General features: G+C 40.0%; 6 protein-coding genes, 1 non-coding gene and 2 pseudogenes across 12 annotated transcripts; 5 read left to right on the top strand and 4 right to left on the bottom strand.

Moving 5' to 3' along the window:
- Positions 1-28,021: 28,021 nt before the first annotated feature.
- LOC129659723 (uncharacterized) lies at positions 28,022-28,122 on the top strand (annotated as a pseudogene).
- A 130,396-nt stretch (positions 28,123-158,518) lies between these two features.
- Positions 158,519-633,471, bottom strand: DOCK4 (dedicator of cytokinesis 4). 2 transcript variants are annotated; one of them, XM_055590348.1, is made up of 52 exons: positions 631,027-631,499; positions 437,294-437,377; positions 434,886-434,926; positions 432,857-432,912; positions 428,007-428,103; positions 419,630-419,778; positions 415,602-415,686; positions 408,613-408,764; positions 386,084-386,165; positions 385,277-385,337; positions 381,137-381,269; positions 376,677-376,765; positions 354,746-354,871; positions 345,344-345,468; positions 344,212-344,374; positions 339,806-339,912; positions 318,530-318,686; positions 312,577-312,674; positions 312,386-312,469; positions 312,059-312,159; positions 309,689-309,770; positions 308,066-308,236; positions 302,757-302,949; positions 291,745-291,872; positions 288,332-288,466; positions 278,144-278,242; positions 258,361-258,455; positions 247,051-247,126; positions 244,811-244,911; positions 244,046-244,104; positions 231,553-231,701; positions 229,758-229,843; positions 224,446-224,541; positions 223,535-223,595; positions 219,199-219,292; positions 208,129-208,277; positions 205,820-205,906; positions 203,855-203,959; positions 195,160-195,301; positions 193,362-193,528; positions 189,818-189,904; positions 179,960-180,136; positions 178,914-178,997; positions 173,650-173,769; positions 173,180-173,301; positions 172,729-172,849; positions 171,637-171,718; positions 171,395-171,504; positions 168,830-168,902; positions 166,995-167,108; positions 164,259-164,320; positions 158,519-161,404 (listed from the first exon to the last, which is right to left on the bottom strand). In XM_055590348.1, the coding sequence occupies exons 1-52, from the start codon at positions 631,280-631,282 to the stop codon at positions 160,964-160,966; spliced, it is 6,114 nt and encodes a 2,037-aa protein (XP_055446323.1). In that variant the 5' UTR covers positions 631,283-631,499; the 3' UTR covers positions 158,519-160,963. The 2 variants fall into 2 exon arrangements, 1 of the variants encoding a protein (XP_055446323.1); XR_008717856.1 differs by lacking the exons at positions 158,519-161,404; positions 631,027-631,499 and adding an exon at positions 633,049-633,471 and having other exon boundaries at positions 164,181-164,320; positions 166,995-168,902.
- Positions 555,191-555,262, bottom strand: TRNAC-ACA (transfer RNA cysteine (anticodon ACA)). The gene has a single exon. It is a non-coding gene; the product is annotated as a tRNA-Cys (tRNA).
- On the top strand, positions 632,589-763,388 carry ZNF277 (zinc finger protein 277). Its single transcript, XM_055590351.1, has 13 exons — positions 632,589-632,674; positions 633,681-633,778; positions 705,405-705,606; positions 713,366-713,454; positions 713,695-713,777; positions 736,336-736,427; positions 742,647-742,757; positions 745,511-745,643; positions 755,916-755,983; positions 758,319-758,415; positions 759,995-760,037; positions 761,444-761,618; positions 763,030-763,388. The coding sequence occupies exons 1-13, from the start codon at positions 632,604-632,606 to the stop codon at positions 763,214-763,216; spliced, it is 1,449 nt and encodes a 482-aa protein (XP_055446326.1). The 5' UTR covers positions 632,589-632,603; the 3' UTR covers positions 763,217-763,388.
- A 93,660-nt stretch (positions 763,389-857,048) lies between these two features.
- LOC129659193 (uncharacterized) lies at positions 857,049-857,421 on the top strand. The gene has a single exon (XM_055590347.1). The coding sequence runs from the start codon at positions 857,263-857,265 to the stop codon at positions 857,419-857,421; it is 159 nt and encodes a 52-aa protein (XP_055446322.1). The 5' UTR covers positions 857,049-857,262.
- On the top strand, positions 857,417-882,392 carry IFRD1 (interferon related developmental regulator 1). 3 transcript variants are annotated; one of them, XM_055590342.1, is made up of 12 exons: positions 857,417-857,554; positions 862,228-862,332; positions 862,475-862,559; positions 863,285-863,409; positions 865,307-865,464; positions 868,201-868,251; positions 868,335-868,513; positions 868,602-868,710; positions 873,127-873,261; positions 877,237-877,365; positions 877,816-877,911; positions 881,634-882,392. In XM_055590342.1, exons 1-12 carry the CDS (start codon positions 857,464-857,466, stop codon positions 881,721-881,723), a joined length of 1,353 nt encoding a protein of 450 aa, XP_055446317.1. In that variant the 5' UTR covers positions 857,417-857,463; the 3' UTR covers positions 881,724-882,392. The 3 variants fall into 3 exon arrangements, with proteins under 3 accessions (XP_055446317.1, XP_055446316.1, XP_055446318.1); XM_055590341.1 differs by having other exon boundaries at positions 873,112-873,261; XM_055590343.1 differs by lacking the exon at positions 857,417-857,554 and adding an exon at positions 858,398-858,533 and having other exon boundaries at positions 873,112-873,261.
- A 4,396-nt stretch (positions 882,393-886,788) lies between these two features.
- On the top strand, positions 886,789-1,080,605 carry LSMEM1 (leucine rich single-pass membrane protein 1). Of its 3 annotated transcripts, XR_008717854.1 has the most exons (10): positions 897,350-897,670; positions 901,131-901,498; positions 935,858-935,921; positions 962,321-962,522; positions 1,018,972-1,019,219; positions 1,022,602-1,022,709; positions 1,023,785-1,024,001; positions 1,027,684-1,027,760; positions 1,070,816-1,070,910; positions 1,075,705-1,080,605. XR_008717854.1 is itself a non-coding variant. In XM_055590346.1 (4 exons), the coding sequence occupies exons 2-4, from the start codon at positions 890,545-890,547 to the stop codon at positions 896,827-896,829; spliced, it is 387 nt and encodes a 128-aa protein (XP_055446321.1). In that variant the 5' UTR covers positions 886,789-886,898; positions 890,540-890,544; the 3' UTR covers positions 896,830-897,271. The 3 variants fall into 3 exon arrangements, 1 of the variants encoding a protein (XP_055446321.1); XR_008717855.1 differs by lacking the exon at positions 1,018,972-1,019,219; XM_055590346.1 differs by lacking the exons at positions 897,350-897,670; positions 901,131-901,498; positions 935,858-935,921; ... (5 more) ...; positions 1,070,816-1,070,910; positions 1,075,705-1,080,605 and adding exons at positions 886,789-886,898; positions 890,540-890,671; positions 892,465-892,593; positions 896,699-897,271.
- On the bottom strand, positions 1,016,749-1,017,955 carry LOC129659191 (methylosome subunit pICln-like). The gene has a single exon (XM_055590345.1). The coding sequence runs from the start codon at positions 1,017,940-1,017,942 to the stop codon at positions 1,017,229-1,017,231; it is 714 nt and encodes a 237-aa protein (XP_055446320.1). The 5' UTR covers positions 1,017,943-1,017,955; the 3' UTR covers positions 1,016,749-1,017,228.
- A 30,222-nt stretch (positions 1,080,606-1,110,827) lies between the features above and the next one.
- On the bottom strand, positions 1,110,828-1,112,367 carry LOC129658338 (stress-induced-phosphoprotein 1-like; annotated as a pseudogene).
- Positions 1,112,368-1,113,757: the final 1,390 nt, after the last annotated feature.

Genomic DNA, 1,113,757 nt, shown 5'->3' with positions numbered 1-1,113,757 from the left:
TCATGGCAAATAGGTGGGGAAACAATGGAAACGGTGAGAGACTTTATTTTGGGGGGCTCCAAAATCACTGCAGATGGTGACTGCAGCCAAGAAATTAAAAGACCCTTGCTCCTTGGAAGAAAAGCTATGACAAACCTAGACAGCATATTAAAAAGCAGAGATATCATTTTGCCAACAAACGTCCATATAGTCAAAGCTATTGTTTATCCAATAGTCATGTATGGATGTGAGAATTTGACTATAAAGAAAGCTGAGTGCTGAAGAATTGATGCTTTTGAACTGTGGTGTTGGAGAAGACTCTTGAGAGTCCCTTGGACTGCAAGGAGATCCAACCAGTCAATCCTAAAGAAAATCAGTCTTGAATATTCATTGGAAGGACTGATGATGAAGCTGAAACTCCGATACTTTGGCCACCTGATGCAAAGAGCTGACTCATTGGAAAAGACCCTGATGCTGGGAAAGATTGAAGGCAGGAGGAGAAGGGGATGACAGAGGATGAGATGGCTGAATGGCATCACCGACTTGATAGACATGAGTTTGAGTAGACTCTGGGAGTTGGTGATGGACAGGGAAGCCTGGCATGCTTCAGTCCATGGGGTCACAAAGAGTCGGACATGACTAAGTGACTGAACTGAACAATCCTTCATGAAACAAATGATTTAGGCAACAATCATCAATGGATAGTCCAATGTATTAGAAATAAATCTCATATCTTAATTATTTAAAACAATATCAATTTCAAAAATCAAAGCAAGCAGACAAAATAAAAATAAAGGTGCTTATATATAATGTTAATGTGCTATAATACCCAATTTCAAGATGCTTTTAGACACACTCAACAATTCAACGGGAGTCAATGGAAAATAAAATTTTCTACATCTAGAATATTTGTTACAAAACAAAGATCAAGATCATCAGGGCAGTTTATGTTTTCTGTACTTTTGTTTATTTGTTTTGAGAATGATAACTGAAATGTTCATTTTTTAGTCAGCTTCATTGGGTGTTTATTTAGTGTTAATTTTCTCTTCTTAATTTTTTTCTATTATGAGGTAGAGATCATTATTATATGTTATTCAAATATATACTCTTTGCATTTTTTTGTCTTTTTATTAATAAATTAATTTGCTTATTTAATTTTTAGCTGCACCGGGTCTTGGTGGCTCCATGCATGGTTTCTCTGGTTTTAGCAAGCAGGGGCTGCTATTCTTTGAGGTGTGCGGGCTTCTCATTGTAATAGCTTCTCTTGTGGCTTGCAGGCTCTAGGACGCCTGGGTTCAGTAGTTGTGGTGCATGGGCTTAGTTGCTCCTTGGCATGTGTTATCTTCCCACACCAGGGATCAAACCCATTTTCCCTGTATTGACAGGTAGCTTCTTAACCACTGGGCCATCATGGAAACCCCACATTTTTTCTCTTTATTTTTACAGAAAACCTCTGAAACTTTTAGAATAATCCTGTTAGTAAAAAGTGATACACTGCTTATTATTATGGTCACTCATCATTATCTAAAAACACGTAAATACAATAAAAAATTCATAATAATTTATGATTCCTGGAATTCCTGTTTTTTCTTAATCATAAAGTTATCTGTTGGGAATTTGAAATCACTGTAAAAATGTGAATGCACAGCCTGATGGCCTTATTAACAAAGTCTTTTTTTTTTTTTTCAATGATGTAGACCTTAATCAAAATTTTTTTCTCTCTCCAACTCGTATATCCAAACCTGGTCATTGTAGGCACTCTGATGGAGGGAAATCTTGACATATACTTAAACAACCTGAGAATGTTCAGCCTTTAGAAGAAAATGGCTTAGGTGAGAATTTGATAGCTATCTTCATAAACTTCAAGGGCTGTCCTGAACAAGAGAAACTGCATTTATTCTGTTAGACTCAAGAGGATAGAATTAGGATAAATGAGAGGAGTTATAGGGAAGAAAATTTTGATTTTGTAAATATATATATATATATTTATAGAAGTTTTCTAACAACCAGAGAACTCTGAAAAGAGAACAGATTGCCTCAAGAAATAGCTATTTCCTGTCAAGGAAAAAGGCTGGACAACCATTTATGGGGGATATTATTAAAGAGACTCTTAAAAGTTTGTGATTCTTTCTGACTCTGTTATCTCATTTTATTCTCTTCATGAGATACATAAGATAAGTGTTAAAATTGTCATTTATGGTTAAGAATAATGAAATTCAGAGAGTTGTGTTGGTTAGGATACTTGGTAAATTGTAAAAGCAACTTGACCTAGCCTAAGCAAAACTGCAGGACGGTGTCAGACGGAGTGCTAATTCTGAGAACCCAAGGCTGTGCTATTGTCACCCTGCTTGTTTACCTTCTATGCAGAGTACATCATGCGAAATGCTGGGCTGGATAAATCACAAGCTGGAATCAAGAATGCTGCATGAAATACCAGTGACCTCAGATATGCAGATGATACCACAATAATGGTAGAGAAACTAAAGAGCCTCTTGATGACAGTGAAAGAGGAGAATGAAAAAGCTGGCTTAAAACTCAACATTCAAAAAACTAGGATGGTGGCATCTGGTCCCATCACTTCATGGCAAATAGATGGGGAAAAAATGGGAACAGTGAAAGACTTTATTTTCTTGCACTTGAAAATCACTGCAGACAGGGACTGCAGCCATGAAATTAAAAGATTTTTGCTCTTTGGAAGAAAAGCTATGAGAAACCTAGACAGCATGTTAAAAAGCAGAGACATCACTTTACTGACAAAGATCCTTATAATAAAGCCATGGTTTTTCCAATAGTCACGTACAGATGTGAGAGTTGGACCGTAAAGAAGGCAGAGCACTGAAGAATTGATGCTTTTGAACTGCGATGCCAGAGAAGACCCTTGAGAGTCCCTTGGAGAGCAAGGAGAGCAAACCAGTCAATCCTAAAGGAAATCAACCTGAACATTCATTGGAAGCACTGATGCTGAAGCTGACATTACAGGGTTACCTGATGCAAAGAGCCGACTCATTGAAAAAGACCCTAATGCTGGGAAAGATTGAGGGCAGGAGGAGAAGGGGGTGACAGAGAACAAGATGATTAGGTGTCATCACCAACTCAATGGACATGAGTTTGAGCAAGCTCTGGGAGTGATGAAGGACAGGGAAGCCTGGGGTGCTGCAGTCCATGGGGTCAAAGAGTCAAACACGATTTGCCAACTAAACAACGAGGGTAGTATAATGCAGCTAGGGACCAAAGCCAACAGAACTTTCTCTATGTCTCAACTCTGAGTCTCTGTATAAATTGCTTTGTTCTCTTTTTCTACAGATACATTTTCTGTGCCTCCCAGCCACATGGTAGGTAGAAATTCCACGCCTCCCTAGTTTACATCTCTGTCATTCAAGAGAACAGCCCAGAATGACTGACTGCCTCAATTATTTTGAACTTTATGGTACCAATTCATCACATTGTTCTCCCTTCTGATTCCTGTGCCAATTGATAAATAACCACAGTAAAACTGGATTGGATAATGTGACTTGAACTTGGGGCACAGATGGAGTTTTTCTGCAGCTTTCCTTTCAATTGAACTCACTTGGTAAAAGGCAGATCCTCTTGTCTGAAACTTTGAATTTGCAACAATTGATACAAACATTTTGGAATTTTTTTTCTATAATTGTTGCACCAATGACCCTAGCATCTAGTTCTCTGTGGCAGTAGTTCCAGGAGCAGCTTCCAATCTCTGGTGTTACAGTTATGACTGCAGGCCAATGACAGCAGTTACATGTTACCCAGATTCTTTCTGCCGCATGACTTTGACTGTCCTGCTATGCTCTCCTTTAGTTGTTGCTCATTTTTTCCCAAGCCCAGTTTTTCAGGTCTTCTCGGGGATTCTGTGAACATTCCTAAATTCTCGCAATAATTATTTTTTATTTTCAAATATCCCAGAGTCGTTTGTGTTGTTTACAACTAAGAACTTGCCTGTCTTACAATCAGCTATACCGATTGGTCAAACTTGTAGAGGAAACCTGATTGTCAGAGATTCACCCCATCAATGACAAGACCAATTCCCAGGAAAGAAAGGATGACCAAATACCCCCAAATAAGCATCTTTGGGCATAAATATTCAGTGAGTTGTTAAGGACGATAGAGGAGATTAATATCAGGAACCTAAAAAAAAAAAGTCTTAGCAATCACCATTTAGTTCATTCTTTTATCCCTGTTACCCTTGACTTGTAAATTAATAATTAGTAGGGGAAATTAGGGTTTTTGAATAGAAAGACCAACATAAGCAATTTTAGAGTCTCAACAGGTTACTCTTCCACCAAACTTAGAAAACAATGTAGAAGAAGGCTGAATTCAATTCGACAACTTAATTCTTTCAAACTAACTTGTCACTTAATTAAATTTTGTGTGCATCAACCCACTCCAGTGTTCTTGCCTGGAGAATCCCTGGGATGGCAGAGCCTGGTGGGCTGCCGTCTATGGGGTCGCACAGAGTTGGACACGACTGAAGCGACTTAGCAGCAGCAGCAGCAGCAGTACTAAGTCACTTCAGTCATGTCAGACTTTGGGACCCTATGGACTGTAGTCCATCAGGCTCCTCTGTTCCTGGGCAAGAATATTGGAGTGGGTTGCTGCCGGGGTCCAGCCCCGGCTGATCCAGGGTATTCGAAGCGGGGACGGCGTCGGCGACCTATTTAATTATTTATTCATCAAAGATATAAAGAGTAATAGAATGAGGATAGCTCAGTAGGAAAATTCAGTGGAGAAAAGAGGCTGAGTAGCTTGGTTTACGCGGGAGACCAATAAAACTTCAAGACAAGAAGTTTGCACCACTTACGTAGGCCGCAGGCATCCTTCCGTTCTCCCGAAGGAGAGGAGACACTGAGGCCTCCCCGGTCGGATCTTAGAAGCCCAGGCATAATTAGCAAGCATGGTGGGTTCCGCGCTCCAGATGGAGACTCAGCTGGAATTTGGGAGAGAGAGCGACATGGGGAGACCAAGTTTTGGTGAACAAGGCCCGCACTTTATTTTCCAAAGTAGTTTTTATACCTTAAGGTATGCATAGAGGATAATGGGGGAAGGGGTGGAGTCATGCAAGGACAGCAGTTCCTGGTTCTAATCTAAGCCAGGCTTTCAAACTTATCATATGCAAAAGTTCAGGTGATTGACATCATCTTCTGGCCCGGAGGCCTGTTAACATTTTAAGAAACTTATTTTTCTCTAAAGGTGATTATTCCAAAGTCAGGCACCAGCCTTCCAAAAAGCATTGGACAAAGCTGCATTTTACATTTCTATACACCCATTATATCAATCAATACACTGCCAAGGACACAGTAGGTAAGGAGTATGGAGACTTAGCAGCAAACATTGGCCCAACAAGTGAAAAACCCTTCACCAATACAATTTCTAATCAATCTTTTAACTACTCAAAGGAATCTGTGTTTAGGCAGTTTAGAACATCTCCTGCCTCTCACAGTTGGGAGGCTCTGAACAATCACATGTGGCCGGAAAAACCCATTCAGGCAGGCTAGAGGATTTCCAAAGGAGTTTGTAGGTTGAAACACTGTCACATCCAAGAATTATTAACTGGAGCTGTAAGCTAACTCTTTTTTCAGAGAGAGGTAGTGGGAGACAGCCCCCCGTAAAGTCAGAGGTGTAGGTGAAAGTACAAAGCAGAAAGTAGGCAGACTCTGGTTTTGGGGGTAGATGCTCGAGAATTTCCAGGGGGACTCCTGAGGCTCGATCCCGCCTTTGCGTATGCCGAGCCTCCTTCCTCATGACCTTTGTCATGGGCAGAGTGCCTCACGCTGGCTCCCGGCAGTGATAGAATTCCAGTTGAGCTATTACAGATCCTCACTCAATATGCAATATGCCGGCTCCCGGCAGGTTGCCATGCCCTCTTCCAGGGGGTCTTCCCAACCCAGGGATCTAACCAGTATCTCTTAGGTCTCCTGCATTGGCAGCAGCTTCTTTATCACTAGCACCACCTGGGAAGCCCCGCTTAAACTTTATTGTTTCTTTAAACTGTGTAAGCATAGCCTAAACTCTACTGTGCTAACATGGGAATAAAGAAATGAATTACTGTTTAAACACAAGTTTAATTGAAAATTGTGTTTAAAGTATTCTAATACTTTCCATCATGTAATATAAAATAAAACTGTGTGGTCTATCTATTTTTAGTGACCTATTTGATTTCTGTGAGGGAGATAATTTTTGAAATTGGGCAAAATTAAAAAGAAAGGGAAATAATGATTTGAATTATCAGTCCCAAATAAGATTTATTATTTGTATTTTCCTTATGCATAACTAAGATTACATTAAAAATTCAAAATATGAAACAAAGATTATTGAGCATAAATAATTAAAATTAATTAGAGTCTTAAACTGAGAACTCCTAGACTCCCGAGGATGTGGAGACTATTAGAAGTCTGTAAAGATTTCTCCTCTTCTTCCATTAGGAATGGCAGGAGCAGATCATAAAAAGAGTTAATGTTTAAATGCTTAAGAATGTGGGTTTCAATATTTTTGGAAACACCAAGCAGTCCTTTCTAAATTAATTGACAAGTGATTGTGTACTTGCAATACAGACTGGCTTTTTTGTGGTAATAAGCCACATAATATCTGTCTGAGAGATAAGCTATGAGAGAATTGTGAAAGAAACAGGAAGTATAATAGTAATCAAGTGTAGATTCTTGAGACAGCAATTGTATAAACTTCAGTGTTGAGAACTGATACATTTTACTCTTCACTTCATGGTTGGGAAGTATCTGTAATTCAGCTTCCAAATAAGAGAGACAAAGAGGTGTACTACACTCCTATGGAATTATATTCTGTTGAAACTTAAAGTGATCTTCGTGTATTAGTTAGCCAATGCTGAATAACAAGCCATCTTAAAACTCACTGGCTCAAAACAACAAACATATATGTCTGTTAATCTCTGTGGAATAGCTGGGGGTTGATCATCTAGTCTGGGCTCAACTGAGCTAATTCCATTCCATGTGTTTCTCATTCTCCTTGGATCACAGACAAAATAATAATAGTGTTTTTTAAAAAGTGCCACTTGAAGTCTTACTGTGCGCCAGATTTTGTGCTAGAAACACTTAAAAGTGTTACCTCTTTTACTCTTCATAAAAACATTGTGAAGGAAGTTGGATTTTTCCCACTCTTTTTTGGTTCTACAGTTCTTCCAGACTACTTTGTAGCCATTTTAGGGCCTAAAGCATTGCCCTCCACTGAAACCCAAAGATCTATGAGGAGCTTCAAGCTGTGACTAGACTCCCAGTAGACTCATCAAAGCTTAACCTAGCCTTGACCCTGGAGTCTCCATCAGTGAAAACTCCCAGAATGTTCTAGCTGCCTCTCAACCTGTCTCTGTTAAAGAAACTTAGTAAGTTGACTTTCAACGCTAGTAGCAAATTGCCTTCTATTCTACCAGAATATCCACCTCAACAGAGTGGACTCGAACTTGGTGAAGGCATACTATGTAGAAGGAAAAGTGTGAGAGGGTTGTTAACTGCTCAGGGAGAAAAAAAGAACCCACTATGAAGTAGATACTTTTTTTTTTTTTAATTTTACAGATAAAGGAACTAAAAAGAAGCTTTTTTAAGGTCATGAAATTAATGTATGATGGACTTGGAATACACAAATAGGTCTGCCTGACATCAAACTTCTTGTTCTTAACCACTCTGCTTTCTTCTGCCTCATGAAATAAATTGCTCCATTTTCAAATAGCCCTAACAATAAAAAGTTGCTCTTTTATATTCAGTGAAATTATTTTCCCTGTAACTTTAAGTTATAGATCTTAATTTGGCCCTTGAACACAGACTCATGCTGTTTTTCAGGCACTTTTACTGTATCATCTAATTTAAATAATACAGTAGAAGTGCCTGAAAAACAGCATGTGTTCAATAAAAATTAATTTAAATCATCCCCACAGTAGACGTAACAGTCATTGGTAAAATACTCATTGAGGCAGGGCCAGCACCAATTGTAGTCTCACACAGTTTGCACTTGTTCAGTTTATTCAGAAAGCTATAAGAAAATAATAACCTCCAGATATTTATATGTTTAACTCAGATAAACAGACAAACTGTTTCTACAACTTTTCCTTAATCTACTAGCTGAGTGACCTTGTCCAAAAGAGAAATGACTCCTAGATTTGATAAGCAACAGACAATTAGAATGCTTTGGCAGAGTGGAGAGGGAAAGAAGGTGAAATGACATTAAATAATGCTTCTTAAAATTAATAAATGTTTATTTGATTAATAGGTAAATATGCAATATTGACTTTCTTTATAAATGTTGACTTTATTAGTGGAAAAAATGGAATTTGTTCAAAGGTAAAACATAGCTTACATTAAAAATTTACTTAAAGCCACAAGGGGACTAAATACATAATCAGGATTGAAAAAGAGGTTGTTCAAGGATGATTTTCAAAAATGGTAAAATACAAATACAAAGTGAACATATGTTTAAGATTTTATTGAACTCATTAATTAATAAGGGCGATCTTGGGGGCCTTAGCTTGCAAAGGGCTTGAAGTGGGATTTCGGTTTCCAGCCAGAGATTGAAGTCAGGCCGCAGCAGCTAGAGTGCTGAATCCTAGCTACTAGACTAGTGACCAGAGACGAGGCTTTGGCACATCAGCTTTATAGTAACACATTCCCACAGAGATGTAAAGTAGTGAAATAAGTGTTTATTATGAGGGAAAAGAGTGTAAGTGGATAGACATACAAGCAGGCCCAGAGAGAGCCATGCCCTCCTGGTAGTTTGAATTACTTATATGGGCATTTCTTCCAGGTTTCCTTTGGTTAGTCATCTCGTTTTGCTGGTTCTCAGTCTGCATTTGGTTTATCTCTGGGTCCTCCTGTATTTGCATGGACATCTCTTAGCTAAGATGGATTCTAGTGAAGAGGCCTATGGGTAGGTTGACATCACTCCCTTTTGACCTCCAACGACCCTCTCTGGGAATCTATAGTTGGAAAGACCTCCGTGACTTCCAGAATGAGAAATATGTGGTCTCTGTCTTTTATCTGGGTGGGGCTCAGCTCCACTCTAGTTCCTGCTATTATCTTCATCTTGGAGTATCTATCCACAGGGAACAAATTCCAGCTGCTCAGTCTAGGGCCCATCTATCTCCTTCCTCAAAGGAACTAGTAAGCTATTGCAGCCAGTTCAAAAAAGAATCAAAACAGACATATGGAAGGCAATTAGGAATCCTGAAGTAAATTTGCTAATAGATGCAAAACATAGAGATTCTATGAGCACTAAATTATAATGCTGGAATCATCTTTTCTATAGACAGGAACTCAGTTATGTCTCTATGACAAATTATTAACAAGAATAATCAGTCTGTTTTCTATAATATCCTGACTTATAAAATAGCTAAATCAAAGACAGTTCAAAGCACAGGCCCCAAGAAGATCAGATAACCTAAAGGGAGAGCCAGGTGATGTCAAACATTTCATTGAAAGGACACCAAGTAATCATGTCCATTTCAAAATCTTTAACAATTTTTCCTAATGGAGTTTCCTAACAGGACATGAAGGAGAAAAATTGGGAAAATCTTGGGTTAAATGAAAATTTGCATGCATGCATGCTTAGTCATTTAGTCATATCTGACTCTTTGCAATCCCATGGATTGTAGCCTACATAGCTCCTCTGTCCATGGATTTTCCCAGGCAAGAATACTGGAGTGGGTTGCCATTTCCTACTCCAGGGGATCTTCCCAATTCATGTCTCCTGCATTGGCAGGCAGATTCTTTACCACTGCACCAACCAGGAACCCCCAAATGAAAATTTACAATGCTTGAAATATTTTATATTTTTTAAAAAGACATATGACCATTTATAAGAGATGGAATAATCCAGAAAAATCATAAAATTACTTTTTAAATTTTTCTTTGTCACATTCTTCAAATAAACCTGGTTACTCACTAAGGTCAGATGGGAACTGGAAAAAAGAGAAAGATAAGGAAATTAATAAATTCTATTCATGTACCTTCTCATTCATCTCCCACAAATTATATTTTAAAATAATAATTTATAATATTTTATATGTCTAGATGATCACTGACAAGCTGAAGCATTCCCTGATCTTGTCATGTTAAAAGATGATTGGTTGGAATTCAAAAATGGACAAAGAAAGTATTAAAATGGCCAATAGGCCCATAAAAAGATGTTTAACACCCCTAGTTATTAGGGAAATACAATTCAAAACCTCAATGAGATACTGTTTCATACCTGTTAGAATGGCTGTTATCAAAAAGCAGAAAATAACAGGTGTTGGTGTTGATGAGGTTGTAGTTCATTTGCTTAGTCATGTCCAACTCTTTGCAACCCCATGTACTGCAGCACACAAGGCTTCACTGGCCTTTACTATCTCCCAGACTTTGCTCACACTCATGTCCATTGAGTCAATGATGACATCCAACCATCTCATCCTCTGTTGCCCACTTCCCCTGCCCTAAATCTTTCCCAGCATAAGGTTCTTTTCTAATGAGTCAGTTCTTCACATCAGGCGGCCAAAGTATTTGAGTTTCAGCATCAGTCCTTCCAATGAATATTCAGGGTTGATTTTTGTTGAGGATTGACTGGTTGGATCTCCTTGCTGTCCAAGGCACTTTCAAGAGTCTTTCAAGGGACTTTCAAGAGTCTTCTCTATCACCACAGTTTGAAAGCATCAATTCTTCAGTGTTCAGCCTTCTTTATGGTTAAACTGTCAGATCTGTACATGAGTATGGAGGCTAATAAATTGAACCCTGTATGCTTTGCTGAAGGGAATAGTAAGCCACCATAGAAAACAATATAGTGATTCCTCAAAGTTAAACATATGATCCAGCCATTCTACTTCCAGGAGTATACCCAAAAGACTGGAAAGTGGGAGCTGAAACAAATACTTGCATGCCAGTGTTCACAGGAACTGTCAACTAAAGGAAAAAAGCACAATGCAAGAGTTGTGGGTTTCAGTTTTATTCAAGGACCTTACTGAGGACTATAGCCTGGGAAACAATCTCTCAGCACTGAGGTAATGATCTTAAGATTATATATATATATATATATATATATGTAATATATATATATGTAATACATGTATATATATATATACATGTACATATATATACAGGCTTCCCAAGTGGCGCTAGTGGTAAAGAGCCTGCCTGCCAATGCAAGAGACATAAGAAATGCAGGTTTGATTCCTAAATTGGGAAGATCCCCTGGAGAAAGGAATGGCAAACCACTCCAGTATTCTTGCCTGGAGAATCCCATGGACAGAGGACCTTTATGGGCTACAGACCCTACCATAGGTCGCAAAGAGTTGGACATGACTAAAGCGACTTGGTATGCACACATATATGTATTACATAGATACATGTATATATCCAGTTATATCACTTTGGTTATAGAATGCTTGCAGTCAAGCATAAATCTCAGTAAAAGCTTACTGCTTGTCATGAGGATCAGGTACTTCAGTTAATGATTTTAGTGCTGTTCTGTGTATGCAAAGAGTTAAGAATCTGAGTTCGTTAAAATTTTTTCCAGATATATCTATAACTATCTAAGGGGTCTATTTTTCCAAAGCATGGAGTGCCTTACCTGTTTTCCATCCTGAATTTCTTTTAGGGTTTACTGTCAGTCAGCTAATACAGTGGCTAATGACTTGAAATTCCTATCCTCATAGAACTGGATAGTGAGCCATATTATTTGTTTTACACTGCATTATTTACAATAGTCAAAAAATAGAAATAATCCAAGTGCCCATCAACATAAGAATTAATTAACAAAATGTGGTTTATAGGGGAGGGAAATTTTCCTTTCACCTTTGTAGTCTCTGTGGCTGGGCCTATGAATTAAACTGACAGAACAGCTCAACAGGAGAAAAACATACAAATGTTATCTAATATTTTTCCATGTACACAGGAAATATTCAAAAGGAAAATGAAGACATTAGGTTCCAAAACTTGCATACCTTTTTAGACAAAGAATGAGAAATTGTGCAGGTGTGACAAGACATAGGGCTTTGGGTCAGGGGCAAAAAATTATGGGACAGCAACTTGAAATATATGAGGGAAACTAATGGAAGTTCTTTTAATAGGTTTGTTTTATTTTAGCAGAATTTATACAGATCCATTTCAGTGTAGGCTCCCAATTTTGTGATAAAAGCATTCTTCTCTTCCTAGTACAGAGATGGCACCCCTCTAATGGGAAATTTTATGATCCGATTTTAAGTAGAAAAAGGAAGATCAGAGATCTCTTCCTGGGACTTCCCTGGTGGTCCAGTGGTTAAAGACTCCACACTTTCACTGCAGGAGACACAGGTTTGATCCCGGGTCAGGGAACTAAGATCCTGCACAACCAGTGGCGCAGCCAAAAAAAAAAAAAGGCAAAACAAAAGAGAGGGTCCTTCCTGCAGCTATTGCTTTTCTCAAGTGCTTTCAGCTCAAAATAATTAATGTGCCACAACGGCATATATTGTGGTGGCATGTTCTGTACCCTTTCAGTATGTAGATATTACAGAGGAGGAGCACTTTTCCTTCTACCCTTTTAGGGTTTTTAGCAATCTAATGAGCAAACTGACATAAGACAGAGTCACAGGAGAAAACCAGTTTAATTTTGTACATACAGGACTACTTAAAAATATAAGACCCCAAAAGGTAGTCGGGCAATAGAGGCTTATAAGCCATCCAGAGCTAAGGAATAGGATAGGGTCCTGGGTCTTCAAAGGGGAGGAAAGTGATTCCCAGGACAGTAAGAAGGGTGGATGTTTGGTGATTAGATGTTTGCCCTGCCATACAGATAGGTCATCCAAATACAAAGTTATCTTTGGTGATAGTGCTCTCTCTGAGCCAAGCCCCCTATCTAATTTCTTACAGATATTTAATAGGAAAGTTAAAAAAATTGCTTCCTAGGTTTTTGGGGCTTTAATTATCTTCAGCTCAAAATAACCCACATGCCAAAGTGATACATTTTGGGAAGGCTCATCTTGAACCCTTTCAGTACAATGAAATATCATTCAGCCTTAAAAAGTAATAAAATTCTGATACGTCATGTAATCTGGATGAACCTTTGAAACATTGTGCTAAGTAGAATAAGTGAAGTACTGTAAGATTCCACTTACATGAAGTATCTAGAATTGGCAAATGTCTAAAAAGAGAAAGAATAGAGGTTTCCAAAAACTCAGGAGTGTGGAGAATGGGGTTATTGCCTAATAATGATGTGGTTCAGGACTCACTACTCTAAAATATGGCAACTTGCCATATTGAATATGAATATTCCTTTCAAGCTGAAGGAATCTGAGGATGACATGTGTAAGAAGGACTTTCTGACCTTCCCCTGAAGCAAGTTTTAAGACCCCTATGTGAGAGGTACCATTCCTATATCTGGAGAAAAGTCTCATCTCTAAGGAGAAGGGCACTGGGAAGAATCTGAACTAACTGGCCTTGCTAGATTCCCCAAGTTTACCATACTTGGCTCACCTTTGTCCTCTCACATCTTCCCACAGCTTTTCCCTCTTCCTTACATCTGGTATGAGAACACTAAAGATTAACCATTTCTTTGGGTCTTCATTTCCTTATGAAGTCTCCCAAGTCACATAAAACTTGCATAAAATCAATTTGTATGTTCTTCTCCTATTAATCTGTCTTCGTCAGTTTAATTTTCAGACCCATCCAGGGACCCTAAGAGGGTAGAGGAAAACTTTTTTCCTCCCCTACAATAGGCACAGAGTTTCTGTTGGGGATGATGAAAAGGTTCTAGAGAGAAACAATGGTGGTAGTTGCACAATGATGTGAATGTACTTAATGCCCCTGAATTGTACATGTTTAAAAGGTTAGAATGGTAAGTTTTCAACATATATATTAGTGCACACACACCAAAGAAAATCACTAGTTGGAAGTCAAGTAGGTTTCAAAGTTCTTTCAGAGCTCCAGACATTCCAAATTGTCTTCCTTTTTTTCTTCTCATTAAGTTAAATAATTGTTAAGCATTTGTTGAGAACTTTTGTACCAAACACTGTGCTATGCACAGCAGAAAATTCAAAATAAGACATCTTTCTTTTCGTGAAATCCATCATTTAGTTTTCTTAAATTGAGATTAAGGGAAAGCTGTTCAATTTTTTATACAGTTTTGTGTTCTTTGTTGGGAAAGGCTTGTTAATAGGTGTGTGAAGGGGAAAAAATTTCTTTTACAAATAAATAATTAAACAAAGTTAAATGGATTTATTTTAAACAAGGGACTTCTTTAATATGCTAATGTGTATTTTGAATCTCCTAGACGGGGACGTAGTAAATGGCCCTCCTAAACTTATTTGATAAGGAATTCTTTGTTTTCTTGAAGTCCCATTAATTAACATCTCCCTTGTACTGTGCCTGCAGAAGCTGAGCTACAGATGTACCAGCTATGTGGGGGATTCTCTTTATGTGGGGCTCAATATGTGATGCAAGCTGTAATTATGATACAAATGTGCAGTTTATTTTATCCCTAAGTGTTCTAGCATGTGTACATGATGATTTTTAACATTTTTTAAAAATTAAAAACATAGATTAAATGTCAAATAGAGACAATAAAAGTAATTTTCTAAAGTAATTTCTTATTTCAACTGAGAGTTCTCTATCTCCTTTAGATGACTTTTAGAATTCTTTTTAAAAAGTTATTTCCATTTTGGAAAGAAAGACTTGCTAATGGAGATTTTGCAGAAAATGGGATGCTGGCTTTGTGGTCTGTAACTTTTAAACATTTTTACTTTTAGAAAAATAAAGCACCAATTCTCATTTTTTTTTTCCTTGATAAAAGTATTTCTACTAAGGTGTATTCCAATCAACAGCTATAGGACCTGTGATATTATCTATGCCTTTGGATAATTGCACTATATTTTGCAGCTCATTTAATCCATCATTTAAAATACATCTCCTTTTCCCATTATTAGACTTGGACTTCAAGTCATAACCTGCAACAGTATACTCTCATTTTCTACATATTCTCTAATTTTGTACAATTTCTTCACAATTAATCATGGTGGACCAATTTAAGTGCAATTAGTATCTGATTAAAGTCAAAGATACAGCAAATCTGAGCCCATTTCATGATTTTAATGTTGGTGCCAATTATATTTTCATTAGTAGTATCACTTTCATGTTTATAAAATATTGAGTGAATGCACTAGGATATTCAAATAATTGCATGGGCATTGCAAAGGGATTGAGATGATGAAGCTGTCAAGATCAAATATTTGGCTGTCAGGTAGAAGGCCATTGTGATGGCGTGAAATGTTTATCATTGAAGGATAAAAGTCTACACTCAGCATGGGAAAGAGGAGTTAGCTGTGTAAATGCACAGTAGATGGAAGTGCAAGTTATCTGCAAGTCGCACATTTTAAAGCTAGGGGCTTCCTGAAATAGAGCATGACAATCCTATATGGGTTCAAGGATTAAAATCCTACTGGATGACTACAGACGCCTTCATGGAGGAGGATACATTTGGGCTGGATTCTGAGGGATCAACAGGAGTCCCCCCAATTATTCCAGATGGAAGAAAGAGGCTGAGATATGGGCAAATACACAGGTGACGCTAGTGGTAAAGAACCCAATGCAGGAGACCTAAGAGACACAGGTTCAATTCCTGGGTCGGGAAGATCCCCTGTAGGAGGGCATGGCAACCCACTTCTGTATTCTTGTCTGGAGAATCCTGTGGACAGAAGAGCTTAGCTACAGAGGGCTACAGTCCATAGAGTCGCAGAGTCAGACAAGACTGCAGCAACTTATCACACAGGCAAGCACGCACTAAGAAAGTCATCTGGTGATGCCAAGGCTAGAGCGAATGAGAGATATGGAAGTAAATGAGACTAGAAAACAATAGATTAAGGCCAGATCATTAATGCTGACAATTTTAGACTTTATTCTCTAAGTAATTGGGAGCTGAGGAACGTTTCTGAGCAGAGGGCATGATCTGTGTTGCAGAACAATTACTCTGGTGGACCCACAGGGAACAGATGAGACTTGAATGAGGCAGTGGGGCTGGGAGGCTAATGAGGATGTTATAATTGTCTACCGAAAAATGATGAAGACTTGATTGAATGGAAAGGAAGCAATGAATAGGAGATTTCAAAAAGAAAATTAACTGAGCTTGGTGAGCAAATCAATTAGAAATGAATTTGTATGCAAAAAACAGAATTTCTGCTGTATAGGGCTTAACACATAGGCACTTATTTTACTCAAGAAAATGCAGGTGGCTGCAGGTGTTTGTGCAGAAGCTTGCCAATATCTGGGAAATTCTCAGTTCCCTTGGTTTCTGCCCCATGCTGCTGAACGACCCTCTGTTTCACAGCCAACTTTAGGTGTCATGGGCCAGAGGCTTTCTCACTTGTCAGCCTCAAACTGCAGTGAAAGCTGAGGAAGTTAAGGACTGGAGGGTCTTGGTTACCTAGGAGTGACCATGGTCCATAGCCAGGAGCTGATCACAATGTCTTTCTGGAAAAAGAAAAAAGTAGCATGGAACAAATAGGCAATGAATATTAGGTGGACAATTAACAGAATTTGCCACAGTGACTAATTGGATATGGGGGTTTTGAGGATTGAATTGTGTTTCCCTAAAATTTCTTTTCACCAGAACCTGAGAATATGGCTTTACTTAGAAATAGATCCTTTGCAAAAATAAATAATGTAAGGACTGTGATGAGAACTTACTAGATTAGGATGAGCCCTGTGTACAATGAGAGTGTCATTGTAAATGTCAGAGATAAAGCCAGACACTAGTTAAAGTGATAAGGACAGGCTTTAATCAGTAACAAACCATCACAATAGGGAAGAGGCTCCTTTATAAATGAATTCAACTTCAACTTGTGCAGGGGTGACTGTATTAAAGAATAAAAGAGTTGGGAAAGAGAAAGGAGAAAGGTGGGGCATTGAACAGCAGCCAGGAAGTGGAAGTTTATGAAAAGTGGGAAGCAGGGGGAGGGAGGTTTGGTCCGTGTGAAATCCATCTGCGTTTGTTGTTGTTGTTCAGTCACTCAGTTGTGTCTAACTCTTTGTGACCCCATGGACTGCAGCATGCCAGGCTTCCCTGTCATTCAACATCTTCTGGAGCTTACTGAAACTCATACCCATTGAGTGAATGATACCATCAACCATCTCAGCCTCTGTCACACCCTTCTCCTGCCTTCAGTCTTTGCCAGCATTAGTGTCTTTCCTAATGAGTCAGCTCTTCAAATAAAGTGCCAAAGTATTGGAGCTTCAGCTTCAGCATCAGTCCTTCCAATGAATATTCAGGGTTGACTGGTTTGATCTCCTTGCAGTCCAAGGGACTCTCAAGAGTCTTCTCCAACACCACAGTTCAAAAGTATCAATTCTTCGGTGCTCAGCTTTCTTTATAGTTCAACTCTCGCATCCATACATGAGTACTGGAAAAACCATAGCTTTAACTAGATGGACCTTTGTTGGCAAAGTGATGTCTCTGCTTTTTAATATGCTGTCTAGGTTGTTCATAGCTTTTCTTCCAAGGAGCAAGTGTCTTTTAACTTCATGGCTGCAGTCACCATCTGGTGTGATTTTGGAGCCCGGAAAAATAAAGTGTCTGACTGTTTCCATTGTTTCCCCATCATTTGCCATGAAGTTTCAGGACCAGATGCCATGATCTTCATTTTATGAATCTTGAGTTTTAAGCCAGCTTTTTCACTCTCCTCTCACTTTCATCAAAAAGCTCTTTACTTCCTCTTCACTTTCTGTCATAAGGATGGTGTCATCTGCATATCTGAAGCTATTGGTATGTCTCCCTGCGATCTTGATTCCAGTTTGTGATTCATCCAGCGTGGCATTTCACATTATATATACTCTGCATAAAAGTTAAATAAGCAGGGTGACAGTATACAGCCTTGACCTATTTCTTTGCCAATTTTGAACCAGTCCATTGTTCCATGCCAAGTTCTAACTGTTGCTTCTTGACCTGCATACAGATTTCTCAGGAGGCAGGTCAGGTGTTCTGGTATTCCCATCTCTTTCAGAATTTTCCAGTTTGCTGTGATCCATACAGTCAAAGGCTTTAGCGTAGTCAATGAAGCAGAAGTAGTTGTTTTTCTGGAACTCTCTTGCCTTTTCTTTGATCCAACAGACATTGGCAATTTGACCTCTGGTTTCTCTGCCTCTTCTAAATCCAGCTTGAACATCAGGAAGTTCTCAGTTCACGTACTGTTTAACCCTAGCTTAGAGAATTTTGAGCATCACTTTGCTAGCGTGTGAGATGAGTGCAATTGTGCACTAGTTTGAACATTCTTTGGCATTGTCTTTCTTTGGAATTAGAATTAAAACTGACCTCTTCCAGTCCTGTGGCCACTGCTGAGTTTTCCAAATTTGCTAACATACTGAATGCAGCACTTTCACAACATCATCTTTTAGGATTTGAAATAGCTCAGCTGGAATTCTATCACCTCGACTAGCTTTGTTTGCAGTGATGCTTCTTAAGGCCAACTTAACTTCACTTTCCAGGATACCTGGCTCTAGATGAGCCATCACACCATTGTGATTATCTGGGTCATTAAGATCTTTTTGTATAGTTCTGTGTATTCTTGCCACCACTTCTTAATATCTTCTGCTTCTGTTAGGTCCATACCATTTTTGTCCTTTATTGTGTCCATCTTTGCATGAAATATTCACTTGGAATCTCTATTTTTCTTGAAGAGATCTCTAGTCTTTCCCATTCTATTGTTTTCCTCTATCTTTCTCTGGATTTGTTAACTGTCACTTATCAGAGTTAGGCTCCTACCCTCACACAGAGATGGGAAGATAAGCCTATCATTAGGTGCTGCTGAAGCAAACAGGATGTCACCTAGAGCCAGGCATCCTGGAATGTGAAGTCAAGTGGGCCTGAGGAAGCATCACTATGAACAAAGCTAGTGGAGGTGATGGAATTCCAGTTGAGCTATTTCAAATCCTAAAAGATGACGCTGTGAAAGTGCTGCACTCAATATGCCAGCAAATTTGGAAAACTCAGCAGTGGCCACAGGACTGGAAAAGGGCAGTTTTCATTCCAATCCCAAAGAAAGGCAATGCCAAAGAATACTCAAACTACTGCACAATTGCACTCATCTCACATGCTAGGAAAGTAATGCTCAAAATTCTCCAAGCAAGTCTTCAGCAATACATGAACTGTGAACTTCCAGATGTTCAAGCTGGTTTTAGAAAAGGCAGAGGAACCAGAGATCAAATTGCCAACACCCGCTGGATCATCGAAAAAGCAAGAGAGTTCCAGAAAAACATCTATTTCTGCTTTATTGACTACATCAAAGCCTTTGACTGTGTAGATCACAATAAACTGTGGAAAATTCTGAAAGAGATGGACATACCAGACCACCTGACCTGCTCCTTGAGAAACCTGTATGCAGGTCAGGAAGCAACAGTTAGAACTGGACATGGAACAACAGACTGGTTCCAAATAGGAAAGGAGTACATCAAGGCTGTATATTGTCACCCTGCTTATTTAACTTATATGCAGAGTACATCATGAAAAACACTGGGCTAGAAGAAGCACAAGCTGGAATCAAGATTGTCAGGAGAAATATCAATAACCTCAGATATGCAGATGACACCACCCTTATGGCAGAAAGTGAAGAGGAACTAAAAAGCCTCTTGATGAAAGTGAAAGAGGAGAGTGAAAAAGTTGGCTTAAAGCTCAACATTCAGAAAACGAAGATCATGGCATCTGGGCCCATCACTTCATGGGAAATAGTTGGGGAAACAGGGGAAACAGTGGAAACAGTGTCAGACTTCTTTTTTCTGGGCTCCAAAATCACTCCAGATGGTGATTGCAGCCCTGAAATTAAAAGACGCTTGCATAGGATATATATTTAATATCCTAGATAGCATATTAAAAGCAAGAGACATTACTTTGTCAACAAAGGTCCGTCTAGTCAAGGCTATAGTTTTTCCAGTAGTCATGTATGATTGTGAGAGTTGGACTATAAAGAAGGCTGCGTACAGAACTGATGCTTTTGAACTGTGGTGTTGGAGAAGACTCTTGAGAGTCCCTTGGACTGCAAGGAGATCCGAGTAGTCCATCCTAAGGGAAATCAGTCCTGGGTGTTCATTGGAAGGGCTGATGTTGAAGCTGAAGCTCCAATACTTTGGCCACCTGATGTGAAGAGCTGACTCATTTGAAAAGACCCTGATGCTGGGAAAGGTTGAGGGCAGGAGGAGAAGGGGACAACAGAGGATGAGATGGTTGGACAAGACTCAATGGACAAGAGTTTGGGTAAACTCCGGGAGTTGGTGATGGACAAGGAGGCCTGGTAGGCTGCGGTTCAATGGGGTCGCAGAGAGTCGGACATGACTGAGCAACTGAACTGAACTGAACTGAAGCAAACAGGAAGTTCTTTGGACAGCCTTGAGTTTAGGAGGGTGGACGAGTCATCCTAGGAATTCGACCTTGAACTGTTAGAAACCACACTAGTGTTTCTTCAAGTCTTTGTGTGTAGATGGAAAAGTGAAAGTGAAAGTTGCTCAGTCCTGTGCAAGTCTTTGTGTCCCCAAGGACTACAAAGTCCATGGAATTCTCCAGGCCAGAATACTGGGAGTGGTTAGCCTTTCCCTTCTCCAGGGGAATCTTCCCAACCTAGGGATCAAACCCAGGTCTTCCACATTGCAAATGGTTTCTTTACCAGCTGAGCCACAAGGGAAACCCAAGAACACTGGAGTGGGTAGCCTATCCCTTCTCCAGCAGATCTTCCCAACCCAGGAATTGAACCAGGGCATCCTGTATTTTAAGTGGATTCTTTACCAACTGAGCTATCAGGGAAGCCCAGATGGGAAGGGAGAATGTACAAAATCAATTGCTGAGTCAGCAGTTTTAATAGACCAAGACTAAGGCCTCGTCAAGTAGAGGGCTTAGAGGAGCCTGAGCAGAGTTTGGTAAAAGGAGAGAATGGTTGTCATAAATAGAAAGTGGAAAAGGCCATGTGAAGATGAAGGCAGAGATCGGAGTTATGCTCCCCAAAATCAAAGAACACCAGGGGCCATCAGAAGAGACAAGAGGCAAAATAAAATCCTCCCCTAGAACATTTGGAAGGAGCGTGGCGCTGCCATTTTGATTTTTAATTTCTGGCCTCTTAAACTCTGAGAAAATCAGTTTCTGTTTTCTAACGACCTAGTTTGTGGCAAATTTTCCCAGCAGCTCTAGGAAACTAATATACACTTGAAGGAGAGGGAGACACTTTGAACCTTAGGAGTCTGGGAGGACATTACTACCATGGCTTGACATGTTGCCTACAAGACATCTGGGAAATATTAATAAGGAGATGAGAATAAGAATTAATAAGGAGATGGCAGGGTTTGGGATTATGGATTTAGGCTTGAAGAGTGAATAATAATGAGACTTCTGGGGAAAGAAAAGTAAATTTCATCAAACAATAGTGTACAACTTAGACCATAATTGTAGTGCTTAATTGCCCACTTCAACACAGTTGTTTCCCTCCCATTTCCAAATTCTATTTCTGTGTGGTGGGGTGGAGAGAAAGCTAGCATCGTTGAAGGTTAATGAAATCTAGCTTATAAGAACCAACAAATTTCCACAAGTTTGGAAGCAGTCATTAGCAAAGCTTTAATTTCCCATTTGCCTTAGTAGCAAATTTAGCGGCCCTTTCTAAATTTCACCATGGATTGCTATCTCTATTAGTTGTTTTTTTTTTTTTTTTTAATAAGAAAACACCACCATAGTGTTGTTGCATCCGTAGTGTTCATAATATAATTTGTTTATATTTCTAGTATTGTATTTATCCCAATGCATTGTAATTATCATTCTGTCTCCCCCTCTAAATTGTGAGTTTGTTGAGAGCAATGATCCATATTTGTATCTCAATTACCTAACACAGAATTCAGCACTTAAATAATTTGTGTAATACTTGTTGCATCTATTGCAGTAACAATAGAAGCTAAGGGCCAGGCTCTGGAGCTAGATCACCTAGGATAAATTTTGGCTCTTACATATTATCTTTGTGACCTTGAGCAGATTACTTAACCTCTCTGTGCCTCAGTTTCCTCATTGTAATCTGGAATAACAATAAGACCCTCTGCATTAAAATTGTTGTGATGATTAGTAGGTACTCCGTACATGATCAAGATCCACAAATATGGTATTAGATTATTATGTAGAATAAAGCCTTCGGACATTCCATACTGCAATCCAAAGTAGGCCTTCCTTATTTTATTATTTTTTTATATCTTCCTATTTTCTTCATGACAGTATTATAATCTTTAGTTTAACTTACTTGTCTGCTAACAAATCGCATGAAGGCAAGAACCTTGTCTGTATAGTTTTCCACCCAATCCATGCTTAACACCTCATCTGCATACAGAAGAAACTAGTAACAGTTTGTTAAAGAAGTAAAATTGATGAATGTTCCATTTCATTCAATGATCTTTGAATGATCATTGATGACTCATCTGTAATGTTTAGTTGAAATCGTTCTCACATAGCTAACATTTGTCTACTGAAAAAAAATTCACAGTCTTAAAGTTGAGAGGTCTATTTTATTCCACAGACAAAACTGAGGACTTACGCCTAGGACACAGTGTCTCAGAAACTCTAAGGGACTCTTCTGAAGGGGCAGAAACTAGGACATACAGAAGGTTTTGCAACAAAGACCAGGTAGTTGAAACATCAAAAGAAGGAAAGAAAGTGAAATCGCTCAGTCATGCCCAACTCTTTGTGACTCCATGAACCAGGTTTCTCCGTTTATGGGATTTTCAGGGTAAGAATACTGGATTGGGTTGCCATTTCCTTCTCCAGGGGATCTTCCCCACCCAGGGATCGAACCAGATCTCCTGCATTGCAGGAAACATCAAAAGATTACTGTTAATTAAAGAATACCAGATATCTTAAGTTAAGGAATTGAGTCCTTTTCTGTGTTTGGGGAGATGCAAAGTCTGGCCTTAGTGAAATCAACCCTTTGAAATGTGCCTCAGCTATCTGGGGTCAGAATCCTGTGCTCAAGTTGAAGACAGACTTCATCCTGAGTCTCTTCAGGGTATATCATCAGAGGTGGCTGCAGTGACTGACTGATAGATAGAGGTCCAAGTCCAGTCTCCGTCCTGAGCTCCCTCGGGGTGCACCATCAGGATGACTGTAATGTGATGGCTTGACGGTGGCAGCACACTTTGTTTACTGATAGTTCACACGCTGAAATTCCTTCTAACTTGAAATTCAAAGGAAAGTAATATGACAACAATAGGCCTTCAGCCAGCTCTGAGAAAGAAGGACTTCCTATTATTTCTAGGACCAACTACCTGAAAATAGGATAATATATCATTACAGGCATATGCTCATTTTATCTCCTATTTCTGCCCTTCAGGGCAGTTTTGACATTGTAATAACTAACAATAATATCATGTTTTAGAGAAAGAATGATCACTCTCTTGTGAGAAGATTCAAGACAGGTTCAGGGGAGCAAAAATTGCCACCCCAAAATGTCTTGTTGGCATACAGATTATTTCCAGCTGAAAACAATGCCCAGGAGACTCAGGAAGAAACTTTGGCTTTCTCCTGGATGCCTAGAAGAATATAGATAGAAGACTTGTTCCCGGAAGGGAGCTGTCACCATAGAAAACTATAGTGTGAACTAAGTGTACAGACTATAGTCCTCAGTAAGATCCCGAATAACACTTAACTCAAAACTCTTACATTGTATGTTTTCCTATAGTTGACACTATGCAGCTGCTACTGCTAAGTCGCTTCAGTCATGTCCGACTCTGTGAAACCCCATAGACAGAAGCCCACCAGGCTCCCCTGTCCCTGGGATTCTCCAGGCAAGAACACTGGAGTGGGTTGCCCTTTCCTTCTCCAATGCATGAAAGTGAAAAGTGAAAGGGAAGTCGCTCAGTCGTGTCCGACTCTTAGCTACCCCATGGACTACAGCCTACCAGGCTCTTCCATCCATGGGATTTTCCAGGCAAGACTACTGGAGTGGGGTGCCATTGCCTTCTCCGAACACTACGCAGGGTACCTGCCAAATATTGCAACTTACCATATTAGTTATTTTTATCTGTTGAAATTTGAAAAAAAGCCATGTAAAGGAAGGACTTTTTTACTTCCCCTGAAGCAGGTCATAAAACATTCAATGAGAAGTGCCCTCCCTATACCTGGAGGAAAGGAATATCCTAATCTCTAAAGATAGAGGGCCACAGGGAAGAATCCAAGTGCACAGTCCCTATCCCACCCCCATGGTCCTTCTTACTATACAGCTCATTCATACTCTTTATCTCATTGTGTCTTTCCAGAACTTTGCACTCTTCATCAAATCTAGCATAAAAACACTCAGGTTTAACCATTCTTTGAGTTTCCTTATGAAGCCTCTTGTGTCACATAAAACTTACATTTAATAGATTGCCATGTTTTTCTCTTGCTTATCTTCCTTTTGTTATAGGGTTTCCAACAGAGAACTTAAAAAAGTAAAGGAAAAAGATATTCTTCCTCCCCTCCACTGGAATAAAGTTTATGCGAATTTCCTTTTTTTTTAATATGATTCATATAGAGGGGAATTCAATGATGAAGAGTCAGCTGTTTTTAAAATTGATCCCTCTGTTGGGATGCTAAAAGGATTTGGAAAATAAAAACTAATAGAATCTTTACAATATTAAAAGTTTTCAAATCAAAATGCAAGCTAGTCTTATTTACCGTAAAGCCTGTCTCATTGCTTTGTTCTGCCATCCTTCTATACATTTGCCCGGAGAGGACAACAAACAAAGGATGAATATGTAAACATTTTAATCATTTCTAACTTGCCATCTGTGACAATTCATGGTACTGAAATCAGAAAGGATGGGATCACTTTTCCATTTCTTTAAGGTCACCAAGGACAGACAAGCTCAGGACATACTGTATTTGTCAGAAGCAAAAGAGATGACTAGGGAGATGGCAATGACAAATCTGTTCAAGGCTTAGCTCATTTTACTGAAGAATGTGTGTCCCCTTCTGACATTTATCAAAAGAAATTCAATTTTATAAAAAGAAGGATGTCAAATAATAGTACATAGCTAACACTCATTCTGCAGCTGTCAGAAGGCCAGATGGGGGCAAAAAGGAAAAGGGTAGATGGAAGAAAAAGTCATGCTGGCAAGAAACAGAAAGCCAAACAGGGTGAAAGGTCAGTTCTAATATGCTTACAGGCTTGAATACATTTCTAATTAAGTCACATAGTTTTGAGACCCATATTAGTGCCTACTTCACATTTTGGAACACTGTTTTTCATTTTCTACAGATACAAGGAATGACACAAAGTAAAGGTTTTGTGTCTGTGTGTGTATTTTTGTTTTTTTGTTGTTCTTGTTTTATGTTTTTTTTTTTTCTTCTACATCAGGGAAGAAAGCTAATGAAACCTGGTAAAACCCCACAGCACCAGGTACAATGAAAGATACCCCGTGGGCAGGCAATCTATATTTCTTACAGTGATGATGATGATTTTTCTTTGGCAGGAAAGGATATTATGGGTCAAAGAATAAAACCAAACGTTGAGACAGAGGTAGTAGAAAAAAAGAAGTCAGGTTAAGATCAAAGGAGGGGATTCTATTAGGAGACTAATGATGAAGCTGACAAAATACTGTAACAAGTGAGTGTTTTTACCATACTGCATAAAAATATTGGATTAAGCTACAAATTAAATCTCTTTCTCAGTAAGGGGTTTCTGCAGGACAGAAGCAATTAGGCTGCTGTCTAGTGAAGACAGGAAACTTGATTAACAGATCCAAAAAGACAGCGTAGGGAAGATGGGTTTAACACCAGGAGGTGAAACACCAACTGTTATGCAAATTGACTTTTCTCAAAATGTTGGATAATTTCAATCAAGGACTGAAATACACTTTTTTTTTTTTTTTTAAACATCACTGTTCTCTGGCCTTAAACTCTGCAATGCAATTTCTTATTAAATAACTGCTACTGATGCATGCGTCACAGTCAAATTCCTGAGGTGGGTACTGAGACACTGCAAAACATTTCACCATAAAACTGATTTTGCTTCTTTTCCAAATTTTCAAACATTCAAGGTGTTCTAGCTAAGGATGGCTGAGCAAGCAGCTTGTGGGACACTAGCTGTGAAGTGTTTGTGTCTAACCTTTTTGAGTCCCGTACTCTCTGTAAGGTACCTATTTGGTGCAGTCCAAGCCAACTTGTTCTTGTTTAGAATAAGGACTCTAAGGAGTGGCTACCATTTGGTAATGACAAAATACTTGTGTGTATTTCTCCCACAGATAAGACATTGTGCTAAAGCCAGAGACTGCTACTGCTACGGCTAAGTCGCTTCAGTCGTGTCCAACTCTGTGCGACCCCATAGACGGCAGCCCACCAGACTCTCCTGTCCCTGGGATTCTCCAGGCAAGAACACTGGAGTAGGTTGCCATTGCCTTCTCCATTGTGTGAAAGTGAAAAGTGAAAGTGAAGTCTTTCAGTCATGTCTGACATGCAGTCCCACGGACTGCAGCCTACCAGGCTCCTCCATCCATGGGATTTTCTAGGCAAGAGTACTGGAGTGGCTTGCCATTGCCTTCTCCGAAAGCCAGAGACAGGACACCAGAAATCCAGGAAACATTGTAACTATTTATTCTTCATTCTCAAATTTGTATTTACTGTCCTAGAGATTTTCAAATTCAAAGTCCTAAAAGTATGCAGAATATTTAAAAATGTATCTGTAATCAAGTATTTTTCCTTGAACAAAAATAAATCAGGCTCCGCAGCACATAAACCAGATCTTTCTATTTCTTCTTGGAAGATGTTGAGAAGAATTAAAATCATGTAGATGATCTTCTACGTGGAATTAATATAGTCATCTTCATACATATTATTACCAGCAAAGTTTTCAAGGTTTAAATTTTTTCATGAGACTGGCCACACACATTTGCATAAATCCTTTGATCCAGGGAATATGATCAAATCAACTAAATAAGTTAACATACCAACTTTTAACTCTTCACATCAAGGGTTGTCGAACTATCTCTCTGAAGTACCAGATAGTAAAAGTGTTTGCCTTTGCATTCCAGACAGCCTCTCACAAGTACTCAGCTTTGTTCTGTAGAGACACAAAAGCAGCCAGAGGACTCTGCAGAAGTAAACGGGCTTGGCTGTGTTCCAATACAGTGTTATTTACAATAACAGGCAATGAACTTTGGCCTGCAAGCCACAGTTTGCTGACTCATGCTTTATATCATTTTATCCCCTTCATTTCTTTTAATTTATCCTCTATCACGATGTCACAGCCTCGTACTGAAAATGCAGCAAAGCTGTGGCTACAGACCAATCATTGTAAACAAAGATTGCAGGGGAGGGGGAATGTGAAAATTTGTTTTAAAAATATGTACTAAATTAGTAATAGAATATACACTGAAAAACATTAGAGTTAATAGTCCTTTCCCCACCCTGCTGCTTGAGAGATCTTTCTAAAATGCAAATTTGATCTTGGAACTCTCTAGCTTAAAATGTTTTACCTGCAGCAGACAGCCAGCTCTTCAGCTTGTCACAATCATCTCATCCCATGGCTGACCCTGTTTTCCTCCCAACTTCATCTCTTGCTATGTCTTCTTCTCACATTCTGTGCTCCAGCTACACGGAGGGAATCATAATTTCCATAGTGCTATGTGCATTTTGGCCTTCCAACACATGCACTGCTATTCACTGTGCTTGAAACCTATTAACAACACTGACCTTGCTAACTCCTTGAGGACTGAACTCGGGTGTCTCAGGTGACTTTTACTCCCAGCCTGTGCTATCAGGAGGTGACTATTTCCTTGTCTATTGACCCTGATAAATATTAAATTCTTGAAAGTTGAAACTGCATTTTTAAAAGCATGATGCCTAGCAATGGAGAACAATCCATAAGTAATTATTCAATCAATCAATCAGTCAATTAAATGAGCTTTCTGGGTCCCTCCACTTCATCCTATAAATATAATTGTTCCTAACAATAAGCAATCTCTTTTCTTTAGCATACCATCTATAAATGATACACAAACAACTAATAGAGAAATGAAAAAAAATTAGTTCAAGCAGTAATTTATATCCTATAAGCAGGGGGAAGTGTTGATAAAGTCAATTTGCATGCTTGCTTTAGCAGCACATATGCTAAAATCTGAATGATACAGAGATTAGCATGGTCCCTGTGAAAGGATAACCTACATGGGAAAAGAATCTGAAAAAGAACATATATATGTATGAAGTATGATGTGTTAGTTGTTCATTCATGTCCAACTCTTTGCAGCTTCATGGACTGTAGCCTGCCAGGCTTCTCTATCCATGAAATTCTCCAGGCAAGACTACTGGTGTGGGTAGCCATTCCCTTGTCCAGGGGATCTTCCTGACCCAGGGATCAAACTTGGGTCTCCTGCATTGCAAGCAAATTCTTTACCATCTGAGCCAGCAGAGAAGCCCCAGATATATGTATATGTACAACTAAATCACTTTGTTGTACACCTGAAACTAATACAACATTGTAAATCAACTATACCTCAATATAAAATAAATTTTTTAAAACCGCTTTGCATTTACCACATAAGTAGGAATCTTTTCTCAACTGCTAATCATAAGAGAGCCAGGTTTTATATGAAGAGCAATTAAACATTTATAGGATCTACAGGAGACATGAACAGATGCTATTTAAAGACATCCAGAAGAAAAGACTACAGAAAAAATAAATTTGTGTTTCAGTGGGAAACTATGCATTAGACTTTAGCCTTTCATAATCTTTGCACTATTTTACAACTTTTATAATTGATGCACATGCACATTCTGTCTGGTCTGGAAGAGTTTCAGTTGACCTCCCTCCATTCCTTTTTGTGCTGTGCTGTGCTAAGTTGCTTCAGTTAACTTCAGATCAGTCGCTCAATCATGTCCGACTCTTTGCAACCACATGAATCACAGCACACCAGGCCTCCCTGTCCATCACCAACTCCCGGTGTTCATTCAAACTCACGTCCATCAAGTCGGTGATGCCATCCAGCTATCTCATCCTCTGTCGTCCCCTTCTCCTCCTGCCCCTTTAATCCCTCCCAGCATCAGAATCTTTTCCAATGAGTCAACTCTTTGCATGAGGTGGCCAAAGTACTAGAGTTTCAGCTTTAGCATCATTCCTTCCAAAGAACACCCAGGGCTGATCTCCTTTAGAATGGACTGGTTGGATCTCCTTGCAGTCCAAGGGACTCTCAAGAGTCTTCTCCAACACCACAGTTCAAAAGCATCAGTTCTTCGGCCAAGTTGCTTCAGTTGTGTCAAATTCTTTATGACCCCTAAGGTCAGTAGCCCGCCAGGCTGCTCTGTCCATGGGATTCTCTAGGCAAGAATACTGGAGTGGGTTGCCATGCCCTCCTCTCATTCCTTTTTACTTCATAGAAATTAGTGCCTTTTGACTTTTCCTATAAGCCAGTTACACCAACTACCTGATTCCCTCACTGAATGAGTAAAATAAAATCTTCAACACATGCTCACTTTAAAATCCTTATGAGAGTCATGATTTTACCTTTTCCAAAAAAATTATCTTTTAACAGTTTTGGAGGTTCCACTGAGATGCTCAGTGGATTTAGGCATCAGAGCCAGGAAAATTGCATAAGGAGAGAAGTGCACTCCATGGGCAACTTAGGCCCAGGTTAGTCTTCTCTTGGCTTCCAAAGGTAAACCCAAAATGGCAATAAAACTTTGCTTCCTCTGTGCTTTTCTAATTTTAAGTTGCCTCTCTACCAGTTTTACGTTTTGTGTTTGGATTTTGGGGGGTCAATACATTCTTTCCCAGTAGTTGTTAGAAATTTGACTTCATGACCTGATCATTGATGATCTCTGTAAATGAAGTAATAGTTAATAGAGAACCCAGATAACCAAGAGAAAGCAGAGAATCTGGCATGTGAGTCTTTTCTGTTTGTCTGTTTTGATACCTAATCAATTAAGAATTTTGTGTCCATTTGTGAATTTTTTATTTCTGTGTTTACTCTTGACCCATGACTAAAATTTCAGATAGATGCTATAAGCTTTCTCCCTTTCTCTTTGTATATCTGTATGTCGCTATAATTTAGAAAGGCTTTTACCTCATATGTGAGGAGCCTGATGCGCTATGGTCCATAGGGTTGCAAAGAGTCAGACACCACTGAAGTGATTTAGCATGCAAAATTCTCAGAAAATAGGGAAATTGAAGTTCTCTTACTTTCAGTGTGGCAGATTTAAAAAGTATTCAGCTCAGAAATGTTTTAAGAGTTCACTTTCAAATAATTTAGTTAATGAGACAAGTTTAATATTACTGGTTTTATTTTTTGAAAGTTATGTCATCTATGATTTGTCATTATTAAGTAAAATACATAAGTATAGATGTTTACTTTACTTGAATATGTACTACCTAATCTTAAATAGATTCACTAATTAAATAAACTTACATTACTTCTACTTAATGTTTAAGATTATGAAAAACATAAATTTGTGTTTACCCAGATTAAATTATTATTCCAATAAATTTATGTCAATAATAATTATGTTTTGTCATATGTCAGATCAAAGATAATTTCTAAGAACTGTAGGTAACTTAAAACCTTGGAACGACAGTAACTTGAGTTAATTAATGGACATTCATTGGATAATTACTATAGCAGTATCTTAAGACAGTAAGATAAAATACTGAAATACTAATTATTAATCATAATTTCAAGTTAACATCCATTTCCTTCTTATTTTTATGAATCTGTCTCTTGAGTCGGTAATGAATGTGCTCATTTTTGCCCCTTGAGAAGCAAATATAAATGATGTGTGTGGTTCTAGAAAGCTGCGTTAGGTATGTTCATGGCCTCTGCAAATGTACTACAGAATGCTGGTGTGTGACAGACAATTATTCACTCCCCAATTTTTTTCTGTGAAATAGAAGTTAGCTGCTTTGGGTAAAAGTAATAACTGCTATATGGTTTACACTATACTTAGGAGTCATAGCTTCAGAGAAATGCAGCTATGTATATACTATCATTTGGAGAGAAAAAGAGTAATTCTTTCCCAAAGGAGCTGGGCCTATGTGTTCTCCAACCCTCTCTGGGGTTCTCAAGCTTCTTGAGAACCCCAGATAATTAAAACTGTCTTTGAGATTTTCCAGAGGGCTCTTTTAAAGTCACAAAGATTTGTTCCTTCACCTTATAAAAAGAGATGTGCAATAAAAAAAATTAGGTTTATTTGATATGCTATTGTTGATGAGTTATGTAAAAAGAGCCCTCAAATCAGAAAAGATGGTTAGCCTAATCTAGGTTAAATTTGTATGAGTGTAAGCTTGTTAATACAAACACTTCAGAAATTGAAATATAAATGTGGCATTTCTGGAGATTTGCTTATTCCCTCACTGTCAATAACATATTTCCATTTATCAGAGTCCTGGTGTGACTCTGCTTACTATCAGACAACAACAATGCAGAGTTATCATATAACTTATATAAGTTATATATATCATTATATAACTCTACAACAATGTAGGGTTATAATTTTAGCTATAATTTTTTATATACCAGTTTTATTGAGATATAATTCACATTCCGGACAATTCAACCATTTAAAGTGTATAATTCAGTGGTTCTTGGTATATTATACAACCATCAACACAGTCCATTTTAAAATAATTTTATCACCTTTAAACATTGTGCTGTAGTTGTTCAGTCACTAAGTCCTGTCCAACTTTTTGCGACCTCATAGACTACAGCACAGCAGGCTTCCCTGTCCTGCACTATCTCCTGGAGTTTGCTCATACTCATGTCCATTGAATTAGTGCTATTATCTAACCATCTGATCCTCTGCCACCCCCTGCTTTTGCCCTCAATCTTTCCCATCATCAGGGTCTTTTCCAATAAGTCAGTTCTTTGCATCATGTAATCAAAGTATTGGAGCTTCAGCTTCAGCATCAGTCCTTCCAATGAATATCCAGGGTTGATTTCCTTTAGGATTGACTGGTTTCATCCCCTTGCTGTCCAATTAGGTCTCAAGAGTCTTCTCCAGCACCACAATTTGAAAGCCCATTAACAATAATTCCCCATTTGCCTGCAACTCACCAACCCAGATTTGCCTATTCTGGACATTTCATATAAATAGAATCTTATAATATGTGATCTTTTATAATTGATTTCTTCCTCTTAGTATCCATATTGTAAAATGTACCAACATTTCATTCCTTGTTATTGTCAGTTGTTACACTGTATGAATATAACACACTTTACTTATCCATTCATCAGTTTGTGGGCACTTGGTGTGGTTTTTTTATTTTTTGAATGCTGCTATAAATAGTTATAGGCTTCCCTGGTGGCTCAGATGGTAAAGTGTCTGCCTACAATGTGGGAGCCCCGGGTTTGATCCCTGGGTTGGGAAGATCCTCTGGAGTAGGAAATGGCAACCCACTCCAGTACTCTTGCCTGGAAAATCCCATGGATGGAGGAGCGTGGTAGGCTATAGTCCATGGAGTCACAAAGAGTCGGACACGACTGAGCGACTTCACTTTCACTTTTCACTTTCATGCATTGGAGAAGGAAAGGGCAACCCACTCCTGTGTTCTTTCCTGGAGAATCCCAGGGACAGCGGAGCCTGGTGGGCTGCCGTCTATGGGGTCACACAGAGTCGGACACGACCGAAGTGACTTAACAGCAACAGCAACAGCATAGATAAATATTAGAGATCCGAGTTTATATGTGGACATATGTTTTCACTTCTCTTGAATATATACCTTAAAGTAGAATTGCTAGGTTATATGGTAACTCTGTGTTTAACTGTCTTTATGATAACTGTATGTTTACCTGACAGACTGTTTTCCAGAGTGGTGGCTGTACCATTTTACATTACATACAGCTGTGTATGAGGATTCCAATTTCTCTACATCTTTGTCAATAGTTTCTGTCTTTTTGATTTTAGCCATCCTGCTGCTGCCGCTAGTCGCTTCAGTCGTGTCCGACTTTGTGCGACCCTATGGACTACAGCCTGTCAGGCTCCTCTGTCCATGGGATTCTGTCAGCAGGAGTACTAGAGTGGGTTGCCACGGTCTCCTCCAGGGGATCTTCCGGACCCAGGGATCAAACCTGGGTCTCCTGCATTGCAGGCAGATTCTTTACCCCTGAGCCACCAAGGAAGTATCACTCTGTGATTTTGATTTACGTTTGGGGTAATGATGTTGTGCATCTTTTCATCTGTTTATTGGCCGTTCTTAGATCTTTTTTTTTTTTTTTTGGCTCTTCTGGGTCTTTGTTGCTGTACGTGGGCTTTCTTTGGTTGCAGTGAGTGGTGCTGCTCTCTAGTTGCAGTGCTTTGGCTTCTCGTTGCAGTGGCTTCTTTCATTTTGGAGCATGCGCTCTAGAGGAGAAGTCAATGACACCCCACTCCAGTGCTCTTGCCTGGAAAGTCCCATGGACGGAGAAGCCTGGTGGGCTGCAGTCCATGGGGTCGCTAAGAGTCAGACACGACTGAGCAACTTCACTTTCACGCATTGGAGAAGGAAATGGCAACTCACTCCAGTGTTCTTGCCTGGAGAATCCCAGGGACGGGGGAGCCTGGTGGGCTGCCGTCTATGGGTCGCACAGAGTCGGACACGACTGAAGCAACTTAGCAGCAGCAGCATGCGCTCTAGACATGCAGGCTCAGTAATTGCTGCACACAGGCTCAGTGCTTTGGTGTACAGGCTTAGTTGCTCCATAGCAGGTAAAATCTTCCTGGATCAGGGATTGAACTCACCATATCCCATACATTAGCAGGCAGACTTGTAACCACTGGAGCACTAGGGAAGTCCTTGAGAAATCTTTTTACAAATCCTTTGCCCATTTAAAAATTTGAGATACTTATCTTTTTATTATTGAATTGTAAGATTTCTTTGTGTAGTCTAGATACAAGTTCTTTATCAGATATACGTTTTGCTAACATATTCTCCCATTCCGTGGGTTGTCTTTTCATTTTCTTAATGGTGTCCTTTGAAGCACAATTGTGATGAGGCCCAACTCACCTAATGTTTTTTGTCATGTGTATTTATGATGTTTTATCTAGGAAGCCTTTGCCTAACCCAAGGTTGCAAAGGTTTACCTCCTATATTTTGTTCCAAGAGTTTTATTGTTTTAGCTCTTATATTTAGGTCTATGTTCTATTTTGAATTAATTTTGTGTATAATATAAGAAAAGCATCCAACCTGATTGTTTTGTGTGTGGTTATTCAGTTGTTATATTTGAGAATGATGATAATTTAGTCAAGCATGACATGTATTTTTAAGCAAGTAACATTTTAGGCTTTACAAGCAAATGCTTACAAACCCTTCTGGGTACACTGGACTGACACTTTCACAGGATTCCCAGCCTTCCAGGTAAGTGTGGTAATTTACCTCCTGGTAGGCTCAAGAATCTTAGAATATTTGGGAGAACTGGAAAAGAGAGGAATTTTTCCACATTTCTAGGTAATGCAGATGAAATCTAGGAGTGAGCTCTTACTTTAGTCTCCTAATCTCAGAATAGCACATGTCAAGAAGCTTTTAAAAGTCCATTCTGAAATTACTTATGAAAACTTACATTAAAGCAGATTTCAAAAGGCCTGCAGGGTGAAGAAGTAGTCTTATTGCCTCTGTATACTACCAGGGCAAATCTACTAAGACCAATCTTATTTTTGTAATCAAGAATAATCTTTTGAGATTATTTTTGATCAAAAGGGAAAATGCTGTAGAAAAAAAGTGTGTTTCAATGTAAAACTATACCATTATATGCATATACCTTAGCTTTCTGTGTTAACACATGCCAGCCTTTCATAGTCTTTGAGCTATTTTACAACTTTTAAAAAATTGATAGATAATTATGTTCTCTTTTGTTTGATAGAGTTTCAATTGACTTCTTCTCTCAGGAAAAAAAAAACAACAACACTTTTTCCTCCATTTGCTATTCCATTCCTTTACTCTACATAGATTGGTGCCTTTTGACTTTTCTTGGAACTAATATAACATTTGCCAGGATTCCTCATCAGATGAGTAAAGTAAAATCTTTAACACATGTTCATTTGTATATCTTCATGAGAGTCATGATTTTTACTTTTTTAAAAAAATTTATCTTCTAATAATATATTTCAGAATGGGATGGAGATAAAATCAAGTAAGAGAGAAAAGGACAATCAAAATGTATAGGTTTTGAATGTGTCTTATTTGAACAGTGTATAGATAGTATGCAAAGCCTCAAGGAGGTTGACCTTTACCAAAGTGATAAAACCAGAAAATGAGGGTGACATAAAGATAAAGGATAAACAATAATTAGGGCTTCACTGGTAACCCAGCTGGTAAAGAATCCACGTGCAAAGCAGGAGACCCTGTTTTGATTCTTGGCTTGGGAAGATCCCCTGGAGAAGGGATAGGTTACTCACTCACATTTTCTTGGGCTTCCCTGGTGGCTCAGATGGTAAAGAATCTGCCTGTAATGCAGGATACCTGGGTTAGATCCCTGGGTTGGGAAGATCCCTGGAGGAGGGCATGGCAGCCCACTCCAGTATTCTTGCCTGGATAATCCCCATGGACAGAGGAGCCTGGCGGGCTACAGTCCATGGGGTCGCCAAGAGTCGGACACAAGTGACTAAGCGCAGCACAGCACAAACAATAAGTAAAGAAAAGGGTTTTTTTTTTTTCCACCAGGTTGAGACCTCTGGTAAAGATGTTACAATGACCAAAACCACATGAATGAATGTTCAATCCCATAATAGTCTCAAACTTCTAAATAAAAAAACCAAGAACTACCTTTTCTTATCTAAGAGAATGGCCAAAATTTAAAAGTGATACTGTCCAGAGCAAGTAAGGGGTGGCAGGAATAGGTTTGTTGTTGTTTAGTCGTTCAGTCATATCCGACTCTTTTGTGACCCCATGGACTGTAGCCCACCAGGCTCCTCCATCCATGGAATTCTCCAGGCAAGAATACTAGAGTGATTTGCCATTCTCTTTTCCAGGGGAATCTTCCCAGCCCAGGGATCAAATCCGGGTCTCCTGCACTGGCAGGTAGATTCTTTATCATTGAGCCACCTGGGAAGCCTAGCAGGAATAGGTACACTTCTGCTTTGTAAGTAAGTTATAAACTCTTTATGTGGCTGTTTAGTAATATTTGTTAAAAACTTGCCTGGAAAATGCCATGGACAGAGGAGGCTGGCAGGCTACAGTCCATGGGGTTGCAAAGAGCTAGACATGACTTAGAGACTGAGCATGCACACACGTACCTTTTAACCCGGCAACTCTACTTTTAGATATTTAATCAGTTAAAGACTGGCAAAAGTATATGATAATATATATTCAGGACATTTATTTCTAGTAATGTTATAATAGAAAATTTCTGGAACACTCTCCATTTCCATCAATAAGGGGTTACTTCAGAACAGAGTACATATAATAATGTAGTTTGTAAAAATTATATGGCAGAAAGTGAAGAGGAACTCAAAAGCCTCTTGATGAAAGTGAAAGTGGAGAGTGAAAAAGTTGGCTTAAAGCTCAACATTCAGAAAACGAAGATCATGGCATCCGGTCCCACCACTTCATAGGAAATAGATGGGGAAACAGTGGAAACAGTGTCAGACTTTATTTTTCTGGGCTCCAAAATCACTGCAGATGGTGACTGCAGCCATGAAATTAAGGCGCTTACTCCTTGGAAGGAAAGTTATGACCAACCTAGATAGCATATTCAAAAGCAGAGACATTACTTTGCCAACAAAGGTTCATCTAATCAAGGCTATGGTTTTTCCAGTGGTCATGTATGGATGTGAGAGTTGGACTGTGAAGAAGGCTGAGTGCCGAAGAATTGATGCTTTTGAACTGTGGTGTTGGAGAAGACTCTTGAGAGTCCCTTGGACTGCAAGGATATCCAACCAGTCCATTCTGAAGGAGATCATCCCTGGGATTTCTGTGGAAGGACTGATGCTAAAGCTGAAACTCCAGTACTTTGGCCACCTCATGCAAAGAGTTGACTCATTGGAAAAGACTCTGATGCTGGAAGGGATTGGGGGCAAGAGGAGAAGGGGACGACAGAGGATGAGATGGCTGGATGGCATCACTGACTCGATAGACGTGAGTCTGAGTGAACTCCGGGAGTTGATGATGGACAGGGAGGCCTGGCGTGCTGAGATTCATGGGGTCACAAAGAGTTGGACACGACTGAGTGACTGATCTGATCTGATCTGGTGTGTATGTATATATATATATATATATATATATATATAAAGTAGTTATCTTAGAGAGCTGCAACTAGGGAAGTCCACTACACATTTTCTGTTTATATGTTTGTATTACTTTTGTAACATCCAAAAATAATGTAGTGAAAATTTAACTGTAGGAGAATCCAAGCTTTTAAACTTGAGGCAGTATCTTTTCCGCTATTATGTAATGGACCATATCATACAAATTAGCTCATCTTTTCAATGCTTCATTGGAAGCTTATCAGCAGGAATGGGGAGGGTTGTACAACAGCTTTCTGAAATTGACCTACACGGAATGAAGAGAGGTCATCACTCTCAGAGGATTTTTCTGTGCATGTGCACAATACTCAGACTAGGATTTAATAAAGATCCATACACCCTGCCCAAACCAGTCATACCGTTTACTTTAACCAACTCCTTGTCTTTGGGCAAATAACCATGAGGAGTTTACCTAAATGATTTTGAACAACTTATGGACTATGGAATGTATGTATGTGTATGTGTATATATATGTATGTATGTGCTGTGCTCAGTCACTCAGTCGTGTCCAACTCTTTGCACCCCATGAACTGTAGCCCACCAGGCTCCTCTGTCCATGGAATTCTCTAGGCAAGAATACTGGAGTGGGTTGTCATTTCCTACTCCACATATGTGTGTGTGTATATATATATATATATATATATATATATACACACGCATATTTTTAAAATTAAAAATGACTAGTTGTCTTTTGACTGTAGTACCCAGTGAAGAACTAAGTTGCTGGAAGATGAATTAATGCCAAAAAATCTGAATATGCATTATGTAAATAATCACTTCCAAGTGAATATAATACAGATAGAATCAATATATCTTAAAAAGTTATTGGTGGAGTTAATTGATTGATTTCAAACTGCATATACTCCCAATTTCAAAACAGGCTAATTTGAAGCTGACCCTTCAGTAGATACATAACATAATATCACTTTAAGAATTTAGATCGTAAGTTACACTAAAGTGCTATAGGAAATAGATTTGGTCAGGCAACCAAACCAATGTCATGGTTCAGTAACCATAAATACCATCCAAATAATAGTAATTAACATTTACCATAGCCTCAGTGCATTGAAATTACTTCTGTCAGTTATACATCTGAGCAACCCAGTGACATAGGTTATGATTATCCTGGTTTAACAGGAGGTAACTAGGGGCACAGGATGAGAAAATGATTGATTCCAGATAATCAGTATGCAGATCAATCTTCTGGAGGACAGCTCCATATGTATTGATTTTGCAAAGCCATATTTTGGAGCCTTCTACTTATTGAAAAGAATTTTAGCGAAATAAATCAAACACAGACAGGTATAAGTCCCTCAACAAGGCTGTATATGTAAAAGAAATAACATAATAGACTTAACCAGGTTCCATTCCAAATTTGTTTGTTTGTTCAATATGTATAGTTTCCAACTGTTTTCTATTTACATTTAAGCTACAACAACAGACAATAGGAATATTGTGAAATAAAAAGCATGCAACCAGACTGTTTAAACTTCTTGTCAATGGTGGTGTGTAACTTTGTCATCTGTGGTTAATTCTCACATTGCTCAGGACTGGGCTCTGAACATAGTAACCAGTGAATCCTACTGACAGATCAAGATTACAGTAGGTCACAAAGGGATATTGGAGACTATTTCCCAGGAGGTGCTCAACAAATATTTATCTGTTGTATTATCTTCTGTGGAGGCCACAGAAGCTACGCCAATAATAGGTGGCACTTTCAGGACAATAATTCTTAAGAAAAAAAAAAGTTTCGTTTTTTTCCCCTTCATGGTTGGTTATCTAAATAGTTAAATATAGCCTCTTTTGCTATGGTACTTGTCCACCACCCTCCCCCTTAGAGAAACTGATTTCTGAATAATTTCTCTTGTACATGCATTTTAAAGGTGTGTAATTAACTGGTAACAGGTTGTTAGGTAGCTGATGAGGTGTGAACCAGTCACTAATTTGTTTTCTTTATTTACAACTTTCCTTGCACTTGAAGATGACAGCGCGGTGTTTTTCATTCCCTGCTTACTTCACCGGATTAAAAAGTGATTTGTGAAGCCATTTTTAATTCCTCAAATTCCATTAAAAAGGAATATCCAGGGGAGTCTTAATCAAGACATAATAGGCACTAAAATGTGATCACACAACAGCACTTCTAATGTGGCCCTATCAGCTAAAATGTTAAGGGATTGCCTCCAGTTAAGTGAATTCAGCCCTAACATCGACCTACAACTTCTGGAATAACCCTTATGCATTTGGCACTGGCTTTGTTGCGAATGTTTGCAGCTAACATGCTTCATTGTTTTAGAATTTATCACACGATCCACAGGGACAATTTGTTACAAAAGTATTATTATTGTATTATCACCAAAATAGTTTGCTTTTCCCTTCAAATTGCCTTGCCTTCTATTCAATATTAGATTTTTAAAAATCAGTTTGGGAAGAAATTAAAACAGAAACATAATGGAATGAGAATTGCTAAAAATACAAGGCTGAAATATTGAAAATGCAGCTAAAACAGAAATAGCTAAGTGTAGAGTCAGTAGGTAACCAAAAAAGGTAATTTGGGACCAGGGAGAATATTGTTATTCGATAACTTTGAAAATAAATAAGAATAAAAACTCTGTGCTGGCCTTTAAAAAAATATAACCAGAAAAGAAGTTATAGAATATGTGAAAACATATGTCCAAAATACCCGTAAGCCTTGGATAGACAGTTAACCAACATGCAACAAAGCATAGATGTTAGTTAAATGGTAACATTCCCTTTTTTACTTGTCAAAGCTACATCAATATTTCCATCTAGAACACTGTAACTTTCAGGATCTATTTCTAGATGCTGCTATGTCCTGGGGGCATCAACTCCAGAAGCTGCTATGGTGATCACTTTTGTATGATATCAACAGCCAATGTTTTTTGAGTTTTTGATTTATAGCAGGCATTTGTGGTTTTTTATCTTTTTTAAAAAAATTATAAAACATTTTATTTGACCAAATATATTCAAAATATCATTGGTTTAACTTATGCTAATATAAAATTATTAATAAGTTATTTTACATTGTTTTCCAACTAAATCTTTGAAATCCAATATGAGTTAACACTCATATTGTTAACTGACCTCATTTCAAGTGGACAGCAGCACAGTATTAGAGTGTCTTAGTGGCTCCCAGCAGGAGATGGTCCCCTGCCCAGCTACCTAAAACAACCCAGCTGCTCTCCTACCACATTACTTATTAATATTTTGTTCTCTTTACAGCCCTCACTAATACCTCAAATTATCTTATTTCCTTGTGTATTCTTTGTCCCTTAAGACAAGGACTCACCTTGAATGGTGCCCGGAACAGCATAGGCTCTCATAAGTGCTCAATGTACACTGTCCCATCTCCTCCAGAAGGGGACAACAGAGGATGAGATGGTTGGATGGCATCACAGACTCAGTGGACATGAGTTTGAACAAGCTCTGGGAGTTGGTGATGGACAGGGAAGCCTGGAGTGCTGCAGTCTATGGGATGGCAAGGACTTGGACACAACTGAGGGACTGAACTGAACTGAACTGTGCACTGTCCCTGACTGAATCCATGTTCGGTCAGGCCCCTGGATCCCCTTACCCCCCTGGAGCTGCTCCTTGGCACACGTGGCCCACCCCCCTCCCTTCTTTCTCCAGGTCCATTTCCAGAGTATGGATCATGGAGCTCTGTGTAGTGGAGCTCTGCCAGAAGACCTACCGTGACTTCCTGTAGGCTCTGCATTAAGTTCTTTATGGTATTAATTCATTGAATCTCCCCAGTGACCCCATGGATAGTACCTTAGGATGCTTATTTTATAGATGCAGGAACTAGGGCACAGTTTTACAGTTAAAAGTAACTTGCCTAAGGTTACAGAGTGTTGGGGAAATATAATTAAAATGAAATCTGCCGACCAAGAAAATCTTCCCATAGAGGTTAGAAGAGAAAGAAAACAGTTTTATTATCGAATAAGCATCAAACCAGAATGTGATGCACATCACAGGCAATCTGCTAACAAAGACAGAGCAGGTCTTATCTTTTTTACCCCTTTTTTGTAGTCAAACAGATACAACCATGACATACATGTTCTCAAGATAAATAATAGCTAGTCCTCAAGTAAGAGGCCTAGATAGTTTCTTTTGTGACACATAATTCATCTTAGATGTATCTAGGGATACTTAGATGTACATTGGGATGACCATCCATATTAACTAATTGATTTTATTCAAAGGAAACACAAACCTCTTATATTTTTATGACAGGAGAGTTTTGCAACTTGGAGCAAAGTGCCTAAATAAGGCATGCTTGCACCTTTCACAGAAATAAGGAGATAGTGGTGCTATCTCTCTCTTTTTTTTTAAATTTCATATTATTTTTCATTTATTGCCAAAACTTTGCACATGATGTTATCTTATATATTTATTTTCTTAAATTTTTATCGGAGTATAGTTACCTTATTATATTAGTTTCTGCTGTGCAGCAAAGTGAATCAGCTATACATATACATATATCCCCTCTTTTTTGGACTTCCTTCCCATTTAGGTCACCACAGAGCACTGGGTAGAGTTCCCTGTGCTATCCAGGAGGAACTCATTAGTTATATATCTTATACATAGTATAAATATATGTGTGAGCCTCAATTTCCTAATCCATCCCACTCCATCCCCCCCTTTTGGTGTGCTATCACTTAATATTTACATTTCACATGGATGACTCCTGGTCCTTCAGAAAGGATTACTAGATTGCAAAGCTGACAAAAAGCATCAGTTCAGTTCGGTCTCTCAGCATGTCTGACTCTTTGAGACCCCATGAATCGCAGCACTCCAGGCCTCCCTGTCCATCACCAACTCCCAGGGTTCACCCAGACTCACGTCCATCAAGTCAGTGATGCCATCCAGCCATCTCATCCTCCGTTGTCCCCTTCTCCTCCTGCCCCCAATCCCTCCCAGTATCAGAGTCTTTTCCAATGAGTCAACTCTTCGCATGAGGTGGCCAAAGTAGTTTTCAAAAAGATTTTTATATATTTCAAATAGAGGAGAAAGTACTTGTGATTAAAAGTTTTCTAAAGTAAATGCCTTAAAAAGAAGAGATGAGAAAAATTTATTATTTTTAAGTGGAAGAATTAAGTCTCTTATTTTTAATTTTTATTTGTCCTTTTAATAGCTAGTATGTAGTAGAATTAGAGGTCAAGCCCAGTTAGTGTGGTGTTAAAGTCCTTTTTTAAAATTATGTATTATACTGCCTCTATAAACTTCCTACTTGAGAGGAAATGGGCTGAGATAACTCATACATTCCTTCAATGGCTTTTTATTGAGCATCTACTATGTATTAGGCATTTTGCTAGGAATTAAGAATGTAATTATGGATAAAACAGGTGAGAGTTTTATCCTCATGAAACTTAGGTGGAGAGACCTATATTAAACAAGTAGTTTTCCAAATAAAACAAAATTATGGAAATTGAGAAGAATGAAAACTACGAGGTGTTTTGAAAGCATCTGACAGAATTTGAGCTAGCCTAGGTGGTCTGGAAGGCTGTTTAAGTTCAAAATGGAAAGTTTGATGAAGAGGAAAGGAAGACAATAAAGAGTTGATTTGAAGTTTGGAGTATTAAATAGTTTGGGAAGAATAAGATGAACAAGTAAGTATGCTCTAATCATTGAACACTTATTCTGCCAGAGTGAAACAACTCTTGATACAAAATATCATGTCCTTGTCTTTGATTGATTACACTGTTTTACAGCTTATAGAGAAAGCAGTTAAATTGTAGAAAATGAAAAAGGATAACAACACAAATGTTTCTTGTCCATAATATTGCAAGTGATTTTTTTTCATTAAAATCCAAATAAATTTTGTCTGGTAGAGTTACAGTTGATTTCCACCCAAAATATTACATTTTACTGCCCTATAAAATATCGTGTTTCCCAGGTGGTAAAAATCCGCCTGCCAATGGAAAAGAGGCAGGAATTACAGATTCAGTCCCTGGGTTGGGAAGATCCCCTAGAAAAAGGAATGGCAACCCACTCCAGTATTCCTGCCTAGGAATTCCCATGGACAGAGGAGGCTGGTGGGCTATAGAGTCCATGGGGTTGCAAAAGAGTTACACACAACTGAGTGACTGAGCACAACCACACATAGAATATTAACCAATTTGTATTTGTTGACAAGTTCATTTCAGAATTTCTGGTAGCCTCTATGTGTCTGTACTTTAAAAAAATGTTTGAGCTGGTTTTAACATCTTACTAGTTCCTTTCCCAATCAATGAGTTAAAATATTTGACATGTATTCATTGTGTATTTACACTTATAATTCTACCTTTTTGAAAATTATAATTTAGCAAGTGTTGGTGTAAAGTTTGATATCATAAATTCAGGCAAGGGCTCTTCCTGGTTTGACAATGAAAAAAATAACCTATGGAAACCACCTAACTCAGATGGAATCTGAACCCAACCAAAACCCAGACTGGGGCTCGAACCCACTGTTTTTTAGTTAAAAATCACACACTTGGTCTCAGGACTTAATGAAGCTCAGGTTATGTCTCACTACAGAAGGAATTCAGCTAGAGGCAAAATGATAGGAAGGGGATTTATTTAGAGACATACGTATTCCATAGACAGAATAACATCTGTGTCAAATAACACAGAATAACACAGAATGTCATCTGTGTCAAAAGACAAGAGTGGCCCTGGGAGAAGCACACTCTACAGACAGAGTGGGCCATCTCAGAAGGCGAGAGCCCCCAGTAAACGGGGTGGTTAGTTTTTTATGGGCTGGATAATTTTATAGGCTAATAAGTGGGACTTCCCTGGTAGCTCAGCTGGTAAAGAATCCACCTGCAATGCAGGAGACCCTAGTTCAATTCCTGGGTCGGGAAGATCCTCTGGAGAAGGGATAGGCTATCCACTCCAATATTCTTAGGCTTCCCTGGTAGCTCCAATGGTAAAGAATCCTCCTGCAATGTGGGAGAACTGGATTTGATCCCTGAGTTTGGAAGATGCCCTGGAGGAGGGCATGGCAACCCACTCCCAGTGTTCTTGCCTGGAGAATCCCCATGAACAGAGGAGCCTGGCAGGCTACAGTCCATAGGGTCACAAAGAGTCGGACATGAGACACTGAGCAACTAAGCAGGACACAGCAATGAGTGAGAATATTATTCCAACTATTTTGGAGGAGGGCTGGAGATTTCCAGGAATTGGGCCACTGACCACATTTTGCACTTTTATGTTCAGCCTTAGAACTGTCAAGTTGCTAGTGGATATGTCATTTAGCATGCTAATATATTACAGTGAGCATATAATGAGGCTCAAGGCTTATTGGGAGTCAAATCTTCCACCATCTTGTGCCTAATTGGTTCTAACCAGTTATGTCATATCCTCAACAGCTATGTCCTTCTTGAAAAGGTTGTGCCCTGCCTCCTCTCCTGTTTCACTGTGACCATATTTTCATTATACGCCTCTGTGTAGATGTCACATGAAATGTACATCAATCCTTTAACCCTCCCCCTCAAAATGCTACTCCAGGAGCTTTTTCTTTAACCCTAAAGAAATTCTAAATTTAACATGACTCAAGGCGGTGGTGGGGAGGGGGGCGAACAAATAAACCAGAAAGAAAAAAATAAGCCATACAAAAAATAAGGAGCAGACATGGTACATATCAATGTATCAGCTGGAATTCTCCAAGTTGTACCTCTGCTCTCTCTAGGAAAAGACATTTTTCTTAACTTTTTATTTTATACAGGAGCTTAGCCAATTAACAATTTTGTGATAGTTTCAGGTGAACAGCAAAGGGACTCAGCCATACATATACATGTATCTGTTCTCCCCTGAACTACTTTCCCATCCAGACCGCCACACTGAGCAGAGTTCCCTGTGCTATACAGTAGGTCCTTGTTGGTTATCCATTTTAAATCTAGCAGTGTGTACATGTCCATCCCAATCTCCCTAATATTGCTTCCCCTCATCCTTCCCCCCAGCAACCATAAATTCATTTTGTAAGTGTGTAAAGTTTGTTTCTGTTCTGTAAATAAGTTCATTTGTATCATTTTTTTTTAAGATTCTCCATGTACAGGATGTCATATGATATTTCCTCTTCTCTGTCTGACTGACTTTATTCACTGTGTCAATCTCTAGGTCCATCCAGTTCAGTTTCAATTCAGCGCTCATTCGTGTCCAACTCTTTGTGACCCCATGAACTGCAGCATGCCAGGCCTCCCTGTCCATCACCAACTCCCAGAGTCCACCCAAACCCATGTCCATTAGTTGGTGATGCCATCCAGCCATCTCATCCTCTGTCATCCCTTCCTCCTCCTGCCCTCAATCTTTCCCAGCATCAGGGTCTTTCCATCCATGTTGCTTCAAATAGCATTATTTCATTCTTTTTAATGGCTGAATAATATCCCATTGCATATATATACCACATCTTTATCTATGCTTCTGTTGATAGACATTTAGGTTGCCTTCATGGGAAAAGACACGCTTGGCTGTATCATCTGGAGAATATTGTTGTATGGGTTGTGGCAGGAGTTTTGCTTATTTTTGTTCTCTGTTGTTAGGGAAGCCTAGTCTATTGGATGGGTCTATATTCGATGGCTAACTCCACACCTCCAGGTTGATGTGAAGGTGTAGGCATTTGTCTCTTACTAAATGGAAAGTGTACCTCAAAACGTTGGCCTGCCTGTGCTATCCTAATTCTTAGCATTGAAATCAATCCTATTTTTAAAAGGTAATCTTGTTTTAAATTAAATGGATTCCACGTTGGACATACTTGAGTATAAATTCATTACTAACAAGCCCCAGTAACTTTCTTGAGGTCATGAGGCTCTTTTTCTGCCTCCACACAAGTCCTCCACCAAGGCAATCATCATGATTATTGTTCCCTTTGCCAATTTTCAATGGGGACCAGCAGTGGAAGCCAAAGATACCCCTCTCTTATCACACCCATGAAGATACATCTTTTAGGGGGGGTGTGTTTTGGATGTGATTTTTAAAAACTGTTGTCCCCCCAATCTGATATGTTTTGCCAGCAAATGAATCCCACTCTTAAGAATTTCTAATCTATAAGAATAAAACCCAAGAGAGTGGATGTATGGAACTGAGGGGGTGGAAACAGTGTGAAGAGAGGGGAGGGGGTTTAAAGATGGAGTGTTGCTCAGAGAGGGTAAGCCTGGACAGGACATCCAAACGTAGGAGGCTCGGTGGTCCCTGGAACTCGGGAGACGGAGAGCATGTGGAGAGAGAAGGCCTGTCGAGCATCCACAACCTAGTGAACCCACTTTACACTTTCAGCCTGAGCTGGCCGGGTTCATTCACGATTAGGAGAAGCATATTCTGTGGACTTACATGGAGAAGAAATCCGTGTCTTCCTGCATCTGCAAGTTTTCCTGAAAAGGAGAGTCTGTAGCCTCCTCAGACTCAGACTTCAGACTCTGAGACTTCTCAGCCTTCACAGACTGCCAGTGGGGTCAGTGGCTCAAAATAGTCTCAGCCATTTTTCTCATTAATGTGTTCTTTCAATACCATTTTCTTTTCTTATCGCCTCCTCTCTAAAAACTTTTCCAATTTACTCTTCTGAGAGAACTTTATATCTTTGTGGCTATTCGATACTGTCCTTACATGCACTTCTTATGAAATCTGTCTTGGTTTGCAGGGACTTGGAAAGAATGGGATACCTGGAGAAAAATTGCCACAAACTAAGATACAGCTCAGGACAAGAGCCCTACTTCAGTTTAGAATATGGTGCTGGACTTGTTGACAGTATCAACGATACATTTAAAATCTGCAAAACACTTTACCAACACACCCACCAGCTTTTGTCCAAATGCCAAAGAAGAAAATAACAAAATGCCTTTCACAGAAAGGCATTATAAACACGATGGCGTTCAGCCCTGTTGCCATTTATTTCAGGCTGCTCAATGTTAAACCCTATTCATCTTCTTCTAGGAAGGGGCATTAGTAAATTGCATCAAAATGATTCCAGACTATCAGTCAGACTGGTCGGCCTGAACTCTCAGAGCAGTTAGACAAGTGATCATCTGCAATGTTATGGTGGGTTCTTATTATTTATTATGTCAGCCACAGGGGGAAAAGTGCCCAGAGATTTGCATTCACAGCAGTATGTGATCACATCTCCTCTTGTATGAAGAATTTCAAGAGGAAGATGATCACCTTGAAGTGCTTGATTGTAAGAAAAAGGTGCGTGTCTGTTATTAGTCGCTCATAATTGTTTTGGGTTAATTTTCTGCTGCAGGTGTTTTTAAGCATTCTGCTTCACATTATTCCAGATGTGTAGTTTCAGATTTTAGTGGAAACAACACAATTCAAAGCACATTCAAAGTATTTTAGTGACTAGAGAGCAATTTTAAATTCTGTTTACCTATGCTTTTTAGAAATGCTAGAAAAAAAGTAATTATTCTCTGACAGACTGTTTCACATTCTGTCAAGAATGCTCAAGAAGAAAGGGCAGTTTCTTCTCATTTGTTTCTAAACAATCAAATAACGACTGTTCACTTATTTTGCTGTCTAGTCTATATATACATATTTATATACATAGTATTATGTGTGTGTGTGTGTGTGTGTGCGCGTGCATGTGCATGCTTAGTCACTTTAATTGTCTTCAGTGGATTCTTTGCGACCCTATGGACCGTAGCTTGCCAGGCTCCTCTGTTCATGGAATTCTCCAGGCAAGAATACTGGAGTTCCCATGCCCTCCTCCAAGGGATCTTCCTGACCCAAGGATTGAACAGCATTTCCTGTGTCTCCTGCATTACAGGCAGATTCTTTACCCACCGAGCCACCTGGGAAGCCCATACCCATGTGTATATATGGCTAAAAATGTGAATGCTTTTAGATATCTACCATTTCAAATGTTTAATTAACCATGTACATCATCAGATATAAATCTTACTTGTGAATATAACAAATGTCCATTATTTAGGTTCTTTAGTCTGTTGATATCTTTGCTTTATTGACTGGTTGCTACAATTTGAAGAACATTTAAGGATGTAAGGTACCTATGGATGGGAGGCAATTAAGTTTCTCCTCTCTAGTATTGCATGAACTGTTTCAGGCTACAAGAATCCCATTTGCTAGATTACCTTCTCTAATAGACTTCCCAGTACCCTAGAACCAAGGTTAGTTACATTTCAAGGAGTGAATGAGAACACTGAAGAGTATTGTTAGAAGTCTAAAAATCAATCAAGAAAGCACTCACCTATGAGTTGACAGGTTCAAAAGACATTTGAGTTCAGCCCGAGCTTGCTGGTAAGAAGCCAGTAAATTGCTCTCTTTCAAGAAGGTTATGATTTTTTTTTTCCCCAGGATAATTTGATATGGTATAGTAAATTACTCTCTATTTTAAAAAGTAGAACTCTTCAACTAAAGTTCCTTTGAGTAACAGTCTAAAAGTGAAGTTAGTGGCCTTCCAGACACCCCCTATCTACCTTCAAAGGAGGACCTGCTGTATGGACTCTGACCAGAGTTGATGAGACTCGGAGGAAATTTCTAGTAAACTGCTACATTATTCCCTTAAACTGTCAGAAAGTGAAGTCGCTCAGTTGTATCATTTGCTACCCCATGGACTGTAGGCTGCCAGGCTCCTCTATCTATGGGATTTTCCAGGCAAGAATACTGGAGTGGGCTGCCATTTCCTTCTCCAGGGGATCTTCCCAACCCAGGGATCGAACCTGGGTCTCCCACATTGTAGGCAGACGCTTTTACTGTCTGAGCCACCAGGTAAGTCCTTAAACTGTCACGGGAATCTTAAATTCAAATTCATGAAAAACCAGAGCCTGCAGAGGGCATCCTAGGAAAACTAGCAGAGGCCAGAGAAAGTGGTTTCTCTGAAACCACTCAGAGAAACCTCAGAGGTTTCTTACCAGAGCCAGTGCCCCCAAATATCTATATGTAATGTGTAACCATGAAAGGAGATAAAAGTTCACATTGTCCCTCCCTTTCCAAACCAAAACCCATTGGTCATTGATCTTCCTGTCCTTGGAATAGCTATTCCTTTCTTCCTGTCTTATTTTACATTCTAGGTCCCTGGCTTTGCTTTCTGCCTCCCTGGGCCATGCAAGTTTTCAGTTCTTTCTATTGGCTGCCCTTTGAGAGCAATGCTAGATCTTGCAAAAAAATTATATATTTTGCACCCCTTTGGGAGATACCTCCTGAATCCAAGAGATTGTTTAATATTGCCAGAAATAATCATTGCTTGTCCCAGCAGAGACCTGACAAGATATTAGAAGAGATTTAATAACTCTATAACCATGACTTAAGCCAAATTGAAAACATATTCAGAGGCTGATAGAAAAAGAAGTTTTTTGGCCATCTCCACTTAGCTGAATGAAACAAGAGGGAAACATTCCAATATAGGTTGATGAGTGTGTCAGTCCTTTAGCACCAAGGCAATAACCCAGTTCTTTGCAGTATTGAGGTCAACTGTCCTTATTGGTGGAGAAGGCAATGGCACCCCACTCCAGTACTCTCGCCTGGAAAATCCCATGGATGGAGGAGCCTGGTAGGCTGCAGTCCATGGGGTTGCTGGGAGTCGGACATGACTGAACGACTTCACTTTCACTTTTCACTTTCATGCATTGGAGAAGGAAATGGCAACCCACTCCTGTGTTCTTGCCGGGAGACTCCCAGGGATGGGGGAGCCTGGTGGGCTGCCGTCTCTGGGGTCGCACAGAGTCAGACATGACTGAAGCGACTTAGCAGCAGCAGCAGCAGCAGTCCTTATTGGGATAAAGAATCTGTCTGCCCGTGTAGGAGTTGTAAGAGATGCAGCTTCAATCCCTGGATTGGGAAGATTCCCTAGAGGAGGGCATGGCAGCCCACTCCAGTATTCTTGCCTGGAGAATTTCATGGACAGTGGAGGAGCTAGACGGGCTACAGTCCATAGGGTTGCAAAAAGTCAGACACCACTGAAGTGACTTAGCATGCGTGCACAAAGAAATCAAGGTACATCCCAGGCAGAGCTGCTTGTTGAAGGTGGCCTTGGGGAAGAGATCTCTAAGCGTTGTGGGGAAAATAAAGGCTGGTTACCCTGGAAAAGGGCTGGCTTGTGCCCCTTTTTTCTCTACAGCTATGACATTTGTGCAATGCCTTGAAGGATCAACTGGGTTATACATGGCAGACTTTTCTACTTGTCCCCAGGACTCCAAAATATGTCACCAAAGATGGAATTAAGTGGAACTAGCTGATCAGGATTTACAACTCCCTACAAATCCGGCTGGCTCTTTTTGTGCTGTCGGCTGTGTTTTGCTAAGTCAGTTTTCTGGCAGATAAGAAGCATGAGAATCTGACTACTGTGTTTGCCAACAGATTTACTGTCTTACTTTTGACCACAGGACTTACAAACATCCTCCAGGCCAGAGAAATGGCAAACACAGCATGAATCATAAAGCACAGCATCAATGCAGGCCCTCCCCATAGTCTTGTGTATCCCACTTTACATAATAGCATGTTTTAAAAAGTCTGAAGACAGCAACACTCTTGTAAATCAAATCATACTCTGCTATTGACTTTCTGTTTTATAAGATATACATTCCTACACAGCATAAATCTTGACTTCAAAAACATTGTGAAAAATTCATATTTTTAGCTGAAAAATAAAATTTTATAATGAGAGAATAGCATTAGATAGTTAAATATGATTTAAATATAATTGCTATACCTAATGAAAAAGTGGTTATTGTCAGTGAAGAACAGAACACTGCTGCTGCTGCTGCTGCTGCGTCACTTCAATCGTGTCCGACTCTGTGTGACCCCATAGACGGCAGCCCACCAGGCTCCCCCATCCCTGGGATTCTCCAGGCAAGAACACTGGAGTGGGTTGCCCTTTCCTTCTCCAATGCATGAAAGTGAAAAGTGAAAGCGAAGATGCCCAGTCGTATCCGACTCTCAGCGACCCCATGGACTGCAGCCTACCAGGCTCCTCCATCCATGGGATTTTCCAGGCAAGAGTACTGGAGTGAATAGAACACTAAGCATTTTTAAAAGTTCTCAAAGAACAATTTTTCAAAGTGTACACTTGTCTGTTTTTAAAAATAGGTTAGTTTCCTTCCAGTAACCTTTAAACTACAAGTAATAATGGCCAACAATAAAAATCTCAAACCAAACAAAATGACAGATAGCTCCCAACCTCCAGTAGCATTTGCTGTGTGCAAAGCACCATATTAAGAGATCTACAAGGATTATCTAATTTTATCCTCACAGCAACTGACTGTTATTATTACTACTGGTGAAGATGTCTTAGATATACAGAGGTATGAATGTGAACTATTAATTAGTTGCTCTGCAGTTGTTCTCAGAGTATATTGCTCAGACTGCCTGTGCCAGAATCATTTGCAGTGAAGTGAAGTTGCTCAGTCATGTCCAGCTCTTTGCAACCCCATGGACTGTAGCCTACCAGGCTTCTCTGTCCATGGGATTTTCCAGGCAAGAGTACCAGAGTGGGTTGCTATTTCCTTCTCCAGGGGATCTTTCCGACCCATAATCATTTGAAACCCTTGATAAAATTTTATTTTTTTAGACTCCCAACATACAGAGATTTGACTTCAGAGGTTTGAGGTGGGAATCTGGAATTTGCTTTTTAAGAAGTACTTCAGGTGATTCTGGTGCACAATAAAGTTTGAGAATCACTTGAGAATATTCATTGTTTTTAATTGGGATATAATTGCTTTACAATGTTGTATAACTCTCTTGATTTACAGTGAAGGTGAATCAGCCATATGCATACATATATTCCCTCCCTCTTGGACTGCCCTCCCACCCTGCCCCCATCCCACCTCTCTAGGTCATCACAGACCACAGAGCTGAGCTTTCTGTGCGTTACAGCAAGTTCCAACTAGCTGTCTATTTCACGCATGGTAGTGTATTTATGGGTCTTCTCTGGTAGCTCAGCTGGTAAAGAATCTGCCTGCAATGCAGGAGACCCCGGTTCAATTCTGGGTTGGGAAGATCCCCTGGAGAAGGCATAAGCTACCCACTCCAGTATTCTTGCCTGAAGAATCCCCATGGACAGGACAGCCTGGCGGGCTACAGTCCATGAGGTCACAAAAGCACAACACAGCACAGTGTACATATGTTAATTCCATTCTCACAGTTTGCTGAACCCTCCTGCCCTGCCACCCTGTCCACAGATGAACTTATTTCCAAGACAGGAATAGAGAATATTCATTTTCAATGTAATTTTCATACCTACTTTTAATACAGGGACATATAAAAAAGGAAAAATGACACATAACACTACTCTTGTTATAAAAATTAAAATGTGCATTAAAAATTCCAGCAAAATAGAAAATTAGAGGTAATATATCCCTCTTTGCCACACTCTTCATCACCAGCACCCCTCCAAAACACATAAATACTCCTGATCCTCCAAATAGCCATATCAAGTTTCTTGTTAATCTCCAGAAAAATGTTGCCATATATATGTGTATCCTTTATATTATGCCCAGAAACTGAATCATACTATGTTTTCTGTTCTCCATCTTTTTAATATATAACTCAAACTCTCTATAGAGCATATAAAGTTCTACTTCATTCTTTTAAACTGCTGCACAGTATTTCATTACTATATGCATTAAGGTTTAACACATTTTATCTATTTAATACATTTTATCTATCTATCTATTTTATTATTGCAAACAACATTGTCTGAATATTATAGATGATACATATTTATATAATGTTGACTGTGTTGTCTCTTTCAAACTGTAAATCTGGTATTAAAATTACCCAGGTAGAGACTTCTATGTTTTCAAAGCTTTAGATTCCTCTTTTAATCTCATTTCTGCTAGAGTGAAAATAAACAATTTTAGCAAGGATTGTTGTTGTTCAGTCACTGAGTCCAACTCTTCGCGACCCCATGGACTGCAGCATGCCAGGTTTCCCTGACCTTCACTATCATCAGAGTTTGTGCAAACTTTATGATACCATCCAACCATCTCTTCCTCTGTTGCCCCCTTCTCCTGCCCTCTGTCTTTACCAGAATCAGAGTCTTTTGCAATGAATCAGCTCTTCATACCAGGTGACCTAAGTATTGGAACTTCACTTTCAGCAACAGTCCTTCCTATAAATATTCAGGGTTGATTTCCTTTAGGATTGACTGGTTTGATCTCCTTGCTGTCCAAGGGGCTCTCTAGCGTCTTCAGCACCACAGTTTGAAAGCATCAGTTCTTTGGCACTCAGCCTTCTTTATGGTCCAACTCTCACATCTGTACATGACTGCTGGAAAAACCATTGCTTTGACTATATGGACCTTTGTTGGCCAAGTGATATCTCTGCTTTTTAATATGCTATCTAGGTTTGTCATAGCTTTCCTCCAAGAAGCCAGTGTCTTTTAATTTCATGGCTGCAGTCACCATCTGCAGTGATTTTTGAGCCCAAGAAAATAAAATCTGCCACTGCTTCCATTTTTCCCCATCTATTTGCCATGAAGTGATGGAACTAGATGCCGTGATCTTAGTTTTTTGAATGCTGAGTTTTAAGCCAGCTTGTTTACTCTCCTCTTTCACCTTCATCAAGAGGCTTTTTAGTTCCTCTTTGTTTTCTGCCATAAAGGTGGAGTCATCTGCCTATCTTAAGTTGTTGATATTTCTGCCAGCAATCTTGGTTCCAGCTTGGATTCATATAGCCTGGCATTTCATGTGATGTACTCTGCATATAAGTTAAATAAGCTGCTTGACAATACACAAGCAAAGATGGTTCATGTTAAAGAAGTTAGTGTTTTATTTGAGTGATTTATTTAAAGTTAATTACACTTAATTGTAGAAACACATAATCCAACATAGTCACAAATGTGTTTATGTAGAAACTCATAACAGGGCCACAAATGCAAAAGAAAGAATCAAGTAAATTGGAATATGGCAAAATGGAAGAAAACAGAGCTAACTCTTATTAAAACTATAAGACTACAGGATTAAAAAAGCTCCAGAAAGGAAAACTTAAGTCAGTAACATTATGAAGAGTAAGACTATTTAAGCAGTACTGATGGTTTCAAACATACATAATAACTAGTGAAAGATAAATGTATTCATTTGTTCATTCATTCATTTATTCAATAAACATTTGTTGTTAAGCACTGTGCAGAGTTTGAGGCTATTCAGTGGGAAAGATAGAGGTCCTACCCTCAAAGAGTTTAATGTCTATGGAAATACAGATACAAAAAAAAAAAATCAATTGCTTTTTTTAAAAAATGAAAAAACAGTGTTCCTTAGAAAATCAATGATGTTTTCAGAGGAGGGATTTCCACATGGCATACAGGAAGAAACATGTATAGTCATTAAGGATTATAACAGCAGGGCAGTTAAAAATCAAAGTATACTTCTGAATAACCAACAAACCACAGAAGAAATCAAAAAAGAAATCAAAACATGCATAGAAACGACTGAAAATGAAAACACAACAACCCAAAACCTATGGGGTTTCAGTAAAACCAGTGCTAAGGGGAAGGTTCATAGCAATACAAGCCTACCTCGAGAAACAGGGGAGAAATCAAATAAATAACCTAACTGTACACCTAAAGCAACTAAAAAAAGAAGAAATGAAGCACCCCAGGGTTAGTAGAAGGAAAGAAATCATAAAAATTAGGGCAGAAATAAATGTTCAGTTCAGTTCAGTCGCTCAGTCATGTCTGACTCTTTGCAACCCCATGAACTGCAGCACGCCAGGCCTCCCTGTCCATCACCAACTCCTGGAGTCCACCCAAACCCATGTCCATCAAATTGGTGATGCCATCCAACCATCTCATCCTCTGTCATCCCCTTTGCCTCCTGCCCTCAATCTTTCCCAGCATCAGGGTCTTTTCAAATGAGTCAGCTCTTCGCATCAGGTGGCCAAAGTATTGGAATTTCAGCTTCAACATCAGTCCTTCCAATGAACACCCAGGACTGATCTCCTTTCAGTTCAGTTCTGTTCAGTCGCTCAGTTGTGTCCGACTCTTTGTGACCCCATGAATCGCAGCATGCCAGGCCTCCCTGTCCATCACCAACTCCCAGAGTTCACTCAGACTCATGTCCATCGAGTCAGTGATGCCATCCAGCCATCTCATCCTCTGTCGTCCCCTTCTCCTCCTGCCCCCAATCCCTCCCAGCATCAGAGTCTTTTCCAATGAGTCAACTCTTCGCATGAGGTGGCCAAAGTATTGGAGTTTCAGCTTTAGCATCATTCCTTCCAAAGAACACATGAAATAAATGAAATAGAAACAAAGGAGACCATAGCTAAAATCAGCAAAGCTAAAAGCTGGTTCTTTGAGAAGATAAATAAAATAGACAAACCATTAGCCAGACTCATCAAGAAAAAAGGGAAAAGAATCAAATCAACAAAATTAGAAATGAAAATGGAGAAATCACAATAGACAACACAGAAATACAAAAGACCATAAGAGACTACTATCAACAATTATGCCAATAAAATGGACAACTTGGAAGAAATGGACAAATTCTTTAAAAAAGTATAACTTTCCAAAACCAAACCAGGAAGAAATAGAAAATATTAACAGACCCATCAAAAGCACAGAAATAGAAACTGTAATCAAAAATCTTCCAACAAACAAAAGCCCAGGGCCAGATGGTTTCACAGCTGAATTCTACCAAAAATTTAGAGAAGAGCTACCACCTATCTTACGCTCTTTCAGAAAATTGCTGAGGAAGGTAAACTTCCAAACACATTCTATGAGGCTACCATCACCCTAGTACCAAAACCAGGCAAAATGCCACAAAAAAAAAAAAAAAAAAAAAAAAAAAAAGAAAGAAAGAAAGAAAGAAAACTACAGGTCAATATCACTGATGAACATAGATGCAAAAATACTCAACAAAATTCTAGCAAACAGAATCCAACAACATATTTAAAAAGATCATACATCATAACCAAGTGGGCTTTATCACAGGGATGTAAGTATTCTTCAACATTTGCAAATTAATCAATGTGATACACCACATTAACAAATGAAAGATAAAAAACATGATTATCTTAATAGATGCAGAGAAAGCCTTTGACAAAATTCAACATCCATTTATGATAAAAAAAAAAAAAACCCTCCAGAAAGCAGGCATAGAAGGAACATATCTCAACATAATAAAGCCATATATGATAAACCCACAGCAAACATTATCCTCAATAGTGAAAAATTGAAAGCATTTCCCCTAAAGGAACAAGACAAGGGAAACCCTTGGAAAGCCCACTCTCATCACTACTATTCAACACAGTCTTGGAAGTTTTACCTACAGCAGTCAGAGAAGATAAAGAAATAAAAGGAATCCAGATTGGAAAAGAAGTAAAACTCTCACTGTTTGCAGATGACATGATCTTCTACATAGAAAACCCTAAAGATACCATCAGAAAATTACTAGAGCTAATCAATGAATAGCTAAATAGGAAAAGAAGTACGTCAAGGCTGTATATTGTCACCCTGCTTATTTAACTTATATGCAGAGTACATTATGAAAAATCTGGGCTGGAAGAAGCACAAGCTGGAATCAAGATTGCTGGGAGAAATATCAATAACCTCAGATATGCAGATGACACCACCCTTATGGCAGAAAGTGAAGAGGAACTCAAAAGCCTCTTGATGAAAGTGAAAGTGGAGAGTGAAAAGGTTGGCTTAAAGCTCAACATTCAGAAAACAAAGATCATGATATCTGGTCCCATCACTTCATGGGAAATAGATGGAGAAACAGTGGAAACAGTGTCAGACTTTATTTTTTGGGCTCCAAAATCACTGCAGATGGTGATTACAGCCATGAAATTAAAAGATGCTTACTCCTTGGAAGGAAAGTTGTGACCAACCTAGATAGCATATTCAAAAGCAGAGACTTTACTTTGCCAACAAAGGTTCGTCTAGTCAAGGCTATGGTTTTTCCTGTGGTCAGGTATGGATGTGAGAGTTGGATTGTGAAGAAGGCTGAGTGCCGAAGAATTGATGCTTTTGAACTGTGGTGTTGGAGAAGACTCTTGAGAGTCCCTTGGACTGCAAGGAGAACCAACCAGTCCATTCTGAAGGAGATCAGCCCTGGGATTTCTTTGGAAGGAATGATGTTAAAGCTGAAACTCCAGTACTTTGGCCACCTCATGCGAAGAGTTGACTCATTGGAAAAGACTCTGATGCTGGGAGGGATTGGGGGCAGGAGGAGAAGAGGACGACAGAGGATGAGATGGCTGGATGGCCTCACCGACTTGATGGGCCTGAGTCTGAGTGAACTCTGGGAGTTGGTGATGGACAGGGAGGCCTGGCTTGCTGCAATTCATGGGGTCGCAAAGAGTCAGACATGACTGAGCGAATGAACTGAACTGAACTGAATCAATGCATATAGTAAAGTTGCAGGATAAAAAATTAATATACAGAATTCCCTTGCATTCTTATACACTAACAATGAGAAAACAGAAAGAGAAACCAAGGAAACAATCCCATTCACCATTGCAATGAAAAGAATAAAATACTTAGGAATAAATCTACCTAAAGAAACAAAAGACCTATATATAGAAACTATAAAACACTGATGATAGAAATCAAAGATGACACAAATAGATGGAGAAATATACCATGTTCATGGATCAGAAGAATCAATATAGTGAAAATGAGTATACTACCAAAAGCAATCTATAGATTCAATGCAATCCCTATCAAGCTACCAACGGTATTTTTCAGAGAACTAGAACAAATAATTTCACAATTTGTATGGAAATACCAAAAGCCTCAAATAGCCAAAGCAATCTTGAGAAAGAAGAACGGAACTGGAGGAATTGACCTGCCTGACTTCAGACTATACTACAAAGCTACAGTCATCAAGACAGTATGGTACTGGCACAAAGACAGAAATACAGATGAATGGATCAAAATAGGAAACACGGAGGTAAATCCATGCACCTATGAACACCTTTTCTTTGACAAACAGGCAAAAATATACAATGGAGAAAAGACAATCTCTTTCACAAGTGGTGCTGGAAAAACTGATCAACCGCCTGTAAAAGAATGAAACTAGAACACTTTCTAACACCATACACAAAAATAAACTCAAAATGGATTAAAGATCTAAATGTAAGACCAGAAACTATAAAACTCCCAGAGGAAAATATTGGCAAAACACTCACTGACATAAATCACAGCAAGATCCTCTATGACCCACCTCCCATAGTAATGGAAATAAAAGAAAAAATAAACAAATTAAACTTAAAAGCTTTTGCACAGCGAAGGATACTATAAGCAAGGGGGAAAGACAGCCTTCAGAATGGGAGAAAATAATAACAAATGAAGCAACTGACAAAGAATTAATCTCAAAAATAAACCAGCAACTCCTGCAGCTCAATTCCAGAAAAATAAACGATGTAATAAAAAAATGGGCCAAAGAACTAAACAGACATTTCTGCAAAGAAGACATGCAGATGGCTAACAAACACATGAAAAGATGCTCAACATCACTCATTATCAGAGAAATGCAAATCAAAACCACAGGGAGGTACCATCTCACACCGGTCAGAATGGCGGCTATCAAAAAGTCTACAAACAATAAATGCTGGAGAGGGTTCAGAGAAAAAGGAGCCCTCTTACACTTTTGGTGGGAATGCAAACTAGTACAGCCACTATGGAGAACAGTGTGGAGATTCCTTAAAAAACTGGAAATAGAACTGCCATACAACCCAGCAATCCAACTGCTGAGCATACACACTGAGGAAACCAGAATTGAAAGAGACATATGTAACCCAATGTTCATCATAGCACTGTTTACAATAGCTAGGACACAGAAGCAACCTAGATGTCCATCGGCTGACGAATGGATAAGAAAGCTGTGGTACGTATACACAATGGAATATGACTCAGCTATTTAAAAGAGCACATTTGAATGTGCTCTTTTATACAGTGCAAAGTAAGTCAGAAAGAAAAACACCAATACAGTATAGTAATGCATATATATGTAATTTAGAAAGATGGTAATGATGACCCTATATGTGAGACAGTGAACAAGACACAGATATAAAGAACAGACTTTTGGACTCTGTTGGGAGAAGACAAGGGTGGGATGATTTGAGAGAATAACACTGAAACATGTATTTTACCATATGTGAAATAAATCACCAATTCAAATTTGATGCATGAAACAGGGCACTCAAAGCTGGTGCACTGGGACAACACAGTGGGATTGAATAGGGATGGAGGTGGGAGGGGAGTTCGGGATAGGGGACACATGTACACCCATAGCTGATTCATGTCAATGTATGGCAAAACCCACCACAATTTAGTAAAGTAATTAGCCTCCAATTAAAATAAATAAATTAATTTTAAAAATAAATAAAAAGAAATTAAGTTTTAGAAAATTCTATTCATCCTTTTAAAGCCAAACTGAAATGCCACCAGCATTACAAAGCCTTCTCCAATACAGCAGCCAAAATAAACCCTCCTCTAACATTCATGGACAGGGCAGTGTAGTTGGAGGTATGGTGGAGTGTGTTGATCTATATCTGTGTCTTGGTCACCGACACTGACTTCACATATAGGTTTAAACATCTGACCACTTCTTTGTGTTTTTATGTAGCCATGCCAGAACTTTTACATATTGATATACTTTTTCCTCACTTACTTTCCTTTTATTTATATTTTTTCTTACTATTGGGCCATTGTGTTAAAAGTTTAAGAATTTCGTGTATAAATAGGTTATATTATCCATAAGTTTTCAATGTATGCAGGGGATATTACATATTCTTTTTTATTAGGTTGGTGCAAATGTAATTGATGTTTCAGACTGTGGATTTTGCATCATTATCCAGTGAACCAGTGAAGTTGCTCAGTTGTGTCTGACTCTTTGCGATCCCATGGATTATAGCCTACCAAGGCTCCCCCATCCATGGAATTTTCCAGGCAAGACTACTGGAGTGGGTTGCCATTTCTTTCTCCAGGGGATCTTCCTGACCCAGGAATCAAACCCAGGTCTCCTGCATTGCAGGCAGACGCTTTACCATCTGAGCCACTAAGCTCAAACACATCTGTATTAATCAAAACAAGAACCATTACAATCAACACATTTTTGCCAATGAGAAATAAATTTATTTATTCTTGTAGCATGAAAATCTGTGCTTTTGGATGTGATGAACTCTTGGAAAGCATTTTCTGCCTCCTGCTGGTTGTGGAACCATTATTCCTGCAAAAAGTTGTTGAGATGCTTGAAGAACTGGTAGTGGATTGGCTAGCGATCAGGTGAATATGGAGGATGAGGCAAAATTTTGTAGTCCAATTCCTTCAATTTTGAAGCGTTGGTTGTGTGATGTGTGGTCAGGCATTGTTGTGGAGAAGACTTGGGCCCTTTTTGTTGACCAATGCCAGCTGCAGATGTAGTTTTCAATGATTTGCTGAGCATATTTCTCAAATATAATGGTCTCATCGAGATTCAGAAAGCAGTAGTGGATCACACTGGCAGCAGACCACCAAACAGTGGCCGTGACCATTGTTGGGTGCAAGTTTGGCTTTGGACAGTGCTTTGGAGTGTCTTCTCAGTCCAACTGCTGAGCTGGTCATCACTTTTTGTCACAAGTAACTATCTGATTGAGAAATGATTTGTGCAGAAAAAGAGAAATGACACTTCAAATGGATGACTTTTTTTGGTTTTCAGTCAGCTCATGAGGTACCCACTTATCAGGCTTTTTTATCTTTCCAATTTGCTTCACATCATAGAGGACAAGAGAATGATAGACGTTGAGTTCTTTGGCAACTTCTTGTGTAACAGGATAAGCTTTGATGATCCTCTCAGTTGGTTGATGTCAACTTTTGATGGCCAACTACTAGGCTCCTCACCTTCAAAGTTTTCATTTCCTTTGCAGAACTTCTTGAACCACCTCTGCCCTGTACATTTGTTATCAGTTCCTGGATGAAATGCATTGTTGATGCTGTGAGTTGTCTTCACTGCTTTATGACCCATTTTGAACTCAAGAAAATAATTTGAATTTGCTTTTTGTCTAATATCATTTCCATAGTCTAAAATAAATATAAAATAAACGGCAAATAACAAGTCATTAGCATTAAAATGATGTATAATATAAGCACATTTATTAAGAATTGTATTCCAATATCAAATGACAAATTTCAACAATGTAAAACTGCAACTACTTTTGCACTAACCAGGAGGAAAAGGGGACAACAGAGGATGAGATGGCTGGATGGCATCACCGACTGGATGAACGTGAGTTTGGGTGAACTCCGGGAGATGGTGATGGACAGGGAGGCCTGGCGTGCTGCGGTTCATGGGGTCACAAAGAGTCGGACATGACTGAGCAAGTGAACTGAACTGAACTGAACATTGTAAAAAGAATGTGTTGGGTCCTGATAAAGCTGAGAACATCTGAAAGAGATTCTGAAAAGATCTGTTCTGCTTTCATTAACTTCTAGTTCAAAGAATGATACTACCAGATACCATTTGCCCAAGCCAGAAATTGTGGCAACATCATTAAATTCCTCCTTCTCCCTGTCTCTCAATCTGATCAGTTGTTAAGACTTACTGGTTCCATCTCCATACCTAACGTCACAATTGCTGTAGCTCATCAGAGTCTCCTTATCTGTGAATGAGATTATTTCAATTCCACCCAATTTCCTGAAGATCTGATTATGCAACATTCTCATTGAAAATCCTTGGCTGTTCCCTATTGCACATAGTATAAATACTCAGCTCCTGAGTGTGACAAGTAAGACCTTTCATGATCTAATAGCACCTTCCTACCTAGTGTCATCTCCTATCTAGTCTCATCTCCTCTCACTCCTACAGTTCTCTCCTTGAACTTTCCACTTCAGCAGTATGAACTACATTTTGATTTTTTTCCCTTTGTAAGTATTTTATTTTTAAAAAATGTATCTTAATTGGAGAATACTTACTTTACAATATTGTGGTGGTTTTTGCCATACATTCACATGAATCAGCCATGGGTATACATGTGTTCCCCATCCCGACCCTCCCTCCCACCTCCCTCACCATCCATTCCCTCAGAGTCATCCCAGTGCACCAACCCTGGGCACCCTGTCTCATGCATCTAACCTGGACTGGTGATCTATTTCACATATGATAATATACATGTTTCAATGCTATTCGCTCAAATCATCCCACCCTCGCCTTCTCCCACATAGTCCAAAAGTCTGTTCTTTATATTTGTGTCTCTTTGGCTGTTTTGCATATAGAGTCATCATTACCATCTTTCTAAATTCCATATATATGCACTGCCTCTTGAGAAACCTATATGCAGGTCAGGAAGCAACAGTTAGAACTGGACATGGAACAACAGACTGGTTCCAAATAGGAAAAGGAGTATGTCAAGGCTGTATATTGTCACCCTGCTTATTTAACTTATATGCAGAATACATCATGAGAAATGCTGGGCTGGAAGAAGCACAAGCTGGAATCAAGATTGCCAGGAGAAATATCAATAACCTCAGACATGCAGGTGACACCACCCTTATGGCAGAAAGTGAAGAGGAACTAAAAAGCCTCTTGATGAAAGTGAAAGAGGAGAGTGAAAAAGTTGGCTTAAAGCTCAACATTCAGAAAACGAAGATCATGGCATCCGGTTCCATCACTTCATAGGAAATAGATGGGGAAACAGTGGAAACAGTGTCAGACTTTATTTTTTTGGGTTCCAAGATCACTGCAGATGGTGATTGCAGCCATGAAATTAAAATATGCTTACTCCTTGGAAGGAAAGTTATGACCAACCTAGATAGCATATTCAAAAGCAGAGACATTACTTTTCCAACAAAGGTCCATCTAGTCAAGGCTATGGTTTTTCCAGTAGTCATATATGGATCTGAGAGTTGGACTGTGAAGAAAGCTGAGCGCTGAAGAATTGATGCTTTTGAATTGTGGTGTTGGAGAAGACTCTTGAGAGGAAGGAGATCCAACCAGTCCATTCTAAAGGATATCAGTCTTGGGTGTTCTTTGGAAGGAATGATGCTAAAGCTGAAACTCCAGTACTTTGGCCACCTCATGTGAAGAGTTGACTCATTGGAAAAGACCCTGATGCTGGGAGGGATTAGGGGCAGGAGGAAAAGGGGACGACAGAGGATGAGATGCTTGATGGCATCACCGACTCAATGGATGAGAGTTTGAGTGAACTCTGGGAGTCAGTGATGGACAGGGAGGCCTGGCGTGCTGCGATTCATGGGGTCTCAAAGAGTCGGACATGACTGAGCGACTGAACTGACTAACTAATGCGTTAATATACTGTATTGGTGTTTTTCTTTCTGATTTACTTTGCTCTGTATAATAGGCTCCAGTTTCATCCACCTCATTAGAACTGATTCAAATGCATTCTTTTTAATAGCTGAGTAATATTCCATTGTGTATATGTACCACGGCTTTCTATCCATTTGTCAGCCGATGGGATATTAAAGTCTCCCACTACTATTGTGTTACTGTTAATTTATCCTTTCATACTTGTTAGCATTTGCTTTACATATTGAAGTGCTCCTATGTTGGGTGCATATGTATTTATAATTGTTATATCTTCTTCATGGATTGATCCTTTGATCATTATGTAGCATCCTTTATATCTTTTCATTGCCTTTATGTTCATCTATTTTATCTGATATGAGTATTGCTACTCCTGCTTTCTTTTGGTCTCCATTTGCATGAAATATCTTTTTTAAGCCCTTCACTTTCAGTCTGTATGTGTCCCTTGGTTTGAGGTGGGTCTGTTTTAGACAGCATATTTAGGGGTCTTGTTTTTGTATCCATTCAGCCAGTCTTTGTCTTTTGGTTGGGGCATTCAACCCATTTACATTTAAGGTAATTACTAATAAGTATGATCCCATTGCCATTTACTTTGTTGTTTGGGTTCAAGTTTATAAACCTTTTCTTTATTTCTTGTCTAGAGAAGATCCTTTGGCATTTGTTGAAGAGCTGGTCTGGTGGTGCTGAATTCTCTCAGCCTTTGGTTGTCTGTAAAGCTTTTGATTTCTCCTTCATATTTGAATGAGATCCTTGCTGGGTATAGTAATATGGGTTGTAGGTTTTTCCCTTTCATCACTTTAAGTATGTCCTGCCATTCCCGTCTGGCCTGAAGAGTTTCTATTGAAAGATCAACTATTATCCTTATGGGGATCCCCTTGTGTGTTATTTGCTGCTTTTAATATTTGCTCTTTGTGTTTGATCTTCCTTAGTTAGTTTGATTAATATGTGTCTAGGGGTGTTTCACCTTGGGTTTATCCTGTTTGGGACTCTCTGGGTTTTTTGGACTTGGGTGGCTATTTCCTTCCCCATTTTAGGGAAGTTTTCAACTATTATTTCCTCAAGTATTTTCTCATGCCCTTTCTTTTTGTCTTTTTCTTCTGGGACTTCTATGATTCAAATGTTGGGGCATTTAAAATTGTCCCAGATGTATCTGAGGTTGTCCTTATTTCTTTTAATTCTTTTTTCTTTTTTCCTGTCTGCTTCATTTATTTCCACCATTCTATCTTCCACCTCACTTATCCTGTCTTCTGCCTCAGTTATTCTACTGTTGGTTCCCTCAGCTTTTCTACTGTTGGTACAATAACTAAAGTTATTGCATTATTCATTATTGATTGACTCGTCTTTATTTCTTCTCGATCCTTGTTAAACATTTCTTGCATCTTCTCAATCCTTGTCTCTAGTCTATTTATCTGTAACTCCATTTTGTTTTTAAGATTTTGGAACATCTTTACTACCATTATTTTGAATTATTTTTCAGGTAGACTCCCTATCTCTTCCTCTTTGGTTTGGTTTGGTGGGCATTTATCATGTTTCATTACCTGCTGAATATTTCTCTACCTTTTCATTTTGTTTAGATTGCTGTGTTTGGGGTGCCCTTTCTGTAGGCTGGAAGTTTGTGGTTCCTTTTTATTGTGGAGCCTGCTCCCTGTGGGTGGGGTTGGACTAGTGACTTGTCAAGGTTTCCTGGTTAGGGGTGCTTGCATCTGTGTTCTGGTGGGTGGAGCTGGGTCTCTTCTGTCTGAAGTGCAATGAGTTGTCCAGTAGTGGGTTTTGGGGTGTTTATGGGTTTGGCATGTCTTTGGGTAGCCTATCTTTTAATGCTCAGGGCCATGTTCCTGCTTTGCTGGAGAATTATCATGGTATGTCTCGCTCTGGAACTTCTTGGCTCTTGGGTGGAGCTTGGGTTCAGTATAGATATGGAGGCTTTTGGATGAGCTCTTCTCTATTAATGTTCCCTGGAGTCAGGAGTTCTCTGATGTTCTCAGGTTTTGAAGTTAAGTCTCCTGCCTCTGGCTTTCAGTCTTATTGTTACAGTAGCCTCAAGATTTCTCCATCCATACAGCACAGGTGATAAAACATCTAGGTTAATGGTGAAACAACTCTCCACAGTGAGGGACACCCAGAGAGGTTCACAGAGTTACATGGAGAAGAGATGAGAGAGGAGGGGGATAGAGGTGACCAGGAAGAGAAGAGGGTGAGTCAAAAGAGGAGAGAGCAGTCTAGCCAGTAATCAGTTTCCTAAGTGTTCTCCACAGCCTGGAACACCCAGAGAGATTCACAGAGTTATGTAGAGAAGAGAAGGGGGAGGGAGGAGATAGAGGTGACCTGGGAGAGAAAGTGAAAAGTGAAAGTGAAGTCACTCAGTCATGTCCAACTCTTTGTGATCCCATGGACTGTAGCCTATCAGGCTTCTCTGTCCATGGGATTTTCCAGGCAAGAGTACTGGAGTGGGTTGCCATTTCCTTCTCCAGGGGATCTTCCCAACTCAGGTATTGAACCTAGGTCTCCTGCATTGCAGGCAGACACTTTACCCTCTGAGCCACCAGGGAATCCCTGGGGGAGAAGAGGGAGAGTCAAAATGAGAGACAGCAATCAAGCTAGTAGTCTCACCCCTAAGTGAAAATGGGTACTGAACATTAGATTCTTAAAGGTACAAAATTGATAACAAATACAAAAAGCAAAGATTAAAAATCTAGAATAGAGGTTAGACTCTCAAAAATACAACATTAAAATACAAAACAAAATCAATCACAAAAATTATAATATATATATGAAAATTGCTTTAAAAATAGGGTCTTTCTTTTTCAAGGTAATGCTGCTGCTGCTGCTAAGTCGCTTCAGTCACGTCCGACTCTGTGCAACCCCATAGACGGCAGCCCACCGGGCTCCCCCATCCCTGGGATTCTCCAGGCAAGAACACTGGAGTAGGTTGCCATTGCTTTCTCCATTTCAAGGTAATATTAGGTTATAAAAATGAAAATTAAAGGAGTAATAAAGAACTAAATTTTTAAAAAATTAAAAAGTAACAATAGTAAAAATGTATCTAGGAATTTCTCTGGAGCTGTTGTGGGCAGTGTGGGGTCAGTTCAATTTCAGATATTTCCTTGTTCCGGCTTGTACTTGTTCTCAAGATCTATAGGTCCCCTCTAATGCTTAGTCAATGTAAACTACAGGGTTTTAATCTGTTGCACCTGTCACTTCCAGAGCGATTCCCTCTTTGTTTATTTTGGCTTCCTCTGTTTGCACGTCTCTTCAGTGTCTAATTTCTGCCCTGACACAAGCGGGCGAAGGTGGTCACTTATTTAGGATCACTTGTTTAGTTGTGTTGTGTGGAGGGAGGGACACTGCAAACAAATATCGCTGCCATGTGGGGAGTGCTCCTGGTATATGGCCCACACTGGGTTTGCCCCAGCTCGCTGGTGTGTGCTTTCCAGGTCAACACTGCTCAGGTGCTCTGCAGGAGCACCATCCAGGGTGGGCCCTGCATTTCATGCACTTCCCAGGTCTAAGCCACTCAGGTTCAGGTTCTCAGGTACTCCACAAGGGCACAGACTCGGTCAGGCATGCAGTTTTTGCCCTTCCCAGGTCTGAGCAGTTCAGGTGACCAGGTGCTTGGCGAGTGCACTGTCCCGGTGGACCGTGTGTCTTAATCACCTCCCCGGTCCTGGCTGCTCGGTTTCCTGGGTGCGCTGTGACAGCACCGTCTCAGCTCTGCCATGTGTCTCCTCTGGGAAGCTGACCTCAGGCTGCTACCTCCTGGCAGATGTCAACTGTCCAGGATCCCAGGAAGATGTGGTTAGCATCTGGGAGCCTGCTCACAGTTTGGTGGAGAATGCTGGTCTAGGGTTGAGATTGCAGCAACCGCTTGCCTTCAGCTTCTGGCTGTCGCTCGCCTGCCTCTCTGCCTCCGGCGCGGGGGAAGGGCCAGTATGTAGCCGGTTAGCTCTCCTTCGGTATTCACTCAATCCTTTGTTCTGTGAGCGGGCCAGGCTGCGCATTAGATCCTTTCACAGGAAACGTTCTCTCTCTCTTTTTTTCCCCTCTCTGGCGATCCCACAGTTTGGGTTGCTATCTCATGTTATCTCCCTCGGATTGTCCTCAGGGCATTCAGACCAGGTCCTTACCCTAAGCACCAATGTTGCAGCCGCGCCTCCCTGCTCAGCCTCCCCTGGCTGGTGTCAGAAGCAAGCATCTGGGCTGCTCCTCTGCTGGCAGTTGCGATTAGGTGCGTATTCTGTGGTTTGTTTGTTTTTTTCTCTCAGTTATGTTGCCCCCTGAGATTCCAAACTCCCCACAAACCCACCTGTGAGAGTGTTTCCTCCTTCACGACTCTCTCCCCAGGGTGGGTTTTCAGCCCTAACTTTTTTGTCTATGTTTTTGTCTTTTATATTTTGTACTACCTCCTTCTGAAGAGAATGGGCTGCCTTTCTGGGTGCTGGTGTCCTTCGTGAGCATTCAGAAGTTGTTTTGTGGAAGTTGCTCAGCATTCAAATGATTTTTTGATGAATTTGTGGGGGAGAAAGTGGTCTCCCAACCTGTTTCTCTGCCATCATGGGACTGCCCTCTGAACAGAATTTTGAAATAAATAAATAGAAGAAGAAGAAGAAAAGAGCATTCCCAATACAGAGAAGAGTACAAAGAAGGCATGAAAGAGGAGAATACAGGATGATCTTTGGCTTTGAAGGCTGAGTGACAAATTGATACTTTCAAATTATAGTGCTAGAGAAGACTCTTCAGAGTTCCTTGGACAGCAAAGTGACCAAACCAGTCAATCCTAAAGGAAATCAACTCTGAATATTCGTTGGAAGGACTAATCCTGAAGATGAAGCTCCAATACTTTGGCCACCTGATGTGAAGAGATGAATCACTGGAAAAGACTGTGATGCTGGGGAAAATGAAAGGCAAAAGAAGGGGGCAGCAAGGGATGACATGGTTGGATGGCATCACTGACTCAATGGACATGAATTTGAGCAAACTCCAGGAGATAGTGAAGGACAGGGAAGCCTGGCAAGCTGCGGTCCATGGGGTCACAAAGAGTTGGACACAACTGAGCAACTGAACAAAAACAACAATGACAGAAACCCCACAGAGCTGGTTTATGAAGCTGCAGAGTATGTTCTGGTCAGTTCAAAGCATTTAGACTCTAATAATCTCGGTCAAACTTTATCTTGCTTTGGTAAGTTATTTGCATTAGTCAGCAGCTTGAATAATTTTATTTTCCCATAAATATTGAACAGATCATCTTTAAGCTAGCCCCTGCCCAAATGATCTCAAATTCCAAAGTGCTGAAGTATAAATTAATGAGATTTTATTGTCCAAATTGATAAAGTTACATTAAAGAGAGTTTGAAGGTAATGAGTGAATATAAAAATAGATTTATTGTCTTTTCATATAATGTCAGGCTTGAAAGGATCAAATGAGGTATTTCGTACTTTTTCTTCTGGATAGTAATTCTGAGAAGTGGACATTTATGACCTCTGCTGCAATGATGTCAAGAAAAGAGAAAACAAAACAAACAAACAACAACAACAACAACAAAACAGGTAGGGGATAAGTAAAAGCTTGAGAGAAGAGAATAAATTCTGTTAAATTACTTCCTAAGAGGGCCCATGTTAACATTCTATCATTTAAATCATAGTTTCCTTTTTAAAATATAAAGATGTACTACATAATAATACCTAACAGTTCTAAGACATTTGTTAATTATCCTTACTAGAAGACAATAAAATATAAATTCCATTCAGGCAATATTCTTCTCAGAATAATTAACGTCTCTCTTTTTTTATTATTTTATGTTATTTTTTGCCTGAAATGTCCCATTAGGCTTTCAAAGCCTTACCCACCTTGTCTTCAGACATTCATTTGGCTAAGGAGTCAGCCGACAGAAAACAGGAATAGAACCCTCAGCCTAGTTCCACACATTTTAAGTCTCATAAATAATTGAGATAAATGGATGGTTGCTAGGCTGCAGTTGATTTCATCCTATCCCATTATAATGTAATTTAGGTTTGTTTAGGCTTTTTTTTTTTCTTTTCCTTTTTTGTAATCCTTCAGGAGCAAAGATTTTGGTGATTGAACTGCTATACATGATAGTACCTATTCTAAGGCAAAGGCTTTGAGGTGTTTCATGTCATTTCTTCTCATATCTCTGAGAAAAGAATGTAAAGAAATCCAGTGCTAGCCCCAGCAATGACAAAGTTAAAGAGAATGAGAATGTTGTTGCTGTTCAGTCACTAAATCATGTCCGACTCTTTGCAACCCCAAACTCCTCTGTCCGTGGGATTTCCCAGGTAAGAATACTGGAGTGTGTTGCCATTTCCTTCTCCAGGAGATCTTCCTGATGCAGAGACCAAACCCAGGTCTCCTGCTTTGGCAGGTATTCTTTACCACTGAGCCACCAGGGAAGCCCTGAAACTTGTTCTCCTTGGTCCCAGAGTGACTTTTAACTTCAAGACACTCAGAGCTGAGGGCCCCAAACTCAGTTAAATCAGCTCCTCAGGTGGAAATCAATACATGAAGGGAGTCAAACCTGAAACATGGTAGCACCATGTACTTCAGCCCAGGAACATCAGGTAGGTTCTAATTTTAGATGGCAACTCTGATTGGTGGTAGGTATATAGAGCAGGGGCCTGCAAACTATGTCCAACAAACCACTGGACTACAGCCCATAGGCCAGATCCAGCCAGCCACCCATTGCTTGTAAATGTTTTGTTGAAACACAGCCATGTTCATTCATTCCTTATTGTCTGTGACTGTTTTCACCCTACAGGGACAGAGCTGAGTAGTTACAACAAAAACTGCATGGTAAGAAAAGCCTGAAATATATACTGTCTAGTTTGTTACAGAAAATGTTTGGTGATTCCTGGTCTGGAGTATTATGTTGGGAAGACTGCTGTCTGGAGTATTATGCTGGGAAGGCCTCAACTAGTCCTAGAAGGAAAGAATGCTAAGATTGATTTTTTCTGTCTGCTATGTTCATGGGGGAGGAGTGCCATATATTTTATCAAGCCTGCCCTGTGCCCTGCCCAGAAGGCAGAATATCATGATGGGAGGCATGAGATGGAAAAGAATAGTGCTGTGCTAAGTCACTTCAGTTGTATCCAACTCTTTGCTACCCTGTGGACTGTAGCCCACCAGGCTCCTCTGTCCATGGGATTCTCCAGGCTAGAATACTGGAGTGGGTTGCCATGCCCTCCTCCAGGCGATGTCCCAACCCAGGGATCAAACCTGCCTCTCTTATGTCTCCTGCATTGGCAGACAGGTTCTTTACCACTAGTGTCTCCCAGGAAGCCCATGGAGAAGAGTTGCTTCGGCATCAAATCCAGAGCCTAATGATCTCCACCTGAAATAGGAGGATATTGAATAATAAGTCAGAAGACTTGGTAGCAAGGAAGCAGGAAGTGGTGTCAGGAAAAAGATGACTCCTCATGGGGATGATAGAAAACTTAGAAAATCAAGCCTATCGTTCAAAATATAAGTGCACTGAGTTTAGTTTTCTATACTATGGATTGAATTATACTTCTTGGTGATACAGAAAATTTGGAGGAAATCTCTCTGAGTTTATTTAGGGAAAGGAAACAAAGCAGAGTGATAAGAATTCACCTTGCTTGAAAAAGCATGACTGCCTCCTTCCCGTGTGCCATCTTTCACAAGCACACACACACTCACACCCTTAGTCCTCCTCATCTCACAAAGCTGGCTGATTTCATTCAAATAAGGACACTTTGCCCTGAGATTCTGCAGTCAGAAGTGGAATATAAAGACAACCATTCTCTAGTGGCCAGTACTTATTTGTTTGAAATGACCTTAAACATAAAAAGCCTCTTGATGAAGGTGAAAGAGGAGAGTGAAGAAGCTGGCTTAAAACTCAACATTCACAAAACTAAGATCATGGCATCCAGTCCCATCACTTCATGGCAAATAGATGGGGAAACAGTGGAAACAGTGGCAGACTTTATTTTCTTGGGCTCCAAAATCACTGTGGATGGTGACTGCAGCCATGAAATTAAAAGATGCTTCCTCCTTGGAAGAAGAGCCTTGACAAACCTAGACAATGTATTAAAAAGCAGAGACATCACTTGGCTGACAAAGGGCCATATAGTCAAAGCTATGGTTTTTCCAGCAGTCATGTACAGATGTGAGAGTTGGACAGGACCATAAAGAAGCCTGAACTCCAAAGAACTGATGCTTTTGAACCACAGTGCCACAGTCCATGGGGTCGCAAAGAGTTGGACATGAGTTATTGACTAAACAATAACAATCAACAATAGGACTTGTGAATGGACAAAAGGAATCTTTTCACTACTCCTGGGTCTGAAGGGCTTATTTCTGTACTGCATAGAGTCAGAATAGAAATCTGACAGTCTAAAAGTGTCTGAAGATTTTTAAAACATTGTATTAGGGATGCTTGCAGTTGACATGCAAAAACTTCCGGTAAGATACAAACAATCTATTGATTGGCAAATTAATAAATAAGAGGTGTTGGATAGTCACCTACATATCTTTAGGAAGCAACCAGGAAAGTAAGTTTAATTTCTTTCTTTGACACATTGACAAAGGAAGAGTAATAGATATCATATATCTAGACTTCAGTGAGGCTTTTGCTACCATATCACCTGACATTTCTTTTCAACAAGCTGGTAATACATAGCTTGGCTCACAGTGTTGTCAAGTGGCTGAAGAGTTGCAATCAAAGAGGAGCTATCAGTGACTTCTTGTCATCCTGAGGACATTTATCAAGTAGTGTCCATCCATAAGGGTTAGTTGAGAGCCAGAGTCATCCACAGGGTGATGGAAGGGAACATAAGTTCAATAAATTTGCTGATAACACCAATCTGGAGCAGGCTTTTACACCTGGCAAGAGAGGAACAGTTTTCAATGACCTTGATTAAGTCGGGCTGGTAGAATGGAACAATCTCAAAGCCAGGATGCCAGGCCAAGACACAGTGGGCAGATTTTCTATGCAGGAGGGTTTATGGCATGTTGCAGTAAATGGCAGCACTGTTTTGTTTCCAAAATTTTCTAAGGCACTATAATTAATTAACAACTCTCCATGATGCCAAGTGGTTTAGAGCTACTTTTATTGTACTAGTTTTCTAATGGGCAAAATGGAAACTCAAAGACATGTCTCACCATATTCTTTATTTTTAATGTATATACTTTTAATTGAAGGATAATTGCTTTACAATATTGCATTGGCTTCTGCCATACATACATCAACATGAATCTCACCATATTCTTTTAAAATTTAATTAACTCCTAGAAAATGCCTGACAGATTTGTTGTTGTTGTTGTTTAGTCACTAAGTTATGTCAGAGTCTTTGTGACTCCATGGACTGTAGCCCAGCAGGCTCCTCTGTCCATGGGATTTCCCAGGCAAGAATACTGGACTGGTTGCCATTTCCTTCTCCAGGGAATCCTCCCAACCCAGGGATAGAAGCCACATCTCCTGCATTGTCAGGTGGATTATTTACCACTGAGCCACCAGGGAGATATTGGATGCAAGATGTTAGTTTCCCTCTTCCTCCTTGTTTTCCTATCCTTGTTAGTGTATAACCAGCAGCGGGAAGGGAAAGCTTAGAATTGATACAGAAAAGTTAAAAAGGATCTTCCTAGAAACATAAATACTGGCACTGAACCTAAAAATGCCCTCTGGTGTCCCCTTAACACTATCTTAACCATCAAGTAGAATACTTTTTCAAAGATTATTCAAAATTATATGAGTAGTTGTAAGAATTTTAAGACATTTACCTTCAGCGGTTATAGGAATCAGAGAATTATTGCTTGTTTTGCTTTATGGATCTTACAAAAACTTAGTATCGTTCATATAGTGGATACTCAACAGGTACTTGTTTTATGTTCCTTGTAAGTTGTCAGAGAAATTATTTTTTAAAAATCAGTGAGTGAGTGAGTGAAGTCGCTCAGTCTTGTCTGACTCTTTGCGACCCCATGGACTGTAGCCCACCAGGCTCCTCCGTCCATGGGATTCTCCAGGCAAGAATATTGGAGTGGGTTGCCATTTCCTTCTCCATGCTGCTTCATCACTTCAGTTGTGCCCGACTCTGTGCGACCCCATAGACGGCAGCCCACCAGGCTCCCCCATCCCTGGGATTTTCCAGGCAAGAACACTGGAGTGGGTTGCCATTTCCTTCTCCAGTGCATGAAAGTGAAAAGTGAAAGTGAAGTCGCTCAGTCGTGTCTGACTCTGAGCGACCCCATGGACTGCAGCCCACCAAGCTCCTCCATCCATGGGATTGTCCAGGCAAGAGTACTGGAGTGGGGTGCCAGTGCCTTCTCTGTCCTTCTCCATGGTACCCCATAAATATTGGCTTTCATCAGCCTCAGTAGCTGTAAAGTGGGGATCATTAGGTATCTACTTTCTAGGGCTACAAAGAGGACTTACAAGAAATAACACTTTTAATGAGATGATGTGGTTACCATCAATGAAAACCAGTGCTTAATAGTAATTCCAAAGCAGGTGTTCCTAATACCTTTGGGGATTAGACTTTTCTTTGAGAATGGAGGACTGGTAACAAGAGCCAGTGTGGTACCTAGAACACAGTTTTACTCATAAATTATTTTTGTCCATTTAAAAATTTATTTTATTCAAGTATAGTTGATTTACAGTGCTGTGTTAACTTCTATTGCACAACAAAGTGATACAGTTATACATATATATATATACACACTCTTTTTTTGTATTATTTTCCATTATGGTTTGTCATAGGATGTTGAATGTAGTTACCTGTGTTATATAGTGGAACTTGTTGTTTATACATTCTCTATATAGTAGTTTTCATCTGCTAACCCCAAACTCCCACTCCATCCCTCCCCGCAGATCTCCTCTGCCTCAACAACTGCATCTATTCTCTATGTGAGTCCGTTTTTAAATAACTTCATTTGTGTCATATTTCAGATTTCACATATAAGTGGTATTATATGGTGCTTGTCTTTCTCTTTTTGACTTTCTTCACTTAGGATGATAATCTCAAGGTCCATCCATGTTGCTGGAAATGGCATTATTTCATTGTTTTTTTATGGCTGAGCAGTATTCCATTGTATGTATGTGCCACGTGTCTATCCATTCATCTGTCAACAAACATTTAGGTTGTTTCCATGCCTTGGCTATCATGAATCATGCTGCTATATTTCAATCTTTATTGCTATAAAAAGATAGCCTGCTTGAATTTCATAAAGACAGATCAGTGGCACACCACTTAGATTTCCAGGGCAGAATGAACTTATCTTTGGTCAATATCTGTATTAAATGACAGTCGTGCTTGAAGGCTCAGCCGTTACTAGAGCAAAATTATTAGCCATCAGGAAGGGACTGCTAACAGGACCACTCATAAGTTCTTACCTAGGCTGAGATAGAAATTTAAGATTGTATTCCCATTAATAATGATTCTGAACAGACCCTGGTGCCTGTAGCAGTGGAAGGGCAGCAGGCTAGGCAGTGAGAAAGCTGGAAGATGTTCTTGGCCAACTTTTTTCCAAAATAAACTCAAAGATGTTCTGTTATAAACACCTTCTTCTTGTGGAGGATAAGATAGTCTGCTGCTTCCAATTCCTTAAATTAAACTGAAGAAAATAGAGAACCACTGTCAAAAAAGAAAGTTTCTGGCATTTAACATCTCTTCCCCCGTCTTCACTCTCTGCCTATTGCTTTTACATTATGAAATAAACTGGCCAGTCAAAAGAGAGTCTCCCCACTCTCCAAACCTCAAAACTGAAGAGTCATCTAAGTTTTTATCTATACTCTTCTCCTCTAAGTCATTCTTGAATAGACTCTGATTAGGTTTTTCTTTTCTCTACTATACTCAAGCTCCTGTTAGCAGGACTCTGATAAACCTCCACATTGGTAAATCCAGTCACTAAGTCTCAGTCCTCATTACATTTGACCTGTCTGTTGATCATGTTCTTTATTTGGAACACTTCCTTCACTTGTCCTCCAAGACCTCACTTTCTATGGCTTTTTCTTCTACATCACTGGCTGCTCCTTCTTAGTCTCTTTACCTTGACACAGCTCCTCTTCTGACCTTTAAATCCTGGAGTGTCCCAAGACTTTGATCTCAGACTTCTCCTTGTTTCTATGTTTACCCTCTGGAGTATTTCATCCAATCTCATGAACTTGATAAACCACCTCAGTTCAGTTCAGTTCAGTCGCTCAGTCATGTCCGACTCTTTGCGACCCCATGAATCACAGCGCTCCAGACCTCCCTGTCCATCACCAACTCCCGGAGTTCACTCAGACTCACGTCCATCGAGTCAGTGATGCCATCCAGCCATCTCATCCTCTGTCATCCCCTTCTCCTCCTGTCCCCGATCCCTCCCAGCATCAGAGTCTTTTCCAATGAGTCAACTCTTCGTATGATGTGGCCAAAGTATTGGAGTTTCAGCTTTAGCATCATTTCTTCCAAAGAAATCCCAGAGCTGATCTCCTTCAGAATGGACTGGTTGGATCTCCTTGCAGCCCAAGAGACTCTCAAGAGTCCACTAACAATTCCTGAATACATACCTTGGGCAGAGATCTCACCCCTGAATTCCACACTAAAATATCTAGCTGCTTTCTTGACCTTTCTGCTTAATTGTCTGATTGACACCTCAAGTGCAACATGTCCAAAACCAGTTCCTTAATTCACTCCCCTGTGTACACCCTCCATTTTTCCTCTCCCAGATTTTTTCATCTGAATAAAGTCAATTCCATTCTTCTACTTGTTCAAGACAAGAAACATGGGTCATCCTTGACTCCCCTCTTTCTTTTTCTGTTCTTCCAGCTCCACTTTTGAAAGATATCTAACTCTACTGTTCCATTAACCTTCATTTCCTGGTAGGATTATTGCTCTTCCACCATTTCTCTCCCTAACCTTTGCATGTACTGCCGGGGTCCAGCCCCAGCTGAGCCAGGGTATTCGAAGGAGAGACGGCATAGGCGAGGGTCAGGAAACAACTGCTTAATTAAACTTTAATTAAGGATATAAAGAGTAATAGAATAAGGATAGCTCAGTGAGGAAATTCAGTGGAGAAAAGAGGCTGAAATAAGGATAGCTCAGTGAGGAAATTCAGTGGAGAAAAGAGGCTGAGTAGCTTGGTTTACACGGGAGACCAATAAAACTTCAAGACAAGAAGTTTGCACCACTTACGTAGGCCGCAGGCGTCCTTCCGTTCTCCCGAAGGAGAGGAGACACTGAGGCCTTCCAGGTCGGATCTTAGAAGCCCAGGCATAATTAGCAAGCATGGTGGGTTCCGCGCTCCAGATGGAGACTCAGCCAGAATTTGGGAGAGAGAGTGATATGGGGAGACCAAGTTTCAGTGAACAAGGCCCGCACTTTATTTTCCAAAGTAGTTTTTATACCTTAAGTTATGCATAGAGGATAATGGGGGAAGGGGTAGAGTCATGCAGCAAGCCAGGCTTTCTTCCTGCAAACTTATCATATGCAAAAGTTCAGGTGATTGACATCATCTTCTGGCCCGGAGGCCTGTTAACATTTTAAGAAACTTATTTTTCTCTAAAGGTGATTATTCCAAAGTCAGGCACCAGCCTCCAAAAAAGCATTGGACAAAGCTGCATTTTACATTTCTATACACCCATTATATCAATCAATACACTGCCAAGGACACAGTAGGTAAGGAGTATGGAGACTTAGCAGCAAATATTGGCCCAACAAGTGAAAAACCCTTCACCAATACAATTTCTAATCAATCTTTTAACTACTCAAAGGAATCTGTGTTTAGGCAGTTTAGAACATCTCCTGCCTCTCACAGTTGGGAGGCTCTGAACAATCACATGTGGCCGGAAAAACCCATTCAGGCAGGCTAGAGGATTTCCAAAGGAGTTTGTAGGTTGAAACACTGTCACATCCAAGAATTATTAACTGGAGCTGTAAGCTAACTCTTTTTTCAGAGAGAGGTAGTACAAGTCAGAGGTGTAGGTGAAAGCACAAAGCAGAAAGTAGGCAGACTCTGGTTTGGGGTGTAGATGCTCGAGAATTTCCAGGGGGACTCCTGAGGCTCGATCCCACCTTTGCATATGCCGAGCCTCCTTCCTCATGACCTTTGTCATGGGCGGAGTTCCTCACGCTGGCTCCCAGCAGTGATAGAATTCCAGTTGAGCTATTCCAGATCCTGAAAGATGATGCTGTGGAAAGTGCTGCACTCAATATGCAATATGCACTCAATATGCAATATGCACTCAATATGCAATATGCTGGCTCCCGGCAATGTACTCTATATACACACACACTCTAGTCTCTAGAGGAGCCTAAGGGAGCCTGCTAAAGCTTAAGTTCGATTATGCAAAGCTTCTGCTCACAACCTTCCCTTTGTTTTCCACTTCCTTCCAAACAAAATCTTTAGTCTTCTTTATGACCTCCAAGGCCCTCCATGGTCAAGTCCTGGGAACTCCTGGCTTCATCTCCTACCATGCTCCCCTGCTCACTCCTCTTCAGACCCACTGCCTTCCTTGTGTTTCCCTAATTCCCTTTCTGCCCCACAGCCCTTTCCTTTGGTGCTTTCTGTGCTGGGATCTTCTCCCCCTCATGACTCTCTTTCACTTCATTTAGATTTCTGCTAAAACGTCACTTACTCCAAACACTTGATATAAAATCCCTCAGACTCACCTTATCTCCTCACTCTCCACCCTAAAGCAGGGTGACCATTTTAGCTTAATTCTTTGCATTTATCATCACCTGACTAATATAAATTTGTCTCCTTCTATCTCCTTCCACTAGGATATGAACTCCATGAAAGCAAGGATTTGGGCCTCTTTATCCTTTACTTTGTGGCTTCCTGGGTGGCTCAGTGGTAAAGAATCTGCCTGCCAATGCAGGAGACATATGTTTGATCCTTGGATTGGAAAGATCCCCTGGAGAAGGAAATGGCAACCTACTTTAGTATTCTTGGCTGGAAAATCCCGTGGACAGAGTAGCCTGGAGGCTACAATCCATGGAATCGCAAAGAGTTGGACATGACTTAGTGACTAAATAGTAACAACAACATCTTCCATTTTATCCTCAACATTTAGAACAGTGCTTTGCATGAAATAGGTATTGTCACATAAGTACTGCCTAGGACAGTTACTCATAGCTACAACCTGTGCTTCAGGAGATTGAACTGAAACTAGGACCAGTTGGGATACTTTAAAAAAATAATTCTATAACACTCAAATTTGTCTTTAGAATAATTCTGCAAAATAAGTGTGAATTCTTGGCCAAGACTTTTATTGTGGGTGTTACTTCTATTAAGACATAAAAAAATGGCTTTGGTAGTATATTCATTAGGGTTATCCAAAAAACAGAACCAACAGATCTGTGTGTGTGTGTATGTGTGTGTGTGTGTGTGTAGAGAGAGAGAGACTTATTTTAAGGAATTGGCTCATATGATTGTGGAAGCTTGGCAAAGTAGGCTGGAAACTGAGGGAAGAGTTGTAGTTTGTGTTTCAAGGCAGTCTGCTGGCACAATTTTTTCTTTCTCAGGGGCGATCAGGCTTTGTTTTATTAAGGCTCGATTTTTTGTTGAGGCCTTCCCACATTACAGAGGGCAATGTGCTTTACCCAAAGTCCACCAGCTTTATTGTTAATCCCACACCCAGACACACACACACACACACAAAACTTTCACAGAAATATTTGACCAAAATCTAGGCCCAGCAAGTTGACATCACAGCTCTATAAAATTAGACCTCAGAGGTAAGTTATTTCATATATATATATATATACATTGGCTTTGCCTCCTTTGTCTCTTCAATTATCTATAGGCTCCCTGGGCACATTGATTTTCAGGAGAGCAGGTGATTGATAGATGAATACAGCTCTCTTAACAGATTGACACCAGTAGCTCCAATTTCATATTTCTATTTGTTCACATGGATCCCTGATAAACTGTAATTCAGGCATCAGCTGAGGTCATCCTGCCCTTTCAGATTTAAATAAAATTGGTCTAAGTCTCTTTGTTCTGCCCTGTGGGAAAGCTAATGCTTTCCCTAGTATTTTCACGAAGGTCTTAGAGCTCACATCTCTATGGATGCATCTGCTCTGAGTTCTCATTTCTGCTAACCTCTCAGTGTCACTTTTGTCTGGCCCCCATCCTCGCCTCTTCTCCACTTTTCTCTGCTAAGTGCTGACCCAGATGTGGATGATAGCCCCATTTCCTTCTTGAGAAAAGCACATAGATGGGGAACTAGTCTTTATCAAAGATTTGGGGAAAGGGTGGTTAAACCCCAACAAGGCAAGCAACTTTAAATCTACACAGCTCTAGCATCCAGCATAGCTTTCTCCTCTTTTATCTCCTACCCCCATCTTTGCTTCTTTCCATTCTCTGCTTTCCCTCACCACCAAATTTCTATTATTTCTTATAGATCACACCCTCAGGGGGCCTTATCTTCCCTCTGAGAGTGCTCTTTCAGTGTGTAGTCTTAAGTCAACAACAGCAACACTGCTTAAGGGCCGGGGCCAGCTGTTAAATGAGTTTTTCCATCTATATTTGAAAAGGTGACATGGAAAGTTCCAAATCCAAATCTACTTCTGTCTCTGAACTTGGATCTTCATGCACCAAAATACTAAAGACTTCCTGCAGTTCTTTTGCAATTTTATCCTTCCCCTGATTCTGCAATAAGCATTACCTTTTAAAAATTGAATGTGCTTTGCAGAATTCTACCTTTATACGCTTATAAGCAGATCATGGTGTAGACTCTTTGTAAACTGAGAAGTAGTTAATGTATCTGAGCTGATTTATAGACAGACTTTTATTACAGTTATTACCTATTCTACTATAATAGTTCTCTGCTTACATTATTTAAATCATTCTATATCCAGAATACTAGAAAGCAGAGTCTCAGTATTGAATTAGAAAATTTCAGAAACATCAAATTATAAAGTAAAGATGTTTGAATTTAAACATGCCTCAGTAAGTAAGTGCTCACTGTTTGGGTACCTCCAGCAGTATCACTAGCAATTGTTTATCAGTAAATCCCAAGACCTTAGTCTAATAGTTGCTCAAAATAGCTCTTTCTCATTGGAGTAAAAAGTGCATTGTGTAAAGTTAAAAATGGTGGAACATCTGGATCCAGGTGGAACTTTCAGTTTCTCAGAGAATCCATTCCCTTTATTTTGGCAAAAAAAAAAAAAAAAAGCATTTAAGTGTTTGTGCACCAAACACTGTGTTAAGATATATATGAATTAAATAATTCACTTGTCATCACCACCCCACGAGGTAACTATTTTTATCTATATTTCAGATATGAAAATACTGAGGTTTGAGAAAATTTAGTGACTTGTCCAAGATCATGAGATGCTGCCACCCTCAGGTGTATCAGAGAAGTGTGGTACACCCAAACCAGGTAATGGGGGCTAGTTTAATGAAGGATCTGCTTGTTGAGGTGTGGGCAGGGACAGGCAGAATCAGTGATGGGAAAGATGACCACCCCAAGGCCTCCAAGGCCGAGGGCAGGGAGCACTCCCTGCAACCAGGAGAGACCCGCAGCCACAGGAGAGGGGGTATCTGATAGACGCTGTCATCTTAGGGAGAGGAAAGCAGATACTGCCACATTGAGGCCCAAAAGAGCGAACACTGACAGAGTATACTCTGAACTCTTCAAGCCCTCTGATCTGCTAGTCACTAGCAGATAATGCATCCTTTTGTTCAAACTCAACCCTAAGGTAGAGGGCAAAGGCACCTGTGAGGTACAGCTCATAAAGGTGAAACTTTTTTAAGAGTAGAAATGTAATGAATGTAAACCCTTCTTCCTCTTGGATTGCGCATCATGACTTTCTCAACACATGATCTAAAAATCCCCAGGTTGTACTGTTGAGAGAAGGTCTACAGCTTTGTCACCAAGGCAACGGGGCATTCATCAGGCTGTGTGTGATTTGGAGTGTAAATCTCTAACAGTAACAGCTGATGAGAGTAGACAGCAGTCATCCTGTAAGCTCTCGATTACCTGTGTTTTGGTAAAACAGGAGCACTAGGAGACTGTGTTATGTTCTTTAAACTGAATGCTGTGTCCCCACTTCATGCTTTGAAATCTTAACCTCCAGTGTGATGATAATCAGAGGTGGGGCCTTTGGGAGGTAAGTAGCTATGAGGGTGAAGTCCTCACGAATGGGGTTAATAACCTTATGAAAAGATAGGAGAGAGCGTGCTTCTTCTATGAGAAATTGGCAGTCTGAAACCCAGGAGAGGGCTCTCACTAGAATTTGTCCAAGCTGGCACAGTTATCTCAGACTTTTAGCCTTCAGATAACTGTGAAATCCTAGCTTGGCATGCTTCTGTACAGAGGCCTGTGGTCAGCAGCATAAATGCCCCCTAAAGATGCCCACATCTTACTCCCAAACCTGTGAATGTTTCTCACATGGCAATAGGGACTCAGCAGGTATGATTAACGTTAAGGACCTGGAGGTGTGGAGATTAGTCCGAGTTATCCATGTGAGGCCAATGTACTTGACCAAGTCTTTAAAAGCAGAGAAACATGCTCAGCTGTGGGAAACCAGAGAAATAGCAGTAGAAGGGTGTCTTGAATCACTCTTGCTGGTTTGAAAAATGGAGGGAGGAGGCCGGGAGCTGAGGAACATGGGAAGACACTGGAAAAGGTAAGATAAGAAATTCTATTCCCGAGCCCCCTCTTGCCAGCACCTTGATTTTAGCCCAGTGACAATTATTTCAGATTTATGGTCTACAGAACTGTAAGATAGTTAAGTTTGCACTGTTTTAAGTGGCTATGGTTGGTTGTTAGGCCAGAAATAGAAAAGTAATACAAGGCCCTTTATCTTTTTGTTTTGGTTTAGGAAATAAGCTTCTCGGTACATACATTTCTGGATGTGTGTTGACTGACGCCAAGGTGTTCAAAAGCTCCACACGTTAATCTTTAAGCATCGATTGGAAATATTCAAATTCTAGGGTAGAAGCTGTTTTCAATTGCATACCAGCATCACTTGAGAGTAGGTTGATGATTCACACTGTTGTTGTTGTTTTTTTTTTTAATATCTGCCTCATCATTAGAAAATGTTTCATTTTGTGTGTAAGACAATCAGGGAGGGTAGTCTTTGAGAAATGGTCCCAGAACTAAGAGCCTAACTCCTGGCCACAGGTAAATAGAAGAACCAAACTCCAAAAAAAAAAAAAACCAACTGAACCTCAAGGTCGTTGATATACAGCACGTCATTTGAGCACCAAAGTCATTGCTGGGTTGCACACACTCATGTCTATGGGTGTTCAATCTGTGTTCACCATAGAGGTAATCATCTGATGAATGTGTGCGCTTAGTCGCTCAGTCGTGTCTGACTCTTGGCGGCTCCATGGACTGTAGCCCACCAGGCTCCTTTGTCCATGGAATTCTCTAGGCAAGAATACTGGAGTGGGTTGCCATTTCCTTCTTCAGGGAATCTTCCTGACTGAGGGATTGAACCCAGGTCTCCCGCATTGCAGGCGGTCTGCCACATTGCAGGCAGATTCTTTACCGCCGAACTACCAGGGAAGCCAATAAAACGCTGCTGCTGCTAAGTCGCTTCAGTCGTGTCCAACTCTGTGAGACCCCATAGACGGCAGCCCACCAGGCTCCCCTGTCCCTGGGAGTCTCCAGGCAAGAATACTGGAGTGAGTTGCCGTTTCCTTCTCCAATGCATGAAAGTGAAAAGTGAAAATGAAGTTGCTCAGTCGTGTGAGTCTTTGCGACCCCATGGACTGCAGCCTACCAGGCTCCTCTGTCCATGGGATTCTCCAGGCAAAAGTACTAGAGTGGGTTGCCATTGCCTACTCCAAATAAAACGCTAGTGCTCCTCAGATACCAGAATATTCTAATTGTTTTATGGAGCCACATGGGAAGTGTAAAGTGAGCTGTTTAAGCCTAAGACACCAGTGTCTGAGAGGTAAAACAGGTAAGAGGTTTGGGAAGGCCTGAATTATCCAGGTATGAACCTCAGTTTTTCTTGTTTTGATGTATACATGAATGTAACCCTCAGACCTTCCAGTGTACTGAGGGTAGGAGCCAAGAGAAGCTCATTCTAGTGTTGCAGCAACTACAGGATCTCCAAAGCACAATTCACACCACAGAACAAAGCTTATTTCCAGATTCTTCCTTCCTATTCGCAGGTGACACCACCTGAAAGGATGAGAGTCTGCTTTGATATTAGGCTCCCTTTGTTGTTGTTGCTTCAGACTTGATTTCTGAGTTTGAAGTTCAAGGGTTTTAGATGAAAAGAATTTTCAGGTTCATTAAGGGGTAGAGGGAGGGTCACGACACAGGAGCACCTGTTTCTAATCTAACAGAGGGGCTGCACGCTGAGGGGCTGATTAGACAAAGGCCAGGGAAAGAAAACAAAAAAATTGGCTGTAGTGGGATGGGGGATCCAAGTTTCACTGTGGTTGACAACTGTTTGTTTCAGGTTTGTAATCAGTTTCCCAAGGGAGAAAGAAGTGTTTCACTCTTCCCCCAAGATTGTTGTATACCCATCAGGGCCAAAAGGAGGATCCTGCAGAGAGACAGAGCAAGGACACACAACGTCACTCTCTGTACCTTTGTATCTGGCTGTTCTTCCGTATCCTATATCATATCCTTTAAACCCGTAAATGTAAGCAAGTGTCTCCCTGAGTTCTGTGAATCATTATAGCAAATTATTGAATCTGAGAATGAAGTTGTGAGGATCACCGATTGGTAGGTGAGTTGAATAGTATGCAGGCTCCCAGGTGGTGCAGTGGTAAGGAATCCACCTGGAATTCAGGAATTCCCAGATTCGATCCCTGGGTTGGGAAGATCCCCTGGAGAAGGAAATGGCAATCCACTCCAGTATTCTTGCCTGGAGATCTCATGGACAGAGGAGCCTGGCAGGCTACAGTACATGGGGTTGCAAAAGAATTGGACATGATTTAGTGACTAAACAGCAACAATCTAAATGGAATCACACAAAGTAAACCGGTTAAGATGGGCTTTTTTCCATTAGCATAGTGATCTTGATGTCCATCTAGGTTTTTGCATGTATCGCTAGTTCATGCCTTATTACTGAGTAGCATTCCATTGTATGGATCTAACATTTTGTTTGACTGTTACCTCTTGAAATTGTATTCTGAGTTATTACCGTTTTGGCGCTATTAAAAATACTGTTGTGAACACTGATGTACAGGCTTTTGCATGAAATAAGTTTTTGTTATTCTGGGATAAATGCCAAGAGTGTTATTGCTGTGAAATTTACTCTTTGATTCAATTCAATGTCTAAATCACAAAAACACAGAATTTAAATAAAAAAAAAAAAACCACTTCAGTTTCTGCAAAAAGATATGATTATTTAATTTCTTTTACAAACAAGTTTTTCTCCAGGTTTATTGAGGTATATTTCACAAGTGAAATAAGGCTTTTAAAGTGAACAATGTGAGGAATTGATGTATCTGATAAATGTATACACTGCGAAAGAATTCCTCCATCAGGTCAATTAATACATCCCTCAATACACATATTTACTTTGTTGAAAATATTTAAGTTCTTCTCTCTTCATGAAGTTCAATTAAATAATACAGTGTTAATGACTATAGTCACCACGTGATACATTACAGCCTCAGACCTTATTTATTTTATAGCTATATAACTGAAAATTTGTACCCATTTGCAAACCTCTGCCTATTTCTCCCATCCACCAACCCCTGGCAAGCACTTTTATACTGTAAACTTGAGTTTGACTTTCTTTGAGATTTCATAAATGTGACCCCATTTGGCATTCTTTGCCTGGTCTATTTCACTTTGTGTAATAGCCACCAGCTTTGTCTATGATGTCACAAATGAGAGGATTTCTTTTTATAACTGAATAATATTCAGCTATTATATATGTAAATATGTGTATATTCACATATATGTATATACACGTACATACATATATGTGTGCCACATTTTCTTGATTCATTTGTCAGTTGCCATGGACTAAGGTGGTTTCCATACCTTGTCTATTGTGAATAATGCTGCTATGAACATGGACGTGCAGATAGCTTTTTGAGATGATTTCACTTCCTTGGGATATATACCCAGAAATGGAATTGCTGGGATCATACAGCAGTTCTAGATAAAATTTCTTTAGGAAACTCCATACTGTTTTCCATAATGACTGTACTAGTTTACATTCCTACCAACAGTGTACAAGGGCTTCCTTTTCTCTACAGCCTGGCTTTATCATTTTTTGATAATTGACAGCCTAACAGGTATAAGGGGATGTCACCTTGGTTTTATTCTGCATTTCCTTGATAATTAGCAACGTTGAGCACTTTTTCATGTACCTATTGGCTACCTGTATATTTTCTTTAGAAAAATGTCTATTCAGATCCTTTGTCCATTTTTACATTGAATTACTTGACTTTTTACTATTGAACTGTATTCCTTACACATTTTGGATGTTAACTCCTTATCAGATATGTGGTTTGAATTTTTTATTGATGTATAACCCTTGAGAGTCCCTTGGACTGCAAGGAGATCCAACCAGTCCATTCTGAAGATCAGCCCTGGGATTTCTTTGGAAGGAATGATGCTAAAGCTGAAACTCCAGTACTTTGGCCACCTGATGCGAAGAGTTGACTCATTGGAAAAGACTCTGATGCTGGGAGGGATTGGGGGCAGGAGGAGAAGGGGATGACAGAGGATGAGATGGCTGAATGGCATCACTGACTTGATGGACGTGAGTCTGGGTGAACTCCGGGAGTTGGTGATGAACAGGGAGGCCTGGCATGCTGCGATTCATGGGGTTGCAAAGAGTCGGACACGACTGAGCTGATCTGATCTGATCTGATAATTGCTTTACAATATTGTGTTTGTTTCTGCTGTACAATGAAATGAATCAGTTATATGTATACAAACATCCCCTCTCTCTTGGGTCTCCATCCTACCCCATCCCCCATACTACTCACTGGGGTCACCACAGAGCATTGAGTAGAGTTTCCTGTGCCATACAGCATATTCCCACTGGTGTCTGTTTTAACTATTCTATGCCAATCCCAATATCCCCATTCATCCCCCTTCTCCCCCAACCTGTGTCCACATATCTGTTCTCTGTCTGCCTCTCTGTTGCTGCCCTGCAAATAAATTTATCTGTACCATTTTTTAGATTCCACATATATGTGCTAATATACAATATTTGTTTTTCTCTTTCTGACTTACTCCACACTGTATCACAGTCTCTAGGTCCATCCACTCTCTACAAAAGACCCAATCTCATTCCTTTTAATGGCTGAGTAATATTCCATTGTGTATACGTACCACATCTTTATACATTCATCTGTCAGTGGACATTTAGATTGCTTCCATGTCCTGGCTACTGTAAATACTGCTGCAGTGAACATTGGGGTGCATGTGTCTTTTTGAATTAGGATTTTCTTTGGCTGTATACCCAGTAGAGGAATTGCTGTGTCATATGTTCTATTTTTAGATTTTTTAGGGAACCACCATACCATTTTCCATAGAGTCTGTCAGTGTACATTCCTACCAACAGTGCAAGAGGGTCCCCTTTTCTCCATACACTCTCCAGTATTTATTGTTTGTAGATTTTTTGATGGCGGCCATTCTGACCATGCAAGGTGATACCTCTTTGTAGTTTTTTTTTTTTTCTCTTTGTAGTTTTTTAAAAATTATTTTAATTGGAGGCTAATTACTTTACAATATTGTAGTGGTTTTTGCCAAACATCAACATGAATCAGCCACGGGTGCACATGTGTTCCCCATCCAGAACCCCCATCCCATCCCCCAGGGTCATCCCAGTGCACCAGCCCTGAGCACTCTGTCTCCTGCATCAAACCTGGACCGGCGATCTGCTTCACATATGATAATATACCCGTTTCAACGCTACCCTCTCAGATCATCCCACCCTCACCTTCTTCCACAGAGCCCAAGACTGTTCTTTACATCTGTCTCTTTTGCTGTCTCACATATAGGGTCATCGTTACCATCTTTCTAATTTCCATATTGCATTTCTCTAACGATTAATGATGTTGAGCATCTTTTTATGTGTTTGTTGACCATCTGTATATGTCTTCTTTGGAGAAATGTCTATTTAGGTCTTCTGCCCATTTTTCATTGGGTTGTTTGTTTTTTTGGATATTCGGTTACATGAGCTGTTTGTATTATTTTGGAGATTAATCTTTATTATTTGCTTTGTTTGCAAATATTTTCTCCCATTCTGAGGGTTGTCTTCTCGTCTTACTTATGGTTTCTTTTGCTATGCAAAAGCTTTTAAGTATAATTAGGTCTGTTTGTTTTATTTCTGTTTTTATTTTCTTTAGAAGGTGGGTCAAAAAAGATTTTGATTCAATTTATGTCAAAAAGTGTTCTTACTGTGTTTTTCTGAGTTTTATAGTGTCTGGTCTTACATTCAGGTCTTTAATCCATTTTGAATTTATTTTTGTGTATGGTGTTAGGGAGTTTTGTAATTTCTTTCTTTTACCTTAGCTGTCCAATAACCCTTAATGAAGAGGTTTTCTCCATTGTACATTCTCACCTTCTCTGTTATAGATTAGTTGGTCATATGTGCATAGGTTTATCTCTGGGTTTGCTATTGAAAATATTTTCTTCCATTTCTTGGTCGTATGTTCATTTTGTTGATGGTTTCCTTTGCTGGGCAGAAACTTTTAAATCTGATGTAGTCCTACTTTGGTGATTTTGCTTTTGTAGACTTTGCTTTTTTTTTAACTTTTTTCTACTTTTGGCTGTGCTGGGTCTTTTTTGTGGTGTGAGGGCTTCTTGTTGCAGTGTTGTTGAGGAGCACAGGCTCGAGACACATGGGCATCCGTTGTGGCACACAAGCTTCAGTTGTTGTAGCACACTGGCTCAGCAGTTGCAGCTCACGGGCTCTAGGATGTGAGCTCAGTGGTTTGTGGCACATGGGCTCTGTTGCTCCATAGCACATGGAATATTCTGGAACTAGGGATTGAATCTGTGCACCCTGCATTGGCAGGTGGATTCTTATCCACTGCGCCACTAAGGAAGCCCTGACCATCTATACCTGCGGTTATTTCTGGGCTCTCTATCCTATTCCATTGGTCTGTGTGTCGGTTTTGATGCCAGTACTATGCTGTTTTGATCACTGTGTGTGTGTTAGTCACTCAGTTGTGTCTGACTCTTTGCAACTCCGTGGACTGTTACCCACCAGGTTCCTCCGTCCATAGGATTCTCCAGGCAAGAATACTGGAGAACTGTGTAGCTATTCCCTTCTCCAAGGGGTCCTCCCGACCCCGGGACGGAACCCGGGTCTCCCACATTACACGCAAACGCTTTACCATCTGAGCCACCACCACGGTAGCTTTGTCAAGTAGAAATCAAGGTGTGATACCTTTAGCTTTGTTCCTCATTCTCAGTATTCCTCCAGCTATTTTGATTCTTTTGTGATTCCATACAAGTTTTAGAATTGTTTTGTTTATTTCTGTGAAAAATACCGATGGAATTTTGATAGCAATTGCATTGAATCTGTAGCTGGCTTTGAGTATATGGACATTTTAGCACTATTAATTATTCCACTCCACCAGCACAGAACATCTTTTCATTTACTTTTGTCTTCCTCAATTTCTTTCATCATTTATAATTTTCATAGCACAGATATTTTACCTCTTTGGTTAAATTTATTCATAGGTATTGTTTTGGATGCTACTGTAAATGGAATTGTTTTCTTCTCTTTCTGTTCGGTGGTGGTATATAGAATTGCAAGTGATGTTAAATTGATGTGGTGTTCAGCAATTTTATTAAATTGATTAGTTCTGACAGGTTTTTTTGGCATTGTCTTTTGAGTTTTCTGATTAAATCTCATGTAATCTGCAAATAGAGACAATTTTACTTTTTCTTTTCCCATTTGAGTGCCTTTTATTTCCTTATCTTGCCTAATTGCTCTGGCTGAGACTCCCAGTGCTATACTGAATAAAAGTGATGAGAGTGGTTACCTTGACCTTGTTACTTGTCTTGAAAGTTTTCAGCATTTTATCATTAAGTATAATGTTAGCCATGGATTGATATACGGTCTTTACTATGTTGTATTAAGTTCCTCTATACCCAGTTTATTGAGAGTTTTTATCATCAGTGAATGTTAAATTTTGTCAAATGCTTTTTCTGCATCTATTGAGAGGATTATATGACTTTTGTCCTTTGTTATGTTGATATGATATATCACATTTATTGATTTTCAGATGCTGAGTCATCCTTGCATTCTCCGGAATAAATCATGGTGTATGGTTCTTTTAATGTATTGTTGAATTCAGCTCACCAGTATTTGTTGAGGATTTTTGCATGGTCAAATGTGACCAGAGCTTCCACTTGAAAACAAAGTTAGGAATAGGTGTGCATGATACATCTAGGGTAGGTATATTTAAATTTCAAGTATTAATTATTTTTTAAAAATTAGGCCTGACACTTTTTACATTTGTCCTAGGGTCAAGTTAGCAATGATATTTGTTTTAAAATCATGCGCCACAGTAAAAAAAAAAAAAAAGTGATGGTAAGATACTTTTTAGCTTTCCCTTTCACAATTTTTGCTATATATGTGAAAGTAGCTCTTTAAAACAACTCAGAGTTTAAACATAATTTATAAAGCTCTAAATCACTACTATAAACTGGATAACATTATTGCTTGTCATGAGTAAAATATAAATGCAAATAAAGACTGTTGTTAAATTCCAGCTGGTTACCATTACTTCCCAATTTTTTTTTTTGGTTGTTGGAGATATTATCAGTACCAGAAAGATTTTAAAGATTTAATAACACCAAACTGAGACTTGGTGAAAATTAAAAGAATTTTGAATATTAAGAAAACTGAAAAAGAATAGAAAAAACATTTCCTTATAATAGTTCAACATATACATAATGCAGTTGCTGTGGTACCACCTAAAACCACCAGAAGTATCAAACAGCTGTGAAGCAACTAATATTGCATATCTTCCTCCACTAAGATTCATGTAGAAAATCTGACTTATGAGAAGATTTAGCTATGGAATAGGAGTAAAAAAATTCTTTATTTCACTAAAAGCTAACCTAGATAACATCTTTGGGATCATCCCAGTTGATCTGTTTTGCAGTATTTCTGCAAACATTTGTATTGTGTATCTCTTGATCCGTTGACCTAGATCTTACCACAGCATCTGCCTTCTACTCTTAAAAGCTAAGTTCATCCTTTGCAAAACTTCTTTGGCTCAATAAGATATCTAAGTACCCAAGCCTGGAGCATCATCCTGGGGGTGGCGAGCAAAACCTGAGGTGTGCACTAGGTGATGCTCCCAGGATTACACATCAGCAGGAACACACCTTGACCTCAAAGGTGAGAAGAGATCCAAACCCAGGCAGTCCTTCCCTACCACTGGCCAATGTGTCAAGCCAACAACCAGGTACTTGCAACATGAGAAAGATGGAAATCACAAGGCATCATGACAAGTGCAAAAACTTTCAAAGCTTTGAACAGCAGACTTTTGTAAGAATTGATCACATTGTCATTACCCTGCAGGGAAAGCTTGGCAGATTCACCTCATTCCTGATGAGCCCTGCAGTTGCTCCCCAAGGTACATTAACCAGGGCTGCAGGTAGCAATCACTTGAGGACTTTTAAATGCCCACAGCCAGCCTCATTCCTAAGTACTGTGTTTTAATTGGTGTGTAGTAGTTACAGATGTATTTACAAAGAGCTCCCCAAGTGGTTGTGAGGTGCAGTCAGAGTTGAGAGCCAAGAAGACCTCCTCCTCAGCAGACAGTGTCCACCCGTGGAACTTGAGCAGCAGTCAAGGACCCTGGACTGGATGAGGGATGGGAGGGTGAAGCAGGCACCTCCAGGGTTAGATGCCAAGACTGTGCTGGTGGTTGCAGCAGGCCAGCTGTGCTGTCTACCGGGAAATAGGCAGCCTAGATTTCTGGGCCAGAGGTTATCACTGTAATAACTGGTAAAATAACATTAGAAAGAAAATGGCTTTTAAAAATTCCTGTGAAAAGTTTACCTTAGGTTAATAAATTAAAGATCTATTTGTTTAACTTGAAGCATCTTGATCTCTGCAGTTCACATCTCATGACTGGAACGAGTCATCGGTTTACCTAGTTAGTACCATCTTTTCTTCATTTTTTCAATGTGCCTAGTTTTTTTTGTGATTTTGTTTATTTTCTTTCTTTGTTTTTTAATATTTTATCTGAAGTATAGTTGATTTACAATATGTGTTAGTATTAGGTGTACAGCAAAGAGATTTCAGATATATATATCCTTTTTCTGACTTTTTTCTACATATAGGTTATTACCTACAGGTAGATTCTTGTTTAATTGCCTGTTGCTTTAAGCTAAGGTTATATGTGGACTTTTGAAGGTGGGATGAGATCCATGTTATCTAGAAGCAGACACTTCTCCAGCTATACTCTGTAATTTCTCATTTTCAAATGGCTGGTTACATAAAGTGGTGCTACTCAAACAGTATTTATGAATGAAACAGGGTAGGTAGAACATTGAATTTCAGCTGATTTCAAACATTTATTTAATAAAAAAGTATCATTTATTCAGATTCATAGGTTAAAAATAAGTAAAATGACTTGATAGAGTCACCCCCATCTTCCTTTGTTAGTGCCAGCAGAGGCATCATAGTGTCATTTGAAATTCTGGCAGGATCTGCACATCCTCTCCTCCCACAGGTTAGAGCTCCATGTGCTGATTCTGAGTGACAGGAACAAATGTCATTCCAATCACCCTCTCTGCAGGAGGAGGACTCCTGGGTGTGATGCTGGTCTTCTCCCTTGCTGGGGTATTGCAAAGCTTAATTAATGTTTGCAAAACACTTGGAGGACCTTCTATAGAAATCACTATGTAACTGCAAAAAATTACTGTGAGGGAAAATGCTAGTAAAATTTACTGGGAGAGGAAGGGAGTTTAACTGGTAAATCTTATGCTTTGCTTTGAAAATTATGTCAGACAGAAGCAAATCGATTTTATAAGCACCCAGGAATAAAGGGAGTTATCAAGAATAGTGGTCTATAAATTCAAGGTATTAAGTGTCATGGCTCAGTTTAATTTTGTTTAAATTCATAATATTAGTACAAACCTAACCACCTCCATTAAAACCATTTGTTACAGAGATTAAGATCTGCTGTTTATTTGTTCTGTCTCCTAAAAGAGCCCTTGTGCATGAAGATCTTTAGTTTTCTGTGAAGCTGAACCAGGAAACACACCCCAACCACCAAGATCATAATTGGATTTACTTTGAGGTCTTCCCTTCTCCACATATCTTTTGAATGCCTGTCAGTGCTGCCTATTTGTGTTTGATTACTTCTTGGGAAACTTCAGCAACATCATAAGCATTTTATTAGTTTTTTTGGAAACAGAACATCTGAGCTGAACTTGTTTATCTAGTAACACAATTTCATAACCATATAACTCGTAGTGGTTTCTCTACCTCCTGCCCCACCTCCCCCCCAACCCCGTCCAGTCTGTCTTATGGTATGAGGTTAAGTACGAGGTTAATCTTATCTATTGATTCTCATTTCAGGGCTTTATGGATTAAATAGAATAATTATTTGAGCTAATTCATAGAAGCCAAGGTTTGCAAACCCTTGTTACTGTGTGGCTCAGGGCTTGAATGGCCAGATGCTGAGCAGCCAAATTCAGAACTGTGCTTTCTCGTGGGTCCAAAGCCAAGTCAGCTTACACCCCAACCTGCAGGAGCTACAGTCTAGGTCCCAAGGGCTATCCCTTGTCCAGGCTGTGAGACAACACCCCAACTGTTAGGACAGCAGATGGGCTGCTGCAGCAATGCAGGATTTACCAACATCTTTCTTTACCCAGGAAGAGCTGCTGATCCAAGACATTGCTAGAATGGATTGGAAGCTGTGACCAGGAATGAAATGGAGGGGACTGAAAAGATTAAGGTTCTCCAAGAGAACAGGCAAAAATATGGTAATGATTTAGTTAGGTCTCAGGTATGAACAAGTCTCAAGGTAAGAGGTAGGAACTGGACCCCTGGTCGTCAAACTAAGGCATGATGCTTGGACTGGGATCCAGAGAACACAGGGATGACGTCAAAGATGAAAGTGTTGCCAAACTGAACTTCATTCTGCTTGCCTGCCTCATTGTGAAGCTGATTTATGTACACCAGGTTATAGTGGAGGAAACTACAGTGTTTGCTGCAGGTACCAAGCAAGGAGAATAGCAGCTCATATTCAAAAGACCCAAGCTCTTTGGCCTTCAAGGAAGGCTTTTTAAAGGTAACCTTAGGGCTGAGGGGTACATGGTTGGTGGTGAAGCAACAGAGTGGTATTCCAGGAATCTTGATAATCAACCTTCTGGTTCCAACCAGTCTGGGGTTTATGTTTGTGGTCAGCATGTAGCCACCATCCTCCACCTGGGCCACTGTCTTAGTTTCTCAGAACAACTCAAAGATATGAGTCAGATTGTTGGGTATGTTCTTTGAGGAAAGCTAGGATTGTCTTCTTGCTGATCTAGTATAATTACTTCTCTTGAGAAAAAGGTTAATCATAAACTCTGTAGGGAGTTCAGTTTTAGAGGGAACTCAGGCTTCCCCTGTGGCTTAGCTGGTAAAGAATCCATCTGCAATGTGGGAGACCTGGGTTCAATCCCTGGGTTGGGAAGATCCCCTGGAGAAGGGAAATGTCACCCACTCCAGTATTCTGGCCTGGAGAATTCCATGGACTGTATAATTCATGGGGTTGCAAAGAGTCAGACACAACTGAGTGACTTTCACTTTCTTTTCAGTTTCAAAAGCAAGGAACAGGGTACAGAGGCAAGTTTTTCTCAGAGGGCAAGTGGCGACAGCTGACTTGTGTATACCATTGTTCTACAGCACTCATCTGATCAGGTCTCACTTCTGCTTACGAACCTTGAGTACCTCTGTTCCCGGTGAATTTGGGTTCTTGATGTCTCATCACAGCAACAGTTCAGTGAGAGAGAAAGTTATAGGTAAGAAGTGGATTTATTTAAAGAGAAACACACACCACAAGCATACTGTGGGCCATCTTACAAGGTGAGAGAGAGGCCCAAAATATGGTATGGTTAATTTTTATGGGCTAAGTAATTTTACAGGCTAATTAGTGGGTGAATTATTCCAATTATTTTGGGGAAGGGGTGGAGATTTCCAGGAATTGGGCCACCATCCATTTTATGGTCTTTGGTTGGCCTTGGAACTGTCATGGTGCTTGTGGGTGTGTCATTTAGCATACTAATGTATTACAGTTAGTGTATAATGAGTTTCAAGGTCCACCGGAGGTCAAATCTTCCACTATCTTGAATCTAATTGGTTCCAAGCAGTTTTTGTTATGTCCTTTGGATATGTCATTCTTTTAAAGGTTGAATCCTGCACCCTTCCCTCTTGATTATCCTCTTTATCTAATCCTTTTAAGGATTAGATAGGATCTATCTTTATCCTTTTATCTAATAATTATCCCTATTATCTTGATTATCTTCACCTTGATTATCCTCTGTGGTACAACCAGGACTTCAAATCTGACAATCCTGACTTTATCATGGCTTCCCAGGTGGTGCAATGGTAAAAAAAAAAGTCTGCCTGCCAATGCAGGAGATGTGATTCAATCCCTAGGTCAGGAAGATTCTCTGGAGAAGGAAATGGCAACCAATTCCAGTGGGCTTCCCTCATAGCTCAGTTGATAAAGAATCCACCTGCAATGCAGGAGATCCTGGTTTGATTCCTGGGTCAGGAAGATCCCCTGGAGAAGGTAAGGCTACCCACTCCAGTATTCTGGCCTGGAGAATTCCATGGGCTGTATAGTCCATGGGGTCGCAAAGAGTCAGGCACGCCTGAGCAACTTTCACTTTCACCAGTTGTCTTGCCTGGACAATTCCATAGACAGAAGAGCCTGATGGGCTACAGTCCATGGGGTCACAAAGGGTTGGACATGACTGAGTGCATACATGCACACACACACACACACACCACATATGCTACAAGACGCAGCAGTGGTAGAGAAACCAGCCTTCTATTCTTGTGATCCCTCTGTGCTCTGAGAAAAGACTCACTGAGGGACCAGCCTGACCTTGCCTGTTCCCAGATAAGACCCACCATTCCTCAGTGACTTGCCTGTTTTATAAAACCTTCAGTTTTCTTCCTTTCTGAGACTGTCCTCATTAATGAATGTTCTCTCTAATGCAGTTGCCTGAATAAATCATTTCCTTAACTGCTGGATGCATTTTCTTTCACAAGTCCAAACTCCTTAGAAGTTCCCAGAAGGCCCTTCATAGTCCAAGTCCAGACTCCCCTTTTGCTACTTTTCCAACAAGCCTAATCTCCAGCTCCATAGTCTACTTGCATCTGACTATTAGCACCATGTTCTCCTGGGTCTCTCTGCATAAGCTACACCATCTGTGCAGAACTCCTTGCCCACCTCATCTTCCAGCTAGTCCCATAGCATTGCTTAGGACTGAAATGAGCTCTTCCCTTCTTTTGGAAATCTTCCTCGACCCCCTCCACAACTCAGTATTTTGTTTACCTACATCAGAGTACTTACCACACTATTTTGGGCATACTGGGTTACAAGTCCTCCATTTACTTACCTTAAAATGGATAAAACACTATTAGACTCAGATATGTAGTGGCTGATGAGAAACAACTCTGTAAATGTTTGCTGGAAAAAAATCTGCCTGATTAATGATCACAGGTTTAAAGTGGACTGGCTATGACAGTAACCACCTCTGTGCTGTTTATGTGAGAATGAGCATTTCTGCTGCTCTGATTTGATTGACTTCTCACCCAGATGAGAAACCCTAATTAAATGTCAAAAGGGACTAACTTGCAAAGCATGAATTGTCTTTTAATTAAAGGGAGGAAACAATTGAATTAAATGACCTGATAATTATTTAAAGTGACCATGCTGAATCTTGAGACTCATCCTCAACCCTGGATTAGAGCTGGGGGGCAGGCATTATAATGTCAAAAGCAGGGTCGCATGAAGGAAACCTTGGACTACCTGAATGAGAAGGTCCTTCCCTACATTCTTGTCTCTTTTACCTTCTTTCTCCTTCATATTTTAGTTTACTCCTTGCCAAATTATAGTCATTACCACAGAGGATGTACTGTAAAAATTTCTTCCATTCTTATGTCCCATTAATATTTTTTGTGGCTCGTGTCTTTTCTTAATGCACACAAAAGGCAAATTTGAGGTGACTACCTTAAACTAACCAATATTACTTGTCGTGAGCCAAAAGTCACCCCCAAAATATATAACATATCCTAGGTTTCTAGCCTGCCAAGAAATCTGCTCCACCCTGATAGAGCAGAAAAATTCAAATAGGGCCCCTCCCTAGGGTCCTGACTGCCTCTAGAGATTTCTCCCCTTGATTATCTTCTTTGGATGTGGTGAAAGGTTGTGTTTTGAAATTATCATTCAGATCCTATCTAAAGCCAGGTAGCTAACAAGTCTGGGGAAGCAGTAAAGAATCTGCCTACCTGTGCAGGAGACTCGGGTTTGATCTCTGGGTTGGGAAGATCTCCTAGAGAAGGAAATGTCAACCCACTCCAATATTCTTGCCTGGGAAATCCTATGGAGAGGAACCTGTTGGCCCACAGTCCAAGGAGTCCCAAAAGTCAGAAATGACTTAGCAACTAAAACAACTAACAAGTCTCCATTTTAAGGCAAGGCAAGAAAAATTTAAACATAAAATTTTTCTGTTTTGACCTCTGCCCTCACCCCCAGTATGCATTGGGCATCTGCATTATGTGCTAACCAGACAGACCTTCTCAGTAGTAGAAATATCTGCTTAACCATGAACATCAGTTTTTTCTCCTTCTGGGGCCAATTCCTTAGGAGATAACATTCCTTTTTTAATTATGTAAGGGGTTAATGATGACCCACCACTCGCACTGCATGTGCAGACACCTTTGAACTCTATGTGCAATGCTAATATATCATTCCCCTTCAGTTCAGTTGCTCCATCATGTCTGACTCTTTGTGACCCCTTGAACTGCAGCACACCAGGCCTTCCTGTCCATCACTGACTCCCAGAGTCCACCCAAACCTATGTCCATTGTGTTGGTAATGCCATCCAACAGTCTCATCCTCTTTCGTCCTCTTCTCCTGCCCTCAATCTTTCCCAGCATCAAGATCTTTTCAAATGAGTCAGCTCTTCGCATCAGGTGGCCAAAGTATTGGAGTTTCAGCCTCAGCATCACTCCCTCCAATGAACACCTAGGACTGATCTCCTTTAGGAGGGACTGGTTGGATCTCCTTGTAGTTCAAGGGACTCTCTTTTTTTTTTTTTTTAATTTAATTTTATTTTTTAACTTTACAATATTGTATTGGTTTTGTCATATATCAAAATGAATCTGCCACAGGTATACATGTGTTCCCCACCCTGAACCCTCCTCCCTCCCCATACCATCCCTCTGGGTCGTCCCAGTGCACCAGCCCCAAGCATCCAGTATCGTGCATCGAACCTGGACTGGCGACTCATTTCATATATGATATTATATATATTTCAATGCCATTCTCCCAAATCATCCCACCCTCTCCTTCTCCCACAGAGTCCAAAAGACTGTTCTATACATCAGTGTCTCTTTTGCTGTCTCATATACACGGTTCAGAGAAGGCAATGGCACCCCACTCCAGTACTTTTGCCTAGAAAATCCCATGGACGGAGGAACCTGGTAGGCTGCAGTCCATGGGGTCGCTAGAGTCGGACACGACTGAGCGACTTCACTTTCACTTTTCACTTTCATGCATTGGAGAAGGAAATGGCAACCCACTCCAGTGTTCTTGCCTAGAGAATCCCAGGGATGGGAGGCCTGGTGGGCTGCCGTCTGTGGGGTCACACAGAGTCGGACATGACTGAAGTGACACAGCAGCAGCAGCAGCAGCAGCATACATGGTTATTGTTACCATCTTTCTAAATTCCATATGCATGCGTTAGTATACTGTATTGGTGTTTTTCTTCCTGGCTTACTTCACTCTGTATAATAGGCTCCAGTTTCATCCACCTCATTAGAACTGATTCAAATGTATTCTTTGTAATGGCTGAGTAATACTCCATTGTATATATGTACCACTGCTTTCTTATCCATTCATCTGCTGATGGACATCTAGGTTGCTTCCATGTCCTGGCTATTATAAACAGTGCTGCGATGAACATAGGGGTACATGTGTCTCTTTCTATTCTGGTTTCCTCAGTGTGTATGCCCAGGAGTGGGATTGCTGGATCATAAGGCAGTTCTATTTCCAGTTTTTTAAGGAATCTCCACACTGTTCTCCATAGTGGCTGTACTAGTTTGCATTCCCACCAACAGTGTAAGAGGGTTCCCTTTTCTCTGCACCCTCTCCAGCATTAAGTACTTGTAGACTTTTGGATCGCAGCCATTCTGACTGGCACGAAATGGTACCTCATAGTGGTTTTGATTTGCATTTCTCTGATAATGAGTGATGTTGAGCATCTTTTCATGTGTTTGTTAGCCATCTGTATGTCTTCTTTGGAGAAATGTCTATTTAGTTCTTTGGCCCATTTTTTGATTGGGTCATATATTTTTCTGGAGTTGAGCTATAGGAGTTGCTTGTATATTTTTGAGATTAGTTGTTTGTCAGTTGCTTCATTTGCTATTATTTTCTCCCATTCTGAAGGCTGCCTTTTCACCTTGCTTATAGTTTCCTTTGTTGTGCAGAAGCTTTTAAGATTAATTAGGTCCCATTTGTTTATTTTTGCTTTTATTTCCAATATTCTGGGAGGTGGGTCATAGAGGATCCTGCTGTGATGTATGTCAGAGAGTGTTTTGCGTATGTTCTCCTCTAGGAGTTTTATAATTTCTGGTCTTATGTTTAGATCTTTAATCCATTTTGAGTTTATTTTTATGTATGGTGTTAGAAAGTGTTCTAGTTTCATTCTTTAACAAGTGGTTGACCAGTTTTCCCAGCACCACTTGTTAAAGAGATTGTCTTTAATCCATTGTATATTCTTGCCTCCTTTGTCAAAGATAAGGAGTCCATATGTGTGTGGATTTATCTCTGGGCTTTCTATTTTGTTCCATTGATCTATATTTCTGTCTTTGTGCCAGTACCATACTGTCTTGATGACTGTGGCTTTGTAGTAGAGCATGAAGTCAGGCAGGTTGATTCCTCCAGTTCCATTCTTCTTTCTCAAGATAGCTTTGGCTATTCGAGGTTTTTTGTATTTCCATACAAATTGTGAAATTATTTGTTCTAGCTCTGTGAAGAATACCGTTGGTAGCTCGATAGGGATTGCATTGAATCTATAAATTGCTTTGGGTAGTATACTCATTTTCAATATATTGATTCTTCCGATCCATGAACATGGTATATTTCTCCATCTATTAGTGTCCTCTTTGATTTCTTTCACCAGTGTTTTATATATATAGGTTTATATATATATAGTTTTCTATATATGCTATGCTATGCTAAGTCGCTTCAGTCGCGTCCGACTCTGTGCAACCCCATAGACGGCAGCCCACCAGGCTCTGCTGTCCCTGGGATTCTCCAAGCAAGAATACTGGAGTGGGTTGCCATTTCCTTCTCCAATGCATGAAAGTGAAAAGTGAAAGTGAAGTCGCTCAGTCGTGTCCGACTCTTAGCGACCCCATGGACTGCAGCCTACCAGGCTCCTCCGTGCATGGGATTTTCCAGGCAAGAGTACTGGAGTGGGATGCCATTGCCTTCTCCATTTCTATATATAGGAATATATCTACCTAAAGAAACTAAAGACCTTTCTATATATAGGTCTTTAGTTTCTTTAGGTAGATATATTCCTAAGTATTTTATTCTTTCCGTTGCAATGGTGAATGGAATTGTTTCCTTAATTTCTCTTTCTGTTTTCTCATTATTAGTGTATAGGAATGCAAGGGATTTCTGTGTGTTGATTTTATATCCTGCAACTTTACTATAGTCATTGATTAGTTCTAGTAATTTTCTGGTGGATTCTTTAGGGTTTTCTATGTAGAGGATCATGTCATCTGCAAACAGTGAGAGTTTTACTTCTTTTCCAATTTGGATTCCTTTTATTTCTTTTTCTGCTCTGATTGCTGTGGCCAAAACTTCCAAAACTATGTTGAATACTAATGGTGAAAGTGGACACCCTTGTCTTGTTCCTGACTTTAGAGGAAATGCTTTCAATTTTTCACCATTGAGGATAATGTTTGCTGTGGGTTTGTCATATGTAGCTTTTATTATGTTGAGGTATGTTCCTTCTATTCCTGCTTTCTGGAGAGTTTTTATCATAAATGGATGTTGAATTTTGTCAAAGGCTTTCTCTGCATCTATTGAGATAATCATATGGTTTTTAATTTTCAATTTGTTAATGTGGTGTATTACGTTGATTGATTTGCAGATATTGAAGAATCCTTGCATCCCTGGGATAAAGCCCACTTGGTCATGGTGTATGATATTTTTAATGTGTTGTTGAATTCTGATTGCTAGAATTTTGTTAAGGATTTTTGCATCTATGTTCATCAGTGATATTGGCCTGTAGTTTTCTTTTTTTGTGGGATCTTTGTCAGGTTTTGGTATTAGGGTGATGGTGGCCTCCTAGAATGAGTTTGGAAGTTTACCTTCTTCTGCAATTTTCTGGAAGAGTTTGAGTAGGATAGGCATTAGCTCTTCTCTAAATTTTTGGTAGAATTCAGCTGTGAAGCCGTCTGGACCTGGGCTTTTGTTTGCTGGAAGATTTTTGATTACAGTTTCAATTTCCGTGCTTGTGATGGGTCTGTTAAGATTTTCTATTTCTTCCTGGTCGAGTTTTGGAAAGTTGTACTTTTTTAAGAATTTGTCCATTTCTTCCACGTTGTCCATTTTATTGGCATATAATTGCTGATAGTAGTCTCTTATGATCCTTTGTATTTCTGTGTTGTCTGTTGTGATCTCTCCATTTTCATTTCTGATTTTATTGATTTGACTTTTCTCCCTTTGTTTCTTGATGAGTCTGGCTGATGGTTTGTCAATTTTATTTATCCTTTCAAAGAACCAGCTTTTGGCTTTGTTGATTTTTGCTATGGTCTCTTTTGTTTCTTTTGCATTTATTTCTGTCCTAATTTTTAAGATTTCTTTCCTTCTACTAACTCTGGGGTTCTTCATTTCTTCCTTTTCTAGTTGCTTTAGGTGTAGAGTTAGGTTATTTATTTGACTTTTTTCTTGTTTCTTGAGGTATGCCTGTATTGCTATGAACTTTCCCCTTAGGACTGCTTTTACTGTATCCCACAGGTTTTAGGTTGTTGTGTTTTCATTTTCATTCGTTTCTATGCAAATTTTGATTTCTTTTTTGATTTCTTCTGTGATTTGTTGGTTATTCAGCAGCGTGTTGTTCAGCCTCCATATGTTGGGATTTTTAATAGTTTTTCTCCTGTAATTGAGATCTATTCTTACTGCATTGTGGTCAGAAAAGATGCTTGGAATGATTTCAATTTTTCTGAATTTACCAAGGCTAGATTTATGGCCCAGGATGTGATCTATCCTGGAGAAGGTTCCATGTGCGCTTGAGAAAAAGGTGAAATTCATTGTTTTGGGATGAAATGTCCTATAGATATCAATTAGGTCTAACTGGTCTATTGTATCATTTAAAGTTTGTGTTTCCTTGTTAATTTTCTGTTTAGTTGATCTTTCCATAGGTGTGAGTGGGGTATTAAAGTCTCCCACTATTATTGTGTTATTGTTAATTTCTCCTTCCATACTTGTTAGCATTTGTCTTACATATTGCGGTGCTCCCGTGTTGGGTGCATATATATTTATAATTGTTATATCTTCTTCTTGGATTGATCCTTTGATCATTATGTAGTGACCATCTTTGTCTCTTTTCACAGCCTTTGTTTTAAAGTCTATTTTATCTGATATGAGTATTGCTACTCCTGCTTTCTTTTGGTCCCTATTTGCATGGAAAATCTTTTTCCAGCCCTTCACTTTCGGTCTGTATGTGTCCCCTGTTTTGAGGTGGGTCTCTTGTAGACAACATATGTAGGGGTCTTGTTTTTGTATCCATTCGGCCAGTCTTTGTCTTTTGGTTGGGGCATTCAACCCATTTACGTTTAAGGTAATTATTGATAAGTATGATCCCGTTGCCATTTACTTTATTGTTTTGGGTTCGAATTTATACACCATTTTTGTGTTTCCTGTCTAGAGAATATCCTTTAGTATTTGTTGGAGAGCTGGTTTGGTGGTGCTGAATTCTCTGAGCTTTTGCTTGTCTGTAAAGCTTTGGATTTCTCCTTCATATTTGAATGAGATCCTTGCTGGGTTCAATAATCTGGGCTGTAGGTTATTTTCTTTCATCACTTTAAGTATGTCTTGCCATTCCCTCCTGGCTTGAAGAGTTTCTATTGAAAGATCAGCTGTTATTCTTATGGGAATTCCCTTGTGTGTTATTTGTTGTTTTCCCCTTTCTGCTTTTAATATTTGTTCTTTGTGTTTGATCTTTGTTAATTTGATTAATATGTGTCTTGGGGTGTTTCGCCTTGGGTTTATCCTGTTTGGGACTCTCTGGGTTCTTGGACTTGGGTGATTATTTCCTTCCCCATTTTAGGGAAGTTTTCAACTATTATCTCCTCAAGTATTTTTTCATGGTCTTTCTTTTTGTCGTCTTCTTCTGGGACCCCTATGATTAGAATGTTGTAACATTTAATATTGTCCTGGAGGTCTCTGAGATTGTCCTCATTTCTTTTAATTCGTTTTTCTTTTTTCCTCTCTGATTCATTTATTTCTACCATTCTATCTTCTAATTCACTAATCCTATCTTCTGCCTCTGTTATTCTACTATTTGTTGCCTCCAGAGTGTTTTTTATCTCATTTATTGCATTATTCATTATATATTGATTCTTTTTTATTTCTTCTAGGTCCTTGTTAAAACTTTTCTTGCATCTTCTCAATCCTTGCCTCCAGGCTATTTATCTGTGATTCCACTTTGATTTCAAGATTTTGGATCAATTTCACTATCATTATTTGGAATTCTTTATCAGGTAGATTCCCTATCTCTTCCTCTTTTGTTTGGTTTGGTGGGCATTTATCCTGTTCCTTTACCTGCTGGGTATTCCTCTGTCTCTTCATCTTGTTTAAATTGCTGAGTTTGGGGTGTCCTTTCTGTATTCTGGCAGTTTGTGGAGTTCTCTTTATTGTGGCGTTTCCTCACTGTGTGTGGGTTTGTACAAGTGGCTTGTCAAGGTTTCTTGGTTAGGGAAGCTTGTGTCAGTGTTCCGGTGGGTGGAGCTGTATTTCTTCTCTCTGGAGTGCAATGAAGTGTCCATTAATGAGTTATGAGATGTCTGTGGTTTGGGGGTGACTTTGGGCAGCCTGTATCTTGGAGCTCAGGGCTGTGTTCCTGTGTTGCTGGAGAATTTGCTTGGTATGTCTTGCCCTGGAACTTGTTGGCCCTTGTGTGGTGCTTGGTTTCAGTGTCAGTATGAAGACGTTTGATGAGCTTCTGTCAATTAATGTTCCCTGGAGTCAGGAGTTCCCTGGAGTCAGGGTTTGGACTTAAGCCTCCTACTTCCAGTTATCGGTCTTATTTTTACAGTAGTTTCAAAACTTCTCCTTCTATACAGCACCATTGATAAAACATCTAGGTTAAAGATGAAAAGTTTCTCCACCGTGAGGGTCACCCAGAGAGGTTCACAGCGTTACATGGAGAAGAGAAGAGGGAGGAGGGAGTTAGAGGTGACCCAAATGAGATGAGGTGGAATCAATAGAGGAGAGAGTGAGCTAGCCAGTAATCACTTCCTTATGTGCACTCCACAACTGGACTGCTCAGAGATGTTCACGGTTATACAGAGAAGAGAAGGAGGAGGAAGGAGACAGAGGTGGCCAGGAGGATAAAAGGGGGGAATGAAAAGGAGGGAGGCAGATCCAGCCAGTAATCAGTTCCCTAAGTGTTCTCCACTGTCCGGAACCCACAGAAATTCAGAGTTGGGTAGAGTAGAGAGGGGTTAGGGAGGAGACACAGGCGACCTGGTGGAGAAAAAGGAGAGTCCAAAGTGGGAGACAGCAGTCAAGCCAGTAATCTCACTCCCTAGTAAAAAATGGGTCCTGAAGATTGGGTTCTTAAAGGTACAAAATTGGTAACAAATACATAAAGGCAAAAATTAAAAATCTAGAGTAGAGTTTGGAATTTCAAAAATACAATGTTAAAGAAAAGAAGGAAAAAAAAACAAAAACAAAAACAAGGTCGCAAAAATTATAAAAAATATATATATGAAGTTTGCATTAAAAAAATAGGGTTTTTTTTTTTTTGCAAAGTAATAGTAGGTTATAAAAGTGAAAATTAAAGGAGTAATAGAGGACTTAAAATTTTTTTTAAATTAAAAAAATAAAGAATGATCCTAAAAATAGTAAAAATATATCTAGGACTTTCTCTGGTTTTGTTGTGGGTATTGTGGGGTCAGTTCATTTTCGGCTAGTTCCTTGGTCCGACTTATATTTCTCAAGATCTATAGGCCCCTTCCTATGAAGTTGGTACTAACCACAGGGTTTTAATCTATTGCCTGTAGCTTCCAAGGCGGTTCCCTCTGTTATAGCTTCTTCTGTTTGCTGGTCTCTTCAGTGTCTGGTTTCCACCCTGACACAAAGGGGATGGTGGTGGACACTTTTTTTTTTTTTTTTTAGGCTCACTTGTTCAGTCGCGCTGTGGGGAGGGAGGGACGCTGCAAACAAATAACACTGGCGTGCGCTCGCAGTGCCTCAGCCACACTGGGTCTGCCCCACTCACGGCACGTGTAGCCTCCCTGCCCACACTGCTCAGGCTCTAGGTTGCTCCACCAGGAACCATCCGTGGCTGGCCCTGGACTTCTTGCAGCTCCCAGGTCTAAGCCGCTCAGGTTCAGGCACTCAGGTAGTCCTCAGAGGCGCAGACTTGGTTGGGCCTGCGTTTTGTGCCCTTCCCAGGTCCGAGCAGCTCAGGTGATGAGGTGTTTGGCGAGCGCGGTTGCTGCGACTTATCGCCTCCCCGCAGCTCGGTTATCTAGGTGTACAACCGGTGCACCTTCTCAGGCGGATGTTGACCGTCCAGACCCCCAAGAAGTTTTAGTTAGCAAAGAAGCCTGCTTACAGTTTTGTAGATAATGTCTCTCTGGGGCTGCGATTGCCCCTTTCCGGCTCTGGCTGCCTGTCACCAGAGGGGGATGGTCTGCAGCCGGCTATCTCTGTTTAGTCCTTTGTTCCGTGCGCAGGCCTGGCGGTGTCTTCGGTTAGGGCTGGCTTTTCGCGTAGTAGATATCCCACAGTCTGGTTTGCTAGCCCAAATTATTTCGCTCAGATAGCGCTCGGGGTATTCAGGCCAGATCCTTACTCTAAGCGATGCAGCCCGCGCCGCGCCGCGCCTCCCTGCCCAGCCCCCACTTGCTAGTGGCATATGCAGGCGTGTGCGCTGCTTCTCCACTGGGGGAGTTACCGTAGGGCTCGTAATCTGCGGGTTTTAATTGTTTATTTATTTTTCCTCCCTGTTATGTTGCCCTCTGTGCTTCCAAGGCTCCACACAGATTCGGCAGTGAGAAGGTTTCCTGGTGTTTGGAAACTTCTCTTTTTTAAGACTCCCTTCCTGGGATGGAGCTCTGTCCCTCCCTCTTCTGTCTCTTGTTTTGTCTTTTATATTTTTTCCTACCTCCTTTCGAAGACATGGGTTGCTTTTCTGGGTGCCTGATGTCCTCTGCCAGCATTCAGAAGTTGTGGAATTTACTCGGCGTTTAAATGTTCTTTTGATGAATTTGTGGGCAAGAAAGTGTTCTCCCCGTCCTATTTCTCCACTATCTTAGCTCCTCCCCCCAAGGGACTCTCAAGAGTCTTCTCCAACACCACAGTTCAAAAGCATCAATTCTTCGGCACTCAGCTTTCTTTATAGTCCAACTCTTACATCCATACATGACCACTGGAAAAACCATAGCCTTGACTAGACGGACCTTTGTTGGCAAAATAATGTCTCTGCTTTTGAATATGCTATCTAGGTTGGTTATAACTTTCCTTCCAAGGAGTAAGCGTCTTTTAATTTCATGGCTGCAGTCACCATCCACAGTGATTTTGAAGCCCAGAAAAATAAAGTCAGCCACTGTTTCCCCATCTATTGCCCATGAAGTGATGGGACTGGATGCCATGATCTTCGTTTTGTGAATGTTGAGCTTTAAGCCAACTTTTTCACTCTCCTCTTTCACTTTCATCAAGAGGCTTTTGAGTTCCTCTTCACTTTCTGCCATAAGTGTGGTGTCATCTGCATATCTGAGGTTATTGATATTTCTCCTGGCAATCTTGATTCCAGCTTGTGCTTCTTCCAGCCCAGCATTTCTCATGATGAACTCTGCATATAAGTTAAATAAATAGGGTGACAATATACAGCCTTGACGTACTCCTTTTCCTATTTGGAACCAGTCTGTTGTTCCATGTCCAGTTCTAACTGTTGCTTCCTGACCTGCATATAGGTTTCTCAAGAGGCAGGTCAGGTGGTCTGGTATTCCCATCTCTTTCAGAATTTTCCACAGTTTATTGTGATCCACACAGTCAAAGGCTTTGGCATAGTCAATAAAGCAGAAATAGATGTTTTTCTGGAACTCTCTTGCTTTTTTGATGATCCAGCGAGATGGCAATTGATTTAGAACAGACTGGTCAGATGACTTAGGGCAGGCGTGGCATGGTGGGGAGGAGACTGAGTCTCACCTAATGGAAGTTCTTAGCTTAAATACTTGATTATGACTTACTTGTGTTACTAACTTCATTACCTGTATTCTGCCTACTTTACCAGATTGTTTCTTCTAGATTTGTCTGTGCTGGGTCTTCATTGCTGCATAGACTTTTCTCTAGTTCCATCAAGTGGGGGCTACTGTCTAGTTGCAGTGCATGAGCTTCTCCTTGAAGTGGCTTCTCCCATCACAGAACACAGGCTCTAGAGTGTGCAAGCTCCAGTAGTTGTGGCACTTATTGCTCCCGAGCTCCAGAGCGCAGGCTCAATAGTTGTGGAGATGGGCTTAGTTGCTCTGCAGCATGTGGAATCTTCCCAGATCAGGGATCGAACCGGTATCTCCTGCATTGGCAGGCATATTCTTTACCACTGAGCCACCAGGGAAGCCCTAGATCATTTCTTGAATTACTAAACATGTGACTGAAACTCGGATCAAATTAATGATTAGGTGACTTGAAACAATTGACCAACTATGTAGTTCTATTAGATCAATGATTGTAATAGTGTAACTCTAGATATGGGAGGAAGCAGCTAAAGGGAACCACTTCTTGGACCATAACAGACTAATAAGACAAGTGGTCAAAAGGCTTTTGGCTACTCTTAACAGAGTCTAGTACATTAATAGCTAATTGAGGCGCCTATCAGTGAAATCCTTGCCTGATGTGGGAATGAGCATTCCCAGCACTGTGGGACAAATTAGTCATGAAATGCCTCCCAAATTTTGGTTGGATAAAAAGGGAAAGGGTTGTGGCATAATGTTGCCCACAATTCAGTTCTACAAGAACCAAGCCATTAGCCACTTAGCCACTGTAGTCATTGACCTACATCACATCCTGCAAGGAATTCAGGGCAAAGATCAGGATGAAGCACTCTGTGCTCTAGGAAAATTGGAAGAATGGGGCTTCAGATAGTCAGATGTTTTCAGAAGCTACTTTTAATGAATTTGAATTCTTGTATCTTCAGTTCAGTTCAGTCGCTCAGTCGTGTCCGACTCTTTGCAGCCCCATGAATCGCAGCACACCAGGCATCCCTGTCCATCACCAACTCCCGGAGTTCACTGAGACCCACATCCATTGAGTCAGTGATGCCATCCAGCCATCTCATCCTCTGCCGTCCCCATCTCCTCCTGCCCCCAATCCATCCCAGCATCAGAGTCTTTTCCAGTGAGTCAACTCTTCGCATGAGGTGGCCAAAGTACTGGAGTTTCAGCTTCAGCATCATTCCCTCCAAAGAAATCCCAGGGCTGATCTCCTTCAGAATGGACTGGTGGGATCTCCTTGCCTGTATCTTAGAAACCACTAATCCTTTAGGGTATCTATTTCTAACGGCTTACAGCAACCTTCTACTGAAACGTGTACTTCATTGGCTGTCCTCCTTTGCCAAAATCACATATATACTGACCTCCCCCTTTGCCTTTTCAGTTCAGTTCTCAGAACTCTGAGAGACTGTCTTCCAGGTTATAACCTTTAGTTTGGCTTGAATAAAAATGCCCATTTTTTTCTTGATATCAACTATTAATTTTTATTGACACCATTGGTCATGCACCACTACTGATATGTGTACCACACTTTGGATTATATCGCTGGAGTTTTCAGCATTGAAACAGATAACAACCTTGTTGCTATCTGTGTCAAGTAGGAATTCCTGATTGTTTTTCATTTTTGTGCCTGGAACAATTTTGATTAATATCTTCCCTATTGTACTTTCCAACACTTTTAACTACTTCATCTGTGTTGCTCTGGCCCCTCCTTGTGCGCGCATGCTCAGTAACTTCAGCCGTTTCTGACTCTGTGTGACCCCATGGACTCCTCTGTCCATGAGATACTCTGGGCAAGAATACTGGAGCTGGTTTCCACGCCCAGATCTTCCCAACCCAGAGATCGATCCCACATCTCTCGCGTCTCCTATACTGGCAGGTGCGCTTGTTACCACTAGCACCACCTAGGAAGTGGGCCCTTCTTCATGTCCCTTTAAAACTCATGCTGTTAGAGTTTGGAGCTGACATTTGTTGTTGTTTAGTCACTAAGTCGGAGAAGGCAATGGCACCCCACTCCAGTACTCTTGCCTGGAAAATCCCACAGACAGAGGAGCTTGGTGGGCTGCAGTCCATGGGGTTGCTAAGAGTCAGACACAACTAAGCAACTTCACTTTCACTTTTCACTTTCATGCACTGGAGAAGGAAATGGCAACCCACTCCAGTGTTCTTGCCTGGAGAATCCCAGGGACAGGAGCCTGGTGGGCTGCCATCTATGGGGTCACACAGAGTTGGACATGACTGAAGTGACTTAGCAGCAGCAGTCGCTAAGTCATGTCAATGAGCAAGTGCCTATTTTAAGGTAATTTACATGGTATATCTCTATTAATCTTCATAACAAACTTGAGAAATAAGTCTCATCCCTGTTCTAGAGATGCTGTGAAAATTCGGCTGTCCTATATAGAGCTAAGGATTTAACTGGCCCCGTTGGTTCACCCCTACTGGTGCTGCCTTGAGAATGAGTTGGAATTTTTTCAGTAGTCACCTCATGGCTGAGGATCACAGTCTTCAAGGACCATGGCCTTGAAGTTTCTGCTTGCTATATTCCAGGTGATAAAATCAAATCAGTATGCCCCTAGCTATTTTTCATTTTGGGATCACTATGACCATTTCATTCAGAGATGGCAGATAGGTTTCATCTGAATGTCAATGTTAAAACACAAGCAGAAGCTCTGCATTGGAACAGTTTCAAGGTTTCTCAGGAAAAGAATTAATTAGAAATATCTTCCATGGGTTCTGGAGCAGGGCGTGGCAGCACAAGTACCATGCATTTGTGATGCTTGCTGTAATCTTTTCTGGAAATACATCTGTGCTCAGTTGTTCCCAGTTGGCATTTGCATGCTATTTCCACAGTTTATTTATAATATAAAGTTGCTTTTTGGTTTCATATTATTTATTGGGCCACCCAAGTTTTAAAATTTAAATTCAATTTTGTGAAGGTGCTGACAAACCTTATTATTTCTCTCTTTACATAACCCAGTATTATCTACCTACCTAAGGTGATACAACATAAACTAATACAAATACCTAAGAGGGAGCAGCAATATGCCACCCCCTAAAAAAAAGTGCCACTTTTGACATATGGACTGTTTTGAGCTAAAGGCAATTAAGACCCAGCAAACTCAAGAAAAGTCTCTCTGCCTCTCTCAGTTGCCTAAAAGAATTTGTATAGAGGGCCTGGACCAGGACAAGCGTAACTTTTTTGTCAGAAGACCCCTCTGCAGACTTCCCTGGTTGTCCAGTGGTTAAGATTCTGAGCTTCCACTGCATGGTTTGGTCCCTGGTCAGGGAACTAAGATCCCAAATGCAACAGAAAAATAAAGATTTATTTATTTATTTTTAAAGAGAAAGCCTCACCTGCATGTCATGTCATACAGCTGTTTCCCTCACATCTGCTCTGGACATCTGCCTGTGATTTGCCTTCCTTTCCTTTGAAGCCCCAGGCTCCTCTCCCATCCTTTAGCTCAGATGAACATGAGCATCAGTTGCCTGGCTGACTTTGAATCTGATGTTTTGATAGGACTCCAGGATGTTCAAATTTTATTTTTCTTCTGTGAATCCATCTTATGTTGGTTTAATGATTAAGCCAGCCAAAGAATATAGAGGGTGTTGGAAGGAAGAAATTTTCCTCTGCCCTTCTAGGTTCTTCTTGCTGATATGAATTAAATAGATGTGAGGCAAATTAACAGGAAAAAAAACAAACTGAAGCTTAATAACATGTTTACATGGGAGAGACTCACGATAACTGAGTAATTCAGCAAAACCGCTAAAGCTCTCACTTTGAATATCACCCTTAGCTATAGACGAAGGGCTTCCCAAGCAGCGGAGTGTTAAAGAACCCGCCTGCCAATGCAGGAGACACAAGAGATGTGGGTTTGATCCCTGAGTCAGGAAGATCCCTTGGAGTAGGAAATGGCAACCCACTCCAGTATTCTTGCCTAGAAAATTTCACAGAGAAATCTGACAGACTACAGTCCATGGTGCCTCAGAGTCAGACACAACTGAGCAACTAAGCACACACAGCTATGGACAAGGGATGTTGAACATGGGTAGTCAGTCAGAGAAGTTACCAGGAAAAGCACAGTTAATAAGGGTAAATTTGTTATGCAGGTTTAAGTCCTGGCCTTCTCCATCTTTAAGCTCCTAATGAGACACCCTTACAAATGGAGATTTCTCATATGAGTGTAATTGTTTCTTATAAAACAGTAACTCCTACACGGTTATCAGTTTATCCTATGTCTGCTTATTTCTTAGAAAATAACCAGCTTAAAATATGCCAAAGAAATATTTTGGAATGGCAAATTTTGCTCCCCTATGAATGGAAAAAGGGAAGGTTTTCCTGCTTTACATGCATCATGGAAACAGCCACTAGAATTGTCTGTCTCCGTGAGATTTTATAATCTGCTAAAAATAAATTTCACAAAGTATATATTAGGATTTGTCAATTTTTGTAATTGTGATTCCTAAATCCAAAATTGTTTACCTCTGAATTAAACAAGTCTGAAACCTACATGCATGTCTGGAAGCAACAGTTAGAACTGGACATGGAACTACAGACTGGTTCCAAATAGGAAAAGGAGTATGTCAAGGCTGTATATTGTCACCCTGCTTATTTAACTTATACGCAGAGTACATCATGAGAAATGCTGGGCTGGAAGAAGCACAAGTTGGAATCAAGATTGCCGGGAGAAATAGCAATACCCTCAGATATGCAGATGACACCACTCTTATGGCAGAAAGTGAAGAGGAACTAAAAAGCCTCTGGATGAAAGTGAAAGAGGAGAGTGAAAAAGTTGGCTTAAAGCTCAATATTCAGAAAACGAAGATTATGGCATCTGGTCCCATCACTTCATGGGAAATAGATGGGGAAACAGTGGAAATATTGTCAGACTTCATTTTTTGGGGCTCCAAAATCACTGCGGATGGTGATTGCAGCCATGAAATTAAAACACGCTTACTCCTTGGAAGGAAAGTTATAACCAACCTAGATAGCATATTCAAAAGCAGAGACATTACCTTGCCAACAAAGGTCTGTCTAGTCAGGCTATGGTTTTTCCAATAGTCATGTATGGATGTGAGAGTTGGACTGTGAAGAAAGCTGAGCGCCGAAGAATTGATGCTTTTGAACTGTGGTGTTGGAGAAGACTCTTGAGAGTCCCTTGGACTGCAAGGAGATCCAACCAGTCCATTCTAAAGGAGATCAGTCCTGGGTGGTCTTTGGAAGGAATGATGCTAAAGCTGAAACTCCAGTACTTTGGCCACCTCATGCGAAGAGTTGACTCATTGGAAAAGACTCTGATGCTGGGAGGGATTGGGGGCAGGAGGAAAAGGGGACGACAGAGGATAAGATTGCTGGATGGCATCACCAACTCGATGGACGTGAGTCTGAGTGAACTTTGGGACTTGGTGATGGACAGGCCTGGCGTGCTGCAATTCGTGGGGTCACAAAGAGTCGGACACGACTGAGCAACTGAACTGAAAATAAAATGGATTACATAATTCATTTCTGATTTCATAGATCAAGTTTTTTCCATTTGAAGAGCAGTTTAAGTGTTCAAAAACAACTTTGGTTGTTTAACAAGAGATTTACCATTTAAATTGTTAACTTGGATTCAATAAAAGTGATTTTGAAAATTTATGGTTTTTAAGGTACCAAACTATCATTTTTCTTTCTTTATATACTTAAGGAGACCTCAGATAACTAGTTGGCAAATAGATTTCCAATGAGTATCTGAAAAGGTCATATTTTCTAATATTCAGACAAAATTCTTTTCCCTGATATAATTGTTGATATAAGCAAGGAATATGTATGGCAGAAAGGGAGTGGAAACATACACTTATTATTATGGCTAAATTTAAAACTGGTAGCTTGTGTTCTAGAGAAGGGAAGGCATAGGTGATTTTTCCCTATAAAAACTCTTACTCATAATTTAAGAGAATGAAGTTCTAAGAAGTATTTCATCTTTGAGTTATTCATAATTAGAATATTCTAAGCTTAGAATTTGCATACTGATTCGTAGTAAAAAGAAAAAAAAAAAAGTTGGTCCTGAAAACTAAAATTACCTGCTCTGAATTAGAGTATTTTCTGGGAGAGTTTTGCCTCTCTATTCCCCCAACCAAAGGCAGATGAAATAAGAGCAAGCAGAGTCATATGGCAGTCTCAAGAGAAAATTCATTTTAATTGCATTGATCTTACTTCATAAGGTTAAATACAATTGTTCCCCAAGTTATATATCATTTTTATTGAGGTTAATGTTGAGTCAAGATCTAATTTCAGCAGCTCCTTAAAGTTATTTGAACTATTTCCTCCAGCTACATGATGATACTTATTGTTCATTTGAAATTCCAATCCACGACATCTTATTCCATTCATGTGTAGTTGGATACGCTTTTGTGTTTCGAAATAAGAGTATGTGCTAGTCAAGCAAAGAAACTGAAGAGGACTTCAATTTCTGAACTATGGTCAAATTGATAACATAAAATAAGTTTGTGGTGGTTTAGAAAGCTTTTACAATCTGGCCTCACGTTGTTTGACACTGTTCCCACTAAGAGGGGACGTCTATACCCCTCTCATGGAATTTGGGTAGGTTTTGAAGATTTCAACAACAGAGTTCAGCAGAAGTAACACTGAATGCTCCATGAAAACTACAAAACTTGTTTGCTGGCAAACTGGTTGTGGTTGTTGTTCATTCCCTCAATCATGTCCAACTCTGCTATCCCATGGATTACAGTACACCAGTCTTCCCTGTCTTTCACTATCTCCCAGAATTTACTCAGATCCATGTCCATTGAGTTGATGATGCCATCCAACCATCTCATCTGTCACCCCCTTTTCCTGCCCTCAGTCTTCCCCAGCATCAGGGTCTTTTCCAGTGACCCAGGTCTTCGCCTCAGGTGGTCAAAGTATTGGAGTTTCAGGTTCAGTATCAGTCCTTCCAAGGTATATTCAGTGCTGATTTCCTTGAGGATTGACTGGTTTGATCTCCATGCTGTCCAAGGGACTCTCAACAGTCTTCACCAGCATCACAATTCAAAAACATTAATTCATTGACGCTTAGCCTTCTTTATGGTCCAACTCTCACATCTGTACATGACTACTGGAAAAACCATAGCTTTGACTATTCAGACCTTTGTCAGCCAAGTGATGTCTCTGTTTTTTAATATGCTGTCTAGGTTTGTCATAGCTTTTCTTCCAAGGAGGAAGTGTCTTTTAATTTCATGGCTACAGTCACCATCCACAGTGATTTTGGAGCCCAAGAAAATAAAGTGTCACTATTTCCATTTTTCCCCACATCTATTTGCTATGAAGTGATGGGACTGGATGCCATGATCTTAGTTTTTTAAATGTTGAGTTTTAAGCCAGCTTTTTCACTCTTATCTTCATCAAGAGGCTCTTGAGCTCCTCTTAGGTTTCTGCCATTAGGGTGGTATCTGCATATCTGAGGTTATTGATATTTCTCACAGCAGCAGTGTTGATTCCAGCTTGATCTTCATCCAGCCCAGCATTTCACATGATGTACTCTGTATATAAGTTAAATAAGTAGGGTGACAGTATACAGCCTTGGCATACTCCTTTCCCAATTTTGAACCAGTCTGTCATTCCATGTCCAGTTCTAATGTTGCTTCTTGACCTGCATACAGGTTTCTTAGCATGCAGGTAAGGTGGTCTGGTATTTCCATCTCTTTCAGAATTTTTCCACAGAGATTCCTTAAAAAACTGGAAATAGAACTGCCATATGACCCAGCAATCCCACTGCTGGGCATACACATCGAGGAAACCAGAATTGAAAGAGACACGTGTACCCCAATATTCATCACAGCACTGTTTATAATAGCCAGGACATGGAAGCAACCTATATGTCCATCAGCAGACGAATGGATAAAAAAGCTGTGCTATATATACACAATGGAGTATTACTCAGCCATTAAAAAGAATACATTTGAATCAGTTCTAATGAGGTGGATGAAACTGGAGCCTATTATACAGAATGAAGTAAGCCAGAAAGAAAAACACCAGTGCAGTATACTAACACATATATATAGAATTTAGAAAGATGATAACGATAACCCTGTATGCGAGACAGCAAAAGAGACACAGATGTATAGAACAGTCGTTTGGACTCTGTGGGAGAGAGTGAGGGTGTGATGATTTGGGAGTATGGCATTGAAATGTGTATAATATCATATGTGAAACAAATCGCCAGTCCAGGTTCAATGCATGATACCGGATGCTCAGGGCTGGTGCACTGGGATGACCCAGAGGGATGGTATGGGGAGGGAGGAGGGAGGGGGGTTCAGGATGGGGAACACATGTACACCTGTGGCAGATTCATGTTGATGTATGGCAAAACCAATACAATATTGTAAAGTAATTAGCCTCCAATTAAATAAATTTATATCAAAAAAAAAAAAAAGAATTTTCCACAGCTTGCTGTGATCCACACAAAGGCTTTAGAGTAGTCAATGAAGCAGATGTTTTTTCTGGAACTCTCACTTTTTCTATGATCCACTGGATGTTGGCAATTTGATCTCTGCTTGCTCTGCCTTTTCTAAACTCAGATTGTACATCTGAAGTTCTCAGTTCACACACTGCTGAAGCCTAGCTTGAAGGATTTTGAACATTACCTTGCTAGCACGTGAAAGAAGCACAATTGTCTGGTAGTTTGAACATTCTTTGGCACTGCCTTTCTTTGGGATTGGCATGAAAACTGACTTTTTCCAGTCCTGTGGCAACTGCTGGATTTTCCAAATTTGCCAACATATTGAGTGCAGCCTTTTAACAGCATCATCTTTTAGAATTTTAAATAGCTCACCTAGAATTCCATCACCTCCACTAGCTTTGTTTATATTAATGCTTCCTAAGGCTCACTTGACTTTACACTCCAGGATGTCTGGCTCTAGGTGAGTGATTACACCATCCTGGTTATCCTGTTCATGAAGAACTTTTTTATGCAATTCTTCTCTGCATTCTCAACACCTCTTCTTAGTCTCTTCTGCCTCTGTTATGTCCTTTATTGTGCCCATCCTTACATGAAATATTCCCTTGATATCTCTAGTTTTCTTGAAGAGATCTCTAGTCTTTCCCATTCTCTTATTTTCCTCTACTTCTTTGAATTGTTCATTGGGACTCTGAATTCTGTTGGGTATATCTTCCCTTTCTCCCCTGCTTTTTGCTTCTCTTCTTTCCTCAGCTATTTGTAAAGCCTCTTCAGACAAACACTTTTCCTTCTTGCATTTCTTTTTCTTTGGGATGGTTTTGGTTGCTGCCTCCCATACAATGTTACAAACCTCTGTCCATAGTTCTTCAGGCACTCTGTCTACCAGATCTAGTTCCTTGAATCTATTCATCACCTCCACTGTATAATCATAAGGGATTTGATTTAGATCATACCTGAATGGCCTAGTGGTTTTCCCTACTTTCTTCAATTTTAGTCTAAATTTTGTAATAAGTTCATGATCTGAGCCACAGTCGACTCCTGGTCTTGTTTTTGCTGACTGTATAGAACTTCTCGATCTTTGGCTGCAAAGAATATAATCAATCTAATTTTGGTATTAACCATTTGGAGATGTCTGTGTGTAGAGTCACCTCTTGTGTTGTTGGAAAAGGGTGTTTGCAGTGACCAATGTATCCTCTTGACAAAACTATTAGCCTTTGTCCTGCTCCATTCTGTACTCCAAGGCCAAACTTGCCTATTATTCCAGGTATCTCTTGACTTCCTACTTCTATATTCCAATCCCCTATGATAAAAGGATGTATTTTTTTGGTGTCTGTTTTAGAAGATCTTGCAGGTCTTAGAACTGTTCAACTTCAGCTTCTTTGGCATTAGTGGTTGGAGCATAGACTTGGATTACTGTGATGTTGAATGGTTTGCCTTGGAAAGGAAGAGAGATCATTCTGTCATTTTTGAGATTGTACCCAAGTACTGCATTTCAGACTCTTGCTGTTTATGAGGGCTACTCCATTTCTTCTAAGGGATTCTTGCCCACAGTAGTAGATATAATGATCATTGAATTAAATTCCCCCATTCCCATCCATGGCTATTTTAGTTCACTGATTCCTAAGATGTTGATGTTCCCTCTTGCCATCTCCTGCTTGACTATGTCCAATTTACCTTGATTCATGGAGCTAACATTTCAAGTTCCTATGCAATATTAATTACTCTTTACAGCATTGGATGTTACTTTCACCATCAGACATATCCACAGCTTAGCCTCATTTCTGCTTTGGTCCAGCTGCTTCATTATTTCTGGAGCTATTAGTCATTGCCCTCTGGTCTTTCCCAGTAGCATATTGGACACCTTCCAACCTGGGGGGGCTCATCTTCTGGTGTCATATCTTTTTATCTTTTCATATTGTTCATGGGGTTCTCTCGGCAAGAATACTATAGTGGTTTTCCCGTTCCCTCCTCCAGTAGACCATGTTTTGTTAGAACTCTACACTATGACCTGTCCATCTTGGGTGGTCCTGCACGGCATGACTCATGGCTTCGTTGAGTTATGCAAGCCCCGGTGCCACAAGGTTGTGATCCATTAAGTGGCTTATTTATTAGTTCCCCTCTTTTTGATCAAGAGTATCACAGTAATTCTAGACTTGTCATACCTTGATATGTTTGCTATATAGGGGGCAGTTAGCATGTCTCTTTAGTTCACAGGTTTTTAAATCAGGAGAAGTCATATCCTAGGAACTACACCCCGGGAGTCTCATCTACATCCAGACCTGATTTTGATAGCTAGACCTCAAACCTAAACTTGTAAAATCATGGGACTTTTGGGAGTTCTTGATAGAGAGTGAGTATGTTTTGTATGTCGTAAGAATTAAAGTATATTTACATATGTAAATATTTACATATTTATGGCCACTGGGTCAATTGTAGAGGTTGAAAAGCTTAGACACAAATTCTTTGACACTGTTCTCTTTAAATGGTGAGGTGCTGTAGACTCCCCCAATCCACGAGCACCATTATCTTTTCATTTCTTGCGTCGTCTTCAGTTTCTTTCATTAATGTCTTAACATTTTTGGCGTATAGATCTTTCACCTAGTTGGTTAAATTTATTCCTAAGTATTTTGCTATTTTTGATGCAGTTGTAAGGGGAGTTGCTTTGTTTTTTTTCTTCTTTGGATAATTTATTGTTAATTAAAGAAATATAACTTATTTTTGTATACTGATTTTTTTAAAAACAATTTATGTGTTTTTGGCTGTGTGGGCTTAGTTGCTGCGAGGCATGTGGGATCTTCTAGACCAGGGATTAAACCCATGTCCTCTGCATTGGCAGGTGGATTCTTAACCATTGAACCACCAGGGAATCCCTGTATATTGATTTTGAAATCTTTAAGTTTACTGAATTTGATTATGAGTTCTAACAGTTTTTTTGGTGGAAGTTTTAGGATTTTCTATAAAAGATTATTTCATATGCAAATAGAGAAATTGTACTTCTTCCTGATTACTTGCATGCCTTTTCTTTCTGTTTTTTGGCTGCAGGGGTTGATTGTTCTGGGTGGAACTTCCAGCACTGTTCTGAAAGCTTTTAAGATTTTGCTATTGAGCATAGTGTTTTAACCATAGAGCATCTGGTATAATGTAGGCTTCTCACATATAGCCTTTGTTATGTTGAAGTGGGCTTCCTGGTGGCTCAGAAAGTAAAGAATCTGCCTACAATGCAGGAGACCTGGATTCAGTTCCTGGGTTGGGAAGATCCCTGGAGAAGGGAATAACTACCCACTCCTGTTGAAGCATGTTCTTTGTAGACCCAGTTTGAGAGTTTTTATCATGAATCGATGTTTACTTTTGTTAAATGCCTTTTCTTAATCTATTGAGGTGATTGTGCTTTTTATTTTTCATTCTGTTAAGTGATATACCTCGCTGATTGATTTGCACATGTTGAACCATCCTTGTATCCCAGGGGTGAATCCCACTTGATCACAGTATATAATTATTTTAATGGGCTGTTGATTTTGGTTTACTAGTATTCTGACAAGAACTTTTTTGGTCTATATTAATCAGAAATATTGGCCTATAGTTTTCTTTTCTTGCAGTGTTCTTATCTGGCTTTAGTATCAGGGTAATGCCAGCCGCATAAAATGAGTTTGGGAGTGTTCCCTCCTCTTGCATTTTTTTTTCTTTTTCTTTTGGTGTGATTTGGGAGAAATTGGATTTAATTCTTCTAAAATTGTTGGATATAATTCACCAATGAAAAAATTTGTCCTGAGTGTCCTTTTATGACTAGTTTATTTCATTTAGCATGATATCCTCAGTTTGGTTCAAATCATAGCATATGACAATATTTCCTTTTTTAATGTAATTACATATAATTTCCATTTTATGTAAAAACCACATGATTCCACTTATATGGGGTATCTAAAACAGTTGAAATTGGAGAAACAGAAAATAGAATTGTGATTGCAAGGGGCTGAGGGAAGGAGGATATGGGAAGTTGCTGTTCAGTGAGTTTAGAATTTCAGGCACATAAGATGAAAATTTGGCCTTGGAGTATGGAATGAAGCAGGGCAAAGCCTAATAGGGTTTTGCCAAAAAAATGCACTGGTCATAGCAAACACCCTCTTCCAACAACACAAGAGAAGACTCTACACATGGACATCACCAGATGGTCAACACCAAAATCAGATTGATTATATTCTTTGCAGCCAAAGATGGAGAAGCTCTATACAGTCAGCAAAAACAAGACAGGGAGCTGACTGTGGCTCAGATCATGAACTCCTTATTGCCAAATTCAGACTTAAATTGAAGAAAGTAGGGAAAACCACTAGACCATTCAGGTATGACCTAAATCGAATCCCTTATGATTATACAGTGGAAGTGAGAAATAGATTTAAGGGACTAGATCTGATAGACAGAGTGCCTGATGAACTATGGACAGAGGTTCATGACACTGTACAGGAGACAGGGATCAAGACCATCCCCATGGAAAATAAATGCAAAAAAGCAAAATGACTGTCTGAGGAGGCTTACAAATAGCTGTGAAAAGAAGAGAAGTGAAAAGCAAAGGAGAAAAGGAAAGATATAAGCATCTGAATGTAGAGTTCCAAAGAATAGCAAGGAGAGATAAGAAAGCCTTCCTCAGTGATCAATGCAAAGAAATAGAGGAAAACAACAGAATGGGAAACACTAGAGATCTCTTCAAGAAAATTAGAGATACCAAGGGAACATTTCATGCAAGATGGGCTCATTATTTATTATTATTATATTGGACAGAAACGGTATGGACCTAACAGAAGCAGAAGATATTAAGAAGAGGTGGCAAGAATACACAGAAAAACTGTACTAAAAAGAGCTTCATGACCCAGATAATCAGGATGGTGTGATCACTCACTTAGAGCCAGACATCCTGGAATGTGAAGTCAAGTGGGCCTTAGAAAGCATTACTATGAACAAAGCTAGGGGAGGTGATGGAATTCCAGTGGAGCTATTTCAAATCGTGGAAGATGTTGCTGTGAAAGTGCTGCACTCAATATGCCAGCAAATTTGGAAAACTCAGCAGTGGCCACAGGACTGGAAAATGTCAATTTTCACTCCAACCCCAAAGAAAGGCAATGCCAAAAAATGCTCAAACTACCGCACAATTGCACTCATCTCACATGCTAGGAAAGTAATGCTCCAAATTCTCCAAGCCAAGCTTCAGCAATATGTGAACTGTGAACTTCCAGATGTTCAAGCTGGTTTTAGAAAAGGCAGAGGAACCAGAGATCAAATTGCCAACATCCGCTGGATCATGGAAAAAGCAAGAGAGTTCCAGAAAAACATCTATTTCTGCTTTATTGACTACGCCAGAGCTTTTGACTGTGTGGATCACAATAAACTGTGGAAAATTCTGAAAGAGATGGGAATACCAGACAACTTGGCCTGCCTCTTGAGAAACCTATATGCAGGTCAGGAAGCAACAGTTAGAACTGGACATGGAACAACAGACTGGTTCCAAATAGGGAAAGGAGTACGTCAAGGCTGTATATTGTCACCCTGCTTATTTAACTTACATGCAGAGTACATCATGAGAAATGCTGGGCTGGAAGAACCACAAGCTGGAATCAAGATTGCCGGGAAAAATGTCAATAACTTCAGATATGTAGATGACACCACCCTTATGGCTGAAAGTGAAGAGGAACAAAAGAACCTCTTGATGAAAGTGGAAGTGGGGAGTGAAAAAGTTGGCTTAAAGCTCAGCATTCAGAAAACAAAGATCATGGCATCTGGTCCCATCACTTCATGGGAAATAGATGGGGAAACAGTGGCTGACTTTATTTTGGGGGGCTCCAAAATCACTGCAGATGGTGATTGCAGCCATGAAATTAAAAGATGCTTACTCCTTGGAAGGAAAGTTATGACCAACCTAGATAGCATATTCAAAAGCAGAGATATTACCTTGCCAACAAAGATCCATCTAGTCAAGGCTATGGTTTTCCCAGTGGTCATGTATGGATGTGAGAGTTGGACTGTGAAGAAATCTGAGTGCCAAAGAATTGATGCTTTTGAACTGTGGTGTTGGAGAAGACTCTTGAGAGTCCCTTGGACTGCAAGGAGATCCAACCAGTCCATTCTAAAGGAGATCAGTCCTGGGTGTTCATTGGAAGGACTAATGTTGAAGCTGAAACTCCAGTACTTTGGCCACCTGATGCGAAGAGTTGACTCATTGGAAAAGACCTTGATGCTGGGAAGGATTGGGGGCAGGAGAAGAAGGGGACGACAGAGGATGAGAGGGCTGGATGGCATCACCAACTCTATGGACATGAGTTTGAGTGAACTCTGGGAGTTGGTGATGGACAGGGAGGCCTGGCGTGCTGCGATTCATGGGGTCACAAAGAGTCGGACACGACTGAACAACTAAAGTGAACTGAACTGAAGATTAAAAAGTTCTACAGGTCTGTTGTGCAACATTGAGCTTATAGTTAATATTCTGTACTCTTAACAAATTTTTAAGAGTAGATCTCATGTATTTTTACCACAATAAAAATAAACACATTATTAAATCATATCAGTACATTAAAAAATCGTTAAGACACTCTAAGGTGTTTATATGTCTGGAGTCCAGTTTTTTGTAGATAATGGTCTCAAAATGTGCCCAACTGTATATGTATAACCCTCACAGAGCTTACAGGAACCTCACTTTGGTTCTGAGCACACTGTGGAGGAGATAACTGCTAGAGCTTATCTCAGAGTATTAAGGGGTCCTGGATCCATCGCCCACAGAATGTTTGGAGGAATGTATAATCTGGCACCAACCAGACTAAGATGTATTTAAACACATGAAGAGTTGTCTTTGGGCACAGAGACACTTGTTTCCTAAAGAATCAGTGGGCTAAGATTCAGCAAAAAAGCCTTCAGTTCAGTTGCTCAGTTGTGTCCAACTCTTTGCGACCCCATGAATCGCAGCACGCCAGGCCTTCCTGTCCATTACCAACTCCCGGAGTTCACTCAGACTCACGTCCATCGAGTTGGTGATGCCATCCAGCCATCTCATCCTCTGTCGTCCCCTTTTCCTCCTGCCCTCAATCCCTCCCAGCATCAGGGTCTTTTCCAATGAGTCAACTCTTCACATGAGGCGGCCAAAGTACTGGAGTTTCAGCTTTAGCATCATTCCATCCAAAGAAGTGCCCCAAAACTTCTCAATAAGAGAATACAATGTTTCATGAGGGGGTGAGATGAGCCAAGTAGCAGCTGTGTGGCCATCTGCTAGGAAAATCATAGGAAAGTCCCTTCCTGGTCTGAAACTCATTGACTCAGTGACAACACTTATCAATTACATTAACAAATTATTCTGTGTTAAGCACTGAAGTTTCAACAAGGACTCCCTCTATTTATTCTCTACTATGTGATGAATATTAGCTGTGACTCAGAACTTGGTAAAAAATGTCAAAACCTTCTTTAGAGACCTCTATGCACATTGACATGGTGCCCTGACACTCTGGCTTTCTGGCCTCTGCAGTTGGGGCCATGTAACCTCCTGCTTGGAGAACTGGGCTCTTGTGTCTGTGAATCAAAAAAATAAAAATTATTGCAAACCAGCATAGGAACCATGTAGAATTTCTCTTAAATTATAGCAGAGCTGTCTCACAAAATCCAAGGCAGGGAGTGTAGTCAAGTCTGAGGGAATCCAGACTGGGAGAGCCATCAGCAGCCATTCTGTTTCTCTCCAAGGCTTTGTCTGTCTCGCTGTATATCTCAATCTCTGGCCATGTGGTCCTTTTATACCTGTAATCAGCCCACTAGCTTCATGCTTCTGTCTGCAGATGAGTTATCTTAGCCTTTCCACATACAGTGCTGCCTCAAAGGTCTATATGCAGGCTTAAAGCCATGTCCAGATTTCTAAACTTCTGACAAAGGGTTTTGATTGGCTGAGCTTGGTCAGGTGTCCATACCTGCTCTGGATGCTCATCAGTGTGTGGTATATATGTGGTCTGGGGTTTGTCTCTATAGATAGAAGTTAGATCTCAGAGAATACAGCAGTTAATGAACAGAGCAGATACCTAAATGATAGGTTTTATCACAGTACTTGGTACATAGTAACTGCTAAATAAATGTTAAATTTAGATTAACTACATAGGATATAATTACAATTTTATAGACAACAAAAAAGTTGACCTGAGATAGGGATTCTGTATGGAGTGAACTAGGCTCATATATTAACTATGTAACTGGAAATTTATGGAATTCAAATTTGTGTCTCAGTCATAGAGAAGATTTATGGTTGCCAAGGTGGGGAAGGTTGGATCAGGAGCTTGGAGTTAGCAGATACAAACTAGTATATACATGCGTGTGTTGGTGTGTATGTGCTAAGTCACTTCAGTCATGTCCAACTCTTTGCAGCCCTATGGACTGTAGCCCGCCCTCTGTCCATGGGATTCTCCAGGCAATAATACTGGAGTGGGATGCCATACCCTTCTCCAGGGGATTTTCCCGACCCAAGGATTGAACCCACATCACTTGTGGCTCCTGCATTGCAGGCAGATTCTTTATCACTGAGTCACTGGGGGAAGTATATACGTCGGTTGGATAAACAACAAGTTCCTACTGTATAGCATAGAAAACCATATTCAATATCCTGTGATAAACTGTAATGGAAAAGAATATGCAAAAGAATGTGTATATATGTATATAATTGAATCACTTTGCTGTACAGCAGAAGTTAGCACAACACTGTAAATCAACTACACGTCAATGAAAAAAAACTGTCTAGCGAAGTTTCAATTTATAATATCACAGACTTCCAAGGTCACTATTAACAAGTCAAGTTTGTGATTTTTAAACTCGGTAATGTCAGAGATCTATTATAATTTTCTCCTAAATATCCCACTTATAGAACAGAAAAAGTCAAGAGTTCAATATGCAGTTCCTAATATATAACATTAATTTTTGGTTAAATATGATAGAGCTAAGCTACTTCCTTGAATGTTTCAAGTTTGTTCCCACATAATGACCAAAAAAATATAGTTTAAAAGCAAGAAGAAGAATTGCTGAGTATATTATATTTTTGAAGTCATTTTTGGAAAGTATTAGATAAACTTCAATATTTTACTTAAAATCATCTATCACTTCTCAGTGAAATTTTCATTGGGAATATCAAAACTATCCCAATGGGGTTAAAACAGGCCCAGAGGCTGAGAAATTTGCTTTACAATAAAATATAATCTACAGAGCTTGAAGGTCTGAGTTGATGTGATTCTCTTTTTATATGACAAAGCCAATTATAGGCATATCTACTTCCTGCTTGCTGAGAGATAATTTAAGCTAACATTATTTCATATAATATTATTTGGGAACTAAATACTTTATTTCTTAGGTAAGTAAAACTGTATTTGACTTCAAAGGGAGTTTCGCCCATCTTAGAAACTGGATCATGTTTCTAGGCATATTACCCTTATATGATCTCCTGTTTCTTTCTTCTTTTTAGTTCCTTGATGTCTGAAAATTCTGGTGGATGGTGTATTAATGGATAGGTGCAACTCCCATGTTAGTTTGTATTAATGTCTCTCCACTTTGTCACAACTGCCTAGTTTTTAAGAAAAAATTTGTTGGTGTACTCCTGAAAAAATGGACATCGTAATAGATATAATTAAAAAATATACCAATATGTATTTAAAATATTAGGGTATGTGTTACATAAGCAACTATAAAGTCCACAGCATTGGCAGAATGAACAGGAAAAAAATGCATATATTCTGGTTTTGCTCTATTGCACTAATAAATTACTTTTGAAATGCATGTAAGAGGGTAGAGAAGCCATACCAAAGGGTTGAATTTCACCAGAACTGATGAAATGCATTTCTTTGGCTCTTGGAATTCCTTTCAAATGAAAATTCTTAATCAGTCTTCCTTGCTTCTTTGAAGAGAGACCAGGTATCAAGCTTTCTCTCTTAGCAAGTAAGGTTAATTTTACTCAATAGATTTAATGCAAATTGATATTTTAGGTGAAGGTATCTAAAATAAAGGTCAAGACAATGCCCCAAACTGAATTTGGTTTCAAAGGGCAAATAGAAATTCCAGACTCATTTGTTTTCATCAATATTTTGCTGTACCCACAATGCATATCAAAATCAAATTCAGTCCCAACAGAGAAGTTTGACCATAGCTCTCTGATTTATAATGGTACCTGACTGTAAAATCAAAATATATCCATATGACAAGCATTTTCCATCCCATCCCATCCCCCTCCCTGCTGTCAGGCATCACTTCACTCCTGTTGGGGGGATGTAATGCCAAGCTCTGTTATTTGAGTTGTTTTCTTAATTAATTGAGATTATGTGATCATAACAAAGATTTGGCAGCAGTGGCTAGAACAGACTTATTAATGAGGATCCATTATGACCAGGTGGACTTTTTGACAGCTGATTTTTACCTGACAATGTGTATAAAGCCTTTAATTAGATAAATATAGCTAACAAGCTGACCTCACCATCTGCTGTCATTTCTCTTCCTGGGTAGAGCATTTCATCCATTGCCTATGAAATGTTAACCCTTTTCAGTGGAGGCCCTTTCAAACAGCCCTGCACAGACCTTACAATTTATCTCTCAGTATAGTCTGTGGTTCCATACGTCTCAACCTGTTTATGGCCGCCTAACCAGAAAACAATTTTCCAAAATCAGTTGGTGGAAATCTAAACAATTCCCTTCTAGCTCCAAAACCAAGGGAGTAAATGAAGCCCCTTTCTCTTTTATCCAGTCAATAAATCACTGCACATCAAAGAATTCTGAGGCTTGAAGTGCTTTCTTTGTTGCGGTGGCTGATGATAGGGTATAATAACGGCAGTGAGACAAGTAAACAGGCAGAGTAGTAGTCCTGTCGTGCCCAATTTGAATCCTTTTCAGGACTGAGCTGTTCCTTTCCTCAGCCACTAGGAGTTGGGGAGAGTTGACTCACAGATGTGTCCTCTCCCTTTCCCCAGGAACTGCACTTGGTCAAAGGGAAATGCCTCGCACTGTTACATAACCTCTGCTCCAGAGTTCTCAGTGGGATTAGGTCAGGGTCTTTGGCAGGAGCATCTTTGTTCAACTTCTCCCTCTGTCTAATCTTGCTTTCTTTACTCCTTACTACTGTGTTCCTGAGTTCCTCAATAAAATCCTGTACCAAAATCTCTTTCTCAGAGGTTGTTTCCTGGACACTCAAGTTATAGCACCCAGTTAGGTCACAAGACCTTGCTTGCAGACAAATGTTGGACTTGGACCATTCTGATTTTGTTTGCCATAAGACTTTCTCCACATTTCTTTGTCTCTTTCCTGTGGGCAGGAGGGATTGTGTCTTTATTGTATGTTTCATTATGGACACACAGTGGTGATGGCTGCATGTTATCTGGATTCACATATATTCTCAATGCATCACTCATCCCAGGTACAAGTTAAGGATTTCAAGGGCACAAATCGACTTTGGAATGCCTCCTGTTTACAGCTTGCCCATTTCTATGGAGCATCCCTTTATTTCCTCCCTCAAATGATCATCCACTCGAACTCCTAGCAGCTCTCCTAAGCTATAGTTTTGCTCCCAATATAATGTGTGTACTTTGTGTACTTAAGGGTTCAGTTTTGGGGTGAAACTAAACCTAAGATGCTTCTAAGATATTCAAGAAGAGATTTCAAGTAAGCTATTTGATCAAGCAGTAGTGAAATTGGAGAAGGAATGATGTTAGCCTAACAGCACTGTATGAAACCGTGGGGATGGGGAGAGGATTTTCTAGGGGGAGAGGAAGGAGAGAGAAGAGAACTTATGATGAGCTTGAAAACTCATTCTTGAGGGCCTGGCAGAGGGTGAAAGGAATGAAAAGGCGACTGAGAAAAAGGAGCTTCACAGAGAAAACTAGGAGGGTGTGGTATTCTGGGAGCCAGAGTACTTCAAGAGGGCTGGTGTGGTCAACTGAGGGTCTTTTAAGCAACAACTTTATTGAGAAATAATTCACATACCATGAAGTTTACACTTTTAAAGTATATAGCTCAGTGACTTAAGCATCTATTGTTTGTTGTTTTAGTCACTAAGTTCTGTCCGACTCATTTGCAACCCCATGGACCCCACCAGACTCCTCTGTCCATGGGATTTCCCAAGTAAGGATCCTGGAATGGGTTGCCATTTCCTTCTCTAGGGGATCTTTCCAACCTGAGGATCAAACTCGTGTCTCCTACAGGCGGGCAGATTCTTTGCCACTGAGCCTCCTGGGAAACCCTAACCATCTATTGCCACTAATTCCAGAATAGTTGGTCCCCTTAAAACCTGAATGGGCCTAATCTGGATATTCTATGTCAGGGGAATCATAAATTATGTTGTCATTTGTGATTAGCTTCATGCACATATGTTTTCAAGATTCATCAAGTTGTGTAGCATTATTAATACCTTATTCTTGTTTATTGCCAAATAATATTTTATCATATAAATATACCACACTTTGTTTATCTGTTATTCATCAGTTGATGAACATTTGAGTTGTTTGACTTTTTGGCTATTATGAATAATGCTGCTAGGATCATTTATATAGAAGTTTTTGTGTGCATATGTCTTCAGATCTCTCGCATATATTTGGAAGTGGAATTGCTAAGTCATACAGTAGCTCTAGTTTAACTCTTTGAGGAATGGCTAGATTGTTTTCCAAAATGGTTTCACTATTTTATATTATAGTATTTTACTCTCTTCAGCAGAAATGAATGAGGGCCCCAATTTCTCCACATTCTCATCAGCATTTGTCATTGTCCATCATTTTGATTATGGCTTTTCTAGTCTATGTGAAGGTTTGATTTGCATTTCTCTGAGGATTATGGATGTTGGGTATCTTTACATGCGCTAATTGGTCAATTGTCAGTTTTCTTTGGAGAAATCCTGTGCTAGATTTTTTTTTAAGTCTTTATTGAATTTGTTACAATACTGCTTCTTTTTATGTTTGGGTTTTTTTGGCCAAGAGGCACGTGGGATCTTACCTCCCTGATCAGGGATAGAACCCACACTCCTTGTTTAGTTCAGTTCAGTCACTCAGTCGTGTCTGACTCTTTGCAGCATGCCAGGCTTGCCTGTCCATCACCAACTCCCAGAGCTTACTAAAACTCATGTCCATTGAGTCGGGGATACCATCCAACTATCTCACCCTCTGTCGTCCCCTTCTCCTCCCACCTTCAATCTTTACCAGCATCAGGGTCTTTTCCAATGAGTCAGTTCTTCACATCAGGTGGCCAGAGTACTGGAGTTTCAGCTTCAGCATCAGTCCTTCCAATGAATATTCAGGGCTAATTTCCTTTAGGATGGATGTGTTGGATCTCCTTGCTGTCCAAGGGACTCTCAAGAGTCTTCTCCACAGTTCTTCACTGTGCTTCTTCACCACAGTTCAAAAGCATCAATTCTTCAGCACTCAGCTTTCTTTATAGTCCAATTCTCACATCCATACATGACTACTGAGAAAACCATAGCTTTGACTAGATGGACCTATGTCGGCAAAGTAATGTCTCTGCTTTTTAATATGCTGTTTAGGTTAGTCATAGCTTTCCTTCCAAAGAGTAAGCATCTTTTAACTTCATGGCTGCAGTCACCATCTGCAATGATTTTGGAGCCCAAGAAAATAAAGTCTGCCACTGTTTCCCCATCTATTTGCCATGAAGTGATGAGACTGGATGCCATGATCTTAGTTTTCTGAATGTTGAGCTTTAAGCAAACTTTTTCACTCTCCTCTTTCACTTTCATCAAGAAGCTCTTTAGTTCTTTTTGCTTTCTGCCATAAGGGTGGTGTCATCTGCATATCTGAGGTTATTGATATTTTTCCCGGCAATCTTGATTCCAGCTTGTGCTTCTTCCAGTCCAGCACTTCTCATGATGTACTCTGCATATAAGTTAAATAAGCAGGGTGTCAATATACAGCCTTGACATACTCCTTTCCCGATTTGGAACCACTCCTTGTACTGAAAGGCAGAGTCTTAACTAGTGTACCACCAGGGACATCCCCTTTGCTAGATTTTTAATTGGAGTATCTGTCTCTTATAATTGAGTTGTAAGAATTCTTTATATATTCTGGATACAAGTCCCTTACCAAACATATGATTTGCAAATATTTTCTCTCATTCTGTGGGCTGTCTTTTCACTTTCTTAGTGATGCCCTTTGAAGCATAAAGTTTTTAATTTTGATAAAGTCCAAGTTTATTTTTATTTTTTTATTTTTTTTTAAATTTTATTTTATTTTTAGACTTTACATAACTGTATTAGTTTTGCCAAATTCAAGTTTATTTTTAATTTAGATGCTCCCGCTTTAAGTGTCATGGTCAACTGTATTTTGCCTGCTGGGAGAGATCAGGTAAAGTGAAGACAAAGAAATATCCACAGGTTTGGCAACAAAGAAGTCATTTGTGACCTTGGAGGGTTTGTAAAATGTTGTGGTTGGGCTCCTGAACTAAATTGTGAGGGACAATGGAGAACTCCTAAGGCAACTCATTGTCTTGAAGTCCATGGGGTATAAGAGGAAACAGTCTCCACTTGAGAGAGCTGCAACTTACAAGGGAGACATCTCAAAGGTATCACTTTTCAGTTAAGACAGGAAGTTAAAGGAATGTTCAGGAAAGAGATTAAAAACATTGTTTATCAGTACTGGGAAGTTAGAGAACACAGGGACGGGTTGGGGACTGGGGTGTGATTAGTAGATTGGGCCACTTGAGAGGAAGTCTGAACTGAATTCTAAATTGATCCTTTGTCTTTACATCACTAGAGCAAGACTCAAAATCCTGAGGTGATCTATCCAGGCCTCTTTCTGCTGGGGAGCATAAAGAGATAAGGTCTACCACTGTTGGCTTATATGATGGAAAATTGAACACTGCCTCCTACCAATACTACCCACAGTGGAGGCATCCTCCAGTTGGGAATGGAGATTGGTTTCTAGGTTGTTATTTCTCTCCAAACAGAAAATACACTACATAAACTTGTTCAATTTTTTGTATCTACTTTAAAAGAATGTTTTAGATAACATCTTCTTGACTAAGTGACAGATTCAATATCAAGTCAAATTCACATAGAAATATCTGCTTTGCCGTCACTTTTAACTATATGTTTGGTCTAGATGGTTTGAGGTATGAATTAAATCTGCCTAGATTTTGAGGGGAGAATGTAATCTTCAAAAGTATTTTTAAGGCATCATATATTCCTGGAGTTAAAGTATTTTCAACCCATGCACACACACTTAAAAAGACTCATTGAAAATAATCTTTCCTGTATATGTAAAAATATGCTAAGCATCTGCTTTGATTTATCCCATTCTACCTATGGCTGCTTGCTGCAGTATAAAAATCCAACAAGAAGCCTTTGGCAAACACAATTTAATTTTACTGACACACTTTCATCAATTCTCTAATTTAAATTCTACATGTGTTAGTTAGGGTTTAGTCTAAGCTGCTTAAATTCTGTGGATTAAGTTTGATTTTTTTTCCCCTTTCTCCCCACATAATAATCTAAATGTTCAAGGATGGGTAAATGGCTCTACTCCATGGCTAGTAATCTTTGCTTTCAGCGTGTGGTTTCCATCTCCAGGCCCAAGGCCCCTGCTATAGTTCATCCCATTTCCAACTGACAGTAAGGAGGAAAGGCTGTGGACCAGGGCAAACAGCTTGTATTTTTTTTTTTAATTAATTTATTTATTTTAATTGGAGGCTAATTATTTTACAATATTGTAGTGGTTTTTGCCATACATTGACATGAATCAGCCATGGGTGAATATTTGTCCTCCATCCTGAAGCCCCCTCCCACCTCCCTTCCCATCCCATCCCTCAGGGTCGTCCCAGTGCACCATCCCTGAGCGCCCTGTCTCATGCATCAAACCTGGACTGGCGATCTATTTCACATAGGGTAATACACATGTTTCAACAGCTTGTCTTTACATTAGAGTTGCCTCAGAATTTGCATACATCATTTATGATCATATCCCATTGGCCTGAATTTAGTCACATGGCCACTCCTGGTTGAAAAGAAGGCTGGGAAAAGTCTTTGCCATGAGTTCAGCTAAAACAAACAAGTTCTAGCCCTCAAGGAAGAAGGAAAAAATGGATACTAGTTTAGCAATGTCCACCAAATCAGGGGACAGCTAAAGTGTGAGAGTTTACCAGTTTTTTTCACAGCTCAATCTGTTGCAATAAAGCGCAGAGAGGAATGTCTTGTTGAACAAGAAACCTCTTCCTGTCTGTTCTTTAGAGGGAAAAAGCAATTAAACATTAGAGTCGAGAGCATGGGAACTATCTTGGTTAAAAACTCAAGCTTTGTTGTGTATTGGTTTTGAGACTTTGAGTAAATAATTTTGCTCTTCTGTGCTTTATTTTCTCATACGGATAATGGTGATGAAACATGCTTGGCACAGTGTCCAGGTTGTAGAAAGCATTCAATTTATATTAGTTTGTATTTTAGCAGCCACTAGGGGTAATTAATTGCTTTTAAGCTAACATTTATTGTTATTAAAACATCCTGAAATTGTTTGTATTAATATGCACATTTATGAACATGTATTAGGCTCCTAATAATTGGTAAATGAATGGATAATAAGTCAGTAAGGCCAGGAAACAGGTCAAAGTAATGACAGGGCTTTCTTTTGAGTCTGTCTTCTGAACAGACTCAGGGAGTGTGGTCTGGTTGTAATTGATAAGGAAAATAGGAGTCTTTAATTCTTTCCAGCCGCTGCCTTGTCTGATTAACACCATGATTTATGACTGTAGTTCCATGGGGGTAAAAATGATCTCAGCATTTAAGCTCGTAATTCCAAATGTGACACAGATGACCTGGACACCACTCACAGCAGAAAATAGGAAAGTAGCTTAATGTAAAGTCCAGTCTTTGAGGCCTTTTGTGGCTATCTTTGCTACTCAGGATCCACTCAGGCCTGACGGGCCCAACAACCTGTTTTGTTTTTTTAAAAAAAGCAGTATTTTTATTTTATTTATTTTTGACTGTACTGGGTCTTCATTGCTACACTCAGGCTTTCTCCAGTTGTGGCAAGCAGGGCTACTCTCTAGTTGCAGCACACGAGCTTCTCATTTTGGTGGTTTCTCTTGTTGCATAGCACAGGCTCTAAAGCATGGGCTCAGTAGTTGTGATGCACAGGCTTAACTACCTTGAGGCATGTGGAATCTTCCCAAATCAGGGATCAAACCCATGTCTCCTTCATTGGCAGGTGGACTCTTAACCACTGAACCACCAGGGAAGTCCCCACCACCTGGTTTTAATGCATATGTGTGGTTGACCAGATGTTGTTGGAATCATTATATCTGACGGCGTTCCCAAGGCACTAAAATGATGCCTATTTTTTTCATTTGTTTTAAAATAAGGAAACAAAAATTTTCATCTTTTTGTTGCTATTTCTAGTAGAATATCAACATTTGGGGGAGTCATATTTGAAGTGATGACTAGTCAGTGAAAAAGTGCTGGAGCATGAAGAATAGCTCAAGAAAAGATGGTACAGGGAACGTCCAAATTGCCACCTAGAAGCTAAAAATACGGATGAAGGGGCTCATTTAGGACAAGTTCATGAAGAACAATATCTCTGAGGTTGCATCTCCATGGGTTTGAGTCAATAAATGTTCATTTAATTCACTGTCAGTTCCTCGGAGATAGAAGTGTTGGGAAACTTGGCTCCTTTCTACCGAAGAAGAGTTTTTGAGTAATATCAAACAGGGATCTTGGAGTCCAAAGCTTCTTGTGATGAATCTATTGAGGTGTTATAATGAAACCTCCCAAATGTAGGTTAAAGTCTAGAGAAGGCTATTTTACAGTGTGGGTCAATGAGTGAACCAGGAAACTCCACCTCATCCCCTCTTCACCCCCTTGCTTGAGCTTGCCTGCTAAGTTTCTTTAGTCATGTCCAACTCTTTGTGACCCTGTGGATTGTAGCCCACCAGGCTTCTCTGCCCATGGGATTCTCTGAGCAAGAGTACTGGAGTGGGTTGCCATCTCCTCCTCCAGGGGATCTTCCTGAATCAGGGATGGAACCCACATCTCCTATATCTCATGCACTGGCAGGCAGATTCTTTACCATGAGCCATCTGGGAGGCCCCCCTCACCCCTACCCTGCAGAAATTGAGTCTATAGAACAGGAGGAATAATTCAGTGTTTTGACTAATGGAAAATAAAACATCTCTCAAGACATGAGCTGGATAGTAAATGGCAACTCACTCCAGTATTCTTGCCTGGAGAATTCCATGGAGAGAGGAGCCTGGTAGGCTACAGTCAATGGGTTGCAAAGAGTCAGACATGACTGAGTGACTAACACTTCACAACACAAAGACATAAGCAATAGTATATTGGGGGTAGAAATTTATATTAGCCTACAAATAATAAAGTATTCCAAAGAAGAATGCATCAGTGACTATTAGACCAATCTACATAAACATTAGGATTATATTCTGTGCTGTATTTTGATTTTTACTTTCATTTTCCTTTAACATCAACCACTCACTTCCACTGTAGCCTATGGACTGCTGATCCCCCAGAACTTCTCTGAAATAATCCCCAATACCCTACTCTTGACCCAACACTTCTCCTTCCAGCTCTCACTCATTCCAACATCTCTTCTTTGGCTTTATCCAAACCTCTAGTCACATTCCTCCAAGTCTGTTCAGATCAGATCAGATCAGATCAGTCGCATCAGTCGTGTCCAACTCTTTGCAACCCCATGAATTGCAGCATGCCAGGCCTCCCTGTCCATCACCAACTCCTGGAGTTCACTCAGACTCATGTCCATTGAGTCAGTGATGCCATCCAGCCATCTCATCCTCTGTCGTCCCCTTCTCCTCTTGCCCCCAATCCCTCCCAGCATCAGAGTCTTTTCCAATGAGTCAACTCTTCGCATCAGGTGGCCAAAGTACTGGAGTTTCAGCTTTAGCATCATTCCTTCCAAAGAAATCCCAGGGCTCATCTCCTTCAGAATGGACTGGTTGGATCTCCCTGCAGTCCAAGGGACTCTCAAGAGTCTTCTCCAACACCACACTTCAAAAGCATAAATTCTTCTGTGCTCAGCCTTCTTCACAGTCCAACTCTCACATCCATACATGACCACTGGAAAAACCATAGCCTTGACTAGACGAACCTTTGTTGGCAAAGTAATGTCTCTGCTTTTCAATATGCTATCTAGGTTGGTCATAACTTTCCTTCCAAGGAGTAAGCGTCTTTTAATTTCATGGCTGCAGTCACCATCTGCAGTGATTTTGGAGCCCAGAAAAATAAAGTCTGACACCGTTTCCACTGTTTCCCCATCCATTTCCCATGAAGTGATGGGACCGGATGCCATGATCTTTGTTTTCTGAATGTTGAGCTTTAAGCAAACTTTTTCACTCTCCACTTTCACCTTCATCAAGGGGCTTTTTAGTTCCTCTTCACTTTCTGCCATAAAGGTGGTCATCTGCATATCTGAGGGTATTGCTATTTCTCCCGGCAATCTTGATTCCAGCTTGTGTTTCTTCCAGTCCAGCGTTTCTCATGATGTACTCTGCATATAAGTTAAATAAACAGGGTGACAATATACAGCCTGGACATACTTCTTTTCCTATTTGGAACCAGTCTGTTGTTCCAAGTCTTTTAGACCCTCACAAATTTTACTCCCTTCCCTGTATGACCCAACCTAGTTGATCCATTGCTTTATGTGTGTCTTTGGTCTTTCATGCCCCACTTTACCCCATAGTTCAACTCTGATGAACTAATATGAAGGCAACTTTCATCTGCCCTCCTGGGAGTTAGGCCTTGAGCACTAAGTACTCCTGGAGAAAGTTACAAAATTGCACCAACTGATGCCATCACAAAATCATGATTTCTAATCTCAGCAGGCCCTCCACTACCTGATAATTCTTATATATGTTTAGTAACACACATATAAGTGTTTAGTGATGTCCTTTCTCTCAGCAAATAATTCTCCTTCTGCTACATGGATAAAACAGGACCACTAGTAGTGAGTTCTATAAATTCTTACTACATCTCTTTAAAAAACAAAACTGTTCGAGTCATCATCAAGAGTCTGAAATGAAGAGGCATCCCCCTCTTTACCTACTCTCTGAGTCCCTTCATATCTTCAAAAACATCTCCACCTACCCTATGTGTGTATGTATCAGGGGCTCAGTCAAGTCCATCTCTTTGTGACCCCATAGACTGTGGCCCGCCAGGCTCCTCTGTCCATGGAATTCTCCAGGCAAGAATACTGGAGTGGATTGCCTTTCCCTTCTCCAGGGCATCTTCCCAACCCAGGGACTGAACCTGGGTCTCCCGCATTGCAGGCAGATTCTTTACTGTCTGAGCCATTTGGGAAGCCTATCTTATAGGTCAGCTTCCCTACAGGTGACCTACCCTATAGGTCAACTATTTCTCTCCCAGATGCATCCTATTATTTCTGTTACAGATAGAATTTTGTCCTTCCTGTTTCTCCACTTTTCTGGCTTTAGTGAGATTGCCCTTACTGAAAACCCCAAAAGGAGCCCCTAGCTGGTCTTTCTGCCTCCTCCATTCTTTGCTTCTCCCAGTCTGTCCTCCTCAACTCTGTAAACTGGCACAACAATCTTTCTAAAACATAGATCTGAACATGCTTTTGTCCTGCTTAAAATCTGTTAGAGGCTCCTTTAAACCACTAGAAAAAAGTCCAAGATGCCTGGCATGGCAAACCATGCTTTTTGTAACTTTGTCCTTGCCCACCTCTTTAGCTCCATTTCTCTACGCTCAGTTTATTTCTAGGTGTTCCTAAAATTAGAGCCCACTTACCATCCCCGGAACACTCTTGCTTGCTCCCAGGTCTCTGCTTGTGCAAATTTCTCCCCCTGGAATGTCTTTTCCCTGCCATGTCATTCTTGGTAGTTTTTCAAGTCTTTGAATAAGGGAGCCCAACTCTGTGTTCTCTTCTGTCCCAGTTTACCCCAGAACCCCTCACTCTAAGTTAAATGCCTGAACACTACCATAACAGCCTCCTCATAATTCTTTTATAATCCTTATCATGCCTTATTTTTTATTCATCATTTTAGCTAGTTATGTTTTATAGAAGTAAATTAACCATAGATAAATTGAAAATAGATATAAGAAAAAAAGGAAAACCCAAACCTAAAATTCTTCTACCAAGATTTAGTCAATATTAAATTTTGGGCATACACCTAGACTATATTTCTAAGTGTTATATATAAATAATTATTTGATAATGGGTTTATATAGAGTATTATACTTGAAAACTTTTTTTCTATGATAAAGATTTTGAGTTAGCAGTGCTGTAAATATATTACAATGTCAGAAATATACATACATATCATAATTTTAATAGCTGCAGAGAATTAGTGTATACATATTTTATTAAAGCTATTCTGTACTGTTAGCCATTTAGAATATCTCAGATTCTTTATTATGATCAGTGTTATTCATTGAATATCTCAGTATTTTTTCTTATCAGTGTTGTTTATGATCATAGTTTTTTATTATGATCAGTATGATTATACTGATAAATATATACTATAAATACTATATATATGCTATAAATATAGTATAAATATATACTATAAATATTTGTGTACATTTATGATAAGGGCATTTTCTTAAACTTTTAGAAGTTTAATTTCTGGATGAAGGAGAATTTTAGAGTGTGCTGGTAATTATTTGTCCAATAGCAGAATCACCGTGTGTTTAAGTATTGGTATATTTCTCTTCCTTCCCATCAGGGTAGAGACTCCTACAAGCTAGAAACAGTTTTGTTATTTTCTTTGTCCCCAGGACCACACTTGGACGTATCACTGCCTCACATTGAACATGTCAGATTCATGTCATCAGGCTGATTACCTTTGTCTAGGAATAAGGAAACACAACACAGATCAGGATCATCAGCCCCAGACAAGCTTAATTCCAGTGTTTTCATGAAAATAAATCAAACCCAACAGCAAGAGAAACAGGGTATTTGAACCTATGCTTTTTGTTTATTCTTAATTTTTTATTTTATACTGGAGTATAGCTGATTAACAATGTTGTGACCGTTACATGTGCACAGCAAAGTCATTCAGCCATACACATCCATGTATCCATTCTCCTCCAAATGCCTCTCCCATCCAGGCTGCCACATAACATTGAGCAGAGTTCCAGGTGCTATACAGTAGGTCCTTGTTGGTTATCCATTTTAAATATAGCAGTGTGTACATGTTGATCTCAAACTCCCTAACTATCTCTTCCCCTCAACCCTTCCCCATGGTAACCATAAGTTCTGGAGCTATGTTTTGAATGGGATGTATATCACGTAAAGTCTGCATTTATGGGCTGTGTCACTCATTTGGTGATTAATCACTTGTTCATGCTCTTCATGGCACTTCTTGTGATTTTTTTTTTTTACTAGTTAATATAAATACCTCCACTTTTTTCTTAATAAATTCCTGTAAAATGGGTATGATTATACTTTCTTGTATGTCTAGAAGTTTGTGCTCTTAGTAGGCCCTCAGTAAATATTTTTAATCACCCCAATAAATCTAATCTTGACCATGAAACTGCTAGGGGGAAGGGAGGGACATGGGCCCCATTCTGCTAATGTTTTCCATCCCTCATAAAGGACCAAGTGAAAAAATGAACTGCTGCATATTAAGTGGCTTCAGTCATGTCCGACTCTGCGACCCTATGGACCAAATCCACCAGACTCCTCTGTCTATGGGATTGTCCAGGCAAGAATGCTGGAGCGGGTTGCCAAGCTCTCCTTTAGGGCATCTTTCCAACCCAGCTATCAACCAAATCTCTTACATCTCCTGCATTGGCAGGCGAGTTCTTTACCACCTGGGAAGCCCTAACTGCCTTCCACACTCATTAAATATAGCTGGAGGTGCTCTCTACTCCGGAGAAGGCACTGGCAACCCACTCCAGTACTCTTGCCTGGAAACTCCCATGGATGGAGGAGCCTGTAGGCTGCAGTCCATGAGGGTCGGACACGACTGAGCGACTTCACTTTCACTTTTCACTTTCATGCATTGGAGAAGGCAATGGCAACCCACTCCAGTGTTCTTGCCTGGAGAATCCCAGGGACAGGGGAGCCTGGTGGGCTGCCATCTATGGGGTCGCACAGAGTTGGACACGACTGACGTGACTTAGCAGCTCCCTACTCAGTGTCATTCATGGGTGGTAATGAGTGGATGATCTTGCCTGAGACAGCTGGTTGGCATTGCTAAGAGTCATATAGGAGGTCAAGGACCATTTCAACGTTCAAATAAATGCATACTTTCTGTTGCCACCCAGCCTCCACCCTTCAGCCTATTAGTTTTTTTAGCACTATGTTCTTAATATTTTATGCATCTGACTTGAACAAATTTTCTGAATAACAGTCTTCCACCAGTTTAAGGAATATAAGAATGTTCTTTCAAAGGCAGTAGCAGGAATATGGGAGAAAAACGAAATCAGTCTCTGGCAGCTATTACCCACTCACCAGGTTGCTGCTGCTGCTGCTAAATCGCTTCAGTCGTGTCCAACTCTGTGCGACCCCATAGACGGCAGCCCACCAGGCTCCGCCGTCCCTGGGATTCTCCAGGTAAGAACACTGGAGTGGGTTGCCATTTCCTTCTCCAGTGCATCAAAGTGAAGTCACTCAGTCGCGACCCCATGGACTTCAGCCCACCAGGCTCCTCCGTCCATGGGATTTTCCAGGCAAGAGTACTGGAGTGGGTTGCCATTGCCTTCTCCACTCACCAGGTTACTCAACTACTTTTGACTGGGATTCTGTAGCAGTCAAGCATTCAGGGTTCAAAATGAACCCCAGGCTTAGCCTAGAAAGGCTTTGAAATCACAGCTAAACATGATGAAATAGAGAGGAAGGAGTAAACCAGGTTGAAACTTACTACATGACATAAAATTAGTATTAAGAAACTACATCTCATTAAATATGTGAGGCTAAAGTGATAACTAATCAGCTCATTTCTGTACATTTTGACTCTATTTTTTAATTTTTAAAATTGAAGTATAGTTGATTTACAATGTTGTGTTAATCTCTGCTATACGGTAAAGTGATTCTGTTATATATACATTCTTTAAATATTCTTTTCCATTTTGATTTATCTTCAGATATTGAATATAGTTTTCTATGCTATACAGTAGTACCTTGTTTATCCATTCTATAATAAAAGCTTACATCTGCTAACCCTGTCATCTCACTCCATGCCCTCCCTCCTCCTTGGCAACTATCAGCCTGTTCTCTGTGTCTGTGATTCTGTTTCTGTTTCATAGATAGGTTCATTTGTGTCCTATTTTATATTCCACATAAAAGTGATTATCATATGGTATTTATCTTTCTCTTTCTGACTACACTTAGAATGATAATCTCTAGTTCATCCTTTAGACTCTTGGATTAGGAGAATTAAAGGTAGTTTCTGCATCTGTCCCATCTTTTTTTCATCAAGAGTAATGGAATCTCCAGGCCCTGGGCTCCTACCTACACCCAGGTGATGCTCCATTCAGAGAGCTGGGCTTCTGAGAGAGTCAGTTCCTAGGCAGGTTGTTAAGAAGTCTGGGGTCCTCAAGGAGGAGAAAGGGGTCTGGAATTGTCAAGGAGGAGAAAAGGACAAACATCTTTTTTTCCCTCTACTTTCCTTAGTCTTAGTCACATAAAACATTTCACTCTTTAAGCCTGGATATGATGATTACACAACAAGCAACTCATTTTAAACTCTGTACTAAGGATTATATAACAACAATGTATCCTACTTGAGGACAGTTTCTCCTTCCTGAAAACCTTCTGGCTAATCCTGTTATTTTAAAATGCAAATTATGGGAGTGGGTCTAGTAAGATCCTTGAGACATTCTTTTAATTTACTGTAATAACTAATTGAAAAAGTACATAACTCCCTTGCTAACACTAGCAAGGGGGGCATTCTCTGTCCCCCTTCTGATGTCTATGTCAGAAGCTTTCTCTGTCCCTTTTTATACTTTAATAAAACTCTGCTATACAAAATCTCTTGAGTGATCAAGCCTGGTCTCTGGTCCCCAGGTTAAATCATCATCTTTAGAGATCACAAATCCTACACTGTTCATCATAAACTATCACTTTGACCTCCACTCCTCTTATCCTGCTCCCCAGCCTTTGAGGTTTCATGAAGCAGCACAATGGGAAAATGGGGAACAGGAACAAGGGTATTAACTTTTAGTTGTGCAAGTAAAGATATTGGGGGAAAACTCCTCATCTACCACCACTAACAGTTCAAAAACAGAACACTGGAGCACCCTAGATAAAGGTCACACAAAGGAAGGTTTTTCCCAAGTTACAACAATTGGACATTTAAGCCAATATACTGATATCATGGGGCTTCCCAGGTGGTGCAGTAGTAAAGAATGCACCTGCCAATGCCGGAAATGCGGGAGACGCCAGTTCGGTCCCTGGGTCTGGAAGATCCCCTGGAGGAAGACATGGCAGCCCACTCCAGTATTCTCACCTGGAGAATTCCATGGACAGAGGAGCCCGGTGGGCTGCAGTCCATGAGGTTGCAAAGAGTCGACTGAGCACATATGTTATCGATATAATATTGTTCTTATTTTTTTCATTTTACAAAAACTGTGAAAACTTTATCATGGAAAAACAATAGAATTTGAGAAACTCCGTTAGCCCACACCTGCATGCCTGCCACTTTTCCCAGCCATAATCCTCAACATGCTCTCTTTCAGTTTCCAGTCTGCAGTTCTCTCCTGCTCCCCTCCCCAGGTACTTTGCCTCCTCTGCTTACACTCATCCATTTTCTTAATCCCATGGAGCACTGATTCCATTGTGGGCCAGTACCCATTTTCTTGCCTCTTACCTCTATTTCTGCCCAGTTCTCTCCTTTAAATTACGTTCCAGATGCCCTGATTACACTCCATTTCCAGGGGTTCCCAGCATTACTGAGTAGGAGGAATCAGTCTACCTCACTCAATTCCAGGAGACTGAAGAACTTGACCAGATCCAGGCCTGGGGCTGCTCCTGCTTCTCCTGGTCCCAGTGGATTTTCCCACTTCTAGATAATACTCTAAGTTAGTTGTTCCTTGGCCTTCTTTTCTAATTCTTTGAAACTTTATGTGTGTGTGTGTGTGTATATATATATATATATATATATATATACACGCACATACACACACATTGTTTTGTTCAGTCACTCAATTGTGTCCAAAACTTTGTGACCCCATGGATGGCAGCTTGCCAGGCTTCCCTGTCCTTCACCACCTCCTGGAGTTTGCTCAGACTCATGTCCATTGAGTCGATGATACCATCCAACCATCTCATCCTTTGTCGTCCCCTTCTCCTGCTGCCTTCAATCTTTCTCAGCATCAGGGTCTTTTCTAATGAGTCAGCTCTTCGCCTCAGGTGGCCAAAGTATTGGAGCTTCAGCATCCAGGGTATGAATATTCAGGGTTGATTTCCTTGAGGATTGTCTGGTTTGATCTCCTGTCTGTTTAAGGGACTCTTAGAGAGTCTTCTCCAACACCGCAGTTGGAAGGCATCAATTCTTCAGCACTCAGCTTTTTTTATTGTCTAGCTCTCACATCTGTACATGACTACTGGGAAAACCATAGCTTTGACTAGATGGACCTATGAGGCAAAGTAATGCCTCTGCTTTTTAATATGCTGTGTAAGTTTGTCATAGCTTTTCTTCCAAGGAGCAAGTGTCTTTTAATTTCATGGCTGCAGTCACCGTCCACCGTGATTTTGGAGCCTAAGAAAATAAAGTCTGTCACTGTTTCCATTGTTTCCCCATCTATTTGCCATGAAGAGATGGGACCAGATGCCATGATATTCATTTTTGAATGCTGAGTTTTAAGCCAGCTTTTTCACTTTCCTCTTTTACCTTCATCAAGAGACTCTTTAATTCCTCTTCACTTTCTGCCATAAGGGTGGTGTTATCTGCCTATCTTGTAAAACTATGTGTTCATAAATTTAAAAAATTTAAAGTAAATACATCTTGTCACCCATAATTTCACTTCTTAAAACAACTATTACTATTATCACTTTGGTATATTTTTTAAAGTATGCAACTTTAAAAACACTGGTATAATCATAGTTTGCATATACATTATATTTTTCTTTTATATTGGAGTATAGCTAACAATGTTGTGTTAGTCTTACATGTACAGTAGAGTGATTCAGTTATACATATACATGTATCTATTCTTTATCAAATTCTCTTCCCATTTAGGTTATGAGAGTATTGAGCAGAGTTCCCTGTGCTATACAATAGATCCTTATTGGTTTTCTATTTTAAATATAGCAGTGTGTACATGTCAATCCCAAACTCTCAATCTATCCCTTCCCCACAACTAATCCCTGCTGGTAACCTTAAATTCATTCACTAAGCCTGAGTCTGTTTCTATTTTGTAAATAAGTTCATTTGTATCATTTTTTTTTGAAGATTCTGCTTTTAAGTGATACCACATGGTATTTGTCTTCCTCTGTCTGACTTTTTTTTTTAGTATGATAATCTCTAGGTCCATTCATATTTCTGGAAATAGCATTATTTCCTTCTTTTAAATTACATATTCCACCGTATATGTGTACTGCATGTTCTTTATCCATTCTTCTGTCCATTGATATTTAGGTTGTTTCCATGTCTGGGCTATTTTAAACAGTAGTGCTGCTATGAACCCTGGAGTTATGCATCATTATGAATTAGAGTTTGCTCTGGATATATGCCCAGGACTAGGATTGCTGGGTCATCTGGCAGTCTATTTTTAGTTTTCTAAGGCGTCTCCATACTGTTCTCCATGGTGGCTGTACCAATTTACATTCCCAGCAACAGTGTAGAAGAGTTCCCTTTTCTCCAAAAAAGAATTCTCTTTTTTCCAGATTTTATTATTTGTAGACTTTTTGATGATATCCACTCTGACTGATATGAGGTGATATCTCATTGTAGTTTTGATTTGCATCTCTGTAATAATGAGAGAGATTGAGCATCTTTTCATACAATTGTTGGCCATCTGTATGACTTCTCTGGAGAAATGTCTATGTAGGTCCCATAGGTCTTCTGCCCATTTTTTGATTGGGTTGTTTGGGGTATTTTTTTGATATTGAGCTACATGAGCAATTTGTAAATTTTGTCAATCACATTGATTGCAAATATTTTCTTACATTCTGAGGGCTGTCTTTTCATTTTGTTTATGGTTTCCTTTGTTGTGCAAAAGCTGTTGATTTTAATTAGGTTCCATTTGTTTATTTTTATTTCTATTTCCATTACTCTAGGAGATGGATGGAAAAAGATAGGCTGTGATTTATGTCAGAGTGTTCTGCTTATATTGTTCTCTAGAATTTCATAGTATTCAGTAGTACATTTAGGTCTTTAATCTAGTTTGAGTTTATTTTTGATATGGTGTTAAAGTATGTTCTACTTTCTTCTTTTACATATAGTTGTCCAGTTATCTCAGCACCATTTAGTGAAGAGACTGTCTTTTCTCTATTATATAGTCTTGCCTTCTTTGTTGTAGTTTAATGGGCCGTAGGTGAATGGGTTTATTTCTAGGCTTTCTATCCTTTCCCAATTGATCTATATTTCTGTTTTTGTGCCAGTACCATACTGTTTTGATGATTGTAGCTTTACTGTATAGTGTGAAGTCATGGAACCTGATTCCTCCAGTTCTATTTTCTTTGTTAAGATTACTTTGATTATTCAAGGTCTTTTGTGTTTCCATACAAATTTTAAGAATTTTTTTTGTTGTTGTTCTCTGAAAAATGCCATTGATAATTTGATAGGAATTGCATTGAATCTGTAGATCGCCTTGGGTAGTACAGTCATTTTGACAATACTGATTCTTCAGCCCAAGAACATAGTATATCTTTCTGTTTGCGTCATCTCCAATTTCTTTCATCAGCATCTCATAGTTTTTGGAGTACAGGTCTTTTGCTTCATTAGGTAAATTTATTCCTAAGTATTTTCCTCTTTTTGATGCAATGGTAAATGGGGTTGTTTTTTAAATTTATCTTTCTGATCTTTCATTGGTAGTTTATAGAAATCCAGCAGACTTCTGGGTATTCATTTTGTATTCTGCAACTTAACCAAAGTCATTAATGAGGTCTAGTAGTTTTCTGGTAGCATCTTAGGATTTTCTGTGTATGTGTGCGTGCCAAGTCATTTCAGTCTAGTTCAACTCTTTGCGACCCTATGAACTGTAGCCCACCGGGCTCCTCAGTCTATGGGATTCTCCAGGCAAAGATACTGGAGTGGATTGCCATGCCCTTCTCCAGGAGATCTTCCTGACGCGGGGATCAAACCCACATCTGTTACATCTCCTTCATTGCCAAGTGGGTTCATTACCACTAGCACCACCTGGGAAGCCCCTTTCTATGTATCAGTTGCTCAGTCATGTCTGACTCTTTGCAACCCCATGAATCACAGCACCCCAGGCCTCCCTTCTGGCACCAACTCCCGGAGTTCACTCAAACTCATGTCCATCGAGTTGGTGATGCCATCCAGCCATCTCATCCTCTGTCGTCCCCTTCTCCTCCTGCCCCCAATCCCTCCCAGCATCAGAGTCTTTTCCAATGAGTCAACTCTTCACATGAGGTGGCCAAAGTACTGGAGTTTCAGCTTTAGCATCATTCCTTCAAAAAAACACCCAGGACTGATCTTCTTTAGAATGGACTGGACTCTCAAGAGTCTTCTCCAACACCACAGTTCAAAAGCATCAATTCTTCAGCACACAGCTTTCTTCACAGTCCAAGTCTCACATCTATATATGACTACTGGAAAAACCATAGCCTTGACTAGATGGACCTTTGTTGGTAAAGTAATGTCTCTGCTTTTGAATATGCTATCTAGGTTGGTCATAACTTTCCTACCAGGGAGTAAGCATCTTTTAATTTAATGGCTGCAATCAGCATCTGCAGTTATTTTGGAGCACAAAAAAATAAAGTCTGACTCTGTTTCCTGTAATTTACAAACAGTGACAATTTTATTTCTTATTTTCCAATTTGATTTTCTTGTATTTTTATTCTCTGATTGTCATGGCTAGGACTTCCAAAACTATGCTGAATAAAAGTGGCAAGAGTGGAATCCATGTCTTGTTCCTGATCTTAGAGAAAATGCTTTCAGCTTTTCCACCATTGAGTATGATATTAACTGTGGGTTTGTCATATATGTCCTTTATTATGTTGAGGTGTGTTCCCTTTATGCTCACTTCCTGGAGAGTTTTTATCATAAATGGGTGTGGAACTTTGTCAGACAGTTTTTCTGTGTTTATTGAGATGATCACATGGTTTTTATTCTTGAATTTGTTAATATCGTGTGTCACACTGATTGATTTGAAGATATTAAAAAATATTTGCCTCCCTGGGATAAACCCCACTTGATCATGAAGTATGATCCTTTTCATGTATTGCTGGGTTCAGTTTTCTAGAATTTTGTTGATGATTTTTGCATCTGTGTTCTTTAGTGATATTGGCCTATAGCTTTCTTTCTTTCTTTTTTGTGTGATATCTTTGTTTTTGGTGTCAAAAATGATGGTGGCCTCATAGAATGAGTCTGGGAATATTCTTTCCTCAGGAGTTTTCTGGAATAGTTTCAGAAGGATATACATGAACTCTTCTCTAAATGTTTGATAGAATTCACCTGGGAAGCCATTTGAATCTCAACTTATGTTTATTGTGATTTTTAAAATCAGTTTCATTTTCAGTGCTTCTGATTGGTTTGTTCATATTTTCTAAGTCTTCCGGGTTCAGTTTTGGGAGATTGTGCCTTTCTAAGAATTAGTCCATTCCTTCTAGTTTGTCTATTTTATTGGCATATACTTGCTTGTAGTAGTCTCTTATGATCCTTTGTATTCTGTAGTGTCCTCTGTAACTTTTTTCTCATTTCTAATTTTATTGACTTGAGCCCTCTCCCTCTTTTTCTTGATGAGTCTGGCTAAAGGCTTATCAATTTTGATAATCTTTTAAAGAATCTCCCTGCAATGTGGGAGAACTGGGTTTGATTCCTAGGTTGGGAACATTCCCTGGAGAAGGGAATGGCTACCCACTACACTATTTCTACCTGGAGAATTCTATGGACAGAGGAGTCTAATGAGCTATAGTCCATGGGGTAACAGTTGGATGTGATTAATACTTTTTCAAAGAACAAGCTTTTAGTTTCATTGATCTTTTCTATTGTTTACTTCATTTCTATTTATTTCTGTTCTGATCCTTATGATTTCTTTCCTTCTGCTAACTTGGGTTTTACTTTCTTTCTCTGGTTGCTTTAGGTATAAGGTTAGGTTGTTTGAGATTTTTCTTTCTGAAATAAGATTGTATTGCTATAAACTTCTCTCAGAACTATTTTTGCTGTATGCCATAGGATTTAGATCTTGGTGCTTTCATTTGTCTGTAGATATTTTTTACTTATTCTTTGATTTCTTCAGTGATTGGTTTCTCACTAGCATATTGTTTAGCCTCCATGTGTTTGTATATGTGTGTGTGTGTGTGTGTGTGTGTTTTCCCAGTTTTTTTGCTGATATTTGGTTTCTAATATCTCAAGTGTTGTGGTTGGAAAAGATGCTTGATATAATTTCAATTTTCTCTAATTTACTGAGGCTCACTCTGTGGCCCAGCAAAGACCCTGGAGAATGTTACATGTGCACTTGAGAAGATAGTGTATTCTGCTGCTTTTGGATAGAATGCCCTATAAATAGCAATTAAGTTCATCTGGTCTAACGTGTCATTTAAGGCTTGTGTTTCCTTACTGATTTTCTGTCTGGATGATCTCTCCACTGATGAAAATAGGGTGTTAAAATTTCTCCACTTTTATTGTGTTACTGTTGATTTCTCCCTTTATGGCTATTAGTATTTGCCTTATATTGAAGTGGTTCTATGTTGGATGCATATACATTTAAAATTGTTCTATCTTCTTTTTAAAAACTTCTAATTTTTTATTTGGATGCACCAGGTCTTAGTTGCAGTATGCAGGGTCTTCGATCTTCATTGAGGCATGCAGGATTTTTTAGTTGCAACATTGGACTTTCAGGTGCAGCATGTGGGATCTAGTTTCTCTACCAGGGATGGAACCAAGTCCCCTTGCACTGAGTGCAGAGTCTTAGCCACTGGACCACCAGGGAAGTCCCATTATATGATTACATCTTGGATTGATCTCTTGATCATTATGTAGTGTTCTTCTTTATCTCATCTTTTTAAAATCTATTTTATCTGCTATGAGTATTGCTACTCCAGCTTTCTTTTGATTTCCATTTGCACAGAATACATTTTCACATCCCCTCACTTTTAGTTGATATGTGCCCCTAGATCTGAAGTTGGTTTGGTATAGATAGCACATGTCCGGGTCTTGCTTTTGTGTCCATTCAGCCAGTCTATATCTTTTAATTGGAGCATTTAATCTGTTTACATTTAAAGTAGTTATAGATATGTATTTTTATTGCCATTTTTGTAATGGTTTTGAAGTGTCTTTTCTTCCCTTCCTCCTTTGATCTATTTTCTCATGATTTGATGACTAATTTTAGTGTTGTCTTTGGATTCCTTTTTCTTTTTTGTGTGTATATCTATCGTAGACTTTTGGTTTGCCTCAAGGTTTTAATATAGCAGTCTAGATATAAACAAGATTGTTTTTGCTTGCTGGTCTTTTAATTTCAAATGCATTTCCAATATCCTGTATTTATGTTCTTCTTATCTCAAAAATTGCTGGCTTTGATATAATATTTGTGTGCAGATGATTTCCTACTTTTACTGTATGTTTGCCTTTACTGGTAAGCTTTTCCATTCGTAATTTTCTTATTTTTAGTTGTGGCTTTTTCTTTACAGAAGTTCCTTGAGCATTGGTTGTAAAGCTGGTCTGGTGGTGCTGAATTCTCTTAGCCTTTACTTATCTGTAAAGCTTTTGCTTTCTCCTTTGAATCTGAATGGGAGCCTTGCTGGGTAGAATATTCTTGGTTGTAGTTTTTCCCCTTTCATCACTTTGAATATTTCACGCCACTCCCTTTTGGCCTGTAGAATTTCTGCTGAGAAATCAGCTGATAATCTTATGGGAGTTGCCTTGAATGTCATTTCTTGCTTTTCCCTTATTGCTTATGACATTTAATCTTTAATTTTTCTTAATTTCATTATGTGTCTTGTGATTTTTCTCCTTGGGTTTATACTGCCTGGGACTCTGTGCTGTTTTGGACTTGGATGACTGTTGCCTTTCCCATGTTAGGAAAGTTTTCAGTTATTCTCTCTTCAAATATCTTCTCAAGTCCTTCCTCTTCCTATTCTTCTTCTGAGACCCATATAATGTGAATGTTGGTGTACATTTAATGTTGTCCCAAGGTCTCTTAGACTGTCCTCATTTCTTTCATTCTTTTTTTTCTATTCTGCCCCACAGCGATGATTGCCACTATTCTGTCTTCAGTTCACTCATCCATTTTCCTGCCTCAGTTATTCTGGTATTGATACTGTATAGTGTACTTTCCATTTCAGTTATTGTATTGTTCATCTCAGTAACTTCTTTAGTTGTTCTATGTCATTGTTATACATGTCTTGTATCGTCTCAATCTGTGCCTCCATTCTTTTTCTGAGATCTTGGATCTTCATTACTCTGAATTCCTTTTGAGATAGATCACCTATCTCAACCTAGCTGTTCTTGGAGAAGGAAATGGCAACCCACTCCAGTATTCTTGCCTGGAAAATCCCATGCACCGAGGAGCCTGGTAGTCTACAGTCCATGGGGTCACAAAGAGTCGGACATGACTAAGCGAATTTGTATTGTATTGTATTGTTCTTCTAGAGTTTTATCTAGTTCCTTCATCTGGGATATACTCCACTAATATCTCATTTTATCAGACTTTCTGTGACTGTGGTTACTGTTCTGCAGGCCACACAATTATAGTTCTTTGTGCTTCCTCTGTCTGCCCCTTAGTGGATGAGGCTGTCTAAGAGGCTTGTGCAAGTTTTCTGGTGGGAGGGACTGGTACCTGCCTACTCATGAGTGGAGGTGGGTCTTGTTCCACTGGGGGGCAGGATTGCATCAAGAGGTGCATTTATCAGGCAGTTGTTTACTGCAGCCTGTCTGCTGATGGGGGGGCTGTGTTCCCACCCTATTGGTTGTTTGTCCTGAGGCATCCCAGCACTGGAGCCTACAGGCTGTTTTTGTTGTCCAGTCGCTCAGTCATGTCTGACTCTTTGTGACCCCATAGAATGCAGCATGCCAGGTTTCCCTGTCCTTTACCATCTCTTGGAGCTTGCTCATGTCCATTGAGTTGGTGATGCCATCCAGCCATCTCATCCTTTGTCATCCCCTTCTCCTTCTGTACTTTGGCCACCTGATATGAAGAACTGACTTCTTGGAAAAGACCCTGTTGCTGGGAAAGATTGAAGGCAGAAGGAGAAGGGGATGACAGAGGGATGAGGTGGTTGGATGGCATCACCAACTCGATGGACATGAGTTTGAGCAAACTCCAGCAGTCAGTGATGGACAGGGAATCCTGGCATGCTGCAGTCTATGGGTCACAAAGAGTTGGACATAACTGAGTAACTGAACTAAACTCTCCTCCTGTCTTCATCTTCCCCAGCATCAGGGTCTTTTTTTTTATGATTCAGCTCTTTGCATCAGGTGGACCAAGTATTGGAGCTACAGCATCAGTCCTTCCAATGGATATTCAGGGTTGATTTCATTTAGGATTGATTGGTTAATCCTCTTGCAGTCCAAGGGACTCTCAGGAATCTTCTCCAATACCCCAGTTCAAAAGCATCAGTTCTTTGGCACTCAACCTTCTTTATGGTCCAACTCTCAGATCCATACATGACTACTGGAAAAACCATAGCTTTGACTAGATGAACCTTGTCAGTAAAGTAATGTCTCTGCTTTTTAATATGCTGTCTAGGTCGGTAATAATTTTTCTTCTAAGGAGCAAACATCTTTTAATTTTGTAGCTGCAGTCACCAGCTGCAGTGATTATGGAGCCCAAGAAAATAAAGTCTGTCACTGTTTCCATTGTTTCCCCATCTATTTGCCATGAAGTGATGGGACCAGATGCAATGATCTTAGTTTTTTGAATGTTGACTTTTAAGCCAGGTTTTCCCTCTCCTCTTTCACCTTCATCAGGAGGCTCTTTAGTTCCTCTTCACTTTCTGCCATAGCATGGAATTATCTGCGTATCTGAGGTTATTGATATTTCTCCCAGCAATCTTGATTCCAGCTTGTGCTTCATCCAGCCTAGCATTTCACATAATGTACTCTGCATACAAGTTAAATAAGCTGGGTGACAATATACAGCCTTGACACACTCCTTTTCCAATTTGGAACCAGTCTGTTGTTTTATGTCTGATTCTATCTGTTGCGTCTTGATCTGTATACAGGTTTCACAGGAGGCAGGTAAGGTGGTCTGGTGTTCCCATCTCTTGAAGAATTTTCCACAGTTTGTTGTAATCGATACAGTACAAGTCTTTAGTGTAGTCAATGAAGCAGGAATAGATGCATTTTTGGAATTCCCTTGTTTTTTCTATGATCCAACAGATGTTGGCAATTTGATCTCAGGTTCTTCTGCCTTTTCTAATTCCATGTTGATCATCTTGAAGTTCTTGGCTCATGTACTATTGAAGCCTAGCATGGAGAATTTGAGCATTACTTTGCTAGCATGTGAAATGAGTGCAACTGTGCAGTAGTTTGAACATTCTTTGGCAGTGCCTTTCTTTGGGATTGGAATGAAAATTGAACTTTTGCAGTCCTGTGACCACTGCTGAGTTTTCCAAATTTGCTGGCATACTGGGTGCAGAACTTTGTGATCTGGGATTTGATTTAGGTCATTCCTGAATGGCCTAATGGTTTTCCCTACTTTCTTCAATTTAAGTCTGAATTTGGCAATAAGAAGTTCATGATCTGAGCCACAGTCAGCTCCAGGTCTTGTTTTTGCTGACTGTATAGAGCTTCTTTATCTTTGGTGCCAAAAATAAAATCAGTCTGATTCTGATTTCATTATTGATCATCTGGTGATGTCCATGTGTAGGGTCATCTCTTGTGTTGTTGGAAGAGGGTGTTTGCTATTTCCAGTACATTCTCTTGGCAAAACTCTGTTGGCCTTTGCCATGCTTAATTTTTGTACACCACAGTTAAACTTGCCTGCTACTCCAGGTATCTCTCTTGGCTTCCTACTTTTGCATCTAGTCCCCTATGATGAAAAAAACATCTTTTTTTTGGTGTTCTGGAAGGTCTTGTAGATCTTCCTAGAACCGTTCAACTTCAGCTTCTTCAGCATTACTGGTTGCGGCATAGACTTGGATTACTGTGATGTTGAATGGTTTGCCTTGGAAATTAACAGAGATGATTCTGTTGTTTTTGAGACTGCATCCAAGTACTGCATTTTGGACTCTTTTGTTGACTATGAGGGCCACTTCATTTCTTCTAAGGGATTCTTGCCCACAGTAGTAGAAATAATGGTCATCTGAATTAAATTCCCCCATTCCTGTCCATGTCCATTTTAGTTCACTGATTCCTACGATGTTGATGTTCACTCTTGCCATCTCCTGCTTGACCATGTCTAATTTACCTTGATTCATGGACCTAACATTTCAGGTTCCTATGCAATACTGTTCTTTATAGCATCAGACTTGACTTTTACCACCAGACACATCCACAGCTGGGCGTTGTTTCAGCTTTGGCTCAGCCTCTTCATTCCTTCTGGAATTATTTCTCCACTCTTCTCCAGTAGCATATTGGGCACTACCAACCTGGGAAGTTCATCTTTCAGTGTCCTATCTTTTTGCCTTTTCATACTGTTCATGAGGTTCTCAAGGCAAGAATACTGAAGTGGTTTGACATTCTCTTCTCCAGTGGACCACATTTTGTCAAAACTCTCCACCATGACCCATCCATCTTGGGCAGCCCCATATGGCATGGCTCATAGTTTCACTGAGCTAGACAAGGCTGTGATCCATGTGATCAGTTGATTAGTTTTCTGTGATTGCTGTTTTCATTCTGTCTGCCCTCTGATGGATAAGAATAAGAAGCTTGTGGAAGCTTCTTGATGGGAGGGACTGATTTTGGGGAAAACAGGATCTTGCTCTGGTGAGTGAGGGCATGCTCAGTAAATCTTTCATCCAATTTTCTGCTGATGGGTTGGGCTGTGTTCCCTCCCTATAGTTTGGCCTGAGGCCAAACAGTGGTCGGGGTAATAGCTATAGTGGACACCACCTTCAAATGCTTATGCCAGTATGTCACGGCTGACATGTTGTAGAGGACTGTTGTAGTCAGTGCCCCTGACCCTGAAGCAGGCCACTGTCAACTCACACCTTCACCAGAGAGTCCAGGACTCAACCGGCAAGTCTGGCTCTGTCTCTTTTAGGGTCACTGCTCCTTTCCCCCGGGTCCTGGTGTGCACAAGGTTTTGTTGTGCCCTTCAAGAGTCTGTTTCCCCAGTCCTGTGGAAGTTCTGTAATCAAATCCCACTGGCTTTCAAAGTCAAATTCCCTAGGGGTTCTCAGTCCCTTTGACTGATCCCCAGGTTGGGAAGTCTGCTGTGGGCCCTAGAAGTTTTGCAGCAGCAGGGACATATCTTGGTGAGACAGGCTGTTGGGCGGGGCCGTGTTTGGTGAGAAAACAGCAGCCTCCAGGAGTGCTCATGCCACCTTCAAATGGACTTGCCAGAACTTGCCAGACCTTTCCAGAACTGCCACTGCCAGTGTACTTGTCCATATATTGAGCCACCACTGCCCCTTCCTCTGTAGGAGAGCTCGCAGTATTAGCAGATATGTCTGATCCAATCTCTTGTGCAGTCACTTGCTTTTTTCCTTGGGTCCTGGTCTGCACAAGATTCTGTGTGTGTCCTCCAAGAGTGGAGTTTCTGTTTCACCTAGTCCTGTGGAATTCCTGCAATTAAACCTCACTGGTCTTCAAAATTAGGTTCTCTGGGGACTCCTCATCTAGTTGCCTGGGAAGCCTGATGTGGGAGGCAGAACTTTCACTCCTCTGGTAGAACTTCTGCGGTATAACTGTTTTCCAGTTTATAGTTGCCACCTAGAATGTATGGAACTTGATCTTACTGTGATTGTGCCCCTCCTGCCTTCTCTTGTGGCTTCTTCTTTGGCTTTGGATGTAAGGTATCCTTTTTTTTTTTTCTGAAGGCTCCAGCATTTTTGTTGTTGGTGGTGGTTGGTGGTTATTTAGCAGTTTGTTGTGATTTTGGTGTTTGTGTTAGAAGAAATCACTCACGTTCTTTTAGTTTGCCATCTTGTCTCCTCTACCTCACCACCAATGTGCATATACTTTAAATCTTTTTTTCCTGCACTTTAAACACTATTAGTTTTAACCTCCTTGTTGTGCTTGTGTGCTTATTTGCTCAGTTATGTCCAACTCTTTGTGACCTCATGGTGTGTAGCCCACAACACTCCTCTGTCCGTGGAATTTTCTAGGCAAGAATACTTAAGCGGATTGCCATTTCTTACTCCAGGGGATCATCCCAACTCAGGGATTGAACCCAGGTCTTCTGCATTGCAGGCAGATTCTTTATCTTCTGAGCCACCTGGGAAGCCTTTCTTCCTTGTTACCTGACCTCAAATACATGTTTTAAAATAGCATATACCATTCTTTTGATTATATTTTATGTAACCATCTCCTTTAAAGTCCTAGAAATGACATTTCTAGGACTTTAATTTTTTGCCTGTTGCTTCTCCATATAACCATATTGCATTTTGAATTATTATTTTCTCATACATTTCCAGTAATGAATTATGGTTCAAAGGACATGATCATTTTTTAGATTTTGGATCTATTCTACCAAATTGCATTTCAAAAAGGTTATGCTTGGGATTTGGGGGAGAATGCTGCTACTGCTAAGTCACCAGTTGTGTCTGACTCTGTGCGACCCCATAGACGGCAGCCCATCAGGCTCCCCAGTCCCTGGGAATCTCCAGGCAAGAACACTGGAGTCGGTTGCCATTTCCTTCTCCAGTGCATGAAAGTGAAAAGTGAAAGTAAAGTAGCTCAGTTGTGTCCGACTCTTAGCGACCTCATGGACTGCAGCCCACCAGGCTCCTCCGTCCATGGGATTTTCCAGGCAAGAGTACTGGAGTGGGAAGCCATTGCCTTCTCCACTATTGTGGGGGAGAATGGATACATGTATATGTATGGCTGAGTCTCTTCTCTGTTCACCTGCAAGTATAACAACATTCTTAATCAGCTATACCCCAATACAAAATAAAAAGTTTAAATAAAATTACCAAAAAAAAGTTATCCTAATTTAGTGCCACTAACTATATCATTGAGGACAACTTGTCACCATAGTCTTCCCAGAACTGGGTGCTATTATTTTATACATATAGCTAATTTCATAAGCAACAAATGTTACTTCATTGTTTCCATTTTTCTTTGATTAGTAGTTCAGTTAATTATTTTACCATATGTTTATGGTTCATCTTTTGTAAATGATCTATTTATTTGCCTGTTGGCATATTTTCTCCTCTCCTTTCTAATACCTCTTAACAGTCTTAGTACTTTTTAAAATCAATTTAGATGAATTCTTTACAAGGATATTAATACTGTCATATTTGGATAAAATTTTTTTTTAGTCTGTTTGCTCTTACATCTTGGCTATATTTTTCTTTGACTTATATAAGTTTTGAAATTTAATGCCAACTTATAAATTCTTAAGCTCAGACAGTTGCCTGACCAAGGAGAAAAAAAAAAAGAGGGGAAAGTTATCTGAAGTTGGTAAACATTTACTTATATTTGTTCTTATCTTCAGACCTAGTCATCAAGATCAGTTGCTTTAAGTAGATCAAAGGTCAGATTCCCCTCACTTCCTCATCGATAAAGAAAGATTCAGAGGGAGATGAAGTGGGATCAACTCAAGGGTAGAAAACTTAATCCCAATGAAGGGGTTTCTTCCTTTTCTGGTTTTGCAACAAAGATTTGGATGAGTTGTGGGTGGTGAGGCAAGAGGTTGAGGTATAGTGAGGGAATGAACAATGGCTGTACCAGGAGACCCTCTGCCAAATTTCATTTCAGGCTTGAAGTTCTAATGCTCACCATTTTTTACCTTAAAAAAAAATTATTTGTTAATAACCTAATTTTCTCCCTCTTGAAGGGAAATAACATGGGACTGCTGGCTGTTGTTCCCAAGTCAGTCACACTAAGACCTGAGTGTTTTCTCGGGATGAGAAAATTCATGTTGTTGACGTGAAAGGAACTTGTGAACTGTTGATGTGTGCAGTGTTCTTTTCAGACATGCCTAAAAATTTTATCTATTGGCTGCTTCACGCTGCTACTAAAAAACAAGGAGGACTCAGCCCCTTAAAAATAATTGCAAATGACTTAGTGGACAGGCTTAAGTCATGATTGGAATTACAATGTTTGTATTACTGCCAATCGCTTCTCCCAGAGGAGTTTTATATGGGTCCAAACTCGTCCCCTTTACTCCCTATAACCTGTCGCACCCATGCTTTTGAAGTAGAAATCTTCTGGCAAGCTCTATATGTGTTTCTCAAAGAGTTCCAAATCCAGGTCTGCTTTGAATTTGGAAGGAAAAAAAAAAACAAGAGAAGTGAAGCCAGTGTGGTGAACATTGTAGAAACCATTTAAAAAAAAAATCTCTTAAAATAGGCAAATAGTTGTTTAAACCACTGTGAAAAACAGGAATGTCCTGCAGCCATTATTTCACTCTACAGAAGGCATTATTTTCAAGTTATTTCTTAATTTTTGCTTTTATATCTAGATTTAAAAAACATCTTAAATTGCTACTTTTTGATTGTCTTTAAATTTTAGGCATTTCTGATTGACATCCCTATATGAGAGAATTTGTTATTCTCCACATACATGTCATGGCCGATTAGTTCAGTTGGTTAGAGCGTGGTGCTAATAACGCCAAGGTTGCGGGTTTGATCCCCCTGCAGGTCAGGGGAACTTTTCCTTCTTACCACTCAAGGTGGTTACACATTTAGGTTTCCCTGATAGCTCAGTTGGTAAAGAATCCGTCTGCAATGCAGGAGACCTTGGTTTGATCCCTGGGTTGGGAAGATCTGCTGAAGAAGGGATAGGCTACCGACTCCAGTATTCTTGGGCTTCCCTTGTGGCTCAGCTGGTAAAGAATCTGCATGCAATGCAGGAAGAACCCACCTGCAATGTGGGAGACCTGGGTTTGATCCCTGGGTTGGGAAGAGCCCCTGGAGAAGGGAAAGGCTACCCACTCCAGTATTCTGGCTTGGAGAATTCCATGGACTGTATAGTCCATGGGATTGCAAAGAGTCAGAGACGACTGAACAAGTTTGGCTCACTTTCACCACATACACACATCTTCCTTACCCTCATCTTTCCAATATAATTTGGAGTTACAATTTTACATTTCCAAGACTATGTAAATATGCAGAGGTGACTCCTTGGTATACTATAATTACATTTACTTATTTAAACATTTTTCTGTCCTCTCTGGAGTTTTTCCTTTCCCTTTGACTTGCATAGATTTCTAGGTACTTCTCTCAACCACCCCTCAACTGTCTTACAAAAGTTTCATCTCCTGTCAGTAAGTTGAAACACATCCAGCATTTCATCAGCCTCATCTTCTTGGGACATTTCACATGGCTGTTCAGTGTCCTCACTTCTAGGTCTTTGGCTTCTTCACTGGTTGTGAATGATGCAGGGGGGCAGGGTGGGGGGAGGTGCAAGGGTGGGGCGGTAAACTGGATAAGAGATGGTACTTGTGTTCAGAATGTTGGGGATTTTCTAGTATTCCATATAAATAGAGGATCTAAAGTGCCTTCTCTGGGATGAAGTATTTTCAGTAGGTGATATACTTAAGTGTTAGTGCCTGTTACTCTAATTTTGTCTTCTCTCTCCTTTTCTTTATAGTTATCAACTTCCTTATACACAATTCTGTAAAATACTTAATTAGTGGAGTAATATTTTCTCAAATTTTAGGTAAAGCAGCAATATTTTCTTCCCACATAGCAAAAAATAATGGCATTGCTATCCAACCTTGGAAAAATATTGCTGGTGGCATTAAAATTGTTACAATACTTTTGAGAAATAATTTGCCAATATGCAAGATAACAACAAAAATCATCCTTCCCTTGCCTTTGCAATTTTAGTCTTGGATTCCATGTTAAGGAATTAATCTAAAACATGGAAAAAGCTGTATGTGCCAATGGTATTATTTGCATTGGTGAAAAACTGGAAATAATATCACGTCCATTAATAGGGGAATGGCTAAGTAAATGGTGGGAATATATACTTTGCTTTTTATGTACATGTAAAAATATGAAAATACTTACTGTACGGTAACATTAAACAACAACAACAAACTGAGTAGTCTGTCCAGTACCCTGTGACTATGACTCTGTTAAACATACACGTTGAAAAATGAAACCATCTACTCCATACCATTTACATGAACATGACCTCCATATTCCAGCATTTGCTGGTATAACTTTACTCTTCCAGGAGTCTTTTTGCCGGGTAAATAACTTTATTTTTACGATGTAATTTGTCAATAGACTCATCAAGTTGTCAATAGAAATTATCAACTAACAGTTATGTCCTAAGACTGCTGTTTCTTACCAATCCTCAATAATTATATCGTGATCTGTACCCAGTCTTAAGCCCTGCTCCTTCAAAAGATCTACCTTAAACAAAACTCCAGAATTTCAGTAAAATCTGATCTTGCCCTTGCCCTTCTGAGATACTGCCAAAGCTCTGTTGAAGTGACGGTCTCTGTTATTTCAGTGGGCAGTGAACTCAGCCCTGTATTGTCGATAAATTACGTTGTGATACTTATGTTGGGATACATAATTATATAATTATGTTGGGGAACCAGAACTTAATGTAGGGAAAGTGTGTAATATATGCATAGAGAAAAGACAAAAGGAATATGTAAAAATAAGTTATACTAGGGGACTGTCAAATTTTCAAGTTTTTTTTTAATGGTATTATGTAATGAGGACAAGGTTTATTTCAGTTAATAACTAAGAAGACATTCTGGTAGAGCTATCTTTTAATGTGTAAAGATCAAATAAGGGCAAAGCTGTGTAACTTGTTATTTTCTTTGTTGTATTTTGTAGAACAATCAATATTAATCCAGAGAGAAGACTACTAGAGAAAGAAGCTATTCTTATTGTAATTAAGCTTGTAGAATCAAAACACTTGTGGATTCAGTGGTGATGAAAATGTTCCCCAAATGCTCTAAAATCACTTAATGTTGAGAAATAATCAGGAAGACATTGACAATGACCTTTAAGTGAGTTTTGGTACTTAATGCAACAGAGGCTTTAGCCAGTGGTTTGCTTAGCACTGAGTGACATAAATGTTGTAAATCTAACACAGCATAGATACAGCTCACAAAATTAAAAGCCAGGCTTTATTAGCAAATTTGGTAGTCCATGGACTTTGCAGTGTTAAATATATTTCCTGTCATTTTACGAACATCAGGGAGAAAGCAGGCATGCAGATAGTTTGTGCAGCTGGCAAAAGCAGCACTCAACTATTTCTTTTGTACATTTGGCAGTTATTTACACAGCTTCTGTTCAAGTAAGGATATGCTTATGACTGGAATAAAGACAGAAATACCAAGATTAATCAGGTACTTTTATTTAATATTTACCGTTCGCAGCAACCAACATGAACATCTGGGCTAACAGAATCTCTTGAAATGTTCTGCTATATAGCTGCTTCAGAAATACACGCACATGATCGACTGTTCATTGCCCCAATTTTGTTTTTTTTAAAAATGGATTCAAGAGCAAATAACACTGATTTACACTGTGCCCAAGCACTAGTCAAGAAATCTATTAAATTACAGAAGAAAAGGAAATCAGAGCTTTGTTATCTTAAGCATGTCACCTTATTTAAATGGAAGGAAGGCTTTACTTCTTTAAAGCAACAGAAATATGTATCTTCCTATATATATAGATATATATATATATACTTAAGGATGTGATTACAAACACAAAGTGTTATCATCAAAAGCAAAAGCTAGTTCAAGACATTTTCAATTGAAAAACTTGAAAGATACAAAGCTAAAATTCATGTTCCTTTTCTCTATTAAGAATACTTTCACTAAACATAAATATTTTAACATATATTAATTTTTCTGACATTCAAAACTGTAGTCAATATGGCAGAATTATTGTTAAAAGCACATATGTACAAATATTCTTTTTCCATACATAAAGTATTTGGCATAATTATAACAATCATACTGCATCCACAACAGTTTGCTTTTATTTTTAATTTTTTTTACATGTAATGGTATCTCTTATTAAAATTAACCAGTTATGTACAAAAATACTTGAACATTTATTATAGAAAACCTCTATAACCAGTCTCAACAGCATATACCTGCTGAATGGTTTCGAAGGGAATATAAAAAAGTGGTCACTGCCTTCTGGGTAAGCTATCAACAAAAACAAACACAGCTAAACTAAAATGAGCTTCCCAACAAAAGAGGGAAAATATTCAACAGTATGATTTAAAATACGGTTCATATCTATTGTCAGTTGAGTGTTATAAACAGTCAGTAAAGAAAACAAGATACAAAATACATTACTACATACAAGGTGCTTTTCTCTCTTCACACGCCTATGACTGCGGCATTAGCATCCCTGTCTAGATCTAAGATGCTACGTTCAAGCTAGAGCAGTCTACAGCCATCCTCCTCCAACAAAAGGACAACAGGATTAGTTCAGAAGACAAGCCCCACTGGTAACAATGGAGTTGTGAGGAATTTCTTATTTTGTGCAGGACTGAAAGTTAATGCCCTTGCCTTTTGAAAGTCCTTTTGCCATTTAATCATGCTAATATATTTTCTCTACTTTTTTTCTTCATTTACTCTATCGATTTAATACTGTCCTGTATTGATTCCTGAATTCTTGTTAATGGGACACATTAATTTGTGCCTACTTATTACACGAACATCTCTTCTTCAATGACAAATTGGGTAGCGGAAATTATCTAAGGAAGCACAAGATTCAAGTAAACATTTCTCCTGGGGTCTTTTGCTTCATCAACCTGATTGGAACTCTGGAAGTAAATTGCACCTTGAAAAGAAATACAGTAGATATCATGGTGTCAGGGTACTAAACGGTTTACCAACCAACTGGTAGAGTAGCTTCTGAAGAATGTAGACAGCAGTCAAGGTCAAAAGCAACCTTAAAGACGTATCTTTCAAGAACAAAACCGCTTCCAGTTCCAATCCTTGCAACTCCTTTAGTGTGTATCTCACTAGCCTGCTTTAACTTTTAATTATGGTGATATGCATTCATTTGTCTGTTGATAGAAAGAGTCAGAAATCTCACCTTATTTACAGAAGTCTTCTAAAGTATGGACCACTGCCTCAGGATGTGCACTGACTTAATAAGCTTTCATGAAGTATCAAGTATTCAGTAAAAAGTATACAACATTATCACGCCTCGTATTGTTCGACAATATTTTACTGGTTGAGATTAAACTATGTAAAAAAAAAGTGAACATAAAAAGATACAAAAGAAGGCTTTATCACTATTTATCACTTTCAAACGAGAAACGGTGTAATGAAATTCAGCCATACTTGGGACATCTGGCGTTGGGGATCAGTAACTTTTAATATTGTGCAACATTCTATTAAGCGAGTTTAAATTCCATTCATCTAAAGACAAATCTGAGTTAAGTTATTAAAGTGCCTACACTAAAGATGTCTTTTCACCATACCTCTTAATGTCTTGTAAACGGCAAAGAATGCGTCGCAGGGAAATAGAAAAGGGACTTATAACTGGGAGACTTTTCGGGGCAGGGGCCTGGGCCGCGGGCCGGGGTCCGTCCTCCTGGTCCCGTTCTCCAGGTGGCCCGACCGCGCCGCCAGGGGCTTGGGGGGCAAGGCGGGCGGCTCGGCGGTGACGGGGATGGAGAGGCTGTGAGGTAGCGGCACGGGGCGCCGCAGAGTCCGCTCGTACACGCTGTACGGCGGCGGCGTCTTGCTCTCCTTGCGCACCGGCTCCTCCGACCCGCCGCCGTAGCCCGGCCCCGACCCCATCGGCGCCACAGACGGTTCATTCACCTGATTTTCGAAGCCTGAGGTCTCTGATGTGCTACACCGGCTGAGGGACGAAATCCCACTGCTGTAGCTGCCCGACAGCACGGGGGAGTTGGAGATGAGTCCTGGGGAGTGGTACTCCACGGGAGAGGGGGTGAAGGACTGCACGGAGCCCTGTGCGGAGGGGAAACGGCAGAGTGTTCAGCGAAAGGGTGATGAGCTCTGCTGTGTCCCCCATCAAAACCCAGAGTCTGAAGCCTCTCTCCTACACCCTTGGGGAAGGCATGGCAGGCCCTGCCCTGGAGACTTCTGAGCTCCTGCCAGACTCAAAAGCTTAAGTCTCGGGTTGGCAGCCCTCAGGCTATGTAGCCTGAGAGACCAGACGTTTCATCTGCAGTGTTTTTAAAAGCCTCAGTTGTTAATTTTGTAAAATAGGACGGTTTCCCACCAAATGTGCATTTCTTTAAGCACTGGAAGTTCTAACAACAGGGCTCACTTGCTCTTTCGGTAGAGAAGCTCTTGTTGCTGAGCAGGAGCTGGCCCTTTAGATGGGGCCTGAATCCGCCCGTTACCCACCGTTACCACATCACACAGAGGCCTCATTTGTTAACTGTCTCTTCTCACTGGCAGCAAGATCTGTACTTCCCTTTGGGCTTCCCTGGTGGCTGAGAGGGTAAAGAATCTGCCTGCAATGCAGGAGACCTGGGTTCCATCTCCGGGTGGGCAAGAGCCCCTGGAGAAGGAAGTGGCAACCCACTCCAGTACTCTTGCCTGGGAAATCCCATGGACAGAGGAGCCTGGCGGGCTACAGTCCATGGAATGACAAGAGAGTCAGACACGGCTGAGTGACACATACACACACATTCTCTCTCCCGCCTCTTTCTCCCTCTCCCCTAACAGCGCTCTGTGAACAGAGGGTTCTACTGGGAGATACTGCATCCTATGTACTCCTTGAGTCCATTCAGAGCCTATTAGCTCATTAAAGTCTGACAATAACGGAACCTCAACGATTTTGTTCAGCCCAGTGTTTGCTAAACTTATTTCACCACAGACCCTTTTTTTTTTTTTTCCCCTCATTTATCACATAATGGCCTATAAAACCAAGAAATGTTATCCTAGACTAATTTTACCTTGGTCTCTCTTTTTAAACACGAGAATTCTGGTAGACACAAATCCTTTCATTTATCAGGAGCCTCAGATCAAGAATGGCCAATTAAAAGATCCAAATTCACTGGTGTTTTTTGTTAAAAGTTAGACCTCAAGTGCAAAATAGGGCAGGTAAGCTGAGTCTTCTCCACGGGTTAATTCCCTCATTTAATTGCTGAAAAACACTCTTAAAATTGACTTTTCTGCATTCTAAGCACAGCAAGAGAAGGGGACGATGGAGGATGAGATGGTTGGATGGCATCACCGACTTGATGGACATGAGTTTGAGCAAGCTTTGGGAGTTGTAGATGGACAAGGAAGCCTGGCGTGCTGCAGTCCATGGGGTTGCAGAGTCAGACACAACTGAGTGAGTGAACCGAACTGAAGCACAGCAAAGCCAGTAACTTGGTAGCACTACGCCCTCTAATGTCACCAGAGTTACAACACAATGTTTCATCTTTTCAAAGCCTGATTTGTAGATACTGCTACAAGGCTACCTATGGCCAGCAAGAACACAGGCAGGTCTGTGGAAAAAAGAGTATATACCACTTTGCTAACTATTTGGTGGCTACTTGAATGTTTTCAACTCTTTGATCCTATTATTAAAAAATAATTCCTAATTTTATCTGATTACTAATTTGCAAATCAAGTTAAAAAATGCATATGTGAATCCCATAGCAACATGTGGGGTTCTTTGCTAGTAAGGGGAAATGTAACAATGTGGAAACACCATGTTGCTTTGTTTCCATCACATTAAGATAACAGTCTGTGGCTCCCAGGGTGAATGCGGTCTCATGCACTTTATGCTTAACAGCTGCATGGCAGTATGACAACCAAACCAGCAGATAATTTGCACCCACTAGCAAATTGTGACATCAGAAATGTCGGCAATGCAAATCACGCTTAAAAAATTTTTTTTTTGCAATTTTCTCCACTGCAAGGCGGGTGGGGGAGGGGAGGTTTCCTTCCAGAGTCTCCATTTCTACCAGCAACAATCCTGAGTACCACAGATGCACAGGATCACAATCTGCCCCTATGTGTTTGCAGAAGCTGATTTCTCTTTTTCTTTTACATTAGTTAGAAATGTCTCATCAACAAAAAGGAAACAGAGCATGCACATCCTAAATCATTCAGGTACAAATCATTCTTTCCGCAGTCGCAGTCACTTCATATTTAAGCCTCTGGTGTAGCAGCTCTGAACACCTACCTCTGAATGCACCAATAATCCTTGCAGCCAGCCTGATTCAATTTGGATAGAGACTAAATATTATTCTTTACCTTCATGAGGAATTTTGTATGTTTAAGAGATGTTAACTAGCCTATGTCTTCATATTAAATGTCTGACCTTTAAAGCTCTCCAGTTTGTTTCCCCGAGATTTTAAAATTCATTTTACTGTCTTGTTTTTCATGATCAAGTATGTATCTCTACTGTAAATGAAAGCCTTGCTATAATATCTTAAAAGAGAAAAAGTTGGGTTTGGCCTTTTCAAAATGAGTGAGACTGATGAAAAAGGCACTTGAGAATATTTAGTAGATCTTGATTATTTTATAACTTAAGTGTTTGTTTTTGATGTGCCTTAAACTAAAAGATAAGGCTGAAAATGTCGTAGAAGATACCTAGGGACCATTTCTTTCTCATTCAGTGTATATTCTCACTCTAGTTTGTACATTCTCATTGCCACCATTTGGAGAAAAAGGCTACTAATGTGAAATGAAATGGCAGACTCCCCAAAGGGAAAGTCTAATGTTTTCTTGCCCATCTTCCTCTCCCCCTTCTATGTTCTCTGCCTGGTCTTTGTAGATGAAAGCACCTCATTGATGTAACAGAGGAAAAAGTAGCAAGGAGCCAATTTCTAGCTCCCATCTAAACAAGAGCCTGTACCTTCAGTGGAGATCGCCCAGCAGGCGAGGGGGATACTGACGCCGTGTGTCTTGCTGGTGAAGCTGTGAAGAGAGAGAGAGATCATTTCAGTTCAGAAAACCAGATAGCTGACTACCTGAAAAAGCCCTCTGTGTGTACAAACCCATACGGATGATCCAGTGCACAAGGATCTAGGCAAGGGGGAGGGGCGTGGGTGGAGAGTCTAAATGGTGCCCACCCAAAATGGATTCCCCACAAAGAATGGCAGCTCCAAGACATGGGTAATCAGGGAAAAGTCACCAGAGCATGCATGATGGTTTAACCAGCTGACTGGTCCAGTGTCCTTTCCACTTCCTCAAAGCCCAGATGCTTCTCTGCCCCTTGGTCTATTTCAAAAGGTGCTTTTACGCATGAGGTGCCAGGGAGCAGGCTTTGGGCTGAGCAAGAATGGAAAGACCCAGGTCACCCAGACAGCTCAGAATAGGTCCCTGGGAATGTACTGACATCAGTCTCCCCTTTCGCCACCCCCACTCCCCGCAATATTCCTGAAATTGACAGAAAACCCTTGGCCACATCCATATAAAAGGTAAGAAGTTTTCCATTTTTCTCCCAAATGTCTGTACTTGGGTCTTCCTTTATCTCTAGGAGGTGATACCCTATGGATGTCATCATTAAGGTAAGAAGAACCCTCTCTTTGTTTCTCCACCAGATTTTCAAGCCCTACACCTGGGACAAGGCCAGTGTGATGACACTGCTGTGTGTGCACTTGCGGACCAAATCCGGCTCTCTAAAGCGTGACCACACATGCCACAGCCAGCCATGACACTGTCAACCCGTGAGTATAAGACCAATTTCCCAGGTCTGCCTACAGAGTTTTCAGCGGGCTCAGGGGTTGCTGCTGCAACCCCTGCCATCCTCCCAGCTGCCAACCTCCCAGCTGTCACAGTGGGGTTTGCAGCTGATAAGAAAACTACAGAAAGGCCGAAGGGGAGAGAGACAGTTACAGATCCCGCCAACAGTGACCACACGGGATGACATGAGGGCAGACCATGACAGCAATCAGTGCAGAAGGGAAAGCAGCACTGCCAGGGTAACTGGGGAGAGCTACGGCCACCTGCGTGCTCTGGGTCTAAGGGACTAGGGAGAGTGGCTGGGCCCGCCCTCGGGGTTGTGCAGATCCATTGTGCGTGCCAGGGCACGCTGTCAGCACGTGCCATGTTCCATCGCCAGTTAGTGCTCCTAGCCCATCAGTTGTGGGGGTCGAGTATAGCATAAGAGCATGGACGTCTAGAGAAGCACAGCTTGATTGGGAAATGGTATCTTTATTGTCTGGGACCCTCTTCCTCTCAACTTAGGCATTCCCTGACTCCATCACTGTGGACTACCCAGCAGCCCCTGCACCCACTGCATGTTTAGAGTGATGTTTCTCCGGAAAAGACCTAAAATAGTTCTATCCCTGTCCTTGCCTACAAGGTAGAATTAGCCTAGGAACCTAAATACCATGAATATTATTGTCCCTTAGAAAACACTTTTCAAGTCTCCAACTTTATGGACACAACCGGGTTTAAACTGGAGGTCGCCTCAATGTACAAACATCATGAATAAAACACCAAGCACTGGTTGGTGAGTTTTAAACTTCCATGGTCACACTGACCTAGCAATGCATATTATCAAGTAAGGCTACAGTTATTTCTTGTTCTGTTTGAAGGTCTCACATGTTTTTCCAAATCTACTGGCAACTTCTAGCTTTGGAAAGTAAAAAACAAACTGGGTAGCACACAGTTTATTTTAAAGAGAGTCATTTTTCTTTTTTCGGTAAAAAAAAAAAAAAAAAAAAAAGGCAGCTAGAAAGATGTTAAAATGCAGCAAACGAAACATGGATGATCCATCCAGAAAAATCCATGAAAAACACAGCGTCATATTTTCTCATGCCTTTAGGCTAGTTGTATTTGTAAAGCTTCAAGACGACTCTAAATATAGGCGAAGTGTTGGAAAAGCTCTCGCCATCAACAGGATACAGTTAGTAAAGTGCAACAGCCTCCCTTAAAAACTGCCCTCATATGCAGGTCATCCAGCAATGGCTTGTTCAAGAGGAAAGGAGGCCCATTACTGTTATAAACTCAGAAAGGAAGTTTCTTGAGAATAATTTTCAGTGGTTCTCAAAATTTAGAAAGGTTTGGTAAAACACAGATTCTAGAGCTTTGGCCCAGATAATTCTGATTCAGCCGGTCTGCTGCTTAAACCACCTCCCTAGGAGATGCAGAGCCTTGAATGAAGCCTTATGAGAAAGATGACCGTGGAATACAGTCTTGTCTAAGCAGTAGGTGCAAGGTACTGGTTAGTTGTTCTCCACAAGCCTACCCAAATCACAGTCAATCCTATTCAGGGACAACCTGAAGCTGGGGCATCAGTCCTGCAGAAAGTGGCTGGAGTTAGCAGAGGTTGATAAGAATGAGGTGATTCAAGCGAAGGATAGAGAAAATGCTAGTGGTTCAGCAAGGTTAGGGTGCCCCCCCCCCCAATTCTGAGGATGATACCTAGGAGAAGAATGTTCTACAGTTTAGGAATGGTGCCCTCGTGGACTTAGTGTAACAAGAGTTGAGGAAAAAGAGGGAACATAGCAGATGAATTCTGTAGCTACTACTAAGGTTTTTACCTTGGACACACCAAATGCCTACCTTTCTGAGGAATTCAGGTCGGAGTAGTCAATAAAAGTTATTTTTATAAAAATTACTGTTAAATGCTTCAAATACCCACCAGTCTGTGTGGGTCGTGGAGGGACGGGGGGAGAGATAAGCTTCCCACCATCTGCCATGTTCTTGGCTTCCTTCCCACTGTCCAGGCTCCAGCTGCTAGGGGTGGGGTTCACAGCTGGAAGGGAATAACACAGCTAAAATCACATGGTCTACGTCACCCTGCGAGCACTCAATCTTAGAAGTCAGAAATATCCAGAATGAAAACATCAGCTGGATTACAAATAATAAGGAAACTTCCTAAATGCGAACCCTTTATTTAATTGCCCATCTCACAATTATAGTTGACATTTCATTGAGTGATAGCATGTCTCTCTTTTTCCCTCAAGCAGTCAGAACTACACATCTTGACAAAAGAGTGTAGAAACTTGAGATTTACAAATATGTTTAGATGCTGGGTAACAGATGGAAGATGTAGTCATTCGACTATTTTAAAACGTGATTTTTAGTGGAATTTTCTGGGCAAATAGCACCCTAAAAGGGGGAAGGCATGGACGCTAATATCTCCACTGCCTGGCAGAATTACTGGCAAGGAATAGCCATACCACACCATCCTGCTGGCCCTTGTTCCTCAAGTCAAAGGGCTACAGTGGAGAACGTCCTAAAAAAATAATTTGGAATGCTGACAGTTTCATTCCTTTTTTGTAATCTACCTGCTCCACACTTCAGTAAGATGCTGAAATATGGAACAACCCCCTTAGGAACAAGGGCAAGACATACAAGGTTATAAATAGCTGCTCTGAGGGGAGGTTTACAAAATCAAGCCTTTAGAGAGCCAGTCTCTTGCTCACTGAGCAGACACTGCCACCTGGTGGACATAGCCAGAATTTCAACATTCCATGATTATATTACCACTTTAATTGGATGGAACCACCACTTGTAAAAAACATTTCTTCTGGTCCTTTAAAAGGTGCTTTGTGGGTTTTCTTTGGTAGAAGAGGTGAGAAAACGATCACAATTCTAAGTTATCCAGACAAAGATCAATATTTGACTTGTAGCTGTAAAGCAAAATGTGTGTTTTAAAATAATTTAGGCTACAGTCTTGCTGATTCCTATCTCCCGAGGAAAGTTTTAATGTATTGGTGTACTCAAATGACAGTGCAGTCGAGATCTTAATGGGGACAATTAAAATGCACTTTACAGAGATATGTCATTAGTGACTTAATTTGCTGGCTCGGGGACTGCTCTGATTTTTGAGGCTGACTCCGGAAGGTGAACGAGTGCCTTGCTGTTAGCCCCCATCCCCCTAGCTGAGGAAGTCACAATTAATCCGCTCTTCTTCCTCGGCTGTGTTGCACAGACCCATGCTAATTGGCTATTAACTGCTATGCATATGTTGGTTTCTCATTTTCCATGTGACCTTGCAGCAGAGCACACTCCATTATGCACTGGGTCGCAAATTTTCAGTAGCATCTGAGTCACCCATGAGCAACAGATGAGCTGACTGAATGAGCTTGCTAAGGCAGACACAAAGTGGGACCGAGGATCCATCTGGGAAGGTGCTTACTTTCCTCACATTGAACAAGTAGCCTAATTGGCCACTTTGTTTCAGGTAGCACAGGGATTGCCTCCCTGACTCACTGAATGACACCAAAAGTCATTAAACAGGAGTCCCTACCTTGCTCAGATTCTGCTGTTAAATCCTACAAGAAAACAGTTTGTGAAGAATGTATTAGAAATAACTGTCTTCCATCTATCCCCTAAAGACAAGATCAGTCCTGACCATTAAAGGTCTGCACATCTGCCTTCCACAGGGACACAGGGGCGGCTGGAGGAAATGAAGCCAGAACACACTGTTACACATTCCACGACTGCCGCAGACGCTGGCTTCATACCCACCTTTCTCAGGAGCAGAAAGATTGGGGTCACTGCGTGGCAAGGCTCCATCTCCAATGTGATTAAACAGCAGCCTCTGGAAAGGCACAAGAATCTATTTTTATGAGATCTTCTAGAAAACGAGATGATTATTTTATTACCAAATGGTGTATGCTAGTGCTCAGTCATGTCCGACTCTCTGCGACCCTCTGGACCCACCAGGCTCTTCTGTTCATGGAATTTTCCAGGCAAGAATGCTGGAGTGTGTTACCATTCCCTACTCCAGGGAGTCTTCCCAACCCAGGGATCTAACCCTCAGCTCTTGTGTCTCCTGCATTGGCAGGTGGGTTCTTTACTTCTAGTGACACCTGGGAAGTCCTTACTGAACCTTTTGTTTTTAAAAAATGTTTCATATGCCAAAATAAGCCATATAAAACATTACTGGCTTAACATTGTTGATGATTGGCTTATCATTACTGAATTATTGTTCAATAATGACTCAATTATATTTAAGGGAAAAAAAGGAGAAGACCCTTAGGTGTTAAACAGTGTTTCTAAATGGTGTTTTAAAAGTCGATGCTGCTAAGTCACTTCAGTCGTGTCCGACGCTGTGCGACCCCATAGATGGCAGACCACCAGGCTCCCCCGTCCCTGGGATTCTCCAGGCAAGAACACTGGAGTGGGTTGCCATTTCCTTCTCCAATGCATGAAAGTGAAAAGTGAAAGGGAAGTTGCTCAGTCGTGTCCAACTCTTAGCGACCCCATGGACTGCGGCCCAGCAGGCTCCTCTGTCCATGGGATTTTCCAGGCAAGAGTACTGGAGTGGGGTGCCATTGCCTTCTCCGTTAAAAGTCTATATAGGATTTCAAATATTGGGTTGGCCAAAAAGTTCATTTGGGTTTTTCCATACCATCCTCAAATGAACTTTTTGGCCAACCCAATACAACTGGCAAATAAATTTTTCTAACAAAATATGGAAAAAATAAACAATAAGTAGCAGTTAAGCTACAGTGCTCTTTATAAATACAAATGCTAGACTGGCAATATAAAATGTAAGTAAGAAAGAAGAAATATTAGCTCAAAAAATCTCTAGTCAATGAACTTTACATTTTAAATCCTAGATTAGGTTAAAACATATGAAATGGTTATAGTATGTTGCAATTTTTAACCCACAAAAATGCCAGTTTTACATAGTTCTACCTAATATATTAAACAAAAGGCACCAAGTCCTCAAAAGTAGATACACCAGAGGAATGTGTATTATGGAAATTTTGGCAACACACACTGCTTCAAATTTTACCAAAAGCAGAAAACTTGAGAGGCTAATGAGGAAGTCTTTCAGAGTCCCCCACGCTGGTGACCTGCTCTCCAGGAGCAGAGGGAACAAACTGAAAGTCGTGACAAGGGGAAATTAAACCAGTCAGGTGGTTCAGGAAAATGCACTCGGGTACAGTTTCTACAACACGTCAGTGCTGTGCGGATGGGGTATCCTGGAACTTTTGGGAAGATCACACAATCAGCAAAGAGAAACCAATCCAGACAAATCCCCCTCATTCTCATCCATTTCCAGATGCAACTACAGCCTTCTGCCAGGATGGTGTGAAAAAACAGAAAATGAGCTGGAGGATAAACAACGATTATTCTCTGCTCCTGAGTTATCCACAAATAATCAATAAAATGCAAGGCTCCATAGGCATCTTTACCTTTGAAACCCCGCCTCAAAGTGCTTAAAGGGCCGAGAGGGTCAAAACGTTGGCCCTGTAGTCGCTGAGGCTGAGAGAGATCACTGCAGAGCAGGTCTGAGTTGGGTGGAGAGGGCTGCGGGGAGGCCCCAGGGTTTAGCCACTCCCTCCTCAGTGCATTTAAGAACAGCAGATGCAAAAAGACACGCTCTTCACTCTTGGATACCTCGGTAAGCCATCCGTGGCAGCCATGCTTCTCCTCAAGGATCTTTGGCTAATGTAAGAAGTTCCTTCAAATTTCTGCTACAGACACAGGCAAGCAGACCCAGGTGGTGCCAGTGGTAAAGAACCTGCCTGCCAATGCAGGAGGCGTAAGAGATACGAGTTCAAACCCTGGGTTGGGAAGATTCCCTGGAGGAGGGCATGGTAACCCACTCCAGTATTCTTGCCTAGAGAATCCCACAGACAGAGGAGCCTGGTGGGCTCCTGTCCATGGGATCACAAAGAATCAGACATGACTGAAGCGACCTAACAAGAAGTACAAGGAGTTCCTCCAAATTTCTGCTACAGACACATGCAGACAGACACCCCCACCCCTAACTCATTCACCCATGACCTCTCTTAATGTTCAAGTGGCAGCAACAAAATAGATAGAAGTGGGAAAAATCATTTCCCAATTCTCTCTCAGCTTTACTGCTCAGGCAACCACCAGGTATCCACGTCAGATTTGACAGTTCACACAGAAATTCCTAACAACAGGCTTGGGGCCGAGGTGGACTTCATCCAGCTGGACTTGTCAACACGGCCCATCTGGTGGTCTCTGGCAGCTACCATGACTTTCTGCAGCCCTGTAAGTAACATCCAGACTTTTCCTTGTTTCCTAGAATTTCCATCCCACAAACACTACCTGAGAAGGTTCTACAGGTGTCGGATAGATGGCACTGCATGGCCGCTCTCTCGGGGACAGGCAAGAGTTTTCTCTGGAATGTTTGTGTTTGTCAGACAACAAAGGAGAAGCTGAGAAGAGATGGAAAGAGAGGCTCGTCAGGGTGGGGGTGAGCTGGGATCATTTGGAGGAGAAAGCCTGAGCCTACGGGAGGCTGGAAGGTCCTCTGGGCACCCTCAGTCACCCCACACCTTGGCACTGACCTCTGGCACTCGAGGGAGCAGAACTTGTCACATTAGGCGAGGCGGAGTGAGTAGAACTCAAGCTTGAGGTAGATGGACTTGGCTGGAAAACACAAGAGCTGTTATCAGACAGGGCTTAAAGGCTGCAGACTACACTGATACATTTGAAACAAAATCACTTTTTTTTTTTTTTCAAAGTAGCAAAAAAAAAAAAAAAAAAAAGCCCATTAAGAATTACGGAAAAATCTCACTAACTCAGACCAGTAAGGATGCCTGTCTGAATTAATTTTAAAAACTGAGATTTTTTGACACCTGCCAAAGGAATGCCTTTGTGTTCAATTCAGCTCCATACAGCCTATGACTAAAGACCAGTCAGCAGCGGCTCCCTGACTAAAGCACGAGCAGAAAGGCTCCCAGCCTCCGGCAGGTAAACAGGTGAGTGCCTCTAAACGGCAGAGAACATGCCTGTGCTTTTTCTCCAACGTATGTTCAACGCGTGAATTTGGCAATATGTATTATGCCCCCTTTCCAAAGACAGAGGTGAGGAAAATTTCAGCTGAGTCTTACCGAGTGATTATCGATGTCCTATTAGCTGTATCTAAACACAAATTTTTGTTGCAAGAGTTACACTGACATTTAAATCCCTAAAAACCTCTATTTTTCTTTAGTAAACAGTTTTTTATCATGGGAAATTTCCAACATATGCCTAAGTAGAGAAATCTTAGAATGGGCCCCTAAACCATATCTTCTTAAAGAAAAGAACAAAACACTTAGCAACGCTAAGAGGTAGCTGGTCGGTGGTGACAAGCTCCAGGACACCCGACTGAAGACCTGACTCAGAGGCAGAGCTCCAAGTTCCCCTCGTAGGGCCTGGCCAGGCTTGCCCACCGCTGGCTCAGGTCTTCCTCGAGTGGCTGGGGCAGCTTTGAGAGAATCAGCTTTGCAGACTCCAGGGACCAATAAAGCAATACAGGTGTGTAAAGGTTTGTCCTTAGGTCAAATTCTCGCTCGTAGGTCTGTTCCTAAGCACAGCAGAGTGAATGGAAACACTCATGATTGAGACAGAAAGGGAATAAACAGGACCAGACAAAAAGAAAACAGCTGATCAAGTACCTGCATGTTAAAGACTTCATCAGAGCTTTCTGATTGCCCTGTAATATTGCTTACTTCAGCAGACGCTTGTGAGGACAATGAGGAGGAAGAGTATCGGTTGACAGCTGGGTAACTTAATGGGCTGTTTTCAGGGAGAAAAAGACATGGTCGTTAACTCAGTCTCTACATTGCACTTTATCACATGCTGGCATGGTATAAAAACCAAAGGGAAAAAAATATATATACATCCCATTTTGTCGCCTCCCATTTGCCTCAATGTGATCAAACGTCTGAGTTTATTTCTCATGCTGTTGCTGTTTTACCAGTGGCAGATGTCTGCAGCTGCCTCTAGGGTTACTTATTTCATTAAGAAACCGCGTATTTGACAAATTGTGCCATAAAGAACGAGAGAATCGTTCCGGATCATCTTGTGGGAATGCCAAATTGTCAGATAATTCAGAATATGACTTACCTGCGTCGAGGAATTACCCTGGTACCATCTGGGCTCATGGAAGCAGGTGCTGAGTTTCTACACACACGAGGGCTTCCATTAGGAAAATGGACTGGACTGGCTTGTATACAAGCGGAGAATTCCTAAACAGGTAGTAAAGAAAATATTTCAGAATTGTAATGGTAAGGGCAGAATCACTCAAGAGGTGCTATGCTATACTAGTGCATTCTGATGGTCATAAAACCTTTATATAGGCGCTTAGGAATGTAAGTCATTAAGCCTTCCCTCATTTACTTTTTTGTTTTCATGAAAGTTAAGTGTGGCAAACCGAAGTCAGTGCAATTTTAATATTTGAGGGCTCTCGGGTAAAATTTTGGTGCAGTTTGGCAGACACACCAAAAGATGTCACTGTTGTATATTTCATGGTCCCTCTAACAAAAAGCAAATGGTAGAGGTCAGACTGCCCCCTGGTGGACCCTTTATGTACATACCTGGATCCCCAAGCTGGACTTCATCACAAAGAACTGGTCGACCAGCTTCTTGTGAAGAGGTCTCATATCCTGAGGCACAAACTTCTCGTGCACAGCCAAGCCAAATTCCAAAATCTGTGCCTTGAGAGTAACAGAAGGAAAAAAATCCACATCAGTGAGTACCGCCTTAAGTGCCTGCTGGGGATTCAAGCATGGTGCCCTGCATTTTGCATACATTACTGTTAACCTCCCCATCTGACAAGATAGGAGCAATCCTTAGTTTACTGCGGAGGACACTGAGGATCAGAAAATTCTGCATGCGCAGATGTAGCAAATGGACTTGTGGACACAGTTGGGGCAGGAGAGGATGGGATGGGTTGAGAGGGTAGCATTGACATACATTATAATGCCCTGTGTAAACAGCTAGCTAGTGGGGAGTGCTCTATAACACAGGGAGCTCAGCTCAGTGCTCTGTAATGACCTAGAGGGCTGGGAGGGAGAATCAAGTGGGAGGGGACATATGTGCACATATGGCAGATTCACGCTGCTGTAACTAACACAACACTGTAAAGCAATTAAACATAATTTTAAAAAAGAAAAAAAAATTCTGCATGTACTAAAGGACAAATGGGAATCTGAACTTAAGTCTGATTCCGAGTTAACTGTCCTACTACCCCAAGTTTCTTTCCCATGTATTTTCAATCCATAACAACAACCATATTAAACAGTTAAGCGTCCCTTTGGCCCCTTCCTGCACTTCTCAGGAGGGGGCAAAGGATGGGGGCTCCCTGTTAGTAGGGTCAGATGGTTCTCCCCTTAGTGATAAAGAACCTGCCAGCCAATGCAGGAGATATAAGAGACACAGGTTCAATCCCTGGCTCGGGACGATCCCCTGGAGGAGGGCATGGCAATCCACTCCAGTATTCTTGCCTGGAGAATCCCATGGACAGAGGAGCCAGTCGGACATGACTGAAGTGACTTAGCATGCACCACGTGGCACTCCCCAAGAGACCTCTTTTCTGGATGGCACTCTCGGCCATGTTCCCCTTCTCTGTCCCATGGGTTCCTCTGTCCCTACCCCTCCCTCTCTCAGATTTTCAGAACCTGTCAGGGAGGAAGGAACAAATGAGAGGGTATTCTGTAACAGTTGCTATGCTGCTTGTTTTTGTTAAAAAATATTATTCTTGTTCACTTATTATAATGCAAAAAAGAACAGTTCCTATTTTCAAAAAAGGTTTCCTGCTCTGAGAACCTAAACCGAGATGAATGTAAACATTCACATTTCCTTTGTACAGCTAGGTCAAAAGTGCTTAATTCCTTTGATGGGAGTAGCAGACATCTTTTACATTTAAAAAAATGCCCCACGCTACAGTGGTCAAAAGGACAAATTTCAGAGGCTGAGAGGAAAACAAATCACACATCACTACTAGACGGTCCTTTATCTTTAAAGCCCATGATGGTTCAAGTTTGAAAGCTTCAGGCCAGACATGAGTGGCTCGGCGGCAGTGAGAGCATCCAGTACCTTCCTAAGGGTCAGAATTGTGACAACTTTGCCTGTAATATTTGCATAAGGATAAAAACACCTTGAAATAAATGTCAAGTGAAGGATGTCTGAGGCACAAAGGGCAAGCCCGGTCTCTGTGGGGAGGGAAGAAGGATGGATTTGAGTCTAAGGGCAGAGCCCTCGGTCCTCTGCATCTTGGACACTGGCTGCGAAGGGCCCGGCCTTTTGTCCAGGTAATGCTGCAGGTTGGATTCTCCTGGAGGTAGGCTTCGGCATGGACATTGGGATGTTTGTTGGGGAGTATCCCTGGGATCACTGCCTGTAGGAGGGAGGGGCAGAGCGGGACTTGACCAAAAAGGAAACCGAACCTGCATGGCATCCTGAAAGCCTTTGCTGACCCCAAGGCAGCTCTGGATCTTGAATGATCTGTCACGGTTGCACTGTGTGTGCAACTGGCCAGGCTGGGCCTCTCCTTCCCGGTTACTGGATGCAGGTCATCCAGGAAGGTAGGGATATTAGGCTAGGTGACACTCTGCAGCAGAGGCAATGCTGGAGGATCTGAGAGGCTAAGGTGTCTTCCAGCAGGTCCTTTCTGGAAGGAGCCCTGGGGCTGTGCACCTCCAAGTCTACTAGACAGATCTCTGAACCACTTCCCAGAGGATCATCCCTCTCCAGCCCTGCAAAGACATGTAACTCGCCCAAGGTCACAAGGCTATAATGTGCACGACTTGATAGGATCTAATGCTTCCTAGGCCACAGCTCTTTCCACAGGGTCCCATGATGCAGACAAAAAACAAAGCTTCCTCAATCTTTTTCTTGAGAGACTTCTTCAGTCAGTTCAGTCACTCAGTTGTGTCTGACTCTTTGTGACCCCATGAACTGCAGGACGCCAGGCCTCCCTGTCCATCACCAACTCCCAGAGCCTACTCAAACTCATGTCCCTTGAGTTGGTGATGCCATCCAATCATCTCATCCTTTGTCGTCCCCTTCTCCTCCTGCCTTTAATCTTTCCCAGCATCAGGGTCTTTTCAAATGAGTCAGTCTGGACTGATTTTCTTTTGGATGAACTGGTTGGATCTCCTTGCAGTCCAAGGGACTCTCAAGAGTCTTCTTCAACACCACAGTTCAAAAGCTCAGCTTTCTTTATAGTCCAACTCTCACATCCATACATGACTACTGGAAAAACCATAGCTTTGACTATATAGACCTATGCCAGCAAAGTAATGTCTCTGTTTTTTAATATGCTGTCTAGGTTGGTCATAGCTTTTCTTCCAAGGAGTAAATGTCTTTTCATTTCATGGCTGAAGTCACCATCTGCAGTGACTTTCAAGCCCAAGAAAATAAAGTCTGCCACTATTTCCATTGTTTCCCCATCTATTTGCCATGAAGTGATGGGACCAGATGCCATGATCTTCATTTTCTGAATGTTGAGCTTTAAGCCGACTTTTTCACTCTCCTCTTTCACTTTCATCAAGAGGCTCTTTAATTCTTCACTTTCTGCCATAAGGGTGGTATCATCTGCATATCTGAGGTTATTGATATTTCTCCCAGCTTGTGCTTCATCCAGCCTGGCATTTAGCATGATGTACTTTGCATATAAGTTAAATAAGCAGGGTGACAATATACAACCTTGACTTACTGCTTTTCCTATTTGGAACCAGTCTGTTCCATGTCCAGTTCTAACTGTTGCTTCTTCACCTGCATACAGATTTCTCAAGAGGCAGATCAGGTGGTCTGATATTCTGATCTGTTTAAAAATTTTCCACAGTTTGTTGTGATCCACATAGTCAAAGGCTTTGGCATGGTCAATAAAGCAGAAGTAGATATTTTTCTGGATCAGATCAGTCGCTCAGTCATGTCTGACTCTGTGACCCCCATGAATCGCAGCACGCCAGGCCTCCCTGCCCATCACTAACTCCCGGAGTTCACTGAGACTCACGTCCATTAAGTCAGTGATGCCATCCAGCCATCTCATCCTCTGTCGTCCCCTTCTCCTCCTGCCCCCAATCCCTCCCAGGATCAGAGTCTTTTCCAATGAGTCAACTCTTCGCATGAGGTGGCCAAAGTACTGGAGTTTCAGCTTCAGCATCATTCCTTCCAAAGAAATCCCAGGGCTGATCTCCTTCAGAATGGACTGGTGGGATCTCCTTGCAGTCCAAGGGACTCTCAAGAGTGTTCTTCAACACCACAGTTCAAAAGCATCAATTCTTCAGCTTTTTCTGGAACTCTTTTGCTTTTTCGATAATCCAACGGATGTTGGCAATTTGATCTCTGGTTCCTCTGCCTTTTCTAAATCCAGCTTGAACATCTGGAAGTTCACATTCATGTATTGTTGAAGCCTGTCTTGGAGAATTTTGAGCATTACTTTACTAATGTGTGAGATGAGTGCAATTGTGTGGTAGTTTGAGCATTCTTTAGCATTGCCTTTCTTAGGGATTGGAATGAAAACTGATCTTTTCCAGTCCTGTGGCCACTGCTGAGTTTTCCAAATTTGCTGGAATATTGAGAGGCTTTCTAACCCTTTTGATTTTAACTTGAGGGAAAGAGTTCAGTCAGACTGAATACAGCAGGTAAGAATCCTGGGGTGAGACAAACCATTCACAAGAGAATTAAAAATCAACAAAGGCTAAAGGCATTCCATAATCCTAAGTACTTGATGACCTAAGATGCTCACTTCATTTCAAGCATCTACATCAACCCTAGGGCCACAATGAGGATTTAACTTTTCCTCTATTTCCTTGCAGGTCAGCTTCAAGTAATCCCTCTTTTCCAGAAGCTGTCCAACTGACTCTTCCACCCACGGTCCTGGTCCACGGCCACTTCTCTCCCTTCAGTATCAATTTTGTGGACTAAGCCTACAGAGCATAAAATACGGACTAAAACCAGATACAGCCTCATCATTTCCTAGTCCATGCTTTGTTTCCTAGAACATACTTTATTAATTTGGCATCATCAAATGGAAAGAAATGCTTCTGTCACATTTTATCATATGTATTCCATTTTTCATAGATATAAAATGTTTCCTATTCATTTCCTATTGAACCCAGCCTCTCCACCATAATATCTCCCATAATGTATCTCATGTTTGAAAATGGTTTTCAAACCATTTTCAGGCCAGGAGCTATCAACAGGGGAAGAGAAAGCAACAGATTATTTACCCTAGTTCTTCATATTTGATGGAACCAAAGAAATAAAAGCCAACTGTGCTTCTGTAGAATTGAAGATGATGAGACTGTATCTAGTTCTGTCTATGTCATATGATCTACAGGCTTTGTCTACACAGTGTGATACTGTTTTAAAGCAAAGGGTATTATTGATTGCCCACTTCCTTAGTCTAACATTTAAGTACGAATCTCATTCATTCATTTACTGAATCATTCATGTTAAGTTGGCCTGAACTTATATGATCCCAAAATCTTGAGTGAAAAGTTGGCATCAAGTCTTTGGGGACAGAGCATTCAAAGAATGTTCCAAGGGGTGACGTTTGCTATAAGGGGCTGCCATAGTCTATTAATTTTTTTGTTCCCCCCACTCCTACCCCACATCTAGGTGGGAAGAAAAAGTAGAAATTAGCAAGTCAGGATATATCACAACTGAATCTGTAACCGGTGACTGCTAGATCACTGACATATGGGGCTGGCCAAAAAAGGTTTTTTGACACAGCTTATGGAACAATACGGACAAACATTTTGGCCAACCCAGAGAAAACCATGTAGATGGGACCCTGGGCAGGCAAGCACATGTGTGCATGGAAGAGGGAGAAGACTTCTGCCCCCCTTACCTGCTCAAGCATCAGCTCTCTTAACCGTGCAATTTTCTCTCCATCTTCAGGGTGACTTAAGATATATTCTTTGACAAAGAATGCCTGGTAAGAAGAAGGAAAGTTTACTTCAAGAGGGTTACAAAGGAAGTAGAAGACACACTTATTATTTCTAAGGCTTCTTTAAAGAAATGACTCCATTATCCACCACTTTTGGGGGTTGGATGGAATGATTCAAAGTATGGCAGCTGGTCAGAGGGAATATAAGGAGGTGATTGTTAACAGGAAATCAGAGATTGCATGAACTTTGTATCTTTGGTAAAACAGATAGCAAATCTAAATCCATAAGCTTTTATGACATCATGTTGTTGTTCAGTCGCTCAGTCGTGTCTGACTCTCTGTGACTCCATGGAATGCAGCACGCCAGGCCTCCCTGTCCTTTACTGTCTCCCAGACTTTGCCCAAGTTGTGCTAAAGAATGTTCAAACTACCGGACAATTGAGCTCACTTCCCATGCTAGTAAGGTTATGTTCAAAATCCTTCAAGCTAAGTTTCAGCAGTACTTGAATCAAGAACCTCCAGATTTACAAGCTGGGTTTAACAAAGGAAGAGAAACCAGAGATCAGATTGCCAACATTTGTTGGATCATAGAGAAAGCAAGGGAATTCCAGAAAAACATCTGCTTATGACATGCTATCTTAAAATAAATTGCCTAAAGACTCAGAATGATCAAATAAGATTAGATTCTTTTATGTCCAAGAATCACTCTTTACTCAGGGAAATGGGTTTAGGTAGCCATTTATTAAACAATTGTGATATCTTCACTACTTTTATTCAAGAAAACACACACACACACACTTTTAACCTCAAAATATCACCTTCTGGGAAACACAGTCAGTGTGCATCCCCAGTGATTATACATTTGCTCTATTAAGCAAAGAAATCTGGTTGTATTGATTGTAGCCCTATGTCAGCAGGCTGATGTATGTGCATATCTTGATAAAAGACTTCTGAAAACTTAAGAAATCACAAATGTAAACTTTCACACAACAATACCAAATCCTTACCTCTTGATACCTGGAAACTCCACCATTAACCGCAGCATCTATAACTCCATTCAGGCACATGGTTAGGGGATTAATATTCTGCATCTGTCTTGTCTGACACTGACTAATCAGAGTCTTCAGCTGCTGATTCTTATTCTCCAGCACTTCAATGGCATTTTCCAGAGGACTCATTTCTACCTGAGAACAAATGAGCATAAATATATATTGGATTTTGTGACATTGAAGAAGAAAGACAAAGTAGATAATCCACATTCTGAATTATCTGTGCTCCCCTCAATATCTCTACCAGGGGCCATCAGTATAGAACAGACAAGGATATAGAAGACAAATAAGCTGTTTGTAAGCCCTGGGAAGAGAAGGTGATTATATTCACTGTCTGAAATGTGGTTCGAATAATCAGCAATCACCGATTATACATTAGCACTAAAACAGTTAATTTAATCCTTGAAACAAAATTCAAGCCTATGTATTTTACAATTTATTTTTTATTTTCTTTTGAAGGCTAAATATTCAAGGACCCTTCATATTCTTAGCATCTTTCTAGATACTTAATGCAAAGTACCACAGGAGATAACAAATGCATTTACAGATCCTCTGATGTCAAGGAGATTTCAGCCCAGTTGGGAAGATGGGACATATGCCTATATGGACCCCACATGCATACATAACAGCACCATAAGGTGGCACAGGATGGCACACAGTTGTGAGTTATAGAAAATAAGATAATCAGATATGCCGCAGGATCTATTTGTTCCAGGAGAGCCAAATAGAGTCATAGCGACTTTTCCATTCTGAGTTTTAATGGGAGACTCATTGTGAAAATGATGATACTGCTCTTCAAAGGTACAGCACTGTGACTGATACTGACATTGACATGCTCTTTGAAGAGAAGGTCTGCCAAGCTCTCATCTGTATAATAATCTAAGCTTAAGGATTATTAAGGAAGGGAAATTATTATCGGTTAAGGAAATAGTTTCTAAAGGTCACCTGAATCATCTTAAACCAACACTGAAAAGTACTAGAATGATTTGACTATGTCAAAATTCAGAATGTACATTTATCAAAAGACATTATGTAAGAGGACAGATAAACCAGAAAGTAGGAGAAGATATTTGTAACATGTAAAAATCATCAGTCTATGTCCAGAATATATAAAGAACTCTTATAAGCCATTTAGAGAAAGGCAAACAGCCCACTTAAATATGGACAAAAAACAAGCCATTTTATGAAGGAAGAAACCCAAATGACCAATAGACATAAGAAAAGTGTCAAACTGCATTTTTGATCTAAGAAGTGAAAACTAACAGCACACTGATATACTACTAAGCACTCAGCAGAACGGCAAAATAAGTATGACAGTAGCAAATGAAGTGAGAATGTGAGGAACTGAGTCTCTTAACTCCTGCTGTTGAATGTTCAAATCGGTTTCATCACTTTGGGATTATTTATTAAAGATGAAGATATCTATATATTTTGTGAGCCAGAAATTCTACTCCTAGGCATATATCTGAGGAGAAGTGGAGTAGAAGATCTGTATACATGTGTACTAGGAAACATGTACAAAATATTCATACTCATCTCCAAAACCTGTACATTCATCAAAAAAAGAATGCATAAACGTATGGAGGTATACAATGGAATAGTACACAACAGTGAAAACAAGTCACGTGTAATAACGTGGACTAATCTTGTAAATAATACTGACAGATGCAGTTATGCTAGAATATATACAGAATCACATTATTCCACAGGTGTACTTCTTTTTATTGTACTTTGCTGTACTGTGCTTCACAGATACTGTGTTTTTCATAAACTGAAACCCTCCATTGAGTCAGTCTATTGGGATCATTTTTTTCAACAGCATTTGCTCACTTCATGCTCTGTGCCACACTTTGTTAATTCTCACAATATTTTACACTTTTTCATTACTGTATTTGTCATGGTGATCTGTGATCAGTGGTCTTTGATGTTACTATTATAACTGATGTGGCATTTTTTTAGGAATAAAGTTCACATTCTTGAAGGTATACACTTTTTTAAGACAACGCTATTACATACTTAATACACTATAGTATAATGTGAACATCACTTTTACATACACTGGGACATCAACTAATCCGTGTGACTTGCTTTATTGTGGTAGTCTGAAGCTGAACTTGCACCATCTCCAGGATATGCCTTATAAAGTTTTAAACCACGTAAACTAAACTGACTTGTTTAAAGAGACATATATAGGTAATAAACAAAGCAAGAGAATGGGCACCATAAAAGCTATGATATGGGAGGGAGCGGTACACGAGGCCAGCAGGGTGCTACTGCCAATATGCCGTTTCTGAGCGGCGGTAAACAGGGTTTTATTTTCCAATTATTTATGACATTAAACTTTGAGATTACAAACGCTAACTCACAAAGAAGTCTGAGAGTTCTGATGAACTGAAAGTTAAAAAGTCAACAAAACCTCTTGGAAACAGAAAGTAGAACAGTGGTTGCCAGATGCTGGGGGATGGGGGAAAAGGGAAATGGCTGTTCAATGGATATTGCACAACAATGTGCATATAGTTAATACCACTGTATTATACATTTAAAAACAGTTATGATGGTGACTTGTATGTATTTTTGATCACAATTTTTAAAAAATTCATGCTTACCCTTTAAATGTTAGTAATATGAAGACATTTTACAAGTAAGCAAAATAAAATACAGTAAATACAGACAAACAATAACCTAGGAAAATACTTCCAACATATATTTCAGATGAATTATCAATATATCTCAAATACTGATGAAAACTATACAAAGAATATAATCAGTGCATTCACCAAAAAGTGAGTTAATATACGAAAACATACCATCTTCACCAGCACTCAACAAATGCCAAAAAAAGCCAACCCTACTGTGACCACTTTTGGCCTAATATCTGGAAATTTTAAAATAATATACAGCACTCTGTGTTGAGAATGGTTATTCCCAAGAACAGTTATCTCCTCCAGACAGGGCATAAATTGATACATGCCATTGCTGATCCATGAGTCACTATTACTGATTATATGTTGCTGAAATAATTCTAAGGTGACGGTTAAAGAAGTGCATAAAGAATACTGCGTAGAAATGTTTATCAATAAATTATTTTCCATTGGTCCCAGATTGTGATCTTTAATTACTATCCACCACTGTAAAGAATCAGGAATCATAGGAGAAATGGTCGCTTTCAGGTCTGGGGCAAGATTGCACAAGTGAGTCTGGACTACCCAGACAGCAAGGAAGGCTTGTTAAAGCAGCTGGGCTGGCCGGCTGTCAATTCACTCTCCTTACTGGAGGGATGTCCTTGGGGAACAGGAAAGAAAGCAGGTGACTGAAACTTCAATATAGACTAACTTGTCAATTAAAGCTTCAATATAGACTAAGAGGAAGAGATGGTATCTATGGAATGCCCCTAGCAGAAGTCCCCAGCTACAAGATTGCTTACAGTAAATAAACCCAGAGTCCCTCAGGCATGCTTCACTAGAGAATGTCCCAGAGCAGTTTGACAACTCTCTGGAGTATAAATTGGAATGTTTCACAATTTAAATTTTATGATTCAAATGTGCCCTCTGTATGAGGAACTCTGTGAACTTCCCTTAGAGACTATGTCTCCAGATCTGAATTATTAGTGATACGGGAAAGAAGGACATGGAGGACAAAACTTGAGGTCTCAGATATCTCGCTGCTTCACCCCAGCCTCTTAACTGCCTAAAAGTTGTCAGTAAAGTTTGATGCTGATTCCTATGCTTGATTTGACAACTGGCCTGTGTATTACCTCAGTGACAAAGACAACTTGGATACTGTCAAAAGGACTGAAGAGCCAACCTGAAAATGCTTTCAATGGGCAAAATGGAACAATGTGAAAAGTAATGAGTAATAATTGCAGTGGATTGAAACAAAACAAATATGTTTAAATCCATGATGCTAAACAAAACTATCAAAATAAAACCCTCTTTGGTCACATTTATAGGGTGTTGTAAGTACTCTTGCCTGGAGAATCCCATGGACGGAGGAGCCTGGTAGGCTGTAGTCCATGGGGTCGCTAAGAGTTGGACACGACTGAGCGGCTTCACTTTCACTTTTCACTTTCCTTCATTGGAGAAGGAAATGGCCTCCCACTCCAGTGTTCTTGCCTAGAGAATCCCGGGGATGGGGGAGCCTGGTGGGCTGCTGTCTATGGGTTCGCACAGAGTCGGACATGAGTGAAGTGACTTAGAAGTAGTAGTAGTGGGTGTTAAGTCGCTTCAGTCATGTCCAACTCTCTATGACCCTAAGGACTGTAGCCCACCAGGTTCCTCTGTCCACGGGATTCTCCAAGCAAGAATACTGGAGCGGGTTGCCATGCCCTCCTCCAGGGGATCTTCCTGATCCAGGGATTGAATCCACATCTCTTATGTCCTCTGCATTGACAAGCAGGTTCTTAACCACTGGTGCCACCTGGGAAGCCCTTATAGGGTGTTAGGAAACCAAATTATTATTTTGAAAATTGGTAAATCAAAGGAAAGAAAAAAGTATTAGACTTCCTTTCCCATACCTTAGGGTAATCAGATTGTCGATGAAGGGATATTTCTCTTTATAGAAGTATTCTAATCAATAAATGAAAGAATGATAAAATATCACCCTTTTGTAACCTCTACTAGATTCCTGGACAGGGGCAATGATCAGTGCTGCTTGCCAACCACAGCATATAACACCTGAGAAGTAGTCTTGCAAAAAATAAAAAACAAAAAAACATTTTATTAAGCTTTTAGATCTAGCTGTCAATTTACCAAAAAATATAGGAACAAAGAAACATTAAGTGATCTCACTGATTCATAGTCTGCAAAATCCAGACTCAAGGAAACACTTCAGGATAAACAACCTGATTTCTTCAACAAAAGAGCTGCAAGGAAAAAATAATTTGGGGGAACCTATAGATCAAATGAGATCTAGGAGGTATTTCAACCAATGTGAATATGTGGCCCTTATCTGGGTCCAGGTTCAAAAAACAAATGACAAAAACAAACAAAAACCTATAAAATTAGAGAATTGTGAATAAATTGGATATTTTATGGTCAAGGAATTACTGTTAAAATTTTTAGATGGAAAATGTAAAGACAATAATGGTACTGTGTTTATGTTTCTGATAAATACACAGACTGAAATATTCTTATATAGTGTCTAGGACTGATTTCCAAACAATCCAGTGTAAAAGGGAATGGAGGGAGTTGTAGACACAAAATCGGCCTTTTTGATAACTGTTGAAGTAAAATAATGGGTAACTAGGTTTATTATATCTTGTCTCTATTTTTACATGACATAACTTTAGTTTTAAAAAGGAGACTGGCTGCTGTGTACAGAAGTGGCTGCAGCAGGGGGAGGCCAGAAAGGCAGAAGCAGGTGACCTCTTAGGAAACTACTCAGAAATCAGGCACTAGATGTATGGCAAAAACCACCACAATGTCCAAGAGTAATTAGCCTCCAATTAAAATAAATTAAAAAAAGGAATCAGGCACTGGATGTATGGCAAAAACCACCACAATGTCCAAGAGTAATTAGCCTCCAATTAAAATAAATTAAAAAAAGGAATCAGGCACTGGATGTATGGCAAAAACCACCACAATGTCCAAGAGTAATTAGCCTCCAATTAAAATAAATTAAAAAAAGAAATCAGGCACTGGATGTATGGCAAAAACCACCACAATGTCCAAAAGTAATTAGCCTCCAATTAAATAAATTTAAAAAAGAAATCAGGTACCACTGGATATATGGCAAAACCACCACAATGTCCTAAAGTAATTAGCCTCCAATTAAAATAAATAAATTTAAAAAAGAAATCAGGCACTGGATGTATGGCAGAACTCACCGCAATGTCCTAAAGTAATTAGCCTCCAATTAAAATAAATAAATTAAAAAGAGAAATCAGGCACTGGATGTATGGCAAAACCCACCATAATATCCTAAAGTAATTAGCCTCCTATTAAAATAAATAAATTTAAAAAAGAAATCAGGCACTGGATGTATGGCAAAACCACCACAATGTCCTAAAGTAATTAGCCTCCAATTAAAATAAATAAATTTAAAAAAGAAATCAGGCACTGGATGTATGGCAAAAACCACCATAATATCCTAAAGTAATTAGCCTCCAATTAAAATAAATTAAAATTTAAAAAGAGATCAGGCAGTAGATGGCGCTATCAGAAGGGAGATGAGCAAGGCTCAGATGCTGGGTAATTTGGAAAGTACCTAGAGCCACACAACTTTCTGATGGATCTGATGTGAAGTATGATAACATTCTCTCTCAGTGGGTAAAGAATCCACCTGCAGTGCAGGAGACACAGGTGGGTTCAATCCCTGGTGGAGGAAAATGACAACCCATTCCAGTATTCTTGAAAAATCCCAAGGACAGAGGAGCCTGGAGGGCCACAGTCCCTGAGGTCACAGTCAGATACAGCTGAGCGACTAAGCACACACATGATAATATTGGGGCTTCCCAGGTGGCACTCGTGGTAAAGAACGCTCCTGTCAGTGCAGGAGTCATAGGAGATGCAAGTTTGACCCCTGGGTGGGGAAGATCCCTTGGAGGAGAGCATGGCAACCTATTTCAGTACTCATGCCTGGAGAATCCCATGGACAGAAGAGCCTGGCAGGCTATAGTACATAGGATCACAAAGAGTCAGATATGACTGAAGCGACTTAGCGTAGCACACAGCACATAAGAATACTGTCATTATCGTTAAGGCTTAGAAATACCATTATTTGTGCACTCTATTTTATAGCTTTTTCACCATGTTTAAAATGTTTTAAATAAGCTTATTTTTAATCAAAAATATTTTGTTTTAAAAACAATTACTGAGGAAACAGTAGTTCAAAGAGGCTTATCATCTTTGAAAGAATGGGATAATATGTTCAATAATGTTCCGGGGTTATGATTTACAGAATAAAGGCCCATTATCTCATCTGAAATCTTTGCTGCCAGATGTTTCAGAACTCAGAATTTTTCTGACTTCAGAAGGTAACATAGCACATATAGTATATTACACCATCCTCAGGCAGGGTCTGAAGACGTTTCCTTTAATCAAATGTGTTAATATTTCTGTAGTAAAGTATATGAGTAGTCAAACTAAGTGAGATAAAGATCATAAATGGTCTTAGATTGGGTTAGGTATATTAACTGAATTTTGGAGCCAAACTTATAAACACATCTTTTGGTATTCAGAATCTTTTAGAGTTTGGTATGGTCCAAAAGGAATTTTAATTCACTGTGGCACATATGTCTTGAGTGCCCCAATCATCAGGACCTTCTACACTGGCAATTAAAGCAGGAAATCAACAACATGAATAGAAGGTGGGGATATGCCAGGCAGCAGAAATAAGAGAAAGACACGAGGTTGTCAGAAGTGGGCTGTGTTCAGGAAAAAAACAGCCCAGTTGGATTTGTTCTGTTCGACAGAGTCTAAGATTGCATATTCTAATAAAGTAGGCAGCTGCTGTTTGAAAGGCTGTGTTTAGTAACTCTCCCTTAATCACTATCAGCATGCTGCTTTTTATTAGTGGGCTGTGTGTGTGTGTGTGTGTGTGTGTGTGTGTGTATAATATTTCTAAGGTTAGGAACACTGGTAAGACTTCACAGAATTTACCTCTCTGGGTAGTAAGTAGCTGACAAGGCTCTCTGAATCATTAATGCAGCAAGGATGACTAAGAACATTCCTGTGGTTTGGGCCCATGCCATTCAGCAGGAAGCAAAACATTAAGACTTTCTGAGCAATGAACTCAGCAGCCTCTTCCACAGGAGGCCACAGGGTCCACCACGGAAGCAACCAACTCTGTGGACCTTTGATTCAGACTTGACAAGAACACACCCACACTGGTGTAATCTGCTGAATGGAGTGCAGTTTGTTAAGAGAGCTGTATGAATTTTTTAGCCTTGCAAAATGAAAATGCCATTAAACCCCTAGTGTGATTGAACAGAATAAGCTGAGGGTCGTTTCAATGCTTAGAGACTGCAGGTAGGACAAGCCATTCTTGGAAGACAATTTGGGTGGGATCTGCTCTTATGGATTCACTGACAGTGTGGGCTTGTTACCTAAAAAAGGAAGGGGCTACATTACATCTTCACAATTGGCACATTTTTCCATCAGGACTGTGGCAAAGGGCTGGCCCCTGACATAATGGATATGCCAGGGGTGGGAGGGGGGATTCTTGGGGGCATAGGTCTGTGGCTGACAGCAAGGGGCTGGGGCCTTGATAACCGTTGGGGAGGGGTTCTCACTCCAGACATGGCTGCCTTCCACAAATACTCTCTCCCTTCCCACAGCAGGGGGAATGTTTTACAACCAAGGCTCTTGGGTTCTGCAAGGAGATCCAACCAGTCCCTCCTAAAGGAAATCAGTCCTGAATATTCATTGGAAGGACTGCTGTTAAAGCTGAAACTCCAATAGTTTGGCCACCTGATGGGAAGAACTGACTCATTAGAAAAGACCCTGATGCTCAGAAAGATTGAAGGTGGGAGAAGAAGGGGACGACAGAGGATGAGATGTTTGGATGTATCACTGACTCAACGGACATGAGTTTGAGTAAATTCTGGGCATTGGTGATGGACAGGGAGGCCTGGCATGCTGCAATCCATGGGGTCACAAGGAGTCAGACACGGCTGAGTGATTGAGCTGAACTGAACTGCTCTTTGGCTGCTGGGATTTCCACATTCTCAATGACACCCACTGATCGCCCCACTGGTGCTCAGGGAGAACAGCACAGCGGCACCCTTCTACTGTGGACGGGTACAGCGTGGACCTACTGTGTTTCAGATACTGTGCTGGGCTTGACACTGGCCTCACACCGCTTATAAGGCTACAAGGAAAAAATATACCTAGCTTTGGAGTCAGAAAAATCTGGGTTTGAGTTTATGCTTTTTCAGTACCTTGCTATGGGATCTGTGGCAAAGGCTTTTAACCTCTTGTCAAAACTTGTGAAAAGAGGGGTAAGAATATGTACCTTGGACACAGAGAAATGAGAACCACAGCATACTGTTGGTGGGAATGTAAATTGGTTCAGTCACCTTAGACAATAGGATGGAAGTTCCTCAAAAAACTAAAAACAGAATTACCATGTAATCCAGCAATCCTATTCCTGGCTATACAGCAAAAAAAAATGAAAATACTAATTCAAAAAGATACACGCACCTCAATGTTCATAGCAGCATTCTGTACAACAGCCAAGATATGCAAACAACCTAAGTGTCCATCCACAGATAAATGGATAGAGAAGATAGAGGTGATGTATATAATTGCGTATATATACACACACAATGGAATATTACTCAGCCATAGAAAAGAATTAAATTGTATTATTTGCAACAATGTAGATGAACCTAGAGGGTATTATACTTAGTGAAATAAGTCAAAGAAAGATAAACACTCTTTGTTATCACTTACATGTGAAATCCAAAAATAAATGCAAATAACAAAACAAAAATGAATACATACCTTGTAGCTTTGACATGGTGATCAAATAAGATAATGTAGATAACTTTCTCCCACTGAAGATAAACACTGAAGGTCTCATAGCTAGAGTGGTTAGGGGAGCTGGAATTCCAGTTTCTCTAACTCAAGGGCCTAAGGTGTTGACATGCTGCATTCAGAGCTATTTTGGAGGGATCACTCGGGCTGGCTGGGCTAGGCCAATGGGTCCCCTTCCAGCTTTCATCATAGCCGTCAACATCACAAACTTCACTAACTTACTAGGAGTGTTTCCAGGAACTTGGAGTCCAAAGCAGAAGCAGTGAATACATGGCCTGACTCCAGGTGAACAACTGTGCTGAGCAAGTATCAATACTTGAGAGTAAGCTCTGATCCTTACCACTTCACGCTTCTCCACTTCAAACCAGCGGGAGATTCCAGGTAAACTCTGCACCAAGTAGAGTGATGTTCTTTCCACCCAGAGACTCTATGAAATGCAAAACAAATTAATTTGTTACCAAGTTCCCAAGTTACCTTCTTTCCAGTTACTGAGCAATGACTAATGTTTGCCATTCAATTTTACCAAGTTTTCAGTCTTTGTCAGCTTTTCTTTAGTATTCATTGCAGTCCTTCAGCAATCTCCTTGCACTCAGGAAGCTATCTCAGTAAGACATGCTATTTCATTGTATATAATCTGAAACTTTTTTCTGTGCAGAATACATGATATACTTCAGACAATAATCTTAAAAATGTAAAAACAGGTCATCACATTCTTTCCTTTTTCTCTAAATTTCTAATTTAAAGTTTCTCCACTCCTCAAGGGGGTCTAGCCATTTTTACTTGGAATGGAATATAGTATCGGCTAATCATGAGATTAGACAGAATCCTCAAGAAGGAAAGGGCTTTAGGAATCTCATAGCCTAATCTTTCTGTATTAAAGATGAAAGACATTAGCCCTCCAAAAGGCATGTGTACTGTGCTTAGCCTTGTCTGACTCTTTGTGACCCTATGGGCTGTAGCCCATCAGGCACCTCTGTCCATGGGGATTCTCCAGGCAAGAATACTGAAGTGGGTAGCCTAGTTTCCAGTGGATCTTCCTGACCCACAAATCGAACTGGGGTCTCCTGCATTATAGGCAGATTCTTTACTAGCTGAGCTACCAGGGAAGCCCAAGAGGCATGTGACCTGCTCAAAGCTACATTCTCATCACCTGTACTGCCAGCCCCAGGACCCCTGCACTAGAATGTCTGGCTCCCCCATGGCTACAGTTACTGTGCCATCTGCACTGCTGTGATCCAGGAGGATCTGTACTTAGAGCTGGGCCTCCCTCTGACCAGGATGAGCACCCCCATGACACATGAAATCACAGGTGCCTTTGGTAAGAGCTGCTGTTGACAATAGGTCTCTCTTTCGTCAGCAGGCTTCTGCATTTCTGCTTCATGTTTCCTGGTTAAACAAAGCGTATTCCCATGTGTAGTAAACCTGACAAAGTTCCCGAAACTCTGCCATTCAACAACAACAACAACAACAACAAATCAAAGGATTTCTCTGTGCCGGCCAAGATCTAATGAGATGAATATGGCAGCAGCCCTGTGACAGGTGGCTAGAGCACTCTGCTGGTGATGAGGGGCGAAGCAGATCAAGAAGGGCTCAGGGGGCTTCCCTGGCGTCTCAGTGGAAAAGAATCTGCCTGCCAATGCAGGAGACATAGGTTCGATCCCTGATCCGGGAAGATGCCACATGCTGAGGAGCAACTTATCATGTGTGCGACAACTCTTCAGCCTGTGTTCCAGAGCTGGGGAACCCCAACTACTGAGCCCACATGCTCTAGACTGTGTTCTGCAACAAGAGAAGCCACCGCAATGAGAAGCCTGAGCACCACAACTAGAGAGTAGCCCCGCTTGCTGCAATTAGAGAAAAGCCTGAGTGGCAATGAAGACCCAGCATAGATTTTAAAAAAAAGAAGAAGGGCTCAGGGAGAAGAGAGAGGAACAGTCCAGGTGCTGGGGGAAAACAGGAGGAAGCAGGCACACAAGGCATCCTGTGGGAGGAGGATTGTGCTGCACGGAGGAGGCGACACGTGAGTGGAATTTTGAAGAGTGAGTAGGAGTTTGCCAGGCGGAGAGCGGGGGAGGCGGTGCAGGCAGCAGGAAGCAGAGACGCAAGCGGCTTGTGAAAGGGCATGGCAGGAGATGGAGGGAGGGCTCCGTGCTGCCAGAGCTGATAGAGTGGGTGAGTGGGCTGCAGCAGAGATGAGGCTTCTGAAAGGGCAGCTTGGAGACAGATGCTGAGGGCTGTGAGCACAGGAAAAAGGAGCCAGATTTATTATTTTTTTTAAGGAGGGTTGCTACACCATTGATAAATATTTAAAGTGATGGCCAAAAGGAAATGTGGTGCAGCAGAAAAAGCAATGGAGAAGGCATCAGAAGATGTGCATTCTAGTGCAGGGTCTGGGGTATTGAGAATGCCGTTCTGAGCAAGTCACCTGCCTGATTCTGGGCGACCTTGGACTTTCTATCTACTGGAAATTTGCAATGAAAACTATATTATACACTAATGATCTTTAACCAGTTTTGGAAGGCAGAAAGAAAAATTATCCAGAGGGATTAGAAAATGGTCATGGACCTTTTCAGTAACATCATAGCGTTATTTTCCAGTGGTTTCCTGGCCTTGAGGTTTAACCCATCAATGTCCTTGACCAAAGGACTGCTTTGCTCGGTCTCATCGTAACACTGCAAAACTACCCAGCTTTCCCTCTGATCACTTGGCTGTGAGTGATTCTGGAGTTACTGTGAGGAGCACCAGGGACTGAAACTTAGGCAGGAATGACAAGCGAGTTCTCATCAATCACAGCTGATAGTATTAGAAGAACATTTCCCAGCTTCCCTGATAGCTCACTTGGTAAATGCGATGCAGGAGACCCCGGTTCGATTCCGGGGTCAGGAAGATCCCCTGGAGAAGGGATAGGCTACCCACCCCAGTATTTTGGGGTTTTCCTGGTGGCTCAGCTGGTAAAGAATCCGCCTGCAATGTGGGAGACCTGGGTTCAATCCCTGGGTTGGGAAGATCCCCTGGAGAAGGGAAAGACTACCCATTCTAGTATTCTGGCCTGGAGAATTCCATGGACTGTATAGTCCATGGGGTTGCAAAGAGTCGGACATGCTGAGTGACTTTCACTTCACTGCAATGAAAGAAGCTAAGCCCAGTCATCCAGGATCCTACATTTATTTTACATTTTTTTGCTTGGAGGGAGATACTGGGGATCTGTATGGTCTCACTTTGTCACTGTTATCAAGGGAAGGGCAGATTATAATTTATCTGTGGAACAATTTCACCCCTTTCCCCCAGTAGGGCTGTGAGAAACCTTGCTCTTTCTGGCTGAGAGAACTAGCAAGGCTTATCAGAACTGAGGATGGAAAACTCAACCCATGCAAAGAATCTATGGTTGGTCCTCTCAGATGTCTGAGTTACACATCATTCTATTGAGAAAAAGCAGCAAAAGATAGCACAGTCTCTCTCACTGGGCCAGGAGCCTCCCCAGTGGTTCTATCTCAGAATCACCTGTTCCTTCAGTATCCTTTACTCATGCCAGTCTCCCGTATCTGAGAATAAATACCTGAGGTTCCCACAGTTGGTTCAACATGAATGAATGGAGGACTGAGCTGAACCCTGAGATCTCAAAAACTGGACAGATGACCACTGCCATTAGAGTCATCATAAACTTCAGGGCCTCCTCTGTGACCCAAGGAGTCAGAATTCCCAGGCCAAGAAATCTGCTTGGTTAGAAAACAACTCATGTCACCCTGATAAGTGGTAGAGTTTAAGAATAATTAGACCACCTTCTAGTTGTATCACCTGACTCTGTCTTGAGTAAATACTTAACAAGCATCTTGATTAAAAAAAGCTATTTGAGGAAACCATGTACCATAAGAATTGCTCAGTACCTTGAATTCATTCTCTTTATCTTTCGTGCCTTTGTGAAATGGTCTGTCGTAGCGGAATTTCCAGATGTGATTCACTTTATAGAAACTTTTGATGTTGTCTGGAACACCTTCTCTCTGAAGGACCTCCTGGCTTTCTGGGATGGGAGTCACGGCGTATATCTGCAAATCTAGGATTCAAGAGTCAAGGAGGGAACCTGATTTGGCAGACTCCCTGGGGCATCTGGCTTGACCTGAGCTATGGCAGAAAGAAAGGGATGGTGAATAAGCGAGTGTTTCTACTGGGGTAAAATCAAAACTGCCAAGAAGGTACCAAGAACTCAGTTCATAGCAAATCACTTCTCAAACTACTCACTTCTCAAAGCCTTAAATAAATCACTTCTCAAAGCCTTAAACTAGCTTCACATAGGTCATTTTGACAAAGTACCAGTTTGAAATTTCTATTTCCTGTGAATTCATTTATCATAGATTTTTTTTGGGGAGTGGGGGTAGGTTTGAATGGCTTGGATCCTAGGTACTAAGGATTGTATTCATTTTAACCCTTGTTTATGAGGCTCTGATCTTTAGTGCATGTATGGTCCTTTTAAAATGTGTTTGTAAAATAATGTATAAATACCTATACAACCAAAGACAGCAACCAGTACTGATAGTAACTCATATGTTCCCTGTCTCTAGCCTTCGCACATTTGAGGTATCCACTCTCCCAAACCTTGTATTGCATAAGCAGAGTGTTTAGTTATAGTTGGTATTTTTGAAAACTACATTAAAGGGGTATTATATTTACTTATAAATTTACCATCTTTTCTTCTCATTCAAAGAAAGATAGCAAAATCTTTTCCCTTAAGTAATTGCTTGCTTCTGGTACATTTAAGTTTCTACATTGGAATGGTATCCATAATTTTCAGGGGGGAATTTCTGATCTTCTTAAAATTGTCAATTTCAGGAAGAAAGAACAATTCATAAAGGAGTGCTGGAGGGAAGTTCCTTTGTCTCTAATGCCTGTGTAATTTCAGTTGAGTTGTTTATGTTTGTACAATGGGAGTGTCAATTACACGACAATTGTTAAATGCTGTCCGGAATGCCATGGCTAAGAGTCCCTGAAAGATACAGGGCTACCTCTTCTTCTTCCCTTCCATCCAGAATAAAAATATCAAGGGAAAACTGGGTAAGTGATATATGTCAATAAACATAATGCTATCATTTCCTTGAACTGAAGTAGTTTCTACAGGGTGTGTGTGTGCGTGTGCGCACATGGGCACACTCAGTTGCATCTGACTCTTTGAGACCCCATGGACTGTAACCCAATAGGCTCCTCGGTCCATGGAATTCCCTGGGCAAGAATACTTGAGTGGGTTGCCATTTCCTTCTCTAGGGGATCTTCCCGATTCAGGAATTGAACCCACGTCTCATGCAGTGGCAGGTGGATTCTTTACCAATGAGCCACCTGGGAAGCCCATTTCTACAGGGGATGCCAGAGGAAAATTATTCTGGGGGAAATCCCTAAAAACGAACTTTAAAAGCAGGGTTGAGATATAGAAAAGCTGCAACTAAAAGGAAAAAAAAAATTCTCTTAACAGAATCCTTAAGGGATTTCTTTTCATTATGTCTCATGACATTATGAGAATATCTAGCATAATTCTGTTTGGAAGGAGCTAAGCTAAAATTAAGATGATGAGAAAGAAGGAGAATGAGAACAGGGCTACTGACAAGGGGCCAGTGCTTGAAGCACCTGAACAGAAACACTCTGCAGCCAAAGGCCAGCGGGACCTAGTCAGAATCTGGCCTTTCTAGGTGTGGATACACTGAGCTTCTGCCTGGAAGATGGTCTCATCGGGTTGGTTGGCATGCTGCATGGCGATGGCGTGGGGGAACTCGTTCAGCATTCTCTGCTGGAAGGCCTCCAGTCTTTCATAGTCATGCCCTCGACACACAAACTCTTTATTCTGGAGGTAAAATCAGAAAAAGAAACGTTAGGATGGTGTAATTGAGTGCAATCACTACAGAGAGAAGCCAAAATATGCAACACTGGCAGTAACTAAGCATAGGCCCAACATCAATAGAATATAACCAAAAAAACCACACTGGAACAGTCTAGAGAATTTGTATGAATATTAAAAATAGAGGGCAAAGGTCAGAAGCATCACTCTCTATTGCTTCTAGTAAGTTCCACAGCATGCCTCACTCTTCCAGGTTCACCTGCATGAGGTGCAAAGGGGTGTCTGATTCTCAGAGCACCAAAGTACAAAACAAAGCAATCGTGTTCCCTCCAAATGTTAGTGAACACATGTTACAGAGTATTTTAAAAACTGTATAACAAAGTTAAGTGGGCAAATTCTCAATTTGGAAGAAAGCAAAGTAAGCACAATCCCTAAAAATACATTTTATGCATCCTTTCTATAAAGATCACAGAGATCGGTCTTAACCCTTTCACTCCTCGATCCTCCCATGGAGAGGAAGGCCAAGCCGCCTGCACGCCAGCTCTCAGCAGGGCTGCTGCCGCAAGCATCCCTGCCACCCCTGACTCCGCTCAGCGTCCTGTAGCCAGGACCTCTGTTAACTGACTAAAGCCAAGATTGGGGACTTTTAAGGTCTTGCTAAATGTTGGACAAATTTTTGTCTGTTTCTGGTTTGTTTTTACAATACATGTAAATATTCTGTTAGTTAGGACTCTCTCATTCAGGTAAAAAAGGTGAAGGTTATCCTTGATGGAGGCCACAGAGCTGGCAGAATGGGGACCTTCTCAACAAGTACCTTCACGATCTGGTTATCGATGTGGAACAACTGTTCCTGACAGTTTAAAAGAAAGTATTAGTCACTCAGTCATGTCCTACTCTATGCGAACCCATGGACTGTAGCCCGCCAGCCTCCTGTATTCTCACCTGGAATTCTTCAGGTGAGACTACAGAAATGGGTTGCCATTCCCTTCCCAGGGGGTATTCCTGGCCCAGGGATCGAACCCAAATCCAGTGCAGGAGGATTCTTGACTGTCATGAGCCACCAGGGAAGTTTAATGATAGTCTAATGATAATGAAATTATAATTGTTAAGCACAGCCAGCACATACCTTATTTAACCCAAAGAAACTTGAGAGGCTGTCCCCTGCCCCCATTTTGTAGCTGGGAACTGAGGATCAAGATCATTACATACTTTGTCCACATGTATGAGATTTAAGCTCAGGTCTGAGTCCAAGGCCTTAGCTCCCACTGTTCTGAACGTGGCCTGGTACGTAGAAAAACTCCTAAGAGCTACAGAGACCAAGAAATATTGTGGGATAAGATGCCCTGAAGATCTTTAAGGAGTAAAGTGCTTCGTGGTCTGGGGAGTTAAGGCCCAATGATCTCAGCAGTTCTCAGCTCTGGGAGGTTTCTGTGATTGCACCAAATGCACTGAGGAAGCACTCTGGGCCAGAGTGAGGAAGTTAGAAACCACTCTGGGAAAGGGGCTCAGGGTTGCAGCTGAGAAAAAGCAGCTGCAGGCAGAGGAACCAAGCAGCAGAACTGAGCTCTGAGAACCTGCCACAATGCCCCACAAGCCACTCAATAAACCAATAAACCCCTGAAAAACACAAGCTTAAGACAGACTCCTTAGGAATCAGGATTGCCCTCCCCACAAACAATCCTATATTTAAAATTTCTTGATTGAAGTCATACCTTCTGATGCTTTGTTATTTTATTTTGCTCAAAATATATTCAACAAGGACCTACTGTATAGCAAAGGGAACTCTACTCACTACTCTGTAATAACCTATATGGGAAGAAAATCTAAAAAAGAATAGATACATGTATCAGTTCAGTTCAGTTGCTCAGTCATGTCAACTCTTTGCGACCCCATGGACTGCAGCATGCCAGGCCTCCCTGTCCATCACCAACTCCCGGAGTTTACTCAAACTCATGTCCATTGAGTCGGTGATGCCATCCAACATCTCATCCTCTGTCGTCTCCTTCTCCTCCCGCCTTCAATCTTACCCATTTCAGGGTCTTTTCAAAAGAGTCAGCTCTTTACATCAGGCGGCCAAAGTATTAGAGTTTTAGCTTCAACATCAGTCCTTCCAATGAACACCCAGGACTGATCTCCTTTAGGATGGACTGGTTTGATCTCCTTGCAGTCCAAGAGACTCTCAAGAGTCTTCTCCAACACCACAGTTCAAAAGCATCAATTCTTTGGTGCTCAGCTTTCTTTATAGTCCAACTCGGAGAAAGACTGGCCAAAGAGGCCTTGTGATTGCCAGCCTCATCCATACATGACTACTGGAAAACCATAGCTTTGACTAGACGGATTGTTGGCAAAGTAACGTCTCTGCTTTTTAATATGCTGTCTAGGTTAGCCATAGTTTTTCTTCCAAGGAGCAAGCACCTTTTAATTTCATGGCTGCAGTCACCATCTGCAGTGATTTTGGAGCCCCCCAAAATAAAGTCTGTCACTGTTTCCATTGTTTCCCCATCTATTTGCCATGAAATGATGGGACCAGATGCCATGATCTTTGTTTTCTGAATGCTGAGTTTTAAGTCAACTTTTTGACTCCCTTGTTTCACTTTCATCAAGAGGTTCTTTAGTTCTTTGCTTTCTGCCATAAGGGTGGTGTCATCTGCATATCTGAGGTTATTGATATTTCTCCCAGCAATCTTGATTCCAGCTTCTCCTTCATCCAGCCCAGCATTTCTCATGATGTACTCTGCATATAAGTTAAATAAGCAGGGTGACAATATACAGCCTTGATGTACTCCTTTTCCTATTTGGAACCAGTCTGTTGTTTCATGTCTAGCTCTAACTGTTGCTTCCTGACCTGCATGCAGATTTCTCAAGAGGCAGGTCAGGTTGTCTGGTATTCCTATCTCTTTCAGAATTTTCCACAGTTTGTTGTGATCCACACAAAGGCTTTGGCATAGTCAATAAAGCAGAAGTAGATGTTTTTCTGCTGTCTATGGGGTCGCACAGAGTTGGACATGACTGAAGTGACTTAGCAGCAGATGTTTTTCTAGAACTCTTGTGCTTTTTTGATGATCCAGCAGATGTTGGCAATTTGATCTCTGCTTCCTCTGCCTTTTCTAAATCCAGCTTGAACATCTGGATGTTCACGGTTCACATACTGTTGAAGCCTGGCTTGGAGAATTTTGAACATTACTTTACAGCGTGTGAGATGAGTGCAATTGTGCCGTAGTTTGAGCATTCTTTGGCATTGCCTTTCTTTGGGATTGGAATGAAAACTGACCCTTTCCCGTCCTGTGGCCACCACTGAGTTTTCCAAATTTGCTGGCATATTGAGTGCAGCACTTTCACAGTATCATCTTTCAGGATTTGAAACAGCTCAACTGGAATTCCATCACCTCCACTAGTTTTGTTTGTAGTGATGCTTCTTAACACCCACTTGACTTTGCATTCCAGGATGTCTGGCTATAGGTGAGTGATCACATCATTGTGATTATCTGGCTTGTGTAGATCTTTTTTGCATAGTTCTTCAGTGTATTCTTGCCACCTCTTCTTAATATCTTCTGTTTCAGTTAGGCCCATACCATTTCTTTCCTTTATTGAGCCCATCTTTGCATGAAATATTCCCTTGGTATCTCTAATTTTCTTGAAGAGATCTCTGCTGCTGCTGCTGCTAAGTCGCTTCAGTCATGTCTGACTCTGTGTGACCCCATAGACGGGCAGCCCACCAGGCTCCGCCGTCCCTGGGATTCTCCAGGCAAGAACACTGGAGTGGGTTGCCATTTCCTTCTCCAATACATGAAAGTAAAAAGTAAAAGTGAAGTCACTCAGTCGTGTCTGACTCTTAGCGACCCCATGGACTGCAGCCTACCAGGCTCCTCTGTCCATGGGATTTTCCAGGCAAGAATACTGGAGTTGTGTAAAGAGATCTCTAGTCTTTCCCATTCCATTGTTTTCCTCTATTTCTTTGCACTGATCACTGAGGAAGGCTTTCTTATCTCTCCTTGCTATTCTCTGAAACTCTGCATTCAAATGGGTATATCTTTCCTTTTCTTCTTTGCCTTTCACGTCTCTTCTTTTCTCAGCTATTTGTAAGGCCTCCTCAGACAGCCATCTTGCCTTTTTGCATTTCTTTTTCTTGGGGATGGTCTTGATCACTGCCTCCTGTACAATATCATGAACCTCTGTCCATAGTTCTTCAAGCACTCTGTCTATCAGATCTAATCCCTTGAATCTATTTCTCATTTCCATTGTATAACCGTAAGGGATTTGATTTAGGTCATACCTGAATGGTCTAGTGGTTTTTCCTTACTTTCTTCAATTTAAGTCTGAATTTGGCAATAAGGAGTTCATGATCTGAGCCACAGATACATGTATACATGTAACTGAGTTGCTTTGCTGTATACCTGACACTAACACAACATTGTAAATCAACTACACTCAATATAAAATAAAAAAATTTAAATATAAATTTCCTTGATAAAATAATACATATCTTCTTGCATATTACTGAAGTCCCCAAATAAGTATCTGAAAACTGAAACAGTTCTAAAGCAATGCTTATATGTCACAACAGTTTGTAAAATTAGGGGAATGCCTCTAAGTGTAAGGTCATTCAAAGGTAGTAAGAAATCATTTTGGAATAAACATAAATTTGGGGACTAATATTTGAGTTATGGAGAAATAAAAAGGAGATAAGCTTTCTTTCCATCAATTATTTTTTAAAACCATAGTTTTGAGATATAGTTCACAAGCCATAAAATTTACCCTTTTATAGTATGCAATTCAGTTGTTTTTGGTATATTCACAGAGTTGTGCAACTATCAGCATTATATAATTTTCATTACTGCAAAAAGAAATTTGTACCCATTAGCAGTCATTCCCCGGTTCCCCCTCCCCTTGGCACCTGGCTAATCTACTTTCGGTTTCCATGGATTTACCTATTCTGGACATTTCATATAAATGGAATTGCATAACATGTGGCTGTTTGTAACTGGCTTCTTTCACTTAACATAATATTATCAAGGTTCACTCATTTTGTAGCATTATCAGTACTTCATTCCTTTCTTATTGCTGAATATTCTATTGTATAGCTATGCCATATTTTGTGTATCCATTCATCAGTGGATGGACATTTGGACTGTTTCTACTTTTAGGCAATTGTGCATAATGCTGCTGTGCACACTCATGTACATGTCTTTGTGTGGCTCTGGATGCTGGGAAAGATTGAGGGCAAGAGAAGGGGGCAACAGACAATGAGATGGTTGTATGACATCACTGACTCAACAGACATGGGTTTGAACAAACTTCAGGAGTTGTTGAAGGACAGGGAAGCATAGCATGCTGCAGTCCATGGGGTCACAAACAGTTGGACAGGACTTAGTGACTGAACAACAATTTGTTAATAGTTAATTTTTAAAATTGTCTTTCTTTAAAAAGGAAATATATACCTATGGGATAAAAAATTCCCAAATAGTATAAGCATACAATAAAAAGTAAATATCTTTCCCATTCTTGACCTCAATCATCCTCCTCAGACAAATCACTATTCAAAGATATTTTATGCATTTAAACACTGTCAATAAAGAACTCATTTTCCATGAGGGTAAAAAAAAGCTACCTCAATAACACAAACATATCAATTTATTTGAGCTTTAAAAATTCTCTGGAAATTGATCACACAGTGAAAGGAAATTTTTAAAGTTGATATTTGTTTTTAAATCAAAGAACAGACTAGATAGAACCTGATCTCTTAAAAAGTCTAGTCCTGTGATTCCAAAGGGTGCAGTGCCATTTAGAAACCAACAGAGGGTGACGCTTCTCTTTCATTTAGAAGGAAATGCCATTTATTTCTAGAAAAGCTGTTTTCAAAAGGAAGATGATATATTTATTGGTCTATACCAATTGATACATTAACAAAATTCATTTTATTAGCTGATACATCTCCTAATTTGCCAAATTTCCTTTAAAATTATGGCTCCTAAACTACTTCTGACTTTTAAAAATCTTCACACTTTTAATTACCACTAATCACACATACATGATAGAGTTCTAGGGTACTTTATAATACACTTGTTAGCTGAATTCAGAATTTGATCAGGGCTACAATACAACTTTTATGGGCTGCTTTCTCTATTAAAAATATTAAAAATCATACTGTATGACTCATTTGGTATAAAGACAAATAATATCAATAATAACCTAATGTACAATATACACCATTAAATAACAATCTAGTGTAGAGTATACACTATGGGATTCCCTGATGGCTCAACAGATAAAGAATCTGTCTGCAATGCAGGAGATGCAGGAGACGCAGGTTCAATCCCTGGGTTGAGAAGATCTCCTGGAGGAGGAAATGGCAACCTACTCCAGTATTCTTGTCTGAAAAATTCCATGGACAGAGGAGCCTGGCAGGCTACAGTCCAGACTAGATAGAACTGTCCATGGGGTCGCAAACAATTGGGCATGATAGTGTGCACTCATACCCATAATATACACTATAATATGTATTTTAACATTTTCTTTAAGCTGAAAGTTCACTGCTTTCTTCTGATTTTTAAAAGAAAACAGTTTTATGAACCATCTAAGAATATTATGGTCCCTAAGCACTGTATCTACTGTGCATAATGGATCAGGTAGCCCATTCCATTCTGTTTTATGGAATAAAACAGAATCATTGCATTATTTTGAACCAAGAGAGGAAGGGGTGGTCTGCAGCATGAGAATCATGTCTGGGCCCTACTGTGGGGTCTCCAGCCCTCTGCGCTGCTCACAGCTCCAGAATGTCCCTCCTTCTCCTCAGAACTTGGACCCAGACCCTGCACTCTGCAGGAGGTGGCTGATGACAGCCCAGGACCAGTGTGTCCACTTTCAAGACACAGTCTTTCAAATTCAGCAAGTGTTCTGAATTTGCCAGTAGTTTTGATTTGGAATCAAGTTTTTCTCTGTCTGCAGGAAGGTCCATCTGCAGAGCCGACAATGTATGTGGATCCTCCTTAACTCAGCAAAGAGATTTTATACCTAGGTCTGTAGTACCCAAATACATGGTTATTTCAATCAGTTAGATGACTGATTTGTTATTTGAGCATTTGTTTTATGCGATACTAAGTGAATCTTTGCCTATGGTGTTTAGGTATTTTATACATACATACACACACACATACACACACATATATCTTCATTCTGAAAGGCAGATACATTAACGATTATTAAAGAAGCAATGAAGTCAAATGTTTCTCCTCTCTGTCCTCCTTCAAGTACCCCCATCCTGTATCTATTCATAGGTACCAACAGCTGCTACTGCTGCTAAATCACTTCAGTCCTATCTGACTCTGTGTGACCCCATAGACGGCAGCCCATCAGGCTCCCCCGTCCCTGGGATTCTCCAGGCAAGAACACTGGAGTGGGTTGCCATTTCCTTCTCCAATGCATGGAAGTGAAAAGTGAAAGTGAAATCGCTCAGTCGTGTCCGACCCTCAGCAATCCCATGGACTGCAGCCTTCCAGACTCCTCAGTCCATGGGATTTTCCAGGCAAAAGTACTGGAGTGGGGTGCCATTGCCTTCTCCGACCAACAGCTAAAGGAAGATATTTAAGATTTAAAGTTTGTAATGAATTCACTCCATGTTACAAATTATTCCTGTCACTCCTCCTTAGTTGATGGAAAAGGTGCATTCTCGTCCTTACCAATGCTTTTGAAAGTGAAAGTGAAGTCGCTCAGTGTGTCCGACTCTTTGCGACCCCATGGACTGTAGCCTCCCAGGCTCCTCTGTCCATGGGATTTTCCAGGCAATAGTCCTGGAACGGATTGCCATTTCCTTCTCCAGGGGATTTTCCCAACCCAGGGATCAAACCCGGGTCTCCCACATTGTAGGCAGACGCTTTACCGTCTGAGCCACCACACTAATTTTAGGTGAGTATAAATGAGATGTTACAAACTGAAATGTTACGTAAGTTATTTCAGCACATAAGAGACCTGGCCGAATGCGAACAATGGTAAGAATGGAGTCAAATATTTTATTATCTGGTAGGTACCTTGGAAAGTCTCGAAAATTTCCCTTTGTAGAAATAGTTTCTACTAGCAATAAGTTGAATCTCTTTGCTGGGTGGCATTTATCTTTTCAAAGTCAGCTAGGACAAACAATGGTCCTCTGGAGCCTGGAGGCAGAGTTTCCACAAGATGTGAAACTATCGTGTTTTCTGCGGTCTGCAACTCCCAGGCCCTATAGCACCCGCCATTTTTCTCTAAGACTCACTCTATGGAAATTGCAGGCTGAACAGAAGAAATGCTACCAATTATACAAGGGAAACAACTGTAATTGCCAAAGATTGCTCCTAGAATATAATAAGCTTTGAAATGTAGGAAGAAAATTCAACTGATTGTTTGAAATCTTGGGAAATTATTCAGAACAAGGCATTCTATATGAGTATGATGTTTGCAAACTAAAAAGAGAATCTCATGATGTTATTACCTGCCTTAAAAGGAAAATATGTCATTCATATCTTAGTTTGCTTGATTGGGATATCTATATTGGAAGCATGAAAGCAAATCAAGTAGTATATTACTTACTCTCAAGAAAAATGGAAACTTTTTCCCATAAAATCCAACTCTGAAGAACTCTGGTTCAAGACGTTGCTGGTCCATAATTTTGTCATACAAAGAGGCCTCCATCATCTAGCAAAGAACAGGGGGCGTTTTAATCATTTTATCTCATCTTTTAGCTCCACCACTTTATAGAAGAGGCTATTTCTTCTATTAAAATAAAGAGAATGTCACTTTAGTTCCATTTGCAGAAAAGAAGGTTGACTCCTTTTCTATGCTTTAAGGCAGAGATCAGCAAACTTACTCTGTAAATGGCCAGACAATAAATATTTCAGACCTTACAAGTCACCTAGTCCCTGTCATAACTACTCAATTCTTTGAGGTCCATAGGCTTCAGTTTCCTGACCTCTTCTTTAAAGGATCGAGTATATTACTACATGTTCTCACCAGAGGAAATGATTTCTATGCACATAGTCTATCAAAATATTTTCTTCACAATAAAAATTAACATGAACTCTTAAAGGCAAAATCTTTCTGGAGAATTCTTGTACTCACCTAAGCATTCAGTTCTCCTAGGTCATGGTAATTCAGGACATCTGGAAGATGTAACCTTGTACAGGTTGAACGGGGATAAACCAACAAACCAAACGGGGCCCATAGTGCAAGTGTTGTGGGGGCTGAAGGCTGTTAAGTGTCTTTGATGAGGTTGGAAGCATGAAGTACATAAAGATTATGGTTTTCCATTCATGGTATTATCATCCCCAGGGTTTCCAGAGAAAGACTAATATTGCAATTGAAAATATCTCCCCTTTCTCCGCCCCCAGTAACAGCACCCAAAAGAGCACTTGGCATGAAGTGCAAAGCTTTGAGTTTATAAAAATCTTAGTGACTATGGCACCCAAGGGCCCTCACAGGTAAACACTGTAACCTCGCTTCTGTTCCGGGGACAGGATGCAAAGAGAAGCACAGGGACATTTTTATATGAAACTGCAGTGCCTGCCAAAGCCAGCATGATGGGCTGAAGTTAAAACAAGGCTTTTCCTCCTTGGTTTTCCTGTTAGGAGAAATATCGATGAACTCCTGACATGAAATAGTACACTCAAAGTACAGGGCTGGCTCCTGCCAGAGGAAGAAGTTATTTGTGGTATAAGGGATACTGGGTTGTTAAAGGTTTATGAGTATTATCTCTTATATTACTACCTTGGAATGAAAAGGCAATATCATAATTTTTGAAAATATATATGTATGTACATATGTATATATAATCTGATGATCCTGTTTTAGAAGCCCTGAAGAGCTTAAATGTAACAAGATGATACAAAATGTTTGACCTGACAAGAATAAGGATGTGGAGTACCAGAGGGACTTGCTTGAACCTTCAAGAAGAGAAGGTGCTGAATTGGCCAAAGTTCATTTGAGTTTTTCTATGATGCTTCGCAAGAACCCAAGCGAACTTTTTGGCTACCTCAATATAAAAGATTTGGATTAGGGACACAGAATATTAAACTCCTTGAGCTCTTGGGTACTAAGACCTTGGTTTCAGTTTTAGCAAATAAAAACATTTCTGAAGCTAAAAAGATTTGATACCTTCAGAAGTTAACCCCCAAATCTTTCAAAATGCGTCAGCTAGCCATTTCTCCTATTTTACTGCATGATTATGGGACTAAGGATGGAATATTACTGAGATTTGTGTGTGAGTGACAAGCTCTTCCAACAAAAAGTATTAATCCTGGGTTAAATGTTATATTTCAGATGTAGTGTTTAGAATAGATCAACAGCTTATGTTTTGCATATTAATCAAAAGCATCACACAGGTCAACATGCTATTTCTCTGGATAAATAGAGGAGTATGCTTCAGAGGAAAGGTATCTTTCAAAAGCTTTCTACAAGACACATCAAGACGATCACAAAGTTGACTTCCTAGCACCATGTGGGGAAGTTAATCTACAAAAGGATTCCATAACCTGATTAGGATGCATGCAGGTACCTTACCCTCATCTTGCTCAGGTTTCTGTAATCATAGTAACTCTCGTACTGCTCTGCAATCTTCCGGCACAAGATGATGCCATTCTCCCAACACTGCGGACAAATGAATAACATAAATGTTAACAATCTCATGGCATTTACTAATTTCCACCCAGAGGTCAAGAGGGGACCGCTCTCAGATGATCAAGCCTTACTTCTTAACCTTTAAAACTGACCCTTAATAGTACCACTGCAATTTTAAGCATGAAAATAGCATGTAATTAACAGGTTCATTATTTAAAATATTTAGAGAGTTGAAAGTGATAACCTACAAATCATTAACATATGGTGCAAAAACAACATTTCCTGGTATCATCTCAAAACTATTATCCTGAAGATGTGGTGTACACACACACACATATACACTACAATATTAGTCAACCATCAAAAAGAATGGAATAATGCCATTTGTAGCAACATGGGTGGACCTAAAGACTATCATGCTAAGTGAAGTAAGTCAAGGAAAGAGAAACACCATATGATATCACTTATATGGAATCTAAAATACAACCCATATCAACACATCTATGAGACAAAAACATACTCACAGACATGGAAAACAGACATGTGGTTGCCAAGCAGGGGTGGGGAAGGAATGGATGGATGGATTGGGAGTTTGGGATTAACGGATGCAAACTAGTATATATAGGATGAATAAACAACAAGGTCCTATTGTGTGACACAGGGAACTATATCCAACATCCTGTGACAAGCCGAAATGGAAAAGAATATGAAAAAGAATATATATATGTACAGATGAGTCACTTTGCTGCACAGAAGAAATTAACACAACATTGTAAATCACTACACTTCAATAAAATGAAAAAAAAAAGTAATAATTTATAGTTAAAAATAAACAAAACGATCATGCTGAAATAACTGCAATTCCACAATGGCCAAGGAGATGAATGAGCAGCCCCTCAGGGCTGGGATATGCGGAACTGCCACTGACCCCTAAGGTCCAATTATCCACAGCTGGCTCAGTGGATTCCTTGTTGGCCCAAGCGTACTTGTAAACTGCAAGGGTCTAAGCCAGCTGGTTACTCTCAGCAGAAATGCAGAACTTCTTTGATCTAGCTCAGGTGTCTGCGAATTTTCCCACCAAACAGTAAATGCCTTAGGTGTTGTGGGCCATACAACCTTTGTCACCACTGCCATTAAACTATGAAAACATCCGCAGACACGCATGAGCTTGGCTGTGTTACAATAAAACTTTATTGACAACTGAAATATGAATTTCATATAATTTTCACAGGCCAAATACCATTCTTCTTTTTAGTTCTTTTGAGCATTTAAAAATGTAAAAGTGAGTCTTAGTTTGCGGGCTGAACTGAAACAGGCAGTGAACTGTTTGACCCATGGGCCATAGTCTCCAAGTCCTCATAAAGCACAGACTCCTGGGAATGGGCCAAGAGAGGTTCTGTAACAGCTTATCTTACAGGTGGAAAGTTTACTGCAGGAGGACACAGCGGCATTTCTTTGCTATTAACGTAATGAACGGTATGTCAGTGTAGTTAGATAAATAATAGAAGAGGATAGGAAAGAAGCAATTCCCTTGCATCAAATTTTTAGGAGTACCCAATTATGTTTTATAAAAGAATGACAGCCACTGGGTGTATTTTCATTTCCTGTTTAACCTTGGAACTTTGAAAGATATATTTAAATCTAAGACATGTATCACCAAAGCATACAAGTGTTCAAATCAACTGGGGTCAGATTCACGTTTTTTTTCAAGAGCATTGCAAACCCCTGAAGAGGGAGCAGGTGGCAGGGAGGTGACATGCTGAATTGCTTTATTAGCTCAGGGAGGTTTTCAATACCCCATGGCAACTCTGAGTATATGACGGGATGTCATAAAATTCTGTAAATAAATTTGGTTTCATTTATTTCATCTTAAAAAAAGTGGACTGGGACAGATTACTATGTGCCCATTTGGGGAGGTAGGGGAGGTGTGATAGTGGTTTTTCAGATAATAAAATGCCTGGATGTTGAAACCTCTAGATGAGGGTCTCTCAAGATGGGATTCAAGTTCATACACACTGGAATTTTCTGGAGTCCTTATTAAAATCGCAGAACCCCCTGGTGCAAGCCAGACCTACTTAATCAGAATTTGCAGGAGTGGGGCCTGGGAATCTTAATTTCAGTCAACTCTCAGGAGTTAATGCACACTGAAAATTTGAGGGCCCCTGCTTGAAGAGGTGGCCATCAATGAACTAGAAATAAAGGAGATGTGACAGTCACCTTGGGAAAGGACACAGGTGACTGGGGCTACTTACCTTGCCTCTGTCAAAGTTCTGGATGATGGCGAGGTGCAGGTGCTCCTTGCGCTGCCATTCCGTTTGCATGGGGTAGGTCAGGAATTCCCGGAGGGGCCGGTCAGACCATTCCAGCAGCTCATCATATAACAACAGCGTATATGCAGCCTCTGAAAGATAAGCGGGAAGGTGATGATCGAGACAGGACCCCAGTGCAGCTGGTTCAGGACAAGCTGGATTAAGTATTTTTTTTCTGAATTTCACGATACTGAAGAACACATGTCCAGGACACATGCAACGGAAGGTGAATGAATGAGAAGCACCCTGGGAGATGGAATTACTGGAAACTTGTGTTTGATCTTTTGGTTCTCTTTATTTTCTCTTTCTCTCCTTCCCGTCTATTCCCACACCCCCCCTACTGTTCATATGTACTGGCATAATAAAAATGTTAAGGATAGCTCTGTAGCTGGTTCAAAATGTAGGGGAGACATGCTTTCGTTTGCTACATAGGTTCACTGGTAAATCCCTTAGCAGGGGACTATGGGTAGTTTCCATAGGGCATGCTTTGTTGTTGTTCAGTCACTTAGTCATCTTCAACCCTTTGTGACCACATGGACTGCAGCACGCCAGGCTTCCCTGTCCTTCACCATCTCCTGGTGTTTGCTCACATTCATGTTCATTGAATCGGTGATGCCATCCAACCATCTCGTTCTCTGTCACCCCCTTCTCCTCCTGCCATCAATCTTTCCCAGCATCAGATTCTTTTCCAGTGAGTCAGCTCTTCACATCAGATGGCCAAAGTACTGAAGCTTCAACATCAGTCCTTCCAATGAATACTCAGGATTAATTTCCTTTAGGATTGACTGGTTTGATCTCCTTGCTGTCCAAGGGACTCTCAAGAGTCTTCTCCAACTCTACAGTTTAAAAGCATCAATTCTTCAATGCTCAGCCTTCTACATGGTCCAACTCTTACTTCCATACATGACTACTGGAAAAACCATAGCTTTGACTATATGGATCTTTGTTGGCAAAAAAGGGCATGCTTAAGAAACAAAAAATGATAGCTCAATTCTCTTGGCTAATAAAAGGCTGAAAAATGTGAAAGTGATACTGCAAGTCCCCTATATACAAATGAGTTCTGTTCTGCGAGTGTGTTCTTAAGTGTTATTTGTTCCTAAGTCCACAAAGTTAGCCTAGGTACCCAACAAACACAATCAGCTTTATAGTGCTGTATTGTAATAGGTTTATAATACTTTTCACACAAATAATACATTAAAAAAACACAAAAAAATAAAGAAAACATCTTTAAAGTGCAGTACCTTGAAAGTACAGTAGTATGGTACAACAGCTGGCACACAGGGGCTGGCATCGAGTGAACAGGCAAGAAGAGTTACTCACTGGAGAAGGGAGAGGAGGTGGGACATGGCAGAACTGAAGGATAGTCAGCAATAGGAGACGGAGGGCAAGCTGCCATTTCACTCACGTTGACATTGATGGAACACATGTTCACATCTTTGAAAGTTCGTATGTAGGGGACTTATTGTATATGTGTGTGGGGGTATCACAGTACAGACAGAATTTAGAAGGGGAAAAGCTAGAGAAGAGTTCAGAGAAGAAAACCTTTTAAAATCTATTAATAGCCAACAGAGAAAGGACCAGAAAGGGTAAAAGTATTGGATAAGAAGAGTGTGTATGTGTGTGTGTGTGAGAGAGAGAGAACAAACTGTGTGGGCTATGTACTCTGACACCCCCTCTGGCTGGCCCCACAAATCCTCAGTGATGGTTACTAAAGTCATGACATGTTTGGTGGAGGGGGAATTTCCTGGGGAAACATGTAAAGGGATGACATTCTATACATGTGTATAGAAACGGTGACCCACAGGCTTAAGCATGGTTGACAGGTAATGTATTTAATAGGATACTTGCCATTCTGCAGGTCCCTTCTTTTCCTGAACCATAAATATGGCCAAATACATCAAGAATGGGAACCAGAATTCACTGTCCCTGATGAAAGACTATAATAATTTTTTTCACCTGACACTATAACAGCCAACTTACTTACTAAACTGAATAAAATGATAAAACCCTTATGTTAGGTATCCATTTACCTACCATCTCCACACATGTCTGAAAAGACACAGTAGTAACTTTTATTTATTTATTTTTCTTTTTTTTCTTTTCTACTGATTTTATTTATTTTTATTTATTTTCTTTTATATAACTTTACAATATTGTATTGGTTTTGCCATATATCAAAATGAATCTGCCACAGGTATACATGTGTTCCCCAGCCTGAACCCTCCTCCCTCCTCCCTCCTCATACCATCCCTCTGGGTCATCCCAGTGCACCAGCCCCAAGCATCCAGTATCGTGCATCAAACCTGGACTGGTGACTCGTTTCATATATGATATTATACATATTTCAATGCCATTCTCCCAAATCATCCCACCCTCTCCCTCTCCCACAGAGTCCAAAAGACTGTTCTATACATCAGTGTCTCTTTTGCTGTCTCATACACAGGGTTATTGTTACCATCTTTCTAAATTCCATATATATGTGTTAGTATACTGTATTGGTGTTTTTCTTTCTGGCTTACTTCACTCTGTATAATAGGCTCCAGTTTCATCCACCTCATTAGAACTGATTCAAATGTATTCTTTGTAATGGCTGAGTAATACTCCACTGTGTATATGTACCACTGCTTTCTTATCCACTCATCTGCTGATGGACATCTAGGTTGCTTCCATGTCCTGGCTATTATAAACAGTGCTGCGATGAACATTGGGGTACATGTGTCTCTTTCTATTCTGGTTTCCTCAGTGTGTATGCCCAGGAGTGGGATTGCTGGATCATAAGGCAGTTCTATTTCCAGTTTTTTAAGGAATCTCCATACTGTTCTCCATAGTGGCTGTACTAGTCTGCATTCCCACCAACAGTGTAAGAGGGTTCCCTTTTCTCCACACCCTCTCCAGCATTTATTGCTTATAGACTTTTGGATCGCAGCCATTCTGACTGGCATGAAATCGTACCTCATAGTGGTTTTGATTTGCATTTCTCTGATAATGAGTGATGTTGAGCATCTTTTCATGTGTTTGTTAGCCATCTGTATGTCTTCTTTGGAGAAATGTCTATTTAGTTCTTTGGCCCATTTTTTGATTGGGTCATTTATTTTTCTGGAGTTGAGCTGTAGGAGTTGCTTGTATATTTTTGAGATTAGTTGTTTGTCTGTTGCTTCATTTGCTATTATTTTCTCCCATTCTGAAGGCTGTCTTTTCACCTTGCTTATAGTTTCCTTTGTTGTGCAGAAGCTTTTAAGTTTAATTAGGTCCCATTTGTTTATTTTTGCTTTTATTTCCAATATTCTGGGAGGTGGGTCATAGAGGATCCTGCTGTGATGTATGTCGGAGAGTGTTTTGCCTATGTTCTCCTCTAGGAGTTTTATAATTTCTGGTCTTACATTTAGATCTTTAATCCATTTTGAGTTTCTTTTTGTGTATGGTGTTAGAAAGTGCTCTAGTTTCATTCTTTTACAAGTGGTTGACCAGATTTCCCAGCACCACTTGTTAAAGAGATTGTCTTTAATCCATTGTATATTCTTGCCTCCTTTGTCAAAGATAAGGTGTCCATATGTGCGTGGATTTATCTCTGGGCTTTCTATTTTGTTCCATTGATCTATATTTCTGTCTTTGTGCCAGTACCATACTGTCTTGATGACTGTGGCTTTGTAGTAGAGCCTGAAGTCAGGCAGGTTGATTCCTCCAGTTCCATTCTTCTTTCTCAAGATCGCTTTGGCTATTCGAGGTTTTTTGTATTTCCATACAAATTGTGGAATTATTTGTTCTAGCTCTGTGAAGTATACTGTTGGTAGCTTGATAGGGATTGCATTGAATCTATAAATTGCTTTGGGTAGTACACTCATTTTCACTATATTGATTCTTCCAATCCATGAAAAGACACAGTAGTAACTTTTAATACAATATCCATAAATGGTAATTCTTTTTCTTCACTTATTTGCTTTAAGGATAACTACACATATGGCTCCTAAGTAACATGTTACGTTCCAGTACTATAAGAAAGGCCTGGGTCCCCATCACTATTCTCTTGTCTTTTAAGTGTAGAAGTCCTGTAAGGCACAGGTTCTGGCTGTGTTTTCCTCTTTAATTACCTTTGGTGAGCTCAACCTAGTAACTTCAATGATTGCAGCAAAACTTTTCATCACCCACCAGCAGTCTCTTATTCCCCAGCATTCAGTGTGCAAGCTGTTACTAACACAAGTTTTCTTTAATGCAAATGATCACATTGCTCCCATGATTAAAACTAGTCAATGATTCTCAGTAACTATTAACAATAGAATGAATTTGGACTTCCTAAAGTGACACAGAACGCTGCCCATGATCTGGTCCGTCCACTCACATTTCCCTAATGTCCCCACTTATGACGGGTAAGACGGAGACTGCTACTGTGAGCCTGCTACTGTCTCCCTAAAAAGCTTCCAGCCCCTTGACCCCATCATCACTTTTGCTGAATGCAACATGATGCATCCTGATCCAGAGGCGGCTGCCTGTCAGGGACACAGGTGCCTTCCACTACATGGACACAGGCCCTTTCCTGGGGTGAGATGGACGGAGCGAATGTCTGCTGGAGGGTGTCAATTAATCGGTGGATGTAGAAGCAGCCAAATCTGCCATGATGTGGGTTGCCATGGAAGACTGCTTCACAGGGTTAGACAGATGATGATGATAACAAGATCATCAGAGCTGTGCTATATCTGAACAGCGTCCTCATTTTCCCTGAGGCCTCCTGAGATCACTTCCTAATCTTTAATTACCCACATACCCTTATAATGACAAGCATCTAAGAAAACCCCAAGGGCATCTTTGTTTTTCTGTCCACTCTCGCTCCTGTCACCTGAACAAACTAAGATTCCTCTCCCTTATCACACCAACTGACACCTGGGGTCCTTCACAGCCTGTTCCTTCAAGCCTTTAGCTGCTGAATAATTCCTATTTTCTCTTAATGACACAGCTCCAAAATGATCATCTTTGCCTCTCAGATTTTTCTTGTATCTCCCTGAGCTTTCAAAAAATATCCTTGAGACTAACCATGACACAGTGTAAAGGTGGAATAGTGAGTGGGGAGGCCAGAGGGAACCCCTTCCCACATCTCAGCTGCCCACAGGGAGGGACCGAAAAGGCAATGAAGGTGAAATTTACACAGAGAGAAAGTCGAGTGGTGGTGCCAGAGATGAGGGGAGGGGAAAATGGGAAGTTACTGTTTAATGTGTACAGGGTTTCAGATTGGGTGGATGAGAAGGTTCTGGAGACAGATGGTGGGGATGGTGGCCCAACAACATGGATGCACTTAATGGCCACTGAAGTGCACACTGAAAAATGGGTAAGATGGCAAATTTTATGTTATGTACATTTTACCACAATAAATAAAGTGAAAAAAGTGGGGAGTAATGAAGTGTTTCTAATCTTGTAAACTGCTGTTCAAGTAACGTTTGCCCTGGGAACGTCCAAGGGATGGCGGGAAGGTCGGGTGTGGGTGACCTGCCCCTGAGAAGGGCGGGAAAAGAAGTAACCACTGGTGGGCTTTTTTGTACAGTTCTTCTGTGTATTCTTGCCACCTAATCTCTTCTGCTTCTGTTAGGTCCTTGCTGTTTCTGTCATTTACTGTATACATCTTTGCATGAAATGTTCCCTTGGTATCTCCAATTTTCTTCAGGAGATCTCTAGTCTTTCCCATTCTATTGTTTTCCTCTATTTCTTTGCATTATTCACTTAAGAAGGTTTTCTTATCTCTCCTTGCTATTCCCTGGATCTCTGCATGGCAGAAAGCGAAGAGAAACTAAAGAGCCTGTTGATGAAGGTGAAAGAGGAGAGGGAAAAGGCTGGCTTAAAACTCAACATTCAAATAACTAAGATCAAAGCATCCGGTCCCATCACTTCATGGTACAGAGATGGGGAAAAAGTGGAAACAGTGACAGATTTTATGTTCTTGGGCTCCAAAACCACTGCAGATGGAGACTGTAGCCATGAAATTAAAACATGCTTGCTCCTTGGATGAAAAGCTATGACATCCAAGACATCCAAAACCTAGACAGTGTGTTAAAAAGCAGAGACATCACTTTGCTGACAAGGGTCCATTTAGTCAAAGCTATGGTTTTTCCAGTAGTCATGTATGGATGTGACAGTTGGACCATACAGAAGGCTGAGTATCAAAGAATCGATGCTTTCAAACTGTGGTGCTGGAGAAGACTCTTGAGAGTCCCTTGGACAGCAAGGAGATCAAACCAGTCAATCTTAAAGGAAATCAACCCTGAATATTCACTGGAAGGACTGATGCTGAAACTGAAGCTTCAATACTTTGGCCATCAGATGTGAAGAGGTGACTCACTGGGAAAGAACCTCATGCTGGGAAAGATTGATGGCAGGAGGAGAAGGCAGTGGACAGACGATGAGATAGTTGGATGGCATCATCAACTCAATGGACATGAATTTTGAGCAAACTCCAGGAGACAACGAAAAATAGGGAAGCCTGGCGTGCTTCAGTCCATGGGGTCTCAAAGAGTCAGACATGACTTAGTGAATGAACAACAACTGGTAGGCCAGCAGAGCAAGCTGACAGATGACCGAAGGGTGATGTGGGGAGGTGTGAAAACAAGTTACACCTGGAACAGAATTTGATTCCAGAAGATAACAATGTATATCAAGGGTAAACGGTGTGTGTGAAGGAAACTGCAGAAAATTTTCATTAAAGGAAACGTATGCCTCTGAGGTGTCAGCAACAGACTACTGAGGTTTCTGGAACACATCAGCATATCGAAGATGTTTTATCACAATATGTGCATGTTTATTCCTATGTATCTTTAGAAGACTGCATTGCATACTAAAAAGAGAAAGATGACTCACATCCAAAATTACAAACAATGTTTTTAAAAGTGTTTATAATTTTGAACAAAAGGCCATCATCACATAATTAAATATATGGGCCATCTCATTCCATCATTTTGAGAATTGTACAGGGAAGGTATCAATATGAAGAAAGAAGTAACACAGGATAAATGTGGAGATGAATCGTGCAATGGAGGGCATTGTCACAGAGGGCTGGAAAGGATTAAGCCATAAGAAACAAATCCTGTAAAGACAGAAGTTTTTCCATCAATTCCACTTTCTCCAAGACCCACAAAAATGAGGACAGAGGAGAAATGAGCAAAAAGTTATATGGGAAAAGAACTTATTTCTTATGACTCTGGGGAATATAAAAACTCCAAGCTCAGTAAATAAATTAAAAAAAAAAAAAGATTTACACGTTTTCAAAATATAAGGTGACAGATTTGGAGTTTCAGAAAACCAAAATATATCTGTTACATATCTGCAAGAGCTTGTCCTCACTTCCCTCTCTCATTTCTTCTTTTTTTTTTTTAATGGGCTTCAAAATAAAGCAAGTCTACTAGATTGTTTTCACAGATTTAAAAAAAACAGGTTCACCATTTTCCTAATATTAGCTACAAACTACTTTAAAATGACTACTTAAACTTCTAGACAACAGAGTCAGCTAAAAAAGTCTTAGTTTATTTAATCAAAACTATCAGGACATCTGTGTGAAGAGATACCGGGGCTTCCTTGGTGATTAAGGAATTAACAATATTAAAGGAGAAAAATCTGCTCTTGGGGTGTTAAAATCTGAATGCATTCTTAGTAATGCATTTATTTAAATCTCACAGCACTAGGCATTAATCTAAGAACTGAGAAGACTAAGGAGAAAATATCATCTCTGTCCTCAAGGAATTTACCTTCAACTAAAGATCTCTCAACCTACCTACCTCCCTACTTATCAACACACACACACACATTTGTTATATAACTATGAATAAAATGATATGATAAGTACTTGAATGGAAATCTGAAAAAACTGCAATGGGAAAAGAGTAGAAAACATTAATTCAGCCCAAAGCTGGGGGTGCGAGCTCATGGAGTTGGTGAGGGAGAGAGAAGGAAGATAAAGACTTCATGGAAAAGATGATATAGGAGCTGGCTCTGAAGGATAAGAAGAAGGAACACAGTATTAGAGGTAAACAAGAATACATTAGGCTGAATGGACAGGTGTTGTTTCAATTATGATGGGCCTTGAATAAAGACTTTGAGCTTTACTTTGCAGAAGTCATGAATTGACAGAGTTACATCCAGAGAAGGGGGTGACAAAGTTTTCTCAAAGGATCAGACAGTCAATAATTTAGGCTTATAGGACATACAGTCTTTGTTGCAACTACTCAACTATGCCATTTGAGTGCTATAGCAACCATATACAATATGTAATTAAGTGGGTGTGGCTGGAGTTTCAATAAAACATTCTTTAAAAAATCAAATGACAGGGCTGCAGGTTGAAGTTTACTGATCCCTGCTCTAGAGAATAACTCGGGATAGTTAAGAAGCAGTCCAAGAGAGATACGATGAAGGCCTGATTGAGGCAGTGAAATTGGAAACAATAAGAGAGGATATGGCTTTCATTTTTAGGAAGCAGAACCAATAGCACCTCATGAATGAGAGGTATCAAAGGTATCATAAAGGTCTCCAGTCTGAGTCAAGAACTGGGAACTTTTAACAAGTGGTGCTCTTAGCTGATATAGTGGAACCGTAGCTAAAGGCATGCTTAAATCCTGGGAACATGAGCATCACTTCAGAAAGTGTTCCTTTACTCTTTCAAAGCTGGGGGAGGAACCAAGATTCAGGAGTTCCTTGGAAGAACAGTGTGCCAAAAGACTAAGATTTGTAATTTCGAGATCCAATTAAAGGGGTTTCATTCTGGTTAAGATGTAGTATGCACATTTTAGTTGTATTTTTCTCACTGATTCACCTAAAAACCCAAGACAGAATGTATAAAGCAACTATTGGAGAATTCTGAAAAGTAAATGAGAAGGCAGACAGAACAGGAAAATCAATACTTAAAGGAGGATGACAGAGTGGTGAGCTCCTTGTTTTTACTTTTTTTGCCTTTTGTATCTCCAGGCTTAGCCTTCTCTGTTTCCTGTAACTTCAAATGGAAAACAGACAGAAAAAGCTCCTTTAGTCAGAGAACTGGGAGAAGCACCTTCTGTGGGATGGGTACTTTCTATTCTTCTGGTCCACTCTGAGTCCCAGGAACAAAGCTGCAAACCCGCACTGTGGCATCAGGGGCAGTCACGGTGGGGCAGTAGTGGCTTCCTCTTTTCTCTTTTCTTTCACTGCTTTCCCTCTACCAGGGAGGCTGACTCATAGTAGCTCATAGTATGGAGGATCAAGTCTTGGCTCTGAGTACTCGGGCTCTGATTAAGCAAGAGTCTCAGGAAAAGGAGCCCTTGGGAGATGGTAAGAGTGAGAAAGATCAGAGAGAACAAGGAGATGGAGAAAGGAATTTTTAAATTATGTGTATGTCTTCCTGGGCTCACCCTTAAGCTGTACATGTATAGAATGAATCAGAATCAACCTAACAAAGATTCTGATAAATGAACTATGGTAGAGATAACTGCCCATGTCCCAGGCTCTCCCCAGGTGGCACACAAGCAGGAAAGACCACAAAAGTGTAGCAAAGGCTTTGAAAACTAAACTGACCTTCAAAAGGTAACTCAGGACTTTAGGTCTGAACTTAGCTGGATTGATTTTTTGAATATTTTAAGAAAACCCAGAATCTCACAATATTTAAAATGTCTGGGATACAATCCAAAATTACTTGACATTCAGAGAACCAGGAACACTAAATAAATCTCAAAGGGAAAAAGCAATTAACAGATGCCAACTCTAAGATGATTCAGTTTTTGAAATTATAGGCAAATACTATGAAACAGCTATTATAACCGTGTTACTTGAAGTAAAAGTGAACACTCGTGAAATGAGAAAATACAAATTTTTGCAAAACCACTGAAGCTATTAAAAATAGCTAAATAAACTTAGACAAATAATAAAAAAGTAAAAAAATTAAAACTTCACTGGAAGACCTCAGTAGTTGAATGGAAATGATAAAGAAGAGCCAATGGACTTGAAAATAGATAAATGGAAATTATCCAATCTGAAAAACAGAAAGAATAAAAAAATTGAAACAAAAAACCCCAAAACAGCACCCCAGGAAATTATAGAACAATACCAAATGGTCTAACATCCATAAAACTGGAGTCCCAAAACAGAGAATCAGTGCAGAAAATATATTTGAAGAAATAATGCCTGAAAGTTTCCCAAATTTGGTGAAAGAAATGTTGAGAGATCCAAGAGGCTCAGCAAACCCAACCAGGATAGATTTAAAAAAAACACCATGCCAATATATATACCATAATTGAAGTGCTGAAAACCAAAGACAGAGTCTTAAAGGCAACCAGAGAAAATTACACATTACCTCCAGGGAACAATTGAAATGACTACAGCTCTCACCAAAAACAATGGAGGCCAGAAGAAAATAAAGTTTTAAAGTACTGATACAAAGACACTGTCCAACTGTATCCAGCAAACATTTCCTTCAGGGATGAAGGTAAAATAAAGATGAAGGACAACTAAGAGTTCTTCACTACTAGATCTGTTCTAAAAGAAATACTGTAACAAGTTCTGGAGGTTGAATGAAAATGTTAACAGAGGAAAACTGAGAATTTCATGAGTGAACAAAGAGCAACAGGAATGGTAAATATCTGAGTAAATATAATAGATAATTTTTATCCTCTTAAATTCTTTAAAATAGGTATGACTTAAAAATTATGACATTACCTGATGGAATTTTTCAATGTACATACATATATGCTTATGACTATTACAATGTACAGTGGGGAGGTTGTAAAGTTCCTATATTTAACTTGAAGTGGTGAAATACTAACTCTAAATAGACTGTGAAAAGCTAGTTGTGTATTTTATAAACCACTCAAAAACCAAGCCCAAAACCAACCCCTAAAAAACTATGCCGAGATATAGTAAAGAAAAAACAACATATATATTCCAGTTCTAAATTCCAATTTTAAAAGGAGAAATGGTTGAGTCTTTGGCTGTAGTTTAAAAGACAGAGGAATTATTATGTTTAATATAACAGTGACCAGCCCACTTCCCCCAACCCAAGTCAAAAGACAAAATTACCTGTGAAATTCTGTGCTTTGACGTGCAGATCATAGAGTTTGTGGATGTAGCGTATATACATCTCTTCCTTGTTCAGTTCAGTCTTATAGAAGTTCTAAGAGAAAAAAAAAGAGTACAACTATGGATAATTTCTCAACGGTTAGGTTGGCAAGTATGTACCCTTTACTCTGCTTGAACTTTCATGTCTTGAACCAAGAAAATAGACAAATTTTTCTATATAAATGTCTTACAAAATTAAGTAAGGGACACAGTTATATATATATATATATATTTTTTTTTTTTTTTTTACATTTCTTTCCTTTTATTTTGGCTGTGCCGCATGGCATGTGGAATCTTAGTCCCCTGACTAAGGATAGAACCCACACACCCTGCATTGTTAGGGCAGTCTCAACCTTTGGACTGCCAGTCAAGTGCAAAACACAGTTATATATCTTTAATTCAACACTGTCTGTATTAAAAATTACCTATCAACAACTAGATAGGCTGGTAACTCCTGGGGCGATGTTATTACCACTGATTCACATTTCTTTTGCTACTGTCTATTGTTTTTTGGTTAAGTTTAACTGCCAATGAACTAGTCTAAAAATTCAACTAAAATATTAAAAAGATGTAAGATATTAACCTATTTATTACATTTGATCACCGATAGTCAAAGGATAGTTTCTTTCATCTTAAAATTATTTTATGGTGAATTAAAGGTTTCCAGTTTATGACTACAACATAAAGGGATTTGTAAGAGATTTTATTTCAAATTATTGTTACAAGGGTATGCTTACTGAAAATATTTGGTTTATGAAAACAAAGTATCTGGATCTTATTTAAACTTCTCTAAAATGTTTTAACATTCATCATCAAAAACTCAACTTTGACTTAACTGAACACATTATGTTGTCATTTTAAATGTTTACTTTACAGGCCTCCACATCTATTTCTTTATCATATTAGAAAGTATGTTAGTCCTCACTGAACTTAGTAAACATAGGAGTAAAAGTGTAAGAAGTTGGAATCCAGCAAAAGCGTGATGCTGTGAGGCTCTGTATAAGGCTCTTTGAGCGAGCAGATCACTGCAGATATTATGAAATCTCTGCTTCCAGCCATCTGAACTACTATCATTACTATCGCTATTATTTTGACAGATGCTACTTGGTGTGTAGAATGAAAAATGAATAGTGATGGGGAGACAAATCTGTTGACTTGAAGGAGTAACAGGTTTTTCTAGGGTGAAAGTCCAGGAATTTTAAACATTTTTAAAGTTGATTAGCTAGAGAGGGCTTTGGTTACGGACCAAACTAGCCAGTGTGGCTGCTTAACTGTACTTGGGCATGAAGCCTGAGGGCCTCCTGTCAATGTACTTTGTGGCCACTATCTAATAGGTATCCATTCTTCCATATGAGGACTCATCTAACTTCAAGAAGCTGACATGTAGTTGAACGCATTATAAAAAGATATTTCTTCCAGTTTATACCATTATCCTTCCCCTTTCCTCTTGTGTCCTATATACCTTGGGTGGCACTAATCTTGAGTGGCTTCCCAGGTGGCACTAATGGTAAAGAACCCACCTGCCAATGCAGGAGACATAATAGACCTGGGTTCAGTTCTTGGGTTGGAAAGATCTCCAAGAAGAGGGCACAGCACCCTACTCCAGTATTCTTGCCTGGAGAATCCCATGGACAGAGGAGTTGGTAGGCTACAGTGTCCTGTAGATCTTAGCATTCTTTAAAAAGCTAGTAAACAATGCTCTTCACATCTCTCTTATTATAATCAAAATAATTTTAATCATCAAGAATTATTGTACCATAAACATAAATCTAACCACTCAATAGCAGACCTTTACATTATTAAGCAATGTTTTTTTTCCAATAGCTTTCTGGTAAGAAGCAAATTTCTTTGGGAACAAAATAAGTGATCATTCTGTAAATAAATAATAGGTCTTTAAAAAAAAAGAAGAAAGAAAGAAAAATCTCTCAGTCAGCAGATGAGTCGCTTTCATGTATGTCTGGCAAAACTAGTGACAGAGAGAACAAAACAATAATTGATTTCCTAGTTTTAGTCATGTCAAAGATTACACATTTTTACCAGTCTAATAGTACCGTTTAACTCAGAGCTTGTAGAGAAAGTCAGAGTTCCCCTGAAGACAATCTGGAATTGATCTTTCCAAAGAGTTAAGAAAAATCTCCAGGAGGAAGTGAGTGATTAAAGAGAAGCATATTGCAGCTAGAAAACATCAAAAAACTTTCCATATGGAGTATAAGCTAAAAAGATCAGCTTCAGAGTTATATATTCGGTCCTTTAATAATAAGTATTCCTGTGCTAGTTGAAATTAAAACAGTGTTCAAAGTGTTAGCATTTCCCATAAGGACTATTCTTGATCAGTGCAAAACTAACAAGCTAGATTCTTTGTCTCATGTGAACACTGATGGGGGCCACTGATTTTATTGTCTCTGGCTTATTCCTACTGGGAAACTCGAGTAAACACGTTTAGGTCAGAGTATTCAGTCTTTCATCCAAGGAAATGATATCTTCTGTTTATACCAGTTGAGGAAATGGACCCAGAGTCTACATTTAAGAGTGTACCTCTCAAGGTCACAGAGGGCGCTGTGAAAGCAGATGGAGACAATGGAAGATGAGTCCTTCATGAAAAGGTAAAGGCTTTCCTTTGAGGTTATTTATGAGATTTCAGGCTTGGCGCTGGGGGAGAGCCAGGATTAAGGAGACAGACTGAGAAGACCTGAAGATTATACAGCACTTGGCTTTTTTCCTCAAATATTGACGTACAAGCAGAGACATGGAAGGAGATCAGGCTGAGGACCTTGACCATGGCCAAAGGCTGGCAAACAGTGGGGAAAGCACAGAAAGGAAATTTAGAAGTGGGAATGACTGTGCTCAAGGTTAGACATTAAGTGCTAAGGGGAGAGGTAATGGGCTGACCCCATGAGCTTGGCCTGACGGCCTGCAGGTTACTATTGGGTCTGATGATAAAAATTATGGAAGAAACTGCATAAAAAAAATTATGGAAGATACTGCATAAAAAATTATGGAAGAAACTAGCTTGGCCTGATAGCCTGCAGGTTACTAGTGGATCTGATGATAAAAATTATGGAGAAACTGCATAACAAGAGGTGGCCTGACAAAAGATGCTCAGGTCTCACTATTTTTAGCAACTGGTATCAGAGGTGGGATGTAACAATTAAATGCAAAAATGAGAAGGAAGTGGTGGGTGTGGTTAAAAAAAAAGGATAAAGTCATATACTCAGAGATGAACAGTATAGCGAGAAAAGAAATTAAGGAAAAAGATAGTCCTAAGAAAGTAAAAATTCTGAGCTCTGAAGAGGGACTGTAAGGGGGAATAAACAAAACAAACAAAACAAATCTGTAATCAATGAGCTAAGACAAGACAGAATCAGGTTGGGGAAAAAACAAAATTTTAAGGTGCAGGCAAATAGAGAACAAAAAGGCATGGATGTAAGAGACTCGTGGATCAGAGTAAGAATTAGAATTGATTGTGCAAATACTTAGGATAGATGATGAGGTGTATCTATTCTGCAAAATAAGAAAAAGGAACCATGATATACACAAATTTAGAACCAGAAGCAGTCACAGAGTATTGTATTTTAAATGTGATCAATGTAAATTATTAAAAGCATCAATTTATCCTACACCAAAATTTGAAAAAGGAATGTAAACGTATAGTCCTTCTTTTGCTCTGTAGTGAGAATACCATTCTATTTGATAATTAGTTATGAGAACTTTCAGGGTAAACTTTGTGTTCCCAGAACTGTTCTGCTATAGCCTATTATCCTTACGATATTGATTTTTGTTTTCCAAAATTTCTTGTTTGGATGAGAAACTATATGGTTATCCCAGTTATAGTCCAAACCTTAACCACAGATGGCTTTAATTTGCAAAGAAGCTATAGAGTGAAAATATGTGCGTTAAACAGGAAACTGTCATTTGTTCAGAAAGGAACATTGATGTTTATTAAAATCTAGAATAAATATAAGCAGGGTAGAAAGGAACTGTTTACACAGAATTGAAAAGACCTTTTTCCAGGGACATCATCTTTTTTTCCTAGGAGAGCAACAAAGGACTCCAGGGCAGAAAAACAATACAACAGGGAGAAGCTGGCATCACTGTGGGATCTTACAGTGGGTACTTTCTGCAACACTCGGGAGCTGAGAATTCTCTAGCATTTAATTCAAACTAAAGCAAAGAACACTTCTAAACTCTTCTAAGAAACATTCAGACACACTGCAGTGGAAAAACAAACAAAATACAGTATTTCTAAGAAAAAGCAAACATTAGAATGCAAGGAGGAAAAGGGAAATCATTGACTAACCAGGAGGCTCACGGTGCAGCCAATCTTTTTGCCATCTACCTCGCCCATTTTCATGCAGTCCCTAAAAACAAGAAGAAAGAGTCAGAATTCAGAACTTCCTTCCTAAGGGCAAACACAGTTTGTTCTTTTAGGGGAAAGAAAGAAACTGTCAGAGACTAGAGGCTATTTGCAAGTTGCTTTGGATCAAGGAGGCCAGAGCCCCAAGAGGCTTGGGTTGAGAGGGCTGGTCAGACCCTCCCTGAGCACCAACGTGGCTGTAGATTTCACTTCCAGGTGGGCTGTGCCCTCTCTCAATAGAGAGGGGCTAAGGAAGAGGAGTTATGGTGTAAAAGTAAACAGTAAAAGTAACAGTAAAATGTGTGTCATAACACACCTTTTACTGGGCTGAAAAGGAGCCGGTAAGCCTGGCCATCAGCAGTAACAGTGAGGCTTTTTTTCTTAAAATACCATGCATTTAAGTGGGACGACCTGCTTCAACAGTTTAGATCACTTCAAAATCAAAAAATCATGTCTCTGAAAGGTAACGGTGTGAGTTTCATTCCCTCTCTCCTTCTATAATAAATCAGCATGGTTATACAATTCTGTTACACCACCGTTACACTAAAATGAATGGGTCTATTGGTTCTAATGGGTGAGTTTCAAAAACAGCAACAAAAGATTTCTTTAATAACAGGACTCTTTCAATTTACTAAAACTTTAAAAGAACTGCTGAAGAACCCAGAACAAAACATTAAAAAGGGAAAAACAAACAAAGAAGAAACTGAGCTAGCTAGTTAAAAGTCTGCTATTTTACTGCACAAGGTTCCATGGTCTGATTATCAGTTCTTTGAGTGATTAACTCAAGTGCAACTGTATTCTGACTCTTCGACTTCCTAACTGGAGCGCAGTGTATCTGAGAAACAGGGGCTTACCTGTAATCTAACAACCTCTCCATCAGCCGAGTTACAGTGGCGATTAAGGAAACGCCACTTTCTCTCCATGTTTCCCGCTCAATTTTCTTTAGTAGACTGGAAAAGAAAGAATCCAGGGCATTTTCAACATTTATTTTTATCAGTCACCATGACAACCATTTTACTTTCATCAGTACCTTAAATGCCTTAGCAACCACCGCAACATCTCACAAGTAGCACAATGCAAACAATGTCTTACCTAGGATAGGGACCAAAGAGTGGAATTCTAATCCAGGAAGCATTGACAAAGCAAATTGATTTTCAGATTATCCAAGTCATCAAATACGAACACATGCATATAAATCATACTTTCAAAATATGCAAGCCCCTCACAGCTCAAAGACATTGTTTCTTAGCTTCTCTCTTCCACTAATATTAGAGGCTTGTGCCTCCCCACAACAAACAACACTGAGAAAAGCAAAAACAGGAGTGCCTCAAAGTTTACTTTTAAGTAAGATCTTGCTTTAGTCACACAAAAATGTTTTCCTACCTCTCGGTGGAATGCATCTTCATCCAAGCAATTTTACTGCAATGCAACTGCTACAGGAAAATCCTTGTACAGACGGTATGACGTTTTGCGTTTTTTTCCTTTCACTTAACATTTGCCCACTCAATACATATTGTACTATCTGTGCACTCACTCAACAGTTTCATTCATTTTGTCATTAATCACCGAGGATTTTCTATGTGGTTGTTACAGCAGATTGATGACAAGTACCGAACCACATCTCTCCTCCTACATTTTCCCCCTAATCTTAAGCACCTTGGAGCAGAGGCACTGCTATGTCAACACAAAACAATAACAATCATAATCATTAGGATCTCTTTTTACTTTCACTCCCACCTCTAGGCAAATTAACCATATACTTGGCAAAAGCCCTTTAAGATTGAACTTTCCCCAAAAGAAAAAAAGAAAGAACATAGGCATAACAACATGAGGCTACTCTGTCCTCCTAATGATGATTATTTCTAAAATCTTGTTTCCCTCTTATCCTAGTTTCACGAATAACAGAGAGAGAAGACATTTTTTTTTTCACAAGTACCATCTCAGACTAGCCTGTACTGTGCTTAGTAGGAAAAGAAGATAATTTGTCAAAGTTTTCTTTTTTTTTTTTGGTCTTTGGGTATGTTCTCTCTCAATTGTCCTTCCTGCTCCCCCCACCTTCTTTTTGCCATTGCCATTCCAATGCCCAGTCTTCTGTCTTGGCTCCTCATCTGGTGCCTAGGCATCCCTGATCATTTGTTTTTCTGGCTTATTCTGAACTGCTTCCTAAACTAAGGAGGGAGAGGAAGGGAGAGGGAACACAGGAAGGGATGGAGCCTGCCCTGACTAATCCCCCAGGGAAAAGTCCCCTACTTTGTTCTAAATGCGTTTTCTTAAAAAAAAAAAAAAAAAAAAAAACCTCTGAAAAGCACCTGTTTCAAGCTTAAATGCCAAATTGGTATTGAACCAAGTACGCAAATGAAACTCTGCCTGCCAAAGCAAGGCAGGATGATGGAGAAATCTTCCCAAGTGACAGCCCACACCTCATATACTTTAGAGGCTGAAAAACACAGAACTCAAGTTAAGTAATAATTCTAAAAATAAATGGGAGACTTCTTTTATAGGCATGAGCTTCACTAACTTGCATAGCCTCTGGATGCAGTCAGAAATCAGAGCTACAGAATCCTCTTGTGAAAAGAAGCACAGCTCTGCAGAGCCTGCTGCCTTGACTAACCTGAGACTCAAATTATCAGGACCAAGCCTAGAACCCAATTCATCTGCTTTCTTGCCCAGGATTATTCCTTTTGTGGGGAAGCTGGCCCTCCAAGCTTACTTGATACACCTGGACAAGGAGAGGCTATCAGGCAAGAAGAGTCTAGATAACATGGGTGACACTGGTCTATAATTTGGTCTATAATCATGCCAGTGTGTCCATGCTGAGTACACAGGGAACTCATCTAGTAACAGTGAAAGTTTTCTACTTTTCTTTTTTTAGGCAAGAAGATGATGAATGGTTGCTACATAAACTAATGCACTAACTTTACATACATGTCACAAGAGCATAAATGATGCATCATTTCTTTATAACTTTTTTAAACCATTTAAAAAAACTGAAGTACAGTTAATTTACAATGTTGTTAGTTTCAAGGGTACAGAAAAATGATTCAGATACGTATATATACATATATATCTCCCTTTTTTTCTTTTCTATTATAGATTATTACAAGATATTGAATATAGCTCTCTGTGCTATACAATAGGTCCTTGCTGTTTATATATAGAAGTTCGTCTATGTTAATCCCAAACTCCTAATTTATCTCCCCACTACTCGCTTCCTGGCTCCAAGGTGACTTTTTATTGCTAATGATAGGCAATTGGACTCCATGACAATGAGAAGCAACATAAATAACATCCTGCAGGACTATATACTTGCTCATTAGGCTTTTCCCCTCTGACAGAATGAAGGGTACAGAATTTGACCCTCAGTCTACATTTCTCTGTCTCGTAATAGGATTGTGTGGAGGCCAATGCTTTATATACATAGGTAGCTCAGATGGTAAAGCATCTGCCTGCAATGTAGGAGACCTGGGTTTGATCCCTGGGTCAGGAAGATCCCCTGGAGAAGAGAATGGCAACCTACTCCAGTATTCTTGCGTGGAGAATGCCAAGGACAGAGGAGCCTGGCGGGCTACAGTCTACGGGGTCGCAAAGAGTCGGACACGACTGAGCAACTTTCACTTCACTTCTTCACTTCAAATATGTGTGTGTGTGTGTGTGTGTGTATACAAAGCTCTATGAAATGATTTGGAGCCTTACTGAATTATTCAGAGCAACATACAATAAAGCACAGTGGAGGACTGAGGTGGAGGGTACATCTTCGGGAAATCCCCTTTATAAGTCCCGAGGCTGTCGGTGCTCTCACTGTGTGCTCCAACAGCACAGTCACTGATGCACCCTCAGCCTCAGAAGACCACCAAGCACAGGGAGATGCTCAATAAATGAGGCTGAATGAGTCAATGAAGTGGATGCTGGGAAGCAGAACTTCATTCTGATGCCTTATTCTGCATATCTCATGGGCAACAATGATCCACAATTTCAGCATTATCAAAACCAATAAATCCTGACTCTCATTTATTTCAAAAAGATGTAGTATGGGAAAATGAGGATAACATGAGGGTCAGGGAAAGATGAGTTCTTAGGAAGGACTGTACTATATAAATTTACAGTTTCATTCTAAGGAGGCTATTTTGGCAAGCATATACCGCATTTTCAGGAAGCGGTGAGCTACTTTCAGCTTCTGAACAAATTTTAAGAAGTTTTAGACATGAATTACAGACAGAAAATGAAAATCTGTACCACAATGGCATGTGTTCCCAATTCATAATGTGTGCAATGACACAGTGTGATTACCCTAATTCTTTGTGATTTCTATTGCCAAAAAAGCATTTTATTGTTTCCTGAAATATAGTTGGATTTTCCCTTTCTTTTCTGAGCCCAGGTAGTAATGACATTTAATTATCACTTTAGATTTTATTTATTCTCATGCTGATCATAAAAGTATGAAAGAGAAACATTTATAGTAAGATTTCTAGTGATATGCTAAAAAATCAAGAAAAGAATAAAAATCTCCAGTGAATGAATCAGGGACCTTAAAATAGTCCTAATTATAGAGGCTTAATATTTTAATTATTGGTTTGATTTTAATGTCAAGGTACATCTTCTATTTCAAGGCCATATTTACACACAAGCAGTCCAAATTGCATGCTCTCAGGCCTTTATTAAAGTAGATAAGAGGCACTACAGAGCTATGTGAGTGCTTATTAATCTTGTGAATTTATTATAAATAATTAATCACAAATCTCAAGAGATTCATTTCACCGAGTGCTTTCTCATTTTAGTTCTTTGTTCAAACCAAAGACTAGTAACGGAATTGAGAGTGGTTTTCAAAAGTAATTTATTATACTGGATGAGGTTTTAATCAGAATTCTTGCTAAACTCCAGCTGTCATGAAAGACAGATGCTTTGTACACTAGAATGAATGAGGGCTTGATGAATAATTATTAAAAGTTCCAGTTTAATTACAGTATCAGAAGAAAATGCCATTGTTCAGGATTCAGTACAAAGAATATATTTTATCAGGTACCACCACCACAAGAGATCTGTATACTCCTTCTTGGCTTTTCCCTTCAATATAATTTTCTTAAAAGCGTCAAGAATGATTTTAAATCAGGCAAGTTTAAATCTATCAACCATTAATAATACTTTTCAACCCTATATATTAATATATCTACTGCTCTAAATTTATGATCATAAACGAATTACAGAGTTTTCTATCTGGCTATCAGTGCTAAAGCAGTAGTATTTAGTTTTAGATTTACTTGGTTGTAAATACAAGGAAAAGCATATTTTGTAATAGAAAAATATATTGCTAAATTGTTTCTGCACTTCTGAAAGACCTGCAAACATTTCCCAAGCACAATGAGCTGGTTCTTCCTTCAAAAAGAAGCACTTCATAAGTATAAAAGGTTAGACAATGACTAAGAGCCTTAGAAAGCTGTAGAGAAAACAAGTGCTAGAATTAAAATCCTAAAGCACTGAAACCTTCTTATGTATTGTCTGTGGCCATTTTACACAGTGAATGACTACTCAGTACAGGCACTTCATCCTGGGACAGTGATCACAGTCTTACCTTAGTAAGGAAACCTCAAGTCTCCTTACAACACTCCATTACTTCTTTATCCTCCTTACAAATCCTAATCACAGAATCTACTAGAAATTATTTGCTTCTGTGATATTCTAGTAAGAAACATTTAGGAAGCAATTAATAATGCTGAATGAGCAATAAGTATTGCTGAATTAAATCAAGCGCTGAAGAACAGATGCCAACTAGGTTAATTTTCCTACCAGCGAATCAGCCAAGGACATCTTGGAAAGCATTGCACACAAACACAACAATCACACCTCTATTTTGTTTTCCTCTCCCACTATCTACCCAATTGAAAATAATTATCTTGCAGCCCCAATTTTAAAATAATTAGTCATGAAAAGAGTCAGATTTGTTATGTAACACTTGTAACCTGTCCTAATCAGAGATTAACACAAGGAGATATGTCTAATCATCAGCATAATAAGATCCATTCACCAGAGTTAAGCAATGATCCTTTATTTCACACTCCACAAAGACAAAGCACTCTGGGGAGACCCAAGCTGTCTTTGCAGCTCTCAGCTGCTTAGCACTGACACCCAAATCCCCCAAAAAGAATCAACTGGAGATACACATGTTACTCACATACTGTTGAAGAGCTCACGGTAGGTTTCATCACCTTTGCCTTCGGACATCAGGCTGTCCAGTTTGTCAATGAGCTTGGCTTCCACCTGAAACAGACCCAAATGTTACTCCTTTTCTTTCCTTCTCACGAGAAGGATTTTCTAGGCACATGGAAACATATTTATTTCTGCAAGGGAAAAAGCCACAGTAAATTTAGTGAATTTATCAGCTGTGGTTAACCGAAGACACCCTTTTGGAATTCTAGGGGGCCAATTTAGATGCAGGAACATGACTTCAAACTCCCGGTGGGGTAGTGTGTGCTGCCGCGAAAGACTTCTATTTGTTGATTCAAACACAAATGCCTGCAGCCCAGCTTAAATGTTTGAATTCTTTTTTTAGGAGCTGTAAAAACTGGCAAGTCTTTTTTGTTTTTTGCAAATCATGATACACACACACACACACACACACACACATACATACATATAAGAACATCAGCAAACTACTATATCCACAAACATTCAGTTAAATCTTTGATGTGTTTTGTATCTATTTTCTTTCTCAAAACAGTTTGAGGTTGCACTAAATCTTTGCTGAAGTTGAGAATTTGTCCTAACCATGTACAGATGGTATTCTAAGTCAGCAATCGGCAGCATGAGACAGAAAGGACATATTTCCTGAAAACTGTAGTCAAAACATTTATATTTTCAAGAACATAAATCCTTTAGGACTTCAGTATCAGGAAGGCAGAAATAAATATCCCATCATCTCTTGGAGACAGCAGAGGGGACAGAAAAGGAAGAATTTCTGCAAGGCCAGAGAGTTAACAACTAGGGGTATGGAGGGATATCTGACTTTGTCAAAGGACTGAGCACAATTATTTCCTTTGAATCAAATTTCAATAAATGGGTAAAGAGATAAGGGAAGAGAAGTGGGTTTTCCCCAATATAATTTTTAAATAGGCTTTCATTCACGTATTGACACTCCTGAAAATAAATGAAGGTCTTGATACAGATGAAATGCCATGCTTGTTCTGTGTATGCATCCAGCTTGTTCGTACAGTTGACAATCATTTCTAAGACTTGAGAAGGACTCATAGGGAGAAGCAAGAAGCTTCCTTAATGCAGCAGAGTGCATACAGGTGAGTGCCATGATGGTGTGAATAGCTGGCCTGCTGTCTCCAATAGGAGTGACTTGCCCTGGCAAAGGCAGTTGATTTCTGCTATGAGATCTGGTTTTGGAATAAGAACAAGTGTCTTTCCAAAACTGGAGCCTGTGTCAAAGAGATCCTGTGTCAAAGAGAAATGATAGGCTCATGCTCATATTCTTGGAATTTCCTTTACAACAATTTTGACTGCTTTTCTCTTTAAATTAATTCTCAGCACTTCAAGCAAAGAGCAATAAAACATACTGTGCATCAAATGTTCAAAGCTAAGCCATTCACCAAATACAATGTGCAGACAATTGAGAGGTCAGCAATTTTAGGAATCATTAACCTTCTGATTCCTCTGTGTTGTGTCCAGCTGGGAGCAAATAAAGTTTCTGCTAGCTCTTAAACACAGACCTAGAAAATCACAGGATTTTTTTTTTTTTTTTTTTAGCTGAAAGGGAATGAAATGTTTTTTCCAGGGCTTCTCAGAGATTCAGGGAGACACAGTCCCAGAATGGTGTCCGAGGCTATGTATTCAGCTTGGAAGTAGGCAGCCTAGGTTGAAATCTGGTTCAGAGCTCATTCCTCAACTCGGAGCATCTCTGAGACACCACACTCACCTCTGAGGGAACTGAGACTTCTGACTGCTCTGAGAGCACATCCACCTACCTGTTTAAAATTGCCGCTCCGCCTCTGCTCCCAGTCCATCATATCGTGGAAAATAGGAATCATGACATTGCGGAGATCTGGCTGGGGTATCAAGGTTACTTCCAGGAAGGGGCCAATCAGGGCAGGAATGAAATGAAGCTTGTGCTCTCCTAAAATGAATGAAATATTTACCTTTCTGTAGATTTAGTTTTGGAGAAGGAAATGGCAACCCACTCCAGTGTTCTTGCCTGGAGAATCCCAGGGACGGGGGAGCCTGGTGGGCTGCCATCTATGGGGTCACACAGAGTCGGACACGACTGAAGTGACTTAGCAGCAGCAGCAGATTTAGTTTTAATAAGATTTCAGAAAATCATTGTTATACAACTTATTTAAAACTTGTGTCACAAGAACACGATCGATTATAGTTGTCTCAAGCAAGAAAATATTTCTCTAAGCAGCTATACAAACAGATTTCCATGTGTTAGTATTTCTGCATCATTTTTAATTAAAAAAAAAACAAACCTAGGGATTTACCTTTTCACAGTTTACAAAAAGCCGTAAGATACAATTAAATATTATATAAATCATCAGGAATTGGTTGTGTATACTACTGCACATTCACACATTAAAATTCTTATGCAGTTATTAAAAATGAGGTTGAAGAAAAACACAGATGAAGTTTTTCAATATAATTAATTGTAAAAGCAAAGTACCACACAGTATGCAAAGGTGTAAAGTTTAAAAATAAAATAAAATTAAAAAAAAAAAATAAATAAAAAAAAGAATATATATATATATATATATGATAGTCTACAAGGTTATATCCCCTAATAGTAAGCACATTGGTTATCTCTGGGTGATAATATTACTGGTGACTTTTATATATGAAAAAGGTGGTTCCTATCTTCATTATGTAATTTGTCTTCCTTCTTTACATAATAAACATAACAGCCTAAGTAAAATATAAACATTGGCCCAAACAACAACAAACAGAACAATTTTCTGAAAAGACTACAGTGTAATAATAGTGAATTCAAAATGGTATTTAGCAAGTCCTGAAGAGTATACTGTGGACTCTGTGGGAGAGGGAGAGGGTGGGATGATTTGGCAGAATGGCATTGAAACATGTATAATATCATATATGAAACGAGTCGCCAGTCCCGGTTCGATGCACTATACTGGATGCTTGGGGCTGGTGCACTGGGACGACCCAGAAGGATGGTATGGGGAGGGAGGAGGGAGGAGGGTTCAGGATGGGGAACACGTGTATACCTGTGGCGGATTCATGCTTATATATGGCAAAACCAACACAATATTGTAAAGTTAAAAAAAAAAAGTATACTGTGGATAATTCAGAGCAAAGGAAAGTGGAGGGTGGGGTGGACACAGATGATTTTGTCTAGCACATATGTGTTGAGTTCAGTCTATTACCCTAGTCATCCATGTTAAATCTCAGAGAGTTTCTATTTTTATAATAAACTGCACATTATGGAAAATGTACAATGCACATTTCATGCATGCACATTACATGCACAGCCTTTTGCATCATGGACGAAAGCATACGATACTGGGAGGCTGAGCAGAAGAGAGCTGGCTTCATGAAAAAGGATCATTTCCCTCTTATTAATTTTTCCATCTTTGATCTTTTTTTGTAAGTGTTGAATACACACAAAATCTTGCTGTTCAGACTTACTTGCCAATTTTGGAATTAAATATCTTCACATTAATTATCATTTTCTCTATTTTGTTTCTGTAGCAGAAGGCCTGAAGGTGAACACAGACTTGAACAGACATAAATCCAGGATGCAAACATACAATTTAAACTTGTACTGACTTTAGAGGGATTTTTAAAGGAAGGAGAACATGAAGAAGAGAATTTGGAAAGAAAAGGAAAATGATGGATGGGCAAACCCAAGTAGGTGTTGTGAAGTCACTGTTTTTTGTGACTGCAAACGCCTTGGGATATTTCTGACGTCTTCAGAAAGTGGTTCTCATCCTTTGTACTCAACATGGGATGATAACAGGATACAACTGTCAGGCCCCTCTGTATCTGAAAGTCCCTGTACATCAGTGATGCCACATGGTCCTTTCCTCTTTTCTTCATGTTCCATTGAAAGTAACTTCACAGTTTCTTATCATCTCTAAATTACTTATATATCAAGGCATCCATTACATGTGAGGAGGAAATGTGGCTTGTAATTCTTTTTGCTTTCCTAACTTTATTCTTGACCTGGGTAATATTTTATCTTTTCCAAGGAACTACTTAGTTTTCCTCTTCAGAGCAAGAACATGTCCCTCTTATTCATCAAAAGAAATGTCATTATTAATCTGCCCTTGTATATTTTCCTCCAAAAGAATGAATACTTCCAAGACCAACAAACTCAGTGTGGCAGAATATACAAAAACATCAATTCATGGTCTTCTCCCTGCACTTTCCCCATCCTCCCAACATACTCATTTAGAGCAGGTAACTAGCAGCCAGCATTTGCAATTCCTTTCTGTAGTTATTTTTGTCAGGGCAGAATGCAGAGCAACCTGAACTCAATCACTCTTCCTGTCATTTGCAAAAGTCTAAACCCACTCACTGCTTCTTCAAGATGTTCTGGCAAGCGAGGGGAAGAAAGAGAAAAGAGGAAAGGAGATTTCTGCAGAGATGAAGGCTGGCAAGTCTTGAGATCAGCCAGCCTTACTCTTATCTCTGCCCCTGCCCCAGGAAATGGCTGCAGGGCTTCAGAGTCTAGCCACAGGTGCTCTGCTTCTGTAGAGCCACGGACTGAAGGGACTCTGTACACAGGACAAGGGCCACCCTGGCATGTGACTAATAACCAAGAGGACCTTTCTGCTTCCTTGACACTGTGTAAGACACCAATCCTTTGCACACTTTTGGGGTGTGCATGGGGTGAGGGGGATGAGTGAAGCAGCAAATATAGAATAAAATGAAAACTCCTGCCAGCCAGATAGTCCTCCCACAGCTGCTATGGTGGAATGATATTCAGAACTGCTCCATTACAGAATTTTTATTTTTAATCTTCCCTGAGCCTGCCATCCTTTGACCTCCTAGCAAAGAACATCATTAGCATGCACTTAGTTTATTTACCACTATTTCTTTGAGCATCCATGAATCTTTTTAAAAACTCTCTTCCATTTATAGGCATTTTACAACACAATTTTCTCTTTTAAAATTCTCTGACTATGAAAAATCTCAAATGTACACAGAATTACAAAGAACAGTAAGATAAATCCCCACATCCCCATCATCTAGCTTCAATAATTATCAATTTTTTTTTTGCCAATTTTGTTTCACTTATCAACCCAACTATTTTTTCACTGGGAAATTTTAAACCACGTCAGAGACATCATAACATTCTACTTGTATAAACATCAGTTAGCATCTTTCACAGGCAGGTCATTTTATAAATACAGGACCACAATACCTTTATTACATCTTTAAAAAAGGCAGACAGTAATTCTTCAAATTAATCTAAAACCAGTCTATATTAAAAATTTCCAGATTGTCTTAAAACATGTAATTTACAGTTGGCTTCTTTCAATCACAATCCAAACAAAATACATATAGTATTTTGTAGCCTGATTTTCTATGACAGTAGAGAAACCATGTTGTTGTTTAGTTGCTAAGTTGTGTCCAACTCTTTTGTGACCCTATGAACTGTAGCCTGCTAGGCTCCTTTGTCCATGGGATTTCTCAGGCAAGAATATTGGAGTCATTTCCTAGGACTTTCCTGATAGTTCAGTTGGTAGAGAATCTGCCTGCAATGCGGGAGACATTGGTTCAATTTCTGGTTTGGGAAGATCCGCTGGAGAAGGGATAGGCTACCCACTCCAGTATTCTTGGTCTTCCCTTGTGGCTCAGCTGGTAAAGAATCTGCTTGCAATGTAGGAGACCTGGGTTCGATCCCTGGAAGTGAAAGGCTACTCGTTCCAGTATTCTGGCCTGGAATTTCACGGACTATAGTCCATGGAGTCACAGAGTGGACATGACTGAGTGACTTTCACTTTCTCCAGGGGGGTCTTCCCCACCCAGGGACTGACCCTGTGTCGTCTGCATTGGAAGGCAGATCCTTTACCACTGAGCAACCAGGGAAGCCATACCCACATTTAAATTATTGTGCAGACTGTATGAGGCTAGCCTTCTTTACTGAGAACACACTCCGGAAACAAAGAATCTGTGCAACTGTACAAGTTTTCTACCACAGAAAATTTTACTCTTGCCCAATCCACCATGCAAAATCTTGAGCTATGTATAGCAGCAGGAAAATAAACTTCACTTAGATTATTTCTTTTTAAATCACAGATTTAGTATACTTTTCCCATCTCTAATTGTCAGCCACATGGTCTTGTTTTGAAGTATTTAGGGCACCTGCTAGTTGGGCTGCTGGAGTTGTATATTTATGCACACATAGCAGCCTGTTAGGGAAGTATTGATTTTTCTACAGCAGTTACAAGACGCTGTGTTTGCAAATGTGGAAGAGGAGCCCACTTTATATTTAGTAAGGATATTAGTTCAACTAAAAATAGAAAGAAAAAACTTAACCTTGCAGCATGATGAATGGCAAAGGTGGGACACAGCAGCAGAGAATAACCTCTTTCTTTGTAGACTACTCTTGCAAGTATAGGTACAAATAAATAAAATTGAGGGGATTTGATGCTTTGCTCACTTTCACTTTTTATGGAGGTAACACTGGCTTATAAATTTTATAAATTTCATGTGTACAACACTATATTTTGACTTCTGTATACACTACAGCATGCTCATTACCAAAAATTTAGTTTCCATCCATCATCGAACGGTTGACCACTTTACTTATTTCACCCTCTTCTATCTCCTTTCAGAGGCCAGATGGAAGAAGCAAGACCTACAGCTCCACACCCTCCAGAATGAAAACCACAATCACAGAAAGCTAACCAAAATGATCATATGGATGACAGCTTTGTGTAACTCAATGAAGCTATGAGCCATGCAGGTCCACCCAAGACAGACATGTCATGGTGGAGAGTTCTGACAAAACGTGGTCCGCTGGAGAAGGGAATGGCAAATCACTCAAGTATTCTTGTTTCAAGAACCCCATGAACAGTATGAAAAGGCAAAATGATATGATACTAGAAGATGAGCCCACCAGGTCAGTAGATGTCCAATATGCTACTGGAGAAGAGTGGAGAAATAGCTTCAGAAAGAATGAAAAGCCTGGCCCAAAGTGGAAATGATGCTCAGCTGTGGATGTGTCTGGTAGTGAAAGTAAAGTCCAATGCTGTAAAGAACAGTATTGGATAGGAACCTGAAATGTTAGGCCCATGAATCAAGGTAAACTGGACGTGAGACGGCATTCAAGCAGGAGATGGCATTTTAGGAATCAGTGAACTAAAATGGATGGGAATGAGTGAATTTAATTCAGATGACCATAATATCTTCTAGTGAGCAAGAATCCCTTAGAAAAGGAGTAGCCCTCATAGTCAACCTAAGAGTAGAAAATTCAGTACTTGGGAGCAATCGCAAAAAAGACAGAATAATCTTAGTTCATTTCCAAGGCAAATATCACAGCAACCCAAGTCTATGCCCCAACTACCAATGCCGAAGAAGCTGAAGCTGTAGTTCTTCTTCTTAGTTCTATGAAGAACTAAGATCTTCTATAACACAAAAAAGAGATGTTCTTTTAATCACAGGGGACTCAAATGCAAAAGTAGGAAGTAAAGAGATGTCTGGAGTAACAGGCAAGTTTCACCTTGGAGTACAAAATGAAGCAGGGTAAAGGTTAACAGAGGTTGCCAAGATAACACACTGGTCATAGCAAATACCCTTTTTCAACAACACAAGAGATGACTCTACACATGGACATCACCAGATGGTCAATATGGAAATGAGATTGATGACATTCTTTGCAGCTGAAGATGGAGAAGCTCTCTACAGTCAAAAACAAGACCTGAAGCTGACTGTGGCTCAGGTCATGAGCTCCTTATTGCCAAATTCAGGCTTAAATTGAAGTAGGGAAACCGACTAGGCCATTCAGGTATGACCTAAATCAAATCCCTTATGATTTTACAGTGCAGTTGAAAACCAGATTCAAGAGATTAGATCTAGTAGACAAAGTGCCTGAAGAACTATAGAAAGAGGTTAGTAACACTGTATAGGAGGTGGTGACCCAAAAGCATCCCAAAGGAAAAGAATTGCAAGAAGGCAAAATAGTTGTTTGAAGAGATCTTTTAAATAGCTGAGAAAAGAAGAGAAGTGAAAGGCAAAGGAGAAAGGGAAAGATATACACAACTGAATGCAGAGTTCCAGAGAATAGCAAGGAGAGATAAGAAAGCCTTCCTAAGTGAACAATGCAAGAAGTAGAGGAAAACAATAGAATGGGAAAGATTAGAGTATTGTTCAAGAAAATTGGAGATATCAAGGGAACATTTCATGCAAGGATAGGCACAATAAAGGACAGAAATGGCAAGGATCTAACAGAAGCAGAAGAAATTAAGAAGTGGCAAGAATACACAGAAGAACTGTACATAAAGGTCTTAATGATCTGGATAACCATGATGGTGTGGTCAGTCACCTTGAGCCAGACATCCTGGAGTTGTGAAGTCAAGCGGACCTTAGGAAGCATTACTAAGAAATGAGCTAGTGGAGGTGATGAAATTCCAGCTGAGCTATTTCAAAATCCCAAAAGATGATGATGCTGTGAAAGTGCTATACTCAATATATCAGCAAATTTGGAAAACCCAGCAGTGGCCACAGGACTGGAAAAAGTCAGTTTTCATTCCAATCCCAAAGGGCAATGCCAAAGAATATTCAAACTACTATACAATTGCACTCCTTTCACATGCTAGTAAGGTAATGTTCAAAATCCTTCAAGCTAGACTTCAGCAGTACGTGAACCAAGAACTTCCAGATGTACAAGCTGGATTTAGAAAAGGCAGAGGAACCAGAGATCAAATTGCCAACATCCATTGGATCATAAACATCGCAGAAAATTCTAGGAAAATATCTACTTCTGCTTCATTGACTATGGTAAAGCCTTTGTGTAGATTACAACAAACTGTGGAAAATTCTTAAAGAGATGGGAATACCAGACCACCTTACCTGCCTCCTGAGAAATCTGTATGCAGGTCAAGAAGCAACAGTTAGAATCGGACATGGAACAATGAATTGGTTCAAAACTGGGAAAGGAGTACATCAAGGCTATATATTGTTACTGTGCTTATTTAACTTACAGACAGAGTACATCATGCAAAATGCCAGGCCGGGTAAAGCACAAGCTGGAATCAAGATTGCTGAGAAAAATATCAACAACCTCACATATGCAGATGATAGCACTTAAATGGCAGAAAGTGAAGAGGAACTAAAGAGCCTCTTGATGAGGGTGAAAGAGGAGAGTGAAATGCTGGCTTGCAACTCAACATTCAAAAAACTAAGATCATGGCATCCAGGCCCATTGCTTCATGACAAATATTAATAAAAGGGGAAAAAGTGGAAGCAGTGACAGATTTTATTTTTTTGGGCTCCAGAATCACTGCAGATGGTGACTGAAGCCATGAAATTAAAAGACGCTCTGTGGAAGAAAAGCTATGATAAAACTAGACAGCATATTAAAAAGCAGAGACATCACTTTGCCGACAAAGGTCCATATAGTCAAAGCTATAATTTTTCCAATTGTTATGTACGGATGTGAGAGTTGGACCATAAAGAAGGCTGAGGGTCGAAGAATTTGATGCTTTCAAACTGTGATGCTGGAAAAGACTCTTGAGGGTCCCTTGGACAGCAAGGGGATTAAGCCATTCAGTCCTAAAGGAAATCAACCCTGAATATTCATTGGAATATTCACTGAAGCTGAAGCTCCAATACTCTGGCCACCTGATGCAAAGAGCCGACTCAATGAAAAAGACCATGATGCTGGGAAAGATTGATGGAAGGAAGAGAAGGTGGTGACAGAGGATGAGATGGCTGGATGGCATCACCGACTCAATGGACATGGGTTTGAGCAAACTCCAGGAGAATGTGAAAGATAAGGCAGCCTGGTGTGCTGCAGTCCATGGGGTCTCAAAGAGTTGTACATGACTTAGGGATGGAACAACAATAGCAACTTCCCTTCCCATCTGGTAGCCACTAATCCATTCTCTACATGCTTATTTTGTTTCACTTTGTTTGTTCATTTATTTACTTTTAATATTCTTCATGAGTGAAATCATATGGTAAGTGTCATTGCCTGATTTATTTCACTTAGCATAATACCCTCTCAGTTTCAGTTTCAGTGAAAGTCACTCAGTTGTGTCCGACTCTTTGTTGACACCATGGACTATACAGTCCATGGAATTTTCCATGCTAGAATACTGGAGTGGATAGCCATTCCCTTCTTGAGGGGTTCTTCCCAAAGCAGAGATTGAACCCAGGTCTCCTGCATTGCAGGCGTATTCTTTACCATCTGAGCCATCACGGACACCCATAATACCCTCTGGGTTGTCAAAAATGACAATATTTCACCTTTCCTATGACAGAGTAGTATTCTGTTGTATCAATCTCTTGACCCATTCATCTGTTAATAGAGAGTTAGGTTGTTTCCATATCTTGGCTACAATAAAAAATGCTGCAATGAATATAGAGGTGCATATATCTGTACAAATTAATTTTTTGGTACTCTTTGGATATCCAGAAGTGGAATTGCTTGGTCACATGGTAGATCTAATCTTAATTTTTTGAGGACTCTCCATACTTTTTCCATAGTGGCTGCACCAGTTTACCAAATTTATCAATTTATCAATGTAAATTGGTGCAGCCACTACAGAAAATTACCACCAACAGTATATGATGGTTCCACTTCTTTCACATCCTGTTCAGTACTATTACTTCTTATCTTTTTGATAACAGCCATTCTAATGGGCATGAGATCATATCTCATTGTGGTTTTGATTGACATTTCCCTAATAATTAGTGATGTTAAACATCTTTTCATGTGCCTGCTGGCCATCTGCACGTCTCCTTTGAAAATATGTCTATTCAGATTCTCTGCTCATTTTTTAATCATTTGTTGTGGTTGAGTTGTATGAGTGCTAAGTTGCTCAGTCGTTTCCAACTCTTTGTGACCCCATGGATTGTAGCCCGCCAGGCTCCTCTGTCCCTGGAATTCTCCAGGAAGAATACTACAGTGGGGTAGCCACCCCCTTTTCCAGGGGATCTTCCCGACCCAGGGATCAAACCTGTGTCTCCTGCATTGGCAGGGCAGATTCTTTATCACTGTGCCACCTGGGATGCCCCATATATTTGGATAATAACCTCTTACAGCACCCCACTCCAGTATGCTTGCCTGGAAAATCCCATGGATGGAGGGGCCTGGTGGGCTGAAGTCCATGGGGTTGCTAGGAATCAGACATGATGGAGCGACTTCACTTTATTTTTTCACTTTCATACATTGGAGAAGGAAATGGCAACCTACTCCAGTGTTCTTGCCTGGAGAATCCCAGGGACGGGGGAGCCTGGTGGGCTGCTGTCTATGGGGTCGCACAGAGTTGGACACGACTGAAGTGACTTAGCAGCAGCAGCAGCATTGGATATATGATTTGCAAATATCTTCTCCCATTCAGTAGGTAGTTTGTTGTTTTGTTGATTGTTTCCTTTGCTGTGCAGACATTTCTAAGTTTTATTTAATCCCATTTGTTTATATTTGCTTTTGTTTCCCTTGCCTAAGTAGACATACTCTGGACGATATTGCTAAGACTGATATAAAAGACTGTACTGACTATGTTTTCTTTTTAGAGTTTTATAGTTTCAGATCTTACATTCAAGTCTTTAATCCATTTTAAATTTTTGTGTATGGTATAAAATGAAAACCTTTAATTATCTGAATAAATTCTCCTTTAGCAAGAAAAACATTCAATATTATACATTTTTAGGCAATCCAAATTCTAATGTATATTGATATTCTTAAGTAACATGCTGACTTAAGCCATATGAGGGGTGTTAAAATAGTACCCTGAATACTTAATTTTTCTTAACATTTTTGTAAAAATATACGTTGGAAAAGAGGTTTTCACATTTCTAAACAGTCTCCAATTCCAGTGGTTGTATGGCAGCAATGACCTTTAAAATTCACCTCATGTTTTGGAAGGCTGACCACAACTCTAGGGAAATAATGCAGAAACTAAAGAATGAAGTGAAAATGTACACACACCTTATACTTGAACTATGTTATGCTGGGAATTTGCACTTGATTATAATGAGCCTTTTGTAACAGAGCGCTAGAGCTAGACTTTAGGGTTGGAAAAACAAAGAAAGGCTAGAGTGCTGTCTACAGCAGTGCTTTTCAATCTTTAGCCAAGTGCCTAAGAATCTCCTGGAGAACTTGGAAAAACTCAAGACTGTTGTGCCTCCTCTCAGGGGTTCTCAGAGACTTTGTTTCAGTGGTCTTGAGAGGAGCCAAAGAATCTGCATTTCTTACAAGCTTCCAGGTGATGCTGTTTACTGAGTGCCCTTGTGGTTGTTTAGTTGCTAAGTTGTGACTCTTTGCAATCCCATGCACTGCAGCCTACCAGGCTCCACTGCCCATGAGATTCTCTAGACAAGAATACTGGAGTGGACTGCCATTTCCTTCCCCTGGGTATCTTCCCAACCCAGGGATTGAACCCACATTTCCTGTTTGGCAGTGGGGATTCTTTATCACTGAGCCACCTGGGACCACTGTTCTAAAGAGCACTGACATCATAATACATGGGGATCAGCATGCTTTAGAGATTTTTTTTACATTGTTCAGGTTTCTGAGGAGAACAAAACCCAGAGAGGTAGACATACTTTTGTTAAAGACAAAATAGAGGAGAAAAGTTTATGAAGCAAACAATGACATCTTTAATGCAACAAAAGGTGCCAGTTTTATTTAGCAGGTCATGGGCCTAAGGGCACAGGTATGCAGGCTTAGAGAAAGCTTTGTGTGGAAATAACCACACATGGCTGTGCTAAGATTTATCTAGAAGATGTTAGCCTGCCATTCTCTCACATTCTGTTAACTCAAGTGAACCTGTACAGGTCTTATCATTTGAGCTCTGACTAGAGCTTAAGCCACAACTGTATTTCAATGTAGCCTTCTTTGGAAAACTCTTTGCTAAATTAATGCCAAAAGCAATAGGGACATTCCAAGGGTCTTGATCTGTTTTTGAAAAGCAAAGACACAAAGAATCCATGAAACATGAAGACTGAGAGGAGGTGTTCTTCATATAAGACAAATTGAGGTTATTTTTCAGTTGAATCTAAACATATTTCATGGGCTTCTCTGGCTGGTTTTAGATAGTTGGAGGTTGCTTTCAAGTGGTAACTTGTTTTTTTTTTTTTTCCCCCTGAAATTATCAGTTAGCATCGAACACTGGGCTCAATTATATATAACAAGGTTTCTTCAAATTGCCCTGTATGTATTCTACATTTGAGAGGTATCTTGGTCAAAAATCACTTCTGTAACATGAATTGAAGTAAAATGATAAGGGTTCTATTTCCAGTTACAGAAAACAAATTTTGTGATTTTCAAGTTGTGTTTGGATAAGTCCAAGAGAAAATACACTTTCAGGTCATTATATATTCAATTCAAATAGGTCCATCACTTTAATAAATCACAAGGAAGAATTACAATAGTAAATGAATGCTATGAACTCAGGGCTTCCTGGATGGCTCAGCGGTAAAGAATGCCTGCAATGCAGGAGATGTGGGTTCAATCCCTGGGTGGGGAAGATCCCCTGGAGTAGGAAATGGCAACCCACTCCAGTATTCCTGCCTGAAAAATCTCAGGGACAGAGGGGCCTGGTGGGCTACAGTCCAAAGGGTGGAAAAGAATGGGACACAACTGAGCAACTAAGCAGAGCAGAGCTATAAACATGCATATTAACATGTCGAATTAAGTAAGTTATGACTTTCTATAAAGAAACCCAATGCCAATGAGATTTTAAAACAATGTTTCTTCTAAATATTATTCTTTTTTATGCAACCAGATCTGTGTCATCAGTTTGCTGGATAATATGCTCTATCTGCTGTGGCAGATTAACAAAACTGGATCTAATCGTTTCTTAGCAACTACAGATGCTTTAAAATCCTTTGGCTATAGTTTTTATGATATAGGTCATTGGTTTCAAGATTTTAAGAGTACAGATGCTCAAGTCAATGTTTCATGAAGCTTATTTTAAATTCATTATGATTCACAGCCTCAATTCAGAGTTCTAGAGATTCTGAGTTGCTATAATTCCAAATTCTGAAAGGTTAGCTCATTGCAGGTCGTACTGGAATAATGCTAGATTATAAAATTTGTCATTCAATGAAACACACAAAAGAAAGGTGATTTTTCAGATAGATACCAATTTAAAGAATCAGTTGTAGCCTTATTCAATGCCAAAGTGTCACTTAGTCTCTCTAGACTTCTTTATTGATTCAGACATTTGGTTTCAAATGCTGTCAGTGGTAAACTGTCCATCTTCATTTGTTTCCTTACAAGAACAGTGATAAGCTATAAAACAGGAGGTGGCTTCTGTTTTCACCACTTACCTAGGTTTTGCCACATGCTGAAAATTTCACAACCCATTGTTACCCGCATGTCACCATATCTGAAATAGAACAAAAATCAAACCTGATACAAAGGCTCCAGAAAAAAGAAGTTATCTGTGTATTTTTAGGATGCAATGTATCATTCTGAATTAAAAGATAACATGTTCTTAATTGAAAATGTTTAATGTACACATCTTCTACTGAGGTATAACTGACATAATATCATATTGCCTTTAGGTACACAACATAACAATTTGAATATTTGTATATATTGCAAAATTGTCACCACAGTAAGTCCAGTTAATATCCATACCATAACTAGTTACAATGTTTTTTCTTTTGATGAAAACTTTCAAGATGCACTTTCAATATGCAATGCAGTATTATTAACTAGAATCACAGTGTTGTATGTACATTATATCCATTCATTTTATAACTGCAAATTTTTACAATGTATTAATACATGTCTTGATGCCTCTAATTCAAATTCACATATTAACCCTTGAGTGAAACATATTTGTCTCATAAGTTTTGGCTCCTATAGTATTTTTGAATCCTGAAAGACTGAGGACAAAGATTTCTAAATAAGCTCAAAATAGTGAAATTCCCAGAAAAGTTGCTTGTTATCCTCTTGGTCATTGCCCCTCCACTTTGATTTCTAGTTATGGAGATCAGATTTATTAATCACTCAAACTGAAATACTTTTTAAAAGGCACAACATTTGATTTGCCTCATATTCTTACCCAATTATACACTGGTACTTACTTTTCTAATACCTTTTTCTTTTTGGAAGGTGTAAACATCTCTAACTGCAGACACAACTGGTTTATAAAAATGACCGCAAGGTAAAAGTAGGAATCCCAGATCTACAATGAGAATGACATATTTAAATACTATGGGGTTACAAAAATATTTACAGGCGAAGTGACAAGATATCTTGGATTTGCTTCAAAAGCGCTAAGTGGATGGGGGGAGAGTTGCAATAAGATGGGCCATGAGTTGATAGTAGCTGTACCTGGGTATGTGTACATGAGGGATTCATCATACTATTCTCTTTACTTCTATACATCTGTGAAATTTCCTATAACAAAGAAGCAAACAAACTAGATACTATTTTTATATTATCCCAACTTGCTGTATCCCAAGTTTCCTGGGCTCTCTGGTAAATGCTAAGTGGTAGATACTTCATTTCTCTCATAACATGTCTGTCTGCCTCCAAGGAGGCTGAGGCATAAGCTGGATACCTTTATTTCAGTGTGATTTCATTTTGGAACCCTTTTTAATGTAGGACTCAAAAAAAAAAAGAAAGAAAGATACATACACTCTTTTGGATATGCTAATTGATTTAAATTCAGAGAGTACATAAAAATTCCCCACCCAGACAAATCTTCTAAGTTCTCTTACACCAAAAATGCATTAGAAAGAGATCAAAATAAAATTTCCAGAAATAAATGTAACCAAAAACATGGAGGACATAGGGAAAGAAATGACTTTTCTATTAACATCATGTAAAATTAAAGATTAATATGAGAAACATTATAAAGAATTAATATATTTTATATATAAAGAGTGTTCACAAATTAAAAAGAATATAAAACTCTAAGTATCATGATGAACAAAAGAACAGATATCTCACAATATATGAATTTTAGTCAATAATTAGTCAATAACTAATATAGTTAATGATTAATAACCAATGAATAATTAATAACATAACTAGTGAGAAATGTGGGCTTCCCCTTGGCTCAGATGGTAAAGAATCTGCCTGCAATACAAGAGACCAGGGTTCTATCCCTGGGTTGGGAAGGTCCCCTGGAGAAGGAAATGGCAACCCACTCCAGTATCCTTCCCTGGAAAATCCCATGGACAGAGGAACCTGGCAGGCTACAGTCCATGAGGTGGCAAAGAGTCAGACATGACTGAGCGACTTTACTTCATCTCAGTGAGAAATGTAAATAGAGCAAAAAATTGTTCCCCTTATCAAATTGCCCCCCAAAATGGTCTCCTCTAGTACTGGTGTACACCTAGGCAATCAAATATAATTGTTACAACCTTTAACTCAACATTTTCCTTTATAAATATTTATCCAAAGAAACAATTAGGAATATAAGTCAAATTTTATTTTGTAAGAAATACATAAAAAGAGCAATTTATGAGAATAAAACAGTAGAAACAAACTGAATATTAAAAAGTAATGTGGTGATTATGAAATTTTGATATTTTATTATAAAGTATAAAGCCATTTATTATGCAACCATTAAAATTCCACTGGTTTCTACTATGCTTTTTGTATTTTCTAGTTCTCTGATAAGGAAATTTTATTGAATGTTTAGTATAAAAGATGTTATTTTTAAAAGAATGGGAAATTAAGATGTCGAAAACATAAAACACCACTAAGAAGGGAAACCAGGATAGGCACTGCCCATCTTTATTTACCATTTTTCATTCTCTATTTAAAAAATGGTATACGGAGAATTCTTAGAGACCCCGGCATATCATATTACATTACAAACTTACAGAGAGATCTGCCCTAAAGAATCTTACTAATTTTTCATTTTTTTTCTTTTCACTAGTTCATTCTAAAATATAAGAAGATACAGATCTAAAGGAACTAACCAGTTTACTTTGTAAATATGCTCTTTACATAAACTCTATTTTAAAAGATGCTTTAAAACATTATGCACTAAGTTCTTTTTGTCTTGCAGGGGATTAAAAAGAAAAAATCAAAATTTACAGTAACAGTAAAGCACATTCTTTCCTCTTAAGCACTATGATTTCGACCAGGTTGATGAACATAGTTATAGACCTAACTTATTCGCAAAAAGAATGAAGAACTCTTAACATTATTCATAATTGAAACTAATATGCTCCAAGATTAATTTGAGGTAGCCAGAATAACTTTATTTTCTTATTACTAAGAGAAAGAAAATTCATGAGGAAATTTCTTGAGGGACAATGTAAAACCTTTTAGCTCAAGCAAGATAGTCATCTAAATGGATACTGACCTTATAATCAAAGTTTTCATTTAAGAAGTTCTTCCGAAGTGCATCTGACAGGTACAGAACTGTTGTAATAATGACGCTAGTGATAAAAAAGAATACATTTTAAGTTGAAAACTTCACATTAGTGAAAACCATTTATTAGGCAAGAATAAAGTAATTAAGACAAAAGAAAACCTCTTCAGTAAACCTGTGGAACAATATTAGATAATTCATATTAGAAATAAAAAAGAGGACACCTAGAAAAAAAAGTAAAAGAATCTATCACTGAAATGATATGCAGAAAAATCTATAAATTCATATGACTCAGAATTATATTGTCTTGATGTTTTACAATATTTAAATTTCTAAACAAAGCAAAAACTTTTTAATAAATTTACAATAGTCTATATTTTATTAACATGGAAGAAAGTATAAAAACTTATAAAATACAGCAAAAGAGAGAGAGCCCAAAGATGAAATGGGCAGGCTAAAGCAATGGATTATATTGAGTATTTATTTGACCATCTTCTCTCTGCTCTCCCCTATTTAAGGTGTTAGTGGGCATGTAAGAGCTATGGGAGTCAGATTCTCTCTCCATGGTGACAAGATTGCCACTAAAGAAACCATTACAGACTGTGAAATTGTCTATATCCTAGTACTAAGCTGTGTGAAACTGACAGTGTTATAGCAGTTTAGAGAAAGGGGCATCTCTGGGCTGGAGAATTAGGGAAAGCTGGTAAGAGAGGCCACATACAGTCATCTGTATCCTGCTAGGGAGATTAAAAAAGGATTTAGTAAGCTTCCTTGGTCAACTCTTGAGTTAAGCAATTTGTTCAAAATCTGCTCCTTTTTATGGCTACAAGAACATATGTTCAAAACTGAATGCAATTCCAATTGGCTCATTTAATATCAGATAACAGCATTTATTGAAACAAGATAGGTCACTCCCCAAACCACCAGAAAGGAAGCGCCAATTTATAAATGATTGATATTTAAAATCTCTTTGGCCTTTCCTAAGATGCATGCATAAAGAAGTCTTTGTGATGTGATGAGGCCCTAGTTCTCATTACAGGACTTGTAATTGAAGGATGTAATGTATGACCCTAGGTAAAATAACATAAAACAAAACAAAACACCTCATCAACCTCACACCTTGGTCATCCTACTGGTAAAATAGAGATTAAAAGAATATTTACTCATTAGAAGAATATTTATAGTTTTTGAAGAACATAAATGTTCATTATTGCAATCTATTGGAAAAGTCACTATTATAGTCTCCCTGTGGGGCAGGAGATGAATAACGAGGCTAAGGAATGGATAGTTGAATATGGAAGCTCAAGTTAACAACTTATTGACAGAGATATTAATACATCTTCTGTCACCTGTTATTGACTGGAGATGTTTCAGCATTCACTTACATAACAAATTGCTGGCCACAGGCATTAGTTTCTGCCAAAACCCCCAGTCAATAATGTGTTAAGAAGAAGAAAGAGAAGAAAGCCACCATTTTCTTGGGTACTTGCTCCACCATGAGCCAGCACTGTGTTACATTCACGTGCCTTTTAATATGTCATTTACCCCTTCCAATGAACCATCCTATGAAAGTCAAGCATAGGTAAAGCCTATGAGATTGAGAAGTCCTATGGTTTCTTCTATCGCCCAAATGGCAGATATCAACAGTGAATTCCACATCAAAGAGACAAATCACATATATCAGAACAGTATAAAGTGACAACTGTCTATAGACACTGATGAAATCCATGCTGGTAACTGATTAAGTTTCTAAAGTAGTTCATTCAAATCTTGCTATATAAAACTAAAGCTTAATTATCAGAAAATGGAACGCTATCAGGCAAGAAACGGGCTCCTTGTCCAGCACCTATTGCATTGTTGGGCTTCTAAGTTGAAAGAAGAAAATTTTGCATCCTTAACAAAAGTTTTCCTTCAATAGTCAACGAAGAAACATACACAGAACCACGATACGTTTTGAGTTTCACATCAAAACGACCTTCTGGCCCGCAACTCTAGCTTGGACTGTTGTTCAGAACCAGTAACCTCTAGTGTTAGTAAAACATGACATATCTGAGATTTGGATTATTGGGCCCAATGCTGTGGAAAGGAGCCAACAAACTCAATCTTCCAAGTGTGATGATTCCTTGGCAAAGACTACTCATTTGTAATTTATATGCCAGATCCCAAACACATGAACAAAATCCACAGCTTCTTGAACAGCACTTGCTGGTAAACAAGGAGTCTCTCTGGCTTTATGAAGAACCTGTGAGCCTCAAGCTGACGGCTTACTGGAATCACTGGGGAGCTTTAAAAAACACAGATGTCTGGATCACACCTCAGAGATTTAATAATTGGACTGGGGTGCAATGTGGACCTCAGGATCAGTAAAGCTCCCAGGTGATTCCTATGTACACCCAGAGCTGAGAACCACTGCTCTAGACAAACCTTTTTAAAAGTTAGACAAACTTCCATAGGTACCTGGTGATCAGTTAAGATGTATATCATGATTCAGCAGGCTTGGGATAGGGCTAAAGTTCTGCATTTCTTACAAGCTCCAGGAAATGTTCACACTGTTGATTCACAATCCAACTTTTGAAGAGCAAGGCTCTGGAGAGGTCCAAGTCAGAAACACATTCCAAACAACACTGCTTTACATTCTCCTGCCTTTGAGAATTTTAGGCCAATGACTGCCGTGGCTCTTTAACAGGACATTCATCCTTGCTCTACACTGAACATCTCATCCTCTTACCAAGGGTGCTTTATCATCAGGCATAAGAAGTACAGGGCACAGGCCTTTTCAGGGGCTTTGGAAAGTACTGCATATGTTTGTTAGTCACTCAGTCATGTTCGACTCTGTGCAACCACATGTATTGTAGCCTGCCAGACTTCTCTGTCCATGAGATTTTCCAGGTAAGAATACTGGAGTGGGTTGCCATTTCCTTCTCCAGGGGATCTTCCCGACCCAGGGATCGAACCTGGGTCTCTTGCATTGCAGGAAGATTCTTTACAGTCTCAGTCATCAGGGAAGCCTGGCAATTTATTACATAAATTTATTACATAAATTGCCAATACTTTAAAAAACAAAATGTAAAAACTGCTTTTCATTTTGGCACGCGGCAGGTGGTATGATGAGGGATAAGACCTTCAAAAATATGACTTCCCAGGGCTAAAAAGATCTTAAAATGACTATTTCAATTGCTTTTCATTTATGCTTATAATATTCAGCCCAAGTCACAGAGGCAGCTCCCAGAGCTTTTTATGCCTCAGCACTAAGACAGTTTCCTGGCATACAGGCCCTCAATCAGCTAAAAAGGCACATATATATTATGGCTCCTTCACTGTGGTGGAAACCTGTAGTGTTTAAGGATTTTTCTTTACTTGTTCTAATTTACCCAAAACCATGTGGCTCCTTTGGTTTTATTCTTTTACTCATGACTCAGTTTCTGAATATGTGGACTTTACAAATTTCAGGGCTCCAATTCAATAGCCAAGAAAGGTTTGCAATCTGTTACTACAAATGGTCAAAATACTGGTGTCTGCCATAGTAATGCAACCATAAGGATCACTTTTGACAACCCTAATCTATGGCACAGCATGATAAATGTATACATAAAAGAGAAACTAGCAGACAGGAAAGCAAAGCTCTTTCTTCAAGTTTTCCAGCTGCCACCTCATTTCTGGCATTTGAAAGTATTTTTATGCAATGCCATCCTCCCTAGAGAAACCTCATCCTATAAACTGTCCTTTTGAAAACTACTTTAACCTGATAATCTGCTCAAGCAAAAGCCCATCTCCATAAATTATAAATGGACTGAATATTTTGGATTCCAATATCCAGTTTTTGGATAAATTGGGCATCAACAAGGTTAAGGTCTGTGCACTGAAAAACTAAGGAGATCTAAACTTGGAGGATGACAAATTCCCTATAAGCTGGAGGGTTAAGAGGGCAGATCAAAATCCTGGATGGCCATCAGGGAAACTGACCTAAGCTGCTGCTGCTGCTGCTGCTGCTAAGTCGCTTCAGTCATGTCCGACTCTGTGAGACCCCAGAGACGGCAGCCCACCAGGCTCCTTTGTCCCTGGGATTCTCCAGGCAAGAGTACTGGAGTTAGCTGCCATTGCCTTATCCGTGGCCTAAGCTAGTGGTCCTCAAATGTCAGTACATGAGGAGTACCTGAAAGATACATGAGGCCTTAGGGTCTCACCAGAGGCTATGGCTTGGCAAGATCACGCCAGGGCTCAGCCACGTGATTCTGATGCACATGATCATTCATTTTGAGGTCTGGTGTTAGAGATGGAAAAGAAGATGATGAGAGCTGGAACTTGGTGAGCAATGATATTTGGGAAATTAGTCTATGGTAAACACTGCATCACCAAGGGCCTAGCCCAGTAAGTGTTTGCTGAATGACTGTAGTTTCAAACCAGTATTTAAATCTATGGTTTGTGATAATTATTTGCTGTACTAGGTATTTCTAAAGTGTAAGCCTTGTAGAACTTTTTATACTTTTCTATAGCTATTTTTTTTAAATAAACTTTTTCTAAGAACAGTTTTAGGCTTACAGAATTATTGCAAAGATAATACAGAGAGTTTCTGTATACGTCATACCCAGTTTCCCTTATTATTAACATCTATTATTGGTATGGTACATTTATCACTGTAAAGGAATCAATACTGTTTCTATGCATATTTTGAAGACGAGACTGAGATTAAGACAGGCAAAGTTGATGGTGAAAGCCACTCCAAGTGGAGGTCACAGAATAAGCCAAAACAGGAAGGCAGGAAAAGAAGTGATTCTGCTTTTAGTCAGGGAGGTATGCAGTGCGGGTGAGGTCAAAAGAACCAACAAAGATTCTTGAAATGGAAGGATTTTTAAAATCCCATGACCTTCTCCTCTGGGCAGTGTTGGTACAAAATCACTCATGTGGCAACAGCCTCAGTTTTTGTTTGTTTGTTTGTTTGGCCTATTAGACTTAGATCCTAATGAACTCTTGCCTTTCCTCATGTATTCATTCTACCAACTCCTCACACCTCACCAGGAGATGGGGACAATTATTTTGTAAATATTTGCTTTAACTCTGGAAGTATGGCATATTTCTCTTAGTAATATAGTTTTTGGTAAAAATCACTATCTTCCCCACGCCCCACCACAGTAAAGTTTTTAAAGATAATGACCCTAATAGAAAAACCCCACCGTCAACAAAAAGCAATAGTGATTATTTTTCAATGGGTCTTCAACAGACGATGGGCTTCCCTGGTGGCTCAGATGATAAAGAATCTGCCTGCAAGGCAGGAGACCCTGGCTCAATCCCTGGGTTGGGAAGAACATCTGGAGAAGGGAATGGTTACCTTCTCCAGTATTCTTGCCTGGAAAATTCCATGGACAGAGGAGCCTGGCAGACCTCAGGCTTCCCTGGTGGCTCAGATGGTAAAGAATTTGCCTGCAATGCAGGAGATCTGGTTCAATCCCCAGGTGGGGAAGATCCCCTGGAAAAGGGAATGGTAACCACTTCAGTATTCTTGCTTGGAAAATTCCATGGACAGAGGAGGCTGAAGGGCTGCAGTCCACGGGGTTGAAAAAGAGTTGGTCATGACCGAGGGACTAACACTTTCAAGTTTTCACTTTCAAAAGATCATCTACTCTAACATAAAACTTTTCATAGTCAGTGTCACATACTTTGTCTTCCTTCCTGTTACAACGGATCAACACTCCTAGCTAAAGCCAAGCTTCCTGGTGGGTACTTTATCAGTGCTATCCTAAGTGTGGTGAGCTTCCTTCATTGAGAACGTCTCACCACAAAAAACAATGTCAATGGAACTAAACTGTATGCTTAGGCAGCTGACCTAATTTCCACTGCAAGTTGACAGCAGACAGCGCTACCTTCAGGAAAGGTGTTCTCAGACAGGCATGATGAGAAATCCTGTACATGATCCCACCCCTACTGGCTTACCCAAGGACACTGTTTCTTCACTTAGGCCTGTTTTCTTTAGCACTATCAATATTTCTTTTTTCTGTGCCCTTCCTATCTGTAAACCAACATGCATAATATTCCATATTCAGAAATGAATCTTAGCATTCATATCTCCTTCCAGATATAGCCACATTTCTCTGCTCCTTCTTACAGCAAAATCTTCTAAAGAGCTGATAATTATTGCTTTCATTTTTTCAATTCCCATCTGCTCTCGAATTCACTCTGATGACTTTCATCTCTACCACTCCACTGAAACAGCACTTGTCAAGGTCACCAGTATCTGCATCCCACTGCCAAAACCCAGGGATAGTTGTCAGTCTTCATCCTCCAACCTCCCAGAAGCTCTTTACCACCTTCCTTTATGAAATATTTTCCTCGTATGGTTGATATTATGCCCTTCTGGTTCTCATCTTACATCATAGGCTACTCCTTTTCCATCTCTGTTGCTAGTGGCTTCCAAACATCTTGACCTTGGAAGGTGGGCATGTCGCAGGCCCCAGTCTTAAGTAGGCTTCTCTTTTCAATCTGTAGTTTCCTCTAGAGAGCTCTGATTCAGTTTGATGACTTCAAATACTACCCAATGCCAAGGACCTCAAATGTATTAGCATGTCACTGGTCTTAACTTCTCTGAGCTCCATATAAGCATGTCCAGCCTCTTCTCTTACATCTCCACTTCGGTATCTAACAGCATCTCAAATTTCTGCTCAATAAAGGATCCCTCACCTCTCCCATTCCTCTCTGTATCTTCCATTTAAGTGAATGTTACCACCATTTGTCCTTCTGTTGAGGCCACAATTCTAAGAGCCATCTTCAAACTTTTTTCTCTCCTGCCCACATTCAGCCATCTGCAAGTCTTGTCATCTGTTTTCAAACAGGGGCTCTGTATTAACCCAGGGAGGTGGGGTGGGGAGGGAGATAGGGGGGAGTTTCAAAAGGGAGGGGATATATGTATAACTATGGCTGATTCATGTTGAGGTTTGACAGAAAACAACAAAATTCTGTAAAGCAATTATCCTTCAATAAACAAATAAATAAATAATTAAAAAAAAATTTTGACCTTCCCACTACCTTCACTGCAATCCACCTGTTCAAGTCATCATCATATCTTACCCAGATTGCTGTATTAAGCTCCTAACTGGTCTTTCCTGGTTTCTCCCTTGTCTCTTTACCCCCTAATATCTGGACCTTGTCTTCTTCCAACCTCATTTTTACTGGTTCCTTCCCTCCTGGCATTTCCTCCACACAGTCTTCCAGATCCTTGAATGTGCCATCTGATCATGCTATTCCTGCTGATAAGAAGCCTTCCTTTGCTGTCTACCTATTAACTCCTGCTACAGATTTCAGCTCGTTTCACTCCTTCATAAAAACGCCTCCTATTCCAGTCCAGAACAAAGTTCCTTTTACAGCCCCCCTCTCAGAACTGTGCTTTTTATCATGATGACATTTATTTTACAGATTAGGCACTAGAAAATATTTACTCAATGAAGGAGTCAGTGAAGGAATGGATGACCTTCCCTAAGACTCTGATTCCATAAATCACTTATTTGCTATATATGTCTCATTTGAACATAAACTGGTGAAGGTAAATCAGCTAAACAATTCAGTGTTTGGTGGGAAAACACATACACACACACACAAAAGTAAATGTTTGAAGCCAACATGCAGAGAAGATAAACAAAATAAGGGTCTGAAATTTTAACTGCAGGGCTAGGGAATTTTTACTTTCCTCACTAAGCAAATCTTGAAAATATGTATAAAGCTGTGACTTTATTTTTGTACTGTATTTTGCAATGTGTATGGAAGAGGGTGGAGAGAAGCCTGTCTCAAAGTGTCCTGTATTTTTGGTACTCAATTTTCATCTTCCTTATGTTCCTTCTTTCTCAGATTGAGCAGTTGTCCTCATGTGAAACATCTACCAAGAACTTACAGTGGCCAGGCACAATTAAGCTTTGCAGGCAAGCAGAAGTCAACTTTCTTATCCTTGGGAAATTCAGCCTGAACACACAACGTGAGACATTCAGGTAGAAAAAAACAAAAGACCATACTAACAGCCAGGTATTTATAAGTCATGGCTTTTGGTAGGACCTCACATAATGCAGAGAAGCTCCAGGATTTGGGACAGGACAGTTTAAAGATAGCATTTAACTGCCTTGAAAACACTGGAAGAAAGGACCAACATATAAAAGAACACATACTTTGTGGGATGAGCTATTCAGTTGAGTTCAAGCCTAGGCGATGGTGACTTCTGGGCCAGTTACCAGCAATTTGACATGTATCAAGCATGCAAGTGGGTAGTAAAAGTGGAAGTTTAGGTGAAAATGCCTCTTTGAGGGGCACTTCTCAAATATTTCTCTAAGAAAGTTAGTGTCATGGAAGAAAAGGTGGTCAACTTCAGGGACCTAGATCTGGCTTCTGAAACTTGCTTCTATACAATTTAACAAAGTAAAACCTTTTAATTTCTGGTGTGGGCTCTTTAACATATTTAAAATATCTTTCAGAGATTTATTTCTCTATCAGTACAATTGATGTTTATATTTTTTAACAGATAAGACACAAATAGCTGAAGGTTTATTTCTGAACGTTCAGTTCAGTTGCTCAGTCATGTCCAACTCTTTGCGAGCCCATGGACTGCAGCACGCCAGGACTCCCTGTCCATCGCCATCTCCTGGAGTTCACTCAAACTCATGTCCATTGAGTTGGTGATGCCATCCAACCATCTCATCCTCTGTTATTCCCTTCTCCTCCCACCTTCAATCTTTCCCAGCATCAGGGTCTTTTCAAATGAGTCAGTTCTTCGTATCAGGTGGACAAAGTATTGGAGTTTCAGCGTCAGCATCAGTCCTTCCAATGAATATTCAGGACTGACTTCCTTTAGGATGGACTGGTTGGATCTCCTTGCAGTCCAAGGGACTCTCAAGAGTCTTCACCAACACCACAGTTCAAAAGCATCAATTCTTCAGTGCTCAGCTTTATAGTCCAACTCTCACATCCATACATGACTACTGGAAAAACCACTATCACACAAGAAAGATCCCACATGCTTTCAAGGTTTGAATGGGAAATGACTATGACAGTTAAATGAGGAGAGGAGAGGAAACTGAACAGCAGAAATTAGGGGGTCTATTCCAACTTGGCAGGTGGTTCACAGGCTGTGGAGTCCTGTCTATGAATTAGGTTGGATATACCACAGCCAGACATCACCAGGGGAAAAGTAGTGCCAGATTCCTATCAGCACTGACTTGGGTGTCAATGGAATGATGGTACTGCATTCAGCAAAGTCTTACGACCTTTTTCTTAGACTTGCTATGGCACTAATCTTTGGTTTAAACACATTACACAGAGCTCATCTCTAACAGAACCATGCTCCTATTTAGCTACCATTATGGATGGCAATCTTGAACATTATAAGTTTACTCAAAAACAGAATCTGACTTCTAAGTCTGCTCCCCACTCACATGACCATAAAGTCTTGCCAAGTGTAGTAGAGATTTTTAGGTGGCGGCTGAGTGAGATGGCATTTCCTATCATAAGCCACATGATTGTCATGGTTTTCAGAAGCTCAACCACCACCTTTGTACAAAAGAAACAAAATGTTAAATTCACTTTCAGTCTGAATGTCTGCCACTGGAAATTCTAATTCAAGTCAAAATATCCCTGTGCACACAGGGCAGGCAGGATGACCAAACAATGATGCTGTATGATGATGATGTCAACAGCACAGACCCCTTCCTGTGCTGGCTCCCTGGACCACTCAACACCCTCTCCAGGTACCCAGAATACTTGCTGTTTGGTTATGAGGCCAGAAACATGACCAGTGGTTCCCACTTAAACCTGTAGCATCTGGACATCCAGATGAAGAGATATTTGATTCTACTCACAGATATCAAACTAAATATGCTAAACTCTAAAGAGAGCTATTTCAGGATTCTCAATTAGTCTTCAAAATGGAAAAGCTGTTTCTGTACTTATGTAAAATATAATATGCCATATTATACAATTTGTTACTTCACAAAGTTTTTAACACAGCATTTTCACACCTCCTCGTCTCTAAATGTGTACTGCAGCAGAAGCCACATTAGGCATCTCTAATCAACATCAAACCCTATCTTCCTGGGGCTCTTACCTTCATCATATTTGGGTACCTGGGAAGGACAAATGGTGTTTTTGACCCATGAACAGATACCTGAGGAAGCCAACCTTCACCCTGAGCATGAGAGTTTAGGGGATGGAAGAAGAGGAGGAAGGAGAGGCAGGCAAATGTGGACTGGAAGGAAAGGATGCTTATGAAATAGGGTAAATTATAAGTGTGGAGATAAAGATCAAGCCACTTTCCTAAAAACAAAGAAACAAAACAAACAAACAAAAAAACCCCACTTCATCTTCATTTCAAATCCTGAGATAATAGAAGCCAAATGTGTGAGAGCAGATAAACCCATGACGCTGTGCCCTCCAGGAATAGCTCCTGGAATAGAAGGCCGTTCTGACCATCCCTTACTCTCCTTCCCTGGTTCCTACTCATTCAACTATTGACCTCAGGTCATTTTACTTTTCCCCCCAATATGCTTAATATAAGCTAATTTTGTCAACATCAGTAACTCCCCAAATGTCTCTATCTCTTCCTGAACTTCCTTCAGAGCACTATTTTCAGCCTTCTGTTGGTCACATCACTCAGGTGTGTAAAAGGAACTTCAATCTTCACCTGCCTAATTCAGGGATCCTATTTTATTCCCCAGTGCTCAGCACATGGGAGATGCTGAGTGTATTCTCTGAGTTCAAATGAGTTAAGAAAGATCAGAAATGACTCAAGGGTCCAGAAACAAAGCTGGTATTAAATAACCTGTGGTACATCTAGTCAATGGAATATCATACAGCTACAAAAGAAAAAGAAACCATAAATGAATGAGGGACTTTCTACATATTGATTTGGAAAGATTGCCAGGATTTTTATGTAAAAGAAAGATTTGCAGGATAATTCATTTATTCTGCTACCTGCTAAGCTCTGCATAAAGGAACAGTGGAAGGACATGCAAGAAACAAATAAAAGTGGTTATTGCAGGCTGGGAGTAGGGGTAAATAAAGTAGGTGGGAGAGGGACTTCTCAAGGCATACTCTGTTACACAGTTTGATTTTTGAGCTGTGTTAACATACTACCTATTTAAAACAAATAGTAATGATTAGGAAAAGCAAGCAAGCAAAGAAACAAAACAAGTGAGACAAGTTGACTCAGAAGCAAAGAAAAAGAACTCCAGGATTTGGAGGTTTCAAATTTGAGATAAAAGTGAATGTATCATTTCATATTCTCCTCTTCCCATATTCAATGAGTTGCAATTATCATCAATGTAAATGTCTTACTTGTTAGCCACCAAGCGCATGACAGTCCAGTCCTTTGGAAACATCTCTGGGCGTATCAATATTCGGAACACAGTAAATATCTGCAGCAGGAAATCCTTGGGTAAGGAGGAAAGAGACCATTTTACTGAGTTACTGTAATTGTTCACACACACACACACACACACACACAGAGCTATTGTTACCATTTCTAAAGCACTTACAGGGAAAGGAGCCATACTCAATACTTTACCCAGGAGAAAAAATCATCTTTCCCATTCTCAGTGCCCACTTGATTTGCTACCCTTCCCAAACGTTCCTCCTTTCTCTTTCTCATGCATAGTGGAAATGACGCTTTGTTTTTCTCCATAAGCTCTAAACATTTAGGTTTGAGAAATAAAACAGAAAACTACTAACAGATTAGCAGGGAAATGTATTTTCTTTCTTCTATTATAGTGTCCTAAACTTCAGAACTTTTCAGTTCAAGGGAGTTGCAAAGGGTCTTAGTTCAATTATGCTTTCCTTTAAGTGGGTGTTAGAATTTAGAAAGCTATGCTCATTGAAAAGCATCTTAGGCAAAAACCCATGTTTCTTAAAGGGCATTCTAAAAATGCAGGATTAATGGGACGCATGCAGGTTTATAGAATCTGAAGGTCCTAGGAAGAATAAATAGAGAGAGGGGTGTGTATGAAGCTGAGCCCAGTGACAAGTCCTTAGAAACTAAGAGTATGTCAAGGTATTCTTCACAAAGATGCCATACTAGGGGGCACTGGTATTTATGGAGATGGTATCTTTAAGCCGAGCACCTGGAAACACTCTTGACAAAAAGCTATTGTCAGACATAGAAATATAATTTCTTAAAACATTGTAAGAAACAGACCCAAAGTGCTGGAGCACATTATACTTAATAAGAACTCAAGAAGCTAACACACTGCAGGTAATGAGTGAAATGGAGCTTGCCCTACTCAAAAAGAGACAGGCTCAATCTAATTACGATTTAGATTTGTTAACTAGAAAACTTAGAGATAGTTTTGTAACTTAATTACTGTTAGGAAAATATATTTCACAATTTCACTGAAGGTAACAGTATGGTGTTGCTCAGAAAAACACCCCAAATATAAGAGTTTTACTTATCAAACCTAACAACACATTAGGTTAAACATGTAAGCCACTTGAAATTAAGATTATCATTGTCACCCATACCATCAGTAGACAGAAAGATCCTAAAAAGCTAGAAACACGTGGGAGCTGTGTGTGTGTGTTTACATATTCTAACAGCTTTCATCAAACCCATAAATATTTTGACAAGGATTTAATTTAGCTTCTTTGGCATCAGCACACATACACTGATGTGTAGTCCATGCCATATGGAAACATGCCCACTAGGTCATCTGTCTTTAAATGGTGAGACAGACCCTTCCTGTGTTGGCAGAATTACCACAGTTTCCCAAACATATTCTCCTTCAGGTCAGATAATTCTGGGCAACTCCCATTCTAGCCCTCCGTTGGGATAGGGGTCATTAGCACACCAAAACTGTGAGAAGCTCTTTTTAATGCATTTCTAAAACTTTTTTCAGTTTTCCTGTTGATTCTTCTGCGTTTTGCAGACACGAACACATATAACCCTTGCAAAAACTGTTTGCATTTACCTTTCGAAGTGCTATACCTCACTTTACTTTTCTGTCTTGATGTATTTGCTTAGATAGATATTTAAGAAAAATCCTGAAGGTGGGGAGTCACTTGTTTTTCATAGTTTACAAGTACTTTCGTTGGGAGAATGAAATGGCAGCCCACTCCAGTATTCTTGCCTGGAGAATCCCATGGACTGAGGATTCAGGTGGACTATAGTCCATCGGGTCACAAGGAGTCAGATACTACTGAAGCAACTTAGCACACATGCGCTTGTGTGTGTGTGCGTGCACCCTCAGTTGCTAAGTCGTGACTGACTGTGACCCCATGAACTGTAGCCCAAATGGCTCCTCTCTCCATGGACTTTTCCAGGCAAAAAAACTGGAGTGGATTACCATTTCCTTCTCTAGTGGATCTTCCTGACCCAGGGATTGAATCCACATCTCTTGTTGCATCTCCTGTATTGGCAGGTGGAATCTTTACCACTGTAGGTTCAAAAATGCTGATGTTTCATCTTTTCTCCTCTAATCATTAAACAGAATTGGAAATTGGAGGCAGCACCCCTCACAGTAGGGAATAGGAAAGAGGGATGTCTGTTGCACAGAGGAAAAAAGAATGGCTGAATAATTGGCTACAGGAGGCAAGATATCTATCTTCAGGGCTAGGAAATTTGACTGCTGTTTTGTAGTGCAGGGGACAAAGACTAAGTTATTCCAGGTGTAGGACTGGTGACATACAACCTGTTTCTGTACCATCTTATTTTCCTATTCCCATTTATCTCATAAAATAAAAGGTGTGGCAGCATGGGGCCTTGGGCCAGAGCCTACAAACTGACATCAACCTTTATTTCCCTGAAGAAAACCTCTCACTACCTCAAGTAGCTTTTTAAGCTTCATCTACCTTTGTGGAACCAAACACATTCATTTGTAGAAATCTTATAATGAAAAATAAAAGAACATTATACTGATATCAGAAAATCTAGATTTTAATCCTGCCTCTGTCATTAACAAACTCAATGACCTAGATAATTTATTTAACCTCTCTGGAGCTGAACTCTGAGGCTTTATAATGCGAGGGATTGGGCTTTCCTGGTGACTCAGATGGTAAAATGGAGAAGGAAATGGCAACCCACTTCAGTATTCTTGCCTAGATAATCCGGTGGACAGGGGAGCCTGGTGGGCTGCTGTACATGGGGTTGCACAGGGTTGGAAATGACTGAAGCAACTTAGCATGCATGCATGCATTGGAGAAGGAAATGGCAGCCCACTCCAGTGTTTTTGCTTGGAGAATCCCAGGGACTGCGGAGCCTGATGGGCTGCTGTCTATGGGGTTGCACAGAGTCGGACACGACTGAAGCAACTTAGCAGCAGCAGCAGAGGGTAAAAAAAAAATCTGCCTGCAATGCATGACCCGGTTCAATCCCTGGATTGGGAAGATCCTCTGGAGAAGGGAATGGCTACCCACTCTAGTATTCTTGTCTGGAGAATTCCATGGACAGAGGAGCATAGTAGACGACAGTCCATGGAGTCTCAAAGAGTCAGACATGATTGAGTGACTAACACTTTAAAGTCTCTTGTAGTTAGAAGAGAATAAAAATAATTAACACGGTCACTCATCTATTCATGCAGCATGCAAAACTTTTTATATTTCTGAACTGTAGGTTAATGTCTCACTGGATGGTAACACAAGCACATTCACTGTGGTACTTACACGGGTTCAGCAAGTATTCTTGTCAATTGCCTTGTCACAGGTTACATTTCAAAATCAGTTTCAATATTTTAAAGCACCAAGACCTGAATGTGAGGCTCAACATCCCATCGCTCTCCAAATGCAAGGGTATTTCCTTGTCTGTTCTAAGGACTTTTCACTAAACAAGAATGTCTGCACAGATAAGTGAAGTTATTTTGTGCATATGAACAATGAGTAACAGGTTCTTTTTAATATTTAAAAAAAGAACACTGTTGCAATCATACTCTGGTTTGGATAGCACACAGAAATAAGTGTTTCATATGCCATTATTTTAAAATTGGCAGCCTGGCAGCAGTTTATTTTTTGTTTGTTAACTTCAAATAGCACAACATAGTTATTTAATTGCATTGCTGGTTATTATTCAAATAAGGGATCAAAATTTAAAAAAAATAGGGAGGTGTTATTTCACAGCAATAGTTGTTTTTTTTTTTTTTTTTTTTTTTTTGCAGTGCAAGAGGTTCAAAGAAGAAGGTTCAGGTGAAAACCTTCACAAACAATAAAAAGTCTCAAATTCAAATAGAAAAGAAAGCAGAAGTAATTGCTATGGTGTTAGATAATCATTAACATTTATTCATTCATAAATATTGGGTGCTTTGATATGTGCTAGGCACTGTAAAAGAGGCTGGGGACACCTAGTGGGATAAAATATATTCTTTCATTTATTCATGCAAGAATATGTACACAGTACCTGCAACAGGCCACACCACAATGAGTGAGCTGAACGTGACCTCTGCCTTCCTCAAACTCAGTTTTGTGGGAGAGATGAGTGCTCATCTATTTAAGGATGTGCTACAAACTAGGATAAATCTGTGGGCCAGCTATTTCACTGCTTCCCTGATAGCTCAGATGGTAGATGACAGTCCATGGAGTCTCAAAGAGTTAGACATGTCTGAGTGACTAACAATTTAAAGTCTATTGTAGTTAGAAAAGACTAAAAATAATTAATATGGTCATTAATTGCAGTGACCATATTGCAAGTCATTACAATTGACCTGCATTGCAGACTTGCAATGCGAAGAACTGGGTTCAATCCCTGGGTCAGGAATATCCCCTAGAGAAGGAAATGGCAACCCACTCCAGTATTCTTGCCTGGAAAATCCCATGGACGGAGGAGCTTGGCAGGCTACACTCCATGGGGTCCCAAAGAGTCTAACAGGACTGAGAGACTAACACTTTCACAGGTATTTCACGCCAAGGAAAGGGAACCTCCCAGCCCCAGAGGCAAAACAGAACACAAGCTCACCCAGGCTGCAAAAGGAAGTGCTCAGAAATGGGGCGGGTAGGTGTATCAGTTCAGTTCAGTTGCTCAGTAATGTCCGACTCTTTGCAACCCCCATGGACTGCAGCACGCAAGGCCTCCATGTCCATCACCAACTCCCAGAGTTGACTCAAACTCATGTCCATTGAGTTGGTAATGCCATCCAACCATCTCATCCTCTGTCGTTCCCTTCTCCTCCCGCCTTCAATCTTTCCCAGCATCAAGGTCTTTTCTAATGAGTCAGTTCTTCGTATCAGGTGGACAAAGTATTGGAGTTTCAGCTGCAGCATCAGTCCTTCCAATGAATATTCAGGACTGATCTCCTTTAGGATAGACGGGTTGGACCTCACTGCTGTCCAAGGGACTCTCAAAAGTCTTCTCCAACACCACAGTTCAAAAGCATCAATTCTTCGGTGCTCAGCTTTCTTTATAGTCCAACTATCACATCCATACATGACCACTGGAAAAACCATAGCTTTGGCTAGATGGACCTTTGTTGGCGAAGGAATGTCTTTGCTTTTTAATATGCTATTTAGGTTGGTCATAACTTTTTTTCCAAGGAGCAAGCATCTTTTAATTTCATGGCTGCAGTCACCATCTGCAGTGATTCTGGAGCCCAAAAAAATAAAATCTGTCACTGTTTCCACTGTTTCCCCATCTATTTGCCATGAAGTGATGGGGCCAGGTGCCATGATCTTAGTTTTTTGAATGCTGAGTTTTAAGCCAACTTTTTCACTCTCCTCTTTTACTTTCATCAGGAGGCTCTATAGTTCTCTTTCTGCCATAAGGGTGGTGTCATCTGCATATCTGAGACTATTGATATTTCTCCCGGCAATCTTGATTCCAGCTTGTGCTTCTTCCAGTCCAGCATATCTCATGATGTACTCTGCATATAAGTTAAGTAAGCAGGGTGACAATACTTGACATACTCCTTTCCCGATTTGGAACCAGTCTGTTGTTCCATGTCCAATTCTAACTGTTGCTTCTTCACCTGCATACAGATTTCTCAGGAGGCAGGTCAGGTGGTCTGATATTCCCATCTCTCGAAGAATTTTCCACAGTTTGTTGTGATCCACATAGTCAAAGGCTTTGGCATAGTCAATAAAGCAGAAGTAGATGGTTTTCTGGAACTCTTGTGCTTTTTCAATGATCCAACGGATGTTGGCAGTTTGATCTCTGCTTCCTCTGCCTTTTTTAAATCCAGCTTGAACATCTGGAAGTTCACGGTTCACATACTGTTGAAGCCTGGCTTGGAGAATTTTGAGCCTTACTTTACTAGAGTGTGAGATAAGTGCAATTGTGTGGTAATTTGAACATTCTTTGGCATCACCTTTGGGATTGGAATGAAAACTGACCTTTTCCAATCCTGTGGCCACTGCTGAGTTTTCCAAATTTGCTGGCATATTGAGTATAGCACTTTCACAGCATCATCTTTTAGGATTTGAAATGGCTCAACTGGAATAAGAAAAAGGTTGTACAGCTTTCTTTGTAGTGATGCTTCCTAAGGCCCACTTGACTTTGCATTCCAGGATGTCTGGCTATAGGTGAGTGATCACACCATCATGATTATCTGGGTCCTGAAGACCTTTTTTGTATAGTTCTTCTGTGTATTCTTGCCACCTCCTATTAATATCTTCTGCTTCTGTTAGGTCCATACCATTTCCGTCATTTATTGAGCCCATCTTTGCATGAAAAGTTCCCTTGATATCTCTAATTTTCTTGAAGAGATCTCTAGTCTTTCCCATTCTATTGTTTTCCTCTATTTCTTTGCATTGATCACTGAGGAAGGCTTTCTTATCTCTCCTTGCTATTCTTTGGAACTCTGCAATCAAATGGGTATATCTTTCCTTTTCTCCTTTGCCTTTTGCTTCTCTTCTTTTCATAGCTATTTGTAAGCCCTCCTCAGATAATCATTTTGCCTTTTTTGCATTTCTTTTTCTTGGGGATTATCTTGATCCCTACCTCCTGTAGAAGGTTCCAAACCTCCTCCATCCATAGTTCTTTAGGCACTCTATCAGATCTAATCCCTCGAATGAATCTACTTGTCACTTCCACTGTATAGTCATAAGAGATTTGACTTAGATCTCTCATTAGATCTGAATGGTCTGGTGGTTTTCCCTACTTTCTTCAACTTAAGTCTGAATTTGGCAATAAGGAGTTCATGATCTGAGGCACAGTCAGCTCCCAGCTTTGTTTTTGCTGACTATATAGAGCTTCTCCATCTTTGGCTGCAAAGAATATAATTAATCTGATTTCAGTATTGATCATCTGATGATGTCCATGTGTAGAGTCTTCTCTTGTGTTGTTGGAAGAGAGTGTTTGCTATATCCAGTGTGTTCTCTTGGCAAAACTCTGTTAGCCTTTGCCCTGCTTCATTCTGTACTCCAAGACCAAATTAGTCTGTTACTCCAGATATTTCCTGACTTCCTACTTTTGCATACCAGTCCCCTATAATGAAAAGGACATCTTTTTTGGTGTTAGTTCTAGAAGGTCTTGTAGGTCTTCCCAGAAGCATTCAACTTTAGCTTCTTCAGCATTATTGGTCAGGGCATAGACTTGGATTACTGTGTTATTGAATGGTTTGTCTTGGAAATGAACAGAGATCATTCTGCCGTTTCTGAGATTGCATCCAAGTACTGCATTTTGGACTCTTTTGTTGACTATGATGGCTACTCCATTTCTTCTAAGGGATTCTTGCCCACAGTAGTAGATATAATGGTAGGTGGGTAGAAATACATAAAAGATGGATAGATAAACAGGATACTAACAATAACTATGGACCAAAGATAAATAAGCAAATAAAAAGACAAATGAATTGCCTACCTTTTCCCTGGTAAGCAGTTTGGAAATTCACCCTGAAGACAATGTAGAGACACTGAGGGACTTTATACATACATGTAAGAAGATCACACTCCTGTTTCATAAAGATTTTCTGACTACAATATACAACACAATGTTTTGTGTTTAAATATACGATGGTATCAGAACAACACAAGATAGAAATCAGTTGTATATGAAACAGAATTGGTGAGGCACAGAAGAAGGCCTTTGGAGATCATGAAACCTCAGTTAAGAAATCTGGGGGAAAAGGCCTCACGAGGTACTGGACAGCCTGGGACACTGTCTCCTCATGTAAATGGGACAGTGCCTTCTATGTACACATTGCTGACAAAGGTCCGTATAGTGAAAGCTATGGCTTTTCCAGTAGTCACATACGGATGTGAGAGCTGGACCATAAAGAAGGCTGAGCACTGAAGAACTGATGCTTTCGAAATGTGGTTCTGGAGAAGACTCTTGAGAGTCCCTTGGACAGCAGGGAGATCAAACCAGTCAATCCTAAAGGAAATCAACCCTGAATATTCATTAGAAGGACTGAGGCTGAAGCTCCAATGCTTTGGCCAGCTCTTGCAAAGAGCCCTGATGCTGGAAAAGACTGAAGGCAAAAGGAGAAAAGAGTGGCAGAGGATAAGATGGTTAGATAGCATCAGTGACTCAATGGAAATGAATTTGAGTAATTTCTCTCCAGAAGACAGTGAAGGACATGGGAGCCTGGTGCACTGCTGTCCGTGGGCTAACAGAGTTAGACACAACTCAGTGCCTGGACAATAACAACATGATTCGACTATAGTCAAATGTTATTTTAAAAATATGCCACAGATTTCAAACATGTGACACCGTTGATTCAGGGTCTGAACTCAATTAAAGAGTGTTAATCAAAATTATCACATTGAAATTTATATCCTTACAATTTACTAAGTAGATTATGCAAAAATAACTTCCAAATGGTCCTCAAGCTTCAAGAACTATACAATTTTTTTTGTAATAAAATAAAGACTATAAGTTGAAATAACTTCATGGAAAAAGATGGCTTCTGAAGCATTCAGACATTTATTATGAGGGTTGATTCACTCAATAAAGATTTAATGCTTAGGACACAGAGTCCTTACACTCAGAGAGCTCATAGTCATCAAAAATACAAGAAAACAAATGTACATGTTCTCACAGAGAGGGACTGTGGTCTGTGAAGCCTTCATTTTTAAAAAGTGACATCTGGGGCTTCCCTGGTGGCTCAGTGGTAAAGAATCACCTGCCAGTGCAGGAGACGTGGGTTTGATCCCTAATTCGGGACGACCCCACATGCTACAGAGCAACTAAGCCCATGCCCCACAGCTACAACTATTCAGCCTATGCTCTAGAACCCGGGAACTACAACTACTGAGCCCACAGTGCCCTAGAGCCCGTGCTCCACAAGAGACGCCACTGCACTGAGAAGCCCGCACACCGCAGCTGGAGAGGAGGCCCCGCTCACTGCAAGTAGAGAAAAAGCCCACACAGCAATGAAGACCCAGCACACTGTAAACTAAATTTTTTTTTTTTAATGACTCCTGAGCCAGATTTAAAGCAGAAGGTGAAACAGGAATTTAAAATTATCTATACAGTTTATGATGAATATACAAGTAATCACAGTAATCTTAAGTGACAGCAATGAAAGGTGTTTGGGAAGGGATGGAGGACAGTGAGGGTGGAAGGAAGATTGAGAATAAGGAAGATGATCAGGAGACTGGGTTTTGTCCTGCAGATAATGTTAAGGCCTCAGAATTTTATAGATGGCTTGAGACTTGATCAGATATGACTGTTGGAAGCTGCTGCTGTTGCTAAGTCACTTCAGTTGTGTCCGACTCTGTGCGACCCCATAGACGGCAGCCCACCAGGCTCCCCTGTCCCTGGGATTCTCCAGGCAAGAACACTGGAGTGGGTTGCCATTTCCTTCTCCAATGCATGAAAGTGAAAAGTGAAAGTGAAGTCACTCAGTCATGTCCGACTCTTTGCGACCCCATGGACAGCAGCCCACCAGGCTCCTCTGTCCATGGGACTTTCCAGGCAAGAGTACTGGAGTGGGGTGCCATTGCCTTCTCCAATGTTGGAGGCTAGTGGGCTAATATAAGGGAGACAATGAAAGGTAATAATAGTACTGTATCTAACTTTCAGAACATGTATACTCTCAAGCTTAGGGCAAGATCCTCACAGCTCTATATGAAAAGTCATAATCAACAAAAAACAGGAGTTTTACTGCTCTCTATATACATAAAATGTCAGGGATATGGACAAAACTTTAGCCCCAGTAGAAGGTGGGTGTATTACAAAGGGTGGGTTATAATATAACATTACTGACTACAGAAGGAAAAAACTCTAATCACTGCTTACTTTTTGCTTTTGTTCATTTCTAAAATAATGGCAGGTTCCAGAGAAGGAAAGAAACAATACAGAGGCACAGCACCGAGGGCCACGCTCCTGCACACTTCAGCTGACCTTGACTCACACACAAGGGCCCGAAGACCAGGGAGAAGAAACAGCCTACTGTTCACGATGCTAGAAGCGACTCCGAGTCACTCTGCCAACACCCAAGCTCTCCAAGCAAGAATGGAGTTCAAACACACGAGGCTTAGCAGATACTTGAGAACTACATACTTTCAACAATCATTTTGATTTACAGACTCACAGGGAACGGCTAGGCCAAATCTCTCTTTGAACTGATAAGAAGAAGAAAAAAAAATAATGAACAACCAAAACAGTAATTTGAAAATCTCAGTATATAATTTGTCAGCACCAAATAAGATTTAGAATGTGTATATCCCATGATCCAACAGTTCAAATTCCAGAAATTCATTCTACAGCAATAAGGGTGAAAGTCAATGGAGATCTATGTATTGACATTAAGATATACATGGCAGGATCCCTTCTTTATATTAATATATACATGTGTATATTTTTGATAGAAGGTAGTTATTTCATTTTTTAAATCTTTTTATTGTAGTTAATTTACAATGTCATGTTAGTTTCAGGTGTGCATTGTATATACATACCACAACTTTATGCATTCCTCCATTGATAGACATTTAGGTTGCTTCCATAACTTGACTATTGTAAATAGTGCGGCTATGAAATTGGAGTGCATTGTAGCTTTTCAAATTAGAATTTTGTCTAGATACATGGCCAGGATTAAGATTACAGGACAATATGGTAGCTCTGTTTTTAGTTTTGTAAGGAATCTATACTGTTCTCCATAATAGCGTTCCAATTTACATTCCCATGAAGGATTCTTTCTAATGGAAAAAGTCATAAACATACTGAATGCTCACCAAAAGGGGAATAATTAAGTGTGGAACATTATGTAATGATATTCAGAAAAATGAATGTTGCAGTGGGCTATATAATGTCCATGATACATTATTGTGTGAAGAGAAGTGCAACCCATATGGATAATATGATCCATAGGCATGTGGATGCAGCAAAGAAAACAGTCTACGAAGATACACCCTGAGGATGTCGCTAGAGGACAGAAATGGTATGGACCAAACAGAAGCAGAAGATATTAAGAAGAGATGGCAAGAATACACAGAAGAACTGTACAAAAAAGAGCTTCACGACCCAGAAAATCACGATGGTGTGATCACTGACCTAGAGCCAGACATCCTGGAATGTGAAGTCAAGTGGGCCTTATAAAGCAGCACTACAAACAAAGCTAGTGGAGGTGATGGAATTCCAGTTGAGCTATTCCAAATCCTGAAAGATGATGCTGTGAAAGTGCTGCACTCAATATGCCAGCAAATTTGGAAAACTCAGCAGTGGCCACAGGACTGGAAAAGGTCAGTTTTCATTCCAATCCCAAAGAAAGGCAATGCCAAAGAATGCTCAAACTACTGCACAATTGCACTCATCTCACACGCTAGTAAAGTAATGCTCAAAAATCTCCAAGCCAGGCTTCAGCAATATGTGAACCGTGAACTTCCAGATGTTCAAGCTGGTTTTAGAAAAGGCAGAGGAACCAGAGATCAAATTGCCAACATCCGCTGGATCATGGAAAAAGCAAGAGAGTTCCAGAAAAGCATCTATTTCTGCTTTATTGACTATGCCAAAGAGTTTGACTGTGTGGATCACAAGAAACTGTGGAAAATTCTGAAAGAGATGGGAATACCAGACCACCTGATCTGCCTCTTGAGAAATTTGTATGCAGGTCAGGAAGCAACAGTTAGAACTGGACATGGAACAACAGACTGGTTCCAAATAGGAAAAGGAGTATGTCAAGTCTGTATATTGTCACCCTGTTTATTTAACTTCTATGCAGAGTACATCGTGAGAAACGCTGGACTGGAAGAAACACAAGCTGGAATCAAGATTGCCAGGAGAAATATCAATCACCTCAGATATGCAGATGACACCACCCTTATGGCAGAAAGTGAAGAGGAACTCGAAAGCCTCTTGATGAAAGTAAAAGTGGAGAGTGAAAAAGTTGGCTTAAAGCTCAACATTCAGAAAACGAAGATCATGGCCTCCGGTCCCATCACTTCATGGGAAATAGATTGGGAAACAGTGGAAACAGTGTCAGACTTTATTTTTCTGGGCTCCAAAATCACTGCAGATGGTGACTGCAGCCATGAAATTAAAAGAGGCTTACTCCTTGGAAGGAAAGTTATGACCAACCTAGATAGCATATTCAAAAGCAGAGACATTACTTTGCCAAAAAAGGTTCGTCTAGTCAAGGCTATGGTTTTTCCTGTGGTCATGTATGGATGTGAGAGTTGGACTGTGAAGAAGGCTGAGCGCCGAAGAATTGATGCTTTTGAACTGTGGTGTTGGAGAAGACCCTTGAGAGTCCCTTGGACTGCAAGGAGATCCAACCAGTCCATTCTGAAGGAGATGAGCCTTGGGATTTCTTTGGAAGGAATAATGCTAAAGCTGAAACTCCAGTACTTTGGCCACCTCATGCGAAGAGTTGACTCATTGGAAAAGACTCTGATGCTGGGAGGGATTGGGGGCAGGAGGAGAAGGGGACGACAGAGGATGAGATGGCTGGATGGCATCACTGACTCGATGGACGTGAGTCTGGGTGAACTCCGGGAATTGATGATAGACAGGGAGGCCTGGCATTCTGCGATTCATGGGGTCGCAAAGAGTGGACACGACTGAGCGACTGATCTGATCTGATCTGATCTTTGTTAACAGTAGTTACCTCTGGGGATTAGAATACATATGTGTGAAGGAAAAGAAGATATATGCTTTATTATTTTAAACTGGTAGGGTTATTGGGATTTTCAGTGTCTAATTCCAGTATCAGCTATGATTTTTCATTAATCACTCTAGAAAGTTAGCAGAGAGATCACTTTGTTGACAAAGGTCCGTATAGTCAAAACTATGGTTTTCCATTAGTCATGTATGGATGTGAGAGGTGGACCATAAAGAAAGCTGAGTGCTAAAGAATTGATGGTTTTGAACTGTGGTGTTGGAGAAGACTCTTGAAAGTCCCTTGCACTGAAAGGAGATCAAACCAGTCAATCCTAAAGGAAATCAGTCCTGAAGATTCATTGGAAGGACTGATGCTGAAGCTCTAATACTTTGGCTACCTGATGTGAAGAGCAGACTCACTGGAAAAGACCCTGATGCTGGGAAAAATTGAGGGCAAGAGGAGAAAGGGGCAACAGAGGATAAGATGGTGGGATGGCATCATTGACTCAATAGACATGAGTTTTAGCAAACTCAGGGAGATAGTGATAGAGAAGCCTCGCATGCCACAGTTAATGGGGTTGCAAAGAGTTGGACATGACTTAGAGACCGAACAACAACCATGAGGCTTTATCTTTCCTTACTGATACTCCTTATTTATTCAATTTCTAACCTAACCAAAAAAAAATCTCCCCAAACTCTCCCTCTGCTACTTTGGTGTTTTCAGACACCTGCAATTCACGACTAGAACTAGCTCATTTCTTTTAAAGAGGTGATAAAGGAAAAGGTTATACAATTTTAGATCAAAGATTTTGAGTTATGAAAGTATGGGGGAAAGTTGAGTTTTGCTGACTAAGCCAAGAGCTGGGACATTAATAGAATTCCTAGCCCTCCCAGTTACTTGGGAATGAAACAGTATCAATCTTCACTGCAGGGGTTGAGGAAATGAGACTCTGCAAGCAAAGAATTTAGCACTGCATCTGGTTCATGGCTGTGAGGGTGAGGGTGAGGTAAGGAGGGACTCCATAACTATTAGCCATCATCACTGTTGTTTATATTAATACATATCACACACATTTATAACTGAGTGATTTAGATGCGCTAATAACATAAAGGCATTAATAGAGATTGTTTTATTAGCCTTGATATCCCAGACATCTAGTCAAGGTGCTCAACGAACATTTATTGAGTCAATTGACTGACACAATAAAGTGATAATAGTACCTGCCTTGGAGAAGGCAATGGCACCCCACTCCAGTACTCTTGCCTGGAAAATCCCATGGATGGAGGAGCCTGGTGGGCTGCAGTCCATGGCGTCGCCAAGAGTCGGACACGACTGAGCGACTTCACTTTCACTTTTCACTTTCATGCACTGGAGAAGGCAATGGCACTCCACTCCAGTACTCTTGCCTGGAAAATCCCATGGATGGAGGAGCCTGCTGGGCTACAGTCCATGGGGTCACACAGAGTCGCACACGACTGAAGCAACTTAGCAGCAGCAGCAGTGCCTACCTCATGGGGTTCTTTTCTGGATTAAATGAGTCAGTGCTAATCAACCTCTTAGAACAGTGCTGTGTATGTATTGAGTTGGCAAAAAAGTTTGCTCAGGTTTCCATAAGATTCAGTTCCATGAGACTAAATGTTTGCTTTTTGAGGTCCTCAGTTCCTTTATGAGAATACAAAGCCCACCGTCCTCTTAAGACTTTTGGTTTGAGGATCCATTTGGCAGCAAAACCAAACTACTTAGAAGGTCTTTATGTATTCCACCTAAAGTGAATATTTTGTTTAGCTGCAGAAACACTGAGGTGTTTAATTATTCAGTGGACCCTTGACATTATGGGTTTGGGCAGTGCAGATTCACTTATACAGATTTTTTTCAATAGTTCAGTTCAATTCAGTTCTGTGCAGCTGCTCAGTCAGGTCCGACTCTTTGCGAGCCCACAGATTCCAGCACGCCAGGCTTCCTTGTCCATCACCAACTCCCAGAACTTGCTCAAACTCATGTCCATTGAGTTGGTGATGCCATCCAACCACCTCATCCTCTGTTGTCCCCGTCTCCTCCCACCTTCAGTCTTTCCCAGCATCAGGGTCTTTTCAAATGAGTCAGTTCTTTGCATCAGGTGGCCAAAGTGTTGGAGTTTCAGCTTTTCAATAGTAAATACCCCAATACTGCACAATCGTAGCTGGTTGAATCAGTGTATGTGGAGCTATAGATACAGAGGAAACACAGGTAGGAACCACATATACAGAGGACTGACCATAGGTTCCATGTGGGTTTTCAATTGCACATTGTTCAAGGGTCAAACTGTAGTTGCTACTGCTAGTACTCCTGGAGATGCTATAGGTGATACTACCCAGTACATGTGCCACATTATCTTATGGAATAGCAAACATTCTGATTTCTGCAATACATGTGGTATGAGGACTCTAGTTAAGGGACTGTGGACCACTGCAATCATCTTTGGAAAGTCTTGTAACATAGGTTTCAGTAGCATGAATATAAATATCTGACTTTGAAGAAAATTGAGAACATGAAAAACGTATATGCTAAAAGGTGGCATCTGAATTTTTAAAATACAGATGAAAACCAGATGACTAATTAGCCTTTCATAAGATAAATGCCTCCAGCCTGCCTTCACTCTAGTTATTTCCCTTCCAGTCTTACATTGGGCAAGGCGTAAGATTAATTAGGTCCCTCCTGCTGCTTTCATTAGGGACTTTCCCTGGTGAATTAGCACCTTTTTATTTTTATGTCTCCCTTTCTACCAGCTCTGATTATTAATATTTCAACATGTTTAAGCTTTCTCCATGACAAATATTCCTATAATAGCCCAAGTTCTCCTTCAGTAGACACCTTATACTCCTCTTGAAATACAGTTTACATCCGCTACATCTTTTTCTTTTTTAATCCCTCAGTCTATGACACTTTGGCTTTCCACTCTTACCAATGCATTGAAAATGCTCATCAAGTTTACCAAATATCCAATAATTCCATAGTGCATCCAGATTGGTCTTTCTTAATATAAATGTGACCACGTCTGTCCCTTTTTAAAACCCTCCATAGTTTTCCAATGTCTTCATAATAAAGTCTATGTATATTCAGAGAGGCTTATGTTTTACAACTCTCTTCTAAACTTCACAGTCAGTCCATCAATTCACAGATGCTGCCTGAATACCGACAATGTGTTAGGCAAGTTCTGAGCTTGAGGATATAGCAGTGAATCAGCAATAGTTTCAGACATCAAGAAGCTTATATAACCTAGAGCTAGGAGTTGGGATATATATAAACAAAAATATTCCAGATGCTAGTAACTATTAATAATGGTAGAATGGCAGATGTGGTATATCAGGATATCTGGGTAACATTACAGCTGAAAGAAGGGGGTGGCAGAGGATGAGATGCTTAGATAGGCATCACCAACTCAATGGACATGAATCTGAGCAAACTCCAGGAGAGAGTGAAGGACAGAGGAGCCTGGTGTGCTGCAGCCCATTGGGTCACAAAGAGTCAGACACAGCTTCGCCACTGAGCAACAACATAGTTGAGAGAGCTGAATGTCTTAGCCAAACATGGCCAGCGCACTCCTACTCAGTTTTCAGCCAAGACTTCCTTTGGCAAGTTTTCCTCTAGCCTTGAGTTTGGGCTGGCTGCAATTCCTAGATGCTCCGAAGCACTGTGTGTTAACTCTATGTCTTCACCACTCTCATTTGCCTATGTCACTGCCATTACCTGTTTGATTCCACCCCCAGCAGGAACTGGCCTTTTTATTGCTGGTTACATAACAACACTGATAGCATTTGGTATGCCTGAATTGCTCAATCTATATTTCCTAAAGGACAGATGAAGTAATATCAGTAATTAATTTTCCTGATCTTAGAGTCCAGTTTTGTTTTGTTTTTAGGGCCAACTATTTTGAAGAGGGACATTTGTCTTGTGAAAAAGTATGTGGCTGACCAAAGGAAAAGTCACATGAAACATTCCACTCATTATTTTCATTTGCTTTATTATTGTTAACATGAATATTAAAGCATAAAACTCAATACCTAGATTAAACAATTCATTTTTGGCTTATGCTTTTCCACTTTTTTTTTTTAATTCCTAGGCTCTGTGAAAATACATAATCTTTTCCTATGTGAATTTTGAAATACGAAGTTATAAACTTCGTAAAACCTAGTGATTCCTCAGCTGTGTTAAATATTCAACTTGTGATGATAGTTCATAACTGCACAATTATTTTCCTTTTTAATCACATGGATTTCTGTATGTAGAGTAGATAAGCTCTAAGATCCATCTATCCATTTTAAATTATAACCTCAAGATTAAATATTAATACAAGCATGAAAAACATGATATTTTCAGGCTTGGACATATGCTAATCAACTGTCAAATAGATTATACCTGCCCAAATCTATTCTTTGTTTCATATGACTCAGCTTGTAAACTGATCCAAGGTAACTGAAAAATTCATCTGAGATCATACAACTTTTAAAAGTCAAACAGAAGTGATCCTTATGCACTGTCTATATTGAAACTATAAATATTGCTCTAAGACACCATTGTTCAGTCACTAAGTCATGTCCAACTATCTGTGACCCCATGGACTGCAGCATGTCACGCTTCCCTGTTCTTCACTGAGTTTGCTCAAACTCATGTTCAATGAATCAGTGATACCATCCATTCATCTCATCCTCTATTGCATCCTTCTCCTCTTGCCCTCAATCTTTCCTAGCATCGGGGTCTTTTACAATGAGTCGGCTCTTTGCATCAGGTGGCCAAAGTTTTGAAGCTTCAACTTCAGCACCAGTCCTTCCAATGAGTATTCAGGACTGATTTCCTTTAGGATTCACTAGTTTGATCTCCCTGCTGTCCAAGGGACTCTCAAGAGTCTTCTCCAGCATCACAGTTCAGAAGCATCAATTCTTCAGCGCTCAGTCTTTTTTATGGTCCAACTTTCACATCTATACATGACTACTGGAAAAACCATAGCTTTGACTATATGGACCTTTGTCGGCAGTGATCTCTCTATTCTTTAATACACTGTCTAGGTTTGCCATAGTTTTTCTTCCAAGGAGCAAGCATCTTTTAATTTCATGGCTGCGGTCCCTATCTGCAGTGATTCTGGTGCCCCAAAATATGAACCCTGACACTGCTTCCACTTTTTCCCTATCCATTGACACCATGAAGGCTTTTAATCATGGAATTCTTACAGTTTAACTATATCCACTGTCTTATAATTTTTCATCCCTCAGTGACAGAGACAGAGGAGGGAAATTAAATAGCTTGGGAATCTCACTAGAGGATTAAAGACAAACAGAATTTTAAGAGGGTTTGTGAGACTGTTATAGGCTAATCACTCAAAAAAAGACAGTAACCTAGCAACAATCTATACCACCTTTAAGGAAGATCAGGTGCATTCAAGTGAAAGACACACTCGACTTGTGAACAAGTCGTGATAGTTAAAACACAAGACAATAGATACGTTACACGAAGTCAGGAAGTTAATGGTCTTTGAAGAGCAGCATTTCTGTATGTAGTCAAGACAGGAATACAGGTGAAAGGGGAAAGAAACTATTTGAAAAAGGATATTATACCAAAATCTGAGATGAATTACTATAATTTAGTATATGTTAACACCCTTTTGCTGGAGAAGGCAATGGCAACCCGCTCCAGTACTCTTGCCTGGAAAATACCATGGACTGAGGAGCCTGGTAGGCTGCAGTCCCTGGGGTCACTGTGAGTCGGACACGACTGAGTGGCTTCGCTTTCACTTTTCACTTTCCTGCATTGGAGAAGGAAATGGCAACCCACTCCAGTATTCTTGCCTGGAGAATCCCAGGGACAGTGGAGCCTGGTGGGCTGCCATCTATGGGGTCACACAGAGTCGGACATGACTGAAGCGACTTAGCAGCAGCAGCAGCAACACCCTTTTGCTAATCTACATGTGACTTAAATAGTGCCATGACAGTCTCAGACCACACGGGGTTCAAAGGCAGAACTGATGATGTAAAACCTTTATATCTACCCCCAAACGAGGAAGAAGGTAGTCTTTTCCCCACTTTTTCTTTGATTACAAAAAATGAGCCCTCTTTGTTCTCGGGGTTGCACTCTTGCTGGCCCACTTGTATCTTTCACAAGCGTCTTACGCTAATGAACTCACTGTTTGCCTATCACTTCGCCTCTTGCTGAATTCTTTCTGTGACAAAACAAAAGAACCTGAGCTTCAGTAAGTTCAGGTGAGAAGGTGAGCAGTTTCAATAGGAAAGACGGGTTTTGAGTCCCCTCCTAAGTCAAAGATTGTGGGTTCAAGTCCCATCTGAGAAGGAGGGTGGTTTCACCAGCACTAGAGAAACCCTTCCATTTTGATGGCGTATGTATAAAGCTGTCTGGAAACTGAAGCAATGGTAGAGAAATAAACATAATTAATGACAGATCATTCCTATGACTGAGGACAATCAACTTCTAAGATTTTAGTGAACAAAGGAAGCATTGTTGTTGTTTAGTTGCCATCTGTATACAACTCTTTGTGACCCCATGGACTGCAGCACACCAGGAAGCCTTAAAGGAAGGAAGCATTAAGGTTCCCTAAATCTTAGCAAAGATCAGACTTTTACAAACCAGACATCAATATTTCCTATTTAATGTTAGGCTGTCAGAGTAGCATAGCATAGTGATTAGACTACAGCCTATAGAGAATATCAAATATAAACTCTGCCTCCCTAGTCAGAATGTCGTAGCCAGAATTTCTCACTGTGGCTTTAGCAGGATGAAATCAGCTAAAATACATTCTCCCTTATTTTATATTAAGGTTATTTCTATTAAGATAATATATCCTCCTTTATTTTCTATTAAGGCAACATTACCACTACTAGACAGTCTATTTGATTTTGTCTCATTAGTTTTGCTACTCTATTTCTAGGTTACTTTATTGGACTTTGATGATAGGTGTTTCAAACCTTATATGCTTATCCAAAATAAGAGTTAATTTCTTGGCTTGGGTACAGAAATCTTAAAGAGTCAATTTACAGAAGAGCAAATCTGTGGATAAATCTGATAAACAGAATTTAATGGAATCAGATAAAGCAATGGTCAAAAAATTATCTGAATGATGATAAATAAGAAAAAGAGAAACTAAAAAGACATACTAAAGAACACCGTATAATGTCACTTACCCTTAGTTCTTCTTTTGTATTGAAACTATCAAGAAGCTGCTGATAATGTCTATCTGTCATTTGCCGTAATAGGGACAGGAGACAAGCAACAAACTCCCCCTAATGAAAAAAAAGATCAAGCATATTTTTTTAGCAAGACATAAAACAACATCAACAACTTACTTTCAACTCTCAAAGTGCTCTCAAATAGAACACTTAAAGAAAAAAACCCACTATGATCCAAATTTACCCCATGATATTGTCTTAATCTAAATTAACCATGATATTACAGTCAAAATTTCTCCCTGTGATGATGATCATTTACTTGGTACACAAGCATTTTATAATTTAGAGAGAGAGAGTGTGTGTGTGTGTGTTTAACTTAGGTGGAAGCTTTTCAGTAGGGCAGTAACTACATACACTTAAAGAAGGTGAGGCAATGAGGCCTCTGACTATTTATTAAGCATTTACTGTGCCTTGGTTCATTGTATCATTTAAGCCTCTTAATCAGTGCTATAAGGTAGGGAATATAATACTAATTTCTCTTTCTTTTTTTTAATTGAAGTATAGTTGATTACAATGTTGTGTTAATTTCTGCTGTACAGCACAGGGAATACTAATTGAAAGAAAGTAAAATATAGGTTTGGTGGGCTAAAAAGAAATTGGCAGAATTGGAGTTATTTCCAGCTTTTTATACTCCAAGCCCTTCCTATAACTTCCTGCTCAATATTTGAACTCCTATGATCTTCTCCAGCTCTTTAGAGGGCCTATCAGCTAACTTGCTGGGTGTAGAGAAAGCCATACACTGCATAATGTTGGTTTCAATCTCCTTTTAAGACCAGTTAATTTTTAAAAATTTTATTGAAATATAGTTGATTTACAATGTATTAACTTCTGTTGTACAGCAAAGTGATTGTTATATATGCCCTTTTTCATATTATTTTCCATTATGGCTTATCACAGGATATTGAAGATAGACCACTGTGCTATACAGGAGGACAATTTGTTTTTCCATCCTGTATATACTAGTTTGTACCCACTAACCCCAAATTCCCAATCCATCCCCCCCCCTTTTACCCCCACTTCCCTCATCAACCACAAGTCTAAGAACAGTTAAAGTTAATTGTGATTCTTTTGTGCTTGGGTGCTATGCAACTGACTCCTATAAAATCCAAATCTTAAAAATTAATAATGAAAAGGAAAAAAAATGTATAGCATCCATAGATTTGAGGAGTTATAAAATTGTTATCAGGCTTTCCTGGTGACTCAGAGGGAAAAGAATCTGCCCACCAAAGCAGGAGACACAGGAGATGTGGGTGGGTTAGATCCCTTGGTTAGGAAGATCCACTGGAGAAGGAAATGGCAACACACTCCAGCACTCTTGCCTGGAAAATCCAATGGGCAGAGGAGATCAGAGGGCTTCAGTCCATGGGGTCACAAAGAGTCAGACACAACTGAGTGTCTGAGCACACATACACACACACAAAATCATTATTGCTGACGCATTTCTAACTTAAAATATTGGTTTTCAATGAAACTTTTGCTCAGCAAAGAATTTACCTACTTTTAAGTACAATAGGAAAAGGAGTAAGTCAAGGCTGTATATTGTCACCCTGCTTATTTAACTTGTATGCAGAGTACATCATGAGAAACACAGGGCTGGAAGAAGCACAAGCTGGAATCAAGACTGCCGGGAGAAATATCAATAACCTCAGATATGCAGATGACACCACCCTTATGGCAGAAAGTGAAGAGGAACTCATAAGCCTCTTGATGAAAGTGAAAGAGGAGAGTGAAAAAGTTGGCTTAAAGCTCAACATTCAGAAAATGAAGATCATGGCATCTGGTCCCATGACTTCATGGCAAATAGATGGGGAAAGAGTGGAAACAGTGTCAGACTTTTTTTGGGGGGGCTCCCAAATCACTGCAGATGGTGATTGCGGCCATGAAATTAAAAGACGCTTACTCCTTGGAAGGAAAGTTATGACCAACCTAGATAGAATATTCAAAAGCAGAGACATTACTTTGCCAACAAAGGTCCGTCTAGTCAAGGCTATGGTTTTTCCAGTGGTCATGTATGGATGTGAGAGTTGGACTGTGAAGAAAGCTGAGCACCAAACAATTGATGCTTTTGAACTGTAGTGTTGGAGAAGACTCTTGAGAGTCCCTTGGACTGCAAGAAGATACAACCAGTCCATCCCAAAGGAGATCAGTCCTGGGTGTTCTTTGGAAGGACTGATGCTAAAGCTGAAATTCCAATGCTTTGTCCACCTGATATGAAGAACTAACTCATTAGAAAAGACCCTGAAGCTGGGAAAGATTGAAGGTGGGAGGAGAAGGGGATGACAGAGGATGAAATGGCTGGATGGCATCACCGACTCGATGGACATGAGTTTGAGTAAACTCCGGGAGTTGGTGATGGACAGGGAGGCCTGGCGTGCTGCGATTCATGGGGTCTCAAAGAGTCGGACACGACTGCACAACTGAACTGAACTTAACTGAAGTACATTTAAAACAGTATAAGCACAATAAGAGAGGTAACCAGTGGTAAGTGAATGTGGATTTAGAGAAATGCAGTTTAATTGGGAATTGGATTATTTGAGTTTTCATGGGAAAATATTATAGACTCATATGTACAACTTGAGACTAAAAGCTCAGAGAAGTGGGATTTACCAATAGCAGTAGCTAAGTCAAGACAGTCAAAGCCACCAGGCTATGGGAGGCCCAAGGATGCTACTTTACGGCCATGTTAGTGGTAAAGAATCCACCTGCCAATGCAGGTGATGCAAGAGATGCAGTTTAATCCCTGGGTTGGGAAGATCCCCTGGAGGAGGATATGGCAACCCACTCCAGTATTCTTAACTGGAAAATTCCATGGATGGAGGAGCCTAGTGGACTATAGACCACTGGCTTGCAAGAGTCAGACATGACTGAGAGACTGAGTGCATGCACACACACACACACGTGTGCATGCGCGCACACACACACACACACACAGTATCAAGAGATGCAAGTTGACTCCTTGCATGTGTATAATAATTTGCAACACACAGATATGACAAATTAATATTTCTACACATTTTTTAGGACAAATATTTAAGAGCTCACCAGTATGGGCTAGCAGAAATACTCTCTAAGCTCAATATATTACTTTGTTAATGTCTGCACTTTTTAGCTGCTTTTATGTCTCAACCTGAAAACACAAATCTATTTTTCATTCAATTTTTGAAAACACAAATCTATTTTTCATTCAGTTTTTCATTTTCGGTTTTTCTACACCTTAACCACACTATCTCCAATGTATCTATGAGATTAACATTCTTAGACTATTTATTTCAACATACATTCTGTCTATGAATAGTGATATATCTTAAGTGACATTATTTTTAATGATTTTAGTAAATCATAAAAATTACTCAAAAATGAGAAGATTTTCATTAAATCTTTACAGTCACTGTACTAAGAGAATCTCTCTCTGAATCTGTATTATTGACTATTTATCTCTGTCACATCTGGTTTAGGCCCAATGCAAACAACTTGTCATGCTAATCTCTCATCCTGGCACATTTAAGACATGTTGTCAATTCCAATATCTACCTTACAATGTCATTTTATTTATTCACTTCATCAGTTTAGGAACATTTAACCCTGTTAAAAGGCAGAGATGTCCAATATTTCACTGACATATTTTTCACCTGTAATTTTAAAAGACTTTAAGTGTCTGCATGAAAGCTGTAGACTCATAATTTGTTAAAAATAAAAAATTACTGTCGGCCAAGGTTCAATTCATATTAATGTTGGAATTTAAGTAAAAATCACCTTTAGCAAGAACTCCACGCCACAGAGGTTGCATGCATATTACAACTAGATTGAGTATAATGGCCATTTCCACTAATACCTGGGAATACGGTTAGTAGATGGCTATAAGGTCTTCAAGAAACCTTCCATTATATATACCCAAATTTCCCCCAGAATTCGCCTTATAGAATTCTGTCTTCTTCTTCCCTCAAACACAGTCCATAGCACACAAAAACTTTAGACAAATGTAGAGCTATGCCTTAGACATGGCTCCTGCTGAACTGAGTCACACTCACTATGAATGGTGCTGAACAGAACTATGTACACAGATGCCTTTACCAACTGGAAGGAACTCTGGAGTCCAATAGATGCGGGGGTGAACACATGGCCATATATGCCTCTTTATAAAATCTGCTTCCATGTACAATGAGACGTTTGAAAGGAACTGATTACAATGGTGCTCTGCCCTCCCCCAACTCCCCTCAACTAGTGAGAGTATTTTAAAGCTTAAACAGCAGTTGGTAGAAGAACAAGAAGTACAACCCATTTAGGTGGTAAAAATAAGGCTACTGTTATCTGGAATTGTGACAGGAGTGGAAGCCAGTCGCCCTGTTGGTGTTACCAGGAGACAGGGTGACAGATGTGGCACTGACAGAGAGCTGAAACACGTCACCATGACACACGGTGGCCCGGCTTTTACCCACAGCATGTCCGCTTATAGTGGGCACTTTTTCTGTAAAGACAGAAAGGTGCTCAGGGTAGGACTGCCATGGAAAAACTCCCTATTCAGAGAGCCTGTTCTCTAATTCAGAAAGAGGAAGAAATTAGGTCTTCAGTGCCCAGAGAAATAACCTTGCCAATGATCAGAACCTATTTCTCACCTTAGAATTAGTTAAAAAGTAAGTAGATCTTTTAGGGGCTTTCCTGGTGGCTCAGCAGTAAAAATCTGCCTGCCCATGCAGTAGATGCAGATTCAATCCCTGGGCCAGGAAAATCCCCTGGAGAAGGAAACAGCAACCCATTACGGTATTCTTGCCTGGGAAATCCCAAGGACAGAGGACCTGGAGGGCTACAGTCCATTGGGTCATGAGTTGGACACGACTTAGCAACTAAACAGCAATAATAAACAACAATAAAGCAGCTCTTAAAGGAAACTGCCTTCAGCAGGAAGCCCCTTTTCCTTGTCACTTGAGCAGAGATACACTATAACTAACTTTTAAACCAGGCACCCTCATGTTCTACTCATCCCCAGCCCAATACAGCTTTCAAATCTTTTAATCACACAATACTTTGCCTAACTTGTCCATTCTTTCTGTAGATCAAAGAAGTAGAAATGAAGAATAAGTAATGAGCAAATGACCAGATCTCTTCTCTAGCTTTCCCTTCAGTAATCTGAACAAAATGTGTGATTGAACTGTATGAACAAGATAACATCTAGAGGACGATCACAAGGGTTGGACAAGTCTGCACACAGTTGAAGAATGGTGGTGATTCTGACACCCTATCTCCATGATGAACTGAGGTTACTTCCTTGTTTCTTTTAAAAGCTTTTGTTGCTGAGCAGAATCTTTGGAGGTGGTTTTGGGGAATGCTGAGTTCACCATCTCCCCAGATGGCTGGCATTTTGATTAAAGGCATCTTTCTTTTCTACCATTTGTGAATGTGTAATTGATCTTGTAAACGGGAAGCAGCCGAACTTGATTCATTCAATAACAACAACAACATAGGTATTACTTCTACAATAATAATAATATTAGGGACTGGTGTTGCTACTACAATTACTAATGGCTAAAATGTACTGATAGTGCTTAAACACTTCTATAGATTTGATGAAACCCTCAAACTCACGTTGAGATAAGTACAATTACTTTCTCTATTTTAAAGGCAATTAAACAGAAGTTTGCCCAGAGCATGCACAGCTAATCAAAGGGCAGAGTAGGATTCAGACCAGGTCTGCTTGGGGATTCAAAAAAAAAAAAAAAAAAAACTATCTTGAAGCATAAAATCTATAAATCCAAGATACCAAACTATTTAAATGCATATTCCTTGCAAACTTCATCCCATATACCCAGAGTTTGGTTTGGTACATGGCAAGGGCCACAAAACAGCTATGTGTGGGAAGGGTTTCACTTTATGTGATTTTCCTAAAATTGTAGCAAACCGGACAAACCCCCTGTCTGCCCAAACCCACCCATGAGCATCACTCACTGCTTTCTCAAGTCTCTTAATTTGCACTGATTATTATACTGTGAGGAGTTCCCAGGTGACTCAGTGGTAAAGAATGCACCTGCCAAGGAGGAGACATGGGTTCGATCCCTGGGTGGGGAAGATCCCCTGGAGGAGGAAATGGCAACCCACTCCAGTATTCTTTCTGGGGAAATCCTATGCACAAAGGAGCCTAGAGGGCTACAGTCCAAGGGGTTGCAAAGAGTCAGAAACAACTGAGCAACTAAACTACAGCATTACGCTGTGAAGACCTACAGGTCATGCATGGCCCAGAAAAATTTGACAGCTTCAACCCTGTTGATAGATACAAAGCAGTTTGACAAAGAGTTTTAGCTTTTGATCTTGGGCAGTCTTTGACCACATGGAGCATTTCCTGTGATTTTGTTTGCTCGGCTATTATAATTTTAGGACTGTGTTGGAGCTGTATTGCCAGGAAGCAGTTGAAATGTCACCAGCAAAACCAAAACGAAGGAGACTTTCTTCTGCTTTGGGGAAGTTGGAGTATATATGCTTTTTCCAATTCCATCTGCCAAGTACAACAAAAACCCCTCCATTATATATAAAACAAACAAGATGACTCTGGAAAGTGGAAAGAGAACAGGCCTGCTAGAGACCTCAGACCCAAGAAAGGACAGGGTGCTGCGTTCTCTGGGTTTTCTTTTTGCCTCCTATATCCTGCTCCTGGAGTTGAAGAAGCTGGCCTCCTTGAAATAACAGTAATTGCAACAATCTCCCTAACTACCCCCGCTACCCTCGCCTCTGCTCGGCATCTCCCAGAAAGCTTGCTCTCTTAAGCCAAAGCACCAGGAAAGGGTAAGTTTAACAAGACAAAACTTTTAGCAGTCACTTCTCCTATAGCTCAACATCACAAAAATCTGGCTGTTTTCAAACCTGCAAGAGCCAAATGGGGAGTCCAGATTTCCCTCTTTACAAGGCTGTGATGGGATACCCCAACATCTGTCTCCAGAACGGAGAGTCAAACAGGGGGCAGGTATTTTCATGACCACTCGTCTGTGTCAGTGAAGCCAAGGTAAGGAGCCTGGATTTCTGCCTCCAACTGCCCATCGTGAGTTGGCATCCTAACCCTTTCCTTGCTAAGTAGTGTCACATAAAGCCATGTGAAACAGAAGGTTTAAATAAGATCCAGAGTCTTATAATACAAAAATGTCCAGATTTCAACTGAAGATCACTCATCATACAAAAACCCAAGAAGATCTCAAACTGAATGAAAAACGACAAGAGATGTCAACACTGAGATAATAGAGATGTTAAAATTATCTGACACAATGAATATAAAAATCAACTCAAAATGGTTCACAGAGTTTAATGTGACATATAAAACTATAATACTTTTAGCAAAAGAGAAAAAAAACCTAGGAGATAACCTTCAGAATATAGGGCTAGACAAAAAGAGTTCTTAAACTTGACATCAAAAGCATGATCCATCAAAGGAAAAACTGATAAACTGGACTTCATCAAAATTAAAAACTTTTGCTCTACAACAAAAAGACCCTGTTAAAACGATGAAAAAACAAGCTACACAGTGGGATAAAATATTTGTAAATGACATATTCAACCAAGGACAGCAATCCAATTAGAAAAAGGAGAAAAGACATAAAAAGACATTCCACTGAAAGCAATATATAGATGGCAAAAAAGTATGTGAAAAGATGTTTGGCCTCATTAATCACTAGGGAAATGCAAGTCAAAACCACGATAAGATACCACTACCCACCTATCAGAGTGTCCCCATCCTTCCCCACTCCCCAAAGTGACAACACTAAATGCTTATGAGGTTCTGAGAAATTGGGTCATTCATTATACACTGCATATATGAGAATGTGAAGTTATACACCCATTATGGAAATAGGTAAGGCCATTTATTAAACACCAAAATAGGCTACTACCATACAATCCAGCAACCATACTCCTGGGAGTATTTATCCTAGAGAAATGAAGAAGTATGCTTACATAAAAACTTGCATGCAAATGTCTATAGTAGCTTTGTTAGTAACAGCCAAATTCTGGAAACAACCATGATGGCTTTTGGTATAGCATATCTATAGCACATCCACACCATGAAAACGACTGAGTAAGAAAAAGGAACAGATATATAGATTTATATATATGTGTATATACACATACACATTGACCTGGATGAATTTCTAGAGGATTAAGCTGAGTTAAAAAAAAAAAAAAAAAAGCCAATCACAAAAGTTATGTACTGTATGGTTCTACTTGTATAACATTCTTTTTAAAATTTTTTTAAAAATCATAGTCTATTTATAATGTTGTACCAATTCTCTGTTGTACAGCAAAGTGACTCAAGTACAGCATTCTTAAAATGACAAAGTAACAAGAAAAGGAGAACAAATTTTGTGGTTGACAGGCTTAAGGAGGAGGTGAAGATGGGAGAGAATTGAGTTTGGCTATAAAAGGGCAAGATAGGGGATTCTTGGGGTGATGGAATCTTCTGCATCTTGACTGCATTACTGTCGATATCCTAGTTGTGATACTGTGCTATAGTTCTGAAAGACGTTACTATTAGGGAAACTGGAAAAAAGGTACATGGAATATCTGTATTATTTTTCACAATTGCATGTGACTCAAATTATCACAAAATAAAAATTTCAAAAAAACATGAGAAGACAGAACAAAAAAATTCAAAACAAACTCCCGCAAACTTTCAAACCCACAATGATCTCCAGTGGTTTTAAGAAAAAACAACATATTTTGAGCATTTACCATGGACCAAAGAGTTGCCAAATATACAAAGCTGACCCTATGAGGTAGGTGGCATTTTACACATGAAATTCCACCAGATCATGAGAAATTAATAGCTTGCTCTTCTTTTCTTTAATGAGGTAGTACAACTATTACATATATTAGGAAGTTTTTTCATACAATCTTTAACCTTTGTTTGTTAAAAGAAATTGAGTAACTTTACTTTCCAAACCCAGAGCTTGGCAGGAAGAACAAGGTAAATCTCAGCTCTGAAAGCAGAGAAAATAAAATGCAATACAAGATGGCCATCCTTAAGGCATTCAACCCTGGCAGGACAGCCAGGGTGGGCTTTCTTTTTTGTTGTTGTTTGTTGTTTAGTCCCTAAGTCCTGCCCAACTCTTTTGCGACACCATGGTCTGTACCCCACTCTGTCCATGGGACTTCCCAGATAAGAATACCGCAGTGGGTTGCCGTTTCCTCCTCCAGGGGATCTTCCTGACCCAGGAATTGAACCTGCACCTCCTGGATTGCCAGGTGGGGTTTTTACTACTGAGACACCTGGGAAACCCTCTATTTCTTTAAGTAAAAGAAAAAAATATTATCTTCATCAGGAGCTAGGCAAACATTTTATGATAGTGGTTCTAAGTGCACGATTTGTAAAAATAATAGCAAAAGGCCGTCATTTTGGTTAATAACCATGAAAACTATAGCATCCACTCCCTTTTCTGCAAGTGGTGTTTAGAAGAATGTTCTGAATCAGACCTTAAAAAAAAAAAAGCCCACACTGGTCAACTGAATGTGAGTTTCAAATGTGAAAATTTATGTACCCATCCATCCACCTATATCTCTCTCTCTCTACACACACACATATAAATATATATACAAATAAACTATCACATAAATTATGGCTTAATATTTATAACTCATGTTACATTAGATCCATAAAATAGTGGAGCTTGAAGATATCTCAAAATCACCAAGTCAAACTTCCACAATTTATAGCTGAGGAAACTGAACTCCCCCACCAACCTGCCACCAAATTAAGATCCTTACTAGCCATAGCGAAAAATTCACAATCAAAACTTAGGACCCTTGACTGCTATTGGTCTGTTTCACTGTTCTAACTTTCTCAAGCAATTTGATGAGTGAAAAGAGAATGGATAGTTATCAAGGAGACTGAGGATAAAGAGCCACAGATTAACTTGAATTGGGCAAAATGGGGGAAAAAAAAACTGGGCCAATTTGGGCTTTCTGCAATTAGAAATATCTTAATCCAAGATCTTTTAACAAATATGCATCTTATTCCCATCCCCTGGTAAAACGAAGGTAAACTTACATACATTTGAAATGAACACAGATCATCTCCCAAATTCAGATTCCCCAGATTCTTACAGCAACCCACCCTCAAAGCAACTGAGGCTTTAACAACCACAACTCTGCAGTTTTACGCCATGGCCTTACCGTGACATCCTGGAACTGAAGCCTCATGGTGGAGCCAGATGGCTGCGGACGACTGGTGATCTCCAAGATGGTTCTCAGCAGGATGTCCAGCAGGCTGGCCACTATCACATCTATTTCCTCCAGCACAGATTTTTCCTAAAGGAAAAAGAAATAATGTGCTCAGGAAATTGTGGCCTAAAACAAGAGTCCTAACAAAGGACTTGAGCTCGTCAGTCCTGGACCTCCCCTAATTTATCTATGTGAATGACCTTTCACAGAAAACAAAAGGCACAGAGATATTAACACCTTACCCAAGAGTATGTGACTCCGCAGTGCAGTGGGAACCTGGGATGCAAGTAAAAAGGTGGGGTGATGGTCTGGAACATACCCCAAACTAATTCGGAATACCAGCTATGCCACTAACATGGTGTGTGTCCCTCTGTGAGTTAAGTTTGCCTCTCTGGGCCTGACAGTTCACTAAACATCCCTCTTGGTTTTAAGGGTTTGTAATCCTTTGATTTCAGATTGTGTTTACATTTATTCTTCTCATCACTGGAGTTGCATGGGTCATTTTCCAAAACTCCTAAGTGTAAATGACTATTCCTATAAAGTGATTTTTCAGTTCAGTTCAGTCGCTCAGTCGTGTCCGACTCTTTGCGACTCCATGGATTGCAGCACGCCAGGCCTCCTTGTCCATCACTAACTCCCGGAGTTCACTCAAACTCATGTCCATCGAGTCAGTGATGCCATCCAGCCATCTCATCCTCTGTCATCCCCTTCTCCCACCTTCAATCTTTCCAGTATCAGGGTCTTTTCAAATGAATCAGTTCTTCACATCAGGTGGCCAAAGTACTGGAGTTTCAGCTTTAGCATCAGTCCTTCCAAAGAACACCCAAGACTGATCTCCTTTAGAATGGACTGGTTGGATCTCCTTGCAGTCCAAAGGACTCTCAAGAGTCTTCTCCAACACCACAGTTCAAAAGCATCAATTGTTTGGTGCTCAGCTTTCTTCACAGTCCAACTCTCACATCCATACATGACCACTGGAAAAACCATAGCCTTGACTAGATGGACCTTTGTTGGCAAAGTAATGTCTCTGCTTTTGAATATGCTATCTAGGTTCCTTCCAAGGAGTAAGCGTCTTTTAATTTCATGGCGGCAGTCACCATCTGCAGTGATTTTGGAGCCCCCCAAAATAAAGTCAGCCACTGTTTCCACTGTTTCCCCATCTATTTCCCAAGAATGTAAAGATTAGCAAACAGCATTCAGTCTGAATGAATAATGTTAGTTACAGACTGGACTTAATGTTAGTGGCCGTGGTGGGACTGCTCTCCCAAAGCAAAATGAATACTATCTAAGCCCCAGAACTTGAGAGAGAGCAAAATTTGAGTTCTTATTATACCTGCACCAGACAAAGGACTATGGTGACAAATGCTTTGTGTAGCAAGAAGATTACTTTTGAAAAGAAAACTTTTAGAAAGTATGAGTTTGAAGGACCCTTTTGGCTGGGATTTTATGATAAACTTTCTTACACTGGAAAGAAAACTACTAAAGATTCCCCCCCAAAACAGAGTTTCTGCTCTGACTTCCTTATCAGATAAGTGCAAAAATTGACCAAAACTTCAACAATGGAATGGGAGGAAAAAAAATCATCTCTACTAACACCTGACATTTTTGGTTTTCTGCAGTAACCTTTTAAACTTACTTCTCACTCTCAGCAATGAGAGTTAGCAAAAACATTCTCACTAGGCATGGTATGCTGCTGCTGCTGCTAAGTCGCTTCAGTCGTGTCCGACTCTGTGCGACCCCATAGACGGCAGCCCACCAGGCTCCCCCGTCCCTGGGATTCTGCAGGCAAGAATACTGGAGTGGGTTGCCATTTCCTTCTCCAATGCATGAAAGTGAAAAGTCAAAGTGAAATCGCTCAGTCGTGTCCGACTCTTAGCGACCCCATGGACTGCAGCCTACCAGGCTTCTCCATCCATAGGATTTTCCAGGCAAGAGTACTGGAGTGGGGTGCCATATAGCTGTACTTTAATGAATTGGGTGTGTAAAAAGCAATGGTCCCTCCTATGCAGGTATCTCACACCATACTTTCAGACACAGAGTTTCTGGCCTTTTTCTCTCAAGGGCCAACTCTGTTCCCACCAAAGAACCGATGCTTTTGAAATGCAGTGCTGAAGAAGACTCTTAAGAGTCCTTTGGACAGCAAGGAGATCAAACTAGTCAACCTAAAGGAAATCAACCCTGAATACTCATTGGAAGGACTGACGCTAAAGCTGAAGCTCCAATACTTTGGCCACCTGATGCAAAGAGCCAACTCATTGGAAAAGACCCCGATGCTGGGAAAGATTGAAGGCAGGAGGAGAAGAGGGTGACAGAGGATGAGACTGTTAGATAAGCATCACTGACTCAATGGACATGAGTCTGAGCAAACTCCGGACAATGGTGAAGGACAGAGGAGCCTGGTGTGCTGCAGTCCATGGGGTCACAAAGAGTTGGACATGATTTAGTAACTGAGCAACAACAACTGTTTCCACACTACTGGAGTCCTATGTCCAAGACTTCTACTGGAAGCACATGCCAGCTGACTGCGGAGCTCTTCAGAAGGTGATCGTAACTCCGAGGGAACAAAAATGGGGAAACGATAGCATGCTAGTAAGTGGGAGGCAGAGAAACAGGGATCCCAACATTCACTGCCAATCCTGCTTTGTAGAAGTTGTTACGGATGAGGCTGTGCAGTAAACAGGTGCAAACTGATGGAACTAAACTAGGACATCCTTCACACATGGACTTCACACCAGACCTCTGAACCATGAGCATGCAGGGGGTTATCCCCGTTTATAAGCAAGCATGCAATTTTTCTGTTGACACTGCATCGTCTAATACAAACTGCAATTCCTCAAGAGTCAGGAACATTGACAGGAATTCCCAGAGCCATGACAATGAAGTGATCAGTAACGGTTGTGATGCAAGATACCACCAGGCCCATGGGCCTCTCTTTAGCTTTCACTATCTGCACAGGGCTTGGCCCAAGGCCTGTGGCCGAGCTCTGACCATCATCATCCAGTCTTTCACTGAATGGGCCCAAACAGACTGTCTTTGCAAGCAATAATTTATTCCTGCCACAGAGCATTTATCAAGATTAAAGACACATGTGGGAGGATTTGAGATTTCTAATTTTTCTCATTGGGTATTCAGTTCTTTCTTGAAATACAAGTTTAAGACATGCAGGTTATTTGGGGCTACAGCCATCCTACAAGGTTAAAAAAAAAAAAATTCCTTTAGAAGAAAAGTAAAAAGTCCAACACAGATGGACATGAAAGCAAGAGTCTCAAAGGATGATTCTTTGGTGTGCTTTCTCAGAAGACTTAACATTTTCTTTCCAGAAGCCATCTGATGGGCACTATATCCTATCACCTGTGTTTACTTACTGAGCTGTTTTTCTTGATGAGACAAAATACGTTGCTAAGGATCCGTGCACACATGATCAGGTCCTTCTGCTCTTGCAAGTGCATGTGGAGGTGATGTAACACGACAGGTAAGAGAATGTACCGGGAATCTGGAGGGAGAAGAAGTATTAGTGTCATATTTAACAGGCCCACGCAAACCTCATGCAAATCCTTATCTACTCTTTAATTTTAATTGCTAAATTATTAACACATATAGTTAGAAAAGTACTCGTTCTACAAAGTTGATACTGAAAAACAGTAGTCGCTTCTCCAACCCATGACTACTGGCCTTTCACTCTTTTATTGAAACAGGTTTTGTTTGTTTGTTTGTTTATTTGTTTTTACTACCAAATACCTAAATAGCATGCTTTTCTTGCTATCTCCAGACTTTTCATTGAGATGGATCATCGACTCACTTCCTATTATGGTAGATGAGAATTTAGTTTTTTGTTTTGTTTTTTAACTTCTTTTTCTTCTCTCCAGCCTCTTAAAAGAGTTATATCACAATTTCTGGCTAAATTAACACTTTTCATTTCCTGCTATTCTGATTTCCAACCCTTTCTCCATGATCAGATTTTTGTTATATTTTTGTTTTTCTTCCTGAAAGCTTTCAGGAAATTATTCCTTGTAATTCAAAACTTCGCGATCATATACTTTGTCATGGCTCTTAAAATCTATAAACTCTTTAGTTCTGGGAACTTGCCTTGAATTATTTCTAGTATTATTTCCTTCCTGCTACTGCTAGTTCTTCTCTCCTCTGTCTGGAACTTTGACTACATTCATGTCATGAATATCTTAAACTATCTTCTACTTTTCTTGAATATTTTTTCATATTTTTGATCTCTAACTTGTCATAAGTATTTGAAATAGTAAGGTGATAAGTAATCTAAAAATTGACTTATATGCAGTATATATTCCAATATTTTGAAAAAGTAACAGTGAATATGCCTATTTTCCTGAAGGTTTATTTTTCAATGTGATGTCATTAACACAAAATTATTGCCTATCTTGGGCCCATAATGGGAATTTTATTTATAGGATGTGCCCACTTGCAAATACCCCAGCCCACCTTGCTTGGTTTTCTAAAAGATGTCATCTGTGAAACAATTCAAATGAATTAATTTTGGTTTATAAAAATCCATGTGTCTTATAGACAGCTTGCATAAGCTATAATCCCACCTTACTCATTCAAGGGAAAATGGATAAGCTAAATAACTCTATACCTATTAAAGAAACTCAACTTGCTATTAGGAGCATACAAGGAAAATTCCAGACCCAGGTAGCTTCTATGAGTTCTATGAAGCAATACGTAGAAGAAAGCATATCAAATCTACATAAATCCTCCCAGAAAATAGAACAGGGAATACAATTAACTCATTTTATGAGGCCAGCATTATCTATGCCAAAATCAGTCAAAGACATTTTAAGACAAAACTACAGATTTGCTATCTCTCATCAACATAGATGCAAAAATTCTTATAAAATTTTAGCATAACACACATACAGTGATTAAATAGGTTTATCCTGGGAATGAACGATCGTTTTAACATTTGAAAGTCAATCAATCAATGTGATCCACTATATTAGCAGATGTATGAAATGTGAAAAATTCAGCATCCATAAATGATAAAAGGTGATAATTAAAGAATAATAGATAGTTTTCTCAAGTTTAGATAAAGGGCCTTGATGAAATACCTACTGTTAGCTAACATAATAGTAAAAGATTGAATGCTTTGTCTTTAAGATCAAAAATAAAGCAAGGAAGGCCAATTTCACCAATTCAACACTGCACTGGATTCCTAGCCAGTATAATAAGGTATATCCATAAGGGAAAAAATGTATGATCCTGTATGCTAATAAAAATTTTAAGTATTCACAATTCGGAAAGCGCCTTTATTGGTGTTTGCCTGACTTCTCTTGTTGTCTTCTTGATTTCTTTCAGTAGTGAGGTTGGCAGTTATATTTCTTTTAATGCCTGCCACCGGGCTACCAACACAGTGAGGTGCGGCCTGAGGTTTACCATCAAAACAAACCACATAAGTCACAGTCATGCTTCACTTTCAGAAAATGAACACAAAGGGTTAAAATCCAGTAGAACTCATTGCAGGCTTCGTTGCAACAGGAAGCCTTACCAGGGAACTTCATTGAAACTGAAAGTGAAAGTCACTCTGTTCTGTCAGACTCTTTGCGATCCCATGGACTGTACTCCAAGCCGAAATACTGGAGTGGGTAGCCTTTCCCTTCTCCAGCTGATCTTCCCGATACAGGAATGGAACCGGGGTCTCCTGCATTGCAGGCGGATTCCTTACCAGTTGAGTCACCATGGAAGCCCAAGAATACTGGAATGGGTAGCCTATTCCTTCTCCCGGGGATCTTCTCAACCCAGGAATCAAGCCAAGGTCTCCTGCATTGCAGGTGGATTCTTTACCAGCTGAGCTACCAGGGAAGCCCAATACTTATTAATAAAACAATTACTTGACAAAAAGAACCAAGAAAAGGAAACTGAAAGCTTAAATGACAGGAGTCACTGCCTAGTGATGCTTAATTAGAAAGGAAGATAAAGCTTGTCTGATATGTTCCTGCAGCCAGTGGGATTTGATTTCTAAAAATTCAATTTGCAATCAACTGTTAAGGAAATCTCTACTGCCAAAATGTAAGGCAGACAAATAATTGGTGTGTGGTGCCTGTGAAAATAAATGTATGAGTTGCCTGAAGATTTGCTGCTTCTCCATTACTAGGGCAATATTACCAATGCACATGATAGAATCGAGGGGTAAATGCCAAACGAACTGACTGGTTAAAATGCTAATTCTTACCTTTAAAACAAAACTCCTGGAGTCATCAAGAAGGCTCAAAGGAAAAAAGAAAAAGGCTCAAAGGAAAAACAAAACCCAGACTTGAACATACAGTAAGTTTCTAAACAGTAGAATCTGTTATGCAGGTTCTGTCCTTGAAAGGGTCAAAACACTGAGATTCAGATTCTCAGATAAAGCTCACTGTATGGTGTGTCTTTTTATTTTGTCTGTACACACTTGAAGAGATAAGCCAGCTCCCATTAGCAATTTCCAATAGGTGTGGGGCTAGGAAGAGGAAGCAGCAGCTAAGAAATGCTGATAAACTTCCTCCTTGATGTTAATTTCCAGGAAAGTTCTCATCTTTGTTCCTCTAGCAGCAAAGCTTTAGACAATCATCCTTGTAGTCCTCTGTCCCCAAGTGAATGAGGGCTGTGAGTCCTTTAGGGGCATGCAGGGTTTCCAGCCACTCTCCACCAACTGTCTCAGTACAGGCTGGACACCAGCACGACACCCAAGCAGCTGCTCCATGGCAGCCTCAGGACGCGGAGATGGTACCCCAGGTGGGCAAGGGGTCCGGCTGTGGCACAGCTCTGAATGGAGCAGAGCTGCTGGCTGCAGGGAAGCACCAGCAGAACAAAAAGCCCTGAAATCAGAGCTGGTTTAGGCCTTTGTGATCCAAGATACCAGGAAATGAACTGCTAATGTCACAGACATCAACAGAACCTGCAAACAAGCCCTTCAGTCACTGGTGGACAGAAAACGCTCAGAATGGACAGGACTGATGATGATTTAGGGGCTTCCTGTCATGCACACAAAGTCAGTACCACACAGGTAGACAACAGCCCAGGGCTAGGGATGATCTCTGTGTGGCCCAGGTTTCTTATAGAGTGGTTTCAATCTCCCACCCTTAAAGCAAAATATTAAGGAATGCAGAGGAACCAGAGATCAAACACCAGCATACGCTGGATCATGGAGAAAGCAGGGGAGTTAAAGAAAAACATCTACTGCTGCTTCATGACTATGCTAAAGCCTTTGAGTGTGTAGATCACAACCAACTGTGGAAAATTCTTAAAAAGACGGGAGTTACTAGACCACCTTACCTGTCTCCTGAGAAATGTGTATACAAGTCAAGAAGCAAGTTAGAACCTGGCACAGAACAACTGACTGGTTCAAAATTATGAAAGGAATATGACAAGGCTGTATATTGTCACCCTGCTTATTTAACTCATATGTAGAGCACATCATGAGAAATGCTGGACTGGATGAAGCACAAGCTGGAATCAAGATGGCCAGAAGAAATATCAATGACCTACATGCAGATGATACCACTCTAATGGCAGAAAGTGAAGAGCAACTAAAGAACCTCTTGATGAAGGTGAAAGAGGAGAGTGGAAAAGCTGGCTTAAAACTCAACATTCAGAAAATTAAGATCACTGCATCCACTCTCATCACTTCATGGCAAACAGAAGGGGAAAAGCGGGGAAGCAGTGACAGATTTTCTCTTCCTGGGCTCCCAAATCACTGTAGACAGTGACTGCAGCCATGAAATTAAGACACTTGCCCCTTGAAAGAAAAGCTATGACAAACCTAGACAGCATATTAAAAAACAGAGACATTACTTTGCTGACAAAGCTGTTTTTTCCAGTAGTCATGTATGGATATGTGAGTGCTGAAGAATTGATACTTTTGAACTGTGGTGTTGGAGAAGACTCTTGAGAATCCCTTGGACTGCAAGGAGATTAAACCAGTCATTCCTAAAGGAAATCAGTCCTGAATATTCACTGGAAAGACGGATGCTGAAGCTGAAACTCTAATAATTTAGCCACCTGATGCAAAGAACTGCCTCATTTGAAAAGATCCTGATGCTGGGAAAGATTGAAGGAAGGATGAGAAGGGGATGACAGAGGATGAGATGGTTGGATGGCATCACTGACTAAATGGATATGAGTTTGAGTAAACTCCAGGAGCTGGTGATGGACCGGCCTGGCGTGCTGCAGTCCATGGGGTCGCAAAGAGTTGGACACGACTGAGCGACTGAACAACAATTCCTGCTCCATCCTGATCCTGGTCATGACCTAGTACATAGCATTCATGAAGCATCTATCAAGTGTCTATTATGCACTGGGCACTGTTATGGAAGCTAGAGATAAAACTGTCTTCAAGATAAATAGAACCCATGTTATTTTAGGCTCTTCTTCTGGGATGAGGGGGGGAGAGACAGACTTGAAACAACTAAATCACCAATTCTTCAGTTATTACAGATGCATTAGGTTATCCAAGAAGTAAAAAGCCAAACAATGAGACTGATGATGGGATGGGTGAGGCAGATAAGAGATTTCTTGAGAAAATGAGAGTTCAACTGAATCCTGAAGGGTAAAGATGGGTCAACTTGGTTCAGAAAGGAACAGGAGAAAGTCGGTTCCAAGTAGAGTGAAGTAACACTGAGACGGGACCAGGCAGGTGGGCAGGGCACTATCATTGTACTTTGAGGGGAAAAAGAGCATTCTTCATTCTTGCAACTCCATGCATCTTTACAAGGCCTGTCTGCTACAGTGTAAGCTGTGGTTAATAGAAAAGTTGTGAGCAAGTGGCATTTTCTAATGTGAAAGAAATTTAATTACAGTGCAAGAAAAGTCAATACTCAACTAGGCTTTACCTAAAGTTCAAAGAAAAGCTACAGGCACTCATCAATTGTAGTAAGATTTTATTCTTCAAGTCGTCAAATTAATAGATATACCATCACACATCCTTTTTTTATATTGTGGCCTAAAATGAGGGGGTAGGATGGACAGGTAGAGGCATTCGTTCCCAGAATAAACTTTAAAAACAGTCTTATGGGGACTTTCCTGTGGTGGTACAGTTGGCTAAAACTCCACGGTCTCAGTGCAGGAGGCCCAAGTTTGATCCCTGCTCAGGGAACTAGATCTCACATGCCACAACTGAGACCCAGTGCAGCCAAATATTAAAAATAACAACAACAAAGATGTCCTTAAAAAACAGTCTTATAGTCCACCTTCCTCCCTTTCTCCTTTACTTTTTCACTGCAGCCATCAAGTCCACAAAAGAGCTAATAGGGAACTGGGGAGTTTCTGGCAAAAGGAAAAAACAATGACTTCGGGGTACTTTCTTACGAAATCCCTGAGATGCCTGGCTTTTCAGTCTGTGGGAATAGGAGGTAGCACCAGCACGTTTCTCATCATTACACGCTCCATGCATTTATGCTCACCTCTATTATCTACACTGTGGTTTGCCTGAGAAACTGCTCAATTACCCCGAAGTAAAAACATGTATGACCTTATCTTAGCAAGCAAATAGCTCGGGAATGACCGCAGACCTCTGCTGAACAAGTCAAGCACCAAGCGATGGGGCCCAGTGAAAATGGAGACAAAACCACAGTCCCCCAGAGCCTGCCCTGTGGTCTGAGAAGACTCAACATCCACCTTCTCACTCCCACAGCTTCACCTGCCTCTCAGCCCCCATTCTCCATGCTTCTGCCTCCCCCTGCCTCAACCTCCATCCTTCAAATCTGCTCTTTACTCATGGCAAGCTGTCTTCTCCAACATCACTGAGACCTTTTCCTGGCCTTCAAAAAACAGGAAGAATAGAATTGTGGGGAGAAAAGGAAAAGTGAGCAGCTCAACTTTTATACCTTAAATAAGCCTGCCTGGACCCCGGATGATTTAGATGTGGAACAACAAGCTGCTTAAATTTCAAATCTGAGCGAAGTCTTTCAGGTCTGATCAGCTACCCTAGACTCTCACCTTGCGGGACTCTACCTGGCTGTAGAATGTCTCCAGCCCTGAGGCTGCCCCTGCCCCTTAACTCAAGATGGCCTGAACCTTCCTACCACGTTTTTGTTGTTCCCTTCTGTGGTGTTGACCTTGTATGCCCCTCTTTGCCTTCTGTGAGTGTTAATTTCTAAGGTAAGCTCAACTGGAAGTATTCTGCAGCCATACTGCTTCCTTTGCATATCTCCTCCACTTTTTTTCTCTTTGGGGTTTGCACTGGTTAATTTTATATGTCAATTTGTGCCATGGGAGCTCAGGTATTTGGTTAAATGCTATCTTTGGTGTGCCAGTGCATTTCTGGATAGGAATTATGTGTGATGTAGGCTAAGTAAAGCAGGCTGTCCTCCCCAACATGGGTGGGCCTCACCTAATCCGTTGAAGCTCTGAATACAAGAAAAGGTGGAGTAAAGAAGAGTTTACTCTCTCTGCCTGTCATTCAGGTGAGATATCCACCTTTTCCTGCCTTCAGATTTAGACTGGAATTTATACAAACACCTCTCCTGGTTTTTAGGCCTTGGAACTCAGACTGGAACTATGTCACCTACTTTGAATCTCCAGCTTGCTAACTGCAGATTTTGGGACTTCTCAGCCTCCATAAACACATAAGACAATTCCTTACAATAAATCTACACACACACACACACACACACACACACACACACACACACTATTTTTTCTCTGGAGAAGCCTAATATAGGATTCTAGTACAAAGAAAATTTTCAGAACTTTCTATCTCTCCTAAGGAGCTTGTAACATGTACAGTCTTGTTCTCCAAAATATTTTGAAATCTATTTTCTTAAAGCATGGGCTGACTGTACTCTGTACGCCTTTCTGGCTAAAATGAATGCCCCAGAAAATGAGATCACTTTCTCAGATCCTTCTCACTTCTCTATCACTAACCAGTTCATCTTTGTTGATCAGAATTCAGCTCAGAGTAGCAATTATCTCTGCCATACTCAGTGTTCTGAGCAATGCACCTGTCATTAAGGCCATCAAGAATTAAATACTTTGTCTTCAGCTGAATACATAGCCAGTTGATACCGTGTAATGTACTTATCCCTATTTTATTTTCTCCGTTCAGATTTATAATTTTAATCAGCAAAGTGTCATTTGTAACTTCCATCTGGCCAAGATGTGTGTACTCATATAACTGTAGGACTTCATGTTCCATTTATTTTACTTCGAACAAGTAAATAAAATTCAGACTCCTGAGTGTTTTTGCCTTTCATATATGGAGCTACCATCACACTGCTTTTAAACTGTTCGTTTTACCCCTATGTAGTAGGCAGAATAAATTGTTCCCCTCAAAGACATCTACATCTTAATTCTCAGAACCTGTAAATATGTTATGTGAATAGATTATGTTAAAGAGATTTTTCGGAAATGATTAAAATAAGGATGCTGAGCTGGGGAGATTATCCTGAATTATCTAGGTGGGACCCATGTAAACATAGAGGTCCTTACAAGTGAAAGCAGCTAGACAGAGTCAGAGATGTGAAGATGCTAGACTGCTGGCTTTAAAGATGAAGGAGGCAGGAATGTAGGCAGCCTCTAGAAGCTGTCAGAGGCAAGAAAACAAATTATTCCCTAGACACTACACAAAGGAATGTTGCTCCATCCACACCCTGATTTTAGGCCAGTGAGAAGCCTTTTGGACTTCTGCCCTACAGAAATGTAACATAAGAAATTTGAGTTACATTAATCCACTAAGTTTGTAGTAATCGCTGTGGTACCAGCAGGAAACTAACAGGTCAAAGTTTATCTAAAACATGAATCTGATTTCACCATAGTTTGGTGATGCTCTTCATGGTTTTTCCTTGTTGTTGTTGTTATGGTTCCTGGGTAATTTTTTTTTTTACCACTAGTGCCACCTGGGAAGCTCAGCGAGTCACTAAACAGCAAGCTAATCCCATCTTTCTGGGGGCAATGATGGAAGTCAGGCCTCTTACTAGCATCTGTGCGTGTGCCTCAGTGTGTTCCATTGATCAGGAGTCACTTTGTTTCTCAGAAGTTTATGTTTCCCATAATTACCCTCCACGAGGAGTGTCCCACAGAACAAGTGAAGCAGGCTTCCCCCCCCCCCCCCCCCACCTTCCACATCACTAAGCCCCAGCACTGGCTCCAAGTCTCTCCTCTAGGTCACGAGCACAGCCCTTTCAGGGTCCACGTTCCCTGGGTCTCTTGAGTCCTTCTATTCTGGCCCCAGTAAACAATCTCACCACCTCCCACAGAGACCCAGTATGGTTTCTCTACCACCTCTTGGGCATCAGTAATCAACAGGGAACTGAGTCCACAGACAGAACACATCTCCCAGGGGCAATAACGAACAAAAATAATTTCCTTACATTTAGAAATGGTTTTCATTTATCTATGTTGCTCTTTTTGTGTCAGACTTTAACTCAACAAAGAATCATCTAGCCAGTAAGAGAGAAATATGGTAAAAATCACCAATTCCTCTGACAGAATAAACTCTTCTTAGTTTGGTAATTGATATTGACAGAATTGATATTCTAGTCAAATTTGGATGTCTAGTTGGGACCATCATCCTTTCTACTTCATACCGCCTATTCTTCGCCCTCAGTTCAGTTCAGTTCAGTTGCTCAGTCGTGTCTGACTCTTTGAGACCCCATGAATTGCAGCTCGCCAGGCCTCCCTGTCCATCACCAACACCCGGAGTTCACTCAAACTCATGTCCATCGAGTCGTGATGCCATCCAGCCATCTCATCCTCTGTCGTCCCCTTCTCCTCCTGCCCCCAATCCCTCCCAGCATCAGAGTCTTTTCCAATGAGTCAACTCTTCGCATGAGGTGGCCAAAGGACTGGAGTTTCAGCTTTATCATCATTCCTTCCAAAGAACACCCAGGGCTGATCTCCTTTAGAATGGACTCAAGGAAGCCCTAATCATTGCAGCAGAACCCTAGGGCTCTGAGGGGGACAGTCTGAAAACTACTATAAGAAGCATCTTTCTTTCCAGGATGAGATGTGTTTTCATGGGGAGAAATCAGAAGGCTGAAGCCTCTTTCACACTGAAACATTGTTATCTCAGAAAAAATTCAGAAACATACTAACAGTCTATCAACAGGAGAAAAGGTAAATTAACCACGATATACAAATATTCATTGGACTACTATATAACAGTAAAAAAGAACAAGAGCTATATCTAATAGCATGGAAGAATTAAAAAGTGCCATATTAATCAAAAAGAAGCACTCTACAGAATGACATTCAATATAGTATTATATAAAAACTAAAGGATGAAAAAATTTTGAAAAGGTAAAAAATGGCATTTTTTATAGCTACAGAATAAAGGCATAGAAAACAGAACCGAATCTGATAGTGGAAACATATATGAAGGAAGTGAGTATATACAAGAGGGCCTATTTCTATAATGACAAATCTCTTAAAAGATCTAAAGTAAATATCTCCCATTGTTGAGATTTATTATGTTCTAGTCTAGTTTCTATGTTTAAAGCATTTCACAATAAAATAATGTAAAAAAGGTTTCTTAACTATATTTTAGAACTATTTCAAAAATACAACACACACATACATGTATTCATGGGAAAAGAGATTTCTCAAAAATAATTTTTAAAAGTTTTTGATTCAGTGATAATGATGGAAACTTTTTAAAATAAAATTTAAAATGAGACTGGCATTTTATTATTAAAAAAAAAAACAAAAACTAGAGGAAAACAAGATGTGCTTCCCTCATAGCTCAGTCAGTAAAGCATCTGCCTGCAATGCAGGAGACTCGGGTTCGATTCCTGGGTCGGGAAGATCCCCTGGAGAAAGAAATGGCAACCCAGTCCAGTAAATTCTTGCCTGGAAAATCCCATGGACAGAGGAGGCTGGAAGGCTACCATCCATGGGGTTGCAAAAGTCAGACACAACTTAGTGACTAAACCAAAAAAAATTATGACAAAATCAACTTAGCAAGTAGTCACTTGCTATTAGGATAAAATATATAAAAAATGACAACACACTGAAACTTTCACCCAGTTTCAGAACACAAATTGATGGAAAACTTTGAAGGACAAATGAGATAAACAAACAAGGATTATAGCAGGTTCCTGTAAGCATCTCTGAAAAGAAAAATTTTCAATTTTGTTGAACGTTAAAAGAAAAAAAAATCTACAGCAAGGAAAAAAGCATGCCCTACACTAAAACTTGTTGTGATCTGAATTAACAATTTAATTATTAGGATTTTCATTCTTTCCAGAAATGAAGTTTTAAGAGCCATACTTTTGTGTCTGACTATTTGATAAACTTATTCTCCCATCCAAATACACAATGCTTCTGAGAAAGAAGTTTTTAGTTTCCTTTTTGAATTGCTTCTGCTGACCTATGACTAGAAAATGTAAGTAATGGCTTTCTAGAGACACTGTTTCATCTGAGAGACCCAACACCTTACCTGGGTTGGTATAGAGCTGGCTTTCCACGGTCTTGCCAATGCACTGCAGTTTAACGGCCTGCAGGGCGTCATCCACGTGCACGATGGTCGGCAGACTGCCCAGGGTGTCCTGGACCAAGTTGGCCACCTCCCGGACGTCAAAGAGCTTCAACAGCTCCGAATACACAGCTGGGAAGGAGCTCAGAAACACAGCCTTTAAAAGAAGAAATTTAAGTCAATTCCCAGATATGCCCTGAAAAGTCAGCTATAAAAATGTCAGTGAGTTTAAGACTGTGACAAATATTTTTAAATGGTAGGAAATAGAATGTCAAACGCTTCTGCTACCTAAATCTAAAAAGACTAAAAGGGCAAAATTTAGGGGAAAAAGGTATACCAAAACGGAGCAATTTTTCAAAATATGCAAAGGTACAACATAGTAAAAACTGGGAAATCCTGTAAAACCACTGACATTAGCAAAGTGATGGACAAAACCCCCACAGATTCAGCAGAAGGCAGCGTGATCAAATGGAAGGAATACTCAGCCAAGACCTGGATTGTAATTATTTATGTTTCAATCTTTTTGGAGAAGGTTTCTGAAGTGCTCATTTAAATCTCATTTACCTTTAAGAAGCCAAACACATTAATTCCCTAAAACACGCAATTTATGATTAAAGAAAAAACATAGGACATCAGAAAGCATCAGAAGACCTAGATTATATGTAGGACTAGCTTGACTTTTAATCAATTCTGTGACCTTGGGCAAGTCATTTTAATCCCCTAGGTTTCAGCTTCATCACTTGTAAAATGCCAAGATCATTAGAATAATCCCTCAGGTTACTTCAAGATCTAATGAAAATCCAAAACTGTGTGTATTAAGAACAATATTGTTTACACAAATGAAGAAACCTGATCATTATTTTTTTAAAGAAAAAAAAAAAATAGATGCTAACTTCAAACCCTGAAGGGCATACTTTAAAAATTGGGCTAAGACTGTACATCAAAACAAACTCAGCCTTTTGAAATTCCACAAAAAGAGGGCAGTGGAAAGAAAAATTGATCAACCGCCTGGTGGAGGAAGAGGCACATGTTTCTAATATGCTGAGATTCAATGGCTGTCGGATTTACCAATGAGATCTGACACCAGCAGAAAGTGGGTCAAGTCTACATATGCTGATGATTCAAGCACAGAATCAAATTCAAATTTGTGGACTTTGGTATCTACCTATATAACAGCAGCAGAAATATGTTGAAGAGCCGAGACCTGTTTCTGATGTCAGAACCATCAGAATGCTCAAGGTGCTAGGGTCAACAGCTATGTTCTCCCTTTGATTTTTAAAAATTATAGATCTACTTGAATGCTTTTAAAATTAATAACCTGATATTTTTTGGTAAAGACTATATTTATATAACCTTCATTTTACTCTGCAAAGAACTGAGTCATAAGATGAAGTTTAAAAAAATTAAATGAGGCCAGCTTTCTGATCACTAAAAAGTCACCTAACTTGATGTTCCTCATAAATCCCTTAATGTATGTGTCAATTCTTTATTTATACCTCTTTATTTCAAAAAGATATTTGTGCCTGCAGTGTAAGATGCAATTATTAAAAAGGATAAATAAAAAAGGACCTTGTGATGAGGGCAGAAAGATATTTGCACAGGTATCTAAGCTAAAGATTTTTACTGCAAATAAAAACACGATATTGTTTTGATCTTCCTGGTATCCAAGACAAAAAGAGAAAAGATAATTAATAGGAATTTGCGGCAGGGTCTCAGGGCTCAATGCCTTCCACCATTCTTCTTTTCTTGGGGTTCCCAGGGTAGAGAGCTGTCCTTGGAATGGACTACAGACAGCTGAGTTAGCCTTCTGTCCTGCTCCCAAGGACAGAATTATTAGCAGGCTGGGCTTAGGCCAGGATGACCAAATGAACCACCTAGCAGTGAAGCAACTTAGCAGCAGCAGCAGCAGCAGTATCAGCTCTACAGAGCAGCTGTCTACTGATCCAACTGGAAGGATTGCTGGGATGGCCTATTCTGCCTCCAGGAGACAGATTTTGCTGAGTTGTAACTCACATGGAAAAAATCCAAAATGGAGCAAGGAAACTGGGATTTTTGTGTTTAAGGCAAGAATCCGGACCAATGGCTATCCTTGGCTCTGGACACAGTAGGCAGAATTCCAAGATGATCTCCAAGAAATTTGTCCCCTGATGTTGTTCCCACGCAGAAGTGTTCTCTGACACGTGGGGGAACTCAGAGATCTGAAGCATGAGAAAGATTTGATAAACTGTGCCTGGCTTTGAGGATCGGAGGGGCCATGCACCAAGGAATGTGAGTGGTCTCCAGGAGCTAAGAGCACCCAGCTCCTTCTCCACCTCTGGTTGACAGCCAGCAAGGAAATGGGACTCTCACCCATAAGGAAACTGATTCCTGTCCAAAGTCTGAAAGATCAAGAAGGTGAATTCCTCCCGAGAGCCTCCAGATAAGCCATCAAAGCCAATCCCCTGCTTTTGGCTACAGGAGACCCTAAGCCAAAAATCGGACCATGTCTTTTTGATCTACAGAATCTGACCTGATAAATGGGTGTCACCTAACACCATCATGGTCATTTATTGTGCAGTGACAGTAACCTAACATATTGGATCAATCAGATTAGTGACACCTTCCATCTTAGAAGAGACAGCTATGAAAGTGTGGGGTCAAAGGGGGACTTGGAATGGGAAAAAGTGTTTAAAATTCTCCTTCCTCCCAAAATATAGAGGGAGGAAGGAGAATTCCTCTTTGCTTAATGAAGAAAACTAGCCACTTCTTTATATAAATTTTCTCTTAGCATCAAACTAAAAAACTATGTACACATTTTATATATTATCTCCTGATAAAAAGCTAACAGTCAAAAAATAAGAATCAAATATGATTCTTTGAAGGTGCGAAAGTTTCACTATTTAAAAAAAAAATATTTTAATTTTTCTTTGGCCATGCCCCAAGGCTTTTGGGATCTTACTTCCCCAAACCAGGGATACAACCTACACCCCCTGCATTGGAAGGTGAAGTCTTAACCATTGCACATCCAGGGAAGTCCCATTCGCTTCACTATCCTGATGGAGGGGTAGAATTTAGAGAATCAAGAGCAGTTGGAGGTTAAATATAGAAAAGGAAGCTGCTCTATATCATGGCTGCACCTCAGAGCCCAAATCTCTCAGAGAGACGGCTAGGATTCAGTGTAACGTAACTAAGGTAAAAGAATGTTTCTCTAACTTTAAAGAAGGAAAAAAATCTCAGGAGTCCATAGCAAGACATTCTTATTTGAGAAACCATGACTTAAGGTTACTCTTGAGAGTAGGAGAATATTTTTCAGTTGTGAATTAGGTACGTTGTATCCTTGATAGAGGTTTTTCTTTTTTTTTTTTAAAGAAAAATCTCAAAATGAAAACTGAAATTTTTAACAGTTTTTATAAAAGTAGTGAACTTCTGAGAATTTTGATCTAAAGGAAAATATGGTTAGCCTGTTGGAATATCCTTTTCAAATATCACCAGCTGATAAGTAAGGTTTGATTAGTTGGCAACTTGACATTGAGATCTCTGGCAAGTCTCCTAAAGTTCAGTGATTGTACCATTGACAAGAGAAGCCAAAATGATATTAAAAGAGCCTGTATCCTTACCCAGGGGCTTCCCCGGTGGCTCAGTGGTAAAAGAATCCACCTGCAATTCAGGAGACGCAGGTTTGATCCCTGCGTTGGGAAGATCCCCTGGAGAAGGAAATGGTAACCCACTCCAGTATTTTTGCCTGGAAAATCCCATGGACAGAGCAGCCTGGTAGGCTATAGTCTGTGGGGTCGCAGAAGACTCGGACATGACTTAGTGACTAAACAACAACATCCTTACCCAGATGGAAGGTAAGTCCACCTCTGCAAAGAAGAAAGTAACAAGAACAGCTCCCAAATAGTCAGAAAAACACGGCATTGTTATTGGAGGGGGGTTGTACATTTCTAGTGTTTTGCCTTTATATATAATGCCTTCCAAATGGCAAAAGACACCAAATTACAACAATACTCCTAGGGATCTAATCTCCCAATATCCCGTTTTGTATCCAAATTCACAGTGATTGTAAGTCTCAAGTCTCCAGGGGAGTGTAATAAGGAAGTTGCTTCTCCATCTGACAGGTTTTTAAATCAAGTTATTAAAATTAAACAGGTACAAGAAGTATTAAGAAAGTGTAGAGAAAGATATTCAGAAAGATCTCTCAGCACAATGACCTCTCAGCACACTATTTGAAAAGTAGATAGATCCTGTTCTTAAACAAAACCTGAGAGCTACTCCTGGTAATATACTTTGGCAGCAACCGCTGAGCACTGGTGATAGAAAATAACTCCCAGGATGATTAGGGCCAACTGAAAACAAAACAACATGCAGTTTAGCCGAGACCAGGACAATGAGCCTCAAGTGCATGGATTAAAATAGAGTACGTGGGAATTCTCTGGTGGTCCAGTGGTTAGGACTCACCAGTCTCATTCCTGGGAATGGGTTCCATCCCTGGTTGGGGAACTGCTCACACAGTGTACCAAAAGAAAAAAAAAAGGCAGGCTTGGGGAAAACAACTGCAGCAGATTGCTGCTTTTGTTGCTCAAAGCAACACTCTCTGTGACCCCACGGACTGCAGCACATCAGGCTTCTCTGTCCTCCACTATCTTCTGGAGTTTGCTCAAACTCATGTCCATTGAGCCAGTGATGCCATCCAACCATCTCATCCTCTGTCGCCCCCTTCTCCTCCTGCCCTCTGCTGCTGCTAAGTTGCTTCAGTCGTGTCCGACTCTGTGTGACCCCATAGACAGCAGCCAACTAGGCTCCCCCGTCCCTGGGATTCTCCAGGCAAGAACACTGAAGTGGGTTGCCATTTCCTTCTCCCCCTCCTGCCCTCAGTCTTGCCCAAATCAGGGTCTTTTCCAATGAGTCTGCTCTTCACATCAGGTGGCCAAAAGACTGGAGCTTCAGCATCAGTCCTTCCAGTAGCAGACTAGCTAGAGAAAAATTCCTCGCCACAGGTGACATTGACAGGGTGTCTCCAATCATCAGCGTGAGTTCTAGAGACTGGAATGGAGGCCGATGCAAAACCCCATTCAGGGTGACAACAGTCCAAAGAAAGACATTACCACCTTTTGCTCTGCTGGTGCTAGAAGCTGGGGGGCTTTTTAAAAGGCTATTCCAAGTCAGTTAAGCTACAAATATAACCTGGAGCTATAAAATGCTGATGGAGAAAACATTCACTTAGGCGGCTAGGTAAAAATAAATGAATTGGACTCATTTTTTCCTCTATTCAGCAGAGATGAAAAAACAATTACCTGTGATTGAGATAATGCTCCAGATCCTTTGCTTTCTTGTGAAAGAAAAAAACGAACTGACATGAGCAGTTCCTGAATGCAGCAGCGAAATTCCTCCTCATTCTGTCCTCCGGTGGCAAGGGAAAACAGCCTTCGAGACTGAACAATATACTTAAAAATATATTCTTGGGCCTTAAAACAAAATTTTTAAAATGTTAGTTTCAAAGAAAATCAAAGGTATTTATTAACAATGACACTACACAAAACTATAGTATATCATTAGACTTTTAAATTACTGATTGAAGTACTAAGGCCCTGTGCAATTTTTGAATAGTATTTACTCATAGCAAAAGAGCTGTTTTTCTCTAATACCTAATGAGAGGAAAAGTATAGATAATTTTTAAATTCTATCTAATTCTTAAAGAGGTATGAACGTTAAATGTTTTTGATCCTCAGATGATTTTTTTTTAAATATAATTAACAAAGATATGGTGGTCTGTTTTTCAAAAATAATTCTGCTTTGCTGGTAGGTTCTCTCGCCACTTGCATTTTACCTTCAATCAGCCCCAAATGACAAGTTTATAATGAGCAAAATGCTTGTTTTTTAGAATGTACACCTATTTACTTTTATCTACTGACATCAAATACTATGTACTCAATTACAGAAATCAAAAGGCTGCCAAGGCTGTTACTGCACAATCCTCTTAAGAATCTATTGACAGATGGGAGGTAGGAGAGGGGTTCAGGATGTGGGAGAGGGGTTCAGGATGTGGGGGACACATGCATATCTGTGGCCGATTCATGATGATGTATGGCAAAAACCATCAAAATATTGCAAAGTAATTGCCCTCCAATTAAAATCAATTAATTAATTTAAAAAAGAATCTATTGGTAGATTCTTTACAAACATGTTGCAAGAAAGGTATCAACATCTTCATATATACAGAGCTTGTAGGGCCCAGAGATATGTGCAGTGTGAACCATGAGACACTGTAAAACCTTAGGTTTCCTCATTATGATTCCTGCTAAGCCATCCTCCAGGCAAGAATACTGGATTAGATTGCCATGCCCTCCTCCAGGGGATCTTCCCAACCAAGGGATTGAAGCCAGGTCTCCCACATTGCAGGTGGATTCTTTGCCATCTGAGCCACCAGGGAAGCCCACGAATACTGGAGTGGGTAACCTATCCCTTCTTCAGGGGATCTTCCCAATCCAGGAATTGAACTGGGGTCTCCTGCATTGCAGATGGATTCTTTACCAGCAGACCTACCAGGGAAGCCCTTAAAATGTAAGACAAATGGTTCTCAGATGGTCTCTGTCAGTGGTAGAAGCAAGAACAGGGAACTTCTAAGCTTAACTGCTCATCTGCAGTCTTGTCTTCTCCACCCTTCCTTCTAGATTTCAAGTGTTCAGAGCCTGGAGGACTAAGGATTTAATGCTAGGGAGGTTCCAGTGAGTCTGGCAAAGTTCTTTTCAAATCTCATCATCTCTGGAGCAGCCACAAACTGATTAAGATCACTGAATTGGAATGTCAGTGATTAATAATCAGCGATTACTGCCTGTGTTGAGGAAACCAATTTGCTTAGGCATCACCACGCAGCAGCACTGTTGGGCTACGATGTGCTATCCACAGCGTGTCATTACCTTCAGCACCTCCTGGATGTGCTCTTGTCTCTCCGCTTCTGTGATCCGGTCCACATACCACTTGAGTACTTTGATGAGATCTCTAAAATACAGGGGAAATGTGCAGAAGGTACAGTTGGTCTCATTCTCAATTAGAAGCCAACAAATCACATGCTTATTTTTATCACAAGGAGGCATTTTCCATCAGTTCTCACGTTTCTGTCAAACTGTTATATTATGATAATTTTACAAAGTCTGCATATCACCATCATTACCCCTTTTTTGAAGCTGAAGAGAGAAACAACATTTCCTCCCAGCGAGATTCCTTTCAATCTGGACATATTCCATGAGTCCTGCCGCTTCTGGCCATGCTTCCAACGGGTGAACACAAATATCAGAAGAAAGGCCAGGGGAGTGTCTGAATCTGACTGCCATGGTCAATCTCGGACAACTGCTAATTAGGATTTCCTCCCCAGTGAAATCCTAATTTGGATAAAATATTTAGCTGGAGGCAAAAGAAGGTGTGGGGAAGGATGAAGATACCACCTCCTCATTTCAAATCACACCCCATGGACTTAACAAGCCAATTCTCTGACCTGTGGGAAGAATGAGGCTTACCATCAGAGCATGTCCTAGTAATTTCCAGAAAAGCCAAGTTTTATTTTTTCCAAGTAATTTCTAGAAGTTTTATTGTTTTAAAAAACAAAAATGGAATTAACCTCCATGTCTCAAATTCTCAAGATTGCAGTCACGTGACCTTTAACACTGGCCAGTTTTTGGTGTCTAGAAAACAGGAATTTTTAAAAATTTTCTCTGTCCGAGGAGAACTCATGGTTGTTCCAGTCAGTATATGCTGATGGGAACACTACTTTTGAGGATGAGTGGTCATGATTCTGGCCCAAGAAGATTCCATGGGCCTTATTTGTCTTATTAGAACTGATTAGCTGCATTCCTGGCTAATCTGAAGTTTAGACATTACACCACTATTTTCTAGTTTCCAGAGACAGTGTCACTTGGAACAGTGACCCCTCACACCAGGCCCAAACCGTTAGGTCAAGGGCAAAACTATCCTTGCTCAAACATTTCACCCTCTGAAAAGCTCATGTTGGTAGAAGGTCAAGTCTTGCAAAAATGACTCCATTCACTTAAACATCAGAGGTGTAAATCTTACCAGGCTACGGAAGCAAACAACCAAAGGAACTGGATGAAATGCTTACCTGGTTACCTACTATCTTTTATACAGCACACAGATGGGGGAAAAGGGCAAAGCCCTGATTCCATGCTCCTTTAACACACTTCTGGGAATAGACGACTGCGTGCACATGCCCAAAGGTGAGATAAGTTTTTATCTTATACATATAAGATAATATAATAACATATAAGATAAAAACATTGGCAGCTGCTGTATAACATAGGGAGCTCAGCTCAGTGCTCTGTGATGACCTGGGGTGGGATGGGGGGTGGTGGTGGGAGGCTAGGGAGAGGATTTATGTATACATATAGCTGATTCACATTGTTGTACAGCAGAAACGAATACAACATTGAAAAGCAATTATCCCCTAATTTAAAAAAAAAACAATTATAAACTAAAAAAAACTGGCAGAATAGCAATAACAGCAGTGGAATGGGGAGATGGAACTTTGGGGTACATTTCAGGGCTGTATTTAAGCAGGCCCATGACCAGGAAGATGTCACCCATAGGACAGAAAGAGAGGATTTGTTATCTTCTAGGCTACATGTAGGCAGGTACCAGCTACAGCATGTCATTATTCATTCACTTTTAGTCTTGCTTATCTTATCTGAGTGGATAAGAAAGGAGCAGCGGTTAAAATGGCAGCTGGTAACAAAGGATAGAGTCTAATAACTGAACCCCTTGCATCCATGGGCCAGCTCTTCATACGATCAGCACAAAGCTTAGTGTCTGGCATGCAGGAGGCACTCAATAAATATTAACAAATGAATGAACAAAGGACTTTAAAATGGTATGATGGCAAAGGCTGTTTTCCCATTATATTTCTTTCTTAAAGACATCTAGAATTACCAAGGAGTGTGATGATTAAATGGGGCTCTTGACTGTCAAAATGAAATAACTAGGTATTTTAGACTACAGAAGATCAAGTGAAACAGAGGCAAAAAGAAAACATTATATTTTAGGTTTCAGGACTAGAACTCAGGAAGTTCTCCCCCCAACCCAACCTTTTAAAATCAAAATAAGTTTCAGCCATCAAAAAAAGATGTGTGAAAAAGGAAGATACTGTCTCAAGAGACACTTGAGTAGCTGTGCTTCATTTCTTCCTACATTCTCTTTTAAATTTTCCTATATAGCTGGTTCTGCTTTAAAAAGTTCAAAAGAAACTGTTTCTAAACCAACTACAAGATAAAGGACCTTACCTGTATGCAAGTGCCCCAGCAAAATGACTCTCAATGTAAGTGTCCATTACAGGTTTAAAATGATGAAATTTGCTATCTTGCAGCAAATTGATTATGTGAACCTAAAACAAAACAAAACAGAATTTTACAAAACTGAATGCAAACCAAGACTTTTTTGGCAGGGGGAGTGGGACGGTTTCTTTTGTTTGTTTGTTTGTTTGTTTGGTTTTGATTTGGGAAGGTTTCCTTTCAAGTGAGCTCATTCTATTAAGTGCACATTCCTAAAACAGTCTTATGAAAGTCAAGATTTAAAGACAAAATTAAGGTATAAAGTTAATTTAAACTCACCAATGAATCAAACACTTTAGACCCATATTTTTGGGAATTTTCATCTAAAATTCCAAATAAGGTATCCAGTGTATCTTGCAGAAACTGTTAGATAAAGAAGTAAAAGCATAAATAAAATATCCTCTGTCTTTCCCCTCTAAGTATTCTTTATCCCACAAATTTCTAAGAGAAGGATAACAGGATGCATTTACCTTTACTATCTCGGAGCCATCAATTTCTTTTAATTTAGAGAGACAGCCTGTGATCTTGTCTGGGTGGGTTCTCCATTTCAAAAGATCAAGCATATCACCTGTCCAAACAGAAAAGGAAGATTAGTTGCCTTGATAGAGAACAGGCTCTCACAGGAAAGCGTTCTAACTGGTAAACAGTGAATTCTTAAATATGTTGCCACGTGGTCACCCAAACTGCAGGCTCCCCCAGACTCCAACTAACCCTCTAAGATGGCTTTTATTACAGTGTGTTCTCTTTTTCCCTTCCCAGTGCTCTTGACTGACAAACTCTTGCTTATCCTTCAGTTCTCAGGCTACTTGTATTTGCCCAAAGACTGTAAACTCCAAGAGAAAAAAACCACATTGAGCTCGGCCCTAACTTAGTGCTAGCACTGGAACAGAGCAGGCACACAGCAGGCAGTTGGTAAGTACTGGCTGGAGAATTTTCTGCCTCCTCCAATTAAACTGGGAGATTCTTGAGGGCTGGGAACCCACTTGATTCACTTTTCTGCTCCCAAGTCATAGCACTCTGCCAAGTAACCAATTCCATTTGGCAATGAAGGTCTTCTTGACAATGTGACCCAAACCTGGCATGACTAGAAGGTTCCTGCACAATGATGCCAAGCCATGCCATGCCAAGTTGCTTCAATCGGGTCTGACTCTTTGCAACACTATTGACTGCAGCCCACCAGGCTCCTCTGGCCATGGAATTCTCTAGGCTAGAATACTGGATTGGGTTGTCATGCCCTCCTCCAGAAGATCTTCCTGACCCAGAGATCGAACCTGTTTCTCCTGCATTGGCAGATGGGTTTTAACCACTGAGACACCTGGGAAACCATACAGTGATGACAAGTCCAGTCAACTGTGAGACCAGCAAATGAGCCCTTGGACCTGACAGGGCCAATTCCTAGACTCTGTGACCATCTTCCACCCTAGACTCTGGGCAAGAGCAGGTCTCAGCTCTTCAATTCCCTTTTCTTTCTGACCTGACAACATGTGAGCCCTGTGTCCAGCAGAGTCCTCAGGGAACCTCCTCACTGGTGAGGGAATAAATCATTTCCTCCTCCTTCCTGGGCAGAAGCTCCTGCACATGGTGCCCATCTTCACTGGTCTCCAAAGGGAACAAGGAGTCAGTGGCATTGGAGGCCAATGACAGCAGTAACAACTGACAAGGCTCACGGAAGCAGGACGTGCCCAGGGCAGGGGAACCTGGCAGGGCTATTCTCCTGGTGCCAGTGGGGCTGAGACACTAGAGAAGCCAGGAGAGGTTTTCTGCTTCAAAGCACTTGTTTCAGGCGAAACTTGAATGGGACTTGCCAAGAAGCAAGAAAGACAAAAAAAAAAAAAGCAAACACCAAACACAATAACAAATAATCCAAAAAAATCAAGGAAGTAGTTATGATGAGAAAGAAAACATGACATAGTAAATAAAGATCCCTAGGTCAGGAAGATCCCTTGGAGAAGGAAATGGCTATCCACTCCAGTACCCTTGGCCTGTAGAATCCTATGCACAGAGGAGCCTGGTGGGCTGCAGTCCATAGCATTGGAAACAATGGAGCATCTAACACACACAGTAAATAAAGAGAAAAAACATAAGACTCTCAAGAGGAAATAGAAGCAACTTCCACCAAAGCCAATTTCAAAGGAAAAACCACAAAGGAACCAAAAGTAGGAAACTTAGCACTAAATAGGAACGTTTTTCTATAACAAATAGGGGGAAGAGGAGGAGGAGGATTTAGACTTAGAAAAATGAGGGAATTTTTCAAAAACTGACATTGAAAAAGAAATTTATGATTATTTTCCTAGCAGAAAACCCTGAAAATGTTGAACATTCACATCTAACTCAGACGCCCTGGAGGTATGATTGAAACATTTTAAAATATGATTGGTTATATTTAGATGAGAGATTCTATAGGGTGAGACCAGCTGACCAAAGAAAGTTCTCCAGGATTCTCCTGGTCTGCCTGCTGGCCCGCTCGGACTTCCCACATCTAGCTTCAGGGTGCCTGCCACCTTCTCTGGCAGCCCCTCTTTTACAATTTGCGCTACCATTTACTTCCCACTCCCCCTCCCATCCAGCTCTGTCCCCTCCTTCTCTCTCTCTGCCCTTTAGAATGAGGTCTTTGCAGGAGCGTTCAATGTGAGGGGTGGACCCTGTGCAGAGGAAGAAGGAGGCTCTACAGGCTGCAAAGTGGCATCAGTAGAGGACAAGGAATAGGACTGTCATCAGCAGAGCCGGATAGCAGATGACAGCGGTCTGGGATGGGGCTCTTCATCTTTCCTGCAAGAAGTCTGAGGAATTGTTAGACTGCTCCCATTGGAGCCAAAAGGAGAATAATGTGTTATACTTTGTCCATCTGGACACAATTAATCATGTATGCCATGTACTCAGAATCAAGTCAAAATTATCATCTCTTAGGTCTTTATTTTAGCCATTTGAAGATACATCAGTTGCAAATTTGCAGCTAGGACCTATTACTGAAAATGAGAATTTTATACATTCCATTCAACTATCATTTAAGTGTGTACTGACTGTATGCCTGATCTGCCAAGAGCTATAAAATAGGTGGATGACCTGACCCCTATTTTTTTTTTTAAACCACAATCTCAGGAAGAGACTGAAGAAACTACCCATTACTGAGGGGAGAAGGGGATATGGAGCAGTCGGTATTGGCACAAATGTTAGACTGAATTTAAGCATTGTTTTCATTTTTTCTTAATGTTTTAAAAAGTTCTTTTTAACAGTCCAAGAAAGCTAACAAACAAGTAAAGTGATTCCTTTTCTGATCCCCATTTTTAAGAAACTTAAAATATTTCCTTGATCTGGCAATCACAGACGTCCAGTCCAGCCAGTGCATTAGCCTCATTATGCTATCTAAGAATGACACTGGAACACACAGAACGTGTGTAGACAGACACACTTTAGAAATCCTGAAATGCAAATCTGCTCTAGGAAACTGTCCTAGAGACCACATCACTTACTAAATGCCCAATTGTAATGGAAATGGGATTTGTATATTTTCCAAGTCGAGTAAAATGAATACAAAAAAAATTTAATTCCAATTTGGAAGTGGATTACTTCTACACAGAGACATGTGTCTAGCATGAAAATTTCAGAAAAAAGAACTTCCTTCCTTCCTTTGTCCCATGTCTTTAAACACACTATTCATTTCCTGCCTCATTTTGAGCTGTCCAACATTGACAAGGTTAATCAAAGTCACAATGGTAATTAAGCACTTATTAGTCTTCAATAATGTGTCAAGCGTTGCTTTCTATATAGCGAGATGTTTAATGACTTCGTGAATAGTTTATTTACTTGAAAAATGTTCTCTGCTTTTACAGAGCAGCAGCTTCTAGTTATCAGGATTTGTTTCCCTCTGTCTTATGTTCACATTTCTGTCTAATAGCCTAAACCCTAGAACTAGAAATAATTAAGCAGGCAGGGCCAAATGTTTTCATGGCAGAGAATCTATTGTTAGGTTTATATCTTTGGAAGAATAATGGCCCCCAAAGATGTCCATATTCTAACCCATGGATTTATCTTAACTGACAAAAGAGTTTTACAGGTGTGATTAAGTTAAAGATTTTTTAAATGGGGTATTATCCTGGATGATTTGGTGGAAGCACTCTCATCACAGGGGCCTTAAAAGATGGAAGATGATCAGAGTCAGAAAGATCGAATATGCTTTGTTGCTGTCTTAGAAGATGGAGAAAGGGGCCTGTAGCCAGGGAATACAGGTGCTTCCTAGGAGCTAGAAAAGGTAAATAAAGGGATTCCCTCCTAGAGATTTCAAGAGGGAATGTGGCCCTGCTGACACCTTGATTTTAGCCCGGGAATAAGACTGCAGACTTTCTACCTCCAAAATTATAAGATAATAAATTATTGTTGTTTTAAGCCAATAAGTTTATAGTAATTACTACAGCAGTAACTGACAACTAATACTGGCTGAAAATAATCTAATGGAGGCAGAGAGTTAAATACGAATCAGATTCTTTAGAGACACACAACTCATCCATGGATTCATCCAGGATGAATGAAAATAACACCTAAGGGAGTCAAAAACGTTGATTTTATTATTTTCACAACCTCTATGGGGTTAGACTCTTCTCACACAAAAAAAATGCCTGAGACTTGGTAAATGCTGTTTAGTCATAACAGAATTCTGTCAATGAAGGTTTTATTTAAGTAAGATGATTAACCATTGAATACTGATAGTCTGATGTAATAACTTAATTTGGCAATAGCTACCTTCAATCAAACTTACTAAAAATAAACTACATAGTTTATTTTTAGAAATATGTCTCCAAAAATACCTCTGGAAGGGGATAAATGAAACCCAATATAAATGTAAAAAAAATAATTTGCCAAGGTCCTATATAAATACAGTAGCACTGTTTGACAAATTGGATGGTATCATTAAAAGTGGTCATTATAATAACGCCAAAATTTGCTTCTTTTCTCATTCCACGTTCTGAGAAAAGATATGTATTTCTTACTATATGGCACAGAAGAAAGAACTAATAACACTTTAAAAAGTTTAAGCACAGGAGCATTTTTTTTGCCTAACAATACAGAGCCCTGATTTACTATGATTTGGCTTCAGATTTTTGACTTTACATGGGTACAAAAGTGATATGATATCATTTAGAAACTATACTTCAATTTTTGAGTTCAGATATTTTCCTGGGTTAGCTACATGCAGTACAACAGCCTCCTATGATGCTGAGCATCGAGCCTCAGATGCCAGACAGCCAAGTGATCATAAAGGTAAAGAAGCAATATGGTTATTAATACAACCATTCTGTTTTTCACTCTCAGTACAGTATCCAATAAGTTATGCGAGACATTCAACATTTTATTATAAAATAGGCTCTGTGTTAGAGAATTTTGCCCAGGTGGAAGCTACTGTAAGTGTTCTGAGCTTGTTTAGTGTAGGCTGGGCCAAGCTGTATGACACAGAAGAAAGAACTTCTTTTCTTAGATGTTTTGTGGTCGTGGTGGTATGTGCACGCTCAGTCATGTCTGACTCTTTGCAACCCTATGGACTGTAGCCCACCAGGTTCCTCTGTCCATGGAATTCTCCAGGCAAGAATACTAGAGTGAGTTGCCAGTTCCTGCTACAAGGGATCTTCCTGATTCAGGGATCGAACCTGCATCTTCAGCATTGCAGACAGATTCTTCGCCGTCTGAGCCACCTGGGAAGCCTCATGATGCTTTGTAGGTTAGGTGTAATAAATGCATATTCTACTTATCTTATTCAAGTTACCATGGGCTTATCAAAAGAATGTAACCCAATCCTAAAGTCAAGGAAGAGACATACCTTATTATAAAGTGATTGTCTTCAACAGAATGAGACTAATTTTATTATATGGCATTCAGGATGCTTTCCAGAAGCCTTACATGGCAACCATGAAGAATTCAAAAATATTTAATTTACTTCCTTCATTACAGACAATGCTTTCAGAACAATTTGCCAAGGAGAAGAGCTTGCTTTCTTAATCATAACTTTCTAAACAATCACTGACATAAAAAGTAATGCTAGAATAGAAAAGTAATATCCATCTAATTAAACAGAAAACAGCATTTACTCTGAAGCCTGCAATTAACACAGTTTATGAAGCAAGAGAGATTAAGGTGGTGGTAATCTTTGCCTTTTTTTTTTTTAAGCAGCTGGGTTTTGATGGTTTATTTGAGGACTTGAGTATTGGGTTCCAGTACCAGGATACTTCTGTAGTCCTTAAACTATACACATTTAGCTGTTCGTTGGGTCACAATTACTTTTATTTTATTAAAAACCACAAACAGAAGGATCAACAACAATTTTTCTAGTGCAAAGTTCTTAAATATAAAACTGATGTTTACAGAATATCCAACTAAAATTCACATGAGTACTTAAATACAGGGGCTTTCAAATAAACCAGTATTATACATTACCGTTTTGTGTGAGTTTTGTGGAACAGAGAAAAGATGTTATCCAAAAAGACTCCTTTGTGGCCTTCATGGCTTGATTATTATTCCCAAGGAGAATGCCCTTGGAAAAAGGAAGTTTGAGGTAGCGGGTAGTATCCTGAAGATTTGTGTTTTCTTCACACTGTAAAAAAATATTTTAAAAAATGGAAGGGGGAGAGGTAAGAGACCTCTTGAGAATTATTAAGCATAATATCCATTTCTAGTTTTTAAGAACTGGGAAATATTCCAAATATCATTACAAACAGAATTTGGCTTTTAAGTAAAATGCAACAAAAATGTCTAAGAGGAATAACTCACTTATTTTGGACGCAGACCCATTTGGGTTTGAATTCTATCTCTGTTACTTCCCACACAAGTAACTGTATCAAGTTATTCAGCCTCTTATGATTTCCGTTTTCTATCTCTATGACCTCACTGTGCTGCCAAACAAATTAGATTACATGAGGCCTTTACATAGAGTCTGATACATTGGAAGTGCTCAAGAAATCATACTGCAGTGACCATAGCATATTTAAAAATCTTTTAACTGGAGGATAATTGCTTTACAATGTCGGGTTGGTTTCTGTCATACAATGCGAATCAACCATAACTATATATATACATATATATCTACACACACACATATCCCCCATCTTGAGTCTCCCTCCCACCACCACCCCTCATCCCACAACCATAGCATTTTAAAAAAGTGCTTAAATTATTCCCACATCTCCTCTGAGGTAGATATTAAACAACTCCTTACTTTGAAAACAGGCAATTAAAGGACTCTGTATTTCATGATAATCTAATAATCCTACTATGGTGAGAAATCCCTACAGAAAATGTCAGCAACAAATGTAAAAGAAATTATAGGTTTTAAAAATACAGTTTCATATTCCTAGTGTAATTCTTTCTTTAGTCGAGGGTTGTCGCTAAATGCTAAAATCAGCAGGAAAATTGTTGATGAGCAAATGAACATTCAACGCTATCACACAGATTCCCTCCTACTGACAAGGGGACAAATATAACTGCACGTCGGGGGATTGGGCTGTCGGCCCTCTGATGCAGGGCAACGAAAACAACACATCATCCTCGCAATGCATTCCTCCCAAAGCTGTGGAGCCTGAATGGGTGACACCGACAGATTCAGCTTCTACTTCACAGAAAATACAAAGGACAGAGCAACATGCCGAATGCTATGGGGAAGCAACCAGACAAACCCAGAAGGTGGCACTTTCTGTAGGATGCCCGTCTTTGACTCCCCAAGTCAAGTTTTGTGGGGTAAAAAAAACAGGATTACTCTAGATTAAATAATACTTAAGAGATATATAAGAGCCAGATATAATATAATGGCCCTGGATTTGGACAAACTTGCTGAAAAGGATTTTCTTTTGGAATTGATACATTGACTAAGTTCTAGATGAGATAAAAAAAATTAATGATTGGAAAAGTCATTAACTGGCAAAAGTAAATAAAAAAATAATAAGGTCCTATTGTATAGCACAGGAAACTATATTCAATATCTTGCAATAAACCATAATGGAAAAGAATATTAAAAAAAGCATGTCTATTACATGTGTATCACTGAGTTACTTTGCTGTATAGCAGAGATTGGCACAACATTGTAAATAAACTATACCTCAATAAAAAAATAAAAAATACATATAATGAAGCAATCGAGATATCCTTCATAATACATGAATAGATAAATGTAGTACATCCAGAAACCAGAAGACCATTTCAGTGCTAAAAATAAATGAGCTACCAAGCCATAAAAAGACATGGAGGAAACAATGCATATCACTAAGTGAAAGAAGCCAATCTGAAAAGTCTACAAACTCCATGATTCCAACTATGTAATATTCTAGCAAGTGCAGAACTATGAAGACAGTTAAAAAAAAAAAAAAAAATTAGTGGTTTCCAGAGGTTGGGAGTAGGAGAAAGGATGAACAGACAGACCACAGAAGATTTTTCTAGGGCAGTATGATATTATGATGATAGATACATGTCACTATACATTTGTCCAAATCCACAGAATACACAAAAACAAGAGTGAAACCTAGGGTTTCCCTGGTAGCTCAGTGGTATAGAATCCATCTGCCAAAGCAGGAGACATGGGTTCGATCCCTGATCTGGGAAGATCCCACATGCTGTGGAGCAATTAAGCCCGTGTGCCACAACAACTGAGCCTGTGTTCTAGCGCCCGGGAGCCACAACTACTGAGCCCACGTGCCGCCCGGGAGCCACAACTACTGAGCCCACGTGCCTCAGCCACTGAAGCCTGTGCGCCCTAGAGCCTGTGCTCTGCAACAAGAGAAGCCACCATGATGGGAAGCCTGAGCATAACTAGAGAATGTCCCTCACTCTCTGTGAGTAGAGAAAAGCCTGCACAGCAACAAAGACCCAGCACAGCCAAAAATCAAGAAAAATAAAATTATACATAAAAAAAGAGTGAACCCTAGTAAACTAAGGGCTTTGGGTAATGATGATGTGTCAATGCAGATTCAACCTTGGTTAAAATAAATATGCACCATTCTGGTGAATGATGCTGACAATGGAGGAAGCTACACATATGCCGGGGCAGAGGGTGGAAGGGAAGTCTCTATCCTTTACTCTCAACTTTATTGTATACTAAGCTACTCTTTTAAAAGTCTACTAAAATAAATAACATCATCTGGGTAAAAAAAAGTTCATACAGAAGAACCTCCAGAAAGATATACCCTAAGGGGTAACATCATCATATACCCTAATAGTTAACATCATCTGAGCAATCAGAATATGGTGTTTTTATTTTTGTTTATCTATATACTGTTTCTGTAATGAAGGTGACTTTAAATTAAAATTTTGAGAAAAATATATTGCAACAGATATAGAATCAGTATAGCTTACCTTATTTTGAACTAAATAAGTTTAGTTATGCTAAACTTAGTATTTAGTTTAACTAAATAACTAAATTTAGGAACTTTATTGTTTTTAATGTATATATTTATTTTTAAGGCTAGTGTCTTGGGAACAGGTAGGAAATTAAGCGCAGAACCCCTTTGGTATTCTAGGCTAATCTGTGTGATTTATAAACATTTTTAAATACTAAATCTTTAAGAAAGACAACTCTAATAAGCTTAGAGAAACAAAATCAGAATATTACAAGATGTTCTTCCCGGCATACCTGCCCAGTAACAGGAGGACCGATAAACACAAGAAACTCTCTTCTCACGTTATGGCTCCAAATGCTTTGGCAAGATATTTCATTTAGACAGAAGAATGCATATATAGTTTAGACATAATTATAACGTGAACACTTCAGATGCTTTCCTGAATAAAAAGTGCTTAGCAATGTAAAGTTCTGGAGCCTGGGGTCACCATCCCCTCTCCTCAGTCTTGTTCTGGTATCAGGGCTTGGAGCACAGCATCCTACACTGGCCCTATTTTTTTCTGCCTGGATCTTGTTTGTAGGGTCAGTAACACGCTCTGGTCCCATCTCCAGCGTGACCTGTATTCTGTATGTTGAACCACTCCTTCCTATTAAAACTGAAGCTTCATACAAACCCAGTCCAGACACCATCCAGTTATTTCCAGGTTTCTTCCCCAGCAGCTGGAGCGTGCCCTGGTCTGGTATGCTCTATCTGTGTACAGAAATCCTAAACTATAGATTACTTTCTTATCCCCATCCCCACAAATGACTGCCTGGTTCTTGAAGACTTCTGGAAACCTCTTAGAATGTCTGCTTGCTGAACCCCTGTAGCTCAACCTGCAGTCAAGGATCAACCACTTCTGTGATTGAAGATGCGCTGGCCGTGTTCTGCCCATAGGGGGCACTGTGAATAGACACCGTGGCTGCCTTTACAGGGGGCAGTCACTGTGGCCAGGTGAGCACCACCTATTATAGTTCACTGCACTTCTCCCCCAGCCTAGGGGCAAGACCTCAGCATTGGAGTCTCTCTGATTTCGAGCTGTGACATCTTGATACCTTCTTACAGCTGAACTCTATCACCCTTACTCAACACAAAATACAGTAGCTAATACAAACATTACTCTGGATACAGAAGTTAAGGCCTTCCTTCCACCAATAATACCAGTGTGTTTTTTGTTATGTGTTGGGTGTATGTTGGTGCTGGTGTGGGGAGGAAGTGGGGAGGATGGGCAGGAATTCTACCTATTAATTTAGTAAAGAAAAGTACATAATAACTCTTTGGTCTCTATGAACTTTTTGCTTTAGTATTTACTGTATTATAATATTTACTAATACTAGGTGTTCAAAATAGATTTTTTTTTTTTTTTTTGGTCCAATAGGAGTCAAAATCATATGTTAGGTATGGGGTTAGAGTTTAAATCTATTTCCAAAGAACTTAAGTGGCCTGCAGAGAAAATCTCACAGCCTGCCTTTTCTTGTCCTCTGAGGTTTTCAGCATGCATCCTCAACATATCACACAGCACTAGAGATTTTAAAGGCAATCCAAGCAACCATCATTCTGTTGATGTTGTTCAGTTGCTAAGTCATGTGCTAAGTTGTGTCTGACTCTTTGCGACCCCATGGTCTGCATTTACATTTATTTACATGCATTTGCCATCATTTACAAAGGCTTACTAAATGTCAGGCTAAGCACTCTGCATGTGTTTTTTTTACTCTGATAATAATCCTATGAGGCAGAACATCATAACCTGAGGAGCTTATGTGATTTGCTCAATATTACAATGTTAGTAAGAATCAGAGCCAAGATGTGAACCAAAGTTCATGCTCACAACTACTATACAAAATAGCAGTCGTGACTACAGTGACTCTTCCACTGTTGTTTTAACCAGGTTTTGAGTTTTGCTGTAACAAATTTAAAATTAACACATAACATATTGAATGGTAGGTATGGTTAAGAAAGATCACCCCCAAGATTTCATTTTTCACACACACAAAGTATGTTTGTGGGAAACACCCTGGGAAAGAGCTTAGAGTGGTCTTTGGAGCTGAAATACTTTCATACCTAACAAGCCTATGAGTCCTACAGTGAAATGGCTGGTCTGTGTTCTGAAACCACCCAGGGAGCAAAAGGGATCATGTGATCTGGATGCAGTGGGGAGGAGAAGTACATAGGAGCAGAGAAGGCATGTCACGGGAGCCTAGGAACACAACAGATGAGTCAGAGATAATTTGTTCATTCACTGGATGAAACAGAAAAAAAATGAGACTGAAGAGCAGTGAAGACTAGAAACAGGTTCCAGAAGATAGGCCTGTAGGGCACGGCAGATGTTGCAAAGGGTTAGGCCAAAAAGGTTGTCCATACTCTCTAGAGGAAATGCTCAGCTCACCAGCAGAAGCCAGGGAGTAAGAAAGAGTCAGCCGTGAATTTCTCGAGCATTCTTCTGCCAAGTTAGGAGAAGAGTCTGGACTGTGAGGAGGAGTCTGAACAAGGGTACGGATGGGAGAGAATAAATGGGTAGGAGCAATCTTCCCCCAGGTGAAGGGCTAAAAGTCAAGGAAGTCACAGAAATGAAGCTGGTAAAGTACAGCATGGAAATATCAGTGCAAAAGAGTTGTGGCTGGATGTCTGAATGCCTGTGAATCTGAATAGTAAAAAACTGCAGCTTTGCACAAAACTACATCACTGTGTTTTTTGATGGATGGTTTTGTCACCACAGTAAAACGCAGTTACATCCCTAAACCAATGAGTAGTTAAATACAGATCACTTGCATTCTGGGGAATACCCGTAATGCAACTATTTTTGTTTTAGCACAGGGATGATTTTTTTTCATTAAATCCAGTGTGGGCACGGAACAAGGCAACATGGATATTAGAATAAGAAGAAATATCCCCCCCTCCTCTTGCAGCAGACACAGACAAGCAAAAGTCTTGCTGGTATTATGTCAGATGGGGGAGACAGACAGAGAGATGTGGGAACGATTAATTGAGCCATTTTTCTAGGAGAGACAAGGCCAAATGACTACAACCCCCTGAGGTTGCACCTGGATAATGGGAACAAAACAATGTCACTGTCACAGAAAAGGACAATTCTGTGTTTGCTTTGATAGGGTGGGATCTGTGCAAGTCATTGTAAAATGGCATGAAGTTAATTTATTACAAATTAGAGAAGAGGGAGATGAAAGCCAGCCTGCTGCTTTACTTGAGATTGAAATCAGATCTGACAGGAGAGATGGACTCCCTAGATTACTAAAGAAGAGTTATAACAAGGGCTCTGTGGCAGCAGTAGTAGCCTCTGTCTTCTTTGAGATGATACAGCCTGGCTCACAATCTATTTCTTTGCCCAGAATTAAAATCAGTTGGTGGAGCAATGAATTGTGCATCACACCCCAGGCCACTTTTTGCCCAGTCTTGAGCACAAGAAAGAGATGCAGTGGTCAGCCACCGACAGTCATCCAGAAAAGTGATAGGTGCAAAAATGCAAGCTATATAATTGAGAGAAAAAAACAAGAAATTTCTTCAGATATTAACTGGTACAGAGATTCATAGTATATTAATAAAATTAAGGGGCCTGTAAGTTTCAGGATGTAGAGAATTAAATTAAAAGCTATAGTAAGTTAGACAATCCATTTGAAACTACTGCCAGTTAATTGAACCAGATTTATCAACAGCTGTGGCAGAAAAACAACTTCTTCTGGGGATCCTTTCAACATGACTCATCATTCTTAATGTCAGTATTAAACATGTATTAAAATTCTACTATTTGAGTCTTTTAATTCAGTATAAAGAATGTAACATGGAAGTAAAAACTGTACCTGTACATGAGGGCATTACATGTCTGACCTCTGCACTCATTTGTTAAGACTGATGACAAAGCAGCAGTAAAGACCCCTGGATTTTAGCTCCACCAGGGAAGTAGAGAAAACTCTGTGGGGGGAAAAGGCTATTTGACTTCAGTCATAAAGACTAAGAGGCTTGCCAGGCAAGGGACAGAAAGACAGGTTATACAGAAGAAACAAAACATATAAAGACACTGGGGGAGAAAAACACATATATAAGATGATGAAGATATGGCAACTAAATGCAATGTGGGTTCTAGACTGGATCCAAGAAGAGAAAAATAAAAGTACTGGAAAAATGTGTAACATCCAAATAAGTTTTGTGTTAACAGTATTCTACTGAGGTTAATTTAGTTTCAATAAATGTTCTGTGGTTATGTAAGATGCTAACATAAGGAGAAGTTGGGTGAAGGGTATATGGGAATTTTCTGTACTATTTTTGAAACTCTTATCTAACTGAAAAAACAACTGTTTTAAAAAAATACAGGTGTAGCCAGACAACTATATGTAGTTGAGTGTGGCTAAATGATGTGATTTTTTTTTTTAGGACCAAAAAAGCCTTGGGACTACTCTGAACTTCTTAAAGGAGGAAAACTCGGGCTGATTCTGATATCTGTCTCTGGTTCAAATTTCTTAAAGAACCACCAAGGAGGAGGCAGTGACTGGTCATGAAACCAAGTGTTTAGATGGTGAGGTAAAGTGTGAGCAGTCAAGAAAAACTGAAGGTTTCAATTCACCACAGGAGAGGATGGAGATGGAATAAAAAAATTCAGTTCTGGACAAGCCAAGTTAAGAGGTATCTCTGGCAGATCCCACTGAAGATGCTCAGTAGGCTGGTAAAAGCCCTGAACTACAAACCCAGATCTGGACATCATCAGCAGAGACATAGCAAATTAACCCACAGAAGTGGGTGAGATGGTTCCAGAGTGTAGAAGACACAGATAGAGTCCAAAGATTAGATCCATGATAACACCAACATTTAAGATGCAGATAAGATGCACACTAGTATATACAGGAAGGATAAACAACAAAGTCCTACTGTATAGCACAGGGAACTATACTCAACATACTGTGATAAGACATAATGGAAAAGAATATGAAAAAGAAGATATATGTGTATAGCTGAGTCATTTTGCAGTATAGCAGTAATTAACACAATGTTTCTAAGTTAACTATACTTCACTAGGGGATTCCCAGATGGCACTAGTGGTAAGAATCCATCTACCAATGCAGGAGACAAGAGACAGAGGTTCATCCCTGAGACACAAGAGATGCAGGTTCGATCCCTGGGGTGGCAAGATCTTCTGCAGCAGGGAATGGCAACCTACTGCGTTATTCTTGCATGGGAAATTTCATGCAAAGAGCCTGGCAGGCTACAGTTAATGGGGCCACAAAGAGTTGGACATGACTGAGTGACTGAGCACATGCAACAAAAACATACTTTACTAAATAATTTTTTTTTTTTAATACAGATAAGAGAGAAGAGTACTCAAAGGAGTAGAAGGATCAGACTCAGGAGAACACTGTCAGACCACGAAATGTGGGATTTTCAAGAAGGGCAATCAATAGTATTACACATCATAGGGAAGTCAAGTAAGGGAAGATTTAGGAAGTGTCTAGAAGGTTGGCCAGTGTAGGTGCTAGTGACCTTGAGGGGAAAACTTCATTTGAGCTTCGAGGACAGAAAGTAGCCCAAGGGACAAATGGGATGGAGGGAAGTAGAGACAGTGAGTGAAGACCAGCCTTTCCTGCAGGTGGCTTACATGGGACAGGAAGAAACAGTGTGGTAGCTATTACAATGTAGTTTGTCTTTAAAGAAAAAGGGCTAGTAGAAGGAAAGAAATTATAAAAATTAGGGTAGAAATAAATGCAAAAGAAACAAAAGAGACCATAGCAAAAATCAACAAAGCTAAAAGCTGGTTCTTTGAAAAGATAAATAAAATTGACAAACCATTAGCCAGACTCATCAAGAAACAAAGGGAAAAGAATCAAATCAACAAAATTAGAAATGAAAATGGAGAAATCACAACAGACAACACAGAAATACAAAGGATAAGAGACTACTATCAGCAACTATATGCCAATAAAATGGACAACTTAGAAGAAACAGACAAATTTTTAGAAAAGTATAACTTTCCAAAACTGAACCAGGAAGAAATAGAATATCTTAACAGACCCATCACAAGCACAGAAATCGAAACTGTAATCAGAAATCTTTCAGCAAACAAAAGCCCAGGACCAGAGGGCTTCACAGCTGAATTCTACCCAAAATTTAGAGAAGAGTAAACACCTATCCTACTCAAACTCTTCCGGAAAATTGCAGAGGAAGGTAAACTGCCAAACTCATTCTATGAGGCCACCATCACCCTAATACCTAAACCTGACAAAGATGCCACAAAAAAAGAAAACTACAGGCCAATATCACTGATGAACATAGATGCAAAAATCCTTAACAACATTCTAGCAATCAGAATCCAACAACACATTAAAAAGATCACACACCATGGCCAAGTGGGCTTTATCCCAGGGATGCAAGGATTCTTCAATATCCGCAAATCAATCAATGTAATACACCACACACATTAACAAATTGAAAGATAAAAAACATGATTATCTCAATAGATGCAGAGAAGGTCTTTGACAAAATTCAACATCCATTTATGATAAAAACCCTCCAGAAAGCAGGAATAGAAAGAACATACTTCAACATAATAAAAGCTATATATGACAAACCCACAGCAAACATTATTCTCAATGGTGAAAAATTGAAAGCATTTCCCCTAATTTCAGGAACAAAAAAAGGGTGCCCACTCCCACCACTACTATTCAACATAGTTTTGGAAGCTTTAGCCACAGCAATCAGAGAAGAAAAAGAAATAAAAGGAATCCAGATTTGAAAAGAAGTAGTAAAACTCTCACCGTTTGCAGATGACATGATCCTCTACATAGAAAACCCTAAAGACTCCACCAGAAAATTACTAGAGCTAATCAATGAATATAGTAAAGTTGCAGAATATAAAATTAACACACAGAAATCCCTTGCATACCTATACACTAACAATGAGAAAACAGAAAGAGAAATTAAGGAAACAATCCCATTCACCATTGCAATGAGAAGAATAAAATACTTAGGAGTAAATCTACCTAAAGAAACAATAGACCTATATATAGAAAACTATAAAACACTGATGAAAGAAATCAAAGAGGACACAAATAGATGGAGAAATATACCATGTTCATGAATTGGAAGAATCAATATAGTGAAAATGAGTATACCACCTAAAGGAATCTATAGATTCAATGCAATCCCTATCAAGCTACCAACAGTATTTTTCAGAGAACTAGAACAAATAATTTCACAATTTGTAAGGAGATATAAAAAAACCTCGAATAGTCAAAGTAATATTGAGAAAGAAGAATGGAACTGGAGGAATCAACCTGCCTGACTTCATGCTCTACTATAAAGCCACAGTCGTCAAGACAGCATGGTACTGGCACAAAGACAGAAATATAGATCAATGGAACAAAATAGAAAGCCCAGAGATAAATCCATGCACCTATGGACACCTTATCTTTGACAAAGGAGGCAAGAATATACACTGGAAAAAAGACAATCTCTTTAACAAGTGGTGCTGGGAAAACTAGTCAACCACTTGTAAAAGAATGAAACTAGAACACTTTCTAACACTATACACAAAAATAAACTCAAAATGGATTAAAAATCTAAATGTAAGACCAGAAACTATAAAACTCCTAGAGGAAAACATAGGCAAAACACTCTGACAAAAATCACAGCAGGATCCTCTATGACCCACCTCCCAGAGTAATGGAAATAAAAGCAAAAATAAACAAATGGGACCTAATTAAACCTAAAAGCTTTTGCACAACGAAAGAAAATATAAGCAAGGTGAAAAGACAGCCTTCAGAATGGGAGAAAATAATAGCAAACAAAGCAAGTGAAAAAGAATTAATCTCAAAAATATACAAGCAACTCCTGCAGCTCAATTCCAGAAAAATAAATGACCAAATCAAAAAATGGGACAAAGACCTAAACAGACATTTCTCCAAAGAAGACATACAGATGGAAAAAACTGGAAATAGAACTGCCATATGACCCAGCAATCCCACTGCTGGGCATACACACTGAGGAAACCAGAATTGAAAGAGACACGTGTACCCCAATGTTCATCGCAGCACTGTTTATAATAGCCAGGACATGGAAGCAACCTAGATGTCCATCGGCAGATGAATGGATAAGCTCTGGTACATATGCACAATGGTATATTACTCACCCATTAAAAAGAATACATTTGAATCAGTTCTAATGAGGTAGATGAAACTGGAGGCTATTATACAGAGTGAAATAAGTCAGAACGAAAAACACCAATACAGTATACTAATGCATATATATATGGAATTTAGAAAGATGGTAACGATGACCCTATATGTGAGACAGCAAAAGAGACACAGATATATAGAACAGTCTTTTGGACTCTGTGGGAGAAGATGAGGATGGGATGATTTGAGAGACCAGCACTGAAACATGTATGTTATCATATGTGAAACAGATTGCCAGTCCAGGTTCGATGCATGAGACAAGGTGCTCAGGGCTGGTGCACTGGGATCACCCTGAGGGATGGGATGGAGAGGGAGGTGGGAGGGGGTTCAGGATGGGTGACACGTGTACAACCATGGCTGATTCATGTCAATGTATGGCAAAACCCACTACAATATTGTAAAGTTATTAGCCTCCAATTAAAATAAATAAAAGAAAAAGGCTTTAGAGTGTTAAAAATCTGATAACACTGCCAGAAGAGAGGAAACAAGAGGGAATGCTAACAGAAGCAAGCTAAGGGGAGCCAGGAGAAGAGGAAGATCCTGAGAGAAGCAGGTGGAAGCATTAGCCTTGAAGGGAAGGAGTCTTGCCCCACCCCTGAGACAGGAAGCAGGAAGGAAAGGAAGGAGGCAGATAAGTGTGCAGGTGGCAGAGGAGAGAACACATGGATTTAAGGAAGTTCCTGTCTGATGGTTTATGTTTTCTCTGTTAAGGACAGGGGAAGTAGTGAGGCAGGCAGAATGGTAAAGTCTTGTCAGTAGTTGTTATGAGGATTAAGAAGGGAACTATGGACAGAGGTTTGTAACCCCATACAGGAGTGGGTGACCAAACCATCCCCAAGGAAAAGACATGCAAGAAGACAAAGTGGTTGTCTAAGGAAGCTTTACAAATAGCTAAGGAAAAAAGAGAAACAAAAGTCAAGGGACAGAGGGAAAGATATGCCCAAATGAATGCAGAGTTCCAGAGAATAGCAAGGAGAGATAAGAAAGACTTCTTAAATGAACAATGCAAAGAAATAGAAGAAAACAATAGAATGGGAAAGACTAGAGATCTCTTCAAGAAAATTGGAGACAACAAGGGAACATGTCATGCAAGGATGAGCATGATAAAGGACAGAAACAGCAAGGACCTAACAGAAGCAGAAGCGATTAAGAAGAGGTGGCAAGAATACACAGAAGAACTATACAAAAAAGTCTTAATGACCCAGATAATTTTGATAGTATGGTCACTCAAATAGAACCAGACATCCTGGAGTGTGAGGTCAAGTAGGCCTTAGGAAGCATTACTCTGAACAAGTTAGTGGAGGGGATGGATTTCCAGCTAAGCTACTTCAAATCCTAAAAGATGATGCCATTAAAGTGTTGCACTCAACATATCAGCAAATTTGGAAAACCCATCAGTGGCCACAGGACTGGAAAAGGTCGGTTTTCATTCCAGTTCCAAAGAAGGGCAGTGCTAAAGAATGTTCAAACTACTGTACAACTGCACTCATTTCATATACTAGCAAAGTAATGCTCAAAATCCTTCAAGCTAGGCTTCAACAGTATGTGCACTGAGAACTTCCAGGTATACAAGCTGGATTTAGAAAAGGCAGAGGAAGCAGAGATCAAATTGCCAACATTAGTTGGATCACAGAAAAAGCATCTACTTCTGCTTCACTGACTATGCTAAAGCCTTTGACTGTGTGGATCACAACAAACTGCAGAAAAATTCTTAAAGAGATGGGAATACCAGACCACCTTACCTGTCTCCTGAGAAATCTGTATGCAGGTCAAGACACAAACTTAGAACTAGATGTAGAACAACAGACTGGTTCAAAACTGGGAAAGGAGTACATCGAGGCTGTATATTGTCACTCTGCATCATATGAAATGCCAGGTTGGATAAATCATAAGGTGCAATCAAGATTGCTGGGAGAAATATCAATAACCTCAGACATGCAGATGATATCACTTCACTGGCAGAAAGTGAAGAGGAACTAAAGATCCTCTCGATGAAGGTAAAGGAGGAGAGTGAAAAAGCTGACTTGAAACTCAACATTCAAAAAACTAAGATTATGGCATCTGGTGCCATCACTTCATGGCAAACCGAAAGGGAAAAAGTGGAAGCAGTGACAGATTTGGTTTTCTTGGGCTCCAAATCACTTCGGACAGTGACTGCAGCCATGAAATGAAAAGACACTTGCTCCCTGAAAGGAAAGCTATGACAAACCTAGAGAGCATATTAAAAAAGCACAGACATCTCTGCTGACATAAAGAGTTGGACCATAAAGAAGGCTCAGTGCTGAAGAATTGATGCCTTCAAAATAGGGTATTGGAGCAGACTCTTGAGAGTCCCTTAGACAGCAAGGAGATCAAACCAGTCAATCCTAAAGGAAATCAACCCTGAATAATCACTGGAAGGACTGTTGCTAAAGCTGAAGTTCCATTACTTTGGCCACCTGATGCGAAGAGCCAACTCATTGGAAAACGCTCTGAGGCTGGGAAAAGACTGAAGGCAAAAGGAGAAGAGGGCGACAGAGGATGAGATGGTTAGATAGCATCACGGAATCAATGGAATTTGAGCAAACTCTGGGAGATAGTGGAGGACAGAGGAGCCTGGTGTGCTCAATCTATGTGGTCACAAAGATTTGGACATGATTTAGTGACTGAACAACAGAGACAGTAACCAGGACAGGTAGAAAGTTGCCATGTTGTATGGAATAAGCCTTATAGAGAGAGGGCATGGAAACTCTACAAAAGGATGGAGAATGGTATCTTTACATGCACTGGGGCATTTAAAGAGATCTAGAGTCAGGAGACTGAACATGAGGCTTCAGAAGAGGAGCTTTCTCTACTTCAGAGGCCACACAGGAAGCTCTCTCATCAGGAGAGCCAGAGATCAGCAAAGGCAGAGATTTTAAAAGATTGTGTAATAGTATTAATTACTGAGAATGAAAGCACTTGCTGCCCATTACATTAGTAGCCTTCAGGGCTGAGACCAAGTCCACTTATTAAGTTATCTTAGCTTTTTTTCCTTTCTTTTTCTTTGCCTGATTTAGTTTGTGCTGGACTGTGTTAGTCGCTCAGTCATGTCCGACTCTTTGCCACTCCACGGACTATAGCCTGCCAGGCTTCTCTGTCCACGGAATACTCCAGGCAAGAATACTGGAGTAGATTGCCATTCCCTTCTCCAGAGGAACTTCCCAACCCAGAGATCAAACCCTGGTCTCCTGCCTTGCAGGCAGATTCTTTACCATTTGAGCTACAGGGAAGTCTGGTTTGGCTTACTTTTATGCTAAATTTACCAGGCTATTTACATTTTAATTTAATTTTGCAGGTGTATGCTACCTAATTTCTCTCATAGTCTGTAACAAAACAAGGGTCATGTGACCAGTGCTCCTATGCCTAAGCCCAGGGGGGACAGATATGTTTTGTGCTTGTCTAAGATTTATTGCTCATGATTATGGGGTGTCCTCGTGGGGTTCCCTTGTGACTCAGCTGGTAAAGAATCTGCCTGCAATGCAGGAGACCTGGGTTCAATCCCTGGGTTGGAAAGATTCCATGGAGAAGGGAAAGGCTACTTGCCGGGAGCCAGCACGGGAGTCCCTGCCCATAACAAGGTTATGTGGGAGAGTTCTGGTGGGCAAGGCGAGCCAGAATTCAAGGGGTGCCCCTCTGGGCCTGCCTGAGCGTCTACCCCAAAACCAGAGTCTGCCTGCTTTACTGCTTTGTGCTCTCACCTATACCTCTGACTTTATGGGGGGCTGTCCCCCACCACCATCTCCCTCTCTGAAAAAGAGTTAACTTACAGCTCCAGTTAATAAAGTTCCTGGGCACAACAAGAGTGTTTTAGTTCACAAACCCCTCAGATGGCTCTCTAACTTGCCTGACAGGTTTACCCGGACTCCTACAGCTATGCATACGATTGTTTACAGTCTCCCAACCACGAGAGGCACAGGAAGCTTAAGATATTCAAATAGTATAGAGCCTCTCGGAGAGTTAGAAATTGTCAGAATAGAACTAGTAGAATATTTCATTGTTGAGCCAATGCTTGCTGCCAAGTTTCCACATCCCCTGTATTGTATCCTTGGAAGTGTATTAATTAATATAGTTGGTATGTAGAAAAAATAAGTAGTGGCCTTGGTGTTAACAACTTTAGACCCTTAAGGTAATAAATTCTTTCCTTTGTTGTAAACCCACTGCACCTCTGCCCTATAGGAATGCAACTTTAACACCTTCAGAGGATGGTGCCAAACTTTAAAATAATTACTCTTAGAGAAAATAAGTCTTATGGTTGACAAACCTTTGTTAGAGTCATAAAATGTTAGCAGGCCTTCTGGCCAGAAGATGATGTAAATCACCTAAACCATTTGTATATGATACGTTTGCAGAAAAGAAACCCTGGTTTCGATAAGGATCAAAGACTGCTGACTTTGCATGATTTCACACCCCCTATTATCCTCTATGTGCAACTTAGGGTATAAAAGCCCCTGTTGAAAATAACGGAGAATAAAGCTATGGGCCTTGCTCACTGAAGCTTGGTCTCCCCATGTCATTCTTTCTCTCACCTCCTGGCTGAATTCCCATCTGGAGTGTGGAGGCTCGTCAAGCCTACTAATCTTGACTGGACTTCTAAGATCTGACCAGGGAGGCCTTAGTGTCTCCTCTCCTTCAGGAGAACAGGAGGACGCCTGCGTCTCCTACGTAGGCCTACGTAGGTGACACAAACTCCTTGTCTTGGAGTTTTATTGGTTTTCCACGTAAACCAAATTATTCAGCCTCTTTTCTCCACTGAATTTTCTCACTGAGCTATCCCTATTTAACCACTCTTTATATCTCTAATTAATACTTAATTAAGCTATCGCTATTCTAATCGCTGACGCCGTCATCTTGAGGGAATCCCTGGATCCAACCGGGGCTGGGCCCCGGCAGCTACTCATTCCAGTATCCTGGCCTGGAGAATTCCTTGGACTGTGTCATCCAGGGGGTTGCAAAGAGTTGGACATGACTGAGCGACTTTCACTTACAGGGGTGTCTCTTTTAGAATTGTTGGAGAAGTATGTAGAGTTTTCTGCACAGCAAGATGGGTGGCAAACCTATCAGTCTATTAAATTTTTCAGCCTCCTGTCATTTTTTCATTTTACTTATAAATACAAACATCATATAGGAAAGGATAAGTGGAAAGTAACTCAATCTGAGAAATTCACCTCAAAGATGGTAACTAGTGCAGAGAGGCTGTGCTGGACTTCTAGGGACCAGGTGGGAAACTGGAGTATAGCACAAGAAACTGAAACATTGCAGGGAAAAAACGAGACACAAAGCATTTATGAACAAATTTCTAGGGAGCAAAAGTGATGAATTCATCAAAGACTCTTGCAATCTAGGCCATACATTAAACTAATCCCTTTCCAACCAGGATACATGATCATGCTCTATTTAGCTGATTTCTTATCTGGCCCTTCTCTTGCTCAGAAGCAATAAATCCCACCCTAAGGAATCAGATTCTCTACTAAGTAAATCCCCAGTCTGGCTGAGTTGGGTCACTTGAGTCATAGTGGTGTTAATCAACATAATGAATTTGCAAACCCAATTTCTTTAAAAGTAGACTATATTATTACTTGTTTATCTATACATACAAACTAGACCCAAGAGTATTTAAGCATGTACTTCAAAGAAATAAAAATCCTTCACTAGAATAGTTAAGAATGGAAACTTGAGTACAGTTAATAAACTTCCTACCCTTTTTTGGACCTTCATATTATTATCCTTAACAGACTTGACTCTTGGAAAATGAATTTTCTTAAGCTTATTATTTCAATCTCTTTTCTTAACTTTGCTTTCCAGCAGGTAGCTGGCAATGAGTAGCCAAAAATATCTCTACAAATTTAAGGAAGACAACAAACCTAGAAGAATGCAGCAAAATAACAAAACTTAGCAAGACTAAATGCTGTTACAATCAACTTAGGAAGTCCAAAGACAAGTTTTGGACTTAGCCATCAACTACTTGGAGATATGACTGATGTCCTCAGAGGTGAAAAGGGGCCCTGGAAGCACAAAATCTTTAATGATGACTAATCAAGTTCTTTCACTTCCCTTTCTAAAGCTATAATATTTGGATTTTTGTAGATTTCAGAGGTTATCTCCATGGAGTACCACTGCAAACATACTATCAATTATGTAAAGGTGAAAATGACTCTGAAAGGGAGCTTTGCCCTCAGAATTCTTTAGCTCCTGCCCTAAAGGATGAGTCCAGGTTCTTGCCAGACCACTGACTGATAACAACTTTGTCACAATGATTTCCTTAAAACACACTCAGAAGTCCAGTCACTGTCACAAGGGGAAATTATTATCATAATTTTAGGCCCAAATTAGGCTATTAAACAATTTTCAACATACCACTTTTTTTTTTTTTTCCTTAGTTCACTGCAGAAATGAATCTTCTAAACCAGAACCTTACATGAGGAGGAAAGTAGATTTTATATATCCTACTATGAGGGATTCCCTGGTGGCTCAGATGGTAAAGAGTCTGCCTGCAATGTGGGAGACTGGGTTTGATCCCTGGGTTGGGAAGATCCCCTGGAGAAGGAAATAGCAACCCACTCTGGGAAAATCCCATGGACAGAGAAGCCTAGCAGGCTACAGTCCATATGATCTTATAAATAAATCAGTTTTAAACTTTATGTAGCTAAATTTATACATTTGGGGTGTACCTAATTTCTAACATTGAAGAGGCATCATGAGAAAGGCCCTCCTTCCCTTAACTTTCTAAAAATGTTCATTCATATTATAAAGGCTCTTACAGTTTTATTTTTTACATTTAATTGGAATTTGCTTTGGTATAAGAAGCAAGGCAGGAATCCAGAGTTTAACTTTTCCCTGCAGCACCTATTGTGGCCATCTCAATTATCTCAACATCACTTATTAAATGGACTATTTTTTTACCCAGTAATTTGAAATCTATTCCTCTTCTTAGCTTCCTTTTTTGTTCAAATTTTTAAATTAATAAATTCAAGCCTGTAATTGTCAGTAGGCTGTGAGACTGCCCATCATGGCAGAGGAAGAATAACATTATGCTCACAATATCATTTTATAATCATAACCCACAAGTGCCCTTAAGTAGAAATTGAACTTCTTGGCTCAGTACTATGAAAAAGAAAACCATGGCATCAACTAGATGAAAAACAAAAGATGTTATGCTTGGCAGGTATTCCAGTTCTCTTTAAGCAACACTGAATAATCCTAATCATAAGACTCAGTTACTTAGGGTTGTTCTGCAGAGCTAATGCTTCCTCATGGGTCTACACAACGTAGGCCTGCCCCGCATGAGATGATCTACAGATACCATCCTGAGCCTCCTTTGTGATGGAGGGAGATCACTGGGAAGAGCTGCTCTTTACACTGTTGATGCTCAAATAAATTTTCTTACGCTTTCTGTATCAGAATTCTGTGTATTCATTGAAAATTTGTTTAAGGGCTTGAGATGATTCAAAGCTCCACTTTTGAGAAAAATGGTGGTTCTGTCCAAGGCATCCTGACAGACCCCAGGTAATGGAGTAGAATGAGCCTATGCCTGGGAACCAATACCAGTTGGATGCTAAATGCTCACACGGAGAAGCAAGCCTTGCTACCTGTCCTCCCGGCATTTTAAGCACATTGGTATCTCTAATCAGCAACTAAGAGTCTTAATATTATTTATACTTCTTTAGAGGAAGTCAACCCAGACTTGACTGGAAAGTTAGTACCTGCCACCCAAAAATACCCTCCAATCCACAGGTGAGATAGCCTACATTGTGAAATGTCATGTACGCTCAGTCGTGCCTGACTCTCTTCGATCCCGTGGACTGTATGTAGCTCACCAGGCTCCTCTGTCCATGGGATTTTCCAGGCAAGAATACTAGAGTGGGTTGCCATTTCCTCCTCCAGGGGATTTTCCCGACCCAGGGATCAAACCCACGTTTCTTGCATCTCCTATATTTGTGGGTGGATCCTTTACCACTGTGCCACTTGGGAAGCCTTGTGACATGTCATAAAGAAGTGATTTATTCTTCTAAATATTATTAGGAAGTTAATAATTACCTTAGCCCTGCCTTTTCTGTGTGAAGATTTAATGGTACACAGAGTCAAGATCACAAACATTCACATCAAGTGCCACTTATGTCTTTTGGAAAACTGTAGCTGAAGACACAGCCTGTTATATTACCCATCTCACATAAAGGGGCCGCAGACCTTTATTTATATAAATAGATCATCTCACATGTCTAGTGCATTTAGCTCCTCTGTGTGCCTCAGTGTTACTCTACTTGAAAATATTTATTCTCTGTATTTTAACATCACAAATTCCTTTAAGTCACTTTTGAAGTCTACAGAATGTATGTGTCAGAAATGGCGGCACTTTAATGGTCTTATTCACCACTATATTCCCAGTTGCTAGAAGAATGTCTGCCCCATGGTCTGTGGTAGTCAATGTGCTGAACAAACAACCAGAAAATAAATGATTCAAGAAATATGCACATACATACCAATGCACAAACAAAAATTACCCAGTGTCTTATGCATGAACACTCATTTTACCAGCAATAATCCAAATGTAAAGAAAGTCTCTGTCATATCCTTCCTTCACTCAGTGTATCTTCACTGCACATCTGCCACATGCCAGAACCCCTCTGACTCAGCTGCTGCTCCTGAAGGGCTCCTAAACCTACCATGGTGAGTTGAGGGGTCATCAGACAACCATCTGACAACGTAATGAGGACAATGGTAAGAGATTTGTGCAGATACCTGGAGAACTCATGGATGGGCACATAGTCAGCTGGGAACACAGAGAGTAGGAACTAGGGTGTGGGGACTGTTTTCCCAAGGTTCTGGCCCAGGTGAGGAGGAGCCAACTGTTGGGAGACAGGGGAAGCATGACTGCAGGAATGTCAAGTGGAGCTGGGGGGAACCAGCAGGCAGGAAGTGACTGGAGCATTAGGTAGAGGACTGGAAATGGGATGATGTGAGGCATAAGGGCGGAGAAGGCAATGGCAACCCACTCCAGTACTCTTGCCTGGAAAATCCCATGGATGGAGGAGCCTTGTAGGCTGCAGTCCATAGGGTCGCTAAGGGTCAGACACGACTGAGCGACTTCACTTTCACTTTTCACTCTCACACATTGGAGAAGGAAATGGCAACCCACTCCAGTGTTCTTGACTGGAGATGGGGGAGCCTGGTGGGCTGCCGTCTACACAGAGTCGGACATGACTGAAGCGACTTAGCAGCAGCAGCAGAGGCATAAGGGAGAAGGCAGTCCGACATACCTGAAAGCCTGCCATTTCCACTGTTGGCAATGGGAAGCTTTTCCATGGGTTGAAGTCAGGCAGGGGCCTGGTAAGATTTGCACCTTAGACAGGTCACCCTAATGGCTGACTGGAAAATGGACTAAAGGGAGAGAAGGCCCAGGGAGGCAGGACTAGTGAGCCCAGGTGAGAGCTGACAAGAGCCTGGAAGAGTGTGTGGTTACAGAAATGGAGAAATGCAAAGGAGAAAGATTTTGGAGAAAATCATATACTTTAGTGCTTGATTTCATAGTTGCAACTGCTTCTGTTCTATATTTCATTATTACTAGTATTCTCTGATAATTCCTAAGGATCTCTTGTTAGGTGAATTTTCTTTTTATTGCCTACTACACTATATTTTTTTCCCCAAATCTTTGCATGCCAATTCTTATGGCAAAAAATAGAGTAACAACCACTGAAGTTGTCATAACAAGGAACAGCTACTTACTTCTCCCTTGCTTTGTGAGAGCAGCAAATAAGACAAACAGAAAGGTGACCTTGCAAAATCTGCTTCTGGGGTACACAGATAAGAAAGCAAGTACTGGGAATATTTTAAAAATATTAATATATTAAAATATTAAAAACCTTATTTGTAAGGTTTATCTAATCCTATCACAGCCATGGATAGGATTTCAAGGTCACCCTATAGACTTAACCAAATACCGTTATTTCAATTAAGTTTAAAAAAAATCTTTAAAATACGTGTCAGAATATGATAGAATCTAGAGATACTACTCTCAAAAATGCACTCTCTCTGCCAGCAATCATCCAAAAGAGTATCTTTGCAGTCTGTTTCTTCTCTTTTCCAGAGTGAGGATAAGACTGTGAGTTAGTACTTCTGCCCTGTTTTTCACAACTACCCCAACCTCTGACTGATGTTACCTTATGCACAATGAGCTCATGTGTGCCATCTGGAAGTGTCCTACCATCTTCCTGCATCAGGGGAACAAAGGAGAATCCAAACAATTTCTTCTCTCCTTTCTCCTTTGCTGTAGAAGGGGGGAAAAAAAAAAGAATCAGTTATTTCAGTGTATGCTTACACACTGTGTTCAGACACACAGATTTGGCGACATGAGTGATCATGAAGAAATAGAACACTGCCCACCCCTCACCCCACACACACATCCGCACCCTTTATACAATGAAGAGCAGCTCTTATGATGGGACTTCTGTCTACAGTGGCCACCCTCTAACCCCATAGTCCTGCCTCATAACCATAAGTTATATTCCTTGACTAATTTTCTTCAAGGGATTCACTATTTGAAATTATGTGTTTTGTTTGTTTGTTTTTTGAAGTTGTAGATTTCCTGTTTCTTCTCCTCACAACCCAACCTCCACCCCTTCTCATAAGCACCACAGAGGGCAAGATACTTGTCTGCTTTATTTTACTCTATGCTTGGTATCTCAAAGAATGCCAAGAACATAGTAGGTTCCCAACAAATGTATGGAACATAAATGAATGAGTGAATGAATGAACTCTCCCTACAGCCACATGTATAAACAGAGACCTCTGAAAGCCACCTCCTTGGAATCAGGCACACAGACAAACACAAACTGCAATCAATAGTTGATAAGAGCTTACTGCGGTAGTATTTGTATGCCAGAAATGAGGCAATGAGGTTTTCCGATGAAAACCCAACTGAATTACAATGGCTAGAACAAGGGTCATTGGCAACTGTTTACAGATAAGGAAACTGAGAGGTCTATCACAATGTTACCTGCTCCAGACCTCTTGTGTGCCATTCTAGTACTTTCCACCCAGCTTCAGCTTCTCCAAAAATGAAGACCGTAAGAAAGAGAATCTGGTTTGCTCAACTGGACTCTGCCCTTGTATTTAGACGTGCAGAGGAGTTGCAGGCTGGCAGCCGTCATGCGCTGGCCTGTTATTCTTGCCTACACAACTGCGGAAGTGGTGGTTTTACTTGACAGAAAAATCCAGCTTTGGGATACAGTAAGCCCCATGCTAGAGGAGTCAGATATGGAAATCCTGAGGATCGGACAAGAGACTCTAATAATAAACACATTATCCCCTTCCAATTGTTTCTGGCATTTAACCACAGGGATGTGGAACCCTGTGCACAGAGTAATTTTAGCTGGCTGGCTTAGGTTCCTAGCATGAGGGCAGCCCTGAATTGTGATTACAGTGAAGGATTTTCTTTTTAAATCATTAATTTCAAGCCTAGAGAGAAAATGGGGAAATACCAACAGTCTTCAAACAAAAGTCACAGCAAAGATCTCTGGAAAGAGATTTATAAGTCAGTGAGTGTGCTGGGTATGGAACTTGTGATTTAGAGGGCAAGACTTATTTAGAAATAATTTCTTAAGTTGCTTTGACTGTCTTTTTGGTGTGGTTTTCGGTATTCAATTTGGAAAGATAAAAAAAAAATTCCAAGATGCATAAAATTAGCAAAGGTAAGGAACAAAGCAATAGCTTCCCTAAATTTGCCCTTGGTTATAAAATAAAAATAAATACCAAGTAAAGTTTAAAGTACATAGCCTTTTTTCCTAAGCTATTAGATCAGGATTAATGAACTAAATAGACTATTATGTATAATATGTATAATACAATCCCCTTTTATTAATAAAACCCCTGAATCTATGGATTCCACCTCTTGACTTTGCAATATGTTTCTTCTTGTAGCTCAACTTGAACAATTCTGCCCCCTGGGACCTCCAATATATCAACTCACCACTCCTTACCCCTTCACTCCCACCTCCCATTTCTATGGCCCATCATTCTAATCACCTCAGTGAAAATACCCTCAACACTCCCCCTTCCACATGTCCACTCATAACACTATACCTTGGCAGAATCCAATTTGTGGCTTATTCTATGCCTAACTTAAGCTTAATTAACACACACTAATAGTACTTTGGCCACCTCATGCAAAGAGTTGACTCATTGGAAAAGACTCTGATGCTGGGAGGGATTGGGGGCAGGAGGAAAAGGGGACGGCAGAGGATGAGATGGCTGGATGGCATCACTGACTCGATGGACGTGAGTCTGAGTGAACTCCTGGAGTTGGTGATGGACAGGGAGGCCTGGCGTGCTGCGATTCATGGGGTTGCAAAGAGTTGGACACGACTAAGCGACTGAACTGAACTGAACTACAAAAGCATCCTGGGACAGGCAAACTTTCGTTTACCTAATCGGCAGACTCCTCTACTTTTCTGGACAATAATTTCATCCATTCTCCTTGTCTCTCAAGCCTCTAATACCCTGATACTTTCACTTTCAGCTCATGGAGAGAGAACTCCTTCACACCCTCGCATCCACCTATCACTCACCTGCATCTGCCCTCCTAGCCCGGAACTGCCCACGCTCCCACCCAAGGCTAATTTTTATCCTTGAGTCCTAGGTCCTGTGCTCCTTCCCCAACTCAAGAACACTGCTCCTACAGGTGTCCCCACTCTCTACATCATCAGGTTTTCTTCTCTACTGAATTATCTCTCCCAAACAAACATACTTTAAAAGTTCCATTTAAAAAAACAAACAACAGCAAAAACTTCCTATGACCTACTTGTTCTATAGCAACTATCTCACATCTCTGCTCACCAGTATTTCTTATAGCAAAGCTTCTTAAAAGATCTGTCTGTACTCACTGCCTGTCCTTCCTTTTCTCCATCTTACTCTTTGACTCCAGTCAGCTTTCAACTCCACAAATCCAAGAGAACCACCTGTCAGGTTCAATGACTTCCATGATGCCAAATCAGGAGATCATTTCTTGGTCCTTATTTTATTTATCACTGGCACCTGACACATGATCAATCCCCTTATGAAAAGCTTTCTTCATTTAGTCTCCTAGGTTCTATTTTTCCTTGATTCTCCTTCAATCTCACTGGCTATTCCTTTTTAATCTACTTAATGATTACTTCTCACTCTCCCCAAATCTAAATGTGTCAATGACCCAAGGATCCATCCTTGGACTTCCCTTTGCTATCTAAACTTTTTACGTAGACATCTCGTCCAGTCTCCTGGCTTTGAAAACCGTGGATATCTGTGATATGCTGGAGCTAACCTGTACTGGTTCACAAGAACTGACAATATGTATCTTCCCTCAACTACAAGATCAGTGATGTCATGTTGGCAGCTTGAAATTGACCATGGTGGGAGTATTTACCCCATGGAAATCAGCAAATGCTATAATTTAGGGCTTCCCCTCCCCTCTCCATCACTCTGAGTGCTGGTTAAATATTTACAGCACACCAATGAACTACATGTTCTCATTATCAAGTTTAAGTCTCCAGCTTGGATCTCATTCAACTGTCTACTTGATGTCTTGAATATCTAATAGACTTCTCAGACTTAGCATATTTAAAATGGAATGTTTGATTTTTTCTCTCCAAACAGATTCTTCCTGTTGTCTTCCCCACTTCATTAAATGACCCCTTCACTCTGAGACCAAAATCTTGAGATCAACCTTGAATTTTCTCCTCCCTTCACATCCAATCTGTCAATAAATCTGTATAAAAGAATCAAACCACTTAAATCTCGTACTTGGAATTCTGCAAAAGACTCCTGAATGGCTTTTCTGTTCCCATCTGGCCCACCTACAATCTATCATCCATACAGTGGGCAGACTTAACTTCAATCTAAAACCTCTAATGCTTCTTTATCACTCCAAATAAAGTCCAAAGTCCTCCTTCCCATGACCTAAAACACAACAGAGGATCTGGTTCTGCTGCTCCCTCTCTGGTTCTCATGTCCAACTCTCTCACTTGCTCATTCTGGCCTCCTTGCTATTCCTGTAAAGTGCCAATCATGTTTGAGAATGCACAGTGATATAGATATATACAAATCAAATATGAATCTGAGCCAATCAGAGGCTTTCCTGGTAACTTCACATGCCTAGGAAAGTTCCCGAGGGTTCCCTTGAGCTGTCTAAGGGCTGGATCAGCTCCTGGCTGAAAAGACAGCACATGGGTCAGGGGTGCCTAAGACCACACAAGCCTGTCAGGCCTTTAATAATGCATCTCCTCTTTCTGTGTAGTCTTCCTAGGCTGTAAAAGTGATGAATTGATTTTTATGAAAGTGAACATCTTAAAAAAAACCTTGTAGATTTCTACAGCTACTTTGTTTCCTCCTTCTTTTTCATCTCTTTCCATAGAGGTTATGGGTTTTTTGAGAATGGCACCATTTACCTCCCAGGATTCCATTCACCTCCATTTCTTTCTCATGGAGGTCTCTGGTTTGTGACACACTTTCTACAGACTATGCCACACTGTTGTTTCAGCTTAGTAAGCAGTACCCAACATAACAAGGCCACGGAGACACTCCATCCACTTACTGGAACAATGCCGAAACTCGAAGCGGATGTGTGCACCCCTGAATTTATCCACGGGGATAGGAAGTTTCAGCAGCTCGGACCACCTGGGGCTGTTGTTATGATAAAGCACAAAGGAGTGGTACTCGCTAGCCGGTGGCTCTCCAGAGCCGAAGGATATAAAATCCTGACAAAGGAAACATGCAGGTTAAAGACAGCTTCATTTCAAGATGATTTTGGAAGGAGCAGAACAATTGCTTTGCTGTGTCTGTGTGCTCCCAAAACAGCACTTAATGTGAAATTACTTCCTCAGTCCTCTTCGGGGCTGTTCTGCACCTGCTTCTGCGGGCAGGCTGTGTTTGGTTCATCCTGAGGCTGGTCTCCCAGGGCCTAATTGCTCAAAGGTGGACCTCGGTGACACATGCTAGCTGAGCAACTGCGTGCCCAACTTGGAGTCAACTACAAAGCAAAATTCTCAACCAGCCACAGCCAAAAGCCTTCTGTGCCTTCCTATAAAACTCAGTAAGCCCCGGGGCTCCCATGAAATACTTCTTCCACAAAGGAATCTGATATGATCACCCCGATTAGCAATACTCTAATCTCCACGTCCTATTTTGGTCATAATGAAAATATGTAGGATTAAATATGGGCTCAGACACTAAAGAATGCCTGCAATATGGGAAACCTGGGTTCAATCCCTGGCTAGGGAAGATCTCCTGGAGAAGGAGATGGCCACCCATTCCAGTATTCTTGCCTGGAGAATCCCATGGACAGAAGAGCCTGGAGAGCTACAGTCCATGGGGTCGCAAAGAGTCAGACATGACTGAGCAACTAAAAAAAAAACCCAACTCCACAAAGAAAAAGTATACCTCTCCAAAACTATAACAGATGAAAGGGAAAAAAATGAAATGGGATAAAAATGCAGAATTTAAGGAGTAGCTGCTATGAGGATGTTTTTGACATGATTAATTAAACAAACTGAAAGCTTATTTCCCATCTTTTCATGATTAAAAACAAACAAACAAATTACATGGGGGTGGAGAAGAAAAATAAGATTGAAAATACTGCAAATCATAAGTTAACTGACTGCACTAAAGATGAACCCAAGGCAAGGATGTGAAATTGTTTTACCAAAAAGAATTCAGCATTAACGTACCTTCAGGGTCTGGCCACTACTCTCTACAATGAACATCGTAACTTCCACGTTTCTGGCCACACTTTTTCCTCCTTTCTCAAATTCTCCCCTTTCTATAGTGATATATAAATCATTCCGCATTTCACCTAGCAGAAGAAGAAAATTGAAACGGCATTATATATATAGTAGGAAGTATAATAGAGTGCTCTATCAAGGAAAAGTTTAGTTCATAAAAAATAGTGTTAGAGCATACAACATACAATATTTATACTTCTATAATAAGATCCTCACCCTTACTGCCAACATCCAAGGAAAGCCAAGGCCAGCCTCTGCTAGCTTGAAATTAGCAATACTGAAAACATACATTTAGAAGGGAAATAAAGGACCTGGGTAGAAAGGTGCTGTTCAGTTTTACCATTTTTCAACATTTCCTTCATTTCATTTATGAGGTGTGATTACAGAATGACAGCTGAGCAGGGGTGGTTCAAAGCAACTAGTCTCAATACTTTATAGTCAAGGCACTTACAGAAGAAGAAATACTTAAGTGGAAGAAAATGATAGGACTGCAAAGGGTACAGTTACAATTTCAATCTTCTAAATTTCATGGACGAAATGATCTCACCCCTGGAAGAATCCAGATTAGTGCTTTACAAACACAGATGTAGAATAATTCAGTCATACAGAGACATTTGGCTTAATATTTCTTGCCATCAAGCTATAAAACAAATGAGAAAGGCCCTGGATTCAAACTGACTTAGTCTATGTACACATATATCATCTATTGTTTTTTCTCCATTGGCTATTTATGAAACTTGAATGCTTTTTCATTTTGCCCCTTTCTTACTACTGCAAGGAAAAAAAAAATAGAAATTGTATGCCAACTGGCAAAGAGAGGCAAACACGCTTGACAACCTGCTTTTATTTCTCCTGTAAGAATTAAATTAGGGGTAGGCAATAAGTGGATACGGACATGAGAAGTAAGTCAACAACGTGTGACTAGAAAGTTTTTGAAGGTAAATACTGGCGAGGTCAGCAAGGTTGAATGTACTTTTACTTAACACCGCTTCCAAACATTTGAACACTCAAAAGCAATACTGCTTTGTTCTAATTAAAAAAAAAAAACACCTCTCCTTAAGAAAGCAAATCACCAGAAGGAACAATAACCATACAAATGTACCCACATTTGGGAAATTTATCAAACTTCTGACCAAAATGTATATAAGAAAGTACCCGAGCTTTCAAAACTATGGGGGAATACCAGTGTGCGTGGCCACCTTCCTCCACAAAGGGGGACTTTTAATAGAGCATCATTTGCAAATGACCTTGCCTGACCAGGAAACAGATGGGCCACAAAAGGGAGACACTGAGTAAGTTCTAAAAAAGATGAAATCTCACGCCCTCTTTAGAAAGTGTATGTAAGGAATACATTAATGGAAACAACTGATACAGTGGTCTCTGTCTTATGAATTTCTTAGTTCTCTCATGTAGCTCCTACAACCAACTTGAGAAGGCAATGAACTTGGAACTCCAGGAGAAAAGCAACATATTTCAACACACACATTTGCATGCTCTGAAAGTTTTCTGGTTTAACCATCTCAATTTTTTTAAAAAATTAGGAAATTATCCCACAAATTTCACAAATTCTCTACAGTTTTATAACCTGATTCATTTAATTACTATATATTTATCATTAAGTTTCTATATATTTATATATATATATATATTCATACATACACACATACATTCTCAACACTATTTATTTTAACAATTCCAATGCAGAATATAAGCTCACAAACTATGTCTTCCAAATTCACCAGTTTCAACTCAAAACAGGCCTGCAGTGCTAATGGTCTGCACATGTGCTATTTCAACAACTGTCTGAGGGGAAATTCTTGACAATACTGTTCCCATGAACAGATTTGCCAGGTAAAAAAACAATACAAAAATCAAGGTACTTTAGAACACACACCCCCCACACAGCAGTAGGAAAATTCCTTTGCTTCTGGAGTAGGTGACATATGAGTGGTTGAGGTGACACACAGCCTATAGAACACACACTGATTAACGGGAAGTGTAGCTACAGGGGCTTTTACCTTAGAAATTTCTCATAATGAGTGATCAGCCTGTCCAAACCACATGGGGATTAACTGTCCTGGAAATGAAGAGTAAGTGCTTCTTGGGAGGGGGACTTCCAACACTCATCTATTGGCAGGGCCAGTAATTCTGGCTTAAGCAAAGTGGAGGGAGGGAGGTCTGCAAGACAACCTGTTTCTCGCTGTGTGCAGGCTGGGCCCTGCAGAGCAACAGGGATGGAGGGAGAGTAAAATACCACCAGGGCCGCGAAATTCTTTCTCCATGTATTCATTTAGCAAATAGACTGTGAGCACCTACTATGTGTCAGATGTTATCTTAAGTCCAGCAGACTCAGTAATGGACAAAGCAAAAATGCCTTCGCAGCAGAGCTTAGAGTCTAGTAGGAAAAGATTTTGAACAAAGAAGTAAAACACAGAGCACCCTGAATAATGCTAAGAGCTATGGATCAAAGTGAGACAGAGAAGGGGACAGGGTGCTGAATGAGGCAGAGAGGCTGTCCCATGAGAGAAGCCCTCACTAAGAGGATGAGACATCTGTGGAAACGAGGCTGTCTTTCCAAAGGGAGGTTTCATATGGCCTTCGCTTCCCAAATGGACCCCTGCAGCTGGGTTAGCTTATAACTGAGCTGGATTCTTCTCTCTTTTCTGAGTTCAAATAAGCCTAAAGAATGTAGGGTCTCGGGAAGACTGGAATAAGGAGATCTGGATTCCAACTTTCCCTGCCACTGTCTCCTGTCTGTGACATTAGTCTAGACAGAGCAAGATAAACCTTGGGCCTCACGTGTCTGTGTCACTCAAGTGGGAGGTGGTAAAGGCAGGGGTAGGGGTGGGAGAGCCAGTAGCAGGGACAAGACTGCTTTGTTATGTTTCCTTTTCTGTAGAATTTCTAGAATACAACACATTCATAAATAAAAACACCTTACACACACATTGTACTTTTCTGTTCTTTAACTGCCACTGTCCCTGAAACCCTCTTTATCTTCCCCCAAACTTTTTTTAAAATTTTTATTTCGCAAAGTTTTTAGACTAAAGTAAGATTTCTCTGAAAAGAGAAAACATGACAAGAACATTTCTCTTGGATGACATTCTACATGCGTCCACCCCCCTCAGGAATCCATAGCTTGCTGTGTTCTAATACTGCAAGGTGCCATGTTTTGCCAAAATATGTCGAAGGATAAAGTTGAAACAAGTGTTAATTAAAGTCAATACACTTGAGGTTGACTCTAGAGAAAGCCAACCTAAAGGAAACTAATAAGCCCAAATGATGTTAAGAAAGCAAATCCTGGGTAATTAAGAGAGAAATCATAAGGTGGGTATGAAATGGAGTCATAGCACCAATCATGAAAAGCTACTTGCCTGACAATGTTTATTAACACCTTGCACCTCTTAAATTTATTCCTCTGTAAATTTGACGTGCTTGACACTTTCCTCTGTTTCACAGGCCCTGTTTCACTGGGAAGCCTTCAAAATATCACTGTAGATGAGATAAAGATAAGGCCACAGAAGTAGGAACAAATTCAAAAAGAGTTCAGTAACTACAATCAAATGGGGTTGATTTGTGGCTTATCCTCAATGGGCAACAGGCTTTTATCAGTTCTGTAAACCTGGATTCTGTCCTATGAATGCCTTGGATAAAGTCACAGAGGACAAGCTCATCACATCAAGTAAAACATTGTCCCCAGCCATAGGCGCTAGTCCAGTGCCTCTTCTGTGCTAGAAAATTGTCACTTTTGAAGCTGGAAAATAAAAGTTTCCATACTTCTTAAAAACAAAAGACTATATGTAAATGACTATAGGATTTTTGTGAACTTAGATTATGATGATGGTGCTTAGTAGTAGATAGACAGACAGTAGTCAGGTACTTTGCCAAGTGCTGTAAGTAGAATATCTCATTAAATCCACACATAAACCTTATAACAAGGTCCTATTATTTCCATTTCACAGATGAGGAAACCGAAGTACAGAGATTAAGAAACATGTCCAATGTATTACCAGTATCTCTGTTTACCCATGAAAATGTAATTCAACAGGTAAGAACATTCATCAAATAAGCTAGCGTAATTCAGCCTTTGCCTCCAAAAGACCAATGCCCTAAATAAGGGAGATTTAGTCCCACCCTAATTGGCCAGACCAGTTGTCAAGCAATGATTTCATTTCTAGGAATGAGACAGAACATGTATGCTTCAGACCATAAACAACACAGAGAAGGCACTCATCAGTGGAGAGATGAGGGTGACAAGAAGTTAACTGAACTTTGAAATGTTGAGGTTACAAGCAGAAAAACTCAACCCAGTGGACAGAAGGTAAAAGGAAACTAGTTCAACATGAAAAGTCATTTGGAGAGATGACATGAGATGTGATGATGTGATCTTGGCCATTTAAGTACTCAAGTACAGCCAGGAAACCATCCCCTAGGACCCGAGGAAGAAATTCATGCACTGGACATGTAGCTGAGCTGGATGGCCCTTTGCGTGTGTAGCAGGCACTTCCTTACCTCCCCAAAGATGTCCAGGTCCTAATCCCATGAACCTGTGAATATGTTACCTTACATGACAAAAGGGGTTTTACAGACATGATTAAGTTGAGACTCTTATGATGGGAAAATTTTCTTTGATTATGAGAATGGGCTCAATTTAATTTCAAAAATCCTTATAAGAGGGAGGCAAAAAGTCAGAGTCAGAGAAGGAGATACGATGAGAGAATTGGACGTTGAATGATGTGGGGCCATGAGCCAAGGAGTACAGGCCACCTCCAGGAGCTAGAAAAGGCAAGGAAATGGATTCTCCTTCAGAATCATCAGAAGAAATACAGCCCTGCTGATTCTGGGATATTAGCCCAGAGAGACCCGTGCAAATTTCTCACCCCCAGAACTGTAGTCCATTTGCATTGTTTTAAGCCACTCCATTTGTGCTGATCTGTTACAGCAGCCATAGGAAATGAATACAATATGCCATGCACACTTAAACTTCCATCACCTCAGGACATCTTCAAGGAGGGGACAGAGCAAGGGGCAAGGGCAAGCTTCCCAGGTAATTGAAATCAAAGCAAACCACATACAAGGAAAATTTATGCATGGGATGAAAAATTAACTTTGGATTTCTCACATAGAGTACGCTTGAGTAAAACATACCTGGTGCTCTTGTTTCTGTTTTATTTTAAAAGAGTACTCTGAGATGTTGAACTTTTGAGGGGGTAGATTTTTAATTTTTTTTTAATTTAAATTTATTTATTTTAATTGGAGGCTAATTAGTTTACAATATTGGAGGCTAATTAATTGTTTTTGATGACTATCAAACAAGCACTGGCAAATGAGCAACAGCAGTCATGAGGGGCTTTCCAGGCAGTGGTGCAGAGAAAAAGGAGCAGGAACAGGGTGCCCTTTACACTCTAGGACCACACATGCATCTCTGATAGTAGCAGTTGGGGAAAGTCCTACACCCACAGGCAGTGGGGCATGTCAGCTTCCTAATCTGGGGGCACCAGGTCTCTCCTTGGTCACTGTGGCATTCGTTGTTTAAGAGACCACCATACCCTTGGTAAGGGCATGATCAGGGGGTTCAGATTTAAACAGGCCAGTTGCAACTGTGTGATGTAGAGGTCCATGACTTGGCCTGGGGGGTGGTGAATTTTAGTTAGATTTAGGATATATTTTTTAGAGAAGACCAAGTCAAGTAGGTTCCTACCTCTTTCTCTAAAAGAATGATTATTTGAGGCAATTCCATCTGGTGATGTACATATCTCTTCCAGTAAGTGGTAAATAATACTAATAATATATATATATATATATATTTAAAAGAATAAAACTATATATCTTCTTAAATGGGAGGCAAATATACCTACAACATTTTTCATTCCCCAGTCTTATAAATCATTATCTAGTCAACTTTGACCAAATAGAAGCTTGACTTACCTGAACTATTGCCTAAAAAACAAAAAGGAGGCTTACTTTTGAAGACACTTGGAAAATAAACTTAAATCTTGAAATCACTATCACAGCTACTATTGCTAGCAACCATTTGAAACATAGGCTCTGTTAATAATTTTTAGCAAGGTCTTCTAGTCTCCAAATCTCAACCCTTCATGGCCCCATCATTCTACGACTTCCCCATAATTCCTTGTAGGATTAGGAACTTTAAAGATGTATTAAAAGTGAATGCATTGGAAGGTATTAATTAGAGTGGCTCAGTAGCAATGCAAGAGACACAGGAGATGTGGGTTTGATCCCTAGGTCAGGAAGATCCCCTGGAGGAGGAAATGGCAACCCACTCCAGTATTCTTGCCTGAAGAAGCTCATGGACAGAAGAGCCAGGTGGGCTACAGTCCATGGGGTCGCAAAGAGTTGGATGCAACTGAGCCACTGAGCACACACACACAACAAACAGGGACAGTTTTACTGGTTGATATGTGAGAATCCATGGACAGAGGAGCCTGCTGGGCTACAGTCCATGGGGTTGCAAAGAGTTGGACATGACTAAGCGACTAACACACACACACACACACACACACACACACACACACGAGAATGAGTCTCCAGGAGAGTGTGTACAGGTAGGGAAGATAAAGTATGGAGACCAGGATGACTCCATAAACTCAGAATAAGAGTGGACCCTTACAGTGGGAGGAGGGCATGGCCTGATCGCCCATGACATGCCTGACACATCAGCCGACTTTGTTCCAAAATGTCTGGTGGGTGGAAAATTACTCCTTCCTGATATTCAGCAAAGGTTCAAGCTCTGCTTGTACAGTCTGTTAAGACATTTAGGGCTTGGCTATTCAATCCTGTAATCACTGCCACACGTGGCAACTGAATCCTTGAAATGGGACTTGGCTGAAAAGAGAGATGTGCTGTAAAGTACAACAGTTACCAGCCTTCAAAGACTTAAGTTGAAATAGTGTAAAACAACTCATTACAAAATATTTATATGGACTATCTATTAAAAGGATATTTTGGATGCATTGTGTTAAATAAAATATACTGTTAAAATTAATTTCATCTCTTTCTTCCTACCTTTTTTTCAAGTGGTTACTGGAAAAGTTAAAGGTACATTTGTGGCTTGTATTGTATTTCTATTGGAGAGCACTGATTGAAACATTTTCAGCGCCCTCCCTCTCATAAGCTCAGAGACCAGACCATGGAACTTTCTGCAGGGTTATTTAGTTTGTAGGTGGCAGTAATGGAGCTTCACAGAGGGAAAATTTTCTTCTTTGGAAGTTCGGTAGGGCTAAGAAATAAAGTGCTGAATGACTGACCCTTAGTAACAGAGGACTTCGTGACAAGGCAAAAACAGAGGGGCAGGTTGCCTCTTTATACCAGATGACATTCCAGAGATCAACCCGTGTAAAAGACAGACTAAGAGATGAATCTCTATTTCCATGTTTTTCCCATTCCCAAAAGAGTTTGGCATTGATGACATTCTGTGACCCTCAAGAAAAGTTGTGTGTATGTTCCCATTAGTGTCCGGACCACAGATAATTCATTCTGCAGAAAGGCAGTGACTAAGTTAATGAAGGTCCTGTAGGTATAAACACATGCCTCACCCATCCTGACCTCTATCAGAACACAAATTAACCCTGGAGGACAAGTCTAGAGAAAGGGAAAAAAAAAAAAAAATCACATTAGCAGACTGTCAGTACAACACTGGGATCAGAAATGCTGTTCATATACGTTTTTCTCATGGAAAACTCAGCTCAAATTTTCATCAAAGCCACGAGTGAGAGAGTGTAAATTAATCAGCAAGTCATAATTCTGAAAATAAAGAAAAACAAAACAACGACTGTTATGTTTGCCAATGTAAAACATTCCATTGAGTTGTAAAGTTGCTTTCTTTTCAGCTGTTTAAGTTTATACACACATCTCTCCTTTCTTCATCCAATTTGTAAGACTCAGAAGCCAAAGAAGAAGAAAAAAATGGAAGAAAAAGAAAGTGCTTTAAAAAAAATCTCTTGCAGTCTCAGGCACTACAGACATGTGTCTGGGAAGATTGAGTCCCTGGTCAGCATCACGTGGTGCAGGGAAGGGAAAGAAGCAAGCCTGATTCCACAGTAAGTTCATTTCCATCATTAAAGCCAGACAAGAGCTGCGTGAGCACAGCACATCCCAGACAATTATTCAGCCAGTGAAGTGTCATGTTGCTTAATATTTTTTCCATTTCTCAATGATACTGCTCGGAGACCAAGCTGAGGAATTCTTCCAGCAGCTGGCTGCATTCTGTTCTAAAATATGTTTTTTATATTCGATTTACCCATCAATTTGCTTCCCAGTGGGATGAAATTTTTTTCTTTTCTGCTGAAGAGGAAATACTAGCTATTTATAGCAACTGAAGGAAATAATGAATGGTTCCAAGAGCCAATGGATAACATGCCATCAAGTAAACAGTGCTATAAACAGTCATTTTTGACAATAGTAACAGGAGATGCTCAGGCAGAGTGGGTCTTTAAGCTGGGTCAGGTCATCTCAGGAAACTTCCCAGGCTGTTCTCTTAGCCCTCCCTGCGTGAGTGATTTCCATCAGGAGATCAAATGTCATAGCGATCAATGCCGGTCAGTTTCTGCAACATGTTAGGTCTTTATGGATAACAAGCCCACCACTAACTCTTACAGCTGTAACAGGGGCCTCGTCTGAAGCAATATTCATGGTTCGCTTTTTACACATGGGATTTAAACAGCGACTTAAAGGATCTTGTTTCTAAAAATATTGTCAACAATTTGAGACTGTTTGGTTTTTCTATTTTTTTGCTCGGTTGTGTAGGGTAGAATGCAGAACCCTACGAAAGACTATTACTTGGCATTTACTTTGATAGTGTGAGTATCCTTAATCTCTACCCTTTTCACTCGGAAACACTTTTTGGGATTTTCCTTTGGAGTCTCCTTTGGTTGCTAATATAGATCTGATGTACATATACAAATAGAACTAAAAATACATATGGTATTTGCATACGGCTGCTTAGTACATACATATATACTTCTGGTGGAAAATCCTCCAAGAAAGGCTAACCATTGCTTAATAAATGTTCTTATCAAAACTTGTAAGGATTTCCCCTAAGTGACTTCAATAATACTTCCCACCAAAGGGTAAAATATTTTCTGAATTCAACTTCAGTTTTCCTTCTTATTATGGTCATAATGAAAAGCAGGCATGGCCCCCACAAGTTATCCATCCTGATGTGAAAAAAATGTAAAGATTAAAAAAAAAAAGAATTAAGTATTTCAATTTATTCTTTAGCACAGCCCATTTGAACTCTTTGAAGCTGACAGTTTGAAAACTTTCTCAAGTGCCAAAAGGAGACAAAACAGCCATATTTCATCATGTGGTTCATTCTGAGTCACTTACCAGGCATAATAATATTAGAAAAACCCAACTTCCTGGTGATGGATACTCCATGAGAAAATACTGATGAGTATTCCCTTCTGATTTGTTCAATGTCTCCATGCAAGAGTTGTAAAGAAACAGCTAAACCTAAATTAAATGAGACCAGAATTAAAAACAGAAGGATAGAAATAGCATGAACAGAAACTGAAATTGTTTCAACAAGTCCAAATCTATGGTATCATTGTTTTAAACTAAAGATTAACATTTAGACAAAATTAACAGAGTCTATAAGACAAATATCTAGAGAACACTTTTCCAACTTGACCACCTTAGTTTATCCACTTATAAAGAAGGTCCCTAGAAGCTGGAAAAAACTTGAACAGAACACTAAGAAGAGGAAGTTTGGCTGCTAGTCCCAACACCCACTTCTCCATTCCCTGCCTGACAGAAACACCCTTGCACCAAACTCATCCTTGCAAATGGCAGGGGCATTTCAGCCCTGGAAGACACTGAACTTAAAATGGGAGTTCTAATTTCTTAAAAACTCTATAAAGTCTGTAAATAATTTCTTATCAAATATCATATAGATGAGCACAAATCTAAAGACATTAAAATTCAAGGATTTTAAGGATATCCATAGAGCTGTTTCTTTCTTTTCTTTTTTTTTTTTAAGTAAGAAAGGTCATTAAAATGAAACCAACATTGTATTCTTAATATTATATATGGTACAAACTAATAATCACATTATTTTCCACCAAGCATATATAACAAAATGCAGGCCATTTAGATAAACAAAAGGAAATTTAGTCAGTAAAACGGTAAAAATTATTTTTTTTGTTACCCCAATTATAGTGACATGACCACAGTAGAATATATTCAAGACACTGAATGACACATTTTTCATACCTCATTTTTCCAAACCTCAGGCAAGAGCTAGAGAAAAAAAAATTAATGTCTTATCTTTTTTAATGTTTCCCTATTTTCAACATGCTGCTTCTCTTTTAGTTCCCTATTCCTTTTTCCATCTATTATTTTTAAACTAAGAAAAAAAAGTCCATCACTTACATTAGTGATAGAAAATGAAACCAGTCAAAGGTGACTTATATTTAAAAAAAAACTTTCAAGCATCATTAACCTGAACTCAAAATGAATGTGGATGATGGAATCAAGAGGATGATCAAACCGTACTCTAAAAATCCTCCATCTACATTCTGATCACCTTTTTCACTCAATAACACCCTTACTATTGTGCCACTTGTCATTCCCAATTCCTAACACACAGCACTACAAAGCTAATTGCCAACATACACCATAAGCCTGGCAACAATCAGGCTGGGATGAAACAAATGTAAGATATTTGCCATTCATCTAGATTAGGATCTTTCTTTCACTCCCCTTCAGCAATAAGAAGCAACAATAAAAGCAGTGCTCTGTTGGAAAAGCATTATGCTCAGAGAGAAGATGAAGCCTTTCCTGGGGTGCAAGCCAAACCAGGATGAGGCATACCGAAGGGGCAGTGACATAAGCAAAGAAGGCCAGGATGCGGCTGCGTCACCGTGTCTTCTGGTGTGTGGATCTAATAGAATGTTGGTGTTGGAAAGTTGCTTTGAGAATTAGATTAAATCTGGCAGGCACTCAGGAACTTTAATTAAATCTTCATCTTATTTTTACCTAACTATCTTTTAGCTCACTCCCCACCCTCACCCCACATGAGCTGGGTGACTGAGGCGATAAAATGGAGGCACATCAGCCCTCTGAAAGCCACATGGACTGAAGCAGGGGAGAATGAGCAGCCTGGATGGTTTGATGGTGACAACTTTGATGTGGTACCATTGGCTCCTTTTAAAACCCAGAGGCAGGCGAACGAAGATAAACTAACAGATGTTATAATCCATCTGTCTCAGCAGCTATTTCTTCTTGACTCACGCTCTCCACTACCCCCACCTCATTACTGGTGTCTCTGTTCTCCTCCTACTTCTGTCCTTTTGCCTTCAAAACATTCACCCACACTGTCACCATCATCATGAACATCATCAGGGTCTGGTATTTGTACAATAGCAGTGTGTGCCAGATAGGGTATGTAATAACAGTCCCTCCTGCTGGGTAGAACACTGTTGCAGTCCTGGGGTACTATCAGCAATGCTTTCAAATAGAGAATCACATGCACTAAATCCCTGAGGTCCTGTGATGTTTTGCAAGAGCAGGTCATTTTATTAGAAATTCTCATCAAAGGACCTGATCAGAGATACTAGCAACCTTATATGGTATGTATAAAGTAAGAAGAGAAAAGAGAAAAGAACTAAACAATAATGAAAAACAGATCCTGCAATTCAGGATAGAGGTTGTAGGAAGGGAAAGTGACCAGGATTCTTGTTTGGCTCTACTGGAGCCAGAATTCATTTAACCATCAGTGAATTTATATATATATATATATATATATATATATATAGTTCCCAGGTGGCTCAGTGGTAAAGAATCTGCCTGCAATGCAGGAGCCACAGGAAATGCAGGTTCTATCCCTGGGCTGGGAAGATCCTCTGGAGGAGGACATGGCAACCCACTCCACTATCCCTGCCTGGAGAATCCCATGGACAGAGGAGTCTGGTGGGCTACAGTTCAAGGGTTGCAAAGAGTTGGACACAACTGATGAGACTTAGCACTCCTATGTCTGTGTGAGAGTGTGTGTGTGTGTGTGCTGAAAGGATAGACAATGAGAAAATAAAGGCATTCAATCAATGTGAATGTTAAAGACAATTGAACATAGGAAATAGAGAAAAAATATGTTTTCACGTAAGACATAGATGTAAGCATGAACAAAAAAAAATGCCTCAATGTTCTCCAGACAGCCAGAGTCATAGAGATGAGAGAATGCAAGAGGATAGAGAGGATCCACGTAGGAGACAATGAACAGAAAGGAGCCAATGAGGCAATGAGGAAGTGAGGAGGGAAAATAAATAGTATGGAGAAAAATAGTACAAAATAGTATGGAGGAAAAAAGAAAACCAGACATTCTAGAGTTGGATGCATTCTAACATTTGGTTAGAAGATATAGCAGTCTGAAGGTTTAGAAAGACACAGATGAAAGCCCAGGATAATGATTTCATTTGTTTGGCCAATTGATATCAATTTGCAGGGAGGGCAAGGTATTGTTGAAGTGACCCAATTTCTTCAGTATGAAGAACTCACAGAGAATTAAGAACTAGGAAGGTCAGGTGGGCCAAGAGCTTGACCACAGTGTACTTGGCTCTTCCCAAATAATCTATTTAATTTCCATAAAAAATCACAACGCATAACAAATAAACTTCAAAGAGTGGGAAGTCAAAGAAACATGATATAATAGTGAATCCACAAGGACCAGCCCACCAAGAGCCATAGCAATATTATTTATTTTTCAATCAGGGAAACTCCTGATCCTGTTCTTCTAGTGGTTCTTAATTATGCTGACTACAATGAACAGGTTGGACAAATGACTCACTAGATAATAAGAAATTCTGTATTAACATAAAGAAAATATTCTTCACTATAAAGGGGAGACTTATCAAATATTCACCTATTCTGATGACCTGAGGATTCATCCTCTTCTTTCAGAAGAGTAGCTCCAGATGTAAGGCATGTTCACAGAGCAGTATTTTCTTCCTATTCTCTTTCTTATTAGATCACTTTACTATCCTCACCTTACCCCTCTCTCTAGAGCTTCAGATCAGATCAGATCAGTCGCTCAGTCATGTCCAACTCTTTGCGACCCCATGCATCGCAGCACGCCAGGCCTCCCTGTCCATCACCAACTCCCGGAGTTCACTCAGACTCACGTCCATTGAGTCAGTGATGCCATCCAGCCATCTCATCCCCTGTTGTCCCCTTCTCCTCCTGCCCCCAATCCCTCCCAGCGTCAGAGTCTTTTCCAATGAGTCAACTCTTCGCATGAGGTGGCCAAAGTACTGGAGTTTCAGCTTTAGCATCATTCCTTCCAAAGAAATCCCAGGGCTGATCTCCTTCAGAATGGACTGGTTGGATCTCCTTGCAGTCCAAGAGACTCTCAAGAGTCTTCTCCAACACCACAGTTCAAAACCATCAGTTCTTTGGTGCTCAACTTTCTTTATAGTCCAACTCTCACATCCATACATGACTATTGGATAAACGGTAGCTTTGACTAGACAGACCTTTGTTGGCAAAGTAATGTCTGATTTTTAATATGCTGTCTAGGTTGGTCACAGCTTTTCTTCCAAGGAACAAGTGCCTTTTAATGTCATGGCTGCAGTCACCATCTACAATGATTTTGGAGCCCAAGAAAATAAAATCTGTCACTGTTTCCATTGTTTCTCCATCTATTTGCCATGGAGTGATGGGAACAGATGCCGTAATCTTAGTATTTTTAATGTTGAGTTGTAAGCCAGCTTTTTCACTCTCCTTTTTCACTTTCATCAAGAGGCTCTTTAGTTCCTCTTGATTAGATTAGAGATGCTTAATATTTTTTGATGAATGGATTAAAAAACTCTCCCTGTTCATTGCTTCCTATTTTCTTTTTCATTATGAACCCATTTTTCTACCTTTTATTTAGTCTTTTCCTGATAGTTTATTATCTAAACTTCTAGCAAACATGGTTTAGGGAATACACAAGTGATGCTTAGAAATGAGTCCTCTAATACTGGGCTTGAAAGAACTGTTCTCTGTTTTAAAAAGGTGATGAGAGGAGATGATTCCCCAATGAGACAGAAAAATCTAAGCTTAAACCAATGAATTTAAATTAACTCAGCAGTTTGGAAAAATCCATAGCAATGAAATCCAGGGTAAGTACCCAGTCCCAGGGGAGGAGCCTGAAAAAAGGAAATGTATAATCGTCCCACACTATCATGTTCACTCCCACAGTTCATGGGATTCCTGTGAATAAAGCAACACCCACTGAAAATGGGCCACAGTAAAATGACAACAGCAACCATCCATCATAAAATAATCAGCAATGAGGGAAAGGGAGCAGATATAACAAATCATGTCTTGACTTCCATGGAATACTTAAAACTTAAACTTCCAAATGTCAGGACCTATGTACACACCCTTCCTTCCTGTGGGAGCACCGACTGGAGTGTTTACCCCTCCAGTTTGGACCTCCCTGGCACCCAACTCCAGTACTCTTGCCTGGAGAATCCCATGGACGGAGAAGCCTGGTGGGCTGCAGTCCATGGGGTCGCTAAGGGTGGGACACGACTGAGCGGCTTCACTTTCACTTTTATGCATTGGAGGAGGAAATGGCAACCCACTCCAGTGTTCTTGCCTGGAGAATCCCAGGGACAGGGGAGCCTGGTGGCCTGTCATCTATGGGGTTGCACGGAGTCAGACACGACTGAAGCAACTTAGCAGCAGCAGCATACAAGTCATCAGGGCTTCCCTCATAGCTCAGTTGGTAAAGAATCTGCCTGCAATGCAGGAGACCAGGGTTCGATTCCTGAGTCCAGGAGATCCTCTGGAGAAGGAAATGGCAACCCACTCCAGAACTCTCACCTGGAGAATCCCATGGACAGAGGAGCCTGGCAGGCTACAGTCCATGGGATCGCAAGAGTCCGATACAACTTAGCCACTGAACCACCAGTACCACCATACAAGTCAGCAAGACGTCTCTTCCTTTCTCTGAAGCTTTGTTTTCTATTTCTTACCACATTTTGGTTATAATTTATTCATCATTTTTATGTGTTTGTAGTTGAAGAGAAAATTACAAAAGGCAGTCTACCATGTTTCAAAAGCCAATTTATTTAAAAATCTTTGCAATCCCTATTGTCTCCCAATAACACAAGCAGTCTGTGAAGAATATAGACTAGTGTGCCTTCAATGCACAATTAAATTGTAAATGGGTAAGTTAATTAAGCGAGCAAAAATTTACTCTATTTATATAGTATTTAAGAACTAGCAATCTCACAAATATTTAATTCAAAGACTGCCCTTTGCTTCAAAAAATTTACAAATGTGCCAAATTAAAGTATGAAATAAAATCATAATAGATTAAGTAACTGACTTAAAAGATGCAACAAGTACGTGACACCACACAATTACATTTTTCTTTTTAATTCTGATTTTCTATACAAGCACAGAAGAAAAATGGTAGCATATTAAAGTATATTTTCTGCAAATACATATGCTAAAAACATCTGAGCTAAGAATAGATATGATAATAGTGCAAAAATATCATCACAAGTGGGGTATCCAAAGATCACATTACAAACCCAAACTAATAACAAACAAATTTCTGAAGTGACCTATAGGGGAGGAAACGAAGAACATAGTTGGCATATATCTATTAATCCTGAGTCATTTAATTTTCTCACTTAGAAATCTCATGAAGTTTTATGATCAAACTGAAATGGTCTTTTCTTTTCATTTTCAGCATTTAAAAACATCCACATGCTAAGAGAAGGCGAAAAAACTTGCTTCATTTACTTTTTCTCGAAATAAAGTGTGGCAAAGAGAGAACCATGAATTAGGTTTTTATCTCAATACAGCCAGAATACTGTAAAATTAAAAGAAACTCATTTTGGAGGATAAGACTAATTGAACAAGCTTAAAAGATTTGAAAAAAAAATATCATCATATATAACATAGCAAAATCTAAATGAAAGAAGGCAGGGAATAATTTATCAAAGGAGGTGTCTTATTTATTTATTTTTTTTTAGAATGGAGTAAAGAGAAGACATAAAATACAGCAGGGAGTTGTGAGCAAAGACAGAAAAACATAGAATGGGTAAAAGAAATGTCTTTGCCTGGTTTTGTTTTGAAATCACTAAGGTCTTCTGGTTCCTAGCAAAATTACTGAAGGCTATATCACTAGTTGAGAAACCCATATGCACATCAGGAAGCAACAGTTAGAACTGGACATGGAACAACAGACTGGTTCCAAATAGGAAAAAGAGTACGTCAAGGCTGTATATTGTCACCCTGTTTATTTAACTTATATGCAGAGTACATCAGGAGAAATGCTGGGCTGGAAGAAGCACAAGCTGGAATCAAGATTGCTGGAGAAATATCAATAACCTCAGATATGCAGATGACACCACCCTTATGGCAGAAAGTGAAGAGCAACTAAAAAGCCTCTTGATTAAAGTGAAAGAGAAGAGTGAAAAAGTTGGCTTAAAGCTCAACATTCAGAAAACGAAGATCATGGCATCTGGTCCCATCACTTCATGGGAAGTAGATGGGCAAACAGTGGAAACAGTGGCTGGCTTTATTTTTTGAGGCTCCAAAATCACTGCAGATGGTGATTGCAGTCATGAAATTAAAAGACGCTTACTCCTTGGAAGGAAAGTTATGACCAACCTAGATAGCATATTCAAAAGCAGAGACATTACTTTGCCAACAGAGGTTCGTCTAGTCAAGGCTATGGTTTTTCCTGTGGTCATGTGTGGATGTGAGAGTTGGACTATAAAGAAAGCTGAGTGCCGAAGAATTGATGCTTTTGAACTGTGGTGTTGGAGAAGACTCTTGAGAATCCCTTGGACTGCAAGGAGATCCAACCAGTCCATTCTGAAGGAGATCAGTCCTGGGTGTTCTTTGGAAGGAATGATGCTAAAGCTGAAACTCCAGTACTTTGGCCACCTCATGCAAAGAGTTGACTCATTGGAAAAGACTCTGATGCTGGGAGGGATTGGGGGCAGGAGGAGAAGGGGACGACAGAGGATGAGATGTCCATCGGCATCACCGACTTGATGGACCTGAGTTTGGATGAACTCCGGGAGTTGGTGATGGACAGGGAGGCCTGGAGTGCTGCAATTCATGGGGTTACAGAGTCGAACACGACTGAGCAACTGAACTGAAGTGATATCAATAGTTCAATTTCTAATACTGTCATAAAGGCATACATTTCTGAGGTATGAACATTTACAGTACCATAACTCTATGTGGCTACTTATTCCAAAATCCAAAGAAGGGTATATTGGGTTGAAGGTGGAATGTAGGGGGAGACATGAAAGAGAGGCTGGGCCAGAGACTGAAAGCCTGCCTTACAAACTGCACAGGAAGGAGTTAAGCTGGCATCACAAGTGATGAACTGATAAAACTTGAAATGGGAAATGAGATACAGAACAAGTTTTTATATGACAAAGAGGATTCTGGCAGTACAACAAAAGAAGACTTGGCAGGATACAAATTATGGCTAAATTTAACAGTCTAGGTGAGAACTAAGGAGAGATTAAAATTAATATCATTGGTTATCACAGAGGATAGGCATGAACGTCAACGATTGTTTTGAGCACACAGAGACTGTGAAAGTAAACCTATATCTGAAACCAGTTTCTTCCACTCAGTCTCCAATTTCTTCTTTTTTCCACTCTTATGAATTAATACTGCAATCCTGAATCTACAGGTTTCAAACTTTTCAAAAATCTCTTGACATCTGTCTTTAATGTCTTCAATAACCTGTCCCAGGTTTTATTCCAAAATGACCATCCAAGCTGCTGTTTATCTTGTTAATGCGGCAAAATTCATCAAAAATCTCATATTCTTCCTTAATAATCCCATTTCTAAGGCTTTATTTTAAAGTCATATTCTGAAATACAGGAGATGTTCTTCACATTATTACTTACAAATGTGAAAAAACTTGAAACCATTTGAGTCCAACAAGCAGGGTTGGATACTGAAATTAGGGCCTTAAATCTCAAAGCTAGAAAAGATAATGCAACCTCCTTAGAGTTCAGTAAATTATTTTTTATTTTTAATGTTTTCCTATTTGGTACTAGGAAACCAAAGAAACAAACTTAAGGCAAACATCTGATAACTGTGTCTTTGATTCATTTATGAAATAGATGCTATTTGTTAGTCATTAAAGAATTGGGCATTTTAAAATTTAACTAGATTAAAAAAAAATTTTAAGTAATACATGCATATGTCAAACTGTACTAAACGTTCTGTTATGGAAGGAAATGTACTTCCTTACCTCAATTACTGAGTTCTGTTTACTAGAATTAATCCATGTTTAACAACTTCTTGAGTATCCTACCATAATTTTTCTTTTTTAACTGTGATAATTGTCATAAAGCAATCAAACCAGAAGTTGAGATAAAAATAATAAAAGATAAATGGTTTTAGAAGTCATTTCTGAAAGAGTAACATTCAAGCTTGGAAAGAGAAACAAATAGCAATGCAAAAAATGGGGAGACAGTGCTCCAGACAGAGGAAAGAGCATGTGTAAAGATCCTGCAACAGAAAAGAGCTTGGGGTGATGGAGAAGATGGAAGAAGGCCACTGTGTCTGAGCAGAGTCAAATGAGGCTGCAGGGGAGACCAGAAGATAAGCAGCAGTCATGGAAGCCATGATTCATTACTTTTATTCTAAATGCAACAAGGGGATGCCTCCTGGTGGCTGAGATGGCAGTCTACCTGCAATACAGGAGACTGGGGTTCAGTCCCTGGGTCCAGAAGATCCTCTGGAGAAGGAAATGGCTACTCACTCCAGTCTTTTTGCCTGGGAAATCCCATGGACAGAAGAGCCTGGTGGGCTCAAAGAGTCAGACATGACTGAGCGACTAACACTTAACACAAATGCAACAAGAAGTCATCGGAGAATTTTAAATAAAGGAAACATGATTCAATTTGTGTTTTAAGAAAGTATTCTTAGTGTTGTCTGGAAAATGGGATCAGAAAGAGGAAGAGTAAAACTGAGGAGTCATTGAGCTTCCTGGACGTGAACATCAGCTTTTTATCAAATCTGTAAAGTTTTTTGTCAATATTTATTTTTAATATGTTTTCTGCTCCTTTCTCTCTCTCCTTTCCTTTTGGTACTCTCATTTTATATGTTGGTGAGCTTGGTGGAATTTTTCTGAGGTTCTGTTCCTTTTCTTTCAGTCTTTTCTGAGGAAAAAAAATTTCCCCCCAATGTCCACAGTTTTCAAGAGTTCCTATAGGTTTAAATTTCTGCAGAGTGTTTCAAATAAAGCCATTTTCTTTCAGGAGAGCTTCTTTTTATAAACTGCCTCTTCCCTGGGCCAAATCTATGATCCACTGCTCCAGAACTGGAGGTGGGTACAGCAGTCCATTCTTTAGAGTGACACCCCTGCTTTATGTGGCGAAAGCTAGGCTGGAGCAGTAACCTCTGGTCTCCTTGTGTGGAATCTCCAGCCAATGAGTGAGCTGGAGCAAGGGCAATTGATGCCTCAGTATTCTCAACTCTCTGTGTCTGGGACAGAGCCTCTGCCTTAGAGTGGCAGCCAGATGGTAGTAGGGAGACCCCAACCTCTGAGCCACTTCTGCCAGGAATGTAGCCTGTGCAACTCACAATTAATGGAGGTGAGAGACACTGGAGGCTTTCACTTCTTGATAAGATACAGTATCCCTTGACTGAGAGCTGAAAGGAGCAGCAGTCCTACCCTCTTGGCCACAAAGCACCCAGAGCAGAACTTCCATCATGATGAGTAAGGCCAGGTGGAAGGGAAGAAGTCTACCGTAACACAAGCGGCACAATCTCTCTCTGTTCTCACCAAGATTTAATATTATTCTTTTTTTTTAAGCAATTCTTATTGGAGTATAGTTACTTTACAATGTTGTATTAGTTTTTGCTGTACAGCAAATTGAACCAAGAGATATACATATAGTATATCTATCAGAGTAAAACTGATGAGTCATTGAGCTTCCTGGATGTGAACATCAGCTTTTTATCATAGATATACTATACGTATATCTACATCTCCTCTTTTCTGGATTTCCTTACCATTTAGGTCACCACAGAGCACTGTGTAGTTCCCTGAGCTCTATAGTAAGTTCCAGTATTTTATACATAGTATCAATAGTGTATATATGTCAATTCCAATCTCCCAATTCATCCCACACCCCCTTCTTTCCTTGGTATTCATACATTTGTTCTCTACATCTGTATCTCTATTTTAGCTTTGCAAATAAGTTCATCTGTACCATTTCTGGATTCCACTTTTAAGTGATGTTATAGGATATTAATTTTTCTATTTCTGATTTACTTCACTCTGTATCTGAGTCTCTAGGTTCAGCCATGTCTCTGCAAATGGCACAGTTTTGCTCCTTTTTATGGATGAGTAATATTCTGTTGTGTATACGTACCACATCTTCTTTATCTGTTTCTCTGTTGATGGACATTTAGGTTGCTTCCTTGTCCTGGCTATTGTAAATAGTGCTGCAGTGAGTACTGGGGCGCATGTATCGTTTTGAATGATGGTTTTCTCCCGGTATACGCCCAGGGGTGGGATTGCTGGGTCATATGGTAACTCTATTTTTAGTTTTTTAAGGAAACTCCAAACTGTTCTCCATAGTGGATGTTATCAGTTTATATTCCTACCAACAGTGTAACAGGGTACCTTTCAAAATCCATACCCTCTCCAGCAATTTTTGTTTGTAGATTTTTTTTGTTAATGGCCATTCTTACTGGTATTTTGATTTGCATTTATCTAATACTTAGTGATGTTGAGCATCTTTTCATATGCTTTTTGGCCATCTGCATGTTTCCTTTGGAGAAGTGTCTAGGTCTTCCATCCACTTTTAACTGGGTTGTTTATTTTTTTGATATTGAGCTGCATGTGTTGTTTGTGTCTTTTAAAAATTAATTTCTTGTTAGTTGCTTCATTTAAAAGTATTTTCTCATATTCTGAGGGTTTTCACCTTGTTTATAGTTTCCTTTGTTGTGTAAAAGCTTTTAAGTTTAATTATGTCCCATTTGTTTACTTTTGTTTTAATTTTTTAAATTAAGTATTAAATTTTATTCTTCAGTAAGTATTTCTTCATTTGCTGTATGTGCTCAAGAAAATTTTCAGACTTTAATGCTTTTTTAAAAATATGATTATTACTAGTTATAGTTTGGAGTGAGTCCATGCAGCGCCTTATGCTGCCATTCTGGGGCAAGACTCTGAAAACATTATTTCTTGACAGTACTTGCATACTTTGTGTTTGGTAGGCAGGGGCCAAAGGGTAAAATCTAATTGTCAGGATTTCTCAACATGAATGATAATTACTAACATCATCTGGTGTCAGAAAAACTTCCTAAAGGTGATTATCATTAGATCCTTCCATAAATTCACCTTCAGTAAAATCTATTAATTTCTGAAATCCTAAGACCTCATTATTATCAGAGCAAGAATTTTCACTTCTATTCCCTTCTTTGTGCTTAATTTACAAAATCCATCATCTGAGTTTTGCTTTGGATCCTACAGTATTTTATGTTGTGTCTATAAGTTAGTAAATTGACTTTTAAAATAAAACACCAGAAGCATAACTTTCAGGGATACATCCTGGTTGCATCAAGCAGTAAAACCCTGACAGGATCCGGCGAGGTGTTCACACAGCTAAGTCAGCCACAGAGTCTCAGGACCTCTGGAACACAGGGAAGAAAGGAAGCCAAATGTCTGCTAGGAGTGGTGTCCCGTGAGGCAACACTGTTGGAAAGTGAGTCAGCTGAGGAAAACCAAGAAGCATTAGGAGGAGATTAGAGTGTAGAAATGGACCAGGTTCAGTTCAGTCGCTCAGTCATGTCTGACTTTGTGACCCCGTGGACTGCAGCACGCCAGGCCTCCCTGTCCATCACCAACTCCTGGAGTTAACTCAAACTCATGTCCATTGAGTTGGTGATGCCATCCAACCATTGCATCCTCTGTCACCCCCTTCTCCTCCTGCCTTCAATCCCTCCTAGCATCAGGGTCTTTTCAAATGAGTCCGTTCTTCACATGAGGTGGCCAAAGTATTAGAGTTTCAGCCTCAGCATCAGTCCTTCCAATGAATATTCAGGACAGATTTCCTTTAGGATGGATTGGTTGTATCTCCTCACAGTCCAAGGGACTCTCAAGAGTCTTCTCCAACACCACAGTTCAAAAGCATCAATTCTTTGGCATTCAGCTTTCTTTATAGTCCAACTCTCACATCCATACCGGACCACTGGATAAACCATAGCTTGGACAAGGTTAGATGAAGAATTAAAATGGGAGCCATGACAGCACTGCAGGCCCTCTGAAATGTGTGTTCACTGCATGACTGAGGACGCTGAGCTGCTCAAAGCCTCCCACCAGCAAGACCACATTACCCGAAGGACACATATTCTTTAATGTTTCCATACTGAAAACTAGACACTTATGTCTTTAATGCTGCAAAGCTCAAATCTCCTCTTTCAGATACACTTTCAAAGCCATATAAAGTAAACAATAAAAAAAAAAAATCACTCCTCTTTCTAAAGGGTCATATCTTGATTTCTGACTTTCAGCTTGTATTATTCAATTTGTGAATAAGGAAGCTAACAGCAATAGGTATAAACTGTCTGATGAAATAAAAATTCGTATTTCAAGGCAAGACAAGAAAATTTTAAATATAAAATTTTTCTATGCCTTTTTGGGCCTTTCTCCCCTCCTGCATGCCTTGTGCATCTGTATTACAATGTATTAATCAAACCTCCCCAATGGCAGAAACACCTGATCAACCATAAATTAGATCAGTTTTTCTTCTTGCAGTGCCAGTCATGTAACTCCTTGGAAGATAACATTCTTAATCCTGTAATCCTTCTTAATCCTGTAAGGTACCAACCACTCACCTTATATGTCAACTTTATGTACAGTGCCAATATACCATTTCTTTTAAAGACAGCAACTGGTGCAGAACAGACCACTCAGATAATCTGGGCTGAACCTAATTGAAATTCTTAGTGTAAATACTCACTTATGACCTGATTAATGTTACTAGCTATACTACTTGTTGGGCCTCCCAGGTAGCTCAGTGGGTAAAGAATCTGCCTGCAATGCAGGAGACACAGGAGACTAGGGTTCGATCCCTGAGTTGGGAAGAACCCCTGGAGAAGGGCATGGCAACCCACTCCAGTGTTCTTGCCTGGAGAATCCCACGGACAGAGGAGCCTGGCGGACTACAGTCCATAGGGTTGCAAAGTCAGACACGACTGAAGCGACTGAGCACACATACAACTTGTATTTTCCCTATTTTACAGGATTATTATTTCTTGATCACCAAGTGGATGACTGAGCTAATAATTAGGAGACTTGAAACAACTGACCAAATATATAATCCCATTAAGACCAATGATTTTAAGAGTATAATCTAGATACCAGAACAAACAACAAGAAGGAACCATTCCCTAGAGCATAAGAGAGTAATAAGGCAGGTGGCTGAGAAGTTTTGGTTACTGTGAACAGGACTTAGTCCAGAAATAGCACACTGAGTGGCCCAATAACAAAAGCCTTGCCTGTCCTGGGAATGAGCATTCCTAGCTCAATAGGACAAATTGGTCATAAAATGCCTCCAAAACCTTGCTCAAAATTAAGACTGAAAGGGAAAAAAATAAAGCATGGTACCCATCATCCAGTTACATAAGAATCAAGTCACTGCAACTCTTGACTTACAGTACAGGGCAAAGATCAGGATGAGGTACTTGTGCTCGGGGAAGACTGGCAGAACTGGTCCTCACAGATTATTTTCAGGAGAAAATTTTGTGAACCCAGTTTCCTGCATCTTCCCATACTTAGAAAAGCACCAATAACTAAGGTATCTATACCTCAAGAGTGGCAGTAACCTTCTACCAAGATGTTTGATTGCATATACCCCTTTGTCTAGATCACATGTACACTGTTCCCTCCATCCCCCAACCTTTACTTCTTCAGACAGGTCTCAGAGCTCTATGAGAGATGGTCTCCTGGGTTACAATTCTCCGGTTGGCCCAAAGAAAATTTTCCATTTTTTTGGTAGTATGACATAGTCTGTTTCTTTAATTTATTATTAATTAGAAGATCATTATTTTATAATATTGTGCTTGTTTCTGCCATACAACATCATCATTTCTCTTTTAGATTACTATGAATTAATTTTTTGTTGACATATTTTAAGTCTGGTGTGTGTGTGTTAGTCGCTCAGTCGTGTCTGACTCTTTGTGAACCCATGGACTGTAGCCCACCAGGCTCCTCTGTCCATTGGATTCTCCAGGCAAGAATACTGGAGTGGGTAGCCATTTCCTTCTCCAGGATTTAAGTCGTAAAGGATGCAACTCTAAAGGAGGAGGAACAACAGGCTGACCTTCAAAAAATCATTACCCTGATATATCTGCATAGTAACACTATCCATTGGGATGCTGACTTCCTAACAGGTAAAAGGTATGAGAAATATGGGTACAAAATCTCGTGATTTTAACTGCTAGCCCACAGATCTGCTATTTCCAAGTATTGGGAAGGCTTTTATGTTTTTCTTAAAGAAGTGGTTAGCCCATGGCTAACAGTTATTGAGAAAATATGATTGAAATAACACATAATAAGTCATGGAATGTCAAACTAAGGCATATAAGCAACATCTGGAATTGTTTAGTTTCATCAAGTCTTAACCAGAAAAGAAATTTATTGACCAGAAATGAAAGACAAAGACCATTGGCATATAGTGGAAGCTATAATTGTAGGAGTGGATGAGACTATTCAGAGGGAATTAACATTTTTTAACAAAGAACTTTCACCTTAAAGTTTCCATACTTATTTTTAAAGGCAAACACTGAGGATTAGGTTAACGGATAAAAGGTTGTTTATCTGCTTTGTATTGTAACTATTACTACTTATTTGTAATTTTTTCAAAGCACACAGTAAGCCACTGGATAAAAACAACTTTTTAAAAGTATATATACAGCATGGCATAAATGAGTGTATGTAATATCTGATGTATTTAATTTATTGAAATACTTGTTATAAACTACATTTTTTTCTATGTTGTGTATTTTTTCCTATGCAGTAAAGAAGGTAAGATGGTTGGATGGCATCATTGATTCAATGGACATGAGTTTAAGCAAACTCTAGAAAATAGAGAAGGACAGGGAAGCCTGGCATGCTGCAGTTCATGGGGTTGCAAATTTGGACATGACTGAGTGACTGAACAGAAATATCTAAATTGGCAAAATATAAGTAATTTAGAGAATAAAACAAAGCTCTAATCACTACTTCCATTACCTTATAATTTGAGTTTGTGTTTTTTTTTAAGTACTACATGAAGTTTTACAAATACCTTCAGTAGGTAGGTTTGGTCACTAAGTCATGTCCTACTCCTGTGACCCCATGGACTGTAGTCCGCCAGGCTCCTCTATCCGTGGGATTCTCCAGGCAAGAATACTGGAGTGGGTTGCCATACCCTTCTCCAGGGGATCTTCCTGACAGGCATCCTGCACTGCAGGCAGACTCTTTACCAACTAAGCCACCAGAGAAGCATATTTTAATATATTTTGAACTCTATCTTTTTTCTTCACTGTCATGAAAAGAAAATGGCTTAAAGGAAACTAAAAAGATATGACAACTGCATGCAATACAGCCTGAGTTCCTTTTGTTATAAAGGACATTGAGAAAATTGTCAAAATCTGAATAAGATCTACAGATTAGGTAAGACAATTGTATCAATGTTCACTTTCTGATTTTGATTACTGTACTGTGGTTATGTTGCCATGTTCTGCGTAAGTAGAGATAAATAGGAACAATTCCTATAATTTGTTCTGAAACAGTTCAGGTGGGAAAAAACATATGTAAGTGTGATATATATGCATGTACATATACATGTATATGTGTGTATGTATAAACATCACGGGCATTAATTCAATCCTTAAGAATTACACCAATTCAGTAATAGCAAATTACTATCTATAGAGAGAGACTATATAAGATACACACAAATATATATATATATATATAACACACAAATATATATATATGAATAAAGTGCCTGTGTGTGTGCATGTGTAACGAGAAATAAAGCAAGAGAAGGATAATGCAAATATAGCGAAATGTTAAACTTTGAGAAGTTACATATTTGTTGCACTATTCTTAAAACTTTTCTGAAAGCAAAATTATTTCAAAGCTAAAAACTCAAAAAGAATAAAAATAAAGTATGATTTAATACTTGTGTGTGTGAGCTCAGTAATGTCTGACTCTCTGTGAACTTAACGGGCTGTATAATGCCAGGCTCCTCTACCCATGGAATAGTCCCAGAAAGAATAGTGGAGTGGGTTGCCATTTCCTCCTCCAAGGGATCGTTTAGACCCAGGGATCGAACCTAGGTCTCTCTAATCTCCTGCATTACAGGCAGATTCTTTTACCCCTGAGCCCCCAGGGGTGCCTTCGTCTAATAATTAGGAAATTCCAAAAGTGAGCCAAAAGGTCATATACTATATGTCTAGCCAATAGGTGGTGCCAATGAGTACCAGTTTTCTTTAAACAATATTAGAAAGCAAAGTTTCTAAGTGCAGTATTCAAAAGTCAGGAGTACTGACACAATCTTTAAGAATTACACCAGTTCAATACTATTGAATTAAACAACTACCTGTCTATGTGAGGACAGGATGCTCAACTCCCCCAGATACAGTCTAACTCTCTCAAAAGCCTCCTTTCACCTCAGTTAAATGAAGAACACCATTTACTTCCTGCACAGAATTAAAGTGCCCTCCTTGTACAAGTAAGTGGGCTTCTTATCTAGGTAATTCTGAAGGAGTTTCACCTTCTGTGGGGATTAAAATGTATAACCGGCAGGAATGCAATCACAGTGCTCATCTGGCTAAGGCAAAAAGCAGATTGTAAAACTGACCTGATTAGCAAATACGATTTCTTCTAGTTGTTAAGTTACATGTACAAACTACAGGAAATAGGATTTCATAAACACATAGATAATATGAAAAGATTCTGACTTTTCTCTTAGGACATACTGAACAGGAGCCAAGGACTTTTACACAAGTTATTTCAAATAATAGAACTGAATGTGTCTCAGGAAATCATATTGGCTCAGTCTTATTTCACATTCCTAGAATTCAACTGCTAATGTCTATCAGAGGTGACGTTAAGAATAACCATTTGCTCAACAAACTTCAACCAGGCTAATTCTAATGACTATTTTTAGAAGTTCAAATTCTCACAATATGATTTTTGGATTTAAAAATTCTCGCAGAGTACAACTTTGGAAATTTTGAATTACTACAATGAACTAAATCTAACCATACAGACATGTTAATTCAATTACATTTTTACCTTTAAAAGTTAAATGGATCACCTGAGATTTTCTTCCAGTTTCTAAACCCAATAAAGATAGTGGTTAATGTACCTTAGCAACACAGGTCTTAGGTTAGAGGGGGAGAAAAAACCTAGTTATCTAGACAACTCCTTTTACCTACTAAATAGACAAGATTACAACTCCAAAAGATAGAAGCACATCAATGAAGCATAAAAGGCCTGAAAATTAGGTGGTAGAATTTGATTCTAAAACTAATTTCAAAGTTATTCTTTTTTTCTCTTTTTAGTATAATGACCAAGGAACAGCAGGAGGAAAGCAGGGACTAAAACAACACTTTATTGAGTGAATGTAATTCTCTTGAAAACATTTGACTGCACTGCTTCCATTTAATCAACTACTTCATGGTCCAAGGAGAAAAAGTCAACATTTCACTGTGATAATTTAATCATGAGGCATCCCAATTTCCAACTTCAATTTCCTATACTCTTGTTTCCCTCTTAAGTACGCTATCAGATGCCTCCCTTTCAATAGTAAAGCCAAACAGCTCCTAAAACTTTATCCATTATTTTTATAATTGCCTTCCCTCAAGACAGGTGACAATAGAACAATGTTTCACTCTCCAAGAAGAGCGGAAACTTAAATGGAAAGAAAGAGTAAAGAGTTCATTTACTAATTTTTAAAAGTTTCTGTCTGAGCTTTTTCTCTCTGCAGCAGTATTTTGGCATGACAAGGCTTAGGGCTGGGATTGCCTTTGCTGTGAGAGAGCTAGAAGGGACCAGAAGGAGACCAAAGGAATAGAAGGTGAATTGATGCTGGCTGGGTACAGCTGGCTGGGACTCAGGCTTGAAAGGAAGGGGAAGGAGAGGAGTGGGCTGTAAGGATAGGAGGGTAGGCAGGGCTTTGCAGCAAAAGCCAAGCCTGAAGAGTATATATTCAGCTATCTAGGAATCTCAGCATCAAGACAGGAGGCAAAATGCAGGATTGATTCTGCCAAAGCAGAGAAACCCTGCTAGGCAGGGTTGTATGGTAAAATGGTTTCTTTTACTCTTTCCAAAGATGCAACAAGTAGTTTTTCATTTCCGTACAATGGATGTAAACACAACAGGTAACACCCACTGAGCATCACTTCAGTCAGGACAATGATAAATTCAAAGGATCCAACAACAGAAGAATTGTAAGGCACACTGGAAAGAGCAAAGACCTGGGAGTTGACAAGGAGTTTGGAAACAAGTATATTGGAACAGATCAACACACTTTGCTTAGTCAACACTGCATCTGTGATCGTAAGGAGGGAAGGGACTACATGGGAAAAATCAGGTCAGGGTTAGTTTTATATTTCTTTATTCACATAGGAGGAAAATGCAAGCAAATTAAAAGTAATGGGACTCTGGGAGAGAAAGAAAAAGATACACAATGGCTACAAACTTCTCCACCCAAAGTTAGTGGGCAGAAGCAAAGGAGTAAGGCATAATGAATGTGAGGCATCAAAAGAGCTCAAAAAGGAAATTCTTTAAATCGAGTCTAGAGCAGCACTGCCTAATAGAACTATGAATATGAGCCACCTATGGGGCTAGTAACCACTTAAAAAATAGAAACAAAATTAACTTTTGTAATATACTATGTTTAGACCAATATATCCACAATGTTACCTTTGAACATATAATCAATGTAAAAATTATTAAAGGGCTGTTTCATATTCATTATATATGTATCAAGTCTTCAAAATCAAGTATGTATTTTACAAGCACTACACACTTTAATGACATCCCCAGTGGCTCAGCAGTAAAGAAATCGCCTGCAGTGCAGGAGACCCAGGAGACACGGGTTCAATCCCTGGGTCAGGAAGATCCCCTGGAGAAGGAAACGGCAACCCAATCCAGTATTCTTGGTACAAAAATCTCATGGACACAGGAGCCTGGCGGGCTACAGTCCATAGGGTCGCAAAGAGTCGGACACAACTAATCGACTGAGCATGCATGCTCACACTTCAATCCCAGTGCTATACCAACCTCATGTCTAAGGCTCAATAGCCACAGGTGGCTGGTACCTATCAAGGTGGACAGCACAGGTACAAAATATATTTAATGATAAACAATAATCCATGGCATCAAGAAATACCAAAAAGTCTGTCACAAGTAATGAATTTGGTTAGAAGTTTGTCAATGAATTTGGCAAGAAAAGTTTTAAAAAAAACACTAGGCCTACCATCTTACTGAAAGTACATTTAAAATAAATCGCTTGGTCTTTACACAATAAGTGCTATTTCAATTCTTTCACAGAAAAATTGAAGACAAGTGTACACAGCAGTTTCTGAGGTATTCTTCTTATTTCAAGTTATATTCATGACTAAAATCTCCTGGTCCTTCAGAGACCTTTAATAGCAAGTGCAAGTATTTTGTTTATTTAGTGGTAGATGGAAGATTTTGTGCGGATCAAAGGAAGCCAAGTTCCCTCCTTTGCTCTTGGGAAACTGAAGAGAAAACTGACCTCACCATTCATTACAGACTGAAGTGCTGCCACATGAATTAGCTGTGAATATTTATGGCTCTCAAGTGACCAAACCACAGAGATTCTGTCTGCAGTTACTTTGTGGGTTGTTTTGGGCTGGCGATGTGGGATCGTCATATGCAAAGGGTCCTCTGTTCATGGGATTCTCCAGGCAAGAATACTGCAGTGGGTAACCGTTCCCTTCCCCAAGGGATCTTCCCGACCCAGGGATCAAACCCTGCAGGGTCTCCTGCACTGTAGACAGATTCTTTATTGTCTGAGCAACAGTAGAATCTGCCTGCAATGCGAGAGACCTATGTTCGATCCCGGGATCAGGATGATCCCCTGGAGAAAGGAATGGCAACCCACTCTAGTAATCTTGCCTGGACAATTTCATGGACACAGGAGCCTGGTGGGCTACAGTCCATGGGATTGCAAAGAATTGGACACAACTGAGTGACTAACGTTTTCACTTGGCCTGGTGAGATGTACACAGGTCTGAAGAAAAGGTGGTCTAAATTTAAATTCAGGTTCTTTTAATTGCCAGGCAAGTTGGACTATAACACAACCATCTATATTCAGGGTACTTTAAAGATCAGCCATAAAAAGCAATGCATTCAGTTCAAATACCAGTTGATTTAGAAGTTTATTTAATTAAAGCACACAACTTCATAGTTTATTCTGCTTCAACGTGGGTTTGAAGGTGGGACAGGAATAATATTCACCATGTTTTTGTATAACTGATCAAACTTAAAGATGTCATTCAATATAGTATACAACCTACATATGCTATAGTGTAAGTCTAGTATATTACTGGTGTAAGAGTATGCGCCACCTGATATATGCTTCTCTGGTAGCTCAGCTGGTAAATAATCTGCCTGCAATGCAGGAGACCCTGGTTCGATTCCTGGATTGGGAAGATCCCCTGGAGAAAGTAAACATTACCCACTTCAGTATTCTGGGCTGGAGAATTCCATGAACTGTACAGTCCATGGGGTCTCAAAGAGTCGGACACAACTGAGTGATTTAAACCACTCAGTGATTTAAACTACTTGTATTATATATAATTTATAATGCTATATTATATTACAGTTCCTGCCGGATGGCATGTATATGCTTTTCTCTATATAATACTACAGCTATAGGCAGAGAAGCATGTTTTTCTTGGACCTTATTGACAAAAATTTCTGTTCATCAAACCCATTCCACACAACTGTCATGAATCGACGCATATTTGTCATTTGGTTTTCAGCAATCAGCAACAACCTGGAGATCCCAAGACTAGAGAAAAAACTCAGATACTCTACCTTGACTCAAACCAGAAAAGAATATATCTTTTAGAGTTATAGCTATAAACCTATCATAGAATAAGGAGATATACCAGCATGTTGACCGAGCACTTTTAGGGAATGAGTAGAGAGAAAAACAAAGGGCTGAAAATTTTCTTCTTTACAGACAAATAAAACAAAGCAACCGAAATGAAAAGTGTAGGGAGTCAGACAGACCCATATACTCACCTGCATTGGAGCCAGTCAAATTATAACGCGCATTCAACTTCTTGATGATATTCTCGTGGATTTGGTACCACTCACTCTCTGTATTACACCTGTGAAATCATGGCCACTCTGTTAAGCTTTGATGACGCATGAGGTGACTTTCCTACACACCTGCCCCTTTTCATATAACCACTATAATGTACTTCCTTAAACCTCCCTGCAGTTCTCAACACAGAGAACATGGCTTGGCTTAGCTGCCCCAAGATAGGCAGGAATGACCGTATCTGGTAATGCATGACCAACTACTTCATGAAGTGGCTGAGATGAACAATTCAGGTTATGAGAAGCTCAGAGAACAATGCATGCAGTGGAAGGAAGTACAGGCTAAGATCCTGACTCCCTGGATTTGGATCCTCACTGTTAACTGAGCTATGTTCTTTGGGTGAGTTACTTATTCTGTGCCTTGATCTGTTCGTTTGTGAAATGGGGGTAATATACTAGAACACTGAACAAGCTTGGGTTTAGGATAATCCCTGCATAAAGTAAACGCTCAGTAAATGTTATTTCTCGTTATTGAATCTCCACCTATTATATCATGACCAAGTTGGCTAGCATCAAAATGCAACTGAGGTTAACACAACTTGCACTGGCAAAAACCTGGTGGGATTTACTGAAGGGTAATTAAGGTAACTCTTCCAGACTTTCTACTTCTAGGCCAAAAGGCGTTTCTCCATCTCTCACTCTGACAGCCATCTGACCTTAGTCTTTCAGCTCTTGTCTTTCACCAGCTCATGCTAGAGTTCACCTAGGAGACTCTGAAGATTCTTGAGAACTGGATCTGGGCTGGTAGATACCTGTGTTCCCCTCAGTACTTTGAACACTGTAGGTGCTTAAAGAAAATACTGGCTACATGAATGACTGAATGGATATCCCTCTGACTCTTACTCCTGATGATTTGTTATATCTGGGTCTGCTCTATTCTTACTGCTGAGACTGCCCCAGTTAGGCTGGGGAGACCCTCCCTCATCTGAATGCGTTTGTAAATTCACTACTATCTTTCACTAGCAACAAAGGCTCCCTCCCAAGGGTCCTGACAATCAAAGATTCTATAACTATCAATCAAAATATTCCACCCTATAGTGACTTCCTCCTTGTGATCTCATCTGTAGCCAATAATTCACAATGTGCTTACATATTTATTTATTTCACCGCCATAAGCTTTTCCAGGATGAACTGGATGGAGGTTATTTTTGAACCAGTTAATGGTAGGATAGCAAATAAGAGCACTGACACTGCTGCTGCTGCTGCTGCTAAGTCGCTTCAGTCGTGTCTGACTCTGTGCGACCCCATAGACGGCAGCCCACCCGTCCCTGGGATTCTCCAGGCAAGAACATTGGAGTGAGTTGCCATTTCCTTCTCCAATGCATGAAAAGTGAAAAGTGAAAGTGAAGTCGCTCAGTCGTGTCCGACTCTTAGCGACCCCATGGACTGCAGCCTACCAGGCTCCTCCGTCCATGGGATTTTCCAGGCAGGAGTACTGGAGTGGGGTGCCATTGCCTTCTCCACACTGACACTGAGAAGGCTGGAAAATTAAGGTGAAATAAAACCATTCCACTTGTCCAGCTGTAAGATACCAAATTGCCACTTAGTAGCCCTTGCTCCTAGTTTTCTTAGTTCAGCTCAGTGGGGAAGGAAGAAAGATAGCTTGCTTCCTATTAAATAGTTAAGGGACTCTAGAATTCATGCTTTTAACCTACAAAACTCCAAATAAAATAAAAGCTCCTAAAGTATGTGACTGAAGTATCTTCCAGGCTCAGACGAGGTATTTCTTGCTATTCTCTGTTTGAGTTCCAGTTTGGTCTAAGGATTTGGTCACCTTAACAAATAGAAATTTCTTCCAAATTGTTTCTAACAGTCACTCCTCTAAAATGTTTTAATAAAGTCTAGCTTCTTTTTCATCTACAATAACTGTTTTGACTGCCTAGCTTTCATCCTGGAATGGATTCATAAACTGCTGATCTGTAATTTTTAAGGGATCTCTCTTGCATCAAGAATAACCCCAAACCTTATTTGATATTTATGAAAAAACAGACAATAACTACAAAAAGCAGTACAACTTAATTTTAGGAGAATGAGTATCTCCCACAGAACTGGAATTCATGGGTCTTCCTTGGCTGGTTGCATAATCAAGAGGGATGCAAGCAACTCCAGGTCCCCCAGTTTTCCCACTGACAAGATAAATCTAACATTTCCTATGCATACCTAGAAAGATCACTCAAAGAAACAAAGAGATTGCATTTGTGAGAAATTTTAGTTTTTCTTAAAAAGCAAGGTCACCTAACAGCATCATTGTCACATCACTAGACGGTGGTGTGAAATAACACCCTGAAACGTACGACCTGGTAACATGAGAGCTCAGGTTCTGAGTTAGGCAGTGCTGACTTCACAGCTGGTTCCTGTTCTGATTAGTCAGGTGATTTGGGGTGCTATTTAGCCTCTCTGTCCCCTTATGTGGAAAACAAAGCCAACAGCATCTGCTTCATGAGTTTGTCATGAAAATAAAGTGACATGACACATGCAAAGTGCTTATTAACATGGTTCCTTGCACACAGTAAGCACAAAGTAAATGGTGGCTATTATCATTAGTATTGTTGCAATTAAACTATGTTTCACAATCACCAGTAAAATTTAGAAAGGGGATTATACTGGATTTAAGCTCTACCATGGTATGGCAGGCATCACTGACTCGATGGACATGAGTTTGAGTGAACTCTGGGGGTTGGTAATGGACAGGGAGGCCTGGCGTGCTGCAATTCATGGGGTCGCAAAGAGTCAGACACGACTGAATGACTGAACTGAACTGACTGAACTGATGGGATAAAAGAGCAGCATGCTTTACTACCCAGTAGTATTACCAAAAGTTTTCAAGTTTAATATCAAGGTCACAGATTTTATCACTCTTAATAGAGACAAAGAGAGTTTCTAGTCCTAAACCACAGCCTGTAAGTGAATCTTTGTCAACTGATCAGCAAACATGTGGTGCAGGTCCCAGGGCCTCTGGGTAGAAGATGGATAAATCCAAGAAATCCTGCAGCTGTTGTCCAAAAAGCAACCTGAGGTATACATCCCACAGGTAGTGGGCCACGTGGGTCCCCTCTGCATATGGAAAAACCATTGGCACACACTGCAACAGCCGGAACAGATAACAAAAGCAAGCTCACTCACAGAGGAGGTCAGCAGTGTGGTCGTCAAATCAGGAATGCGGATCCCAGATCCCCCATCCCCCAGTGCATCTGCTCTGAGGATGTCACTGTGCGTCATCCCTCCATTGTCAGAACTGTGGGCAGGTGCTCAGGGAAGGGCAATCGAAAACCATGTGCCTTTTTAAAAACTTAGGATGTGGAGTACATTAAGTGGATTTTCTTCGTGGAATGTTCAAACTGAACTGTATCTGCTGCCACTGACCCTCAAAAGATGCATAAACCACGTTCTGAGGATCTTATTTGGAAATAGGGTTTTTACACAGATAATCAAGTTAAAATTAGGCTGTTTAGGGTGGGTCCTAACCCAGTATAACTAACTAGGCCCATATAAAAAGGGGAAATGTGGTTACAGAAACAGATACACACACCTGGAGAAAGTCATGTATGATGAAGGCATACATCAGGTCATGCATCTACAGGACATCAGAAACCGGGAGAGAGAAGCAGGGAACAGAATCCCCCTCACAGCCCTCAGAAAGAATCAGCATAGCCAACACTGTGATCTGGGAACTGTGGCTTCCATTACAGTGAGACCATAAATGTCTGTGGCTTAAGCCTCCCTGTTTATGGTGCTTTGTTAGGGAAGGCCACAAATGGGCTTCCCTGGTGACTCAGTCAGTAAAGAATCCTCCTGCTATGCAGGAGACCTGGGTTCCATCTTTGAGAAGATCCCCTGAAGGAGGAAATGGCAACCCACTCCAGTATTCTTGCCTGGGAAATCTCATGGACAGAGGACCCTGGCAGAATGTAGTCCATGGGGTTGCAAAGCATCAGATATGACTTAGCGACGAAGCCACCACATAATAAACTAATAATACATAAAGTAAGAGGGGAATCACCCAATCCGAACTTCCTTTTTCTTAATTATAATTAATTTATGTTAAAAACTATTTCCATTTTCCAAGAACAAATGAACTTTCTGAGGGTAAAGATATAACAGGTTTTAAATTCTTGGGAGGTATTCTATGCAGGGGATGGTCCATCCAGTGGGTAAGCTATCTATTCTTTTTGGTTCTCAATTTCATAATCCTCCAAAAGGCAAATGACGATTTGTAGGCTCAATTGTAGTAGGCCTAGAGATGATTAAGTTTTTGAGGAATGGCTTAAACTCTGTGCATCCCTGGCTCTTCCATTACCCACAGAAAGCAGGATTCACCACATAAGATCCCCATGTACCCCCATGCCCACCCCAGCCCACATCATGTGCAAGCTTCTTACATGTACACTTTCAGGATGAGGTCATCTTTCGTCTCTCCAGTCAGCAGGTCAGCAATGCTAAGAACTGCACAGCCAAAGGGTCGCCGGTACTGGACACTGCAGGCATTCTTTTTTTCTCCTGCCCCCATTCGACCTGTTCAATTAAAAAGCACACCTCGTTCAAGGAGCCATTTGATTAATCCAGCTTAAGACGAGACACATACAGCTCTAACATAAGCCATATGAAATGTAACGGGTGGTGTAAAGACACAGATTTGGAGCAACCGTTGCCTCCGTTCTGAACTCTCCCCTCAGACCACATAGTTGTGTGACCCTGGGCATGCAGTGCAAACTCTGGCCATTGGCTGTTACCTATAAAACATGAAGACTGAAGCTGAGCCCAGGTGTGGGTACCCTTCCCGAAGCATTCATGAAGGCACCCCAGGAGAATCGCATCCAAAAAGGCAGTAGGGGTGCCTATTTCATTTTCTACTTGTAAGATTCTCCATATTTCAAAAAGTGATTTCAAACATTTCACCTCTGAAAAGAAGTGATTTGAGATTACCTGACGGTATAGCAAGTAAGCACAGGTGAGCAAATGAGCATGTTTTCCCAACTCAGTACGCAGGCTGAGATCTCCAGGGATCCTTTTTTATCTCTGACATGGTTTCTACTTGTTTAAATTGTTAGGCATTTCAAAATCTGTGGTTGAGATACTGTTTTAATTTATTGTTGCATTTAATTACCAACGGGTTATTTTGAAAACTGAAAGCAAAAAGCACACTGGAGCTGTAACATAACAAGCTAACGTGAGGAGAAATAATGAAAAAAGTCTGCCAGTCTGTTTCCAGATGCTAGGGAACAGATCTGTACGTTGTTTCCATCTGACTGAAGTCCTCCTACAGCATGTCTGCATGGCTCTAGTACTTTCCAAATCCAATGCTAAATAGAAAAATAGGAAGGAATGGCAGTATTCAATTTGGCTTTCATTCTTCAGTAATAAAGGAAAATTGCCCCTCTGATATATCAACTTCAGAGTAATATTTATAAATAGAAGCTGGAATACCACTTAATGGTGGTAAAAACCACAGGAAAAAAAAAACAAAAAAAAGAAGAGGACTTCCGAAATAATGAAAAGGATTTTTCCCTTTTGAAGTCCCTTTTCAATAATTAATGTGTGACAGCCTTGAAATGTACTTTCTTGGATGATGTTTCATTTTTATTGATATATTACTAATATATTGATTAACAGGCCTAAGGATAATAAGAATGCTGATTTACAATGAAATCATGTACTAGACTCAACACTATAAAGAGAGTTGAGAGGACTCCTCTGAGATCAGGGGCCGGTGTTTACTATGTGACATGCATGGGTTTGGAGAGTCATTAGGTATTACCATATAGGTACAGGGTTTCCCAGGTGGTGCAGTGGTAAAGAATTCACCTGCTAATGTAGGAGACGCAAGAAATGTGGGTACGATCCCTGGGTCGGAAAGATCCCCAGGAGGAGGAAATGGCAACCCACTCCAGTATTCTTGCCTGGAGACTCCCATGGGCAGAGGAGCCTGGCGGGCTGCAGTCCATGGGGTTGCAGAGTCAGCTACAACTGAGAGCACATACAGGCAGCACAGGGGCTCACGTAGGTACAGGCTTATTAGCAGGGTGAGTACGTAAACCTGACTACTGGGAATTCAAGAATAGTAAGCAAAGCAAGGACAATAAATGTAATGCAGGCTGTAGTAGGACTAACAATTATTAGGGCAAAGGTTGTTCCTCCAATTACATGAATTAGGAGGTGTCCAGCTGTAATATTAGCTGTTAGCTGTTAGTCATATAGCTAGGGCTTCTGGTTGGGTAATATGCAAATAGTTTCAATAATTACAAATATACTGGTAAGAGGAATGGGTATTCCCTATGGTAGAAAATACATTAGAGATGCTTAAGTTTTATGGTGAAAGCCTATAATGATTGTTCATGATAAAAAAGGGATAAATATACCTAAAATTATGAAAACTTGTGTAGTGGGTATAAACAAATGTGGTAAAAGACCAGCTAAGTTTGTTGGGCTGATAAATAAGCAATATAAGTATTTCTGTTCAGGCCTGCCCTTTATAGTTATGAATGGCCATTATCTGTTTTGTTGCAAGTTGAACCAATCATTGCTAAATAGAAATCATGCAGTTATTTATGAATCTAGTGTGGGGAAACTATTTATCTTTATTTCCTCCCCTTCTTTCCGATCAAAGACGAGGCCTCAAATTCCAGGGCAGGTGCTGTTACTCCAGCTCTCGGCAGCCAGTGCAGGTCAGTGTGCCCTTTTCTTATTAAGTCTATACAAGGAATAATCTAGAAAAAGTTCTTACTCTTTCTAGAATAATTTTTCTACTTGCCCCTGATAGACAAGGATCTTCCACTCCTTTATTTCACTGAAGCAGATTAAATCTTAACTTTTCTGAGTTTCTTACCTTCATTATTACTGGACTGATCATCAGGCAAGTTTTTGCAGTAATGTCAATATAGAATTAATTCGATCAAAGCTTAGGGAAGGAAGGTAGGTAATTTAGGATTCAACATTCATTCTGATGACTTAATGATCATAAATAGCTTAGTAAAATATACAGCCACTAATCAAATGCCAGGTATTTGAAAGGCAGCCCAGTGATGGGTAATATTATGCAGTCGTTTCCTCAGCGGTATCCTGGGAGTGAAGGACAGAGATACCCAGCCCATGGGCAAGCAAGACATGTGATCATTTTCTACCACCAAAAGCCTGTAGATACTTTTCTAAAAGTTCTGAAAGCTAAAGTGGTTTACTTTTTATCTCAACCTTGTAGAAGATTATGTTCAAATTGTATCCATGTTTACATGAAGATATCCAAAATCACATTTTACATTAACAATTGCTGTGACAAATTTGAATAAATTTTTTAAAGACCAAAAAGAATTCCATAAACTGCACCCCTGCCATCCTGGGCACAAACAGAGGCTCTATCTCATAAACACACAGAAACATACATTACAACTTTGCCAGTTTTAAAGACTTTTTCCAATTTCTACACCCCATACTCATGTATAAAAAGAAAATTAAAACAAAACCAAAGACAGTTTACTTATTTATTTATTTCTACTGCCCCTCAAATATGAAAAGAAGATAAAATTAAATGGGTTTTTCAGAACAGACTTTTATGAGGAAAAAATGCTTAGAAAATCTTTGTTGAAACAACGTTTTATAGTCTCTCTCAATGCAAAATGGGGTCATCGTGTGTATAAAATAAAAAACCATAAAAAAAAAAAATCACCATGCGGGACTGCATGGTGAGATATCACTATTCTGCAGAAGTTTTCCTCAGCAAGTCGTGTAACAGTGAGGAAGGAGAAGCCAGTTCTCAGTATCAGTTGGTTAGCTTTCCTAGAGAAATGACTTAGGTTCCACCATGTATTTCCTCTGCCATAAAATGCCTGCTTTTAGAGGTCTTACATGCGTAAACCTAGTGACCATATTTTGGCTTTGATATGCAAGGGCATCATAGAACACTGAAAGTGTGTTCTGCAAGAGGTTAGTAAGTGTTACATTATATAAGTGTTTCCACAGTCAAATCAAATCTGGAGAGAGCTAGGGTCAATAAAGTTAGAGAAGCAATTTTATTCTTCCCTGTAGGATTTCTCAAAACTCTTTAATAAGCTGATGAAATTATACAAGTAAAAAATACATATACAGCATTCAATTTTCCATAGTCTTTTTCTTCTAGCACCTTGTGTAATAATGTTCTGCAGCCTTCCACACTTTGGGAAATGCCAGTTGGTGTAAAGTTTTCATAAATGTGTAGAAAATCCAGCTCCTAAAAGTTTAATGTATGCTGTTAACAGAAATTAGAATTTGAGTAGACAAATACCAAGTGTATGAATCCAATATTTTTAGAAAGTCCAATAAAACAAAATGAAATGCAGCAAACTAACTAATGACTTATATGGAGAGAGAACAAACTCTATTTATGGCGGTGTGAGAGTCTGGGGAGACCAGAATCCCAAATTCTGCGAATATGGGATTCAGATCTTGCTTGGACTTCTTTTTGATCCAGACAGCACATAAATCACAAGTACACAGAAACCTCTCGGCAATTCTCCCCGTCATGCTCCTATCACACCACGTGTCACACCTACCGATTCGGATGATGTGCACAGTGATATAGATGTCCTTTCTGAGCTCGCTGCTACCCAAATCCTACCAAAAAACAAAGTCTGGTCATTGTAGAACTCATCCTTTAGGCAGAAACACTTGAAGGGATAGCACATTGTTTTAACAAATAACAGAAGAAAGACAAATATGAGCATTCTTGGATTTTTTGGAGCAGAAGCACATAATTCAAATCCTGTTCTAAAAATACCACTGTGATCAACTTTACTGTAAGCCTACAGATGTCAAATAAGACTTAAAAAAGAAAACCCATCCTTTTTTCAGTCTTCAGCTCACTCATTCTTTAAATATTTCTTAAATACATACTAAATACCACGTGCCACTCTGAGCCCTGTCACACTGGGCTTCAGCCATAAAGAACAGGCTCTCATACACACTGAAGGGACAAAGGTGTGACTGTGAAAGCTGGCATTCAGATTTCAGGGCATTATTGTAATTTACACTCTTCCCTGGTGGCTCAGACAGCAAACAATCTCCCGCAATGCAGGAGATCCGGGTTTGATCCTTGTGTCTGGAGGATCCCCTGGAGGAGCAAATGGCAACCTACTCCAGTATTCTTGCCTAGGAAATCCCATGGACAGTGGAGCCTGACAGGCAAAGAGTCAGACACCACTGAGCAACTAACACTTTCATACCACTTTCACTGTAATTTGTGTGTTATTTACAAAGTTTCAGCAAATCTACTATGTTCTCTCATAATAACTTACGTCTCTTAAATAAGATAAAGTACTTAAGAAAGAATCTGCCTCCTTGATAAAACAAGATCCACTTACCACGAAGAGAGAGCAGTGTCGTTCTGGTTTATCTGGGGCTTTGGGAAGCCCGTTTCTATTTAGCCTCAAGAAAAATCTCTCGCTACAAGAGAAAAGAAGTTGAATATTTTTAGAATTAATTAATATTTAAGGACTCATCACCTTTCTAGCTGCTCTTTGTCCTAAAGGTTAAACTCAAAATTTTTTAGGCTTTTCACTGATATCAAAACTGTGTATACAAATTAGAAGAGTACCCAAGACAGTAAACATTTGCTTCACTTCTGACAAAGCTGGCAAAGCAGAATGTGCAAAAGCAGAAAACATACATATGCAAACAAACAAAAAAATTAACTTTTATAAAGTTTCCATATCCATGAAATCATCACTATTACTTTAAAAAGTAGGAACAAGGACACTAAAAGGAAAAAATCTGACTTAACATGTTCTGTGTATTTGTACCTAAGATTATTTTTCATGCTTTGCATCACAGTATTTACTTCACATCATACATGAACATTATTCCGAGTGCTAACAATCCATTAGAAGGCTTAGTATTTTATGCTCTTATAAACCTAATCCAAAACACAAAAAGAGAGACCAGGTAGTGAAACCTGAATATTCTTTGGTCCACAAAGGAATAGAAGACCTCACAATGCCTGCAGAACTTGCAATTCAAATTGCAGCAACACCTGGATTTAAATACAAATAATGCTGCTGATCAGCCACTAATTCAAGTCATTTCAAGGTAATGTGTTACAATATTTATATTAAAAAATAAAATAAAATAAGTATCACCTCTGCCCCCACATTAGTGTATCAGCTACCACAAGCTTCTGAATTTTAATATCCTGGTGCCCAGTATAGAATCAAATGGCTGGCTGCCTCAGGCAGAGAACACACAGCTAAAATCTCCAAAATGTGAAATTAGCAAATGGCTAGCCTTGGTCAGTAGCTTCCTTCAGTCTAGGGGTCAAGCAGAGAAAGGGAGAGTAAGGCATTAGGAAGGCTCAGACCCTTCCAAGTCTCCATGCATATTCATCACTTGGTTCTTGCCATAAATAATGGCGCTGTCTTCCAAACTCTCCCTTCTCCCCATAGGGGGAGAAATGAGAACCATAATCAGATCTCTAAGGAAGCATATGGTTTTAAATTTATGGCTGTTTTGGAACATTTTTATTCTTTTGCCATCTAAATCAAGGCAGATATATTTAACAGATTCAACTACCTGGCTCACCCTGCCCTTTTTTAATGCCTATCCCTGATCTTCCACACAACAAAGGGCAAGCAATACACATGTCTATGGGGTCACTTCCTGCACCTATTACCTATCTGTTATTCCACAGAGCAGTGGCTGATGAGATCTGATGAGGAAAATATAACTTGCTGCAAGGATTCTCAAATGAAGCATACAAAGTTCCCATATAATTCTGAGGCAGAGGCTGGAAATGACAGATTCTACCAAGACTGCAGAGTTAAATTAATCTTATTCAATTGTCATTTACTATAATTCATAGCAAAGGACTGCAAGCTCACCTCAGAGTGGAAGAATATTCACTATTATTTCAAATTTAAGATGTACTAAAAGGAAATGTACAAAAATTCATCTTGGGGAAACATGAATTACACTTTAAAATAATCATACACTAGGTAATACTATTTCTTTAAGAAAATACTATTGTCTATTTGAGAATGGGCACTCTGCTAAGGACTTTACATGGATTAACCCCTTTTATCCTCGCAATGCCCTTGGGAAGTTGGTACTCTTATTATGTCATTTTATAGTTGGGAAAACTAAGAAATAGTAAATAGTTTTGTCCAAGATCACAGAGCTGATGTGTGACTGAGTAGGAATTCTATGCCACATAATACCTACCTTCATTTGAATGCTATAAAATAAATTCTTTCTCTGCTTCATAGAATAACTGAGCATATTTACAGAACATTGAGATACAGAAGAAGTCATTTATCTGTAAGGGACACCCACTGACTCAGTGAAGCCTGGTCCTAACTCTCTCCATACTCTTTCTGGGCTAAACTTGATTTAGTAGGTTTCAAAGCCATCCCTGGTTTAAAGTGTTCTTTCGTAATTTTTTTAATGAAGTATTCTTAGAAAAGTGATTTTGGAAATACATTTTACTAAACAAATGTGAAGCTTCAGAAAGATTTAAGTATTTGGTTTTAGTTGGTCAAAACTCTTGAAGTTTAAGACCAATATTTGGTTTTGCTTCTTGGTCAGCATCTACTGACGTATTTATTGATTATAATTTAGCCCAAAATGAAAGCAGTGTGATCATTTTCCCCTCTTCTGATTATAGGCAGCATGCTCTATTCTATATTTTTGAGGTGCATTTATGTTTGAGACTCCTCTTTATCCAGACGAAAACATTTGAAACAAATGTCACTTTATCTTCTGAAGGATCAGTCAAAATGATAAATAACAATAATATTAATTACAAAAGTCAATACAGCATTCCAGATATTGAGACCTTAACTTTAATGTTGATATAAAATACTATTTTATATCCACAAATTTTATCAATATTTTGGTGAAATGTTTTCTAAAGCATTCCATTTCAGGGATTCCTTTTGCCCTGTCACTATTTTAATTTCACTAGTCTAGACAGAATCCTGATTATGCAAGTATTATATCATATCCTGTTTCAGAAAGAATATCAATATTTACTAAGCCATATCCCTTAACTTAAGCATGCCTTCAGTCTAAAAATAGACTGAAGATGGGTAATACGGAGAAAAAAGTCATGTGCAATTTTCTTAAAACACAGACTTCTAAGAGGGGGAAAAACTCTCTTATGGTCAATTAAACAAAATCTTTTTTATTCATCTGGTGACAAGTTGTTGGTATACAAATTCAATTTCTTTCAGCTTTGGTGATAAAGCAACCACTTAATTGGCAAATGGTTTCAGAAGAAAAAAAAAGAACTATAGCAACACATTTCAGAATCTTTGAATTACAAATAAATACCTACCCACATGCTCACCAGGTGGTATTAGTGTTAAAGAACCTGTCACCCATCTGCAAGAGACGTGGGTTCAGTCTTTGGGTCCGGAATATCCCCTGGAGGAGGGCATAGTAACTCTCTCCAGTTTTCTTGCCTGGAGAATCCCATGGACACAGTTCAGTTCAGTTCAGTCACTCAGTCGTGTCCGACTCTGCGACCCCATGAATCGCAGCATGCCAGGCCTCCCTATCCATCACCAACTCCCGGAGTTCACCCAGACTCACGTCCATCGAGTCAGTGACGCCATCCAGCCATCTCATCCTCTGTCGTCCCCTTCTCCTCCTGCCCCCAATCCCTCCCAGCATCAGAGTCTTTCCCAATGAGTCAACTCTTCACATGAGGTGGCCAAAGTACTGGAGTTTCAGCTTTAGCATCATTCCTTCCAAAGAAATCCCAGGGCTCATCTCCTTCAGAATGGAACGGTTGGACCTCCTTGCAGTCCAAGGGACTCTCAAGAGTCTTCTCCAACACCACAGTTCAAAAGCATGAATTCTTTGGTGCTCAGCTTTCTTCACAGTCCAACTCTCACATCCATGCATGACCACAGGAAAAACCATAGCCTTGGCTAGATGGACCTTTGTTGGCAAAGTAATGTCTCTGTTTTTGAATATGCTATCTAGGTTGGTCATAACTTTCCTTCCAAGGAGTAAGTGTCTTTTAATTTCATGGCTGCAGTCACTATCTGCAGTGATTTTGGAGCCCAAAAAAATAAAGTCTGACACTGTTTCCACTGTTTCCCCATGGACACAGGAGGTGACAAAGAGTCAGACAGGACTGAGTGATAAACACTTTCACGCTTTCACACACTCACACACATTTGGAGAATGCCAATATGCTGCCTTTAAGGCCAGGGAAGAAACTAAATAAGTCAATGACATTCCACCATGGCACATCTTCTAAAATTCTCTCAAAAACTTTTGTGGCCACCCACAAAGATATTTTCAACTTTCAACCATTGAGTCAAAGAGTGGCAACTCTGATCAGAAAACAAAATTAGTCTTTGTCAATTTAAAAAGTGTCCTATTACCAGCCTGGAAGAGAAGGGGAGGTTGGGAGAGAATGGATACATGTATATGTATGGCTGAGTCCCTTTGCTGTCTACCTGCAACTACCACAATATTGTTAATTGGCTATACTCCAAGAAAATAAAAAGTTTAAAAACAAAGCAAAAAAAGTGTTCTATTATAAGATGTGCATACTTACTATTTCCATTCCCAGATATCAGCTAATGATTTGGTACCTTCTAGATATTTAAAGACAGAACAAATACAATCTTTTAGGAAAAAAATACGAATTATTGGGTAGCAACGTTCGCTGTCTTCCATATAACATCTTTTACACTTCATGGCAGCGAAATACATGAAATTCTCCAGGGACATATCAATCAATGGCACCTTACCATCAGATGTGAGAGTCACCTAATTAACTTCAAGACCACTCTAGATTTTAGTCCATGCCATGTAACTCTGTCCACCATGCACATTCTAGGTCTTTATTATAACAACTATATTGTAATGGAAGTATCTATGGTGACATATTTTCACATGGGAATGCCTCCTTCGTCATCATCAAACAATGAATTAGCACATAGAACACTTTCAGCAACACTGAAGAAATGGGATTTGATATTATTACCAGCAGAGAAAAATCATCATTTGACTTCCCCTTACAGTGCTGTGTGCTCCCAGAGGAAATTTCACTGCCAGAGAAATTTAGTGTCCACCTGAATTCCTTGTGTGAGTCATTATGAATCATTGTGTGATAAATCAACAAGAGTAAATTGTGTCTTTGGAAATAAAGAATGAAAAATCACAATTATTTCTTATTTATAACGTGCCTTCTTCTAAAAAGGATTTGAGAAAACCAAGATAGTGAAGTAACGGTGGGCACATTCATTCCCAGATATCCCGGGAAAAATAGTACAACTCAAAATACACCCCATCCTGGTGTACATACCCTTCCTTTACACAGATTTTTCTCTAAGTTTCACAATCACCCTATAAGGGAGGAGCCCCTCCCATCCCCATTTTACAAATGAGAAAGCTGGAGCTTGGAGATAATGGGTAAGTTGGCCAAAGTTGCACGGTCAGTCAAGGGTGGAGCCAGGAAATTAATTTCCAGGGTCTGATTCCAAAGTCTCAGGTCTTAACCACAAAGCTATCTTCAATAAGAACAGAACACCTCATAACAGACACAAAAAGAGCAAGTCTAACCATATCATGTGAACCCAGGGTTTTTATTGTGAATATGTACAATAAAATAAAAAAATAATTATTAAAAAACGCATGAAGCCAGACAAAAATAAAGCAAGCCACAAACTTATCTGTGTTTAGGGAGTTTATTTCAACAGCATAGTTGGTAGAAAAGTTCTTACCAATGATGCAAATAACGTGGGTGGCACAGTAGAGATCTGAAGACCCTAATGGCTTCTCTTCTCAGCAGGATAAGATGCTCCTATCTTCCCACTCCTCCTTCTAACACACAGAAGCAGCTGTCCTTCTAATGGCCCTACCTAGGGTCTTGGAGGCCTTCTGGACAGATGTGGGAGGGTCCTCCCAGCTTTCTGAGTCATCATATCAAGTGGCTCTCCGATACAGCATTCCTAGGACAATCATTTGATTTCATAGAGCAATGTACCCATAGTTAGGGATGACCAGCATCAAGGACATTTTTGTATTTCTCTATATGGATTTTTGTTTATAACTCTATAGGTCCCCTCTCATAAGAAGCAATGTACCTAGAGTTAGGAATGCCTAGTAGTTAAATGTTTGTGAAAGTTACACAATGTATAGCTACCTAGTGGTTTAATGTTTGTGAAAGTTACACAACATATACTTTATCCAGTAATTTATGATGATAATATATTGAGGTTGAAGTCTGATTAATCCACAAAAATTGCAAAGAATACTTTCAAAATCATTTTGGACAGTTAAAACACTGAAATAAATTGATGTTCTCCAAAAGCAACAGTAACAAAAGAGAGAAAACTTGGATGGTTGTGTTCTGGTACACAAACTGGAAAAAGAACTATCTGGTTCTGTTGTGCTTATACTTTATAGAGGGCTTCCCTGGTGACTCAGCAGTAGAGAATCCACCTGCGATGCAGGAGACACAGGTGTCATTCCTGGGTCGGGAAGAGCCCTGGAGGAGGTCACAGCAGTGCACTCCAGTATTCTTGCCTGGAGAATCCCATGGACAGAGGTGCCTGCCAGGCTACAGTCCATGGGGTTGCACAGAGTCAGATACAACTGAAGCAACTTAGCACACAGGCATGCATATTTTATAAAACAGCTGTACCAAAAAAATACCCCATGTAGCATCTTTGAAAGAACCAAGTTCCTTATCTTAAATGTAACTGTGCTGTGTGTGAGGAAAATTACTATTTATTGTACACTGAGTAGTCATGCAGGGAGATGCGCCAAGAGCCAAGGAGGAAACATTCAGAGCAAGAAGATGGAAGGAGAAGAGGAAGGGGAAAGGCTCTGCTGAGTTGACTCTAGGGCCTCTCCCCAAAAGGCCATGGTATACGATAGATGTTGATCTCCGTGCTTCTATTTCACTGTTTATCCGGCATTTTCTCAAATGCTTTCTGATTGACTAATATTGTAAGCTGCTTCCAATAACCTGCACAGGAAACTGTTACTATGTTCTTTCCTAGGACAATGGCAAAGGACAACCCAAGGAGCATTCTAAATAGTCACAGTACCAGAAGCTGGTACTGTCACTGACCAGGCAAGATACTCTAGCAAAGTGAGGGGAAAGTGCGCTAGCTGCCCTGGGGTGGCCACTGGACCAAAAGTTTCAGTGTTCACCATGGCACAGAAGAAGGGACTCTCGTCCAGGCCATCTGGTAACATGGGTGTGCACAACATTCCCCTGGGGAGCTGTAGAAAGCCCAGGTCCCAGCCTAGGGATCCTGACTTACTGTACTATGGATGTAAAAGCTCCTTGAATGTTTAAAAGCACAGTCACAGTTAACGGCCACAGTTTTGACCCAAATGCTTAAGCCCTAATGAGTCAGAATTGCTGACTGTCCTTTATGACCATCACATACACCAGGAAACAGGCAACACATGCCTGATATGTTCAGGTCAATGACTTCTCCCCTTTCATCTCCCAACATATGACGGATGCAAACAAAGTGTTTCCTTGTCAATAAATAAAACCTCAAGCAAGTCTTCCTAGAAAAAGCTATTAATATGCTTTCTAATTTTAAAAGTAAAGCAACACATGGGTCAGAGCTCTTCTGACTAAAGGGAAATGAAACAAGAAGCATCACTGATACCAGGATTTCCACAGTAGTTTACGTAAAGAGCAGACAGATTCTGAGTTTTCTTTTTTAATATTACTGTTCAAACCCAGATTCACTTGACAAATATTTGAAGTTGAAGGACTAAGCAATTAACTAAAAGGATGCTTTGTAAGGACAATAAAGGATTTTGCTTTAGTTAAACAATGAAAGGGAAGATAATTTTTTAAACTACAGCCAATGCTGAACATCAAGCTGATTCTTTCTTACTACTTAGAATGACTTAAAACCATTTCATGTTTTTGTTTTTGTTTTTGTTTTTCCAGAGTATAAAGCTAGTTGAATCAGAACTCTTTTTAGGAAGGTAAAACTCAAAAAAGGAGTGCAGTTTAAAGTTACAAATAAGTGATGTACAGACCAGCTGCAGACCAGTATACAGACCAATGAATGAAAGAAAAGATTTGGATCAACTGTTGATTGGACAAAACCCATAATGGCAATAAGTTCTAAAAAGTTGATGTTCTAAAAATCCCATTGTTGAATTCAAGTAAAATCCTTAGAAACAGTTTAACTGTGCAACTGAGCAACTCAGGAAAATACTTGCTTGTGTCTATCTCTAGAGAACTCATTAAGAATTTCACTAGAAAAAAGTTCCTCAGAGAGGTAACTAAAAGTAGGTGATGAGGCGATCTGGTCAACAGAACCAGGGACTGTGAAATAAGAAAGCCTGTTTATAGGCAGAATGTCTTATGCTTATTCCTGGAATTTTCATTAATTTGATTATGGTAAACACTGTATCTGTGACATTTCGTGAGGGAGGAATTGCTCTGATTTATATACAGTAATTATTTTGACCTTTCTAACAATGGTTCTTTGTTAGGCAAAGTATCTATAATAAGGAATCTTGAAAGTAAAGCAAACCTGAGCTCTTTATAACTACTCTGGGTTGAAGCATGCAGTTCTTTGCAAAGGTAAAGGAAACCTTTATGAAAACAGAATAAATAATGAAAATCCAAGTAATTCAAGCCCTGCAAAATCAGTAAGTAAAATGTCTTTCATACATCTATCATCTCAAAAATATGTCCTAAGTTTTAAAATGAAATAAGCCAAAATCAAATGTCCCTTTCAACAGCTCACTGATACTGACAGATTCTTTATATTCATTACAACTTTAAAAAATGAAAATGTATGGTGGTCACCAAAGGAGAAAGGAATAGGGGAGGGGGGGATAAATTAGGAGTATAGGATTAACAGATGTATACCACTATATATAAAAATAGATAAATAATAAAGATTTGCTACAAAGCACAGGGAACTATAATAATCTATAATGGAAAAGAATCTGAGAAAAATATATGTATGTCTATAACGGAATAAATTTGCTGTACATCTGAAACTAATACAATGTTGTAAATCAACTACAATCAAAAAATTATCAACTATACTTCATCATTAAATACTATTTATTAACTAGATGATGCATGCAATAGGACTTTCTAAAGGTCAAACGCTTTTTCTTTTTAACCAGGGAGCTACAAGGCCTCTACATTGATATGCAAATATTCATGTGTATGAGAATAAGTACATTATTTTCTGAAGAGCTCTTCAGTGTTCATAAGTTGGAAAATGCATTGAGAAGTTTAGGAAGCACTGCTCTAGACACCACAAGTATTTTTTGTAAAATGAAAACAGCATATTGATTACCATGGACAGAGAAACTCTAGCGTTTAAAAATAATTCTTGACTTCAAGCTTAATAGTCTTTCGAAGAACAACAGAATGTAAGTTTTGGGAGGGCAAGAATTTTTAAATTTTTTATTCATTGATGTGTCCCCAGTGTCCAGATCAGTGCCTGGCTCTGAGAAGGAGACCAGTAGTTGTTTGCTGAATGAATGAAGATCAGTGATTCAACAACAATAGCAGGTAATCTCTGATGCTCAACAGAAATAAAAAGATGCAGTCTCTGTTTAGCTTTTTTGTCAACGATCTCCAAATGGAAGTACTTAGGAGAAGATAATACACAGATTTTCCTCAGTTTATAGGGTTATGTCCTGATAAACCCACTCAGCTTCAACAGAGTACTATAGCTCACATGGCTAGCTCAGGGAAAGATCAAAATCCCAAGTACAGTTTCCAGTGAATGTTCATTGCTTTAACGTTCATCACTGTAAAGTCAAAAAAACCCTATTGAAACACTGTAAGTCGAGGACAGTCTATAAACTTATCTGCCAGCTTTTATTTACTTTTTTTTTTTAGAACAGATTTTGCAAATGCTCCCATAGAGACATATCTAAGAGCAAAGCTCTGATTCACACAAGCGCGCATGAAAGAAAACGATCGACTTTTCTGATGCACTCAACCTTGAGTTCTCTCTCTTATCAAGAAGCACATCCTCACTGCAATGGAAGGAAAACAGCAAAAATTAAGACAATAACGACATGATCTTTTCATACTTTGCCTCAACAATAGTGAGAGATTTGTAAATTACTTTCAATGGCAACCCACTCCAGTATCCTTCCCTGGAAAATCTCATGGACTGAGGATGGAGGAGCCTGGTGGGCTGCAGTCCATTAGGTTACAGAGTCGGGCACGACTGAGTGTCTAACACATTAACTGCATTAAGGCCCAGCCTGTGTAGGGCATTCTGCAAGGTTCTGGGAACAGAAAGATAACAAGAGGGTATCCTTACCTTCAAAAAAGGAACTAACTAGGGCCATATCATGAACAATTCTATTGTTGGTGTTGAATCACTTACAAAACAAATGTCAGTGAAGAGCAAAGAAGTCCTGGCAAGGTGGGTTGCTCTGTGTAAGCATGATTTAGTTGGTAGCGAATTTAGGGAAACTAAATTAATCTGAATTCCCTCTAGGCAGCAGACACAGGGCAGAGGAGGAAAGACACAGCTGATCAGAATCCTGGTGAAAAGAATACCAATCTGGTCATCCTTTAAAACACAGGAATGTGGGTTAAATCTGATCAATTTCTAAAACATTGCACAAAGTACCATGAGTCAAATAGGCTGCACAGTGTCTGGAGCTAAAGGGAATGAGAAAGTCAGTCTAAACCCACTTAGTCTATGAGTTTTCAGTTTTCTACCCCTTAAAATTCCAGTCACTTTTTCTTATAATAACATAATAATTTACAATTTCAGAAATAACTGGAATTGTGTGGCTCTTAAAATGCTACAGAGAAAAACAGTGGATCACTTGTTCTTGCAGCATGAACATAGTTATTTGTTTCTTTTAATTTACATCCTCCTCCTGGCTCATTTCTGAAAATCTCTCCTATTAACATCATTATACCTCTAAAGCAATACTTTTTTGTATGCAACATAATGTAACCAAAGAATCTGATTAACTTCGAAGTGACAACAATCTCAATTTTTGTGCACCTGCTGGAAGAATCAAATGATGGAAAAGATGTGGGAGAGTGGAAAGCACTCATGCCTTTAAACAGGAGGCCCGAGGGAAGGTCACTGTGGGGTCAGTGATGTACAGACACCCACAGAGAAATCTGTGCCAGCTCGTCTAGACACAGCAGGAAGCATGCTGGGCCGTATGGAATGGTTGATGTTGCCACAATCCAAAGAGGACCTCTGAACGCCTTCTTCTATTTCTGTTCTCAGTCATGCTCCCTGCATGCATGGCCAGTCAGAAAATTTCCCCTCCATTACTGCTTTACTTTGGAGAGGTTACAATTTCCAGTTAATTTTATAACACAAAACTATAAAAAGAGATCTACACCAACCCTCCTTCTACATTCCAAACAACAAATGCTCCTAATTTATGTAAAAACATAGATGCTGAATTTGTGTGATCACACTATAGTAAGTTGTAAATGAGGTATGAAATGAGAAATTCTAGCACAGTGCTCGAAGAATTAAAAAATCACATGTGCTCTCTTAACTGTGTTATGTACTATAATATAGACACAAAAACATTAGCATTTTTTCTAAGAGTGGACTAAATAACTATTCTCTCCAACAGCTGTAAGGCCTTGAAAAAATTTTCCAGTACATAAGTCTTTTCAAAAGAAGCCTGAGTTCTTTAATTTTCTCTCAAAAATGAAAGACTTTTAGATCATGTCAGCCTCTGAAGAGACCAACTGGAAGTTATGGTTGTAATTTCTTTAATTCTCTCCTCATTATGCTAGATTCCCATTCTCAGTTTTATCCAAATGTGATGTGTCAGGCTCCAGCTCTACCACCTGATAGCTCTTTCCTGAGCACACCTGGCAAAAAGTAGCTAACTCGGGAGCCAGGAGTCACCACCAATTTCAGACATCTCTCTTGCAGGGGCCTTCCTGAACTCGGCAAGTATTCATCAGTAACTCACTTCCTATCACATTTTTGCTCAAAGGCCACTGACCTTGTTTGTGCAATTCACTTTCAGCCCTGAACTCCCTTTCCTTCTCTTTTCTGCTCTCCAACAGCAGCTCATTTTGTTCCTCCACTTTTCTTATAAAAGGTCAAGGCCACAGACCCATGCCCTCTTTTCCATTTCAACATCTGAAACCCATTTCACTGCCCTCCCTTCCTCCCACATTAGTAGAAGCAGCAACCTTCCTCTTTCTCAAAATAAATTTCTTCACGTGTGTCCTGCATCCCTTCTGCCATCTGCTCCAGAAGTCACCAGTGAGTCTCCAGCAGCGTCTCATGCTACTGGCATCCCACTGCTACTTCTATGACTGTAAGACAAGTGAATGAATGAACAAGGACGTGGCGAGAGGTAACATGCTATTCACGTACCTGTAGAAAGTCCTCACCTTTGGGAGGACAAACCTCTATTATTATTATTTTTAAAATTTATTTTATTGAAATACAATTGATTTATGATGTGTTAATTTCTGCTGTATAAGCAAAGTGCTAGGTTATCCATATATATATGTATATATATACATACATTCTTTTTCATATTCTTTTCCACTATGCTTTATCACAGTATACTGAATTTAGTTCCCTGTGCTATACAGGAGGACCTTGTTGTTTTGGACAAACCTCTATTAATTCAGAGTTTCTGGGAACCTGGTCCTTATATAGACATAGGATTTTGCTTAAGCACATAAGGTATTTCCTCTCACAGAACATTCATCTTCTAAAAGTCGCCTATTTTCTTGTATATATGAGTCAGACTTTACACTTTAAAGACAATATTACTATAATATATTTGTTACTATAATACTGAATGTCCTAGACCTTCAGAAAACATTCCTGTTAAGTTCTGCCAAATACAATATCAAAAATATTATTGTCAGTTCATAGGAACCCAGGAATATTATTCCAAGCAGAATGGAATCCAAGCCATGTATGGGGTTAACGGCTAGATCAGATTAATACATCTATCATCTTTCAAAGAAACTGAAAAAAAGGACTGCCTTCAATGCTTTACTGTTTGTATGCATAAAAAATTGATAATTTTAAGGAGGTAATTCATTGATCAAACACACTATATGCTAAAAGGTAAACCAAGCACCCACAGATCTTATATCATAGGAAATTTACACCATTCAATTCTGCCACACTGCTCCACCTATTTCTCTTTGTTCCTTCTTTCTTTACTCTCCTTCTTTCTCCCTTTCTTCCTTCTCCCTTTTTTCTTTCTTTTTTTTCTGTTGTTAAAGTATTTAAAAAAAAAAATCATATCCCTGGATGCCATTCCACATGTTTACTAGTCTCTCTAAATCTTACGCAACTATAATAACATACACCTTAAAAATTAATAATAATTCCTTAAAATATATGACTTCTTTAAGAATTCAAGACCAAATACCACATATCATTTCTGGTTATGTTAAAGTGCATTTCCTAGCTTTTTGTTTTGTTTTACATCATCATCATCATAGCTTATAATTACTGACCAATGACCCAGTATCAAGCATTAGTCTAAGAAAAGTATATGCATTAACTCATGTAATCCTAAAACAATTCCATGAGATAAGTACTATTCTTATCCTCACTAGCAGACAAATAACAGCCATAAGAGACATGAACTCATTCGCTGAGGCTGATGGAGCTACTGAATGACAGTGGTGGGTCCTCTGACTATAGAGTCTGACCGTTTATGTACTACAGAACGGTACCTATAAGACATGATATACATCTTGAGTATGGAGAGTATTTCAGATATATTTCATGATCCAGAATTGGGTCATGTAAAAAAAAAAAATCTGCGAGCTACGACATGGAAGCAACCTAGATGTTCATCAACAGATGAGTGGATAAAGAAGTTATGGTGTGTGTGTGTGTGTGTGTGTGTGTGTGTGTGTGTATAATGGAATATTACTCAGCCATAAAACGGAAAGCATTTGAGTCAATTCTAGTGAGGTGGATGAAACTAGGGCCTATTAAGCAGAATGAAATTAGAAAGAGAAAAAGAAATATCATACATTAACACACACATATATATATCAGAGAAGGCAATGGCAGCCCACTCTAGTACTCTTGCCTGGAAAACCCCATGGACAGAGGAGCCTGGTAGGCTGTAGTCCATAGGGTCGCTAAGAGTAGGACATGACTGAGGGACTTCACTTTCACTTTTCACTTTCATGCACTGGAGAAGAAAATGGCAACCTACTCCAGTATTCTTGCCTGGAGAATCCCAGGGACAGGGGAGCCTGGTCGGCTGCCGTTTATGGGGTCGCACAGAGTTGGACACGACTGAAGCAACATAGCAGCAGCAGCAGCAACACATATATATGGAATCTAGAAAGATGGTACTGATGAACCTATTTGCAGGGCAGCAATGCAGACGCAGACATAGAGAAGACTTGTGGACATAGCTGGGGAAGGAGAGGGTTGGGACAAATTGAGAGAGTAGCATGGAAACATATACATTTAACAGATAGCAAGTGGGGAATTTGCTGTATGACTCAGGGATCTCAAACCAGTGCTCTGTGTCAAACTAGAGGGGTGGGGTGGGAGGTAGGAGGGAGGCTCAAGAGGATGGGGACATATCTACCTCTAGGCTGTTGATGTACGGCAGAAAACAACACCATAGTGTAAAGCAATTATCCTCCAATTAAAAATAAAAGAAATCTGTGCCTCACCAATAATATTCACCACTTTTTCTTAAATGACAGACTTGAGTACACCAAAAAAGAAGTTAGTTTTAGGCAATATAAAATTCATACAAAAATGAAGCATTTAATGAAAATGGAGAGGTTAACTGTGTGATGGTAGAAAAAAACATAAAACTTCAGTCAAGTAAGTGAGTAAGGCACCAGCGAGAAAGTCAACTTTATTTGAACTTAATTACTATGAAAAGACTTTTTGTATTTAATCACCAGGATAAGGCTTTTTTAGAAGCACTACTCTGCTGCTATTTTCTCAAATAAAAGCCCACGCCAGCAGTTTGCACAGACAAGCAGAACTATAATAAGCTGAGAACCCATTGGCGGCACTTAGTAGTAGGAATGTTAGTTGCTCAGTTGTGCCCAACTCTCTGCAATCCCATGGAGAGGAGCCTGCGAGGCTCCTCTCCATGGGATTCTGCAGACAAGATTAGTAGAGTGGGTTGCCCTTCTCTAGGGGATCTTCCCAACCCAGGGATCAAACCTAGGTCTCCTACATTGAGGACGGATTCTTCACCACCTGAGCCACGAGGGAAGCCCTGGTGGCACTTAGGTCATATTAAATATATTCTCTGATAAGAATGAAATACAGTAACTGATGAGCCCTAAAACTTAGAATACAGCAGTAACCAAAGTAGCAAAACTTATATGGGAAATAGTCAACAAAAGGACTATATCATTTTCACTGGCCCATGTAACTTACACTCTGTTGTAGATTAACTGACATATTAATGTGTAAATAGGGCTTCCCTGGTGGCTCAGATGGGCAAAGTCAACTGAAAGCCTTCTGAAAGGATTCATCATTCAAGAGGCCATTAAGAACACTTGTGCTTCATGGGAAGACGTCCAAATCACATTAACAGGAGCTTGGAAGAAGTTGATCCAATCCTTATGGGTGAGTTTGAGGAATTCAGAACCTCAGTGGAGACAGTAATTGTACATGTGGTAGCAATAGCAAGAGAAATGGAATTAGAAGTGGAGCCTGAAGATGTGACTAAATTGCCACAATCTCACATTTAAACCTTGAATGGATGAGAAGTTGCTTCTTAAGGATGAGCAAAAGTGGTTTCTTGAGATGAAATCCACTTCTGATGAAGATGCTGTGAAGATGGTTGAAATGATAACAAAGGATCTAGAATATGATATAAATGTAGTTGATAAGGAGGAGTTTGAAAGGGTTGACTCCCATTTTGGAAAGAAGCTCTGCTGTGGGTAAAAGGCTATAAAACAGCATTGCATGCTGTAGAGAGATCAATCATGTAAAAAAAGAGAGTCAACAAATAGAGCAAATTTCACTGCTGTCTTAGCTGAAGAAATTGCCACAGCCACCCAAGCCTTCACTAACCACCATCCAGATCAATCAGGAGCCATCAATATCAAAGCAAGATAGTTCAGTTCAGTCGGTCAGTCCTGTCCAACTCTTTTGTGACCCCATGAATCGCAGCATGCCAGGCCTCCCTGTCCATCACCAACTCCCGGAGTTCACTCAGACTCATGTCCATCGAGTCAGTGATGCCATCCAATCATCTCATCCTCTGTCGTCCCCTTCTCCTCCTGCCCCCAATCCCTCCCAGCATCAGAGTCTTTTCCAATGAGTCAATTCTTCGCATGAGGTGGCCAAAGTACTGGAGTTTCAGCTTTAGCATCATTCCTTCCAAAGAAATCCCAGGGCTGATCTCCTTCAGAATGGACTGGTTGGATCTCCTTGCAGTCCAAGGGACTCTCAAGAGTCTTCTCCAACACCACAGTTCAAAAGCATCAATTCTTCGGCGCTCAGCTTTCTTCACAGTCCAACTCTCACTTCCATACATGACCACAGGAAAAACCATAGCCTTGACTAGACGGACCTTTGTTGGCAAAGTAATGTCTTTGCTTCTTAATATGCTATCTAGGTTCATCATAACTTTCCTTCCAAGGAAAGTCTTTTAATTTCATGGCTGCAATCACCATCTGCAGTGATTTTGGAGCCCCAAAAAATAAAGTCTGACACTGTTTCCACTCTTTCCCCATCTACTTCCCATGAAGTGATGGGACCAGATGCCATGATCTTCGTTTTCTGAATGTTGAGCTTTAAGCCAACTTTTTCACTCTCCTCTTTCACTTTCAACAAGAGGCTTTTTAGTTCCTCTTCACTTTCTGCCATAAGGGTGGTGTCATCTGCATATCTGAGGTTATTGATATTTCTCCCGGCAATCTTGATTCCAGCTTGTGCTTCTTCCAGCCCAGCGTTTCTCATGATGTACTCTGCATAGAAGTTAAATAAGCAGGGTGACAATATACAGCCTTGACGTACTCCTTTTCCTATTTGGGACCAGTCTGTTGTTCCATGTCCAGTTCTAACTGTTGCTTCCTGACCTGCATACAGGTTTCTCAAGAGGCAGGTCAGGTGGTCTGCGATTCCCATCTCTTTCAGAATTTTCCACAGTTTATTGTGATCCACACAGTCAAAGGCTTTGGCATAGTCAATAAAGCAGAAATAGATGTTTTTCTGGAACTCTCTAGCTTTTTCCATGATCTAGCGGATGTTGGCAATTTGATCTCTGGTTCCTCTGCCTTTTCTAAAACCAGCTTGAACATCTGGAAGTTCACAGTTCACATATTGCTGAAGCCTGGCTTGGAGAATTTTGAGCATTACTTTACTAGCGTGTGAGATGAGTGCAATTGTGTGGTAGTTTGAGCATTCTTTGGCATTGCCTTTCTTTGGGATTGGAATGAAAACTGACCTTTTCCAGTCCTGTGGCCACTGCTGGGTTTTCCAAATTTGCTTGCATATTGAGTGTAGCACTTTCACAGCATCATCTTTCACGAGAGTTGGACTGTGAAGAAGGCTGAGTGCCGAAGAATTGATACTTTTGAACTGTGGTGTTGGAGAAGACTCTTGAGAGTCCCTTGGACTGCAAGGAGATCCAACCAGAGGGCAGACTTTGGGGCCACATGGCTGGCCTGCCACTCTGCTTCACCTCTTACCAGTTTGGTAAACTCAGGCAAGTTTCCTGACCTTTCTGTGCCTGACTTCCTCACCTATACAATGAGTGCATACAATATATTTCAAGTATTTAAAACAAATTCTGGCAGACGTGCTTAATAAAATGCTGGCTGTTTGATTCTTAGAGGAAAGAAGTTAAATGAATAAATTCTAGCCAGTTGTCTGCCTTATGAAAGGAATAAACGTATTTCTTTGCTAATCAAACCTCTACGGGCTTTGTACATGTTGGACACAACTGAGCGACTTCACTTTCACTTTTCACTTTCCTGTATTGGAAAAGGAAATGGAAACCCACTCCAGTGTTCTTGCCTGGAGAATCCCAGGGACGGGGGAGCCTGGTGGGCTGCCGTCTATGGGGTCGCACAGAGTTGGACACGACTGAAGCGACATAGCAGCAGCAGCAGCATTCCCTGAATTATACCACCTTTTGCCTACTAAATTTCATTGTTTGGATTGGACTTCAAATGCTGAAAAAGAAAGAAAAATCATGATCCAGTCTCTTCAGCAAATAAATTATAAGCAATCTAAAAGAGAGAGAGGGCAAGGAAACTACATATGAAAGGTGACCCGTGAAACTTATCAACCATGCAATGGGTGGACTTTATTTGGGTCTCATGAATTACAAATTCCTTATTTAGAATCAGTAAAACAATAATCATCGGTCAATAGCAGAACAGAATACTGACCAAAAACAGATATTTGATGATGTTAAGGGAATATTTATTTGGGGGTGTGGCAGGGAAAGACAGTGAAGCCTGGTGTGCTGCAGTCAATGAGGTTGCAAAGGGTCGGACATGACTTAGTGACTGAACGACAAGAATTTTTTTAGAGTTTTTTCTTTTTTTTTTCAGATAGGTGTACCCTGAAATATTTACATATGAAAATTTGATCTCAGGGATTTGCCTCTGTATAAGCTGGGAGCAAAGAGGAGGACTGGAAAAGTATGTGCTGAGTCGATCACTGTTGTCACTGGTGGTGGGTCTGTCTGTGAAGCTTTATAACACTATTCTACTTTTTAATACATCTGAAATTTTTGAACGTAAGAAGTTTTAAAAAAAAAGTATGAGTTGCTCTTCAAATTCTCACACATCCATTGCTTTCTCTAAACCTCATCTGTTATAGGTGATAGTGATGTTATTTACCTCATTGTTTCTAAGATTACATGCCAGAGCACACTGGAGGGTTTATCTTACAGCCTGCCACGTGGTAAACCTGCAAATGTAACTCAAGGAAGTGAGAAGCAGTTATAATCTCTGTATGTATGCAAATCAAGAAAGGAAAAAAATATACTGTTATACTTGAAGGAGAAAAACTGCTAACGAGAAAAAAATAACCCACACATCTCACACTGCATTCACTGTTGGGCATAAGAAGAAATACAACAATGCCTCAAATATCTTATTTTGGCTTTACACTACCTTTTTCTGAGAAGATGCAACTATTTTGCAATGCTCAGCTCTGCCAGGAGCAATGAAGGAAACAAGACTTGTCACCAGTTTCAAGATGAAGAACAAGACAGAGGTTAAGTGAAAGGGTCAGGGTAGCAGCATTCAACTGCAGAGACAAGAATCAAGCCTGTCCTCAGATCTGTGCATCCCAAGGTCTCTTCAAAAGGTAAGTATGAATCCAAGCTACTCATAGCAAGGTTTTGAACACTCCCTAAAAGAATAATCACCACCATCTGAAACCTCAGAAAGTTAAGAAAAGAAATCTGAGATCCTTCCAAACACCTAGTAATTATGTGTTTTCATTCTTCCTCATTCTTTTGTCAATCAGCTTCATAGAGATGATGAGTTTGAGAGCTGAGAGCCCATGGCCAAACTCATCAAGTGGAAGCAGGAGAGAGAGATTCAGGCTTGATTTCTCCTAGGGTCATTCTATATCATGTGTGTCACAGAGGGAAATGGAGGCTAGAGAGAGAGGGGAAGCAGGAGGGGAGTGGTAGAGGGAGGAAGGGGTAAGATGGAGAGAGGGGAAGCCTGGAGGGTGGAGGAGGGAGTCAGGCACAAATATAGCCCAATCACATCACAGGCCCAGCTCCCGGGCAGAACCTATGAACCACTGAAACAGTATTTTGGAAATTCTGCATCCAGGTTTTTTTCTTGCTTTCACCAAGTAAACAGGAATAAAAGAGGAGGAACTCTGTCAATCAAAGCCTGAAGGAACATTTCAGAAAATCTCAAAATGTTTATAACAAGACAAAACTGAAAGACAAGCTAATATTAATCTTCAGATCAGATCAGTCGCTCAGTCGTGTCCGACTTTTTGCGACCGCATGAATCGCAGCACGCCAGGCCTCCCTGTCCATCACCAACTCCCGGAGTTCACTCAGACTCATGTCCATTGAGTCAGTGACGCCATCCAGCCATCTCATCCTCTGTCGTCCCCTTCTCCTCCTGCCCCCAATCCCTCCCAGCATCAGAGTCTTTTCCAATGAGTCAACTCTTCGCATGAGGTGGCCAAAGTACTGGAGTTTCAGCTTTAGCATCATTCCTTCCAAAGAAATCCCAGGGCTGATCTCCTTCAGAATGGACTGGTTGGATCTCCTTGCAGTCCAAGGGACTCTCAAGAGTCTTCTCCAACACCACAGTTCAAAAGCATCAATTCTTCGGCGCTCAGCTTTCTTCACAGTCCAACTCTCACATCCATACATGACCACTGGAAAAACCATAGCCTTGACTAGATGGACCTTTGTTGGCAAAGTAATGTCTCTGCTTTTGAATATGCTATCTAGGTTCATCATAACTTTCCTTCCAAGGAGTAAGCGTCTTTTAATTTCATGGCTGCAGTCACCATCTGCAGTGATTTTGGAGCCCAGAAAAATAAAGCCTGACACTGTTTCCACTGTTTCCCCATCTATTTCCCATGAAGTGATGGGACCAGATGCCATGATCTTCGTTTACTGAATGTTGAGCTTTAAGCCAACTTTTTCACTCTCCACTTTCACCTTCATCAAGAGGCTTTTGAGTTCCTCTTCACTTTCTGCCATAAGGGTGGTGTCATCTGCATATCTGAGGTTATTGATATTTCTCCTGGCAATCTTGATTCCAGCTTGTGCTTCTTCCAGCCCAGCATTTCTCATGATGTACTCTGCATAGAAGTTAAATAAACAGGGTGAAAATATACAGCCTTGACGTACTCCTTTTCCTATTTGGGACCAGTCTGTTGTTCCATGTCCAGTTCTAACTGTTGCTTCCTGACCTGCATACAAATTTCTCAAGAGGCAGATCAGGTGGTCTGGTATTCCCAACTCTTTCAGAATTTTCCACAGTGTATTGTGATTCACACAGTCAAAGGCTTTGGCATAGTCAATCAGGCAGAAATAGATGTTTTTCTGGAATTCTCTTGCTTTTTCCATGATCCAGCGGATGTTGGCAATTTGATCTCTGGTTCCTCTGCCTTTTCTAAAACCAGCTTGAACATCTGGAAGTTCACGGTTCACATATTGCTGAAGCCTGGCTTGGAGAATTTTGAGCATTACTTTACTAGCGTGTGAGATGAGTGCAATTGTGCGGTAGTTTGAGCATTCTTTGGCATTGCCTTTCTTTGGGACTGGAATGAAAACTGACCTTTTCCAGTCCTGTGGCCACTGCTGGGTTTTCCAAATTTGGGGGCATATTGATTGCAGCACTTTCACAGCATCATCTTTCAGGATTTGGAATAGCTCAACTGGAATTCTATCACCTCCACTAGCTTTGTTCGTAGTGATGCTTTCTAAGGCCCTCTTGACTTCACATGAAAATATTAATCTTAGGTCAATGCCTTTTGAAAATTACTGGCAAAGGGGAATGTATATTCCTCAAAAACTTTAGCTGAATGGGAATGAGCAAAAGCGTGACCTCCTTTCTCCATTTTACATTCCATACAGTTCATTAAATATTTTTAGAGACCATACATGACACAGACAATGTTACAAAGCCATTGGTTAAATTACACTACCTGGAAACCAAGCTTTCTAATACACTTCAATGTGTAAGCAGGTATTATCTCTAAGGAATCTTTCACACCTCTAAAGTCAGTGCTAACCTGTAACATGGATCCTTTTTTCAGGCCTTTATCTTCCCTTTTTAGTGGTGTTGATTTGGGAAGGGGAAAGGGTCTTTTAACTCACTGACTCATTTCCTGCAACAGTGTATAAAGTAGATTTGAAACTGTATTCCCATCATTACTTCCACACCTCATAAATCTTGCACTTGCTGTATAAACCAACACCTTTAAGCTATATGGACACAGTTCACTGTTAGGAAGTAGAAAGTATACTTTCTAGCAGGCAATGAATAACATATAACCTAATTCAAAGATTTTATGGCTATAATTGCATTAAAAATAAACTTCACATAGATTTCCTTAAAAAAAGATTTTCTTTTTACCAGAAAAGAAATACTCCAGGATTAGTTTGTGTTTATAAAATAATATGCAGCTCATTGTTGCCTAAAACTGTCAACACTTATTTTAGTATTATTTTTTAAAGTGTGGTACAGTTGGATCTTTATGTGTGATTTGTGGTATAATTTTAATTCTAATTTCAAATTAAAATTTTTTCATGTAAAAGATGGTGTGGATTGTGCTCAACTTTAACACTAAAAAATTTTTACACATAAAGAAGTCTCAAAAAAGGTTAAGACTTCTGGATAACAACCAAAACATCCATTGTAAGTTTTTCTTAAATACTGAAAACTTGCCATAAGAGAACTACAACAGGTAAAACAGAGAAAGAAAAAAGTGTATGTGAAAACTGTTTATTATTTCCTACCTCTGAAACTCTAATGGAAAGGTTTCCAAGTATTTAGTTTTGCCTCAATATCATTTGATGTAAACAGTGTAAGAATAATTTAACTGTTTACTGAAAATTTGAAAAATACAATGTATTGACCTTGAGATGCAAATGAACTTCAGGGTTTAGAGATATTATGTCTTTTTTTGCATTATCAACACAAAACAACTCAAATAACAGACCTGCTATCAATGACATATTTTCATTTAATAATAATTATGGTCCTATGGCCTTTTTGAGTTTTTCAAAACAAACCTTTTCATGCCTCATCTCATTTAATTTTCAGGGAAACCTCTAGAAGGAAGGCAGCTTAGAAATTCATAAAGTTCTAGAGATGAGACAATAGGCTGATAGAGTAAAAGTGTATAAGGTCACACATCCCAAAGTTTGCCAGATGCAAATACCCACCACTCCACCATTAAGAAATTCAAGTCATACCTCCACATGCATTTACCTGATCGGCCGATTCTCTTTACTGTCAAACAGTGAAAAGATGACCTCAAGCTCCTCTCCCAGGTTGGAACACATGAGACTCTTCATCTGCACAAAGAGATGGTGACTGCTGGCCTGCACTGGGGTATCTTTCTTCCGATGTCGATGCTCCATCTGCATGACACCCACCCAAAAACAAGATCAGCGTGGACCGAGGGAAACAACAGACCCCAACAAACTAGTTAGCTATGGTGTGATCATAACGTCCTGTGCTATTTTTTTGGCAGTGGATTTGGTATCCAGTTGGATGTTAAATTCCCAATTTTCTTTCAATGTCTACTGAAGTCTGCAGACCATCAAGAATCCTGCTTTAAGAAGATTTGTTTCTTAATTATTAACATTAAAATGATACCAACTCACAGACAGCATGAAATGCAAAGGATTCTACTGGTCCCTTGTCAACTCCCAGAGTGAGAACAAATTATTGGTCATCTTTTAAAACATCAGACTAAATTAAAACTCTAACTGATCATTTCACTGATGGGAGCTAAACAATGTAGCTATGATTTCCCTTTTCTCATAATTAACAGTTCTTTTATTTTATTTTTTTTAATTTTATTTATTTTTTTTAAATTTTATTTTATTTTTAAACTTTACATAACTGTTTAAATTATACTAAGTTTTGGTAGTTTTCCAAGACAGGCAGTGGCAAATGATATTCAATCATTAAAATAGAAAATGCTTCTAACCTGATGTGGAGATACAGGGAGGCAGACCTACAAAACTCAGTGAGTGTCTAAAGGCAGGAATAGTCTCTGTGTCCATCTCTAGTTTCTCTTTTAATACAGCTAGCCTGGGCTACACATGAGAGGTGGGACCAGAAGTAAGAGTTCCCACATGCTAAGGAAGGAAAGGAATCACCCAGGGTTCCAGGGGTGAGAACATGGAAATGATCATTTATTAGCATGTTTGTTATGTGTCTATAACATGCCCAGCACTGGGAATGCGATGATGGGTAAACACAGAAATAGCCTATGCCCTTGTGGAGCTTTTCTACTAGGGGCAACACCTATCAACAAAACTGTCCCACACGCAGATAGAAAACTGCAACTATGATGAATGGAGGATCTGACTTGTGTCTGAGCAGTCAGAGAAGGCATCTTGGGAAAGCAACACTTTAACTAAGAGCTAAAGGGTGAGAAGGAATTATGAACCATCTAGATAGTGCTTCTCAAATTACCTGCAGTCAAGGACCAGGCTGTTTTCCCCTCTAATCTACTGCAGGTTAATATTTTCATAAAATACAATCAAAATGTCATGGCAATGTCAAAACGTCATAAAGACTTCTGTACATTTACTCACCATTTTTCTACTTGGATCAGTTACACACAGTTCATGATTCAGCCAGCTCTTGGACCACACTGAGCAGAACTGGCCCAGGGTGAGAGCACAGGGAAAACATATAGAAAGGCGGTGTACTAACAGAACAGCTGCTAAGACCGGGACGATTACTGCTTTCATAACAGACTACTAAAGAGGGCACTTCTTGTGGATCACTTGACAATTGAAAGAAAGGAAGGAAGAGAAAAAGAAAGAGGGAAAGAAAAAGCTTGGTGCTTAACTCCAAAGGAGTCATATCTTTGCTTGAAGTTAAGGTACAAAACTCTATGTCTACCTCAGCCACCTTTTAATGTTTCTAAGTATAGTTCAAAAACTAATGACTAACTAACCAAGATTTGAATGCAAAAAATGCTATTTACATTTACAGTTATAAATGCAACAACATAAAATCACCAGAATTTTTTTTATGCTTTTATCATTTAATCTGAACCACTTGAAAAGTAAGTAGCTTAAAAAATGCAATTAATATATCTATAATTGTTGTGCACTCAACAGGTACACTGAGCACGCCTCTGTAAAAGTGAGGAGTAAGTGCATTTTCTTTTAAAGTGGAAGTCAACATTGTGGTATGTGTTGGCCATAATTACCAGAAAAAGCTTCCTGGAGAGAAAAAGAGCGTAATTCTTTTTTCTATGATGGTTGCTCTATTTTTCACTTTAAATATTCTTTATAACAGAGCAAAGGAAGCATCATACATTCATAAAACTCCATCTCTTTAGTTTCTCAAGTAGTTTTTATTTTCTGAAATTGCTAATTTATTTACTGATTTACTTAAAAGTTCAGGGTAACAAAGCACCAACTTCTATGAAGAAATGAGTAACTACTAAAGGTTAGAGCTGGAAAAACAGATATAAGAACTAGGAGATGTCTGGTCTTCACTTCAAACAGTGCAAAGTTCCCAGCATCCATCATGACATTCACTAAACACTGAACGGAAGAATTAGCTCCCTTACTCATGCAGAGAATCCAATATATCTAGATCAGTGCTTCTCAACCTTGGCTGCACTTTAGAATCACCAAGAGAGCTTTTAAAAAATACTTATGTCCAGGTCTTATCCCAGAACAATTAAATTAGAATTTCCAGGGGGTGGGGGTCCAGAGAGGAGAAGTTTTAAAAGCTCCCCAGGTGATTCTAATGTGCAGTGAGGGCTGAGAATCACTGATTGAGATCACGCGAAGAGAGACCCAAATCCTAGCAGATTGAAAAATGTATTGTTACAGCTTTTGTATAATTACTGCCTTGAAACATTTGGTCTCTGAAATTACCTCTCTTCCCTCACCTATAATGTTTCCAAGCCTGAGATGGATTTGAACTTGAGTAGGTTATGAGGACTTGTTTATCTTTTTGGTAATTTACTACTTTGGGGAAGTGCTAAATATATCTCTGTGAAGATATTATTGCAACAGCAAAATGAAAAAGGTAAGTCCATACTTCAAGAGCTATGATTTGATAGTTATAACACACAGACAAAGCTCTGTCTCTGAAATAGACAAATCTATCCCTGAAATAATTTATGGTTACAAAGGCACTTAGCAGTTACTCTAAATGTACTTACATTTTAACTAGACCTTTGGGGAAAGAAAGAGATGTATTCCAAAGACTTAATAAAGTGATACAAATTTTTGATCCTCACCAATGCATCAATTACTGGGTGAACTGTCTGTATATACCAGGGTTCTTATCTTCAGCACTACTGATAATTGGGGCTGGTTCTTTCTGTGTTGTGAGAGCTTTGTGGGATGTCTACCATCTTCTGGCATGTACCCACCAGATGCCAGTAGCACCTCTCCTGACCCCCTGCTCCACACCATCCCCAATTGTGACAATCAAAACTTGTCTACAGACATTGCCAAATGTACTCTATGTTCGATAACCAGTGGCCTACCCACTAAGGATCACACAGCAAGCTGCTAACGTGATCTTACAAAAACAAAGAAAGTTTCCTAAAAAGATTCTCCTTATGCACAAATTAACTAGAGAATCTGGCCAATAAGGTCCTCTTTATGTGCCGAAGGATCGAGCTCTGGTCATTGGCAGTAAACCAAGTGGACATATGTTAACACTGTGAGGCTTAGCACATTTCACTGCTTAGATGAACACAATTAGGTGAGAAAGATCTGCTAACAAGGCTATCAAAAAACCGAAAACAAGACTTTCTTTTTTTTTCTAATGATGCAATATGGAGTTAGTAAGATGCAAATACCTGTGTTTCAAATATGACATGGCAAAGATAGAGCAAAAGAAGAGAAGTAGCAACAATTAATCCAACATCCTGTGTTGGGGCATTTTACCTCCATGACAGGATCCTTGATGCATGAGTGACGATAAATCACTACCCCACCCCCAGCCACACAGGATTTGGTGGTGGTGCCTGCCCACTCTCCTAGGTGAAGCAGCACGGTCAGTCATGTTTACATAGAGAAAAGGGCCAGTGCTACAGGCAACCTGATTACTGCTGTGCCAGGACATAAACAGGAACTCGAAGCTGCCGTAGAGAAAAAACATGTCCTTCTGAAGTTTATAATTATTTGAGGTTTCCTGGAGTATTGTCTTTACTTAAACAGTAAAATGCAAAGGAGGGGGAGAATCCCAATTTCATTTAAAATCACAATGTTTCTGACAAATGAAGACTGTGGACTAAGTTCTGAGCTATAAAAAAAAAAAAAAAATCCTTATCATCTGGCAGTCATCACAGCCCAGATGAGACCCCAGAATCCCATCAACATAACACTCCCAGCAGCCACAACTAAGAAATTGGAATGTCCAAAGAGACGAAATAAATTTCTCATCCTATAGATGACAGTAAGTAAAAAGCAGATAGATAAAATTACATACATACAAAATCAAACTTGGGAAAATAAAACATATTTTTGTCAGATACTGTTAGTCGGTTATCAAATATCTGACATCCCTAACTATATATGGGGATGTGATCATGCCCTAGCCAAAGAAATATAACGGCAAGTATTGTGTGGGGTTTCCAAAAGGGCTCATAAAGTAGCTGAGTCAACTGAAAGAAATCATTCTCCTTCCTACTGTTGGAGAGCAATGTAACAGCTAGAGTTCTTGCAGCCATGTTGTACTATGAAGCATCCTGGATAAAGGATCCTTTTTTTGCTTCTGACATCATGAATCCACAAACAAGCCCAAGACCTGCTGCCTGGGCTTGTATACTGTCAAAGAGAAATACATTTCTATCATGTCTAAGCTTTTATTATTTATTTCATTGAACGCAGTCAAATCTAATTTTAAGAAGTAGCATAGTAAAATTCACTCAGTCATGTCTGACTCTCTGTGACCCCATGGCCTATACAGTCCATGGAATTCTCTTCTCCAGGAGATCTTCCCAGTCCAGGGATCAATCCCAGCCTTGTGCATTGCAGGCTGATTCTTGACTAGCTGAGCCACCAGGGAAGCCCAAGAATACTGGAGTGGGTAGCCTATCCCTTCTCCAGTGGATCTTCCCAACCCAGGAATAGAACCGGGGTCTCCTGCAATGCAGGTGGGTTCTTTACCAGCTGAGCTACCAGGGAAGCCCCAAAGACACAGCATGTAAGGTAATAATTATTCTTGCCACCATGCCTCTCTAACAAGGATGAAATAAAGATGAGAAAAGAATGAAGACTGACTGAATGCTTAGGTGCTTTGCAAATATTATCTAACAAGGAAAGGCAGTTCACATGCATGTCTTATTTAATCTCCCAAACAAACATGATATCAGAATGATTTCTCCATTTAATAAACAAAGAAACTGAAGCGCTGAAACATTGAGCAATAAGTCCAAGATCAGAGAGCTGGTAGAAGGAAGAGATGAAATTCAAATCTAGTTTTTTTGATCTACAGCCATGGTCTTCTCATAATATCATAATGACTTCAAAACCATTAAGTGATTGCTTATTGAGTGCAAAGCACTGTACGAGATGATTTCAGACTTAACAAAGGGAGGTAAGACATGGTGCTCACTCTGAAGAAACTTCAGATTGATTGAGAAATTAAAACAAAAGTGAGAGACAAAATTTGATACCCAATAGTTAAATAAACTATAATAAAAATATCCCATTAGAGGATGTATCTGACAAATTCTAGTGATTTTGTTATACACACACACACACACACACACACACAAGCTAAGAGTTAGTGATGACTTTAAACTTTACTTTTAATCATCTCTGCCCTCCTCCCTCCAACCACTGTTTAACTGTGTTTTTGCTCTGTGCTTGACACTCCACTTAGCACTAATATCACAGAGGGGTGCAGCATGAAACACCACTCTCAAGAAGCTCAGTGTAAAGGAAATTATACACAGAAAAAGAATTTATTCCAACTGACATAATGAGCATTAAATAGTATGAACATATTGATGACAAAGGAAAAAAAACTGAATGTGGTATTAAAAATCACTTTCTCAAATCAGTCATATGCATACTGGATTTATGAATTATTTTTTTTTCATGTTTTTCAGATAATCTCAGGTCAAGAATAATCTGCGATTCTATGAAGAATATTATAAATTTGGGAAGTTATCTCCAAAGAGGCAGGATCTTCCAAAAAAGGAGTCTACTGTTGATCACAGTCATTCCTCCTTGGAACATTATGGAAAGATACAGCAGTAACTAGAGCAAAGCAGAATTACACCTGGGATGATGACTGAATGTCTTTCCAGACACAATTTTCTTTGATTTGAGGTTTTAAAAGAGCTTAGTGAATAACAGGGACTTCCCTGGTGGCTCAGTTGGTAAAGAACCCATCTGCAATGAATAAGACCCAGGTCTGATCCCTGGGTCAGGAAGACCATAGAGAGGAAATAGCAACCCATTCCAGTATTCTTACCTGGGACATCCCATGGACAGAGGAGCCCTGGCAGACTACAGAGCCTGGGGTTGCAAGAGTGAAAGATTACAGCGACTGAAACATCACCCCCCAGGGAATAACAAGAGATTAGGTAAACTGTATACAAATATTAAGAATAGGAGGCAAAATACAAGACAGATGGATCATTCAGGGAACCTAGATGCCAAGTAAATAACTAGACTGTAACCTATCATGTAACTAGGTAAAAACTCAAGTCATGGGTGATGTCATGGTGGGCGATATGACCAAATATCTTATGATTAGTAATAAGCTTCAGTACTTAGAAATGGTCTTGGAGTGATGGGGGCTAAGACCAGCATTTGGAGACCAAGGAGGAGACACTTTCAGGAGTCTGTGCATGTAGTGATAAGACGGGAGAGAAGGGAGCTAACACGCTGATGAGCACTAACTGGAAACACAACAATGTCTTGATACACGACAGACAAATACACAACTTGTGAGCATTTCACTAGTCCAGGCAAAGTACAAAGATTTAGGAAAAGAACTTAAAACTTCTTTGGCTTTACTTCCTAGTGCCTGGGAGTTGAGGGCTCAGTAGGAATGTCAGGTAATTCTGAGACAGGTAAATTATCTCAGTTTTGTACTTGGGGCAGGGTCACCTCAGCTCTCAATTCTCTTTACTTGCTCCAAATTAAACCTGGAACATCCTGTTCTTACAAAATCAAGCGAGTATGAAAAGTGTCATGGAAACCACAAAATTAGCAGTGAGACTGCGAGGCACAAATCCCTATACCTACCAATCGGTAGAGCTCAGTAATGCTGATGTCCTCTGGATCCACCATCGCATACTCTTTCCTAGGCACCAGGTCCAGTCCCAGTTGTCTAGAGAACAAATTGCAAATGTTTGGAAGAAAAGTCACCTCAACAGAATATATTTAAAATAATTATCTTTACTGTATCACTCTAAAAAAAATTCAATACATCACCCTTTGTGCTTCTCTCAGCCAAACTTTTTACCTTATATTAACCCTTTATGGTGCTCGGACTAAGTAAGGAGGCTGAACACTGGGTATAACTTGAGAAACAGAAGATTACAAAGGCAAGGAAACAAGGATGGGGAGGGGATGGGCCGGCCCTCTTGGTGCAGCGCTTTTGGCACTGGGGGCCTTGGTTCTACAGAGTGGGGAGCCTTTAGCACCCTGCAAACTATTACCACAGAAACCCTTCCTCATTGTGCTGGCCTGGAAACTAGACATAGACATCATTTTGTTCTAGATCACAGAGTTGAGGAGAGGGAAGCCTGGCCTTGAGGATTTGACCTGGCAGCAGGGGTTGGTTTTATGTTAACACAGTCACTGAACTGCTCTGGGACATCAGGAAGGAAGAATGAATTGATTCTCCCTCCACTGTCATCATCACAGGAAAGTCAGAGGACAGCACAGGGCTCTATGGAGAATGGAGAAGCTGCCATTGTTGTAACTCTGTTTGAGGCTTTCAGGCAAGAACACTTCTTCTGAAGGCTCTGATAGGGAATGAGATGACTATCTCCTCCTCCTCCCAAGCTTCCTCCACTTTTTTTTTCCCCTTTAAGTAAGAAAACTATATTTAAAGGAATACAGTAAATGCACAATCTGTAAACTGTAAGACATTTTAAATAAGTTGTCAAAGAAAGCAAAATCAGACCTCTGAAAATTCATGAATTTGATGATCTAAATAAATTATATTGCTCATTTTTATACATCCCATGTTTTACCAACTTACCATAAATTAGCCATAGAATTGCCCAAAGCATAAGCTGGAACTTACATGAGTCAAAACTGAGCCATGATTGAGTCATAATTAATGTTTTCCCCTCTTTTCCCTTCCTTATGTCATTATCTTCCTTCCTAAAACTGAAAAAGTATCATCTTCTTGCCTGCTCTGTATTTCTAAGCTATTTTTGATAAGCTAACTTCATCCAACTTTCTTCCTATTTACAAACTAGTCTTTTAAAGGAGGACTGGCATGATGACTAAGAGCCAACATGATTCAGAGAACCAAGTTTTTTTCAAAACAAAAAGGAAAAACATTCAAAAACATTCAAAACATGAAAGATGGCCAGCCTAGGTCATGGTCAAACAGTCTTCAAATCTACCCCTCAAAGGGCCACCCCATCACACACAGTGAGACTGGAGGCTCCCTGCACATGGCTGGAATATCCCATCTCTCAGAAAGTGCTCCGTGCTGTGAATCACAGTGGTCTGGAGTGGACGGGGCCTTAGATCTCTTCTGGCTCAACTTATTCCTTTGACAAGCGACAAGCGAAGAAACTGAAGTCAAGGAGGGCTCAGGAATTTGCCTCACATCTTAAAAGAGAGTTCCCAGTTCAGTGTCTTGCTGTATTCCACCCCTGCCCTTGATTCCCCACAAGGAATGAATCTCCCTGAGATTAATGAATTAGGGCTGCTCTCTTGACTGTCTATAAAAGGATGAATGGCATAGCTCACTCGGCAAAATAAGAGAAGGACTCTGGACAAGATAGAGGTTTAAAATGTGTTATATACTTCACTCCTGTAGTATATGTCTTAGCAGGAATCAAAACTGCCTTCTGATAAAGTGATGTCCTACACTTAAAGGAAGCATTACTCTTGATTCCAAATTGGTTTTTCCAGATTCAGTAAGGGGCAAAATCATCTGTTGTATCTTCTTTACTGCCTTCTTCTTTCCTATCAGCTTTTCTTTTTTTCTGTTGCTCTAAGATGCTCTGATCAACACAGGATCACAATAAACTGTGTGGATCACATTAAATTGTGGAAAATTCTGAAACAGATGGGAATACCAGACCACCTGATCTGCCTCTTGAGAAACCTGTAAGCAGGTTAGAAAGCAACAGTTAGAACTGGACATCGAACAACAACTGGTTCCAAATAGGAAAAGGAGTACGTCAAGGCTATATATTGTCACCCTGCTTATTTAACTTATATGCAGAGTACATCATGAGAAACACTGGGCTGGAAGAAGCACAAGCTGGAATCAAGATTGCCGGGAGAAATATCAATGACCTCAGATATGCAGATGACACCACTCTTATGGCAGAAAGTGAAGAGGAACTAAAGAGCCTGCTGATGAAAGTGAAAGAGGAGAGTGAAAAAGTTGGCTTAAAGCTCAACATTCAGAAAACTGAATCATGGCATCACGATTCTGGTCCCATCACTTCATGGGAAATAGATGGGGAAACAGTGGAAAGAGTGTCAGACTTTATTTTTTGGGGCTCCAAAATCACTGCAGATGGTGAATGCAGCCATGAAATGAAAAAACACTTACTCCTTGGAAGGAAAGTTTTGACCAACCTAGACAGCATATTAAAAAGACGAGACATTACTTTGTCAATAAAAGTCCATCTAGTCAAGGCTATGGTTTTTCCAGTGGTCATGTATGGATGTGAGAGCTGGACTATAAAGAAAGCTGAGCGCCGAAGAATTGGTGCTTTTGAACTCTGGTGTTGGAGAAGACTCTTGAGAGTCTCTTGGACTGCAGGGAGATCCAACCAGTCCATCCTAAAGGAGATCAGTCCTGGGTGTTCATTGGGAGGACTGATGTTGAAGCTGAAACTCCAGTATTTTGGCCATCTCATGCGAAGAGTTGACTCATTGGAAAAGACCCTGATGCTGGGAGGGATTGGGTGCAGGAGGAGAAGGGGACGACAGAGGATGAGATGGCTGGATGGCATCACCGACTGGATGGATATGGGTTTGTGTAAACTCCAGGAGTTGGTGATGGACAGGGAGGCCTGGCTTGCTGCGGTTCATGGGGTCGCAAAGAGTCGGACACGACTGAGCAACTGAACTGAAGATGCTCTGAAGGTCCAAACAGTGAATGGGGACTTGGGGAGAGAGGGAGGCCATGACCTTATAGGATACCGAGGGACCACTTATCTTCCTACACTTGAGCCCACATAAGCCTAACATCATAGTCTAAGTTGGCTTATTCTAATTTCTCACCAATATATTAACATTCATATTTAGCACAATATCAGCCTCGGTCACTGCTTTAAGTGACTAGATTTTGTATTTAAAGTACTTGGTTAGTATTTTAGATTAGTCAGTTATGTCTTTTTTCTTTTTTTTTAAGAGCAAATCCTGGTCAAGATCAGCTTTTTATCAAGTTTTCCCAAGCAGCTCCTCAAAAGACACTAACATATATGCACAGGCAGAATTGGGGCAGTAAGGAAAGCCACCCCTCACCCTTTCCCCACCACCACCCAGGATACCTGTCCCTAAGACTTTTAACAGAAGCTATCTCCCTCCACATAACATCAACAATCTATTACCACAACAGCAAAGAGGGATGTATTTAGAAAGAAAAACACATGTCAAACCTAAAGCCTTTTTGAAACAAGATGTACTCTCAGTGTGGAGAAAGAAATGGCAATCCACTCCAGTATTCTTGCCTGGAAAAGTCCATGGACAGGGAAGCCTGGTGGGCTTCAGTCCATGGGGTTGCAAAGAGTCGGACACGACTGAGCACACAGTAGTAGAACTCTCAGTGGAAGTCACGTATCTGACTGACCCCAGAGAACATTTTGTATTTCCTGAGCACATGCACACTGTCAGACCACACAGGGCAGTTGAGAACTGACAACATCCTGGGACCCACACCAGCCCTAGAAGATGCGGTTGTCAGCTCTATCACTGACAGTCTGCACTAAGCCCCCCAAAGGAGAAAACTGGAAAAGCTTCCTCTGGTGTTTTCCAGAGATACAAGCACACGGTGGCTCACACCTCTGTTGCAGTCACACCCTCATGTGCACCCACCGGAGCTCATCCCTGCGGTGGCGGGTACTCACTCGTTGCCCCAGTCCAGGCGGGCGGTGATGTGGCGCTTCACGTCCTTCATCCGGTCATGGGTGAGGTGCCCCACCAACACCTGCCGCCGCAGATCCAGGATTTCATTCATGATATGCCACAGGCGGTGGAAGAGATCACCTTCGTTTCTCTAGGAAACACGCAAATGCGGAGATTCAGTGGTCAGACACCGGACACAGGGTAACCACAGAGGAGCAGAGGGCGAGGCCCGTTTACCCTCTATGTGCTGGGCCCTCTGAAGACAGACTTTGCATTAACTCTCACTTCCCTACACCCTTTCATCCTGTTTCACAATGCTGCTCTCCTGCTCAAGAATCCAAATCCAACTTCGCTTCTCAGGCTCCCCAAAGCACACATCATGTCACAAGATCCTGATGACATCTCCACACCTGAGTTTGGCCTGATCTCTGACTTTACATTCTCTACTTCCCTTTCCACCTCAAATCCTCTCTTTCTTTGCTGCTGCTAAGTCACTTCAGTCGTGTCCGACTCTGTGCGACCCCATAGATGGCAGCCCACCAGGCTCCCCTGTCCCTGGGATTCTCCAAGCAAGAACACCAGAGTGGGTTGCCATTTCCTTCTCCAATGCATGAAAGTAAAAAGTGAAAGTGAAATCGCTCAGTTGTGTCCGACTCCTGTGTCCAGTTGTGACCCCCTGGACTGCAGCCTACCAGGCTCCCCCGTCCATGGGATTTTCCAGGCAAGAGTACTGGAGTGGGGTGCAATTGCCTTCTCCGTCTCTTTCTTTAGCTTCATCCAATTCTACTGTCCTTCAAGGCTACAGCTGACTTCCACCTGCCTCAGGAAATCGTCCCTGACAGCTCTTGCTCACATGCTTTTCTCCCTTCTCTGAAGTATGGCTGCATGTAATGAAAGCCAATTCAAAGGAAAATCTTATTTTTGAATTACTTCTTGTGTGTTGGTCTTGATGCTTTACTCTTTCCCATCAGAAGCTGGGTACATAAAGGACTCTAACGCTCGTTCATTGATAAATCTTCACTGTTACCATCTGGCCAGTATTTAGACTTTAAAAAAATGTTTTCTTTCTTACTTATTAAATTTTCGTGTAAATTCAAGCTAACCTCTTGTGAAATTCATTAAGCGAGGACGATTAGTTGGAAAGATTGGTTCAACTCCTGGCTTCAAATCTTGGTTTTCCCACTTAACTAGTTTTATAGGCTTTGAGTATGGCTTTTGTCATCTGTGAAACACGCACATGGAAGGTTATTAGAGATAACATTTGTGAAGAGAGCCAGATAAGACAGTGATTAAGAGCACAGACTTGAAACACGAACTACCTCACTCTGCATTCTAATTTGGCCCTTCACTGGCTAAAAACCTGTGGCAATGTATCAACCTCATGGAGCTTGTTTTCCTATCTGCAGAGTGGCTATCATAGGACTTATCTCATAGGCTTGTTATGAAGATTGATGACTTCATATATTAAAACTCTGAGAACGACGTTTGACCCACAATAAATACCATGTAAGTATCAGGTGTTACTAGTGGTGTTATCATTACACTTTTGATCCAGAATAAACTTATAAACTTAAATCCAGATCCTTTTATAAATACTGAATCTTTATCAAAATCTAGGTGTATGTCTCTTACCCACAGATATTTAGGGTAAGCCTTTGGTAAGTATTTCACCTTTCATTAACTCTTCATCTTTCTTAAGCAGAAGCTATGCTTTCACTTTCTATGAAAACTATTAATAGGCTATATGAATAATGGTATGAAAATATTGAGATTATCATTTACCAGAAGTCCTCTACAGAGATAAGCTGCCAAAAATATAAAATTCTGTCTAATCATAAAATTCTTTTTTTTTTTTTATTATTTTACAATATTGTATTGGTTTTGCCATACATCAACATGCATCCGCCACGGGTGTACACGTGTTCCCCATCCTGAACCCCGCTCCCACCTCCCTCCCCATTTCATCCCTCTGGGTCATAACATTCTTTAGGGAAAAAAAAAAAAAGTGGAGATGGATCTTCTGCTTCATTGATGCTTGGTGACTGGAAGTGTTTTGGGGAACTGAGTAGGTTAGACAATGTGCCAGTTGAGCAAGAAACATTCTCCATGACACCATCCCTGATCCTCTGAGCTAGACATAATCTTGCTCTCAATTCCTATAGCACTCTCTTGAGCCTGTTCTTCTACGACCTCTCACTTTTTCCTCATGTTATACACTCCCATACAAGTCATTACAAGAGTGCTATAATGCAATACTACTGTAAGTCACTTGTCAATGCCTGTGTTCTTCACCTGATGTGAGCTCCAACCACAGTGGCTGAGACTGCCCTGTGTAGTCCCAGCAGCTGGAGAATGAAGGAATAAACACCTTGATTTAAAGGAGCTTTGGGCTTCCCTGGTGGCTCAGAGGTTAAAGCGTCTGCCTGCAATGCAGGAGACCTAAGTTCGATCCCTGGGTCGGGAAGATCTCCTGGAGGAGGAAATGGCAACCCACTCCAGTATTCTTGTCGGGAGAATCCCATGGACAGAGGAGCTTGGTTGGCTATAGTCCAAGGGGTTACAAAGAGTTGGACATGACTGAGCAACTAACAGTTTCACTTCCTTTCTTTTTTTTTTAAATTTTATTTTATTTTTAAACTTTACAAAATTGTATTAGTTTTGCCAAATATCAAAATGAATCCACCACAGGTATACCTGTGTTCCCCATCCTGAACCCTCCTCCCTCCTCCCTCCCCATTCCATCCCTCTGGGTCGTCCCAGTGCACCAGCCCCAAGCATCCAGTATCATGCATTGAACCTGGACTGGCAACTCGTTTCATACATGATATTTTACATGTTTCAATGCCATTCTCCCAAATCTCCCCACCCTCTCCCTCTCCCACAGAGTCCAAAAGACTGTTCTATACATCAGTGTCTCTTTTGCTGTCTCGTACACAGGGTTATTGTTACCATCTTTCTAAATTCCATATATATGCGTTAGTATACTGTATTGGTGTTTTTCTTTCTGGCTTACTTCACTCTGTATAATAGGCTCCAGTTTCATCCACCTCATTAGAACTGATTCCAATGTATTTCTTTTTAATGGCTGAGTAATATTCCATTGTGTATATGTACCATAGCTTTCTTATCCATTCATCTGCTGATGGACATCTAGGTTGCTTCCATGTCCTGGCTATTATAAACAGTGCTGCGATGAACGTTAGGTTACACGTGTCTCTTTCCCTTCTGGTTTCCTCAGTGTGTATGCCCAGCAGTGGGACTGCTGGATCATAAGGCAGTTCTATTTCCAGTCTTTTAAGGAATCTCCACACTGTTCTCCATAGTGGCTGTACTAGTTTGCATTCCCACCAACAGTGTGAGAGGGTTCCCTTTTCTCCACACCCTCTCCAGCATTTATTGCTTGTAGACTTTTGGATCGCAGCCATTCTGACTGGCGTGAAATGGTACCTCATAGTGGTTTTGATTTGCATTTCCCTGATAATGAGTGATGTTGAACATCTTTTCATGTGTTTGTTAGCCATCTGTATGTTTTCTTTGGTGAAATGTCTATTTAGTTCTTTCGCCCATACACAGACACATAAATCAGATCAGATCAGTTGCTCAGTTGTGTCCAACTCTTTGCGACCCCATGAATCACAGCACGCCAGGCCTCCCTGTCCATCACGAACTCCTGGAGTCCACTGAGACTCACGTCCATCGAGACGGTGATGCCATCCAGCCATCTCATCCTCTGTTGTCCCCTTCTCCTCCTGCCCTCAATCCCTCCCAGCATCAGAGTCTTTTCCAATGAGTCAACTCTTCCCATGAGGTGGCCAAAGTACTGGAGTTTCAGCTTCAGCATCATTCCTTCCAAAGAAATCCCAGGGCTGATCTCCTTCAGAATGGACTGGTTGGATCGCCTTGCAGTCCAAGGGACTCTCAAGAGTCTTCTCCAACACCACAGTTCAAAAGCATCAATTCTTCGGTGCTCAGCCTTCTTCATAGTCCAACTCTCACATCCATACATGACCACAGGAAAAACCATAGCCTTGACTAGACGGACCTTTGTTGGCAAAATAATGTCTCTGCTTTTGAATATGCTATCTAGGTTGGTCATAACTTGTCTTCCAAGGAGTAAGCGTCTTTTAATTTCATGGCTGCAGTCACCATCTGTAGTGATTTTGGAGCCCAGAAAAATAAAGTCTGACACTGTTTCCACTGTTTCCCCATCTATTTCCCATGAAGTGGTGGGACCGGATGCCATGATCTTCGTTTTCTGAATGTTGAGCTTTAAGCCCACTTTTTCACTCTCCACTTTCACTTTCATCAAGAGGCTTTTGAGTTCCTCTTCACTTTCTGCCATAAGGGTGGTGTCATCTGCATATCTGAGGTTATTGATATTTCTCCCGGCAATCTTGACTCCAGTTTGTGTTTCTTCCAGTCCAGCGTTTCTCACGATGTACTCTGCATAGAAGTTAAATAAACAGGGTGACAATATACAGCCTTGACATACTCCTTTTCCTATTTGGAACCAGTCTGTTGTTTCATGTCCAGTTCTAACTGTTGCTTCCTGACCTGCATACAAATTTCAAAAGAGGCAGATCAGGTGGTCTGGTATTCCCATCTCTTTTAGAATTTTTCACAGTTTATTGTGATCCACACAGTCAAAGGCTTTGGCATAGTCAATAAAGCAGAAATAGATGTTTTTCTGGAACTCTCTTGCTTTTTCTATGATCCAGCAGATGTTGGCAATTTGATCTCTGGTTCCTCTGCCTTTTCTAAAACCAGCTTGAACATCAGGAAGTTCATGGTTCTCATATTGCTGAAGCCTGGCTTGGAGAATTTTGAGCATTACTTTACTAGCGTGTGAGATGAGTGCAATTGTGCGGTAGTTGGAGCATTCTTTGGCATTGCCTTTCTTTGGGATTGGAATGAAAACTGACCTTTTCCAGTCCTGTGGCCACTGCTGAGTTTTCCAAATTTGCTGGCATATTGAGTGCAGCACTTTCACAGCATCATCTTTCAGGATTTGGAATAGCTCAACTGCAATTCTATCACCTCCACTAGCTTTGTTCGTAGTGATGCTTTCTAAGGCCCACTTGACTTCACATTCCAGGATGTCTGGCTCTAGGTCAGTGATCACACCATCGTGATTATCTGGGTCGTGAAGATCTTTTTTGTACAGTTCTTCTGTGTATTCTTGCTGTCTCTTCTTAATATCTTCTGCTTCTGTTAGGTCCATACTTCAATTAAAAGTTAATTCAAAAATTGAAACTCAAAAGAAACTTGAGGAACTCCATGGGCAGAAGGAAGAGTCCACTCAAGTAGTCAAAGAAATTACTTACCTAAGGAAGATATAATACAAGCCAAATCTCATGTGGCAGGGAGACAGCCAACTCCTGCTTAACATGAACACCAACCATCATGTGAAGGGCACCTGTCTTGCTTTTGGGGAAGTTGTTCTGATGTTGTCCAGAGGGATGGGCTTGATTTCCTAATAATGTCACCTCTAGCACTTAAGTTCAAGAGCACATTGAGCTGAGAAGAAGTTGGATTTACAAAAAGAAAAACCAGTCGGTCTGCTCTCCCTTTCAGAAAGGGGTAGCCAGAACAGTGACATACTGCAGCACCCTCCCCACTAATGCACAAAAACAGTACGTAACTCTTTTGATAGCTAGTCAGAAAATGATGCCTCTTTAAAAACTAGATGTTAAAAAAATGGATAGTTATGAAAACTTCAGGAAACATGAAAAATGCTTTTAATTTAATGTTCAATGAAAGAGGCAGGGTACAATATTAAACACTTAAAATAGAAAAATACATGAACATTTTTACAATATATCAGAAAACTTCTGCAGCATTTATCTACAAAAAATGAACTGTAAGTATTTTAGCGTTGTAGAGAATGAGCAAGTTCTGATTTGCCTCAAGATGGAAATAATATAAATTTTGGAGCAGCAGACAATTTACAGCCAGGTTTTCCTACTTAGCTTGTGACCGTAGATAGATTATCTCTGATGAGATTTGAGAATAAAAACTACCTGGTAAAGATGCATGGAAGAGAGCTGTGCAATACCCTGCCGAAGGCCTGCACAAAGGTACTTGGGAGAAGATGACCTGTATTTCACCTACGGTTTTAGTTGTTACTGCTATTTTATTAAGTGATACTTTAAAGGACATTATTTAGACCATAATCAATGTACTGAAAAAAGCAAATAGCACTTCTTGAGCATCTACCATGTGTTTTTTTTTTAATCCTAAATGTTCTACGTTATATTAAGATAAAGTATATCTCATATTCTGGTTACCACTGACAACATATGAGTAGTTCATCAAACACCTTCCAGTGGAGACGCTAGGTGCCTTAAAGCTGTTAGGGAAGACCATGGACAGCATCCTGATACACTTATGCATGATGAACTTGAACCAAAACATTGAACAAAAACATTTATATTAAGAAAAGAAAAACCAAAAGGTCCAACAGACCCAAGCCAGCCAAATTCTCAAGGTTAAAAATCTAGTATCTCCAGGTTAAATTTTATATTTGTTCCTAAGAGAACTATTATTCTAGTCTTCAAAGAAACTTTGAAATAATCATTTATTTCCATCACTCAGGATGGTAGAAGGTGAGGAAGTTACTCTAAGAGCTTACAACATGTAGATTTTCAAGCCAATCAAGTAGTCCCCAAAATAGATGCTCGCAGCCTCAAAAGCAGGTAAAAATAGCTAGATAAGGCAGAATCAAGAGGAATTCAACTTTGATCCTCACTAGCAGCTACATAAAAGGGAAAGTGCTCATGCTTTAGCTCAATTAATGGTTCATACTTACACGGTCATTATCTTTATGGTGGGTATTTAGGATGCAGCGATTTGCACATTTCAGTTTTAATTTTCATCTTAATGTCGTGCAATATTAAGTGAAATAATACTTGGATTTTATTCTTTCCAAGACAAATGTTTAAAATCTAAGAAGGAGATCTGCATTTCCTTTGTACTCTCCCAGCCCAGAGCCCGAGTTCAGTTATCCTGACAGTGCATTTACTGCACCCCAGCAAAGCCTAGATGCCACATTTCATCTAAGATCATCTTGTGGATTTTAGTAGTGAGCCCTAAAGCCACCAGCTCCGGGAGGGCATGGTCAGAGAAATCCAACATCAAATGGGTTTTTATTAGTGATTTTAAAGATTTTCTTGCCTCAATGAAATATTCTATTGCATTTTCTATGGAGCAGAAAATAAAAATGGTCATTCTTTGTCCATGTCCCTCACTAATTTGGATTCTTCTCTTTGACAGTCTATTTCAAATCATGTTGTCAGCATAAGTACACCTTTGTATTTTGAGCACATCCCTTCAAATGATTAAGCTGTTCTCTAAATTCCTTTGAAAATCAAAGAAGAAATAAACTCATCTTTCCCCAAACATCACCCCCAATTCCCCAGACAGTGGATCAGTGAGGATGCTAGATTTACATGTGAATCCCAGCTTAGTCATAGTCATTTTTCAACTGCTTGGCCTCCAGTAAGTACTTCACTCTCATTTTCTTCATTTGTAAGCTAGGGATGATCATAGTCTTTATTTCCTTGAGTGGTTGTAAGGCTTAAATAAGATATTACATATAGAATAGTTCTTACAGGATTTGCAACACAGAAGGTTCTCAGTAAGTATAATATGTAAATAGGTACGTGTTTGTGTGAGTGCTAAGTTGCTTCAGTCGTGTTCGACTCTTTGTGACCCTATGAACTGCCAGGCTCCTCTGTCCATGGAATTCTTTAGGCAAGAATACTGGAGTAGATTGCCACGCCCTCCTCCAGGGGATCTTTCTGACACAGGGATCGAACCTGCAACTTTTATGTCTCCTGCACTGGCAAGCAGGTTCTTTACCACTAGCACCACCTGGAAAGCCATATATATACGTATATACCCAAAACACTGACTCCTTTTTTTCCCAAGAAACATTCCTTTCTCTTGTAGTTCTAGAATCTTCTCATTGATTCTAAATAGACTATCATTTTTAGTATACCTGAGCAATGTACAGAGAATTAGAATATAATTGAATGTCATCATTATGAAAATTATATTGAAAAATAAGCTTCTCTGTGACAATTAAAATTATTCAGAAAGCCTAAATCTAGGTTCCATGTAAATTATCCTATTTGATTAGATGCCAGGAAAGTAATTTTTTACTTTCGTGCAGCTTGAAAAAGAACTTACAAAATCCATGCTGGATGGACACAGGGATAAAAATCAGACTATGTTGTATTAAGCTCTCTATCCCTGATTCCCAAAGGAGTGGGAGTGACTTACAGCAGGTGCTCAGATAGTAGTTGACACTCACCCCTGTTAGGTATTTCTTGAAACAATTCTCTACTGAAAAAATGATGCCATTAAAAAGTTACGTACCACATAGAGTTGTTTCCACATAGTTCCCCAGTCTCTTAATGTTGATGTCATTTCTGTGATCACAGAGTCTTCAGTGGGAATAACCATTTCAAATTGTCTGTGAAATTGAACAACAAGTATATATGCAAATGACATAGACAGTAATCTTCTTTTAAATATTCTAAAAGACCAACTAGGAGAGGAAGCTGCCTAGTTATTTTTGGTTCTGCAAACAGAAACCAGGATCTGAATATGAACTCGTGTGAGGAATGTGATGTGCGTTATGGCAGGACAACAGCAGAATGGCCAGCCACTTCCCCTGGATCAAAGTTTAAGCAGTGTGGTGGAGCGACACTACCAGCGAGGTTGTGCGCCAGGCACAGTTGGATCTCTGAACAGCCACTCACTTAAATTCTCCAAGCCCAAAAGTCCTTGTATGTAACCTGAGGTTACCAGGCCATCTAGACTGTGAGATGGCTCTTGCCTTCCAAGCGCTATGGCCATTGGGCTCAAAGAAAGTGAAAGGCTCATTCAATGATCAGGATATGATGGCTGCAAACATCCAAACTCACTCAGTATTATAAACAACTCGACACTGAGGTACTGACTGAATACTCACTTGATCTCATTAACACCTCATTTTTATTACTTCCAAACAGGACCATGAAAAATGATTACTGGTATCAGTAATGTTGTCACGCATCTCAGAAGTTATAAAGGATTTAAGACATCACAGGTATTTGAATATCCATTGCAGAATGCTCCTCTCCATGATTAGGGCAATATATTCCTTCTATTTCTTTTCTATGTGTCAGAAACTATACTTGGAAAATAGTCATACCAATATTAGCAGGGTATCTATGGTGGTCCTGATGTTGAGAATATATATAAGGAGATGGAGAGAAAAAACCAGATTGAATTTGTCTTCTGCATCCTATCTTTGACATACAATAATCTTTATTTTTTCCTCTCTCATTTCTTTTTTCTAAATTCTTCATTTTTGTGCAGGTTAAAATGGGTAAGTGCCTTTAATTCTACTTCCCAAAAGAATGCTAATTGACTTTACTGAGGGGGATTATCTTCTTCATTTGAGTATCTTTTTCTAAGGACAATATTCAGTGTTCAGTGGACACTGAACCAGGTTATGCAGATGATTAAGGGAAATTTTTATTTCTTATCATGAGGCTATTAACTGTTATGTGTTCCTTCTTGATGTTAAGTCCAAAGTGTACATAATTGTCTTTTGTAAAGTTTTCTCGGCAAGTATGGAAATTAAAATCTTGCCTTGATTTCTTCACCAACAAAGCCTCATTTCATACTGCTGCTAAAATACCCTATGAATATTTTACTTCTTTCTAGAGCTTAAACATAGCTGAAGATGTAAAACCAGAAATAAAAGTAAACAGTAATATATGAACTTTGACATATACAGAACCTTTTATCAAGTCTACATAATTGACATTTTCAAATAGTAGTGCATTTATTTTGCTTTTCAAGCAGCTGTTGCAATTTAAATGATGAGTATTTGGAGACAGACATTATAAAATGATAGAATGCAAAGTCTGGGCAGGAACAATGAATTCCCAAGAAAACTCAACAACCTACTTAACATTTAAAAACTGACATGACCACAGCAAGAATTAAACAACAAAGAAGTGACCTCACCATTCACAAACTATAATTAAAGGACCCCCCACCCCGCACCCCCATCAGTTTTGCACTGCTCTGAGACCCAGGAAAGAATATAAAGGCAATTTAGTCTGTGGGAAGTTGGTCTGGGGTTTGCTCAACCAAAATGTACATTTTTAAGAAGCACAAAATTGCCATTTTAGGTGAGGCAGCTGTTTCCTCTTAATTATACCAAAATCAACATTCAAACGGTCTGGCATAAGTAGCTGCCCCTGAAATTATATTCTGTTGAGTTATTCTGAGATGTACATTGCAGTTATTTCGTCCTGGTGGGCCATCAGTCTGCTAATCCCCTTAAAATAAGACAGGCAACATCAAAAGCCTAAAGAGATTGCTCTCTTGGAAAGCAATCATCTGGCAATACGTGTTCTCGAATGTTTTCAGGTTAAAGTTTTTCTTCCAGTTAACGTCCTAGAACCTAAAGTCTCCATCAATTCTAACTTTTTTTTATTTAAGAAAATAAACTTTGGTTCTATCCTGAAGTTCTCTTGCTGTATAATGCTTATCATGCCCTGTGTCAGGCGTCGAACCTACACCAAGTCTTAAACTAACAGGACCAAATTTTGAGACAATATTATCCATCTTTAAACTTCCTCAGAATCAAGGGAGCCAGATATTCACCAGTTACTGACTAGGACAAACAAACAAGGTACTTATTTCAATTAAAACTATGTCCCACCACAACACATTTTCAGAGAGAGAGAACTTAAACTACACGAGTGATGCTTGACATCATCTTTGCTAGCATGCTGTCTATTTTCTCTTCCTCAGTCTGCATGTAGGATGGGAGAAGGGTGGCTCTCTGCTCTGGAGGGTTTTTGGGATCGGGGTTGGGTTTGGGGCAAAGGCAGCAAAGAGACTGGCTGCGGGGGTTGGCCCAGGTGGATCCTTTAAGGGACAGGGTAGGAAGACCCAGATCACTAGGCCAGAAAGGTCAGAATAAAGAGTAAGCGTGTGTTTTCTGGACGGTCCCTTGGTTTACTTGAGGAGGGCTGGATAGACACTGGTTGGAGAACTCCAAAAGGACTGATAACTCTGCTTGACTCATTTCTGGTGGGTTATATCTGCACAACATTTCTGAAGGACACACATTTATTAAAAGAGTAATAGTAGTGGCAATTATTAGTATTAGAAATATATTTTCAATCTAATATTTTAAGTACTTTAACTTTTTTTAAAAATTTTAAAATACTTAATATTTTAAGTATTTAACTACTACTATCAAAAAAGGTCTTAATGACTGGGATAACCATGACAGTATCATCACTCACCTAAAGTCAGACATCCTGGAATGTGAAGTCAAGTGGGCCTTAGGAAGTATTACTACAAGCAAAGCTAGTAGAGATGATAGAATTCCAGTTGAGCTATTTCAAATCCTAAAAGATGATGCTGTTAGAGTGCTGCACTTAATATGTTAGCAAATTTGGAAAACTCAGCAGTAGCCACAGGACTGGAAATGGTCAGTTTTCATTCAAAACCAAAAGAAGGGCAGTGGCAAAGAATGTTCAAACTACCAGACAATTGCACTTATTTTACATGCTAGTAAGGTTATACTCAAAATCCTTCAAGCTAGCCTTCAGTATTATGTGCATTGAGAACTTCCAGATGTACAAGATCAGTTTAGAAAAGGCAGAGGAACAAGAGATCAAATTGTCAACATTCATTGGATCACAGAGAAAGCAAGGGAATTCCAGAAAAACATCTTCTGCCTCACTGATTACACTAAAGCCTTTGACTGTGTGGATCACAGCAAACTGTGGAAAATTCTTCAAGAGATGGGAATACCAGACCACCTTACCTGTCTCCTGAGAAACCTATATGCAGGTCAAGAAGCAACAGTTAGAACCCGACACGGAAAAATGGACTGGTTCAAAATTGGGAAAAGAGTACGTTAAGGATGTATATTGTCACCCTGCTTGTTTAACTTATATGCAAGCGAAATGCCAGGCTGGATGAGTCACAAGCTGGAATCAAGCCTGCCAGGAGAAATATCAACAACCTCAGATATGTAGATGATACCATTCTAATGGAAGAAAGTGAGGAGGAACTAAAGAGTTTCTTGATAAGAGTGAAAGAGGAGAATGAAAACTCTGGCCTAAAACTCAACACTGGTCCATCACTTCATGGCAAATAGATGTGGAAAAACTGCAAACAGTGACAGATTATATTTTGGGGGCTCCAAAATCACAGCAGACAGTGACTGGACCCAATAAAAGATGCTTGATCCTTGGAAGGAAAGTTGTGACAAACTTAGACAGTGTATTAAAAAGCAGAGATGTCACTTTGCCAACAGAAGTCAAAGCTGTGGTTTTTCCAGTAGTGATGTATGGTTGTGAGAGCTGGACCATAAAGAAAACTGAGCATTGAAGAACTGATGCTTTGGAATTGTGGTGATGGAGAAGACTCTTGAGAGTCCCTTGGACTACAAGGAGATCAGACCAGTCAATCTTAAGGGAAATCAACCCTGAATATTCATTGGAAGGACTGATGCTGAAGTTCAGCATCAGCTGAAGCTCCAATACTTTGGCTACTTGATGCCAAGAGACGACTCATGGGAAAAGACCCTAATTCTGGGCGAGATTGAAGACAAAAGGAGAAGGGGTTGGCAGAGGATGAGATGGTTGGATAGCATCACCCACTCAATGGACATGAATTTGAGCAAACTCTGGGAGATTGTGGGAGACAGAGGAGCCTGGTGTGCTGCAGTTCATGGGGTTGCAAAGAGTCAGACAGGACTTAGCGACTGAACAATAACAATAACACACAAGGACATGTTTTTAAGCCCAATTAGGAAAATAATGGCAGACTCAGCTACTTATGATCAGTAGTGAATCTAGGAAATTCCTGGGTTGAGATATGACTCAGCATCTGATGGCTATGACTGCTTGCTTCCCTACACAACAGGAAACCAAGAAGAACCAACTCCTTTTGTTTAAGATTAGGTAGATTCCACAATTTCCAGGCAATGAGAGACCTCCAGTGCCCTAGATTGTACTGCTGTCCAACATACAGATGTGGTTCTTTCATTTTCTCCACAAACTGCCTTAATGTCATCTGTCTTTTATCTAACAACACAAACAATGCCAAGAATTGATTCATTTTTTCAAGACAATAAGTCTTTCAAATTCCAAAATAGGCAATGATTGTGTGAAAACTCTCCATCAATAAAATTTATTTCTTACCCTTTGTTCTTTACACAGGCATTTTTCAAGTGAACGTAGCTGGAAGGAAATATACCCTGAAAGAGAAAATGTGAAGGTTATGTCTATTACAGCAGAAAAAATTTCATAAGTCATATATATAAAATATCACCACACAACCATAACAATAACAGGAAGATGAAATCTCTAACACATTCTCTAGGTGAAATCTATTGTAGCTTAGAACCAGTCATTTTATTTTGAATATTTATCAGTTTACAAATTTAGAGATACTTTAAAATAAATATAATCAAAACATTAAATCCCAGTCAAAAATATATTCTATATATAACAGAAATTATTTTTATTTTCAAGAGTTCTATATGGAAAGCATTTTAAATAAATTTTTTTAATATTGCAGTTTTGAAAAAAGGGGTTTTAGTTTGCTTCTTTTGGTTGTAGTTCTTTTTCTTCTCTTCAAACTACTCATGTGTCTATTTGAAAATACATACTAAAAAAATACCACTACTACGAATTTAGAAACAGTATGTATATTACATGTTTAGGAATGATCCTTAATGAAAACATAGCAGCAAAGCATCCCCGGGCTGCCATTCTGATGGAACAAAAATTAAACAAAAGAAGACAAGCCAGCTTAAAGCTCTTTATTGTAGGGAAAGGCTAGGGCAAGGAAATGGTTCCTTTGTTCTAAATGAGAAATTGAAAAAAAAATTAAAAAAAGAGCAATTTTATTATCCATTAAATGACAATATTCTCTGAATGATTTTTTATGTACAATTAAATGGAAAATTCAATTAAATATTTAGGAAAAACAAATGTCATTTGAATACATTATCACCACTGTGGGTCCAAGGATAACATAAAATTTAACTAGCAAGCTCTGTATATACAACAGTAGTAAATAGGCATAGGTTTAAAAAAAAAAACAAAAAAAAAACACCATTTTTTTCCTTTGGAATTTAAATTTACCTCAATATGGTAGGAACAGCAAATTACAGTAATTATTGGAATTAACAAGAAGTCAGAAATTGAAGTTCTTTAGAAGAGAAATAGAAGCAAAAAATCTTAACACTTTTTAAAGTATGTTCTAAATGAAAAATATTGAAGTTACATATGCATGTGCCTGCAGATGTCCAAAAATAACTTTAAATGAGAGCTAAAGTATAGACTCTCCTTTAGAATGACCTAAAATAAATGAAATAAATTAATTAACACAGTTGGATGATCCAGGAAAACAGGTATACTGAAACAGAAATGCAGGCAAAATAGATTAGATAACTTATATTTTGGAAATAAGAAATGACACATTTTCTTATCTACAATCCTTAGAAAACCAGAATTAAACCAAAAAATGAACATGGCATGTAAGAAAATATTAGTGAATGTGGGTAGCATGGGTAAAGATGGGAAGATAGGAATAAAGTTGAAAAATATAGAAGTAAGGATTAGTGTTAACATCATAAACTACACAAAGGAAAGGTAAAAGAAAATTCATATTACTTCATACTATAATTCCTTAGGATTTATATAAATATGTAACTGATAATGAGTCAGGTTTTGTCTGGAATGGTAAGAAAGATGGACTCTTTATAATTTGATTTTCCCACATTTCACCTCCTCACACCTAAAGGGACTCAGAACATACCTAAAATAAACCACTCTCCACATTAACTTTTACAAATGATATCACAGAAAACAAAGATTAAATACCTCTGTTCATTATTTCTTTTGGAATATATATTTCTGCTGCCTGAATTTTAATTTAGCTCTCTGCAAAACTCACACTTCAAAAAGATTTTGTTTATATATAATGAGCTTATTAAGGTCTTCTCAGTATAAATTTCAAGAGCTAAACAGGATTATCATTTGAATAGTGTGTCTTAAGTATAATCCAAGTTCAAAGGAATTTCCAAAATTATGAAAATCTGTATTGCCATTTAGTATTTCAACTAAGAGTCCCAACTGTAATTTCAATTGTATAATGAAATAAAGTAAATTAACTGTTTTTCTTAAAAATCCCATAATTACAGTTAAAAGCAATTATTTTTACCTTGATATTTGGGTTTTTTAAGGCAAATCCTCTGTACCAGCCTGTGGAGAAATAATCATGGTCATATTTCAATAATTACAAGACTTTGAAGAAATGATTAGAAATCAATGTATCCTTTGCTGACAGAATTTTACCTTACATGAAGATATTCTAGGTATAAACATGTGGGAGTTGGAAGTAGGCTAGACTATAAAAGTCAAGTGACTACAAGTTTAAGTCTTCTATCAATAAAATCATTTAAAAATTGTATTGGAAATATACATAAAAAATACAAACATGCATAATGGAAGTAAAGGTTTGGGAATCAGAGTACTGGGCTTAAATTCTGGTTTTACTATCAATAAGTATTAGCTGTTGAATCTTGGGCAAGTTAAGTGACCTCTCTGAGCTTAGTTTCATTCCATTTTATAAAATGTCACACTATATCTCAAAGAAATTTAAGAATCTACACAAGATTTAATATAGTTCCAAACTGTCTTTGCCTGAATACAAAGCCCTGACTCTACCACCAAAGACCAGTGCTTAGCCAGCAATTCTGTACTGAGCTCACACATCGTCTACCATCTTGGGTAAGGATCAGTCTGATAGCATAAGAAGAAAGAAACCAGGTCTCATCCACTTAGAGCATTAATGGCATGCTTTCATCCAGACAATGTCCCATTAACTGACTCACCATAATTTTTATTCGCAGAATGTCTATTACTTAACCTCCAAAGTGACTCAATCAGTTTTACAGCACCGTCCTTAAGGGGGAACATAACTTTTTAGAGTTTAAAACAATTACAGGGTATACATATATATATGAATTTATATAGCTAATATACGTGTGCTGTGTGTGTGCTCAGTTGGTTAGTTGTGTCTGACTCTTTGTGACCCCATGGACTGTAGCCTTCCAGATTCCTCTGTTCATGGAATTTTCCAAGAAAGAATACTTGAGTGGGTTACCATTTTTCACTCCAGGAAGCTAATATACAGCCTCCTATAAATGTATTCTTTTCAACTTATTGTTTCTTCAACTATAGTAACCATTTTGCTTATTAGAAGAAAGTATTTTATCATAAAACCAATGTTCTATTGAATTGAATCTTTTTGATTAATTGAACTTTTAGAAAGAAGTATTTGAGTTTTGTATTTAAATATTTTTGTTCCTCATAAGTTTTCTTAAAAAAACATTTTATAAAACATCATTTTATAATCAGCCTGGAAAAAGTAGAATGAATTAAGAATTGCAATCTCTATAATGTCAGGATTTATTAGATTTCTCAAAGACCTCCACCCAAGAAATATATCTATTCTTAAACAATTATTTTAACAGTAACCAAAACTTCTTGAGAATTGCAGAAATGTCACAGTGAGGTTCCTGTCCAACTACACCATACAGAAAGGTTTTTACATTACAAAACAGCTCCCATTAGCTGAGACGCATATTTTCACCTATTCATAACAGATTTTATATTTATCTGTAAACGAAGTGGAAACAGACAAACTATATCTGGCAATGACAGAGAAAAATCTTATATTTTTAAATATATCAGTGACACTGGACAAAATAAATGTCCATGTATTACCACCATTTAATGACAGGCTCTAAATAAAAGTAATAGTTCTATTTGGGAAAACACGATTTTATCAATAATGAACCTTAATATGATAGAGTCTTACCATATTATAAATTCCTAATAAGGACAATGTATTGAGAGGAAAACCATATCTTTGGATATGCTGATGGGACTTTACAATATGGCCATTTCGTTAAGAAAAAAAAGAGTAGTCATTTTATCTGGGATCTTTTTAAGGACTAGCATTTAAGGATGTTTTGTTACAAGGAACAGAAGCATTTGAGAACATAGTAGGTTGATTTAATGAGGTACCTCTTATATAAATTAATCATACAAGTTCACTTAACATTTCAAATGGAGTAAATAATTTCAGTCCAAATTTGGGGGAGGTGCGGAGGAAGAGGTTACAGAACTAGAGCAGAGTTGGCCAGGGCAGGAGTCCCACCCCAAGGAATCTGGTTACCCAACTTTGGTTAAAGCATTTCTGCTCTGGACCTCTGTTTCCTTCTGTCCTGGGGAGCCCACCAGACACTTGACATTCCAGGAAAGGCCTTCGAGTTTGGCCCTGAGTCATGAACTCTCATAAATTCAACAGTCTCAATTGCATCTAGCGAATATAAATAAATAATATTAGGAAAAAATATAATCAGCTTAAAAATACCAAACAATGTTTTCCCATAAGCCAAACATTGAACATGCAAGAAAATAGTTTTGTAAAAAATGGTTCACTGTGACTAAGGGGAAAATCCTAGAGATTAATAGAAGTATGAAAAGAATCTGTAAATTTTATGAGCTGCCCAATACTGAGGAGATTGTTTACCCAACTGCAATCAATACTAGTCTACTTACCATCACACTTCTCCAGGATCTGAACTGTATCTCCAATTTCTAATGACAGACCATATGGCACAGTTCCTCGAAAACTGGCAATGACTGTAAGAAACGACACAGAATATATGGAGATAGTCATGTCAGTTATGGCCAGTTATATTGCTTACTATTGCATGTTACTGATCAGGAAAAACGAACGTGAGCAGGAAATACACACTGATAGTTGGAACTGGCTGTCATATTTTAACGTGACACGTTTTGGAAGAAAACCAAAGTTTACATACTTTGCTAACTGTTTGGTCAAACAAGTGCTATTAACACAAATTTCAAAGTCGTGATAGTTACTAAGATAGTAGACAAAATATCAACATCACCAATAACATACGTAAGCAAAGATACTGCCTGAAGAGCTGCGCCAGGAGTGTCCCTCTACCTCACTGCTACAATCACTCCCCATTCAGAAGCCCATCCCATGGTAGTGACTCAATAAATATGTGTTCAATAATAGATGAGGACTATATGTCTTACTTATTAATAAGCTTGGTTGACCTTTCTGCTATGCTGTCTTCGGGATATTTCTTTTCCATACACCGTAAGGTCCTCAAGAGAAGGGACTGTGTCCTCACTACTCACTGCTCACTACTGTGCCCTCAGGGTCTAGCCCAGCACACGGTGTTAAAGCAGTCTTCTTCTCCGTAGTAATCAATGGTAATGATTACTTCTCTCCCCTGGGTCTAAACACATGGCCAAAATGACAATTCCCACATGCCTTAGCTCTCAGATAATTTGAACTGGGGGAAAAGGGGGCACACAGGGAGGAGTCACCGTTTAGCCTTACCTAATGTTTACAGACTGACTGGTTTCTGAAACACGGTGCGGGGCTGGCAGGACTAGGATATAATACCAGAGATTAACCATCCCTAGGCTGCAGTCCATGGGGTCGCTGAGGGTCGGACACGACTGAGCGACTTCACTTTCACTTTTCACTTTCATGTATTGGAGAAGGAAATGGGAACCCACTCCAGTGTTCTTGCCTGGAGAATCCCAGGGATGGGGGAGCCTGGTGGGCTGCCTTCTATGGGGTCGCACAGAGTTGGACACGACTGAAGTGACTTAGCAGCAGCAGCAGCAGGCAATTTGAGGGGTTAAAAGAGAATGAAGGACAGAGATTTTTCCCAAGAAATTAACACCTGAGTCATAAGAGAGACAAGGCTAGAAAATAAAGAAAAGGACCTCAACACACAGAAAGAGAAGATCCATTTCCTATTAAATATTTCACATGCTGAAATCATCTTGCAAGTCACATCCAAAAAATGATAGTAGATGCTTCGACTGCCTGATTTTTAAAAGCTCCCAACTTTGGAAGTGAATTTTATCATTCTCTCTCTTTCAGATCGAATCTTTCAGTGAGATTTAGAAACAACACCAATCCCCCAAATAAATTATTGTTACTGCTATGAATGTATTTTAAAAGCCTGGAGGAACACATGAATCTGTCAAAAATCAAAACATGTCAATAAGTAATGGGCTTTCAGAGAAGTCTAAAGCCATTTTATGATCTTAAAACAAAATTAGCAGTAGCAATCAAAACACAGGACAGAAAACAGATAAAAATAACTACACAGTAACCAAGTTAAAACATTTTAGATAAGCACTAATCCATGATGTCATTTTCTAACTATAACCATAAATACCCTATGACCTCATGTTGATAGCCTCAACAGTGTTTGCTTGAAAAATAATCAAAGGTCTGTATCTTGACAGATTACTTCAAATAACTTTCAGGGACCTCTTCTTAAAAGGAATCAACAACCAAATAGACAGTAGATTGAGTACAATTTAAGACTCCAAGGCAAACTTACCCTCAGAATTGCCTTTTTACACTCATGAAGTTACCTTAACCTCTCACAACCCTAGAGGTTCAACCCTGCACTACTGATGCTTCTCTTAGAGGTCTAAGTGTGTGGGTGCCCTCACTCAGCTCTGGGTATAGCTCTGACCACTCACGAATGCCCATGTTAACTCCCAGGCAGCCAGGAATACCTCCCCTACGGCTGGTGGCTCTCTCCTGCCCCATCACCTTCTTGAACATGGCGGTCCCACTCACTAGCTTCCTTCTTCACCACCCCTCCAGGCCTCAGCCCTTCACCTCACTGCTCTGAAACTGCTCTCTCCCCACTGTCACTACCTTCACATCACCTTTCAGGAGGCCATCCTCTCTTCCACTACTTCTCTCATACCTTCCAGCCTTCTACTGTAGATCTACTTTCTTAGCCCTCTTTTTAAAAATTTACTTATTTTCGATTGGAGGATAATTGCTTTACAATATTGTGTTGGTTTACGCCATACATCAGCATGAATCAGCCATAGGTATATATATGTGCCTTCCCTCTTGAACCTTCCTCCTACCTTCCTCCCCATCCCTTCCCTCTATGCGGTCACACAGCAAATTTTCACTATCTATTTTACCTAAGATAATGTATATTTTCCATGTTACTCTCTTAATTCGTCCCACCCTGTCCTTCCCCTACAGCATCTACAAGTCTCTTCTCTATGTCTGCATCTTTACTGCAGCCCTGCTAAAAGGTTCATCAATACCATCTTTCTATACTTCATATATATGCATTAATATCCGAGTTAACTTTCTTCTTAAATGTTGATGTCAAACAGGCTAGGTGTAGGGACTTCCCTGGCGGTCCAGTGGTTAAGACTTCAAGATTGAACTGCAGGGAACACGAGTTCCATCCCTGGTTGGAGAACTAAGACCCCACATGCTGAGTGGCCAAAAACAGACAAACAAAAAGGCTGGGTGTAGGAAAAGAACATCAAACTTGGTATCATGAGATGTGGGTTTGATTATTAGCTGTGTGATTCGGTGCAAGATACTAATCTCTCAGAGTCTCCATTACCTCGTCAGGAAAATGGGGTCAATGATAAAGAAACTGCAAAAGGTAGTAAAGGATTAAATAAGGCTTCTCAGAGCAGACTTTCTTGATATACATCCTCTCACCCCAATTCCATATGCTCATAGCACTATATACCACTTAACCAGCCTCCCTGATTTGTGCAAGTTTTGGAAGGATGTCTCCTGCAACAGACTGAAAATTCCATGCATATAAGGACTAGGTTGGTTTCAGTTCCCAGTTGTCTATATAACTCAGTATAGAGCCTGGCACACAAATTGCGCTCAGTAAATAATCACTGAGGGAATGAATGAGGGCAGAGCCATTACTGTTAAGAGTTCTGGTCTTAGGCAGTCAGGTTCCTTTATTATGGGCAATTCTATTTTAAGAGGGCACACAAAATTCTAAGAACCAAACTATATTACCTGTGAAAACTCATTCTTTCACAGAAAATGTTTAACATTGGGATGACAGGTTGTCTGGGTCATAACTGTGCATCATCTCATTTCTTACCCAAGGAGCCTATGTGGGTGAATTCTGACTTTACTCTTCACCTATATAATATCTGATAACTATTAAAGGTGAGCTATTATGTTCTTCAGTCTCATTGAGCTTCAGATGCCTCCGCTATAAAAGAAGGAGTTGAACAAGGTGAACTGAAAGGTCCCTGCCAGCCTGCAATTCTGAGTCTGGAAGAAGTCTTTCAGCTCAGCACTGACAGGGTATAATATATAACTGAAGCACTCTGTCCCCAAACCAGCCTTGCTTCAGTTTTAGTCACTGCCTGAGTTCTGAAAGAATGGACATTGGTCCCCACCGTCTGATAAAGCAGAAGGGAAGGTCTGCTCTCAGCATCTCCTACAAAGTCCTTTACCACTGCGCTCCCGTTACTTTCCAGGCTCCCATCCCACCTACCTCTCCACACAATGCCCTCCAAACTACCATATCCAAATCTTCATCAAGCTCTTTCATGCAGAAGTCAGTGCCTTTATGCGTATTATCCCCCTTGGGGGCAGTTGCCTTCCCCACCTCTTCCACAAAGGGAACTACAAAGTAGCCTGAGTTGAAGGTATAGCTCTAAGGTTATTTCCTGATGCTACCCTTTCTCTTTCCCCATCCTTGGACCCAAATGAAATCAATTATTCTTTTATCTATGCTCCAAGGGTACTATGACCATATCTTAAATAGCGCAAGGTATTACATACACTTGACTTATCTTTGTCTTTCTACTTGAAAACTTGAATTGTTTTGAATTCATCTTCCATACACCAGCATAGGATTATGTTAGTGCATGAACAGAGAATGAATAAACACGTGGAATGAATGAATGAAGCCATTGAAAAATGGTACCCAAGTTTTAACAGAGCCAGAGAATGTCAAGGGCACCTCTCATAACTTAAAACGTCAGAAATATATTAAACCATATATCGTATTGGAGAGTAACACTTTTTTAAGATATAGTTCAAAGCAGGACTTTGATCTTTACCTTCTAAAATGGCTAGCCATTTCCAGTCTTTTAATTACACAAGTAATTCCACCTTGCAATGTACTAAGCTCATGAATGGATGGATAAATGCTATTCTATTTATGCTTCAGGTTATGCAATTGAAAGGGGAAGGCAGTTCTAGGCCAAAGAGCAAAAGATTTGAAAATATGATTGACTCATGTTTACTAATGGTAGCATATAGGGTATCATAAAGGAAGGAAAACTGGTTTCACAAAGCAAAGATTCAAAGAAAACTCAGTTATTCATGAAATCTCAATCTGCATTTCTATCAAATGCACTTGAAACATATGGAATGCTTAGATTCCTCTCTGGATACAACTTTTCAAGTAAGCCCCCAAATCCTCCAAGCATTTTTGCATGAAACAAGTCTACAGTTGAAAATTCATCTTGCCACCAGTTGTTATAAAGTAGCCTCAAATGAAAGTCTTCTCATCCTATATTTCCAGGGGCATCCCAATAATATTTGGGTTTACTGAACATGACCACATACTGTCTTGATTCCCTTGTTTATTTTCTTATAAATTGAAAAAGAGCTACAGAAAAGATCATAGAGAATGAATGCTTCATGGAGCTGGAAATACAAAGGTTCAATGCTATTGTTTCAGTCCTAAGGATCCTGAGAGTACAGTTTTAAACAGACATAAAAACTACTGTACGGTATTGTTTTCATCTCTGCCCATCTGCGACTATGCAGAAATTTATTTGGATTAATAAACATGTATATAAACATAGCTTATGTTCCAGTCTTTTAAAATTATATGTGGGGAATTCCTTGGCAGTACAACAGCACTCCATGCTTCTAATGCATGGGGCACAGGTTCGATCCCTGGTCAGGGAACTAAGATCCTGCATGCCACGTAGTATGGCCAACCCACACCCCTCCCCCGAAAAAAACTAGCTAAAATTATGTGTGTAAACTGAAAGTGTTAATTAAATGTATAGCTTAAGCATCTTGAAAATCAGAAACAGTTGCCTCTTACCACATATTATTCCTTTACATAATATCAGTTTAGTATCTAGTGACTTTACTAAAAATTAAATGGTTTTGAAAAGCATCCTATCTATAACTCACCAGTGTTTTCTATGAAGACAGTGAAGAAAAGCAAAATCGTGCTGTGAAGCAGGAACTTATTTCTCAGTTTCAGTGACATTGCTTGCTCTTGTAAAGAACAAATTCATACTTTAAAACTTTTAAACTTAGTATGGAGCAATTCAATCACAGAGTTGTGACTTTTAAAAGCAAAAACAGAAACCAATTATAAAAACTACTAGGAGACAATCATGAAGCTCTACATCACAGATGATACCATATTCATCATCATGATCAAAATAATATTGATGATGATGCTACACACCACAATTCAAGTCAAGCCTGGCAAACGCTGCCCTTGCCCTTTATGGGTTGACAATCTAAGATGAATGGAACATAATGTGGGGAAAAAAAATAATGAAATATTTTGTTCTTTGTGACACAAAGGAAGTAAACTCATCCCTCAAAGTCAAAGTTTTGGCTTCCTCTTTCTGATAAAAGGATTTCCAACTCAGAAACAGGTTGTGGTCTGAAAGGTCACTTGGAAGTTATTTACAACACAGAACACGATGGATGCTATTGTTCTCGAGTTCTGAGACTATCCCATGGAATCCCATTTAACACAAAATAAATGAAACTCCTGTTTTTCACAACAGAAATGAGCTATGACTGCACCAGAAATTAAATAAACATTTTTATGGGAGTAGCTGTAAAATTCTGAATGCTGGTACTTGAAGCATGTCAACAACAGTGAGAAGACAGTGACAAAAGCAGGGCTTTGTAAAGGAACTCGGAGGACATTTACAACCAGGTCTTTCCATGTTCACGTGCATTTCATACTGTATTTCACTCTGGTTTGTCACCAATGTATATCGACATTCAGGTTTATCAGCTTTATGAGTATCATTGTGTGTGTTTGGGGCACACACAAATGGAAAAAAGCGGGGAGGAAAGGGTAGAATTTCTGAAGGGTCAGAAGATTTTTTTTTTGGATAAGAGCTGGAGGACACAGTGAAAAGGGAAAGAGGATTAAGCAGAACTAAATTCTTTTTCAGGGATTTTACTTCATAACGTAGGAAACAGCGGAAGAAGAGGACAAGGGGTCATCACCTCTGCACATGCACAAAATTCTCCTGTAGGGAAAGATAAAATATGATGGGGAAATCCAAGTTAATAGTCTTATCAAAGACACCACCTTATTTTTTAAAGAGCTGTCTGGATAGGCCTTGAGGGAAGATGAAATAGAAGTCATCTGGAGATTTCCATTGGTATGATCACAAGTGCAGGATAGAACTGTCTTTGTCCTGTAGCGCCTTAACATCTTCCCCCTCCATGAGATGAAGTTAAGAGCAAAGGGGTCATTTCTACCTTCAAGGGACTCCCAGCTGGCCATCAGTATGACAGCAGGGCCATGGGAGCAGGCGGTCTAGAAAGACTGGAAAAAAATTTCAAAGGAAATGTGGGAGGGGGAAATGGGATGCCTGCTCCTGAATATGGCTTTGATACTGAAAATGAACTCCATAGGAAAATCAAAGGAAGCCTCACTATGCTCCATCTTCTCGTCCTCATAATTGCCATGCATTTGAGATCAGTTCCATTCTGTCTATGCAGGCAGGCCTGTGGGGCAGACATATGCACATCGACCAACAGGACTCCATTCTTATGCCACAGGTACCATGGTCAGGCCTTCAGACAGGTCACAGGACTCTCTCGGGCCTGACTTTGAAAAATCAGAAGTGCATGGAATAAAATGTATTCATTTCTGACATTTGACAAGTGCTACTTGAAAATACACTGCTGTCCTTGACTGTTAAGAGGACATTTCTACCAACTGCAGAACTCCATTCTGCTTGAACCACTGCCCTCTGGACTCCAGGAAAACATAAAGTAAGGTCGTGGGTTCGGCCACACCAAGACTCCTCTTCAGAGATGGATGGCATTTTCTCCCAGCTGCAGAGAGCATGCGTGCGGGCGGTCAAGGGGCAGCCTTCTACGGTTGCCTCAGCTGAAAAGAGTGACTTGCCTGAGGCCATGTCCTCTTCCCAGGTGGCCTGCGCCCAGTGACTATGAGGGCCAGGCCCCCCTGCTGCAACTCTGAAGGGCCGCTCCAGCTGAAGCTGACAAAGGCTGTCCCTGGGCCAGCATCACGGGTCATGTGCTCTCTCTGCCCAGTTGTACTTCTCCCCTGTTCCTTCCACTGGTGTGACACCCAAGAACACTCTCTGATACACACCCTGCAAGCTCATCTCTGCATCTCAGAGTCTGCTTTCTGGGGAGGCCAACCTGCTCCAAGCTTACAGTGTCCTGTGTTCAGAACTGACTTCTTGCCAGATTCATTTTCAAGGGAGAAGGAAAGCAGCCTTGTTGAAATACTATCTGGTGGTTTTGCTAAGTTCTTTGTTTATTATTTCTGATCTTCTATGATGGGGGTGTTTCTATTCCCATTTTAGAGATAGAGAAGAGGAAAGAGGCCAACAAGGGAACGAATGAACATCAGGAGGCACTGCTCCACACAAAGATTTATTTGAAGACACTGTCACTGTGGCAGGAAAGGAACCCGTTTTTATTCCCCAAAGAGTCATAAACATACTCTTCCCCTTGGTTTTAATGTTGCAAAGGCACTTTCCTAAGTGGCTACAAGAACAACCGAAGGTCAAACAGTAAAATTCTGAACTGATGACTGCATCCACCCATCAGTACTTCTAAAAACAACTTTCAGATGATAGAAAAGGTTATGGTTTTGGTCAGCTGCCAGTCAAAAGGAGCATCTTGGAAAACACAGAGTTTAAACTATTATCTCAGAAGTATCTTAGCCCCAAGGAAAAGGAGACAATATTGAAAGCTCACAGTACTGCTTTTTTGGGGGGGCGGGGGTGGGGGGAGCGCAATATGGGTAATCTTAGGAGCTGACCAGGGATTGAATCTGTTCCCCTTGCACTGGAAGTGCAGAGTCTTGACCCCTGGATCACCAGGGAGGTCCCCTAAGGGGACAATGCTGAATAGGGAAATGAAGGACCTGGGTTTAGCTCTACTACTTACGAATCATGCAGTCTTGAGTCCTACTATGTGCAGGCAGAAGGACATTACCTGCCCAGACTAGCTCCCAGAAATGTCATGAGGATCAAACAAATGTATGAGAACTGGATTTGTAATCCTATAAATGTAAGTAAATACAGGCTATTCTTTTTTTCATAGTCCCTGTTAACTGGAAGCTTGGAGACTAGTTCTGAATCTGTAACAGACAAAAATAACATTTCCGTTCACAATCATTAAATCAAAAAGCCTTGCTTCGTTTTGTGATTACAGATTCTCAGAAACCACTATTAACAAGTTAAACTTGGAAAGATTCAGGTTCAACTGCTTCAGAGGGGAAAGAGGGCTGGTACTATTGCTTTTTCTGATAAAACAGGAAAGCATCTTTGGCAAATGAGACAGATTAAAAAAAAAAAAAAAGTAACAGAGTTAAGATTTTCCTAAAGTGCTGAAGCAGAGACAGGAAGGGAAGAAGATTCAGCTTTTAATACACACTCTGCCAAACAGTTCATTATTTGTCCTAGGAATACCAGACAGCATCAGGAGTAAAAATTACAATGCAGACTTCATGCCACAGAAAATAATAACTGCTTTCCCCACACTCCAAGGGAAAAGTTTTCACTAAGAAGTAAAATATCATTTCCCAAGCCGACATATTAAATCTATCACCAAATATTTGGTTTTAAAAAATATATATATAAAATGTATAGACATGTATATAAATAGTTACATAAAATATATTTCCTTTCCCAATGTGAGATGGTTAATGCTAAAATTATACCCTTTAAGAGAATTTTTGAAACATACAATTTTCAACACTTTTTTTTATACTTAATATTTTGCTGTAAGGGAAGAAAAAAAAACAAAACTCTGTTACATCTTTCTGTGCTCTGTTCTGATTTCTCTTTCCAAGTGCTACTCAAAGTCACAAAATGGCACATAAGAACTCAAGTGGTACATCTGGGCCTAGCCATCTAGCCATCTCACCCTCTCCCCCTGCACCAGAGGGACTCACAGGTCACCCCCAAATGTGTGTGCTTAGTCGCTCAGTTTGTGGCCAACTCTTTGTGACCGCATGGACTGTAGCCCACTAGGGTCCTCTGTTCAGGAGAATTCTCCAGGCAAGAATACTGGAGTAAGTTGCCATGCCCTCCTCCAGGCAATTTTCCCAACCAGGGATTGAACCCAGGTCTCCTGCATTGCAGGTGAATTCTTTACCAGCTGAGCTACCTCCAAATGGGGAGAGGTCAATATGTTCTCACAGTCTCTTCTAATGTTCTCTCCCACTTAACAGTCAGTTCTGTCTCATTTGGTTATTTGTCTGGCTCACACAATAAAGCACTCTAAATTTTTCTTCCACTGCTGCTGCTGCTGCTAAGTCGCTTCAGTCGTGTCCGACTCTGTGTGACCCCATAGACAGCAGCCCACCTGGCTCCCCCGTCCCTGGGATTCTCCAGGCAAGAACACTGGAGTGGGTTGCCATTTCCTTCTCCAATGCATGAAAGTGAAAAGTGAAAGTGAAGTCGCTCAGTCGTATCCGACTCTTCGTGACCCCATGGACTGCAGCCCACAAGGCTCCTCCGCCCATGGGATTTTCCAGGCAGGAGTGCTGGAGTGGGGTGCCATTGTTTTCTTCCACAGGATTTTCTTTTTTCAACTTGAATTTGACTTCCATTCCCAATACTCACCTCTCAAGAGGTCCACTGGGATATTACCTGCAAACCATGTAACTTCCACCAGAAGAGAACCAATCCCATGTTCTTATACTTTATTACTCCCTCTTCTCCTTTGATGAATAAGCCAATTTCCAATTTTGAACAAACACTAGTTCTGACTTGTTTTGACCACTGAAAACAAGTCAAAAGCAATTTCTCTAGAAAATGGGAAGCCAGTGAACAGGTCAACGGAGAAAAGGAACAAAGTTCACAGTTCTCTAAGAATCTAGTGCCTCCATACTTTTCTAATCTCAGCCTTTACAAACCAGAGTCAACAGTCACACTGAACCTCTTAGCTGGGTCTTAGCAAGTGCTGTAAATGCTTTTCACTATAGTCAGGATCCCCTTTTGCCTGTTTCCAACAGATTTTCTTCAAATCACCTCCAGCCTCCTTGACTCCATGGTACCCCTCCCATTTACATCTCTCTAACACTTGAGAAACCTCTATGCAGGTCAGGAAGCAACAGTTAGAACTGGACATGGAACAACACACTGGTTCCAAATAGGAAAAGGAGGACGTCAAGGCTGTATATTGTCACCCTGCTTATTTAACTTCTATGCAGAGTACATCATGAGAAACGCTGGGCTGGAAGAAGCACAAGCTGGAATCAAGATTGCTGGGAGAAATATCAATAACCTCAGATATGCAGATGACACCACCCTTATGGCAGAAAGTGAAGAGGAACTCAAAAGCCTCTTGATGAAAGTGAAAGAGGAGAGTGAAAAAGTTGGCTTAAAGCTCAACATTCAGAAAACGAAGATCATGGCATCTGGTCCCATCACTTCATGGGAAATAGATGGGGAAAGAGTGGAAACAGTGTCAGACTTTATCTTTTTGGGCTCCAAAATCACTGCAGATGGTGACTGCAGCCATGAAATTAAAAGACGCTTACTCCTTGGAAGACAAGTTATGACCAACCCAGATAGCATATTCAAAAGCAGAGACATTATTTTGCCAACAAAGGTCCATCTAGTCAAGGCTCTGGTTTTTCCAGTAGTCATGTATGGATGTGAGAGTTGGACTGTGAAGAAAGCTGAGTGCCGAAGAATTGATGCTTTTGAACTGTGGTGTTGGAGAAGACTCTTGAGAGTCCCTTGGACTGCAAGGAGATCCAACCAGTCCATTCTGAAGGAGATCAGTCCTGGGTGTTCTTTGGAAGGACTGATGCTAAAGCTGAAACTCCAGAACTTTGGCCACCTCATGCGAAGAGTTGACTCATTGGGAAAGACTCTGATGCTGGGATGAATTGGGGGCAGGAGGAGAAGGGGACGACAGAAGATGAGATGGCTGGATGGCATCACCGACTCAATGCACATTAATCTGAGTGAACTCCGGGAGTTGGTGATGGACAGGGAGGCCTGGAGTGCTGCAATTCATGGGGTCACAAAGAGTCAGACATGACTGAGTAACTGAACTGAACTGACTAAACACTTAACTATATCCAGCATCTCTAGGTTTGAGATCCCCTTAAGTTCCCAACACCACCAAGTGGCTACTCAATAAACACTGATCAAAGTAACATGTGTACAGTTTACTCCTTCATTCACCTTCTATGTGCCAGCACTGTGGCTGGTACTGGAAAGACAATGGTGAAGGAAACACTTTACATCTGCTTCCCTTGTGGTTCAGATGGTAAAGAATCTGCCTGCAATGAGGGAGAGCTGGCTTCGATCCTTGGGTTGTGAAGATCCACTGGAGGAGGGAAAGGCTACCCACTCCAGTATTCTGGCCTGGGAGAATTCCATGGACTGTATAGCCCATGGGGTCACAAAGAGTCAGACACGACTGAGCGACTTTCACTTCACTTCACCTAGTTCACAAGTTACGAGAAAGAATGTTTTCCACATCTTTTCGTTCCTAAAAAATTCAACACTGAATTTTATATTTCCAGTGATTTTTTAATTGTAAAATTGTTTTTATACAAAACCAGCACATTTATAATTCTATCATTCTTGTGTGGGAGAAAAAATTAAGTCTATTGTCCATTTTCTTAACTTTCAATTTTTAAATTGCAGATTTATATTAAAAAAAAAAAACCTATGAAAAGGGACAACCCAGAGGGATGGTATGGGGAGGGAGGAGGGAGGAGGGTTCAGGATGGGGAACACATGTATACCTGTGGCGGATTCATTTGGATATTGGGCAAAACCAATACAATATTGTAAAGTTTAAAAATAAAATAAAATTAAAAAAAAAAAACTATGAAAATAGTATAAAATTGATTCAGCCTTCACTTAGTTTCAGAAAATGTTAAGATAGTAAATAAAGCACACTTGCCAAACCCAGGGCTTCCCTCATAGCTCAGTTCGTAAAGAATCTGCCTGCAATGCAGGAGACCCCAGTTTGATTCCTGGGTTGGGAAGATCCCCTGGAGAAGGCATAGGCTACCCACTCCAGTATTCTTGGGCTTCCCTTGTGGCTCAGCTGGTAAAAGAATCTGCCTGCAATGCAGGAGACCTGGGTTTGATCCCTGGGTTGGGAAGATCCCCTGGAGAAGGGAAAGGCTACCCACTCCATTATTCTGGCCTAGAGAATTCCATGGGCTGTATAGTTCGTGGGGTCGCAAAGAGCTGAACACGAGTAAGTGCCTTTCACTTTCACTTTCTTCCACTTGCCAAAACCAAGAAATTAATGTTGATATAATATTCTTAACTATCTTACAGCTTGTATGCAGATTTTACCAACTGTCCGACCAATGTCCTTTGGTTAAGGGTTCAATCTTGGATTCCACATTACATTCAGTTGCTTTATTTCTTTAGTATTCTCTCATTTGACAGGTTCTCAGTCTTTGTCTTTCATGACCTTGATGCTTTCCAGAATACTGTCCAATTATTTTGCAGAAAGTCTCTGAATTTAGTTTTGTCCGATGTTTCCTCCTGATTAAGTGTAGGATATGTAATTTTGGCAAGAATACCACAGAAGTGATGCTGTGTATCTGCTCGGTGTACCTTATCAGAAGATGTACGATGGCAATGTGCCTCATTGCTGGTGATGTTAACCTCGATCACTTGGTTAAGGTGGTTTCTCCACTGTAGAGTTACTACTTTTTTCTTTGCAGTTAACTATAGTGTCTTGTGGGGACATACTTTAAGACTATGCAAATATACCATTTTTTTTCCATCATATTTTATAGCATCCATTGATGATTCTTGCCTGGAACCCTAGCAAATTTAACTCTGGTGATTTTTCATAGGGTTATCCAGACACAACTGGTTTATTTCAATTGCAGGTAAAACCTATAATGGGTCCTTGTTGAAGCTGGCACAATATCCTGACTTCAGCCACGATGCCTTGATTTCCTAAGCAGAAAGCGTAGAACTAACACCACTATCACCACAGGTATTCTTGACATGACCTACTCATCGTATCAAAAAAATCTCAACTATAACATTTCATTCATTTCAGAAAATGAACAGAATTAACATTTTTGCTGAATTTTCAGTATACTACTTGGTCTCCTTAAGTACTTCTTTCTTAACCAAAGAATGGATATGTGCATTTGGTAAAAGATAGCTTTTGAACTAGTTCAGCCAATATTTTCAAGAAAGATTGAATGGGCTTGTCACTAACTATAATCATTCACAGGTTTGAATTAAGCTTTTCAGTCTTTACTTATAGGTCACTGATAGGGAATTGTGGGAAAATCTTCAATTTCTTTTATTTCAGTGAGAGAATCTAGTCTTCTGTGATGGCTAATTTTATGTGTCAACTTGACTGGGACATAGGGTGCCCAGATAAAGCATTATTTCTGGGTGTGCCTGTGAGGGTGTTTCTGGAAGAGATGAGCATTTGAATAGGTGGACTGAGTAAAGTAGACTGCCTTTCCCAAGATGGGTAAACATCACCCAACCTGCTAGAGGGCCTGCATACAACAAAAAGGTAGGAGGAGGAACTGGATCTCTCTGCTTGTTTGAGCTGGGACCTCAAACTTTTCTCATCCTGCCTAGGACTTAAGTCATTGGCCCTCCAGTTCTCACAACGACATCACTGGCTTTCCTGGGTCTCTGCTGCTATAATCATGAGATAATTCTTTATAGGAAGTCATATACATACATAAATATATCCATATACATATGCACATGTATATGTATGTATCTGTATATATGTATGTATCTTATAGGCACTTCCCTGGTGGCTCAGATGGTAAAGAATCTGTCTGCAATGCAGGAGACACAGGTTTGATCCCTGGATCAGGAAGATCCCCTAGAGAAGAGAATGCCTACCCACTCCAGAATTCTTGCCTGGAAAATTCCATGGACAGAGGAGCCTGGAAGGCTACAGTTCATGGGTTTGCAACAGGGTCGGACACAATTGAGTGACTAAACAATATCACATATGTATTCTCTGGAGAATCCTGACCTAATACACCCTCCTAATGACTCTGTACAATAATACTGATTTTACACTAAAGTCTTAGGTTCCCAACAGTTCCTTAAGTTATTGATTCTGGGATACTACATTAGAACTGATTATAAAAATCTTACTTAAACTAAGACATTGACTACAAACCAGAATGTCTAACTTATAAGTGATTTGTGTTTCAAAAATTTTATAAAATTGGTTATTTAAAATGAATGGATTCTCAAGCTACCATGTAATAGTCTATTTGATTGATGAAGCAACTGAAACAATCATTCCACATGCAATGAAACTTCAGGGATGGGAGGGGTTTATAATCCGGGAGACACACTATGTGCAGAGGTGGAGAGGTACTGGTTAATGTGGAGAGAGAGGGTATACTCTTAATTCCTTCCCAGTACCATAATGCTCATCCTGGACTCCTATAAAACCCCATGCATGGGGAGCAGTACCATACTTCAATTCTGCGGTGACCTGGTGATCCATCTACACCCCTCAGCTCCCTCAATACAGACTATAATTATGAATCCATCTTGGCCTTCCTTCATTATTTCCTTTTCTCCAGGGAAACACAGCTGTATTAGAATATCTCACTCAACCTCTCTCCCATCCCTATCCACAGGGCAGACCCAGTAGCCATCTGACCAGTGAAACAGGAAGGAGTGAACATCCAAGTCCTCTGGAATCTGGCAAGAGCCCAGCCCAATCATTCTTTAGACTCAGAGTATTAGAACTGAAAGGACTTTACAGGAGTAATGACATCATTATATATGTGGTATTTGTAAACCTGGTACTCATGTGGCTTATATTATCCAGGAAATTCACTGAACCCTGCTATTTCTACTTTATAAATTCTCCATGAAATCTTTCTGCTTCCCCTCAATGACTATTTTTAAAATTAAAAGATATTAAGAAAAGAAATGCTGCCCATTTATCATTGAGATTTTAATGATAAGCCAAAACTCATGAAACTGTAATAGCCAAATCAGGGAACCAGGATAAAAACAACATTACCGACTCAGCACTTATCAATTATAAATGAACTTTTAAATCCTTCCTTGGGGTTTTTAGAGGGTGTCATGTTCTCTGGGGATCATGCCCTCTGATCTTTGACTCTTCCAATTTTATGAACTAATGAAGCAGTTGCTTCCCACGTCTTTCTTCTCACTGTAAATTTCAGCTAACTATTGGTCCCAGGTGTTGTCTACAGTAATTGAAATCTGCACTCTTTGTTAGCAAATTGATGTGCTATTGAAAAGAAACTTAAAAACTACCTACCCCCTTAAACAGACTTCTTTTTTTTTTTTTTTTTTAATACAGATTCAAAATCACTGTGCTTGGTCAAAATCTTTGTAATTATTTGTCCTTTCTTCCCTCTACAATGAAAGTTGCCAAGAAAATTTGATACGTTTTCCAAACTATCTTCAAAAACAGACAACAGGTCTGGTGTTAGGGCCAAACCCAGACATTCATTTCACAATATGTTAATTGGGAACAATCCATCTATTGCGATTCTTTGGTTTGAAGGATAATTCTGCATTTGTTTTTATTTTTCTGAGCACCACTGGAGGTGACTGAGTCTGCTCGTGAACTAAATCTGACAATGTGAATGCCCTTGAGGTTACGTACAAAGTGAGTGACTTTAATATTCCAGCCAACACAGACTGAAATAACAAATGCCCAAAGATGATAAGATTAAAAAAAGAAAAACATTTCAAACAACATAGAAATTTCTATTTTTTGAAAGATAACTCTAATTCCCCAAAATAACCTCAATATAAAAAAATTAAATTGAAAATGTGATGGATTCTTCCACAGGTATGTGGGAATTTGAGGATAATTCCATTTAACAAAGAAAAATGAGGAGGTCAAATTCCTAAGCTTACTAGAGAAGTATATCTACATGAAATATACATATTAGAAAGTATGGCTATTTCTTCTTTTATTCATGACTATAATTAAAAGTATCTTATTTTAGAACTTCTGGGAATAGTCATATGTTATGTTTTATAAAGCATTGACAATTTACTGAAAGTTTCACTATTACTAATAAATGTAGGTGAGTGTAATGATTCTTAAAGTTAAAAAGCTATATATTGCATTTTCATTTATATAAATGAATAATTTAGCTATTTCTAATATAAATACATTGCTCTAAAGCTGATCAGGACCCTCATAGGCTATCAAGACACCAATAATAATATGCTTAAAAATCTTGAATCTATCAACTTCTTATAAAATTCAAATACAAAAGTATAAATGAATAAATAAATGTTCCTGCCATCTCTCTTAACTCTAGTTCTGACAGCTGAGTGAAATATTAGCAAAAGATACTTTTTCAAAGATTTTTCAATCATTGAGTTTTAAGGTCTTTGTGTTCCAAATATTTGTGCATTTAAACATTTTCAGTGAATCCAGAGTAGTATGTCTACCTAAAAGAAAACCCAGTTTAAGAAATTCTACACTTTTCTGTGAGTTCTTCCTAAAAACATTCACAACAAGGTCAACTTTTTTTGTTTATTTGTATATATAGGAGAAATTTGTAGTTCTAAATTATTTCATGCCACGAAATTTCAATTTACAATTAGAACTACACAGTTAAAAATAATAAACCTTACAGGGAAAAACTTCCCTACACTGTATTTGAAGCTGTGTGACAGATGTCTTAGGTTTCCTCAATCATCTCATCCCTGCCACCTGCCCCAATTCTGACAGACACTTATAGTAAGCAAATAGAACATATTAACCAAAATCTCATCAAAATAGGTAAAGTGGATCTTTTCTTACCTCCATCAAGCTAATATTTTCATTCTTTGCCATAAGATGGAAACTTTTTTAGTTCCTGACACGTGCAGAAAAAATAAATCATCCTGTCAGTTTCCCAAAGACTAGTGAGGTCCTGCTAGAAGTAACATATGTCAAGTTACTTAATGTGCATGCATCTCAAAGCCCCAAGGTGAAAAAGTTCAGCTTCATACAATTCCCCAGATATGGCAGGTCCTCCTGTTTGTTAAGAAACAAAAAACCATCTCTGATGCCCTTCATTTAGTCTGCAGCTTGCACCTACTGGCCTTATGAAAAACAAACATCTGATTTACATTTGTTTCTTGGAAAATGAATACATATCAATCATTTATGGAAAACGAGTCTTTGGCTTAAATGATCAAACCTGCGGTATCCCAAATCCAAGGGCCTTATAACATCATATGGCATAGAAATGGGTTTTGTTTTCTATGCCAAAGAACCACTGGTAGCCCACAAGTAAAAACTTTAAAAATGTAATGAACAGGCAAAAGCTGGGCAGGAGGGTTAGGGAGCTAGAAATAATGACAGGGTGTGGTAGCTTCTAATCACAACGGCCTGGCTCAAGGTGAACATTCTCTCTGGAGATCAGTTCCTAAAGACTTTCAGGATCTACACAATAGTGTATGTAGTTTAAAATTCTTAAGGAATTCGCTGGTTTCCCAGTGGTTAGGACTCCTCCACACTCTCACTATCGAGCATCCAGGTTCAATCCCTGGCTGGGGAATTAAAATTCCACATGTCATGCTGGGCAGCTAAAAGGGAAAACTATAAAAAGAGTTTACATAGTGAAACTAAAAAAAAAAAAAAAAATCCTGTGAGCTGCAACTAACACCCAATGCAGCCATATAAATAAATAAATATTTTAAAATAATAAAATTGAAAGTAAAAAAATAAAACTTGCCATCGACTCATATAATCAAAAAGAGAACTTTCCTCACTCTGTATTTCTGCTCTCTCTACTCTCCACTCCTGCTACTCAAACAGAATACTGTCATTGATAAGTTTCAACATCCAGGAATCTGGGAGGGTGGTTCTTGGATTTACCAGCCCACACTGGATTCTCTAGCCGAACAATATGTTTACATATTATCATTTGTATTTTTCTTTCCCAGTAATTTCCTTTTTTTCCTTCCCAGTAATTTCCTGTGCTCCTTAGCCCTCCTCCCACCGAGGCAGCTGAATTGTTTCTTGGGGACAACAAAACAAAGGAGACATGCTCTGTCTTCCACTTCCCAAACAGACATGGCTCATTTCCCAGTCAATAGTTGTGAAAGTCAAGGCTTCCGTTTGCCAAGGCTTTCATTAACAAGGGCCTGGCTTTACTGGGAGAAGTGTACTCTAAATTCCTAAGGCTGTCCTTTAAATATCTAAATTAGAATCTAGAGATCTCAGAGTTCTGCTATAAACCACAGAGCATGAAAGATGCAGGATGGTTTCCCAATATGGAAGGAGAAAATCTCTACCAATCTAGGAAGGGAGAGAAGGGGGAGAGGGAAGAAAGAGGTATTTGGGGTGTTGTACACAAGCATAGCTCCTGCTTGGTATCCAGGACCCAGGAATGGGGAAAAAGGTTGAATAGATTCCCTGATGAAATCTGGAAATTGCAAAGCAAAGTGGTCTGTGTTCCCTGCTCTGTGGTACTTTGCAAAGGTACCACAATAAGAACACTAACCAAAGTATAACAGAAATGATAGCTGCTATGAGTTGGATCTAAATACGGTAACCTTCCTCCCTCCCCTCAAAACGATCTCTCCCAGTTCAGAGGACAGTAGCAGGCAACTGAGAACACAAAATCACATTCCTGCCAGGAATCCAGAGTCAAAAGCCCAGAGTCTGCATTGAATGAAGTCTGCAAACTGAGGCCTGAAGGGTCCACAGCATCTGCTAGACCTAAGGTGGAGGCTTAGTGAGGATGGGAAATGGCCCATCACCATGTCCCCCCCCTGGCCCAGCCCTGACCCATCACCATGTCCCAAACATGGATGGTACACAGAGGGCAAGGGCCAATACCCAAAGTCACTGTAATTTTTCTCCTCTAAATTATTTTGGCCCAGAAATCAGCCCTTTTGATTTAGCATGAAAGAAAATCAATCAGCTGCTAGAATGAGTATCATGAGCTTCAGAGTATGGACTTCAGCAAACCTCTCCTGTTAGTTCAAAATATCCCTTGTTAGTTCTTGGCCATATGGTATAAAGGTGTGGTAAACCCCAGAAACATGGGATCTTATAGACACCTAAGACAAGACACCTGTCTTCAAAGTGCCTATACCTCGGTAAAGAAAAAGGGCAGATACAAATGAAAAATAGGTAAAAAAGCAATCCTGTCAATCCTTTGACCAGCTTATTAGAAAAAGAAAGAAGGAGTGTGTGAATATCATACATGGTTCTCTGGTATAAACTGAATTAAAAAAAAAAACTCCCTAGGCTACTTGGCAGTTCAGGAGGAAGTGTAATATCTTCCATCAGGCAAGTTACACTGATCCAACTCTGTGAGTCTGAGTGGCAGCTTAAGCATTTTTATCATCTGCAAAGGATCTCATCATCATTTCCATAAATTCACCCACATCTACTCAGTAAGCTACTTTCCCTGCATCTTTTCACAGCTTCTTTAAAATCTGTGTCTTTTCATTGACTTACTGCACAGACTGCTCTGGTCTAAAACTTCCTTGAACAATTCTAGAACCGTTCCTATCTGCCAAACACAGCTATGCAAAAATGGACCACAGCTCTTCTTCACAGGTGTACTGCCAAGCACCTTCTCCCTGATTTCCTAGTTTAAATAAGCCAGTTGGTCCCCACCACCCACAGACTACAGGGTGGGCATCTGGAACAGTCTTCAGAAAGCCTAACATCATGTTCAGGGCATATAAAATGTGGTTTTTATAAAATATTCACTTGATTATTTAAGCTAATTAATATCAAAAAGGTAAACTGAGAAAGACCACATGTTAACAGCAGGAATGCAATTTCCTTGGTGCTAGTCTGTATCATGATGATGTGAGAAACACCTAGAATGGAAAGTTTTACCCTTCCCTCTCCACATGCAATCTCCTTTATCCCCACCTGGGTTTCCCCCAGAGGAAGCTATGGTATGAGCTTAGAATCAGTAAATATTTATTAAAGATCTACCATAGACTGAGCACTGCTCTCCGTACTGAGCCAGGAAAAAGTAAAAGTGAAAGTCACTCCGTTGTGTCTGACTCTTTGCGACCCTATGGATTATACAGTCCACGGAATTCCCCAGGCCAGAATACTGGAGTGGGTAGCCTTTCCCTTCTCCAGGGGATCTTCCCAACCCAGGTCTTCCACACTGCAAGAAGCTTCTTTACCAGCTGAGCCACAAGGGTAGCCCTTCCCTCAACTGAGCCAGCAGCATCCACAAATGCACTGTAATGACTCCTCTCAGCAATTCTCTGCAATAGCTACTTCTATCTCTTCCTCATAGAGGAGGAAGGCTGGGCTTAGACAAGGGAAGTCATTTGCTTAAGGTCACAAAGCTCGAAAGTGGTACCTAGGAGAGTTCAAACCTCAGTTGGCTAATGGATGTCCCAGCTGCAATTACTGTTGCTTGAGTGGAGAACAGGTACCACAGCCATGGTGAAGAACACCATTGGACTTCTGCATAGATGAGGCTGTATACTGTCACCCTGCTTATTTAACTTATATGCAGAGTACATCATGAGAAACGCTGGGCTGATGAAGCACAAGATGGAATCAAGATTGCCGGGAGAAGTATCAATAATCTCAGATATGCAGATGACGCCACCTTTATGGCAGAAAGCAAAGAAGAACCAAAGAGCCTCTTGGTGAAAGTGAAAGAGGAGAGTCAAAAAGTTAGCTTAAAACTCTACATTCAGAAAACGAAGATCATGGCATCTGGTCCCATCACTTCATAGCAAATAGATGGGGAAACAATGGAAACAGTGAGAGACTATTTGTTTGGGCTCCAAAATGACTGCAGATTGTGACTACAGCCATGAAATTAAAAGACGCTTACTCCTTGGAAGAAAAGCTATGGCCAACCTAGACAGCATATTAAAAAGCAGAGACATCACTTTGCCAGCAAAGGTCCATCTAGTCAAAGCTATGGTTTTTCTAGTAGTCATGTATGGATGTGAGAGTTGGACCATAAAGAAAGCTGAGCACTGAAGAACTGTTGCTTTTGAACCATGGTGTTGGAGAAGACTTGAGAGTCCCTTGGCCTGGAAGGAGATAGAACCAGTCAGTCATAAAGGAAATCAGTCCTGAATATATTTATTGGAAGTACTGATGCTAAAGCTGACACTCCAGTACTTTGGCCACCTGATGTGAAGAACCGACTCATTGGAAAAGACCCTGATGCTGGGAAAGATTGAAGGTGGGAGAAGGGGACAACAGAGGATGAGATGGTTGGATGGAACCACCAATGTGATGGACATGAGTTTAAGTAGGCTCCGGGAGCTGGTAATGGACAGAGAAGCCTAGCATGCTGTAGTCCATGGGGTTGCAAAGAGTTGGACACAACTCAGCTATTGAACTGAACTGATAGATGAGCTCAAATCCTATTTCTGCTACTTATTCACCAAATGCCCTCATCAAGCTATCTTTCTTACTGTGCCTTGGTTTCCTCAAAAAGTGAGGTGATAACAGTATCTGCCTCACAGGGTCATATGTCTGTGGAGAACAGGGAAGGACTCAGCACAGTGACCAGTATACATGTGCAGTCAGTACCTGTGAGCTGTGACCATTTACCCTTCTACCACCATGACTACCATCCCCTGGCTAGTAGTAACACCAAGGAATGTTTCCTTGATAAAATACTTCCAGTACGTCCTTCATTTCCCACCTGTGATTTACTGGCTATAATTTTCTATTAAAAATAAGCACACTAAGTTAAAGGTCCATAAATTGTCCCAGAAATAAAGTACAACTTCTAATCTCAGGGAAGCCTTTTCTAAGGAGCCATCCTAATGGGACTTCCAGAGTTACTGCAAGAAGTGAGGAAGGCATGTGGAAGTAGCAACCCAGAAGCTGACAGGTACTATGACACAGTGTTAAGTTTCTGCAGGGCACATGGCAAAGGCCTCTGTTTCCCACCTAAAGATTTGGCATCGACTCCCATTCAGGTTGTAAAGAGCATCGAAGAAAATCAGGCAAGGATACGGGGCAAAGCTGCATTTCGCACTCATCCAGATACATCACCTGCTTCTCACGGGTCAAAAATCTCAGTAACAAAACTATTTAGATAACATCATGCCTTCTCATTCCAATAACAGAGATTTTAGGTTATTGTGCTTACTATTTTTAAAATCAGTAACTGCAAAGGCTTTTTTCTCCCCCTAAACTTTGTCCTTCGAATCAAACTAGAATTTTCCTAGAATACTAATGAGAGAGAGATGGGCATTTTGTACTCCATCCCCTTAAAGATGGTTGTGTGCATTATGTCTGCAACTTGAAAATCTACAAAGAAAATCCTCAACTTGTCAATTCATTATATGCCTTTGAGGAATTAACAAAAATAAGTCTCAAAGACAGGCTTATTCTTTAATTTACATTCTAGTTCTTTTCATGTCATTACAAAATAAAACTTTGATATTTAGTGTTGCTAGCTGCTAGCCAGGAGACCAAGTGATACCAACACATAAAAATATTTCTTTTCTTTGGTTTGTTAGCCATGTGCTGGTCAATAGATTTCCCTCTTAAGCTGCTTTGCTTATGCCCTTCAGAGTCAAGAAAATATTTATCATGTACACTTTGGTTCATCTTCAAGAAAGATTGCTTATGTGCATGTCTTTTAGAAGACATGATCAAGGATACAATGCTTTCAATGTTCTAATTTTAAAAAAGCTTCATAAAAATAATCAATTTGCCCTAAAAACTTAATAAGTATATAATTCACATGTTTCCAGAGACCTTTGTCGGCCTCCTGGCTTTATACATCATCTAAAGGCTAATGATTCCCACACTGATCTATCTACATGGGACCTTCTGGAATACCAGATTATTATATTCAACTTTCTGCTTGGTTTCTCCATTAAACTGAACTCTTCATCTCTCCTTCCCACATGACCTAGCTCCACACTCCAAAGCCTGTTCTACTCTCAGCCATCCATCTCAGGAAATAGGACTGCCATCTCCCAGCTGCTCAAGCTCAAACCTAAAAGTCATCCTTGTCTCTCTTCTCTTACACCCTTTAACCAACCCATCAACAAATCCTGTCCTCTACTTATAAAGCATATATCGAGCATGGTCACTTGTTACCCTCTCTAACAATAACTACCATCATCTCTAACCTGAATTATTACATTCAGTCTCCTAAAACCCTCACAGCTTCCAAAACCTTGACTTTCAAATAGTGAATTCACCACATTGCAGCCAGACTGATTTTTCTAAAACTGAAGATAGATCATGCCATGTCTCTGTGCAAAATAAACACAACCTCTTCCTCGACTGTCCATTGACATTGGTTATTTTCATCTATTTTGCTCTTCTGATCGGTGCTGCCATCAAGACCTGTATTTTTAGCCATGCATAATGTCAAATTAGCAAAGTGATACAAAATCTTTCACAAAATTAGCAAAGTGATACAACTCCTTCCTTAGTATTTCATGCTACTAAACACATTTACAAAATAACCAAATTTCCAAGTTTAGAAACTTGGTTTACATAACACAGCTGGTCACTGAGAAAGCACTAATCAACAGAAATACAGAAGATCAACCTTAAGTACTCACTGATGATAGTACAGATGTCTTCCAAATGCTGACACAGCCAAATCCTCGACATTCACTCAGCACCACCCATATGTTGGCACTGTGCTGGGGGCGAGGGAGCCAGCCAAGTTTTGTTTTTGTTGTTGTTTTTTTTTTTTAAAGCTGCTGTTTCTACCTTACCCTCACTGAGTTCCCTAAGCTCTCACAGAGCTTCCAATTCAGCTCTATTCTATGCACATGAACTCATCACCAGCTCAGAGACACCCTGGGCGAAGACAAGGATGAAAAACAGATCCAGCTTCTGATCTAAATTGTGGATGGTAGCCACACACTGTTTAGAGCTGTTTTGAATACGTCTTGGCCTTTCTGTCTCAGTTCTAACTGCTGAGTTATCAGACCAGCCAAGGAGAGGACAACCTACTCTCCCAGGACGATCCACTCCTTTTTCGGCCATCCTTATGCTCCCTTCTGCCTCAGTACCTCAGACGCTGCCCCCATTCCAGTGACAGTGTAATCTATCCCCAGCTGAGCTAATCAGGTCTCTCGCCCACAAAACCCTTCGATGACCTCCCTGTAACTGCCAAGATAACATTCTCATCCTCAGTGACCTGGCCCCACTGCCTACCTTACTTGAGGACCTCCTCTCTCATCATCCTTTATCTTCCATCAGTTCCTTGTAGTTCTGCTCACTCATGGTGCTGTTTCTTAACTCTTACTGGCTCATGTGGGCCCTGGTGCTGGGAACAGCCTTCAGCTTTTCACTGCCTGTTTCATTCTAAATCATTTCAAATTCAGCAGAGTGTTACCTCCACCCAGGCAGCCTCCCCTGCCCACTCCTGTACACAGGCAGAGCTATCTCCTCATTTGCTTAGGCTTGACAACCAAATAGGTGACTGCACAGACAAGAAATGGATTCCCATCTTCCTAGAATGCTGTGAAAACATACTACTTTTCCAAGAGCGAAAGCACTTTGTTGGCAGAGTCCAGGCCAGAGGGTGTGTCCAAAGGATCAATCAGTGTATGTCTGAAAACTTCTACCCCACTGTTCCTAACACAGACCAATTTCATCTCACTAGTAGGGGCTCAGCATTTCTTGGCTGCATTGCAATTGCCTGATTATACCTTTAAAAGATCTAGTTAACCTCTTCTTTTAAAGAATCAGCACATGGCTGAAATCAAGCGGGAACAATTTTAACCCAGAAGGAAAGCTTTCTGCAAGAACCTGGATCAAGTGAAATGAAAACTTGGAGAAGAATGAACATCTCTAATGACCCTCTGCACAGCGAGTCACAGCAGCACTCTGAGTCTAATTGCCTCCCCAGGCTCCTTTAGTCCATTTCTCTCTCAGCATGGACAACACACATTTCACACTGAATCATACCACAACTCTAATCATTTAAAAATAATAATGCTAGAGCTAGCATTTTCCGACTGACTACCCAAAATGTAAATCAGATACCGAGCCAGGCTGTTCCGGCGATATTATGATACAAAGGTATGGATACATTCTGAGTTTTTCCTCCTTTCTCTAAGCACCCAGCTCCTTTCAGCTGCCCTTGAAGGATCTGTCACTGAGCTCAGAAATGTTTCTTCTCATTCCTTAGTTCTGTGTCCCATCACTGTACCCACAAGATTCAAACCAAATCCGGTAACTTAATCGTGAATGCACAACTACAGAAAGGCTAACCAGTTGCTCCTGGGGGCAGAGGCACTTCAACCATAACCTCTCAGCTGAAGGACACCCACCTACTCTCCCATTTGACCACATCTGACTTCCTGGGCACCCACAGGAGCCTTTTGGACCTCTCAAATTATGTAGCATAGGACCTCTTCTTTCATAGGGAGTTCTGGATATAAATCTGCTCTGTCAAAATGAAAATCCTAAGCAGCCTTAAGGGTCAAGAATGGGGAAATATAGTTCATAAAATGTCACCATTTATTTTCCTCCCAGGACAAATGGTTAGTGCTGGCAACATCTCCTGCGAAGTCAAACTGACATTGGATGAGAACACTTATTAACCCCTGAACTTCCATGCTAATGTGATGGACAAAACTTGTCACTTGGGTTTGGATAATCTAAAATGTCAGCCAGCAGTCACTCTTGAACTTAGGTGGAAATTCATTAGTTCTAACAGACAGCAGTGTTAATGAAGACGGTAACTGTATTCAATGGGTGGTTTATTTGCCAGTGTCCATGGAAAGAGATACTCTGATGGATGAATTTGATCCCATGGAATCCTTGGAAGTACAAGAGTAAACTACTGAAGCATTACAGAAGAAATTATTTGTGGTATGGTTGAACCTAAACAGGATCACAAGTCATTGTTTCTCTAAACATGTCTGACAATTAAATAGCCATAATATTTCAAAAAAGATCCAAATGTCTAAAGCACCGAAAAATATAACTTTCTGGTTCAAAACAACTATTTGGTTTCTTAATATAAGCAAACCAGTTAAGTGTGCAAACCACTACATCTGTAGGAAAAACTGTACTGAGAGCAAAGTCAAGAACTTTGCTACTGGTGTGCTGTGTCTCTCATTTAAATGCTGGTTTCACATTCATAGTGATCAACCCAAAGTACCTGCACCCTGGTTTTATAGAAAGCAGATATGATGCCCTTTAAACCTAAACTAGCAGTTGGGCATGCAACAGCAAGTTCTACAGTATCTATTTCCTAAGGAAAACACACATCAAGATGGTGAAGAGGCCGGCCTGAAAGCTCAGGTTGGGTGTGAACAGCAAATCTTCACATCTGCAATACACATATCCCACTGTACAAACACAATCACCATCCAAAGTCAACCACAGAGAAAACACTTGGCAGTGCTAATGCTGCCTCAACTAATACAGCTAAGTAATGGATTCACACTTCCAAGTGTATCTAAACCACAATGAAATTACAAAAATAATGAAACAGTAAGATAGGAAAAGGAGTATGTCAAGGCTGTATATTGTCACCCTGCTTATTGAACTTATACGCAGAGTACATCATGAGAAACGCTGGGCTGGAAGAAGCACAAGCTGGAATCAAGATTGCCAGGAGAAATATCAACAACCTCAGATATGCAGATGACACCATCCTTATGGCAGAAAGTGAAGAACTAAAGAACCTCTTGATGAAAGTGAAAGAGGAGAGTAAAAAAGTTGGCTTAAAGCTCAACATTCAGGAAACGAAGATCATGGCATCTGGTCCCATGACTTCATGGCAAATAGATGGGGAAACAGTGGAAACAGTGTCAGACTTTATTTTTCTGGGCTCCAAAATCACTGCAGATGGTGACTGCAGCCATGAAATTAAAAGACGCTTACTTCTTGGAAGGAAAGTTATGACCAGCCTAGATAGCATATTCAAAAGCAGAGACATTACTTTGCCAACAAAGGTCCGTCTAGTCAAGGCTATGGTTTTTTCAGTGGTCATGTATGGATGTGAGAGTTGGACTATAAAGAAAGCTGAGTGCTGAAGAATTGATGCTTTTGAACTGTGGTGTTGGAGAAGACTCTTGAGAGTCCCTTGGACTGCAAGGAGATCCAACCAGTCCATCCTAAAGGAGATCAGTCCTGGGTGTTCACTGGAAGGACTGATGTGGAAGCTGAAACTCCAATACTTTGGCCACCTCATGCAAAGAGCTGACTCATTGGAAAAGACCCTGATGCTGGGAAAGACTGAGGGCAGGAGGAGAAGGGGATGACAGAGGATGAGATGGTTGGATGGCATCACCGACTCAATGGACATGAGTTTGGGTAAACTCCGGGAGTTGGTGATGGACAGGGCGGCCTGGAGTGCTGCAGTCCATGGGTTCTGCACAACTGAGAGAGTCGGACACGACTGAGCGACTGAACTGAGCTGAACTATAGATGCAAGATGGCTGGAGGGAACACACTTGCACCACGTGAGCCTCAATTTTTCTAATCACTCTACATGGCACCTGTAGTTTAAAGGGGATAACTCCGCCCAGCCCACCAACGAACCGAAATTAACAGATTCTTTGCTCCGACTTTAGCAAGAGCTGATGAGAAAGAATATCTTTCATTCTTTTAGGGACTTGGAGCTCTAAGAGTCGTGAAAGGCTAGAGCCACATGGAAAGAGCTGCTAGAAACATAAGTGTTGCTAGAGGGATGAAGAGAGCTCTGATGATACAGTGACCTCCTGGATCTAGTAGTTGCTGTTACAAAAGTTAGCACTTAAGATTTCTCAGTTTAATGAATGTTTTTTAAGTTCATTTGGGGGTTTGATGCTTTGTAACTAAGAGTACTGGGCATATACCATGGCAAATACTCAGAGAGGGATGCAATGAGAGACAAGGGATGGAGTTTTATAAGGCAGAAGTCACTGATGTGTATTCTCTTATGACTTAAAGTTCATCATGGTAAACCATGATGTGTCAGTGCCCTTCATTTAGTGCCACTATACCAGAATAGAGTGGAGGGGGAAAGAGCAGGACTATAGAATGAGTAGCAGAGGCACTATACAACCATGGTCATTACTAATAACAACTAGGCTACAAAATCAGAGCTACCAGCAACCATGAAAAAGCACGATACTGGATCCATGGATGCTGAAACAGGAGCTGGTTCAGATCCTGTCTTAGTCAGTTTGGGCTGCTCTACCAAAGTGCCATAGGGACTGGGTGGCTTATAAGCAATAGAAATTTACTTCTCACAGTTCTGGAGGCTGAAAGTCTGAGATCAGAGTGTTAGAATTATCTTCCTGGTTTGCAGATGGCCAACCTCTCACTGAATCCTTACATGGTGAAAAGATAGTCAGCTAGCTCTGGGAATAAGGGCACTAATCTCATTCATGAGGATTCCACTGTCATGACCTAATTACCTCCCAAAGGCCTCAACCTCGAAATATCATCATACTGGGGTTAGATTTCACCAGACAAGTTTGGAGGGAACACAAAGATTCAGCAAGTAAGATCCCCAGCAAGTAAGGTTAGCCTTCAACTCAATTCATTGTTGACTCAACTAAGACATCCTCCATTCAGTCAGTCAATGGATTCCCTTTCTCGTCTGCTTCTCTTCAATGCAGCTGGAGTATCACTCTCCCGCCTCCTTAAGGTTAGATGCCAGAGAGTTTTTTCTTCCTTTAGGAAACCTTAATTCCATTCTCTACTTCAGTTCTCTTCCCTTGTCCTTCTCTCCCTGCCTCCCTCCCTCTCTTCATTCTCTCTCATCTATCCTTCTTCACATCAGCTTTATTTTGTCAAAGATTAAATCTTCTTACAAACTTCTCAAAAAAGAAAACCAGGCCCGGTTTTTTTATAAGCTTTCAGAGTGTGTCCTGCTTTCTAAGCTTTAATCATGTTGGAACCTCTTACTTCACTCCTCACCCTCCTCCTTTCCCTCTCTTGAGCTGTAACTCATGGACTGACTTTGTTTCAAAGAGAATTTGCTATGTGTGGTTCATCATTTCCAGCCTCTTCAAATTAATCTCATTGCTACAGGGTGATTTCCTGCTTTACTCCAAGAACATTTTTTTAAACCATTAGATTAACCCTTGAAAAATACAGACTTCTGAGTAAAAATGCTGACAAACCAAAATTAAAGTGAGGTGAACACATCATTAAAATGTCTCCAGTCAAAATACCAAAAGACACATGCAGGGTACATTAGAAACTCAACTCAACCATATCAAATGATATTGCTTCCTGAGAGGCAAAACACAAAGCATGTCTACCAAAAAAAGAAGGCAGTGGGTTTGCATGACAAGCCTGGCCATTATCTCCATAGGAACAAGGCTGGAAAACACAAAGCACAATTGCTGAATCCACTGCAGTCTGCAGCATGCAACTCACCAGAATTTTTAATCTTGTCAGAAGACCCTTAAGTAGGTCACAGCAAGCTTAAAAAATTTTGACAGCAAACAAAGTGTGATGGGTGACAATGTGTACATCATCTTGAAGGGAAAGTCAGTATTTTGTTATTCAGACCAAACCTCAGCAACATTAAAATTATTAAATATTTAGGAAGAGCATGTACAAAAATATCTACTCCAACAGAAACTGAAAGACTATTACACTGTCTTAAACTAAAATATTTGCTAACTAATTAGGCTTAAAGTGCTGTTTACCTAAAATTGGAAATTCTAAGTGAATGGCTAGAAACATCAAATACAATTAAGAAGTGACCTATGCAAGTGAGTTGATTAAATAAAACTAAATCTTTAATTTCTTACTAGGGTGACATCTCATGTAATTACTGTCCTTGGCACTTTCATGTCTGGGGCTGCTTGCTTTGTTCTTTTATAAAAATTTTTATTGGAGTATAGTTGCTTTAGAATGTTGTGTTAGTTTCCACCATACAGCAAAGTGAAGCAGCTATACATATAGTCCCTCTTTTTTGGATTCTTAAAAATGGCTTTTTGCTGTTTTGGTATTCATCGCAAGGCACCAAAGCATTGAGAAAGACCTGACTTAATCTGAATTCCTCCCTACGTGATCCTGTGTTGCAGCTGAATTCCTCTGAGCTATGTGAATACCATATAAAATAGTAAATAAGGAAGTGGCTGAAAGGCAGACTAGATTTCATCCCATTGCACTGTGACCCTACCTTAGTTACTTTTGTCTCATTTCACCCTCATGTAGCACACTCATCTAAAAAGGGAAGATGGATAGGGAAGGGAGGAAAAACAATGTCCAGTCATCCCTCAGTACCTGTGGGGGACTGGTCCCAGGACTTCTTGCAAATACCAAAACTTGAGGATGCTCAAATCCCTTCTGTAAAGTGGAGTAGTCCAGCTGACCATCTGTATCCACGGCAGGTTGAATCCACAGATGTGGAAGCCATGGATATAGAGGGTCTACTGCATCGCCTTTTATTTGTAGCATCAAATTAACATTTAAGTATTAACTAATTTTCTCCAACATACTTTTACTTTCCATAAGAAGAATACATTCCAACTTCTGAGACGAATTTTTTTTTATTACAACATCCTGAGTTAATAAAACACTCATTTATTTAGCTAACAAATGTAAATAAAATAAAACTCACTGGAATCACCTCTGACTTCAATCACTAAATGTATCTTTTTTCAGCTATAAGAAATCTGAACAAATAATCCAATGAGACATAAAGGTATATTTTGCCTTTTAATTTTAATTTTTAATTAAAATAATTGCAAATGTTTCTGAAAAGTTCAATATAAAGTAAATAACTCCAAAAGAAATACAGTATCCTAACAGACAGATAAAAGAGAATTTAAAAATAGGCCAAACTCCTTTACCTTTCTAGACTAGAAAAAAATTTGCTAACAAAAGCAAATATAAAAAAATGACTATTTCTCTTGTTAGCTATTGTTTGAAACCTGAATGTGCTAAGTCGCTTCAGCCGTATCCGACTCTTCGCAATCCTATCTGCTTGTAGCCCACGAGGCTCCTCTGTCCACGGGATTCTCCAAGCAAGAATACAGGAGTGGGTTGCCATTTCCTACTCCAGGGGATCTTCCCGACCCAGGGATCAAACCTGAGTCTTCTGCACTGCAGGGAAGTTCTTTACCATCTGAGCTATCAGCAAAGCCCCAACAGGAAGATGAAAAAGCCTAAAACTTCAAATTTATAAATGGAGTTTCAATGCTCCCAACCCCATCCCTTAAAACAAAAGAAAGCCAGACAAAAAAACCCTCTTTGGGAGGGTAGAGGTAAATGTCTTTTATTCTGAAGGCACATACTATGTCCTACTAACAAGTTTGGCATTTTCAAGGTGTGCCTTAAAATTCTTCCTGAAATTTGCCTATAATGCTTTCTCATCTTCATTCAAAACTTCAAACCTTCCCCTCTTTCAGGCTGTATCACTGCAGCATTATTCTCCTGACCTTATCAGAAGTCCCCAAGATTGGGCTTCTCTTTCAACTCTACCAGTTATGACTATTGGATCAACTTTAGAGGATACACATTTCTTTAAGCAGTTCTGCAAACAACATGGACAGAGACCCAGTGCTAGATTACAAAGTACATACTCATTGTGCCAAGTAACACAGTCCTTGGAAATATGAATCACTACTTCACTATTGGGAGATAATCTTCTTTATACTTTTAAAGAAATAATCTTAGGAGAACAAGGAAGCTCAACTTAAAACCTGTATCAGCATTAATGTTTCAGTGTTAAATATAGTGCTCAGTCTGGAAATATCCCTAGAAATATAAGTCTTAAATGATAGCATCTCAATGGACAAATCCTGCAATAAAGGAGACCATTTTCAATTCATGGGCTAATCTAGTATGCTTTTGATTGGATTTTGGTTACAAGCCCTCTCTCAAAGCTCTATTTTTTATTTAAGTGCCTAATATTTCCTCCTGCATACATGTATGGGAAAGAGAAAGCAAGAGAGATCCATGTTTGTTTTTTGGTGAGGGAGAAGAGAATGAGCAAAGAGAGAATCTATAATGATGAATCATTTGACCAGCTTTACTTTATAATGAACTGGGTAAAATGTTAGTCACTCAGTTGTATCTGACTCTTTGCAGCCCCATGGACTGTAGACCACCAGGCTCCTCTGTCCATGGAATTCTCCAGGCAAGAACACTCGAGTGGATTGCCATTACCTTCTCCAGGGATCGAACCCAGGTCTCCTGCAATGCAGGCAGATTCTTTACCGTCTGAACCACCAGAGAAGCCCGAACTGGGTAACAGCAGTAGAATCAAACAGGATTACTGAATCTATTTCCTCAAAGGGCTAAGTGGAAATTTTAAAATATCTTTTTAAAGTAACTAAACAAGGAAAGGAAATGATGCATGTGCCTGCCATCTTTTGAAAAGTGCAGCTGAGAGATGGAGCAAGACTCTGAGCACTGCATCCAGCATGGCCCTGAGTCCTGTTCGCATATTCTGCCTCAGAAGTGGTGTTGAGGAAAAGAATAATCTGATGAAACTCGGAACATTCTTACTCAAATGCTCTCAATTGGCGAGAAGCTGACTTGGAATTAGAAGTCTTAAAGGAAAAAAAAAAATCCATGAAACTAGAGTCCTGTACTTCGTCAAGTGCCCCAGGCTAGCCACATCCCAGGATTCTAAGGAGAACTGGGGTCAAGCTGAACCAGCTGCAGCTACATGGAGTGGACAGGGGCCTAGAATATTTAAAAATTAGTGGAAAAGAAAGTTGATCCAGATAGGGTGACCAACCTTCCTTGAGACTGAGAGGGTTTCCTGGGACATGTGACTTACAGTGTGAAATTGGGGAAAGTCCTGGAGACAGCATGATGGTTAGTCATACTAGATCCAGGTCCTCCAGCAAAGACTGTACTCATCTCCAGGGGCATTCTCCTCACTCTTCCACCCTTGGGTTATGAGTACTGCAGTGAAACTGACAGCAAGCCCTCAAACTGGAGGCAGGGATTTAGAAGATAATTTAGTCCCAGGCAAAGTAGAAACAAGATCAAGTAAATTCACTTCTATTTGATCAGAACAAACAGATGATGTGGAAAGTGGCCTCTATCATGCATGAGTGACAAGAAATAAGAACGATTATAAAACTCTGCTAAAACAAAAATGCAAAAAACGGATCCAGCATGGGAACAACAGATGTGGAACTAAGACTGTAAGGAACATAACCCTAGAAACAGACAACTCTCAGTGAGTGTTTTGCATTCTATTAAAAACTTCCTAAGACTATGAATTCTATAAAACAAGGACTCAAAGACTAGAAGAATCAAAGACAGAACAAAAGTTGAAAATGAAAGGAAAATTATCGATATACAGAAATGCACACAAAACCACAGTATTATGTACTTAATAAACCAATTAGAAACATCAAGGAGAAGAAGAGAAGAAAAGCCAACTAATGGCCCAGAGTAAAGGTTAGAGATAATCACACTGAATGAGGCAAAACAAAGGAATAAAGGGACCTAGAGAGGAGGTGATACATGGAGACTCTAGGTAAGAAAATTAAGGATGATTGTTGTTCCTGAAGTAACACACACAGGAAAGAGAAAAGAAGGGTTTGTATTTAAAAAGTAGAGGCTTACAACACACTCGCCCCAAAGCTCTTCAAATAAAGAACTGAAACTGTAAATCAAAAGGACATTCTTAGGCCAGGGAAAATTTATACACAGTAAAAAAAAAAAAAAAAAATCAAGCAATAGCTTCAGTTATTGAATATAAGAATTAAACATTTTTCAGATACCAAGTATGAAAAAACCAAGTCATCTACTAGAGGGAGAAAGAAAACAAAACTAGGCTGACTACAGACATCATCACAGTAATATTCAATGTCGAAGACAGTGTAGTGTCTAAAGACAGGCCATGTCTTAACCGAGGAAGCTGAAGAATATTAGATCCAGCTAATTGACAGTTCAAGTATAAAAGCAAATGGCAAACATTTGAAAACTCAAGAAACAGGATATCCATGTGTCTTCCTTTAGAATAAACAAACCCAAAAAACTGCTTGACCATAAAATCTGGATAAACAAGAGATGAATCCAAATAAAGAATTCAGAAATGGAAAAACTGTGGCAAAAGGACCCATGGTTCTATTTAAATATAGAACTAAGACTAAACAACTAGGGCATTATGATTGCAAATCAGAGTATGAATGTTGTGAAGCCTGAAAAAAGCAAAACTAATATAAGCAACATAAGGGCAGGTGGGAGGAAGAATAAGTTTGTTAATTCCTCTTGTTTCTGAGCAGAAAGACAATCCATAACAGCTCAGAGGTTTAAATTGAGTTTGTTTTTTCAAACGTTTAAGTTGAGACTTAATTATATACAATAAAGTATACAGCTCTTAGGTGTATAGTTTGATGGGTTTTGACAAATATATACATTCATTTAACCAATATCCCAATTATCATAAAGAATACTGACATCATCCTAGAAACTTCCTTTCTAGTCTATACTCCATTCATCTTATAGCAACCCCTCTTCTAATTTCTATCACGAGAAACAGTTGTACATGTTCTAGGACATAATATAAATGGGTTTATAGAATATGTACTCTTTCGCGTCTGTCTTCTTGGCTCAACACAATGTCTATGAGTCATTCATGTTGTTGCATCTTAACTATGAATGAATGTGAAATGACTATTCTTGCATGAATCTTTTTGTGGACATGGGGTTTCATTTGGGGGAGAAAATTACAGTGGAATTACCAGATCCTCAGATAGAGGTATATTTAATTTTATAAGAAATACTTTCCCATAGGGTCTATACCATGTCACATTCCTAAGAATGTAAGAATAAAGAATCCCAGCTGTTCCACATCCCCGTATCTGTGAAAGTGAAAGTGTTAGTTGCTCAGTCATGTCCGACTTTTTGCATTCCCATCCATCATGATCTCCATCCATGGAATTCTCCAGGCAAGAATACTGGAGTGGGTTGCCATTCCCTTTTCCAGGGGATCCTCCCAACCCCGGGATCGAACCCAGGTCTCCTGCACTGCAAGGCAAATTCTTTACTGTCTGAGCCACCAGGGAAGTCCATGTCCCCATATAAACTTTGTATTTTCTGTATTTTTTATTTCAGCCACTCTAATGGTGCACAGTGGTAAGACTATGATGGCTCCAATCTCCTAATGGTCCTTCTTAACTCTTTGAATTACCTTGGACGCATTATCTTAGATATTAATGATTTTTAAATAAAGAAACTTAATCAGAAGTTCAAAAATTCCTCATTTCATTTCATTGAATATAATGCTTTAACTTTTAAAATAACATGTACACACACTATTATAAAATTATTTGTGCCCGTCTACCTATATCCAGTCATTCATCCTTCTATTTATAAATTTTCAGATGCTGACATTCCCCAAATGATAACAGTTTATTTCTGGCAGGTAAGACTTCGAGGTGATTTGTAACTGTCTTCTTTATATTTTTCTATATTTCTTGAATTTTAGGAAAATGAGCACATCTCCTATTTTAGAAAAATTGTAAAGCTGTTTTCTGTTTTAGTGGGGACTGGACACCATATAAAGTCACATAGAGGAAGATACGGATATGAAATCTAAATATTTTTGAAAAAATAATTAACAAACATATCAACAGGTCATCTCTATTCTGAGGACTTTGATTCTTCAAAAACTTTGTAAAGAGGAGCAAAAGGAGAGGCCTAGTAGTGATGAATACTAATGTCATCTTGCCACAAAAATGAATGAGGACTGAAGATCAACAGGTCAAGCGAGGTCGAGAACAAACAGCTTGGAAGTGGCAGAACCGTCACACCAGTGCCATGGCTGGCTGGGGAGCTTCAGCTGCACTCAGCACAGGGTACACCCTACACCGTCACTGAGTATGTGTCCTGAAAATCAACACCAGTAGGACCATGCTTCTCCCCCAGCTGGCAAAGTAACAGAAATATAAAATCCAAGTAGAAGTGGATAATCCTCAATCAGAGGTGTAAGTCAAACCCTGTCTGGTTATATGGATAGGACCTAACTTTTAGCTAGAGCTAACCAGCTAGAGCTGATTTCAACCCTTGCTCCTTAATTATCAGCTCTAATGTTTTGTGACTATGAAGAGGATCATGTCTGTTTCACTCAGTAGAAACTTATTAGAAAACCAGCATATTGGACCGAAGTCACTACCTTCTGGACCAAAGAACTGATGCATGAAGTTCACTCACACAGAGGTGTTCACATGACTTAAGATGGGTCCTTGGCTTCTGAGCAATGGTTTAGTCTCTTCACAACAGAGTAAATAACAGGAAAGGGATTTAAACGAGGGAGTCAGAACACAAAAGTAGGAGTGTTTACATTCACATACCATAATATATTGTACGATTTCAGGCTTAGTGAATATCCAAGCTTCCCCAGAATCATCATCCATATTTAAACACAGACTTCAAATGCATTCCACTCTTAAGAATAAGTGATGTTAGAATTATCTCCAGCTCTTACATTATTATTTCACTGGAAATATATTTACTGATTACCCACAGTGTGAGGAACCCTGCCACAATGCCTGCTGATAAAGCTGAATTATCAAGCACTTACTGTGCAATGAAGAAAACTGAAGGTTATAGAGGATTTCATTTGGGAGCCTTAGAAATGCATAAATCTAGTTATAAGCTATTATCCATTTCTTTTTTTCTTTATTTCTTCTTCTTAAGTAATTGCCTACTTGAAATCTTCTGGCTTTTATATTATTATACCTATCTTTTTAAAAAAAAAAAAAAAAAAAGGCTTGATTGTCACTGTTGAGTAAAAATCTAGTTAGCCTCGCAAAGAGATGACTGGACTTGCTGGATTTCACATCTGTGGGTGAAAGGAGACTTCAAACCTACGTTTTCTCACTCTCAATCGTGTGCTCTTTCCACTAACCATTTAGTCCTAGTTATCATCAACATCTTACTTTGGCCACATGTCATTCATGTTTTCCAAAAAACTGCACCGGCCTGGGGCAGCAGAGATCTAGACATGAAGGCACTCCAGATGACAGGGTGTTAAGACAACTGGTTTCCACAACCCCTTCTTGTCTGATGCCTGTGGGCTTCAGGGACATTCCCAACTGCAAAGGTCTCATCTTGGGATAATTGGGAAGCTTCTAGAAAGTGGCACTTGAAGAGGTTTCATCATCTGAATATTTTAATCTATCCTTAAAGTAACTCTGAAAAGATGGATATCGGAAGCAAAGCTTTCTCTTTCTGAAGGATTCCCCAATTTCCAAAGAGCTGAAGACCTGCCCTAGGGCAACCTCTGCACAGACCTGTGGACTAGATCAGATGTCTCCTGTTTCACCTGCACTGTGTTTTCAAACAATTATGACTACTATCAAAATTTGAGAATTAGGAGTCTTTCATAAATAAATTAATTTTAGCTTTTCTTGAAAAATGAGAAAATCCAGTTAATCAGAGTCCTTATTTCCCATACTAACAATGTAATTTGATTTAAATAAAAGCTGGCCTCTTTAGATGAGAAAACAGCTTCTGAATATCCCTAGTACTTACCCCTGGCCATATCTACTCATGCCTGGCACCAATAAACATTTGAATTTTCAGTCTCCACTACAAATCAAGTGCATTCCACTGGTAACTGCCTTATTCATTCTGCATATATTTTCATTAATAAAATGTGAATGACTCAGGCACAGCCTCAAGCCATCTTATATGTAGCTCACTGGTTGGGAAAATAAAGACTCTTCACATATGTATGCTGACCCAATTTAAAACTGGGTCAAAATACTTTACAGAGAAAATTTAATCAATATGAAAGAACAATAAGTGATTAAGTGGAAATCCTTCAACAGGATTCTCAAATGATCAAGATTAAATCTCTAGCTTCCATATTATCAAATCTTATCTACTGATTAGAATACTAAATAGAAAGGCTTTCATACTGAATGACAAAAATATGGGAAATGATGCCACAGGTAGACTCTGCACTTTTGCTTTAAAATGTCCAATAATAGGGGTTCGATGAAATAATTCATAATGTCCACACAGAAGGATACTAGCATTAAGAATGATGTTATACAGAAGGAAATTTAACTACATGAAAAACTGACCAAGATGTTGATAGCTTATGGTGAACAGTGTTGGATTCATGATCTCCGAAGATTTAGCTTCTTCAGGACCAGGGACCAGGCTTGATCACTCAAGAGCTTTTGTGTAGCAGAGTTTTATTAAAGTGAAAAGGGACAGAGAACGTTTCTGACACAGACATCAGAAGGCGGACAGAGGGTGCCTCCCCTGCTAGTTTTGGAGGCTGTTTTAAGTCTGTTAGAAAGTTATTAATCAGTGAGACACCTCAAGGCTTGAAGGAGTTTCACCAGGCCCCCTCCCACAATATGCATTGTTGAAATAGGATGGCATGAGGTGTGTCATCCCCCAGCCATAAACAACTGATATGAATACTCGTTTGTTGAGTTATTATTAGCCCAAGGTTTGAGAAAAGGAAAAAAGTTAGCTTAGCAATCATTTTGAAGAAAGGCAAATTCCAAAGCACATACAGTTTCACTAACCTAGCTTAAGAAAAACATTTCCATAAGAAAAACGCATTGGTTAGCTCAAGGTTTGAGAAAAGTTAAGTTCAGGTGGAACCAGGTGTCATCACAGCAACACAGAATTTTAAGAGACACTTGCAGCCTGTTTCCTCCGTTTGGAGACCCCTGGCCTTCCTGCCGTATCATTGTATCATTCAATGAAAGGATCACATTCTAAAATAGTATGTTTAGTGTAACTCCTTTTAAAAAATGTATAAATTATACATACATGCATTAAGAATGTACAGTTATATATATGAGACTCTATAAACATGCAATTAAAAAGACAGAAAGTACATATAATGTCTAAAGTAGTTATCTCTGGGTGACGGACTTGGAAGTAATTATTGTTTTTCGATTTTTTTTTTTTTTACATTTTTAACAATAACTAAATATTATTCTTTAGTAAGGCAGTGATAAACATACCAGTTCAGACTGAGATGCAGCCCTAAGTTGAAACCATTAGTTGAGGCATCTTATGAACTATTTTCCTTGGGTTTAACAGGAAAACAGTGATGAACACTGCTAATAAAAATCCTTCCAGAGTTTCTAGTACCCATCTATTGTGACAGGAAGGTCACAGAATGCCCAATTATTATCTCTCAGGAGAGGTAAGGTCGTGAGGTGTAGCTGTCAAAGTAGATAAGAATACACAAGTATAGGAGTTAAAAAATATATTTCCCCTGACCTCAAGGTAATGGGGAAGAAAAGAAAATGAGGTCATAGTGTATTTCCATATTAGTCAGCATTCTTCTATCCAATCACAATCTTGAACAAATTTTACGTATCAAAATATGATATAACTCAATGAACAGACAAATTTCAGATGAAAGCAGGGTCACCAACAAATCCACCATTCAATGGATAATGAACAATTTTGAAAATGATTGCAGTTAATTACTTTGACTCATAAAACTACTATATAACAACAGACCTGGGCATAAAACCTCCAGTCTTCAAATTGTAAACTTGATACTGTTTCTACTCTATCACTCTGCCTGTTGGTTCATCTCACCATAAGGTTAACACAGGACTATAGAGACTTTTCAGTTAGGGTTCCTGTGCTGCTATTAACTCTTATTTTGGCAAATACACTCCATTTGTAAGTTTCCTTTAAGGAGAAAACTGACATGATATCCATGATCCCTCCAGCCCTAGAATTCTATGATTTGACAGCAGACAGAACATATTTGCTTGGGCCCCAGACTGACCCTTTTTACTTCTGGAGAGTCAAGCGGTACACGCATTGGTTTAACAGCACCAGTCTGTGGGTTTATAGGGGTGCAGCTGTCAAAGTAAATGTTCTCCAGTCCATAACAGGATGAAAGTCCATAACCAGCTGCAAGGTGATAAAGAGTGATCATCTCCGAGGATGTTAACTTATCATTTTAGTGACTCCCCAACTCTGCTCACTGGAACAGATATCACTGCAGTCCAGAGTAGTCAACGATGGGGAGATATTATTCTCATGCTTTATGTGCCTTGGGACAGGAAGATCAGGCCAATATATGAAGAAGGATACTGGACTACAGACCAGAAAGAATCAGGCAGTTAGCAAACATGACTGGTAAAACTCATATCCAAGACAGCAAAGACTAATAAAATCTATAGTTATATGAGAAAAGACTAGGCCAGTATGTGCTGAGTGATAATTCCTTGAATATCACATGACAAGAATTAGAGCTAATACATCAGGGGTGGGGAGGGGAAGGTAGTAGATAATGCACATGCCACACAAAATTACATCTTTGCTGTTCAACTGCTTGCTATAGGAATAACCGATTATCCATGGGCAATAATAACTCTATTCACTCACCTTACCTGACAATCAGCATGTCAGGCAAAAGAGGAAAATAAACAGACATCATTACCTACCCAATGAAACAGAAAGAGACTTTCACATGTCTTGACCAAAATGATGTCATTAAATCTCTTTTATAATCAAAAAGAACCTAATCAATAATCTCATCATTCCCTCTGAAAAACTTAACACTTTCACTAACAATCATAATCAATTCTTCTACATTGAAGAGACTGCTATAAATCAATTCTTAACCACAAAGGATGGGAGCCTTAAAAACAGGAGCTTACTTGTTTTGATCCATATACAATGATGCATTGATAACATAAAAACACACCAGTGAGAAATTACAGTGTAGATAACCAAGACATTGTTTAAAATGCTAAAGGCTAGATTAAGATCTCTATTAAAAAGAAATCCATAAAAGCCATCAATGGAGAGAATAAGGTATCACAGAATCATGAATCTTTAATGAAGAGGCAGATAAGCCACTCTCACAGAATACAGTCAATTAAAAGAACAAAATGATGCAAAAGAGCAGAGTTTGTTTCCAACTAATTACCAGCACCAGGAGATTCAAATGTCAGCAAGAGAACAAACTTGGATAGAAAGGATATGAGAATATCTGACTGCAATAGGGTTTATATGTAGTATTTGAATATTCCCAGATACCTAGCCAATTCTGGGTCTCCCAGAAGTTGTAGTGAAAGTGCTTAGCTTCCACTCTAAAATTAGTTATTATTATTACTGCTGCTGCAGCTTCACTTGAATAGCACTAACAATCTAAAAGATATTGTTTGAAGTGCTATATATATATATATATATACCTTGTCAATTAATCTTCCCATTTACTCTATGAGGTAAGTACTATTATCGATCACATTTACAGATATGGAAATTGAAGTGCAAAGAAACTAGGTTATTTATCTAAGGTCACACACAGGGTGAGTGAGAGATCCAGGATTAGAACCGTAGGAAATTTGCTCCAGAATCTGCGCTCTTCAACACTGCCCAACACCTCTGCTACCATCCTCAGCTTTTATGTTAGTGGAGCTCCACCTATTCTATTACTACGGCAACATGGATGGTGAGCTGTGCACTGAGATGGAAGTAGTACTGATGATGGGTTGAGTGACATGGCTGCCACCAACATCCTGTGTGTCCTTGGGCATCGCATTCTACTTTTCCAGCTTTAAAGTCTTCATTTGAAAAAAATATGTTCTGTGTTAGATAATGCTAAATATTATTTCTTTACTGCTCAGAAATATACATGAATTTTGTTTCTTCTCCTTTCATTATAATATGCCATAAGACATTTATACCTCTTAGCTCCAACTCCTCCCTTCACTTTACATCCATATAGTCAAGTACCTACTTGATATCTGCATTTATGTCTAACCTGTGTATTAAACATACCAGGTCCAAAATCACATTCTTTCTTCCTACCCCCTCCTCCAAAACCCCTCATTCCATCCTAGTTTCAAACTCTATACTAAACAGAATTCTATCAGCTGTAAAGACCAAAAACATTAGAACCATCCTTGATTCCTTTCCTTTTCCACACCCTACAACCAACCCTTCGGCAAACCCAAGTATGCGTCCTTCTAAATATATCCTGAATTCTACAGAATTCTATCAGCTGTAAAGACCAAAAACATTAGAACCATCCTTGATTCCTTTCCTTTTCCACACCCTACAACCAACCCTTCGGCAAACCCAAGTATGCGTCCTTCTAAATATATCCTGAAGTCTTAAACTGACCACTCTCACAACATAACTAACCCCACCTGAGCCAGAGCTTGCGGTACTCTCTCACCTGGACTAGTGTTTCAATAGCGTCTCATGGCCCCCCACCACCCGCAAAGCTCCTTCCCTTGTTTCACAGGACAGCAATCGGCCAGATTCCTTCTAACACCCAAGTTCCTCAGATCTCTCCTATACACTGAATCCTTCCCATCTCACTCACATTCTTCCCACCACGGTAATAAAAGTCAGGTGATCTGGCTCCTCCCCCTACCCCTTCTCTGGGCGGAGCGAACTTTGCGCCATTCTCCCCTGCTCATTCCACCGGCCACTCCACTCTCTCTGTGATTCTACAATCCATGTCAAGCACACGTTCTTTTTCTAGTTTTTATACTGCCTCTGTCTAGAACACTTTCCTCACATGACTGCATGATTATGTTAATTTTTTTAAGGTTTCTGCTCAAATGTCATTTTACAAAAAAGACTTTCCTAACCAGTGGACAATATAGACCTTTCCCTTTGTTAAGAACTATCTCTTTACATTAATTCACTTTTATAGCATTTACTAAATAACCCCATCCCAGCAACCCCTCATTGTTACCTCCATGAGACAGGGAATTGTTTCCTGCTATGAACACACAGACTGTGATAGTATCTGACAAACAGCAGATTCTCAATACATACTTATTAAACAAACAAACAAACCAGTAAGTGATTATTACAACGTGGTATAACAATCATTTGACACTAAACGTCCTTGGCTGAGGACTAGGATTAAGTCTTTTTATCCATATGGACCCAAAACTCAGCACTTACCTGAAAGATAATAATTGCTCAGTAATATCTGTCAAACAAGCAAGGGCATTTTCCTCCTGAAACATATGAACTCCTTTCTATGACATGTTAAGGGGTTTCTGTCATAGTTCAGTCGGTAAAGAATCTGCCAGCAATGCAGGAGACCTGGGTTCGATTCCTGGGTGGGGAAGATTCTCTCGGGAAGGAAATGGCAACCCACTCCAGTATTCCTGGAGAATCCCATAGACAGAGGAACCTGGCAGGCTATACTCCATGGGATGGCAAGAGTCAGACACGACTTAGTGACTAAACCACCACCACCACATGACATGTTAATAACTAGTAGATTTAAAAGCCATGCCCCTAAATCTGATAGGCTGGTGAAAGTTTGCCATTTTGTTCAAGACAGCACTGTTGACTCCCTCCCACACACACAAAAAATCCTAACATATATCAAAGGTACTGCCCTTAAGAAGGATATCATTTAAAAGATGAGAGAATATATGTCAACTGCCATTTGGCACAAAAAAATATATATTAAAATGTATGCTTCATGATGTGAAGAAAAATAATAGTACATTTTCATGGAACAAAAAGCAAGCAAATTCCCCTTAGCTATCATTTATCATTCATAAGTTTATATTCATGGCATATTGAACAACTGCTTAGGGAAATCATTGCTCAGTACCCTGTTTCTTGCATAACAACTGTATTTAACAAAAAAACGGACAAACTTGTCAACAGAAAACCTGCATCTGATTTGAGCTTTTTTCTTTGCTGGATATATGTCTAATTTGTTAGATTCTGGGAGCTTTTATTAGTACTAGTGGAAAAAGTAATCCTGGCCAATCATACCTTAAAATTGACACAAGACAATATAAAAGGCAATAATCAATCAAACCCATGTAAGCAATCATCATCTGTACAACCTTTGAATTAACAAAAAGAACATCCATCAGGGAGCAATGGATACCAGTTAGCCTTTGTTCAAACCCGGGGCTCGTGCCAAAGAACCAAGTTTCTCGTTTGTCCCAGCTAGAGATATTTGAGAAAATTCAGACAGTAGAAAAAATCAATTCAGGGAAATTGTACCCTTGTAATAAAGGATGCATGCATGCATGTATGCTAAGTCGCTTCAGTCATGTCTGACTCTTTGCGACCCTATGGACTGTAGCCTGCCAGGCTCCTATTGAACCCACACCTCTTATGTGTCTTGTATTGGCAGGCAAGTTCTTTACCACTAATGCCACCTGGGAAGCCCCATAATAAAGGATAAGGGCCAGGAATAAAGAAGTAAAAAACAAGGGAAAGGAAAATAGTCTCCCAGAAAGCTGACAAATGGGAAAAGAAAAAAAAAAATCCTTCAGTGAAAATTTACATCTAATACTTCAGTCTCCAACTGAGATGGAGTAATAGGAACTAGATATAATCTTCTACCTGAAACAACCAAAAAACTGAATAAAATCTATGTAACAATAGTTTTTAATACAATGGACATGAGACATCAAAGGACAGTGATCCCTGAGAGATGAGACACACATGGGGTTTCCCAGTTTTCTGCCCTGAAAGACAGTCCAGGCCATAGAGCCCTGAGAGGAAGCCCGGATGGAGTCCAGCAGACTCCTTGAGTTGAGGAAATAGAGTTGGGGGTCTGGGAGATCAAGGAAGCTTACAGAAGAAGAGAGGACAGAGTTACAAAGAGAAAGAACTGCACAGGTCTGCAGAAGGTCTACCTCGAGTACTTAGGAGAAGACCGATCAGTGCAGGCATGTGAGGAAACCACATGAGTGTGGGGCGGGGCAGGAATCACCCTGAGGGATTAGAAGAAATAGCGTCTGGAACTCACACAAGACCTGTTCCCAACAGTCAGACTGGAAATCCTCATAATTCATGGGATATTAAGTACAGAAGGGTTTTGCCTCAGTATTGGGACCAAATATTTACACACCTAACAACTGATCTTCAAAATGAATCTAAGTCAGATGGGCTGGAAAGAGGATGGGCTTGGAGACTTAGAGACTTAAATCTGAATATTAGTCATACCACTGCTAATTTTATGATCCAGGGCAAGTGATTAAAACCCCTCATGAGCATCATTACTTTATCTATACTAATGACAACCTCAAACCGACCTATTTTAAGGATTTAGGAGGATTTGTCTCAACACTTAGCATGTCTGATAAAGAGCAGGATCTCAGAACTGGTTGTTCTCACTTCCTTTTGCAAAATCTATTGTAGCATTCCTTCTAAAATAAGAGATTCGCCATCATAAACAAAATCTGGCATTTTCTCCCAGAATTTAAAGAAGATTTTCTCCTAAAAGTCTTTAAAGTATTGGTCATCTTTGGATCAGTCTTGTTTTGTTTAAATTTTATGGGCAGCCTCCTGCTGAGATAAGAGGCAAGTGGACCAGTAGGGGGTAGCTGTGTTCCCATAAATGCCAAAGTCACTGGATTTATTCCCTGACTTGAAATGAACTGTTCCCTGGTGGCTCAGACAATGAAAAATCTGCCTGCAATTCAGAAAACCTGGGTTCAATCCCTGGGCCAGGAAGATCCCCTGGAGTAAGAAATGGCTACCCACTCCATTATTCTTGCCTGGAGAATCCCATGGACAGAGGAGCCTGGTGGGCTATAGTCCATGGGGTCACAGAGTCCAACATGACTGAAGTGAGTTAGCACGTCATCTGCATAGGTTATAGAACATTATACTTATGCAGAAAAAAATACTTTTCAGTATTGAATTCAAATTTTTCTTCCACATTGTCAAACAACTATCTATGTAGAAAATGAAAAGTAGCCATTATTATCAATGACTTACAAAAGTAGTCATGATAGTCCTTTCTTAAACAAAAGTCAAATAAATTCACTGGGAAGTTATTTAAAAAAAAAAACCAACAACAGATAGCTCCAGCTTCTAGTGCAAATTTCCTCTTTTACCATTAACTTTCACAATAAGGACACTGCTGATTGAAATAAACTCTGATTTTTCACTGATTTAAAGTCTACATAAGATTTCAACTCATCAACACAAATTATGATTGCCAAATATTACTAAAATGCAAATTCTGAACCAAAAATATCTATGGGCTGTTTTATGTTTAGCTCAGTATTTCACAATTAATAATTTCTGATTCAGTAATATACAGATGAATCAGTGATTTGTGAAAATTCTTTGCAGCTTTGCAATATGGCCTCAGTTCAGTTCAGTTCAGTTGCTCAGTCGTGTCCGACTCCTTGCGACCCCATGAATCGCAGCACGCCAGGCCTCCCTGTCCATCACCAATTCCCGGAGTCTACTCAAACTCATGTCCATCGAGTCAGTGATGCCATCCAGCCATCTCATCCTCTGTCGTCCCCTTCTCCTCCTGCCCCGGGTATTAATTCTAAGAGTAAAATACAGCCATTGCTCAATTTTTTTTTTTTTTTAAGACAGTATCAGGTACACATATTAGTGCTATATAATACTACATACAATACTAACCTCACACTAATATCAACTGCTAGTACGATAAAAAAAAAATAAGGTTTAGGGAGTTGTGGCAATGGAATAGAAAAATGAGGGTGGACAGGGATTGTAATGAAAAGTTTCAGGAATGTGTTGGGAATTCGTCAAGGCTTTGGGGGTGGAAGGTTAAAAAACTCTCAGAGAGGATGTGGTACAACATTTCAGCAGCAGGATTTATTCATATGATGGAGAGAAAATTTAGTGGCACCAGATTACAAAAAACCTTGAAGTTTCTGCATACACATTGGTTATACTTTTCAGGTAGGGAAGTATCCATGACACTAAATTACAGATTCTTTTCAAATGACCTCTTTTATTGAGGAAAAGAGGAGCCAGGAAGAGTGAAGGAGGAATTAGGAGATGAATAAGTAGGCTCAACACCTTCTGCTGTTAATTTCTGAAATAAGAGATCTAAAAATGATCGCATTTTCAGAGAAGCCATTAATAGGTCAGAAAAAGATCAGAGAAAAGAATGATATTTTGCAACAATAAAAAGTTTAATTTGCACCTGGCTGCAAATATTTTTTCAATAAAAATTTGAGAATATGAAGGAGAGAACCTCTAGAGTTGTTCAAATGATACTGTATTATTATGTGAGATGATTTGATAGCATTATGAAAAATATTAAGGCATTTTTCAAAAAGGCAAAAAAAGAAAATGCTTATATCTTCCCAAGGTTATTCCAATTTATTTTTCAGAAGCCTCGCTTTTAATTAAAACCTTAAAAAGGTCAATCTAGATAGCTCCCTATATATTCATATCTGTATTTATGGGTCTATGTTCATATTTATCTTTATGTATATATACAGAAGGAAATGGCAACCCACTCCAGTATCCTAGCCTGAAGAATTCCATGGATGGAGGAGCCTGGTAGGCTATAGTCCACGGGGGTCACAAAGAGTTGGACACGACTGAACTATTTCACTTTCATATATACAGACTTTTAATTTTATTCAAGTATAATTGATCTACAAGGTTAATTTCTGCTTTATAGCAAAGTGATTCAGTTACACACATATATGAGACAGGTAATTTTTTATAAATAAGTACCTGCTCAGTCACTAAATCATGTCTGATTCTTTGTGACCCCATGGACTGTACCTCTCCTGGCTCCTCTGTTCATGGAATTTTCCAGGCAAGACTATATGTATGTATGTATATGCTAAGTCACTTCAGTTGTGTCTGACTCCTTGAGACCCGATGGACCATAGCCCACCAGGCTATTCTGTCCATGGGATTCTCCAGGCAAGAATACTGAAAGGGGTTGCCATCCCTCCTAAAGGGGATCTTCCCAACCCAGGGATTGAGCTCACATTTCCTATGTCTCCTGCATTGGCAAGTGGGTTCTTTACCACTAGCACCACCTGGGAAACCACTTAGATGTGTGTGTGTGTGTGTATACATATATACATAATACATATATTTAAGCTATCTTTTAACATCCAGATTTCAACACTCCTCTTAGAGAAAACTCTATAAATATGTGTTGCATTCAGTAGAATTTTAAACTTTCAACATTCTTTCCTATTCCCCCCCTTTTTCCTCCTTTTGGGGCATATATGGTATTACAGATTCCCATGCTAGATTTCTTTGAAACCAATTACAAAGTTACGTTATTTCCATACTGGATCATCAGGCCTGTGTTGGGTTAGAGTTGTTTCCAAACATATCAATTTACCATCTGTATCTCCACTTTCTGTCATGATGCCCTACACCCAGCCCCAGACTATTACATAACAAGTTCTGCTGTTTCCCACTCACCCACCAGCAATAATGGCTATAGCATCCTCACAGCAGCCACTAGACTTTGAACACCTACTCCCTCCCACCACTCCCGTTTAGTATGTCCATTTAGTGATTCCACACTCCTCTCTGATATTATTAAGCTCTTTGCTCTTCTTCTCACTCTCATGTTACAGTTTTACAAACTAAAGCTCAATGAAAGTTGCATAATTTATACCACATATAAGGCTCGTCTGTTTTAGAATCACTTAATAGAACGCACACATATGATTCCAATTTCTTGCTCTGCTTTCCATATCACCAAACTGACAGTTTAAAGGCCAAGAGAAAAGCCAGTTAAATACTATAGTCTCCTCCACCCCGAGTTTATTCATCTAAATTATTATTATTTCCAAGGACTCATATATAAAAGAGATTCAATTCTCTTTATTCAAAACCTGGAGCTAATAAAAGCACTCATTCTTACTGGCCAGCCATCATTCTGGAGAGGCAATAGCAGTCCATAAACCTTACTAATTATAGTACAATATTTGGCCACATGCAAGACCCCAGGGTGCTATTTATATTCTACTCCTCAGATCAAGTTCAAGGGTTTGAAGTTCAAGGGAAGGGCAAGCAAGGTGGCACACTCAGACTTCACTGCTACAGACCATATCACAAAGCAAGTAAGCACACCCCTGTTCACCTTATGACTTGACACATGTGCATATCTTTAAAGGGGTTTTTCTGTAAGGGAAAAAAATTATTCGACTTATTTCCTCCCTACTCCAATCTCTTGTTTTTCAAAAGTTTAAGAAGTAACTCTGCCCTCTCTCATGAGAAAGCCCCAATAATTAGTACAACCCAAGGGGGCATCCAGCTTAATTGCAAAGTGACACAGACATTGCAACAACAACCAAAAAAGGCTCTTTCCAAACACTTGACAATACTCAATTTATGCTATAAAATAGGAGGATTTGTCTCCATGGCTTATTTAGAATTTCACTTGCTTTCTCTCCCAATGGTATGTGTGCAATAACTAGATCTTGCAAAACCAGTTAGGTCTGTCAGAACCTGAAGGAGAGAGGTCCCAGGGAAAGGAAATGTAAGCTATATCATCATCACCACACCATGAATCAATCCCTCAGGCTGGAACCTGACCCAAACACCTGGGGAAAAGAGGAGTAATGAAAGATGAATCGCAAGTGAAGAGGAGAGCTGGTCAGGAGGAGGCAATGGTGGCTAGAGGGGCCAACCACAGCTGTGCAGGAGCTCAGCCTGGAAGCTTCTCCAGATCCTCCTGTGTGTGAGGTCTCAAGGCCTCTTAGGAAGCACTCCTGCAATGGGACCAATGAACAAATTAAAGCATTCAGGAAGGGGACATTCAGAACTACCTCCATTTCTGGGCCAGGCAGCAAAATAATGACTCCTGCATCCTGTTTGGGACTACAAAACCTTTAATTCCTCAGATAAGACTCATTTAATATCACTTTCCAATTTCAAAATAACGAACTCTATCATTACACACCTTGATAAATCTCCATTTGTCCCTACCACAACTGACCTCAATTTCCAGAGAACACAATCTTCATTCTCCAAGTAATCCCAGCATGAAACCCCTGATCAAAAACCACACAGAAGTCAGGACTGTATTAACTGTTAACTTAGAAAGAGAACCTGGATGTTCTTTTCTAAACTAGCCTCTGAACTTGACAACAGATCTACAAAATAAAGAAATAAAGATGATTTATTTACCATTTCTTACAGAGAAAAAAGATTTTTTATGTAACATCAGATTTACCTGTCTCTACTCTCAAAGCAAGTCTAAATCATTCACTGCATTTTGAATTCACTTACATTTATTTAGAACTTTCCTTCCAAATATATTAAGGTTGATTTTTGAATAACAATAAAATAGGGCATATTTTTAGAGCCCTTGTACTTATTCCAAAAGAGATTAAAGTAATTTAAGCTATAGACACACACACAATATAATGGGAATTTAAAATTTAACTTGTTTAATGCAAAAATAAAATGTAAATTAAATATGGAGCAAAGGAAAATAAAGGCAAGAAAGCAAGATAAAGCCAGGAGTAGGCCTGGTGTCAAGAATGTATCCCATGCATTTCCATACACTGCAAGATACAACAGATGGAACTGAACACCATACCAGGCTCAACACAAAAGACGGAGCTGGTGCTAAGCTCTTCCTAAAGGAAGGCAAAGAGGGAAATGGGATCACTGATAAGAATCTCGGGATCCAGGAGAGAAAAACGAAGAGACAGCAAAGGAGAAGTACAGAGAGATCTGATACTAAGATTAGACAGAAGTCTTTCCTAATTATCGTGAGTCAAACTGTGCTCTGCTAGCTCTGCCTGGGAGCGAGGAAGGGGCAGGTGGGAAAGGAACGAGGCAGGTGAGGGCAGATGAGTTCCCAGTCCTTCAATGCTGCTGCCCCAAGAAGAGCAGCTCTGGGTGTTTTTACATAATTGGCCTTTGTGCAAGAAGTTATTGATGGGAGGAAGAAGTTAGGTGGCTCTACTTTAAATAATAAATTTACAACCGCTGATAGAGTCAGGTGCACAAGATGAGCCACTGGGGAACAGGAGAACAAATGAGGATTTCTGTGTGTGTATATACTATATATGTATATATAATATATAATTTTTTTACCTTAAAAATAAAGGACCTTAAAAAACTAGGAAGAGAATTATAATATGACCCAACAATCCCACTACTGGACATATACCCTGAGAAAACCATAACTGAAAGAGATACATGTACCCCAATGTTCGTTGCAGCATTTTTTTACAATAGCTAGGACATGAAAGCAACCTAGATGTCCATCAACAGATGAATGGATAACGAAGTCGTGGTACATATATACAACAGAATATTACTCAGCTATAAAAAAAAAAAAGAACTCATTCGAGTCAGTCCTAATGAGGTGGATGAACCTAAAGCCTATTATATACAGAGTGAAGGAAGTCAGAGAGACAAATATTGCATACGAACACATGTGTATGGAATCTAGAAAGATGGTGCTGATGAACCTATTTGCAGGGCAGAAATGGAGACACAGGCACAGAAAACAGACTTGTGGACAGAGTGGTAGAAGAAGGTGGGATTAACTGAGAGAATAGTATGGAAATATACACACTACTATATGTAAAATAGAAACCAAGCGGGAATTTGCTCTGTGACACAGGAAGCTCAACCCAGTATTCTGTGACAACCTAGAAGGCTGGGATAGGGTGGGAAATGGGAGGGGGGTTCAGGAGAGAGGGGTCATGTGTATACCTGTGGCTGATTCATGTCGACACATGGCAGAAATCAACACAATGCTGTAAAGCAATTACCCTCCAATTAAAAAAAAATGTAATCCCAAAATAAAAATAAAGGAAGCTCTCCTAAAGTCTCATATTTGAGCTTTCCCTGGTGCATTCCCTAAATCACATGCTACTGGAACTGTGAGGTGTGGCATGAAAAAAGGGGGTTCGCCCAGAGGAAAGAATCCACACAGTTTTTTGTTCCCAGCATATGGTGAAAACTGCAATGCACCTGGGCCTGGCTAAGCAGATTTATAAATAAGATTACATCAGTTGAACTGAACTCATTTACAAATGTGCAAGTGGCTTAAAAAGATTCCTGCAAAGAAAACATGGATTAAGGTTAGCACTAATATAAGCACATGCAAACAGACAGAAAATGGTAAAAATGGACCTTTCTACGGATTTAGCTTAATCAGCCATATGTTATAGGTAGAAATTGAAGATCCAATCAGATCTGAACATAAGAAGGCAAAATCAGATTATGTAACACAGGCTGGAATCAGTATTTATAAACTAACCTTCAAATATCTATATCAAAAGAAGTAAGCTTAGGTTAAAAATAATGAAGCATATTTAACTGCATTGCTATCACTAAAATTATATGAATTTGTTACCTGATTAAAAAGACTTTATAATATTGATAATAAATAACACAGTTTATCTTATGTGTTTTTGGAAGAGCTTTATGCTCTGCTTAATAAGAATATATAGTACATAGGTATAATTTGTAAATTAAAACACATATCCTGTGAGTGTAGACACCAATTTTCTATTAGTGGAATTTCACTAATATAGGAGATACTGTATGAATTATATTCAACAGAAATGTTTGAACAGTGTTTGGATAGATCCTTGAAGAGAAATAAGTCCGGTAGCAGTGACAGCACCTTATCTTTGCATTCCCCCTTTTTATTCCTCTATCTTCACCTCTGCCATGGCAAATGTTATTTTACAATATATGGTCTAGGCAATTTCTTTGTTTTTAATAAATCATTAAAACCTCTGTTATAAGGAACAGCAAGCATCACCTCCTCTCCTGCTGGAGGTTTCAAAAGCAGTATGAAGTGATAACAATGTTATATGCCTAAATTATTTTCGTAGTATGAATTACCCTAGCCTAATTCACATTAAATTTCATTTGTGACCTTTCATCTAAGCCACGCTGCTTGATTAGAATCTCTGGTATGTCTTTCCAACCCTTTCAAATGGTTGCTATCCTGAATGGGGTTCCATAAACTAAATTTGTCACCTGATCCCTGTTTCATTAACTCAATCATGAACACATTCAATATTGAGTCCCTTGGGCAAAGCCCTCATGTAACCAGTTCTCAGAGCTTCAGTCAGGCAAGAGCCTTGATTATAGGCTTGTCTGCTGTCTCAGAGGAAACAGGGACAGATAATAAGCACAAAGACAACAGAGTAAAGCAGGAGAGAAGAACGGGAGAGAGGAGAAAAGGAAAAAAGTGAACTCTAGAAGTAGGCTCCATGGGGATACACTGACAAAAGTCAAAGCCTGATTCCTCTTCCTTTTCTCACATCTCTGAGGCTCCCACTATAAAACTGGGAAATGAGAGTGAGGAGCTCTGGTTCAGACAGGAGAGAAAGCTCTTCCTAAGTCATAGGTTAAAACTGAAAGAAAACCTTATTTGGGTTAAAGATGAAAATCTAACCTGAGGCCATCAGGGGTTCCTTATCTACTGTGGCCTAAATTTCAGAATCTGAAATTTAGATTCAGAAGTTGGACCTTCTTCAGAACCACTCATGGCATTCTTAGGCAAATCAAATCACAATAATATTCTTATATACATGTGACAATTTCACAGTCACAAAATTATACTACATTTCAGAATTTTTTCACTTCAGTGAAAACCATCCTGACCAAACTTAGGAGCCTATTCTCTTTCACATATCAAGTCAAGATGTGATGATAACAAGCATCTTGCATTTACCTTCAATTTCATTTAACAGCAAAAGTGATATACAATTATTTTATCAACTCATGATATAATTGATCAAAGAGAATTCTAGACATGCAGCCCTGACTAACCAACCCTGTTTCCTTAAAGAAGTGTCCACACTGGATTTATCAGCAATAGCCCACTAAAGCAAGACTTTTTTGATTAATATAAAAATTAATTTAAGATAAACATGGACATAGCCAAAGAAAAAGGATGAAAGCCATGGGATGCAGATACAGTTACAGAGATGAGGATATGAACACTTTTGCATGGCTGTGTCCAAAACTTGGAGAAATCCTCCTTTTCAGACACTTGGATTTACAATACTAAACTCCCCTGCAGTGCAGTGCAGCCAACCACTCGCAACTGCTGCTGTCAAGGTCTACGCCAACTCAGAAGAAGAAAGAGAATGTATTTAAGAAGTTAATAAACTTTTTTCTTGAAAATTAAAATGAAGAATTTAACTTTTAAGAGAAAGCCTTAGAAAAATTCTTGGTTGTAACAGAAAGAATTAAGATCATTTCCAAGGTGGTGACTAAAAGGAGCACCACATTCAACTCAGCAGCTTCACAGGCTTGACATCAAGCCCACTAGCAGGTTTCACCGTTAGGCAGAGAGAAAACACACGTGCCAAGCACTGCCAACTCCACCAGAGAGACGACTTCATCTCCAACTCCTTTAAGGAGAATTCCAGAGAAAAAGAATAAAAGAGTTTTCCTCCTTGATTTTTAATCCATTTAGAGGTTAAATGTACGACCTAAAAGGAAAAGAATGGCCCGAATTCACAAGATTATGAGGTCATTGAGATGATAATCTCTTATGTCCCACTTTACCACTTGTTCTCTCTTTTGCGTTCCTTCATTTCACACACAGAGATACTTTCCAATATAAAAGGGAAAGGATGGAGTTAAAAACTGCTCACCTCCCCCAACCCATCTGTGCATGACTTTCCTACAAAGACAAGATCACACACATGTAGATCACCATTTCCAATAATCACCACTTTGGGTGGATGTGTACAGGCCCTGGAGAGAAGGGATCCCTGTGCACCCTCTGAAAAGCAGCTGCATGCTGTCCCAGCTGGCTTCCCCAGCACCCGGAGGACTGCAGACATGGGTCACACCAACAGGCAGTGGTAGAATTAAGCCTCAGAGACATTCACAGTCACAGGGACTGAGAGCCACACTAGAAAAGCCTGTCCCAAAGTGCCAGGCTTCTGGTTCACGAGGTAGCTCAAGACAGATGCCCAGAAGCCAGGATGCAGACAAGGCTTTTCCTTCAACGGAGCTTACTTAGCCCTGAGCCTGCTACACACCAGCCTTGCTATCACCTGCAATCAATCCCACTATCCCTATTCACTATCCCATCCTTCCGCGTGATACAGAACGGGGGGTCAGCACACACAGCAAAGTCTTTCTAAGTTCTCTCTGGCCACTTAAAATGTCTTCAAGATAAACACACCAAAGTCTTGCTTGAAAAAGAATCATCAGTGTAACTGTGATTTGTAGTAGCCTTTCCCAAATTTTATTTTGTGGAAATAACTTCTCTGGGAAAATGTTAATAATGTTACACACACACACAAGTGTATACGGTTTTTTTTAATGTTAAGAGATTCTTTTGCTGGAGAGCTTCCCAGTGTCTTTGTTATGATAATTTTCACTGGGAATTTCCCAGGGAAGAATAAAGTGGTGATAGTGGCCGTGATGGAAATGTTTACTGAGTGCTTCAACAAAAGCCAGAGCAGCAGCATCTAATTTTTTTTTTTTTTAATTTTTTTTAACATAAATTAGCTTATTTAATTCTCAAAACACACCTATGAGTAAGTAAAATTGTACAGTATAAAGACAAGGAAACAGACTCAGAGAGATCATCATAACACAGCTAGGAAGGAGCAGATCAGAAATCTGAATCCAGATCTGGCTGAAGAGTACTGCTTGCCATCCATCCATCCATCCATTCATTCATTCACACAGTGAGCTAGGAAGTATTTACTATTAGTAAATATTAGTTAGGATACTCCTGATATGTATTTCTCTCCAATAATAACGTTGATAATTATGACATCTATCCTCCTACCAACCTCATATTTTTGTAAATGTCCAACTTGCATGAAAAAGCTTGAAAAAAAAGACTCAATGAATATCCACTCCTCCTGTGAAATTTACTTTGTGTAAAGCAAAGTAAGTTTCAAAGAGGAAAAGAACATAAGGAAATCATGGAAGTGGGAAAATGCATTATAAACATTCATAAGACTTTCTGAAGGGGCAGTTCTGTCTCCAATAAAAGCAAGGCTAATTTTTCAAATCTTATATTTTATACCAAAGTAAAGGCAGTTGTCAATACGTGAATGAATATTCAGCTCCTTAAACAGCACCTCTTTATGAATATATTGTCAGGATCATTAAGATGTGCTAATATACCTTTATTGCTGCTCTATCCCCAGCACCAAAAATGGTGATAGCTCGAGCTGACATTAAACAATTCTATTTGAAAACGAGTGCATAAACAGAAGTATACATCCTGTGAGTTTTACTGTGTCCTCCCTGATGGGACCACAGTGCTCATCATCTTGACCTCATGCATATACTCAGGTTCAGCTGGACATTTCCACACAGATGCTCTCCCTTCCTCCCTTCCCACCAAGGACAGAGAAGTTATAAGCAGAAAACTCAGTAATAATGAGAGTCCACCTCAAAGTCACAAAGTATGAAAAATTCCCCAGTTTAAAATAAATCACCATTAAGCAAAAACATCTACAATACCTTCCACTCTGACCAAACTGGAAGAAAACTCTCTTGAAACTGAAAGCTATGGTTCTGAAAGGCCTGGAGAATACTTAGCCTACATTTACTACCTGCCAGCCTTTCTCCACAACCTCCTATCCCCCTTCACTCCTGCAGGATACAATCATAAACATGAAAAGCATTTTAACCAATGGGATGCTTAAGATCTCTTCACCTCTTATCTTCTACTTGATGCTCTTTTTATCTCACTTGCACCCTCCCAAAGATGAATAGACAATGAATACAGACTCTGCTTGTGTTCTACAGTTTTGCCAGGGTAGGATTGGGAGACTTACATTACAATGTGAGCATATCTTGATTTGTTTGTTTTGGCCACGCCACATGGCTTACGGGATCTTAGTTCCCTGATCAGGGATCAAACCTGGGTCCCAGCAGTGAAAGTGCCGAGTCCTAACCACTGGACTGCCATGGAATTCCCATTGTAAGCAGAAAAGAGGATAGTGAGAAGGACATTAGTGGGCATCTAAACTCTTGTTCTTTCCTGTTTTTTCCCCAAAGAGGAAGGGGCTATCTTTGACAGTTCCCCATCCTGTGAATCCTCCCTTGTGAACAGAAGGTGTAGCCATGAGAACAGGCTCTGTCACTCACACGTGAGATTTGATTCGGCAGTGAACTATGTGAGAGAAGAGCCAGGCCCAGGACACCCTCAGTGCTGGGACAGGTGATGCAGAGGTGTGAGGACAGGAGTCACACGTGTAGCAGCTTCACGGGTCGCGGCAGAGGTGGTGTGGTTAGGAGGCTGGCGGCAATGGCAGCTCGCTCGTCAGGCTAGTCCCGTGGGGTGGTTCTAGGAAATGTTCATGGAAATGTAGCCTGGAGCGTGTTTCTGCATCTTTTCAGAGAGTCTGTAAGCCAGCTAATATCCCATAACAAATCCCATTTAAACCAGCTGGGGCGGATTCTATTATCTGCATCAGAGAACTCTAGCAGATGCAGAACTCTGTGCAAATGAAAGGTTTTGAAGCTGCAAAATATCCCGGTAAGTGGAGCAAAAATTTCATAAGCCAGTTCCACACCACTTAGCACAGCTCCATCGACATGAGAGGTTGTAAGGACACTAAGCCAGTCTCTCTTTTGCTTATGGTTCTTTCAATCCAAAAAGTAATACAGCTTTCTCTCTTGGTGAGAAAACAGGTGTTTTGTCTTGTTAGACAGCTCCTATTATGATGGGGGACTGTCAAGTACAAGAAGGCAGCTCGTATGGGCTGAACTGTCACAAAATAGAGCTTCTGGCCAAAGATCAAAAAAAAAAAAAGAACATTAAAAGGTCCATGGCACTCCCACGTGATAAAACTTCAGGTGTCCAACTTCTGTTCAAGGACAGAACAAACATAAACAGTGGCCATTCACATCTGACACTGAAAGCAAATGGCCCAGAAGGTCACTCTGGTTGTTTCCAGACGGTAAGTTCATGGGTGATTTCATACCCTTTCCTTTTACCTCTCTTTTAAAAAATGTTACACAATGAATATTATTACATTTATAATCAGGAAAACTAATCATATTAGTTAAGAAATAATCCTATTCCTAGAATCGAACTGGAAAGTACCATGACACCAAGTAAACAAAACACACTGGCAGTCCAATGTCAAGGGCCTGCCAAGGAAGGCCATGGAGACAGTGCATCCGACTCGCTGAAGGGCTGGCCAGAGCAATGCCAGGCATCCTAAGAGGGGTAGGGGGCAGGAGCGTGGGTATGAGTTAGCTGGGGAGGTGTTCCCAGAGGAGGTTCAACTTCAGCTAAGTTGTAAAGGAATGGAAAATATACTGGGCAAAAAAAGTAAGTCTCGTACATGCTCATGGAGTGATAACTGGAGGGCTAAAAAAAAAAAAAAGAAAGAAAAAAAATGTGTAAATGACATGGTAAAGCACTGGGCCTGCTGCTTGCTGCAGAGAGGCATTCATTTCTTGCAGGAAACAGGCAGGGACCGGTTTCCTGCCGGCCCTCCTAGAGTTGATAGCTTTGACTGGCCTCTAGCACCTACACGGAAGAGGAAACTCCCCAGAGCAGCAGAGAGGTACAAAACATGCCTTCAAAGGCCGGCCTTTGAAATCCCCAGGAACTCTGACATCCTTGTCATGTGACTGCCACGGAGAGCCACAGCAGACACCTATCAGATGAAGTCTGGCTATCTGCTGGCAGGCGCAGCTTCTTTATTTACATTTTTTGTGGAAGATACTGAATGACTTTACAGGGTGACCACATTCCATCTCGCCTATTACTCACTGTGCTTAGAGTATTCATCTCAAAGCAGGTATGTAATTATATAGAGAGTCAAGAAAATTATGCATGGCCACACAATAGGGAAAGGGAAAATGGATTGAAGGAAAATATAATAAACACCAGATCACTTAGTTCCTGCATAGTAAGTGGTTCCTATTTGTTTCATTGCTACTGGGAATGGTACTAAGAAGACTAGGCTGTTGTGTTCACAACCTAGCATTACCAGTTAGTAACAGACGTGTAACTTCGCTCCAAACAAGCCCTCGAGGTCAGTTTCTTCAACTATAAAATAGAAAAAATGTCTTATATCCCTCATCAGTTCACTGAAATGATCAAATGATTGATTCTAAAGGATCCTGTAATGGTTCTGAAGGTTCTCTTTTTCTAGACTGTTCTGGATCAGAAGAGGTAAATTAATACAGTGATTTAGAGCACTGGCTTTGGGTGTAAATTCCAGCTCCATCCCTCTGGGTATGTGAATGTGGACAAGTTATTAACCTCTCTCTAAGCCTCAGTTTCCTCATCTGTAAGACAGAGATAATAATATCTATCCCATAGGTTTATTATGAAATTTAAAAAAAATAATACACACAAAGTGTTTAGCACAGTTTCAGACACATTACAAATACAAATTATTATAAATAATGATAACTTTTGTCTTGAGCAAGGATCAGCCTATTATGTAACCTAAAGAAAAGCATGCCATCCCATATTGAAACTTTCAGTAATCTCCCCACTGGCTGGAGGGAGTCTCACCTTTCTAGAGACAGAGGTGGTATCCTATTCATTTCTATATCCCTGGGCATCTCCCACAGGGCCCTGCACTTGGGGGCTGTCCACACTTGCATTCAATTAATGGTCCCAAATCCTTCTTGTGGATCCAGAGACCCTCTGATAGGAAGTGGGATCTCTGTCTCACTGGATTACCCCCAAGTGGTTCACCAGGGAATCACTTCTTTAACGAGCTACCATGAAAGTACCCAAGTGAAACAGTTCAAAACAACAAAAAAGAGCAATATTAATGAATGATCTCATTAGGATGATTTCCCAACTTTCATCTCTCATCCTTCCATGTTAACAAATTAGCCTCCTTCAGAGTAGTAATAAATGTGCCTGCCACTTAAAACGCACTGTGAGAGCCTTGAATTAACACTGACTGGCTATTCTGAGCACCCAAATGATTACCTGTTGCCTGACATGAGTACTGCCAGACAGCGAATAAAACAAACAATGACCTTAGGTCACCGGCTGGATGCAGCCTCAATGCTTTTCTTCTAAGACTCAATGCTTTTCTTCTGAGAAGAATAAGTTAACTTTGGCCCTGTAGGCTAAATATAACTCTCACACCTTTGCTCTTCTCATTTGGCAGTCATATGATCAACAGTAAGAGTAACTTCTTTAAATCTCAATTCTGCCTCTTGTTGGAAGATTTCGAGAAAAGGGCTTAAGTTCTCCAATTCTCAGTTTGCTTATTTATTTATGCTGCTGCTGCTGCTAAGTCACTTGAGTCGTGTCCGACTCTGTGCGACCCCATAGAGGGCAGCCACCAGGCTCCCCGTCCCTGGGATTCTTCAGGCAAGAACACTGGAGTGGTTTGCCATTTCCTTCTTCAATAATATTGGAGAAGGAAATGGCAACCATATTTATTTATAATAGGGAGGAAATAGGACCTACCAGTCTCCTAAGAAGAGAAGAGCGAGCTACCTATCTCTCCTTCCATCTCGTGAAGACACAGCAAGAAAAGCCCCCTCCAAGATCCCTGACCATGCCAGCACCCAGATCTCAGACTACCAGCCTCCAGAACTGATAGAAATAAATGCTTATTGCTTAAGCCATCAGTCTACGGTCATTTGTTACAGCAGCCCAGACTAAGACATGACTATTGTTGGCAGTCGTGGTGGTGGAAGAGAAGGATGTGCCAAGATAGACATGGTTGGGGTCACAGCACAGATGAAGAGCACCCAGTTCACTGGGGGGACACAAAAAAGACTTCCTGGAAAAGGAAGGTATCGCCGATTCAATGGACATGAACTTGGGAAAACTCCGGGAGATGGTGAGGGACAGGGAGGCTTGGTGTGCTGCAGTCCATGGGGCCACAAAGAGTCAGGCATGACTTGGCAACTGAACAACAAAAAGAGAAGTAGTCAAACAGACAGAGACGAGGGAACATGAAAGATGTCAAACCGAAGATGGCATTTGCCCACAGGTTCATTTTACTCTGAAGATTGGGAGAGGATGTAGCTGGATGGTCCACACTTGGGTGAATTTTTCTTTGAGCAGCAGCCACTGCTCATCTTAGGCAGGAAAGTGCTTAGAGTGAAGCACTGGAGCAGAAGATGCTTCATTCTACAGAATTTCTTGCAAACAAATCAGTGTTTGGGGTTACATGACAGACAGAAAGACAATTTGTTTTACAAAGCTATTCTGCTTTCTAAAATAATAGCGTGGGTGATAATATGATTTTACCACAGCCCACAGTAGGACTCTCCTCCCAAAAATCTGACATTTTTATTCATGTCTGACACGGGCATCTTACACCATCTTTTTTTTTTTTTTTCCTCCTCTTCTTAACCATTATTACTTAGTTCTCCTTCATTTTATCTTCCTCCCAACTAGCAGTTTTAAGTATTTTTGGATGAGGAACTTCTACCTTTTGTATTAATATTTTCCACAACCCCTGCCTGGCAGAGTGTACTACACATGTGAGAAGGATCAATAAGTGCTAACTAAAAGAAGAATTTTTTTAGCATCCTTATTAAGGATAGTTTGAAATTTCAATGACTCTACCAGATTTAAGTTATAAATCTTTATGGCTCCACCACCTGAAGGCAAGAACACTTTTTTTAATTATAGTTCTATTACTTCTCTAACTGGAATGAACTCAAGAATGATTCTATTTCAATAGGAATGTTATATAAACTGACAAAGTGTTACATTCTCAGAGCAGTCTTCAATCTTTGCAAAGGAATGCAAGTATAATCCTCTTAAATATTTTCTAACCTTTGAATTTATTATTATTCACAATTACCTGCCAAATACTTACCTTCTTACTTGCGTGTCCTTGCCCTTAGCATGGAAAATTAAAAAGTACACTAGCTTTACAAAAATGTACCAGGAGCAATATTCAACACTGTTAGAAATAAAGCTGGAAGGAAACTGCCATCTGAGCCTTGTCAAAGAAAGAGGAGCCTTATTTGACATTTTCAGTTAAAAAGATTAGACTGATGAAACCCCAAATTACTCCTCTTTTTATATGTTTAAGATTTTAGTGGAATTTTCTTGACTCTCTTAAATTCATGTGAAATACATACCCCTTCATCCTGCTGAACTCACTTTTCTAAAAACTGTTGGGAAAATTCATCCCTGAGTCATAACCTGCTAAATGACATAGAGACTAGGAACCCACAATACCTTCAGGTCTTTTTCTCAATGGCTCTAACCAAAGAGCTCCCATTTCCAGTTGGAAAGCTCTAATAAACCTTAACAGTTATATGAACTCAGAAAGTACAAAGTGCTCACAGATTTACTATCTCTTTAGAAATTCTCCTGTGTTACAAAAGAAAGAAAGAAAAAAAGAAAGAAACTATCCATGACCAGATTATCAGCTTGCAAAATAAAATAACAGGCAGGCAGTCAACAATTTGCATTTCACTGAATCTCTACTGAACACGCCCGCAACCAAATACGGATGCTAGGCCCTTGTGATCCAGGTTCACTTATCAGAAACCTTAGCATAAGACATATCATGTGATTCAGTATGTTTCCAGGCTTCGCCAACGTGGATTAAATATCAAGTATTACTAACCTTCCCAACAGATAAGGATCAATGTTAATATCTCTGCACCAACATGTAAGAATATCATATCAACAATTTAGATTAGGTTTTACTGTCAAATAAGTAGATGGAGATTTTACAGGGATTTGGGGATGACAGGTAAATGATACACTAGTAATACTCCTGTATCAAGAAGCTCATGGTCAGGTAAAGATGACAATAGTTATTTATCCCTTGAGTCAGTTAAAAGCCATTACCCATTAGCTCCAAGTTCACCCGTCTATGCTCTGTTCTGGGATGCTAGGTTCAGCAAACCCCATTTCTGCTTTGCCAGATGCTGGCTCTTCTGCCTTCCACAGGGACATCCTGGGAGACTAGAAGACTGGGGAGGGAGAAGGGACACACTTCTTTTGGTGGGTGGATGTTCCCATGTGACCTCCTGTCTGTTGGCAGTTCCTGTGATTATCATCCAGGCAACACTTCTTCCCCTGGGCAATGGCCAGTCCCTCCAGCAGCACTGGGATCCAGTTGGCTGGATTCCACACATCAGCAGAGCAAGCCACAGCCAGAGATCGCAGCAGAAGCTAGCTCCATGCTGGATCCTGGCCCACAGGGACTCTCAAGCCAGGGCACCACCTTCACCTCAGGTTGGTTTCAGTTCTGCTGTTGTTGCTGTTCGGTCACTCAGACATGTCCGACTCTTTGCGACACCATGGACTGTAGCACGCCAGGCTTCTCTGTCCCTCACCATCTCCCAGAGTTCGCCCAAGTTCATGTCCAGTGAATCGGTGATGCCATCCAACCATCTCATCCTCTGTTGGCCTCTTCTCCTTCTGCTTTCAGTCTTTCCCAGCTTCAAGGTCTCTTCCAATGAATGGGCTATAGGGCCCTACAATTCTGTAGGGTCCTTCTTCAAGCTTCTAAGTTTCAGTAACCTAACCTCTTCTTGCCACTAGCCCCCCACCCCACCCAGAAGTTTCTCAGGTAACACAGTTATACAAGTTAACAATCCTTTATATTAAAGTATCTCTGTTCAGGTAATTAGTGTGGTTACTGTAGCTGATTGGACTCCTGCTGACATGCAACCCCAGAGGTGCTATAATAAATCTGGAAACGCAGATTATGAAACAAAATATTGTAACAGTGGGGCCAGGGAAATAGTCTGAAGAGCTAATTGTTGAACTAGAACCTTACAAGACAAGAAGGAATTCACCCAGTAGAAAATGGGGGAAGGGACATTCTGATAGAACAGAAGCAACCACACAGCAAAGGCAGAGCCTTTGTGAGCAGGGCTCACAGAATTTTTGCAGGGGAGGGGAAGGAGGCAAAGGTGGAGAGAGACCTTTTGCTTGTGCTCAGAAATGTTTGCTGGAGACAACAGAGAGTTGTCGGAGACTCACATGCAGTTTCCTGCTGTTTGGCACAGTGCTGATGGTAGTGTAGAGGGCAGCTTGCAGGGGAGTGCAGCACAGAAGAGAACTCGGAGATCAGTTAGACAGCTTAATGCTAAGATAGTCTCTCCTCTAAAAATGCATATAATTTAGCAGGAAATTCAGACACAGCTCATTAAATACTATAATTAAATATAACTAGATCCCAAATATTGAGCCATACTCATTGGCAGCAAACAATGGAATTTTAGTCCACTTCAAAAAGTGGTGTGACAACTTTAATTTCTGAACTAAAGATTTTCATCAAAAAGTACTTCCACATAGATCCAACCCCCCTCCCACATACACACAAAACCACGATGAAACTTGTGATTATGCAAATATTAGTGGGGCTAAACTTTGCCTTAATTAAGGAAGGAAGAGAGGGAGGAAAGGAGAATAGTTCCCTAGAAAAACAAACACATGGTATAATGGGAATAAATTCTTCCAGTCCAAAAGAAGCACCCAAATAAATGCAGTGACTACCGATCTCTTAATTTTCTTTGTACTCTTGTAGCACTTACAATTTTAATACAATTATCATTGACTTGTTTCCTTGCATTATCTGTTATTTTATATTCTCTCAAATGGTAACCCATTCCAGTATTCTTGCCTGGAAAATCCCATGGACCGAGAAGCCTGGTAGGCTACAGGCCACGGGGTCACAAAGTGTGGGACACGACTGAGTGACTTCACTTTCACTCTCAAGTTAGATCATAAAGTTACTTTGTCAACAGAAAGAATCACATGTGACATTTTTGCTATATTCTCCTAGAGTCTTTCACAGTGAATAAAAAGTCCTAAAGTATTTTTTGTTGATATGTATACTAAACATATTTTCAGATATAGGTTTAAAGAACTCTTTAACAAGTGGAATGTGAAATTATGTTTTTAGAATAATTCTCAGCAGTTTGAATAGTGTGATTTATTTACTTTTGCATTCCCTGGAAACAAGCATAACTTTTTGCTCATAGTAGGCATGCAATAAATATTTTCTGATTTGAGTTGTCTGAGAGTCAAGGGTCATTAAAATATTTTGAAATCTAATTCTTCATTAGTTTAGGATCTGGCCAACCAGAGTTAACAATGACAAACTGAATTTGGCAAAAATAGTTAAAATTTTTGGAACTCATTTTCATATTAAATAGGTTATTTAAAAGAAAAAAACAGATAAGGAAAGCTTAGGACACATTGGCACACTCCCACAGATTATTTGATGATCAAAGACATCTGGCTTCTTTGATTATTTATGGAATTCTACCCTAAGTATCACTTGATAACTCCAAAATATGTTTTGCAATATTTGGACACTCTCCAGGCGGCTGGTTTAATTTACATTTCCCCAAACACTCATCCTATTAGGAAGCTTGATTATTATTTCTTTATGGTTACAATTAAGTCCTAAATTCTAAGCAAAGTGTGTTCAGAGTTTTATGAAACAAAATGAAATTTTTAAAATTTCATTTTTAATTTAAAATTGAAATTAAGCTTTGAGCCACTCAGTTTGTCATTAAATCTCATTTTTCTTTGTATGATGTAGAGAAGAACTAAGCTTTACATAGAATTTCACTTTTTCAGGAAAAAATACTACATTTAATCAAGATATAATTAAATACACTAGTTCTTAAAGATTGACAAGTACAAGTATTATTTCCAACAGCATACAACAAAACAGTATAGGTAGGAGATTCTTTTCTCCAAGAGATCTGTTAAACATAAACGTCAAGGTGATTATGGTAAGTAGACTACTTAGACATGTTTACTTTTATTCAATGTGATGCCAAATGAGAAAAAGGCAGAAAAAAGTCAGTAGGACTAGGAAAGAGCAATTGAATGCCAACCAATATTCAACAGATGAGGTTAATGTCTGTCAGTAGTCAGAAGTTAGAAATTCAAACACAGTATACTTTTCTGACCAAAGTAACCTTTGGAATAAATCTTTTCCTCATCCCCAACATGAATGATTACAGAATAAATTAAATTATACAAAAAGGAAAATGCTACAAGTTAGCCAAATATCCTACTAGCCAAAAAAAATGCAACATATTTGGCTCCCTATGAACATTCAGAACAAAAATGCAATAGTATTCACATCTACACAGTGGGAAAAATAAACCACATAAAAGGAAACCAAATTAGAACATGCTTTATTTTTTACTTCTTATAGTATAAAAATATTTTAGAAGTTCCCTGGCAGTCTAGTAGTTAGGACTCCACACTTCAAATACTAGGGACACAGGTTCAATCCCTAGTTGGGAAACTAAGATCCCACAGGTTGTAGGGTACAGTCAAAAAGAAAAAAAAAAAAATTTTTTAATGTTTATAGAAGACAGCAAGTCTTTTTGATAATAATTGTGTACAAAACAGAAAATTATAAATTTTAAAGTACATGGTAATGCCATGTACTTAAGAATGATGGAATAAGTATTTTGAAAAAGTCTTTCACTAATAAATCATTTATAAGCATTCTATAATGAGTTGCAGTACCATGTATTATGAAATCTTACTTTAAACCATGGTATGTAACAGACGGCCTTGGAAAGAGCGCTGATCATTGATATATAGATATAGATATAGATTTCTGTATATGTTGTTGTCGTTGTTGTTCAGTCCCTAAGTGATGTCTGACTCTGCAATGCTGTGGACTGCAGCACACCAGGCTCCTCTGTTCTCCACTATCTCCTGGAGCTTGCTCAAATTCATGTTCACTGAGTTAGCTGTGCTATCTAAATATTTTTTAATATGCAGTTTTGTCTAAAATAATATGGCAACATTTTATGCTGAATGTTGATACTAGAAAGCGTGAAGTAATATTTATAATTTTCTGCAAAGTTTTCTCAAATTCTTATAAAACACTATTCATTTTAATACTCTGGGGAAGTAAACACTATAATCAGTAAACTTAAAGGGTAAAGGGTAGCAAAGAAATGTCAAAGCAGTCCCAGAAGAAGAATAAACATCAATTATGCTGTGGTAACCCACTCCAGTGTTCTTGCCTGGAGAATCCCAGGGATGGGGGAGCCTGGTGGGCTGCCATCTGTGGGGTCGCACAGAGTCGGACATGACTAAAGCGACTTAGCAGCAGCAGCAGCAGGTATTCATGACAAGTACAAGGCAAAGTGAGTAAAATTCTGACTACTTTATTTATTGAACATTTTCATAGATGCTACACTTTATTGATAAAGCTGGCAAATATATAAAATTGTTCTCTACTAAATGGGTGTTGGTAGATGGATTAATTGAAAATATATACATTTATCAAATTCTTTTTAGAATTTTAGGGTTATCAGTGTATGAAAATAATTTTGTCTCCTTTTTTTAATTAAGTGACAATTAATTGACACCTAAGTTAGAACTTTCCTTAAACAAAAAGTGCCTTTTATTTCACATTCTACCCTACTTTTCTCAATATATTCTGCCCCCAGCTACAACTCACACCACTTGTTCAGTCACTCAGCCAAGTCCAACTCTTTTACAACCCCATGAACTATAGCCCATCAGGCTCCTCTATCCATGGAATTTCCCAGCAAGGATACTACAATGGGTTGCCATTTCCTTCAGGGGATATTCCCTACCGAGGAATTGAACCCTTGTCTTCTTCATTGGCAGGCAGGTTCTTCAGTGCTGAGCCACTAAGGAAGCCCATCTAATACCACTAGAGATGTCCTATTTCCTTACATGAAACAGAAATAGCCTATAATCGCCCAGAAAAATACTTTTTCCTATTATTAACTCTCCAACACTTTGATTACTATGAGTAAAGTACTATGAGTAACAGTTTCATTATTTTGTGAGAACCTTTACAGCTGCAAATAGGGCACAGAATGACATAGTGATTTCAGGATAGCATATCTGACTAGACTGGATTGATGGCTATTATGAAAGGAAAGTGATTTATTATGAGTTTGTGAGACTATAAGGGAGAAAAATGCTGTAACACAGCTCCAACCTTCTTCCCCAAAGACAATAGAGTCAAACAGAACAGATACACTGATGTCACTCTTTAGGATGTCTACATAAGCTGGCTGGAAAGACAGGCAGAGACTACAGGTGGTCTAGGTGAGGAAGAGCTCAGAGGAGCTCATGCATCTTACACGTCCTTTCCCTTGAAATCTGGGTCTCTGTTCTAAACATGTATCATTACTACCATTGTGTATATTACAAAGGATTACACAAGATGGTATCAGGGGCTCCTCTGATGGCTCAGCAGTAAAGAATCTGTCTGCCAATGCAGGAGATACAGGTTCGATCCCCGATGCGGGAGGATCACACTTGCTGCAGAACAAAGCCTGTGTGCACAAGCACCACAACTAGAGAGAAACCCCGGCTCGCCGACTAGAGGAAAGCCCACAGAGCAGTGACGACCCCGCACAGCCAAAAATAAATAAATAAATAAATAATTTAAAGATGATGTCAGGCAGGAAGGATGAGGTACAACAAAGTATTTCCTAACAATTATACAAATAAGTGTACAAACTGAGGGAGACTTGCCTTACTTGCATTTTGTGTAGATAGAGATCCTAGAAGTTTTACCTGACTAAAAGTTCAGTCTGTGTCATGTGGAAGTGCATTTGCCACAAAAAAAAACAAACAATCTCCCATAATGCTGGGGCCACTATCTGAACTCCAGCATTCTGTACAGAGGCGATTAAAACCCCCGCTGTACTCTGCCTGTAAGTTATATTACATGCGAACTAGATTTTAAAATTTTGGCCATAACATATTCAAGGGCACTGGCAAACTGCAGCAAGCCTAGAGCTGAGGAAAAACAGAAAGGAGTCTAGAGACATTGTCCTACAAGGTATGACAGAAGTAAATGAAAACTCAAAGACCATAAAAGAGAAAATAATTCAAGAGTTGACAGAGAGATGTGGCCTTGGTTAAGCCAATTAACATCTTTGCGCTTTAGTTACCAATCTGTAAGACAGAAATCACAAAAGCACCTATTTCACAAGGCTGTTGTGAAGATTAAATAAACTAAAACAAACACTAGAATAGTAGCTTGCACATAATTCATCTCATTAATATAGTGCCATCATTAATAACATCATCTTCATTTTTTTCTATAACCTCCAGAGGGCAGAATTAGTAGCAATGGGGAAACATTAAAGGAAAACAAATATTGACTGGATATTAGCCATAAATCCTGCTTTGCTGTTTTGAGGATTCCATTCCATCTCTTCAATTTAATTTAATCAAGTTGCAGTCACTTCAGCTTTTAAATGCCCATGCCTCCTTGGTTATCTAAGTTAAATTTCTATCAGAAGAACTAAATTTAGATAAATTGCTTCTATAAAGATTATTTACATTTCAAACAATACTCTAACTTATCTAGTAATTAAATATAGATCATTAAACATTTTTTAAAAGTTGGATTTGCATATAAAATACAGAGTGAAAGTCATTCAATCGTGTCCAACTCTTTATGACCCTAGGGACTATACAGTCCATGGAATTTGTCCAGCCAGAATACTGGAGTGGGTAAATGTTCCCTTCTCCAGGGGATCTTACCAACCCAGGGATCAAACCCAGGTCTCCCACATTGCAGGCAGATTTTTACCAGCTGAACAACAAGGGAAGCCCATAAAATACAGAATGCTCAAATAATTATGAATTTCATAAGAATGAAAAATATGTTTTTAGTATAAGAAGGTCCTGCAAATTCCATGAACACACTTTAGCTTAAAAAAATTTTAAATAAAAAATTTCATCATATAACTGAAATTAAAATTTAACTGGGTGATTTGTACATTTATTTGCTAAATCTGGCAAAGGTTTCAAAGGGTCAATGTTAACAAAACTCAGTCACTGAAAAAAAAATTTTTTTACCAAGTTTTTTGAAGATCCTTTAACAATTTAGATGTTTTCTAACATGGATAGGGAAACATTATGTATTTACCACTTTGTGTTTAACACTATTTAGGAAAAATTTCCTTCCTGACACATCCTTTAGTCATATCTCAGATTTCCGGTGCGAGCTGAAATTGCTCAAGAGGAGGGTAGGATCAGCCATCTACTTGTGGCAACTTGCAAGAACATCACTTCCCACTTGGCTATAGGAATACAGACCTTGTGGTCAATTTCTGTTTTCACCTCCGTTAGACAAAGATAACACAGTTCCTCTGCTACAACTATATTTACACAAACAACGTACCCAAATATTTGAAAATGACCATTGTCAAAGAACACAGCTTCTATCATCTTCCTCAGGCTCTATCAATAGAGCAGTAACAAAAGTGCTGAGACGTGAAAGGGAGTGGGGTACTGTAAAAAGCCTACAAAAGAAGAAGTGAAACAGGAAGAAGGAACCCCAACTCAGAAGAATGCAAGTCCAGAGGATAATTCAAGGAAGCAGTGAGGTTTGGAGGAGCCAGGCAGAATGTGGGCAAGCTGTATTTATATGACTCAGTTTCGATTTGACTGCTGCTTCTCAAAGTTGTAGGGAACAAACTAGACAGTCCATACAAATTATTCTGCACACTACAAAATCTTTAGGACACGCTGCTCATCATGGTCACGAATCAAGATGACTTGAACCCAGGGCTCAAAGTGAGGGTAGATGTCTAAGAAGTCTGAGAGGGAAAGTGCCCACAGAATTCCTGCAGGACAGACCAGGTAGACAAAGAACATGGCAAGAATGACCTGCAAGTGGGACTCTTCCTGGTAGTTCCCTTGAAGGAAGCTATTATATCTTCATACATTCATGGTCTTTGATATTTATTTGTATCTATTTTATCAGCTCCCTCAAATGTTTTACAAATTGTAATAGGAAGAAAAAACAAAAGACAAAATCTTTGTAGTTCCAAATTCCTAACACAGTACTCCACACACAGCTGACGTTTAATACACGTCTATTAAATTAAACGATTAACCGTCATTCCCTTTAGAGGACTAAGAAAGATGGTAACTAAACTTGAGACTCAAGAATGAAAAGAGGGAAAACTACATGAAGTACCATAATTCAAAAGGTCAAGACCAAAGGAAGCGGATCACAGGGTAATGGGGCACATGGCATCGTGCTCATGGGTGCATCCTCAAAGCGGGCATAGACTTGAGTTAGTGCTTCTTACCAGCTACGTGACAAACTGCTGATCCTCTCTGCACCTCCAAACCCTGGGTGCGTCCAATGGATGTTGGAGGAATACTTACCAAAGAGTTGTGGGAATTAATGAGATTCCTGACACATGTAGAGTCCTTAGCACAGTGCCCAGCATGGAATAAACCCACAATAAATGTTAAGAGAAATAGTAATAAAATATTTAAAAAGGAAAACCTTTTTAAAAACCTTTGTCATGCCTGGGATGAGAGAAAATCTATGTCAAGAGAACCATGCCTTGTGGGATCCTGAATACATGATATTTTACCCTGAAATTCTCATAAATCATGATGTCAACGGTGGTTGTAACAGCCATCACTACATCCTCATCTGTGGATCTGGAAGAACCCTCGAGGTAGGGTTTGGTTAATTCCACAGGAGAGTCCTGGACAGAAGAATGGCTAGAAACAGGGGCAGTGGTTTCTGTGGTACAAAATCTACCTTAAAAAAAAATTTTTTTTTTTCTTATCTCTACCGAGGGATGACAAGATTGCAAATCCCTCAGCAGGCTGGGATTTCCCATCAAGTCCAGCATCAAAGTAGTTTATTACAAAATTCTTTTTTCTTCCTATAAGAAACTGAAAGGCCAAAGGAGACTGTATTGTTAAATTAAACCCTTAGCTAACATACACAGGGAGGCACTTGTGGAAGTGGCAACTCCACTTCCCTCTCCCACTTAGAATACATAACATTTACTACATTTAAGGCTTTACACACACATACACACACACACACACACACACACACACAAGTCAGAGAGGATTCAAAGGGAGAGAAAAATACTAGCCACCAACTACTGAGACATTTCATATCACACATTACTATGATGTTGGCAGTGCTTTCCTTGTGCCTGAAAAATACACAATCTTGTAAACATGGTAAAATCCTACCCATGTGATTTAGTTAAAAATAAACCTTGAATTAAGAAAATATGATTTACTGTGGAACATATTTAAGTAAAAAATTCTACTACTTTTAATTCATTATGGAGACTGTGAATTTAAAGTCCTTTCGGTCTGCTTTGTGAACAGATTAAGCACATTGAAAATTAGCACTAATTATAATTAGCATTGATCATACCTCCAAATAAATGTTCTAATTTTTATAATGTACTTTTTTAAAGTAGGTTCAAAACATTAATTTTTTTTTTAAATGCCTTTCTCCACTGATTGCACTAAGGTAAAGTAAATTTCAATGCATCGTAGGCAAAATGATTAGAAATCAGGAGAATTTTGAACTAATAGGATTTTAAAATAGTTGAAAATAACTTTATTTGCTATTTGATTGCTACCACAATTCTTCAAGCTTTCACTTTGATCATCTCCACTGGCTATACTTACAAGCACCCAGAGACTAGGCAATTTGCCCCTGCTGTTCTGTGAGTTGGTTGAAAATATAAGATTAGAACCTGAAAGTCTAGAGTTACTAGTATAGTGCATGACCCAGTTACTATAAGAAAATGAATTAACTTCTGTTTCCTAGCAGTTTACTTTTACATATTGAGTTACCCTCTTACTCCCAGAAGTCAAATTTCTGGCAACATCAAGGATTCTTTTTAGAACAAATTGTATACAGAAAAGTAAAGGAAAAGTTTGCCAAGTACCCAAAACAGCCATGAAAATGCTTCACTTCCCAGGAGAAGGCCTGAAATCCTCATACAGAATTTATTTATCCTTACCTAAAAATGTTTCTTAAAAGACTTGTTTATCTGTGGTTCAAAATAAGCAGGTTGAAAGTAGTACTGATGTCTGAGCAACTAAAGGTACAAATAATAATTGTACATAAAGTAAAGCCATGTTAGATAATCATATCAATGACTCTGGTTAGTATGATCAAATACATTGGTGTTTAGCAAACTCTTTCCTTTCCCACATTTATGAAAGAGGTGTACTTCTCTGTGTTGCTGATGTTAGGTTCAGTATGTGACCTACTTTGACCAATGGAATGGAATCAGATGGATACAAGAAGAGACTTGAAATGTGCTTGCACCCTTGGACTAGCTCCATTGTATCTCTTCCATCACTGTAAGAAAAGTTTTCCTTGGTTTGCTGCCCCTACATACTGGACCCCATAACCAAGCCCAATCCACAGTGAGAATGCAAGGTCAGATAGGCTTGCAATATAACCTACTAGAAAAATCCCTAGCCAATCCCTCAGCATCTGGGGAAATGAGAATGAATGAAAATCATTTTAAGCCATTGAGTTGTGGGATTATTTGTTACACAGCAATAGCTGTCTGATGCAGACATAAAGAAAACTTTAAGAGATGTTTCAACTGTCTCTGCTTAAGGCAGTTACATTTTTAGTAAAATTTTTATCAGGAGCTATTAAAGTATTTTTAAAGTTTAGCATTTGAAGAGAGTAACTTTCAACTGAATGGAAAATTCATTTATATGAAAGCATCCCCAAGCCACTACTTAACAACATAATACATAGTTCTTATGAGCTGTGTGTCCAGAAAAAGAAAACGAGCACTTTCTTTAAATAAAGTCTGCTTAGCTTTGCTGAACTGTTGTCCTGGATCCAGAGTTATTATACTTCCATCTGAGATTTCACACTGATGGTAAGAAATAGTCACATGATGCTGTGGACTGAGTAAACAAATCAACCACACAGGAAACTTCAAGGCCTGCATAGTGAAAATGAAAGAAAACCCTTGCTTTCTCAAAAAATCCTGTTTCACAACTGCACGGCATGAAGTAAAAAATTGAGACGTAATGCCAGAATCCCATGGATATGACTTGCTGCCATTTTGATGTTACCAACCACTTACTGGGCATTTCCTGTGCATGGCAGGCCTTTGTACTGGGTGTTTTACTGTTATTACTTCAAGTAAATCATACAGCCACTCTAAGAGGTCTGTATTATTACCATCAGCACTTTAGAGAACTGGAAAAACAGAAATGTAGAGTATGAATAACGTGACCAAGCTGTAGAGCCAGGAAGTGGTCAGGGGATTTGGAGCCAGTATGTCTTACTACAGACCAGTGCCCTTACTCATACCCTGTTGTATGAGAAAACAGTTCCAGAATCATTTTAACATCAGAACCTGCCATAGAAATCTTACCACAAAGCTACCTTCCAACCTTTCTCCTCAAAAAGAAGATCTAACACAGTGACATCTAGAGAAGTACTTGATTGCTCCCTCTCAACCCCCAAATGCCTACTTGTTGTCAGATACTCAACATGCCTACAGATATATTTCCAGCACCCTTTAGAAATCAGTAAACAGGATAAGATTTGATCCATTCTTGATCAAAGATTGATAAGATTGTGTCAAAAAGACACAGGGGTCAAAGTGGCCTAAGGCAGGGCAATTTGAAGAAAAAGAATAATGACTGCAGTAGATAACCAAGGTCTAAAAATGTATGAGTTCATAATAATACTTACAGGAAAGATTTCATTTCTCTTTACTACAGGTTGCAAGGATACAAATTTATTACCCTCCAAATTTATAAACATGGAAAAAGAATCAAGCATTTATCTTGTCTCTTTTGTGCAAACTGTATGTCAAGGTATTCAAACAGGGGGAAATCCTTTTTATATGAGAATTCAGTCAATAAATGTAGAAGACATGACAGATTTAGAAAAATCAGCATTATCTAATTTCAAAGAGAAAGAATGGATCTAGGCAATGATTATCAATGGATACTACATTCAACCAATACATTGGCCACTTGATGCGAAGAGCTGACTCATTTGAAAAGACCCTGATGCTGTGAAAGATTGAGGGCAGGAGGAGAAGGGGACAACAGAGGATGAGATGGTTGGATGGCATCACCGACTCAATGGACACGAGTTTGGGTAAACTCCAGGAGTTGGTGATGGACAGGGAGGCCTGGTGTGCTGCAGTCCATGGGATCGCAAAGAGTCGGACATGACTGAGCGACTGAACTGAACTGAACATTCATCAGGTGAGAGGAGAATCAAGCTGACACCTCCTGATTGAGTAACCCTGAGTAAAGCCAATGAAGGAGGGACAGTCAGACAGCAAGTTCTTGTTGAAGGAAGGTAAAGGCACACAGCACCAATTATGAGATATTTTTCCCAAAGTAAACAAACAAGGCTGAATCTAATCACATCTCTAGGCCTAATATTCAATTTACAGCAAATACAGGTTATAGAGGAACCAGTGAAAGATTGACACACCATGAGAAAGCCACCAGCTAAATCCGCAATATGGACATCTGAATCTACACATGAGCTCATTTTGAAATTATTTATTTCAGATCAGGACTTGAACACATGTGCTGGGACTTGAACTCAGCCAAATCCTTGCTTGGGACTCTAACCAATGTGGCTGGGACTCAAGCCCAGTCAAAACCCATGGTCTTCCTCCAATTGAGATCAAAGATCTGGTTTCAGAACCTAATGAAGCTCAGGTTCTTGATGTCTCATCGCGGAAAGAATTCAGTGCGAGACAAAGTGATAGGTAAGAAGTGGATTTATTCAGAGAGAAACATTCCCCACAGAGTATGGGCCATCACAGAGGGCTACAGCAGTGGCCCTAAAATGTGGTGTGGTAAGTTTTTATTTTTATGGGCTGGGTAATTTCATAGGCTAATGAGTGGGAGGATTATTCCAACTATTTTGGGGAAAGAGTGCAGATTTCCAGCAATTGGGCCACTGCCCACTTTCTGGTCTTTTGAAGGTGCCTTGGAACTGTCATTGTGCCTCTGGGTGTGTCATTTAGCTTGTTGATTGAGGATCAAAGTCTAGTTCAAGTTCACTTGTCTGCACCTTGGACCTATTTGATTCTAATTGGTTTATGGCATGTCCTTGAGTTATGTCACTCTTTCAAAGTGACATATGCCCTGCCCTCTTCCTTCCTGTTTCAATTTTGCCAATAAGTCAAAAGTAGGAGGGGGAAAAACCAGAATAGCTGGGAAAGAAGGACAATAATAAAACAAAAGATTTAAGAGACCAAATAATCACTTCAAAATGTAGACTCTGTTCAGATCCTGATTTGAGAGAGAGGTAAGGGAGCAAACTATAAAAGCATATCCCTTCTCAGGCAGCATTAGTGGTAAAGAACCCACCTGCCAATTCAGAGACATAAGAGACACAAGATCCCTGGGTTGGGAAGAATCACTGGAGGAGGTATTCTTGCCTGGAGAATCCCATGGACAGAGGCAGGCTACAGTCCATGGGGTTGCAGAGTCAGACATGCAAAAAAACTGAAAAAACTGAAAAAACTTAGCATGTACACATAGGCTGACTCTTATATTAATCCTTGGTATTAATATTCATTTTATTAGGTATGATGAAATAATAATTACTTTTTAAAAAAACAATCCTCAGTTAGAAGTACACACTGAAGACTTTTGAGGTAAAATGACATAATATCTAAGATTTGCCTTAAAGTACTCCAGAAACAGGAAAAATAAAAGGACATGATGTCATGTTATATAAGATGTAAGATTAGCAAACTGTAGCTAATCCTTGAAGTTCAGAAAATACATGAAGATATATTATACTACTACTTCAAATTGTTATGCTAAAATAATGCATAAAAGGAAAAAAAACAACGAACACATGACAACTAAAACTCTTTTAGTTCTAGGGACTGTTAGTCATGTTTCACTTAATGTTTACTTGCCTCTCTGGTCTTATTCTTTGTCTTCAAAATTATCAGTTTAGTTCAGCCACTCAGTCATGTCTGACTCTTTGCAACACCATGGACTGCAGCATACCAGGCTACCCATCCGTCACCAACTCCCAGAGCTTACTCAAACTCATGTCCATCGAGTCGGTGACACCATCCAACCATCTCATCCTCTGTCATCCCCTTCTCCTTCTGCCTTCAATTTTCCCCAGCATCAGGGTCTTCCAAGGAGTCAGTTCTTTGCATCATCAGGTTGCCAAAGTATTGGAGTTTCAGCTTCAGCATCAGTCCTTCCAATGAATATTCAGGACTGATTTCCTTTAGGATGGACTGGTTGGATCTCCCTGCAGTCCAAGGGACTCTCAAGAGTCTTCTCCAACACCACAGTTCAAAAGCATTAATTCTTCGGCGCTCAGCTTTCTTTATAGTTCAACTCTCACATCCATACATGACTACTGGAAAAACCATAGTTTTGACTAGACAGACCTTTGTTGGCAAAGGAATGTCTCTGCTTTTTAATATGCTGTCTGGGTTGGTCATAGCTTCTCTTCCAAGGAGCAGGCATCTTTTAATTTCATGGCTGCAGTCGCCATCTGCAATGATTTTGGAGCCCCCAAAAATAAAGTCTCTCATTGTTTCCATTGTTTCCTCATCTATTTGCCATGAAGTGATGGGACTGGATGCCATGATCTAGGTTTTTTGAATGTTGACTTTTAGGCCAGCTTTTACACTCTCCTCTTTCACTTTCATCAAGAGGCTCATCAGTTCCTTTTCATTTTCTACCATAAGGGTGGTGTCATCTGCATATCTGAGGCTATTGATATTTCTCCCAGCAATCTTGATTCCAGCTTGTGCTTCATCCAGCCTGGCATTTTGCATGATGTACTCTTGCTTGCTTGCTAAGTGACTTCAGTCGTGTCCGACTCTGTGCAACCCCATGGACTGCAGCCTACCAGGCTCCTCCATCCATGGGATTTTCCAGGCAAGAGAACTGGAGTGGGGTGTCATTGCCTTCTCCACATATAAGTTAAATAAGCAGGGTGACAATGTACAGCCTTGACGTACTCCTTTCCCGATTTGAAACCGTCTGTTGTTACATTTCCAGTTCTAACTGCTGCTTCTTGACCTGCATACAGATTTTGCAGGAGAAATTTTCAAAATTTTATATAATTTTTTATAATTATAAAAATTATAAATTTTATAATTTTCAAAAGTATAGTTTTGTATTAAATAACTAAGTTTGAGAGAAGTGTTTCCTCAAACAAGAGTCAGTGAAACAAAAATTAAAAAGAAATAGAACTGAGAGCATGAAAATTCATTCACTTAATAAATATTTGAGTCCCTATTTGACTTCTCATGAGTCCAGGGGGAAATCTGTGGAAGAGACATAGGTTCCTCTCGTTAAAATAGTGGTTGCTAAAAATCTGGCAAATATCAGCTGCTCCCTTAGGGTCAGGAATAAGGATGTGGTAATAGATGCAATTTCCTAAATCAACTTTATAAAACTTAACTCCAGGGTCATATCAAACTGATTCTGACAGGGATTTATGCTGAGCCCAGGCCATTCTGCACCAGCTCATTAAATGTTAACTGTGAATCAAGTGTGTGCGAGCAACCTAAGAAGCTCAGTCATCTCTGACTCTGCGATTACACAGACTGTAGCCCACCAGGCTCCTCTGTCCATAGGATTCTCCAGGCAAGAATACTGGAGTGGTTGCCATTTCTTCCTCAAAGGGATCTTATTGACCTGGGGATCAAATCTGGGTCTCCTGCATTGGTAGGTGGATTCTTTACCACTGCATCACCTGGGAAGTCCTTGAACAAAGCACATGCAGAGCTAAATAGTATCCAAAGACCAGAATGGGGATTTATCACAGTTCACATGGTCAGGAGTACCAGGGAGAGGAAAGCAAAAATGCTCAGGAAGACTGGAACATTCCACCATTACCACCACTGCCTCCACCCCCAGAGGAAAAAACAATTCAAGACAGACAGGATTTCAATGAGGAACACTGTATGCTAAACCCAGAGCAAGAAGGAAGAAGAGTCAGAAAAACAAAGAGGAAATTCTTCGGATTATCAGTTCTACATTTTGTGGTGCAGACAAGACAGCTGACCACACCAGGGCTGTGGTAAAGGATTCCATGTTTGACATTTCAAGATGCCAGTTTAGACCACTTTAGTCTCCAACATTAATCTCTCTTTTTCGATGGCAGAGTTCATTCAGTGTCCTACACTGAAGGATCATGTTAACTGCGGCAGGATAACCTCCTATTAACAGCACACATTTGGAGCCGGATGGCTTGAGACTGTATCCTAGCTTTGCCACCTAGTTGCTCTCTGACCTTAGAAAACTTCCTTAACCTCGCTAAGCCTGTTTCCTCATCTATAAAATGGAAATAACACTAGTACCTAGGGTGTGACATTTAAGGTCTGATTAAATAACATGTTTAAAGAGCTTACAGTAAGTGCTTGTTATTATACAGTGTCTATGTAAAAGACACTCTAGATTTTGAAGATTTGATTCTTAAAAAAAAGAATGTAGAGTATCTAAATTTTTATGTGTTTACATATAGAAATAATATTTTGAACATATGGGGTTAAATAAAATAGTATCAGAATTAATTTCACTTTTACTTCTATCACTTTTTAAACTTTTTAGTGTAGCTACTAAGACATTTAAAATAATATATGTGACTGGCATTCTACTGGACAGGACTGCTCTAGAAGGTTGATCTTTGAAACCAGAGATCCATCATCTCTCCCCCTATCCAGAGCTGCAAATTAGGTTTACGAATATCTGTGTATATATGGTCAATAACATAATCTCCACACATTCCACAGTCCTGTAAAGAACAATGATTTCCTTAGGTCTTTCTTCACCAAGAGAAGGCTCTGCCCATCTATAAGCCTTCGGCTGACAATGTACATGCTCCTGAGATCTGAAATGAATGCTGGTCCCTAACTGACACCTAGGATCTTTCCTGCACCTTCCGAAGGCATCAAGAGTTGAAAAGCATTAAGCCTATAAAGTCCATTTCATAAGCTTGTTATCTTTTTCTGAGTATCATCAGAGCAACCTAACCAGCCTTATCTCCCTACTCCCCATTTGCTTACATCAGCAAGCCATTCTATCCTAGGTGGGATGCTCACAATGACTTACAGAAAAACCAAATCTGAGCATTTCGCAAGCAAACTGCCAAAGCAGGGGTCCCCAGCTTCCGGGATCTAATGCCTGATGATCTGAGGTGAAGCTGATGTAATAATAATATAAATAAAGTGCACAATAAGTGGAAAGTGCTTGAATCATCCTGAACCCATCTCCCCCTCCCCCAGGCCATAGAAAAACTGTCTTCCTCGAAACTTGTCCCTGGTGCCGAAAAGGCTGGGACTGATATACTAGAGGTTTCTGGGTATATCCTTCTAGAGTCAGGCCCACTCTCAGCTCTGCTCTCTAACACCCTACATCTTCACCAAGGCTGCTTGTGCAGTAACTTTGTTTAATCAATGAAGATGCCAGGGACTGCCATGAATTATTTTTTACCTGACTAACATACTGCAAATATTCTTATTCTGCCTCATGCTCATCTACCATGGAAGATGTGGGCTACAGCGGTCTGTCACATGCAAGGAAATAAATGAACATTCACTGAGGGCTTATCACGTATAAAACACTATTCTGAGTTATCACATTTTATTTTTCAGTCCCCTCAACAACTCTCTGAGATATGTTTACTTACACTTTCCCACAGATGAAGATGTTAAAATTCAATTATATGCCCACAAAACAGCTCCCTATAGCTCTGACTTGTGCATACTTTTGCTGTTAAAGATCAGAGACCTCTAGCCAAGGAAGCGACAGCCTGTCTCCACCTGAACAGGAAGAACCTGGGCTCTGGCTTGTCCTTGGACCTGCACAAGGACTTCAGCCCCAAGCATCCAGTGTCTTCAAAGCAACATGATGAAAGCACTCAGGTGAAAAACACTTTCTCCAAAGGCTACTGCAGTGTGAGACAACTAAAGATGGCCTGGCCTCAAAGAGATGGAGATTTGCATTAAACTTCCCTTCCTTTTCTTTTTTAACATGCCTGGCAGGCAGCAGTAGATCAGAAAGCCATAATCACGATTCCAGTTTTGAAACCGCACTGTCCTCCTTCCCCAAGAAGATGGAATAAAACACACAGCCAGCAGGCTCTGGGTACCAGTAAATTACACCCCACACCTCTGGATGTCAGAGGGGTGTTGCTCTCAGCAGGCATGTGGGAGAAGTGGGGACAGAATGCTGAAATCTGTACCAGCCCAGAAACTGAAGGTGCCCTAAGGAATCAGACCCCAGTTTAACAACAAAAGATTTACCTTTTCTATCCTTCACATATCGGTGTCATTATGGAAGATTTCACATACTGGTGTCATTATGAAAGATTTGAACACATATGGAGATAATTATATCAGGAAGCAGAAAAGAAAGTAGCCCAAACGCAGTGGAGGGGTGTCACAGAATTCTTAAAGAGGCAGACAGTTCCCCTGCGGCTTGAAAGAATACAAGTGGGCACATTATTAACCAGAAATCGTCTAATGGTCACCTGATCACAAATAAACATGAAGGCATTCTTGTCCTGTGTGCTGTCTCTCAATGCCCCTTCTATTTCCTATTACCCCACAAATCGCTATTCTTATTAATGCTATAATTAATTCTCTCTGGGCAACAAACCTGTTAAAAATATCATTTAAGCTGGTCTGCAAACCATCATTAATATTCTCATCACAAAAATACCTATGACTTAATACTACAGCCAGAATTAAAAGTCATCACGTGTTTCAAAAAGGGAAAAAGACAATTATATTAATATTCTCTCTGAAGTTAGTGATGACTGTGCCCCTGATTGATTCATGTGGGCCAACAATTCTAAGAAGCAGGACCCTTTTCTCTGCTTTAACACATTCCTGCAGTAGAGTGGGCAGTCAGCAAAGATGTGGTTTCTTTTAAATGAGAGATGCTTTATAAGCAAAATTACCTTTCTATAAGGAAACTCTTATTACTATATCATTTCAAAGATTAGTGCAAAAGATCCAGTGATTTTGATCCTTATTTTTAAGAAACAGAATGCCCCATACCCCATCTAATATGCAATTAACTTTATAAAACTTGCCTTTAAAAAATTCTATTGAAATATGAGGTTAAGGAATTGAGCCATCAGGATTATTGGTTCTTATAAAAAAAAATAGTGACAGTCTATGATATAGGAAAAATAAAAGGAAAAAACTGTTGAAAATGGTTATTTTTAAAATCTAGAAACTGTAAATTTAGTTTCTATCTTGAAAAAACATACTGAGCCTAGATATAAGACCATTTGATTTACCTGGAGCAGGCAGAAAAATGTACTTAAAGTGACAGATGATTAGAAAATATTTATATTATAATGAACATTAATAGGACTTTTCAAAAGCACATTCATGCCATCTTTCTCTCAAAAATATTGTAATTTATTTAATTCCACCAAGATAATAAACTTCTTTCTTCAAAAATATTGGTCTATCATAGGTTAAACTAACAGCCATCACAAGGGGAAAAAATGCAGTTATATCAGATCAGGGCTCAGGGATCAGCCACAGGGAATTCTCTCTGTGACATGGTGGCAAGCTATACAAATGAAAAGGGAATATGAGAAACAGAGCTGAAACACAGCTTTGTAAATTACACCAGCTTGGTTGTGACTAACTTAACAGAAAGAAATACGACAACTATCTATAAAAATAAAAAATACATGTAGGGATTAAAAATATATACATTATATACATTATATACTATATACATATAATTATATACATTATATACTATATACATTATAATTATATACATTAAAAACTATATACATTATAATAATAGAAATTATCTTATATACATTATATTTAATAGAAAATGACAAAAGCAGAACCAAAAAAGTTATAAAATTGAAAACTGATCAACTCTTAAGGCTTATATTTCAATGATTATAATAGAGACTATCATTAATTTTTAAAAATTTTCCCCTTTAACTCCTTTCTTAATTTTAAATTTATTATTTAATTGAAAGATAATTTCTTTACAGAATTGTGTTGGTTTCTGCCAAACATCAACATGAATCAGCCATAGGTATCACTAATTTTTGAATAGCAATAAAATGACTTACAATCCTGAAAAAAAAATTTCTCTATTTTACTTACCATTGATCAGCCTTTCAAATGTAGAGTGCTAAATTAGGCTTTTTTATTTTATACAGAACATGGACAAGCTGGAGTCAAAGAAAGGCAATATACTGTGTTGAGAGGGTAATGCTGAATCATGGAGACACGGATAAAGACATTCAGTTGCTGCTGCTGCTGCTAAGTCGCTTCAGTCGTGTCCGACTCTGTGCGACCCCATAGACGGCAGCCCACCAGGCTCCCCCGTCCCTGGGATTCTCCAGGCAAGAACACTGGAGTGGGTTGCCATTTCCTTCTCCACATTCAGTTGCTAAAAGAAAATAAAAGACTTGAAAAGGAAGAAATAGGGAATGGTTGTTCAATTGTTGTAAGAAATACTTAGTTTAGATTTACTTGAAAATCAAAGGAGAAATGGTGAACAGGACATAAAAGGAAGTTAAATCCCAAAGTTTTAATCTATTAAAGAGGCAATATGTAATTAAGTGTCCCATGACATTTCTTAAAGTTGTTTAACTCTATGAATCCTATGGACAGAGAATTCAGCAAACATTTCATAGAAGTCTTCTTTCTCCTATTGGTTATAGTGATAACTCTCTCAAAGAATGGTTTCATTCTTTCCAAAACATGTATGCTGATTTGAAACTCTTTCATAAAAGTTAACTGAGGTAGAGGAACAAAAATAAAAGCAAAAAATCTTAAGAAACAATAAAACATTTCAACAAATTCCCTTAAGAACACTGAATAAGCAAGTTTCATGAATTTAGGTGTATCCAGAACTGAAAAAGCATGGGTATAATTAGGCCTTTCTGAAGCAAATTCTACAATTATATAAAATTGTGTGTGGGCTATATTTTTAGGCCATTCCTTTACTAATCATGTATCATGAACCAATTTTATTTTCTTCTCTCAACTGATAATGTGGCTCTCAAGAAGTTGAGATCAGGTCTCACTAATCTCTCTGTCAAAATACAAAGCATTGCCTGACATCCAGCTGGTGTTCAAAAAACGTTTCTTCAGCCAAAATGAATTCTCATACCTTTGAATTCCACACAGGAGCCACGACAGTGTTAAATGTCAGTGAGGTGCTCTACAGTGAGTGAGATATGGTTCTGGCCAAACTCAAAGACCAAGATGTAGCTGACTAGTAAATATCCCAGTGAGAAGAACAGAAAAACACAAGCCAAGCCAGCATGACATAGGCAACTGGATGTTCCAGCTTTGGACCACAAGGTACAGCCCTGAGAAATATAGGAACAGAGAGTCAACTGGTTGCAACAGAGAAGTAAACCGTCTGTGTAAAAGAGGCATAGTAGCAGGGGTTTAGGGGCAAGATTCAGTCATTAAGGGGTCTATCTATAAAAAGCAGGGCACCAATACAGAATAAATGCAATGCATATCTGACAGAACATACCAAGGCAGGGTATAGGAATGAACACAGGACCTGGTAACCACAGCTAAAGCCAACTCTCATTCAAAGGAAAAAAAGAAGCAGCTTACTCAATAGAACCCAAGTGAGCCAATCAAAAGAAAACAAGTGGTAGAAGAATACTGGTCCTAAGTCATTAAAATGAGGGTTTTTAGATTCTGAGGGCTAGGAAAAGGGTTATTCTCAGATCCAGGGAAAGTCTAAACATACTAAAATGTTTTAAAAGCTCTAGGGTTAGGGACTTTCCTGGTGATCCAGTGGCTAAGACTCCAGGTTCCCAACGCAGAGGGCCTGGGTTCTATCCCTGGTCAGGGAACTAGATCCCAAATGCTGCAACTACGACCCGATGCAGCCAAATGAATAAATAAATAAAGCTCTAGGTTAATGTGCAAAATAGAGAGCAGTGGGAAGCACAGGAAGTGCAGCTCAGTGCTCTGTGATGACCTAGATGAGTGGGACGGGGGTTGGTGGGAGAGAGGCACATGAGGGAGGGGACATATGTCTATTTCTAGCTGAACCATGTTGTTTACAGCAGAAAGTAACACAACATTTTAAGGCAATTATCTTCCAGTTAAAATTTTAAAATTTTTTTTAAATTTAAAAGAAAAATAAGCTCTAGATAAAGGGATGAGGATTCAGGTTGTTTCATAAGCCTTCTGTAGACTAAACTTATGTTTTGAACATTTTTTAAAATATCAACATGGTACACTTAGCCACACATATTTCTGGAGATTTATAGAAGTGAACATATAAACAGAACTCTTAAGAAGTTGTGGGTCTATAAATTCAAGGCCAACTGGTATTCCCTAAATTGAGAACAACGTATTAATAATATTCCTGTCATTAGGCCAAGATGCAGAAGGGACTGCTAAATGTCAGAATGCCAGACTAACTCACAGTTCTAACAGAGTTAGGACACCAGAGGTTTGCCCATAGGAAGCTGAAAAGTTTTGGTGACAAAGGATTCCACAGTGTATTAGAGCATGGAAATTTTGTTATATAATCAGAGCTTTAAATACGCCATACAAATAATACACTCTTTGAGGAAATGCTTTCCTTCTCTTCTGCCTTTATCTCAAGTGGTTTCATCCTGCACAATGATCAGACACTGCTCACATGTAAGTAAATACCAAAATTAAAAGTCATAAGTGCTAAGGACTTCCTTCATGGTCCAGTGGCTAAGACTTCACACTCCCATTGCAGGGGCCCAGGTTCGATCCCTGGTCAGGGACTTAGATCCCACATGCTGCAAATAAGACCCAGCACAGCCAAATAAATAAAAATAAAAGTAAAAAGTAAATACTTTTTATAAGTCATAAGTGCTAAAAAATGCAAAGATAATCCACATTCCTCTACTCATATTCTCTAAAATATAAACTACCACTAAAGGAGATTTTATTTCTTATTCTATAAATTATATAATTTTATAGTTAAATTATATAATTTCCTTTAGCAGTGAATAGTTTAATATATACATAATACAATGTGAAAAAAGATCTAGACCCAAATTAACATATACTGAACTTTAAATAATCCAAGAAATATTTGTACAACACTAAAAAGTGCAGAACAAATTTAAATTTCTAAAACTTGCTATCACTATGTACAATCTAGAATGGCAAATAAAAGTCCACATAAATAGCAGACATTTGCCCTGATAACCACGTCTGTAGTAGGATCCTCCACACACAAGCCTCTCTTTAATAAGAGCCCCTTATTCTCTTTAACAGGAAGAAAAAGTTTATTGTATTCCTAAACACAATTGATAATTTGTATTTACTTGTTTGTTTACTCATCCAATGCCTGTCTCCAGGACTTCACTGTCTGTTCCATGAGGTCAGGGAAGGTGACAGTTCTGTTTACCACTAAGCAACTATCCTAGCACGTGGTAGGTATTCATTAAAATTGATAGATTGATTGGCTGAATCTGTGAGTAAACACTACTTTCTTTTAGGTTGACAGATCTTATATAGACACAGCAATCAGAAAAACGTGCCTTTCAAATCAACCAAGTACAAAGAAACCCCATAATGTGTATGCACAAGAAAAGTAACAGATACAATTAAATAGACAACTAGCTAGATGTGGACACAACAGCAGATAAAACTACTCCCTCACCCACATTTACAAATATATTTAGAGGAATTGAGTACATTAATATATTCCTAGTGACATAACTGTTGGCAAGACTTAAAAATCAATGAAAAAATAATGAACAGGTTTTGTTTCTGTAGATTTATTATAAAAATTAAATACTGATAAATATTTGCAAACAAGGACTCCAAATAGTATTTTATCCTTTTAATTCTAGGTTATTATAATTTTACAATCAGATCTTTATTTTTAGACTCCATGGAATAGTATAACAAAAATAAACTCTGGCAGTGAAAATGAGTCGTGTTTCAAACCTACATATGCCAGCTATCATACCTCCTTCCAACTGTGAATAAGGAATATTACATTATGCATGAAGTATTTAATAGAATGTTTTGATATAGTTACAATTCAGGTATTGTTAACTATGTAAAGCACTTGTTAGAAGTATGAGGGTCTCCAGGGAAGTGAACGTGGTGTGTTTTATGGAAGGATCGGATGAAGGAACACACAAAGTGAAAAGATTTCACTTTCGGCATCACTTCTAAAGATGAGAACTATTAAGTCAGCAATCCACCAAAAAGAAAAAAAAATCTACTAAGAATTAACAAGCAATTTTATCACAAGCAGACAGTGCCTAGGTATAAATTCAGCTCCATTATCCCATCCCAATGTAATATCATGTTGATTTACTATATATTTCACATGCTAGTTAGAAATTCATCTATAAAATAGATCTCAAAATGTCTTTTGAATTAAGACAATGATGACCCTACCTACGTCATAGCTCTGGTCTCCAGAGGGGTGAAATATGTGCTATCAAGTAGGAAGGCTTGATTTTTGCATGCGGTTGCTTAGCATCAAGTACTTTTATGTCAAAAGACAAATGGCACCAATAAAACAGCTTATTTCAAAGGCTACCAATCAGCCCTAGAAAAGTCATGACCCACTGCCAACTTCCTGGAGCAATTCTCAGTTGAATTTGATATTTATTGTTGTTATGATTCTCCACACAATGAATCCCTCAGAACCCCTGTCCCTTGGTAAATTTAACTCCAATACTTCACTTTCCAGCTATAACTTTTTTTCCTTTCACCTACTGGTAAATCTACTCATTTTCCTTTTGTCTTCAAATAGAACTGCAGTTCATTCCTGAACGTCTACATTTTATGCCCACTGACTAATTTCTCCTAATCTTGTGTGTGTATGTGTGCATGTGTGTGCGCACATGCATGTGCACGCACGCGCACGCAGTGGGCTGCTGATGCTCTGGAGGTCTTTTCTCAGACTCACATCCTCCACCACCTCCCCCAACAGAACAGATCTGTCTTTCTCCTCGCAACCTCCCCAACAGTTCTTGTCCTACTTCCCAATTCTGAATGCTCCTCGTTCTGCAACTGATATATCTGTACCCCACTGCCAGTCTGAGTTTCTGAGGACAGGATATATACTCAACCACAACACCTAATTAATAGCAGGTCTCAGTAAGAGCAAGATTGTGAGCAAGTGGCTGAGACACTGAGAAGTAGGTGAGAAAGAAAGAGAAGCTAGAAACATTGCAAGTTCTGAAAGCAGGCACAGCACAGCGGTTAAGAAGAAAAACTCCAGAACAAACTGCCAAGGTTCAAATCCCAGCCCAGCCATCTTCTAGTCCTCAGGAAAAGTACCTAGCCAGTGAATGTCACGAGGAATACCTGAGTTAATATACGTTAAACACTTACAAAAGTGCCTTTAAGGATTTTAAACATGCTACATGCTGGAAATTAACACAGTGGATTAGCCCTTTAAGAATTCTAGTTTCCCTAAGCTAATAAAATCTTTTAAGTTATTAGTAAAAATCACAAGTTCAAAAATTTTTTACAGGTTTCTTATTGAAAGGAAGCAAACCCACAGATGCTTAGACCTCTGCCTCTGGTAATGCCGATTCGTGCACTCCTGAGTTCACACGTGAAAACCAAGAAGTCACTTAAAATATAAACAAAATTAACTCCAGTTACATGAAACACTCCATTTTTTAAACTTATCAATTATACTCATTTTCTCCACACTACTATAGAACAATAACACATCATTAGCTTTTCTAATTCTCAGATTGGTGGCGGTGGTGGTGGTTTAGTCGCTAAGTCGTGTCCGACTCTTGCGACCCCATGCACTGTAGCCTGCCAGGCCCCTCTGTTCATGGGATTCTCCAGGCAAGAACACTGCAGTATGTTGCCATTTCCTTCTCCAGGGCATCTTCCTGACCCAGGAATCGAACCAGGGTCTCCTGCATTGCAGACAGATTCTTTACCAACTGAGCTACAAGCCCCCCATATTTGGGGAGCAAATGGGAAGTAAAGAACAAGGTGGAATTTTTCTAACAAGACTAAGATGCAAAAGTACTGAAAAATGAATGGGAACTTGAGTCCAGAGAAGTCAAAAATCACAAATTCAAATCTCCTTCCCACCTGTTGAATCTCAGCCCCAGACCCCTGAGAGGCAATAAGAAAGCCCAAAGGACCACCTCATAAACTGGGCAGGCACGTGTGCTCAGTCACTCAGTTGTGTCTGTTTGCAAGCCCATGAATTGTAGCCTGCCAGGCTCCTCTCACCATGGACTTCTCCAAGCAATAAGACTGGGGTGGGTCATCATGCTTTCTCCAGAGGATCTTTCCAACTCGGGGATTAAACCTACGTCTCCTACGTTGCAGGTGTATTCTTTACCCATTGAGTCACCGCCTGGTCAGAAGACTTATTTAGTCAAGGGAATCAGAGCTGCAGAATATTTGATTATGGCCCTTAGTCTTGGTGTACGATAAATTGATGAAAAACAGTCTGTCTACAGGATTTTTTTTAAAAAAGGATAAACTCATGAGTGCTCTTGTCCTAAGAACAGCCCTAAACAATCATTCCCTTCTTCTTTTTTCTTTTAGATATAAGCTTATTTTATTTTTTGGCCACTCTGTGCACATTCAGGATCTTAACTCCTTGACCAGGGATCAAACCTGTGCCCCCTACAATGGAAGCTGAGTCAACCACTGCCACTGAGTCAACCACTAAGAAAGTCCCAGTTCCCTTGATCTGAGACCAAGGACGCAGTCCTGCTTATCCCTGTGGGACAGGACACAAGGCCAACTTCTCAGAGGTAGACCCATCTTATTAGCCTGAGCTTTAGGACAAGACAAGGAGAATACACCCAAGTTCCTATGCCCCAACTGCAACTCTCTTCTCCCTTCTGAGGCCAGTGCTTCAGGGAAGGCTCTTTAGAAAGTCTAGGTCTGAATCTTTTCCTGGTACTGTGGCCATTAGAGAACACAGGGTAGGTGGGTTAATGCCTTCTCAGTCTTATAATGGTACTTTCATAACTGATGTGTTATTGCTACTGTGTGTTCTGGGATATGAATCATAACACACAGCAATTATTACTGAATTACTTTCAAGTACACCACTGAAACAGAATGCCTCATTAACCAGCCCTGCTCTCTCCATCAGCAAACTAATCATTTAAAGAGGGAGGGCACTCTAAGACGAAGGGGGGGGGAAACGCCCAACTCAGAACCTTTACAGCTTCTTTGCACGTAATTGTAGACCAAGACTTGTGAAGCCTAGCTCTCTGATTGCAAAGGAAGCACCAAATCTCAAAATTATCCTTGGCTGCTAACAAACCCAGAGAATCAGTCATCAGAAGGAATCTGCTTTATCCTTCCTTCCCATATTGGACACCATGATGTAGAATGGACAGGTAGAAAATACCATTTTTTAGGAGAAAAATATCCAAATCACCTCCGTATTTTAAATTTGTGCTAAAGAATATAGTAAGAATATTAAAAGTATAAGGCAGAAAGGTTCAAAGTGCTTATAATCTGGGACAGGTGAGAGGAAAAATGGAAGAATAGACTAAAAAGTAAATTTGGAAAAAATATAAGATACTGTATGATTAACCCAATGTGAAATGGTGTGATATATCAATAATAAGCAGTAAAGGGAATCAACCAAGCATGAGATCAGTAATGTATGGAGGATGATAGTTTCAAGAATAATAATTATGACACAAGAAAAAGGTTAAAGCCTCATTTTAGGTGATTATCTAGAGAGTATTAGTTTAATAATCTACTGGTATCATTAAAGAAATAAGAAAAGACCATCAGAAACATGTCAGAGACCATATTGAGGAATATTGAGGATGTCATTCTGTGTTTGTATCTTGGAAGAAAAACTCCTAATCCCTGTTATCTAGTAAAATGATCTGAAACACGCTCAAGTTAACACACAGTTGACAGATCCTGTTAATCTTCCTTATTTACCAGTTTTTAGTTATTTTCAACTTTTCTCTAAATAAACAATGGAAAATTATAACAAAAAACATAGCAATCATTTTAAGGAAACAAATTTAAAAATTAGTGTGAAAATCTAAAACTCTCCTAAAATAAAGAAGTAGACATAAAGCATGAGGAAAGCTGAGTAATGAGTACACGGGACTTCTCTATATTGTTTTCAAAACTTCTTACAAGTGAATAATTATACAAATATAATTTTTTTTTTAATCAGGAGAACAAAATCAAAATCCAAACATGATAATTATATGAGTTGACCTGAGTAACCATGATGAAGTTTCAAATTTGGTTCTAAGCTTCTTTGAAGCAAAGGCATAAAACCTGCAAACATTAAGAGAAATTCCTTATAAGAATCTTTATGGCTACATGAAGGATGGGAAGGCACATAATGGGCAACGGACTCCACAGCAGATTCCACTGGGTGGCTCCTCATTGATTATTCACTGGTCTGAATGATTATGCTGTCCCTCCCCTGTCCCCTGTAAATTCATACCTTGGATCCTAACTCCCAGCATAACTGTATTAAGAGATGACTAGGTCATGAGAGCAAAGCCCTAATGGCTGGGATTGCACATGTGAGTGCTAAGTCCCTTCAGTCGTGTCGGACTCTTTGTGACTCCATGGACAGTAGACTTCCAGATTCCTCTGTCCATGGATTTTCCGGGCAAGAATACTGGAGTGGGTTGCCATGCCCTCCTCCAGGGGAATCTTCCCAACCCAGGGATCGAACCCATGTCTTCTGCAACTCCAGCGTTGGCAGGCAGGTTCTTTACCACTAGCGCCACCTGGGAAGCCCAATGACTGGGATTAGTGCCCTTATAAAAGAAGTCTGAGAAAGCACACCTGCCTCCTTCCACATTGTGAAGACACAGCGAGAAGAGGGTCTTTTATTATCCAGAAAGTGGGCCTTGATCAGACATCCAATCTGCCAGCACCTTAATCATGGATCTCCCAGCCTCCAGAACTGTAAGCAATTAATGTCTGTTGTTTATAAACCATCCCATTTGTGGGATTTTTGTAATAGCAGCCTGATCAGACTAAGACATGTATACAGCCTTCAGCAAGAGAAGAGAGCAGCATGACATTCAGGTTCAGCTCAGGGAGGTGGCAATGCAATCTACAGGGACCTGGTAACTTGGGGCATGAATGGATACAAGTCTTCAGGCAAACCTGAACCTAAAAGCCCCCTCCTCCAGATAAAAGCTGTCAGAAAGGCTGAGGGCACACTCTAATCTGCACCCAGAGATTGATATTTCAAACCTCTGATGAGGACAACTCTATAAACATACAGAAGATCAGACTAGCAGAAAGCAGAGCAGGACCTTGCAAATCAAATTGAGAAACTGAACCAGACCTTTCCAAACAAAGCATGCACCCAGAGGTGGAGTGCTGAGGAGGCTGTGGGCTAAACAAGACATTTTCTTGCACAGCAGCAAAGATTCTCCCCTGACACACAGAGACGTATTTGACATCCCCCACACATTGGAGAACGGCAGAAATGCTTTGAACCTTATGGATTTTTCAAATGGGAATAACCACTTTCTTAACATAACCAATGATAACTTCAGAAATATTCCTAAGGAACATCTAATTCTGAGTAGCTAGGCTTGCTGATGAATCCTTTGATGTCACCAGCCCCAGAAAGCTGAGTGAATTGGCTTGTTACACCCAAGCATTATTTAACATTTGCCAATCGAACACAGAGAATGACTGCCAAAGGCAATGAAGATTCATGTGTGGATTTAAAAGGTAGATGTATTAAGTTCTGTCTTGACCTCTATTTTCACCTTGAGTTTATAAGACTGAAAGAAGGTATATAAGTATTACTTAAGTCTGAAGGAAGAAGAGTAACATAGCATTCTGGCAATGTTTAGTTTTTATAAATTACTTGGCAACATTCAGCTAAATCCATCAAGAAACTTTAAGTACCCTGTTTTGGCCATAGATCATTTCCATGAAAGTATAATAATAACATTAAATTTCTGAAGACTTTATTTAATTAAATTTAAATCCAGCAGATCCTTATTGACTATTTATTATGTATGAGGCATTATATTAAAATTCAGTAAGTCCATTTGTACAAGGCCCTACCTTAGACTTCAAATCCCTCACAATTTAACCAGGGAAAGGAAAGAGGAGAAGACATGTAATGTATAAGGAGTCACTGTTTTGGACTGAACTGTTCCCACCCCCCCACCCCCACCACCAAATTCATATACTGAAGTTCTAAGCCCAGGACTTTAGAATATGGCTGTATTTGGAGACAAGGCCTTCAGGAGGTCAATTAAAGTTAAATGAGGTCATGTGTGGGGTACCCTACCCAACCTGACTGGTGTCCTTCTGAGAGGAGGAAGACATCCCAGGATGCAAGGGAGATGCATTCACAGCAAAAGTGACCACGTGAGGACACAAAGGGAACTCTGCAAGTCAGAGGAACAGGCTTCAGGAGAAATCAACCCTGCTGACACCCTTGATCTGGGACTTCTGGCCTCCAGAACTGTGAGAAAATAAATTTATGTAGTTTAAGTCACCCAGCGTGTGGTATTCAGTTATGGTCACTCTAGCAGACTAACAGAGCCACTCTGAAGGGGGAGGTAATGATACATACCGTAAGAGGAAAGTGAACTTTTACTTAACTAAAGGAATCAGGAGAGGCTTCATGGAAGCTCATGGGATGGATGGGTGAAATTATGAAACATAAAGGGGCGGGAAGCGTGGGGGGAAAAGAGTCACTCCAGGAATAAACCATGATTCCAGGGTAGCAAAGAGGCCATTTAGAAAGCGGCCAGTTGCCCAGTTTGGTGACATTCTAATTTCCTGTGGGCAAGGAAGTGAGACCCTATTAAAGGCATACTTTAGCAAAGGGCTTTGAATGTCAGCATGAGGAATGTATTCTAAATTTGGTAGAGGCAGGGCTGCACATATAAGAAATAAACTGTCGATTATATAGCCCTAAGTGCAACAGGAAGGATTATTTCTGAATATGAAGAAGAGTCTTATATACAGCAGTGAAGTTAATAAAGTTTCTCAGTTTTTCTTTTTCAAAACATACACGCACTAAACTTTCAAGTTTAAATTTATTACAAATAGTCTAAAATTAGAGTAATACAAACATTTCTGGGATTACATCCTTAGATAGACATTGATATTATTTCACTGCAAGCTCATCTGAATTCTGAAGAGCTTGCAAAAATAAATGTTACTCTCTAAAAAAGGATACTAACCCGAAGACTAAATACATATTCATTACATAATCTGTTAGGTGTCACACACAACACTGGAGTGATACATATTTTTCTAGGAAACTGAATAGAAAAAAAAAATGACTGAACTAAATAAACCCGTCATGAGAAGCATGCTAAGTTTGATAGTACAAGGAGACACACTCCTCCTGGATTGAAATTTTCACCTCAATTAAGAAATGAGAAGGTGTAATACTTTACACCATTAACTGAACTATTTATTATCACACCATTGAGGATACTCTTAGATCACTCTCCTGGCAATGAGACATTTATTTATACTCCCTTAATTTGCCGACTCCAGTGAAACTCAGATAATTAAAAGGGTAGTTAAGACTCAGGTCATTAGAAGAACATTGGCCAAACACAAGAAGTTTCCGGTGGTACCAAAACAAACTAAAAACCCACTTCAGGAGCTGACCTTTCCTCATATCCTTTCTATTTATTACAGACAAATATCAAAATACCCATACGGTTGCATTCCAGTGGGAGGAGAAACCCAACAACTGCTAAATCGCATCCATGGATATGGATGCTATAATCCCACTTCATAGGGATTTAAGCTCGTAGAATGTAGGGAAATTCAATCTGCAGCAAATAACACCAGCCACCTTTTCTCTGCATGCTGCCAGGAACCAGGGATGTAAAGTTAACCAACCTCTTCCAGTATCTGGCCCACTTTTATTTATTGGAGGAGGAGAAAAGGAGAAAGAAAAAAAAAAAAAACCAATCATTATACCATTTCTAATAACTGATGTGAGAAGAAAGGGCTTTGCTATTCTTCAGGGATCTCTCTCAGAAAGAGAAGTTTCCTTCACTGAGGAGAAAGAAATGACCTCCCTTCCACATGGTAACACTGCACTGGCATGGCCAGGAGGCTGTGGCTCCTCACGTGCAGCAAAGGGACAGACGCAGTGCCCAAGGACGCTGTGGCACGGGCTCCCAAATGCCCTCTCGGGCCCCTCCCCAAGCAACACACACACACACACACACACACACACACACACACACGTGAACAACAGGGGACTCCTTGCCAACTTCCAAACAGACAAGATGAAAGATCTTTGCTGATCAGGTTTCCTTCCTCCAGGTAGGATTAAGGAGGAGGCAACATTGAGGTGGCAAGCCACTGGCCAATTCAATTCCTCCATAGTCCCAAATGAGACCCAGAGAACGAAAAAAAAAAAATATATGGTAAGCTTAAAATATAAAAAGCAAGACTGTTCTCTTGAAGAAAATGCTATATAAAGTCAGGCAATGCAACTCTCACACAACCAGCTTTCATTACAGAAACTTCTGGGCTACCTGCTCTCTCAAGGTAAAACTATTGAACTAAAAATAAGATTGTATTGATTTTTAGGGATATTGTATCTCAGAAGAAAAGGAAAGTCCTCAGGTGTTAAGAAACTTTAGAGGGAGGCTGGTTATGGAACAAAAGCTACACATTTGTGAGCGACCAAGGTGCATTTCTATATATAGCAATATTTTTCTGTTAAGCTGCAGTAAAAATCATCTTTGAATGCAGTATTTGTATCCAAAAGCAAAGTCATTTGCAGATGGGTGCCCAGAAAAGTCAAAGGATGGCAAAATGTGAAAACGAGCCTCCAAATCTCTTGAAGCATTTTTTTTTCATCAAACTGTAATATATTAACTTAACAGATTTCTTTCCAATAAAGGCTTAAAAAAAAATCAAATACCAGAAAACCTTGTCTTAAAACACTGTTAACATTTGTAGAACTCCATTAGGATTAAAATAAAATTCTAAGGCAAAGAGTATTTCATAAAATTGTGCAGAGGGATGTGCCTCTCTCCACCTACACGCCTCACTCTGCGGATTGAATTCATAGTGATACAGGTCTGCTACCCACCCATCCAGCTCAGAGCTTGAGGCTTCAAAGACAGGACTAGATAATTGTATTTCAAGAAACTAAATAAAATAGGATATGAAATATTTATGTGTTATTACCCCTGTATCTCCTACCCCTGTAGGAGAAGGCGGCAGCAGAGAATGAGATAGTTGGATGGCATCACCAACTCATTGGATATGAGTTTGAGCAAACTCCAGGAGATAGTGAAAGACAGGGAAACCTGGTGTGCTGCAGGTTGCACAGAGTTGAACACGACTTAGGGGCTGAACAGCAACAACCCCTGTATCAGGTCCCAGACACTGGGCCTTTCTAGGGAAGAGCGACGTGGCAGACAGATCTTCAGGCTACCTCCATCAGCAGACGAAGCAGAGCAAAGGCTGAATCTGGCAAGCGTCATGCATAGTGGGGTCATCCAGAAATCTCTCAGCTAAGACAGCAGTCCTGTTTGCAGAGGCAACCTGGTCCCTGGTTGGGTGACTTGCTGATTATAGCCTTTTCAGATCAGGCACTCCCCATTCCCATCCTTTAGACACTCTCACAACAGACCCAAAATCCATGCTCAGGGAAATCGGACATGTATTCAGCTGGAGGGTGCTCGCAGTTCACATGCTGCAGGAGGAGCCTGTCCTCTAGAGTCCATGCAACTCCCCTTCCACAGTGAAATGCAGCTGTCTGCGTCTTCCCCATTCAGAATGCACCTGAACCTCAGCAAGGAGAAGTCCCACGTATGTCCCATCTATTGCTCTCCTCCAAGCTCCCCTCACCTTTCCAATACCCACACTCAGGTCTTCACACAGCAGAGCGCTGGATGTGCAGGTGACTCACATGAGAAAAGGGTGCAGCCTTTTCTGAAAAGCACCCACAACAGGTAGCATCACCTGGGCTCAAGAAGAGTTGGCCCTTTCAGCTCTTCACATCTGGACTCTTGGTCCTGCCTCAGCAGCTAGTTCTTGACAGCATTCAAATACACCAGATGACACTGAGGAAGGGATGCAAACTTCCTAGGGAAGAATGGACCCACTTCAAGGGTTCCAGATAGTCTAGGAAGGTCTTGAGGTGTGAGCAGTGAACACGCAGACATTCCCTTGTGAGGTTCCAGGGAGAATGGATACACATGTATCTATGGCTGAGTCCCTTCACTGTTCACCTGAAACTATCACAATATTGTTAATCAGCTATACGCCAACACAAAACAAAAAGTTAAAAAAAAAAAAGACACTCCCTTATGTGGGGAGGGGATAAGGGATTGCTTTAGCTCCAAGTATTTCTGCCTGCCTGTCCTCAGGCCATAAGTGGGACTCCTGGTCTCAAAGCTGTTTACATCAGGCTGAGAAAAACACTGTAATTATACAAACTGGTGAAAATCATTAATTTACATTGACATCAGTTACTATACATAGAACTTCTGCCTGTGTGGGGCATTTTTGCTAGTCATTTGTTATCTTGTTTTAATTCCAACTAGTAATTTCTATTTTATATAGTTAGACATCTTCTGCAACTTTCCACTGAATAGTTTTTAATGTTTATGAAGTTTTTATTCATAAAACTTGTCACTCCATAACACTTCAGTTACCATCCTTGGCTTTTGCTCTCAGAATGCCTGTAACTAGGACCCTGAACTGCAGAGGTCCTGCTTCTACGTGTAAGGGTTAGGGCTGAAATTTCTGTACTGGACAGGGTATGACCTGCCTGTCTAACCTCGGATCACTAGCTATTTTAATTAAGTATAGACTTCTTCAATGGCACCCCACTCCAGTACACTTGCCTGGAAAAGCCCATGGATGGAGGAGCCTGGTGGGCTGCCCTCCATGGGGTTGCTACGAGTCGGACACGACTGAGCAACTTCACTTTCACTTTTCACTTTCCTGCATTGGAAAAGGAAATGGCAACCCACTCCAGTGTTCTTGCCTGGAGAATCCCAGGGACGGGGGAGCCTGGTAGGCTGCCGTCTATGGGGTCGCGCAGAGTCGGACACGACTGAAGTGACTTAGCAGTGGCATAGACTTCTTCATTCATAAAGAAAAGATGAGTAGTCTACATGGTTTACATAATCCTCAGAAGAGTCTCCAAGGGCCTCTACGTTGCTCCTCAGCCTCAACGCGGAAAAGGATTTTTCCACATTCATCAAGAAGATTCCTCCATGTAAACTGTGAGTGACTGGATTTTGCTAAAGATTTCACAGAGAGAGGTGCCAGAGTGTTTATACCCACACAACCACACCAAGCCTTGTAGGCAGAGCTCGTCTCAAAATTTTCTTTTCAGCCTCTGGACGCCAGTCTACGGTCTCATCGCCTTTCCATGAGAGGTCTTTGATCCTCATTGGCTTTTGTGCCCCCTTGGGGACATTTTCAGGGACCTTTCCATCTCTCCCATTTTCCTATACAGAAAAACTTGGTTCTAATCCAGTTTCTACCTCTTATCTTGTACCCTTCACCTAGCACTTAACACCGTCTTCGAGGACATAACGGGCTATCGCTGTGAGAGAGCTGATTCTATGCTCAGCAAACCACAGACTTCCCACAACTAGGATCCTTGAAAGGCGGAGATGTTATTACCAAAAGGAAAATTAAAAATTACAACTACTGAATATCCAATAAAAAACCAAGCTTGCAAATTAAAAAACAAAAAGCAAAAAATTATGTCAGAGGCTATGGTGAAAGAAGACATGATTAGGGAATTCCTGAGGTAAAGTGGGGTGCGGGCCACTTTGAGCAATTTATAATCCAGAGAGCTCTGTCCTGAGTTCTCAAATACACGGACTAGTACCTGAGACCAGGAAGACAGGTCCCAAGTGAGCAGAAGCACCAGAAGAACTGGGGCCCTGGTGAAAACAGCTGTACAGAGAAGGCAGCTAGGCAAAATCCAGTGGCTCTCACAATGAGGTCAGGAGCCCCAAGTGCGCTAACTTTTGGAACCATACAAGACTTCTTAAAAAAGCAACAGAAAAGAAAATCATGATTATTAAGAAAAGGGGAAAAAAAAAACTTGGGAAAATGAATTTCTCTGTATCATAATGCCTTCCCCAAACAGAAAAGCTTCATTAAGTTTAGCTTCATGTCAAAAGATCTGATAAAGGATTAAGACAATTTTATATCAGGATCCAGCCAAAAGCAGAATATCATTCTCCTTTAGCCTCCCTGCCTCCCCACCAGCTCCCTTGGTTGACTCTTATTTCTCATTAAAAGGACTAATGCTAAGTCCATCAGGTCAAAACATCTGTGCAGTTTTTTTGGCTTTTTGACTGATCATGCCTCATGCAAGGGCCAAATCCTGCAAATTTGACCTACCTCATAATGCTCTTCGAATGAAGGCATGAATACATGAGCCATCTCAGTTAAGCCCTCATGACAGATTCACTCCCAATGACTAATACTGGAAAATCTTGGTTCACTTAAGAGAAACAGAGCTTCCAAATGCTGATACATCTCATCATACAATAGCAAGATATCACAACTCTCATCAGAAAAGTTTTAAAGTATTGGTACACAAGTGTGCACTGGCAGATAAAAATCTTTGAAATTCTCATTTTTGCTCAAGAGGGCAAATTGTCTCATTGGCAGTAACTGCTGTCTTGAAGTGACAGACCCATGTCGTTCACTTCCAAGAAGATGTCTGCCAAATACTCAAGACTGCATGACTACAATATGTTGATTTGTCTTCCACGTAAAAAGGCTGTTTCCTGGGGGGGGAAAGCAGCCAGTACAGTCTTCAGCTCAAACATTTGAGTGAATGCTTTTCCTCCTCAAGACAACCAATATTGTCTGCATGCAGCAGAAGTGCTTTAGGAGTGCTTCCTCTATTGCTGCACGGACTATTAAAAAGATGTGAACCTGAGGTTTGAGATTTTTACTGCTCCATCAAGGATATTCTTAAGTGAAACTGAAACCTCTTCTGTAGGTGCACAGAAATGAAAAAGAAAAATGAAGACTACAGCTCGGTGCCATGGCCTTGATTTGTGCTAAGGCACCAAAAGTTTTCCTGGCATGGCTTTTGCACCTGACAGTATAAATGTCAAATCCAGTTAAAAAGGCAAATAACATCTTAGTATGATGAAAATAGCTTTGTCTTGGCAGACCCTCCCCCAGAAAAGTCCCCCTGCAGATTTCACCTTTCAAATGCATTCCTTACAGGTCTTCCTGTCTCTAGTGAGTTATACAGCAGATCATTTTTATCTCAAAATGCTGCCACAGTCACCTATCTAAAGCACAGATATCTCTTCCTCCCTTCTACATCAAAATCATCTGAGTCCTTCCCACTGACAACAAAACTAACTGCAGATTCCCACATGTACATGAAAGATATCCAATGAGGTTGTTTAAGCTGCTTTTCCTGCCTGACTCCTCCATCTCTTGCATTTATATCCTCTTGTCTAGTCAAACAAAACTTACGTTCTTCCCAGCTGGGCATTTATTTGCTTCTTTAATTTCCTCTGCCCAGAACGCAGCTGTCAATATCCCACTGTTACTTAAACCTGTGGTCCTCACCTCCGCTGCATGTGAGAATCCCACGGGAGATTCAGCGAGTCTGATTTAATTTGAATAGGGCCAGGCCTGAGGATAGGTGCTTTTTAGAGCTTCCTAGGTGACATCCAGTTGAGATCCAATGAGTCCACCTTATATGCTAGTGCCTGAAAGGAAAGTGTTTCAGATTCCTCCAGAAGCACAGGTGCACTTTTGGGGGGATACCTGAAGCCATCTGTTGTCATCTCCTCTGTAGAGCATCTCATTTCTGTCTTGTAATCTAGCTCTTGTTCTGTTTATCTCACCTCCCTGCTAAGCTGCACAATCCTTTGAGACAGCACCTCACCGCACTCCTTGCTGTGTCCCCTGCAGTGACGAGCACAGAGCTCTGCCCAGGACACAGATTCAAGACATAAAGTTTACCATTTTCACTATTTTAAAGCATGCAATTCAGTAGCACAAAGTATAATCACAATGCTGTTGCACCATCACCACTCTCTAGTTCCAGAATGTTCTCCTCACCCCAAATGGAAACCCCACCTCCATTAGCAATCATTCCCCATAACCCTATCTCTCCCAGCCCCTGGCAACCACTCATTTGCTGTCTCTATGGATTATATATAGATAGAGTATGGAAGCCAACGTGTGTTTATCTATATACAGTTGACCTTTGAACAACATGAGTTTGAACTGTACTGGTCCACTTACATGTAGATTTTTTTTTCAGTAGTAAATACAATACTACACGACCACTGGCAGTTGAATCCACAGATGAGGAGCCTTGGATACAGAGGCACCACAGATACAAAGGACCAACTATAAATTCTATGTGGATTTTCGACTATGTGCAAGGTTGGAGCCCCAACTCCCACATGATTCAAAGGTAAATTGTGTATTTTATGTATCTTCATATGTGTATGAAGTGTGTGTGTGCATGAGCACTCAGTCGAGTCTGACTCTGTGTGACCCCATGGACTGTAGCCCACCAGGCTCCTCTGTCCATGGAATTCTCCAGACAAGAATACTGGAGTGGGTTGCCATTTCCTTCTCTAGGGGATCTTTCCAACACAGGGATCAAACCTTGTCTCTTTGGTCTTCTGCACTGGCAGGCAGGTTCTTTACCAGCTGAGCCACCAGGGAAGCCCATATCTCCATATGATATATGATAAATATATACAAGCATTGATGTTATATATCAGAGTTCCCACAGCCTTCCTTCCATCACTTCACAGTGACTCCCACACTGTAGCTCTCTGAAGCCCACCTTCACAATCAAACTTCAGGTCTTTGCAGTGCCATATTTTTGCAGTAATTATGTATGTCTTAACTGCTCAACATGTGCAAAACATACTCCCATTTTTATTTGGTTCCTATCTTTATTAAAAAAAAAAAGTGTCATTGATTACATTTTTGCATGTTGGGTCCCAACTTTCCCCATAAGTGCTGTGGGTTTTGTTATGCAATTTTGTGCAGCATGGTGATTTGTTAAAATTCAAGAGTTGCATTATAGAAGAACTGACTGGATGACTTTTAATTCCAAGTAGAAGCTTGGGTCAAAGACCAAGCTTTCATGACCTGCATCTTCCTTTGAGTCAATCCTGGATATACAAACAAAGATGTCAATGCACTCATTAAAAGCCTCTCTCCATTCAACTCTCTTTGAAACTTATTCTCACACCATCGTAAGTATAATAGGAATGGCCTTCTACTCCACAGTCAGAAAAATCCATGCAAGATTTCCTGCACAAGATGCGGTGCTGTTGTGTAAGAAAACTCTCTTTGCACTTACCAAATCATCCCCATTTTCCACAAAAATCTCTGCTTGCCAATTTCTTGTTTACAAATGAACGATACCAGAACCACAGACACAAAATTTAAAACATCGTTTCTCTGAAAATCCCTGGAGCTTACTTATACTATACTCAATTTTCTCCATCTTAAAGTTTAAAGAATTTATGGGAATTATTGAGTAAGTTATTGTCACAATGAAAAAGACTGAACTGAACTACTTCAAGTGAAAATCAGAGATGCAAGATGACAATCAGAGATTTCAGATTAATTTGGGAAGCCCATTTTGGCCTCTTACTGTACCCAAATATTCCACTTAGTTGAAATTAATTAATACTTCACCTAAAAGTAAAGTAGGACTTCCCTGGTAGTCCAGAGATTAAGACTCCTGCTCCCACTGCAGGGGCTGAAAGTTTGATCCCTGGTTAGGGAACTAAGATCCCACGTGCTGCACAGCCAACAAAAAAAGGTAGAGTAAAAAATACTCATTGGCTCTACATTATATATATCGCAATAATTGCCCCCAAAGCTGTCCTCCTAGACTTTATAGTCGGGTGGCCACTAGAACTTCACTGCTTACTGTGATTCCCCCTCCTACGTCCCCCTTCTCTGTAATACAGCCTGTGGGGCTAAAACTATCTTCTCTCACTCCTCGAAACCCAGTCCAGGGACTATCTTCAACCTATGAATCAAACAGGCCTATTTGGAAAACACAGAAAGTGGCAAGGAGGGAAGGAAGCTCTGGCAATTGTCACTCTTCTACTCCACCCCTCCTGCTACTTCCCAAACTACATCTGCTGGGTACATGGAGCCACAGCCCAACTGCTTCAATGTCTACCCAGTAGATGCATGGAATCTTCATTTCCCCCTCAATGTTGAGGTGTCTTTCCTCCGAAATCTAAATGTTCAGTGTCCACAGATAGCTCTTATATGTCTTCATCTTTTTCTAATGACCTTGTGCATCTTAAAATGAGATTAATGGACTTCCCTGGTGTTCCAGTGGTTATAACCCTGTGCTTCCGATGCAAGAGGTGCAGTTTGACTCCTGGTCAGGGAACTAAGATTCCACATGCAGAGAAGTGCAGCTAAGGAAATAAAAACAAATTGTAAGAATTAAAAAAAAAAAAAAAAAAGAGTTCTCATATCTTTTCCTTTGGGAGATTTGGTTGTGTTGTTTCGAAATTCCCCAGTGATCCACTGGTTAAGACTCCAAGCTCCCAGTGCAGGGGGCATGGGTTTGATCCCTGGTCAGGGAACTAAGATCACACATGCCACTTGGTACAGTCCAAATGAGAGAGAGACAGAGACAGGTTGGGGCCAGAGCTAGTCACTCTTATTAGTTGCCTGTTTCCAACCATTCCAATTCCAATATAGAAACATCCATAGACAACAGACAAGGAGTTAATGTCAGTCCATCAAGGCCCCAGTACAGGAGACAGGAATATCCACTTCAAGACAAGAAGTGGAAACCATTGCAGAAAAGCAGAGGAGAAAAAAAGTCAGAGGAAGACAGGGCACTGAATGAAGGGCAGAATCCCAAAGGCTTTGCCAGAAGCCCCCTCCCCACCACCGCCAAGCCCAGGCAGTGGGTGGAGGGGTGCAGGAGAGGTTAGAAATGCCTGCCCTGTGGAGTGAACAGTCCCTAGCCCTCCAAAGTGAAAAAACCAGCACTGTTTCAGGATCTCACTAGGGTTTTAAGATCTACGGTGCTATTGACACTAGGATGCCTCAGACACATCAAGGTTGGCCCACGAACCTAATACTGATCAGAACACAGATTACTATTATTATCTATAGTAATGTGTGTGCCAACTCCATTCAACTGCATCCTAAATGAATTTTGGAAACACAGCACTTTCATGAAGAAGCAGTCAGGGTGCTGACAAAGCGTGGGCTCTCAAGTCAGACAGCATGTGCGGTGTCGAGCTCCACGCTCTGTGGCCTTGGTCTCAGGCAGTCAGCCCACAAACGCTGCATCAGTGAACTAGCAGCACTCACAGATTGAGCCCTACTGTACGCCAGACACCATGCTAGGTATTTTATGTATGTTCTATCCTCGTAATAACACTGCAAGATTCAGTAACTTGTCCAACATCACAAATGTAGAAAATGGCAAAGCTGAGATTTGAACCTAGGGCAGCCCGACTGCAAATCTCATGCCTCCTTCCTGTCTCAAATAGCATTTCTACATTATATATGATAGATTATATTTCTACATTATATATGATAAGTATGTATGATAGATATCATGATATATGACATATGATACTCGTCTGTCAGTGAAGAGTCTCTAACTTTCAAGCAGTCTTCGTCCTTCTGGGGGCAGGAGCAGAACTTCCTCCTGTGATTAGATCCGATGAGGTCCCCTCTGGGTTCGGCTGAGCACAGAGTCCTAGCACTGCTTAAAGAGGTCCACTCATACTCTCCACTGATAAAACATTTAGTGATATTTCCTACAAATCCATAGGGACAGCAGTTCTTTTCGACCGCTTCATGCTCTCACAGTTACAAACCTCTTGGCATTAGGTTCGATTCCCTTGAACTTTCAGAGCCTTCTCACTTCTATTATCTCATCAGCCTTGTCAAGGAACCCCCAACCACTCCGCAACATAAGAGAGAACAACATCACAGTTTGAAGACCTTCACTGTTCACAAATTATATTGCATTTGCACATTTCAGGAGAGAATAACTCCAGGCAGGAAGACTCACAGACCAATATGTAGGTACTTCAGTCTGTGAGTCCCCTCTTAATGGCTGCCTTTCATTCCTCCACATGAGGCATGCGGTTTTGACCCCATCCATCCACTGAGACTGTTCTCATCAAAGTCACTGATGATGTTCTGGTGCAAAATGATAACTGAACTTATTTAATATAGAGAAAGTTACCTTGTATCTGAATATATAGTATAAAAATTCTCCAACACAACTATACTTCGATCAGTTTCTCCATCAACTTCTTTTAGTATACGATTTACACTTATTCTTGAGTGTGAAAAATGCAGCAAATAATATTAATTAAATTGTTTTGTTGGATATTGTCACGTTTGACTCTTTCTTGCTACTGCTAACAGATCCTATCTTTTTATTTTTAATTTTGATAGGTCATATTTGTCTAATTGTGGCAAAAAACACAATGGAAAATTGACGATCTTTAATCATTTTTATTCATATTGTTGTGAAGTAGGCCTCCAGGACTTTTCATCCTGCAAATCTGAAACTCTATACCCAGTAGAGAGCAAATCCTCATTCCCTCTTCCTACCCTCTGCCCCCTGGAAACCACAATTCTACTTTCCAGTTCTATGAATTTCATTACTTAAGAGTTGAGTCATTATGTTTTAAGACTGTATCTTACAAATAGTATTTAGTTGAATATTTTAAAACCCAATCTGAGTCTTCACCTTCTAGTGTTTAGCCCAAATATATTTACTGAAACGACAGATATGTTTGCATTTATTTTTTATATTTTATTGAATTCTTTTTGTGTGTTTCTGTGCTATGTACTTTATCTTCCACTTCATTATAAAGACTAGGTTTTTGCCTGCTTTCATCTATTTTAGTATTTTGGAAGTTGAACTCTATTTTTATTTTACTGGTGGCTATCTTTAAGTTCTCAAATACATCTAAATCCTTTATTCCTCTGATGATGAAATCAAGAGCAAGATCTCTTGCCATTCTCTCACAGGCAGGGATAGGAAATTTACCATCATCATCAACAGAGTGGCCTGAAGGGATGGGCTTTGTAAAAAAGTACCACAAACAAACTTTTGGCCAAAAGGCAAAATAAAGGTCTAGTTACTAAACTTAGTTTCCATTAATCATTTCCATAATTCAAGCATCTGGAGTTTTAGCTATTAAAATAGGAAACCTCTTATCCGTATATAGAAAAGGAAATAATTTAATACATTATTCCACCAACCGTATCAACTATTTAATAAATTGTCTACCATTTACCTGAGAAATATTAATGGCAAACTGTACATTCTTAATCAAGCATGGCCTTGAACTATCTTCTTACTATGTCCTTCTGTTAGAACTCAAGTCACACAAACTAATTTTCATTCTTGCCTAAATCAGCTGTAACAGGAAGGAAGTGAAGTGACAGTCGCTTGGTCGTGTCCAATTCGTTTCAACTCCATGGACTACATAGTCCATGGAATTCTAAAGGCCAGAATACTGGGGTGGGTAGCCGTTCCCGTCTCCAGGGGATCTTCCCAACACAGGGATCGAACCCAGGTCTCCCAGATTGCAGGCGGATTCTTTACCATCTGAGCCTCAACGAAAGCCCAATAGGGAAGAAAAATCTGCTTCAAAACTAAAGAATATATTCTAAATTCTGATGGAAGGACTCATATCTATATAGAAGGAATTTGTCTAGAAGTAACAGAAGGGGCATCCACAGTTAAGTGGCATCCCTACTCCTCTGTCCTGTACTAATTATAATCAGGACTTTACCATAAGAATAGGGTATTCATTTTCCTGATCATGGAGAAAACATTCTAGATGATATCAAAACATAACATTCCCTGTAATTTAGTTTTATGTGTAACAATCAGATAAGTGAGAGAAGTGGTTAACCTGGACACATTTTGTCATTTTCATTTAAATAAGAAATGAATTAGCTGCTGTAGTCCACCTGTGACCTTTCAGTCACATTAAAGGACACTCCACCAGAGTGACCCTTCTTTTGGCCAAGGTCCAAACCCCAGCTCTATTTCTCTTTTCTCCAGTTTAACAGAGGGAAGATCATAGTTTGAAAACAAAATAACAATAAAAGAAGGAAGGTCTAGCTGGCCACGTGACTTGGGAAACCTCATTTCTCATTTTAAAAATGAGAATAATATCACCAACTACTTCATAAAATCATTTTAAGGCTAAAATAAAATAATGTATTATCAACCACCTAGCATGGTGCCTGGCCTCTAACAGGTATTCATTAAATATTGTTTCTCAAAAAAAATAAACCCTTGGTCAATTTCCTTGTTTATAAAGACAAATCCACATTCATTAAGGCAATACATTCATAGATATATTCCATGTATAGTTTACATTCTTTTTATTAAAATCACTTCCCTAAATATAACCTTGATGTACTCCTTTCCTGATTTGGAACCAGTCTGTTCTTCCACGTCCAGTTCTAACTGTTGCTTCTTGACCTGCATACAGATTTCTCAGGAGGCAGGTTGGGTGGTCTGGTATTCCCATATCTTGACGAATTTTCTACAGTTTGTGGTGATCCACACAGTCAAAGGCTTTGGAGTAGTCAATAAAGCAGAAGTAGATGTTTTTCTGGAACTCCTGTGCTTTTTAGATGATCCAACAGGTGTTGGCAATTTGATCTCTGGTTCCTCTGCATATCCTAAATCCAACTTGAACATCTAGAAGTTCAAGTTCACGTACTGTTGAAGAATAGCTTGGAGAATTTTGAGTGTAACTTTGTTAGCGTGTGAGATGAGTGCCACTGTGCAGTAGTTTGAGCATTCTTTGGCATTGCCTTTCTTTGGGATTGAGATGAAAACTGACCTTTCCCAGTCCTGTGGCCACTGCTGAGTTTTCCAAATTTGCTGGCATATTGAGGGCAGCATTTTCACAGCATCATCTTCTAGGATTTGAAATAGCTCAACTGGAATTCCATCACCTCTACTAGCTTTGTTCATAGTGATGCTTCTTAAGGCCCACTTGACTTTGTATTCCAGGATGTCTGGCTCTAGGTCAGTGATCACACCATCGTGGTTATCTGGGTCATGAAGATCTTTTTTGTATAGTTCTTCTGTGTATTCTTGCCACCTCTTCTTAATATCTTCTGTTTCTGTTAGGTCCATACCATTTCTGTCCTTTATTGTGCCCATCTTTTCATGAAATGTTCCCTTGGTATCTCTAATTTTCTTGAAGAGATCTCTAGTCTTTCCCATTCTATTGTTTTCCTCTATTTCTTTGCATTGAATGCTGAGGAAGGCTTTCTTATCTCTTTGCTATTCTTTGGAACTCTGCATTCAAATGGGTTTATCTTTCCTTTTCTCCTTTGCCTTTTGCTTCTCTTTTTTTCTCAGCTATTTGTAAGGCCTCCTCAGAAAATCATTTTGCCTCATTGCATTTCTTTTTCTTGTGGATGGTCTTGATCAGTGCCTCCTGTACAATGTCATGAGTCTCTGTTTATAGTTCTTCAGGCAGTCTGTCTATCAGATCTAATCCCTTGGATGTATTTGTCACTTCCACTGTGTAATCATAAGGGATTTGATAGGTCATACCTGAATGGTCTAGTGGTTTTCCCTACTTTCTTCAATTTAAGTCTGAATTTGGCAATAAGGAGTTCATGATTTGAGCCACAGTCAGCTCCCGGTCTTGTTTTTGCTCACTGTATATAGCTTCTCCATCTTTGGCTGCAAAGAATATAATCAATCTAATTTCAGTATTGACCATCTGGTGATGTCCATGTGTAGTTTCTCTTGTGTTGTTGGAAGAGGGTGTTTACTGTGACCAGTGCATTCTCTTGGCAAAACTCTGTTAGCCTTTGACCTGCTTCATTTTGTACTCCAAGGCCAAATGTGCCTATTACTCCAGGTATCTCTTGACTTCCAACTTTTGCATTCCCGTCCCCTATATTGAAAAGGACATCTCTTTTGGGTGTTAGTTTTAGAAGGTCTTGTAGGACTTCATAGAACCTTTCAACTTCAGCTTCCTCACCATTACTGGTCAGGGCATAGACTTGGATTACTGTGATACTGAATAGTTTGCCTTGGAAATGAACAGAGATCATTCTGTCATTTTTGAGACTGCATCCAAGTACTGGATTTCAGACTCTTGTTTACTATTATGGCTACTCCATTTCTTCTAAGGGATTCTTGCCCACAGTAGTAGATATAATGGTCACCTGAGTTAAATTCACTCATTCCAGTCCATTTTAATTCACTGATTCCTAAAATGTCAATGTTCACTCTTGCCATTTCCTGTTTGACCACTTCTAATTTGCCTTGGTTAATGGACCTAACTTTCCAGGTTCCTAAGCAATTTTGCTCTTTATAGCATCAGGCTTTATTTCCATCACCAGTCCCATCCACAACTGGGTACTGTCTTTGCTTTGGCTCTGTCTCTTCATTCTTTCTGGAGTTATTTCTCCACTGATCTCCAGTAGCATATTGGGCTCCTACTGACCTGGGGAGTTCATCTTTCAGTGTCTCGTCTTTTTGCCTTTTCATGCTGTTCATAGGGTTCTCAAGGCAAGAATACTGAAGTGGTTTGCCATTCCCTTCTCCAGGGGACCACGTTTTGTCAGAATCCACCATGACCGGTCTGTCTTGGGTGGCCCGACAAGGCATGGCTCATAGTTTCATTGAGTTAGACAAGGCTGTGGTCCATGTGATCAGTTTGGCTAGTTTTCTGTGATTGTGGTTTTCATTCCGTCTGCCCTCTAATGGATGAGGACTCGATGGATAAGAACCAACTCGATGGACATGAGTTTGAATAAGCTCTGGGAGTTGGTGATGGACAGGGTGGACACGACTGAGCAACTTAACTGAACTGAAATACAACCTGTTGAATCTTTTAAAAGATAGGCTCCACTTCAACCTATTAGTGTACTAACAAGTGATAAGAAATGAATTGACATAGATGAAATATTCATATAAAAAATGAGTTTCACTTCCCAAGTATAAAAAGCTCTTACAGAAATTTCCTATGTGAGCATAGCCCGAAAGCACTGAGTTAAACCAGGTCTCCCTGTAAAAACAATTAACCTAAAAGCCCACAGCTCCACCAAGTTTGAAATTAAAAACAAGCCTGAATTATACATTTTAAAGGTTATGTGCCTGATGAAGAGATGGGTGAGTTCACTCTCAGGTGATTGTAATATCTAGTACTTTCTACAATATCTTTATGATCTAAATTACAGTGTGCGGGGAAAATCATATGCTTTAGAAACAATGCCTCCCTGCCTCCCCCCGCAACAGGATGACCCAAAGCCTTCTCTATCATGTCATTTAGAGCAATTATCCTGCCTCTCAAAAATCCAAACCAGCTATTTAAAAAATACTAAGGTTAGTTGGATTCCTTCTTTCTGAAATGTGAGGTGATCTTGTGTGTGTGGTTGCTTCCACTGACCTCTATACAAAGCTTAAGAGTACTTCCTAGTGGAGCTGGCTCCTAATGAATGCAGCGAGTGTACCTGCCACTTCAGCTACACAACATGGTGCAGAAAATTGTATTTGAAAAAGCAGCTGATGCCAACAAAGAGGTATAGGTTAATGATGAGCGCACTAGAGACAGACTGTCTAGGTTCAAATTCCAGCTTCCCAAGACATGTGCCTGTGACCTTTGTCAAGTTCACTAATTTCTCTATGCCTCAGTTTCCTTTATCTGAAACTAAGTATTATAAGAATACCTAGCCATGGATTTGCTGTAAAGTTTAAATGAGACAGGTAATCCCCACTCATCAAGCATGGCATCACACTCAATATGTTATCAATAAACAGAAGGCTCATCACACTATTCTGATTATAAAGAATTATCAATGAATTTTTGTCTCTTCTGGAAAACTAGAGCTACTGAAAATATTAGCTATTTCTAATCACCATAAAAACTAATCCAAAAGGCACCCAAATCCTCAAAGACACAGAATCTCTGAGCACCTACCATAATCCAGAAAAACAGCCTATTATCGTGCTAAATCCTCCCAATAGGCCAGTGAATTAGGTATTATCATCTCCAAATTAAAGATGAAGCTAAAACTCAGATAAATAATCACAGCTAAAATGGAGGAAGAGCTGTGAGTTAAACACCATCTCCTTCACTCCCATATCTATATCCACACATGAGATCAGGTTGTTCCCCTTGGTGTCTGATACTAACATACCTCACTGAACGTGTGCCAATGAAAACACTGAAGAACGGCAACAAAATAAACCAATATTGCATAACCAATAAGTATGTGCACATGTATCTTTGTTAAGAAAGCCTAAACTATGGCTCATTTATTTAAAGCAACATTCAATTAGACAAATAGCACCATAAACACAAAATTTAGGTAGTCTCTTAATATGTCTCGGCAAGGGAAGATCCAGTACCATCTTCCTCCAGTCTTACAAGATTCAGAATCCCGTACTCAGATGTTTTCTCAGTGTTCCATTACTAGCACCTTGAAAACTGAGCCCTCTCAGACATTGCTAGTGAAAATTTAAAATGGTTGAGTCACTGTGGAAAGCAGTTAGACAGTTTCTTATAAAACTCAATATGCATTTACAATATGACCTAGCGACTATACTCTTGAGCATTTATCCCAGAGAAATAAAATTTGTGTGCACACAAAAACTTGTATATGAACACTCATTGCACCTTTATTCATTATAGCCCCTAACTAGAAACAACCCGACTGTTCTTCAAGGGATGAATACTTAAACAAACTCAGATACAACCATACTACAGATCAGTACTGTTCAATAAATAGGGATGAACTTATTGATACATGCAACAATTTGTGTGGACCTTAAGGCATTATTCGTAGTTTAAAAAAAAGCCGATCTCAAAAAGTCATATACAGTATAATTTTAATTAGATACCATCTTCAAAATGACTAAATTATAGAGATGGAGAACAGAAAAGTAGTTACCAGAGGCCAGGAACAGTGGAGTGATCGGTGAATGTATAAAGGAATAGCTTAGGGAAGGTCCTTTATGGTGATAAACAGTTCATATTATGATTATGGAGATGGTGACATGAATCTATGCATAGGATTAAACTGCACAGAAATACATACATATATACACACTAGAGCATGTACAGACTGAACAAGGCACGTGCCAATGTCCATGTTCTGGTGTCGATACTGTATGACAGCTACAAAAGATGTCATCATTGAGGGAGATGGGTGAGGGGAACACAGGCCTCTTCACGTACCAGTAACTTTCAATGAGTCCATAATTATAATTAATTCCAGAGTAAAAGTAAAAAAACAAAAAACCAAGCAGTTTTTTAGCTTATCCTTATATGGAACCTTCTAAACAGCCTGAGCAACAATCTTCCCTTCATGAGGCTGCGATTGTTCCAAAACTCTTAACACTAGCAGCAGCCTGGAGACTAGAATCCATGTCAACTAACTCACCATCCAATTCTCCATCACAGCTTTTATAAGGGAAGACAATGAAAACACAAATGTATTAACACAGCCATCACAGTAATACTGTTAGTTACTCAGTTGTGTCTGACTCTTTGCAACCCTATGGACTGTAGCCCTCCAGGCTCCTCTGTGCATGGAATTCTCCAGGCAAGAATACTGGAGTGGGTAGCCATTCCCTTCTCCAGGGGATCTTCCCAACCCAAATATCGAACCTGGGTCTCCTGAATTGCAGGAAGATTCTTTACTGTATGAGCCACCAGGGAAGCCCAACATAGCCATAGGCTCTGGCTTTCAGTAATGCCATTCCCTCAGTGTCCAATGCTTGGGAATCTTCACCAAAGGAACAAGGCCATGAATACATCTAGACTTGGAAGCAATCGACTCTGCCTGAAAAGGTCAGGAGAGACTTCTTCCAAGATGGGAAACTGGAGCTGAGTTTGAAGGTTAAGAAGAACGTCACCTGGCAGAACTGGAAAGAAAGAGCATTCCAGGAAGTGACAGGCCTGGGACAACACCTCAGATTTAGAAGGCTGCAAGGAAGGGGGAAGAGGGTGTGACAAAGGTGCAACGTAGCCGTGGGAAGAAAGGGGCAGAAGGTCTTAAAAGCCCATAGTGCCGTGTTATGAGCAGAAAGTTTTCAAGTTCAAGGTTACATATCCACCATAAACCACTGAGGACAGGAGGTCTCTTAACACTTCTCTTTTATTTTGTTTAAGATACTTACATAATACTTCTTTTCCTCACATGTGTATTTTCTGCTAGTTAATATAAACAAGATATCATGGTTCTAACAATTCTCCCAATAATTATGATAATGTGATGCTTTGTCAGTTTGTCTTCTGACTAAGCAAAGCAAGTAGATTCTTTTGGGGAAGTAAAATTAAGCCAAGGAGGAAAGATATCAAAATCACCACCCCAAATTATGCACTAAAGCTAATCTCATTAACATATTCCATGCATGTTTATTTTTAATCCAATCTTACCTTTTCTCAAAGCTTGTTTATTCTCTAAAAATAAATATAAGCTATGTTTTAAGTTAGTAAACTGGAAAAAAATAAAATGTTCAGGGGGTGAGTAAAAATACAGAGGAATCCTGCCACAAGGAACCCATAATTCTTGATTTAAATTTAACAGCTTTGTTCACTGTGGCAGTAAAGTATTAACGGCATTGCAAAGTTGAATTCACATGGGCAGTAATTCACAATCTCTGGAACAGAGTCTTTATTTTATGTCAAGTCATTACATCAGTAAAAGTTACCAAAAATAAACCCATTTGACTTTCAGCATTTTAGACAATAAATAGAGTCTTTTCTCCCAATGTCAAGTTAGCTTTGAAATATGCAGGCTTATTAACAGTGAAAATCTCCATGACATCAAAGAAATGGTACACCCTATCTCATAAATATATCTCATAACTAACAAATATGATTCTGTTTGTGAGGTGTCTTCTGTTCTTTGAATTAACCTAAAACCCCAAGTATGAAATACACGCTTTGTGCCGAATGAGGTCAGCTCTATGTTCAGCACTTTAGATTGTTTTCAAATGTGCTTTGGCCCAGAATGGATCAATCACTCTGCAATGACCATAGCATAGGGTACACAAAGTTGTGGGATACCCCATCTACCTGGGGAGGGCAGAAGGAGGCAAGCAATTCTAGGGGATACAAGGATGCCACTTAAAGGTCAAACATCAGGGTGGGTCATTCACCTACAAGAAGTACTTAATGCACCAGCCCCCACCCCCCAGCTTATAAGAAAGGAAGGAACCAACTACCTTCACATCTAATAAACCATGGACTTAATTAGGAATAAGTCTTATTCCTTTTGTGCTTCCCTCGTGGCTCAAACAGTAAAGAATCTGCATGCAATGCAGGAGACTTGGGTTCGATCCCTGGGTCAGGAAGATTCCCTGGAGAAGGGAATGGCTACCCACTCCAGTATTCCTGCCTGGAGAATCCCATAGACAGAGGATCCTGTCAAGCTACAGTCCATGGGGTCACATAGTTGGACTCATCTGAACAACTAACAGCTGGAGTCTTATGTCTTTTCATGTTCTCAGTCCCTACAATGCTGCTCAATATGCTTTTGGACTAAATGAGTGACTGAATGGATGCATTGGTGCAATGCAAAAAACAGTTAAAAGATGGTACAATGCATTATTAACTCACTTATTTTTTTGTTATAAAAATTTATCAGGTGCTTGTTATGAGCCAAACCGCATGCCAGCTAATAAGAAAGAGACAATAGGAGACAGCAGATAGATGACAGCAGGGAAAAAATAGGACCAAACAGAGAAGAAAGGGAAAAGGATTAAGGCTGGTCCTAACAAATGTCATGATTTCAAACTGATACACTGGTTCCGGGACAGAAGGAGATACTTTTAAAATTCTGTCCCTGGAAAGAGATTGATGTCCTGTGGGGAGAATAGGCAATGTCTAAAGGCCGAAGACTAACTCACATACAACAGGCCTTCATCATCACTGTGAGGCTGAAAGCTTTAAAAATCTCATTTCAGAAGTATTTATTAATCCTGCACAAAAGCTCAGATGAAAGGGATGTGGGGAGGGGGCCTGGCAGTTTCTCAGAATCAGTGGATTCTCGTGGTGTCTGGTTTAAGACTCTCACTTAGATAGGATCCCTTACCCCATGTAAATTGGCCCCCTACTTCAGAGCCAGGGGTCATTTTCTCTGTGGTCAGTTTGTCTTAACCACAGGGATTCTTAAAGAGGCTTAAGCCACACAATTTCAAAGGCACGGTTTTGCTTCAATTTCGGTTTTGCTTCAAATTTGGTTCAACACAGTCAAAGAACAGATTACCATCCCAAAAGGATTTTGAGCTATCATGAACAAAAGAATGGAACTTAACCAGGAAAAACCTGGGGGGAAAACAGGACATTTGGTCATCCCAGCCTGGTGGCAGCTCGCACAAAGGATGCAACGTTAAAAATAGAATCAACAAACATTCACGTGGAGATGGTATCTAGAAACAGGACAAAGACTGATGGCATCCCTCCCCTGAAAGGACCTTGAAGGAGGAAGCTAGAGACACAGGCATGCATGCACACAGCAAGACATTTGGAGAAATGTTTCAGAGATAAAAAAAAAAAAAAAAAAAAAAGCCCTTGGTTTTGCTATTTCACCTACATTCAATATCCCTGGTTACAGAGTAGGAGGGAGCATGGGACAAAGAGAGGTTATTAAAGGATAAATAGACTATTCTCTGGTCTCAGGGACATTTACTCCTGGTTTATACTGCTCTTTGGGCACTTGGCCCCACAGTTTGCAGACCCATTCTCCTTGCAGGGTTCATTAAGCACAGAGGCCCATACAAACCAGTCCTTTTTCTCTATCAGAAGTTCTGAATTTCACTCCCAAGTTTCAACTGACAATGGATGGAAGTGAAATGGATGAATTCAGACATTTAGTATTCAGGTTCCCTAGGATTTAGAATCCCAAATTTCAGAATCACCACATACCCTTAAATCTCAAAAGAATCATCGACATCTCTAATACTGATATACCCCTGAGATTTAATCTTCTTTCTGTTAAATGGTAAAGTAATTAGAATAGGAAAAAGGAGTCCAGAATGGAGGAGGCTAAAAGACAAGGAAGGGAAAAGCCCGTGAAAATAGAACAAAGGAGGGTCTGAGGACCGGAGTGAGGACCTCAGGTAGAACAAACAGCACTCCTGGCTCCTCTTCTTCTATGCTTTTTCCTCCCCCTGGGCCTGCCCTATGTAAATTGGGCTAGCCAGGAGTGCTGTTTGTTCCACCCGAGGTCCTCACTCCAGTCCTCGGACCTTCTTTTGTTCTATTTTCATGGGCTTTTCCCTTCCTTGTCTTTTAGCCACCACCATTCAGGACTCCTTTTCCCTATTCTACCTACCTAACAATTCCAACCTAATTCCCATAATACAGACATAGGTCACACCTCTTTCTATCTGAAGTGTTGCAGGAGGGTGAGGATGATACAGCCCTGTGTGTACCTGTGGGAGCCAGTGAGCCTCCAACACACAGGAGCATGTCTAGAAAGAAACCAGAATAGAAGCCGGGACTGATGGAGGCAGAACATCATCTTATCATTCCATGAATGTTTATGTCATGAGTCTTCTCAAACTTCCTCAAATAAATAAGCCAGGTTTTCTTGTTTAATCTTTTAATTGGGCCTTTATTTTACATCTCTTTGCCTGAATGAAGGATACTCTAAAAAGGCTGCCTGAATATACACTTATAAAGGACAAAGACTGCTTTTTTTGGAAAAGCACTATATACAAGCAGGTGTTTATTACTCTGAATCGGTGGTTCTTGAACTGTGAGTTGTGTCTCATTTACGGTTCCTAAAATGGCTCGTGAAATTGACTTTTTGAATGGAATAAAATGCAAGGGAATGAAATAGAATGGAAAGGAAAATATTAGAATGTATCACATAATGTCAGGCTATTATTTGGTGAAACTTTTACTATAGTGCTGACCCAAGACTTAGTTTTTAAAATAAAAAACAACTACTTTGGATGATGTCAAACTGCTCTTGCATTTTGAAAAATATAACGTACTATTGATAGGATTCACATTACTCTGAATTTCTCACTCCATTACAATGCTTCAGAATCATTTCAGCTATAATTAGACAAGTCTCAAATCCTTCACAGTTTAGTCTCAAGATAAAGAAAACTAATAAACTGGGTTGCGGCTTTACAACCACATTCCTGTCCCTGAGGCATGGACCAGCAAATGGAAGAAGGTGTAAATCCACCATCCAAACCATCAAGATCCTGTATCTCTTAAAGCAATCTGTTCCAAAGACATGGCATCCTGACCCCATGAACTGTGGGACAGACCCAATGAACCACAGAAGGGTTTTTACTAATATTTTTAAATGACTTAAAAAAATTATAATAGATAAAATATCTAAGACCAGAAAAATAAAGTAAGTGTACTCTAAATACTCTAAAATAAGTATATCAAGTATGTTTCAAAAATCTCCATGTGTATTATGTTTTTAGTAAGAAAAATGCCTGACCTATGATTCAATCAGGCATCTCTGAATATCAGTAATATTTCATGATAAAAAAAATTTACTTCCATAATTTTCTTAATCAGTATTTATCCTTGATTGCTGCAAAACTTATTTCATCCTTATAACATACATACACAAATAAACTTTAAATAAAAATACAATATTTAATAAATTCCTTTCTGTATAATTCACTCTTTCTACATCTTTAAATCAACTTTGCTTTAATGAAGGCATAATTATTCTAATTGGAGCTCTTTAAATTGATCCTTTTACATTGCTAAATTAAAAGTCAGTGTATTTTTCAAGTAAGTATGATTCAAGCTTATTGATAAAGGTCATGGACTAAACATTTAAAGTCATTTAAAAATCGCTAAAAGCATGCAAGTAAAAGGCTTATTATTAGCTACTTAAGCTTTTCCTTCCTCTCCTTCTTTACGTTTTTGTCAGAACTAGGGCATTAAGATATCCCTATCTATCTATCCATACATCTCTCCATCTAGCAATTAATCCTCTTTCTTTCTTTATACTTCCCTAAAGTGAAGTGAAGTCACGCAGTCGTGTCCGACTCTTTGCGACCCCATGGACTATAGCCCACCAGGCTCCTCAGTCCATGGGATTTTCCAGGCATGAATACTGGAGTGGGTTGCCATTTCGTTCTCCAGGGGATCTTCCCAACCCAGGGATCGAACCTGGGTCTCCTGCATTGTAGGCAGACGCTTTACCATCTGAGCTACCAGGGAAGCACACATACTTCCCTGACATAGTACCATATATACAGTAGGTACTGGAGAAAAAAATTTCTGAATTGAAAGATTGTAAAAGACATTAAAATTATTCTAACATTAATTACAGCCTAACTTATTTATTAATTTTATCCCCTAAAGCAAGTTCTTTCTACCTCTACAACCTATCCTCTTTAATCAATAGGAAGCCATCAATCCAAGCATTGACTATTATATCCTCTCAATTGACAGCTTGCTGCCTTGATTAAGCTGCATGAAGACTATTATTCAAGGAATTCAAGAGCATAGAAAAAAGAAATTCAACCATCAGAAATATTACAAACAAAAAACCCTTCTAACTCTCTTTTCTAAATGTTCTATAAAATTCCAGTCATTCCTCTCATCAAAAAAGTAAATCACTCCAGAATAATGGAAAACTGAATTTTGTTGTTTTCCCAGGAATATCTGAAAGACCAGTTGAAAAGACCAACGGGTACAGAAAATAATGTAAAACATCAACTATCCCTATCAATTCCCTTCCACATTCATCTTAATTACAGGCAATCTTCCCCCAAATAATCATCTAAATCTACAGCCGAAAGGAGAAAACCAAGTGTTAGACAGCAGTTAAAAGTAATCATATTTTTCTCTTGTGTCATACACCATTGCCACAGGTATAAAGCGGAATTATTCTGACCAATTTCCAAAGATGTCACTGTAAATTAAACATACTCACAAAAGTTTTTATCTCATTGTGGTTTCAAATCAATAGTTTACAAAATTTCAAAGTTCTGAAGAAACTGAGAACAGAATAAATAAAACCTGTTTTATGTTATACATTAAAAAAAATATATATATAGAAACTATGAAGAATAGCAACACAGAAAAAGCCATTATCTACTTGTAGATTTTTCTTTGTGGTTTATTTCACGTCTCCAATCCCAGGCTGGCTTGTAAATCACTCAGCCTAAAATCATGGCACAATTCCCACTCCCACAGACAAGTACAATGCACTGAGGGAACACAAAATAATTTTTATTAGTTTAATCCAGACACTTATGAAAAGATAAGCCTGCTATGAAATGCCGTAGTAATTTATTCACTTATTCACATATGCATGTAACACCAGCTATGTGTCGAGCCCTCTGCTGGAGGATGACGTGGGGGAGGAGATGTGCCTCCACCCCTCCAAGTTTATAATCAGGTGGTAGAAAAAGGACCAGATACAAATAACCAGAGGTCAAGGTCAAATGATGTAAATAGCACTACAATGAAATGAACAAGATTCTCTAGGAGGCAAGAAGGGGCCAATTATCCCCCGTTTATGTGATCAGGCAGGTTTTTTTTTTTTTGCAGTAGAACACATTTAGAATGGGTTTTTAAGGATGAAGAGGATTTTGAAAAGCAGAGATGGATGGATAATTTGAAAAATGAGAAGAGAATGCTGACACTCCTCAGAGGCCTGGTATATATGCTAACACCAGGCTCTGAGCTTGTATGTATGGTATCTCATAATCCTATTTCAATGGGGAAGGACAACAGGATTCAGTTACAGGATCTGAGAAGAAGCAAAAAGGCAGGCAAGGTGAGATGAATAATAAGTAAAGAATATCTCCAGTGTTAATAAGCCAAAAAGTCTGAACTTCAGCAGAAAGAAAAATGGAACTCAGTACTTCAGTTCCCTCATCTGTATAATGGGCCTAACAGCTATACCTGCCTTGCAGGCTTTTCATATGATCAGTGCATGGAATAACATACATAAAATCTTTTATACAGTGTTTGGCACATAATCAACACTCAGTTCAGTGTTAGCCACCAGCATCATTTACCCCTAGACTAAATAATTTCCTCCCTACCATCATCCTCCAAATCACATGGTTTCTAAGACACTTGCCCACTTCTTGGTCTACTCCAACCTGCCAACATCCTCCTAAGATATGGTTTATCCAAAAAGTAACCAACATACTCTCAGTAGTTTGGCTGGAATATGATACGGAAGGACAATTACTGCCTGTACTCTCAACAATGAATAGAGAGAACAGGCTATGGTCCCTTTGATAGAACTAATGTAGAATGACCAGGAGAAAATCTGCAGATGAAATGTTACAATTTAAACATTCAGGTAACACGCGTAGAGATCAAGAATGAATACTACAAGGGCAGAATACCATAAAGACAGAGGCCATGAGTGGTCACTGACTCCAAATAGCTCAGAGAAACTCATTATATGTCCAGATTCTGAGAGAAGCCACTCGAAGCATTCCTGGCCATACCCGGCTCCACCAAAACTGCCTACCCTACGCTGGCAGCAGCAGCAGCTCCTGTAACCAACCGATACACATTCAAAACCAGGGCCTCAGGGATTCAGAAAACAACCGCAAATGGCAATGGAGTCTAGTTACCTCTAATTAACAAAGAAGCTACCTCTTGCATGTAAAGTAGGAAGCATGAAAATAACCCCCAAAAGGTGTGATTCCTTTGAATAAAACCATTATGAGCCCCCAAAGCAAGGCAGTCTGTCACAGGAAAAAAGAGGTACTACTTCCAGTGATCCCAATAATCCCAATAGAAGTAACCATTAATCCCAATAGCAGGCACTCCCATCATTTCTTTATGCAACACTGTCATCAGAAGTATCGTTTTTGAAATATTAAGGACAACCTGTGGTAAGACCCAGCTTAGGAAAAGGACAGAGCTAAGTTAACCTTAAAATATGGGAGAAGGCAATTTCATTTTATCTAACCTAAAATGAGAGGGAAAAGGAAAACTATCAAATTAAATTCAGCAGCAGGCTGATAATTCTGTAGCCTGGTGTGACAAAACGGTACGTGCTTTACAGGTTAACAGTGATAATTAAAAGTTTTCGGGGGGAGGGTGTGTGGAATCAAAGCCATACAATTAAGAGAACCAATAAAGATATGCTGAAAGGATAGTCAAGTCATTGATGAGGAGGAACAAAGAAATAGCAGAGTCAGGTGGCTTGAAGAGAGAAGAGACACCGCTGAGAGAGCAATTGATGGCTAGACCATGCAGCTCACCACGGAATAAAGAGAGGATGTTAGTTACGGGAAAAGTAAGAATCAAGGGACTGTGAGAGTTTCCAACAAGGCTCCAACCAAACTTAAAAGTTTCTCCCAAGGAACAGTTTACAGAGCAAGGAAAATTTTTAGAGTATCTCTAGGTTTTAGTTACTGTCCCATTCAACCTCCTTGGGGTTAAGTAGAGGAAGACACGGCCCAAGTGACCTGCCTAAAGGCTGCCAAGTTAAGGTACTACCTGAGCAGAGATTGGACATCCAGCTCCCAAATCCAAATTCACTGCCCTTCCTTCCTAATGACCTTGTCCAAGAATAAAAATTAATACAGCTAGAATTCTCTTAAGAAAAAATCAAAGCTAATCTTCATGGTTCTAATGAAGGATACAAGTAGAAGATTAGTTGGAATAACAACCCAGTCACTTCAAGGCTCTATGATCTGCCCTTAAACAGGAAGCTCTAAAAAGGAGAAATATTGGCACCTCTACTGGTCACCTGTAAGATACTGTCCTTCATGCCAAGCAGCCACTGTCCAGATTGCACCCAGAGCCCACGATCTCAGCTCTTATATGCTTGCTCCTCAGCATGTTAGTATGTCCCACACAGAACATACTCTTTGAGATTAAAGCTCTGAGGCTGAACTCCTGGGGTTTTTGCATCATTCCTGAAGATTATTTTTGGATCTTCTAGCCAGTCTATTTTTTCTCAGAAATAAAACATAAATATTCAGGATTTTAAGTTGTCATAAATTAGCACAAAACACACAGAAATAGAGTCTTAGGGCTTTATTCAAACTCCCTATTCACCTATTCTCCACAAATGAAAAACTAAGCTTAGAATCATCCTGACTGATGCTTTACAAGAAATAGTAATGCAGAGACAGACATACATGGAAGATTGTTTTTGCCTTGTGTTTCAGCTTCTCCTTAGCAGCTGCGGAAAATCTCTAGGAAACAAAGAAGGTTTTGAGAGGATTCCCTTTGAGTTCTGCTGGCAGCCTTCCAATGCACAAAGCCACACAGAGGCTAACAATAGAGACAGGTATTCAGAACCTGCATTAATACCTGACCTGAAGCAGGAACAGCACACACCTATACACCTGGTTTACAGGAGGCTCTACAACTGGTGTAGAAATCTAGTTCTTCTTACACATCCTGTCTTCCTCCAAAACTCCTCTAAGCATCTGCAATAGTCTCTACCCTGAATGCCAGAGCCAGTACTGACAAACCCAGGATCTCCATTACACCCTGCCTGGAGGAAGCATCCTGCGTCATTGATCACAGCATTCAGCCTCTTAGATCCCAACTCAGACACAGCAGCTTTATTTGCAAAGCTCAAGGTTCTCAGAGTTTTTTACGTTCAGCTCCTCCAAAAGAATCCTAAATGCCACCACTATCCTTTACTATAAAGAACAGAAAAAAGGCTATAGGTACCACATAGATATCATAAGATTGCTCCAAAAAACATAAACTGGGATGGTTTGTTTCATGTGTCCACTTGGTTAAGCTATGGTATCCAGTTATCCAATCAAATACTAATCTAATCAAAACTAACTGCTCTGAAGATATTTTATGGATATGGTGACACCTATAACATGCTGACTTTAAGACAATTATTCTAGATCATGTGGGTGGGGCCTCATCCAACCATTAGGAAGGCCTTAACAAAAACACTGAGGTCCTGAAGAAATTCTGCCTCGAGACTTGCAGCATTAATTCTCGTCCAAGGGTTTCCTTATATATATAGAGAGATAACATAAATACAAACACAGATATAAAAATCTCCTACCAGTTCAAGTTCTCTGGAAAGCCCCATTGCTGATATATAATCCAGTTCCGTATTTGTATCACTGCAAACCCATTCAAATCAATTGTAAACTCAAATGTTGATGGGAGGCCAAGGAGGTAACATCACTGGGAAGAAGTGAGTGGTAGACATCAGATAGCAATACACAGGCTGCCTTAGTGCCCGGAAGACATGAGGAAGTTGCTGGGAATTGCACTGAACGGTGGATACGTCTACCTACAGGAGACGGCAGTGCTGCCAGGCTGCAATGGGGAATCAGTGCCAGTATATGTTCCATTTGTTAAAGAGAAGCCAGAAATCCGTACTTTTAAAAGTTAACCCCCCACCCCAATCAAATTTAAAGCATCCTATAATCCAATCCTTCAGAGATCAAATAAAACAAGTCTGTGACCCAGAAGAGAGAGAAGGAAAACTGGCTCTACAGATTCTACATACATTAATTCATTCAGTCTTGAAAACATTGTCATAAGCAGGTACTCAGTTCAGTTCATTTCAGTCGCTCAGTCATGTCCGACTCTTTGAGACCCCATGAATCGCAGCACCCCAGGCCTCCCTGTCCATCACCAACTCCCGGAGTTCACTCAAACTCATGTCCATCGAGTCGGTGATGCCATCCAGCCATCTCATCCTCTGTCGTCCCCTTCTCTTCCTGCCCCCAATCCCTCCCAGCATCAGAGTCTTTTCCAATGAATCAACTCTTCGCATGAGGTGGCCAAAGTACTGGAGTTTCAGCTTTAGCATCAGTCCTTCCAATCAACACCCAGGACTGATCTCCTTTAGAATGGACTGGTTGAATCTCCTGTACTACTATTATGCTATTTTTGCAGATGAGGAAAGTGAAGCATGGTCACATGATTAATAAGTGGGGCGGCCAGGATGTCAATTCTGGCAGAAGCCACAGACAATTTTGCTTACCTTTTGTCTACAGTTCTCATCCTGAAGAGCTTGAAACTCTGACTTTTCATTTCTGGATGTTATAATAGGCTCATAAGGACAGCCATAGAAACTTTACAGGTGGAGAAAATGTGACACAGAAAACTAAAGACGTATTGAAGGGTTCACCCAAGTAGTCAAGCCAATAATTCAATAGATGCCTCTCTCCTCTGCCTTTCAACTCAGAAGGTACACCATTCTCAGGGAAGCTAATCACTATTGCATTTCTAATGAATGGCCTGGCTGGGCTTTTGTATTATTATAATTTACCAAGTTTTAAATTAAACATTTTAGTCACCGAGAAACAGTCAGTAGAAAACATAGTAACCCCAGAGTGTCCACCACTTAGTTTAAAAAATTAAATGCCACAAGTACACAAGAAAGCTCACCAGTATTTTTTTAACCACTTACAGAAGAAACCAGAATCCGAATTTTGTATCATCTACTTGTATGTGGCAGTGTTGACACTATTACTTCACATGCAAGTACAGAATGCAATACTACTTTGCATGCTTTCAAGCCTGAAGAAAATGGCACCATAAGGTATATATACTCTTCGGCAACTTGTTTTTATTTTCTCACTGTGATGCATTTGACATTTATTTCTCTCTATACTGTGTAACATTCCATTGTATGACAATAACACAGGTTATATATCCATTTGTTTGTTATTAGATATCTAGTTCACATTACGCACAAGGCAACAAAACACGTTCTTACACGTGTCTTCTTGTGGACAAGAGGTGACAATCTACTACGGTCATGAGTCAGATACATTAGGGATTCTGTATAATTTAGCAATTCTCCTGTAATTCTAAAATTAATTCAAAATAAAGTTTTGCTTTGTTTTTTTTAAGAACATTTTCTTGAGGCCACTCAAAGGAATCCTTCCATATGACTGCAAAGCTTTATGTTAAATATCAAACACAGATGAGGCCTCCACAGTCAGTGGGCACAAAGAGGCTGCCTCCTCAGCACCCAAGCCCAGAAATGTCACAATCCACCATGTGAACGTTCTAAGCAGCCGCTTAGAACGCCTCAAATATCTGAGCTTACATACGGTCAAGTATGTTAAGTAAAATCAAAGCAATTCCTTGCATATTTATGAACCAAGACAGGAAGAAGCTATTTAAATTGAAAAGATAGCAAAGACTCACTAGAGTCAAAAAGCCTCTCAAGCTATAGCACCTCTCTATATGTTATGACTTGTCTTTTTCGTAGGGTAAAACTGAATCTAAGATTTAATTCTATGCATTCGAGGCACATCTAAAAGTTTGAGGCCCCTTAAAGTATGAAACAGGAAAAAAACTCTCTGAGTTCAAACATTTCTTCCTTCTCTTCTTATTCTTTCCAAGAGGGCAGATTCCTTGTGCTATGAGAAAATCGTGTTTACGTAAAGGTTCCGAGTGTGGGACTGACAAGAGCTAATGCACCAAATCCAAGCCCAGCCGCCTCCCCTAGGAAGCCTGCCAGGACTAACCTCATCCGAACCACATCACTCAGCTCCCCTTCTCTCCCTTCGGACTTGCACATTTTCTTTGGCCTCAATCACTTAGCACTTGTGGATGTTTTGATTGGGATCATCCGTAAGTTCCTGTTATGTTGTTTTGTCTTCCTACATAGATTGTAAACTTCTTGAGGCATTATGTCAGTACACCAACAAGGGCAATTGCCAAAATATAGCAGAAAGAAGCTGAACTGGAAACTAGGAGAATGTTTAGTTTCCAGTAAGATCTCTGCAGCCACAGCCTAAGGATGTTATCATCTTTGGGGAGATTTAGATCCTTCAAACTCTTTCTTCAGTTTCTGAGACTATTGCTTCCCATTAGATTCTATTTATAGATCATCCATTCATTTCACTTTCTTCTACTGACAGTTTATTACATGCAAGATACAGGAGCCCTGGGAGATTTAATCTTTGCCAATAAGAAACAAATGATTTTACTTTGCTACCTCCCCAAATATAAGTAGCTCACTATTAACCAAAGATTACTTAATAAATGTTCATTCAAGCATCCAAGTGATGAAGCCAGTGGCTGGGGAATAACAAAGCTCAGCAGATCCTTTATCTAAAGGGTGTTTTCTCTATCTAGCCTCCTCAATCGTGGCCCACACTTGGGAACAGTTTGACATTTTAGCACCATATGGCTCAGCGAGGATCCAAAGGCCACACTAAAACCTGCCAGGCCGCCTGGCATTTCCCACACTTGCCCATGCGGGCGGCAGCAGGCACCCAGCTCACAGCTGCAGCCTGAGTCAGGTCTGGGGGCACTGGGGGGCCCTAGCAGATGCCAGGTCAGCAACAGCCAGAGCAGCAGCCACAGAGTTTTGTGGTTCAGCACCACAATGCCAAAACTCATAATCTAATGCCCATTTGCCCAGATTTCTGGCACAGCTGTGAAAATACCCTGGTGGTTTTGGAACCATGTGTCTTTTTGTCAGAGGAATCTCATAATCGCACCCTATGCCAGAATGCCATCTCTCTGAAGCACACCACGGTACACTCACTCTCCAAGAGATGCTTGCCAATATCAAGGAACCTACTGGGACTATCAGGATAGACAAAGAACCAAGATGTGAAGAGGGTTCCCACCCCATAACAACCTCCTTTTCTGAAAGCCTGAGCTTCATCATCAGAGATTTGTTTCCTACTAGATTATAAAACACCTTTTGCTTGTTAAAATTTCAAAAAGTGCTATACTTTGTAAGTTATAAATTCAGACCTCTTCTTGTGCCTCTGTAAGAGCAGCTTGCTCTGTGATGAAACAATATTTATGTTGTGAGAAGGAGCCATGTAGGAGCCAAGGCAGGGATGGGGCACCTCGCAGGGGATCAAGGTTGTAGGTGTCAGAGGGGAGGGAAGGAGCAGCAGGAAAACAGTACAGGAAAGGGCGGGTGTAAACGGAAGACTCTACTCAAGGGTTGTAATGAGGGTGTTTTATAAACCTAAGTGTTAAGGATCAGGCTGTGATCAAGGAACCATGTTCCTAGGCAATGCTTTGCTCTAACTGGCCATGTCTCATTATTCCAGGCCTTAAAATCTCTCTTAAACAACACACACAGGCACATATACATGCACTAATAAACTCCTATCCTAGACCTGAGATTGGTTCAGCTCACATAAAACCGACTACATGCAAGCATATGCTTTTCAGGAAAAGGGCCTCAGGGCTTGCGATACTGCAATATTATATATTAAGAGATACAACAGAAGTCTTCTCGGTTTATAGTACCAAAACTGGCTATTCAGAGGATGAGAAATTCCAGAGAGACTTAGCATTCCTTACTTAGTAACAGCTAATCTATATAAAAAACTAACACAGTCATTAAACAAGATTTTTGTACTTCTTCAGGCTCACCTAATTTCATCCTTCTCTCTAGTAAGCTCTGCATTCTACTAGACACACATGCACTCCAGGGATGATTTTAGAAACATGATTTGCATGGAAATGTTTATTTTCATCTGACTTAGACTCTAAAGTCAGAAGTCTAGGTCACAGCAGCCAAGTCAAAAAATTAAAACAAAGCAAAGGAGGGGCATGAGAGCAAGTATACAAAAATAAGACAATCTATTATTTGACATCATTCAAAAGCAGAGACATTACTTTGCCAACAAAGGTCCGTCTAGTCAAGGCTATGGTTTTTCCTGTGGTCATGTATGGATGTGAGAGTTGGACTGTGAAGAAGGCTGAGTGCCGAAGAATTGATGCTTTTGAACTGTGGTGTTGGAGAAGACTCTTGAGAGTCCCTTGGACTGCAAGGAGATCCAACCAGTCCATTCTGAAAGAGATTAGCCCTGGGATTTCTTTGGAGGGAATGATGCTGAAGCTAAAACTCCAGTACTTTGGCCACCTCATGCGAAGAGCTGACTCATTGGAAAAGACTCTGATGCTGGGAGGGATTGGGGGCAGGAGGAGAAGGGGACGCCAGAGGATGAGATGGCTGGATGGCATCACTGACTCGATGGACTTGAGTCTGAGTGAACTCCGGGAGTTGGTGATGTACAGGGAGGCCTGGCGTGCTGAGATTCATGGGGTCGCAAAGAGTCAGACATGACTGAGCGACTAAACTGAACTGAACTGAAGTTCTTTTAAACTGCATACTTCATTAGAACATGCTCAAATGTTTATTTCCAATATAGAAAGTGAAATAACTGGAAGATACAATATTCTAACAGGATAAAACATGGTCCCCATAGTGAGTGGCCCATGTAACAAATCTGAAGATCTGACATCTAAAGTCACAATGTGGCAGTATTTATCAAACACTAACAACATCCATCAGTTTTTGCAGCAGGAACCCAAGGTGACATTACAGAGGAACTCAGCTTTGGGAAGCAGCTGGATATTAAATGCTTTGCAAGAAAGATTTTGTAAAATCAGCCCTTTCTATGGCTGGCACAAGGAGGAGTTTTGAAATCTCCAACACAGAGCTACAGAAGACCCCAGAGCTTGGTCATCCTACAAGGGTTTACCAAGCCCTTCCTTAACCAAGAGCCAAAAGTTGATCCCTTTCCTTTTTGGCTACCCCAACTTCAGGAGTGCCAAACAAAAGGCAGGAATTTCAAGATCTGAACCTGGACTCTGCTATTACTAGAATAAACATTTTTTAATTCCCCAGAATTAATTTTTATGCATAACCATTTATAGATACATCAATCAGTACATGCATGTCACTTTACATTCTGGCCTCATCCACTTGACCAGTAACTTTTATCTTTTGGCTTCACAAAGACTCGACATTCTTATTGTTACTGGAGATTCTGCCTAAAAATACGTTCTTTTGGAATGACTTTCTACCCATTTCCATGCCCAACACTTCCAAACACCCTCAAAGGTAAAAGTCATCAGTTTGCCTATTAGGCTGCAGTCCATGGGGTCGCTAGAGTCGGACACGACTGAGCCACTTCACTTTCACTTTTCACTTTCATGCATTGGAGAAGGAAATGGCAACCCACTCCAGTGTTCTTGCCTGGAGAATCCCAGGGACGGGGAAGCCTGATGGGCTGCCATCTATGGGGTAGCACAGAGTCGGACACGACTGAAGCGACTTAGCAGCAGCAGCAGTATAAAATCTGACAAAAACACATCAGCTAAACAATGTGAACTAAAATAAGGGAGTTATCTGGGAGGTAAGGGAGACTTCACAGAAAAGCCTTGAGTCACAGAAGCTCTAAACTGAATTTAACTACTTGTAGTTACAGGTGAAGAATCCACCCTTAACTACACAGGAACAGTCCCCAGGAGCAAATGTGGATTTGGACAAGGAGAAGTTTCCATCAGGAGTCGACTGGAAGGCCTTAGTTTAATTACCTCTCCATCTTCTCATTCCACCCAGCTTCTTACTTTCCCACCTCATCTCACAGCCCCCACCAGCTCTCCTCTCGGGCCTCCTACCATCCCTTTGCACAAGCACACTCTCACTCTCCCTCCTCCGCACTCCCATGGCTAAATGTGCTCTGCTTGCTGTGTCTTGCTTTCAGCATCCAGCTTTCCAATGAACTGTCATGAATCAACATCTTTCACTAGAAATTTCTGTAGACAGTACTGTCCTATAGCAGCAGAAGAGCTAACTGAAGTCTGCTCTTTTAAGACACATAAACCGCAGACAAAACCAAAGAAGCTTCGTCGCCAGAGTCAAGAATACAGAACAGATTCTAGCGATGCAATTGATGCTGAACTTCTCAAAAGTCTGTCTCTCTGCTCTCCAGAGTGCAGGCAGAGGGGTGCGGTGCAGAAAAAAACAGAAGCATGGCAAAGAATCAGAACCAACAGAGAGCAGGGTTCCTACCTTTGTTTGCCCTAGAACTCTTTGGCAATCTGGTGAAGTCTAGAGATCACTTCTCAGAATAATCTTTTTAAAAGCATAAAAACATAGGACTTAAAAAGGAACACAACTGCACTGAAAGACAGTGATAAAATTATTTTACAAAAGCAAATTCTGATACAGCTGCCTTCTTGCTTCTCTATTACAACACTGACTATCAGGATGTAGTGGCATATTTCATAAGTACTATAATTCAAAGGCTAAATGCTACTGTGATTTGTTGCCTACATTCATATTTAAAAGGAAATGCTAGATTTCACTTGGGGATTAGAGAAAATGAAGAATTTTTTTCTTTTCCCATCCAGGTTTAGAGAGTCAGAATTCTATCCATGGGCTCCCTGGTTAAGAGCCCCTGCCACAGTTAATTCTTCCCAGATCCTAACTTAAAGAATGACCTCCAAGTTCATGTCGATGCAAATCCAATGCCACATTCAATTCAGCCACAATTTGGCACACAACCACTGGACAAAAAGATGGAACATTAGCTCCAGTGTTGTGTGAATACAGTGGAGCCCCTGGAGCCCTGAAGTGCGATTCCTGGGAACTAAAGTGGACGATTCTGGCCACTGAGTATGCTGGTCCTTCCTTCAACAGGTAGGTGCACCATTTCCCTTATTCCTAGACATTAATTTTGAACTTTCCAACTGAAGATACATAAACACATCTATGTGGACTCTTGTATCACTGTTTCCTAGTCAAAGACAATAGCATCTTTTTAACTGAAACATTAAGTAAAAGCTTTATGGGGGGGGGGGCGGGCAAGGGGAATGCAATATTAAGTACATCCATGGATCTTGAGATGCATACAGTTTCCAGACATTACAGTATAGTGGGAGGGGTAGAATGCCTCAGACTTAGAACTGAATAAAAAAAGACTGTAAGTGATTTTGTTATTCTGAGTATGCCAAATAGTTGTGCTTAGGCTGAAGATACTTGAGAAGTGAAATGTTACATAAAGTCTCAAAGTATTAGGCAACAGATTTTATGAATTCATGGAATCTATTTAACCAATGCTTATTCATATTTTAGTCTTATACAGAAATATGCCAACCAATCAGCTCAGCAAATACCCATTATTATCATTTTCAGTATTTAATATTTAAAAGAAGCTTATATAATGCCAGGTATTATTCTAAACACTTCATAAACATTAACACAATTAATTTTCAAGACAAGCCTATGAGATGGTAGATAACATCCCCATCTTACAGATGAAGAAACTGAGGCACACAGAGGTTGAATGATTGGCTCAGATTCATACAGCTACTAGGGCTTCCCAAGTGGCCCAGTGGTAAAGAATCCGCCTGCCAAAGCAAGGAGACACAAGAGTCACAGGTTTGATCCCAGAGTCGGGAAGATCCCCTGGAAGAGGAAATGGCAGCCCACTCCAGTATTCCTCGCTGGAAAATCCCACTGGACAGAAGAGCCTGGAGGGCTACGGCCCCCTTGGCTGCAAAGAGTCGGAAACGACTGAGCACACATGCGCACATGCAGCTACTAAGTTGCAGAACTCTGTTTGAACCCAGGCAGTATGGCTGCAGGATCCACAGTCTCAACTATGCTCCATGGCTTTGTCTTGCTCAATTCCTGATTACTGGAACAACATCTTCTCATTTCTTTTTCTCACATTTTATGAAGTGCTATTTGCTAACACATCTCTTTCTGGCATGTGGATAAAGAGACTCCCCATGGAAATTTTTCATGCCAGTCAACAGGGACTTTTGATTCTTTAACATCTGTGGAGTAAACGATGGTGCAGCTATAGGATCAGTCCCAGGCTCTGGAAGACAGAGTCATTGCCATCCCTTTGTCATTACCAATTCTTAGTTTCCCACTTGAATATATCACTATTTCTATGCTCAAGCATTGAGCCCACAGGCTGATATAAGTCCAGGACTAAGGAAAAAAATGCAGAACAATCATGTTTTCAGTAATTGGGCCTTTCAGAGTACCGATTCAGAGCACACATGATAACTTTCCTGTTATCACTCACATGCCAACATGGGTCTGATAACTTCTCTATGTATGAAAATACAGGGTCTTAAAAGCTTCCCATGTAGGTCAGCTGGTAAAGAATACACCTGCAATGCAGGAGACCCCAGTTTGATTCCTGGGTCTGAAAGATCCACTGGAGAAGGGATAGTCTACCCACTCCAGCATTCTTGGGCTTCCCTCATGGCTCAGCTGGTAAAGAATCCACCTGCAATGCGGGAGACCTGGGTTTGATCCCTGGGTTGGGAAGATTCCTTGGAGAAGGTAACAGCTACTGGAGAAGGCCAGTATTCTGGCCTGGAGAAGTCCATGGACTGTACAGTCCATGGGGTCATAAAGAGTCGGACATGACTGAGCAACTTTCACTTTCAAAGCTTCTATAGAAAAGAAAACATCTTACAAAGAAAATTAGAAGAAAAGAACATTATAAAAAGTATACAGAGCTTTCTATTTTGCAGAAAATAAGACTATCAAAGAACAGAACTTCCTTCATCAACAGGAGAACCGAAGTTCACATACACTCAGAACAGAAGGTTCATCTCATATTCGAAGATATCATTTCTGAAGTTCCTGTTTCCTGGATTCAGTGTATCTGGAAGAAGGATGAAAAATATTGGTACAGAAAACAGAAATAGAATAGAATTTGGCCAAGCCACCAGATCTGCTTGGCAAGTACCCAAAGACATAAGACATGCCCTAAGGGCAGCCCCCAGAGATGTCTGGGTCAGGTTCAGCGGCATGTGCTGGGTGCATCTTCCGGGAGAACGGGAAGAGGCAGTGGCTGCTGACACTCAACTGCGCATTGCCGGTGGGCCAAGTGCTGCACATGCGCACTATCTAATTCTCTCAAAAGCGCCGCTGTCCACCACTTACAAAACAAACAGCTGATTTCTTAATTTGCCTAAAATAACAAAACTAGTTAAGAGCCTACGCCTGGATTTGAACCTAAGTGGGAATCCAAAGCTTTCAAATACTTCCTTGCCCGAGGAATTTCTACTCCTAAGATTGGAAGACTACCTTTTTAATCAAGCATCTCCCAAAATGACCACAGCATATTGTAATTGCAGTGATAAGTGCATAAAACCATGCAAATGTTTTATTATAGTTGGCAGAAATATCAAAGAACAAATTACCCAACAACCAGGTAGTTTATAGGTAAATAGTTCCAATGTTCTCAATTATCTTTATTTCAAGAATGAGTCTTTTTTAATAGATACACAAAACAAACTTATAGTTACCAGAGGGGATAGTGGGGGTGGGCATGGGGGGTGGGTAGGGAATAAAATACGAGTTTGGGATTAACATACATACACTGCTGCTGCTGCTTCTAAGTCGCTTCAGTTGTGTCCGACTCTGTGCAACCCCATAGACGGCAGCCCACCAGGCTCCCCCATCCCTGGGATCAAATAAACAACAAGGACCTACTATATGGTGAGCCATATGCAATGTCTTATAATAACCTATAGTGGAAAAAAATCGGAGTCACTTTGTTGTACACCTGAAAATAACACAACATTATAAATTAATTTCATTTTTTTAATTGTTCAAAACAGAATGAGTCTTTCCGAGAAGTGTAAATCAAACCAATGAGATATCACCTCACACCTGTCAGAATGGCTATTATCAAAAATTCTACAAAAAACAAATGCTGGAGAGGATGTGGGGAAAAAAAGGAAGCTCTCAAGCACTGTTGGTAAGAATGTAAACTGGTGCAGGCACTATGTAAAATAGCATGGACATTCCTCAAACTAAAAACAGAACTATCACAGGACCCAGCAATTCAACTCCTGGGTATATATCTGGAAAAAACAAAAACCCTAATTGAAAAAGATATAACATCCCAATATTCATAGAAGCACTATTTGCAACATATAGAAGCAACCCAAGTGCCCAACAACAGACAAATAGAGTAAGATGTGGTATAGTAATACAGTGGAATACTACTCAGCCATAAAAAAGAATGAAATACTGTCCTCGAAGCAACATAGATGGACCTAGAGAACATTATGCTTAGTGTAACAAATCAGACAAATCTGAGTATCATTTATATGTGGAATATAAAGAAATACAAATGAATGTATGTGTAAAGCAGAAACAGACTCAGAGGGATAGAAAACAGACCTGCTGTTACCAAAAGGGAGAGGGAAGCAAGGAGGGACAAATTAGGGGTATGGGATTAATAGATACACACTATGATATATAAAACAGATAAGCAGCAAGGGTATTCTGTATATACAGTGCAGAGAATTATAGCAGTTATCTAATAAAAGCCTGTAACAGAGTATAGGAAGAAAGAAAAGGGAGGAAGGGACAAAGAAAAGGAAGAATTTTTCTTCATCAATACTAGTTCCAGGTTTTTGAGTTCCCAACTGTCAGCCTCCACCCCATCCTTAGAGATCAGCCCTCATAGAGTCCTGTACTGAACCATTTCCTTCAAAAAAGAAACAAAGCCGAGTATTTCAGTAGCAAGTCAGTCCCCCTCCCACATGGAAATCTCCTGATGTAGCCTCATTTTCACTCACAGACCTTCCCCACTTTCCCATCATCTGTTCAGCTCAGCAACTGCTCATCCCTTGAGTCTAGTTTCTGATACACCTCCAAGTTCTCTGCTCTGGCATGTCTCATGGCCCTCAGCAGCAGCGTGACTTAACAAACCCCATCCCCAACCTCCCCAGGGCCTTCAAAGTCCACCCTGGGACCAACAGTACCTTCTCGGGGCTTCCATATGTTCAGATGCCAATTCCTAGTCACCTCCTTCTAAAACATTAGTAAGACTAACACCATCTTCACAACGTAATTACAACACGTCGCCTGGCACCAGCCAGACTGGGGATGCTGAAAACCTTAAGAAAGCATATCTTCAAGATTGGTCTTCCAGAGTTATCAAGTGGAGACTGGGAAACCAGTCCTATATCTAAAGAAATATAAAGTGGCACTCAACTACACAGGGAGTAACTTAATTCTGGGTACTTTTCTTATACCTTGGAGACAGTTCCTAGGAGAGATGATGCAACAGCCATGTCTGAAGCAGTTTTACAACAGTCAAGATCTGCACTTAGAGCCAGGTCAGCTGAGTAGCTGAAGCCTGGGGCTGTGGTATATGAACCTGAGCAAGTGGCCCATACTCAGCAGCCACGTTAATTTCTTGCAGGCTCAGTTTCCTCACAGGTACAATGGCAACAATAATAATACCTACCTTATAGGACAACAGTGAGCAAATAAAATAACGCATGTTAGGTACTTGACACATCACTTACTGCGCTCATCGCCAAATTGTGTCCAACTCTTCGGGATGCCATGAAATGAAGACCACCAGGTTCCTCTGTCCATAGGATTCTCCGCAAGAATACTGGAGTGGGTTATCATTGCCTTCTCCAGGGGATCTTCCCAACCCAAGGATCAAATCCCCGTCTCCTGCATTGGCAGGTAGATTCTTTACCACTGAGCCACCAAGGAAGCCCCTATTACTTACTAGCAGTAGTTTTTTTTTTTTTTTTTTTTAAAGAGTAACTCAGTAGCATACACACTTCACCACAACTTTCACACAGCCAGGGTAAGAGACGGTTGCAAGACTGATTTAACTTTTAGTTAAATGGGAAAGCAGGCACATTCGAGACGCAGATGGACACCCCTGTGTGTGGAGCTCTTCATCAACACACACCTCTGAGTTATGCACAGTAGTGGAGCATCTTTTCCCAAATCTCACTTTTATGTTGAGGTTAAATTCAGCAAACATAAGCTTCTTTTATTGTGGGCCTCTAAATGCTTCTCTCACAGAGAGCTCTGCTATTTTTGCTTTTATCAAATGCATATCTTTTTTCAATAAGAGAAAAGTTCAAAAAACTGCAGACATGTGGTTGAACATAAAGGTTTCTATGACCCAACCACCTACACAAATTTGATCATGAAGAAAAGAACTTGTGTGTGGCTGTAGATTGAGCTTGATAAGAAGAAAGCAGTCACACACAAATGCAGATTGTAGAATACTTTTAACTACAGCAAAAACTGCTGCTGATTTATTACAAAACAAACTCCAACTAATTTCAGCTAATATGCAATAAGCTGATGCCTAGTTGAATTTGAGACAGAGGGAAAAACTAGAATCCATTCAGAGATGTACAAATGAATGCTATTTTTACAAATGCTCTATTTACCTAAAGGCACATGTTCAACTTTAAGTTTAGAAGACCTCAAGAAAAAAATAACTCTTCCATTTACTATGTAAGTAACAATCTCAGAAAATGGACAATTAGACCATTGCATGACAGAGAATATTAGCATTTAACAAACTCGTCTAAAAATATAAGCACTAAATACTTTTAGCACAGCTGGCTTCTGAAGACTTCAATATTAACAAACAGACTTAATATTCTTGATTTACTACAGATTTTTTCCATCAAGTGAAATAGTCATGAGGATGATAATTGGGCCCACATGCCTCCCAAGGACACAGTTCTGTGGTGTGATGGGGAGAAAGTCACAGAGCCCCACAGGACAGCCGTGCATACTGCAAGTCTTAGCCTGCAGTATTGGAAAGATTTTGTTTCCGCAATTCAACTAAAAATAAACAAATGGGGGTATGCACAGTCTCAGTGTCCCCATCACAGATTTTAAACCAGAAAAAACTCACCAGTTACTCAAAACGTACCAAAGATTGACTCTTAAGAGTATTTTTACAGTTTACATCCATCAAGCTGAAGGACATATCTTGAATAGCAAAAAATGAAACCATTAACATTTATTCAAACTAAGGTGCTATGAGAGTAAATGTATAGTCTATGATGTAAAGAGAATGTAAACATATTTTTATGTTAAGTCATTTCAATAACATGTCACCAATAGGATCAGTGTTCACACAGGATACTGGTGTCAGTTTCAACAGTAATTCAAGGACTACAGTTTGGAATGGAAGATGGGAAATATCTATATAAAGTAATCTTTATACATGAACATTATTTTACAATAAATTGCGTTTACATTTTCAGGATTTTGCATAATAAATTCTCGCATTATGCTTGTGCTACCACCAATATGTGGCTTCCCTGGTGGCTGAGCAGTGAAGAATCCGCCTGCCGATGCAAGAGACGCAGGTTCAATCCCTGGGGGAGGAAGATCCCCTGGACATGGAAACAGCAACCCACTCAGTATTCTTGGAGAAGGCAATGGCACCCCACTTCAGTACTCTTGACTGGGAAATCCCATGGATGGAGGAGCCTGGTAGGCTGCAGTCCACGGGGTCGCGAAGAGTCTGACACGACTGAGTGACTTCACTTTTACTTTTCACTTTCCTGCACTGGAGAAGGAAACGGCAATCCACTCCAGTATGCTTGCCTGGAGAATCCCAGGAACGGGAGCCTGGTGGGCCACTGTCTCTGGGGTCACACAGAGTCGGACACGACTGACGTGACTTAGCAGCAGCATTTTTGCCTGGGAAATCCCATGGACAGAGGAGCCTGGCGGGCTACAGTCTTTAGGGCTGCAAAGAGCTGGACACGACTAACCGACTAAACGGCAAGAACAATCACCACTATGTACTGTCTTGTTGAGCTTTTAAGGAATTCTCTGTACAACACAGGAAAAATAGTGTGAATCAATAAAATGAGACCATTTCAAAATTACATTTAATGAAAAGGCAGAAAAAAATTTTTAAACCATAGAGCTAGTTTTTAGCAAAACTTTGGACACATAAACAGGCAACACTAAATTTAGATCAGCATCCACCAGTTGCTGAATTTTTATTTGTTTCAGATTGTAAGTTAAAGCTCCTAAGAAGGGAGATGATTCCTACACTGAGAAGTCAGAAATAACCAAAATAGATGATAGTCATTTGTAAGTTATACTATAAAAATGAATAGGCAATTACCAACTTATCAATGTATGTTATCAGCTGTGTAAAATTTACCTCTGAGTTTTTCAGAGCATCTCCAGATTCTAGCAAATATTGGGGTGGCCAAAAAATTCTTCCAGGTTTTTCTGGAAACAGTTATAGGAAAACCCAAGTGAAATTTTTGGCCAACCCAGTATGTTTCTCCTTCAGCTAAACCATATTATGGGTTAATTTAGTTTGGTGGACCATTCTGGGAACAAATCCATTATTTATAACATTATTTCAACTGGAAAATTAATTGCCAGTTCCAATATAGAATGTGGGATATGTGTGAAGGACACATTGTCCTCGCAAAATAAAGAGATCACCCTCCAATTTCTACCAACTGCAGTTACTGAATCAACAAGTGATGTGCACAAGGCATCATACGAGGTACTTTGGGGGACCAAAAGCAATAATATTTCAGTAGAATCAGCCTTCAGTTTAAAAGCTAGCAATAATAAAAACAAACCATTGAGACAGAGGTGACAAACTTCCTGTCAAAATACTCTAATGACGTAGCAAATTTTTAATATTGTTTTAGGTGAAAAAAAATAAGTAATCTTTAAATGACACCATACCCAGAGAAACTGTAGGTTTGAAAGTTACAAACATCACTAATCAAGACCGTGCTACCTTCCCAGCTAAGAGCAACATCTCCATTCTGCTTAGATCTTGTTTGAATGACTCCTTTTTCTTTGCCCTGGGTTTCTGAAATAAAGAATACTGTGAAATTCTACAATGATGTTCTACATTTGTCACAACATCCTTCTAGGCCTTACCAGTGAAAGTATTAGATAACTTCTCCCTTTCATGAATAAAGATGGCAGCTGATACACAGAGTACTGTCTACTACATATCAAGACAACTGTTCTCTGCTATAGATGTGCTAAGACGGAGACTGGTATTTATTCCTCCATGAGATAAAGACTCTCTCATTTCCCAGGAAGGCTGGCTCAGAGTGAACAAGTTCATAAAGTGAAGACAGCTCATGGAGTCCATGGCATCAGGACTCCTCCTCCCCAAACAAAGCATTTTTCATCACATCATCATTATCACTATTGACCCTCTCTCAAGAACAAGGTCTGTCATTGAAAGTGCACACCAGAGACGTGAAACAAGCGTGCCCTTAAGGAGAGCTGGGCCTCATGCAAAACCTTGATGTTCTTTAGATTCAAAAAGGATTTAGAAAAAAAGGATACAAGACACAATGCCACACTGACATTTGGAAAAAACCGGTAATTTCCCAAGGACTACCATCATTTCATTTGAGATTCCAATGATTCTGACAAGCAAGGCAGACATTACTATCCCAATTTATTGATGAAGAAACAGATAAGGAAACTGATAAACTTCAGAAGGTTAAATGACTTCTCAGAGATCCACAGTAAAGCATTTTTTCTTTTATAGGACACTGTCTCAGTCGTTAAAATGATGTTTTTTACTGAACTACTTTAAAAAACCATAATAATAAAATATATACACATTAGGTTAAAAACTCCTTTTATGTATCCCCTTCCCCAAAAAGTCCTTTAAAAAGTCTATTTTCCCTGTGCCATAAAAATTTCCTGAGGAGAATGCTAAGGATTTTGGTATTCATCAGAATATATTCTAAATTTCAATTCTGACTAATTTCTCCCCATTCTGGTTTATCCTTCTCCAAATGAATTAAGACCTTGTGGTAAGGAAATATTAAACAGATGTAAAAGAATAATTTGTAGCTGGGAGATACATCTTGGCACTTACCAGGCAAAGAAACAAATCATTACTCTTCTATGCCTGACCTATTCAAGATAACAAATGCTCTTTGGGTAATATTCCACATATACTAGTATCATGATTCTGCTGCAATCACCAACCAATGGGTTATGCAAGCCCTCTCCTCTCTTCAGTCAAGAGGCTCTAGACTGTGGACAATGTGGATTGTTGTTGCTGTTTAGTCACTCAGTGGTGTCCAACTCTTTTGGGACGCCTTGGACCATAGCCCTCTAGGCTCCCCTCTCCATGGGATTTCCCAGGCAAGAAAACTGAAGTGGGTTGCCATTTCTTCCTCCAAGGGATCTTCCTGACCCAGGGATCAGACCTGCATCTCCCGCATTGCAGGCAGATTCTTAACCACAGAGCTACCTGGAAAGCCCAGACTATGGGGATTGCAGAGTTCAAAAAGATAGGAGAGTGCATGAGTGGCTAAGAGTAAGTAGAACTCAAGAGTTCCAATAGTATTTCTAGGTGTATTAGTAATGCTACCAACGAAGATAGTGGATGGGCACTTTAAAGAACTCTTCCAGAAGCAGCTTCCGGGCCAGCCCTGTCCAACAGGACTTCCTGCAACAGGGACGTGCTCTATATCTGCACTATCCCATGTGGTACTCTCGAGCAACACATGACTACTAAACACTTGAAATATGACTGCTGCTGCTGCTGCTAAGTCACGTCAGTCGTGTCCGACTCTGTGCGACCCCAGAGATGGCAGCCCACCAGGCTCCCCCATCCCTGGGATTCTCCAGGCAAGAACACTGGAGTGGGTTGCCATTTCCTTCTCCAATGCAGGAAAGTGAAAGGTGAAAGTGAAGTCATTCAGTCGTGTCCGACTTTTAGCGACCCCATGGACTGCAGCCTACCAGGCTCCTCCATCCATGGGATTTTCCAGGCAAGAGTAGTGGAGTGGGGTGCCATTGCCTTCTCCACTAGTGCAGCAGAAAAATACATTTTCAATTTTACATAAATTTACTTAAATCTAAAGACCAACATATAAACAGCCCAAGTCGAGAGCAATGACATTTCTCCACGCAGGAACCTCAGCACAGTTTGTTTCACAGAACTCAGACCGCAAGGCACCTGGGTGTAATGAAAACAGCATGGGATTTGGAAGCTGACAGACTAGGGTCCGTAACAAGCTGTAAGTTTACTTAATATTGAGTCTCAGCTCCTATATATCTATGGTGCAGATCTCAACATCCATTTCTCAGGATGAGTGAGAGGGAAGGGCTTCCCTCCCACTAAGTCTAGCACACAAAATAGTCTGTAAAACAATAGTCCCTCTCCCCTACCATTCTACCCTATCTCCTTAATCCAAAAGAACTGTACACTTGGAACCTACCAGGCAATTATGAGCTAGAATTTCATGAGCAATCAGAAAAAAAAAAAAAAGAAAAAAACACCTGAGCTTCTTAGAAGTAAGGTAAGGAAGGAAAAAGAAAATCACACCTGGCTAACATTTTTTAACTTGGCAAAAAATTTTACAGCAACAAAGAATTATAAACTGTACTCAGTTTTCAATATTTGGTTAATTATAAGTGTACTTTATTTATGGGCTGGAAAGCTAAAGCATGTTCCTCTCTTATCTCACAAAGCATAACATTCTATAACAGAAATGATAAAAACCACATAATGTTGTTTCAACATTACTTTATATGATACAGTGTTCACAAGAAGCAGATTGGAAATTCCCTCATATCCGTGTAAAGGGATGAGCTATCCAGCATTTCTCTAGTGTTAAATGTTTGAATGATTGTAAAGTGGATAGAGTTCAAGAGGAACTACTGATATCCTTAACTGTATACCTGATCTTAGTGATTATTAAATGGAGAAGGCAATGGCATCCCACTCCAGTGCTCTTGGCTGGAAAATCCCATGGACGGAGGAGCCTGGTAGGCTGCAGTCCATGGGGTCGCTAAGAGTCATACACGACTTCACTTTCACTTTCACTTTTCACTTTCCTGCATTGGAGAAGGAAATGGCAACCCACTCCAGTGTTCTTGCCTGGAGAATCCCAGGGACAGGGGAGCCTGGTGGGCTGCTGTCTCTGGGGTCGCACAGAGTTGGACACGACTGAAGCGACTTAGCAGCAGCAGCAGCAGCGATTATTAAAAGACTATTTATACACACAAACATTATTCACAATATTCCATGTGGTTTTATTTGCAATGAATAATGTGGACAACAACTTTAGCATTACTTTCCAGTGGAATTATGTAAGTAAGCAGAGACACATTCATTCAATGGAATTTCATGTAGTCATGAAGAGTTTATAATGAGAGGTGTATAGTATAATAAATAAGATTATAAAATTCCATACAGCATGTCTTGCCATGCTGTCATTCCAGTCGTGTCTGACTCTTTGTGGCCCCATGGACTGTAGCCCACCAAGCTCCTCTGTCCATGGGATTTTTCAGGCAAGAATAGTGGAGTGGGTTGCCATGCCCTCCTCCAGGGGATCTTCCCAACCCAGGGAACAAACCCACATATTCTGCATTCCAGGCAGATTTCTTACTACTGAGCCACTGGAGGAGCCCATATACAGCATAATTCTTTAAATTAAAAATATATATGGAAAATTAAATTTAAATTAAATTAAAAATATATACAGAAAGGTGAAGAAATTAATATTAATAAAATTAATAATAATAATAGAAATTAATAATAATAAAAATAACAGTTTCATTAAAAGTTGGAGCAACATATAATTTTCCCCTCACACTTCTCTCCTGTCTTCCTAGATTTCAGTAATGAGTATGTATGACTTTGAGGGTGGGTGGTGGGGCACAAACGCTTTTAAAGTTATTCACTGTGTTGGAGCCCGAATCATCTCTGTTTCCCATCATTTGAAAGCAGTTCACTATATGGGGGAAAGACAAGAGCTCAAACCACAATACCTCAAATGTTTTTTGGCCACCGGCAGCCTGGCAACCAGGCAACAAGAGTGATTACAGAGTGCTCAGCCCACACCCTCCCTGTGGCCACCACTGGCGACAGCATCTTCTCCTCCGTGCCCTGAATGATGGCATAGCAGGTTCTGCACAAGCTGCTGGCTTGCTCCCCAGAGATAGGAACATTTTAAGGGGGAAGAAATAGCCTCCAGTAGCAACGACACACCTAAGTAACCTGCTTGAAAGGTCTTCATAGGGTCCCAAACTTTCTTTTTAAATGAGCTCTGTGGTCTAATCATTTTTGGAATAACTATTTGGAGGAAAACCACGGCAACAGCTCAGAGAATGGAGCTGCTAACCCAGACTGGGTTGCTGAGGAATACCTGGTTATGGAACTTACATGTAAACAGAAGTTAAACAGGCAAAGAAAGGGTGGGGTGTTCCAGATGGAGGAACAGTTACGAGATGTCACAGGACTCTCAAAACCAGGGGAGTAGCTTCAGCTAAAGCTAAGGTCCAAGGCATGTGCTGAAAAGCCTAAGAGGGGAACCTGGAAATGCAGACACTGTCTAGGTCATGAGAACATCCTGCATGTCAGTTTCATGAATTTGGAGATGATCCTATCCAATTAGTGACTGATTTGAAAGGGTGTGATGATTTGCAGCTAAGAACTATCCCATCCCTTTGCTGCAGTCAGGAGGATGAACTGGGTGAGTGGAGAGCCTGCTGAGAGGCAGGACATGTTGGTTGTGACTGCAATAGTTTAAGAAAGAGATAAGCCTTAAGCTAAACAAACAAATGTGGGGATAAGAAAAGAAGGGCAGATTTCAGAGATATCTCAATAGTAGAATCCACAGGATTTGATGAACTGATAGAAGAGGAGGAGGGAGAAAGGAAGGAATTCAAGTCCATAGTATTCCTAACTAAGCTCCTCTGTGCCACAAACTGCTTTTCTAGTGTGGTAAGGCCAAGCAATGCTTCTCAGAATGTTTTTAAGTGCATGAAATAAAACACACAGAATTAAAAGAAACTAATAACATCTTAGGAAGCATTATTACAAACAAAGCTAATGAAGGTAATGGAATTCCAGCTGAGCTATTTGAAATTCTAAAAGTTGATGCTGTTAAAGTGCTACACTCAATATGCCAGCAAATTTAGAAAACTCAGCAATGGCCACAGGACTGGAAAATGTCAGTTTTCATTCCAATCCCAAAGAATGGCACTGCCAAAGAATATTCAAACTATGGCACAACTGCGCTTATTTCACATGCTAGCAAGGTCATGCTCAAAATCCTTTAAGTTAGGCTTCAACAATATGGGAACTGAGAACTTTCAGATGTACAAGCTGGATTTAGAAAAGGCAGAGTAATCAGAGATTAAATTGCCGATATCTGCTGGATCATAAAAAACAAGACAATTTCAGAAAAACATCTACTTGTCTTCATTGACTACACTAAAGCCTTTGACTGTGTGGATCACAACAAACTGTGGAAAATTCTTAAAAGAGATGGAAATATCAGACCATCTTACCTGCCTCCTGAGAAACCTGTATGCACATCAGGAAGCAACAGTTAGAACCAGACATGGAACAACAGACTGGTTCCAAATTGGGAAAGGAGTACATCAAGGCTGTATAGTGTCACCCTGCTTATTTAACTTATATGTAGAGTATATCACATGAAATGCCAGGCTGGATGGATCACAAGCTAGAATTAAGATTGACAGGAGAAATATCAATAACCTCAGATATGCAGATGACACCACCCTTATGGCAGAAAGCAAAGAGAAACCAAAGAGCCCTTGATGAATGTGAAAGAGGAGAGTGAAAAAGCTGGCTTAAAACTCAACATTCAGAAAACTAAGATCACAGCATCCAGTTTCATCACTTCATGGCAAACAGATGGGGAAAAAATAGAAACAGTGGCAGATTTTATTTCCTTGGGCTCCAAATCACTGTGGATGGTGACTGCCACCATGAAATTAAAAGATGCTTGCTCCTAGGAAGAAAAGTTATGACAAACCTAGTCAGTGTTATTAAAAAGTAAAGACATTACTTTGCCAACAAAGGTCCATCTAGTCAAGGCTACGGTTTTTCCAGTAGTCATGCACGGATGTGAGAGTTGGCCCATAAAGAAAGCTGAGTGCCGAAGAATTGATGCTTTTGAACTGTGGTGTTGGAGAAGACTCTTGAGTGTTCCTTGGACTGCAAGGAGATCCAACCAGTCCATCCTAAAGGAAATCAGTCCTGAATATTCATTGGAAGGACTGATGCCAAAGCTGAAGCTCCAATACTTTGGTGACCTGATGTGAAGAGCAGACTCATCAGAAAAGACCCTAGAAAGACTCATTAGACCCTAACAGACTCATTAAAAAGATGCTACGAAAGACTGAGGGCAGAAGAGGCAGACAGAGGATGAGATGGATGGATGGCATCACTGACTCATTGGACATCGAGTTTGAGCAATCTCCAGGGGACAGGGAAGGACAAGGAAGCCCAGCATGCTGCAGTCTATGGGGTAGCAAAGAGTTGGACACGACTTAGTGACTGAACAACAATAATACCAAAATACATTTCTCCCCATGGAAGCCCTAAGAGCCTATGGCTTTCAACCTTTAGTTCATCTCAGAATCACTAGGAAGGCTTGTTTAAACAGTTGTTGTTGCTCCTCTGTCTGTGGGATTTTCCAGGCAAAAACAGTGGAATGGGTTGCCATTTCCTTCTCCAGGGGATCGTCTGGACCCAGGGATCAAACCCACATGTCCTGCATTGGCAGGCGGGTTCTTTGCCACTGAGCCACCCGAGAAGCCCAGAACAGACTGCTGACTAAATAAGATACAAGGGTATAGTGTACAACACAGGAAACATAGCCAATATTTTATAACTATAAATGGATATACCTTTTAAAAATTGTGAACTACTAGTCTGTATACTTGTTTGAGTACGCACGCACACACACTTGAAAATTATAAAATATCATACATCAACTACATCTCAATTAAGAAATAAAACAGATTTCCAGACCCCCACCTCCAAGTTTCCATGATGCTGATGATGCTGGTCTGGGGAACACACTTAGAAACCATTTACCAGGGTGTTACCCAGCTTTCTGGCTAGAAACATAAGGGGACTAGTACCACTGATATGCTTGCTTCCTTCTCCATCCCCAGAGCCTACAGCTTGGTGTACGTGCATGCTATGTCGCTAAGGACGTGCAATCATGTCCGAGTCTTTGCGACCCCATGGAGGTGTAGCCTGCCTAGCTCCCCTGTCCATGGGATTCTCCAGGCAAGAATCCTGGAGTGGCTGCCACTGTATGAATTCAATAAGTACTCTGTGAACAAATGAAGCAGCAATACAGATATAATAGTGAATTTAGTGCTTAATATTTGGCTAGGTTATAGCTTCATTTTTTTTAATGCTTTTTCTGTAATCCTTGGAAGTCCTGAAGACAATGGATTACACTGTTTTGATCCAATTTACAAGTCTTGATTCAAGTCCTTACAAGAATCAGAAAATGACCTTCAAGTTGCCAGTTATATTCCTCTATATATAAGATAAATACTTACAGGCATGCATTTACATTTTAAAATATTACTTGGGCAATTGGTAAAAATGCTGAATCCTCTTCATTCATATACAAGGAATCTCTCTCTTATTAAGGCATACAGTGTCAAACACTGAAAATTTCAAAGAAACTATCAGTTTTTAATAAACTCAGCACAGTTCAAAGAATTGTCCATAGAGAGATTTTAGGGAATCTTTTGTAATAAATAACTAAAAACTATTTTCACTTAGCATTTCAATAGTTTAGTTATAACTGGATGTTTCTCTAGCTCCTGACAGTGCTTTAAAAAATCTTTTCTTTCCATAATATTTTCAGTATTCCTGCTCCATTCTCATTTACTATAACCACAGTGTAAAGTTTACACTAAAGGTAAGATTTAGCACAGATTCCCCTAAGTTACTATAAGCCAACTAAAAGAACCCAACTATTGAAGTCCACACGTATTCAGGAGGCCTGCCCGGCACTGGTTGCTATGGAGATTGCAAAAGCCAAAGAGAAAGCCAAATTTAGCTCTGGGAGTAGCCTTACCAAATCCCTTTGGTATTCTACCTATGGGGATATCTCCACAAACACATCCATCTCAGAAATATGTTATCTTCCCTTGGAAAGAAGCACTGGGACCTTTCCAAGTCCACTTGTGTGTTTTAAGTTGCTTCAGTTGTATCCAACTCTATGGACTGTAGCTGCCAGACTCCTCTGGCCATGTGATTCCCTAGGCGAGAATACTGCACTGGAGTGCCTTGTCCTCCTTCAGGGCATCTTCTGGACGGAAGGATTGAACCTACTTCTGTTAAGTCTCCTGCACTGGCAGGCAGGTTCTTTATCATTAGCACCACCTGGGAAGCCCTTCCAGGCCCACACCATTATACAAATTATACAGCCCCACCCCCATCACTTGCCTGGAGTTGTGTTATTTTTTTCCTTCATAATCCGGCTCAAACCTGAATTTCTTTGCCCCTAGCTCCCATCACCCCTGTTCACCGGTCTGTCAGGCAGGCCTCTATAGCTGTCCCTCATCTTTCTCCCCCTCCCCAGAAGCTGCCTGCTGCACTCCCACCACAAAGCCTTTACCACATTACCCTCTCTTCCTCAGACACATTCCTGCCCCAAGCAAGATTCTAGATCTGGCAACAGAGGTCCTCTGTCATTTGATCCCAACCTGAGTTCCCGACTAAGTTCCTTCCTGCTTCTCCAAACAAACTCTTCACTCCAGCCAAATTGTTCTGCTTCCTCTGATCAAAACACGCCTTTTGGCACTTCAAGTAAGAAAAAAACAAGAATATTTATGCTGGGAAATTACCGCACAGTCATTACGTCAATGTGGTAAATAAGAATACTGGTTTGCTTATTAATCTAGAATACATGCTCACAGCACACACCTGGAGGGTGGAGACCCTGAAAGGGTGACACGATCATGACTTGTGAGGGATTCCTGTCTGAGCTTCAGTGCTAGAATCATGTAAGCCAAGGGTGTCTTCTTCAACAGTAATGAGAGCAACAGCTCTTAGTAAGCCAACACCCTGTGCCTGGTATTTAAATCACATGGCAACCCTGAGAAGTAGGGAGAAGGCAAGAAGTATCAACCCCATTTTAAGAGGCAGAAACAGAGGTTTTAAAAATAACAGGTAGCCCATTAAAGATCACACCACTCCAGGGTAGGATGGGCTTCATACTCAGGTCTGTGACTTAAAAGAAAACTTATCAGAGTTACACTGGGTGGGAGAGTTTCTGGTGATTTTTATGTTTTTGATAGTTTCCTGTCAAATTTTCAAATTTTATACAATAAACTTTCATTATCTTTTAGAATCTAAAAAAAAAAAAAATGCCATTTGCTTCCATGTTTCTTTTGCTCGGTTTCCTCTCTGACAATGATACCCTGCATCTAGGGAAGTCTTACTCATCTACTGAGATACAGCACATGTATGACCCCTGCTACCCCAGGAGCCTTCCTTATCCCAATAAACAATCCCCTCCCCACTTTCTACAGACTAAACTGTCACTATTTCAGATAACTGTACATACTCTTCTTGGAGTGACTGTAAGCTTCTGCACGATTGTGTATCACACTTCCCAACACCTGCCCATCTGTCCACCACAGCACACTTGCACTCAGAGCAATGCTCCATAAATAACCTGACTTCGGGGACCATGTCTCTGGGTCTCAGTACATCTGCAAACTAGGCTCCTATGGTACCTCTCTAAGGGCTTTTGAATACCAAATGAGATAACAAAATGTTTCTTTGGAAAACACTCTATAAGTTGAATGCAAAGGACAACACCACTGGGGAGACAAAGGTGCTTTCACAAAATATCAGAGACCCAAACAAGGCAGCAGGCTCTCAAGCTTGATGGTATCGGATGCCACAGGAATTCCAAGACAGCAAGGACTGCTCCAGGCACCAGAGGATTCCCGAGGAAAGTCTTCCCTAGAGAGGAGGCTCTGAGGCCAGCCCTGAGGGAGGTGCAGGATCTCTATTAACAAACAGAAGAGGAGCAGCTAAGACGGAGGAAGCCTACAAAGCCTGCCCAGTCTCCCTGAAAGATCTTCATCTCCTAGAAAGTCACCAAGAATCTGTACTCAGCAGTCAGAGGTTACCTGGAAATCTTGGGGAAAGTGCTGGGTGGTCTCCTTCAACAGGCACCACTCCTTCCCCAGCGAGAGGTCAGCGGACACCGTAGAAAAGGAAACACAATGTTCCTTCAGCGGGAACAACGATAAATTTGTTAAACCTTAGCATTCTATACACTTATCTTTGTAAATGACTAGTACTTGGCCATGGTTTCCATTAAAGGATAAATTTGTTAAACTTTAGCATTCTATACACTTATCTTTCTAAATGACTAGTACTTGGCCATGGTCTCTATTAAAGCACCTATCATCCCATTCCTGCGTTCCACAACTTTTTCCTGAGAATGCAGGCTTAGCAAATATTTTCATGGGCTAACATGGACTCTGGATTCTATGAAGCAGGACCTCAGGCCCACCATCAGAATCACCACTGTGATCCTGCGATTCCTCTGACATAGGCATGTAACTAATATTTGCAGGGGGGACAGAAAGAATTTCCAACTAAAGTGAGTCATAGGATTTTAACAATTAAAAAATAGCTTTGAAAGCAGATGTACAGAAAAGGCCAACCAGTGTCAAATTTCCTTTTTTTTCCTTTCCTGTTTTGTCTACCAAGTGATAGCTAGTCTCCAAAAGTACCCCATACAGAAATATTTCTAGAATATTTGTGTAACATGCTTATCACTACTAATAAAAATTTAACATATGAGAAGGCTAAGAAAACACTCCTGTGGACTACTGAATTTGCTGTACTTGTTTAGAAAACTGACACATATGTCTGCTGCAGAATCCTAAACAAAAGAAACCAGTTTCTTGCACTTTACCACGTAACCTGGTGGCGAACAGCACAAAACAGTCTGGGCACACAGTAACAGGAAGGAAAGCTAAATACATCTTTCATGCCCAGCATGGAAAATCTAATGGAGGGCTACATTTCCGATAAATTCTAATTAGACAAGAAAGGGAAATAAAAGGATTCTGCTTTGATCCTGGGATCTGTCTTAATCTTAGCATCAACCTGTATAACAAGAAAGCAGCTTATTAATTCTGCATTCCTATTTCACACAGCAAAGCCTTTTAGGGTAAAACAAAATGCAGTCCATGTTGACTGTCTAGAAAGACTGGGTTAATTTATGTGATGTTAGGGATGCCTTATTTATGGAAAGGAGGTAGGTTAAGCTCTCCGGGGGATAACAACTTCAGCTCTGGAAGGGTCTCTCTGGACCACTTAAGCAGTATCAATAGTTCACTTACGACATTTACACATCTTGGTTAATGTGGCATAACAAAACTGGAGGGACTTTGTGCCAAACTGATTTTTTCCTCTGTGACTGTAAGAAACGGATGACAAAAGCCTTCATCCTGAGCATGCTAACTAAAGAGTATAGTATACTGAACTCATAGTTGCTACGCCCACCCAGATTGGTTTCAACTCTCCTCTTAAGATTGGGAGAGTGGAAAGAGGATACATCATTTCTACTGTAGTGGTTAAAAAGTGCATTGAAAAAAAGGCTTATTTTCCATCATACTATATGTAATAAAGTTTGGCTAAAAATTATGATTAATTTTTTTATTTTTATTTTTTTTACTGCATCACAATTTTTATTTTGCATGTTCCCAAAGAGAGTAAGTAACTCTAAATAGGGTGAAACCTTATGTATCTGGCATCAAGAGAGTAGAGCTCTAGAGGAGTGGTTTCCTGAATAACAAACACTCTGCCATTCACTTGCCTGGAGTGGAAGTGTCTCTCCTGCCAGCACTCTTCCCCTCGGCCTCCCCTCCTCCATTCGGCCTGGCCTGGCTGGACTGTCACTCATGGTATCCAGGCCTCCTGGTAGCATGTGATCCAAACTGGATCAATCACAGCCAACAACTCCTGGACAGAGTGGCACATCAAGAAGTAGGCATGAGACGGAAACAGTATCTGCACTCTTTCACTTAATTTTGTGTAGAGTCATTGAGAGGAAAAGGGTTTGTTTTCTCTTTTATCTAAAAACCCCAACCTTGTAGATCTGGAGCAAAACCAACAGAAAGAACCCTAAGAAATTCCACTTAACCTTCTGGGTACTGCTTTGCCCCCAAGTCAGCCAGGCCTTTGAATGACTCTTTACATGATCAATATTTTCCAGATGGGTTTTTAGGACTTGCAACTAAAAGAATTGCAATTCAATGTCCAGACTTTATCTGATTTAAAGTTTACCTGATATTACAGGAAAACTTCCCAAAATAAGCTGCATGCTTCTTAGTTTAAGGAAGTAAGCCATAGTATACATAATTTAACCTTTTCTTATTGATCTAGTCAGTTAAATGGTAATGTATGTTCTCAAGCTCTACTGAATTATCCAGGTATACCTGATTTCACTAACTAGGTCAATACTGCTTTGTATCAGATTTCTGGGTATATTACATTTTAAGCAACATAACACTGCCTGAGTGAGTGGGGACCAGATGTGAATCTGTCCTCCCTTGCAGTTGCCTCTACTGCCACAACCCAAGACAACAGACCATGCACAGACCAGAAACCATTTACTAAAGGAGAATAAATTAAGACATGCCAAGCTAGTTGTGAATGACTAATCACACCCCGTCCTTAGTCACACATGGGACAGAGCTTCACAAGTTACAAGACAGACAAACAATAAGATGGGGAGGTGGGGAGAAGCAGGAAGTACATGCTACACAAATACAGCCACTCTCACAAAGCCCAGCCCCATGCTCCTCATTCTGCCCTGCCCCCCAACCCCATTCCACTGTTTCTCTATGCACAACACACACCACCACACCACTGCCCAGACTAGGCTTAATTTCTCAACTTCCCAAGGATAACTTCCCAGAATTGGTCTAGCTCTTCTTTTTGAGCTAGATGGACATCCTGCTAACGTCACCCAAATTCAGCTGATGGATGGTAGTCTCTGATTTGTGTGTCCATTCTGGACACAATTAGAGGTAGCCAAAGAAATTCTTTTTACTTACTACTTCATTGTTTATTTAATAATTTATTTGACTTCCCTGGTGGCTCAGATGGTAAAGCATCTGCCTACAGGGCGGGAGACCCAGGTTTGGTCCCTGGGTCAGAAGATCCCCTGGAGAAGGAAATAGCAACCCACTCCAGTACTCTTGCCTGGAAAATCCCACGGATGGAGAAGCCTGGTAGGCTACAGTCCATAGGGTTGCAACGAGTTGGACATGACTGAGCGACTTCACTTTCTTTAACAAACATTAACATAGAATTTAGCAGAAATAAGGCATACTTTTCTAAGCACTTTACACATATTCATTAATTTAGTACTCATAATAAACCAATGAGGGAAGTACAATTATTTTCCCATTGTGCAGATGAGAAAACTGAGGCATACAGAATAACTGCCCCAAGTTTGAAAATAAGTAAGTGGATCTGAGATGAGGCTGTCTTGGGAGAAGAATCTATACTGTTAATCACTATGTCACAGAAATTTTCAAAATGAGGACTGCATGAAGCTGGGCATGCACATATTCCAAATGACTTTAATATACATTCATCTACCCATTCATCATTCATTCAAATGTTCTGAGCATCTATTATGTGCAAGACACATTTTAGTCTCTGAGGAGATAATAATGAACAAAACACACAAAGACCTTGCCTTGAGGAGTTTATATCTGATCCTATTAAGATTTCCCTGCTCATCTTTATCACTTACAAAGCAAACAGTGTTTTTATACATAATTTTATTCTTGTTATATAGTCTATATATTGCCATATTAATAGTACTCATCTGATAGACTTTATAAAAACTGAATAACAATAATCAGAGCTATTGCTCTTTAACCTATCTGGATCACTTATTCACTCTGTGTCAGGAACTGTACTAAACATGCATTCTTTCATTTGTACATATACCTCAAGCCTATGTGCTCTATCTAAAGTTCAAAGATGGATATCTCATCTACCCAATCTTGCAATGGTCCTGAGAGCTTATATTATGCTCATTATTTACAACTGAAATTTTCAAAACCCTTCCATAGCATTAAGCGTGTCCCACAGTGTGTTAAGGGCATTGCATGTCTTACTTCATTTAATATTCATGGCCATCCTGAGGTGGATACTATTACTCCTTTATACAGATGAGGAAGCGAAGGCTCAAAAACCTAGTAAGTGGCAAAGCCATAATACAAACCAGGTTCTGCTTGAGCTCCACTACAGACTATTGGAAGAATATTACCCATTGTGACAGACACATTATTACAACCTCACAGGATAAAGAAGTATCTGTAAAGAAGTAAAGAAATCTTTATCTTTCTAAACACTAACATCAGTATAAACTGCCTAATTAATAATAAATACTAATACTAATGATTAGAGATTAATTCGTAGAAATGCAAAAAAGCAAAATGGATGTCTGAGGAGGCCTTACAAATAACTGTGAAAAGAAGAGAAGCGAAAAGCAAAGGAGAAAAGGAAAGATATATCCATCTGAATATAGAAGGAGTTCCAAAGAATAGCAAGGAGGGATAAGAAAACCTTCCTCAGTGATCAATGCAAAGAAATAGAGGAAAACATTAGAATGGGAAAGACTAGAGCTCTCTTCATGAAAATTAGGGATACCAAGGGAAGAGTTCGTGCAAAGATGGGCTCAATAAAGGATGGAAATGGTATGGGCCTAACAGAAGCAGAAGATATTAAGAAGAAGTGGCAAGATAACAAAGAAGAATTATACAAGAAAGATCTTCATGACCCAGATAATGAGTGTGATAATCATCAGTGTGAGTGTGATCACTCACTCAGAGCCAGACATCCTGGAATGCAAAGTCAAGTGGACCTTAGGAAGCATCACTACAAACAAAGCTAGTGGAGGTGATGGAACTCCAGTTGATCTATTTAAAATCCTAAAAGATGATGCTGTGAAAGTGCCGACCTCAATATGCCAGCAAATTTGGAAAACTCAGCAATGACCACAGGACTGGGAAAGGTCAGTTTTCATTCCAATCCCAAAGAAAGGCAATGCCAAAGAATGCTCAAACTATCGCACAATTGCACTCATCTCACACGCTAGTAAAGTAATGCTCAAAATTCTCCAAGCCAGGCTTCAGCAATACATGAACCATGAACTACCAGATGTTCAAGCTGGTTTAAGAAAAAAGCAGAGGAACCAGAGATGAAATTGCCAGCATCCACTGGATCATCAAAAAAGCAAGAGAGTTCTAGAGAAACATCTATTTCTGCTTTATTGACTATGCCAAAGCTTTTGACTGTGTGGATCACAATAAACTGTGGAAAATTCTGAAAGAGATGAGAATACTAGACCATCTGAGCTGCCTCTCAGAAATCTATAAGCAGGTCAGGAAGCAACAGTTAGAACTGGACATGGAAAAACAGACTGGTTCCAAACAGGAAAAGGAGTACATCAAGGCTGTATATTGTCACCCTGCTTATTTAACTTATATGCTGAGTACATCATGAGAAACACTGGGCTGGAAGAAGCACAAGCTGGAATAAAGACTGCCGGGAGAAATATCAATAACCTCAGATATGCAGATACCACCACCCTTATGGCAGACAGTGAAGAAGAACTAAAGAGCCTCTTAATGAAAATGAGAGTCAAAAAGTTTGCTTAAAGCTCAACATTCAGAAAACTAAGATCATGGCATCCAGTCCCATCACTTCATGGCAAATCGATGTGGAAACAGTGGCAGACTTTATTTTGGGGGGCTCCAAAATCACTGCTGGAATCAAGATTGCTGGGAGAGATATCAATAACCTCAGATATGCAGATGACACCACCCTTATGGCAGAAAGTGAAGAGGAACTCAAAAGCCTCTTGATGAAAGTGAAAGAGGAGAGTGAAAAAGTGGGCTTAAAGCTCAACATTCAGAAAACTAAGATCATGACATCTGGTCCCATCATTTCATGGGACATAGATGGGGAAACAGTGGAAACAGCATCAGACTTTATTTTTGGAGGCTCCAAAATCACTGCAGATGGTGATTGCAACTATGAAATTAAAAGACGCTTACTCCTTGGAAGGAAAGTTATGACCAACCTAGATAGCATATTCAAAAAAAGAGACATTACTTTGCCAACAAAGGTCCGTCGAGTCAAGGCTATGATTTTTCCAGTGGTCATGTATGGATGTGAGAGTTGGACTGTGAAGAAAGCTGAGCCCCGAAGAATTGATGCTTTTGAACTGTGGTGCTGGAGAAGACTCTTGAGAGTCCCTTGAACTGCAAGGAGATCCAACCAGTCCATCCTAAAGGAGACCAGTCCTGGGTGTTCATTGGAAGGACTCATGCTGAGGCTGAAACTCCAATACTTTGGCCACCACATGAGAACACTTGACTCATTGGAAAAGACCCTGATGCTGGGAGGGATTGGGGGCAGGAGGAGAAGGGGACGACAGAGGATGAGATGGCTGGATGGCATCACTGACTCGATGCACAGGAGTTTGGGTGAACTCCGGGAGTTGGTGATGGACAGGGAGGCCTGGCATGCTGCGATTCATGGGGTCGCAAAGAGTGGGACACGACTGAGTGACTGAACTGAACTGAAAATCACTGCAAATGATGACTGCAGCCATGAAATTAAAAGACGCTTGCTCCTTGGAAGAAAAATTATGACCAACCTAGATAGCATATTAAAAAGCAGAGACATTACTTTGCCAACAAAGGTCCATCTAGTCAAGGCTATGGTTTTTCCAGTAGCCATGTATGGATGTGAGAGTTGGACTATAAAGAAAGCTGAGCGCCAAAGAATTGATGCTTTTGAACTGTGGTGTTGCAGAAGACTCTTGAAAGTCCCTTGGACTGCAAGGAGATCCAACCAGTCCATCGTAAAGAAAATCAGTCCTGAATATTCATTGGAAGGACTTATGTTGAAGCTGAAACTCCAATACTTTGGCCACCTGATGCGAAGAGCTGACTCATTTGAAAAAACCCTGATGCTGGGAAAAATTGAAGGCTGGAGGAGAAGGGGACAACAGAGGATGAGACGGTTGGATGGAATCACTCACTCAGTGGACATGAGTTTGAGTAAACTCCAGGAGCTGGTGATGGACATGGAGGCCTGGTGTGCTGCAGTCCATGGGGTGGCCAAGAGTTGGACATGACTGAGTGTCTGAACTGAACTGAATATTAATATTAAGCAGACCATTAATTTGGACTTCAATCTATGAATAGAAACAAAAATTGTCCACTATATGGTCTATAAAGTGGATTGCTTTCTTTGGGTGACAAATTCCAGTATGAGATTATACATAATAATGAGTAATTATTAATGTAACATAATGGAGAGGATATAGATAAAATGGAACTCTCCCACACTGTTGGTGGGCTGTAAATCAGTGCAACGACTGTGGGAAACAGTGTACAGGCTTCTCAAAAAATTAAAAATGGACTGCCATATAATCCAGCAATTCCACTCCTGGCAATATATCTGGAAAAAAGAAACAAAAACACTAATTCAAAACCATAATGTTCCTAATGTTCATAACAGCATTATTTACAATTGCCAAGATATGAAAACAACACAAGTGTCCTCAGTAGATTATTAATAAATAAAGATGTGGTACATATATACAATGGAATATTACTCAGCCATAAAAAGAATGAGATTTTGCCATTTGCAACCACATGGATGAACTTGAAGTGAAATAAGTCAGCAAAAGACAAATACTATATATTACTTATATGTGGAATCTATACAACTAGCAAATATAACAAAAAAGAAGCAGACTCACAGATAGAATGAACGAGTGGTTACCTGTGAGGAGAGGTAAGGGGGAAGGGCAATACAGGGGTACAGGATTAAGAGGTACAAGCTATTAGGTATAAAATGAGCTACAACAACAAACTGTGCAACACAGGAAATACAGCCAATACTTTAACTATAAGTAGAGTATAACCTTTAAAAATTATAAATCACTCTACAGTACACCTGTTAAGTTGCATAATATTATATAGCAACTATACACCAATTTTTAAAAATTCTTCTGTTTTCAATAAAGGCAATAGCAATGAAAATCATTAAATATTTAAAGTAATTTGTTTTAGGTCCTAATAGCTGTTTGGAAGAATAAATTCTGATAATTATAAATGTTTCAATTCTCATTAATGAAATCCACTGCATATTTATTGAGGCAGGGGTAAGAGAGATATATGTGAAAGGATGTATAATTTTCAAGGTTCCCATCAGACACATCTCCAGTAGTTCTCAACTACAAAAGAATTCATCAGTGGACAAAATTTCTTTCAGTCAAATGGCCTATAGCTGGACCAATGTGCTGGGGTCTCAATTAAGAGTTGTTATTCTTTAGGAAACAAAACCAGGAACAGTGATCAACCTTTTACTTCCCTTTTCCAAGTTCTTCCAAGGAATTTTTTTGGAAACTGATGTTGATGCCAGAAGAAGAACAAACAACATACATTTGCAAGTGAAACAGAAAAACAGAAGCAGGTGGTCAAGTAGCTAAACCGGCAACGCATCTAGCCAGAGCTGGATGGCCTGAATTCAGCCTTGACTGAGGTCACCAGCGACTGCCCAATGCACAGCTGCACAGCGGCCAGTCCTTCCTGTACAAGAAAATGCTTGTGAAAGACAAGAAAAGAGATGTCCAAGAAAATACACATGAACACAGAATCTGTTAGTGCCATATGACCATTAGAAAATCAGCCCACTGGTTTACAATGCTCATGGCTACAAGAGGAACAGCAAAGATACCAAAAACTTTTGGTGGAGATGGGTCATGTATATTCAGAGAATGTAAGGTATCAATCATCAAAACTGTCCATCTCTCCACCCCTCACTCTTGGTGATCATCCTTTATAAAGTTCATGGTTCATTTTACATGCTCTAGGACTCTGTACTGTTAAGTTAATCACCGGTTCACACGTAAACGTGAGAAATTTCACTACCCACTCTAGGCCTTGATTGTTTTTTCAGGAAAAAAAAAAAAGACATACAACTGACCTCTGAACAATAGGAATTCAAACTTTACAGGTTCACTTCTATGCAGATTTTTTTTCAACTGTAAATACTACAGTACTATATGATCTGCAGTTGGTTAAATCAGAGAATTTGGAATGGTGGATACAGAGGAACAATTATAAGTTACCTTTGGATTTTCTATTGCACAGAAGGTTGTCATGCCTACCTCCCGCATGGTCCAAGGGCCAACTGTACTAGGCTAAATAATCTCTAAGGCTTGTTCAAGCCTTTTCATTTCATCATTATAAAATTAAAACATCTTGACTTTCTTCTATGCCACCAAATTCTTCACCAGCTCCTGTCCTCTTCACTCTCCATGACTCTAGATAACAACTGTCCTACATGTTAAAACCTGTTGACTAAGATGCATAATACAGTCATGATCGGGGTTCACTCAAATTAAAATCTGAAGACCATACCACACTTCTTAATCACTGAATTCATCACACATTACATATTCTGGCAGAAAAACTCTATTCTTCACGAGTATTTGAAAATAATCTCTGTTTGGAAGAAAAGCTATCTGGCATTTGCTAGTAAAAGAAAAAATCAAGTATTAATCAAGTTTTAAATATAACATCTTTGATCCGTCTTAGGAAAAGTCCCCAAAGTAGCTCATCATTTTTGGACAAACTGCCAGCTCATATACAAAATGTTCCTCTATAAACCCAGTTAAGTAATACAAGGAATTAGGGAAGGTAAGCGCTGACCATGGCTGATGAAAAAAATAATTTTTAATTCTACTTGCAGCTCTATTTGTAAACCACTGAAGAAGAAAATCAGGTACATCTGTGTCCCCGTTTGGGTCAGAAGTCCATGAAAATCTGCAAGTTAAGCATGGTGATCTGAAAAGAACCCAGCAGCCTGGGTGGTCCTTCGTAGGAAGATACCTACACACACATTTATGTTATCACTATCACTCTGAAGCCACAGTTTTCTAAGTAAAATAGTTGCAACACAACTTGAAGGATGAAATTTTATACACTGAAATTAAGATGCCTCTTAGGAAAAGCTCATTTAAGTCTCTGAAGGATTAAAGGGAGAATTTTACGACCCAAATATTTGATCTTTTAGAAGAAGCACTTTCTATGGGGGAAGATTATCAACTCTTCTGTGGTTGACTCCACGAAGAAATTTGTGAAAAATATGACAATAGCTAAGGGACATAGAATTAGGCAAGTAAGTCTAAATGATGCATGTGTGGACCATTCAAGGCCTTTCCCTTATAGCCTTGGATGAGAGACTTTTGGCCCCTATTCCAAAGTACCAATCAAGACTGGGAAAAGCAGAAATTTTTATTTCTCAACTGCATAATGGTCATAGCTGATAAGACAGCAAGCAGATAGAACACCTCTGTGCTTCACCAGCTGAAATGTAAGGAACTGACAGGTGCCTGCACTGGGTGGGCTTACCTGTAACAGGCACCCAGGAGAGGTTATATTAATCTTAACAGGTGAGCAACTCAACTAGATGCCATGAAGTCTATTAGCACTTTCTTCCTAAAGCAGAGGTTCTTAGTTCTCTAAGGCCACTGATTAATATACAATCACTATTAGTTCAATTATTACAGTCTCCATCTTCATACGCAAAGCCCACAGCAAACTGCAAGGAAGAAGTGCTGCAAAAAGCAACAAAGAAAATTACAAGTGATAATCCAATAACAAAACAGGAAAGGAGTAAAGTAAAAGAGCAAGGAAAACATTCAAAAATCATGTATTTGGGTTACTTATTATAGTAACAAACGCTGCAGAACAAGAATTGCTTTCATAAATAATCATGACCTTGATTAGTTACACAAAAGGTCAAGCTACATTCAAAATGTCTAAGAGGGAAAGGATAATTAACATGTTTTACAAAAATTTTCTTAAGAAATATTTTTAATTAGGGTGCTAAAGGGAAAACCTTAGGTATCCAGAAAGTCTGATAAAATGCTTTAACCTAAGAAATGTTAAAGCCCACAGCTCCCTATGAATAATTATCAAGATATTGAGACATGCAGAAATGTTGTCAGCTATTGCCTCAGAGGACAGAATACTCAGAAGCAGTACCATATGTGCTAAAAAGGGTGTTTTTCCAGCACAATGCTCCAGTCAATTCCACCTTTCAACCACTGCCATGCATTTCAAATGTGATTTATCAATGTGAGAAATCTCTATTGTCACAGAACCAAAAAAAAAGGCTAAAGTGACATGAACATGGATTTGACCCACTTTCACTAAATACCCACACCCCCAGGGGCTTCCCCAGCAGTCTAGTGGTTAAGATTCTGCCTTCCACTGCAGAGGGTGTGGGTTCAATCCCTGGTCAGGGAACTAAGGTCACACACGCAGGACACAGCCAAAAATAAATAAATAAAAATTATTAAAAATAAAAAAAAATACCCTCATTGCCACACTCTACTTTCTAATTCTAAATGTTAGAAAGCTTTCACAAACAGTCCTGATCCTCCTTCACAGCCACTATTTTAGGATCATGCTTCAATGGCATAAGCTTCCACATTTCATATAACATTGGCAAAGCTGAATGGCTCACTTCTGATATTAATTTTCCCTTTAAATGGAAAAATAATCTAGTTCCTCTAAGAAATAACTAATGAATACCATTTAAATTTGCTTGAGAGAACAGACTAGCTATTGAAAAGAAAAACTAAGTCAGTGATGGCAATGAGAAAGTATTCTGACCATGTCATATTTTATTTCACTAAATATCCATAAAAACAAGTGTTTTTTTTTCTTTTTATACTTAATAGGTATTTTCTTTATCTTTAATAATAGACTGTTTGATAACATGGAAAATCACATAATGTTAAAAAGATGTAAGTTATAAAGCACAATAATGTCAAAAAACACAATGAACAGACCACAAGATCCAGGATCTGGAGCTTTATCAAAACTCTGCATCCATCCAGGTATACCTCTCCCAGATCCCTGCCTCCTAAGATGATTCATTCACATCCACATAGAAATGTTCCTGTATTATCATATTCGGAAAATACACTACCAAATGGGCTTCCCAGGTGGTGCTGGGGTAAAGAACCTGCCTGCTGCCAAGGCAAGATACCTAAGAGACTTGGGTCCAATCCTTGGGTCGGGAAGAAATCCTGGAGGAGGGCATGGCAACCCACTCCAGTATTCATGTCTGGAGAATCCCATGGACAGAGGAACCTGGTGGGCTAGAGTTCACTGGGCTGCAAAGAGTCAGACATGACTGAAGCAACTTAGCATGCACACCCACATACTACCCTGCTTTATTCACTTGCTTGGCTGTCATGAAAAAATACCACAGACTGTATGCACGCCTTAAAATACAGAAACTTATTTTCTCACAGTTCTGAATGCTGGAAGTCCAAGGTCAACACAGTTAGTGGGAAGAGCTGGGTTCCTCTAAGGCCTCTCTCTTTGGCTTGCAGACAGCCACCTTCTTACTGGATCTTCACATACTGTCCCTCTGTGCACACAAGCTACTGGAGTCACTCTGTATATCCCAATTTCCTTTTCTAACAAGGACACCAAGCAGACCGGATTACTACCCACTCTAAGGCTTCATTTAAATTAACCATCTCTTTCAAGGCCCTATCTCCAAAGACAGTTACATGCTGAGGTACTGGGAATTAGGGCTTCAACATATAAACTTGGCGGTGGGGTGTGCAGGGTGGGGACACAATTCATCCCATTGTTGTTGTTGCTTAGTTTGCTAAGTCATGTCTGACTTTTTTTTTTTCATGTCTAACTTTTTGCAGTCCCATGGGCTGCAGCATGCCAGGCTTGCCTGTCCTTCACTGTTTCCCAGAGTTTGCTCAAACTCATGTTCATTGAGTAGGTGATGCTATATCCAACCATCTCATCCTCTGTCATGCCTTTTTCCTCCTCCTTCATTCCTGTTATCACTGACCAAATGAAATTCAAAGCAAATATTCCAATACGTTTCTGGTGCTGTGTATCTCAGGATTCTTCATAGCCGTGTAAGGAAATAGTCCATCTAGAAAGCCAATATTCATTTAGCCACAAGAAAGGCCCTCAAAAACGAGAAATACTTCCAGAATAATAAAAATGTATCTCGTCTTTGTGGGCTTACTATAGTGTGCCAGCCTCTCTCTTCTGGTCCTACAGTAGTTCCCTGTAAGAAGAGAATTTTGACCAAATCACTTGAGATCTATCCTCTATCTCTGACAGAAACAAACCTTTAGAAGCATACAATCTCAAATAAAGGCCAGATAATGCCATTTCCAGCATATGAAGAGAACAAGTGACTTTTAGTTACTGTTAGTGTTAGAGGTAAAAATCAGGACAATTGCTCCTTCCAAAGCCAGACTATACAAATCAACTAAAATTACAGTAATTCACATTTTCAAGTGTTTATTTTCTGCAACAGAGATAAATTCATTAGCTTGCACTCTATTGTTAAGTAGAAGAACCATACTACCAAAAAGTACATATTACACAATCCTGTTACTAGAAAGACTATATCAAATACAAAAATAAAAAATATAAAATACATGAAGGATAGACTTTAAAAAATAACAGTAAGTTAGTCCTGGTAGTGAGAATATATATAAATTTCGATTCCTTTTCTTGACTTTTTGATAGCTCCACATTTTCAACCAGGAAGTATAAAATCTTATTTTTTGCTATGGATGTGCTGGTAAAAGTGACAGTCTACTGTCCTGAAGGACCCTCATGGGCAGACCTTAGCCACAGTCTCAGGTCCAAACAAAATCAAGAAAGAAGGAACTAGAAGAAGCTTAATCACCTCCTGTGACTGTTTCATGACAACAAGTCTGATCAGATGGATATTTATCATTTCACTGATACCAAAGACATCTGGCATGTCAACAGCTCAAAGGCCAACCAATGATTACCCAGAATCCAATGTAATCCCTCTGACATTCTATACATTTACCTGATTAATTTAGTGTCGGATTTTTATGGGATTTCTGTTCAAAAACCAGGGAGGAAACAAACCGCTAAAAAGCATTATCTCCCTTGTGCACTGGGTAAGAAAGAAACAGTCAAAGACATGATGTCCCCCCTCCTCAATTTATAATTACTTTTCCATGTTTCCACACAACGGTTTTAAGTCAAGGAAAGGAGGGAAATGTCACTTCTGGACAATAGCCCTTGTTGTACTAAATTATTTTCCATGGTCTCTTTCTAAAGACAGCTGTTTTGTAGGTAGCAGGTCCTCTTATCCTGGTTCCCTAAGGAATCATCTCCTAAAGAGATTAATAACAGAGCCAGCCAGAAGAGGCTCTGAAGCCTGCACTGCTCTTTTAAAGACAGGCAGCACTCAGTTCAAAAGGGTTCCACTGGGATCCAGTCTGGCTTTCCAGATAGTTATTAGTTGGGCAATATTTAGGAATCACCGGCTCCCAAAAGCTACCACACACACTGAATACACCACAAAGACCTACCAGAGACCCAGGTCATGGCTGTATCAGCCAAGAGAAAGCCTGGAAATTCCTGAGGACAGGCGCTGGCCCAGCACAATGCCACAGCAAGACATTTTCACTAGAAATTCCAAGTGGAAAATGGCCTCCAAGAAAGTTACCTAAGCAAATGTTACATCCAATAATACCGTGACCAAAGTAAGTCTAGAAGAGAGCAAGCAGGTATCTGTGCAAGCTGACAGCAGGGGGACTGGGCCTCCAGGAGCAAGAATGGCAGGTAACTCACAGGACATCTCAGAGAGGACGGCTCTGGCCTTCCCAGCACAGGCTATCCCCTCCACTGTGCCTTTACCCACCTCCCCTCCTCTACACCAATTCCCTCCCCATTCGTCAACCCTGTTCTGCTCTGCTCTGGCCTGCCAGGTTTGGTGTGGAGCATGGCCAGGACCATGTCATCTGCAGACTCTCAATCTTGACCATCAGAAGTCCCTCCACTTTTCAGTTGGCTAGGAGAGACTGTGAGATCCCATCAGATGTTAGTATATGGCCCGAGATGGTCCCTATCGTCTAAGAACGTCTAAGAACATGTGGCAGAAACTGCCACATGTGCACACATTGAATGGAAGAGACTGCGATGGTCCTTGAATCACACTCTGCCTTTCCTAGCTTGATCTGTTCTCCCCCAGTGACCTTAAAGACACACAAACTCCTCCAAATCACTGCTTAAGGGTCAGCTGCGGGCATTCCATCACAGAAAGGTACGTGTGTGCCGCCTTGCACACAATCACAAACTCACCGACTTTTACTTCTAGTATAAGGACCCCCAAAACTTTCTCTTTACCATCACACCATATAATCACACACAGAGACACATACAGACATATCCATATATATACGAAAGACAGCTTGATTTTAAGGAATAAAGGTAGGCTCTTAAATAATACAATAATAATAATTATCATTACTAGTTTAATTTAAAGTTCTCACCACCTCTTCAGGATAGTAAACAATGCTTCTCCCGGTACCTTTCTTCATGTGACCCCAGAGGGCTTCAGAGATGCGTAACATCTCCTGATTTTAAGGCTCTGTCACTTTCATATTGTATTAATATTCTAGGATGACAAGCACCTAGTTCTCACTAGATCTCAGTGTTTTCCAGAAAGTTTTTGCTTGCCTGTCTGCTAAAAGAACTACAACCACGTTTCCCCTTGCACACATTTAAATTGACACCTAAGTTTTTTCGTCTGAAATTTCAACAGTTTGAAAGAATTAAATTTCCAATGCATCATACAATGCATCTGAAAATTAAGTATGATTCTTTAAAATGTATCCAACTTAAAACACCAGAGCCATTTGATGTCTATTATTATTCATATACAAACTGAAAAGCTCTTGTATAGCAAAACTTTTCATTGTTCCTTATTCCCTTTGAATTTATATGTCCATTCCAGTATCCTCAAAGAATTTTATCTTAACATAAAATATTTCTAACATTTGAAGATTTTGTTAGTCATTCTATCAAATATCTCTGCAAATTAAGGATGTATAATATGTATATGCATAATTTACAGAAAATGTCATATATATGTAAATCTTATGATCTCAAGAAACTTTAAAAATTTACATATAAATATTTTATGGTCACAGGATCTTTAAATTTCCATACATAAAAATGTAAACATGAGTATCTAAATTTCCTGTAACCATAAGAGGCTCATTTTTTCACCTGAATTGATGTGCATTATTTATTAGTTATATACAACTAATACCATAAACATTACAATTTTATAAATGATTATTAAAATACAAATCAGTTATTAGAAATGCATCAATTAATGAGATGAGTTACTTCTTCCAGTTAAATTAAGCATCTATAGACGAATATGGCTAACATGAGACAAAATTCAGCATAAATTTTATTCCTATCTGCCTCTTCCTCTTTTTTAATATAAAAGCTGAGAAAATTTGTTTACACAAATAACTACATGGAAATTCAAATTTGTCATGATAATTTTCCTCAATAGTTTGAATTGCTTCTGGGACATAGGCCAAAAATAATCTCTGGGTGATCTATCATCAAAATTTTTTTTAATGATCAACTGACAACTCAATTAAGTCCTTTTTCAATTTATGGAAAATAAAGGATTGGACACCACCTGAATTGCAAAAGTATTTGTTATCCTGTCATTAGAGTCGTTAATTTTCATCAACACCAACACCACTACTTCTTCAATCATCCCTTTGTCTGAAATTCAGGAGTCTGGAACTCAGAGTCAGAGGACTGCCTGGTAAGACTAGAGATGTGAGAGACTGGCCAGAGACAGAAGACTTATTTGAGAAGGGAGTGGGAGGAAAAGGAGACTACAAGTACTACAAGAACATTTATAAAAGGTGAGATCTAAAAACAGATTCCCTGAAGTCCACTCACACTCATCACCACATCATACTCATCACAAGTCTATAGGTCCGTGAACCCCTGTCTGAAGATCTCCTCTGACCCTGCTATGTTCTGTTTTGTTCTGATTTCATGGATAACACAGGGTTGGGAGTCTTGTCCTTCCCTCCTACAGTAATCCAATTCTGTCTGTCACCTCTCATTTTACCCTCCCATTACTAACAATACAAAAATTTCAATTTCCGTTTATTAGGAAAAAAAAACAAAACTCATACAAACAATGCAAAATCAGTCTCTTACAAACAAAGATTTGGCTTTTTCAGAATCAAAACAGAAAAATCTGTATTGTGCACAAACCTGCCAATTACTGTATTTTAATTATAGCCCTTTTTACCCCCCTGGAGTCTTCTAACCACCAAGTCCTGCTCAGTAACAATGTTGTAGCTGCCTCATTATAGTAAGCTGTCTCCTGAGTATCTACTTCTTTAACCAAATACATTTGCTCTGAAAGCACAGTGCTCACTGCTGATGCTACACTTAAGACAAAAGCAAGTTTAGTGACTTGTTTGTGTTTAATGAAATTACTGCACAGATGCTGATCATCTAAGTGTGAGAAGCGTGATATACCACTCTGCATCAAGACCTTGGGTAAGGTCATCCTTTTGGGACCTAGGTTATAGAAACAGTGAGGTAGGATAAGGGTGGAAGGGAAAAGAATTTTCTTGCCAACCAACTTCTAATTCCAGTCAGACGATTCACAGCCAATTAAGCTTCAGGGCACACAATTACAGCAGACCAAGTAGTTAGGCAGAGAAACTGGGAATCTGTGTTGTCCCTAAAACGTGGTGCCTGTCTTGCAGTTATAGACATCAGCCACAATCAGGACACACTGGGGAATGTGTCACGAGTTTATGCTCAGTTATCACACAACCCAGAGTGCAAATTACTGTACCTGTGTGTCCTTGGTCAAGCAACCCTTCCAAATCTCATACAGCTCTCCTGAAATATGTGTCTGTGTGTTCAGTTATTAAATTAAATCCAACTCTATGACCCCATGGACTACAGCCCACCAGGCTGCTCTGTCCATGGGATTCTCCAGGCAAGAATACTGGAGTGGGTTGCCATTTCCTCCTCAAGGGGATCTTCCCCACCCAGGGAATGAACCCACATCTCCTGCACTACAGGCGTATTCTTTACCACTGAGCACCGGGGCTCCCCCTCCTGAAATATAGCGATGATATTAACAGCACCTACTTCACAAGGTTATTGTGAGAAGCAGACAAGCTAATAATCCACTTAAAAGCACTTAACCCAGTACATGACAAATGGAATTGTTCCTTATACCAGTAGCTATTGTTATTAATGAAAATACTCCTACACATGTGCAAACCAATTTCTCTTAAAATCAATTCCTAGATGATATGTCAAGTACAATATGGGAATACTGATTTTTTCCCACAGAAATTTGAAATAAGCCTTTTCATAAGGTTAAAAAAAAAAAAAAAAAAAAGAGTTGCCCTTTGGGGGAAATCCAAATCAACATGACATGTGAAGTGAAGTGAAGTCACTCAGTCGTGTCCGACTCTGCGACCCCATGGACTACAGCCTACCAGGCTCCTCCGTCCATGGAATTTTCCAGGCAAGAATACTGGAGTGGGTTGCCATTTCCTTCTCCAGGGGATCTTCCCGACTCAGGGATTGAACCCGGGTCCCCCGCATTGCAGGCAGATGCTTTATCATCTGAGCCACCAGGTAAGCCCATGACATGAGGTATGCTTAAAATAAAAAACACCTGCTTTGCAGAAATGCTGTTCTTCATGCTGTGGGGGCACCAAGGGCAGTCTCTTGGGCATGACTGGCCACCAGCCGTCACCTGCTTAGCATAAGCTGTATACAACACATCCTATGACATTCATCCCCTGGTACTTTCAATCATGGTAAAACAGCTGTGGGACCATGGTCAACCCAATAAACAAACTGTTTTCAATGACCACTATCAGGATTAGGACAATCTCAAAATGCTTATTGATACCAGAAGCATTCTCTCATTCCTAAGATCTTCCTGACGGCTGTTTCTGGTCTCCTTCTTCTTTATCATAGCTACAGATGAAATCAACACAGTGTTATAGTGGTACTAGTACTAAAACTTGCAGTGTTTTCACTGTAAGCTGTAAGGAGGAGTCTGGCCACATCACTTGCCTATGTACTTATGAAGTGAAGCGTAAGGTGTACCTTTCTGCTTACTTAACTGTGAATGGTCCTAAGTCATTCTAGAATATAAATAAAGAGCTTTCCCAGAAGAGAGTTAAGGAGGGGAGAAGATGAGACATTAGCAAGGGAATGAGGGCGCTGTGAGAGAATTCAGCGGCCTCAGTGCCCTGATCTCCCAGCCGCACGTATTCAAAAGATGCACGTAACAAAACTTTTCAACTTCTCTGCTTCTAGCCTCCACAATTTAGCCAGAAACAGAAACATCTTCCAGAAGGAAGTGCAGAGAAACACTAGGAAAAGAGCTGAATTGGGAATACACCTTCTCCTCCTATCAGTCTGCAAGCACCAGACACACACACCACACACACGAGTCCCAGCCTACAAAGCAGCTGCCTGAACTACAAAGACAGAGCCATCATTTTGTTGCTGCTAGCAGCTAGTCATGTGGAAATGACTGGTTTGCATGCTTTGAAAAAAAGTGAGGCAAAGAATAAAAATAATATTTTTATCCATCACACTTCCCTTCAATGGTCCCTTTCATTCTCAGTTCAGAAGCACAGAAGAGTTCGAACACAGAATATATGTGCAAAGGACTGTAGGCTACTAAACTAGGGGTTTGTGTAAGATCTCACTACACATACCAATTCACAAGAAATAAGGACAATATTTATTATAAAGGTTACCTGTAAGATGCAGCAACTTCAGACATAAAATGAACCTATGATGATTAAAAAAAAAAAGAAGAAAAAAAATTTGAATTGTGTGTGCCTGTAGCCAACTTCTCAAAAGTGAAAAGTACCCAAAAAGTTAGAATGCTTATTTAGGAATAGAAATAGACACAGAGGTGACCACAAGAGAAAAGATTCTATGTAAACTCTCTAAAAACCCTCCCTTATAGATATTGAGCAATACAGGGTTAATGTACCATTATTCATTACAGAGTTTCAGCAAAACACCCAACACAAAGAGTTTTCTTTTAAACCAAGATACAAACATAAAAAACCTGAAATGAAGATGCTTGGCACTCAAAGAATCCCTTCAAGAACACAACTGCTTCAAAAGGAACTTTTTCTAGAATCACTATTTGATTTTTAACTGACACAAACAAGGGAACCTTGAAACCCTTTCTTCCCCATCTTACAGATACCTAGCTTAATTAGCAATATGGAAACAAAACTGGCAGTTCTACCGTCTAGATTTAGGAGATTAGGACAGCTTTATTGAAAAGCCTCAAAATCAGGAATGTGCCAATGAAACAGGTATCTGAAATGTGTGATGAATATTAAACTTACACTGGTATCACTTTAGCTTAAGCATAAACACTTTCAATTTAGACTCTTCCCATTATTCGCACTTCTGGTAAGTAGTTAGGAAAGTGACAAGCTGTCAATCCAGTTTTAAAAGGCAAGGGGAGGGGCACAAATCAGTTTCTTGTTCTGTAGCAAGTTCAAAAGTCTAAATTTAAAAGAATATGACTAGCAAACAAAATTCCAAAATGAAAACTAAAATTTGAGAACTTGAAGGTCAACCTGAGCAGCTGTCAGCATGACAGACCCGGAGTTCATTAGGCAGAAAATGGACCAGACGAGAAACAGCACCCACTGAGCCCAAGGCTGGGCAGCACAGAACACAGCAAGGAAGAACCCAGCTTAGCCAACCCTGAACCCCCTGGTGGCTACCAAACCTCTTCCTTCTCAAATCAACTCAAACGATCAGAGACCTAGAGGCACAGCACGCTCTGATACACAAAATCCCCTTCTTTCTTCAGCAAACAATCTAGTACCCCATAGAACACAATCTGGGATCCGTCCAGCATATCAGAAAAAAATTCTGCTCTTCCAGGCTTGAGATTTAAAGTGAGCTGATCCTGTGAGGCCAAAGATTTCCAAAAGGGAATCTGAGGGCATGTAGTTAAAGGCGCTGGTCTTTCCTTAGAAAACGCTCAGAGAAGAAAAGAGACGGAGATAAAAACACAAGCTGGAGAGACACTTACGGAGCTTTCTCAATTCCACGATGACAGAGTAAGCTTCCTGCCAGTTTGTGTGAGACACTGCCTCAATCATGACATCCTTCTTTCAAGTAGCTGGGGTCCCCACAGTGCCACCCAGGACTTTGTGGCTTCTCACTGCTTCTCTGCTTTCAAGGGAGGGGCTGGCAAAGGGGGCTGAAGTACAGACTCCCTAATCGATAACTGCCTTGCCCTAGTCTAGGAAGCATTCCCTGGCTGTGAAGCTGCAAAGGTGGTTTTCCTAAAGTAGGTGAAAATGATATGTTATAGCTGCACTTTAAAAGAATGGAAGATATTTCTTAATAACACAGGGAGTTTCTGTATAACTTACACTTAACTATTCTTGAGCAAGTGAATCCTACATGACAGGGTAAGCTAAAAGATCACCAAAGTCAAACATGACTGATTTTGCTCACCTGGTGTACTGACATCACTTTTATAGACTAATATAATACTAGTGATAATATCCAATGTCAGCACGGGAAAAGCAAAGCAGGTTGGTGGAAATATAAATGGTAGAGGTTGGGGGGAATATAATTTGTCAAGATAAATTATAAAAAGTTTTAAATGTGCGTCCCTTTTGACAAAGCAATTATACTTCCAAGAATATTTTCTACAGAGATATTCATATATGTATAACTACATGAGTGCATATAGTTGCATATTAATATAAAAGCAGACTCTTTGAGGCAGTATTGTTTAGAAGAACATAGTCCAGGAAACCACAAAAAGAGGTTTAAATTATCACACAATCCGAATGTGGAGTGAAAGTGTTAATTGCTCAGTCGTGTCCAGATCTTTGCAACCCCATGGACTGTAGCCTGCCAGGCTGTTTTGTGCAAGGAATTCTCCAGGCAAGAATATTGGAGTGGGTAGCCATTCCCTTTTCCAGGGGATCTTCCCAACCCAGGGATCAAACCCAGGTCTCCTGCACTGCAGGCAAATTCTTTACTGTCTGAACCACCAGGGAAGCCCAGTATGGAACAGTATGCAACTATTAAAAAGACTCACAATTAACTATTATTATTATTGTGAATTAATTATTCCCAATAACCAAGGTATGAAAACAACTAAAATGTACATTGAGCGATGAATGGAAAGGAAAAGTGGTATATGCATACAACGAACATTCAGTCTTAAAAAAGGAAGAAATCCCTGCCATTTGTAACTGTAATATGGATGGACCTAGAAGACATTATGCTAAATGAAATAAGTCAGACACAGAAAGAAATACCCTGCATGATTTCATTTATATTTTGGATCTAAAATATTCAAACACGTAGAGCAAAGAGTAGAACGGTGGTTTCCAGGGACTAAACAAAAGAAAGAATGGGGAAACAGGAAGCATGATTACAGGGTTGAAATGAATGGGAACCTCTACCTTTGTATCACCAACGTTTGGCACTTTTTGAATTTGATACCATATGTTGTCAAATATATTTAAGAGCATGCATTATGGAGCCATGCCACCTGGCTTCAAATACCAATTTTATACCCTTGTTCTGAATAATCTTAGACAAGTTACCTGATCTCTGTGCCTCAGTTTCTTGAGCTAAAAAATGTTACGAACAGCACACATCCCATAGGTTGTTCTCACACACAAACAATGCTTATAACAGTATAGGCACATAGTGAGCCTCAAATTTAAGGATTATAGTTATGATTATTATAAATTTTAAAATATATTAGTTTATAAAACAGCTAGATTTATAATGTATACTTACATGAACAGAGATGATCTTTTTTAAGCCACAGAAAATAATGAGATCACATTTTTTAAAATATACACACCAATAGAACAGAAAAGGATCTGATGCTCCACCCCAAACCATTAGCAATGATAGCTTCTAAAAAGGAAAGCAGAGAAAAAGGTCAAGGGAGACTTCAGCTTCATAATTTACATTCTTCAGTACTATTAAACTTGTAATCATAAGCAGGTGAGAGAAACAAAATTTAGATCTCACAGAGCATCAAAACCTCATTCCATTAAGGCAACTAAAGGAGCAGATATATGTATATGTATGTATATACACTCACAGTATCCCTTTCATCCACTGGAGAAATAGAGGAAGCCGGTCAAACCAATGGAGATCAAAATGTCAGCTTTTGACATTTACGACCACAGGGAAGGATACAATTGAGTGTGTAGACCTTTGGCTCACTACCAAGGCAGAGCAAACAAGACCTAGAACAGCAGACGCAGACCACAATGAGAACACAACTGTGCCCTCTGGGGTTGTGCAACAGGACCACCAATGGACTACACAATGGCCTCGTTCAAATGAGCAAAAGGAACTGCTTGGGTCCCAGCACAGCCGGCAGGGCCCAGCGGAGCACTGGCTGGCTTCCAAATGCCACTTGCCCCCATTATGCAGTACACAAACCACCTTACTCTACACAGGACCCGGCTGACACTCCCCTAGATTGAGTTTAGGTCAGGAACATGCAGGCCTCCAGCAACATCACTAAGCTCACAAACCAGAAGGCAGATCCCCCAGGGACAGGAAGGATTGAGCCAGGGCACTCTGGTCCCCAGGCTCACACTGGCCGACCAACTGCCAATCAAACCAGGCAGGGAAGGAAGGAGAGAAGGGGCAAAGAAGGAAGAGACTGTTATATTAGTGGAGTTCTCCACTTGGGAACAGGAAGAAAATAAGTGCTTGCTCTTAACAAATATACTGGCAACATAAGGTATTAGAATTTTATAAATCAGAATAGCAATTAAACATGGAAACTAGAAACAGCATAAGAAATTTCAAACATAAAAGAGTAATGGAACAAGTATTCCAGACCCTACTAATAACCTACAAGCTGTGGACTTTGACTTTTGTGTCTTAAGAAACAGTAGACATATTCACTGACTTGTGACCTCATGAGATGAAGCCTATGAGGGCTTTGCAAAGAGTAAGTACATCATAGGCATTTGAGACAGGAGAGTTCTTTCTTCTAAAGGCTTGTACCATCCCTGGCCCTGTCCAGTGAAAGTCACCAGGACTTCTCAAATACTTGTCAAAAACAACACATTTCCAAACACCCTTGGGAGTAGGGGTAGTGGATGAGTGTTGAGAGTCACTGATCTAAACTGGAATAAGGCAACATGTCAGCTACATGTTGCAGTTTTAAGATGATGATAATTTATATAGAAGTCGCCTATGTGTAGCTCCCCAGTCATTCCACACACACCTTTAGCTTCTTTGCCTTTACTTATACCATTTCCTTATTTAGGGAAGTCTTCCCATATTTCTTCTTCCCCCTTACCTCCTACAATTCCTTCAACTCTATTCAGATACCACCTTCTCCAGGACACTTGCCTGCCCTGACAGAAGCGGCCCTTCCCCTGGACATACCTGCCTCTCCCAGGACCACAATCAGTGATCACTTCTCTGCCTTGTCCATGCAGATTTGAGCCCCTTGGAGTTCGCTGTTCATCTCTGGAATCACAGCACAGTGCACACGTCTAGTGCGTGTACCTAACACATATTGAATGGAGAAGTCAATTTCCTGGGGTCCAAAATCCCTCCCCTCTTCCATGTTAATACAGCACCAGCACAGCACCTGGCAAAAGAAGACCTTGTAAATCAGTGACTATCCCAAGAATATAGTTAATTGGGTGACCATCACTTGCTAATACATCGGGGCAGGATCAGGCTATTTCAAACCTTCCTTCCCTCCCTCCCTCCCTGCATCATCAGTGGGCACTTTCTGTGGGTGCTGCTCGAGGCAATTTCTTCACAGTGCAATGTACTTTCCACCACAGCCTCATACAGGAGCATTATGCAGGAAACACTAGCATCTGGGCTAACGCCAACTGATTCGAGGTTTAATAAAGCATGTGCTCCAGCTTGTCTCTCATTTCTCCCTTTCTCTTTTTTTTTTTCTTTTTTTTTTTTGGAGACAAAAGGTGCAAGCTACTATCTTTGTTTTGGCTCATTCCAGGCAATATGTCACTGACCCTTCTTATCTACACCCAGCTGATTCTTGGAGATTAGCTGGTGATTCCTTCCTGATAGTAGATCTCTGTTCCTATGGTCACATGCCTTGGACACTGGCTCCTGGAACTGTGAGCCAAGTCTTTCCCAAGGGACCTTTAGAAGTCTTTCTTCTTCAGAAACACCTGGGTGACCCCTACACCACCCCCTTGGGCCTTGTGGAGGGTCTTGAGAGAAGCAGATATGGATGGTATCATAAGCAATTACTTTAACTAGTGCGGACTTCCATCTTGAACACAGGGTCATTCGTCCATAATAATGTTTGTAAAGGCCTTTATGATGTACACAGCTTCACAAGAATGATCTCACCTGATCATGATAATTACCCCATGAATAAGCAAGGATGGTATTACTACCCTTGTTTACAGAGCAAGACACTAAACCTTCCCATTAGTTTCCCTTAAAAGGACCCTTAACACGCTATTTTTTTTTTTTTAAACGACATGGACCGTAAAAATGATAAAGAATCCATTTGCATACTCAGTCATGTCCAGCACTTTGCAATTCCATGGACTGTAGCCCACCAGGCTCCTCTGCCCATGGGACTTTTCAGGCAAGAATACTGGAGTGGGTTGCCATCTCCTCCTCCAGGGGATCTTCCCAACTCAGGGATCGAATCTGTCTCCTGCGTCTTCCACCTAGGCAGGCGGATTCTTTACCACTGAGCCACCTAGCAAGCCCACAGAATCTATGACTGCTACTGCTAAGTCACTTCAGTCGTGTCCGACTCTGTGAGACCCCCTAGACAGCAGCCCACTAGGCTCCTCTGTCCCTGGGATTCTCCAGGCAAGAATACTGGAGTGGGTTGCCATTTCCTTCTCCAGCGCATGAAAGTGAAAAGTGAAAGAAAAGTCGCTCAGTCATGCCCAACTCTTCGCGACCCCATGGACTGCAGCCCACTAGGGTCCTCCGTCCATGGGATTTTCCAGGCAAGAGTACTGGAGTGGGGTGCCATTGCCTTCTCTGAAACAGGTCACCAATAATACTGTACTACAGAGTAGGCAGGATATACATCACTTGCAGCATGGTGCTGAGGTTGGTCTGTGGATGCAGCAGCAAAGTACAGGCTTCACGCTGGTGTTTTCATCTAAAGATGGTGGCCACTCATCAAGATCTGGTTGGATCTACTGTCTGGACACACATATGCACAAAGCATGTGGTAGATGGTCAAAATTACACAGAGGTGGAAAATAAGTATTCAGAGAAATAAACTGAGATAGTTCTTCAAATGAACAGTAAGTAGATCTGGGCTGTCTTGACCAATGAAATTTGATTTATGCTCCACTGGTCACTTCATCTGCTGTGCCTTCACCATCTCATTCTTAAAAGAGGAGTAGCTCTCTCCTAGCCGCCTTATAGGAGGATAAAAAGATCTAAAAGGACAAGTGAGAAAGCACTGTAAATAGTTAAAAGCCCCACAAAAATAAAACAGGCTATTACTATTTTATACACAGGGAAGTTAGGATGTAAGCAGTCAAGTCACATTCTATCAGGCCCAAAGAATTCACAAGGGAATCCAAACATGGGTCACCCTCAGACAGCTATCTGGGGTAAAAGTCACTTGAAATGAAAGAGGCGCTCAGCCTGACTGCAATACTTGCACAATGATTTATAATTAGTTTCCCCTCATACTGCCCAGATCCCCCTGACCCAACCCAAAGGTCCAGCAGGTCTCCACTGTTATGCACTTCTACTTTCCTAATCTGCCTTTCCCGCATTATGACGGCACAGTCCTAAACTGCCTTTCTTAGGTGGTACCTAGTCTTTTACACATCCCCTGGCAAATGGCGACTACCACAAGGTGGGAGATTACCTGCCACCATTGGCAGCAGTTGAGGGAAGGGGTCACTTTGATGCAGGGGCCATCTAACCTGCGCACTTAGGGATGCTCCAACCCCAGGCTCCTGCAAACACTCCCTAAGTGTCTGAGTCTCAGTCCACACTTCTGTTGAGCCCTGTGACAGTGATGGGCTGAGTTGGGCTGGAGAAGCTCTCTAGGACATCAAGGGAGCTCTCAAGGGGAACTGATGGTCAAGGGCCCAATCCAATGCAAAGATTTCAAAGTCACAAGCTGTCCAACCATTAGCCTTAGCTCTGTGTCAGTAGCCACCTACACCCCTTTATCCCAAGGGACCTGCCTGTTGCAAAAAAAAAAAAAGTACAATTAAATGCTGCAATAATAACTACGCCTTTTGTCAACAGTTTAACTTGAGGGTAATTGACACCCTCCAGTCCCACACTACCACCCCCAACACAAAACAAAACAAATGAGCAAAAAGACCTGACTGGAGAGACACTAACACTATGGAAAAGGCATGACAGCAAATTACAGTTCCATACCTCTTTTGAGATCGTGGGCTGGTTCTGTCACATTTCTGTGCCTCAGTTTCTCATTTATAAAAAAAAAAAAAAACAATAATAACAGCATCCACATCATGCACTTGTCAGGAGCATGAAATAAAATATCATGCAGACAACCTGGGCAGGGTGCCTGATACAATGTTCACTATTATTATAACAGCAAGGTACCGCCTGTAATCAACTATATCATCACAAAATATTGTTGCATCAACAATTTGACACCAAATTAACATTAGTATTTGAGGAGGAAATATAAATATAAGAAATGTCCCATGGTGCTTAATGAGACACTCAAAAAAAAAAAAGGAAGTTTGCAGTATTTGAACATGATGTTCACCAAATATATCATAATAATTTTCCCTCTTGGAGATATTAAAGACACCAAAATGGTTAGTACCTTCTTTAAAGTACAGCAAGAATTCTGTGAAGGGGGAGAGAAACTCCAGGGACATATAGAAGAAGCTGCTTACATTAGAGAAACAGAAATCTTCCAGCAAAAATGCTATTATTGTATTAAAAAGGAGGGGGGGAGGAAGGCAGAGGGTCTCTAATTACACTTTTTTTTAACAGATACTAATGTTTGTTTCTCTTTTTTAAAAAAGCTAATACAAGTTAATATTGATGCCTAAAGAAAAAAGTTATATTTTTAAAAGCTAAACATGAGACAAACTAGCATTTGTCAATTACCCTTTTCTTTTAAATCCTGTTTAAAATGTGCAATGTGCAATTGCCCAAGTAAATTTTAAGTATGCCAAAACACTGAGAAATTACAAAACTCAATACCAAAATAATTCATGTGTTACAACCATAATTACTTCTATACTAAGAAAATTATTATCCTCATAAGAAAATTCTGGCAAATTGCTTCAAACATTGCCCTTCTGAGTGCATCTAGGAGGAATAAAAGGAAAATTCAGAATTCAGTCATTTTGATGTCCCCATGCCTAAGAAGACGTTGTCTATGTCAATTGGCTACATGCAGTCATTTTAAATGTCTGTGTAACAGTCACATTTCCTTGGTTTGGGAGGTCTTTCCTCCCCTCCCCCATTTTCATTTTCACAGATGTTTCCGCGGAATACAAAACAAAGGAACGCTTTCTTCTTCTGTTTCTGTGCCCTCTGCCTTTTTGTAAGTCTTTGTCTGATCTACTGCAGAGAGCTACGGCCAGAAAGGAAATGGGAAGAGAAAGTGGGGGAAGGAGGGTTTGGTTCTGCCCTCAGAAGCCACCATTTCTCAGGTGGAAAATAAGACTGTCATGCCACGATGACATTTTGCCTTGTGTCACAATGATTAATAGTCCTAATTTTTTCCAATTAGGGAAGTAATCGCAACCAGTCGGTGGAATCTGACCAATTTTACATAGTGTGATCTTTGAGTGCTATAATTTCAATGTAGAATAAGATCTAAGGTGATTCTTTTCCTTTTGACAGCTAAGTGTAATATTGTATTTCCATCCCCGAGTTCCTTTTTCATATCTAAAAAAGAAAAGAAGCTTTTCAGAAATAAATTATTTCCAAATCTGACCTCCTTCACCAATCTGCTCTCTATGAATTGGTACACTGCAATTCAAAAAGGGAGTATGCAGTTTAGTATATTCAAATGAGTATGTTAATAAACCTGGCAATGCCTTAGTAGGGACAGAAAGACTTAGGGGAATAGAGTGCTTTTATATGATACTTATAAGCACTTGCCAAATTCACAGGACCAAATTCCACAGAGAACTGCCCAAGAGCATAAAAAAACCACAAGGCTGCACAGACAGTAAATTGTCTGGCAGAAGAGACCACTACAAAGAGTAAGTATCTCATATACTTCACCTTCAGTTACCTAAACACAAACCAAAACATTTCAGATACAGAATATTCCAGACAGTTCCACTGATATCTCGTCAAATGACGGGCCAAGAAAATGAACTTACAATGAATTTCAAGCAAACTTGAAAACCACCTCATCCAATTCTATAATTTTAGAGGCCCGAAGAGAGAAATGCTTTCCTACGGTTCAGACAACTATTATGAAGGAACCAAAATTAGAACCCTAAGCTCTTACTTCCATAAGACAAACTTATAAGTACATAATTTATAGCGTGATGGTATCAAATGGTTTTTCAGACATGCAGAGCTTTATTACATCAATACAAATGGTGCAAACTGTGCCACATGGCAAATGTGCTCTGGAAAATGCAATAGTTCCACGACAATTCCTAACCCCAAACCAGATTTCTCTCTACCACCAATCAAAGCAGAAAGAGGTGAGCTCATCAGGAGAATTCTGACAGGAGTTATGAAGCCTGTTGTAACTGAAATTTACCTGTAATACTCCAGTCTCATGTCAAGGCATTCTGCTGTGTCAATGGTTTTCAAATTTTGGTTTTCAGAGTAAAGTTTTCCTGTTTTTGTTTTTTTTTTTTTCTTTAAATGAGCTCTTAAATAGAACCTCAACAGCTAACATCAATAAAATCAGCATTTTATCATAATAAGTTTATATTTTCAAATATTTATCTGCTCAGTAGGGCTCTCCAGGTGGCGCAGTTGGTAATGAATCCACCTGCCAATGCAGGAGACACAAGAGACACAGATTTGATCCCTGGGTCGGGAAGATACCCTGGAGTAGGAAACAGCAACCCCCTCCAGTGTTCCTGCCTGGAAAATTTCATAGACAGAGGAGCCTGGTGGGCTACAGTCGATGGGACCACAAAGGGTTGGACATGACTGAGCACGCATGCACAAACACACATCAAATCAGTCAGTGAGGACACTGATCAGGGTTCCTATGAGCCCATATCACTCCACTATGCAGATCAGAAAGAGGACATCGCTCCTTCCCAGCTGAGACTTTCCCAAACCCAGACACCTTGTACAGGGCACATCCTGCAATACAACACATGGGACATGACAGATGGCTTCTAATAAAAAGTTCTAATGAATAAGGCTTATCCCATGAAGACAAAAATTTTAAATAGGAAGTTATAAATGATAACTGTAGTCTCTCTCTTCAACATGCCACATATCTCTATATTTCGTTTCTGTTGCACAGTAGAGTGAAAAATGATGTTTCTTGCCAATGGCTAGTTGCATATTTGATAGCAGTTTTGTTTCTGTCTTTTGATAGTAGCTTGCCTTGCCTTGCAATCTCAGGATGCTCTTATTCTGAAAAAGCAGAGGTGGGAAATTTTTGTTGCAAAGTTGAATCACTTAGCAGTTAGAAAAGCACCCCAAACTTGGAAGAAGCACTAAGAATGTCTAAGATACACAGTTCACCAGAGAATTGTCTACAGTTGACTGGAACATGGTGACCAGAGCATGTAAAAAACAGATATGCCTGAGCATCTTCTGGTATTTAAGTGTAATCCAAGCCATGTTACCATGACAACTGGACTTATAAACACTCTTGAAAATTTAGACTTGTCCATACTGACTCAAAGGTTTCCCTGATGGCTTAGATGGTAAAGACTCTCCTGCAATGCAGGATCCTTGGGTTAGGAAGATCCCCTGGAGAAGGAAATGGCAACCCACTCCAGTAATCTTGCCTGGAGAATTCCATTGACAAAGGAGCCTGGAAGGCTACAGTCCATGGGGTTGCAAAGAATCAGGCATGACTGAGCAACTATCACTCACATAGTGACTCAAATAAAATTTATTTTTATAATTTATCATAAATTACAATTTATTACAGTAAGAACAGAAAATACAACAGGAAGAAAAATCCAGTCCTATCTTCATGGAGTTCATGGTTAGAAGTAGGTTTCTTTATGAAATAGCACTCACAACTTTCTGGTTTTTATTCTCCATCTGGATTTTTGGATGGCAATTTTATATGGTCACAGAACAAACAGAACTATGCCGGCCCCATGCTTCAGAATTTCTATAGGTAATTTTAAATACTTTTGACAAATTCTGTCACTTCTCTGGCAGTTACTTATCTCCTCTGGATCAGCCCTGTAGGATGTAGGGGGCAGGCCATGATTAGCCTATTTGACCTCTTTTCCTCAGAGCCTTGTTTATACACTCTGGACAACCTGACAGATAAACTCAGCAAGAAACTACAACACGCTGAGCTTAGTTTTCTCCCTCCTCCAAGGAACTCACTGGCTACGGTCTCAAGGACTGTGTCCCCATTACATTCACAGGTTGAAATCCTAATGGCCAATGTGATGGTATTAGAAGGCAAGGCCTTTGGGAGGTGCTTAGGTCATAAAGACCCTGTCCTTGTGAATGGGATTAGTGCTCTTGTAAAAGAGACCCCAGAGAGCTCCCTGATCCCTTCCACCATGTGAGGAGACATTGAGAAGTCCGCAAGCCCAAAGAGGGCCTTCGCCAGAACCCGGCCAGGTGAGCACCCTGACTGTAGATTCCCAGGCTTGAGAACTATGAAAAATCAATTGCTGGTGTTTATAAGCCACCCAGTCAGCAGTATTTTGCTGGAGCAGCCTGAATGGACTAGAAAACCATTTATTCATTGATTCACCACTTACTGAGCCTGCTAAAAGCTGCTGCTGCTGCTGCTAAGTCACTTCAGTTGTGTCCGACTCTGTGCGACCCCATAGATGGCAGCCCACCAGGCCCCGCCGTCCCTGGGATTCTCCAGGCAAGAACATTGGAGTGGCTCTGTGCTACCCCCCAGGGAATCAAATGGACAGAACAGCACCGAGGGCTTCCCCAGCCTGTAGCAGGGGTAGATGGCTTCAAACGATAGTAACAAGAGCCCTGGAAGAGGGCTCACAGATGTGGAATAAAGAACGGTTTTCATTTCTGCCAGAAGGAGTCAGATGTAGGAGCTTTTAGAGAAGAGACACCCCAGTTAGGTTTTCCAGGTAAAGATCCGAAGGAGGATGGACCAGCCAGGCTGAGTGCAAGCCAACTGCAGAGACCAAGAGTCCAGACGCAGCTCGGCACCTCCGAAAATCTCTACCTAGTTCCCTAGCATGGAGCTCAGGGTGCAGGAGAAAGAAATGCCCAGTACAGGACTGGACAGCAGCTGGGGGTCAGTTCAGGAAGGGCCTGACGCACATTTGACTTTGGACTCTATCCTGACTGCACAGGAAACATTACAGGTATTTGTTTTTGTGTTTCCAAATGAAGTACAACAAATTTGGCCTAGAGAAAAGATCATTCGCGGTTAAAATGCAAGGCATGTGCTAGAGAAAGAAGGGACTACAAGTAGGCGACAAATGAGGAGGCTATGGCAGTAGTCCACACAAGGGGTGCCTACCCAGCACACCCAGCTTACTCATGGCATTTGATCCTCAGCCCAGCAGGACGAGGCTTCTCTGAGCGTGGATGGGGCCCAGGTCCATGCAAGGCAAGAGCTTCCCATATCAGAACCACCAGCCTCAAAGACTAGGGTTTCCATGGCTGTTCCAATCAATGCTGATCAGCCCTCCCTCCCAGCTAGCTCTCTTTCTTCGAGTCCCACCATCACTGAGAACTTGCATTTTACTCCAGAGTTCTTCCTTGGTCCTGGTTACACTTGGCCAAGGTCCATCCTCACTCACAGATGCACACTTTTACTTCCTTCCTATCATGCAGCCTTGTTTGGTGCTTGGCTCTTGGCCCCCATATTTTCCCCAAACCTTCTGGTACCCAGCCATTTCCTGATCCACTGCAAGGCCCCTCCAGCACAACTGGGATCCACATGCCCCACCCACAGGCAGGCAGCACAGCAGTACATGAGGGGCTGACCATGACCACCAGAGGCTAAGGCTGAAGTGAAAAGACAATGCAGATACTTACTTCATATAATACTGGAAGCCAGCATCTTATACAACAAGTAAGGTATAGTGAGCAATTTCTTCATCACTGTCCACAGAACCCAAAGCCAGGGGCTAGCCCTCCAGATTCTGACCACAGGCCTCTCTGCGAGAGGCCACAGGCTTCAGACTTGGACTATGTATCCAAATTTCAGTCAGTCACCTTGAACAAATACTTGCCCCTCTAGGTTTGCTAAGGCTTCAGTGTGCATACATGGCACCAATCACACAGGCCTAACCGCTGGAAAACTTGCATCTTGAGGCTGGATTTTCCTTTGCCTACCCACTCTTCCTGGTAACACAGATGATGCAGAATCCACCTGCAATGCAGGAGACCTGGGTTTGATCCCTGGGTTGGGAAGATCCCCTGGAGAAGAACATGGCAACCCACTCCGGTATTCTGGCCTGGAGAATTCCATGGACAGAGGAGCCTGGCAGGCTACAGCCCATGGGGTCACAAAGAGTCGGACAAGACTGAGTGACTAAGCTGGACACAGTACCCACTCTTAGTTAATACTGAATCCATCTTCCTTCCTCTGCCCAGTCTTAGAAGGAAATCACAAAAAAAGACAACCCATTGTCCAAGATACTTAACATTGTTTAGGTGACAAGAATGAGTCCAAGGTTGGGGGGAGGGGAAAGTGGAAATTACCCAGTAGGAAGAGGAAGAAGGTTTTCCAGCTATTTAAAGTACAGCTCCACTCAGGTGTTTATACTGGACAGTCTCAGCAGCTGGTGACTCATTGTGTAGGGAGTATCTTAAAATGAACCTTCTATTCTTCTGGATAAGTTCTGAGTTATCCAGGATATGAGACACTCCCTCCTCGGGGCTATTTCCTAAGGCTCACAAGTGAATAGCATCACCATTTTGAGTCCTTATCTTCCTTTTAAAGCTTGAGGGAAAATATCTCTTAAGCTTCACACTAATTTCTCTCTGATATATTTATATACTGCCTTACTAAGCCCACCTGGGGCTTCCCAGGTGGTCCTAGTGATAAAGAATCAGCCTGCCAGTGCAAAAGATGCAAGAGACGTGGGATCAATCCCTGAGTTGAGAAGATCCCCTGGAATAGGAAATGGCAAGGCACTCAAGTATTTATGCATGGAAAATTCCATGGACAGAGGAGCCTGGAAGGCTACAGTCCATGGGGTCGCAAAGAGTTGGACACGAATGAGTGACTGAGCATGGAGCATTACCAAGTAAATAATAAAAAAAAGATAACACCTACCTTGAAAAAAATGTTTTATGAAAACTAAATAGAAAACCAAGAAATATTTCTTGCTTCGTCATTTGTCCAGGGACTCAGTTCTATACCTATTCATATGCCCCCATAAAGTTAGCACAATGCCTTATAGACAGCACGCACACACAATAAATTTTTCCATCAATGTGTCACAGGATATGCCTTTATATTTATCATCACTAAAGAAAAAAAAAATGTGACAAACTCTTAACAGGATGTAGTATCTGCAATCAGGAAACACATACTTAAGGACAGAAAATGGAAAAAAAAAATTATCTAATATTATTTATTCCCTTTAGGGACTTGGTATGTACTATATCCAGGCAGGCCTTTCAAAAACAAAGTACACTTGAAGTGATGTCTCCAACCAAATTTCAATATAGTAAAACTTCAACAACCTGTTCTAAGTGCTAACCCAGACAGTTAAACTTATTGACCTGAGTTTTTCATAAATAATTATAGCAGGGAGAAATGACTCATTTCAAGACCCTACTTTTACTGGTTTCTTTGAAAGAACCCAAGGTGATTTAATGACTTAAGATGCTATGAGCAACTCTACATAAATGCCATTATTCAAATAAACACATTCCTGCAGTTACTGGTAGATAAACATCATCAAAAAGTGACTCAATTAACTCTGTGCTTCCAAGGGCAGACTAAGGGAGTTAGACCTCAGACCACAGAAAAGGGCTACAGCGATGACATGTCTTACACAGAGGTCCAGGATTCTGCTTCTATTTTCTTTGTTCCCTCTTCCTACAGTGCCTAAAACTGCTCTAAGCCATTCTATTAGCTCAGGCTGCCATAGTAAGATACCATAACCTGGGTGGCTCAACAGCAAAAATTTATTTTCTCGCAGTTGTGGAGGCTGTAAGTCCTAGATCAAGGTCCAGCCTGGTCAATTTCTGGTGAGGGCTCTTTCTCTGGCTCACAGATAGTCTCCTTCTTACTATTTCCTCACATGCTTTTTCTTAGGTACATGCATGCTTGAATTCCTGGAGAGAGCTAGCAAGCTCTCTAGGGTCTCTTTTTATAATGACAGTGATCCAATTAGAACAGGGCTCCACCCTCATGATTCATTCAACCTTAATTACATCCTTTCTTCACATACAACCAGGCTGGGTGTTAGAGTTTCAACATAAGAATTCTGGAGAGACACAAATATTCAAACCTAGACAGCATATTAAAAAGCAGAGACATTACTTTGCCTACAAAGGTCCGTATAGTCAAAGCTATGGTTTTCCAGCAGTCATGTATGGATGTGAGAGCTGGACAATAAAAAAGGCTGAGGGCCGAAGAACTGATGCCTTCAAACTGCGATGCTGGAGAAGACTATTGAGAGTCCCTTGGACTGCAAGGAGATCAAACCAGTCAATCCTAAAGGAAATCAATCCTGAATATTTATTGGAAGGACTGATGCTGAAGTTGAAGCTCCAATACTTTGGCCACCTGATGTGAAGAGCCAACTCACTGGAAAAGACCCTGATGCTAGGAAAGATTGAGGGCAGGAGGAGAAGGGGACGGCAGAAGACAGGATGGCTGGATGGCATCACCAACTCATGGACATGAGTTTGAGCAAACTCTAGGAGACGGTGAAGGACAGGAAGCCTGGCATGATGCAGTCCATGGGGTCACAAAGAGTCGGACACGACTGAGCGATTGAACAACAAACATCTAGTCCATAACACCCATAAAGAAGCAATTATCCCCCATAATGGCTAAATAAAACCTCTTCAAGTTCTTGACCCTCTACATTGATCAATTTCTCTTGCATAAATTATCCCAAGACTCACATTCTCACTGGAGAGAGTTTATAGGACAATGGTAAGTGAGCAGTGATATCAACATTCATCTTCTAAACAAACACTTCTTGGAAAGAACAGTATTTTTTATCTTGGACGAATTTGTTTGAAGCTCTTTCTCAAAGAGGAATTGGGGCTCTTTTCCAAAATTTGTATCCCACAGCCATCTGATAACACCATTCTGTGAGTACTGGGAAAAGAACAAAGCGGCGACATCACAAGTAATCAAGCAGGTTATAGCAAGGAAAGCCATTTGGAAACTTTTTTTTTTCCCCCACTTTGAAACAGAAAAATTTTCAGACATTAAGTGACAAACTAAATTCAGGCCTTCCAGACTCAATTTCCACCAATCTAACCTCTAATCCTGAGAGGAAAACTCTATATAGGAAATAATGCTCAGCTTATAAAAGAGTTTATATAATTATTTCTGATTACAAAAGAAATTCATGTTAACTTTTAAATTATTAAAAAGTAGAAAGTCTAAAAAAAAAAATGCCACCCCTCAATGGTAACAATTGGTTGTAATAACACTGCAATATGTAACTTTGTATCCCAATTCTTCACTTCTTGAATTTTCTCATTTTAAAACTAATTAGCATATTTTTTATATAATTTATACATAATATTTCCTCTTCTAACTTGAGGCCAAGAACGTAAATGGTTGGTTTTCTGAATCAATTTATATAAACTATGAATGGGAATATTAAATGAAATGTAGGATGCAATTAATACAAATATGATTTTCCTGGGAGAAAAAATTGAGGAAGGGGCTAAGGGCTAACTTTTACCCTTATGCGAAGTTTTTATAGGAACCCTCATACCTTGTTGTTAGTGTTCATCATCCACATTTCTGGAGAAAACTCTCAGACATTTTTCTTCTTTTGGCTCTTTACAGAACTGCTTATGCATGTTTGGATTTTCTTATTTCGTTGAGAGCCTGGCTAAACCCTGAGCTTATTATGGAAGCCCCCCCAGATCTTCAACCCATTCTGGACATCCTTCGAGAAAGGCCAAGGCTTCCTCCTCTTCCCAAGATAGTAAGTACTGTTTTCTCCAGGACCTGCGTTAGGGCTATTTTTAGTTGCCTCACACAAATTCAGGCTTCTCAGGTGGCTCAGCGGTAAAGAATCCACCTGCAGTGCAAAAGACACAGGAAGACACAGGTTCGATCCCTGGGTGAGGAAGATCCCCTGGAGGAAGAAACGGGAACCCACTCCAGTACTCTTGCCTGGGAAATCCCAAGGACATAGGAGCCTGGCAGGCTATAGTCTGTGGGTGGCAAAACAGTAGGGCACTACTGAGCGACTAAACAACAACAACATACAAATATATGCCCACGGCCCCGAACACGTTCACCCCTGGTGACCAAGGCAGAGATGATCTTTTACATTCTGGAGAAAAAAAACACCTAATCTCTGCATTTCTGCTTAAAGATTTCAGGGAGACATGTTTAGAGAAATAACTTTCCTGTAGTCCAGTGGTTAAGACTCTACACTTCCAAAGCAGGGGTAACAAGTTTGAATCCTCGTCAGGAAACTAAGATCCCAAATGCTGTGCAGCACAGCCAAAAAAACAAAACAATAATAGATTACCTTTATTTTAAAAATGCCCAATTAACACTAACATAAAATGGAACAATAAATTGCTTGGTTTAAGAAAACAGTTCACAACTTGGGGGAGGAATGGTTATCAAATTCACCCAAGAAGACATGCAAATTTCATAACCAGAAGGGTTCTCACCAGCCTCGATCCCACTAACTTCCCCTTTCTGGCACACACACAGGGGTCATGAATGGGGGTGGAAAACAAATACACATGTGTGACTGGCAATTTCCCAAAGCCTTCTATGTCAATGTTATGCTTTCTCTCTTCTTCCCCAGCTGAGAAGCAGCCATGTTTTAGTTCATTACAGAGTGACAGATGCCTGTTTCTGGATTTAGTTGCTTTTCTTCTTCAATAGGACACAAATGTGATCCTGACTGATGCAACCTGAGTCTTGAACCTTCCTGCGATACCAAAGCCAGGGCTAAACATAAAGGAGTATGTTCAGTCCCACTTACAAGTCTTCCTTCCTGGAAGAGGTGCACAGCTCCAATCCAAGTTCTCAGTGATAAGCCATCCTGTACCATGAAAAACTGTTGGTTGCTAAGTCGTGTCCAACTCTTTGCAACTCCACAGACTGCCAGGTTCCTCTGTCCCTGGAATTCTCCAGGCATTGCAGGCAAATTCTTTACCATCTGAGCCACCAGGGAAGCCCTCCATCCTGTACCATGTGTGAAAGTATAGTCGTTCAGCCGTGGCTGACTCTTTGCAACCCTATGGACTGTAGCCCACCAGGCTCCTCTATCCATGGAATTCTCCAGGCAAGAGTACTGGAGTGGGTAGCCATTCCCTTCTCCAGAGGATCTTCCTGACCCCAGGGATCGAACCCAGGTCTTATGCATTGTAAGTGGATTCTTTATGGTCTGAGCCACCAAGGAAACTGCACCATGGTTTACAGCAATTAAGATGAGATTATCTCTTATTCCATTACTTCTTCCTCTGTACCCAACAGACTGCAAGCAAAACTATCGATATAATATCCAGCATGCTTTGTTGCTTCAGTACTTCATAGGTGCCCATGAAATCACACTTTGTATGAAGGCCACAGTATACCTGTCAAAGCCAGAACGATGTTCTCAAAGACTCTTTCCACCCACCCACCTTCCTGTCCCAGCTGTTTCTACACATGGTCATCTCTCATACAAAGATGAGATGGAATGAGAGGGACTAGAGATACCTCAGGTGGTGAAGGACACACTCCATGTTGAAGGTATTGACCTGGCCTCAAACTTGGTGATGGTAGAGAGGAGCAATGGGTCTTCCTGCCCAGGTCACTGAGGTCCCTGAAGCTTCTCTGTTAAGGAGGGAAAGCAGAGGGAAGCCACCAACTGGTTTTCACAACGTAGTTGCACCTGCCTTGGAGAAACTGCTCCTGAATTTGGCAGTTGGTTTTCTGTCAGACTTCATTTCTAATATCATTAATGTCTGCCTCTTTGTGTACATCTATCAGTATTTCAGTGGGAGGTTATGACAGGCTACATTAGGAAAAAGGAACATAAAGCTATCTTAAGCTGGAATCCCTCAGTTCAAATCACATATTTTTTTCAGGAGTACAGTGATGTAACTTTAAGAATTCTAAATCTGACCTTGTGGTTCCTAAGATATATTACATATTTACCACACACACATACACACACAGTCTGTAGGCACAAATACAGTGCTTTGGGTATCTGAGCATTTTCCCATTTCCAGATGTGTGTATACACTTAGATGCTGTTTGAGGGATATATAAATCATGTTTGTTGAAATACTGTTTGTGGTTTCTGTTTTTCAACATCCTGCTGGGGAAATCTCACAAACATGCAAAATCTGGCATGAGACATTTGCTTCAGAAAGAACTGTCAGAGAAACAGAAGTAACTTATGCCTTAACCAGGCAATGCACCAATGGGAAGCAAGAAAAAACCATGAAATCTAGCTTCCTACCAACTCAACGTGACAGCTAATCGTTCTTATTTTACAGTCCCCAGATATCCGTATTAATAAAGTGCTTCAAGATGACTGCTCTTGGAAAATTCAGGCTCTATCACTTTAAAACTTAGACAAGCAGACTACTTAATCAAAATCAATACAATTAATAAAGTGGAACGCTTCCGTTATCACACCTAAATCAAATGACTCTCTAATCATGCTCTTTAGTCTATAACCTCTCTCCTATTCCTGTCTATGCAGATATCGCCACCTGAATGTTTGATGGGGATGGCCAAGTCTAGGAAGCCAAACAAAATTTTTAATCCTATGCTATAAACCAGCCCCATCTGCAAAAACGTCTCTTTTGTTGAATGGCACCTATGTTCAGCCGGGGCTTCCCTGGTGGCTCAGTGGTAAAGAACTCATCTGCCAATGCAGGAGACTCAGGTTCAATCCCTGGGTCGGGAAGATACCCTGGAGAAAGAAATGGCAAGTTGCCCACTTCAGTATTCTTGCCTGGGAAACTCGATGGACCCAGGAGCCTGGCGGGTTATAGTTCACTGGGTCACATGAGAGTTGGACACAACTTGGCAACTAAACAACAACAATCTATGTTCCCCAACTTGTCCAAGCCAGAAATCAGGAAGACATCCGAAACTTCTTCCTGCCCCTAACTCCTCACATTCAATGATACGCCCTATTTTTCCATCTTCCAAACATCTTAGATTTATCCACATTCCACCATGGAGGACTGCTCACCTGGTTCAGGAACTTATCTCTTAACCTCATCTACTGCAATAATCTTTCTTAGATCACCTTTATGTCACCTCCATCATCCAGAAGCAACAATGTGCATGCTTTAAAGGTGCATAATGTTCATATTTCCAACCAGGAGGAATTTTTCAAAAAAGAATTTGATGGTAATCTTTATATTCTAACAATTCTCACCTGTGCTTAATTGTTGACTACATCTTCTCTATATGCTACACATTAACTACCATCTTCTCTATAATGCTATGCATTTTATGGAATTTCAATCACTATCCTTGTTTCATTTATTTTGTCACCTGACACTAGGTACATGGAATGTATTTTTTTTTTTTAAACATGGACCATTTTGAAAATTGTTACTGAATTTGTTGAAATATTGTTTATGTTTTGGCTGCAAGGCATGTGGGATCTTTGCTCCCTGACCAGGGATGGAACCTGTATCCCCAGGATAGGAAGGCTAGGTCTTAACCCCTGCACTGCCTGAGAGGTCTCCTGGAATGTATTTTAGAAATAGCATTATTTATGGAAGTCTTTCATTTTATGACTATAAGTATTCTGCTGTGCTGATAATCAAAAGTGATTCAACTATTCCTATATTGGAACTGATATTGTTTCACAGACCACATGGCAAAGAATAACTGTGCATAAAGTGTTTTGCCACTATTGATTTTTTTTTCATGTAGACCTTGAGGGGTGGAATTACTGATTCAAACTCCTGTTTTTGACCATCATGTTAGGCAACACAGCAGAGTGGCTAAGAAAGCACACGCTAAGACTTTTGAGGTTCCAATCCTAGTTCCACCACTTCCTGCATGACCTTAGACAACTTACTTAACCTCTCTATGACTCAGTTTCCTGTAAAATGAATGAAAACTGAACCTTCTCTTATGGAGCTGTCACGAGGATTAGACAGAAAACGCATGAAAAGCTCTCAGAACAAAGCTTGGTGAAAAGCAAGTGCTCCACAAAGCCTATTTTACATATTTATACACACACACACACACACACACACACACATATACATACACCTTCATTTCCAAAAGGATTACGTTAATATTTAACACAACCAGTAGGATACTGCATATCAGTTTTACTGCAACTCTGTCACCAAAAGGCATTAACACTATTTTTGGTAATTCTTACTTAGTAAATATCCAGTGTATCTTAGCACACATTTTTTTTTAAATGCCAAAGAGTAAAACAGTTGTTCCTTAAGTACATTTATAGTGCTTAAATAAAAATAGCTTGGGGGACATTACTTATTTATTCTTTAGTACTCTGACCAAATAAGCTTACCAGTTTATGTTTTTAAGAAAACAAGTTACATGAGTTGCCTTGTTTCTTCTAATAATGATCAGCAATACATAAAAGGATGGAAAAGAATGATGTGGGTGACCCTTCAATTGGCAAGAAATTAATAGCTCATTAGATTCATTCTTCTGCTATAGTGGCCAGAGATCATTGTCAAAGGAAATTATATATATAAAAATCCAAAATTGGTCATTATGCAGTTGATCCCAGCCCTTGTCAAAAAGACCCTAGCAGAAAGACACACATAACCTGAAAGAAACAATTTATGCAATGTATGTGATGGTTTTGGATACTTGTTCCATAGTTAATGAGAAATATTATATAAAAAGACAAACTTTGATTTATATTAGAAGAAAAAAGTATGATTAAAGTCTAAGTTTAAATACAAATACATATTTGTCAAAAAACAACAACATAATGAATGAACTTAACTAGAAACCCAACAAGGCCTAAATTCCAGTGCTTCCTGTATCACAAATGAGGTAACTAGGGCAGTGCTATTCAAACTATCAGTGAGGACCCACTGAGTCATTAAGTAAAGTAAGTGACAATCTTTTTAAGTTTATAAATAAATTTATTTTATGCGGCATACCTGACATACAACATTCTATTAGTTTCAGGTGTACAACATAATGATTTGGGTGCTGTATGTATTTTTTAAATGAAAAAGAACAGGAGGTCACAGAAAGTATGAATAAATACTGTTTCACTTATATGTGTGTAGGGTGGTCCTGGGTGGTGCTGGTGTCAGGAAATGAAATGAATTTCCTATTATGGATGACAGTTAAACAATATCAAAATTCAAGAGTATCTCATTTTACTATGCTTCACAGATACTGCATTTTTTACAAATTGAAAGTGTGTAGCAACAACCTTGCATTGTCAGATGATGGCTTGCGATTTCTCTTTTTATTTATTTATTTATTTGTTGTTTTTCTTTTTAAATTAAGGCATATACCTAGTTTTTAAAACATAACACTATTGCACTCTTAAAAGACTACAATATAGTGTAAACATAACCTATTTGCACTAGGAAACCAAAAAATTTGTGTGATTCACTCTATCATGATAATTTGCTTCATTGCAATGGTCTAGAACCAAAACTGCAATATCTCAAACGCATGCCTGTAAGTCATTTAATCTCTGTGAAGTTGTTTCCTCATCTCTTAAATGGAAAGTATTCTACCTCAGAGAGTAGATTCAAATAAAATAATTTCACATCTTTTTAACTATAAAACATTGCATTAATATGTTAAGGTTATAGCATTATGGCTGGGTTCCTTAGAGTTAGTTTAATGCTTCTCTGCTGTATAAGTTCACAACATAAAATCACTATGCTAGAACTTAGACATACTGTATCAAAGATAATTCTGCAAATGTAGTCTCCTGAAAAAAATGGAGCTAGAGACAGGAAATCCTTAAGTTTTTGGAAATTGTTATAATCTCCGTTGTAGTTCTGACTATACAGCCTCTGGGGAAAAAAATAAGACTAAAGAAGAAAGGCAGTATCTCAGTGTCACTGTGGGGCCTTATGAAAGAATCATCACTTATGAGAATGACCAAAAGGGGGATATGTTTACAGGCTGTTCCCAGAGGAGGCCAGATCATGAATGTAAGCTGCCATCTCACTGTCTGCACAGTCCTTCAGTGATACTTTACTTGCAGGTATAAATCACTGCTCTTTGCTTCCCACTGAAAGTTTAGAATCCTGTGCCAGTCTCTAAATGCCACAAACAATTCCAGGCAGCACATCTTTATCTAGCTACACATGTTATCTGCACACATCATGGTACCACAAGATAAGAAACATCTCTCAAGACTGCCAGCTAACAAAATTGAAAACAGCTAAGACCAAAGGTACACCCCCTCATAACTCTTCCACACAGGCTACCAATAAAGCACGCTTCTGAAGGAAAAGACATTCTAAAGATCCTGAGTAAATAAGAGATGGTACCTCTCCCCATAAAAATAGAAAGGACTTTTAAAAGGAACAGAATTCCTACTTTACTATTGTTTAGTTACTAAGTCATGACCAACTCTTTTGTGACCCCATGGACTGTAGCCCACCAGGCTCCTCTGGGATTTCCAGGCAAGAATACTGGAGTGGGTTGCCATTTCCTTCTCTAGGGGATCTTCCCAACCCAGGGATCAAACCCACATCTGCTGCTTGGCAGGTAGATTCTTTACCACTGAGCCAACTAGGAAGCCTGAATTCCTACTTAGATGATTTTAAAAACCACTTTAGGATAAGCTGAAGACAGGAATGTTTGTGAAGACTCAGTGATATGGGTATGATGACACTTCATTTTTTAAATGATATCTGTGACCTTCAGATCAGTTTGTTCTGAGTTTTGTTTCCTGTAAGCCTTAGGGATTTTTTTGCACTGATCAATCCAGCCAACATTACCCCTCTAAGCCTAACCGGGTTCACAAATGTAAAACATCTGGCCCGGTTGAGAGGCTCAGTTTGTAGCTCACAAAGGCTCACGGGCTCACCTGGGAATGCTGCACGCATGCCTGCTGAGCAAATGAATGTAGAAACAGATCTGCAATGGCCCTAACTTTCTCTGTGACTAATTCCCATCACTTTAAGGGAGGAGGGGACGGGGACTGTGACAGATGAGGATGTATAGAAGGCAGATAGTGTGAGGAAAGTTGTCAGGCGGTGATCAAGAATGTTTTAGTCACTGCCCATGGAGTTCCTCCTAGAGAGAGAGAATCAAACAGCCTGAATCAGCTTGGTTCTGGCAGCCTGCCAGGTAGCTTTTGCTTACCTGTGATCTTAGTTGAAAACCATGTGGGATGTGTCACAGCAAAAGTGCCTTTCTCATAACAATCTCAACACAATGGAAATATCTTCCTAACCAAAGGACACACTTGTTTGGAAGAACTCCACCGAATTAATACTGAGAAGAACCTTGGATATTCTTCGACTGTGTGTTGAGACCCTGGAAGGTTAGGTGACTTACCTTAGGTCACACAACTGGCAGCAAGCACTGTCTTGACTAAGACCAAGAGCTAAACAGACTCTCCCAAGATAAAATATGTCTACAATTGTGCCTATTAACACGCTTTCAAAGAGACAAGGTTCCTTACTACTCAGAACTTTAGTTAAATCACTATACCTGTCTACTACCCTAGAACACTTAGATATATGACTAAGTATGCATTGTTTTAAGACCATTCATCAATTAAATGGATGGGATAGTGCCCACACATCAGGTTTGAAAAGGAATTCCTATCTCTGATACATCTTACTACAGGTATGAAATTTAAGTAATTTTATCCATATTTATAGTATGTTGCTTGAGACTGAAACAATAATATATAAAGATACACAATTCTCTCATAAATAATGAGAGATACGTATGTTAGAAATATACAATGTGCATGGAAACTTCAAGCATTCAAACTTACAAAGACAGATTTATATCAAAGAATAAGGAAATTGATTTACTACTACACCTGATATCAGCAAAACATCTGTGCCCATAAAATAAATTTGAGTACTTATAAAAAACTAGAAAGAAAAGCACATACAGTAACCAAGTTTATAAAAAAAAAACAAAAACAAAAACGTAGAGCATGTGTGTTTTAGTTGTTCAGTATAAGCAGCTACAAATAGTCCTTTATGTGGTGAGAAATAAAGTCCACATAAGAATCCCTGCAAAATTTTCACCACACACACACATGTAACAGATGGAGTCTAAAAACCAGCTAAGCATTTCATAAGCCAAATGCTCAAAAATTAATAATATAAGGTGGTAACAATCCTGTATTATATTGCATACATGAGCACAACAGATCCCCACCCTCTGCTTTCACCTCTCATCTCATCCCACCTTTCTCCAAACGTGTGCTCACCCATCTACATCCCCTACTCTGCAACCAAATCACAACCACCCAAAGGCGAGGTGTCTGCTGCAGCCCAAAACACTTGACTGATAACATCCGGTTTGCCATTCCAGGAAATCCCAGAGCGTGTTTTAATCCTCTGCCCACAGCTTGCAAAAGAAAAACGAGAGAGGATCTAATCGATACCAGCACCCCAGCTGTGACCTGGCACATAAAGAAATCAAGAAAATAAATCCCATCCATAATCTGTATAATTTAACACTTGGAAGAAAGCAACATCTGGGATCAACTCCAAGCGGGACAGTGCTTCTGGCCATGTCTGTGCTTCCTGCACTGAGTGCTAAGCCGGTGACAAGGGGACACTCCACGTCCTCAACACTTCAGCAAAAACAATGTCTCCTCCTAATTAGAAGTAATCTACACCCAAAAATGAGGCAGGTGAAGAGAAGGAAACATCTACTCCTTGCCAGTTGAGCACCTGATAAAGGCTCCCCTTACATTTCAAAGACAGGGAAAACTGGAACTCCTTCCCAAAGGTGGGTCCTGGGCAAACTATTGTCTTGCTGACCAGTCGAAATCCAAAATGAAAGCTCATATAATACAGGGGAATGACTTTGTTTAATCATACAGCCCTTTCAGGACACTCCAAAGTCCTATCCCCAGATGAAGTTGGGGGGGGGGGGAATCCTCTGTAATTATGACTCCCTCGAAAGGCTTTCCAGATTTTTTAAATTACAGGAAAATGAACATAAGCAGATACCTACATATCATCTAAATCACTAGATCTACACCCAATTTTTAAAAAAGTAAACCAATAACCAGGACAGGGCATTATAGGAAACTATATATTATGTTTCCTTAATACTATATATTAAGTATTATATCATAATACTTTCTCTGTCAAACCTTCTGAGAGGTTACAATTGCATTTGGCTGCTTCAGGCTTGTCAGAGAGCCTTCCTTTTTAATAGTCGCAACCTAAAAGGATTAACTGTCAAGGGGCGACCCAGCTGAAATCAAACAACAAAAACGAGAACTGTAATCCGCCTGAAATGGGAGGAGGGAAAGGAAGGGAGACTCCTGTATTCATCCGTCAATATTAATGTCCTTTGTTGTTCACCTTTACACAGAACAGCGAGCGCTACCCTGCTCCTTTTCCTCCTAAAGGAAAAGGATAGTGTCAGGGTAGTCTTTCCTAAAAGCTGTCTCGTTGCCTCGAAGATCCAAGCTTTCGGAGTCTCTCTCCCCATTAACACTCCACAGCTGTCCTCCAGCACCACCCCCACCATGAGCAGAGAGGGTGGTCAGAAGTAAAAACATTGCTGAAATACCCGTTCCCCTCCAAAGACCAAAGAGCAGAGCGGCGCAGATGTTGAAATTTACTAACCCCCGCCCCACCGCCTCTCCGAGCGCGCACACACACACCGGGTAACCCGGGATGGGAGGGAGGAGGAAGGCTCGGGCCGGACTGTCAGAGCGGCTCTTCTGAGGACGGTGCCACATTCCGCACTCCGGGAATGTGGAAGGCAGAGGGAAGGTTCTGCGCCTCCCTTCTGTTTTGGGGATGTTCTCTCTCCGCGACTGTTGTCTCCCTCTCCACCCTGGGAAGTCGTTGCAGCCCTTGCCATCTTTAAGGTAAAGGAGAAGGAGGGAGAGGAAAGCCGTCCGTTCTCTTCTTCCAACTTGACACACACACGCCCGGTAGCCACTCCAAACTCCGCAGGCAGAGCCCGCAGCAGGCGGGCTGGCCGCGCGCTCCCTGCAGCCGTCCCGGCGCTCCCTCCGGGAGCCCGTGCCTAGAGCTCCCATCCGGCGTTGAGGGGCGAGACCCCGACGCGCAACCCTCTGCCAGGAGGTGGCTGAGCAAAGCCCCTAACCCGCAGCGCGATGCCAGAATTAGGCATTTGCAGCCGGGCTGAGAAAGAGGGGCACGGGGGCAAGGACGCGAAATTCGCACTCGCTCGGACTAGGACAAGAGCAGAATAAAAGTTCGCCCCGCGGAGACTCACCCACGCCGTATTTCTCGTGCTCCGTAGGTATCCACATGGCTAAACAGGGGTCCGGGGTCTTCAGGCTTTGTAATCCCCGCGCCCCTTCTCCGGCTCACAACAATGCACAGCTCCCGAGTAGTGGCTGCAGCGCTGGAGCCCCGCGGCTCCGCGCGGGCTGCGGTCGCTGGGCAGGGTCTGCGCTGTAGGCTCCCGAGCCCAGCGTTGACACCGCGCGGCCGAGGCTGCGCCGCCCGCCGCTCTCCCGGCGGTGGCTGCTCAGAGTCCTCCGACGCGCTCCCGGGAACCCGGAGGCGCAGTCATTGTTCTGATTCACTGAACTAAGCGAACACGCCGGGGCACTCTCCGGCGCACCCCCGCCCGTCAGCGCCTCTTCTAGCCCTCCCTGCCGAGCGCCCCGCAGCACGCTGGGAACTGTAGTTCTGCAACAGCTCCATCCCGGAAGGAGGAGGGGAGTTAGCTGCTAGGGGCGGGACTACGTTCCGCTCGCCACGTTCTATTGGTCCAGATCGTGACGGCACGGAGTGGGCGTGGAGGAAGAGCCGCGTCAGTGGGGAATTCGCTTCCAATCGCGTTTCCATTGGTTCCGCGCCTGTTCTGCGGCCCTCTTTTTTTTTTTTTTTTTTCCTCAGCCGAGTAATGGCTGCTCCCAAGACCCAGGGGGCTGCTACCCAAGGGGAGGAGGACAGTGATAGCAACCGTGGTGGAGCCGGAGGTGTCAGTCATGAGGGTGAGTACGGTGCCTCTGAGGTGCAAATGGTTTTTTGTCTTCGTTTCTTTCCAACCTGGAATACAGCTGACTGCTGGACGGACCTCAGCTCCGTCCAGCCACTTGCGCGCGAAGGGGCCACGGGTGGGGCCCCGCGGGACAGGAGGGGGTGAGAGGAAGCTACTTACTGGAGACTGTCTGGAAGGGAAGAGAAAATGGGATGAAATGGCCTTATCCGCAGCCAGGGAAGTTCCCTGGGTTCTGTCCTACGTTTGGAGCTCCCACCTTTACTCTCGCTGCCGAGTGGGCGTGGGTCAAGGTTTGCGCGTGTGTGATTGTAACTCTGGAATTAGCTGTCTTCTTTCCTCGCCAGTAGTCTACCCTCGCCTCGGTTTGCTTGGTTTGGCCTCGGGAGATAGGTTTTATTTGGGTTCGGGCGGATTATCATTTGCAGACTGGTTGGTCACTCTACAGATATTTCTCAGTTGTTGGCTGGAGCAGCCTCTGAAGGGAAAGTCTGTATGACTCTCACAGCTTCTTCCCCTGTCAACTGCCCCGGGCGTTCTCTAGGATTGAACGTAGAGCCTGGAAGATCTTCCCAAACTCTGGGTCCTTAGAGCAATAGGAAAGGAAATGGTAATTTGTAGTCATGGCTTCAAAGAAAGTCATCACAGCTACTTTGGCTTTGCTTGACTTTCCGGTTGTCTTCTGACCCAGTATAGAGAGCAAAAATAAAACTTTGAAAGCTACGGAAGAGGTTATCTTTAGAATCCCTAGCCCTTTTCTTTTGTTCTTCTATCCATCTATCATCTATCCATTTATCAATGAGTCCTATCCGACTCTTTGCATCCCCATGGACTGCAGCACTCGGGGCTTCCCTGTCTTTCACTGTTTGCCTGAGTTTGCTCAAACACATGTCCATTGAGTCATTGATGCCATCCAACCATCTCATACTTTGTCGCCCCCTTCTCCTCATGCCCTCGGTCTTTCCCAGCATTAGGGGCTTTTGCAGTGAGTCAGCTCTTTGCATCAGGTGACCGAAGTATTGGAACTTCAGCATCAGTCCTTCCAATGAATATTTTGGGTTGATTTCCTTTAGGATTGACTGGTTTGATCTGCTTGCAGTCCAAGGGACTCTCAAGGGTCTTCTCCAGTTCCACAGTTTGAAAGTATCAATTCTTTGACCCTCAGCCTTCTTTATGCTCACATCCATACATGACTACTGGAAAAACCATAGACAGACCTTTGTCAGTAAAGTGATGTCTCTGCTTTTTAATACACTGTCTAGTTTGTCATAGTTGTATCCTTATAGTCTGTGTATCACCAACATGTGTATCCCTTCTCTTTTGGTCTGATACATAATTTTTAACATAGCTAGTTATCTTTTTCCTTTTGATTTTTTTTTTTGTTTGTTTGTTTGGCCACACCGTGCAGCTTGCAGGGGCTTAGTTCCTTGACCAGGGACCCAGTCTAGGTCTGCTGCAGTGGAAACTCTGCCCTCTGCAGAGTCTTATCCACTGGACTGCCAGGGAAGTCTGTTGATGTTTTTTCAGTTAGGTCAGTTTATTTCTCTTCCTAGTTTCTTGTCTTGTCACACCAAAAACTAAGAGTGCTAGACTAAAGGGTACAGAATAACAGACAAGTTACAGTTCAGTTTGGCTCAAGCAGACAGATCTTTTATTAGACAGACACTCCTAAAACATGGGAGCAGACTGACTCCAAGGGAGCTCTCCTCTTCCTTCCTGTTGATCCTGTTTGATGTCCCACTTTTATACTTCCATGCTCTTCCTTTTGCCTATGGTGTGTGCAAAGTAGAACTTGTACCCACCACCAGTCCATGAACGGGAATACAAATGGGCATATACTCAAGGCAGATTGACAATTGTAAGTTATGTAACAGCAGGCTATGTTGTTTATGTCTTCTCACAATTCAGTCTGTTATGATTAGATGTAGAATGTTCATGAGCCCTTACTGGGCTCCTAAGTGCCTAAGGTTACTTGGAGAAGCCCCTTGTTTATTTTGTATCCACTCACTGTGTGCCTAGGGCACATGAGCAAGAGTTGAAAAGTCTCTGGTTATTTTGTAGCATATCTATGAGCTCCAGCTTGCATCCCTTTCAGCCAGGCCTCCCCTGTTGCTCATGTCCAACTTCCTAACATAACAAATGTGGTTTGAGGCTTAAATTTGGTTCTTCATCCTTGTCATTGTTTTTTTGTTGTTGTTGTTAATTTTTTGGTTTGTGCTTTCATGGTTAAATTGACATTTAGTCTTAAATTTTTGTCTTAGCACAGAGTTAGTGCTACTTCTTCCCACTTCAATGAAACCCCTAGTTCTGAAATTATTTCAGTACCTCTTTGGAGAAATTTTTAGTAAGCTCCATTCTTAAATATTGTATTATATTCATACCCTAAACAGTTCATTTTGGGATATGCCACATAGTCAACTCTTATCTTTGGAGAAGGCAATGGCACACCACTCCAGTACTCTTGCCTGGAGAATCCCATGGACAGAGGAGCCTGGTAGGCTGCGATCCATGGGGTCACTGAGGGTCAGACATGACTGAGCAGCTTCACTTTCACTTTCCACTTTCATGCATTGGAGAAGGAAATGGCAACCCACTCCAGTGTTCTTGCCTGGAGAATCCCAGGGATGGGGGAGCCTGGTGGGCTGCCATCTCTGGGGTTGCACAGGGTTGGACACAACTGAAGCGACTTAGCAGCAGCCCTTATCTTATAGTAACATACTAAAGATTTTCCAGATTCTCAAAGTTCCAAAAGGCTACCTGTTTAACATTTGAAGGTGGAATCTTTGGTAAATTTATCTCACAAAGTAACTCATAAAAAAGAAAATTGGGTATGCCTTTCAAAAGCATTGTGTGACTTTTAAGTACATTAGTCTTTTTAAAATTATAAAACTTTTAATCATCAAGAGTTCAAACCATTCAGAGGTGTGTAAGGTAAAAAAATCAAAGTTCCTGCACCATACACAGTCTCAGTCCCAAAGTAACAATTCTTGGGGGTTTGGTAAGTATTCTTTTCAATAAATTTTATGTATGACACGCATCTGTATGGTTTTGATTTCTTTTGAATAAAAAAGGATCATTCAGTGTAAGCTTAAAGATCTGCCACCTTCTTTCTTCCAGTGTTCTATTATAGACATTCTTCCGTGTCAATACATCTGCTGCTTCACTGTTTTTAAGAACTGTGCCCGTAGTATTCCATGATATGAATGCACCATATGTTAACCATTCCTCTGTTAATGAACATGTAAGTGTAGCTTTAGTTTTTCACTAATGTAGTGAACAGCTCTACATACGTATCCACTGTCCACTGGATGTGTGTGTGTGTGTGTGTGTATATATATATATATATATATATATATATATATTGAGAAATTAGGTCAAAGGTGACACATGTTTATAATTGTGATAGATGTCAGATTTTCCCCTTCAATGGTGAGTAGACATTCCCACCAGTAATAATATGAGTATCCTTTTCTCCCAGGGATGGGGGGAGCCTGGTGGGGTGCCGTCTATGGGGTCCCACAGAGTCGGACACGACCAAAGTGACTTAGCAGCAGCATCCTTTTCTCCAGATCCTTACAAAACTGTGATGACCATCATTAATTCAGGATCAATGTTTAGATGACTATTAGAGTGAATTGAGTATCTGATGGAAAGCGTAATTTTCAGTTCAGTTCAGTCGCTCAGTCGTGTCTGACTCTTTGCAACCCCATGAATTGCAGCACGCCAGGCCTCCCTGTCCATCACCAACTCCTGGAGTTCACTCAGACTCACATCCATCGAGTCAGTGATGCCATCCAGCCATCTCATCCTCTGTCGTCCCCTTCTCCTCCTGCCCCCAATCCCTCCCAGCATCAGAGTCTTTTCCAATGAGTCAACTCTTCACATGAGGTGGCCAAAGTACTGGAGTTTCAGCTTTAGCATCATTCCTTCCAAAGAAATCCCAGGGCTGATCTCCTTCAGAATGGACTGGTTGGATCTCCTTGCAGTCCAAGGGACTCTCAAGAGTCTTCTCCAACACCACAGTTCAAAAGCATCAATTCTTCGGTGCTCAGCCTTCTTCACAGTCCAACTCTCACATCCATACATGACCACTGGAAAAACCATAGCCTTGACTAGACGAACCTTTGTTGGCAAAGTCATGTCTCTGCTTTTGAATATGCTATCTAGTTTGGTCATAACTTTCCTTCCAAGGAGTAAGCGTCTTTTAATTTCATGGCTGCACTCACCATCTGCAGTGATTTTGGAGCCCCCAAAAATAAAGTCTGACACTGTTTCCACTGTTTCCCCATCTATTTCCCATGAAGTGATGGGACCAGATGCCATGATCTTCGTTTTCTGAATGTTGAGCTTTAAGCCAACTTTTTCACTCTCCACTTTCACTTTTATCAAGAGGCTTTTGAGTTCCTCTTCACTTTCTGCCATAAGGGTGGTGTCATCTGCATATCTGAGGTTATTGATATTTCTCCCGGCAATCTTGATTCCAGCTTGTGCTTCTTCCAGCCCAGCGTTTCTCATGATGTACTCTGCATATAAGTTAAATGAGCAGGGTGACAGTATACAGCCTTGACGTACTCCTTTTCCTATTTGGAACCAGTGTGTTGTTCCATGTCCAGTTCTAACTGTTGCTTCCTGACCTGCATACAGATTTTAGATTCCAGTTTATTTTCAACGAAAGTATTGAGCAGTGAATTTGCTATCTGTACCAGAAAAGAATTCTTCACCCTGATTCAGAACTGCCCAGTAGTCCTACTAATGGTTGGTTTTTAGGTCATAAAGTAAAGCTGTCATTAAAAATTCCTTTGATAACCCATGTATCATGTGACTTTATCCACATTCTTTTCAAAGTCTATGAAGTGTCATACAAATTTTGGGTGAAACTACAGATGTTAAAAGTATGCATATTCATATTTTTTGTTAAGCAGCCAGTTCGGTTATCAATTATGTCTTTCCCTGTAAAAATCTTTAATTTCTTGAAAACTGTCTCTTGTAAGAGGTTTCCCTCTAATTCTAATTAAAATGTCAATCTGTGTGTTTAATATTCTGGGGCAGAAGGGACTATGGAGTCTTTTTATAGAAACCCTAGCAATTGTGCAAGATTTCTGCTGGACTGAGTCGCTTTGTGGTGTGCAGGCAGGTGTGACACCTTCCACACCTTCTGTGTGCCAGACTCCATCTTCCTTCAGGGAATCCTCTGATCGTACACACCACCACCTTCCAAACATTCAAACAGTGACTAGGACTTCATGTTTTTCCCTAAAACTGGGAACAGATAATAAATAGACTCAACATTTGTCACATTTGGGGAGGTTACTGGGGAAATTTTTCTAATGGTGGTGATTTCTTCTGACAGTTAAACTGTGCTTTCATATTGTAGCATTCTGATAGAGTCAACTTTTTTCCCTACAAATGCATGCCCAGGAGATGATGATCAGGATAATGCTTCTTTGGACTTACGATGCATATCCCCCAAGCTCCAAACTTTGCTTTTGGGACCAAAACCATGTCTTTTGTTTTTGTCTGCTTGACCCTGTTCTTGTCACCTTGTCAGTGTTTAATAAATGTTTGACCAGAACTGAATTCTAGCCTGGATGATTGCAAAACCTTCATATTGATCTCACTGATTCTTGATTTTGCTGTTCTTAATCCACCTTCCAAAACTCAAATGTATTCATGGATCTTCACTTCACATCTTCAGTGTAACTCTAACGCATTGCATTTAAGGTTCTTAATCCACGCTTCCAGCCTCATCGTCAGACACCCTGCTTCCCTTCCCAAATCTCCATTATCACACTTAACATATAATTATTTGTTGGCAATTTTGTCTACACCAGTAGACTGTGAACTTCTTGAGGGTAAGAGGTGTCTTATTTTATTTTTATACATCCAGTGCTTAATCAGAACTGTGTGTAGTAAACATTCTATAGCAATTTGATGATTAGAATCTGTTTGAAATTCATCCAAAGTGCTTAAAATGACTGCTGTTTTAAGCAGAGGAATTGAAGAAGAATAAAAAACTGTAGATGTTGTGTGCTTGTGAAAGTTATACATACTAATTGGAAAGTGTAGAATATCATCATGAAGTGTCAACTTGGTCAGAGATAATCACAGTTAGCATTTTGGCATAGTTTTTCAGTCTTTTTTTAGGTGAAGGGTTAGTTTTTAGATAATGATTAAATTTTTGAAAGCATGCTTCGGATCTCTCCTTTATAACCTTGAACTCATAACTGAGTGAACTACTACACAAACCTTGAAATCTGTCTTCCAGTATCTGTGTGGCTGTTACCCAGTTTTCCACAGGTTGTCATCTTTCAGAATTAAGGCTTAAGTCCAGTCTCATATATTTGACATGACAGTGGAAGGAAGACTAGAGCCTATCTTGGAAAAACTGTATTTAAATTTCAATTCTGACATTTAGTAGCTGTGTATGGTAGATTTATTGCACATTTGCTACATTTATGAAAACATAGCTGTAATACCTACCTTGCAGAGTTTGTGATTATTTCATTGAATTTTATATTTATGAAAGACTGATATACTTCCTTTTATAAGTTGGAAATCAGTAAACATCAGTTGAATTTAAAGATATGCCTAATTGAACTGTAAAACTGCCTATTCTGATTCACTTAGAAGCAATCCAAATTATGGTGTAACCAAGGGGAAGCTTAGGAATGTAGTGGTGATAACTGCTTAGGCTGCCCATGCATTCTTAGGGCTTGTCAGAGTGTCTGTTGGTGCTCTGTACTGGTATTGCAACTATGTGCTCTGAAGGCCTTTTGTATTATCTTCTATACCCTTTCTCAGCTCTGCCCAGTGCTGCCCCCTCATACCCAGCTCCCAGCTCTTCACACATACACCACCCACATTTAGACTCATGGGCAAGAAGCTCAAATAACCTTACTTACACAGATGGCCTGGAAAGTACAGGCCAGAGGGTGTGAAGGAAGAAAAAGAATTATAGCTGCTAGGTTTGATGTAAGGTTCTGAAGGGGCCTTCTTTAGAACATCCTTTGTTTTCCTTTAAAATGTACATAGGACCCAACTTGTAGGATATTAAGAGGAGATATTATAATAATGATAATGCTGATGGTAGCTAACATTTGTTGAGCAGTCATTGTGCCAAGTACTGTTTCAAATGCTTTTGGAGATCTTATTTTGTCTCACAGCATCCCTGGGATAGATATTCATATTATCCCCTTTTTATTTACAAAGGAGGAAACTGGTGCAAAGAGCAACTGGCACAAGGTCACACAGTAACTGAAAGAGAACTTTTAGTCCAATTACTATTAGAAAGATGTCTCATACTAACTAAATTCCACTGGATGAGGTCTGAAACAGACTTTCCTGAAACATAAATTTGTTCTAAAGCTTGTGTTACTATAGAAAAGCAACATAGTATGAGTTCAGTTCAGTTCAGTCCAGTCCCATCCGACTCTCTGCAACCCCACAAACCGCAGCACGCCAGGCCTTCGTGTCCATCACCAATTCCCGGAGTCTACCCAAACCCATGTCCATCGAGTCGGTAATGCCATCCAACCATCTTATCCTCTGTCGTCCCCTTCTCATCCTGCCCTCAATCTTTCCCAGCATTAGGGTCTTTTCAAATGAGTCAGTTCTTTGCATCAGGTGGCCGAAGTACTGGCGTTTCAGCTTCAACATCAGTCCTTCCAATGAACACTCAGGACTGATCTCCTTTAGGATAGACTGGTTGGATCTCCTTGCAGTCCAAGGGACTCTCAAGAGTCTTCTCCAACACCACAGTTCAAAAGCATCAATTCTTTGGTGCTCAGCTTTCTTTATAGTTCAATTCTCACATCCATACGTGACCACTGGAAAAACCATAGCCTTGACTAGACGGACCTTTGTTGGCAGAGTAATGTCTCTGCTTTTTAATATGCTGTCTAGGTTGGTCATAACAACTTAGGATCAAATCCTGGTTACTTAACCAGCCACAGGCAAGTTAAACGGCCTCTGATCTTCAGTTTCTCACCTATGAACAATGGGTGCTAATCATGTCTGTCTTGCTGGAATAGTAAAACAGTTAATGAAATGATGGGTATAATTCCTGGTCTTCAATAAATGGTGACTTTTATTTCAGTCATAGGTTCAGGAACACCTCCAGCATGTGTGCCAGTGGTGGTACAGGTGCTGATTTTGAGTGCTACAATTTTAATGTCTCTTTTTCATTTTATGACCAGGTTTCTAGTAAGGAATTTGGTCAGTCCTTGTAGTATCAGACACTGAGTTAATCTACACTTCTTATTATACTGACATAGATATTGCATTCATGCAGAAGAATAGCTCCAGCCTTCACAACACATACACATATACAACCCAGCTTGAAACACTGAAGATGATATTGACCAGACTGATAATAAAAATCATATTAATACTTTCTTGATGCTCATCACTGTTTGATACCTGAAAACTCTTTCCTCTCCAGTCGGAAAGATGAGCTGAAGGAAAAGTCTTTCCCTAAAGGACTTTCTGCCAGGGTTCAAAGAGTTCATTTAAAAGGGAAGCGAGCAGAGGTAAAGAGAATCAGTTAATGTATGCCAAAAACTATAAAATAAAACTGATTCTGTAAAAAATAAAATAGAAAAATAAAAATCATACTTTGTTCTATACATAAATTCATGAGCATTTAATAAGAAGTGTACCTAAACTGTCCTTCCAGCCATTGAATCTTTAAATACCTCTATTAACTGTTCATGGGGAACTTGGCCACAAACTGGGGTTCAGTTTTGCTGTGATTTATTTAATAAACTTATGAGACCTAATGGATTGTCATTTCACTGACAGTGCCTTGAAGAATTGCCATCTCTTGCTGAAACAAGTGTGTTGTATTGACTTCATTGACCCAAGGGTGAGCAGGGCAGCTTTTTCCAGAAGTGATGGATTTGACTGATCAGTCTTCTGCCTTTCTTTACATCTCAGCCAATGGTCTTTGTGACCAGTGTCATTTATGTGTAAAATAGCCAACTGGAATTGGGTGCTATCTTCAGGAACCAAGCAAAGTTTCTAGTATTAAACAGGACTTAAACCTTTGCTTCATCAAGAGTACAGAGGGAGATTAGGGGGGTTCAACAATAAATGGTAGAATATTTTAAGTATTAATAATATAATCTAATATGGGATAATTTGGGGCTTTCTTTATGTGTAATATATTTAAATTAATACATTGAGTAAAAATATGTGGAAGGAAAACCTGGATTAAGAGTTAGAAATCTGGGCTTTGATCCTAAATTTGCTGCTTTGTCACAGTGTGAACTTGGGGGGAAAAAATCATTTAACCTCTCTGAGCCTCAATCTCATAAAAATGCTGCAGGTTAATTACCTTACTGATATTATTGGAAGGTTGAGTGAGGCATTATATGTGAAAGCACTCTGTAAGCTTTGATACACTATGAAGATAGAGATGAATGATGTTGATGAAGATACATCACAAGAGGCAATTGTGAGTCTTTGGAATTGGATAAGCTGGATTCCAAAGTATTTGTGAATTAAAACCTGTGTGACCTTTAACAAGTCATGTGACCTCCCTGTTAATCATCACAACTGCTGCTACTACTGCTGCAGTCTGGAGGTAGAACTTTAAAATGATTACAGGCTAATTAACATTAGAGTTTGAATCAAGATGTATCCCTGATTTTATTATAATGCCTTTGAGGACAGGGACTGTCACGTATAGCTTTGAATCACCTCATCTTCTGGGACAGTGCTGTGGTGTGATGGCATTTGCTGTTGGATGGGTTGTGACTGTTGGTCAGCTCCATGTTTGGTGCTGTATGGCGGCACAAATGAAGAAGAACCCCTGGCCTTATCTTTGAGGATGTTTCAGTGCAGTAGGTGGGGCTCTACATTCATATTTTACCAGAGCTAATTGGAAAGTCCTTTCTGTTTCCATATTGTACTCTGGGAAGAATTGGAAACATTTGAATCTGCAATTTGTATTCATTGACTGAGGAGCTGAGCAGAATAAAGCTTTTGAACGCGGTTATTTTTAAAAGAAAGGAAATGCATGCTCCATCTCCTGGTTTCCCTAACACTGTCCTTATTTCGTGGTTTTTTTTTCCTAAACTGAAAGATGAACCCTCCCCCAAGTAATTACTGAGGCCCTGCCTTTAACAATTTTTTTAGTGGTTTTATTCAAAACTTCAATTTGTTTTTTAAGAGAAGGACTTCAGAATTGTAATTGTGATTATTTATTTAACACAGTCTTTCTGTTATGTAACAAGCTGCTATTGACCAGTAATAGCCAATTAGAAAAGAAAATAATCTTGTACCACAAATCGTAATTACCATTATAAAGCAAATAATAGCAGGAACTGTTGCTGAACAGTAACATAACATCAATCAAGCTATCTTTGCTAAAGCACCATACAACTAATTTTCACAAATGGAGGAGGGAAGAGGAAAGTGAAAAAGAGTCTGAAAGCTTATTGGAAGTGCTTACATACTAGTTGATGGATGACTTTTGAAAGCTTTATAAATATGCATCCTCATGAAGGAAAGTAATGCTGTAATCTACTGGGACTTTGAGTTATTTTTCCAGCATCAGTGATCATAGACTATATTGTTTGGTGGTGAGTTCACAAGGAGTCAAAAGATCTGGGTTTTAATCCCTCTTCTGCTTCTGACTGGCTCTGTGGTTTTAGAGAAGTTATTTGCACTCATATTTAAGATTTCCTGGTATGTAAATGGGGGAATTCTTTACGTTAGCATTCTTTGAACTGATCATCCGTACATCCACAAAAGAAAGAGAAGGTAGACTTAACATCTAGGGAGCCTAATTATACATTAATTCTAGAGTCTGTGTAGAAAGAATATATATATATATATATATATATATATATATATATATATGGATTTTCCCTTAGGAATTAGATACACATTAGTTGCACATGTTGATGTTACTAATCAAATGTATCAAGTTAGAAAATTGGTGCAGAGCCACAGGCAACAGGTAACTTCTAGAGTCTCTTAATCCAAGAGATTATGGATGGATCATTATGACATGTCTCATCTTACCCCATCCCCTCTCCTTTCCATATTTTAATAAATGATGCAAATCTGAAAGGGCTTTGATAGAACTGAGAATTAGTTCATTCAAAAAATTGTATTAAGCATCTACTGTGTGCAAGCTTCTGTATTTTAGATGTGGTAGAATACAAAGATAGAAAGAAGATAAGTCTTGCAGTCCAGGGTTTTATGGCCTAATAGGGAAGATAATGAGGCATAAGTACCTGTATTACAAAGTAGAAAGTGTTAAGGACCATCAGAGTGATCAGGATAGAGTTAAGCAAGAAAGAGATTGTACCCAGCAGGTGGTGCTGGGCCTTGAAGTTGAGTAGGATTTGAACATGCAGAAATAAGGCAAGGCATCCTAGGCTTAGGCAAAGGGAGGGAACAGTGAAAAACTAAAGGCATCTGCATCAGGTAACAACTCATTTCATTTTGCCCCGGGAAAATGTTAGGTAAATGGAACAGTGAAAAGAGTTTTGAACAGTTTGAAGCAGATGATGTGGTTTCAAATGTTAGATCCTTACTCAGCAGACTTGAGGAAAGGAAATGGTAAGATCAAACTTTAATCAGATAAAGATGTACTGAAGAGGGAAAGTTGAGTCAGGAGGCATGGTATGTGCCAGAGAGAGAGATGCTGAAGACAAGGGTGTGTGTTCAGTCGTGTCTGGCTCTTTGCAGCCCCATGGACTGTAACCTGCCAGGTTCCTCTGTCCATGGAATTTTCCAGATAAGAATACTGGAATGGGTTGCCATTACTAGACTTTAATTATATGCTCTCTTTAATAAAGTCAGGTGATCCATCAGTCCTGTAAGGAAATTCCTGAGATTTGAAAGACATTCCAGGACAAAGCAGGCTGTGTATGGAGATTCTTTCTTTGACAGGTTGGGGTTTGCTTGGGCTGTATCATAAGGAAGTTCTGGAGAGGGTAGACAGAGAACTCCATAATGATGACAAAACAGGCATCAGAGTACAGACAGGTAGAAAGTCTGGTATCTGGTAGTGTTAAAGAAAACCAGAGCTGGACAGTAAAGTAGTAAAAAACAGATTTTATTCAGCAGTTATTGGAATGGAAGGGAAGAGACCACAGTATAGAACTGGACTCAATTCTTAGTTTAAAGAAAGGTAGGGATTTTTAGACAAGGAACAGGTTTGGTAGGATAGGTGATAGAAAATTACTAATAGGAAACATTAGGGCCATTCTGGTGTAATGGAGCAAAGGGTCCATGCACCTGTGGTGCAGAAAGCCAAACTCTTGAACAGCAAGAGTTTGCAGCAAAGTCAGGATTTATCTCCGGGCTCCAAGCAAGAGAAACAAGCCTCAGAAACGCTCCAACTTGGTCTTGGAGTTAGGGGTTTTTTAAAGGGGAAGAAGAAAGAAGCTGGTTGTGACATTTCTGTGACATTTATTAATCGTAGTTTTGGGAGATAGGATGTCTCTGGTTTACAGTTCTCTGGCCAGGTGATTCATGGCTCCGGGGGTCTGTTAGCTCATCTTGCCCTGGGGAAAGAACCTGAGTTTGTATGTTAATGACAATATCAACAACAGCAATTTTAGTCACCTGACTCTGGTTGTTTAGTGTTCAGTTAGCACAGGATTGAGGTCAGAGGGGACACAAAAGGGAATCAGTTTTCAGATAGAGAGGTTAATCATAAACTCAGCAGGGCAACTGCATTTTAGGAGGACACAGTTTCACCGGTTATGCAGACTCAACAAGATTCTTGCCACGGGCCTGTCAGGGTAGTAAGGTATCACCTGAAGGATAGTAGAGACAGAGGAACCCCATCAGAGATGGAGAATGGGGGATTCTCTCCAGACTGACTTACCAGGATTCTTGCTAAAACCTGTCTATGCAGGTCTAGCATGGCCTGATCAAGACAAAGATTCAAAAGAACCTGACTATAAAGTTTGGTCAAGAAGAGAGTCTTTGTTAGTAACAGGAACACACCCACAAGAAAACTGGACTTGAGAGAGACAGGATTCAAGTCAGTTAAAAAGCCTTAGAGAAACAGGTTTAGAGGGACACTTATTCTGGGTGACGTATCAAATCAGACAGTTTACAGAATCAGGACAGCAGGTTCAAGGCTCAGTTACTAACTAAAAAAGGTATACAAGTTGAGGCTTCGTTCTAAGAAATTAGTCACATGCCCAGTGACTAGCATCCCAGACCCAGATGGAGATGAAGCCAAAAAGACTGAGTTGGTTTAGAGCCATTGGCTCAAGGTGGTCCCTGCTGGAGCAGAGCCAAACTGTTGGTGTAGGGCCCCTGCCATGCTGACTGGCAGTGCCGGCGGGGCCCTAGCTCCAGGCAGCTCATTACAGTTGCCCATCTGGCCACTGAACTCCTAACCCTGCACTCATTAATCCTGAATAATCAGCCAGTTGTAATATAATTCTCAAGTATAAGGTGATAATAGCCTTTCTTTTTCATGACCCCTGGAGTACATGGGTATTTGATGCCACAGAGAAAGATTCCTGTTTTGGATCTTTTTCCTTTTGAAACATCTTAAGAGTTTTTTGACAAAACAGATGAAAATTCTATTGTTAATAAGGTATTTTTAAGTATCAGTTGTTATTGTTGTTTCCATAAATAGAGCGCAGTTTGGTTTTACTTTCATTTAATGAAACTCAGAGTACATCCAACCATATAGATTTACATGTTCTTAGAGTCTAAATGAATTTAAAAATGAATTAAACCTGTAAGTAATGGACAAAAAAGAACTTCATTTCTTTGACATCATACTTTGAGATACATTCATAGAAAATTGTGTTCTTGTTTTGGTTCATCTGTGTGATAGAAGTAGGTAGGACTGATGTGAATTTAGTATGCTATCTATGTTTTTAGGGATAATATTTCAGGACTCCATTGATTTCTAAGGTGGAAAAAGTATTTTAGCCAAAGAGACTTTCATGTGCAAATACTGAGTTAAATAGAATCTCAAAGCATTCTTCAGGACTTTTTAGCCTACAAATTTTTGTGGCTGTTAAAGAGGTAAATGTTACATTACAGTTTCCCAAATATTTAACTGCACTATCTTTTTCTCAAATAGCACCTATTAACATTTAATGAAACCCTAGTGTTCCGTGGAATTGGATTTGGCAAATGCTAATCAGGGTCATCTCCTCCATAAACTGATCATATTTATTGAGAGCTTAGACACCCTCAGTAGTTCCATCTGTAAACATCTTCAAGAAGAGATTGTTCACCCTGTTTCTATAATAACAGCTATAACCATTGTTGTTCATTTTATAGCTTTCTTGTTTTACTTCAGGCCCTTAGTGGAGAAGAAATAAGTGTAGAGTGTTAAACACAGGGTAAAAACAGTAAATACAGCTATTTGTTCTATCTCAGAGAGATGTGACATCCTCTAAGGAGCATTCCTCCCCGCCATCCCCACCACCCCACCCCACCCCCATATTCAGAAAGCCAAAAATCTTTTGAAAACGTTCCAGGAAGCATTGAAATAAATATTTGTATAAACAAAACCTACCCACTTTAGCACAATATGAGAACTTCTCAAATTTTCTTTTGTTTATTTTAGTGTCCTACTCTTAGTATATTTGAATTAAGATTTGAATATTGAGCGATATTAAAGGAAATTGTTCCTAAGTAACCAATCTCTGATCTACTGTTCCAGAGCACTCAAGCCTATGCTTTTTATTAAACCAGGTAACCATAGCTATTTAATGCATTATTTAAGGTTATAAAATTTTAATTTACATTCTCCTATCAAGTTTCATCAACTTCAAGAATGTAGGTTGGTTGCAGTTTTCTTCATTGCCTGTGTTTGGCATCATTGTCAGAAATGTCAGAGTTTCTGAATTACTGTTTATAATGAAATGATGAATCCAGACATCTCTTTGATGTAAAAATCCACAGCTAGTGTGATGCAGAGGAATTTTTTATTGAAAGTTTTTTTTTTTAACAACTTAGAAATGATTCATGGGGCCATTGTTATTCACTTCTAGTTAGCAGTATTCAGAGCCAACTGGCAAGTCTCCATTTCCTCAGGATTCTCACTTTTAAATGTGGTTTCAAAGTAAACTGATTTAGGCAAGCAGTGTGTAAGTGAAACAACTGGATTGCTCTTTTGTCACCTTTTCTAAAAATTATGTGTTTGCTGGCCTTTTTGATAGTATATTAATCAGATTCTGAATTCACCTTATTTATAGATATCAAAAATTATTAGAATGTTATCAATATTTGCTGATCTTCGGACCCTTCTGTGAAATGCACACATACTTGTGGAAACTCAAACACATTTTCATATACTTATGGGCAACATTTTTTATGTTATATCCTTCATAAGTTACACTTCATAAATATTATAATCCTCATTATAAATATATACCTCCTCCGTTTCTCTTTCTGGGCTATTCATACTCATTTTTCAAATCTTAGCTGAAGTGTCACTTTTTATGTGAAGCTTTTCTTGAACCATAGTGTGAATTAGCTAGACACTTCTTTGTAGCTTTAATCATATTACACTTTATAATTATCTAGGAGAATCCCATTACCTGCTTGTAGAGAGAAAAATTTTAATGCTAGTAGTTCCATTGATATATATTATGTTCATTTTCAAGGGCTGCCTGTAACAGATCACACAAACAGGGTGGTTGAAAGCAGCAGAAGTTGATTCTGTCTCAGTTCTGCAGGCCAGAAGGCAAAAATCAAAACGTCAGCAGTGTCACACTCCCTCTTCTCTAGAGGAGAAGCCATTCCTTGCCTCTCTCAGCTTCTGATGGCACAGGGCATTCCTCGACTTGTGGCAGCATAGCTGCAGTGCCTGCCTCCGTCTTTAGCCTGTCTGAGAGGTCAGGTAGGCTTCACGAGGAGGTGTGACATAGAGGCAGGGGTCTTTGCCGGGTGGGGTGGGTCTTCTTAATAGTGGAAGCTGCATGAGAAAAGGCATGGAGAACCCATACACCTGCATATTATCAAAGCCTGAGATAACACGGTAGAGGAGGAGACAAGGCTAGAAAGGGCACAATGGCTGTATTAAAAAGGAGTTTCTGGGCCATGCAAAAGAACTTGGGTTAACTCCTACATGATGAGGAGTGCTTTAAGGGTGACAAACATGAATCAGATTTTCTGGAGAGGAATAGCCTTGGGACAGTTCTAATGTAAAGATGAATACAGACTTCAGAGGCTCTTGTGAGACTAGCACATTCCTCGTGTAGTCCATACTGGGTGCCGAGCTAAGTGTGCTTGTGCATGCTGCTCAGTTGTGTCCTAGTCGTTGTGACTCCATGGACTGTAGCCCTCCAGGCTCCTCTGTCCTTGGGATTTCTCAGGCAAGAATATTGGAGTGGGTTGCCATTTCCTTCTCCAGAAGATCTTCCCTCTCCAAGGATTGACCCTGCATTTCCTACGTGGGCAGGTGGATTCTTTACCACTGAGCCACCAAATAAGTCTCTCTAAACCATCAAGATTGCTGGGAGAAATATCAATAACCTCAGATATGCAGATGACACCACCCTTATGGCAGAAAGTGAAGAGGAACTCAAAAGCCTCTTGATGAAAGTGAAAGTGGAGAGTGAAAAAGTTGGCTTAAAGCTCAACATTCAGAAAACAAAGATCATGGCATCTGGTCCCATCACTTCATGGGAAATAGATGGGGAAACAGCGGAAACAGTGTCAGACTTTATTTTTCTGGGCTCCAAAATCACTGCAGATGGTGAGTGCAGCCATGAAATTAAAAGATGCTTACTCCTTGGAAGGAAAGTTATGACCGACCTAGATAGCATATTCAAAAGCAGAGATATTACTTTGCCAACAGAGGTCCATCTAGTCAAGGCTATGGTTTTTCCAGTGGTCATGTATGGATGTGAGAGTTGGACTATGAAGAAAGCTGAGCGCTGAAGAATTGATGCTTTTGAACTGTGGTGTTGGAGAAGACTCTTGAGTGTCCCTTGGACTGCAAGGAGATCCACCCAGTCCATCCTATAGGAGACCAGTCCTGGGTGTTCATTGGAAGGACTGATGCTGAGGCTGAAACTCCAATACTTTGGCCACCTCATGAGAACACTTGACTCATTGGAAAAGACCCTGATGCTGGGAGGGATTGGGCAGGAGGAGAAGGGGACGACAGAGGATTAGATGGCTGGATGGCATCACCGACTCAATGGACATGAGTTTGGGTGGACTCCAGGAGTTAGTGATGGACAGGGAGGCCTGGCGTGCAGCGATTCATGGGGTTGCAGAGTCGGACACAACTGAGCGACTGAACTGAAACCATCATATAACCTTCCAGTCACAAACCAGCTATAATTTCTCTCCGCCTATAGGAAAAATCCCAAAATGAAAGAATATTTTTATTCAGGACTCCTCATGGCCTGGCCCCACTAATTTAATATGCTGCTTCTCAACCATGGGGATAGCTGTGAGTTTTCTTTTTCTCCCTTGTTTGTAACCACATTTCAGGTGTGAGTCCCACATTAGATGATTAAGAGGCAGAGATGGAAGAGTAAAGCCTGCTCATGAAGCACTCACTAGACTCTGTCATATGGAAATCTACACTTTTAAATTGTATTTTCTAGATGAAAGTATATTTTTGAAGTTGTGTTTTTATTATTTCTATGATTTTTTTCTTTTCTCAGAAAAGTAGATATATTTTCCATAATTAAAAATGAGCATATACCCCTGAAATTTTTGCTTTGATCCATGTCAAGTTTTGCCAAATACTCCTAATTAAGCTCCAGAGTTTTATACAGATTGTCTAAGAATTTTCAACCAAGACCTCACATCATTTGAGAGAGAAGATGATTATGTATCTTAAAAATTGTGCCTGTGTGTGTATATGTAAAAAAAAAAAAATGTTGATGTGTTAATTGGAATGAAGTTTAGTCTGATTAACCCGAATGGGGAAATGCTACTTTGTTGCTGTAAATTTTCTCTTATTGAAAACTTACATACATATGTAATGCAAATCCTTAGCTCTGATTTAGCACAGCTGATAAGTCCAAAGTCATCCTTTCAGAGGTATTTAGTCTTCTACTGTAATACTTCTTTTTAGTGATAAGCTGCATTTTGTGTGTGTGTGTGTGTGTGTGTGAGAGAGAGAGAGAGTAATCCAGTTACTTCTGAAGTGTCTAATGAATGCCATCTGTTCCTAAAGATAGACTGCAATTTTTCATATTGCTTTTTTGTGCTTCCATTTCCACATTCCCCTGTTTTTCCATTTTGATAATTTATTGTTGTAGAGATTACTTCATTGTCCATAAATGTCCTTTACTGTTTTTAACATGAACGACATCTTTTTTTATTTCTGAAGTAAGGAAACATCAGCATGGTACTGTTTTATATCGTGTATTAGGATCAAGTCACCTGTAAGACTTTACTAATTAAAAGAATCTTTTGGTTGATCTTTTGGCTTATCTTATGTATTCCTTCTTAATATCAGTTGCATTTGCTTGAAATCAGTAATTTGTGGGAGAGGAGTTTAATCTTCTATTTCAGAAAAACAGACAAGATAGTAGTTTCCACTTCATTAAGAGAGAAGATTGGTATCAATTTAAAATATTCTGCTATTTTCTCTAATTCTCTTAGTGAAAATGGAGTAGTATCCAGGGACTGACACCCCCTTCACCTAAAAAAGGGTTTTTTCCCCCTTAAACTATAGTGTTTTCAAAGCCTTTGTCCCATAAATGTAGTATATTAAAGACTAGGTAGATTATTTTAGAAGTGAATAATGAGATCTGGGGAATCAAGATAGAGATTTCAAGTCAATATAATTGGAATTAAAGTCTCAGGGGAAGACAACATGAACTGAAGGAAAAAGGAACAAGGTATCAACTAGACAATAGAAGAAACTTTGTGAAATCAAATAAGATATGTTTCTTTGGAGAATAAGAACAAAGCATCCTGTCTGGAATAGTTTATAGATTAACACGTAAATTCATGTAGGATGATGTTCTGAATTTTCAAGTGTTCCTCTGCAGTACCTACTTTAAGTTGATTTGCCTTCTTTGAATTAATTTGAAAGCCAGATTACAAATAAAGTATTGAGAATTGAGCCCACTTCTCTGAAGTTACTGTAAGTGTAGACATATGTGTGCACAAATGATCCACAGCTAGTTGATGATAGTCTAGGCATTGTAAGGGATGGGTAAGAGTTGAAACTGCTTGCTGTCTGGCATATCCTCTCCTCAAGATCCCCTTGAGTCCTGAATCTGAGTAATAATAGCAGTTTTGTTGTTAGAGAGGTTGTGTATCATATGCTTTATGCAGTGTCCAAAGCAAGAGTCTAGTGATGCATTTCTTACCCCATCATCCTCACAACACTAAATTTTTGGCTGTAGCCATTGGAGTACCATGTAATCTTGAGAGTGATGGCGGGTGGTTCCAAAACCTAAGGTTACTTTTCCCTTCCATTATCGCTGCATATTTTGAGAAATTTTGTCATCTTCATACCAGTCTAACCTTAACTCATAGTCTCTTTGCCTAGAATCTCTTTTCCCTGACATTCTACTTTATGTTGTGTAGTCAATAAGTTGTGTCTGACTCTTTGCGACCCTATGGACTATAGCCCACCAAGGTCCTCTGTCCATGGGATTTTCCAGGCAAAAATACTGGAGTAGGTTGACATTTCCTCCTCCAGGGGATCTTCCCTACCCAGGAATCAAACCCAAGTCTCCTACCTTGCAGGTGGATTCTTTACTGCTGAACCACCTAGGAATCCCTTTCTGCTTTATAACCCTACTTATTCCTCAAGGCCAGTTTAGATAGCACCTTCACCTTTTCAATGAAATGTTCCTGTTGACTGCTTGCCACTGCACAAAAGGTAACCCAGCATTTTCTTTTCTTAGTGTTTTATTTCCAGCATCAGTTTCTGATTTCAGCTCCCATTTTGGGATTGTGACTTTAATACATTCTGCTCCAGTATTTTATGTTCAGATGCTCAGTCAGTGATATCAGCATTACACCTGACATAACACTGGCCACTTGGATGGTATTAGACATGTGTCTCCTGTATGTTCAGGTCTGAAGCTGAGGCACCATTGAATTCATCTTCTTTCTCCTGCCTTTTACTATTGGAAGCTACTGTCCTTGCAGAGTCAGGGCACTGAGTGTCCTCCACAGTCCTCCCCATGTTGTTAGCAGGTCATATTTTCCGGAACATCATTCCATGCTTGATTTCGTTGTATCACTTCAGCTACATTTAGAAGATAAGCAAGTTACTGAGTAAAAATTGCAAGTCATACTTTTAGCAAGCAGTGCTGTCATTGGAACCCCCAAATCTGTTTACTCTTAGTGCATTACCATTCAGTTCAGTTCAGTTCAGTTCAGTCTCTCAGTCATGTCCGACTCTTCGCAACCCCATGAATCACAGCTCGCCAGGCCTCCCTGTCCATCACCAACTCCCGGAGTTCACCCATTATACCAAAACATATATTCTCTCATGTTATCATTTTAATATCTCTGTTTGAATGGATAGCATTTTTAGGTAATTTCTGTGTATGGTACAAAGAAGTGGCCCAGCTTTTTCCTTTTGCATGTGGACATCCAGGCGTTCCAGCACCATTTGTTGAAAAGACTGTTGTTTCCCCAACTGAATTATCTTGGCATCCTTGTCAAAAATCAGTTGATTATAAATTCTGAGGATAAATTTATGAACTCTCAGTTCTCTTCCATTGACCTGTATTGATCTTTTTTTATGCTAGTACCACCCTGTCTTAATTACTGTAGCCTTTTAGAAAGTTTTGAAATCAATTAAATGTGAGACACTCAACTTTGTTTTTCTGTTTCAAGATTTTTTTAACTTACCTGTTGATTTTTTAGCATTTGAGAGCAAAAGAATGACAGATACCAGCAGTGGTAACCCTTTGTTTTACCATAAAATAATCTCTTGAAATCTCTTCATAATGGGCTATTTTCAGGTGCTGTTCTTTAATTACACTAGACCCAGGTAATAATTTGGGGTAGATGGTGTCTGAGCCTTTCTGGGCTTTAGTTTCTTCTTATTAGATATTGAGTCCATTAGACAGTCTTGCATCCCCCGGTAGTCTTTCAAAATGTAGGGTCGATAATTTCTTACTTCCTTCTGTAGTGAATAGGTAAATAAAATATAGATAAGAAAGAGGATTTCCTGGGAGTCAGTATTATTGGAGCACCCAGGTTGTACAATTGAAGTAAGTATTAGAATGAAAAGCTTAAATGGTTTGAGTGCTTTGGTAAATAGCTTTTTTGATCCTGAAAATTCTACATATCTTTTCACTAACAATCACTGACTTTCCATGTTTAAAATTAAGCACAGTCTAATAGTTTAAACTAGAACCCAAATGACACTTTTAGAAACATTTATACTATAAAACCCTGGTAGCTTAGATGGTAAAGCAGCATCTCCCTATAATGTGGGAGACCCGGGTTCGATCCCTGGGTCAGGAACATACCCTGGAGAAAGAAACGGCAACCCACTCCAGTATTCATGTGTGGAAAATCCCATGGACCGAGGAGCCTGGTAGGCTATAATCCATGGGGTCGCAAAGAGTCAGACACGACTGAACGACTTCTGTGTGTGTGTATACTATAAAAGGAGGTCTGTCTGTGCAAATAAGATATAGTTCCTGTGACAGTGAATGCATTATTAAACCTGATTAAAACATATATTTATATTTCTTTGTCACCTATATTTCTCATAACAGGCATTCTTCTAGGCTCAGTGTAACCTATTGAGGTTTGAAGTCGTTTTTTTCTGTTGTAATTTTAGATCATGATATACCTTTCTTCATCAGGTTGGTATATTCTGGTACAGGTGACTTTAACTTCTTTAGAATTAAAACAAAACTTATTAGATATGAATTTTTATATAGAGAGAGGTACATTTTCTTTAACCAGATGGTTTTTAAAAGTAAATATTAAATATTCTGTAATATATCTTTCTGATAAGATACCTGAAAATGTCTATGTTTATGAAGTCAGTTAGATGCCTAATTGTATTAACTATCTAGGTTAAAATTTATGGTCTTGTGATCAGTTGATATGTTTCTTAAAACATTAATTTACATTTTCTCCATGCATTAAATATAATTTTTATAATTTAGTAGTTTAAGGCATAATAATATAGAATTATTTGTGTGATTAGAAAAAATTTTCAAAAGGCAGTTATGACCAGTTGAACTGTAATGTGTTGTATACACTGCTAATCTAAGAAAAGAAGCACAAATTCTGTTATTTTATTTCACTTTGAATACCTGGTTACTGGCATACAGGAGCTCAGATTATGTCCATTGAACATTTATTTCTGTTTACAATGTTCAAAAAAATTCTTTTTCTCAATCATGTTCTTTTTAACTAACTTTCTGTTCAGGAACTTAATTCCTCTTCTTAGCTTTCTGATGGGTTTGTGACTACTTTTCTCCCAGTCATTTTTCCTCATAGTTTCTTCAGGTCCTCATTTTCTCTTTTCAGTTGTCCCTTCACATCCACCCCAAGCCACTGACAGCTGTTAACTCATACATTGCTTTGGGATCCACAGCTCTGAGGTCTAGTGCAGCTGGGTGAAGATGAGAAAGACTGTGAGCTAAAGTTTCAACCAACCTTTTCACACGGGTTGAAAGTGAAAGAAGGAAAAGTAAAGAAGGAAGAACAGGCAGAGGAAAGGAAGTGAAGAACAACGTGGGCTCTTTGTGGTTGTGACCTCTTAGACCTTGTCCTGATGTTCTTTCCATACCATTCCAAGGGAGATGCTCCATTCACAGTTGGTTTGCTATGATTGCCATAATACAGTACCAACTGGATACCTTAAACAGGAGAAATTTGTCATCTCAAAGTTCTGGAAGGTTCTAGGACCCACAACAGATTTCCCAACCTGGCGATCCAGCAGAGGGACTGAGAACCCCCAGGGAATTTGACTTTGGAGGGCAGTGGATTTGATTAGAGAACTTCCACAGAACTGGGGAAACAGACTCTTGGAGGGCACAAACAAAACCTTGTGCGCACCAGGAGCCAGGAGAAAGGAGCAGTGTCCCCACAAGAGACTGAGCCAGACTTGCCTGTGTCTGTCCAAGAGTCTCCAGCAAAGGTGTGGGTTGACAGTGGCCTGCTGTGGGGTCAGGGCATTGAATACAACAGTGCAGTCATAAATCCTTTTGAAGGAGATCTCCATTACTGTCATTACACCTACCATAGTTTGGCCCCTGGCCAAACAACAGGAAGGGAACACAGCCACACACATCAACAGAAAATTGGATTAAAGATTTACTGAGCATCCCTGCCCTCTCCCCTCCCCTCCCCCCCACCTCAGAAACAAACCCAGATTCCCCCACAGTCACTCTCTCCCATCAGGAAACTTCCATAAGCCTCTTATCCTTCTCCATCAGAGGGCAGACAGAATGAAAACCACAGTCACAGTAAAGTAACCAAGCTGATCACATGGATCACAACCTTGCCTAACTCAATGAAACTATGAGCCATGCCATGTAGGGCCACCCAAGACAGACGGGTCATGGTGGAGAGTTCTGACAAAACGTGGTCCACTGGAGAAGGAAATGGCAAACCACTTCAGTACCCTTTCTTTCAGAACCCCATGAACAGTAAGAAAAGGCAAAAAGATATGACACTAAAAGATGAACTCCCCAGGTCGGTTAGGTGCATAATATGCTATGGGAGAAGAGTGGAGAAATAACTCCAGAAAGAATAACAAGACGGAGCCAAAGTAAAAAGAACACTCAGTGGTGGATGTGACTGGTGATGGAAGTAAAGTCTAATGCTGTGAAGAACAATAATGCATAGGTACCTGGAATGTTAAGTCCATGAATCAAGGTAAATTGGAAGTGGTCAAGCGGATGGAAAGAGGGAACATCGAGATTTTAGGAAGCAGTGAACTAAAATGGACCAGAATGGGCAAATTTAACTCAGATGACCATTTTATCTACTACTGTGGGCAAGGATCCCTTAGAAGAAATGGAGTAGCCATCATGGTGAACAAGAGTCCAAAATGCAGAACTTGGGCACAATCTCAAAAATGACAGAATGACCTCTGTTCGTTTCCTAGGTAAACTATTCAGTATCACAGTAATCCAAGCCTGTGCCCTAACCACTAGTGCCGAAGAAGCTGAAGTTGAGTGGTTCTATGATGACCTAGAAGACCTGCTACAACTAACACCAAAAAAGATGTCATTCTTATCATAGTGGACAGGAATGCATAAGTAGGAAGTCAAGAGATACCTGGAAAAACAGATAACTTTGGCCTTGGAGTGCAAAATGAAGCAGAGCAAAGGTTAACAGAGTTTGCTAAGAGAATGCAGTGGTTATAGCAAACACCCTCTTCTAACAATACAAGAGACGACTCTACACATGGACGTCACCAGATGGTCAATACTGAAATCAGATTGATTCTATTCTTTGCAGCCAAAGATGGAGAAGCTCTACACAGTCAGCAAAAATAAGACCACAAGCTGACTGTGGCTCAGACCATGAACTCCTTAATGCCAAATTCAGACTAAAATTTAAGAAAGTAGGGAAAACCACTAGACCACTTAGGTATGACCTAAATCAAATCCCTTACGATTATACAGTGGAAGTGAGAAATAGATTCAGTGGGTTATATCTGATAGACAGAGTTCCTGAAGAACTATAGATGGAGGTTTCTGACATGGTACAGGAGGCAGTGATCAAGACCATACCCAAGAAAAAGAAATGCAGCAAGGCAAAATGGTTGTCTAAAGAGGCCTTACAAATAGCTGAGAAAAGAAGAGAAGCAAAAGGCGAAGGAGAAAAGGAAAGATATACCCATCTGAATTCAGAGTTCCAAAGAATAGCAAAGAGATAAGAAAGCCTTTCTCAGTGATCAGTGCAAAGAAATAGAGGAAAACAATAGAATGGGAAAGACTAGAGATCTCTTCAAGAAAATTAGAGATACCAAGGGAACATTTCATGCAAAGATGGGTACAGTAAAGGACAGAAATTGTATGGACCCAACAGAAGCAGAAGATATTAAGAAGAGGTGGCAAGAATACACAGAAGAACTATACAAAAAAGATCTTCATGACCCAGATAATAACAAAGGTATGATCACTCACCTTTAGCCAGACATCCTGGATTGCCAAGTCAAGTAGGCCTTAGGAAGCATCACTATGAACGAAGCTAGTGGAGGTGATGGAATTCCAGTTGAGCTCTTTCAAATCCCAAAAGATGATGCTGTGACAGTGCTACACTCAATATGCAGCAAATTTGGAAAACTCAGCAGTGGCCACAGGACTGGGAAAGGTCAGTTTTCATTCCAATCCCAAAGGGAGGCAATCCCAAAGAATGCTCAAACTGTTGCACTCATCTCACACGCTAGCAAAGTAATGCTGAAAATTCTCCAGGCGAAGCTTCAGCAGTATGTGAACTGTGAACTTCCAGATGTTCAAGGTGAATTTAGAAAAGGCAGAGAAACCAGAGATCAAATTGCCAACATCTGCTGGATCATAGGAAAAGCAAGAGAGTTCCAGAAAAATATCTGCTTTTGCTTTATTGACTACGCCAAAACCTTTGACTGTGCGGATCACAACAATTAGGAAAATTTTTCGGGAGAATGGAATACCAGACCACCTTACCTGCCTCCTGAGAAATTTCTATGCAGGTCAAGAAGCAACATTAGAACCAGACATGGAACAACGGACTGGTTCCAAATTGGGAAAGGAGTATGTCAAGGCTGTATATTGTCACCCTGCTTATTTAACTTATATGCAGAGTACATCATATAAAATGCTGGGCTGGATGAAGCACAAGCCAGAATCAAGGTTGCAGGGAGAAATATCAGTAACCTCAGATATGCATGTGACACCACCCTTATGACAGAAAGCCATAAGAAGAATTAAAGAGTCTCTTTATGATAGTGAAAGGGGGGAGTGGAAAAGGTGGTTTAAAACTTTCAACTTAAAAAATTCAAAAACTAAGGTCATGGCATCCAGTCCCATCACTTCATGGCAAATAGATGGGGAAACAATGGAAACAGTGACAGACTATTTTCTTGGGCTCCAAAATCACTGCAGATAGTGATTGCAGCAATGAAATGTCCCTTTGAAAGAAAAGCTATGACCAACCTCGACAGCATAGTAAAAAGAAGAGACATTACTTTACTGACAAAGGTTCTTCTAGTCAAAGATATGTTTTTTCCAATAGTCACTTATGGGTGTGAGAGTTGGATCATAAAGAAAGCTGAGCACTGAAGAGTTGATGCTTTTGACCTGTAGTGTTGGAGAAGAGTCTTGAGTGTCCCTTGGACTGCAAGGAGATCCAACCAGTCAATCGTAAAGAAATCAGTCCTGAATATTCATTCATTGGAAGGACTGATTCTGAAGCTCCAGTACTTTAGCCAGCTGATGTGAAGAACTGACTCATTGAAAAAGTCCCTGATGCTGGGAAAGATTGAAGGCGGGAGGAGAAAGGGACAACAGAGGATGAGATGGTTGGATGGCATCACCAGCTCGATGGACAAGAGTTTGAGCAAGCTCCAGGAGTTGGTGATGGACAGGGAAGCCTGGCATGCTGCAGCCCATGGGGTCTTACTGGCCATCTTTTCATTCCTTGGCTTGTAGGTACATCATCTGTGCCATCACCTTCACATTGTATTCTGTGTTTGTGTGTGGCTTTCTCTGTGTCCAAATATCCCATTTCTATAAGGATACCTGTCATGTTGGGATTATGACCTCTAATGACTCATTTGAACTTAATTCTGAAAGACTCTTTTCAAATAAGGTCAGATTCTGAACTATACTAGGGACTAGGACTTAAATGTGTCTTTTTGAGAGAACACAATTCAACCCATAACTTTGGACATCTTATAAGTTCCATGCCCAGAACATCCTACATCAAGACACTCACCTTCTTTGATAAGCAGTTTCCACAATGGAAGGAGGTTCAGGGCAAGTATCATTAGGAAATCAGTGACCCTTGGGATTTCCCTGGTGGTCCAGTGGTTAAGAATCCACCCTCAGGCTGGGGATGTTGGTTTAATCCCTAGTGGGGGAACTAAGATCCCATATGCTGTGAGGCAACTAGACCCATGTGCTACAATTAGAGAAGCCCAAACACCACAGCAAAGACCCAGCACAGCCAAAAAATAAAATTAGTGGACCCTGATTGTTTATGCATCATAGTTTGCCTGTGGTTTAAAAGGACGTTTACAGTAGAATGTTAGGCTTCACTCAGTTTTAGCAAACAAAAATGCCAGTCTCCATGGAAGTTTCTCCCCCGTTTTCTGTTTCAAATTTTAGTTCTTTGATTTTAGAAACGAATTTAGACTACTAAATTCTTAATTATGTTTGTACAACAAAGAACCAAGATTTATCATATCTCAAATTTGATGTTGAATGCCTAGTAACGTAGACTTCAAATAAACCTCCTCTTGGAACTTCTCTATTACAGCATCTCATGTGAAGACTTCAAGATATCATATTCACCTCCGTGAACGTTCCTTGTCAAAATACCTGCCTGTCACCTCCCTTCACAAGACACCACTCAGTAGACCATCTTGGGCTTTACCTGTTTAGAGTCCTGCTCTCCTCTCTAACTTCCTCAAGGACAAAATCAATGTTCATTCATTGTTCTGTTCCCAATAATTAGCCCAGTTCCTGAAACATTCTGTGTAGGTGCTTCAGAAGTACTCTTTAGTTGATTTGCTTCTCTGTGCACTCACTCACCAATTCTGCAAACCTGAAATGCTGAATATCTTTAGTGTCTTACTGGATCTCATGGTCAGGATGTTATTCATATTGACACTATACTTAAATGAAAAGGCCTAAACACTTTTGAGGAGTATGCTTCATCATTACTTTTCAGATAAGAAAACAGAGCTGGAAAGTTTCAAATGTTTTGTCTGAGGTCATTGGCAGAGAACATTGCAGGTCCCTAGATTCTAGGCTTGTTATCCCACCTGACTTCAGGAAACAGGCAGTTAGAGACACTCTGGGCATATATATACATATGAGAGTGTGTGCATGCTCAGTCATGTCTGACTCTTTGTGACCCCATGGACTGTAGCCCTCCAGGCTCCTCTGTCCATGAGATTTCCCAGGCAAGAATACTGGAGTGGATTGCCATTTCCTCCTCCAGGGAATCTTCCTGACCCAGGGATCAAACCTGTTTCTCTTGTGCCCCCTGCACTGGCAGGTGGATTCTTTACCACTGAGCCACCTGGGAAGCCCCTAGGTATGTGTAATGTACTCTTTTGCCAGGAAAGAGTTTTTTTTTTCTCTTCTCAGTGACTCAAGAAAACCACAGCTCTACTCCTGTACTAGACACAGGAACAGTACCATGCTGTCCTGCTCTCTTCATTCACCCTTTTAGGAAATGCTTAAAGAACAGCAGGGCCCTATGGTGACAAAGACACTTTATTCTCAGCTCAGTGTTCCACTTGGCAGCCTTGTCTTTCTTCTCCTTAATTGCAATAAGCTAACCTCTTGCATCTCAAATGTCGTCGTAATCCAAAGGAAATAACCAAAGTGAATGTTTTGTTGTACATTCCTTAACTAATGAGGTAAGAGAAACATAAGGAATGGGTCTTAGCAGTGCATGTAGTTTAGGAAAATGTAGTAATTTGTATTTTTGTGCATCAGTGTACAAAAATTTTTGTAAACCCAAAAGGCATGAATAGAGTTAGTAAGTATATGTCCCAAAACTGATCCAGTGCCACAAATTGCTAATTTAGGTGGCTTGATTTAATAGGCGTTGAAAAACCTCCATTCCACAAAAATCTCTCTTCTTTTCTGCTGATATTTAAAACATCATGTCTTTATCAGTCCATTGCTTTGCATTATACCCTACCTTCTGTGAAGCATTGATTTTAAAAATCTGACATATTCATTGCAGAGAGGCAAAACATCGTGTCACTCACCTCAGTAGAGGTCAGCTCAGCATGAATTTTACCAGTTCATTTACAAAATGAATTTTAAAATGAGTCAGTCAACAAAATGGACTCCTTTTGCTCATTGCTGAGCTGAGCACACTGGGGAAAAAAACTTATTGTAAGGAGCTTCCGGTATAATTTATGAGACAAAACATATATACATGAAACAAAAATGCCAGTAATAATATTTTATTGAATAACAAATGATTTGGTACATTAGAGAGATGTGTTTCTCAAACTTTATCCTTAAGCAGTAGAACTATTTTCCAAATTATCTTACACAAAATCCCAATATATAAAACCTCTGAAAGTTGGGCTTCTTTAGTTAGAGAGAGTTGGAGGAAGCCAAAGGAGCCATCTGCTCCAGGTGTCTTTCATCCCTGAAGGGATTCCTTGGCATCTAAGGCATTTGGGATCACAAAAGTCATTAAATTTAAGACTTCCCTGGTGGCTCAGTGGTGAAGAATCTGCCTGCCAGTGCAGGAAACATGGGGTCAATCCCTGATTTGGGAAGATCCCACATGCCACAGAGCATCTAAGCCTGTACACCACAACTATTGGGCCTGTGCTCTAGAGCCCGCAGGCACAACTGCTGAGCTCATGCGCCACAACTACTGAAGCCCTTGCGCCCTCGACCCCATGTTCTACAGCAAGAGAAGCCACTGCTGCAGAAGGCCTCATCCTGCAGCTAGAGAGTAGGCCCAGATGCCCAGAACCAAAGAAAAGTACATGCAGCAACGAAGACCCAGCACAGCCAAAAATAAATAAATAAATAATGTTTTTTTTTTGTTTTTTTTTAAAGAAATCATTAAATTTAGCACACAAACATGGGGTGAGTTGACAAGAAGGGAAAATACACTCTGGGTCTGACAAGGAGCGGAAAATCCCAAGTAGGAATTCCTCCTCAAGTTGTTGTAAAAAAAAGACATAGTCAGTATGATGGACAGTGAGAAAAAAACTGGGTTAAGGTAGATAGGTAGACATTAGGTCTAAGCTGAAAAGGCAGGCATAAAAGTTGAGATTTGTTGAGAAAGAAAATAGGGAGGCACTAGAACTTAATCTCAGAGAAGGCGATGGCACCCCACTCCAATACTCTCGCCTGGAAAATCTCGTGGACGGAGAAGCCCGGTGAGCAGTCCATGGGGTCGCGAAGAGTCGGGCACGACTGAGCGACTTCACTTTCACTTTTCACTTTCATGCATTGGAGAAGGAAATGGCAACCCACTCCAATGTTCTTGCCTGGAGAATCCCAGGGACAGAGGAGCCTAGTGGGCTGCCGTCTATGGGGTTGCACAGTCGGACACGACTGAAGTGACGCAGCAGCAGCAGCAGGGCTTAATCTTAGGAACTGATGAAATGAAAGCAGACTTGAAGAGGGAAGATTGGTAGCAGGTGCAAGATGGTTTAGAAACCGAATTGATTCTTATTCTCAAGTTATTCCTTCCTCTCTGTCTCAAGTTCTTCTTCCTCTCTTCCTCTTAGTTTCATTAGTTGAGAAACTGCAAGCAGCCCATCCACCTATCCTCCCCGCTTCTCCATCCACAGAGTATGTGTGGTCCCTGCCTGAGCCTTCTGTTTCCCATTCTGTGCAAAGGTGAATCTAACTGAGCAGAATGTGCATCCTTTCCACATAGCCCCTAGCCTTGGGGTCATCATGCCTAACCGATGCCCAGTAAACCCCATAATGCCACTTTCCTTTCCTCTTTAGATTTTATTTCCTTCCCTGAATTCTGCATCTTCTGAAATCGGAAAGATTTGTATGTGAATCTTTATAGATCTCCTTATTAAAGGAGAATTTATACCTTAATTTACATAAGTGCAGGAAAATGGGCGATATGACTTGACTGTTTTCTCAGAAATGTTTTTTTTTTTAATTCAACAATTCCCTCTTTTCATTTTCTTGTGTACTGATGATTCCTCGCCAGTTGGTCCCCATAGCAACACTGGATAATGCTAATGAAACTGCAACATCTTAAGCTCTCTCCCACAGAGCATCTCTGTTAAAATAGCCATGAAACACGGTTGCATTTATTATTTTCTTTGCTTAAAAGAAATTGCTATTTTGGAATCTTTCCCATGATCAAGGCTTAACTTGCTAAACTTTCTGGCTTGAATTGGAGCCTCTGATTTAGAGAAGATTTTTTGAAGGTGATAAACCACAATTGGAATACCACTTCCTCCCCGCCACATTCATGCCCCATGTTGGTGTATGGTGGTGGTTCTCAAAATGTGTTTCCCCAGCAGCAGCAGCATCTGGGCATGTGTTAGAAATGCAAATCACTTGCCACATACCTTTTGAATCAGCTACTCACGATGGAGCCCAGTGCTCTGTTTTTATATATAATAGTTTATTTACTATTTATTTGGCTGTGCTGGACCTTCATTGCTGCGAGGGCTTGTGACAAGTGTCTAGTTGTGACAAGTGAGGGCCTCACTCTAGTTGCAGTTTGGGGGCTTTTCATTGCTGTGGCTTCTCTTGTTGCAGAACACAGCCTCTGGGCCTCATGGGCTCAGTAGTTGCAGTTCCTGGGCTCTAGAGCATAGGCTTAATAGTTTGTGGCACATGGGCTTCATTGCTCCTCAGCTTGTTGGATCTTCCTGGAACAGGGATCGATCCCATGTCTCCTGCTTCGGCAGGTGGATTCTTTACCACTGAGCCACCAGGAACCCCTAATACTGTTTTAAGAAGTCCTCCAAGTGATTTGGATGCACACTGAAGTTTGAGAACCACTGGTGTAAAGTATAAATAGAACTGTAGTAGGCAACAGCATCACATCCAGTTTGCTGGATTTTGCTAACACAGTTAGAAATTATTTTACTTTTTGTTTCTTATAGCACCCAAATTTGTTTATACTATGAAACATTGGCTGAATATCAATTTTTGTTAAGATAAAATATGACAGTGGAGAGTGTAATTGATTTTAGCTCCTGAAAATAAATGTTTTGTGATCCTTATTTATCCATTATTAACAGGCATTTTAAAAAGCTAATTAATTGCCAGTAAGTCTATGACAATAGGTAATGGCTCAGACCATAAAAGCATGTGGTGGTTTTTGTTTTTTGTTTCTGTTCCTTATGTGAAGATGCTGACACATATCTTCCTTTTTGAAAGGAGTGCAATTGATCCTTGAACAACACCATGGTTAGGAACTCTGACCCTCCACACAGCTGTAAATATGAATATAACCAAATTCACAACTCCACATCTGCAAATTCAACCAACTGCAGATTACATAGTGCTGTAGTATTTACTATGGAAAAAATCCACATATAAGTGGACCTGTACAGGTCAAACTCGTGCTGTTCCAGGGTCAACTGTATCTTAAATAGTGCCTTTTCTGCTTATACTAATTCATCCTTTATATGCAGAAACACACCAAAAGCAGGCAGTAAAATCAAGAATCTTTGGGAGGCATGATTTAGAGAACAAAAGGTAGAAATCAGATGGAACAGAGAAGTGCAAAAAGGACAAGTTTATTTTGTTATATAAAGTTTTAAGAGGCAAAAAAACCTCAAAATATAGATATCCAGGCAGAAGTTTGAGCTGGAGACAGGCACTCTGAAAGTTAAGGTATTTTAAGCTGATGGTTATCACAGAGCTGAACCATTTGTATACCAGGATGTTGGAATGAGACCTGAGGAAGTTGTACTTGTTGGTGATTAGGTCCAGTCTAAAAGCCAGACTGTCAGGCATTAAAAAGTGAGCCAAACGGGGTTCAGAAACCAAGATAAGTAAGATTCCCCTGGTTGGGAATCCAGAGGTTGATCCAACCAAACATTACAAACAGAGGGATTCTTAACAGCACCTGGCACTTGCTCCTTCCTCTTGATCACCACTGTCCTAATTCAAACCCTCTCTGTATCTCACCAAGACTGTTGCTATTGCTTCCATATTGGGGTCAGATCCCTGAGTATTAATAATATTCATCAGAATTCATTCATCATATTCATTAGTCAATTCAGTTGCTCAGTCGCATCCAATACTTTGCAACTGCAGCACGCCGCTTCCCTGTCCATCACCAACTCCCAGAGCTTGCTCAGATTCATGGCCATCAAGCTGGTGATGCCATCCAACCATCTCATCCTCTCTCTGCCCCTTCTCCTGCCTTCAGTCTTTCCCAGCATCAGGGTCTTCTCCAGTGAGTTAGTTCTTCACATCAGGTAGCCAAAGTATTGGCACTTCAGCATCAGTCCTTCCAGTGGATGAATATTCAGGACTGATTTCCTTTAAGATTGACTGGTTTGATCTCCTTGCAGTCCAGGGGACTCTCAAGACTCTTCTCCAACACCACAGATCAAAAACATTGATTCTTCAGTGCTCAGCCTTTTTTATGGTCCAGCTCTCACATCCATAAATGACTACTGGAAAAACCATAGCTTTGACTAGACGGACTTTTATCAGTAATGTCTCTGCTTGTTAGTATGCTGTCTAAGTTTGTCATAGCTTTTCTTCCAAGGAGCAAGCGTCTTTTAATTTCATGGCTGAAGTCACCATCTGCAATGATTTTAGAACCCAAGAAAATAAAATCTGTCACTGTTTCCATTGTTTTTCCATCTATTTGCCATGAAGCGATGGGACCGGATGTCATGATCTTCATTTTTTGACTGTTGAGTTTTAAGCCAGGTTTTTCAGTCTCTTCTTTCACTTTCATCAAGAGGCTCTTTAGTTCTTCTTCACTATCTGCCATAAAGGTCGTGTCATCTGCATTATCTGAGGTTATTGATATTTCCCCCAGCAATCTTGATTCTGGCTTATGCTTCACCCAGCCCGGCATTTTGCATGATGTAATCTGCATATAAGTTAAATAAACAGGGTGACAATATAGAGCCTTGATGTACTCCTTTGCCAACTTTGAACCAGTCCATTGTTCCATGTCTGGTTCTAACTGTTGCTTCTTGGCCTGCATAAGGTTTCTCAGGAGGCAGGTAAGGTGGTCTGCTACTCCAATCTCTTTAAGAATTTTCCACAGTTGTTGTGATCCACACAGTCAAAGGCTTTAGTGTAGTCCATGAAGCAGAAATGGATGTTTTTCTGAAATTCTCTTGCCTTTTCTGTGATCCAACAAATAGTAATATTCATAGTCCCCTGAATATCCTGTCTCTGCCTTTCTTACTCCTCGAAGTGCCTATGGCCACCATGTTCTCTCCAGCTAGGTGCGCTTCTCTCTGTTACTCATATTTGCCCTTAAGCTCTTAGTTCAAACAATGAACTTCTTCAACTTTGATTGACAGACTTAGGTGCTCTTTGTACCCTGTATTTTTCCCTGTACTTATACTTACCATTATTTATAACAGATGCACACATTTTGTAATTGTGTCTCTGCTTGTACTTTGGTAGCTGGATCCATGCTTTCATCTCTCTAATCCTTTCTCTTGGCTTGGTGTCTAGACTGTAGATTTTCAATAAATATTTTTGAAGTAAATAAGAGATTTTTACCTACTATAGGCATGGCAAACAGATTTTGGATTTTCTGAAATAATTCTAATTTGAAGTTTTTTTGTCCTTTTCTGTCAACTAGTCCAACTCCAGCTGTTTCAGTAACCCCAGATTTATCTCCTAAATGTCTTACATGCAGATATCACAAAAATCCTTTAAATAAAATTACATTATACCAGGGATCTGGAAAGATGGAAGAAATGGAAGTATATATTAGGCATTTAAGAAAATCTCCAGGGAAGTCAGTCCATTAGTGAAATCTGAAAGTGGGAGTTTAGAATAGGATGTTTCTTCTGTGCTTTTTTGAGGTGTTTAATTAATATAATTCTTGGACTGAATTGGTCAAGCCTTATAGAAAACCGCTTCTGTTCTTTCCTGTCATTGCATTTCCATGTTATTCCAAAATTCAAAGTACTAAGGGAATGTGGTTGGAATTGAGAAATAAAAAGAAATTCCAGATTCTTTCCATGGGTAACAGATTGTAGTGCCCTTTAATTTACCAACAGCATCTCAGAAAACAATATGATGTTTTGTTTAAGAATCTTTGCCAGATTTCTGAAGATTATTATGTTGAGTATTTTTCCAAAGGGCTTGCATATATCACTGACTGCAAACATCATGTCTTGATGGCTGTCAACAATAAACACTCATATTTTTACCTACTAATTCCATTCAGATATTTCTAAATAGCTTTCCTTGTTTTGTTTTTTTGTTGCCATAGTTATTCTTGCTTCAGCCTCTTTGATGATCATTCAGTTAATCAAATGAATACTCACTTAGCATCTACTGTATGCTGGGCACTGGGCTGGGGGATGGAACCAGTTTTAAAGTGGGAGAAATAGACTTTAGTGGCATTTCGTCTCTCCATATCATAATTTGTGGCTTCAGATCTTTGGTGAAGAGAACTGGGTATAAAATAAGTATGTATAGCAGAACCCAGGCCACAAATTCGGTGAAATTCAAGGGGCCGCCAGATAACAGAAATGATGGAAGCGGGTAGAAAATATCACTCTAAATTACTGCTGTCTTCAGCATGATTTTGGAGTAATAGGGAATGGTGAAGATCATGGCAGGTGGGAACGTGCCTCCCCTACCTGAGGAAGCAGCCGTCCAGATCTGAATTACTGACATGTGGAAATGGACTCCCAGTGTTGTCAGCATCTGAAATTATTATATTTAATGTGTAATGTACTCTTTCAGTTTTAATGGTGGTAGCTAACTGATACTAAAATACTGTACATATCAAGTAAAATATATCAGATGGGTAGATTTGGCATGAGGCTGTTAGTGTATAGACTCTGAGAATCTGAGCTTCCTGTGAATAAACTGCATGAATTTTAACATCTAATTTGAATACACAGCAGCCTTTTTTCCCCCCCTTCCTTGTTAGAATTACCAGATTAAGCAAATGAAGATAAAGGTTGCTGACCAGTTTTATTTTCAGTTCAGATAACCAACTGATAACATTTTTATTATGTACCCCAAACATTACTTAGCATATACTCGGCAATATCATGCAGTATTTGGAACATACTTATATTAAATCAGTATTCGTTGTATATCTGAAATTTGAATTTAACTGGGCATTCTGTATTTTATCTGACAACCCTATTCTTACTGCTGTCTCCTGTTTTGAATTTAAATTTGCCAGATAAATGACCTATTGGTGAAATATTTAATCATTTTTCCTATTCATTAATAATTAAATAATTAAATTTTTAATTTTTATTAAATGATGACTCAGTGTAAGCTGGGCATACCTTCAAATAGGAATGGGGTTTTTTTGTTTCTTTGTATTGTTTTTAAATCTGGCTGTCTAATGGGGAAACCTTCTTATTTAGCTGTTATATTTAAACTTCTAAAAATGTTTTTTATAACGTTTTACTGTTTTGGCACAAAAATAGTAATTCTTTCTGTAGTTCCAGTGAATATTTTTATCTATTTTTATCCCCATGTTACCAGCTTGCCTTTATGACCTTAAAAAAAAAAAGAAAGAAAAACAAGCTATATCTTTGTAAATGTCCTTTCCATGTTAGCACATTGATTTTTATTTTAATCTTTGAAAAGCTAAGTTCTGAGCACTTTGCTTCAGTAGTATTCTCCCTGATGCCCACATCACTTTGCAATGCTTTTGTACTTTTTGAGATTCTCCTATTCTTCCCTTCGTGATATTAACCATCTGTATTAATGAGATAATAAACCAGGCTTGTTGCTAATGAATTGATTCATTCAACTGCTAGATTTAATTAGAAAGACATTTAGCATGCCAGCAGATGTTCTGGTTTTGTTTAATTGTCCCCAAATACAATAAAATAAAATACAATGAATTTTTTTGCTTTTGCCTAAATTAAGCCAAATTAAGATTTGTTATTCTATCATGTATTATAAGGGACTAAATGATGGAGTTTTGTTACCATTGTATTCCAAATATCAGAAGGAAAATCAGTTTCCTTCTAAAAAACACTCACCTAACTCTAATTAGCACAAGAGTAAAGTTGAGGAGTGAAGAATATCTGGACCCTCAAAACTGTATAAAAGAAACTAAGCCAGAGATACATCCCAAAGTTATTTTTTCCCCCAGTACTTTGATAGGGGGTGTATCTTCTAAATTATTAACCATTAAAAAAGTTACTTAAGGACTATAATTCTGGAGACACTATCTAGTGAAGTTTTTTAATTGCTTGCTTTTCATAGTTTTGTGTGCAATCTTCAGTGAGACTTTTATTTTTAAAAAAGAGAAAAAGGAAAAGGCAACGTTTTAGGAGAGATTTTGTTGTTCAGGGCTTTTATTAGAGAAATTGGCAGTGAAAGTTTTGAATATGTTAGTGCATGCCCAAAATCTCAGACAAACCGAGCAGTCCTCACTTTGGGCCTTCAGCCTCTAGCATGCCCTTCCTAGAAAAGAAATTAAAGGATTCTATGCAGTATCCCAGATATCAAGTCAATCAGTCAGTTCAGTCGCTCAGTCGTGTCCGACTCCTTGCGACCCCATGAACTGCAGCACACCAGGCTTCCCTATCCATCACCAACTCCCGGAGTTCAGCCAAACCCATGTCCATTGAGTCCGTGATCCCATCCAGCCATCTCTTCCTCTGTCGTCCCCTTCTCCTGCCCTCAGTCTTTCCCAGCATCAGGGTCTTTTCAAATGAGTCAGCTCTTCCCATGAGGTGGCCAAAGTATTAGAGTTTCAGTTTCAACATCAGTCCTTCCAATGAACACCCAGGACTGATCTTTAGGATGAACTGGTTGGATCTCCTTGTAGTCCAGGGGACTCTCAAGAGTCTTCTCCAACACCACAGTTCAAAAGCATCAATTGTTCAGTGCTCAGCTTTCTTTATAGATGCTGTGAATTAAGCATTACTCAGACACAGGGTAAATTACAAATATATTAGGGGAAAAAAAATCTTAAAGTACCAAATGATAAGTTCATTTGTCTTGGGCACATAGGGGCATAAAGGCTTGCCATGGTAGTTAAAGAGAAAGAGGAAGAAGACAAGAGTAATTCCTTTCACCCTTCTAGCTTAGCTTTCTTTGCTTCTATTTTTTGTTTGGTAGTCCTTTTTGTTTAAAAATATGTATATTTTTAAAATTAAGGATCATAGTATGAATATGGGTTTGTTCAGTTTCTTCCTGAGTATTTTCCCATCCCACTAAATCTCTCAAAACACATTTTTTGATGACTTGCTTTGTTTCTGTAATTCATTTAGTCATTCTCTTATTGTTGGACATTAGGTTGGTTTTTTTTTTTCTATCATTAAAACCAAAAGGTATTCTTTAGTAAACCTTCCAATCCTGCTTTTACACAGCTGTTATTTCTAGGAAGCAGTTAGCCTTAGTTCAGTTCAGTTCAGTCACTCAGTTGTCTCTGACTCTTTGCGACCCTATGAATCGCAGCACGCCAGGCCTCCCTGTCCATCACCAACTCCCGGAGTTCACTCAAACTCACATCCTTCGAGTCGGTGATGCCATCCAGCCATCTCATCCTCTGTCGTCCCCTTCTCCTCCTGCCCCCAATCCCTCCCAGCATCAGGGTCTTTTCCAATGAATCAACTCTTCACATGAGGTGGCCAAAGTATTGGAGTTTCAGCTTTAGCATCAGTCCTTCCAAAGAACAACCAGGAGTGATCTCCTTTAGGATGGAATGGTTGGATCTCCTTGCAGTCCAAGGGACTCTCAAGAGTCTTCTCCAACACCACAGTTTAAAAGCATCAATTCTTCGGCACTCAGCTTTCTTCACAGTCCAACTCTCATATCCATACATGACTACTGGAAAAACCATAGCCTTGACTCGACGGACCTTTGTTGGCAAAGTAATGTGTCTGCTTTTGCATATGCTCTCTAGGTTGGTCATAACTTTCCTTCCAAGGAGTAAGCGTCTTTTAATTTCATGGCTGCAGTCACCATCTGCAGTGATTTTGGAGCCCCAAAAAAATAAAGTCTGACACTGTTTCCACTGTTTCCCCATCTGTTTCCCATAGAAGTGATAGGACCAGATGCCATGATCTTCGTTTTCTGAATGTTGAGCTTTAAGCCAACTTTTTCACTGTCCTCTTTAACTTTAATCAGAGGCTTTTGAGTTCCTCTTCACTTTCTGCCATAAGGGTGGTGTCATCTGCGTATCTGAGGTTATTAATATTTCTCCCGGCAATCTTGATTCCAGCTTGTGCTTCTTCCAGCCCAGCATTTCTCATGATGTACTCTGCATATAAGTTAAATAAGCAGGGTGACAATATACAGCCTTGACGTACTCCTTTTCCTATTTGGAACCAGTCTGTTGTTCCATGTGCAGTTCTAACTGTTGCTTTCTGACCTGCATATAGGCTTCTCAAGAGGCATGTCAGGTGATCTGGTATTCCCGTCTCTTTCAGAATTTTCCACAGTTGATTGTGATCCACACAGTCAAAGGCTTTGGCATAGTCAATAAAGCAGAAATAGATGTTTTTCTGGAACTCTCTTGCTTTTTCCATGATCCAGCGGATGTTGGCAATTTGATCTCTGGCTCCTCTGCCTTTTCTAAAACCAGCTTGAACATCTGGAAGTTCACGGTTCACGTACTGCTGAAGCCTGGCTTGGAGAATTTTGAGCATTACTTTACTAGCGTGTGAGATGAGTGCAATTGTGCGGTAGTTTGAGCATTCTTTGGCACTGCCTTTCTTTGGGATTGGAATGAAAACTGACCTTTTCCAGTCCTGTGGCCACTGCTGAGTTTTCCAAATTTACTGTCATGTTGAGTGCAGCACTTTCACAGCATTGTGTGCTGGTTAAATTTTAATATTCACATTACATTTCAGAGTGTAAGGAATGCAATAGTTTTCAAAAACTAGGGCAAGAAGAGAATGAAATCAGGGTTGGCTAGGCAGAGAGCAAAGGTTATGGAACAGAAAGTTGTGCCTTCTGGTTGCTGTACCATCCCAACCTCTGTGATGAATAGTTAGAGCATAGATGATTGCCTTTTTCTTCATCTGAGGTTTACTTCTTACAGATTTGCAGTATTTTTCTTTTAGTTTTAACTGTTCTTCCAAGGACTTGGTAGGATTGTTAATATCATTCACATACAACCATGGAAGCGTATGTGAGAAATGGATTAGGCCCTGTGATGGTAGGCTGCCATAACCCCTAATAACAGTCTCTACGCAGAACTTGCCTCAGTGTTTCTCCTACATAGAAGGTTGCTCAGGCAGATTGAGATAATTCCAACCAGTATAAAACTTGAGGCATTAAGTAGCTTCATGAATTTTGAGTGTCTTTCTGGGAACAGCATTAGAGTATTTGAATTCCATGCTGAGCCTCCCCTATATATATTATGGTGTTGTCTGCTTCAGCCAGGTACTTGGGTGGTTGGAATGAAGGTTCAGCTTTGACATTTGCCTTCAAAAGTAGTCATAATGTACCTGGAGACCAACTGTATCTCATTTCACAATTCATGAAGTCTGTTTTGGGCTTCCCTGGTGGCTCAGTCCTCTTGAGAGAAGATGAGCAGCACTGGGCCCACTCACCCCTCCCTTTTTTGTTCCCCACTTTGGTTATGTGTTGTTACTTTCAGAATTGCACTTTTTTCACCTTGTCATAGTAGCTGCCAAAGTGTGTTTTTATACACATGGGGTTCTATAGCACTGGCTTCCTGGGGCAGAGGAAAGAAAGAAATGTGTGTTGTACAAAATAAGTATGTTCATATGTTTAATAAAATAGTTCTATTATTGGAAAAAAAAAAAAGAATCCACCTGCAATCCCGGAGACCAGTATTGGATCCCTGGGTTGCAGAGATCCCCTGGAGAAGGGAACAGTTTCCCTCATAGCTCAACCGGTAAAGAATCTGCCTGCAATGCAGGAGACCCTGGTTCGATTCCTGGGCTGGGAAGATCCTCTGGAGAAGGAAATGGCCACCCACTCCAGTATTCTCACCTGGAGAATCCCATGAACAGAGAAGCCTGGCAGGCTGCAGTCCATGGGATCACAAGAGTCTGACATGACTTAGCGACTAAACCACCACCACCCACTCCAGTATTCTGTCCTGGAGAATTCTGTGGACAGAGGAGCCTGGTGGGCTACGGTCCATGGGGTCGCAGAGTCAGACACGACTGAGTGACTTTCACTTTCACTTTACTTTCAAAGTCTCTTTTACCTAAGAGCCAACAATTAGGTTTTCTGCTTATTAAAAACAAACAAACAAAAAAATGAGAGGATGCTAAATAAATTTGCTAAATTCCGTAAAGAGTTAATGAATGGCATTTTATATGCCTAGCTGTGTCTACTTTTTTATTGTATTTTTGACTTTTCAGATCGAGAATGGTGATTATATTTAACCCTTGAACAGCAGGGTTTTGAACAAGGAGAATCTATTTACACCTGGATTTTTTCCCGTAGATACAGTAGTACTGCATGATCCACAGTGGCTGCTGTTGCTGTGGAACCACAGAGGAGTGCCTGCTGTAAGGTTAATGCGGATTTTCAGCTGCAAGGAGCTTGGTGCTCCCCACCCCTGCCTTGTTCCAGGGTCAACTGTACTTCATTTGGACCCTGATTTCATGCTTTTTCTGGGAGAAAAGAATGATAATTTGTATGGAAGGTGGAAACAAAAATCTCATTTTCTAGTGTTAACCTCTCCCCTAATTTATTTTTGTGCTTCTTGTATGAATTTTACCAGTAACATTTGGTCCCAAATCCTTACATTCTTTAACCTTCATGGTCCCTTTAGAATTGTGTTTTTATGAGTTTCTTCGTAATCTGCTCTCCATTAAAAGACACCAGTGGTCATTTGTTTAATCCTCTTGAATATCAAAGCCTTTAGTCAAAGCTTTTGTGTCATTGTGTTTGCTATTACTTGAATATTCTGTAATAAAAGACTTTCTTAAAGCAAGGTGACCTGAACTACACTTTGTTCCAAATAAAGTTATTTCATTTTTAGGTAACATCCTTTGACTTATACCAAGGCAATAAACATTTTTAAAATCTACTTAGTTTTTTAAGCACTGTGGTGGTAGAGTCTTATCCTCTACTAAACATTTATTCTTTTGTTCAGGGTCTTGTAGCATATGAGTACCAAGGGTGTATTCATTTCCTGTAGAATTTGGTGTTCTCTAATCATATTTCTCTACAATGAATCCTGTACACTGCTTTCAGCCTCGGTTGAGTTCAGTTGCTCAGTCGTGCCTGACTCTTTGCAACCCTATAGACTGCAGCACACCAGGCTTCCCTGTCCATCGCTGACTCCCGGAGCTTGCTTTCAGCCTGCCTGCATTTAATAGCTCTCCTCCTTCCAACAATCTGCCCCTTTAGTTTTCCGGCCTTAGTAGATTTTATCTCTCTAAATGTTCTGTCTTCCAAATTACTGAGATGTTTTAAAAAGCAATTGAATTTAAAAAGATTGTTATTGAGCCATGTGTATAGACTGCTTGCCCACGTTTATGGATTGTAAAATGGTCAAGCTACTGGCCAGGAATTTTCAGCTTTATATTAAAGCTCAGAAAGAAAGCCAAGGGGAGAACAGTATAGGGAATGTTGTCATTAAAAAGAGAACTTTGGAGTTAAAGTTCCCATGGCAGATATTATTTTTAGTTTCAATTTTTTGGGTTTTTTTCCTTTTTGTCTATTTGCCTTAAATATTTTTTATCTATGAAAAAATTACTTCATGTGATTTATTTTCTGCACTAATATGTTAAAAGCTTAATAAGTTAATTAAAAAGCTTAATGAGTTAATTATATTAATAAGCATCATTTAATGACATAAAAAATTTGTTCCATGGAATTATCTCTCAATGTTTTGTAAACAATATAGATGATTGTCTGTTTTTAAAAATATACTTTGTCTTATTACTACAAAAGTATGCTGTTATTCATATTTAGAAACTCTTCAAAGCTTGTTATTTTAAGTTTGTTTCAGTTAAAAATATGGATACTGTTGCTTGTAAATGTTGATGACTAGTACTGCCTAACTTCAATAGGGACTTTGCCATTCACGGTGTCCATAAAAAGATAATAAAAATAGAAAGGAGCAATAATAAGCCATTATATGCTGTATTTAAATAACAATATTTCTATGGTCATGAAAGGAAAGAGGGTGTCGAGCTCTCTCCATTATAGTCCAAATATTAGGATATTTGTTCAAGGAAAGTATAATGACTCCAAGGTAAGGTTCTGGAATCGGACTGCCTGGCTTCCAATCCTCTGCATAACCCTTTGGTCAAGGAGGTCATTACTTAATCTCTGAATCTAAAAGCTGGATTTATTGTTGCTGGTCTTGAAAGGCATAGTCTTTCTGACAAAGCAGAGTGCTGATCATATTTTGGGTTTGGGGAACCATGGTGATCAGAGACTGTTGGACTCTCAGAAGCAGTACTGGAGGGGGTGTTGGTAGACCTTTAGCTACAGCAGTAGAGACATCGAATGAGGCTGCTGCCTGTTAAGTAATTTTCAGAAGTATGGTAATGGATTGAGTTGTCACTGACCCATTCGGAGGAGTTTAAAACTGTGATTCTCTTACTAAAAAAAATAAATAAATAATAATAAGACTGCCTTGCTTATAGAACATTTTCTGATAATTATATCAGAGATTGTGTATGAACTTCCTAGCCTAATGCCTAATAGAAACAACCCATCATCTTCATCAATCTGGCCTTAAAGAGAATAAAGGCCTTAAACTATAAAAGCCCAGCTTTAGACCATTAGATCGTCATATTGGGGCAGTGCAGCACCTCTAATTTGCCTCATTCCCCAGAGTTGCATAGTACATGATGTTCATTTTCATTTTTATGTGTGCTTAATACACGACTTTACACTGTCAGCATTTTATGCAGTGTTTATTTCACCTTTAAACAGATATCATTTGCTTTCTACACTAGCAGGCTTTTTGTGGATTTGGTTTTAGATGATTCTAGTCCTAACTACTCTTAGAGAAAAACTGAATTACTTTTCTAATCCAAACATTGTTATGACACAGCAAGCTCTCCCCACCTTCCTCTCTAGTCTAATTTTTTAAACTATATGTCTTGCTTACACCTTAATGGATCCTCCAAAGCAATGTAAGCATTTCACTAGAAGATTTTGTGGTGTCAGGTCAGTAGGCCTTTGGTTCTTAAATTGCATCACCTGTTAAAACAGGTTGCTTGTTAAAACACAGGTCTCTGGCCCCCATCCCTAGAATTTCTGATTCAGTAGGTCTTGGACGGGAGCCCAATGATTTGCATTTCTAGCAAGTTTTCAGGTGATGCTGATGCTCCTAGTCCAGGACCACACTTCGAGAACTAATGCTCTAGGCATTGGTACATGATTGGTCCTTAGACCCCAGTTACCACTGGTCATAAACACAAGATTGTTTATACCAGCCACTCAAACTCAGTGATTTAACTTGTGTTAAGTAATTATTTATAATAACTTTAGATCAGTTGAAAGCGGTAATTGCTCTTGGTTAGTGGCTAACAATCAATGAAAGTATTGCAGAAATGTCTTCAGGCTTGAGAGAATGGGACAAAGGCAGAAATAATTTTTTTTAAGCAAATTTTTTAGTAAGATTAAAAAAAAAAAAAAAACAACCAGCAACCCTGACTTTAGTAAAATGCAGGGTGCTTCCTCTGGGCCCTAGCTGGAGTCCAGTTGAGAGAAACATTTGAGGAAAGGCTGTATCTGTAAGCAGGAATAAGTCACCCTTATAATATGGCCCTACCTGTGGGGCCATGTTTCCCTAGAGAGGAAACAGCTAGAGATTGTTGACTGTCTTTCCTGACTCTCTTCATATCAGAATAAAAGAAAGGAATCAAGTTTATGTTCAGAGTCAAGCAGTATGATGTCTAATTCCCTCTGCTGATGTCACCTTTTATTAGCTAGGGACCATAGTACTCTTGCCTGGCAAATCCCATGGATGGAGGAGCCTGGTAGGCTGCAGTCCATGGGGTCGCTAGGAGTCGGACGCGACTGAGCGACTTCACTTTCATGCATTGGAGAAGGAAATGGCAACCCACTCCAGTGTTCTTGCCTGGAGAATCCCAGGGATGGAAGAGCCTGGTGGGCTGTCGTCTCTGGGGTCGCACAGAGTCGGACACGACTGAAGCGACTTAACAGCAGCATACTTTCTTTGCCAACTCCTTAATAAAAGATATAAATGATCCACACTAAAATATTGGTACCCTTTGACCTAGAAATTCTGCTTCTCATTAATAATTTTTATTAATCCTAAGAAAATTATTGTTTTAAAAAGGACAGGGATTTAGTTACACTTATATTCACTGATTTTTTTTTTTATAATAGCAAGAAATCTGTGAACTGTTATGTTCCAAGGTTAGAATACCCTTGTTATTCTAAGTGATTTTATACAAGACTATTTAGTGGTATGGAAAGTTCCTTACGGCATATTAAGTGGAGGAAAAAAACATGTATGAGGAAAGTATTTTGGGGATTTTTACAATTAGGGTTAGGGTTAAGGTTATATGCTGAGATATATATTAAGAAAAATCATTATAATGTTAATTGTGCTTATTTCTGAATGGTTTTGCTTAAATGTTCTACAGTGTACTCATTTTTGTTGTCTGGAAATTTTGTTTTAGAAATATATATGACAAACTATTTTAGTGAGAATTTTAATCAAAATATTACACCAGTCAATGAAGAAGTAAATAAAATAGCTGAGAGTACTTTCTTACATTTTGTTTTGAATAAGAAGGAAAGGTGAAAGTTGCAGAACAATTCTGGATGCTTCTCTGTAGGGAAGAAAGCTCAGCTTTGTCAGAGCAGAGAGTGCAGAATGAAGCTTCTGGAGGCAATCATGTTGTTGACTCTGCTCTGTCAGCCTTTAAATGGTAAAAACAAATGGAAACTGTGAGTAGTATTGTCATCTTACTACAGGGAAAGGCAACTCTGCCTATTATCAACATTTCTGCATTTATTTTTTTAATTCTTAAGATGACAGTATAGTTACTATCTGGCCAGTGGATCACTAACAATGGTCCAGGCTTATCATTGGCTATAAAATCACAAACCAAGAAATGATGACTTTTTTGGACAGTGGGTAAGAGTTACAGTAACTTCTGAAATATCCAGTAAGATATTTGAAGACCTCACCAGCGTATTATAACAAACTGACTTTTGAAAATAATTATAAGGCTTAGGTTTGTTGAGCACTAAAAACCCCATTGAAAGCTCTAAAGTTTTACTGTACTCCTAAAACAATTGCTTACCAGAAATAGCAGTGCCAATAATGTGTTTTGTAAAATATCCCTTGGCTATTTATAGGTATAGGTCTTCTCTTCGGGAACTATTGATGTCACACATATGTTCGATTTTGAAGAACTCATTCTTATAATCCCTTAATACACCAGAACAGTGTATTTATCTTAATAAATGTAGAACTCGATAAATGTAGAACTCTTTAATATCAATGAACTTTCTACACTTTATTTTTTTTAATAAGAATTTCTTCAACCCAATGGCTTTCATCTGGATGAGTGGTTTACAAAGCTTCCCAAATTATTATAACACTATCCCCTTCCCCCGCTGTAAAGTACACGTTTGGAACACAGCAGAAGTGACAGCTGGTAGTGAAATTCAGAGTGAAGCACCTTTCTGCTCTGTGATAGATTGCTTTGACCACTGCTATATCCTCTTATAGTCGTAAGTATATTGGATGTGTTAAACAGAATTATTATCCCATTAACTTATTTTATACAACCCAAATAACTTATTTTGCCTTTTCTGTTTTAATTAGTAGGTATTGTGCATGATCAATATTCAGTATTCAGTGGAGTGCTGGGACTTGGAAAACCTCATGTCTTTTGATGCTGTTCAGTTCAGTTCATTCTCTCAGTCGTGTCTGACTTTCTTTGTTACCCCATGGACTGCAGCACTCCAGGCCTCCCTATCCATCACCGATTCCCAGAGCTTGCTCAAACTCATGTCCATAGAGTTGGTGATGGCATCCAACCATCTCATTCTCTGTCATCCACTTCTCCTGCCTTCAATCTTTCCCAGCATCAGGGTCTTTTCCAAACAGTCAGTTCTTCGCATCAGGTGGCCAAAGTATTGGAGATTCAGCTTTAGCATCAGTCCTTCCAATTTGATGCTGATCTTATCTTTATTGATTTTATCAATCAAATATTTCCCTATCGTGTTTTAAGTCTTATTTCATATGTGCTTTAAAGCTTTATAGAGTCAGATCTGAGAACGAAAAGAGGTTGAGGAATGGAGGGAAGAGAGCAAGGGCAATGAACAGCCCTTTTAATAATTGCTAACATGTGACTTGGTTTGCTGGCTGTTTGCAGTGTTTTTGTTTTTGTTTTTTAATCTCTTGCCTGCTTCCAAAAGATCTCTTCATTTTTTTTTCCCCCTTTCCTGTTTTTCCATTCTTTTTTGTAGTGAAGCTCTCACTGGTAGGGAATATCTGCTGACTGGAAGAGGACTAGGAGGTCTGAGTCATCAGATCTGAGAAGCATAGGGGGAAACAGGGTGTTCTCTACTATTGATGTCTCATTCCACGAAGGGATCTGAGGCCACTGCATTTTCAAAATAATAGTGGTGGCAGCTTGTTCCATTGGAGACCTTACCCAAGATTTCCCAGCATGCTCCCTCTGATAATTGAAATTCTCAAGCAAGTGGAGCTCAGCATCTCCTTTCATGGAGAAAGCTGAAGTTTTGTTAACTCTGGCTCAATGTAAGACCCATCCAAATGATTCTGAATGGTTTTGAGTGGATTTCTGAAAAGTCTAAGGTACCTCATGACAATTTGGTATGAAGGTGAGTTTATCTGTATGGTCCTTAAGGATTTACAGTGTGTTTCTTTTCTGTCTTTTTCTGTTGTTTTTGTATAGAGTTTTATCCCACATAGAATCATGTGGTGAAAACTTGAAATTTGAAGTAATTTTATAACACAGGAATTACAAAGAGTAATTTATAGAACATTGCTTCTGAACTTTCTTTTTTTTTTTTGCATGTCCAAATTAAAATCCATAGTGGATTTTGTGGAATGATGTAGCTTCAGATCAAAGTAAATCATACCAAAACTAGGGGTGGGCTGCAATTTTGTCAGTATATATAACTCTTTCCATGGGTTGCTTATTTTGAATTGCCGTCAGTTTTTTAAAGGTAATTATTGTATATCTATTTCAGGTGGTTTAGATAAACATTTAGTGAGGTTTCATTGATTTGCCACTTAATGACTTCAAATGCATGGTCACTTGAGCACTTTGTTTTAATCTAGATTTCTTGAGAGGTTTCTTCACTTTTAAGACTCTGCACCTCTTTGATATTCCATGTGTCAGTGCCCTGAATCTTACAGACTGGGACTCTTGAGTGACACCTGCTGTCTTTCTCTATCTAGTATTTTTCCCTCAGAATGGCAATTTTATATCTAGATTTGGGGGGAATAAATCCATTCCAGTAAAATTAGTTATAAAGCTTGTCCTGGTAAGACAAGTACTATTTTGTCACTATTCTGCAGAATAAAACTGGAACTGCACTGGGGAAGGACAAAGCCTCCTTATTGACTTGGCTATAACGTGATGCAGAAACTGTTATGATGGCCAGTCACTTGACATAATGAGCATTGGCCTCTACAAGAAGGCTTGTTGTAATACTTTACTAGGGAGACAAGATTTAAAGTAGAAAAAAGCTTTTAGGTCACAGTTTTCTTATCCCTAAAGTGGAGTTTTGATTCTACGTCCTCACTAGCTATAAGCTGAGATGTGCTATAGCAGAAGCACTTTTTCTCTGTGTGGAGTAATATGATTCCCTAGCCCACGGGTCCTTTTATTAAGGGTTTTTCTAAAAGCTGAGCTATATTGTCACTAGATGCCCTCCTCTGTCCCAGTGTGAAATAGTGACAGTCGCTCAGTTGTGTCCAACTCTTTGCAACCCCATGGACTATACATATACAGTCCAAGGAATTCTCCAGACCAGAATACTGGAGTTGGTAGCCTTTCCCTTATCTAGGGGATCTTCCCAACCCAGGGGTCAAACCCAGGTCTCCCGCATTGCAGGTGGATGCCCTACCAGCTGAGCCAGGAGGGAAGCCCTAAAAATACTTTGTTATGTACAAGCAACAAAGGTGCTTCTACTGTAGTAACCTTATATGCATTCCTGAAAAACTTTGCATTCTACTGAAGCATGCAGTACAAATAGCCTTTGTTGGGGGTGGAGGCTTGGAGATAAGGGTAAGGATAGATGACTCAAAACCAACAGAACTTTGTAAACCAGAGCAGTCCTAATAAAAAGAGCAGCATGGTTAAGTCTCCACTGGGTTTACATTCAGAATCACAGTCCAGTTAATTCTGTCATTGAACATGGGAATTCGCACTGCCTCCTTCAAACTGCAGCTCCTTGGAGACATTTGCTCCTAAAGAAGATCAATTTTATCAAAATTAAATATGCGACTCAGTGTGTAGACATCTATCAATCAGGTATTTTGTTTTAAGACTTTTTTTAAGAACAGTTTGAGATTCACAGCAAAATCAAGAGGTACAGAGGTTTCTCATATACTCCTTACCCCAATACACGAATAGCTTTTCCCATTATCAACATTATTCACCAGAATGGTACTTTTTTTTTTTTTTAACCAAGTATGAACGTACATTGGGGACTTCCCTGGTGACTCAGATGGTAAAGCGTCTGCGTATAGTGCGGGAGACCCGAGTTCAATCCCTGGGTCGGGAAGATCTCCTGGAGAAGGAAATGGCAACCCACTGTAGTATTCTTGCCTGGAAAATCCCATGGATGGTGGAACCTGATAGGCTGCAGTCCATGGGGTCTCTCAAAGCCCATTGTTTATTTTGGACTACATAGTTCACCCTTGGTGTTGTACATTCTAAGGGTTTGGACAAATGTGTAATGGCATATATCCACTATTATAATATCATACAGAGTATTTTCACTGCTCTAAAAATCATCTCAGTTCAGTTCGGTTCAGTCGCTCAGTCGTCTCCATGAATCGCAGCATGCCAGGCCTCCCTGTCCATCACCAACTCCCGGAGTTCACTCAGACTCACGTCCATCGAGTCAGTGATGCCATCCAGCCATCTCCTCCTCTGTCGTCCCCTTCTCCTCCTGCCCCCAATCCCTCCCAGCATCAGAGTCTTCCTATGTTCTACATAATCATCTGTTCCCACCCCCATCCCAGCTACCACTGATCTTTTCATGGTCTCCATAGTTTTGCCTTTCCAAAATGTCATGTAGTTAGAATCATACACTATGCAGCATTTTTAGATTGGCTTCTTTCACTTACTCATATGCATTTAAGATTGTTTCGTGTATTTTTATGTCTCGATAGCTCATTTATTTTTTAGTGCTGAATAATATTCCGTTTTCTGGATTGTACAAAGATTGATTTATCCACTTGCCTACTGAAGGACATCTTGGTTGCTTCCAAGTTTTAGCGATTATGCTTAAAGCTGCTGTAAACTGTGCAGATTTTGGTGTGGACATCAGTTTTCAACTCCTTTGGATAAACACCAAGCAATACGATTGCTGGATTGTGTGGTAAAGTATGTTTAGTTTTGTAAGAAACTGTCACACAGTCTTCCAAACTAACCATAGCATTTGGTGTTCCAGCCAGCAATGAATGAGAGTTCCTGCTGCTCCATATCCTCACCAGCATTTGGTGTGTTCATTGTCTTGGCCATTCTAATAGCTGTATAGTGGAATCTTGTTTTAATTTGCATTTACCTGGAACCATATGATATAGAGCATCTCTTCACATGCTTATTTGCCTTCTGTATATCTTCTTTGATGTCTGTTAATGTCTTCAGCCTCATATAATATTGTGAATTAACTATACTTCAATGAAAAAATTAAATGAAAAAGTAATAAAAATCCTCAGCCCATTTTCTAACCAGGCTGTTTGTTATCTTGTTCAGTTATAAGAGTTTTTGTATATTTTTGGATAACAGTCCTTTATCAGGTATATCTTTTTCAAATCTTTTCTCCTAGTCTGTGGCTCAGCTTCAGCTTCTTATTTTATTGATACTGTCTTTTTCAGATTGGAAGTTTTTAATTTTAATGAAGTTCAGCTTATCAGTTATCTTTCATGGATCCTTTCTTTAGTGTTGTCTCTAAAAAGGCATTATAATGGTCATCAAGGTTTTCTCCTCCGTTATTATTGACTTTAAAATGAGCAACATAAAAGCTGTAAGTCTGGTTTATTCAGTTTCTTACTAAGGACTGTTGCCCGGAAGACAGCCTCTCAGCTCTGAGAAACCTTTCCAAAGAGGTAAACAAGGACATATATTTATGATTTTGGCAAAGGTGATATATACAACTAAGCACTCCTCTTGGTAGAAGGTTGCTGCTAATCATGAGGTGTAGATATATTAGTTAATGGTTTTAGTGCTTTTCTAAGTATAGGAAGATACGAGAATCCAGGTTCATTTAAAAAAACTTTCTCCTGAAAATATCTCACTATCTGAAGGCCTGTTCTGACAGTTTTCCCAGAACAGAGTGCCTTTTTCCTGATCTCCCTGAACTCCTTTCAGGGTGTGTTGAAAGTTAGCAACCATGGTGGCTAATTACTCAGTCCTTATAGAGCTGGATAGCCAGTGGCATCTTTAGTTAGCATTGTTGTCTAAGAGTTTTACAATTTTGTGTTTTGCAATTAGATCTTTGATCCATTTTAAGTTAAATTTTTTCAAGGTTGTAAGGTCTGTGCCTAGTTTCTTTCTGGTTTTTTGTTGTTTTTTTTGTTTTTGTTTTTTTTTTTTTTTTTGGCCTGTGAATGTCCATTTGTTCCATACCATTTGTTGAAAATATTCTCTTTGTCAGTCAGGTGTTTTTTAAATACAGGAAGAAAAGTCATTGCACCTTGCTCATCTGCATTATCAGCTACCTTGAATAGCTTGACTTAATGGAAAGAGTAGCAGTCTTGAAGCCCCTGCTTGCTATAAGGAAGAACTTAACTAGAATTCTCAGGAGTTTTGTTAAAGATTGTTATATATTGCTCAGACTTTCTTTAAATAATGAGAAAGCATGCTGTGAGTTCTTCAAATCATTATTTTGCTGGGAAAAAAATACACATGAGCTAATACAACTTTTGTGTTAAGCTGACATTATTCTTCAGTTTATCCAATGTGTATGAGCAGGTTTCCCCCATCCCTGTAGCTCAAATGGTAGAGAATCTGACTGCAATGCAGGAGACCAGGGTTCGATCCCTGGGTGGGGAAGATCCTCTGGAGAAGGGAATGGCAAGTCACTCCAGTATTCTTGCCTGGAGAATCCCATAGACAGAGGAGCCTGTCGGGCTACAGTGTTTGGGGTTGCTAAGAGTTGGACACCACTGAGTGACTAACACACACATGAGCAGGTTTATATTAAAGAAACATATTGTAATGACTTTAATTTGATTACCTTTCATAAATACAGTACTTTCTTTCTTTGTGCTCTTGTGCTTCGTCAGTCAGTAGTGTCCGACTCTTTGCGACCCCATGGGCTGTAGCCTGCCAGGCTATGTCCATGGGGATTCTCCAGACATGAATACTGGAGTGGGTTGCCATGCCCTCCTCCAGGGAATCTTCCCAACCCAAAGATCGAACCCACGTCTCCTGCATTGCAGGCGGATTCTTTACCATCTGAGCAGCCAAGGAAGCCCTTTCTCTCTTTAGTCAGCTTATTATCTACAAAATATAATTTTATCTATCACAAAATAGCCCTTCTAAAACCTATAGAAAAGATGTTGTTTTTCTAAAAACCAGAAATCATTTTTTAATCTTCCTCCATAAAATGTCTGTCATTTTACTCTTATACTAAATTATGAAGTCATAGAATTGATCATAACAGGTTTTCCTTATAACAGTACTTTGTGGATGTACATAAAACATGTCCCACTTACCATAGAGTGATTGCGTTAGAATGTCTGTGTGAAAAACAGCATGTTCCCAAAGCTCCCTAGGTGAGTTATAGGTACTGTCAGGTTTGAGAATCACTACCTGAAAATAGAAATAGTTAAAGGTATTTATTAAGTATCATTTTTAGTAAAGTTGCATTTGGACATCACAAGGAAGCCAGCACTAGTCAGATTAACTGCTGGCAAAAGTCTGTATTTGCTGTTGCATGAGTAATTTGCAACATGTACAACCTTATGTTGACTACCTTCCACCTATTTTAGAGATACAAAATTTATATCATTTTTTGAATTAATTTTTGTAATTATGAGGTAAACCATGGGAAAATAGTACTATATTGAAATTCTAAGACTAAAATCTGTTGTGTGTTTTATTGTCCAGCAGTTTTTTATTTCCCCTTTTTTTGTATTGGAAGTCAAGTGATTTTTGTGATACAGTCACATTAGAGAAGATTATTTTGTATTGTGGAGGTAGGATTATACTAAACTGCACTGAAGATACAAGAGCGGTTGTCAGTAGACAAGTAAATTAAGAATTATTTCCTTTAATTGTCCTGAAATAAAATGATCGGATCTCAAGTGTTTTGCTGAAGCTTTTTAAGAGACTACTCATAAGTATGTTGTTCTAAAAGCAGCAGCTCCAGATAAGGTGTAGAAAAAGGATTTGTTAAAGACCTCAGAGTAAGACTAAACAACTACCCAAGCAGGCTGGCGAGTGACTGGAGCCAAGAAATGCATGCAGGGCTTCGGCATTTCACTTGGTGGATACAGGCTGCCTTGGCATTACGCTTCGTTCTTTTCTCTCCTCTGGTTCTTTGGACATTCTAGGTTGTGTGAGATGTATCTGAACATGACCAGCCTCCCTGGTGGAAAAGATACGAGTTCCTTGAAGGCACAGCCGCTCTTCATTTGCTCCCCAGCATCTAGCACAGCCTTTTGCCTGAAAGTGGGCTTGAGGGAAAAATTACTTTCTAGAAAAATATTTTTATAAAACTGAATGATACAGTGACTATCAGCTAAGACTTTGCCTAACTTTTGGAAAGTTTCTATTTCAATATCAGGGCTTTAGAGGCAATCTGTTATTATTTTTTATCCTCATATTCTTCAGAGCCTCATTATTACAGAGCTGCTTTATTGCTTAGAAGGCTGTTATAAAGAGGTCTTTTACTATTTCTACAATTAAAATCTGTCAGACGGAATCTCAGCTGATTTATCCAGTGTCAAATAATCTAGTAAGTACTACCATAGCCAAGGTCCACTGTATTAATAATAGATTTTCTTCTAAAGGAGTTAGAATAAATTAGTAGTTGTTACCTTTAACAGATCACCCAAAGATCAAAAAAGAATTAACAGATTTTCTTAGTTTTACAGTTTGTCATTGTATTTAGTATTAAAAATAGCAAAGTTGCTTGTCAAAAGAGCAGAGAACATATTCAGTTAACATGTTCTTTTCTCCACATGAAAAATCCATTCAGCACACGTACTGATTTGAAACTACTGCTTGTCTTTATTCTACATTATTAATATGTTTGGGACATAAGCCAAATAAAGAAATGTATCCGTAGAACTGTTAACAACACATTTCATTAAGTGAAAGGAAAAAACCTTAATTTTTTTCAGGGAAATAATTGACATCTGATATATACATACATATATATGTATATAAGAGTGAAGAAGTAAAATGTTCTAAAACAAGAATTTGAATCAGTGGTATGTGGTGCTTTTGAGAAGTTCCTATTTCTTAATGTACTTTTCTCTGCCTAAAAATATTTTTAGCTTGTTCTGTAAACAAAACTATTTATTGTACTAACAAATTATTTATATTGATGAATTAAGACACCAGACATTAAAATTAAAAGATGACATAGCTCTTTAATTTTTTAAATAGAAATATATTAGTTCCATAACTCAGAAAAAAGTATAATTCTATCAAAAACACTAATTATACTTGATAAAGAAATATCAGATAGGTATTTACAATTTTCAAGTTGCCAACCCGTTTCATTAAAATATTGACTAGAATATTAATTCCAAGGTAATTGCCTGTCAAATCAAATCAGTTAAATTAGGTTAAACCCAACTTCTGTGGATGCACTGTGAAATCTCCACTGGACACTACTTGTTTAGAAAGCATAAGGTAGGCAGATAACCATCAGGTGTTTATGAGTCAGAATTTACCCTTCCTTCTTTTCCATCTTTTCCCTCCATGTGTGCATGCTACCTGCTAAGTCGCTTCAGTGGTGTGACTCTGCGACCCTATGGACTGTAGCCAGCCAGGCTTCTCTGTCCATGGGATTCTCCAGGCAAGAATACTGGAGTGGACTGCCATGACCATCTCCAAGGGATCTCCCTGACCCAGGGATTGAACACATGTCTCCTGCGGCCCCTGCACTGCAGGCAGATTCTTTACCGCTTCAGTAAATAAGAGTATTCACCAGTTAGCTTTGTTTCTCCGTTCATGCCAAAAAGTCTTGTTTATCAGTGTCTTTTGTTATATTGGTCTTCTGTCAGGATCATCAGCATTGTTTGAAATAGGTTATCCTGGTTAACTAAGTTTTCCATTAACTGAGGTGAAATTTTTAATACCTTTTTTATTTCCAGATTTATAGTCCCAAATCCCCCATGTCTGCCTCTTGCCTACTACTGCCTTCTACTGGTGGGAGGGAGATAAACTTGAAGACATAATTCCTATTTGTTGCATTACTTAGAATGAAATACACACACACCAGAGCCTTGAATTCTACTTACACACACATATGCACATACACACCAGAGCCTTGAATTCTACTTACACACACATATGCACACACACACACACCAGAGCCTTGAATTCTACTTACACACACACATGCACACACACACAGCCTTGAATTCTACTTGGAATCCCAGCACTTCTATCAGATAAAAACTTATAGTAGTTTATATTGAAATACTCCAAGGTGTCTTTGATGGTATACAGTCAGAGCAGTAGAGGATGTGAGATATCAGTGATATGAGGTAGCATTTAAAGTAATAACACAGAGTATGGTTTTTTAACCTTTCATTCCAACTCCTTTTGGATTTGAAATCTCTCCTTGCCAATAAAGTTTAGCATTAGAGAAAATATTTCTGTTGAAATGAATATACTTAACCATATGTGTTTTAAAGTACATTTTTAACAGTAGAAATCTTGTCTGGCTTAAAATCTACAAATAATCATTTATCATATTAATAAGAAAGGATTTATTTTTATCCATTTACTTTCTCTTCCTAGGATCTATTTCCCTCTGAAATGTCACGAACTTATATTTCAAACAGCTGTTGCTTTCACATTATTGTTACTACTGCATTATTAAAGTAGACACTACTAATTCCTCTTTATGGAATGGATTAAGATAAGAATGAATCATGTATAAACCAGGCAAGTAATCGATCGCCAAGAAAGCCGCCTGAGAAAGGAGACTTAATCACAGTTCACCATGAAGTAGTTCTGAAAGTACAAATTTGTATCATGAAAATGAGGCACCAGCCAACATTTTGGATTCTGCACAGCCTTCATATTACAGGAATGCAAAGGAGCTTAATATCATCTCATGAGTTGTAATCTGAGCAGGAAATCAAGCCATTTCTGCAGCCACTAATCTACTACATGGTACAAGTCTTTTTGCCCCTTTGGTTAAGTTTATTCCTACATATTGTGTTCTTTTTTGATGCTATTATAAATTGAATTGCTTGATTTTCCTTTTCAGAAAATTCATTGCTGGTATATAGAAGAAACACAACTGATTTTTGTATGTTGATTATGTGTCCTGCAACTTTGCTGAATTTGTTTATTAGTTCTAAGCAATTTTTTCTGTGTGAGTAACCTTTATAATATTCTACATTCAAGATTATGTAATCTGCAAACATCACTTCTTTTCTTATTTGGATGCCATTTTTGTTTCTTGTTTGTTTCTGACCTAGTTTCTAGGACTTCCAGTATTATATTAAATATAAATGTCAAGAGTGGGCATCCTTAATTTGTTCCTCATCTTAGCGTGAAAGCATTCAGTTTTCACAATGATTATATATGATGTTCACTATGAGCTTTTTATATATGGCCTTTATTATGTTAAGGTAATCATCTTTTTTTTTAAAGGTAAGCTCCTTTTTTTTCTAGTTTATTGAGTTTTTATCATGAAAGGATGTTGAATTCTGTCAGTGCTTTTTTTCGTCTATTGAGATGGTCCTGTGATTCAGAGCTTTCGTTCTGTTAATGTGGTATATACCACACTGATTGATTTTCATATGCTTAACCATTCTTGCATCCCAAGGATAAATTCCATTCAGTTATAATGTGTGATCCTTTTAATGTCCTCTTGAATTTGGCTTGCTAGTATTTTGTTGGGAATTTTTGCATCTTTACACATTAAGGATATTAGGCTGTAGTTTTCTTGTAGTGTCTTTGTCTAGCTTTGGTATCAAAGTAATGCTGACCTCATAAAATGAGTTTGGAAGTGTTCCTTCCTCTTCAGTATTTTGGAGAAGTTTGAAGATTGGCACTAATTCTTTAAGTGTTTTATAGAATTCTTCTGTGAAGCCAAAAGGAACACCTGAGCTTTTCTTTGTTTTTCCTTACCAATTCAATCTCCTTATAGTTATAGATTTTCTGCTTCTTTGTGATTAAGTTTTGGTACATTGTATGTTTCTAGGAATGTATTCATTTCTTCTAGGTTATCCAATTTGTTGGAGTATAATTATTCATGGTACCCTCGAATGATCCTTTGTATTTCTGTGTTATCAGTTATAGTATCTCCCTCTTTCATTCCTAATTTTGAGTTTATCTTTTCAAAACACCAACTCTTAATTTTGTTGACTTTTTTCTATACTTTTTCCTATTCTCTTAATCTCTATTCTCTATTTCATTTATTTCATTATTTCACTCATTTATTTCCCTTCTGTCCACTTGAAGCTTGGTTTGTTCTTCTTTGACTAGTTCCTTGAATTACAGTTTGTTAATGTGAGATCTTCCTTTTAACATACATGTTTACCAATATAAACTTCCCTGTAAATACTGGTTTTGCTGCATCCCACAAATGTTTGTATCTTCTGTTTTCATTTTGTTAGGACTTGCTTTGTGACCTAGTACATTATGTTGCTTCCCTGATTAAAGACTTTCAGGATCTACTCACAACTTTCAAATTAAATATAAATCTTTGGCTTGGTATTAAGGTTCATCAGCACGTGATCTGCCTACTTTTACAGCCTTTTTTTAATGAGACTCGAGCACTAATTGAACTATTTGGACTTTTAAACAACCTATGTGTACTTGCTGAAATTCTTTACCTTGGAATCCTCTATGAAGACACCCCTTTATTTCTCCAGATTTATTTTTTCATCCCTATCCTTAGCCCTTGATGTATATGATCAACCTCACTTATAATTGTTGTATAGTTGTCTCATATTTTCTTCTAGACTAACAACTTTTCATGGTAGGGGTCTTTACTAAAGACCTTTGTGTTTCTTAGACAATCTAGAATATGCCTTATGCATAATAGGCATTCAATTTTTAAATGGTAAGTTTAATCAAAATTTTTTATCTCAGGTAGCAAGACTTAGTGACTGAGTTAAAATGAGCTTGCTTTACTTCTTTCTTAATTTTATCTGTCACAGTCACATTTAGGAACTCATCAGATAGCATATTTTTATTTAAGAAATTTTCAGTGTTAAAGATTGGGGTAAATAAATGCATTCGTAATCTCTCATTCTTTTGTATATTTTCTTTCAAACCTTGCAGTTGTGTTTGAATGTATGTACATGTATGCTTGTATATGTGTGAGGAATTGTTTGCAATTTATTGTGGATTAGGCTCTTTTCAGATAATATCAAACATGTTTGTCAATATCTCTCCATTGTTTTCATAATTGCCAGTCAGCAAATTCATAGTGTTATGCGGCACAGATTTGCCATGTATTATGGAACAATTTCCATTTGCATGACATTTAGGTTGTTTCTATTACTTTACTTTATAGATGATGCTATAATAAAGTTTTCATAGCTTTTTGCCTGTTAAATTAGCTCCTTAAATTTTCAAGTATGGATTTATTAGATTTCAGGGTTGAATGTGCTGTTAACTTTTTCATACCAGAGGACGGATCAGACCTTCCACCGGTATCGATGTGTCTACTAATCCAGCGCAGCCTCATCAGCTGTCCCGGTGTGCTGCTGAGGCTATGCGACAGTGACGGTTTACATCTGTCCCCACACACACTCCCACTCTTAGTAGGAGTTTAGTAAATTGATCTTTTAAATATTGGGCCTCATTACTTTACAAAATGAATTATTAGCCCCAGGGTAGTTAAATAAATATCTTAATTATACCCTTATTCTGAGCTTTATAGATTAATTATAGTTAAATCCTAGACCCCATCTTTGCAGTTTTCCAAATGCATCTGCAGGGGAGCCACTCGTGGAAATCAAAGAACTGACTTGTTTAGAAGTAGAAGGCCATTTTGTAGTGTAATTTTACTTCAAGAATTTAGAAATCAATAAACCTTGGAGTTTAATTTTTTCAGAATAAAATCAACACATAACCAATGAATTGATTAGGCATTTAAATCCTCTGGAAAGACATGGTTTCTTCAGATCAAAAGCTTAGAGAACAAGCCTGAAAATATTGTCCAGGCTTGTTAAAATATGTAAGTAAACTATAATCAAAGGCTTCCCAGGTGGCTAAGACAGTTCATAAACTGCCTGCAAATGTAGGAGACATGGGTTCAACCGCTGGGTCAGAAAGATTCCCTGGAGGAGGAAATAGCAACTCACCCCAGTATTCTTACCTGGACAGTATTCTTGTCCATGTAAATCCCATGGACAGAGGAGCCTGGCAGGCTACAGTCCATGAGGTTGCAAAAGAGTTGAACACAGCTGAGTGACTGAGCATGCATGTAAGCTATAATCAAATAAATTACACTAATATCTATAAAGAACAAATGTAAAGAAAATGTTTACATAGGAAACTAGGAGTTTATAGCATTTTCAGAATTAAAACAGCAAACGCAAAAAAAAATACCTATCTCAATATTCCAGTTTTTATGTCCTTCTGGAACACCCCCAAAAGATGTCCTTTTCATTATAGGGGACGGGAATGCAAAAGTAGGAAGTCAAGAAATACCTGGAGTAACAGGCAAATTGGGCCTTGAAGTACAGAATAAAGCAGGTCAAAGGCTAAAAAAGTTTTGCCAAGAGAAAGTGAAAGTGAAATTGCTCAGTAGTGTTCGACTCTTTGCAACCCCGTGCATGGACTGTAGCCTGCCAGGCTCCCCCATCCATGGGATTCTCCAGGCAAGAATACTGGAGTGGGTTGCCATTTCCTTCTCCAGGGGATCTTCCCGATCCAGGGATCGAACCCAGGTCTCCCGCATTGCAGGCAGATGCTTTAACCTCTGAGCCAAGAGAATGCGCTGGTAATAGTAAACACCCTCTTCCAACAACACAAGAGAAGACTCTACACATGGACATCACCTGATGGTCAATACTGAAATCAGATTGATTATATTCTTTGCAGCCAAAGATGGAGAAGCTCTCTACAGTCAACAAAAACAAGACCAGGAGCTGACTGTGGCTCAGATCATGAATGCCTTATTGCCAAATTCAGACTTAAATTGAAGAAAGTGGGGAAAACCACTAGACCATGCAGGTATGACCTATCAAATCTGTTCTGATTATACAGTGGGAGTGAGAAATAGATTTAAGGGATTAGATCTGATAGACAGTGCCTGAAGGACTATGGACGGAGGTTCATGACATTGTACGGGAGGCAGCAATCAAGACCATCCCCAAGAAAAAGAACTGCAAAAAGGCAAAATGGTTGTCTGAGGAGGCTTTATAAATAGCTGCGAAAAGAAGAGAAGCGAAAGGCAAAGGTGAAAAGGAAAGATACACCCATTTGCATGCAGAGTTCCAAAGAATAGCAAGGACAGATAAGAAGGCCTTCCTCAGTGATCAATGCAAAGAAATACACGAAAACAATAGAAAGGGGAAGACTAGAGATCTCTTCAAGAAAATTAGAGATACCAAGGGAACATTTCATGCAAAGATGGGTACAATAAAGGACAGAAATGGTATGGACCTAATAGAAGCAGAAGACATTAAGAAGAGGTGGCAAGAATACACAGAACTATACAAAAAAGATCTTCATGATCCAGATAATCACAATGGTGTGATCACTGACCTAGAGCCAGACATCCTGGAATGTGAAGTCAAGTGGGCCTTAGGAAGCATCACTATGAACAAAGCTGGTAGAGGTGATGGAATTCCAGTTGAGCTATTTCAAATCCTAAAAGATGATGCTGTGAAAGTGCTGCACTCAATATGCCAGCAAATTTGGAGAACTCACCAGTGGCCACAGGACCGGGAAAGGTCAATTTTCATTCCAATCCCAAAGAAAGGCAATGCCAAAGAGTGCCCAAACTACCACACAATTGCACTCATCGCACACACTAATAAAGTAATGCTCAAAATTCTCCAAGCCAGGCTTCAACAGTACGTGAACCCTGAACTTCCAGATGTTCCAGCTGGTTTTAGAAAAAAGCAGAGGAACCAGAGATCAAATTGCCAACATCTGCTGGATCATCAAAAAAACAAGAGAGTTCCAGATAAATATCTATTTCTGCTTTATTGACTATGCCAAAGCCTTTGAGTGTATGGATTACAATAAACTGTGGAAAATTCTGAAAGAAATGGGAATACCAGATCACCTGACGTGCCTCTTGAGAAGCCTATATGCACGTCAGGAAGCAACAGTTAGAACTGGACATGGAACAACAGACTGGTTCCAAATAGGAAAAGGAGTACATCAAGGCTGTATATTGTCACCCTGCTTATTTAACTTATATACAGAGTACATCATGAGAAATGCTGGACTAGAAGAAACACAAACTGGAATCAAAATTGCTGGAGAAATATCAATAAGCTCAGATATGCAGATGACACCACCCTTATGGCAGAAAGTGAAGAAGAACTAAAAAGCCTTTTGATGAAAGAGGAGAATGAAAAAGTTGGCTTAAAGCTCAACATTCAGAAAACTAAGATCATGGCATCCGGTCCCATCATTTCATGGCAGATAGATGGGGAAACAATGGAAATGGTGACAGACTTTATTTTGGGGGGGCTCCAAAATCACTGCAGATGGTGACTGCAGCCATAAAATTAAAAGATGCTTACTTCTTGAAAGAAAAGTTACAACCAACCTAGATAGCATATTAAAAAGCAGAGACATTACTTTGCCAACAAAGGTCCATCAAAGTCATGTGTGGATGTGAGAGTTGGACTATAAAGAAAGCTGAGCGCCAAAGAATTGATGCTTTTGAACTGTGGTGTTAGAGAAGACGATTGAGAGTCCCTTCAGCTGCAAGGAGATCCAGCCCATCCATCCTAAATGAAATCAGTCCTGAATATTCATTGGAAGGACTGATGCTGAAGCTCCAATACTTTTACCACCTGATGTGAAGAACTGATTCATTGGTAAAGACCCTGATGCTGGGAAAGATTGAAGGTGGGAGCAGAAGGGGACGACAGAGGATGAGATGGTTGGATGGCATCACCGACTCAATGGACATGAGTTTGAGTAAACTCCGGGAGTTTGTAATGGACAGGGATGCCTGGCGTCCTGCAGTCTGCAGGGTTGCAGAGAGTCAGACACAACTAAGTGACTCAACTGAACTGAACTGATCAATTAATTAGATGATCATATGAGAGTAGGAACTAAACCAGTTTTATCTGGACTGAGTATATCACCAAATTACTGCTTTTTTTGTTTTGTTTTCAGTTTCACTAATAGTGTGGTGATACTGGAGCTTCCCTGGTGGCTGAGATAGATAGTAAAGAAGCTGCCTGCAATGCAGGAGACCTGGGTTCAATCTCTGGGTCAGGAAAATCCCCTGGCGAAGGGCGTGACTACTTAGAGTTTGCAAAAGCAGGTTGCAGGGATTTCTTAAAGGGGAAATGATATGTGGGGTATACTGCAGGTCCTTACAAAGGAATGCTGGAAAAGTTATCAATTTACTTGGGCTTTTTTTCTCTCATTAGACTTAAGGCTGACAGAAACCTCAGTCATCTTATTTTTTCTTCCAAGTACCAGCAGCCAACTGTTTGTTTGGCAGTAATGATATATTGTAAAGTATAGGACTACCCCTCCTAGCACTTAGGTATGTTGTAAATTCGTGACTGCTTTGTTCCCTGGATAGAACCTTGCCACTCAAAGTGTGGTTTATGGATGGATGAGTGGGCTGACATCATCTGGGAACTGAGACATGCAGAATTTTAAGCCTATCTGCCTCCTGGTTCTACTTTGTTAATTCATGTCCTCCAAGAAGCACACACCAAGATGGGATTTGACATCTTAAGAGATGTGTTAGGGAAGACGCCAAAGGGAAAAAGGAGAAGTAGGTCTGACCTGTGTGAAGGAAAGAGCTAAGGGAGGATTGTGTAGGATCTAAGAGTTTAGCACAGTACTAAGCAATTTTCTGGCAAGCCAAGGGAGAGTCCTCCAGCCAGTGTTAGAACTAGTAAGGCAGAAGTTCCATCTCTCACAGGAATGAGTCTGCCTTCCTATTTGTGCTGCCTCCAGTCATTTACTGAGAGCACTGTATGGAAAGCTCTGCTTCAGTGGAAGTGGGATTTCAGAGCACAGCACTGAGACCTTCTTTCAATTACGGTCATAGCAGCCAGAGATCTCATTGGCACGTTTCCCTGGCCATGACACCTTCTGAATCAGGTGCATCAACAAAACCTCCAGGTGACTATGTGCACATTAAACTTTGAGAAGCACTATTCTAGAATAATAATTTGACACTTTGAGGATGTTACCCACAGTCAATAAAATTGTTTATGATCGGCATAGCATCTCCTCAAAAATGCAGTTCTTTGGGGATAGTATTTTTCACAGTTCATTTGAACAGAGTTGCTGTTCAAAGTGAGAACTAGAGCAGATAATTTGTTGTTAATTTGTAACAAATGTGTGAAGCCAATTTGGGGCCAAAGCAGAATTTCCAAGATGCTTTGCCTGCTTGCTGAAGGGAGCTAGATACAATTTACTTCCTCTGGCCTTTTAGAGTTTAAGGTTCTTGTAACAAAGAATTATATATTTCTGCTTCTGTTCTCTTTTTACCACTTGGTAAGATATAAATATGATTCTTATGGTGTTAGGAAAATCTTATTGAGTTGCCTCTGCTGATACAGGGCTTAGTATTTGAGGGGCTCACTTCTATCATACTAATTTACATAAACTATTTACTTTTTTTTTTACAATTTGAATTACTAATTTACATGAAAAATCAAGAGTACTTTTTAAATCACTAATTAAAGATAAAATACTTTTACTACACTCAATAGTATTTTTGGTGATCTTGGAATTCAGTGTAATTTTTATGTCATTATTTATTAATTAGTAGTGGGCTGTTGCCCCAAGGGCCACACAGCACTGAAGATCTGGCTATAAATAAAGTTGGACTACTCTCAATCTTGGGCAGAGAAAGTTCCTCTAAAGACAGACAGCCACAGGTGTTCCCTAAAATAGAATTTACCTAGAAACTGAGTTAAAGGTGTAAGAACCTCTGGTCCACTATCAGCAAACACTTGTCAAATGTAATCTATGTTTCAGGCACTGTATAATTACAACAGAGACCTGGAAATCAGTAAGACTTAGTCCTCGACCTTGAAGAATTCACAGAGTATCCTAGTGGCAGAAATATACCTGAAAACAATTAATTACAGCAGAGATATTTGCTGTTGTTGAGCATAGAGAGATGGAATAGGTCAAGCAGCTGGGGAGCTGGCAGACACAAAGAATGGTACAAATGCATCACATGAGAAACTAGTAAGGGCTGTCTTTGTGCACCAGGCCTGTCAGGAATATCTAAAATTCTGAGCAGATCACCTGAGCTATCTAAAACTTAACTTATTACCATCCCTCTCACAAAATAGGGCTTCCCTGGTGGCTCAACTGGTAAAGAATCCACCTGCAATGCGGGAGACCTGGGTTCCATCCCTGGGTTGGGAAGATCCCCTAGAGAAGGGAAAGGCTAGCCACTCCAGTATTCTGGCCTGGAGAATTCCATGGACTGTATAGTCCACGGGGTCACAAAGAGTCGGACACGACTGAGCGACTTTCACTTTTCAGTAAATAAAAATCCTGCTTCTTTACATGTATTCATAGAATTGTGACTGGTACCCCTATTCATATAGCCTTTTCCGACAGAAACCTGAGAGGCTTCCTCATGTCCTTCTGCTTTACTCCCTGTGGCCAACATTACTCAGGAACTCTCAGTTTAATCTTCAGAGCCTCTTCTCTGTTCCTCCCTTCTGAGCACTGCCAACACTGCTGCCTCAGACAAGCTCTTAAACTTGAACATCTGCAGTAGTCTTCCCACTGGTTAGTCTCCCCCATCTTCAGACATGACCTCTTTCCAATCCATTCTCCCCTTATCAGTTTAAAACAGGAGTGGCCCTTCTTCCTGTAGGAAAAGGCCTAAACGCCTTAAGGAGTTAGGTATAGGTTGAGAGATCAAAAAAAGATCTTAATGACCCAGATAACCACAGTGGTGTGATCACTCACCTAGAGCCAGACATCCTGGAGTGTGAAATCAAATGGGCCTTAAGAAGCATCACTATGAACAGAGCTAGTGGAGGTGATGGAATTCCAGCTGAGCTATTTCAAATCCTGAAAGATGATGCTGTGCAAGTGCTGCCCTCAATATGCCAGCAAATTTGGAAAACTCACCAGTGGCCACAGGACTGGGAAAGGTCAGTTTTCATTCGAATCCCAAAGAAGGGCAATGCCAAGGAATGTTCAAACTATTGCACAATTGCACTTATTTCACATGCTAGCAAGGTCATGCTCAAAATTCTCCAAGTCAGGCTTCAGCAATACATGAACCAAGAACTTCCAGATGTTCAAGCTGGATTTAGAAAAGGCAGGGGAACCAGAGATCAAATTGCCAACATCCATTGGATCATAGAAAAAGCCAACACATTAGAAAAGACCCTGATGCTGGGAAAGATAGAAGGCAGGAGCAGAAGGGGATGAGAGAGGATGAGATGATTGGGTGGCATCACCAACTCAATGGACATGAGTTTCAGCAAGCTCCAGGAGATGGTGAAGGACAGGGAAACCTAGACGTGCTGCAGTCCATGGGGTCACAGAGTCAGATGCAACAGAACAACATGGGTTGAGAGTGCTACTAATGCTTGAGGGCCAAACTGCTTGGATTCAAATCCTGGCTCTACCGTTTACTAGCTGTCTAGGGCAAGTCACTTAGCCTCTCAGTGACTAAGTTTCCTCAACTGTAGTATAGATGTAGAAACTGACTCTCTGTCATAGGATTATTGAGGGGGTTAAATGACTCAATACTGTACCTGTAAAGTGCTTAAGAGTGCCTGGCATGAAGTCAATACACTGCTTGATGGTGGGTACTCATGGTAGGATAATAGTACACAGAGAACGTGCCAGGTAAATAAAGATGACCAGTACTCCCCTTGTCTTCCAGAGACTAACAATCTGAAGGCAAACAAATTAGGTCTTATGATCAATGTTGTCAGAATTTGAGCACAATCCTAAATGATCAGGGAATAAGGAGAAATTTATTAACTCTTGTAATCTAAAATTGTTCTGTTAAGTTTTTTTTGTTTTCCGGATACATAGTAAGTCAACTTCCCAAATACAACTTCAGTTCAGTTCAGTTCAGTCGCTCAGTCATGTCTGACTCTTTGTGACCCCGTGAATCGCAGCACGCCAGGCCTCCCTGTTCATCACCAACTCCCAGAGTTCCCTCAGACTCACGTCCATCGAGTCAGTGAAGCCATCCAGCCATCTCATCCTCTGTTGTCCCCTTCTCCTCCTGCCCCCAATCCTTCCCAGCATCAGAGTCTTTTCCAATGAGTCAACTCTTCGCATGAGGTGGCCAAAGTACTGGAGTTTCAGCTTTAGCATCATTCCTTCCAAAGAACACCCAGGACTGATCTTCTTTAGAATGGAGTGTCTCTCAAACCACACGTTCCTCATACATAAAATTTGAAGACTCATGATTTTGTTCCTGTATACACTTACAGTGACAATAAGCAACTGGTTCTAGTACGTGTGAACATTTAGGTCCAATAGTTTGAAAAAAAGAGAAACTGGCATTGAACGCATATACAAAAGGGAAGACACATGATCCACAGACGAATAGTAGAGAGTTTGCAGTAAAGCCTCAGGAAGTAATAACAGTGGTAGAGCTACCGCTGTAGTTATCTGTAGTTAACTGTAGAGATGACTGGTTGAAAAAGATCCTGATGCTGGGAAAGACTGAAGGCAGAAGGAGAAGGAGACGACAGAGGATGAGATGGTCGGATAGCATCACCGACTCGATGGACATGAGTTTGAGCAAGCTCTGGGAGTTGGTGATGGACAGGGAAACCTGGCATGCTGCAGTCCATGGGGCCATGAAGAGTCGGACCAGACTGAGCAACCGGATTGAACTGAGTGATAACTGTACCCACTGGTTTTTGAAGTGTGTGGGCTGCTGAGGTTTGAGAGTTGCTGGTGAAAGTGATATGAGGGAGATTGCAGGACACTGGGAGAATATATGTAAATTCAGTATGTCTTATAAGTACATATGAATTCAAAACTGAACACAGAGTTTAAAGAAGAAATACAGATTGAGGAATTGCCTTTTGATGTTAGAGGCAGAAGAATATACTGTTTGAATTTGGGTTCAAATTACTAGTTCAGTTCAGTCGCTCAGTCGTGTCTGACTCTTTGTGACCACATGGACTGCAGCACGCCAGGCATCCCTGTCCCTCACAAACTCCTGGAGTTTACTCAAACTCATGTCCATTGAGTCAGTGATGCCATCCAACCATCTAATCCTCTGTCGTCCCCTTCTCCTTCTGCCCTCAATCTTTCCCAGGATCAGGGTCTTTTCCAGTGAGTCAGCTCTTCACATCAGGCGGCCAAAGTATTGGAGTTTCAGCTTCAACATCAGTCCTTCCAATGAACACTCAGGACTGATCTTTAGGATGTACTGGTGGGATCTCCTTGTAGTCCAACGGACTCTCAAGAGTCTTCTTCAACACCACAGTTCAAAAGCATCAATTCTTCGGCACTCAGCTTTCTTTATAGTCCAACTCTCACATCCATATGTAACTACTGGAATAACCATAGCTTTGACTAGATGAACCTTTGTTGGCAAAGTAATGTCTCTACTTTTTAATATGCTGTCTTGGTTGGTCGTAGCTTTCCTTCCAAAAAGCAAGCATCTTTTAATTTCATGGCTGAAGTCACCATCTGCAGTGATTTTGGAGCCCAAAAAAATAAAGTCTGCCACTGTTTCCATTGTTTCCCCATCTATTTGCCACGAAGTGATGGGACTGGATGCCATGATCTTCGTTTTCTGAATTTTGAGCTTTAAGCCAACTTTTTTACTCTCCTCTTTCACTTTCATCAAGAGGTTCTTCAGTTCTTTGCTTTCTCCCATAAGGATGGTGTCATCAGCGTATCTGAGGTTATTGGTATTTCTCCAGCAATCTTGATTCCAGCTTGTGCTTCATCCAGCCCAGTGTTTCTCATGATGTACTCTGCATATAAGTTAAATAAGCACAGTGACCATATACAGCCTTGACGTACTCCTTTTCCTATTTGGAACCAGTGTGTTGTTCCATGTCCAGTTCTAACTGTGCTTCCTGACCTGCATACAGATTTCTCAAGAGGCAGGTCAGATGGTCTGGTATTCCCATCTCTTCAAGAATTTTCCACAGTTTATTGTGATCCACACAGTTAAAGGTTTTGGCACAATCAGTAAAATGGAAGTAGATGTTTTTTCTGAAACTCTCTTGCTTTTTTGCTGATCCAGCAGATGATGGCAATTTGATCTTTGGTTCCTCTGCCTTTTTAAAACCAGCTTGAACATCTGGAAGTTCATGGCTCACATATTGCTGAAGCCTGACTTGGAGAATTTTGAGCATTAGTGTACTAGCATCTGAGATGAGTGCAATTGTGCGGTAGTTTGAGCATTCTTTGGCATTGCCTTTCTTTGGGATTCGAATGAAAACTGACCTTTCCCAGTCCTGTGGCCACTGGTGAGTTTTCCAAATTTGCTGGCATATTGAGGGCAGCACTTGCACAGCATCATCTTTCAGGATTTGAAATAGCTCAGCTGGAATTCCATCACCTCCACTAGCTCTGTTCATAGTGATGCTTCTTAAGGCCCATTTGATTTCACACTCCAGGATGTCTGGCTCTAGGTGAGTGATCACACCACTGTGGTTATCTGGGTCATTAAGATCTTTTTTTGATCTCTCAACCTATACCTAACTCCTTAAGGCGTTTAGGCCTTTTCCTACAGGAAGAAGGGCCACTCCTGTTTTAAACTGATAAGGGGAGAATGGATTGGAAAGAGGTCATGTCTGAAGATGGGGGAGACTAACCAGTGGGAAGACTACTGCAGATGTTCAAGTTTAAGAGCTTGTCTGAGGCAGCAGTGTTGGCAGTGCTCAGAAGGGAGGAACAGAGAAGAGGCTCTGAAGATTAAACTGAGAGTTCCTGAGTAATGTTGGCCACAGGGAGTAAAGCAGAAGGACATGAGGAAGCCTCTCAGGTTTCTGTCGGAAAAGGCTGTATGAATAGGGGTACCAGTCACAATTCTATGAATACATGTAAAGAATGCATGTACAGTTCTTCTGTGTAATCTTGCCACGTCTTCTTAATATCTTCTGCTTCTGTTGGGTCTATACTATTTCTGTCCTTGATGGAGCCCATGTTTGCATGAAATGTTCCCTTGGTATCTCTGATTTTCTTGAAGAGATCCCTAGTCTTTCCCATTGTGTTGTTTCCTCTATTTCTTCGCATTGATCGCTGAAGAAGGCTTTCTTATCTCTTCTTGCTATTCTTTGGAACTCTGCATTCAAATGGGTATATCTTTCCTTTTCTCCTTTGCTTTTCACTTGTCCTTTTCACAGCTATTTGTAAGGCTTAGACCATTTACTAACACTGTGATTTGGGGAAATTATTTAATTTTTTAAGTCTGAGTTCTCATCTGAAAGATGGGGGTTGTGATAATACTAATCCAAAAAGGAAGTTAGGATTGTGAAAGTTCTCTAAACACTTTGCTGGTAATTTACAAATAGCAAACATCTAGTAAGGTTAGTTCTTGCTGTTGGTGGTGATTATTAATAAATTGTTTCTTTTCTTCCATTAAGATAAGTGAATTTACAGATATTTCAGTCAAATTTAGGAGAAGAGCCTCTTCCTAGATGGCAGGTTATTGTCTACTTAGAATATGCTGCCTTTTGTTATCTTATTCTAGGGAACGTAAAATATAGTAGAGTTTCATAAGCATATCCCTATCTCTTTCCTCACCTATTTTTCACGTGCAGGTTTAAGTTCCTACAGAATTTAACATGTAACTGAAAAATATATCCTACAACTAAAGAGCTATAGAATTCCAGAAATCCTTGATTTCATTACCTAATTTATGAATGTAATAATTGGTAACATGCCAGTTTTACTAATAATGCTTTTAAAGGGCTGAAACATTTTTCATATTCTCCCTATTGTCATATGTACCCTGTTTTCTCTTTCTTGATATTTAATAATTTTATGTAACTAAAATAAACAGTTTGATTTAGTATCCTCTATTATGAGTGATGTGTTAGAGGACATTCCTTACAGGACACTTTCCCGAAGCTCACTTAAACTCCTCAGTCCCATGCTCCTATAAGTGCTGTACATTCCCTGCTTCCCTCCCTCCCTGCCTCCTCTTCTCTCTCCCTCCCTATCTCCCCATCTCTCTCTTTCCCTCTCTCTCTCTCTATCCTTTTAACTTTTCTGCCCTTTAGCCTTGATGGTAAGAATAGTATCATGCAGCATCAAACAGGAAACAGCCAGCACTCAGTATATTCAGCTAGGTTTTGTTGAGTGAGTGAATGAATGCTGCCCTCTTGCATCATTTATCCAGTTCTGAGACCGGGGTCAGCAGTGTACCAGTAACTGATCAATTAGTTATTCATTTAAAAAGGCATTTAGGAAAAAGGTAAAGTAAAATAAAAAATAAATAAAATTTAACGTAGAATTAAATAGTAACCTAATTCCAGAGACTGCTGTCTGTGAAACAGCTGTCTTTCTAAAGTCTAAAGCTGTCTTTCTAAAGCCCTTCTTCAAATGCCAAATGCCTTCCACTAGTTACCTGGTTGCTAACTACTCAGTAGCGTGCCTACAGTGACAGGTTCAGTCTAGAAGACTGAAGAGAAATCGTGATAAAACTCTCTAATTCAAGGCCCTTAATTCAGAGCTGTAGCTCTTAAACACCTCAACTCTTAAAGATTCTGTAGGTGATGTTAGGGAAAGGAATAATGTAGACATGAAAAAGGTTCATCATGTATGTCTAGTGATTGAGCATTCATCTCTTTGTTCACAAGAACTTGAATTATGATATACAACTGTGTAATAAGCAAATGATAGACATAAATCAAATCACAAATTGCCACCTGGGCCACCCAGCACATGCTGTGTCAACCCAATGTGAGACTTACCTTCTTCTCACTTGACAGATAATCAGAGACAGGAAAAAGTTTGCAGGTGCAACAGGAAGCAGCTAAAAAGATTGTCCTGGCATCACCTGTAGCCTCAGTATATACCATTTACCTCCCAGTGTCATGACTCTCGGCCATAGGTCACATTTGAGACTTAGAACCTTAACCCAGTGTGCTGCAGCCTACCCCTCAAGTCCCCCTAGAGTTGCTGCCATTGGCCACTGTCCAAGAATGAGGTTGCACAGCTGTCCTGACAAATGAGTTTCCCCCATTCAAGCCAGCAAATGGAGAGTTTGAGCTGCTTTGTAATACTCCTTGCCTCTGGGTTGCAGAAGCTGTTTAACATGTAATAAAGTGTCTTGCTCTCTGGTACTGTGTATTTTCTTTTAGAAATTATGTAAACATCTTTAGGATCCTTTTAATGCAGGAGGCGAGAAATCATCCATCTAAAGGGAGTTGATTTCAGCTTTTTTCCTCTTTCTTTTTGTCTCTCCCAGACACTAAGGATTATATCCTGGAGCCGCTTTCTCTGCCAGAAAGTCCAGGTGGCACCACCAGCTTAGAAGGTTCTCCATCTGTGCCTTGTATTTTCTGTGAAGAACATTTTCCTGTGGTTGAACAAGACAAACTTCTGAAACACATGATTATTGAACATAAGATTGTCATAGCTGATGTCAAGTTGGTTGCTGATTTCCGAAGGTAAATTTTGTTTTCATCCATAGAAGAATTAGGTCTACTAACTTAATTATTCCTGTAAAAATATGAAAATTCATACTCTTTTTCAGGTTTCAACTTAGCCTTTTTTCAACTTTGAGCTTATTTGCATTCTTGAGCAAGTTGTATTTGAAAATGTTACATACTGTTGTATTTCTACAAATTCTGGAAGAAGATCAACTTTCTAAAGGGTTGATAATACTCCCTGTACCACATCTCATGAAATTTTTGGCATTGTTGGTCTCTATCAGAATGATGTCCTTTTTATATTTCAGGATACACACATTCTCCAGCTAAGTGAGTTCTTCCTGACAGCCCAGAATAAACTTGGTAAAAAAAACAAAAAAAAATTTTTTTAAGCCACCCAAAGGGAGGTTTGGGGGAAAGGGGATCTTGAATCTTAAGTGTTATGATAAAGTTGAAAATCAGAAAAAGACTGAGTCTTTCAACAACCCATAGGGGTATAAGGGTATAAAAGGAGACAGCAGCTAAGATCAGTGACTGAGGTGCTTAGAGGAAGAGGGTGAGGAAGATGAAGAGAAGATAGGTGTGAGTGGTTGAATAACTGCCAACACTGGACATGGTGAGAAATGTAGGAACCTAACCTGTATAGCTGGATCCTGAAGTGAGCTAGACTCACTAATTCTAGACCGATTCTCAGAAGTGATTGTCTAAGAGACATGCCTTCTCTGAAGCAGGTATAATGGAGTAGTTATGTGTAGGTCATTATTAGTTGAAAACACCTTGCAAACAATATGGTGGTAGTTAACTAGCTTAGTATAGTTACTGAAAGCACACATTTTGGTGTATCTGGTAAAGTCCCATTTTGAGATGTTCTGCATCTCAAACATTAGAATAGCCTAATTCTATTAGAATTAGGCTACAGAGCATTAGAGTAGCCCAGATATTGTAATATCCTTGCATCTAAATATCTGATATCCTTCTGATATCATCTGATATCAGATATCCTTCATACCCAATAAATAGTAGCCAACTTTTTAAGTATATTTTGATTACAAAAGATATATTTGAAGTCTTAGTTTTCTGCAACTAGAGCTTAAGTTTTCAATAGGCATTTGTTGCTGACCTGAAGATCTAATTATGGTTTGTAAAATTTGTTTTGAGAAATTTTCATTTCAGATTCTAAGTACTCTAAACTTCTAGAGTAACAGTTTGTTTTTTAAGGACAAATAACCACAGTGCCCACAGGGGTAATATTAGCTATTCTGTAGCCCTTTTGTTCTTCTCAACTGCGTAGCACCTTTTCTGAATGTCTGCTGTGTGCCTCCTGTGTGGTGGCTGCTTTTATCCACTTAGCATTGCCACTCAGCATTTAAGTAGACTTGGGGCTGTATGCTTAGGGGGCATAGAAAGTTATATGAACAATATATGTCACCAGCTCCTAGAATGAGCTTTTTTTTTTTTTTTGGCCACACCATGAAACACTTGGAATCTTTGTTCCCTGACTAGAGGTCAAACCTGGGCCCCCTGCAGTGGGAGCATACAGTCCTAACCACTAAACCAGCAAGGAATTTCCTAGAATAAGCTGATTTTTACAAGCTTTACAAGCTTTTACAGTGGAAAAAAAGTGCTTCTCATTTTCATCCATTGTTCTTTGTTTTCAATTAAAATATTTTTATGTGTATGTATGTATGTATGTATATACGTGTGTGTGTGTGTATGTGTTTTGGGAGTTTTCTCTTACATGATACAAAGTTGCTGCTGCTGCTAAGTCGCTTCAGTCGAGTCCTACTCTGTGCAACCCCAGAGACGGCAGCCCACCAGGCTTCCCCGTCCCTGGGATTTTCCAGGCAGGAACACTGGAGTGGGTTGCCATTTCCTTCTCCAATGCATAAAAGTGAAAAGTGAAAGTGAAGTCGCTCAGTCGTGTCCGACTCTAGCGACCCCATGGACTGCAGCCCACATGTAGTCAGATCTGTTGATTTTGTTTTAGACACTTCTTAAGCTAGAGAGCTTTGAATTGTTTACTTATTCAAATAACCATTGATAGGAGTATCAGCTAAGTAATGCTTTTCTAAATTTTGTATCACTTGGCTTTTCTTTGATGTAAAACTATATTTCTTTACTCTTTTGTGTGATATAAATGCAAATTCTCCCTCAGAAATTGCAGAAAAATGTGATGATCAGTGATAATTGAGTAATGCTGAATTTTTCTTTCTTTTCTAAAATCTGTAAGGAATGTCTGAATCAGAGTTTGTATTTTATCCTTTGTACTTAATGTAAGATAGCTGAGTGGCTATATTTGTTCTAATCAATCTCTCTTTTTATCATTGTTGTCAATCTTATCTGTATGTGGGCAGGAAAATCAAATTATTTGCTAGGTCTCAGGGCTTAAGAGTTGATAATCAAATGTTATGATCAATCACATTCTAAATGCAACTATGTAATAAAATGGATGCTTTAATTAAAAAGAAAAAGATGCTTGTCTGATAGAAGTGCTTTCTAAATAAAATATGTAGTTAGCATGTACTTTAAATTTGGAAATCTAGATTTTCCTTGTCAATTATCCTAATTAAATTAGTTGCATTCTCAGGAAGTAAAAACATGATTAATTCAAACTGACCAGGAATGTATATGAATAAACTTTAATACCTTTTAAAATATTCAGTCTCCTTTAGGTACTACCTGCCTATTGTTTAAGTAAACTAAAAATTCCTCTCCAAAACAGTACAAGCATTGACTACTATGATCAGAATTAAACTGGAATCTTTTCAGCATTATATGACTTTTTCTTAACAGTTATTGAGGGGAGGAAGGGACAGTGAGAAGTTCAATTGGCATGAATTAATTCACTCAGAACTGCTTTATAGGTTGAATAATTATTATATGTAATAATTATTATATATGCTTCTCAGAGAAGAGTTGTTGCTTCTGAGTACAATAAGTAATAAAGATGATAAATAGATAAGAGATGCATTTACCTCATCCTTTGTAAGAAATAAGCTCTAAAGTTTCATGTGGAATATATTTAACATTTTCTTTATTGGAACAAAGTAACAGTAAAACTTTCCAAGAGCAAATAAACAAAATCTCTCCTTTGATCCATTTATTAACAAAGCTATTTATATAAGCTATTTGCTAGCTTTATTCAGTAGATAAAATTTTTCCAGAAGAAAAATGTTAACTCCTAATTCTTTGCTCCTTTCTATATTAGATTCCACTCATTCCATGCTACTTAATTAACAGCTATATCTCAAATCTTTATGCTTCTGTCAGTATCACACCAGTTACAATGGGGAGTTGGACAGGGAAGATGGTATTACTACAAAGATTTCTGGTTAGACATGATTAAAATTCTTTGAAAGAAAGTATTTGCTGATGACCAAATAATTACTTTTATGGCTTTTTAATAAAATATGAAATGCTGTGACAACTATCCTCCAAATAAAGGGTTCATACCACATATTATTTCTTGGCTTCCTTTATGTATTGGGTGGCTGCAACTGTAGCTTAACTAAAGAAGTAGGAAAAAAATGAAGAAGTATTAAATGATTTCTTAACATGGAACAATATGTTTTAGTGGGTAGAAAAAAATGCCACAAATGCATGTGTTGAACATCTGCTATCTTTAAGACATGTCTCGGTTGAAGACAATTTATCTGAATGTTGTTACCAACCACAGGAAAATGGATATATTGACACTTCTTAATTCTGTGGTAAACTAAAAGTACTATTATGTGAAAACTGTGATTCATCTTAAATCTAGACTTAGGTCAAAATTTGTTGTAGTTCAGAGCTGTTCATTTAGTATACCATAAGGTATGATAATGTATTTAATTTACATGGTAGTTTATGATAATATTTCACTTTTGTAGCATGGCTTTTTTCATTTGATGTTGGTGTCGCCCAACCTTTGATCAGGAGGAGACCACTCAAATGACAACTTTGTGTCTATTGGACTGACCTCTTACCTGCATTATTCTCTTTTCCTCAGAACTGCCTAACAACATCTCAGAGATGTTTCTAGAGATGGTGTCTAAAAAACATCCTTTCCAGAATTCATAACTACTTGTTCATGGAGCAATAAAATAACTTTTAATGAATGGAAAGGCCTCTAGACTGTGAGCATATAACATTTTCTCTCCCTTCACCCCATGGGAAGCCTTAACAATTTGAGGAGCATAACTGAGGTTCTGTCAGACAGGCTCTCTCCATGATTTTAAGTCAGCTGCTGTTAGTTATCATGTCCCTTGTGCCTACCACATTGAGGTAAACAGTGATACAAAGCAAATGTGTGACGTGAGGCTTCTCTTAAAAGACCATGGAGAATAGGAGTGAACATGGAAGTCCTTGGAGACTCAGAGCCATTGACTTTTGGGATCAGGACTTCAGAAGAATTAGTGCCACTGTAGGGTCTCTCTTGAGGTCTTCCCTGGTGGCTCAGTGGGTAAAGAATCTGCCTGCAGTGCAGGAGACCAGGGTTCAGTCCCTGGGTTCAGAAGATCCCCTGGAGAAGGAAATGGCAGCTCACTCCAGTATTCTTGCCTGGAGAATCTCTTGGATAGAAGAGCCTGGTGGGCTACAGTCCATGGGGTCGTGAGGAGTCAGACACAGCTGAGTGACTTTCACTTCATTTCAGTCTGTCTTGCCTAGTCAAGCAGTTCCAATTTCACAGCCCCAAACAGCTGGTGGTGTCAGCTTTCAGTACCTACACAGGAGGTTAGGAGCAGTTCAGATCAAGAGCTGCTTTTAGGTAGTATGCTTTTCAGAAAGGGAAGACCTTCCCCCTCCCTTCAGACTTCATTTCTGTACTTTGGTTTTGCCCTGTCAAAAACTTTTTCCACGGGCTTTAAGGAAGTTGAGTCTCTCCATGGTCTCTGAGGAAATTCTTCAACTATCCATTACAACTATTCATATAAACCTAGAGGCTTTCTCCTGCTTTCTTGTTCTGAGGTTCTTATGTAGATTGGCCCTCAAGTGACAAGAGAGTCATGATGTTGTAGAAGACTTAAGATTTGGAGACAACAGATCCCAATTGGAAAGGTCACGGTTGTGTGACCTTGGGCGGGTAGGGTCTCAGTAACAGTAGCAGCTCATAGTTCTCATCCTCTGATCACTCTCCTCTTCCCCCACCTCAGGCACCTTGTGTGTGCCTTCTGACACTACTAATACAACTGTTGTAACTTGCTCATTGTTTGGTGAAACGTTATCATTGTTTTTGTTGTTGTTTTGGATGCCAGGATTTCTTTGGAATAAACAAATTCTTTATTACTCTAGTTTTATCTAAATATGTTATTTTTCCTTATAATAATAGCTGCCATTTATTAAACACCCAGAAGGTGGGTGCTGTTTTACATGTATCATCCTATTTAATTATCAACAATCCATTTTGCAAATGAGTAAGCCAAGTTTCAGAAGTTTTAAAAAACCTTTCAGTTCAGACTCATATCTCTAAAGGCAAAGGCCCTGCTTCTCTATTCACTGCTGCCTGCGGGGCTGGTGTAATCAGTTAATAAAACATCAACTGTGAGGGTTTGACCATAGGTTTAATCTGAAAAGCTAAACTACTTCTAGCTCACGATTTGTGCAGGTAAGAGACTCTTATTGTGTTGACTGTGTTACAGAATTGGTCAATGACAGTTCACAGGACAGTCTCATCACTAGTATCTGCTCTTATCTAGTCATCAGCTTCATGCAGATATCATTGCCTTTTAACAAACTGTAGGCTAATGGGCTGGTGACTATTCTGTTTTCCCCAGAGGATATCATCCACTTCAGTGGAATAGTAATCAAGAGTGATGAACCTCTCCTTGATGTATTCTAGTGGTAGCCATGAGGGAGCTCCAGATAAAACATGACTCTTCTATTTTTTTAAGTCAGTTATCTCAGCACCTGGTCCTGCTGTATGAATTTGATTAGTCATGAAAATAGATGTCTGTGTATTTCAGTTTGGAAGAACGATCTATCTTCTATTCTTGACATCTCTAATGGACGTTCTCTTGTGGTCCTTCATCCATGTCACCACTCTGCAATAGAAAATATACTAAGGGAAGAATAAGAAAAGTGTCTGGGAATGTCCCTTTTATTCTCTTAAGTCTTCTCTTGCCTTTTATTTCTCTTTCCCCTGGAGAGGGAAAAAAGGCAACTAGTGGGAAATGGAAAGGAGGAAAATGAGAGGAACTATGTAGGATAACTGGGAAGTGGAAGGTTGCTGAAGCTGGCCAGGATGGCAAAGGAAACAATATGTCTGCCTTTTATAGGTGCTTTTCCTCTTTCTGGGTACTTCAATGGATCTGAAAGGCTTTCTGCTCTGATACTTCTAATGTGGAGGCCAGTAAGCTAGCCATAGTGTCGTAGTTCATTATTTATACTATTTATGGTTTGAGGATGAGCTGGAGCCTAAGATACATCATTTTCAGATCTCTTAAAATAAGGTCTAGCACTGTTTTATAAGGAAAGGGTTCTCCCCCTTCTTACCCATCCAGGTTGACAGCATGGTTATACATGAATGAACTAAAGCATGTGGTTCCGTTGTTACACATTATTCTTTTACTTCTTTTACTTGTATATTCTATTCATGGTATTGTCATCCATTTATATTTTATATAAGCTCATGTCATGGTTCTCTCTTTCTCTCAGACCTCTCTCCCAGCACATGTTTTTTCTAATATATAATGTATGTCCTTTCTATAGGGGACTGTAGGTTTGGGAAATTAAGGACAGAATAAAAAAGAGCTGAAATACTAGGGGTTGGAGACTACTTAGAGAACTTAGAGGAATCTTTAGATACTCTTCTATCTCTTTAAAACATTTAGTGGGGACCTACTGTATGCAGAACACCACTTAGTGCTGTATCAGGCCATTTAAATGCATTCTTTCTGTGTACTTTATCTGTTTCACTAAGTTCCATCTCTTTCACAGGTTTTGGTTCTTTGTTGTAAGGTTCTTTTTTTTATCCATCGACCATGTATTCTGATAGTCAACTATATACTCAACCTTTTCATCTCCTTTCTCCTCCATGAAGGAGATCACATTCTCTTCTTTGTATAATTTGATAAATGGGATTGCAATTGTCAGTGTAAATCTTTTTAGGTAAATGGAAAGATGAACAGTTTGTTGAATCCTGTTATCTTTCTCCCTCTTTCATCAAATAACACAGGTCTGGGTATTATGCTTTGCTTTTAAATTTAGCCAGTATCCTTCTTCTAACTCAGCTCATTAGATACAGGAATTGTAAGCTTGGCTATTTTTCAAAAAGGTAAATTTCCCTCCTTTCAGATTCAGCATGGGCAATATGGAATTGTTCTATCTTGTTAGATAGATACTGAATTTAGACAGACCTTTTGTTGCATTGTCATCATGATCTCTTCTTTTGATGTATAAGGTAAACACCTAACTTTCAGTTTATTGGAAAATGTGTGATGAAGCCTTTTTAATCATTGTTGCATTTTAAATTCACATAAACATAGATGTGATTTTCAAAAAAAAACTTCATTATTACATAAAAGTAATTCATTTTAGTTTTCCCGTATATCTGTTTATTGAATTTGCAGATGGTAAAATGTAATCATTTTCATGCCCTTACAGGGTAATGTTATTTCATTAAATATTTCATGGTTCTACAGTGCTCTGCTGCCTTTCTATTTGCACATTTTCTAGCAGTTTTCAGTCAACATTTGATTTGTTGCTTTAAGATAATTAAATGTTCTTATAAAATCCTATCATTCTCAAGTAAGTAGTTCATTGCCTCTTCTCACTGTTCTTTCTTTATGATTGTTCTAAGGTACATTTTATATTGGAGGAAAAGGTTCACTGAACAGCCCATTACAGATTTTTGTAGTGTGATAAGAATCAATTCTACAGCTCCATCTGGTAAGTGTACATCTTGACTACCATCTTTCCCCTGCAATCCAAAAATTCAAATGAATAATCTTTCTTTAGTTGTAATTCTCTAAAATAATAGCTAAAATTAAATTGTTCTGTTTATATATTCTAATAACTTCAATGAAGCTAAAACAGAACTATATCCCAGAAGGATTTTTTTTAAGAAATAAAAATTTTTTTTAAAGTAAAAAATAACATTTCTCATTTATTTTTCTCATATCTCAACAGAAGAACAAGACAATTATTTTTTGTTATGTGATGTTTTACCAGAAGATAGAATTCTTAGAGAAGAACTTCAAAAGCAGAGACTGGTAAGTAGTAAGAATTATTTTAAACAATGAAGAGTATGTTGGAAATACAGAATCATTTTTGTTATTGTTCTTTTTGTTTTTATTTTGGAAACTTTCAAACATACACAAAAAAGGAGATAATGCATAAAGATCTTAAAACAGAAAAAGTGTACACTTGATTGAAGATTAAAGCATTTCATGTTAAAAATGCAGAGAGAATTTTTGGCTTTGTTTTGCTTCCTGGATTATCTCTAAAATAACAACAGAGCTTACACATTTTAGTGTAATTTTAGTTGCCTGACACATGCTAGGGTTCAGCAGTCATGGAAAAATGCCCTCAGCTAAAATTGAGTTGAATTGATTAACTTTTTTTCTCCCACTGGAATGTGCTATGCAAGAGCACTTCTTTTATTCCTCTTTATGAATTAAGCATATAGTTTGATGGTAATACCCTTTCTCATTTTCAGCCTTAACAATAAGTACACTAATTTGAAAATCTCAGTATCTTTTCAAAAGATAACAGCATATACAATTGTGAAAATTTTCATTTTCAGAAGTTGAATAGAAATTGATTAATTTTTTGAAGCTACTAATTTTATTTAAAAGTATCCAATTTTCCATTATTTATCAGTAAATCTCAACTATTACTTGAAAATGACTGGCTCTTTTTTTCTTTTTTTAGTATTTACTGAAGTGTTTCCTGTATCTTTGGACTTGGGTAGATATGTTGTAAGAGAAAGTTATGATTTCAGTATTTCTGCTAAATCCTCAAGAGATCTAAGAGGAAAATAATTTCTGTCTACTAAAGTCATAAGATTTGAGAAAGTCCCCTGAAGCATATTATATTTTGTAAACATCCCAGCTGTTTATTTCTCCCATAAGCAGAGATGGTATTGTTGGATATTGATTTATATATACGAAAAATTATGCATTTTTTTTTCTAAAGATAAAATACAATCACACTGTGCATTTTGAAATTCAATAATAACAAATTTTTTTCTTTGGATTTATAGCAAACCCTATATAAAGTCAATGAGTTAATACAAGAGTGAAGATGAATAGGGAGGAATAATTTCCGAAAACATTAAATTACAGCACTTGATACAAAGACAGATAACCATCTGTACCATAAAAATTTACATGCCACAAGACACTCACTTTAATTTTAAATATGCAGTAAAACACATTTATTAAAAAAAACCATCAACATTAACTTTTTTATAAACCAGTGACTCAGAGGAATACTTATTAAAACTTACTAAAAATCAGTAAATATTGCAACTGAGGTAAAAATTTATAAGTAAACAAAACTATCATTTATAAGGGCCGAAGGTAAACCGAAGGGCAGACAACACTTTCTGACGACTCTGTCTACTTCTTGATGTTCTGAAGCAGTTTCAATAAATGGGACTCAATAACCTGTTGAACACTTCTGTAGCCCAGGGCTACAGCTAGATCCATAGAATCTATAACATTCTTTATATATCTACTTCATATACCATTCACAAATCAAGGTTGTTCCCTGTACTTCTGACCAACTGGCTGTAAACCTCTATAAAATGGTTCTCACGACCACCCACCTTCCTTGGTTTTGGTTCACAGAACTCAGGAAGCTAGTTTACTCACTAGATTACTGGTAATGATACAAAGCATGCTAATGAATGTGGACTGACATCCAGATGAAAAGATACTTAGGGAGATACCAAAGAAGCTCTGTCCCCATGAAATCTGAGGCCCACCAAAGCAGCATGTCCAGGTGGCTCAGTGGTAAAGAATCTGCCTGCAGTTCAGGAGATGTGAGTCCAATCCCTGGGTCAGGAAGATCCCCTGGAGAAACTGGCAACTCATGCCTGCATTCTTGCAGGAAAATCTCGTGGACAGAGGAGCCTGATGGGCTGCAGTCCTTGTGGTGGCAAAATGCTGGACATTACTGAGCGACTGAGCATGCACACGTGCAAGGCAGCATGCAGGCATGTTCTGATTCATCAGCCTGGAGGCTCTCTGAACCAAGTCCTTTTGGGTTTTTATGGTAGGCTTCCCAGGTAGTGCTTGGGTTTTTATAAAAACCTCATTAAATACTAGGCGTGATTGATTAAATCATTGGCCATTGAGGGCTATGAAGTTCCAACCTTCAAAATCACATGGTAGGCCTTCATCCTTAAGTTGCCTATGTGCTCTCCAAAAGTCAGTTCATTAACATAACAAGAAACACTATAGCTCTCAACACTTAGGAAACTCCCAGCATTTTAGGAGCTAAGTGCCAGAAGTGGGGACTAAAGCCAAATACATATTTCTTATGACAAATCACAACATCCCTTCTTTTTAGCAACTTTATACTCTGACAAATTGGTAAATTTGATGAAAGTGAGCATTATGGCAGCTTAAAAGAGAAAAAATGATGAAGTCAATTCATACATACTTGCATATTCACTGAATTCCAACTTAACTAGATGTTTATACAAGGTGTAATTCATGTCATAAGAGAGTGTAGAATCTAGAGAAATAAAGGCAAATGTGTTATCTCAGGAATGGAGATAATGATAGAACATAGGGCTTGTGAAGATGAAGTGAGATAATGCATGTAATATACTTACCACAGTACCTGTTAGGTAGAAAGCGCTCAGTAAATGTTGCCTATAGTACAAATAACAATAATACTGGGACTTCCCTGGAGCTCCAGTGGTTAAGACTTCATGCTCCCAATGCAGGGGGCATGGGTTTGATCCCTGGTGGGGGAACTAAGGTCCCACATGCCTCACAGCATCGGTGTGGCCAAAAAAAAAAAAAAAAATACAATAATATTGTGTCTTAACAGTGAGATTGATTTGGATATTTGAAGAGTTGTAGAAAAAGAAGGAAAATGCATGTGGATCTATACTGTTGTTGTTCAGCCGCTCCATCATGTCTGACTCTTTGCAGCCCCATGGACTGCAACACACCAGGCTTCCCGGTCCTTCCCTGTCTCCTGGAGTTTGCTCAGACTTATGTCCATTGAGTCAGTGATGCCATCCAACCATCTCATACCGTTGCCCCCTTTTCCTTCTACTGTCAGTCTTTCCCAGCATCAGGGTCTTTTCAGTGAGTTGACTCTGCATCAGGTGGCCAAAGTATTGGAACTTCAGTTTCAGCATCAATCCTTCCAATAAATATTCATTGTTGATTTCCTTTAGGATTGACTAGTTTGATCCCCTTGCTGACCAAGGGATTCTCAAGAGTATTCTCTAGCACCACAGTTTGAAAGCATCAGTTCTTTGGCACTCAACCTTTTCTATGGTCTAGCTCTCACATCCATACATGACTACTGGAAAAACCAAAGCTTGACTATATAGACCTTTGTTGGCAAAGTGATGTTTCTGCTTTTTAATACTCTTTCTAGGTTTGTCATAACTTTTCTTCCAAGGAGCAAGTGTCTTTTAATTCTATGGCTGCAGTTACTGTCTGCAGTGATTTTGGAGCCCAAGAAAATAAAGTCTGTCACTTTGGAAATTGGCAGTGACAACAGGATGTCTTTTAGGTATAACAAGCTCTACAAATCAGTAACAGACATTTCCAGAAAGAAACCCAAATGATCAAATGAAAACTTTCAACCAAAGCAATAATACACCTTTTTCCTTCTATCAAGTTAACAAGATTTGAGAAGAGTAACAGTAAATGGTGGTAAGGATGTTAAAAGACAAGCACTTTTTTAACCACTTTAAATAGTGTGCATTGGTATACTATACCTGAAAGGTGCTTAAATGTAGTTTAAACCCATTAACTTGCTTTATGGTAATGGGTATATAATCCATTCTGTATTTGAATGATCTCAACTCAGTGTCAGTAGGGTCTCAAGTCCGTGAGAGAGGACCCTCAAACCAGAGCGGCATTTGCCCTCCTGATTTGCGTTAGTGATGACTTGCATTGGTATCATTCATCTGTGCTCTCTCATTTGGAACTCTAAAGAAAGGATTTAGTGTAAATACCTTTGTATGATTTGCTCTTAGTTCAAAATGGCTTTGTAATTTCTTTGAGGCAGGAATTATGTCTTGTATTTAAATATCCTTCAGTAATACTCACTATACTGCTAAGTTCATGTTAGTATTTTTTACAAACTTCATTTTTTTTTTAAATTGTTTCTGAACAAGTAACAGAGGTATATAGAGTCTAAATGATCCACCTTTTTCCATTTGCTTCTAGACCTCACTGGTTCCTTGTGACATTTATAAGATTTGTCTGTGTTCCTAGGTTTGTTTGGTTTTTTTTAAGGGCTTGACTCCTACTTTACATTTATTTGAACTTTTTCATGTACACTCTGAAGGGAGAATGACAGAACTAGGAAAGATTCTTGAAGGTTTGAATAGCTTGTACCCCTTCCTCCCTTTAGCTTCCTTCTTTAAAAATATTCCCTTGATCTCATCATTCTATCTTAATCTCTTCCAGTAATCCTTTCCCCTCTTTTGTTTTAAATGGGTAAGTTTTCCAAGGTCCCTGTATGCAGGCTTATAAATACCACTGCTATGTTGATGGCTTAAATTTTGGTGCTGCCACAGAAATAGGCGGTCAGAGTCAATATCCATTGATTGAGTTCATCTCCAGCTTTCTTGCTGGCTTACCTCTAAATGCCAATTCTAACTTCCGATTTGTTGAACTTTTCCATATGAATCAATGGTACCTTAATTTTAATGTGCCTAAAACTGACTTTGTTTTTATCTAAACCAGAATTTGCAGTTTGCTTGTTTTCCTCTTCTTACATAATGGTACCACCATTTCCCTGGTCACTCAGTTTGGAAATTTCTGAAATTATCTTTAACTCATTTGCACACCTCAGTCATTTGTCAAGTCCTGTCAGTTCCAACTCTGAGTCCTGTATCCATACTTTTCTTTGTGCTCCTGGTGCCTTTTATGTTACCTTGTAAATGGAATCACCTCTCTAATCAATTGGCATTGCCTTTAGAAGTTTAATATTAAAACACATAGTAGATCACTTTATCCTCCTAAAACTTGCAGTAGTCTTTTTCACCTACATATTCTTAAGCTTTTCTGGGCTCAAACTACATTTCCAGTATCTTTCTCCAGTTTTTTTTTTGTTTCATTTACCCAGGGTCCAGTTTATTCATTCATTTATTTAATATTTATCTTGCACCAGACCCCGTTCCAAATGCTGTTGACACAGCAGTGGGTGAGATAAGCCACAGCCCCTACTCTTTTAGAGACTGCACTCTAGTGAAAACACTCATATCTCACAGTTACTTGTATGTTAGGTGCTTTCAGGAATATGCTTCATCAATCAGGAATGCCAGCCCCACCTGTGTAAATAACATACCCCTCAAGACATTGCTCAAATACCACACTTTCCACAAAAACTTCCTGATGCTGCCAGTCAGAATTAATAACCTTTTCTAAACTCTATTAATAACAGTATTTTACTTGGCTTTTCAATTATAGTTATTTAAAAACCTTTCTTCCCTACTGGATTAGATGCCTCTTTAATGGTTGAAACTGTCAGGTTCAGTTTTATATTTTCTCTGAGCCTTGTTCATAAAGTATTAACTTAAGTTTGATCCTGAAGTATTGGTGTGGTATTTCTATAGTGCCATATATTCAGATCTCCTGGATTAAAGGAAGAGAGGTAAAATAGCTGAGGCAGACATACTTAATCATGGCATACACTTTTCACTTAAGCATAAAAAAAAATAATACTAGTATTTTTACATTTGCCCACAGTAGAAGATAAATGACACTCATAAGTTCTCAGGGCAAGATATAACTTTTAATTAAATTGGGATGAGGGGAAACATCCATTTAGCTGCATCAAAGTGGATTTTTTTTTTTTTTTTTTGTCGCTATTATAAATGTCAGCCTGAGAGGTCATTCATGACAACTATAAATATTTTATGAAAAATTTAATCTATATAACAATTTGTTCCTCTGGAGAGAAACAGTTTTTTTGTTGTGGTTGTTTTTAATGCTACTTCATATATCCCACCTCCCCCACCCCACAGTAAAACAGCAAAATGAAATTATATATCCCCACTAAAATTTTTCTCCCTTGTGCCACTTTTCATTATAGATTTCAGAGATTTTTAATAAAGCATCAAATTATATCAGTGACTTTAAAGTAAAATATATTTTTACCTTTCTTGCATAATTCCTAGCTTTGTAGCATAAATTTTATAATTGCATCTAGAGTAACTTTCCCAAATATAAGATGTTTCCCATTGACTATAACATTATTATTAACAATGCAACAGAGATGAAGTTAGCTTGAGTGCCCTTTGAGTGATATTAACCTTTATTTTAGTTAATGTTTTCATTTAGGAAACAAATATAAGCACAGTCTGAAACAATACTAAACTGAATCCTAAAGTTTACCACTTTGAACTTCAACAAGAACTTAAAATTTACATGGCAATTTGTACATCCATTGGCTCTGTGAGATCACTAAGGCAATACCATAATCTCTGTTTAGATGGAAAAACAAGTTTGAAGATACGAGGAGATGTGCTCAAGGCCTCAGTTCTGTTCTGTATTAAGTAGGAATGAAAGAGCTCAAGCTCCTGTTTTCCAACCCCAAGCACCATTCTTTACCAGGATCCTTTATCAAATTGGAACTTCCTTCTATAAGCAAATGTAACATTTTAAAAATAGCCAGTTTTTAGAATTAATAAAAGTGGATGAACAGGGAAATAAATAGTAGTATTCTGTTTCCATTGCTAAGATTTTTTTTCATCTAATTTCTTGTTATCTTAGGTCAGTGGTAAATAGAAATTCTAATTTCTTTCAGCATAAGCTACTTATGGCCTTCCCCAGTGGCCCAGCAGTAAAGAGTGTGCCTGCAATGCAGGAGACTCAAGTTCAGTCCCTGGGTCAGGAAGATCCCTGGAGGAAGGCATGGCAACCCACTCTTATATTCTTACCTGGAGAATCCCATGGACAGAGGAGCCTGGCGGGCTACAGTCCACAAGGTCAAAAAGAGTCAGACATGACTGAAGTGACTGAGCACAAGCAAAAAGCTGCTTATATTTTCTTTTAAAACTCGAAGATAATGTGTTTTTTAAATTTCTTCTATCTTAGGGTATACCTGACCCTGAGTTTAGCCAGTAAAATACTTTCTTAGGTAGATAATACTATACTGATTCAGGCTGATAGCCTCTCTCTTCTTTAGTGTAAAGGCAAGTACGTATTTCACAGTTTCCCATAGCACCTTTCAATTGTTTTGAAGTCTGTCTTTTCTTGCCTAGGTAGGGTAGAGTCCCTTATATCTTTAATGCAAATAGAAATTAAGAAACTTCTCTAGCAGTCCAGTGGCTATGACTTCACCTTCCAGTGCAGAGGGTCTGGGTTCATTCCCTAGTTAGGCAGCTAAGATCCCATACACCTCATGGCCAAAAATCCAAAACAGAAAACAGAAATAATATTGTAACAGATTAATTAAAAATCTTTTAAACGAAAGTTTCATTAAGAAATGTAGTTAATCCAAGTAGTATATACAATAAGAAATAAAGTCTTGAATTTTTAAGCGATTTAATTAATTAAGAAAAAAAAATTGGGCTTTTCTAGGTCTCATGTGTTTAACTCTTGCAATTTTTTGTTCTGTAGTTCAACTTCACTTTTTTTTCATTGTGATGATCTGTTCCATGTAAATGGTTCCATGTAAAAGCTGTATAATTTTTTTTCTCTTCTAGTTAGTTTTTTAAAGATGTTCTCACTGTCCTGTCTCTTCCCTACTCTTCAAAAGCCACCTCATGGAGATTCAAAGTAGGAGAAAAATACTGACAGTGTGTCCTGTGTACCAAACAGATGGTTATTGCCTTCATCTTTGCAGTTTCAAAAAGGGTGGGAGGTACTGATATCTTTCAAAAAGGTGACATATTAGTCAGATCAGATCTCATGGATTTGGAGGAGTGTGTATCATCATCCAGTTAAGAAATTTTTCCCTGGCTTTTTTGTTTTACTGTCTTCATTTAGTCATTGACGTGCATTTTCTTAATCATTTAAAACATCTTGATATTGCCATAAACTTAACTTTTCACCATCTCAAAATGCAGAGAACACTGGATTTTTACATTTAAGAAACTGTATTGTTTCTTTGATAATCCTTGTTTTAATGCAGTTATTCCTGCCTTTACCTGCAGAGATGTGTTTTTAAGTATATTGCATGAGTTACACTGCTAACATAAACTCTAATGCTTACATCATCAGATTCTGGCAGGCAGGTTAGTCTTTCCCAGGGTTATCTAGCAATTTTTGACACTTAAGAGAGCAATTCTTTGGTAAAAAGTAGCTTTTTACTTTACCCCAGGTCAGAGAGTTTCTAAAATATTTAAGTTACAGGCAGATTCTGTCCTGAAAGTGGTTGAAACAGGACATCAATATCATATATAAAATTTGTCCATGTTTCCATTTTACTTTGTTATGTACTTGTCCCCTAATCCTTATATTATTAATGTTACTGAGCTTTTTATACTTTAATTTTCCCATTTTGAGAGTTAGATAAAATAAAGGGTATGATAGAAAAAAAATATGCTTTTACTATAAGTCTTTGAGTACTCATGTGTCCAGTTCACATAACTCTAGTATTAAAACTTGCCGATACTTTCAAATTTATTTAAAATAAAAATCCAGCCTCCTTACCAAGATCTCAAAGGGTGGTACCTGTTTCCCTCACCCACTCTCTTTGCTCACTGTGTCCCATCACTCTGGCCATGTCTCTGTTCCTCAGATACAGGAAGCTCCAGCCAGCACCACTTACTATTTATTCTACTTGGATTGCTCTTCTCTAAAATCTCATGGCTTTTCTGAAGGGAAAGGAAGAGATTTTGGAGATGGTTGTATCCGAGATAAGCTTTTAAAATGGATCTATAGGTTAATGAATGCCTTTGGAATGCTTCTGGAACATAAAGATATTTAGAGTAATTCAAATGGATGACTGGAGTGATTTAAGAAAAATTGCCTTCTGTGGATCATTGATTTAGCTACCAGTTACAGTGTGGATACTAAAAACTTATGTTGACTGGTTAATTTACTGAAGTCTTTTTTCAGTGGGTAGGAAAAATTTAAACCTATTCTGAATTTGAAATTATGAACAAGAAGAAGTCATAGGTTGCAATGCCCAGTGTAAAACCAAATGTTTAGTTAACTTTTAAGAAATCTTGGCTGAATAAATGGCCTGTGTTTTAGCCAGTTGAAGTGTCCATGTCACCTGTTTTCACCAAAAAATAGATCTATCCATGTTATTTTCAAATCGTTTACTCTGGTTGGTATGGGGGATGAAGAATAAGAAGTAGGCAGCAGACTTCTTTGATTGCTTTCTTTATTACCAGCAATGGCTGACATACCATTCTTCATACCTTGATGTCTCATACCATTCTTCATACCTTGATGTCTGTTCCCCAAAGGAGTGCCAATCCAGAATCCCCAGTGCGGTGCTTGGAAGTAGCAAATGTTCCCACTCTTTAAGAGCAAAGGCTTCTCAGGGTTCCATATGTGTATCAGGGGCTTTGTCATTTGGTATGCCATCTGGGTTTTGGTATTGGAAACAAGTTACTTCAGAAGAAAGCTAGTGACTCATTTGTATTAACAGTACAGACCTTTTTCTGCATCTGCCTAAAAAGAATTTTTATTAGTTTTCTTTTAAGCCTCCATTTTGTTGACCATCTACTGCTTCATTTTTTACCCTGAACTTCAATCAGTAGCTGAAAGCATAAACAAATTCTAAACTGTTCCAGGATTTATTCTTCTTCAAGGTATCTCCTCCTCAAAGATTCCCAAACACTCATGTTTTATCCATTTTTATGGATAAATATTTTATCCAAATGTTTTATCCATTTTTCTTGTGAGGATCTTTCATAATCCCAGCATGTAAGCAAAAAGTGAATATACTGTGGACCTTTACTGGGCCCTGGTGTGCACAATGGGCTGAGGCTGGTGCTGCAGATCTCCTCCATCTGCCTTCTTTCCTTGCTGTTCCATCAGCTTCTGGCTACACCTGCCCCAATTTTAAAAAGACAGACCTTCATCTCTGTAAATTTTAAGCATTGTAAGTTTTTTTTATTTTATATTTAAATCCTTTTATACCAACATACATGCCTATAACTTTCTTGAATGTTCTAAGAAAAATGCACTGTCAGACTTGCTTAAAAACTTCCAAGTTAGAATCTTCTGGGTCTGACTTTATATCCAGCTCTTATACCACAAAACACTCTTGTACACTCAGAAAGAACTCAGTAATACTCTAGTTTTACTTCTTAGTATCCCTTCCCCTATCTGCCAGCAGTGCAGACCTCTGCTTTGTATCAGTGTGGTACAGCGGTCCCTCCCCCAGCCAGCAGCTAAAGAACTGATGGAAACTAGCAAGGTCCCAGGAAGCAAGCAGATTTGAAAACAAAGGCCAGAAGTGGAGTTTTAATAAAGTATTCAGACAGTAATTTGAATAGAGCATTTATGTGACAAAAACAGAACTGTTAAGCAACAGGGAACTAAACATTTTTCATACAAAGTTAAAAGCACATTGTATTTTCTTCCTGACTACTTGCCCAATCCTCATCTCTTCAAGAGAGACAAGCTTCATCTAAATTATTTCATCTGATTGATGATTGTCATTTAGAACTTTATTGCTACTTCTGTTTCAGGTATTCCTTTGAAAAAGGTGTATGGATTCATTAAATATTCTAATATATTATCTGCAGATTATAAGGTAAAATCAAGCATGTTATCTGCAGATACTTTTTAAGTTGACTTGTCTTTATACTTAGAAATGTCTCTTAATAGTAGGCTTCCCTGGTGACTCAGATGGTAAAGAATCTGCCTGCAATGCAGAAGACTCATGTTTGATCCCTGGGTTGGGAAGATCCCCTGGAGAAGGAAATGGCAAACCACTCCAGTATTCTTGCCTGGAGAATTCCATGGACAGAGGAGCCTGGCAAGCTATAATCCATGGGGGCACAAACAGTCAAACATGACTGAGTGACTATCACACCATGGAAGGGCCATTGTTCATGTGTCTTTGCCCTACTGCCAGGGTTTCTCCTGAGATCTTGATGGAAGCCTGTGGAAAAGACCTGGATCCCCTTGTGTCCAGGACTCCCAGGGCTCTTTAAAATTTCAGCTCTTTTCTTCTTTCTTGCCCTTTTCATCTCTTGTTCTGCCAAAGGTGAAATAGTTCCTGTATCCCTGCCTCTCTTCAGAGAGTTTGTCACCTTTTGGAATTCAGTTTGTTTGGTTGCCTTTTGACTTCAGCTTTCTTGGAGTCAAAGTAAGTTGTGCAGGGTTTTTGTTTAGGGTTTGTCTTTTTTTTTTTTTTAATCCAACTTTCTTTCATTGTAAGGATGTTCTCTTGTGGCTTTCCTCATCCTAAGCAGAGTGAAATTCTTCCTCCCTCTGCAGTATTCTTGCCTGGAGAACCCCAGGGACGGGGAAGCCTGGTGGGCTGCCGTCTATGGGGTCGCACAGAGTCGGACACGACTGAAGCGACTTAGCAGCAGCAGCAGCTGCTTTATTTTAATTAATATCTAAGTGATTCAGTTCAGTTCACTTCAGTTGCTCAGTCGTGTCGACTCTGCGATCCCATGGACTGCAGTACACTAGGCTTCCCTGTCCATCACTAACTCCCAGAACCTACTCAAACTCATGTCCATCACATCAGTGGTGCCATCCAACCATCTCATCCTCTGTCATCCCCTTCTCCTCCCTCCTTCAATCTTTTTCAGCATCATGGTCTTTTCCAGTGAGTCGGTTCTTCGCATCAGGTGGTCAAAGTATTGGAGTTTCAGCTTCAGCATCAGTCCTTCCAATGAATGTTCAGGACTGATTTCCTTTAGGATTGACTGGTTTGATCTTCTTGCAGTAAGGGACTCTCCACTGTCTTCTGCAACACCACAGTGCAAAAGTATCAATTCTAAGTGATTAAATGCCACTTTTGGTTAAAGTAGATGCTTCTCCTTTTTCATAGAATTCAGAAAGATATGCACACATATGTATTTGTCTACTAAAAGAGACAATTGGCCTTACTAACTAGTTGTCATGAATAAATTCCAAAACCTATTATTGTTTAATATCTAATCTTGGCCTTTTGACATAGTTATCAGTGAATATTAGATTAGTAAATTACTATGTTTAATGTACCTTGGTATACATTTTGCTGGAAGTTTGTCATTGGAGGATGTGCCAACAAATTATGTCACTCATTGGCAGGTGTTCTTTGGGTACATTCCTGACAGCCCCCAACTTACCCCCCCACCAAAATCAGGGCTGGGCAACTGGTGACACCTTCTTTAAACTTTAATCTGTGTTAAACATTGTGACCATGATAAATGAAGTACAACTTTGGAAGCTAGTAGTTGGTATTGGGGGGTGAGATGGGGAATAAAAATGATTTTTTTAGGGGACTCTTTTTTTATCTAGTGTGTGGCTGTCTCCTTGAGTCATTTTTGACAAAGAATTAAATGACTTCCCACTGTCAACTCCTGTTCATGTTTAGGACTCTGCAGCTTTTATAAGACAGAGTCAACTCAGATGTCTCCCAGTTGCCTTCTAAGGCCAGTGGCTGTGCATCCAAGTCAGAGCTTAGAAAAACAACAGTCAAGCTACTTGACTGGAAGGACAAAGTTGAGAATATTATCAACCAATATTTATAAAAGCCATGTTCAGGGAAAATTTTTTTGAGGAAGGTCACAGTTTTTCTAGGAAGTCTTAAACTGTCAACCTCCATTCAGAAGGAAACAGCTATCTATTGTACCCCTCTGCATTGCTACCCCTCTGCATTGCTCTCACTAAGTTTCGGGATATGCTTTGGCATGAGAGCTGGCTTTGGAGAATCAATATGAGACACAGTCTATCTTGTTTGGTCTATTTGTTCTAAGTATATGGACTTCACTGTAGCTCAAAAGGTAGAAGAACCTGCCTGTGATGCAGGAGACCAGGGTTCAGTCTCTGGGTTGGGAAGTTCTTCTGGAGAAGGGAATGGCAATCCATTCCAGTATTCTTGCCTGGGGATTTCCATGGACAGAGAAGGCTGGTGGGCTACAGTCCATGGGGTCACAAAGAGTCAGACACGACTGAGCGACTAACACACACACACATTCTAAGTATATTGCCCATTCTATCACATAATATACTTACTATTAATGGCTTCTGACTTCCCAGAGTTAGGCCAGACTTCACAAGACTATCCTTTCTTCAAACAGCAGCCACAATTGCGGGGTCCGTAAGCTGCCTTCACTTCTGACCAGCTGACTGCAAATTCAAGAGGTTCCCACTATGCCCCCTCAGGTTCATTAGTGTGCTATAATAACTCACAAAGCTCAGAAAAGCGTACATTTATGATTACAGATTTTATTGTAGAAATAAGTCCAAATCAGAACCAGCCAGAGAGAGATATAGGATGAGGTCTGGGAGAACCCAAAACACAAAGCTTTCATCATCCCCAGGGATGTATTGCTCTTCTGATGCATCAGTGTATAGCAATGCACACAGTATTATATTATAACAATACACACTCAGGAAACCTTACCTGAGCTTTGGTGTCTAGAGTTTTTGCTGAAACTCCATTAAGTTTGATTGATTGACTCACTGACCACATGATTGAACTCAAACTCCCATTCCCCTCCCCTTCCTGAAGTCAGGCTGATGTCCTGTGGTTCAAACCCTAGCCAACTGACCACATGTTGGTCTTTGAACATGGCAGTCCCCATCCTGGAGCTGTCTCATTAGCGTAAACTATCAGGTGATGTCAAAAGGCCCACGAGGAGTAACAAAGACACTCCAAACACTCAAGGAATTCCAGGGCTTTATAGGTTGTCGCCTAGGAACAGGGGACAAAGCCAGCAAAATTCTTTGTTACATGAACTCCTGTCCAACTGTTTCCCTTTTCTAAGAAAGCCAATAGCCAAATTTGAAGCCCCTAGAGGTTTGAATGTGTGGATGTACATTTATATTTCTTCTTTTTTTTATCTTCAATTTGTGTGTCCATCCACCCTAATTTTTTCTTTCTTCCTTTACTAATTTTCTACTATGTTGTTTTATAACCACTTGAAATACTTAAGAAAACAAGATGGAGGTGTAAATTAAATAATCCCAGATACCTCAGAGATAATCCATGGTTCTAGAAATGGAAAGCAGGAGGAATAAGGAGTTCTGCTGCCTTTCTGTGGAGCCTTTGGGCCGCTGTTCTAACTTTGGTAGGGAGATTTGTGGTGTTCTGTATGGGAGGAGCGCAGCTAGGCCCCTGGACTGAGAATTCCTAGCAGGTTCTGACATGCTGCTGCCTCTAAGCTGGTTGGGAGGGAACCTTAGAAGTGTGCTCTTTTCTCTCATAGTCACTTGTGTAGCCATTCAGCCAGGAAACTATTACGAATCTAATATATCAGTATCTATGAAATGTTTTCGATATCGTATGAATAACATTAACCTTAGTTTTACTTCCTTATGTTAATACAAGCTGTTTCCATTGGATTTGTCATTTAAGCATCAGTTTTTTCTTTCCTGTATATAAATACTTAACCTAAATGGACATTTTCTAAATTGCTTTTTCCCAAATTGGCTGATTTTTATAATGTCCAAAGTAACTCACAAATTTCATTTTCTACCTACATGTCAGTCCCCTATGACTATGTTGCATGCCATCTGCTATGTCTGCCGTTTCATTGATGTTTCCTCTTATTCAGGTTATGAATAAAGATGCAACACTATGTGCTGACCCCTTTGCTACCATTCTTGACATTTTAAACCAATTACACAAACATACAGCTTGTTATTATGACTCTTTGCTTAATACATCAGTTGATGTTGTATTCTTACAACTATGATTCTTATCCAAGCCTATTTTGTAATGAAAATTTTATCTGATTTCATCAGCCACTTTGAGCAGTTCAAACAGATAACATCTGTGACATTCTCTTCATCCCTCTATTCTATAAATCCATGAATAAAATCTAGTATATCTACCTAGTATGGGACTTTTTTAGAAAAAATAAAAGCACAAAAATGGTGGCTTGGATGTGCCATCAAAGATGTCATAGAAAGCATCTTTGTGATGCTTTCTATGGATTGTCTCCAAAAATTATATTTTTGTTTGTAAATGACTTCAAACGTAGCTATCATTAATCCTAACCAATACCAATCTTACCAAAGGAAGAAAGGAAAAAAGGAAGGAAGGGCAGGAGGAAAGGGGAAAAAAAGAAAAAAAGTTGTTCTTATTTGTCACAAGTGTCTTCCACTGAGTTTCTTCCTCACTAATACTTCATCAGCAGTGCTCAACATGTATGCTACAGAATAAAGAAATACAGAATCCTTAAAGCTCTGTATTCTTTTATCTCATCATACCAAGTTAGCAGCAATGGAAATAAGGGTGGAGGGGCATAGTGGTGACGTGGCTGTCTTTCACCTAGATTTTTGCTAATCATTCAAGAGGTCTGTGTAAGTAGAGCTCACTGGAAGCTGAGCACTTCCATTCAACAGTATTGTCCATATACTTTAGAAGACCATTATTAGAGTTGGGAAAAACTTCCCTTTTCCAGACAGCAGAGTCGAGGTACCAGGCTGTTTAGTTATTTTGTGGTTTATGATTCAGAGGGTGGGGGAATTGGGTGGGGAGAGGGGGATTTGGAGGCAGAGCACCTAACAAACAAGTGAAATGTGTGAACCTAGGAAGGTCTTGGTGGGAGCTGGGGAAGAGATGAGCAGTTAAAGACATACTTGAGGCAGTTGAAGAATCTAAGTATTACCCAGGTGTTAGGCACTTTGTTTGGAATTGTTGATTTTCTTAGATACAATGATAGTAGCACTGTGGTTGTATATAGGAGAATGCCCTTATTTTCACTAGAAGAATGCTGAAGTATTTAGGAGAGAAGTGTTGTGAAGTCTGCAGCTTTGTTGCTTTCAAATGGTTCAGCAAAGCAAGAGGTGTTTAGTGCTAAATATATATGTGTGTATGGTGTGTGGGAGGGGAGGAGAGAGAGAGAAGCTGTGGCAAAATGTGAACAGTTATTGAGTATAGATACTGGTGATGGACAGAGGGGCCTGACATGCTGCGGTTCATGGGGTTGCAAAGACTCGGACACAACTGAGCAACTGAACTGAACTGAACTGATTTGGTATACAGATGTGCATTGTACTAGTCTTTCAACTTTCCTGCTTGTGAAATTTTTCACAATTAAAAAAATAAGTAAAAGAGACAGTGACCGAGTTACCTGACTTGAGTAGCTTCCAAGTTTACTATTTGGTGTTCTTGACATAACTGTCAGCAGAGCCAATTTCAACAAATAAATAACTGTCTCCTTAATTTGCTGAATTGATTACAAGATGAGGAAAGCTATTATAGACATAATAGTTATGGAATTAAAATAATTTCTTTTTCATCTTCACATGATTTATGTATAAGTAAAATTTGATTACGGAGAAGGCAATGGCACCCTACTCCAGTACTCTTGCCTGGAAAATCCCACGGACGGAGGAGCCTGGTAGGCTGCAGTCCATGGGGTTGCTAACAGTCGGACACGAATGAGCGACTTCACTTTCACTTTTCACTTTCATGCATTGGAGAAGGAAATGGCAACCCACTCCAGTGTTCTTACCTGGAGAATCCCAGGGGCGGGGGAGCCTGGTGGGCTTCCATCTATGGGGTCGCACAGAGTCGGACACGATTGAAGCGACTTAGCGGCAGCAGCAGCAGCAGCAAAATTTGATTAAAAGTATATCAATATATATTTGGTGTATATATTAAGAAATAATAATTTCCTATTTGTTTAATAATATACAGACAGACAATTCATAGAGTAGGCTTTATTAGAGTGGATAAGAGGGAAAGCATGTTGCCATTATTTTATTTCTTAATATATTTAAAGAATAAAACAAAAACAATTACATTCTACTTCAGTATACTTAGATTCTGTAATTGTTGGATTTATCATTCTAGTTCATTTCCATATCTTGACTTGCATCTCCTGTTTTTCTCAAAAAGTCATCTTAGTGACAAACATGTAATTATGCTTTTCAGATATATACTTATTAAAGGGCTTCCCTGTGTTTTGCTGAGAGTTTTCACTTTCTTTGTAGGTTCAAAGGATTTGTTAACAAAATAAGTCACTCATTATTTACAAATAAATAATACCAATATTTATTAGAGAATTATCTAGCTTACTTTCAATATACTAACATTAAAAGAAAAAAGGGAATAGAAACAACAGAGGATATATATCACGGAGTTGGGTGTTGACCAACATCCAGACTTAAGTGGGTGCAGCACGGAAATCCTGTGCTACAGCACACCTGGAGTCCCAGTTGGGAAAGGGTCCCAAGCACTGCATCCGCTCTGTGGGTGAAACTTCAGAAGTTTGGGGTTCCCGGTTGTAATCTCAGGATGCAAACTGATAATATCATCAATCTGTGAGCAAATTGCAGCTCTTGTTTCATTATAATGCTATTTGCTCTATCCTGTAAAACTTGAGTGTTAAGCCTGGGGCTTGGTTGGCCAAACCCCCTCCAGGGGCTCAACAGTCCCAAGATTTGTCCCATATCTTATCTATGGTGCCGCAAGGCTTACACTCACATCAGGGCATTGTCCAGGCAGCTTAGAAGCAAGGTCAGAGGCCTGCTGTGCTTTGTCTCTTAAGACTAAACAAGCCATGATCTTAGTTTTCTGAATGTTGAGCTTTAAGCCAACTTTTTCACTCTTCTCTTTCACTTTCATCAAGAGGTTCTTTAGTTCTTCTTCACTTTCTGCCATAAGTGTGATTTCATATGCGTTTCTGAGGTTTTTGATATTTCTCCCGGCAATCTTGATTCCAGCTTGTGTTTCTTCCAGTCCAGCGTTTCTCATGATGTACTCTGCATATAAGTTAAATAAATAGAGGGACAATATACAGCCTTGACGTACTCCTTTTCCTATTTGGAATCAGTCTGTTGTTCCATGTCCATTTCTAACTATTGCTTTCTGACCTGCATAGAGATTTCTCAGGAGGCAGGTCAGGGGGTTTGGTATTCCCATCTCTTTCAGAATTTTCCATAGTTAATTGTGATCTACGCAGTCAAAGGCTTTGGCTTAGTCAATAAAGCAGCAGCAGATGTTTTTCTGGAACTCTCTTGCTTTTTCAATGATCCAGCGGATGTTGGCAATTTGATCTCTGGTTCCTCTGCCTTTTCTAAAACCAGCTTGAACATCTGGAAGTTCACGGTTCACGTGCTGTTGAAGCCTGGCTTGGAGAATTTTGAGCATTACTTTACTCTGTGTGAGATGAGTGCAATTGTGCGGTAGTTTGAGCATTCTTTGGCACGGCCCTTCTTTGGAATTGGAATGAAAACTGACCTTTTCCAGTCTTGTGGCCACTGGTGAGTTTTCCAAATTTGCTGGCATATTGAGTGCAGTAGTTTCATAGCATCATCTTTTAGGATTTGGAATGGCTCAACTGGAATTCCATCACCTCCACTAGTTTTGTTCGTAGTGATGCACCTAAGGCTCACTTGACTTCACATTCCAGAATGTCTGGCTCTAGATGAGTGATCACACCATCATAATTATCTGGGTTAAAATAAACTGGGTACACAGTTTTTCTGTGTTCTTGCCACCTCTTTATAGCCTATATGAAATGCTAATAAGAACTGGCATAAGAAGTGCCAGTCTTTTATGAGTAAGAGATAATCAAGTGTTTTATGAACTCCTCTCCTTTGAGAATTTTATTTTGATTTTCAAGAGAGTATTCAGATCTGTAGTGTGTTTGTTGTTGCACCAGGGGTATAAACTTAGTTATCTTGTGTTTTTAAGACTCTATTGTAATAAGTTGTGCATAAAGGAGCTCATATTCTGTTAGTAGAGATGGTTGGAAGCTCAAGGATGCAAATAGAACAGAGCAGTTTTAGCTACTTGCCATTAAAAAGTGGCTTCTTGCTTTACTGCCCTGTCTATTCCATGCTCCTTCTAATTCACCAAAATGCAAATGAGGCTCTCCTAAGAGGAGTCTTGCCTGGAAAATCCCATGGACGGAGGAGCCTGGTAGGCTGCAGTCCATGGGGTCGCTAAGAGTCGGATACAACTGAGCGACTTAACTTTCACTGTTCACTTTAATGCACTGGAGAAGGAAATGGCAACCCACTCCAGTGTTCTTGCCTTGAGAATCCCAGGGACGGGGGAGCCTGGTGGGCTACCGTCTGTGGGGTCGCACAGAGTCAGACATGACTGAAGCGACTTAGCAGCAGCAGCAGCAAGAAGAAGTTACACACAGCTTCAGGTGTCTACCCTTAGGTTGTATCAATTAGGGTCAACTGATAAAACTTAAATTTGGCCAGAGTAAACTGTAGATGGCTTGGTATCACTGTGGTTTAAACTCAGAAATGTGTTATGTTTGTGCTAATCAAAACCAGGGAAATGTTCAGTAAGATATTTCTTTAGCCAACTTTGGGTTATATTATCACCAGCCTGAGAAATAAGAGCCAGAATGATGATTTTAATAAATGTGTACTGGTCTCATAGTCCAAAAACAGGAGCAGGCCAAGAAAGTATTGCTCAGCCTTACTGCACGGTGTTTAAAGTGATCTTTATCAAGAGCATTATCTGTTGGTTTTTTGTTTTGCTGCTAACATAGTTGTAAATATAGGGCTCTGAGATGTGTTTTCTCTCTTTTAGTTAAGCTATACATGTTTATCAAGGTTCGCTTTTCCTTTAATTTGACTTTTACTGTCACTTTCAGTTTTTATGTAAGATTCACTTAAAAAGCAATAATTAAAATTTTCTGATACATCAACTTTACTCCCTTTGTTTCTTTTGCTTTTACCTATCCACCTGCCACCAACAGAAAGCCCTAAGCTTCATGAAGTAAAAAGTGTTCTTTTATATTTGCTGTGTGCCTGTAGTGTTGAGCAGGGTCTCTCCATTCTGTATGTCAAGAGTTCCAACATACTGAGTCCAGTGCTATGACTTCTAGAATCTCCATTAAGCTTCACAGCCCCTGGAACTCCCCTATCAGGCCTCACAGAGTCTTCTCCTATACATTGGTTGTGGTGGTGGTTTAGTCACTCACTTGTGTCCAACCCTTTCGATCCCATGGACTATAGCCCACCAGGTTTCTCTGCTCATGAATTTCCCAGGCAGGATACTGGAGTGGGTTACTGTTTCCTTCTCCAGGGGCTCTTCCCAACCCCAGGATCAAACCCATGTCTCCTGCATTGCAGCAGATCCTTTACCACTGAGCCACCAGGGATTACCCCTATATGTACAGAGCTCAGTATTTGGACAAAGATACAAAGAATCCCAGTCCAGGTTTCTTGAGCTCCTCTAAAGCTTCTTCTCTCTAGTACCTTGTCCCACAAATTTCTCTTGCTTTTAAAGTATGCTAAATGCCAGTCTTTTTTTTTTCTTCTTTTCTTTTTTCTTCTCCACCAACTGAGGTAGACACATACCCTTCATTTGGGTTTAACTTCCCTTTGTTGTGATTTGGAAAATACTACCCAACAGAAAACTGGCAATGTATTATTTATTTTTACTCATCCATCAAAGTGCTATTATCCATTTTCTGAAAACAGATACAATATATGAAGCAACTTGTTTTATAATAGTTTACAGAGGAAGGGGAAGTCCAGTATCCATTATTTTCATCATGACTGAAAGCAGAAGTTGATTAAATTGATTTTTTTTTTCTTCAGTGGATTAATATTTCTAAATGTTTGGTGATAGATTTCCAGAAGTACCAATGAAATTTATTAAGCTTCTAGATACTAGCTCCTTTTTAGGCTGTCCTACAAATATTTATAGAATCAGTAATGGACTTTATGAAGTTCCTATTTTGAGCTTCATGTTACAAGAGTAGCTGGAGAGTAGTATGCAGATGTAAAATAAGAACAGCATAAAACACTCTCTTTTAATTTCAAAGAGTTTTCTTATCCATTCAGAAAATAAAGCAAGCAAAAGAGATGATGGTAAAGCAATTTACCAATCATAGGGGAAGTGAGGTCAGATGAGCTCCTTAGTTACCAGGAGACCAGTAAAGGGGCACGCCCCTCACTATCCCTTTGATAACAACAATCACTAGCTGGGGCCTGAGGCTTGTGTGTAGGAATGTGTTATGTGTTGTTATTATTCAGTCACTCAGTCATATCCCACACTTTGCGACCCCCATGGACTGCAGCACGCTAGGCTTCCCTGTCCTTCACTACCTCCCAGAGCTTGCTCAAACTCATGTGCATTGAGTCGGTGATACCATCCAACCATCTCATCCTCTGTCACCCACTTCTCCTGCCTTCAATCTTTCCCAACATCAGGGTCTTTTCAAATGAATGGGCTCTTCACATCAGGTGGCCAAAGTGTTGGAGCTTCAGCATCAGTCCTTCCAATGAATATTCAGTGTTGATTTCCTTTAGGATTTGACTTGTTTGATCTCCTTTTAGTCCAAGAGACTCTCAAGAGTCTTCTCCAACACCACAGTTCAAAAGCATCAATTCTTCGGCACTCAGCCTTCTTTATGGTCCGTCTTGTACATAAGATAGAGGTGAAGCAGGGACTGGTTAGGCAGGGGATGTACAGAGAGCAGGAGAACAGCCATCTTGAGTGGCCTGACCATACATGTGTGCAATCTGAATTCTTTACACAAATTTCTGATCTTATCCTGTAAACAATGCTGTGAGGTAGTATTTTCATCTTAAATTGAGAAAACTAAGTATTATAGAGGTTAAATAAAATATCAAGTACAAGTGAGTTGTAATTGTTGTTCAGTCGCTAAGTGGTGTCCAACTCCTTGCAACCCCATGGGGTACAGCACATCAGGCTTCAAATCTAGTTCTGTTCAATGTTTCAGAGTCTGAACTCTTTAACTATTGTACTGTAGTTCAGAGCTGACTACATGGCAGAAATAGGAATCAGCTTGGATCTTAAAGAACAGTTAATATTTATAAGAATGAAAAAGCAAAGAGAAATAAAATCACCTCAAGGAAAAGCAATGTATAGAACCACCTTGACTAGAATAGGATGTTACTGGTGCATATTTTAAATTATATGAATTGGAAAGTAACAAGATAATTATACATGAAAATAATTCTTTTTTTTTTTTTTATGAAAATAATTCTAAGAGTTTTTTCTTCCTGCCAAAGAGAGGGTGAATATGGTAGAAAAAAGGATTAAAATCAGGCAGACCCTCTAGGAGACTTACTCATAGTAATCTCATAATGACTGACTAAAGATTGGATTCAGGGTGATGGCATTGGGATTGGTGGAGAGAAGTAACATGAAAGACAGATCAAGTAAAAAACATTGATCAGAACTTGATTACAAACTAAACTGAGAATTTCAGAAAGGAGCACATTTTTACCTTTGGAAGAGAGTGAGATTGGGAGATGACTGATAAAGATAGGAGAAAGGACAAAGTCGGGAAAGGATGGTAAGACCCTGTTGACTTTGTTTCCTGCATAGCTATCCAAATACTATGTTGTCCGGCATTTAACTGTATGGACTTGAAATTTAGGTACCAGAACAGGAATGCAGAAATTTGAAATATCATCAGTGTTCATTTACTTCCTTTGTGCCTCTCTCCAGTTTCCTCCCAACCAGACCATGACATTTTTCACTAGCTAGCTATGCATTTATTATAGATAACATAATGTATCTGTTTTTCCTTTACAGAAAGAAATTCTGGAGCAACAGCAACAAGAACGAAATGATAACAGCTTTCATGGCATTTGTATGTTTTGCAATGAGGAGTTCCTCGGAAACAGGTAGCTGTTGTATATGTATGTAAATGTTACTGTTTTTCATCTGAAAACTTATCAAAATGCTGACAGTGGGTGTTTTAATCTTATATAGATTAAGTTACATGCATTGGCTCAGTCCCCTTTCATATATCCACAGTAATTTTTTTTTAAATGTACCAAACATCAAAGATGGAATGTAGTTGCTCTAAGCAAAGTAGGGGAATAAATTTTTTTAAAAGCCAGAAATAGATTTCTGCTTAATGTTGTAGGGCTTTTTAAAATCCGTTGACAGGCCAAGACCATGTGCAACAGATGTGCCCTTCTGTATTAACTTGTAAACTCTAAACCTTCAGCAGCTTTTGGTGTTTTATTTTTAAACATTAAAAATGATAAAGATCTAAGGGGGAAAATAAATGGGGAATTGGTAATTCTGTCACCAACCCCAACTAGCCTAAAACCAACTGATTATACTCTGATTCAGTTCTAAAACTAATCACATAGAGTTAGCATCAGACTCCACTGGAGAAGGGATAGGCTACTCACTCCAGTATTCTTGGGCTTCCCTTGTGGCTCAGGTGGTAAAGAATCCGCCTGCAATGCATGAGACCTGGGTTCGATCCCTGGGTTGGGAAGATCCCCTAGAGAAGGAAAAGGCTACCCACTCCAGTATTCTCGCCTGGAGAATTCCATGGACTATATACTCCATGGGGTTGCAAAGAGTTGGACACAACTGAGCGACTTTCACTTCACTTCACTTCACTGTGGGTTTAAGGGCATCATCCCCTACAATACTGCCCCCTCTTTAGATACCACACAAGTTCAGAAATTCCCTTGGACAGCTGCACTTTTGACCAACTGGCTACAAATTCAGGGATTTCCACCAATAATTTGCTTAGGTTCATTAATTCACTAGAATGATTCACAAAACTCAGAAAAGTGTTAGCCATAAAAGATACAGATCAGGAACAGTCAGATTAAGAGACACATAGAGCTGGATCTGGATGGGTCCTAAACACAGAACTTCTGTGCCTTCTCAAAGAATCAGAATCTATCACCTCCTGGCACGTCAACCAAGAATCTTCACTGAGTTTTGGTATCCAGAATTTTTACATGCTTCATTATGTGAGCATACTTAATTTAATTATGGAACTTAGTCTCTAGACCCTCTCTCCTCTCTGGAGGTCAGGGTGGCTCTGGGTCCCTAAACTTTGATCACTTAGTTATTTAGTCTTTACGGCAATTAACCCCTGTTCTGAAACATTCTAGAAGCCTACCACAAGTTACTTTATTGGTATAACAAATTCCAAGGGTTTTTGGAGTTCAGTGCCTGGAACCAAAGACAAAGACCAGACAAATTTCTTTTTATACAACAGTAATATTTACAAGTGTACATTAAATACAAGTCATGAAGTTGTAACCTCTAGGAAATGGGAATAGTTTTAATGACAACATAGAGTGGACAATCATTCTGCTGCCCACTTGAAGGAAAGCAGTCTTTAGTTTAAAAAAAAATGGCTAAGCACAGTATCCGACATTGTTGTCTGAAAAACATTGAAAAGGAGAGGGTAACTATTTGTTTGAATTTAGAAAAGGGTTTGGATGAAGCATCAATGTTGAAAACACCAGTTATGAAGATTTGATACTCATATAGATCAGTTAGCATAGAGGAAAACCTATGCCAAGGCCAGTCATTATGCTTTTAACACTGTCTATTTCAAAGAGATTTATGGGGATGGCAGTGAGGACCAGCTATCTATCAAAAAGTTTACCAAGCACTGCTACTTCCTTTTAACATGTTATTTCTGATTTAACATTAAGACTATGATTAACCCAGTGAGGAGCCATGTGACTATTATTAGGAATCTCTAGTATTAAAAATCTACAAATATTTTTGTTTTCTATAGCTTAAGTTTTTTTGATAAATGTAGATACTGACATGATTTGAAATATATATCCATATATTAAACTCAGGGATACATGGGTATCAGGATATAATGAGTGAAAGTTTGATAGAGAAAGGCAGTCAGCCTGTTGCAGAGACAGAAGTTTGCTTTATCTTGCACCATACAACTGAGTGCATGTGCATGCGTGGGTGCTCACTCTTCTCCGACTCTTTGCAACCCCATGGACTGTAGCCTGCCAGGCTCCTCTGTCCATGGAATTTACCAGGCAAGAATACTGGAGTGGGCTGCCATTTCCTACTCCAGGGGATCTTCCCAACCCAGGGATCAAACCTGCGTCTCCTGCGTCTTCTCCATCGGTAGGCAGATTCTTTATCACTGCACCACTTGTCACAGCTTTAACCAATGATAAAGAAAAGCAATGTCTTATTTTTATAAAATATCCCCTTTCCTTCTGCAGCTCTTGTTTATGAAAAGTCTGTTTATAATGAAAGATCAACAATATAACCTGATTCCAGCTATGCATGATATTAGCAATGTTTGGGGATTATATTTGTGTTCTTCCAGCCTGGGCATAAAAACAATAGAAAAACATATGGCGTGGATAATGGTCAAGGATAGAAAAATGAGGACATTCTTGCTATCCTGTGTTAATGTTTATTGTAGTGTCATTACTGATGAGATGGGATTTACTTACACCGTTTTTCTGTTTATTTATTAAGTTTTTAAAAATTTCTTTCCTCCATTACTGCCTTCTTTTTTGGTGAGTAGACATTTTCTAGGGCACCATTTCAATTCCCTTGTTACTTTTACCTTATTTTTTGAGTAATTTTCTAGTGGTCTACTCACGATCCACTATAATTCACTGGAGATTACAACTGACATTTTAACTTAAAACAGTTGAACTCAGATTAATACCAGTGTAATTTCAACAAAACACAGAAAAATTTGCTCCAAAATGGCTTGCTCCTCCCCCGCTCCTTTGTGCTATTATTGTCACATAAATTACATCTTTATACATAATAAGCTGATTCACATGTCTTTAAAATTTTTGTTTCATGCAGTTATTTTTATATCAGATATGGGAAGAAAAGATTTATAAGCAAAAATTCATTTACACTGCCTTTTATATTTGACTATGTGACTACCTTTACCGGTGCTTATTTTTTTAATGTATATTTGAATTACTATCTAGCATTATTTTATTTTATCCCAAAGGATTTGTTTTAGTTTCATATTGGGCAAGTCCTTTAACAATGAATTTGCTCAGGTTTTCTTATCTGGGAATGTCTTGATTTCATCTTCATTTTTTCTCTTGGTATGGGTCTCTAATTTATTCTACATGAAGTTTATCGGGCTTCTTCAATGTTTCAGTTAATGTTTTCCATCAAATTTGGGGAATTTTTAGCTGTTATTTCTTCAAATATTATTTCTGCCCCTATCCTTTTTGCTTTTGGGGAATCCTATTATACATAGATTGGTAGATGTAATAATCTCTGAAGCTCAATTTAATTTTCGGCATTGTTTCTTCTTCTGTTCTGCAGACTGAAAAATCTCAGTTGATCTTCAAGTTCATTGATTCTTTGTTCTCCAGTTCAAATTTTCTTTTGCGCCCTTCTAGTGAATTTTTCATTTCAGTTACTATACATTTCATCTCCAGAATTTGTATGTTTTGTTGAATTTCTATCTTTTTATTAGTATTCCCATTTTGGTAAGGGTATCCTTCTTATACCTTTTTTTGATTATTTAGTCATGGTTTTCTTTAGTTCTTTGCACATATTTTTATAATCGAATTTATCTTATGATCTTTGTCTGTTATGTCCAACATTTGGGCTTACTCAGAAATAGTGACAGTTTCTATTGACTACTTTCTTTTCATATGGTAGGCCATAGTTTCTTTTCTTTGCATGTCTTGTTTGTTGAAAACTCAACATTTTAAATAATGTGATAACTACAGAAATTAAATTTGTCCCCTACCCAAACAGAATTTTTGTTGTTGCTATTTGTGTATTTAGTGAGTTTCCTGAACTAATTCTCTAAAGCATGTATTCTTTGTCAAGTATGGCTGCTGAACATACCTACTCAGCTCAGTGTTCAATAATGATATGGCAGCGAGCCTTGAGAAAACATATCTTCTTTCCTTTGCCAAGGAGTTCTGTGTTTGGCTTGGGACCTATCTTCAGTGCTCCATCAGTTTACAGCTCTGCCTTAACCTTCACTTCCTGCTTGTATAGAGTCTCAGAGTCAGTCACCGGTGAGAGATTAGGGTCTTCTCAGGGATTTCTTTGGGATACACACAGCCCTGCACATGTGTGTTTCTAGATCCTTAGAAGTCAATCCCCTATAATCATCTCATTCCCCAGATTTTCCTTTTAAGTTTTGTGACCAACCTTTCATTTATCCCAATTGATACTGCTTCAGGCAAACTGCATTGTTTAACTATGTAGGGAAACCTTTATTCCTACAGTGAAACAAGGGAGAAATATTTGAGAAAGGAAAAATGCATTGGCTTAGCTCCCGTCTCCTAACTTATGGACCCTAGATATCAAGCCTTTAGGTCCCAGAGAAATTGAGAGCGGTAATCTCCCATAAGTACATTCAGTACAACTCTTAAAAGTGAGAGATCCTAATGCCACACGGACTAGGGTGAAGTAATTCTTAATCCTCCTAATCCATTCATAGGCCTTGAACCAGCTGTTAATGATTGCTGAATCCTTCCAGGTACAATATAGGGTCTGGATCTAGAGGCACTGAACTCTGCCCCAGCACAGCCTTGAGGTTAGGGGAAGCTCTCCAACCGTCTGCCTCACAGCCTGCCACTCACCCATCCCAATCCCTGCAAGAGGACCCCACCTCTGCTTCTGCCTGGACCCTTCCACAGCCTGGGCTTCATGCCTGGAACCCCTGGAAAAGTCCAGCTCTGTCTGGGCTGTCCCTGGGGGATCCCCTTACAGGCCCAAAAGGTACTATGGAGTAGTCCAGCACATGCTAGTTTTATTCAAATTTGTCTACAATACTTAAGTGGTTGGACAAATGGACATATGAACTATGAGATTCATAAATGCGTCTATTATATAGTAAAGAAAAAAGTCAAATATTTTCATGAAGGTGGATGCTATATTTCACTTTCTGAAGAGAAAAAAAAAAAAAACAAAAAAACAATGAAAGCAATTTGGGGCCAGCTCCAGTACTCTCGCCTGGAAAATCCCATGGACGGAGGAGCCTGGTGGGCTGCAGTCCATGAGGTCGCGGAGAGTTGGACACAACTGAGCAACTTCACTTTCACTTTTCACTTTCACGCATTGGAGAAGCAAATGGCAACCCACTCCAGAGTTCTTGCCTGGAGAATCCTGGGGACGGGGGAGCCTGGTGGGCTGCCGTCCATGGGGTCGCACAGAGTCGGACACGACTGAAGCGCCTTAGCAGCAGCAGCAGCATGGGTCTAAACAAGTTAGAAAAAATAAACTGTGTAATGTCACTGTACATAGTCTGTCATTGGTATGTGTACTAATAAGTCCCCCAAAACTGTCACCTTTGTTTTATGAACTAAATTTGTGGCAAACACCCAAAGTATATAGTTTACACATAAGATTTTTTCTGTGTAAAAGTTACATTATATTACATAAATTAAAATTTTCCTTCTATACATGCACGGACCAAAAAGATGGTCATTGTGTATGCAAGTTATCATAACCCTTACATGAAATTAGATATGTGAACTGTGGATTCCAGTTTTGCATCCAATGATAAGCTAACTAAATGTCTGTGATCCTGGGTTATATTTATTTATATATTTCTCTTGAGCAGTTGTTTCTTCCTCATTAATTGAAAGAGTAGGCAAAGCACATTTATTTAATAGTTTAAAGGACAGATACTCAGTTCACCAGTAGAGTATAATCCTGCTCAGTGGCAGATTGTGGAACAAATTTGGACTCCCTTTAAAGAACTGATATGCTTACGTGCATATTATAACACAGACTTCCCTGGTGGCTCAGTGGTAAAAAATACACCTGCCAATGCAGGAGACACAGGTTCCATCCCTGAGTTGGGAGGATTCCCTTTAGAAGGAAATGCCAACCCACTCTGGTATTCTTGTCTGGAAAATCCCATGGACCGAGGATCCTGGTGGGCTACAGTCCATGGGAATAGCAAAGAGTCAGACGTAACTTAGCGACCAAACTTCATAAGGTATTAACTCTTTTGTAGCCCAAATGTGTGTCGCCATGTTTAACCTTTGCTTGTCTTCTAATTAGTATTGTTATCATTATATAAATGATACTCCTGACCTGATTTGTTCCTAGATGAGTTATAAATAATGCAGATTGCTCAAATTTCTTCCTAGATCTGTTCTTTTGAACCACATGGCCAGAGAACATGCTTTCAACATTGGATTGCCAGACAACATTGTAAACTGCAATGAATTTCTGTGTACATTACAGAAAAAGCTTGACAAGTAAGTACATTTTTATGAAACACAACCTAAAGCTATCTTAATCTTGGACTCCACTGTGAATTTTTAAAAATTAATAGTCACAAAGTAGTTAAAGAAATAGAATTTTCTCATTTCTCATATTGGAGGAGTTCACATTTTGTATTACAGTCTTTATTTTGTGTAGATCATATTGCCTTTTAGTCGCCTTTAAATATAAATGTCATATGTAGCAAACAATGTATATACCACTGTAAGGTATGTTATATAGGGTATGAAATATATACTTACCAGCATAAGAAAGAGAATGTTATTATGTCCCTTGAGTCTCCCTTTGTTCTCTTCCTCATTAGTATCTCCCTGAGTAACTACTATTCTTCACTTTGGATTCCTAATTTCTATACTTCTCTCTATAATTATTCTACACATTTAGTAAAGTCAAATCCCTAGATACTATTCAACTTTAGGTGAAACATAGCATCCTGCTTGTATTTTTTTAACTTTAGTGTTAATTTACATTTATATATCATAACACTCCACTTTTCTTGAGGTTATATTCTGGCTGTTTAACTTGTAGAAATAGAATAAAATTCTCTACATTACCAAAATGTCTTTCAAAAATCTGTTCACTCTTCTTTTTAAGAAAGGGCTCAAGATTTTACTCTCAAACCCTAGTTTTATTCACTTAAATATAGTACTAATGAATATGGTGTCTCAGCCCACATTTGGAGCAATAACATTGAGCAAGAAATACCCATTCTAAAATTCTAAATTCAAATTCTGGTATCAACAGTACATTAAAACAAGTCTCTTCACTCTTTTAATGAATGATCCTTCATTTATAAAATAATACCAGGTGTGTTCTCTAGCAAGACTAGCAGTAATCAATATCCTTAATTTATTTCCCATAAATTGTTTACTATAAAAGAATATAGTTACTTCTGTGGCATAAAAAATAATTGAGATGTTGTTTGGTAAAGATGGAAAAGAATTCAAAAATAGCAACAGAAACTTATTTAAGTCATTTTGTTGTCAAACCCAAGTTCATGTGCTCAACACACAGTGAGACCAAGCAAACCAAAACATCAGTTTAACACAGAAAGGTTTATTGCAAGGGCCACACAAGGAAAACAGGTGGCTCATGCTCAGAAGACCAGAACTCCCTAATGGGTTTCAGGGAAGCAATTTTTTTATTTATTTAGTTTTTAATTGAAGGATAATTGCTTTACAGAATTTTGTTGGTTTCTGCCAAACATCAGTCACAGGTATATGTATGTCCCCTCCCTCTTGAACCCTCCTCCTATCTCCTTCCCCAGCCCAGCCCTCTAGATAGTCACAGAGCCCCTGTTTGAGTTCCCTGAGTCATATTGCAAATTCCCCCTGGCTCTCTATTTCACATATGGTAATATAAGTTTCCATGTGACTCTCTCCATACATTTCACCTTCTCCTTCCTTCTCCCTCCCACCACCCCATGTCCATAAATCTGTTCTCTGTGTTTGATCAGCTTATGTACAATTCTCTGATTGATTGATGTTGAGGTAACAGGGCAGTGTCACAAGGGTTAACATTATCAATCCTCAGGTTCCAGTAGATCTGGAGCCCACATGCACATGGTCATCAGGAACTTCAAGAAGGAACTAAAGATTGCATGACTGCCATATGGCTGATTTACTATTCAAATTCATGCAAGTTCTCCTGACCCAACTGCTGTTTTTGTCACTACATGTTCCTATCTTGTCAGCCATTAATTCTTGAGATGGACTTTTGTGACTCAGAGAAGGCCTGGAAGGCTGCAACTTTTCTGCAGGCAAGAGGCAGGCAGAGGACATGGTGGAATGGTAGTGTCCTGGGAATGCCCCATAGTGTCCTGCTTGGTTATAATTTTAGTGTTTTTATGAATTCTTTGTGACTAGAAAGTAGAACTCTTATGACTGTTGGGTAAAAGTTCCAGGCAGTATCAACTTAGTTCAGCTTAGTATGAGAAAAGACATTGCTAGTAATCTGTTTGAAATTGGTCATTACGTCCTCATTAGGTAATGATTCCCAGTTAAGGGAAATACTCTAGCAGAAGGAACATGTGAATGATAAGATAATAAAAGTAGTGCTTACTGTGTGCCATGAATATGCTAGATATTTTATTCATATATATATAAATAAAGCGTGGTTTAAATGTGTTCATATATTGTTCATATTTTGTGTAAATTATTCTCATGGTTATGAATTTATATGTATACATTGTCATAAGTATTCTCTAAAATGTAGGTGTTATCTTCAGGTTAGAGATCAGAAAATGAGTGGTAACAGAGATAACAAGTAACTTGACCAAGTCCCACAGCTGGAGTTAGGAGTTAGACCCTGCAAACCAGGTCACAGGATTTGCCAAATCACAGACTACTCATTACACTCAGTGGAAGCAACCAGTGCTAGGTATCATTATAATTATTTGAAGAACATACCTTCATTTTCATTTTTAGAATAGATAATTCCATTAGTAAAGCACCAAAATCACTTTGGGTAATTGATATCTTTATCTTAGTTTTAACTAAATAGCCAAGTTGGTCAGTATAGCCAACTACAAAATAAACCACAACACACATCCTCTAAAGCCAAATGAATAAAGTGAGAGGGATTCCAAAAAGGATATTACATCCCATTTGAAAACTCTATGAGACCTAAAAAATGAGTAAATTTTAAGACCCAGTAATAATAATAAAGGTCTACTGCAACAGCTATTCAAGGGTCTTATTTAATCTCGGTGTTTGTGTCTGTCTTGTAGCTTGCAGTGCTTGTATTGTGAGAAGACCTTCAGGGACAAAAATACACTTAAAGATCATATGAGGAAAAAACAGCATCGTCGGATCAATCCTAAGAACAGAGAATATGACCGATTTTATGTCATCAATTATTTGGTAAAGCTTTCTTTTCTGTTCATAATTTAAAATTTGATTGCCTGTCTACAAACATCAAATGTGGCTGAGGAATACTTTCAAGCAATGGTTAGTTTACAAAAGGTAACGTGATTTGATTTGTCTCTGATTTGCCAGGTGTTTATATAGTAAAAGGTTGTGTCTCTAGAACTCATAGGGATCTTGCTCAAATAAATAAATGTAAAACATCTGGATAGCCACACATTGCCCCCCATTTACTGTCTGTTACCTTGAGCACAGGGACTTCTATATTCTATATACTGTTGTATTCTGTATACTATATGTATGTATGTATGTTAGTTGCTTAGTCGTGTCTGACTCTTTGCAACCCCATAGACTGTAGCCCACCAGGCCCCTCCGTCCATGGGATTCGCCAGGCAAGAACACTGGAGTGGGTTTCCATTTCCTTCTCCAAAAGGAACTATAGAAAGAAAGAAAGTGAAGTCACTCAGTCGTGTCCAGCTCTTTGCGACCCCATGGACTGTACCCTACCATGCTCCCCCATCCATGGAATTTACCAGGCAAGAGTACTGGAGTGGGTTGGCATTTCCTTCTCCAGTATACTATATATTTCTGTATATATTAATGCAGGGACTTCTATATTCTTTTCTAAAAACATTGTTGTCTGGGTGTGCTGGGTGCTGTGCTAGATAATCGTTTATAGTCTCTTCACTCATTCCCTTTTCCCCCATTAAAATATCTTCGCCTTTCTTTCCCACAAAAAAAAAAAAAAAAAAATATATATATATATATATATATAAAACTAGTAGGATGGATTGATGGGGTTATCATGTCAAGGATTTTAAATATTTTGTAAACTCTCCTTGCCCAGAAACCTCTGTACCATTTACTGGCCTCTGGAGATTACAGTCCTTTTTGTGTAAGGAGAGGTATTCAGTTGGAGGCGAATTTCCTTCTCTTTAGGTGCATTTGGAAATTTAAAAAGAGATTTTTGATTGACACACTGACTGGAGAGTGCTACCGGTCCTGCCCCCAGTCTGCTGATCTTTATTTTACATATACATAGCAAAGGAAGGAAACTCTTGTGGGAAGAGAGACCCTTTCCAGGGGCCCAAGAGTGGGCTCTTGTCTAACACTTGGAAATGAACTGTCCAAGGAGATTCTTGTGCTGACAAAGCAAGAGACTTTATTAAGAAGGGGCACCAGGGGGAGAGCAGCAAAGGGAACCCAGGAGAACTGCTCTGCCACATGGCTCACAGTTTCAGGTTTTATGGTAAGTGGTTTAGTTTCCTGGTTGTCTGTGGCCAATCATTTTGATTCATGGTTATTCCTGGTGGCGCGCACATCTCTCAGCTCAAATGGATTTCAGCAGGAAGGATTCTGGGAAGTTAGTAGGACATATGGACTGGCATCTCCTCTCTCCTTTTGACCTTTCCTGAATTCTCCCAGTTGGTGGTAACTTGTTAGTTCCGCATTACTTCCCAGGACCTCCTGTTGTATGATAACTCATGCAAAGTGGTTGTTACCGTGCCTGTCTAGGATTGGCAGTTTCAGTCAGTGGTTCTCTAACAAAACTACTCATGACAAGAGAAGGAGTTAAGTAATTCTGCATTGGAATTGAAAGAAAGATGAGGAGTTCCAGTTCTGACAGCTTTCTAAAGCAAATAGAAAGTGTTTTTTGCTCTTAATTTGAAAGAATTTTTATCCAAGTCCATTGGCCACAAAAGGCATAATTGATAATAATGAGCCATTTTATCTATTGGACAGAAAGCATATTCTGAATTATGTTGGAAGTCTCTGCTTTAGGATAAAATTTTTGGCTGTTCTAACTAATCCTTAGCATATTAAAATAAAATTCCCCTTGAGAAATAAGTTTAGCATGTGTTTAAAGATTGTCTCTGAAAGGTTGCCGTGGTTTGCTACAAATGTTTTACAACCAACTAAAAGTAAAGGCACCCTTTGAGTCTTTCAATCTTCTCGTGAAACCACTCAGTCATGAATTCCTAGAGCAAACGCTACTTCAGGGCCCAGCCCAATCCAACAGGGAATGGGCTTCAGTGTTAGCTCTAAGAAATATTCAGCTACTGCAGGAAGCCATGGAAGCAATTTAATGTACTTCCTTTTGGGGCTCTTTTAAGCTAATAGTCAAGAGCTTAGGATTAGCAGAACATTGTATATAGCTGGAGGTGTTTATCTTTTAGAGGAGACTTCAGAGAAACTGCTCACTCAGATTCTGCTGGCACTTTTAGAAAAGTTCGATACGGGCATCAAATAGTGCGACTGTGAAAACTGGAATTATCCGTGAGGACCAGCTGGCTCTAGATGAGTGTGCTGGATTGTACTGCCCACGGAGAGCCCAGATTTCATGTGGGATGAATCGTGGCTTGAAAGAAGTACTTCAAGAGAATGTAAAGGCTTTAATAACATATAAAATGAAAATTAAATCACTTCGGGGTAATATTGATAGATTTTTTTTAAGGCTTTTGGTGGGGGGGTGTTAACTTTTTATTTTGTATTGGGGAATAACTGGTTAACAATGTTGTCATAGTTTCAGGTGGACAGCAAAGAGACTCAGCTGTACGTTGTATATACATATCCATTCTCCCTGGTTTGGTTTTAATTAGCAGCTTTTTAGTACCTACTATGTGCCAGGTACAGGCTTCCCAGGTGGTGCTAGTAAAGAGGTAAAGAACCCTCTTGCAAATGCAGGAGACGTAAGCGATCCAGGTTCAGTCCTGGAGTCAGGAAAATCCCCTAGAGGAGGGCTTGGCAACCCACTCCAGTATTCTTGCTTGGAGAATTCTACTGACAGAGGAGCCTGGCGGGGCTGAGTCCCATAGGATCGCAAAGAGTAGGATGTGACTGAAGCAACTTAGCACTCATGCACAGATGTGCCAGGTACTGTCTTAGGTATTTGTATTAAGTCCTTTACTCTTAACCACACCCCTGTGACACAGGTTTTGTCATTATCCTCTTTTATAGATTAGGTAACTAGAGCATAGAGAAGTTGAGTAATTTTCCCAGCGTCACATAGCTAAAGCTTTCTGCATCAGTTTCCTTCCATTTTTCCTCAGTTTTTACAATTAAAATAGTACCAGTACCCACCTCTTATACTTTGGGTTGGTTTGGGGATTTGGTCAGTTAATGGTGATAAATTCTTAATGATCTACACACATACACACCCTTTGCCTATTATTTTTTATACCAAAGTAGAAGATGACCCATGGTCAAGGTAAAGCTGACTTTAATCAGTTCCTTAAGGGCTCTAACCCACAACCCTAGCCATCTTAGCTCCTATGCTTTTCCACTGAAGCCAAAAACAATAAAGTGTTTTGTTTCTGGATTTTTTTATTTTGTTTGTTTTTTTCCTTCTTTGACCACACTACACAGCTTATGGGATCTTAGTTCCCCAACCAAGGATTGAACCCATACCCTCGGCAATGAAAGCTTGGAGTCCTAACCACTGAACTTCCAGGGAAGCCATAGGAAAGATTTGTTTTAAAAAACTTAAAAAGTGTTGTGATGCCTTGTTGTTGTTGCTCAGTCACTCAGTTGTGTCCGACTCTTTGCAACCCCATGGACTGCAGCATGCCAGGCTTCCCGGTCCTTCACTATCTCCCAGAATTTGCTCAAACTCATGTCCATTTAGTCAGTGATGCCATCCCACCATCTCATCCTTTGTCATCCCCGTATCCTCCGTCATCCCCGTATTCTCCTTCCCCCAATCTTTCTCAGCATCAAAGTCTTTCCCAGTGAGTCAGCTCTTTGTATCAGGTGGCCAAAGTATTGGAGTTTCAGCTTCAGCATCAGTCCTTCCAATGAATATTCAGGGTTGATTTCCTTTAGGATTGACTGGTTTGATCTCTTTGCTGTCCAAGGGACTCTCAAGAGTCTTCTCCAGCACCACAGTTTGAAATCATTATTAATTCTTCAACACTCAGCCTTCTTTGTGGTCCAACTCTCATGACCACTGGAAAATCCATAGCTTTGACTATATGGACCTTTGTCAGCAAAGTGATGTCTCTGCTTTCTAATACACTGTCTAGGTTTGTCATAGCTTGGAAATGATTTAAACTTAGCTTTGGAAAGAATTGAAAAAGCTAATAACATCTCTAAAGATGTACCAGTGCCTTAAGCTAGAGGAGTGCTTATCAGAAGTATCAATCTTAACAGTGTTCTTGGAATATTATAAATCAAGGTATAAAAAATATGTAGGCTAAACAGATTTTTTAAAACTGTTCCAAATATTAATAGTGTATAGTTAGAGAAAAATGAGGGCCAATGGTTTTTCATTTTAGTTTTCTTTTAGACTTCATTAATGAAAATACTTATTATCAAGACTAAACTATTCTAAAAGTTTAATTAAACAGTAAATACATTGTTTGTTTTTTCTTAAGGACTTTAAAGAGCAAGACAATTTTTTTATTGTTATTTTATAAATTTTTGGCTGCACTACCCAGCTTGCAAAATCTTAGTTCCCCAACAAGGGATCAAACTCAGGCCCTCAGCAGTGGAAGCTCATAGTCCTAAACACTAGACCACCAGGGAGTTCCTGCTTTATTTTTTTTAAGGATTAAAAAGAAGAAAAACAGAAATGAGAGACATTCATCGTTTATTTCTCTGAGGGAAAAAGCTGATATGAGTGCGTGGATGTGGGCAAAAGATTGAATTATTGTTTTAGTAGCTAGTGTCTGCACATCCATTTCTCACATCCTCTTTCTTTCAGAAGAAATTTCATTGACTTCATACATTCTATAAATGTTTGAGTGCTTTCCAGGTACCAGATGCTGGTGGAACAGAAAGAAAAATATGGCAGAACAGCTACTACTTTCAAGGAACTTAGAGATTGGTGTGAGAACCAGATGTGTAAGCGCATTAATTTCAACACTTTGTAATGGTGTGTACAGAATTAATGTTTTGACCTCTCCTGTAGTAGATCTATGTGGTAATTGAGTCATGCACCCACAGTGTCCCACTTTGGAACAGAATTTTCAGACCAGCAGTAATGGAAGCATCCAGGGTATTCCTGGCAAGATACACTCTGAGAGTCATAAAAGGTGGGAGATCAATAAACGATGTCCTGATCCCTGGTCAGGACAAAGAGGCTGTTAAGGGTCCCTTTTGGGCTCAGTAAATTGATAGATTCCATCTACTTTCTTGGGAGAAATAATTTGCCTGTTTAATAACTCATATCAGTTTTTTAATACTGATAGACTTGCAAATAAAATATATTAAAGGTCTTTTGCATAATCTAAATTATCTGCTTAGAGTTTGTGCTTTGTTTTCTCACAAACAGAAGGGTTCAATGGATTGGGGGGTGGGGGGGGGGGGAACAGCTGAAGGGACAAGGTCCCAGGCAGTTTCACGTTCAAATACTCTTGCCTCAGAGGGCAGCAGACTGCTTGACATGATCTTCAAGGCTTCAGCTACATGTTCTGTAGGTGCTCATGGCTCAAGGCCTGAGCTTTACTAAAGGGAAGTATTTTTGCAGTGGCATAGAAAAGAAATGCAAAAAAGCAAAATGGCTGTCTGGGGAGGCCTTACAAATAGCTGTGAAAAGAAGAGAAGCGAAAAGCAAAGGAGAAAAGGAAAGATATAAACATCTGAATGCAGAGTTCCAAAGAATAGCAAGAAGAGATAAGAAAGCCTGCTTCAGCGATCAATGCAAAGAAATAGAGGAAAACAACAGAATGGGAAAGACTAGGGATCTCTTAAAGAAAATCAGAGATACCAAAGGAACATTTCATGCAAAGATGAGCTCGATAAAGGACAGAAATGGTATGGACCTAACAGAAGCAGAAGATATTAAGAAGAGATGGCAAGAATACACAGAAGAACTGTACAAAAAAGATCTTCACGACCCAGATAATCACGATGGTGTGATCACTGACCTAGAGCCAGACATCCTGGAATGTGAAGTCAAGTGGGCCTTAGAAAGCATCACTACGAACAAAGCTAGTGCAGGTGATGGAATTCCAGTTGAGCTATTTATTCCAAATCCTGAAAGATGATGCTGTGAAAGTGCTGCACTCAATATGCCAGCAAATTTGGAAAACTCAGCAGTGGCCACAGGACTGGAAAAGGTCAGTTTTCATTCCAATCCCAAAGAAAGGCAATGCCAAAGAATGCTCAAACTACTGCACAATTGCACTCATCTCACACGCTAGTAAAGTAATGCTCAAAATTCTCCAAGCCAGGCTTCAGCAATATGTAAACCATGAACTTCCAGATGCTCAAGCTGGTTTTAGAAAAGGCAGAGGAACCAGAGATCAAATTGCCAACATCTGCTGGATCATGGAAAAAGCAAGAGAGTTCCATAAAAACATCTATTTCTGCTTTATTGACTATGCCAAAGCCTTTGACTGTGTGGATCACAATAAACTGTGGAAAATTCTGAAAGAGATGGGAATACCAGAGCACCTGACCTGCCTCTTGAGAAATTTGTATGCAGGTCAGGAAGCAACGGTTAGAACTGGACATGGAACAAGAGACTGGTTCCAAATAGGAAAAGGAGTTTGTCAAGGCTGTATATTGTCACCCTGTTTATTTAACTTCTATGCAGAGTACCTCATGAGAAACACTGGACTGGAAGAAACACAAACTGGAATCAAGGTTGCTGGGAGAAATATCAATAACCTCAGATATGCAGATGACATCACCCTTATGGCAGAAAAGTGAAGAGGAACTCAAAAGCCTCTTGATGAAAGTGAAAGTGGAGAGTGAAAAAGTTGGCTTAAAGCTCAACATTCAGAAAACGAAGATCATGGCATCCGGTCCCACCACTTCATGGGAAATAGATGGGGAAACAGTGGAAACAGTGTCAGACTTTATTTTTCTGAGCTCCAAAATCACTGCAGATAGTGACTGCAGCCATGAAATTAAAAGACGCTTACTCCTTGGAAGGAAAGTTATGACCAACCTAGATAGCATATTGAAAAGCAGAGACATTACTTTGCCAACAAAGGTTCATCTAGTCAAGGCTATAGTTTTTCCTGTGGTCATGTATGGATGTGAGAGTTGGACTGTGAAGAAGGCTGAGCGCCGAAGAATTGATGCTTTTGATCTGTGGTGTTGGAGAAGACTCTTGAGAGTCCCTTGGACTGCAAGGACATCCAACCAGTCCATTCTGAAGGAGATCAGCCCTGGGATTTCTTTGGAAGGAATGATGCTAAAGCTGAAACTCCAGTACTTTGGCCACCTCATGCGAAGAGTTGATTCATTGGAAAAGACTCTGATGCTGGGAGGGATTGGGGGCAGGAGGAGAAGGGGATGACAGAGGATGAGATGGCTGGATGGCATCACTGACTCGATGGATGTGAGTCTGAGTGAACTCCGGGAGTTGGTGATGGACAGGGAGGCCTGGTGTGCTGTGATTCATGGGGTCGCAAAGAGTCGGACACGACTGATCGACTGATCTGATTGTCATTTTTTTGATTTAAATTTTTTTAGTTTTAAAATATACAAACCCATCTGTAACAAAAAATTGTTGTTGTTTAGTCACTGAGTCCTGTCCAACTCTTTGTGACCCCATGGACTGTAGCCCACCAGGCTTCTCTGTCCATGGGATTTCCCAGGCAGGAATACTGGGATGGATTGCCATTTCCTTCTCCAGGGGATCTTCCCAACCCAGGGATCAAACTCATGTCTCCTGCATTGGCAGGCAGATTCTTTACTGTTGAGCCACCAGGGAAGCCCCAACAAAAGTAGGTTCTTAACCTATTTTTCAGTTTTGTTATAATTCTCTCTACTGTAATTATTTACATTTAAAACACTGTATGTGTTTCTGATGGATTTTTTTGTGTGTAAGCATATGTAAGTCTGTGAGTTTCAGGGATGAAAGGGTGCTGGGTGAAAGGGACCTTTTTCCCCACTCTCTCATTGATCATAAGCCATCTGATGCAGAGGTTTGAGGAGGTGTTCTGAACATCTATACTGACATGCCTTCCCAACTTTGTTTTTTTGTGTGTGTGTGTGTTCTTCTCTTTCCTGATATGATTCATTAGTAGGCATAGTGTCTTAATCAGAGACTAAATTTTTTTTTCTCTCTTTGTGTCTTGTTCTTATAATAAATCATACATTTAACTGTACCAAGGCAGAGCACTCTAGGAAAGTCACATTCAAATCACTTGTTTCCTATTATACTAATGAACACAGAGTTCCATTTTGTTCTCAAGCGGTAAATGGTTAGTGCTGTATTGCCTAGATAAATCCCTGTGTTGTGCTTAATACTGAGAAAGCTGTAAAGTAATGCTTTGACTTTGGAAGTTTGACAGTGAAAGATATTTTTCATCATTTTGGGCTCAAAACATTTATTGATAAGTAACATTTGCATTGTTGAATGGTAATACCCCAAATGACCCATCCTTGAGTAATATCTTGCAGCAGTGGCCTTCAGTCTGTGTCCACAGAGACCAACCAATGCATAAAAGATTTAATTCATCACCAAAAATTCCATCTAATAAGAATCCTGTTGGCAATGGTGAGGCCATTCTTATTGTTCATAATGATGCTTAGACACTTCATGACGACTCTGGGAAGTCCATTATGGAGTCCAAATTAACTGTCTCTAATGACGTTATGGTAAATCTCTGTGTGTCTGAGTTTATGCATCATTTAGCTGATAGATAATGACAGCTGCAAAACCTCTCATTAAGTTGATGAATGATAGATGTTCTTTTTTCTCTAAATCATAATGGCTCTTGTAGTCCTTTGTGTTTAGTTAAATGAATACCTTCCTTAAGAAAATGTTTCTAACTGAGAGTAAATTCTGGTAATGTTTTTCTAAATAAAGGATATAAAACAGGGATATCTGTATTATATCAGGTGAGGTTGGACTTGACAGTTACCATAGTTTAACTGCTTGGAAAAGTGCCCAGTAATATTTCTCTGTATCCCTCTTTAATGCAGTGTCTGGTTTTGCACGGCACAGTGGGAAGATTGAGTAGAGAGAGAAGAAAGGCCAAGAGAAAGAAAGAAATGACTCAAGGGAGAAAAGAGACATGGTTGGGCCAAAAGAAAGCATTCCTGCTCATCACTGCATTAAGTTTTGCTGAAACTATGACTAAATTTGTCTGACATAGCCCTGCAAAGTGGAACTCATCCATGAACTGTAAGAGATAAAAGGGATTTGAGTATATATTTGAGTACCAACTATTACTTGGTACCATGTGATTTTTATACATTAACTATTTACTCAACATGCACAAAACTTTTGAAGTAAGATCTAAATTGGCATCACATTTTTTAGATGTTTTCAGTTACAGTTCAACTCAAAAAGATAATTTCTAGTACCCACTGTGTGCCCGACTCTGGAAATATAACAGTGAACAAAACCCATGTCTTCACAGACATTCTAGTGCAGAAGACAGAAAATAAGAAATCAGATCCGCAAAATGATTTCAGGGTATGATCAATGCTTTGAAGAAAAATAAAGCGTCCTAGCAGAATAAAAAGTAACTTGAAAGAGGGGTGTTTTAGACAGTGTTCAGAAAAAGCAGTGGTAACGTTCAGGATGATGGAACCACATCAGGATATGTGAGGCGAACGATGCCAACAAGTGTAGAAGTAACCAGGTGGAAGTCGGCTTGCTGTGTTCAAGCAGGAACCAAAGAGTGGTCTGACCAGAGCCAGCTAAGCATGAGGAAAAAGTGCTGGAACACAGTGATAGAGAGGGAGCCTGGCAGACCATGGAGGCCTTATAAGCCATGGGAAGACCTCTGCATTTTGTTTTGAGTATGAGAAGCCCTGGGAGGGGTTAGACAAACAGTGAGGTACCCTGTAGAAAGTTCACTGTGGCTGCTGTCTGGGAAATAGACTTTTGGGAACCTCAAATAGAAACAGAGTCCAGCTAGGAGAGTCTCTCTCAAAAGATATTAGTGGTTTTTCTAAAAGATCCCTAAGAGATTCCTGTGTACATCCAGGGCTGAGAAATGCTAATTTACATTTAACAGAAAAGAATCTGACTGAAAGGTTATCTCTGCTTCTCTGAAAAAGAAAAGCATATTAAAATGTTATTAAACATTATTACATGCTTTTCAAATGTTTGATTTAGGATATATCTGAAATCCTAACCATTTAGGATATATCCTAAATCCTAAACTTTGAGTTAGAATATATCATTTCTTACCCTGAAATAACAGCTTTACTATATTCTGCTTTTATTGTTTTAAAACCATTTGCGTTTAGGTACTGTCTTGTTTTGTTTTGAGTTCAGTGTCTACTTTCTCTTTCCTCTCCCCTCTTCCCCCTTCACCTCCCCTCTTTATCTCTAATCCCTCTGTTCTTCCTTCAAAGGAACTTGGAAAATCGTGGGAAGAAGTTCAACTAGAAGATGATCGGGAGTTGCTAGAGCATCAAGAAGAGTAAGACTTATTATTGATGGTACTTAATCACAGTATTTTAAGAGAAGGAAAATATTTATTTTGATTTTAAGTTACCATTCTGAAAAGATAGAATAAAAAGAAAGAGAACCCTTTCTGTAAGCCATGCGTCCTTTCATGTAATATAGCCAAAACTTGAAATCAAAATAACTTTTGATACTTCATACCAGTCAGAATGGCCATCATCAAAAAGCCTGCAAATAATAAACACTGAAGAAAATGTGGAGAAAAGGGTACCCTACTACACTTTTGATGAGAATGTAAATTGGTACAGCTACTATGGAGAACATTATGTAGGTTCCTTAAAAAACTAAAAGTAGAGCTAGCATATGATCCAGCAATCCCTCTCATGCACATATGTCTGGAAAAGATGAAAACTCTAACTTGAAAATATACATGTACCCCAATGTTCATAGCGGCACTATTTACAGTAACGAAAAGATGGAAGCAACGTAAATGTCCTTGGACAGATGAATGGATAAAGAAGATACGGTATACAAACAGTGGAATATTACTCAATCATAAAAAAGAATGATATAATGATATGCCATTTGCAACAACATAGATGGACTGAGAGATTATTATACTAAATAAAGTAAGTCAGAGAAAAACAGATACCACTTGATATCACTTATATGTGGAATCTAAAGGTATGATACAAAATGAATTTATTTACAAAATAAAAATAAACTAACAGACATAGAAAACAAATTTATCTTTACTAAATGGGAAAGGGGGTGATAAATTTAGGAGTTTGCTATTAATAGATATACACTCCCATATACAAAATAGATAAACAACAAGGTTCTACTGTATAACATGGGAGATTGTAGACAATATCTTGTAATAGCCTTTAATGGAAAAGAATCTGATTAAAAAAACAGATTTTTTATCAAATATTTTATTAAAAACATATGCTTATTAAATGATTTTATATATATATATATACACAAATATATACATATATAACTGAATATATACATATAACTGAATCACTTTGCTACATAGCTGAAACTAACACAACATTGTAAATCAACTATGCTGCTGCTGCTGTCATTTCAGTCGTGTCTGACTCTGTGTGACCCCATAGACGGCAGCCCACCAGGCTCCCCCATCCCTGGGATTCTCCAGGCCAGAACACTGGAGTGGGTTGCCATTTCCTTCTCCAATGCATGAAAGTGAAAAGTGAAAGTGAAGTCGCTCAGTCGTGTCCGACCCTCAGCGACCCCATGGACTGCAGCCTTCCAGGCTCCTCCATCCATGGGATTTTCCAGGCAAGAGTACTGGAGTGGGGTGCCATTGACTATACTTCAATAAAATTAATGATAATATCAAAATAAGTTTGACATAATTAAAACAACTGTTATTCCAACTAAATAGCGTTTTGCTACTACAACTGATCGTTGAACACACAGGTAATATATAATTCAGAAAAAATATACTCCAGAATTCTTTACTCGTTAGTCCATTGATCCCTAGACCTTAAACTGATATGATATTTGAACTCTCCATGCTCCTTACTGTTGGAAAAGAGAACATAACAACTAAATTGAGGTTAACTTTGTTCTGTGTTCATCCCATTGATGACTAACTTAAAACATTCACAGCTTCTTTGCTTGAAATTATAAGCTCGAGAAGTATTCTTTTCAACCTAAAAGGATTCCCCGTTATTCATCTTCCTCTCACTCAAAGCTGTTCAGCCTTTTGTCTCTCCTGGGATTTTGCTTCTCCTGGTTTAGCAGTGACAAGAAGTTGACAGTATCTCAAAAAATAAATGCAAGGAAGGGAGAAAGTGGTAAAAAGGCCCTGTATGCTTTTTGATATCTGCCATCAAATTTAACACTTGCCCCATTTAAAATGATCTGTATTTCCCACATGAAAGGTACAAGGTTGCCTTTTTAAAATACGCCATTTTTCATGCAGAAACACACTCTGGGCACTGACTGCACCTCACAGCACGCGCACTTAGTGGCTGCAGTTAATGAGAGCATCCCATCTCCTGATACGTCTTCTCTGCAAATTAAAGCTGGCTGTCTCAGAAAGACATGGTGCTGATTTTGTAGTGAAATAGCTGCTCAGAAAGAGAGGCAAATATAAGAAAATAGAGCAGCACCTGTTTGCTATTTATATTAATTCCATGGTGCTACTTTGAATTTCAAAAATTGTATCAAAAAGTCATAATATAATATGACAGTCTTTACAGAAATGCCAGAGTTGAAAGAGACTGGCAGGGTTTCTTAGGGAGCAGAAAGTAATACCAGGTCATTGTTCAGTATATCCTTGAAGCTCCATGTTTGCCATTTTATTTTTAACACAGTGACTGGTCTGATTGGGAAGAACACCCTGTGTCTGCTGTCTGCCTATTTTGTGAAAAGCAAGCAGAAACAATTGAGAAATTATGTGTCCACATGGAGGTGAGATACTTTGATTCATTTGACATTTGTTTTGTTGTTCCGACAGGGAGAAGTTGATGATTACGGCAACCTCATCATCTTATACCTTTGTCTCTTGATTATTTTCCCCTTCCTTAAAGTGCTGTAAGCAAAATGGGAGTCAAGGAGGGTCCATCAAACAGAAGCAGAACTAGGGGCAGTTAAGTGGAATTCACTGAACCTGGGTGAACTGTTAGTTTGGTATTTCACAGACCACTGATGCCATCCCACATCTGAGATGTTTACGAGATAGTTCTGCCTTAACCTGTAGGATCTGCAACCACAATTAACAATACCCGGGATGTGGACAGGTTCTGAGTCTTTTTCCCGGTGCTTTCCGTGCTGGTGAACAAGGAGAGCAGGAAAAGAGAAAGTTGCCTTTTACAGAGCCCTTGGGAGGGATGGAGGTGGAGAGGGCACAGGGTGTGGTTTTACAACTCCCTCAGTTACCAGGATTTGAAGAGAAGAAATTTGAGGACATTACCAGTTTGTGTTTTCTCTTCTGCGTGCTATTCTTTTGTTATATTGGGAGCTGAGTTGAGTATAATAGAAAAATATTGCTGGATTATTCTGATGTGCCCTCTCTCCCATCCCCCTCACTCAGCTCTGCAGCAGTGGAGCAGACTCTCCTGTTTGACCCACCTTCATTCTCATTCATAAAAACTGTTCTTAGTTCAGTAAAACTAGGACCTGGAAGGTGTTCAAAAGGCTATGGGCATTTACGCAAGAGGAAGGAGAATCATTTTGTCTGAAGCAGGTTGTCACTAGTACGTATGTATAGTTTCCAGTCTTAAATATCCTAATCTCATAATATCCTAGTCTCTTTGAATTGAAAGGTGCCTTAGTCCCTCTATCCTGTGTAAGAATTCCCTTTGCAGGATCCTTGACTGGTGTCCTCAACCTCTGCTGAGTCACTTTCAGTGATAACATATCATGGAATTCTTAATTATCCTGCCTGTGGTGCTACACAGAATGCCTTCACAGAGAGTTAGATGGTCTTTATTCTCTGTAAGCTTGTAAGTTGAAGCATTTACCCAGATGGGCGATTGCAGGAATGGAACAGAATAAAAATAAGCTTGTGCATCGTAAAAGTCAAAAGACATGTAATTTGTGGGAAGATATGAGTGAGGAGAAACTTGCAGGTTTAAACACCATATTTGACAGTATAAAAGGAAAAGCAGAATATTTAAAATTACCTATCTACTTGTGAAGCAAAGGACCTATAGTCATAATTCTAGTCCAGACACAGAGTATAGTAGGGCTACATTTACCTAGAGACTGAGGACTCTTGTCAGACTGCAGAGTGCATACAGAGTAAATGATAAAAACTGGAGATACAAGCTGTGAACAACTAAAATGTTTTAATTGATTGACATGACTTGTTTGGACTGTGCTATATAAAGCAATTAGATGTAGATTTTGAAGACTTTGAAAACAGATGATGAACTGAGATTGAGTTCTGCAGTGTTCAAACTCCTGTGAATAAGCTGTCTGTTTATACTTTCATCCTGAAAGATTAAATAATGTATATGCTCACAGATACATTCATTCCTTTTTTTAGGATGCACATGAATTTGATCTCCTCAAAATAAAGTCAGAACTTGGTAAGTTTGATTCGGAAATTGTTTTCCATGATACTGCTTTTTTTCATACACTATCCTGTGAACGATGCCTGTGTTCTGCAGTTGTGATTGGAGAGTGTACAAGCCAAAATGTGTCTCTCCACAGATGGTCTCAATGGGACTGCCTGAAACAGTGATTCACAGTCTGAACTATAATATTCAAATATGGTTTTGATTTATAGGTTTTTTTCCTACATATATGATGTCAAATAAAACAGGGCTTCCCAGGTGGCGCTAGTGGTAAGAACCTGCTTATCGGTGCAGGAGACATAAAGAGACGTGACTTCAATCCCTGGGTCCGGAAAATCCCCTGGAGGAGGGCTTACAAGTTAATGATTAATTTCTATCGTAAAGTGTAGGGGGCTAGTGGAAAAAAGCATGGATTTTGAAGTCAGACTGGAGTTCACAGTCCAGCTCCAGCACTTACTAGCTGTGTGACATTGGGCCTCAGCTCAGCAGAATGTTATAGAGAATGTATAGTGTATGAAAGACACCTACTGCCCTGCTTGGTAGTGTAGCTTGAGTGTTTATTATAGATGTACTCAAGTAGATCACCATGATAGAAAAATTAGTGTCATGAAGACGTAAAGTACTGACTTGCTAATATATCCAAGACCATAAAAAGCTCAATGCTGCTGCTGCTGCTGCTGCTAAGTCACTTCAGTCGTGTCCGACTCTGTGTGACCCCAGAGATGGCAGCCCACCAGGCTCCCCGGTCACTGGGATTCTCCAGGCAAGAACACTGGAGTGGGTTGCCATTTCTTTCTCCAATGCAGGAAAGTGAAAAGTGAAAGTGAAGTCACTCCGTCGTGTCCAACCCTCAGCGACCCCATGGACTGCAGCCTACCAGGCTCCTCCATCCATGAGATTTTCCAGGCAAGAGTACTGGAGTGGGGTGCCATTGCCTTCTCCGAAAAAGCTCAATGCCCACCCCTCAACTCACCAGCTACTTTCCTAGACTCTTGAAAGTGTTACTTTACTTTATTGCTCTTATACACATGTATATGTGTTGTGTATGTAATAGGTTAATAGTCAAGAACATGGGCTGTGGAGCAAACAGCCTGGTGTCAAATCCTGGCTCTACCACTTACTGGCTATGCAGCCTTGGACAGCTTCCTGATGTATAATGTGGATATGGTAACACCTATGTGGTAGGGTGTTATGGAGATTAAATGTATTAATGCATGAAAAGTGATTAGAGCAGTGCCTGGTACATAAGCGCTATATAAGTACTGGCTGTTATTATTTTCTGTCTGTGCTTTAAATCTGCACTGCCTCTTCAGGTTGGTTAATAAAGAGAAGTGATTCTTTAAAAAAAAAAAAAATTTCAACAGTGTAAAAATGGGTCTGACCAGTTGTCTGATGATTCTGTATACTATCATTTTCAGGATTAAATTTCTATCAGCAAGTGAAATTGGTCAATTTCATTCGGAGGCAGATTCACCAGTGTAGATGCTATGGCTGCCATGAGAAGTTCAGGTCCAAAGCAGACTTAAGGACTCATATGGAAGAAGCGAAACATACTGCGCTGCTTCCTGAAAAACAGATATGGGATCAACCACAGTGAGTTCTGCTCAACCAGACATATATTTCTTTGCTCCTTCTCCATTTTTTCATCCATTTATTTAATTCCTTTAAAATTAAAGATAAATGCAAGTCTATTGTAAAAAGTAAAAATCTTCAAAAACCTTGGTTTTAAAATAATCTCCCTGTTACAGATGTAATCAACTACTTCAAATTTTATGGTGTAGTGATATGGATAGCTATAGATAGATATAGAAATATAGATTTTTAAGTTATATTTTGTTAAGAAAGTATTTTAAAGCATCTTCTATATCCACTACACATCTATTGCATCATTTTTAATGGTTGCCAAATATTCCATTGTATGGATGTTACCCTAATTTGCTAGATGTTTAGGATTTTTATGTTTTGCTCTTCTAAATAGATGCATATGCCTACATTTTTGCACACTTACATAATTATTTCATTTAGATAAACTCATCTACTAGGGCTACTACTAGGGCTTTTGATGCATGTTTTGCATCCTGGTGCTTTTAAAAACATCAAGCATTTGTTCTTCTAGTATGTACCTGTTGAGATGGTCGCAGACTCCCAGGTATCCTTTGCCAGTCTCACCTTCTGAGACAGTTCTCTAATCACTCTGGATAATCTCAGTTGAGGGAACCTCTGGGAGGTTGTGGGGTTCCAGCTCCAGAGAGATTCCTCTATTCTCTAAATCAGAGCCCCCAGGAGTCTAGGCAAAAAGCTCTAGTTTTTCCTCTTTAGAAAATTCCAGATTTATGAGAGGCAGAGTCAGCCCTGGACTAACCTGAGACCCAGTTCCTATAATTCTTCTTATACAAGTCAAAACCTTTATATTTCAGAACTAACTCCACAGTGTGTCCAGAGAAGGAACCAGAGTAATAGACTTAAAATTCTATAGATGTTTTTAATTTTTTTAATTTATAATGAAGAAAATAGTGATGATTAGATTGGGGGGAGGCGGGGGACTCCACACATGGAAACAATTGTTTTTATTGGATATTTGAAGGAGTAGTGTGTGAAAGAGTAACTGTATTTGAACTTTGCTATCCCTAGGGGAGAACTGAAACCTTTGAATAGAAATGAGAGGAATATCGTTTTTAGCTTTATATAAGGAGGTTTAAATTGATAGTTAGAGCTGCCTAATAGTAGAGTAGGCTGCCTTTTAAGATAGTATCTTGTTATGTTAAATATCAAGCAAAGGCTGAAATGCCAGCTAACAAAGATACTAGTAAGACTGATGTCAGCCAATAAAGGTCAAAGTAAAATTAATTCAGAAGTTCTCTCCTTTACAGCCTTTGCAAAATGTAGTTGAAACTGTTGGCAAAGAAACCCAGCAAAATTGTAGTACCGTGTACATTCAACTGCTGAGAAATTTTCTAGATAATCTATAGTTTTGGTTGTTCAGTCTATTTGTGGTTGTTTTCAGGTATTACTTTCCAACTTATGAAAATGACACTCTGCTATGTACACTGTCTGACAGTGAAAGTGACCTGACAGCTCAGGAACAAAATGGAAATATTGCCATCATTAGTGAAGATACATCTAAACTGCATGCTTTGAAACAAAGCAGCATTTTGAACCAGTTGCTACTACATGAGTCCTTGAAAAACTAGAAGAAACTGCCACAGAAGCAATGTTTCATGTTTTCTCCTGTGAGACAGACACGAAAGAATACTTTAAAGTTGAACGTCAGCAAAGGATTAGTCCTTGGTAAAATAAAACTTTTAAAAAATGATTTTTTTCCACAAGTAAAGTAGAAACTAAATAAAATGAAGGCTTTTTGTATTTGGGCTCTGAAGTTTTATTATGTAATCATTGTAACTCATATTTATCTATAATAAGGAAGACATATAAATCAAAAAGAAATGAAATGTTCCAATTATTTATACACCTGATTTCAACCAGCAGTTTCAGTCTCTTCCCCACAGACTTTCTTCATCCAACAAGTCACAAAATTTGACGGATGTGTACTTTTTGTACTCCACTGGGTCAGCTGTAAATGTAGTGACCAGCAGAGGAGCCACAGAAGAGAGGAACAGTGGGCAAAGTCCTGGACAATGCACATGCTGGACACTATTTTGGAATAATCAAGATCTGACTATATTACTATTATTGCTTTCCACTTAGAGTTACTAAACTGAAACTCCTTAAAAATGGACTTCAAGACAACTTCACTTTCCCCTACAGTGTGTACATGGCTAACAGATAAGTATCATTTTTTTATAAACATGACCACAATACCATTATAACATTTAAATAAAATTAACAATAACTTCCTAATATCATATGTTTTCCATTGCCCCTAGTTGAAAAGTGTGTTTCGTCTCCTGCATCTAGTGCTGTCAGTCTGATGCACCATTATAAAGTTCACCATTAAACCATTTTAGTGTCCATTGGTATATATTATCTAGAATATTTTTTTAGGGCTTGCAAAATGGTAATTTTCTAATTCCATCATTTCTTTACCAGTGGGTTCTTTACAATGTGGGTGCTCGAGAGCACTGGAATCTGAAGTTCTAGTTTTCTTTTTTAATTTATTTTTTAATTGGAGGAAAATTGCTTTACAATATTGTGTTGGTTTCTACCATACAGCAACTCAAATCAGCCATAATTATACATACATCCCCTCTCTCGGGAGCCTCCCTCCCCTTCCCCCACCCCTCTAGGTTATCACAGAGCACCAAACTGATAGCAGCTTCCTACCAGCTATCCATTTTACACATGATCGTGTATAATATGTCAGTGCTACTTTTTCCATTTTCCCACCCTCTCCTTCCCCCACTGTGTCTACGAGTCCATTCTCTACATCTGTGTCTCCATGCTGAAGTTCTAGTTTTCAGTTATTAATGCCAACTTATGTAGGCATTCCCCCAAGACTAATCTTGAAGTTGTATGGTATGACTGTGCAGAATCTCAAGACTAATCTCCCACCATGTGATCCAAAATTGACTAGAATTGTAAATTATATGAACTCTGGCCAAGGCCCCGTGTAGGCACCCATAACAAGGCTTTTCATTGAAAATCAGCAAACAATAAATAGAAGCCCTTATTGAACGAAAAAACTATCTAAGTTAAAGACACAGGTTGTTTTAAATAAAACAAAAGTCAGGCTTCTCTGGTGGTCCAGTGGTTAAGAATTCTCCATGTAATGCAAGGGACACCAGTTCAATCCCTAGTCCCAGAAGATCCCACATGCAGTGGAACAACTAAGCCCATGGGCCACAACTACTGAGCCTGCACTCTAAAGCCTGCAAATTGCATCCACCGAGCCCACATCCTGCAGCTACTTAAGCAAGAGCGCCTAGAACCTGTGCTCTGAAACAAGACAAGCCACTGCAGTGAGAAGCCCGTGCACCACGATAAAGAAGAGCCCCCACTCGCCACAACTAGAGAAAGCCCGCGCGCAGCAACAAAGACCCAGCACAGCCACAAAATTAATAAATAAATCTTTTTAAAAAAGAAAAAAGGTCAAGAAGGTAATTATCCTGTGCCTGGAAACTTGGGTCTCTAGAAACCAGATTTGTTTGTGAAATCAAGGAATGTCTGGAGTGTTCCTAGAATGTGCTTCAGTCTCAGGACAGGAACAATGACAGGATGAGAACAAATAAATGAAGGATAATTTGGCTTTAGAAGGAGAAACCTTTTTTGGAGATAAAGTTGAGATCTTACAGAACAGATTCAATACACATTAACAGAAAAGTGAAATTGAAGGACAGACCATCAATGTCTGTCCTGTACTTGAAGGGACACTATACTGTACTTGAAGTTTCATTCATTTAAGAGGTTATTTCTTAAATTGGTAGATATTTGGTGGGACCATCTGGAACATAAGGACAGAAACAATTAACTTAGTTCCAAGGAAATTGAATAAGAATATAAGCAAAGTCTCAGTGAACTGTACCAACTGTCCCAGAGGGAGCACGGAGCACAGATATAGGCCACTACTGGGCAGAGTGCTCTATTAGAGCTACGCAGAGCATCCTTGGAAAGAACCCCTAGGGAACTGTGCCTTCAAGACTGGACAGTGGTGCCAAATGTACCTGAACGTCTGGACCATTTGAGAGGAGAACAGCGGGCCAATGCAAGTAAACTATTCACGGGATTATTAAAGGAGTTTCCAGATGTCACTATAATTATACATGGCCTTAGTGCTGCCTGTGCCCAGAGGGAGCACACCTGAGAAATTTTGAGAATTAAGACTCTAAATGAAGGCAACGAGAAAGGTGAAACATAGTAGGAGAGAGTGACCAGGACAATGATAAATGAAATACAACCCTGAATTGGCATTAGCCCAGTCAAAAAATCCATGCTGAATATCTAACTTGGAAAAGTGAGAGTGCCCAAGGTTTTTTTGAACAATGATTGCCTTTGAGCAGACCAGAATCTAGTAACTTATCTCTCAGAACAGAAGACTCCATTAGACAAAATCTAGGTTAGAAAGGTAACACTGTCTGGGCCAGAAAGGAGACTTAAGTTTTCTAAAAAATAAAAGGGAAGCATCAGATCCAACAAATACTATTAACCTATATGTGTTAGGGAAGGAAAGGGATCAACCTAAGAAATAAGTTGTACTGTGACAAACTCAGCTGTTCCTCCTAGAAAGCTGTAGTGAGGAAATCAAGCACTAGGACATATCCACTATTGCTGGAAAAGGCAGAGCAGAGAGGAATACTGCTGGAGGCCTGGACCAGTCAAAAGCAGGGGAAGTTCTGGTGTGCTGAGGAGGCTGGCCAGAGGTATGTGTCCTCACCACCGCTCTTAGTCTGGTAGTCCAGTTCCCTCTAGTATTTATTTATTTGTAGTCATAATACTTCCCTGGTAGCTCAGATGGTAAACAATCTATCTGCAATGAGGGAGACCTGGGTTTGATCCCTGTTAGATCCAAGTAAGATCTCCTGGAAAAGTGAATGGCAACCCTCTCCAGTATGCTTGCTTGCCTGGAGAATTCTGTGCACAGAGGAGCCTGGTGAGCTACAGAGTTGCAAAGAGTTGGACACAACTAAGCTACGTGGACAAAGGAGCCTGGCAAGCTGCAGGGACACAGAGAGTCAGACACAACTAAGTGACTTTCACTTTCCTTTTCACTTCACAATAATAGTAATGTTTGGTTGGATACATGGCTGCCTAGAATGAAGACTGCATTTCTCAGCCTCTCTTGCAATACAGAGTATTGGCATCCTTGTTCTATTGTATTTTGCTATATTAGACTTCTCTGATGGCTCAGACAGTAAAGTGTCTGCCTATGATGTGGGAGACCTGGGTTCGATCCCTGGGTTGGGAAGATCCCCTGGAGAAGGAAATGGCAACCCACTCCAGTACTTTTGCCTGGAGAATCCTATGGATGGATAAGCCTGATAGGCTACAGTCCATGGGGTTGCAAAGAGTTGGACACGACTGAGTGACTTCACTTACTGCATTTATCAAATACTGCATTTTCTACAAATTGATGTTCATGGCAGTCCTGCATCAATCAAGTTTATCAGCTCCATTTGTCCAACAGCATTTGCTCACTTCATGTCTCTCCCATTTTGGTAATGCTCACAGTATTTCAAACTTTTTCATTATTATTGTACTTGTTATGGTGATCTGTGATCATTGATCTTTGATGTTTCTGTTGTCATTGTTTTGGGATGCCATGAGCACACCAAAACAGCCCATCTCTCTCTTCAGGCCTCCCTATTCCCTTTTACACAATGTTGAACATAGGCCAATGAGTAGCCCTCTAGTGGCCTCTAAGTGTTCAAGTAAGAGTCACATGTCTCTCACTTTAAATCAAAAACTAGAAATTATTAAGCTTAGTGAGGAAGGCACTTTGGAAGGTGAAATAGAAAAGCTAGGCCTGCTAAACAGCCAAATTGTGACCACAAAGGAAAAGTTCTTGAAGGAGATGAAAAGTGCTACTCCAGTGAACACATGCATGATAAGGCAGAACAGCCTTACTGCTGATACACGGAAAATTTTAATGGTCTGGATAGAAGATCAAACAAGCCACAATATTCCATGAAGCTAAAGCCTGATCCACATCAAGGCCCTAACTCTCTTCAGTTCTCTGAAAACTTGAGAGAGGAGAGGAACGTGCAGATGAGAAGTTTGAAACTGCCAGAGGGGGTGGTTGATGAAGTTTAAAGAAAGAAGCCATCTTCATCACATCAAAGTGCAAGGTGAAGCAGCGAGTGCTGATGTAGAAGCTGCTGCAAGGTATCCAGAAGATCTAGCTAAGATAATTTACCAAGGTGACTATTCCAAACAACCGATTTGAGTGTAGACAGAGCAGCCTTGTATTGGAAGAAGATGGTATCCAGGACTTTCATAGCTGGATGACAGATGTCAATGCTTGGCTTCAGGCCTTCAAAGAACAAATTGACTCTCCTGTTTGGGCTAATGCATCAGGTGACTTTAAGTTAAAGCCGGTGCACATTTACCATTCTGAAAATTGTGGGGTTCTTAAGAATTATGTGAAGTCTACTCTACCTGTGCTCTGTAAATGGAACAAAAAGCCTGTGTGACAGCGCAACTGTTTTACAACATGTTTGACTGAGTATTTTGAGCCCACTCTTTAGATCTGCCTAGAAATAAAGATTCCTTTCAAAATATTAGTGTTTATTGACAATACACCTGGTCACCTGAGAGCTCTGATGGAGATGTGCAACCGGATCAGTGTTTGATGTCTGCTAACCCAGTATGCATTCTGCAGCCCATAGATCAGAGTCATTTCAAGTCTAATTTTTAATAAATGCATTTTCTAAGACTCTAGCTGCTAAAGATAGTGATTCTTCTAATGGATCTGGGCAAAGCCAGTTGAATCCTTCTGGAAGGAATTCAACATTCTAGATACCACTAAGAGTATTTGTGATTTCTGGGAAGAGGTCAAAGTATCAACATTAACAGGAGATTGAGAGAAGATTCCAATCCTCGTGGATGACTAAGGAGTTCAGGACTTCAGTGGAGGAGATAACTGCATATGTGGTAGAAATAGCAACATAACTAGAATTGGAAGTGGAGCCTGAAGATGTGACTGAACTGCCACAACCTCATATAAAACATGAATGGAAGAGAAGTTGCTCCTTAAGGATGAGCAATGAAAGTTGTATCTTGAGATAGAGTCTGTTCCTGGTGCAAATTCTGTGAAGATTGTTGAAATGACAACAGAGGATTTAGAATATTACATAAACTTAGTTCATAAAGCAGCAGCAGGGCTCAAGTGGATTGACTCCAATTTTGAAATAAATTCTATGTAATAGGTTAATTCTATGGATAAAATGCTATCTATGGAGTTGCACAGAGTCGGACACGACTGAAGCGACTTAGCAGCAGCAAACAGCATTTTATGCTGCAGAGACAGCATTCGTGAAAGGAGGAGTCAGTCATGAGTCAAACTTCATTGTCCTATTTCAAGCCAGCCCAACTTTAAACAGCCATCACCCTAATCAGTCAGTACCGTCAATATCAAGGTAAGACCTTCCACCAGCAAAAAGATTATGACTCACAGATGATGGTTAGCATTTTTTAGCAGTATTTTTAAATATCTGAAACTAATCCTAATACACCTAGAAATTCAAGCTGCAGAAATGTCAACAACAGCTTTAGGTCAGGAGCCTGCTGAGGACATTTTCCAGCTGAAACAAACTACAGGGAATGAAGGAAAAGCTCCCCTTACATGGGAGGCTTCACACGCCCAAGTGATTCCACAGCAAAAGGCAACGGTAGGAGCCACTGTGTCATTATTTAAAGCCCAGATTCCATGGATCAGGGAATGTTGGGGACAAAGGGTTGAAAGGGGAAATGGAAGTTAAGGGGTGTTAAGAGTCAAGGTGGGAAAGAAAGATCTCACAACAGACTCATGAGTGGCCTTCCCATCATTGCTATTTCTAAACTTTGCAAGAATGCAAAAATTATGGGGAATAAAATAAAATCTTCTTTACCCTCTTAGGTTCTCTGGCTGGGTCTGCACAATAGTCTGATAACAGACATATTAAAATGAGAAAAGACCTACAAGTTTCTTTGATGTTACAGGTTTTACATGATGAGGGAGTTTCCCAGAAAGAGAAAACTCACAAAGAAACAGCTTAAACTTGGAGGTTTTATATCATTTGAACAAAAGGTTACATTTAAAAAGTGTCAAGGGTGCATGGCTAGCTCAGTCAGTAGGGCATGATACTCTTAGAAATGCGAAGACAAATGGAAAGGACTTGGGAGCTTCTAGGGGCAGCAAACTGTAGGAAGGCAAATATATGGGAAACCAATGGTAGCTAACTAACCTAGTTAGTAAGGTTCGCTTGTGTAGACTCATGGGGCCAGCCTGTCTCCTGTATTACTGGAAGTTGTCATTCTTTTTCTGGTATGGACAGTGAGGGGCTGGCACTGGGATGGGGAAACCTTCACATAGAAATTTGTGATACCGTTTTTCACAAGATAGGAGACAGCAAAGAGCTCATATTGTGCCTGCTTTTGCTCAGTTGCCTTCAGCTCAAAATAATCTTTATGCCAGAGGGCATATATTGGGATGGTGTATTCTGACCTCCTACAGTCTCATATGTCATCCTGAGAGAAATATCTGTTGATTCTTCCCATGGGATTGGCAAAATATGTTGCCAGCTTTAACTTCTTGAGGGAGTTTCCTCCCAGTTCAGTTTGTTTACAGATCAAGGATTTCAGATAACTTACACAGATGGACTAGCATCCTGTGAAGCCCAAATCAAGATGACACTGAGTCTCATTTATGAAAAGTGCAAAGTTCTGGAAGCATCACTTTGTCTTGATAACTACTTGAAGGTCTTGGTATTGATTTTTTTCCTATTGTTTCATTTTGTTGGTGTTGAGTGCTTTGATGATACTCCTTAAAAAGTGAGGTATAATGTAAATGTGGTGTTTAACTTCTGAGATTCTGAAAAAAGCCACACTGGTGGTTCTAATGAGACCCTGTCCAAGCTGCTGAAAGAACCACATATATGAAGAAACCCTCTGGTTCACAATGAGCAGAATTAGGGACTTCTCTGGCAGTCCAGTGGTTAAGACTTCAATTCCACTGTGGAGGGCACGGGTTTGAACCCTGATTGGGGAACTAAGATCCTACATGCTGCCTGGCACAACCGGGGGCAGGGAGGGGGGGTGGCAGGCAAGAATTAGAAACTGGGAAGGATGAATTTTAGGCTAATGCCTTTTAGCTTTAACTCAAGCAGAAAAGAGAATCTAATCTTAGAACTCTGATTTCTCCCTGGGAAATTCACAGTGGTAGAGGGGTTGTATTTAAATTGGGAACATCAGTATTTTACTGGAATGCATGCATGCATGCTAAGTCACTTCAGTTGTATCCGACTCTGTGTGACCCCATAGATGGCAGCCCACCAGGCTCCCCTGTCCCTGGGATTCTCCAGGCAAGAACACTGGAGTGGGTTGCCATTGCCTTCTCCAATGCATGAAAGTGAAAAGTGAAAGTGAAGTCACTCAGTCATGCCTGACTTTTCGAGACCCCATGGACCGTAGCCTATCAGGCTCCTCCGTCCATGGGATTTTCCAGGCAAGAGTACTGGAGTGCGTTGCCATTGCCTTCTCCATGTTACTGGAGTATTTTCTCCTAAAACATCTTTATAATGTTATGTAATCTCCTGGCAGAACCTCTGATAGACTGTCCTAAACAACATCAGTTCAGTTCAGCCACTCAGTCGTGTCTGACTCTTTGCGACCCCATGAATCGCAGCACGCCAGGTCTCCCTGTCCATCACCGACTCCTGGAGTTCACTCGAACTGTTAGATATAATTCAGAATGAGAAGTGAAATGGGGAACTTTCAACTGGGTTCAGCATGGCCTATGATTACTTCAGTCACTAAATTGCCTTTTTGGGGCTATAGCTACACTTTTCACCACCAGGACCAGGAGAACACACAAAGAAAGTGTAGTGGCCATTTGGGTGGAAAGGGTGGGGGTATGCTTATGGTGGGGGCTACACTGTCATCATATTAAAAGATGATCTCCTGCAGGGGAGCCAGTCACATTCTCAGTCGGCCCAGAGTGTAATGGTTAAACCCAGGGAGCTAAGAGGATAAAAACCTGAGGAATGTTGGAAGGAGGGAACTCCTTTCCCCTAGCATCTTGTTTCTATGAGGAAAGGAATCCATTACAATAACATTCTGGGTTTCTTTCTGGCCCCACTCATTCCTATAAGGGAGGAATGAATTTTCTAACGGGAAATTTGGAGAATAGGAGCTCGGCATGTGTGACGCAGCCCCTTCCTCCTCCTTTTTCTCTTTGGGATCTGTCTCTGCAGAGAAAACACATCCTGTTCTGCTCCTCCTTTCTGCAGACTTCAGAGTAGCAGGCTCTGCCAGGGCAGTTGGAGTCCTTCAGCTGTCCAACACTATGACCTTGTGCATAAGACTGCCCAACTTTGGGGTTCAATGTTAGAAAACTCACTTGCCTACAGCTGTAAGCCATGTTTTTGAATATCATCTTTATTAGCAATAATGGTGATATTTCATCTCCACCTGCTTAACTCATGTTTCAGCTGGCTCTTCTGTAAGGTACAGTCTCTCAGCAAATGGTAGGTGTGGCCAGGATTACTAGAAAACTACCTCTCAGAGAATTAGCACTAAATACACTAAGTCCCAGCAATCAGGAGACAAAGTAGACTTAGTTCCATTCAGGACTAAGGCTGAGCATTAAACCCCTGGAATGCTGGCTGCATGTATACTTTTTGAAAAGCCTTTGGAACTAAAGTCTTAGGCTAAGTCCCACCAGAAACAGACCTTAAGAATTTGAGGACAGGTGGTCAATTTGAGAGGTAAACCCAGGAAATACCAGTTCAGGAAGTGAAAAATAAAATGGAAGCAACACAAAACAGTGCATTAATGAAGTTTCTGCTATGGGAACAGGGCTTAGCCTTACTGAGTACCTCTGAGAAATTGCATAGAACACTTGTTAGAGTTGCCTCCCACCTACCAGCACCACCAAGGGGCAAAAAGCTGGGGATATTTGTCCACCAACTCCACTGGTCATAGGCTGAGCCTTGCACATAGGTCTGGTGCCCTCAGGAGACTGGAGAACACCCTCACCCAAAGTCTGAAGAAGCTGTAATACAAAAGGGCCTGAACAGTAACTGCTACAACTACAGATGCTGTATTATCACAAAAGAAAGTGTTTTGTGTAGACCTTAGCAGTCCTCACAGCTTCTCCATATTGACCTTCAAAACAGTGTTGTGAGGTATCTAGTCAGGAACTTGGATCCTAAACAGGAGTAAAAAGAGGTCAAGATAACTGAAGATCAGAGAGATGGAGCGAAGCACAACAAAGAAATCCATGACAAAATAATATATGGAAATTCAAAATGAGACAAAGCCAAGTTCCGAACTTCTTTAATGAATGAAGGAGTAGGAATTGTTTTTGAGAGGATGGAGTCGGACTTGAATGAGAACAAGAGTAAATACTTTGCTGAATTTATATGTAGAATTAACATACCAGTCCACCTCTATCAAGGGCATAAAATCGCAGCTATTGTTTGCTTAGTCTGCAAAAATAGCCACCCTACATCCTTGAAGTTTAATTCAACTATTTCTGTGTGCTTTAGACGATGGATAGCTAAAGGATTAAACCAGGAGCTGTAGTTGAACTTTTATGCCTTATAATTGATACTTTGAAAAGCTAAAGCACGTTCAATTCCTGAGGATAGCAATTTGCAGGATTGAATGGCATTGCAAGCGTGTTAATTCAAACTGAAAACATTCAGCTAAATTAATATTAATCTCACAGTGTTCTAATATTCAAGTGAAGCTGTGTCCTTTGGGCTTGTAAAATTAGACTACAAAAAAACATTTTTGAGGATATTTTCAGTAACTTGGATACACGGTGAGCACACAGTTTTACTAAATCAAACTAGTAAAACCATATAGATTATGATTTTTGAAAACATTAGAAGAATAAAAGAATGTGCTGTGGTAAATTGTAAACAGTAAAAAAAAAAAAGAGAAAGTGAAAGACAAATCAAAAAATAAAAATCATTAATTGCTTACTCTCACAAAAGGCAACTCACTTCAATGCCTCTGTTGCTGACTACAAAGATGAAGTCCAAACCAGTAGCCATGCCATTGGGATTGACCCCAGCCCTAGCTTCAAGGGATTCCTGCTTGGGGTAAGAATGTCACTGCAGAGATTGGGTTGTGCAGAGAGGGGCATAGCAAAGGCCTGCCCATCATGACTGGTGCAGGTTGACACAGAGTGAAGGTGAGGAGTTCTGTTATGCTGCTTAGGGAAGCTAGACCATCCCTTTCCTTTTGTTAAAAAGACACCTGTACCCTGGTTGCTGCCAAAACCACCTTTCAACCTTGAGAGAAACTAGCCCAAAGACTCTCAAGAGAAGGGCGAAGAAGAGAATTCCTGAGAAATTAAACCAGACCCCTCACCTCAAGGTCCCCTGGACTTTTCAGTTCCTTGGGTCAATAAATCCTCTTTGTTATTTAAATCCTCAAAGTAGATTTTCTATTTCATACAGAGAAAGCTTCCCATCAAACGTGGAGGCAAGTCAACTTCTTACACGATCTCCAAAGCCCTCAAGAGTTTCACCTCCACCCTCCTTTCATGTCACTCTCCTGTGCCCGCTACTCTCCAGGCAACCGGGCCTCCTGTTCACTGAACCGACATCGCTTTTCCTACTTTGGTGTTGTCAGCTCGTATTCTCTCCATCTGTATGCTGTTGCCCCAGCTCTTTAACATTAGTGTCTCCTCAACATTCCACCCTCACTTTGACCTGCCGCACCTCCTGGCCCAGCCCACTTTCTATCCCTGCACTAACTTGTCTGAGGCCAGTGCGGTTTCAGCAACCCCATAAGAGAAGCAGAGGGGGACAGTCACACTGTGAGTTGGAAATAGTCTTGGGTGCAACAGGCAAATATTGTATTTGATCTCCTTCCACTGTCACCTCTTGGAAGAAATTATACAGTAGATTTGTGGGGATATCAAGTTTTTCTAGACTTCCCTGGTGGCTCAGCAGTAAAGAATCCTCCTGCCAATGCAGGAGACATGGATTCCCTTGGAGAAGAGAATGGAAACCTACTCCAGTATTCTTGCCTGGAGAATCCCATGGACAGAGGAGCCTGGTGGGCTACAGCCCATAGGGTAGCAAAGAGTCAGACATGACTGAGTGACTAAACAAGTTTTTCTGGATTTAAAATGGAATACAAGAGGCTGCTCCCCAGGAGACTAAAGCCGGACTGCACTTTGCTGCTGGCTATGTGGGTGGAGAAGGTCTCAGGCTGAGAGCTGGTGGAGGTAGGGCACAAAGAGAAGGTGAGAGGAGAGACAGCAGCAAGACAGTAAAGATGAGGGAAGCTGCAGGGGTCAGAGAGGGCAGACTGTCCAGTGCAGAGAGAGTTGAAGAGGACTCTGAGGATATTTTGATGAACAATGCAAGCTGTCTTCCTTAAAAACATTCCTTGGGAAACAGAAAATAGCTTAGAGGTCACCAGGGGTTGCGAAGGGGGAATGGGAGTTACTGTTTGACGATTATAGAGTTTCTGTTCAGTGTAAGGGAAAAGTTCTAGAAATAGACTGTGGTGGTGTTGCACAACATGTGAATTTAATTAATGCCATTTAAAATGTCAAAATGGTCAATTGCATGTTAGGCATATTTTACCAGTTTTCCAAAAAAATACCAAAAAAGAATAAATTTTAAAAAAAAGAAAGAAAAACTAGCTAATTGTGTAAAAGATGAACTGGAGTAGGTCCGGCTTACGAAGGAGCATAGCAAATTAATCTGATCGGAAGGTGACGAGAACTTCAATTAGGATAGTGAAAGTCAGAGAGAAAGGTTGAAAATGGAATGGTCAGGATCAAATGCGTCTGGTTTTGGACCCTGCTGAGTTTGGGGGTGTGTGGTGGATACTGCCCAACTCCCTGCTTCAGGACTAAGGGCTGCCCTGAGTGCAGGTTGATAAGAGCCCACAGCTGCAGCTCTTCTGGGCATCGTCGTTGGCCAAATGGTGTTGTATTATACAAGGGGTAGTGGAAACTTGGGAGGAAATGGTTTCTACCAGAAGGAGGGAGTGGTGGACAAAGAAGGCAATCTGCAAGTCTCCTTTGGATTTGGCAGCATGGAAGTCCGTGGTGAGTTTGGAAGGAGGAGTTTGTGCAGAAGGACAAGGTCTGGATCACAGCAGGATGGAGGCCACGTGGGAGGCAACAAGGATGAGCTGGGCCTGCATCTGGAAGGAAGGGTAGGAATTAGGGGCAGGGAAAGACCTGCCAGGCAGGAAAACAGTGTGAGCCAGGGAACCTAGGCTGGGGAATCACTCAGGTTAAGTAGAGGAAGTCAGGGGAAGGCAGGAGGGATGGCTAGAGAGGTGGGTAATACCAGACATGGCTATGGGGTTTTAGCAGAATTAACCAGGCTGTCTCCACACATATGCCTGAGTTCCAGAAACTGTCCTCTGGTGGGCACTGGGCATTCTCTCCCTAGCGTGACCCTGACCATTCATGCCGGATGAATGTTTGACTACAGTCCCTTGGACTCCATGTTTATGAATGCAGGCATAATACATTTTCTGAAGTGAAAGAGTTTATTTCTGTTGTGTGTGTGTGTGCATGCTCAGTTGCATCTGACTCTTATGACACCATGGACTGTAGCCTGCCAGGCTCCTCTGGAATTTTTCAGGTAAGAATACTGGAGTGGGTTGCCATTTCCTACTCCAAGGGATCTTCCCAACCCAGGGATCGAACCTCCATCTCTATGTCTCCTGCATTGGCAGGCAAATTCTTTACCGCTGTACCACCTCAGGAAGCATTTAATACATCTACCAAATTGCATCCATTACAGCTTCTGCCACTGTAAATTTTCTTTTGTGACCATTGTTTTTATCAAATCTAATTACCCTTAACAAATATTTACAGACCTAAATTTTATCAAGGCAATTTGGTCTTTTTGAAAATCTCTAACAAATTGTACAATGTGACATTTTAACCATCATCAGTTCTATTTTGAGATTATTCTCTCTAATAAAATTCATTAAGACTAGGAAAAGAATATTCCTTGATGAAAATTTGTTGTCAAGGCTTCTGGAGTTGATCTGTTTTCTTTTTGGATGTACCAGGCAAAACCTGGACCCAAGAAAGCCTCATGGTAGTCCAGTTACAAAGGGATAAAAGAAATTTCAGCGTGATACTTAATATTTCCTGTTATCAATGAAATTCCAAGGCACTAATTAAAGAGTTCTTTTAACTCTCCATGCCCCTGCCTTACAATCAATGAATGATTTAAGCCCTGGCGAGAATCTGGCTTATTAATTTAAAAGATAGCTTTCATCTTTGTACATTCTTCTTTCCCTCAGAAAATGACAATATAGTTATTTAAATCTCCCTTGAAACCAATGACAATATTAATCATGTTTTTTAAATGCCTTGGTTAGTGAAATTCTTTCAGTAGCATGTTATTACCCCAGCCATTGAAGTAACCTGGGTTAAATTATAAAAGCAAGCTCTCACCATGGTACATATAATAAGCAGACTTACTTTTAACAAGTGCCCTAGCGGTTTTGAGTCCAAAAGCCTATGAACCAGGCTTTGTAAACACAGCATATTATTAGTAGAGGCTCTTGAGTCAGAAGATCCTGGGTTCAAATCTTGCCTCTGACATCGATCAGCCGCAGAACCTTTAAAAAGTGAACTTTAACTTCTCACAGCTGCAATTTTCTCCTTTGTGAGATGGGCATCTTACAAATAACAATGGCTATCTCGTAAGTTTGTAAGCTGGTGCTTAGCACCATAATAATAATGGCTGCCTCATAAGTTTGTAAGATCATGCTTAGCACATAGGAAAGGTTTAATAAATATTAACTTTTGTTATGATGGATTTATTCCTAAATCCTGTGGGAGGCACCAGGAAAGTTCCTAAGGGTGTGGTGGCCATCGCCCTGTGGCGTTTGTCATCCCTCTTACAAAGAGCCTTTGTCTGAGCACAGCCCCTCCCATTTATCACTCCCTCCTTTGTGTTGTCTTTCTCAAATTCTTTTCCTCTTCAAAGCTGTCCTTGATGTTCTTTCTAACTTGATTTCATCAATATAAAAATACTCACAGACATGGGCACTCATGATACTACTACTCTCTGTACTTATGAATATGTTAGAACTTTTCCCTAAGAAAAAATGTTTTAAAAATCATTATTCATTTGGGCTGCTCCACACACACCTTCCCTAAGGATGGTTCTGACTAATATCACATGAAATGTACACCTGGGCAATAAATTTCAGGCACCATCTCTGGAACTCCTACCACGTGTGAATCACTGGAGAGCTGCTACCACAGCAACACGTACAGGTGTAAGGCTTAGTCATGGCCCTAGCATGGTCCTCTGTGAAGAGCATCAACCATCCCAGTACATACAATGCTAATTTGTCACAGCTGTGGGAGTTGGTTTTTCCAGGCAGACTGTGATCTCACTGCTGGGATAATCCAGTTGTCAAAGCCCTGTCTGGGGACCTGGGGCTCTGGAGCCAAATCTCTAACTCCCATCAAGATTCCCCACAGACAAAACTAGATTACAGAAATAAGGTAAAAGAATGGAGATAGATGATAATGATAATAATATTCATTATTAGTAGTGGGAAAGAAATTTAAAGCACTGCCTGAATTTCCACAGCTCAGTATCAACATTTTGTAAAAAGGTGCAAGATCACTGCCTCCACTTTCTTATGTGTATTTCAGAAATAATAGAACCTATCTCATATGGGTGTCACAAGAAGTAAATAAGGTTGTATTTCTAAAGTGCATCCCCTAATTCCCACAAAATATCAATGGCATTTTTTGCATAAATGGAAAAACTCTATCATAAAATGTATATGGAATCTCAAGCAACCCAAATAGCCAAAGTAATCTTGGAAAAGAACAAGATTGGAGATCTCACACTTCCTGATTTCAGGCCATATCACAAAATTATGGTAATCAAAGCAGTGTGGTGGTAGCATAAAGACACACAGGTGTTAGCTCATAAATCATAGAGTTTCCACCATGTAGGAGGCATTTAATAAATGTGCTATCATCATCTTCATCATCATGAATCCTGGTTATAATTACCCATTTTTCTCTCAGCCTCCTCCTCCATATTCTGAATATTGATGTCAGTCATTTAATTCAGATTCCTTCCTTTACTTCTTTATAGACTGAGTTTGCCAAGTTTTGACTAAGTATAAGGAGAAATGTGACTTAGGTAGGGATTAAATGAGGAAGAACAGGTTCCAGTCTCATTACGCCACAAGGAGTCAACCTGACAGAATCTTCTCTACCTTCCAGGGTTTTGATGGAGGTGAAAGAGGAGTGAAAAAGCTGACTGAAAACTCAACATTCAAAAAGCTAAGATAATTGCATCCAGTCCCACCCCTTCATGGCAAATGGGTGGGGAAAAAATGGAAGCAGTGACAAACATTATTTTCTTGGGCTCCAGATTCACTGCAGATGATGACTGTAGCCATGAAATTAAAAGTTGCTTGCTCCTTGGAAGGAAAGCTATGACAAACCTAAAGAATGCATTAAAAAGCAGAGACATCACTTTGCCAACAAAAGTCTGTATAGTCAAAACTATAGTTTTTCCAGTAATCATGTATGGATGTGAGAGTTGAACTATAAAGAAGGCTGAGCATCAAAGAATTGATGCTTTCAAACTGTAGTGCTGGAGAAGATGCTTGAGAGTCTTTTGAGCTACAAGGAGATCAAACCAGTCAATCCTAAAGGATTGAATATTCACTGGAAGCTCTGATGCTGAAGCTGAAGCTCCAATACTTTGGCCACCTGATCCGAAGACCTGGCTTATTGGAAAAGACCTGGATGCTGGGAAGGACTGAGGGCAAGAGGAGAAAAGGGGGCGTCAGAGGATAAGATGGTTGGATGACATCATTGACACAATGGACAGGAGTTTGAGCAAACTCCAGGAGATAGTGAAAGACGGGAAGCCTGGCATGCTGCAGTCCATGGGGTCACAGAGTCAGACAGCCAGTCAGTCAGTTCAGTCACTCGGTTGTGTCCGACTCTTTGTGAGTTGGACAAGTATTAGAGCTTCAGCTTCAGCTTCAGTCCTTCCAATGAATATTCAGGACTGATTTCCTTTAGGATTGACTGGTTGGATCTCCTTGCAGTCCAAGGGACTCTCAAGAGTTTTCTCCAACACCACAGTTCAAAAACATGAATTCTTCAGCACTCAGCTTTCTCTATGGTCCAACTCTCAAATCCATCCCTAACTACTGGAAAAACCAAAGCTTTGACTAGACAGACCTTTGTTGGCAAAGTAAGGGGTCTGCTCTTTAATACAAATAAGCAACTGAACAACAACAAAAGGGTTCTGAGTAGAAATAAAGGAGCTGTCTTTGTCCCACAACTGGCAGTTACTGGATGCTGGTCAGCAAGTCTAAAGGCAAAGCCATAGCTCACACAAAGCCAACTATGGAACCTTGGGCCCTGTTAATAACTTACACAGAATCTTCAGTGTATGTATGGCCAAATGGTATTTGTATTCTTGAATGCCACACTGCTGGGTACATTCTCAATATCTGACAGCACAGAGTCTAAAACAAACAGTCTAAAGGAGAATTTCATTGTGTAGGTAATTTCAGAGCATCCTTGAGGTCAAGAAATAAAATGTTGGCCAGATAGCTCAGAGGTCAAGATCTGGGCAAGTGTTTTTCACTGCCTCCAGCTACAACTACTCCTGGTGTTCAGAAAGGCTTAACAAGAATCAGGACAATTTCTGAGTGTTTACCAGCAGGTGCCAGAATTGTGAGTTGACATTCTCTTAGAGCAACATTTTTTTTTAATTACGGGATAGTTGGTTTACAATATTGTGTCAGTTTCAGGGGTACAGCACAGAGAGCAACATTATTTGGTGTCCTGGGTGGAAGCTGTTTTCTTTTTTCTTCCCTGAAATAATAGCTACAATTTAAATATCATCAACGGTAATGATCAAATTTGAGTTTCATTTTATGTTGCAAAATTTGTTAGTCCCAGCTTACTCTACTCATGCCATTGTAAATCTACTACTGCTGACTTTTATTTAAAGGTCTTTGTGTGGGAGATGGTTTTTCTTCAACTCTATTTGTTACCAGGAGATAATTATATATTCATCAACCTATACACAGGTATAACTCTTACACACACAGTCAAGGAAGGACTGTCAGGCGTCCTTCTCCATCACATGCTGTGCATTCCATCACAGGTGGATTCTATCAGAGTTTCCCTTCTCTTGTGTCTCAAGCACCACCAAGGCAGTTGGTGACTGCTCTCACACTCACACACTACAGCAGGGAGCTGTCACCTTACTGGGTACCTGGATCCTTGGCATTTGCAGCTGTATACTGGGGACCCCAGGGCAACCTGAGCTTTCCAATGAATTTACATAATAAAGGGAGAGTTTTCTGTTTTCCCAGGAATTGGGTCATAATGAAAATCAGGCCACTAGTGTCCCCGCCTCATACCTTCCATGGAATTGTGGGTTGATAAGCATTTAGGCACCAGCCGCAGGCGTGCACACCTCGGGACTTCAGTGCACATGAATTCAGGATGTCTGAGAGAACACGAAACATCAGGGACTGGGTCTGTGCTACAGTCTCAATTGGAGATTAGGAACCTGGGGTCCCTGAACTTTCCCCAGTGGCTCTCTGAATATGAATGGGAAAAATGATATCTTTATTGCCATTAACCTTAGTCATAAAGTCAAATTTAGTACTTCCTTCCACTGTGAATATAGGCAACAAATCACAGTAGAATTAGCAGTGCTTTTGAGCATAGAAATCACAGGTACATTCATATCACATCCAGCTGTCACAGACATCTCAAAATGCCATTTACATTCATTACTAATTCAATAGTTACTTTACCCACCACTGGATCTTGTTGTTGAATGCATTCATAATGATGCACATATATTACAGTATATTAACTTTCATTAGTATTTTTATGACTACATTTAACATATGTGGTTTCCTCTGTATGTAATTTTATTTGCAGTGTGTCTCCAGGTGTCCAGAAAACTCTGGAAGAAGACTGGCCCCTGGAAGAAATGATCAGTAGCCCAAGGACTTCTGGTCACAGCACTGTGCAGAGATCTTCCAGTGTTCTTCAGAAGGCCATCCTGTCTCCATGAGTCATAACCAGGGCTGTTGTTCCCAGTACATCAGTGAGCATCAGGAAAATATTAAATGCTCCTTAACTGGTTAGTGAATAGGCACTGGTCTGAGCTCTCCGAGTGCCCTTCCACCTCTCCAGACACCCTGGCTGCAGGAATCCCTGGTGAGTACTAAAGCGGAACAGCCTTTGAACCAGCTAAGTCTTCTGCTGCCTGAGGTCGTCCTGCATTTCCCCCCCACCCCATCCACCTCCCACCATTACTGCCAGAGCTATCAGACTCCAACCCTCCTGGAAGAGGGACTGTTATCTTGCAGGGAAACAAGCCCAGTACCCACCTGACCACCCCAAGGCTGCAGCGTCCTGCTTGCCTTGCCTTTTGCACGGCCTCTTTGGGCCCATAGTGTTGAAGTATTTTGACTATCCTCCTAGTCACAGTCACACTCCCCTGCCCCTACATCTCTGCCACTTTCACAAGGGAGATATGAATTTGTACTTGCTGACATGTTGTGTGAAGGGCCCCAAGGTCCCACTTCTCTATATTTTTCTAAAAATTCTACCACTGGATGAACCCAATGAAATTCACAAGAACGACAGTGTTGCACTGGAAAAGACCCTGACGCCGGGAAAGATTGAAGGCAAAGGGAGAAGGAGGCAGCCGAGGATGAGATGGTTAGATAGCATCACTGACTCAATGGAAATGAATTTGAGCAAATTCCAGGAGATAGTGAAGGACGGGGGAGCCTGGTGTGCTGCAGTCCATGAGGTTGCAAAGAATCAGACAATAGCAATGTTGCCCGGAAGGGGAGGCAGCTTGTAGGGGAGGCAGCTCACAGGTGCTCTGCCTCTACCCTGTCCGCTGTCATTCACTGAACTAAACCCTGAACTGGGGCTCAAGCCCTGTGTGGTCCTTGGAGGACTGAGGCCCCAGCGTTCTCCTTGGCTCTGAGCATATATCTACAGCTGACCTTCACTAAGATCTAGACTCAGATTTCTGAGTGAAAATGGCTAAATAGCAGCTCTCCATTACCACCTATGGGGCTTCCCAGGTGGTGCAGTGGTAACGGATTCGTCTGCCAATGCAGGAGAGGCAAGAGACATGGGTTTGATCCCTGGTTGGGAAGATCCCTGAAGTAGGAAATGGCAACCCACTCCAATATTCTTGCTGCCTGGAGAATTCCATGGACATGGACAGAGGAGCCTGGCGGACTGCGGTCCACGGTGTTGCAAAAAGCCAGACACAGTTGAGCACAAGCACCTGACCACCACCTATATGACACCTCACACACCAAAATAAGGGCCTTTTCCTAACTCACAGCTCTCACATAGGTAGGTAGATAGCTTCATTATTGCTTTAAAGTAAGGAAATTAACACAAAACTTTGGAAATTTCTCTACTGATCCAAGAATGTCCCATTCAAACATTTTGTTCACAGGCTGGTATATTATTTCAGACCCTAAATGGTGAACAATGCCTTTTGGATGTGCGGATCTCTGTGGTGAGCTGCTGAGCTGTTGCTAAGGCAGCCTGGCTTGAGTGTCAGCTGGGAGTGGCTTTCCGGCTGCTCCAGTGGGCTGGGCACTCAAAGTCAAAATAGCTGAGTGGATTTTCTCTCTGTCGTTTCCAAGCTGCGTGCCCCTGGGGAACCACTTGGGTTTCCAAGCCTCAGCTATGTATCTAACCCAAAGTTGGTGTGGGGTTTAAAGGAATGTAAAAGGCCCAGCCCATGGCTAGCATATAATAAAGACTCAGTCATTTGTTATTTTTGTTATCTTGGACTGAACCAAGGGGTTGCATGCAGCCAACAGTCTGTTTGGAAGGGTAGAGGGAGGGCTCAACTTTGTTATTATATCATTGTTGCCTGAAATTCTTCATTATAGAGGCATTCTTGAGGCTAATAACTTTTTTAAAATGCAAATAGCTCTAGGGTTTACTTCATTAAGCAATTAGCTGTCACTGTCACTGAAAGGATATGTGTGATTGGGACAAAAATATAACCTGCGATTGTCCACAGCTTCCCCTCCTCTGAAGACTGGCAGTGAATGAGGTGAAATATGCTTTCAAAGAGAGAGAGGATGAGGGGGAGGGGCAGGTCCATAGTCCTGGATCCCCAGGGGTTCCTGCCAGGTAGGCCTGAAGTCTGGGGCCCACTTTCCACTGTGCAGCCTGAGGAGGAAGAAAGTGCTTTGGGGAAGCACTAAAAAGAGAAAACTTGAGGCAGTTAAAGTTTAGAAGAAAGTTGGTGGGAGAAGGGGGACAGGGACTGTGATGTACCACTGCTGTGGTCGACATAATTCGTATTCCAGGTCAGGTGCTCCAGGAGCAGGACTAAGATGGAGTCTGCGCTATGAAGACTAACCAGTCGGTACATCTGGGAAAAGCGTAAAAAGGTCTTTCATTTGATGATTATTTTGCACCCTAGAGATTGGGACCCCATCCTGTCAGAGTAATGCCAATGACCATACTTCAGCTGTGCCCTCAACCGACCGTTTTGAGGCTTTCTTGTGTGGGCAACTTCTGAGAGATGTGGAATGTGCTGCAGCCTGCGGAGCCCATGGTCCTGGGCCCACTCTTGCTCTTCTGCTGGGACGTGGTCCCACAGTCTGATGTGATGTTGTATGGGATCTCATACCAGTGGATCAAACACTCTGTAAGCCCTTAAGATAGTGGTCATGACTGAGGCCTACAGATGGAAAAGGCAAATCTGTATCCAAAATACGTGTATATTCTTGAAGTGCTGGTTTGTCTAGGTTTGAGGGGGCCCAGTATAGTCAATTCTTTACAAGTTGGCCACTTGGTCTCTTCAAGGAATGGTGTCATATTGGGGGCTGGCTCATTGCTGGTCTCTGTTCAACAATGGTAATTATTAGCCTTAGGCCCTTCTCTTTCCACTCAAAAGGGGTGACCAGTACAAAGATTTATCTTGCTAAGTGAGAGTCCATACTTCTGGCCCTTGAAGCACCTCCATCTTTGCCTCTGTGGCCAGAAGGGCTTCTCACATCACAGCCTGAACCTGCTCTAGAGCCCTTTCCCGTTTTGCAGTCCTCAAAATCCAGCAGCCAATCACCTCACTCGGTACATGAGCCATGAAACTATCATTAGCTGTAGAAAACAACAGCTTCAGAATCCAGACAGGCCTACCAGGCATTGTGCATCCTTCTTCATGGTAGATGGTAAAAGATGCATAATTTGTCTTTCCCCTAGAAGGGGATTACAGCATAACCCTGACCACTGAGCTATAAATGTAGCAGGCCCCTATATATTCAGAGTTTTATCTCCCATCTCCTGGAACATCTGTGAAGGTATTACCAAGGCCTCTAGCCTGTTGGTCACCTCTTGCTTGTCTGGCCTAATCAACATAATGCCCATAATGTAATTCGTAATTGTCATGTTCTGAGGAATACCAGGATAGTACAGAGATCTCCTATAATATATCTATGTAATATATACAAAAGAGGGCAGAAGTTTACATAGCTCTAGGGTAAAACTAAAAATGTATATTGTCCATTTGATATGAATGTGAACTGTTTTTGACACGCCCCCCCCCTTTTTAACAACAACAAAAAATCCCTAACTTTATTTAGCCTGGTATTTCCCAAACCTAGTGGCTCATGGAAACTTCTGCATACTTTGTGGGATAGTCCACAGGACACCAGTTTGGGAAGTGCTATGGGGTAAGGTTCTGAAAGTGGAGGAAGGGGTCTCCAGGAGAAGCTAAGTGGCAGGATTGAGCCACGGCAAGATTCCAGTGCCAAGAGAGGAGGAAAGGAAGCAGCTGAAATGCCGGGGCTAAGGGCCCCAGAGCATAAGGAAAAGGCAAACGGGAGAGAGCAAGGGCAGGGTGGATAGAGAAGGGCAAGGAGCTGTTTGGATGCAGAGAGGAGAAAGGAGGTAGCGGCAACTCTGAGCATTCACATCTGGGGAGAGAGGAAAGGAGAGAGAAAAAAGGGGGTGAGGAGCAGAGGATATCCCTCACTCTGCACATTAATTTGTGAATGAGGGGGTCTAAAACCTGTGGCTTTCCCAAGTGGGAGCTGATCACCTTTCTTGGCTGTGATAGAAAAGTCATTCACCATGTCAAGACCACAGGACATATTCCTGAGGCCATGTTACTTTCTTAAGCAAAGATAGTGGCTGTAATTTAGGCTCCTATGTGGTCGTGCTTGTTGTGGTCTAGCAGGAGTCAGCAAACCTGAGCCTGAGAGTCACATCTGCCTGTTTTGTATATTAAATTTATTTTATTTAAAAAATATATTACTGTGTTTTTTGGGAATCCAGCCACATTTACAAATTGTCTATAGTTGCTTTCATTCTGCTGCTGCTAAGTCGCTTCAGTCATGTCCGACTCTGTGCGACCCCATAGACGGCAGCCCACCAGGCTCCCCTGTCCCTGAGATTCTCAAGGCAAGAACACTGGAGTGGGTTGCCATTTCCTTCTCCAATGCATGAAAGTGAAAAGTGAAAGCGAAGTCGTTCAGTCTGTCCGACTCCTGGCGACCCCATGGACTGCAGCCTACCAGGCTCCTCCATCCATGGGATTTTCCAGGCAAGAGTACTGGAGTGGGTTGCCATTTCCTTCTCCAATGCATGAAAGTGAAAAGTGAAAGCGAAGTCGCTCAGTCTGTCCGACTCCTAGCGACCCCATGGACTGCAGCCTACCAGGCTCCTCCATCCATGGGATTTTCCAGGCAAGAGTACTGGAGTGGGGTGCCATTGCCTTCTCTGGCTTTCATGCTACAACAGTAGAATTGAGTAATTGAAACAGGAATTCTATGACCAGCAAAATCTAAATGTTTATTATCCTTATCTTTATGGAGAAAGTTCATTGACCCCTGGTCTACAGTATCTTCCAGGCTCCATCTTGTTTCTTCAGTGCCTGGATTAGCAAATTAGATGGAGATATTTTGGGAACCACCACCCCTGCATCTTTTTTATCGTTAAGAGTGACACTAATCTCTACTTTTTCTCCCAGGATGCAGAATCACTGTCTTTAAGGGAGAAGGGGTTCAAGAGCCTTCCACATGGCCTTTCCCATGACAGCTCTTAACCCTGCAGGCCGAGGACTTGATGTGGGAGTTACACCAATTGCCAAGTATGTCGATCTAATTGTACATTAGGTGAGAGGGGAACAGAGCACAGGGTGGGTTCATGGACACAGTAGGCCACCAAGCCAGGACTTGGCTAGGATTTCATCTGTTATCTAGGCTTCATATCATGTCTCTGAACCAGGGGCCTGTGGTGATGCTTCAAATCTCTGGATAAGCATCTCCGCAAATCTTGTTCCAGCAGTCCTTGAAATGTCCAGGAATTCCCCTTTGCAGTTATCTGAGCAAATGCCACATGATACCTTGAAGGGGGAAAGGTTTCTGTATTGTCTTCTCAGGTGGGGAGCTGGAGGGGTGATAGCTACTAATAGTGTAGGTGAACAGCTTCTCTAAGTCTGCAGGCTCAGCAAGTTCAGAGGAGTCTGAAAGTCAAAAGCTCAGGGACCTTGATTGGATATTAAAGCCTCCTGAATTTGGCCCTTGGCTTTCTCCACCCTCCTAGAGATGAGAGCTTCTTCATATACACTTAAAGAAGCCCTCTGGCTTCCATTCCTAGCTTTCGGTTGCCTCTTACTGTCCTTCAATGTTCATTATCTTTCTGTAGCGCATCACTGACTCGTAGCTATCACTAGCGATCACATCAATACTCTTATCCATGTACCTGCTCTTTTCTCCGTACATCTCAAATGCCTGATAAATCATTCTAGCTGGTACCTTCCCTTCTACCCGTACATGCTCCCAATTCACCACAGGTGAAAGTTTTAACAGTTAGGCCATCACCTTACCCCAGAGCTGTGTTCCTCCTACCAGTAACGTGTCCTCACCACCTGCCCGAGGTAACTGATAACTGCTCCAGAACCCCATCTTATTGCCTACTTTGTCGGACTACTCCTGGTACAAACTCATATAGCTTGGGTTCTCTGGAACTGGATGCTGAGATGGGTGTAAGATGTTTATTAGGAATCAACACCTGTGAAGGGAGGATGAAGGAAACAGTATTGGGCAGAGATTGAAGCTGAACTATAATGCAGACTCAACAGAGCTTTGGCCAGTTTGGCAAGGAACTGTGGAGCGAATGTTCTCTGCCAGACCAGAATGAATGTGCCTTTAAATCTCCAATTTGCTCAGTCAGAGAACGTGGGCTGCCTTGGAAAGGGAGAGAACTCAGGAGAAGCAGCTCCTTGCAGCTGACTGCACCACATGTTCCTCCTTCTACTCCCAGCTGGGAGGAAAGTCCTTCCTTCCTTCAGAGGGGTTTGGACCATGTGTCTGTGTGTCTACCCCAACTCCTTTTTTGAGAAATCAAGGAAAGAACTTGAGTTATTGTAAAATGATGTTTGGGGTTGTTAATCTGCATTTCTTGAGTGTGGCACCCCTCAGAGACTTCAAGGATAAAGCATAATGGCTGAGGAATTATGAAAGAATCAGTGCTCTAGAGTTTGGGCAACAGCAGTTTGTAGGAATGAAGAGAGACATTGCCTGGGAAAGGCACTGGGTTCTTGACAGAAGACCCAGTTAGGAAGGAGAGGGAATAAAAGGGAATAGGAGGATCCAGGAGTCAGAATCTGCCTATCTTACAAGAGTGTCTTGTGTTAAAAAAAAAAAAACAAACAGATAAAAACAAGGGTGAATGAGGGTGGGGAGCAATGGGAACCCTCATATATTGCTGATGGGCTGTAAAATGGTATAGTTGCTTTGGGAAAGAGTGTGCATTTCTTCAAAAGGTTAAATATAGAAATAATGAATGACCCCAAAATTCCCCTCTGTGTCAAACCCAAGGGAAATGAAAATGTTATGTCCACACAAAAAATTGCACATGACTGTTTATAGCAGCATTGTTAATAATAGTCAAAAAATGGAAACAACCCAGATGTCAATCAGTTGCTGAATGGATAAACAGAATGTGATATGCATTAGAACATTTTTCAGTGATCAAAAGGAGTTAAGTACGGATACATGCTACAGTGTGGATGAACCTTGAAGACATCATGCAAAGTGAAAGAAGCCAGTCACAAAAGACCACATATTCCATGATTGTGTTTATATGAAATGTCCAGAAGAGGAAATCTATGGAAACAGAGAGGAGATAAGTGGTTTCCAGGAGATGAGGGAAAGAGAAATAAGAAGAGGCTGTTATCGGGTACAAGGTTTCTTTTGGGGTGATGAAAATGTTCTAAAATTCATTTTGGCAGTTTCACAATTCTGAGAAAATACTAAAAACCATTGAGTTGTGTGCTTTAAATGGGTAAATCATGTGGTATGTGAATTATTTCTCAATAAAGCTTTAAAATAAGGAAAGATTTCAGTCAAAAAAAGATAGCTTTGCATTGACCGACCAGAGCTGTCTCTGAAAGGTGTTGCTGGTTGTGAGAATGTGGTATATTTTATATCAGTTTTTAGGTTTGGATTTCTAAGATTATTCTTCCAACATTCGACATTTTTTGAAGGTAAGCATCAGGAATTTGAGCAAACGGTTGCAGAGGTTAGTGGTGTCTGACAGATGTTTGTGATTGTGGCATTTGCAGCCAAGCTTCCCATGGGCATGAGGAGAAACTTTCCTATATACCGTAGCCAAGGATTGTGCAGCTCCCTAACACCAGAGACACCTGAGATAATCCATTCCCCTACCCATCCGCCCATCCATTTATTCACCCACCTACCCACCTACCCATCCATCTGCCCACCAATCCATCCATTCATCCATCCATCCACCCATTCATCCATTCAGTTACTAGTACCTACTGTGTGTTAGACTGTGTGTAATTATTGGAAACACAGTGAAGAATCCTGTAGTTACCAACTTTATCCTTAAGCTTAGAGTATAGTGGTAAGGAAAGCAGATAAACAGATCATTGCAATACAGTCTACTTCACATGCTGTAAGAGGTGAACATAGGAGTTATGAATAAAAATAGGTCCACCTTGATAATCAGCCCTCTCAGTGCTCACCTTATACAATCATCTTCCTATACAGATGAACTCCTTTAACTTTCCCTTTTCCTCTTACTCCTTAATAACCATTTCCCCTTACTTTAAGATATATCCTGTTAGTGAGAAATCAGAGTATCAAATTTTAACTGTATATATTAATAAAGTACTCTTGGGATGTTATAATTTTGTATCAAATCCTTGCTGATATAAATAGATGACTGTAGTGTCAAAATCACAGTCACATGGATGTTCTGGAAATATTGTAGCAAGAAGTCCAAGTTTATTGAAATAATTGGATTAATTGCCTTCCCTTCTGTGGCTTGGGGTTTTTCTCCCCCTAACAGCTCTCTTTAGAGAAAGTTTTATCGTCTAGCTCTCTGCATCTGTCTCTATCTGTCTTAGATGGCTGGTATGGGTTTTCCTACATGCTTCTGATGGTTCTGTGAAATTGTTTGCCATTACGTCCTCAGCTCTGTCGTGGTTTGAGATACTTTGAAAGAAGAGTGGTTCATTGCTGACTGCATTTTGTTGACCACATCCTCACTTGTGTCAATTTACTTCAGAGTTCCTTTTTTACCATCTTATCAGTCTTGAGATTTTAAGTTTTATGGACACTTTGCCATAATTTATTTTGATGTATATTGTCTCCCAATTTTTTAAAAAATTTATTTATCATTTATTTATTTTTGGCTGCACTGGCTTTTTGTTGCTGCAGGCAGGCTGTCTCTACTCATGGTGAGCAGGCTTCTCATTGCTGCAGCATCTCCTGTTGCAGAGCATAGGCTCTAGGGCCCTCAGGCTTGGTAGCTGTGGTACTCGGGCTTAGTTGCCCCAAGGCATGTGGAATCTTGCCCAACTAGGGATCAAACCCTGGGTCCCCTGCATTGACAGGTGAATTCTTAACCACTAGACCACCAGGGAAGTCCTTTAGTTTCCCAACTTAGAAGAAACCAGTGGTAGTCATACTTCAGAAAGATCTGGGCAAATTCTGAGATTTTGAGTCCTTTGAAGTAGGGCACTGAAGGAGGTGTGCTATTTCTAGTTTTCTTTGTAATATCTCAGCATTGAAAATCCAAAAATGAAAAGAATTTTAAAAATACTATATAGATATAAATGGGGCTTCCCCAGTGGCTCAGCAGTGAAGAATCCACCTGCAATGCAAGAACCACAGGAGACATGGGTTTGATCCCTGGGTCACAAAGATTCCCCTGGAGGACGGCATGGAAACCCACTCCAGTACTCCTGCCTGGAGAATCCCCATGGACAGAGGAGCCTGGCAGGCTACAGTCCATAGGGTCACAAAGAGTCGGGCATGACTTAAGTTACTTAGCTCGCATATAGATATAAATATCACTTTGAGAGATGATTAAAAGGGCAACTGAGTGCTATTGATTTATCAGTCTGTCAGTTAGTTCAGTCGCTCAGTCACGTCCGACTCTTTGTGATCCCATGGACTGCAGCACACCAGGCTTCCATGTCCATCACCAACTCCCAGAGCCTACTCAAACTCATGTCCATTGAGTCAGTGATGCCATACAACCATCTCATCCTCTGTCATCCTCTTCTCCTCCCGCCCTCAATCTTTCCCAGCAACAGGGTCTTTTCCAAATGAGTCGGTTCTTCACGTCAGGTGGCAAAAGTATTGGAGTTTCAGTGTTAACATCAGTCCTTCCAATGAATATTCAGGACTGATTTCCTTTAGGATGGACTGGTTGGATCTCCTTGCAGTCCAAGAGACTCTCAAGAGTCTTCTCCAGCACCACAGTTCAAAAGCATCAATTTTTCGGCACTGAGCTTCCTTTATAGTCCAACACATGACTACTGGAAAAACCATCGCTTTGACTAGATGGACCTTTGTTGGTAAAGTAATGTCTCTGCTTTTTAATATGCTGTCTAGGTTGGCCATAGCTTTTATTCCAAGGAGCAAGCATCTTTTAATTTCATGGCTGCGGTCACCATCTGCAGTGATTTTGGAGCCCCAAAAATAAAGTCTCTCACTGTTTCCATTGTTTCCCCATCTGTTTGCTGTAAAGTGATGGGACCAGATGCCATGATCTTAGTTTTTTGAATCTTGAGCTTTAAGCCAACTACTCTCCTCTTTCACTTTTATCAAGAGGCTCTTTAGTTCTTCTTTGCTTTCTGCCATAAAAGTGGTGTCATCTGAGTATCTGAGGTTATTGATATTTCTCCCTGCAATCTTGATTCCAGGTTGTGTGTGCTTCACCCAGCCTGGCATTTCACATGATGTACTCTGCATTAATAGAACAAATGTAAATATTTCATAATAATTTTTACAATAAGGATGCTTTTATAATGCTTGAATATGATATCTAAATTTCAGTGTGTTTCCAATCTAAGTATTGCTTTAAAAATTATCGACAGTTCCAGTGTTTCAGCCTCAGCAGGGCAGTTTCCTCAAACTGAAACTAATTAAGGAAAAAACTTTAATTACTCAATAATGATTTACTAATTTAACACACTGTCTATAGAACTAAAAATATGCAAAAATCTTGATTACAACTACATTAGTGGTTTTATTGAAATGAAGGCCAAAAAAAAGTGTGACGTAAATACAAAACACATTGTGTATTATGTACATCATTATCGTATTACTCTTCAAACATCACGAAACCATCAATGGACCACCCTTATTTATCTTTTTTGGTCATTAAGAAACTTATTTTTCAAGGTAGGAGAAGAGAACATATTTTATTTAACAGTTTGTTAGTTTGATTTATGGCTTCTATATCGTGTATGGCCCTACCCTCAACAAGCCTGATCTCTTTGTGTAACTTCTACGTGTTTTGACTTAAGAGTCTGTGGGCCTCCATTTCTGCTCTTGGCCCAGATTCCACAAATGCTTGAGGGAAACCTACCCCACCCCCTATTTCTTAGGGAAAAAAACAACACAATGTTCATGACTTTAACTTTTTTTTTTTTTTTTTTTTTTTTTAGAAAAGGGCAGGGACTTCCCTGGCAGCCCAGTGGTTAAGACTTCACACTTCCAGTGCAGGGGTCTTGGTGTTCCATCTCTGGATGGGACACTAAGACCCCACTTGCTGTGGAGCACAGCCAAAAAATGTTAAAAGTGAAAAAAAAAGAACAGCTCAAACATTGAAAAAATCTACCTCTCCCATCCACCTCATTCCTACCTCTGCCTGCAAACCCTTTCCTGCATAACCATGTTTTTTAATTTCTTGTATTTTGTACACAAATAAAATCATATGTAAATATGGCTTCTTATCTGCTCCCCAAGTGTTAGCATGCTATGTACATCACTCTTTTCCTACTTAATATTGAAGACATGTTGGAAATCTTTCCATATTAGCATACAGGGAAGTTTCTCAATCTCTGTAAACAGCTGTATAGCATCCATTAGTTGAATGTACTGCATATTACTATTTAGTCCCATGTTAATAAGGACATTTGATTTATTTCATAACTGTTACTATGATAAACAAAACTACATTGAGTAAACTTCTACACTTACCATTTTTGCTTGTTTGTCTGCAAGTAAATCTGTGGGAAAAGAATGACAGGAAGTGGGATCGCAGCGTTAAGAGGAACAGCAGTGTTTCTCTATAGTGACCTTAGAGGTGAGTGAGTTCTTCATTGTTCAAGAGTGTCGTTCTTCTGGTAGCATGGTCACCATTGCCATTCTTTCTCTACTAAATGCCAGCAACACCCTCTCATCTCAGAGGTTAGCTGGCGTGTGCCTTCTCACCTTTCTGACTTTCTCTGAGCAGCTATCTACCAAATGTGTCCATGGAACATTTATAGGGAATTGAGCTATGATATATCCTTTTAATAAAATATCATTTGTCCTATTAAACCTTCTTGTATGCTAGGCCCTGTTCTGAGTACTTTAAATTTAATATGCCTTTGATCTTCATAACACTCCTATGAGATAGACAGTGTTGTTACATTTCACAGATGTAACCAAAACTATAGTTACAGTAGTTGATTGAACAGTGCATGAAATATGTAACATCTTGATCTCATACTTAGATATTACTGATTATAATCCAGTATAGTCAGCTCTTTTAAATTATCCATTATTACTATTTATTTGGGGAGAAGGAAATGGCAACACACTCCAGTACTCTTGCCTGGAAAATTCCATGGATGGAGGAGCCTGGTAGGCTACAGTCTATGGGGTCGCAAAGAGTTGGACACGACTGAACAACTTCACTTTCTTTCTTTCTATAGTTCCTTTTGGAGAAGGAAATGGCAACCCACTCTAGTGTTCTTGCCTGTAGACTCCCATGGACAGAGGGGCCTGCTGGGGCTGTGGTCTATCGGGTTGCAGAGAGTCGGACACGACTAAGCAACTAACACACGCTATTTATTTGGGCCAGAAGAAAGCATCCTCTGAGGTTTTTGGCTCTATGCCTAAACATTTTAGTGTGGATGATAAAATTATGCCAAATTCTATAGTAATATATATATATATATATATGTATGTACAGACACATATATGTGCACACACACATATTTTTAAGGATTTCCTCCTTGTATGAGGCAAATGTTCTACTTTATCAACCTGTTAGTGAAACTGTTCATTTTGGTAGGAAAACATGAAGTACATGAGGTTTAATAAGTAGTTTCTAGAAAGCCGTATGGCTGTTGTTGTGTAACTGTTACTACAAGATTGTTATTGCTCAATTAGCTCACTGCAGAGGAGTCTTCTGCTGAGACTGCCATGGATGGCTGTCTGCATTGGATGGTTTGTCTCCTTAGCTGTAGGAGGAACCCAGCAGTTCCCTCTGAGGGCTCACCTTGGGGACGTTGCTGTACTATGCTCTAAGGAAGCATCTCAGGTGTGATTAATCTCTTTTAGACTGGTTGAAAATGAATTTCCATAGCCTAATTTGGAAAAAGAAAACACCTTTTTTCTTGTTGATAACCTCAGAAACAACTCTTAAATATGCAGAAGTATAACCACTTTCTTGAGTAGTTTGAAACCTGGTGAAAAAATCCCTTTTGATGGTAGCTCTCTCTCATTCAAGCAACCCCTCTCTTGTCTTTTGCCTCAGACCCAGCCCTTAGTTTTGTGTTTGCTGCTGCTGCTGCTAAGTTGCTTCAGTCGTGTCCAACTCTGTGCGACCCCATGGACTGCAGCCTACCAGGCTTCTCCGTCCATGGGATTCTCCAGGCAAGAACACTGGAGTGAGTTGTTCAGCACAGTTCTATAATAGCTATTTCTTGCTATTTGCCTTGGTATACAGTATTGAGCTTTCTTACCTTTTTCCCAGCACTAATACACTGTAATTTATTTAGTTTATGTTTAAGATAACACTTATTTGCTTTGTAAAACCCAATTATAAAAATAAAAGGTACTCAGAATAAAAAACATGGGGACCAAAGACTCAAAGACTCAAAAATACAAATCACCTCTACTCCCTCCAAGAGATGCCTGTTGTTCACATAGGAACATGAGCTGTGATTGAATTATACATAGCTGTACTTGACATTTTTTAATTAACATAATGCTCTTTTACTGCTTCTCTTTGGAAAATACATTTAAAAATAGAGAAAAGTTTCAGACACCTTGAAAGTTCTGAAGAGTGATAACATGTTTGAGGAGCAAGTACTTTTTCAGTTAGTTTCCTAATTAAACATTTTGCTTTCTTCATTAAGGCCCTTGTTCAAGCAGCAGAAAACTAACTCTTGCTAAATTAAGCAAAAGATGTTCTACCAGAAGAATATAGCAGTCTCATGAGATTGAAGAGAAGCTGAAGAACAAGACTTTTTTTTTTAGCCAGACTGTGCGGCATGCAGGATCTTAGTTCCCTGACCAGATATGGAATCCACACCCCCTGCTGTAGAAGTGCAGTTTTAACCACTGGACTGCCAGGAAAGTCCCCAACAGGGCTTATAAAAAACAGGGATTTGGCAGTCCTGGCCTGGCCTTCCTTACTTGTTTGCCCATCTTTCCTCAAAAATCAAAGTACCATGAGAAAGTGTTTTTTTTTCTTTTGTTTTCTTTCACTGAATTTAAGTCATATAAAACTAGTTGGGAGAATTCCCGAGGTCCAGTGGTGAGTCTTGTAGCTTTTGCTGTCAGGCCCTGGGTTTATTCCCTGACTGGGGAACTAAGATCCCTCAAGCCCTGTGGTACAGCCAAAAGAAAAGAAAAGGAAAAAAAAAAAAAACAAAAAAACAACCCTCAAAACTAGCTGGCCTTGGTGATAGACTGACTATGGGTGGGGATGGAAAGGAGTCAGGAATGACCTCCAGGTTTCTGGCTTCCATAAATATATTGCTAATGGAGGATGAAAGAAGACCAGGCTGGCTGTATCTTAAGAGGGGTTAGATGCATGGCTTGGTTGGGGACATGCTGAATTTGAAGTGCCTTGAGACATCAAAAGATGTGAAGTAGGCAACTGGATACATGGGTTGTGCCACCGCTTTTCTATCTGCATCTCCAGCCTCCTTTCCACGCTGCCTGCTGTCCTGGGAGGCTCACCTGCAGCAAACAAGTCCCTTTGCTTTTGGCTTTAGGTTGGGTTAGTTCAATGGGGAGAAATTGCAGAGGATCAAAGGAGGAAAAGGAGTGAGGCAGGTCTTTATTTTCCTGGTTCTTCCCTGCAGAGTTGCCGGCTGACTGCAACCCTGAACCAAATGTCATTGCTCTTCTCAGACAGCCTCACCCACCAAGCCCTTTCTCTCTAGGGTCCAGTAGTGCTCTTGCTTGTTTCAGAATACTGTGCTACTTCCAGTAATTTTCCTATGTTCTGTCCACCTACTCAAATTGCACCAATCTGAGGGTGCAATTTGAGTGATACTCTCATTTCCAGGGTCCTGGCTGATACATATGTTGTTATTTATTTACTAAGTTGTGTTCAACTCTTTGTGATCCCATGGACTGCAGTATACCAGGCTTCCCTGTCCTTTATGATCTGCTGGTGTTTGCTCAAATTCATGTCCATTGAGTCAGTGATGCCATCTAACCAACTCATCCTCTTTTGCCCCCTCTCCTTTTGCCTTCAATCTTTCCCAGCATCCGGGTCTTTTCCAATGAGTCAGGTCTTCGCATCAGGTGGCCAAAGTACTGGGGCTTCAGCTTTAGCATCAGTCCTTCCAATGAATATTCAGGGTTGATTTCCTTTAGGATTGACTGCTTTGATCTCCTTCTAGTTCAAAGGACTCTGACACTTCTTCTCTAGCACCACAGTTCAAAAGCATCTGTTCTTTGGCACTCAGCCTTCTTTATGGTTCAATTCTTATATTCATACATGACTACTGGAAAAACCATAGCTTTGATTATATGGACTTTGTTGGCAAAACGATGTCTCTGCTTTTTAATACATTCTCTAGGTTTGTCATAGTTTTCCTTCCAAGGATCAAGCAGTTTTTAATTTCATGGCTTCAGTCACCATCTGCAGCAATTTTGGAGACCAATAAAATAAAATCTGTTACTGGTTCCACTTTTCCCCCATCTGTTTCCCATGAAGTGATGGGACCAGATGCCATGATCTTGGTTTTTTGAATGTTGAGATTTAAGCCAGCTTTTTCATTCTCCTCTTGCACCTTCATCAAGAGGCTCTTTAGTTCCTCTTTACTTTCTGCCATTAGGGTGGTATCATGTGCATATCAGAGGTTGTTGATATTTCTCCCAGCAGTCTTGATTTCAGCTTGTGAATCATCCAACCTGGCATTTCACATGATGTACTCTGCATATAAATTAAATAAACAGAGTGACAGTGTACAGCCTTGTTGCACTCCTTTCCCAATTTGGAACCAGTCAGTTGTTCCACGTCTGGTTCTAACTGTTGCTTCTTAACCTACATACAGGTTTCTTAGGAGACAGGTAAGGTGGTCTGGTACACCAATTTCTTTAAGAACTTTCCACAATTTGTTGTGGTCCACATAGTCAAAGGCTTTAGTGTAGTCAATGAAGCAGAAGTAGCTGTTTTTCTAATATTCCCTTGCTTTCTCCATGATACAACTAATGTTAGCAATTTGATCTCTGGTCCCTCTGTCTTTTCTAAACCCAGGTTGTACATCTGGGTTGTACTGCTGAAGCCTAGCTTGAAGAATTTTGAGCATAACCTTGCTAGCATGTGGTGTTTCCCCAGTGGCTCAGCCGTAAAGAATCCACCTGCAATGCAGGAGACACAGGTTCGATCCCTGGGTTGGGAAGATCCCCCGGAGAAGGAAATGGTAACCCACTCCAGTATTCTTGCCTGGGAAATCCTATGGACTGAGGAGCCTGGCAGGCTACAGTTCATATTGTAGGTCTTCACAGAACCAGTCAACTTCAGCTTCTTCGGGATCGGTGGTTGGGGCATAGACTTGGATCACTGTGATGTTGAATGGTTTGCCTTGGAAACAAACTGAGATCTGTCATTTCTGAGGTTGCACCCAAGTACTGCATTTCAGATTCTTTTGTTGACTGCAAGGGCTACTCCATTTCTTCTAAGGGATTATTGCCCACAGTAGTAGATATAATGGCTTTCTGAATTAAATTTGCCCGTTCCCATCCATTTTAGTTCATTGATTCCTAAGATGTCAATATTCAGTCTTGTCATCTCCTGCTTGACTTCATCCAATTTACCTTGATTCATGGATCTAACATTCCAGGTTCCTATGCAATATTGTTCTTTATAGCATCAGACTTTATTTCACCACCAGACACATCCACAACTGAGTGTTGTTTCTGCTTTTGCCCAGCTGCTTCATTCTTTCTGGAGCTGTTAGTAAATGCCCTCTGCTCTTCCCCAGAAGCATCTTGGACACCTTCCAACCTGGGGGGCTCATCTTCTAGTGTTATACCTTTTTGCCTTTTCATACAGTTCATGGGATTCTCCAGGCAAGAATACTGGTTTGCCATTTTCTCCTCCAGTTGACCACGTTTTGTCAGAACTCTTCACTATGACCCATCTGTCTTGGGTGGCCCTGCATGATGGCTCATAGCCTCATTGAGTTACACACATCCCTTCACCATGACAAACAAGGCTGTGATCCATGAAGGGAAATAGATGTGTACAGAACTCACAGCACAGGTGTAAGGCTGGAGATGTATTTTGTGAATCACCCGTTTTTAAAAATAACAGAAACTGATGTGGATTACATTAAATTCTTTTGTGGGGAAGTGTAGTCAAGAAGTGGAGAGTGTTTAGGACTGAGCTTTAAGAAATTCTGTCTTGCCTCTCACTGAAACAGGGCAGTGGAAAGAAGAACCTGATGAACAGAGACTCCAGGGACCACCCTGGGAGGGAGGCACCAAGTCTTGACCATCCACTGTGGCATCACACAGCAAAAGAGAAGAAATTCACTAAAGGGAAGTCAGAATGACATTAAAATGGTAGAATGAATGCTTGGAGGCTGGATGCAACACACCTATATACACCTATACAACCGTTATGCAAACATACCTACATAAGTTTATTGAAATGGAATACACATATTTTTGCTCTGTCAACAAGATTAATTCTGTTGTGTGAGTGGCAGAAAATCCAAAATGGTAATAATATAAACAAGATAATTTATTACTCTATTATGTAAACAAAGTTTGGAGGTAACTCAGGGCTGTTTTAGATAGTATTCATGGTGTAGGGATCAAGCTTCCTTTATCTTGTGATTCCACCATCCTCCTAGTACAAGTTCTACCTCATGGTTCAGGATGGCTACTTGTGGTTCAGTCGTCTTGTCTGCGTTCTAGTCAGCAGGACATTTTTCAGATATTGCACACAACACATGTCTCATTGGCCAGAACTTGGATATATGACCATATCTACTGGTGAGCTACTGAGAAATAACTTTGCTTCAAATGACCATGTGCCTAGCTTAAAACCAAGAGTTCTAATATAAATCAAGTAGGCTGGGACTTCCCTGGTAGTACAGTGGATACGAATCTGCCTGCCAACCCTGGGGACACAGTTTCCATCCCTGGTCTGGGAAGATTCCACATGCCATGGAGCATGCATCACACCCACTGAGCCTGCGTGCTGCCACTACTGAAACCTGTGTACCTAGAGCCTGTGCTCCACAACAGGGGAAGCCGCCGCAGTGAGAAGCCAGTGACTGCAAGGAGAAGTGGCCCCTGCTGGCCACAAGTAGAGAAAGCCCACACAGAGCAGCAAAAACCCAGTGAAACCAAAAATAAAATAATAAATAAATAAATGATTTTTTTAAAAAAGGAAATGGAGAATGGAAATTGGAACACTAGTGGTCTTTGCCAAACATGTTATTATACAATGTATTTTCATTTTCATTCAAAAATTGTCCCACTTTTGATGACTCTTGCCAGCTATAGTTATTGTATAATATTCTTCCATGTAGGTACTATGTCTTCTAATCCAAAACACCCATGAAAAACATTAGATAACATCAAGGATCCAATATATGGCTAGTACAGCTTAAGAAGATTTTTTAAACTAACTTGGCTTGTCCACATATCTTACTACATTAGCTGTAGTAGTGAACATCTTTCAGCTAAGTGCAGCCTGGCTGCAAAAGCATGCCTCCTGAAGCTAGTTCTGACTGTAGAATTTTTAAATTCATGGGCACATTTTACACCCTGCTTTAGGCAGATGTTAACATGCACATGTTACCCCTGGCTACACATCAGTTTCTAGACAGGAATAAACTACCCATTGCTTCTTTTTCTAGGAGGCATATGATGCTGTGGTGAATGGGGCCATAAATTTCTGCAGGAGATGGAAATCCCACAGTAAGCACTCATTACCATGTCTTTGGACTGCCTTTTCCCATAACAAATATGGTCAATTTTGTTTATGGGGATGGTAGGGAAGGTAGTCATTGGCTCAAAGAATTTGGCTCTTTAAGTCAGAGTAAAGCAAACAACAATTTTCTTATGCAATGTGGAATAGAAACTGTTTCAAAGTCCAGCCAAGTGTAGATTGGGAAGGTAATAAGGTAGCAAGATTTTTCTCATTACAGTGGGTCTATTTACTTCTTATGTAGGCATTTCATGGCTTAAGGGATCAACAACAATCTGTGTCAAATTGTCTTCAAATTCTAGAGTTATCAAACCCTGTCTTGCTGCTGCTGCTGCTGCTAAGTCACTTCAGTCGTGTCCGACTCTGTGCAACCCCAGAGACGGCAGCCCACCAGGCTCCCCTGTCCTTGGAATTCTCCAGGCAAGAACACTGGAGTGGGTTGCCATTTCCTTCTCCAATGCATGAAAGTGAAAAGTGAAAGTGAAGTCGCTCAGTCGTGTCCGACTCTAGCAACCCCATGGACTACAGCCTACCAGGCTCCTCCATCCATGGGATTTTCCAGGCAAGAGTACTGGAGTGGGGTGCCAACATGGCAAAGAATGTAGCATGGTGAAAGAGGCTTGTAATAAAAACAGTATTTAGTACATAAGAATTCTGGTAAGAAGCAAATGAAACTATGAATGACAAATACCATTATCAACTTTAGACTGCTCCACCAGTATTATTTTAATCATCTTCTTGTGTCATGGCTCCAGCCCCAATGTTATTATTTAGCCAGCAGGAGTTAACATGTATTAGTCTGATATAATTATTAGGTCCCAGAGAGTTCTAGGTTATTAGTCCCAAAGGTGCTATCTTAACCAGATGGCCAAAAGGTTGTGTGCAGCTCTGTTCAGTGGGAGAATTGGTGAGTCATCATGTAATTCTACCCGTTTGTGTGGGTAGAAAGTTGTTTAATTTGAACCTAGCATCAGCAATTACAGATATCTCTGGAACATTTTTAAAAGAACCTAATAATTCTCTAAGATTATAAAACAGTAACAAAAGTTGGATAATACCAGTGTTACTTTGGTTCCTGGTAAGTTCTGTCTTCTTACAACTTTGCTCATTGGTGACAATAGTTGAATAGATTATGGAGCCTAATTATTATTGACTTTGTATCTCCATGTAATAGCTTGCCACATGCTGACTTGCTAACCAATCCATGATAATACCATTGTACACAGAGTAACAAGTAGAATGATTTCCCCATATGTTACGTAGAAAGGATCTTCAGAATTTTTTTATGAATAAAACAGTGAAACTGCTGATAACTGTCTTAGTTATCTTCTGTTGTATAATAAGTCACCCCAATCCTAAGAGACTTCAAAGTATTCTTGTGGGTCAGGAATCCGAGCATAGCATGGTTGCTTGCCTCCAGGTCTGTCAGGAGTTTACAATCAACTGTCAGCTGGGGTTGTGATCTCATCTAACAGCTCAGCTGGGGGTAGTGCTGGGGTCCACCCTAAAGCTCACTCACGTGGTCATCGGCAGGCCTGAGTCACCTGTCATTAGGGCCTTTCCATGGGGCTGCCTCATGACATGGAAACTGGCTTTTCATGGGGCCAATGAGAGAGAGAGAGAACCAGAAGCTAGTCTTTTATAATTTAATCCCCAGAGTAGCATGTTATCCCTTCTGCCATATTTCATTCATTAGAAGTGAGCCAATAAATCCAGTCCATAGCACTGGGAGGGAGTAAACAAGGGCATGAATATTAGCTAGTGGGAATCATTAGGGATTATCATAGAGGCTTCTTACAACAATGGCATTGGAGTTTTATAATTTTGAAATAATTATTTGGCAGATGGTCTTCAGTTTAATAAATTATTTTGTTTTTACATAGTAGCTAATGTTGAATATTTGTTAATGAAGTGAGGTTAGATATCTGCTGATAATTTCCTAGAATGTGCTTAATGTCAGCTCAAGTTTTATGATCTACTTGGAGGCACTGAGCCTGTAAAATCTACATAGTAGTTTTTATAGGTTCATTACAGTTCATCTAGTAAATTCTCTTTCAGTAAATTAATTAGTAAACTAATTTCTATGCCTCCCATTTTGTAATATTTATTTTTTTAATTGAAGGATAATTGCTTTACAGAATTGTGTTGGTTTCTGCCAAACATTAACATGAATCAGCCTTAGGTATACATATGTCCCCTCCCTCTGGAACCTCCCTCCCACCTGCCTCCCCATCCCACCCTCTATGTTGTTACAGAGCCCAGGTTTGAGTTCCCTGAGTCATATAGCAAATTCCTATTGTATGCCTCCCATTTTTTAAAAACTAATGAGCAGAAAGTATATTTTACATGGTAAGAATTTGGGTTATTGTATATTTGACATGACTGGGCTAAATGTTACTCATGATTTCTAAACATAAAACAAATGTGTGTGTGTGTGTGTGTGTGTGTGTGTGCATTCATGACTTGAATCTCTAGGTGCTTATATCAATTAGCAGAAGATACATTATGATAAAATCAACCAATATCATTTTCTTTTTGCCTGAAGAACTTTATTTAATATTTCTTTTAATACAGGTCCTCTAGCAATGAATTTTCTCAGTTTTTATTTATCTAATGTTTTCTTTGAGTAAAGCATTCTAGCATGACAATTTTCTTTCAGTATTTTAAAGATATTGTACCAGACTCTTCTGGCCTGCATGGTTTCTGATGAAAAGTTTGCTGTCATTCTTATCTTTGTTCTCTGTACATAGTGTTTCAAATTTTTCTGGCATTTTTTTAAATGTATATTCTGCCTGGAGTTTGTTGAGATGTTCAGATCTGTGGACTATAGTTCTCATCAAATTTGGAAAAATTTTGGCCATTATATCTTCAAATATCTCTCCTCCCCCTTCCTTCTGAAACTCCAACTACACGTTCATTGGACTCCTTGATGTTGCTGACAGTCACTGATACTCTGTGTGTGCACAAGTATGTTTATCTTTTTTATCTCTGATTCATGGATAAGTTTTCTATTGCTGTATAACAAACGACCACCAACTTTGAGGCCTAAAATAACACTGACTTATTAACTCACAGTTCTGTAGGTCAGAAGTCTGGCATAGTATATGTCTGGATTCTTTGCTCAAGATCTCACATGATTGAAATCAAGGTGTTAACTGGGGATGAGGTTCTCATCTGAGGCTAGCATCCTCTTCCAAGCTCACCGGTTGTTGACACAATTCATTTTCTTGGGGCTGTAGAATTGAGGTCCCCATTTCCTTGCTGCTTCTCCGCTCATTGCTGGTCTTTGCAAGTGGAGGCTGCCCACATTCCTTACCACATAGGCTTCTCCATTGTCAAGCCAGCAGTAGTACTTTGGATATTTCTCCTGCTTTTGATCCCTTACTTCCTCTTTGTGACTATCCAGAGAAGCTCTATGCTTTCAAAGGCCTCTCATCCTCAGGTCAGACCCACCTGGATGATCTCTCTTTTTTTAACATCATCTGTATCCTCATGCTTAGTCACTCAGCCGTGTGTAACTCTTTATGACCCCAGGGACTACATCCCACCAGGCTCCTCTGTCCATGGGATTCCCCAGGCAAGAATACTGGAATGGGTTGCCATTTTCTACTCCAGGGGTTCTTCCCAATCCAGGGATTGAACCTGCATCTCCTGCACTGGCAGACAGATTCTTTACTGCTGAGCCTCCTGGGAAGCCCCATCTGTATCCTAGAATATAACAATCACCAGAGTGGAATCCATAATATTCATTGTCTTGTGGATTATATTACATGCACATACACAAGACACAAAATCTTTGGGAACAGTTTAGAATTCTGCCTAGCACAGATAGTTTTACTGCTGTTTCTTCAACTTTAGTTATCTTGTCTTCTGCAGCATCATTCTTGTAATCAATCTCATTTAGTATATGTTCCAATCAGACATTGTATTTTTTATCTCTAAAAGCACCACTTAGGTCATTTAAAAATCTTCCATTTCTTTCCTTGTAATGGTCATGGTTTCCTCTACCTTCTTGATAAGAGACCACATTTATAAAAACTGTTTCAGCATCTTTGCTAATTCCACCATTTTCTTCATTTCTGGCTCCATAGTTTTTTAATAAAAATTTCTCTTGGTTATAGATAATATTGCATGCTTCTTTGCATGCATGGTGATTTATGGTTAGATATTGGACACTGCGAATTTTACATTTTTGAATGTTTGGTTATACTGTATATTTTAAATTGTGTTGGATTTTGTTTTGGCACACAGTTAAGTTACTTGGAGTCAGTTGGATTCTTTCAACTTTTTGCCTTTAAGCTTTGTCAGGGCAAATCCAGATTTGCTTTCAGTCAGGAAATAACTTAGCCTTCCTGCTAAGGTGGTACACTCTTGATGATTCTTCTTAATGCCCTATGTATGAAAAACTTTTCCACTCAGGCTTGTACAGCAGAAACCATTCCTAGCTCTGTGAGAGCACAGGGAATTGTTATGCCCTCTCATTTTCAGTGGGTCTTTTCCTTGCCTTGGGTAATTTCCTTTCACACAAGAGGACAGTAGAACTCACCCAAATACTTGAGGGTATTTGTAGAGTTCCAGAGCTCTCTCTTTCTCAGCAACTCCCTTCTTTCTGGTAATTTGTCTTGAAAATTCTACTTGCCTTGGCCAATATCTGCTTTTCAGCTCAAGAAGACTTCTGGGGTCTGTTTGGGTTCCCGTTTTTACTTTTTTCTGTACTGCAGCCTGGAAATTACCTCCAGGTAGTATGGTACAATTGTACGGCTGACCTTGTTTATTTCCTTTCTTTCAGAGGTCATGGATCTGCTCTGCCTGTTCTCCAATGTGTGAAAATAGTTGTTTCATATATTTTTTCCATTTTTTCTACCTATTTAAGATGAGAGAATAAATATGGTCCCTGTTATTCCATCTTGGCTTGTAGTGGAATATTTATGATGAAACCAAAATAAATATAGAATTTTACTTTTAAGAACTTTTAGAGTATAGCATGATCTTCATTTTAGGTCTAATTGAACTGTAATTAGTCTGCCTTTCAAATATAAAGCCTGGACTAAGTATTAGGATGCAGTTGCTTCTCTGTGTCTTGAATAGTGAGTTCACATAGGAAGAAGGTATTCAGGAGGTTTTTGAAAGAGTAGGAGAATGTTAAGAAGAACATGGAAGAAGATACAGTGTCAAGGAAACTGTTGGATTGGCTGGGTTCTTTGATTCAGCAAGTATTCCCTGAACAAACATTTTTGTGGAGTCCCTCTTATCCTGGCTTTCCCACCGGCTGGAGCAAGCCAAGGATCAAGTGCAGCCCTGTATGGCTAGGACCTTTGGACTCCCAGGTGCTTCCTCTCTATGTGCTCAGGAACAGCTGTGACTGCCTCCCTCTTTTCGTCCTTTGGATGCCATTGTTAAAAGTCAGCACCATCCTTAGATCCAGGCGAGATGGTTTTCTGTCCTGAGCCCTGTGCTTTCAACATCTGTATTTCACAGATACAGAAAACATAAGTTTATTAAAAACACACAATATCCTGTCACTGGGATCCAGAGCTCAGCTCTGATGTAGTACTGTGTGTAACATCATACATCTACTCTCATGCTATTCAGGACCCAGGGAAACACTTATCCACAACTCGTGCCCAGAGTGCTTTTAGGCAACAGGTGATGGCATCTGGGTGTCCTGAGAGTCTGTGTTTGATTATAGTAGATGTTAGAGATCAGTGCTGCTTTGGCATGAGGATTTGAGTAGCAGAGATGTGTAGTAAAGAGAAGACAGATTAACTGTTGAGTACCTCCTCTCAGATAACTTGAATGTAATAGGTTCTCGCACAGGGAAATATCATTTTCCAGTTGTGCTGAGTGCTCATGTCCTTGCTTTTCCTCATGTTCCAATCTGTGGTTCCAGAGCATAGTTTACAGCAATTGCATATGGTAGCCAAGAAATAGTTTGCAGGATTTATTCGTATTGTTTTAAAATTTGTTTATATGTAGGCCTAAATGTAACATGAGTAAAATGCAATGCCAGTTCTTTACACTGTTGACTAAATGGTTACTAAACACTAGAACATTGTGCCAGTTTGAGTCTTGCAGGAAGCAAATGCCAATTCAGAGTCGGGAGTGCAAGAGATTTATTTGGGGAGATGCCTGTGGAAGGCACAGGGAAGAGGGAGCAGGAGTGGGCAGGAAAAGCCTTTGGACCACCAAGTAGATCTAATACCTGTGAAAGGAGACAGGAAAATAAGGAAATTTGGGTAGAAAGTCTCAGACTTCAGTACAGCTCAGAGAAAATCTTGACCAGCCCAATAAAAAGTAAATTTTAGTTTTACCTGAGCCCTTGTTCCTAGTGGACTTGCCTGGTGGCTCAGATGGTAAAGCATCTGCCTACAATGTGGGAGACCCGGATTCAATCCCTGGGTCAGGAAGGTCCCCTGGAAAAGGAAATGGCACCCCACTCCAGTACTCCTGTCTGGAAAATCCCATGGACAGAAGAGCCTGGTAGGCTACAGTCCATGGGGTCGCTAAGAGTCGGATACGACTGAGCGACTTTCTTTCTTTTGTTCCTACAAACATTAAGATCTGTGGAGTTTCCATTTCTCTCAGAGCTAAACCTCTTTGCCTGGCCTGTTTTTTTATGCCCACTTTGTTGTTTCAGAAATCTGATTCTTAACTTTAACTTGTCCCAATTCATTTAAAATGTGCCAGAGCCCCTTATCCTGGCCCAGGCTGTGTCAGATGGATAGAAGGAGGGGCAAAATGGGAGGAATCAAATCTCATGGCAGTGGGGGCGGGGGTGGCGGGAAGAATGAAAAGACTGGTAGTATTTGGTGTAAATTTTGCCAAGATTGAAACTAGGAAGGAAGAGTGAATGTTATAAGGCAGGAAAAACATATTGTCTTCAGAGAAATTGAACACTGAACTTAATGACAGCCCACAACTGATATAGTGAACTTTTTATCTTAAAGAGAAAAGTAGTGTAACGGAGAAGGAAATGGCAGCCCACTCCAGTGTTCTTGCCTGGAGAATCCCAGGGACGGGGGAGCCTGGTGGGCTGACGTCTATGGGGGTCACACAGAGTCGGACACGACTGAAGTGACTTAGCAGCACTTAGCAGCAGTGTAACGGATCCACTCTTAAGACACATTTGCAAGTGTTGTTTTAAGGTGTCAAACAAATCAGTGCATGCTAAAAAATATTAATAAGAAACCTTGAGCTCATTCTCAAGATTTGCGTCAAATTAGACCCACCTGGCTCTGTTACTGTTTTCAAAAGGCTAAATGCTTGGCAGACAGTCTAGGTATTTGCGGAAATTTTAGAATTGCATATATTAGAGCAAACTGGTTGTCTCCAGAAAGTGGCTCTTATTGGGAGCACTGAATTACTATGTTACTGTGCGAATGAATACAAAATAATGGGTGCAGCATCCAGATGGCAGCCCTTACAAACTGTTTGCCTTTGGAATAGTCACTTGACCTCTCTGTGCCTTGGATTCCTCATCCGTAGCAGAGGGATAATGATAGCCTTATCTCCTTTAGACTACGGTGATGATGAAATGAAATTATACATGTGAATAAAACACTAGAATGGGCCCTGGCACCTACCAACCTTTCAATAAGTATTGTTTATAATGATTGTTTCTTTATCCATCTGTATTTGCTCCCTTCCATGGATTAATTATACTTCTAAGCTAAGCTGGCTGCCTTGCAATATGTGTTCATTAGAAGAGTGTTGAGTGGATCCGTTCAAACTTATCACCTCTACAAATTACTAAAATAAAACAGCTCGAGGATCCTGTGATAATAGCAGTAGATCACCCTTGCAGCAAAAGATGAGGTGGACGAGAGTGCATCGTGCATTTAAATCACTGCCATCAATCCACCACAGAAGTTTTGAAATGATTCTTCTAAAGGGCATAAAAAAAAAGTTTCTTTTTCATGCCTGTTCTTGACATATGCTACAGATGCTATGAAAAACAAGGACAAGAAGTGGGAGGTAAGAGTTCTTAGATGAGATTTAAGATATTACTTGCCAAAGAGTTTTGGTCTGGATTTCTTATATTTCAAAATTGTGTTCCACAGGTCTCCATAGCGACATCTTGAAGTCGACTGAGTGGCTGATGAGAAAAACACATGGTTCTCTCTGACACTCTAGGGCCTCCGCTCTGCTACTATCCACCATTCACCCCCAAAAACCAAGGAGCCACGGGACCAGAAATCTATATATTCCTTTGGAATTCTCAATTGGTAATAGCAACAGGGAATATGGGAATTTGCAGGCCTTGAAAGTAACTTGAAATCATTAAATCGAATTCTTTTTGACCTGGTTAGATTTGCTAAGATTTCTTTCTTCCATTCTGGCTGACCTCACTATGGATTAGAAACCATAATCTCTCCCATTTTTCCCCAGGATTCAATTCTGAATATTTTTCCTTCTTGAGGTGCAGACCTTGGAGGACTAGACTTAAGATATGCAAGTCCATCCTTGCTAGCTTCTCAGCCCACCTTTGAGTTCCATGTCTGAAGAATTATTCTCTCCTCAACACTGGACATTTCAAGGGAGAGGGAGCTTGCCAGGAGGGAATGGCCTCATCCATTATGTCTGAGGATAACCCTCTCTCTGAGAAGACAGCTTGGGGGAGCACAAAGGTTCCTAAGACAAATTTCACCGCCTCCAACACTCACAGAGGGTGGTGTGCCATTTGGAAACACTGCCACCGTGAGACAGGCCTCAGCTCTGAAAATGCAACTCTTCAGTCTCTTCCAGGCTCAGCATCCTGGGTTCCATCCACTTGCTCATTTATCAAGGCTTGGAATTTTCTCCCTCTTCTCTTCACAATTCTTAAATTGCTTTGGGGCCACTTGCCTCTAAAAGTGAGGCCTCTGGAATGAAATCCTTGACTCCAGGTGTGTTGTGACAGAGCCAGGTAGATAAATGATAACCAGTGAGGCAGATTATTTCAGCTCAGGAAGCTTGCAGAGAAATCCTAGACTATAGACTATATTCAGTAAGTACTTTTGTCTGTTCTTAGGATGGTTAAGGTGTCCAGGCAACCATTTTCATCTTCCTGCTTTGAAGTTCCAGGAAGAACTTGACTCACCTACTATAAGCCTCTCACATTTCTTTTTCTCTATCCTGGCTGCGCTGGGTCTTAGCTGTGGTGCTAAGTTATGGGCTCTTAGTTGCCACATGTGGGTTCTTAGTTGCAGCATGCAGAGCCTAGTTCCCTGACCAGAGATTGAACCCGGGCCCCCTGCATTGGAAACACTAGCCTCTCTTATTAAAAAATTTCCCCATCTCCCCCAAATCCTGCGTAAGAATCCAAACACTTTGTGCTATAGGAAAACTGACAGAACTGGCCCCCAGGTAATAAGATATTTTCAGGAGAAATTTTTTATGAACCTGGATTCTTACATCTTCCTATACTTAGAAAAGCACTAAAGCATTCAAAAGAAATCTGTTTCTCATGACTAGTAACAACATTCTGCTGAGATACATGCTTGGTTGCACATACCCTCTTCACCAAAATCACATTTATACCAACCTCCCCCCTTGTTATTGGAATATAGTTGATTTACAATGCTGTATAAGTTTCAGGTGTATGACAAAGTGATTCATTTATAACATACATATTTATATATGCATTCCTTTTCAGATTCTTCTCCTGTAAAGGTTATTACAGAATATAGAATAGAGTTCCCTCTGCTATACACTAGGTTCTTGTTGTTTATCTGTTTTATATATAGTAGTGTGTATATCTTAATCCCAAGCTCCTACTAATGTATTCCTTCTCCCAATAGTAATTTTTCATTGACCTATACTCTTAATATTTTTCTAATTTTCTGCAAGTATGCCAAATTTCAGTAGACAAGTCTGTTTGAACATTTATCTTGCATTGACAGTGACAACTTCAGTGGAGTTGTTGCTCAGCTACAACCTCTGACAAGCTTAGGAATCCACACACGCATGTGGGGAGTGTCATTAGCCACACGAGGACATGCCACATGGTTTCTGTAAAGCCGTGGTGAGCGTACTTATGTGACCTAGGGGTTCATTTGCAATCACCATTAACCAAAATAATGAGGCCACGTCTGCATACCCTGGAGGGTCTAACAGAAGAGTTAGAGGTTTTAAAGGGCTGCAAGTGAAAGAATTCCAGCTGCTAAAAGGCTTATGATTTGATAATGAGAATGCAGGGGTATTTGTAGGGTTTTTTTTGTTTGTTTGTTTTGTAACTTCAGACTCGTTAGGGTTTTTAGAGCCAAGATGTATATGAACTCTTTTGTTGAAATCAAAAAGAGTCAGTTGGACTGAAAAGTAAGCTAGGTGACTGCAGGGCACTTCAGTCACCTATAGAAATAGGTACTTTTGTGTATATATACTCATGTTTGCCTTATGGCTTAAATACCAAGGATAGTGACAAATAGGTAAGACCATTTATATCTTGCCCCTCATTATCACTCAAATCACTCCCTGGTAGAAAGTGTCTTACTCAAACAGAAACAAAAACTTCCCTTTGGGGATATGATTCTGTGTTTCTAGGTATTAGCAATGGTCTCATCAATTGTCCTATAAATCCTTTAGCCCATCTTGACTATTCTGGGTACCAGTGGCAGTACCATGCTTTGATTGAATATCTCTGCCTTAACCTAGAATACTTCTTTATCTCATTTGGATGACCGTGAAGGTCACGCCATGTCCTTGCTGTCTTTGGGTGTTTCCTTTTAAAGAAAGATGGTTAGAGAAGGTGACCTTCTGATACACTCCTCATGGTTTAACATGAGGCACCCTAGCTGTTTTCTGTGAAATAAGCAACTTTCCCAAACAATGACACTTACTCATCATTAAGGCTTTCACAGGGAGGTAAAAGCACCCTTTCAAGTTAAAAATAGGTTAACCAAATTTGCCGACTGCTCATTTTAGTGTACTGTATTACTGTGCAATTTGAAAGGTAGACAGTCTCGTGGCTTACAGCAAAGAATTTGCTTGAAGGTTACAGATTTTTTGATGGGTTATAAATGGGATTTCACTCACAGGGGCAAATCTCTCTTGTAATCCTGAAGGCATTATTTTTTAAAACTGCACAGTTACTTTATGCACAATAGTTTTGACATTTTATCAGCATGCAATTAAAATCCCTTTGTCTAAGGTTCTGGCTCTCAACTCTTGAATAGATAGGAGCCAGAATGAACTGTGTTACGCGTTTCAGAAAGAAGAAAGAAATTAATCTGACAACTGGTGCGGTTCCATCCTCAGAAGGGAGTGAGCAGCGCAGTGCTGCTCTCTGTCGGGCCGCTGTGGAAACATACAGGATGCATTTTGTTTGTCCGCCAAGAAAGTCTTCCCAAGGAAGTGTCTCCAGTCACTTCCCTGGGAATAGGCTGGCTGATTATTCAACACAGAGACTTTTCTTTCAGCCAAAGGGCAAGAGAAACCCAGTAAGCTAAGTAATAGAGCAGAAAACAAAATATCTTAAAACTCCTCTGCTGGGAACTGAATGCTTCTATCTCCCCAAATTCATATGTTGAAGCCCTAATCCCCAGTGTGATGGTATATGGAATGGAGTCACTGGCAAATAATTAGCTTATGAAGGCACAGCCCTTGTGAATGGGATTAGTGCCTTTATGAAACAACTGCTCTCACCTATATTGTAAATCAGCTGTTTGTTTCATGCATGTATGCTCAGTCATGTCTGACTCTTTGCAACTCCTTGGACTGTATAGCCTTCCAGGCCCCTCTGTCCATGGGATTTTCCTGGCAAGAATACTGGAGTGGGTAGCCATTCTGTTCTCCAGGTGATTTTCCCGATGAAGGGATCAAACCCAGGTCTCCTGCGTTGGCCGGCAGGTTCTTTACCACTGAGCCACATGGGAATCCCCAAATCAACTATATTCCAATATAAAATAAAAATTCTTTTTACATGTTCTTTTTGCATGGATTTAAATGATCACGAGATTTTTCTCCTTTATTCTGTTAATGTGGTGTAGCACATTTATTGATTTGTAATTGTTGATTCATCATTGCATCCTAGTGATAAGCCACACTTTGTCATGGAGTATGATCCTTTTATAATGCTGTTGAATTAGGTTTGTAAGTATTTTGTTGAGGATTTCTCATTCAGTTGGTACTGTGATCTTAGACTTCCCAGCCTCTAGAACTGTTAGAAATAAACGTGATCTGGTCCTGGCCAATGAAATATAAGAGCAAGTCAAGGGATGGGGGAAGTGTTTTTCCTCCCTGAGAAGAACAAGAGATGCAGGAGAAGAAAGCTACATTTGCCTTTTCATCCCTCCCTGCTTATAGAGCTGGTATGTGAGGCTGGTCTGCCTGGGACCTGGCAGACATCTGGAGACAAGCAGGTTTTAATTCTCTGGATGAAACCACTGAACTGCCAACCACCCTGGAAAAGCATTTCTGAACTTCTTGTTCCTTATGGTTTAAGCTCCCTTTGGTTGACTCTTCTGTTCATTAGCACTGAGTATGTTTCAGCCAATACAGATGGTCTAAAGTATGGGCAGGAGATAATGCTTCCGTACTCCACAGCCTACAGGAGTATTGGAACTAGCTGACCTACCTTCTGTTAATTGTCTTCGTTGCTACATTGATTGTTCAATGACCTAAGAGCCCCAAGGATCATGGCTCAGTAAGACTCAGGAATGTGTAGAAGCAGGCTGTATCTCCAAGCTGAAGCTGACTTCTGAAATGTGGTTTGAACAGCACCAAAATCCTCCACTCAGCATATAAAATAAAATAAAATGAATGTCCTTATATCCTGCTTTCAGGTTTGAAAGTCTATTGGTAGAGATTTATTTTCTCAGGGTCTTGTCTTCATGCTGCTGCTGCTGCTGCTAAGTCGCTTTAGTCATGTCCAACTCTGTGTGACCCCATAGACGGCAGCCCACCAGGCTCCACCGTCCCTGGGATTCTCCAGGCAAGAACACTAGAGTGGGTTGCCATTTCCTTCTCCAATGCATAAAAGTGAAAAGTGAAAGTGAAGTTGCTCAGTCGTGTCCGACTCTTTGTGACCCCATGGACTGCAGCCTACCAAGCTCCTCCATCCATGGGATTTTCCAGGCAAGAGTACTGGAGTGGGTTGCCATTGCCTACTCCGTTGTCTTCATGAGTCTTTTCTTAAATTACACATTTTCCTGTACAGAGACTAGTATCTTACACTCTTATTAGCTCACATGTTAACTGAGATGGGGAAACAGAAGGCAGGGACAAAATGAACAGTATTTTAGGATCTATGAGTTGGTTAGGATCTTTGAGATCACCTGCTCCCATACTTTTCCTTTCATAGATGAAAAATTATGTGGACCAGAGAGGTTCGGTGGTTTACCCAGTTAATCTCCACCTTAGAGCCAGAACCCTGGTTTCTAGGCTTCCAGTCTGGGGGATTTTATACTCTCCTGCCATCCTCAAATTAACTGTGTGAATGGCACACTGGCACATTTTAAACACCTGGAGGAACTTTGCTGCAATTTCTATATGTGGGTCTGGAGTCTGTGGGTTTAAAACTTCATTTGAATAGGAAAGATTGTTTTTGCAGCATGAGAAGAGCTGATGGACCCTGGAGGGAGCAGACATGTAGCCGGTGGCCTCAAGAGTTTGCTGAGGTCCAAGCCTGCTCTTGCTCTCTATCTACTGGAAAGGGCAGTTCTCACTAGTTGTGCCTCCATTTTTACTTAGCTGGTAGATTAAACAGGTTTGTTTTTAATAAACAACCCATTTAACATTTTGACATTTGTTAGCCCATTTTACCAAACATGTTGTATTGACAATAGCATTAAGTTCTTCAGAGATATCTGTTTCTGAGACTTATCATATTAATCACTGCTATGTATGTTTATTGAAGTTTTAGAGCCTTTATGGGATCTTCAGACAAGAGTGTTTCTCAAAATGTTAGGTCATATTATTCAGACATATTCTTATATTTTTGTCAAGCATTTAAGGATCTATAAAGAAATGCATGTACCATTTAAAGAAAGTGTGATTTTCAATTTTAAAACAGCAAGAATTTGTTGAAACATCAACAGTAATCAATCTCTGCTTTAGACATGCAGTTTTTAAATATATTATTTTTCAAAATGGCTACATTTGTGATTATTTTTGTTGTTTGCTTTTGCAAAGACATACCTATCTACAGTCCTTCAATTCCTAACATTTATAAAACCATAAATTCTGGAACAATTTCTGTGTTCTCTTGCCCTCTGCTGGCTAAATTGAGACGTTTTTTGGAAACACATCCATCAGATACCTTATGATCACCAATGTACACCCTCTGACCTGTTCAGTTTTAGGTCCATTTGGCAAAAGTCTCCTTAATCTTTATGCCAGAGGTAAGAATCTACCTTGAGGCTCCATTTCTCATCAAGATACCCATGACCTGATGGTTCCAGCTCAGGACACATGTCCATTCTCAACCATCTTTCTTATTTACCTCTGCATCCTTTGATTAGCACCTTATTGTATACTGGACTATTCCTGACTTGTCTCTACTGCATAATTTAACAGATATATCAGTGTGTAAATATAAGCTGTATCATTCTGTCTTGGTTATTAATTGCTTGGTGTTTGTCTTGTTTTCTGAGTGTGACTGTCAGTTCTCTAGGCCTTCATCCCCATCAACTGAATTTAGAAGAGGCCTCAGTCATGGAAATCAAGCCTTCACACATACCCTAGACTTGCCTGGAGTGATGCAGGAACCCTCATTCTGGCTGTGACCTGCCTTCCTGGGCATCCCCCAGTCTCCTTGCACTGGTCAAGATGGACCACGCACACTTGGGTAAGATCAGCCCTTTCCTGGAGAGCTCAGTGGAGGAGCGTGAACCGGCTCACCATCTTAGACCTGATTCCCCCCTCTCTCCTGCTGGTGGTGAACCCCAGCTAATATTATTTAGGTTCTTACGTTCTGCTACCCTGCTACTCTCTCTTCTTTTCTACCCAGTTCTCACAAGTCTGATGTTCTGGGGTAAACTCTGAGAGACTGCTACTCTGGATTTCTACTTTCCTATTTACATCTAAATTAAAATTTGCATTATTCTGTCTCCTAGTTATTCTGAAGGTACAAGCTTTTCTCTCTCTCTGTATTAATCTGTATCTTTTTTTCCCCCAGCAGGAGGGTATGTGAGTAGGTTTGAATTTGGGTGGCTGGCATTATTTTCCTATGGGAAAGCTGCAGAAGTTCTCTTTTGATTTCTTCTTTTTTGTTGCGTGTGGTTTTCTCGGTGAGCTGAGTGAGAATAGGGGAGGAGAGAAAGAGAGAGTGTGAATAGCTGTCTAGAGGAGCAGGAGGCTGAAAGGCAGGACAGTGTGACTGCCCATGAGCACAAAGGTACCACTTGAGGTTTGTGGTAATAAATGTAAAGTAAGACCAGTCAGTATGATCATGGGCTTTTCTCCAACCACGTTCAGTTCAGCTGCATCCTGTTGTGGTTTTGCCAAATGAGTACAAAGAAATGTGCAAACAGATAGGAGGAAAACTTCAAAGCTCTCCTGTGAAGGACAAAAGTAGAGTTGAACAAACAGGGAGACACACCATGTTCTCGGATCAAACAGCACAGTGTCAGATGCCAGTTCTCCTCAAGCTAATATGAACATTTATGATGACTCTGTTAAAAGTGACCTTTCCCCACTTACCCCCCCACACTGGAATCAGAAAAGCTGATTTCGAACAAGAAAACTCAGGAAAATTCTGAAAAAAAAGAAAAGCACACTGGACAAAAGATATGAACAATCTGTTCAAAAAAGGGAAAAAAAAACAAAAAACAGAAAATGTCCCGTATGTATCTAAACAGCTGCTTAATCTTGCTTGTATTAACAGAAAATTGAATTATAACTGTTTTAAAATATAAATGCTCACCTGACTGGCAAAACTCAAAACATTTGATAGTACCCTCTGTGGGTGAGGCTGTGGAGAAACAGGCATTCTCATAATTGCTGGGAGTCCAAAATGGTCCACCCTCTATGGAAAGTAATTGGGACGGCAGAGCCTGCTGGGCTGCCGTCTATGGGGTCGCACAGAGTCGGACACGGCTGAAGTGACTTAGCGGCAATACAGCTGCACATGCATTTGCCTGTTGACTTAGCAGTTCTATTTTTAAGAATCCCTATAAATTCATGACTAGTGCAGAGACTTGTTCATTCTGACATTGTTTATAATTGCAAAAGATTATAAACAATCCAAATATCCACCAATAGAGAACTCATTACATAAAAAATAGAAAAGCTGTTTAAAAAAATGGCTCTATATTTAGGAGCTTGCTTTTGCAAGATTCAGCACCAAGATTAGATAAGTAAATAACAGGTATAGAGCCCTACCTTTTGTATAAGGAAATAAAAATGTTTGCTTATTTTTGCCCAAAACAAAGGTCATGGAATAAATCAAAAATTAGTAGATAAGAAAGAAAAGAAAACAGTAGATGGCTCTCAGAAAGTTAGTAAATATGATTTCCTAGAAGGAGCAGGAGAAAAGGACAAAGAAGACAGAGGAGGAAGTTACACTTCTCTAAATATAGTGAACAGTGGAAACAGCTTACAAATGTTAAAACTAATAATAAAACAAAAGAGGAAAATAAAAGTAAACCCTAACATTGAAAATAAATAAATTTCATGTGAATAACTGATTGAAGGACCATGTATGTTTCCTTGTTGAGCGTCCACTTGTGAGCTTTCCTGGTAAGGCTTCCTCTTCATACTCTAACCATGGAAAGCTGTGGAATTTGTACAGCTTGCCTCAATTTACTGGTTGCTTTCTGTTGTCTATCTTTTCCTACTGAATAGTCAGCTCCATTGGGTGGGGGTTGGTATTTGTTTTGTTCACTGATGATCCAAACAGCTCACACAGTGTCTGGCATATGGTAAGAACTCAATAAATATTTGTTGAATGAATTAAGCACTTTGTGGGCAATGAAGCCATTTCTTTCTCTCACTCTCTTTTTTAAAAAAATTGAAGTTTAATAAAGACCTAGGGTATAGCACAGGGAACTCTAGGAGTATTGTGAAATGGCCTATATGGGAAAAGAATCTAAAAAAGAGTGGATATATTTATATGTATCACTGACTTACTTTGCTGTACACCTGAAACTAAGATAACATTGTAAATCAACTATATTCCAACTTTTTAAAGACAAAGAATTTAAAAAATTTTTAAGTAAAAGCATAGAAAATTGAAGTATAGATACTTTATAGTGTTGTATTAGTTTCAGGTATACAGCAAAGTGATTCAGTTTGTGTGTGTGTATATATATATGTATTCTTTATATATATGTATTTTTTCAGATTCTTTTCCATTATAGGATAAGATATCAAATATAATTTCTTGTGTTTTACAGTAGTTCCTTATTTCCCCTCTGTTTTATATATAGTAGTCAGTTCAGTCACTCAGTCGTGTCCAACTCTTTGCGACCCCATGAATCGCAGCACACCAGGCCTCCCTGTCCATCACCAACTCCCGGAGTTCACTCAAACTCATGTCCATCGAGTTGGTGGTGCCATCCAGCCATCTCATCCTCTGTCGTCCCCTTCTCCTCCTGCCCCCAATCCCTCCCAGCAACAGAGTCTTTTCCAATGAGCCAACTCTTCGCATGAGGTGGCCAAATTATTGGAGTTTCAGCTTTAGCATCAGTCCTTCCAATGAACACCCAGGACTGATCTCTTTTAGGATGGACTGGTTGGATCTCCTTGCAGTCCAAGGGACTCTCAAGAGTCTTCTCCAACACCACAGTTCAAAAGCATCAATTCTTCGGCACTCAGCTTTCTTCACAGTCCAACTCTCACATCCATACATGACCACTGGAAAAACCATAGCCTTGACTAGATGGACCTTTGTTGGCAAAGAAATGTCTCTGCTTTTTAATATGCTGTCTATGTTGGTCATAACTTTCCTTCCAAGGAGTAAGCGTCTTTTAATTTCATGGCTGCAATCACCATCTGTAGTGATTCTGGAGCCCAAAAAAATAAAGTCTGACACTGTTTCCACTGTTTCCCCATCTATTTGCCATGAAGTGATGGGACCAGATGCCATGATCTTAGTTTTCTGAATGTTGAGCTTTAAGCCAACTTTTTCACTATTCTCTTTCACTTTCATCAAGAGGCCTTTTAGTTCCTCTTCACTTTCTGCCATAAGGGTGGTGTCACCTGCATATCTGAGGTTATTGATATTTCCCCAGGCAATCTTGATTCCAGCTTGTGCTTCTTCCAGCCCAGCATTTCTCATGATGTACTCTTCATATACGTTAAATAAGCAGGGTGACAATATACAGCCTTGACGTACTCCTTTCCCGATTGGGAACCAGTCTGTTGTTCCAGGTCCAATTCTAACTGTTGTTTCTTAACCTGCATACAGGTTTCTCAAGAGGCAGGTCAGGTGGTCTGGTATTCCCATCTGTTTTAGAATTTTCCACAGTTTATTGTGATCCACACAGTCAAAGGCTTTGCATAATCAATAAAGCAGAAATAGATGTTTTTCTGGAACTCTCTTGCTTTTTCAGTGATCCAGTGGATGCTGGCAATTTGATCTCTGGTTCCTCTACCTTTTCTAAAACCAGCTTGAACATCAGGAAGTTCACGGTTCACGTATTGCTGAAGACTGACTTGGAGAATTTTGAGCATTACTTCACTGGCATGTCAGATGAGTGCAATTGTGCGGTAGTTGGAGCATTCTTTGGCATTGCTTTTCTTTGGGATTGGAATGAAAACTGACCTTTTCCAGTCCCGTGGCCACTGCTGAGTTTTCCAAATTTGCTGGCATATTGAGTGCAGCACTTACCCAGCATCATCTTTCAGGATTTGAAATAGCTCAACTGGTATTCCATCACCTCCACTAGCTTTGTTCATAGTGATGCTTCCTAAGGCCCACTTGACTTCACATTCCAGGATGTCTGGCTCAAGGTCAGTGATCACCCCATCGTGATCATCTGGGTCATGAAGATCTTTTTTGTACAGTTCTTCTGTGTATTCTTGCCACTTCTTCTTAATATCTTCTGCTTCTGTTAGGTCCATACCATTTCTGTTCTTTATCGAGCCCATCTTTGCATGAAATGTTCCCTTGGTATCTCTAATTTTCTTGATGAGATCTCTAGTCTTTCCCATTCTATTGTTTTCCTCTATTTCTTTGCATTGACCACTAAGGAAGGCTTTCTTATGTCTTCTTGCTATTCTTTGGAACTCTGCATTCAGATGCTTATATCTTTCCTTTTCTACTTTGCTTTTCACTTTTCTTCTTTCACAGCTATATGTAAGGCCTCCTTAGATAGCCATTTTGCTTTTTTGCATTTGTTTTCCATGAGGATGGTCTTGCTCCCTGTCTCCTGTACAATGTCATGAGCCTCTGTCCATAGTTCATCAGGCACTTTGTCTATCAGATCTAGTCCCTTAAATCTATTTCTCACTTCCACTGTATAATCATAAGGGATTTGATTTAGGTCATACCTGAATGGTCTAGTGGTTTTCCCTACTTGCTTCAATTTAAGTCTGAATTTGGCAATAAGGAGTTCATGATCTGAGCCACAGTCAGCTCCCGGTCTTGGTTTTGCTGACTGTATAGAGCTTCTCCATCTTTGGCTGCAAAGAATATAATCAATCTGATTTCGGTGTTGACCATCTGGTGATGTCCATGTGTAGAGTCTTCTCTTGTGTTGTTGGAAGAGGGTGTTTGCTATGACCAGTGAATTCTGTTGGCAAAACTCTATTAGTCTTTGCCCTGCTTCATTCTGTACTCCAAGGCCAAATTTGCCTGTTACTCCGGGTGTTTCTTGACTTCCTATTTTTGCATTCCAGTCCTCTATAATGAAAAGGACATCTTTTTTGGGTGTTAGTTCTAATAGGTCTTGTAGGTCTTCACAGAACCGTTCAACTTCAGCTTCTTCAGTGTTACTGGTTGGGGCATAGGCTTGGATTACCATATTGAATGGTTTGCCTTGGAAATGAACAGAGATCATTCTGTCGTGTTTGAGATTGGATCCAAGTACTGCATTTTGGACTCTTTGGTTGACCATGATGGCTACTCCATTTCTTCTAAGGGATTCCCACGCTGGCTGCGACAGACTGCGCAGAAGCATGGCCGAGAGGAGCTACCCCTCGCTCAAGGTCAGGGGCGGCAATCGAGAATGCCAGGCTGCGATGGCACAGGAGCGGCCTAGAGGAGCTACCCCACATCCCAGGTCAGGGGCAGCAGCTGAGACTACCTACCCCATGTCCGAGTTCAGGGGCGGCAGCCGAGATGAGCTACCCCACGCCCGAGGTCAGGGGTGGCGGCCAAGAGGAGCGACCCCACGTCCAAGGAGTGGTGGCTGCGGGGGCACAGGAGGGCCAAGAGGAGCTACTCCATGTTCAATGTCAGGAGGGGTGGCTGTGAGGAGATGGCCCTCCTCCAAGGTAAGGAGCAGCGGCTGCGCTTTGCTGGAACAGCCCTGAAGAGATACCCCACGTCCAAGGTAAGAGAAACCCAAGTAAGATGGTAGGTGTTGCAAGAGGGCATCAGAGGGCAGACACACTGAAACCATAATCACAGAAAACTAGCCAATCTGATCACACGGACCATAGCCTTGTCTAACTCAATGAAACTAAGCCATGCCCGTGGGGCAACCCAAGATGAGCGGGTCATGGTGGAGAGGTCTGACAGAATGTGGTCCACAGGAGAAGGGAATGGCAATTCCCTTGAGTATTCTTGCCTTGAGAACCCCATGAACAGTATATAGTAGTATGTATATATTAATCCAAGACTCCTAATTTATTCCCCACCCCCCAGCTATCCCCTTTGGTAACCACAAGTTTGTTTTCTACGTCTGTAAGTCTATTTCTGTTTTGTAAATAAGTTCATTTAAATCATTTTTTAATATTGCACATATTAGTGATATCATATGATATTTGTCTTTCTCTGTATGACTTCACTTAATAAGATAATCTCTAGGTCCATCCATGCTGCTGCAAATGAAAGAAGCTGTTTCTTGGATGTTCTTTCTTTAATGCTCCAAAGCTAGTAGCAGGCTAGTACAGGAATTGCTAAATAAATATTTTTGTCTGAGCCCAGATGATTTTAGCATATTTCTGTCTCCAACTATACTTCTGTCCTCATTGTTGTTATTCATGTCTGGCCAATAGCCCAGGACCCCATCACTGGGGCTTTATCTGCAGCTGGCAGTCCCTAGCAGCCACGACATTGCCCAGCTTCGTGCTGTGTGACTGTGGCCCAAACTGCTAACGATTTACTCTTTCTCCTTTTGTGTACAAGCTTCCAGCTGAGCTGCTTTGCAGATATTTCAGAAGTATGTCTCCAATTCTTTCTAGTCAGCTTTAATGACCGGCAGTGAATGTTTGGGATTTAGAAATGTCTCTCTTTTTCAAATGGCATTATACAAATGAAGAAATTTCTTTCAGTAGGTCATATTCCATAATAAGCTCGATAGATCAAACTCTCACTAAGAATAGCATCAACCTTCCTACATTCCTCTCATCATTTCATTCTCTCTGTAAAATTCACTAGCAGGCTTCAGTTTGGAGTCCACTTCTTAGAAAATTTTGCTCTGGGAGTGATTTGAACTAACTTGGATTTGAATTAATTTATCTTCTTGGGGCTCAGTTTCCACAATTTCAGCAACACCTATGTTTCCAAGTTGCTGGAAATGCAAGCAAATATTTATGTCAGTCTTCTAGCACAGCGCCTGTTCTTGGCTGAAGAGTGTTGTTAATAAAAACAGGCCTCCTATTCCCACTAAAGATTGTAGGAAAAAGGGATTGGAAGGAAATATCAGTATATCAAAATGTGGACAGTTATTACTGTGGGGTGTTGAGATTATTGTGCTTTTTATCTTGGCGATTTAAACTTTCCTGGGCTTGTCATATCTTGTTAAATGATTATATAGTAGTTTTATAATCAGAAAATGTTAATAAAATGATCATTTTTATAACCTTTAACAGTTAACATTTTTTTCTCTTTCCATTTTTTATAATCAGAAAATGTTAATAAAATGATCATTTTTATAACCTTTAACAGTTAAAATTTTTTTCTCTTTCCATGATTCTGTCCCATTTCTCAATAATTCACAACAAAAAATCCAACTAACTAAATGAATTCATGTTGGTTCATTTCATTAACAACCAAAAGAATTGATATGAACACACCAACCAGGACCCGAAGAAAAATCAGCCTGCAAACAAATGTGAATAAGAATGAAAACTGAGGACTTGATCTTTGGCACAAGTGTTGGAGTAAATCAGAACTTGTAGGACCTAGTGAGCAGATGACAAGTCTTTACTAGGTTGGTGCAAATGTAATTGCAGTTTTGAACTGTGAATTTTAAATCATTATAACTAGGCTCAAACACATCTTTATTAATCAAATTAGGAACCAATGCAGTCAACACATTTTTGCCAACAAGAAATAAGTTTGTTTATTCCTGTAGTGTAAAAATCTATGCTTTGGGATTCAGTGAACTCTTGGAAAGCATTTTTTTTCCTCCTGCTGATTGTGGAAGCATTTTACCTGCAAAAAGTTGTGAAGATGTTTGAAGAAGTGGTAGTTGGATGGCAAGAGCTTGGGTGAATACGGCAGATGAGGCAAAATTTTGTAGCCCAATTCGTCCAACTTTTGAAGCATTGGTTATGTGATGTGTGGTCAGGCACGTCGTGGAGAAGAATTGGGCCCTTTCTGTTGACCAACGCCAGCTGCAGGTCTCGCAGTTTTTGATACCTTCTGTTGAGCATGCTTCTCAGATGCAATGGTTTTGCTGGGATTCAGAAAGCTGTAGTGGATCAGACAGGCAGCAGACCACCAAACAGGGACCATGACCTTTTTTTTGGTACAAGTTTGGCCTTGGGAAGTGCTTTGGAGCTTCTTGTTGGTCCAACCACTTAGCTGGTCATCGCTTTTCACCACAAGTCACAATCTGATTGAGAAATGGTTTGTTGTTGTAAGAGAAGATGACATTTCAAAAAGATGATTTTTTTTTATTGTCAGTCAGCTCCTGAGGCACCCACTTATCAAGCTTTTTCACCTTTCCAACTTGCTCCAAATGCCAAATGACCATAGAATGGTCAACATGGAGTTCTTCAGTGACTTTTCATATAGTTTTAAGAGAATCATATATTTTTAAACAGAATCAGCTTCAGTGATCCTCTCAGTTGTCAATTCCCAATGGTAAGCCACTGTGCTCCTCATTTTCAAGGCTCTTGTCTCCTTTGCAAAACTTCTTGAACCACCACTGCACTACATGTTTGTTCACAGTTGCTGGGCCAAATGCATTGATGTCGCGAGTTGTCTCTGCTGCTTTATGATTCATTTTGAGCTTGAATAAGAAAATTGCTCAAATTTGCCTTTTGTCTAACATCATTTCCTATTCATTGGAAGGACTGATGCTGAAGCTGAAACTCCAATATGCAAAGAACTGACTCACTGGAAAAGACCCTGATGCTGGAAAAGATTGAAGGCAGGAGGAGAAGGGGATGACAGAGGATGAGATGGTTGGATGGCATCACTGACTCGATGGACATGAGTTGGAGTAAGCTCTGGGAGTTGGTGATGGACAGGGAAGCCTGGCATGCTGCAGTCCATGGGGTCGCAAAGAGTCAGACATGGCTGAGTGACTGAACTGAACTGATTTCCCTAGTCTAAATAAATATAAAATAAACAGCAAGTAATAAGTCATCAGCAAAAGAAAAAAAAACATAAAGTAAGAAATGTGCATTAAAATGATGTATAACATAACCACATTTATTTAAAAATGTATTCTTGTAGCAAATGGCAAAGTTCAACAATGCAAAACCATGATTACTTTCGCACCAAAATAATATTTCTTTATTTATGGCTGTGCTGGGTCTTCATTGCTGTGCAGGCTCTTCTCTAGTTGAGGCAAATGGGGGCAGTCCTCTAGTTGTGATGTGCAGGCTTCTCATTGCAGTGGCTTCTCCTGTGGAGCATGGCCTCTAGGGAGCATGGACTTAAGTAGCGCAGCACGGGCTCAGCAGTTGCAGCTTCTGAGCTTCAGAGCACAGGTTCAGTAGCTGTGGCTCATGGGTGTACATGACCCATGGCATGTGGGATCCTTCCAGACCAGGGATCAAACCCATGTCCCCTGCATTGGCAGGCAGATTCTTTACCAGTGGGCCACCAGGGAAGCCTGTAAGTTTTTTAAAGTGCTGGCTAACAGAGTGGCCTCCATGAGCCAGAGAGTAGAATTGGGGGTGCATGTCTCCTGTGGAGAGCTGCACCCTCTCTCTTTGCTGGGAAGGGATCCTCTTCAGTGGCCCTTCTGTAGGGTCATGCATGGAGCAGCCAGGCTGGAAGCCCTCCCCCTTGCTACAGCCACCCTTGGTGGTCAGTTTGGAGAAAGATGTCATGACCAGGTTGTGCATATCCCCACAACCAGATGGCTGTGTTTGCATCACTGGGTGGGGGGAGGTGGCTGAGGCTACTTATCAGAGATTGGAACTCAAGAGGGAAGGAAGTGGCTGAATTGGTGGCTGCTGCTCTTTGGACTGCCGGCCACTCCCACCTCCTGTCACTTGCAGGGCCTGTGGTCAGGGTTGCAAGAGGAGCAGTGGGGACAGAGGAGGCCTTTGTGACCACTCAGACCTTGTGCATGAGACTTTGAACCACTCCACATTTCACAACTGAGGAAATAGGAAGTGAGGGCTTAGAAGGGAGTGTGGGGCTGGCAGCTGTACACTCAGGACTTCAAAGGGCAGGTATTTTTGTCAACACAGGTTCTCCGGTTAGTGAAGATGCTGAAATGCATTTCCTGTGTGGCTCTATTTTAATAGGGTGTTGATCAGCTCGCTAACTCTGGACATTTGCAGCCTGATTCAGAGGTTTGCAGCCTGAAAATCAGAACCAACCATTCATCTCACAGTCCTACTGCATAAAACAAGGGTCAATTAGTTACCAACACTGATATTTATTATAGGAGAATTTATAACAGAGAAGAGATGACAAGCCACCTCCATAACTCTGGCAGCACCCTCAGACTGCACAGATCAGATTAGGAAATTCATCATAGAAATAGATGAGTAGTTGCACTCATCTATCTTCTGCAAAACACATCTAATTTTTTCCCTTTCCTTCATTTTCATCCATTTCCACTATGAGCAAGTTTTTAAATTTGTTTCCCCCTTTCCCCATTCAGCTCTTTTTAAAAAAGAACCTGAACAATGTTCCCAGGAAGAAAGCACCTTTCTCTGCCCAGAGCCTCCCCTGATTAGCAGGTGGAAAATCCCAGGTAAGAGCACCAGCACATTTGGCTGTAGCTCAAGAACTGAGGTTGGGAAGTTCATGCCCATGAAAGGAAAATAACCAGTTGGATCAGTGGGCAAGAGATGAGAACATAAATAGACCTGAGACAAAGAAAAGGTCAGCTGTAAGTGGGTCAGGAGATCAGAGTGGACAAGTAGGCTCTGGAAGGGACTGCCATAGAGAATTTCAGTTCCCACCTCACCCTGGGGGCTGGATGACTCAGCATTTCCTATTATTACTATTATTAAGGCCAACCTCAGAGGCCCTAGCAAGGCTGACTGCTGTTAAAACTGGACTGTTCTCCTTCTGGCCTCTGGTTCATTCTAGGTAAATGTAGTAGAAGGCTGATCCAGAAGGGCTGTGTAATTCATCCTGATGTTTAATGCTCTTTTATTCTTTTTTTTTTTTTTTTAAATCTTCACTCAATAGCCCGAACTGGTCAGGGTTTGCGTGGGCTGACATCAGCTGCTTTATCTGGTCACATTGTCACCTAACGCTGCTAAGTCACTTCAGTCGTGTCTGACTCTGTGTGACCCCATAGATGGCAGCCCACCAGGCTCCCCTGTCCCTGGGATTCTCCAGGCAAGAACACTGGGTTCTCCAGGCAAGGGGTGGGTTGCCATTTCCTTCTCCAATGCATGAAAGTGAAAAGTGAAAGTGAAGTCGCTCAGTCGTGTCCGACTCTTAGCGACCCCATGGACTGCAGCCTACCAGGCTCCTCCGTCCATGGGATTTTCCAGGCAAGAGTACTGGAGTGGGGTGCCATTGCCTTCTCCAAATAAGTAACCTTTATTCGTGATTGCCAGGTGCTGACATTTCATGAAGACTTGACAGAAACATCCCTTTTAATTCTCAGAAGCAGGCCACAAGGTAGGTGTTATTATCTGCATTTGCAGATGAGAAAGCTGAGACTTAGAGATGTTCATTGCTCAAGGACTCAGAGTCCAACTTGAGCCTTTTCACTTAAGTCTGTGCCCTTCACCTGTACCCTCTACCGCCTGGCAGAGATTAGAAATGGTTTACTGAGCTTAAACACAAATCAGAGGGTGATCCTGGGCAGGAAGCGTGGAGAAAATGAAAAGCACACAGCAGGCCAGAAATGTGACAAGAAGAGAAGGATAGAGGGAGGGAAGCACGTGCTACTGGTGGAAAATCAGGGTGGGAAAACCACTGCTCCTTTGTGGGCACATAAGGTCCTCCCTAGAGGTTTGTTTAGCTTGCTAACATGTCTTCAAGATGGACAGGTTCTGTTATCTTCACTTTTCATGTATGTGTTCCATGGACTTATTACCTAGACGATCGCTATTCTTCCAGCCACCAAGGGACTGATGTGTATTCAGTGTGACTGGAGAGGCATCTCTCATACTGTCACTCCATCTCCTACCCTCCCTGGAAATTTCACTCTTCAAGTAACTGGGTCAGGCTGAAGAGGCTGGGCATTGTCTTCAGAAGGTTATTGTTGAAATGTACATTTTTCCTTCAAAGTCAAGCTCCGTGAAAGCAAGGATTTTGTCTTGCTTGCCTTACATCCCTAGGAACGTAGAAAATGATCTTTATAAATGGAATTAAGAATGTATAAATAAATGAATGAAAGACATGTACAGGAGGCAGAGTGCCCCTGAAAGCCTTTGCTGATCCATTCACTTTGCAAAGTAGAAAATGGGGAGGAATGGGTTGCAGGGAACATGTTAAGGGGAGGTGTGGTGGGGTAGGATTAGGGATGGGAAACTGGATCTTGGGGCCTTAGGGCAGGAGACATTGGAGAGCTGGTGGGAAGTGTCACGTCCCCAACCCACCTCCTCTCCACTTCAATATCAAGGCCTCTGTACTGTCCTCTCCCCTTTCCTGCATTTTCAGGAACAGAGTCTCAATTTACCAAAGCTTAAATCATTAGTTTTAATTCTTCTCCAGCATTTTTATGAGCATAGATATTCCTCCTTCAAGAAAAACAAAACAAAGATGAAACCTGGTTTCACTCTGTAGTTCTTTCTAAGACATCACCCTAAGAAAACCATTGACATCATATCATTCTTCTCCTCAAAAGCTTTGTCATCTTGTCAACAGCCTTTTGCCAAATTAACATTTTTACCTTGAGGCTACCTTTTACCTCCTTTCTCGGAAATGCTCTCCAAATGTTTATAGTTTCAAACATCCCTGTCTGCCAAAGGGGGCTTTGGCCCCTTATGACCTACCTACTGTAGAGCTGCTTTCGTTGCAATTACAGTTGGCCCTTGAACAACATGGGGGTTAACCCATATACAACTTATGGTCAGCTCTCCATCCTCAACTTCTCAGCATCTGCATATTCAACCAACCACTGACAGGGTGGCACTGCAGTGTTTACTACTGAAAAATACCCTGTATAAGTGGACCCACACAGCTCAGTCCCAGTGTTCAAGGGCCAACTGTATCCTGTTGAACTTTGTTTACTAGCAATCTCCTTGCTTTATTTTTATACCAGTTGTGGCTTTTCTATCTTAAATATGTGTGCGATCTCTGACTTGGCGCTTCAGTGGTGACTGGTGTTGGGACTGTCTCATACCCACAGAAAGCCTCTGGTATAAGCAGACATCACTGTATATATTATGGCCCTGGTGTACAGCCAACATGTGATGACACTTTAAAATTCTGATTTTTGATACTATTAAGTCAAAGACAGTTTGTATTTTAGAATGTTCATTCTGGGCTATAAAGCCTTGCACGTTAGTTATTCAGTCGTCCCAATATCTGGAATATGACATTCTGTCAACTGCAGTCACAGAGCTGTCCCGGACCATCCTCTCATCTGAAAGAAGAGTTGTCATTTTTTGCTGCATTGCCGCCTGATGAATGGCTTTGCAGGATTGTTCTGCTATCTGAGCAGCTCCTACTCCAGGTATGAAAAATCTAATTTCACTCCCTAAGCCTTTTTCCCATAATGTCCCTTCTGCTTCAACAGATTCCACTCAGACACATTAAAATGGGACTCATAATATCGATTTATTATCTTAGCAATCTCAGTAAACAGGGCAGTCTCATTGTTTTTTTTTTTCTTCAGAGATAAGGCAGGCCTAGCATCTTCCTTAAAAGAACATACTGTATGGCCTCATGTTACAAAAATTGTAGCTTGGTTCAAATTCCCACTGATAGTCCTTCAGTTTTTCTTGTAAGGAGATAACTTATTATGGAGAAATGGTGTTACATAAATAAAATAAAGCTAGAATGTTAATATTAGGAGACAGTTCTGAACTTGGAAGCACAGTGCTGATGTTACATACTGAATTTTTCTTATCTCCTCCTTCTCAGCATCTTCATACTACTTCTCTCTGTCTCTCTGTTACATGTTGGCAGATACAAATTGAAGGTGTGATGCAGCTGATAGCACCTGCAGAAGTCGAGGGCCTTCTCTTGGATAAAGAGATTTGGGTCTGCCCATCGTAATTCCACAATAGGAATTTTGAACCAAACAAAAAATTCTGATTCTAAGTGACATAGAATGGATGCAACCTAGGGCTGCAGGACTTGGGAGCCCAATTCTTTTTTGGGAAAATACTGTTTGTTATATTGTGATTCTCTTCTGTAGCCCTAGCCTTCTTATCTTTGAGGCTTTGTATATGGATGGTCGGAGTAAATTAAGCAGGAAGTGAAGTCTGGTAGCAGCCTAGGAAGGTAGTTATGAGACGAGAGAGGTGACCTGCTGAGAGCTGAGCCTGGCTTCCTGCTGCTCCCTGAGAACAGACAGTGGCCAGTGCAGAGGTGGGAGCAGGCAAGTAGTCCTCAAGGATTCTCAGAGGTACCTGGAAGAATAACCTGGAAAAAGATAAACTTCCTTTTTGTTAAACGTGGCATGAGCTCTGACCTTATTGGCCTTGGAAGACTAGCAAGGTCTCTGAGCTCTGACTTGCCCAGAATAAACCCTGCTGAACCCATGTCCAGGAATGGGGCCATTTCCCACCTCCCTTCCACACACCCACTCACTCCTAGCTGCCTTTCATGCCATTTCTGTCTCTTCCGATGGGGACTGCCCAAGTGAGAGGAGAAACCTTGAAGTATATTATATAAAGGGAGCAAGGAGAGTGTCAAAGACTCATGTCGAAGACTCATCTGTTTGCAGCTTGGTACCCCCAGAAGTGGCCCTGGGCACTGGAAGCCTGATGTCTGAAATCGAGGGTTCTCCCAGCATCCTGTTTCATACAGGTCAGCACCATGTTTCTCAGCTAATTGATACAGACACCTCTGCCCCACCCCCCACCCCCTGCCATCACCCGGAGGCCAGTATGAGTGGAAGGGCTATTTCTCAGAGCTCCTTCAACTCAGTGTTTTACATCATTATTCCTTGAGATGGAGGGAACTTGTTAGGTTCATTTCTTTCTTTCGTCGTTCTTTCTTCTCCTCTTCTTCCCACCTTCTCTCTGCCCTCCCTTCTTTCCTTCCTGCATCCTTGGTCCTAGGAAGTTTTCTGCCCAGTATCTTTCAAGCAATGTTGCTGCTCCTCCCAGTGCCCTGTGTACCCTGCAGTGGCTAGAAACGCTCCCACCATTAAAGACTTAAGAAGCATACAAGGAGTCAAGGAAGCTCAAGTCTAGGCCTCAAGGTTACTGCTTAGATCTTTTTGCCTAGAAACGATTATATGAAGACATAAAACGTTTTAACTCTATGTCCTACTATTTATTTTGAATTAAAAATCTCAATATATAGATATGTGAAATTCATGTTGATAACTCAGCATAACAGCCTTGGACTTTTCCCTCCTCTTTGATCAGTAGTACTCTGATATGGTTTATGGAGTCTGCTTTCCTACCGTGGAGAACAAGGATGATGTGTGTTGATTTGGAATGCTTAGGTGAGATCACCTGGGAGCCAAGTTACAGATGACGTGTAATCATTTATCTTTAGACTCCCAGCTTTGATTTATCTGTCCTCCACCCATTCCTCATCTTGCACTAATGGGATTGTAGTATCCAGGGCAGTAGAAAATGCCCTTGTCCTGACATCCACACTTTGTGTTTCTATACTATCTGTATTTGTGACAGAAGTCATTGAGGCTATCTCCTTTTGCCTAAATATTAATAGGTAGGAGCAGAAAGGTCCCAGTTATGAAAGCAGTATTTGGAAAAAAAGACTGATTCTGTTCATTATGCTCTTTTTGGAATCTCTCTTTTTTAGCAGAGGTGGTGGGTGGGGCAGGGGTGGTGGTGGTGGGGGGGAACCTGTGCTGCACAGCATGTGGGATCTTATTTCACCAACCAGTGATTGAACCTGTTCCCTCTGCAGTGGAAGTGCGGAGTCTCAACCACTGGACTGCCAGGGAATTCCCTGGAACCTCTTTTTGACATGGAAATTCCCATCATCTGTGATCTCAGATTCTTGGAAAGCAAGCATGGCCATGTTCTGTCGCTGACATAGATGCATTTGTTCCTAAATATTTTATCCATTTTGGTGTTTTCCACATCCTTAGTGCTCCATAAATAGTTATTAAACACATGATTCTTGCTGCCAGTATCAGTGTTGCTTTGGAGATATTAGTTTAATAGTAGAAGGTATTAGTCATTGGCCGGTCATACAACCTCCTCTTACAATGTCCTCTTATTGCCTCTTCCTGTAATTACATGATAAATACATGGGTGTGGGTGTTCATAGCATTGTTTTTTGCTCATAGCATTTTAAAAAATGATTTTATTTATTTATCTTTGGCTGTTCTGGGTCTTCGTTGGTGTGCGGGCTTTTCTCTAGTAGTGATAAGTGGGGCTACTTGTTGCCGTGGCTTCTCGTGTGTGGAGCATGCGCTTTAGAGCATGAGGGCTTCGGTACTTGCGGTTCCTGGGCTCCGGAGGACAGGCTCAACAGCTGCCGCGCACAGGCTTAGCTGCTTTGAGGCATGTGGGATCTTCCTGGATCAGGGATCAAACTGGTGTCTCCTGCATTGGCAGGCAGATTCTTTACCACTGAGATACCTGGAAAGCCTGCTCATAGCATTTTTAATCCAATTTTTTCATATCCATTTGAGAATCAAAAGTCAGTTATTGTGGCCTACTTTTTACCAGGCACCGCAACCATGACTAGCACTTTATATATACATTCTTTGTAACTTTTACAGTAGTGTTGTAAGGAATGACCTTCATTTTTTCATTCATTCGTTGGTCCATTCAGCAAATGCTAGCTTCTGTGTTAGAAGGTAAAGACATCAGTCAATGAGACAGAAAAAAAAAAAAAAAATCTAACATTCACAATGCTTTGAAACTGAAACTTAGAGAAGTGGCTTGTAGTTAGGGGACACACCAAACGACAAGCTGGGATTTGAATCTGTCCAGTCCCAAAACTCTTGCTGCCTCCAAAAAATAGTGTTAGTCGGTTACAAAGAACCCAAGAGCCAGTCATTCACAGCTTCATTTGTTTTCAAGCCTTCAGACCAATCTCATATGTTCAGTGTCATTATCTCCACTTCACAGGTGAGGAAATAGGACTTGGAGATGCTGAATAACTTACTCATAATCTTGCAGACAGACGGTTCCTGGGCCATGCTGCTTCTATTTGTCCTCTCTGCTGCCTGTGTAGCAGAGAAGGTTCACAGGCCCTGCCCAGCAGGAGTTTGCAGGACAGCAGAGCATTACAACACAAAGTAGAATGGAATAAGGCCACAAGAAGAGTATAAACAAAGGGCTGTGGGATTGAGCAGGGGTTATTTTAGTCTAAGGAGTACTTGAAAACAGAGGACAAGGAAAAGCGCTCTGTTTACAATTTACAAGGTATCATATTTCAAGCAGGAAATAACATAGTATTCTAAGTAAAAACATAATAAATAGGAGTTAGAATTATTTTACTTCTCTTTTTTGCCTAGTAAGTGTATTCATTATATAAAATTTATTGAGTGGCTGACTGGGTATAGTACTGTAAGAACAATTCATTTTCAGAGATGTTAAATTGCTAAAATAATGTGGATCTTAAAATCAATTCATTTTATTTATTTTTTTTAGTAAGAGTATGTCTTGGTCTGTGTTCAGATGTTTTAAGTAGAGAAAGTAGAGAAGGGTCATAACATATTTCACTTTCACTGGGGTCCCAGCAGGGCTGTGTACAGTTGTATGATTTGTGTACTACACAAAGGTACGCAGCTGGATAAAGAGGGTACTGAAATCTAGTCTGCATTTCCTGTGCCCAGCAATGCTCCCCAACACAAGACTGCCTCCTTCCCAAAAGGAAGGTGCCTTTTAAAATTTTGTACGAGTAAGAAAAGATTGTTTATGGGTTTGCAGTGACCCTGGGTCCCACAGCAAGAGCAATAATAATGGTAAGGTAGCACCCAGGGTTGAAGGTGCTTAATATGATGTTTTTTTATCTTCCTACTGTAGACTTTAAAATACCATAGGAGTTTATTACATTCTAAATTAAATTTAAGATTAACTTAGTAATTAAGTAATAACCAAAAACATTGTAAAATCTGTTAATGAAAAATTTTATTGATTCCATGTTATTACATAAAACCAAATTGTAATGTGGGATAAAATGAAACAACTTTAATTCTCAACTACATAATATTTTTGCATGTAATTTCAGAGATTTCACAGACCATCTAAAGCCCATTTTGGACCACAGATTAGCATACCTATATTATGGTACTGAATGATTCAAAAAGAATTGACAATATAGTGTGTTTATGGTATTTGTTTATAGCAAATATAAACCTGTAGTTGAAACCTAATACTTTCCCTATGGCTAAACACTCAAGACGTCACCACAGTATGTATATTTACTGGTTACTGAGTCATCCATTTTGGAAGTGTTTAATTCTTTTTGAAACCCTCTTCTCATTTAACAACTTCCTCAGAGAAAGTGCCTAGATTTGGGTGCTATTGTGCCATGAATACATACTTATTGTGGCTCACGTTGCAAGGTGCCTTTTATAGGCTGGATTAATGGTGAACAGAGTAATTTGAATTTATTGGATGACAATAATTTTACTTTAGATTTCAATAAGTGATGGTGGTATTACCTCCCCACTCCAGCACTCCCTCAAAATCAGATCCACAGATCCAGAGTGTCTCTGAAAGGTTCAGAGTTGTCATAGTGACCATGAAATTACGAGCAACTCCAGGGCTCATTCTCATAGAAAGGGAAGTTTCCCAGGACAATGAGTCATTATTGAAGCCGAGAATGCCTCTAAATGGCTCCCTTATTAGACCAGTCAGTGTGAGACTGTAGAACATCCATCTGGCAGTGTGGTTATCATCACTAGCCAGAGGCTGGCTTCCACATCACAGACTATGTCATGAAACTGTCATGTTAAGTGTTTATTTTCCTGGCCAAATGTCATTTTTAAGAACTATTTCATCAAAGAGTTTGCTGAAAGGAGACTGACTTGGGATTTTTATCATAAGCCAGATGAAATCTGCTGTGGGTGGATGGGGTACATGTGTGTTAAGTCACTTCAGTCGCATCCAACTCTTTAAGACCCTATGGACCATAGCCTGCCAGGCTCCTCTGTCCATGGGATTCTTCAGGCAAGAAAACTGAAGTGGGTTGCATGCCTTCCTTTAGGGGATCTTCTCAACCCAGGGATCAAACCTGAGTCTCCTGCATTAGCAGGCAGATACTTTACCACTGAGCTAGCAAAGAAGCCCAGTTTAGAAACTAGCTTTTTATAAAGTTTCAATTGGTTTTTATTAATATGAACATTCATATTTAAATGTGCCACTGATTTTGAAATGTTTATATATTTTGTGCGTGCGTGGTCTGTTGTGTCCAACTCTTTGCGACCCCATGGACTGTAGCCCACCAGGTTCCTTGGTCCATGTGATTTCCCAGGCAAGAATACTGGAGTGGATTGCCATCCCCTTCTCCAGGGGATCTTCCCAAGCCAGGGCTCAATCTCCTGCATTGGCAGGTGATTTCTTTAACACTGAGCCTTCTGGGAATCCCTTTATTTATTTTACTCTCTATCAATATTTTTCTTTTTAAAGGTATCAAATAACGATGACTGATTAGACCCATTTTCTTAAATTTTTCCTTTGTCAAAAATGGGAATATTTATTCAAAGAAGACATGACTGCTAGGTGCAGGAAATGCAGTATGAGATGAGCAGGGCACATGGCAAGCATTTTGCTTCCCTGCCTGGAACAGCAGGGATAACGTGACTGCAGGAGGGGATTTTTATGTTGGAGATATTCACTATTGATGAATCAGCGGGTGGCTATTTTCCTTACCTTATACATTGAGGATCCAAATGTGTTTGTTGAAATTTTACTCATTCACAAAGTATTCAGTGAGTGTGTCGTCTGTGTCAGTCATAGAATTGGGTGGTTGGGATACGAAGATAAATAGGAGTCTCTGTGTGCTGAGTCCTAGGTCATCCATGCTTCCAGTACAGGCAAAGGTTGATGTGAGAACATGAAGAAGGCAAGAATCAGTTTTAGCTACAGGGTGGCTGTGAAGTCTGAAAATGAAGATATATTATTAAATAAAAAAAAGATATATTATTTCATCCTGAATGGTAATATAAGTTCAATTCAGTTCAGTTGCTCAGTCGGGTCTGCTCTTTGTGACCCCATGGACTGCAGCATGCCAGGCCTCCCTGTCCATCACCAACTCCTGGAGTTTACTTAACTCATGACTATTGAGTCAGTGATGCCATCCAACCATCTCATCCAATTTTTTCATTCTTCTTTCACTTTCGTAAAGAGGCTCTTTAGTTCTTCACTTTCTGCCATAAGGGTGGTATCATCTGCATTTCTGAGATTATTGATATTTCTCCTGGCAATCTTGATTCCAGCTTGTGCTTCTTCCAGCCCAGCATTTCTCATGATGTACTCTGCATAGAAGTTAAATAGCAGGGTGATAATATACAGCCTTGACGTACTCCTTTTCCTATTTGGAACCCGGCTGTTGTTCCATGTCCAGTTCTACCTGTTGCTTCCTGACCTGCATGCAGATTTCTCAAGAGGCAGATCAGGTGGTCTGGTATTCCCATCTCTTTCAGAATTTTCCAGTTTATTGTGATCCACACAGTTAAAGGCTTTGGCATAGTCAATACAGCAGAAATAGATGTTTTTTTCTGGAACTCTCTTGCTTTTTTGATGATTCAGAGGATGTTGGCAATTTGATCTCTGGTTCCTCTGCCTTTTCTAAAGCCAGCTTGTACATCTGAAAGTTCATGGTTCATGTACTGTTGAAGCCTGGCTTGGAGAATTTTGAGCATTACTTTACTAGCGTGTCAGATGAGTGCAATTGTGCGGTAGTTTGAGCATTCTTTGGCATTGCCTTTCTTTGGGATTGGAATGAAAACTGACCTTTTCCAGTCCTGTGGCCACTGCTGAGTTTTCCAAATTTGCTGCCATATTGAGGGCAGCATTTCACAGTATCATCTTCCAGGATTTGAAATAGCTCAACTGGAATTCCATCACCTCCACTAGCTTTGTTCGTAGTGATGCTTTCTAAGGCCCACTTGACTTCACATTCCAGGATGTCTGGCTCTAGGTGAGTGATCACACCATCATGATTATCTGGGTCATGAAGATCTTTTTTGTACAGTACTTCTGTGTATTCTTACCACCTCTTCTTAATATCTTCTGCATCTGTTAGGTCCATACCATTTCTGTCCTTTATCGAGCCCATCTTTGCATGCAGTGTTCTGTTGGTATCTCTAATTTTCTTGAAAAGATCTCTAGTCTTTCCCATTCCATTGTTTTCCTCTATTTCTTTGCACTGATCGCTGAGGAAGGCTTTCTTATCTCTCCTTGCTATTCTTTGGAATTCTGCATTCAGATGGGTATATCTTTCCTTTTCTCCTTTGCTTTTTGCTACTCTTCTTTTCAAAGCTATTTTTAAGGCCTCCCCAGACAACCATTTTTCTTTTTTTGTATTTCTTTTTCTTGGGGATGGTCTTGCTCCCTGACTCCTGTACAATGTCACGAACCTCTGTCCATAGTTCATCAGGCACTCTGTCTATCGGATCTAGTCTCTTAAATCTCTTTCTCACTTCCACTCTATAATCATAGGGGATTTGATTTAGGTCATACCTGAATGGTCTAGTGGTTTTTCCTGCTGCTGCTGCTGCTGCTAAGTCACTTCAGTCATGTCTGACTCTGTGCGACCCCATAGACGGCAGCCCACCAGGCTCCTCTGTCCCTGGGATTCTCCAGGCAAGAACACTGAAGTGGGTTGCCATTTCCTTCTCCAATTCATGAAAGTTAAAAGTGAAAGTGAAGTCACTCAGTCATGTCTGACTCTTCGCGACCCCATGGACTGCAGTCTACTAGGTTCCTCCGTCCATGGGATTTTCCAGGCAAGAGTACTGGAGTGGGTTGCCATTGCCTTCTCCTGTGGTTTTCCCTACTTTCTTCAATTTAAGTCTGAATTTGGCAATAAGAAGTTCATGATATGAGCCACAGTCAGCTCCCAGTCTTATTTTTGCTGATTGTATAGAGCTTCTCCTTTGCATCTTTGGCTGCAAAGAATATAATCAATCTGAATTCGGTGTTGACCATCTGGTGATGTCCATGTGTAGAGTCTTCTTTTGTGTTGTTGGAAGATGGTGTTTGCTATGACCAGTGCATTCTCTTGGCAAAACTCTATTAGCCTTTGCCCTGCTTCATTCTGTACTCCAAGGCCAAATTTGCCTGTTACTCCAGTTGTTTCTTGACTTCCTGCTTTTGCATTCCAGTCCCCTATAATGAAAAGGACATCTTTTTTTATGTGTTAGTTCTAGAAGGTCTTGTAGGACTTCATAGAACTGTTCAACTTCAGCTTCTTCAGCATTACTGGTTGGGACATAGTCTTAGATTACTGTGATATTGAATGGTTTGCCTTGGAAATGAACAGACATCATGCTGTCATGTTTGAGATTGGATTCCAAGTACTGCATTTTGGACTCTTTTGTTGACTATGATGGCTACTCCATTTCTTCTAAGGGAATTTTGCCCACAGTAGTAGATATAATGGTCATCTGAGTTAAATTCACCTATTCCAGTCCATTTTAGTTCTCTGATTCCTAAAATGTTGATGTTCACTCTTCCCATCTCTTGTTTGACCACTTCCAATTTGCCTTGATTCATGGACCTAACAATCCAGGTTCCTATGCAATATTACTCTTTATATCTGTGGACCTTGCTTCTATCACCAGTCACATCCACAACTGGGTGTTGTTTTTGCTTTGGCTCTGTCTCTTCATTCTTTCTGGAGTTGTTTCTCCACTGATCTCCAGTAGCATATTGGGCACCTACCAGCCTGGGGAGTTCATCTTTCAGTGTCCTATCTTTTTGCCTTTTCATACTGTTCATGGGGTTCTCAAGGCAAGAATACTGAAGTGGTTTTCCATTCCCTTCTCCAGTGGACCACATTTTGTCAGAACTCTCCACCATGACCCATCTGTCTTGGGTGGCCCTACAAGGCATGGCTCATAGTTTCATTGAGTTAGACAAGGCTGTGGTCCATGTGATTAGATTGGTTAGTTTCCTGTGATTGTGGTTTTCAGTCTGTCTGCCCTCTGATGGAGAAGGATAAGAGGCTTATGGAAGCTTCCTGATGGGATAGACTGACTCAGGGGGAAACTGGGTCTTGTTCTGATGGGAGGAGCCTGCTCATTAAATCTTTAATCCAGTTTTCTGTTGATGGGTGGAGCTGTTTTCCCTCCCTGCTATCTACCTGGGGCCAAACTATGGTGGATGAAGATAATGAAGATAATGGTGACCTCCCTGAAAAGATCCCATGCATGTACTGCTACACTCAGTGCCCCCAACCCTGCAGCAGGCCACCACTGACCCACACCTCTGCCAGAGACTCCCAGACACCCACAGGAAAGTCTGTGGAGTCATTGCTCCTTTCTCCTGGGTCCTGGTGCACAAGGTTCTATAATACAAACAGACCATTTATTATGTATTTGCCTGTGTTTTCAGACGTGCTGGCTATCTGTAAGAAGGTCAGGAAAGACTTTAAAGAAAAGATAGTTGACTAGGGTCTTGAATATCAAAAGTTCACTGGGTTTGGGGAAAGGGATTGGGAAGACATTCATGGTTGAAGGAAAAGTGTATTTGGGGGAACTGTGAATGATCTTGTTTTGCTGGAGTGTAGAAGATGAGACAGAATACATGGGTAGGAGGCAGATTTCAGAGGTTTTGGAAACCATTCTAAAGAGTATGGATTTTACACTACAGGCAGGCAGGAGCCAGTGAAGGGTGACAAGCCAGGCAGTAACATGGTTGTTCAATCAAAAAGTATTTATGGCATGTCCACTACTTTTTAGACCAGTGCCAGGTGCTGTGCTACAAGGATGAATTAGATACAAGAAACTCAAAATGTATTAAAGAAAACTATAAGCAAGTTAGTGCAATGGAAGTCATGGATTTACTGAAATGATATCATTATTATTATATTTATTGGGGTTTCCCTTGTGGCTCAGCTGGTGAAGAATCTGCCTGCAATGTGGGAGACCTGGGTTCAATCCCTGGGTTGTGAAGATACCCTGGTGAAGGGAAAGGCTACCCACTCCAGTATTCTGGCCTGGACTTTCACTTTCACTTACTAAGTTCCAGGCTTGTACTGAGTGCTAAAATGTATTGTCTGATTTAATTTTCCCAATAACCCCCAAAACACTAAGGCTTAGTGCTATTTTATAGAAACTGAAGCACAGAAATTTGGTATAATTTGCCTCAGGTAAGTGGTGGAGCCAGGGTTCAAATCCTAATGGTCTGACTCCAGAAAATGCCCTTTTTACCACTAAGGGCTATGCTGCCTCCCCATGACAGAAACCTCTCTGATTTCTAAGAGTACTAGGGGCCACATGAGCCATTCTGCAGAAACAGAAGTAGGATCTGGAAAATCTTCATGAAGATAGTGATGGGATTTCTCTTATGGAAGATCACTCTGTCCACTTGGAGCTGAGCAAGACCAGCAGCAAGAAGGTGATTTAGGAGGTGGGTTAACAGTTGGCAGTTATCAGTGAGAATGAGGGTAGGCTTCTCACTTGGATATCAAGGTGGATAGTGGAGCCCTTAACCATGATTTATAATGCCAAAGGAGAAACAGGTGTCAGGTAGGGGCAGAGTAGGTGTGTACATTTTTAATTTGTTGAATATGTGGAGTTTGTGGGGGCGGTAAATGTCAGTAAAAGTCAGTGACTGGATACACAGTATTAGAATTTAGAAGAAATATCAAAGCTAGATATTACATTGGGTGTCATCTTTGAAGATTTAAAAACTAACAAATTTGTTAATTGATGGTATCTAATGAATCCCAGGGATGGGGGAGCCTGGTAGACTGCCGTCTATGGGGTCGCACAGAGTCGGACATGACTGAAGCGACTTAGCAGCAGCAGCAGCAGTGTCAAATCAGAGCTATTGATTCTATCTAAAAAATTGGGGCAAATATAACAAATGGATAATATCACTAAAAAGTAAACAGTAGAGCTGGAAAAATGTGCCACCCCATTTTAAAGAAAACATGTAGGCAGGTCTTCTAGCTTCTGATGTGAAAAAAAATGGTATTGTAGCTCTGTGCATACCTTTGGGCGAGGAACACCAGGGATGGGGAGAAGCTGGATTAAGATATAAGAGGTAGAACCTCAGAGAACAAGAGTAGGGAAAGAACATTACTGAATGTTGCCTTAAGCAGAGGGAGAGCACAAAAGTATAAAAGATGTTGGTTTGCTTCCTATTTTGAGAGCTTATTGATCAGCCTGAGGCTTCTTAAAATGCATGCTGAAAACCAGAACTAGGAGACAAAAGGCAAATTTGCATGGATGCATGAATGGAAATAATTTGAGACTAGAAGATACCCCCTATATAAAAAGTCTGGGCTATTGAAATCAGGCCAACAAAAAAAATAATCTTGAAAGAAATTACAGTTATAACCTATATGTTTAGAATTAAATTAACCCTATTATCATGTGGATAGAGTACATTTTATTCCTTTGGTCTTTAGAATATAGAGAGGGCATCATTGCCCATCCATCATGGCAGTCCTTGTTTAGAAGGAAGACTACGATTCATGAATCATCAACCTAAGCATAATGAAAGTTAGCTACCTGGGATACCAGTGACAGAAAAATTGATTCCTCCCATTGAAAGATGTTTCAGTTACAAAAATTCTGATGCCAATTAGCAATAGCAACAAATGACCCTATTAAGAACATTAAGGGAAATACAAACTCTTAATGAGGAATGCCAAAGATGGAGAAAGAAAAGGATACTGGGGGGAAAAGCCCATAAAACACTTGTACATGATAATGGTGGGGGTGGAGGAAAGGAAATTCTCCAAAGAAAGTTTTAACAGGGTGTTCTTGGACAGAATTCTGTGGAGGCGGCATGAAGTGGGCAGTGGCACTGTGTTGGTACATTCTCTGAACAAAACAGCAGATGACAGGAGTGAGGATTTCAAAGACATTTTCTCTCTTAAAGCATATGGGAGTTTTAAGGGTTGTAGGGGAAGAGTTGGGGGATTATTTTTATTCAACTCACTTTTAAACACATATAAGAATGTTAGAAATTGCCAAATGCTACCATCTTTTTAAGGGGATGATTAGATATAACATATCAGTTGGGATACTTTCAGCCCCAAGTCACAGAAATCTCCCGTTAAAATTGACTGAAATATTGAGGGACTTTATTATCTCACATAATGTGTGGTATAGGGGTGGTAGGTGGTGCCAGTTGCTGAGTGATTTGGTGAATGATTCAAAAATCTCATACAGGTTCTCTCAGGGAACTCAGACTGGGGCTTTGTAACTAGAGTGGTGGGATAGTGATGGAGACAGGAGGGAAGTTTAAGAGGGAGGGGACACAGGTATACCTATGGCTGATTCATGTTGGTGTTTGGCAGAAACCAACACAATACTGTGAAGCAGTCATCCTTCAGTTAAAAATAAATAAACTTATTTTTAAAAAGTCTCACAGGTTCTTTAATCCTTTCCTTTGGCCATTCCTTGGGGCTTCCCGGGTAGCTCAGTTGGTAAAGAATCTGCCTGCAATGCAGGAGACCCTGGTTTGATTCCTGGGTCGGGAAGATCCGCTGGAGAAGGGATAGGCTACCCACTCCAGTATTTTTGGGCTTCCCTGGTGGCTCAGCTGGTAAAGAATCTGCCTGCAATGGGGGAGACCTAGGTTCGATCCCTGGGTTGGGAAGATCCCCTGGAGAAGGGAAAGGCTACCCACTCTAGTATTGTGGCCTGTAGAACTCCATGGACTGTACAGTCACAAAGAGTCGGACACAACTGAGCGACTTTCACTTTTGCCATTCCTGGATGTTAACTTTCTATGCCCTCATGGTCACAAATGACAGCATTCAAAGAAAGAGAAAACCATCTTTGCATTTGCATTTCTCTTGGAAAATCCTTCTGTAAAACCCCTCACCACTTAGACCTCACTGACTAGAATTATGTCTAAGTGTCTAAGACTAAACCAACCATTTGTAAGAGGAATCAATCACGGGATCAATGATGACCCAACTCCTGGGGCTGAGGCCGGGTTCAGCCTTTCCTGAAGCACCTGGCTACTCACAGTAGGTGGGCAGTCTGGACAAAACTGGACTTTTGTGAATGTGGGAGGGTCACCTAGTTTTGGGATAGGCAATCAATGATGTCTCGTACAAAGTAATTGCAAAAGCCTTTCTTGAATGGAATGAAAAAATATTAAATGTTTCTTATTAATAAAGTTTGGTCTTTTAGTTTGTGTTCAGTGGCCAGTTTTGTCTTATTTTTGGTAAAATAATTAAAATGATAATTTTAGATTTAATATTATTTCAGTGTGATAAACCTAGTATGGTCAGTTTAGTTTGGCTTAAGTTTTTTAAAATAGCTTTTCAGAATTCTTTTGGCTGGATTGGTTCACAGTAAATATCACTGATGATGAATGAAATTTGGCAGTTCACTCATTCTCCATAATTTAGAAAAATGCTAACATGCCTCCAAAGTGTTGGAGAATCTGTTCCTACTTCCTACTGCTTTTCATCTGAGACTAAAAGATAGGCTTTGCAAATCCCACTTGCCACTACCTGGACAGTTTCCTGGATTTCCCAGAGACACTAGACTCAAGAAAACAGGAGGAGTGCCAAGAAGAATTATCAGTTACTCTGGCTTGTAACTGACTAGACCTAACTTAAGCAAAAAGAAAGAGTTTATATTTTAACAGTTCAGGGTTGTATCTTGGAACCCAGAGCAGGAATTCAGTTGAGTCTTTGGAAGTTCTGCTGTCTAGAAGTGGAGGACCACTGGGAGCTGGGCTGTTCGATCTCTTGTCTCTACTTCTTGTTATAATCCTACTTCATTCTTTTCTTTCTGCAAATGCTTTAATGTTTTTTCATGTCTGTAGTGGGCAGATGAGAGTCACTTTTTACTGCTTGATATGACTTCACCTCTGCTTAAAAGACTAGTTCAGACCTTCAGTGTCTCTCAGTTCTGATTCAACTGTGGCTTAGATGAAGCATCTCATTCAAGGTCACCCAACTAGGAAGCAGTAGAAAAGGCATTTTGACTGTAGGTCTGTTTGGATCTAAAACTTGGTGACCTTACAACAAAATATGCGAGCACTAGTGAGATTTTGGGGAACAGTGCTTGATAGCTTGTTGACTCCATCCATTTGTGTTTAGAGATGAACCTGATTTGGGGGCTTGGTACAGTTGTTCTTCTCACTGCCTCTGTCAACTCCAAGCCAAAAGAGCTTCCCTTCCCATCATTAGAGGAGTCACTTCTTTCTTTGACTTAACACAAAAGAGTATCTCATCATTACAGAGTAGCTGACAGTTTCCAAAGACCACATAATAATCTCCTTTTATTTTACAACAGTCCAGTGATGTAGTATTCTGGAATTATTTACTCCCACTTACAGATAAGGAAATGGAGGCTCACAGAGGCAAGGTGATTTGCTGTAGTAGAAAGACTGAATTCCCTAGGGAGTTGGACTAGTTGCTTAGAAGACGGAGCTCCTTGGTCATGTCCCTGGGGGACCCAAGTGGGCAGAGAGGGCAGGACAGCCACCGGTCACCTGGTGCTGAGCTCTCTTGCTAGACTGGGGACCCATGAGGCCAGATACTTTGTTCTCACTCACCTCTTAGTTCTCAGGTTCTAGCACAGTATTTGGTACCTAGCAGATTCTTGATGTGGAGAAGGCAATGGCACCCCACTCCAGTACTCTTGCCTGGAAAATCCCATGGACGGAGGAGCCTGGTAGGCTGCAGTCCATGGGGTTGCTAAGGGTCGGACACGACTGAGCGACTTCACTTTCACTTTTCACTTTCACGCATTGGAGAAGGAAATGGCAACCCACTCCAGTGTTCTTGCCTGGAGAATCCCAGGGATGGGGGAGCCTGGTGGGCTGCCGTCTATGGGGTCGCACAGAGTCGGACACGACTGAAGTGACTTAGCAGTAGCAGTAGCAGCAGATTCTTGATGAATGTTTGTTGAAGGAATATGAGACTTTTCTAAAAATGATTAACTATTCAATATTTGAATGAACTGCCTTGAAAAGTTCGGTGATTCCTAGCACTGGCAGAGTTTAAGATGGATAAATATCTGCTTGCTAATTTTTAAAAACTTTTTTATTTTGTGTTGGGGTATAGCTGATTAACAATGTTATGATAGTTTAAGGTGAACAGCAAAGGGATTCAGCCATACATATCCATGTATCCATCTCCCCCAAATGCCCCTCCCACTCAGGCTGCCACATAACACTGAGCAGAGTTCCATGTGCTATACAGTAGGTCCCTGTTGGTTATCCACTTTAAATATCGCATTGTGTACACGTTCATCCCAAACTCCCTAACTATCCCTTCCCCTCTGTCTTTCCTCCTAGCAACCATAAGTTCGTTTTCTAAGTCTGTGAGTCTGTTTCTCTTTTGCAAATAAGTTCATTTGTATCATTTCTTTTTAGATTCCATATGGAAGGGATGTAATACAGTATTTCTCTTTCTCTGTGTGACTTACTTCACTCAGTATGACAATTACTAGGTCCATTAATTTTGCTACAGATGTCATTAATTCATTCTTTTCAATATCTAAGCAATATGCTGCTGCTGCTGCTGCTAAGTCGCTTCAGTCGTGTCCGACTCTGTGCGACCCCATAGACGGCAGCCCACCAGGCTCCCCCGTCCCTGGGATTCTCTAAGCAATATTCCATTGTATAAATGTACCACATCTTCTTCATCCATTCTCTGTCAGTAGATATTTAGATTGCTTCCATGTCTTGGCTGTTGTAAACATTGTTGCAATGAATACTGGGGTGCATGTATCTTTTTGGATCATGTTTTTCTCCAGATATATGTCCTGGAGTGGGATCACAGGGTCATACAGTGGCTCTATTTTTAGTTTTCTAAGGAACTTCTATACTGTTCTCATAGTGGTCTGTTTGCTAATTTTCAGTTCAGTTCAGTTCAGTCCCTCAGTTGTGTCCGACTCTGCGACCCCATGAATCACAGCACTCCAGGACTCCCTGTCCATCAACAACTCCCGGAGTTTACCCAAACTCATGTGCCTCAAGTTGGTGATGCCATCCAGCCATCTCATCCTCCATCGTCCCCTTCTCCTCCTGCCCCCAATCCCTCCCAGCATCAGGGTCTTTTCCAATGAGTCAACTCTTCGCATGAGGTGGCCTAAGTATTGGAGTTTCAGCTTTAGCATCAGTCCTTCCAAAGAAATCCCAGGACTAATCTCCTTTAGGATGGACTGGTTGGATCTCCTTCCAGTCCAAGGGACTCTCAAGAGTCTTCTCCAACACCACAGTTCAAAAGCATCAATTCTTCAGCACTCAGCTTTCTTCACAGTCCAATCCTCACATCCATACATGACTACTGGAAAAACCATAGCCTTGACTAGATGGACCTTTGTTGGCAAAGTAATGTCTCTGCTTTTCAATATGCCATCTAGGTTGATCATAACTTTCCTTCCAAGGAGTAAGCGTCTTTTAATTTCATGGTTGCAATCACCATCTGCAGTGATTTTGGAGCCCCAAAAAATAAAGTCTGACAGTGTTTCCACTGTTTCCCCATCTATTTCCCATGAAGTGATGGCACCAGATGTCGTGATCTTCATTTTCTGAATGTTGAGCTTTAAGCCAACTTTTTCACTCTTCTCTTTCACTTTCATCAAGAGGCTTTTAGTTCCTCTTCGCTTTCTGCCATAAGGGTGGTGTCACCTGCATATCTGAGGTTATTGATATTTCTCCCGGCAAACTTGATTCCAGCTTGTGCTTCTTCCAGCCCAGCATTTCTCATGATGTACTCTGCATATAAGTTAAATAAGCAGGAGAAAAGGAAACATATAAGTATCTGAATGCAGAGTTCCAAAGAATAGCAAGGAGAGATAAGAAAGCCTTCCTCAGCGATCAGTGCAAAGAAATAGAGGAAAACAACAGAATGGGAAAGACTAGAGATCTCGTCAAGAAAATTAGAGATACCAACGGAACATTGCATGCAAAGATGGGCTCGATAAAGGACAGAAATGGTATGGACCTAATAGAAGCAGAAGACATTAAGAAGAGGTGGCAAGAATACACAGAAGAACTGTACAAAAAAGATCTTCACGACCAAGATAATCACGACAGTGTATCACTCACCTAGAGCCAGACATCCTGGAATGTGAAGTCAAGTGGGCCTTATAAAGCATCACTATGAACAAAGCTAGTGGAGGTGATGGAATTCCAGTTGAGCTGTTTCAAATCCTGAAAGATGATGCTGTGAAAGTGCTGCACTCAATATGCCAGCAAATTTGGAAAACTCAGCAGTGGCCACAGGACTGGAAAAGGTCAGTTTTCATTCCAATCCCAAAGAAAGGCAATGCCAAAGAATGCTCAAACTACCGCACAATTGCACCCATCTGACACGCTAGTAAAGTAATGCTCAAAATTCTCCAAGTCAGTCTTCAGCAGTACATGAAGCAAGAACTTCCAGGTGTTCAAGCTGGTTTTAGAAAAGGCAGAGGAACCAGAGATCAAATTGCCAACATCTGCTGGATCATCGAAAAAACAAGAGAGTTCCAGAAAAACTTTACTGATTTATTGACTATGCCAAAGCCTTTGACTGTGTGGATCACAATAAACTGTGGAAAATTTTGAAAGAGATGGGAATACCAGACCACCTGACCTGCCTCTTGAGAAACCTATATGCAGGTCAGGAAGCAACAGTTAGAACTGGACATGGAACAAAAGCCGGGTTCCAAATAGGAAAAGGAGTATGTCAAGGCTGTATACTGCTAATTTTAAAGGCTAACATTTATTGAGCATTTATTACGTGCTGGGCACTGGGTTAAGTGTTCTACATGTATCATTTCATGTATTCCTCACTCCATTCCCCTGAAACAGTTTCTATTATTAAACAAAGGCATAGTGAAGTGAAATGACTTGCTCAGGAATCCATTGCAAGTTGTGTGGCCAGGGTTTGAAACCCTGAAAGACTAGTTAGAGATCTGAATCTTAGTCATGTTGTCCAAGTGTTTCTAGATGAGACAGGACTTCGAAGTAGATCACCTCTTAAATCTTTTTCAACCTGGAGATTCTCTGATATTTTGGCCAGAAGGTTGGTGCTACCACATACAGGGAAAGCAGAGAAGGAGAACTGGTTGTATAAGGATAGAGGGATTGGTAAAGGGCAAATTGATTTTGATTTTTTTGGTATGAATGTCAGAGGATATCCAAATGAAAAAGTCCAACAGTATCTTTATCTTGAAAGAAAAGATAATTCATATGTGTGCTGTTGCCATGAAAAGCTCTTCAAGTACAAGATATCATAAAAATTACTGCCTTGTTGTACATATGATGTTACTTATAGCTCACAGTACTCCTCTAACACAGCCTTACACTGTATTATGGATAATACCATAGCTTTGAGAGATAAGCAACAGTATCTTTTTAGAAAAAGACAATTGAACTTACTCTTACTGTCCTTTATTTGTCAGACATTTCATTAAATTGAAATGCAATTTCAGAACTGAAAGCCATAAAGAAATGTCTCCAGAATAAGAAAAAAGGCAAATAAAATATATTTTAAAGCTTCAGAGTCCTAACTAAATTTGCCACGGTATCCTTTCTTCCTTTCTTAAAACAAACAGGGACCTCAAATTTAGCATGTTGCATTATCACCATTCCTAGCAACAAAACAAAACTTATAAACATTTAAGAAAGTAATGTAACCTAAAACATAACAATGAAAATTCAACCTAGAGGGGTGGGATGGGAAGGGAGAGGGGAGGGAGGTTCAAAAGGGAAGGGATATATATATATACCTATGGCTGACTCATGTTGAGGTTTGACAGAAAACAACAAAATTCTGTAAAGCAATTATCCTTCAATTAAAAAATAAATAAAAATTTAAAAATTATTTGATTGAAAAATATTGCTCTTTGACAATATAATTCTGCCACAGCCTTAGAAATATCAGAAAAATATAAATCTACTGAATAATCATCAGGCAGTCAGAAACTCTAGAGACTGAGAGACACTATAAAAAAGTAAGAAGGCAAGCTTTTGTCCAGATGGACCTGTGCTAGCAGGACTGCACACGTAGCCCGCGACTCCTAGGAACGTGCAGTCAGGTTCCTGTGTAACCAAGGCCAGCCAGGGGTAGCCTTGGAGTCACATGGGCCTGGGTTTCAATCACAGACTCACTGTTTATTAATAGTACGCCCTTGGGGAAGTTTCAAAACTTGTCTAAGCCCATTTCTTCATCCACAAAATAGAAAGACTAATCTTTCCTTCCAGGGGGTGTTGTAAGAAGTACATGACATGACATGTGTGAAAAGAACCTAGAATGAAGTGTTCTTAACACACACACACACAAGGGCGAGAGAAAACTTTTGGAGGTGATATGATAGATATGTTTTATGGCATTGATTAGCTGATGGTTTCACAGGTACATACTTATATCCAAATTCATCAAATTGTATACATTAAACATGTACAGCTTAAAAAAAAAACTTTTTATTTTGTATTGGAGTATAAGCAGTTAACAAATACAACCCACTCCAGTATTCTTGCCTGGAGAATCCCATGGACTGGTGGGCTACTGTCCACAGGGTCACAAAGCGTCAGACACGACTGAAGTGACTTAGCATAGGCAGTTAACAATGCTGTGATCGTTTCAGGCGAACAGGGAAGGAACTCAGCCATACATACACATGTACCTATTTTCCCCTGAACCCCCCTCCCATCCAGGCTGCTACATAACATTGAGCAGAGTTCCATGTGCTATACAATAGGTCCTTGTTGGTTATCCATTTTCAATATAGCAATGTGTAACATATACAGCTTTTTATATGTCAATTATACCTCAATAGTGGTTTAAAGAAAAAACAATAACCCTAAATAACACTAGCGACAGAACCGACTTTTGGTAATTGTTCGGTCTCATCCTTTCCCCCACCTTAATTTCTTTGCCTTTAAGAAACTAAGATGTAGAGGAAATTGACTCTCTCATTGAATTAAACAATTAGTGTCTATCAGGCATACTGTGTACAGGTATACAGGTTGTTCCCTGCTAAGGTGAGGAGGGTGAATTCCAGTCCATTAGCACTCATCAAGCTGGGTGCCGGGGCCTCTCTTTCTAATTTGCAAAAAGGTGCTACATGTGTTTGTAAAGCCCCAGCATCTGATTCAGAGAGAATGAATTTGAACTATGCCCACTTTGTGACTGATGGGAAATGGACAAGTAATCAAGGGTTACGATACCTATAATTATAATGTTACTACAGGGAAGGTACTATAGAACACAGAAAAGAGACATTTAAATAAGATGGCATGAAGCATGGAGTATTCAGAATCTGTGACTTAAAGGATGGTGGCGGGGAGCACAGATTGTGGAGAATGTTCCAGGCAGAGCAGTGACATTGAATTATTTATCCATTTATTCATTCAGTAAATACAAATTGTATAGCTACCAAGTTCCAGTACTGAACTTGAAGAAAAAAACAGTAAATAAAAGAAAAACTCCTTCCTCAAAATCCTAACATTCTGGTGGAGCAGAAGGATGATGGTGATTGAACTAGAAAAATAATAGGTAGTGGAGCCCTGCTTTAGGAGAAGAACGCAGGCCAGGCAGGGGGTGGTGTTGGTGGCGGTGGGTTGGGTTGGTTTGGGCCCCTCTCTATTCTCATGTGGAGAGGGGCAGGCATAGTCAGGGAGGCATCAATTTAAGCTGAGGTTTAAATGGCAACTGTAGGAAGCTCGTGAGATAATCGTATCAGGCAGAGGGAGAAGCGGCTACAAGTCTTAAAGTTAGTTGCTCAGTTGTGTCTGACTCTTTGCGACCCCATGGACTATAGCTCACCAGGCTCCTCTGTCCATGGAATTCTCTAGGCAAGAATACTGGAGCGGGTAGCCATTCTCTTCTCTAGGGGATCTTCCCAGCCCAGGGATCAAACTGGGTCTCCTGCATTGCAGGCAGATTCTTTACTGTCTGAGCCACCAGGGAAGCCTGTTACAAGTCTTAAGGGGGGGTGAACTCTGTTTTCAGTTGGCAAAGAAGACACTTGAGGTGTGTCTGAAGTGGCATGGGAGAGAAGAGGCTCAGGAGACGAGACAGAGAGGTAGGCCAGTACCAGACCTGTGTGAGCATGGTGACCTCACAGACCTGCGAGGCGTCCCATATGGGAGGAGGGAAAGGTCTGTGTTATTAGGGGAGGACAGGTGGGTTGGGAGAAACAGGCAGGAACCAGATGATGACAAGTCTTAGCTGGAGAATCTGGGAGGCATTTTTTTCCGCTTAAAGCTATGCAAAGAATTCCAAGAAAGCCATGACTAGTCAGTCAAAGAAATCCTTCCATGTTTGTCTTTCATACCAAGACTTGAATACCAAGTCTTATTTGTGTTCCTTCCAAATCCTCAATGTATAGACCCCATGAGAAGTTAGTAAGTAAAGTAAAGTCGCTCAGTTGTGTCCGACTCTTTGCGACCCCATGAACTGTAGCCTATCAGGCTCCTCCGTCCATGGGATTTTCCAGGCCAGAGTGCTGGAGTGGACTGCCATTGCCTTCTCCAGGGGATCTTCCCGACCCAGGAATCGAACCCGGGTCTCCCGCATTGCAGACAGACGCTTTACCCTCTGAGCCACCTGGGAAGCCCAATATGAGAAGTTAGAAGCCTTCTCAAGTGTGACCACACATTCAGATTAATGTAAAATTTATTTTTGCAATATGATGGTGACAACTGTTAGGAGAAATGTTAAACTGGGTAGGTTGTGTTTTTTAGGAAGATTCATCTTCCTCTGATTTCAAGAAGAAGAAATACATAAGGTCAAGTTGGTAACAAATAGGTAATATTTATTTATTAGAATATTTCCTCTTATATCCGTGATCTTCATTCTCATCAACAAAACCTCAGATTTGATTATCAACGAGCTTAACTAAAAATCTTGTCTTCTAGACTCCCGTGTGAGTTGGAGTCATATTTGACTAAAGTGTAATTGTCGAGATACAGGCTGAAGTCCCTGCAGAGGCAGAGTCTGGCTGGGAGAAAGCCTTTTTGTTCTGTTCCCCTTTCTTCCTGGTATTTGTATTTATTTTGCGACTTACTTGATATGGTTTGGAGTCTTATAATTTCTTCAAATATGTTGCAAAACCAATACATTGAGTTAAGGACCACTGTTTTATAAGGTCTATGGGTACATTTTTCAGGTACTTGTACTGATTTGGAACTAACTGTGGATGTAAAAAGATAGTAAGATGATTTTATCAAAAATACCTCATAGGCTTCATTATACTGAAAGTGACGTCCCATGTATGTAATGTTTCTGCTGTTTCTTGACCCAGAAAAATCTAGTCAACAGGTATTTCTCAAACATTCATTTAACACATACTATCTGTAATTACAAAGATGGCATGACAGACAGATGATGAAAACAAGGTTCTCATTTTTAGGGAGTTAATTTCACGAGATGACAGATGTGTTTACAAATAAATGTAAAACAAGTATGTATATGATGTGGTAGGCCATGACTAGGCTTGCCCAAGAAAAGCCTCTAAGTGGATGTGAATGGATGCAGATGAAAGGGGTGTGCCCCAAATGCAGGCAAAGCGCAAGCTTCAAGGCTTGGAACTGGGACATGAAACCTGGGTGATCTGGCTCAAAGAGTAGCAAAATCATTGCTTTATGAATAGAATGAGTTGTTTCTGAAGGATGAAGAGCCTGGGGTTATGGAAGGTATAGTTCTATGATCCTCCAGTCTGGGGTCATCTCACTCAATGTGGGCCAACGCCACTGGGCTTCAGATGCACAGCCATCAGTCGGAGCTGTGTCCACCAACTTGCATCCTTATCAGGTTTACTTGCTGCTTCAGGATTAAACAAAGTAAAAGCAACCCTGAAATGTTGCCCTTTGAATAGGATGTGTGGCCTGTGGGGATATAATAAGTGCCATAGGTGCATTACAGACAGTTTTAAAGAGTTTTAAGAGTTGTGAGGAAAAAGAAACATTTCTGGTTGGAGGCTTCATGAAGGAAGTAGAATTTTTTTCTTTTTTAAATATTATTGAAGTATAGTTGATTTATAATATTGCATTAATTTCTGCTGTAGAGCAAAGTGATTCAGTTTTACATATATATACTCTTTTTCATATTCTTTTCCATTATGATTTATCACAGGATATTGAATATAGTTCCCTGTGCTATACAGCCAGACCTTCTTGTTATCCATTCTTTTTTTTTTTTTTTTTTAATTTTTTTTTTTTAGGTTCTTTTTTTTTTAATTTAATTTTATTTTTTAACTTTACAATATTGTATTGGTTTTGCCATGTATCAAAATGAATCCGCCACAGGTATACATGTGTTCCCCATCCTGAACCCTCCTCCCTCCTCCCTCCCCATACCATCCCTCTGGGTCATTCCAGTGCACCAGCCCCAAGCAGCCAGTATCGTGCATCGAACCTAGACTGGCGACTCGTTTCATATATGATATTATACATGTTTCAATGCCATTCTCCCAAATCATCCCACCCTCTCCCTCTCCCACAGAGTCCAAAAGACTGTTCTATACATCAATGTCTCTTTTGCTGTCTCGTACACAGGGTTATTGTTACCATCTTTCTAAATTCCATATATATGCGTTAGTATACTGTATTGGTGTTTTTCTTTCTGGCTTACTTCACTCTGTATAATAGGCTCCAGTTTCATCCACCTCATTAGAACTGATTCCAATGTATTCTTTTTAATGGCTGAGTAATACTCCATTGTGTATATGTACCACTGCTTTCTTATCCATTCATCTGCTGATGGACATCTAGGTTGCTTCCATGTCCTGGCTATTATAAACAGTGCTGCGATGAACACTGGGGTACACATGTCTCTTTCGGTTCTGGTTTCCTCAGTGTGTATGCCCAGCAGTGGGATTGCTGGGTCATAAGCAGTTCTATTTCCAGTTTTTTAAGGAATCTCCACACTGTTCTCCATAGTGGCTGAACTAGTTTGCATTCCCACCAACAGTGTAAGAGGGTTCCCTTTTCTCCACACCCTCTCCAGCATTTATTGCTTGTAGACTTTTGGATTGTAGCCATTCTGATGGGCGTGAAATGGTACCTCATAGTGGTTTTGATTTGCATTTCTCTGATAATGAGTGATGTTGAGCATCTTTTCATGTGTTTGTTAGCCATCTGTATGTCTTCTTTGGAGAAATGTCTATTTAGTTCTTTGGCCCATTTTTTGATTGGGTCATTTATTTTTCTGGAATTGAGCTGTAGGAGTTGCTTGTATATTTTTGAGATTAGTTGTTTGTCAGTTGCTTCATTTGCTATTATTTTCTCCCATTCTGAAGGCTGTCTTTTCACCTTGCTTATAATCAGAAATCTTCCAGCAAACAAAAGCCCAGGTCCAGACGGCTTCACAGCTGAATTCTACCAAAAATTTAGAGAAGAGCTAACACCTACTCAAACTCTTCCAGAAAATTGCAGAGGAAGGTAAACTTCCAAACTCATTCTATGAGGCCACCATCACCCTAATACCAAAACCTGACAAAGATCCCACAAAAAAAGAAAACTACAGGCCAATATCACTGATGAACATAGATGCAAAAATCCTTAACAAAATTCTAGCAATCAGAATCCAACAACACATTAAAAAGATCATACACCAGGACCAAGTGGGCTTTATCCCAGGGATGCAAGGATTCTTCAATATGCGCAAATCAATCAGTGTAATACACCACATTAACAAATTGAAAAATAAAAACCATATGATTATCTCAATAAATGTAGAGAAAGCCTTTGACAAAATTCAACATCCATTTATGATAAAAACTCTCCAGAAAGCAGGAATAGAAGGAACATACCTCAACATAATAAAAGCTATATATGACAAACCCACAGCACACATTACCCTCCATGGTGAAAAATTGAAAGCATTTCCCCTAAAGTCAGGAACAAGACAAGGGTGCCCACTTTCACCATTACTATTAAACATAGTTTTGGAAGTTTTGGCCACAGCAATCAGAGCAGAAAAAGAAATAAAAAGAATCCAAATTGGAAAATAAGAAGTAAAACTCTCACTGTTTGCAGATGACATGATCCTCTACATAGAAAACCCTAAAGACTCCACCAGAAAATTACTAGAACTAATCAATGATTATAGTAAAGTTGCAGGATGTAAAATCAACACACAGAAATCCCTTGCATTCCTATACACTAATAATGAGAAAATAGAAAGAGAAATTAAGGAAACAATTCCATTCACCATTGCAACAAAAAGAATAAAATACTTAGGAATATATCTACCTAAAGAAACTAAAGACCTATATATAGAAAACTATAAAACACTGGTGAAAGAAATCAAAGAGGACACTAATAGATGGAGAAATATATACCATGTTCATGGATTGGAAGAATCAATATAGTGAAAATGAGTATACTGCCCAAAGCAATTTATAGATTCAATGCAATCCCTATCAAGCTACCAACGGTATTCTTCACAGAGCTAGAACAAATAATTTCACAATTTGTATGGAAATACAAAAAACCTCGAATAGCCAAAGCGATCTTGAGAAAGAAGAATGGAACTGGAGGAATCAACCTGCCTGACTTCAGGCTCTACTACAAAGCCACAGTCATCAAGACAGTATGGTACTGGCACAAAGACAGAAATATAGATCAATGGAACAAAAAAGAAGGCCCAGAGATAAATCCATGCACTTATGGACACCTTATCTTTGACAAAGGAGGCAAGAATATACAATGGATTAAAGACAATCTCTTTAACAAGTGGTGCTGGGAAAACTGGTCAACCACTTGTAAAAGAATGAAACTAGAACACTTTATAACACCATACACAAAAATAAACTCAAAATGGATTAAAGATCTAAACTTATGACCAGAAACTATGAAACTCCTAGAGGAGAACATAGGCAAAACACTCTCCGACATACATCACAGCAGGATCCTCTATGACCCACCTCCTAGAATATTGGAAATAAAAGCAAAAATAAACAAATGGGACCTAATAAAACTTAAAAGCTTCTGCACAACAAAGGAAATTATAAGCTAGGTGAAAAATTTTATTTTGTATTGGAGTATAGTTGATTTACAATGTTGTTAGTTTAAGGTGTATAGTGAAGTGATTCAGTTATATATATATGCATATATCTATTCTTTTTTAGAGTACTGAATACAGTTATTATAGAATATTGAGTAGAGTTCCCTGTGCTATACAATCAGTCCTTGTTGACTATTTTATATTTAATAGTGTCTATATGTTAATCCCAAACTCCTAATTTATTCACTGTCTGCCTTTCCCCTTTGGTAACCGTAAATTTGTTTTCTAAGTCTGTGAGTCTGTTTCTGGTTTGTAAATAGGTTCATTTGTATTGTATTTTAGATTTCACATAGAAGTGGTATCCTATATTTGTCTTTCTCTAACAGAAGGAAATAGAATTTGAACTAAATCTTGAAAGATGAATAACATTCTAAGGTGAAGGTGGGAGGAAGAGCATTACAAGAACACTGGACAATGAATGATCAAATGGAGGTAGGAGAATAGAGCTGTGTACTGGAAATGAGGAGCAGGGCAGTGTGGTTGAAGTACAAGGCATGTACCAGGAAGCAGTGAAATATGGGCTGCAGAGGGAGTCCAGACCAGGGGAAGAGGACTGGCATTTAATATATTGGTTATGGGAACCAAAAATGTTTTTGAGCAACTACTAAACCATGTGAATTAGTAAAATAGGGAAGATATCAATAAATGTGGCAACATTATCATGCATGAGATAGCATAATTCCATGCTGCTGCTGCTAAGTTGCTTCAGTCGTGTCCGACTCTGTGCGACCCTACAGACGGCTGCCCACCAGGCTCCCCCTAATGCCATGAGATCCTTTAAAATACCCAAGCACCAACTGAGGTCATGTGTGATTGGAGAAGAGCTTATGAATTCAGGAGTTTTATGGAAAAACTGATTGTTTTAGGGAAACCAGGTTTCAATTTGGGCATATTGGAGGATAGCATTAATTGTGAACACATAAAAGGAAGACAGGGAGAGGGAAACGCAGTATTCTAGAAGCTGGATTGAGTGCATATGGAACATTCAGGTGCAAATATGCTACATGCCATTCAAAAGAAAATAAGAGAAGCAGCTCAGGAGAGAGGTGAATGGGGGATGAGTCACCTACATTGAAGTGAGTCAGTGAGTTCGGTCTGTCATAAGCATAATATATGAACTCAATAACAGGTTCTAAATATGTAACAAATGTAACAAGGAAGACAGATCTTAGACTCACCTTGGAAAATAAAACAAAAAAACGCTGAGATTATTGGTATTTATAGCTCATGTTTGTTTTACCAGCTGTTAAATTCCCCAAACCCAATACTTATCCCAGACTGACCTCCTAACTGGCAGGAAGAATTGTCAAAGGACAAATTCTTTCATCGAAATCTGAGTCGCCAGATCTTTCTAGTCTAGACTAGGAGAAATACAAGAACTACACGACTAAGATTGTCAATGTGCCTTGTGCTCGGTGGTGTCCGACTCTGTGATCCCATGGGCTGTAACCTGCCAGGGTCCTCTCTCGATCGGATTTTCCAGGCAAGAATACTGGAGTTGGTCACCATTTCTTTCTCCAGGGATCTTCCCCACCTAGGGATCAAACCCAAGTCTCTGTCTTCTGCGTTGCAGGAAAGAAGGGAAGGGAAGCCCCAGCAGATTAAAGCACATCTTTTTGAAGGTGAGGGGAGGCACATAGCCCTGAACCACAATTCAGTTATAGATACTGATGATCGCTAAACTAATTCAACTACTAAAACCACAGAAATGTTCCCAAAGAGGGGATTCTGTGCCAGGGCAGAGGCCGCAAGCAAGGGAAACGTTAAAGAGAAGAACGCGAGTCTCGAGTCAGACCAGTGACGCGGATTGCGTAGCTCCCACTTGGAAGCTGGCTGTCATCATGTGGCATACCCGCAGCATTGCTCACCGCCGGCGGCCACCTCCGTCAATTCCAACGCTGGGCCGCCAGCAGGCAGTGGAAGAGTCACGAGAAAGGAAGCATGTGCGCAGAGAAGCCAGTTGGGAGGAGCTGGGAGGCGGCTCCACGGGGCCGACTACGTATCCCATAATTCAGCACACAACGAAGACCGGCTCCCCGGGCGCCGCTGGAAGACTTGCGGCATGGGCTCTGTGGTGAGCATCTTTGGCCCGCCCGAAGTCGGCCTTTGGTGGGGAGACCTATGGGGATTGGCTAGTGAGAGTTCGAGTCCCGCCCACGGATGGTGACGACAGGCGGCGGTCCTACTACTTAAGGCGTCGTGGCCTCGCCCGCCCCGCCTTAGCTCCCGCGCTAGAGAGAAACATGTATCGTTTCCGATCACAGTTCTTCACGGGGATTTCTGCTGCCGCCATTGCCCACTCTTACCCGCGCCGCTTCTCGCCTCTGTTGTTAGCCGAAGACTCGCCTCTCAGCCGCCCGTCGCACAGACGCACGAGTAAAAAGTGCAGCTCCATCGGCTGATCCTCGATAAGCTAGAGTTTAGGCGGCACCGGGCGTCCCACGATGCCGAAGAATAAGAAGCGGAACACTTCCCACCGCGGTGGCAGTGGTGGCGGCGGTTCAGGGGCAGCTGCAGCGACGGCGGCGACAGCAGGTAAGAAAGTATCCCCGCCGCCGGCATCCCAGATACCGGCCGGGTTGGCGAGTCGCTTAGCCTTGGGCACCCTGGGAGTTGTAGTTCTATGCCTCTAGACGTATGCGTTGGCGGGGCGCCTGGCGTGGCCGGCGGACTACGCTTCCCAGCGTGCCCTGGGAGCCGAACCTCGCGCGATTTGGATCTGGCGTGCGAACCGAACTCTTGGGCACCGGCCGCGGGGCAGGGAGAGGGGCAGATGGGTTCTTGCGCCTGAGAATGGGTCGGGGTTGGGGGTGACTGGGAGCTGGGCGGGAGAGGAAGTGTTTTCAGAGACTGGTACTGGCTCTCTAGAGCTCTCTTTGACAGAGGGTGGTGCTGAGCTCGGAGTTGTGTCCATGCTGTCACTGGTCACCTTTGACCACTCGGCTCCAACATGGAGTTCTCGGGAATGCCAAACGTCCGGCGGGTTTGGACCGGCTCTTGCGTCACGCGGCCTGGGCTTTGGGCGGTGGAGCCGGGGTGACGCAGAGGAGCCCATGTGGCATCCAATTCGGCTGCCTTTCTGTGCATCCCACGTGTGCACCTGGCCCGGCCGAGGCGCCAGAGGCTGGGATCCACTGTCCCAGCGTAGACTCTGCTCCTACCTCTATCTGGCACCCGCACAAATCCCGAGCCCCCAGCTCTCGGGCGACCTGTCGAAGCCAGCTCCTACTCCCGGGGGCAGAAACTGCGTGCTCCTTTGTGCTGTATTTTGTAGGTTCTCCGCTGGGAGCCCGGAATAGGCGGGAGTGGTGAGGAGCTCAGATTGCAGTTAGCCAAAAGTTTAGTTAGGTTTTTTTTTTTATTATTCCTCATTGCAAAGTCGAAACTTTTCCTGGATGGGTAGGTGCTTAACTGAATTAATGATTTTTTAGTCCTAACTATACGGCTAAGAAAAAATGACTTCAAGCAAAAACTCCAACGAGACACACCATGCTGAAAGCTAGTGTTAAACCCGGTAAAGTCATCTCACTTAATAATTGCTTTATTGAAACTTTGAAATTAAAATAACCTCAGATGTTATCACATCGAATCTATTAGCCATATATATTTGTGAATACTATTGCTACTTTAACCCTCAGAATGATAGGCCTTTGTTCTTTAGCAAATAAATAGGCCAGTCTTTTTTTAAAGAATTGGCAACTGATATTTAAAAAGCAAGACGAAAGCTTGCTATCATGTATTAAATATTTAATAATTGACCGTAGAAATGAATTATTATAGATGCAGCCCCCCTCTTTTTATATCTTTATTTTGATTGAATGCTTGCTTTCGGTGCTCATGAAGTTCATTCTTGATCAAAATATAAAATACATCTAGTTGCTCTGTGTGAATTGATACCTCTTTACCTTTCTGCTTCGTCTTCTCGTCAGAAGTAAACATTTAAATTCTGTCTAGAAAGTCCGTATTAATTTTGATTCTTCAAGTTTACCTTTTGTTGAAACAAACACAGAGATGGAGCAAGCTAAAGTCATTTTGAAAATGGTAATGGCCTCCTTGATTCGCTAAGGAACATGTATTCCCTTCTGAAGCTTCCTGTCCAGCCTCCTTCCTTCCTGGTACTTAGAGAATAATCTCAGAAGGCAGTGGGGGGTTGCCTTTCAAATTTTACTTCGAAATTCTCATTTGTGACTTTTCAGCAGCAGGAAAACAATTCTTTGATAGTTTATAAAACTATACATGCTTTGACTATCTTTGGACATTTACACTAGAACTTGTTAGCTGTGCTTGCCTCTGATTGGGGCTTGGGGGTGAGATTTACTTTTTGAAAAGGTTAAGTTGGTTCCACCTGAATATTACTTACTCAAATAAATAATAGTTGAGTAGAAGAGATGGAAAATTTTCACAAACTTGTACTTAAAAGTCTCTTACCTTACTGGTATTTTTAAATATCATCTGTAGAAGAAATGGGATTCATATGATATCTTCACAGGTACAACCAAGAAATAACCAACTTCTGTCTATCGTTTTAGATTTCCCATTTAAATACTTTTTAAGTTAGTGGAGGGGGTCCAGGAAGCTAATAAAATTGACCTGTTGTTCAAGTGTGTGTGTTTTTCATAGCACTTATTTTGAAGAGAGCATTTTTAGGAAAGAACAAAACCTTGTTAGTAAGAAAGCCCTTTAAGAAGTAAGGACTTAATGTGTCTAAAGGGCCACCTCATCAATGGTACTTAAGAACACAAGGTTGGTAAGTGTGACCTATATATTAGATACTCTTACAGGGTTTTTTCCCCTTGATTTTTTTTTTTTTTTAATAATCTCTTTCCCCTTGAACTTTGGGAAATCATTGAAACTTAGAGAAGGGAGCTGAATAACACCTGGATAGGAAACTCTTTTTGACAGTTTAAAAATAGGCTGAATGTGAAAAATAAAAGATGATTTGTGAATAAATATTAGTAGAAGTTAAGCAGATGACTCAACTATTGCCATGACTTCAGATCATGAAAACACATGAAGACAGATCCAAAAATAGAATATGATGTCATAGGTCTTTGTTTATTTGTTTGTTCTTTCCTAAGCACTATGATTAGGAAGTTTTGGTGTCTTGGGTTCATTGCTTATTCTTTATACTTCACTTCTTTGATTGGCACACTTTATTCTCTTTTGGAAAGCAAGCAGATTTGAAGGCTACTTGCTTCCTGTGTTGATTTAAAAATCTGCTAAAGCCTCATCTCTGTTTTGATTTTTTAAAGTTATAAAAAAGACAGCAACAGGCTTAATTATACTCAGAATTTTTGAGAAGCCTTTCTTGCTGCTGCTGCTGCTAAGTCGCTTCAGTCGTGTCCGACTCTGTGCGACCCCATAGACAGCAGCCCACCAGGCTCCCCCGTCCCTGGGATTCTCTAGGCAAGAACACTGGAGTGGGTTGCCATTTCCTTCTCCAATGCATGAAAGTAACAAGTGAAAGTGAAGTCACTCAGTCGTATCAGACTCTTAGCGACCCCATGGACTGCAGCCTACTAGGCTCCTCCGTCCATGGATTTTTCAGGCAAGTACTGGAGTCGGGTGCCATTGCCTTCTCCGAAGCCTTTCTTAAGATGTATTAAATGATACAGATTTCTTGAACATAGGGACCTAAGAGATATTTAGTGCAATCTTTGATTGGAACTTGGAGTTAAATCAGGTGACTCATGGTCACTTTTAGGGTGGAATTGGGGACTTCTTTTAACTCCATACTCAGTGTAATTGATGACAATAATCTTTCTATTAATATGAAATTCCCACAAAACAAAAATAATTAGAAATTACAGTGACTAGGAATATAGATTTATTCCTTAGATTAATGAAATTGAGAGGAAGATTCTGGTTTAAAAAAAGATTTTAATTTTTTAATAACAGCACTGATATTTTAAAACTTTTGGGTATATTAGAACATTTCTTTTGAACGTGATTTGTCTAACAGGCTTTTTATGCTATATCAAATACTGAAACGTCTTTTTAAGGTCTTAAAATTCGACTCTTAATTGACCAAAAATACACAAACTTTGCAAGAGCACTATCTATCTTCCCAAGGGAGTGACTAGGAACAAATGTTAACGTGTGCACCCATCATAGTAGGAAAGTCATCATCCAGCTTAGTCACTAGTCACTACAGTAAAGTAGGTTTTTAAAATACTGTAGTCATTTCTGAAATTAGCATGTGAAAAAAGTCAAGTCTTGAACATTGCTCAAAGTCTTCAAAGCAGATTCCCAATTTTAAGCACACCATGCTTACAATTTATCAGCTTGCACCTTGCCTATAATTTTTTACTTGCAAACATGAGACAACTCTGTTAAGAGGACTCTTGAATAGATGCTTTCTCCAGTGGACTTGGCCCTGTGAAGTCCACCATAGAGTGCTGGTAAGGAGGGCCTCTGTGCAGTGCTTTAGGACCATTTCATAGTCCTGCCTCTTAAGAGATTTGTATGCTAGTTTGAAAGACTTCTCAGCTCTTCTGTCTTCCATAACTTGGGAACAAAAATCCTGTAGCTCGCTGCACTGGGTATCATGTAGATAGTCCATCAGAGCTCTTAGTATTTTCTTACACATCTTACCAACGCTGTAGCTCTTTAGTGATCAGTCACTTCATCCAGTTGCTGTCATTATTTTCTGTGCCATGTTGGATCCACTTGTCAGCATCTAAAACTTCTATCTTAAACTTTTTGGTCCTCTCAATTCAAATTGTCTTACTTAAAACTACCATCCCACAACTCCTCAAATTTCACTTTGTATTAAGACATGTGTAACCTAAAAACTAACCCATTCACCAGTTAATGTTATTCTCATTGGAAAATACATTTGTCTTATTTTTATGTTGATCTATTTTTATCATCTTCATGATTTGAAGTAATTGGGAAGTAGTTTTTTTATCCATAATGCTGTTTTTTTGTTGTTTTTTTTTTAGCAAAAATGGTCACATACTAGATGATTGATATATTTCTGCAGTTGATGTATATTGTAAATAGTTGGTGCTCTGAAATAATACATAGTAGGTGAATTGACTTATATTAGGAATATTTAAGTGTGTTCTTTTGTGAAAAAAATTCTCTCTTAGTAAGTTTGGGTTTTTATTGCTGGCTTGTTTTTAAGTAAGTTTTAAAATTCCCAAGTTAAGTATTTGCATATATGACAACAAAATCATTTACCTCCACTCTCTTTTACCTACTAGGTGGCCAGCATCGAAATGTTCAACCTTTCAGTGATGAAGATGCATCGATTGAAACAATGAGCCATTGCAGCGGTTACAGCGATCCTTCCAGTTTTGCTGAAGATGGTATGAGTTTTCAGTTTAGATTTGCGACGTTAGATAAAAGGATGTTTTAGGTCCAGGAATTCTTGTAGCTAAGTATTCTATTACTTTTCCCTATCTGCTTTTTTCTGTTTAAAGTACAGTGGTTGGTTTTATTATTCCTTAGGGCCAGAAGTCCTTGATGAGGAAGGAACTCAAGAAGACTTAGAGTATAAGTTGAAGGGATTCATTGACCTGACCCTGGATAAGAGGTGGGAATTACTGGAAGCTCTTTTCATTCTGGGTGATTTTGATCAGCCACCTTTTATATAAAATATGTGCAGTTATTTCTTTGAGCATTATGTTTTCCTAAAACTTGATTTGTTTACTTTGGATATTTTAGTTTTTTGTGCTTTTGGGCTTTTAATGTAGATAGGAACATGCCACTAGAATTTAGATTAATAGATTAGTTGTTGTTCTAGAATAAGAGCACATATCTGTGTTTGATAATTGTCGTGTATTTGTTGAATTAAAAGTTAATCTTCAACTAGAAAGGATAACTATTGAGAAATACTAAAGCCAGATTGTTTTCTTACTTAACAGTAACTCTGGAACCAAATTGAAACAAATGGAATTAAAAACCCCAGAAGATGCAAACAGGATCTCTGGACTTTTGTACTGTTAAAAAAAAAATACATGTTTACTTGAATATGTAATGTAGAAGAACATGCCTTATACGCTGAAACTATGAAGTACTATGTGGCCATTTAATGTTGTGGTTATTAAGTGAATAAGCATAAAAATGCTATGATATGTAGTAGGGTGAGTTGTAGATGAAAATTAAACTATTATTTGAAAAGTGATGTGAACGTGAAAATTATATGTTAAAAAATCTATAAATAGAAAAAATTTAGAGGAAATTAGGCTTTTACAAGTCTCATTGACTGATGGTACACTCCAGCTGTATCTTCTTTCTCTTATATTTTCTTTTAAATAGTGCGAAAACAAGGCAGGCAGCCCTTGAAGGTATTAAAAATGCACTGGCTTCAAAGATGCTCTATGAATTTATTCTGGAAAGAAGAATGACTTTAACTGATAGCATTGAGCGCTGCCTGAAAAAAGGTAATGTCCTTACTTTACACAGTCACAGAACCTAAAAGGAATTTTCTACCTTCTGTGCAGTAACATTTGTTAATAGCACTAAAAGTCTGGTTCACTCTTGTAACCTTGTACGTGACAGGGAATATATCAGTCTTGTTAGAAATGAAAATCAAACTTGTTAGCTTTTGAAACTAGTTTCAAAATGTAAAAATGTAGTAAGCATTTGAAATTAGGAAAGATTGGGGTGGATTGTCAACTTTAGTTGTATTAAAAGAGGTGTTTGCCATTCTCTTGTACATAACAAAGGCTTGAAAACTGTGTCAAATGTCAACAAAAAGAATTATTTAAAAACCCATCCTACTTCATTTTTCTAAAATTAAAACAGTATCATAATTATCTACCTCATTTTCTTATTTAAAACATTGATCATACTTTCAGTTACATCATTTCAGAATATCCCTTGGAATATTTGAATTCTTGAACTTTGTCATAGAGATTCTAGAATTCATAGTAGGATCTCTATGATGAAAGAACTTTTGAGAATAAAGAGAGACCTTAAAGATTAAGTCTAGTATTATCAAAGACTTTCAATTTTAGAAAATGCCAGAATTCAAAAGATTTGGGGATACCAGCTTAATTATTTTGCCAAGTAAGAACATTTGTCTTTATTCTCATTTTCCCTCAGGTGAAAGCTTTGTCAAGAATGGGTGTTTGGAAACCTTTGGTCTAATCTACCACTCACTGTGCAGAGAAATGAAAGGCCTAGGAAAAGCGAGACTGGTCTAAAGTTATATAACTTGTTATTGGTATAGTTGATAGCAGAGCCAACTTCTTTGAGATACTACAATGGCTTTGTTAAAAGTATTTATATTGAAACTGTATCCTATAAGGTAGTTGGACTAGACGTATTAAAATTTCTTTACAACCTGCATAGACATTTATCAAATAATAATTTAAATTCAAAATTTATGCAAACCCTTTGGTGTGTACAGTTCTCAAGAGAGTTAATTTACACTTACCTTTATATTAACATGCTTCCCTGGTGGCTCAGACAGTAAAGAATCTGCCTGCCATGCAGGAGACCCAGGTTTGATCCCTGGTCAGGAAGATCCCCTGGAGAAGGAAATGGCAACCCACTTCAGTGTTCTTGCCTAGGAAATCCTATGGATGGAGGAGCCTGGCAGGTACACTCCATTGGGTTGCAAAGAGTCAGACACAACTGAGTGACTTCATTCACTCACTCAAACACTTATATTAATGTATTTGTATAGTTTTAAAGACTCTGTTATTTATAGTTGGCTGTGCCATGCACCTTATGGGACTTTAGTTCCCCGACGAAAGATCGAACGAAAAAAGCCCTCTACACTGAGAATGTGGAGTCCTAACCACTGTACCACCAGGGAATTCCCAAGAATACCTGTTTTTAAACCCTTGCTTATTTAAAACAATATTGGTGGAGGAAAGTCCTGAAGATTTAGTTTACCTCATGGGCTGTGTACATCTGAAATGCTTGACAAGTTATTTCAAGGGTTATTTGTGCACTATTCTGTGAGTTCATGAAGGACTTAGAAAGTCAGATTAGCTTGAAATGCATTATTTTGCTGACCTGTTACAGTACTGTTCTTTAAAATAGGTGTTAATTTCCATTTTACAGATGAGGAAGTGTTTTGAGAATAAGAGTAATTGGTTGAAGGTCATTTGGCTAGTATGTGATAGATCTAGGATTCAAGTGTGGCCTGCTTCCAGAGCTTGAGCTCTTTAACCTCACTAGATTTATAGGTCATGCCAAAGCCTTGAGCATACTTTGAGTTTCATAATTGGTAGATGCTATTTTGAAATAGAACAAATTTGGGAAATTGCTGCCTTAAGAAGTCTACTGAAAATGATTTGTCATAATTGCTGATGACTTCTTTTATAGGTAAAGGTGATGAGCAGCGTGCAGCTGCAGCATTAGCATCTGTTCTTTGTATTCAGTTGGGCCCTGGAATTGAAAGTGAAGAGGTTTTAAAGACTCTTGGACCAATTCTGAAGAAAATAATTTGTGATGGAACAGCTAGTATCCAGGCCAGGCAAACTGTAAGTACAGAATTTTTAAATTATAGATCTATCTAGGCATGATACTCAGACCTTGTGATAATCGAGGAAAATAGCATCTTCAAAAATATAGAAGGTTTTTATTATCATTTTATTCTCATTTGTTTTTTAGTGAGCAGACTCAATATGACAGTTCTTTTCTTAAATTTTCTGTTTCTCAATAGAACATCCCTTATAGAGCAGTCCTTATGAAAGAGCTGAGTGCTGTAGTTACATGGGTGGATTTGGTTGATGTAGGGAAAGCTGACTTTTGAAATATTCATCTGATTTGGGGGGTTTGGAAAAGCTTTCATTTTCTAATTGATATTTACCACTTACATACGTAAGATTGTGAATTTTGGTGGAGTTGGTTGTTGGTTTCTGTTATGCTAAATAAGCGATTTAAATGATCACACAAAGCATCTTTTGCTTTATCACAAAAATATGAGGTAGTCTTAGTGGATTTAGGAAGTGGATTTGAATCTTAATGGGTATTAAGAATCTTACGAGCCTTAATAGGTCATAAGAATTTATTGTTAGTGAATTTGAGTCTTAAGCTGTTTTTCTAGCAAGAGAACCAGTTTGTTGAAAACTTTTTAATACTAATTATTAGCCTCCTCTTTAATGTTACTTAAGGTAAACGATGGGCTCTCCTGGTGGCTCAGTGGTAAAGAACGCACCTGCAATGCAGGAGCCGCCGGAGACTTGGGTACTTTCCTGGGTTGGGAAGAACCCCTGGAGGAGGGCATGGCAACCCACTCCAGTATCCTTGCCTAGAGACTCCCATGGACAGAGGAGCCTGGTGGGCTACACCCCACAGGATCGCAGAGTCAGACACAACTGAAGCAACTTAGCATGCATGCACCCAAGGTAAATGACATTACTGTTTCTATCAGGTAAACCCTGACGTCTTAGTGGCTTAATAAAAGTTTATTTTTTGTACATATCAGTGCCCAGTCAGGTCAGCAAGGTCCCTCGGCATGTCCATCTTGCAGCTCTGCCCTGCGTCTAGGTTCTTCTCAAGTGGCAGCCGTGGTAGTGAGACGAGGAAAGCTGGAGGACAGAGGCAGGTCACTTTGGCTGAGAGTTCCTTGCTTTACCAACTGTATATATAGATGCTGGGAGGAGTCTAGAGGAAAAGGAGTCGGAGTTTGGTAACTTTATAGGAATCTCTGCCCCCCAGTAGTTCTTTACCTTTCTGTTCTTCCTTTTCGGCTAGTTTCTTGCAGCTTTAAAACTGCCCAGGAGTATTAGGGGCATTTGAAATGTTTGACAGAAAACACTATTGATTAGGTATTTGGGGCGATCACTTAGTTTTGGTTGCATGTGAGTTGTTGTGGTTATCCAAGGCACTGTCTTCATCCTTCTCACTCTTGCTGTGAATATAAAAAAAGCAAAATTCTGGCATTCTTCTGCATATTAGTAGAAGGAATCTTTATTAAATGAAGGCAGTCCTACTTTTTTTCTCTTAGGAGATGTGTCCTGGCTTCTGCTGCTTACTTAGGAGAGGATTACATATTGAAATTTTCTTTTACTGAGAATAATGCTTCAGCTACTTTCGAATTTTAACAGTGTCTAATTTTTACAATAACTTAATGAGAATAAAAGAGTGGCAACAAACAGATTAATATTACAAGTGTCCTCATAGTACTGAAACAGAACTAGCTGAAATTGGAGGCATGTGAATGATGCCTTTAAAGACTTACACCTTAGTGGTACTTGGAACAACATGAGGGCATTTTAGTGATAACGTATGGAGAAAAGGGAATTGAAGAGTAATAAAGCCTTATAAATTTCAAATTCTGCTTTTAAATAATTAGCACAAGTGTTCTGAGAATTAATGGCTCCTATAATGTTAGAAGTAGATTATATATAAATATACTGAGTCTGTTTTATTAGGTAGGTTTTACCTTGGAAATCTTGGATGTCTTGTTGTTCACTCGCTCAGTTGTTTCCAGCTCTTTGTGACCCCATGGACCGCAGCACGCCAGGTTTCCCTTCACCATCTCCCAGAGTTTGCTCAGATCGATTGATGTCCATTGAGTCAGTGATCTTATCTAACCTTTTCATCCTCTACCGCCCTCTTCTCCTTTTGCCTTCAATCCTTCCTAATATCAGGGTATTTTCCAATGAGTCGGCTCTTTGCATCAGGTGGCCAAAGTATTGGAGCTTCAACTTCAGCATCAGTCCTTCCAATGAATACTCAGGGTTGATTTCCTTTAGGAATCACTGATTTGATCTCCTTGCAGTCCAAGGGACTCTCAAGAGTCTTCTCCAGCGCCACAGTTTGAAGGCATCAGTTCTTCTGTGCTCTCAAATCTGTATATAACTGCTGGAAAAACCATAGCTTTGACAATACGGACTTTTGTCGGCAAAGTGATGCCTCTGCTTTTTAATATGCTGTCTAGGTTTATCTTAACTTTTCTTCTAAAGAGTAAGCATCTTTGGAGTTGGCTTGAAATGATCTGCTGGATTAATGAAGGAAGACCCAAGAAAAATGGAGTAACTTTGCTAAAGTTGAACTCTTAAGTTTACTAGCAGACCTTACTGGGTTTTAGCTGAAGCCCACTTCCCTTAACTCTTAACCCTGTTTTTTCCTTCTTTTTATACTATACTTGGGACCTAACATAGTCATGTAGCTGATAAGTTTTTCACGTTGAATTTATAAAAGCAGGAATATGTAAAATTAATAAGAAAATGGCAAAAATTAATGTCTGATTTATTTTTTGCTTTTTTTAGTGTGCAACTTGCTTTGGTGTTTGCTGTTTTATTGCCACAGATGACATTACTGTAAGTAGAGAGCCTTTTGAATCCAGTTATTTGCACATTTCTCATTTAAGATGGCACTCTTATTTCCTGCTCTTATGCATTAGGAGCTGTATTCAACTCTGCAGTGTTTGGAAAATATCTTCACCAAGTCCTATCTCAAAGAGAAAGACACTAATGTTATCTGTAGCACCCCTAATACAGCACTTCATATCAGCTCGCTTCTCGCGTGGACATTATTACTGACCATATGCCCAATCAATGAAGTGAAGAAAAAGCTTGAGGTGTATGTATTTTTTGTTCTTATTTTATAAAAACAAGAGTTATTGATATAATTGGTTGTGTTCACATAGTAATGACTGGCTGTTCTCCAGGCATTTCCATAAACTTCCAAGTCTCCTTTCTTCTGATGATGTAAACATGAGAATAGCTGCTGGTGAATCTTTGGCACTTCTGTTTGAATTGGCCAGAGGAATGGAGAGTGTAAGTATCTGATGGGTGAAAATGCCACAAGAACCATTATTCTGTCATTACCCTCACAATTAAGAATTGGATGATAACTCAAGAGCATGGCCCACTTGAGAACCTAATGATTGGTTGTCCCGCTTCTTGGCAGTGATGATGTAATACTTAATAAGAGCATAAACCAATAGTGGTTGGTTGGTAGAGCAGTATTTGAGTGTAGTTCATTATACTTAATCATTGCTGCCTACAGAACTGAAGTTTAAGTACACTCTTATTACTCATGGAGAGTTGTCCTGTATAATCTTTTGGATCTGCTTGGATTTCTCAGACCTGAGACACATTAAGGTAATTCAGGCACTTATAATAAATGTCAGACAAATGGATGAAATACGATGTCATTGTAGGTTTGGGATTAAGTCAGATGAGTTTAGTTACCATCATGTTTAACTTTTCTAAGCCAAGTGTGTTATTTGTTCAGTCCTATTCGACTCTTTGTGATCCTATGGAATGTAGCCTGCCAGGCTCCTCTGTCCATGGGATTCTCCAGGCAAGGGTTGCCATTTCCTTCTCCAGGGGACCTTCCTTACCCAGGGATGGAATCTTGGTCTCCCACATTGCAGGCAGATTCTTTACTGTCTGAGCCACCAGGGAAGTCCTTTCTAAGCCAAAGATGAAAATAAACATGTCCCTTTAGCCTGGGACATGTGCTTTGTAGTTTTCTACCGCTGGCCACTCATGGTTGCTTTTTTTCTTTTCTTTTTTTTTAAATACCATAATTTTGCTTTTGGAGGTATTTGAGTTTGTGGTAGGTGACCAAGAGATGATCCACCATCCTGGTGGTATTCCAAGTTTAGCACTGAAAAGTCCTATGTCCTGAAGCCTTTATCTTAGGCTAGCTCTATGGAACAGTTGGTCACCCTGGTTTGTGACCTCTGTTGTGAATCTTGGGTTACTTCCTAGCTGCTTTTCAATTTAAGGAGAAAGATGATTTTTTGGAATGATGCTTTTCTGCAGTTAAAGAAGTTAACAGTGGATAATTCTAAATAAGATTAATACATGTTTTGAGTTGCCTTGGTTTTTCACATTCCATTCTTGGCCTGTGTTTGGCTGCCCCCCACCCACCCTCCTTATTTTGAAAGATAGCTGGTATGAATGAAAAGTAAGTTATTCACACTTCAGTAGCAAATGAGTCTCCATATGTGAGAAATTGGACTCAAGTTTAGCAATCAATTTAATTTTATTGAACTAGTTAATAACTTCTTAACCTCAAGGCACAGAAGCCGGATGTCCTAGTTTTTAACCTTGTATTCCTCTACTGACTAGAAATGGTAATTTCTTTTCTTTTTCCTTTGAAATGCATCCTAAAAGTGAACTAATGATGCAGTTTAAATTATATATGTTGAATTTGTTTAAATTTGCATAAATGTAAATAGTATTGCCACCTGCATATCTTACCTTCTCTGACTTAATAAGTCATATGTGATAATCAAGAGCAGTCACTCAAACATGTTTAATTTGACCAAATCCTTGTCAAAGACAAAAATGAACTGTGTTATAAAACAGAACTTAAGTGTTTTGTTTGCTATTTTTGTTAAGTAAGTTTTGTGTTTGTTTATTTTAAAAAATATTCATTTATTTATTTGGCTGCCTTGGGTCTTAGTTTTGGTGGGTAGGCTCGTCGTTGCAGTGGGCGGGCTTCTCTAGTTGTGGCAGGTGGGCTGCAGGGGGCGCAGGCTCAGTTGTGGTGCACCAGCTAGTTGCCCTGCAGCATGTGGGCTCTTCACTGACAAGAGATTGAAGCCACCCCCCGACATTGGCAGGCGAATTCTTACCCACGGGACCACCTTGGAAGTCCTATTCTTACCTTTAAAGTGGAGGTGGTAACAGTTAACACCTCACAAGTTGTTGGAACAGGTGCCAAGTACATACAGTGTGCACAGAAGTGTCACTCAGTCATGTCCCGCAGCTTGGACTGTATGCATGGGGCTGCATGGAGCCCGCCAGGCTCCTCTGTTCTTGGGATTTTCCCGGCAAGAATCCTGGAGTGGGTAGCCATTCCATGAGTTGTTGGAACATGTGCCAAGTACAGTGTAAGTGGTAGCTATTCCTGCACTGTTAGCTGAATTGCATATCACCTCCCCCTTGCTAGTAGTCTGCTGCTGCTGCTGCTGCTAAGTCGCTTCAGTCGTGTCCGACTCTAGTAGTAGCCTTTTTGGTGCTCTCTAGTGCAACTTAAACTAAGAGAAGGACTATTTAGTGGGTTAAATTATAGGTCTGAGGGCCACGTGATAAACTAATTCTGGAAATTGTACCAAAATACAGTATTCTCAGACCATCCCTAATTCTCCCTGTTCCATCTTCCACCTAAGCTGACAGGGGCAGTGCTTCAGGACAGAGACACAGTGGAAATAAAATCTGAGGACTCAAAACACATTTCCCAGGCCTTAAATCATATGCTTTTCACTTCTTGATTTTTATAGGATAACCGGCTCATGTAAAAATGTCTCCATACCCTGACAAAGACATTCTGCCTCAATTAGCAGGAGTGAAAAGAATAAAAGTCTTTGTAGTTGAGTAGTCAGATAAAACCATTCTGGAAATAGTAATCAGCGCTTTGCAGTGAAGTGGGGAGGGATCAAACTCTGTTTTAATGTTAGGCTTCCCTATGTTTATTTCTTAACACTTAGTACAGCTTATTTCATTTGGTTTACAATCAGTGCTCCGATGACTACTATATAGAAAATACTAGTGTAGGGCATGATTTTTGTGACCATCAGCATCTCATCTTGTGTACTTGAACTCAAGTTTTCTGTGGTTTCATTTCATTTTAATTCCACTCAACTTTTGAAACCATTTTAACTTATCACAGCTGTTATTTTAGTATGAAATAATTATCTTTAGACCTGTTGAAGCATTTAAATTGTTATACTGAAACAGGCTGTATAAAAGAACTATAGCATAATGGATATTTATGTACTGTGTTTTATGTATTTTTAGAATATATAAATATATGTTACTTAGGCCTTTCAATAAACTTACGAGATATGGGTGGTATTAACTATCCCCTTTTTATATCAGATTCCTCTGATTAAAAAAATGTCTGCTGGGAGATAAGATTCTTGAGAACCACTGGCAGTGATTCCCAGTTCTTAGAACAAATTACAGTAATGCATAGTCTGGTTAATTTTTGGTGTATTCTCCCATATATATATTTAAATCTTCCATACTTTTTTTTTTTTTTGAGAATAGTACAAAAGAACTAATAGCCTGTGAAATAAGTAGGAAACTGTTAGTCCCTAAAATGTACTTGTTTCTACAAGTAAAACAATTCTTATTTTGTTATGATGGAATCAAATTTAGTGAAATATAAATACAGACATCAACATAACATTGAACTGTTTTAATAATAGCTTTTCAGTTTTGGTAACCATTTTTCTAGATGAAAGTCTTGTTAACAGGTGTCATTTCCAGCTAATTCAGCCATAGGAAGTTGAATTAGAAGATGAAAGAAAACATTCGTTAGAACAGTTAAGAATATACAATCTCTAAAATACTGATAATAAGAAAATACTTGCGTACTTAAAAGAATATCTCTGTTGATTCCAAGCTTATTTTCCATGAGTGTAATAATCTTTTTCATTTTAGGCATTTACAGAAATTACATCTGTACCTTTTGACATGGAACAATTAATAAATATATACAGTACAAAGTGAAGAATGCCCGAAATAAGAGTTTTCTTGTTTTAATAGAATAAGTTAAATGATTGTTACCACTAATGCAAAGAAGGTTAATGACTAGAGCTGGAGATGTCTCACCTCCTGTCTGCTTTAGTTTTGGTCAACTAAATAACTCTGAATCATTGCTTAGTTTTTAATGTGGTTGTAAAATTTAATTAGAGACTAAAAACACCCAAAATAGACTTCTGAAAAGTATAGCCATTTAAACTGTAATAAAGAAGCCTATAGTCAACTTAAGATCATAGCAAATAGTAATATATTTTGTGGCTTCCCTCCAAAAGGGATTAAAATATTTTTCTTTCTGAAATAATTTAATCACTTGAGTTGTGCACCTGATGTAAATACTTGGTTGCTTATTTGAAATGTGGCCAGTAAATTAGAAATTAGGAGCTTTAAAAAGCATTACTAATAGCTTTGCTCTTTTGGTATAAAGAAATTTGGAGTTCTGGGAATACGTGCCTTGGGGTCTGGGGAACCAGAGGGTAGAAACTATATTGATTTATGTGTATCTGACTGTCACTGAACTTGGAAGTCCCAGTAACATCTTGAATACAGTTGGAACACAGTAAGTGTTGGTTGAGTGTATCTGGATACACTTAGAAGAGGAATGTTCATTATTTGGTAGTAGTGTATCATCTTGTAGACAGTATTTCTGGATTAAATTTTTGCCTGTTAATAAAGTATTTTTCTGACCAGGACTTTTTTTATGAAGACATGGAGTCTTTAACTCAGATGCTTAGGACTTTGGCTACAGATGGAAATAAGCACCGGGCCAAGGTAGACAAGAGAAAGCAGCGGTCAGTGTTCAGAGACATCCTGAGGGCGGTGGAGGTAGGCTTCTTAATGCTTTAATAGTTAATTAATTCTTTTGAAATTAGATTGTTTTAAGCCAGACTTGTCAGTTGGGTGATTTTGCTGGTTGAACTTCACCTTTGAGCTAAATAATTTCCTCATTTTAAGACTGAGCAGGTTTTTAACAACAAAAATGAAAAAAATTTCTTTTTAAACAAAGGAAAAATTAATTCTGATGTTATGAAGGCTTTTTTTTTTTTTTTCTTTTGTTGTTGTTGAAAAAGATAAAAAAGATTCATAGTGATAGAAATGTACTTCACTTTGGCGTACTTGCCATCATTCAAGACCTGGTGCTTATCATTAGCACATAGATACTTAGTATTGTATGAATAATGAATTTTTTTTGTAAATAGTAAATTATTGCCTATCCTTCAGTACCTTTAAGCAGAGACCTTTGTGAGCTTCTTGGGAAAGCTAGGTGCTGAAAGCTGAAATAACAAAACCCAGCATATCATTTTCTGATGCTTGAATCCTTTCTGTAGACCTCTAACCTGCTTTAGCCTACCTGGCAAATAAATTGATTTAGAAACCTTTAGGGCTTATAGTGTATGGTTAAGGATAAGTTTCTTCGATAAATGTTAATAGGGAATTTCTTTCAAGAATATTAGTAAAGAGTCATTCAGTGTAACGTGTATGAAATTTTAGAATGGGAACTTAAAAGAAAATACTAAAGCCCCACTCAGATCCAATTTTCAAGTGTTCCAATGATTCTTACGTAGTCTGCTTAAGAACTACTCTCTTCATTTTAATTTACATTAAAAAAAGTAAAACCTAGGGTATAAATTAGTATACAGGTCCTCTGTGATCTAAATTTTTGGTTAATGTTAATACTAATTACTTTATAATAATATTTTATGTTAACTCAGATAATACTTTATGTTTACTCAGGATGTTATTTAAAAAACAAAATGAGAAAAAAAAAAAAAAAAAATCCTGACTCGAACAGAGATACATACATACTAAGCATCTTGTTGGTCTTATAATCAGTGTGGTAAAATCCCCAAATAAGTGATTTTCTTGAGTGGAATTTAGAAATAAACTATTCCTGTATTTAGATCCTGTAGCCTCCAAAAGATAAAATAATGACATGTTGTAGATTTTCTGGATTATAACTGATTTCAGATTTTCTGTCTTTTTGGGTCCTCTCTGGGTAACAGATGTTAAGGCCGGTAGGATCCCACAGACCCTGTTGACAGGTCCCTCAGCCCAGGCTGGTCATGGTAGAAAGTACTGACTCTCCTGAGAAAGATACATGTGAAATCTCAATGTGAACCAGTTTTAACAGGCTTCTTGTCTCCTCCCTCTGCCCCCCACCCCCTCTTCTATCAATGGAAATGAAAGCCCTGCGTTTGCCTCATATTCTGTCCTCTGGTGACCTCCCTCCCAGGCCTTTCCCACCCTCTCTTCTTCATCTCAGAATTTCTGTTCCTTCTTTGCCCTTTGATTGGTTCCCTATTCCTGCAGCTCAGCTTCAGTCTACGTGCATGTCTCAGAGCCTTGCTCAGTGATCTTGTCTCTTTTCTTATATTGAAACCCAGCTTTCTTTGAGGGACTCTGCTTCCTTGTTGGATCTTGTTCAGTTGCTATAGAGAATGGTCCATTTGGGGTGTGGTTGTTTTGCCACGCCATTTCTTTTCATCCAAAACCCATTTTGAAGTTCATGTATTAAATTGGTAAACATTTGATATATTGGTACTTTGACATACAGTTTTGTTGTTTTGGTCCCAGTGTAGGTCTTTAAACAGTACAATTATCTTTTTAAGGAAAAATGGGGACCAGGGGAATAGTTAAAAAACAGGAAGTAGCAAAGCTGGAGTCTGGACGCACTGCACTGTGCTGTCTTTGAGGGCCAAACACTGCGGGTAGGTCCAGAGAGGGAATGGAAAGTGTCAATGAGATTTGTCACTTAGGAGGTCATTCAGTTCAGTCGCTCAGTCGTGTCCAACTCTTTGCGACCCCATGAACCGCAGCACACCAGGCCTCCCTGTCCATCACCATCTCCTGAGGTTCACTCAAACTCATGTCCATTGAGACGGTGATGCCATCCAACCATCTCATCCTCTATCGTCCCCTTCTCCTCCTGTCCTCAATCTTTCCCAGCATCAGGGTCTTTTCCAATGAGTCAGCTCTTCGCATCAGGTGGCCAAAGTATTGGAGTTTCAGCTTCAGCATCAGTCCTTCCAATGAACACCCAGGACTGATCTCCTTTAGGATGGACTGGTTGGATCTCCTTGCAGTCCAAGGGACTCTCAAGAGTCTTCTCCCAACACCACAGTGACCTTTATAAGACCAGCTTCAATAGAATGATGGGAGAAAAACCAGACTGAAGTGGATTGAAAAGTGAATGGCAGGTGAAAAAGTGGAGATAGTGTGTCTTGACTTAAAAAACATGGCTGTGATGGGAAGAAGAGAGCTGATTACTGGATTGTAGCAGGGTTTGCTGTTTTAAATGCTAGAGACAGTTTATGGGAAAAGGAATCAATGGAGAAAGGAGCCTTTGAAAATAAAGTGCAAGATTTGTGGTATGAGGCGTTGAAAGAATAATGATTAGTCTTGAACTGGGGAGGAGGGCCTGTGATTTAAGAGAGACGAATAGGTAAGGATACACATGATTATAGGGAGTTCTTTCCTGGTGTCTCTGTTTTCTGAAATAAGAAATGCTGAAATAATAGAATCATACTGTTTTGTTGTTGTTGTTTTGAGCTGTTGTAACAGCCCAAGCACTGTATATGCTTCACAAAACATGCTTATACCTCTAATAGTTCTATGTGGTAGACGTATAGATAGCCTTTACAGGCAAGGGAACAGACCCAAACAGGTTAAATTACTTGCCAAAGTCACAAGCCAGGGAGTGGCATATCCATGTGAATCTAGCATTCACATTCTTTTTTTATTACATAAGATCCTGTGTCTGCTGAGAGAGGTGGGGACTAAATAGACGTGGGGAAGGCAATTGGATAGGTCCTGCCCAGTCAGATCCCATCGCTTTGTTTCTCCTGTCTCTGTGGAAATCACTTCCTCCCTTCCTGGGTGTGTGTGTGTACTCAAGTCACTCAGTCATGTCTGACCCATAGACTGTAGCCCTCTAGATTCCTGTCCGCAGAATTTCCCAGGCAAGGATACTGGAGTGGGTTGCCATTTCCTCCAGGGGCTCTTCCCAGCAGGGGTGGAAACCATGTCTCTTGAGTCTCCTGCATTGGCAGGTGGGTTCTCTACCACTGCACCACGTGGGTTACTCTTCCTTACTCATGATTTATTAAAATATAGAGCAGCTATTTTGTTTTTGTCTCAAGTTCTGTCAGTATTCTGGATTTCTTCTCTGCTCATTTGGAAAACCCTATTCTGTATTTGTTCCTGTTTCCATTTCACTTCCACCACTACCTCTTCTTGCCCCATGGTTATACTTTAGAAATTGTCTTCTGGCAAAATTATTCCATTTCTTCCATTTCTGAAATCATAAATGTTATCTCATTTTCTTAATAAGAATCTTCAAAGGCCCTCTGAACCCTCTAGTTGCTTCTCCTCCTTTTTGGTTGGTCTGTTAGTTAACACCATTTGTCTTTACTTCCTTTCCTAGATTTCTGCTTCCCTAATTTCACCACTGTCTTGTGGGGGCATCTTGTCTTTCTGACTTGTCCTATAACCCTCCCTACCCCAATCCTAAACCATACACGTATCTGACTTTTCCAGCAAGTTTGTTGAGTGCTTTTGAAATGAAAAAACATTCACAACAAGGTAGTTTTGCCATGTCTACAGCAGCTAGACAAATTCTGCACTCTTTATGTAGGATAGTACTTCTACTTTCTAGTCTGTTCATATTTCAGGGATGGAGGTATTGGTTTAAACCATACTATTCATTCCAACATGTATATGTATATTTAGAAATTGTGTTTATGTAGGATTTCTTTAAATCATCTTGGTTCCTCTTAACATTTTTATTCTTCTATTGACCAGGAACGGGATTTTCCAACAGAAACTGTTAAATTTGGTCCTGAAAGGATGTATATTGATTGCTGGGTCAAAAAACATACATATGACACCTTTAAGGAGATTCTTGGATCAGGAATGCAGTACCACTTACAGGTGAGTGGGTGACATCCTTTCTGTGTGTTTGCTTTTAAATTAGAGAGTAGTTTTGGATCTACCTCACTTCACTGCTTTTGAAATTAGTTTGAATATACAGACTGTTTTCAGTATATGTTATGCACAATGGCAAATTTATTTTTGAAAGTTGAGGTGAATACATATGAAACTGTCCTTTTTGTTTTTGTATAGTGTAAGCTTGGTGGGGCATCTCTTTGACTGTTGGAGCACTATTGACATCTCTGTAGGAAAGCAACTAGTTTGACATAGCTTTCTTGAATTCAGGGCATTGGAAAACAGTTTGGTCTTATGAGAAACAGAAAGAAAACAAGTGACATACATTCATATTTATAAACTCCACATAACTTCTGTTAACCAGAATTCAGTTTATGTAGTAAAAAAAAGAAAACTGATGTTTAATACTGAGCCTTATTGCCTCTTTTATTTCAGTCAAATGAATTCCTTCGCAATGTATTTGAACTTGGACCCCCAGTGATGCTTGATGCTGCTGCATTGAAGACAATGAAGATTTCTCGATTTGAAAGGGTAGGTTTGGTTTTTGTTTTCAAGAGAACTGAATGCACGGAAGTGGAGACAAAGCTTTGATTCTGCCAGGTGACAGGCATTTAGCTATGTTTGTAAACTATTTAGTTCTCCATGGTGTTTCAGACAGAGCTGGACTAGTAAGTATAGAAGAAACGTTAGTCCATTTAGAGTATGGAGGGTTAAGAAGAGAAATTTTTATCCATAATCCTATTAACATAGAAACTATTTTCATTTTTTATTTCCCTTTGTTCTGTGAAGTTTATGTATTTAAGGATAAATACTGACAAAAGTGCTTCTTTCATATCTGATGACTGAGCCTAAACTTAGTACCAGATTCATTTTACAGATGAGGAGAACAAATGTGCTTAGAGAGTTTATAACATTAAATAGTGATTAATATTATTTGGCTTCCCCAGTGGCTCAGCAATAAAGAATCTGTCTGCAATGCAGGAGACCTGCATTCAATCCTTGGGAGGGGAAGGTCCCTTGGAGAAGGGAATGGCTACCCACTCCAGTATTCTTGCCTGGAGAATTTCATAACATTTCAAAAATCCTTATTATTATTTTTACTAAGATAAAATTCACATAACATAAAATATAGTGTACAGTTCAGTGGTATTGAATACACTACAGTGTTGCACAACCATCACCGCTATCTAGTTTCCAAACATTTTCGTCACCTCAAAAAGGAAACTGAGGTTCATTAAATGTTCACTGTCTGTTCACCTCTTCTTTCCCCGCAGCTGCTGATAAGCAGTCACTAATGTGCATTCTTTCTCTATGGATTTACCTGTTGTGGGTATTTCACAGACAGAGAGTCATATAACGTGACCTTTTGTGACTTTTTTTTTTCCACTTAGCATGGTGTTGCCAAGGTTCATCCACGTTGTAGGGTGGTCAGTACTTTAGTCCTTTTTGTGTCCGAATAATCCTCCGTTGTATGGATACACCACATGTTTATCTCTTTGTTAGTTTGTGGACATTTGGCTTGTTTCCACTTTTGATCCTTTTAAATCGTGCTTTTTTTGAACATAAACTTACAAGTTTTTATTAGTGCACCTGTTTTCAGTTCTTCTAGGAGCAGAGTTGCTCAGTCATGTGTAATTCTGTTAACTTTTTGAGGAACCACCAAACTGTTTTCTACAATGACTGCAGTGCGTTTTACCTTCCCACTAGCAATATGAGAGTTCAAATTTTGACATCCTTACTAATACCTTTTTTTGTTTTTAATTTTCCTTTTAAGTTTTAGCCATCCTAGTGGATGTGAATTGTTTTATTGTATGTTTATAAAATCTTTATATTTAATCACTTTGATGGACATATAATTGATTGTTGGGCATTTTAAAACTTTCTAATAAATACTAATATTTTTACATTTATTTCTCTTTTGGATTATTTCTTGGATAAAGTCCTTGCATGGAACGATAGAGCTTGATTATGATTTTTGAGATGTATTGCCAAATTACCTTCCAAAATTATTCTACTATTTTTAATTATTTTCAGTGTTGAATGAATGCCTGTAGCTATTAAACACATATTTGACAATATTGGTTTTATTATTTAAAAAATTTTCTTGACATTTTACGTTTGGTTATTTTTTTCATACAGAATCGTCATGTGTTAATCTTCTCCCTCATTCTTTGTGTCTTTTAAACATATAAAGTATATCTAAAGTCAAATTAGAAATATAGATCAATGGAACAAAATAGAAAGCCCAGAGATAAATCCACGCACATATGGACACCTTATCTTCGACAAAGGAGGCAAGAATATACAATGGATTAAAGACAATCTCTTTAACAAGTGGTGCTGGGAAATCTGGTCAACCACTTGTAAAAGAATGAAACTAGAACACTTTCTAACACCATACACAAAAATAAACTCAAAATGGATTAAAGATCTCAACGTAAGACCAGAAACTATAAAACTCCTAGAGGAGAACATAGGCAAAACACTCTCTGACATACATCACAGCAGGATCCTCTATGACCCACCTCCCAGAATATTGGAAATAAAAGCAAAAATAAACAAATGGGACCTAATTAACCTTAAAAGCTTCTGCACATCAAAGGAAACTATTAGCAAGGTGAAAAGACAGCCTTCAGAATGGGAGAAGATAATAGCAAATGAAGCAACTGACAAACAACTAATCTCGAGAATATACAAGCAACTCCTACAGCTCAACTCCAGAAAAATAAATGACCCAATCAAAAAATGGGCCAAAGAACTAAATAGACATTTCTCCAAAGAAGACATAAAGATGGCTAACAAACACATGAAAAGATGCTCAACATCACTCATTATCAGAGAAATGCAAATCAAAACCACTATGAGGTACCATTTCACACCAGTCAGAATGGCTGCAATCCAAAAGTCTACAAGTAATAAATGCTGGAGAGGGTGTGGAGAAAAGGGAACCCTCTTCCACTGTTGGTGGGAATGCAAACTAGTGCAGCCACTATGGAGAACAGTGTGGAGATTCCTTAAAAAACTGGAAATAGACATGCCTTATGATCCAGCAATCCCACTGCTGGGCATACACACTGAGAAAACCAGAAGGGAAAGAGACACGAGTACCCCAATGTTCATCGCAGCACTGTTTATAATAGCCAGGACATGGAAGCAACCTAGATGTCCATCAGCAGATGAATGGATAAGAAAGCTGTGGTACATATACACAATGGAGTATTATTCAGCCATTAAAAAGAATACATTTGAATCAGTTCTAATGAGGTGGATGAAACTGGAGCCTATTATACAGAGTGAAGTAAGCCAGAAAGAAAAACACCAATACAGTATACTAACGCATATATATGGAATTTAGAAAGATGGTAACAATAACCCTGTGTACGAGACAGCAAAAGAGACACTGATGTATAGAACAGTCTTATGGACTCTGTGGGAGAGGGAGAGGGTGGGAAGATTTGGGAGAATGGCATTGAAACATGTAAATATCATGTATGAAATGAGTTGCCAGTCCAGGTTCGATGCACGATACTGGATGCTTGGGGCTGGTGCACTGGGACGACCCAGAGGGATGGAATGGGGAGGGAGGAGGGAGGAGGGTTCAGGATGGGGAACACATGTATACCTGTGGCGGATTCATTTTGATATTTGGCAAATCTAATACAGTTATGTAAAGTTTAAAAATAAAATAAAATTAAAAAAAAAAAAAAAAAATAAAGTCAAATTAGTTCATTTCTTTCCTTTCAGTCCATGGCAACCCCACGGACTGTAGCCTGCCAGGCTCCTCTGTCCATGGGATTTCCCGGGCAAGAATACTGGAGTGAGATGCCATTCATTTCCTTCTCAGGAGATCATCCCAACCCAGGAACTGAACCCCGGTCTCCTGTATTGCAGGCAGATTCTTGATACCACTGAGGCACCAGGGATGTATATATGTAGTTTTAGTAGTACTTCAGTGCTTATAAGCAAGTTAGTTCCCTGTTCCTTCCTTTCTCATTTCTCAGGATTTCATTTCAGCCTTTAGTTTTTTCCTAGCACTTTGGTTTCAGATTTCTAAGTAAAATGCTTATACAGCTATTTCTTTATTTGAGAGGTAAGGATTTCTGCCTTTTTAGTTCTCCCCCCACCCCTTTTTTTTTTTTTGCTAAATCAGCATCATTGTTTACATTATAGTCACATTATAATCTTTTTTCTTACTTTATAAGAATATCTAAAACTTTATTGGCTCACACATATTTTCCTCTTTTCCATTTCAGCATTTATATAATTCTGCAGCCTTCAAAGCTCGAACAAAAGCTCGAAGCAAATGTCGTGATAAAAGAGCAGATGTTGGAGAATTCTTCTAGATTTTTAGCATTTGAAGACCACTTTCTATTTCCCCTTTTTTTTTTCTTTGTAATTTCTAATGTATTTAATCTCTAGAGACAGTTTTTATCTTGGTCAACAGATAGCTTTTGTAGTAGGGGTTATATTATAATTTAATGTATATAGTATTGCAGATGGTAAGTCCTGTTTATTGAATATTCTTTGTATATATAATCACTAAACATAAAGTGTTTGTAATGTTTGGTCATTTTCTATTTATGAAAAAAGCAAACATAAGGTTTTTCACTTGATTTCATAATGAGAAAAACTGTTAGCCAAAATTAAATTTCTTATGCTGTGATTATCAGAAATACTGATTATAATGATATAGATACACAAAGTTTTTAACTTAAGATCTTACACAGATGAGTTCAGGATACAATTTTGGGAGCTAGATCTGGAAAAGCTGCTGTTATTTTCAATTTTAAGTGGAACCTAATAATTTTGTCACTAGGATCAACAAAAGGAATTATACCATGTGGCCATACAGCTGGACTTACAGGCCAATCAGTCCATCCGTTGTTCATGATGAATTAATGTAAGCCAGAAAAGTTGCTAACCTTGACCACTGAGGGCAGTAACACTAATTTTATCTGCTGTGTAAGACCTTGTGCTCTTTATTTTGAAATAAAGATCTTTTCACACTAAAAGTGCTTCTTTTCTAATAGAAGAAACATTTATGAGTTTATATATAGAGTTCAAAATGATAAAGTGGGGTATGGAGAGTAAAACAGAACTTCCTCTTGTATATTTGGAAACATGAAAATAAATGAAAAAAATGTAGCCGTATATCGTTGACATTCCAGCTGCTTTTAAGACCATTGTTTCTTGGTTGCCCCATGAGGTGCTTTTTTTTTGACTTTATGGGAAGTTGTAGGCATTTTGACAATGCACTAGGATTTTTTATTATAAAACTTTATGTTAAAATGACATTGCACATGGGGTACACAGTAATAAGAGGGGTGGAAGAAGCATGAAAATAAGGACCAAAATCCACAGGTATTTTTTCTAAACTAGTCTTCCTCTGCCACATCTTCAACCCCTCCTGGAAGGTCTGATGCGCCCCCTATTCGCTGCCTCATGGAGCTGTTGCTGCTGCTGGGAGGGTGAGTTCCAGCCCTCAGATATAATGCAATGGAAAACAAACTTGGAATCTCAAACCTGGGGTTGCATGTTGTCTCCTCTTTATATTCCAAGTAGTTTAGGACCATGGAGAAGAGATTGTAAGTAGTATTTTTTCTAAATTTTCAATTTACTATATACATATTTTAGAATATTAATGAATTTTTATTAAAGCAATGTTATGGGGGTGGTGTAGTCACTAGTTGTGTCTGACTCTTGGCGACCCAACAGACTGTAGCCTGCCAGGCTCCTCTGTCCATGGGATTTCCCGGGCAAGAATACTGGAGTGAGATGCCATTCATTTCCTTCTCAGGAGATCATCCCAACCCAGGAACTGAACCCTGGTCTCCTGCATTGCAGGCGGATTCTTGATAGCACTGAGGTACCAGGGATGTGTATATATAGTTTTAGTAGTACTTCAGTGCTTATAAGCAAGTTAGTTCCCTGCTCCTTCCTTTCTCATTTCTCAGGATTTCATTTCAGCCTTTAGTTTTTTCCTAGCACTTTGGTTTCAAATTTCTAAGTAAAATGCTTATACAGCTATTTCTTTATTTGAGAGGTAAGGATTTCTGCCTTTTTACTTCTCCCCCCCAACCCCTTTTTTCTTTTTTGCTAAATCATCATCATTGTTTACATTATAGTCACCTTATTTTCTATTCATTTCTGAACTGGATGGTTTCCTGTGCTTACATTACCAATCTCATAGGACATCTTGTCTTGGTTTTATACACACATCATTTAACTCTTCCAGAACAGTTCCAATAAGTTTGTAAAACTCTTTAATCTCTTTGTCACATGGTCAAAGCCCAAAAGGATATTGAATTCCTTGTTGTTTCAGTCTAGACTACTTTCTCTCATCTGAGTGTACAGCTGTTGCTTGAGACTCCATCCTGGGATCTGTTTTCCACTCAAGTTGGATTCCACATCTCCTAGACCCCATGTCTTTGCTATTAGATTACTTCCCTGTTAAAATGGAATGAGTGAAACTTCTGGGAATGAGTGTATGGGAAGTTGATTATGTTGAAACTTCATGTGTCTAACAGGTACTTTGGCTTGGTATATAAAATTCTAGGTAGAAAACCAAACTTGGGATTTTGAAGGCATTGCTCTACTCTAATTAAAAGTGTTGCCACAATGTCTGATGTAGTTTCACTTTCTGATTTATTTTGTTTTGTTTTGTTCTTTGAATCTCTGTCTCTGCTGTAAAAATGTTTGGTACTGTGTTTTGGTAGACTGGCGATCTGGGAAATACTAAGTTCTTGACACTACCCTCCCATCCTCCACATAGATGCATGTACATTGTCCATGATCTGGAACTCCCATGAAATGTTAGAGTTGCTGGATGGAGCCTCTGGCCTTACTTCTTTTTCTTTCTGGGAGAGATTGTAACAGTTTTCAAATCTTGCTGTTGCATTATATTTTTAGCTAACATGAAACTACCTGCCTGTATTTAGCTGTGTGCTTCACTGTTGCCTTCAGTTCCTGAGCCTGCTTGAATTCTGTAGGATCCATCACTTACTCAGCAGTGATGGTCCTGTGACTGTCTGCTAAGGTACGTACCAATTACTCTCTCCTTCCTATATTCAATACATTTGCTGAAATCTTGCTCAGTATCGTTACCTCCTATGTTTATTATTATGTCTCTATAACTTTTATTCTGCCTTTTTTACTGGAGTTTTGGGAGGAAGAAGAGGTAAGCAGGTATTAAATTTATAGATGGGTGCCTTTTCATGAAATTGATGGGTAGTTGCTAGGCAGGATAACAGGGGATTCAATGTGAAAGTGCTTGAGTTTTCTTCAGAGCAGTAAGAATGGTGTATGATAGACCAATTTATTCCTTGATACTGGTTAACCTTGCTGGCTTTCAGGAATTTAAAATGGTCCCTGCCTAGTAAGTTCTTTGAGGTTTAGTCATTCATTTTGAATCAGTTGGCATCTTTGACAAGTCTTTGATAGCATATGCTTTAATTTCCTGGGAATGAGATATAATATTTGAAAGAAAAACCCAGAAATAGTTGAAAATATCCCCCAATTGATCAGTTCTTGTGAAAATACCTGTTTTCTTCTTTTGACTCAAAACTCTTCAGGATGTGACCTTTTAGATACGTAGCCGATAAAATGAAGTAGATTGTCTTGTTTTGCTCTTAAGTGGTTCTCCAGAAGTCTACCTGGTCACACAGCATAAAAAACCTCATCCCCCTCTCTGGTGTAAAATATGGTTGAATCCAGACTTTGGTGTGAGGAACTGTTAATTTCCATTTTCCTCATCCTTAAGGGCAAAAGGGGGTGACTCATACTTCAAGGGTTAGGTTTACAGGAGAGAGAAAAACACATAGTCAGTGTTCATACGGAGAAGGTAATGGCACCCCACTCCAGTACTCTTGCCTGGAAAATGCCATGGACAGAGGAGCCTGGTAGGCTGCAGTTCATGGGGTCGCTAAGAGTTGGGCACGACTGAGCAACTTCCCCTTCACTCTTCACTTTCATGCATTGGAGAAGGAAATGACAACCCACTCCAGTGTTCTTGCCTGGAGAATCCCAGGGACAGAGGAGCCTAGTGGGCTGCCGTCTATGGGTCGCACAGAGTCAGACACGACTGAAGCGACTTAGCAGCAGCAGCAGTGTTCAAAATAAGCCTTTTTTTCTTTAAAGAATAGATGGTTTAAAACAGATCGCGTAGTTGGGAGATTAAAGCTGAACATGATGATTAAAATAGCAAACATTCTTATTTTTTGAAGAAATTTTGCATAAGTTTTAATGCATTATGTGCTTTGGAGAAAAAAGTTACTAGTTACAGTCTTTCTTCATGAATTGGTCCTCAGTTATAGACGAAACTTTAAAAGGTGACATTCCTTTTAAAAGGAGAGTGAGGTCTATAATTTTGTAGAGCAAACATTTTCTAATTGATGTGCTCAAGGCTGAATTAATGTCTGTCTCAGTCCAGTTAGTTCAGTTGCTCAGTTGTGTCCAGCTCTTTGCGACCCCATGAACTGCAGCACGGGAGGCTTCCCTGTCCATCGCCAACTCCTGGAGCTTGCTCAAACTAATGTACATTGAGTCAGTGATGCCATCCAACCATCTCATCCTCTGTTGTCCCCTTCTCCTCCTGCCTTCAAACTTTCCCAGCATCATGGTCTTTTCCAGTGAGTCAGTTCTTCACATCAAGTGGCCAAAGTATTGGAGCTTCGGCTTCGGCTTCAGCATCAGTCCTTCCAGTGAATATTCAGGACTGATTTCCTTTAGGATTGAGTGGCTTGATCTTGCAGTCCAAGGGACTCTCAAGAGTCTCCTCCAACACCACAGTTCAAAAGCATCAATTCCTTGGTGCTCAGCGTTCTTTATGGTTCATCTCTCGCATCCATACAGGACTGCCGGAAAAACCATAGCTTTGATTAGACAGACCTTTGTTGGCAAAGTAATGTCTGTCTAGTCATGGCAATAGAGAGTAGGATTATAAAGGGTTATATATCTGTTTACCACTTAATCATTAGTATCCTGCCAGGCTAGTCAGTCTGGGGTGGTGGGCCTGTGGTATTGTCTCACCACAGCTGCTTTTCTGTACCAGAGGGCACATGCTCCTTGACATGTGAGAGGGAACCACATCAGAGGCTGACATTCCTGAGAAAGGAGGATGTGTTAAAGACTCACAGAATAAAGCCTTTGAAAACAGAAAAGTTGATGAGGTGAAGTGCTTCTACCACCGGCAGTGGGGACAGTGGGTCAGTAGCCATGTAATCTCCCACGCACCATCCCCTTTTGTAGCTGCTGGAAGCCCTGGAGTCCTCTGACCTGCTCTCATCCTGGTTAGACTTGTCACAACCTTATTCTCTTCCTGTTGACTGTCGTCCTCTGATTGGTCTGGAGTCTTGTGTGGTTAGCTGTCAGTGGCAGCTCCAGCCTGCTTCCCCATATTTATACATCGGAACTCCCCGTGACAGAATGCAGGAGCTGTGTCAGGTTCCATATCAGCCAAATAAGGACATAAACCTCGGTCCAGTAAGAACCTCATCAGTTACCAATTAAATCAAGGCATGGTAGGGGTTTTTTTTTTCTTTTTTTCTTTTTAAAGGATAGTTTCAGTAATATATTTATTTAAACCTTAGACATTATCGGAAAAAATCAATATTTGGAATCTTAACTGCTTGGCTAAATTAACACTGGATATAGACCAACAGTTTCACGCTGGGGTTTATGGGCCTTCTAGGAGCACCCCTGTGCTGAAGGAAGGCAAAGAACTACAGAATTTCTAGAAAGTCGTATAGTTGCTTCTGAGTATTTCCCCCCCCCCCCCCCGGCAACCCAGCAGTCAAAGCTCAAGGTTTTTGTAAGTAATTTGCATGCTGTTACTCTCAAGAGACTGAATTCTGATTCTTGAGGTTGAGATGTCTTTTGTTGCGTGTGCTGTGTGCTTTTCTAACTTGTGATAGAAATGAGTTAGACTTGATTTTAAAAATTACTTGCTGAATGTGAAGAGGCACTGACTCTAAAATGGAATTAAAGAACAAATTACCATGACTCACTCAATAAAGCTTCTATTAGCTTTGAATTAAGCTCTATTATAACAATTCTGATTTTGTAGCAAGCAATACCCATGTGAGTTATTTCTGTGGTATGATACCAAGCACCTTTGGGAAAAAGTAAAGAGCAAAGCAAACTTTCATAAACAATTACATTGGTCAGAATGTTTATTAGTAGGCAGTTAAAGAATTCTTAAAAGACAAAAAGAACCAGCTGTTAGCATTGATCTAAATTGGAGAAAAATGAAATTACTTACATGTTTGCACTCAAGGTATTAATATTAAAAAGGTTCTGGGAAACAGGTGCAGCTTTGCAGATTTGCACAGCACAGTCAAGAAGGAGGGTTAAGTTAGAGAAGGGCAGAATTTAGTAACACTCTGGCTTTTCCAGCCGTGCTGGTTGTTCTCAGATGCCCCTCATACGGGAATGCCAAAGATAGCAACAACTGGGTGTCAAACAGCTGTGGGTCCTGGTCTGAGGGCCATGTGATCTTGTATCCATTTACTCATAGGGTCATTTGCTGACTCTTACCGGCCAGGAATCACTCCCCAACTTGGTTTTCTCACTGGCTCTTTATTTGCCATTTGAATGTTGCACTTAATTTAAAAATGCATTGAAATAGCATCTATAGTATTTACATTGTGACTTTACCCAAATGATTATTCCTTTCAGAGCACTTTTCATTCTAAGTTGTTTGTTATCTTAGTGATTTTGGATTTGATGTTGCATTGAATTACTTAAGTTGACAGCAAGGCTAGTAATTTGAAGATTTTATTAGCTGCATGGCTCTTAAGTCAGTTTTTGTGGCTATGATTTTCTAGCTAGTCTTCTACTTTGTAAATGCTGATTAAGCCTCAGTATGAGATTTAAGCAATGGCAGTTACATTCCTAAAGGGGAAGCTAAGGCTCAAGGATGGCAAGTCAGATCCAAAAATGAAGCATGTGTCAGCTACCAAGCCTAAAATAGAAGCCATGTTTAAATGATCCTGTGATGTGACACAACCTTTATGCTTCATTCAATATTAGTGTTTGGGATAGCAAAGTGTAAAGTGATGATAAAATATAAAACCTTTTTAAAAGAGTAGTTTAGAAATTTGTAACCATGCATCAGTCAACACTTTTGGTTTTATCTATGAAAGAATAAGATTTGATTGATCTCTTAGGCCCTTCTGCTCTATATGCTGTCTTGCTGTCTTTTTTAAAATTTCTGGTCACTCAGAGTCATTCCCTTCAGAATGCTCCATGAAGTATATTTGGAATTCAGTATATCTAAAGTGCTTCAGTAGTATCTTATCTAAAATATTCAGGGAGTTAGTTGTTCTTGTTAATTAAAATTTCGGAATAACTGAAATGCCCTTTTAGTTTTAGACTGTAAAAATTAACTAGTCCATAACTTTACAAGCTCACTGCTTTTCTTAGCTAGGGTTCTGGTGGCATTTTTTTTACAAGTACTAATAGGTTTTTAGGTATTACTAGGAAATTGATGGGTTTTAATGTTTTTAGAATTTGTTTATTAAATGACTGATTACCATTTACCATTTCTGAGTTTTGTTTCTCCTAACTCGAATCATATTTCTCTTTATTTGGTAGCTGGGTATTAAACAAGATTTTTAAAATGTTAAGAGGAAGTCAATAGTGTGTTGCCATATATAGGCAGACATGAAGCTTATTGCATTGCTTTTACTAAAGTTCGGATGGATATGAGGATTTTTAACCTCAGTTTTATGTTAGTGTTTTTATTATTAACAGCTTCAAATTCTTTTGGAAATAGTGAGATTTAAATCCTAGATAAAATATTTTAGGTATTGGCTTCTAAACTTGGCACTGGACATTTGAAGAATAGAATGGGTACTTAGCCTACAGAGTGCTCAGTTGAGGAAATCAAAGAAGTAAGCAAATAAATGTGATGAAGTAGTACAGATGTTATGATGGAAGAATGTACAGCATCCAGCAAGGACAAAGGAAAGACAGGTTGGAGGTGACATTTGAGCTGAGTCTTCACAAAGGATTAGGGAAGGTGGTAGAGAAGAAAGGTCACACAGGGAAGGGGCAGTGATCTCAGAAGCCAGAGGCCTGCTTCCAGCTCGGCACCTGGCTAACGTGTGATCTTGGGCATTTACCTTCTGAACTTCAGTTTCCTCATTTGTGGAAAGACAAGGGGCTAAATGAGAGCATGTCTAAAATCCTCTCTCAATCAAAACATCACACATCATTATTAGACTCATTTTATGAAAAGAGATAATTGTGAAAGAGAAAGCTTTGATAGCAATTGAAATTTGTCTTCCTAGAACCTTCTTTTCATGTAATTAAAATGCCACAAGTTCTCTGTTGTGCTAGAGAGACAACTTAAAATGAGAACTTTTCGATCTGTTCTGATTTTTTCAGTGTAGCTCTAACTTATGCTGTCATTAGAGAATATTACCTTAAATGTAAACCACAATTTCAGAATTACTATGTAAGTGGCCAAAATCTAAGAGAGCTCGGGGGAGGAGACCTCAGAGGTCCTGAAGTTTAGCCTCCAACAGCTTCAGGATTTCTCTCTGTATCATCTCAGTTTGCTAAGATTTTGTCTTGAGGTCTCAGAGCCAGTGTGTAATGACTAAAGAATACATTTAAGATATGAACTTCTAGCATATTGAGGGAGAATATAAAAAGTATAGTTTTGTATTAAAAGCCTATTCTATTAGAATAGCTCACAATATTTTCTTCTTTTAGAATCTTTATGGCCACAGGCTTGCTTGGCATAATTTTGTCTTTTTATGTGTTTAAGCATAGTCTTCTTGCACAAAGGATTTGAGAAGTCTCACCAGAATATGAAATATTTAAAAATCAATTACAAAATTAAAGAAAAACCCAGGTAAAATATAGACAAAATTGAGAAATCTGAGCAGGAGGAAGGAGCATGTTCTGATAAGCAGGGTATTATAGCATTAAAATTGTGGCACACACTTGACTCTGAGCTCCCTGGTAAGCAAAGCAAAAAGAAGAGTTACAGTGTCATCCCCCAAAGGAAAAGCTAACTTTTCTAGTCCTTCTTCATCTGGCAGTCATATGTGTCGGTGGGTCTTCATGTGCTGGCCCAGCTTCCTGTGGGCTGTGATATGAAGGCCAGCTCCCCGCCCAGCCTCTCTGGTTTAACGGCAGTGTTTTCTTCCAGGGACAATGAAACGTTCTTCCCAGGACAGTGGCTCTCGCAGCATTCCTGAAGATAGAAAGCTTTATATTGTGGATTCCATAAATGATCTGAACAAACTAAACCTCTGTCCTGCCGGATCACAGCAGCTGTTCCGTACGTGTGCCCTCCCAGGCTTGGCGGCCAGTCCTGGCTTCTAGGTCACCTAAAAATAGCCAGCGCTGAGCTGGGCCTGTGGGTTTGGTGGGGGTGGGGTGGGCATTAGAGTTGCTATTTAGTATTAGGCAATGTTTGCTTTTGCTCTCTGAATACTTGCCAGGCTTATGGGCTTTCCTGGCTCTTAAGCAGGATTCGAACTCTAATCTTCAAAAGTTCTGAGACGTTTCCTCTGGAGTTTCTCTCCCTGGGAAGGAGTGGAGGCTGTGAGATGGCCTCCCAGAGGCTAATTCATGCTGCTTGGCTGCTTCTGTGCCCTCTGGTGACCACAGCCAGGTCACTGAGTGTGCCCACTCTCCTAGACAGGTCTGACTTCATAGCAGATTGCTGAGAAAATGTTCCACACTTTTATCTAGTATAACAAAGATCATTCATGTTCTGTTGGGCAGAAAAGTCATCTTCATCTTTTTAAATTTACAAATCTCCTCAATGAACACGTTAGAAGAGGGGGAAAATGAAACAAAAATATGCTAAATACTAAATGCTACATGTGTATCTTGTCCCTTAAATATTATAAATGAGTTCTATCAGGTTATTTGAGCCCCATCTTTTCTAGTTTAAATGCTGACCTTCCAACTCAGAGGATAAACGTCTACTTGTTGATGTTTCACATGTACTCGAAACTTGTACTGTCCCAATTTTATGTCTATTATTTCTCTTCTGTATCCTTTTTGAATGCTTGTTTCTCTCTCTCATTCATTCAGAATTTCACCGGTTTTTACTACAGTTGGTCTTAATAAAGGTTGGTGTTTGAGTGCCAGCTTATGCCTTGGCTGTGATTAGGAAGGAAAAGCTGTGGAGGGTGTGAGGCAGGATGTCTTTATAAAGTATGGGACCTCTGCCCCCATCTCTCCGTAATCAAGTAGCAGAGGGTGTGGGGCTGATACATAGTAGGAGAAAATACAGAAGGTAATTCAAGGGTCTTCATGATCCTGAGTTTCTATATTTATTTTGCAATTTAATTTGGGTGTTATTAAGCAAATAGACCTTACAAAGCAGCGACCAAATGCAGGCAGTTCACGGTTTGGGTGAGCCAAGCTTGTTGCATTCTCAGTTCAACCGCAAAGCATTGAAGAGAATCTTGCTTTCAGATCATGTCCATCCTGAAAACAACTTTAAGAAACCAAGTACATCAGGCTCATTTTGATGTTGTTGTGTAATAGATGTAGGAATAGCTGGTTATTTTAATAGGAAATAAAGTTTTCTGGGAGATACCTCAGAATGCTTAGACTTTCCCTCAGAGTTAGTGACCCGTTGCCAGCTGTGTTGTATTCTAGGGTCGCTTTAGGGAAAAGGGCAATAGAGCCTCTGTCACTCCGAATCCTTCTTTACACCACCCCACCCCCGCCCCATGCAAAAGAAAAATCCATGTCCGGCTACATCAGTGTTAACATGATTGTCAAAGAATTTTCCAAACAGGAGTTATAGAGACAGCTTGACCAGGCTTGTTCTTTGAATATACTAATATAAAAGAAGGTGAAAAATTCTCAAAGAGCACTCGTGCAAAGACATTTCTAAAGCATAAGTCTCTTTTCAGAGTGATCAGAGGGATAAGGGGTGTATCCCTTACTCACATCTTTTTTTTTTTCTCTTTAATTTTATTGGAGTATAGTTGATTTACAATGTTGTATCATCTTACATCTCTAACACTGGGGGACTGTAAAGTTCACTGATAGCCTGTATGCTGAGGAGTCCTGTTTTTTTTGTTGTTGTTGTTATTTGTTTCACATCAGCTCTAGAGGAGAAAGTCCAGGACGTCAGCACTGATTCAGGAAATGGAAGCCACAGTCTGTTTTTGGTGGGGCTGATCATCGTGCTGATTATCAGCCTGGCACTGGTTTCCTTTGTGATATTTCTGATAGGTAGGTACCATTGACACTCTTTTCATCACTGCTTTGCCCTTACTTGACAGCTGGTTGTTTAGCTTTGCTTCCATAAGGAGGCCGTGCTTCCTGGCATCCAGTACTGCCACTGGAGGACGAGAGGGCACGGATGCCCAGGGCACCCTGCCGCTCTGGGTGGGTCACTGGCGCACACAGAAACCCTCCATGGCAGAAGTTCACAGACTTGGATATTGTTTCTGTACCACTTTAATTTCTCACCCAGAGTCCCTAGCTGCTAATGGTAGGCAGCTTATCCTAGTTAATTCTGGGTTTTCTTATTCCAAGACACAGTTTCTGCATGAATTTGGCCTGTAACTTTCAGTCACCCTCCCAGTTTTCCTTACTTCTCTGAAATCGGTTAGAAGCATCAGCTGGGCTTGTGCAAGGGCCCAGAGGCAGGGCTGGGCTGTGAGGTGATCACTTGTCCATTGCATGACACTGTCTGGGCTGGTGTCTCGCCTGCCCTTGTCCTGGGCCCTGCATGTCCACCTTTGAGTGGTGGCATATGCTTCCCCACACGGCTCCTCGGCCAAGAGATCCCCCGAAGTCTCAGTGCCACTCTCTTCTCTGCCTCGGGTTGGGGATGGGTGCTGTCCACTCAGTGCTGCCCTCTCCTTATGCGTGTTGCCCCGTCAGGGGAGCCCCCCGTGTTCTCTCTGAGCAGTCCCCTGTAGACCACCATCTGGAGTTACTTCAGTTCTCTCCCGCACCCACTAAGAGTGGAAGAGCCTGAGAGGAGGGAGTGATCCTTGATACCCTTTTGCCTGCATCCACCACACTCTTTTCTTCTGCCCTGCAGGCCTTGTAGCCTTCACAAAGCCTAAGTGAGAAGTGGATTCCATGTGTTTGAAATGCCTCTAATTCAAGTTCACTCAGGATTAGTGGAGGTAGCAGTGGTGGTGATGGGAGGTGGGCAGAGGGCATGACTCTCACAGCTTCTAACCCTTTTCCTCCCCAAAACTTCATCTCCCATCCAGCTTAAAGCTCTATCTCTGTTCTAGGTTTCAGAGCTGGCATGAAGGGTGATGTAATTTAATTGCTTCTCTGTCACCTTGCTAATGCCCTTTTGCCCTTAGAAGCTACAGTGTGAACTATCCTGACAATAACGGTGCCCTTGGATCTGATTATTCTATGGAGGAGGGTTGGCCCTGAACCTGCTGGGCTGGAAAGAGGGTGTGGATTACTCTTCAGAAATGTTATACCTCAAAAGTGGATGCTGCAAATATCATCCCACCTCACTGTCTGGGGAAATGACTGAGTTAAACTAGTGGGAAAATGCTATACAGGGCTCCAGTACTCTTGCCTGGAAAATCCCGTGGATGGAAGAGCCTGGAAGGCTGCAGTCCATGGGGTCACTGAGGGTTGGACACGACTGAGCGACTTCACTTTCACTTTTCACTTTCATGCGTTGGAGAAGGAAATGGCAACCCACTCCAGTGTTCTTGCCTGGAGAATCCCAGGGATGGGGGAGCCTGGTGGGCTGCCGTCTATGGGGTCACACAGAGTCGGACACGACTGAAGTGACTTAGCAGCAGCAGCTATACAGGGAAGCAGCCCAGAGGGACTGCTCTCTTTTGTGGGAAAAGACTAAGGGTAATAATAATTTAAAATGTGATGTATTGGGTTCTCACTGTCTCCCAGGCACGATGGTAAACATTCATGTCTGCTCACTACCTCATAACAATTCTATTGTGTGGGACCTGTTGTTATCTGGTTTTATCAATGCTGAAACTAAAGTTTGGAGAGATTAACTACTGTGCTGAAGGTCCACAGACGAGGGCGCCTAATCCGGGCTCAGAGACACCCCTGCCTGACATCAAATGCCATGTTCTTTATTACCATCTTGTACCCTCTTCTACGAATAGGATTTATTTTATGTTTGCTTCTAGGGTTTTATATTGAGGGCAAAGTCATATCAAGAAACAGAAAGAAGATGTGAATAAAGAAGAATGTCTTTTTATTGGACAATTACTCTGTGCCAGATGCATTAAATTCATTATCTTAAATCTTTACCCTTCAAGGTAGTGTCTAATATTTCTATTTTACTGGTGAAAGGTGAAAGCCCAGAGAGTTTAACCCTCCCTGTTTATTCAGCTAATCCGAGGCAGGACTGGGATTCATACTCTGGCCCATCTGCCTCCAGAACTCCTGGCACTCCACTGCCTTTTGTAGTAATAATAAGAGGCTTCCAGTGGTTTGCAGATAAACTTTAGCCCAACCTAAGACCAGAGTTGGCACGTGCTTGCATGCTTAGTTACTCAGTTGTGTCTGATTCTTTGCGACCCCATGAACTGTAGCCTGCCAGGCTCCTCTGTCCATGGGGATTCTTAAGGCAAGAACATTGGAGTGTGTTGCCATGCCCTCCTCCAGGGGATCTTCCCAACCCAGAGATCAAACCCAGGTCTCCCGCATTGCAGGTGGATTCTTTACCATCTGAAGCAACAGGGAAGCCCTGTTGGCACTGCTGCTGCTGCTAAGTCGCTTCAGTCGTGTCCCACTCTGCAACCCCATAGATGGCAGCCCACCAGGCTCCCCCGTCCCTGGGATTCTCCAGGCAAGAACACTGGAGTGGGTTGCCATTTCCTTCTCCAATCCTGTTGGCATAGGCCCCTGTAAATGAACTTGGCCTGTGCTCATCTTTGAAGAGGAAACCTTTCTGCTCTCACTGGGATTTGGTACAGATTTGTATCATTTTAACTCAAGTGTGAGAACTTATATCTGGCATTTTTATGCAAGAGAAATAGGCTATTTTACACTGATTACATTGATTAAACTATTGGACCTTGTGTTTTTGTCACAATCTCTGTTTTAAAGAGGAATACCAGACAGCAAGGGTAGATTACCCAGGATGCCTACCTGCCTCTGTAGTTTTACAGGGGCCAAGCAGTGTTAGACACTAGGCCTGTGGGATGTGATTAAGTATTGCCTTCATTTAAAAAAGGGTTCTATGGTCTAGTAAGTTTTAGAATTGCTAGGTTAGTAATACTCAAGGTATTTTATTTTACTTTTTGTGAATTTCCAAAATGCAAGTCAGTATATGATTTTTCTCTAATGTTTTTGCATATAGAATCCTTTTTCTCTTTTTGAATTTAATTTGGAGCTAATATATTGTGGAACAGACTTAATCCAACATGCCTGCTACTCCCTTTTGCGTTTAACTCATATAGAAGGTTCCAGAGAGGGGAAAGGATGTCACGTGCTGTGGATTTACTTGTTTCACACTTTTCTCCAGGAGCGAGTGGTATTGCTTCTGTCTGGCTCTGCACCAACACACCCATGTTCTAGAGCACAGTTCATCCAAACATAATTTGCAGACACAGAGGGGCGGCGGCTTCTGGGCAGCAGCTTGTCCCGGGGCTGGAGGCTGCAGCTCTGATGCCTCCCGCAGTAGTTGCTGGGTAAACTCGCTGCCGTGTCACCACCTGCATTAGTTCCTGAAAGTATCCTGGAAAACACTTGCCTGAAATGGAAATGGTACGGAGTCCATGTATTACATACTGATTTTGTGCTGCCTTTCTTGGAAATTTTAACTGCCAGGTAGGCCTCAGAGTGCTCCAGTCCCTGGCTTACTCAATACCCAGGGATTCTCTTTATTTTGGAAATATGGTCTCTCTGCTCTCAGAGTAGCTGGGGAGAATTACTATTATACATTCATTATGGACTGGTAATTTAGAACCAGGAGACCTATGGGTTGGAACCCAAAATATCTCACCCCCAAATGATGAGGGAAAAACCTTTGCTGAGAACGGGTCTCAGAATGAGACAACATAACAATCCCTTCTCCGGGGATAATCAGACACTGGCAGTTTTCCTGTGGTTGTTCATGCAATGTCTTTCTCAGCCAAAATCTGAGCAGAGCTGCCAAAGGTAGTCGAGTCTGGCACAAAAGGGTTGTAAAAATAATTCACTTCATAGAAAACTTCAGCAGTTTCTCTCCCGGGCCTCTGGGCTGCATGGGCTATTGGAGCAGAGGATTTGCTACGAGGGCATCTCAGCTCCCAGCTGAACACCCCCATGGGCTCTGATGAGTCTCGATGGAACACACTGGAAACCAGCATAACACTGTCTATTTTTCACTTTTAAGTTCAAACCGAAAACAAGATGGAAGATGTGTCAAGACGGCTAGCAGCTGAAGGAAAGGACATCGATGATCTTAAGAAAATCAACAGCATCATCGTAAAGCGACTCAACCAGCTGGACTCAGAACAGAGCTAAAGAAATGAATCGTCCAAGAGCAACTGCTAACACCTGAGCTTCTCACGGTCCAGGGAGGGTGTAGGGATTAAGAACCACCAAGGGTATTTGTGGGTCTTGAAAGGCTGAGTTTCAATTACAGGGATGGGAGCAACCCCAAGGCAAGGGGGCCTGGGGGCAGCTGCCAGAAAGGGGCTCGTTTTGTGGGAGTGCCCTTCAGCTTTCATGGGCTCAAGGGTGGCAGGCATGGGGCAGAAACAACAGTAAGCGAGAAAGGGCATTTGGCTCTGCATGTGCAGCTTTTACCAAAGGAGATTTGTCACCAAAATAAGGTCACAGTGGCCAGTAAAGTTCATGGCCTCATGTATCTTTATGAACTCTGGGGAAAGCCTAAGGGATTCGTTGAATTGTTTGTATTCAAGGGGATCAGGTGATGATTCTTTCCAATAAAAGAGATTCTGCTCAGGTGATTATACTTGACTCTTACTTCTTCAGGGATGGGGGATGGATCGACTCAGAGCTATCTGCCTACAGGTATTTGTTGATAGTAGTTAAGTGCATATGGTAGAGTGGGGACCACAAGAGAGAGCCTGAGTTATTCAAATAATGTTTATTGAGCTGTTGCTTTTTGCAAACCACTGTATTCTACAGAAGTTTACATTCAATTGGGGAACAAAGGAGATACGTAGTTATATAGAGATATATAAGCTTTTTGACTTTCTGACAGGAAAAAAAATCCTTCAGCAACCTGCTGATTAATTGTGCAGAAATCTGCTGGGTTTATAGGTTATAGGTTTATTAAATTGCAGTGAGAAATTGTATATTTGGAATATTTGGAACCTGCCTTGTTTCAGCACAAAAGGTAAGGCACAGAGTTTGTGAAATTAGACATGCTTCAATATGAGTTTGAAAGCACGAATCTTAGAAAATGTTTACTATAAATACATTGTGTAAGTCTGTTGTGTGAAATGTATTATTGTTCTATCATTTTGGGTTCATTAAAAACATTTGAGTTTATTCTAAAGTTATATACATACATAAAAACACATTTTATGACAGTAAATAATTAATGAAAAAAACACAAGATGTTTCACCTATTCATTTTTACACTCAACTTTTTTTTAAAGTTAACTTTTTAATGTATTTAATTAATTATTTTTTATTGAAGGATAATTACTTTACAATATTGTATTGGTTTCTCCCATACATCAACATGAATTAGCCATAGGTATATGTATGTCCCTTCCCTCTTGAATCTCTCTCCCACTCAAAAACATTTGTACTGCATAGTTATTTTTTTTAAATTGATGTCGTGCAGGATATTTTAAAACTCTGAAATTTGTGTTTATTGGAAAATTGTTATTGACCTGCTGATGTGGTGTGGCGAAATTATTTGTCAAGAATTGTTTTGACATTGTGTCGGGGCAACAGATGAGCTGATGCAGCAACTCTCTAAAAACAGCCATTTTTCTTTGAACTCATTTGTTCTTGTAATGCTTTTTTCCTCCCTTTCTACCTACACAGTGGATATTTTGTGCTCAGTAATAAATGATCTTTATGGTAAGAAATGTATGATTTTTATAATGTGAAGTAGGATAGTGTCTGATGAATCATTTCATCCATCTCTTTGGATCCATCCTGTTGGATCTGCATTGTCCTGCCTGTATGGTGTCTATGGAGCCGTAGTCATCACACAGCCTGGGGCACTCCAGGCAGCCCGCTCCAGGTATTTGGATTCACAGACTCACAACTTCTATTGATGGTGTTTTATGTTTTAAAATACTGCTGGCTACATGTAGTCTTCTTTTTTGCAACACAAGGATTTAAATTTGCTATTAAAGCTATTATTGGAGCAACTGGAATAATCTGAATAGGGTCTGTAGGCTAGATAATGGTATTATATCAGTGTTAATTCCCCGATTTAATAATCATATCATGGTTATATGAGAATCTTTGTTTTTAGAAAACACACATGTATGCATTTTAGGATAAAGTGACATTATGTCTTCAAAAATGGTTCATAAAATAAAAGTGTGAAAAAAAAAGAAAATAAAAGTGTGTGTGTGTGTGTGTGTATAAAGGCACTATTGTAAATGTTAACATTTGGAAAATTTTTATTTAATAAAATCATGCAGCAACCTAGATGTCCATTGACAGATGAACAGATAAAAAGATCACATATATATAATGGAATATTACTTAGCCATAAAAAGGAATGAATTTGCATCAGTTCCAGTGAAGAGGATAAAACTAGAGCTTGTTATAAAGAGTGAAGTCAGTCAGAAGGAGAAAAACAGATATCATGTAATAATGCACATATATGGAATATAGAAAAAATGGTATGATTAACCTATTTGTAGGTCAGCAATAGAGACACAAGGGCTTCCTGGTGGCTCAGATGGTAAAGAATCTGCCTGCAATGTAGGACATCGGGGTTCAATCCCTGGGTCAGGAAGACCCCCTGGAGAAGGGAATGGCAACCCACTCCAGTATTCTTGCCTAGAGAATTCCATGGACAGAGGAGCCTTGCAGGTTGTATAGTCCAAGGGGTTGCAAAGAGTCAGACATGACTGAACTAACACTTCCAATAGAGACACAAACAGAACAGACTTGTGGGCATAGTGGGGGAAGGAGCAGGTGGGATGAATTGAGAGAGTAGCACCGAAACATATACCTTACCATATGTAAAGTAGGTAGCCAGCAGGAATTTGCTGTATGACGCAGGGAGCTCAACCTGGTGCTCTGTGGCAACCTAGAGGGGTAGGATGGGGTGGGAGGTGGGAGGGAGGGAACATATGTATACCTATGGCCAATTCATGTTCATGTATGGCAGAAACCAACACAACACTGTAAAGCAATTATCCTCCAACTGAAAATTTTAAAAAATCATGCATTTTTTCCTTTAAAAAAATAGCTGATGTATAATTGACATATAAATTTGTATATATTTAAGGTCTATAGTGATGTTTTGATTTATGTATACATTGTTAAATGGTCACATAATTAAGCTAATTGACATATTCATCACCTCTGCATATATTTGTATGAATGTGTGTGCTGTGTATGGAAAGATCTAAGATCTATACTCCTAGAAAATTTCAAGTATACAACACAGTACTGCTAAACTGTTGTCACTATACCGGACATTAGGTCTTGAGAACTTGTTCATCTTGCATAGCAACCTTCATAGCTTTTGGTTACAAGTAGCCTCTTGGCAGTCAGATCTGGTGGTTGAGACACGGGCTGGGGAACCCAACTGTCTGATTTGTCCTGGTGCTACCATTTACTGCGGCTCTGGGGAAACTAACCTCTTTTCCTCTTTCATCAGTAAAGTTGGATAATTATAAAATCTACTGTTACTATTGTGAGTCTTAAAAGAAATGATAAATGGCTTACAACAGTGTCAAAAACAAAGTACTCAATAAATGCTGGTTTTTATTGTCATTATTATTGTTAATGTTAACAGTAGTAGATGTATAAGAGAAATAACTAAATTTAACATTTCCTGATGGGGCCTTAGGGCTAAATGTTTTTCTGCTGCACATCCTGATCTAATCTGACTGGGGTGGTGGAGTAAGAGCTTTTTGGCAAAACAACTTAAGCTAATTTACAAATTCTTGTTGTTCAGTCGTTAAGTCGTGTCCAACTTTTTGTGATCCAGTGGACAATCCAGCATGCCAGGCTCCCCATCCTTCACTGTGTCCAGGAGTTTACTCAGATTCGTGTCCGTTTAGTCAGTGATGCCAGCCAACCATCTCATCCCCTTCTCCTCCTGCCCTCAATCTCTCCCAGCATCAGGGTCTTTGCCAATGAGTAGGCTCTTTGCATCAGGTCGTCATAGTATTGGAGCTTCAGCATCAGTCCTTCCAATGAATATTCAGGGTTGATTTCCTTTAGGATTGACTGGTTTCACCTCCTTGCAGTCACAGGGACACTCTAAAGTCTTCTGCAGCTCCTTAATTCCAAATCCTCAATTCTTTGGCACTCAGCCTTCTTTTTCCAAGCCTTCAGTTTATAAGAGGGGGGTCAATATAAGACAGAGGATTGGTTGTTTCCTAAATGATCTAGTCTGAAGAACAAAAGGATTTGCATTTGCCTCCCTGAGTGGAGCAGGGAGCCTACTCATTGGCCAGGAGTTATCTGTCTGTCCTGGATTAATGCTTGCCCATGAAGTACAGTGGCAGGAGGGAGCCAGGACAGGAAAGGAAGGCAAAGGAGTAGAAAAAGAAATAGAAGGGACTGTGTTTTGTATGTTTTTTTGGACTTTGTATATGTTCACAAGAGGCTCAGAAAAAGATGATTTTTTTTTTTTTTCCTGGCAGTGGGCTCTGTCTGCATGCCCTTCCTGGTGTTACTGTGATGGAAGGATTACCATGTCTTCTGACCCCAGGGCCAATGCACTGCCTCATCCATCGTGAGGCCCCTAGGAGAGCCTTGCTGTAGCTCCTCAGATGGTTCTGATTGGCAACCACCTGTGGGTGAGCCGGGCCCAGCCCCACACACCACGCCCTGCTGTGACACCTGGAGACCATTGGGGTGTGGAACAGCCTGGAAGGAGGAGGTTCCAGCTTCACAGTGTGGTTGCCGGCCGCAATTTAGGGAACACGGGCCCTTCTCTCTCCTGGAAAGACTAGGGTCATCTGGCCAGAACTCTACCAGTGAACTCCAGTCTCCAAAGCAAGGCTCTTGGGTAAGAACAAGAAAACCAGGAGAGTTAAAATAACACAAAATAATAGCTTTTCTTCTTTTTTTCTAACAGCAGTCTGTGATGGAAAAGAGAACAATTTTGGTGTGTGTGACATTTGGACTGAGGCATCTTGGGGAATTATACTGCACAAACCATTGTATTATAACCCATTTTTATGTCTTAGAATGAGAATTTTAATGGAAACAAGATCTCTCTGAGTATAAAATAATTTTATTCCTGCTTAAAATAATGACCCCATTTAAATTCAGTAGAGGATGAGCAAAAGAAACAGATCATCAGAAAAGATTAGTAATCTATCCCCTCTGTGAATGAATTTGCCCGGAAGAAGCTGTGAAAAGGAGAAAGAATTCTAGGACTATGAACTATCTTTCAACAGAGTCAGGAAATATATTTTCTTTTAAAGAGGAAATTAAAAATATTCTTATTGGAATCCATATGTCTACTTACTCTCATTTGGTGAAGATAAAAACTTCCCAGTAAATTTTTTTTATAGGGGAAAACTTACTGAAATATAATTTTGCTTTGCAGGAAAATGAAAGGATTAAAAAAAAAAAACAGTGAAAAGCAGCTCAGAACAAACTTAATTCCCTCTAGTGAGCAAGCATTGGGCGTATACGTGGTGCCCACCTGTGTGGGCTGACACTGCAGAGGATTTAAGGGTCTAGGGCATCATCCTGCCTCCAAATGGGTTTCTGATCTGGTTGTGCAAATAAAATGTGTAAGAAACCAGTCATGATCTGTTACCATGACAGGAAAAAGCAGATCTGTGGCTGTCCAACGATCACCTGGGAGACCTAAACCCAGGTTCTTGGATCCTACTCTCCATGATTCTGACTTAGCAGGCAGGGGTTGGGATTGGGGATTCATGGTTTTACAAAGCTGCTGTGATGAGTCTGATGTGCAGTTTGGTAGAGTGGCTGGACAAATGATGGATTCAGTATAAGCTTGTGTTTGGATTCTGTATCTATGCATAAGTTACAGTGAGGTCTTCACCTCTCTTGACTCTGTTCCTGACTTTAGAGAATTTTGTCTGTAAAGTGGGAGTGTTTTGCTGCTGGTGAGAACCAGGAAGTTGATAAAGTCTTTCAGGCTCTGTTGTTTATTAAGTCACTAATAAGTTGTATATAAATAGGGGGACCGTCTGATCATCTGTGGTTATTAGTTTTAATCCCTAGGGAACACTATTAGTCTCTTGTCAAGGACCCGTAAAAGTCTTCAGAAGAACCCTCCATTTCTTCCTGCACATAGCTTTTCTCTTTCCTCTCCCTTCCTCTCTCCTTTCTCAATGTGCTTGGCTGAGGCTCCACTTTAAGGGGCTGTTCACTTGTCTGGGGGGCCAATGGATGGCTATTCTAATAGCAGAAGATGTGAATGAGAACCTGGGAATACTGAAGGGTGAGGAGTCTGTCGGAGGAAGCCAGACAAGGGGTCTGCTCCACTTTCTGTCCCAGGAGAGCAGACAATAATTATTTTTGCAGTAGAAGCTTTGCAGTATCATGACCTGGGGGCTTCCTTGGAACATGAGACACACAGGTCTGGCCAGGCTGGTCGACTTTCCGGCACTTTGTCTTTTTCACAGGTTGAAAAAATTGTGATCAATCTTGATCTCAAGACACAGATTTCGGTTTTGTTTTTAGGAAAAGTGATGCTGCTCAGGGTCCTTAGAATCCCCCTGCCCTGACCCCAGTTACATCAGAATATGCCTCGTGGTCGTTTGGAATGGGACCTTCCTATCTTGTGTATTTTCATCTGAAGACGTTTTATGGGTTCTTGGACAGAATATTGACGTTTCCTGGGTACTGAGAATCACATCTAGAAATGGTCACCCTCCTCTTTGATATAACAGCTTTAAGTGACTCGGAGTTTGTGGGATTAAAAAAAATCAATACCAAATAGTCAGTAGTCACCTGGAACCAATGAGTGATGGGCGGTGAAGTGAGTCCAGTGATTAGTTCAGTCTTCAGCACCCGAGGAGCAAAACTGTTGCGACAGACAGGGGCTCGATCAGCTATTAGGCGTTGAGGTGCAACTCTTTAAACTGCAAGGATTAAAAACCTATCCAATTTAGTTGCATTTTCTGTTTTTTTAAGAGTTCATTTGGATACAACTTGTGTTACCTCTAAATTTCTCACCAAGAGAAATTAAACTGCACGTAGTGAAAGTGGAAAGTGAAAGAAGTCGCTCAGTCGTGTCTGACTCTTAGCAATCCCATGGACTGCAGCTTACCAGGCTCCTCCATCCATGGGATTTTCCGGGCAACAGTACTGGAGTGGGGTGCCATTGCCTTCTCCCGAGGAAGGTGACATTATTGATCAAAAACAGAGAAATTTTAAATTTTGTTCTTTCTCTTCTTTACTTCAAGGTTGGTCTTGCCAGTAAAGTATGTAGGGATTTTTCTGTAGACAATTGCTTTTAGGCCAGGAATGTGGGGCTTCCCAAATGGCAGAGTGGTAAAGAATCTGCCTGCTAATATAGGAGACACAAAGATGCAAATTCAATCCCTGGGTCAAGAAGATCCCCTGGAGTAGGGAATGGCAACCTACTCCAGTATTCTTGTGTGGAAAATTCCATGGATAGAGGGGGCTGAGGGACTACAGTCCATGGGGTCGCAAAGAGTTGGACATGACTGAGCATGCACTTGCCTCGTGGGGAGTAGGATATAAAGGTTAATAAGGGCAGAAAAGGCCCCTTTGGAGTGATGTACATATCCCACCTGTCAGGCTGTGGCACCTTAAATTTTCCTGGATGGCAAATGCTGCCTGTGTCTCCTCCACACATAAAGAATAAATGGACTGTGGAAACAGAAGTCATGATCCTAATTTCTCTTTGTTTCTTGGCCTCCTCTGATTCTCACATCCTCTTTTAAGTTGTGAAACATGATTCATTCTTCATGCATGAATCCTCAAAGAAATGGATTGTAACAAGCTTATTCCATGAGGAATATCCTTCCTGAATGTGGAATACTGCTGCTACAGAACATTTATTGTCTGATGAAAAAACAGGGCAGGTCAAACAATCAAAAAACAAGTTAATAATTGAATTACGGTTTCTTGAATGCTAAAAATGTTTAATGTTTCATGCCCCGAAGTGGTTTCAAATATTGCCACCAAAAGGCTAAGTTAGAATTCTATTCCACATCCTCCTCACTGATCCCACCCAACTTAGCAAACTTCTTTAATATTGATGAGATGGGGTCAACTTCTGAATTACTGTAAATCCATTTAGGGACTCAAAAACAGTTTCTTATAGACTCAAAATATAGTGATGGAAAAGACATTAGCTAGCCTTTGAGGTACATTCCAGGACCTATTTTTAAACTTCATTTAGAACAAATGACAGAAAACCCAGGTTCTTTCCAGAATACTTGTGGTAGTCACAAAGGAATCATTCATAATTGTTTCCTCATGCCCTCAGTGAAAGCTAGAGGGCATGAGCCTAGAACTTCATGTGACCCTCTCAGATTTTGCCTTGTCATTGTGTATTTGTGCTTTACCTTTTGCATGATGTTCACATCTGGGCATCCCCAGGCTATAACTGATGGCTCAGTAATGGGAATTTGTGTAACTGGATTAAGCTAGGATGGGTTTCCAGGCTGCCTGCATTGCCTCAACTTGCAACAGAGCCAAGTGGTGTGGACTAAAAGGAGAGGAGGGACATCTGGTGGCAGTTGGTTATTTCGGAGGAAGGAGGACAATTTGAAGGAAGAAAGAAGGCAAGAGTTAAAATACAGTGTGTGATGCTGAAGGGAGAGTGAATGGTTGCATCAGACATAGGACAGCTGGGGGCCACACCTGGGAGAAACAGCCACCCAGCCAGGGGGCCACCTTCATGGTGGTGAAGACGGTGGGCTTTGGAATTGAAGGACTTGCCTTTGAATCTGGACCTGTTGCTCACGAGCTGTGTGACACTGGCTGAATTACTTACCTTTTCTGAGCCTTGGCCTCATCATCTATAAAATGAGAAAAATACCTGTCTTGCAGTGTTGCCGTGATGGACAGAATGACACCTAGCGCTTGTTAAGAACTTAGTTAATGAGAGTGGCCATTCCTTTTCTTATTCACATAAAGAAGGTGAGTAGGGTTTGAGCTAAGGGAGAGATTTTCTGCTGATTCTAGTGACAGTCTGGTAGTTCTTTTGGATTTGGAGAAATTCCTTGGAAGGAGCCTCTCTGACCCCACTTTTAGGAAGGTCCACACAAGGTAACCGATTGCCAGGCGTCTGATGGGAAGTATCTTCCTATGAAACAACAGGAATTTATTAAGTTCTAGTGTCTTTTCACCATGCAGACATACTGCCCTCCTGGAACTTATCCCTAAGAGGGGAGACAAGATTACCACACAGAGGCAAAACAAGAGATAAGGCATGGTTAGGTTTCCAATTTTGTGGCCCAGAGACTAAGAGCTGGAAAAATTCAGAGGAAGGAAGGCATCCTCCTGGGCAGACAATAGGCTGGCCATCACTCCTGGGAAAGTCTCCATTCCCTGGAAGGTTGGGATGGTTGGTCATTCTACCTTCAGAGAGAAGGTTGATGCCATTTGGAAGATTTCTCCAGATGGCCACCTTTTCTCTCTATAGACCTACCTATGCTGCTGCTGCTGAGTCACTTCAGTCGTGTCTGACTCTGTGCAACCCACCTATGACCTCACCCCAACTATGACTTCTTCTCAAGACTCAGGTCAAGGTGAACTGAACTTCTATCTTTGATCCCAATCTCTTTTCCTAACCTGGGACCATGCTCTGATTAGTCAATCTGTCCCCTTCCACTAGCTCATTCTTTTCCTGTAGATACTCGTTTGAGACCCATTCACAGAGATCTTTCTCCCTTTACGCCTACTGGCCACTATCTTTTGTTCTTACTCTCCTTGTCTAGACTTCTCAAAATGACAGCCTACACTCACTGTCTCTTATTGTTTAACCTCCCATCCATTCCTCAAAGCATGGTGCAATCTGACACTTGCACCTGTCCACTGAAACTGTCCTTGTTAAGGTTATAACGGATGGCCTCATTGCTAGATCCCATGACCATTTCTCAAACTTGTTCTTTTTTCCCCAATAAATTTATTTATTTTTGGCTGCACTGGATCTTTGTTGCTGCACATGGACTTTTTCTAGTTGCAGCAAACAGGAGGTACTCTCTAGCTGTGGTTCATGGGCTTCTCATTGTGGGGGGTTCTCTTGTCATGCAGCATAGGCTCCAGGGTGCGCAGGGTCAGTAGTTGTAGTGCTGGGCTTAGCTGCCCTGCAGCATGTGGAATCTTCTCAGACCACTGATCAAACCCATGTCTCCTGCATCAGCAGGTGGAGTCTTAACCAGTGGACCACCAGGGAAGTCCTCAGACTTCTTCACAAATCTTTTTGTTGCGTTTGACATTGTTGATCATTCACTTCGTGAAACTCCTCACCCCCTTGACCTCTGGGTCAGCACTCTCCTGGGTTCCTTCTGTACTTCTAGGGTTTCTCTTCTATTTCTTCCTAGTGCCCCTCTTGCTCTACCTGCCTCTTTATTGTTGCTGTTCCTGCTCTTCTGGATTACTTCATTTTATGTTATCGAATGCCTTTTTTTATTTATAGATGAAATTCTTCATCTATTTCTTCAATCTAGATCTTTCTACTGTGCTTCAGGTATAGAGTTAATTACCTGTTCAGTATCCAGACTTAGATAAACTCAACATATCCCATATAAAACTAATCGCCTTTCCCCATGAAATTTACTCTTCTTGTATCCCCTGGCTTAGCTGGGAGCATCACCATCTACAAAACAGAACCTGAGGGCCACCTCTGCTCCCTTTTCCTTACTTACCATACACAATTTAGCCATCAAGGTTTTTTTATTTTACCTTCTATTAATAAATCATTTCTCACATCCATTCTTTCCTCCCCCTACCCCCGCCCCCAGCTGTGCCCTACTTAGGCTCATTACTGTTTGTCTGAATGATCACAACACCTTCCTAACTGGTTTCTCAGACTCAAGGTTGGTTTGTTTCAAGTTCTCATTTGGCAAGGTCATTAGAATAATCTTTCTAAAAATGTAAGTCCATATTCTCCCTGGTAAAAAATCTGTGCTGCTGTTGCTGCTAAGTCACTTCAGTCATGTCCGACTCTGTGCGACCCCATAGACGGCAGCCCACCAGGCTCTCCTGTCCCTGGGATTCTCCAGGCAAGAACACTGGAGTGGGTTGCCATTTCCTTCTCCAATGCATGAAGGTGAAAAGTGAAAGCGAAGTCGCTCAGCTGTGTCCGACTCTTAGCAACCCCATGGACAGCAGCCCACCAGGCTACTCCATCCATGGGATTTTCCAGGCAAGAGTACTGGAGTGGGGTGCCATTGCCTTATCCTGCAGTGGGTCCTTGCTCATAGCATGTCATTTCCGCTGCAATGTCTTCATTCATGGTGTCCCTTCTGTTTGGGGGGACCTTTTCTAATCCCTCCCTCTCAACACCTCTTCTTTAGATATTCAGACTCTTCTCAGACAGAGTCTCTAAAACATTTTTGGATTTATTACCTCAGGGAGACTTACCCTAAAATTTTCAGGCATCAGAAAGACTTGGAGTTGGGCACACTAGATTATTATCTTGGGTCTGCTTCCTGATAGCTGTGTGGCTTTGGGAAGGGAGCTTAACCTCTCTCCACCTTAGTTCTCTTTATAAAAGTGAGAATGAAAAAAAAAGTGAGAATGATAATCATCAACCTAATGGTATGTTTGAAGAGAAATAACATGCTTGTGAAGCACTTAGCATAGCCCTCGGCTCATAGTCAGTTTTACCAGGACTCTAATCACCATGGCAATAGAAACCATGTCTTAAAAAAAAAAAAAAAAAACAGTTAAGGCAAAAAGAAAATTTATTGACTCACAGAACCTGGGTCTCAAGGACAACTACAACTAGGAATTCACAAACCATCAGAGCCATCCTACTCCTTTCTCGATCCTCTGTCTTCTGTGTGTTGGCTTTATTCTTTTTAATTTTTTTTATTCGCCTACAGATTTATCCTTCCAGATACAAGAACCATGGCACCAGCAACTTCTGGTTTAATGTGAATGTCTTTCTTATTCATCCATGAATCTTTAGTGCCTGACAGTGTCTGGCAACAGAAGGAGACTTTCTGAATAAATGAATAAAGAAACCTCAGCTATTAGGGATGTATTTATGTACATATGTCTTTCTTACAATTTTCTGCTTGTTCATAATATTTTGGGATAAAAAGTCTATCGTTCTCCTAGGCCTTGAAAGCCCACTCTCCTGTTTAATAGTGGTAGCTCTTTACTCATCAAAGGCAGATTGTGGATTCTGCAAGAAGAAAGGTGGTATAATATGGAAAGATTTGAGTTGTCAGTTGAACAAAGAAAGACTTTATTAACATGGAGTGTTAATGTCAGCCTCTAAGGAGGAATCCACTGCTTGGTGGACTCTGACCAGGCTGAGTCAGAGGCTGTCAAGTCATGTCTTCTTTATTTTATTTTTTTTTAATTTTATTTTATTTTTAAACTTTACATAACTGTATTAGTTTTGCCAAATATCAAAATGAATCCGCCACAGGTATACCTGTGTTCCCCATCCTGAACCCTCCTCCCTTCTCCCTCCGCATTCCATCCCTCTGGGTCGTCCCAGTGCACCAGCCCCAAGCATCCAGTATCGTGCATCGAACCTGGACTGGCAACTCATTTCATACATGATAAACATGTGCCTGCTGTCCTGGGGCGGGATAACTGTGGGAAGCTCAGTTGTCAGGGAAGACAGGAAGGGGATCTTGCAGAGAAAGGAGGTGAGTGGATTGCCTTTGTTATTGCTTTAGTCTCTGCAGATTTGTCTGTTACTTCAGACGTGAGGGAAAAAAGACACTTTGCCAATAGTGGTAAAGTTCTTTACACTGAATTTATTGCAGGATCAACAAATTTGTGGGTGTCTGGTGCAAAATGGAAAGACAGGCCCCTTGTCTGTAAATTACTAAGAATTTCAAGAAGGCAACAGTAGAGCATTAAACCAAGCCCAGGGTTCTGTGCAAATGCATAGGGTGCCTTGCATTTGCTCCAGTATTCTTGCCTGTAAAATTCTATGGACAGAGGAGCCTGGTGGGCTACAGTCCATTGGGCTGCAAAGAGTGAGACACCACCGAACATTTAGAGTGGTTCTCCAAAGCTCATCTGAGAGATTAGAAATAAGAGACATTATGGATCTATAGCCTATGGTATTACTTATGTTATTCTCTTTAGTTACTGGTTTATATATTCTATTTTATTTTTATTTTGGACTTCCTGACATCCCCTGCAAAGCTATGATCTATATCAGAGATATAATCTGTCCCCTGCAATTTGCTCTCTTTTGCTTCCTTTTTAGGAAGTTAGGTATACATGAAAATATACTAAAGTTGAGTACTCCCATCGAACTGTCTGCCTTGCATTTCCCCCGCAAGATCAGGAGAAGAATGCTTGCTTTTCCATGAAGGGATTTAAAGGTACAGAAGACAAAAATATAGTTGTGTGTATTTTTATATAAAAAATTCATTTAAAAAGCACATGAATTTTACTAGTTCAGTGTGTCAGATGCTTCTGCTTAGGCCAAAAGGGAATTTCTTTGAAGGACATTGGTTAATGAGAAGAAGTCTGAGAAAAAATTGGCAACAAGCCTTCAGAAATGAGAGATGGAACTTCTGCTTCTGATCAAGACTGAGTAACTGGGAATGGATTCTAGAGTGTGAAATATGAACGTGCAAGATGAATGAGGAAACAGGACACTCTATTTCATGGTGCAGGAATCCCAAGGTGAACCAATCAAATGCTGGGTGATATGCAAGCACTGGAATATTCTAGCAGATAAGCAGACAAAGCATAATACATACCAGGCAGGATGTTGGAATACCAGCAGTATTATTCTTGTGTCCCTATTGACAGAAGTTTTTTTTCTTCTACCCTGTCTGTAGTCATCTTGGGCTGGGGCCAGTGATGGCATGAACTAAAACTAAGATAACATCTGGAAGATGAAAGCAATTGTGGAAAAGTGTAAAGATCTTATTTTTCTTTCAAGGTCAATTCATGTTGATCTCATGTTGGAATAGACTGAGGTCTCCCAGGAAAATTTCATTTTTTTCCTTCCTCTTCTCTTTCTCTGCTCCATTGCCTTAGCCAGATCTTCGGTCTATAATTTCTGTGGCAAGTTTTCTGCCTTCAACACAATTTCCTGTGATAGAGTAGTCAAGCTAAATGAAGCATCAGGAAATTCATACCTATGAATAAGCAGAATTGCTGTGTGTTCATTGTAAACAACCTCAAAATCTATTGAAAGAAGGGGATCCTGCTTCACAGACTTCAAGGTGAAGGTTACATTTTTTCTGAGTTTGATTGACTCCCAGAGACAGATGTGGATGTGAGTTTGTCTTGCTCATCATGTGCAGGAGATTAAACCTGTGCCTCCTGTCACCTGCTTGTGCCTATATCGTGATGTCATCAATGCTAAACACAAAAATGGAAAAAAGTCCTCACAGTGGATGGAGATCTCCGCATTTCCCAGTGACTGCTTCCCACCTAAGAGGTGGTAACACGGCTGAAATCTCTGAGGCCAAAATATACACAATCTTTCATTGCTTAAAGGTGGTGTTTTAGCAGCTCATTCCCTTAAAACCTACATATGTAACCAAAGGCAAACAGCTCCTGCATTCTGAATTCTAAAAAGGATCTAGAGTGAAGGATGGAGATTTTTTCCACTAGGTGGTAGGATTTTGCCATGGTCCTAAGTCTCAATGTGGAGAGGAGGGAAAGTAATTTGAAATTAAGAAGAGTTGAGTCAAGATAGAAAGTGACAGTAATAATGACACGACACACAGATTGAATAGATTTTTCTTTCTTGGCACAAACAGAGAAAATTACTCCTAATGCTATTCTTGAATTAAGCAAAAATAACACAATTAAATGATTCTAAAATTTCAGAATAAAACTGGGACTTTAAAGTTCACTCTTATGGTGTCTTAGTTTGTAGTTTATACTCTTTAATACCCATTGAATTATTTTCCTTTTTTTTTTAAAATTGAAGTATAGTTGATTCCTAATGTTGTGTTGGCCTCTGGTATACAGCTAAGTGATTCAGTTTTATATATAAGATTATGTATGCATAATATAAATATACTGGGCTTCCTCAATGGCTCAGTGGGTAAAGAATCTGCCTTCAGTGCATTAGCTGCAGGAGATGAGGGTTTGATCCCTTGGTTGGGAAGATCCCCTGGAGAAGGGCATGGCAACCCACTCTAGTACTCTTGCCTGGAAAATCCCATGGACAGAGGATCCTGGCCATAAGATCACCGAGTTGGACATGACTGAAACTACTGAGCACATATAAATATATGTAATATATGAAGCATTATATATATAAAACTATATATATATTTTATACTATATACATACATAAAACTATATATACATAAAATATATGTAATATATAAATGGTTATATATATAACTATATTATATAAATATATTTTTCATATTCTTTTCCATTATGGTTTATTACACCTGTTGAACTTTATATCGTGTGTGTGTTTTACATATTAAAAAAATCAGTAAAAATTTGAGTCTTTTAATTTTTTAACCATCTTTAATGTTTTCAGGACTTCAGTCCTCTCCAGTGGTTGAGTGTCTTTTAGCAAGTATGTCCCTCCAGCATTTGCCAGAATTTGTTGTTTTATTAACAATGTCTTTTTTATATTAGTGCTTCTGAGAATGAAAACTCAGAAGACTGGAGAGAGAAAAATCTCAAAAGATAAAATTATTTACATCAAAACAGTTTTCATTGATTATCTAGTTTCTTTCTAAGGAAATCATTTGTCTGATTATTTAATGCTATTATATTGATAACAATAATTATTGTGCATCCCACAAAATATGCTTCTAAACTATCACTCCTAGTACTAATTAGGAAATAAGGTTAGATAATATTCCATGTTTTTGAAGTTTTTGCTTGGCCAAGGACTTTAAGTGTTTATATTTCCATCCGGTTTCTCTGAATAAAATCTTGTCTCCTTCAGTTCAGTTCAGTCTCTCAGTCGTGTCCAACTCTTTGCGACCCCGTGAATCGCAGCACACCAGGCCTCCCTGTCCATTGCCAACTCCCGGAATTCACTCAGACTCAAGTCCATCGAGTCAGTGATGCCATCCAGCCATCTCATCCTCTGTCGTCCCCTTCTCCTCTTGCCCCAATCCCTCCCAGCATCAGAGTCTTTTCCAATGAGTCAACTCTTCACATGAGGTGGCCAAAGTGCTGGAGTTTCAGCTTTAGCATCATTCCTTCCAAAGAACACCCAGGACTGATCTCCTTTAGAATGGACTGGTTGGATCTCCTTGCAGTCCAAGGGACTCTCAAGAGTCTTCTCCAGCACCACACTTCAAAACCATCAATTCTTCGGTGCTCAGCTTTCTTCACAGTCCAACTCTCACATCCATACACGACCACAGGAAAAACCATAGCCTTGACTAGACGGACCTTTGTTGGCAAAGTAATGTCTCTGCTTTTGAATATGCTATCTAGGTTGGTCATAACTTTCCTTCCAAAGAGTAAGCATCTTTTAATTTCATGGCTGCAATCACCATCTGTCTCCTTAGAAAAACTCTCTTAATTTTCCATATCCAGTAAATGAGGGTTTTCCTAGTGGCTCAGGTGGTAAAGAATCTGCCTGCAATGTGGGAGACCTGGGTTCGATCCTTGGGTTGGGAAGATCCCCTGAAGAAGGGAAGGGCTACCCACTCCAATATTTTGGCCTGGAGAATTTCATGGACTGCATGCTGCTGCTGCTGCTAAGTCAAATATTTCAGTCATGTCCAACTCTGTGCGACCCCATAGATGGCAGCCCACCAGACTCTTGTCCCTGGGATTCTCCAGGCAAGAACACTGGAGTGGGTTGCCATGTCCTTCTCCAATGCATGAAAGTGAAAAGTGAAAGTGAAGTTGCTCAGTCATGTCCAACTCTTAGTGACCTCATGGACTGCAGCCTACCAGGCTCCTCCGTTCATGGGATTTTCCAGGCAAGAGCACTGGAGTGGGGTGCCATTGCCTTCTCCATGGACTGCATAGATTAGATTAAATTAGATTAAATAAGGTTAGATAATATTCCATGTTTTTAAAGTTTTTACTTGGCCAAGGAGTTAAAGTGTTTATATTTCCATAATTAATAATTAATCTTTAATTTTCCATATCCAGTAAGTGAATCTTCCTGATCCTATCATCATTGCCCTGTGTGACACCCTGGCCCTTCTCCTTGGATCTTTTGAGAAGCATAAAAGACTCTCTTGAAAACAGGATTCAGTTCTCACCTCAGTAGTTTTGGGTCAGGCTCTATGATTAATTATTAATTTTAGGCCTTAAATAAAGTTTGGCTAGATATTGTTTCTTTGAATCCTTTTGTAGTCTAAACTCATAGTGTAATTTACCATCCAGAACATACTCCTGACCTTTTGGCCTTTCTGCTATCTGGATCTTTCTTCCAGGGCAGAACTTGCTTTCCTTTCATGAAAAATTCACAAATTGAAAGCTATTTTTGTAGTGGAATGGGGCTTGGTCTCTTGTTAACCCTCTCATTGATTTGAGGTACTTCGCTTCATACAGTAAAATGACACATCTGACTCACTGGGTGTGTGCTCTGGACTTTTTGTCCCGTTGTATGCTGTTTTCAGAAGGTCTGCTTGTGCTCTTGTGGCACTCTTTCATGGGTTATTTGTTGAAAAATTATTATTGCTTGCCTTTTTTTTTTGTTAGACACTGCATAGAGTGCTGAGGAGATATAGATACCTAATGTAGTCTCTGACTTCACAGATAATATCTAGCATAGGGTACAGAGGAGTGAGTTGACAATGATAACAGAGTACAAAAAGTTAGAATGGGAAGGGTGCAAGATGTCACAGGAGTCCAGAGAATGGGAGTCTAATCCGTACTTGGATGGCCAGGAAAGTGTATCAGCTACTTGCTGGGTAACAAACTGGACGAAAACTTAGAGGCACAATGCCACCATTTTGTTACACTCATAGAATTCGGTGTTCAGGAATTTGGGAAGAGCACAGTGGGATCAATTCTCTGTTTCACAATATCTGAGACCTCAGCCAAGAAGACTCAAATGGTGGGGGTAACTTGATGGCTGAGGGCTGGAATCATTGGTGTTTTCACTCACGTGTTGGCACCTGAGCAGAGGGTATCAACTGGAACATCTGAATATGGCACATTATATTATCTGAGGGCCCCAGATCAACAAATCAGGAAGGACATTTCAAGGGTCTAGAGATCACCTCCCAGGAGCCAACGACAAAGGCCAGACCTCTATTTTGGGTGAGGTTAATTCTTCATTACGCATTGGGTTTCTGCGTAGGGTTCGTGGAGGGAAAGTATGTCTGGTGATTGAGAAAACAGAGGTGGTCTTGTAAGAAATAGAGCTAGGAAGTGGATAAGGTTGGGAGATGAGAACAGAACAGAGGAGCATGTTCCTGAATTGCGCTTTTGTGTCTGGCACAGTCCCACATCCAAGAACATTAATTGACTTCAGAATGGCCGTGGTGGTGGAGCTGGCAACCCTGTCCCAGCAGCATGGGAGGTGGTCAGTGGCTAAGGTGGGAAGTGCAGATGGTTTCAAGGCCCCAAAGACAGACAGTGATGGAGTTTCTGGGGCACCTATATCCACATCTTACCCTGCCCAGCAAGTCTCAGATTAGGAAAATGACCTCTGAATAGCCCTCCTACCAGGCACTTTGGGGGCAATTGCTCTTCATAAATGTCTCCAGTAACAAACCTAATCTTTATGCAGAACATAGGGTATACAGATCTCAAACTGGCTTCTCTCGATAACTTCCAAATAAATGTTCATTTTCCTAGCAGACCCATAACACTTCCTGTTCACAACAACACTTACTTTATTCGAGTCCAAATTTGCCTTTGATTTTTCTTTGTAAAGATATTTTGGGGATGAACAGAGCTAAAAAGCTTTCCCTGGGTATGCTTCTGCTTTCAACCAAGAGAAAAATTCCCAAGACCCCTGGGCCCTCTCGACTACAGAGTCTTTGAATTGCCATTGCTTTTGCCTGGAGCCTTCCTGATGATGGCAGCAAAGCTGTAAATTAAGGAAGAGCCAAAGCCAGGAATTTTAGTGGGGCTCTGCAAAGCTCTGTGCAAATGTTCCTGGAGCTTGGAAAACACACACAAGTTCTCAGGTAACAGGCTGGGCTGCTGCAGGAGCCCAGAGGCTTCTCCTCTCCTTCCCTTGTGGGGGTGGGGAGGTGGGTGTAGGGTAAGGGGGTAGGGGGATGGAGGGAACAAAGCATCGAGTCCCTCATTCTCCTGAGAGATTGCAAAGCTCCCTGACTGTCTTCCATCCTTGCAGGGCTGGGCTGTCTATGTGTCTCTCTGAGTGTGGAAAGGAGATGAGCCCCCAGTATGTGCTGTTTCTCAGAATTTCCCACACTCTTAACAGAGTCTAAAGTTGGGAGGAAGGGACCTATTGGGGTCCCTTCCAGAGGCCAGTCTCTCTGACACACTATCCAGCTGACCAGCCACTATTAATTTCCTCACAGTTCTCTGCCAAGGGTACCACCTTCCCATGTCCCCTCAGCTCTTCTCCCAGAATTACCTGTATGCAAATCTAATCAATAGGTCTTAGTGAGGCAGAGACCAGATTGGTAACTGTATCTGTATCACAAAGCCTAGAAGAGAGGTGCAGCCTTATCTGGCATATGGGGTGACAACCTTCCCTTCATGCATCTATTTGCCTCCACTTGTGCAACAAGGAGCCCCATAGGATGCTGTCCTTGAGCCTTGTTTATTTGAGAGAAACTGACAGCTGTGTTCTTAGTGAGTGGCATCACCTGGGGCTAGATCTTTCACTGACAAGTCAGTGGAGTGGCTTCACTGCCTGATTGTCATGAGCTTCATACAGAACAGAAAGGGACTGCTTCCTCCAAATAGAGAGTTGCTGGCAGGCAAAAATGGGAACCATCTACTGCTGTTGATTGATAGCAAGATGTTAGGTAAAGAGTGGAAGAGCTTCTCTCACTATAATTCTGTGCACTGTGGCGCTTGATCCAACCCGTATCTTGGATGCTGCTTCTGAAATGGGTTGGGGGAGACCCCCAAAGGCTGAACTGGTGATGAAATGGTGAAGGGACGGTGACCTGGCTTCCTTCTGTGGGTTTGCAGATGAATTATTGGGTCCTCTGTTCTGCCTTTCCCTGCGAGTGTCTGGAAACACTGGTGTAGGGCAGGGCAGCAGTGGAGCCCAGTGACTTTCTCCTGTGAACTGTCACCCACACAGACCTCCCTTGTCTTGCACATGCTGCTTCCATCCAGGGTGTGGAGAAGGAGTTCCTCCTTGGGGCAATGAGGAGACACTGGATTAATCTGACTCATTGCGTTTTTAAAGGCTTATTTTTATCAGTTGTGGGTGAGATGGAGTCAGAAGGTAGTTGATGTGGTTTAGGTTTGAGTGGTAACCAGCCTCCTATTTCCATTCATGATGATCAAATGTGGATGGGTTTTGGGGGAGAAGGTAGGACGAGAGCGGGCTTACAGAAAGGAGGGGAGGGCCCGCAATGGGAGGTGGCTCCAGGCAGAACACCTAGAGAGCAGGGAAGATTTATAGCCATAGGTGCACAAAGTCAACAGACAGGGCAAGGAGGAAAAGACATCTTCCCAGAAGGAAAGGCTGTGGGTGGAGATGGATGGAGATGCGTAAAGGAAAGAAGGCTCAATGGAGGATTTGCAAGTCAAGAGTGATTTAATAAAACAGCCATATAGAAAAAGGGATTTGAAGAGAATTGTGATATTTGTGAATCAGCCATTCAGATAAATAATTTTAGCTGTCATGGTAGAAAATGTGCATTAGTTTATGGGGTGTACAAAGTAAAATCTAGGATGCAAAGATTAGAGATGGATGTCCCCTGTCACCTGTACTTTGATAATCTGATTCTGTAGCCCCTTAACAGAAGCTAACTTACATTTCTTCTATGTTTACTATGGGCCAGGCATGAGGCTAACCATGTGACTAGGATTATCTCATTTAATCCTCATAACAAACCTATGGACAGGCACTATCTAAGCAATGTTTAAAAAATAATTTTATTTATTTATTTATTTTGGACTGTGCTGGATCTTCATTGCTGCTTGAGCTTTTCTCTTGTTGCAGTGAGTGGGGGCAACTCTCTAGGTGTTATGCACAGGCTTCTCACTGTTGTGACTTCTCTTGTTGTAGAACGTGGGCTCTAGAGCATGCGGGCCCCCGTAGTTGCAGCATGTGGGCTCCAGAGCACAGGCTCAGTAGTTTCGGTGCACAGGCTTAGGTGATCCATGGCACGTGGGATCTTCCTGAACCTGGGATCGAACCTGTGTCTCCTGCATTGGTAGGCGGATTCTTTACCACTGAGCCACCAGGGAACCCTTAAACAGTTTATAGTTGGAGGAACAGGCTTAAGGAGCTGGCCAATTGTGTGAAATCACAGGACTGGGTTTTGGAGCGCAGTGGCTGGATTCCAGGGCCAGGGGATAGAACCCTCTCACGCACTCCCACCTGCCTCCTTGGCCCAGTGTATGTTTCCTCGGGCTGCCATCACAAAGGACACATCCTGGGTGACTTAGAAGAGCAGAAGTTTATTGTTTCACAGTTTAGAGAACAGAACTCTGGGGTGAAGTTGTCAGCAGGCCCACGGTCTCTCTGAAGGTGCTCAGGAAGGATCAGTTCGGGCCTCTCTCCTCGTTTCTGGTAGTGTCCTGGCTTGAGTAGTGTAACTCACATCTTCACAAGGCATCCTTCCAGTGCCTGTCTCTTCACATGGTGTACTTTTATGAGGACATCAGTCCTACGGGATCAGGGACCCCCCCTCCACCCTCCACCAGGATGACTTCATCTGGACTAGTTGCACTTGTAACAATCCTAGTTCCAAATCAGATCATATCCTGAGGCACTGGGGGGTTAGGATGTCAACACATGGATTTGGGGGAGGAAGGGGACACAATTCAACCCTTAGCAACACCCAGGGAGCCACGGACAGGGGTCCTGCCTCCAGGCAGTCCTCTCGGCCTATTCCTGCTTCTGCCTGGGCCTCTGGCAAGGTCGCCTGTGCCGAAGGGGCGTCCCTCTGGCTCCATTGCTGGCTCTGGGGCTCAGCTGTGGCACGTACGCTGTCACCATGGGCTTGGCTGGATAGGCTGGAGTCGTTGCCAGGGGCACATTTGTTCTTCCCCTGCCAGCTGCATCTTTCTCATCACCACTGTGTCTTGCCGACCTGCTGGCAAACCTCCTGCTCATCTTTGTTCTCTGTTTCTGTCCATTGTCTGCAAAATAGACTCCAAGCCTCCAAATGTATGCTTGTGTGTCTGCAATGTCCATGTAATTGTTTAATAGGTTCTTTTGGAAAATGACTTCATCCCAGTTGCAGGTGCCCTGTGATCCATCTCCCTCTTTCTGCCTCTGGCCTTAAAAATTGGTCTCCCCCCTACCTGCTACAACTCCATGGAGGGACATGTAAACAGCATACCTGCTTGGGGGGTCCCACAGTCTTTGAGAATGAAATTATCAGCATTCTTTCTCTGTCTTTGACTGACTTTAAGAGTGGAGGCCTGTTGATCTAATTTCCTGGCTGGTTTCTATGCAGCAGCATATTGGATAGAAAACTGTGATTTGAATGACTCTATTAACTCCCCAGAAAAGCCAGCCTCATTGTTTTCCCTCATCTTTTCGATTTGGAAGTCTGCAGAGGACACATACAGTCACATTCCCCTTTCCTGTAGAATGTTCCAATCAGCAGCCAGCATAATGAAATCCAATTAATGTGTTAGGCTGTTGTGATTCTAAAAATATTTCACATCCCCTGGAGGGGCTGCGGAAATTGGAGGAATCAAGGTATTATAGCAAACTCATAATTTGCAGAGAGGTTCTTCAATCATTCTGAAGGTGGTAAATTTGTTCTTGAGAAAAAAAAAATAGATCACCTCTTCAAAATGAGGCTGTCCCTGAGATCCTGTTGATGATCCTTTCTTCAGACGCCGGCCCTTGCATGCAATGTAGTGATCCCTTGGTTTGGATATGTATGAATTATTAAGGTCAGTTAATTAACACATTTTTCTTCTGCTGAAGTAATTAGACGAATAGAGCTCTTGCCCTCTTTTCTGGCTTCACTGGCAATTGCTCAGGGCTGAACAGAGGCAGTAAACATATTGCCACACGGATGTTAACCAGAGAAGTAATTTTTTGGTTTTCATGTGATTTCTGAAGCATCTTCCCTGCAATCTAAGGCAGCTTCCACCTGGGGAGCGAAGCAGGAGGGCTGTGGGGAGCTGGAGGGGAGAGAGGGGGTGAGGAACAGGCAGCAAGTCTTCACACAAGGCTGCTGGAGAGCATCTTCTAGATGCCCGCTATTCACATGTCATTCTGCCCAATTTTAGGCTTTGCATCTTATAAATTTGTGCTTCCCTCACGAAGGCTCTGTATCATTTCTCCAAAGGTTATTCTCCAGTGTGAAGAGTTATTACAACTGCATGTATTAATATTCCAAGGTCATTTTCTTTCTGTTCCCAGTGTAGACACAGAGTTCATAGTTGCCAGAAATTAGAATTTGGTATGTGCAAAGTGATTTTTTTCCTGCCATTTGTGTTTTCTGATTTTCTAGGTCATTGGTTCCCAAGACTGGCTCTGCATGAGAATCATCTGGGGAGCATAATAAAGGGCAGTTTCCCAGCCTTTGACTCATGTTCCTGGTCTCACAGTCTCTGTGGACAGGGCCTGGAAATCTGGATTTAAAAAAATCTCTCAGAGTGGGACTTGCTTGGCAGTCCAGTGGTTAAGAGTCTGAGCTTCTACTGCAAGGAGCCCGAGTTCAATACCTAGGCAGGGGGCTAAGATCCCACATGCCGCATGGCATGGCCAAAAATAAATGAATAAAGTGTATACAGTTCAAGGGCTTAAAAAAAAATATCTCCCAGGGTGAGGCTGATTCTCAGACAAAGTCTAGGAACCACTGTTCTTTGTAATCATGTAAATGACAAAACAGCATCTCTCCTGTTCTCTGCTGACATTCTTCTGGTCAGGGCTGATCTCCAGTCTAGGAAGGCCCCTTGATCCCCGGGCAAACATGCAAAGTGGCTTGGTCTGTGGGTGTTACAGGTCTTCGTTTGCACCACTTGACCTTTTTTTTTTTCCTTCTATGGCTTCTGCCCACCAAGACAACCAGAATTTTATGGAAATTATCTGCTGTGAGAAGGCTGATTGACTGAGATCACGACCATAGAGAAGAAGGATAAGACATAGTTTCCAACCACCAGCCTTCCCACAGCATCAGTTTCCTCACCTGCAAAATCGATTTAATAATAGCAACCCCATGTGACTGTGAGGGAGAAACTAGTTGATGTATATGAGAGTCCTCAGTAGATTTTAAAAACACTGTATCATAGAAGCTGGTGATGATAATTTAGCCAAACTGTGATTGAGGCAAGGGAGCAGAATGGAGGCTGGACAAGAGAGGAGGCAGACACTGTGCTGTCTTAGGGTACATCAAGGGGACCAGTGGCATCATGCCTGGGCCATGGTATACAGTCCGTAAGTAAGTGTTTCCTTGCAATCATCGTCTTGCTGAGGATTTATGAGGTTTTTTGATAATTTCCCCCATCTTTTATACTTCATGGTCATTTTTGCTGAGTTTATCAATATTTTGCCTTCAAAAATATTGTGCATGCAGGGGAAGGTCCCCCGTGGTGTGATTCACCCTAGCTTCACACCTCCCAGAATGGCCCCAAAGACAGGTCTATGTGTGGGGGTGATGAGGGAAGGGCTGGTCACTAAGACCAACCTTAGGAACTTGGAGATTATTTGCACAGACTTGCTAGGGCTCCCAAGAAAAATGTGAAGTGAGAATTATGACTGGTGGTAGGGCTCAGAGACTGTAAAGGTTAGAATTCACGATAAAAGCTGTGATTGAAGACGTACCCAGCTTTGGGAGCTCTTGAAGACAGCAGAGTTGAAGCTAGGGCTCTGTAAGTGGGATACTGGGTCACGCTTGTTGTCAGGCAGGAGAATATCAGATTCCAAGGGCTTTGTATGCATTACCTCATTTAAGTCTTAAAACAGCTCTGGAGCAAATAAGAGGAGCATATTATAAGGGGAGCATAATCTTTTATCTGTAATTCTGAAACCCCAAAATCTTCGAAAGTTTTTTTTAGTAACACATTTGAATGTGAAACTGACCTGAAATCTTTTGACAGGAAAACCTGACTTGAACTTATGTGAAGCTATTTATAGTTTTGACTTATCCCAATCAGTGTGAATATTCATATGTTTTGCTGTAGAAATATTAATGGATTTGATTACAGGGAACTGCGTCAGACCTTGCTGTTTGTGTTGGATAAAATATGATAAGGGCAATGTGTTACTGTCCTGTAATCCAGAAAATCTAACTTCTGGAAACACATCTGACTCTACTCTGAGTTTGGGAGAAGGGATTTACATTCCATTCTCTGCTTCTATAGAAAAACTAAAGCTCAGAGAGGTGAAGTAATTTGTCTGGGGTCCCAGAGCGCCTCCATTGAGAGCCATGGTTTCCAACATAGGTCTGTTTCGAGCTGTTCTGCTAAAAACTGCTGTTTCTGCTTGGTTTTAAATCATGTCCCCTGAATCTCTCCTTTTTGTTACCCTGGTTTTGTGAGTAGGCCCCAGGAGGAGGGGTGTGTGTGTGTGTGTGTGTGTGTCTATGAGTGTGGTGGGGACTGGAGTCAAGTTGTCTCCCTTCATTACTCACATTGATTCACTCTCCACTCCAGAAACACTTTATGTTAATCCTAAAACGGAAGTCTGATAATATTACTCATCTGCCTAAAATCTTTCAGTGCTGCTGGAGAACCCAGTTCAAACACCTTAGAATGGGATGTAAAATCCTCTCTGAACTGGCACTCGCCTGACTGTAGCAGCGGTGCTTAAGAGTGCGGACTTGACTGGATTGGGATGTGAAAGCCTCCTTTGCTACTGCCTAGGTGTGAGTGACTTTGGGCACGCTGCTTATTTGCCTCAATTTTTTTTTTTTTTGGTCTGCAAAATAATGGAAATGGAATCATCTACCACCTGAGGCTGTGTGAGGAGTGAATGAAAAGCAATGTAAACTATTTAGTATACACGATAAGCACTCAGGTGATCTTAGCTGTTATTATTACTGCTTCCCCAGCCTTTAAAAAATATTGCCTGGCTTTATAGAGATATTATTGACACATAACAATGTGAAAGTTTAAGATGTACAATGTGTTGATTTGATCTCTTGAAACTTTTCTCTCGCTGCCTTCTTCCTCTCCCACCAACTCCATGTCTTGACTCTTCCCCCAGAACATGGAAGACCACGGCTACCTCCTTGTTTTCACTAACGCTTTTTCCTTTGTCCTATTGCTTATTGGCATGTCAACCATCTGTTCATATTTTACGACTCAGCTCAAGGGACATCCCCTTGAAGATTTTCTGAACTTGCCCTCCTCCTCCCTATCCTTTGGGCCTCCCTGTCACTACATTTGTATTTCATGGCCACCTACAATGTTTAAAGTTCTTCTTGGTGTGCTGATTTGTCTTTCTCTGAATTTTAAGGACCTTGAGAACAAGTTCTATAAATATATCCCCAGTCCCTGGCAGAGTCTAACACAAGTCACGTAATCAATGTGTGTGGGTAAATGCTATGGAGATAATTCTTCTCCATTTGGTAGGAATTTCTGCTTTGGATGCTATTTACAAGTAGTGGAACCCACTCTTACTAATTTGAACTGAAAAGGAATTTATTAAAAGATATGAGGTAGCTCACAGGATTTCCAAGAAGCCAGAGACTGGGACTGGGATTTTTTAAGCCAGGAACAAGATGTAAGCTATGTCAGTTCATTGTTCTGGGGTACGTCTTCTTGCCATGCTGGTCCTGACCCTGAGCATGCACACTACCTCTAGCTCATCCCCACTGCTGCCTCTGTAAGTTGACCGTCTCTCTTGCCACCCTCCCTGATCCTCACCAGCAGGTGGTCATGGAGAACCCAGGTGTTGACTTCTAATTGTGTTGCTTTCTTCCAAGTTGAAATCTCCATGGATGCACCTGATGGGTGGAGCGTAGGTCACATGCTTATCCATAGCCTGCAAGGGAGGCTGGTGAGGGGAAGACATCTAATTTGAGAAAGCCTGGGTTCATTTACTGGGTATGACCACCACAGAAAGGGATTTGGAAGATGCTGAGGGGCCAGAATGTCTCATGTAGAAAGAATGGCGTTGACAGCCAGAATTTACACCAGTGGCGGAGGAGTGGTGGGCGAACTAGGTTGTGAGTAAGAAGGTTTCCTGGGCAGCAGAAGGAGAATTTTCATAGACTTGGAGTGGGAAACTCCCAAGACTCTGTGGGGAAAATGAGGAAGACATTTGAGCTAAAAGTTCTAGATCCTGGCTTTTCCCACCTGTGTTCATCACTGCCTGCTCGCCATCAAGACTGATGTCTGGAGGAGTGAGGATCATGTTCATGCATCACAACTGCTCTTCTGTCTGAATTGTTAACTGTGAGTCATTCATTGGTAGCAAAAGAAAAACAAAAGAAGGAATTATTTCTTGTCGAAGTCACTGCTGTTCAACAAATGTTCTGTATCTGCGTTGTCCACTGGCCACACATGGATAGCACTTGAAAGGTGGCTAATGTGACATAGGAACTGAAATTTTATGTTAATCAATTTCTTTAATTTAAACGTAAATAGACACAGGTGGCTAATGGTGACCTTGTTGGATAGTGCACATCTAGATGATTTGACCTGTTTAGGAAGGCAAGAGGTTTCACTTTTTTTAATATGGAAAAAGTATTTTCATAACAATTGCTACTTCTTGAAAAGTAAAACCTTTATTGATAAAAGTGTTTCATAGCATGTTGACTTAGCAACAAACAAATGGTAAAATACTAGATTTAATCCTCAGTAGTGATTCCTTACTTGAAGCTTTGTTAAACTAAGACTCTAAAAGCTAGAGTTGGCAATAACAGTATTTTCCTAGTAAATCACTTTGGAAAACGCTATTATTTGCTAAAACTAGAAAAGAGTCAATAGTTAGGACTCCCCACCGCTGCCTCTGTAAGTTGATGGTCTCTCTTGCCACCCTACCTGATCCTCACCAGCAGGTAGTCATGGAGAACCCAGGTGTTGACTTCTAATTGTGTTGCTTTCTTCCAAGTTGAAATCTCCATGGATGCACCTGATGGGTGGAGTGTAGGTCACATGCCTATCCACAGTCTGCAAGGGAGGCTGGCGAGGGGAAGACATCAACATGCTACGGAACAATAAAGGTTTTACTTGCCAAGAAGTAGCAATTGTTACAAAAATACTTTTTCCATATTAAAAAAAGTGAAACCTCCCCTGTAAGTCAACTTACAGAGGCAGTGCACATGCTCAGGCCATATATAAGAGCCACTTTGGTGGACTTGTGATAACACAGACTCCAGGGTCGTACCCCAAAGTCTGAGATTCTGTGGGTCTCAGGTGGGACAAGAATTGATGATTCTAGCAAGTTCTCAGGTGATGCTTCTGCTGCTGGGCTGGGGCAACATTTCAAGGACCTCTGACTTAGGAAACTCTCTGTTCAACAATAAAATTAAACCAAGTTTTGCATTGTAGGGCATTTCTGAATCTTTCATCTACACATGTTACTCTGGTACTCTGAAGCTCCTAGGGGAACTATGTATGCAGCACATCGCACGCTGATTTGTTCATAAAACCCTTTTCTCACTGAGTATCCCATAGGCTAGAGTTGGAAAAACACAATTCTATGAAATTCTGTTTAGTTAAACATAAAGCTTAGTTTCCCATTCTTCTGCTTTGTCTATGCAGTCACAGAAAAGTTATTCCCCGGGGCTCAAATCTGAGATGGCTTTTCTTTTCTATCTGTCCTCTCCTCACAGGAGGGCTCATCTAGGGCCATGGTTTTAATGGCAGAGGGACACCCAATTTGACATCTCCACCCAGTCTCTCCTCTGAACTCTACAGACTGTATCTGCTGCCTACCTGGCATTTTCATCTGAAACAGAGCACATACTGAGCTGAGCTCATGTTTATAGCTCCCCACTGATCCAATCTGACTCTTCTCCTGGTTTCCCCTTCTCAGTAAATGGTATCACCATCTGCCACATGTACTATCATCAAATTCATTGGCAAGATCTGTCATTTCTGCAAAAATAAAGGTGTATGTAAGAGTATATGCATATGCACTTACATATACATGAACACTGCCATAATACATATCTGTATATAAATATACACACTCGTGTATATATATATATATATATTTATATTTGTATCTCCTTTTATCTGTCGATAATGCTACATGCTAGTTCAAGATAGGAGCCATCTTCAATTATATCATCACATTCTTTTTTTAAAAAATATGATTTTCTGGGCCATGCCATCCTGGAGGTTAAAGTGGGGTTAAAATATAAGAGAAGATAGAAAAGTATTTCTTCAACTTTGCTCCCATCTGTAATTGTGGAAACTCAAATGGTCCTTAGGTCTTTCCAGCTGGTTCAGGAAGATGATGAAATGTTTTGCGTGTGCTCAGGAGCTGGTCCTCTTTGTCAGCCTGCCCACTCTTCCTCCTGTTGGTGTGGTGGGATTGCCCATCAACCAGAGAGGAGCCCAGATGCAGGTCATTCTCCTACTTCTCCATCCCAGGGAGAGGGGAGTTCCACACTGTGCCCAGCCTGCTCGCTCTCTCTGCTCTATTGAGCTCCATCTACATTCCTCTGAAGTGGGATAGGAAAGGATACTGAACTCCTCCATATTCTCCATCTAATTGGAAATTCAGTGAAATAGGTCAGATTCAGTAGGTCTGGGGTAAGTGTAAGGATCTATGCTGTCTTCATGGTAGGTAGAAGCCATTTGAATTTCCTTCCCTCTGGGATTTTTGCCTAGGAGAAAACACAACCCAAAGACCAGCTCTTTCTTTCCAATTTTGTTAAAACCTAAACTCACTGAAGAGCTGGTCTGGTAGCTGACTCTGGTCCCAGCATGATTTCTTGTGAAATATTTGAAACAGCTTTCTATTTCTTCTCAATTTTCTTGCAGCTCTCTCTTTAAATTAGATTTCTTGTTCAAAAATTTCTTGCTTGCCTGGCATATAATTGGTGGGACACCATGTACCTCCCTAATACCCTCATTATCATTAGTGACTGTTATTAATTAATTGTTTCCAAAAAGAATCCTTCAGAAAGCTTTGCTTCTTGGCAAGTACTATACATTGCTTTCAGAATTATATCAGTTATTTTAAGAACCATTTATAGTCCATTTGGCTATGATTTATTATATAATGCTATTTATTCAATTTAAATTTCAGCACAGTGTAATAATCATTGTATTTCAAAAATATGGATATATGGATGTTTGCTTCTCTTTATATAAGTAGGTAAAAGGATAATCAGTCTTTTCTTCTCTAGAAGTGACATAAAGGAAAAATGTAATCTCTCTCCTCATGTTAGTATTTTGGGAAATGGTTTGGAAATCAGAGTTATTTAAATATTAGATGCAAATGTGCATTTTTATGAACATTTCTCCATTTAAATGTTTAAAACATTTCTCTCCACTTAAATGTTCAAAAATTCTCATTATATCTCTTCAAAAATAATGATTAGAGGAAAAAGAATCCACTGTTTAGGACAAAAACAACTTAGAAACTTATCAATTTTTCCTGTTATCATGAAGCTAATTTGAATAATTTTTTTAAACAGTTCATTAACTGATCTAAAACTCCCATTCAACTGAGGGACTGACATCACCTGTGTATTCATTAAAGTTGAAATGGTTGTGATTATGTCAGCTTCTTTTTTCTCTCCTGGAGATAGCTCTTTCTCCCCTGTGGGGCACAGATCTGTGCCTGATATTCAATTGCATTAGTGGTAGGGAGCAGTGATGCTTCTGAATTCACAGAAGACTGAGTGCTGAAATTGCCTTCTGTCCCTTCTCTTCCCCACTTGATTTTCCTGTGAACTGTTCATCACATTCTACCCCAATCCTGTGATTCACAGCATTTAAACAAGTCTTCTTGCTGTCTAGCTTCCCCCTTTAAAGAACATGGCTGTTTTTCTTCTTTTCTTTATTCTAAGTTAAGTTGCCTCTGAAATTCAGAGTTTTCTTGCAGGAGACAGTTTTTCTCCCAGGAAACAATTTTTACCTGCAGGGAGCACTTTGTACATCAAATAGAAGTAGACTCCTTTGGGATACCTGCTCACAATAACCACCCACCTTACCTTCATGTGGAAACTGTCTCCCAGTCCACAGGGGTGGCCCCCAGGAGCCAGGCTGATACCAAGTCTTGACTACCTCCTCTAGCATAGGGGTTAACACTTGACCCAACCTGAGTCTACTGTGGTCGCTCTCCTCAGAAAGTGAGAGTGGGATTCATCTCTGTGAGTGAGCAGAATTTCATCTCTGTGAGTGACTTCCCAGCCTCCAGAACTGTGAGAAATAAATCTGTGGCCACCTAGTTTTATGGTGTGTTGTTAGAGCAGCCTGAATGGACCAGGACACAGGGCAATAGCAGAGCACAGAGGTACCTGAGGAAATGAGGCAGGCCTTTAGAGCCTGGGTTTGGAACTGGCACACTTTAACATCAGCTTCATTTTGCTTTCCTAATAAGTCAAGGGTTGAACCCAACATTAAGATGTAGATAAATATACTCTGCCTCTTGGTAGAACTATAAGTCATAAGGCACGTTGCATGAATATGAGGCCTGAGGGATGAGTGGTGGCTAAGGAGAAGGATCAAAGCCAATGATATAATCTATTACACACATGAACTTCGGGTTTATCTGTGGGGTGACGCATGTACCCCTATGTGGGCTAGAAAATAGATAGAATGCATTTGCCCTCTAGGGCAAAGCAGGATACAAAGGACAAAGCAGATACAAAGAATCAGAAAGAAGGGATAGAGAGCTCTGATGACTTCCCTGTTACCTATTCCAGGTCCTTTTTTTTTTAAGTTGAAGAACAGTTGCTGTATAATATACTATATGTTACAGGTTTGCAATACAGTGACTTGCAATTTTGAAAGTTCGGCTTCAGCATCAGTCCTACCAATGAATATTCAGGGTTGGTTTCCTTTAGGATTGACTTCGAAAATGGAAAAGCAAAGAGGGAATTGTCTATAGATGGAAGAGAGAAGGGCAGAGCTTCTTGCAGCCAGACAGTCATTTTACCACATAGGGAGGTAAAAGATCAGTGTGGAGTGGATGAGGATTACGTGCAAGTCCACCCAGGACTGACTGACTGCACTCAGGCTTGCTCCAGAGTGTTCTTTTTTTTTTTTTTTAAACTTGACTGTACTGTGGGATTTTAGTTCGCCTACCAGGGGTCAAACCCATGCCCTGTGTATTGGTAGAGTCGAGTCTTAACCACTGGACTGCCAGGGAAATCCCCCAGAATGTTTTTTATCCATCTCATCCAGTTCCCTCAGGGCCCATTTGCTCTCCAAAGTTTCAGCTCTAAAGTAACTGGCTTGAATGATAGTGGGGGCTCAACTCTTAATGGGAAAGAAATAGATCCTGAGGCCTCTCTCCCATCACCCAAGGGAATGTTTGGCTAGCTGTATTTCAAAGAGCTGTCTATACTTGGCTTCTTGAAACTCTGTCTTCCTGGCCCTCTGTGGCCACACAGCTGCTTTCCTTTATGCCTCTCAGGCTTCTCCTCCTCAGTCTCCTCTGCTAGTGGGTGTCTCAGGCCTTGGTCTGAGGCCATTCTCTCTTTAATCCATAGCCTGTCATCCATGCCTATAGCACTGAACACTGGAGTAAGATGTCTATGTCCATGTTCTGTATTTCATTGCCTACTTTCAGATCACCATTCAGCACCTCAACTTTAACATATCCCCAATTGGACTCATCATCTTTATCCTCAAACTTGCTCCTTTGAGTGAGTAAATGATTGAATTATGGCTTTCTGTGGACAGTGCTGTAATCAGAACTGGATCTAATGGTGAAAGTGTTAGGTAAAATTCAGGCTGTTAGGTAATGTAGGGTAGTCTGTATCTTATAAACGAAACTGTGATTTATTTAAAAATCTCTCTCTCTGCCTCATATTGTAGACTCAGCAGAGAGGAAAATTCCCCTGTTGCCCCATTTTCTATTTTCCCAAGAAGGAGAGCTCCTCCGAGTGTGGTAAGGGAGAGGGCGAGTGAACTATCTTTGTGTGTGTGTGTGTGTATGTTTTAAAGGGGCTTCCTTGGTAGCTCAGATGGTAAGGAACTTGCCTGCCAATGCAGGAGATCTGGGTTCAATCCCTGGGTCCAGAAGATCCCCTGGGGAAAGGAATGGCAACCCACTCCTGTATTCCTGCCTGGAGAATCCCCATGGAACAGAGCGCCTTAGAAAGAGGAGACTTTTCAAAGGGTGGTGAAGCAGGAGAACTCACCTTGGAGACAAATCAAGACAGATTTTTGTGTGGGAAGGTCGAGATCCTGGAGGTTGAAGAGTTGAAATGGCCAGTGGTCTACCATCTACCTGCCTTCCTGATGGAGAAGGGAAATGGAGGCATTTCTAGTTCTGTTGGAGGAAAATGTCTGGGACTGTGGGAGGACTATTGTCACCTGGTGAGCCTGCAAGGCCTTAAAAAGGTCCTGGAGAGGGCTCACCAGGAAGTACTTGGCCATGGACTGTGGAGAAGGTTTCCTTGGCCGAACTTGGGATGGTGGGAGTGGAGTTGCCATGGAAACCATGGCTGCAGGCACTACCCACAGGGACTGAGAATCAGACCTCCCTCCTCATTTTTCTAGATCTTGTAAGGTCTGGGATTCCTGTATGATCCTAGGAGATGGTATCCTTCAAAATCCACAAATACCTAATTTCTTTTCAGTCTTGTTGAGTAAGGAGGAGGAGTGGGCTTGAATCACATCTATTTTGAAATATTGCTTTTGGAGGGTTGGGAGGCATTTCATTTCTATTGCATTTGTGATGACATCAGATCACCCCACAAGACTGTCTTCTGTGTTTCTGGTTGGACCCAGGCAACACATCCCTCATCACTGAAAGAACCAAGGACTCAAGCATACAGAATGCAAACTGGCCATAAAAAAAAAAAAAAAAAAAAAAAAAAACACTTAAAAATACTTCAGTGTCATTCTAAAGGAGAGCCTTAAATTATGTTCATTAAATGCTAACATTATTTTCTAAGTATTTGTCATTTAGTAAATTTGTGGTTTCTGTCTGGGAAACAAGCATGGTAAAAAAAGAAGAAAATTGTTCTTTTGTTCCCCCTTTTTTGGTCTGAAATCAGGACTATTTATTGGAAACACATTTGAAGCATTATCTATAATATATTGAGAGTCTCCTTTGCCAAGGCACTGTGGCATCTGCCTGAAAACCATGATAAACAATGTGGGGTAGGGGTTGGGAAATGCAGAGACAGAGACAAAGAAGTCTTGCAGATCCCTGGACTGAAATTACTGAACTAAAATAACAGGAAATCTGTTCACAAGAGGCATTTCAAACACTGTGGAAGGGTTATCATTCCTATATTGTGGCGACAAGGAATCTAGCAAAGCAATCTAGCTCTTGGCCTTAGGGCTGCCAGGCCAGGATATTTTACATGCTGGTTGCCATGTTTCTGTGGCTCAACACCAGCCCAGGGGAGGGCCTGCAGACTGAGACTGAGCCTGTAGCCCAGGTCATTGGTGGAGGAAAAGGGTCAGATTCTAGACTGAATGAAAATGAGATCATATGCAAAATCCCTCCATTAGTCAGACACTTGCTAGATTATAGTTCATCTATTTTTGGTCAGAGCTCTTTAGTAAAATAGGGTAGAAAGCAAAGAGTTTTGAAGAGACTAAGATGATCAAGAGATAGAAAGTACAGAGAGTCCTCATTAACCATCGACCCAGACCCTTATTTCTGTTCAAAATTTACCAAGTAGAGGTATATATATATATCTTACGGGCTTCCCAGGAGGTGCTAGTGGTAAAGAACCTGCCTGCCAGTGCAGGAGACATAAGAGACATGGGTTCAATCCCTGGGTCAGGAAGATCCCCTGGAGAAGGGCGTGGCAACCCACTCCAGTATTCTTGCCTGGAGAATCCCATGGACAGAGGAGCCTGGTGGGCTATAGTGCATGGGGTTGCAAAAAGTCGGACATGAAAAAGCAGCTAAGCACACATGCTCGCAGAGGTATCTTACAGATTTTATGTTTCTATTAAGATGGATTTTGGCAATATCGACTTAGCAATTAGGATAATTGCTGCTTGTGTCAATTTGGCCTTTACTAGAGTCAACAAGAAAGAGTTATTGAAATATTTTAAAGAAAATCACCATGCTTTTACATAATTATTCTGCTTTTGGCTTAATGTAATATTACAGATGTGTTTGAAGCCCTCTTTGCACCTTTTGCAATTTTACTCCTTTTTCTTTTCCAAAGCTAAGCCATTATCTTGAAATGTGTGTGTTTTTCTGCCTGAACTACTTTAAAAACATATATTGTATTTGTATCTATAAACATTACAATTATTTTGTTTGTAAACTTGAAATAAATGATATAGTGTAAAATCATGTCCTACATATTATTTAACTCAATAGCAGATTTTTATTAGTAGCTCACTCCAGTACTCTTGCCTGGAAAATCCCATGGACAGAGGAGCCTGGTAGGCTGCAATCCATGGGGTCACTGAGGGTCAGACATGACTGAGAGACTTCACTTTCACTTTTCACTTTCATGCATTGGAGAAGGAAATGGCAACCCACTCCAGTGTTCTTGCCTGGAGAATCCCAGGGATGGGGGAGCCTGATGGGCTGCCGTCTATGGGGTCGCACAGAGTCGGACACGACTGAAGTGACTTCGCAGCAGCAGCAGCAGTTATTGAGATATAATTCACATGCCATGCAATATTCACCCAATGGCATAAACAATGTCATGGTTTCTAGTATATTCAAAGATATATGGAGCCATCGCCATGATTTTTAGGACATGAATATTTTCATCATCTGAAAAAAAAGAAAACCTGTGCCCATTAGCTATTGCCACCCCATTTTCCTCTCTTCTGTCCTTCTCGGAATCCTAAGCAATCATTCACATGTTTTATGTCTCTTAGATTTCCCCATTATGGACATTTTATGGGAATGAATTCATACAATATTTGGTCTTTTGTGACTGGTTTCTTTCACTTAGCATAATGTTTCCAAGATACATCATATTGTACAATATATCAATACTTAGATCCTTTTTTATAGACGACTAATAGGTCAGGAAGCAACAGTTAGAACTGGACATGGAACAACAGACTGGTTCCAAATAGGAAAAGGAGTACTTCAAGGCTGTGTATTGTCACCCTGCTTATTTAACTTATATGCAGAGTACATCATGAGAAACGCTGGGCTGGAAGAAGCACAAGCTGGAATCAAGATTGCCGGGAGAAATATCAATAACCTCAGATATGCAGATGACACCACCCTTATGGCAGAAAGTGAAGAGGAACTCAAAAGCCTCTTGATGAAAGTAAAAGTGGAGAGTGAAAAAGTTGGCTTAAAGCTCAACATTCAGAAAACGAAGATCATGGCATCCGGTCCCATCACTTCATGGGAAATAGATGGGGAAACAGTGGAAACAGTGTCAGACTTTATTTTTGGGGGGTCCAAAATCACTGCAGATGGTGACTGCAGCCATGAAATTAAAAGACACTCTTTGGAAGGAAAGCTATGACCAACCTAGATAGCATATTGAAAAGCAGAGACATTACTTTGCCAACAAAGGTTCATCTAGTCAAGGCTATGGTTTTTCCTGTGGTCATGTATGGATGTGAGAGTTGGACTGTGAAGAAGGCTGAGCGCCGAAGAATTGATGCTTTTGAACTGTGGTGTTGGAGAAGACTCTTGAGAGTCCCTTGGACTGCAAGGAGATCCAACCAGTCCATTCTGAAGGAGATCAGCCCTGGGATTTCTTTGGAAGGAATGATGCTAAAGCTGAAACTCCAGTACTTTGGCCACCTCATGTGAAGAGTTGACTTATTGGAAAAGACTCTGATGCTGGGAGGGATTGGGGGCAGGAGGAGAAGGGGACGACAGAGGATGAGATGGCTGGATGGCATCTCTGACTCGATGGATGTGAGTCAGAGTGAACTCCAGGAGTTAGTGATGGACAGGGAGGCCTGGTGTGCTGCGATTCATGGGGTTGCAAAGAGTCGGACACGACTGAGGGACTGAACTGAACTGAATATTAGTTTCTGTGGATAAATCACATTTTGTTTGTCCCTTCATCCTTGATAAACGTTTGAGTTGTTTCCGCCTTTAGGCTGTTGTAAATAATGCTGTTATAAACATTTATGAACAGTTTTTGGTGTGGACATATGTTTTCTTTCTCTTGGGTATATACCTAGGAGTGGAATTTCTGGTTCATAGGGTAACTTCACATTTAATCATTTTGAGGAACTTATAAACCATTTTCCAGGGTCTGTGCCATTTTACATTCCCATCCATAGTGTATGAGAGTTCTTATTCTCCAAGTGCTTGTTAACACTTGTTATTATCTCACTTTTTAAAGGCTAGACGTTCTAGTGGGTACTCTTTATGTATTCTGGATATAAGTCCCTTATAAAATATATAATTTGCAAATATTTCCTCGCATTCTGTGAATTGTCCTCTCACTTTCTTCATGGTATCCTTTGAAGAACATTCTTGATGAGAAAGTTGCTCAGTCATGTCCGACTCTTTGCGACCCCATAGACTGTAGCCCCCCCAGGCTCCTCCATCCATGGGATTCTCCAGGCAAGAATACTGGAGTGGGTTGCCCTTTCTTTTTCTTATGCTTTTGGTGTCATATCTAAGAATCTACTGCATAATTCAAGGTTGCGAAGATTTACCTCTGTATTTTCTTCTAAGAGTTTATGGTCTCATATTTTTGTTTTTGATCCACTTTGAATTAATTTTTGTATTTTGTGTGAGGTAAGGGTCCAATTTCATTCTTGTATATGTGGTTATCCAGTTGTCTCAGCATCCTTTGCTGAGAAGACCATTATTTTCCTATTGAATGATCTTGGCACCCTTGTCAAAAATCAGTTGGCTCTCTCTCTCTCTATATATATATATATTTCTGAACTTTGAATTCTATTCCACCAATCTATAAGTATATCCTTGTACTAGAACCATACAAAGATTCATTCTTTGCTGTTGGTTTCTGATAGACTACTTTAGAATTAAAGCTGTTCCAGAGCAGTGATTCTTATCCTGGCTGCACCCTGGATACCCTAGGGGAAGTTTTATAAAAATACTGATGCCTGGTTCCAACCCCTGGAAATTCTGGTTTAATTTGTCTGGGATGTAGCCTGGGCACTGGGACTCTTAAAAACTCCCCTGATGCTTCTAATGTGAAGTCAAAATTGAGAACTACTATTCGTGATTAATGCCTATATTTATTGGCCAAAAGTCTCTATTAGTGATGGGTGACAGAATACAAGTTTAAGTAGCTTAGGAAAAATAAAGAGGAAGACCTCCCTGCGGTCCAGTGCTTAAGACTCTGAGCTTCCACTGCAGGGTATATGGGTTTGATCCTCGATTGGGAAACTAAGGTCCCTGCATGACACATCCACCACCCCCAGAAAAAAGAGGAGAAAGATTTACAAGTTTATAAGATCATGGCAGTTGCAGAGCTAGGAATAATTGCAGTCATTCTCTACCACAGCAGTAAGCCCTCTCCAGAGACTCGTGGGAAGCTCTGAGCTCATCTTGTAATAGCTTCCAGTGATGAGAGTGTCTTTTTCCTGATAGCTCCAGCAGGGGAAATCTCCAAGAAAGGCCCTGTTTGCTTGACTTGGGTACCCGTCCTTCTCTGGACCAATCTTTGTGGCCCACATATGGGCAGGTGATTGGGAGGAGGGCTTGTTGGACAAACAGAGAGTAATTTAGACTTTGGTTAACTTTAACTTTCTTGAATATATTCATAAATCTGATAGTAAGAACAAGTCTCTAAGAGTCACAAGAGAGATGTAAAGGCATTCTTAAATATTGTGTTAAATTATGTTACTCATTTAATAAAATTCATAATTTGGTTTTCCTTGGCAAGTTGCCTAAGCTTCAGTAAAAAGATACTAGGAGGAGGGAAGGATTATTGCTGAAGCTAATATGCTGAAAGTGATACCAAGGGAGGAGAAAGGTAAGTTATCTTGTAAAAGTTCAGCAACTTTTCCTGTTTAGCTAAGGGGTAAACAGTCCTTGAGGAAAGCCCCAGCAAGAAATAGCTATAAAAAACAACTTTCAAAACTTGGAGGGGAAAGCATGGGAAGGATAATAGGAAAGCTTTGGAATCAGACAGTAGATGTCAATTCTTAATAAAGATATATGCTTGATGTTAAATAAATTAATCTTTCTAAATCTCAGTTTCTCTATCTGCAGAATGGAGATGGTGCCTAGTGTATAGGATCATTGAGGAAGTTCAGTATTACGCATCAGGCATACAGTAAGTGCACAATAAATGTTACCACTTACCATTTCCATCCTTTCCCATAATAAATAATGATCATAATGATGATGATGTGTTTATAAGCAAGGTTGTATTACATCTAGTGTACCGTGTATCGAGACGGTAGGCAAATTTTCATGAGGTTGACAAAAAGATGGCTCAGATTAAAGGTTTAGTTCCTAAAGTAGTAAACTTTATCTAGAAATTTCCCTTATACAAATAAGACATTGCTCTACTACTATAACATAAAGGAATTTGGGGGTGTCAAATTTATACTCCCAACAAAATGTAGTCTCTAACTTATTTGTTAACAGACAGACGGTTTGTCAACCTTCCATGCTTTCTAAGTTTTCCCACTGACCTGAAGCTGCTTTGGGCCAGCTGCTGAACAGTGGGATCAACTCTTCTCTGCTTCAGGGAATCCGTGAGCCTTCTGGCTGACCCAAGATATAAGTGCAGAGAAGGACATCTGTATCCTGAGCCATTGCTATGATGGAGGCTTCCAAGAAGCTGCACACCAGAGGCGCTCTTGGATACTTGGGCCTGAGGTCCTAGAGAAGGACCTCACACCTTGTTCATTTCTAGACAAAACCTCACTTGGGTTGATCTGATCAGGTCTTTCTCAAACTCTCCCTTTTCTCCTGTCCATTGTCTCCTTCTGGTTTCCTTGCAAGCTCTCTGGACTTCCTTCTCACCACCCCACCTCCTTTCCTGCATGCCGTGTGTTTCTCTTGGTTCTCTCCTACTCATTTACGCTGATGGCGTCAACTACCAATTATGTGTGACCACTCACAAATCTATGTTTCTAGACCTCAACCCCTCTCTTGACTAGTTTTCACATATGCAACATTTGTATGCTTCCCACTGGCTGTCTCCCAAGCACCTCTAACTCAGCATCTTTTTCATCTTTGCTTCCTCTCACCCAAACCTGTATTTCCAGTACAGTGAAAGGCATGTCTATTTACTGGTCATGTAACCCGGAAACCTGGAAAGTCATCCCTCTCCCTGTTTCCATCCAATGTAATGAATAATACTAGTAGCTGATATTTCTGCTAGTATTACTAAACCAGAATTATTAATAATACAGAGCCATAATTCCCTGGATCCAGAGTCCTGCTTTTATTTTCTTTTCTATAACTGCCAGCCAGTTTTCAGGTCTTACTGACTTTACCTGGATAACTATATTTTAGATCCTTCTTCTTAATGTCTGACACATTTGGCCTGTCCTTTCTATCCCACTCTTAATGCCTTAATCCAGTCCTCTAAATGGTCTCTCTGCTCTGTTTTATCTTCTTTCAACCCTCTCCACATTGTAGCAAGATCTGAACCCCTTTATGAGACTGACTGCAAATCAAGTAAGCCTTTGGCATTTACCCCCCTGAATTAGACTGCTCCTTTATACACTCTCAAATCAGTGTCTCATGCAATACTTTACTCGTCTTCTCTTTCATTCTACAACCCCAGTATGATGAACATTTTAATTCATTGTTTTATATGGTTCAGATGGTAAAGAATCTGCCTGTAATGCAGGAAACTAGGGTTCTGATCCCTGGGTTGGAAAGATGCCCTAGAGAAGGAAATGGCAACCCACTCCAGTATTCTGGCCTGGAGAATCCCATCGACAGAGGAGCCTGGCAAGCTTCAGTCCGTGGGGTCATAAAGAGCTGGAGATGACTGTCAATTTTAAGCAATTGACACAGTAGTTCATCAGCTGTTCTTTCAGAGCTCAGCCTCACCATATTTAGTATTCACAGAGGGTTCATTTCAGCTTTCCTCAGTACCTTGTTGAGTTCCTCCCAGCTGCAGCTCTCATTGACAGAGATAAGTGCTGTGGTGTCAGGGAATAGGTGAAAAATGGTCCCATAGTCTCTATCGACACAGGGATTGACATGCTACATTACCATGGGAAGGAGGACTCAGTTGAGAGCTTTGGAAGAGCTGGTGCTAAGTACAGACAGGCTGATTTTCAAGTAGAAATGTGTGCTGTATATGTGAATCTTCCCCACGGAGCTATCATGGTTAATTAAGAACAGGGTCATAAGATCCTCGATAACCAATAATAAGCTATGCTGTTTGGCAAACTGAGGTAAACAGACTCCTTTCTTTAGAAAAAATTAAGATGAACAAAAGTTTGCCAGAATTTGTTAATTTGCTACAATGTGGAGTGACTTTTAATGAGCTATAAAAACCCATTGCCGCTGCTGCTGCTGCTAAGTCGCTTCAGTCGTGTCCGATTCTGTGCGACCGCATAGACGGCAGCCCACCAGGCTCCCCCGTCCCTGGGATTCTCCAGGCAAGAACACTGAAGTGGGTTGCCATTTCCTTTTCCAATGCATGAAAGTAAAAAGTGAAAGTGAAGTCGCTCAGTCGTGTCTGACTCTTCGTGACCCCATGGACTGCAGCCTACCAGGCTCCTCTGTCCATGGGATTTTCCAGGCAAGAGTACTGGAGTGGGGTGCCATCGCCTTCTGCGATAAAAACCCATTATATGTTACCAATTATTTTCTAGAGGATTTATGGAATGTTTAGGATCTTAGAAACTAGACTATTTGAGTAATTAACAAAGACTACAAAATTCAAAAAGTAACAAAAAAAATGTATATTATAAAAATTATCTCTTCCCCAGAGGTAAACCTGTTAACAGTTTCTTGTGTTTTCAGAGATAGTCTATCATAGGATAAATTTGAAAGATTTTTTAAATCAAAACAAGCATATCCATTTCTCTAATACCTAATGGGTTGCCTGGTTTTTAATAGGTATTCTATAAATGCTGATTAAAGGAAACTGTTTCTGAGTAATGGTTTAGTAAATTTCATGAAAGTATTTTTTTTTCAAGTTAAAATTTCCCTTTGGTCATCACATAACAAAAACAACACAAAATTAAGCAATGATATGACAAAGTGAAAAAGAGATGTGTACAATCTGAATTGCTTTATTACAAACCAAAAGCTAACATCATATTCAACAATGAAAGGTTTGAGATAGCAGGAACAAGACAAGGAGGCCCACCCTCACCACTCTAATTCAACACAGTAATGGAACTCCTAGCCAGAACAATGAGGTTAAAAAATAAAAAAGGTTTCAAAGTCATCCAAATCAAAAAGGAAAAAGTAAAATTGTCTCTCTTTGCAGATGATATAATCCTTCTTGTTATTGTTATTTTTGATTGCACTGAGTCTTGGTTGCTATGTGGAGTTTCTCTAGTTGCGGTGCACGGGCTGGCTTCTCTCGCGGAGCACAGGCTCTAGGCACGTGGGCTTCAGTAGCTGCGGCACACATTGTTCCAAATGGCCAGCAGGCACACAAAAAGATGTTCAACATCACTGATTATCAGGCAAATGCAAACAAAACCACAATGAGGTATTACTTCACACCTGTTAGAATGGCTGTCATAAAAAAGACAAGAGATAACAGGTGTTGGTGAGGATGTGGAGAAAAGAGAACCCTTGTACACTGTTGGTGGGAATGTAAGTTGATGTGGCTACTATGGAAAACAATATGGAGGTTCCTCAAAAAATTAAAAGTAGAGCTGCTGTTATGATTCAGCAATCCCACTTCTGGGTATATATTTGAAGGAAGTGAAACTACTCTCTTGAATAGATATCTCCACTCCTATGTTCATTGCAGCATTACTTAAAATAGGCAAGACATAAAAGCAACCTAAGTGTCTAATGATGAATGAATGGGTAAAGAAAATGCAATGTGTGCACGCACACACACACCCCCATACACTATGGAATAATAGCCACAAAAAAGAAGAAAACCCTCCTTTTTTGTGACTATGGGTAGTTTTTATGGACATTTTATTAAGTGAAATAAATCAGAGAAAGACAAATACTAATTGATATTACTTATAGTGGACTCTAAAAAGACAAACTTATAGAAATAAAAAGTAGAATGGTGGTTGCCAGGGTTGGGTTCAGATGAGTGGGAAATGGCAACCCACTCCAGTACTCTTGCCTGGAAAATCCCATGGACGGAGGGGCCTGGTGGGCTGCAGTCCATGGGGTCGCTAGGAGTCAGACACGACTGAGCGACTTTACTTTCACTTTTCACTGTCATGAATTGGAGAAGGAAATGGCAACCCACTCCAGTGTTCTTGCCTGGAGAATCCCAGGGACGGGGGAGCCTGGTGGGCTGCCGTCTATGGGGTTGCACAGAGTCGGACATGACTGACGTGACTTAGCAGCAGCGTCATAGTGGACTCTAAAAAGACAAACTTATAGAAATAAAAAGTAGAATGGTGGTTTCCAGGGTTGGGTTCAGATGAGTGGGAGAAAGGGGAATCTTGGCCAAAAGGTACAAACTTCCAGCTATAAAATAAATAGATTTGGGGGCGCTAATGAATAGCATGGTGACTATAATTAGTGATACTCTGTCATATACTTGGAAGTTGTTAAGACTTAGACATTAAATATTATCACCACACACACACACACACACACACACACACACACAATTATTTGAGGTGATGGGTGTGTTAACTGATCTTATTTGGGGATCATTTAACAACATGTATCTGTATCCAGTTGTCACATTGTACACCTTAAATTTATGTGTGTTATATATCAATAATATCTCAGTAAGGCTGAAACAAATACCTTTCAGAGGAGTCAAAGACTTTAACGTAAAAAATAAAACAATGGAAGTCACAGAAGAAAACATGAGAGAGAACTTCCTGGGGAATAGGAAGTGAAGGAGGCTTTTTTCACCATAGATTTTTTTATACTTTATGGATGTTGTACATGTATATGTATTACCTAGTCAAATGTTTTCTAATAAAATGAAATAATTAAGAGAGTTCAGAAATAGAACTCTCCTAGTTCTGTTAGTATACTCTTAGATTTCTCTGGGATTTCTTGATCATATGGTAGTTTTATTCCTAGCTTTTTATAGAAATCTCCACATAGTTCTCCATAGTGGATGTATTAATATACATTCCCACCAACTGCGTGAGAGGGCTCCCTTTTTTTCATATCCCCTCCGGCATTTATTGTTTGTAGATTTTTTGATGATCACCATTCTGACCAGTGTAAGGTGATACCTCATTGTAGTAACTGTCTTAATTCTAATAGTATATAAATAGAAATATTGTATACATTCAAGTGATTTTTGACAAGCATGCTAATGTAATTCAGTGTTGGAAAGAAAAGATGTCTTTCAACAAATGCTACAGCTATTGAATATCCATATGGAAAAATAGTAGAGTCCATCCTAATCTCAAACCATATAACATTTTATTAAATTTTCGTTTACAATTGGAAGATAATTGCTTTACAATGTGTTGGTTTACGCCATACACCAATGTGAATCAGCCATAGGATACATATGTCCCCTCCCTCTTGAAGCTCCTTCCCACCCATGACCCCATCCCACCCCTCTAGGTTGTCGCAGAGCACTGAGCTGAGCTCCTTGGTTATATGGCAACTTCCCACCAGCTATCTATTTCACATATGCTAATGTGTATGTTTCAGTGCTATCCTCTCAATTTGTCTCATCCTCTCCTTCCCCCACTGTGTCCAGTCTGTTCTCCATGTCTGAGTATTCCTCCCCTGCAAATAGGTTCATCAGTACCATTTTCTGGATTCCCTATCCATGCGTTATTTTTATACAATACTTTTTCTCTCTTTCTGACTGACTTCACTCTGTATGATAGGCTCTAGGCTCATCCACCTCACTAGAACTGACTCAAATTCATTCCTTTTTATGGCTGAGTAATATTCCATTGTATATATGTACCACGACTTCTTTATCCACTCATCTGTTGATGGGCATCTAGGTTGCTTCCATGTCCTAGCTATTGGAAATAGTGTTTCAATAACATTGGGGTACATGTGTCTTTTTCAGTTATGGTTTTCTCAGGGTATATACCCAGTAGTGGGATTGCTAAATCATATGGTAGTTTTATTCCTAGCTTTTTAAAGAAATCTCCACATAGTTCTCCATAGTGGATGTATCAATTTACCTTCCCACAAACTGTGTGAGAGGGTTCCATTTTCTCTACATCCTCTCCAGCATTTACTGTTTGTAGATTTTTTGATGTTGGCCATTCTGACCAGTGTGAGGTGATTCCTTTTTGTAGTTTTGATTTGCATTTCTCTAATAATCAGCACTGTTGAACTTTTTTTTCATGTTTGTTGGCCTTCTGTATGCCTTTTTTGGAGAAATATCCATTTAGGTCTTCTGTCCATTAAAAAAAAAATATTTATTTGGTTGCACCAGCTCTTAGTCGTGGCACGTGGGATTTAGTTCCCTGACCAGGGATCAACCTGGGCCTGCTGCATTGGGAGTGCAGAGTCTTAGCCACTGGACCACCCGGAAAGTCCCCTTCTGACCAGTTTTTTGATTGGGTTGTTTGTTTTTCTGATATTGAACTGCATGAGCTGCTTGTATACATATAAAATTTCTGACACAGGTTGATGATAGTCCTAAACGTAAGAGCTAAAACTATAAGCTTCCAAAGGAAAACATAGAAGGAAATATTTATGACCATACATTAGTCAAAGATTTGTAAAAGTGAAGGTTGCTCAGTCGTGTCTGACTCTTTGCAACCTCACGGAATATACAGTCCATGGAATTCTCCAGGCCAGAATACTGGAGTGGATAGCTTTTCCCTTCTCCAGGGAATCTTCCCAACCCAGGGATCGAACCCAGGTCTCCCACATTGCAGGCGGATTCTTTACCAGCTGAGCCACAAGGGAAGTCCAAAGATTTCTAAGGCAGGACACAAAAAACATGAAGAAAAAATCGATAAATTTAAATCCATTACATTTAAACCTGCATGTATTGAGCAAGTCATCTCTTCTCTCAGCTCCCAAACTGCTCCTCCAGTCCCGGTTTTGTAATAATGAAGCTGCCAACTAAACATTTCTTTGCCAGTTAGTGTAATGCCAGGCTTTGTCAGTAGAGGGCACTAAAGTAACATTGCAAGATGATAGCAACATGAACTTTTTGGGGTGATGGAAATGCTGGGCGCTAAAATGGTTGTCCAGCATCCCATGCAGCTGTTTAAGATTTAAACTAGTTAAAATGAAAGTTACTAATTCAGTTCCTCAGTCCCAAAGCCATTTCAAGTGCCCAATAGCCAGTGTGGTCAATGACTACCAAATTGAACGGGTACAGAACATTTTCATCATCACAAAAAATTCTGTTTGATAGCACTGCTCTGTATCTTCATTGTGTTGAATGGTACACCACTGTATACATTAATCAAAATGCATCAAACTGTACACTCAGAGTTAGTTTTATGTAAATGACACTTCAACAAAAATTACTGTTTGAATAAAAAGGTGTTAGTGTGTTAGTCTAGGGTTTTAGTCATTTTTATCAGTGAAATTGTACTATTAAATAAAAGTCTTACAAACATCAATGTTGCCGCTCACCCCTCTTTTTTTGTTTTTGTTTTGCTTTTTTTTGAGCCAGGAGCAAGCAATGCTACAGTCTTCAGTTAACATTTATTCTGCATTTCCATTTTTAAACCAGATTTTCAATTCTTATCTTACTTTAGAAAATTAAAAGCATATCCTTTGGAGAGTCAAACAATTTCATAACCATTTTTTCAATGCTATTCATAAAGTTTGATGTCCTATGAGAGCTGCCAACAATTTAAATCTTTCTCTAAGATGGTTTAAGCAATTATTAAAAAATTATTTGATGCATGAAATAAAATATTCCTATCTAGCTCGATTCCCAGATGTTAGATGATTGCCTTTTCCAGAAAAATGAATTGCTTTTGAGTGACAAAAACCATGGAAATAACTCGATGGAGGGGCTGAGGTATGTTTTGTTCAACAAATTGTATCTTGAGCACCTGAACAGAACCTGGCACTCAGTAAGTTTCTGGTGAATGATTGATTTGGGTGGATGAATGAATTCGGGTACTGGGGGAAATCTGTAATTAGTTATAGACTTTGAGACATGGTATACACCACAAGCAAAGAACAGAAGAGAACTGGAGTAATGCATAGCTACTATTTTTTAACTGAACACCTCCCCCAAATTTCTTTTGACTGAGTACCTGGGCAAATTTCCTGATTTCAAATCCATTTCCTAAAGCAAAGGGCAAGCTGGATGGCACATTTTAGGCATTTAAAATAGCAAATACCAGCTTTTGTGCGTCTATATACTTTAAACATTTAAAACAGGCAATTGAACTCCTACCTCAGGGACTTCTATCCAGCTACCTGCCTAGGCCTTCCTTTGCTATCCCCCAGAGATGAAGTCAATGTACTTCAATCCACTCTCTCCTGGTCTTACTTTTGTATCTGAGTGATAAGAACTGCTCCTTTCCTCAGACACCACTGATAGAAACCAGGGAGTCTCTAGAGGAAGATCTCTCTTTCCCACCTTCTAGAGCCAATCAGTTGCCAGCACTTGCTAATCCATTGTAAACTGGAATGTCTCTAGTTGTGTCCAGAAGTATCATTGGGGGTAGATAAAGACTGGAAGAACAGACTGGAAAGTTGGAATTGACGGTAACTGGGAAGTGGAGGCTCTCATAGGGTGCATTCTCAGAAAGTGGCCCCCATTTTCCTGCAGTAGTTGTTAAAATTATAATGAAAATTGCTTAGAAGAAACAATGTGAAGGGAAGACTCTAATATAGAGAAAGTAGTTGGAGCAATGGTAACATTTTCACTTGTTATCTTTTCTAAGCAGCCAATGACAGAGACAGATTCATTCTTTGTTAAATCCTTTGTCTCTAGTCCCACTTCTATTTTAGTTCTTTTCACATCTTGATATCAGTGTCATCCTCATAAAATCAAATTTTTAATTCTTCCCTACTTACAAACCTTTAATGGTACTCTTTGATAACCAGTAGGATGGCTAGAATCAAAAAGACCAATAATAGCAAGTGTTGACAAGGGTGTGGAAAATCATACACCACTGGTAGGATTATAAAATGGTACATCACTTTGGGACTAATCTGGCTCCCTTGAATCATTAAATGTGAGTTACCATATAACCCAGCAATCCCACACTAGGGTATATACTCAAGAGAAATGAAAACTTATGTCCACAAAGAAACTTGTACACAAATGCCTATAGTTGAATTACTCGTAATAGCCAAAAGGTAGGAACAACCCAAATATCCATCAAAGGATGAATGGATGATAAAAATATAGTATATCCATATAACAAATATTATTTAGTTATAAAAAGTATGAACTACATGATACATGTTACAACAAGGGTGAACCCTGAAAATATTATGCTAAGTGAAAAAAGCCAATTACAGAAGACCACATATTACATGATTCCATTCTTATTAGATGTCCAGAATAGGCAAATCTATAGAGACAAAAAGAAGATTAGTGGCTGCTTAGGACTAGTGGATGGAGAAGGAAATGGCAACCCACTCCAGTATTCTTGCCTGGAGAATCCCATGGACGGAGGAGCTTGGCAGGCTACAGTCCATGGGGTTGCAAAGAATCGGACATGATGGAGCGACTAAACCACCACAGGACTAGTGGAGAGCATGGAGTATGATGATTGACAGCTAAAACTTGTGGGTATTTTTTTTTTTTTGAGATAATGAAAATATTCTAAAATTTTGAGTTGCATGCACTTGTGAGTATATTAAAAATCAGTGAGCTGTACATTTTAAATAGATGAATCATATGGTATATGAATTGTATCTCAATAAAGCTACTAGAATAAACACATCTAAAAATCTTTTGTGTTCTACATAGTAAAGCACAAATTGATCAGTTCTGCATTCTGTGCAGGGCTGGCTTCATGCTCAGAAATCCTCAGAAATATTCCATCACTGGGCTCCACCATCATGTAATCAGTCCTGACGGACTCTGTTTCATCCACATACAGTCCCTGGATGTTCCAGACCTCTCCCAGTGTTCAATTAACTCTTGTTGATGCTGCGTCCTCTGCTCGGAATGTCTTTCCCAATTGCCCTTTCTTTCTGAGTCCTGCCAAACAAATGCCTACTTATCTTCCAGGTCTATTCACTGGTCACCTCCATTTCAATACCTCTACCCAACCTTCCTAGGCTGAATTGATGTCTCTGTCTTTTGTGCTCCACTCTGCACCTTGTACAGAAGTGTCTCCCAGCATCTCTGGAACTTGTTTCTCATGTGTTTCTTTCTCCCTGTTTAGACTGTGAGTTTTTCATTGGCAAAGATATTGCCATTTTGTTTTTCCTCCACAACTTCTTGCTGCTTGACTCTGTTTGACATCTGCTGGCTCATCTCTGCCACATACTAAAACTGAAGCTTAAGAGGAAAGATCAGAGCTCTATCTTGGTTTATTTCACACCCTTCCCCTGCTGCTCTGTGGTTCTGTGTATTCTGGTAGCTGCAGATAGCCTCCTTCCAGATTATCTGTCCAAATGATGAATCTGACTCTGAGCTCTGGCCCCTGCCAACAAGCTTTTGGCTATGCTGTGCATGCACCCTGTCTGGTCCCTTTGGACTTGCACCTCTGGAAGTTGACTGCAGAACTGTGTACTGGATTGTGAACCTTGCTGGGTTTCTCCAGTTCAACTAGATAGCCCACACTACCAACTGTGTTTTGATTTTAAACTGAAGGGACCAAGAGCTGTGGGCACTGCCGAAGCTATCCCAACCCAGCTCCTGGTTCTGTGTTCCTAATCAGCCTTATCTTATGTTAGTTATGTCTTGGCACATTTTCCTCTAATCCTAACTGCAACTTCTACTGGCACAGTTTTTCTGATCCTTTCTCTTTCTTTTTTAAAAAATAATATTCTAAGTATTTTTTAGAAAATTGAAGTATAGTTGATTTAGAATATTGTACTGATTCCTGTTACATAGCAAAGTGATTTAGCAATATATGGGTTTACTTGTAGCTCAGTTGGTCAAGAATCTGCCTGCAATGCAGGAGACCTGGGTTCGATTCCTGGGTCAGGAAGATCCTCTGGAGAAGGAAATGGCAACCCATTCCAGTACTCTTGGCTGGAGAACCCATGGACAGAGGAGCCTGGCAGGCTACAATCTATGATGTTGCAAGAATTGAACACGACTGTGCAACTAAGCACAGCACATACATCAGTTCAGTTCAGTTCATTCATTCAGTCATGTCCAACTCTTTGCAACCCCATGAATTGCAGCACACCAGGCCTCCCTGTCCATCACCATCTCCCAGAGTTCACTCAAACTCATGTCCATCGAGTTGGTGATGCCATCCAGCCATCTCATCCTCTGATGTCCCCTTCTCCTCCTGCCCCCAATCCCTCCCAGCATCAGAGTCTTTTCCAATGAGTCAACTCTTCGCATGAGGTGGCCAAAGTACTGGAGTTTCAGCTTTAGCATCATTCCTTCCAAAGAAATCCCAGGGCTGATCTCCTTCAGAATGGACTGGTTGGATCTCCTTGCACTCCAAGGGATTCTCAAGAGTCTTCTCCAACACCACAGTTCAAAAGCACCAATTCTTCGGCGCTCAGCTTTCTTTGCAGTCCAACTCTCACATCCATACATGACCACCTGGAAAACCATAGCCTTGACCAGACCCACCTTTGTTGGCATACATATGTTATGTTTTTTATGTTCTTTTCCATTGTGGTTTATCACATAGTTCCCTGTGCTATACAGTAGGACCTTGTTATTTATCCATTCTGTAGAAACAAACCCAACCCTCCAACTAACCCCAAATTCCAGCTTCATCCCTCTCCCAGCCCTTTCCCCCTTGGTAACCACAGTCTATTTTTTATGTCTGTGAGTCTGTTTCATAGATAGGCTCATTTGTGTCATATTTTAGATTCTACATATAAGTGATATCATATGGTATTTGTCTCTTTATGACTTACTTCACTTAGTATGATGATCTCTAATTCCATCCATGTTGCTGTAAATAACATTATTTTGTTCTTTTTTGTGACTGAGTAGTATTCCTTTGTATATATGTACTTCATCTTCTTTATTCATTCATCTATCAACGGACAGTTACGTTATTTCTGTGTCTCGGCTATTGTGAATGGTGCTGCTATGAAGGTAGGGGTGCGTGTATCTTTTTGAATTATAGTTTTGTCCAGATATATGCCCAGGAGTGGGATTGTTGGATTGAGTGGCAACTTTAAATTTAGTTTTTTGGGAACCTCCATAATGTTTTCCATATTGGATGTATCAACTTACATTCCCACCAACAGTGTAGGAGAATTCCTTTTTATCCACACCTTCTCCAGCATTTGTTATTTGTGAACTTTTAAATGATGGCCATTCTGACCTGTGTGAAGTAATACCTCATTGTAGTTTTGATTTGCATTTCTCTAATTTAGTAATGTTGAGCATCTTTTCATGTGCCTCTTGGCCATCTGTATGTCTTCTCTGGAGAAATTTCTATTTGGTTCTGCCCATTTCTTGGTTCAGTTGTTTGTTTGTTTTTGTTATTGAGTTGTATGAGCTGTTCGTATATTTAGGAGATTAAGCCCTTGTCTGTTGCATCATTTGCAAATATTTTATCCCAGTCTGTAGGTTGTCTTTTCATTTTGTTACAGTTAACCTTACTGTGCAAAAGTTTGTAAGTTTGATTAGGTCCCATTTGTTTATTTTTGATTTTATTTCTATTGCCTTGGAACATGGACCAAAGAAAACATTAGTATGATTTATGTCAGAGAGTTTTGCCTATGTTCTTATTTAGAAGTCTTATGTGTCATGTCTTATATTTAAGTCTTTAAGCTATTTTGAGTTTATTTTTGTGTATAGTGTGAGGGTGTGTTCTAACTTCATTGATTTACATGCAGCTGTCCAACTTTCCCAACCATCCTTGCTGAAGAGACTTTTTCCTCACTGTATAATTTTGCCTCTTTTGTAAAAGATTAGTTGCTGTAGATGTGTGGGTTTATTTCTGGGCTCTTCATTCTGTTCCATTGATTCATATGTCTGTTTTTGCATCAATATCACACTCTTTTGATTACTGTAGCTTTGTAGTGTTGTCTGAAGTCTGGGAAAGTTGTGCCTCCTGCTTTGTTCTTTTTCCTCAGGATAGATTTGACAATTCTGTGACACCTCCTCTTTCTCTGCCTTACAAAAGTGTCCTGTATTTATACCAGGTGCATATGATTGCATCAAATAGACTGTGCTGTGATTATTGTCTGTCGCCTGTCTCCCTCTCCCACTAAGTATAGTCTAGAGCTTGTCAACAATTTTTTCTATTTTGACACATTTCATTTACTGGCATACCCACCATGGATTTATTCAGATAAATTGTAACTCCACCCCTTCTATTAAGATATACAGGAATGTATATCATGATGCCAGTAAATGAATACAAAATGATTATAGGGATAACTGAATCCATTCTCATCTTTTAAAGTAAATATTTCACAAACTTTAGTACTTTGTTATTAATAGAAAATCATTTGTGCTAGCCTTCTGAGGTGGCTGCACTATTCCAATGTGCTATGGGTGCCTCTGGGTAGGACCATGGGTAACTGAGAGCTGAAGCTACATCACAGGTGTCTCTGAAAACGCAGCCCCTAGCACACTTCTGGATTACAGCAGGTGTCCAGTGCATAGTTGTTAATTTGTCATTGGTTGATGAATTATAAAGTAAAATTAATTTTTAAATAATTCCCTGGGTTTTCTTAAAAACAAAAAGGAGACTAAGGGTATAGCTGTCTTTATGTCCAGCTGTTTAAAGGCAGCTTCTAAGGCCAAAGTTCTTTAGAATTGGGTTTTCTTTCACAATAAGGCCCTGAAAGAGATTGCTATTCAGGAGAAGTAGTAAACAACATAGTTAATGAGTTGGTTCACTCCAGGCATGTTATTACTTTTACACACTGGTGAGTGATTTCGAGACTATAATTATGGGTGTTTTTTGGGTATCCATATAGAATCCATTATGTGAATTCGTAAATCTACTTCATATTCTTTTGGTCAGATGCTCATGTAATAATACTTCTAGGGTATGATTACTTCAAGGAGCTCACAATCACAAATAGCACAGTAGAAATAGCTTCTGTCTAAGAGAACGTGATGCTAATACTGTGTTCTTTACTATTTAATGTGTGGTTTTATCCTAGTCACTTTGCTTTGCTGAGGCTTTAAAATGGGAGTTAAGTGAATAGTCTCTAATCTCTTCACTCATTCTAAAATTCTTGAGTGTAACAAGTGTTGATAAGACTTTAGAAAGTACATGGACAGATTGCTTCCCTACAAAATGAGAAAAAACAATTGTAAAGTTTAGTCAAAATCTTTACATATCCTTCCAAGGTGAAAAGACTGGTGCCTTAGCCCATGAATCACAGGAGACACTGGGCTCCCTGTCCATTTCTAAAAAAAAATGGATACCTAGCCTGGGGTTGGGAAAACAAGGTAATCACTGGAAGGATCCCTAATTTGCCACATGACTCGTACTCATGGATTGTGTCTTGGAGTGGCTCCATAATTAGAGCCAGACAAGATCCTTCAGGGAGTATAGTAGTGTTTGGATTGGAGTTTAGGATTTATGAATCTGTAGGCATCCTCACCAGGCTGTGAGATGTGTGAGAGGGCAGTCTGTCTAACTTGAAAGATTGATGTGATGGGAACTGGAGTCCAAGTGAAAGATGCATCTTTGAGGGCAGAGAGACATACCTTCTATTGTAACATGAAGAAGAATGGAGAAACAAGTATTGAAACAGGTAGGTTTCACATATGGAGGTGAGGATATGAGGGCATTCCCATCTAATAATGTAGGTTTTCTCATGAAGTGTAAGTCAAGGTCATCAAGCAAGAATGAAAAGGGAAGGTGGGGTAGGAGGTTTTTTGAGAGGGAAGGAGATATGAAATGATTGTGTTAGAGAGTGAGAAAGTGAGCTTACTAAGGAAACACTGTAGACATTCCAGTATGTGTTGCCTGCCCATGTGAGATGAGTGTTCATGAATTTAAATGATGTGCTTTTGCATCATCAAGATACAGGAAAAGTGGATATTCAGGTTCAACCATGGTTTTGTTAGGACAGTACAGTCAAAGGCAAGAGCATACAGGGACTGATAGTCTTGATGATTACCAAAAGAGATAGTTGAAGATAGAAGATGGGTAGGTTAGTAACAGACAGAAGGTCAAGACTGAAAATTGTAGCAGTGGAGGAGATTGTTAATAGAATAAGTGAGCTCAGAGAAATAGAAGGTGGGAGCTAGAAGTGGCATGTTGAAACATTATGGAAGGACTCACGATATGGTCATAGGAATGGCTGACTGAGATGCTATGAAAGAAAACGTCCCTGGAATTGAGGTGGTTGAGAAACTGAGACACTGAGATGTATGATGGGTGATCTGTGTGGATGATGTCATCACTTTAAGAATGATGATGGAAGTTGTGAAGATAAGGAAGAGCCCAGTCTAAGATCTCTGTTGTAATCCTGTCAAAGAAGGAGAGAAGTAACTGGAGATAACATGATGGTAGCACTGAGAAGGTAGAACAGTTATTGCTGGCTGGATGAGCTTCAAAGCCAAAAAGGAAGGGGGAATGATTTGAGGTTATATTGGGAAGCATGGAGTATGATCTACCTTCCAACCCTTTTGTATGTGCAATGTGAGAGGGAAATAAATAGCCTCTACTTGAGAAAGCAATGCTGTTAGGAGGTGACCTGGTTTCATTTAGGGCGAAGAGAAGGAATGTTCAGAAAAGACATTGAAGATAACAGTGTTTACTGATGAGGAATTTTGAAGAATTCAAAAGCAGCATTTGGAAGGGAAGATGGAGTGGTGTGGTGGATCAGATTCAGGGATGTATTGAGAGAGGGGAAAGTTGATGATGGTGGAAGAGTATTGAACTTCTAAAAGGGCAGAGATAGAGTCAGGGATGAGAAGTCTCTACCCTGAGAGGGCCCAAGGGTCTCAACACTTATCTCAGTGACAAGACATCTTGGGAACCTTACCTTTATGTACTTTCTATATTGAATTGTGGGGACTTTTAGGTAAAAGTAGGAGTAAAGCAAGCCTCTGGGGCATGAACTTATTTTCAAGTTATAATTATGAACTTGTGGTTCAGGTGGAACTTGTTTCATAAATGTACTGGTAGAAACCCTTAGAGTTCAGAAAGTGATAAGGCATTGGCAGTAGGATACTATCTAATAACATACAATAATTGATTAAATGAAAAAATCACTTTTTTTTTTTTTCTCTCCACTGTAAGTTCTTTACCTGGTTTAGATTTTTGAGAGGGAGAATCCATAACTTTCACTAAATTCTCAAAGTGGTCTTTGGACCTCCAAAAGATTACCAACCACTGATCTACATGATCAATCAAACATCAAACATTAGGTGAGTTTCTTTTTCTCTGAATTAATTGAAATTCACACTGGATTTACTAAGTTTTTGTTATCACTTGGACACAAATAATTAATCTTTGGTTTACATATTTGAGTTCTCTGTGAACTCTTGTTACAGCATAACGAAAAATACTCTATAAAGAAACCTTAGTAATTTCCCATAATGACTAAGAGAGCCTTTTTGGTGTGCTGCACTTCATAAATCAATGAGCAAATAAACACAGGGACAGAGTAAATAGACAAGGGCATGCTATCCCTGTGAATACACTTGATTGCATAACAAAAAAAGTAACCATGAACTATTTGGGATGTACATTAATGGTTTGAATAGTACTCTGCACAAAAACAAACACTTCATTAACAGATTTCATTGGAATTGATGATAATTCTGACCTGTCGTCAGAATTTTTATCTTTGCATTAAGAAAAATGTGTTGGATATGAACATTAATCATGAAAGCAAAGGAAATGAACAGCTTACTTGAATGAAGTCTCTTAGTCCAGTAAGCTATTTTCAAAAGCATTTGGAAAATCATACTTAGGGTATCTGAATAGTAGCAATGAATATGTTAATGACAACTGGTTATTTATTTACTAAAGAACTCATAAACATTTTCTAAGAACCACAGCCCTACTTCACTCCCCTGCCAGTCCACAATGTATGCTATAAGCCCAGTGCGCCCTCCACTTAGAGTAAATTTTTTACAGTTAATCAATTTTAGGTTTTTCTTCTCTCTCTAATCCATAAATATAAAAATAGATGATAATTCTATTGTAAGAGAATATTTTGACATAGATATTCAGTCTTGTGAGTTACTGAAACTAATAGTTTCCTTTGTCTTGTGATAATTTCAAATGACTTGATATGATTCAAAATAGGTTAGATAAATGGAAGCTTTAAGTTAAGGTTTTATTTTACTGTTCTTAGGACAATAGAAGGTAAATCAAGTTATATAATATTATAAGCTAAAATAATAAAATTTGGAATACAAGAATAAAACTATCTCTATAATATGAACTGGATCATCTTTAATTCCCAATACATAACAGAGGGCCTGGCTTATTGTGAGTGCTCACAGAATATTTTTGATAATGAGTGAACAAAATATAAACATTTTTTCATACATTTTTGATGGCTAGAAACATTGGCAGTTTGGAGAGACATTGTATTATAAGTTTTTGTGGCTCAAACTATATATAATTAAAAATTCACATTTAAATTAACTTGGTATATATAATTAAGGACTTTCTGACTAGTGTGTATTTTCTAAGCCAACTGTACATGATCAGCAAGTACTAAAACAATTATTTACTTATTTACATATGGATGCAGGAATACCTAATAGTCAAGTAAATCATGGTGACCAACCAGATTCTTTTCAAAAATAATTTTATTTATTTGTTTTCAGCTGTACTGGGTCTTCGTCACTGCGTGGGCTTTTCTCTAATTGTGGCAAGCAGGGGCTACTCTCCAGTTGTGGTGCACTGCCTTCTCATTAGGAGAAGGCCATGGCACCCCACTCCAGCACTCTTGCCTGGAAAATCTCACGGAAGAGGAGCCTGGTAGGCTAAAGTCCATGGGGTCGCTAAGAGTCGGACATGACTGAGCAACTTCACTTTCACTTTTCACTTTCATGCATGGGAGAAGGAAATGGCAACCCACTCCAGTGTTCTTGCCTGGAGAATCCCAGGGACAGCGGGGCCTGGTGGGCTGCTGTCTATGGGGTCGCACGGAGTCGGACACGACTGAAGCGATGCAGCAGCAGCAGCCTTCTCATTGCAGTGGCTTCTTTTATTGCTGAGCACAGGCTCTAGGGCATATGGGCTTCAACAGTCATGGCACATGGCCTCAGTAGTTGTGGGTCCTAGTCCCTAAAGCACAGGTTCAATAATTGTGGTGCACAGGCTTAGCTGGTCTGTGGCATGTGGGATCTACCTGGATCAGGGACTGAACCTGCTGCTGCATTGGCAGGTAGATTCTTTACCACTGAACCACCAGGGAAGCCCCAAACTAGATTTTATATCTAAAAAATCTTGTGATATGATTCAACAGCAAAAAGACAAATAACTAAATTTAAAAATGGACAAAGGACATGAATAGACATTTCTTTAAATAAGATGTACAACTGATACATGAAAAGATGCTCAAAAGTCGCTAGTCATTAGGGAAATGCAAACTGATACATGAAAAGATGCTCAAAAGTCGCTAGTCATTAGGGAAATGCAAATTAAAACCACAATAAGACATAATTTTGTATCTATTAAAATGTCTATTATCAAAAAGATAAGACATAGCAAATGCTGGCATGGATATGGAGAAAAGGGAACCCTTATGTGCTGTTGGTGGGACTGTAAATTAGCACAGACACTAGGGAAAATAATATGAAGGTTCTTCAAAAAATTAAAAACAAAACTATGTGTGATCCAGCAGTTCCACTTAGGTGAGTATATCCAAAGGAATGAAAAACACTAACTCATAAAAGACATCTGTGACTCTGTGTTCATAGCAGCATTATTTACAATAGCCAATTCATGGAAACAACTTCAGTGTCCATCAACAGATAAATGTTTAAAGAAGTTATGGTGTGTGTGTATGTATGTATATAGACATACGTACACATGGATTATACAATGGAATATTGCTGCTGCTGCTAAGTCGCTTCAGTCGTGTCTGACTCTGTGCGACCCCAGAGACGGCAGCCCACCAGGCTCCCCTGTCCCTGGGATTCTCAAGGCAAGAACACTGGAGTGGGTTGCTATTTCCTTCTCCAATGCATAAGAGTGAAAAGTGAAAGTGAAGTCGCTCAGTCATGTCTGACTCTCAGCGACCCCATGGACTGTAGCCCACCAGGCTCCTCCGTCCATGGGATTTTCCAGGCAAGAGTACTGGAGTGGGATGCCATTGCCTTCTCTGACAATGGAATATTACTCAGCCATAAAAAATGAGGAAACACTCAAGCCTTAACAGGCTTCTCTGGCTCTAAAGTTCCAGAATGCTCACAGGAAAACACACTGTTGCTGAAGTAAGAAGCTTGGTGCTCTGTTTACATACTTACTCAACAGGCCTGAAGCACCAACTGGCTTATTCCTCCAATTCTAAACCCTTGGGAGTAAGCTGCAGGGGCAAGAGGGTTCAGTGACTTGCCTGAGCCCAGACCAAACTGTATTTTTCTGCTAGTGTTTGAAATAGAATTAAAAGTCTTTAAGATTTTACATTATTTAGCCTTCAGTAGATTTTCAGATACCTGACCTTTAAACTATCTGTCCTTCCCTTTGCTTTTCCATGATTGGCCTTATTTATGAGAATAACTGGAACTTTAAATCTCCTACTTTCGTTGTCAGTAAAAGAAGCAAAAATGAGGGCAATAAAAAGTCTTAGCTTCTATTACTGAATCAACGAGCGATCCTTTCCTATCTAAGCAAGCGCATGTGACAGTAAGCAGCGGTCTGTAGCAAGCACCATCATCACCTAAAGGCCGGCCAGCAATTTTGTTACAAAATCTTCTGAGGTAGTTTGTAATTTGGTTGTTTTAATTAAACTTTACCAGCCTAGATTACAGAGGGGAAGTACTGGGAATTTTCCACTGAACTGTCACTCTAAGTGTTTTACTGTGGATTTGATATCAGAAATCATAACAATATTTAATGCCAGATGATTGGCATAACAATGATCTTGACTAACAGCTTGTGAGTTGGGAAGTTAAATTAAAATTGATGTGCTTATCTGTCTCTTGAACTGTCAAATCAACACATGCACCTTTTGCTTTCAAAATTGCTGCATCTTGGGGCAGTTGGCTGCAATCAGTAGTTAATTCTGTGTATTTTAGCAAGAGACTAGGTTGATTTTGTTTTCCTTTTCTTCTCTTTGTGATCTTAGATAAGGATAATGAAAATGATGATATTGGTAAATTTCCAGTGCAAACTGGGGCCATAAAGAGATGAATGTCTAGAAGAATATTTCCTTGGCTTAATTAATCTGTTCAGAGAGATTAGGAAATGTAAAGCAGCTAATAATGTCAATGGCTACCATTATTATTTACTCTGTGCTGGGTACTAGGCTAAAACCATTCCTGCATTTACAACTTGGAGCCACTCTTATAGAGGAAGATAATAGCACCACTTCACAGGTGATGAAATTTGCTCAGATCCCACAGTTAGCAAGTGGTAGATGTATGTTTTCAACTTCGGTTTGCTTAACCCTGGGTACCATGTTTTAAACTATATCATAATGCTTCCTGTCACAAACCACCCACTCTCTACCAAAAATCAAATTCTTTTTCCAAGAGTCTAGGTTATGGTGAGGCTCTTTTAAATGTTGTCTTTTATCTATAGAAAAACTATTTGTTCTAGAGCTACATACAAAAAAAAAAAAAAAGAGAGAGATGAATATTAAACATTCTATTCACCTACTTTTAGCTTAAGAACAATCATAACACAATGTAATTTTATAAAACTGAATATTATTATTTTTATTTTACTTCTATATTACAGCTGGACGGGAGGGAGAGAGAAGTGAGGTGAAGCAAAGAGAAGATGAAAAGGAGAAATGAAACGGAAGGACTAAGAAGTTGAGGGGAAAGGAAGACTGAAGGGAGTGTGGAAGGGAAGCATGGAAATAATTCCTAGTAACAGTGAGGAAGGCTCATGTGCCCTCTTTGACCATCACTACTGAGAATTTTTTTTCCATGCCTCTCTTTAATCAAGGTCTTTCTTTAACATGATCAATTTCTTCCCTCCTTTGGCTTCATCTACTTTGCCTTAAAAAATACACAGTTCCCTTCAAACATGAAGACACCTTCCCTTGGTCTTGAGCCCTTTCTAACCCTGGTTGAATTAGTGATTGACTTGAGATACAAGCTCTGGGTATCCGTGTACTGGGCATTAACTGCTAGGTTCTAGGAGTACAGAGTAGTACAAGAATAGATACTTTCCTTTTCATAAGCAAAATTTCCAAGTCATTGGAATTTAATCATGGGCAGGTACGTGTCTCTAAGACCATACTTTATAATGATAAATCCATTAAGAATAAAAATCTGCTGAAACAGATTATAGTGTTAGGTAGATAGATCAACCAGCATAGAAATTTCTTTCCCTTTTTAAAACTTGTTTCTTCTTTTTGTTGACTGTGATGACTATCTTCGTTTTCTTTCTGTCTGCTTATTGTGACAGTATGGTACATAACCCCTACTAAGTTGTGCCTTGAATGTCACCAATTACTTCCTTATTAAAAAATCAAATTTTTCTTTTACTCTCATACTTTCTCTTCCTTCTATCGTACATATTATGTGTATTTATTATATGATACTCCACCTCTTCTCCACACCCTCAAATTATTTCTTTCTAGAACTATTAGCTCAAATCATCCTTGTTTAGGAAAGCTTTATCTCAAACTGGAGGAGCTTGGTTAGAAAAGCTTTATCTTGGGCAAAGTTTAATAAGTGCAGCTTGCTAAATTTGGGAAAAGCTATTCAAATTGAGGTTCTGAGTATTATAAGTCATATATTCAAGTCCTAGATTACATTCTTTTACATCTGGAATATACCCTCTAATGATGATGGTTTCTCTCCTGAAAGGAAATTTGGTCTTATGTGCAATTTTTCAGGGGGATTATTTTATATTTGACACACATATATCAGAAGTAAGCATGGATTTTAGAAATCTTATTTAAAAATTATTGAAGTATAGTTGACTCACAATATTTATTTCTAGTGTATAGTGAGGTGATCCAGTTATACATATGCGTACATTCTTTTTCATATTCTTTTCCATTATGTTTTTTCACAGGATATTGATTATAGTTCCTTGTGTTATATAGTAGGACCTTGTTATTTATCCATTCTATATATAATAATTTGCATGTACTAATCCCAAACTCCCACTCCATCCTTTATCCACCCCCTTATTCCCCATTGGAACAGGCCTGTTCTGTATGTCTGTGAGTCTGTTTCTGTTTTATAAATAAATTCATTTATGTCATATTTTAGATTCCACATATATATGATATCATATATTATTTGTCTTTCTCTTTCTGACTTACTTCACTTAGTATGATAATCTCCAGGTCCATCCACATTGCTGCAGATGACATTATTTCATTCTTTTTTATGGCTGAGTAGTATTTTACTATATATATGTGTGTGTATGTGTATAATATATATATATGTGCTTAGTTGCTCAGTTGTGTCCAACTTTTTGTGACCCCATGGACTGCCAGGCTCCTCTGTCCATAGGGATTCTCCAGACAAGAATACTATGGTGGGTTGTCATGCCCTCTTCTAGAGGGTCTTCCCAACCCAGGGATCGGAGCCAGGTCTCCTGCATTGCAGGTGGATTCTTTACCATCTGAGCCACTAGGGAAGCCCATACATATACCACATATTTTTTATCCATTTATCTATCAATGGACATTTAGATTGTTGTGATTATTATATGTCTTTATTATAAATTAGAAATCTTATTTTTTGACATTCAACGATTTAGGCTTTTTAGCTTTTTGGTATAGGGGTTGGGGTTCTGAGGGGAAAGTCCAACTTTTCTAAAAGTAATCTAAGTTCTAACTTTGTCCCATCCACCTTCTCTTATCTTAGAAAGAAGACTAGCAAACTCCCTCGATTTACCATAAGAGCTTCAACAACAGTATCCTCACTAGGAAGGCACAGACTGTCTGCTCAAATATTAGGTTACAGTTTGCATATCTTTTAACTCCATTTTGTGTACACTCATTGTGGAGTTACTTATTTTGGGAATTGAGTATCCCATGAAGTTGGTTATCAGATTTATTATATCAGTAGATATAGTTCCTCCTTGCATTTCTCTTTAGAATTTTAAATTTTTTTAATGATTCTGTAGATTTTGCTTACTGATATAGTAAGCAGATTTGGGTTGTGTCCATATACAGAAGAAATAAGTGGTTGAAAAGAGGGAAAACAGTTAATATGGTCATTAATCTATTATAGGGGCTTCCCTGGTGGTTCAGATGGTAAAGAATCTGCCTGCAGTGCAGAAGGTCCAGGTTAGATCCTGGGTTGGGAAGATCCCCAGAGAAGGAAATGGCAACTCACTCCAATACTTCTTGCAAGAATTCCATGGACAGAGGAGCCTGGCAGGCTACAGTCCATGGGGCAGCAAAGAGTTGGACACGACTGAACAACTAGCGCTTTCAATCTATCTATGTGGCAACAGTGGAACAAGTTTATATGGCAACAAGTCTAACAATCTCAGACTTTCCATTCCAAGTATGACAAACAACTGGTTTGTAAGACTTCTATTCTTAATTGATTCAATTATCATTGTAAAATATGGTTTAGATATCTACCAGCTCATGATTAAATGCTGATTCATTATGCTGCCTCTTCTGACAATTTGCCCTTAGAAATTTTCCAGTAGAAATGAAATCTTGAATGAGTATTAGCTAATTTGAGAAACTTGGAACCCAAATGAAGGATACAGAGCCAATTTATATAATGAAGTTCCAATTTATTCAGCTTTAAAAGACTATACAACATTTGGGCTATGAAATTCTTAAGAATATAGTTTAGACTTGGACTCAGTAATAAATATCCACATTTACATTCATTATGTATCATTACTACTCCAGAGCAGGTTAAGTCTGAGTTTTATTAGTCATGAATAAAGAATAAAAAAAGAGATAATGTATGTAAACACACCTAGTAATTTCTATGTAACTGTTAACAATAACAGTTACCGTTTTAACAGTCAGGCTAACTCTGCATTGTCAATGTAAGAAGCATGCAGTCCGTGGTAGCTTATTGGTCAGGATGCAGACAAAAAATAAATGGCTCACTTAAACCAAGTAATGGAGGAGAGCTTAGTAAAAGGACTGCTTACAAAGGTGTATGGAAAGAGGGCAAGGTCAAAGTAAACTAGCAGGAAATGGTGAAGCACAATAGAACTAAAAATAGTAGAGAAATGTCATCTCTCTAGGCCTGCAGAAGCAAGAAAAGGAGAAGTTACTGGAGCCCAGGGAGAGAAAGCAGCTGTAGGAGTCTGTCTGAGAGATGTTGTCTTTGGTAGAGGGACAGAGTCTCACCATGGTCAAGGGAACATGTAGCTAGTCTCACTCTTCTCTCTCTCACTTTGATCTGCTAGTGTCTCCCATTGGTTGGACCAATCGGAGGCCAGGAAGCAACACAGCCCATAGATACATTTCATACACATCAGCCTCTGGAACACAAAGCAGGGAAGAGAAGCATCAAGAGTGAAATTGCTCTGGAAGAGCAAGTCAAATATATCCAGCTCACAGGCTAGACTTAGCTATGGCCTACCTTAACTTATTTGGATCATTTAACTTTTATTGGCCTAGATAGCATTGTTCCTTCCTTTGAATGCTACAATTACTTCCTTCTTGACAAATGCTTCTTTTACTCTCACGTTTTCTCTTCTTTCTGTTGTGTATACTGGATGATATCCGCTACCTTTTTTCCCACCCCAAGTCATTTGTTTCTAGAACTATAGCTCAAATTTCCATTCCAATCTAGAAAAGCTATATTTTGAACTATTTGAGTTTGGCTTCCTAAATTTGCAACAATCCACTCAAAGGGAATTGAGGTTTTATATTATGCTTCCCTCCCAAAAGAATGGGTAAAACTTGGAAGAGATTTTTGCCTTAGGTGAACAGTTGGACTATAATCTCCAGAGTCTATGAATATTGTGAGTTACAAGAATGACAATATTGGTAGTATGTCGAAGTATACAGTACTTGTCTTTATAGATCACTTTCTGCTGTACCAACCTTTCTTGAAAACCATCAGGCAAATGGGAAATAGAAAAAAGTCACATCTTCCTGAATTTATACAGGAACTGCTGAATCAGGAAATGTTAAGCTATTAGAAGATTTTGACTCTTAAAAACACACCTTATAAAAGTATCTAACCTTATTAGCTTTGTCTTCATGTGGATAGAGTTCATGGATTATGGCTTTTGTTGAGTTTATCAATATACTTTGCCAAGATGAGATTACCTTTAAGGAGGAGTAAATTGGCCCCCACTTTCTCTTTGATCTCATCTGTCATTATTCCTTTTAATACCTGCAGTGCACACACACACACTAGACACAATCCCTTAGACAAACATACTCCACCCCACCATATTAAGCCTCCTTCTTAGCTCTTAAGTTTTGCACACACTGTTCCTACTACCAGGGATACTCTTTCTACTCCTTGTATTTTTCCTCTTCTGCCATTCACCATAATGTATTATGTTGCTTACTAATGATATTATGCTGTGAACACCCTGAGAATAGAGGCTATTTCTTACTTGAAAGTGAAAGGGTTAATCACTGAGTTGTGTCCAAGTCTTTGCAACCCTGTGGCCTGTAGCCCAAGCTCCTCTGTCTATGGAATTCTCCAGCCAAGAATACTGAGTGGGTTGCCATTCCCTTCTCCAGCGGCTCTTCCCAACTCAGGGATCAAACTCAGGTCTCCTGAATTGTAGGCAGATTCTTTACTGCCTGTGTCACCAATTTCTTACTTATTCATCATTAAATCTCCAGGACCTTTTCCAGTGCTTGGCATAAAATAGTTTCTCATTATCTGTTGAATTAATAAGTGGATGAAAGAAATAGCAATGGGAAAGGTTTTATTCACTGATGTTTATTCTCAAGTTCTGCTTAGGATGATCTCCTTTGTAACTGTGAAAGAAAATTGCCAAGTGCCTGAATAATTCACAAATACAGTGTAGGTCCTGCATAAGCCGCAGAACAATGGCCAGCATGTTGCACTGTGAGGGCTCCAGATCTGTGAAACAACTGTGAAGAAACGGGCTCTACCAGGGCTGCCTAGATTAGATGCCCACCAGAATCCCTTCAGGTTACTTATTACATTTACCGAAGCCAGGTCTCCGACCTCCCAGACCTTCCGAGTCAGCATCTTAGCTGGGCGGGGGGTGGTTCTGAGAGTCTATGTTTTATCATCTGTCCCTACCAACCCCCACGTGGTGGTTCTGGCACACATTCAAGCAGGACAAGGTTTGCTTGATCCCTGAAAGGTCTTGAAGCTCCCCAAGGACTTGTGAGCTTGCCATGGGCATGAGCCATCAACAACCCTAAGTTTGTAAATAATATTTGTAAATATTTAGTTTTATGTTTTAATTTTTTATGACTTGTAGACTTTCCCCTGGGGAAATGTTTAATTTCTTTTTCTGCTTTGTATTGCAGGGTCTTATTCACTTCATTAATATTTAATCGAAGAATCATACTGAGCTATTTCCAGACTCTGAGTGGAGGGAACAGGGTACTGCCTTCCCAGCGGAATTCTGATTAATGCACCATCTCTGTGGTCCCTGAGGATCACCAACTTCCTCATCCCCCAACTATACATATTTATTCTGTGGAGAGGGAGGCAGAAAGTTGGAGAAAGGTAAGCACTGCTGAGCACTGTTGAGATATGCTGGATAGTGGAATGTTAAAACCTGCTTTTGCATGTCTGTAAGTATGAGTCTACTTGTGTGTCTCCATTGAATCACCCAATATAGTTCTGCCTCTTTGTTTTCACAATCACTTACTTTTATTGGAAAATTGGTTGTTGTAAAATTAAGCATATAACTTCACTGGAGATCTCTGCTAAAACTTCCTAATATGCAATCAAGTATTAAAAACAATTGCTCGAATCATTTTGGTTAGATGGTTCTGGTGATTCTTCTATTTAGGCTTGTTATTAAAGCCAAGTGAGTCATTTTCTTGTTATAGCCCTTTTTAGCTCAACACATGATCTTCAGAAAAGTCAACAGACCTTTCCTGATGGTCACCCAGTGGCCTTGCTGTTTCTCCACGTGAATGTGATATTGAATATTGTACAAAGCTGCTTGAAAAAGATATAAAAGAAGCCTGACATTTAAGTTTACAGAATAGTGGATTAGCTATCTATTTCTATCGAACAATTTACCATGAAGTGAGTGGCCTACCACTCATTTATTAGGTAAACCAAAAGTCTGGCAGGAACTTGGCTGAGTTCTCTGCTTAGGGTCTCGCAAGGTGAAAATCAAAGCATTGGTTTGTAACAGAGGAACAGTTCTTGTCTGGAGGCTCAGGGAGGAATACACTCAGTCAGGTTGTTGGCAGAATTCACTTCCTCCCAGCTGTGAGACTGAGGTTGCCACTACTCTGCTGGCTGTTGGCTGAGGGGTTCTCAGCTCTTGCAGGCTGCTCTCTGGTCCTTGCACCATGCCCTCTCCATTTTCAAGGCTAGCAATTGTGTATCAGAAAGTTTTTCTTGCCTCAATGCTACCAGCCAGAAAAAAACTCTGCCTTTAAAACAGCTGATATGATTAGGTCAGGTCTACTCATATAGCCTCTATATGTTAAGGTCAATTGATTTGAGGATTTACAACTTAAAAATTCTATTACAGCAGTACTGAGATTATTATTCAATTGAATAACTAGAGGATAGGAAATCCATCTTGAAATTCTGGCTAAAACAGACAAGAACAGTATTTAAATGATAAGACAATCATTATCATTTATAAATATATATAATCTATATTATACCTGCAATCTATATTATTCAGTTTTTATTAGCTGATAATATGGCTGGTACCTTTGGGAAAAACATCAATTGTGACAGTATATGATATCATTTGTACCTTATATGTAAGCCAGAAATTAGGGTACAGGATATAAAATCTTTTACCAAATTTAAAGATATACTTCCTCTTGAATTTTGAATGAAATAGCTCATCTCTAGAGACCGGATTTTCAGGTCATTTGAAGGTTCACTTTAATGCCAAAATCACCTAGAAATTTCCTGATAGTTACCTGCCAGGCCTGAGGACTCATTCTTTCCTAAGTCTGTTGCCCAGTATCAAGAATTCATTTATAGACAGCTATACAGATAGCTAATACAAAACCCCTGTTCTGATTGGCTTATATTTAAAACCACAGATGCTTAGTGAAAAGTCCTTTTCCTGAATAACTCCACAGGCCAGCTAGCACACTGTATCATTAAGTTCTTGTTAAATGTGTGTGTGTGCACATATATATATATATATATATATATATATATATATATATATCTTCAATAGCGTAGAAGAGCAAGTAAAGGGGGTCTGTTAGGACAATGTACTTAAAATCAGTGAGAGAAAATAGTTTTTACATTGAGTAGGCTCCTAAGAACTGGGTCAAAAATTATCATGTATAGTGGAACTATGAATTTGCATACTGAACTTTGAACTAAGATAAAAAACTATAGCAAGATGTGCAGAGAAGAGGGGGAGACTCAGGAGAAGGATGGGACCAGGAAAGTGCCCAGGGGAAGATGGCTAAAGAGAGCTTAGGGCTGGGATGAGAAAAGTAGTCCACATTGGCCAGAGTAGGGTTGTGTTTCATAGCTGGGCATATTCTGAGCTTGAGTTTGCAGCAAGCAGTGAGTCAAACTAGAAAGAATGCAGAAACGAGGAGAAAACAGACAATGGAGGTCAGTGGTTCTTCAATTTTAATTAAACTTGTTGGCCTCCTTCTTACAAAACCCCACACATATAGCTTATGTCTAATTCTGAGCTCCATAGCAATCGGGACTCTCTACAAATGTTTAGATCAACAGCCACCCAACACAGACTCCGGATTGGATGCAGACCCAACAAGCCCTGAGACCATCTACAGAACTATAATGGGACAGCAATCAGCAGCAGGCACCAAGATCTTTGATTCTGAAGTTACCCTCTTCTCTCACCAGGAATCTCCTTATACACTCTGGTCACTTACAAGTCAGTCTTACAGTTTAACCCTTGCAAGGTTCAGAAGGATTGAGGTTACAGAGGGTGGACTTGGGCATGTAAGACAGAAAAAAGGATGAGTCCTAACATTTAGGTTATAGTCTCAAGCTGATCTGATGGATACCTCAACTGGAACTACCTCTCATTTTTTCCTTTACAAAGTCATATCCTCCTTAAATGTTTCTGGCTCTTCTATGGTCAAATTCTTAAACCTGCCCATCTGAGAAAATTGTGGAAAGTCTTTTTAAGCTGGACGTTCACACAAGCTTATTTAGTTTATATTCTTGAGTATTTAAATAATTAAGAAGGAGCCTCAAGAAATCGTCAAATGAAATAGGTACCTAATAACTGATGAAATACAAATGACTTTGAACTAGAGAGACAGAGCAACAGCAGACAGCCTCCAAGGCAAGGTATTCAAGAGAAACTATTAAAAATATCATGTGGGTTTGTCTAGGGACAATTGTTAAGAAATCACTAGAATTTTAAGTGCCACTTTCTCCTCTCCCTTTTATCAAATCTGTAGCTGGAAAATGTATGCCAGTAGAGAAAGTCATTGATTATGAGTATCTACACTGTGTCCACAGAGGCCTAGGAATTATCCACATAGACTCTTCCATCAGAGTGGATGATCCTGGCCTGTCTGCTTGTTACACTCACACTTGGGGTTCAGTATGTCGGTTATTCTCAACTGGTATCATCATTGGTGGCTAAAATTTAGCTTCAGGAAGAAATGATTTGGGGAGTTTTAGTTTACTAAGCATGTCATTGCAGTCATTACAGGTTGGTCTGTGTTCTGAGCTGTTTCTTTTTAGGAAGGAGACATTGCTACTGATGATGACCAAAATGAATGCTTTGGACTCCTTCTTAGGACTCAAGTACAAGGACAGGTCAAGGAAGAGACTTCAGAAATGAGGCTCTGTTGGGGAAATCTATTACAACAAACGTGTTTGGAAAGATTCAGCTACTCTCCTAGTGAAGAGTCATTTGCATTGAATGTGAGCTAATTGATGATGTGGCAACTATAATTCATAAATCATTTAATATTTGATTGTTATCCTTTTTGTGTAGGTGAGCAGGTGCCTGTCTATAATCCTAAGCCACAAATGTATTCAGGATGTGAAGTGTTCTTAGTTGCAATATTTCACTGATGTTTATAACTCTTTGAAGTAGGTAGGGAAATTATTAAGGCTATCATCTTTAAAAATTGTATATCTGGGCTTCAGAGAGATAAAGTAACTCGTCCTAAGTTACATATGTTGTAAATAGCAGACCTAGGACTTGCACCCAGTCTCCTTATTCTTGTATACTTGCAAAGGCATTTTTCCTCCACCATCCTCAGGAAAGGTGTTCTATGATTCGTTTTTCCAGAAGTGATAGCAAGACCATGCATTTTAGTGATGCCCTTGAAAGCCCTAGTAGCAACACCCACGTCACGAGTGAGTGGTACAGCCTATGTGCTCAGGTGGGGCTTTTCTGGTTTCTAATTTTTATTGTAGTATAGTTGATTTACAATGGTGTGTTAGTTTCAGGTATACAGCAAAGTGAATTAGTTATACATATACATACACACACTCTTTTTTTTTTATGATTCTTTTCCCATATAGGCCATAACAGAGTATTGAGTAGAGTTCTCTGTGCTGTGAAGTAGATCCTTTTAGTTATCTAATTTATATACAGTGGTGTGAATATATCAATCCTAATCTCCCAACTGGGGCTTTTCTTTAAAGGGATGTTAACCAGCATATTGTTACAGTCAAAATCATGTTCTATTCAACTTTAGTAGATGAATGTAAGTCAACTCCAATGAAATGCCTAGAACAGTGCATGACGCTTCATAGACACATAAAAATATTTGCTGAATTCATTGTTCTTAGTGTTACATATAAACTTGAAACCTTTATAGAGTGGGTTTCATCTGAAGAGTCTATTCATTAATTCAACAAATATCAAGGCTTGTTCTGTGTTTGGCACTGCTCTGGGCTCTAGGAATTCCATGGTGAAACAAAGATTCCTGTTTTCATGGAGTTTATGGTCTAGTGCAGAGGGACAGATATTTAGGAAGTAGGAACATGTCATACATGTCAGTGATCCAAAGAAAATATATATGAATCAGGTGATAAAATGGCTGGGTCAGGGGCTGGATGAGCATTTCAGAAAATTCTCTTCTGAGGTGGTAACATATGTGCTGAGACTTGAATGATGCGATGGTGCCTGCTCTGCAAAGATCTGGGTGATGGGCTTTCCAGGAACGATTCTTAGAAGTTAAGAAGCTGAGTGTGTTTCAGGGACCAAAAAACCCAGAGGATCAGTGATGTTGAAGTGTCCTAACTGAGCAGACAAAGAGAACACAGGAAGGATAAAGAGCTAGTCAGGGTTTTATAGATCATGATAGGAATTTGAAATCAAATTATACTCAGAAGTTACAGGGAAGTTTGAAGTAAGGTAGTCATAAATCTGATTTGTATTTTAGATGATTCAAACTCTTCTGTAATGAATGGACTGTTATAAATCTGATTTGTATTTTTAGATGATTCAAACTCTTCTGTAATGAGTGGACTGTGGGGGGCAAGGGAAGTGGATTCAAGTGAGGGATGCTGGTGGCAAGGCAGAGAGAGTGTCAGTGGAGGTGGTGAGAAATGGTAGGGTTGATGTGTGTAAATTGGAAGTAGGACTTGGTTGGTTTCATAGACTAGGAGTGGAGCACAGGGAGAGATGAATCTGGGATGTTTCCTAGGGTTTAGTCTTGAGCACAAGGAGGATGCTAGTGTCTTCTTTTGAGGCTCAGGATTTTTGGGTGTGGAAGTGGGGATGGAGAATCAAGAATTATTGCCCAAGAGTATCTTTGCCGTCAAGAAAATTCTGTTGTAAAGGGAAAACCTGAAGAACAGAGAGAACTAGGATGTCACAGTGAAAAAGTGAAAGTGTTAGTCATTCTGTCATGTCTGACTCTTTGTGAGTCTGTGGACTGTAGCCCTCGAGGCTCCTTTGTCCATGGAATTCTCCAGGCAAGAATCCTGGAGTAGGTTGCCGTTCCCTTCTGCAGGGATTGAACCTGGGTATCTGCATTGCAGGAAGATTCTTTACTGTCAAGATTAGGGCTTTCTTTGGTTTCTCCCTGCTGGGGAATGTAGATCCAAGAAATGTATTTTTAACTCTTTGTGTCTGTTTCCTTTCTTAAGGGGTGGCAAGATTAAATATATAAGATGCATATGCACAATAACTTTCCCCAAGAGTTCTGAGCTCCTTGGGTTTCAGTGTTATACAAGTGTGAATGATTCCCCCAAAGGTCACACAGTGTATCTCCTTGAGAATGATTTATGTTAACGGCTCTAGCTGTTTATCTCTTCAGCACCTCTGCTGCCAGGAATGGAAAGAAAATCCTGAGACATCTTATTCTTCATTAGACGACAGGGGAAGTGGTTTATAGTCCCTGTCTAAGTTATTAATTAACCACTTAGCTTGGTTGTATACTAAAATATAGGGAATCCTTTCTCCTCATCTTGTAGGAATATTGAAGAAAGCAAAATATATGAAATAAGCAATATAAGTGTGTACCTTAATGAAAAACAGTACTTGTCTTCCCGCTGCAGTTTCGTCTTCACAAAAGTTAAGTCAAGGCTTTGAGCATCTGTTAACGTTTGGTTATAATTTAATCAACCTTTCATTCACTGGGGTGAAACAAGCTGTTACCAGGAAATAGTATTTGTGTGCCAGATAAATGACTTCCCTAGATTCATCAAGGACTCTAGATGGTCTTAGATTGGCACTAATAATAGGAGTAATGAGTGAAGTTAGCCAGAATGATTCTCTCTCATACACTGATATGGATTTTTTTTTTCCTCTTCAACATATTTAACGCTCAGAACAGATCAGTCGCTCAGTCGTCTCTGACTCTTTGAGACCCCATGAATCGCAGCATGCCAGGCCTCCCTGTCTGTCCATCACCAACTCCCGGAGTTCACTCAGACTCACGTCCATCGAGTCAGTGATGCCATCCAGCCATCTCATCCTCTGTCGTCCCCTTCTCCTGCCCCCAATCCCTCCCAGCATCAGAGTCTTTTCCAATGAGTCAACTCTTTGCATGAGGTGGCCAAAGTACTAGAGTTTCAGCTTTAGCGTCATTCCTTCCAAAGAAATCCCATGGCTGATCTCCTTCAGAATGGACTGGCTGGATCTCCTTGCAGTCCAAGAGACTCTCCAGAGTCTTCTCCAACACCACAGTTCAAAAGCATCAATTCTTCAGTGCTCAGCCTTCTTCATAGTCCAACTCTCACATCCATATATGACCACAGGAAAAACCATAGCCTTGACTAGATGGACCTTTGTTGGCAAAGTAATGTCTCTGCTTTTGAATATGCTATCTAGGTTGGTCATAACTTTCCTTCCAAGGAGTAAGTGTCTTTTAATTTCATGGCTGCAGTCACCATCTGCAGTGATTTTGGAGCCCACAAAAATAAAGTCTGACACTGTTTCCACTGTTTCCCCATCTATTTCCCATGAAGTGATGGGACCAGATACCATGATCTTTGTTTTCTGAATGTTGAGCTTTAAGCCAACCTTTTCACTCTCCACTTTCACCTTCATCAAGAGGCTTTTTGGTTCCTCTTCACTTTCTGCCATAAGGGTGGTGTCATCTGCATATCTGAGGTTATTGATATTTCTCCCAGCAATCTTGATTCCAGCCTGTGCTTCTTCCAGCCCAGTGTTTCTCATGATGTACTCTGCATAGAAGTTAAATAAACAGGGTGACAATATACAGCCTTGATGTACTCCTTTTCCTATTTGGAACCAGTCTGTTGTTCCATGTCCCGTTCTAACTGTTGCTTCCTGACCTGCATATAGGTTTCTCAAGAAGCAGGTCAGGTGGTCTGGTGATAGGATACTGAAAGAGAAACTCCCTAGGTCAGTAGGTGCCCAATATGCTACTGGAGATCAGTGAAGAAATAACTCCAGAAAGAATGAAGGGATGGAGCCAAAGCAAAAAGAATACCCAGCTGTGGATGTGACTGGTGATCAAAGCAAGGTCCGATGCTGTAAAGAGCAATATTGCATAGGAACCTGGAATGTCAGGTCCATGAATCAAGGCAAATTGGAAGTGGTAAAACAAGAGATGGCAAGAGTGAATGTCGACATTCTAGGAATCAGCGAACTGAAATGGACTGGAATGGGTGAATTTAACTCAGATGACCATTATATCTACTACTGCAGGCAGGAATCCCTCAGAAGAAATGGAGTGGCCATGATGGTCATCAAAAGAGTCCAAAATGCAGTACTTGGATGCAATCTCAAAAACGACGGAATGATCTCTGTTCGTTTCCAAGGCAAACCATTCAATATCACAGTAATCCAAGTCTATGCCCCAACCAGTAACGCTGAAGAAGCTGAAGTTGAACGGTTTTCTATGAAGACCTACAAGACCTTTTAGAACTAACACCCAAAAAAGATGTCCTTTTCATTATAGGGGACTGGAATGCAAAAGTAGGAAGTCAAGAAACACCTGGAGTAACAGGCAAATTTGGCCTTGGAATTTAACGCTCAAAGACCGTCAAAAATTTTTTTTGAAATTATTTTCTATTTTTATTATTATAAAACTATAAAATATTACCAGTTATTAAGGGTATTTTCTCCATGAAGAATTTTGCTCTCTAGCCCAAACTTGCATACTGCATTTTATTTATTTATTTTAAATTTAAATTTATTTATTTTAATTGGAGGCTAATTACTTTGCAATATTGTATTGGTTTTGCCATACATCAACATGAATCTGCCATGGATGTACACATGTTCCCCATCCTGAACCCCCCTCCCAACTCCCTCCCCGTACCATCCCTCTGGGTCATCCCAGTGCACCAGCCCCAAGCATCCTGTATCTTGCATTGAACCTGGACTGGAGATTAGTTTCTTATATGATATTATACATGTTTCAATGCCTTTCTCCCAAATCATCCCACCCTCTCCCTATATATAGAAAACTATAAAACACTGGTGAAAGAAGTCAAAGAGGACACTAATAGATGGAGAAATGTACCATGTTCATGGATTGGAAGAATCAATATAGTGAAAATGAGTATACTACCCAAAGCAATCTATAGATTCAATGCAATCCCTATCAAGCTACCTATGGTATTTTTTCACAGAGCTAGAACAAATAATTTCACAATTTGTATAGAAATACAAAAAAACCTTGAATAGCCAAAGCAATCTTGAGAAAGAAGAATGGAACTGGAGGAATCAACCTGCCTGACTTCAGGCTCTACTACAAAGCCACAGTCATCAAGACAGAATGGTACTGGCACAAAGACAGAAATATAGATCAATGGAACAAAATGGAAAGCCCAGAGATAAATCCACACACCTATGGACACCTTATCTTTGACAAAGGAGGCAAGAATATACAATGGATTAAAGACAATCTCTTTAACAAATGATGCTGGGAAAACTGGTCAACCACTTGTAAAAGAATAAAACTAGAACACTTTCTAACACCATTCACAAAAATAAACTCAAAATGGATTAAAGATCTAAACGTAAGACCAGAAACTATAAAACTCCTAGAGGAGAACATAGGCAAAACACTCTCTGACATACATCACAGCAGGATCCTCTATGACCCACCTCCCAGAATACTGGAAATAAAAGCAAAAATAAACAAATGGGACCTAATTAAACTTAAAAGCTTCTGCACAACAAAGAGAACTATAAGCAAGGTGAAAAGATGCCTTTGGATTCCCAGCCTTCGGAATGGGAGAAAATAATAGCAAATGAAGAAACTGACAAACAACTAATCTCAAAAATATACAAGCAACTCCTGCAGCTCAATTCCAAACATTTTAAAAACCCTAAACCTGTTAGACTTTTGACAGATGAGAATTTAAGGCATTGAAGGGGTGGAGGGCTTATCTAAATTTAGGCTGGAATTAGACTCTGAAGAATCTACATCTATTGTGGGTAAAAAAGTAGAAATTTATTTCCAATGACTAATGCCCCTCTTCCCTTATCAGAATCATACCCCTCCCCCAGTGGGCCAGGGCTTTACTGTGTACACTTCCTGAACCTCTCATTTTAAAAGAAAATGTTGTCAGTATTGAATTCATGATTGAATCAGACTGGTCAGAGTTTGAAATATTATTGCTCCAGATGGGATTTGAATTTGGGTAGATACTCAGGGAAATGCTTAGATTAAGGGGGGAAAATGAGTCTTTGACAGTAGACTTTTAGTCACATGGCCTCTGGTTGGACATGTGTTTGAGGCAAGGAGCATCTTCCTGGCTTCCCCAAGTCATATCAAATCAAAGATCGTCTGCTTTGTCATTGTAAAGACTCATCCTGGGAGAATGAGCCTCCATTGATCCTCTGAAGTCCAAAAGCAATAGAGATCTGAAAGACCTATTCTACCACCTGAAGGGCTTTCTGTAAAACAAAAAGAATATTTTTATTCGAACACACTCTGTTAAATATTATGTATATACATGTATTTGAGAAAAATAGCAAAATATCTCTCTTAAATCCTCCTTCCTGCCACACTTCCTCCTCACCACTGGTCCATAAATAAAAGATAGCTGGTTAAATTAAATCTGATACCTGGTTGTACACTAATGACTGAGAGCTTACCTTAGCATAGTGGATCTCAAACTTGAGTGTGCAGTATGCATCAGAATCACCTAGAGAGCCTGTTAACACACAGGTTGCTGGACTCCATCTCTGGAGTTTCTGATTCAGTAAGTCTGGAGTGGGCATTGAGAATTTCCCTTTCTTACCATATCTGGAGGTGATGCTGATGCTTCTCATCTGAGGACCATATTGTGAGATATACTGACTTAACCTTCATGCTCATCTGACTCCCTCTCACTTGAGTCTCTGTTGGGATAACAGAGAGTGGATGTTGCAGGAACCAGAACTTCCACTTTGAACCAAAGGACCTAAAGACTCAAAACTTAATCCCTAAATTATTTCCTACTTTAATTTTGTCCAGAACATTTATATCACACGACTTACTTTTTAAGAGTTAAGAATTGTATCAACCTAGACAACTCCCCCAACTTGTAATAATACCAGTTCTAGAGACCCCACTCAGCTCAGTCAAACGTACCTCTGTCTTATTGTTGTTGTTCAGTCACTAAGTCATGTCTGACTCTTTGCAACCCCATGGACTGCAGTGCACCAGGCTTCCCTGTCCCTCACTTTCTCCTGGAGTTTGCTCAAATTCATGTCCGTTGAGTCAGTGATGCTATCCGTTTCATCCTCTGCTGCTCTCTTCTCCTTTTGCTTTCCATCTTTCCTAGCATCAGAGTTTTTCCCAATGTCATCTTTCTGCATCAGGTGGCCAAAGTATTGGAGCTTCAGCTTCAGCATTAGTCCTTACCATGAATATTCAGGGTTGATTTCCTTTAGGATTGACTGGTTTGATATCCTTGCAGTCCAAGGGACTCTTAAGAGTACCTCTGTCATGGACTAAGCATCTCTGATATGTTAGAAATTTGTGTTTTTGTTTGGTTCAAAAATCAAATTGCAAATTGATCTTGTGCTGAGTCTTAATACTCTTTAGTGGATTGATAAAGATGTAATGACCTGGTGTTGCAATTACCTTCAGCAGCATTGTGCTATTTCTTCAGGAGCTATTTCAAATGTCACCTTTCCATGAACCCTTTCCCATATCTCTCAGGCAGGAGGGAAGCTCCCTTGCAAGGTCCATACCACATTTAATTCACACATTGTTGTTTATCACAGGAAACCACAATATATTCTACCACAGGTCTATTACCCATAGATTGTGAGCTGTTCAAGGAAGGACGAGCTGTAATTTTTCATAGCATCAGGGCCAGTTAAAATGCCAAGTATGTAATAGATATGTAATAAACGTTGTTAAGCAAATGTGATTTTTAAAAAGTTACCGTGAGACAAACATCCATAAACAGCTGAAGAGAAGAACCATATTCTATCAATAATAGTACACCATTTCCCTTTTGGACTAACTCGATAATATTCAATTTATTAATCTTGTGGCTTTTTTGAAGTTTAAAGATGAATGAACTGGTGATGAGTAAACAACTGCTTTTGACTGTTAAAAAGATATCATTTATTATAAAACTAATATATGGCTATTGTAGGAAATCTGGAAAATATAGAAGAGAAGATACTTTAAAAATCACCCCTGATTCTACATTCAAATTCAACAACAAATATATATGGTTAGGGCTAAAGTCCCTTTTTTGTCTTCTTTCCCCCCAAATATACCATGTTAATGATTTGATTTACCAATTTTACATAGATGCTGCTGCTGCTGCTGCTAAGTTGCTTCAGTCGTGTCCGACTCTGTGCGACCCCATAGACGGCAGCCCACCAGGCTCCCCCGTCCCTGGGATTCTCCAGGCAAGAACACGGAGATCCTACTTAATACATTGTCCTTGTACTTGACTTTTCATTTAATATTCTATATTTTGATTACTCTGGGTACAAATATCATTAATTTACATTTTATTAATCTATTTATTATCAGGATAAGAATATTTTTATGTTTCTGTGTCATTTGACCTCCTAGTTCAGTTCAGTTGCTCAATGAAGTCCAACTCTTTGCAACCCCATGGACTGCAACATGCCAGGCTTCCCTGTCCATCAACAATTCCTGGAGCTTACTCAGACTCATGTCCATTGAGTCGGTTATGCCATCCAACCATCACATCCTCTGTCGTCCCCTTCTTCCACCTTCAATCTTTGCTAGCATCAGGGTCTTTACCAACGACTTGGTTCTTCACATCAGGTGGCCAAAGTATTTGAGTTTCAGCTTCAACATCAGTCCTTCCAATGAACACTCAGGACTGATCTCCTTTAGGATGGACTGGTTGGATCTCCTTGCAGTCCAAGGGACTCTCAAGAAGATTCTCCAACACCACAGTGCAAAAGCATCAATTCTTCAGCAATCAGCTTTCCTTATAGTCCAACTCTCACATCTATACATGGCTACTGGAAAAACCATAGGTTTGACAAGACGGACCTTTGTTGGCAAAGGAATGTCTCTGCTTTTTAATATGCTGTCTAGTTTGATCATAGCTTTTCTTCCAAGGAGTAAGCGTCTTTTAATTTCATGGCTGAAGTCACCACCTGCAGTGATTTCGGAGCCCCCCCAAAATAAAGTCTGTTACTGTTTCCATTGCTTCCCCATCTATTTGCCATGAAGTGATGGGACCGGATGCCATGATCTTAGTTTTCTGAATGTTGAGTTTTAAGCCAACTTTTTCCCTCTTCCCTTTCACTTTCATCAAGAGGCTCTTTAGTTTTTCTTTGCTTTCTGCCGTAAGGGTGGTGTCATCTGCATATCTGAGGTTATTGATATTTCTCCCAGCAGTCTTGATTCTAGCTTGTGCTTCATCCAGCACAGCATTTTGCATGATGAATTCTGCATATAAGTTAAATAAGCAGGGTGACAATATACAGCCTTGACATACTCCTCTCCTGATTTGGAACCAGTCCATTGTTCCATGTCCAGTTCTAACTGTTGCTTCTTGACCTGCATACAGATTTCTCAGGAGGCAGGTCAGGTGGTCTGGTATTCCCATTTCTTTCAGAATTTTCCACAGTATGTTTGATCCACACAGTCAAAGACTTTGGTGTAGTCAGTAAAGCAAAGATGGACACAATAAAGGACAGAAATGGTATGGACCTAACAGAAGCAGAAGATATTAAGAAGAGGTGGCAAGAATACACAAAAGAACTATACAAAAAAGATCATGACCCAGATAACCACGATGGTGTGATCACTTGCCTAGAGCCAGACATCCTGGAATGTGAAGTCAAGTGGGCCTTAGGAAGTATCACTATGAACAAAGCTAGTTGAGGTGATGTAATTCCAGTGCAGCTATTTCAAATCCTAAAAGATGATGCTTTAAAAGTGCTGCACTCAATATGCCAGCAAATTTGGAAAACTCAACAGTGGCCACAGGACTGGAAAAGGTCAGTTTTCATTCCAATCCCCAAAAAAGGCAATGCCAAAGAATGCTCAAACTACCACACAACTGCACTCATCTCACATGCTAGCAAAATATTGCTCAAAATTCTCCAAGCCAGGCTTCAATAGTATGTGAACCGTGAACTTCCAGATGTTCAAGCTGGATTTAGAAAAGGCAGAGGAACCAGAGATCAAATTGCCAACATCCGATGGATCATCAAAAAAGCAAGAGAGTTCCAGAAAAACATCTATTTCTGCTTTATTGCCTTGACTTCCTTAGCAAAGAAAATTGACAAGCTACAGAATGTCTTCATTTCCCTGATCCATTTATTTCTCACATTCCACAATTTTAGACCTAGAGCCATCTGTTCCCATCCAAAGAGTAATAAACTTATCTTCTCCAAACTATGGAAATACTCTAAGTTTGTAAACTTAGAGATATTTGTCCTGTCTTCCTCCTGGAGACATTTATTATATTTATATTCCAAAGGGGAAGAGCCCATCACCCCTTTCCTTTTGTTCCCAAGGAGAGTTTGCTTATTTCAGGGAAGAAAATGTCTTTCCTTCTCAGGAGAGAAATAGGGGAAGCAGGTGTCCCCATATTTATGGGGCTTCTTGCCTACAGTACAGTCCCCTGTATATGTTGGATGACAATTGTCAAGCTCTCATTCTATCATCCCAAGAAGAGGAGGAATTTGGACAAAGAGGAACAGTGTGGTTATTGTAATTAGCAGTCCCTGCTCCAGAAATCCTGTGCCTGTTTTCAGGATACTATGAATAAATAAAGATATTAAAAACCAATCACTTGTTATTTCATATAATGGCCAGACTTAAGTCATTTAAGATGTTTTCTTAAATGCTTTTGAAAGCATTCAAGTTATCTACATTTTTCACAAACACAAATGATGCTTCATTAAACAAATTTCTGTAAATCTGATTCTTAGAAGTGAAAATGTTCAGTTAAATGGCATGTACATTTAAATTTTTGCAGATATTAAAAAAAATAGCCCTCCAAAAAGGCAATTTATACTTTTATCAACTGTGTATATTACCAATTAATTTTTTTCTAATCTAATTGATAAAAATCACATTACTTTGTTCCAATATGCATTCTACTCTTTACTAGTTGGGTTAAGAATATTTTCTTTGGGAGGAGGAGCCAAGATGGCGGAGGAGTAGGACGGGGAGAACACTTTCTCCCCCACAAATTCATCAAAAGAGCATTTAAACGTCGAGTAAATTCCACAAAACAACTTCTGAATGCCGACAGAGGACATCAGGCACCCAGAAAAGCAGCCCAACTCTTCGAAAGGAGGTAGGAAAAAATATAAAAGACAAAAAAAGAGACAAAAGAGGGAGGGACGGAGTTCCGTCCCGGGAAGGGAGTCTTAAAAAGAGAGAAGTTTCCAAACACCAGGAAACCCTCTCACTGCCGAATCTGTGCCGAGCTTTGGAAGCACAGAGGGCAACATAAAAGGGAGGGGAAAAAAAAAAATAAATAAACAATTAAAAATCGCGGATTGTGAGCCCTACGGGAACTCCCCCAGCGGAGAAGCAGCGCAGACACCTGCACACAGCATTAGCAAGCGGGGGCTGGGCAGGGAAGTGCAGCACGGGCTGTGTCCCTTAGAGTAAGAATTGGGCCGAATGTCCTGAGCGCTATCTGAGCGAAATAATTTGGGCTAGCAAACCAGACTGTGGGATATCTACCACGCGAAAAGCCAGCCCTAACCTAAGACACCGCCAGGCCTGCGCACAGAACAAAGGACTGAACAGAGATAGCCGGCTGCAGACCTTCCCCCTCCGGTGACAGGCAGCCAGAGCCGGAAGGGGGCAATCGCAGCCCCAGAGAGACACTATCTATAAAACTGTAAGCAGGCTTCTTTGCTAACTAAAACTTCTTGGGGGTCTGGACGGTCAATATCTGCCTGAGAAGGTGCGCCGGTTTTACACCCAGATAACCGAGTGGCGGGGAGGCGATAAGTCGCAGCATTGGCGCCCGCCAAACACCTCATCACCTGAGCTGCTCGACCTGGGAAGAACACAAAACGCAGGCCCAACCGAGTCTGCGCCTCTGAGGACTACCCGAGTGCCTGAACCTGAGCGGCTTGGACCTGGGAGCTCAGTCCAGGGCCGGCCTCTGATTGTTCCCGGCGGAACAACCTAGAGCCCAAGCAGTGTGGGCAGGGAGGTTACACGCGCCGTGAGCGGGGGCAGACCCAGTGTGGCCGAGGCACTTCGAGCGCACGCCAGTGTTATCTGTTTGCAGCATCCCTCCCTCCCTCCCCACAGCGCGGCTGAACAAGTGAGCCTAAATTAAAAAAAAAAAAAAATAGGGTCCTCCACCGTCCCCTTTGTGTCAGGGCGGGAACCAGACACTGAAGAGACCAGCAAACAGAAGAAGCTATAACAGAGGGAAACGCCTTGGAAGCTACAGGCCATAGATTAAAACCCTGTGGTTACTACGGATTACATAGGAAGGGGCCTATAGATCTTGAGAAATATAAGTCGGACTAAGGAACTGCCAAAAATGAACTGAACCCACAATACTCACAACAAAACCAGAGAAAGACCTAGATATATTTTTACTATTTTTACGATCAATCTTTCTTTCTTTCTTTTTTTTTTTAATTAAAAAAAATTTTTTTTAAGTCCTCTATTGTCCTTTAATTTTCACTTTTATAACTATTACTTTGCAAAAAAAAAAAAAAAAAAAAAAAAAAAGACCCTATTTTTTTTTTTTCTTCTTCTTCAACAAACTTCATATATATATTTTATAATTTTTTGACCGTGGTTTTTTTTTTTTTTTTTTTTCTTTTTCTTCTTTTCTTTAACATTGCATTTTTGAAATTCCAAACTCTACTCTAGATTTTTAATTTTAGCCTTTTGATATATGTTATCAATTTTGTACCTATAGTTTTTTTCATAATTGCTGTGACTTTTTTTTTCCTCTGTTTCTTTCTCTTCTTCTTTTATATAACATCGTATATCTGCAATTCCAAACTCTACTCAAGATTTTTAATTTATGCTTTTTGGTATTTGATATCAATTTTGTACCTGTATTTTCTTTATAATTTTTGCGACATTGTTTTTGTTGGTTTGTTTGTTTTCTCTCTTTATTTTTCTTCTTCTTCTTCTTTTTTTTTTTTTTTTTTTAACGTTGTATTTTTGAAATTCCAAACTCTACTCTAGATTTTTAATTTTTGCTGTTTGGTATTAGTTATCAATTTTGTACCTGTAGTTTCTTTATTACTTTCACGACCTTGTTTGTTTTTCTTTGTTCGTTTTTTCTCTCTTTCTTTTCCTTCTCCTTTTCATTAACATCGCATTTTTGAAATTCCAAACTCTACTCTAGATTTCTAATTTTTGTTTTTATGTATTTGTTACCAATTTTGTACCTTTAAGAACCCAATCTTCAGGACCCATTTTTCACTAGTGTACGAGATTACTGGCTTGACTGCTCTCTCTCCCTTTGGACTCTCCATTTTCTCCACCAGGTCACCTGTATCTCCTCCCTAACCCCTCTCTACTCTACCCAACTCTGTGAATTTCTGTGTGTTCCAGACGGTGGAGAACACTTAAGGAACTGATTACTGGCTGGATCTGTCTCCCGCCTTTTCATTTCCCCCTTTTATCCTTCTGGCCACCTCTGTCTCCTGCCTCCTTCTTCTCTTCCCTGTATAACTCCGTGAACATCTCTGAGTGGTCCAGTTGTGGAGTGCACATAAGGGAGTGACTACTGGCTAGCCCACTCTCTCCACTATTGATTCCACCTCATCTCATTTGGGTCACCTCTAACTCCCTCCTCCCTCTTCTCTTCTCCATGTAACGCTGTGAACCTCTCTGAGTGACCCTCACAGTAGAGAAACTTTTCATCTTTAACGTAGATGTTTTATCAGTGGTGCTGTATAGAAGGAGAAGTTTTGAAACTACTGTAAAATTAAGACCGATAACTGGAAGTAGGAGGCTTAAGTCCAATCCCTGACTCCAGGGAACTCCTGACTCCAAGGAACATTAATTGACAGGAGCTCACCAAACGCCTCCATACCGACACTGAAACCAAGCACCACACAAGGGCCAACAAGTCCCAGGGAAAGACATAACAAGCAAATTCTCCAGCAACAAAGGAACACAGCCCTGAGCTTCAAGATACAGGCTGCCCAAAGTCACCCCAAAACCACAGACATCTCATAACTCATTACTGGACATTTCATTACACTCCAGAGAGAAGAAATACAGCTCCATCCACCAGAACATCAACACAAGCTTCCCTAACCAGGAAACCTTGACAAGCCACCTGTACAAACCCACACACAGCGAGGAAACGCCACAATAAAGAGAACTCCACAAACTGCCAGAATACAGAAAGGACACCCCAAACTCAGCAATTTAAACAAGATGAAGAGACAGAGGAATAGCCAGCAGATAAAGGAACAGGATAAATGCCCACCAAACCAAACAAAAGAGGAAGAGATAGGGAATCTACCTGATAAAGAATTCCGAATAATGATAGTGAAATTGATCCAAAATCTTGAAATTAAAATGGAATCACAGATAAATAGCCTGGAGGCAAGGATTGAGAAGATGCAAGAAAGGTTTAACAAGGACTTAGAAGAAATAAAAAAGAGTCAATATATAATGAATAATGCAATAAGTGAAATTAAAAACACTCTGGAGGCAACAAATAGTAGAATAACAGAGGCAGAAGATAGGATTCGTGAATTAGAAGATAGAATGGTAGAAATAAATGAATCAGAGAGGATAAAAGAAAAACGAATTAAAAGAAATGAGGACAATCTCAGAGACCTCCAGGACAATATTAAACGCTACAACATTCGAATCATAGGGGTCCCAGAAGAAGAAGACAAAAAGAAAGACCATGAGAAAATACTTGAGGAGATAATAGTTGAAAACTTCCCTAAAATGGGGAAGGAAATAATCACCCAAGTCCAAGAAACCCAGAGAGTCCCAAACAGGATAAACCCAAGGCGAAACACCCCAAGACACATAGTAATCAAATTAACAAAGATCAAACACAAAGAACAAATATTAAAAGCAGCAAGGGAAAAACAACAAATAACACACAAGGGAATTCCCATAAGGATAACAGCTGATCTTTCAATAGAAACTCTTCAAGCCAGGAGGGAATGGCAAGACATACTTAAAATGATGAAAGAAAATAACCTACAGCCCAGATTATTGTACCCAGCAAGGATCTCATTCAAGTATGAAGGAGAAATCAAAAGCTTTTCAGACAAGCAAAAGCTGAGAGAATTCTGCACCACCAAACCAGCTCTCCAACAAATACTAAAGGATATTCTCTAGACAGGAAACACAAAAATGGTGTATAAATTCGAACCCAAAACAATAAAGTAAATGGCAACGGGGTCATACTTATCAGTAATTACCTTAAACGTAAATGGGTTGAATGCCCCAACCAAAAGACAAAGACTGGCTGAATGGATACAAAAACAAGACCCCTGCATATGTTGTCTACAAGAGACCCACCTCAAAACAGGGGACACATACAGACTGAAAGTGAAGGGCTGGAAAAAGATTTTCCATGCGAATAGGGACCAAAAGAAAGCAGGAGTAGCAATACTCATATCAGATAAAATAGACTTTAAAATAAAGACTGTGAAAAGAGACAAAGATGGTCACTACATAATGATCAAAGGATCAATCCAAGAAGAAGATATAACAATTATAAATATATATGCACCCAACACGGGAGCACCGCAGTATGTAAGACAAATGCTAACAAGTATGAAAGGAGAAATTAACAATAACACAATAATAGTGGGAGACTTTAATACCCCACTCACACCTATGGATAGATCAACTAAACAGAAAATTAACAAGGAAACACAAACTTTAAACGATACAATAGACCAGTTAGACCTAATTGATATCTATAGGACATTTCATCCCAAAACAATGAATTTCACCTTCTTCTCAAGCGCACATGGAACCTTCTCCAGGATAGATCACATCCTGGGCCATAAAGCTAGCCTTGGTAAATTCAAAAAAATAGAAATCATTCCAAGCATCTTTTCTGACCACAATGCAGTAAGATTAGATCTCAATTACAGGAGAAAAACTATTAAAAAATCCAACATATGGAGGCTGAACAACACGCTGCTGAATAACCAACAAATCACAGAAGAAATCAAAAAAGAAATCAAAATTTGCATAGAAACGAATGAAAATGAAAACACAACAACCCAAAACCTGTGGGACACGGTAAAAGCAGTCCTAAGGGGAAAGTTCATAGCAATACAGGCACACCTCAAGAAACAAGAAAAAAGTCAAATAAATAACCTAACTCTACACCTAAAGCAACTAGAAAAGGAAGAAATGAAGAACCCCAGGGTTAGTAGAAGGAAAGAAATCTTAAAAATTAGAGCAGAAATAAATGCAAAAGAAACAAAAGAGACCATAGCAAAAATCAACAAAACCAAAAGCTGGTTCTTTGAAAGGATAAATAAAATTGACAAACCATTAGCCAGACTCATCAAGAAACAAAGGGAGAAAAATCAAATCAATAAAATTAGAAATGAAAATGGAGAGATCACAACAGACAACACATAAATACAAAGGATCAGAAGAGAGTACTAGCAACAATTATATGCCAATAAAATGGACAACGAGGAAGAAATGGACAAATTCTTAGAAAAGTACAACTTTCCAAAACTCGATCAGGAAGAAATAGAAAATCTTAACAGACCCATCACAAGCACGGAAATTGAAACTGTAATCAAAAATCTTCCAGCAAACAAAAGCCCAGGTCCAGACGGCTTCACAGCTGAATTCTACCAAAAATTTAGAGAAGAGCTAACACCTATCCTGCTCAAACTCTTCCAGAAAATTGCAGAGGATGGTAAACTTCCAAACTCATTCTATGAGGCCACCATCACCCTAATACCAAAACCTGACAAAGATCCCACAAAAAAAGAAAACTACAGGCCAATATCACTGATGAACATAGATGCAAAAATCCTTAACAAAATTCTAGCAAACAGAATCCAACAACACATTAAAAAGATCATACACCATGACCAAGTGGGCTTTATCCCAGGGATGCAAGGATTCTTCAATATCCGCAAATCAATCAATGTAATACACCACATTAACAAATTGAAAAATAAAAACCATATGATTATCTCAATAGATGCAGAGAAAGCCTTTGACAAAATTCAACATCCATTTATGATAAAAACTCTCCAGAAAGCAGGAATAGAAGGAACATACCTCAACATAATCAAAGCTATATATGACAAACCCACAGCAAACATTATCCTCAATGGTGAAAAATTGAAAGCATTTCCTCTAAAGTCAGGAGCAAGACAAGGGTGCCCACTTTCACCATTACTATTCAACATAGTTTTGGAAGTTTTGGCCACAGCAATCAGAGCAGAAAAAGAAATAAAAGGAATCCAAATTGGAAAAGAAGAAGTAAAGCTCTCACTGTTTGCAGATGACATGATCCTCTACATAGAAAACCCTAAAGACTCCACCAGAAAATTACTAGAACTAATCAATGACTATAGTAAAGTTGCAGGATATAAAATCAACACACAGAAATCCCTTGCATTCCTATACACTAATAATGAGAAAACAGAAAGAGAAATTAAGGAAACAATTCCATTCACCATTGCAACGGAAAGAATAAAATACTTAGGAATATATCTACCTAAAGAAACTAAAGACCTATATATAGAAAACTATAAAACACTGGTGAAAGAAATCAAAGAGGACACTAACAGATGGAGAAATATACCATGTTCATGGATTGGAAGAATCAATATAGTGAAAATGAGTATACTTCCCAAAGCAATCTATAGATTCAATGCAATCCCTATCAAGCTACCAACAGCATTCTTCACAGAGCTAGAACAAATAATTTCACAATTTGTATGGAAAAACAAAAAACCTCGAATAGCCAAAGCGATCTTGAGAAAGAAGAATGGAACTGGAGGAATCAACCTACCTAACTTCAGGCTCTACTACAAAGCCACAGTTATCAAGACAGTATGGTACTGGCACAAAGACAGAAATATAGATCAATGGAACAAAATAGAAAGCCCAGAGATAAATCCACGCACATATGGACACCTTATCTTCGACAAAGGAGGCAAAAATATACAATGGATTAAAGACAATCTCTTTAACAAGTGGTGCTGGGAACTCTGGTCAACCACTTGTAAAATAATGAAACTAGAACACTTTCTAACACCATACACAAAAATAAACTCAAAATGGATTAAAGATCTAAACGTAAGACCAGAAACTATAAAACTCCTAGAGGAGAACATAGGCAAAACACTCTCTGAAATACATCACAGCAGGATCCTCTATGACCCACCTCCCAGAATATTGGAAATAAAAGCAAAAATAAACAAATGGGACCTAATTAACCTTAAAAGCTTCTGCACATCAAAGGAAACTATTAGCAAGGTGAAAAGACAGCCTTCAGAATGGGAGAAGATAATAGCAAATGAAGCAACTGACAAACAACTAATCTCCAGAATATACAAGCAACTCCTACAGCTCAACTCCAGAAAAATAAATGACCCAATCAAAAAATGGGCCAAAGAACTAAATAGACATTTCTCCAAAGAAGACATACAGATGGCTAACAAACACATGAAAAGATGCTCAGCATCACTCATTATCAGAGAAATGCAAATCAAAACCACTATGAGGTACCATTTCACGCCAGTCAGAATGGCTGCAATCCAAAAGTCTACAAGTAATAAATGCTGGAGAGGGTGTGGAGAAAAGGGAACCCTCTTACACTGTTGGTGGGAATGCAAACTAGTACAGCCACTATGGAGAACAGTGTGGAGATTCCTTAAAAAACTGGAAATAGACATGCCTTATGATCCAGCAATCCCACTGCTGGGCATACACACTGAGAAAACCAGAAGGGAAAGAGACACGAGTACCCCAATGTTCATCGCAGCACTGTTTATAATAGCCAGGACATGGAAGCAACCTAGATGTCCATCAGCAGACGAATGGATAAGAAAGCTGTGGTACATATACACAATGGAGTATTACTCAGCCATTAAAAAGAATACATTTGAATCAGTTCTAATGAGGTGGATGAAACTGGAGCCTATTATACAGAGTGAAGTAAGCCAGAAAGAAAAACACCAATACAGTATACTAACGCATATATATGGAATTTAGAAAGATGGTAACAATAACCCTGTGTACGAGACAGCAAAAGAGACACTGATGTATAGAACAGTCTTATGGACTCTGTGGGAGAGGGAGAGGGTGGGAAGATTTGGGAGAATGGCATTGAAACATGTAAAATATCATGTATGAAATGAGTTGCCAGTCCAGGTTCGATGCACGATACTGGATGCTTGGGGCTGGTGCACTGGGACGACTCAGAGGGATGGAATGGGGAGGGAGGAGGGAGGAGGGTTCAGGATGGGGAACACATGTAAACCTGTGGCGGATTCATTTTGATATTTGGCAAATCTAATACAGTTATGTAAAGTTTAAAAATAAAATAAAATTAAAAAAAAATAAAAAAAAAATAAAAAAAAAAAGAATATTTTCTTTGTTTATTTTTCTTGTATATTTCCTTCTCTGTTCATTGCTTGTTCTGATGTTTTGCTCATTTTCTACTGCATTGTTTTCTTAGTGATGCAGAGATCATTATACATTATGAACATTTATATTCATCTGCTTTCTATACTGCAAGTATTCTCCCCCTGTATTTTGCCTTTTTTTGTTTATTGTACTTTGTTCATGGCTTCTGCTATATAAAAATTTTATGTAGTTTGTCTCTCAACCTTTTCCTTTATGGTTTATGACTTTTCTGTCTATCTTATTGGGAAATGTAAATAAACCCCCTTGGTGAGATTCTAGCACTTTTGTAGCATGCCTTCCCTGATAGCTCGGTACATAAAGAACCCACCTACAATACAGGAGACATGGATTCAATCCCTGGTTCAGGAAGATCCCCTGGAGAAGGAAATGGCAAACCACTCTAGTATCCTTGCCTGGAAAATCCCATGGACAGAGGAGCCTGGCAGGCTGTCATCGGTGAGGTGGCAAAGAGTCAGGCACAACTGAGTGACTAACACTTTTCATGCTAAAGACTAGAAAGTAGAAGGGTAGAATGTAAAAGACTACATTTTATAAAACCCATCAAAACTTGGGTTCTACATGTGAACTAGTAAATATTCAGCATTAAATACCTAATATTAATGTTTGTTTGTTGACCTATCTAATATAAACATGTCTTAGAGTAATTGGAGAAGGCAATGGCACCTCACTCCAGTACTCTTGCCTGGAGAATCCCATGGATGGAGGAGCCTGGTAGATTACAGTCCATGGGATCAGGAAGAGTCAGATAGGACTGAGCGACTTCACCTTCCCTTTTCACTTTCATGCATTGGAGAAGGAAATGGCAACCCACTCCAGTGTTCTTGCCTGGAGAATCCCAGGGACAGGGGAGCCTGGTGGGCTGCCGTCTATGGGGTCGCACAGAGTCGGACACAACTGAAGTGACTTAGCAACAGCAGAAAATCACCTCCAGTAGTTAGAAGATGGACATGAGGTGTGGCTGTGACTGTGCTATTCTAGCTATTTCCATAGGCGAGCGTGGTAGAAGGGGCACTGGTTTAGAGAAACAACAGTAGTAGAAACCCCAATTCCTCATTTTTACTTTCATGAATATCAAGAAACACGGTGGATGGTGGTGCAGGGATTCAGTTAGCTGGTATGGAAAGGATTGAAGTGGAACAGTGTTTTGTTAACTTTTTATTTTATATTGGAGTATAGTTGATTACGGAGAAGGCAATGGCACCCCACTCCAGTACTCTTGCCTGGAAAATCCCATGGACGGAGGAGCCTGGTAGGCTGCAGTCCATGGGGTCGCTAAGAGTCAGACACGACTGAGCGACTTCACTTTCACTTTTCACTTTCATGCTTTGGAGACGGAAATGGCAACCCACTCCAGTGTTCTTGCCTGGAGAATCCCAGGGATGGGGGAGCCTGGTAGGCTGCCGTCTATGGGGTCACACAGAGTCGGACACGACTGAAGTGACTTAGCAGCAGCAGCAGCAGCAGCGTGTATGTGTCAGTCCAAAACTCTGTAACTTTCCCTTCTCCCTTACTTTTCCCCCAGGTAACTATTAGTTTGTTCTCCAAGTGTATGAGTCTATTACTCTTTTGTAAATAAGTTCATTTTTATCACTTTAAAAATTCTGCATTTAATACAATATTTCACTTTCTCTGGACTTCCTTCACTTAGTATGACGATCTCTAGGTCCATCCATGTTGCTGCAAATGGCATCATTTTATTCTTTTTAATGGCTGAGTACTTTTCCATTATATACATGTACTATATTTTCTTTATCCATGGAGTGTTCTAAAAGTTAGCTGATTCCCCCACTTCTGATCATGGAGTTTTCTGACCACAGCAGAGTTTGTTACTGATTATTTTGTGGTGGGCCATATCTGCAGTAAAGTTCTGGAAATCTTTTTGAAAATTCTGATCAGATCTTGTTCCACAAATCCTTTCTGATAATTTTTAAAGCTTTGTGCATGCCTAGTCATTCAGTTGTGTCTGACTCTTTGTGACCCCATGGACTGTAGTCCCCCCAGTATCCTTTTGTTCTTGCCTGGAATTCTCCAGGCAAGAACACTGGAGTGGGTTGCCACTCCCTTCTCCAGGGTATCTTCTCAACCCGGGGATCAAACCAGGGTCTCCTGCATTGCAGGCAGGTTATCTACCATTTGAGCCACCAGGGAAGCCCATTTCAAAGTCTCAGGTTCTCTATATTTAATTGTTTCTGCTTAAGCCAGATAGAAGAATTTCTGTTATGTTCAACTGAATCCTGATTAACATTCTTGGCAATACCTCCTTGAAGCTGGATACTCATTCTCTTATATTTTATTTTAAAACTTTTGTAGTTGTGGTTTTTCATTCAAATTGGGACTATGTCTGGAATTATTTTTGTGTTTGATGTTGGATAAAAGTATAATGGATAGTTATTAGTTCCAACAAAATTCTTTGAATAATCAATTATTTTCCATAGATCTCAAATGTTACATTTATCTTATATCATATCCCACATACACAGATACAGGAGTACATTAAGGTCCTTTATTTTATTCTACTATTTATTCTCGAAAGAGTTCTCTATTAAGAAATACTACAGGGTTTTGATTACTGAAGTTCTTCAAAGTGTGCTTTGAAATCCATCATGGCAAGTTGCCTATCATAACATAAGTTTTCTTAATGTCCATAGATGATTTTAACATTTATATACATGGAGAGGAATAAGGGTTATCTTTTCATGCTTCATGAAAGTCTCTTTGGGATTTTATTTAGAAGTGTCTTGAACTTTTAGATGAATATGAGAATGGACATATTTATATTAATAATAATGATTATTTTATACTTTACAAAAATTAATTCATTTAATGCTGATAACAACCCAATGAAATAAATATTATTTTCATTTCCATCTTAACAATAGCAGAGAAAAGTTAAATAATTTATACTTCTTATACAACTAGAAAAACAGTGTATCCAGAAACATAGTATGTCATTTCATTTAATCAAGCATTTAAATATTTCCTTCAATAAAGTTTTGCAATTTTTTTCTCATAGTGTTGACACATGTCTTGTAATGTTTATTCCCAGTTGTTTTATGGGATTTGTCATTAGTGTGAGTGAATATTTTCCCCATTACTCTTCAAATTTGTTAATGCTGGCATGCAGAAAAACAAGCCACATTCACATGTTGATCTTACATTTGGTCATCTAACAAAATTTTCCTGTTTGTTCTCATAGTTTTAAAATGGGTTGTAAGTATTGCATATTCACTGTGATAACTGATAAGCCAAATCCAGAGCACCACATACAGATGTGTACACACACACAAACGTGTGTACACACACATGCATACACAAGCACACATGAGCATGCACGGTATGCTGCGGAGCGCACAGGATCTCAGCAGGCACTTGGAATCTCAGCCCTGCAGGCTGAGTGTCTCCAAGGCCTTGATATTTGTCTCTCCAGCAACAGGATCCCGGCCAACTCAGAGCCACAGCAACATACCAGTTGGCTCAGGTCATCCTGCACCCTTCAAGTCACCACCTCTGTGAAAACTAGTGTATTCCTCATTTGAGTTCTCAGTCAAGCTGTTATTTCAAATTCCACCAAGTCAAAGCCCCCTTTTCTCTGCCATCTCTTAGACAGTCTAGTTTCAATACCGCGGGGTGCGAGGATGGGACCAGATCTTCTAATCACACAGCCTTAATACCTCCAGGGCAGCCAGTGCTTGAGTTTAGCTAATGTCTCCTTTACTAGCCTGGAAACATAAAAGCTCCATCCTTGCTACAGGTAGGGAGAACCTAGACTGTAGCTCGGTTGTCCTCTTGAGAAGGGGTAACACGTTCTTTTATTCCTAACTAACCAGACTAAAAGAGTGGGAGCAAAATTCTTATTAATTTCTTACAGAGCATCCTATTCTCTTCCTATTCCTGAATTAGTAAGTTTGTGTCAGAAGTAGGTTTGGGATTTTTAAAGCTCCTTTGTCAGCATCTATTGCAAGATCATAAAAAATTTCTCTGTATTTTTATTGATATTTATACCAGGAGTTAATACACATACCATTGTTTAACAGTTTAACCACACTTTTATTCTCTGAAACATCCTGCTTGGTCTTGACATATTCTTCTTGTTATATGCTACTAGTTTTTCTCTGAAATTAAAAATTTTTTGTTTACTTTTATAATTTTATGTAAGATTTAGAAAAGGCTATTTTTTGCTTTTTTGCTCAATTTGGTGTTATGCTAACCTTATAGAACAAGGAAGGAAGTTTTATATTTTTTCTATGCTCTGAAACAATTCAAATAAAACAAAAAAGCAATCTGCTCTTTCAAGGTTTTGCAGAAATCATCCATAAAACATGGTCTGGGACCTCTGCCTTTTTTAAAAGGCAGATTTTTAAAAATTACATTTTCAATTTTTTCCATGGCTCTTTCTTCAGTTTTATATCTTCTCTGATACTGTCTTGATAATCTTTAAGTCCCAAACAGTTCTTTCCTCTTGAATTTTTAATTTGTTAATTCTGCATGTATTATCTTTGGCTATGTTTTCATTCTTATTTCTGGTGTTACTTCTCTCTCTCTCTCTCATCAGAATTACCAGAGGCTTATGAATTTTATTGGGCTTTTCAAGGGACTAACTTTAATCTAAGCTTACCTTTGTGGGTTATTTTCTATTTATTTCTGCTTATATCTTTTAAAATTCCCTCATAAACTTTTTGTTTGTTTGGTTCTCTTTCTTTCAGCTAGAGTTCAAACCTTACTGCATTTATTTTCTGTCTTTCTTGCTTTCTAATAAATGTGCTTAAGAACGTGTATTTCTGCTGATTTCTGCTTTGGCTACCTGCCATTCAGGAAAAGTGCCATGCTCTCACTGATGTTGATTTTATAAGTAACTTCAGTGACTTCTCCTTTAACGTAAGAATTACTTAGAAATGATTTTAAATATCTCAAAATGTCTTTATTTTATTCTCATACCTGTTTTTCAACAAATGATTTCAATTGTGCTCTTTAAAGATCACAAACAGGTAGTGAATGTCCTTGGGCATTTTGTTGTTTGTATAGTTGGGCAGCTCCTGCATGTTTTTCATCTGCCCACTTAACTATTCCTTTATCAGAGACAGATACCATCCACAATCTTTCTGATACCCGTGTTTTTAACTAGTGTGCCTTTTTAAAATTGAAGCAGTGGAATTCGATACAAGTTTACAGTTGTTTCATTCAAGAATTAACTCACCTTCCTCAGCTTGAGATATTGAACAAGTAATGACATGGCCTTATCCCATCCTTGTGGATATATTTTTCATTCAAGCAATTTCAGATTCCAAGAAGAGATCCATTTTTCTGAAGAAGGATCTTGATGAGAAAGTAAACATACAGGGACCTCACCTTGCAGTAACAGACCAAAGTGGCAGCCTTGATGATGTTTTGTATATAATGACAGAGAGTGGTGAGTTGCTTTCTACTCCCTCACTTTTCGTCAACCAGACCTTGTCCTTTTCTTTTCAAAGAGACTGAGTTCTATGCTGATACGATTGAAGTCCTTCTGTGGTGTTGCTGTGTGGCCTTTTGTAATAAATACACATCCCTTCAAGTTAACTAAACTCTGTTTCCGGAGTTCAAAAAAATAAATAAATAAAATACAATCTCCCTAAAAGAAGCAAAATGCTAGCAAAGGGTGTCTTTCTCCCATATTTGAGGATGAGGAAGATTCGTACACCTGCCTGGCTCCTCTTAGTTCTTCAGGGGACAGAAAGAGCAGTAGCCTTCATCCAGGGGATCAAGGATCTCCACATGCCAAGCTTTATCTAGAATTCTCAGTCTAGTCTCCCCTTCCTTCTAAGCACTTTTGCTGTTGTTCCCCAGCTGTTCTGTGGTTCATCTCTCTCCATCAGGACTGGCCAGAGTTTCAGCCTGCCCCCACTCTCTAAGCCCAGGAGCCATTGGCTGGAAAGTGGTGTGACAGACTGAATATAAGAGAATAGAGACCAGTTCACCTTCCTCTCTCAGACTGCCAAATTTTTGTCAGTCTCAACAAGCACAGAATGGCATTTCCTTATGTTAATTTGACTTTCTTCAATGACTATTAGGATTGGTCATCTTTTAAACAGCCCTTCTCTTTCTCTTTTTAAATTGTTACTTTCTGTTACCATTTTCCTGTTGTTTATTTTTTTCGAAGTATTTGTAGTTGTTCTATAGCATATATATTCTGGACTAGCCCTTTTATCTATTTTATTGATATAATTGATATATTCATATATGAGTTTAAGGTGTATAGCATAAAGACTTACATACATTGTGAAATGATTGCCATATAAATTTAGTTAACATCCATCACCTCGTAAAGACACAAAAAAAGAAAGAAAAAAATTATTTTTCCTTGTGTTGAGAACTTTTGGATTTATTCTCTTGGTAACTTTCATATATACCTTATAGTATTATTAACTACAGTCATGATGATGTACATTACATTCAGTACTTATTTATTTCATAACTGAAATTTTCCATTTCCCAACGACCTTTCATCCAGTTCCCTCATCTCCCTTCCCCTGCCTCTGGTAAGCACAATTCTGATTTAAAAAATATATATAAATTATGTACTTATATTTAACCTATGGAGAAGGAAATGGCAACCCACTCCAGTGTTCTTGCCTGGAGAATCCCAGGGACAGGGGAGCCAGGTGGGCTGCTGTCTCTGGGGTCGCACAGAGTCGGACACGACTGAAGCGACTTAGCAGCAGCAGCAGCATATAACCTATAAATATATACATGTGTACCCTTCCAACAAGGATATTTTTATTGTTATATTTTATTGTTTTTTTAAGGCATTTTATTTTGTGTTTGGGTATAGCTGCTTCACAATGTTGTGATAATTACAGGGGAACAATGAAGGAACTCAGCCACACATATACACCTGCCCATTCTCCCTCAAACTTCCCTCCTATCCAGGCTGCCACATGACATCGAGCAGAGTTCCATGTGCTATACAGTTGATCCTTTTTGGCTATCCATTTAAATATACCACAGTGATCTTTTTTTTTTTTAGTTTTTTTGTTAATTTTTTAGATTCCACTATAAATATGGTCATACAGTTTTTGTCTTTCTCTGTTTGACTTATCTCATTTAGTTAATGGCCTCAAGGTCCACTCATGTTGTCACAGGTGACAAGAGCCCCTTCTTTTATATGGCTGAATAGTATTCTATTGTGTATATATGTGTAAATATCACATATATATCATATTTTCTTTACCCATTCATCCATCAATGAACACTTATGTTGTTGTCATGTTTTAGCTATTGTAAACAATGCTGTTATGAACACAGGGTAAAAATATCTTTTTGAATTAGTATTTTGATTCCTTCAGGTAAATCCCCAGAGTGGGATTGCTAGATCATATGAGTTATTTAAAAAAAATTTTGAGCATACTGTTTTCCACAGTGGCTGTACCAATTTATGTTCTCACCAACAGTGCATGAGATTCCTTTTCACCCCATCCTTGTCAACATTTATTATTGCTTGTCTTTTTAATGGTAGCGGAACCCCACTCCAGTACTCTTGCCTGGAAAATCCCATGGATGGAGGAGCCTGGTAGGCTGCAGTCCATGGGTCGCTAAGAGTCAGGCACGACTGAGCGACTTCACTTTCACTTTTCACTTTCATGCATTGGAGAAGGAGATGGCAACCCACTCCAGTGTTCTTGCCTGGAGAATCCCAGGGACAGGGGAGCCTGGTGGGCTGCCGTCTCTGGGGTTGCACAGAGTCAGACACGACTGAAGCGACATAGCAGCAGCAGCAGCAGCAGCAACCCTTTATGGTTAATGCACTGTAACTCTCAGTTAGTGGTTTGTCTTCGCTTTGTAGTGTCTGTTGTACAGTTTTTAATGTTAATCTAGGTGGTTTATTTTTCCTCTTTGACGAAGGAAATAAAACTGACTGAGGATGCTCTGTCTTCTCTACTGCCTCCAAGTCCTAGGAAAATTTGGAAAGGGAAAATTGATGATTCACTTCTCTGACTACAATAATAAATAATAGGCGATGTTAATAGGAAAAAAAAAAAAAACACCTCAGGCTGTTTTAACATTTTGATACTAGAGCTTTAAAAAGCTGCTTAAATGTCAATTTGTGCTAAATGACAGGCTCTAAAAGAGGCCTGCAAAATTAACTGTCAAGGTTATAAATCCCAAGAAAAAACCTAAACCTTGGGTCACATGAATGTCTGCCAGGACTGGGTAATTTTCACTTTAACCACTTTTTAGTTGACAGGAGTAATCCGTAAATGTCGGAACCTTATTATTTACAGGACAGGGTGGCTGAGTCATCTTGATAGTCAGAGTGAAGAGTTTAAGTGTATTGTTGATCATTTTAATGCTGTAATATTAATGGGGAAGACACACACAGAAGGAACAGAGTTGAAAATAATGGGTCTAAAATATTAATACTAATGTTTCATCTAGAGAGAAGGAGGTTTCTGCCCACAATGGTAACTACTTTTACATGAAAGCTCATTATCACATAAGGATGCAGATTAGATTAGAAATAATAAAGATGTCAGTTTTTACATTTCAAAAACAAAAGTGAATCCTTTCATACAAAGATGTTTCTGTGATTGTGTATCTTATGGCCCACATTCTCACCCCAAACTGCATACTTAACTCTTGATAAAAATATGCATGTGTTTCTAGTTCACTTATTAATTTTGAGAACTTATATCATTTTTATTAACCAATTCAAAGTAGTGACTTTGGCTATAATTAGCATTATTTTTTATTCATTTCAGTTCAGGCACTCAGTCATGTCCAGCTCTTGGCAACCCCATGGACTGCAGCACACCAGGCTTCCCTGCCCATCACCAACTCCCGGAGCTAGCTCAAACTCATGTCCATTGAGTTGGTGATGCCATACAACAATCTCATTCTCTGTCATCCCCTTCTGCCTTCAATCTTTTCCAGCATCAGGGTCTTTTCTAATGAGTCAGTTTTTCGCATCAGGTGGCCAAAGTAGTGGAGTTTCAGCTTCAGTATCAGTCCTTCCAATGGATATTCAGGACTGATTTCTTTTAGGATTGACTGGTTGGATCTCCTTACAGTCCAAGGGACTCTCAAGAGTCTTCTCCAATACCACAGTTCAAAAGTATCAATTCTTCAGCACTCAGTTTTCTTTATAGTCCGATTCTCACATCCATACATGACTCCTGGGAAAACCATAGCTTTGACTAGACAGACCTTTGTCAGCAAAGTGATGTCTCTGCTCTCTAGGTTTGTCATAGCTTTCCTTCTAAGGAGCAAGTGTCTTTTAATTTCATGGCTGCAGTCACCATCTGCATGATTTTGGAGCCCCAAAATATAAAGTCTCTCACTGTTTCCATTATATCAGTGCATAATATTGGAAAAGATAGACTCTAATCAACCTCTAAACTAATAATTGAAGAAACTTATTTCTCTAATCTTTTAAAAGTGACTTCCTACAAGCTCCATTCCTCTTCTAAACTTTTTAGGGCAAGATTCCCAGATGGCTTTAGTGGCAAAGAACTCTCCTGTCAATGCAGGGGATGCTAGAGATGCAGGTTCCACCCCCGGGTCGGGAAGATCCCCTGGAGGAGGGCATGGCAGCCCATTACAGTATTCTTGCCTGGAGAATCCCATGGACAGAGGAGCCTGGCAGGCTACAGTCCATAGAGTTGGACACAACTGGAGTGACGTAGTACGGACGCACGCATACAAGCCCTATGTCATGAGATGGACCCTTCTCATAGGACTGGTCTTTTATTGGCTCCACTGTTGGGGGAACCAGCAGGCCAGGTGCACCTAGAGTTGATCAAGTACCTCCTGTTGTTTCTGGATGATGATCTGTCACCCAATTCTACATGACCTTGATCCTAGTGCCATCTTCCAACTTATAGACTTAATGCACCCCAACTTGAACTTGGACTCTAGGCAGCCTTGGTTCTGCAGATGGTTCTTGTTTCTTCATCCTTGGCATCAACCCCAATCCAGTTCTTCAACCTGTTCTAAATGGTGATAGGTAGCAGTTTTAAATCATTATAGAAATGTTCTCTCCCAACAGTTTGTTCTTTTTAATTGTAAGCATTGACACGTTGATGGGAACGGGGACAAGTGTCACCTTCGGCTCCCTCAGTGCTTTTGTCTCCCTTGGGTAGGTTGTTTCCACCTGTTTTAATGCTAGGAGCTCTTCTCCCTCAGATGGTCCAGCTCTCGGGGGTGGGGACGGGTGGGGATGGGTCTCAGCTTTCAAGTCAAAGGCTTTACATTCTTCTCCACAGTGGGGGAAGCCCCAAATTGTCCAACCCAAAGCCCAAGCTACTCTCTTGGGAGGGAAAAAGAAAAATGCTTTCCTTCAAGGACAGACAGGAGTGGATGGAGTAGAGGTGGGGCACCCCGAGAAGTTCCCTAAATGATATAAAATCTAGGGAGGCTGTTTTCATAGTTGTTGCTGTTATTGTTGTTATCATTGTTAGGCTTTTCAGACTGCACTCAGAAAACTCAGGTTTGCTCATCCAAACATACCTGAGCTTCCAGGATAACAATGCTTCAGTTCACTTCTCTTCAGTTCAGTTGCTCTTTGCAACCCCATGGACTGCAGCACACCAGGCCTCCCTATCCATCACTAACTCCTGGAGTTTACTCAAACTCATGTCCTTTGAGTTGGCAATGCCATCCAACCATCTCATCCTCTGTAATCCCCTTCTCCTGTCTTCAGTTTTTCCCAGCATCAGGGTCTTTTCCAATGAGTCAGTTCTCTTCATCAGGTGGCCAAAGTATTGGAGTTTCAGCTTCAACATCAGTCCTTCCAATGAACACTCAGGACTGATCTCCTTTAGGATGGACTGGTTGGATCTCCTTGCAGTCCAAGTGACTCTCAAGAGTCTTCTCCAACACCATAGTGCAAAAGCATCAATTCTGCAGCAATCAGCTTTCTTTATAGTCCAACTCTCACACTCATACAAAGTGAAAGTGAAGTCGCTCAGTCGTGTCCAGCACTTTGCGACCCCATAGACTGTAGCCTATCAGGCGCCTCCATCCATGGAGTTTTCCAGGCAAGAGTGCTGGAGTGGATTGCCATTTCCTTCTCCAGGGGATCTTCCCGACCCAGGAATTGAACCCGGGTCTCCCACATGCCGGCAGACGCTTTACCATCTGAGCCACCAGGGAAGCCCAACATGACTACTGGAAAAAACATAGCCTTGACAAGACAGACCTTTGTTGGCAAAGGAATGTCTCTACTTTTTAATAGGCTGTCTAGGTTGACTATAACTTTCCTTCCAAGGAGTAAGCATCTTTTAATTTTATGGCTGCAATCACCATCTGCAGTGACTTTGGAGCCCCCAAAAATAAAGTCAGTCACTGTTTCCACTGTTTCCCTATCTATGAAGTGATGGGACCAGATGCCATGATCTTAGTTTTCTGAATGTTGAGCTTTAAGCCAACTTTTTTACGTTCTTCTTCACTTTCTGCCATAAGGATGGTGTCATCTGCATATCTGAGGTTATTGATATTTCTCCCGGCAATCTTGATTCCAGTTTGTGCTTCTTCCTGCCCAGCGTTTCTCATGATGTACTCTGCATAGAAGTTAAATAAGTAGGGTGACAATATACAGCCTTGATGTACTCCTTTCCCGATTGGGAACCAGTCCATTGTTCCATGTCCAATTCTAACTGGTGCTTCTTAACCTTCATACAGATTTCTCAAGAGGCAGGTCAGGTGGTCTGGTATTCCCATCTATTTTAGAATTTTCCACAGTTTATTGTGATCCACACAGTCAAAGGGTTTGGCAGAAATAGATGTTTTTCTGGAACTCTCTTGCTTTTTCGATGATCCAGCGGATGTTGGCAATTTGATCTCTGGTTCCTCTGCCTTTTCTAAAACCAAATTGAACATCTGGAAGTTCACAGTTCACGTATTACTGAAGCCTGGCTTGGAGAATTTTGAGCATTACTTTACTAGTGTGTGAGATGAGTGCAATTGTGTGGTAGTTTGAGCACTCTTTGGCATTGCCTTTCTTTGGGATTGGAATGAAAACTGACCTTTTCCAGTCCTGTGGCCACTGCTGAGTTTTCCAAATTTGCTGGCATTTTGAGTGCAGCACTTTCACAGCATCTTCATTTAGGATTTGAAATATCTCAACTGGAATTCCATCACCTCCACTAGCTTTGTTCATAGTGATGCTTCCTAAGGCCCACTTGACTTCACATTCCAGGATGTCTCACTCTTAGGTGAGTGATCACACCATTGTGATTATCTGGGTCATGAAGATCTTTTTTGTACAGTTCTTCTGTGTGTTCTTGCCACCTCTTCTTAATATCTTCTTCTGTTACTTCCATACCATTCTGTCCTTTATTGAGCCCATCTTTGCATGAAATGTTCCCTTGGTATCTCTAATTTTCTTGAAGAGATCTCTAGTCTTTCCCATTCTACTGTTTTCTTCTATTTCTTTGCATTGATCACTGAGGAAGGCTTTCTTATCTCTCCTTGATATTCTTTAGAACTCTGCATTCAAATGGTTATATCTTTCCTTTTCTCCTTTGCCTTTTGCTTCTCTTCTTTTCACAGCTATTTGTAGGGCCTCCTCAGATAGCCATTTTGCCTTTTTGCATTTCTTTTTCTTGGGAATGGTCTTCATCCCTGTCTCCTGTACAGTGTCACGAACCTCCGTCCATAGTTCATCAGGCACTCTGTCTATCAGATCTAGTCTCTGTAATAACACTTAATAGGTGTTAAAAGTTCTCTCCCAGGGCTTTATGTGCAATTCATCCTCAGAAAAGGAGCTGACCCAGAGGCACACAAACAGAAGAGAGACATAGAGGAAAAGGTCATATGAGGAAGAAGGCAGATACTGGACAGTAGTCACGAGTCAAGACAAAAAATACTGAGGATTGCCAACAGCCACTAGAACTAGAACTTGAGGAGAGTCATGGACCAGATTCTCCCTCAGAAACTCCGGAACAAACCCATCCTCCCATCCCTTTATTTAAGACTCTGGCCTCCAGAACTGTAAGAGGATAAATTTCTGTCATTTTGAGCCACCAAGTTTATGGGACTTTGTTACCAAGACTGTCACTGTGGTAGTTAAACAGTCATGTTAAGAAGGGATAAGGCTGCTAATTTATTTCTGGTGTCCTTAATTATTTTGATGATATAGCACTACTATTTGCAAATCATTTATCAAGCATTTTTAAATTCTAGTTTAAGAATATTAAAGCAGCCCAAGTTGCAGATTCATCTTGACTGAAGTTATGGCAATGTTATTTGTCTTTGTTAATGCTGCAACAGGGAACAGACGTATAATGCATGATTTCCCTCTTTTAAGTAATATTATTTTAAACTTAAACAACTGAGTAGATGGAGCAATATTTTTCATAGACTTTGAAGTCTTGAACCTGAGATATTTTTAGGTAGAAAAGCTGAAATAGACAATCTTGATGGATAGTGATGCTATTTTCTACGTTAAAATTTCTTTTTAGCTTTTTAATCTTAAAAAACATGTATGAGAACAAGCACGATACTGGATGCTTGGGGCTGGTGCACTGGGACGACCCAGAGGGATGGAATGGGGAGGGAGGAGGGTTCAGGATGGGGAACACATGTATACCTGTGGCGGATTCATTTTGATATTTGGCAAAACTAATACAGTTATGTAAAGTTTAAAAATAAAAAAACAAACAAACAAAAAAAACGTATGAGAAAATTCTTGTTAAACAGCCAAACAATATAAAAGTATACAGAGAAACAAGTGAAAAACTGGAATTTTCTTTTTATGAGTATGTTCTCTTTATGTATTATGAGCACAGCTCCTTGTCTGTTATTGAGTATTTTCTGATACTCTGTCTTCACTCTCCCCTTTTAAAAACTTTGTACATTATACCATATAGAGGTTTGTTTTGGTGTTGTCCAACTTATTAGATTTTTTTTCTTGATAGTTTCTGCATTTTGTGTCTGTCTTAGGAAGATTTAGACACATTTGTGTCTGTCTTATCAAGATTTTGAAATTTTCTCATTTAAAAAAATTCTTTTGCGCTTAGATATTTAATTTTATGTTTGATAGGGAGAAGATATTGAATTCTCCCCACTCTAAGGTATAGCCAGTTGTCATATTATGTGTAGAAAAGTTCTTCATTTCCATACAGATATTAAACATCAGCTTCATCAAGTATTCCACTGTGGAAATGGAGTACCAACGAGCATCCGAAGGGCAATTTCTGGACTCTTTAGTTTGTTTCACTGATCTGTGTTTGTTTATCTCAGTGCCAATTCAATATTCTTTATTATTAGGGCTCCAAAGTATATTTAAATAAATGTTAGGGCAGGTCCTCTCTTATTCTTTTTATTTTCAAACATTTCTGGATATGATTGAGTATTTTTTTCCTTCCAAGTGAACTTTAGAATAAGCTTTTTAAGTTACATACACAGCAAAAATCCTGTTGGGATTTTGAATAAAATTATATTAATTAAGTTAATAATAACTCGCTGGGAGAAAACCATTCAAGAACAGGGTGGGCCTCTGGATTTATTCAAATATAATTTTATGTCCTTCAGTTGAGTTTTGTATACTTCATATACTTTTTAAACAGTCTTATAGGTGTCTTCCTATATATTTTATATTTCTTTTGCTATTATAAATAAATGGTAGCTTTCCTACTATATTCAAATAATTGATTATTACTAGTATATTACAAATTTATAGATGTTTTTACATCTGCCTGTGTTACTACAACAACATGTTATTAACCCTTCTAAAAACCTCACAGTTTTTCATTTGGTTTCTCTTGATGTTCTAGGTAAGCAAACATATTTCCTTGTAACTAATGATAGTTTGATCATTTTTCTATTATTTATCTCATTTATTTAATTACCTAACTGCATTGGGCAGGATCTCTGGTACATGGTTGAATAGTTCTAGTAAGAGTAGACATCTTTGTCCTGTTCATGCCATCAAGTGGAATTACTTCCAGTGTGTTCACATTGGGTATGATATTTGTTCTTTGTTTCTGGTAGATATCCTTTATGAATTAGGAAAAGTTCTTACTATTCCTGGCTTGATAACATTTTATTTTGTGTTATTTTTAGTCAGTAAGAGATGTTGAATGTCATCAAACAGTCTTGGGCCGTGAAACTGATAGTTCTTTTTTAGTCTATTTGTCTTTGAATCACATAGATAGATTTATTAATGTTAAATTATCTTTGCATTACTGGTATAAACTCTACTTTGTCAGCAAATTAGTCCATGTGTTTAGTTACAAGCAACAAAACCAACTCATGCTAAGTTAAGCAGGAGAGCAGTTTGTAGAAAGCAATCAGAGAAGGAATATCTGGGAAGTCAGAAAATTGGGCTGCATGATCCAGAAGAAAGCCTTACATTATTTCAAAGAACTGGTCCAGTGAAGATACACTGCAGAGCACAATGCTGCAATTTTTATCACTTACGCTGGTCAGCTGATACTTCCTTTGGCTCCATCATCTTTGTGCTCGGATGTAGCCTCTATTGCCCAACAAATGGATTCTGAACAGTCCCTGCTTCTTCATACCAGTTGCTTCCAACTCAAAGTCTGGAGTTGTGGTACCAGATGAGCAAAGCCTGGGTCATATACCTCTTACTCTAGCTTTGGGAGAATTTGGGAAATATCATATATAGCATGGGGAGCCTCTTTGATAGGAGATTGGGAATTCCCTAAATAAAGGACTGGTTGTCAGACACCAAGCAACTCAGAGGAATGACTAATGTCTCTGATAGTTCTGATGTGTTACTTTAAAAACAAACTGCTGGGTTCTGTTAGATAACATTTTATTTAGGATTGTTACATCAGTGTTTTTAAATGAGATAATTTATAGCATTCTATTTTTGAGCCATCCTTATTTTTGATATAAAGTTAGGCTGTTGTTATAGAATGATACGGGAAGATTTTCATGCTTTCTATGCTCTGAAAGGGTTTATATAACATAGTAATTACCTGCCTTTTATAGGTTTAGTAAAGCTTATAAAACCATCTGGGATTGGAGCCTATTTTTAGGACAGAACTTTGAAAATTGTTGCAATTATTTTTACAGTTATTGCTATAGTCACACTTTTCTCTCTGTTTCAATTTGATAATCTATATTTTTAGAAAATAATGTCATCTATATTTTTAAATTAGTTGACATTAGAAAATTTAGTATTTTTTTGTAATATAGACAATCTCCTCTGTATTTGTGTTAGATTGGTACAAAAGTAATTACAGTTTGGACTGTGAATTTTAAATCATTATAACTGGGCTCAAACACATCTTTATTAATCAAAATAGGAACCATTACAATCAACACATTTTTTCCAATAAGAAGTAAGTTTCTTTATTCCTGTAGCATAAAAATCCATGCTTCAGGATTCATCAAACTCTTGGAAAGCATTTTCTGCCTCTTGCTAGTTGTGGCAGTGTCTTCCCTGCAAAAAGCTGTCGAGATGCTTGAAGAAGTGGCGGTTGGTGAGAGGTCAGGTGAATATGGCAGATGAGGTAAAACTAAATAGCTCAGTCTGTTCAGCTTTTGAAGCAGTTGTGTGACATGCGGTTGGGCGTTGTTGTGAAGGAGAATTGGGCCCTTTCTGTTGACCAATGCCAGCTGCAACTGTTGAAGTTTTCTGTGTATCTCATCGATTTGCTGAGCATGCTTCTCAGATATAATGATTTTGCCAGGATTCAGGAAGTTATAATCGGTCTGATGGGCAGTAGACCACCAAAGAGCGACCATGACCTTTTTTGGGTGCAAATTTGGCTTTGGAAAGTGCTTTGGAGCTTCTTGGTCCAACCACTGAGCTGGTCATCAATGGTTGTTGTATAAAATCCACTTTTCTTCGCATGTCACAGTCTGATAGAGAAATGATTCATTGTTATCGCATAGAATGAGAAAAGACAATAGGCACTTCAAAATGGTGATTTTTTAAAATTTTCAGTCAGCTCATGAGGCACTCACTTATCGAACTTTTTCACCTTCTCCAATTTGCCTCAAATGCTGAATGACCTTGAATGGTCAACATTGAGTTCTTTGGCACCTTCTTGTGTAGTTGTAAGAGGATCAGCTTTGATGATTGCTCTCAATTCGTCATTGGCAACTTCCAATTGCTGGCCGCTGTGCTCTTTTTCAAGGCTGTCATCTCCTTTGCAAAACTTCTTGAACCGCCACTGCACTGTACGTTCATTAGCAGTTTCTGGGTCAAATGTGTTGTTGATGTTGTGAATTGTCTGCTCTGCTTTATGACCCATTTTGAACTCGAATAAAAGAATCATTCGAATTTGCTTTTTGTCTACTGTGGTTTCTATAGTCTAAAATAAATATAAAATAAATAGCGAGTAGTAAGTCCTTAGCAAAAAAAGCAAAGTGAGAAATGTGCATTAAAATGATGTATAATATAATCACATTTATTTAAGAATGTATTCCAATATCAAACAGTAAATTTCAATAATGTAAAACCACAACTAGTTTTGTACCAACCTAAGAAATATCTCTTTTCTCATTACTAATGGTATTTATTTGTTTTTTCATTTATTCTAAACAAAAGATTCAAAGCTATTATCTATTTTATGGAGCTTTTCAAAGTGCTATGTTTGATTTTATTGATTGGTTTAACTCCTTTATGTTTTCTATTGCATTCTTTTAAATTTAATTTTTATGAATTCCTTTTTCCTCTGAAGATATTTTATTATTGTTTTTCTAGTTATTTGAGAAATTAACTTATTTACTTTATTTTTTCCTTAAAATTACAAATTACATCAAGCAAATAAGACTTTAGAGAAGGATATGTCTATATTCCCTCATACAACTTAGATAAATCTTAATATTTTGCAATATTTGCTTCAGAGACCTTTTTAAGAAACAAAATATTTCAGCTAGTAAATCCCATATATCTTTCACAAGAGAAAACTACTCCCCTAAGCTATACATTCATCATACTTTTCTATTTGCTACATTTACACGTGCCCACAAGCAACATAGAGTTTACATAGTTTTTAAGATAATACTGTATGTATCCTTTTGCAAATTGCTTTTTCTAAACACATAATGTTTAATTTTATCTATCAAAATAAATGTAGCTCCAATTTATAAATTTGAGCTACTCTATGGTTTCCTTTGATGAATGGGTCACAATTTATTTACAGTATCATGCTGATAAATCTGAGGGAAGAAATGCTTTATCTATAATAATACTAAAATAAGCAGAAGAACGACTGTAGAAAGAGATATTAGAGTTCAGACATTGCTGTAAGAGTACAGTGGAAGTGTAATAGTGAATGTGTTAGTTCTTGAGTTGTGTCCGACTCTTTGCAACCCCATGGACTGTAGCCTGCCAGGCTCCTCTATCCATGGGATTCTCCAGGCAAGAATACTGGAGTGGGTTGCCATTTCCTACTCCAGGGGATCTTCCTGACCCAGGGATTGAACCTCCAACTCCTGCATTGGCAGGCAGATTCTTTACTGCTAAGCCACCTGGGAAGCAGGCAGAACTTCAACTGACATCATTCTTGAAAATTGACGACTTCTTTTGCTGTTTCTTTGTCAAAAGATTCAGAAATTTTTTTTGTGGGACCCAAATGAAAACCACCTAGATAATGTAATTGATGTTTTAATTAAAGTTTATTTTTCAATCAGTGGCTATAAATTTTGTAAAGCCTGTTTATTTTCAGTCTAAATTTAGAAAAATAAAAATAATTTTTAAAAAGTTGGATTTTTCTGAGGTTAGGTAGGGATGACTTCAAGTAGTTCTTGTGAATGCCCTCAACTTTTGTTCTTTTAGAATGTAAGGAATACTGATTTTTTGTCTACCTACTTTCTTATATTTTCCTTGTATTTTTTTCCTCTTTCTCTCATCTGTTACATTCTACCTTAACTGAATATAGTACAGACCTAAAATATAGAATGACTTGATGTTCCCTGTTCTAAATTTTAATACGGAATATTTCTATTTCCTCTTCAGTATAGAAATTGGTTTTTGATGGATTTTTACTTAGGTCAGAAACCTCAATTTAAAAATATATGTATGTGGGTCTTCCTTAACTGATTTAAGGATTTGAAAGTAAAATAAATCCCCTAAAATTGGTAGCTTTATGTATTGTTTCACAGAAGCCCTGTTCTATAGGGCTGACTAAGCTGCTTGGTTCGTCTGCATCATGGCATCAAATCTTTCATTAAAAGCATTATGCAGTGTCTCCACATCAAAATTACACATATATATCTCTCTATATAGATATGTATATGTATACACACACATATGTATCTATATATACTTTAAGATTTCAAAACAACTCTTTGGTTCTAAACCTTTTGAACTCAAGAAATATATATGGATTATTAAAAATAGATTTCTTTAACTTTAGGCATGTTATTGTAGAGCTAGAAAAAAAAAGTGCAAATAATGTTGCTAAAGCTGGAAGACTAAGAAAAAATGGTTGACACGCAGAGAATAAGAATGAACTATAGCATTTTGAAATGTATTATCAAAATGTATTTAAAATTTGAAAGCAAAACCTAAAAGGCAGAGTTAGTTTCCAAAAGATAGGGTCAAAGAGTTTGAAGCGAATCTTGCCATTCATAAATGTTCCTCAGAGGAGATGTCAGTGGGTGAGGAGAGCAGAGAGATGGATTTCTCTTTACTGTCTTTTCTTGTCAGCTGACTTGGGAAAATGAGGAAGACAGCCTGGAGTTCCCACTCACTTCTCTGTGACGTAAATCGTAGTATTGAAGTAAACTGCTGAGACTTAAGTCGCTCCTGCGTTTAGTGTTTCCTCTGTGTCAGGCAGCCCCTGTGCAACATTCTATACGCTGGTGAACTGAATAGATATAGGTCCTGCCCATAAAGGGACTTCCTGTCTGAGCCATTCATTTGTTTGAGTACAGAGGGAATTTTATTTTTTTTAACCTATTCTTTCTAGACTAGAGGGTTTTTTTTACTGCTTTGTCCCTCTATTAAAAATCTGGAACTGATCTCAGGTGGCCTCAGCCTGCAATGGCTTGGAGCAGGGTTTGGGTTGGACCAAGAGATTGGGCCGGGTCACAGTGGTGAACGCACCAGATTCTAGCCTCTAGACCAGTGGTCAGTGACAAGGGCCCTGGTCCTCTGGCTTTACAGAAAAGAATTCCCACAAAGACGAAAAGTAGTGAAACAAGTGAAGTATTTATTAGGAGGACAAAGAGTACAGTATGTGTGGATAGACACACGGGCAGATTCAAGGAGAGTCCCTGAATCACACCCTTGTAGCAGTTTGGATTACTTTTATGGAGTATTTCTTCCAGGTTTCCTTTGGCCAAGTATTTTGATTTGCCTGGTTCACAGTCTGTATTTGATATACCTCAGGATCCTCCCATGTGTGTGCATGCATCTTTTAGCCAAGATGGATCCTACTGAAAGAGCAGCTGAGTAGACTATCCCTTGACATGACTCTCCTTTCACTTCCGAGGAGTCTTTTCTGCGCATGTGTGGTCAGGGAGGTCTCCAGACTTCAGAATGAGAAATATGTGGTCTGTGCAGTCTCCAACCTCCTCCCTTAATTGCCCTGCTATTCTTGTCTTTGGAGTTTCAGTCAATAGAGAATGACTCTCCAATTGCTTAACCCTGGGGGACCCATCTGCCTTCTGCCTCAGAAGCTGTCATTTGTCTTCTGCTTAAAGGATGAATGTGTTTTTTGTCTTATTTAGTGGCCTTTCAGAGACGGACTCAGTGAGCATGACCCAATTAATAACAGTAAGACAGAGGCAGCTGGGAAGGTGCATGGTGTAGGCTCTTCCTGCACCCTGGCACTGGACAGACACTGGAGGACAGATATGTGCCGGCTGAGATCTCATCCAGTAGGTTAAACATAGTGCCTAAGAATAACAAATGCTTGCATAGCATTTAGTATGTCCCAAGCATAAACAATGTTTACTCCACATCATAGCCCCACGAGGTAGACACTAGAGTCTGCCTTTCTGTCTTAATTCAGGAATAAAACAGATTCAAATAACATGGGGTAACCTCTTAATTGGGCTTGCCTGGTGACTCAGATGGTAAAGAATCCAGATGCAATGTGGGAGACCTGGGTTGGGAACATTCGATCTCTGGATTGGGACAATCCCTTGGAGGAGGGAACAGCAACCATTCTTGCCTGGAGAATCTCCATGGACAGATGAGCCTGGCAGGGTACAGTCCATGGGGTAGCAAAGAATCGGACACGACTGAGCAACTAAGCACACACCCTCTTAATTAATTCCATTTTAGGGATGAAGAAACTGAAGCACACAGAGGTTAGTGACTTGCCCAAGGTCACATGGTTGGAGAATTCATGGTTCAAATCCAGGTAGTATGGCTTTAGAATCTGTGCTCTTAACTACTGCACTACTCCCTCCCCACCAACCTCAGTAACTGCTTGCTATTAAATTTCCAATACTTGTTTCATCCCACTTGACTTATCCTGCCTTAAGACCTCAGAATCGTCCTGCCTTGGAATTGGCCATACCTTTGAATGAAAAGTGAAAGAAAAGTGAAAGTGAAGTCACTCAGATGTGTGCGACTCTTTGCGACCCTGTGGACTGTAGTCTACCAGGCTTTTCTGTCCATGGGATTCTCCAGGCAAGAATACTGGAGTGGGTTACCATTTCCTTTCCCAGGGGATCTTCCTGACCCAGGAATCGAACCCAGGTCTCCCGCATTGGAGGCAGACGCTTTAACCTCTGAGCCACCAGGGAATCCCTTTGAATCTACAAGGGGATTTTAAATAGAACAGTATGTATCTCTATCTAGAAGGTTTGTGATTGTTGCCCTGTGGCTACTGTACACTTTATTTGGAGAAGCGGGGGCAGGGTGGTGAGGAGGGGAGAGAACTTTGCTGCTCCTTTGCCTTTAGGGTTACTTTTCTACTTTGACAATGGGTTATGTGAACTGATATCCTGAGGGCAAAATAATGGTCATTCCTTGACCTTCAGTCTTTTTGAGTGTTGTGGTTCATGATTCCTAGCTGTTTAGCTTGTTGGCCTGGGTTCTGACTCCCCAGCATTGTCCCAAATTTTGGTCTCTTAGACTTTTTATTTCTTCCTTTATATGATTTCTTCTACAGCAGAGATCCTCAACCTGGGATCATGTATCCTTAACGCTTTGGCTAGAGATGGGGAAGCCTGTGAAATTCTTAAATTGTATACAGACTTCTATGGATATGTGTCTGGAGGTATTTCTTTTTTTTCAAGATGGAGAGAGCCTGTATTTTATTAAATTCTCAGAGGCATTTCTAGCTATGAAACCAACCTAATTTTATAATCTGCTCATTTTTAATCTATTATGTGTATATTAAGTAAACTGCCTTAAATTATTTTTAGAAAGGTATATGATAAAAATATAAAATCATAACTTATTTGAAGGATTCATCATTAATTTTTTGTGTCAAACAGACTCTAATGTTGTGCTATGGTTTACATTAACCATCTATACCCAAATATAACTTCTCCATTCATTTTTGGGAATGTTTAAAGTGATTGTGATCCAAGATGATATCAATCTATTAGCAACTGTGTTCTACCTGAGGAAAATGGTAGAAAAAGATGGGAGAGAAAGAGCCTAGGAAGATGACATAGATTTTGAAGGAAGGGCTTCCCTGATAGCTCAGTTGGTAAAGAATCGGCCTGCAATGCAGGAGACCCTGGTTGCATTCCTGGGTTGGGAAGATCCACTGGAGAAGGGATAGGCTACCCACTCCAGTATTCTGGCCAGGAGAATTTCAAGGACTCTAGAGTCCATGGGGTCACAGAGAGTCAGACACGACTGAGCAACTTACACACACACAGGTTACAGTTGAAGGAAGGAGTGATACCACTTCTGAAAAGAAAGGATGGAGATAAAGAGAGATTCTAACATGGACAGAAGGTGAGATGAAGGAATACACAAGTGATGGCTCAATATTTCCAGGAAAAAAAGAAGGCGAAGATTTGAAGTATGTGTAAAAAATTAAAAAAGGAACTGGGTTTAGTTCATATATATATACACACACACACACACACACACACACACACATATACACACCCTATTGAAATGATGAGAAGACTCAATAAAAGAGTAACAAAAGAAAAAAGTTAGGCTGTCAGTTCAACAGTTCAGCAAACTTCTGTGAACATTACCACGATAAGATGCTCTGTAGGCACAGGGTCAGAGAAGATACAGTCCCTTTTCTGTGGGTGTCTTGCTTAACACAAAGGCTACCACCAGGGCCTAGTTGGAAGCAAGTGAGAGTGAAATATTAGCATAAACCCATGGCAATCTTCAACAATGTTTGTTGGATTTGGGAGGAGAGGAAGTTGAGTTAAAGTCTTGAAGTTTCAGGTTTACTTACTGACCTTATGATATGAGTGTTCCAGGCAATAACGATCTTTGTGAACAGGCCATTAGACTAGGAAAGATGTATAGACTAAGGGAAAACACTGTTCCTGTGTGGAGGGAATGGAATAGGTGTCCAGAAAGATGGTGCTGCTTTGCTGGGGACCATCAAATTAGAGATCTGCTAAGTGATAAGAGGCCCCACAGTTAGGTCCTAGTGGTGGGTCACTGAGACAGTGTGGAGGGATGCTGATGACCAAGAAGTGTTCTAAAGATGTAATAAAAGGGCTTGCGCATGTCATAAGGGCTTGCGCATGTCATAATATAATCTAAAGAAATAGGAAGCACACAGGGGTTGCCCCCATAAATCTGAGACCTAGACATGTAAGGTCCTGCTCTTGTGTAAAGATCTCTCAGTACAGGAATACTGATTCTAGAATCATCTCCATTATATTGGTTTATCTTTCTAAGGCAGTTGTTTCCAAGCTGCCATGAAGATTCATTACCTTTTCTTGGCTCTTCTTTTCTCTGGCCTCTTATCTGCTGCAGGTAAGGTTTTAGCCATAATAAGGGAAGAGCTTCCCACATAATACGGGAGGAGCCGACACAGATGAGAAGTCTGTGAAATGACACAAAAACCATCCATCGCCAATGGTAGTCAGTAGATGCTCAGTGAATATTTTGAATGATTCAATCATTGTTTCTTTACAGATAACCCCTTGAGAATAGAATAGAATTTGGAGAATTCTAAGATTCCCTTTCTTTTTGATACCAAATTACTTATTTCAGCTATGAGGTAGAATCTTATTTCCAAGGGGAAATCTTAAAAAGAATGACTTTGAGACCTTTAATCCAGGGTCTTCTGACTCCCAGTACACCATACACATTTCACTAACACTGCTGCATTTTTCTGCCTATCTTAAGGAAGGTACAAACGGCGTCCATTGCACAGACTTCTATTGTGTGTCTAAAATGTGTTAATCCGTGTAAAGGACCTTTAAGAAGTACTTGACAGCACTTAAGAAATGTTAACTATTATTATCATTACTACAGTTTTTACCTCTTTAGTTGATTCCCTTTAGTAATTTTTCCTTTCAGTTCAGAATATCCTCAGTCAGGATGAGCTCAGAAAAATATGTGACTTTATTGTTCATCTTTAGAACTTCAAGTGCCCATAAGATGATAAGGGGTTGATAGGACTAAGAATGGAAAGCAAGGGATGGAGGAGAGAAATAGTATCAGGAAAATGGAAACATAGATGGTACTAAGGTTAAAAGTGGGAGGAACATCAGTGTTGGCACTGGGGATTGGACTGATAGATTTAGAAAGTTTTGGTGCCATTAATAGCAATGAAAATGCAGGGACAGGGAGCTGGTTGGGAAGGAAGCCAGTTAAAATGATTTTAGAAATGATTACTTTCAAGTGACAGTAAGACATCCAAGTGGAAATAATCTACTAGACAGACAAGTGGAGATACGAAACAAGGAGAAAGCTTGTGGCTAAAGATAAACATTGTGGGACCTACCCAAGGGTACGACAGTTGCGGTTACGTGAATAGGCCACTACTTCAAGGGTACTTCTCCTCTCTCCTCTTTCTGGCAGGCATGTTGTATTCTGGGCATGGTGAGATGACAAACACTGTGTATTAGCGGAGGACAAAGGCCGTGCCAGAAACCAGCATTCTCTTTTTCTTTATCCTCCTCTCCCTCTCCTGTCTACTTTTCTTGCGTTCACTTTGCTTTTCTCTATTTTTCCTGGTCTTGTACTATAAGGAAGTTTGTAAGTTGCATACAGTAAGTGTTCTAAGGCTAAGTAATTAGGAAGAAGATTCTGGCAGAGGAAAATGAGCTTAGTAAAAAGTGATTTGGAGCAGTGATGATATTGTGTTCCAAAATGATCCCTGGGGGAGGCAGCTGAAAGTGGAGGAGAGAGGAAGTTGATGTGCGTTTCAATTAGGAATGGAGTAGTTCCTCCTGAGACCCCTCACCTCTTCTCTTCCTGTTGTTCTCACTTGCCTGGAATGGCAGGACATCCAGCATGGCATGTCTACTATTGGCCATTCTCCTGGGATCATCCTATGTTGCTGAGATTCAGTCCAAAGGGAGGGTGATCAGTCTTCTATACCTAGTCAGGAGACATGTAGTGTCAGTCTGTTCCTTCTGAACTGTATTTTTAAAATCTAATTAAAAATTATTTTGTTCCCATGGGCCATTGTTACTGGTAATTCCACAAGTCTTTATATTTGAAGTCTCTGCTAGAACTTGGTGAAGTATCTGCAAATCAGTGTGGTCTCCTGTTTTAGCTTATATGTTTATAAATCTGCTTAATTTCAGGAACTGAAGATGATCATGTCCTCTCTAGTTTTCTGGAGTGTAAAAATCAGACACTGTGTGATTCTTCAGATGAAAAAGAAAACTGCTCTTACGCTAACAAGGAGGTTGGAATATGTGTCTTGCATCTTAGAAAGCATGGAAAGCGAATAGTCATGAAGAAATAGAAAATTAGGAAGACAAATCAATCAACTCCCTTGTCTCATTAAAAAATAAAGTCAGTCTTCCTTTCTCTTTTTGTTACACATTTACTGAAAGTTTAGACAAAAGTTGATCAAGGAATAATGAGAGAGGACATTTTCTCTTTAGTTCCAACAGATCAAAGAGTATACGTTACGAAAACAAAAAAAGCCCGGTTCTGTCTGAATTGGGGTGAAAAGCTTAAGGGAGTGTGAGAGGCAGTAGAAAGGACCTGAAGAGGCATTTATACTGTGTGTATGAGATACAGAAAGGGTACATGGGGACAGGTCATTAAATTTTACTGTAGATTGTGAAGTCTTCCATACCTGCTTTGCAGATTTTGGTAAAGTCTTAAGTTGCTTTTAAAAAAATTATTTATTTATATTTGGCTGCATCGGGTCTTCGTTGCTTCGTGCGGGCTTCTTCTTGCAGTGGCTTCTCTTGTTGCGGAGCAGTCGCTAAGCCCACAGGCTTCCTGTAGGTGCAGCAAGTGGGCTCAGTGGTTGTGGCTCCCTAGCTCTAGAGTGTAGGCTCAGTAGTTGTAGCGCTTGGGCTTAGTTGGTCGGTGGCAAGTGGAATCTTCCCAGACCAAGGATGGAAGCTGTGTCCCCTGCATTGGCAGGCCAATTCTTATCCACTGTGCCACTAGGGAAGTCCTTAACTTGCTTAATGTTTATTTTTGGCTCAAACTCTTTAACTGTAATTAACATGTTAATGTTTGTATCATAACCTGTGATTCCTTTCCCTGGCTTTTTATGCCAAATACCCAAACACCACCAGGGCCTGCTAAAGTAGGAAAGTGATTCTTTGAACCCTGTTCCTTCATGCCTATTGGTGCCTATGTTGCCCATTGTATCTGTAGCAAATATAATCCCCGCTTGGCGTGTTAGACAGAGCTGTCCTCCCCAACCACCCAAGTTCTGATTCCAGTACATTAGCTTCCCTCTGAAACGGCTGTCTTAGCCTTTCAGAAAAAAATGTGACTGAACACATCCAATTTGGGTGAAAAAGACCAACTGCATCTTAAATAGAAAGCTTAGCGCTTATAGGTGAATTTTAAGACTGTACAACTACAGTGAAGAATTTCAAGCAAACATGAGTTTATCAGTCGAAGTTCTGGCTGGAAACAAACTCACCATTCAAAGAGGTTCCCAAAGGTCTGGGCGGGGCTCCCGTCCTCCACCAGCGCCCTGTGGCGGTGGGGGCGGGGAGGGGGAGTGGCTTAGCAACTTGCGCAGAAGCCTTTCCCTGGTGCTCTGCATCTAGAGGCTCACAGGGAGCAAGGGAGAAGCCGTTCTTGGACGCAAGCACAGCAATATAAGCGAGAAGCACAGGTAAAAATTAACAAGGAAACAACAGTAATTTGTCTCATTATTAATAGAAAAGTGGGCAGCAGTAGGCCAATAAGTGGAAATATTGGTCCGGATGTGCTTCAAGGAGAGAGTTTTTGTTCAAAGAATTTAGGGTAGCCCCCGCAGGCTCTGCCTTTTGAGTCTAGGTGGCCTCCTAGAGGGGCACCGTCCTTTCTCAGGGTCTGCCCCTCCCCTTCTCCCCAAATGAATTGTCCTCAGGGTCCCTCTGTGACGTTGATAAAGGTGCCCAGGAGGGAGATGTGACAGTGACTCCCTTCCATTCGCATTCTCAGTCTTCTCTGCTCTGGCTGCCCTCAGGCCCAGCCCCAGGGCGTCAGAAGTCCTGGTCTAGCTGGTCCTCAGCGGAACAGTGGGCGAGGCAGTCCCAGCTGTAGAACGCAGCCCTCCCGGCACTATGCAGGGCTCTGACCAGTGAGTGCAAGTGCTCCTGGATGAAGGTAACTGCACTGGGCTAGTGGGGCTGCGGTGGGAAGGCCAGGTTCCAGATGCTGTCAGCGGCCAAGGCTGAGCCGGGCTCTTCTGTTCCAGTTCCCACAAAGCCCTCCTTGCCCTGTGGGTCATTGAGATTATAGCCCAGTTCCCAGTGTCCTGAGAAACATGGATGTATCAAAAACATGTAAAATGTACTGTTCAGATTTTGGCTGCTATAAGTGCATCATTTTCTGGTTTCTAGACTAGTCTCTGGAGAAGGCAATGGCACCCCACTCCAGTACTCTTGCCCGGAGAATCCCATGGGCGGAGGAGCCTGGTAGGCTGCAGTCCATGGGGTCGCTAAGAGTCGGACACAACTGAGTGAGTTCACTTTCACTTTTCACTTTCATGCATTGGAGAAGGAAATGGCAACCCACTCCAGTGTTCTTGCCTGGAGAATCCCAGGGACGGGGGAGCCTCGTGGGCTGCCGTCTATGGGGTCGCACAGAGTCGGACACGACTGAAGCGACTTAGCAGAAGCATACTGGTCTCTGCAGCTGCATCCCCACCTCCCTAAATGTAAAGAGGTGGTTGCTCTAGTTTTCCAGGTGGCCTCCCAGCCTCAGGCTTGCTCTCACATTTATTCCTCATTGTCCACCAAAAAGGGGTGTGCATGTGCGTTTGTGTGTGTGTGTGTGACTTATAGTCTCTGGGAAATGAGTGCCAGAAATTCCCCTGCACCTTACTTTTGCTTTGGCAAACCAGGCCACACCAAAATTGCAGTCCTTGAGTCAGAGGGGCCAACAAATTAGAAAGGATGGACTGCTACTCCTATGTGGCTATGTTGTAAGCTGGATGGAGTTGTAAATGGTAGGGTTCCTCACCTCCACTCCCTCTAAACAAGCAAGCAAACAAGTAAAAATGAAAAGCAATGGCAGAGACAGCCAGGCAAATGGTGATAATTAGCACTGATAGTACTTCTTCAATTACCTATGTGAGGTAGGTAGTATTTGTCACTAGTGTACAGATGAAGAAACTGAGGCAGCTGAGAGGTTAAAGAACCTGCAGTTTCCAAGGTGTGAGGCCAGGATTCAAATCCAAGCAGAAACTTGAACTCATTCTCCAGACAAAGCAACTGGAAGCAATGTATCATGATAACTCCTGGAAGAAGTTCATTGGAGGCAAAGCTGACTAGCATGAGTGAATTAAAAGTTGTGGGTCCTTCAATTTCTGTACTAGGGGATGTGTTAACCTTTTAAATGCAGCAGTACGGAGCTGGAGACAGCAAAAGAATCTGCAGGTATTAAACAGGGAAGAAACCAATTTTAAACCAGAAAAATTACTTTATAATATCTTGAAATGTAATACAAGGGCTGCAATCTCTTTTAAGAAAAGTAATTATGTATATTAATATCAGAAAGATATCATTTGAAATAAACCCTGATCTAGTCACATTAAGACTAGACAGTGAAGCCAAAAGTTCTTATTGCTCTTAAAATAAGGCTCTGCCATGGTTATTATAAGGGTGACCATCAAATGCTAGAATTTAATATGACTAAGCTAGATAATGTATTAAATTTTTTCCTTCAAGTTTTAGGTTTTTGAATATTACAGTGAACTGCTGAACATTCTAAACCAAGTAGAAATATACCAGATACCCAACTCTGATATTCCTTTGGCCCAACTGGTAATTTTTAACTTTCTTACCAAAGAGTGTTATTTTGGGTGGTGATAAGATGATTCTTGAAAATAGAGTTGAATTTCTGCAATGAAAAGTGTAAACTGTGTATTATGATTTTCATCACTGAGTTTTGTTTATTATTATTATTATTCTAAGAAGTACTTGGCTGTGAATACAAACTAGGGTTTTGTTTGTTTGTTTGTTTGTGATTCAGAACAACTAGTGAGACTGGATCAGTGTCATCATTAGGCCTTTGTTAAATAAATATTTATGCAGCCTCATTCCGTTGGATTTGCCTTTGCAAAGAATAGAAAAAGTAAAAACTAAAGTAGTAGATAGAAAAGCCTGATCTATCCGCTCTGCTCAAAGAGTGTACAACCTAATGAGGCTGATAAATAGACAAACTTTGTAGTGTTGAGATCACCAATTTTCCAGAGCAGTGCTTATCAACAGGGTCTGCACATTAGACCCACCTGGGGAACTTATTAAAAAAGCTTATAAGAAGTTCAGATGCCCTGGTGTACATCAGAATCTCTGGAGATGTCACCCAGGTTGTGCAATTTCAATGGGCAGTGAAGTTGGAGCAGTTAGCATATCTATGAAAGTGTTAGCCACTCAGTTGTGTCCAACTCTTTGCAATCCCATGGAAGGGGAAGCCCACAGGCTGCTCTGTCCATGGAATTCTCAATACTGGAATGGGCAGCCATTCCCTTCACCAGGAGATCTTCACAACCCAGAGATCGAACCTGGGTCTCCCACATTGCAGGCAGAGTCTTTACTGCCTGAGCTGCCAACTGTAGCACCTTGTTAATGAATTTCATTCTTTTAAAACTTGAGAAAAGCCTTTTAAACATGAGCCTGAATTTAAAACACAGGTAAATTTTAACATGGGGATCACAGAAGCAAGTGTGGGGTTCTTTTAATACTTTTTTTTTGACTACAAGAGGGAATAACTAGGAACTAAGATGGTGTGACTTGCAGGCAAGAAAGCAATGTGTAAAAAGATTCTTAATTAATTGTGATACTTTGAAACCCAATGCCTTAGATCAGGGGAAGGAAAACATCTGAGAAAAACTTGATTCATGGCAGTGTCTGAACATGGCATGCTCATCACTATGACTTGAAACCTGAATGTGAAAAGAAGTCTCATCAAACCCTGTTGTCTTTCTTGCGGAGACACTAAGATGGCTGATTTTACAAGCACTCACTGGTTTTGGTTTTTTTTTTTTTTTTTTGGCTCTAGATGATTTTCATTTATTCACATATTCAGACTTAAATAACTCTTCTGATTAACTTATTTTCTTTTTCTTAAAGATATTGAAGAGGTAGAACTAAAGCTCTGCCAAGTGCTTGAATGTGTACTTTGAGAGCTTTATCGGGGGATCTTCTGTGATGATGCCCTTAATTTTGCCAACCCACACTTCTCTTAGCATCTGAGTGGTACTCCTCCTCCTTAGAAAGCCACCCACTTATTCTGAGCTCAATAGCAGAGATGGAGTTTTTGTACTTAAGAGCCAAGATTGGTTTTCAAAAGCTCTGTGAAACAAGCTATAACAAAGCAGAAATTAGCCCCAAGGCATTTTCCCCAATAAGTCTCTTCCAGTCCTCCTACCACCAAATTGAGTTTAGAAAACTTTAACAAATCATTGTCTAAGCCATTAGTTACTAAAAATTATTAGTTGGAGATTTTGAATGCCTCACTTTTATTAAATACCATAAATTTTGTTGGTTTCGTGTTTTTTTTTTTTTTTTAGAAAACCTAAATTTATTTATTAAGCTATCACAAAGACAAAACAATTTTCTGAAATACTTTGAGAACTTCATCCCAATTCTGCTTGTTCTTTTACAGAAACTGACCTGAGAGGCTGGCAATGAAAGGATACAACCTAAGCGGTTATAACAGAACAGACTGATGAAACATGGTGAAAGGAGCAAAGGCTAGGCAGGAGCATTTGTGTTAGTGGTAATACATGTGGCTGGGCTGTTTCTGAAGAGGCTCCCTAGAGTTAACTGACTTGGGTCCCCAGTTAGTAAAAAGACCTTTATCTCTGTGGAAAGTGCAGAGATTAGGATTTCTCCGAGACCTCTGTTTTTCTTTTTTAAGGAGTTAAGGGTATCCTTAGGCCCTAAGGAGTATAGCTTAGATTCAGCCTCTCTTTCCCACGCAGTCTACCTACACCTTCAAACGCCAGCGCATTTCCACCACGTAGTCCTGCTAGGTTTTGAGGATGCATATAGTGAAGGTGGGAATCATAGGCCTACTCAGAGGGTACACCTAGACACAACAGTTTGGGATAAATCATAAACTACAAATACCCTTCTGGTTAAGTTAATTCACCTTTGTTAATAAAGGTCATAGTTTCTTGTGCTGGTGACAGCTTCTTGTCTCAGTATACTCTGTCTCAAGAAAGAACTGGTTCAGGTAAGTTTTGGAGAAAGAACAAGACTTTCATCAACACCCACTCCACAGTGGAAGAGGCACCAAGTTCTCTCCTACAGTTATGAGCAGAATCCTAAAGCAGCATCCACCATTTTCAGTGATCAACATCTGCATCCTCAAACTGTCCAGCAACTGTTGGTGTAGTATCTACCTCCATCCCATCTTCATAATCTCTTATTGAATCTTCTGTCCGGACTCCAGCCATGTTATACTGGCTGCTCACAGACTGAGAAAGCATTCCTTCCAATCTCTCCAGTGTGGCTTGGCCTTCTGCTGTTAAATAGGATAATCCTTCTTCATAGGTATAAAATGTAGGGATGTCCCCCTGCCCTTGTTCATGGGCTTCCACATCATATTCGTCTCCATTGTAATCATCTGAATCTTCATCCTCAGGATCTGGATGCAAAGCCTGGCATTCACACATTGCAGTGAACATTGCCTCCAATGCTGATTTATCACTAGGCACAAATCTGAATTCAGAAATAGGTTCAATGTCATCATCGCTATCTTCCTCTTCTTCATCAGCAACCGATTCTTTTGATTCTTCTCCAAATTTGGCATTCACCATAACATACAGATGCTCTCGTGGATAGGCATTTAGGTCCCTGGATACTGCATGCAAACTAATGGTGGGGTATTCCAGGGAGAATCCTAATCCAGAACCATCTAACCAAGACAGGCGGCTTTCAGCGATGTAAAGGGTGCCGGTGCCGAGGCCCTTCCCGTTCAGCACAGCCTCGATGTCTGGTTGCTGCTGCCGTAGGCCCTCAGCCGACCCAGGCGGCGGGAAACTTCTGAGGAAGCTCATTACTGCGAGGAGCGCTGAGACACCGGCTGGTTTCGTGTTTTAAGAAAGAATAACAAGCCCATTTAAATTTATCAGGTAGCACATATTTAGAGGAATTTTTTTTATCTGTACTAAAGCTGTAGTTTCAGACAGTGAAATTCAACCTGTTTGCAAATAATTGGTTTCCACAAATGTTATTCTGAGTATATATTGGCAGTGATATCTGAAGGAAATACTTTAAAACAATAAAAATGGAAATTGTCATGCTTAAATAAAAAGTTATTAGCCAAAATTATTTTAGAATATATTACCCAAACCATCTTGGGCCTGACCACCATTTGAATACATATTCATACTTGAAAAAATCCTGCTTGTTGAATTGTTGGATTGTTGGTCAGATTTAGAATTCCTTGCAACCTGGCTTTCTATTCCTCACAGTGATAAGGGACATTATTCAGAGATCATGGTTGCCTTTCATGATACCTCAAAAAGTTAAGCTGTCACTTAGACATCTCTACCTTTTTTATGCATTGGGTGTAAGGCATATGCTAAATAGGTTAGCATGTTTAGAATTTACTTCTTGCACTTGTCATTTGTTATCAATTCCCATTTTACAGATGAGGAAACTAAGGCACAGAAATGTTCAATAGCTTTCTGAGGTCATAAAGTCAGCAAGTGGCCATGCTGAGATTTAAACATTGGTAGTTTGACCCCCCCTTAACCACAACAGAATACAAAAAAAAAAAAAAAAAAAAAGAGCCAAAGCTTTTGAGTCTAATAGCTTGAGAGAAGAGCAGTATTACTAATAAAAATTAAAGAACTAGAGAGATGATCTAGCCTGGATTCTTGGCAAAGGGAGAAGGAGGAAACAATTGATTTAATTTTGGTCATGTTAGAATGACATGATGTCAGAATATATAAATATCTGTCCTAGAGACAGATGTATGTGACTAGGGTAGAACCTGCACGGGGATGTGGATTGGAAAAATCTTTACAACAGAAAATGTAGGTTAATAGATGAGAAAGTAAGATTTTTTTTTTTTCCCCAAGAAAGTGAATATACAGAAAGAAGAGCAGAGGAGAAGGAGTTGAACTTTATGTTAAATGCAGAGTTAAAATGGGGCAAGTAGAAGAGAAGTTAGAAGCAATCATAAAAGGGGATGAAGAATGAGGATAGGACTAAGACCGCACCCACGAGAGACTTTCCCAAAAGATGAGCATGGGATATAAGTCTTTCAGAGAAACAGAGGAGAATGAAGAAATGCAGATTTGGTGACTTCCACAAACTATTATAAATAGTAAGTATCAGTAGCAGTGGATATTGCTACGCTTTATTTTGTCTTACTTTTTTAAAAATTTTATTTTGTTGCTGGTATCTGATTTAAAAAGATATCTTATTAAGGTAATAAGATATTAATAAGATATTTAAAATCCTATTGTTTTTGACAGGAAGAGTGAATGATTGCTTCTCTAAGTGTTTCTGAGTCAAGCCTTAGAAATCTTAGCCAGAACTTAAGCATCAGCAAAGTCAGAGAACCACATGAAGTTAGCAGTGAGAAGGCCCTCAGCAGTGCATCCTGGTTCATTTCATCTTATTGGTGGGAAAGTCGAGATACAGAGTGGTTGAGTGTCTCCCACCTGAGATGCTTTCTACAATGGGCCTGGAGGTCTGAGCCAGATCCAGGTCCCTCCTCTTTCTAATGTGTCTCCATGTGGCTTTGGAACAATAGGGAGAGTCAGTTTAAAGCCTTAGGCTCTCTTCTGACTAACTTATTCAGTCCTTCCTTGATTTCCACAGGGGACTGGTCCCCCACCCAATACCAAAATGCTTGACTGCTCAAATCTCTTATATAAAATGACATAGTGTTTGCTTATAATCTATGAACATCCTCCCATATATTTCAGATCATCTCCAGATTATTTATATTACATAATACAATGTAAATGCTATGTACATAGTTGTAAATACAGTATAGATCTGTGGGCATGGAAACTGCAGTTTCAGAGGGCGGACTGTACCTTGAATTGTGCCAGTGTCACAGAACAGAGGGAGACCCTAGACCAAAGGAAGAGATTTTTAAAGAACATCTTTCATTATTTTGAGCTGGGACTGAACCCACGTCTCCTGATTGGCAGGTGGCGGTAACTGACTGACAAAAACTTCCACGGTATCCAGGAACGTAGAGGAAATGTGTGTCTTAATTTCAAAGAAAAGCAATGCCAAAGAATGCTCAAACTACCACACAATTGCACTCATCTCACACGCTAGCAAAAGTAACGCTCAAAATTCTCCAAGCCAGGCTTCAACAGTATATGAACTGTGAACTTCCAGATGTTCAAGCTGGATTTAGAAAAGCCAGAGGAACCAGCAATGGCACCCCACTCCAGTACTCTTGCCTGGAAAATCCCATGGACAGCAGAGCCTGGTAGGCTGCAGTCCATGGGGTCGCTAAGAGTCAGACACGACTCAGCAACTTCACTTTCACTTTTCACTTTCATGCATTGGAGAAGGAAATGGCAACCCACTCCAGTGTTCTTGCCTGGAGAATCCCAGGGACGGGGGAGCCTGGTGGGCTACCATCTATGGCGTCGCACTGAGTTGGACACGACTAAAGCGACTCAGCAGCAGCAGCAGCAGAGGAACCAGAGATCTAATCGCCATCATCCGTTGGATCATTTAAAAAGTAAGAGAATACCAGAAAAACACCTACTTCTGCTTTATTGACTACGCCAAAGCCTTTGACTGTGTGGATCACAACACACTGAGGAAAATTCTGAAAGAGATGGGAATACCAGACCACTTTATCTGCCTCTTAAGAAATCTGTATGCATGTCAAGAAGCAACAGTTAGAACTGGACATGGAACAGCAGTCTGGTTCCAAATCAGGAGAGGAGTATGTCAAGACTATATATTGTCACCCTGCTTATTTAACTTATATGCAGAGTACATCATGAGAAACTCTGGGCTGGATGAAGCACAAGCTGGAATCAAGTTTGCCAGGAGAAATACCAATAACCTCAGATATGCAGATGACACCACCCTTATGGCAGAAAGCAAAGAAAAACTAAAGAGCCTCATGATGAAAGTGAAAGAGGAGAGTGAAAAAGTTGGCTTAAAGCTCAACATTCAGAAAACTAAGATCATGACATCCAGTCTCATCACTTCATGGCAAATGATGGGGAAGCAATGGGAACAGTGAGAGACTTTATTTTTTGGGGGCTCCAAAATCACTGCAGATGGTGACTGCAGCCATGAAATTAAAAGACACTTGTTCCTTGGAAGGAAAGCTATGACCAACCTAGACAGCATATTAAATAGCAAAGATATTACTTTGCTAACAAAGGTCCATCTAGTCAAAGCTATGATTTTTCCAGTAGTCATGTATGGATGTGAGAGTTGGACTATAAAGAAAGCTGAGTGCCAAAGAATTAATGCTTTTGCACTGTGGTGTTGGAGAAGACTCTTGAGAGTCCCTTGGACTGCAAGGAGATTCAACCAGTTCATCCTAAAGGAAATTAGTCCTGAACATTATTGGAAGGACTGATATTGAAGCTGAAACTCCAATACCTTGGCCACCTGATGTGAAGAACTGACTCATTGGAAAAGACCCTGATGCTGGGAAAGACTGAAGGCAGGACAAGGGGATGACAGAGGATGAGATGGCTGGATGGCATCACCGACGTGATGGGCATGAATTTGAGTAAACTCTGGGAGTTGGTGACGGATAGGGAGGCCTGATGTGCTGCAGTCCATGGGGTTGCAAAGAGTTGGACACGACTGAGCAACTGAACTGAACTGTAAGCTGCTGCTGCTGCTAAGTCACTTTAGTTGTGTCCAACTCAGTGCAACCCCATAGACGGCAGCCCACCAGGCTCCCCCGTCCCTGGGATTCTCCAGGCAAGAACACTGGAGTGGGTTGCTATTTCCTTCTCCAATGCATGAAAGTGAAAAGTGAAAGTGAAGCTGCTCAGTTGTGCCAACTCTACGCAACCCCATAGTCTGCAGCCCACCAGGCTCCTCCGTCCATGGGATTTTCCAGGCAAGAGTACTGGAGTGGGGTGCCATTGCCTTCTCCTGAACTGTAAGCTAGTGCATACTATAAAAGGATGTGTCTGCCATTTCAAACCACTAAACTCCTAGACTAGTGAGAGTTTGGAGCTGTACTGTGTAGGGATCTATATCTAAAACGTGTCATCATAGACTCATGAACTTGCTTTGACTTATGTGTCTTTGAACTGGTGTCAGTGGCATGGAGCTTCCCTGGTGGCTCAGATGGTAAAGAACCTCCTTGCCAATGCAGGAAATGTAAGAGATGCAGGTTCGATCCCTGGGTCAGGAGGATCCCCTGGAGAAGGGAATGGCTACCCACTCTAGTATTCTTGATTTCTTGCCTGAGGAAATCCCATGGACAGAGGAGCCTGGTGGGCTACAGTCCATAGGATCGCAAAGAGTCAGACATGACTGAGTGACTAACACACACACATACTCACTCTGTCTCTCTCTCTCAGTGGCACTAGGGAGCCTGAGGCTGCTTCCCTGACATGGATGATATCAGTAAAAGGGCAGAAAGAACTTCTGTTTTATAGTTTAAAGTTAACCAAAATCGTGCTACTTAAAACAACAACAACAAAGCAAAAACAAAACCACTTAAGTATTTTGACACCATTTTTTCCTTCCAGTTCTATGAGGACCATTTTGATTTAGCAGTTGCTCTCCAGAACCTGAATCTCCACAAGAAAGTCATCTAGCGATTAACAAATGCCTCAAGGATAGCCTCCATACCAAAGGTGAACCTGGGGGCTATTGCTTAGAATTTTCAATAAGGTGAAAGTTGTAGGAGTATCATGCATCTTTTTATGACAATCATGAACTTCCAGCAGCAGTTTCCATGGCATCGTGTAAAATCCATGAACTACTCCAGCCTAGAAAACATAACACATTGCTTGGTTCCTATCAGGCATCACCATAAACCATTTTTCTGAATATTTTATACTACTTCTTGCTTTGTTGCTGCTGTATGTTCTATGTTGAGGTCATGTATATTCTATGGTCATGTATATTCTATGCTGAGAATTTGAAAAATCTTCTATATTTCCTAAAACAGAGATATCACTCTCAAATAATTAAATGAGAGAATTTTGTTAAGAACCGAATTTTTCTTTTCCATTAAATTTGTGTCTAATAAAGTAAGCTTGGGCTTCCCAGTTGAGCTAGTGGTTAAAAACCCCCATGCCAATGCAGGAGACATAAGAGATGTGGGTTTGATCCCTGGGTAGGGAAGATCCCCTGGAGGAGGACATAGCAACCCACTCCAGTATTCTTGACTGGAAAATCCCATGGACAGAGGATCCTGGTGGGCTCCAGTGCATGGGGTCACAAAGAGTCAGACACGACGGAAGCAACTTAGCATGCATGGACACACGAAGTAAGTTAGGGGAAAATTATAAGCTTAGGGAGAAATTAGCCCTTCTGACTGTTCTTCAACATCATTTTATTATACTTACATTTTATTTGTATGATTATTACTTCTAAAACTAAACTTTTTCCCTGAGCACTAGGCATGTTTGGGGCCAAATGCTAAGCACTGCATGTAAATTATCTCACTCAGTTCTCACAAGAAACCTAGGAGACTGGCAGGAACCCCAGTAACTTAATACAGGTGGGTTAGAGGAAGCCCAGAGTGACTGTATTGAATGTAATGAGCCTAAAGTCAAGAAGCTGGTAATGAGGGAAAGTTCCCTGAAGTCATCCCACTGCTTGAGTCTGAAAGGAACAGAGGGAAGGGCGTGGTTTTTGGAGCATCTCCTCTGTGTAGGGCACTGTGCTAGTTACTTCCTTGCTGATTCTGTTGCATCCTCACAGCCTCACTAGGTAAAGCTTGTCATTTACATTTGCTGTTTTACAAATGAGGAAACTGACTTCCGGTTCAAGATGGTGGAGTAGAAGGACATGTGCTCATCTCCTCTTGTGAGAGCAACAAAATTGCAACTAGCTATGGGACAACCATCGACAGGAGGACGCTGGAACCCACCACAAAAAGATACCCCATGTCCAAAGATGAAGAAGCCACAATGAGAAGGTAGGAGGGGCACAATCATGATAAAATCAAATCCCATACCCACCGGGTGGGCGACCAACAAACTTACCAAAAAAAATTCTCCCACATTGTGAAGGTTCTGAATGACACATCAGGCATTCCAGCCTGGGGATCTGGCAAAGGAACTGGGAATCCCCGGGGAATTTGACTTTGAAGGTCAGCAGAATTTGATTACAGGCCTAGGGGTTTCCATTCTTGGTGGCTCCATTCTTGGAGGGCACACACAAATATGGAAAGTGAGGCTTTGGGGGAATTAAATACTTTATTAAATAAAGTCACACAGCTAATACGTCGCAGAGCTAGGAGACAGATTTAGCTATTTTCAAAGAGGTCATTCCTAGTCAACCACATGAGAAACCTTCTTGCATCTCTTTTTCCACATAGAATTATAAGACCAAAATGTGTTGCCTCTTTTTATAGCTTTGTACAGGATAATATGTACATTGGATGTGAAGACTCTCAGCTCTGTAGATTCAAGCTGAGTTAGACTTTGAGGTCCAGCTTGGAGAATTCCACCAAGGGCTCAACATGATGCCCAGAGATTTTATTGAATGCACAATCTAACGTCTTGATAATTTCATGTTGAATCTCAATTTAAAATAAATTGGAAAAAATAGATTTGACACTCTAGTTTAAAAGAAATAGCACTTTAAATATGTGTAGGAGGGATTCAAGCACAATGCTAAAGTTTTCCCAGTCAAAAATGTTCTCTCATTACTGATTAGATAACAAGTGAAAAATAGATTTATCATAATTTAGAATATGTTTTTCCTATAAAATAATTTTTTGAAGAAATTATAAGAGAGAAAAATGCTATAAGAAACCTGGCTTAAGACTGGTATCATAGTATATTTATTCAACAAATATCTATGAGTATACTTTTCTAGGGCTGAAGATACAGAAGTTAAAAAAGCAAAATCCTGGCTCTCCAGATTACTTTCTAGTGGCAAAGTGCAGACCATAAACATAAATGGTGTATCAGAGGGTGAGCTGTGCTATGGAGAACAATGGATAACGGGAGAAAGGAAATCTGGAATGTAAGAGGAGGTCATTATTTAAATAGAAAAGTCAGAGATCTCCATGTAAAGTGGAACCTAAAATTTCTGCCTGAAAGCAATCTTGTAAAAATGTGGGATAAATAAAGGTATACAAAGCTCCCTGTGCTGAGTGGAGAGGAATATTATTCTATTTTGTAAATGAGAAACAGATCTGGATTAACAAGGTTGCATTCCCTCAGTTCCTGCTAACTGGCAGAGCGGAATTTGAACTCAGTTTTTCATCTTCTTGCCTTGCAGTGATGCTATTTCCTATGGGTATTGATCACCCTTGGGCAGACAATGAAGATAATACTTGCTTGCAAATGAACCTAACATAAATGCTTATTTTTCATTTTCATAAATTTTTCTATGTGATGCATTTGTGTTTGAAAGTATGGAAAAAAAAGGTGCTAGTTGCTCAATCATGTCCAACTCTTTGCAACCCCATGGACTGTAGCCTGCCAGGCTCCTCTGTCCATAGGATTCTCCAGGCAAGAATACTGGAGGGGGTTGCCATTCTCTTCTCCAGGGACTCTTCCTGACCCAGGGGTCGAACCCAGATCTCCCGCATTGCAGGCAGATTCTTTACTGTCTGAGCCATATTTACTGTTAACTGTAATTTTTATGTTTGTTAAATGCATTTTTAAAAATTATAATCTCTAAGGATGTGAACTGATTTATATTAATGTGTCACTGATGTTGAAGTTTTTTTAATAACCTCTTAGGTTTTCACATTGTTTTTAAAAATTGAGTGTTATTATAAGAAACATTTATGGAATAATGGCATAAGTTAGCCCTGAAGGAATAGCAGGAATTCTGGAGGAGTCCTGTAGAGTCCTGTTAAGATTAATAAAGGTGGTGATTTAAAATGAACTGATTGTGCTCATCTATTACAGTTTAAAAATATTGTTAGATATGTTGTGAGGGATTTTTATATTAGGCAGTTCTAGCTGATGATTCAATTGCTCTTAAAAACTGTACCACCAAAGAAATGATAGAGAAAAGTATTTTATTGTCTGTAATCAGAGCTAATGATGACATATGAAAAGAACATTCAGTTATAAGCAAAAAAGTTTTACCCCAGGATAATTGGCAAATACAAATAAAATTTCTTTCCAAAATGAAGTAGAAATATTAAGGAAACAGTAAAAATGGGTTTGTGGTTGCTAGTAATCATAGAATGAAATTAAAAGGCAGAACAAGTTATTTTTCTACTCAAAGGAAATGATTGAGAACAAACAATGAAAATGATATTTTTTATACCTTGCAAGTGGGAAGATAAGTGATACAGCCCTCAGGGAAGGCAGCGTGGTAACGGAAATCAAGAGCCATGAACAGATTTGTAATGCTTTAACAAGCAAGTCAATTTATTGAATGTATTCTACCAAATTAAGCTAAAGGAAAAACTTGTTGAGGAAGATGTTCCTTGTGGTATTATTGATAACAGGAAGAAAAATTGGAAGAAAAAAATAACCCACAATAATATCTTAATAGGTAAGTTGAATGGACCTACTTGTTAGACTATGCAATTAGAAGAAATGATCATGAACATAGCAACATAGAAACGCCTTAATAAGTGAAAAATAAGTACATGAAATAGAATGCAGGTTATTGTTATAGCTATATACAATTATGTAGAGAAGACTGAAAGGAAACATATAAAATAATTTTTGATTTTTTTCAGATGGTAGGCTTACCTATTTCCCTATCTATTTTTGAATATTCTGTACTATTGTTCAGTTCAGTTCAGTCGCTCAATCGTGTCCGACTCTTTGTGAGCCCGTTAACTGCAGCACGCCAGGCCTCCCTGTCCATCACTAACTCCTGGAGTCCACCCAAACCCATGTCCATTGAGTCGGTGATGCCATCCAACCATCTCATCCTCTGTTGTCCCCTTCTCCTCCTGCCCTCAATCTTTCCCAGCATCAGGGTCTTTTCAAATGAGTTAGCTCTTCACATCAGGTGGCCAAAGTATTGGAGTTTCAGCTTCAACACCAGTCCTTCCAATGGACTTGTTGGATCTCTGTGTAGTCCAAGGGACTCTCAAGAGTCTTCTCCAACACCACAGTTCAAAAGCATCAATTCTTTGGCACTCAGCTTTCTTCACAGTCCAACTCTCACATCCATACATGACCACTGGAAAAACCATAGCCTTGACTAGACATCTCTAGATGTCTCTGCTTTTTAATATGCTGTCTAGGTTGGTCATAACTTTCCTTCCAAGGAGTAAGCATCTTTTAATTTCATGGCTGCAGTCACCATTTGCAGTGATTTTGGAGCCCAGAAAAATAAAGTCAGCCACTGTTTCCCCATCTATTTGCCATGAAGTGATGGGACCAGATGCTATGATCTTAGTTTTCTGAATATTGAGCCAACTTTTTAACTCTCCTCTTTCACTTTGATCGAGGCTCTTTAGTTCTTCTTCACTTTCTACCATAAGGGTGGTGTTATCTGCATATCTGAGGTTATTGATATTTCTCCCCCCAATCTTGATGCCAGCTTGTGCTTCTTCCAGCCCATTGTTTCTCATGATGTACTCTGCATATAAGTTAAATACTATTGTTATAATGTTTTAATAATAAAAATGTTAATTCATAATATATTAATATTTTTCACTTATTTTACAGTAATGTTGGCTGTAAATATGAAATTTCTTCCACACACCAAGATTTTCAAGAATGGCATATTCTCAATGCAATATGTGGTAAGATGCATTGTTTCTCTCTGAATTGGGCTGATACTAATTTTCAAGCTAGTAAACCTGTTTCCTGTATGATACTAAGTTTCCACTGGAGACCTTACACTCGCTCTATAGAGGCAGTAATTAACAAAAAGCCATTATTTCGAAATGTCAAGTGTTTCCTATACTAAAATGTTTTTATACTTTCATAATTTACAATCAGCTTGATTAAAGCACTGCATCTTCAAAGTGCATTGAGACAACATCTTCATATTCTCAGGAAAAACCCAGATGTTCAAGTACAGAACTTAATCCCAGAGATTCAAATATAGAACTCCTATTTTTGAGGAAGGTACTACTTAGAAAAATCATGCTTTGTGTGTCAGGAGAGATGTACTTTGAAATCCAAGGTTTTCATCCCTTGGAAGATGAATGAAGATGCCTTTGTTTTTATCCTTCACCTCCTAGATTTCCCAAAACCTAATTTGGAGAGAAATCCACTTCTGTGGGTTGAGGAGAGAAGGTTGCAACAGAAGTTACATTAGTTGAGTGAATAAATGATTTAATAAATCCTACAGTGTAGGATGCAGCTGTTTTTCATAGGTGGGACTCTTTAGGAGGGGAAAAACCTGGGAGGGGGGAGTGTTCATAGACCTGGCCCAGACTAGAGCTAGAAGCAGATCTCTGACAAGGATTCTAAAGCTGTTGTTATTCAGTCACTAAGTTGCAACCCCATGAACTGTAGCCATGGACCCTCTGTCCTCTACTATCTCCTGGAGTTTGCTCAAATTCATGTCTATATAGTCAGTGATGCTATCTAACCATCTGATCCTCTGCCACTCCCTTCTCTTTTTGCCTTCAATCTTTCCCAGCATCCAGGTCTTTTCCAATGAGTCAGCTCTTTGCATCAGGTGGCTAAAGTATTGAAGCTTCAGCCTGTTGAGCAACAGCCCTTCCAAACAATATTCAGGGTTGATTTCCTCTAGGATTGACTGGATGAGGAAACCCAATTGGGAATGTGGTGGGTGCTGCACTTGAGGTCAGGAACCAAAGAGATGGATTTAGTCAAGAATAAAGTTGAATATAGTTAGAGGTCCATAGACCCTGCATTATTAGGCTGGCCAAAAATTTGGTTTGGATTTTTCTGTAACATCTTACAGAAGAACTTGGATGAAGGTTTTGGCTGACCTAATATCTTTCCTATAGTCTCCCATGAATACTGTCTTCTAATAAATGGGACCCAGCTATTTCTTTGCTAAGAAATTGAGGTAGAAAGAACCTGTGTAGGTAGAGTAAAATCCAGTATTTTGACAGACAACTTTGACAGAGGTCACTTTCATGCCTGAATATTAAGGAACTTAACCAACACATGTATGCACTGCTGGCTGGAAATGGACCAAATATTCCAGTTAGAATAAATACTGATAGAATATACAAAGGATCAAGTCTGAATATGGAGAGTAATTGTTTCATAGGAGCTATACTTAACAGATTATACCGAAGAGCCTAATCTGCACCTGGACCTAATTCCTAATATAGATGATGAGATTTTAGACTTTGAGCTGATGCTATAATGCAATGAGACTCTTGAGAATCTTGAGAAGAGATAAATGCATTTTGCATGCGGAAAAGATGTGAATTTTTAAAATTTATTTTTTAATTGAAACAAAATATTGGTTTGATTTCTTCCATACATCAACATGAATTAGCCATAGATATACATATCTCCCCTCCTACTTGAACCTCCCTCTCACTTCTCACCCTTTCCTACCCCTCTAGGTTGTTACAGAGCCCCAGTTTGAGTTCATACAGCAAATTTCCATTTGTCTATTTTACATATGTTAGTGTATATGCTCCCACGCTGCTCTTCCCATTCATCTCACCCTCTCCTTCCTCCCCCTGCCCTTGTCCATAAGTCTGTTCTCTGTGTCTCCAATGCTGCTCTGCAAATAGGTTCATCAGTACCATCTTTCTAGATTCCATATATATATGTTAAGATACAGTATTTGTTTTTTTCTTTCTGACTTACTTCAATCTGTATAATAGGCTCTAGGTTCATCTACCTCATTAGAACGGACTCAAATGCATTCCTTTTTATGGCTGAGTAGTATTCCTTTGTATAAATATGTACCACGGCTTCTTTATCCATTCATCTGTTGATGGACATCTAAATTGCTTCCATGTCCTAGCTATTGTAAATAGTGCTGCAATGAACACTGGGGTACATGTGTCTTTTTCAGTTTTGGTTTTCTCAAGGTATCTGCCTAGAAGTGGTATTGCTAGGTCATATGATGGTTTTGTTCCTAGTTTTTTAAGGAAAGAGATGTGAATTATTGATTCCAGAGGGTGGACTATGGCAAAAAGACTCTAAGGTGGCCCCCATGACCTCTGTTTCCTGGTGTAATTAACCTCCTTTTCCTGGACTTGTGACTTACTTGGTTCTAAACAATAGAGTATAGCAAATGTGTAGGAATGTCAGCCTAATGATTATGTTGTGTTATGTTATGTTAGAATCTGTCTGGCTAGCTGACTTTCTCTCTCCACCTGTGGTTTTTAAACAAGTCAGCTTCCATAAATCCTATAACTTGCAAGGAAGTGAATACTTCCAACAACCACATAAGTGATGGATCCTTCCCCAGTTGAGTCACCAGGCAAGAACCCAGCCTTGGCCAGCATCTTTGTATTGTAATTTTTTTACTCAGCAATAGATAACTAATGCATTAGCAAAGGAGGCAGAAGCCCCTAATAATATCCAGTTTCATCCCCAGTCTATAAAAATGGCTAAAATATTAAGTTTTAAGCAGGAAACTATTACATTTCATCTTGTCAAGATTTGTCAAATCTTTCTAAAGTATTTTAATAGGCTTCTATTCAAAGAAGTAAAGATTTATTAAAGCCAGTTTTATTTTCAGATTGATCTTCTATTTTCTTCTCTAACTCTTTTATATCTGCTTATCTTCACTTCCAATTCAAGCCATGTCCAAAGCCAACCCTCCTGATCTGATTTGAGGGTAGTAGGTCCTTCAATAGCATTTAGATTTCACTGGCTCATTTTTATAAAAAAAAATCTTTTTCTTACTTTATAAATCTGTAAGAATTTCAGCATGTCCTGTTGTACCTTTTCAGTAAATTGAAACCACCTGTAAACATCATATAAATGAATATTTATCAGAATATTAAAAGCATTTAATTTCAAGTTAATCCTTGGCAATAAAATGTGAAGAGAGAGACTATGGAAAAATACACTTGCTTTCCACCTTCTTTACATTGACTTAGGATATAAGAGAGAAGCAATAAAAGATGCTAATAAAGCTATTTCTTTGAACATTCTTAACCTGATCAATTTTAATGTAAATAAATGACTAGTAATAGTGTGGTATTCCTAAAATTCTTTCCTTTATCATCTCTGCTTGCTATTATTTAGATATTGTAATTACTTCTCCCGATTTTTATGTATGGGCTTCCCTTGTGGCTCAGCTGGTAAAGCATCTGCCCCAGTGAACAATGCAGGAGATCTGGGCTCAATCCCTAGGTTGGGAAGATCCCCTGGAGAAAGGAAAGGCTACCCACTCCAGTATTCTGGCCTAGAGAATTCCATGGACTATATAGTCCATGGGGTCACAAAGACTCAGACATGACTGAGTGACTTTCACTTTTACTTTCATTTTTATGTATGTACCACTATATATTTCCTTGACTAGTTTTTAAGTTAGTAAAAATTGTGCATCTTGGGATAGAAGAATGAAATATAGGAATCCTTAAGTTAAAAACTATTATATCAATAACAGTAAACTATAACTTATTTATTACCATATACTGTCTTCATAAAATGTGCCTTTACAAGCTTCACTTTCTGTGAAATAGATTGATGAAATGTTGTGTTGACATTATTAATAATTTATCACCAAATGATATACGCTTTTTTCTGAAAATATGGGCAGAGCTAATGTATGTAATTAATGAAAATGCATGGAGAAGATGGTTGCAAATCTATAACTTGAGAAGCCTAAAAGATATCTGTTGCAGTTGTCTTGCTTTGCAGGTGAGAAAACTAAGGGGCACGGTTCACATGATCAAGTTTGGACCACGTGAATGGTGCTCCTGAGTCTCCAGAGCGCAGTCTGCTTGGCTGCACGGTTAGTACAACCCTGTCAGGTAATGGAACTCATGGAACAAGAATCCAGATGTCTGATCTCCTGGGCTGGGGCTCTTAAAACTGTGCGACTTTAGCCTGACTTGTGTCTTTTTTTACTTGTTTTGATTCTGGATTTCTTTTAAGCCTAAAGATTAACCACGTTAAAAAAAAAATGAGTTTTATGTTTTCCAGGAAGTGTATTGTATTAGAGCTCTTCTGTGGAATTCATGCAAAGAAACTAAAAGAGCCATTTATGATTTAAACTCTGGCCTCCAGCTAAATCCTTCTCACATTTGTACCTTAATATTGAGGGGCTATCACTAAGTCTATTGGAGATGAAAATTATTAGTTTGAGTGTAAAGATCATGAAAACGTAAACATAATTTTCAAAAGCTTCTGACCTCACTAATTTGAAATGAATACATATTCCTTCTATTGTCTAATGTTTTAACTCAAATGAGAAATGTGATGTGAAAAGCACTGTATTAGTGATTATAATTTGGTGGGAGAAATTTAGAAATTATTGCATCATGATAGCACTGCCCAAGCCACATTATAAAACAAAATAAGGCCCTGTATACAGAAGTGATGTAAAGGTATATTGTATCAACTCTCAAAGTAGAATGTACTAGCATACCCTTTTAATATATTAATTCCCTGTGAAAGAAGATATTTAAATCTTTACACTTTAAAGTGTCTTGGAAAGAAATGCATGAAAGAAATGTTTATTTTTACATTTGTTATTTCGTTGTCATATTTCTGGCATCTATCCATTAATTAAGCATGAGATAAGTTGCAAATAGTCCTTTTACTTTTGCCCCAAGCCTGCTTTGCAGAATCTGAAGCTACCTTTTGATGTTATAGGAGAGGCACTCTTGGGATGACCTGAAGTAATCTTGTGGAATACTTGGAGTTCAGCTGAAAAAAAAATTATAAGATTTAGTCCTTTTGTTTAAGTAGGTTTCATATTTATGTGAGATCACATAGTATCATATAGTATTTATCTTTTTCTGTCTGGTTTACTTCACTTGGCATAAAAAATTTCGAGTTTCATTTATGTTGTTTCAAATGGCAAAATTTTCTTCTTTATGGCTGAATAGTATTCCATTATATAATGTGTGTATATACCATTTTATTTATCCATTCATCCATCAGTGAACACTTAGATTATTTCCATGTCTTGTGTGTGTGCTAAGTTGCTTCAGTTGTGTCGACTCTTTGTGACACTACGGACTGTAGCCTGCCAGGCTCCTCTGTCCATGGGATTCTCCCAGCAAGAATCCTGGAGTGAATTGCTGTGCCTTCCTCCAGGGGATCTTTCTGACCCAGGCATCGAATCCGCATCTCTTACGTCTCCTGCATTGGCAGGCGGGTTCTTTACCACTTGTAAATAATGCTGCAGTGAACAAGGGGGTGTGGTTACCTTTTTGAGTTAGTGATCTGTTTTCTTCAGATAAATACCCAGATGCAAGACTGCTGAATCATACGGTAGTTCTGTTTTTAATTAATGCGGACCCTCCATACTGGTTTCCATTCTGGCTGTGCCAATCTACATTCCCACCAGCAGGGCACAAGTTTTCCCTTTTTTCCACAGCCTCATCAACACTTGTCACTTCTTATCTTTTTGATAATAGCCATTCTGACAGGTGTGAGGTGATACCTCATTGTAGTTTTGATTCACATTTCCCTGAAGATTAGTGATACTGAGTACCTTTTCATAGACCTGTTATTTAAATGTCTTCTTTGGAAAAATGTCTATTCAGATCCTTTGCTCATTTTTCAAATTAAATTTTTTTTTTCTGTTTGTTTTGTTGTTTTTTATGCTGTTGGGTTATATGAGTTCTTTATATATTTTGGATAGTAAGCCCTTATCAGATACGTGGTTTGCAAATATTTTACCCCACTCTGAGATAACCTCATTTTGTTGTTTCTTTCGCTGTGCAGAAACTTGTTAGTTTGATGTGGTCCCATTTATTTATTTTAGCTTTGTCACTTGTGTTTTAGGTATTGTATTTATTAAATCATTGCCAAAACCAATGTCAAAGAATTTGTTTCCTGTGTTTTCTTCCAGGAGGCTTATGAAAGCCTTAGTAAAGTCTTTATTGTGTAGGGCTGTCCTGTAGTTTCAAAGATGCTAGCAGCATCCCTGGCCTCTATCTAGGAGATGCCAGTATCACTGTCTCAGTTGTCATAGCCAAAAGTGTCACTAGACATTGCTAAGTGTTCCCTGGGGAAGCAAAATGTCCCCAGTTGAGAATCACTGCTTTATTCCTCTGTTTGGATTTATGTAAGGTTTTTGAAAAAGAATATGAGTGAAAACAGTCTTAGCTCCTGATATTTGAGAGTGCATACGTAAGTTAAGTGTTTCCAACCTTGTCAAGCTCCAGACCTCTTATAAACTGGACAGTTCTTGCCTGATATCATTTCTCTTTTGTAATAACTTGTCAGAAAGTGGCAAGGAGCTGCAGCTACATGGTGATATTCTGGCTTTCTGTTTAGCCTCTTTTCCTGGAATGTAGATGTGTAGGCATATGATTTGCCTTCCGAATTATTGCAGGAGATATGTGTGAGTGTGTGAGTGTGTGTGTGTGTGTGCATGTGTGTGTGCATGCAGATGCACATGTTCAGTCACTCAGTCATGTCTGACTCTTTGGGACCCCATGGACTGTAGCCCACCAGGCTCCTCTATCCATGGGATTTTCCAGGCAAGAGTACTGGAATGGGTTGCCATTTCCTTCTCTAGAGGATCTTCCTAACCCAGGGGTCAAACCTGCATGGATCCCCTGTGTCTCCTATATTGGCAGGTGGATTCTTTACCACTGAGTTACCTGGGAGGCCCTATCCTGGGAGATACTGTAACCAAAAGTTTTGCAGCAGCAGAACAAGAGTCACCAGATTTTTTTGCTTGCAGTGTCTGTGTCCTTTATTCCTGCTATCACACTGCTAAGCCAGTACCATATTTTAGGCTTTTATAATGGCAGCACTCCACTTCTGAGTATCAGTCTCTGTTACAGGAAAAAATAAGCCATTTGAGAATTCAGGGGAAGGAGATTTGGACAGAAGGAACAGTTAGTGAGAAAGTGCGAAAGTGGGTGCACACTGGGTCTCGTTGAGGAACCAAAAGAAAGCCATGTAATGGACTTAGTGGAAAAGGGGTGGAGCAACCTGAGATGAGATCACAGAGGTAGGCAAAGCCCAAGTAGTAGACCTTTCTACCCAGTGTAACTTGTTCTAGGAGCAATGGGAAGCCATTGGCATATATTAAGTAGAGAAGGGGAAAACGAAAACAACTTGGGTCATTCTGGCTACCACGGGGGAAATGGATTATAGGGAAACTAGAAAAGAAGCAGTAGTCCTATAAGAAGTTCATGTGGGATATGAGAGTTGCTTATATGTGGACTGTAGTCAAAGAGATAGAAGGAAATGGATGGATCAGGGATGTTTCAGAGAGAACACTAGAAGACTCCTTGATAAACTGAATATTCAGTGTAAAGGAAAAGAGGAGTGAAGGATAGAGGAATAGGAAGGATAGGAAAAAGAGGAATTCCTGGATTGTGACTTAATAATGGAGGAATAATGTTTTACTTTATTTAATTGAAAAAGATTCAGAGATAAAAACAAGAATTTTTTTTTGTCAAATTAAATTTGAGATGCCATTCATCAACTCTGTGCTTATATTAAGGGACCAATGTGCTGTATGGTTCAAGATTTCCAGAAAGAGGTAAGGCCTAGGAATTTTGACTGGAGATTCATCAGTTTTTGATGATATTGAAAGCCATCATCCTAAATGAGGTCGTTATTGGAGAATGGAGAAGAGAAGGTAGTGTAGGAGAGGTTCTGCGGGTTGCCAGCATTTCAGCTGTGAGTACTGTAGGAGGGACAAGTCAAGGGAACTGACAACACGTAGACTGAGGGGCAGGAACAAACAGAGACTGGGAGTCTGGGATGTACAGTGAGAGGTGAACCTTCTTTCTATTCCTGATTTCCAGTTCTCTTGTCAGTAGCACTTTGCAGGGTATCCTTCCAGGAAATGTAAGCAAGTGGTTTTTTCCTAGAGGAGTCATAGTCTTTAATGATACTCAAATCCAAATAGAAGATACCATAATATTATTCTGCAATTTGCTTTCTTAACAGTACATCTTTCCACATTAATATGTAAATGTTGACCTCTTCTATGACTTCACAGTACTTGAAACTTATCTTCAGAGTCTAAGCAACCCTCCAATTATCAGATGAGTCTTTTTTTAAAAATACTCTATTTACATACACATACATCCAAACACGCTCATGATAATAATATACTGAATAAGAAGCTACCCAAACATGAAGCATTCCAGTTTGAATTAATGAGTACTTGGAGCATTAGCTCTGACCTTAGCTTAAAGATTTAATAACTGAGGGCTATAGAAAGCCAGCAACGGTTTTTCTCAATCTCCAGAAGAGAAAATGTGGAAAAACAAGGGACAGTATTCTCTTGTACAGGTTTCATGTACTCAAAAGTAACAGAATTAAATGAATACCCTCTGACAATGCAGTGGAATGGAGAGTTATTTTAATCATCTAATCATAAACCCTTGCTTCGGGGATCTTTGTTCCACTTAAGTAAATAAAGCAGCTTATTTTGGTTTTATTGAGTTATAAGTAGAGTCAACCTGCTGTTTTCTGAAAAAGTTAATAATCCTGGGTCTAAAAAACTTCTTCTACAAGTATTTCTGAACAGTGGTGTTTATTACTGCAGTGAAGCAATGAGTTGCATAAAAAATGAATCACTGGTTGCTTACTTTATTATCAAACTATTCAGATTCATTTATTAGATTGCTTATAATTGGAAAACAGCTTTTTGCACCACAGAAATAGACTTTTATATAATAATAAGTATACAATTAGTCACCATAAACAAACAAATGACTTAAAACAATAATGACTGTTGAGATGAAAAATTTCCCACAGTTTTGTTCACCCAGTGATCATTGCATTTGGGCATCATTAATGAAGCATTAGCAATTCACATGAATGCAGTTGAGATGTCATTTTTTTCTTTAATAGGTTTGTAAAATATGCCCGACTAAGAAGCATTTCTTAGATTTTACAGACTTCAACAGTCCTAAAATGGTTGATTTTTATGACAAGTAAATGCAGTAATGAGAGGAATTTTAGTTACTTTAAAAAAATTCATTGTTATCATGAAATCAGCTTAATTTGGGGGGCTCTGTTGGTATAAACATGCATCAACACCAAAGCCTGAGAGCCTGGGGAAGGAAGGGGACTCAGTCCTGAACAGCTAAATCAGGTCCGCTGTGTCCCTTTATCCTGAAATTATGTTCCACATCCACACAATGCTCCCACCCCCATGACTTGAGTCCCATGTCTTCCCTGAAGGGCTCTCATTCTGATCTGATGCACAAGCTTCCGATGGCTTCAGGCTTTGCCTTCCTCTCACTATTCTCCCCTCCATCTGGTCAAGCTTGTGTGTGCTATCAAGAACATTATCCTTAAAATGTTTTTGCTTATACCATCTTTGCTTTTCTTCTCCTGGTAGAAATTTGTAAAGAACAGGATCTGTGTGATTCTCTCAGCTCAGGTCAAGTCTCTGTCCGCTGACTGTACAGAAGAAGAATTCCTCCTGGGGCATACTTTGTTTTTATCACAGATTGCCATGTACCCAGTCTTGTCCCTCAAAGTAGCATTAATATTTTGGTTTTTTTTTTTTTCCTTCAAAATGTTGTCTTCCTTCTTTAGCCCACTGTACTGTTTTCCCAAGAGGCATGTTGATTTCTGGCATTTTTTTCCGCCTTAGTTCCAAATTGATCTGGTTTTAGATAATATTTCTCCAAGGGTAAGGTTTGAGTTTTGGATTCTTTCCAATTGTCAGTACTGATTGTTATTTGCTATTTTTTTTGTTTTGTTTTTGTTTGTTTGTTTTTCCATCAGGTTTGTGGATAGGCCTCTTCAATTCTGCACCAAATTACCAATGACCAGAATACAAGCTCCCCAAGAGTGAGGATCTTGCTTTATATGCCACTCTCTACCCAGTACCAGACTGATTTTGAAGAATGAATGGGTCTTACACAGTAGTTTTAGGGGTATATTGAATGTGACAGGATGTGTCAGGTATCCTTTAAGTCTTTTAGAAGCTATATTCAGTGAGTGGTGTGGACCTACTAGACTAAAAGCATCAGGGTAGGGATGTGTCTATTACAACCCGCAGCTTCTCATCCCGGTGAACAGTCCTCTTTCCAATCCATGGTCTCTCCTGCCCACTCAGCTTCTCACCAAAGGCTGCCTCTGGACCCCCTCAAATCTTAGCCAAGTGCTGAGAATTACAAGGGATGAATACCAGTTTAGGTACTTGGCCTGACTCAAATGAACCCTGTATGCTAAATGTTAAATACTTATATATAGTTCCTTTCCACAAGATGTCAGTTCAGTTGCTCAGTTGTGTCCAACTCTGAGACCCCATGGACTGCAGAATGCCAGGCCTCCCTGTCCATCACCAACTCTCGGAGTCCACCCAAACCCATGTCCATTGAGTCAGTGATGCCATCCAACCATCTCATCCTCTGTTGTCCCCTTCTTCTCCCACTTTTAATCTTTCCCAGCATCAGGGTCTTTTCCAATGAGTCAGCTTTCCGTATCAGGTGGTCAAAGTATTGGAGTCTCAGCTTCAACCTCAGTCCTTCCAATGAACACTCAGGACTGATCTCCTTTAGGATGGACTGGTTGGATCTCCTTGCAGTCTTCGCCAACAAGAGTCTTCTCCAAGAGTCTTCTCCAACACCACAGTTCAAAAGCATCGATTCTTTGGCACTCAGTTTTCTTTATAGTCTAACTCTCACATCCATACATGACTACTGGAAAAACCATCACTTTGACTAGATGGATCTTTGTTGGCAAAGTAATGTCTCTGCTTTTTAATATGCTGTCTAGGTTGGTCATAACTTTCCTTCCAAGGAGTAAGCATCTTTTGAATTTCATGGCTTCAGTCATCATCTGCAGTGATTTTGGAGCCCCCCCCCCCCCCAAAGTCTCTCACTGTTTCCACTGTTTACCCATCTGTTTGCCATGAAATGATGGGACTGGATGCCATGATCTTCGTTTTCTGAATGTTATGATTTAAGCCAACTTTTTCACTCTCCTCTTTCACCTTCATCAAGAGGCTCTTTAGTTCTTTTTCACTTTCTGCCATAGGGTGGTGTCATCTGCATATCTGAGGTTATTGATATTTCTCCCAGCAATGCTGATTCCAACTTGTGCGTCATCCAGCCCAGCGTTTCTCATGATGTACTCTGCATATAAGTTAAATAATCAGGGTGACAATATACAGCCTTGACGTCCTCCTTTTCCTATTTGGAACCAGTCTGTTGTTCCATGTCCAGTTCTAACTGTTGCTTCCTGACCTGCATACAGATTTCTCAAGAGGCAGGTCAGGTGATCTGGTATTCCCATCTCTTTCAGAATTTTCCATAGTTTATTGTGTTCCACACAGTCAAAGGCTTTGGTATATATAGTCAATAAAGCAGAAATAGATGTTTTTCTGGAACTCTCTTGCTTTTTCCATAATCCAGCGGATGTTGGCAATTTGATCTCTGGTTCCTCTGCTTTTTCTAAAACCAGCTTGAACATCTGGAAGTTCACAGTTCATGTATTGTTGAAGCCTGGCTTGGAGAATTTTGAGCATTGCTTTGCTAGCGTGTGAGATGAGTGCAATTGTGCAGTAGTTTGAGCATTCTTTGGCATTGCCTTTCTTTGGGCTTGGAACAAAAACTGACCTTTTCCAGTCCTGTGGCCATTGCTGAATTTTCCAAGTTTGCTGGCATATTGTGTAAGGTACAGTTCAGGCCAAGGCACAGAAAAGGAGAGATGACCTCAATGGAGGTAGGTTACCTTCATTCAGGCAAAGAGGGGCAACAGTCAGCCTAATGACCAGGCTGAGTGCAAGAGTGATCAGGGAGGCTTCATATTTAAAGGGAGGTTTGTGGAAACGTTAAGGGAAATATTAGTCAGGTGGGACGTTTTGGGTATTCTTTAGTTGAGATGGCATTTGTAGTTGAACGGGGGTGGGAGATTTTGGGCAGGGGGTGATAAGTCCCCTGAGCAGGGGGTGATAAGTCCCTGGCAGATGTAGGAGATGGAAGGTTTCTGGGCAGGGGAAATAAGTCCCAGGTAGATACAACTGGCCCGGAGCATCAGGGCAGGACCTAAAGTTCGGCTTTTTTTCTCCAAAGTTAGATGATTCAGCAAGGGCCTTTGAGACCATTGTTTTCTTTTCTAAGCCCAAAGACTCCTTCATTCCAGACCCTGAAATCATAAAAAAATGGGAAAAAGGGAGCCATATCTCTCTGGCTACTTCCTGTTGGATGGAGTCAATGGTTCTGGGTCTGGAACGGAGGATTGTCCTAGGGCCCAGGGTCTCCTTTTCCTAAGGTTGGGCTGAAGCTTTTGAGAAGAAAAAGGGTCTTGACCTCGTCTCGAGAGATGGCCTGAATCCGTTCTTGGAGAAACCTTTGAAAGAGATTGAAGAGACAGGGTCCAAATAAGAGGAATAAAATGATAAGTACCAATGGTCCCAAAAAGGGAGCAACCAAGGGAGGGCGAGTTGGAACAGGTTTTGGGGAGTGTAAAGCTTTTGTAACTCTTTTCTGCAGCATTCAGTTCTGTCTCTACGTTCTTTGACTCTGCCCTGGACTATGCCCGTTTCATTTACAAAATATCAGCAGTCCTCTCCTAGAAAAAGGCAGGTCCCTCCCTTTTCTGTGGTGAGAAGGTCCAGGGCTCGTCTATTTTGTAGGGCCACAGAAGCTAATGAATTAATTTGTCTTTGGACTGAAACAAAGGACTCCACTACCTGCTCCATATCCTCATTAAGTTCTTGGGACAGCTTGTAAAAAATGGGCCGAGGTCGAGATGCCCCCAGTCCTGGTGCCTAGGGCTGCTGCTATGCCGGTCCCAATCAGAAGCGGGGCTATGACAGCTCATTTTTTTCCTGTGGGAAAGTTCCCCTTGGGGGTAGACTATTTGTTCTACCTCTTCTTCTTTGAGGAATGTTAGACATGGGGTCAGGAAGACCAAGATGCAAGGTCCAGGGGGGTCAAGGGGGAGACATGAATATGCATCGGTCCTGCAGTGAATGAAGATTCCTGGGTTGGTGCAATTATTTGTGCTGTTCCAGAGAGCCCAAGTGCAGAAGGAGGGAGCCGAGTTTGTAAGACCAGTGTAGTTGGGACTAGAGTAGTTGATACAGGTTAGGTTTGAAGAGGCTGAGAGTAGGACATTGTCAGAGACTGGTCCAAAGGGTTGTGTGGTTTTTTGTTGGGAAGGGGAGGTATAGTTGCCTTGTGACAGCCAGGTTGAGGGTAAGGGAATTGCTCTGTGTGGTGAGGGAGATGGTGACATGCTTATCCAACACTGGGATGTGTGTTGCATGTACTGGAACAATTGGAAAGAAGAGTTGAGAGGGCAGGTAAGGTGTTGGTTGCCAGAGGGAAGTTTTAGGAGAGGCTGTAATTGGGAAAGGAGGTCTAGGTGTTTATAAGACTCAGGGGTTGCTTGTAACCAGGAAATTATGTTCTTTATGGCTTGTTCTTTTTTCTTTTCCTGATTTTTGCCTAGTACCCTGCCCCCATCTGAGTACCCCCAGTGGGTAATGGGATAGAAACATGTTTCTTCCATTTGGCTTAGGGCAGGTGCTCGTGAAACTCACTCTCTTTTGTACTTTAACAGTGAGTAGGGATTTGGACTGCCCCCCACCCCACCCCGAGGTTCATGGTGCATGGTCTTGGAGCCATATTATAACATGAGGAATGAACATAGGAATAAGTGTCTGAGCAGGGGCAGAGACTAGACAGAAGGCTGGGGAGTGCAGCAAGGATAAGGAACAGGGGAGTCATGAGTCTGTTAGTTAGGCAGTGCAGAGGAAATAGCACCCTAGGAATAGAACACAGCTAACAACGTAGGCGATACTGATGAAGAGATGAAGGATAGGTAACCAGTCCTGAGGGGAGACAGTTACTAGGCCTATAGCAAGGACTAAGATTAAGAGTGCAGTTATAGTTAGAGAGACGGGGAGAGGCCAGTCAGGGTGAGGGGCGGAAGGCCCCAAGTTGGTGGTTGCTTGAATCTGAGGAGGAACAGTGTTCATTAGGATGTAGAGTGAAAGTAAAGAAATCAGTTTCATCTGGAGTCAGGTTGTAGAAGGTTCCCTGGAGCCGCAGTTGAGACACCAGTGTAGTCAGGTCTTTGAAGGAGGTTCCTGTCGGAGCGCTGGTCCAGAAGTCTTGTAATAGTTGGGTCAGGAACAGTTGTAAGTTGAAGAGAGTCCAGGTCATTCACTGTCTTCTTGGATGGTTGACAGAGGTCGTCAATGGGTGAATTTTAAGGAGGTGGGTCCTGTGAGGGAGACCTGATGGGGTCGTTTAAGGAGGGCAGCACAGGGTTGGAGGTGACCCGTTTTAGGCGAGAGAGGTGTACCCAGGAGGTGACCTTCTGAGTTTAGCTGCAGTTGGGGTAAGGAGGATGATTTTGAATGGTCCCTGCCACTTTGGGGTTAGGTCACCCTGGGGATTATCAGACAGATAGACCATGTCTCCAGTTTATAAAGGGGGCAGGGAGGCTTGGGGGTCAGGGGCGGGCAAGTTGTGGTTGACGAATTTCTAGAGGGCATTGCAGAGTTCCGCCAGCAAAGGGGAGTGTAGGAAGCTTGGTATGGGAGGAGGTCAGGGGGAGTCCAGGAGGGAGCATGAGCCTTCGTACATCACCTCAAAGGGGCTCAGCCCCAGGGGCTTTTTGGGCAAAGCCCGCACTTTGAGGAGAACAATCAGCAAAAGTTTAGTCCAATCCAGATGTACTTCGAGGGTTAGTTTGGTAAGGGTTTCTTTATTCTATTCATCCTTTCTACCTTTCCTGAGGACTGGGGACGGTATGGAATGTGAAATTTCCAGGATATTTGTAAGAATTGGACAAGTTGTTGGGTGACCTTGGACGTAAATTCCGGGCCATTATCAGACTGTAGGGATGAAGTCAGGCTAAACCTGGGGATAATTTCTGTGAGGAGGATTTGGGCCACAGGTGGGCTCTTTTGTTTGTAGTGGGAAATGCTTCTTACCCATCCCAAAAAGGTGTCCACAAGGACCAGGAGGTATCTGACTCTCCAAACAGGGGGCATATGAGTAAAGTCTATCTGCCAGTCCTGTGCTGGGAGGCTGCCTCGCATTTGATGGGTTGGAAGGATGTAGGTTTAAGGTTGGAATTGGGATTAGTACGTTGACATGTCTGACAGGAGCGGGTAAGGTTATCTAAATATTGTTGGTCAGCAGTGGATATGGGGAAGTGGTTACAGAGGAACTGCTGGAGTGTCTTGGATGAGGGATGAAAAAATGAGTGTAGATAGATTTCTCTGGTGGTGGGAGGGTCAGATGGAGTCAGGGCTAAGATGACAGGGGACAGGGCTATCTCCTTTGCCTTCTGGTCTGCAGCATTGTTGTAGGCTGATATGAGACTTCCCTTTTGATGTCCCCTATCATCAAAGTGGAGGATGGCAGCTTTGTCTGGTAAGAGTGCTGCCTCTAGAAGTTTGTGGATCAGGTCTGAATTAGTGGGGGATCCCTTTTGGGTTAGGAAACCTCTTTCTCTCCATATTAGGATGTTTGAGTGAAGTATGTTATAGGCATATTTGGAGTCTGTGTGGATGTTAACCCTTAGATTTTTAGCCAGAGTCAAAGCTCTGGTGAGAGCTATCAGTTCTGCCTGTTAGGAGGTGGTGTGAGGTGGCAGAGGTGAAGCTTTAATTGTCTGGGTCCCGTGATTGTGACAGAGGTCACCCTGGAAGATGGTATATCCTTCCACGAAGGGTGGGGATTTGTGAGAGCTGCCATCAACGAACCAGTGTGGGGTGTCTGGGTCTAGGATGGGCTGATCCGTTAAATGTTGGAAGGGGTTTTGGGTAAGATCTACTGTTAGGTTGCAGCTATGTAGGAGAGGGTCTGTTGTAGAGGCCGTGGGTAATAAGCTGGCGGGGTTAAGCGGAGAGCAGGGGGAGAATGAGAGCTGAGGGTCGAGGAGAAAATCATGTAGAACCTGTACCCTGGAAGGGGGAAGGGAGAGGAAAGCCCAATGTGATAGTAAGTCTCAGAAGGTGTGTGGAGAACAGACTTAAAGGGGCATGTCTAGAGAGTTTGCTTTAGGTACGAGGGCTGCAATAGCAGCCATGGCCTGTATACAGGGAGGCCACCCCTTGGTCACCATGTCAAGCTGTTTGACAGATAGGCTATGGGAGCCCAGATGTCTCTGGCCCGCTGACATAGATGTCCCAGGGCCTGTCCTTGGTTGGAGTGGGCAAAAAGAAAGAATGGTCTGGTGTGATCTGGCAGGTGGAGAGTTGGCAATCGGATGAGGCTCTGGGTGAGCTGGCAAAGAGGATTGGCCAGCAAGGAGGGGTTAAAGAGGGGCTCATCCAGACATCCTTCAGTTGCCTCATAGAGCAGCTTTGCAATGAGGGAGAAGTTAGGGATCCAGATACAGAAAAAGTTTAGGAGGCTGAGGATAGACAGGAGTTTCCTTTTTGTTTTTGGAAGTGGACAGTTAATCAAGGCCTGGATTCTATCTGGGGGAATAGTTATTTGTTGGTGGGATATGGAGAGACCCAGGTAGGTGACGTTTGTACTACTTGGGCCTTGGATCGGGACACCCAATAACCCCAGGATCCCAGGGCCCCAAGGAGTTTGGCAGTATGTTGGAAGCAGAGTTTTCAGGTTGGGCTACAAAGGAGGAGGTCATCTACATGGAGGGCGTGACTTGGGGCTAGGTCTAGTGTCTGTAGGTCCTTTTGTAAAGCCTGTCCAAAAAAGTAGGGGCTGTCTCTGAACCCTTGGGGGAGAACTGTCCATGTTAGTTGTTGGGAAACATGAGTCTTGGGGTCTTGCCAGGTGAAGGTGAAGAGGAGTTGGGAGAGGGGGTGGAGGGGGATGGTGAAAGAGGCGTCTTTGAGGTCTAATACCATGAAGTGGGTTGCAGTTGTGGGTATGGTGGACAGGAGGGTGTAAGGGTTAGGGACTACTGGGAATGTTGGCGTGATGGCCTCATTGATTTTTTGAAGATCCTGGACCAGTCTCCAAGAGTTCGGTCCCTTCCTTACTGCCAGAATAGGGGTGTTGTGTGGTGAATGGGTAGGAATTAGGATAGAGGCTTGAAGAAGACGGTCTATGATAGGCTTAAGGGCCTCCAGGGTGAGAGAGTACTGTTGTTGCGTGATTATAGTTGAGGGGTCCTTTAGGGTAATGTGGACTGGGGGATGATGTTTGGCTATGGATGGGTGGTCAGTGTCCCAGACTTGGGGATCTAAGGCGGATAAATCCAAGGGAGGGTCAGGGCTGAGGGATAGGGACAATCCAGGTGTTATCTGCATGCAGAATATAGAGACTGCATTGAGAGGGGTATGGTAATAAAGACCCCCAATTTGGATAACAAATCTCTCCCTAGGAGTTCCATTGGGCACTGAGGCATTATGAGGAATGAGTGTATGAGGGTCGATTTTCCAAATTAACAGAGTAATGGAGGGCTGATTTTTGGCCTTAGGGAACTCCAGAGACCCCCTTGATAGTGAGTTCTGAGTTTTGAGTTGGGCCAGAGTAGGAAGTTAAGAGAGAGAAAGCGGCTCCAGTGTCTGCTATAAAGGTCTTTTTCCCAGCCACTACCCCGTCTACTCTAAGTGCTGAGCTCATGTCTGGGACACGGGCCAGGGGGCTGGAATCCAGGCCCCATTATTGGAACAACTTTTGTAGGGTTGGGCTGGGGTTCTGGGGAGAAGTGGTGATTTCCCTAGAGGCACCAGGGCATCCCTGTGGACATTCTACTCTCCAGGTCTGGGAGATGGGGACCTCCCCAGGGGTGCCAGGGTGTCCCTGGGGACAGTCCATCTTCCAGTCTCCCCATTGACCACAGGTTGGGCATGCTTTGGGGGGGGGGTGGGCCATGGGTTCAGGCATCCTTTGCCCAGTGTCCTGACTGGCTGCATCAGAAACAGGGTTCAGAGCAGTGGGGGTTGGTCTTAAGTCCTGGTCTGGGATGACTTGGGCCAGGCTGATCTCTTCCTTTAATTACTGCTGCCAAAAAGGCATATTTAGCTTTTCTCTCATGGTCTTTTTCTCTCTTAGCCTCCTCTTCTCTATTATTGAACACCTTGAAGGCTACTTCTAGAAGGTCTCTTTGGAGGGTCTCAGGGCCCTTCTCTAGTTGTCGAAGCTCACATCTAATATCAGGGGCAGACTGGCTGATGAACTGAACACGAAGGTAGAGTAACCCAGCAGGAGTCGTGATATCTAGGTTGGTGTACTTCTGGACTGCCTCTGTGAGGTATGCCAAGAATAAGGCTGGATTTTTGTCTGCCCCTTGGGTGATTTCCCTGACTTTATCATAATTGACATGGATATGAGTATTTTTATGCATTCCTTCTAGAAGGCAGGTAATCATATGATTGAATCTCCTGATACCTGTGTCACTGGGCTGGTAAGTCCAGTGGGGATCTAATTGAGGTGCCGCCTCATCAGCAACTGGGCTATCCCAGTCTTGGTTATGTAAGTGATCAGCATGGGCTTTCGCTGCTTGCCAGATACGGTCCATTTCATCTGGGGTGAGAGTGGCATTTAGGATATAATATACGTCACTCCTGGAGGAGGCAATGGCACCCCACTCCAGTACTCTTGCCAGGAAAATCCCATGGATGGAGGAGCCTGGTAGGCTGCAGTCCATGGGGTCGCTAGAGTCGGACACAACTGAGCGACTTCACTTTCACTTTTCACTTTCTCACACTGGAGAAGGAAATGGCAACCCACTCCAGTGTTCTTGCCTGGAGAATCCCAGGGATGGCGGAGCCTGGTGGGCTGCCGTCTATGGGGTTACACAGAGTTGGACGCGACTGAAGTGACTTAGCAGCAGCAGCAGCATACCTCACTCCACGTGAGGTTATAGGCCTGGGAGAGTCTCAGGAATCCTTTTCTGTATCTGGTAGGATTTTCAGAAAATGATCCTAATTTTTCTTCTATCTGGCTCATGTCTGACAATGAAAATGGCACATGGACTCGAGTGGGGCCCTCTGGTCCTGCCACCTCTCTGTGGCAGGGAGGGGAGGGAAGGGGGGAGGGGGAGTTGGAGAGATGGGGTAGCGGGGTTGAGGGAGAGTCAGGAAAGGTTTCAGAGTCAGTAGGTGAGTTGGATGAGGGGGAAGGAAAGGGTTGGCAGGGTGGCGGTAGCGAGGGGGCTCCTCCATAGGGTTGAACTCCGGGGGTGCAGAAGGTCACTATTGGCGGTTAGTTGAAGAGGAGCCCCTTTGCTTGGGAGGCAAGGTGCATAGAAGGACCTCCTGGGTGGAGCAGCCCTTGCATAGGGAGGGCCTGCTCCGAAGGGCCCAAAAGGCTTGGGCATATGGGACCTCCGACCACTTGCCATTCCGTTTAAGGAATTCAGTGGGATTTTGAAGAATGTTAAAGTCAAATGTGCCAAATTCAGGCCAGCAGTCTTGATTGTCTAATTGGTATTAAGGCCAGATCTGTATACAGAGTGGTTTTAAGCGGTTAGCTTTGAGTTCACTAAGAGCGGTTTGAGATTTTTGAGAACACAGGCCAGAAGGGATTCTTTTGGGACAGACTGGCTAGACCCCATAATTGAAAGGCAAGCAGAGGTTCCTATTGGGAGTTCAAGTCATCACCCGTGGTCTCAATAGGAGTTATGAGAAGAGAGCTCTGTGTCAAGGTGGGGCATCCCCACCGTTGCCTACATATTGGCCTTAGGCCGGGGGTCCCTGGGACCCAGAGAGGACTGAGTTCTAGGGCGTCTCTAAAACACCGTCTGGATCTTACCTTAATCTAGGGGCTGGCTTGAGTGGAGTGTTGCATGTAGATTGGTCAAAGGGCAAGAGTTCCTTGTTCCGGAGGTCATCAGATAGAGAGAAGGAGAGAAAGGGGATAGAGCTGGAGGCCTGGAGTAGGCAAAGCACCAATAAAACCTTAGGAGGAGGTTTGTACCGCTTACAAAGGCACTTATGAGCCCTGGCAGAAAGTGAGCTTGGCAGGTGTTCACGCTCCCAGACTCTGGGAAAAGGGAAAACAATGAAAGGGAGGGAGAGTGAGAGAGAGACACACACACAAGTGCCTCACTGTCTCCCGGGTTTTGGCACCGAAAATGTAAGGTATAGTTCCAGCCAAGGCTGAAAAGGAGAGACAACCTCAATGGAGGTAGGTTACCTTTAGTCAGGCAAGGAGGGGTGACAGTCAGCCTAATGACCAGGCTGAGAGGGATCGGGGAGGCTTCATATTTAAAGGGAGGTTTGTGGAAATGTTAAGGGAAACGTTAGGTGGGATGTTTTGGGTATTCTTTAGTTGAGATGGCATTTGTAGTTAAACAGGGGGTGGGAGGTTTTGGGCAGGGGGTGATAAGTCCCCTGGGCAGGGGGTAATAAGTCCCTGGCAGATGTAGGGGATGGAAGGTTTCTGGGCAGGGGAAATATGTCCCAGGTAGATACTACTGGCCTGGAGCATCAGGGCGGGACCTAAAGTTTGTTTTTGTTTTCTCTGCAGTTAGATGATTCAGCAAGGGCCTTTGAGACCACTGTTTTCTTTTCTAGGCCCAAAGACTCCTTCATATTGAGTGCAGCACTTTCACAGCATCATCTTTTAGGATTTGAAATAGCTCATTTGGAATTCCATCACTTCCACTAGCTTTGTTCGTAGTGATGCTTCCTAAGGCCCACATAAAAGGCTTTTCCTCCATCATGTAATTTTTTTTCTCACTGTGAACAGTTATGTGTGTGTTGACTAAAGAGGTGTACTATGCCTGCCTGCTGTGTCTGGCCTTGAGTACAATCATGACAAATAATCTCTGCCCTCATAGGGTTTATGCTCAGGTGAGAGAACAAAAGGAAATATAAATTATTATCTGCAACCTGTTTTGATGGATTGGGTAGAAAATTTTCAAATTCAGTATATCCTGCAGGATTCAGGGATTATTGACAACAGAGATGAAAGTTCAGACAAGTTTTTGTGTTTTTTTCCCTTACAGATTGTAGGAACAGATTGGTGATTGTTTTTTAAAAACAAAATGCTTTTAAAATTTTGCCTGAAATTCAAATGAAAGTTATGCATAAAATTTTGGGGCTTTGGTGAGGGAAAAAAACATAAATATTTGACATCCTGAGTATCTTTGTGTGTTAGGAATCTTTTAATGCCTCTTTTGTATGCACTTAAAGATTCACACCAGCTATTCAGTTCATTGAATTTAGCAGCTGTGCCTTCTGCTTAGCTACTAGTTTATTTTTCCCTTATTCTTTGAAAATGAATGCTGTATGCAAATTGCTAAGTATGCTTGGTGTAGGCATACATGGTACAGTCTGGAATTGTTAAAATGCATTTCACCTATACAGCTGTTCCATGGAAGAATGTTAACAATGACATTCTATTTACTACACCAGGAAAACTTGCTGTGTTCATTTTAAATCATCATCTTTTCAAGTTGGTATTTCCAATGCCTTATCAAGATTTTTGCAATAGGAAATTTAAATTCTGCATTATTGTTTTAAAAATAAGTATTTTTCCATTCCATTTCCATTTCACTCCATTTTCTGGCAAGCTACTAATCTCACTTTCTTTGAGAAACAAAGTACTGCTTCGCTTTTACACTGGTGGTCTTTATTTGTCCTCAGGAGCCTGCTGGGAACCATGCTCTGCGCAGGTTTTTAGATATTTGATCTGGGATTTAATGGAATTAGAAAACAGAAACATGTGGAAGCATGACTTTCTCATCATCTTTCTTCTTCTGGTAACACTAGAGAGAGATTCACAGCTTGTCTTGTTTGCATGTGGCAGCCCTCAGTGCTTTCCTTGAGAGAGGAAGAAGAGTGTGATCCAAGGTCATCCACACGTTACCAAGACAGGCATTCTGGGCTGACCTACAGTCCTGTGAGCAGAGGGAGTGCGTGAAATACTGCCTCTACCTTTATCAGGCCCTGTTAATCTTTGCAGAAATGCAAGCCTGTAGAAGGCTGCCCTGCACAGGTTTCTTCCAGTCCCCTATCTGGGTATCAGGAAAAATGTGCAAGTAGAACAAGAAAAGTAGAATCCCATAGCCAAATACTTACTTGCTCACCCTTCTCGATCTAGGTCTTACCTTAATTCACCTTTTTTTCTTTGTGGCTTCAGGTCCAGATAGAAAGGCACGTACACTATCTGAAAGTGAAGTGTTCTACATGTGGGGTGGTATATCAGTTAGTGGTTGTTGGTTGCAAGCAACAGACAGATAAAAAATGAAGTAGACCATTTGGCTTCATGTATTTGAGAGATGAATACATTAATGTATTATGGCAATGGCCTCATCTTAACATTATAAATATACTGTAAAATGCTCTTCCATAAAAATATCCAAGTAAAACAGAATCTAGCACACAGAAAAGAACCCAATACTCTTGCTTTGGGAAGAAACCTGGCAATGTGTATCAATAGCTAGGAAAATGATCAAGCCCTCTGACATAATCTTAACAATCTTATAGCAATCAAAAAGGTTTGTTCTTGTATTAGGTTTATATTTTTGGTAAATTTTAAAAATGCATATAATATAGACTTTCATTTGGAGAACAACTTCATAAATTATGATTCTGTGAAATTCAAAATTTAATCAGTATTTCAAAATATTTCTTGAATAGCTTTGTGACCATGGAATTTAACACTGTCCAGTTTGTGACTTCAAAAAAAAGTCGAAGTGAAGTCGCTCAGCCGTGCCCGACTCTTTGTGACCCCATGGATTGTAGCCCACCAGGCTCCTCCACCCATGGAATTTTCTAAGCAAGACTACTGGAGTGGGTTGACATTTCCTTCTCCAGGGGATCTTCCTGAACTGGGGATCGAAACTGGGTCTCCCGCATTGTGGGCAGATGCTTTATTAGTGTTGCAGTAATCAATCCCAAAGGGTACCATTTCCTAAGATGTGTGAACTCAGGCAGAGAAACTTTTTGCACAGAGTGCTGGTTTAGAGCCAGCTCGCTGATTTTCTGAAACTCACAAACATACCGCTGCCTTCAGCTGAGGGTGCTTTTCACTTGGAATTTGGATCAAATTTAGCACCAAAAGTCTTCTGAAGTGAAAGGTCAGCTGTTTAATAGAATAGTTTTAATTAAATGATAATGGATTTTGTGTTGTATAAAAAGAAAGTAAGCAAGTTCCAAAATGGAAGACTGAATAGCTAATTCTAGTGAGGAAATCAGACTTATGAACACAGCAAAGTTCTTATTAATTGCTTTCTTTAATGAAAATTTGTTTTGTTCCGTTTACCTCGGCATTAACTTTTATAAGTGAGTGTATTTTTATCCTCTATTTATATTATGTTTTTAGTTACAATAGGTGTTGCTGAGTCATCTCACTCAGAATGTGAAAAATAGAATAGGAATACTGAAGATAGATTATTGTTGCAACTTGAGATGAACTTTAAGTACATTGATTAAAACTCAATATTCTATTTCAATATTCTTTTTCAAAACCAAATTTTTAAGCCAGATATATTATTTGAAGTCAAAATTATTTTTCCTTCAAAATTACCCATTTATATTGTCAAAACTGAAAATGTTTATTTCTGTGAATAGAATTATGAATGTTCATTATTGAGTTTATGGTTACTATGGTTAAACAATAAGAACCAGAACAATTTTGTGAAAATTTGTACTCAAGTGAAATTAACAATGGAATAATCAGCATATTTCATGTGCACATAAACAGATATGGTTACCATTGTTTACATTCAGTTTAGTTCATTTCAGTTCAGTCGCTCAGTCGTGTCGGACTCTTTGCATGAATCGCAGCACGCCAGGCCTCCCTGTCCATCACCAACTCCCGGAGTTCACTCAAACTCATGTGCATTGAGTCGGTGATGCCATCCAGCCATCTCATCCTCTGTCATCCCCTTCTCTTCCTGCCCCCAACCCCTCCCATCATCAGAGTCTTTTCCAATGAGTCAACTCTTCGCATGAGGTGGCCAAAGTATTGGAGTTTCAGCTTTAGCATCAGTCCTTCCAAAGAACACCCAGGGCTGATCTCCTTTAGAATGGACTGGTTGAAGCTCCTTGCAGTCCAAGGGACTCTCCAGAGTCTTCTCCAACATCACAGTTCAAAAGCATCAATTCTTTGGCACTCAGCTTTCTTCACAGTCCAACTCTCACATCCATACATTGGGATCACTTATTAGTGAATGGATTACTGACTCAGGTCCTTGGACTCTAATCAATAGCAATCAGTAAGAGGTATCAATTGCTATGGGTACTTAAAAACAAGTGACAGTTATCCTTGCAGGCTCCACAAGGAGGGCAGGCTGGAGGTTCTTAAATGGGCTATGAGGGTAGGGATAGACAGTTGGCTCAAGCTGGAAGGGAGACTTAGGTGGTTTGCCCACCTCATTGGTGGTGCTGTGTGTAAGCGTCATGTGCCCTGCTTTTGTGCCTGGCATCTCACAAGTGGTAGTGGGTTTTGGCACTTTTGTGACTAACTGCACATGCATGTAGTTATTTTTAGTCCCTTATAGTTTCTTGTGTTCTGTTGCTCCAGGAGAGCTTTGTCCAGGTACAGGCACTCCAGAAAAGGGTTCGGTCCCAGCCTATCTCAGTAGCTTCCATCTTTTGAACATTTACCTACCAGCTGCCTCTGCTTCTTTCTCACTTTCACCTTTTATAAAAACTTAAAATCTTTCTTTTAACCAAATTACTCTATTGAAAATGTTCTGAGAAATCCAGTGATTTCCTAATTGCCATTGCTAATAATTCTTAACATATTTTTAAATGTTTAACATTATACTTTGAAAAATGCAATTATAACTGTACATCTCAGTGAATTCTCTCTTCTAAAGGTAACCACTATCCTTAACTTTATGTTTTAGTTTTGCTTGATTTTTTAACTTTATATAAATATAACCACACAACTCCCTCCCCCATTTCTTTTGCTTCACATGGCATTTTGAAATTCTTCTGTGTTACTAAGTATATCTATTTATTTATCTTTCTATGGAGTATTTCATTATAGAATATAATTTATCCATCTTACTGCTGATGGACATTTGGCCTTTGACCAGGTTTTGGCTGTTGTGAATAATGCTTCCATGAATTTTCATGCTCGTATTTCCATTGAGTTATATATTTAGGAGTGGATCGCTGTGTCATAGAGTGAATAGTATCAACTGTTGTTGATAATGCCAGAAAGTTTCTCAAAATGGTGGTCACAGTTTATGCCTCTACCAGAGCTGTGTGTGAGTTCTAGTCCTATAAACATGTTATTTTGAGTCTTAAATTTTAACTGTTTTGGTAGGTAACTAGTTATATCTCATTGCTTTTTAACTTGCATTTCCTTAATTACTAGTGAAATGTGTCACTTTTCCCAAGTATGTTGTTTACTGGGATTTCCTCTTATCTGCAGAGATGGTTCAGGGCTCATGCTCATTTTTTTTTTAATTAATTAATTAATTAATTTATTATTTAATTTTATTTTATTTTTAAACTTTACATAATTGTATTAGTTTTGCCAAATATCAAAATGAATCCGCCACAGGTATACATGTGTTCCCCATCCTGAACCCTCCTCCCTCCTCCCTCCCCTTTCCATCCCTCTGGGTCATCCCAGTGCACCAGCCCCAAGCAGCCAGTATCGTGCATCGAACCTGGACTGGCAACTCGTTTCATACATGATATTTTACATGTTTCAATGCCATTCTCCCAAATCTTCCCACCCTCTCCCTCTCCCACAGAGTCCATAAGACTGTTCTATACATCAGTGTCTCTTTTGCTGTCTCGTACACAGGGTTATTGTTACCATCTTTCTAAATTCCATATATATGCGTTAGTATACTGTATTGGTGTTTTTCTTTCTGGCTTACTTCACTCTGTATAATAGGCTCCAGTTTCATCCACCTCATTAGAACTGATTCAAACGTATTCTTTTTAATGGCTGAGTAATACTCCATTGTGTATATGTACCACAGCTTTCTTCACCATTCATCTGCTGATGGACATCTAGGTTGCTTCCATGTCCTGGCTATTATAAACAGTGCTGTGATGAACATTGGGGTACACGTGTCTCTTTCCCTTCTGGTTTCCTCAGTGTGTATGCCCAGCAGTGGGATTGCTGGATCATAAGGCAGTTCTATTTCCAGTTTTTTAAGGAATCTCCACACTGTTCTCCATAGTGGCTGTATTAGTTTGCATTCCCACCAAGAGTGCAAGAGGGTTCCCTTTTCTCCACACCCTCTCCAGCATTTATTACTTGTAGACTTTTGGATCGCAGCCATTCTGACTGGTGTGAAATGGTACCTCATAGTGGTTTTGATTTGCATTTCTCTGATAATGAGTGATGTTGAGCATCTTTTCATGTGTTTGTTAGCCATCTGTATGTCTTCTTTGGAGAAATGTCTATTTAGTTCTTTGGCCCATTTTTTGATTGGGTCATTTATTTTTCTGGAGTTGAGCTGTAGGAGTTGCTTGTATATTCTTGAGATTAGTTGTTTGTCAGTTGCTTCATTTGCTATTATCTTCTCCCATTCTGAAGGCTGTCTTTTCACCTTGCTAATAGTTTCCTTTGATGTGCAGAAGCTTTTAAGGTTAATTAGGTCCCATTTGTTTATTTTTGCTTTTATTTCCAATATTCTGGGAGGTGGGTCATAGAGGATCCTGCTGTGATGTATTTCAGAGAGTGTTTTGTCTATGTTCTCCTCTAGGAGTTTTATAGTTTCTGGTCTTATGTTTAGATCTTTAATCCATTTTGAGTTTATTTTTGTGTATGGTGTTATAAAGTGTTCTAGTTTCATTCTTTTACAAGTGGTTGACCAGATTTCCCAGTACCACTTGTTAAAGAGATTGTCTTTAATCCATTGTATATTCTTGCCTCCTTTGTCAAAGATAAGGTGTCCATATGTGCGTGGATTTATCTCTGGGCTTTCTATTTTGTTCCATTGATCTATATTTCTGTCTTTGTGCCAGTACCATACTGTCTTGATAACTGTGGCTTTGTAGTAGAGCCTGAAGTCAGGTAGGTTGATTCCTCCAGTTCCATTCTTCTTTCTCAAGATCGCTTTGGCTATTTGAGGTTTTTTGTATTTCCATACAAATTGTGAAATTATTTGTTCTAGCTCTGTGAAGAATACCATTGGTAGCTTGATAGGGATTGCATTGAATCTATAGATTGCTTTGGGTAGTATACTCATTTTCACTATATTGATTCTTCCAATCCATGAACATGGTATATTTCTCCATCTGTTAGTGTCCTCTTTGATTTCTTTCACCAGTGTTTTATAGTTTTCTATATATAGGTCTTTAGTTTCTTTAGGTAGATATATTCCTAAGTATTTTATTCTTTCCGTTGCAATGGTGAATGGAATTGTTTCCTTAATTTCTCTTTCTGTTTTCTCATTATTAGTGTATAGGAATGCAAGGGATTTCTGGGTGTTGATTTTATATCCTGCAACTTTACTATAGTCATTGATTAGTTCTAGTAATTTTCTGGTGGAGTCTTTAGGGTTTTCTATGTAGAGGATCATGTCATCTGCAAACAGTGAGAGTTTTACTTCTTCTTTTCCAATTTGGATTCCTTTTGTTTCTTTTTCTGCTCTGATTGCTGTGGCCAAAACTTCCAAAACTATGTTGAATAGTAATGGTGAAAGTGGGCACCCTTGTCTTGTTCCTGACTTTAGAGGAAATGCTTTCAATTTTTCACCATTGAGGATAATGTTTGCTGTGGGTTTGTCATATATAGCTTTTATTATGTTGAGGTATGTTCCTTCTATTCCTGCTTTCTGGAGAGTTTTGATCATAAATGGATGTTGAACTTTGTCAAAGGCTTTCTCTGCATCTATTGAGATAATCATATGGTTTTTATTTTTCAATTTGTTAATGTGGTGTATTACATTGATTGATTTGCGGATATTGAAGAATCCTTGCATCCCTGGGATAAGGCCCACTTGGTCATGGTGTATGATCTTTTTAATGTGTTGTTGGATTCTGATTGCTAGAATTTTGTTAAGGATTTTTGCATCTATGTTCATCAGTGATATTGGCCTGTAGTTTTCTTTTTTTGTGGGATCTTTGTCAGGTTTTGGTATTAGGGTGATGGTGGCCTCATAGAATGAGTTTGGAAGTTTACCATCCTCTGCAATTTTCTGGAAGAGTTTGAGCAGGATAGGTGTTAGCTCTTCTCTAAATTTTTGGTAGAATTCAACATGCTCATTTTTTAAAAATGGGTTGCTTGTTTCTTATTGATTTGTGATTATATGTGTACCCATATCTCCTTCTAGTCTGTGGGTTGCCTTTTTTTGTCTTAACTGTGTCTTTTGGTGAATATATATTTTTACTTTCAATAAAGTCATATTTGTCAATTTTATTTTATTCTTAGCACTTTGTATGTTCTATTAAAGAAGTCAGCCTCTTATCCTGAAGGCATAAGAATATTTCCTATACTGTCTAAATATTTTATTGATTTACCTTTAAAAATCATTTCTGACCATTGTGGGACTACAAGTACAAACCAAACAAGGCTTGTAGGGACATTATTTAGTAAAAGTGGAGTGTCTTAAGTTTGATGAGTCAAGGGCTCAAGCAGTTTTTACTTAAACAGAAAGTTATATACTCTAAAGTTCAGAAGAAGGAAGATATAAATAACATTTTTAGAAACAATGGTAGTTCATCCTGGCAGCTGTGAGCTTTGTGATTTTCCACTTAATTGGATTGAAATATTCCTGAGTGTAGTCAAGAATGAGTTGCTTGGGCATGTCAGGAATGTCAGTCCAGCTTCACCAAAAACCATCAGTGGGGGGCCAAACACCTCACACAGAGGAAGAAGGGCTTTGAACTTGCAAAAAAGGCAATCATCTCAACTAAGAAATATATGGTTGGAGAAAATCATAGTCCTTGTTCTTTTCCATTCAGCTGGAGTTTTATCTGAATCCTGGTGTGTTTGAGACTTAACAGAAAATAAAACTTGAGTCATTTACTTGAGAGATAAAAGTATTAAAGGAAATCATTTTTACTATTACTTAAAGTGGAATCAGTTCTACAATTTGGTTTCTTTTTCTTTTCTTTTTTTACAACTCCTGTTTTACACTTTCAGTTAGTAATACTTTCATGTAATAGCTAACAGATGAAATAAAAGTATATATGTTATGAAGATGGATATAATGGTCTCACTTGCCTTGTTAAACTAATTTCTGTTAGTTCAGACAAAATAGTCCAGTGCTCTCAGTTAAAGAAATTAATAATGGTTCAGTTCAGTTCAGTCGCTCAGTCGTGTCTGACTCTTTGTGACCCCATGAATCGCAGCACACCAGGCCTCCCTGTCCATCACCAACTCCCAGAGTTCACTCAAACTCATGTCCATAGAGTTGGTGATGCCATCCAGCCATCTCATCCTCTGTCATCCCCTTCTCCTCCTGTCCCCAATCCCTCCCAGCATCAGAGTCTTTTCCAATGAGTCAACTCTTCGCATGAGGTGGCCAAAGTACTGGAGTTTCAGCTTTAGCATCAGTCCTTCCAATGAACACCCAGGACTGATCTCCTTTAGAATGGACTGGTTGGATCTCCTTGCAGTCCAAGGAACTCTCCAGTCTTCTCCAACACCACAGTTCAAAAGCATCAATTCTTCGGCACTCAGCTTTCTTCACAGTCCAACTCTCACATCCATACATGACTACTGGAAAAACCATAGCCTTGACTAGATGGAACTTTGTTGGCAAAGTAGTGTCTCTACTTTTTAATATGCTATCTAGGTTGGTCATAACTTTCCTTCCAAGGAGTAAGCATCTTTTAATTTCATGGCTGCAATCAGCATCTGCAGTGGTTTTGGAGCCCAAAAAAATAAAGTCTGACACTGTTTCCACTGTTTCCCCATCTATTTCCCATGAAATGATGTGACCAGATGCCATGATCTTAGTTTTCTGAATGTTGAGCTTTAAGCCAACTTTTTCATCTCCTCTTTCACTTTCATCAAGAGGCCTTTTAGTTCCTCTTCATTTCTGCCATAAGGCTGGTGTCATCTGCGTATCTGAGGTTATTGATAATGGTTAGAATGGTCACGATTCCTGGAAAAGGGCAAGACTTGAACTGAATCTTGAGTAGGTTTAATTTTAGTCATTTGAAAGGACTTGAGTAAAGAAATGATAGCAGTGTGAATTACTAGGCTGGGTTCTTGATGGGTGGGGGATGGTGGGAACATTCAAATTTAAGTGAGGCCTGATTTGGAGGGCATCAGAAACTAGGGAGAGGGGTGTGGACTAGATACATCAGGAAATGGGGAAAACTGTTAGAGAAATTGAAGAGTGATGAAAGCGTTGTTTAAGAAAGGCTTACTGTGCAGTTGTGAGTGGAAGGAACAGACATGGTGAGATTCCGTGAAGGGCAGGCCAGCTGAGGATTGATCATGCGGACTGCACAGGGGCTTTCAAATCAGAAAAGCCTGGCTGTGTTCCCAACTCTGCAATCTAGCCTCTCTAAGCCTCCTTTTCCTGGTGTTAACCAGTGATCTTTTGCTGGCAAGTGATTGAATCTCACTTCAATCTGTGTTAAAACAAAAGGTATTGTATAGTAAGCTGGATTAACTCCCAAAGCTGAAGGAAAGCTGAACAGTCAAGCTAAGGCAACTGCAGGAACTCAAGAAATGAAACTAGAGATTTAAAACCACCAGGATTCTCTCTTCCTTTTTGGGGAAGAGGTGTAAGCAGATTTCACTATGAAGTAGGGGATGTGAAACTGGTAACCGTTGCTCTTCCTGGTTTCTTCACCAAGAGAAAAGGACTCTTTCTAGAGCCACAGTTCTAAGTTTTGAGAAAAAAAAACCTAGCTTATGACCTTAGGCAGGTTCCTTAACCTTTGTGTGCTTCTGTCTCCTTATTTGATAAAGTGTGAAATTACTAGGCCCTGGGATTTCTTTGGAAGGAACGATGCTAAAGCTGAAACTCCAGTACTTTGGCCACCTCATGCGAAGAGTTGACTCATTGGAAAAGACTCTGATGCTGGGAGGGATTGGGGGCAGGAGGAGAAGGGGACGACGGAGAATGAGATGGCTGGATGGTATCACTGACTCGATGGATGTGAGTCTGAGTGAACTCCGGGAGTTGGTGATGGACAGGCAGGCCTGGCGTGCTGCGATTCATGGGGTCGCAGAGTCGGACATGACTGAGCAACTGATCTGATCTGATCTGATGGCATAGTGCTGTTATGAGGATTAAATACCTTAAAATATTGAAACCATTTGGAATAGTTGCCAGCACAAAGCTATCTTAGTTGTTGTGTCGTTGTCATTGGCTCATCCCCAGCCCATCATTACAGTTCCATGGTTGACATAGACATGCCTGGGGGGAGGGTTAATCAATGTTCTGTTGTTGGGAGTGGGGTGGGGTAGGAATAATGCCCCAAAGGACTATAAGAGAGAGGAAAGTGGTGCCAGGCAGGCAGAAACAATAGCTCTCCTCCACCCCTCATTTGTAAAAGCTTTACTCTATAATGTAACTTTTAGAATTAACAGTCGTGCATGTAAAGTGCCTGTCCCATCTCAGGCCTTTAAGAAATGTCAGCTATGCAATCTGCACATGAAAAAACCAAGGAAGGCCTGGACTGGACACCAGTTATGGGAATTAATGAAATATTTTGAAGGAAAATCAGATAGACTTGGATTGGTTTGTGGATTGTATTCATGGTGGACGTAGATTGACACATGTTTTATCTTTTGTCTGTGCTTTACAGCAAAGAGCAGTCATATCCATGTACATTGCATTAAAAATACAGGTTTCGATACTTTGTCCTATGGGTGGGAGGGTTTCCCAGTAAGAGGTGCATCCTGCAGTCTCTCCAGCTGGGTAGTATTCAGTCTATTTTAATAGAATCAGGCTTTAGCCTCCTGCTGGTCCCCTGGGACCTGGGTTATAGTTCCTTCTGTTGTCGGGTCCCAGCAGACAAGGTAGTATCTATGGTTGGCCAAAGAAAGAATGCGAATCCAAGCAAGTTGATGGGAAAGGAATCTTGTTTTTATGAGGCTCATGGGGGTGTTGTGGCTCTCGCCAGTTGCTACCAGACCTCCCAGACATTTGCTCTTTGCTCCACACCAACATTCACATTATTCAAAATGCAAACCAACATTTATATCATTATATTACATGATTCACAAATTTGGGTCTATGGGCTTCTACTAATTAAATCAGCACTCTTGAGGTTGTGTTTTTAAAAATCCATTATATGGTGCATTAAGAAGGGAAATTAGGCCCAAGAGTGATAATCCCAGTCCATCTCCAGGCTCAGAAATGAGAGAGAGGCCTAAGTCAAACAAGTGACTTCGGGTCAGAAGTGGGCTTCGGGTGAGAAGTAGGAAGCTGTCTTCATTCCAAACCCTTCGGAATGTGCAAATAAGCATGCGAAGATCTTTGTGTATATGATGTGCTCAAAATGAGCACAAAAAACTAGATTTCAGCAAAACTTACCATTGTGACATAGCTCTGAAAAAAAAAATGTATGTGAAAGAAGTTGTGTAAGGCCCTGATTTGACATATATTATCCTTACCAAAAAGAAAAAGCCTAGCATTGAAACATGTACAATATCATATAAGAAACGAATGGCCAGTCCAGGTTTGATGCAGGATACAGGATGCTCGCGGCTGGTGCACTGTGGGATGACCCAGAGGGATGGTACGGGGAGGGAGATGGGAGGGGGGTTCAGAATGGGGAACATGTGTACACCCGTGGCAGATACATGTTGATGTATGGCAAAACCAATACAATATTGTAATGTAATTAGCCTCCAATTGAAAATAAGTAAATTTATATTAAAAAAAAAAAAAGCCTAGGAAGAGAACGAGGCAGAAAAACTGAACTTGTGCTTTGTCCTACAAGGGCCTGGCAGACCAGAGTGAATTAAAGAAAGGAGGTTGGGAATGAAACAGGGAAAGTCAAATGTAGGGGGCAGAAAAAAAAGCTGCAAACACTTGTAAAATGGGAAATTGTGAGGTATCTTTGCTTTAAGTTGATATTCTCTAACATGCAGAGAAGTAAAAGAGGAGTTACTATTTGAGATGTTTATTTGCCCTCATGTTAACTGTTTATGACACTCATTGACTAGAGTATTATTTGACACACAAAATGCCTAGCTTGTACTTAATCTTTCTCATTTCTTTACAGTCTTAATAATCCCCAGGGCTGCCACATACACACAGTTCACCCTGGCCCTCTCCACACACTTGTGTATATATGTATAAATATAATACCTCTTTTAGAGAAGACAAAAACAGTGTTGATCACACTCATTTTGGGGGTGTGCCTGTGGAACACTTAGCTCATTTACTTAGTTACCAGTTTCATGTGAACTTTATGATTAATGCATCAGTTCACTTTGGAATTTAAGGCTTCTATATAAATTAGCTAATTGTATTGACCAAATGAATTAATAATCACAGTCACCATCCTAATTAATCAACAGCAGCAGAAGCAGTAGCAGAAACTATTTCCAGCTCTCTACTATTTTATAATTGACAAAGCACTCTCACAGATTTATCTTGTTTGATAAATGAGCCTGCAGTGAGTGCAGCATGCCTTCAACTGGCTCTTTATGTAAAGAAAATGATACATCCATGCTTTTTTCACAACCACAGAGCTCAACTCTATTCCAAAGCCTATTTGAATAAAAAGCTTCAGTTCAGTTCAGTCGCCCAATCATGAATTACTCTTTGCAACCCCATGGACTGGGAAGCACGCCAGGCTTGCCTGTCCATCACCAACTCCTGGAGTTTACTCAAACTCATGTTCACTGAGTCAGTGATGCCATCCAACCATCTCATCCTCTGTTGACCCCTTCTCCTCCTGCCTTCAATCTTTCCCAGCATCAGGGTCTTCTCCAATGAGTCAGTTCTTTGCATCAGGTGGCCAAAGTATTGGAGTTTCAGCTTCAACATCAGTCATTCCAATGAATATTCAGGACTGATTTCCTTTAAGATTAATTGGTTGGATCTACGTGCAGTCCCAGGGACTCTCAAGAGTCTTCTCCAACACCACAGTTCAAAAGCATCACTTCTTTAGCACACAGCCTTTGTTATGGTCCAACTTTCACATTCATCTATGACTACTGGAAAAACCATAGCCTTGACTAGACAGACCTTTGTTGACAAAGTAATGTCCTGCTTTTTAATATGCTGTCTAGGTTGGTCATAGCTTTTCTTCCAAGGAACAAGTGCCTTTTAATTTCATGGCTGCAGTCACCATCTGCAGTGATTTTGGAGCCTAAAAAAATAAAGTCTGCCACTGTTTCCACTGTTACCCCATCTATTTGCCATGAAGTGATGGGACCAGATGCCATGATCTTAGTTTTCTGAATGTTGAGTTTTTGCCAACTTTTTCTTACATGGACCAAATCACAATCACAACACAAGTACCATGATTTAATTAATATTAGAGACAGGATGAGAGCAGTTTAACATCCAGAACTACAGTAGCCTGCCTGCTGAGCACTGGACTGTTCACAGAGAAGTACACCCGGCTCCAGTGCTGCTGAAGAAGAAATGGAATGATTCCAATGATGCTTGAAAAATGTTGTGTGTTTAGCACTCTTTCCTTTTGTGATTAATTTATGGCTGATTATCATTTAAAAACAGTTTTTGGCATGATGTTTCCTCACAAGTTTGCTGTTGTTCAGTCACTAAGTCATGTTAGACTCTTGGTGACCCCATGGACTACAGCACACTAGGCTCATCTGTCCTCCGCTGTCTCCCAGAATTTGCTCAAATTCATCTTTATTGAGTCGGTGATATCTGTCTAACCACTTCCTCCTCTGTCACCCCCTTCTCCTTTTACCTTCAGTCTTTCCCAGCATCAGAATCTTTTCCTCTGAGTTGGCTCTTCACATCAGGTGACTAAAGTATTGGAGCTTCAGCTTTAGCATCAGTCCTTCCAATGAATATTCAGGGTTTATTTCCTTTAGGCTTGACTGGTCTGACCTCCTTGCAGTCCCAAGGGTCTCTTGAGTCTTCTCCAGCACCACAATTCAAAAACATCAATTCTTTGGTACTCAGCCTTCTTTATGGTCCAACTCTCACCACTCTAGTGAGGGTTAATTGATATAATGGCACCCCACTCCAGAACTCTTGCCTGGGAAATCCCATGGACGGAGGAGCCTGGTAGGCTACAGTCCATGGGGTCGCTAAGAGTCGGACACGACTGAGTGACTTCACTTTCACTTTTCACTTTCATGCATCGGAGAAGGAAATGGCAACCCACTCCAGTGTTCTTGCCTGGGGAATCCCAGGGACAGAGGAGCCTGGTGGGCTGCCGTCTATGGGGTCACACAGAGTCGGACACGACTGAAGCAACTTAGCAGCAGCAGTAGCAGCAGCAGCATATATTTACAATGTACACGTTGATGAGTTTTGACATACATGTGTTCTTGTGAAACCATTAGCACAACCAAGATAATGAACATATCCATCACTCTGAAAATTTCCTCAGTGCCCCTTTGTAATTCCCTTCCCACGGCCCCCTCCCTAGAAAACCACAGGTCTGCTTTCTGTCACCACATAGAAGTTTGCATTTTCTAGAGTTTTATATGACTGGAATAATACAGCATGCACACTTTTGGTCATGTTCTTTCACTTAGCATAAATAATTTGTCCATGTTGTTACAGTGTATAAAGAGTTCTTTTCTTTTTTTTTTTTTGCTGAATTGTATTCCATTAGGTAGATAATCTATAATTTGGTTATCATTCTCCAGTTGATGGACTTTTAGTTTTTTCTAATTTGTGTTCTTACAAATAAAGCTGCTATGAACATTTACGTACAAGTCTTGGTATGGCTGTAGTCTTTCAGTTATCTTAGGAGTAGGATAGCTGGATCATATGGTAAGTGTATGTTTAACTTTTTAAGAAACTACCAAACTGTTTTCTAAAATGGAAATCAAGCAGATTGTTTCAATACAAACATTTCTTCAACATAAATTTTAATTTGCGACTGTTTGAAACAGTTGATTCCTGGTATGTTGGTGTGTATTGTTCAAACTAATTAATACAATTAGTCTTAATTGAGTTGATGTTTTAAAATTTTTGATTGACATGCTAAAGTTTGCTCCAATAGATTTTTTTTTGATCTATTGAGAGCTAATATGCTGAATATGGTCTCATTATCTATTTGCAGCATCCATTTCATTGCATGGGATGTCGCACAAATTTGTCAGTCATTTGCTCTACTACTTCTTCCCTTGTTTATTTTGAGGTTAATAGAATTTTTTAGGATTTTCATTCTATGGAAATTTTAGTTATAAATACAGATTAAATGAAACTGGGGGTCTTGGAAAAAGATTCATTTCTGATACACATCTCCTTAGAAACAAGGAGTGACCAAGTTTGACACACAAGCTATAGAACATATAGAGAGTTGAATGCAAATTTACAGATGCTTGTCCCCAGCCCTGCTTTCCTACTCTTTGGGGCTTACTTCCCTTAACATGAAAATGGATATTATCCCCATTCCATACATGAAACCAACTTCCCAAGTGGCTCAGTGTGAAAGAATCTGCCTGCAATGCAGGAGATGCAGGACACACTGGTTGGATCCCTGGGTGTGGAAGACCCCCTGAAGTAAGAAATATCACCCCAGTATTCTTGCCTGGGAAATCCCATGGACAGAGGAGCCTGGTGGGCTACAGTCTATGGGTCACAAAGAGTTGGACACAACTGCGTATGAGTGTGATGCCTGGAACCAGCAACCCTGCCCCTTTACACGTTGCTGGAGATTTGGGGGCCTCTGTTCCCTTGTTTTAAGCTTCTGCTTCCTCTGAACTCTTGCTCTGTCTCCTGTGTCTTGCCTTTTGCAACTGGTTTCTTCCATCTTCCCCACATCAACATAGATATGAAGCAGCTGGCTTTTCTTCAATACAGACACAGGGCTCCTGTCTATTGCAGAGTAGTATTGCAGCTTTGGGGACACAGAGGACATAGGAGGAAATGTTAGTTGCTCAGTCATGTCCAACTCTGTGCAACCCCATCGACTGTACCCTGCCAGGCTCCTCTGTCCATGGAATTTTCCAAGCAAGAATACTGGAGTGGGTTGCCATTCCCTTCTCCAGGGGATCTTCCTGACACAGGGATCGAACCTTGCTCTCCTGCACTGTAGGCAGATTCTTTACTGTCTGAGCCACCAGAGATTGTTTCGCAGCACAGCAAACAATTGAATAAAAAATTGAACATTATTTTTTTTGGAGGTCTTTAATGATCTGCCTTAGACAATTTTTGCCTGACACCATGTTGTTGTTCTCCTCACTGTTTCTCCAGACCTTCATCAGTCTTCCCTTCTCTCAGCTATCTAGAACTTCTTAATACCTAAAGGTTTTCAGAAGTGCCTATATTTCCTTGCATAGACTAGAGCAGTGCCTTTCAGTATGCACATGGATCACCTGGAGATGGTGTTAAAGTACAGATTCTGATTCAAGTGTCTGGAGAAGGAATGTTGCATTTCTAACAAGCTCCCAGGTGATGTTGGTTCTGCAAGTCTAAGGGCCATGCATTTAAGAACCACTGGCCGGGAACATTCAACTCTGGTCTCTATCCATTTCTGAGCATTTGTCTATTTCAATGTTTTTCAGCTTGGGTCACTTCCCCGCCCACCCGCCCCACCCCCATTTTTGGTTATCAGAACTGAGGGGGGAGTGTAACTTTAAAAATTATTTTGTGTCTTTTTTCCTTCTTTGTAAATGAAGTGTTTAGAACAAAGGCTGTCATATGGTCAACATCCAATAAATGCCATGTTGTCATTAATTTTCTTTACTACTGAGGCAAAGAGGTGGTAGGGATTTTTTGGTGAATTTGGGAAGAGCTACAGAGAAGGAAGTAGAGGGGAGAATAATTCTTTTCTCTTTTGAAGAGAAAAGAATAATTTGCTATATATCCTTTTTGTTACAACAACTCTACTAAAAATAATAGGACAAAATTCTATGCGGTTAATAATTATGACTACCAATACACAGCTTCAGGCCTCTTGAGTCAGCATGAAAGACAGTCCCTTTGCTTTAGGAAGAACTTGAGTCAGGATCAAGAATAGTCCAAATAGCTAAAGGAGAAAAATGTGGGAAGGCTTTCATTCGACATTACTCAACATAGTATGTACTGAACACAGTGATAGGTGCCGGCAATGCAGTGATGAGTAAGATGATAATGTCTTGTCCTCTGAAACTTATTTATTGTTCAGTGAAAAAAACAGAAAAGAAAGCAAGCAATTACAGTGTGTTAAGGACAGGGTGATTAGAGAGCATGCATTTTGTGTTCAGCCTAGGATTTATTATGTTTTTCTGAAAATGTTGAAGGAAAATGTTCTGAAATTTTTGATGGTAACAACTGTAAGGGAGAAGGTTGTTGCTATTAAATACCCTATTCTTTTAAAATTCTTTATTTATTTATTCTTGGTTGCATTGGGTCTTCTGGCTGTGTGTTGGCATTCTCTAGTTGAAGCCAGTGGGGGCTGCTTTTCCTAGGTATGCAGGCTTCCCATTGTGGTGGCTTCTCTTGTTGCAGAGAACAGGCTCTAGGCATTCGGGCTTCAGTAATTGTGGGTACAGGCTTAGTTGCTCAGTGGCATGTGGAATCTGCTCACACCAGGGATTGAACCCACGTCCCCTGTGTTGGCAGGCAGATTCGTATCCCTTATTGCATCACCAGGAAAGTCCAAATATCTCTTTCTCAAGATTTCACATGGGCCATGCTCCTTTCCTGCAGACTCCAGGTGGAGCATGTGACTTCCCCAGGAGTCCCCACCAAGCTTGCCCCCTCAGCATTCCTTCACTTCCCACCCTATGCCAAGGGACAGGTTGGGAAGGAGGCATCTGTGACAATTTCCTGTGGCCATGAAAAGTGGTTTTGGTTAACTTTGTGAGGATCCTGTGAAAGTAATGGACTAGTTGTTCTCTGTTAATGAGATTCCAGAGAAGATGGAGAAATGGCCTGAGGTTCTTGAAGAATTGTGGCCAACTAGCTTCACTGTTCACCTTGTCCTCTCGTTCCTTCACTCCTGAGCCAAGTCTTAGCATCTCCTTTTTGCTCCAGAGTACAGGTTGTGTATCTCTAGTACAACAAAGACTTACATCTGCACTCTAGCTCAGCTCTATGCCCTAGTCCTGAACAGGCTCACGTATCACCTTACTTGATCCATACCTGCCTCCTTTCATTTAGAAAAGCCTTCACAGAACTGACTTAACACCATGCCCTCCCTTGGTGATTTTCTCCCTTTGGTGATCAATGCTTTGGCCATATGAAGAGCTTTGTGTATGTGTGTGTGTGTGTCTTTTTAAGGAACCACTACTAATACCGTATCTATTGCATTACTCAGTAAAGATCAGTGTGATTATTTTCCCAGAATTTACTGCCAGACAAGTAATGGCCTCTGGAGAAAATAGTATACATAGTTACAGCTGCAAAGCCACCTGCCTCAGCTGCAAGGAAGTTCAGAGCTCAATTTAGTACTTAGGCAGAGGATGACATCATCCTCAATTTCCTTTATTTCTATTAATTTATACTCTGTCTTAATTTTATTTCCCTGTGTATATGTGTACATGCCTTTTCTATAAGAAGACTGGATTCTTTTTATGAAAGTAGGAAAGATATAAATTCTGTATTTATTTTTAAAGTGATAATGTATTTGATAATGTCTACCATTTTTAAAGTCATCCAGGCTCAAATTTTATCCTCCTCTCCTCTCCTAAAGATATGTCACATCAATTTCTTTTTTCTCTAGAAAATCTTTATAGTCATTTTCCCCCTCTCCATCCCCATTGCTCCTGCTGAAGTCCAGGTTCTTACCATATTCCACTGGGTTATTACAACTTCCTTCTATCTGACTGTTTGGTCTTAAGTGTACCTGTCCCCTGAATCTAGCCTCAATATCCATGTTCAGTAAGTGCTAATTTCATCATGCTACTCATACGTTTAAAAACTTACAATGATTCTCCATTTGTTTGCTAAGTTTTACTTTTGCCAAACCCCTTGGCCATATCTTGCTTGCTTGTCTCTTATTTCCTTTTAACTCCTGTTATCCAAACTCGCTTCTTGTTTAACTTGTTCCCTACCACCCTGTACCTATCTCCAAACCTTTCTCACCAAGGATGCTTTCCTCCCCACCCTCCCCTTGTCAGCTGTAATGTCTTTTTTTTTTTTTTTTTTTTTAAGTAGTATTATTTTAACAAGTGGCTTCAGAGTTTCTCTTAGGAAAAGAATCATCTTTGTTTAGGAAACATAAAAGCTAAACTTTAATAAGTTGCTTGGAGTGAAAGATGGAATATTGAAGGCTTAGGTGAGAAGCAGGTAAGGCAGAAAAGGAGTACCTGATGGCTCTGCGCTAGAGATGAGCAGAACTAAGAACGGGAAGGAACAGAAGAGGGTAAAGGGCAGGCTAAGCAGAAGGTGAAGGTCTTAAGAACAACAGAGTTCAGTATTGAATTTGAAGTTCTTTGCTGTGATGGAAATACCCTCCTGGTTTTCTCCAGACTTTGCTTTCACTTGCTTTCTAAGCACAGGCCTAATAGGAGGGTTTCCTGATAAAAATCACAGAAATGAGCTGTTTCTCACTTGACTCAGTGCAGAACAGAAGATTGTTTTCTTTTGAACTAGATTTAAAGCTCCTCGATGGCAGAAATGACACATTAATTTCTTTGAGGTTCTTGACAAGGTGAGGCAGAGAGCTGAGAAATTACCTACCCAATTTACTAGTTACAAAACTTGCCCTCAGGTAGATGTGATGAACAATTCCCATGGATATTTACAACTGGCAGAGTAGATAACATACCCACGTGTTAAGAGGAAAGTAAACTGTAAATCATGTTTTTAGGAAGTGAGCTACATTGTTCTCATTTACAGAAGAGGTGAGCAAACATTTTCTGTTAAGGGCCAGATGGTAAATATTTTTGTCTTTGTGAGTGATAATAATGTCTTTGTCACAAGAACTCAAATCTGTGTTGTAATGTGAAAGCAGCCATACACAGTAAGTAAACAAATAAGCATGGCTGTATTTCAATAAAACTTTATTTACGGACACTGTAATCTGAATCTCATATATTTTCATGTCTCATAAAAGATTATTCTTCTTCTGATACTTTTCAACAGCTTAAAAAGGGCTTCCCTGGTGGCTCAGATAGTAAAGAATCTGCCTGCAATGCAGGAGACCTGGGTTCAATCCCTGGGTTGGGAAGATCCCCTGGAGAAGGGAATAGCTACCTACTCAGTATTCTGGCCTGGAGAATTCCATGGACAGAGGAGCCTGGCAGGCTACAGTCCACGGGATTACAAAGAGTCAGACACAATTGAGTGACTTTCACTTTCACCAGCTTAAAAATGCAAAAACCATTCTTGTGGGCTATATAAAAATAGGTGACAAGCCAGATTTGTCACTGAGACCTTGGTGGGTAACCCCCAATTTAGAGAATCTATCTTGTTTGCTCATGTGTTTTATGAAGTAAGCTCTTATTTTAAAAAATCTACACTCAAAGCTCTTATTTTTTAAAAATCTACACTCCACTCTGGGGATTCCATGCATAATTTGGTGGAAAAGTCTTCCTGCTTAAGAAAAAAAAAGATATGAGAACTCTTAATAATGACTTAGACCATTATCAAATGGTTTTATTTCCCATGAGTCACTATTAGAACTGTGAACTGTGCATCAGAGCAAGAAAATATAAATGACTCAGACACGTGGTATGAGAGAGAACACATGTGGGGCATGATTACCTAGGCATTTGTATATTTGATGGTCACCTTTCATACACTGGGTTTTTTTCCCCAAATCTCTAGAGCAGTTGGAGACAGTTTCAATTAACCGTATGTCCATTTGTGTCTTTGCCAGTCTTGGAGAACTTAAAATGTATCTATGTTAAATTTGTACAACATCCCTGAGCTTGATATTTGATGACTTTAGGAATATTATGTAAGTTTTTAAGACAAAATTCAAAAGACTATTTTGGCTTCAGACTGGAAATAATGCAAGATTGTAGTTTTCTTACAGAAATTCTTAAAGTTAGAGTTTGACTTGCCTCAGGAAGAAATTCATAATTCAGAAATTTCTGTTTGCTTTTTGGAACCCTAGAGAAGCTTGAGTCTAACTCATATACTATCAAATTTTTTTTTTTTTGCATTTTCTCCCCCAGGAGTCATTTAACTATAAAATCTCATTAATCATTTTCATAAAAGGATCACAATATACAGAAGAGATTATTGTAAACATTTTTAAAAAATCATTCTAACTCATGTTACATTGATTATACCCTTGACTCACTGTAGTTAGAGTACATTCTGTTCTAAATTTGTCCCAAAGGGCTAGAGAGAAAAAAAAAAAGATAGAAAAGGATCATGGTACCAGAAAAGCGAATACACTTCCATAAACCCATAGAAAAGAGGCATAGGTATGCTCATGCCAAATAAATGTGCATGTCTTAGGACCAAATATAACATGAATCATAACCCGATTCCCGCCCCACCCCAGTGTATATCAATGTGATTTGCCTTCTTATTGCTATATTGGATTATGTTTAGAGAAGGTAACAATTTCATCCAGTTTAAATATTTTCTTTTTTTCCTATTATAAGTAGCATTTACTCTTTTTGTGTTAAAAATGTATGGAGTTCATATCACATTTAAAATAGCCAAACAGTAAAGAAAATGCGAAGAGTTGACTCATTGGAAAAGACTCTGATGCTGGAGGGATTGGGGGCAGGAGGAGAAGGGGATGACAGAGGATGAGATGGCTGGATGGCATCACCAACTCGATGGACGTGAGTCTAAGTGAACTCTGGGATTTGGTGATGGACAGGGAGTCCTGGCGTGCTGCGATTCATGGGGTCGCAAAGAGTCGGACACGACTGAGCGACTGAACTGAACTGAAAGAAAATTGAGGCAAGGAAAGAAAACCGTTACATTTGGCTTATTAGAATTGTCTTTCTTCTAGATTTTTGTGGTCTCTGTACATCCCTCACACTATCATTGTGGCAGAACTATCAGAAAGACATACTTCATCTTCTAACAAGATGTATTCAGATCTAGGTATGTACACTTAAAGGGGGGGGGTAAATGTTAACTGGATAAATGTTGATTCTGAAGCAATTAAAGCCAATGATAATTGAATAAAGATGGGCATGTGTAAGGTTTCCAGCTAGGAGCAAAGCTGCCAGAAATCTCCACAGAAACAAAAGACAGGTTGGCTCCTAGCTGTGATGATGTTTAGTGTGTCAGTTCAGTTTTGAAAATCCAATCAAATTAACTTGTAAATAAGTAAAATTATGATTTGGTAGGTTGACTTTTTAACCTTTGTTTAAACCAGTTTTCTATTCCTTAGTTATAATCTGTGTATTAGAAAATAATACAGTGATTAGAAGTGAAAGGTTATGAATGATAATAAATCAAAGAAAGAAAGAGAGGGAGACAGACAGGAAGAGAAAATAAGACAGACCTTGAGAAAAGGAAGAAAGTCCCTTACGTGGGCTTCTGAGAATGACTGGATGATCTTTCCTTCCCCTACTATCTAGATTTCAAGATAAAATTCACTCAGTTGAAGAGTGAATTCAATTTTCAGTTTACAAGCTTGCCAAGCAGATTACTAAACAGCTTGGGGGATTGTTTGTTTGTGTTTATGTTCTCAGGCAATGCTAGAATTAATTTTAATTGTACATAGTTAGATTCGAGGGGTGTTAAGTGTTAAAACCACAAATGCAATGCTTTTGATAGTTTCTGCCTACTCCCACCATGATCCCTAAGTAGCATATTTGGGGAAAATAAATATGTTTCTAAAGTTTAATAATTATTTCAGAAAATTTCCCTAGTTAAATCTTAGTCAATCATAGTCAAAGATAGGCATCACCAAATTATGGCTCATGGGTCAAACCTAGCCAACTATCTGCTTTTATAAGGTCCAAGAGTTAAGATAGCTTTTTATATTTTTAGATGGTTGAACAAAATTGAAAGAATATTATCACAAATAGTTTTTACATGAAAATAATATGAAATTCCAATTTCAGTGTTCACACTAAAATATACTGAAACTTTGGTTTGAAAATCTGTGTTCCAATGTCTATTCATCATTTGTTAATAGGTTGTCTATGGCTGCTTTTACACTGCAACAGCAGATGACTAGTTGAGACAGATACCTTATGATCACAGAGCCTAAAATATTATTTACTTCTGGCTCTTTTTAGGAAAACTTTGCCAATCTTTACTCTAGAATAATCATGTCCACAAACCATGCATGTAAGTTAAGGAAAAGATGAAGAGGGAAAAAAAGCCCAGTTATTGAATGATACAGCAAATGTAAATTGATCTTAGGCGAGTCAGTATCTCTGGTCTATAGTTGCCTGGCCAAGAGATTGTATATTAATGGAGGAAATTAGAGTGGAAGACTATAAGTATCATAAGGTTTAGACTAGATCTAGAGTTTATTTGTATAAAATGGGAAAGACTAGAGATCTCTTCAAGAACATTAGAGATACCAAGGGAACATTTCATGCAAAGATGGGCTCAATAAAGGACAGAAATTGTATGGACCTAACAGAAGCAGAAAATATTAAGAAGAGGTAGAAAGAATACACAGAACTATACAAAAAAGATCTTCATGACCCAGATAACCATGATGGTGTGATCACTCACCTAGAACCAGACATCTTGGAATGTGAAGTCAAGTGGGCCTTAGGAAGCATCACTATGAACAAGGCTAGTGGAGGTGATGGAATTCCAATTGAGCTATTTCAAATCCTAGAAGATGAAGCTGTGAAAGTGCTGCACTCAATATGCCAGCCAATTTGGAAAACTCAGTAGTGGCCACAGGACTGGAAAAGGTCAGTTTTCATTCCAATCCCAAAGAAAGGCAATGCCAAAGAATGCTCAAACTACTGCATAATTGCACACATCTCACATGCTAGCAAAGTAATGCTCAAAATTCTCCAATCCAGACTTCAACAGTATGTGAACCTTGAACTTCTAGATGTTCAAGCTGGTTTTAGAAAAGGCAGAGGAACCAGAGATCAAATTGCCAACATCTACTGGATCATCAAAAAAGCAAGAGAGTTGCAGAAAAACATCTACTTCTGCTTTACTGACTACGCCAAAGCCTTTGATTGTGTGGATCACAAGAAACTGTGGAAAATTCTGAAAGAGATGTGAATACCAGACCACCTGACCTGCCTCTTGAGAAATCTATATGCAGGTCAGGAAGCAAAGTTAGAACTGGACATGGAACAACAGACTTGCTCCAAATTGGGAAAGGGGTATGTCAAGGCTTTATATTGTCACCCTGCTTATTTAACTTATATGCAGAGTACATCATGAGAAATGCTGGGCTGGATGAAGCACAAGCTGAAATCAAGATTGCCGGGAGAAATAGCAATAACCTCAGATATGCAGATGACACCACCCTTATGGCAGAAAGCAAAAAACTAAAGAGCCTCTTGATGCAAGTGAAAGAGGAGAGTGAAAAAGTTGGCTTAAAACTCAACATTCAGAAAACAAAGATCATGGCATCTGGTCCCATCACTTCATGGCAAATGATGGGGAAACAGTGGAAACAGTGAGAGACTTTATTTTGGGGGGCTCCAAAATCATGCAGATGGTGACTGCAGCCATGAAATTAAAAGACGCTTGCTCCTTGGAAGAAAAGCTATGACCAACCTAGACAGCATATTAAAAAGCAGAGACATTCCTTTGCCAACAAATGTCTGTCTAGTCAAAGCTATGGTTTTTCCAGTAGTCATGTATGGATGTGAGAGTTGGACTATAAAGAAACCTGAACACCGAAAAATTGATGCTTTTGAACTGTGGTGCTGGTAAAGACTCTTGAGAGTCCCTTGGACTGCAAGGAGATCCAACCAGTCCATCCTAAAGGAAATTAGTCCTGAATATTGATTGGAAGGACTGATGCTAAAGTTGAAACTCCAATACTTTGGCCACCTGATGTGAAAAACTGACTCATTGGAAAAGACCCTGATGCTGGGAAAGATTGAAGGCAGGGGGAGAAGAGGTCGACATGAGATGGTTGGAGGCATCACCGACTCAATGGACATGAGTTTGAGCAAGCTCCAGGAGTTGGTGATGGACAGGGAGGCCTGGCGTGCTGCAGTTCCTGGGGTTGCCAAGAGTCAGACACAATGGAGCAACTGAACTGAACTGAACTGAAAGTTTATTTTGTATATATAATGGGATTGGCACTGGTTTCAGTTCCATCTGTGGGATTTCACCCTTCTTCACTAGAACTTGTGCTGGTTTATAAACAGCCACAGTTACATAGGTGAGGCTGCCTTATAGACAGTGATATAAATGTCAAGAATTAGGATATAGTTTAAATATATCCATCCACCAAAAACAGCTAATAAGTAAATGTGAACACTCCCTGGAGAGTCTGGAAGGATGGGAAGGCGAAAGGGCATATGTGTTTGGTGGGACAAGAGAAAGAAATGGAGCTAAATTTGCATTTTTTTTCATAATGGGAAATCAATAGATGATGCCTAAAACAAACCCTTCCCCCAAATCAAGAAACAACAATACTAATATATTGTTAGATAGAAGTTGATAATGGCCAAAAGACATCTAGAAAAGATTAACATGGCTGCCTCTCTGGAGGGGAAAATGGAGTGACTAGGGGCTGTATTTTGATCTTGTAACACTAGTTGAGTCTTAAACTGTGTACAAGTATAGTCCTGACAAAAATTAAAACTTAAAAAATTTAGTTTTACCTGGCTTTGGAATGGAAAAAAAAATAGCTAATAAATGATCTCTAACTTCTTTTGATTGTGTGCCATCAGCAACAAAATTTATGGAACATGGTTCTCATTCTTTTTTAAAAATAACTTTCAAAAGTTATTGGAAGTAGAGCTGCTATAAACATTTGTATACAAGGTTTTATGGACGTATGCTATCATTTCTCTTGGGTGTACACCAAGTGAGCCAGGACTTAAACTGGAAGTGGGGAGTTTACTTTTCCCTCTGAGTGATACTTCGTTCTATGAGCTGAGTGCTCAGTGGAGGGAATGGAAGTAGCCTCAGGTCTTCAGCTTGCCTGTCCTGGCTTGGAACCTCTGATATATAAGCTACCAATGAATCATGGCAAAGGGGATGTGGGCCTCAGCATTCTTAACATGCTATAACTAAGGCAGAGCCTGCATCCCACTGGTGGGTGATGGATGGAAGAAGAGAGGCCCCACTTCTCAGCCGCATTCACTCATTCACTCGGAACAGGTATGGTGGCAGGATGAGAAATGTTGACATTGGGCTTCTCTTGGCTGATGGCCTCTAGCTGGGCCCTGAGGGGAGAGGGAGCCCTGTGCGTCTGCACCAGTCTGCAGAGTTTTTGTGTCACTGAACTGGGAGAGAATAGTAGAGAAGTAAACATTGGTTCAAATATCACAGTCTCTGTTGTTACTAAGTTTCAGTGGACTTTGAATTCTCTATTTGCTGTGTATCCTTCAGACCATTTCCCATGACTTTGTGGTTGTTTTTGTTTGTTTTAAATAATTTTCACCAGTTTCACTAGTGAAATAGAAGTTGGTCTATGGAACTCCTTACAATATCTTGCTGGAAATAGAATTTAATTTTAGTTAATTGGAAATCACACTCATGCACACATGTGTATACATACATAGATGCTTTACTAGTATATTATGCATGTTATAAGTAGGTTACTATATACATTTTTGAATGATAAAATTATTTCAAATGAACTTTTTAGAAGGTACTTTGTATTTATTTGTGGTACAAAGTATCTCACTGTTCTTTTCAGAAGTATTATAAGTGATTATAATGATACTAACATTTTTAGTGAGAGTAGTTTGATTGAAATGCTTTTTTGTTTTAAAGTCCTGATTTTGACAGAGGAGCTAAGATGGCAGAGGGGTAGGATGGGGAGAACACTTTCTCCCCCACAAATTCATCAGAAGAACATTTAAACGCCAAGTAAATTCCACAAAACAGCTTCTGAATGCCGGCAGAGGACATCAGGCACCCAGAAATCAACCCATGTCTTCGAAAGGAGGTAGGAAAAAAATATAAAAGACAAAAAAAGAGACAAAAGAGGGAGGGACGGAGCTCCATCCCGGGAAGGGAGTCTTAAAAAGAGAGAAGTTTCCAAACACCAGGAAACCTTCTCACTGCCGAATCTGTGCCGAGCCTTGGAACCGCAGAGGGCAACATAACAGGGAGGAAAAATAAATAAACAGTTAAAACCCGCAGATTACGAGCCCTACAGTAACTCCCCCAAGTGAAGAAGCAGGGCAGATGCCTGCATCCGCCATTTGCAAGTGGGGGCTGGGCAGGGAGGCCCAGCGCGGGCTGCATTGCAAGGATCTGGCCTGAATACCCTGAGCGCTATCTGAGTGAAATAATTTGGTCTAGCAAACCAGACTATGGGATATCTACCACGCAAAAAGCCAGCCCTAACCTAAGACACCACCAGGCCCATGCACAGAACAAAGGACTGTACAGAGATAGCTGGCTACAGACCATCCCACTCTGGTGACAGGCAGACAGAGCTGGAAGGGGGCAATCGCAGCCCCAGAGAGACATTATCTACAAAACTGTAAGCAGGCTTCTTTGCTAACTAAAACTTCTTGGGAGTCTGGATGGTCAACATCTGCCTGAGAAGGTGCACCAGTTGTACACCTAGGTAACTGAGCAGCAGGGAGGCGATAAGTTGCAGCAATCGCGCTGGCCAAACACCTTATCACCTGAGCTGCTCGGACCTGGGAAGGGCACAAAACACAGGCCCAACCGAGTCTGCGCCTCTGAGGACTACCCGAGTGCCTGAACCTGAGCGGCTTAGACCTGGGAGGTGCAAGCAGCTCAGGGCTGGCCACAGATGATTCCCGGTGGAGCAGCCTAGATCCTGAGCAGTGTGGGCAGGGAGGCTACACGTGCCTTGAGCGGGGGCAGACCCAGTGTGGCTGAGGCGCTGCAAGCACACGCAAGTGTTATTTGTTTGTAGTGTCCCTCCCTCCCCACAGCGCGACTGAACAAGTGAGCCTAAAAAAAAAAAAAAGTGACTGAACAAGTGAGCCTAAAAAAAAAAAAAAAAAGTGACTGAACAAGTGAGCCTAAAAAAAAAAGAAAAAAAGTGTCCACCACTGTCCCCTTTGTGTCAGGGCGGAAACCAGACACTGAAGAGACCAGCAAACAGAAGAAGCTATAACAGAGGGAACCGCCTTGGAAGCTACAGGCAATAGATTAAAACCCTGTGGTTAGAACTGAATACATAGGAAGGGGCCTATAGATCTTGAGAAATATAAGTCCGACCAAGGAACTAGCCGAAAATGAACTGACCCCACAATACCCAAAACAAAACCAGAGAAAGTCCTAGATATATTTTTACTATTTTTATGATCATTCTTTCTTTCTTTCTTTTTTTTTTTAATTAAAAAAAAATTTTAAGTCCTCTATTTTTCCTTTAATTTTCACTTTTATAACCTACTATTACTTTGCAAAAAAAAAAGACCCTATTTTTTTTTTAAAAACAAACTTCATATATATATATTTTTTATAATTTTTGTGACCTTGTTTTTTTTTTTCTTCTTTTCTTTAACATTGTATTTTTGAAATTCCAAACTCTACTCTAGATTTTTAATTTTAGCTTTTTGGTATTTGTTATCAATTTTGTACCTATATTTTCTTTATAATTTTTGCGACTTGGTTTGATTTTGTTTGTTTGTTTGTTTTTTTCTCTCTTTCTTTTTCTTCTTCTTTTTTTTAACATTGTATTTTTGAAATTCCAGACTCTACTCTAGATTTTTAACTTTTGCTTTTTGGTATTTGTTATCAATTTTGTACCTATATTTTCTTTATAATTTTTGCGACTTGGTTTGTTTTTTCTTTTTTCTCTCTCTTTCTTTGCCTTCTTCTGTTCTTTAACATTGTACTTTTGAAATTCCAAACTCTACTCTAGATTTTTAATTTTTGCTTTTATGTATTTGTTACCAATTTTGTACCTTTAAGAACCCAATCTTCAGGACCCATTTTTCACTAGGGAGCGAGATTACTGGCTTGACTGCTCTCTCTCCCTTTGGACTCTCCTTTTTCTCCACCAGGTCGCCTGTGTCTCCTCCCTAACCCCTCTCTACTCTACCCAACTCTGTGAATTTCTGTGTGTTCCAGACGGTGGAGAACACTTAGGGAACTGATTACTGGCTGGATCTGTCTCCCTCCTTTTCATTCCCCCTTTTATCCTCCTGGCCACCTCTGTCTCCTTCCTCCTCTTTCTCTTCTCTGTATAATTCTCTGAACATCTCTGAGGGGTCCAATTGTGGAGTGTACATAAGGAAGTAATTACTGGCTAGCCCGCTCCCTCCTCTGTTGATTCCACCTCATCTCATTTGGGTCACCTCTAACTCCCTCCTCCCTCTTCTCTTCCCATGTAACACTGTGAACCTCTCTGGGTGGCCCTCACGGTGGAGAAACTTTTCATCTTTAACCTAGATGTTTTATCAGTGGTGCTGTATAGAAGGAGAAGTTTTGAAACTACTGTAAAAATAAGGCCGATAACTGGAAGCAGGAGGCTTAAGTCCAAACCCTAACTCCAGGGAACTCCTGACTTCAGGGAACATTAATTGACAGAAGCTCATCAAATGCCTCCATACCTACACTGAAACCAAGCACCACACAAGGGCCAACAAGTTCCAGGGCAAGACATACCAAGCAAATTTTCCAGCAACACAGGAACACAGCCCTGAGCTCCAAGATACAGGCTGCCCAAAGTCACCCCAAAACCATAGACATCTCATAACTCATTACTGGACACTTCATTGCACTCCAGAGAGAAGAAATACAGCTCCACCCACCAGAACACCGACACAAGCTTCCCTAACCAAAAACCTTGACAAACCACCTGTACAAACCCACACACACCGAGGAAACGCCACAATAAAGAGAACTCCACAAACTGCCAGAATACAGAAAGGACACCCCAAACTCAGCAATTTAAACAAGATGAAGAGAGGAATACCCAGCAGGTAAAGGAACAGGATAAATGCCCACCAAACCAAACCAAAGAGGAAGAGATAGGGAATCTACCTGATAAAGAATTCCGAATAATGATAGTGAAATTGATCCAAAATCTTGAAATCAAAATGGAATCACAGATTAATAGCCTGGAGACAAGGATTGAGAAGGTGCAAGAAAGGTTTAACAAGGACCTAGAAGAAATAAAAGAGAGTCAATATATAATGAATAATGCAATTAATGAAATAAAAAACACTCTGGAGGCAACAAATAGTAGAATAACAGAGGCAGAAGATAGGATTCGTGAATTAGAAGATAGAATGGTAGAAATAAATGAATCAGAGAGGATAAAAGAAAAATGAATTAAAAGAAATGAGGACAATCTCAGAGACCTCCAGGACAGTATTAAATGCTACAAAATTCAAATCATAGGGGTCCCAGAAGAAGAAGACAAAAAGAAAGACCATGAGAAAATACTTGAGGAGATAATAGTTGAAAACTTCCCTAAAATGGGGAAGGAAATAATCACTCAAGTCCAAGAAACCCAGAGAGTCCCAAACAGGATAAACCCAAGGCGAAACACCCCAAGATACATATTAATCAAATTAACAAAGATCAAACACAAAGAACAAATATTAAAAGCAGCAAGGGAAAAACAACAAATAACACATGAGGGAATTCCCATAAGGATAACAGCTGATCTTTCAATAGAAACTCTCCAAGCCAGGAGGGAATGGCAAGACATACTTAAAGTGATGAAAGAAAATAACCTACAGCCCAGATTATTGTACTCAGCAAGGATCTCATTCAAATATGAAGGAGAAATCAAAAGCTTTACAGACAAGCAAAAGCTGAGAGAATTCAGCACCACCAAACCAGGTCTCCAACAAATACTAAAGGATATTCTCTAGACAGGAAACACAAAAACGGTGTATAAATTCGAACCCAAAACAATAAAGTAAATGGCAACAGGATCATACTTCTCAGTAATTACCTTAAACGTAAATGGGTTGAAGGCCCCAACCAAAAGAAGAGACTGGCTGAATGGGTACAAAAACAAGACCCCTACATATGCTGTCTACAAGAGACCCACCTCAAAACAGGGGACACATACAGACTGAAAGTGAAGGGCTGGAAAAAGATTTTCCATGCAAATAGGGACCAAAAGAAAGCAGGAGTAGCAATACTCGTATCAGACAAAATAGACTTTAAAACAAAGGCTGTGAAAAGAGACAAAGACGGTCACTACATAATGATCAAAGGATCAATCCAAGAAGAAGATATAACAATTATAAATATATATGCACCCAACACGGGAGCACCACAATATGTAAGGCAAATGCTAACAAGTATGAAAGGAGAAATTAACAATAACACAATAATAGTAGGAGACTTTAATACCCCACTTACACCTATGGATAGATCAACTAAACAGAAAATTAACAAGGAAACACAAACTTTAAACGATACAATAGACCAGTTAGACCTAATTGATATCTATAGGACATTTCATCCCAAAACAATGAATTTCACCTTTTTCTCAAGTGCACATAGAACCTTCTCCAGGATAGATCACATCCTGGGTCATAAATCTAGCCTTGGTAAATTCAAAAAAATTGAAATCATTCCAAGCATCTTTTCTGACCACAATGCAGTTAGATTAGATCTCAATAACAGAAGAAAAACTATTAAAAATTCCAACATATGGAGGCTGAACAACACGCTGCTGAATAACCAACAAATCACAGAAGAAATCAAAAAAGAAATCAAAATTTGCATAGAAATGAATGAAAATGAAAACACAACAACCCAAAACCTGTGGGACACTGTAAAAGCAGTCCTCAGGGGAAAGTTCATAGCAATACAGGCACACCTCAAGAAACAAGAAAAAAGTCAAATAAATAACCTAACTCTACACCTAAAGCAACTAGAAAAGAAAGAAATGAAGAACCCCAGGGTAAACAGAAGGAAAGAAATCTTAAAAATTAGGGCAGAAATAAATGCAAAAGAAACAAGAGACCATAGCAAAAATCAACAAAGCCAAAAGCTGGTTCTTTGAAAGGATAAATAAAATTGACAAACCATTAGCCAGACTCATCAAGAAACAAAGGGAGAAAAATCAAATCAATAAAATTAGAAATGAAAATGGAGAGATCACAACAGACAACACAGAAATACAAAGGATCAGAAGAGAGTACTAGCAACAATTATATGCCAATAAAATGGACAACGTGGAAGAAATGGACAAATTCTTAGAAAAGTACAACTTTCCAAAACTCGACCAGGAAGAAATAGAAAATCTTAACAGACCCATCATAAGCACGGAAATTGAAACTGTAATCAAAAATCTTCCAGCAAACAAAAGCCCAGGTCCAGACGGCTTCACAGCTGAATTCTACCAAAAATTTAGAGAAGAGCTAACACCTATCCTGCTCAAACTCTTCCAGAAAATTGCAGAGGAAGGGAAACTTCCAAACTCATTCTATGAGGCCACCATCACCCTAATACCAAAACCTGACAAAGATCCCACAAAAAAAGAAAACTACAGGCCAATATCACTGATGAATATAGATGCAAAAATCCTTGCCAAATTCTAGCAATCAGAATCCAACAACAGATGAAAAAGATTATACACCATGACCAAGTGGGCTTTATCCCAGGGATGCAAGGATTCTTCAATATCCGCAAATCAATCAATGTAATACACCACATTAACAAATTGAAAAATAAAAACCATATGATTATCTCAATAGATGCAGAGAAAGCCTTTGACAAAATTCAACATCCATTTATGATAAAAACTCTCCAGAAAGCAGGAATAGAAGGAACATACCTCAACATAATAAAAGCTATATATGACAAACCCACAGCAAACATTACCCTCAATGGTGAAAAATTGAAAGCATTTCCTCTAAAGTCAGGAACAAGACAAGGGTGCCCACTTTCACCACTACTATTCAACATAGTTTTGGAAGTTTTGGCCACAGCAATCAGAGCAGAAAAAGAAATAAAAGGAATCCAAATTGGAAAAGAAGAAGTAAAACTCTCACTGTTTGCAGATGACATGATCCTCTACATAGAAAACCCTAAAGACTCCACCAGAAAACTACTAGAACTAATCAATGACTATAGTAAAGTTGCAGGATATAAAATCAACACCCAGAAATCCCTTGCATTCCTATACACTAATAATGAGAAAACAGAAAGAGAAATTAAGGAAACAATTCCATTCACCATTGCAACGGAAAGAATAAAATACTTAGGAATATATCTACCTAAAGAAACTAAAGACCTATATATAGAAAACTATAACACTGGTGAAAGAAATCAAAGAGGACACTAACAGATGGAGAAATATACCATGTTCATGGATTGGAAGAATCAATATAGTGAAAATGAGTATACTACCCAAAGCAATCTATAGATTCAATGCAATCCCTATCAAGCTACCAATGGTATTCTTCACAGAGCAAGAACAAATAATTTCACAATTTGTATGGAAATACAAAAAACCTTGAATAGCCAAAGCGATCTTGAGAAAGAAGAATGGAACTGGAGGAATCAACCTACCTGACTTCAGGCTCTACTACAAAGCCACAGTCATCAAGATAGTATGGTACTGGCACAAAGACAGAAATATAGATCAATGGAACAAAATAGAAAGCCCAGAGATAAATCCACGCACATATGGATACCTTATCTTTGACAAAGGAGGCAAGAATATACAATGGATTAAAGACAATCTCTTTAACAAGTGGTGCTGGGAAAACTGGTCAACCACTTGTAAAAGAATGAAGCTAGAGCACTTTCTAACACCATACACAAAAATAAACTCAAAATGGATTAAAGATCTAAACGTAAGACCAGAAACTATAAAACTCCCAGAGGAGAACATAAGTAAAACACAGGATCCTCTATGACCCACCTCCCAGAATATTGGAAATAAAAGCAAAAATGAACAAATGGGACCTAATTAAACTTAAAAGCTTCTGCACAACAAAGGAAACTATAAGCAATGTGAAAAGGCAGTCTTCAGAATGGGAGAAAATAATAGCAAATGAAACAACTGACAAACAACTAATCTCAAAAATATACAAGCAACTCCTACAGCTCAATTCCAGAAAAATAAATGGCCCAATCAAAAAATGGGCCAAACAACTAAATAGACATTTCTCCAAAGAAGACATACAGATGGCTAACAAACACATGAAAAGATGCTCAACATCACTCATTATCAGAGAAATGCAAATCAAAACCACTATGAGGTATCATTTCATGCCAGTCAGAATGGCTGCGATCCAAAAGTCTGCAAGCAATAAATGCTGGAGAGGGTGTGGAGAAAAGGGAACCCTCTTGCACTCTTGGTGGGAATGCAAACTAGTACAGCCACTAGGGAGAACAGTGTGGAGATTCCTTAAAAAACTGGAAATAGAACTGCCTTATGATCCAGCAATCCCACTGCTGGGCATACACACTGAGGAAACCAGAAGGGAAAGAGACACGTGTACCCCAATGTTCATCACAGCACTGTTTATAATAGCCAGGACATGGAAGCAACCTAGATGTCCATCAGCAGATGAATGGATAAGAAAGCTGTGGTACATATACACGATGGATATTACTCAGCCATTAAAAGAATACATTTGAATCAGTTCTAATGAGGTGGATGAAACTGGAGCCTATTATACAGAGTGAAGTAAGCCAGAAAGAAAAACACCAATACAGTATACTAACGCATATATATGGAATTTAGAAAGATGGTAACAATAACCCTGTATACAAGACAGCAAAAGAGACACTGATGTATAGAACAGTCTTTTGGACTGGGTGGGAGAGGGAGAGGGTGGGATGATTTGGGAGAATGGCATTGAAATACGTATAATATCATATATGAAACAAGTCACCAGTCCAGGTTTGATGCACGATACTGGATGCTTGGGGCTGGTGCACTGGGACGACCCAGAGGGATGGTATGGGGAGGGAGGAGGGAGGAGGGTTCAGGATGGGGAGCACATGTATGCCTGTGGCGGATTCATTTCCATATATGGCAGAACCAATACAATATTGTAAAGTTTAAAAATAAAATAAAATTAAAAAAAAAAATAAAGCCCTGATTCTGATTTAGTTTGTTTTGATACTTGGTTTTAATGGTGAATTATCTGGGAAAATAGCTAAAATGAGCTCTAGATCTGAATGGAAGAAGTATTTCATTGGATATACTTACTAAATCACTGTTAATCCTATTTAGCAATGAAGTAGACTTACTGAAATGTGTCTAGTAAATTTCCATGTTCCCTATCACTATACCACCTTCCCTATGCCTATCACTTGTTTTTGGAAATGAAGTTGGATGTTTTGAATTTTAATATTTTTTTTTTTTCGAAAAGGGGCTCAAACCCAGTGAAACTCTTCACTTGAAAGATTTTTAAACAAATGATAATGTTTCAAAGCTTTTAAAGTGTTCAGACATAAAAATGTATCTCCATGATATATTTCATAGGTTTTGCCCCAAAGATTGCATAGTAATGGAAATATTTTCAAATATATGTTTTCAAAGTACTGTTTATATAGTGCAATTTATTTTGAAAGACTTTCCTTCAAAAATCTGGTGCTTTCTCTTTTTTACCTTTAAAGGACAGATTAGGTGTGTTCACTTGTTTTAACACATTTGATGGATAGCATATTACTTACTGCCACCAGTCATCACATTTTTCTCAGGGAAAGAGAAATATTCAGCATCTTTAAATCTGGTAGTTCTCTTAAGTATGAGATAACCAGTGAATCTCTGCTTGAAATTTAAAAATTTACTATCAGCTGCTCATCTTTTTCTAATATTAGGAATGTACTATATTTCAACATTCTGTCTTTATATAATTAATTGCATTGCTATATGCTTCAGCATTTTGTTCACACCCAACTTTACTACTTTGTCTGTAATAGTGACCTAAAATAATCTATTGAAAATTGTTCCAGTTAAAGTTGCAACTCCAACTAACATAGTTTTCCCACAAAACATTTTTTCAGCCTAAGACACCATTTACTGTTGAGACTGTATCTTCTCTGATGCATCTTCCATTTGTTGACTCACAAAACAGCAGCTCTGTGTTTCAGATTGTAGAGGCTCATTCATAACAATTATGGATGTATATACTCATATTTCATATTTCAAATAGTATTATTGGTTGTTTCTTGCTTCTTTTTATTTTTGGCTGACTTCCTGTCAGATTTAATTTCATCATTGTTGCTTCTTCATTGCAGCATGGCTACGAAGGGCTTATATTAGGAATAGAAGAATCAGGTCTGCATTTTCTTACTGTTTACCTGTATTTATATTATTAGGGCTATCTTTATTCCTTGTTTCTTTTGCAGACATCTTTTAAAGGTCTTTATTCATTTTGTGAAGGTTAGTTTCATCAAAATTAGAGAATATAATCTGGAAACTACAAGGTATGGCAGTTTCTAATCACAGAAGGATTTGCTAACTCACCAAAGGAATTGTACCTTACCAACTTTAAAATACCACTTACTATGTGCCAGGTACTATTTTAAGCATTTTATACATATTATCTCATTTAATCCTCATAATTATCCGATGGCATAAGCACAATTATTTTCTTAGTAGGGACTGAAGTCCTGGAGCTGGGTTACTCTTAACTAGTACACTCAGCTATCTCTGCTTATTGAACAATTATTAGGAAAGTGTAACTTCAGTTGCAAAGACCAGTGGAAAATCAAGTCCCAAACCTCCTTCTTGATCTCACTTCTACCAAATCCAAGGTCAGAATTCCTTTAGCACTTCATTCTAGGTATCAAGCCCTCTCAGAGATCACTCTATTTTCTCAAAATAAGTCTGCCCTAGGGGATGTTCTGGGAATACAAGTGGAATTAGAATATTGTTTTATTCTGATTAAAATAATGTTTATTCTGGTTAGGATAAACTCTGCTCTTAGGAAAATCAGGGATAGGGAGATAGGAAGTTATTAGAAATTAAAGAAAAAAGAGAACCTGTGCTCCCAGGTTATTAGAACCTGGTGATTAGAAGAAAGAGGACAGTTCAGTTCATTCACTCAGTCGTGTCTAACTCTTTGCGACCCCATGAATAGCAACACGCCCAGCCTCCCTGTCCATCACCAACTCCCAGAGTTCACTCAGACTCACGTCCATCGAGTCAGTGATGCCATCCAGCCATCTCATCCTCTGTTGTCCCCTTCTCCTCCTGCCCCCAATCCCTCCCAGCATCAGAGTCTTTTCCAATGAGTCAACTCTTCGCATGAGGTGGCCAAAGTGCTGGAGTTTCAGCTTTAGCATCATTCCTTCCAAAGAAATCCCAGGGCTGATCTCCTTCAGAATGGACTGGTTGGATCTCCTTGCACTCCAAGGGATTCTCAAGAGTCTTCTCCAACACCACAGTTCAAAAGCATCAATTCTTCGGCGCTCAGCCTTCTTCACAGTCCAACTCTCACATCTGTACATGACCACAGGAAAAACCATAGCCTTGACCAGATGGACCTTTGTTGGCAAAGTAATGTCTCTGCTTTTGAATATGCTGGTTGGTCATAACTTTCCTTCCAAGGAGTAAGCGTCTTTTAATTTCATGGCTGCAGTCACCATCTTCAGTGATTTTGGAGCCCCCCAAAATAAAGTCTGACACTGTTTCCACTGTTTCCCCATCTATTTCCCATGAAGTGATGGGACCAGATGCCATGATCTTTGTTTTCTGAATATTGAGCTTTAAGCCAACTTTTTCACTCTCCTCTTTCACTTTCATCAAGAGATTTTTGAGTTCCTCTTCACTTTCTGCCATAAGGGTGGTGTCATCTGCTGGTGATTAGAAAAAAGAGGACGAGAAGGAAACAAAGTATGCTTTGGAGGGAAAGCAAATGGACTCAATACAGGTCCTATATGTTTGAGGTCATGGGAAGGAGAAGGATGGCAAGATGATAAAGATGAAGGACAGAGGATTTGTTAGCAAAACTAGGGATGTGAGTAGGAGATGTATATTTTTCAAACTCAATTTCATTTTTAACCTTTACTTGATTTTTTAAAAACCTTTTTATGATGAGAAATTTTAAATGGATGCCAAAGTAAAGATAATTATGTGCATGACTCCTTGCATAAACATCACCAGCTTCAACTCATGCCTCATTTTGTTTCATCTATAACCCCCAGTCCCTTTCCTGTCAGAGGATTTAAAGGAAAAATCTTACATGTCACATAATTTCATCCATAAATATTTTAGTGTGCATCTCAAAATGATGTTTTGAGATGTCTTCAATACTGTTAATTGCACATAAAATTTAGCATCAAGTTCATAATATTATCACTCAGCGTTCAAGTTTCCCTGATTATACTATAATGTTTCCCAGCTTTTTTGAATAAGATTCAACATATTTTCCACACAGTTGATATATCTCTTAAGTCTCTTAAACTATAAATGTCCCATACATTTCTCTCTTTAAAAAAAAAAAAAAGCAGTTTATCTGTTTTAAAAAGTGAGTGGGTATTAGGGTAAAATGATGATTTGGTATTGCTTATACTGTGTCAGGGAGAAGGCAATGGCAACCCACTCCAGTACTCTTGCCTGGAGAATCCCATGGATGGAGGGTTAGGCTGGTAGGCTACAGTCCATGGGGTCACTAAGAGTTGGGCACGACTGAGCAACTTCACTTTCACATTTCACTTTCATGCATTGGAGAAGGAAATGGCAACCTACTCCAGTATTCTTGCCTGGAGAATCCCAGGCACAGAGGAGCCTGGTGGGCTGCTGTCTATGGGGTCGCACAGAGTTGGACACGACTGAAGCAACTTAGCAGCAGCAGCAGCATACTGTGTCAGGGAGAAGGCAATGGCACCCCACTCCAGTATTCTTGCCTGGAAAATCCCATGGATGGAGGAGCCTGGTGGGCTTCAGTCCATGGGGTCGCTAAGAGTTGGACATGACTGAGCGAATTCATTTTCACTTTTCACTTTCATGCATTGGAGAAGGAAATGGCTACCCACTCCAGTGTTCTTGCCTGGAGAATCCCAGGGATGGGGGAGCCTGGTGGGTTGCCGTCTATGGGTCGCACAGAGTCAGACATGACTGAAGCGACTTAGCAGCAGCAGCAGATACTGTGTCAGAGGTGCCCGTTGACCATCTAGGTAGAACTACTGTGAAAAAAGTTGACATGGTGGGTCAGGAGCTGGGGTCAAGATGAATTATATTGATTTGGTAAATATTTGAGCATTGGTTTATAGTAGAGTCATAGGAACAGATGAGATCACCTCCTGAGAGGCCACAGGGCAAGAAGAGGACTGGATCAAGAGCTGGGCATGGGAAGAACAAGGACAGCAGGGCCAGAACAAACCAAGGGAGGAAACTTCTTCAAGAAATGTTGTCAACAGTGCCTGTCTGTGAGCCAGGACTAAGGGAGATGAGTGACCAGTGAATTCAAGTGAGTGCTTACCCTGAGACCTCCAGCAGTCAGGAAGAGGGATAGCACACAACTGGAGGGAACTTAGATTTGTTTTGCTTTTAGAATAGTGGAAAAAATAACCAGTTGAGAAGGAGAGACTTATGGCCTCTCCCTGGAGAGGGAGAAACAGTGGAGATGGGAAAGAGTCATCAAAGGAAAAAGGCTTTGGAGGTTCTGCTTGCCATGGAAGCAAAGACACATGTAGTGAAGTTGACCTTGGGAAGGTGGAAGGGTCTGTGCTCTCTGAGTGTGGAGGGAAGTGAGACAAGCTGGATGAAGAAACAAAATGCCTGGGAATAGAGAGGAAGGGAAGCTGAAGGAGTCCATATGGAGTGGCCTTCATCTCCCAAGAGATGAGAAGAGTTGGGGGGCAAAGAACAATAAATAGTGCTTTTTCTTGCTAACCTGTTCTCTATTGCTAACCTTATAATTAATAGCAACATGAAGGACAAAGAAGTATGGAGTTAGTATGTGTCCAAATATTTAACTTAAAAAACTACCTCATAGCTGTGTATTCAACCTATCTCACTTTGGTGCTCATGTTGAAGGGAATTCAGCTTGTGCAAACTTCATTGCTCTTCTAAAACTTTCCACTCTCTGATACATGATCTGCTTGACTCTGGTAAATTTTGAAACATGGAGCATATCTCACTATCTGAACACCCACTAAAAAGGAGAAGACTATTGTTATGAGCTGAATTGTGTCTCTTATCCCCTGAAATTTGTGACCCCAGTAACTCAGAATGTGACTGTATTTGGAGATAGAATCTTGTTTTATCTATCTATTTATTTATGGCTGCACTGAGTCTGTTGCTGTGCACAGTCTTTCTCCAGTTGCAGTACCCGGGCTCCCCATTGCAGTAGCTTCTCTTGTGGAGCACCAGCTCTAGGGCGCACGGGCTTCAGTAGTTGTTGCATTCAGGCTTAGTTGCCTTGTGGCAATGTGGAATCTTCCTGGAACAGGGATTGAACCCTTGTCCCCTACATTGGCAGGCAGATACTTAACCAGTGGACCAGCAGGAAAGTCCTGGAGTTAGAATCTTTAAGAGGTGATTCAAGTAAAATGAGATCATATATGTAGGTCCTAATCCAATATGACTGGTGTCCTTATAAGAAGAGAAGATTGAGGATGCAGAAATACAGAGGGAAGAGCATGTGAGGGCACATGGAGAAGACAGTCATTTACAAGCCAAGGAGCGAAGCCCTTGGGGGAAACCAGCCCTGAGATACCTTGACTTTAGACTTCTAGTCAGCAGAATTGTGAGGAATAAATTTCTGTTGTTCAAGCCATCCAGTCTGTGGTACTTTGTTATGGCAGCCCTGGCAAACTAACACAAGTACCCTCCTGTGAAAGTCATTTGCACCCTGCAGACATTGGAATATGGCTCCCTATAGCAACAGCCACAGCTGCAGGAGCATAAACAATCATGGCCTCAGGTAGCACTCCAGTGGAGAGCGCAGAATCGTCCCTACAGGCTGAATAAATGCCCTCTCTGAAGTCAGCACAGTTTTCTCTGGAGAACTCATCAGAGCAAAGAGGGTGCATTTAATAAAGGCTGATTCGATGTGAAAAAGAACTAAAAGGAAATTGATGTATTGTGAGAAATGAAACTGGATTTTGGACAGCCAATAAGTAAAAAGCTATTTAATGCAGTGTTTTGGTTTTTTTTTTAACTTAACAAATAATCATTAGAGTCTTTCAATTTTACCAGATGATTATCAAGCCTGCAGAGCATTGCTTTTCTCTAACATGTGCAAAATCTAGTCATAAGACTTTGTTTTCCTCCTTTGTACTGCTAATTCCCAAGGTTTATCAGTTCAGTTCAGTTAAGTTGCTCAGTCGTGTCCGACTCTTTGCGACCCCATGAATCGCAGCACGTCAGGCCTCCCTGTCCATCACCAACTCCCAGAGTTCACTCAGACTCATGTCCATCGAGTCAGTGATGCCATCCCAGCCATCTCATCCTCTGTCGTCTCCTTCTCCTGCCCCCAATCCCTCCCAGCATCAGAGTCTTTTCCAATGAGTCAACTCTTCGCATGAGGTGGCCAAAGTACTGGAGTTTCAGCTTTAGCATCATTCCCTCCAAAGAAATCCCAGGGCTGATCTCCTTCAGAATGGACTGGTTGGATCTCCTTGCACTCCAAGGGATTCTCCAGAGTCTTCTCCAACACCACAGTTCAAAAGCATCAATTCTTTGGCACTCAGCTTTCTTCACAGTCCAACTCTCACATCCATACGTGACCACTGGAAAAACCATAGCCTTGACTAGATGGACCTTTGTTGCCAAAGTAATGTCTCTGCTTTTCAATATGCTATCTAGGTTGTTCATAACTTTTCTTCCAAGGAGTAAGCGTCTTTTAACTTCATGGCTGCAATCACCATCTGCAGTGATTTTGGAGCCCCCAAAAATAAAGTCTGACACTGTTTCCACTGTTTCCCCATCTGTTTTCCATGAAGTGATGGGACCAGATGCCATGATCTTCGTTTTCTGAATGTTGAGTTTTATACTTTCCCCCAATTAGTCTCCTTATTCTCTTCAGACTACATTTTTTTTCCCACAAGAGATAATTGATAAGGAATGGAAACAAGATAGGGAAAGCATGTGGAGAATTGCAGTGGACCAAATTGGGAAACTCAGCAGTGGCCACAGGACTGGAAAAGGTCAGTTTTCATTCCAATCCCAAAGGCAATGCCAAAGAATGCTCAAACTACCGCACAATTGCACTCATCTCACACGCTAGTAAAGTAATGCTCAAAATTCTCCAAGCCAGGCTTCAGCAATATGTGAACTGTGAACTTCCAGATGTTCAAGCTGGTTTTAGAAAAGGCAGAGGAGCCAGAGATCAAATTGCCAACATCCGCTGGATCATGGAAAAAGCAAGAGAGTTCCAGAAAAACATCTATTTCTGCTTTATTGACTATGCCAAAGCCTTTGACTGTGTGGATCACAATCAACTGTGGAAAATTCTGGAAGAGATGGGAATATCAGACCACCTGACCTGCCTCTTGAGAAACCTATATGCAGGCCAGGAAGCAACAGTTAGAACTGGATATGGAACAACAGACTGGTTCCACATAGGAAAAGGGGTACGTCAAGGCTGTATATTGTCACCTTGCTTATTTAACTTATATGCAGAGTACATCATGAGAAATGCTGGACTGGAAGAAGCACAAGCTGGAATCAAGATTGCCAGGAGAAATATCAATAACCTCAGATATGCAGATGACACCACCCTTATGGCAGAAAGTGAAGAGGAACTCAAAAGCCTCTTGATGAAAGTGAAAGTGGAGAGTGAAAATGTTGGCTTAAAGCTCAACATTCAGAAAACGAAGATCATGGCATCTGGTCCCATCACTTCATGGGAAATAGATGGAGAAAAATAGTGGAAACAGTGTCAGACTTTATTTTTTTGGGCTCAAAAATCACTGCAAATGGTGATTGCAGCCATGAAGTTAAAAGATGCTTACTCCTTGGAAGGAAAGTTATGAACAACCTAGATAGTATATTGAAAAACAGAGATATTACTTTCCCACAAAGTCCATCTAGTCAAGGCTATGGTTTTTCCAGTGGTCATGTATGGATGTGAGAGTTGGACTGTGAAGAAAGCTAAACACTGAAGAATTGATGCTTTTGAACTGTGGTGTTGGAGAAGACTCTCCAACAAGTCCATCGTAAAGGAGATCAGTCCTGGGTCTTCATTGGAAGGACTGATGCTGAAGCTGACACTCCAATACTTTGGCCACCTCATGCGAAGAGTTGACTCATTGGAAAAGACTCTGATGCTGGGAGGGATTGGGGGCAGGAGGAGAAGGGGACAACAGAGGATGAGATGGCTGGATGGCATCACTGACTCAATGGACATGAGTTTGAATGAACTCCAGGAGTTGGTGATGGACAGGGAGGCCTGGTGTGCTGTGATTCATGGGGTCGCAAAGAGACAGACACGACTGCATGACTGAACTGAACTGAACTGAATACATTGCTGTGGATGAGGTGGGAGATTATGTGATTATCTTAATAGAAGCTCTTAAATCAGAAAAAGGAATCTGCCAAATGGCAAGGGCAAGAATTAGGATTAATTAAACTGAAAAGAAATGAATCTTGGTCTGGTATCTTCTGTTGTTTGCCTTAAATAGACTTTGTCCTCTGGTCAGTGGACTCATTCTACTTGAGATTGATAAAATTGCAGTAGGATCTTTAGGGTATGATAGCACTGGGTATGCTATTAATTGTCTGACATGCATGACTAATTCACTTTGGTGGTTGCCAAGTATCCTAGATGAGAGTAGAAGGTCACACAAGGCTCTAGTGAAGCTCTGTGCCCCCAGGGATGTTTAAGCATTTTCTTGACTGGTGAGTCCTAAACCTAGTGAAATGCCTCACTCGGATTAGTTTTCTTCTGTAGAGAAACAGAGCACTGTCCTTCATGTATATAGAGAAGGTAATAGAACTGATAGGCCCCTTTGGATTCAGTTATAGAGACTGGGGACAGTCTAGATTGGTATGTCCTCTGAGCAAGCTTGTTTAAAAGGAGACAAAAACCAACTATTGTTAACTCTCTATTATTTAAAGCAGCACTATTCTTAACATCTTTTTGCTGCACTGTCTTCAGTTTATGCTGATATTGATCTCCTTTGGTGCTGTTTTAAAAGCTTCGTAGGGATAGTATTAACAAGAAACAAATTGATGCTTATGAACTGTGGTGTTGGAGAAGACTCTTGAGAGTCCCTTGGACAACAAAGAGATCCAGTGAGTCCATCCTAAAAGAAATCAATCCTGAATATTCATTGGAAGGACTGATGTTGAAGCTGAAATTCCAATACTTTGGCCACCTGATGCAAAGAGCTGACTCATTAGAAAAGACCCTGATGCTGGGAAAGATTGAAAGTGAGAGGAGAAGGGGACGACAGAGGATGAGATAGTTGGATGGCATCACCAGCTCAATGGACATGAGTTTGAGTAAACTCCGGGAGTTGGTGATGGACAGGGAAGCCTGGCGTGGTGCAGTCCATGGGGTTGCAAAGAATTGGACACGTCTGAGCAACTGAACTAAACTGAACTGAATTCTTGGACAGATGTGACATCAACAGACTTAAGTCATGGGAAAAGTGTGTGGGTGATTTGGCATTGAGGAGGCCAGACATATTAGTTTAGCCAGAGCAACTTCACATAGAATCATGAGAAATGTGAAGAAGTGCTCTGTCCTCGCATCTTTTAATCTGGTGTTCTGTTAGCCAGCTTCTGTAAATTGTAGGAGAAAGGCAAGACCTAATGCTTTATAAAGGGTGTGCCATAGTTTATCTTCTGGGTGTCTATTTCCCAGAGGGATGGTAAGCCATAAAGCTAGTAGTAAAACAGTAAAACTGGGGCACTGCCCTGCCTTGCTGAGACCAGAGGCGATAGTTCCCATTTTAGCCTGTAGCAAGCTATCACTCATCAGCTAGTTCCCATGCAAGCCTCCATCCAAAAAATAAAATAAAAACACAAAGCAAAAAGCTCAAAATGAGTCCCATAGCCAGAAGACACACTCTACTCAGCAAGTGCAAGTGAGGGAGGGGGCAGGGTTCCAACTCAAGCTTACCACTTGGCCACCCTAAAATGTGCCCAGTGACCTCCTTTTACTTCCTGGGTCCTTTGAACTTGCAGCTTCCTTGAAAGTAATCCCTTGCAATAGCAGCCTTCTTTTTGAGTCTTGTTTTGGGCTCTTGTTTCTGATTTCCCCCAGAGATCTGATTTTGTCTACTTTTTGTTTTTCAAGTATTCCTCAGAATTTTTGATCCCTTTATTATTATCTAGTGCTGTTAATAATTTATTATTTTCAGAAATACATTTTTTTTCTCTTTCCTGGAGGTTGGAAGGCATAGGGAAGTTTGCCGTCTTGATCCAACTAAAGATGAAGATTTATTTTTGAGAGGAAATTAGAGTTTACAGGAAAAATCCAGCTATTTACACTAGGTGATAAGCTATCATCTTACCCATGAGTGCTGGATATTTAAATGACTTAAACAAATATTTTAGAAAATGATTTTCTAGGAAAGCATTTATACCAAGGTTGTAAAGATCACAGTTACTAAAATTATGAGATTATTTTCATATTGTATTATTATAAAGAGGCTTCCCAGTTTATATAGAATTAAAATTCTTTCATGTTAAGGCAGAGGGAAAGTTTATTTATAAAACAGAGGGACTAGCATTGTATTAAGTTTACCAAACAGGTGCTTACATAAATATTCTTACATTTTCCCGTCTACTCTAGTTAGATGTTCCATATTACTTTGCAGCTGGTTTTTCTATACTTGCTCCATGCTGAAAGTTTTAGCTGGTAACCACTCTAGAATGTAAGAAGTAGCAAGCTCTTTATTGTTAAACATACACATACACATGTCCATTTGACTCTTTATTATACTTCAAAATTTAGAATTAAAGTAGTTTAAATACTGTGGGTACAATAATAATTGACTGTTCTAGTGGGCAGAAAATCAGTAAAGATGTTTTAGTTAAACTGAACATTTCTGTCGATCAACTGTCAATCAGATTTAACAACAGCAGGATATGCATTCTTCTCAAGCTCACATGGAACATTCTCAAAGATAGACTACATTCTAGTAATTAATACAGATAAAACATAACTCAACAAATATGAATGTATAGAAATCATGCAAAGTATGTTTTTAGACCACAATGAAATTAAACTAAAAATTAATTACTGAAAGAAAGCTGGGAAATCCCCACTAAATGGAGATTAAACAACAGACTTCTGAAAAATACTGTGGGTTATAGAAGGCTCTAGAGAAATATAAATGTTCTTTTAGCAGAATAAAAAATGAAAACACAACTTGTCAAAATAGTGAAATGCAGCAAAAGCAGTGCTTAAAGGGAATTTCATAGCTTTGAATGCATATATTAGATAAGAAAGATCTATAATCAGTAATCTAAGCTTCCACCTTAAGAAACTAGACAAAGAATAGTAATATAAACCTAAAGCAAGAAGAAGAAAATAAATGATAAAAAATTAGAGCATAAATCAATGAAATTGAAAATAGGAACTTAACAGAGAAAATTAACAAAATCAAAGCTGGTTCTTTGAAAAGATAACACTGATAAACCTCTAGCTAGATAGCCAAGAAAAAAAGAAACAAGACACAAATTATTACTATCCAAAATGAAAGAGAGGCCATGACTATTACTATTAATCCCATGGACATTAAAAAGTTCTGTTTATCTGATGGAAACCTGAATGAAACACATACATTAAGTTCATACATGTATGTAAAATATAAGGTATGAAAGAATTTTCACCAAAATCTATAAAATGGTTGGGGTGGGAAGGACCGGGGATAGAGCTTGAACTTAGATTTTAGTCATCATTTTTTTTTTTCTTCTACCAAAAGATTTCTTGTGCAATTAAAAAACACTTTCCAAAGAAAAGCTGAAACCCTGGAGAACCATCTAATCAACAATACACAAGGCAAAAATAAATGTCAACCAGGTTTTAAACCAGTCCTTCATCCAATATTCTTCTTCATGAGATTGTCGAAATAACTAACTGTAGTCATGTGTCACAGAGGTTTGGAAAGCAAACACCGGCTGGAGGACTATGGAGCTTCTTGCCACAATATTTCTCCTGTGTGTGAGTCTGTTCCCGCAGTATCCTTCCCTTGGCTCCTTTTCCTGCAGTTTCTCTGCATGGATTTTTTTTTTCGCCTCATCCTCCTGGTAGCTACTTTCTGTCAGCCTTTCTCCCTTCCCCCTCTGGCTACCTGCCTCTCTTAACTCCTCCTTTCTGAATACTTATAACCACATTCCTGAGTTAAAAAGCAAAACTCTTCATCGTTCTTTGTTGAGGGAGGGTCAGGAGAGGAAGTATTTACATTCTTGGTTAAATTCAGGTCTTTGACTGTTGATCAGTTCTTTCCTGAAAAGGTAACAGTATTTTCTTCTTCCTGTTCACGTGCACAATCATCGTGCTTGTGGTGGTTTTGTATCTCCTTCTACATGACATACACAAGTGTTGATGGAAAACTGCCTTTATCAGTAAAGAACTGCCAGCTGGTGCCTGAGTGCTTAGACTGACTATTGCTCTTGAATTGAGTGCTGAAAACTTGATAATAAAACCCAAATCACAGAAGCATAAACACAGCTGCTTATGCCTATAAAGTAAGTGGCTTACAAGGGAAAGCATAATCAGTAGAATCCAGTGTTTAGTCAATTACATTAACAGCAGACAAATAGAAATCATATGTATTTGACAGGAGGCCATTTTAAGAAACTGTGTATTTGTATGCTGCAAATGTAATGTGACATCTTACAAGAAATGTGATCCATTATTCATGAACTTGAAGAAAATACAAAGAACTATCCCGAAAAAACAGAAAATTTAAATTCTGTTAAAAATATATGAGGGTTTTCTTATTGAAATATAGTTTATATACAATATTATTTTTTCCAGGTATGAAATATGATTCACTATTTTCAAAGGTTATACTCCATTTATAGTTATTATACTGGCTCTATTTTCTGTGTTTAAAATACATCCTTATAATTTATCTATTTTATACATAGTAGTTTATATATTAATACAAACTTAGTCCCCTGCTCTTATATTGCCCCTCTCCACTTCCTTCTCCCCATTGGTAACCACTAGTTTGCTGTCTGTGAGTCTGCTTCTTTTTTGTTGTAGTAAAAAATGTGAGGATTTTATTTCTAAAATTGATTCAGAGGTTTATTGTTTAAGTGATTATAACCAGAAATTTAATATCTCTTAAGTATGCCAGAGGTATTATTCCAGAAAACACTGTATTTGGGGGAGTGCCAAGGCTTTAAGAAACACAATCAAAATCAGAACTTGAACTGGGTTGGAGAAGGGCCATGGCAAATAGACCCAGCAGAAGGTGGGAGATGATGAAGTTTCTTCAAAGGATGATGGAAGGTAATCCGTGAAGGCAGCTGGACCATCGGGAAATCTCATTAGAGTACATGGTCAGAGGTCAAGTCAGAAAGCTAAAAAAAGGCCCATTGCTGGCTTATTGGTGGGGTTTTGGCCTTTGGGGTCAGAACACACACAAAAAAATCACTGATGAAATTGAAAAAGAATCTGGAAAGACCCCTGTACTGGGACTGGGGTACAAAGATGCTGCTACTGGAGTTGGAGATCAGGCTGGAACATGGTACCAGGACTATTTTTAGGATGTCCAGACCTAAGGTACAGTGGTGGTCATTTGTTTCTTAAATTCTACTGATTAAGGACTGTTGGGAGAGCCTGAAGTGGGGCTGAGTCTTCAAGTTCCAGGTACATTGTCATAATTACAACTTCTGTGGGGTGTGGGACTGCCAGTTGCAAATGAAATTTTACTAATCTGGTATAACTGCAGTCGTGATAAATCGTCGAAGGATAAAGGTCCAGTTTGTGAAAAATTAGTAATGGCAAATTTCACAAGGCATTTTTGAAAGGCTTCCTAGATTTCAATTATTATAGGACTGGAAGTCCTTAAGGTATCTGTTAATAAATGATAGATAATAATAAGTAAATGGATAATAATAGATAATAACAAGTGGGTAAGGTGCATGGTTGTATAATTAGCAGAGATTCCCTAAAACTGTGCATGAGTCAATTGCATTTGAAACACCTGCTGATGCTTTAAGAAACTCCCAGGCCTGCAGACAGCCTAAGGAATCAGTATCTGAGAGAAAGCCTAGAAATCTGAATTTTCTCCAAAGTGCCCAGGGAACTAAAGACAACTCTCCTTAGAGCCCTGTCAAGTTTATTACTCATAACATTTCATCTGCTCCAAACAATTTGGAAGTTTGAAGACTATTCTCACAAATAGTTTAGGCATTCCTTTCCCAATAGTATCCTATAAAAACATAAATACATCTTATTATATCACGATGTGTATATCCCGGTATATCATCTTTAGCTCAGTGCTTCCCAGAATTATCATGAATTCCAATTTAGTAAGTCTAAATTAGTGAACTCTTAATTCCAGGAAATCATCCCCTTAAAATCCTCCTATTCCTCTGCAGTTGCACTATCCACCCCTGGGGTACATCTTTCCATGGCAACAATGTCCTTGAACAATCCCAACTGTGTCTTTTTTTGATGTGTACTTTATTCTTCACTATCTTTCTGGTCATGTGGAAGTAGTTTTGGTCTGGTGTTGATGGGAAGTGAGGAGAAGCCTTAATCCACTTTATCAGAAGGCAAGGATTTTACATGCAGTCAGATTATTTTTCCAGCTACAGGTGAAGACATAGGTACTTGACTTTGCCGTCCGAGTACATTTCCTACCCCTAGCCCTCTGAGCAAGTCTCTCTGTTCAGCTGACAGCTAAAAATGTTTTCTAAGTCTGTTCAGAACCCCTGGTGATCCCAGACTCCTGCATGGGGAGTCAGAAGACTGAAGTCTTGGTTTTGCCTCCAGGACTAGCCAACTGCATGGTTTTACACAAATAGCATCATTTCTCTGGGCTTTATTTTCTTCTAGTGGTAGGATCAAGGGTTTGAATCATGATTTCATTTTCTATTTGTGTAATCTAGGGCAAATTATTGAATACCTAGGGCCTCAATCTCCTCACTTATAAAGCAGAGATAATAAAAGAGCCCACCTTAGAGTAGTTGTGGCAGTTTGCTCAGATGGTGCCTGAAAGTGAAAAGTGCAAGTGTTATTCGCTCAGTCTTGTCTGACTGTTTGCAACCCCATGGACTGTAGCCCACCAGGTTCCTCTGTCCTCCACTTTCTCCTGGAGTTTGCTCAAACTCATGTCCACTGAGTCAGTGATGCTTATCTAACCATCTCCTCCTCCACACACATACACACACACACACATTCTTTTTCAGATTCTTTTCCCTTATAGTTATTACAAAATATTAACTGTAGCTCCCTGTGCTATACAGCACATCCTTGTTGGTTATCTATATGTAGTAGTGTGTATATGTTAATCCAGGCTTCTCAGGTGACACAATGGTAAAGAATCCACCTACCAATGCAGGAGATACTGGAGGTATGAGTTTGATCCTTGGTCAGGAGGAGCCCTTGGAGAAGGAAATGACAACCCATTCCAGTATTTTTGCCGGGAAAAATCCATGGACAGATGAGTCTGGCAGGCTACAGTCCATGGGTTTGAAAAGAGTCAGACACGACTGAGCATGCACGCACACATATTAACCCCACCTACTAATTCTTCCCTCACCCCACCTCCTACATTTCCCTTTTAGCAACCATAAGTTTTATATGTCTACAAGTCTCTTTCTGTTTTATAAATAAGTTCACTTTTATCATTTTTCTAGATTCCACATATAAGCCATATCATATGATATTTGTCTTCATCCATGTTGTTGTAAATGGCATTATTTTGTTCTTTTTAATGGCTGAGTAATATTTCATTGGGCTTCCCAGGTGGCTCAGTGGTAATGAATGTACCTGAAATGCAGGAGACATAGGTTTGATCCCAGGAAGATCCCCTGGAGAAGGAAATGGCAACAAACTCCTGTATTCTTGTCTGGGAAATCCCATGGACAGAGGAGCCTGGTAGGCTACAGTCCATGGGGTCACAAAGGAGTTGGACATGATTTAAAGACTAAACAATATTTCACTGTATATATATACCACATCTTCTTTATCCGTTTATCTGTTGATGGACACTTAGGTTGCTTTCACATCTTGACTATTATAAATAGTGCGGCAGTGAACATTGGTGTACATGTATCTTCAAATATTGGTTTTCTCTGGATATATGCTCAGGATTCACTTACTAGTTTTTAAGTGAAATCAGGACTTTTTAAAACAAAATGTTTTTAGGAAGTTCCCCTGTGATCTTGTTGCAGACAACAATTTGAGACCCACTAGCTGAAGAGGTGAGGAAGAAGTGAGATAGTGGGCCAGAAACAACCAGAGAGACTGGGCGATGGCAGGGCCTTTGAGCACCAAGGCAGGACTGACTGAGCGCCATGCCCACTCTGTAGTTTTAATCCCTTCTTTTTCAGGTGGGAATTTTCCATCTTTGGTGAGATCTAGCCTGAAAACAACAATCAGAGAAAGTAATCATGTGGGAATTTCCACTTGATTCCCATAAAATGTAAACTGAGAATGGCTAAAAAAAAAAAAATTAGGACAGGTATGGCTCTTAATATTGATACCTAGTAACAGCTCAATATCCCAAGCACCAGGGCTGGTCTTCGCCCTCTTTCTGGTGTGGGTTGTCCACCACAGGTGGGAAATGCAAACTTTGATTGATGTGTGAATCCTTTAGGTTGCTTCTCACACCTGATCTGCAATCATTGTGACACGTTGACTTGGTTCATGTGGTTCAACTTCATAGGAATATTCCACATTTCCTTGAGCTCATACTGATGCTAAAGAAAAGGTTATGTTGTATTGTGAGAAAGCCAGCCAGACTGCGTGGTCTTCTGAGATGGTTCTTTATTTCTGTGCTGTAATGATTGTGGTCACTGGTTGTGACATGGTGAGTGTGTGATTAATAAAACATGCAAAGCCTAATGATCTCTGGCTGTCTAAGCTAAGAGAAGAGAATCATAGAACTGAGAAATTCACAACTCTCATTCTTGGTAACATGCTATAGAGCACCATCAGATCAGATCAGATCAGTTGCTCAGTCGTGTCCGACTCTTTGCGACTCCATGAATCGCAGCACACCAGGCCTCCCTGTCCATCACCAACTCCCGGAGTTCACCCAGACTCATGTCCATCGAGTCGGTGATGCCATCCAGCCATCTCATCCTCTGTCGTCCCCTTCTCCTCCTGCCCCCAATCCCTCCCAGCATCAGAGTCTTTTCCAATGAGTCAACTCTTTGCATGAGGTGGCCAAAGTACTGGAGTTTCAGCTTTAGCATCATTCTTTCCAAAGAAATCCCAGGGCTGATTTCCTTCAGAATGGAGTGGTTGGATCTCCTTGCAGTCCAAGGGACTCTCAAGAGTCTTCTCCAACACCACAGTTCAAAAGCATCAATTCTTCAGCGCTCAGCCTTCTTCACAGTCCAACTCTCAGAATTTGTTATTTGTGTCTCCTGTCCCCAGTGGCCACAATCGACAGTTTAGAAAACTGTGGAAAGATTATCCACAAAACCCTGAAGATAAAAAGTCCAAAGGCATAGCCTACGAAAGGTGAATAAGACTTCTACTCACATACTGATTGCTTTCTGACCAAATTCTATGTAACACAGAGCTCCAATTTAATTAAAAAAAGATAGTCTCATAGTGCGGGTCCATTTTTGGCAGTATTATGGGTAAGATATTCTGAAAAGCTGCCCTGCTGAAATGCATATAGATCCTGAACAACGAATATATAATTTAAAAATGACTGAGTTTGCAGGGAAGTAAATTCTGAAGAGCAAAAGAAAAAACTGTGAGCTGAAATCAAGGCTGTAAGTAAATAAAAGCCAGCCCGTCCTGGAGCAAAGTGTGTGGGCTCAGTAGCTGCCGCTCGTGGGCTCCAGAGCACATGGGCTTCAGTGGTTGTGGCACTTGGGCTTGGTTGCTCCTTGGCATGTGGGATCTTCCTGGTCTTCGGATGTAACCCATGTCCCCTGCATTGGCAGCCAGGTTCTTAACCACTGGACCACAAGGGAAGTCCAAGAAAGCAAATTCATGTTTGTTTGAGTGAAAGTCTGCAAACACAACAAACAGTAGTTTAGATCACATGAAATTCAGATAATGGGACTTTCCAATATTGACAGTAAAATAGCTACCTAAAGAAATACAAGATAAAATAAAAAGAGGGAGAATGCAAAAAAGAATATTGGCAAACAGAATCCAATACTACATTATGAAACTCATGTGTCATAACCACATGAGATTTATTTCCATGAATGCAGAGTTGATTTAGCTTTTTATATTTAGTAATAGATTTACCATATTAATAGTTGGAGGTGGCACATTTTTTAAAGTTTTATCGAGATATAATTAACCTGCAATAAGTAGTACATATTTTAAGTTTACAATTTAGTAAGTTTTGACATGTGTATACACTCATGAAATCAGTACCAAAGTCAGGATAATGAAGATATCCATCACCCACAAAAGTTTCCTTCTGCCATGTTGTTATCCTTTTCTCCCTTCCTTCTTGTGGGTTCCCTCCCTCAAGTAACCTCAAGTAATCCTCGTGTAACCATTGATGTATTTCCTGTCACTGCAGATGAGTTTACATTATGTGGAACTTTTTGTAAGTAGAAACACAGTGAGTGCTCTTAAGTTTCCTGGCTTCCACTCAGCATGATTATCTTAAGGTTCATTCATGTGTGTGTCAGTGATTCATTCCTATTTATTTCTGAATGTTGTTCCAGTGGTTGGTTCACTTTAGAAAATTAGTGGTAGGTCCTCTCTAGTGGAGTGGGTTTTACCTGCTGCAGGCTAACAGGCAGTGGAAGAGCAAGAAAGCTCTCCACTTGCTTCTTGAGACGTGGCTCAACAGTCTGTGTGAATTCAGAAGCACCAGTAACCCTTAAGTTTGGATCATCTCCCTGGAGTGAGTAGAGCTCGTATGGGAAGTGGTCTATGGCTCTAACTTGTCCTGGTCTGTGTTTGCAGTAAGCCAGGAAGATCTGTGCTTCTCGGTGTTTCCACTGGTGGGCATGTTGGGGGATTTTGCCACATCAGCTGGATTTTCTTCTTGATTCCTTCTGAAGAGCCAAAATGAAAAAGCTTGGTCAGTCAACTCTGGACAGATCCCCTCCCAACTTCATCATGGGAGCTCAGAAGGAAAGTAACCCAGCTTTTTTGCTGCAGATTGTATTATAGGATAGGAGGAAGGAGAGAAAAGAGTTTTGAAATGGGTCACAATGATTGGTACCCATCTACCCACTAGCATGCTTATCCTTCCTTCTATTTCTTATAAAATGTTCATTCGGGGGAGGAGGATACAGAACAGAAAGCAAGAAAAGAGTTCAGGAGAACTCACAACTCTTCAAAGCTAAAGGAGCCTGTAGGTATGCAGCAATTTCCTCAATCATCTTTTATACTGAGTCAGCCAAAAAGTTCATTTGAACTTTGCAAACATGAAAAAAACTTGATGGAACTTTTTGGTCAACCCAATACTAAGGTGCAGACAGTCCCAAACAGGCCTACAGGAAGGCAGGACCAGAGAAACTGCCACAGGGCCTCCGTAAAGACTGTAGATTTGAGAGAGGGAGTCAGAACCATCCAGAGGTGAATCCAGTGATTGGCCTGTTCTGATATTCCAGGAAGCATTGAGAAGAGCCAAGACAAACTGAGGGTCAGGACAAACTCTGAGTAGGTGTAGGGAATTACAAAGTGTGGAACAGGAGACAGGGAACTAGCATCTGACTGTTAGGAAAAGTAAGAATGACTGATAATGGAAAAAGTAAATCAATGATTTTCAGAATTGAGATGTGTATTAGCCAAGGTCATTGGCCTTGTCACCTCTTGCAACGAACTCCCTTCCAGCACTGGTTCCTGGAAACAGTTCTCAGGCTGTCTCAGGCAAACTGGCACGGCTGCTAGGGGAATGTGGTAGTGTAAGGAAAATTTACTTTCTTAGTGATATTCCCCAAAAAGCAATTATGTGCTTAAAGAAGTCTTTTTTAAAGAAGTTTTTTGAATGGTGGCTCTTCTAGTGTCTTAAAAATTATTTTATTTATATATAGAATTCCTGCTTAGGAACCAATGTAACCTATTTTTGAAAGTATAGTAGTCCTTGTTTAGCCACAGTTTTGCTTTGTATGATTTCAGTTACTCATGGTCAATCATGGTCCAAAAGTATTCAGTTCAGTTCAGTCACTCAATCATGTCCAACTTTTTGTGACGCTATGGACTGCAGCATGCCAGGCTTCCCTGTCCATCACCAAATCCCAGAGCTTGCTCAAATTCATGTTCATTCAGTTGGTGATGCCATCCAACCATCTCATCCTCTGTCAACCCCTTCTCTTCCCACCTTCAGTCTTTCCCAGCATCAGGGTCTTCTCCAGTCAGTCAGTTCTTCACATCAGGTGGCCAAAGTGTTGGAGTTTCAGCATCAGTCTTTCCAATGGATATTCGGGACTGATTTCCTTTAGGATGGACTAGTTGGATCTCTTTGCAGTCCAAGGGACTCTCAAGAGTCTTCTCCAACACCACAGTTCAAAAGCATCAATTCTTTAGTGCTCAGCTTTCTTTTAAGTCCAACTCTCACATCCATACATGACTACTGGAAAAACCATAGCTTTGACTAGACAGACCTTTGTTGGCAAAGGAATGTCTCTGCTTTTTAATATGCTGTCTAGGTTGGTCATACTTTCCTTCCAAGGAGCAAGCGTCTTTTAATTTCATGGCTGCAGTCACCATCTGCAGTGATTTGGGAGCCCCCCAAAATCAAGTCTCTCACTATTTCCATTGTTTCCCCATCTGTTTGCCATGAAGTGGTGAGACCAGATGCCATGATCTTCGTTTTCTGAATGTTGAGCTTTAAGCCAACTTTTTCACTCTCCTCTTTGATTTTCACCAAGAGGCTCTTTAGTTCCTCTTCACTTTCTGCCATAAGGTGGTGTCATCAGCGTATCTGAGGTTATTGATATTTCTCCTGGCAATCTTGATTCCAACTTGTGCTTCATTCAGCCTGGCATTTTGCATGATGTACTCTTCATGTAAGTTAAATAATCAGGGTGACAATATATAGCCTTGACATATTCCTTTCCCAATTTGGAACCAGTCTGTTGTTCCATGTCCGGTTCTGACTGTTGCTTCTTAACCTGCATAAAGATTTCTCAGAAGGAATGTCAGGTGGTCTGGTATTCCCATCTCTTTTCCATAGTTTTTAGTGATCCACACAGTTTTCAAAGGCTTTGGAGCAGTCAATAAAGCAGAAATAGATGTTTTTCTGGAACTCTCATGCTTTTCGATGATCCAGAGGATGTTAGCATTTTGATCTCTGGTTCCTCTGCTTTTTCTAAATCCAGCTTGAACATCTGGAAGTTCAAGTTTCACATACTGTTGAAGCCTGGCTTGGAGAATTTTGAGCATTACTTTGCTAGTGTGTGAGATGAGTGCTATAGCGTGTGAGATCAGTGAAAAAATATTACATGGGAAATTCCAGAAATAAACAATTCATAAATTTTAAGATGCATGCAATTCTCTCTCATCAACCTGCCCCATCCCACATGGGACGTGAATCACCCCTTTGTCTAGCATATCCTGCCCAGTAGTCATTTAGCACAATCTTGGTTATCAGATGGAGTCACAGTATTTTAGTGCTTGTGTTCAAGTAACCTTTATTTTACTTAATAACGGCTCCAATGTCCAAGAGTAGTGATGCTGGCAACTTGAATATGCCAAAGAGAAGCCAAAAAGTTCTTCCTTTAATTGAAAAGATACAAGTCTTCAACTAAAGAAAAAAAATTGTATACCAAGGTCGCAAAGACCTTTTATCTGTGATTTTGTGAAAAAGGAAAAAGGAATTCATGCTAGTTTTGTTGGTGTACCTCAAACCACATATTATAGCCATAATGCATGTTACATGCTTTGTTAAGATGGAACAGGTATTAAATTTGTACAAGATGTTTTGAAAGAAAGAGTGATCACATTCATGTAACTTTTATTACAGTGTATAATAATTGTTCTATTAACCATTATTACAGTGTAGTAATTATTCTATTAGCTATTATTATTAATCTCTTACTGTGCCTGATTTATAAGTTAAACTTTATCATAGATATATGTGTATAGGAAAAAATAGAGAGAGAGTTCAGTACTGTCTGCAGTTTCAGATATCTCCTGGGGGTCTTAGAATTTACCCCCAAGGATTAGGGGGCCTGTTGTAATAATCACTGTAATTTCAACATAACTGTAACCCCCACCCTGAGGATCTCTTTAATGCAGATAAACAGGAGCTATATCTGTAAGTAGTTACAGCAGCAATAGCAGCCAAAAATAATTTGGCTTCTGTGTATCACAGAGGCTGTTCTGAATGCTTTCCAAATGTTAATTTATTTCTCACAGCAGTTTTTTGAGGCAGGCATCATTATTCCCATTTTATAGAATGACCTGTTTGCATGTCACTGGACTAACCACACTTTCATTAGACTAACAGGTTTTTTTTAAATTGTTTACTTATTTGGTTTTTAATTTTGGCTGTGGTGGGTCTCCAGCGCTTTCTCTAGTTGTGGGGAATGTGACGCTTCACGGCAGCGCACAGGCCTCTCATTGCGTGGCTCCTCTTGCTGTGGAGCACGGGCTTCAGGTGTGTACAGGCTTCAGCAGGTGTGGCACGCGGGCTCAATAGTTGTGGTGCACAGGGGCTTAGCTGCTCCATGGCTTTTCGGATCTTCCTGGACCAGGGATTTAAAAATTTGAACTCTTTTCATCTAATGATATAAAATTAGTTATGATGATAGCCCTATTTTTTCAATCAACTTCATTAACTAGAGATGTTTGGAGGGTCATGCACTGAGAAAAGTATCTTAAGCAGAATGTACATTTAATCTCCTCTTTTGAAAAGAAGTCATTTCAACTTGCTTATGAAAGAAGTAATGTTTAATTATTCTGGACACAGAGCAGAGTGTTCGGGCGTTGTTTTTGTTTTTTAAGATAACTCTCAGTGACTTCTGGCTTCTCCATTTTGGTGACAATTTGCGCTGGTTACCTAGTGCAATTTACATTCTGTTAAGCACAGGAGATAGAATAAACAAATTACACTTTTGAATTAATTGTTCTATAAGTTGGGTAATTCTAAAAATGAAACTGGTTCTAACCAGTTTGGTTTTTAGAAAATTTGCCGCTTTAGCAGCTGTCAGACTATGAAAAGATCTCATTTTATTAACTATTATTTTATTAAGGAGAAATTAAGTATGAAATGTATGCTGAGTTATAAACAGCATAGAAATGACTTCTTGGCTAAAAAATTTACCGTACCAGTCTGACTTGGGCCCAGTTGATAGCTGGAAAGGGTCTGCTACTGCTAAGTCGCTTCAGTCGTGTCCGACTCTGTGTGGCCCCATAGACAGTAGCCCACCAGGCTCCGCCATCCCTAGGATTCTCCAGGCAAGAACACTGGAGTGGGTTGCCATTTCCTTCTCCAATGCATGAAAGTGAAAAGTGAAAGTGAAGTCACTCAGTAGTGTCCAACTCTTTGCGACCCCATGGACTGCAGCCCACCAGGCTCCTCCGTCCATGGGATTTTCCAGGCAAGAGTACTGGAGTGGGGTGCCATTGCCTTCTCCGGAAAGGGTCAAGCATTAAATCTATATCTTCCATCAATAATTTGGCATCATGTTCCATTTTATACTATAACCCATTTTCCTACATTTCTTTCCATCCACTGCTCTTGAAAGGAGGAGTGAAGAGAGGGAGATGAAGGGCTTAGTATTCCTGTGGGACAGGTCCAAACTGAAGACAGTAATGGGAGATACTAGGGGACTGGGCCTCACAGAGAATATGATGAGAAAGATTAAGTGCTTTGACAATCATGTAGTGCTGCAAAGAGCTCTTAGCAAGTGAGCTGGGCACAATCCTTCATCTTGACTTTCCCACTCTTCAGCCTTCCTTTAGAGGAGCTCCATATTGTCCTGGCTTCTGAGAGGATCCACGCTACATCCTGCTGATTGTCACATTTTTAATACCAACCCAAATCTCTCTTCTGAACTGCAATTGCATATGACCTCATTGCCTGTTCAACACCTCCAACATGAATATCTCTGGAGGCAGTGAACAAAAAAGCAAAAAAAAAAAATAAAAAATCTATCAACCTAGAACTTTTATTCTAGCCCCTACTCAAAAATCTCCCAAACACAGGGGATATGGGTGTACCTATGGCTGATTCTTATTGACGTATGACAGGAAAACACAAAATTCTGCAAAGCAATTATCCTTCAATTAAAAAAGTAAATAAAAAAATAAGAAAAAACTTTCCAAACAGAAATCATATACTTTAAACTTGTCTAAGTCATTCAGCTGCACTGGCTAAAAATCACGTCTCATTAGTTCTACATTTAAGGTATTTTTCCTCTTCAGTGCCAACCCAATTATCCAAGAAAGCCATCATTTCTCTTCTAGGCATCTATAAAAGATTCCTAATAGTCCTCCTTCATCCACTTTTGTTCTCCCCATCATCTAACCCAAATGGTTATTTTCTTTTCCAGGAGTGGTGCTTTTAAAGTGCAGGCTGGTCATAGCAGTCCCTTACTTACAAATATTTCAAATACAATTTGAATAAAATTCAGAGCCTACCAGACTCAGCATGACCTGGCCCCAGCTTCCTCTGTAGCTTTCTCCCCTTTATGCTCTAAGTTCCAGACACAGTGACATTCTGTGAGTTCCTAACTATGCCAAAATCCTTTGCACTCTAGTGACACACGCCTTCCCTTTGTCTCTGTTAACTCCAAATTATTATCAGATCTCAGGTTAAGCATCATTTTTTGCTAGTCTACAATTCCTGCCGACTACTTGTCCCTTTATATGTACATTTGTAGCATTTTTTTCATATGCTTGCCAGCATTGTAATTACTTGTGTGATGATCTGTTTAATGTCTATCTTTACCATTAGGCTGTAGCTCCATTAAGGTAGGAACTTTATCCATCTTTTCCACCACAGAATTTCCAGTGATAATCACAGTGGGATAGTAGGCACTCATTGAATATGTGTTGTATTTATTCAATGCAAGGAAAGGCTTCTATAAGCCAGTATTATAACACTAATAAGAGGTTATTGTGGGAAAGGAAGGAATTGTACTAGAGTAATTATAAAAACTAATTTAAATAAAATTTTTATTTTCCAGATAAGAATAGTGAATAAATACAAAATGCTGCAGGGGAAAATGAGTGTTGATAGTGCATAACCAATAGGAACACGACAGACATTGTAGCAGCCCCAGCCTGGATAGAATGAGAAGGGAAATGTCATGAAGGATGAGAAGTGACTTTTGTATTTATGAAAGGAACTGCAGACCGCATAGTGATTATAGGGACCTTCCTGCACCAGGTATTTTGGAAACTATGATCTGCATTCAGATATTCAGATGTGGTGGAACACAGTTGTTTAGGAGAATCCCAGGGATGGCAGAGCCTGGTGGGCTGCCATCTATGGGGTCGCACAGAGTCGGACATGACTGAAGCGACTTAGCAGCCGCAGCAGCAGCAGAGAGTAGTATAAAATACTTGACTGGGGAGGGTAGGACTCTAGGCAGCTGATATGTGGAAAAGGCAGAAAACACTGAATAGTTTGGCCGCAGGTAGATGCCCGTGAAGATTTTTCAACCCAGTTTAGAGTGCATAAATATTTCATAAACTGAAAAGCTTTAAGTTTGAGCATGGTCCTGTACTGGTAGAACATGATTGTCTCTTGCACAGATCTCCTGTTGACTTCAGATTTCAAGAGAATCATTACTTGCTGTGCAGTAATGATTTCATGATCAGAAAATTATGTCTCAAGGCTTAGAATCTTTTAAATTATTCAAAAATCTTCTGAAAGTTTTCTTTTTCAGCTTCAAAGACATGGTTTATTTTGTTTTGGGGATGAGAACATGTGTCTATAATTCTGAGAGCTTGTTCTTTTATGAAAATAAATCAAGATAAATAGGTTATACATTTGGGAACATGGGAAGAATGTTTCCTGTGTTTTAATCCCAAAATGTTGAGTAAAACATTCAGAGTCTGCTCATTGCCAAATATTACATCAGTAGACCATGAAAGCTCTACTAACATGGAGCTCTTAGGTCAACATTAAAAACAGTTGTGAAGTTTTAAGTTGCTTTTGTTAAGCAGTTGGTTTTTTTTTTTCCCCCAAAGACAACCTTGATAATAATGCACCTTCTTTCATTAATTAAGCTATGATAAGATCTGAATAGACTTCTGGTTTCCTATTTCCTGTAAAAGACCTAAGCTTGAACAAAGATATATTTTGTCTTTCTCTTGTCTGGTATTAACAATAAACAGAACGACTTTTTCTTTCCTGCTTTTTTTTAAAAAAAATGTGTAACCAGGCCTGACTGGCTGGTTCTGTTGGTGAAGGGGTCATAGAGTTTATAGTGTGAAAACAGTTGGGACCTGAGGTTGGAAAGAACAGCCTCCCCCTTTGCCTGGCAGGTGGTTTTGATGGTAAAAGAATCTGCCTGCAATGCAGAAGACCCAGGTTTGATCCCTGGGTTGGGAAGATCCCTTGGAGAAGGGAATGGCTACCCACTCCAGTATTCTTGCTGAAGAACTCCTTGGACAGAGGAACCTGGTGGGCTATAGTCCATGGGGTTGCAGAGTCAAGGACACAACTGAGTGGCTAACGCTTTCACTCCCTGCCCACCGCCACCCCCCAACCCTACCAATCACCAACTATGGCAGAGCAGCTTGGACAGTGACTGAGGAGCAGGGGTGGGAGACATGAAATCTGGGGGCAGCAAGAGAGACAGTGTTAGTGCAAGAAGGGCTGAGAGGCTACACGAATAACTGGAGTACAAATCTCTGTCTTCCACATTGGTCTCTATAAACATAGAGAGATAAGTTTTTCTCCTTTCCCTGTCTGTCCCTTCTGCTCCATGCTGCTTGCCACAGTTCTGGCTCCTTTTTCTCTGTGAGGGTGAAGGGAAGGAGATGATGAGTGAGTCATCACCCGATTGCAATCAGACCCACCTCCATAAGCTTCTGGAGCTTCCACATTATTGCAGGATTCTTTAAGTGTCTGCTGAGTGCCAGGGTTCTTCAGCATCTGTTCCAAGATAAGCCACGTGGCCAGGTCACTCATCTATTGCACCTTGGCCATGGCCTATCTCTTCACTTCTTCAAGGCTGTTGTGTTGGTGGTTCTGTAACACCGTGTAGCCATGGTGACTGTCAGCTACCTGCTTACAGTTGGAGTCCAGGTCTAGTGCCTTATAGTGGACATCCATGGCTTTTGTATAGTCCTTTGTTGATTTTTAGGGAAGCTGCTTTCCATGGATAACCCTTGGTGAGAGTCAGTTCTAACTGGATATATTTCTCACAGTCCTTGTGTGCAGCTGAAACTCCAGGAGTTCGATGGAGCAGGCAGCTCACTTGCTGTACAATTTGGTGTCTCTCAGATTCCCATTTGATGGTTTCTGGCCTGGGGATAGTCCCCTTTCTGCATATATTCATTACCTTTGTTCTGGGTTTATGCAGTCCAGGGTTTGGTGCTCTGCCAGAGACTTGTAGAAATGGACGGCATACTTTCCTTCCATGGAGTAGGCTCTTCCAATTTGAGTATAAGGTTTGGCAATCTGTTGCTGATACTCTTCTCACTTGTTTAGCTGCTCTTCAAAGGCCTTCTCACAAATCTCCTGACTTTCACTCTGGTCATCCTTTATGAAGTACCTGGCTCCTTGATTGGTCATGTGAGTCATGTTGGTGGGGTCTTGGTGTTGGCTCTGTCGTACTATTTAAGGCTGAGTCAAAGTTTTTTTTTTTTTTTCTTTCTCTTACAGGCATCCTTCCCCAACTCTTTTTCCTCCAGTGCCTGCTTCTTATTCTCTGGAAGATTTTCTTCCATTGGCTCTGGCTTGGTCTCCTTTTTGGGAGAAGATGGTGGTGGTGGAGATGTCTCAGCTTCTTTCTCCTCATCCATACTGCCCAGATCACCTTGGAGGAGACACTGAGGGTAGTCATGACCTACGGATCTTGCAGTTTTAGCCCGGGTCAGACGGCCTGTTGTGTGTTGCCCTATCAGTTCCTGGTAGGTAGGATCCATGAGCAGTGTCCTTGTCCTGGAATCACTATCCAACTTCTGGTATAGATCAGACATGATGAAAGGATTCTTGAATTTCCTCTCTGCTGACCAGGGCTCCATATTCTGTAAACCATCTTTGAGCTGAGGATTGAGGATTACTTGCTTCATGTTTAAACTCTTGTCATAGGTTTGAGTGGTGATTTTTGAATGAGTTTAAAAACTCAAGAGCTACAGCTTTTGGGGAATAGAGCCCTTGCCCCAGTCAGGTTTTAAGTCAACAGTTTTGTCACCATCCTTGTAGCCTTCTGATGATCACCTTTCTTGGTGAAGGACACGGAGCGATTGCTGGAGAGCATACGTCTGGGGACCTAACTCACTGTTTGAGGGCAGCACTGTGGTGCATCATCCTTGTTGCCAGCACTCAGGGCCTCGTCACCTTTGGCTTTAGCTCATTTATTTTCTCCATAGCCTGGCCTCGCCAAACCCATTCAGTAGGTTTGATCTGCTCTTGTTCTCAGCCTAGAACTTTTAAAAAGATAGTTCCCAGATACTCTGGAAAACAGTTTGGCAGTTTCTTAAACTAAACATGCAACTGCTATAACACCCAGCTGTTATACTCTTGGGTGTTTATCCCAGAAAAAATAAAAACTTGTCCTCAAGTAAAAACATGTAAATGAATGTCTATGACAGCTTTATTTGAAATAGCCAACAACTAAAAACAGATCAAACTTTCCTCAGTGGGCGAATGACTAAAGAAACTGGAATTCATATCCTTGAATACTACTCAGTAATAAGAAAGAAATGGATTATTGATACATGCAACATTTGGAATGAATCTCCAGGGTATTGTGATGAGTGAAAAGAGTCAATCCAAAAAGGTTAGCTACCATCTGTATGATTTCATTATATAACATTCTTGAAATGACAGAATTATACAAATTGAGGAGAACTTAGTAGTTGTCAGGGATCATGGGCAGGACAGGGAGAAGAGTGGGAGGTACAGTGAGGAAGAGAATTGAGTGTGATTAAAGAAGGGCAACCTAGGAATCCTTGTCATGTTGAAAATATTCTGTGTCTTTGTTTATCCCTCCACTTGCCAGTGGACATTCGGATTATTTCCAGTCCTTGGCTATGATGACTAATGCTGCTGTGAATATTCATGTACAAGTCTTTATATGGACATATGTTTTCATTTTCTTGGGTAGTTGTCAAAGTGTGAAATTGCTAGATAGTTGTGGTGGTGGTGGATTAGTCACTAAATTGTGTCCAACTCTTGCAACCTCATAGACTGTAGCCTGCCCACCTCCTCTGTCCATGGGATTTTGCAGGCAAAAATATTGGAGTGGGTCGCCATTCCCTTCTCCAGGGGATCTTCCTGATCCAGGGATTAAACCCAAGTTTCCTGCATTGCAGGCAGATTCTTTACTGACTGAGCCACCAGGAAAGCCCCAGAGAGTTGTAAGTTAACTATAATCATAGTAAGCTAATATTTAACTTCTGAGGTAACTGCCAAAATGTTTACCATTTTACATTCCTACCAGCAGTGTATGAGGGTTCCAGATTCTTCTCATACTTGCTAACACTTCATATTGACAGTCTTTTACATTACAGCACTCTGATGAGTTTGGAATGGTATCTCGCTATGATTTTAATTTGCATTTCTCTAATAATTAATGAGGTCTTCCCTGTAGCTCAAATGGTAAAGAGTTCTCCTGCAATGCAGGAGACCAGGGTTCGATCCCTGGGTCAAGAAGATCCTCTGGAGAAGGGAATGGCAATCCACTCCAGTATTCTTGCCTGGAAAATCCCATGGACAGAGGAGACTGGCGGGCTACCGTCCGTGGGGTCACAAAGAG

Source organism: Bubalus kerabau, chromosome 8 (genome assembly GCF_029407905.1).
Source record: "Bubalus kerabau isolate K-KA32 ecotype Philippines breed swamp buffalo chromosome 8, PCC_UOA_SB_1v2, whole genome shotgun sequence".
Lineage (NCBI taxonomy): Eukaryota > Metazoa > Chordata > Mammalia > Artiodactyla > Bovidae > Bubalus > Bubalus kerabau.
The sequence above is the reverse complement of the archived record's forward strand: the minus strand, read 5'-3'. Positions and strand labels throughout refer to the sequence as shown.

Excerpts from the sequence above, each read along its gene's own strand:
- DOCK4 (XM_055590348.1), bottom strand. The coding sequence starts at position 631,282 with ATGGATGGGATTTATTTTCTTGATTTCTTTATGTGCCAGGTCACAGCT. Across the intron at positions 344,375-345,343 it reads GTAGTGGCCAGACCCTGAAG|GATTTTATATCCTTCGGCTC; the intron begins GTACGTTAATGC and ends TTCCTTTGTCAG. Across the intron at positions 189,905-193,361 it reads ATAAAGAGAATGAATTCAAG|AGTCTCTGGGTGGAAAGAAC; the intron begins GTACTGAGCAAT and ends TGCATTTCATAG.
- ZNF277 (XM_055590351.1), top strand. The coding sequence starts at position 632,604 with ATGTTCTCTCTCCGCGACTGTTGTCTCCCTCTCCACCCTGGGAAGTCG. Across the intron at positions 633,779-705,404 it reads CGGAGGTGTCAGTCATGAGG|ACACTAAGGATTATATCCTG; the intron begins GTGAGTACGGTG and ends TGTCTCTCCCAG. Across the intron at positions 755,984-758,318 it reads TTGCTAGAGCATCAAGAAGA|TGACTGGTCTGATTGGGAAG; the intron begins GTAAGACTTATT and ends TTTTTAACACAG.
- LOC129659193 (XM_055590347.1), top strand. The coding sequence starts at position 857,263 with ATGTATCGTTTCCGATCACAGTTCTTCACGGGGATTTCTGCTGCCGCC.
- IFRD1 (XM_055590341.1), top strand. The coding sequence starts at position 857,464 with ATGCCGAAGAATAAGAAGCGGAACACTTCCCACCGCGGTGGCAGTGGT. Across the intron at positions 857,555-862,227 it reads AGCGACGGCGGCGACAGCAG|GTGGCCAGCATCGAAATGTT; the intron begins GTAAGAAAGTAT and ends TTTACCTACTAG. Across the intron at positions 863,410-865,306 it reads TGAGCGCTGCCTGAAAAAAG|GTAAAGGTGATGAGCAGCGT; the intron begins GTAATGTCCTTA and ends CTTCTTTTATAG.
- LSMEM1 (XM_055590346.1), top strand. The coding sequence starts at position 890,545 with ATGAAACGTTCTTCCCAGGACAGTGGCTCTCGCAGCATTCCTGAAGAT. Across the intron at positions 890,672-892,464 it reads CGGATCACAGCAGCTGTTCC|CTCTAGAGGAGAAAGTCCAG; the intron begins GTACGTGTGCCC and ends GTTTCACATCAG. Across the intron at positions 892,594-896,698 it reads CTTTGTGATATTTCTGATAG|TTCAAACCGAAAACAAGATG; the intron begins GTAGGTACCATT and ends TTCACTTTTAAG.
- LOC129659191 (XM_055590345.1), bottom strand. The coding sequence starts at position 1,017,942 with ATGAGCTTCCTCAGAAGTTTCCCGCCGCCTGGGTCGGCTGAGGGCCTA.